Consider the following 1,079,675-nt stretch of genomic DNA (forward strand, 5'->3'; position numbering starts at 1 on the left):
GGTACCCACTTCGGACGCGTCGAGCTCACTTGGGCAGGGACGCGCCGTTTCCCTCATCACCAGCACCGCACAACCAGATTTCAGCCTTGACGAGCCGGGACATACAGCATTCTTTACCGTGATAGCTTGCTACATCGGTGCCGCATCACGGATCGCGACGCCTTGATAATGCCCGCTGTTGAAACGCATCCAAGACACCAGCTCCAACGGAATTGATGTACGCTCAGACGCAGGGTTGACCCAAGTATATCAATTATCACGTCTTTACGGCATGATGGAGATGGCTCATCTTCGTGGTCTCGTGCTCGATGTAGGCGCCAGTAACGCTAACGTCATTCTCTGGACGGTACGTGCCTAGGCCCTCCAGCGGTGCGTACTTCTCGCACAAGTACAACATGTCGTTGTAAGCTCTGGGTTTCATCAGCTCGATTCTACACTCCTCCAGATGAATACTCACGTGGCTCTCGAAATACTACCCGGATGGCCTGCGGAATCGTTCAGATATATATGGATACTGTATAGTCGATTTCGATCGTCCCACTCATCTACAGGCTCGGACGGCTCGATATGGCGCTGATACAATCGCATGTATATCGGAGAATTGAAGTGACAGGCCCAAGACGCTCTCCAGGTGCCGAACTCCATCTCATTATGGGCATAAAAACACCCGGGGTCGAACAGGATCGTGTCGCCAGTTTCCATGTCGATGCCAACATTCTGTTCCCACAAATCACCGTGGATCAACACTGGCTCGATATTTCGACCATCCGACTGGAGAGCACCTAGGAGTCTTGGAATAACGACAGCGATTACCTGCTTGCAGGCAGCATCGAACTCTGGCCAATGACCGTTGGTCTCGTTGTCATATTTGATCACATCGTTGAGCAGATTGGTAAAACACGCCGTCCAGGTCTTCTCCCATTTTGTCGTCCGGACGAACTTGCCGCACACTGTTGGCACGTGGAATCCAAACATGCCAGTCGGAGATTTCCCTTCGATGTGCATTTTGGCAACTCTCTCCACAAGGCTTGCCGGCTCTGGGGCTGGCACGAGGTCCATGTCGTGGTGGTCCCCAATGAAGAAATAGAACTGGGTGCTACCATCTAGATACTTTCCCCATCCTGTCGCTCGAGGAACCAGACCTGGGACTATCTTGTTGATAGCGCATGCAGATTCGTACTCGCCTTCGACAAGAGCCTTTGAGCCCTGGCCGGTGGCGCACTGTGTGTTGCAACGATATGTCAGCAAGTACAAACACTCTCTACTCTACCACGACATACTTTGAGGAAGTAGCTCTTTGAGCTTTGGTCCGGAAGTATCACGTCAATCTTTGCTGTCTTCGTCCAGGCAGAAACACCGCAAGGCTCTGCAGATACGATCCTGGTACCGACAGGCATAGCTAACCCGTAGTGCTTAGTGTACGAAATCTGACGTCGGGGTTGCAGGAATGCCTACCTCTGGTCACAGCCCGGTGAATGCGAAACGTCCCTCCTATTTCGGTTTCCCATTCTAATGGATTCATCATGGCGAATATGAAAGACTAGCACGCGACTACGCGTAGGGGACCCGCACTTATGATATGTCGGCTCTCGAATAGCAGAGGGAACAGCTGATGGAAGCCTCGCATGCGGGTACGTTATCTTCTGCTTACGTTGGATGCTGAGATGGTGGCACGGGAGCAGCTTCGGTGTTCACCGCACGCAAGATGATTTGCGGGTCGGCAGCCACGAGCGGGACGTCGCTCCCGCCCTTGATACTCATCGATGTATCCGCCTCCCTTCCAAATATCCGAGTGACGCCACATTGCAGGCATCCATTAGATGGACCCCAGGACTGCGCCCTAATTGACAGGGCTGCGCGACTATGATTAGCTGGGTTGGCACTCCCAGACGACCGAACACTATCCCGCATGCAGCCCCCAACTTGAACGGCGACTAAGATTCATGCCACACACGACCGGTCAGGATTATGAGGCTTAGATGTCGCCACGCAATCAAAGTATCTCTAGGCACGGCTGTCGCGTATCCAAAGATGGTCGAGCCACCGTTCGCGAGAACCTTTGCCCAGGATGGTAAGTGCTATTGAACGAGTATCCAGATCGCACTCTTAATAATCGTATAGTTCTCGAAGCCCTTCAAGTTCCGTAATCTGGGTGGGAGAAGCCGGCGGAGAGAATCAGGCGTTGTCGACCCGTTGCTCCTGCCAGACCAGGAAGATGATGTTCGATCCTCGACAACACCTTCGCCGTCCCAGATGTCCGCGTCCCCAACTCACATGGCTTTGACTGGCGGCCAAGACCCTGGAGCTTTAGGATTGAACGTGGTATACACGCCAGACAATGGACATAAAGCCGACATCGTCTTTATCCATGGGCTTGGTGGCAGTAGCCGTATGACCTGGTCGAAGCACAAAAGCCCTGGACTCTTCTGGCCCTTGACCTTCCTGCCACTCGAGCCGGATATCTGCCTAGCGAGAATTCTGAGTTTCGGCTACGATGCCGATTTCACGAATGGCGGTAATGCTACTAACGTGATACTGGACTTCGCCAAAACTCTACTGTACAATCTCAAATATTACACAGATGTACAAGGCGAAAATCTGAATATGGGCCAAGTGAGGTCACCTTTCCATACAACGTGGCCTTTTCTAAAGCGCATTTTAGGTACCTTTGCTCTTCGTAGTTCACAGCATGGGTGGGCTCATCGTGAAAGAGGTAACACCATCCATCGATCTGGGCGTACCTGACTAACATTATACAGGCCTATATGCAAGGTCAAAACGATCCAGAGTACGAGAACATTGTCAAAGCCATTTCAGCAATCATTTTCCTCTCCACCCCACATCGGGGCACCAATTTGGCCAATGTGCTCAACCGAATATTACAGTCGACTCCTGTAACGAATTCCAAGCCTTTCATTTCTGAGCTGACGCGGAATTCGTCTACGTTGCAGAAGCTGAATGAACAGTTTCGTCACATTGCACCAAAGCTGAAGATCGTTTCATTCTACGAGACACAACCGACTTCGATCGGTTTGAAAAGTGCGCGAGTGGTAAGTGAACCACTGACACTATACACAATTTTAGCTTCATTGCTAACATGCGAAGATGGTGCTAGAAAGAGATTCGTCGCTGCTCGGATATCCTGGAGAGACATCCAACCCTCTGAACGCAGACCACCACGGTGTCTGCAAGTATGAGAGCCCTCACGACCCGAACTATATCACAGTGAGGAACGTTCTCAAATCACTCGTGAGCAAGTCAATATCGAAGAGTCAATCTGGAAGCCAGAGCGCACCGAGAAGGAGACGATCAAGGGATCTCAAAGCCATATTAGCTATCGCCGAGTTCCCCAACACCGACTACATCTTCTTCCGGGACCAATGGGTGCAGGGGACTAACCAATGGATTCATGGAGAAAAACGCTTCGTGGATTGGCTTAATCCTCACATATCCTCTCATCAAATACTTTGGCTGAAGGGGGCCGCGGCACGAGGAAAGTCGGTTTTAAGTTCGTTCATCATCAACAGCCTGATCGAGCGCGATTTCTGCTGTCAATACTTCTTTGTGCGGTTCGCAGATAGAAGAAAGCGCACTCTGAGCTTTCTCCTACGCTCAATCGCCTATCAGATTGCGCAACAGTTACCTGAATTTCTGCAAAAGATAGCGGAGGTTGAAAGCGAAGCCGTCGACTTTGAGGCTGCAAACCCAAGGACGATCTGGGATCGGATATTCAGGTCCATATTGTTCAAGCTCAGTCCTGGGAAAACACTTTACTGGGTCATCGATGGCCTTGACGAAGCTGATAATCCCAAAGCCCTGATAGACCTGCTCTCTGACGTTGCTGGTTCTGCGACACCTATCCGAGCCCTTTTGGTTAGTCGCGACACCACAGAGATAGCTGCTGGTCTAGAGCATACACCAAACACAGTCTTTCAAGAGACGATCACCATCGAGGGCCATGTGGATGACTTACGTTGCTACATTGACCGGGAACTCATCTTGCATGGTAGTAAGGGCTTCAGGGATGACATCATACAGCGTATCTTGCATGAAGCGCAGGACAACTTTCTTGTAAGTTTGATATCCAGTACCATGCTATGATTTTGCTAACCTCTCAGTGGGTGCGACTTGCGGTAGAGAAGATCAACTCGTGTCATACGCACTCCGCCGTCGAGCAAGCTTTTCACGAGTTTCCCCGCGGAATGGAAGCAATCTACGACCGGATGGCTGTTACCATCGCCGGGCACCAATCATCTGCTGACACCGCTCTAGCGTCAGCCGTTCTTCAGTGTGTCACATGTGCATTCCGCGCCCTCACAATAGAGGAGCTCTTGCAGGCATTAGAAGGTGACGCACATGAGTTCCTAGACATTCAAGACTCCATCAAGAATGTCTGTAGCGGGTTTGTGGTCATTGACAATGATGGCAACGTCGCGATGATTCATGAAACGGCTCGAGAGTATCTGCTTGGCGCCGACCGCCGACCTTTCCAAGTAGATCGACGTCAGGCACATGAGCAGTTATTCTTAAGCTGCATGCGATATCTCATGTCTAGCGGCCTTCGACCAAAACTTAATCATGGCGTACCAGATTTTGCAAGCTACAGCTCGAACTGGTGGTCATCCCATTTGGCAGCAGTGCCAGCCGGCAGTGAAGCCGTGGCTAGTGTCATAAACAAATTCCTGACAGGCCATTATGTACTGACGTGGATACATATCCTAGCAACTGAACTTCGACTTCGCATACTCATTCAGGCGTCGAAGAATTTGCTCGGCTATGTCAACAAGAGGAAATCCCAGCTTCCAGCCAGCATCGGAAAGAGGGACGTTGTGGAACTGGAGCAGGCCGAAGCCTGGGCAGTGGACTTCGTCAAAATCATTGGCAAGTTTGGCGCCATCCTGCGACGCAACCCCCCTACGATACACAAAACCATTGCTCCTTTCTGTCCGCATAACTCAGCTATCTATCAGCAGTTTGGTAGAACAGAGCAAAGGAGTCTGATGGTTTCCGGGATTTCGACACAGACATGGGACGACTCTCTCGCAAGACTGTCATTCGGCTTTGGTACCTATGCCTCCTTTATATCTACTGCGGGAAATTATGTCGCTGTACTGGCCGCCTCGGGAAAAGCGTCTTTGTTCGACACCTCCCTCTTTGAGGAGACAGCGACGAGTCCCATCAGACACGGTGAACGTACATACATGATGAAGCTGAACTCTTCCGGGACATTGCTCGTCACATACGGCTACAATACTACGAAGATCTGGGTAATCTCTACGGGAGACTGCATAGCGACAGTGGCGAACCCAGCGACAAGATCGCGTCCACTTGTCATCGCCTTTGTGAACAACAACAGAACGTTGTTAGTTGGGTCAGACGATAAGCAGTTACGTTCACTTGAAATCAACGAGCCATCGCCGACTTGGGATCTTGTCGCGAATTTTGAGGAAGAGGAGCTCGAAGGTCACTTCTTGAATGCCGCAAGCTACATGGCACTTAGCGGTGACGGCAGTTTGATGGCAGTCGCATACCGTGGCCATCCACTATCCGCGTGGGAAGTGGAAGGCCCTTATCATATTGGCCACTGCTGGCGCGCCCGGAAAGAAGTCGCGAGAGGCGAAGTCGCTGCAGCAAAGTGGCTCCCGCATTCTCCGCAAGTTCTTGGACTATACAATGATGGGGTAGTCTTCAGGTGGGATCCATACGGAGGTGAGCCCGAAGAGATCTTCACAGGCGCTTCAATACTCACTGTTAGCGGAGACGGAAACCTATTCGCAACAGGTGATGTACGGGGTGCGATCAAGATATATACCACCAGCACCTTCCACCTAATCTACCAACTTGCATCTCAAGACGCCATCCTTGGCTTGGCGTTTAGCGCTGATCACAGACGCATCTACGACGTGCGAGGCTACTACGGTAACACCTGGGAGCCTGCAGCATTGGTGCGATATGCGGAGAGTGCAATAAAAGGAACGGATACCGAAGGCGAGTCGGAAAGCTCATCGCAAGAGTCAATAACGCCTGTTCATACATCCCGGAGGATAGATGCGATCACCGTGCTCGCAGCTTCGCCAAACGGTCAGTACTACTGCTACGGGACTGAAAGCGGCCGCGTAATGCTATGCAACACCAAAGAAGTCGAGGCGACAGAACTGCATACCTCCAAAGGCTTCTTGAGCATCGAACAGGCGGCATGGAGTGACGATGGCCGTTACATATGTTTTGCCGACTCGGGCAAGAAGGTTTTCGTCATGGTTATGAGCAGGAGGAATGCATCAGGCAGTGGCAGTGTTGCGCAGCATCTATTCGAAGTCTCACTCAAGACCCTTACGGATGGGTCTATACAGCAGCTGCTGTTCCAGCCAGACTCGAGCCGTCTGTTCGTTGCTACATCAGCCACGCTCTGCACGATGTCTCTCCAGTTAGCCTCGGTAGTGCGCTCAGTACCCGCGCCCGAACATGACTGCAAGTGGATTGCGCATCCTCAAGATCCAGCGTTGATTCTTGGCTTTGGTCAAAACTCGGTCGTGATGCTATCGTGGGACTTGGACGATCGTGGCACGTATCGTATCGAGAGATCACTTGAGCCAGATACTTCAGCCATATCAGATCAAGAAGCTGCGGCAAGGACCGTGGAGCGCATATTAATCACGTCGGACAAGCTACATATCCTCGTTCAGATGTCGCGAAGCACCGAGTCCAAGTTAAAAGAATTCCTCTACTTCGCGACCTCATCATTTTCCACAAGTGCGAGCGTCGAGACTCAACCAGAAATGGCCGGCGACCATCGACAGATAGTCGTCCCCATGCCCCTCCCAGATGAAATGGCTTCTCAGATCGGTTTAGCACTGTCTTTCCTCAAACGCGATCGATTGCTCTTCCTGTCACGGAAGTTCTCTATCTGTTCCTGGGAATTTCCGTCGGAAGCTAGACTCGCGCAACCATCACAGGTCACGAATCAACAAGCCCATGAGGAGAAAGGATCCAGCGAGATATTTGCATTGCCAGCAGACTGGGTCAGCAAAGATTGTCTTGAATTATGTATGATTTGGCTCCAGGAAAGATCTCTTTTGTGCCCGCGGAATGGAGAGGTCGCAGTGGTGAGATGCTCAAGCTTCAGTTGAGCATGTACGGTTGATTATGTAGAGAGTGCTACGGACTATAGAGATGCTTCTGTCGCCATGCAGTTCCTTTGTGGTAATCAACGAGAAACAAGCATTGAGCAAGCAGGCATAATCCGCCCATGAAGGTGAAAGTTCCGCCTACGCCCATCGATGTTATCATTGGTTGCAGAAGTGATACTGTGACTGCTGCTAAGGCGCAGCGGACTATATTGCTAGAGGCTTGTGCAACTACCGGTGCTCGGTTATTCTTGTCTACGAGGAGCGTGTTGTAGATCTGCGCGGTCTTCAGCTCTCAGGCTCCGTATGGAGGATTCTTAGGAAGAAACTGACACTGAAGTCAAGTTGCATACAGAACCCTGTCACAAACTGCAGCACGAGTGGTATGGCCATTGGCTTCAGTGTTTGAGCATCAGTACAACTAGCGCTCGGGGATATGACGCACCTTTTGGTAATGCAACACCCACCCGTAGGTTACAATAGACGCAACAGCCATGAACATGGGTATCCAGATGACCTGCAGCCGAGCTTTCTCGACAGAAAAGCTGTCCAAGTCGTCTCCAGCGACCTTATCCGTGGACAAGCCTTGCGTGGTTCGCGCTTTGCGCCAGGCTTGATCCAGAAGCCGGCCAGACACGAAGGTAGATACAGCACCGCCGATACCAAAGGGAAGGTAGATGAGTCCGGCTTGGAACTGATTCAGATGATACACGTCGACGAACAAGGTTGACAGTGAAGCATTGATACAGGTGTGTACAACGTAAAGCAACCCGCAAGCTAGGATGATAATCGCGTTATCTAAACGTCGAAGTATCATGAGCGACTTCAGCGGATTAGGCATACGCCAAACTCGTGCAAGCTCAACTTCGCTAGCATCCCAATGACGCATGATGAGCGGAGGTGGCAGCAAGGACTTTATCGGCCGGACTGACCCATCTCTCACAATATTTCGCGACGTCTCCGGTAGACACAGCAACATAGCTGCGAGGCAAGATCCCGATATGATGCGCAGAAACCAATAAATCCAAGGCCAGCCAGCCACCGACGTGAGGCTACCGCCAAGGACTGGCCCGATGCTAGGTGCTGTTATTACACTGGCAACTATGAGCAATTCTGTGTCTTGACATTGGAAGGATAGACAGACGCGAAGGATACTAGTGCAGCGAAAGAGCCTCTTTCCGCGGGTGACGCAATGTCAACAACAACTCCGTATGCTATCGAGAACGTACCTGGCAGCGTAAGAGGCAGCCAAATTGACTGCAACGACACGTACCGGAAATAGCCAAAGCCTGCAACGCGCGAAGAGCAAGAAGCGCAGTATATGTCCTCGACAACGCAATAGCAAGGTTCGCGATGAAATATACTGTTAAAGTAACAGCATACACCGGTCGCCGTCCAAGTATATCTGCGGCATCAGCTACCAGCATGGGCGAGAAAGTGGCGACCGCCATGTACGTCGTCACGGTCAAGTCGATTTTGTTAACAGAAACTCCTAGTTCTTTCGATAACGTCGGAATGGTGGGGAAGTATATAAAACTGCTCAGCGTGGAAAACCAGGCTGCGTAAGATGCTAGCGCGACGATGCACCATTTTTCAGCTTTGGTGAAGACAGAGTAGCGCTCGGTGGTTTCGGTGGTGATGTCGCGATTACTGTCGGCGGTAACCTTTTCGCTGGACATGTCTTCTTGATGGAGCGAGTTGTTGAGAGGTATCAACTGCGCTTCTGGTATTGGGGCTGGTGCTCAAGGCCGGGGTACGAGGCGTTGTGACGTAGCGGCAGGCGGCGTGGTACACATGCGTTTACCCCTCGTCTCGATCGCTGCCAATAAGATAGCATTGCAGTACACAGAAAGTGATATTTTCATCGTTGACGTGGTCTGGTAATATTTTCTGCTAGAGCGTTGCTCGTTGCGATTCGAAGCTGGCTATCTGCCGCGAGCGCTGTTTACTTCTTCTCCACGGTACCCCTATCATTTAGTACAACGGCTCTAGATGCATTCGACGTGGTCTCACGATCATTTACTGTCTTGACTGCGTGTGGTTTAAGAGTGTTGCGAGCTTTAGTGTCCTGCGGCTACGGAGACTATAATGCGAAGGAGTCCCAGCGTCCTAATCGAATCACTTCACAGGACAAGGATGGCTTTCATCCTAGACATTTATTGGTAGGTAAAAAACGCGTCCCTGGGCTCGAAGCGCGTATTAAGTGGTTGCGCGTCATGGCCTAGCCGGCCCCGAACCAGGGTGGCGGGGCAGTGCTAGACAGCCATCACCAAGAAGGAAGCCTGGCACTGCCACACTTGCAAATCATTTACATTGGGAAGATGTTACGCCAATTGCTCCTTCTGGCTTTCATACTGCCAACGTTCATGTACCACACCAATGACTGATCACTAGGCTCTATAGCCACTCATCTTACCGCACAGCCACTGTGTCTCGCACCATCTGTCGGAGGTTACTTCGATCATAGGCGTAGCCTGATAACACTCGACATGCCTGTCGCGCAAAGCTTTCGATATCTGACCAGGTGAACACCGATTTTGCTATCACGACACGATGAATGACTGTTTACTAACGCCGAAGTGATTAGCTATGGGCGCGATGCACTGGCTGATTTGATCGATGCCCCAAGGAGACTGACGGCCAAGCGAAAAGGGCGCTGCTCTCCTAGTCCGGACCCCCCCGAATCTCAAGAAGCAACACGAGCCACTCACGACTCCCGCAATACATCACCACCACATCAGCAAAGACACTCTTTCGATAGGATAGATCGCATTCGTCAAATTCAAGAGGCAACCAATGCACCCACGCGAACGTACCGATACGGGCAACTCAGCGGAGTAAATTCAATCAGGTTACTTCGTTTTCTGCCTGACTGCGGTGATGAAGACATCCGCTGCACAATCAAGGAGTACGACGTTAAGTCAGAAAGTATCCCTTACATAGCGCTCTCCTACGTCTGGGGAGATGCTACGATCAGGCACCCGATTTCCCTGGACGGCAGAATTGCACACGTCACGTCAAATCTCAAAGAAGCTCTGACCCATCTAAGAAACGCGTTCCCGCATTCCGACTTCTGGATTGATGCAATCTGCATCGATCAAGATAACCCAAAGGAGAGAATTCACCAAGTAGGGCAGATGAGAACTATCTACAGCAATGCAGCTCAGGTGGTAATGTGGCTGGGTCCAGGAAATCGAGACATCGAGAAATTGAGCTTGATGATAGAGTCTCACTGGGATCACTGTCTCTCTCCAGACAATCTGAAGAATGACTGTTGGACCATTATAGGTTCCAGCGTCGTCGCCGCGGTGGTCTATCTCGTGCAAAACCCATACTGGTGTCGGGTGTGGATTATCCAGGAAGTCACTGCTGCCAAGAAACCTACGATCATGTGTGGTACTACATCCCTAGAGTGGCCCCGTTTGGGGCGATTTTTGGAGAGATTACGGTCCAATCACTTTGGTCATCCGGCGGGAATGGAATTACACTACCTCGACGGTATGTTGCCTATGATTCGTTTATACAACTGGAACCACAGTGTCACGCGTCTGGCGGCCGCCTTGTACTGGTCTTCAACGAGTTTTGCGACCGACGATCGCGACAAGGTGTATGCAATTCTCGGGTTAGTAGACAAAGGGGCTGGTCGGCTCCTCTCAGCCGACTATACGCTTTCGCCATGCAACGTATATTGTCTTGCCATTCGCGCGATGATGGTGGACTGCAAGGCAAGGAGTTGCTATCTCAACTTGCGGGAGGAGATGGATGAAGTAGCAGTGGAATGCTTAGATGACGCGCTTGAACAAAATCGAATAACAGCGGGTAAAGAGGTATGTCAATCTAGGAGTGGGCCGAAGAATTTCACGTTGACAGTATTCCAGAGTTCAGTCAAGCACGGAACCAGCGTTGATATAGGATGCAATGGCGAAGAGTGTAACAGTCTAGATGTAATGAGAGACACAGCACGCGCGCACAGTTCTCATAAATATAATTCGGCGGTGGGCATTTCCAAGGCTTCGTTGGCACGCCGTAGTCATGCCGTGGAAGATGCACCTTTGCACATTTTCTTCACGGTGTAAAACAGGCCTAATTTCTGTGACAAAGCGATAGGATCACAAACAACAGAATTTTTTGAAAAGGAACTGCTGAATACCTGATCATTGCTGAACTACAACAAAAGCCATCATCCGTTTCCGATCCAGTGCACTCTGTGACTAAACTTCTATCTCAAATCACAAGCTTTACTCCCACAACCGCATTTTGTTAGTTCTGCTACGCTCTAGTAAATCACAGATACCCTGCCCAACCCACCCCCTCAACCCCCTTCTTCAACACCACCCCAACAACCCACGACTCAACCACACTCAAAGCCCCCACCACAACCGCCGATGCCACCGCCCCCATACTCTCCCACCCCATCTTCCCAAACCAGCACTGCAAATCGAGAACGACCGGGCTATGAACCAAGAAAGCCGCATAACTATACTTCGCAACATCCACGGTCCCAACCATCCAGCGCTTACTCAGAAACGCCAAACGCGGGTTGTAAAAAGCCTTCAGAAGAAGCGAAGCGAGGGTCAAACCAGCGAATTCGTTGAAGAAGGCGTAGAGGAATGCGAGTAGGTTGGGACCACCGAAGATGAGTGGGACGATCTCGGGGAAAGACATGCCGGTGTTGAGTAGCGATTTGATGTGGAAGAGGCTGAGGGAGGCGATGGAGGCGGTGATGGTGCCGACGATACGTAGTGTGGATGAAGAGATGGCGTTCTGGAGCGAGCGGCCAGAGCGGTGGATGTAGATGCCGGCGGTGTAGTACGTAACGTATTGAGATACATACGCCAGCTGGAGGAACAACGGCCAGAAGGCTCGGCCTACGGGGTAGTAAAGTCGGATCAAGAAGGATGATGTCGATATCAGGCCTAGGGTAGCCAGAACGTAGGTCATACGGAAGGGTTGCGGCTCCCCCGGGGTGTCGGTAATTCCCACTTGGGATGGAGTCTTCGTCGACGGCGCGCTGGTCTTGACACCGCTAGAGGCAGAACCAGAGTCCGCTTTCTTACCCTGCGGCACCGCCTCGTGACGAGCAAAATACCCAGGCAGCACCCCAGCAAACACCGCATCAAAAACCAAAAGCGTAGCACAATACCAGACCGGCCCTCTAACCCCCCTCACACTCTTGACCCCCTCCCAAACCTCCCTCCCCACCACGCCCCATCCTTCTCCCTTCAACCTCCCCGCCAATATCCCCCTCACGAACCCCCCCCTCACTAGACAAAACACAAGCGTCGGCACACCCAACCTCCTCCACTTCTCGCGCAGAAACTGCGTTCTAGTTTTCTTCTTCGCGGCGATGGAGGAAAAGTACGCGGAGACAAGGAAGAAGGAGCCCATGAAGAAGGTTTGATTTGTGACGTTGAAGAGGACGAGAGCGGGGGAGCTGTTGGGGTAGTAGCGGGGGGAAGTGTAGGGCCAGGGGCCTGCACCACCGTAGGGGGTGGAGGCGTGGTGCAGGATTACGAGGGCTGTGAGGGAGGTGCGGAAGTTGTCTAGGGTGTGGGTGCGTGGGTTGGCCATTTTGGAAGAATGGTATCTTGAGAGGTGATGTGGTATCGAAGCAAGTCATTCTAGGAGGCGATTGCTGTCTCTTTTATCTTGCTCCATTCCATGTATGTGGTCATCGTTTTGGTGGTGCATGTAAGCAGCGGAGTATACACGCGTGAAGAAAAGTGGGGCTGGTGCCTTGTCGTGTAAGACGGAATAAACGAGACGGAATGATCATGGCACGGAGTGTTGATAGGCCCTCGTCCAACGCCATCTCGCGTGTTCTTATCTTTCTATCTTCAGGCGAAGTAGCCATTCATTTCCATTGCGACTACGAGCCGCTCCATTTGATTCTCTTCTGCTGTGCCTCTTCCTTTGCCGTAGCCCTGTTTGCCTGTCAGGCCTCGGCACACACTTAGGAACACCCGGATCTTTCCTCTGAGCTTTGCGTAAAGACCTTTGACACTTTCTTCAGTTTGTTGCGTGCTCGCATTCTGCATCTTCGCGAAGAGAAGAATGTGGTCGAAGATCTCTTCTACAAGCGCCATGATCTTGCGCTGTCGCTTTCGGAGCAGAAGCGCAAATAAGATACTGTCTAGGCATCTCTCGTGCGAATCGCGCAAGGATGCAACACCTTCCGTGACACGGACTCCGAGTTCGCCCGCTGCGTCTTCCTCATCTAGCCTCGTCTCGACGGTTCGGACCAAGGTGTCAAAGTCGTCCCATGGCTCTGCAATGCCGGTCTGGAAGACGTAGTTCGTGAGCGTTATTACGAAGTGATATGCTTCGGTCCTAAAGTAACGAGCGTTGCTATCTGCATACTCGCGTGGTAGATGCGAGACGACGAACAGCATGCGCAGAAGCCGCAGCAGGAATTTGAAGATGTAGTCGTACTTGTCTAGAGAGGTACTCGTGATCACTAGATTTAGCGGGGCTGGCGCTACGTACTGTAACCGCAGGAAGTCGAGAGCGTGTAACGCATCAGGGTCCATAACCTTCTCCTGTTCCGCCTCGGTGAGATTGCGAATAGCGAAGTTGAGCTGTCCGGGAAGCTCATCGTTATCTCTGTTGTTGAGAAGCGCGGTAGGTGCAGCTACAACCTCGTCGCCTTGCGTTGACTGGTAAAGCGTCGAGGAATAGTAGCTCTCACTGAGAACACCTCGCAGTGCCAATCGAAGCTCCGAACTCGCTGGTGGCCATGACGTTCGAGACCCTAGCTGCAATCCCATATGTACTCCGCTACGCATCCTTCCTTTGTGTCGTTCGGCACTCTCGCGGTCGGGGTCGAATAAGGCGGTTGCTAGTAGTGATGAGAAGACACCGTCACCTAGAAGGTGGTACTGCCGCTGCAGAGATAAGTGAAGTCGCAGCTGATGTGACCGAAAGAACAAGCGGATCGTGGCTGCGTTGACTAGTTTCGCTTGTGCGGTGATGAGTGGGCGGAACGACAAAGTAGATGCTAAAGACATGGGTGGCGAGAACGTATTGGATACGGCCTCGCCATCATCACTTGTTCTCTCTAGTGTCCTCTCTATGAGAAGCTGCAGCTCGTCTGGTAGCGCTCGAGACGACCAGTCCGGTGTGTCATCCATGCGCCGGATAGAGTCTTCAAAGTACCGATCGAGATCTTCAGAATTAGTCGGGACCTCAGTCGCAAACTCTGATTCCGATTGGGTAGAGAGAGCGGCTGTTTCGTCATGTGATCCTGTGCTGAAAGCGAGCAATGCTTGTCGCAGCCTCTCTTCGTACGCTTTTGCCTTTGACGCTAGTATCTCGATATCTTGCCATTGAAAGCCCCAATCCATGTCCGGAGGCTGGACTGCTAACCCATCAAGACGAGCCAGGGGATGATAAGGGTGCTGCAACTTCAAGAAGCGAAGACTATGGCCTGTCTCGAATATCGTGTTGCCGTCTTCTGGGGAAATGAACCTTGGCATCATTTCGGACCTGTACGTATAGTCCAGTGTGAGAGTATCGCCAGTGAGATCTTCAACAGTTACAAAGCTATTGCGCTGCCAAATGGGCAGAGAAACTTGCTCTTTCCTTATACCCATCCATTCACCGAGGAGCTCCAAGCTTGGTCTGGACACCTGACTGAGCACCTGGCATGATAGCTGTCGAAGCTGTTCATCCCCCTCTTCCAGCTCAAGTAGGCGGTGGTGTAATATGGACGACAGCTGCTCATTGGTTTTGGCGTGTTTGACGGCATCTGCCATACGAGCAACGTGGACAAGGATATTGCGAGGCTTGGCAAACTGGTGCTGAAGCTGAATAAGCGAGCGGATCTTGGTAGATTGCTTTCCCAGGGTGTCTTCCAGGCTTGAAAGAACGCTCGATATTGATGTGGCCAGAGCGACTCTTGCGGGGATCGACGCTGCCGAGGCAAAGGTGCGCTCTGCAAAAGAGCGTAGATAGAGGAATGTGTTGCCGATGAACGTAAAGTATAAGATCAAGCTCTGCGCTGCTTGTAGGCTCAGTCCCGAAGCCCGTCCATCCGGTATGGCGGGCTGGAACGTCTTCAGCTTTGGGTTGAACTGGAAGAGTATAGAGGACCGGCCTAGACCAAGGTTCCAGAGCGATTGTAAGAGCACATCTCCTTTCAATACACGACCAGCATTCTTGCCCTCATCTCGTACCAGCGTCGCATCGAAGGTCTCGGGACCCTGCTCGGTTATGTATGGCGTTTGGCTTTCGACGTGCCTTCCCTTTTCAAACGACTCCCAGGTATAGAACTGGACATCTTTGTTCGCAGGTCCCAGGTCAAGTGCTATCTTCCAGACGTCTTCTTCGGGCTCTAAGGGCGGTGTCTCGATGGAAATGCTATCGTCGTCGAAACTGTCGAGCTCGGGTAGCGGTCCGAATTCGAACGTGTCCAGATCAGGCAGTCGCAATTCGCGTTCGAGGTCATGTTTGGGCGCGTAAGGATGGTCGAACCTGATTGAAGAGACTGTGGCTGGTCAGCAACGCGTTCACATGTTCGGATGGAAAGACGCGACGACCCACTGTCTAGCTCGAGGGGAGCAAAGAGCGACGACTCTTGAGAGTCATCGTCAAAAAAGGAAGGCTGCCTCCACAGGTGCTCGGTGCTGAAGACGTCGTGAATCGAATCACGCGCATCCATGGCGGCGGATGTGGAGTATTCGAGGGTGAGGGAGGGGTATGACGCGCCGTGGTTTTGGCGACTCAGCCCTACGCGGACCCTTGCGCCTTCCGTCACTGTACCTGCAGCTCGCGACTGCGCGTTTCCTTCACTCACTTCCCTTCACTCCCAACACCAAACATCACAACATGCCGCCCCGAAAGAAGGCAAAGGCGAGTGCAGCTTCAACGCCCCTGCGCGACACTCAGCCCCAAACACCGCAAGACTCAGGCGTCGTGCAGTCGCAAGATGAGCTGCTCAGCGATCCGTGGGCCGACGAGCAGGAGACACAGCTGTTGAAAAGCATGATGAAGTGGAAGCCGACAGGTACGATATAGTGAAATCTCTTGCTGTACACGTCATTGACATTCTCAGGCATGCACAAGCACTTTCGCATGATCTCCATCCATACCGACATGCGCTCTCATGGCTTCGCGAGTGACGACGCTCCTCACACGCGCATTCCCGGTGTCTGGAAGAAGCTGTCGCAGCTATACGACCTGGACGCCCTCGATACGCGCGAGAACGAGTTCGCTTTCTCTGAAGACCCAGACCCGCTAGACCCCGACGATGCCAACAACATGCCCGAGTTCGAGCTGCCAGAAGACGAGTATGGCAAGCTCATGTGGCTCCAGCGCTTCCATCGTGAATCTTCTGCGGCCGGCTCGTCACCACCCATGACGCCCATCCAAAAACAAAAAGACCTCTACGCGCCAGGCATCGGCCTACTGAAAGACCTCCCCGATGGTGTGCACTCGCAGAAGGCTGAGAGTGTAACCGAAGCCACGCCCGTACCCAAGAACGCAAAGAACACAAGAACAGGCAAAGCTGCAAAGGGCGGCAAGGGTACCAAGGCTGGAGCCAACGCTGCAAAGAACAGTAAGGCCCAGAGCACCGTATCTGAATCCGCAGAAGAAGAGGACGAAGATGATGACGATGAAGAATCTAGTGCCGAGTCTGAAGAAGACAGTGCGCCAACTACTCGCCGAACCAATCGCGCGAAACCAAAGCCAGCGCCGAAGAGAACGAGGAAAAGGTAGATAATTGAAATCTGGGCTTGGACAAGGCGTTTTGGTTTTATCGATACCCGGGTTCCACGTGTTCTGTCGCAACAACACCTGAGCACGTGGAGCAGAAGCGTTTGATTGCTCTCGAATACATGCACCTCATACAAGGGAAAAATTGGACGGGTCTGCAGACTACATTAAGATGAGTACATGCAAAGTGGGTGTGTTAACATCGATGTAGACCCTAGGGTGTCCACTTTTTCTCTAGGTTGACGTGGATGTGTCATTCATATCGCCCCAGGTGATCGTTTGGTCAGATCTCACAGCATTGGGCGTTTGCAGATTCACATCGGTAGGGCGTGTTACCTCTCCGTAATGTATGCACCGTTTGTATGGTCACGGGAAACTGTTGACGAACGCGTAAGCCTTTGCTATAAAACTATGCGCGCTTCCTCTCTTCGTCCTCTCAATTCATAGAACAGGTTTCTACTACGGCCGACCATGGAGAAACTACCACAAGAAATACTCGACAATGTTTTCGTCCATATCACACATACAGAACCGGCGCCCATTAGCGAGCGATTTGACGGACTTTGCAAGCCCTCCGTCCGCACAGTACTCAATAGTCGGCTCGTCGCGCGTCGCTGGTTCGAGTCGGATGTTTTGATACGCGACTTTGTCGACATAGTTTCCCGGACACCTCTCGTGTGGTACAACCATCGACTCCCAGTACTTGAGGAGATCACTGAAATTCCAAAATACACTCGTTGGTTTAATCAGAGAATCACGATCTGCGGTATGGATCTGGGCCTTGTTACCCTCGGAGAGTACGACCGCTGGGGTACTGGGCGTGACGAGCTCGACAAGGAGAATCCAGTGACGCAGTACCTAGTACATCTGTTGCGCAAGATCAGCTGGGTAGAGCACTTTCGATACTACCCCATACACCCAAATTGCCTCCATGGAACCTGGCCCAAGTGGGAAGTATCCGAGTCAGACCGCGTTTCCCTTGAGACTTGCTTCCGAGGAGGCCCAGAACGCTCCAGGTACGGATATCCAGCACTGAAAGAAGGCGAATACTCTTGGTGGGGCGTTCAGCTGGAGAGTGGATGGATCTTCCCCAGAATCATGGAGGCTTTTCAGGAGTCCCACCTCTGGTTGAAAAGTGTCGAGAGTCCATTACTCGGTAACAAGGCATCGTATTGCGCAATCTCAGGAAGGGGTGATCCCTTTCACAGCACCTCTTTTAGGGAAAGCGATCTATTGCAGTGGTTCCCGAAGACGCTGACGCGCGTCGCTATCAATATCACCCGTCCCATGACTGGGCCATTGATGAACTCCGGTGGCCTTGAAGAGCTGGTAAATCTAGAATACTTGGAGATAGCACTCTCGAAGACTCCTGAGATATCGATCGGTGACGGCGGACCATTCGGTGCACCTTTTGATTTAGGCCCATGGTCCTCAGAAGTGTGGTACCGACTCGAGAACTTGAAAGAGTTCCGATTGATGTCAGACTATCAGTACTCCTTCGATGAATGGGATATCCTAAACATTCTCAACTTCTTTCCGAACCTGGAGCGCCTTGCATTGGGACATATTCTTCTCGCGAGCAGTCATGGGGATTGGTGTAGTCTGCTACACAAGCTAGCGGACTTCAATCTGAAAGAGCTATGGCTGCTAGATCCTCGTCACATCGTCTTTGTCGGTCCCCAACACCACCACCAGCCTCATGTGGGCAACGATCCTGATCTGGCGATCGAAGGAACACACAATACAGACTACCACGTGGTAAAGTACGTGTCAGACGAGCACATGTTGGATGCAGCACAGGATGTGTGCGTGATCGACACAGAAATGGAGTGGCCCGCTGAGGGTTGTGTATATCCCCGGTTGAGTAGAGATTTCCGGTATGGTGGCTTTAAAATCTTCGAACAGTTCAGAGATAGCAATCCATCGTGGTGGTATGCTGCACGTTTCAAGAAGATCGATATCGGGGCGCCGGAAGAACTATCGTCAACAGAAGAGCTCGAGGAGTCGGATTCCTGATACGGACAAGATGACTTATACCGACTTACGCCAAACACCGAGATATGTCCTGAAGGGGTTCGACATGTTTTTGACGGGTCGTACGGTACAAGGTCGCCATGACGGTCTTTTTTTTTAGCACTTGCTGCTTGCACGGAGTACCCCAGCAGTACGACCACTATATAGCCATTAGAAACTTTGTATTGACATTCAGTATCTGAGCATACCAACTGCAATCGTACTTCTCATTGCCTGTTATAAAAGTGATAGAATCGCCGGCCGCTTTGAGGACATTGTAGTATCCCCAATGGCAGCCAACCTCGCCGCTGCCGTCCCAGCTCTCCTCCCAAATACCGCCCCAGAAGTCAAGCCACTACCTCCAGGATAATTGCCATAAAACAAACCACCTAGCATCTCGCCAACACAAAACAGCCCCGTAACCTCTTTTCCTGAGTTCGATATAACAGCTGTAGTTTCCGGATTGACAGCTAGACCCCCGAACGTGAAGGTGACGCCGCAGCATACTTTGACAGCCATAAACGGGCCCTTATCAAGTGGCAGCGCCCAGTTCGACTTCGCCAATTCCAGCTTCTTCTTAGACGACTGCGTAGTAAGCCCATCCTTTACCGCCGGGTCCCACTTCCTCTTCGAATTCTCAGCCATCGCCGCATAAACCGCCTCGTTATACTCCTTCACCGTCTCCACAAACCTCTCCGGCTCAGTCAACCCCCCCTCCCCCGCCAACTTCCCCGCCAACTCCTCAACCGTCTTCCCCCAAACCTTCTCTACCCTCTCATCCCTGTACTCCTCCTCCCTCAACCACCCCACAACCCTCTGATCCCAAACCTGCCACGCCACCCCATCAGGCTGCCCATGTATCGCACGTCCAAACTTCGCATACGTGTAATTCCGCATATCGATGCCCTCGTCTACAAACCTTTTTCCCTCTGTGTTGACCATAATGCCAAGCGGATATCCCGACTTGGTGAATTCATTCGAGATAAGCCGGTCGCCGCTGTTCGCAGGCGCGTTAGCATCCCAGCAGGTAGAATGGCACCCAGACCAATTCCCCGCTTGCTTCGCATCCACGTCGCGGATAGCGTACTCGAGGACTTCGCCGGTGTTGAAGGGCGTGCCGCGGACGCGCGCGAGATCCCAGGACGGACCGAGATATTGGGCGCGCATGCGTGGATTTGCTTCGAAGCCGCCGGCAGCTAGGATGACGGTCTTCGTGGGTATGTGTGTAGACATACCCTTGTAGTCAACGACAACGCCTGTGATGGTACCCGAGGGAGAGGTTACGATGCGTTTGGCAGGCGTGGAGTAGTATACTTCGATTCCGTGTCTGCGGGCGCAGGCTTGGTGGTCTTGAATGAGACCTTTCCCCCCGTCTTGCGTCTTGAGGGCCATGCCGCCCCAGAATTTGTAGCGGCCATTCACTTTGTAGGCTTGCCGGTTGAAGGATAGTTGGTATCGGATACCGTTGTTTGCAAGCCATTTTACGGCTTCGTTGGATTCTGAGATGAGCGCTTTGCTTAGGTCGGGATCTGAACGGCATAGGCATACTCGATCCATGTCTTTCTGGAAATCGTCTTTGGTGTATGGTTCCATGTCTATGAGTTTCGCTGTTTCGGTATCGACGTTGTTGACGATGGGTAGGAGGTCGCTGGTGCCATTGTGCACGGTGCGGAAGGCGCCTGCTGTGAAGTAGCTGTTGCCTCCGGCCCATTCTTCAGGAGCTTTTTCGATGAGGACGACCCGGCGTGCTCCTGCTTCTGCGGCGGCTGTTGCAGCGGAGAAGCCCGCATTTCCTCCGCCTATCACTAGGACGTCGATGGTTGGGAATGATGTGAGTTGTCTCATAATCGCGGACTTTGGGAAATATTGATTGTTTGACTAGCAGTGAACGTCTTGACAGGGCCTGGTACTTGGGACATGAGGAATCCATAAATGTTGTCTGCGGGATATCTAGGTGGCGCGGAATGGCTACGCAGCCAACGAGCGCGGCCCGCGTGTTGAGTCGTCGCGAGCGGTCATAGGACGGAAATATGGCCGAACTGCAGCGCTCTTTCTCCGAAGAGGTTACTTGCACGCATGTATATTGTACCTCGAAGTGTGGACTGCACATCACGCAGCATGCTAATGCTGTCTTCCGAACATCAGGTGTCGTGGCACGGAGCTGTTCGCCCTTGGCCCTGGTAGTATGACTCGCCCAAAGCTATTCACTACCTACCCAACTTCCGGCTGACGGAGATACTTGACAATGCAGCCGCTGTTGGCGAAAGTTATGCAGCGGGCAGGAACTGCATAGGACTCAACAGTCATGATGTTCTTCCTCGTATGTGCATACCCCACATCCCCGCCGCTTCCATCCGCTAGCGACCCTGATTGGTCAATGGCTCCCCGCTGACGCTTTGTTACATGCGCCCTGCGGTCCCAGATTCATTCGCCAAGCGATATCAGGGAAACAGTCACAACGACATTGAGTCACATCTTGTTTGTCTATATAACTAGACGTGTCTCGCTGGACTTTCGATGATACAACCAACATTGTCCGACCAATTTGAGTTATGACGTCAAACTCAAACAACGCCGCCCTGGAGGTCAAGACGAAGGATGGAGTCAAGTTTGGGAAGGAGCTGAGGGAGAAGGAGTTCTGCTTCAAGAAAGGATTTTTGAACTTGAATCATGGTATGTGCATACACTTTTCTCACAGTCTACTGGCGAACAGCATGACTTTGTAATTCCGTTGATATTGTTTTTTTCACAAATTTGGCGAGACATGCTCTCCATACGTAGGCTAATTGTAATCAGGCTCTTTCGGTACCATCCCTCGCGCGGTCCGCGACACTATGCGCGATTTCCAAGATGAATGTGAAGGTCGCCCAGATCCCTTCATCCGATACAAATACCCTGTTATCCTCGATGAAGCTCGGGAAGACATGGCGAAGGTACGTTCCTCATCTTGATAACAATACGGGAGATCTGTGACACATACAGCTACCTGTTAAGCCTCCAATTACTCTCATTAACAATGCTATAGCTACTCAACACACCTTCCTCAACCCTGGTGTTCGTACCCAACGCCAGCACCGGCGTAAACACCGTTCTTCGCAACATCGTCTTTGAACCTGGCGAGCACATCCTCATCTTCAGCACCATCTATGGAGCTTGCGAGAAGACAGTATCATACGTCACTGAGACTACACCCGCGGAGAGTGTCAAGATCGCATACACCTTTCCCGTAGAAGACGACTGGCTACTAACCGAGTTTGAGAGGAAGGTGAAAGAGGTAGAGAGCAAAGGTGGGAAAGTGCGAATCGCAGTCTTCGATACCGTGGTTAGTGCGCCTGGTGTCAGGATGCCGTTCGAGCGCTTGACACAGAAGTGTAAAGAGCTTGGCGTCATGAGCTGCATCGATGGGGCCCACGGAGTTGGCCACTTGAACATCGATCTGGGTGCATTGGACCCAGATTTCTTCGTGAGCAACTGTCACAAGTCAGTCTTTATCTCATCATTGTATGTTAAGCATACTAATTCAGCATAGATGGCTCCACGTCCCCCGCGGCTGCGCAATTTTCCACGTCGCCCACCGAAACCAAGACATCATACGCAGTACGCTTCCCACATCCCACGGCTTCACACCCAAGGGCGAAAAGGTCGATTCACCGATGCCAAAATCGGCGTTCGTCAGCCCGGAAAAATCGCCCTTTGTTAGCAACTTCGAGTTTGTGGGTACCATCGACAACAGCCCCTACTTGTGCGTACCCGCAGCCTTGAAGTGGCGCGAATCTCTCGGAGGCGAGACCGTCATCATGGACTATTGCCAAACGCTCGCCCGTGAAGCGGGTAAACACGTCGCCAGCGTTCTTGGCACTGAAGTCATGGAAAACAGCACTGGTACGTTGGGACAGTGTTGTTTGTCCAATGTTCGCCTGCCGATTTCGCCGTCTCTGGCACAAGACGTCGCGACTAAGAATGGCATCGATAAGGAAGAGGTCGGCAATCTGATCAGGGACTTCATGGAGAGGCTTAGCTGTGAAGAGTATGGTACCTTCATTATGATGAAATGGTATGGAGGCGTTTGGTGGACGAGGTTGAGTGGGCAGGTGTACTTGGATATGGCGGACTTTGAGTGGGCTGCCAAGACCATCAAGGAAATATGTGAAAGGGTGGAGAAGGGAGAGTGGGCTTTGCCGAAGGGTAAGCTTTGAGTTGTAATCCAGATCTTCGCGATTACAAAGAAACGCAATTTTAGATGAAAAGCCACATCAGCAGTGAAAGTGGTTCATTCGTATCCAATGTACACTCAATAGCCCTGACCGCCATGCACAACCCCGAGGCGACTCCCAAGATTCTTCCTGTGTATACTACACTTCATTCTACGTATCGCAAACGATGTTGGCACGGATCGGAAATCCCGCGGTCTCGTACAACAGTTCGTCATCTAAACGTATCGCGATTTCTCACGGCACTTGTCGAAATCGCCACCGCAGTCCTTGCACTATTCCCATCAAGTCAGTATCGTTCACTCCACCTCAACTGCAGCAAGACAAGAAGACTTACCTCATGGCCCTGGTAGCGGTACACGTGGCACACATGCTCAACGCAGGTCTGTTTGCAACCCTTCTGTCCCTCAGTGTGGCCGTTCTGCAGCCTCGTCAGTGTGGATCGCATGAAGATTTCCTACCTGGCCTATCGCTTACCTTGAGGCAAAACTCGTAGCGCTCCAAGCAAAAGTCGCAGTTGGCGTCGCGTGTGATGAGCGTGGTGCCGTCGTCTGCGGTAGATGCGGCGGAGACTATGCTGGCGGCGAGCGCGATGAGGGTAGCGAAGGTCTTCATATTGCTCCGATATCTGGTAGTGTGGCGAGTGCTTACGAGGGGTCCAAATGAGCGTAGATTGAGAACGCGGTTGTTAATGTTGACAGTGAGGGAGCGATGGCAATGTTGTTGAACGAGCGTCAGGCCTGAGAAGAAGAATAGTGTCGCGCAGCGGGCCAAGGAGTGTAAAGTATGTGCTAATAGCGATTGTTCGGCTTGATCGGTGGGTGTCAGCAATTGAAGAGACAAAGTGGTCACTCGTTGGTCCGGTGAAGGCGCTTTGCACTGGGCCCGAGTGGCGGCGCGTGGCAACTATGCAAACGGTCCTGTTGCGAGCTCCACGACTTCCGCTTCAATTCCGAGACTTTCTTGAAGATGGAGCCAAGATCAGAGTGGGAGAAGACGCCTGCGATAGTCATTCGCTTGTAGAACAGCGCGGTATAGCAATTGAAGTCGGGTTTTCGTGAAGGAATGTCGGCGTGGTGGCCAAGGCCAAGATACAGCCAAAATCACTGCAGCGAATTAGTCTGAATCTAGTCTCACCATGATCTTACAGCGAGAGCATGCTCGTCTCCGCCGAGTCTCGTATTGTAGGGCGCTTGTAGTATCGTCAAAAGCCACTGCGGATCCGAACCACTTACCTCTCAAAGCAGATTGGAACCTACCAAAACCGGAAAACACCTCGATTAGGCTGGGTTGCAAGACCGCGAGACAAAAGGCAGAGGCGATCAAGCCAGCGTCGACTAGAGGCAGTCTCTGCTGATCTAGACGGAAGCGCGTGCGTACCGTGTACGACCTAACTAACGGTTACGACCGTGGACTCGATGATAATTGGAGTGAAAGACATGACAGAATACGGGTAACGCGGAAACCAAGAGATGTTCGACAATACTGAGTTTTCCATTGTTTTACTTGCTTGAATGTGCTTTTCTAATCACGCTGCTGAGAACATGTAGGAACTCATCGCCGGGATGCTGCTGGGAAGATGGTGGGAGGAGCTAGCTCTATCGCCACCAGAATTATGTACAAGGTGTAAAAGGGAAGGGGTATAGCAGCGAACGTAATCTTCATAGTAGCCTAAACTTCCGATACTAGCTCTTAGAAATAGCCAAGCAATGAACAAGGACACCAAGTCGGGTATTAGATGGTGCGGACGCCACGTGCCAACTCGGCGCGTACACGCCTCCTGTATTGGTCACGGTATTGGATGCGACCGTATGTCCCGAATCCAACGGCAAGGAAGAAGAAGAGCGCCCATACGGATGTGACAACCAGACCGATTGGGAAGAAAGCCAAGGCAGTTCCGGGGATGATGAACGGTGCGGCAGAGGAGACGGCAGCGGATGCGGATGCTGCGGCTTGGGGGTCTGCATTGGTGGGAGCATTGCCTGCCTTGGAGAAGATACCATTGACGAATGATGCCTCCTGGGAAGAGAGAGTGGTTTCGACGTCCTGGCCGGTTGCAGGGTTTCGCGCAGCGAGGTCGATTTGCGGGATGAGAAGGGGCTGGAGGGATTCTCTGCAGATGTGTTAGAGACAGAAGTATAAATGAAGAAGAGGGATACGTACTGGGTCATGGCTGAGCCCATCAGGTTCTCATTAATCCTTCCGACATACATGAGGACCTTGAGTTCCGTCATGCTGTTGATGTCCTGCCTCTCAACCAGCATACCCTCACTGACTGGCCAGCTGAGGTCTCGCTTGGTAAAGTTGCCCTGCATGTTCTGCACAGTCGCACCGAGGTACGAAAGTGTCATGCTGACATCGGCCGCGGTAACGCCAACCCATGGGTTGATGGGAGCTGATACATTATACATTCGGAGCTCCGCCTGGAAGACACCCGTCTTGTTGTCAAGGAAAGGTAGGTTGTAGCACACGGCGATTCCACTCGGGTTCGACGCTTGGCCGTTGAGATTGCTGAGCGTGCTCATACATGCTTCCTTTGTTTGTTGCTCCCACTTCGCTTGATCGACACCCGACGCATCACCAGTCGCGGGTGTCAGCGATGCTAGCGGTGCTGTATCGGCAGAGTTGGCATCTTGTCTTTGCGTAAGGGTTGCCATGAGCTCTGCGTCCCTCCGAAGTACCTCTTCCACGTCCTGGCCTGGCTCGAGAAGCGCGTTCACTTGGGGGCCCTTGAAGGCAGTTGCGTGTCCAGCAGCAAGCAGAGTGCCTACGAAAGCGCTCTTGAAAAACATGGTCGAGGTAGTATTAGTCGACGCCGGAAAATTAAAGTCGGTAGTGCGAAGGTGGCCGGGCTGCCCAGCAGCTTACGAGAAGGAAAGTGGCGAGCGAAGAAAGAACGACGAAGCAAAAGCTAATCACTGCTGAAAAGAAACGGGCATTAGAAGTGTCATTAGCAAAAGCGAATTAGAAAAGTCGAACACGCGAGCATGAAGAAACGCGGTGTGCGAATCACGGCAATGGGTGGATCGGACGAGAACGGCTCGCAATGGCGTGACTCAGGTCGGGCACCAGACTCGAAAAGCAGCACCAAGACTGGCTTGAGGCTCCATAACAGAGTTGAGACGGACTCTGCTTGAGGCTGTGACGGGTGGCACACGACATTTCTATGCGTTGATCCCGAGGCGACTAAGAAGAAGCTTAATTTAGCATAGTAGAGCCGCATTTGGTGGGAGCCAACCAAGCTGTGGCCTGGAGATCGAACCGTTCGGGAGTGGGGGCGCACTGGGCATGACGATGCTGGGCCCCTTGAGACAATTGGTGTTGAGGTCTGGAGTCGGGGAACGATGCTAAAACTAGGGGCGCTTCAGGTGTGCGCTAGCAGGGCACGTGACGTCGTCCTCCGAGCCAATAGCATCGTCGTGTGCCGCCTCTCCCGGCATTTCGGTTTCACCCTCGAGCCGTGCAGAAGCCGATGTCCTGAGTTTCCCATTGCACCAGCCTCCGCTGCGCCATCGGTGCATCGCAAAATCTCCTGCTGTGTGGCTTCCGGCGCGTGCTTCCTCAGAAACGGGCGATGTTGACACGGGTAGCGGCCGCTGTCATCTTGTACTTGCGACACTCGCGCTGATACAGGCGGGTCGCCGGGCGCAACACCTGGACAACTGTACAACATCGACCGCATCTTCACTACCGCCCAACGGACCCAGCCGCCTCGCTGCTGTCGAAGCACGTCACTCCCGAAGCCACACGGACATTAGTTGTTCCCGGTGCGTGTGCCGAGAAGAGACGGTGAGCTGTGAAACCTCGTGTCCCAACCTCCACCCGGCCAATACCCCAACGCGCATATCCGCGGTATCTCCCTTTATGCCAATAGTTATTCACTGTGTACCAGAGCACAGAGGTCCTGCGTCCTGCGTCCGTTGCTCGTCGTGTGGTCTTAGTCCTGCAGCAACTTAGCGGCCTTGTCGCGCAACGCACGCATAGTCAGGCACACTGCCGACCACACTTACTGGGTACGGGACGGATCGCGCGCTCCATATCAGACTGCTCGATGATCTGGCACCATACGGGAAAGTATGGGCTGCGAACATATGCACACGATACGCCTTTGACGATGAAGGCGACTCTGAGGTGGCCACGTTCGCCTGCATACAACTAATCCACATGGGTGCGCTTGTGCCCAGCGTGCATTCGCCCAACACATACACCCACTGCCTATGCCCATATATTGTCATCCTCCACTAATGTCTTGCAAAATGCGGGCACTAACTGCCAGCACATCAAAAGCCTCTAGACCTCTACTTGGGGCAGCCTTATTTGGGCTTGTCACAGTGTAAGCGGTCGACTCTGCCCGAAGGGTCCCGCTGTACTTCATCTGCAGACCAGGGCACCTGGACCCAAGTCGTCCTTCAAGGCTCTCACGTTTCTCGCTCTGTTACGCTCATTCTCTTTGTTTGTTTTTGCACATCGTCACAAGCCTACACCAGGCGAGTCTACAGTCGCTGCAAACATCTAACATTCCTCGAGGACGCTTTTCGTTGGTCACGCGCCGACCACCTGTACGCAATGCAGCACGCCTCGAACTCGCCGTGGCGGACGCCTGCGATGCAATATCCCAAACCCCAATACAGTCTCCAGCACACCATATCCATGGTCAACCTCCGAGACGATGATCAATCGTGGTACAACAACCGCGAGACCGCATCTCCAACAGTCTCGTCCGCCTCATCCGCCACCAGCCGAAGTACAACGCCCACAACAACGAACAACAACCCGTGGTCGAATGTAATGGTCAGCCCAGCTTCGACATATTCCAACAAGTCGTCCGACTCATCGTCGCCCAAAGGCAGCCCAAAACATACCCCGCAATACACCAGCCGATCGACAACGCCCCAGCCCATCGCCCCCCAGCCAATAAGGGTCATTAATCCGGTAGCAGGATTTGCGCCCATGTCACCGCCTCCCTCAGCTTCTGGTGAGTCGTTCAGAAATGGCGATTACCCGGGTTCACCCATGAACCCGTACCGACAACCTGCTGCTCCACTTGTTCCGTTGGTAAACGGGTACATCAACACATCAATCCTGTCTTCACAGGGCCAGTCTCTTTCCGGATGGTTCTACGAGCTCGTGCGAAAGCAAGGATGGGATGCTGGCCTAGTCAAGAAGATATGGCAGTGGACGTTGTCGAACCCTAGGCTGGCAATCCTCTTGTTTGTCTGCGACGATGTTGCCTCGTGGCGTCAGGCATCTTTCTTTGACCTTCGAGACGAAAGTTTGCCATTCCCGGAGGACCGTCTTCAAGGCATCGTGGGAAATGCGCGAAAGGTCGTCGACGAACAATGGCGTGCCACATCCAAGGAGTTACCATTGACGGGAGCACATGTCGACTACACCGCACGCGAAACAGTGCCACTACAGCACGTCAGTCTCATTCGATCATCGCGCAATTCTGAGAAAAGCGTCGACTGGGTTAAGATGCAAGGTAGCAGCGAGGATCGTGTGCTCGTGCGAAAGCGCTTTGTCACTGCTCGCTCCGCTCAAAAAGCTGCGCTGTTAGATCAGATCAACAAGTTCAAGCAGTATGAGCACAAGAACATTGCGAAGTTACTTTGCTCATATGCCCAGCCCAGTCATGTTGGCATCATCACGGAAAAAGCACAATACACTCTGGACGACTTCCTTGCGCTGCCTGGAACAGACCCAAACCGCTCGAAATTGCTGGTGGACTGGATGGGCGACTTGTCCTCTGCTCTTGAACATCTCCATTCACAGTCCATCTGCCATCGAAGCATTCGGCCTCGCAAGATCTTGATTGATGGCGCTCGCATTCTACTTGCTCCATTCGACATTGGGCAGAGCATCGACACATTCAGCCCGACAATGGCGAACTCCCAACGCCTGGACCAACTACACACATACTTCCAAGATCAATCCTACGTCTACGCTGCACCTGAGGCTATTGTCTCACGCGGTAAGAGAATGGCAGACGTTTTCTCGCTGGGTTGTGTGTTCTTGTCGATGATGACAGTCGCACAAGGCCAGTCACTATCAGTGTTTGCACAGTACCGGGCTGCGAACACCCAGGACGCCTCATACCATGCACATCTCGACCGGGTAGCAAGTTGGCGAAACCGGCTCCACGCTGCCACCACCTCGAACCTCCGAAACGGACTCATCGGGTCTGGAAGGAAGCTGAGGCAGCTGAAAGCGGAAGCCGACTGGCTGACCATTATTGAGAAGATGCTCCTACCGGGACCGAAAGAGAGGATCAAGATGCGCTTTGTGCTGGCCAGCCTAAACAGCGGCAAAGCTACAGGCGGAAGACGACGTAGCTTGGACGGCGGCGGTTACAGTGGACAGGCAGCAGCATCGCTCGGCGTCAACGGTGCAACAACCGCGACGCTGGTCGACATCTCGGAACATCACGCGCCACGTAAACCGGAGCTAAGCGTCTTCGATGGTTATTTCCAGACGCAGACCCGCAGGTTAGAACCAGCGGGTGGTTGGTAATCGGAAACTTCGGACAGCGTGTCAAACATGGACTCATGCTGAGGTGATACTTGGCGAAACATGTTAGACATCGGCTTTTGATGGTTGTCGGGCAATTGTCATGCCGAAGCCAATGTTGAGTGTGAAACTTGACAGCTCGGGATGAGACGAAGCCCTACAACGCCTCAGACACGACATCAACGAGGATACGCCGAGGATGTGTGTATGGTCGCCACAGGCAGGGAGGCCTTTCTTACTTTCTTCATATCTTGTCCGTACTGGATTTGGGTCGGACCTTTGATACCCCTTCTTGCGACCCTATTTGGATGATTATCTTGGTTCTTTCTTTCTTTTCGTTTGCTTCCCGTTTCGTAGCATCTTTATTAGCGACGCGGCATCTAGCGAGCATTTAGAGCAATGATCATGAGCTACTTTTACACTAAGAAGAGGGCATTCACACCACCGTGACTATGGGCTTGGACTTAGCGATGCGCCCTAGGAAGGAAAAGCCCACCCGAGCCCATACCAGGCGCCAATTATGGAGGAAAGAGCAGGTGTGTGGGCACAACACCCGTAACTTTTGGACAGGTGAGGAGACACAAAAGCCTTGACAAAGCCTTGACAAAGCCGTAGCTTCGACCTCGATTATGATCATAGACCTATACGTGGGAATGTCGTCAAGTGGGATTGAGGATGGGGTCAGACCGTGGTTCCTTCCCCAGGACGCAGACGCGACATCCGCACAGAACCTGACATCATCGACGCGTCGGTAAACAATGGTCACCCACCAAGGCCGCAGTAAGCACTCCAGTACATCAGAACCTTGGAAGCTTCCAATACCTCTTATCTTCACATCCACTCCCATCGCAACCAAAAGACGTCTCCGCTTCCACCATCCAACACAACCTATATTTGCTTCCAGTCTCGTCTCGCTTTGCCCATCGATTCGATGCCGGCCATCCACGATCTCAAGCCATCCAGATCTGGTGCTGGCCCCGCCAGTACAGAACTTCCTTCTCTCCGACTCGTGGAGCGCCGAGATGACCTATCTAGCGGAGAACGGCATTCCCGCCATCGGCGACAAGGAGTTCGACGCACTTGGTTATAACGGCGTAATATCAGCAAAGTCATTATACTGGCTGTCACGCAAACGCGAAGAAGATGATGAATGGGCCATTGAAGCGGAACGCAAGCTTGACGGTGCGTCGGTCAGCACCATTGCTAAGAACCGTGTGGGAACCAGTGAGTTTCCACACCTCGCTTTCCACGTCGACAACTCTGGACGCAACCCCAGAGATGTGTTTGACGGTGCACACGACCCGGTGAATGACGCCGCAATGACACTCCTCAACGCGATCGGGTGCGCGATCGAACATGCAGCATATGAGGGCATACTGGACCGCGACGAAAAGCCAATGTCGTGGGATTCGACTCCACCAGTGACGCCTACCTCGCCATGGCACATCGCCGCTGTTGATGCGGAGGGCGCCAACGTCCCGCGCAAGACCGTCCTGTCCGAATGGGGTACCGTCCATCTGCGGTCTGTGGATGTCGAACGGCTGCCCTATAGGCTTTGGTATACTAAGTTCAGGTGTTCGTTCTCTCAATATCCTAGACTCCAATTGGTATAGGATTTGAAACCATGCTAACTTCATCGACAAAAGGTGGGCCAACGTCCACAATCCCTTCTGCCCTCGGCCCCGCGCCCGATTCCTGTGGTTCGACAAGCAGACTGTCATCAAAAAGCTCGACACAAAGGAGATGGGCGGGGCGATTCTCGGCGATCTTTCTGCCACGGGCTACACGCATCGTCATTTTCATCTCTGGCCGGCGAACGAACGGGTGGCAGAGACCGCTGCAGCTCTTTGCGCTGGAGCAAACAGTGTTTAAGAGCGCACCGACCCGCATTCACCTTCCATGGACCTTTTTTGTTGTGGCCTTATGACGCAGCGCCGCTCGCGCCGTTCTTCAAGTTCTTCTACTGCGAGCTCACCACTGTCGAGAACCTCTCCCTGGCACATCGCCGCCGTCGATGCCGAGGGCGTAGTAGTACCAGGGAACGTCGCTCTTGGAATGGGGCACGGTGCACCTCCGCTCAGTCGACGTCGAAAACTTGCCTTATGACCAGTGGCACAAACAGATCCGGTGTAAGTCCTCGCCTGACATCTAAGGCTTCAACCTCCGGTCAGTTTCATAGACAATACTAACTTCTCTCTAGGCTCCATGATCGTCGACCAGCGATACATCCACACCAAGCACCCGTACTGCCCTCGACCACATTCAATGTATCTATGGTGCCGGGACCAGACTGTGCGCGTTGAGCTTGAGGCAAAGGCCCTCGGGAAAGCGATCATGAACGACTTGTCCGTGGAAGGTTACACCCGGACACACTACTCTAAATGGCCGGCCAACATTCGTGCTGCAGAATCCGCACCAGCGCCAGTCGTCGAAGAGGCCGCCCCGCCTTCGGCGCCGGTCTCAACGGTATTGAGCGGGCCTTGATCGTCAACCGGTGGACAAACACTTGCGATCTTATACTTAGGCATATTATAGACAGTTAGGTTAGCTCTTGTAGAGAATTGTGCATAGTGGATCTATCTTTCCGCGGAACTGCCTATAATAATTAGTTAGACTAAAGCCTTAAGTGCTGAAATTATATCCGACATCCTTTGAACGGTTTGGGACCCAACATCGGTCATAGTGCCATGATAGCAGTTACTACCGCCAAAATTCAAGAATAATATTTGAGATGTTGATCACACGATGCCAGCGGAGACATTTGGCTAGGACTACACGTATCATCAGGAACTCCACTTGCGTGTGTAGTAATAACGGTCTATACAGATCTATCCTACAGACGCGAAGCTACCCACTCCGTCCGCACCAGCCAAGCTAGCTATGCAAATCAAGTAGCAGTCACACCCACGCAACGCAGCGGATATCCAAGACGTCTCTTCGCGAAAGCACGACACACCAGAAAGACACCGTCTACCCAGCATGTTCCACAATCTCACTAACAAGCTTACCATCCTTGACATAGCTCCTGATCTGCTCCGGCAACGGGTTCTCAGCGTAGTCGTCTTCGGTCGGCAGGTTGATGTTGATACTACTGCACTTGCTTGTGAAGACCTCGGTCGCTAGCGAGTCTTTGGAGAGGTATACGGTGGCGCCGTCGACCTGGTCGAGGAGGATGGTGGGGAGGGTGCCGAGAACCTGCAGCGCAAAGTTGGGGCACTTGATGACGTCCACGGAGCTGACTAGCGAGTCGATGATGAGTGATGTGCGGGAGGAGTTGTCAAGCGAGAGCGCGTTGGCTTTGCCGTTGATGCGGATGGTGGTGTTTTTGCAGCGCGAGATGAGGATGGAGTGGTTGATTTCGGCGTCGATTTCGAGCGTCTCGCCTGGGGAGTCGAAGTTGTCCTATGGGGGTGTCAGTAGTGAAGCTATCCTCTTCACCAAGGATACATACTATTATCCACTTGTTTCCGTCCAGCTCCTTCTTCGGTGGCTTCTTCGTCCGCATGCTCTCCGGCTTCTTAGCTTTGGGCGGCGCAGGACTCTTACTCCTGAGACTGTCGTTGCTGTCGCTTCGTGTAGGGACCGATGCGCCTGCCCGCAATGATGGGTTCTTATGCGTCATCTGGCTTGGGTCGACCTTCTTAAGCCCCTTTGTAACATCTGAGCCCTTGTTGAGATCGCCAAAGACAGCGTTCATGTCGGGCGCGGCCTTCTTGGCCACTGGTGCGGCACCTGGTGGCGGCGGTGGGCCTGGTGGTGGGGGAGGACCAGGCGGTGCTGGAACGCCTCCTGTTGGAGGAGCGGGTGGTGGTGGAGGAATGTTGGACGCGCCGGACAGAGGTGCCGAGGAGATTTCCTTTGCGGCATCTTTGGCGTCGATGCCGTTGCTGTTCCAGGCTACACCTGTAGCGTGGTGCTTCTTTGCGTATTCGGCGAGAGCCTTGAACAGCTTGTAGTAGGCCTGCACCCACTTGACGTGGGCTTCACCGTCGGGCCTGAATCTGTTAGTTCGGCCTCAATTCGAATGCCAGCATGCCTTACTTGTCCCGGTACTCCTTAAGCACTTTGTTGCCGTACATCTGAGCTCCGCCGAACAGCTCGTTGATGTGCTCATGGGGCTTCATGCCTCCGCCCTGGCCAATTGTGACCCAACCAAGCGATCCGACGCCATCGGCGACCATGGAGACGGAGTCCTTGAGCGCAGGGTCGCGGTTGCTCTGTCGGAACTCGTCCGTCTTCTCCATGCTGGCCTGGAGGTCCTTGAGCAGTTCCATCAGAGTGCGGTCGTCGGGCTTCTTGGCCTTGTTCGCGATGAAGAGGAACTGGCGCTGGGCAGCGAATGCGCCCTCGACTGCTTTGGACTGGCCCTCAATGACGCTTCCCAGCTTGCTGCTCAGGTCCAGCCAGTTCTTCAGGTCCGAGCTAACCAGCTCATCGAATGCCTCAATCGCCGGTGGTGCGCTTTCCGCGACGAGTTTGGGGGTGCTGGCACTTGTGTTGGCCGCGGTGACGCCTGGAGTAGCCTCGGTGGACGCTCCATTGAGGCTGGCAGCTCCATCGCCGCTGCTGGGCAGAGAGGTGCTCGCGATGTCTTCGAGACGCGAGGTGGCCGCTTCGAGCCTGCGGACCATGTTCGTCAGTACATTGTCTGCTGCGAGCTGTATTTGCCCCTGTCGACCGAGGATGTGTGCTTGTTCGGGCCTGGGAGCCATCGTGGGGTCGTTTCATAGAGGATGCGGGATGCGCAGGGTGTGGTAGGACGATGGGTTCGGGTGCTGGTAGGTGATAGTCTCGGAAGGAAGGTACTTACCGCTTGATCAGCGTCGTCAGGTTATTCATGTTGTTCGCCATGTGGAGAAGGCACGTCGCAGCGTTTGCAAGGTAGGACAGGTATCTTGAATGCCCGGGGAAGGGGCAGCCGCGGCACGCTGCAGCTCGTGCGACGCGATTTGGCTGGTTCGGAGTAGAGAGAGGCCGTGATGCAGCAATCCAAGCTCTCGATGATAGGAATATGAGGACTGTCGGAGATATTTAATTGGAAAAGCACAATTGCAGGCAGAACCTCACTGGGTCAGCTCTCCCCGGCGCATGGCCACGGCTGCCCACGTTGCGCTAGCCGTCTGCAGCCAAGCCTGGTCCGTTCGAGACATGCACGTCAGCGGCAGACTATCAACCTTGCGATCTACACAAGGCGACATGGAAACATCCAACATGGCCGACGCAGCACACGGCAACTATGGCAAGATCGACTTCTGCACGCTGGGGATGTTCATCATCGGTATGCGTCAGATATTCTTCAACACATGCAAGCCACTGAAATTGTCAAGATGAGATTGAGTTTCCCCCACCAAAGCCGCCAGTCAAAGACATCGTTGGCGGAGCTGGATCATATTCCGCATTAGGCGCACGCATCTTCTCCCCACCACCACAATCAGAGTCTGTGGGTTGGATTGTAGACTGCGGGTCTGACTTCCCACCTGAACTGCGCGACTTTATTGCACAATGGAAGACTGGTGCACTGATACGTGAGACGCCTAATCGGCTGACTACACGAGGTTGGAATGGATACACTGGTGAGAACGAGCATCGAGGTGAGTGTCTGTATTACCAGTGAGTGATCCGATGTCTAATCACTCTGGTGAAGCTTTCCGATACTTGACGCCAAAGCTGCGCGTCGACCATGAGGATCTGAAGAACACAGATCTCTTGTGGTCCAAGTCCTTCCATCTGATCTGTTCCCCGTTACGTTGCATCGACCTGGTTGAGAACATCATTGCATTGCGCAAGCAACATCCTAATTCGGCCCATATCTCTCGCCCGATATTCATCTGGGAGCCTGTTCCTGATCTTTGTACGCCTGAAGAGTACGATAATTGCCTGAAGGCGCTAAAGCATGTCGACATTGTCAGTCCGAACCACGGGGAACTTGGCGGCTTCTTTGGCAAGAACACCGACGGGAAGGATCATGTGGAATTCCGAACAATCGAAGAGCTATGCGGTCAGTGGCTAGACAGTGGTGTGGGTAATGGCAATGGTGGGGTCGTCGTGCGTTGTGGGAAAGACGGTTGCCTGGTGATGCGCAAAGGGTTGCGCAAATGGATGCCTGCGTACCACCTGTCAGCAGAGAAGGTGGAAGATCCTACAGGAGGAGGCAACAGCTTTCTCGGTGGCCTGGCGGTCGGCCTAATTCGGGTACCAGGGTATCTCGAAGAGGCTGCGATTTGGGGGTCCATCTCGGCGAGCTTCGCCATTGAGCAAGTCGGCATGCCCATTCTCTCACAATCAGCAGACGGGGAGACGTGGAACGGGGTTCGTGTCGAAGATAGGCTTTCAGATTTCAAGCAGCGCCTGGCTAGTTATATACAGCCATAGTCGCGGTCGCTGTTCCCTTCTCCCCACTCCCAACCAATCTAACCCTCAAGAGTCTTCTCGATGATGCTCTGGTCTTGTTTCCGCTCGTGTTCCCGAATCTGTTTGGTCCAGCTGTCTGTTGTTAGCTTCCAAGTCTGATCTGAGGATATCCGTGGATGTCGTACTATCGGCTGGGGAAGAATCGGTGGCGTTCGGGCATCTTGTCGCGGTACTCGCGGTTTGCGCTGAGCATCCAGGCCATGCCGACGATGCTGCCGAGGGCGAGGCCTACGACGGCCGTGTTGGCTTTCCAGTTGGCGGGTTGGGCGTACCAACCACCGGCCGGCGACCAGACGTGCTTGGGGTATCTAGTCGACGTCAACTCTGCACTGGCAAGCGATTGGCGGGCTGCTCGTACGGGATCTTTCCTCCTCCGCCCATTGTGAAGGTGGTTGTGCGGGTTCGTGGGGTTGCTGTTGCGGAGCTGCCCTGAGGTCGCTGTCGCATGGGAGGGCTAGCACGGGCCCTGAAGCTTGGCGGAAATTCTTTGGCAGTCGCGATCATGACCTGTGTGAACACACGACCGGCCAATTGCTGCTGCTGCCGACTCCGCCTCTCCTGATCTGCTGCCGTCTTCTCCTACATTTTGTCTTAATGAAGCGGATACCCATATCACGATGCGCCTCGCAATTGCTGGGTGCACCCTCGCCACGCCGGCCCTCGTGCCCATACACAGCGGCAAAGAACGTGCGGAGAAGCATTATACCTCATAGCCCCCGGATACAGGCTCGGCTTCAGAGCACAGTAGCAATTCCGGATGACGGTGAATCGGAACTCGAGATTGCCGCAAACTCTGCCACACCGTCAACGTCGACACCCAGACCAAGAAGGCGTCTCCCGCTCGAGAGCCTCCCATCTCCACATCCCAGTGCCGCCGAACGTTCGACAAAATTATACGCCCTCCGCAGTCGATTATCTCTCCCACCTCGCTTCCCCCTCCCGGTTCTCGCACGAACCCTCATCCACCCCTCCGCCGACCCAAACCCCGCCTTCAATAATGCCTCGCTATCAATACTCGGACGCCAGCTGCTTGGCTACTACACTTCCGAGTGGCTTCTGTGCAACTACCCACGCCTGCCAATGGACGTCGTCTTCGCCGCAACAGAGGCATACATCGGACCAAGAGCGTTGACCACAATCGCAAGCGAATGGGGTATTGAGGCGGCGGCGGAGCCGGGTGGTGAAGTCGACCCTGGATTATTACAATTTAAGAGGATACAGTCGGGCGATGCTCTCCCAGCAGAGTTGAGGCGGCAAGCACCCTGGAAGTGGAACATCACCACCACACACAAAATCATGAAGACTGACGAATTTGGCTCCGACAACGCAGCACCCAGTCCGCACGCGCTACAGAGCACGCCGGTACCACTGGAAGAGGCAGCTCAGTCTTTCGTTCGAGCCCTCATCGGCGCATTGCACGTACACTTGGGCTCCCCGCTCGTCAAGCGCTTCTTCCGCGACCACTTCCTCAGCCGGCACCTCGACATCAGCACAATTTTCGATTTCCGAATGCCGACACGCGATCTTTCACGGTTATGCGCACGAGAAGGCTTCGAGCCACCGGTTGCCCGATTGATCTCAGAAACCGGTCGTCTGAGCAGACATCCTGTCTTCGTGGTTGGCGTATACAGCGGAAAGGACAAGCTAGGAGAGGGATCAGGCAGTTCATTAGATGAGGCCAAGACAAGAGCAGCGGCAGCAGCATTGAAGGCATGGTACCTATACAAGCCGGTCGAGGTCACCGTCCCAAGCAGCATGGAGGGCGAATTGGATACGAGCAAGTGGCGGCCGAACCACGTCGACCACGGAGAGGTCATTGTGTAAGATACGCGGCATCAACCCCACTTTTGGAGTTGTAGGGATATACTTTTGGCATGCATGTCATGCATGGACGGCATACTCTTCGCTTGTACAGATTCATGATAGCGCAGGGGGGCAGGAAAAAGAACTGTGTCGGAAGAAGGCCGGAGAGGAGGGGAAGACTTACCCCACGTTTTGCTACGTCGAGGGTTCAGGACTGCGCACCCTGCGAGCACTGCGCATGTATCATATGTGACATGAGGATATCATGATAATCCGCAATGTGTACAATACAAACGAAACGCTGCATCACAATACCCATTGCTTGTTTTTTCGGTTATGATTCAGAGCTGGAATGTGATGATCTGTAACTTTCGCCCAGGAATACTCCAGCTCAAACCATGCCTTTCGTAGGGAGGAGCACGGATCACAAGAGATCGAACTGGCGACCGTGACGTATTCAACTTACCCTACCTTGGCGACGTTCAACTCGTAATAGCTGCAATTGCATCGTCACAGGACCTGCCCGAAGAGAACAACAGAGCCCACAATCCAGCTTCCCTAAAACATCCCTCGCATTCCAGAGTAGTTTCAGTCCTGGTAGATAGCGACTATCTAGGCACCGCAAGGGTTGCTGGGTCGGTGGCGGCGCGCATCCTTGCGACTCCTCTCGCGCGGCACAAATAAGGCCCAACACTTCCACGTCGGGTGCGGAGAAGTACGAACCCTTCTCTGGAAACACAAAATCGCCAACAAACATGCCACCAAAGCGCACCGCGACTGCTCGTCATGAGAGGTCCACTGAGGCCTCTGTACGAGCGCACAAGAAGATCAGAATTGAACCAGAAGACCCGCCGCCTGATCCCGTGCCCGACGGCTTGAGAGAAGCCAGAGCAGAGATTACCAGGTACATTGAAGCAATGGAACGAGTGCCACTCCGCCGTCGGCTTGATGTGCATTGGAAGATTGGTGGTGTTCCTCGCGGCGACCCCGAAAACATCATTCGCGAACTAAACGTCGACCATATCAAAGAAGTAATGGAGCGCGACGCCCAAGTCAGTGCAGCGTTCGTGTCGCTCAAAAAGACGTTGGAAGAAGGCAAGCCCGCCCCGGGTATCTACAACCCTTACATCAAGCACGGCAAGTGGGATCTTTTCTCCAGCGAAGTCTTCACGGAATTCCTGCTCTGGAATATCGACAACATGGAGTTTAAACAGTTTTGCGTAAATCAATGGATCGAGTTTCATGATCCTGACGCAGAAGTGGATTTCATGGACTGCCACTGTGGCCGCCCGGAAACTTATGGCACTATCGTTGGACCCAGACAGATCAAAGGAGATTTCAAACCGTTTGACTGGCCACAGGAGGCTTCACTCGAGCCCATTGTCGTAAAAACCACGAGTCGATGTCGGGAAATCAAGATGTGGTTCGCAGGAAATGGGTACATGAGGATGCAATGCGACATGGGTTCCGTAGAGGAGCTCGCAAATGGGCAAGCGAAAAGGGTGACTTGGAATGCGATACAAAACACGAAGGAACACAAGGAGCGTGAACAGAAAGCGTTCATGGCTCGTAGGAGGAGGGAAGATGAAGAATTTCGGGTCAGACAAGCGGAAGCAATTAGGAGACGGGAGAGAGAAGAAGAGCAAGCGCGGGAACAAAAGAAGGAAGATCATAGGCTTTGGGTAAGGAAGAAGCAGAGGCGACTGAAGTTGAGGCGGAAATACGAAGATGGCGATATTAACAGTTCAGAGCTGGAGCTGAGCACCGAGGAAGAAGATGGCGAGGGCGCCACTGATGCGGAGGAAAGTCGCTCTTCTGCGTCGCCTGAGCCGTGGGATTCGTCAACGGGCGAGGAGGATTGGACTGAGTCGGAGTCGGAAGAGGAGGAGTCGGAAGAAGAAGAAGAGGAAGAGGAGGAAGAAGATTCGGATGAACAAGAGCCCGAATCGTCAAGATTTTAGCGGAACATCGACTGCCTTCCTCATTTAGAGCATTGTCTGTACAATATCGCTAGTACTATGACATCATGGGATCCTCAAAGCCTTCTCCGATGTTGGCATATCCATGTAGACGACAACGTAGTAGACTTCCGACACCTCTGCCTAAGGTCAATTGAAGAAGTGCAGGTTATGTAATCTCCCGTGTGGTACACCCCGTGGTCTATTAGCTTGTTTGTAGATGAAGACAATGATGTAAACAACGCGATATGTTTCCAACCCACACCCGAATTTTCTTGGTGAGGTAAATCAGCACGTGCGACCACGTGCCCGCCACTACGGCGCCTTCTAAGGTTCTCTCACCTTCAAGTAAAGGTAGCAGGCCTGATCGACGGGTATATACTCAACCTCGTTACTGACCTATCTCCCAGTCTCCTACACCACACTCGACATCGTTCATAACTCAGCATCGACTAAAACACAATCCTCAACATGGCCGACTTCGGTATAGTACCTGTCATGGAGATAAACTGCGAGGCTCCTATGTCAACACTCTACGCAGAGCTGAACGAACAGGAACAACGCGGTAAGTTTTCTTTCGTTTCCGTTCGATCTACGAATACTGACTGTATATCCGCAGTCACTGCAGGTACTCCAGGCAGCGGCATTAGCACTGGCATTCCAAAGGTGGAAGTCAGCATGGCCAACGCCAAGAAGGTCGGAAGAGTCATTGCAGCGTACTATGGCACTGTTCCCAATGGTTTCTTGGCCACTGTGGTTGGATTGCACGTCGACGCTGCCAAAACAGCCACCGCCGCAAAGACCTTTCGTAGGATGAAGAGCGACCTCTTTGTCGAGAAGTTCGGCAATAACTCATTCATCTACAAGTTCGCTCGCGGCAAGGTCAGCACGTCCGACTTTCTCACCTATCAACACAATTTCGCCATCGAGGCGCGCATCTGTGAGTTCCCGGTCGCAAACGAGAATGATGCCGCCATTGCTCGTCGCGCCGCCAAACGCCAGGCATTACTCGATGCCATGGCATCGAGTGAGCAGGTCTGGGTTGACACATACACTGTCGCATTCAACAAGGCTAAAGCGGCACACGAAAAAGCACGTGGTCTTGGGAAAGTCCGCCTGGCACGAACCCGCGACCTTTTCGAGACGCTCATGGCTAACCCGCCCCGTTGCGCCGTCGACGTTACGACGCTCCTGAATCGCCGAGCATGCGAACAAGCAAAGATGATCCCGTTGCTGCTCCGAACGATGGACGAGCGCGTCAGGTTCTGGTTCGATCACGTCACCAAAGACACAATCGCGTCTCACCTTGGCGCAGCGATGTCTGTGGTCGACATTCGGTGAGTACCTACTTTACGGACATGAACGAGACTTCTTGCACGCTACTAATCTCCCACAGGCGCATGTGCATCGATGAAGTCGCGAATTCTCCGGATGTCATTCCTCCGTTCCACACAATTGTGGGGAACGTGTTCGCGTACTCTTGCGAGCTTCTGCATCGTCTTATCGTCGCGCCGGAGGACAGCAAGCGTCTGCAGCTGCTGCTCAATGATCGTTCGCTCCGGATGGCAAGCGTCGACATGTCGGGTGACCTGTCCCCCGAATGTTTCGATCAAATCCGCGGCCTTCGCAACTCTCTGGACTTTGAGGCAGCAGAGAACGGATCATGGAAGGATATCCCGGTGTTGGTCCCAGAAACTCGAGGCAAGAAGCGCTCAGCGCCTGAGGAAGATGGACGGAACACCAACTAGACATTTAGGGGAGCCCTTGGTGCTGTCGGACGGGAAGATGGAGACGTTGCGAACTGCATGCTTGGCCTGTGTCGCGAGGAGTTCGGTGGATTAGACTGATGGATGACGTCACATGTGTGCCAAGGATGGCCGGTGCTGGATAGAAACGCGTCTCGCGCCTCACAAGTCAGGAAACCACACGCTATTCTGGCGTCTACATCAATATATCATCACGAATGCTTCACGTCCCTAGACCATTGTAGCCGCCCGGGTCACACATGCATTTTGGTAATGCTCTGATGAGCTGTGCTGTAGTAGGCAAAACGAAGCGTTCGCTAGGAAGAAAGTAGCTCCTTCCTCACACAGTGTAGCTCCGCTGTCGCTGTGCTGCTTGCTCACACCACTCACGGCCTCACGGAGAAGCGGGTGAGCTCACTCACTAGACGCCCACATTGGCGGTACTCAAATTACCGATGAAGATCAGCCCTGGAGGCCGCCCCGGCTCAATTGCACGCGATATCAATCGTGAGATTGGTCAAGCTCATGTACAAGCTGACGAGCAGACCTTCCCGGGGCCAAGGTTGACCTGCCGCTCCATAGTAACACCACGCCTAGAACCGTTGATCAAACCGGAAATCCCGACATTATGCTCACAGTATTGGGGTAAGAGAACCACGTGACCCCGCTTCCTCCCGCGATCAGGTAAAGGCAGTGGGCTGGGTGGGCGGGTGTATACTTCAGTTCTGCTGCTGACTTGACTTCCAGTCTTCTACACTCTTTTCTCAACGGCATCATTACAATACTCTTTTTCTAACCACATCGTTCGTTCACCACACCCTTCGCCACAATGGCAACAGTACCAGTGAACGTCCCTCCGGAGATCTACCCCGAGGTCCCCGCATTCACTCTATGGTCTGAGCTCGTGGAGCAGCAGCAGCGTGGTAAGGTTGACCGGCAATACTGTGTATCTTACAATGCTAACTGTGTATCCTCTGTAGTTCCAGCAGGGTCACGCAATAGTGGCTTCAACGTCAACGACCCTGTATGGCCAGTCAACCAAGATACCGTAACCGCGAGGGGAAGACTTCGGTCTGCATACTACGGCACGGTGCCGATCGACATGGGCCATGCGATTGCGGGTTCACCAGATGACGAGTTGTCACAGGATCATGCGAAAGTTCTTACCAATATTGCTCGAAACACGGTCCAAACAGAGCGGTACGGTCCGAAGTCATTCATTCAAAGGTTCCTCCGCGGAAAGTACAGTACCATCGAGGTGAAGACACTTGCTACGAACTGGAGCTTGGAGGCGATTGTGTGTCAGTTTGCAGTTCCAGGCGAAGACCAAGCAGCAAGAGATATCCGAAACGCAAACCGCGAGGTATATCTCCAGGGTGTCCAAGACCTCGAGCAGCTATGGGAACGTGAGTACACTCATGCTTTGGAGTCTGCTGATTCGGCTGCTGCTGGTGCCCGCGGTCTGGACAAGAAGCGGCTGGAGCGCGCTCGCGAACTCTACCGGGTGATGAAAGACGCGCCCCCGGTCTTTGACATTGACCCACCCAATGGTGACCCGTACTGGGAGTCAGCAGCCGAGTGCCAACAGGAGAAGCTGGTCCCGTTCATGAACCGGGCCAAGATTGATCGTCTGAGGACGTACGAGGGGTACTTCACAAAAGACATGGTCGCATCTCATTACAACACTATCATGAACATCGTGGACATTCGGTAAGTGTTCGATTCCGGTTCAGCATGTGGCATTGCTCAGTTTAACTAACATTGTTCAGTTGGCTTGGTGAGAACTCCAACATCCACGGCATCCCCCAGTTCTGGTCGATGATCGTCAATCAATGGACACACACTTGCGATCTTGTACTCAGACACGTAACGGACCCTCAGCTCGGCATTCGTAGGGAATTGTTGATGATAGATCCATCACTCCGCGCGGCCGCCTACCACCACTGGTCAGACCGAAGCCTTGAGTGCTTCCAGCACATCCGCCGACTCTTCAACCGCCTCGGGTACAATGTCGGCTACGGTGAATGGAAAGATATCGGGATTCTGAGCGTGGGTCACCGAGGCAGGAAGCGAGCGAGGACCGACGAGTGAAAGGCACGTCGCAAAGCGCCGTTTGAATTGACAGGTGATGGTTTAATGTACGGAGTGGGAATGGACTGAGACGACGACATTGCGTCGGGTCAATGCCACGGTATTTTCCTTTATTGCGCGCGAATACTACGACGGAGTTAGCCCCGATGAGACGAACGAGTGATTTGACTTTGGATGCGACGATCCTTCCCGAGCCACCGGAGTCTTTGCCCATGCAAAACCATCAATCCCCATCAATTCGCATCGAATGACCGTCGACCAATCTTTGATGCATATCAACATCGCGTTATCGTTCAGCGAATACATTATATGTGGCGGCGAAACAAATAAGTGCAAACGAGGCCGTTCAGCTTGCGACGAGCCACCAACCATCGACGGCGATATCGCGGCGGGAGTCGTACGCCGGAACTCACCCCGACGAGACGAAATCATGTCCGAGCTGTGACACGCGCTTCAAGTCACCCACAGGATCGGTCGACCACGTTGCAGTACAAGCTCTGGGTGGTGTGCGTTGCTCCATCTACCTGCTTCTCGCAAACGCACCACCCACGACATCTTCTTCGCCATGCGCTGTGCAGCTCACTATCGTTACCATCGTTTCTGCCCACTGACATACAGCGGCGAGTGCGCAGCACTGTGCAACCACGACTCCGGAAACTTGGACACACGGCGCAACCTTCAATAGCCACTATGTAGGAGGCCATGAGATCCATCACGGTCGCTCTTTGTGGACCTTCAAGCAAGTTCGAGTTCTACCATCGCCCGGTTCACCACACGGCGACCACCGGCTCGAGGTTGCATACGATAACTGAACAACGCGCATCAACAGCTGCAAGCCATCGGGATCTAATCATGTTCACCAAAACGGCAGCCGGAATCGACTGAGATGCTGCGGGCATGTTGAGACTATACTTTGTCAACAAGTCTAGTCCTACAGGCACCGAAGCAGACACATGTGTGGTAGATATTTCATCCTCGTTCGGAGAAACATATACTAACACATTTCTTTACAAGCATTTTCCCATCTTGCCGATGCAATAGCTGTCATTAGCGCGGCCTTGCTTTCGACGCTTTGGGATGCTACTGCTGACCTCGCTCGACAGTAGCAGACACTGGGAACCTGTGCACGGGGATTGTCGGTCACTCCACATCAGAAAGAACGGGGATATATTCAAACAACTATTACACGACGAACAAGTTTCTCAAGTCGCTCGGATACCTCCAGGATGGCTCACGAACAATCACGCTCATATCACAGAGACCAATGTGTACGTCCAGACGCCGGTCTTTCTTTGATCACTGATCAGATTGTTTTCATCCGTATCTACATTATGAGGAAAAAGATATACTAAAGGAATCATCCAGGTTACTCGCGCCACCAACTCTTCTGCCCCCTAACATCTATCGTGGCAAGTCCAAAGGGTGCAATGTCCGTCTAGTTGTTCTGCTTGTTCTTGCCGCCGGCACCTCCAGCCTTTCCTCCCTTGCCCTTGTGGTGAGGCTCAGGCATAGCCTCACGGTTGTTGAGCTTGGCCTTGCCGCCAGCACCGCCAGCACCTCCGGCCTTGCCTCCCTTGCCCTTGTGGTGCGGCTCAGGCTCGCGTCCGAAGAGCTTGGCCAAACCGCCAGCACCAGCACCACCAGCACCACCAGCGCCACCAGCAGCCTTACCTCCCTTGCCCTTGTGATGGGGCTCGGGGACAGCCTCGCGGTTGTTGAGCTTGGCCTTTCCACCAGCACCACCAGCGGCCTTGCCTCCCTTGCCCTTGTGGTGTGGCTCAGGCTCACGTCCGAAGAGCTTGGCCAAACCGCCAGCACCGGCTCCGCCAGCACCTCCAGCCTTGCCTCCCTTACCCTTGTGATGGGGCTCGGGCACGGCTTCGCGGTTGTTGACCTTTCGGCCACCAGCTCCGCCGGCAGCCTTGCCGCCCTTGCCCTTGTGGTGGGGAGAGCGAGTGTGGAGGTCGGCCCAGTGAGCGTCGTCCTCCTCCTGGGTGAGCTCTTCGGCCTGGCGGTTGTTGAGCTTGCCTCGGCCACCGGCACCTGCACCTCCAGCAGCTTTTCCGCCCTTGCCCTTGTGGTGAGGGGAGCGAGTGTGGAGGTCGGCCCAGTGAGCGTCGTCCTCTTCTTGGGTCAACTCTTCAGCATCACGGCCGAAAATCTTGGCCAAGCCGCCAGCGCCACCGGCTCCGGCTCCAGCACCTCCAGCTTTTCCGCCCTTGCCCTTGTGATGAGGAGAGCGAGTGTGGAGGTCGGCCCAATGAGCATCGTCCTCTTCCTGGGTCAACTCTTCAGCATCACGGCCGAAGAGCTTGGCTAAGCCACCAGCGCCGGCGCCACCGGCACCAGCACCGGCACCGCCAGCCTTTCCACCCTTGCCCTTGTGGTGACGGGCTTCGACTCCACGGTCTGCAAGGGCAGCAACGAGGTTGGATGTGTGGACAGGTCCGCTTCCCTGGAGAACTGTAAGTATATGACATGCCAAGGATCATCGCATAACTTACTGGCATGCGTGCCTTGACAGCATTGTCAACGGCTTGCTTGTTGTTTGGCACAACGTAGGCAGAGGTTGAGGCACCCAGGGCCAAAAGAGTAAGTGCGGTAAATCTCATATTGAATAAAGTTTAACTGAGTCTGGAATCGGTTGAAAGAATGGATCTGCCAGCAGAGAAGAATGGATGAAACAGAACTGAGCAGGATATGAGAAGGAATGAGCACGTTCAACGTTGATGCCTTTTACTTCTGGAGCTTCGAGATGCTTTATAAGTCAACTCGACTCCTGGTAGGCACGGCGGTTGCATGCTTGCTCACTCTCGCCTTCAACTCCTGAGACATGTTGCATTGCCTACGGCACAGAAGCGGAGGTGGCACCCCACCTGCCGCCTGCAGGAAGCCACTGTGCTCGCTTCGATGCGATGGCGATGGAAGGCGTTTGCATGGGAAGCCAAACACAGAAAGTCTTGACGGCCTGGCGTCTCCACCAACGACACCGCCAGCCGTCGACAAGGCCTGTCGGTGTCTCGAGAACACGGTCATGTCCAACCCAGCCGCCAGGCTACGAGGTCCTGCCTCAGGCTCCGCGACAACACCCACCGGGTACCTTTCGCGCATCGCCAATGCGATCTGGAGCTTGCTTTGATAGAGACTGTTGGTCCTCGGGAACTGACCACTCATTTGGTCGAGACTAGTCCAGAAAGGGTTTAACCTCGGAAACCATTGGCGCGCAGCCGCGGTCCTGTTGTTCCAGCCCTGGCAACTTTTGACGTTATTTCCGTTGTTCTGTCATCATGCAGTTGGGACGTTTGTTCCATGTGCGTGTCATGTCAGTGTAAGAATCTCGTTTTGGCTGGCGCGCCAAGCTGAAACGATGGTGCCGAATTATGAACATCCAGTCTTGGCTAAGTGTCCACTTCGAAACCCATGCAACAGTTGAACCAACGAAAAAGCGGCGACGATCCCGCCTTCTGCGTCTCAGAAGGCTTGGTAAAAGCTTGATGCCTTGGAGCAAGGCTAATGTTGCCTGGGCAGATGGAACAAGACGCCTTGGAGAAAGCGGCCTGCACGGCATTGCGGCACCCTTTGAGATGTTCCGTGTTTCGGTGACCTACCCATGGCGATACCGAGAACGTATCGGGGGTCGATGTTAGCAGGTCTACCATAGTCTTTCGCGCCAACGTCTCCCACTTACTCGCTCGCTGGTCTTCCATCTTCATTCACCTTCGTCTTGTTCAAGCGTTGAGTGCAGCATTCTATTCTCTATCGCAGGTCGACTAATACTTCTTCTTTCAATATCACTTTATTGTGCTTTCACTCCATTCATTGTATTCTTCGCGCAATCGAAAAACATCATGGAAAAATACACCGACTCCAGCTCATCGCAGGGCGATGCCGAGAATACCGCTTTTATCACAACACCCTACCAAAGCGATGATAGGCAACGGCGGAGAAGCTACATCTATCTCACACTCTTCAACCTGTTCCTTTTCACAGTGTCAATGCTGTCGTTGCTATGCTCGGTTATGTCGCAAAAAGACTACTCGGGCCACTCAGCGGCTAAGCTAATGGATCAGTTCGACATCTTCTGTAAGTACTTAGATCTTAATCGTGCCCCTGATGAATACTGGCTGATATGACCTAGCGCCTGCAAAACACGTCGTCGAGTATAGCCACACAAAGTTTGAACTACCCAACCCTTTGAACTCTTCGAAGTATGTCGGTATTACCGATGATGTAGAGAACGCATGGATGGACGTCGCATATCGTAAGTCACCATCCCTACTCCTCTACACCCGCGCCCTCACCACTCAAACCCCATCACTAACACAGCACAGTGCCCGACCAAATGGTCTCCATGGAAGACTTCCCCAAGCTACAAAAGCCCGCCGACGCCCTGCAAGTCACCGACCCCAAAACAGGCGAAACAGGCTATCGAGTCGGACTAGAAGTTTTCCACCAACTGCACTGCCTCAACCTCCTCCGCATGTCAACCTACCCCGACTACTACCCCAAGCTCTGGTGGAGCGACACCAACGACAAGCCTGAAAAGGTCAGGGCGCATCTAGACCACTGCATCGAGATCCTCCGCATGAACCTCATGTGTCTTTCTGACGTCAACGTCTTTACTTTCCACCCGCAGGAGGGTAAGGAGGGATACTGGCCTGACTACGAGAGTCACCATGTGTGCAGGAACTTTGACAAAATCAAGGATTGGGCCAACGACAATGCGATGCCGGACCTTGATGTGTAGGCTTGGCTTTCTTGCCGGTTGGAGACGGCGCGTGTAAATAGAATAATAGCATCGACAACACATCAACGAGTGGAGCAGCATGATCATGTAACAAATCCAATGCTCGTGATGAGTGCTCGAACGCCCTTGTTGCCATTGTTGCATGTTGCATGCTGTTCACTCAAGCTCCTCTTCCCCAGATGAAACAGGCTGTTTCAGTTTCGCATCACAGTCCATGTATTTCGCCCCGCTTACGCACCTTTGTTATGCAGCATCATGCTTTGTTCTTCCAACTGCTTGGGCAGAGAGCACATGAATCGCTGTCGAATTACTCCAGTTGGCGGCTGCAACAATGACGCCCTTGCTCAGGTGGGCAAGGTTATGAGAGCGAATCAGTATGCGGATGCAAGGCAACCTGCGACGCCGGCTCATTTTTGCACTCATGTCATAGTAGACCGGCTGAGTGAACATTGTGATGTTACGAAATGCAAGCTTTTGTGAGTCTAGATTGGTATGTAACGACGCCACCAACCCAGGCAAAATATAAACTCTCTAGCGAAATAGTTGAGTAGGAAACCCCAGTATGAATGCAAATAGTGGACATCTAGCAATGTCAAGAGTGGGGTATATGTCAGTGACAAGAAAAATAGCCGCCGAAGCAGTCCCCCGTCTTCTAAACGCCGGAAACCATGTCTTCCTCCCTGATGACGTGTATTACAGGTCTAGATCCGGCATTTGTAGATCGTCGCCTGGCTCCATAAGGTTCATGAGATAGCGTGAGCCTGAGAACCAGTCCTGCATGGGATTGGAATTTCCCTGAGACGCTCCAAAACCGAAGCCTGACGAACCAACGGCGTCCATGTTATTCATCGCCTCGCCTTGCTCAAACGCGGTCGTCGTGGCTGCAGTGGAAGCGTTGGGATATGTCGTGGGCCATGCGGTATCAGGCATCAATCCAAGCGCACTAAGATATGGATCGAATTGAGACATTGCGTTGAGGTCCAGCTGCGTGCCATCAACAGTCGTGTAATACCCTGACTGGTTATTTTGAATAACTCCCCGGGATCTTGACGCAGCATCCTGTTTCTTAGCCGTGACGTAGAGCCTGGCAACCCGTAGGAAAAGATGGCACATCTTGTAGAGCTTGTCTGCACCCTCGGAAATTGTGCGGCAAGATTCCAGGCTGCCGACAAATTCGGAAAGGGAGTTAAGATCTGGCTCAACGTCGGACGTATCGGCCTTTTGGATGGAGTGGCAGAATATCACGATGAAACTGCATGTATCAGTCAGCTGCGATCGTGCGCAGGAAATAATCAAGTGACTTACGGTGTAAAAGGTGCCTGAAGAACCGACCAGTGTACATATCCCGACCATAAGTCCTCCTGGCCCTTCTTGTTGAACTGTGCACTAGCCCTCATATGGGCGACAAGGGCCGCTCTCGAGGATTCGAGGCACTCTTGATTAAAGCTCATATTTCCTGGACTGACCGTGCGCTGTATGAGTGCACAGGTGGAATAGTGCATGACGACATCGGAGTGGAAGAAGATGTCTTGGACTCTCTCGAAAGAGCCTTCAACCAAGAAAGTCAGTGCAGTTCAAATCTCGCCGACGGTGAAACTTACCCTGAACGTATTCGTTGACTTCTGATCCTTGTTTACCCTGAGATTTGTGCACATAGCGCTTGTATTGAGACGGGAGTGGTGTCTCATTTGGGCTGTTGCCTATTTTGTTCGATCTCGGCGTACCGAGATGATACGTATGGCCTTGTTGCGAAAAGTCGACGATCGACGCATCCCCACGCTCGTACCAGGCTTGGTTAAGACTGTTGACAAGTTCAATCGCGATTCGCGTGCGCTCTTCCGTAGATCTTGTAAAGGCGGCAGGGCAAAATAGCTTCTCGTATGTCAGGCCCTGGACTCGCGCAACCTTAATCCAGTACGACAAGAAGGCGCTTGATTCGGCGTGCTTGTCGTTAGGGTCGCTGGATACTACAAACGGTAACGATATGTCCCAATCCTGGAGGATACTTGAGCGACCCAAACGTAGCGAAAGCGTCTTGTCAAGCATGTAAATCATCCAGAAGATATGGATCTTCGTCTGTCTGTCTTCGGGATTGTCGTCTATCATAGTGTTGATTCGATGCTAAATGCAAGACGTCAGCGGTCGTCTCACACGCATTTTGCACATGATTGCTTACATAGCCCAAGCTCTGACACAAGCCCGCAGCGCTGGATATCATAATCCAGCAAAGAGATGGCTTGCACATCTCGACCGCCTGCGCAGCGCCAAGGACCAAAGCCATAATATTCTCGTAGCTTGCCGGTAAGAATATAGCTAGCTGCGACAGTGCTACCTCTGTTTGCCTGCGACTTATGATGGCGTACGATTGATAGTTGGTGGTGTCCATATTGACTAGTGGCAAGGTCCGGAATTCGTTGAACACGTTCTCCAACACGCCGAACGTGAGCACACGGCGAGCGGCGCTACAAGTTTCTGGGTTATGATACACATCATAGAAGATATCTTTGAGATTGGCCATTCTCAAGAACGGAAACACCACTGCGAAGGCCATAGTTGGATATTCTGGTCATGTCAGATCGGCTTGAATGGTACAAAGTCTGTAGACATACCACTAGCTTTCTCCAAAGCATAGCACGCAATTTCCCAAGGTGGTCGTTCCAGCTTCGATGGGTCAATGTCGACAAGTGACTGGTTGATCAAGAGGTTGGAAGTTGCAGGGTTTTGGCCGTGCTGAGAGACCATTTCCGAAAGAGCAGTAAGTGCCAACTTGACTTCTTCATTTTGTCCAATAGAGGGTGTACTCCCGATCGCTCGTGCCAGCATCTCGCGAGCATAGTCTGACTGGCTATTGATAGAACTCTCGCCCTCGAATGGTGCGGGTGTGGGGGCTTCGACGAGGACACTTCCCGGACTCCTTGAAGGGCCAACTCGGCTCGACCGCGATTGGCTGCTGGATTCATGCGAGTCTTTCTGGAGGTCCAGACTGCCGAGTTTCGTTGCGAGACTGGCAAGAACATTCTCAATACCAGCTAAGCGGTCTTCAATTCTATCAATCTTCTTCTCGCTAAATCGAGTCAGCTCGAACAAGATTACTCAACGCCAGATCAGCACAATTCGATTGTTTGGCCGCGGGGCAAAGAACGGTCGACGGGTAAGGCTGACGCCACAAGCAGCGAGGTCCACTTTGGAAGCGGTTCAGACGTACTATTCTTCAGATATGTGAACCCTTTGTCGCTGCGCTTTCTGTTGAGGGGGAGCTGTTTTGCAAGCTGCACGAATCAGCGGCAACTTCAGGTTCAAGCCAAGCAGAGCATACTCAATTTGCTTGCCTTGCAGTTAGAACATGGCACGCCTCTGTCGCAACGTATCTTGCGTGTTCGGCAGGCATCGCACTAGATGTGGGTCGTCAACCTGGGCGCTGCAGGTGCTCTGGGTGGCTGGCTCATGCGACTTACCGCACGCTTGGACATGGGTCCATCGAGCGACGCATCCATATCGTCGTCTTCCATTTTGCCGGTTACGCAGTTCGAGCCGCGGTATTCTACGCGTGGTGTGCAAGAGTGGCGGATATTGTGGACTTTATCGGAGCGCGGGCTTCTCGGAACCCGGAGCTGTGGAAACTATCAACGATGTCATCACTAATAGCAGAAATCTCGTACCGACAGGCAGCAGTCCAATATCTCACCAACTAAACCTTCCAGAGTGTTGAAGATACAGGGTTGTGAAGTCTAGATGCAGCATTCGGCCTCACCAGGCATCACTACGAAGAACGCGCGATCTCGTGACTGTGCCAAGGCCCGGGACTTACCGATTGGCTCGCATTGCTCGTATCCCGCGCCATTTGGGAAATCTTCAGCCGCTTGCGACGCGCCCCCTGGGCGCCCTTTTCACCGCGGATCCGGACTTTGCAAAGTCCGGCAAACATGAGCTATGTGCGCAACTTCAACGAGATGGCTTCAGATATCAATGTGGCGCACTGCAGTCCGATCGTCCACGGACTGCAATACTCACCCCAAACATGTCGACGAGTAAAGAAATGGTCGACACGCCCGAGCAGCGCGCCAGCGATGACGTCAAGACAAGCAAGGCGCCGACAGTCAAAAGCGATGTCACGTCTGAAGAGCCAAAGGGTGGCATGGGTGGCTATGTCGTAAGTGTATTGAACAAACTAGAAGGAACACGATGCTCACGACATACCAGCGCATCTTCAAGTATGCAGATCGTACAAGCTGGATCCTCAACACCATCGCATTCGTTGCAGCCATCGCCGCTGGAACACTACTTCCGTTAATGTAAGAGACATGCACACATCACGATCTTTTGTCCCCTCCATCAATGTTCGAAACGTGGTGGCCTGGATGATTGCGCATTGCTAGGCATTGTTTCGTTCATCTGACATGATAAACATCATTGGAAAGTTTTCCGGGCCTCGCACTACGTGTCAAGGACGGTCAAAGATTCTCGCAAGACCTAACGTCGATCAATTGATAATCACACACTAACGAAATCCTCCATCACACAGGGATCTGGTCTTTGGCAAGTTCATCTCGACGTTCACTGGGTTCGCGACTGGCTCGATCACGCCAGCGCAATATCGCGCCGAAGTGAACAAATACACATTGTACTTCATCTACCTCTTCGTTGCGAAGTTCGGTCTCGTCTACATTCACTCGGTATGTGACTAACAAGCTACATCCCTGAAAGCGTGCTCACGTTCGCAGGCATTTGTATCCATCGCAGCCATCCGCACCACCAAGGCCTTACGATTGGACTTCATTAAGAGCATTCTCCGGCAGAACATTGCATACTTCGACTCAGATGAAGCCGCTTCGGTCACGACACAGGCTACGACGAACGGAAACAATGTCAACAACGGTATATCGGAGAAGCTCACGTTGACCGTCCAGGGTGTATCGACCTTCGTCTCAGCATTCATCATTGCCTTCATCGTCCAGTGGAAGCTTACCCTGATAACGATAAGCATCGTTCCAACAATCATGATCGTTGTCGGTGTGTCCATCGGCATTGATACCAAGAACGAGAATCAATTGCTACCGATTTACTCCAAAGCGGGACAACTTGCGGAAGAGATTTTTGCAACTGTACGCACGGTTCACGCATTCTGGCTTCATCCATTGCTGTCCAGCAAGTATGACAAGCTTCTTGGCGATGCCCAGGAGGTGGGTATGAAGAAGTCCCCGAACTATGCCGTCATGTTCTCAGTCGAGTTCTTCTGTATCTACGCGGGCTATGGCCTGGCCTTCTGGCAAGGCATCCGGATGTGGGCCAGGGGCGAAGTCAAAGAGAGTGGTATGTAAAGCATCGACTTGGATCGGGATAAATCTCCGATCTGCCCGACCAGTAACATCATGTACTAATGAATGGGCAGGCGATGTGTTTACCGTAATCCTCGCTGTCATCGTCGCAGCAACCGCTATGACGACAATAGCACCTCAGATTATCTCCCTGACGAAGGCCTCTTCTTCTGCCGACGAGTTGTTCAAGACCATCGATCGGAAGTCCGAGATTGATCCCTTGGGTGATGATGGCAAGGTGCCTAGCGTGTGCGAAGGTGTTGTCGAGATTCGAGACGTCAGCTTTGCCTATCCCGCTAGACCTGACATCACAGTCTTGAAGAGCTTGACGCTATCTGCGCCTGCTGGGAAGACCACAGCCCTTGTCGGAGCATCAGGCAGCGGCAAATCGACAATCATCGGCTTGATAGAGCGATGGTATGATCAGGCTAGCGGCGCCATATACCTCGACGGTACCGACATACGAGAGCTCAATCTCACCTGGCTACGTACGAATATCCGATTAGTACAGCAAGAACCAGTGCTGTTCTCCGGTACTGTCTACGAAAACGTCGCATTCGGCTTGTTCGGCACCGACAAGGCCAACTTGCCCGAGAGCGAGCAACGAGCGCTCGTAGAGAAGGCCTGCAAGAACGCTTATGCCGAAGAGTTCATCGAACGGCTGCCAAAGGTGAGCCGTGTTGCTCCTCAGATGCTCGTCGTATGGATCACTAACGTTTGAATAGGGTTACGATACCCAGTTGGGTGAGCGTGCTATGAACCTCTCGGGCGGTCAGAAGCAACGACTAGCCATCGCGCGCAGTATCGTCTCGGAGCCGACTGTCCTTCTCTTGGATGAAGCCACCAGCGCTTTGGATCCAAAGGCAGAGAAGATCGTACAGCAAGCACTTGAACGTGTCTCTCAAGGTCGCACAACCATCGTCATCGCTCATAAGCTTTCCACCATTCGCAATGCCGACAACATCGCAGTCATGGCTGCTGGAATTGTCGTTGAACAAGGTTCACACGACGAGCTTCTCGCTGCTGGTGGTGCATACGCTCGTCTCGTCAGAGCCCAGGACCTCGGCCAAGCAGAGGGTGAAGAGCAGGAAGACCAGGATTTTGCCGCAGAGAAGATTGATCTGGTACGGACGCAGACCCAAGCATCCGCTATCGGCCAAGAAGCGAAAGTTTCCGACAAAGACGGCATCAATTACAACCTGGTGAAGTGTGCCTGGATAGTCCTCAGGGAACAGGGTGCCCTTTGGAAGTGTTTTCTGATCTTAGGAATTGCAACAGTCGCTGGAGGTAAGTTGTCGACCCATTCCTTGTTCGACTGTTACTGACGTACTACAGGAGCGACATACCCGGCGCAAGCCATCCTATTCTCTCGCGTCGTCGAAGCCTTTCAATTGTCCTCCAAGAGGGCAGTAGAACAGGGCGACTTTTACTCCTTGATGTTCTTTGTTGTCGCAATCGGCAATCTTGTTGTTTATGGCGCTGTTGGCTGGGCCAGCAACATTGTCGCTCAGGTTGTCGCCAGGGTATATAGACGAGAGATCTTTGACCTCATCCTCAAGCAAGACATGGCATTCTTCGACGATCAAGACAATGCGAGCGGCGCGCTCGCCTCGAAACTTGGAGCCTACCCAGACGCTTTACGGGATCTCATGGGGTTCAACCTGATGCTCATATTCATCAACATCGTCAACATCGTTTCTTCCTCGATTCTGGCCATTGTGGTTGGCTGGAAGCTGGGTCTTGTAGTCGTCTTCGGAGGTCAGTATCAGTTCTCAGTTCTTTCTAGTAATCGACACTGACTTGGCGCAGCTATGCCTCCGATTGTGTTTTCTGGGTACCTCAGGATTCGACTTGAATTCAAGCTAGAAGATCTCACGGGCAAACGGTTCGCCAGCAGCGCTGCTCTCGCATCCGAAGCAGTCTCCGCTATTCGCACAGTCTCCAGTCTCGCGCTCGAAAGACACATCCTCGCCCGGTACGAAGATCGGCTACGAGGTGTCGCAAGAGACGGTATCAAAGCTTTGGTGTGGACTATGTTCTGGTACGCACTGACACAGTCCATCTCATTCTTGGCAATGGCCCTGGGCTTTTGGTACGGCGGCCGACTGATCAGCACGGGAGAATACACGACAACCCAATTCTTCACGGTCTTCATCGGTGTTATTTTCTCTGGAGAAGCAGCTGCAGCCTTCTTCTCTTACACTACGAGTCTCACAAAGTCGGCCACTGCTGCTAACTACGTTTTTCGGTTGCGGGCAATGAAGCCTGCAGTGCAGGAAGACGCATCAAAGCCGCCATTTGACGACGAAAAGGACAAGAGTCCAGCGCATATTGAGGTACAGGACCTTGCTTTTGCGTACAAGTCTCGGCCTCATGCCAAGGTCCTGCAAGGCATCGATATCGATGTGCGGCCCGGTCAATTCATTGCTCTCGTCGGCGCTTCAGGCTGCGGGAAGTCAACAATGGTTTCGCTCTTGGAGAGGTTCTATGATCCCGTTGCGGGGCGTATCGCCTGCGATGGCGCTCCGTTGATGGACCTCTGTCCACGCAAATACCGCCGAGGTGTGTCTTTGGTCCAGCAAGAGCCAGTCCTGTATCAAGGCTCGGTCCGGGACAACATCGCCATGGGTGTTGAAGTCGACGTGACTGACGCTCAGGTCGAAGCCGCAGCCAAGCAGTCGAACATATCCGACTTCGTTGCATCTTTGCCGAACGGCTTTGCGACGATGTGTGGTAATAGAGGCACGCAACTATCGGGTGGGCAGCGCCAGCGTATCGCCATCGCCAGAGCACTCATACGCGAGCCACGCCTACTGCTTCTTGACGAAGCTACTTCCGCACTAGATACTGAATCCGAGAGGGTAGTTCAGGCGGCACTCGAGGAAGCGCAGAGTGGACGTACAACTGTCGCGGTGGCGCATCGTCTCAGTACTATCAAAGATGCGGACATGATCATGGTGTTCGCGAGGGGAAAGATTGTGGAAAGTGGTACACATCAAGAACTGCTTGACAAGAAAGGTGTGTACTATGAGATGTGCTTGGGCCAAAGCATGGATCGAGCGGTCCCGACATGACGCTCGACGCACGGCTCACTGTCTTCTCTTCATCTGTACTACAATCGTAAATAGAACCTTTGATAGACTGTGCGATATGTAATACACATGTCCTCAATTCTCGACTTAATGGCTGCTCAAGTCCATTATGTTCGTGCATGGTGCGGTCGTCTGAGCAGGAATTCCAGTTTGCCGACAGTTCGCGCCACGAAGATATGACGCACCTCGTGAGTGGCGCCAGTTCCACCTGGTGCCACAAGGCAAGTGAGCACGCGACAGTAGATGATGCGCGAAATGGCCTGAGGAGACGAACGCGTTGATGCAGAAGTTCAGCGGAGAAGCGGTGGCCCGCGGCCGGATCATGCTAATGCCTCGCTTATCGACCAGGGTCTTGCGCCACTCTCGGGGGCATCGTTCCTTCTTCCTCACCTCCCGAGGCCAGCGGCTGTACGTGCCTCACCACCCCCGAGGATTGCGATACCGACCGCTGAAGTATCTGACGCGACTTTTCTTTGCTGTTCTTCGTTGGCGGGTTTAGGTTTATCCCACCGTTGGATGGAAGTCCGATGTACGCGTCTTTAGACAGCTCTGACGCGCGCTGGGCCCATGAAGCGCGTCATGGCTTTACTCTTGAGAACCACCGCCTTAACCCGCAAATTGCACAAAAAGACCGGTGTGTGGCTCTAACGACCCATATGCCGCCGCCGCGTGTGTGGAGGTGCTGAAGCACAACGCGATCCATCATCGTCAGGTCAAACCGCCAAGACGTCTCACGTATTCCCCGGGACCAATCGCAACCCGCGCAACTAAAGCTTCCTGGCCACAGCATGTCTTAGCATCGCTCGTGTCAACAGTTTCATACTCCTTTCCTGGCGATCGCACACTGTATACTGTGGCAGTAGGTGAGCCTTAGTTTCAAGGACAACAACGATGGCCCAATAACAGAACAGCCGTTTCAATGGCATACTCCGCACCGCGCTGGGGATCAAGGTAGCTCCGAGCTGACCCACTGATTCGCACTTTGGAGACGTTATGCGACTGAGGGTAATGACCCTGACGGCAAGCCCCCAAGCCGTCATCCCACATTGATAGCATTGGCGTCTCCATCTCCATTGCTTCACTTTCCTTTCCACTTCTTGACTGATGCGGATCATCGTTCCTTAGGAAGTCAGGTACTATTTTCATTTCTCCGTCGACCGGATACATTCATTTTCGGTTCTTAGTCCTGGGGACATTGTTTACTTTACTATAGTTTGTTGATATTACTTGCGCGAGCGCAATTCAGCGTACATTTACTTAATATCTTTCATCATATCTACCATGGCTCGCTATCAGCTTCGACGACCATCGCCGGTCAAGATCTTCCCAAGACGCGTTCGTCGCGACGATCCTATCGCGAGTACGATGCCTGTCGCTGCGGGTGAGGAGGAGGAAGGCCCAGAGAGTCCAGACTCACCATTCAGCAGCCCATCTACAGTCGGCGGTGACATATCGGAGAGCGAGGACTCGGAATCCGAAGACGAGGAGGAGCCACCTTCGCCAGTACAGAGCGGTGCTACAGCGACATCCGCGGGAAGGCCCGTCCAAACCCTCGGACCCGATCCAACTGCCGCGCCGTCAATGCCAACATCATCAGGAGAGAGTGATGCTACGACTACGTCTGTACCTTCATTCACCTTCGGCGGCCCTTCTGGTGGTAACAACGCAGCACAACCTCAGATCACTGGCGAAACCACCTTGTCTACCGCCGTTCGCCCTACCATAACGTCAACAATCGTCAAGGAAGTCATGCCAACAGGGAACCCGGAGCGATCTTCGATGCCTCCGATATCTCTTACTTCGCCGCCCCAAAACACAGCCGAGCCAGAACTTGACGGAAACGCCGGTCCCCAGAGGCTGCCACAACGAGAACAAGAGCCTATCATGACTAAAGAGGCCATGACTGCAGCAATTGTCCTTGGCGTACTTGGTCAGTCATCGTCATTGTCGCTGTTACAGATCGTTGCTAATTGTTGAATAGGTGCATTAGCGCTGTTAGTTGCCGGATTCGTCTTCATCAAGCGCCGGAAGCGGAGGCACAGTTACATTGACAAGGGTCCGCCGTTTGAGACGTTCAATCCATACGCGAACGATCACGTCCCACCCCCGGAGACTGCACATGTAGGCGACGCGTCTTCGATCTTCGCGCGCCTCAATGGCGGAAATGCTGGCGGAGCAACCGCTCATCTCACCCGCTCTACCGATCGCAGCAACACTCTTTTCGGTCCAGGTCCATACTCCCGCCCCGAAACCGTATCCACTGAACGCTCTACCCGTGTACCACCAACGCCAAATCCTTTCGCAGATCCACCTCTCAACAAAGCGTACGATGTGTTGAACAACAGGCCCAGAAGCACAACGCTCACGGATCGCGGAAGTTGGCAGCAAAATCCTTTCAAGAACCCCGAGAGCGAGCGATTCGATCCGTTCGGAGAGTTGAAGGAGAAGGCTAGGAGGGAGAGGTTACGGTATGTGGAAGACGCGAGGCGAGAAGCCGAATTGAGGAAGCAGATGGAACAGAAAGAAGCTATGGGACTTAGACCGGATGGTATACCGTGGAGCGGTGAGGCTGGGTATAGGTGATCGCTGAGATGAGTGGATTTGCACTTGATCGACTTTGAGATTTAACTTTAGCGAAGGCGAATCGTTTTCGCGACAACAGTGGCACCTGTCAGATACCTCCCGTGTATACCTGGACGCCTTTGTGCCATAGTCTGTCTTCGATCTAATAGCGTCCGATCGGTAATAATATCAAACAACATATCTTACTTCCAAGTCACCTATGCGAAGGGTGACGGACAGATCCAAGAGGAAGAAACTCATGTATACTTGTCACTAAAATTAACCCTAAGCAAAGGAGAGATCGAGTAAAGACCACAGGCACGAAATCGTCCAAGCTAAAACAGCAGAAAAACATGATCTACGCATCCTACGCATCTCATGCAAGAAAGCAGATCTGATAAGATGTGCAGATTACACTAGGATAAAGTGAGTGAAACTAGTAAGGCTTGTGGTCATGTAGGCTCCATAGGGTGTGGTTGTCTCCTACGGTTGAGTCTCAAGCCATCAATCCATGACCATTACCAGCCACCTACTTCCCACCATCCGCATCAGCCGGGCCATCAAACTTCGGATCCCTCGCATTCAACCCCTCATCATACTCGATCTCGACCTCCCTCTCAATCCCATCTTCATCGACCATCAACGCGCAATTCCTCTTGATCAAATTCCACTCCTTCTCATCATACGTCGTTGGCTCCGACGCGATGATCGTATGCTTGCCCATCGCACCAGCCTCACCAATCTCCCGTCCCGCATCCGCACTCCCGCCATACTTACTATCCGGGTCACCAGGGAACTTTGTGTTGAGCGTGCGACCCGCAAACTCAGACCAATAGAGACTGGGCGGCTGCTGCGAGACGTGGTTGCGGAAGCGGATGGCGAGCATTTTCGTTCCGTCTGTGGTGCAGAAGTTGAGGGAGTTGGGGGTGTTGGCTTCACCCAGTGTGCGTTTTTGTAGAGTGAGGATTTGAACGACGGTTTTCTGCATGGCTTCGAGCATCTTCTTGAGGGGGTAGGGCTTCTCCCAGGCTTCTTTGGTGCTGCTGTTGGTTAGGTTGGTCATGTAGAGGGCGGCGGCGTGTTCGGAGTCTGTGCTGCCGAGGACGTTGCAGTAGGCGTCGAAGGAGAGGAGGGATGTCATGTCGCGCCGGATGGACGAGAAGTTTGAGATGACGCCGTTGTGCATGAAGACGTGGCGGCCGAATACGAAGGGGTGGCTGTTCACTTGCGTTACCACGGAGCCGCTTGTGGCGCGGATGTGGGCGAAGACGCATTGCGATTCGGTGTTGTGGCACAGGGATTTGAAGTTGAAGTCGTTGATGGGTGGGGATTGGGACTTGTAGAGTGCGGGGCGGGGGCCGGTGACGTGCTTAACGTAGGATGAGGTCGCTGTGGTGTACCCTGGGTGTATGTAAGTAGTTGTCAACTGACTGGTTGCATCATACGTTTTGCATTCGTAAGCCTCGAAGTTTCTGGAGATCACCTATATGACGGGAAAAACCGAACAGGTGCTTCGAAGTTTACATTGCCCTAAGAGCTGGGCTTTGCACAATGTTAAGGCAACGTAGTCTTCTTAGGCCGCTTTTTACCAATAGAAAATGATGCTTCGCGGACATAGGTGTCCGGTTCTCCCCTTGAATGGAGAGGGTGTGACCGGTTTGAACATTGTTGCCGTGCCGCCATACAACATGGAGCGTGTATGATGATCTAAGAAAGGAATGTAGTACGTACAAGCAATGCCAAGCCCGTCCATGTTCAGTAATGAGTTGCGCATACGCATCAGCTCATCTGGGGAGTCATCCAGATCCTTTTCCTCGTCATGTGGCAGTAGTTTTGGGAGATAGTGCTCAGAGCATTGTTTGCTGATGCTGTTGTCTGGCGTGATGAGGACGTCCGAGAGAAGGCATGGCTCCGTTGGGGAGATATATGCGAACCACCGACACATGATGTTTAGTGCTCTCTGGCGCGTTCAATGTTGGTGTTTGTGAATATCAGAAATTCGCAAGGTCGATGTAGGCTTTATAGGTACGCAAGACTGGTGTGAACGTCTACCCAAAGGGTCCGTTCTGAGATTGATGCAAGATGGGTCGCACAGCAGTCTTCGAGGCGCAATATAGGTGACGTGGAGCTTCGTTGTAGGCGCGATTTGTAACAAGAACGCTCGGAGGCTTGTGAGGGCACGTATCACAGCTGTGCGACGCGGGTTGGAGAGAGATCTTGGACTAAGGAGATGCTCGGTGATAACAAGTACTAGTTAAGGCTGCAGGAATGAGGAGAGAAGCGCGCGTGATGCCAGATGCGTGCAGAGATTAGGCTCAAGATGCTGTTCAGGCTGCAAGAGGGACTTCGTGGCTGAGCTCGTGAGGCTGAGGTTCGTACAGTGCAGGCGCAGCCAACGTATCATGGAGGGGCAGGAGGCAGGCGGCAGGAGCGGGGCAGATCACTGCTAAGCCCCAGCTCAAGCTGCAAACAACTGTATCACGAAGCAGCTCTTGACTTATCAATCTGCCCATTTTCGCTTTGAGCACCCGAAAATGAAGTCCAAAGATGGGCGAGATTGGGTGTTGGTAGTGCGGCCGCGTTGCTTGCGAAAAAGGCAAATATCCATACTGCGACGGATCGAGCCTGGTACGTTGGTATACTAGATTCTGAAAGATCCATGGTCTCTCACACGGGAACTTCAACAATATCGTGTAGGCGGTAGTCTCAGGTATCGCCTACTTCGATAGGCAAAGGTCCAAGGATGTTCGATTGATGACTGGGATCATGTAAAAGCCGCACATCCTTCGGTTCCTGCGTTCAATTCCAGGGTCCATTCAGGAGCATCGCGGAACGGCGGGAGTGAGAGTGGGTCTGGGTCGAAAATGGAGACCTTTCGTCTCCACAAGCTGTAAAGCGATAAGAAATGACTACGACGAAGAGTCTTTGTTCCGAAGCGTGACTCGCTCCAAATGGTGTAGGCGCAGAGGAGTGAACAGCACAATGGTCGAGGAATGTGTGTTATAATGCCGCGGAAAAGCTGTGAACGTCAGGATGGTGTTGTGGCACACCACCTAAAAGCGGCGGTAGTGATCTAGATGTGTGCATCGTAAGGCTTAGCGAAGAAGGAAAATGTACATGCAGCGGCACACAGCCTCGACGTATCGGCCACAGCGAGCCTGCGATCTGGAAGTGAATCGTCGATGGAGATATTTCGAGAACAGTAGGCAGATCGGGTCGATAAGTTGTATGCTCTATAGGCCAAGACGTACGCCGCTGGACATCTGCAGCGCAAGGTGGTACTGCCGAGGTGATAGATGTCGTCTTCCAGGGTCGTCGGCTGTACCCGCATCAATAGAGAGACATACGAGAACACGTTGTCCTGCTCAGTCCATGCCTGTGAAGATGCATTGCGCGCTGTCGCTTCCTCGTTAAGGATTTGGCAGGAGAGGCAGGAGCGACGAACCGACGACGAGCCGGCGCCGGAGTCGGAGAGAAGATTACCAAGCTGCTATCGTGACTTCCATTCTTCTCTTCACCTTCTGCTCACTGAAAACACCGCAAAATCATTATTTCGCATCTTAAACGACTCGGGCTTCAATACAGACACGACGCGATTGCCGCTCAGCCGACAATGGGGCCATGCCGAGAAGCCATTGCTTTTAGGCAGACAGCGACCGCGCGCTGATGCGAGAGGCTGAGCGCTATCACCTTCGAGGCTTGAGCAGTGGGAGTGTTCCACAGAATATCTCCTGGGATTCGCTACTGCTGCGGATCTTCGAAGCTGTGCATGAGGCAACTTACCTGTAGGCAGATTCCACATTCCGACCCCAAGGCGCCGCGCTCTTTGCGACCACATTCAGACGACCAGCGCAAAATGCCGAAGCAAACCCCCAAGATGGCTATCAGTTTCATGTTGCACACGACTTCCATGGCAGACTGAGAAGGACCGACGTATGCCGCCTATTGTGCATTCAGAACTGTGTGCCGGCTGCAGCGTCCAGGGCACCCACGAGGGCCACCGGTACTTCTCACGCGCGATGCCGTCATCTGATTTGTACATGGCTCGGCTTCCCGCAATGCCAATCTCTCAACGTATCTAAGGCGGCGAACACGAATCAAGCACCGTGGCGTTCTTTCCTTGTTATCAGCCGAGAGCCGGTCCAGAGGCTTCGTTATGCGGCTCCCATGCTTGGAGCTGGCGGCATCAGACGACCTGTTTCTCACAAAAGATGCGAGCTGTCAGCCGCAAAGCGCCACGCCAGAAGCAATCGCGCCCGACCCCAGAAACCCACGAGCTTGGTGTGACAAATGGCCCGCTACCTGTTGTTCGCATCGCCATGCTCGCATGCAGCCACTCGCCAGCACCGGAAGCCCGCCACGCTGGATTACGTTCCCTTAACTGTCTTTGAACGGCGAGGGACCTGGGCCCTGGTCGCCCACCCCAGTGCTTAACCCAGGCGCGCTTGCCCATGGGCGAACAAGGTGTTTCCGCTGCGTCGCTGAGCCAGGCTTGGCCAGGCCGGCGCAGTAGGGTGGTGCCATCGACGCCGCTACTGAGGGAAGGCGCATCTCCATTCGCGTGCGACAAAACGAGCGGGGTCGCTACGCAGCAGTGCAGCCGGGGTGGGTTGAAAACTCTGTACCGTCGAATCCCATGCCCAGAATTGCGGTACATGGACTACGCCCCAGGGCGTTAGTCGTCGCCGGTCGCCTAGCGCCCCACCAAACCTCTTTGGACTCGTAGTGGCATCTCAGCGCTCACCACCGAGAGGATCCACAGACAGGGCACACTGGGTGTGCCGCGCCTGTCCTCCGTATAAGTACCGCGCCCTTCACCCCCAGGGTCCTGGTTCCGACCAAGGGCAATCTCACTTCCTCTACCAAGTTGTAGCCTTCCTTCCGTTCACTGGCTTCCAGTGCAACTCATTTTGTCGTAGCTTTTGCTGCTCCCCCACGCGACTGATAGTCGATCCCTCCCCCAAGCGTCGACTCCAGAGCGACAAACCCCATACCAAAGCGACTTTCCATACGCGACAACACTCCCTTGCGACAATTCCCTTTCTGCCTAAAGCGACAAACCCCCCATTGCAACCATGGCCGAAGACAAGAAGTATTCTGGAGAGTACGTCCGCGAGGCGTATCCTGGTGACGATATCCAACATGGCCAAATGACCGACAACTCCGACGACCTGCAGCGTCACCTTGGTAACCGCCAAATTCAGCTCATCGCTATTGGTGGTTCCATCGGTACTGCTCTGTTTGTGTCAATCGGTGGTGCTCTCAACAAGGGTGGTCCCCTCGGTCTACTCCTCGCATACACTGGATACTCTTGCATCATCGCTCTCGTGAACAACGCCATGGCCGAGATGGCCAGTTTCATGCCTGTCTCCGGAGGCTTCATCCGAATGGCTGGAAAATGGGTTGATGAGTCCCTAGGCTTCATGGCTGGCTGGAACTTCTTCTTCTACGAGGCTCTGCTGATTCCGTTCGAGATCACGGCCCTTAACATTGTGCTGCGGTTCTGGAGAGATGACATTCCAGTCGCTGCTGTCTGTGCGGGCGTCATTGTCCTATACGCGTAAGACCTACCAGTTTGCCCTAAGGGTAGTATCCTATGTGAGGGACAAGAACTAATCGCTTTTAGTGCTTGCAACATCTTGGCTGTAAAGGCTTACGGTGAAGCTGAATTCTGGCTCTCTGGAGGCAAGGTTCTGCTGATCCTCATCCTCTACTGCTTCACCTTCATCACCATGGTCGGAGGTAACCCCCAGAAGGATGCTTACGGTTTCCGACACTGGCGCGACCCGGGCCCAATGCCCGGGGGCAGCTCCCTCGATCGTTTCGAAGGCTTCCTCGGCTCCCTTTGGGCTGCCTCCTTCTGCATTGTTGGTCCTGAGTACATTTCCATGGTCTCCGGTGAGGCCAAGCGCCCACGCGCCTACATCAAGACTGCATTCAAGACAGTTTACTTCCGATTCGGTGCCTTCTTCATCCTCGGCGCTCTTTGCGTTGGCGTTGTTCTGGCCTACAACGACCCAGAGCTCGTCAGTGTCTTGGAGGCAGGAGAGAGCAGCGCTGCCGCGTCTCCCTACGTCATCGCCATGAAGAACCTCAACATTGGTGGCCTTCCCCATCTCGTCAACGCCCTCTTGATCACGAGTATCTTTTCTGCCGGAAACACGTACACGTACTGTGCGACTCGCAGTCTGTACTCGCTCGCTATCGAGGGCCGCGCTCCTAAGTTCCTGCGCAAGTGCACCAAGAACGGTGTTCCTATCTACTGCTTTGCGGTAGTCATGATCTTCCCGTTCCTGTCCTTCCTCCAGCTGTCTTCCGACTCCGCCAAGGTCCTGACCTGGCTCGTCAACATCATCACCGCCGGAGGTATCATCAACTACATCGTCATGTGCGGTACCTACCTCGCATTCTACAAGGCTTGCAAGGTCCAGGGTCTCGACCGTAAGACCCTCCCTTACTGCGGTTACTTCCAGCCCTACGGTACCTGGTTCGCGCTATGCTTCGAAATTTGCGTTGTATTCGTGTACGGTTACAGCACCTTTGTGGGAGAATTCTCCATCGAGTCTTTCTTCACATACTACACCATGGTTGGTGTTGCTCCGATCCTGTTCGTGTTCTGGAAGGTCCTCAAGAGGACGAAGTGGCTGAAGCCGCATGAGGTTGACCTTGTCTGGGATGCTCCTCTCATCGACGCCTACGAGGCCTCCTTCATCACACCGCCTGTCGGCTTCTGGACCGAGATGCTTCAGCTCATCGGACTGAAGCGCAACGTCCCCGTGGACAAGCGTGCTGTTTGAATTGCTTTAAGCGAATCAGCGAAACCTGTATAGCAGAGATGTTCTGCTATGATCTAACGTCATTGGATAGATTTTCTATCGCCAGAAGCCTATGAGCACTGGCTGCGCTTTTACATAAATCAATACCCATTCATTCTGCGAATCTCGAGCAACAGCGACTTGCGAATGATGACCGACCTCCGCTATACCCATGCGACAAACAGCGAGGCGGAGAAAGATACCCAAGCGACAATATGCATTGAGCTTCGACTGTGATGTCTTCATTGTGGCATCCGCTGCAATAGCCTAAGCGATACTGCTAGGACGACTATCCAATGCGACACATCCGTACGAGGCCTCCCACGCGACACTACTATTATTGGTAACGCTGCGGTACGTCTGTTGTCACGCGCAGGCTTACCTAGCATCATACGGTCCGAGACGATAGTTGCTTTGTCTCACTAAGGCACGGTCGCAATTACCTCTCAACGTCGATCGACATTTCGCCTGCGTGTATTGAGTAGAGCAAGATATTTGCAGCTTCCACTCCATCTACCTGGCCTCCGAAGAGTCTCCCGAATTCACATGCGTGCATCGAACAAACATATTAAAGCGCTTGGCAATGCTTTCCGAAAGTTTCTCCGCTATTGTTGCGGTGCGCGCCAGCCCACCATATCTGCCTCGATGCGCCTCGCGTCAGCCCCCGCGTACGCCACTATCAACCCGTATCAGTTCACCAACACCCACGCACGCAGTCGCCTGCATCAAAGGTTGGCCAATGTCCACAGGCTGAATCTGAGGCCTTGAGACCCAGGAACTCGGTCGTGAGGTGGGCCTAATGTCTTACATGTCTTATCGCCAGGCTTTCGGCGCAGCTACAGACATCCTTGACAACAGACCGCGGGAAAACTTGGGTTCTCGAGGCAGACAGCCGCCGATTCGCTCGGATCATAGATCCTATGCGCATCTACGTGACCGTGCCTCGAACGCTGCAACACCATTGAGCTTATCTCGGACCTTCGACTAAGGGAAGACGACACCTCAGGCCATCTCCAGCCATGTTCGCGTCGGTGCGCGATATATAACATCGCTCTTTACATCCCAAAACGTTCAACTGATCCCGTCGCCAGCATCCCGGTACCGCTGGTGGCGCACCGCGATCCCGCCTACACCACGCCTCCGGGTTGACGCATTGGAGCCTCCCACTGCCGCGAACACACTATTCATGCTGGTTCACGTCGTTTTGGCTCGATGTCCGTACCTTGCAGGACCTTCTCCGCAATTGATAACGTGTGGATTGTCTAACCGGGATTACCAGACGGCTCCATCTTTCCCCGCATTGTTCACATCGTGGACCGATCATGTTATTGGATTTACGGGAGATGGATGGCTGAAGACCAAGCTTCATCTAAGACTGCGGAACCGCGATGCAGCTCTTGGACGCTCTATCTCTTGGTAATGACGTGGGATACTGGATCACATCGCAGAAAGAGGTAATATGGAGCAGTTGTCGCGTACTGACCATCGCAGCTGATAAACTGAACGACGCGGACCTTCCCCGTCGGAAAACACACTCCTTGTGAATCGCAACACCCAGGCCTGCCTTGCTTGGCGGAGACACGCCCAGTATGGAACTAACACATGTGATCATTGCTAGACATGCGCTATCTATCATTGCCCCCGAGGCCCTGGTACGGTACACGTTTCTGACATTGCGCTGTCGCGAGCCAGACGCCCGTCATGTGGAAGGGTACCACTGAAGTCTTACGGTACGCTACCGCGGTTCGTATGCGGTACGCTTGCGGCTCGAGATATCTCCGTGGCGATCTGACGTAGGATGGTTTGTCTAGATCCATCGGTGCTGTCATCCTCCATTTGAAGATGGGTGGACAGTAGTAGTAGTGTACCTGTGAGTATAGCGGCCCTGAGATTTTTGACCCGGTGTAGAATGCGAAGCATGCCAAACTGTGTAACTCGGGCTGAATCAAATGCTTGTCTATAGATTGATAGCTCAACCGGTCTCGCCCTGTAGCATTGATGAAGCCATGTGCGATCAGGTCCACAGAAATCATGTAGATAGTCTTCATCAATCATGGGATGGATGATCCGATTGTCTTCAAAATCACTTCCGTAAACCGCATAAGAATCAGACATCCAGCTTGATAACAATGTTTCTACCAATCCGACATCTACCATATTACGCCTTGTCATGAAGCACATATGTCTTTGTCTACTCGCAAGCTATGCCAGCCTCTCGCTTGACATTCTGTGCGATACCAGTTTTATAGCCCTGCCCCTAACAATTGATATCTCCCAGCCTCGTCAGAAAAACACATGTATCGCACTGCTATTTCTCTGAGTGCTATTGCCTGCATACCAAAACACCATCCCCATTTCCTCAGCCTCACCACGTGCAACCACCCGCGCTAACACCCCATCCGGCCCGTCAGCCCACTCGGCCCTTCATCCAACTTCGCCCCCCGAACATCGGGCCGAATACCTCCACGCACACCAACTACGCTTGCGTCCACGTGCGCTCTGGCCAAGAACATTGGCTGGATGCCCAACGAAGCCACGCCCTTTCCCACTCGTCGCACTACCTTGCGCGACGTAAACAATAAGGCCGAGTCTGGGGTAGATGAACGGGACAATAAAGTCGTCTTCGACATGACATCATGCGGAGAGAAACGTCGTAGGGTATGGGTGAGACTGCTGCTGCGGCGTGGCGTGGCACCGGAGTTGTGCCGAAGTATATCCTGGGGTACGTACTCGTAAGACGAACCACCGGGTGTTGAGGCGTTTATCTTTCACCGCGGGCGGTGGATTGGGTGTGAAACTCCGGGGTGCTCGTTGCAGTATGGTGTTGACGTCCGGGCTTCGATATGTCCGCCGTTGGTGGTTTCTGGAAGTCGCATGCCATACCTGCACCTTCCTTCTGTACTAGCCAATCACACTATGATGTCTTACTTCGACATACCCTCCCTCATCGAAAGCCATACAGCTGCCCTATAGCTTCCTGCATATCCACGGTATTCAGCGTAATCCGCGGTCTAGGATCCTTGATGCGCGTGAAGATTTCGAAAACGAAGTGCGAACCCAGTGTAAGAAGTAGACTAGGTATGACGAGGCGGCTGAGTATACGACCCCACGATATCCGTTCTTCTTGCGCCTTCTTCTCTTTCAGGTACTCCTTTTCTTCCGTGGTACTAGTTGTTTCTAAAGGTATCGATGCCGCTTCTAGAATGGTTCTGTAACTGAGTCGACCGAGCCAGATGTGCCATCCTAGTAGCATGGTCGCAGCGGCGGCGATGCTCATCCATGAGGTCGTCGCATACGGTGATTGCGCTCTTCGACCCAGTAATTCGTATATCTCGTCTAGGCCTTGGACCGCGCGGTGCATGGTAAGTGGAACGAAGAGCATAGCTGCCGCGAGCGCGACGACTTCCAGGCCGCGCATGCTGAGGCGTTTGAGGAACGTTGTTTCGGCCTTGCGGACGTGCCAGTGCGAAAGTAGAGATAGGAACTCGTTTGTGCGCGGGTGTGTGGTTGACATTGTTAAGAGCATGGCGATGGGTTTGGTCGTGTCCTTTAGTGAAAGCCTGGCGGGTGCGGTGATGAGGTTCAAAGATAAGAATAAGTTTCGGTGGCGGCAGCAATGGCGATTCGATGCCGCAGATTCCTAGCCACGAGCAAGTTTCGTGAGAACCTTCGATATGGTGGATCGACGGTGTGCTGCGGGATTCGCGTCGTTGTCGTCGTTGTTGCCGTCTTTGTCCAGGGCTTCCCTTCCAAGGTTCCTCTTCGTTTGTAGGTGTCTTGACGCAGCGCTGTGTCGCAATGGAAGTATCGACTCCTACTTCTTTCCCTTCACGGCTGTTGGCTTCCTTCAATCGCTACTTCAATGTCAATTCGAGTCGCCTCCGCCCCTTTCTGTCGCGTCCTTTGCCCGAGTATGACGACTTTCCCACGCTCTTGGCTCTGCGATCCGCACGCCAGGCGCAACACAAATCACAACGATGCGCAACTCGTCCTCGACTCAATTGGAACTTCCTGTTCAGTCTGTCTGTCGTCGCCAGCAAAGTTCCCCTGCGTTGAACCACACGTCGCGAAAACCACGTTGCGCGATCAACCTCGGCACTTCGCGTCGTATCCTCGTAAACCCGCTGAACGTAAAATCGGTGCCAAGCCCCTTTTTCGCACAGTCCCTTACCGCTCTTCCTTACTGCAAATCTTATGCCGTGCCGTCCGCAACAAAAATGCTCGCACTTGCAAGCGCTCGTACAACAATAACGGTTCCGCGTACAGACGTCGTGTAACAGGGGAAAAAGGAATAGAGTTGGATGATGATGCTTACAACTACGTAGCCGTCCTCGGGAGTCCTACCATGTCTACGCCTGATCCGCACTGCGCCGCAGCCAGCAGCAAGTAGGCTGCCTTGCTGAGGGGCGAGGTAAGCGTTAAGGGTTGCCCCGCATCTGCAGCCTTGCGTCGCTAGCTTTTTAGCCTCGTGTTGTGATTGGTGCCCGGGCAGAAAGCGTGCCTGTGGCTGGTCGAGAGTATGAGATGTGGAGATTGGAGTTACGATGCGAGAGGAAGGTGAGTACCTAATGGAATGAGATGATTCGTGTGGTGCGATGGAAGATTTGGGTAATAGAGCTGTTATGGTGCGATATTCATTCCAGAACTATTGCTTCTTCCTAACGCGGAAGTGTGCTGCTGGCTTCATGAGGTACATGACTGCGAGAAAATAAGAGGTCTAAAAGTAACAGACAACCACCATCTACACTTTCTATGCGACAAACAACTTCAAGAAGCCAGGCTGCAGTATGAGAGGTCGCAAGGCGCTACGACTGGAAGTCCAAGAGTACAGAACACCGACAAAATGCACGCTAAACTATCAATTCATCCACCACATTTGCGCGACGTGTGCCATGTCAGTAGAGATAATCAAGCGCCAGGCCCATGATTCTCAAAGCTAACAGCCCTTGCACGCATCGGTTGCTGCAATCCAGCGTCACCATATCCCCTCCCTTCATAATCATTTTCAGTCATAACACCCAAGCTCTTCCAAGTAGCCTTTTCTCTCAGGTCACCATTCTGGTGATTGTTATCATACAAGCTGGGTGTACTCGCTCGCTGAACCGTGATACCAATGCCTAGCCCTTGATTCCTGGGTAGAGCACTGGTAGGCGTGTTTTCGTACGAGAAGTCAGCCGTGTTGGCCCTGCCGCGGCCATGCCCTTCGTGATTACCTTCGTCTTGGAGTGTGGCTTCACTGTCAACCGCTGGGCCGGGACTGTGACTTAGCATTCTAGCCTTGCCGTTTGATGGACCTGTGACAAAGCCGCGGGGCTGAGGCGGCGAGTCTGCGAATGGTGTGTACGCGGTTTGAACTCTGTTCAAAGGAGGTGTTGGTGTGTGGCTTCGGCTGCGAGGCGCGCCTTTGGGTGTGCCGCCAGGGCTTGGTGCGCGGCTGGGGTGTTTTGATATGAGACCACCAGTTTCGTTGTCGTCGCTGTCGTTGTTCAGGGTCCTGTTACCCCATGAGATATCGCGGTTGTGCGAGTGACGTGGATGGCGGCTCGTGTATTGTGCGACGACAAGTAAAATGTTATCAAAAAACAGTACTGGCAAAGAAGTCAGCATATGATCTCAGTCTCTCGATAACAAATGTGGAGGACATTTACCTGTAGCAAAGAACAGCACCACTATGGGAATCATCCAATGACTCCCCTTGAATTTGAACCCACTGGTGGTCTTGTCCGCAATGACGACAGAGATTCCCAGGATGATAAGCGTAAAGCCGACAACAACTCTGTTGATGATCTCGCCGAACTCATACTTCGTCTTGTGAATCTTGTTGAACCAGTACATGATCGCAAGCACCAACAGCAGACAGCCTGCGCCGATGAAGAACTGCATGGTAGTGGTGTTGAAGACATCGGAAACAGCATCTAGCTTGTTCCGCGGACTAGCTGTAGTCGCGGCAACGGCGTTGAGCTTCGCAAGAGAGTCATAATGTGCCTCGTACACGAAGACTTGCGCCCTGTCGAACATGTGACGGACAACGTTGCCGGTTCGATTGTTCCATTCGTTTGATTTGAAGCCGTACATTGCGGTGTAATTCTCAATCGCAGTGAAGTTCGTGTTCCAGTTGTATGTAGTGTTCCAGGCTTTGCTCTTGAATCTCCCGTTGATAGCGTTCATGCTCTGATTGAGGTAGTCGATGTAGCTGTCGGTGTCGGAGTAGCCATTGGCTGGGTCGTAGTAGTTCTCGGGTTTGAACGACCAAATCCACTTAAGAGCTTGCACGGCTGAGTTCCACACGATGAGAGAGGTGTTGCCTTCGACGCAGAGGAGAATTGCTGAATGCAATGGATAGTGTAGTAGAGCCCATACTTGCTGACGCACGGTTCCGAAACGATCATGGGAAAGCTGATCGAAGTACAGCATCCAGAGAAGATACTAAAGGCCCAATTAGCGCTGTCTTTGAGTTGTTAGGTTCTTGTCTGCATACCAAGAGAAGAATGGCCGCGATGACAGTTCCAATCTCACTCATGTTGTTGCTCGTTTGGCTTTTGGTAATACATGCCACGCTCTTGACCATTCCGATGATACCCTCCCCAATGATGATGAGTGTAAGGAGTTGCAGCCGCTCCGCTAGATGAGTGTACTTGAAACTGATGATGCGCCAAATCATGGCGATGAGAAAGATGAGAAGACCTTCAATGATGGATATCATGACCCTACGCATTCTGTTAGTCTAGAAACCGAACGCGGAGTACACTACATACCATGCGAGTTGTTCCTCAAGACCAACACGGCCCTTGGGAAATACAACCATGGTAACGGCATAGCATATCGCTGCAGCAGCATGTACACCTGCACTGAGCCCTAACGGAATCAATGTCTGGCGGAACATGCGACCTTGCCACATAACTACGGCGTATTGAACAGCGATTGCGATTCTGCCGATGACGAGCACGATAGCAAAATTCCGGTAGGATTTCTCGACACCGCTGGTGCTGTACTTGTCGAAAACGGGGCCGGCATACACAAAGCCTGTGAAGATGCCGAACTGTATGGCTTTGTGAAAACGGTTCCAGACGCAGTCGATGCTGAAGCGCACGTCGAAAAGTGTGACGCTCAGCCACGTAAACCACATAAGCGTGAACAGCTTGATGTAGTTGATGAGTGCTAGTAGTCTATTAGCTAGTGTATCCAAGATGTGAGAGCTGTACATACATTCTGCATCGGTATGCTGATGCATAGCTGTAAAGTACGCAAGATTGGCAACAAAGAAGAGATCGTAGAAGAGCTCGATCGTACTGGCTTCGGTGTGTTGTTTGTAAACGATGATATTTCCGCGACTTGTCCTGCCATTCCCAGCAAATGTAGCCGTGTCGTTCGAACTGTCGAGCGTGCTTGTGTGGGTGTTGACCTTCTCCAAATCTGAAGAGTTACCCGACACTACTTCGAGGACATCTTCGTTGATCGGACTTGCAAGTAGGGGCAGATAAGTCCTGTCTTTCCCATGCGCTGCGTGAGTACTGTTGTGACTGCCGGTAGTCTTCCGTCGTAAACTGAAATAACGTGCAAGATCCATGATGAAACAAATGGAAGGAACTGATGATCGTGGGTGGTGGTACGACTGGATTGATGAGAGAGCTGAGCAACAAGGCAGCTACAATACCTGAACATATATACAAGACGCCAGCTACGAGGAAGCTGCTTCGTGACGGTGAAACATCTGATCAGATCGCGTCGGTCCGTAATCGACGACGAGTATCAGTAAGGCCATCGCTGTATGTGATAAGCCTTCGCCCCGTAACATGGCCAATTTAAGAGTAGCATGGCTGTGGTAGAAAGCTTAAGTGAGCCATCTGTACCGAACGATCGTTTAGATCTGTGTATCTGGGGGGCCGTTAGGTCCTAGTATCACGCTTCTAGAAACAATACCAGTGGGGCGCAGGCAACGGAAACCGCGTTGTGTCAACGGAGAGGCTTGCATAAGAGCGAATGCATGCCAGGAGAGGTTGTGTGATCCGAAGAGTATTCTTGAAGCTTGCACTACGGAGGCGTCGTTAGCTGTTGGCAAGGAAGCGCCGTCTGCCGTGAGCCTTGCAGATCTGCTGCATGGTGGTTGTTGCACGATACACCTCTGTGTATCGGAGATCGGTAAAGCCAACCATGGCGTCGGTGTGAGCGGTGCAGGAGCATTGAGCCGTGCCGATCTGCCAGGATGACTGCCAATGTCGGACGTACCAGCATGCGCCGCCAAGCTTTCAAATAAGCTCAGGGTGCACAAGTCTTCGGTCTCGCAAGATGCTGCGGACCAGGCTGAGAATTCGTTTATTCGCCGAACACTGTCCCTACTTCGAGCCTGCTGACGTTTGCCAAGACGGTGCACATGTCGCTGTAGCATGCCAAGCCCTTCAGCTGGCTGGTGGTGAGGTCTCAATTTGGAAGACTATGCCAGCGCAAGTGCCGGAAAGAGCGAATGAGATGCGAACAGCGAACCACGCCCTTCCAGACTAGTACACGCACACGCGCCTACCGTTCCATGTGGTTACACAGATGAAAGTAAAGGTTGTAGAGGTTAATGGTGTTCGGTTCGGCGATTACTAGCAAGCCGCGTCCTAAAATGCCTGCACAGTTTCAGCACATTTGAATCATTAGATTTCTTCTCCCCAAAGATATGCATATCCGCAGCTCAGTGACCAAAAGAGGAGCTTTGCCACTGAATTGGCTATTTCGAGAAGATGATCGGCAGGTGTTCGTGATCGAATTGAAAACGTCGCGAAGCCCTTGCTGGAAAGATTATGGCGTCCACGGTTGCTATCTTCGTGAAGGTTCAACATATTCACTGGCTGCTTCTTCAAAGTCCTCATCTGATGAGCTCTCATCGTCGTCTTCGTCTTCGTCTTGGGTGGCCTCGTAATCGTCGTCTAGCTCGTCATCGTCATCATCCGGAACGGGTGCACTTGGAAGTGGATGCCTGGACCGTAACACGCGACCGGTGCTGTTGGCTGCAGCATCAAGTCGGTTCACTTTGGCTCTCACTCTACCCTGTCTGCCTTCCCGTTCAAAGTTGAGGGGCCATTCCAGCTCGAGAGCCTGCTGCCGGGTGCCAGCATTATCCATAATCCAATTATACGGCTGCTTGAGTACGATCTCGGTACGAATGACGAAGGTTCCCCAGCCTCGAGCTTCGTACTCATAAGGTGGTTTTCGGATAATGACGTGGGATCGTCGGAATGTAGGATGCTGTTGTGTGTTAGCGCTGAACTAAAAGGAATGTGAGATAGGAATTTGAACCATACCAGATAAATGTGCACTTCCTTAATCAAATCCGGCCTCGACGTGCGCACAAAGAATGTCCAATCATGCTCGTTATCGTCACCAGCATTCCTAATAAGCCTATGCTTATTCCCTATGAGCATCATAACGCCCTCGAAGCCATCACGTCCGATACGTGACCCCCTCTCCTCTTCCTCTTCAACGCGCCTTTCAGCATACGTGATAGGATATTTATGTTCTAACTGTCTTGCCAACGCGTTATCCGGAGTTGCAGCAGTACGCGTCCTGCACATGGGACAGTCGCACTCGAGGTCGTACGTTGGATCGTAGTTCGGATCGAAGTCTTCGAGGTTCACGTCCCAGCTGGTGGGTTCGATGCTGTGCGTGTTGGAGGCGTCGGACCACTGTGCCATGCAGGACGCGCATAGCAGGTGGTTGCACTGGGTTTTTACGGGCGTGAAGAGGAGAAGTTGGCAAATCTGGAGTTTGTTAGTAAGAATACGCGTGTTCGCGGGTGGTACTTACGGGGCAGAGGTCATCGTGCGCGACTTGTTCCGGGTTCGATGGTGTTGCTGCTTCGGCCATGATGCCCAGGTGATGCGACGAGGAGAGCAAAAGGAAGATCAAGTGATTCCAGTAGGAGGGCAGACTTTAGCTGCCGTCCCTTGGTGCATTGGCGGCATGGCTCGCGTCGTGATGTTGTTATCGTCATTGGTTAAGGCGTCCTCCAGGCATCAGTCCGCGCCGCACGAATTAAGGCGGGGAGGCACGTCACGTGATAGCGCGTCAAAATCTACACAGCCGATATCAAAGAACACTTCCATTCCGCGCAACAGACGACTGACTGACCTATTAAACGATTCTCGCCGCGATACCCTCCCCATCTAACGAGATGTACTTTCCCAACATGAACCCTGCTCCGACCCTCCTATACCTCTTCTCGCCCCTCCCCGTCGTCCCCTGCGTCGCTGTGACAAGCAAGACGTAGTATCGCCTCAGCAAATTCGAGCTTCCGCCCTTCATTTTCGCGACAATGACACACTGAGTGACTTGGCCGTCGCTCGCGCTCGTCCTCTCAGCATCATACGTTATCTTGACCTCCTCTGGCAATCTCCCCGCTACTTTGAAGTCGCGGACCCGAGCTATGATGGCGATCTCGTCCTCCTGTGGACTGGTGTCTGTCATGGAGTGTTTGTTGCTACCACGAGTCCAAGGCGGGATTATCTCGGTGCGCTCCCAGTCTGCTTGATCGAAAGGCGGATCGATGTAGTCTATCCCACCTCGATACGCCATCCAGGACCAGCTTGGGACTTTCACCTTGCGCGCTGCCGGGAACTCAATCGTGGGCATGTTCGGAAGATCCCCTTTTTCTTCGCCGCGTTGCCACAAGAGACTCCGATGGAAGAGTCCGCCGTCTTCTTTGTCGCCATCGTCAAAGATGCCAAACGCTCCCCTTGTGTTGAAAGCACTTTGTAGGCGCTTCTCGAGACCCGCGATGGCAAAAGGGCGGTCAGAATAGCGCGTGAAGTCGAGACGAGAGTATTGCTTGTAAAGGCCTTGGAAATAAGCAATCTTCCGTGCGCGATTGGCTCGCATGGCCTTGTTCGGGAAGTTTGGGTCACCGAGGAAATCGGCCATATTGCTGGGCTTTGGGTCAATGATGATCGAACAAACAGAGGGTGTCATGACTTACTTGTGCAGTTTGGCCAGGGTTTCGCATCGAACACCTTGACCGCACTCGAAGTATGTCTGGTTCTCCGTGAAGTAGATGGTCCGTCGTGACAGCGCGCGCTCTTGCAACACCCAACCTCTCTTGTTCAAAGACCCCTCGATAACGTCTTTACTGAAGTTATCGATAGTCTTGCAGACGAAGAAGGGCTTTTCGTTGTCTCGCTGAATGGTGATATACTCACGCTGCGGCCTAGGGTCAAGGAAGCCATCACGTTGATTGCTCGCTCGGCTTGCAGCGAATACACAATATGCTCCACTAAAGACTGCCTCCATGTTCTTAGACTCCTCGTTGAAGTCTCCGTGTTCACCTTGGATGATGCAGAGCGAATCTACCCACAAATAGCGGATGCCAATCTTCCGCGTGCAGTTGACGGCGTCATGAAAGGTTGCTGGAAGCTCGCCTTCGGGAATGGCTTCAAGATACTGCTCTAGGTTCTCTGGCAGAGTACAAAACGGTGTGTACTTCGTGGTGTCTCCCCAGGGATGTGACAGTGCGATGTACTGTTTGCTTAGGATCTGCTCTCGCTTCGTCTCGACAAGGCGCAACATAGGCGTATCGAGAGTACCCACGTCGAGGAGTCTTGTCGGCAGGCTATGGTATAGCCCCTCACATCCTGTATGATTCGTATCGCAATCTTTGAGCCAAAGCGTTATGATACTGAAGAACGCGTCTGATCCCGCTTCTGGGAGCTCTGGGAAGCCAATTTGGATTGGACACGGAAGGTCCGTTTCTGGACTTCTGATTAGAGAAAGAACAGGATACGAGTCGCCCGTCAAAATGATGTTCGATTGGTCTCGCTGGAACACCGCCGGATCTCCTTTGGGCTCTTCGGCTTGGTTATGGATCTCGTACAGCATTCTGCACATATCGCATTCCGGTGCACGGTCTTCCAACGTTGACACCCGCTCTTCGATGCTGAAACCGCCTTGTAGGAAGTCACGCGCGGAGCACGCGGCACAAAGTCGATGAGCGATGTTTGTTTGCGGGATAAATTCCTGTCCGTCGACAATTGCGACGACTTTATGAGCGAATTCATTATCGATATTAAACTCCCAATCTTTGAGAGGCGGAAGGGTGTAGTCAGCGCCAATAGGTCGGCCGAGAACTCCACTCTTGAGCGACCCTGGAGGTGGTAGGCTGCTCAGTGGAAGATTAGCACTGTTCGGCGATAGCATTGGGGCCGTGAAGGTTGGCGTTCTGACGTTGGTGCGGTCTTTGCCAGTGAACATGTAAGTGGACATGTGTCGCTTCCTCAATATAACGTCAAGTTCGTCCCGAAACTGCGAAGCCGTAGCTCGATAGCTTGTAACAGATTGACCGAGTGCTGGAGGTTGAAGGAGTCGACCACTCAGGGTATCACTCTTCCTGTTAGGAGGAAGATTGACGACTAGTAACATCTCGCGTACAATCTTGAGCAAATCTTTGATCGCTGATGTTCGCCCTGCTGAACACTCCGGATCTTTGTTCTGAATGTGCTCCATCCACTTCAAGACCACAGGGTGAACTCTAGCACTTTCCGGTTCGCTCGCGTCCAAGACTTCGTAGTACTGGCAGATCTGTTGTGCATTTCCCTCAATCTGTTTGTAGAAGTTGGTCAATTCGTCATTGCCGTATAAGATCCAGATAATGAACTCAAAAGTGATGCATCCCATTGACCAGATGTCGTAGAGCCGGGAGCGTGCATTCTGACCAGTAACAGTTTCAGGCGCTTCGTACCGTCGGGTACCGTATCTGGTGCTTGTAGGCTTCGGTCTGTACTGCGTAGCCACTACATGTCGCTTGGCCAGGCCCATATCTGCGATCTTCAGGGTCCCCAGGCCAGACTTAGATCCATTGGTGAGGAATCTTAGGATATTCTCCGGCTTTAAATCACCATGCCTGATGGACTCGGCATTGCCCGCATTCTTGTATTCATCCACCCCGTTGTCAATCCCGTTATCGCTACCGGCATCACTTCCGCCGCTCGGATACGATTCCGCAGCGTTTGGGTCGTTCACTCGTATCGTCAAGCCATCGGCTCCGCTATGCTGTTCTGGCCGCCCGCTGTTGAAATTATGTAGTTGGTCCAATGCATCGGCAATGCCTCTAAGTTGAACGATGGTGTGTTCGATGATACAAGCATCTGGGGCCTCTCGTGGCGTGTGGTCCCAAAAGTCACGCAAGCTGTCCCCGTTGGCCCAGGGAAACATGAAGTAGCGGCTGTGACCTCTTCGAATAGCTGCTATACACTTCACGATATGGGTATGGTTGAGCTTCCTGATGGCTTCGAGAGCAGTAGCTTCGAAATTCCAGGCCCGGTCGGTTCCAGCAGCTTCCTTTTCTCCTTGTGGTACTTTAAGCTCCTTCAGCGCCACCTGTTTAAGAGTTCAGCGATAAGGATCCAATATATACTACTGCTAACGTACCTGTTGTATCTCTGGATATTCATGATGGTCCTTGTGTATCGTGACCCGATATACCGAACTGAAAGCGCCGTCCTTTGGCTGCGCCCCATCTGACGTGAATGGAAATATGCATTGCGCTTTCAGATCATAGCCATACTTCTGCTGTATGAATACCGGAGCTAAACACTTCCACTGGTTTTCTCGGAAGTTGACGATTTTGAGTGGATTCCAGATCCGGGGAAGAAATACATGTTGACTTGGCGGTTTCTCATCGATTGGTAGCTTCTCATCAGTGAACCCCCATTTTTGAAATATAGCCATGGCTAAGAGCAGAAGAGATGGTTCGAAGTCGCATTGAATAGTGATAGCGAATACCTTGGGGGCCTTGGTATGGATCCATGTCGCGAGCTGATACCGACGTTCACGATCCCACTTAGCGGTCTGCTCTATTGGAGACTTCTCAATTTTAGCCAGCTCCTGCTCGATCGCTGTCTGGACGATGACCTCCTTGATCGCGTTTTCCGGCAGGTAAAGGCGGTTTGGATCATGGAAAGTTGCTGCTGCGAGACGACCGAGTATAGTTTCGACTAGATTGGAGCCTAAGATCTTGGGCGCAGTTAGACCTTCTAGTTCTTCATCGCTCAATCCGGGCGCTAGAGCGGGTGCTTCGGGGTGTTCCTCGTTGTTGTTCGCTAAGTTTTCGGGTCGGTTCGGCTGGATCGCACGCGCTTTGTTGCCCCACACCAGATAGCAAACGACCAATAAGAACGCGTAGAACAAGACCGTATCGACAAACATCGCTGTGGTTGGATTCACGTGTGTCCCTTCAGGTTTGACATGAACATGCGCAAAGAAGTTACGCTGTATTTCGAGAGGTTGCTGTTCGGGACGAGGACTGGCTGTTCCTACGGATCGGCAAAGCCAGGTTTCACGGACACATGTAACACCTTATGACATGCGGTTCATTTGCAGAGCCGCCTGCGAGCTGAAGTCCGATTTGTGATGGATGTGCGCCACATTGCTAAAATGATCAAATCAGAGCAGAAGCCCCGGGATGTTAATGCCGTGAGTGACGCTCAGCCTTGTGAACGCAGCTCAGCTCAGCTGCGAAAGACGGGATAATGACCCAAAGCGTTCAGATGTACGCAGTAAATATTGGACCCCACAGGCGAGGTGCAGATGGACCCCACCTGTTCCCTGAAGCGCATGAACGCCTGCGTGGGATACAGCTAAAAAGCAATTCCGCACACCGCTCGTAATTACAAACACAGTGATCAGCGGGCTCATCGTTGTCGCGTAGCCTCGCGACGTGAACCGCGCATACCTGGGTGTTCTCAGTCAGAGTCCGGTTGATGCGCAGCTGGCGCAAGTAGCTATACCAGGCAGATGCAAACCGCAAGTGCAAAATTAGTTCACAACATGACCTGATCTGGCGCTTCATACAACGAGCATACTCTGCAAACACTCATGCTGATGTGTTCTTTGCCTGCATGGTGATCAAGTAGCTTTGGTAAGGAAATAAAAGGAATGCGAACACATCCACGTCACTCCCGAGCCACCAAAGCTCGTCTTGAAAGTAAGAAAACTTCCGAACACGGCAATCGAGGTTATGCGAGGATAGGCGACCTGAGTTTGGGTATGCGACTCAACCGTCTTCTTCTCGGTGCGACAGATTGGACTGCTGGAGCTTCTGATCTCGGACTTGGCAGATCATCCTGAATAGCCTGCTCCGGATTGTACATAATGTATCGCTCGACTGCCGAATCGGTCGATCTCATGTTGCACCAAGGGTTGCTCGTCGTCGCATACTCTTCGTTACGGCGACATCTGGCGTACATATCGTCTAATGTTCGCCAGACGTTTATGCAAGGTTTGCGCTCCCATGAGTCTACTAACAACATGTCGAACTGAATCAAGTTCAGTACATCGTGCACGTAAGCCGTACAATCCGAGTGACGATGTAGCTCTTGGATAAACTATTGTAGTTGGTCAGCTGGGCGCTGTGACATCAAAAGGTGCAACATACGGCGGTGACCCTTGAGTTGACCTTGGCCCGTATCCCAGCAGCTTCAGGGTCTTTCTCCACTTCGTAGAATGTATCAACAGTTGTGAATCGATGGAAGTAGTCAGTCATCGTCCTTAGCTTCTTGAATCTTCTCACAAGCTCACGACCCCCTAGTAACCAAGCCACAAACTCAAGGTAAACGCAACCCAAACACCAAATATCGTAAGTTTGTCGCATATCCGCATTGGGCAAATCGCATTCGGGGGGTCGGTAAGTCATCGTATTAGGGGTTTCTCGGCGATTGGTCTTGCTCTCCAGTGAGTGGATCTCAGCTTGTCCGAAGTCGGTGATCTTGAGTGTTCCCTGCAACGTCAGACCATCGTGTTCGTTATCGCCATCGTCGTACCAAAGGATGTTGTTTGGATTGATGTCTCCATGGCGGCCGTATACTTTCTTTTGCGTGCTAGCATGATCGTAGAGTTGATGGCTACGCGACGGCAGACCCTGATCGCCAAAGTCGTTGGGGCATCCGAATGGGCTCGTCGGACGCTCTTGCACACCGTTTGAAAGTATCGACGAGCCTGTGTCGACCCGCTCGCTCAATGGTGCAAATCTCACGATTTTTTCCACTCGAGTAGAGTTGTTCCCGGTAGTGTCTGTGATACATTAGCTCTATGTAGAGCAGTGTCCAGCGAAATTTCGCCCCAAAAATAGAGACGACGCAATTTCTTCGGTTCTCTCGCTTTGATTGAGATCACATACCATGTGTGTCTTCCAATTGCTCCTCCTCGTTCTTATGCTGAGGCTTGGTGAACGACAGGAGCTTGTGAAGTTTCGACAGGCCCTCGGCAAGCCCGCTGCATTGCTTTGCAAACCAGTTGACATTGCTGTGGTGGAGAACCGGGTGTGGGTTGAGCTTCTTCCAATAGTCGAACAGATCACCTTCTGCACGGTAGAAGATCAGATTGAACCTGTTGAACTGCTCATATGTTGCAAGCAAGGACACAATGTGTGGGTGGCTTCGCCCGCCGCTGAATTTCATCAGTATGTCTATTTCTCTCTTATAAGCGTCACGATGCTCATCGTAGAGTTGCTGTTTGATGGCGAAACCGCGCTCACAGAGCCGCTTATCACTGAAATTGTGGTGATCGGAGGGTATGTTCACCATGACTACCCTTCCGTAACCACCGGTCTTGTCAATGGGCTGGGTCAGCGCATTCCCCGGAGTGAGAAAGGGGAGGATGTGTTGGTCTTGGAGTTTGTAGTTCTTTACTACACCGTCATCGTCGGGTGGTGAGAAGTATGTCGCAAGTAGCCACCATTGATAGCGTTGGAAATTTTCGAGTTTCAAGGGTGACCACCCCTTGAAGCAGCCACGAGGAACACAAAACTGGCCGCCTTTGCGATATAGTTCTCCGGTTCGTTCATGTTTCACAAGGGGTAGATCCTGATCGGTGACACCCTCTCTCACGAAGTCCGCGACGGAAGAAACGGCTTCGATTAGAACCAAGAGTGCAAAGATCTTGCGGAACGTGGTGATCTTGGTCGTTCCCTTTTGTCCTTCATCCTCCGTTTCTGCACACACTGTTTCTGCGTAGAATGTGACTTGATCGGGTGAAAGTTGCGCCGCAGTTCTTGTTAGTTCTCGCGTCACAGCCTCGACCGTTATCACATGACGCAGTTTGGCTTTAGAGACAAATGTGTCGGTCTGGCTCTCAATTTCCCGTGTATTCCGGCGTGCATCCAGGATCTCCTGTTGTAGTTCATACTTGTCGTCTAACGGTGACAACGAGGCCAATGACTGCGCTAGGTCCTCGTCCAATGAGTCTTCTGGGCGCAGAAGAGTACGATCTTCATGCAGTTGCTGTTGATCGCCAGCGTCTGAGATATTTGTGACGCTTAGTTTGGGTGATACCAGGAAATTCCGAAAGGCCGGAACACCTAGCGACGACGTATAGCCGCGCTCGGGATTCCATGACTCTCCCGAGAAGGAGCGAGAATGGCCGAGTGAGGTAAGCTAAAGGGGCTCCGGTCAGAAAGGCTCAGCTGTGGGTTCTCAAGACGAAGCATACCTCATCACTTTCCCATTGCGCATCTTCCGCTCCCGCTTCTGTGTCTTCGTCAAGCAAGGGAATCCCTACTGGGTGAGGATCAACCCATGTCGTGGATGAGGATGGCGAGCCACGATATTGCGCAGTCAGCCATGCGTTCCTGTCTGTGTGCGAGTCGACAGCTTCCGAGTCACAATCCGATGACTGTGACTTACGAAAAGACTGGGGGCTGTCTTCGTCATGTACGCTACTGTCCGATGACCTATGGAAAGAGTCACGACGTGACGTGGTGTATGAGGCTATCGGCTGCTGATTTGGTCTAAGACCTCCGTCGCTCAGGCAGTAACCACTTGGATCCTGTTGATTCGCTGGTGGTGGCGAGATAGGCCTAGGTCCAAGAACAGGAAGCCACGGACCAGGTACCAACACGTCAGACAGCGACTGATTTGATATGGATACCTCTTCTCTTGCTTCATTCGGCGGTTGCGAGTTGTGGGTTTCGGGTTGAGCCGTACGTTGTTCTGTGCCCCGTAGGCTCAGAGGGGCGGGGCCTTTGACCGGACTCCGACGCGCCTCGTTTGGCGGGGCATCCGCCTTAGACACGCGCAGAGCGAAGGGAGGCATCGTCCACTGCACAAAGACAACTGTCTGAGTTTGAAACAGCCCCTACGGCGTATCGCATTGTTATATGTGGATGCCTCATGAAGGACCTTGAGCCGCACAAGGCTGAGCGGTCAGTCCTGTGTGGTAACCGCCCGTCTTCGAGTCCAGTGCCTGCGGTGCCTGGGGTTGTCAGATGTGGCTGCTTCACGGCCATCAGAATTTAGACGGATGTATTTGATTGGTTCCACAATGTCTCAGCCGGTGAGCTGTTTGGGGTGACATGCGGAAGTGCATGGCGCAGCACTGGCGAACCGACGTTCGCTGCCTAGAACAGCTCGTTAGAGTATGTAGGCACATGGACTGCACAGCCGCAGCTGAATTGAGGTAATCCACGCGCCCTTCAGCCTGCCGATAGCCTCAGAATGTCATAACATGTGTGTATATACGCAGGCGAAGTCCTCCTCCCTTGGAAGAAGATATAGACCACAACCTCCTTCAAGACTCTTTACTTACGACTGAACGGTGTATCAAAAGCGACATCAATGTCATCATCAAAACAAGTCGCATACGTCAAGGTATCAACCCCTTCGATAAGAAGGTACGACGAGGACGATGATCAGTCGGACTTTGAAGATGCGCAATCGATATCGGGGAGTAACATCGACCCTGCGAAGTTGGCAGCACTTCTGAGGATCAAATTCGGGGCAGGAACCTATGATATACATGTGAGTAGGACTAGTCTCGCGGTATTCGTAAACCTTTTGATCAAGAACTGACGAGCATCGTAGATAATGCAGAACTCTTACTGTATCATCGCGCCGCGAAAACTTTCAACTGTAAGTCAAGAATCTGGCTAGAAACACTCTGGTATCTGACGCGCAACAGGGAGAGATAGCTAGATGCCAAAGAAGAAGATGAGGACGATGAGTGGCTGTCTAAGCGTCTCGTAGACGTGAGAGCCGCTCGCCGGTTCAGGTAAATGGGAGAGTAAAGCCCGGTAGGACGCACGGAACGTGCCATGATGACGGAAACGCGGGCACTTCGACAGAGAGGCGTGAGAACGCAGGATGACGCTCATGGCGATTCGTGTCTTGCAGCCTCGTGGCGACGAACGTTTGAGGGGAAGACATCATAGTTTGCCGGAAAGCGTATCAATAGATCCTTCCACTTTCGGACCTTGTGACCAAGCCGCTAGGACCATCATGATGCCACCTTCCTGCCCATATGCATGACTCAATGGGTGAGCACGTGATCACGTTTCGGCCTGAGAAGAAAACACACTTTGTCCATGGCTGCATCTGTCATGTTATGTATGCCTTTGAACCGGATCGACTATGAGTGCCACGGCGGCATTTCGCGTCGCGCCGGGATCTCCACATATTCCAACGGTCATCCACGTTGATGATGCGTGTATGTATAGCGATCAACGGCGCTACCTAAATATAATATTGGCTCTCCTTTCGTCTGAGCTGACACCAAACGGACACGAGAGCAAGGCTGAGGCGCTGCATGCACCGCCCACTTTATACGGTCAGCTTCTCAACGACCCTGGCGAGAGTCATCCCCAGATCTGTCCGGCGCTTCGGGTATCGAGTTTGCAACGGCGATGGATACAGCACACAACCCCAAGACCTTTAATTTTCCGTGCCGATCCTATCGAATGATGCGCAAACCAGGCGAAACTGTGATAGGTTTTAAAACTGGCGCCGAATGCAAGCGCCGATCTCCCGCGCCAGTGTCTCACATAGCAACGTCTGGCGCGTCGCCATTGGCCGGAGCTTGGATTACGCGGATGTGGCTATGCCGGTTTCACTGCGAAGCTTGATACATCACTCCCCTTTCCTGCTGCGCGCCACCAACACCCACTGCAACCGCACCGCCGACCTACTTTTGCCCAGCGTTCCTTCTCACCACCTGCGCTCCCCATACGTCGTTGGGCGATAGCGATAACCGATTCTCACGACCTCACTTTCGTTTTGCGCTTGGACCCTGGACGCGCAGCAGTCACGCTTCAACCTGGCCTCCTAACACGGCGACTCCTCCGCGGGAACCCGCCAGCACATTTTAACCCTCCGCGATGTGGTTCCGCAAACGTGAAAGCGACATTGAAATGTCGGGCATGATGGACGGAGCACCAAAGAAAAAGAAGTCGCAAGGCCCGCCAGAAGAAACAGAGTACCAGAAGTTTGACTGGAAAAGATTCTTTCTCGCCCCCAAGTACATCCGTAAGACCACGCCGCCGCCCATGCGACCGCGGAACATTTTGGCTGACTCAGCATATAGCATGGCACATATTGTTCATCGTTATCGGTATCTTGACCGTTATCATCACGATAAAACACGACGCCGTCGTTGAGGTGAGTCTTCGGTGTTTTGCCTTGGGGCCGACGAACACGTGGCTAACGGTGTCTGTGCAGAAATTACGGCCGTGGTCCGAGAAAGTGCGAGACCTACCAGCAGGATGGCTAATCCCCATTGCTATTCTTATCATTATTTCTTTCCCTCCTTTGTTCGGTCATGAGATCATTGCGCTGCTGTGTGGTGTCGTCTATGGTCTGTGGATCGGGTTCGCCATTGTTGCGGCAGGCACATTCATTGGCGAAGGTAAGCCTTACCATGTCATTACAACTCCATGCAATGCATACTAACATCCTAACCAGTCGGCACATGGTACGCTTTCAAATACGCCTTCCGCTCCAAGGCTCTCAAACTGGAGCGCACCAATCTAAACTACGGCGCTATGGCCCGTCTAACGCGTGACGGTGGCTTCACCATCGTGCTCGTAATCCGTCTGTCCGCCATTCCAGCGCATTTCTCCACCGCCGTATTCTCAACCTGCGACGTCAAATTCTGGCATTTCGTCGTCGCTACTTTCCTTTCTCTGCCCAAGCAAATTTTCCTCGTCTACCTCGGTGTACTGCTCCTGCAGGAGAGTAACGACGACGTAATCAAGACGGTCATGTTCGGCGCTATCTTTGTTATCACTATTGCCATGGGTATCTGGATCTACATGAAGATGCGCGTGGTGAAGAAGACACTCTTGGAGGAGCAAGAGCTCAGAAGGGTCAAGAAGGCCGAAGCCGTCGAGCTGGTACCAAATGTCGAACGTGCGTTCGATACGCAATACGACGAGGGGCCTCCGATCTGGTCATCTATGCAACCAACGCAAGTCAACCGACCAACAGAGAGGAGATATGACGAGGACCCTCCAGAGTGGGCCATGCAGCCTACGCAACCCACCAGAATGCTCTGAGCGTAATTGTTGATTGTATCATACATAGACTGTTATATTCTTAATGCCATAATGAAGTTATGACCCGCATGGGTTTAGTATGCACAAGACACTCAAGATCAGATCTGACAGTCACTTTGGACTGCTAACCCCACTCCTAGGTGGTATATCGAAACCACGGCACGTTATCGGCAAGCTCCCGCTCCAACGACTTCTGCTCCTCGGTCAATTCCTGCGCCCCAGCTTCCAACGCAATCTTATCGCGTCTCGCGTTCTCCATTCGACACCACGTCGACATGAAAAACGTCAGGAAGAACGCCATGCTACCACACGTTAGCTCCACATCACCGACATCATGCGATCTTACGATAACTCACCTAACGAATCCGATCAAGATGCTATGCCCAACGACAAACCTAGGCCCATCACGCGACAAATAGACATAACTCGCAATGATACCTCCACAGTTACCGCCCATGACCTGCATAGCAATGCCCGTCCCCCTCTTCAAACTCCCCCCAATATTCCCACTATTCCACGCCATCCCCAGCGGAATCTGCGGATAAATCCCAATAGCCGCCAGCACCGTGCCCGCATACTGCACACTGGGCCTCCCCGTCGCAGCAAGCATAGCAAAGCCCGCGATAGCCACGACCTGGAAGCCCATCAAGAAGACCCCCCGTTTCTTCACGCGATCAGCATACCAGCTCGCAGCGATAGTAAAGAAACACGCGCAGACGTATGGTGGAACGGACATGAGTTGTGCGTCGTTGGCAGTGTAGCCCATGTTCTTGATGATGGTAGGGAGGAAGAGGGCGAAAGAGTAGATGGGGCAGAATCCCGCCATGCAGATTAGCATGAAGATGTATATCTTCCAGTCTGTGAGGGCCTGGTAGACATATTTCATGTCGAAGTCGTTGGAGAGGTGGCCGTGGTCTGCGTGGAGGCGGCGTTGGACTTCTGTGCGTTCTTTGGGGGTGAGGAAGCGGGCGCTGCGTGGGTGTTAGATGAGGTGGTAGCGGGGAAAGGGGTGGGGACGGACGTTTCGGGGTAGTCGTATATACACCAGTATGCTATTGTTGAGACGAGGATGCTGAGGAGGCCTTCTAGGATGAATATCCTTTAGTCGTGTTAGTGGGTAGACTCTTTGATCTTTTTGTAAGTGATGATGTTACCATGCCCACGCGGCTTTTCCACCAACGCCGGACATCTCGGCGATGCCGCGGGCTAGGACGCCGCCAAAGGCTCCGGCGAGCGTTGCAGCGGAGAAGAAGAGAGCCATGCGGAAGCCGCACTCGTCTCTCACATACCTTGGGTAAGTTAGCACTGTATTGAGGTTTCGTCTGCCAGCTTTCTGGAGTGAAGACTCACCATTGCGAGATGTAGTAGTTGACACCTGGAAACAGTCCTCCTTCAAACACTCCCAGAAAGACTCGTGTAGCCATCAACCCAGAATAATTCTGCACAAAGCCTTGCAGTATCATCGCTAGTGACCAGAAGAACATGATGAATGTCAACCAGATAGACGGCCGGGTCCGTTTCATCATGATATTCGATGGTATCTCGGCAGCGATGTAAAAGGGGAAGAGGACGGCGAGACAATCATTGTACTGGAGGCCGTGTAGCTTGAGATCTTGTTCGAGGTGGTCGAGGCGAGCGTTGCCGATGTTGGTGCGGTCTAAAAAGCACAAGCTATACAGCGATCAGTTGATGGTACGAAAATGGTATGTAGGAGATGGGCTTACAGATAAATCAGTGACATGAATGGTATGAGATGCCAGTCCAGCTTGCGGAGAAGCTTCTTGGTAGCGACTGCATCGAAGCCATTGGGTTCGACATCTTCGTATGAGGTATCCGATGGTATGGGAGCGACAAAGGAAGCGTCTGTCTTCTTTTCTATCATCTTGTATTGTGTAATAGTTCTAAGAGCCGCAGATCATGTAGATGTTTCCCCAGCTGCCCTTCATACATGTAGTCTCCACATCTCGTGCTGACCATGACTTCGGCGAAGTAGTAGTGAAGCCTCCTACCGTATTGACGCAGTCAGGACGTTCCAGACCCCAACGCGCTTTCTGAAAAGTTCCTTTGTTGTAGTACGCGCCTCATGCGTCTTGCTGCATTCGTCCTCATGCCCCGAGACCGATAGCATCGTGTAACCTTAATGTCCTTCTCAGTGGTCGTGATTAACATATCAAGCGGTGAGATCCAAGAGAATGGTAGCTTGGCTGCAGTAGCTAAGGGCTGTCCCGAAGACTTGTCTCGCCGAGGTTTGATTGTTGATGTGGGCTCTGCGCGATTTCGGACTCGGCTGGCTGGGCAAAGAGGCTTGTGTATGCGGGCTGACATGCATTCAAGAACTTGGCGCATGCGATAAGAAACCCTGAGTCTGGACTTTTTGGAGTTAACTTGGTCGCTCTTAGGCAACTGGGGCAAGGCAATCGGTGGTCGCATGATGATATCTGGGTAGCCTGGCAATGTCGCACTGCTTGCTTGCTTGAGGCTCAGAGACCGGGCTTCGAGCGATGCCTCATCTTCTTACCGGATATGCTGCGCAGAGGACTTGAATGCTGCCGCCTCACATAAGCGTACAAGCTGTGAGCCTGTTCCACCGCACTGGGTCGTCATATGCACTCTTTTTCCCTCTCCCGTAACGCAATGCCATGCCTGCTCAGCCTCGCCAGGCACCCAACACAGTGCGGTGACGAGATCTCCTTTTTCCACAGCCTTGGGCATATCCTACTTTCCTTTGGCTCTTCTGGCACTGATATTCGGTTCTCATTGCTTATCAACGGATGGTGATGACAGGGCAGAAGAAGTGTCTCTGGTTTGGACGGATGGCAGCGGTAAGAATAGTGGAAGAGAAGACACATAGCGAATAAACCTCGTTCTGGAAGCTGGCTTGAGCGTTTATGAGAATCAACCAGGCCAGATTTTGCAAGATTGTGAGGATAAAGATGGCGTAATTCTGACGAAGAGATACACCGACGGAATCCCATCACTTTATGCATCACGATTGCGAAGCTTTCTCGCTGAACCCGCTTCCATGCTTCTTTGCTGCGGCTGAGATGTGGTCTCCTCAAGATCTTCACGAGTTCGGGCGCATGGCCTGGGAATGGGGTCACGATGTTCGCCTCTTCCGTTCGTTCATCGTAGCTACCGTGGCCCTGGAATGAGCAGTCGCACAACCGTGAAGGATGCAGACATGTCATTGGTCTCGGACGAAAATCCCATCCACACTGTGAGTGGCATTTCGCGCAATCGATAGTTCCAAACGGGCGTTCATCGTACGTTGCGCAAACACGACCCGTCTTCCACGCTGATAGGATGCGTTTGCTGCTCGGAAGGATGGCAAAGCTTCGGGAGACTGCGTTCCGTTCTTCACGGGTCAGTGACACGCGCGTGCAACGATGCTAGTGGTACCAAGGGCGTCTTGTACGACGTTCGTTTATACGAGCAAACAACGCTGATCTCTGGCTTCGCTGATGGGAAGATCTGGCGACAACCCGGATTAGTAATGGAGTGATCCTTTCAAACGAACCGATAAAGTCGCAGAGTAGAGTTCAGTTCGGACATTTGCATTATTTGGCTAAGCGCCCCGTGGTGTGATTCATTCGCTTCAACGCCATTGACCAAAGCAGACGCTCTGTTTCTTGAAGATGCTGCGAGGCCATGTTCTTCAAACAGCGGTGGATACAGCCTCGCAAGAGCAACTAATATCTGGGCCTTCGGCGACGCACTGGGTAGTAATCTTCGTAATCGCTTTCATCGTCTTCGTCGTCCTCATCGTCATACTCTTCATATCGCCTGTTATGACCATGCATCCAGCGGGGTGTATGTCGACTTTGGTAGGGCGAACGCCTAAATTGTCCCAAGCCCCCTCCTCTTCGCCGCCTCGGATAGTTGTGTGTCGAAGACGTATCGTAATCGCTCTCATCGTCATCGTCGTCATCGTAGAAGCTTCTTACAAAGGGGCTGCGACGGGATTGAGGCCATGATGACTGGGCGTTCTGGCGATGGCGGTTCGTAAACATTGGGTGTGATTGATGCGAATGGCCTAGTCCAAATGGCGAAGGCTGCCGATAGCCCATCGGTGAACCGCCTAGGAAGGGCGGCCGACCCAGGAACCCCATACTTCCGCCTCTGCCAATTCTCATGCCACCTCCCATACCTCCTCCCATTCCCAGCCCCATTCCCGCTCCCATGCCCGTTCCAAAGCCCATGCCACCCATGCGACCTCCACCCATACCCATACCAAGAGGCGAAGGAATGCCGAACTGCGCATAGGGTCCCATCATAGGACTGGCTCTCTCGCGATTCGAGAAAGGCGATTGGAAACCTCCCATATTCATAGGGGACGATTGCTGGTCTTGGAACCTGTGTAAATATGCTTGTCTTTGGAAGTCTGCAAACCTCCTCCGTTGATCGCGTGGGTCTCGTCCAAAAGTGTCGCTGTCGCTGCTGTATGATTCATCGTAGGATTGGGTTGGACGGAAACCCCGAGCAGGGAAGCCCATTAATCCAGCCATCTAAACCCAGTCCCTGTTCTTCGATCACGGAAGGCAGCTTTGAGTGCTGGTTCGACGGAGCTTTTGTTAGCACTGATTCGAGCTACTCTGTGTGTACGGTCCTGTTTGGGAGTTTATGGTGTATATCAGTGGCCTTTTGGGAAGGCAGGTGATTAAGGCGCAATGATGTGAGGTGAGTTGTTTGACGACCTTTTGTGTTACATAGAAGGCGAAAGAAGTTCCGAAACCTGGCCGGGCTGCATAGCTAACTTTGTAGTAAAGCAAATGTGCCGCTAGCTGGGTCAACGTACCTGTGACGGCCGCGAGCTGTCCGTAAACTAGTCATCTACGGATGGTTGGAGGCACATAACGCGATGCAGTCACTAGGAACCCAGGTGAGGCCAGCACAAAAGCTGTCGCTGGCAAGGCAATTCTCCGGCCGTAGCAGGCCTGTATGACACAAGGTCAGCTGTGGTTGGCGTTTTGGTGTCACTATGGTGTACGAGTAGAGTCCGAGCAAACACCTCGCTTATCGGAAAGAGAGCAAACCATATTCCTCTGGTGATGCGAGTCGACTGGACGAAATCCAGCAATACGGTTGGAAACCAAATGGAAGCTGCAATGTAGCGATCCAAATATGACAGCTACAGACAGGAGGAACGGCAGAGAATCCCGTCCCAAGTCGAAGGCGAGAAGCCGACGGAATTGAGCGCGGCAATGATGATGCGAAACGGCCCTCAGCGAACAGAACGGCAAACAGCCGGGGAATGAGTCGTTATGGGTAGTTGTCAAGGTCGATGAAGCCGGCCTTGAAGAATGCCGCGGCGAGTGCCAGGCCGATGCGACGGAGCGAGATGACACATCGCACCTTCCCCTTCCTCGCAAGGGCATGTCTTGGGTATGTGGATCGAGGCGTGCCTGCCGTGTTTGCAGCAGGTTGGTTTGGATATCTGGAGAATGAGGAAGGCACTGTAGGAGTTATCACACCTTGACATGGAAGCGATATCCGAACAAGACGTCATTAGTCAATTAGATTCGGCAGGCGCGACGCGTGGACGCGTTGTGGCGGGAACGAAGAAGAAAAACCCAGTCCCCATAATACGACGAGGTCACGTGCGCCCATCTCGGCTCCAGCCAACCTCAAATGTTGGCCGATGGTGGAAGCTCTTCTTCTGTCGCCGCAATACGACTACATCTCCCACCCGAACTACGCCACGACGAACTGTGCCAATACTACCCGACTCCTCTAGCACCAAACCGCTGCAAGCCTGACATCATCTCGACTGCACCTGCCTCCACCACTCGCCTGCCACAATCCCCACACTAAATCTTTTGGCCTCGACACCACGCTTTCGTCTCATAGCCGCTTCCGCACCCACTACGACACCACCACACAATGGCGCCTACTTCTTTTGCTTCGGCAGCTGCAGGAAACAGTGCGAATCCAGCGCGTCCTGACTCCGGCGCTGACTGGTAAGTCCGCCCTGCTGCACCCCATGTGAACACCACTCCGCGCTACATACAGCACATTTGTTACGTCAAATCGCTAGGCACGACACAGATTAATTTTTACTCATTTATTACATCCCTCGTTACCACCATGGCCCCCTCACTAATCCCGGATACCAGGGCTCGACGTACCAACGGTGCCACGCAAACATTCCGCCGACCTTCACACGCGACAAGCCTCTCCGGCTCAACGAACCACTCATCCTCACGGGACCCTGCCGCGCCACAGAACTCGTCAACCAGCGCCGGCGTATATGTCCCGCCCCACGCACAGCCTGGCCGCAATGGCAGCTCGTTCGAGGGTCGCTACTCGCGGGATCAATTGACACAGCTGTTCCGGATACAGCAAGCGTCGAGCGACCTCAACGATGGCTTGTCTAGTCTGTACATGGGTGGATGGGAGCCTCATGCTACGAACGGTGCTTCGAGTGCTTCCTGGGGCCGCAAAGACGACCACGGTCGCGAGAGGGAGGCGCCGAGCGGGGTCGACCAGTGCTGGGACAGAGATGGTAGTGTATTGCCACTCAGCCTGACCGACATGACCGACGATGAGAGAGAAGTAGGCACTCACCCCATCGCACCTTCCTGGCATGCACTAACGCGCGCTTCTTCGCTTAGATCTTCCATTCGTCTGTCAACTCGCCGCTCAAACCACCCACGCAGAACAAAGACGGGACTCCCAAGGAAGGCCTTTCGCTGCGGAAGACGTCTGTGTCGCAAGGCCCAGGCACTCCCTACGGAATCTCCTCGCCCACGAGCGCGCGCCCAGGCACCCGCCGCCGCGATACCAGCGACGCGTATCCGTTCCCCTCGTCGCCCGCCACCTCACGATTCGCGCGCGAAGAAGGCAGCGCCGTCACACCGCCGCCCGCCCTGGTACGCCGTCGGACAGACTATAAGGAGCCTGTAGAAGGTCGCCCCGGCGAGGAGCGTGAAAAAGAAAAAGGCGGGGCCGACAGCGCTGGTGCATTTGGCTCTGCAAAGCGCACAACTACCGCGCCCTTCAGCCCAGGTGGTGGCACCTCGCCCTGGTCTGCGACTCCTGGTGGTGGCTTTGGCGCTTTTGGAAGCTTTGCAGCGCCGCAGTCAGAGAAAAAGCCCGGCTACGGGAGTCTGCGTGGTGAGAGTCGGTTTAAGGGATTGATGGGCAAGCCGAGCATCGAGGACTTCGGGAACGGGCCGAAAGAGAAAGCTTCCATGAGCAACTTGGGCAGGCTAAGCGAGGCAGAGTCCTCAAAGGCAGGCGGTTCGTGGATGGAATCTCGCACCAACAGGCCAATGAGTAACGACACAGATCCGTTCCCCGAAGACGACCACCCAACTGGCAGTGCTGCGTTGCGCGGCGAAGACGTTAGCCCGCCCCGGCCACAAGGCTTCGGCAATTTCGCAACGCCCCACCGCCCCGACCACCGCGACGATTCTGGATTATCCGCATTTGGGATGACGACTGCCGACACTGGTCTTCGCGACATGTACAACAGGAATAACTTCACGGATCAATCGCCTCACCGAGGCAACGAGCCAATGAGCCCAACGGACACGAATCCATACCAGAGCCCACACCACGCACGAGATCAGCACAATGACGACTCGGACGATTCCGGCGACCAGAATGCACACTTCCCTGGTATGAGTAGCTTCCATATCGACCAGTCTGTTCACTCGAGCATTCACAACGCGTTTGGTGGGCTCGGAGGTTTGGGCAAAGTGTCTGCACCATTTGAGGCCGCAGCTAGTGACCGCAGCCAAACCTCCAGTGTTGGGCCCGCTCGAGGATTCCCGACTCTGCCCGGGCTCGGTGGCCTGCCCGGTCTAGGAGGGTCTGCCGCCTGGCCTACTGGGCACCACACTATGGGCACTCCGACTCGCGAACGCGGTGGCTTGGGTGGCTTTGACAGCGCTTTCGGAAATGTTGGCGAGGCTCAGTCGCCCTCTCTGGCTGGTCTGGGAAGCAGCTCGCTTTTCGGTCATGCCACAGTAGGCCGCTCCAGTAGACTTGGCTCTCTGTTCCCGCCCTCGATGCAAGAACAGATGCGATCCAATGACCCGAACAGAGCCCACGCTGACGACAACTCCTCGCATGGTGACCGCCAACATAGCATGACAGGTACCTTAGGCAGAAATGCGTTTGGTGGACAGGCACCAGCGCGTGACACTGAAAGCCCGTTCCGCGCAAACCGCAATTTGTTTGAAGATTTCTCCAATGCCCACCACGACGACCATGGCTCGTCCGGACAGCCTCCGAATATGGCTACCACTTCACTCTCTATGGCCGCTCTTAACCCGACTAGGACTGCACAGCCATCAACCCCAGGCGTTGGAAGCCCAGCTTCTAGTCAACCACCTGTGCCTCAGCAGCGGATGATGGTTATGCCCGACAGGATGAGGTGGATCTATCGCGACCCTTCCGGCAACGTTCAAGGACCGTTCTCCGGCCTGGAGATGCACGACTGGTACAAGGCCGGCTTCTTCTCGCCTGAGCTGCTGGTGAAGAAGGCTGAAGAGCCCGATTACGAGCCCCTGGCCCAGCTTATTCGGCGAATCGGTAACTCCCGCGAGCCCTTCCTGGTCCCTCAGATCGGTATTCCGCATGGCCCTGCAACGTCTCAGCCAGGCAATTCTTGGGCAGGTGCTGGCCCTAGTACTGCTACCGCTCCAGGCGCCCAGCCTCCTTTCGCGAATAGTTTCCCAAGCTTTGGGACCACCCTTACTGCCGAACAACAGAATGCCCTCGAGCGAAGAAAGCAAGAGGAGCAGTATCTCATGGCTCGCCAGAAAGAGCACCTGGCTCAGCAGCAACAAGCGCTTGCCCGTCAGGTTCAGATGGGAGGAGTCTTGCCCAATCAACTTAACCACCACTCCAGCGCGCAGAGCCTACATAGCCAACCAAGCTTTGGTAGTATCACGTCTCCAGGTGGATATCAGCCATCGCCTACCCATGGCACCACGGTAGGAGCGTCTGTTCCAGGGCTTATGGACAACACTTTCAGATCTGGACCCGGTCCTGTCCCCGGTCTGGGTCCTATCGGCCCCGGTATGGACATGATGAACAACAGGAGAGAGCAAGACATGCCCGGCATGATGGACCGTCTCAACCTCGGACGCAACAACCAGCCTCCATTTGCCTTCGGACAGCAGCAAGATTCTGATGCGCACGCACAATACATGGCTTCTGTGCTTGGTGATCGTGCTCGACTCAAGCGTGAGCAAGCTGAGCATGACGCCGCGATTCGCCCCGGTGGCCCTGAAGATATGCAAAATGCCCGCACCTTTGCTGACCGTTTCGCGGAATTCAACGACTTGCGAGTCCAAACGGACATGGAACAATCATCTAAGGCAGCTCCTCCACCAGAAGGTGTTATTGGAAAGCCTTCAGGTTCGTCTGCTCAGCAATCGCAGGAACAATCCGAGCCTGCCTCTCCCGAGGAACACGAAGCACAAGACCATCAAGCCGAGCATCACAACGAGGGACATGCTGCTGGTCAAGAGACCCTGTCGCTTACTGAACAGGTTCAGAAAGCTGCTTCCGCGAAGCATTCCCCCCAACCGGCAGCTGCATGGAACAAGGTCGAGCCCGCCATCTTCCCGTTCCCGCCTCCGCCATCGCAGTCTCCACTTCCTGCCCCAGCTGCTCAGAGGAAGCCCATCGTTGCTGAGAACCTCAACACCGAGTCCCGTTCTGGTGCGGCAACTCCTGCTGCCGACACTCCCAGTGTATCCATTGCCCCGTGGGCGAAGGAACCTGTTGACGCATCTCGTGGACCCTCATTGAGGGAGATTCAGGAGATGGAAGCCAAGAAGGCTGCAGAGCGCGAGGCTGCAGCAGCGGCAGCTCGCCGAGAGGCCTTTGAGAAGGAGATGCAAGCCCAGAACCAGTCACCCGCAGTCCAACCTGGCCTGCCTTCAAGCTCGACTTGGGCGAGCGGTGCGTCACCTGTAACGCCCAGTGCGACCAATGCATCTGTTTGGACAAAGCCTGCTGCAACCAAGGTCGCCGCACAGCCAACAGCTAGTTCCAAGAAGACCCTACAGCAGATCCAGAAGGAAGAGGAAGCTCGAAAGCAACGAGCTACTGCACAGGCTGTTGCAGCTGCGAACGCCTTCGGTGCCGCCGCTCCAGCTCCATCGGGTGGCAAGCGATATGCTGATTTGGCAAGCAAGAGCACCCCTGTACTGGCTGCTGCTATGCCTGCTGGTAGCACTGCATGGACCACTGTTGGTGCAAGTGGTAAGGTGAAGACACCAGGAGGCACTACCACTCCTGTGCCTGCCGCCGTTCGCTCCGCTAGCTCAACCATTGTACCATCGCTTGCCAAGAAGCCCGCTGTCACGCGTAGTGCTACGATGGGAGGACAATCTGGAAAGCTTAATGCTGAAGAGGAGTTCCGAAAGTGGGCTGTCAACGAGCTCCGTCATGACCTTAACAAGGGCATCAATGGTACGTGATCGTTATAGTAATGCTTTGTACAACACACTAACTCTCAACAGCCGAAGACTTTGTCTCCTCTCTCCTCAGTTTCCCAGCCGACGCCGAGCTGATCACTGAATCCGTGCACTCCGCCTCCAACACGCTCGACTCGCGCCACTTCGCTGAAGAGTTCCTCCGCCGCCGCAAGCTCGCCGACAAGGGCATCATCGACGAACGCAACACTGCTTCTCCTGCCGAGAACAAGACCGCAGGTAGTGGCTGGTCTGAGGTCGCCAAGAAGGGCGGCGCCAGCACTATCCAGCAACAACAGGCGCAGCAACCTCTCGACTCAAGCAACTTCAAGGTCGTCGCCGCCAAGAAGAAGACCAAGCGGTAGAATAGTTTCGATCCTCTGAAGAAGCTCGACGACTAGTGCGTCGGGTGATATGGACTTGTACTGCTTTATATGTTTGTTTGGACTGTACTGTATCACACGATGCTACCTATAGCTCGACGCATGATGGCGGAAACACTATTCAGTGACGGACGAAGATGAGGATAGTTGACAGTGTCACTACAGAAGGCTTTGTACCTTATAGAACATCCAAATCGGTCCAATTGACCAAGAATTACACTCAAGAATGTCTGAACGTGTAATGTGCCTGTTTCGTCCTCAGATAGCGGAGAGTTGTCATGTACTTCATGGGACTATTGAATAATCAACAGCCAAAACCACGTCGTGCTCGTATAGCAAATGTGACCACGCAGTTGGAAACACGACCTCATGAGTCTCTCTCAGCCACTACACCGCTATGATGTAAAAAGTGGCAGGATTGTACCTGGGCTTACTGGATACCTCATCAACTTGCTTAACTTTGAAACTCGTTGTGCCTGTTTCTTCACATTCCACCAACTCCCATCGACCTTACCACCTAATCTTTCCCACGAAGAATGCGTGAAGAGTCTTTCCAACATTCATGCGCGTGCGTTATTGGAAGAATGCTGACTTGTAGTCGTGAAGCATGATCACACCTCCAGCCGAACATAAACATCACACTGCACGAAACAAGGTAGCATATCATGGGGTGTAAATGTGCCTTCCGTTCATCTATCATGAATCCTCACATCTCCAACATGCCCATGTTCTTCAACAAGGAGAGTGGAGAGAAAAGAGAGAGTAAATAGGAGGAAATCCGCTCGTTACATTGAGCCAGCACACCTCAACCCCCTGTGTTTTATACCAAAAGACCCAAATGTTCTACCCATACACCATGTCGTTAGCCCACCAGTATGTCCGTCTCACGACGGCCGGCTGGCAGGCAGTGCCGGCGGGGGGTATCATCGTCCCATCGTATATCCCTTCCTCCTTCTCATCTCACAGCGGTGGTGAGCGCACAACGAACGAACGAACGAACGAACAAAAAACGCAACAAATCCACAAAAGCAGCAAATTGGTATATATTCTTTTTGCGCCGTAATTTGGGGAATCATTCAGCAAAAGCAAAGCAAAAGGGAGAAAACGCCCGTAAACAAGCAAAAAGACAAACGCAAACGCAAACAGCAACAACAACAACCAGCCAGGCTAGGCTTTTGACGTGGGATATTTCGCCGTAGAGTAGGAGGGGGTATAATTCTTTTGTCGTCGCACACGTACAAGAGACAATGAACGCGTAGCGGGGTATTCGTCGTTAAAGGCCGGTTACAGTAGTGGTATCAAATAAATGGTTCGAGATTGGTGTATCACTTAACGAGGAGGCCCAATAGGGGCCGGGTATCCAGATGCAGAATGAGAAGTACTGGGGCGCCCGCTGTCCACGGAGCCCCGCGGGTCGTACCTAGGGGTCACGTCCCCAGGCGCCGCCGAAGAGGAACCAAAAGGAAACTTGGACTCGAAACGAGGTGCTGGCATGGGCCAGCCGTTGTTGTGGTGCTCGTCGTCCGCAAGGTTGATGCCGCTGTCGTTCCACGGGTTGCGGTAGCTACCGGTGGATTCCAGACTGGCGAGGGATGCCTTGGAAGCATTGCTCGAAGCGTGCTTGAAAAGGGATCCAGGTGAGTTGGTGTTTTTGCGTCCATTGAAAATGGACGTGAAGGACGACATGCTGCCTGGCTTGCGGAGGCGGTCGAGCATACCACGAGGCTCATCATCACCAAAGTGAGAGCGTGTAGGTGAGTCGGTACTGTCGACAGCTGGCTCTGCGCGCTGAAGCAGCTTGGACTCGAAGAATGGCAGAGAGTCTTCGAAAGAGTCCGACTTGGGACGTGGAAGAGCTCCACGAACAGTGTTAGTGTCAAGGCCATGCATGACTAGGTGGTTAAGCAAGAAATCGATGGCATCCTTGAGTCCGCCAGCATTGTTTCTGGTGAAGACAATGTGGAATGCTTCAATCGTCTCTTCTTTGCCGTCGACAGTTTCGGTCTGCGCTTGCTGAAGCTGGGCATCGACCTCGTGCTGAGTCTTGAGCTTGTCAAGTATTTCAGCCTTGAACTCGGCTGAGCGGATGTGCTCGCTGAGTTCCGTGGTAGATGGGAAGGCGAGATCATGGGATTCTGGAACCATACCCAAGAACTCGTCAACTGCAAAAGGTACCTGATACTCAGGTCCGGACACTGTGACAATGTCGCTGGCTTCCTCAGTGCTAGGGAATGTAATCTTGCAGTTGAACTTCTTCTCCAGCTCATCGATCTTGTCTAGACGAGCAATAAGCTCCCGATGGTACAGACGGTTGATGTTGATGGTCTCAGAGACAAATTCGGCGTCGGCCTTCTCAACCATGTCCATAATCTCTTGCTTGACCAAGTCGAGGTTCTGAGCATTACGCGCAGGGGTGCGACAGATGACGTTGTCGACCTTGATGTCATCTTCCTCCTTACCAAAGCCGCCACGGTCCATGGCGTTAGAGAACTTGACGAAGACGGAGTACTTCTTCATGATGCGCTGAATGTGCTGACCGCCAATGCCGATAATGCGCTTGTGGTACTGATCGGGGACATGGAAGGAAATGGAAGCAGGCATCTCCTGTTCGACAAGGTCTAGACCGTTCTTTGTAGCCTCGTACTGGGCACCACGGACTACGATGTAGAAGTTGTACTCGTTGAAGCCATCGAAGACGATTTGCACACTGCTGTGGCTCATGATCTTGTTGATCTTGCCGTTCTTCTTACCACTGACGAACTCTTTGTGCTCATTGGCCAGCTCAATTTTGACGCTCATGTTGTACTGCGACTTCTTCACGAATGGGATGTTGCTGATGACCATTAGTGCAGCTCTGACAGCATCGTCGGATCCATAGATGTGGAAGTTGAGCTTCTCGAAGCTGACTTCAGCGCCAGAGTTGATGCAGATATCGGAGAGCATGGCGCGAACGTCGGCAGGTGTGGGCGGGCGCTGTGTGGGGTCAGGGTGGGTAATGAACCAAGAGGCACTGTAGAATTGGCCGGCCTGGGTACTGTTAGTATAGATCCAAGATGAAGAATATGCCGAACTTACAAGCTGCATCAGTTCGCGCACAGTTCGCTCAACATGCAAGACGTCAGTGCCTTGAACACGCACAACACCACGCTGGACGCCAAGAGGGGGCAATAGGATGTACGAGCCGTTGTTCTCGATGATCTTGCGCACCTTGTCCAGACGCTCGAGCAAGATGGCATCGAGCTTGGTATCGGTGACCATGACAGGCTTCACAAAGACCTTGGTGGACATGACTAGATCGTGCAGACGCTGCTTGGCGCGCAGTATATTCTCCGAGTTCTCACCCGTAATGTATACTAGGTCATCAGGCCTTCGCTGAGCACCGGGCGGCGTGTATCCGAACAGGCGAGGGAAGGGCGGGGGGAAGTAGATGGCGGTGCCCGTGGCAGACTCGATCATCTTGATGTTCTTGCGCCCGCGTCCGCATATCAGGGTGTGCATGGTGAGCTCGAGCTTCATGGTATCGACGGTTCGCTTGAGCTGTGACGGCATCGAATTAGCATGGTGCGCTAGCGGGCATCTGTGGGGCTCTGAGAACTCACGATCTGGTCGATCATAATCAGCACACGCGTCTTCGCGTGCTCCATGGTCTCGAGGTCGCCGTAGATGGCACAGCGCAGGCGCGGGTCCATGCCCGTGTCGATGTTGCCATGGAAGCTGGCCGTCTCGATGTCGGGCTGCTTGGGCATGAGCAGGAAGATGTCGGCCTTGGTGGCCTTGGAGATGAGGTCGAGCTGGTTGAGCACGGCGCCTCTGATGTTCTGTGTCGGCGGGTCGATGATAAGTTGCGAGTCAATATCGACAAAAGACGATCGCTGTGCCAAGACGTCAGCATGTGGCCTACAAGCGGAGTGCGCAGCATCAGCAGCCTACCAGAGAGATGGGCGTCGAGTTGAGGATGCGGCAGCGCATCGAGTTGACAATCTCGAGCTCGCCCGACAGGCACACGTTGGTGACGAGCGCCCGCAGCGGGCCCCGCTGCAGGCCGGGCAGCGGCTTGGACTCGGCCGACGTCACGTTGGCCGAGACGCGTCCGTCGGTCTGCTCGCTCACTTCTCTGCACAGGTTCCGCAGGTTGTCGACGTTCTGGGCGTGGACGGGCAGCTTGTGCGTGGGCGTCTGGTCTGCCGTGCCTTCCGGATGGGTCCAGCGCGCCTTTGCCCCCGGGCTCGCCCACATGATGTCGTCCGGGTCGGGCCCGGCGAGGTTGGAGGAGAAGGGCACATTGAAGGACACGTTGACCTGGGAGCCGGGCGCGATGACGGGCGGGGCGGACGTGGCCGTCGAGGGACGCTTGATCGGGGCGGAGACGGGCATTTCGTGGTTGGACCGCGAGAAGGAGAAGGCCGTCGACGGGGCCATTTTCTCCCAGCCGTGGCGGGCCTGTGCCGGGAAGTTGGATAGTTTGTGCATGGTGGGTGAGGAGACGCCCTAGGTGTTGGCGGGCGGGAGGTGGTGGGAGGAGAGAAGGTGGACGAGGAACCTGGGAAGACCGGAGAGGGAAGCAGCTGTCGAGCGAGGCGGTGCGCGCCGCTGATTGGCCGGGGGGCGCTGGAGTGGGTCATACAAAAAGAAGCCATTCACCCCGTCGCACTCACCACACGCCCGCGAGATTGGTCCCTTGAATCTGCACCCGCGCTGCTTTTTGCTTCTGGTCGTGTGTCGTGCGCTGTCGCCTCAGGCAATGCGTGCTGCGCTGTATGCTGCGAGTGTGCTGCGTCGTGTGGTGGTCGCAAGCGCCCACGGGCCTATCGCTAAACGAGCATAGCTGACGCTCCGACAAGGCTGGCTATTACGAGTACACCATCATGCCATGTCCGAGTAAGAATAGAAATCTAGAATACAGCTCCCCGTCGTCGCTCATCGCCCTCCACGCAACCCTCCCCACACGCATCAAACAGGCTCGGTTGCGGGAGAAACAGTCCGTGTGACGAAATCGCCCAAACACTACCTCGAGAGCTTGCCTCTGCACATCTCTTGGTATCAGAGCCCAGAGCGTGGTTACGTCTCCCCTGCAGTGCGATGACGGCTGCCCGCTCGCCAGGCTCAATCAGGCAAATCCCACCCTCTAGTCGGCACCACAGCCGAGAAGCGTCCTGCGCGGATGCGGCACTGAGACACTGCGGCATCGAGTCACTGGACTGCATATTTTTGTCGCGTCTGATACTATCGAATTGCATGAAGTGAATACACTGCGTCAACAGTGCCTAGTCAATGCTACAGACTATTACAACTCTCTACAAGACTAACACTCTCTTCGTCTCAAACACTAACCAAACTATCCTACAGCTACACTTCCACCATGCTAATAGCGCATGTACGTGCGACGCGGCTCGCCCACAAACGGCTCCGAAGCGACCTCCATGGGTCCTTCTTCAACATATCGCCTGCTCTGAGGTGCGCCAACATAGCGACGCTCATCAAAAGGCTCCTGCATCACACTGACCTCACGGAATCGAGGCTGTGAGGCGCGAACAGCCGACGGCTGGATGCTCTCGTGTCGGACGTAGCCTTCCGGAACTTCTCGACGAACAACTTCTGGCCTCATACTGTACGATCGCGCTGAAGCATACTCTCGTGGCGGGCCCATCTCCTCGTACTGTGGCGCAGCGCGGTATTCCACCTCTACAGGACGGCGAGAGGGTTCTCTCTGCCTATACGGGCTCTCCATCATTTCAGGTTCCGACGCCTCGACATAACGTCGAGGAGGCGGGGGCATTCTCTGAACAGCTTCTTCTTCGTACATTTCTGGTCGTGTCGGTGCACGCATCGTGGGCTCCCGCGTCACAGCCCGCTCGTAGTATGGCTCAACCTCCACTCGCCTGCTAGGTGGCGCCATCGACTCTCGCGCATCCATTGGTGCCGCATAGTACTTTTGTCCATACTGATCCACCACAATTCTGCGTGGCGGCGGAGCCATGAGCGGCTGAGATGGCATGTATTCATGTATAGGTGATCGCGAACGTTCGCGCACGTATCTGGGTGCGGCTGATGGGCGGGCTGAGGCTTCGCGGAAAACGGGCGCCTCGGCGCGTTCGACAAATGCATGCGATGCTGCACGAATTTGTCGAGGCTCTGGCGCTGCGTATATCTCGTTGACGCCACCTGGCGAGTAGGGGCGTCGAGCATATTGCAGACTTGCGACCCGCCTGAGGTCCTGTTCATCGCGCAACGATTTCCGCTGCGGCGTGCGTATGACGGTCGGGGACAAGGGCTCGTCGTACTCGCGGTAAGATCGTGCCATAGGTTCCGGGTCGCGGTAGTAGACCGGCTGTGTTCTGGGGCTGCCTTGCGCAGAAACAAGCTCTACCTCGTCGGGATGAGGCTGTAGCGCACGACGCTTACTAGGTTGTGAATCGGGATAAGCCGTGAAAGGAGGTGGTGACTGCGGCTCTTCCTTGATGTACGGTTCTGGCGAGTTGACAACACGTTTGTTGGCCTGCTGCTGACGCTTCTTCTCATCGCGCTCGCGTTTCTCTTCTCGTCTCCGCTTGCGAGGGTTGTGAACTGGTGCTGCGGGACCGGTCGGACTTTGACGGCGTGATCTGCGAAACGTTAGCATGATTACAAGAAGGAAAATAGATGGAAGAGAGGAAATTGTAATAGAGATATGCAAGGACAGCTATGACTGATCTCAAGGCAGCAGAAATGGTGACCCATAATACAGTGACGCTCGCTACCAAACCCAGGGTCATGCCACAACCTGGATGGACGAACCTGTCGCGAAGCAGGTCGTTGACTCAATGTGCGAGAAGAGAATGGAAGTGAGAAGAAGAGAAATTCTATAGTATCATACCCGTTCGTGCCGCCATGGCGGTTGCGCTGCCGACCCCTCAAGGGTTCGCTTGGACCAATCTCGGCTGGAGGTGGAGAGTAGTCTTCCTCCTCCTCGCCTTCCTCGTGCAGCTGTGCAGGCTCAGGCTCATAGATTTCTATGTCATCGGCCGGCTCATACGCCTCTTCGTCGAGGTCGATCACAGTGGGCTCGGCTGGGCGAGAGTGGACATTCACTTGCTGAGCTGTGGGCTGCGCCTGTGATGTCAGTGGAGCTGCATCAGCATGCGTGTTGTCAGCGCGATCAACATCCTCTGAGGACCAACTGTTCGCCTTGCTAGAGTAGTACGAGTTTTCGTCAAATGACTCAACGTCGTCGCTGTTGTTAGTCGCAGACGGTAAGCCAGATACAGGCGGGACCAGTTGGTGGGCCTTGATCAAACACTGCTCGACGTCGATGAGAGCTTCTCGCTCGTCTGCATCGTTGCCACGGCCCTTTTTATCGAACTGGTCCTTCAGTGCGCGTTCTATCTGCTGCCGCTTGAGCTGCTGTTCCGCCTTGACCAGGTGTTCGGATTTTGTGAGCAAGATGGGATCGATGCTCGAAGAGGAAGACTTGGCCGAGTAGGGTCGTTGTGTAGGGGGTATAGGAGACGTGGGAGGGCGTGCTGAAGATGCTGGACGCGGAGGAAATAGTTGCGATGAAGATCCGTTGGGTGTGCCGTTGGTGGTAGGTCTGCTAGAGGCAGTCTGCGGAAGACGCGGTGCAACCTGCTCAATTACTTTGGGTGGAAGATGAATACGCGGGTGTTGGCTAGCAAGCACTTGGTCGCGTATCTGCAAAATCTTCTGGAGGAACTCGGCCTCGCGAAGCACCTCTGCAGACACTGCGCTGGCACCGTTCAGATGCGACGGCACTGCGGCTGTCGACATGGAAGCGATTGGCGCTGCCATCACAACAGACGCGAACTGACTTTAGTACTGAACACCAACAAGCGAGCGCAAGACTGGCGATTATACAAATACAGGCGAAACCCGCAGCTGCGCGGGGTGAGAAGATGATGAAGGGGAATGAGTGTATGGAGAGCAACACGCCAGCGAGTGGGCAATGAATGTCGGAGCCACGGCGCGTTTTGGTTTTCAGCAGGTGCACGCGCCAGCGCCAGCACTAGGCCCAAAGGGGATGGTGACTTCTCCATGTACCCATCACGCCTTCTACAACTGTGAAGGCAGCAATCGCATCTAGTCGAGAGAAACAGTGAAGATTGGCTTTCTTTTGGTCAGTGATACTGCGACAAGGTATGACGCTAACACTATATCCTGTGCGTCATAACTCGAAACTTACACTAAGCAGACAACCTTTGGAATCTTCCAGCGCCACTTTCCCTGGACACGCATATCCCACCCTTTCGATATCTGAAATCAATCATCATCTCGAGTGCTTGTCTGGTATCGAGAGAACCACAATCATGTCGTTCAACACAGCAGCACCGCCAGAGACCATGGAGTACCGGTCACAACCTCAGCATGACTCAACAGCAAACAACAGCGCCGAGGTCGACGAGAACGAGAAGCCAGTCTTCTTTTTCGACATTGACAACTGCCTCTACCCTAAGAGTCTTGATATCCACCGGATGATGGCTGAGCTGATCGATCAATTCTTCCAGAATCACCTCAGCTTGTCCCAAGAAGACGCCAATGAACTCCACTACCGCTATTACCGCGAATATGGTCTTGCGATTGAAGGGCTCGTCCGACACCACAAAGTCAATGCGCTGGAGTACAACAGCAAAGTAGATGACGCGTTACCACTGGAAGATGTCATCAAGCCCAACCCCGAGCTGCGCAAGCTGATCGAGGACATCGACACAAGCAAGTGCCGCTTATGGCTCTTCACCAATGCGTACATCACCCATGGCAAGCGCGTCGTCAAGCTTCTGCAGATTGACGATCTGTTCGAGGGTATCACTTTCTGCGACTATGGCTCGGACAAGTTCTACTGCAAACCGCACGTGGAGATGTACGACAAGGCAATGGCAGAGGCTGGCATCAAGTCCAACGAGAAGTGCTACTTCGTCGGTGAGTGCTTATTATATCTCATGTTATTGTAGCCTACTAATGTATTGGTACAGATGACTCTTACATCAACTGCAAGGCAGCAGAGGGACGGGGATGGAAGACGGCGCATCTGCTTGACGAGAAAGATCCCGCACCTGCTCAGCCGGCCAGCAAGTACCAGATCAGGGGCTTACAGGAGCTACGGAAGATCTTCCCAGAGGTTTTCAAGAGTTCGTGAGAAGATGTATGACTGTACGTTGTCGCAAGACGATAGACTGGGGTCCGCAATGCCACATCATGCGCACTCGTGGATGTTCATGACCATCACGATTACGAATGGACGATAGACTAGATTCAAAGGCATATAGAAAGATAAAAGTGTGGATTAACTGGTTGGTATGAAAGATTAAGCGTTCGCAGCTACCATGGCTCGGTATCTTATCGTTCGCCGAGGACCAGTGCTCTTGCGTACCATAGCACCGCATCTAGGCAACAACAACCCTTCAACTCTTCTTCTATAAAAAAAACCTTCAAGTCCTCTATAGAAATAATCAATGAAGACACCAAAGCAATACCAGACCATGTCATCAACCACCCCACCCGCCCCGCAATCCTCCGCACTACCCCCAACCCACCCCTTCAACACCACCTCCACCAACGCAACCACGCTCGCCGACCCCACAACCCAACTCCCACTCGTCACCGACGCCGTAACCCCAACGCGCAAACCTCTCCTCCGCCTCGAACTCCGCGACCTCTCCTCAAATGGCACCCGCGCCTTCCTACGCCTCACACACGCGTCACACGCGCTCGAGCACGCCGTCGCGACAGTCCTCACACACCTCTACAGCGGACTCCCCAAAACATGCATCCCAGGCACGCGATCCGTAACGCTAGTCCTCCGCGAAATGGACGGAGTCGCATACACAACAGGTCTCGATCTCGACGACGACCACAAGGAAATCCACCTAAACACGTCTTACATCTCGCACGTGCCTGAGTCGCGGCAGAAGGAAGAGATACTAGGTGTACTTGTGCATGAAATGGTGCATTGCTGGCAGCATAGTGGGTTTGGGAGTGCGCCGACGGGGTTAACAGAAGGAGTCGCGGATTGGGTGAGGTTGAAGGCGGGGTTTGCGCCGCCGCATTGGAAGAGGCATGGGGATTGTGAGTGGGATGCTGGGTATGAGCGGACGGGGTATTTTCTGGAGTGGCTGGAGAAGGAGCATGGGGAGGATGTTGTCAGGAGGTTGAATGAGGGGATGAGGGAGAGGAAGTATGATGGGGAGGCGTTGTGGAAGGGGTGTTGTGGGAAGGGGGTTGAGGAGTTGTGGGAGGAGTATAAGAAGAGTTTGGAGGGGAATGAGTAGGGTTGGGGAGTTGTAAGAGTTGTCAGGTATGTGGTTTAGGCGTGGACCTTTACACATAGAGGTTCGGAGGATAGAAGACGCGCGCTACATCATGGACGAATTTACACACGACCAATACATCATCGCTACAGCATCTACCGAACAGTCTTGATATCCCATCTACCTCCGCTTCCTGGCAGGAGCAGCGTTTCTAGCTGGAGCAGGCTTCCTAGCTGGAGCAGCATTCCTTGCACCTGTAGGCCTGGACGCGGCCGCTGGTTTCGGAGCACTCTTCGCAGCGTCTCTCCTCTTCTTCTTCTCCCATTCTTTATGCTGGTTATTAAGTTTTTCCCTGAACGCGGCGTCATTCACTAACTCTGCCTTTGCAACTGGCTCTTTCTTTTGCCGCTCAGCTTTAGTCCTCTCTTGTTCTGCTCTTCGAAGCGCTGCCTCGAAGTCGTCGTCTTCCTTCTTCTTGCGCTTCTCTTCCTTTTCTTTCTTATCTTTCTGTTCCTTTGCGGCTCGACCTTTCTCTTGGTCTGCCATATGTTGAGCTCTAGAAAACTCTTCATCCTCTTTTTTCTTGCGTTTCTTTTCTTCTTCCTTTTCTTTGTGCTGTTTCTTTAAAGCTTCGACCTTCTCGTCCTCCTCAGCTTTAAGCTTCTTCTTCTCTTCCTTCTGGATTGCTGCTAGTCTATCTTTCTCTGCCTTTACAGCTATGTCTTTCTCTTTCTTCTGGGCTTTAAGCTCCTCTTCTTCTGCTTTTAGCTTCGCCTGCTCTCCCTTCCGACGCTCTGCTTGAGCGCGGGCGTCCTCCTTCTTCCTGCGTTTCTCTTCCTCTTCCTCTGCCTTCCGTTGTTTCTTGGCGGCTTCATCCTGCGCTTTCTTTTCGTATTTGACTAGACTTTGCTCTTGCTTCGGCTGATCATGGGCTTTCTTTCCAAATAAGACCAGACTTTGCTCTTGTTTCGGCTGATCATGCTCTCTCTTTCCAAACTTGACCAAACTCCGCTCTTGTTTCGGCTGCTCAATCATCAATCGGGCTTCTATTCTCTTCTGACGTTTCTCTTCCTTTTCTTGGTCTCTTCGTGCGGCGGCTCCTTGTTTGGCGGTGGCCAGTGTTACGAGCGTCTGTTCTTTTGCAGGTCTATTAGAGGCTGTGCGCAGTTCCTTCGCTGCAGCTTGGGTGATGAGCTTCTGTTCCTTCGCTTCGGCTTGCATTATCAGCTTCTGTCCCTTTGCGGCTTCTTTGGCTGCTGTCTTCAGCCTCTGTTGCTCCGCCTTCTCGGCCGCTTTGGTATCCGTGGTCTCATGCTTCGCACTCGATCTGAATAAGCTGAATTTTCGATGTTCAGAGCTCTGTGTATGGCTTTCAAGCGACTGGAATTCCCTCGCGCTGGATTTGTGATCCAAATTCTGCTCCTTATCATGTGGCTTGTTATCGATTGCGAGTTGCTTAGCTTCGAGCCTCTTGTCCTTGGCCGCTTCCTTGGCTGCGAGCTTCAGTCTTTGCTTCTCTGCTTCGGCGGCTTTCTTGGCATCAGAGGACTCAGGCCTTATGAGAGACTTCAGTTTCAACTTCTCCTCCTTGTCTTGGGCCTTCTTCTCAGATGCGACTCGTTTAGCTTCGAGCTTCTTCCGGGCCTCTTCCGCTTTTTGAGCATCTTTCTCAGCTTTCGCAGCACTTGGCTCCCCAGACTTATCGGCATGCTTGTTGGTAAATGGAACAACTTCCTTACCAACCTTCTCACCCCCCTTCTTTTCGCTCTTCTCATCAGCTTTCTCAGCCTTGTGCACTATTTCCAGTTTCGATGCTGCTTCCTTCGCTTCGGCTTTCTTCTTTGCATCCGCATCCTTCTTCTCATCCTTAGCCTTCTTGTTGGCGACTTTGGAGTCTGCGTCGGTACTGTCCGACTTCGCTCCACCGTTCTTACTCTCCTTAAGTTCTGCGTCGTTATGTTCAGCATCCTTGTGTTCAGAACCCTTGTTTTCAGAATCCTTATGTTCAGCGTCCTTGTGCTCGGCGTCTTTTTCTTTCTTAGCCTTTCTTAGGGCTCTCTTCTCCTTGATGATATGTTTATTAGAGGGCCCTTTCTCGGTCTTGGCGTTCGTAACATGTTCGTTGTTGATCGTTCGGTTGGTAATCGTCTGATTGGTGATTGTCTGGTTGTTGACCGTCTTGTTGGTAATCGTGTGGTTGTCAATCTTCTGATTAGTCTTTGCGCTGTCTTCTGTGCTCTGCTTTCCCTTGGCTGGACCATCTGCGCCCTTTTGATCTTTAGTCGTATTGTCATGTTTGGTACCCGAGGCAGCAGCTTCTTTCTGGGCGTTAGCTTCTTTCTTCGCGGCTTTCTTGTCTTGATTCGCTTTCTTCTTCGCCGCCCGCGCTTCTTTTATCTCAGCCTCCGTACGCGCAGGTTGTTTAGCAGCATATTTTTGTGTGTCGACTGTGCCTTCCTTAACCGGTTCACCTGCGTTCTCTTGTTGAGAATTGGCGTCATTCCCCGCAGCCTTGTTCAACTTCTTTGCCTCTTTCCTGTCCTTTCTTCCCTGCAAGACCAACTCTCGATCCATCACAGGTTTTTGCTTGGCACCGTTCGCATTCGCGCCGTTTCCGTTGTTGATGCCTTTGCCTTGAGCGTTGGGGCTATTAGGGCTCTGCGCAGCCTCCAAATTTGCCTCCTGCGCTTCTCGTCCCGCCTGTGCGTGTTGCCTTGGTCCTGGTACGCCGTGTATACCCAGGTGTAGTTCATCACCACGTCCATGACTGGCGTGATCTATGTGATTCTCGCCTTGGTGACCACGATCCCTAGGATCGCCGCGCTGCATATATGGGTGTCTTTCTTGACGTAGTCCGTCACCATGTCCTTCTTCGGCGTGCTCCGGATGATTTCCGCCTGGGTGACCATAACCTCTAGGATCGCCATGTCGTGTATCTGGGTATCTTTCCTGTTGATGGCCATGGTTAATGTCCCAATGGCGACCGTCTTGTCGACCCTGTTGTCCTTGTCTCGCATGATCTTGATGATTTCCGCCCGGATGGTCATGACCTCTAGAATCGCCATGTCGCGTATCTGGGTATCTTCCCTGTTGGTGGCCATGGTTAACGTCCCAATGGCGACCGTCTCGTTGACCCTGTTGTCCAGGTTGTCTTGCTTGATCTTGATGATTTCCTCTTGCGTGATTAGGACCTCTAGGGTCACCATGCTGCGCATCTGGGTGTCTACCTTGTCGGTGGCCATGATTTTCGTCCGAGTGACTGCCATGTTGTTGATCATGGTGTCCTTGGGCCTCATTATGTCCTCCAGCTGCCGTGTTCCCATCGGGTGGCGGTCTCGCCATAGCATTACCCGCCTCCATCCGTCGCTCGTCCTCCTCTTCCTGCATACGCTGCCTCTCCTCTTGTTGATGAGTCTTCTTTTCCTGATCAGCTGCTTTCTTGTGCGCTCGCTCTTCGTCTTCACTCTCCTTTCTCAATCTTTTCTCCTCAGCTTCAGTGCCTCGTCGAGCCTTTTTATCTTCTAGTTCGGCCTGGCGTCTCTGGACCTCCATTTCCCGCTCGGCACGCTTTGCTTCTTGTTCCATGGCATGTTCTTCCATACGATGGTTAGCTTCAGCAGCCGTGGCCTCCATCGTGCCGCGCTTCTCAGCTAAATGCATCTGCCTCTGGGCTTCTCGCTCCGCCTTTCTGGCCTCTTGTGTAACGGATCGTTCCTCAATACGTTGAGATGCTTCCTCTGCTCTGAGCTCAGCTTGCTCTTGTGCGCGTTGAGTCTTTTCGGCCGCATCGAGTTCCCTTTGAGTCTTGCGGGCTTCTCTATCGATCTCCTGTTGCTGTTGGCGCTGAACGGCATCCTCGGCTTTACGTTCCCGCATTTCCTCTGCCCGTGTCCTTTTCATCTCTATATCATTCGCCCGCTTAGCCTTCTGGGCTTCACGATCCATCTCGCGCTGTTCTTTTCGCCGTTCATCGTCCTCGGCCTTTCGTTCGCGTTTGGCCTCCTGATCTTCCACTCGACGAGTGTCACGTTCCTCTCGATCAGCCTCTTTCTGCTCATTCTTTCGCTCTTTCTCTTCAGCCTTCTTTTCATCCTTTCGCTCCTTCTCTTGTGCTTTCTTCTCATCCTTTGCTGCTTTCTCCTCCGCCTTCTTCGCATCTTTCTCTTGCTTTGCGAACTGGCGGGCTTCGTCTGCTGCTTGCTTCCGAGCAGCTTTATCTGCAACTTCCTGGGCTTTTTGTTGTTCTCGCAACTGTTGCTGTTGGTACTGTGCCTGCTGTTGTGCCTGGTATTCTTCATCGTCTTGGGCACTTTGCTGTTCTTGCCACTGTTGCTGCTGTTGAAAGGCCCGTTGCTGTGCCTCGGCCTTTGCAGCTTCCTGATCAGCCCAATCCGCATCTTCCCTGGCGGCGAGTTCATCATCCGCATACTTCTGCTGCGCCCGTTGCATCTGAAGTGCTTGTTGACGCTGTTCGTATTCGAACTTTCTCCGAGCAGTCTCGTTGGCCGTAGCTACTGCAGCTTCTTGCTGTGCTGCGAGCTCGTCTTCTTCCTCTTCCTCTTCCTGCGCTTGCTGCTGCGCTAGCTGTCTCTGATGCATGGCAGCTTGCATATTCTCTTGGCGTTTCCTGTCAATTTCTTGTCTTTGGGCTTGGATCTGTTGTCGCTGCGCTTGACAATGCGCTGCTTCCGCCGCGGCTTCAGCCGCTTCCTGTTCTTGCGCCATTCGCTCGTCTGAAGCCTTCTTTGCCAGTGCAGCTCTGATTTGCTCTTGACGTTGTCGCTCCATTACCTGATCCTGAGAAGGCATCTGCATTTGACGTCCTGCTGACTCGTATGACTGTCCTTGGGAAATCGGTCCCCGCGCTAGATCGTCATAGTCGTCGGTGCCTTCTTCCTCCCCTTCTTCTTCATATTCGTCTTCCGCTTCCTCCTCTTGTATCGAACGCTGGTAGGGCTGCTGCCATAACGGCAGGCTTGTTCGGGAGGGTTGTGCAGGTTGCGGAGGAAACGGAGCAACGTCTTGGAAGCGCTGGTGTTGGATAGGGATATCCTGACGCTGATCTGCTTGTCGCAATTCAGAAGGCGTATATGAATGCACTGGAACTTTTGGACTAGAAGTTTGGCGTTGCTGTGGAGGCATTGCCCGCGGATCATGGTCATTCGGTCCTGGCCTCAGTGCTTCTGGAACCACGGAAGCTTGTTGAGGGTAGCCAACAGGCGGTATCTGAACATTGCTGGCTGACTTATGATGTGGCAGCCCGCCGTCTTCATGTTCGCTGTCGCTCTCAGATGTCTCATCGTCTGAAGTTCGCTCGTAGTCACTGCCGTCAACGTCGCTGTCTTCCAAGTGCTCATCTTCGTCGTCCCCTGTACCTTCAACCTTGCTATCAAACTCCTCTTCCACGTCACTATCGTCTTCTACTTTGTCTCTAGTATCTTCATCGCTGACTTCGCTATGATATGACTCATCGGTGTCGTAGTCATCAGTGGGAAGTCCTTGATTGCGTGGATCAATAGCGACATGAACAGCGATGGCTGGTTGTGCGATCGCCATGATATATGATGTCGTTGGTATGTAACTCGATTGGTTGGACTGGGAAGTGTGTAAGATCAGGCCTGCCTGTATGATGTGATAAGTTGGTGTCTATTTGGGGTAAATATAGAGTTAAAAGAATGGCCTCAGAACACTGGCTACGTCTAGGACTTTATATCTGACATAGGTGATATTCCAAAACAAGATTGTGAAGCTTTCGTTGAATGTGCGGTATTGATGTCGAACTCGGGTGCGTGAAGAGGCTCAGACCATCACCAGATCAGCACCTGGAAGCCTGCGTTGGTCATATCCTGGTGTGTAATCTTGAAGTCTGAGAACTGTGACTGACCAGTTCTTCTGAATTCTTTTCAAGAGCACTTCAATATCTATATTCTTACTGAATTCCTATTCGAGTGACAAGCATAACGACCCCACGATCAAGCTTTCAAGTAAAAAGCATCGCGCGTGCTTGTTGTGATATAGCAGTTCTTCAAAAGTTAGAGAGTGAAGTTTAGCCTGCCAGTGAATTCTTTATCACAAGCACGCTGACCATAAATTTAGCTCTCGGGGAGTGTGCACATATAACCAGACTTAACCACTGCGCTTACACCCATCGCCTAGGATTAAACCAAACAACCGGGAACTGCACAGAAGCTCTACCAAATTCGAAATTCCCATCTTTACCACCAAATAAGCTTCGCAGAAGCCACCTTATTACCAAACCAACAAGTTATCGCCCGCTACTTCATCACACCTCGCCGCGACCAACCATGTGCATCGGAGTCAACAGCGAAGTCTGCCCCGACTGCGGCAACAACGGCAAAGGCCACGACCCCTACCTCCAAGGCGGTACAAAATGGATCCGATGTCCAGCCTTCATTAAATCAATGACAGGAAAGGAACCCTCAGGGCCCAAATGCGAATCCATCACGCGCGATCAGATTGGAAAGAAAGGGGACTGTGCAGTCTGCACATCACGGAAGACATTTGAAGAGAGGAAGGCAGAAGGGAAAATGACGCCGAACGAACAGAGACTGGAAAGAATGAGGCTGGCGAAGGAGAGATTTGACAAGGATGTGAAGACCAAGAGGAAGGAGCTGTGGGGAGATCAATAGGGCGGATTTGATGATGGAGATACTGGTGCTACTTGAATTGCGGAGGGGCTGCATGTATGTCGTGATATTGCAATGTGATTTAGCGGTTCTTCAAGCTTAGAAGTGTGAATTCCGATGTACCCGTAAGATATAAAGCGCTCTCGAGTCCTCTAAATATTTACTTCCTCATATATACAGAACTACCAATCAAGAAAGCACTACACTGAAATACTACGACTAAACACATCGATTTGACATCGACCGCGTGCACATCCACCTCACTTTTGGCTCACCAAATACCCCATCTCTATCTCAAATCAACGTCACCGGAATCACTTGTCCGTCAAACCCACGAACCAGCAGATCTACCCACCACAGTCCAAACATGTGTACAGGCGTCCGCTTCAAAAAATGCCCTAAATGTATCAGAAATGGTGGAAGATACGCACCCTATATCAACGTTGGCCAACAAACAACGCGATGTGCAGATTCCAGGATACCAACACCAGCAGGAAGCAAGTACCCCACCAAATGTCATACAGTCCATTGGAAGGAAGACCCCAACCCGGCGACAGGTCGCTGTGCGGACTGTAAAAGCAAGGCAATCCAGAATCCCATGACAGAGGCAGACTTCGTGCTGGCGAAGCAGGCGGAGGAGGCTGAACAGGCAACAAATAAGTCGAAGGAAGAGGCGAGGGCGAGGAACAAGGGGAAGGCAGCGGCGTACAAGGCTACCGCTCCTGTTAAGAAGACTACTGTTCCTGCTAAGAAGGCTGTTGCTCCTGCTAAGAAGACTCCTCGGTTCATCCCATCGCAGGAAGCTCTAGATAGAGCTAAGGCGACTGCTGCGAAGACTCCAAAAAAGACGAGAGGGGCTGTGGAGAAGGCTCCGAAGAAGACTACTCAAGCCGCTATCAAGGCTGATCAGGCGATGTTGATGAGCGCGTTTACTTATCATCAGAAACAGGCTGCTGAGGCTAGTGCTAAGGGCGGGAATGCTGGATAAGAGCATCGTGATCGGTAGAGGCGGAATTTGGTGAGAATGTGTCGGATTACTTTACATTTGTTATGCTATATGGTTGAAAATCGGGGTTAGCGATGAATGCGAAGTATTAGTAATACTCTCTCCATGCGACTTCATGAAGAACGATTGCGAACCCATTACCCATCAGTTTCCCACGCGCCTGAAACAAAAGTGTGCCCTGCAACCTTCACTCTCAATCACCTTACCCTGTTCAGCAGCAGGGGCCTTTTCCGTAGCCCCCATAGTTGTGGCGGTGAACAACAACTACGAGGGAACACTGAGCTCGAAGGCGCAACCCAACTCGACCCCGTCTGCACCGACCACGGATCTACCTCCACACGCGCAATCCGCTCGAACCGTCTCCTCTGTTTACCCTCCATCGTTGTCCAGGTGAACAACAAGTACGAGGGCCTCGCCCTGAACTCGAAGGCGCAACCCACTTAGACCTCTTCTGCACCGACCACGGATCTACATCCACACCCACACCCGCAATCCGCTCGAACCGTCTCCTCTCCTCTATATATACCTCGTTTTTCCAACTTGTCTCCCAAGCCTTGCGCAAATATGCTCTCGTTTCTTTGATGAATTGCTCCCGGGTTTGACGTCTTGGGAATTTTTTCGCATTCCCATCCGCATCCGCATTTTCCAGGACGATGCGTCCAGCCGACGCAAGTAGGTAGTATGACTCCTGGCACGGAAAACAGCAGGGTCGGTATGTGAAGGTGGGAAACCAGTTAACTCCAGGTTCTCTGCCGGGTTTGTGGAATTCGCCTTGCACAATGTATTGGAGGACGTGATATACATCTGCGTAGATGGTAGATAGCTCCTCAAATAGCTCCTCCGAACTTCTTCGACGGGCATTTTCTGGAAGGGAGACCTGGTTGAGCTGGGTGAGTAGGCAGCGGGCGATGTTGATGTGGAAGTGATAGGAGTATTCTTTTACTTCGCCCAAAACGGCGCGAATGTATGGAGGGAGACGTCCTCCATCGAAACGCGTATGGTGATTGGATAGACGGTCGATTACGCTGATACCTTTTGTGCAGGCGGCTACGCAAGCCAAGTCATTCTTGGCATGCTCAGCGTCATCGGCTCGTTCCCTGTGTATCGAAAGCTCAGTGAGGAGAACATGAGCATCCGGCCAGCGTGGTTGTTTGACGATTTGCATCGTGTCTTGTAGAAGATCCTCATGGGTGCAGCCTTCAATCGTGAGACGGCGGCAGCCACGGATGCCACCTTGTATGGGTTGTAACAGCTGTTCTTGCATACGCCGTGAAAGAACCTCGCAATTTTCTTCCTCATCAGTGTTCGTACCTGCGTTCAGTATGACGCGTAACTCCACCCCCATATCTGGTGCTTTCATGCAGCCATGGTACATCCTTTCAGTCTCCAATCTCTTGCAGAACTCGCTCAGGTCCGACAACAGCATCACTATCCTGGTTGTCAAGGAGCGAGAGGAGCGAGAGGATTGAAGAAACCGGCCGAGCTGAAAGACGAGGTGCATCTCACAATGCGGGAAGACCTTTGGCTCTTCTTCGCTCAAACTGGGGTGCGGCTCAGGTATGCAGCCACCAGTGTGGCTTATGGAAAAGATGTGGATCGGTTGGCTGGGCCCGTGGAACCAATCTTGTATATTGGCACTCTGAACCTCGACGCACACGAAAATGTCACTGTTTGATAGGAAAGGCTTTGCTTCACCATAGATCTGCTTGTTTGCGAGGAGTATATTAGTGCCAAGACGTCGCCGCTTTACTATGGGTGCCCCCGCATGCAGGTTTGAGTATTCGTGGATAGTATAGCGAGCTGTTGGACAGCTATCGAAGCCCAGCGCAAATTCGTAGACATTGTCTCGTAGCTCGCGTGGTAGATCAAGAAGGCGGAAAGGCTGTTCGGTGAGGTGAGTGTTCATGATGCTTGACAGGAATTGTGGTGTAGGAAGGTAGGAGCGTTCAAGGTGCTGAAGGCTGCTTATACACGGCTGGCAGTAGCGGCTCGCTTCCACTGAATGTGTCTAGCGCATCGGATGATAAGAGTCAGACCCTATTGAACCGAGACAGTCATTGCTCTTAGCTTAGACTGCTGCCTGGGCTTAGGCAATCGCCAACAATAATAAGGCGTAAAAGCCGTAAAGTATTATAGTATTGACAAGGGCGTTACGCAAACTCGTGGCATTCGCCTCTCGGACCGAATCCAGATAATACGCCAATAGGATAACCGCACTGAAGCGCTACAATACATGCCTAGGCAAGCAAGTTTATAACCGTCCCATCCTGATACCCCTCAACGCCAGAATGTCCGCTCGCCGGCATGACCATCAGTGTGCGTCGCAAAGTCCAGATCCATCGTTGGCCGAACCAACGGCTTGTGTCAATCGGTGACAATTCTTACTCAACGCCCTCGACTTTCCTCAGAAATTCCCTGACACGGCCAACTTCCACACCCTCGCCTTCTTCGCTGTCCAGAGCCGCCACCAGGCCTTCGAGACATTCTTCAATCCTGTTCTCTTCTACCTTTGTGCATAGACTGACGACCTTACGGTACATCATCTCCAGTTGCCCGTCCTTCTCTTTCAGCATCTTACTCCGTTTGAGTAGTGCACCGTTCGCGTTCGTGTAGGTGTGTAGTCGTTGTTGGAGGACGGAGGCGGCGGGGAGTTGCTGGACTGCATAGGCCTGATATTGTGGCTGATGCGATACCTGTTTGAGAGTTGCAGGATCCAGTGGAATGGTTGTCGACAGATAGGGGGCTCCATCTGATGCGCGGCAATCCAGATGGTCGCCTGCTTGCCGGAGCTCGTAAGGCAAGTCGTCTTCCTTGATGAGCATGCCTGCACCTTCCGCATCGGCGTATCCTATCCTCTTCTTCTCGTGCAAATCGATGTCCCCTGCATTGACAGAAAGCATATGCCGTTGCGGCTCAAGCCAACGCTTCAGATTCGATATCCGTTTAGCGCGATCTTGTCGTAAACGTAACCGAGCACGTAGTGACTCTAGCCTTTGCTGCTCCTGCTTCTGTTGAGTAGACAGTTGGGTGATCAGCTCATTCGTTTGATCTATGGTGTCTTGTTTCAGACGCGCTTCTTGCGTGAACTGCATTGAAGCGGACTGGAGAATGCCATTCATCACTGTAATCATATTAGCGGGATTCTCGTAATAGATACGAATTCAAACTTACAGGGTTGTATCTCTCGGCTGGTCTCTTCGACCTTGCTCAAGGGCGCCTTGCCCTTGCTGGGGCTGTTTGCGGCGATTATGACTTCGCCATCGCCAAGATCGCTGCCAACACCGAAGTCGATCGGTCTCGTGCCTTTGTGATTGGGTATGGTCGGGTCCGCCTGAACTTCCATGAGCTGAGAGATAATGTTGCGATTGCCTATCCTTGCGGCTAGGTTGAGTGCTGTGTTGCCGGCTTTGTCGCGTGCGTTGACCATCTCTTGCATAAACCTCATCAATCCTATTGGTTTCGGGTAGTTGCTGGTGTCGTGGAAAGAAGGCACCTGGTTGGCGCCAATGTTGCTGCGTACGAGATACTCAAGAAGTGCCTCGAGGTAGTACTTGCTGGAGGCCGCACGCCCTTTTATGGCACAGGTCACCGCGATGTGATGCAGTATCGTCCGTCCCTGGGAGTCGCGGAGTTCGATAAGTGGCGCCAGGATCTCGAGCGTTTCTGGGAAGCAGCTGTGGTCTAGGCTGTTGTTGACGGAGACTGCACTCATTAGTGGTGTTTGACCTGAGGCATTTCCTCTGAACATGTTAGCTCCTTTGGAAACTAACAGCCTCATCAACGACACTCGGGCCAGTGTCGCGGCCCAATGTAGAGCTGTATTTGAGGTGTTGTCAATTGGCATGTCCAGATCTGCGCCAGAGAGGTGAAGTATGGCTGGATGGTTCGTGAAGTCTGTCCTAGTCTGATCCGCGAATAGATCCGTAAGCATGGCTTGCTTCTCTTCGTTGTGCTTGGTGTCGGGGTGCGGTAGAGGTGGCAGGGCTGAGGGAACCTCGCCGTCGGGAAGTGCAATGCGCTGTCCAGTCTGGTGTTGGTAGAAGCTCTCGCTTGGTTCTGTCGGCGAGCCAAGATCGCGCATAGACATGTCTGCACCGTTGGGTTGTGAGTAGGATTCATCTTGGGATGTTCGCATGCGTTTCCTTGGCGGCTCTTGCGGGTCTTCAAGGCCTGTGCCATAGGCCGAGTCGGTGTGTCCGTTCTGCCCGCTGAAACTACGCTCCGATGCTACGCTTTGCTGGCTGCTGGTGCGGAACGATTCTTGGCTGGCGAGGGGTCCTTGTGACGGCCGTGCCATGCTTCTCCGGCCCTGCGAGGAGGAAGCGGGTCGCGGTGCGGGTGAATTAAGTCGCGCGACCTTGTTCATGGCGGCAAGTGCGCTGGTGGCTGTCGAGGAGATGTTGCTGAAAAAGGTACCGCCGACACTCTGGCTAGTAGTGCGGCCGTCCATGCTCTGGGTGTAGAAGCGCTTCCTGTTTGCTGCCATGGCCTGCTCTTTGGTGGGCGTCTCGATGCCCTGGCCCTGTCCCTGGTTGCCATCGACGCTGACATCGTAGTCCAGCAGCGGGCGCAAGACATCCTCGACGCCGTACTGGCGACAAAACTCTCTGCCGCGGCGGTAGCAGATCCATGTGCCCTGGTACTTGCCGTAGCCGCCCTGGACCTTTTCGTGTTCGCCGTTCAGTATCTCCTTCTCGAGGACCTTGGTGCGCTTTCCTTTGTCAACGCCAGCCACCTTGAGGATCTGGGTGGCATTGAGCCAGCCGTCAGAGCGTCGGCGCATAACAGCGACCCGATTGACTTCCATTTCGTAGACAGAGACGCCCGAGTAAACAGCCTAGATTGTCAGCGACTTGGTGCGACTGCGCAAATGCGGTGGTGGTGGTGCCTACGGTGTATATCTGGGGCTTCTCCATGGCGTGCTGCTGGTAGCCGTTCATGTCGGAAAAGGACCGGTTGAAGCCAGCGGGCGCGGCCATGAGTCCCTGGCTGTGGGGAGAGTTGGCGTACATGGCCGACTGGGGCGGCGAACCTGCGGGAAAGGATAGCGACGAGCGCGCGACTTGCATTATGTCAGCGCAGTGCTGGCGGGCGTGGTGATGGTGACTGTACGGGTCAAACGATCATGGGGGCAGGCGCGGACAGAGGCTGGGCGCAGCGTGGGCAGGTGCAGTCGGGGTGCGCAGCCGTGGGCCGTAAGCGGAAGCCTCGGTGGAGGGTGCGATGGGCGATAGGCGATATGCGCCGTATCAGGACTCGATGTTGATATGCGGGTGGGCGGGGGGTGAATGTGCCGTCGCTCGTGGAGACTCTAGAGGAGTGGAGATTCCAGAGGTCGCGTCTACGCGTCGCGGCCAATCAGCCGCCGCCCGAGTTTCCTTGCCCAGAGCACGGCCACGACCCGTCTGCTACCTTCCGGCTCGTCTCCCGCATGCCTACGCCATTCCAGCAGAGCGCGTCACGTCTGCGGCCAGTCCATCTGCTGCGTGCCCTGCTGCGTGAGGCGTCGTACCTGCCCGATGCGACAGCCCGCACCTACTTCCGCCGCTACATTGTCAGCCGCTTCAAGGCGTATCAGCCCAAGCAAAATGCGACGGCTTCCTTCGACGTCCAGGCCGTGGAGAAGTACAAGCACAGGAGCTTCAAAAGGCGGCAGATAGCGATCATCAATGAGCGCACACGACCAATGCTCAGGAAAGGGCAGAAGGGCCTGAACTTCCTGCGCCGGGCCAACCTGGGCGAGATACCATGTCTGCAGAAGGTCCTGTTCTTCGCCTATGGGCGCATGGGAAGGAGGAAGTACATCTTGCTAGAGAGATTGCTGACGCCAGACCACATCATGGACGGCGGCGCACTCGCAACGCCCATCGACCCAGGGCAGGCACCGCTGCAGAAGCTCTACTACAGCAATAAGCGCTATCTGCAGTATTTCGATGCGCCCAAAGCCGCCTCCAAGACCGAGTATACCATCAACATCTCTAGCCGCTACTCCCGATTGCGCGCCGTCCTCAAGTCGCAGTGCCAGAAGGGCATCTCCATACACCGAGGGATCAAGCGTCCAGCCATGAAGACGCCTATCAACAATGTCTGGGAGCGGCCCATGCCGATCAAGCGCGCAGTCAACAATGTCCGACGCTGGTATGCCGAGACTATGACGAGATTACTCCCTCCATTACCGACCGAAGAGTGGGATAATATACATGCCATGGTTGTTGGGGACCGAAAGATCGATTTGGTCAGACGGAGAGGCCGCGCTTCAGTATTGAGTGCTGAGCCATTCGTAGAAGACGACTTCTTCGCCCGCACAGTAGAAGAAGGTATCGCTCTAGACAAGCCTAGCAGAGCAGACATGCCTGCAGGCGTGCAGCGACCGCATACCATCAACCCTAGGTTCATGAAACGCATGTATACAAAGCTCCTCATGCTCTGCTGCAAGGCCGAGTATGACGACGAGCAGAAGCGATGGAAAGCAATCTGGGGCGAACCTATGAAGTACATCAAACCCAGTCTCTACAACGTCCCTACAGATGAAGCGCTCTTTGCAGGTGTTGATGCTACAGGCAAGATCCCGAAGGCGCCCAAGAAGCATCTGCTGGAGAAATCACAGCATGTCCAGCCACGGAATGCCGAGGGTGAATACATGCGTTTCCCCTTCTTTGCCGAACAGCTTCCTGAAGAGCACCCGATACGCAGGGAATTGGATGAATGGAAGAGAAAACGTGCTGCTGCGAGAGGACAAAAGCGGGAAGCGTCGTAGGCCTGAAGGCGGGGCACTTAAGTACACACCCCACAAACTTGGAACGCGATCTGTAGGGCGCGTCTTACATGTACATAAAGTAGGCAGCACTCAGCACCCTACTTTGACCGTCACAGTGCATTGAGCAACGTTTTGACAAGCACAATGGCATCTTCAAGCGCAACAATTCGCCACGCGACCCGTGAAGGTAGGGTATCCCCAGCCCACAGTAGAAGCCTACTAACAGCCTGTGCAGATGTTCCTACCATCCTAGCCCTTATCAAGGAGCTTGCGCTCTACGAGAACGCCAGCGACAAGGTTGACTCAACCGAAGAAATCCTTACGCGCACCCTCGCACACTACGACCCTTCCACCTCGACCTTCTCTGAAGGCTTCGCCCGTACACTCCTCCTCAGCGACCCCGACGGCACGGTAGCAGGCATGGCTCTATACTACTACAACTACAGCACATGGACAGGCGTGCCAGGCATCTACTTGGAAGACCTCTTCGTCAAGGAAAGCTACAGGAAGAAGGGCTATGGCAAGAGACTTCTTAAGGAGCTCGCTGGAGAGGTGCTCAAGGTCGGAGGCAGGAGGCTCGAATGGAGCTGCCTGGACTGGAATGAGCCCAGTCTGAAGTTCTACGAGAGCGAGATCATAGGAGCGCAAAGGAAGACGGCATGGGTAGGCTTGCGTGTGGATGGAGACGCATTGGAGAAGCTTGCGAAGTCGTAATCTTGAGAGACAAGAACCTATCTGATGATTGCTGAGACTTGGCTCATTCTCGTTTGCTCCTGTTTGCTTGAGGAACAGCCACGTGAGCGCGCGTAACCAGGTCCGTGCGCTGCAATCGTCATAACGTCTTACAACAACGACTGCACATGTACTCTTTACCCCTCAGGCCTCAGTCAACTCAAGTTACAGCTCCCTATACTTTGTAGCTCGCAACACCACCATGGCCAGCCCGCCATTCATGGTCGAATCGGCTGAGATCGAAAGCTGTTGGGAGCAGCTGCGCAAGTGAGTTATTATGAATGTAACGCAATCTGGCAGCAGTACTAACACATCACAGACTACTAAAGCACGAGTACGAACAGACTGCGCTCAACGAGATCCAACAATCTGTCAACCTACATGAAGGCCTTGAGGATATCCTTCACCTCACCATCGACGCAGATAGTTCCCCGATACCCACTATTGATAGTATCAAATCGAATTTGGGAGTTGCGCGGGATGTCAGCAAGGAAATCAAGGAAGCTACAAAAGCCTACAATGTCGCTGTATGCCGTACTATCGGACCTGCCGTGTACGGAAGATTACCCCGAGAACTCCGCGATATGATCTACGGGTATTTGACTACGCGTCTAACGTATATCTGCTTCGAAGATGTAAAATTTGTCTTGGACAATGCCGATACGTATTCTATCTGCCCAGAGTGCTACTGGCGACCCGATGTCATCGGTTCTGAAGTAGCTCATGAGCTCAGAGAATCTTGGTACCGGGACACGACGTTCTACGTCGAGCGCGATCAGTCCACCGAGTACCTGGTCAACAAAGACTATTTCAACGCAGGTCTGCAACCCCGCGAACTCATCACCAACCTCATACGCCGAATCTGGATCGAGGAAAGAGAGACAGAAGCAGCAAACGCGCAGATCCTGAGATATATCGACGAGCTGTTCCTGTTGAGGACAGTTACACATTTATGTGTTGATTTGAACATGTCTAACCTCAGGCTCATTGACAAGGGTAGGATGTTCAGGGGAATTCTGCAGCTTATACGTCCGACGATTCTACGTCTGCGAAGATCAGGTTATCAGTGTAAAATCACAACAAGCGACGACCGATTTGGGGAAGGCATGTTTCTTGGTACTATCAAGCAGTGGGAGGACGAGCTTGAAAGGGAGATCGAGAGGGGCGATAGTACTGCGCGAAGCGGTGTCTAGGCGGAAGGGAGAGGACCTGCCGTAACAGGAAGAAGGCAAGGTATATCCCCAATTGCGTTCTCGAGTTTTCTGGGCTCAACCAGAATATACCGAGGAGCGTAGGAGTGCCCATCGGTTAAAGATTGCGATAACGTAGTGGACAACCATGACTCATGGGTGACAACCAGTATTGTGCTTGGTTTGAACTTGGAGGTTGAATTTTAATACCACAATAGTGGCCCCATCACGTCTGGTCTCGAGTTCATCGATATCTAAGAAGATATACTTTCCATCTCGCTATTCCCTCTACTATGCTCAGCTGCGATTCGAACAACATGAGTCCAGCTTACGTATATCTCTAGGCCCCTCTCGTCAACAATCACCGGCGGCAAACTCCCTCATCAAAAACATCGAATGCCTAACTTTCTGCCTTCGGTTTTCGGATTCCATCGCCAGCCGGCCCGAGATGAATGGAGGTTTCGGGGGGCTCGGAAGTCTTGGGCCGTAGAAGGACCGACCCGTCAGTATCGATCAAGATGAGTACGCGTGGATCATGACGGCAACTCTAACGATCAACAGTGTGCGAATGTAGTTTCGCAAGACGGAATCTGGTGGGCTGGCGATACACAACACATCTCTCCAAGTAGGAGGACGCGGGAGTGAATGAAGTAAAAGTGCGCGCTAATTTCAACATGACGGACACAACGACTGTAAGAAGGATCTCATTCTACGACCATATTCACGAGATACCATAGCAAAATTAGCGACCACTACCCATTCATGACAACAGGGTACAAGGTAGGGGGTATCTTTACCTAGAGTGTTCGCCATAATACCCAATCTACGAGTTTCCTCGTGGCAGCCAGCCGGACTTTGCACCGCACCATCGCACAACATGCGGTTGATTAGTTTAAGACTTTCCCATTTGAGCCGATGACAAAGGAAGAGGCGGCTTAGAGGGCATGTCGGGTTCCACAAAATTCAGCCACGAGCTGAAAACTCCAAAAATCACAAGGATCGGGGGTACACTCTCCGCTTCGGAAACATGACCGGTCCGAAGCCGATGAATTGTAGATTAACAGGGAACTTACTTACCTTTCTTAGGCATAGCAAATCGAACGGAATATAGAAGCCTCACTACTGAATCGAGTCAGCTATGCTGACCACTTACTTGATAGGACCTTGTGTGCTAGCAAGGTAACACACGGCTGAGCATGTACTGACAGTCAAAAGGTAACGGCCCTTCTGGTCGGACTCGGACGCTGACATACTTCCACGGCTGGGATTCAGGCCTCATGGATAGGTTCAAGAATACCTGCACGCGTAGACATGGGGTAGTCAGTATATATGAGGAAGCTGCTCATCGATGTTAAGACACCACGAACGAACATCTCAGCTTCCAAATCTCCACCACAATCGTTACCGCCAGTATGCATTCTCAGTTCATATCTCCCCGGATCGGGAAGAGCGCCATGCTCCTCCTGCTCTCCTCCTACCTTTCGAGCTACGCATTTGCGACGGCAGTCCCTGAATCCGTCGATGTCGCCGTGATAGGCGCAGGACTTTCCGGCTTGACAGCAGCACGAGACCTTCTCCACGGCGGCAAATCCGTTATCGTGCTCGAAGCTAGAGACCGCGTCGGCGGCAAGGTCTACAACCACCCACTGAAGAATGGCGGCGTCACCGAAGTAGGGGCCGAATTCGTCGGTCCAACACAGGACAAAGTGCTGGAGATGATCTCCGATCTGGGACTGCAGACATTCGATACATACAGCGAAGGGAAATCCATCTTGTGGAGGAACGGCACTCGGACGGCCTATACTCCTGATCCGGCACTTGGTGGCTCACCGCCAGTGGACATGGCGTCTCTTCCTCTGGTTGCCAGTGCGCAGAAGCAACTAGACGACTGGGCAGCTGAAGTCAACACGAGTGCCCCATGGACACACCCTAAGGCTAAGGAGCTTGACAGAATGACGTTCCAGCAGTACATCGATCAGGCAGCACCCCACGCGGACGCCGCCCTTGTCTTGACCACAGCCAGCAAGGCCATCTGGGCTGCGGAGCCACGAGAACTCTCTGTGCTCTACGTCGTCGCATATATCGCAGCAGGCGGAAACGAGACAAACGTCGGAACACTGGCTCGACTGATTGGCATCCAAGGCGGAGCTCAAGAGAAGCGAGTCGTAGGCGGAACCGGTCTGATCCCAGAGCGTCTTGCCGAGAAGGTCGGACACGAACACATCGTCATGAAGGCCGCCGTATCAGCCGTCACCAAGACATCGAACGGCTACAAAGTGGTCTCCCGAGCAGGCACCGTCCACGCAAAGCAAGTCGTCCTCGCCATGGCGCCTCCCCTCCTCCGTCAAATAACCTTCTCACCCGCCCTCCCCACCACCCGCCAACAGCTCAACCAAGCAATGAAGATGCCATCCATCGGAAAAGGCATCCCCATCTACAGCACCCCCTTCTGGCGCAAGACCGAAGGCCTAAACGCCCAAGTCATCTCGGACAACGGATCCACACGTGTAACCTTCGACTCCACACCCGAAGACACCAAATTCGGCGCCCTCCTCGGCTTCCTCCTCGGCGACGAAATGCGCGCGCTCGACGCCCTCAGCCCCGCTGAGTGCGAAGAGAAGATCCTGTCAGACTACGTGCGGTATTTCGGCGAGGAAGCAAAGACCAACACGGAGTTTGTGTTGCAGCGCTGGGACTTGGAGGAGTGGTCCAGAGGAGGACCTGTGGCGGTTGCTCCGCCTAATGTGCTCACAAAGTATGGTCAGGCGCTGACGATGAGGGCCGAGGGGTTGCATTTTGCGGGCACGGAGACGAGTCCGTATTGGACTGGTTATATGGACGGAGCTATCCGGAGTGGAGAGCGGGTTGCTAAGGAGATTATGGGAATGGGGTACTGAGACTTGCCAGGATTGGAGTAGTAGTCATGGTGGTGGTAGTGGTAGTGGAGGGGTTACATCGTGATCTTGCCGTTCAAATCTGTATTTAGAACCCTAATTCTGTCTCCGGATCATCTCTAGCAAAGCAAATGGGATACTCTTTTCAGCAAGACGGGGTCGTGCCATATTTTGGGTCGCCGCAAAGCAGGAGTCTAGGTTCCTAGTTCCCAGCGCCATATCCGGGGAAGGTGTTCGTGATCGACAGGCCCGCGCCGAATATACTTTCAGTAGCTGGGGTTGCTAACCTGCGAATTGCTTACTTTGACGCCAGATCGACATGTCACGGTGAGCCTCGGCTCCACCGTACACCATGAGGTTTGTGTATAATAGGAAGCTGTAGGATGTGGGATTTGCTTTTTTATCATCCCAGCGTCCTTCTGACTCGTGTCTTGCTCTTACCATCTCATACTCGCTTCAAACCACTGATTCAATCGCAAGATACCTCACCGATATCATGCACTTCTCACTTCCCCTCCTTCTCCTCCCCGCCATTGCGTTCTGCGCGCCAGTTGCGGAAATCTTGCCTACGGCACAGGATGTGATTCAGTCGGTGGTCAACATCCACAGCGCTGTTCTCGAACTTGATCAGAAAGTGCAAACTTTTCAGGGTGGTTCTTTCGAGACCGCCTTTGTAGAAGGCAAAGAAGTGCTCGCGGGCGTAGCGAAGATCCACGAAGTAAACCGCGAAGGGTTCCGACGAGCAACCCTGGCTCTACCGCCATTCTCCATCAAGGATACTACCGATCTGATCAACACTGTCGTAGCAACTGGTAGGTCATCATCACGGCCCTTCCTGCACAGACAGAATGCTAACACTCACCGTGAGCAGTCAACGTCAGCATCCCGAACGCGACCAAGCACCTCCAAGAGAAAGAACCCGTGTTCAAGGCGAACGGCTTCTCAGCCGTCGTTATCGCCAGTCTGGCGCTGTTGGAATTCGACCACGACACGTTCAGCGCGGCAGCAGCGAAGAACTTCAACCTTGCTACTCCGAAGCCGAAGTTGGACGAGGGCATCGCGGCGGCAGCGAACATCCACAAGGTTATCCAGGATACTATTGTGTTCTACACTGTAAACGCGGTCGTGTAGAAGGGAGGATTGTATCTCAGGTGGTGTACAGCGGTGTAATGTCCGTTCATGATAGGTGCCACGCATGTGCGCTCCGTAGGAAGTCGCGTCCGTATCAATACAAACACGTGCCCGATGTATCCGCCTGCGTCTGCACCTGCACCTGCACATGCACATGCACATGCACATGCGGAAAAAAGTAAACATGCCACCGATGACGTATCAGAGTGATCGCCCACCAACCTTGTTTCTCTCCACAGTCTAGATGCCGCTAGCTCTCCCGTAGCGCTCCATGCCATCATCCATTGTCAGCCTCAGCCCCAACTTTTCGGGTGCTCTGATCTCCAGACTTCCCTGTTGCACATCACCACTCTTGCCAAATTAACAACAACTCCACATTACACTCGCTACACGACAACCCCCCAGCGAAATTCCTCACAATGGGTATCTGCGGCAGCAAAGAGAAAGCGGGCGAGTCAACCGAAATGGCACGACCCTCGCAATCACAAAACGCAGCCTCGATTGCGCAAACTCAACAAAACATCCCCGTCGCCAATGAAGGTCCCACCGTAAAACCGCGCAGGTCCCCCGACAACCCCATCGTGTACTTCGACATTGCGATTGGCGGCAAGCCAGCCGGCCGCGTGCAAATGGAACTCTTCCTCGACGTTGTACCTGCGACATCAGAGAACTTCCGCCAGTTCTGCACAGGCGAGGCGAAGCGCGGCGGCGGGTACAAGGGCAGCACTTTCCACCGCGTTATTCCCAACTTTATGATTCAGGGAGGCGATTTCATGAATGGGGATGGTACGGGGAGTGCGAGTATCTTTGGGGGCGATTCGTTCGACGACGAGAACTTTGAGCTAAGGCATACGCATCCTGGGCTGTTGAGTATGGCGAACTCTGGGTACGTGAACTCTTGTGTGGGATGATAGCTTGACGTTGCTAATATTTCCACAGGCCCAACACCAATGGTTCTCAGTTCTTCATTCTGACTGCTGCGACGCCGCATCTTGATCGCAAGCACGTCGTATTCGGGGAGGTGTTGGATGGTATGGATGTTATAAGGAAGATCGAGGCGACAAGGACTGGCCCCGGTGACAAGCCATTGAGCGATGTCGTTATCGCTGGATCAGGGCAGTTGTCAGGCGCAAAGCCATTGGCTTAAGACGGGAGGAGGTAATAAAAGCAGGTCGTCTCGCGGTACATAGGTTTCCAGGTCTTGGAATCGTAATGATAATGTAATACATCTCTGCAACACAGTGCAACTATACTTCACCTAGCAGTATATCTTGCCTTGAGATTCTATCAATATTCATTTCAAGGCTAATGTAGACCGCAGCGCACCTGTTCAGTTCTTTCTATACAAGACACTCCTGCTATTGTACCAGCTCGCCCAGCTCCGCCATCTGGATACGCATAGCTTCCTCCTCCCAGAACTCCGCCAGCTGCTCAGCTCCCCTCCTACCACCCCACTGTCGCCCGCCTTGGTCCATATCGCCTTCGACTCCATCCATGAGGCGCCGAAAGCAGCTCTTGAACTTGGGTTCGTTGAAGTGGTGGTAGGGGTGGTCCGGATTGAGCCATGCTGAACAGATATAGCAGAAATGTGTTTGGCACTGCGCGCAGGTCTGCAGAGATACGAAGTCAGTATGTGTGCCACATGCATTTTACGCGGGTCGGAACTTACCATATGATTGCAGCCGTAACCTTTCTGGCAGGGTACAGAGCAGTACGGGCATGGTGTTGTGTTCTTCATGATGAAGTTGAGTGATGCTTGGTCGTCCTCGGTGAGCTCTGTGACATTGCGTGGCTCGCAGCGTACGAAGTCTCCGTGCCACGATGCTAGGCAGATGACACAAAAGGCAAGGGTGCAATCTTCGCAGACCTGCAACCGCTCCATACCTCGTACGCCGACTCCACGCTTTTCTGGGCCGCTTTCGATCTCGGTCTCCTGTGGTTGAGCTGGGCCCTCATCGTCTGCTTCAGAATCTGAATCGTCCATCTGCGTTACGTCCGTAATCTTAGGGTATTTGTCAGACCGCATAGCGCCTTGACACCATTTGCGCGGACAATATACGATGTTCGGGTCGGATTCGATCTTCTTCTTCCGCTTAATCTTCGCGTATCGCTCGACCTGGTCGCGGGATATAGGGATCTGTAACAGCTCCTTGGGTGACAGTAGCCGGTCCTTCTTCTTCCCGCTACTACCGCACTCCGTAGACATGCATTTGATATTGTTGACGTTTCCCTCTGTTATACAGCTGTCGTAGTATTCCTGAAGGCAGTTGATGCAGAAGACATGGCTACAGCGGGCCATGCGATAGCACGCGGATCCCTTCTTCGGCTCGAGACAGACTCCACAATCGAATGTGTCTTTGTCAAACAGCTCCTTCTTCATCCGCCGACTATAGTCAACCAGCTCCTTCTGCATGGACGAGGGTAGTGTGAGGTCTTCCAAGCCAAAGGCATTCTCGGCCTGTTCTTGGAGAGAGCTGATATACGAGAAGAGTATGGAACCCCCTCCATACTCCTCCCAAAGTGTCTTCGCTTCGGTTGTCAGTCGGGCCTGTAGATCCTCGCGGATCCATGAAGGCGAAGTCGACAGTCGAATTACAGGCGGTAGACGTTCGGGATATTCGGCAGGCAGTATGATTTCGAGACGCAGCGGAGGTAGGTATGGGAGTCGTTCGACATCTTGCTGTGGCTCAAAGGTAATCGGCAGAGGCTTGGCGGGTGCGACGAGCAGTTCGAGAGTGGCCGAGTACGGATCACTATCGTTGATGACCAACTCCGGGTAGATGGACTGCAGCGTGCTGAGCTCTTCGGCGCGCTCGTCATCCAGGTTGAACTCGGTCATGGCGGCAGATGGTAGGAATGCCGCGCTTCTATCGGCGCGTGGGTTGTATATGAAAGTGGCGGCGGCGGAGAGAGGGCGGAGATAAGTCGAATGCGGTTGGAAAGTGTGAAAAGGGCGTGGCGACTCTCTTCTATCGATAGCGCATAAAGGCAAAAGCCCCCTTGAAGAGGCCCATTGTGAGTCAGGCGCTGGCTGCAATCACTGCGATTCCATAGAGGCTTTCAAGAGCCAGGCCGTAGCAGCAGATGCGAGCATGTATGTAGCACAATGCCATCACCGAGGTATCTCGCATGCCAAGGCCGACAGGGTACCGCCGGGATTGTGCCGTCATGGACACGGCATGCGCACCCTTCACTCTTGACACGCTGCACCTCCCACGTGAAGTTGCTATGGAGGCCCCTCCGCTTGCGTCGCTGTCCTTGACGCATGTCCACTATGTTGGTCTCATCTACTGACAGCCAGAGCCGCTGCTAATCCACCCAGAATCCCGCCGACCGCGTCTCCTACCTCTGCGCATGGCTTGCGCTTGTGCCCCAGGGACTCTGCGTCGTCTATGCGACGCTGATATGGTCAAATCGCGAGATTGAGATATTCCTCATGTTCGCTGGCCAAATGGCGTGTGAAGCGCTCAACTGGGTTCTGAAGAGATACATCAAAGAAGAGCGGCCGCGGGGTAACGTTCGCAAAGTATATCATGTGAATGTAATACTGATAATTTTACAGAAATGCATGGAAAGGGCTACGGAATGCCCTCCTCCCATGCCCAGTTCGTCTCCTTCTTCTCCGTCACCCTAGGCCTCTTTCTCCTCTTTCGGCACGTCCCACACCCGACCGAAACCCACACCCCCTTCTCTTTCGGCGGCCGCGTCCTCCTTTCGCTTCTAGCAATGGTTTGCGCAGGAGCTGTAGCAGCAAGCAGGATATACTTGAGCTACCATACACCAAAGCAGGTTGTCGTCGGATGTGCCGCCGGAGCCCTCTTCGCTCTAGCTTGGTTCGGCTTCACCACCTTCCTGCGGAAAGCCGGCTGGATAAATTGGGCTCTCGAGACCTGGGTCTTGAGGACGTTGCGCGTGCGAGATCTCGTAGTGCAAGAAGATCTCGTTGATTCTGGCTGGGCACGCTGGGAAGACCGAAGGAAACGACAGATCTTCCAAGTCCAGGGTAAGAAAAGCAGGTGAGCTCTGAAATCTTTGTATATATTACTACGGTACGAGGCTGTCGTAATCGTATCCGCTTGTCAATACTCAAATAGATGTGTAGCGCAACACAAAACAAGATTGGCGACTAGGCCGACTTTCAAGCCTCTCGACATTCTTAGCTCCCGTGCGCCGTCGAGATCTCCAGAGCTTCTTTCCGCGGAGTCACTTTCGTTCGTTCAACATCTCAGCCTCCAGACAGGCATGTCCCTAGTACCAATCACAGATCATCGTCATGACATCTGTAACAGCCACCAACGTCAGGCTAGTCGTGGCTTCAGCCGTGTGCAACGGCATATTCTTGCTCTTCCAACACTTCGAAACCTATCATCTCCCGTGCTGCCTTAACAAAATACTTATCTCCAGTCAGCCGTGGCTGAAGTTTGCCGTTCACAAGCGATGATCCCCACACTTAATGGTTCGGACTATATGTGGACCCTTGACGTGCATCTTCCGTCACAATCGTCATGCCGCCGTCGCCGTGCCGTTGGCTATGACAAACCCGTCAATCCGAATGATTGACCGCTATGGTATAACGGCGGCCGTAATTCCTTTTAGGTCGTCTTTTAGGTCGGGTTTCCCCAGCTTAGGCGTCCATGTAGTATCTGTCGTCCCTCGTCACCATTTTGTACACTCTGTTGTGCGAATACCTTTGTCGATATATCCATCCTCAGTAATCTCTGATCCGACTTCATCTTCCGACGATGCCACGCATGAACACCTACCGCGAGCCCAAACCCCCACCGCACCGTTCCCGCAGCCACCAAAGAAGCCAAAGCCAAAGCGAAAACAGCAGTCCCCTTCCACGCAATGAATCGGACTACGACGTACCCGCCCCGGAACCCAAGAAACATCTCAGCAGTTTAGAAGGGCACCTCGTCGCAGCGAGTGGAGAATTTGTTGGCACATTCATGTTTCTCTACTTTGCTTTTGCCGGTCAGCTCATGATCATCAACCAAGCAAGTGATCGGTCGATTCTGAATGGGTTTGCGAGCAGTCAGCAGAATATCTTCATTGCTTTGGTGTATGGGTTCAGTTTGTTGGTCAATGTCTGGGCGTTCTTTCGCATTAGCGGGGGGTTGTTCAATCCAGCGGTATGTACCCTTCCAGTATCCTCCAGGATACGCGTGAGTATGTCGAGCGATGCTAACATATCCCCAGGTAACCGTCGGCATGGTAGTTGCCGGTCAACTCCCCTTCATCCGATCCCTCTTTCTCGTTCCCGCTCAGCTACTCGCATGCATGTGCGCGGGTGGAATCGTCCAGGCTATGTTTCCTGGAGACATTAGCGCTGTGAATACTTCGCTCTCCCAGGACACGTCTATCGCCCAGGGAGTCTTTATCGAGATGTTTATGACCGCCGAACTCGTCTTCGTCGTGCTTATGCTGGCTGCTGAGAAGAGCAAATCTACATTCTTAGCTCCGATAGGCATTGGATTGGCGCTGTTTGTAGCTATGATGGGCGGTACGTTCTCCGTTTCGCTTTTAGGGTACTGAGCTGACAAGTACTAGGTGTATACTTCACTGGCGGATCGCTCAACCCCGCGCGCAGTTTCGGTCCAGCTGTTGCTTCAGCATCGTTCGTCGGATACCACTGGATCTACTGGGTTGGTCCTTTACTCGGTGCGCTCCTTGCTTCGGCATACTACCGCTTCGTGAAGCACTTCAATTACGAGCAAGCGAACCCGGGGCAGGACTCTTCGGGTGGTCACTTCTCTGCTTGAGTGACCTCGAAGTCTTCATGCGATACTTGCTCGCCAAACAAGTAAAATTGGATCAGCCGCCTGGCATACACATGCACTTTGGCCAGAGTGATTGGGTAATCCTTCGGGAATTAAGGAAAATCGGGAATTCGAATACATAGCGTGGAGTTGTGGGAGTATTTTGTGGGTAATGGACTACCAACGTATATATCAGAGCAGGTGTTGTTGCTCAGCGAAGCATTTGCTCTCGTTAGGATCTCGGACCATGTCAATCTTTCGTACGATAAACTAGTTACAGACACCGATGTCGAGGATTGCATATATTTTCATCACGATGGTGGTTGTATAGGTATGTTGTATAGGTATGTTGTATCTGGATGACTTGACGAGCGAGGTTCAGAGCTCTTCTCCAAAAGCTTTTGTAACAGGCGTGGCGGTACAAAGATTTCAGCATCCAAGTGTTTGCTCTTCGGTACCCACCGTACTGCATGAAAGGACTACACACGCCATCGCTACTGTTGAAGATAATTGCGTCGACGTGGAACCTTGCAAATCTTCATGGCCCCGTTGGTTTATCTACTACGCGGGTGGTTGTGGGTTGCACGTGGAGCTACGAGAAAGGATGCCGCACGACATGCAGCGCAGTCGGCGGAGCGTCGCTGCCGGAGCTCCGTCTATGGAGCGCCTCAGATGCGCTGCATCAGGTAACGAGCGGCATCGTCATACCCAGAAATGCATCGAGCGTATTGGTGCGCATGCACATCATACCTCCTACGCGGGCGTACCCGATCAGCTATGTGAAGCGCGACCTGGTCCTAGCGCATACTGACACTGTCTTCTGGCTGAAGCCGTCCCCTCGGGACTTCCCCAGGGTAGCTGCAGATACACTACCGGTTTTCGTGTCGTGGCTGAGCTCCGCCAAAATCATGTCAACGTATCTATACAATCTCATGGCTTTTTTATCGAAGGCATTCCCGTAAAGTCTTGCTATTACGGCGATTGAGAAAAAGATTATCAAAGATCGAAAGATAGACCATTTGTAGGACGTACTCAAGCGGCCTTCCAGGTGTCTCTGTAGTCAGAAGCCCGCGACGTTCTATTGTTCGTAGAATGTACTCGGTACATTGAACTGGGAACAGACCCACTTTGAGCGTTTCGAGGAACCCTCTGATGTGCGGACATGCCAAGACTGAAAGGTATGCCATACATTGCCTTGATTCGTCAATCGCGAAGAAAGTGGGTAGCATGTGCTGTGTGGCTTGCATGAAGGGGTCGCGGGTGCCCAGGGACGTTTGCCTTCTTTTGCCTCGCCGCCTAGTAGGCGAACCACAGCAAAGGTATGATTTATTTAAAAGGTATGAACAACTCAATGAACTTCCCACTTTGAAGAACAGAAGAGACGCGAGACAGCACTGAACCAAAAGTTTCCGGCACCTCAGCCCGACTCTGTTCTCTTCGACTCTCTTTACAATTTCATCCTGAACCCGTCAAAAACTACTGCGACCCAGTAACGGACTCTCGTCAACGTCTTTTGTGTCCAGAACACACACCACAAACTACTCTTCACATTCAACATCGCCAAAGATGGAACACGCTGAGGATACGTCAAACCATATTGCTACGCCCATACAGAAGACGCATGCTAGACACCTGAACAGACTGTTGTTCGCAGTCTTGTTCTCGATGCTAGTCATGCCCGTGAGGGCATTGGACGAGCCCCAAGCTTTGTCCCCAACCGCGGACCTAGCCGCAGCCGGCTACTACTACCACCCTCGGTACCCGCTTGGCTTCTTCATCAGCCTACTCTTTCTGATTGGACAATCTTTCGCATCCTTCTCGAGTACCCTAGTCGGGCCGGCGATGGGTATCACCAGCGTGTTGTGGCTCATGTTGCGCAACGATAGTGCCATCAGTCCCAAAGCGTCTTGGACGTGAGTGAACCCTTCCTCATCAGCTTCTCAAGATCTACACCACCGCATACATGCTCACTTCTCCCAGGGTGTTTGGGATATGGTCCTGGTTGACAGCAATGTACTTCCTCATCCAATGCCAGCGGGTGTCGAATCATCGTTTGTAAGTAGTCACCGTCGCCCTATTGGATGCTTAGTCTGACCATGCGTAGATATATTCTTGTAACGATCGCCATAGCCAGTGTGTGTATGAGCCTAATTGCTATTGCTCAGAAGTCGTCGTTACAAAGCGGCCTAGTGACAGCGATACCAACTTGTACTTCCTTTGCCGCATACATCGTAGCTTATTGCTTCCCAGACGGGCGCAGACGAGAGCCAGACGCAGGCGAAAGGAGTACGATGGTATAGCGGCGGACGGTAGTCCCTTTGGTGACCAAAGACGCCTAGAAAAGAGTTGGGTTTCCCGCATCATAAGGCTGGTAGAGCTGAGTCTTCGCATGCACCGCATCGGTTTCCATGCTGCCCAAAGTAGAGACGCAGGGCAACTACTTGTACCATCCTGTCGGTGGTTCTTTCATCTTGAACGGAGGCGCGATTCTTCTGCAATAGAAAGTAACCTTTTCATCTCTTTCCATTTCGCAATTCATCATCGTTAGGCATCCGACAATTAGGTTGTCGACGGAGCGGAATCTCAGTGTACTTCGTATCAGTGAAGTAACTCAAGTCGAACTGCGGTTCCAATCGCTGCTTCTCAGTAACTTCAGTAACCTTTTCTTCTGCATCTTTCGTCTTGGTGTGCGCGCTTCGAAAGAGACGATCCGCATCTTCGCGTGGTGACGATGGCGGCGCAGCTTTGCCAAGCCAAGATGTTCCACGGCCGCGCCAGCAGAGGACGGAACGGGCATTGCCTTGTCCAACAACTTCGAAGCCATCTTCGGTCGCATTGTTCCCAGTGACATCAGGCTCTTCCCACCATATCTCAACGCCGTCGAAGATGTCTAGATTTCGTGCGTTCTGCGCTACGCGAAGCGCCTGCTCCATGTCTGCAACCTCGAATAGGACGACTTTGGCTTCTACGTCTCTGGCAATCTGGAGCAGGCGCGGATAGAAGCGATCGCCCTGCTCTTTATCTGTCTGCTTGATCCTCCGTGGAGGTACCAGCGCGAGCTTTGGCTCGAAACCGCGTACCGAACGCGTTGTCGTGTGCCAAAAGGCAGCTGGCGAGATGTACGGAGGGTTTGAGATGAGAATGTCCCAAAAGGACGGTTGTCCCGCCCAATTGAGCGCTGCCGTCAGCGATAAGACGCCTTCAGTCTGATCGTCAAATGGATTGATCAAGACGTCCGCTTGTATAAAATCCACTTTCCCTGTGTCTTGAAGTTGTCGTGTTCTGCGTAGATTTTGGAGGTTGTATCTCGCGAGATCAAGAGCCTTGTCGGAGATGTCGACACCGAGAAGACGCAGGTCTACTTTGTTGGAGGCGGAGGACAATTCGTGGTGGAAAAGGAGGGGTATGCAGCCGGTGCCGGTGCACAGGTCGAGTACGCGTACTTCGGAAGGGAGTTCTTTCGCATTTCGTAGGAGACCGGCGAGATGTGTGATTGAAGCGGCTGTATCTGCTCTGTTTGTGTCATTGTCGTTAGCCTTGAGCCGGAGAGAAGCCATAGTTCTATATACCTCGGGATTAAGACACCAGGCCTACAGCGTATTTCCAGGTCGCCAAAGTACTCTGTACCCAGCAGATACTGCAATGGCTTCCCAGCGGCTCTATCCTTGACTAATTGTTGCAGTAGAGAAGCCTTAGCTATCGTGTCTCCTTTGGCGCGACGCGCTTTCGCGACTTTCTCGACATGTTCGCGGAGCCATCGCAGCTCGTTCTGGGCAGCCTGCAGTTCGCGACAGGGCCCGAGAAGAGCAGGCAGGTAGGGATCGATTGCGCGCGCCTTGCGGATGAGCGACGTTGGTATCCGTGGCATGTTGAAGGTGACGCGGTGGGGTGGAGTTGCGGTCGCCTCACTAGCGTCGGCTTCATGTCGTCTGGCTGCTGCAGCATCGCGGCGTTTTGTCCAAAACTTCGGTAGGAGAACGACACATCTTGACGTTGCCTTCGACAATAACAACGGAGATCTACAAATTCATCACGATACGACAAAACCTTGTTGGTGCCTATTGGTAGAAAGTATAGTATATCGGCAGCACGTGCTCGGTAAACCTCAGGACACGCGGGCGGCTCCTGCCTCATTACTTTTTCGGCAGCCTGCAGGCCTTCCCTTACACCCGACTCAGTCTTTCGGTTTTCATCGTGAATACGTCTACACTACATCCAAATCAACACTTGGAACAGTGCATGGCATCCAACATGCCGTATAGCTAAGCTTTAATTTCCCCGCGCGACGCCCGTTCTGACCCACCATCCCCAACATCACGCCCATACCCCATACTTTTCTAGTTCACATTTATCCAATTGCTGTGAATAGCGCGCATTACTAACCTAGCTGTATCCACCTGCTGAACGGTACAGTGATACCGAATTTCATTATGAGCTGTCGTGCCTTCTTGGCCCAGCCACACGCGGATGAGTATTTCCAGGCCTCCCCAGGGATCTGTGGCGGGCTCAATGACAAACGAAGAGCACGACCAAACATTGGTATGCTGAACAACCCGTAACAACACACACCGTTTCGCTCTCAGCATACCCAAAGATTCATTCCCATATAACCAGCAATATACCACAAGTTACACCCACCATGCACATCACCAGGCACAGAGACACTCCAGCCCATACAACACCTTCCCCACATCCCTCCAAGCGCAAAGTGCCAAGTCCCCTCCGCCATTGGTTCTGCAAGAGCGGAGAGAGCATCTGACTTGTGGGGTCAAACAACCGCATGTGTCTCTGCATAGAGGACTTGGCAATAACCTTGACTCGGCAGATGGGTAAAGTCGCTGTGGTTGGCACGGTATCCGACCCAGTCTGGGCAAGATGATCTTCAAAGTATAAGGTAGGATTCCTGGTCTTTAACCCCAGATCTTGCTTCTCAAACGACCGCAATCCTTCCAACGAGGCTTTCGTTTTTGGCGATGTCTGACAACAACGGATATACATGGCGCGACCACTCGCGCTTGTTCCTTGCATGCGGCGTTGTTATCTTGAGTCCGTTTCAGTATGGCTTTGATTTTGGTATGATTGGAGGGCTGCAGGCTATGGTGGGGTTTTTGAAGGTACGACACTACGGCATCGCTCTTTCCCCTTCGAAATTGAAGGCGAACTGACTGTACACGTTAGATCTTTGGCTATCAAACCGACAAGTCACCCTTAGGATGGAATCTCACCACAGAACGGCAACAGCTCATTTCGTCGCTCATGACGCTGGGCGCTTTCATCAGCTCAGCAACTGCTGGCGTACCATCCACCCGGTTCGGGCGACGCATGTGTCTGGTTGCGGCATGTGTGACATGCTTCGTGGCTAACATCATGATGATGGCGACGGAGAACATCGGAGCGCTCTACGCCGGCCGTCTGATTATCGGTTTTGCGAACGGCTACTTCATGACTTTCTCGCAGCTCTACCTGCAGGAGAGTAGTACGGCAGAGCTTCGTGGTATCTTCCTCACAGGCTTCAACTTTTTCGTTTCCTTCGGAACTTTGATTGGCACGATTGTCGACTGGGCCACTGCGAAACGACCAGACAAATCTGCCTACCTCATCCCACTAGGACTCATCTACGTGTTTCCACTTATCATCATCTGCACGATATGGTTCATACCCGAAAGCCCCCGATGGCTCATCCTCCAGGGACACTTCGAAGAAGGCGTAAAAGCACTAGAATGGCTTCGTCCCGCCCGCCACGACTCCCGCGCCGAAGCCACCGCCATCCTCGCCGCAATTGAGAAAGAGAAAGAGTCCAGCTCCGGTATAGGTTGGCTTGACATGTTCAGCAACCCCGTCGACCGACGTCGTACTTTCCTCGCCGTCTTCGCAGTCTTACTCCAAGCAGCATCAGGCTCCATGTTCATCATCGGTAAGACCACCATCAAACCCAACCCCAAAAAGTCCGCACTAACACACCCCAAGCATACAAAGCCTACTTCCTCTCCATGGCCAAAGTAACCGACCCCTTCGCCATGTCCAACGTCCTCTCCTCCATCAGCATAATCGCCTTCATCGCAAACTCCTTCATAGTAGTCCGCTACGGCAACCGCCGCGTCCTCCTCATGACCGGCCTCCTCGTCTGCGGCATCCTCCAACTCATCATCGCCACCGTATACCACCAAGCCCCCAACGCAAAGTCCACCGGAAAAGTCACCGTCGGCCTCACCGCCATTTACATGTTCTCTTACAACGGCATGATATCCACCTACGCCTGGCTGTCCGGCGGCGAACTCCCCACGCAGAGACTACGTTCCCATACGTTTGGACTGGCGGCTAGTGCGGGGTTTGTAGGCGCGTGGCTGACGACGTTTACGGCGCCGTATTTTATTAATCCGCAGAGTATGAATTGGGGGCCTAGGTATGGGTTTATCTGGGCGCCGAGTTGTGCGGTGGCGGCGACGTGGGTTTTCTTCTTTTTGCCAGAGGTTAAGAATAGGACGTTGGAGGAGATTGATGAGATGTTTGAGGCGGGATTGTCGGCGAGGCAGTTTGGGAGTTACAAGTGTTTGGGGGCGGCGAGGGGGGATGATGAGAGGAAGGTGGGGAGGAGTAGTGTGGAGAAGGAGAAGGAGGTTACGGTGCTGGCGAGTGAGAAGGTGGCGGCTGAGACGAGTGTGTCGAGAGATTAGCGGGATGGGTGGATTGGGTGATCACTGCAACCGGAAGTATACTGGAAACGTAACTGAGAAGTGGGTCGTGGGGTATCTCATAATATATTGCTATGTTCCCTCGCTGTTCGCTCCACAGGCATAAGCATCTTATTTGCTAAACATGTATGCAACGCCTCAAGCGGTTCTCAACCAAGTATTCGCTCGATAACATGTCTTCCACCTGGCTCTTTCCTCTGGACCACTTTTCTAACACCAAGGCCCCAACCTTGGCTACCCTTCTCACCCATGAGACTCATCTCAACCTCACACTCTCGTTTGTCCTTGCTCAGGTCTACGATCTTGCCCTTGGGCTTGCTCGCTTGTAGTAACGGTGTATTGAGCGCAATGTTGATAATCTGCGGCCTCGTAACGGGTGTGAGAGGATGCATACGCGTCTTCGGCGTCCGGCTGCCAGTGATTGTAGATGATGCGGCCCGCTGTAGATGCGAGTAGATGATATAGCCTGGCATCTTTGCTGGCGGTGTGCGTGCGAGTATAGAAGAAGGGTGTAGGAAGACGTATTTCGAGTGTGGGTCGTCCGAACGCTCTGATTGTGACGAGAACAGAGTAACGTATGGCACATCGATCGCGGTCTTGGGTTTCCTTGGGAGCTCAGGAGGCACAGGAGCAAGATCGGCGCGCATAGCAATCTGATCGATGAAGCCTGCCGCGCATATCTGGGTGAGCAGATTGATGTTTCGCTCCGAAGGTGCTGGAAGCTTTGCATTGTATGCTCCGATAGCGGTGGGTCGATGTGCCCGGACAATGTTGGTGAGCTGGTGGCGGAGCTGACTGGCCTCGTTCATGGACTTTGGATTGAGGAACATGTCTTCGCAAAACCGGTGCGAGTCAGGCTCGTACGCGTAGGCACAGATGGCGTTGCTGAGCTTGATGCAATCACTCTGCTTCGCGTTGATGCTCATCTTGGCCTGTGCGGTATTGTAGGCTTTGCGCAACCGGGAGCGCTCTTCGGCTTCGATGTTGTCCTGCTCGGTGCGGATGGCGTCGGAATCTTTGACGGGCTCACGTAGCCCAAGATTGTTCTCTGGGACGATGAGTTCTGGTACAGATAGGGCAGCCACCAATGCGATGGTTTCAGCTGCGAGATTCTGTGCGACACCCATTGCAACCATACGTGCGAATCGCGGATTGAGAGGATATAGCGAGAGCTCGTGGCCAAGCTTTGTTACTTTGCCATCCAGAGACAATGCTCCAAGGTATGAGAGCAGATTCTCAGCCTTCTGCAGACTTTCCCTGTCCGGTGATGTGGGGAAAGGGAAGTTGACGACTGGGGCGCCCATACTCTTCAACTGCAGCACTACGCCTTCCAACGGTGTCCGTGAGATCTCCGGAGCAGCATACTCTTCAAAATCTCGCTCAAACACGGCCGATGAGTACAGGCGATAACAGTGACCAGGTCCAGTACGACCCGCACGACCGGATCGCTGGTTGGCGCTAGCCTTGCTGATCCAGCTGACTTCGAAACTCTGGACTCCAGTAATGAGATCGTATTTCTTCTCCTTGGCTCTTCCGCAGTCGAAAACGTAGCGGATACCGGGTATTGTCAAACTGGTTTCTGCGACGTTCGTCGCAAGGACAATAAGACGAGAGCCATCAGGAGGTGGGTCAAACACCCGCAGCTGCTGATTTGTGGGCAGTTGTGAGTAGAGAGGCAGAACATGTACGTTCATAACAGTGTCCTCTGCCTTTTCGTCTTCGATCTCGAACTCTTTGTCGTCTTCATCATCCAGTCCCATTATCACGGAGCCTTCCGAATCCGAACCATCGTCGTCTAGGTAGTTCTGATCTTCAGCCTCTCCGCCCAACTCAATGTCCTCGGCCTCTAGTGGCGTCTCCGCTGGAGAAACCACAACTTTGCCATGCTTCACTTCCCGCCCCTGCGTAGAGGGGAAGGCTTCTTTCAACCGTTTTGCAAGCTGCGAGATCTCGCTTTGTCCAGTAAGGAAGACAAGCATACCACCCTTGGGCAGCTTTCGATGTCCTCTGCAGACCTTACGATACATCTCCTCAACGTAGTCTCGCTGGGTGCGACGCGCGAAGTGGTTTACAACGGTGTATTGTCGACCCTCTGCCTTGATCAGTGGCGGAGGCTCACTCCTGAACAGGCGTTTGTTCTCGGTAAAGTCTGATATCCGCAAAGTAGCGGACATGATGATCAGTTTGAGAGGCTTGTTCTTTGGGTCTTCTTTGACCATCTGAGCGCGAAGATCCACTATCCTGCTAAGCATGCCAATAAGAATGTCGGTGTTCACACTACGTTCGTGAGCCTCATCGATGACAATCGCCGAGTATTTTGTCAACACGAAGTCTTGGGTAATCTCCCGTAGCAACACACCGTCGGTCATGAATTTAATGGCGGTTTTAGGACTCGTCGTCGTGTCGAATCGGATCTGGTATGCCACTTTCGTACTTTGGTCGCCGAGTTCGTCGCCGACACGTTTCGCCATACTGACAGCGGCTACACGGCGCGGTTGTGTAACACCAATCATGCCAGGCGTAGGCCCGTCTGGCGCTCCGTATCCAGATTCTAGGAGAAACTGAGGCACCTGCGTGGTCTTACCACTACCCGTGGCACCCCAAACTACTACCACGTCGTTGTTGTGTATGGCCTCCATGATCTTCTGCTCTTCCGCTACGATAGGAAGCTGCAGTCTTGACTCTTGTATCTCTGGTGACCGTTCGACGTTCACGCTGAAGGCTTTCCGTGTCGCATCCGTCGCCGTTTTCGTCTCAAGTTCTGGGGGCAGAGGATCTTGCTCGGGAGCTCGAGGTTTGAAGTTCGCCGGAATCGGTGCGTAGGAGAGTTGGTTTGTCGGGGTGAAACCCACTTGCTCATTTCTCTGCTGCGTTGCCCAAGCCTTGAAAGCCGACGTTCTTTCCTTCTTCGCGATCTTGTTCTCTTCGTCGGGACTGGTATCGCTTTCCTCGTCGCTGTCGTCCTCAGAGTCTCCGGACTCTCCAGATTCGTCAGAAGCTTCGGATCCGGAAGTTGATGCCTCCTCTTCCGAGTTCAAACCAGCGTCGTCGGACTCAGCAACAGATGCTTCAGATTCATCCCCACTGTCCTCATCGTTGTTCTCGCTGCCCGAGCTGAAGCCCTCCCATGCCACCTCTTCTTCGACCACGACGGGCTTGTTGGTCTGGCCTTTCCGGCGCTTTCGCACTTGTATAACGGGTTTGCCCGACTCGTCAACCTCCAGAGGCCTCTTCAATCCGCTTCCAAAGAGTCCACCAGTTTGCCGTGGCGCTGCGGGGGGCTGTGAGGTTGGCTCCGAGGCTTCAATTTCGGGCTCGGAGGGTGATGGGGATGGCGCTCGTTCTCGTGAAGAGCCGTTGGTTTGCGCTGCTTGCGAGGGGATCTGTCGTGCGTTTGGTTTCGAAGTGGGTATCGGCGCTTCTTCTTCGTCTGAACTTTCGTCTCCGACCTCCCTGACCTCGCGCTTCTCCAGTATCAGGCCTTCGTTCTTTTCCACATCTATGCCGGCTCTGCTCTCAGCCAGTGCGCGCCTCATTGCCTCCCTCTTGGTGTCCGCTCCTCGACCGAGCTTCTTCGAGCTTTGGAACAAACTGGTGTCGACTTTCTGGGTCGCGAGCTTCTTGAGCAGTTCGAGATTCTCTTCTTTCTTGAGTTTCGTATCCTGCAAAAGTTAGACTTGAAGTTCTTCTTGGTACAGTCGTAGCGCAAATTGACAACGAAAAGTGCTGGGAGTCTTGTGTGCTGTATCTCCACGTACAATGTATTTGTCGAGGCGCTTCTTCTTCTTGCCGCTCATCTTGCCCTGCGACTCTCGGGTGAGCTCATCCTTGAGCGCAGCCTTCTTCTGGGCGCGCTCCTGCTCATCCTGGGGCAAGATCTCGGTCGCATTGGTGTCGACGGTGGCCTCATACGCCGGCGTCTTCTGGCGAGCCAGAACCTTGTGTTTTCGCTGTCGCGGCACGAACTTGGGCATTTTGGTGGTTGCGGCGTCGAGGACTGCTCGCAGCGCCCGAAAGTTTTTGGTGGGGATCTGACGCTAGTGGGAACTCCGCAGCACTTCCGCCGGGTGCGAGTCGAGTGGGCTGTTGATCTGGATTCAACACCACGCACCGCCAGACACGAACGCGAAAGTCGCATCAGTACTCTACTGTGCGCCTAACTACTTTCACTATACCAAGAGCCTGAATCAACTCGCTCGCCTTTCATCGCATTACTCGTCGCATATCAGCTACCCCTCAGCAATAGCGATCGCATCGCACGGACAACACCATGGCAGCACCCACAACTTCAGACGACTACGTCGTGACGCCCGCCCCATACCCAGCGCGTACCAGTACGGCAACTTCGGCGATCAAGAGTATAGAAACTACAGCAACGGCGGTCAACTTTGCGGACAAGATTTTGATCACAGTGACACAGAATGGACGGTTAGCGCACTGGGTGTGTGAATATATTTGTTTGTCTGTAGTATCTTCTGCTAACACCATTAGGTACATGTACCCCTTGACATTTCCGCGACCGATGCCTCCATGACCTCGAATGCCTACCTCGAACGCGACGAAGAAGACCCTAACTCAGACCTCCTTCCTATGCACCATCTCACGGCTACAACTATACTTGGCGGTACCATGGCAGAGCTCGACACTCTAGGCTCAACACTCGCGACACAGATTGCCAGTGCCATCAAGCAACGCGACGACAGGGAAACCAGGATGGTCGTACTGGGTATGGGACTGGACAAAAGCATGATTGGAAGAGAAGCATTCAGCGAGCTGGTTGGACTTGTGCTGGGAGTCATATGAGATCGAATTCGTATTGCTTTAATCTATGCAATGCTCGACGTGATAACCGTTCGGATCTGTGCCCAAACGCCACTTCATCGAATCTTGGGTATGTCATCCATCCGTCCTCCTAAGGTCAACTTTTGCCCCTCTATGCGCCGTCCCATGCTGACCAGTCAAGTACCGTAACGCCGACCCAATGCAATCCAGAACCGATTCCTTTATACGCTCTCACGGAGCTTGTTGATCAGAACATCGACCGACTCCATGTCGTTGGCGTCCAGCTTTTGTTGCGGCTTGAACTCGGCGGGCACGTGCTCTACGGCGGCATCGAGCGCAGCCTGGAAGTTGCGGACGGAGGACGACAGGGCGAAGACTGCCTTCTTGCGGACCTTCTTCTCGGTGTCCGAGGTGGCCATGCGGACGAGGGTGGGAATAGCGCCGACTACGAGGAGCTGGGGATCGTTAGTATGTTTTGTGAGTGTGCGCGAGATCTGTGATTGCTTACCCGTTCCTGTGTCCGGATGTTGTTCTGGACAGCAGTGCCGCAGCACCATGCAGCGTAATATCGGAGTTCAGACTCCTTGTTCTCCAACTGTTCGACAAGAGGCACCCATAGTCCCAGACTCTCGATGTTGTTTGCGTTGTCGAGGTTCTCGATGAGTTGTTCAAAGTTGTCGAAGGCGGTCGTCCGGTGCTCCAGCTCGGCCTCTTCGTTTTGAATGACCTGCATGCTCTCCTGCATCAGTTGCGCATCCGAGGGCCCCGACATTCCCGTCATGAGTTGTTGTAGCGCCGTCGCGTCGATTTGAGGCGGCGGTTGGTTGGCGGCAGCGGCATCATTGCGCGAGGCCTCGGAGTTCTGGATGCCCCATTTGAGGAGGTTGTTTAGTCCTGGGTCGTTCATGGTGTTGGATAGGCGTTTGATGTGTGGTGTGTTGTGTGGAGGTTGTATGTAATCGCGGGGTGCGTAGCCATTGAATAATTTTGGCGGGCCTTATGACGCCGACGCTCGCGAGGGGACCAGCAGCTTCGCGGACCTTCCATGGGAGATCGTGCCCAACCTTGGAACACAGCTGTCAACACCATCAACCACATGGCGGGAAACGAACAAACACGACAAACATGGCGCGGTGCAAAAGCTGGTCGATGTCGGCTCTCAATGACATAATCACGACATGTTGGCATCGAGCATGGCATTGTTGCTGCGAATGCTCGTCTGGCTAGGTGCACTGCTGCTGCCCCTCCGCACACGTGACCATCGTATTCGGAATGGGCGGGGATGGCGAGTTGGCGGTGAGCGAAGCCGCGGATGGCTGGGGGACTGACTTGTGCTCGACGCTGACTTGTGCATTCACAGCGCACCGGCGAGAACACGTAGGTGCTAGTGGAGTGTCGATGATTGCTATACGCCAAGGATCGAACACCGCTGCCTGGCGGTCTGGTAGAGTTGACGTGCGCCGACAGCAGCTTCCTCGATGCTGTGGCGGGGAGCTTGCGTACTCTCCCAGTACGTACCACCGGGATAGATAGAGTCCATTCTAGGCTGCACACTTTGGGCCGCACGTATAAGATGCCCAATGCTGTTATCGTCGTGAAGCCAGATCGCCAACGCTGAAATTATACACAATCCCCTTTAGGAGCCGCCCGTTCGTGCAAAGCCTCCTTCGCGCCTGCGCTCCTGCCACCCCGCTAAATCTGGGCAAGGCCGACCCGCTTATTTAGCACACCCAGTTCTTGCCTCTGCGCACAAGAACCTCAACCTCAACACCGCCGCCGAACTTGTAAGCTCCCCGAACACCTCCGTACCCTTTTTACTTTTTCACCGCTAGCTGCATCTCTGAGCCTTCCCACTGACGCTCAATTGCTCCAGCGCTCTTACATCGACACCCATCTACAACTCCACGTCTACTCTAATCTCACCCTAATCAATCAACATGGAGGGTAAGCAGCTCCACCCCGACCGCCCCGTGTCCTGACCATCGCCGTCCACCATGCCCTCTATCTCAATGAGCTCTGCTAACCTCGATTGCCCACTACAGAGGAAGTCGCAGCCCTCGTCATCGACAATGGGTGAGTTGGCACCCCCCGAAGCCCAACACCGCCATCCCTGCCGTGGAGGGGCTGTCCGCGCCTGAGCCTTATCTGAGCCGCGACGACATCCTCCACGACAGCGCGCCATGTTCGGAGATGAAATGAGCTTGAGCTGACAATCTCCAGTTCGGGTATGTGCAAGGCCGGTTTCGCCGGTGACGATGCGCCCCGAGCAGTCTTCCGTAAGTACCTCCATTTCCGCCTCCCAGCTGCGGCGGGATCAAACGCCATCTCGAGAGCACTTCTGACAGCTTTGCAGCTTCCATCGTTGGCCGACCGCGTCACCATGGGTACGATGAACCCCCCGTAGCCCCTACGCACTCCGCCGTCTAACAACAAACAGTATCATGATTGGTATGGGCCAGAAGGACTCCTACGTCGGTGATGAGGCACAGTCGAAGCGTGGTATCCTGACCCTGCGATACCCCATTGAGCACGGTGTCGTTACCAACTGGGACGACATGGAGAAGATCTGGCATCACACTTTCTACAACGAGCTGCGTGTTGCCCCCGAGGAGCACCCCGTTCTGCTCACCGAGGCTCCCATCAACCCCAAGTCCAACCGTGAGAAGATGACACAGATCGTCTTCGAGACCTTCAACGCTCCCGCCTTCTACGTCTCCATCCAGGCCGTCCTGTCCCTGTACGCCTCCGGACGTACCACCGGTATCGTGCTCGACTCCGGTGACGGTGTCACTCACGTTGTCCCCATCTACGAGGGTTTCGCTCTTCCCCACGCCATCTCCCGTGTCGACATGGCTGGTCGTGATCTGACTGACTACCTCATGAAGATCTTGGCTGAGCGCGGTTACACCTTCTCCACCACTGCCGAGCGAGAAATCGTCCGTGACATCAAGGAGAAGCTCTGCTACGTCGCTCTCGACTTCGAGCAGGAGATCCAGACTGCCAGCCAGTCCTCCAGCTTGGAGAAGTCCTACGAGCTTCCCGACGGTCAAGTCATCACCATCGGCAACGAGCGTTTCCGTGCTCCTGAGGCTCTCTTCCAGCCTTCCGTCTTGGGTCTTGAGAGCGGTGGTATCCACGTCACCACTTTCAACTCCATCATGAAGTGCGATGTCGACGTCAGGAAAGACCTGTACGGCAACATTGTCATGGTACGTTGAACGCTATAATCTCGCAAAACACAGCTAATAGCAGCCAGTCTGGTGGAACCACCATGTACCCCGGTATCTCCGACCGTATGCAGAAGGAAATCACCGCCCTCGCCCCATCCTCGATGAAGGTCAAGATCATCGCTCCCCCGGAGCGCAAGTACTCCGTCTGGATCGGTGGTTCCATTCTCGCCTCGCTCTCCACCTTCCAGCAGATGTGGATCTCAAAGCAGGAGTACGACGAGAGCGGTCCCTCCATCGTCCACCGCAAGTGCTTCTAAGGTACTGGAGGTCATGCGTCTACGCGATTCATCGACTGACGGTTTTCTTCCAAGCGTGTTCTTGCGTACGGTTCTCGAGATCATGACAAGCCTAGTAGCGGGGGCATCCTTGTATTGGTGCCTTGTTATCCCGGGGTTTTACACATGTCGATTGTCCACAAAATAGCACAGCGGGCCAATGGTTGGGTGTTTGAGTTATGGAGGAGCTTGAGCTCACATGGGGGTGTAGGATCTTAAGATTGTAGCTTAGAGCCTATGGACACTTTCATATCCCTTACGATCTTTGGCTGTCTCTGCGTGATGAGTGATGATGTGACAACGCAATCTGCAGCTGCAAGCTCATGTGTATCTCAAAACCTCGACCTGGCACGTATTTACGTGAACGTACGACAGTCAAACACGCGCGACGCGTCGCAAACGTGCCTGGCCTTTCGATCAAAGTAACGACGTGTGGAATTGGGACGAGTGGTTGGACATCCCTGCTAGCGCGGAAGTGTTGTCCTCCGCGGGAAGGCACGAAGCGACGCGTTCCTCTGCAAAATGCTTACATGCTACCTTCCATCTCACGCATGAATCAGCATGATATGACTCAAATCCTTATCTAGGTCCTCCTCATCTTACCCAGCTGTTGTGTTGTTCATTTTACTATTTGTCGTTCTTACCGCGACGTTGGTCATACTGGGGCGATTGCCTCCGAACTCCCACCGGTCACGCGACTTCCGCATCTAAAGTCGCCCGAGCGGCCTCTATCTAGTCAGGATGTCTTCATCGTCTAGCAAACCCGCTGATGAGAACACACCTCTCCTAACCCAAGTAGACCCAACACCGATAACAGAGGATCAATCGATCGACCCTTCATCTCAGCAAGATGACATCGAAGAAGAAGACCAGGATAAGCCACTGCCCAAAGCTCAGATCTTTCTCCTGTGCTTTACGGTATGCGTAGCGCCGATTTCCTTTTTCTCCATCTTCCCTTATATCAATTTTATGATTGAGAGGGTGGGGAATGTGGATAAGGAGGATGTTGGGTTTTACTCGGGCTTGATCGAGAGTCTGTTTAGTGCGACGCAGATGTGTGTGATGATCTTTTGGGGGAGGGTAAGTATCACTGGTTTCGCTGTAAAGGAGGAAAGACACTTGCTGACATAGCATCCAGGCTTCTGATCGATATGGGAGGAAGCCTACTCTCATCATATCTTTGTTGGGCTTGACTGTCGCCACGACTCTCTTTGGAATGAGCCAGACCCTCTGGCAAATGGCATTGTTCAGATGCCTGGGTGGTGCCTTTGCTGGAACGGTCCTCACTGTCCGGGCAATGATTTCTGAGAACAGTACTAAACATACTCAAGCGCGAGCTTTCAGCTTCTTTGCTTTCGCTAGCAACATGGGTATCTTCATCGGTCCGCTGATAGGTATGTGTCCCGCAACGCCATGAGCCAACAATGAGCTAAGTACAGATCTATAGGTGGTGCACTCGAACGCCCTGCGGATAAGTTCACATCAACCTTTAGCAAACTGCAGTTCTGGCATGACTATCCCTACGCGCTTCCTAATTTTGTCGTATCGGCTCTCGCTATCTCTGCAGCAATCACAACGATGCTTTTCGTTAAAGAAACACTGCACATCCATGGCGACAAGAAGAAGGCTGCAAAATCCACCATGTCTACCTGGGAGCTGATCAACCGGCCCGGCGTCATGCGAGTACTCGTCGTATACAACTACGTGATGCTGATGGCATTCACATTCACAGCCGTCTTTCCAGTCGCACAGTATACACCCGTCAAGTTGGGTGGCCTCGGCTTCACCGCAGAACTTATCGCTGCTTGCACAGCGTTGAACGGAGTATCTCAAGCAGCCTGGCTACTCATTGTATTCCCTGCGCTACACAAACGCGTAGGTACTGGCTATGTGCTCTATCTATGTGCATCAGTCTGGCCACTTCTATTCATCGTCGGTCCGGTATACAATTTTCTACTCCGGCATGGGCATACTACCATCTTCTGGGCTACTGGGCCACCTCTTCTAGTCCTTGCAAGCGGAGTGTCGATGGCCTTTAGTAAGTCTCCATAGACACCTGTATCTTGCTTCGCTAACGTATACAACAGCCAGCGTCCAGCTCGCGCTCAACGATACATCGCCCTCACACGAAACACTCGGTACGCTCAACGCCGTCGCACTTGCGGCGCAGAGTGGCATTCGATCCGTAGCACCGGCTCTTGCGACTAGTATATATGCTATTGGCGTCAAGTACCATATTCTGGGTGGTCAACTTTTCTGGCTTTGTCAGCTCGTTCTGTCCTTCGGCTTGTTTGGGCTGTTGAAGCTGCTTCCTGCAAAGGCTAGGGGGGACGTGAAACCGAAGCTGTTCAACGGCAGTGCTTGATGCATGGTTCTGTATAAATGGAAACACTACTCCTGCGCATGTCGTTTTGCCGACTGATATCGGAATAAAATAGGAGGCTCTTATATGCATGGATCTACTGTAAACTGAGGGGATGCTGTGGTAGTGTCGCTTGCGTGTATGGAAGCACATTGCCCACAATGAAGCATCGCAGAAAGACTTGAGGAACGAATATCATCGAAGGCTTACGAAAAGGCAGTTGCAAAGCTTACTCCAGACAATAGACACAAGATTTTCGCAAGCGCCGTAAGAATCGCATATTCAGCTCAAGTCAACATCTTACTCTGAGCTAACTACACTAAGACTTGCGCCTGCCTTATCTGGAGCCTGCGAAGGCCTTCAACCTCCAATAGGCAAAGATAGTCGACTGGAGATCTTCACGGAGACAGCGATCGACTTCATAGGGTATAAATTTGCGCATATACTCTGACTGTGTAATCTAGATCACAGCCGATGGTTTGGGGGCTCAATTTAGCTTACGGGGGCGCAGCTGCCAAGCCTGCGTAGGCTGACATTACCTATGTGTGGCTTATTCCCAACCTCAGCACTTTGCTTCCTGCTCTACACATCCTCAATCAAATTTTGTCTCGAAGATGAGACTCATCAACGTAAAAAACAAGAACCTGGAGGACTTTACAGGTCGTTCACCCCCAGAATACGCTATCCTGTCTCACACATGGTCAACCCCGAAATACGATATCCTGTCTCACACATGGGGTACCGAGGAGATCACCTTCAGTGAGATGCAATCTCAGCAGCCTGATAAGGACAAGGCTGGTTGGAAAAAGATTGAACTATCATGCAAACAAGCCGAGGATGATGGACATGGCTATGTTTGGTGCGATACTTGCTGCATCGACAAAAGCAGTAGCGCTGAGTTGTCGGAGTCCATTAACTCCATGTTTCGCTGGTACCAGGAAGCCGAAGTATGTTACGCTTTTCTCGAGGACATCTCGGACGTCAAAGATTTGGGAAAAGCCAAGTGGTTTACGCGAGGTTGGACTCTTCAAGAACTCATCGCGCCGAAGAGCCTTGTGTTCTACGTAGAAGACGACAACGCCGCATGGCGAAAGATTGGTATCCGAGAGGAGGTGGCAACGGCAAATCAAATTGCAGGAATAACTGGGATTGACGAGTATTTTCTACGTGGTGTAGATTCTACGAGCCGTGTTCATGGAGCGAGCTTTGCCAAAAGAGTTGCTTGGGCATCGAATCGAACTACGACAAGACATGAAGATATCGCCTACTGCCTCATGGGTCTCCTCGATGTCAACATGCCGCTGCTTTACGGAGAAGGGGGTGTCAAAGCGTTCCGAAGATTACAAGAAGAGTACCTCAAAGTCAATCCCGACCAATCGTTTCTTGCGTGGCTTCGTCCCGAGGACGGGGAGCCAAATACATCAGATGGTAACCTCTTCGCCGCTCATCCTAAGTACTTCCAAAAGTGCAATAAAATATCACTGGCTAGTGATGACGCTGCTGCCTTCACTTTGAACAACAAAGGGCTCCAAATTCGCCTACCACTATTCCAGAACAGGAGTGACAATGCCATACGAAGTCCCGAGTATTTTGCCATTCTCGCCTGTTATTCAGACGCGCAACCTGGGTATCGTATTCGCATACCTCTACGTGCCGTGGAGAGGTCTGCCGAATCATTCACTCTCTTTCCGGGCCGTGAGCACGTTCCTGACTTGCCTGACGAGTTTGACGATGCACATATGACGAACTGCGTTGTACTCAGAACACTACCGCCTTTGACCCCACGATTACTATCAGTCAACAGCTTACCCGAATTGATCTCGTGGAAGCCAAAGATCATCTATCTCAATCCATCGACTGGGACTTGGGATTGTCTGAGCGAGCCTGCAGATCTGGATCCGAACATCCTGCGCCCCGAACTAAACTCACAATATCCGTCGATCCGAATGCCCGACCAACGAGAGTGGGCCAGCTATGGGGTCCTTCTTCATCCTCCGTCCCCATACTCGGACAATACGAGCAGTGACTGTGAGAATATATCGTGTTTGAAGGTTCTGATAAGAGTGGACGTCAGATTCGAGAGGCGATATGAAGTCAACGTACGCATCCAACTATTCCACATCGCTGGGAATGAAATCTTGACAGATTCGGAGGATCTCCTCAGCGTATCGTCCACAGAGCCACCGTCAAATTCGCGCTCTCGAATCATTTACATACCCACTCAACCATCAGAAACAATCCATGCATCGGCCTCGTGGAAGCGTATTTCGAGCCAAGACGTCCTGTCTGTGAAGATCGATCTGGCATCAGTCGATAGGCATCGTGCACATCAACTGTATGCACTTTCGATCAGTGCATTCAACTTAATTATCACTAAAGATCCGCGGGTGCACGCCCTCTATGGAACCATAGCTATGCTGGTCTTAATTACATTCGGGCAGCCTAATGCATTTTCATTCGAGGCGCTCGGTCTTGGTCTTGCCGTCACGTCAGTCTACTTTATCACACTTCCGGCAGTACGGTTTATGGTTTACATACGACCAGAATACAGGGTGGTATATTTCCGCCTACCGTTTGCCATGGCATTCTTACTACTCAGTAAACAAAACTTCGTCGATTACAACGACGTGCCGTCTGCTCGATACTATGGAGCCCTACATTGGGCTTTGGCGACTTTGTCCGCATATCATGTGTTAATGACATTCGTGGGGCGTATGGGATATAAATCTCCACACGAGGAACAGATGTATGTCCAGGAATTGGACCCCAGCACTGGACTTGAACATCTGTTGCTAGATGACACAATATGACAGGCGACGGAAGGGAATATACTGTGTAGTTGAATAGTCAAGATTTGCGCAAATCTTCACAAAAGAGCAGTCTTCCTGGATGTGCGATGTAGATGTTACGCTTCGTCTAGAACGGAGCAGCTTATTGCAAGTTTTCATCTTAACGTGGGCTGCAGACTTGTTCAGTTGCTTTCTGGTATGAGGTGAGAACGCGTAACTTTCCATCACTCATCTCCAGGGCTACCTAGGTACCTCCCATCATCCAAGCCACCAAGACTGTCGCAAATTCCCGAGCCACAATGATGTACAACACCACTGCAACCCTCCACGTCATCCCCAAGAAGCAAAGTAGCACCTCTAACGGCCCGTCTCGGCGTCATCGACCCGCGCCGACAGCACCACCACAACCACCCGAGCCATGACGTCCTTCAAGCCACGGAAGCTGAAACACGTGCAGTCACGATAAGGCTACACAAGCAAGCAAGCATTGCTTTGCATCAAGTCCCAGCCCCCCAGCCATCGCTTATCTGCGCTTCCCCGTCGCAGCTCGTGCAGCCAGAACATCGGCGTGATGACATCGAAGGCGGGATGATCACACAACACCCAACCACCCCCCAGCCAGAAACACGCAATTCTCTGCCCAGCCAGCCAGCGTGTCCAAAAGCCGCCCGCGGACACACACCCCGTGCGATCGACATTGCGTCCTGCGACGCAAAAAGTTGCGGCTAAACAGCTGTCGTGCACGGCTTGCGATACGTATCGTGAGGAAAACGTCGACTCCGCAAAGCGGCGATCAAACGTCATGCATCGTGATAAGTGAGCATGAGTCGGGACTGTCGCACAGTCACGCAGTTCCCGATTCAAGTTTCCTTTTTGCACATCCTCCGTGTTCGCGTCGGGAGAACGCTGCGCGGGAGTGGTTTTTATTGAAACGTGTATCAATACAAACAGCATCCATGTCAGGAGCAAAGTAAGGCTGCTAAGATGTGGGCGACGAAACACTCCGCGTCTTGGCCCGGGCAGAAAATGCGTGACAAGCAATTGGCAAGCCTTTTTCCCCATTGTCAGAGCGCCTCAGGATCGGGAGACGTGATCAAGGCGCGACACGTTGTGCTGCCGATGCGAAGAAGATGCGACAAGCGTCACAATGGCATCAGCCATCGTCGTCGTGAACGATCCGATGCGACGCGCTGCAATGGCATGGGGGGCATGTCCACGGGTATGTCACTTTGCCCAGACAGGCGCACGCGAAGAGGTTTAGTTCCAACCGTCACGGAGGCTCGGCACGCTATTAAGGCCACCCAATATAACCAATACACCACTGGATCGCGACGAAAACGTTGGCCGGAGATGCGCATCACCATCTAGCCCAACCTCTTTTCGAAGTAGTCTCTTCGGGGGTACTATTAGTTCGTAGGCTTTACGTGGCAGACTTGGAATATTGCGATGCGATACGGAAAAGGAGTACAGCGACCGTGTCTCGATCTCTTAGTCTCTCGAGAATGCTATTGGGTGGGTGAGCAAGATAGCTAATGTCGTTCTAAGTAATCAATTGCTTCACCGTGCATGTGTGTCACGTTCGCCTAAGCATTACATGCCTTGCGCGAGCTGCTGCACAAAGTATGTCATGTTCGCGATAGCTTGCATGGGCTTGCCCAGCCGTTGGTTGGTGCATTAGTAGAGGGAGGCGATGGCGTGCAGCTGTCGCTTTACCCCGCTTGGGAACTGGCAGAGAGGGTGAGCTACCACGAGCTATCTACCCCGCGTGCTGTTATGGTTTGCTCCGCGCAGAAGTCGTAAGTGGCTTGACTTGGGTATGCATGCTGTGTGACCACCAGCTGTCGTTCTTATCGGTGTTGTGTCGACGGAATGTAAGGCGGGTGACTAGCGGCAATTGGAAAGCCGTGAATCTTTCCGATGTACTAGCGACGCGTAGGACTTCGTGTGAACTTTATTGCACAGAAATGATTGGGGGAATTCATTGAAGCTCAAGTTGGAACTCAACACAGAATTTGAAGTAGAAGAAGTTGGCTCACGTCAAGTAGGTCACAGCGATGATTGCAATCGGGGTATTAATTTGAGACAATGAAATTATGCTTCTTGGTATACATGAGAAGACTAGCAAGACAGTGATGAAAAATTAACCTTGCTTCAGGTGGGTTCATCAATCCCGTACAAATATCCAAATACACATCGCGTCATGGTTGAGTAGCGACCCTAATTTACTCGTCATCCTCCTCTTCAACAGCACGGGGAGCAAGGACGTAGCGGGTTGTGCCGTGCTTGTCCTTGCCGTGCTCGAGAGACAGCTTGCTGAGGGCGGCAATCATGTTCTCAATGGCAGGGTTCTTGCGGCTGCGGTCCTTGCGGCCGAGGGTGTCGAGCCATGCGATGCGGTTAAGCATGTAGTAGACAATGGCGATGATGATGGTGACACCAATGGAGTAGGCCCAGACGACAACGACGGTGACAATGTCGACCCATCCGTCGTCACGGAACCTGCTGTTGATGGTGGGAGGGTTGGTCTGGTAAGGAGCACCGGACATCCAGCCGAAGAGGGTGAAGATGGTCGCGAGAGCGTCGACACCGAGAATAGCGATAATCAGCTGGAATGAGGGGAAGGTCTTGCCACCACGGGTAACGAAGATCAACCAGTTCTCAGTAAGAGCAACCTCGAGGAAGAGAATGGGCTGGATAGCACCGAAGTTCTGGATGATACCTCCGCTGGGGATGAAGAGAGTACCACGGACGATCCAGGTACCGAGAGCGAGGAGGAGACCGAGAATGACGGAGATGAACCAGATCTTGGGCAGTTGCCATTCGACGGGGCGTTGCTCAGAGTGGGCATTGTCGTAGGCGACAGCGACGGTGGCCAAATCAGCGAAGAGGGCAAGGAAGACGATGAGCTCAGCGCGGATGGTCTCGTTGAGGATGATCATGGAGGTGACGAGGTAGACTTCCAAGTGCAGGCAGAGAGCGATACGGTACTGGATGTAGGCCTTCATACGCTGGAAAATCTGGCGAGAAGTCTTGATAGCCAAAACAATGGTGGAGAGACCGGGGGCAAGGAAGACGATATCAGCGGCAGCCTGGGCAGCCTCAGTGGAACCCTCGACGGCAATACCACAGTCAGACTTCTTGAGCGAGGGAGCGTCGTTGACACCGTCACCAGTCATGGCAGTCAAGTGGCCACGCTGTTGGAGCATCTCGACGACCTGGTACTTGTGCTCAGGGAAGACTTCAGCGAAACCGTCGGCGCGCTCAACGAGGTCGTGCTGGGTGGTACCAGTGAGACCACCGCCGATGAGCTTGGAAGAGTTGTAAACCTTGGTACCGAGAGCAAGCATCTTGCAGGTCTCCTTAGCGATGGCAATAGCGTCACCAGTCAACATCTTGACGGGAACACCGAGCTGCTGAGCCTCAATGATGGTCTGGGCGGTATCCTCACGAGGGGGGTCGAACATGGACAAGAGACCGAGAAGGATCCAGTCACCGTCATTCTTCTGGTAAGCGACACCGAGAGATCGGAAACCACGGCGAGCGAACTCAGCGGCCTTCTCCTTGTAGAGGGTAGCGGTGACCTCATCGCAGTTGGCAAGGTTGACAATGGCCTTGGGGGCACCCTTGGCGCAGACGTACTTGTCGCCGCCCATGTGGCAGACAGCAGTGATACGCTTGGAGACGGGGTCGAAGGGAGTGAACTTCTCAGTCTTCCAGCCCATGTTGAGGATCTCGCGGGCCTTGGGGTAGCGGCGGATGGTAAGAATGGTGACCTTGTCAATGGGGTCGAGCGACTTCAGGTTGTGGGAAGAGGCAAGAGCAGCGACAGCCATCATCCAGTTGACGTCCTGGCCCTCAGCAACGTAAGGCTCGCGGAGAGAGAGCTGGTTAGCGGTGAGAGTACCGGTCTTGTCAGAGCAGAGAACATCGACACCGGCAAGCGACTCGATGGCAGTGAGCTTCTGGACAATAGCCTTCTGCTCAGCGAGGTAGGCAGCACCGACAGCGAGGGTGGTGGTGGTGACGACGGGAAGACCGACGGGGACACCGACGATGAACATGATGAGGGCGTAGTGGAGAAGGGTGACGGACTTGTCGGTTCCCTCACGGGCCTTAGCAATGGGAATGTGACGGAAGAAACCACCAATCCAGGCGAGCAGGATGAAGAACATGACGAGGACGAGAAGCGCCGTTCCGATGGAGTTCATGATAGCCTTGAAGTGACCCTGGTCCTGAGCGCCCTGAACGAGGGTAGCAGTGCGACCGACGAAAGAGTGCTTAGCAGTGGTGATGACGATACCGTAGGCCTTGCCGCGCTTGCAACCAGTGGTGTAGTAGGCGACCTCTCCCATGTACTTGTCGACAGCGAGAGACTCTCCGGTGATGGACGATTGATCGCAAGCAACGAGAGGGTGGCCCTGAGTGATAGGGTTCTCCTCGTCGAACTTCTCCTCATCGACTTCGTCATCCTTCTCGTCCTCGGGGTCAGCGTCGTGGAACTTGTCCTCAGCCTTGAGCTTCATGTACAAGTCGAAGTCCTCAGGGTGGTCGTAGCCGCAGATAAGACGGGCGTCACCGGGGACGGACTGGCCCTCCTCAATAACGACGATGTCACCGGGAACAAGCTCGCGAGCGAGAATGGTCTGTTGCTGGTTGTCACGAACGACGGTGGCCTTCATGGCGATATCACCCTTGAGCGAAGCGACGACATCGGCAGCCTGCTTCTCCTGGTACCAACCGACGATGGCGTTGAGCAACAGGATACCGCAGATGACACCGAAATCGACCCAATCCTGAAGACCAGCGGCGAGAAGAGCAGCGAGCTCCATGACTATGATGCGTTAGTTTTGCGCTAGGCCAAATTGTGCAGGGATGCTTACCGTATAGAATGGGACCAGTGAAGTAACCGATGAATTGCTTGAGAAGGTTGGTCTTCTCGGAGGAGATTTCGTTGAAGCCATAACGCTTGCGACGCTGCTCAACATCGGCGGATGTCAAACCAGTGCGGAGCTCAGTGTTGAGGTCTGCAATGCGATGTTAGCAAATTTGTTTCCTCATCGTGTTGCTCATCTCGCATGCTGCAGAAGCGGGTAGTTTGGTGGAGCCGGTCTGCATGATTGGCTCCACCGAGGAGGCCGCTATCGCGTCGCTAGCAGGGAGCAGCTTGAGCGCGGACCAGGCCCGCGCCAGCCACCAGATGTCGGCCCTCGAGCTCAACAAAGGATGAATTGGCGAGGCAGGTGACGCGCCGCAGCGCATTGCTGCAAACGGATGTTGTGAGGGAGAGATTGGTAAAACTTACAGTCGTCAGGGACAGCGCCGGCGTCCTGGATGGGAGTGGCGGCGGTGGGAGAACCCGACTTCCAGAACTGCCACCAGGCCTTCTTCTTCTGGGTCTGCTCGGCGTGCGGGTTGGTTCGGGTGTCGCGGTAGAAGAGGATGTACTTCTGGAGCGCCGTGTACTCGTCCATGCCCTCGAACTCGGTCATGGAGACGATGGACTTTTGCCGCTCAGCGGCGCTGGAGGCGCGGGGGCGCTCAACATCGTCGTTGGGCGCCATCTTGTCGAATTAAGGAATGCTGTTGCTCGTATGTATTATTATATCCGGTAACTCTAGGCACAGAGAAGGCTTTCCGAGGCGACTTGACGGTGAGGTTGAGTGTCAGGTCGAATGTGCTGTGCAAATGGGTAACTGCAAGCAGGGCCTTCTCTGTGAAGAAAGTGCAGAGGGTGCGGGAGAGGCTCTGGTTAAGTAGCGCGGCAGAAACTCACCCACGTATCAACCCAGGGAAAAACTCAGCAAGGACCGACCTTTGGCCGCTATGAGGGATTTATGATTGTCATAAAGCTAACCGCGGATGGAGCTTAGCTCGAGCCGAGAGTCCCGGGGGTGAATTTGTTGTGAGCGGCCCGTGCGCCAGCCGCTACATCATCGGCGCGCGACATGGCGCAGAGATTGGCCGTCGCAGCGCCCGGCCGAGCGTGATGCGCTGATGACGGAGTGCTTACTACGATGCTGTACGGCTGCGACTGCGGTTGCTGTGTGCGCAGACTCTGGTACCTCGACGGGCACCAGCCGACAGCAATTGGGATGTCAGCAGCCGGCGTCGCGATTCGCAGCGCGGTTCATTGCTTCTCCACCAGCGGCAGCAGAGATTAAGCTGGAGATAGCGCGACAGTCCGCGACAAGCGTGCAGCGCTGCAGGGATCAGCTCCCATGACGTTTGGCAAGAGCGACCGGCAAACAGCTCCTCCACGCACCTTGCTCACTCCGGACGCACCAAGCTTCAGCACTCACACGCAGGAAAGCTTGAGTGCTTGGCGCGATCTCAGCCAGAGTGCGAGGCATTTTCCCCCCGTACGAGAGAGCCGCGTATCCAGACTGCTCCCCACGCTGCCTGCGCGACTTTCCGACTTTCGCATTTGCACAATTTTCTTCTAGCGGCCTTCCAGACCCACGAACCAAGATATGCCACTTATCCCAACTCCCTCAACTGCAGCCGCCGCGCCATAATATCCGACTCCCCCCATGCAGCGCGCGCGACCAGCATGCCCAGATGAAGCAATTGTTTTCTGCCCCCCGCGTAATCGACCGCCGCCGCTTCTGCACAAAGGACCGCACTCCATGATTAAGCACGTGCCAAGCGGCTAAGGGGCGTCTCGGGGCCTGCCTCGAATCAGCCTTAGCTGTCCACCACCCGACCATATCGGCCGAATCAGAGGCCCCCAGCCGCCCAGCGTCGCCTGGCCAACGGCTCCCAATTACACCCCATGTTGTGGTCATACAATACATGCTATCTGCGACTCCACACGTCCCATGGCGCCGTTGCGATGCTACGCACACACGACGTTGCGCAGGGTCCTGTCTGTTGAATTTGGATCGCGACCGAGATGACTTGGCTGTCGTGAGGCTGCAGGCATGGATGCGCCAACGCGCCCCAGTTCTTTCCAGACCGAGGAAGGCCTTCCCAACGAGGAAGCCGCGTCGGCGCGCCACGTGACGTCCTGCCTGTGGCTCGCTCTCGCCTCCCTTGGCTGCGCGACTGCCGATGCTTCGCCGGTACACCAGTGAGCCTCACCGCATTGCCTCAGCCTCCAGAACGAGTGCGGGAATAATCATCGCACCCACAAATATCACCCTCCGTCGCCGCTGCCGACACCAACCTCTCCATGTCTGCCCCGAGCCCTGAATCGCCAACCCCCACCGCCAATACCGCTGTCGGTCCGCGACCGTCACGCGCATTGCAACGCCATGTGCGTGTCATGTCGCCTGAAGACTTACCGGTCGAGATATGGCACATTATCATCATGTATATAGACGATCACTGTTTCGCCTGGTTCGTGCTGCGCCAGATATCTCCCTTTCTGGCTCATGTCGCGCAAGATGTCTTCGCGCGCATCGTCTCGCGTACCTGCAGTCTTCGCTTCGCTGGACAGACGCTATGGAACTTGCTGTAAGCCGCGTTTCACCCTGCGCTGCTCGGGAAACTTTCACTCACCATGCCAGTCCTCCTGATCTTCGCTGTGATACACAATCCCCATATCACACCTTCCGCGTGCAGTTGCCGTCGTTTCGCTTCCAGCCCTCGTCTTTTGTCCCCGCTAGCTCCAAGGCCAGACTTGTTCTGAAACTATCTTCACCGGCAACTGTGAACGACACGCCATCCTTGCGCCGGCCATATGCAGGGACGGTAGACCTGACGAGCCGCCTCACTCAGGTTTTCTTCCATCCCGGCGCTGTCGCAGACGCCGAACGCAACCGTTTGCTCAAGCAAGCCCACTTTGTGCTTTTTGATGACCAATTAAAGAGCGTCCGCCTGCCTTCACCAGCCATCGATGTTACCGCCCAGGAACTATCGCTCGACTGGCGCCAGCTCTGCGAGACCTTGATGCGCGACCAGTTCAAGTGTCGCTTTGGCTCCGGTGCGTCGGTCCCCTGGTGGAGAGAGTTTCCGTGACCGGTCCTGTATCACATACCAAGAACCTACTTCACCATCGTCACGAGGCCATAACATGTTCTCCCGTCTGGGCAAGCGCACAAATAATCTATGCTCGTTGCACCCCCAGATGGGTTTGATGGCCCGCCAAGTAGCAGATCAATTTTGCGTCAGCAACGGATCTGTGTAGATCGCCCTTGGCACTGGGAACACACACCCCCGACGATCCAATGTGTCCGCCGTGCGCCTCTCCTCCTTCTCCGCCTGGGCATATTCCTTCATGCCTTCATGCCCGGGTCATTATCGTTCACCATCCGCACCTTACTTTAGACAAAGTATGCCCAGCTTCTCCAAGTGTTGCACTTGGGTGCGGCATTTCTGACATTGCCTTGGCTTCCCTCGCGGGACTATCCGAGCCGCGGACGTCCAAATTGGTCTTCCACGATATGATGCAGCTCAACCTCAATATCGTTCTTGATGAACACACGCAACCGTTCATTCCGGCTACCATCCTTTATAATTCATTATAGTGGCCACCTCGACATCGTCTTGGTGTCAGCGCGAGCCATCACCAGCAGAACTCCGTGACTAGTAGTGCAGTTACCCCAGAGTATACACAGTCCACCTCCGTGGGGAAGCCAAGCGTTCAGTAGTACATGTGTTCCTTCTCCTCTCCCAACAGTGTGTCAGCAGATTACATGTCTTTGTCCTCCGCTGCCAAGTAGCTCTGTGCGGACACACCAGCCTCGGCGGAGACCGTGTACCACACAGCATACATCTCCTGTCTGTGCAACCTCTTGGCCACTTTGTCTTGTTACTTTTCTTAATTGGACTACACCATGTGTTACTTTGCGCTACTCTACTTCATATCCCTTTAGATTCTTGCGTGCGTTAGATTTCATTCGCGCCAAGTCTATAGTCCTTCACTGTAGGATGCTGTGTTGTCACTGACGAACTTGGCTTAACATCAGACTATTGAGTACTTGCTGACTTCAGTAAAGGATTGCATGGAAATATGGGGGTTTCGACTTGGCTCTGCCATGAATGTGGCTTCTGGGACAAGACCATGTGTCAATCACAAGCATTGTGCCGTCTTATCCGCTATGGCTGCCAAGCATATCTGCTGCACCTAATCCACCTCTTACAGATCGGATGCTGAATGACAGAAATCTTCATATTGCAATGTAATGATGTAACGTGTCTCTTGGACTTATCGGTGATATCCAGATACGCTGTATTGTGTTGTGCTATGCTATGCCGACCCTTATATGACCCATCGCACAACATAGTTTGTATTTTCTCTGATACCCGCGCAAATGGCACCAGATAGAGGGTGAATCTGAGTTTTCAAATGTGAACATGCCGTGTCATCCGCGTCGTGGGGGGCATGCTGTTGAGGAAGGTGGTGCTGTTCGTCGCCTCGCGAGAACCACAATTCATTTTGCATCAGCAAACAGAACATTAATTCACCACACCACCAAATTTGTCCAACACGCAGTCAAAAGATCGGAAATAGTTGAACAAGCCATGAAAATTGGATTGCCGACTTTTCCAAGAAGCCCGACATCGCTGGGCAGAGTTAAAATAGATAGGGCTGAATTTTACGTTCGTGTCAGCAGCTACCGGGTGCATCCTTATTTGACGCAGAAAAGGTTCACAACGGCGTGGCAATACCGCAACGTCAAAACGAAGTCCGCCCGAAAGGCAAACGTTATTGATATGGTTCAATGACATGCTGTCACTCCAAGCAAAATATACCTTACACCAATTTATCGCATCGCCACCTCTACTACACGACACCCGTCCTCATCGCCGCCATCGCACTCTTCATAGCCGTAACAACATGATTCGCAACAGGCGCATGAGCGTTCTGTCGGAACAGAAAGATATACCTCACCATCACGCTCGCCTCATCGGTAATAACATGAACCCCAGTAGTAACGCTGTTACCCTGCCCAACGACCTCGCACCCAAGGATAACACGCATATTAGCCAGCGCACTATTCTTCCACGTCGAGTAGACAGGGGCATAACTAAACGACGTCGCAGGATCTTCCGCCATATAAATACCTCTTCCATACACAGCGCCCGTGCGTTGGAGAGTCGTACCCGAGCAAACGATAAGGCCTTTAGCGAGGATTGCTGGGAGGCGGTCGAGTGATGTACCGTGAAATAGTACTGTAGTCTGCGTAGAAGGCCTCGGAAAGTTTGCCATATATGCCGTTTCCAGTGCCGGACTCGCGTTCGCCAGGACAAAATGATGCGTCCCCATAGGCAGATTCTTGATCCTACATAGACCGTTCGCTGTAGCTATATAGCCTCTATAGTGCGTACATGCCCATGAGATGAGCTTCTCAGCGTCGGCGTGGTATCTGGATAGGACAGTGGAGATGTGGACTGCGTCGCGGATGACGGACAGTTTGGGGAGACTATCGAGTATGGTTTTGACGGTGCTGATGGGGTGGATGGGACAGTTAGGGAGGAGCTCGGCTTTGTTGGCCATGGCGGCGCTGTAGACAGAGCTGAGAAGCATGTCGACGGCGAAGATGTCGGTGCGGATTTCGGGGATGCGGACGTCGAGGGGGAGGGCGTACCTGTTCCGGCGGTGGTTAGTGATTGTACTATTGACGCTTTCTGTTCGATGATGGCTTACCATAGCAGTTGACATGCGACAGTCCAACATGGTGTAGATCTCCGCAGTTGCGTGCTCCTCCCTTTGTGGCGGCAGCCGCAGGAGATGCATCTTTGCCCCATTTCTCCGATCATAGTCTGGACGAGGCCGTACAGCCCTCTTAACGATACGTTCCCCGCGCGAAGGTACCGATGGATATGCCTGTTCATCTGCCATACGAAGACGCTCTGCTTCGAGAAACACACATTACCGTGTGGTGCATTGGAAGTTGCAACACAGATCCACGGGAAATGTTGATCAGTCTCTATACCCTTGTCACTGTCGTAGTGCACACAGAACGCGGGTGGCTTACTCCCATACCGATCGATGGTTAGCCGTAAGAGAAGGTTGTTCGCTGTGCTCGGTACGCCCATTGCGCTTCGTTGTAGCTCAGTGTAGGAAGCGAGTGTGAAGCTCATCTCAATCTCGTCATCATCGATTAGTTCAACTAGATCGATGATGCCGGAAGGTAGTTCTTGTATTTCATCTTCCAGCAGATTGCTATCGGGTATATTGTACTCCTCGATCAGCAAGGCTGTCTGCAAGGGGTCTTTCGCTTTCAGTGTTCGCTTTAGCCCTTCGAGGCGTTCGGCTTCTTGCATGATCTCTGCTTCGATGCTATCCCAGAATTCTGTTGCTTTAGAGAGCGTGACTTGAGGGATGGTCTGCTTGTATACTTTCAACTTGAGTAGCTGAGCGAGGCGTTCGATGATCGTTTTCGTCTCTGCTGCTACGTCGTCGTCTTGGATCCAACCAGCAACCATGACCTCAGCCACAGCTAGTGGGATGTCGTATCTTCGCTTGGCAATTGTTTGAAGGGGTTTCTTCTTCTTTGGCGTCAATGAGTCTGGTTGCGTCATGATCTTGTACTGTTTGGACGCGCCGTCGTAGTAGACAACATCTCTCGAGACGATCCGAGAAAGAACAGCTTGCTCGTGAGTAGGAAGACCAGGTATGTCCAGAAATCCACATCTCGCATCCCAAATCTCGTTGCAAGCTTCTATAGCCTCATATGGTGCGTCCAGTAGTTTAGATAAATACTCAATGACCTCGCGCATATCCGACATTCGACCGCGTACCCATATGACAATGTTTTGCATAATTCTCTCGGCTGAATTCCCTTCCGCTTTTTGGAGATGTGAAAGCATGGCCAGGTTCTGTTTCCTTTGTGGTTCGGTACCATAAGATAACATTTGACGTACTGCGAATGAACTGTCGGATACTTCTTCGAGCTTCGTTAAGGTGGGCCCGAACTTTGATACTTGCGATACCCAAGTCAAAATCTGGGGCTGAAGTAGAGACGGTAACTCGTGTTTGTTGGTGCTATCGGCAATGATGTCGGCGAAGATCTTCTCCAGTGATTGCATGAAGGAGAGCCATGTCGCAGGATCCATGGTTTGGATCAAGTGGTCGATGATGGCAGTGCCCCATCGCGCTTCTTGCTTCTCACTTTGGTTCAGCCATCTTAATAAGACCCCTCTCCAACATGTTTTGCAACCTTCCCGTGCTGCCAGGGTATTCGTTAAAGCAATGATGGCTTGTCGTGAGTCCGTCTCCTGCACACGAACGATACGCACCATGTCTCGGACAAAAGAAGAAGATCGCCCCAAGCTAAGATCTACTGCGAGCTCATAGATACATTCGCACGTGTGTCCAGAAGGATTGTCGATATCTCTTGAAACCAGTATAGCTAGCATGCGCCGGTCAACATCATCCACACCTTCTCCGGTATTCTCCCAGACTTCAAGGATATCACGCAATATCTGCTCAGTATTGTCGCAAGATACTTCGGCAGTAAGCATGTGGTCGACACAGTGTTTCTCGATGATTTCTTCAAGTGCGTGCCGTGATTTCTGATCTTTCGCATCGGATGCGAATAAGGGGGACTCGGTCGAGGTATCAGGATCGACCCAGACGAACGTGTGTCTTGTCTGCAATTCGTTTTGATGTAGATTTTGGGCGGCGACGTATATCTCCTTGATCGATGCCATTCGTTTAGCGCTGGGCCATGCGCCGACATCCGCTCGGACAGCAGGCTTCAGTCGCGAGAATACATGTTCAGATGCTTTCACAGCCATGCAAAATGTGTGTAGCTCTAGTAGAAGGCGTAACCAAGCCGACGTCTTTATCTGATTCTTTACGACTGATTGGCACTCGCGAAAGCACTCTCCAATGCCCTCGAATAGCCAATCTTGGAGGAAAAGCTCGCGAAAAACCGTCGCTTTTGGTGCGTTGAGGAGATGGAGGAGTTTTTGAAGAGCATGGATATGGAGTCCGCCGATTTGCTCCTTCTCGGACCATAGTTCGCGAATGAAGGCATGATTATCTTTCTCCGGTGTACATGCAATCTCTAACGAAGCGTCGAAAAGATCCAAGCTGCTCTTCGTAATTGTTCCGCCGATGGTCAATGCTCGAAACAGATTGAAGAGGCTTTCGCCCTGGGGCAGCGAAGTGGAGACAGCGTCCAACCTTACCACGAGTCTTTCTAGGCTGGTCGATAAACATGCTTTTGTGTGCTCAGGGACCTCGATGATCAGGCCGCGGTAGTGTACCCAGTTCCTTTGTTCGCCATAGCCCGCTATCAAACCCTGACGTAAGGTATGCTTAGTACCTGTGATCATATCAGGTCCTTCCAGAGCTGCGACGTCGAGGATAGTCGACATATGAATGGTGTCTATCCTAGAGAAACGCGTGATACGATCAAAATCCGGTCTCCAAGAGGCCCACATTCTCCAGGCCGGGAAGTGGTGGCAATCGAAGACAGTTTCTATGTTGGTGAAAGGTGAATCCGAAGACGACGACACGTCCAGTTCGATCATCCAGTCTACTGCTTTCTTAGCTGCTACCCAATTACATGTCAACCGGAAGCCATTCAGCTGCTCCGCATAATCTTTTATAGCTCGTCGTAAGAGCACCGCGAAGTTGTGAAGATCGACGTCCGTATTACGGGTTTTGTGGTTCGTCAAGGCTCGCTTTACGCCCTTCAGATAGCAGCCGGCTGCACTGGCGCCGGTGGTCGCATAGGGTAAGAGTGTGCGTGCCCATTCTGCTTGCAGACGTGTAACCAAAGCAGGATTGCCTTCATGCGCAGCTATCACGCTCTGTAGCCAAGTGTCGAGGCCCCAATAGCTTCCACACATAACATTCGTTTCAGCTCGTAGTAATTGGCTCAAGCTCTCCACGGACATAGCATGCGCTACGGAAGCTATGGCGACGTCTCTTGCCGGATGTGTCTGAACCAACATCGAAAGCCTCCTATCCGCCTCTTCTTGGCTGATCTTGCCTTTCTTCTTGAGATAGGTATCGGTGTGATTGCGGATGAAGCCCCATGGGAATCGATGGTGCGAGGGGTGTAGTACCCCAGCAGTGGCCTCCACCTCCGCATGCCATTCTTGACTGTGATCGGTCTTCTTGAAGATTGCCGTGCTCTTCAACGGTATGGCTTTTTTGGCCCATGACATATGGGAGCGTTTGCCGGTATCCTGTTCGACTGCAGTAGGAGGCATGACGGCGGTGGCCATGCTTGTCCTACGTTTATGAAGAATGGCCCTGCGCCAGGGGTGAGATGATAAAATGGATACAGATGGAACGGCTAGTTCGAGTCGAGTTACGAACGGTCGGTGTCAAGAGAATCGTGGGTATCGGTTACCGGCAATGAAGCACGAGAACTTTCGAGCAAATTGCAGGGGTTGAGTTTGGTACAATGGGGATTTGTACCAGAATCGCGCTTTCCTTGGAAGCGCACGAGGATAGTGGAACCCAGAGTACCTAGGTAGCATAGGGTTGGTAGTGTTCAAAGAGGTGCGGCCAATAGACCGTCGGCTGATGAGGGAAGAGGAACATCAAATCTTGGAGGCGCATAGTGGATGTTACGGCAAAGATACATGGCTAGTCTGCTATAGCTCACATGTGATGGGTGGCCTTTTTCTGCGGAGACTGACACTTTGGGGCTGCGCACAAGGCTGAACAGGGTGGCTTATACGGAAAGCACATTCACCGGCCCCCGAAGCGGCTAGTGCGACTGCGACTGTGTAGGCTAACCATGGTACGAGACAGCGGTAAGCGAAGCGAGGAAAATGGCAATCTAATGTACGGAATAGTCAACGAAAGCTATCTGGCAAAGTTGATCGAGCAATCGGCGTATGAAAATGCCTTGTAGGATTGTGTGATCTAAGGATTCGTGACTGCAGCGTCCGGAACCAGCCTGATTCAGCCGCAAATGTGCCTGAGGGTGGCAGACATTGTTGCAACCACTGACGACATTTCATGGATCTTGTTACCTCTAGAACGCAATGGACTGCTAATGCGAAACGCATGGAGAGTCCCGATTTGAGACCATGAAGCTGCTACAAGATATCACATGATCGAACAATTACCTTCGTCGGTGTCGGCAGCTACACCACGGTTCTTCCGCAGATGCGCCGCGGCTTGCCGAATGAAGTCGCCTGTCTTGTGAAAACACACAAGGTTTCCTTTCGCATCCTTCACTGCTTCGCCGATAGACCAGTCATAAGACTGTCCGGTGTGAGAGTCTGTGGCAGGACACTTGAGACCTTCGATTGCTTTTTGCTCAAGATCTGGTACTGCTCATATATTAGCCTGTTGGTTGTCGTTGTGCCGAAGGAAGACCTACGCGTTGCGACGTATAGAAGAAACTCGTCTACTGCTCTGCGGCTAGGAAGTGTATCGCTACTCTGATCTGCTAGCAAGATCGCTGAGAGCTTCTCCATTTGTATGATTGTTTCCGTCCGCACGCCCTTGGACATCTCGTGCTGCTCAACTCGCAGAGCTGCGAGAGACTTGCCTGTTGGATGGAGGAGAATCCCCTTGACATCTTTCGGAGTAAACATTTCTCTGCTGAGAGGATTGCGGAGTACACCGCCATTTGCCTGGATAGCCTGAACAAGTTCTAAGGTTGGCACAAAGTTAGTATGGGTCTCATCGTAGTCCGTACATGGAAGTCACATACCATCCATCGACCACGCATAGTTGTCCTCGGTCACATAGAAGTCCTCTCTGGCGATGTCCTTGATCTCATCTCCGAGCATGGTTTCGTCATTGACGTAGTTCCTTTCCAGATGCTCATGTTCGACGTGCATAAAACCAAGCTCGCAATGAAATTTGAGCGCATCCGGGAGCGTTGAATCGATGGCGCTCCGGCGTTTGACTAGAGTATCACGAATGGTATCGATACTTGCGCCCGAGGGTGTGCCATATGGCGCGCGCACCCATTGAATCATGGCTTCCAGATCTGCGATGACTAGGTTCGTAGTCTCTTTTGGTTTATCTCTGATGTTTCGCGCCACAGAACGAGCACTTGCTGGTGGGCGCATTCCACTGTAGACGGCCCCGTTACTCCCATCCGCCATGAGGTGGACCTTAGCGAGGTTCTTCGATTGGGGCAACCCGGCCTTTTTCTGGAGGGTCTGTAGACGCAGCAGATTCGCAAACACATGTGTTGCCTTGGCACGTATGTCACGATACCCAGTAACCAGGCTTCGTTGTTCATCGTTTAGGTCATCTACTGAATCGCCTAAGATGAAGTCCGACCGCTTGGATCCACGTTTCGATATTGGTTTCGTCGTGAATGGATAGTTCTTCAAGGGTTCGCCTCCGGACTGGGCAGAAGATGCCTGTGTCCGATTGACTGCTTTCTTCGCGGGCGCTGGAGGCTCTGGTAGTTTTTCGAGAATCTTTAAGAACCTAACAACGTCTAGGTCTGTGGGAGCTAAAGCCTGGAGCTTCTTGGCCTCATCTAATGCACCTTCCAGCCATTCATTACCGACTGCGATGTAATGTTCGATAAGTAGCTTCCTGGCTTCTATACCTGGGGGACTACGCGATATGCTTTCGTAGAGCTCTCCGATATAGATCATATCAGGGCCGGCTCCATGTGCGGCAACGCCTGATGTCGCGGCCATGACTGCTGGAGCACCGGTTGAATGAGGATACCGTGAATCCGAACGTCAATGATGGGCTGGATGTGAGTGCTGTGGGTGCCAGGGTGAGCCCGATCGCGCCTGCTTGTACCAGGTCGAAGCAATATGTCGGGTGGAATATGTGTGATGACCTGTGCTCTGCTGGTCAGTGGGTTTGGCTAGTTGCATGGAGAGATCCAAAAGCTGGAAGCCACAAGGCTGAGCCATAGCGGAATACGGCTCCCACTGCATGTGGTGACCGGTGATTGTCAAAGGCAGCGCTCGAGGTTGGCTGGCACTGCAGGTCCCAGTGGCTTAGCGCGACGCTAGTGCCCGCTATCCGCGACACTGCCCAGGTGCCTCGTGAATGCGGGTGAGATCATTACCCCACGAGAGGATATTTTTAAATGTTTGCATTCAAGACAAAACCAGCGATGCAGTAGCCTCGCGGTTCTAAGATCCAAATCTAGGGTATCAAGCTCTCCTAGGCCCAGTCACATCGAACCCAAATCAGTACAGCAAATCCGCGAACTCTCCCAAAACTCCCTCCTTGCCGCCATCAAAGAAGTCATGCATGCCATCCATAGCCGCAAAGTGCTCGGCCACCTTCAAGCCCCTTAGTCGCTCTGCCTCGATAACGTCCCAGTTCCAATCCTTCGCCTCTACAGCCTTGGGCAGGACATCGTCATTCGGCCCTTGTTCTTCGGTTGCAGCCTCTTGGTAGACCCAGCCTTCAGGCTTTGCGGGGACCATTTCGGCATCAACCAGGACGTGTTCCGGTGGCACCGTGATCCTGCCTCGCTTGACGACATACTTTGCAATCGCAGTGGCATATATGGCGCCCTTGAGCTTCTCTGTGTCAACGTCCTTGGCTGGCTTGGACTTCTTCCAGGGCTGCAGTGTCCAGCTCTCTGGTTGTGCGACGCCAGGCTTGACCATGTGTGTGACGAGATAGAACCACTTCTTGTCCCAGCACAGAAGTCTTGTCCACATCTCGTACTTCTTGTACGGGAGGATCTCCTTCTTGAACAGACAGCTTATCCCTCCTAGCGCAATGTAATGCTTGCCCCGTGTACCTTCAGTCGCACCTATTGCTCCTGCTACAGCGCTCTTCTTGGCGCCACCTAGACGACTGTTCTTTCTTATACCGTTGCGAATGAGCGCGGTGAAGAGGTGTGTACGGGATATGTCCATGTCGCTAAAGTATGTGCTGTTGGACTTGTGCATGTTGTAGTCTGTCTCGAGGAACGTCGTACGCGTTGAGGTTATAATCGGTTGGAAGAGCGCATGCGGAGGGATCGGGGTCGGTTGGAAGTACAATTGATAGAACAAGGCGCGGATGAAGCGTAGCTATGGATATTGTCAGCTCGAAGTCGCGTGTCTTGCCGCTCCGCCATTTACATACATGCCAGACAAATGGCAGATTCTTGAGGTTCGCCAATGCGAGAAGAATCGCAGCTATTCTCCATAGACCGCCAGGCGCGTTGTAGCCCGTCCATCTGGCCATCGTAGCCATCAGGTTGCCTCTCATAGTAGGTTGCGACACGAGTGCTGCCATTGACGCGCCCGCAACGACGATGCTAGCCGTCTGCGCCATTGTGACCATACCAGAAGATGGCTATCGATCTAATTAGCGACAGCAAGGGATGGACACGTTATTATACAATCAGCGTCAGCATACGCCGCCCTGCCCCTTCGCGAGGGTTCAGGTGCCCTTCCTAATCGCGAGCCGAGGCTCGGAATGTTCCGCACTCAAGAACATGTGGATAGCTGCGCAGATCCGCATCCTCGATTCGCAACTTTGACCTACTTGAGGATACTCACCACATCGCCGGTATAGCTCAGCGAGTTAAACTTTGCCTTCTCGGCAGCAGGTGTCTAGCATGTACAGCGCATTTCACCGAGCCGGAACCGCTACGACGCTTTACGGCCACGAATACCTAGGTATCGTAGACGCACTTTCAGAGGATTTCCCAGAATAGTAGATCCATCTCGCCGATAGCCATCAGCATGAGGGTCTTGTATTTTGGTCGTGGGTAGTGAAAATGTGCGACGTACGTGGCTGCGGCTCAGCCTCGATGCAGCAGCAAGTGCACTTTCCTCTAGGCTGACAATCCAGCCCTGGAGTCTCCTGGCCTTCACTCCTCAGATATCTCCATGACCGTATATCTCTGCTTCAAACACTGATTGATCCCGAAAGGACAGTCGCTATACGGCGGCTTCCCTCCGTCTGTTCAGCGATCCATCTTGATCACGAAACAGACGCGTCACGTCAAAGCCGATCTCAGCCTTGTCGGTACAGGCGGCAATCAAGCCATGCGACTGCTCAACGTCAACACACGGCAACTCGAGGAATTTTTCGGTGATGCAATTCCTCCATACGCAATCTTATCGCATACCTGGGGAAAGGAAGAGGTTCTGCTACAAGATCTGACAAGAGAAGGGCACCAGCAGAAGCAAGGCTACGCCAAGATTGAAGGATGCTGTCAGCAGGCGATCAAGGACAACTTATCATGGGTATGGGTCGACACATGCTGCATCGATAAAACAAGTAGCGCGGAGCTTTCGGAAGCTATTAATTCTATGTTCCGCTGGTACAGGATGTCCGAGGTGTGTTATGCGTATTTGCAGGACGTGCCATCTGGAATAGCTATCCACGAGCAGGAATCCGCCTTCCGAAAAAGTCGGTGGTTCACTAGAGGCTGGACACTGCAGGAGCTACTTGCTCCCCACCGACTTGATTTTTACGACACTAATTGGACGCCCATCTCTTTTTCCAAGACGGATACCTCTGGCAACATGTTCGCGCGGGACTTCGTCGGCCTCATTAGCGATATTGCGTCCATCGACAGATCTACCTACCGTCGTTACAAGTCTCTCAAAGCCTCTCCGTCTGTGCCAGCAGCGCTTGTATTCTCCTGGATGGCGAGACGAAGCACTACTCGTGTGGAGGACGAGGCATATTGCCTGCTCGGTTTGCTGAACATCAACATGCCGCTGTTGTACGGAGAGGGCGAAAGGGCTTTCACACGGCTTCAGGAGGCTATTTTGACCGGCTCCAATGATATAAGCGTTCTGACTAGTGGATACAATCTTCGTTGTGCGCACGATAGGTCATATCTAGCAAGATCACCATCAGCCTTTCTTGATTACCCCAAGGAACCTATGTGGCACAGCCAAGGAGTACCGAAGGCACATACCACTGTGACAGGGCATGGCTTACACGTCGAGCTTTTTATGTTCCGTATTCATGCTCCAGACAAGATTTGGATGGGCATTGTAAGAGGAGCGCAGTTTTCAGTTTCTCAATGCATCGGTATTGCACTTAAGCAACAGCACGGAAACCTGTTCTCGAGAGTCAGCGACTGTCCGCCCATCCTTATCGGCAACATAAACTACTATAAGCGCTTACGTCGGCCGATCGGAAGGAAGCAGATATACATCGCGCGCGAAGAACCTGAATGGACAGATTCTGGGTTTGTGCTCCCCTCACAACATCCTGAGAAGATTCTGACAAGACTTTTCACTTAGGAGACCCCACATGGTAGTGGCAACTTCGTCGATCTGCGTCACGGGATACTCATTTGCAAGCTCGTGGCCACCGGCTTCGTCTATTACAGGTGATCATAGTCTCAAACATGACAGTGAGATCTCTGGAAGAGCCATCATCTGTCTTGGGCAACACAACCGTCTTTTCTACATGATATTCTCCAAGGAAAAGCAGGACAGCTTCGCAATCAAGATCAAGTTGGAATGGGGCAAACACCATCCAAAAGTCGTGAGCACAGTATTTTGTAAACTTACTGGCCAATATACCAAGACAGCTCTGGAACATTGCTGTGGAGCGAAGATCGGTTCAGAAGTACCGCAATTCGCCAAAGATATGCATTGGAGCCCCTACTTCGCTGCGAAAAACGTGACTACCAACGAGATTGGTTACGTGTCTGCAAGTTACAACGAAAATTTTCCAGGAAAGATTGTTCGTTGTAAGCTTGTGTGGAGGAATAGTCTCTAATCGGAAGAAGGGTCAGCGGCAGTGGTAGAGCCGAGTAAGACACCGGGAGGGTGTGCACCAACAGGGACCACAGTATAGAACAATGAGAACGGAATACAACTTCTTGAATATGTCGCAGCACCTTCTTCGGTCACATACATGTGCTATTGCGCCTCCACTTACAGCCCGAAATCCGAACATACAACGCGCACAAGAGAGAGTCTGTCAACACGCGATCACAGACTTCTGAAGACATCCAAGGTCAATACTTATGTGAATTTAAGTATATTCATTCCTACTACATATGCAACAGCATATCCATATCCATAACAAAGTAAAAATCGCAAATGGGTATATAAATGAGGGCCGACTCGGCCCGATGCCTGTCAGCATATACAAAAACGCCTTTTGTTCCAATATGCCGCTCGTCATTAACTCAATCCGCAATAGCGAGCCCCAGGCTTCTTTCTATCACTACCCCAAACCTCAAACCCGTGGGGCCTCTCGTGGGGCCATGCCTGTCCGCTGCGCACAACCACCCTGAAGTGTGCAAGGATAGATCGTGCGTGGGGCATGAGGCGTGCTCGTGCATCGCATGGGTAGGGGTATATATGTCCGTAAATGTGCCGACCGTAGTAACGCCTGCCCGTTCGTGATTACTGATGTGTCGTTCGTTGTGAATCGTGTTGTATGTTCGAAAGTCCGTTGTGCACTCAGCCTGGCGGCGGTGGTCGACGGGGAGACTCGCTCGTTCGTCGGGGTGTTGAGACACTATCTCGCTGCATGTCTCTCATCGCCTCGGCATAGTCCTTCTCCGCAGCCATGTCTCTGCTGTTACTGTTGACCATGTCGTCAATAAACTGATGTTGTTTCTTCTGCACGGGTTGTGCATCTGCTCCTGTAGGGCCATCGCCCAGCATGCTGGGTACGATATCCTCTGGATCCAGCCCAGCGTTTGAGTCTCGGTAATCCGGCTGGTTGGGGAACATGACAGAGTCTTTTTGAGGTCTTCGCGCACGTTTTGGCTTCAGTGGGAAGTTGCTGGGATGGATGTAGTCGCCGTCTGGGCTGCGCACATTCTGGAGCGCGTTTGCTTCCCTCTCCATCTCTTCCCATGTGGCGACGAGGTTGTTGTCGTTACGACTCCGGCTGTCGCTCGGGTCACCCGAGAAGCTGCCTAGTCGACTGATCCGGAAAGCTCGCAGGCGGTCGAGCGCCACCTTGAAATCGTCGAGAACGACGGAATCCGTCAGGCACTTGAATACGAATGCGAACTTCCAGAAGGGGTTGATACCCGTGGCTCCTGGGAGTTTGATAGCCTCGGTGACTGTAGAAATGTCCAGGACGATGAAGACGATGCTGAGTAACATGGACAACAACATGATACCAAAACGCGGCGAGATGCGTACGATCTCCTTGAGGCTCAGTTCGTATTGCGTCTTGATGACCCAGAAAAGGTAGATGGTGGTGAGAATCCACCAGGGATCGCGGCATAGCGCCTCATATGGTCGTGTTTTCAGGAATATCTTGTTGACGCCATGAAAGTAGGCGAAGTTGGCGTATATCTCCACGACCCAGTACGGTTGAACAAGCACTACGGTACCGATGAAGATATAGCTGACAGGTTTTGAGAGGAACGGCTTGATCTTCATCCATGCAATGACATTGTGCAGAGACCAGGAGGCGTTCAGGAAGATGGCGGCGACGGAGAGCCACCAGGCGTGGACTGGGCTGGGAAAAAATAACCAGAATCCTTGCCAGATACCAAGGATGAGCTGGACTTGATTAGTATGGATGTAAGCAGATATGTAAATGTGGACTCACTTCAAGGAGAATCAACTAGATGGTTGTCAGCGGTGGTCACTGCTTAAAGAGGGTTCTTACTAACCTTGTGCAACAGGACGCCGCGCCTCATGTTTGCCAACGTGATGAACGCCATAATGATGAGCGAACCCACGAGATAACCTTGCGCCCATGCTTCCAGGATGAGTTCCTCCGGGTTGCTGGGCTTGGGTACGACCTCACCCTCTCTCCATTTGCGCTCGATGCCGGGTATGGGGCTCATGGTGTTCGCAGAATTTTCGAAGGTCGGTTCCGAAAGCCGGGGCAGATGCCGAGGAAGCGTGCTGTGATGTCACAACGCGAAAAGCTTCAAATTCGATCTCAACACTTTTACCATGGCAGGCGTGAGGGGGAGCGACAACGATGGGTTTATGAGGAAAGACGGGGAATGAGTACAAGAACGAACGGGCGCAGCTGGGCGTTTCTCGTGGCGCGTCAGTTCTCCGCATCTCGCCATGACATTTACGGACGATGGTCATCCTGGAGGCTCCGGGGGCCGAGTCCATGCGTAATGGTGCTTTGCCTAAGGGAGGCATAGTGTGATTGAATCATGGCGGTGGCGCCCAGTCGGCAATTGGGACCACGCGGGCCAAGAGGTGTTTGGTGAAGCTGTGAATAAGCCAGCCGTTGTCGACTCTGCACCGAGGCCTAGAGCCATTGGCCGGGCCGGCAAGTCTTTCGCTGACGCGCCGCCGCCACGAACGTCTGCAGTGTTTGCACCATGACTGCCGCAATGGAATACTGAGGCATGGATTGGATGCGCACATTTTGCGCGAGAACCAGCTGTTGCCGATGCGGTCAATGTCAGCACGGAACTGTGTACCGTGCAACGGCCGCATGCGTTCTGGTGCCTGGACGGCTAAAATTTGAAGTTCAGCACGCCTTGACCGGAAGCGGCTACCGTCGATGTCGATGGCTGCCAGCTGCATGGATGCTGCGGCGGGTGAGCGACATGGGACCCAACAGGCCGGGCCAGCGTCCTGGAATCTGGGATCGAAGTCTATCTACGTTGTTCATCTCCTTGCGGTTTTGGTGTGTGTTTCGTGTGCGAGGCTGTCTACCTTTGGTAGCAGCGCGACTAGATGGTAGATGACGGTGTGGCAGTATCTCAGAGAGTGTGTTTCAGATGGGACAATGTTTCAGATGAGGCAAAGGACGGCTCTGTAACGTGACAGTACACCACCGCAAGAGGGAAAACATTGCGCTTCAGCTTGCGACGGAAGGCTATGGAGTCCTCGACGTGAGCTGAGATTATCCGGAGGCTGTGAACAGCTTGTTATGGTGCGAAGACGCGTCCTGACGATGCAGCTGACGCAGTACCAGGCGTAAAAGGGACAATGGTCTATAAACAATGAGGCATTGCATGCTATCGTCACTGACGCCTTCCGGCTTACCAAGTACAGCAGAAGGTCGACTGCCGGCTAGACAGCCTCTAGATTTCAGGATCGACAGGTGAGGCCAGCACGCGCCAGCCGATGTGGTTAATTTCGCAGGTGTCATCAGAAGCCCAACCATGGAAAAAGTAGCTTCGGGTCCCAAATGCTATATTGGCGGCTACAACTGCCTAGCTGGCGACAGAAGTCTAAAGTGACGACCGGGTCTGTGGGCCATCCGTGGACATTGGCTGCATCATCAACACAGACTTTCATTTCATGGACCAGGGCGAGGACATGAAGAAACAAAGCGGCACATATGGCGAAGTCTGTCGCAAAGGTAGCACTGCGTAGTCAGTATGAGGATGTTCGACTCATAGTGATGCTGCCGTTCGAGGCACATGGCAAGGGCATGGCAAGGCTGGGGAAACGCGCTAGCTGTCCCGCTGAAGTCATAGAGAGTCGCCGCGTCAAATATTGTTTGCGGCCAGCGCGCAGAGCTTCAGACTCGCCCACGACATCCAACAACTACCGCAGAAGCATACGCGTCCAACATGTTCAAAAAGAAACCCACTGTCGGTTGCAATCTCGCACATACGCTGCACTGACTAACGCCCCTTAGATCAAGCCCCTCTCCCCCCTCAAGTCGAGCGACCGCCGCAGGACTGCCGACCAGATCATCGCCGACTTTGGCATAGACATTCCCGTAGATGCCGACGCGAATCCTGAAGATAAGGCAGCTTCTTCAACCGCCGGCCTCACAGCACTGCGCAAGTCGCTGCTCCCCGAGAATGCCCTGTCCGCGCGCTTCACCACAACCGCGGGGCCAGACCTCAAGCAGGTGTCGGGGACAATATACGTAGGCAGCCATGAGGGCACCAGCGGGGAGCAGAGAGTATTGTGGGCGAAGGTTGGTGACAAGATGTACCCGACCGTCTATACTCTCTGGCACAACCCACGAATAGTCCCGTTGCTCTATACGCCACTCGTCGTGGTCGAGAAGATGCAGGGTGGCGCCGACCTGATGACGCCTGGCCTGCAACGAGGCCCGCCTTTCCCCAAGAAAGCGACCAAAGGCGCAATCGTTGCCATTGCAAGCCTCGAGGCACCGACGGTACCCATGGCGGTTGGCGAGTGCGTCATCGACGTAAGCGCGTTGGGCAATGTCCAGGGAACTAAGGGTATGGCTGTGTCGACGTTTCACTGGGCAGGCGATGAACTATGGTCTTGGAGCTCGACAGGCAAGGCGGGCACAGAGCCTCCTGATATCCTCCAGGGCTGGGACGACGACAATGGTGAGGAGGCCAGTCTCGCTGAACGCACGGCAGCCGTCGATCTAGACGACGACGAGGGCGGTATCACTCTCGATGCTACCCCGACTGAACGGTCAGAGGCGGAGAAAGCACAGGGCGTACAAGGCGAAGATGCGCCATCCAATAACGACTTCATCGATGTCCTTGAAGATAAAGAGCTTACAACCAAGGGTATGCATCCTACATTCAATCACACCAACCACCAGCTAACAGTCCTCAGAAATCGATGAAGCCTTCAAGAACGCATTCTTGTACGGTGTCCGATACCACATGGATCACAACAAGGGCCATCCCTCCTACGGCCTCGACTTCCCGATCTCGCAGACAAACGTCATGTCCACGCTCGTCCTACCCTTCCTTCCCACCTACACCCCCGCCCGAACCGCCTCACTACAAATCAAGAAGACAAGCTGGAAGAACCTGAGAAAGTTCGTCCGGTATCTGGACAAGCAACAGATTCTCAAGTGCAAAGACCGCGACGGCAACGAGGTCGTAGTCCTTGACATCGACTTCAAGGACCGCCAGATCGAATCGTTCGTTCCCTACCGGCTACCGAAGAAAGATGCGCCAACCGCAGCGAGCGTCAACGGGAAGCCAGCCGCGCCTCTCTCCGCCGAGTCCTCCGTAGGCCAAAAGCTGAAGCTCGTCTCCGTGCTCCGACCCAAAGAGAAACTCGCACCGATTTTGAGCGCCTCCAAAGCCGATCCCCGCGGCCTCTACACCCCATCAGAGCTGAAGCAACTCCTCATCGCCTACATAGAAGCCGAGAACCTAGTCGATCCCAAGAACAAGCGCCTCATTCGCATCAACCCGCAGCTCGCAGACGCGCTACTGGGTTCCTCGGCCGCCGACAACGCCGCCCTCTCCTCAGGAGCCATGCCACGCGACGCCCTAGCCGAGCGCATGGTCGCCGCATCCCCCCCCTTCCACGCCATAATCCGCAACGACGCCGACATCTCCGACGCGAAACCCAAAGCCGGTGCACCACCTAAGATACAAATCACGCTCGAGACGCGCAGCGGCAACAAGACCGTGACGAAAGTGCATGGGCTGGAGCCGTATTACATCTCGCCGCAGCCGCTCGCTGATGAGCTGCGGAAGACGTGTGCGGGCAGTACGAGTGTGGATAAGCTGCAGGGGTCTAGTCCCAAAGCACCGGTCATGGAGGTTATGGTGCAGGGGCCACAGAAAGATGCCATTATGAAGGCGCTGGAGAAGAGGGGGGTGCAGAGGAATTGGGTTGATGTTGTGGATAAGACGAAGGGGAAAAAGAAGTAGATGTGTATATACGATAGGTTTGCAAGCAGTTGAATGATACCCAGCTTGTTTTCTCCATGGATAGTGTCTTTTGATGGGTGGGTAATGACTTAAAAACGTGCTTCAGTTGATAGAACGCTTTTATTGAACATGTGAAATGCTTTACTACTATCACGGGGTATTGGGTTATCGGGGAAATAAGCGGAAATGCTATTGTGAGGGCGTGTCTGACATGGAGAGGTGACTTGACCTTGTCCTTTAAGACACGCCAGACTTCATACAGCCCAACACGACTTCCGTGAAAGAATATGTTGAGCCCTCTTCCACCACTCTTCAATCGTTACCGGGACATGTTTAGCATCGCGCGTAGGTTCCTAGCCCGTGCGCGTCGCGTCACCGTCCTTGTCCGCTCCCTTCTCACCCACATCCCCTGCCATCACGTCCTCAAAGAAGTTAAACATACTATCCTGCCCACTCTTCTTAAGCTCCTTGACACACTGTTCAGGTGTGATGACTTCGGCGATAGTCTGTATCTCCTGCTTCCACTCCTTCACATACGATGCTGTCGGTTCGGTGTGCACGACGTAGAAGTGGCGGTAGTCGCGGCGCATATCGACTTGCAGTCCGGCGTAGTAGCGTATCATGTTCAGATTCGCGGCTTGCTGGCTACGTTTGAGCGTGTTGAAGTAGTCGACAGGTTCGCATTCTGCGATCGCACGGCGCTCGGAGAGGATGGGGTGTTTATCGGCTTTTAGGCTGAAGGGGGCGTCTGGACTGTCTTGCTCGATGTAGTTGGGGTTTGTGAGGAGAGAGTAGAGCTTTGCGGCACTGTGTTAAGGTTAGTGGCAAATCGATTTGTTCCAAATGTAGTAAACGAACCTCTGTACATCAAGATCCCCAGCTTGGAGCTCTGTTGCTTGATCTTCACAGTAGGCAAACAGATGCTCCATCAGTTCCGGACGGACACACAGACGCCAGAGCAGGCTGTTCTCGACGATCTCTGGCCAATGAGCTGATGGACCTGCGAGTTCCTTGAGCTTCTTGATTTTCGCCAAGAAGAGCTTGATGATACACAGCGCATATTTTGGCATCGCTTCGAAGACTTCGTCCGTGATGTAGATGAATCCACCAACAGGAAATATCTCAATGCGATCATTCCGGAGCACAGGTGTCTCATCTGAAGCATAGTCGTATTCGATACCTGGTTGGAGCCCGACCGACCAGAGACGCACTCCTCTACGGAGGACTTGGCCGAATCCGGGGATACTTGTGAAGTACTCAAAGTCGGGATGTGCCTAGTCTGCTTAGTATTCGTTTGTTCCACGGAGTGTGTGATACGTACGATGATAATACCCGTGCCTCCTTTCAGGATTTGTTGCTGAAAATCTGCCCATCCGCCTGCATAGCTCGCACTGCTGACTTGGACATGATGCATCAAGAGCCATCGAGTGATGATTTCAAACTCCACAAAGTGATCTTCAGGGTGAAAGAACAAGAAAGCCCTCCTTTCTACCGGATCGATGGTTGTTTCACCATCGTTGGTCGCAAACATGTCTTCGAAGTCGAGCTTACTGACTGCGCTTATTCTCTCTTGCAGCTCTGTGCATCTGATATCGACAGGAGGGAATTCCATGGGTGGAGGTGGAGGAGGTGGCGGCTGGAACGGTTGTTGCGGTTGTTCGAGTGGCATGGGAGAAGGGGAGCGTGTTACTTCATCGGCAACGTCCGGCTGAGCAACATCATCGATGTCCATATGGACAGACGCATCAGATTCATCAGACCCATCCGCCGGTCGAACAGGCTTCTGACGAGAACCATGTGGCCCATCCGCGACGATACCAGTATCATAATGTTGGAAGGCACAATCCTGGTCGGACTTACGACATTGAGTGTTTTTCCAGTACCAGCACGTAAGTTGGTTCGGGGCCAACGCTTTCTTGGTGAACTTGTCTCCAGACTGACTTTCTCCACCATTGAACTCCGGCCGCTTCTCAGGATCAATTCGCACATCGGGAACTTTAGGATCAGTGTGCTTCATCCACCCAGTGTTGTAGTGAGCGTAATTACACTGTTCGGCAGAATTCTTGCAGCCCCGTTCATGGTTCAGCCAATAGGGACAGGTGAGTGGTGGCCTGCGATATTTACCAGGTATGAACCCTTGCATATCCCCCAAGGGATAGTCACGGCCGTTTTCATCCTTATTTCTATGCATGAAGCGACATTCTTTCGGACCTCTCGGGCAATCGTTGCTAAGCCTCCAAGAATAGCATACTAATGGGACTTTGTGGGATTCCCAGTCTTCCAACGGTAGGTTACCGTCAGTAGACTGTCGGCTTGGGCGAACGTCGCTGTTGGAGTCTTCTGTGGGTCGCCTATGGCTAGGCTCACGACGACCGTATAGATCATCGCGTGGTGCGCGCGGGAGCGAGATAGTGGTACCGGGTGGGGCGTTGACAATCTGTAGAGCCGAAGGATCAGGTGTACCCTCCCTGGCAGACTTCTTATTCGCCGCCCCTCGTCCTTTAAGGTTGCGGAAATGGGTCTTGTTCAATTCAGAGATCTGGCGAGGCGGAGGTTTCGGTTGGTTCGTGAACTTGATGGCGCCATTCTTTCCTGTATCGGATGTGATATTACTAGGACTGACCTGCGTAGTAAATGAGACTGATCTCTTCGCAGTACCGGGATTTGCGCGGGCCGGAGTTATATTGGCAGAACCTGTAGCGGCGCTTGCAAGCTCACTGGTGGTACTCGCCCTCCGCTGCGTGGGGACCGGGTCGACATGTCCGGTTCGAGAATGTGGAATTGATTCCGATGGCGAAGGCTTAGCTGGGCTCGGCTTAGTAGCTGACTTCCGCTTTGGAGTGGTTGTAGCACGTTTCAGTGCTTCACTGGCTGACTGAGCTGACTTTCGACGTGGCCGGCGCTCAGTACCAGTGCCATCTGCACTAGTTAACTTGTGCTTTGTCTTCTTTGAGGTCATCGTGATCTCATCGAATAATGAGTCATCCGTCAACTCTGCTTCCTCAGAAGAAGACAAAGATGAGTCTGACTGCACTACAGGAGGCTTACGCGCTCTCGGAGGTTGTCTTCTGGGACTTTCGATGAACAAGTTGTTGAGTTGACTGGAGTCTACAGCTTCTCTTTCTGCCAGTGTAACTTCGAGGGGCGGCACACCTTCACCTGCCGCTGCTCGGAATGCTGCCTCGAATCTGCTTATGTTTTGGTCGCATAGCTTCCGGAATTCAATCCCGCTCATTTTCGATTTCTTCAGGTTCCATAGTTCCAGAGCGGTGGGAGCTGGGGGTCCTGGGGCAGGTTCGGGGTCCGTTGGAACATCATCATCATTAACATTTTCAAAATTTGATGCTGGTTCCCAAGTACCTACATAACGTTAGGAAGATGCGATGAATGTTCAACCTTGTGGAACGCTTGGAAAGTATAGGTCGGGGTAGTGTCCCAGGCAATACCAAAGAACTGCGAAAGACAGGATTAAATGCTTACTGCTTTATAGCGGGTTAGCTTGGCTCAACGATCGTTCAGCATAGACTTACTCGGAAAGTGGATAGCCCTCCCACTTGGTCAAGTACTTTATGCCCTTCCCGAAGGGCGCGACGTCCCATTCATTTTGCCACTTTTCTGCTATGATACATTCCACGTCAAAAGTACCCGCCACTTGCTCATTGTCTTCGACAGGGCGTGATGACATTCTGGCGAAAGCCGTAGAGATGAACGAGGATGCAAGGTCCTGATTGGTTGAGAGCAGCGGGAGGATGCTGATACAACGCGCAAGTCGAATTTTCCGATACGCGCCCGATCGCTGTGCTCGCCCAACACGCGATAAGAAGAGGCGGAGTTATTGCCGCTATTTGACGAAAGGCGGCTTGTTTGCGGTGGTGCAAGCAACAACGGCGTGAGGGTGCAGGTGAGGGCGCGGAGAGTAGCGTCTCGCTTACCTAATGCGGCATGGGCTCGTTCGCCCTGAGTGCTGGCTGGTGCTTTGTTGGTGGAGCAGCGACTCCTCGAGGCAGCGAGATAGCGCACCTGGACACTTCACCCGTCACGACGACCGGACTCTGCCTTTCTGCTTGCCCTGATACCCCAACGCTATCCAGGCCCTGCCCCCGAGACTCTCGCCGAATTAGCGACTGAGACGTGCAACCGCCGCCCACCTGCCACTTCTTCCCCACCTGCCTACCGCAACAATGGCGAACGACGAATATGACGTGAGTCCCCGTACGCCAGCAGCTGTGGGCTCTGCATACTGACTGTCGTGCCTGTAGTTCCTCTTCAAGGGTACCGCCTCTCCCCCCGCCTTACTCGTCCTGGTCTCGTCGCCCGCTAACCCCCGCAGTGGTGCTCATCGGAGACTCAGGTGTCGGTAAATCCAACCTGTTGAGTCGATTCACGCGCAACGAGTTCAACCTCGACTCCAAGTCGACCATCGGCGTCGAATTCGCTACCCGCTCCATCCAAGTCGACGCAAAGACCATCAAGGCCCAGATCTGGGATACCGCAGGCCAGGAGCGGTACCGCGCCATCACCTCCGCATACTACCGTGGCGCTGTCGGCGCTCTGCTTGTCTACGACATCAGCAAGCACCAGACATACGAGAACGTGACAAGGTGGCTGAAGGAGCTGCGCGACCATGCCGACTCCAACATCGTCATCATGCTCGTCGGTAACAAGAGCGATTTGAGGCATCTGCGGGCAGTGCCAACAGAGGAGGCCAAGCAATTTGCGAGTACGTGTTCCATTCTATGACACTGGCAGTTGTCCAGATAGTCACTCAGAGACGACGTAAGCTGACACTCTCCAGGCGACAACAACCTCTCCTTCATCGAGACGTCCGCCTTGGACGCCAGCAACGTCGAGCTTGCTTTCCAGAACATTCTCACAGGTACGTCCGCCTCACCATACAATATCTCGCAGCAAATACAGTGGTCGGCGCAAAGTTTGGCGTCACAGTCTACAGCCCGGATAGACATGTGCTCACACCGCCACTTTCGTCGTGCCCTCTACGTTGAGTCACCAGTACGAACTGCTGCTAACACTACCCAGAAATCTACCGCATCGTCTCAAGCAAAGCCCTCGACCAAGGCGAAGGCAGCGGCCCAGTCCTCGGCAACGACCGCAAGGTGCTCGAGATCAGCAAGTCGGCCGACGCGGAGCAGAAGAAGGGATGCTGCTAGACGACGACGAAATCCACAAATACCCTTCACCTACAAACTGGTTGCGCCGGGTTACAACGCATGTCTTTGGCGGGAACAGCGAAGGGAGAAAGCTCGGATATAGCGAGCAGGACTACGATACAAATGTGCCTTACGTTTAACGCGCGGGAAACAACATGAAATGATGCAAATGCCCAAACTCGGCGTCCAGGAAGTCGCTCACTTTACGTCTGCTTTGTGTCTGTTCGGCTACAGGTGTCGGGGTCTCTGCTTGGTTTTGCATGCTGCGAGAAGCATCTCTTTTGTTCGGTTCGGGACTGGAGGCGATAATGCGAATAGTGGCTGTATGTATGGCGTGATTGCAATGTCAGCTCATGTTTAGATTATCTCGCGTAGCCACCATGGTCGTTAATTGTACAATCGGAATGTCACGATGGGCTGACGCGTCAGCAGACTCCTGGAGCGGCCGTTGTGTCACATGTGACGAAGTAGATCCACGGCTTAGTATCTTCTGTCGGTCGTCTCGGCAAATCGAGCACTTGACCACTGACCAGTAACACTCGGCACGTAGATCGGTCCTTTGCGCATCTCCATCACCGTACCGAGCATCTCTTCCGGGCCACTCACCAAGACAAAACATCACTCGGATCTCGACCCAAGAGTTCATCTAAAAACAACAAATAGATTCGTAAATGCTCATGAAACGCCTATCCCCCTTCTGCCATTCATATCATTGGGTCGCCAAGTATCCTCCGCCTTCGTCCCAGGAGGCAAGTACTGCGAGCCCTGCTCAGAAGTCCTGCGATAGCTCGAACTGCCCGAATCATCATGTCTCTTCTCATCTCGTGACTCGTGAATGCCCGGCATGGAATACGTCCCTGGATCCTGCATGGACGACGGACTAGCCGTGAAAACAGGTCGCGACTTGACGTCCGTTGCTAAAGGAAGCAGTGAGCCGCTGTTCTTGGACTGTAGGGCCTTGGCGCGTTTATCTGCTTTGGCGGCGTCGTGCGTGCGGTCGTAGAGATATAGACCCACGAATGTGAGGACGAAGCCGAAGGCTTGCACTTTGGTCATGGGCTTGCCGAACCAGACGACTGCGAAGACGATGACGAAGACGCGCTTGATTAGGCTGGCGACGGAGTAGGTGACTGGTGAGACCATGGATAGTAGCACGAAAGCTACAATGTTCTGCCCGAAATGGAAGGTGCCGTTGAACAGGAATTCCAGAATCAGCCGCCCGTGGTCCAGAGCTTCAGGGTGGTCTGATAGTTCGATGGACGCGTCGTGCAGAAAGTCGAAGATGAGGGTGAATCCTTCGGACCAGAGCCAGAGTGGGAGTGTGAAGAGGAAGGCTAGACCGGAGGAGTAGCAGAGGAGGTTTAATTTGTCTGGCTTGGTGAATTTGTTGGGTGGGAGGCCGTCTTTCTCAGCGGCTGCGGCGTCGTTGAAGATCTGTTTGGAGACAATGTTCTGTACGACGAAGAGGATAGCGCTGGCAAATGCGGACATCAGGCCGATCAGGTTCGCGTTAAAATCCGCCGAGCATGCCAGTATGACTCCCAGAGTAAGTGGTATAAGGGAGAGGTATGTTGGGATCGAGTATTGAATCTTGAAGAAGATGCTGTAGGCCATGACCGTCAGGAGCGGGGAGAGTCCCTTGATGGTGTGCACCAGCGACACAGGTATCCTCGACGTAGCATCGGCGCTGAGAATGTGTCCGCCAATCTGGAAGAGCGTCAAGGGCAGCGTAGCCATGATAAGTTCTCTGGACGGGCTGCGAATGCCGTACTTGAGGAAAGGCATCGTCTGCTTCAACCGCGGGAATTTCCTAGCGAACATGGCCATTATCAAGCACCAGCCAGATACGAAGGCGAATTGTACGGTCGTAAGGGTGATGGGCTTCGGTAGGGCCGTCAGGATGGCCTTAGAGGACATGTTGGTGAAGATGGAGGTCATGTACCACACGCCGCAGAGCACCTGCGTCTGTTAGCCATGGACCATGCAGAGACGTGCATGGCGCGACGTACGATGAGCTTGGGCGACAGCGGTGCCTTGAGCGCATCTGCGAGTTCATGCGCATTCTGGCTGACACTGCCCTTTCGCGTCCGTATTGTCCTGAAGGCCTCGGAAAGGCTCTTCTGTCGCCCGTGTCTGTTCGAGGAGCCCGACGAGGAGCCATTCATGCCCCCGAACCTAGCCTCTTTGCGCGGATGCCACCTGTCCCCTGGTATCGCACTGCCGTTTGTCTGCGCTGCATGACTGGGGCTGGCGGACCGCGACGAGCTGAGGCCGTAGATGTTGTCTTCCTCGGGCGTGGGGAGCAGATCGGGCTGGAAGGCGGGAAACTTGAAGGTAGCGTTGGGACTCGGGTCCCGCGCCAACGGAGGCGTCATGGCGACTGCGGGATGGAAGGAGGTTGGGGTGTCGTAGAACTATTCGTTACGCCATGGGGGCAGGAGAAGCGATGTTGCAGGCGACTTGGTGCTATATGCGCGGAACAGTGGCGCACTCCTTTGCTACACGCAAGAGCACGAGGGCGGCACAATCAGCGGTAGCGGTGGTGGGGTACCGTGGATCGTCGAGAAGGATTATTCCACGAAGCGTGGTGTTGAAGGCAAGCGTCGCAATAGATCCGTAATTAGCGGAGAATTGTCTGGTTAGTGACATACGCGTTCCGGGCGTCGTGCAGCCGACAGGGATAGCAAATCACCAGCCCTCGTCAGCCAAGCTCCGTTGATGACTTCGGGAACTACCATGCATTCCGCACCTGCTGTGTCGGGCAGAGATCTTCTGCACCGATAACGACGTTCCTGTTCAAAACCACCTCTTTCGCTCCTCATCATGTGTCGAGGCTTCGTGCAACCCCGAGTATGTCTGTTCCGATGAACCGGCCGTCGCTGCCGTACTTGTTCTGTGCTATCTTCCTCCTGCTGCAATTGGGTCATGCTGCGGAACATGGCCCGGTCGTAGCCCCACTACACCTAGCGAGCCGCCAGGAGAGTGCCTCCTTGATTTCCTTCAACGACACATGGCACGTCTTAGGGCCATGGCAGGTTGGAACAAGAGGTACGTCATTGACCGTGGTGACGCGGAAACACCATGCCAACATCATATAGAAGCCACGTGGGGTGCCGATCCACTCGAGTACTACGGCGGCTTCAGAAACCTCCAATATGACCCGGAGGCGACATTTCGAAGCTCATTGCCTACTAACGGGACCGCGTCATGGAACGTGACCCAAGCCGTACGGACTTTGAACGATGCTACATCAGCCAACGCTTCCTTGAGCGTGGCTTACTCCAACGTTGATTGGGACTTCCTCAAGGTCGTATACGGGTGGGCTGCTGTTCAATACCAGGCCTGGGCCCGTGGCGAACTCATCGTCGGCGGTAATGAGATTCAACATCTAATCTTGCATACGGACGCCATCCTGGAATACTGGGTGGATGACCAGCACTACTTTGGAGGAGACTATTACAGCTACCGCAACGCACCTCCTGTTCTTCATCTCAAGCCTGGCTCACACAGAATCGATCTTCGCCTAGCTCGCGATGTCAGGGCTTTTGGAGGCATTCTGGAGCCTACCATTGATGTTGTCGTTGACGTGCAAAAGGCCACAGGGTCTCTGGAACTTGCGAAACCTGGCATGCTAGTGTCTGATGTGGTCGACGGAAAGCTTGCTTCGTCGATTGGATCGGTATACTTGAGGAACACTGGGGAAGAGGATATCGAGGTCCTGAGCATTCAGCCCTCAGATGTGAGCTCGCACGTCTCTTTCGCCGGGTGGACAACGGGCGCTCAGTCATTGTTACGCGAAGATACTGATATTGCTGACCAGGACGACTCTAACACATACGAAGACCCGAGCATGCCCATCACTATTGTTTCTGGTCAAACGAGGCCCATCGTCTTGAAAGCATCTCTCTCTACCAACAACGCCTCATCCTTGGAATACGACATCACGTACCAGTCCATTGGTGGAACGCATCAGAACACCCTACATGTGTCTCAAAAGCTGAATCATATCGATCTCTACAGGCCTCACAAGGTCACATATCTCCACCCGGGCGGCATAGCTTCCTATGCTATGCTTCGGCCTCCGGCGAAGAACGCAATATGCCCATTGGGACAATCGAAGCTGCCTTTGTTGCTGCAACTGCACGGAGCTGGTCTTGAAGCGGAAAATGCCCAGGTTACTGGAGCTCTGGATCCCGTTTCTGATCTCTGCGCATGGGTCCTGTTCCCAACAGGTGTCACGCCGTGGTCCGGCGATGACTGGCATAATTGGGGCTTCGCCGACGTTGAAGCCGCAATAGCTGCGATTCCAACCTGGATCGCGGACAATCACTGGACCGGGTACGGTATCGACACAGACCGCTGGATAGTCTCGGGGCACTCCAACGGTGGGCAGGGTACTTGGTATGCCCTGACTCACCGACCAGATAAAGTACTCGCTGCAGCACCAGTTTCGGGCTACGCCAGTATTCAGGTGTACGTGCCATACCATCTGTGGCAGCCTGCAGATCCAGGACGTACAGCGGTCATCAGTGCCTCACTAAACAATTATCGACATGAAATGCTCATGCCTAACGCGCATGGAATTCCTGTTCAACAGCAGCACGGTGAGATCGATGACAACGTTCCAGCTTACAATGGCCGCCTACTTGCGGAGCAGCTGTATCGCACAGGAGTCAGTTCGGGAGTTACAGGAGCCAAAGCTAGTTACAACGAAGTAGCGGGGGCAAACCACTGGTTCGACGGGGTCATGACAACACCAGCCTTGGTAGACTTCTACTACACACAAGCTATGAACAGAGATGTTTTGCCCCGGAAAATGGAGCATTTTCTTATCATGGTCGGGGACCCTGGAGACATGGGGAGTAAGAACGGGATTCAAGTCAAAAAGCTAGAAGACCCAGGACGCTACGGCAAGGTTGGTGTTCGGGGACACATAATCAAGACCTCCAATGTAAAAGAGCTTGAGTTCAATACTGCCCTCTGGGGCGAGTCTGTGACTCTCGATGGGCACGAATTGAGCCTGGCAGAGGCAGCAGCAACTACGGACTCTTTCATCCGTGTTTTCAAGACGGACGAAGGCTGGAACATCGGCTCACGTACTGCAGATTCCGCGCAGCCTGAAAGAAGTGGTCGACAACTGGGCTCCATGACTGCTATTCTTCGCACCCGTGGGTCGTTCACTATCAGGCACCCAGGCTCTGCCAATTCGTCGTACATTGCACTGCAGACTTCACGCAATCTACACCAGTACTTCCAAGCAGACGCCAACATCGTCTCTTCCACCGCAGACTCTGCAATTTCCAAATACACCAACAACGTTATCACTCTAGCTGTTGGCGCCAGTCTCAAAGAAAGTGAAAGCAACTTCCCGATTCAGTTTGGCGACTCTGGAATTACCATCCGCGACTATCGTGGGCAAGACCAGACATACGGAGATGAAGCTAGAGGTGCAGCGTTCTTGCGACCACTACCTGACGAGCGTCTCGAGCTCGTATTGTGGGGTGCTGATGACGAGGGGTTGCGACAGGCATCCCGTATCGTTCCTCTGCTGACAGGCGTCGGCCAACCCGATTTCGTCGTCTTTGGTGAGAGCGCAAAATGGAAAGGTATTGAGGGTGTCTTAGCGATGGGTTTCTTTGACTCTCACTGGAAGGTCACTCCCAGCAGTGTCATAGAAAGTGGGTAAGCGATGCGCAGGCCCAAGCTCGAAGAGGTGGTAGGTAGCTGCGGATATCAAAGGCTCACTATGTCTCATCAACTTTCAGTGTGGGAGTAAGGCTATACCAGCTTTGACATGAATGCAACGGGTGGAGATGTAGAGCGGGCCGATCTTGACAACTGCATCCTTGATTCCTCTTTCTACAATAATCTTTCCGTTTGCTGAGGTGAAGACGAGTGCGACGCGTCCCGACGCGACGCGCCTTCCACCTGGGCACCTACTCGCGCTCACCTCGTCTCTTTCGGAAGCTTCTATTGTCATCACCCCGCTTCTCCCGCTTTCTACACTCACCCTCTCCTCGATCTCTTCCTTCTTCTCACGACTGTCGTCCTTTCCTTACGACAACGCCCTCCGCGACCTACTGATTTATGTACATTTGAGCTGTTTCCTCGTCGCTTCTGCATCTACATTGGCCATTTACGTCGCCAAACGAGCTGCTCCGAGCCTCCGTTCTGCATATTATCTGCCCATTTGCCCAATAACCCCAGATTTGTTTCCAGCCGCCTTCAGAACCGCACTCTTCACCATATAGCCTGGACACGTCGGTAGCCTCTCGGATCTAAGTCATCTACCCACTCTTCCAAGCTCCGCTACTATGAGCTTCAACATAACTTCCGACGGGTCCCCCACACCCCGCAAGGGCCCCAACCGATTCTCCAAGGCCGGCGATCTCAGGATTGATACCTCGCCAGAGGTCCTGGGTCAGGCGGTAGGCAGCATGAGCCTGCACCAATACCCATATGCCTTCCAACGTGCGTTTGGCTCATCGTTGACTTGCAATACACAGGGCATGAAGCGACCACTCGGTTCTTCTACCCTGGGCAATCAAGCGCCTATGCTGCAGCAGCACGACTCATTCGACGGCTATAAGGTCAGTACAATCCAGCATTTGCAGCAGGCTCACCGTCGCGCCCTCTTACATCGACCAAGCTGACCTACCCAGAAGCCCAAGATGGGAGCTCACGAGGAGTCAGCCGTCATGGACTCGCTCTTGCAGCGCCTGAATGGACGCTCCCCTCCGCACGACCCGTATAGCTCCTCCAACGGATCGATCCCCATCACACCGGCCACCGACGACTTCGCATCTACCCCATCGACGGAGTTGGACGGCTCGATCATCCTCGTCGAGGCTTGCGAGCTGCAAAAGCTTAAGCTAGAACTACAAGAGGCCCGCAACGAAGTCAACCGCGTCAACCAGGAAATGCACAGCCATCATGTGGCCCGGTCGACCATGGAGCACCTGAGCCAATCGTCAGAGGCTGATTATAGCTACCCGGGTGATGTCACTGAGCAGACTCTCACCAGCTTGCAGAACAAATTCAATGCTTCCACTCGGAGCAACTACGGTTGGGGCAATGAGCCTGCTCGCCCAGCCTACTCCAGCAACAACAGCTTCGGCAACTCATACCAGCCCCAGGTGCAGCCTCAGCCCCAGCCTCAGGCCCGTCCACAACCCGCTCAGTCAGGCTATCGTCGCAATGGCTTCTTGAACGAGCCTACTCATTTCCCTCTCGACCAGAGCTTCCGCAGCAGCGGGATGTCCAACGGCTTCAATGCCGGTATGGGTAATGGCATGCCTAACCCCATGAACAACAACTTCAACGGTATGAACATGGGCATGGGAAATGGACTGAGTAATCCACCTAGCCGCCCTAGTTCGGCCTTCGATCCGAGTTACAATCAATACGCTATGCCGCCCATGTATCCGATAGGCCACCCGGCTCCGATTGGTACAATGGCCAGCAGATTGTCGCCAGATGCGAACGAGTTCAACGTGGCCAATGGCATGGGACCGTCTCCATGGAACTCTCAGGTAAGATGCCACTACTGCATGCAGAACCCCTACTTTTACTGACAAGACATAGGCTCCGAGTGAGGCGGGTACTTCACAGTACGTGCCCCCTGTTGAACCCATGAACTATCGTCGCCTGTTGGACCGAAACATGAGCTGCAACTGGAAGTACATCGTCGATAAGATCATCTGCAACAACGACCAGCAAGCTTCCATCTTCCTTCAGCAGAAGCTCAAAGTAGGCACACCGGAACAGAAGTATGAGATCGTGGAGGCAATCATCTCCCAAGCTTATGCATTGATGGTCAACCGCTTCGGCAACTTTCTTGTACAGCGTTGCTTTGAGCATGGTACGCACGATCAAGTCATCGCGATCGCCCAAGCCATTCGCGGCAATACTCTCGCCTTGAGCATGGATGCATTTGGCTGCCATGTCATCCAGAAGGCCTTCGACTGCGTCCCGGAAGAGTATAAAGCAACTATGGTGCACGAACTGCTTCGTCGCATCCCAGAGACTGTCATTCACCGTTACGCTTGCCACGTCTGGCAGAAGCTCTTTGAGCTCCGTTGGAGCGACTCTCCTCCCCAGATCATGCGCTACGTCAACGAAGCTTTACGAGGCATGTGGCACGAAGTTGCTTTGGGCGAGACGGGCAGCCTGGTCGTACAGAACATCTTCGAGAACTGCCTTGAGGAAGACAAGGTACGTGAAGGCGCTATCAATCCTTTTGGCTTCTACTAACTGGCATTAGCGTCCCTGCATCAACGAGGTGCTCGCCAGTATCGATGTCATCGCCCACGGTCAATTCGGCAACTGGTGCATCCAGCATATTTGCGAGCATGGTGCGCCCGCTGATCGTAGCCGAGCTATCGATCACATCCTTCGCTTCAGTACTGAGTACAGCATGGACCAGTATGCTTCCAAGGTCATCGAGAAGTGCCTGAAGATTGGTGGCAACGAGTTCCTGGACCGGTACCTGGACCGCGTATGCGAAGCTCGCCCCGACCGTCCACGCATGCCTCTTATTGATAGTAAGTCTGGAGCACCCTTGATCCGTGGACGATAGCTAACCTTGTCGAAGTTGCTGGTGATCAGTTCGGCAACTATCTTATCCAGTATGTCTTAACCAACAGTGGTACCCAGCATCGCGAGCTCGTTGGCGGCCACATCCGTAAGCACATGGTCTCTCTCCGCGGTTCCAAGTACGGCTCTCGCGTCGCCATGCTCTGCTGCAACCCTGCCCTTGCGACACGCCCAGGACCTCCGGCGGGCATGCTTCCCCGCTATGGCAACCCCGCACCGCGCCCCAGTTTTGGCGCATTCCGTTAAAGACGTATTTGCGCGTGTACATGTCTTTGTCCACATACGTATCGTTGGGTATTATCAGCCAGTGCACCGCTCGCTCGATCTCGAAGAAGGTATCGTGGATATGCCCAAAAGCTAAGATCAATGTCGAACAAATTGTCGAAGACCATTGGCTTAAAACGAAAGTACGCATTTCCTACAGTCAGTTGGAAAAGCATCGATTCCTGGACACGCCTTATCACGGACATGTTCTTTCTTGTTTATCCCAACACTTTCATCGGCCCTGAGATACTTAGTAGGATTATGGAGGCAAAAGCTGGAGAAGACGATATGGTGAACAATGAACTGGATTGTACCTACATACTTATCCTTCTTTCGGAAGCAGACTAATCACGAGTTAATACGGTTACGATAATGCTGTCATCGGATGTATGTATTCTTCGATGGAAATAAGAAACATGATGGCCTATTGCATGTATCACTGCTTTTGATGTGTTGGGAAGAGTTCGTGATTTTACCACAGTGATGGGAACTGATGAGTGAACATAAGAGACAGACGTTGCTACCCGTCTTGTCGTCGATGTCAACGTGCGGAGCCGCTCGGTGAATCCTGGAGTTTGTACGGGCTTCGGTAGCAACTCGGGCATGGCCGGGAAAGAGCTTGCACATGCCGGGAAGACGATAATCAGGGTTTGTGAAAACTTCGAGCTGTTTCATCGAAAATCACGTTCTGAGGGACTCGCATAACCTCATGTAGAGGAGAGGGAAGGTTGGCCGCATATCTGCTGAGTCTGAAGAGTGCGAGCGGCGAGCGGCAACTAAGAGATGCCGCTTCGGCACAGAATCCGAAGAGCATGCGACACGCGAGAACTTGCCGAGCAGGAACAAACCGGGGATGCATTGCTCACAAGCTTACAGAGCTTTACTTAGCGGCTGCCTGCATGTAGGTGTCAGGGTAGTGAATGCGCATGGGTGATGCATTTCTGATGGAACTGTTGCGAGGCAGAGCATCTTGAGGAGGGAGTCATGGTTCGCTGGGAGCGCATCCCAAAACGAGTTAAATGTTCCTACATCCAACGTAGAGCTGCAAGAAACGAACAGCAAAAGAAGTCCCCTCGAGGTATACTCACTCGATCATGCATCGGTGACCTGATCTCTCAGCGCACGATAATCGGCCCAGCCCTGGAGGAACGTAGGGCTAGGCAGGGCCTGCCGAAAGGGCCTTACCTCATCACTGCCCGCACATGTCAACGTGGGTCTAGCGGCGCCGGAAGTTCGGCGACGTCACCATGAGTTTTGAGCATTGCGTTATCTTTTAATAAGTCGCCGCGTGCGCCGTCATATTTTATATACCCATTCAGACTCCATACACATACTCGTCCAACTCCCAACACTAAGCGTATACCTGACGCATAACTCTCGACAGCCGCCACATTCTCACGGCCGTCCATTATACACCCAAATTCCGAATCGGAGCAGTTTCTACCCAAGACAAGATGAAGGTTCTTACCAAGGAAGAGGAGGCGGCGCATTACAAGTGAGTGTTACACTCTAACGGGGATGGGAACTTTGTACTGATAGCTTCAAGTGCCACAATCAAGGGCGGCTCGATAGGTGGTGCCATTGGTACGGCGATAGGTGCTGCAGGCGTCATGGCTGCGAGCAGAAGATACCACTCTTTCCGAGCGCTCACAGTTCCTTTCCGGGCCTTCCTTGTGGCCTCAACAGGAACATTCATCGGTACGTATCTCTCTATCGCAGAATCCCGGAGTTCGATTGCTAACAATGCTACCTCACAGCCGTCATCGCCGCCGACCGAGCCTCCGCAGCATACGACATCGAACACACACCCGAGAAGAAGCGTCAAGTCGAGCGAGAGAAGGAGCGCGAAGCCCTCTACGAACAAAACAAGACCGCTCTCCAGCGCGCCAAAGCCTGGGCGACCGAAAACCGATACCCGATTCTCTTTGGTTTCTGGGTCGTCTCCATGGCTGGATCATGGCACATGGTCAACCGCAACCCATACCTGAGCGGATCACAAAAGCTAGTGCAGGCGCGTATGTACGCACAGGGTGGCACACTGGCAGCGCTGCTAGGCAGTTTTGCGATTGAAGGTGCGGACGCGGCCAAGGGTCAGGGAAGATGGGAGACAATTAGGGTTATCGACCCGAACGATCCCGAGCATAAGCATGTTATCGAGAAGAAGATTCACCACGAGAGATATGCTGGAGAGGACCAGTGGAGAGGTACGTCAAAGTTGTAAAGTTGGATGTGGGAATAGCTAGCTGACTTGATGATACAGAAATGGTAGAGGCTGAGGAGCAACGCGAGAAGGAGCGCAAGGCTGCTGCTGCGGACAAGGAGCACAAGGCTAAGCAGCATGCTGATGCTGCTAACAAGAAGGAGAAGAAGGCTGAGAAGGAGGAAGAGCAGAACAAGAACAAGGCTTAAGTGTGGTCTGAGTTGATGTTCCACACTATCCTATTACGACCTCGAAAACTTCCCACCCTACCCCCAACCACCCGATTCGCGTCCGATACGGCCTCCGCGTTGTCTTTTCAACATCTTCGTCCTCATTTCCTGGCGTTTGGATGCAAAATACTCTACGACCCTGACCTTGTATCTGACATATTTGTACGACTAGGTTGTGTTCAGGCAGTTGGATCATAATGCGTTGTATGTACATATGAGCGCGGTTTAGCGCACCTACGAAAATCACATTCTTATACTGCATCATTTGATTGTGCGCTGATGCTGTCTAATTACGCGTTTATATGTCAGAGCTATACCATATTCCTTTTTGTATACTGTCTGACCTTGCACGTGTCGGCTATATGATTCTCAGGGTCCATCATGACGTCTGCGCTCCTAAGTTGGTGCATCAAGCACGTCACATGCTTTCGCGACGGAGCTAGCTGGTGCATACATATTGTGAGACTTTCTGTTTTGTGATCATATCTCTGGATTTGACTATTACTGAGGTTACAATATCTTCTCTTCACCATCGCGTCTTGGCTAGCATTGAGAAATCGTCTCTTCGCGTACAACTCACACCAGCAGCTTCGAATCGACTAAGCAAAACAAGGAAATGAGTCAATCAGACGTGTCACGGACTTTGGAAACTATATCGCAGAAGCTCATACCCAACACCAATCTCGTCCACCCACCCAAGAAAGCCCAATATGCACAACTCACGGCAACAATCGCAGACCTACATGTCCACCCGACCATCGAAGCACTGCTACACATCCTCAACCATGACTTGGAATCTGCACATTTTCTAGTCCGGCACATGCAGGCTCCGCCAGCTGTGGAGGGAATGCTGCTACACGGTATTTTGCACCGCGCGGAGGGCGACTTCAACAACGCAAGAGCCTGGATAAGCGACGTCGCAGACGCATGTGAAGGCTACCAACCCAAGCATAAGGAAGATGGCCAGAAATTGGATGCTGAAGTCGCGAAGCAAGTTGGCAGCAACTCTTCCATCTCTGCCTCGCTGATTGAGTTTGTCTATGGCAATGATGAGCCCAAGAGTCTGATCGATGCTGTTGAGCAATTTCGAAGCAAGAAGAAGAGTGAGAGAACGGATGACGAGGACGGCATTGAAAAGAGGATAAGACGCGAGGCGGAGAAAGTGCTGGAGTGGTGCAAGAACAAGTTTGGAGATGGGGTATGGGAGGATGCGACGAAGGCTTGGGTCAAGAATAGCGAAGAGATTAGCAAGATCAGTGGGGATATGGTTAGTGGTGGTAAGGGACATAGGAAATTCTGAGACTAGAGATGGTGTTGGTGGTGTCATAGCACGCGTAGTGGGGGTTGAATTGTTCCTGTTGCTAGAACGCTGTTGAGCGAAGACATCTAGAGCGATCCTTACGGCGATCTCCCAGATTTCGGTAGCTTATCGGCACCTGTTCTAAGGACACGTTTATCTTCAGGAACGTCCTGTCAAGCGACCCAGTGATAGTACCGTGAAAGCGATGCCAAGACGTGATGATTTGTTCCTGCCCTCGATCGCAACGTGCATCCCCACTACCGCGCTCAACCATGGTTCAGATCGCCGTCCTCGGGGCAACAACACGTGAGAGAGGCAGCAGGAATGAGTGTCTCAAAGCCTGTATACAAACAGAGGGCATGATGCAGGCGACCGTCATCCGTACGGCAGCAACCACCGCCTGGGCTTAAGCGAGGATCAGGGCCAGGGTGCAGCGGCGAATGGGCGTCGACGCCCCAGAAGCGGTCGGCCTGTGACATCAACGGCCAGCTTTCACCCCTAACAACGCCATTATTCTTCCCGCACCACGTGCAGCTCTCGGCTGGACTGTACACCAAGCAATCATGGCCGACGATTCCCTCAAAGTGAATGGCCAGGGCCGTCCCAGCAACGTCAAACACCACACGTCCCCCTCGCTCATGATGAACGCCCACTTTGCCGGCGTCGGCGACAACGTCGACAAAAGTGCCTACGAACATGGCATCCAGGTCATCGACGAGGACAAGATGTTCAAGTATGTCTTCTCCGCGTGCAGGCAATTGGGCAGAGGGGCAGTAGGCTAATGGGTTGTCGCCATGTAGCACAAACGTCTCTACATATCTCAACATCGAGAAGGTTATCCCCGCCGGCTTCAACTACCACCTCATATCCGTCTTTGGCTCGCAGTCTACCGGAAAGTCGACGCTGCTCAACTACCTCTTCGGCACCCAGTTCGGCGTCATGTCCGAGCAGGAGCGCCGCCAGACTACAAAGGGAATCTGGATGAGCAAGAACAAGCGCGAGGAGGGCGGCTCCAACATGGCCGAGAACATCCTCGTCATGGATGTTGAGGGTACAGATGGCAGAGAGCGAGGCGAGGACCAGGACTTTGAGCGCAAGAGCGCCCTGTTCGCGCTTGCCACGAGCGAGGTCCTCATCGTCAACATCTGGGAACACCAAGTCGGACTGTACCAGGGTGCCAACATGGGCCTGCTCAAGACTGTCTTCGAGGTCAACCTACAGCTCTTTGTCAAGGACAGCCAGTAAGTGTTCCTATTGTCTTGGATCTCACATGCTGACGGTTACGAGATCCACCCCCAGATCCCTCTTATTCTTCGTCATCCGCGACCACCTCGGCACGACACCCCTCAAGAACCTACAGAACACCTTAATACAAGACCTTTCCAAATTGTGGTCGACCATCTCAAAACCCAATGGCCTCGAGAACTCGCGGATAGAAGACTACTTCGACTTCGCCTTCGTCGCCCTCCCACACAAGATCCTACAACCAGAGAAGTTCGAGGAGGCAGTCACACAGCTTAGCAGGCGGTTCAAGGAAGGATACAACGACCCTAGGAAGAGCGGGCTCATCGACGAGGCGACGGCACCCATCTTCTTGCCCCAATACCACCGACGGATTCCCGCAGACGGTTTCTCGGCATATGCCGAGGGTGTATGGGACCAGATTGTCAACAACAAGGACTTGGATCTGCCTACACAGCAAGAGCTGTTGGCCCAGTTCCGCTGTGACGAGATCTCGCGGGAGGTCTTGGTTGCTTTCGACGAGAAGATCACACCACTGGAAGACCAACAAGCCGAGCATGCTCGGACAGGTCAGCTTTCAGTCATTGCCGACCTCGGCCCTGCGATGAGCGCTGCACGAACAAAGGTCTTCAAAGACTTCGACACGAACGCGAGCCGATACCACAAGGGCGTCTACAAGCGGAAGCAGGCAGAACTCGAGGGTAAGGTGGACACTCGGTTGAAGGCACTGTTCCAGAAGCAACTCACGGCTGCTCACAAGTCTGGAGTGGAGTCCTTCAGCGAAGCCGTCAGCGCGGCGGTGAAGAGCGGTCAGAAGAAGGGCACATACGACTTCGCACAGATTGTCGATTCGGAAAAGAAGCAGGCGCTTGCAAAGTTCGAAGAGAACGCGAAGGCCATGGCCATTGAAGGCGCGGCCTGGAGCAGTCACGAGAATGAGTTGAAGATCTACAAGAAGGACCTCGATGACGTCTCCGGCCGTCTGCGCAAGGAGGAGATGAGGCGTCTGGCTACACGAATCGAGCGCTGGGTACGATCAAGACTAGACGAGTCTGTCGGTCTGGAGTTCAACAAGCTCGGATCCGGTCGAGGTGGTTCTGGCGCGCCCGAGCATGGCGAGCGACCACCAACAGAGAAAGATCTCTGGGACCGTGTCTGGACTATCTTCACCGACACTGTTTCGAGCGCCGAGAAGCGATTCACCGACCGCGCATCCAGCTTCGACGCTAGCCCCGAAGAAGTTGAGGTCGGTCTGTGGAGGTTACGAAGGAAGTCGTGGGCTGTGCTCCGCGCAAAGATTGACGAAGAAGTCATGGAGGGCAACATTCTCTTGAAGCTGAGAGAAAACTTCGAAGACAAGTTCCGCTATGACGAGCATGGTGTGCCAAGAATATGGCGACCTACAGACGATATCGAGGGTATCTACACCAAGGCCCGCGAGTCGACGATCACCGTCATCCCACTCCTTGCCCGTTTCAAGCTGGCGAAAACGTCAAGTCCTCCACCGCTCGACGCCTGGATCGGCGAGGCTCCCGCCTCAGCAACCGCTGCGGATGAAGACGATCTGACACCCATCGGTGGCTTGGATGACGAAGAGGGCAAGACCCTGGAAGAGGAGATGACGATTCTCTCCGACGCCAAGCAAGCCGACCTGCTCATCCGCTTCAAAAAGACCGCAGATGGTGTGTACGTGGAAGCTAAGCGTAGCGCGATTGGCGGTATCACGCAAGTTCCATTGTACTTCTATGGTCTCCTCCTCGCGCTGGGTTGGAACGAAATCGTAGCTGGTAAGTCTCAAAGCCGTCTCTGCCTTTTGTTACCTATATACTGACCTTTCTCAGTCCTCCGCAACCCAGTATACTTCATCTTCCTCATCCTCCTCGCCGTCGGCGCCTACGTAACCTACACCCTCAACCTATGGGGCCCCATGGCACGCATGGCCAACGCCGCCTCCACACAAGGTCTTGAAGTCGGCAAGGAACGTCTTCGCGCTTTCCTCGAGAGCTCGGATACTGGCCGCCAAGCCATGGCCATGAGCGGCGGTATGAATGAGACTAGGAGACACGAAGATGTCAGGATGGATAGGCTCAATGGCGATGGCAAGAAGAGCAGAGCCGAGGAGGAGGACTTGGACGATATTTGAGTGAGTGTCATTGTGACTGATTGGCTCTTTTGGGTAGATGCTGGATAGCGTAGGATACGGAAAAGGGATTGTATGGCTTTGATAAAGTGTGTTTGAGCACTCTGTTGATAGAATCCTAGTTGTCGGGACGGCTTTGTCGAACTGCGAAACTGGATAGATGAGTCGAATGTTCCATGTCGATGCGCGCGATTGGGTATGTGAATGCTGCGGTGGTGATGATGATGATCGTCAGCAGTACAGGCGGTTCCGCGGTTCAAACTCTGCGCTACCGGTGTATATAAACCACCTTTCTGGTCGTGCTCTCTTGTCCTCATACTCTCTAAAAGTTTCCATCTTTTATCACCAAAACATCGCCAATGGCGATGTTTGTGGACTTGGAGACCATCGCTGGTTTTTTTTCTCCAAAAACGATGTCAACAATGTCTCATGGCTTCTCTTGCCCAATCTTCCGAGCACTCTCCATCACAAAAGAAATCCAGCTTCGAGTGCCTCATGTTCTCGGGCTCGGTCTCAAAGACACTACTATTCAAATATTGCCTGTGGCTACATATGTGTTTGGCCTTCCCTTCTCCAGCGAGAGCGACATATCTTCCTAAATACACCATTGCCGCTAACATGTCGACTTTGGCCTGCACCACCCCAAACATACGTTCAAGTCGGAAATACCGAAGCTACTAAACATCGACACAATGACCCCATGTGCTGGCGTTCGGATTCAAAAATTCAAGGCATCGAGACATGAGCGACGAGTACCGATACTACGGTCTCCATGACCCTCCTCTCGCCGAATAGCGCAACGAGTACTTAAACGCTTTGCGCAATTGCTGGAGTTGGTTGATTACTCCTCCGTCCACCTTTCTGAAACGAAAGCTTGGAACCAAAACAACATGTTCCACAGCTCATGGAGTTTGTCTAAAAGCATGGCAAAACAGCCAATGGTTGTGGCGTCGTCCCGTTTCTTTCAACAATCCACAGCCGCGATGTTGTCGCATCGGGCCAAATACAAGTCCATGTCTCCACATGGGTGCTGTCGCATCGCCTCGCCTGGGTCAAACACCAAAACATGTTCGATATGCGACCGATGAATCGAGCGGGCGGACGAGCAAAACTACTCGAAGGGTATCATCAGTCACAAAATATACCAAAAGGATTGGACACAGCGGTCATGTCGGCGGGACGTTGGCAACTGTATTACCGAATCAAGATGCAAGACATACGCGATCTTTTCACGGCACTCGGCCGGTAATGAATACCGGTATAGATACCTCTCTTTTCTCGAGGGAGTTACTAAGAGACATCTTCTCTCCTTCCAAACTCAAGACATGAAATGGTGGTCGTCATGGAGATTTGTTGCCTGGACTCAAATATCCCGAAAGTACATTCACGGCTCGCTTCAAGCTATCAGGCTTCATGCGCTATAACCCAAAAGCTAGCTAAAGGAAAATTATGTGTTGTTCCTCCGGTCAGCCAGGAAATTGGTCTTAGAAACAAGACGAGTTTTCTTCTATGTTGTGGGAGTCCGCTTCTCCCTTCTCCTGGAGTTGCGAGAAAACCGACTGAGCGATAAACTTCGACACTTACTCAGTATGTCTAGAACCCAAAAGATGTTTTCGAAAGCGGCATGCAGTCTTGAGCTGGCTCGTGCTCTTGATGCCTATAAAGTCGTCTCCAATCTCAGTATACTCGTCTCTACGATAACAACAATATTTCTTCCCGATTTCCAAAAGAAGTGATTTCTATCCTATGATCAGGAAAGAGGAGTCCAAAACTACCCAACACAAGACCCATGATTCTCGCCTGAGATTCTGGCGAGAATATTTGAAAGATGGACTTCGACGTTGTATGACTTTGCCGTTGTCGAAAAGAATTCGAAGCTTATAACCTGAGATTTTACAAAGTTCGATATCCTGGTGGAATGCTGTTCGAATCAAAACACGCCAAGTGGAAACACATGATAACACGAAAAACAGCAAGCACCGATCTATGATTCTCTCCTTTGTGCCTCCGCGTCTGCCATCCAGAACACTCCAATCGGCGCAGAAGAGCTTTCATCAAAACATGGGCCACATTCCTATTGGGCTTGTAAGGACAGTCTCGGCTTCAGATCTGCGCCTCTTCTTTACAAATTTTTCACCAAACAATATTACCAAAACAAAAGATCGATGACCTATGGAGGAGACGAGAAGCACGAAAAGGCGCAAGAGATCCGCCATGATCTTTCGACCGCGCTGGTCTCGTAAAGCAAATGGTGCGCAGTTTGGGTCGCATCAGATTACCTACCCAGCTACGACGAGGTCTTTTCACAAAGCGACATACCTACGCGGGAAACTCGGGACAACAATCCGCATGTTGGCTGCCGGAGAGGGACCAAAAACATCAAGACATCGAATTATGCCGAGCTCTGGTCTTTCACAAGTTACTACACATATAAGTTACTTGTCGTCCACCTCATGATCTTCGGCCGATATTCTGGCCTGGGTATCTACTACATGAAGGCTCTAGACCTTCGTACCTTTAATTAATTTAACAACATCTTTCGCCTAATTCCTCTTTCTAAAAACCTATAAGCTTTGGTATATGACTGTCTCTCCGCCGACCGAAAAATACTGGAGACAGCAGTATGTCCTGGCTGTTTTGCGGGAGCGATGTGAATTGGTTCATGTTGTTGTTCAGACGCTTTTCCATCGATCCAAGCCATGCCGCCTCACTCATGGTTTCGACTCAGCGTAGTATAACGATACCAGTCTACATTATTAAGTCACTCCAAAACAGTGGGATCCGCTTCTCATGAGTGTGAGCATTCGCCGCGGGCTTTACTATAAAATCATCACCTATGTTTCTCGACTTACTCTCCATCCAACTCTTCTCTTCCGGAAATTCACAAAACCCATCATACCAAATTCATGGTGTTTTGTCTGACTTCAAAAATCCAAACAATCGAGGCCATGACTGTGTGATTGGGAGAACTCACGGTATCAGTATGTGCAGATTACCTGGCTATCCTGATCTTAATTCCAAAGTTTGAGCGACTCAATTGATGTCCTGTCCAGCCACTTGCAGGACCAAAAACGCCCATGAAATCATGACATGAGCGTTGCCAGCCACTATTCCTCATCTACAGCTCGACTAGTAGACTCCCGGGTTTATAAAATCTCCGCTCTCGCACTCCATACCCAGTATCGCATTCGTGTCTCTAAATCACGAGCGCCAAAAGAACCAGGAGGACCGGCCATGAGATTGTTTCTGCTATTCCAGTCCTCCAACAAAGAAAAGATCCACATCGAGATATGGCGTTCGGTTCAAAGAGAGCGCCAGTCGATCTAAGCTCTACATCAACCAAGACATGATCTCCGGTGAGAAAAGTTGCGAAAACAGTATTGGCATCAACATATGCTGATTGGCATCTAAAACAACGATTCAGACTATGTATGTGCGAGACGGTCGCCAGCAAAGAAGATACTCGGGCTCTGATGTGTTGTTGCCGTGGGTAGCCCTGGTCTGGGATTATAAAGATCTGATCTCGCACACGAGCCCGTTCTCTTTTCACATATTTAATTGAACGTTCGACTCAAAAAAGAGCGGGCAATATGCATGGTGTGAGCTAGTGCACAGAAGACTATAACGAAAGAGCCATGGACTGAGTGTGAACGCTACCGGCTACGAAAAATCTCACGAAGAGAACACTATGTCGCGCATACGATAGGAACCGATGTGTATGCCTAAGCAGAGAGGGTATTCTTGAAAGACGTGAGGAAGTGAAAAGTAGATTCCATCACCAAAACAAGACACCGCCAGAGTCAATGGCGGCTCGGGCACCTGAAGAATATCATCGTAGCTTTGATCACCCAATCTATAGCCTAACCAAACCACTCAATCTAAACCCCAAACTTCCTTGGGTCCAAACTCCCAATCTGCGCACTCTTCACATCGCCATCATACACAAACTCACTCAACAACTTCCCCGTCGCCGGCCCATTCTGAATCCCCCAACAAGTATGCCCCGCACCCATCAGCAAGCCCTTCACACTCGTCCTCCCAATAAGCGGTCCACTCCCCCTACTAACATTGGGCAAATAACACGCTTGTCTCGCCGTAACCTCTCCATCCCTCAATTCCTCGGAGATAGCAGAGACCTGGTCGAAGATCTCCTGACACTTACTCTCATCGCATTGCACAAGATCTGTAGATGTGGGTAGGGGAACGAGGTGGTCGCCCTCGCCGCAGGCGTAGACTTCTTGGTTGGGGCGCGCGTAGATTTCTGGGGTTACGGTTTCGCCGCGTTTGTTGTTGCCGCGGGGCATGTCTATTGAGGTGAAGAGGGCGTAGGCGGAGACGGGTCGGGAGGGGCGGATGGTGACACTGTGGGCGCGCAGGGCGGAGATGGGTGATGGCTTCCAGACTGTCTTTGTCCAGGGGCCTGCTGTGAGGATGACGGTGTCGGCGGGGAGGTTGTGTTCTTCGCCTGAGTCTTTGCTCTTGTAGGAAACAGATTTTACGGCGCCGGCTTCTTGTTCGATATTGGTAGCGGAGCCGTAGACAATTTTTACACCTTGCTCTTCGGCGAGCTGCGCCATGCTCGTTGTGAAATGGTATGGATGTACTTGCGCTGTTGTGAGTGGCGTGCCCATCTCTTCATAAGACTTGATACCGTCCGCTGCCACCCAATCGAGATCTTTCGGTACACCGGCAGCGCGTAGTAATCCAATTGCTCTCTGCGTGCGCTTTTGTAGACTGACCGAGTCATCTTTGCTCTTACCGTTCGCACCGTCTTTGCCACCACCCTTGTTCTTGGCTAGAACACCATACGTATCGACCTGACCACAGTGCACGGCTCGGTATCCCCAACGCTCAGCGCCGCCATGCTTCTCGGCTAACTCCTGATGAAGTTTGTAACTTAACGGTACGATGCAGTTGGGGTATGCCCATAATGCTAGAAGACCACCTGCTTTTCCTGAGGCGCCACCAGCAATCTTAGTAGCTTCTAAAAGTGTGATGCTGTCTCTTTCTTTGTTGAAATTTGGGTGATGCGAAAGGAAATACGCCGTAGTTGAGCCAATGATGCCGCCACCTGAAGTTGTTAGTAAGAAAATTCATCGAAATGAGAAGACTGTTGATATCTCTTACCGATAACGACAATGTTACGCTTCTGCTGTTCGGCTGCCATGATGTTTGTTAGGCGCGAAGTTGCTCTTAGCATGAAGGTGTTGTTGAGTTGCGAGAGTGGCGTTGTTGGTGTTGCACTTTTCGGTCAGATTTAAACCGACCACTGAGGTACGTCATAGTTCACATGTACGCGAATGTTCGCAGAACCGACCTTAAAGAAGTGTACTTGACTAAGATAAAGATATTATTCTGCTATCAGAGCATACCTAGGTAGGAAGGGTGACCTTAGTATCTAAACAAGTAAGGAAAATCGTGAGACTATTAGGATAAGACTGTGTCGCCTTAGAAGTCGCCGCCCATGTCGCCCATGTCATCACCACCGCCCATATCTCCTCCACCCATATCATCATCACCGTAGTTATTCTCGACGTAGGTGTCACCACCGTCTCCTGCCATTGCTGATCCGATGAGCCCACCTGCCAGCAGACCTCCTCCGGCTCCAAGGGCCATGCCTCCCATGCCGCCGCCTCCCGGACGCCTGCCGCCACCCATACCACCTCCCATTGGCATACCGCCCCCCATGGGCCGACCGTAGCCACCTCCTCCGTAGCCGCCTCCGTAGCCTGCGTGACCGTATGCTGGCTGGCCGTAGCCATGCTGTTGTGGTGGGTAACCGTGCGATGACGATGAATGGGATGAGCCAGTGGCCTTTCCGAGGATCTTGCCTAGCAGTCCTTTGCCCTTGCTCCCTTTGTCTTGTGTACTCGAGTCGTGGTGTTGCTCTTGCGGGTACGAGCTGGTGGTCTGCTGCCCATAGCCGCCGTACTGTGGTGGTTGCGACTGGCCAGGCTGCTGGTAGTAGTCGTTCGCATGTCCGCGTGTGTCGCTCGAGTGTCCGTTGGCGCGCGCTTGTTCTTCTTCTTGTAGCCTCCTGGCAAGCGCCTCATCCTCGCTCGTGTTCGCGTATGGGTTGTTGCTGCCAAAGCCTCCCTTCTCGCTGGGGTAGCCGCCTACCGCGCCACTTGCTGGAGGCGCATATCCGGGGGGTGCGCCAGCGGGCGGGGCTTCGCCGGGAGGATAGACGGCCTCGGTTGGCTTGTCCCATTGCGACTGCTTTGTGTAGGTGTTGACGTAGAACCACTCGTTGTATTGTGGGTTCCAGACGGCCTTCCAGCCTTCGGGTACCTTCGGCGGGGGAGGGCCCTGTGAATCCTGTTAGCGATGCCATGCGACACCACAGTTGCGATTGCGATGTACATACTGGTGGTGGTGCGAAGTCTGCCATGATGTGTGATCGGTGTGAAAGAGCTGAGTGCCGAATGTGTAGCAAGGTGAGTAGAATTAAAGAGATCTGATGTGAATCACGTATAACAGGTGATGTCGCAATGTGAGCTGCGGGGTGGTGGGCTAATAACCCAGGGCATTACGCGCGAACGGGAGCTCCAGTCGAGTGCGCGTCATCGTGGCGAACGAATAAAGCGCCACGTGCCTGCTGAGCCACACTGCGCCACGGAATCAGTAGTTCTCTTGGAGGATATGCCGTGGTCCCGTGAATAGCGCGCGACGGGTTGGTCAGGAATGGTGGATCTTGAAGGGTATTCTATGGAAGTGATGTCATGGGAAACCTGGGATGCGAACAGCCCTACGTAAAGTGGGCCAGTCCCTAATCGGTACTGGCGAGATGCCAAAATATCCTCACACCAATCGTCCTTCAACAGCTAAGAACATGAGGGCTGGAAACCTGTAGGCTCCTGTCTATATTTCCCATCCTCCTCCCGGTAGTTCCCTGATGTGCGCCTCTGTCCATCCACCTTTCTAGTAGTCCGTCTGTTCTACCACCATGCAGATGCCCGCGTCTTCATACAGCTTGCCACAGTCTTCCCGAACCATCTTCTCCATCTCTGGTAGAGATTCCCACGTCGTGCCTGCAGCCAATCCTCCCGTAGGACCTCCGATATTGATCATCGCCGTGGAGACAAACGACGATGCCACAGCGCTGATAAAATTGAAGGTTGCTTTGTCGAGGTCCGGCAATACGTTTTGCATCTTCAACACAGCCAGTTGTTCTATAATTATCTTGGTCTGAATATTGCTGGTCATATATCGTAGAGCGATGTGCTTCAGGGTAGCCGGAAGCTGCTCTTTGAGGAGAGCGTGAATGGTCTCGGGCTCTTGCTCGTCGTATGGGATGCTTAGGACGTCCAAAAGAGGTATTTCCAATGTTTTGAGATTCTTGAAGTGCTTGAGGTTGCTCTGTTCAGACTTGATGCTAGAAGGGAAAAGCATTAACGACTGCAGCGAGAGCTTAGAATGCGCGAATGAAGCGAAGAGGTCTGGCAGAGCGATGTCGGATCCTGTGATTGCATCGATCTGAGCTGGACCAGGTCGATAGGCTATAACGACCAGACTCTGGCCGAGCATAATCTTACGAAAGAGGCGAATGTTCACTCCGCATCCGAGAAGGACAACTCCCTCGAGTTTGGTCGACGGAAGCGCCTTGATCGTGAATTTATGACCTCCAGCGGCAATGGCAATAAGGTAAATCTTCCGCAGGTTTGGTATAATGTCGAGAAACTGTAAACTGTCCCTGACGACTGGCTCTTCCACGCTCGTGTTCGAGCCGTTGATCTGTAGCGCCGAAACCTTCTGAAGCGCTGTGCTGGAACGTGAGAGGAAGTGATGCCTAAATGTTGGTGCAAAAAGTCAGCATGTGTCTCAAATCATGTCGCATAGTAGGTTCACTTACCAATCGAGGAGCGGAAAAGGGCTCAATCCATCGATACGAAGGACTTCCATGTTGGGAAGTAGAGCCAGGATCAGCACAAGCTGCGCATCCTCTACACCCCGACCCAGGAGGCGCAGAAAGTCGCCGTCCTCCTTCAGTGATGTGTACCATATAATGCTCGCCTTGAGCGCTGATACTGAAAGCGATGTGGGCTCCGAGACTATACCGGCCTTGACTGCGGCTCCGACGAACAACTTGAACCTCGCCGTAGCTGAATCTTGTACGCTCTTCTCCGTGCTCGTGAACGATGGGCCACTCTTCTCGATTTGATCGACATCCCTGACTTCCGTAACACCCCGCCATGCGGCTCCGGTAGCAACCTCATATTCCGAGCGCCATCCGCGAATGTCGACACGTTTCACCTTCGCCGCAAGGTCAGGTCGCTCGCATACCGTGCGGAGGAAGAGATGAAAAGGTGCTTTCGCCGGCGCTGTACGATTGAGGTAGGTCTTGTAGAGAGTGTCGGTCGCGGAGACGTTCGCCTTCTTTGACGTCAGGGCGAGTGCGCGAAGAGCCGATCGGGGGAGGAGGCTGGCGATCTGGTCGAGCAGCTCAGTTGGTAGTTTCAGGAAGCTGGCGGTGTCGGCAGTCTGCGCGTCCGTCATGGTGGGTATGAGTGTTGAAGTTGGCAGTGTCGTCATCAGGTATCTGTCTTGTTCGGGGAGGAGCGACTGCTTGCTACCCAGAACTCGTGGTAGTGTCAGGAGCTGACTCTTCGCGAGTTGACCTCAATTGCAAGCAAAGAATGGACGTGTGTGCGAAAGACCAAATTCGGCCAATGGGACTTGCCGCGACAAACGCTCGTGTCGCAGTTATCGCGTGGTTCTGTTGCCAGGCCGACTATACGAGCGCGATGCTACGCAAGTCTATTTTCTCTTATCACGATACTGGCTCAAGCTCTCGTGTTGACGATACTTCTCTTTATTCGAGAGGATCTGATTGGATGGGTACATATGGAATACGGAAGTTGTGAGTCGCTCGTCTGCGTCGCGTCGCCGCAGTACCATGCATGGGACGAGATGGAAGAACCAGAGTATGCATCGCACTCTGAGTCAGAAGAGGGCAATATAAGATGGTCGCCGCTGCGTCTTCGTTCGATACTGCCTCAATTCGCCGTTGCTCTCAAAGATTCAAAGTTGGAGTTCCAACTTTCCAATGTTCCTCGCTATCGTCTTGTTCGTTGCGTCACCCAGGTTCACGTGCCCCCAGAGCCGCATTCACCTTCACTTTTGCAGAAACTTCCACCCCTGTCTCAGACCTTCTATTGTGACGCGCTTTTCATATTTTTGCTGCTGCCTACAGCGCACAGGCTCTTGGCTTGGCGCCCACACACGGCGTATATTGAGTTTCTTCCAGCCTTGTCCTCCACCTCTTTCTTCCTCCACCACCACGCAGGTAAGTGCTCGCCCCGGACTCCCGCTTGCTGACTATCCCCGTGAGGGTAGCATTCCTTCCCTGCGACCTGGATCCTCTTAAGCCTGTCAGTATCCTCCTGGTCTTTGCCCCCAGTTAACACTGCCAGCGATTTGCTTGAGCTCGTGTCTCTTGGGTACTAACGCTGGATCCGTGACTCTCTGTTGTAGGGAGGGCGTAGCCACACTGTCTTGCGCCTGCAGCTCGACAGTGCAGCTTCCCCCACTCATCCCGGTGTTATGGACTGGCCCCAGCGGCAATGCCTCTGTATACGACGGCATGCTATGGACCGCATGAATCCAGAGCGTTGGTGGAGATACGCATACCACCGGGTGAGAAGAGAGCCACAGAAATGGTGTTGCCTTCGGGCTTCCTGACAGACCAAATGGTCCTGGCCTGATCCCCATGATGGCGGTGGCAGCTTAGCACGCCCAAATAGAAGTAAGCGGGGTTTGCCAACCATCATTTGAGCAGAGAGTTATCCCAGCCCTTGGTCCAACAGGTACCCACTGGGGTAGGCACACCCGCAATGGGTTAGTACATCACCGAGATGGAGGACGACATATACATATACATGTATCGACCGGCGACATCGACCGGCGATACCGACCAACGACACCCACCGGCAACATCGACAACCGACGCGGCTATGATCTCACAAGCTTCGGCTTGCTGAGAACTTTCTTCCTGTCATTCGGCACTCATCCAAGTGGTGAGGATCGATAGGAACCTTTTTTTTTTCATTGAGTCTTCGCCCTGGTGGTGTTGCTTGAGGAAGAAAACTTTGCTTCGTGATACTGGAGAGAAGTGACTGGGGCGACATAGCAGCTTGCTGCGCATCGCACCCGACATGACGACAAACAGTCATTGGAAGAATAACAGGTAAAGTTTTGTGTGAAGCTGAGTGTTTGATGAGAAGAGATGATAGGTAAATTGAATCAACGATCAAGTGCCAGAACGCAGACACGACATCGTGGCGGGGATATGGTGAAGATAGCATGCGACAGCGCACTAACGACATGCTCCTGCAATGCGCCAAGTAGCGTAGGTACGAGCTGAGGTTCCTAGTCGTGTCGTTGAGAAAGTGACATCTGAATCTTCAACATTCCCAACCGTTGGAGAAGACTGAGACGCATTCTGATCGCACAAGTGAGCTGATCATTATGCGGACGAGGTTGGTGATCTTTCACAGTCAAAAGCAGTAAGAGAAGGTAGCGAACAGTAAGTGCGAAGCAGTGCAGTCATTGATCGAGGGTGTGCGTCGAGGTAAGTCGCGTTACTGCTCCACCGTACTCACACCGATAGCTCACCTCACCCGCGCTTCTACGAACGGCGAGGTGGAGGACGACGCCCATCCATGATCCTCCAGTGAGAGCCTCGGAGGAGCTAAGCCCCGAGGCTATTTTGAGAAGAGCACCGAGCCCTCGAAGTGCCTTTGAAGCGTAGTCACGTATCCGCAATGGTTCCATAATCTTACCTGTCTAGAAGCCAACACGGCGAGGCTTCCTCTAAGATGGGCCCAAGATCCACTCTCGTATATCCCAGAGCGGTATGCCGGTACCACTCCCACTATATCATCGTGAGCTTGCGCTTGATGATTCTTGGTGCAACGTCCAGCAGGCGTTTCGTACCAAGTAGTTCCATTGAGGCATGTGACCTACGATCGGACTCTCTCCGGTAGTCGTCGGTGTGCTTCATGTATGGCTTCGTGAACGACGTACCGGTATGGCGAGTGCCGCGCTAAAGAATATTGCGGAGCCCCACGCGCCAGCCTCGAGCAGGTTGTATTGGAATGAAATTCCACGGCCTCGATGCGCCATCCGATCCACAATTGCATTCCTGCAGGATAAGCTGACTCGGGCTTCCGTTCGATCATACCAAGCGTGGTGAGGCCGTTACAAGCTCGCCGATCTTCAGGATGTCCGTACGTCATAGATGGCCATCGTATCAAGCATAGGAGAGTCGGCCAAGAGCAACAAACTCCATGGCATGGTGTACTTGTCAGCCTCATCCAATTGTTGGGACGCGTCCCACCGTGCCGCTCGGAGGGCGATGGACCAGAAGTGGCGCCCGAGATGTTCCGGTGGCAGGCTCGCTTGTATGCATCTCAGCCATACGCCTCGGTAATGGCTACTGGAGACGGGATATCGACATCAATGTGGCATAGCGTTTAGGTGGTAAACAGCGCATTTCGGTGAGTGTGGAGATGCTTGGCAGGACTTCGGTATCTAGACTCAGCGGTCCGACAGGATTGTGTCGTGCTTGGTTTGCTTGGGCTGGATGTCGGCTCCATATGTGGTCTTCGGAAGTGCGTAACACTGCGTCTTGTTAGCTTTGAAGCGCGATTTATGGGTTCTTGTCCGTGCGAGAGTCTATGCAAGACGCGTCCTAGATGGAAGCTTGATGTGATGGCCAAAACCTAACGCGTTGCTTATTGTCTGGACATCCGGCATTACGCAAGGTGCGGGGCTAGGCGTCGGCCGGGAGACTCACAACCAGGAACAAGGAACGGCTGCGGGATATTCGGCGGGCGCGAGGCATTTTGGCAGTATTGGGAAAGTCGAGATATAAGAGTGGAGTAATCGTCCCAACTGAGTGGAGATGGAAGGTGGCTGAGTCGAGATTGCCAGGCGACTAATCGAGTGTCGCGTGACGGCAAGCCGGGAACCTGCTTGGCGCTGAACACCACCAAGGGCTTATCAGCTGGCCAATCCCCATGTCTCGGTGCCATCCACGGCCTTCGATTCCCATGCAGGGCAAACCTTCTCCAAGATGATGATCCAGGACGAAGACTACTTCATCCCGCCCAAGAGCGGCCGGTACCGCTGGTACAATGAACCCCGCCAAACCTCCATCAGGTCGATAAGAATGACTGACGACAACACTGCCATGAACGATTCGAGCCCCTTGCTGCAACTGCCTCGAGAACTGCGCGATGAGATCTGGGAGCTGGCTTTCAACTCGACGAGGCTGACGTTCGGCCTGCGATACACACCCCGCTATGGCGAGAGGTATCTCAAGCCTGCCCCACATTCCCTCGCGCTATTGCGCGTATCCCGCCAGATACACATCGAAACACGCGACATGTGGCTTCAGCGTGTTACTTTCAACTTTGAGGATCCTCAGACTATGCTAAACAGACTATCTGAGTTACCTGAGTCTACTGTATCCAGGATCCGCCACCTTCGGCTCATCGGCTCCCCAATGATGCGTTATCTCAAAGGCTTCGACGACCTCATGTACCGTCACGAATCGATCTTTCAGCTTCTCCCTGCGCTCCGAGTGGACTGCCTGACCGTGTTTGCGGTAGCCGCTGCTGCACCGGAGTATGACGCTATCACGAACTTGATCAACCGCGGGAACGGTTGGAAGGAGCTTCGCTATGTCACTCGAAGCTCGCGCATGCTCGGCTTCAGCCCCTCTAGGAGCCACGGATCTCGCGAGACCGGTGACATATGCCGCCAACCCCAGCCTAGGTTTTGGAACAAGAGACTGTGGAACAGGGATGGGGAGGGTTCCGGGTCAATCGTCCAGGTCTTCAGATCGACAGAGGAGAATGACTGCACGTCCGTCCTTGACCCGAACAGACGAGAGTCTTTCGAACAGAACCCAGAAGAGCATGAACTCCAGGGATTCGGCAGGGTGGACGATGAGGAATTGACAAAGGGCGCTGGCGCTCGAAAGGCGCTGCTTGTCTTGGTGAAGCGCGGCGACAACGTAGACGTCACTCAAAAGTCACCTGGTTACGGAAAAGAGCGGGACATGAAGGCAAGGTTTCACAAGAGAAGTTGGAGGGTGCGAAAGAAAGTCATCGTTTGGACGCCACTAGACGCGGAGAAGGACGACGATGATGTTGGCAACGGTTGGGCGAGACCTCAGATCCGGCGTCCACCTTACGGTTTTGACGACTACTACGATATCGACGACATTTGAGAAGAAGAAGCACGCAATTTAAGCCTGCATCTTCTTGGGGTGCATGGGATGAATGGCTTACTCATTCTATCATTCCACTACATTCAACATGATCCCTCCGACGTTCACACTTATCGAGGACTAAGTTCTGCGCCTAACAACGCATGGTACCTTGATCTCGATCTTGACGATGGCATGATCATCGAACTGCACCTTTGGGACTCGGCCTTCCCAGGCGACACGCCTCCGAGAACGGCGAGACGAACGAACATGAATAACATATTACTGATAACTTTAGATGTCTTGTGAGGTGGCAGCTCTTTCATTTCGGAGACCGGAATGCCTTGAAACGGTTTCGAGCACTGCAAGCTCGATACAGTCACGGTCGCAAAAGCAATTGGCCGCTGGCGGTCAAACCGGGTTGCGCATTTCTGATTTTGAGGTTATCGAACCCGATATCTCTTGTCCACATGGGTGCTATTGGCGTACTAACGGTAAAGGTCGTGATGATAGATATTTTGGTACATCTTCAGATTTCTTCGAGCAGGCTCAGGTAGACAGACAGCAAAACAATCATCATTCTCGTAATCGACTCAATCGCTCAACAGGGCTCAGACTTCTACGAGCGCTCTATGTGTCTGAGGTAGATACCTATCTGACCAGATCATCGTCTCCATCACCCAAGTCTTGGCAACTGTCTACTCTAACACAACCCCTAGCCACGAACTCAATGAAACACATAAAGAACACCAAAACAATCATTGCAAGATATGACGTTCAAAATCACGTTACTTCCCTTTTTGCGAGTACCGTGATACGCAACCCTGGACAGACTGTCCAACAAGGTACTACCTCACACCAACCAACCCATGCAGAACTTCTGAACCTCGCCAATCCGCGCCACACACACGAAACTGAAATTCATTGCCTAGAATTTCCGCTGCTTTTCCGCAAGACATCACCATATCGAACGAAAGAACGAAACTGCCAACATGTCGCACGAATCAGTCTGGTACTCGCGCCCGCGCAAATACGGCAAGGCCTCCATCGGCTGGTATGTTTGCGACGAGATCTGAGGCGAAAACAAGGGTGGAGGGATCATAGACTGTGCTGTGCTAAAACTAAGACAGTGTGGTTACCGGTGACAAGAAGAAGGCCGGCATCATTCGCAAGTACGGAATCAACATGAGCCGTCAGGCTTTCCGTGAGAAGGCGCAGGACATTGGGTTCGTCAAGGTATGTGATTAGATGCGGAGCGTGGTGTTTCGCAGCAAAATAAGGGGAAGAGAAAGAAGAAGCGGGAATAATGAGATAGAGGCTGACTAGAAGACAGTATCGCTAAACGCAGCCGCGATGGCCGCGGAACTGTGATGGGAGAGTGTCAAATGAATGATACATGAGGGTACTACATCTAGACACCAAGACCTCGATCACGCGGGTGGAAATGGAAGACGGAAGGAAGAAATTATGCATCGGTTTCCTAGTATGTAGTTACCATGCTACTACACTGTTCCCATTTTCCCCAATGAGCGAAACCGATAGCTCATTCCATATCCCTCTTTGCGCCCAATCGTGCATGCCATCAATCAGACCTTGCGCCCTAGCCATCAAATGCATCACGAGTCTAAAACTCAGCGATATGATACCCCTCCAACGCCTCCTCAACCTCCGCCATAGGCTCAGACACCAGATACGGCCCCTGCGGATTCATCACCTCAATCCCACTCCCATACCCCCCATCCACAACCTTCACCGCACTAACCACGCCCTCCCCCTTGCCCTGCCCCTTCAACTCGCCCACTGACTTGAGCGTCCCAAACCTGCTGCCATATACCCCACTATTCTCCTCATACATCTTGTAATACGGGAACCCATGCGTCGCATAAAACTCATGCGAAAGAGGTCGGGTAAGCGGCTTCCGCCCCGTAACAGCTGTGTACAACGCAGCATTCAGGATCTGCGCGTTGAACACGGTGGTTTTGGCAACGTCCCAGTTGGGGCGGAGGGTGTCGCGGTGGATGACTTGGTGGATGAGGCCGCCGGCTGCGAGGTTCATCTGCGCGGTTGTGGGGTCTGGGGGGCCGGCGCCGCGGAGGCGGAGGACCATGTGGATGGTGGATTCTTTGTAGATGCGGTAGTCGTCGAAGTCGCGGGAGTCTGGTGTGAGGGTTAGTATTCATTGGGGGTTGATGTGGTGAGTGGGGTGGGTGGCTGGCTTACCTTCGAGCTGCTTCCCAGCGTAGATCAAACGCATGTCTTGCGTGGGTATACCCGTTACCTCACGGATACGCAGCTTGAAGTTGCTGATGGGCTCCAGATGGGTAACGTCAAACGTCTTGGTCGTGCCGTTGAGCTGCTTGAGGAAGATCTGCATGGGCTCACCGGGGAAGGCTCGTGGACCGGGCAGTTTGTAAGGCGTGATCTCGATCTGGATACCGGCTGTAGCTTCCTGTCCTGTGATCTGCGCTTCGACTGAAGCCCCGCTGTTGCTGGGCATAGCGACAAACTGCCGGACTGTGCCATCTCCGTGGGCGATGCCATCGATCCACTTCTGTTGTGGGACGACGATGTAGTCTTGTAGGGGAGATACGGGTTTGGCGTCTACAGGAGCCTTTCCTAGTCGAATTTGTCGGCGGAACTGGTTGGCCACGGTCTCGATGGCGGGCTCGGCGGAGATGACGTTTACGCCGCCGACGTAAATTCTGATCTTGTAGGGATGCATTTGCTCTTGGACAGGGCTGAAGTTGATCCACATCGCCTCGGATTCTGCATGCTTGTCAGTTGGACGTTCGAGTTTCTAATCAGTTTGACGATACTTACGGTACATGGGGAAGAAAACGCCGCTCTTTACGATCATCGCCTTGGGTAGTTTGGCGCTGTGCCGTGACACCGCTTCGAGTGGGAAGGCGCCGAGGTTAGGGGGGAGGTAGTTCGTCTCGGAGATATCTGGCACACGAACTGTGCGTCGGAAGGAAATCTTGAGGTCGTCATTTACTGTGATGGTATCATCTTTCAGCGTACACGACATTCCGGACTCGAGTTTAGACATGGCTGCGGTTGTCCAGCTAATTAGGTTAGCAGTGCGAGCTGAGTAGATCTGCGCGCACAAAACTTAGAGTCTTATGTGAGTGTGAGGTGAGAGCGGGCCGGATAGTAAAATAAGTGATGATCAAGGTAAGTGTAGCAGAGACCCAAGGTACGGAGTCAGGAGCGCCGAGGTCGCCCTGACTGACGAAATTGAGGGTCTATTTCGTTATTAAATTCGATAAAGTTAGGTTCGGTTCGTCGCTTGTGCGATAGCATTACCAGGTTCCCCATTCGACTGTCCCATTACATATTCTTGTGCTCAGTGGCTAACCGAAGTAGGGCTCATACCAGACCCTTCCGGCTCTCCTCAACCACCTGCAAACTCCTTTGACAGTCCCCACAGTACCCTTTGACCCAGTCCTCTACCTGCTTCTCTTTGCCCTTCTTCGCTGCGCTTTCTAGGAGCTTTCCAACCTTGCTACATTTATGTGTCTCATCCAGCAGCCAGTTCTCGTATTCCGCTTCCACCACTTCCTTCTCAATGCGATTGACTACGCGTAAAGCAACGAGTAAATCATGACGATGCGAGCCAAGGCTCTGTCGCGTGCGGTGGAGGCGCTGTGTGCTATGCGTAGAGGGTTTGAAGAAAGACTGGGTGGAGACGGTAGATGAGGGATCGTGGAGGAGGGTTGTGAACGTCTGGTGGCTGTATACAGTTAGCCGAGTTGGCATCTCTAGGTGAAGAAGCATACCATTTGTTATCAGTGCTCGCCGCGACTGGCACTGAAAGCTCAAGATTGGTGTTGTTCCGGTTCAAGAACGACTCCTCGATATCGCGAATGTAGATCGAGCGGGTCATCGTAGTTGATGGCTTGACACCCAATCGCGACATGTAATTAGCGGCATTTCGCTCGTGCCACCAGCTCCAACTGTCCCTGGAAGTATAGAAGAAGTTGGCTCCACCGCTGACTAGCAAAAGGCCAAAGAGCAATGAGTGTGCTGAGATAACTTTGCCAAGACCGGCTACGATCGCCAATATCCAGCTCATGACTGTTGACACCACACTTATAATGATGTTCCCTATGTATTGCGCGACAAAAGATGCGGTCGTCTGCGGGCGTAATTTGAACTTCCGAGGTCGGTTCGGCGGTGGTACGTCCTGCGCGTCGAGCTGTACAGCTTGTGTTTGGGCGCCGATCTGGCCAAAGATACTTGTGACCTTGTTCGTGCTTCTGTTGTGGCCGAGCCTGGCGACTTGATCATTGACGACATCAACAAGATCTTGCGCCTCAAGCTCCAGGTCTTGCAGGGCTTGGCGTTCGATGAGTTTCCTCGCAAAACGTGGGTTGCGCTTCCAGTCCACCTTTGTGTGGATAGCAAGCTTACATCGTGCTTTTGAGACATGTGTGATGACTGTTTTGCTAAGAAGTACGAATCGATCGTGGCCTGGCAGGTACCAGGGTGTCTTGCGATCTGAGACCACGTAACAAAGATGGTCGTTGAGGACTTCGATGACCTGGTAGTCGTTTATGACAACAGCTCCGTTCTTACCAGGCTGTGCAATTTCGTACTCGAAATCTCGTCGTTGAAGGTTTTTTTCGCTCGTGATCCACGGCCCTTGGACGATGCGGGACGCTCTCCGTTCCCGATATAGTAGCTGGAACACCGCACTCTTGTCACCGAAGAGTATATGAAATAGGCCTTTTGCGCTGATATCGTACTCCTTCTCCACGGCAACTTGCGTCATGCCAGCTGGAGCAAAGACTACAGCTTGCGACGGTAGTTTGAACTTGGTTGCGTTCTTTGCGGCACTTGCGCCGGATGGTCCAAACAGATTACCATCAATGCGCAGGCTGGTCTTGATGTTCTTCCCGCCATAGCCTGTATCAACAGGCGTGTCTGGAGAGATTTCCTCCCAACCCTCCTCACCAGGGGCATTGAGGCTTTCATCCGTCTCCATCCTGATCATTCTCTTCATCGTTTCTTCGAGGTTGTGCTCTCCAGAGGCAGTATTGCGTACGAGGAAATTCAGTCGACGCAAGAGCAATTTCAGAGGCTCGAGGAACGTCTTCACAGTGAGCCTAGTAGCGCCATCCTCCCTTGCGCCCGACTTGAAATGGAGGAAAAGAAAGTCGCAGTCCTTGCCGGGAGCAGCAGTGACTTCATCGATAGAAGACATGCTTATTCCCGTGATAAGTACAAGACCCAGGTGATTGCTGTAGAAGTATATGTTCTTAGTTGTGACGTACACGCGCCCGGGGAACTCTTGTTGATCTGTCGGATTCCATACGGCTCGGAACACCAGCACGACTTTCTCCGAGCGTGGCACTGTAGGGAACAGTATCCGGAACTGAGCGTCTTGCATCCGGAGAGCGAGAGGGTAGTAATTTGGGAAGTCGACCTCGTCATGGTTGGTCTTGGTGAGTATCGGAATGGGTCCGCCCATACTGCTCGACTTGCGATGAACAGCGCCGGTAGGAACAGGAGGTGTTCCATTCTTCTCATCGCTGGGTCCAAGGACAGGAGACGGGTTAATAGGACTCGGAGGTCCAGATTGACTGCGGTCGCGCGTGTTGGTCTCATCTTCGCGCCCAAGGACGTTGACATATCCCCAGTTGACCGAGCCCCAGAGGTTAGCCATGAGCCCACCAGGCATGTTACCTGAGCGACCTGTCCCGAGACCTCGCTCTCCGCTTACAGCGACAGCGGCTTTGCTAAGGTTGGTCGGAGCCGGCGGGCTCGCAAGGGTGGAAGGCGCAAGACTGGTATATGGAAGTGTCTGGCCCATGACAAGCCGAGTATCAGGGAGGCCAGGTGCAGGCGCGGCAATCTGTCCGACCTGTACAATGTTATGACTAGCTGAAGCAAGACTTGCGGAGATAAGACTAGCAATGCCACCGCTGGCGGAAGAGGGGTTGCTTCCACTCAGCTGAGGGCTTACTGTTGATTTCCTTGTCAAGTCGAGCTTCTCCATGATTCTGGCAGTGTGATCGCGGCGGCTGCTGTCGCCTTCAGTTGTTGTGCCACGTCGAGCCGACACGTCGAAGCTACCGCGTGTCGCATTGCTATCAGCACCAGGAACGCCGAGCGATTCGGTACGGTCCATGCTGACGGTGTCTTCACCAGGCTGGCCGGCTTGTCCCTCGGAGGTCTTTGCAGCGAACTCAGGGGCCACAGGAGGGCTTATAGAGAAGGCGGCGTCGACAGAGGCAGCTCCCGACAGATCCTTGGATGTATCCTCCAGTGCCTTGCGCTTGGCGACCTCAAAGGAAGAGATCCATTCAGTGATGTCGTTCTGCGTCTCGGCCTGTAGAAGGATCGTGGTGTCTTTCGTCTTGACTTCGAAACAGAAGCGTCGTTCCTCAGCAAAGGCTGGTCGAATACCGCAGAGTAGAACACCGATCTTCTCTGATTCTTCCACGGCGCCGGACCGGGTGCCCTGTGTCAGCCAGCCGAAGATGCCGTTCTTGACGAAGAACCATCGCCTGACCCAGTAGGTCCTGGCCGGCTTACCGGTGATTGTGCGCTGGAACAGCCAGCCCTGCTTTTCCGCCTTGTCGCTGCCGAACTCAGGCTTCGCCGGGGATTGTAGGTTCGCTGACGAAGGCGCAGCGCCAAGGTATGGGACGGTCGAAGCGGCGTAGGTGTCCAGCTCTCGCGATGGTCTTGCGCTAACTTCGGCGGCGCCCTCGATCTGCTGGCGTGCTAGATGGAGCTCCCTCTTGAAGACACGCTCGCCGTTCTCCATCTCCTTGCTCCAGCCCCGCACGCGCTCGACGTCGGAGGTCCACATGTTGAAGCCCTTGTTGGACGCATCTGTTGCCGCCTTCATGTCGCGCCACTGCTCGTTGACCACCTTGACGAGTATCTTGTCCAGTGTCAGGCGCACTTGGGGTGCCAAGACGCAGAAGTTCATGCTGGCCTGGAGGTATGCCCGGCGCGCCTCGTGCAACTGGAAGGCGTCTTCTCTCAGCGAAGATGCCTCCTTTGTCTTGACCTGGCCCGCGTACCGCGCAATGGCTCCGTCGAAGATGCGCTGTGTCGAGTCGAGGTTCTTGCGCGCCTCCTTCAGCATGCGCAGGTCGTTGGACACAAACGCCCGCATGGGCTCGCACATGGTCGCCTCGGCCCTCTTCATGCTGCGCAGCGTGCCGTTCCAGAACTCGCGGGCGCCCTCGCCGAACCGCTTCAGGGCCAGGACGGTGTAGTCGTGGTCGACGACGGCTTCGGAGAGCTGCAGCGGCGGGTGCGAGGTCTGTATGTACGTGTCCACGAGCCCCTGCATCTTGTTGCACTCTGCGGCGAGCGTCGAGGTTGCGCTGATGAAGGAGTGAAGCCATCGCTCTATCAGTTCGATCTGGTCGCCGTAGTGGACGGCAGTCGCGCGGAAGGTGGGCGAGTCGAGGGCGGCTTCTTTGATGACGACGGGTCTGTATGCAATTGTCAGCATGCCCGTGTACTCGGTCACATCGTCTCGGCCTACATCAGATCCAGCGGCCGTGACACGGGCTCTATGCTGAGCTGCGGCGGCTTCTCCTCCGCCATGCTGCCGACTCTTGCGGACAGACGCTATAGGAATGGGTATCTTAGAAGCAAGCAGAAAGAGACAAGACAGGCAGGCTATTATACATGTTCGGCGGCGTGGGTGGGCGTGTCGCGTGGTGCACCTCCTCGCCCATGCACCGCTCGATTGGTGTTGCGGCGGGTCCATCGTCACCGCCGCGGCGAACGTCAGTTCACGCGCTAGCGCCTACTCCACCAAAATTTTGTGAAGGCCCGGCGCGAGACGCTCCTGCACAACCTCGACATCCACAACATCCACCATGGCAGGCACCAAGGAGAAGAAGCGCAGCAGCGGCGTCAAGCGCGATCTGAACGCCGCCAACGAGCCCCCCGCGAAAAAGGCCAAGTTGCTCGACAACACCGACGATGAAGGCTCTGACAGCGACGGCGGCGGAGTCTCGCTCAAGGTCAACGAGGAATACGCCCGCAAGTTCGAGCACAACAAGAAGCGCGCCGAGCAGTTCCGATGTAGGCTTAGTCAGGGCATAGTCACCTTCAGTGCTAACTTTGTGCAGTAGAGGAAAAGTACGGCAAGGACAAGGCGTTCCAAAACGGCGGCGACGAGTCGGAAGACTCCGAAGAGGGCGTGGAGGAAGACGATGCAGCCGAGCTACTCGACGAAGATCTCGACGAACAGGTCAATGCCACCCTCCAGGCTCTGCGCGCAAAGGACCCTCGCATCTACAACAAGGAAGTCAAGTTCTACCGCGAACTCGAAGAGGGCGAAAATGGCACAGACGAGAAGAAGAAGGAGCCATCAATGACACTTCGGGACTACCATACCAAGAATCTGCTTGAGGGGAAGTACACGGGCGAAGACGAGGATGAGGATGCGCCGCCGAGGACGTATGCCCAGGAACAGGAAGACGCTAGGCAGGATCTCGTCAAGGCGCTCAAGGATGCTGATGAGGAGGAAGACGACGACTTCATCGTCGCAAAGGAGAAGCCGCAGAAGTCCAAGAGCGATAAACCCAAGATCACCGCCGAGGATGTCGAGAAGGCCGACCAGGACCCAGAGACTTTCCTGTCCAACTTCATGGCGTCTCGCGCTTGGGTACCCACGCAATCTGCCCGCTTTCAACCCCTCTTGTCCGACGATGAAGATGAAGATGCCGCCGCAGACGAGTGGGAAAACTCGTACAACCTATACTTTGAGGATACAACGGGTGCGAACGAGAAGATCATGACATATGCGCGTGATGCTGTCGCAAGCACTACGGTCCGCCGAGACGACAAGAGCGGCCGACGCAAGGCCCGTGAACAGGCGAGACAGAAGAGAGAAGCCGAGAGACGAGAGAAGGAGCAGGAGCTTGCACGTCTCCGAAAGCTCAAGGTCGAAGACATGGAGAGCAAGGTCAAGCAGATCCGCAAGATCGGAGGTCTGAGCGGCAGGGACTTCAACATTGACGAGTGGAAGGAGGTGTTGGAAGCCGACTGGTCAGATGAGCAGTGGGACGCCGAAATGCAGAAGCGATTCGGTGATGCCTACTACGGAGACACTGTCGAGGATGAGGAAGAAGGCGGTAAGAAGAGCAAGAAGCCTAAGAAGCCAAAGTTCGACGATGATATCGATATCAAGGATCTCGTGCCTGACTTCAAGGACGACTCCGAAGAAGAGCGACCCGACCTCTCATCCGACGAGGAAATGCCCGACGCTGAAGCAGAGGACGATGACGAAGAAGCCGGTGTATCCTCCAAGAAGTCCTCCAAGCAGCGCAAACAAGAACGCGCCGAAGCCAAATCCACCGCACGTCGCGACCGCCGCCTGATAGAAAACCTCGTCAACCAGAACCTCGAATACGAAGCCGCTCTCGCTGCTAAGCCCTCTAAAGCCGCCTCCCGCTTCCGCTACCGCGAAACATCTCCCACAAGTTTCGGTCTGACTGCGCGCGATATCCTGCTTGCAGACGACAAAGCCCTGAACGACTTCGCGGGCCTGAAGAAACTCGCCGCGTTCAGAGATCCCATCAAGAAGAAGAAGGACAAGAAGTTTCTCAGCAAGAAGGCTCGCATCAGGCAGTGGAGGCAAGACACTTTTGGCAACCCTGACGGACCAAAGGGTGGATTCGAGACTCTGCTTGGCGAAGAAGAGGTTGCGGCACCTAGGCGCGACAATCGTAACGACAATAACAACGACAGCAACATTGTCGAGGGCGAGAAGAAAAAGAAGAAGAGGAGTCGCAAGAGGAAAGCTACTGCCGTCGAAGCGTGATCAGTTATCTAGTCTACTCGTATAACACTGTTCTGCGGAATTGATACCTTTGGGTCGTTTATCTAGCTATGTCTTTACGTCTACCTCTTTACTACTCTGATCCACCACCTGTAATTTTCTGGAAATGTTTCACCACACAACACCTACAGCAACCCTCCCCACATCCCCTAAATCAAACTCACGATCCCTTCATGCAGCCATCCAGCATCACACCATCCCTTCGCCACCACAAGTCGCGTCACAGCACATCACCAGCATGTCCACGGCCAAAAGCAACAAAGATAAAACCGACCAAGCGGATATAAACCCTAGATAAGAATGCGGAAGCGGGATCCAGAACGATCAACGCAAGGGAGCGGGCCGTCAGGGGATGGCAAAAATAACTACCATGCTACACACAAGGCCAACGCCAACGCCAACAGCTAAAAACAACTCTCGCGGGTCGCAGACCGACGCGGCAGTTTGGACCGCGAAAAAAAGGACATATCGTGAACGTGGGGTCTGGGTAGATGGCATAGACGACTGTTTTTCTTTTGGAGGATCCAAGAAACAAAGGGGTGGGTCAGACGAGTGAGGCTGTGCTTTTCCTCTCCCCCCTTCACCTTGGTATACCTTTCTCGGAACAGCTTGGAGCCAGGGTTCGGTGTAGCTTTTTTCTATTTTATCTTTGCGGTTCACCGTTTCAGGGTGCCGGTGCGTTTTCGGGTAGAACGTGAGTAATGGTAGTGTTGGGGTACGGTATCCAGTCAACTAGTCAATGGCATGTCAGTTCGGCGATATACTACATGTCATGTTGCAATTCAATAACGTGGAATGGGGTGGTGATTTATTGATGAGCTATTACTTTCGCCCAGCAGGCATACGCCGGTCCATCTACTACCCAGAAACCAGCAGGTCCAGCTCCTACGCGTGCCGCATGCGGAAGGTATCATGTTATCGTCATGGTAAGTTGTGGGACTAGTCGGAATGTTCCTTTCCGTATCCCCAAGTAACTGCACTGAGCCGTGTGAGGGGAGTGGACTCGAGATAGTATTCGTCCAATTTCGGGATGGTTGTCGTGCGATTGTAACGGTGATATCAGCCGGAGGAGGGTCGACATCGGGTATGGTAAGGTCGCACAGTGATCGCACAGAACTCGAGGTCCCTCTACTGGTCGTCGGCATCGTCGGGTTGGTCAAACAGGAAGTTCGCGGCCAGCTCCTCGTTCTTGTCGCATGCAAAGTATGCTTGGATAACGAGATCGCGCTCGAACCCAAGGCGACACAGGCGCTCGATAGCCTCGCGCTCCTCCTCAGTTACAGAGATGGCCTGAGCACCGGGTGGCAGCGGCGCGTCCTCGTCTGCGTCCTCGGCCAGGAGCTGCAGGAACTGCTCTGGATTGTTTGCGATCATCTGCGCCAATTGAGGGTTGCCCGCGCCGACCTGCTGTAGGATGGGCTCAAGCATTTGTGGCTGCTGCTGTACAACCTGTCGTAGCTGCTGGAACTGTGGGTTGTTGCGCAGGAACTCGAGAGAGTTGGCGTTGAGCGCACCGGCCGCAGCACCGCCGCCAGTACCACCGGAGCGGGCACCGCCAGCACCTCCGCGATTTTGAGCGGCCTGGGCAGCGGCCTCGAAGAGGTTCATCGGCTCGTCACCCCCGGATGGTGCGTTTCCGGCAGGCGCAGGTGTCGCACCTGTGTCGCCGCCAGCAGCGGGCGTGGGAGAGGTCGGGGCACGGGCTTGTGCTTGTTGCTGTTGCTCTTGGATCGCGCTCTCCGGAATGCCCTAGAATGATGTCAGCACGTGTGTCGAGGCCAGAACGGTCACTTGTCCTACCGTTAGAAGGTACTCAACCGCGCGGTCGGGGTTGAAGTAGGCGGCGCGCATGGCCCGGTCAATATCAGCGCGTGCGAAACCCATGCTCTCCATATTGGCAATGGCGGCCTCGCGCTCTCCACCCATAGTCAGAGCCGAGGGGTCATTGAAGCGCTCGCCGGATGCCTGGGCTGGTGCCGGAGAAGGTGTAGCGGGGGCGTTTTGTGTGTTGGATGAAGGTGCGGGCGCGGCAGGAGCTGCGGGCGTCTGGGCTGCTGCGGGAGCGGGCGTTGAGGGCGCTGCTTTACTTGACGATGCGGCGGCGGCCTTTGGCTTGGAGACCATGCAGACGATGAAGCCCTTCTCCTCGATGTTGTACGACTCGACTGTGTTGGCATCTTGCAGGATCTTGCCTATTGTCTTGTGTCAGCGACTGTGCTGAGCAGCCATGTCACCTCAGCAGCTTACCGGAGTAGATGAGCTTCTGCTGGGGAACTTCCCAGCCCTTCTCGGCCTGGATCTTGGACTTGAGGGTGCCAATCTAGAGTGTCTGTCAGCAGGGCGGTTGCGATAATTTTCTGGATGTGGCGGGTCTGCGCACCGTTTCCGAAGGCTCGGCCTCGATGACGAACTTGTTTTGCTTGAGGTCCTGCAGAGGTTAGCTGGCTGTAGTGTATTGAACAAGGCAGTCGGTGTCTACCTTGAATGTGATCTTCATCTTGGCGGTTGCTGGGTGTGTGGTTGAAGATGGAGCTGGGTGGGCGGGGTGTCGGAGTCGGTGTTGGAGGTGAGGTAGTGGGGATGATGAGGCACTTCTTGGCGGGGTTTAGTAGTACCGCGTAGTGAGAAAGAGGGTAAAAGTAGAAGCAGGAGCAATGTGAAATCGATTGCAGCCTTTATTCTCATAAAGCCAGCGTCGTTTGCTCAGAAGGTCGTGGAAACACGGTGCACTAGGTTAGGCTGTCGTCAACCACAGTCAACTGGTACACATTACCACTTGACACTGCCACTCACACTGACACTGGAGCTGTACGCCACAGCTCTGCCAAACCGACGCCACATGTGGCGCACCTCCAGGCTTCACTGTTCAGGCGCCTCCTGCATCGTTGATCGTGAATCCTGATCGCTAATCCTGGGCGCAAAAGAGACCCCTAGACCTATTCCTCGGTATTCATGTACCCACCACACATACCAGGTGTTACTGGCCACGAGAGTTTACTTTTTACGCGGCTGCTGACATCCAGCTCAGGGCTCGACTATCGGTTGCAGGGCCCCAACGGCCAGAACACGGCCAGTGACGCAACAGCAGATCGCCCAGCCGCAGCTTCATCTCCTCCCCGGCTAGTGTGCTGACATCGCATCGACACACGGCACGCTTCCACATGCCGCGCATCGCCAACTCCAAAATCTTGACAAGGTTGCAGGTGCTGTCATCGTCGTCGCCCAGCCGGTTGCTGCTCATCGCTCGGCCCTTTGTTTCAATCCCCGCCCTAGAGCCGCCATGAGTCGCTGGCCATGAGGCGACGAGACCGTTTCACCGCCTTGCCAAACTCTGGCTAGGACACGCCGATTGTGTGACTGTCGCCTATTGATATGCTGTGCTCTCCGCACTGCACGAGGGCACTATCGTCGGTCGCACCTCCGTAATGCCTCGCCAGCGCTTACCAGCCGTGGCAGATCGAGCGAGTATCCACAGCTCATCAGGCGTGGAAATTGTCCGATCGCGTTCTCTCCAGGTTGTTTGTTGTGTCTGCCGAACGCATAGTCAAAACAACGCGTCAGGAAATGAAGGGCTAAACTTACCGCAGCTCCACACCATAAACTTTGACAGGTAGGCCCTTGAGCTGTTTCCGGCTCTCGACGCCTGACCCGGTCTCGCTCGCGATTGGCCGCTTTGGCTCGTGTTTCGAAAAGACAAACTGTTTTCCTTCTTTTGCATCAGATTCCAGCGCATCCGGCCTACTGCCACCACGCTGAATCGTAGGCTTGCCATCATACTCTCAGCTCTGCGGCCGTGCTACTGCATTCTGCTGTGCCAATGTCGCATCGCCATGCCCTTAGGACTCGGTACCCATGCGCTGAGGTCGTGCAGCGCCATGCTCGAATGATGCTTGCGTGCATCCCAGCAGACTAGTAGGGGTTTCCCCGTTTGTCCTACGCGTATTGCAGGCCAGTCCACGAAACAATGGGCACACATCAGCCTTCTCGACTTCACCCAAATTTATTATTACTACTCGTCCCTCCCCACATGCTCTCCCCTCTTCACGCCGCTACCTGTCCCTTTTTCGTCACTCCCTCGCTCGTCATCCACTCGTCACTCATCGTCGAACAACGCTCGCTTCACAAAACCCATCGTATTCCTTAGTCGTTCCACCGAAGATCGGCCAGCTATACCGTACATACTATAACCGGACTAGACCCGCATCAGCCACGCCCCGTAACGGCTTGCTCGACTATAGTAGCTGCAGCTATACAGCCGCATTATTTCCTGCAACGCGTCCGACTCGCGCCTGTTCGGTTTCGCGTCTCTCCACAGCAACAATACTGGGGCTCCATCTTGCATTTCAACCGATAGTTCACCCACTTCTCTGCAGCATCCTCTTCGGTGTCCTTCAACCAAAACCAATTATCGACAATCCCCCCCTGGAACCCCCTGGTACTATAATACGACTATACCTCCCGTCTGTATCGGTACCTCGACGTACTCCAGGCTGACTGTCGCCTTCCACCAAGAGTACTCAGGCCAGGGTTTGAGCTGACCAACAACCTTACGCCTCTCGTCCATCATGTTGCAATCTCGAAAATTCTACCTTTCCCTTGTTGGCGTTGTTGCATGGTCAAGCACAGCCGCTGACACCGTCTTGTCTATCTTGGAAACGGCATCTCTTTCTTCGTCTCAATCCTCCCTGGTCAGCATCGCTGCTGTAGCGAGCACTTTCGACGTCGTTTCTCTCTGCTGTGTCGGCTTCTACATATTTCACAATGTGGGAAACGTCCGCGGAGCCCTAGAGCGATCAGGTCGGGCAAGAAAGACTTTGGTAACAGTCAGCGTTCTCATATCTGGCGCTGCGTTGGTACTGTCTCTCATTTCGATCATCATGATCAAGTCAAGATGGGCAGTGGTCACAGCCGACCCTGCTGTTGCGCCGGTCTCAAATTGGGACAGCCATGTTTCGGGACAGATCGCAGCCTGGGTCGTATCATGTCTCAGTCAGGCCATCCTGTACACCTCATCGCTATGGAACCGCAAAGCACCCAAAGTTCAGACTGTCATCACATCAGGCCCTCGTGACTCAGTCATGAGTGAACTGCGGACTTCGCGCCCAAGCCATCTCAACTTCGCAGAGCACACCCAGCTTGCGACTCCCATGGCCATTCATCAGCAACCCGAGGTCCTTGGAGCCTTGCCCTCGCCCACCTTCTCTACTCGCTCATCGCAGTCCCTCAGATCTTTCCGAGAGTCTCTACGTCATGTAGTCCGCCCAGTCAACTCGCGCACTACTCTCATCAGCCAGAAGTCCTTCACCAGAGACGCCCCAGCCAGCATCTACTCGAACCGACAGTCGATTGACACTGTCTCTCATTCCGATGGGTTCGATAGCTGGGACACAAGCAGCGTGAGCCTTCCAGCACGCGATGTCGTCTTGCAGCAAGCCGCGCCAACAAGAGGCACAACATTGGAGCCGATCCCCGGCAGCCGTCCTCACTCGCCCGCTCGCGCGCTGGACGGTCCGTTTCTATCAGAACTCCCAGAGGAAGATGATGAAGATCTGCCCCCGCCCCCGAAGATGATGCCAGACATCTCGCGCCCACCGAGTCCAGCATGCAGCGAGGCTCACATCCACCCCTTGTTCAGGTCGGAGAGCCCATCGGGTCTGCCACCTCCAACAATGACCCCTGGTACGAGCATCATCGCCAGCCCCTACTCCAACCAAGCCATCGCATGCCCACCACGATCATTTAGTCGGATGAGGTCGAACAGCAATCTGAGTCAAACCGCCATGGGCCCTCCCTCTCTCCACCAAGCCAGAAGCTTCACTCGTGAACGCTCAGCAAGCCTTCAATCAAAGTCCAGGAGCCCTTCTCCTCCCAGCCGCGAAATGACACCTCCCATCCCCGACTTCGTGCTCAACTCCTCCCCCCGAAGCAGCATGAGCGGCTCCCGCCGCGTCGCTCTCCAGTACTCCCCTGATCGATGATAGATCATCACGAGGAGTACTATCTCTACCCCCTTCATGTCACGCATATAATGTGAAAGATGTAATGTCTCTTACGTTTGTACGATACGATTTCCCTTACACTGTTCATACCTTTTCGGTATACCCATTCATGTTACACATTCCTATTCTGTCACTAGCTCTCGCCCTCACGGGGGTTCGATCGAGCGTTGAGCGTTTCTGCATCGCGACTCTTTTTCTTATCAGGTCTGGGCTCCAGCATACAGGGCTGTTCGAGCGGACAATCATCATCTCGTTATGTATAGTCGTAGTATCTTATTCTTTCCATATACAACTATTTGCTGGTCAACTAGTTAGGCGCACTATCAAGACGGAAGCTAGAAAAAACCTGGACAACAATGGACGGGAAGGAGAAGAATCGAAGACGAAGTTAGGCCGCAAGGCTGCAAATCGTTATACCCAAAATCAATACAACAAAAATCATCGCCATTTGTAATCTGCAAGCATCTTCTTTCCTTGATACTTCTGTCCAGCAAACCATAATCCACATTATTGTGAAGAAACTTTCTTTCTCTGCCGGACCCGGAACCCCTCAGCCTCACCTGTCGTATTCCAACAGTTCCTTTCCCGCAACGACGCTACATGACTGACAACCACTGCCCTTCCCTTACCACAGAACATGCATGATGCCAGCATGACCCCCCTTCGCAACGTGCAGTATCTACCCTGCCCCACTTCGGGCCAGTCAGAGTCGACCGTTAGCCGAACTTCCCATTCTACGAGGGAGATCCCCGCTGACCATGGTACGTATACAGCCGCCTCATTTCATTTAAACCTACCGGCCGAATGTTCTTCGTTGTTGGCGAGCATGCGGGGAGATTGAACCTTATGTGATGACGAGTTCGGGCGTGATTGCCCTGACGCACGCGCGCGGCTTCCGGAGTTTGCGGAAAAGGGTGTGTGGGTGCACGGCCGGACGGGTCGGAGCCCGAGATGGAGCTGTGGTGATGAGTAAGAGCGGGAGCGGGAGGTGGTGTTGAGGGGAGTCTATCGTTTGTTTAGGTTCGGGGTGAGATGGATCGTATACAAAGTATATGGTTTGTTGGATTGGGGGACTATTGGATGGGTGCAGTGGTGTTGAAGACATGGGGCGTGATACTTGGGGTATCTTGTCGGAGAATTATTCTCGTTGGTGATCTTGGGGAGAGTCAAGATCGTCGTTGTATTGGAATATCCTGAACTTACTTTGGCATGCAGTGTCGTATGCGCAAGGCTGTACTGCAATTCCCATCGTGTTTGTTGGCTTCATACTTTGGTGTATTAGCCTTGTGATCAGTTTGAGACGCCATCAACTGGTGCGATTTATGACTATCACAATGTAAAGACTCTCAAAGAGGACAGACAGTTGACCACACCACAACTAGTCCATTACGCCAACTTGGACCGCCATTGGTTGTTGTAGCGAAAGCAAGCGTCGAGAGTTTGAGTGAGACAGTTGGCGAACAGTTGGTAGTTAACTTGGTGCCGTGGAAGTAAATGAATGAGTAATCAGAGATTTTACAACAACGTCTAACCCAAGGAAATCACAGGTATCATGAATAAGACGCTAGACGCAGTCGTGTGAGTTGTAACGCGTTTGATGGTTGCTCATGTGTTGTGGCGCGCTCTACGCTGACCGCCGATCCGCTTGTCCTTTTGGTCACACGCGACATCAACGCCTCTGGCTTCTCTCATTGAAGAGGAGAGTGCGCGAACTTGTGTCTGCATTCGAACAGTAAGAACACTGCGCCGGCCTTGCAAGCGTCCAGGATAGGAAACCAAGTCCAGAACAGCCTGTCTTGAAACCCCCTTACCTGTTCAAAGTCCCGTCCCCAAGCCATGCAATACGACGCGACGGATGCATGCATGCTGCGCCGCACCCTTCACCACAAGGTGTGCGGCTCCAGACACTGTTAGAGAACAGTAGCAAGAGGCGAGAGTATACGTCTTTTTGACTTCAAGTACACCTCATGTTCGTTTTTGCGTTGCTACTTTCAAGTGAAGGGGGCAGGGGCAATGGTGACGATTCGGGAGGATCGTCCCGTCTAGCGCTGCGGCTAATGACGTGCGACGTGAAACCTGGATGAAGCAACTTGAAAGCTTCCAGAAAGTACGCCGAATGCTTCGTGAAAAGCCCGTGAGAGCGGTGCTGTGATGGACGTTGCAACAGGCAGATGCGATGACTTGAAGTGGCGGGACACGGTGGCGGCAGGGACGATGGGTGATGCACGTAATTTGGGTCATTGCCCTCTTCGGCTGGCGTGCTGCACCGGAAGGCTCGAGGCGCAGAACCAACAGCGTGGTCAATAGTGGCCAGCAGCCATGGTAATTACTGTAGAGTAGGACTTGGATCCGAGTCGCATGACGACTGTGTGAATGTATGCATCTTATTGTACAGTACGCGTTGCGATTGTTGCAGGTGAAGAGCTCACGGGCGCTGTCATTCGTGGACTCAGATCCCAATCGGGCAAGGCGCCAGGCCTGACCAAGGATCTCACAACAGCTTCATCTTCATGCGCCGGATCAACACGATTTCCAACACCCTCGCCAACCTCTTGTTGCTGCTTCACAAGTGCGCTTTCTGCGCTATCTCCTTATACTGACATTTCTCAGCATCTAGTCATCTCAGCGCTTCCGCTCGACTGTGCCACACGGAGCATTCCTTCTGCAGGGTTATTTCTGTCTTGCGAGCACCCGCAACCTCGACCTTTACAAGCAAATCGCGTGTAAAAATATCGAAACGGCTGTGGAATACCTCAAGATTGATCCATGAGTCTACGGATCCTTGACTCGGACTTCGCGTCACGCTGTCAAGCAAGTCACCGCGCTCACTAAGGCGACTGGTCATAGTAAGTACTTCACACCCAGCACTCACGTCGCGCAAGACCATCGCACGAATTCCAACAGTCCACGGGTCCAGCGGTTCAGGGAACGATGGAATCGCCCACTGGCTTTCTGCTACTGACATCGCGACGACCATATGCTGACACGTCTTGCTTACAGCACTACCACCACTCTACCTACCCCACAAGAGGGTGACAATATCAGAAACCCACCCAGAACCATATCTTGGACCCGTAAGTACCCAATCGCATACCCGAAGTTCGGTTCGAGTTTCCGCCACCCTCTCATCATGTTATGATTCCAGGCTAACGGCTTCGTCCAGGTCTCCGCTTACAGGTCTCACATAACAACAATGCCGCCGAAACGAAAGTTCAAAGGCACAAAGGTCATCTCTAACAGCCCTCTGAAGGCACCGCGTAAGTCCGCAAGCCTACTACAATTGCCTCTTGATGCTCCCTATAGGGTTATGCTAACCTTGGCATAGCCGCTAGCGCATTGTCTAATAAGCGAAGTAGTCTTCAGGGTTCGAAGACATCTCGCCTTGCTCCTTCAGTACCGTTCCAAATGACAACGCGTCGCGGTGCAAAAGGCACGTCTAACCACACGAGCTCGGCTGGCCCATCTAGCGCAAGCTCTGGCAGCCGTCGTAGTTCTCTGGATGAAAACGCGCAAAACGAGGATGCAACTCCCGACCATGAGGATGCGCGACCAGCCAAGCGCAGCCGAACATCGTCCGATTCTGGTTCGCCGCAGAGATCCAATGGCTCATTCGACAACAACACACCCATGAATGGCACCCAAACTCCAGAGCTTCAGAAACCTGCATCTAGTGCGACTTCAACGGCACCAAAAACAGCAGCAAAGAGGAGACGCGCATCAGACGATTCATCACAGTCCAGCAAAACACGTCCAAACGGAGTTCTCACCCGAACCCAAAGCGATGTCTCCGAACAACAACCGCGCAAAAAGCGCAAAACAAAAGAATCGCAAACCGACACCGCCGCCGACCAACCTCCTGAGTTAACTGATGCTAGCACTGCACCCAACTCACCTGAGCAGGTTCCAGATGTTGACGGCAGTCAAAGCCTTCAGAACGTTCTGCCGACCAATGGCGATGCCCCTGCAAAGTCCGGCAGGCGTTTGCCCGGTCGTCGGCGCCAACCGCATCCGGACATCAATGTGGAGACAGATTTGCGCCGACAGCTCAATCTTAAGATGAGCTATCGCAGTCTTGCAAAGGTCCAAAAGGCTTTATTAGAAGAGTTGGCAAACCGTACTACGAAGAATCTTGAAGATGACCCCCAGTATCACAAGAAATGTCCGGAGTACGAAGCCGTCATGGCCCAGCTGGACCAACGCCGCGACTCCCGTCTGGACCAGATCAATTCTCTGCGCACATATCGACTCGAGGAATTAGAGCGCATCCGCGTCGCCGAGGAGCACATTCAGCGAGAGCAATACGTCAATCGATTCCGGGAACTTCAGGATGACTTTATGCTCCAAATATTCTTCCGCGCGAAGCAGCTGGAGCGGGAGATGAAGAGCCAACACGCTGATGCCACAGACGACGAAGATAACATCCTTCCGCCAACATTCAGTGACGAAGTTCACCATGCCGAAGACTATCGCATCGGATCAAAGTTCGCCTCACGGAGCAGGGCTTACGTTGAGGCGGACAAGGAACTTGAGAACGACTCAGTACGACGGAAGTTCACTGCAGCACGAGTTGCCTTTGTTGAGAACGATGAAGAGGCTGATGATTCCATTGAGGACGTAGCTGGTGGCTTTGCCAAGTTTGACGGCCCAGATCGCACCGAAGCTATTGCGCATTACAACATTGCGAGCCTCGCTGATGCTGCCATCGAAGTCGAAAGGACGCCAACACCACAACCAGAACCAAAGGCGATTGAGGTCATTCCAAATGAGCATGCTGCTCTGCTCATGATGCTTGCAGATATATCAGCACATCAGCCGCGTACCACTGCCGCACCAAAACCTCAATACCACTACCCAGATCCTCGTCAGCAGCCCCCACCGCCGCCGCGAGCGACAACACCGGTTATCAAGCAAGAGTTTGTGCGAGAAAAGTCGCCGGAATTCGCACAGCCAGCCATGCCACTAGGATTGCCGTCGCAAGCTGCGCATAGCAGTCCGCCCAAAGTTACCCAGGTGGCAGTGGATCTTACTCAAAATGTTTCCCGTTCGGAGCCCAATGCTGCACCGTCAACGAAAGAGACTGAGGCCCCTGCAAAGACAACTCCAAGGTTATCCACACATAGAATCATGGATATTCTCAATGACGATCAAGAAGTCCCAGTCTCGAGGACAAGGGAATCGCAATCCTCAACTCAGCAACCCAGCACACCATCAATGCGGGAATCTTCCATACATCCTCAAACGCCATCTAGGAGCGATGCTCTCAGAGTAGACGCTGTCATGAACAAGGAAGAGCCACCTATTGACCAGGCACTGATGGACGCATTGAGTGGCCCGCCTCAGAGCAACCCACCTTCGTCACCCCCATCGAACACTCAATCGTGGCAACACCCAAGTGTGCCACCCCAGACACGAGAGTCTGACGAGTCCTTACGTCGTCGGGATCCTCTGCAAAAGATCAGGGAACTTCTAGACCGGAAGGCACGCGAGCTTGGTCGAGAACCTCCAGACCGTTCTCACTACAGACAGGCTCCTGCTCACTGGAGAAACTCAATGCTCCCAAGCATAAACACCCAAGACCGAGGGGAAGTCGCGGCATATGATCCGACCAGGCCATCTACTGGGCTGTATGATGCATTACCGGGTAGTTATCATTCCCGTCGGCAATCCCATGAACAAGCTCCTCAGCCATGGGAACATGGCAGGAGGACAAGTGGCCATCAAGTCTCCCAACAATCGGCAGCATCGCCATATCAAGCCCATGCCCCCCAGCCTCACTATGGGGAACATAAGCAAGGCCCAACCCCACCAACACATCAAAGCCCGTATGCACCACCGTCAGGATCGTTGCCACTCCCTCCAAAGCCACCTGGTCCACTGCCATCAGCGCCGCCGATCAACTTCCGTTTCGCGCATTATGATCCTGCGCCACCACGCCAACCGTATCCACCGCAATCACCAAGCTACCCACCCACCTCACATCCGCCACAAGGCCCGCCACCACCGTCATACCAACCAGCATACGGCAGTGCTCCATCCTATCAAGGCGGCTACATACCACCTCCAGGGTCCTTCCAAGCACCACCCCCACCACCTTCCTCCATGGCCCCATACCAACCGCTTAAGATTCACCAGTACGGTGGCCAACCCATACTCCCCGCAAACATGGCACCACTCCCACATAGTGGACCACCGCCTCTACCTTTCATCGGCCAATCTGGACCACCGCAACAACAGGGGCCTCCTCCTCCTCAGCACCAACAACAGCAGCAGCAGCAGCAGCAGCAGCAAGCCTACTCTCCAACGCATCCCCATCCCCCACCGATGCAATACGAGCAACGCGAAGCGCACTCTCAGAGTAACGGTGACCGGTCTTCAGAATCACAATCAAGACCTAGACGGCAGTACAGAAGCTATCACGCCCCCGGCACGCAATTCCGAAGCTACCAAGGTCCCGGAGAACAGCGGAGGAGAGGCGGCTGAATGACGCACCACCAATTGTACATTACGATCCCACATGCCCTTCGCTACTAGTCTCATCTTTCCTTACCTTCTTCTTCTCCTTTCTGTCCATCTTGTACAGGGAAAAGGGTTGCATACAGCGAGGAACCTCTTGTTTTTCTTTGGATAAACGGGCATTTGCATGTTTCTTAGCTGCATTGGCGTTGTACTATCTTGTTATACATGTGTTTTTCTCTTTTGCATAGCCCCCTCCTTGTTTGTAGCATCTTTTCCAATTGGATACCCTGGGCGGTTTGCGCAGGATCTTGCGTGTGGGTGCGTTGTTTAGGTAGAAAGGTTTATTTAACTTGTTACATGCATGCTTTCGTTGTCGTTCAGTGTGTGACTTGCTCATGACTAGTTTGCTGATGTTGACTTCAAGATATTCATGCTTCATTTAAAAGAAGGTATACGTAAAATTTGGGTATCACTAATAATACACTACATCTCGCTCACGATATCTGCACGAGCACTTCGCACAAATCCGTTCCTCCACTCTACGCCCTCCTCTTCACCCTAGGCGTAGGCGTCCACTCCCTCCCCAACCCCGATCCTCTCCCCTCGCCCCCAAATCCAGCAGTTCCCCCACCTCTCGGCGTCGCCCCACCCATTCTCTCAAACAGTCTCTGAGCAGCCGGCGTCAAATCACCCTTTGCCTTCCTCCCTGGCGTCATTCCCCCAACAACAGCAGCAGCCGCCCCGCCCCTCCTAGGCGTCGGCGCACTCAAAAACCTCGGCGTCTCGCTCGTAAAGATGCCCAAGCCCGATCCCGTTGGCTTCGCCTGAGTGTGTGGATTCGACCGTTTCGCGCCAATCTTGTCGACCATTCTGTGATGCATCTTCTCGCGCGAGGAGGAGTCGTTGATGGTGAAAGGTGTGGCGGTACTGCTGCTATCTAGACCGTAGCGTTCTAGGAGGTCGGTTGGCGCGTCATCGTCGTCCGAGGAAGGGGAAGGCGGTTGTGCGTCTACAAAGGCGTAGCCGTTTACGCGGGGTGTTTCGCTGCCTGTGTATCCTCCCTCACTGGGATTGAGACGCGGTCGTCCTGCGACGGCGTCACGCACAGCGGAAAGAGTGGGGCTGGACGGGCGAGGAGGCTCGGCTTCGGGGGCGGGGAGTCGCGTATTGTTGTAGAGGACTTTCTTTGGGGGCGCGAGAGATGTGTTCTCGGCTTCTTGGGCGCGCGTTGGTGCCCATTGTTCTACACTGTCCGGGCCGAACATGAAGCTGTTTAGGGCGGTGTGGCGATGGCCGGTGGGCGCTGCGGGTCGCTCGTCGAGGTTCTGGCTTGGTTTTGTGCTGAGGACGATTTCCTTGCCTTTGGATGCGGCGGCGCGGGCTTCGAGGACTTTTTGTTGTGCTATGCGCTGTTTGCTTGCGTACATGTTTCCTTCGCGGAGCCAGACGTTCTTCTCGAATCGCGCCTTGTTCTGCTTGTCGATGATCTGACTGAAACTCTCCTGGTCTTCGCTCGTGTACTTTGCTTGGAATGCGCCTAGGCTCATATTCAGGTCGACATTGTCCAGTTTGCCTAGGCCCTCATCCTCGTCTTCGACTTCCGTTCCAGCGACCGTGACGGGTGTGTCCGCGCCCCAAACACTTGGAGTCTTATCGCCAGCGCCGCCTGCCTTGTCGAACCTCGTTCTCGCTGCCGTCTTTCTTTGCCCGCTCGGCACCGGCGTCATGACCTGTGTGAGCTTCTTGCCAGCCTCTCTTATCCATGATCGATCTTTGCTCTCCACCGCGTTCAGGTACTCTCGTTGGGCGTCGGCTTCCGCTAGCCCTGGGAAGAAGTCGCGGCGAATGATGTGCGAAACGGCGGAAACATAGGTATCCTCGTCTATGACTACGGAGGGGCGTTTTATACGTTTCGGTGCGGGAGGCGGTGGCATGAGCGCATTCGACGCGCTGCGCTTCGTGAGCGCTGTTGAATTGGGGTTCGACATGATGTGGTCGGGGTGGGGTTGGATTTGCAGGGCGAGTGGATGTTTTCTAATGGAAAGTGGCGGCGGTGCAAACAACGACGAGGTTTGGGTGCCCCTAAGCAGTGGAGGATAGGTTTCCGTAAGTGTTGTGCACCCACGTGGGCTGGTGAAAGAGCGTTGGCGCAAAGCGACTTTCGTGGACGATGATGTCTTAGCGTCGGCAGAAAGTCTCCACCGCCTCCAGCCCTACCCTGGGTTGCGTGTGAAGGTACCTGCATAAGTACCAACACCAGTGACACAAGATACTCGGTTGGCCGCATGATTTCAAATCTTCATTGTGTGAGCAGATGAGGTCACTTGCATGGACAGAACCTCGCGCTACTCTTAGCGTTGTTTCCCTAGCATATCTGCATTGAATCTACGTGCGGTCGCATCAGTACCCTATCATGAGACATTCCAGCTACTCAGATAATCTGGTACCGGCGTAACGATATTTTTGAACCTGTGCTCTTCCGTGATAACATCATATCCAATATCCCGACCCTATACAGGGCGAGTGCCTCATGGCACTTCTTGACCCGGGACCAAATTGTAATTCTTTCAGCAGCGTACTGGGCTCAATGGCGAGTGGAGTAAGACATGAAATCTTGACCAAGAACCGTGATCTAGTAGAATGACTCGACCATAGCGTCCTTGTGTGTAGTGTTGATGTTGGAAGGGCCGTTGCCCTCACCGAGCCTGAAGACAGACTCGACGACGGAGAGCTCGGTCGCTGTGGTATCAAGACCTAGATATTGAAATTAGTCCATGCTCGTCTCGACATTCTGAAGATTCTGTACGTACCAGTGACAGCCATCCAGTCATTGACAACCATACCCGCACCAACGACAGCGCTACCGCGGTTCACACTACCAGCTACAAGCGGCACTTGGAGCAAACTTGACAGCTCGTCTTGATCCTGAATGCTTGTCTTTGGGTGCACGATACCACCCTGATTGCTCAGAGCCATGTAGCTTCCTGTGAGCACGTTGTCCGCGATGGTTTGCCTGAACACCTCCACACCCAGCACATCGGCTATGATCTCCTCTGTTTCGCGTTCTATATCCGGGTGTACGAGAGCGACGTGGTCGTTGCAACATATTACGTTGCCGAGGGCTGATAGTCGCTCTTCTATCCTCTGGATCTTGACTTCGTCGGGTATGGAATTTCGGAGATGCTGGAGTTCTTGGTCTGTGGTTGTGGTGGGGACGAGGAGACCTTTCTTGTTACTGTGCACTTGTTAGGTTCTGTCTTAGGGCGTGTCGCATAGCGCAAGCTATCGCAAGACTTTGAACGTACCCAGCGGTCAGTCTGCCGATGATCCTGGTTCCGGCAATGGTGGCGTGGCAGATGGGAATGACATCTTGGAGTTCGGCTTCGAAGACACTGTTGCGCCACCGTCAGTACTAATGTCTCGCAGGGTTTGCTGGCCATGGTCGCATAGCATGTCGCCATGCTGTAACAACCCGCGAAGAGCTATAGAGCTATGCGCACCTGTAAAAGTTCTCGCTCGCGCCGACTGCGACGATCGCGTACGCGTTGGTGAGGGTAGCGAAGACACCGACTTCGTTTGAGTTTTCGAACTGGGCGCGGACAGCCATGATGATTGAGTTGAACGTCGAGTATGTGTGTGAGGCTCAGTGGGGGGTGGAGAAGAAAAAGAAGGGTCTTTAGTACGTGGTTAGTGAGCTTGTGGGTGAAGTCTGCAGAAACTGTGAAGGCGGGACTATTTTGTAAAGAGCGACATCATAAGCCCCGCTACTGAATTGGGCCTAGCGCCTTCGACTCATCTTGAGTGAACCGAACCCTGCATACTGGGAGGGCCCACCGCGTCCCTTCGCCACTGCATCTGGACGTTGGCCCTGGAATGGCTGTGACTGTGGAAGTGAGGAGTCACCACTTGGCGGCTTCGTCAGACAAGATGAGATGCGATGTTCATCCGACGTGATGCGACTCATACCAGCCACCGTGCGCATTTTCGACGTGTCGCTGGGATCGCACGTCCATGATCGTGAAGCAAGCCACATCCCTTCACTTTGCGACATATGGCTGTGCACTCGCCCATTCTGTAGCCTCGCCCGACTTGCAGCCTCATGGTAACCGGTCGCATTGCTTAGCAACGACCACGAAACCTTGTGATAGACTTTCGGAGCATTACTCAAAGGCGACTCAAGTCCATCGGTGTGGTCGATACCTGATCAGAGCACCGGCTTTGCTCAAGTGCACGGTGTGAAGCTCCACATGACACATGTCATAACACTCCCGTAGTCTTCCGGCTGATCGCAGTGAAGCGCCCAACTCCTCAGGTTCAACCTTGCGATGATCAATGGAAGACGCGATAGCATAGAGAAGGTATTCGTTATATTGACGTCTCATCGTACAGCTGACGTAGGACGCATGACTATAATTACAAGATCATATAGTTCGTCAAGCTCGAACCACAGCGAGATTATCCAGGAGCAGCGCACGGTTGGCCGCTATGCTTCAGATCCCCAGCCACCGCGACAGGCACCCTTGCCTCACATCAAACTTCCAAGACGAACTGACAGGTGACAAGCAACAGGTATGGAACATGAAGATAATAGTATTGTAAAGTGGCTGATGGCGCCAAACTGGGCAAAGCAAATGGGTAATACGCTTTCGGTCACACTAGAACAAGCAGCAAAAAGAGAACGCCCGCTAAACTGCAGCATGCCGTACACGATACGCGTGGAGAATCGAAAAGTGGAAAATGTACAATAGCGGCTGCGCCTAGACAGTAGACCCAAAACGAGATCGAAGTAGATATCGAGGAGAGCGTTCATGTCGTGTGCCGGAGCCAGAAAAACATTAACACTTGCGTGATGGCATGATTATGATCGTAAATGATTCGTTATGCAAATGCATCGCGTGCAAATGTCGGGTGTAAATTGTGAGATTCGGCCTGGAGAGGACGGTCGGAGAGGTTCGCTGGACTGCAGAGTGGGTGTCACTCATTACATGCGCGATGCGAGTATGGCCAGCGCGACGATGACACCGATCAGGAGCGTGCCAACTCCAGACATGACACGGTTGAGGTTGCGCCACCAGGTTGCTTTCTGGAAGGATTTGTCGTCGGCGGGTCCCATGGCTTGGGCGAATTGCTGTTCCAGGTCGGCCTGGCTAGCAGTCGGGGTACCAACAGCGTTCGGGTCGAGGGGTAGAGGAAGGAACGCGGCAATTATCCAAGCTGTGTTTCTGATTAGTACATGTCTTCATTCATACGTGGTATCTCGTGGGTTAAGACTTACCAGGTGGGAACAGAAATCCTATACAGAAGAGCAGGATCTGTCTGTTTTGGCGCCCGAAGAGTGTAGCATGAACGTCATCGTCCAGTGATGGTGCGTTCCAAGCGCTGTACAATTGTCCTCTCCGATCGGTCCGGAGGTGCGGTGTTGAGTAACCGCTGAGCGGGTACATGTGAGGTCCGACTGCGTATACTGCTCCGTCAATCGAGTGAACGTCGTCTGCTAGCGAGACAGTATCGGCGTGTGAAGCGCGGTTCCTTGAATTGTTCCTCGGTCGGTTCCGTGGTCGGTAAATGCTGAGTGGGAAGTTACTCTCTGAAGGGGTGCGCGATCGTCCGCTGTGGGCGGTTCCCAGCCGTACGCTCTCAGAAGACTCGGATTCCGGGGCTCCAACTGAGATGCGTTCTCCCTTTTGGTAGTACACCCTTGCCCAGGCTGGAATGTTGTCTGCAATGAATCTGGACATATGCGACTGAGAAGATCCAGGTCGCTCGTCACTCATCGACACTGCATCGGTACTATTGGCTCTGTTGCGCAAGTACCCCGAGTTCTTCATGCGCAGAGGGATCGATGTAGGCAGCGGCGAGATCGTGTCCATGTGTTCACTGTTATCATCGGATGAAGATCTTGTCGTAGGAGAGAAGAGCGGCCGAGGCACTGGCACTGCAGAGAACTCGGTATGACCTTCCGACGATACATTGTCCGACGACGACTGTGCGCTCCCAATTGTCTGTCCCCTCCGGCGTGGAATCGCTGTTCGACCGTTGCCCGCATAGCTTTCTTGTGAATGTGATCTGGCGCCGAGCGACCGGGAGTTTCGTGCGAGGGATCGCGAATCGCGTTCAGAAACGGAGGCGATTGTTGACAGCTGGGAGCTCCAGTGATGTACCAGCGACGGGTCGTGCATCCGGGATGCGATGTTGGGCGCGTCCTGGGATTCGGCTCGCGAGCTAGTGCCGGACGGCGCGCGTACGACGGGGTAATTAATTCGGATTCCGCTCGCGAAGGATGCTGTGCTGGCTTCATGAAGAGATGGCGATGGTTGCGATGAAGCTAGTGTATGTGTTGGTTCGATGCTGGTGTAGGAAATATCAGAAAACGTGAACGACTCTGTACTTTGTTGAGGATGCAATACAGGTTGTCGATAGTCAGTGTCACAAGTGAGAGCAGGCCCCCTAGCTTGACGTTCGGTTGCCGCTGGGCCTTGGGGAACTTCTGGTAACGGTCGACCGAAACTGACACTTGACGAGTTTCCGGCATTACTAATTGGGCGTGGTGTGGTGGTAGGAGCAGGTGAAGCAAAAGATGCAGCAGAGGCCTTAGGCGTTAATGCACGGTCGGAATCTCCTCCAGAAGAAGAGGGAGGAACAGCCCGGATAGTTGGCCTTGTAGATTGTGAGGAGACGACCTCCTCAAGTACCTCGAGGCCTTTTGGTTCATCTTCTAATTCCGGTGGGGGTGAGGATGGGGCAGTGCTCCCCTGGGAAAATCTTAAAGACGATGGCGTAAAAGAGGATGCTACGAGGGTATCTTCCTCTGACATGCTAGTGGAGCCCGAATGTCTGAAACCCTTCTTCCGTGACAGGATAGGCTGTGGTGTTCGCGCTCGGCTCGCCTCGAACTTTGCGATGGTACTGGCGACCTGGCTGCTATTTGAAACACGAGATCCCGGCCTTTCAAAGCCGTAACCCGGCGCATGACGGGGTGGGGGCAGGATTTGCGAGGGTTCGCTAGGTACGGGATATTTCTGATAGATGTCATGTCCGGGATCTTGAACAATACGGATGGTTGACCCAGAGTCGCGGTTAGTTTGCGAGTTTGAGCGTTCGTGAAGCGGCTTGCGGATAGGAGACGTGTTTGTTGACTGCGACTGCGGCGGGTCAAATCGAGGACCTTGTGCGAGTGTTTTTTCGAGTGCGTTTTGTGAGTCTGCGCGACTGTTGCGTTGTTGTGAGGACATGCTGTGGTGGTGGTGTGGGCCGAGGATGCCGAAATGTGGACTGGTGGTAAACGCGGGCGGAGAAGTCGAAACCGATCATTAATGACGGGGTATGGGTAAAAAAGCAGTAAAAAGAGGACGTAAAGACAGTATGTGAAGATAGCCAAAGAGTGACAAAAGTGCTAAAACATATCAAAAAGAATGGCGGCCCGCAGGCATTAACGGTATGAAGAATCGAGGGAGGGAGGACGAGGAGTGGTGGTGAGGTGAGGACGGCGGGCGTCTGGCAGCAGCTCGGCCTAAAGAGGGTTCGTGGCTGTATGCAGAAGCAGGTTCGCGCTGCAGGAGCGATCCAATTGACAGCTCAGCCCCGGCCAGTCTGGAGCACGACCCGCGACTTATGATGACTTGTACAGAGATGGACCCAATTCGCACAATATGACTTTCGTCTAGCCTATACCGGTCGACAAGATGATATGAGCTGCTGGATGCGCGGTCCACCTGGGAGTGCGATCACTGCGACGCGCCTGGGGAACCCTCGTCGAACAGCCTTCCTAGTCAATCGGGAGAAGCGCGTCGCGGTTGAACGTTTAAAATGAAATTATATTTTGGGACGGGCCAGTGACGACGCGCAGCGTGGCGGACTAGCCGTTGAATGGCAGAGAGGCTGGCCAGTGGGCCTTTGGTTGTGCGTGCTGCAGGGGTAACGCGGGAGGGCGTGCTAAGACGTCGTGGGCGCTGATGGCGCGAGTCGCAGGAGCCGAGACGAGGGAACGGACGATCGGGGCACGTGATCCAGCGTGACCGATGGGGCTTGGCGGGGTATCGAAGGTGAATGGCTGCGCTGCGCCAACAAGATGCGCGCGACAACGCGGGGGGATCTCATGCAGCTATAAACAACGCCCATGATTCTTTTCCTGCCTCTCCTGTAGTGCGTTTGACGTGCGGCTGCTTTTTTGCAACACCTCGCCATGCCTCCACCCCCCAACGGCTGGCGCGACAAGCTCAGTGCGCTCGAAGACTTGTACCAGCGACATGTCAAGGGCGGTAAGTTGGCGCTCCTCCACCTCAAACCCTCTTAAACGCCTGCGCGACCCACATCGGACGAACTCTGTTGCGCTTTCCTGTCGAAACATCGCCATGAGGTCTAACGTGGTGCCAGTTCCCAAACCGCCTGTTCTTTCGTCGAGAGTTGCGGCGCTTCTGTCGGTACGTTTCAAGTTCGCTCCCCACCACCATTGCCATTGTTCTCACCCAATGGCACCGCACGCGCCAAACATGCTGAAGTAGCTAACCACCACGCCTGTAGGCCGCCTATGTCTTCATCTACGTAATTCCCTTCTACTTGTCGCCCGCCACGCGACCCTCTCCGAATCTTACGCGCGATGCGCCGTCTTCGATACGCGCCCGGGTGCGCGCAGTGACCTTTTCCACCGTCCTATGCTCCGTCCTCACCATCGTCGTACTGTACCAGCATGACGCATCGGCCATGGAGATCATCCGTTTGCTTGGCATCTGGCCTGTTTCACTTGTAGATACCATCCGGACCATGCTTCTGGTGACTATCCTCTTCGCCGGTCCTATCTTCGAGCACGGCATTGTAGACGGTGACTGGAGAGACTGGATCAAACTAAAGGGCGTCAACGAGACCCTGAGCAGCTGGATCGGATACAGGAACTACATAGTCGTAGGTCGTCTACTCCAGTCCACCTCTTCCTATTCTAACCTGCCCAGGGCCCCGTTAGTGAAGAAGTCGTGTGGCGCTCGTTAATCATCCCCCTCCATGTCCTCGCGCAGTTCTCCGGCAAGCAGATCGTCTTCCTCACGCCACTGTACTTCGGCATCGCGCATCTCCACCACCTCTACGAGTTCCGCATAACCCACTCTGAAGTTCCGTTCTTCGTCGCCGTGCTCCGCTCACTCTTCCAGTTCACATACACGTCGCTCTTCGGTTTCTTCGCAGCCTTTGTCTTCATAAGAACCGGAAATGTCTACACGTGCATGATAGCGCATACCTTTTGCAATTGGATGGGCCTTCCGCGGTTCTACGGCCGTGTGGGTGTCGAAGCCGGCAATCCCATCGGACCACCAGACGTTGACAAGAAGGATGATGAGCAGAAGAGCGTCCCACTGTATCAGGGCAGGGGTGTTGGATGGACCGTCGCCTACTATATTGTGCTTGTAGCAGGCGCTCTGGGCTTCTACTATCAGCTCTTTCCGCTGACTGAGAGCAGTCACGCCCTGCCTGTAGACTTGACCAAGGCGTAAGATCACCATGCGCAGTTGGAACGCACCGGGCTGCAAGCAGTAGACCACACTTAGAGGTGCTGCACGTTCACGTATGAGGTATAGCACAAGTAAATATCACTGAGATGCTCATCCGAGTCTCGCAATAGCCCACCAATTATCCTTCTCATACCCCGACTCCAATACAACTCCACCAGCCTGCTCAATATCCCCCTCCAGCTCCCCTTTCCGATACAAATGATAGTATCTCAAGAACGTCTTATCACCGTCCGGCTTTGGCGCCTCTTCTTCGTCAGCCTCACCCTCATCCTTCTTCTTCCTCCGCCCTTTCTCTTTCTCTTTCTTCTGCTTCAAGACCCACGGCACCATGACGTCCTGCTCGTGACCTTCGTCCCAGCCTCTTCTACTGTCCTTCTGTTCAAGTGCCCAGACATAGATAAGTGCTCTCCCACCCTCCGGGCCAGCATCTCCATTATGCCTCGACGGCGATGAAGGCCGCAGTAAATCCAAAATACACTTTACAGCCTCCACCCTCCGTGCCGATGTCGACAAATGATGAATGACCGCTATCGAAATAGCGAAATCAAACACACCATTTGGATGAGGCAGAGAAAGGTTGTCTGCTACCACTACATCGTGCGGTTCATGTTGTTTCGCGATCTTGACAAGGTTTGTAGATCTGTATCGACGTTAAATTTCAGGGACAAAAGCATTACTTGTCGTAGGATAGTCAACCCAGTGAACAAATGATTAGAACATACCGATCACTACCCACAATCCATACCTTCTTATTAACAGCCAAATACTTCCCATTCCCACACCCGACATCTGCGCCTATAGCGCCATCATGCTGTTCTTTTAGGAAACGCTCGACTATGGGCCAGGGCTAGCATTCGCGTTAGTCATGCATGCGGTTTTGGAATATTTGTGACGGGTGGACGCACACCTTGTAGCGGGTGGAAGAAAAGTGGGATGCAATTTCTTCGTAGACCGAGTGAACGTGTTCGGCTTCGTAGCTAGCGCCTTGGGTTTCTGAGGTCGCCATGGTGGTTATTGCATCGATAGTGAGTGGAGATGTCACAGCAGGGAGTGCTGATGTGAGTGGTGTGGTGACGGATGGGGAAACGGCCAATGGGGGGTGGAGGGGGTGCCAAGACGCTATGTGGGCATGCGAGTGTGCGTCTCGAGCGCTGCGTCTTTCATGCTCTACACTGACATCCTCTCACAATGTCATGAAAACGTCTCGTGTGAAGGCTCAGCGTTGAGACAACTTTTAACTACCTGGCAGATATCGAAAACTGACCACTACGTCTGGCAAAATAGCAAGCACCTATCCCAGAACGCGAAGATGCTGAAGCTTGCATTGCATGCATCCCTTTTCTTTCTCCGCCCTGATTAAGAGACGGCCTCGCCCATCAAACTACGAATTTTTCTGCTCAAGATGTTGTAGCCTAAGGCTTTGAGCGTTCTGATTGCTTTTCTTAGCATGAATCTTCACGAAGGCTGTGTGTATGCTACTCAAGTTATCGAAATCTGGGCTATGTCCTTATCTCCATTCTACCGGATGCGACAACTTCAGACTTGCGGCAACTACAGGGCATGTCACATCGCATTCATCGTGTCCGCTTCCGCCTTTCTTTGGGTGCATGTCAAACGATGGCAAGAGGACAATGGCGGTTGACGTCCCATCCATTGTTCCTTTGTGGCGGTCATCTTGTGGCTTTTAAACTCGCAGTTTCCCGTCATCGATGCCAGTACTTTTTGAACACTATCGTCTTCTTTTCCAAACCTCAGGTCAATTCAGCTATTCTTACAGAAATTTCACATCCAAGATGGCCACTCCTAGGGTATATAGAGCCCCAGCGGGCAGTCGACGAAGCGCGCGTATCCCGGCGGCTATAACCGGAACTCCAGCTAACGCGCGTGTTAGCCTTCGTTCGGACTTGCAGGAGAATCGGGACCGCATAGTATGTTCGTTCCCGAGCTTGATTGTTCTTACTGATCATCTCTTAGGCAGCACGTATAAGTAAGAGATGGCTTATGCGTGGGCGTGCTAGGCCACAGAGAAGCAAAGGCTTCACAACTGGTACCAACTGGTGCTACATCAACGCCGCGCTCCAGGCCCTGATGCATCAGCCCCAGTTACTGAACTGGCTTCAAAATCATGATCGCCCGGTCAGACGAGGCACTGGTGGCAGTAACATACGTAATGCCTGTCATGCAAATCCTCCACAGTATTGGGGAACAGCTACCAATAATGCGGTGCCAGATTGTACTGGATGCATGATGAGAGAGCTGGTCAACACTTATTGGGCTAACACTCCCAACGCCACAGTCGCCCCCGACATGCCAAGAATACAAGGAATCGCATTGGCTGGTGACGTCGCGCAGTTGGCCGCCAACGGTTCGATGGTTCAGATGGACTCTAACGACTTTTATCAGGTGATTCTGCAGCGCTTGCAGGTCGCCAGTGAGTGAGTAAACGCCCATTAGTAAATTATCAACATGCATACTTACCAGTTCTAGGACGCAAGAATGGGAAGAAGACTTCCGCGCACTATTCCAGCTCGACAGACAAGAGAACGGCCGATGTATAACATGTGGTCACGAAAGGCTCATTGCGAAGATTCCAGAAACCGGCATCCTTCTAAATGTTCCCACGGCCACAACAACTTTCAACGCAGCGCTGTCGAGATTTTTTCAAGAGCGGAGAACGATACACTGCGCTATCTGTGCAAGCAATACTAACCATCTGGTCACGACCAGTATTCAAGCTGGTCCTCAAATCCTGAAGATCAAACTTGCCATCTTCCAAATGAAAAAGTCGGAAAAGAAAGACAAAAAAGGCAATCCGCAGCCTGCTACGGAACACAAGATCAACCACCGCATGGCTCACCCCAACATACTCGACCTAACTCAATATCAAGAGAATGCTCATCTTCCCCTCCGCTACCGGCTATCTAGTGTCATCTCACACTCCGGCGAAGGCACAGAGAGCGCAGGTGGACACTACATCGCGAGTGTTCGCGGCCCAGGCGGCCGTATCACTTGCATCTCTGATTCTGTGACAGAGACTTTTACACAGGCTCAATTCGAGGCAAGTCCACAGGTGGCCGGAATATCTCCCCCAGCAAAGGAGGTGTATGTACTTACCTATCTGAGGGATGACGGGAGGTTGCAACGGGAGATGAAAAATCTCGAGTCGACGCTGAAGTGATGGGGAGTGATAAGTTCGAATTGGTAGTTTCCCTCTTTTTTAGATATGCATGCATTGTAGTCACTGCTTTTAATCACCCATGCCGTTGCAGCATCGTTATTTTGAGTATGATTGACCAGTCGCGACAACTGAAGCATCTATTCCAGTGCGGTTGCCCACGCAAGTGGGATCTGCGAGCCTAACTGCTGAATGACGTCTTCGATCTTGGAGCTGGAACTGTGAAATTGGTCTCTCATCGTCAGTACCAAAAGCACGGCACATGCAGAAACTTCATCATTTCCGACTACGAGAGTGGCGCGTTCTGGCCGCGAAGTGGATGCTCCAAATGAGATGGCTGGAGCCCTGGAGCCTAGAGAGGCCAAAGACACGCTAAATTGCGGCATGAGCTCGCGCGACGCGTCAAGCTTCCGACACTGCGCAATGTGCCAGCAACACGTGGAATATGACTTCAACCCTCATGTGCCTGAAGCTGACAAGAATAATGATGGTAGTGATGAAGAGACGGCAGCGATCCAGTGAGTACCGGGAGGCATCATGACCAGCGAATCCAGAATATACTGGATCGTGAATTCCTCTCCGAGAACGCCGCCAGCGTCAAGCGAAACAAGACATCCGCTAGATCCTCGACGTTCAAATATTTGCACCTACACAGACACTCGAAATAAAAGAGAAACGAGAAGGATCTGTTGTTCATCGCCGCTTTCACACTTCCGTTTCCAAATATGGGCGTTTAACCGGCGGCGCATCACTGGACGAGGGCGCTGCATGATTAGATGGAACTTCATCAACCTATATTGCGCCGCGTACTGGATCGCGAATTCTCGGTAGAAGAAACCCTCTGCCGCGTGGCGCTCACGGTTCCTACAAGATTCAGATCGTCTGCAAAGCATCCTAGACGCTTGGCTCTCTGCATCTCAGAGCACTCAACATCTGAATTATTCCGACACATACCACATATTCCTACCGCCCACGATGTACATATCGACGCTTCTCACGACCATTCTCTTCGCTACCACCGCTCTCGCAACACCATACCCGTGGGCTGCACCACAAGCCAGCATCGCCCCTTCCCCCAGCGGAACGCGTAAGCACAACCGCACGCATAGCCACAGGCACAAAGAACCGACGCCGACGTTCAAAGAGCCATGCAAATGCGCTATGCCGATTGTGCCGATGAACTTGCTCAGCACGAATGAGAAGTGCTTGATGAAGCATGCTGCTGAGATGGGCTGCTACATGAGCTCCAATGGTGGATGCCCGTCGCCGGCGCCTGCTGTAAGTATGAAGCTAGAGGGGAAGGAGGTTTGCTGACGAGGTGTAGTGTGGACTTGGGCCACTGCCGGGTATTCCGATGCACTAGACAGCGATGCAAGGAAGTGATCTGAATTATTGATTGGATATTGTTAGGGAAGCGACTAAGTCGATGCTATCCATATACATCATGCCTTTCCGACGGCGCACGAAATTCAGAGATTTCCTACACGCTTAACATCCCCAAACCCTTCGCAGCACCTCTTGTTGTCATACGAGGTTCCCGGTGACATTACCCAGCCCTCCTTCTCTTTCCTTGAGTCCCACCAACACTAACATCCAGTGCCCTCTTGCTAGCACCCGCATCTCTAACCACCCTTAGTCTGTCCTTCTTCAGTGCCCCAGCATGTCTACCTGCGACTTCTTTATCTGGACAGCCATTCTCGCCAGGCTCGATCAGCGGCTCAATGCTTGCCTCCTTCAGCAGCGCAGGAACTTCGCTAAGCATGGCTTTGTACCGACCTTTCTCTCGGCACCAGTGTATGAGTGCGGTCAGCGGACCGGCATCCACGCCTGTAGGCAACGACTGCAAGCCATGGGCGAGGGCAAGAAGCGGGTAGTCGATTTTCTCCCATACATCGTAGATCCACCCTTCAGCAGTATAGCTCGAAGTCAAGTCGACAACCGTGGAATCGATGACCGGAGCGGGTGTAGGTGATGGTGTATCCTTCCCGACTTCATCAATATCCATCTCTTCGACCTTAACGCAATCCCTCCTCTGGGCAAGCTTAGCTGCACAAGTAATACTGTGTCCCATCTTGATCTCGTCGCCCTGAAGCCCTCGTGTCATGATGATAAAATCCCGTATTTGAGTTCCGGTGACGCCCGCCTTTGTCAAACGCTCAGCGGCATGACCCCAGTAGTAGTGCTGAGGAAAGTACGACAGTAGCTCCATGATCGTGAACTCGGTGTCGCCAAGGAAGGTTATGTCCACCGTAACGGATGTTGCAACACTCTTGAATGGACAAAACAGATTCTTATCCTTGACTCCATCATCTTGGTTCTGAAGCAACACAATATGCTTGTTCTCTGATGTAGTCGGGTCCGGCATGGCAAGCATCATCAGCTCGGGGATAGGTAACTTGAGCTTGCGCGTGGAGCGTATTGCGCCAGTTCCTCGCCAGTTCATACCAGGCGTGGGGATGAAGTCCGCGTCAGGGTTGGTCTCTTTGAACGATAGCCAACGCCACGCATCGCAGATGTCGAATACCTTATCTGGACAGTCGCGGGCTTCCCTCCATGGAAAGGTGGTCACGGGCGCGAAAGTGTCGGAGCCGACGGAGCTGGTAATCTCATAGCTGCCGAGCTGCTCGTTGGTGGCATTGGACGGGGCGTGGAAGTCTATCTGGCCCTTCCACGGCAAGACCCAATCAACACTGTCGAAGTTGAAAACATCGGTGTCGCTTCCATCGCTGAGTTTGAGCATCTCGGGTACCAGTCCGTACTCAGGATGTAGTTCGCCACCTGGTACATACATGTGCAAGCCTTGTTGATGAAGTTCTTCGCACGTAAGCGGCATGGGCCCAACCGGTGTGAGCTTAAACGCTTGACGATATGGATCAAACGCGATCGGCAGCAGGCCAGACCATGAAACATGCTTCCAGCCCATAGGAAGTACAAGCTTTTGAACCAAGGTGAAGTCAGGTAAGCCGCCAATGATTGGGACAAAGGCTTGGTGGAAGAGCAGACGAGGGTCCAGAGAAGGATATGGGTATGACGGGTGTGTGCTCCCTCCGGGCGGATATTGCAACTGCCATGACAGCGAGTGAACAGTGGGCAGTCCATCGAAGGGTACAGGGTCGGCCTTGATAGGCTCAGTGCTGAAGCTGAACTCTTGATGTGCCGAAGACTCCGTTGGTTTCGTCGCGGGCAACAATTTGCGAAGAGACTTGGGCGCTGCGATTGGTACTTGAATATTGTCTTGAATGAAGGAAAGCGGTTAGCAAATGCACTGATATTATTAGGAAAGCAGTACTTACACGATGGCTTGGGCTGTGTGCGCAGTCTGGTACTGCGACGTGTGGCCGTCGGGTTCAGAGACTCTTCAAGTTCGCGAGCCAGTCTCGCATCAGCCCCGGTATCATCCTCGGGAGCCTGGGAGATTATAGGCTTCAAACCGTCGTTCGCCTTGTCGTTGTCAATAGGAGACTGCGTCGGTACCGAAAACTTATTGGGAGTGTGATTTGCCTTCACTAGGGCAGTCTCAACGTCGTTCTTGGTCTCCTCGAGGGAAGTTCGCCATGATAGCTCCTCTTGCGCAGAGCTAGCTGAAGGGATGGCTCGTGTATAGTTGTGAAACGTCGGCGTTTCTGGGGATGGTAGTCCATGCCAAAGGAGCGGAACGCGGTTCTTCTTGGGCGTGGATGGCTGCTCAGGCTTCCCTAGACTTCCGTCCTCGCTGTTGGCGCTAACAGTCTGACTGTATGGCTTCTGGTCGCCGGAGTCACTCTTGCCGTCGAACACGTTGTGGAGACGTGACAATGCTGCGTCGCGTCGTCGATTATGCTTTGCAGCCTCCACCGCTGCAGTACCAGAAGCGCGGTTCTCAACGCGTTGCTGATAGCTTGAATACTCGTCGGAGAGATCATCGTAAGCTTCAGGTACGACCTGTGGCGAGTTGACGTTGCCTGTTTACATGTTAGTATTCGATTCTCGTCCATTTCATGTATCCACTAAACTCACTAGAGCTAATGTAAGCCTCTCTGCTAGGAGACGGCGTACGCCAAGTATGGCCCATGGTTCCTGAAGTTGATTGCGTGCTTGCGTTCGAAAGGTGCGGATCGGTGGGAGGAAGCAGCATGCTGGGCGAGCCGAAGTCAAGAGCCCTCAATTAGCGTTGTAGCGAGGAGAAGGAGTGGTGATAAGAGCGATGATTTTGATATGCCTAATGGGGAAGATGAGGATGACAAGAGATGCCGGCATCACCTTCACCTCTGGCGCACGGACGCATCAATTTGAGCGCTAGCCGCATGGAAGTGGAGGTGACGGCGGCAAGACATGAAAGAAGAGAATTGGCTCCTCCAGTTGCCCTAGATGATGAATTGATTCAAGTGTGAGACAGTATATTGAGTTGTGAGGAGAGGACTTCGAAATAAGTACGGACGTAGACTTGACAGATGACAATGCCATTCTGACTTGTGATTATGCGGTAATGTTGGTCAACAGCGGTTTCTAGCAGCTGCGATTCAACAAAACTGGTCTAACACCTACATGTGTCTACCATGTAGTACCGAGTGCACCAATCGCTGGGCCTTCGCCATCGAAGAATTCCTCGTCCAACAGGCTCAGCAGTACCTGTTGACCCACCCACTGTTCTTCAGCCGCGGGCCTGATCCTCTCCGGAGGCAATACAAAGCCAAAGTCACCGGTGTCGGGCAGTTCAATGGTCATAGAGAACTTGGCGCGACCAATAGTGTACACATGGTCGATAGACGCACCGGTTGTCGGGTACAAGGTTGCTCCACTAGGGCCGTAGGTGTAGGTAGTCGCATTGGTTGAGTAGTAGGCAATGTTTTCGCTCATCAAGGCAGCGGCCTTGGTCCACATGCCGAGCTCTGGCGCGTAGAGAGTCTCCTTGTGGCCGAATGGGTACAGGATCAGCTGGGAGTAGCTGTGCCAGTCAATGTATAGCTTGATGCCTTGCTCATCGCGGATCTTGCGGATCAGGTTGTCCATTCCCAGGTTCTCAGGCGTATCGCGGGGCGCTTCTCCCCTGTATGTCTGCGAGCATGGGTCTGTTGAAGCTCCGCGTGGGTCAGCATCCCAGTTCCTGAGATTACATGTCAGTGTATGCCATACGGATAGCGCAGAAAATTCGCTCACGTCTCCCAGTTGCGGTTCACGTCGCGACCATAGCATGTTTGATTGGCAGCGTTCTCTGGTGGCGGCATACGGTTCTTGCGCCATAGGCGGTCATCTGTTTGAGAAAAGACGAAGCCTAGCATGTATTAGCAACAACCAGTGGATCTATCCTTGGTGACTTGACATACCATCGGGGTTGACAAAGGGAAACATGTAGATGTCGTAGTTATCCAGAATGGCTTGCGTGTAGTTGTTGCCGGCCTTGTATTCGTCGGTGAGGGCCTTGGCGATATACTCGATGGTCATAGCAGTGATCCATTCACGAGCGTGAACAGTTCCGTGGTAGATGACCGCAGGCTTTCCTGGACCATCTTTTCCATAGAGATGAACGCCGAACATGTCGCGCCCTTCAAAAGATATTCCAGTGCTCGTCCAGTTTGAATTGTCTGGGAACGATTCCTGTAGATCGCGCCACCAAGTAATATGCTAATAATGGCCAGTCAGCTTCGGATCGAATAGCAGTGATACATCACCTACGTCTTCATACGGGTGGTAGCTATCAAACCACGCATCTTCTGAACCGTTAGTTTGCCTCTTCCAGGCCTTCTTGACGTGCGACTCCCGGGCGATAGAATCGGCCAGGTTCTCATGCAAGGTTCGGGACTTGAGCCCCAAAGCCTTGAAGGCGTCCAACTGCCCGGGTGCGATAAGAACATCCAGGTTTCCACGAATCTCGTTCAAAGTCTCGTGAGGGACAGCAGCAAGAGCTCGCTTTGCTGCAGCATATTGAGATCCAGTAGCTCGGACGCGATGGACTTGGTACCCATCATATGTACGAGGCTGTGGGCTGCGAATGGTCGCACCTGCAACGAGGGATAGCCAGGCAAGGCTGAGTACGAACTTCATGATGTTGTTCCGCCACGGAAGCGATCAATTGACGAGCGTGAGATATTCAAGATTGTAGAACATGGGCCTTATATAGCTGACCATCTTCCTCACCTGGGCGCATTTTAGTTTGCTGGCACCATGATAAGCACAAAGCGTGTTCCTCCAAGCCCTGACCATGGACATTGGCAGCTCAACGTGCGCACGGTGACATGATTGATGTTGCCCAAGAGCCCGGTTAATCATGGATGAGGTGTAATCGGGACGTTTCCCCAAGATGTGGTGGCCTTGACCTGCCAGTTCTGCACTAGACCTGCCATGGCATTCCTGGGCGAGGGGTAGCAACGTCATCTGCGGGCTTACTTTGTTCGTGAGCAAATACGTTATTTCGGTGGAGGTAAGCCGAGCAGGTTCTGTCGCGTTGCGTCTACAGGCATAGGTTGCGGCGTAGCAGGCTGGGCGGAGTTGCTGCTCAGGCGGGCTCTAAGGCTGTCCTCCGCAAATTGCCCAAGTGCGACGATGTCAGGGCCAGGAACAATATAGTGAGATCTGAGCATCTCCAGGCAATCATTGTACCGAACGACCCTGCGAACTGGTCGTACTGTAATGCACCGACCCGGATGCCGCAAGGAAATGAGGGGAAGCCGCGGATAGAGTGAAGAACCTTGGAATAATCTCCGGACGGAAGCGGCGCTAGAGCGGAACCGGATAAGCGGCTTCCCCGACGGATTGGCCTCAAGTGCTGCCGCTGCCGACCCCATCCGTGACCCCAATCATCGCATCACATCACATCACATCAGCGACTGCAGCATCGACCAGGATACGAATGCCATGGAGAACTGCAACTATTGTTTTCTTGAGGCCAACTGTTTGCCAACCAATACGGCCACCGCATGCTACAGCCAGAACTTGCAGAAACATTTGCCATCCAGCAATCTAAAGTCGTCCGCAGACATTCAAGTATCGACTTTGCTAGCAGATGATTAAAGTGCAGTAATGTCTGTCATTAAGGTTGTTACATCGGAAACACAGCTCAAGAGCCAGAACCTCACGTCAAACCGTCTACATCGTTGGCGCCGGAGATTTTGCTTCATGCTACACGATGATGAGAAGCAATCGACAGGCCGGGATGTATATCTTGAGTCTGTGCAATGTCGGTTATCAGGTCGCATTCTTCGCATCACCAGAATCAGTCTGTCTTGAGTCTTCTTACGAGCATTGAAACAAAGAGTCGAACAATGTTCGACTCGACGTCTTTGTTTCCTTGTCGCCTCGGCCTCCACACACTCCTCTAGATGTACGGTCCTCCTGTTGTATACACAGTGTCTTTAGTACACATAACGGCGAGTGAAAACAATACTGGCCAGCAGGTGCTGAACTTTCACTCCACCACGGTAAACTCCCCTTCTTTCGATTTGATATTATCCCACGAATCTCAACTTCAGTGAGCACAACTCAACTGTCTCACCCCTGACCAGCCAAAGCAACTGTTTTACCCTATACTCAGGCTGCATTGATACCATGTCTCCAATCACATTCACGCGGGACGAAGTCCAGGATATGCTCGACCGAGCACAATTAAATGCCGGCCATCTCTTCGCGAACCTCCCAGACGTGCGCGAACTGCTTCAAACACAGCATCAAGAGAGCCTGATGGAATGCAACTCCCGGGGTATTGATCAAATGAAGGTGCTTCATCAATCAATGCATGAGGAGTGCAAGATCATCGATGGCCACAACAAACACCGCCTTGGGAAGGCGAGAACCGCCTTCAATGATCGCGTTATCGACCCCATGATTGCTGTAGAATACAGGGAAGAAGAAAATATCCCTGCAGACCTCCGGTGGTATCCACTACACGTTGAGGTTGCAATCCACGATGGGTACGCTACAGCTCATCTCTTTGATCAGCCTGAAAGTGACGAAGAAGACTACCAAAACTATCCAGAAGACCAACCTGCCTTCATTGGAAATGGAAACGAATCCCCAATTCCTGTCGCTAACCAAGACATTGCTTCCAGTAAGATTGTCAAAAGGAAACCGATTCCCGAAGGAAGGAAATCCAGAGGCCCCGGTAGCCCAAAATATGATAAATTGAAGGATGCGCCTTCGGCTTGGCTAGATCTTCCCCATGGCAACCTAACTTTGGCAGAAACACTTGCTTTCATTCCGCATGCCATCAAATCCTTCGACATCATGGACCGTTTTCTCCACAATGGCGCCCTATCGGGGACCTTTGCAGACATGATTAACCATTACCGAGACATGCCGTACGGTCCGATCACGAACAATACGGTATATCGGATGATGAAGGGACCAATGCTCCATCGCGCGAAGACCGAGCCGACTTACGAGGATTGGACAGTATCCAAACATACGACTTTACCGAAACCTGCTGGATTTAATCCCACCAGTGTCAGCGTAGCAGGCTTTGCCCCACCTTACAACTTCAACTCCCGTGAAAGGGCTGTGGCAACCACTCAGTCCCCTCCTAGCATTCCATTTCGCGATATGGCAAACGGAGTGAAGATCATGCCTTCGGGACATGATGCGCTAGATCTTACACGATGTGTGCAGTATTGCGTGAAGAATAACGATTCGAGCTGGCAATATCCTCAAGATTTCCAGAACCTGGTTGCTCGACTCGGGGGTGCTTCTACTGTGCACCCACACCATCACGACGATGCTGCAATTCGGAGACACACTTCCGAAAAGAAGCGGAACAATGCGAAGCGAGCCGGTGCACGACAGCGTGATAGGAATGGGCGCCTCATGAAACAGCCGAAGAACTTCGTGGTTGACTCGGATGAAGAAGAGATACTGGATGAAGACTCTGGAGAGGAGTCTGAAGCAGATCTAGATAACTTCGATTTTGATGCTTTGGACATTGACGATGATGAGCCAGTCACTACCACTAAGCAGGGTTCGAGGCGTAAGAATGTCATGGAAGATGACACGTCGGACGAAGATGAACTCATGCCGCGAACCCGTAACTCGTCGAAACGCAAGCGTACTTTCAATGGAGACGAAGACACCTCACCTAAGCAAAAGTCCAAGCGCAGCAAGAAGACGTCGCCAAGGACACCTGCACGTCGCTCACCAAGAACCCGGTCGTCATCATGCCTTAGCAAAGAGGTGCTGCCTGAAGCGGACGACTCTGATTCTGATTCTGACGCTTATGCCGGACCCAAGAAGCGGACCAAGAAGGCCAAAGTTAGCACGCGATCGTCTCCTCGCGGCCAGCGCTTCGGTGGCTCATATGATATCCAGAACGCCGTAGATGGCGAAGAAGATGATGACGAAGAGGACGAGAATGAAGTAGAACACACTCTAGCTCCGAACAGGCAGATCCTTACTCCGGCGGAGATGCGTATGGTTGGCCGCACGGGGAACACGGGTGTAAACAACGTTGTCGAGGATGACGAAAGCGATATGGGAGAAGATGACGAGGACTTTGATTGGTGAGTTGAGAGCGATTCACGTTGGCGGCATTACGATGGAATGTAACATGTCTTTTCTTCGCGACAGTGCATCCTTCTAGGCCTGTCTCCTGTTGTGGCATCATATGGCATATATAAATAGAGTGAATAGGGCTATGTTCTTACGAAATACGCTTGCTTTTGTTGAATGAACAGTATTCTCCTCATCAGCGCACTGCTCACTGTGGTTCATCACGGTGAAAGCATGGTACTGTCTTCGAAGACGAATATGTTCTATGACCTCTCCGTCTTTCCCATTTGTGCCAATTTGACTGGCCCAGCTTCCAAATACGGTAGCACACCAATCTATTGCTGAGACGGTGAGAGTGCGCGCACTAAGTCGTTGCCTTGGCAATAACGGGCTCCACGCTCACTTTTGTCCCACCCACAAAGCCAAACTGAGTTCTCACAATACAGTCACACCCAATCATCTCTGCTACTTCAATTCAAATCATCTTACACGCAGAAAACAACATCCTGGAAGTACCGGCGACGAGCTGTCGGCATCATGGCTTACGGTTCGGTCGCCACGCTCAGCACCGTCGAGACGAGGACTGGCGGCAACGAACCTGCCGTACCGTCTTCGAGACAGCACAATAGGCTTCATGGCTATGGCCAACTTGTTGGCGTCTCCAGCGTTCCCCTCATCGGTTCAGAGCGTCCGAATGCTCCAGGTAAATTCCCCTCGAATCTACATCGATCTTGCACTAACTCCGCACAGTTACGACCATGCTCCCTCCCGCTGTCAACGTTCCGCAGTCTTCGCGTCCAGTAACTACACCAGCCGACGAGTATGCCAGACTTACTCGCAGGCAGCGCCGCGACGCCAGAGAGAAGAAGCGAATCCAGAAAGCCGCGCGGGCCGCTAGAGATGAGCTCTACAGGGCCCGACAGGTTGTCAAGGACGCTCAAGAAGTAGCCCGAGCTGCTAGAGTTCATGCCTCCCGATACTCTTATATCCCAGCTCCCAAGAACACTAGAGCGATCTCTTCGACTCCTCGTACTGTCAAGAGCAAGAACTCTAAGACCAAGTCTGCGGGTTCGGTCCATTCCGCTCCCATGGATATGGATGAGACGTGGTCCCGGATAAAGGAGAGCTCGTCAGCAGCCTCTCATGATGGCAGCGCGCGTGATCCTCGCTGATCTCCTGGGGCACGGTGATGGAGTGGATCTCGGGATGGCTGCAAGGAGGTTTTGTCTGTGAGGGACTATAACCTTGTTAACTAGATATCGTACATCGTGTATCTACGCTTGTAGAAACTCTGATAATGGGGTGTTCTGCGAAGTGTCAGTGACCTGAAAGCTTTGTCTTGCAAGTTACCAATCCAGCGGGCACTTCCGCTTCTTTGTCCCCCGAGGTGGACAAGCAATTTACAGCCTCGTCTCACATCTTAGAAAAGCAAAAATGTGAAACACACCATTGAATAGAAGATCCTGTGGGGCGAAAATCGTGCATTACATACACTGTGAAGGCTAGCGCTGGTTCGTAGCTGCCCAGGTGGCCTGCCGCCCACTTATGCAGCCGCGATGTGAATTGCGCCTGCTGTCTCCGGGCCCGCGCCCGCCACCCCCGCTTACTAACCCCAACCTGACCCCCAATATCAGCTGCCTTGCAATTTTCTTCCTGCTTCCTCCCTCTTATCTTGCGCTCTCATAATCGTGTTTCTCGCTTGTGATGCGCGTTTTATTTTGCGGCGGTAGGCACGGCGCTGCCGACGATGCCCGGGCCCGCTTTCGGCGATAGCGCCTACCTGATTGTCCGAAGAGCAAGTCACCACCCACAGCCGCTACTGTGAACCATGGAAAGCAGTCAATCGACACGCGCGTTTAGAAGGTCCTTACCGGGATACAAACCCTTTCTCCTTAGGTAACATCACACTCTTAATACTACGTCGTCGCACAATGGGGCAACTCTCTCGTTTGTCTCTCACGTCCACCACTGCCTATTGAGGTCATTCTCACCATGGTGAAAACGGAGGACGTGAGAGGATCATCGTATAGCTCGGCGTACAATAGCTTTGTGGCTTTACATCACCACCCCGAGGGTTCAAGACCTCAATGCGAGCCTTGGATCACAACTCAACCAGACAGTCAAAAGCTACACTCCGACAACGCCCACGACACCCACGACACTACACATTGCGCAAAAGAGCCACTATCACCAACTACCCGGCCGCCTCACTATGGCTCCAGCTCATTTACACTCACAGCGCGTTGGACACCCACGCAACTACGGTTTCCGCAAGTCTAAGAGAACAGAAGACGCCCACGCACTGCCCAGCTACCAGCAGAAGACTCATTTTCACGGCTACTTTCACGGCACCCCGCCACCCGATCCACCTCATATAGCGCCGATCATCCCTATACAACAAAGACGAATTCCGCTGGCGCCCTACTTTCATGAGAATGTTGCGATGAGTGCGCAGGCTGCGGCGTACGAAGATGCTGTCACCACGAGAGTCTGGCGTAACGAGTGGGAAGTCGTGCCAGAAAACTTTGGCCCATCTCGACCTCTACTCCTTCTCAACCGGCCTGCGAACGTCGACCTAATGAGTCACACATGGGAAACGGAGTCAGTTCATCTGTGTCACTGGGATCAATACCACGAGCCAGAAGGCGTGCTTTCTCAACGCCTGGCAAAAGAGAGAAGGGTTAGGAAAAAGAAGCTGCTCTTGGGAAACAGCAGATTCGAGCAAGATAAGAGACGCAAGAAGGTGAAGCTGGCAGCTGCAACTGCGGAGGTTATCGATTTGACTCAAGATAATACTGTTGAAGGTGGAAACTTCCCGAGTTATGCTGGCATCAAGGAAGTTTGGAACTATCCGCCAGGATATTTTCCCAGCTGAAAGGGCGTTTGAAGCTGCTAGGCCTCTGAGTCCGGCATTGGTACGCCTTTAATCATGGCACATTCAGAAAGTCTTGGATATATCATACGAGATCAGCATGAAAGCCAGATCATATTCACTTCCTTCAGAATGCCCTCGTTCTTCAATCTTTTCAAGGCGACGACTCTCGGCGCAGAAATGAAACTATATTATCGAACATACTAAGAGATACGAAGTCTTGGTAGAACAGGCTTCACCGCAACGGTCAGTGAAAGTCAGTTCACTCTCTTCGTATTCACTCTGCTTGCTGTTGCGCCTCAAGTATATCAACCGCTCTACTCTGCCCTTGGCACAGACCCACCACCTCGCAACTTACCACCACTCTCGCTAGAATCTACTAGAATCGACTGTAACTATCCCGAAGATAGTATGAGTTTCACGGAGCCTGATACAGGCTACACGCCATTACCACACGGAAACGCAATGCAAGCGGGCCCTGGAGGTTCGCCTGCGCCACATCAACTCCCTAGAAACAAGGGCGATGACACAGCAGTGCCGAAAGCTCCTGCGAGAGGAAAGCCTCGCGCTCAATTCCTGGTCGACATTCCGGCACATGAGTATAAGCTGCGTTGCGATAGACCAATCAATGCAACTCTCGTGGATCTGATTGTAATACTCCCACAATGGTTCCGCAATCCCGCTGTCGCATGGCGCATGTTGTGTAACGGCATCACTGCTGCAGTTCACTTTGCAATTCTGGACAAGCATCGTCACCTCGGCTTGACCAGTTCCGAGGAAGCAGAGCGCGCCCGTGACCATATCTCGGACACATATCGAAAGACGATGCGCAGAATCGAACCAACCTGGACCAAAGCGAAGCATCACGTCCCAGGTAACTGGGATAAGTCGGTGATGTGCATCAACAATTTCCTTCCGGAAGCTGCAAAGAAAGCTGATTACGTTCCACCGCCGTCAATACCATTCAAGAACTTGGCGATCGGTCTGAAGAGTTTACCCCAGGATGACGATGTGGGCGATCTTACTCGCGCATTGAACTTCGCGCTGCGGTACCAGAAGCTTGATGAGCACGGTCAGATGACGGACTTTATGTTCCCGGACGATATCCAGCTCATTCTTAGATGCATTGGTCCCACTGAAACTACCCGAGATCGTTACGATGAGGCTGTCATAAGTCGGTACTCCGAAGCGGTTCGAGTGGCAGAAAGTGAGCGTCGTAAGCAGCTGAATGAACAGCGGCGCCAGCGACAGGCTGCCGAGGAGGAGGCTGCTCAGTCTGTTCCCTATTTCTACCCTGGTCAGCCTTCGCCGCTTGGAGCTTTTCCGATGGATCAACTGGCTCAACAGCAAATGCAGCCGACGGGCGGCTTCTCGTCCTGGGACGAAGGGTACAGCAGCATGCCTCCGACTGGAATGGGCGTTTTAATGCCGAATGCTGTACAGCATCCAACGGCGATGGAAGCCAACTCCCAAGATTTACCCCAGTGGCCTCCACAGATGCAGTCACATCCCCAAGAGTACAACGGGTTGAACTTCAATGAGCACAGCTATAGCCACCCACTCCGACCGCACCCAGCACGCTCGAAGTCGCAAGAAGCCGCTGCAGCCATAGCATCAGAGCTCGTATACCAGGCTTCTCAGCCAGCCCAGGTGGATTTGCCCGCCATTCCCGATATCTGCATACCCGAAGGCTATGTACAAGACGACAACGCTTTCTCCGACTCTTGGCTATACCTCGATCCCCAGGAAGCAGCAGGGCAAATGGATGCACTCATGGCAGCAAACCAGACCTTTGACTACAGCGACGTGGAACGATTGGCGTCGACGTCGCTTGTGCCTCGGTTTTCTTATCATCCTGGCATGCGTTTGTTGGATTGTCCGGAGGCGCAAGACCCGAACAATTGGGGCGAGCTGGCTCGTGCGGCGCGGTGGGCGCGGTCCCATACGCATCCTTGTGGCCGTGAATTCACGGTCGGAGATATCGATGCTGTGTTAGCTTATTTTGAAGGCCCGGGGGCGCAGTTTGATCAAGCTGGAAGTTGATCTGCTTACCGGACTTTGAAGTGTCAGTTACCGTATCGTTAAGAATTCATGTAAAGGCAGAGAAAGTCAAGATGTAAACTCGCCTTGAGCGATACTATTTCCCCAAGATGGAACGTCAATACACGGTTGAAATAGAATAACATCAGTTCTGTGACGTAATTTTCTTCCGCTTGGTATGATATGCAGTGATTCTGACGTTATCTAGCATTGGCGCGTTTTGCGCATGAGTCTCTAGGGCTGACACGCATCTTGCGAGACGTCGGCTAGTACCCCTCCTTCCTTCTAACGTCAGCCTCAGTATAGAGCTATAAGATTAGCATGTATATTCGCCTATGAACTTACGACTGCTTTCGTACAATACATTCACTTGTCTGTGGTCGATACTCAACCACGAAATTGTACCTTCTCAGACTGCTTCGTCCAACCCATTCGTACCACCAATATGCGGGCTCTTCGCTACTATGGGACCGAGGACATGCGTCTGGAACACGACGTTCCAGAGCCGACATGTGATGCCCATCAAGTGAAGATTCGACCTTCCTTTTGTGGGATCTGCGGGTCCGACCTGCACTTCTACTGCATACCGGATGCTCTTCCTTTCAAAGACACGCCTCATCCGATCACCGGCGAGACATGGCCTGTAACTCTTGGGCACGAGCTTTCTGGGGACATCGTCGAGGTCGGAGCGCAGGTGCGCAAAGGTCTCAAGGTTGGCGACAGAGTGGCCGTCCAGCCTACCATTTGCTGCAAGCAATGCGTTTCGTGCAAAGGCGGCTTTACCAATTGTTGCGATTCGTTTGGGTTCGTGGGAATCATGGGTTGGGGAGGTGGGTTATCGTATCGGGTGTGCGTAGATGCGCAATTCGTGTTCAAACTGCCTGAGAAGATAACGTCAGAAATTGGAGGTAAGATAGTCGGGAAGCTCACTTGAGGTGGGGAAGGATACTGACAGATTGGCGTAGCTTTGGTGGAACCGCTTGCAGTTGCTTGGCATGCAGTTGAACAGTCGGCCGCCAAAGCAGGGGACAACATCTTGATTGTCGGCGCCGGGCCGATTGGTTTGGCCATTCTGCAATGCCTGAAAGCCTTGGATACTGCCCAGGTGATCGTTGCTGAAGTTGCTCAGAATCGAAGGGACTTAGCTCTACGTTTTGGAGCTACGGCGGCGATCGATCCGACGGACGAAAATATGGTCGCCAGATGCAAGATGCTGTGCAATGACCAAGGCCCTGACATTGCTTTTGACTGCGCTGGAGTAGCTGCCAGTATCAAGTCCGCGTGTCTATCAGTTCGAAGCAGAGGAACGATGGTGAATGTTGCCCAGTGGGGCAAAGAGATCTCCTTCAACACGGACAATCTGTTGGTTGGAGAAAAGAGGCTGGTTACAGGTAAGCCATCACGCGAAACCATTGGAATGATTCGAAGCCTTGCTGACTTGTTCCGAGCGCTGAGTTACACCAGTGAGGATTTCGAGCGAGTTATTGACGCGCTGAATAAAGGAACGATCGATGCGGAGAAGATGATCACGCGTACAATCTCGATAGATAGAGTGGTGGAAGATGGTATTCTCGCGCTGCTACACGAGAAGGATAAACACATCAAGATACTCGTCGATGTCAGAAAGTAGGAGTACCGCTGTCGGATAGTAAAGTTGATAGCGTGGACGCCGAGATGTTCGACGCGTTGATGACGCGTGGCGAGCACGGGCCATAATAACGCCAAGATCTTCACACTTGTCGCTTCCTCTCTACCTTCCCTTGCGAAAGCTGATCCCTATTGGCCCTATGAGTTGCTACGGCTGGAGCGATGCGTATAGCCGGTTGATTTAGCCTTGTCGTCAGCATAGTAACGTCGCATCTGCGCAGCCGACTGTCCAGATATTTCCTGTCAAGCGCTGGATCGGCCTTCGCGACTTTCTCTAGACTCAAATTCGCACTACCTACTGGCGGCAAGAAGACTTGGTGGCATCAGCAAGGGGTAGCGGTGAGTAGTGGGTCTCGTTTATGATGATTCCTCATGTCGTGTGATCGTTACTAGGATCTAAGAGAGCCAGCAGCTCAAGTAGCTATACCGATGTTCCCCCCGTGTCTACGAAGAGACTCCTGATCTCCTTCGCTTGCATCTCCGGTTATGGTTTCCTGCAAATCCGATTCATCAGCGCGATGCTGCAGCCCCATCGGTTTGAGCCACAGGTTGCTCGTATCATCGTCTAGCCGCTCGAACCCGTCGTCGCTGACAGCTTTCGGCCCACTGGACTTGGACTCAGCATTCGAGGATTTCTTTTTCCCCGACGCGTGAGGTGTTGTTGTGGAGCGACCAAGTAGTGGATGCATCAGAGGCACGCATGCGAGGACTACGGCGAGGCATGGCTCGAGGCCACTGAAGATATTGGCTTTGGGGATCGTATAGGTGATATCGGTAAAGTCCATGCTGGATAGGACGGAGATGCGGAAGGCGCTGACAATACAGGTACTGCTCCGGTTAGATCAGAGCTGACGACATGATCTCATTTCGACTCACAAAGTACCCAAGCCGAAAACAGCGACGAGAGTCACTCTTTTGTACGTCGCCATTTGCAGTTGATACAACGGACGCATGGGCAGAAGAAGTACCATGACGTCGGTGACCAAGTTGATGACTCCGGTAATCGTGAATGAGGTGACTTGATCGCCACAGCTTCCTCCAGGAATCGATTTATCCCAATTGTAGGCGAAGGGCCGGCAAATCAGACAGCCAGCGAGGATGGTTGCGATTGTCCAAGCAACGATGATGACCATGGTCACGTAGGAGCTCCAGACCACCCATCGGATCGGAAAGATCAGAATATACAGAGACAGAATCGAAATCTTAGTACAGCTAAGACTTAGAACCCACAGAAACTGCAGGGGTATGATGAGCTGCGAGAGCTTGGAGATAGGTTCGAGGCCGTACGCTACTACGATGTTCTGGACGTGATCGTAGCCAATGCCGGCATGAAAGACTCCGGTAATACTAACAGATTGCAGGCCAATAGCGAAAATCTGTAAGATGTCAGCAGTGTTGGCGATGTCCGGAGCTAGATTTCTTACACAGGCGGCAATGATGAAGTAGTCGGCAATTGTCCATCTTTTGTGAGCAATCGCGTGAGCGATTAGTCGTAGGGTGACGGCCAGTGCAGCAAGAATTGAGAAGCTGAATGCGACACCCAATACTGCTCTCTGGTCATGAGTTCGAATAGGGAATGTGGTGGTCATGTTGTCGTGCAGATCCCGATGCAATACTCTGGTGTGCGACTCACGCGCCGACGTCTGTATCGTCGCAGGCTCGGAGGTGTATAAACAAGCTGGTCCACTGCGGGAAGATCGATCTTGGGGAGGAGCTGGGCATATGAGCTGCCGACTTCCCCGTGCGAAGCCTCGCATTTCTGTTTGCGCACCCCATGTCTTTTCCCGCGCTGATCAAGATACCCCTTGGCTTAGGATTCCAACAAGAAATCCTTCGCAGGCCTGAAGAGCCGTTCCTCACCCGACGTGCCGGCTCAGGCGTTCACCCCGACTAGGCCCACGGCACTAAAGCCGTGACAGCGGCCCCATCCGGCTAGGCTTTGGGGCATATCCTGTGCGGTGTCGTATTCTCGTTGCTGATAGGACGCGTGACCTGCCTTTCCTCTTGTACAAGACCTGCGCATGCAGGTTCTCCCATCCGAGCCTGCCCACTACGCTTCAGGCCCTGGGGAGGGCGGGCTACCGTGTAAAAACCGGAAAAAGCGTGTGCCGCGACGCGAACGGTTTCGCCATGCATACCCGAGCAGATCTATTTCAGAGCCTCTCAGCCCACGCGCGCACGCAGCGCTTGGTTGATGTGCAATGCGATGCTGTCCGGGGAACGTTTCGGGTTTTCCGATTTTGATCACGCCAGTGATGGCGGCAGCTGTGATGGGAATCTAGTCGCAAGAAGAAGAGCCCATCACGCGCAATACGAGGGCATGGCGCCGAGACACTGCCGTCCAGATCCGAACAAGCTGTTATCACGATTTCGGGGCTTCATACGCGAAAGGTGGCCGTTGTTGCCAAGTGCCGGCTGGGCTAACTTGTTTTGGACATGGCTCCAGGAACAATCCACTTGAGTAATGCCGTGCATGCACGTATCCGCCATTCTGGACACCTACAAGTGGTTGTGTCGCCCACAGCTTTCGTGGGTTGCTCCTCCAGCCATGTCCAGCCTTGTCGTGACCGTCCTTCTGGCCGTGAGTGCCCTGACCGCACTTTACCTTTACACCAACAAGAGCAGAGATGCATCCGAGAAGCCCCTCCTCAAGCTGCCGCTCATTGGTGATCTCCACAGCTCGCCAATCGAGAAACCATTGGCAAACTGGAGCGCCTGGTCCAAACAACACGGCCCGATTACAGTTCCGAAACTGTTTGGAATTGTGCCCATTGTCGTGCTCAACTCGTACGAGGCCGTCACTGAACTCTTCAGTCGTCGTAGCCAATGGTACAGCAACCGACCGGCCTCAGTGAGCATGGAGATGATCACTGGGGCTGGGCCAGGTCGTTCCCGATTCACGCTGATGCACGACTATGACGATCACCTTAAACTACACCACCGCATTCTTTCACCAAGTCTTGGTGCGCCGGCGGCAAGCAAGTATCAGCCTCTTATGGAACTCGAAGCTAAGCAACTGCTCTTCGATCTCATCGCTGCCTTGGAGAAGTCTAAAGATGGTTCCACAATCACCACGAAGACGATATATCCTCTGCTCGAGCGGACTCAGTCCAGTGTCATCCTTGCCCTCCATTACGGACTCCGCATACCCAAGTTCGAAGAGCCAATCCTGCACGAAGTCATTGCAATCCAAGCGAAGGTCACACATCTGGCCGCGAATCCGCAGCTCCCGGATCTTATGCCAGTCCTTCGACACTTGCCTACTCTTATCTCCCCATGGCAGCAGTATGCTGACAAGCTTTACGCGGCTCAGGTTAAGCTCTACATGCGCCTCTTCCGCCATGGCAGAGATGCGCCAGGCTGGAACGCGACAAAGCAAGCAATCGCATCCGCACCGAAATATGCTCCCACCGACTCGCCAGTATCCGATCTTGACCTTGCCTTCACACTCGCGACATCTATTCAGGGTGGTATGGAAACGTCCCCTCGTCAGATTCTCTGGCTCTTTGTCGCAGCAATGCACAATCCCGAGATTATGACCCGTGCGCATGAAGTACTAGACAAAGTCGTTGGCAGAGAGCGTCTCCCTACATTCTCAGACCGGCACGACCTCGCCTACGTTGACGCTATAGCACATGAATTATTCAGATGGCGACCCATATCTCCTGGTTCTATTCCGCGCCGTGCTGATCGCGCGGATGAGTTCGCTGGCGTGAAGATTGCCAAGGGCGTGACCATCATGGCGAACGCGTGGGCCATCGGCCGCGACGAGGCAGTCTTCGATCCTTCGCTTGGTGATGCGCAGGATTTTGTTCCTGAGCGCTGGCTGCGAGATGGGAAGGTCCGCGGTGATCTGCCACTGCCTGTGTTTGGCCAAGGTCGAAGGATATGTCAAGGAAAGCGTGTCGCTACTGACGGAACATTCATGAATATCGCAAATCTGCTATGGGCGTTTGATGTGGAAGCCATACAAGGAGAAGAGGTGGATCCATGGCAAATGATAGTCGTTGGCTTCATGACTGAGCCAAGGCCGTTCAGGTTCCGTCTGAAGCCTCGAGGACCGTGGGTGTTGGACGCTGTGAGGAGGGAGTGGGAAAGCACCGAGAAAAGTCTAGAAGGATTGATGGGCACCGCGAACGACGTCGAGAAATAGCGTCCATACCTGATTAGTCTGCCTCGTTCATATTTGATCACTATACTGAAGTCGAACGTCGTCGGACCAGAGCAGTCGGGGCTTACAGGGCCGAACACGATGCCTGCAGTGACCCAGCTTCCCCGATAGACTCGCCGTTGAATGCCGGCGAATTAGCGTATCTGCTGGTCCGACAGTCCTTGGACCCTGGATCATGTATCGGCGTTCGCCTTAGATAGCCCAGTATATGGAGAGGTTACATCCACTGAGACCACACTTCCCCTTTACCCTGAGACCCACCATGGGCCAGAGTTTGTGCGGCTCCGTATGTTATTGGATGCAAGGTGTTGCGCAGATTTTCTTCAATATCTGCTCGCCGCTGACCGGTGCAATCCCATGATCGTCTTTGGCCAGAGAGGTCTCGACTGCTGAGTCGTGGTTACGGCCCGATCCCGTTCCTCGCCAATCATGACCTTGCGGTGAGACAAGGGAAGGAGAATCAGCCTAGCCATGTCATGCGTGTGGGTGCGCGAGCAAAACTTGCGTGCGGGACACCTTCGCGAATTGAGTGAGGCCTGAAGATATCGGGTTGCAGCAAATGGAGCCCTCGGGTTTGATGGGCATTGCTAGTGTGCGTTGTGGCAATGCAAACGCACATTACTCATGTGCATGCTGTAACCTACCTCATAGCAGCGCCATTTAGTAATCTGGCATACAATGCTGGCTTCGCAAACATGTTGCCGATGATCATATTGCGCTGTTGCGATATCCACTGTGTATTGAAACGTTATCATATTGGTTCGGAAAAAGACCCACGGAGACAAACCGAGCCGTTCCGTAACGGGAGACCTAGGTAATGGCGTAACGACCTGGAGCGTCGTAGCTGGCTTGCGAAGCACCTAGCAGCAGTAGCAAAACTTAAAGTAATAGGCTTTCCATTATACACGGCTGTCGGAGGCGGTGAATCTGCAGTAATGGATAGTAGCCCTGGGGGTATCCAATCCGCGACAGCCCTGAACGGCTTGTGTACGCCATGCCTCTCAGCACTCGATGCAACGCGGGTGTTCTGGATCCAATGCAGGTTGCACTCGTGTGTTGACCTTGCATGCAAACTCCGTTGTCGGTCTCTTGAAGCTGTGGAAGGAACTTCACTGTAAGAAGCGGCTGCGCTGCGCTGGGCCACAGGAAATTGATCGATGACGACAGAGTCACGTGATGCGACCTAGCGTGTTCTGCACCTGCCTAGGTAGTAGGTACTGTCGCTGCAACATCGACTGTTCAAGTCCGCTCATTGACCCCTCCTGCATTCATCCTCGCACCATATTGTCCGCCTGTGCTGTTGTACACGCCAATGATCTAATCTCGCCTCTCACAATCTGGAAGCCTCGATCGTTATGTTGAGCTTTCGCGTACGCGTCGCTGGGCGTGCAGATCCCGACGCGTCGCAAAGTTTCGTCAAGCGCATTGATGGCGTATCGTTCAGATTCCCGGAACAGCCAGCTCTCCACAAGTGTAGCGAACGTAGCTCATTTGCAACTCCCTGGCTTTCGAAATTAATAGTCATTCTCTATCAGACTGCAACTGTCTATGGTATCGCCCATGCCTCTCCGTCGGCGTCCTAGTTGTCGTACACTTTTCCCACGTAGATGGCACAAACAGGAACATTGTGCGATCTCGGTTTCAATAAATTTCCATGCTTTTGGAGGACCCCTTACTCCTCGGACGCCACCCGGTGGCGTTTGTCCTCTTGCTCGTCGATCTACCCTGATTTATCGATGTCAGTGTATTCGCAAGCAGAACTGTCTCGAAGACGTACCTTAGATAGTACTGTCCTCCCTTGAAGTGCGCCTGCGCGTGCCCGGCTCAGATGAAAAGGTTGTCCCCAGCCGTTAATATTACCCGGGTCTTCTCCGGTATCGCAATAGTTTCCTCGTCCTCCTTTATTCGCTGCCCACCGGGGCCATTCATTACGGACAGACACTGCTGGATGTGCAGCTCATCCCGAAACACCATCTCTCCTACTGCATCCCAATCCATATCCTGAGGAGACCCGACAAGTACAACTGGCGCATCAGGATCCGCTTTTGCTCTGCTTGATGTGACAGCACCCAGTCGGTCTCCGGCCCCAGTCTTGACGCGTATTACATAGCGCAACCTGTAAGACTGCGGGGGATGCATCTCGAAGACCTCCTTGATCAAAGGCAGATGGGTTTCCTCCATGTACGACTGGAAATGCTCCGGGGTGACTTCTGGGCGACGGGAATAGAAACAAAGGACTGATACCGTCATGGTGTCGGTTCGTAGTGTCGGCGGCAAATCTTTGCTTTTCGATTCGAAAGTTCGAACAGAAAGAGGTTAAGGTGCGTGTGGTAGTAGAATGCTGTGGACAATAGAAAAGCTGAAGTTTATGGCAGAGAAGAAGCGGCTTAGGGCTTGTCCGAGTCAACAAATCACACACGGCTTCTCAGGAGCTAGATGGGATCTGCTTATCTTCAATGGACAACGATGCCCTATGGGTGGGACTACAACACACATTGACCGTGTCGTAGCCTTGCACGGATAACAAGACGAATTCGGCGATTGCGACAACGTTGCGCCCTGTTGGGAAGGGTGGGTTGTGGGTCGGTGGACAACGTTTCGCGCCGGAGGCATTTCCGGCAGCAGGGTCCCGTCCTCATTCGCTTTGCGATGTTCCCCTTACTTTCTACTTCCCATGCTGAAGTGTGGCTGTTGATATACGTGCAGCTTTCACACTGTGCCGCGTAAGGCAATAGGTATACCAAGGAAGTGCGCGGCATGCCACACTGGTGAAACGCCCTCCCGCCATCTCAGTGGCTGGTTGTTGATGCGGGGCGTCGCGACTACCCCTTCACGTGAACTACAACACCCCTTGCAGAAGGTATCGTCGGAACTGTCTTTTTGAGTCTGCACACGAATCAGTGAGGGAAACTATCCCGACGCGCACTGTTCATGGGCATGCTCAGGTGATGGTCAAGAAAGTGCCGTGTAAGCGCTGCAGGACCGGAGTCCTTATAGCTGGCAAGGGCAAAAGCTCCATGACCCTTGTATGTTCGAGAAGTCGGCTAATAACAAGATCGGTGCTCACTCGGAACCAGTTCTCTGAGGCGATGGCCTTTTGCGAGCGGGATTTTTGATTTTCGCATAGCAATGTTGATCATTGCAGCGTCTCGAGCGGTACCCCGCAGCGCAAGGAGCGTCGGGCAATCTGACACCGAAGTGTCCGTCCATACAGAACCGTATGCTCCAAGCATCGCCAACGGGACGGACCGCATATCCGAACGCCAATATGGTTCTTGGTAGTATGGAATGTCGAGAGAAGAACATCAGACGTCAATCACGACATCATCGTCGGACTGTCCTACACTTTGTCGTGAGCGCCTACATTCGAAGACGACGCAAACATGAAGTTTCGTGATGGTATGAGCCTCGCAGCCTGTGAAATGTTGCCGCTAATGATCGTACAGGTATGTGGCTGGTTAATGACCAGTTCACAGTTCAGCATGCTGAAGAAGTCTATACTGTCACGCCTCGGGAAGACAACAAGGCGGTCACTTTGTTATGTCCTAGCAGGAAGATCTTCACCAGAGGCGATACCTTGAATCTGAGCACCATATCCGTCGAGATCGAAGCCCAGTTCGACGGCGTCATCTCTCTCGAAGCGACGCACTTCGCTGGTGCCAGGCGAATGGGACCAGACTTTGACTTGTACCCGGCAGGCAAGCCGGAGTGCAAAGGCGAGATCTTGAAGCAAAAGAAAGGGGCCACGGTCACTTCAGGGGGACTAAGCGCGACCATTAGCTCTGATGAGCATACCTTCGACATCAAATTCCATGCCACTGACGAATCTAAAACGTTGACTTCTCTTCTCCACCGGAGCGTCGGACTAGCGTACTCACCCGCCCTCAGCACCCCCAAGAGTGTGGAGGATCTCGCTGCACATAAACATTACATGTTTACTCAAACTGAACTCAGTGTCGGCGAGACTATCCACGGTTTAGGTGAACGTTTTGGTGCATGGAACAAGATTGGTCAAAATGTTGAAGTTTGGAACGAAGACGGAGGTACGTCTAGCGAGCAGGCTTACAAGAACGTATCGTTCTGGCTCAGCTCAAGGGGTTACGGCGTCTTTATCGACACACCCGATAAGATTGATATGGAGATTGGTAGCGAACGATGCTCAAGATTGCAGACTACAGTTGAAGGGCAACGCTTGAAATGGTGAGCATCGCGAGTAACTCGATTGATCTCCTGGCTAACTTCCAAGGTATCTCATTTATGGACCAAGCCCCAAAGAAGTACTTACCAAGTACTCCATTCTTACTGGCAAGTCGAATAGGGTTCCGGCGTGGTCATACGGCCTCTGGCTCAGCACATCATTTACGACTTCCTACGATGAGCAGACCGTCCGCCACTTCGTTGAAAAGATGTCAGATTCCAAGATACCAGTCGAAGTTTTCCATTTCGACTGCTTTTGGCTGCGCGCTTTCCACTGGTGCGACTTTATCTGGGATCCAGAGAGCTTCTCCGACCCTGCTGGTCAGATCAAACGCATGAAAGATGATGGACTCATTAACAAAGTCAGTGTCTGGACTAATCCTTACATCGGCCAAGCAAGTCCTGTGTTCAATTATGCGGCTGAGAAAGGCTATCTGCTCAAGAAGACGAACGGAGACGTGTGGCAGTGGGACCTCTGGCAGACTGGCATGGGTATCGTGGATTTTACAAACCCTGAAGCTTGCGACTGGTTCCGGGAGTGCATGGAGAAGCTCTTCGACGTGGGTGTCAGCTCCATCAAAACGGACTTTGGTGAGCGCATACCAACGAAGAACGTCCAATGGCACGACAAGAGCGTGGATCCAAGCCGCATGCACAACTACTACGCCTTCATCTACAACAAACTTGTCTACGAGGCAGTTCAAAAGCGGGAGGGTGAGCACGAAGCCATACTGTTCGCGCGCACAGCATGCGCAGGATCGCAACGCTTTCCACTTCATTGGGGCGGCGACTGCGAGTCAACACCCGCTGCGCTTTCCGAGTCAGTGCGTGGCGGCCTGAGTCTTGGGCTTGCATCCTTCGCGTTCTGGACGAGCGACATTGGTGGCTTTGAGGGCAAACCGCCACCCTGGATCTATAAGCGCTGGGTTGCATTCGGACTGCTCAACTCGCATAGTCGACTCCATGGCTCGAACTCGTATCGCGTGCCATGGTTGGTCGACGACTCATCAGAAGAGCCCGAGAATTGCACTGAGGTCCTCCGACACTGGGTGCAGCTCAAGCGTAGCCTCATGCCATATCTATTTGCGCAGGCGGAAGAGAGCGTCGCTAATGGCTGGCCTACCAGCGTTCGCGCGACTGCTCTCGAGTTCCCAGATGATCCAACATCCTGGTATGTGGACCGCCAATTCTTTGTTGGCAGTCAGATCCTCGCTGCCCCGGTCTTCGAGGAAGACGGTAGCGTTGATTACTACCTGCCACCAGGTCGTTGGTTCAGCTTCTGGGACGGTAAAGAAATGCAGGGCGGTCGATGGATCAAAGAGAACTATAGCTTCCTCCAATTACCGTTGTTTGTTAGGGAAGGCACTGTTCTCGTGCTCGGGCAAGCAGAGGGCGAAGGCGGCTTTGGTTATGACTGGCTCGCTACCGGTGGTGAGGTTAGACTTTATGGTGTGAAGGAAGGTGACAAAGCGACTTTGGTGGATACCAAGGGTGATCAGGAGGGTGTCTTGGAGGTCAGCGCTGATGGTGAGCTCAAAGGTATGGGCCTTCTAGGCGGAGAGTGGAAGGTCGCGAAGCTGGGATAGGCTGGCGATCCAGCCATCATGAGGGGTCATACATCCCGCACCTGTTCTCAATAAGTCTCAACGGCCATGAGAGTAAAGCAGAGCCGCTGCAACGGTCCTACATCAGCTAAGCGAGCTAGTGGGGGCTTCATTCATTGGCGGAAATTCAACATGCCTCCCCGCACGCTACTGTACCCCAACATCCTTCCACTTGTTCCCCGGGTTTTATGGCAGCAAGATCAGCAAATACTTGTCCGCCAGCAGACATGTTCAAAGTCTATGCGGGATCGCACCGTGGAAACTAGGCGCGATCTTCCGGTCGAATGCTTGTTACGCGAGGCTGGCCTGAAGATGTAACATGACCAGCATGCGTCGATGGCGTGGGCACCCAGTTGCCCGGGGCAATATATACCTGCAGCGACAGCGCGTTGAAAAGGACTGTCACCCACAAGTTCCAGTCTTTCGTGCAAGCATCGCTGATCTGATCGGCCAAGGTAGCAACCATGGGTCTCATCTTCAACATTGCCCTTGCCGTCTTCGCTGGCACGGGCAGCTTCCTCTTCGGATATGACTCTGGAGTAATGACCATTGTCATCCAATCACCCAACTTCCTCGCCTTCTTCGACACAGAGAAGACATCGCCGATTATAGGAGCCATCAATGCGACGTTTTCAGGCGGAGCATTTTTCGGTTCGCTGATGTACGTGGATGTCTCTTATGTAAAGAAGCTGTCATATACTGACGGATAGTAGGGGAGGGTTTACTATGGATAGGTTCGGTCGCAGGAAGACAATCATGATCGGAGCCCTGATAAACCTGGTCGGCGCTGTACTTCAATGCGCCGCCCAGGACCTCGCTATGATACTCGTCGGACGGATTCTGGCTGGATGGGCAGTAGGTCTAATGTCCATGTCCGTACCCATCTACCAAACCGAATGCGCCCACCCCAAAACGCGAGGTCAGTACTATCAAAACAACTCAACCTTCCAATACTAACTAGACCCAGGTCTAATCACCGGACTCACGCAGCAAATGATCGGCGTGGGTTTCATCGTCTCCACCTGGATCGGTTACGGCGCCTCAAAAGTACCCGCAACAAACTCCTTCTCCTGGCGCTTCCCCCTCGCTTTCCAATGCTTACCATGCTTGATCATCATATGCGGTATGCTGTTCTTCCCTGAGTCACCGCGTTACCTGGTCGAGATCGACCGCGCAGACGAAGCACTGAAGGTGCTTCGCAAGTTGCACTACAATGGTACCAACGACGACTGGATCCAAAGCGAGTTCAATGAGATCAAGTTGACTATTGATGCGGAGAAGGCGATTACGGCGCCCGGATGGAAGGTCATGTTTACCGTTCCGGTGTGGCGGAAGAGGCTTATGCATGCTACGCTTGTTCAGGTGTTTACGCAGATGACTGGGTACGTTCTGTGTCAATTCGGTGATCTGATCATACTAACGTGATCTCAGTATCAACGTTATCGGTTACTACTCCACCATTCTCTACGAAAACCTCGGCATCGTCGGCGACCGCAACCTGCTCGTTACCAGCATCTACAACATCGTCGGTCCCGTGTTCAACCTCTTCTTCATCGTCTTCCTCCTCGATCGCGTTGGCCGCAAGAAGCCCCTTCTCTTCGGCACCATTGGTATCTCCATTGCCCTCATCTGCGAGGCGATCATCGGATCTCAGGTCGAAGGTGCCACAGGATCCCGAAGAGACTCGCTATCTGCCGCTGGAGTCTTCTTCTTGTTCCTGGTATCTTGCATCTTCTCAATGTCCTTCGGTCCAATTTCCTGGGTATACGCCAGTGAGATTCTCCCGCTGAGTATCCGTGGACGCGGTTCCGCTTTCGCAACTGGATTTGGTAACTGGCTTGTGGGAACAGTGTGGAGTCAGGTGTCGCCCATCGGGCTGGGTGAGATTACTTACAAGTTTTACTTCATCTTTGTGGCTTTCAACCTCTGCGTTACGTTCCCGACTATCTGGTTCGTGTTCAAGGTACGTACTTCCCCGGAAGGACTCGTTGGAGAAATTCATGCTGACCGATCTTGTAGGAAACAAAGCAGCTCACACTGGAGGAAATCGACCTACTATTCGGCGATCGTGCGCTTGGCACGCTTCCGGATAACTTGGACGACAAGCAGCGGATCATAGAACTGGAGAGGATTGATGCTGCGAAGAAGAAGCTCGCCGGCAACCACGTTACGGCTGTGCATTAGATGAAGGCGCGTGGGGAAGTCGGAATCTCGGGGGTTGCCATGCTGATCGCATGGATGAGCTGAACGCTAACTGGGTTGCTTGAGCTTGCCGAATACAAATATATTATCGTCATCCACCGGTGCTGATTTCCCCAGCCTGCCGTGTAATGTAAAGCTAAAGTCCCCTCATAATGTCGTCAATAGTGACAGGTTTTCGTACCGCGTTCGAGAATCCTTCGTGGAAGGATACCCATATCCTCCCCACATCACCCTGCATCTCCCCACTGTCTTGCTTCCTCTTCGCTTCCTTCCTGCTCTTATCCGTTTCTACAATCACCCTGCCAAAGAAGTCCCGTTTCACGGCCTTCTTGCTGGCTTCAGCGACCTTCTCTTCCGTTGTCTTCTCTTCTTTCTTGCTAGCCTCAATCTCCTCCTCGTATTCATCCATACCACCGCGGCGCTTGCGATTGGCATGTTCACGAAGAGCGGATTCTTTGCGCCATTCTTGTTCCAAGACGCTGCGAACTGCGTAGCGCCCTTTGTCGTCTTTCCTGCCGATGAGAGTTTCAAAAGTCGCTAGAACGTCTAATGCGGGCTCCATACGCCAGACGAAGCCAGCATTTCTGTTCGCCACGTCTTCGGTCTCGATTCGTGACTTTTCGAACCGAATGCCAGTGGCTGTCATTGCTTCTACAGCCTTCTTGACAAGTTCCTTTTCAGATGCTTTGCGGACGGAGGCAGTGGCAAAGGACTTTGACCCCGATGCACCAGTATTGACGAGGACAGGTTTGACGTCTGGTGACAACATACGTAAGACGTAAGGTATGAGCTCCATGGCCATCTCCTCTGGACTTCGGAACATGCGCGTCAACGGTAGACTAAGACTTGTCTGCAGCGCCATCAACTGACTCCTGCTAGCCTTGGTCTGCTCCAAAGCTGCAAAGCTTGCACCCGGTCCTGAGAAAGGTGCTGGCTGTGCATCTGGGTCTGCTACGGGGTTTGCAGATGATCGGATAGGCGAAGCGAAGAGGTTGTGGAAGGCAAGGACAGAGTTCGACAGATATGGTGCTAGTTCCCATTCCTGAGATCCGTGAACGGCCGAGTTGATTGTGTCATGGAAGTACAACCATTCATATGCAGCAGATGGTTTGCTGAGAAGAGTATCGTCTTGAAACGGCTTCTCGGGATAGGCAGTGAAGCAGTCTGTTCAGTGTTAGTATTTGATGAGGCCGTGATGTGAGGTGAGACATACCTGTCACGATGCGGTCGCAATCCCCGCTCGTATCGACCATCTCCCTAAGACGATCCATAGCTCTCCGTTTGCCTGCTTCAGCAACTCCGATCACACCGCTCTTGGCCCTCGCGGCTGCCGATTTTGCATCGGTCGTTTCAGCTTGCTTCGGGAAGCCAGCACCCTCACGGAATACACGGTCGACAACGTCTTTTGCACCGCCTCTCCCCAGGCTTCGAGCGGCTCCACCACCATGTCGCAAGTCGCCAATGAGGTTGTCTTCTATCCACTTCCGCGATAGATGGGGCCTCTCCTTGGACTTCACATCGTGTGATGATCGTAACCGAGCTGCTATCCATTCGGCCACCACCATAACGCCACGTATGTCTCCTTCGCCAGTGCCACTGCCCGTCCCGCCCTCTTTCTTTGTGCTGACACCCCACGTAGCTTCGCAGAGACGGCGCACGCCATCCGAATCGCATTGGATGCCTTCCTTGCCGAAGATCTCCTGCATGCGCGAGACGACCATGTTGAGGGCAGGCTTACGGATATGCACAATCTCAGCCATTGAGGACTGTCGCAGTGGCCGCAGCGAAGGGTGGTAGAGGTCGTTGCAGATAAGGATGAGTGGTCGCAAGAGTCTGAAGTTGTCACCCTTCTTCTTCTTGGTGCCCGCTGTTGACTGCTGCTGACCGATTGCCTTTGTGTTTCGCTCGTCCAGATTTATCAAGTCGATAAGTGCCTTGACGAAGCCACCTTCGCCTGAGCCTCCGCTGCCAACGACACCATCTACTTCATCGACCACAACGCATACTGGCTTTCCAGCTTTTCGCACCTTGCCGTTCACGGTGCTGGTATTGACACCGCGGACATTCTCAGTTCCCACCATATCTCGAATGCGGCCTTTGACGACGGCTCCGCTGCGCTCGTCCGAAGCGTTGATTTCCTGTACTTCATAACCTGCCTGTCGTGCGCAGACATGAGCCAAGGTTGTCTTTCCGAGCCCCGGAGGCCCAGTCAGCAGCAAAATCTTGCGGTGTCTCTGTTCGTCTTCCTGGAACCCGTCCTTTGCTTTCTTGGGCTTCGCTTTGCCCGAACCGGGGAATACGATTGGGTCCCACGCCTTCAGCCACCGCAACACAGATCGATGTGTACGTTCGTCTCCCACTAAGTCTGTGAACTTCTTCGCTCGGTACTTCTCAGTCCACATGAGTGTACGATTGGTCTTTCCATTTTTGGCCACTGGCTGCTCGATCGACGGTTGTGCTGCTAGGTCAAGCTTCTTCAGAGACGCATTCATGGCCTTCTCCTGATCAAGCGCCTTCGCCTCGTCCATGAGCTGATGAATATTGAGACCATAGTAACTCGTCCGGGCCTTTCCTTCCACGGGTTCGGATCGTGCTGCAATGATCTCTTCGTACGTCTGGGTCTCGCGTTGGGCCTTCTTGCCTATATGAAAGGCCTTCCCCAACGCGTTACGGGCCAGAACGCCCGGTGCAGATTGTGCTGAAGTTGGCTGATGTGATGTGTGCGGCCGCTTTACCGGCGATTGTGATTGTGACTTGAAGCTGTAGTTGTCTAGATCGTCTACCGGTATCGATTCGGGATCTGCAAACTCGTCCTGGCTTGCAGGGGGTGTGTAGTCTGCTAAGCCTTCAGGAACAGCTGGGAGGTCTTTGATGCTGCTGACAGCCCTCCGCTTCAACGTGTGTTCCTTCAGGGCCGCAATATCTTCTTCATCGTCGGAGTCGTCCAAAAAGCCTCCAATCTTGCGTGTTGCATTGTTGTTTGGCACATCTTTGAGTGGCTCTCGTGCGTCTTCTGGGCGCTTCCTCTTCTTCGGCGAGGGCGGCTGGGGCATCGATGAGCTCGGCGGGTATGCGATGGGTGACGAAATGAGCGGCATTTCGAAAGTCGGAGGCGACGAAGGGAATGTTGTGATGTCAATTGAAGGTTGTGTAGGGAGGCGCTTGACTGGTGACTGCTTCTGGCGCTTTGCAGGCGTGTCTGGCGGGATTAGTACCGGTTACAGCGCGCGTGCACGCTGGTAGTACCAGTCGGTCCTTCTCCTTCACTCCTGAATATATCCGCTACGTTCCAGGCGCGATGCTGTATGACGACACCGGCACTATTCTTCTTTGCCGTGTCTTCGGCGATGCAGTCGTGCAATGCGTCTAGTTCGTCGGAATGGGAGGATGGGGCGGGCGCGTTGTCGAGGAATTCGAATTCGGAATGTAGTAGCGCGGGGTCAAAAGAGGATGGAATGCCTGGTGAATAGCTACTCATTGGTTCTGGCAGGCGTCATGGTTGGAGTTGGAGGAGACGCGGGTGACGGAGCGGACATCTAAAGTGCGTGGGACGCGTCCAGATGTCGCGTTGGAGCGCGTTTTGCCGCTAACCGCTTTCGCTTTCGTCCCATGCAATCGATTGGCTTGCCCACGATGCTTGACAGTAATTTTGTCACGTAGCCAGATGTTGATCAACCACACCATGCTATCTTACTTTCAGACTTTATGTATGTTACGAGCTGGATTTGCGGTTCGTTCTTCTTACTGTGTTCGTCTTTCCGTATACACTGCATCCTCATAAGAGCTCAAATTTGCCCCTTGCGCGATGTACAACGCTCCACATCCTTAGCGCTCTCTATGCGTACAAGATACTTTCAAAGTAAATTTCGTACTCTTCTGTGTTCGCGAGGAGTCAAATCGGAGTCATACCCCGCCCCACCTTTGTCACCTTGGTGAATCAGCCCGACTTTCAACTACTCTTTTTCTATTCGACGTTGGAATATTGTTCTAACACGAGGTCAGAACGGGTTGGAATAGTAGCAGTAGCAGTGATATGTGTATTAGTTCTCAAGATTTACATCAAGCAGCAACTGCCAAAAGCTGCTTGGCGCAGCGGAAGCGCGCCGGGCTCATAACCCGGAGGACCTCGGATCGAAACCGAGAGCAGCTACATGTTGTGCATGTTTCTTTTATTTTTGCTAGACCTTTGCCCATGTAGTTGATCACCTACATCCCTAGGCCGGGTCAAGCAACCCCTTTTTGCTACCCCCTTCGTCCCTAGTCCCAATATAAACTGCTTACATCATGGTCATGATATTCAAACTTGTGTAGAGGTAAGCGTATTACTTGTGAGATTATAGGCTGTGTCTTATGCCACTGCTACGTTCTATAGCGACCTCGCTTTCTTTCGATGCAACACCTAAATTACTCTAACACGTTTCAGGAATAGGTCACTATCTGAGTCCACGTAGGACAGGGAACTAGAAAGACAGAAGATCAAAAGGACAAATCACTTTTGACTTCTGATTCTGCTCCGCCCGACTCTATCAGCACTACATCAAGTCTTGACAGTGACCCAAGTACGGCCACTATCCTCCTCCCATCCTCGCCAAACTCTCTCACACTGCACATGCCACTCCTTCTCCCCAAGCTGCCTTTCCACAAACTCAACAAGGCTCATCCTGTTACTCATCCACTCCCAGTACCCCCCTTTTATCCCTTCCTCCCCACCACAACTGGCCAACCAAGCCCCAGTCTTTGCGCCCTCGTCCGTATCCACCGCGACATACCTTTCCGTCGTCTTAAGTACCGCGAAAAGAGGATTGCTCAACCATGTCTTCCAAGAGACGGCGAATTTGCCGAAGATAGGAGTAGACGTAAACCCAGGACTGAATGCATATGCCGAACGTCTGTTATTTGGCGTGGAGTCGAAGCGGCACTGGAGGAGAGCAGCGAAGAGGACTTGGTGTGCTTTCGAGAGCGCGTATGATTGAAGGGTAGTCGCTCCTATACCAAGGTACGCCTTTGTCTCTCCCATTAGCCTTTGCATAACGCCGCCCTCATGACCAGTGGTCTTTGCTGTCACGCCTTCCAGATTTGGACGCATCAGAGCTTCTGCCGCAGCATAGTGCCCAGTACTACTCGTAAAAACGACTCTTGCCTTTTCGCTTAGATATCCTTCGAGCAAGTTCGTCATCAAGAAGCTACCCAGAAAGTTCGTAACAAGAACCACGTCGCGGCCTTTCTCATCCTTAGACCTCGAGCCTTCAGGCGGCCCCGCTATCCCAGCATTATGGCAAAGCATATCAATCTTCTTGCCCTCCTCTTTCCACCTCTCACAGAACGCACGTACACTCTCTAGATCCCCAACATCGAGTTTCCAGCAAAACACCCTTTTGCTAGCCTCGGGCCCGAGTTGCGAAACGATGGAAGCCACAGCTGCATCGCCTTTTTCGAGATTGCGGCAGGCGAGATACACGACTGCACCTTGTTTCGCTAGCGCAGTCGCGATCGAGAGACCTATGCCGCTGTTCGCGCCTGTCACTATCGCGGTTTGGCCTTGCAGATCGCGGTGGGGGAGGCGCTGAGGTGTGTAAAGGCGTGCGAAGATGATTGTAAACATGGCCTTTGCCATGGAGGTGTAGAAGCTGAGGTAATCGGATAGCGGCGCCATGTTGGAGTTTCACGAATCCAAAATTATCTTTGTGTGGTCGGAAGCTTAAGCTGATGCGAGAGCGGATCTCAGGAGGTAAATTCTGGCGCATGCTACCTGCCTTGAGTATATGTACAGGCGGAGGGCAGCACCGCCAAGGTTAGGTACTCAGGTCATGACGCGTACATTGGCTATAAGGCAGTCGCAACTTCCTGTCTAGTCATACTGGGAGGTCTCGTACCAAGCACGATGGCTTCGCGCTGGATGGTTGAGTGATGAGACGCATGGTATGACGCATTGTGATGGATCGTACGAGTGGAAGAAGTGGGGTTGCATGGCTGAAAGCGGCTAGCTTTGCGCACGCTTCCCGTCGCTGCAAGAAGGCTGACAGCTTGGAAGACGGCTACACCAAAACAGCGAACAATCTCGCATCATGAGACTGTTCGCAGGATTTCACGTGCAAAGTGGTGCTGCATGCATAAAGAGTTGGAAAAGCTAGGCTGTACCTTGCTCAGCCGTTGGCCAAGCGTATTGTTTGCTAGGTGCACTGGTTGAAGTCAACCGTGACTGCGTAGAAGCAACAACGCGACGAACTATGGATATTAACCGTTCACAGCTGACGATGTGTTGTCAAAGTATGACGCAGAATCGAACGGCCGCGGTGGCGCGGTGGAATGTGAGGACACCGTTGACGGACGGTGTTTGCGTCTTGAAGAGGGGTGCATCATAACTCGCTAATTGAAGACACGGGAATTGAGGTGTTAAGGATAAGTAAACAAAATCAGAGTGACGTTGCGAGCAAAAGGACGCGCGATAACACTCCTGACCTCCAGCTCGCCCTGATCTCCCACATCCCCCACATCTTCGAAATAATCGCTAAAATGACCGAGAACAAGACCCCCAAGACGCACTGCCAATTGCCACAAGCGAACACCACAGAAGCCACGTTGTGCCGAACAGACTCCGCAGCCGCAGTCAGTCCGACGGTTTCCTCCCAAGACCTCGATTCAGAGATATCTAAAGCCACACATCAAGTCCAGCTCATCGAGTTTCTCGGTGCGCATCAGCGATCTATCAAATACGCATCATACGCTATCGAACAGGCCCTTCGTGGAAAACAATCGAACCGGATGAGCAGCGAAGATGTTGCCAGGAGATGGCTTCAAACTGCGAAAGAAGAGATTGAGAATTGGTCAAAGCAGACGAAACAGATGGTGGATGAAGTGGAGGAAGCTGGCAGCACTAGGATTAGCTAGACTTTGTGAAGCACGTCGGTGCATATGAACTACCGAATCTTAATAACAACCTTGGAAGGCCGCTTCGAAGATCACGTACGCATTACTCAAAACAGACTTGTAAGACTGTGACAGAGAAGACGGGATTTGTACAGCTTATGATGATAGTGAACGTAGGCTGATTGGTTACTGCTCTTTAGCTAGATTAACAAGTGTACCTGTGTCAATGAAAATCGCGCGCTTTCGTAGTCTCGCACGATCCCTCAACAGCCATCTCAATGGTGACGATGAGAATGATTGCATAGCGGGTATTGCTGTCAACGAGTTGGAATGTGTCCAATGATCCATCAATACCCTTTTGCGCGGCAATTGCAATAATGATGTTTTGGTGCTCCATTATTTGTCGAGATGAGCTTGGAACATCTCAGGGTATCGATGACCTGAGACATGTGCCTTGCTAAGAGCTTCGTGAAGCTCTTCAGTCTCGGCTTGGGTAAGCTCTACGTGCTTAGTGTTCTCCTGGACACGCTCCACTTTGGTAGAACCAGGGATAGGCAGAACACCCTGCTGCTGTACCCAAGCAATGGCGACTTGGGCGCTGGTGACCCCCTTCTTTCTGGCAACTTTCTCAACAGCACTAGCTAGCTCGACGTTCTTCTCGAAGTTGCCGGGCTGGAAGCGTGGGTAGAAACGGCGGAAGTCGTCCTGGGGGATATCATCGAGAGTCTTGAACTGTCCGGTGAGCCAGCCGCGGTCGAGGGGACTGTAGCCGACGATGGGGATGTCAAGCTCGCGGCAAGTGTCGACGACGCCTGCCTCCTCTAGAGCACCTTGAGAAAACAGACTCAGTTCAATCTCAACAGCGGCGGGAGGATGTACGGCGTGAGCACGGCGGACGGTCTGAGCGTTCACCTCGCTGAGACCATAGGAGCCAATCTTGCCCTCTTCGACCAGCTCAATAAGCGCCTTGACAGTCTTCTCGATGGGCACGTTAGGGTCAACGCGCGCGGGTTCGAAGAGATCGATCGTCTTGGTACCATCCAGTAAAGTCAGGCACTCGTCAACGGAGGCTCGAATCTGCTCCGGACTAGCGGTCGGCGACTGAGTAGCTCCATCGTAAGCGCCCTTGATGCTGAGCACAACGCGCGATGCATCTTCCGGGTACTTGGTAAAGTAGTGCTTGAGGAGCTGGAGAGAATTCGCATATGGAGGCCCGTAGAAGGTTCCCTACGAGGATGTCAGCCGATATTTGATATCAACGTTCCTGGCGCGGGTCGTACAGCGTTCCAAAAAGTGGCACCGTTTTCCAAAGCGGCCTTCATTGGCTTGATGGCCTCGTCATGAGTAATGCCACCGAAAAGCGTGAGGGCTGTGCAGATGATGTTTAGCAACTGTGACGGCGCATTGCCTTCGTTTGAATGGCAACTCACTCATCAAACCATAGCCGATGGGACCGACAGGCTTCCCAGCGATAGTCTTAGGGGCGGACGAAAAGGACATAGTGCTTCCGTGTTGAAGATGAAGGTGAGATGTTTGTGAATTGAGATGAGATCTTTGTGCTAGACCAGTCCAGGGCAATAAGATTTATATCTTCAATGTTGCTTCAATACGCATCAGGCACCTTCTTCACCCGATTAACCCCGCCAGGGCGGCCAAGCTGACACTGGCTGACTGTGCCGCGTCGGACATAAGATACTACCCGTAATTCCGCCCTGTATGTGAGTCTGACGTTCTCAATGACTGTAGTAACGTGAGTTATCTCAATCAGCCCCGGCTACGCTGGATAACGTCTCGGCCAGTGTTTAATGCTCTCTCTGGTGCTTATTTCGTAACAGCAATTCAGTTCCTCTTCTCGGCGCGCCTGCTGGAAGGACTAGCTAGGTCCTCGCCCAACGTTGACGCGGCAAAGGTTGTAGCAAACCGAATTCGTGACAACTTCGCGGGAGCTGATTTTGGGAAGGTGATGACTATCTTTATGGTGGAGATCAGGACGTCTTTCTTCTCTTTGGCTGGAGCGGCTTTTACTGTTCTTCTGGCTTTAATAATTCCTCTAAAGGGATTGGAGTACGGAACGCTGTATTCCAATCATGCGTGTGTCTCCATATGGACGAGCAGTGGCTACAGCCGAAGCACAACGGAGTTTCGGCGGAGGGGGGAGGCGCCTTCAGCTAAGACTGGGGCCCGGCCATGGTTCGGGCGGGTCAATGTGGACAAGTTGAGAAAGCGGCTCATGATGGATGAACACATCATGCGCGTTCGTAGTCGACGGGACGATGGGGCCACGACCTTAGGACTGTGTGAAGGCGCGAAGATGGTGCACGTTGCAGCTGCATCTTTGAGCTCCTGTCGCGGTGGACTGTGCTGGCCAATCAGAACGACTTTCTCGACGCGACTGCTTACGTCATGATCTTTGCGTTAGCGCGACGAGAGAACGCGTTTCGAGCGCTCGTGCTCTCCTAATGCCTCAGTCGCTTTCCAAGATCCCATATTGCACGATGATGAGGTGCCACACCTTTGGTGGTTGGGCTGAAGAGTCGAGAGCAAGTCACAAGTATCACAAACTTGGCGCATGGCTCTTGCGCAACAGCCTGTTGCTACCTTCCGACGTCCACGAGAAGAGTCCATCGTGACTAGAGCGACGCATGCGCTTCACCATGCTGTCTCCCAATTGTCTACACGACGCCAACAATGCTATCCACGACGTGTCGCTATTGCGGCTGTCATCGAAGTCTGACGTTGTTGCCGAATACCCGTCCGATCCGAACTCCCAAACGAACGGCGCCATCAGTGCGGGTCGGTGGGTATCTTCCTGTTTCAGCGCCAGCAACGGAAACGACACGATTGGACGTTCACTTCGAAGGAACCTGACAGCGGAACCCACATCCTGTCAACGCACGACAAGCCTTGGTTCAATTACGGAGTGGAACCTGCGAAATTGGGTGGCAGTCTCGATTTATTAGATGGACTTCCTCCCAGGCCGTTGTGCCATATTGCTGTGTCTGACTACGATATATCCTTCTTCCTTGTTGTTGTTCTTTTTGCTTTGCAGCTGCGCTGCGTCCTCTCATTACAATGCTTTTCAACTTCACCGACAACGCGCTAGCCGCTCGTCACATCCAAAACGATGCCGATGTCGAATATACCATCGACTATTGGGGTTATGCGGTTCGGAACTTCCCGTGCACCAATGATGCCGGGTCGTGCGAGTATCTTGATTCCGTTTACGGCAATCACCAAACATCGATGATCTTTACCTTCATTTTTTGGGCTGTCCTTGGTGCGATCCTACTTGCGATTCTCGTATCTCGACTTGTTCGACCACGAAGAAAAGATGGTGCCAGACAGAGCCTGTTATATCGCCTCGTCAGGCTGACGTCTTCCACTGTACGACGACATCTCATGCCTGAATGCTCCAAGGTATTCAGATATACTACGAGGTTGCAAGTCTTGATCCTGGCGCTGCTCTGCGTCTATCTGACAGTCTTTTCGTAAGTCAGGATACCCTTACGGCATAACATAGCTGACGTTCAAAGATTCACCGGGATCACCTACAAGACATGGATTACACCCATCAAAGGCACCAACCTACACAACACCCGCAGCGGTATTGGTGGCTTTGCCGATCGCCTTGGTGCTTTCGCCTTTGCTCTGACTCCCCTGACCATCGCGCTGTGTAGCCGCGACTCTATGCTCAGCATGGTCACAGGTATCCCATATCAAAGCTTCAACTTCTTGCACCGCTGGACAGGCCGCATCATCCTTGTGCAATCTTTCGTACACGCCATCATGTGGACGATCGTCGAAGCAAAGCTTTACCAACCTCAGCCAACAACTTACAGGGAATTCATCAGCCAGAAGTACATGATCTGGGGTTGTATCGCACAAGGCTTCATCACCTTCTTGTTTATCTTCAGTCTCAGGCCGGTAATCCGCTGGACGGGTTACGAATTCTTCCGCAAGTCGCATCTTATCGTCGCTGGCCTCTACCTAGGAGCATGCTGGGGCCATTGGGAGAAGCTCTCATGCTGGATGATCGCATCACTGGCCATCATGGGCTTCGATTTGGTCGCTCGCAGCGTCCGCACTTGGCTCATCCACACTGGGTACAAGGACGGAAGTCTGGGTCTCGGTTTCCGCTCCATTCCAACAACTATGGAGACATTCAAAGACCCAACCGGTACCATCATCCGCATGACGTTCGCGCACAGCCATAAAGCCTGGGAGATTGGTCAGCACTACTATCTGACCTTCCCTGCGCTCAACATCTGGCAATCGCATCCTTTCACCCCGGCCTCCAATCCTACAAGCTCATCTCCGGTGCAAAGTCACACATACATCATCCGTGCCTGCAAAGGCGAGACTGCCAAGCTTGCTGCTCTCGCTGAACAAGCCGCCATGTGCTACCCTCGTCGCGATGCCTCCACGCCAGTCATTATGATGGGACCATACGGCAGCGCGATCACGAACGACGAGGTCTCGAATGTTCTCGCTGTCTCTGGTGGTACCGGGATTACCTATACCCTTCCCGTCATCATTCACGCGTTGAGCGATGCTTCTCCTGCGCGCAACATCGAACTTGTCTGGACAGTTAGGCACCTCGAGAACCTTGCCTGGATCGCACCCGAACTGGCTTATCTGAAGTCACAACTTGATGGTGCCGGTGCAGGTCGATACTACAACGAGGACAAGCTAGAGAAGGCACCGATCGTGTCAGTGGAGGCGAAAAAGCGCTTCAGAATTCGCATCTACGTGACCCGACCTGATTCGCGAAAGCATCACCAGCCATCTCATCAGCTCCATGATGACAAAGACAAGGACTTCGGTGATGGCGGCTCATTGTCGCAAACATCTTCCATTGACTCCATGTCTCTCGACCGCAAAGTTGAGGAGCTCAGCCGCCAATACCCCAACTTCACTATCACATGGCTGAACAACACACGACCGGATATCCCCTCCTTGGTCGATACTTTCATGACCGAGACGGTCGAGAAGGGCAGGACGCAAGTCATCGGTTCTGGACCGCCCGAGCTAGGTGCTCAGCTTAGGGCTGCTGTTGCGGCGAGGAATCTACCTGGGAATGTTTGGAGAGGAGATGAGGCTAGCGATGTTGAGTGCGTCTGGGACGATCGCATGGGATAGGATGATAGATGGGCATTCCTTGATTACTTTCGCTGTAGATATTTGAAGCAAAATGTGCATCCAAAGAGACACACCAGTCTCTCAACTTATTTCACTGGGCCTTACTTCCACGCATTATTATCAACTGTCTGCGCACCACGCCAACCTAGGAGAAAAACTAAACAGCCTGGAGCCTACATTGGCGCTGGGTCACCGCCTTTGCAAGGTTTTGGCTTAATGTAGCCTGCAGACCTGTTCAGTTTTTTTCTTGTATGAGGTGGCACGGTCAAGACAGCTCTGCCCTCGGCCTCTCCACTGGCACATCATGCAACTCGCTCATCTGCGCCATATGTCCTCCAGATGCACCGCCATCAGCCTTCAGGGCAGGAACCTTTTCTGCTTCTGCGTGTACAAATTGCGGTTCCGATGCGGCTTTGCTCCGCTTGCGCTTGCGCAGTATGCAACACGTTCCAAGCAGGATGAGAGTTATGCCAACGACACCACATACAGATCCTATCGCTATCTTTGCGCCTATGGGCAGACCAGATTTCGTGTTTTGGGGTGGCGAGGGAAAGGCTGTTGCCCTTGGGCTCCTTTCGCTGCTGGTGAGAACTGAAGTTGAGCTGGCAGCAGCGCTAGAGGTTGACGAGGACGTAAAGAGGGTGATACTGTATTGCGACCATACTTTCAGCGAAGATGTTCCATGGAAGCACCATAGCGGTAACGGGAAAGGATGTAACTGACCTGCTGATCGTCGAACTCGATGAAGACGATAAGGCTCCCGCATCTTCGATCGCAAATCGTCCGTTGAAGGTGTAGGTGCAGTCGTTCACGCCTGCATCACAAATCGCCATGAAGTAGTTGTCTTTCCCTGCAAGCACCCCGGAAGGTATCCAGGTATAGCTTCCGTTGTTAGGCGTCTCACCTGGAGACGTCAGCACTCACTCCTCTAGGCCGCGTATCATGCGCTTTTGAGCACACTAGCTAAGGAAGGAAGTCTTACTCGTTATCAACACCGCGGTTGTATCAGCAAAACGAAGATCGATCGACACGGGACCTGGAGTGCCATTGAACCAGGAAATCAGGTACGGTTGCTCGGCTTTGATGACTTCGCCTGCTGCAGGACTGCTCATGGGATTGTTCCCATCGCCATAAGCAACGCAAAGAACGAAGGAAAGAGCAAACAGCTGTTTGAAGAGTATCATGACTGATTAAAAGGTATTGCTGGGGTAAGAAAGAATTTGGCATGCGCGTTGCGTGCCAGGACCCAGTATGTGTACCTACCCCTAAGGAACGGTATTGCTACCACGGGCAAGCTTCAGTTGGTGCGGCTGAGGATCGTCTGTGGGGGTGGTATTAGATTTGCTAGGCTGGACCAATACGCATTAAGGTTATGTAGTGCAAAGGCGCAGTGGCTGTGGTGATACTCCTAGGCGTTCTTCCTGCTGGCTCGAATTAGTATCGCGCACGGCTCAATACAGTGACCATTGGAAACGAGCGATAGCCAATTTCATACAAACAAGATCTCGATTTTGGTTGACTCGTGTTACTTATCTCGTACGACAGGATGGGATAGGATATTTGGTGGCTGGTTTCAGCCTTGCGGCATGAGTTCAGCTGTCCTCAAGACAGCACACGGAAGCCCTCGCAAAGCTTTTTAGCCTCGCTTTCCCATCGCCGCTCACGCGTAACAAGATTCTCATGCCACAGCTGTTCAGTCCATGTTCAACTCTTCTCTTCGCACGGTCTACAGCCTCTTCGTGCTCGGTGAAATTATTGAGTGAGCATGTGCATCAACAACGCCAGCATACTGACGAACCTGATATGGGAGAAGTCTTCACCGAAGGCAATTCCACAGTCCAAAGGACTACAGGCGCAAAGCTGACATCGCTGGCGCAACATGTTTGCCCGCCATGGATCGCTCCGCTATCAATGGGGAGGGTTGTTCAGCACCATGGCCGTGCAATGGCGACCCTGCCCAGTATGTATAAGTTATGATTGTGCTTATGTAGGTGTTCGCTGGGATAGGGAGGGCGCGATCGCCAACTTCGAGACGCTGGGACGTGGTATAGAAATGCTCGAGGGCCGTAATGCGAGGATATGTGCGAAGGATGTCGAACTTAATAGACGTTAGCGGTAGACAACAATGAGTTCAATGGGGAGACGTACCAGAACAACGCGACAACAGATGATATCTTGATCGAAGCTAGCAGAATGCCACACATCGCCATTTGTGACTACCTTGTACAATTCTCGAGCAAGCTTCTATTGTGAGTGCAGCTTAGCCGCGGGTAGTAGCAATGCAATGCAATGCCTAGAGGGTTAGTTGTGGTATTGCGCCCGGCGAACTTGACGACGCAGACGTTTCTTTGAGTTCCAAGGTTCCCAGGTCTCGTTCTTATCAAGTGCATGTGCGAACACAGTCTCTCTGGTAGCACCTACTGTGATGCTCTGATTTGATGGGCGAGAATGTAGACTCGGAGCAACTGATGCAGTGGGCGGTTGGGCGCGTCCTGGCAGGAGCTCACACGCGTTCGTGGTACGCGTGGGAAGGGGTCCTCGGGTTACCTAGGTACGCTCAACATGCTCAATGTGGGCGCAAAACCAGTATTGAGATACTCGGTGAGCAAGGATCAACATAATCTCTCACGATAGAACTAATAGTGAGCTATGCATGGTACGTAGTAAGTGGAAAGAAGCCGCAAGTGCGGACCCGGGGTTGGTGTTCGGAGGTTTGCCGCTGGCTTGGCGCCGACGCTTCAACGTCGACCACTGCCTCACGCGAGATGCACAGCAGGGCTTGTGGCAACTCGTCATCAACCTTCTGGCATCGGGCATCTGTAGTATGTCACATCTCGTCTCTTAATTATTAAGAGACGAGAACGTATGGATGTCCATCCATGATATCATTCAGCGGTTCAATTTAGAGCACGACGAGAAAGTACGGAAACGCAGCCCATGCGCAAAGAACGATATGCATCCAACGAACCCTCGCGATACCCTCCAGCACCGGCTGCTCCTGCGAAGTTCATTCGACGTACAAACGAATCGCGTGGCAGGTAGCGTAGCCCGTACCTAGGTACCCTTCACGAGGGCGGAAACACCGAGCTACTCGAGAGACATATCTCGCTCCCACATCTCCAAGCTGTTGTTGTCGGACGGTTCTTCATCGTCAAAGTACATCCATTCCTTAAACACGGAGTCAGGGTCTTCCTCCATCGGATCGATCACATCGACTGTGACGACATCGCCAACTGTATGCTCGTCTTCCACGTTCCCTCCTCCAGGTCCGCCACCACCATCATGAATTCCAACGATTGAAGCCCATGACGCATGGTCCTTCCTTCTAAGATCCTCGCCTTGTTCAAAAGAGTGTCGGACATTCTCCTCCACACCCATAACTGAGGGTGGCAGAACGACCTTGTTCGCGTTGTCTGCTCGATCGCGCGATGCAGTCCGTGCACCATGGGCCAGCAGAAGATCTACTGTGTAAGCACGCTCTTCCTGGTGATAGCTCCAGTACTTGTGGTGATTTTGCTCGATGATCTCTATGGCAGATCGGGCGCGCATGTACTTCGTTCCACAAGTAGTGAGAGTTACATCAATTTGTTTGTGGTGGAGTAAGAGCTCTATGATGCCAAGCTTCCCAGATTCCACGGCGACGTGTAATGGTGCTCGGCCGTCACCGTCTTTATGATTGACGTCCACACTCGGATGAGCATGGCTATGGTATGTTTGAGCATGTTCAAGTAGGAGCATTGCCAAACTGAGGCTGCCAGTATAGGCGGCACGATGCCAGAGGGTGTTGTTCCGGGCTGGAAGAGACGTTAATTCGAGTAACCCTCTTTTCAAGATATCGACGCGCTTTCCAGACGACTCTGTCCTAAGATTCAAACTTTGGCTAGTGATATCCAGGGGGACACTTTCGTAGTCAAATAGTATCTCTACCAGACACCAGTGTGCTCCCAAGAACGCTTCGGACAACAGCGACTGTCGACTGTTTCTCACGTCGTTTCGATCAACCCGGCCATCCCCCAGTAACACACTCAACAATTTGCCATGGCCACCCTGTGCTGCCGCCTGGCACAAGCTCAATTTTGAAAGACCAAAGGTTCGATTGACATCGACGTCCTGTCGAAGTAATAAGAGAGCTACCGCCTCTGTGTGTCCACCGCGAACAGCGGTTTGCAGTGGCGTCATTCGGAGGCCAGAGCCAGTTGTGTCCTGGATATTGGTGTCAAGTCCTCGGTCGTCAAAGGCTTTGAGCATCAGCCGTATGACTCCTACATGTCCTTGGCGACATGCAAGATGTAGATATGTTTCTGTCTTTCCTGAACGCAGCCTCTGGCCATCGAGAACAATACTAGAGCATTGGAGGAGCTTTTCGACAACCTGAACATGCCCTTTCCAAGCAGCGATACCCAGCGGCGATGAAAGCCCGTGATACACCCCCCGGTTGGGGTCTATGGTCTCAAATCCGAGCAAAAGACCTACAGTCTCGCTTTTTCCTCTGGCAGCGGCGAGGTAAAGAAGACTGCGCTTTGTAAAATAGGACGTAGCAAGAGCCGTATTGACATCTAACTTCCCAGACCTCAGCAGGCATTCCAGCACGGCTTTCTTATCTTTGTGAATAACTCGAAATACCCCTGATCTACCCTCCTTCTCGATCCATTGCTGAGTAATCTCGGGTAACAACAATAGTGTAGCCATAGATGCCGTCTCGGGGGAACTGGCTGCGATCTCGAACAGTTCACGACCAACTAACCTAAACATCTGTTCGCCGCAGGGTGCCCACGCGGTCTTGAAAAATTGGGTTTGGTCTGTTTGGATTATCGCGCACAATACATGTTCGGTGATGTCGACTTTTCTTTGCACAAGAATGTTGAATGTGGAAGTACAATGACCTAATATCGCTTCGTGTAGAGGTGTTCTCCCCTACTAAGCTGTTAGCACGCATACCAAGATGTCTTAGAACCGCGTTAGCAAAGCATAGCAAAGGAGCTACATACTAGTAATAAGTTAGAAATATATCTTAAGAGCTATTCGTGGCGGCTACTTTACCCTTGCTGTTTACAATATCCGATCGCGCTCCCGACTCGATGAGAAGACAAACCATATCGGTCTGGTCGGCTTTGGCAGCGCAATGCAAAGCGGTGGAACCGTCATCAGCCTGCATCGAGATGTCGACGCCTGACTGCAGGATAGCTTGTACGAGCCCGATATTGCCTTCCGACGCTGCCTGCATGAGCATATGGGTACCTGCTGTCGATGAGGCACTATGGGCATTGAAGGGCACATCGAGTGGGCTTGCCGTCAAGACGTCATGCGGCTTTGCTCGACGACAACCTAATCTGAGCTTAGGAGGGCCAACAGGCAGTTCTGGGTGGCAGTTCCGGATATGCTGGCGGATATTGTCTTTGCGAGAAGCTTTAAAGGAGCAGCCCGTGACGACACATGCATGTCGGGCTATGCCAAGTCGGTGGCGTGCCTGTACATGTCTGGCGAGGTCGGAACGCAGAGCGAAACCTCTTGTGCAATCACTGCATTGGAAGGGCTTTGTATGCGTCTTTAAGTGTTGGCTAGCTTTACGTTAGTACCTAGGTAATCAATGCAAGCGCACTAAGGCGTGAGCTTACTTGTAGCGCCCCAGGGTTTCAAAACGCTTAGAGCATTGGTCGCAACGGAAAATCTCGCGCGAATCCATACTTGGAATGTTGGAATGGATGCGCGATCATCCCAGAAGTTATCAGCTATAAGGATGGCTACTCCACCGTGTTTTATCCATTGAGAGTAAGCTGAGGCTGAGGGCTCAAGAGCAGCCAGTCATCTGGCTGAGAGGCGCCCTCTATGACAGGCATTGACAGCACTACACCATTGGGTGCCTCTTTTACAAACTCCTCACCTGTTGCATGTTTCCGTGTCATAAGCTTTCTTCATGCATATTCCACCCAAACCTTCCTTTCCAACCGCCTCCATCCTCTCGCCACATTTTGCTGATCTACTCACTTACGACGAACGACCACTCATCGAGCTTAACTGCCTGGCTTGTGCGCTCTATCAACACAAGGTCGCGATAATCATTCGTGATGTCGGCTGCGAATTCGAAAAGATCGTGCGACAGTATCACGTTCGACGCCGAAATGGAGTTTTTCGACTTGGGTGATCGATTCACCCACGGCTGGGAGGACCAGGCTACGTCACGCATAACCTGCGACGCAACGGATCCCAGGTAATTTTTTTTTAACACCTTCTAATTATGCCTTTTCTCAAAGCCCTGTGATGTCTCGCGTCCAGGCCCCGCTATCGCTATTGGACTGTGCATACTTGCAGCAGCTTGGCAACCCAATCATCGACGAAGTCGCCCCTAGCATCCACGAATACCATGTTGCCACACCCACCGAAGGACCTGACAGCCTTCTGGGTCCGTACGGCCCTGTCATCGACACCACCCAAGACACCCCTCTTGGAGATATCAGTGGATTCGACTATGCCATTGACTGGACCCTGTTCAGTGCCGTTGATCCTCTGGTGGACAACAGCTTCCTTGTGAACACAGGGACAGTTCCGCAGTACAACACCGCCCCGAATCCATGTGTGCTCCCTGGGGCAGTACCTAGCTATACCTACCCTACCATCGCCCCCGCTGCTACAAACACTCTTGCACCACCCAATGCATCTTCCGGTGCGCATGTCGGCGCCCAGCACCGCATTATCGACACGCGCATCCGTTGCACCGCACTTGGATGCAGCAAGACTTTCCGCCGTGTTGGCGATTGCCGCCGCCACATGCGCAAGCATCAAGCTCCTAATCTCAGATGCGTTGTCGAAGGTTGCCACCTGAAGTTTGACCGCATGGACAAACTTCGTGACCACGTCCGCCAAGGCCACAAGATGAACTTGTAAGGGTTGGACCTCGGGGTTTGCTCTGATGCAGTATGTACGTGGGATGGGACATGTCATTGCGTAGTCTCTGTTGAAGTTTGGTGTGCTGCGTGGAATGTTGGATCTCTGTTTCCCACCAGATTGTAACCTTTCCTTCAGTCAGTCAGTCGTTACCCATGTACAAATATGGTTGGCGTTAGTTTCATCGATCAAAACACCACAGTCATTACCGAACAGCTTGACCACCAAGATGCTATTGCTTTTGCTACCTAGGTATGTCTGTGAAGGAAGGCTGATATCGCAGGCCCGGGGTGACGCGAGGATCGGGCCGATCTACGTAGATCGACCCCTCCAAAAGCTGCCCCACCTCAATCAAAGAGACCAACACCAAACACCCTGGAGCCTACCTAGGTACGTCGACGCCAGGCTTTCTAATTTGCTTCTTCCATCCCAACGTAGTCTCCAGATCTGAATTTTCCTTTGTATGAACCGGCACCCGCTGAAATCTTGTATGTTAGCGTCTTTATCCAGCCTCATGAAGACAATGCCTATCCAGGTGCGTTCAGTAGACAACTGCTTTATTATGAAACCAAAAGGCTTCCGTACTACGTAATCTATCCCCAAACCAAACTAAACCGCCAACCCACCAAAAGAGCCTCTCCAAGGAGAGAGATCGAAAGTAAAACTGCACCCATCTCCAGCTACTGAGGCTGAAAGCTTGCCCCATCCTGACGTTCCCGTGATGTGTTTCAGTGAAGTACCGCTCACGCACCAAGCTCATCTCAAACCGTCACAAAACCACCAAACAATTGCTAAGCATCGGAAAGACAGGAAAGGTATGCTGAAGAGAACCCTTAGACGTTGCACAAGAAAGAGGAAATATCGTCGTTCATGGTGGAGAACTCGCTGTGGGAGCGGATGTTGGCAACATCACCAGTGGTAGCAATCTGGCCGTTTCCATTGCGGCAACCGGTATCGCTATGAAGCAGTCAGCTTGTGAACCCCTGAACTCGTGTTATGCAATCACTTACTTGTAGAAGATGCAGTTGTGGCCGTTTGCCTTGAGCGAGCTGACCTTGTCGTTCAGCCTCCCGGAAGCCTCTGTTTTGTGTTAGTTACCATGTTCAAGAGATATGCATGCTGGATATGACTTGCCGCAGATGCCGTAGTGAAAGTTCACATTGTCGCAGTCGTTGAAGTCCTTGTTGGAGCAGAGCTGAACACTGGGGTTGAGCTGCCTCTGCTGGATGGAGGCGGCGAAGGCGGCCGAAGAGGCGAAGAGGGCGAGGATGATGGTCTTGGAGAACATGTTGTTGAGTTGAGAGGAGTCGATTGAAGACTTGGAGTGGCAAGATATGATGATTGAGTGTTGGAAAGTGATGGTTGTAGATGATGAGAGATATATATTTTGTGCGGAACTCTTTCAGTTCTTATAGCTTTCGCTATGCCTTCGAGTTGTCTTCCTTTCACATCTATTCCATCTTCCGGCACTGTCTTTGACCCCCAAAAATCATAGCCATGAGCAAATATCGGCGATATCTCATCGCTGAGACTTGGATACGAGCGTGACTGATTCGATCAAATGAAGCCAAGTATGCTGAGATGGTGTTGCAAAGGCCCTACACCTCACCGACAAGTAATCACCTCGAGCAGGTCCAGCATGACAAAACATCGCTTGAGCATACCATGATGGACGCAAGATGTGAAGTTCGAAGTAACATGCTTGGCAGCCGTTGGATTAGTATACACCGGAGCACTACCAAGACCGTGCTCGGGCCGGTCTGAACAGTCGAGCGGATGCAGAAAGACGGACCGATCCAGGTAGTCGGAAGACCCTGAATGTCCCTGAATCGCAGGGCTGACCTGGTCGAGACGGACCTAATGCAGGTCATAAGTCTAGATTTGTGCCTGGATTTGGACCGAGTGGGGATAGCGAGGCCATCCTGATGACTGATACTCAGCGGTGAAGAGAAATAAGATACCTTTTCAGCTAGCGACCCAAGTCCTTGGAACTCACATAGTTACTGCATTTGGCAGTGACTGCACTACAAGTAATTTCGTGTCAGTGCTGGGCATGCTGCTTCTGTCAATGAGTAGACCCGATGTCAGCGAAAGCGCGAGCAGTCCAAGTCCTTAGGGCTGATTCGAATACGGCCTCAGTAACAATCGTATGCTTGGTAGTCTGTCACCGTCGCGATACTTTCTGCTTCGGCGCGAATGCAGCGGATGCCGATGAGGATGTGAGCGGAGATCCAGCAGTCGTTGCATCCGTATCCGACGCCGGATGTAGTGTCTCAGTAATCGGGTATCGAGGCGATGTATGTTGAACGAAGCTGTAGAAGTTATAAGACCCGGAGGAAAGGCTTTCTTTCAGCATCAGCTCAGTACTTCACTATTCTTCCTGCATCCTCACCTCAAATCCTTCACCTTCTCATTCTTATACCACAGCCTTCATCAGCTACCCTACCTTACCATGACTGCCTCATTCATCAAGCTATCCCTCCTTGCTACCGCCAGCATGGCCGCAGCCGCCAGCATCAATGCGACGGCCAACATCGACATCGACGTTTCTTTGGGAGCAATCCCCATCGAGGTCATCGCCGAGAAGGTCCACGTTCCCACGAAGGCCATGGTCGACCTCCTCAACACCGTCGACTATGTCACGATGACCGTGGAAGACTGGTGCCCCCTCCTTCAGCAACCCATTGAAGCCGTCCAGGCCTGGCCGGACCACGTCAAAGAATACGTCTTCACCGAACTCTCGCTCGAGGTCTCGGCCTTGGTCGCCCCGGAAGCCGCCCGTGTCGACGCTGTATCCGAAGTCAAGAGCAACAAGCTTGCCGCTCGCAACGACTCGGTCCGTCGCATGGAGCGTCAAGCGCTTGCCCTTCACGATGCGCGTATCAAGTCAGGCCGAAGCGGCTGCTTCCAGAACTGGGCATGTGGCTCTTGCGTCGTTGCTGCTGGGCTTGCAGGCGCTTCTGGTATCGCTGGATGCACTGGCGCTGCTTTGGCCGCCATTGAAGGCACCGCTGGCTTTGCTCTCGCCGCAGTCTATGCTGCCTACGTTGAATGCACTGCCAAGGTTGGTGGTGCTACTACCGCCGCCATTGGTGTTTGCCACTCTGGCCTCTAGTTCGATACTGTCGGATGATTCGCGGCTAATGTAGTGAGGTAAGACATCTGTTTCCCCTTCACCTTACAGTGAGATCCTCGTCTAACGGCATCACAGATTGTCCAGAGGCTTCATTACGCCAGATGTGTTGGGCGGTTTTGAGCAGGAAGCAAGGGGCTACTTGTGGCAAGGTTTTGTAGATCGGCGATGTAGCCACCATGTCTGTATTTGGTCGATGTTTGGTTTGGTTGGTGTTTCGATGCTTCGATTCGAATTAATGGGAGTGAGTGGTCAAATGGCTGTTGGATGTTTAATCGAGGAATTCATAGATGCAATACTCACCCGTGTCCCGTGTTCCGAGTATCACCAGCCCTAACGCGCGGTGACATGCATGTTGCACGTCTTCTCTCCGCTTAGAGACCTCGCCCGCGCCATTCCCACCTATTGAAAGGGCCCATCTCCACAGCAAGCATGTCAGCGATCAGCGCAAACCCTTGCGGCTCGTCGCCATCGCCCTCATTGTTGATTGAGCTGCACGAGAAGCTGCCACATGCGGCTAGAGGGCCCCGCAAGTCTGGACCCTGAAAAGACGTCACCCGCCAAGATATGATGGCATAGCATCAGCCGCTATTGCTCAAATACATGGCAGTCGCTTAGGACCGATGTGAACGAACAATTACGATTCTTTTTTGCTGCACCTGCATACCAAAGACCCTGAACTTTCGGTGCGGTCCTTCTACGGCCTCTAGGGACTACCCAGCTAACTGATAGCCAGGGACCAGTACCCTCCAATCACACTATTCGACACGGCACCGCCTAGACCCTAATAGTAGTTCACAGACTCCACGTACGTTTACGCTCTCAAGGTATCCATGATATCTCAGGGTCCATGCTAAAATTGACAGCACACACCGTCTTCACCATGAGTTCACGACCATCTCTCATGCCGCCCACCGAGGGCTCCTTCCTCTCATCGGGCGCCTTCACTCCCTCGGGCCTCACACCCAACACACGCTCCGAAGCCGAAGCCGCCTTCACCTCCAACAGCGCTTCGCAAACCGATGCGGCTGCTCCCGACCCAAATCTTTTGCCCCTGATGGGTGCCGGTGGAGGAAACGAGACAACAGACAATGGCCCAACTGAAGCTGTCCGCGCTTACACTGGCTACCGCCGCCCTGGTATGGCTCGAGCCAGCTCGGCGAACTACGAGAACGCACTGAAGCGAGCGCAGCAAGCGTCCGTCTCGTCCGACTTCTCCGCCGACTCTGAAGTACCCGACAACGTCACTGCAGGCCAAACAGTCGCGTCGCCGACAGGCTCCACTCCATTCCCGCCTCCCGGTCAAGGTGTAGTGCCCCTCAACTACAACTCTACTCCCGTTGGCGCCGCTCAAGGCGATGCAGTCAAGAAGACTCGTTCGCGTGGCCTGAGTCTCAGTGGCCTTGCCCAGCAGCAGGGATGGAGCGAGCAGGACTACAAGCGTGTATACAGCGCCGATTTGCTTGCTGAAGAACCGAAGAACAGCGCTGGATATGGCTCAGGCCCGAAATAAGAGGCGAGCATGACATCACGGTGCATGACGGCGTTCATGCAGACCGACACTCAGCCCAAGGGAATGCAGCGGTCATTATAGGACCGCTAGCTTGCTACAACTGCTATTACATTTACCACATCATGAGCTACATGCAAGGCGTTGGGTGGAGTTCTGCCAAAACATGGAGGTGGCAGGCCGACGATCCTGTTTAATACATCGATTATGATCCAGTGCATTTCACTATCGTCCTTGACATGAATGCGATAAGAGCCACAAACGTTGAGCAATAGCAACTACTAACTGCGTAGCATCATATTGCCCTTCTCTACCATCTTCTTATACTTCTCGCATCTCAGTTTGTGGTTGCACCTGTATGCCTCTCCACCCTCTCTACACTGCTGTGGTCCTACGCAGCATGTCATGTCTCTGCATTCGGTCCAGCAAGTCCTTTGCCCGCACGTCTGCTCACACCGTTCTTTGAACGCTTCATTGCTACTATGCAGTCTTTCGCACTTTGCTTCGCACTTCAAGTGAGCATTACCCAGGTCACAAGTCTCCAGGCATGTATCGCGAAACGTACTGCAACCCCGAGACAAAATTTCGAGTCCATTTGGGGCGGGAGTGAGCGAGAGAGCAGTCCAGTCTTGCGTTCCCGAGGAGCGAAAGGGCAAGACACAAGAACCAGTATGGCAATACGTTGGCGTACTCCCCCAGCAAGACTCCACACAATCCCGATCCGGTGCAAGTGAGGCATTGATCTCTTGCCATGTTTGTTGCTGGCATTGCGTATGGTTCTTGAAGCAATTGGGCGAGCGTAGGCTGTCTGCCAACGCGTCAAGTGTAGGTGGAATACACCTATCGTGTATGCATCGGACCCAGGACTTCACGCAGTCCTCGCACTCCACCGTATGCGCCGGTTCGAGAAGGCCAGCGCGATCAGCAAGGTCTTTGCAGATCTGGCGCTCGCACGCCCCGTTTACACCGCAGTGTACGGGACCGGCTGTGCAGAGCTGGAGCTCGCATTGTAGAGTTCGCTGGTGATCTGTTGTGTGGAGTGGGTAGGGCGGGGCGAGTTCATGCCACGGGGGATTGTATGCCATTTTGCGTTCGTGAGGTGTCTCACAGCTATTCAGGTACAGCTGACAGTCCGTACACGTTTTCACTTCCGCGTTGTCCGCACCTTTTCTCGCTTCCGCATTCGCTATCCGGTTGAGCTCTACATTTTGCAGAGACAGGATAGGAAAGCGACCAGCGAGGCCGACGTCGCAAAACGCGCACTCGGAGCATTCCTGATCCCTGCACAGATCATCGGCTGTGTTTCGATGCGATGATGAGATTGGAAGTAAGAGATCTTCAGCAGCGTCGCCCATGAGCGAGCGATAGTCGGCGTAGCATGAACGGTCACATGTTTGCTGTTCAGACCCTCGAATGCCGAATAAAGAGGAGAAAGACAGTGCGCGTACAGTGAACGGAAGAGATAAGACAATGGAGGCTTTTGATGGTAGCATGGCGGCGAATGGGATGGGTTGGTGCGGGTTGATTGTAACGAACCTCGAAGCGGGGGCCCGAAGCTTTGAACATTAGAGGAATAAGTTTCTAGGAACTTTATCGTGGGAGTTTTCACTAAGAGAAATGGCTGAGAGTGAACTGACCACCTGGGTATTCCGGGCGAGCTCGCGCGAGTCACGTGACTGGTACTCACCGCGAACGTCGGGCTTCTATCCCGCATTTTGCATTCCCTCATCTCGGCACTCTGACAAACCATGACATTCGACGCAGCCTCCCAATGCGATATAATGAAACTTAAAAAGAGCAATAGCCCATCGAAACCGTTGGTCGAGCCTGCCTAATCGAGTCGCTGATTTGAGGGTACAAACACTGAGAGCGGAGAAGGCTTGGCTTGATGTGTTGAGGCCCTAGATTGTTGTATTGCATGCTATCTGATAGGCTATTAATTGACCGATGGCGCAAATGCTCGAGAATGAGTTCAACTACTCGCTGATTCGGGTGTTTGTCAGTGTCGGGGTAGCTCTTTCCCTCACTATCGACCTATCACCTGCTTCAAACCATGAGGCAGCCGTTACCTCTACACCGCTCGTGCTTCTAGCTTGGCCCCCTTTTGTACGTCGAAGTGCTTTGTAGACCGACTTCTTCCACTCCTTCCTCTCTTCCTGCACTATCAACTTCAATTCTCTTCTCCTACCACTACATTTCACTACCATCTCATCCTACACGCTCACTGAAGATGCGATTCAACAAGATCTTCGTGGCTCTGGCCATGGTACTACCTGTGGTGTTCTCTGCCAGCATCCCATCCTCGGAGCAGTTCTGCGAGCCAGGCACTCGAAAGTGCGACTACAACGACGTGGTGATCTGCAATCCCCAAGGCACTGAATACTGGTCGGATCAGTCATGTAGCAAGACCGAAATCTGTACTATTGACACCAACAACCCTGATGATCATGGTCATTGTATCGCGACCTGCGACATCCCCGGCGAAGAGCGCTGCCTCGGCAATGAGTGGCGTGTCGCATGCAACAACGAGCACCGATGGAAAGCCATTGAATCATGCCCTACACCCGGAGTATGTAACACACTCATGAACAAGACTTCCTGCGCCACTGCAGACTTGCCACCGGCGCCTCTCCCTCCTGGCACTCCACCGCAACCTGAGCCTTGCAAAACAGTGACCGAGACGCGATGCTCAAACTGGTCAAACGGTCTTTACCGCATCGAGATGTGCAACTATGATCAATTCTGGCTTGCCTATGGGACCTGCGGATCGGAAGAGTTTTGCATGCACTGGGTGCCTGGTCAATACGTCAGCCAAGGCGAAACAAAATGCGTCTACGACCCTGAAATCCTGTCCACTGCTCCTCCTCCCAAATCCCTTGACTCTCGGTCGTGGATATCGCAAGGAACTCCAGATGCTCATGAGTATTGCGACACTGGCACATCCCGCTGCTCTGGCAACAAGCGTCAGGAGTGTGTCGACAACGTCTGGAAATCAACTATGTGTCCCAAGACTTCCGAATGCGTCAAGCATGACGATGTCGTGCAGTGCTGGATGAAGCCACCGACTCCCCCGACCGTACCAGAGCCATGCACGCCAGGCGATCGAAAGTGCGACTCTGACGCATACGCCCTCATGCTTTGCGGAGACAACGAGATGTGGCATACCGAGAAGAAGTGCACCACTTACGGAGACTGCATCACTGACGGCCCAGGGCAAGCGCACTGCGAGACTGGTGGTGTAGGTCCGTCGAATGTACAACGTCAAACCAACAGCACCGAATGTGCCTACGGGGATTGGGCCTGCGACAGCCACCAGCGCTTCATGTACAAATGCAACAGTAACGGTACCTGGTCGGTGCCGTACCAGTGCAGCAGGGCCGGTGGTTGCCAACCCGAGGGACCTACAGATGCCTTCCCCAAGGGAAGGATGACCTGCGCGGGTTTTCCGAAATACTTGTACCCTTACCCTGACAACAGAGTGTGCGAAACGGTCAGAAGCTGCGAGTACATGATGTATCTCTACCCTACTGCTGTAAGTGTCCCCCTTCCCTGCTCGTTCTCTTCTACTACGACGATACACCTGGGCTTTGCGAACAATGACTAATGCGCTGATAGGGCTCACCTGATGCTGAGACTAAGGAGAAGTTCCGTAAGAGCATGTGCGCGGACGAGGCTGTAAGTGGACTATCATCAAGATTAGATGGGGTGGGCTAACTTTCTTGCAGTGCATGGACTGCGATCGCTGCACTTACAAACTCGGACATGGCGAGGTGCTACAACCTGATCTCCGAACCCTCATCCATGGCTCGCCGGTGCCTGACAATTTTGACTAGTAGTCATGAGAGAGTAGGATGAAGTACCATGTCGGCTTGAGTATAACGAAGGCACTTGGTGATGGGATTGATGTGTGGTGGAAACTACGCACGACCCAAAAGGGATGTCAATATGTCTCCGACATGGCGAACATTCTGACCTTGGGTAACCCTATTATACTCACCTGTAGTCCTCTACCAAAATGAATGGCTTACCAGCTGAATCACAAGTTTGCAAGCCGGTGGTACCCCCCAAGTCGATATAGTCCTCTCTTGCTATTCACTCCTCAACCCAACGTCATAAGATCTTTCACAACGCCGACGCGACTGATCAACACTCTCACCCACCTCTTTTACCCAACACTCAGTTACCGCGCATTCCTCTCCCAACACACGAACCAGGCAACCACAACAGCTGCGCAAACATGCACCCCATCCTCCTACCCATTCTTACCCTCCTCCTAACCCCCCTCGCCTTCGCCGCAACACCAACCACAAACCCCCGCACTACAACCTACCGATGGATCCCCAAACCCGCAACCCTGCTATCCGAGATCCCCGGATCCGGCGTTTGTGACGAGGAGATTGAGTATTGCATGAAGGTACGTATCCGCCACTGAGACCAGGAAAAAGCGAGAAAACGAGAAGCGAGAGAAAAGGATCGATCGCTGTATTCGAGCTGACGGTTTGACAGACCAAGATGGGTTTGACGCGACAGCTACAGATGCAGCAGTGTAAGCTGTGGGCTTGTGCGTTTCATGATACGGTAAGTTGGGTTGGAGAAGGATGGGGAAGTCAAGTTGGCTAACGTGGTGGTAGTGTCCTGGGACTAGGTACTGTGATGTTGAGTACACCCTCTAGCGACGTTGACGGGCGTACTGTGTGAGAGATAAGCGTAAACTGCATGGTGACAATCTGGAACATGTATCCGCATAGATGGTGGTAGACAGTAGCACAAAAGACGAGCCATCTGGAACAAGATGGGGAATTGGTCACTGATAAATGTGAAATACCTCTATATGAGCCAAACGACCCTTCGAACTTTTGTTCCTCTTGTTGCGCCGATCTTGCCTTAGCGCCATGCTATGCTTTGAAACCACTTTTGTTGTATCCGCAACTCCTGATGTACCGTTCATGCTGGGCCCCCGAGAAACCTCATCAGGTACCCTCCCAACGGTCCAAAAAGCGGAAATCCTGTGTTGTGACCTCCGTTCCTGCCGAGCCACAGGGCATAGGCACCCACTACCATGGCAAGACCAAAAGCTCCGTACCGGCGGTGGTGCCAAACACGCAATTTGATGTAGTGTATTGTCTTGACGGCCTGTCTCAGGCTCTGCGCGCGACGGAGGTCCTGCTCCTGCTGCAAAAACAGCATCTCGCCATCCTCCAAGGTAAGATGACGCAGACTGTTGTTTGTCGCAGACGATTTGAGTACGCTGGAGGACGAGATGCGCCACCACTCCCAGCTGTTGAGCGACGCAGGAGGTAGTCTCTCGTACAGCTCCACGGTCCGGGCGATGTGGAACTCGACGTCAAAGGGCTCTGGGAGCTTTCCTAGCATGACGTAGAGTATGTCCTCGTCTTCCTTCTCGTACTCCAGCAGCTCCTCCCTCTTGGATAGCACCACAGCTGCAAAGAGGTATATAGGCATAACGGCATGCCGCGCCAAGAAGAAGTCAAACAGCCTCGTGATATCCTTGTAGTCTTGTATATTGTGGGCGAACATGGTGATTGTTCCGGCAAGCGCAAACGAAGGCTGGCTCTTGGGAAGGTGGTCGTACAGAACGGGATCGGCCGCGCGAAGGATCGGTCGCAGCAATTCGAGCTGGGCGAGGGCTGGATCGAGCGACGACAGCATGAAGTCGCGAATGCGCAGCAGGCTTAGTCGGGCAACTGCAGCGGGGGCATGTTCGGGGCCGAGGACAAGTAGGAAGACCTGGACTATATCGTGGTAGCCCTGGAAGTAGCAGAGCGTGGGGTGATGGCGCAGGACGTCGAGGATGACATCGGAGAGCTGCTCTTTTCGACGATTGAGCTGCTTCTCAGATTCTGGTCCTATTAGTATGAAACACGAGTTGGTTCGCTTGTATGCAACATACCGTTCCTGGGGTAGTAGACAAACGCGCGGTTGACATCCAAGCCAACCTGATGCTCATCCTTGTGTTCGGAGAGATGTTTCCATGGCTCCTTCTCCGAATCCTTGTCAGAGCATCCTAGCAAAAGAGGCCCTATAGTTGTCAGCCTAGTGTGGAGATGCGTGCAATGGGAGGCCTACAAGCAGTGCAACGCAAGCTATCGCTGACGAGGCCAGAGGGACTAGTCGCGAGGTCTACCAGGGCGGTGACGTCGCCATTGTCGATTGCGGTGCGTACTAGAGACTCCTTCTCCTTCTCGGCAGGCGTCAGTTGGGGAACGGGGGTCGCGTGTCGCGTGGGTAGGCTGCCAGAGCTCACTGAGCGCGACACGGAGCCAGAGGGGGTGCGTGATGCCATGACAGTGCCCGCATTTCGAGACGTGCCCTCAGAACGCGGCAGCGGCAGGAAAGAGCTGGATCTGGGACGCGATGACGTGGCCAACGTGGGCCCTCGTGTGCGCAGGAGAGCGCAGGGAAGAGATGCAAGAAGGTGGCAAGATGTTTGTTGGAGGAGCTACATGCTGTTGCGCGTAGGCATCCCAGCTGCCGGGTTGACGTGACGGGTCGCGCCTTCCTCCTTGTCCAACCGAGGCGCTTGGCACCCCACCGACTTGTGAAGGTCAACTACCGGCACTTGCCGCCTGCTATCCCATCGCCATCATCTTTTATCCGCTGTCTGCGCGGGGGTGACGACCGTGTAACCCGACAACACCACTCGCGCCCACCCTGCACATCTTCGCCGGCGGCCATCAAGGCCCGAGACGCTGCCGTGCCGCCAAATCTTCCGTGTCGGCGCACTTGTCTGCATGCTCGACACCTTCACGCCGACCAACCATTGCTGGAAGACCTCCCGCACCCTAGTCAACTACTGCGCCGCATCACTGGACTTGCAACCAACTCACATAGCCATCGCGATCCGACCGCGATCCGACTAAGATCGTACTCCCTGCTGCACGATCATCTGGTGATCTAGATCGGTACCCCATTCCGATACTTGAAGCGCACTACACGAGCCTTTCCGCGCTCCACACGTGCTGCGTGCTAGTAGTAGGTGCAGCCAGTAACTCCATCTCTGAGAAGGTGTCCAGGGTGCTACAGTGGCCTGCTAGCTGCCGGCTTGAGTTGGTCAAGGCATCCCGGTTCCAGTTCCCTTAGGTCGCTGCTGCTATTCCACTCACCACCACTAACTGTCCAATCCAGCCCTTGCCACATCCGACAGGCTTTCTGTTGCATCAATTGATCCCAGTACCTATTGCTGAACTTCCTTGCCTCATCAGCCTGTCTGACAAGCCTGTTGCGACAGGCAGCAACATGTCATCCGTTTCAGCTCTGAACAGTGTGCCTTCGTTGCTTCTACGTGCGCTGGTCTGATCTGATCCCGTGTTGCGCGCGGAATCTGTCACCATCGTTTTCGGTTTTCAAGCTATACTTTGTCTCCAGCCTTCCGACGAGGCCTTAATCAAACATCATGGCCCAAGCCCACGGCCTCAGCCTCGTCGACGGTGAGTGGGTTTCCAGACCGCTCGACCCTTATCAGATCATGGCCAACGCGCCTCAAGATAACGTTGAGATGCTGGATGCAACGCCCAAGCCAACAAGCCAAGTGCCTGAATACGGCATACTGTCGCAGACCGTCTTCGAGACACCGCTCAGCAGACTCATCCTCCCGGCGAATATACGTCACAAAGATCTGATTGACTTTGTCATGGTCGGCGAGGACTTCATACGTCTCAAAGAGATCCGTGACTATGGCCAGATCCGTCATGTAGCTTCCAAGACTGACTTCAACGGCGGCCGCATCATCACCGCCAAAGTCTTTGGCGACCCTCGTGAAGTTTCCGCAACCACAAGTGGCAGTCCTTCGCTACATCAAAATTACATGAAGCACAGGACTAGAAAGTCGACTACGGAAAACGGAGACGACGCCTTACCTCCGGAAGTCGTTGTGCTTACTCTATCAAACCGGTCCTTGATGTTCTTGTGGGCTCAACACGATACAGCGGGTACTGCCACTTTCATTCAGAAGACCATCAAGCTACCTGCAGGGAGTTCCCGCTTGGATCGTTTTGGTACTTTCCTCGCTATAGATCCCAAATGCCGAGCAATGGCAGTCGCAGCACATGAAGGGCGCTTTATTCTCTACAAGACGAAGCCGATGGAAAGATGGAGAAGGGATTCTAGAATGAGCAATGAGATTGCTACGCCTATCGAAGATGAGCGAATCATGTCTATTGAAGGTCAGATCATGCACATGGATTTCTTATCATCAGGAGGTGGTCAGGACGATTACCACGTCGTTTTGCTGTTCGTTGTCGTCCTCCAGGGGAGGACCAGGCTCACCTGTTTCGATTGGGATTGCAGACAGGATCTCAGTAAAGCAACCCCGCGGACGGAGCGATACCTTGTCCAGCCTGGTAAGTGTATACACGTACTAAGTAGATTATGAGCGTTACTGACCTGTCCAGAGGACACGATACCTTCTCTACTCATACCCCTTCGCCGGAGTCCCGATTTCCTTCTAGTTTCCGACGACCACATCTCGGTTTACAAGAATATTCTCTCTGGAGATCCAACGCAAACCACAGTGTCGATCGACAAGTCAATACTTCAATCAATACTGCCAGGCGATGGCAAGCACGCCCCCAAGTGGACCGCTTGGGATAAGGCGCCACGCAACTCCGATTACCAAAAGGAGGTATTCTACATTGCAAGAGAGGATGGCCGTATTATGTATGTGGTGCGAGGGCCAGCGGGCACTCTGGAGATCGATGAGGCTGGTGATTGGCAACACCGGATTGACACCTCCTTTTCATGCTTGAGTATCGACAACTCAGAAGTGTCGCAGCAATACCCAGATCTTCTGATTGCCGGCGGGGCAAGCAATGACGGATTGGTTTGCAAAGTCGGCGCCTGGCCCGCTGAGTACTCGTATGCAGTGCAATATCCGAGCACAAACCAGTTCTCCTTCGTCGACAACATACCGAATTGGACGCCTCTTACAGACCTTGCAGTGACTAAACTTTCTAGCCCGCGCGCGCCAGACGAACGTCAACGGTCTTCCATCTTCGTCGCGACCGGCAACAGCCCACATGGAGAGATCTCGGAGCTGCGACGCGGCATACAGGCTGTTGTTGACGATAGTTTCAGCGGCATAAACGGCTGCGCTGGGATTTGGGTGGTTGACCATGGAAGTCACATGGCAGACATCGAAGGCACGATGAGGAGACAGCATTATGCCATATTTTCGATAACGCTTCCGCCAGAGACTTTGGTAATTCGCATCGTTCGCACACAATCGGAGAGCCGCGCAGACTTCACTGGAGCATGGGAAGAGGGCTTCTGGGATAAGTTCCAGACACCCAGCGACGATGATCCACTCGAAGATGATCTGATGCGAGAAGAGGAGACCATCTCGGCATGTCCCTGGTCCGACACAATATCGATCCAGATCACAAGGCGAGAGGCCCGCACTCTTCTTCGGCCAACATTGAGACAAATCGAGTCTTTGAAGTTTGACTCTCCGTTGCTGTTGGCTGTCACCCATACTGCGTGCCCTTTCATCGCGCTTGCGTCTCGAAAGAGCGGCCGTGCGCTATTAGAAATCATACCAATCTCAAAGGGCGGCAACTTCGACCGATCGAATGCATTCCAACATCAGCTAGCTCATGATCCCACATGCGTAGAGACACTGGAAATCGACGGCTTTCCATATGTGTTTGTTAGTACATTCGATTCAAAGGTTTTCCTCTTCCAGTACTCGTATGACGAGACCTCATTGATGTTGGAAGACTCCTGGGAAGACCAAGATACCCTCAACGGTTCGCAGAAGCTCTGTGAGAGTGTTGCAGTTCTGAGCAAGGACGGCAAGAATGTTCTGGTGTGCGCAATGCGGGATGGCACTCTTCTGAGTTCGCCAGTCCACGTAGAGCACGGTGGTAAGTTTGAGCAGACCCTAATACGAGACGCTTCTCACATCGTACAGTCATATCACCCCTGTCCTGGAGCACTACTCATATGGGCGCGGCTTCGGCCAAGATTACCCGCAGCGAAACAGATGTATCTGCAGCGTTTGTTTCTTGTGGATCAGATTTCTGCCGAGTGCGCCCCTCTTCAAGTGAGTTCTCCTGTCTCGACATTGATTCCATATGGTTTACCGACCGCGGCCACCCCGAGTACAATCAATCGCCAGTATCGGCAATTTATCAATTACCATTCCTTCCAAAATTGGACGCTGTTGGGAGAAATCTCGGTGGATTCCTATTTGCAGTCGCCGGAGATCGTCTACTCTTCTCGCAGCTCGATGCAGACGTGAAATGGTCAAGTCAGGACAAGCCTTCTACTATTCCGCACGACTCCAAGATCGTTCCTAGGAAACTCATCACGGGCGCCAAACCGACCAATATACTGTACATGCAGAAGTTACGGCGAGTACTAGTGTCGACTATGGAAGCGAAAGAGAGACGAGGGCCACCTTCTGGCGAACGATTGTTGCACTCATCAATCAAGCTACTGAGGGTGCGCGACGACAGACCGACCGATGATTTGGAGGTCAAACAGGAGATTGAAGCGCCGGTGGAGCGACTAGTCGTTGCCCAAGCTCCTTTGATGAACGCCGAGAGGGTCTATTCCATCGTCGAATGGCAGTTTTTGAACAAAGATAGCAAGAGATATAATCTCATCATTGTTGGCACCGGAATCCAAACCGGCCCCTCGCAGCATAGCGGAAGGCGGCTGATCTTCAACACTGGCAAATCGGGCTCCAAGCTGGACTTGCAGAAACAGTCAACATATAACGATCCTGTCTATGGCATAGCGCTGTGGGACAACCAGACGACAGTCAGTATCGTCGGGAAATCTTTATGCATCGATCGTTTCGACGAGGAAGCCGGTCGATGGTTCCAGCGCGGTAAAACAGATCTGCACTCTCCAGGGATTCATGTGTCTGTCATACAGCCATTTGTCTACGTTTCGACGCTCCAGCACTCACATCTTTGCTTCAAAGTTGTGCAATCAGCACGACCCGATACTTTCGAGTTTGTGCGGGAGTTCTCTGATAGTGGTATGCGCAACTGCGCGCGGCACCTGGTCATGGAGTTGGCAGACAAGGAGGGTACTAGCAACGATCGATTCGTTTTACTCACCGATAAGAAGAGCAGCTCGGTAACCGGTCTCTACCAGCCACCTCTTCGGACCCATAGTAACGCTTCACCGACATTGTTCGAAGCATGCCTTCCCCGATCTGTGATTCGTCTCGACTGCGGCGATATCCGCCCACCTTGGCGCCGTCCAAATCCTGCAGGAAAGGTCACCGGAGTCCTTGTCGACGATATCATCGGCGCTTGTACCGATGGCACGATCTTCTCTTTCTCCATTCTTTCCAAGGCCGCCTGTCTACTACTTCGCCTGATACAAAACCTGATCGAGGTGAAGTCGAATCGTTCGGGCGCCCACAAACACGACACAGTCAAACCCCGTAGTGGCGATATCTTCAATGTTCTCATGAATAACATCCCTGGCAATCAACACGGCGAGATTCTGGTTAGGGATGTAGATCCACGGTATCTAGGTCAAAGCCTCCAACGAGGCGCCAAGCACAAGCATATTGACGGCGACTTGCTGAAGAACTGGCTACATGAGGATGGCGATCTGAGGAGTTTGGTATGGAATAACGCAGATCAAGAGGTCAGAAAGCTCTACCAGAAATTCGCGCTGGATGTCGAGGAAAAATGGGGAACGGTGGAAACTGGGGAGACCAATGGGCACGGGCAGCAGCAGTTCTGCGAACGCGTAAAGAGATGGATGAGCGAGGTACTCATGCCTGTGCTATAAAACTCCAGGCACCCATACTAGGGCTGGCTACCATGCATGTTGCATCCGAGAAGAAAAGTTATCTGAGGTAGAAGCACGCGTCGTCTTTGAAAATACTTGTTGGGATTCAACAGTGTGCGTACGAAGCAGAACGTCCCCTTCACCCATACCCTGAGTAAGACATGCCATCTCATGTCGCACACTGTTCGTCCACAACCACGCAACGCAACTATGAGACAACACTGTCTCTCTAGCATCGTGTAAACAGAATCACATAAAGCTCATCACTACTTAAACTTAGCAGAACCAGCTTTCACACGCCATCCTGCCAGTTTGCCATTTTGCCATACTGCCATTTTGCTATGCCACCATGCCCACAATAAATCTCTTCTGCCTCTCCCTCACCATCAACAAGCCAAAGAAGAAGGAATCATCTTTCAACTTCATCCGTCTTCATCCTAAACCCCATATCGAACCGCTCGTTACGCCTCCTACTTCCCCGCTAGTCTCGGCTCCGCCTGCTCTTCCTCCTGCTGCTGCTACTTCTCCCCCGCCACCAAAGCGATGCGAGTCTCCAGCTTCTCAGTCGGATCCTGCGACTTCGAAGTTCACTGAGCGGCTTGAACTCCCGCCGAGCTTTTATGAGACATCGTTTTCGGAGTCGACGGCTGAGTTGGTTCCTGAGCCGTTGGGATTGCAGACAACGGAGACTTCCGAGGCGCTACGTAGCGATGCAGTGAGTACTTGTCGCCAAATGGGTGCTAGTAGGGAGTAACAAGTATAGATACATCCATATCTCAGGACTTCGGTTTATGGGGTTGTGGATAGTGCGGATCGCGATGGGTATATTGATAGGCGGTCTGATGGAAACATGATGAATGGGGGGTTGACTGGGTTTGACGAGGGTGAGATGGGAGATGACGGGAACTAGAAGATTGGGAAGATCAAGTGCATACGAGTACATTGTGTTCCGAGAACTTGGATGAGAGACACTGGCCTAGTTTCGCGCAACGCATTTTCTTCTCCTCCCCCTTGAAACTGTACCCTCCACACTCCGGTCTTGACTATAGTTGGAATGTTTGTATTGATCACTAAGTGAGCAAAATTGTGTTTGAATTGAACTTTCCTATCGCTAGAGCATCCTCCAAACGTATTCGTAGAGTCATGTGAAGTTGAAAAGGTCAATAACTGCATAGTGCACTTTAGCTTTTGCTCGATACTTGAGCCTCAAAGCTAGCCTCACTACCAGCCTTCTCTGTTCACTGCTGGTTAGTAACGCAAAATCAAGGCTGAACGTCACCGGAGGCCTATCACTCCGGCATAGGCTTGTGACGTGTCAAAGGGCACAGTGGCGTTCAAAAGCCGCAGCGCGCAGCAGGCTTTGATAATCCAGTGATTGGGTCGTTGTTGCTCGCTTGCATGTCTGATCTCGTGATCCATCGAAGGGCACAGTGGCATTTTGTACTAGCCGAATTGGTGTAATGTCCTTCTCAGCATTAGAATGGAGAGAACATGTGTAGCAGCCGTGGTCCATCCCGCGCGGCCATCTTTCTCTCTCAAGCTCACCTCCTTGCTGCCACTCTACTGTCAACGATCGCGAAATCTGCGCGACCCTCGTCCAATCAGTTTTGGAAGTGTTGATAACTTCAGGGACCGATCAAGATTCTCGTCATCGATCCATCTCCAAACCCCTCCGCGCACTGGGGACAGAACAAACAGGCACTTCGAACTCCTCGGGAAGATGTTCAACATGTCTTCACCTCCTGCATTTGGGGAAACCTGCGACGAACGCTTCGATCGAAATCTTCCGGATGATCTTTCTGCGGCTAGCAAGGCTGGCCCCAGGTAAGTTTTTTTTTTTATCACTGACGTTAAAACAGCGCCGTTCGCTATAATTATGGCGTCATCGCAAAGCACGTCTGGTACAACGGCAACCTATACCCCTACACCTTCGTGGGTAGCCGCACGCTAGTGGAGGACGCCCAGGCAGTGCTCAACGGTGAAGCCAGCTACCTATTGGATAACGATGGAATCCTTGGCGATGTCGACCAGGATTACGTCAACGCCATAGCCCCACAGATGAACATGCTCGTCGCTTTGCAAGCCAACGGCCCAGACACAGCGCCGCTTGGAGGCCCACCCCAGCTTCAGCCTCCTGTTCCTGTCGCACTCATCAACCCGACATTCAACAACCAAGTTCAGCATGCCGCCGTTACGATTCCGCAGTGTCCCTACGGATGCGCCGGTACCTTCGGCCGTCCTGGAGAGTATAACCGCCACATGAAGAAGCATAACGGCCCCTTCTTCCCTTGCACGCAGCCTTCGTGTGGCATGATATTTTATCGCCGGGATAAGCTGCGCGATCATCTTGCCAGAGGTCATTAGACGGGGTGATCCGTAAGTGATATGCACCTCCATCATTGCTGGGAGGATGCCTGATAGTCCTGTTGTCGTGGTCAGACAATGAGGCTGTAACGAATGCAAAGCAGGTCAGATTGGCGGAGGATATCATTTATGTTTGAGTGCTTGTGTTTTTGAGCTCCCATGTATTTCCTTCTGTTAGATAACAAAACCAGTAACAGTAACGTATCATGATACTTCGTCCGTTCTATATCTGAAACTCAGTGACTGCGCATGCGGAGTGTGAGAGTTCTTCCGCCAGAAGGACGTAGTAAACAGTCTAGAAGGCCTGGGACCAATGGTATCGCGTACGTTCAACGAGAACAACGGACCACAAAACTCGTCATAGGCGTCCGCTTGATCCCGCGGACGAGCCGCAAACATCGACTCAGGCTCACCATTTAGTGAGAAGACGTGAGCATTGGCTGGACAACCCGAGATCGCTACACTGACCGCGGTGGACTTATCGTCTTCGGCTTCTTTAGTCCAGAGCAAAACACTGAAGAGATCCCGTATTTTTAAAAGATGCCGCTGGAGTGACATTGCCGATGATCTCACGATCCGTATGTCTTGCTCCGCAGCTCCTTCGCACATCTCTTGTATGAGAGGCTCGTCGATGAAGCTGAGAAACATAATGCATAGCCATCCTTTACGAGCTTCCGACTTGACTGCGTGCAACGGCTGGAGAGCTCTGCATATGTGCCCGAAAGTGGGTTCAAGAAGCAAAGGGTCTACTGAGTCAAGTGAAAGCCTTCGGATGATGTCTGGTACGCGGTGACAGTATGCTATGCTTCCGGGAAAGTCAAAGTCGCGCGTCTCGCGTAGGTGATTATATGCTGACTCCAAAACTTGCGAGAATGGCAGTACTTGAGTGGTGCGCCCGAGCTGGATCGCGTCTAGAGTAAGCTCTTTAGACCCAATGACGGCGTTATGCTTCTTGTTGGGCTTTAGACGATCCTCAAGTCGAGTCAGGACAAACGGGGCCATTTCTCCATCTCGGAGTTGCATGGGAATCCTAAGAGATGGTGGAACAGCATACAGCCAGCTCATCCGGCCTTCTTGAACCAAGGATTCTACGATAACCTCGAGTGCTTCGTTGGCACTATGTGCTGGGTTTGGCTTCACATTCTTGAGCCGCAGCATGCCACACAAGGCGTAGTATTTGTCTGATGGTACCGTCGCGCTGAGCGTGGAAGCTAGCTGCAATACGTTCGCGTCGCATAGCTCGTACGTCTGGGCTTCATCGTAGTTCTGCCGAAGATACCATAATCTGCGGCACCAAGACGCAAACTCATCGAGCCATGTCTCTTCCAAATTACGACGGAATAAGAGTGCGGCAACTACGGCGGTGTCGGCGAGAGAAAGCCAGTCGCCACTATCGTCCCAAGTCAGTAAGTAGTTCTGACTGAGTAGTATCTCTTGTAGAATCCAGGCTCTCTCGCGCCACGTAGCATGGCACAGAACCCTTAGCGCATTGAGGGCTGTCGTCTCGAGCTCTGAGTCAATCTCCTGCAGCGACGTGCAAGATTGACACAGAAGACAGCTATGCGGGACCATTTGCGCAATGTCTCTGAGCCTCAATGGTCCAGACAGAGGGCAATGCATACGTCTCTTGACTTCCAGCACTGGACTTAGATTCAGCCCAGGTACCCGCAGGAGCAGGATCGTGCATCGCGCCTCATAGTATATCTCATCCATCCGCGGTATCCAATATGACTTGTCTTCACTCGACTCTTGATCGATGCACATGCAATCCAGCCAGCAGCGAGTTGCCTTCCCCGTGACAGCCTTGACTTCCGGAGACGCACGCTCTCCCAGAAGAGACGTCAACCGCTTCTGGAGCGCTGCCCAGCTCGGGATCTTATCCGATGCATTATCTCGCCATTCGCTCCAAACGTATGATATCGCGACGTGGGTACGGAACCTGCTCGTGAGGTAGGCGTGGCGGTCTATCTGGCGGTGGAATAAGGACGTGTTCGGGTCTATGAGGGCAAAGGCTGATCGGGTTGACGAAAGATGCGATTTCGGGAGTTTCTCCGCCATTCAGACATGGTCGTAGTCGTGAGGACGGTGCTCCCGGTGCGATTGGGGTGTGAACGTTTGAAGAGTCAAGTGGATGGAACGCGCGTGAGTGCTAGGGAAGCATCGACTTCGGGACCAGCTGGAGCGATGCAGCGACTATACCTATCTGGGTTTAGCCACATACCTCTCTCCAGCGCATCGATAGAACGCGTCGAAACCTACTGAGGAAACATCGAATCCATCTACAGCTCAATACTATCCAAAGTCCAGTTCTGCCTCCAGGCTTGTTTGGCCGACTACCTTGTCATCACGCGCGGTGCTTCCTATGTTGCACCGTCTAAACAGCGACATGGCCCACACAGCTGCATCGCTGAGTCAATATGTCAATGGCACCTCTGCAGGCGCTTGCCAATGATTCTTAGCTATCTGAGTCATTCGAAGATACAGCCTCATGTCCTTCGACAGCAACGTGACAGAAGGTGTTAGAGATAGGCGACGCTGGTGGATGCATCGCAAGATCGCGACCCCCGATGACGATAACGCGATGACGTCGTCTGAGGCCGCGACATTCCAAAACACGTCTGACATGTGAAGGACCGGTAGCACAGACACGCTACACCGACTATCTCCCGTCTCGAGGCCGTTGAAAGTAAAACTTCACTTTCCATCCATCCGAGCCAGTAATCGCTTTATCTAGGGCATCAAAAACTTGTCAAGCGTGTCTCAGCCTGCACCTGACCGGTCAACAAGAAGTCTTTTCCGAAGCCGGAAAACACATTCTAGCCGATATTAAATGCACGATGGCGAGCCTCTTGCTCGCGGCCCTGAAAATCTCAGCCGCACTAACGGCTAACAGTGGGTCCGCACGCGTTATCATCACTCCACTTAGCGCGTGAGACGAGCGTGGCGCATCATCTTGATGTCGTTCGACGCAAATTCTCGAAACGGTTCCGGGACAAGTCGGGATGGTGCTTGTTGCGCACGATTTTTTGCTCGCCAATTTTTCGTTGGTGACTGTATTCAGGGTCATGTTGGGAAGGCGCGGCGGAGGCGGAGGTGTATAAGAGGGATTGTGGCTCTGGGGTTTTGTCTACTTTCATCCACATCTGCATCTGCATCTATTCCACTTCACATCAGACGAAGACAACTACGTCATACCTTCATATCTCTATCTCAATCAACAACAATCAACACTAAAATGCCTTCTTTCAAGGGTACGTTTACCTCTCTTTCAAGGCTTTCATCTTTTCTAACAATGTATCCAGACTCCGTCTCTTCCACTCCCGCCGGTGCCTCAGGTGCCCCAACCCCAGCCTCCACCTCGGCACCCACATCAACCCGCGACACTCTCCACGCTGCATCCGCCGCACTTGGCCTGACCTCCCAGGGTCTTGACCTCTGCCCTCACTGCTTCCGTGAGATGTCGCACTGCAACGAGCGTTTCGAGTTTGCTTAAGCACACCACAACGCAAACTCAACTGCCGACAATCACACACACACTCGGCATTGTACTTTATCAGAACTCTCTTCCCGAACGACAGCGAAAGGTGGCGTTTTGGCATTGAGGGGCTACGACATTTCACATTTTTTCGGCATGGCATTGGGCATTGGATGGACGGCATGATTGGCGTTTATTCTGGGATTGGGGGAAACTTACAGGAAACGGCATACCCTACTTTGAGCGATTGTACATCAACACGAGGATACAATCTTCGGATCGCATCTCAATCGATTTCACACATTCTTCTATCATGGTTCAACATTGGTGGATTCTCGTGACCTGGTTTCCGTTAGCTGTGAGATGACATTGCCAAACGTGATGTGCAGCTGGTGCGATAACGTTGCGATGTTGGGAAGTCTGCTTGCACAGTCTGCTGTATTCTGTCTACGCAAATGTTATCTGCAGCCCCGAAACAGGGGAATATTAATTGCGAGGGAGATGTTCAGAGTGGCGAGGGTGTTGATAGGCTGACGTCATCGCGAGCTTCTGCATTCTGCTGTTCAAATCTCACTGCAGCGTCCCAAATCTGCAATTCGCATTTTGTGTGGGCTCAATGCGTCCAGTATACGACGGATGCGATATAGTCGGTGTGCCCAGGTGGGTAGTCTGGAGATACGCGCAGCCGCTACCCCGCCGATACCCGGACGCAGCTTCCACAGAGCGTTAGTCAACGCCATGCGCATCACGATAAGACTTTTCTTCAACACCAAGCTTTTCCCTCTCATTCCCATGCCAGACCTCCAGCATGGCTATCGCCCAAGAATTTCGACGTCCTTCGACTATTCAAGAGGAGGAGACCACACCCCTCCTACCGCGCGATGAGCCGGAGCCGAAACCAAGAGAAGAAAAAGCGGCCGTACCGGTGTTATTCCGCGCTCTAATATGCGCGTTCCTTGTGTCGTTGACATTCAGTATCACACAGGCTCCTATGCTATACGCCTTCCGGATACTGACCTGCGATGCATACTACGAACACCATGAGCCGGATCCGAACGCTGCTGATAGATGTGCGAGACGCGAAATCGACGCTGGAGCGGCCAGGGCTTTTGCACTACTTGCATCATCCACTACGATATTCGGCCTTGTCAATTTGCTGGTAGCTGCATGGACTATCAAGCGCCTGGGCGTCAAGTTGGCTTTGATCATTCAGATCTTCTGGCCTGCGGTCCGCCTTCTGATCCAAAATATCGGTATCATGCATGGCAGCAGCGCTGGCATCATGATCGTGCAATGCTCGCAAGTCATCACAGTACTTGGCGGCCCTAATGGATACGTTTTGTGCCTCAATTCTCTGGTGGCGGACGTCGTCGAGCATGAAAAGCGCACAGGCGCATTGGGCAGACTCCAAGGCTGCATGTACTTCGGGAGCGCCATCGGGTTTTTGATCGGAGGCATTATCGGCGACTACTTTGGTATACTTGCGCCCTTTCGAATGACTCTGGTGTTGTTCTTGCTTTGCTGCGTATATGTAGCAGTATCGCTACCTGCCATGCCACCGCCGGAGGAAGACAAGGATGCAAAACCTCGCGAAACCACTGGCATCGCGCGTTTCTTTGGCCCGCTCCGCATCTTTGCACCGCAAAAGTGGGAATTACCGAATGGACGTACTCGCCTGCAGTTTGGAGCACTCACCCTCGGTATCGGCGTATTCTTGGGTATCCTCGCGACTGGCTACATCCCGATCTTACTTCAGATGTATGCTACCGTTGAGTTCAACTTTGGCCCCAAGGAGAACGGGGCACTCATCTTCTTATACTCAGCATTGAGAGGTGGTTTCCTCTCTCTCGTCTTTCCCATCATCGTTGCTGCAGGGCGAAAGTGGATGGGTGACGGCGTGAAGAGCAAGTTGGCGGAAGACGAAGAAAGAGAATCGACCGTGCAGGTTCATATCATACCGCCAACTCCGGCAGTAACAGAAACTGTCGACCCTATGGAGAGCGAAGAGCCGCCCAATCCCGAACCGACGAACGAGCAGGAGACGTTTGCATTCGATTTGTTCTATGCGCGCTTCAGCCTTTTGCTTGATGGCATACTTACCGGTCTTGCCGTATTCGTATCACAAGGTTGGCAAATGTACGTCGTTGCTGTGATGCTGCCATTTGCTGCAGGTACCGGTGCCGCGTCCAAGGGATCGATCCTGCAAATGTTACCGAACAGCGAGCGTGTCGACGCGCTCAGTGGCATAACGCTCGTCGAAAACATCGCGCGTCTTTCGACATCAGCCGTCTTTGGAGTGGCCTTCGCTGCGCTTGCCGAGGCTGGCCAAAGCCATCTCACTTTCATCTGTAATGCCGCTGTTGCGTTGCTTGGCTTCATCGTCTTACTTCTCTCGCGCTTTCCACCGAAAGGTAGTCGTCGGATCGGGATATAGTATAGAACCTTTGGAGGAGCGCGCACAAGCTCAACAGACTATGAGATTGTGGTCTGGACCATTGCAGCCCTTATGCGCTGGATGCCTGAGGGCGCGACAGACACGCGACCCATTCGCCTTTAAGCTCCCGGGGTCGCTTAGGCCTGCCAGACACAAGAACGGGAACATCGCCATCCCTATCTTGTCCCGCGATTCGTCAGCGAGCTTGTCAAGCTTCTAGTTAGACCCCTTCCTTTACTCATATAATTGCTCGACAACGCCTTGGCAGCTGCCTACTTGGGCTGCAGTCCTGGTTGTGGGAAAACAATAAGTTGCGACTCATACGCCCATCGTGGTGTCGACGCATCCCAGGCTGCACCCCACATGATCGTACCGTATCGCATCGCATCGTATAGCAGCAACGTAGTAATGAGGAGCTCTCTGGTCGCGTCTCTTTTGGCGAGCGCAATCAACGCGCAATATAATCTCACGTATTTACACTTGATGAACCCAATGGAGCCGACTCTTACCTTCATGTCGTCCGACGACACTGCCACTACCTACGAGAAGAAGTGTCCCGAAACAACGACTCCAACTCCTACACCTTCATCGACGTACTTGTGTATGTAACATAATGTCGTTCTTTGCTAGGACCGCCGCTGATCCTTACTCAACAGCTCCAGCCGAAGAATCAGCACGAGAAGCGTCTCTCGACAGCATGATATCCTGGGCGCGGTCATTCTACAAAACCGCCGTACCAATAGAGACACCAGAAGCAGAAATCGACGGTTGCATTCCCTTCACCATGCTTCAAGGCCCCGAGACATGGGAGTACCACATGACCATGCCGAGTGCAATAACCAGGAACGGTGCTTGTTCATGGACGGGTGTGCTAACCGAAGTCCCCGTTACGTGCGACGCCGATTATTACGATGAGAAATATTCTATACTTAGTGGTACACCGACCGTTTTTTCGCAATCGGAATTGAGAGCATGGACAGATCTGAAGTTTGCTATGGCTACTATCGTGGGCGCTACGTTTCCACCCACACCGGCAAGCACGGGTGACGCGAGTGGGGCTGAGGAAACTGGGGTAGAGGCTTCGGACAGCGAAGGACAGGCGCCGGGTATGCCGCTGCCGACTGGCGCGATGCTGATGGTCGGTGGAGCAGCAGCGTTTGGTGGAGTGGCTTGGGGATTCTAAGATCGGAGGTGGCCGCGTTTCAAGGCGACAGAATCACACATCGGGAACAGCTGCAGCGCGGCGTACCGCAAGCTTCAGCCACATTGTCGCAATGCATCCATCGTATTTAGTGACCATGCTTTTAGTGTCGGAGAGACTGATGAATAGTCGGCTGTGATTTAACTTCGGCTATGAAGACCGCAATTAGATGAATGCATCGCACCATAGCATCTTGTCGGATCGAAAGGCGCTAGTAGAGTTATGCACATCGAATGCGACGTGAGGCTTCCAGTCCCTTCATGCAGTAGAGTTACGAGTCTTTTCAGAGAGGTTACATGTGAGTTGACACATAGCGTTGCATACGTTACGATGGATCAAGCATGACCGTAAGGGCACGGCACGACTCAAAGAACCGCGGTCACGATCATGCCAGCTCAGCCCCGATCGACGAGATACACCGGAAGTAGGAGCGAGGGGGGTTCGGATAATCGGCATCATAACAGTCAGCCGACTGGGTTGGAAAAGGCGTGTAGCAGCTCAGTGGCTGTGTAGGAACTGTTGAACAAATGGTATGTGTGATTGGATTTCGAAATGTATATGTGAATAAAGAAGCCAGGTAAGCTTCCAACGGGGCCTGAGAAACAATTATTTCCAAGCGTCATGGGCGAAGAAAGGCAAAACCGGGGAGTAGAAGTGCAATGGGCAAGTCTGGCGCAATGGAGGTGATCTTAAGATCAATGCATATGGGCTGTCAAATCTGGATCGGGCGCTTGGGTACTCGTTGCAATGGGCGGGATCATTCATACGCACATCCACCAGAATCAGATGCCGCTGCATATACCACTCACTTCTTGTCCTCCATTTTGTCAGAGTCGTAAGCTGGCGGCACTGACAAGCCGGCTTCGTACTCCTGCCCAGGCGCAACACCACCCACAATGTTTGTGTCGTCCTTTCCGAGTACTGTCTGGGGCGCGTATTGTCTGTTTCCTTCCTCGCGGCGTTCTGGAGGTACGAAGATATTGAGGCTCTTGGGGATGATGAAGCCGACAAGGACGACTAGGACGATGAGATGGGCGACCATGAAACCGAAGATCTGTAGGGGGTCGCCACGGATGGCGTAGAACGTGGGGTAGGCGAAGCAGAAGATGATCGAGAGCACAGGTGCGGCGAAGTATCGAAGGATGGGTGCCCAGAAGACGGGTAGTCGCCACTGCTTGCCCACACACACGACATAGTTGAGGTCGCGCGCAAGTTGGTGTCCCTATACAGTATTAGCAAGTGAATATGTCACTGGAGAAGGGTATACTTACAGAGTAGAGGCCAACCCACCAAACGCGGTTCAAGATCTTGTTACGGCCCCAAAATTTGGGAGCTGGAACTGTGGGATCTTTGGCGACGAGAATAGCAAGGATTGTGCCAATGATGTAGAGACCAAAGCCAACACCAGCACCGATCTTGTCGGAAACTGTATGTGCGATGGCATTGCCGATGATCTGCGCACCAATGTACGAGCATTGGTACAGCCAGAAGGATGGTGCACCAACCTGACCTATGACGTCGACGAAGCGGTAGAACGAAGTAGCGCATACGCACTCAGCCCATACGACGAAGATGAGTGAAATGTTGCTGATCTGTGCGTCAACAGCATTGGTAGCTTCATAACCGAATCCCGTTGAATAGAACAATGATACCAGGGCCGAGATAACGGTGATGATCGTAGCGATGGTCGAGTGCTTGTACTTCCTTCCCCAGTGAGTGTCGCAGATGGTAGTAATCATAGCATCGAGCAGCGCGTACGATGAACTGATACCAAGTAGGAACAGAGTCAGAAAGAACAGAACAGACCAGAATGGAGCACCAGGCATTTCCTGGATGGCGCTGGGGAGGGTGTAGAAGCCGAGCGTATATGTTCCGACCGGATCACCAACACCAGGCTGCAGGCCCAAGTAACCGACAACACCAAAGACAGCAAAGGCCGCGAACGACTCAAATAGCGCGTTCGCACTGCAGATCATCATGGCGTCTTGGACAGCATCGGAGAACTTGGAGTTGTACGAGGCGTAGGCAGAGTAATAGCCAAAACCGACACCGGTAGAGTAGAAGACCTGACTGGTTGCAGCTTGCCAAATCTTGCCTGCGGCAAGCTGATCGCCGTTGAACTCCCCAAAGTATAGTTTGATACCTCGGCCAGCGTTGGGCAGAGACGCACCCCGGCCGACAAGGATGACGGTCATGATAATGGGCAAGACGATGGTAATGTAGACGACGCGAGCGGTAATGGCGATGCCTTTGTATAAACAGATCCAAACGATGAACCAAGAAAAGAGTACCCAGCCGACAAGCTCGCCATCGAGGTTCACACCAGGATATGAGGCATACTGAAGGACTCGACTGCCATCATCGCTGTAGACTGCGGGAATGGCGGGGACTTCGTTGACGACACGACTGAAGTACTCCTGTGGGTTATCTTTCCAGGGGAAGTCGTTTGCGGATCGGAATGAACTGCGGAAGTACACCATGACCCAGGATAGAATGGGAATGTAGTAGATGGCCACAGCGTAACCAACGCAGACCATTCCGAACCCAACGCCCGTAAAGCGTCGATCAAGACCGTTGTAACCGATGACACAGCCACTGCGGTAGGCCTGTCCAATAGCCACTTCCAAGATAAGCACCGGGATCGCGAGGAGGCAGACAGCCATGAGGTAGGGTATAAACCATTGGATGCCGTTGTTGTTGAAGACCTGGGAAGGGAAACGTAACAAATTTCCGAATCCCATCGCTCCACCCATGGAAGCAAGCACATATGGTGTTCGAGAGGGCCATTCCGCGCGACCGTCAGGCGCCACGCGAGGCGGAGGGAACATCGCCCGCACAGCTTTGCGGATGACGTTCATGGTGGGCAAATGGTATCGATGCGCTCAGTGAGACGAGGTGGAGGAGTAAAGCGATATGAGAGGCTGCATGGAGAGGGCAAAGAGACAAGCCCGGCAGAGGTGCAGTGAGAGAACCCAGCCTGGGCACAACTCTCTCTTCTAATGATGTCGTCGCACACCCCTGCGGTCCTGATCTTAGATCAGAGTCGCGGCGCGCGTCACCACGCAGCCACGGCCAGCGACGACTCGACGCCTCAATGATAACATGTCGCGTGCCAGGGTAGCACTACGGGCATGATACCCGTCTGCAGCTACTGATACCAACATTCAGGCCCGTGGGAGGCGTTTGCGCAGGAACTTGGTAGGTGGAGATGTCCCATGGGTGCGGAGGCGCGCCTTGGCAGCCAAGGTATGTTCGGGTGGAACGGCACCTCCACGTCTTGGAAGGGAGTCATGCTCGGCCTGGTTGGGCTCGCAATGTGCATATCAATGTGGGCGTGAGATAAGAGGGTATTGATATGCAAACATGTCTCTTGTATCAGCCTCCAGCTGGTCCCTCGCCGTGGCGTAGGGTTTTGAGGATGTCGTCGCGCCTCGTCTCTCGTGCAGAGCGGCCAAGGGAAATCCAGTTCGAGGTCCTGCACAGCAGAAGCAACGTTGCACCAGAGGTTTAGCGCCATGTGCCGACTGTTCCTCGTCTCCAAGACTCGGACATGCCGTGATAAGAGCGACAGGCCTTCGAAATGGCAAATGCATGACCGACGAAAGTCCGGCAAGAGATCCGAGAGGTCTTCGTAGTCATGGTGCTAGGTAATCGGAACCGATTGCAGTAGTCGGAGTGGGATGTAACGCGTACGTGATTCGGGCTGACAGTAGCAGAGGGAAGAGTGGCTTGGGCGCTGGTTATACATATCTCCTTGTTGCACGCCCTATTGTCAAAGTTCAAACGCGCCCTGTCAGCCAGCACGCCTACGTCATGCTATGCGCTAAGCTATCTTTGTCCTTAGCGTGCTGTTCCGCCAACACGCGTCTGCCGTCCAGACCATACCTAGGTAACATCAACATTTCACACATCCACGTGTTCTTCGTAATAGCCGCCCATGCACATATCGCCCCTTATTCAATGATAGCAGTAGAATCATCAACACCAGCGAGCAAAAGGATGAATACGCCAAAGTTAGTCCTTGCGCCGACTGCGCGCCATTGCCAATACTAGGTAGTCCTGCCGATACATACGATACGTTATCCAACACTTCCATGCAGGGGATCAATCCTTCGAAAAGACGCATCGCAATACCTTTCAGCACTTATCTAAAGCTACCTGATCCAGCCACTTGGGCCACCCCACTGGCCCTTCACGTGATATCGATCATAAACCCAAGGAAAGAAGTCTTTCTTTAGATGATAGAAAGCACGTCTCGGCACTGCCTGATCAACACCAAACCATGTGTGGAACGTCTCTTTCGGCATACCACCGTATTTGAACTCCGCAAGAAGCACCTTCTTGTCACCGGTCAGAAGCGGACATGAAGTGTAGCCATCGTATTCGGACTCTGGCTCCTTGCCATCCATGGTAAGCAGGAGGTTCTGTGTGAGAATCGGCGCTTGGGATGTGATCGCAGCCACTGTTTTCGATGTAGGCAGACTGGCCGCATCGCCGAGCGACCACACGTTCTTAAACTTCTTGTGCCGGAGAGAGTGCTGATCCACATCCACATACCCGGCGTCGTTGCTCAACCCGCTTTCTTTCACAAAAACGTGCGGTACATTTCGGGGCGCAACATGAAGGAAGTCAAAATTTCGCTGTACGGGCTGTTCGCCGTTCGGTCGTTCAAATGTCGCAGTATTCCCATTAATCTCGATGAGATTATGTTCGAAGAGGCCTGTGACTCCTCTCTCTTCTCGCATTTCGTTCAGTTTGACGCTGTACTTCGGTACGCCAAACATAGTGGGCAGACCAGTCGCGAAAGTCATCTTGATAGTAGCTTTCTTGGGATCGTTGCTGTAGAGGCCTGCTCGTCTCCAGTGATCCATTGCGAGCCACATGATCTTTTGAGGTGCGCCTGCGCATTTCAATACACCGGAAGGCTGGGTGAAGATGGCCGAGCCCTTCTTGAGACGTTGAATGTTTCGAAACACTTTGTCGCAGTGGTCGTAGCTGTATATAGACGCTACAAGGCTATCAGGATTGGCCATTGCTTCGCTAAGGCCTTTGATGCCGTCGTAATCGACTTTGATGCCTGGGGCGATGACGAGATGGTCATACTGGACTTTGTCACCGTCTCCCAGCGACAGATAGTTGTCTTGCGGGTGAATGGCCACCACATGGTCATTGTAGAACGTCGTCTCAGATGCGACAAGTTCGATCATCGGCCTTTTGAATTGTGGTTTGTTGCTCAAGCCGCCGCCCACCAATGTCCAGCCCGGTTGGTAATGATGCCAAGTGCTCGGATCGACAATCGCAATGTCGTCCTTTTTAAAGCGTCCTTTTCGTAACAGTTGATGACTGACTGCGACACCAGCTGAACCATTTCCAATAACAATAACCTTGTGATGTCTTGATGTGCTGGTCGCAGGTGAGACTGTCGCGAGGCCTCGACCAGCTGGCCGACTTGCTGTGGTGAGCGCAGTCCGGAGGGACGTCGATGTGAAGCGATGGCACGATGAATACATTCCGGCCATGTAGATAGCTATTCTTTTAGCTGCTGAGGTTGTGTGGAGGTAATGGCTAACGGGGGATTGAAGAAGTAATATGAATGATTTCTGTTTTCGCTCGAAAAACTGTAGATCTGCTGTAATGTGACTCTTTACGATTTTGCGGTTGGTGGACGGTGGACGGAACAACTCTTCAAGACCTACGAAAATCTTGAGGAGGTAGATAGCTCAGTCCATAGGTCGTTGCTATGTCGGCGATCAAAAGCGTTTCATGTCGGGGATTAAAACGCCGTCGTGGGATAGACGCCGAACTCTGCATGGAGGTGGCACCACCTGGGCACAGTCAGCTTCCCGAGATTGATAAATACTTAAGACGAAGCGGAGGAGGTAATGAACAAGTGGACGCTGATACACGGATAATATTAACTATCCCATCCTAGGGCATGAAGAATTTACGCTCATCTAGACGCATCCAGGCGCTTTGGCGATCGCCGAACTCGTCTCACCACACCCCCGAGGTCCGCAATAGGAGGCAACAGCAACGATCGATGGCTCAAATGACTCCTACGACACCTCAATGCATCGCAAAAGGAACAGTCAGATTGCCAAATCCACCGAACTATTCGAGCTGGGCAGGCCGCACCGTCACCAACCTGACCAATCCGACTTTACAGATCCCGCGGAAAGCCCGAAACCGATCAAGTTACAGCACTCACACCATAAGGTCCTACGAGCCCGCAATCCACAGCTTGTCTGAAGACAAGACAGGGACATGGCAATACGTGGTAGCAGACGCCTCGTCCAAGAAAGCTGTCATTATCGATCCTGTGCTCGACTATGAGGCGCCTACCCAGACAATCAGTACTCAAACAGCTGATGATCTATTGGCCACGGTCTTGGAAGAAGGGTACTACATCGAGAGGATACTGGAAACGCACGCACATGCCGATCACTTGACAGCAGCTTCTTACCTCCAGCAGCGTCTCTCATCGCGGCAAGGTTTCAAACCACCCATTTGCATCGGAAAACGAATTCGGGAGGTCCAGAAGCGTTTTGCTGTGAGATATGGTATCCCCGCTGTTGAGTACGAGAACGCGTTCGATCATCTTTTCGAAGATGATGAGATGTTCGAAGTTGGGAGTTTAAGGGTGAAGGTCCTCCATCTTCCAGGCCATACCCCAGATCATATCGGTTACCAGGTCGGCAGTAAGTACTCGCTGTAGCGATCTGTATTTGTGCTCAATACTAACACTACCAAGCCAATGTGTTTTGCGGAGATTCGATATTTCACGCTGACATAGGCACGGCACGCTGTGACTTTCCAGGCGGTAGTGCAAAGAGCTTGTATGCTTCGGCACAAAAGCTACTGGAACTGCCGGGTGAAACCAAGATTTGGACTGGGCATGACTATCCAGCGTGTCCTCAACGATGCGAGGCCGTGCCTTGGATGACTGTACGGGATCATAAGGAGAAGAATAGGCATCTTGCGAACCATGCGGAGGACGATTTCCGAATCCTGCGAGAAGAACGTGACGCGAGTCTCAACGCGCCAAAACTGCTGCATCCGTCCTTGCAGATAAACATACGCGCTGGTAGACTCCCATTACCGACACCAAGTGGTGAGCTTTTGATGCATCTTCCCATCAAATTGAAGGAAGGGTCATGGAAGACGGGGACTGAGTGGCGATGAGCACTTCTAGGCAGGCTCAAGCACTATGTCGGCGGGGATGACGCTAGACAGTATGTACACGGCACAACGATCCTTTCCAATGGTTCGCGCAGATGAAGCGATTGATGTATAGTTGCACTTTGGACCGAATGGTTGAAGTAGACTTTAAAGGCCAAACCGAGCCTATCATATGCCTAACGAGTTATTATCAAGGCCCACAAGTCCGTACAAATCCTGGAGATCGAAATCGGGGAAAGCATCGTTATCGATTGATGTGGCTGGAGGAGCAACTATGCTGGACGGTGAATCGACGGAGGAACTACGGAATACTGCAGATGCTACCCTCTTCAAGGTGCGTAACACAATCCCAGCAGCCGACCATTGGCGGCTCATAGACTTGAGTACCCCAAGTAACAGCTTGACTCGGTCGGCGTGCTGGTCCAAGCAACGCCGGGGGCTTTTGTCGTGCATCGCGCCGATGGAAAGCTGAACGACAGCAGCGAGAGCCAGTGGATACACAAACAATGGTGTGTGCTTTTGAGTTGGAGTGCGCAGCGCCGCTAACATAGCTATGGTCTTGGAGGCTTCGATGGCTTTGACGGAGTGGATATGTTGCCGATTGCAGGGACAAAGGAGCTTGGTACAATTGGCTCCAAGTACGTCTTGTGTTAATAGGTCAGAAGATATCAGATCGCCTCTGGGGTAATGCACGAGAATAGTGCTCCATTGGATGATAGTGTGCGCTTGGAACATGAGTTCGTCCAGATCACCGAAGGTGTTTGAGATCTCCGCTTCGCTTTTGGAGCGTGGCAAGTGGTATAAGAATGCAGCAAGCGCATTGTCAACGGCCTGCACCAAATCTCGATCCACCCCATGCTTTCCAGTGATAGTCAGAACTCGTCCGAGAAGACGTACGGCTTCTATGCGGTAGCAGAAGGAAGAAAACACCTTTTCCTCTTCGGCAAAGACGTTGCCGTGAAATTCGGCCATAGTTGCTGGCATAAAGCACATTCCGGCTTCGTAAGTAAAGTCTTCGCATGGTAAAAGAACATCAGCGTTTACTGTGTTGGTTTTGAACGTCGATTTTCGCTGCAATGCCGCGATGCAGCCGTCGATCACGTACAATTCGTACCAGGTTCTCCGCATGCTTTCTTCCAGCACAGTCAGATCACCAGCATGCGTTGAAGCAAAGCTCCGCTGGTGCATGCCGAGTCGTAAAGCTAGTTCGATCGTGGAATCAAGCATCTTCTGCCCTTGATCCGTAGCGTTTTCCGCGAACAGGGCGATACTGTTGAGGAGTCCTGCTTGTACCATCTCGGCTGTGTTTCCTTCGCTTTGAGCAAACTCTCGTGCCACGTTCTCGCGCAATTCGTCGAGCGAGACAGCATGTGAATAGCGACCACCGATGAGATGAACTACCGCTTTCAGATAACGAGGGTATCCTTGTTGCCAATACATGTCCCTTGGGAGAAGGATTGGGTGACTCGCGTGGAAGTTCAGATAGTAAAGATTCACCAGTTGCTCATCGTCAGCCCACTCGGCATTCTGATCTGGCGGAGTGGCTGATATTCGACGCTGCAGTAGGGCCGAGTTTGGTGGAACGGCTGCATCGTCGAGAGGAAGCCATTGCGCTGCAGAGGACGTACAGGACAGCGCTTGTGCAACAGCGGGTTGCGCGACCTGGCCAGAAGAAACGGGTGGGGTGTGAGACAGTGTCGGCTGCTCATCAGTATCTGCGCGCGTTATACCACGTCGGCGACCTCGTCCAGAACGCTTGTAGGTGCATGCAAAACCACGAGTCTGGCAGCGCCCGCATATAGGTTGGGTTCCGTCGCACTTGAGGTGGGTACGCCGACACTCTAGGCATGCGAGTGAGGCAGGCCGAGCATGATGTCGCGACTCAGAAGAAGGCATCCAATTCGACGGCAATGTATTGTGGATTGAGAAGGTTTCCAGGTGCTGCGTGAAAGCGACGCGATTGAAGATGCCGAAGACCCTGGCGACATTTGGACCCCGAAGACGCTAAGAACGCGTCGTGAGCTAGCCTTTCTTGGTTGGCGCAGGGGCACCTGCCTTCTAATCATCTCCAGAGCTCAGGCACGCTCTCGCACAGCACAGACGGCCTCGACTCTATCACGACTTTCGAAACATTGTCTCGCTACGGGTGCTTGAGTTCTTGACCGATGAGTATGAGCGTCTAGATCTCCACATGTGCGACACGTTGCAGATAGCCAGATCACAGCATATTATCTACCAATGATCTCTCCGATGGCAGATTGCCTGCATCGTAAGGCCTGGCTATATCTACCTGTCAGCACAAACGGCATCATCCATATGCTTTCGGCAGTGCGATATTCACCGTAAGACAAAACTTATCGCTGCTCGCTGTACGCCCAGCCGTCTGCCAATGACGAGCGCTGGGTCGCAAGCTGCTTAATCAATACTGCAGCATCGGTACGCGAAATCGTCTTTACAGCGAGGCGCAGGTATTGACTTCATTGAGCTACCATATACATATGCAGGGCGTAAGTCGACTAGGATACAACCGCATCACCTCTCAGGCATAAGAACACTTTTGTCTACGCACGAGATGGGGACTTGCTACTTCCCTCTGCGTCTCATTCCCACAAAGATCCTCCAGCGTCATAATGTCGAGCAAATTTGCAGAAGCACACATCGGAGAACCTCAAGATATATTCAACGATCATAGCCTGGATCACAACGTGGCCGAGAAGGATGCGACCACAGCGGACGCCCATGACATGCACCGCATGGGAAAGACGCAGGAAACCCGGCGAAACTTCCGTTCTGTCACCATTCTAGGATTCTGCATAGTTCTTCTGTCGACTTGGGAGACTATCCTTGCCACATCCGTCTTTGCTCTTGCCAACGGCGGAACAGCAGGGCTTATCTGGGGATACTTCATCGTCATGATTGGGTTCGGCTTCGTTGTTGCTTCGCTGGCTGAGATGGCATCGATGTGGGTACAGCTTGATCACCTCAAATGATACTTACTCACTTTTAGCAGGGCACCAACGGCTGGCGCACAGTACCACTGGGTATCAGAGTTCGCACCACCAAGCTGCCAGAAGTTTCTCAGCTATCTGGTAGGTTGGCTCGGGGTTCTGGGCTGGCAGACCGGTGTAGCAACCGTTTCGTATCTTTCCGGCAAACAGATCCAGGGCCTCATCATCTTGAACAATACATCATACATCCCGAAGGCGTGGCACGGAACGCTCCTCATCTGGGCTGTCCTGGCCATATGCTTGGGATTCAACACATACCTCTCTCGCCATCTACCATTAATAGAAGGAGGCGTCGTCATACTGCACGTTGCTGGATTCTTCGCTGTCGTAATTCCACTCTGGGTCATGAGCGACAGAAGCCACTCTTCCAGCGATGTTTTCACGCTCTTCCAGGACAACATGATGTGGGGGAATATTCCGCTCGCGGTCATTCTTGGCCTTACGAGCGCTACCAGCTCCTTCGTTGGCGTTGAAGCGGGAGCACACATGGCGGAGGAGGTACGCGATGCCGCTCATGTGATTCCGCGCGCTATGATGTGGACGTGGCTCGGGAACGGGTTGCTCGGCTGGATCATGGCAATCACCTTCTGCTTCTGCGTCACCGATACAGTCTCTGTACTTACGACCCCACTTGGCACGCCTTTCATTCAAGTTTTCGTCGACACGACCAAGTCCGTAGGCGGCGCGACTGCGCTGACGGTTTTAATGTTGGTCGTTTCGATTTTCGCTTGCGTTGCTATCATGGCAACAAGTTCACGCCAGGTATTTGCCTTCGCTCGTGATAATGGAGTCCCATTTGCGCATGTCTTCAGCAAGGTTCGTCAAAAGCCTACTTCGTCATGGCTATTACTTCAAACGAGAACTGACAGCGAGTAGGTATCAACGAAGCGCCAAGTACCGATCAACTCGACCTATATAACGGTGGTTTTCGTCGTAATTCTGTCATGTATCAACCTTGGCTCCACCGTCGCGTTCATGCAGGTCATTTCACTTGGTGTAGCTTCGATGCTGACCTCGTACCTGATCACGATCTCGTGCGTTGCCCTGAAGCGCATAAGAGGTGAACCGCTTCTGCCGTCCAAGTTTGACCTGGGACGACTTGGATTACCGATCAACATCATCGCTGTACTGTTTCTGCTCTTTGCTTGGGTGTTCTGTTTCTTCCCAGTTGGGCCTCGACCAACAGTTACAGATATGAACTGGGCAGTATTGGGATATGGGATGGTCGTTCTCTTTGCTATACTGTACTACATTCTTCGTGGCAGACACGCGTACGTTGGGCCGGTCAAATATGTTCGGATGACATAAGCGAAGTTCGTTCTTGCCCCAAGACATACACCCAAGCTTATAGTCTCAGCATGGTTATCGCAGATCTGTTGTGGGAAGCTCTGCAAGGGCGTTTATGTGGTGCGTGTACCCATCGACACGGCTTCGGCGTGACACGAGTCCGGACATCGCTACTAAATAGCTGTTATACGAGAAATTCATGCATTAGCGCTGTAACTTCTCTTGTCGAAGCGTATACTGCATCGATGATGAATCGCCAGCGCCACGACATGCCATCGACTATCTACGTACCACTGCCAACGCCAACCTCAGCGATGTCATCTCACAACGCGCCCTATACATTGACAACACCATCACCGTACTAATTGAAAAGGTTCAAGTGCAGCCCTGAAGCGAATTCTCAAGGCGCGAAGTGACCATTGCATTCAGCGGACCGAAGGGTAACGGTCACGCAGTACAGCAAACATACGATCAGAATCTTCACAGTTCGCTGGATCGAACGTCACAGCAGTGAGTATTTCGTTAGCAGTTGTAGATCATTTTCCACATGTTTGCCTCTACACCAGGTATGTTATCAGCCTTTCTCACTTTCGCTTTTATGAGCGTATCAGCTGTCTTCGCAGCGCCTGTTCGCTCTTCTCTATCCACTTCCCAGCCTACAAAAGCTGTGGTAATGGACGCATCTACTATTGGCCTTGAATCACTGGCCTCTGATAGCAATGCCAGCCTTCGAGCGCGCCAGTGGGGGTGGACACCCTCAGCGCCAGCATGGACCGAATCCGCATGGACCGAACCTGCGTGGACACAACCTGCCTGGTCCGATACAGCCATCGCACCCGTACCAACGGTCCCACCTTGGACGCCTTCTCCATCATATCCGTACGTCGAAGCTACTGTGCCTGCATCCACGCCGACGTACTCATATGATGAAACCCATCGCCTCGACCCCAACGACGCTAAGACAAACGGCATCATTGCCGGATGCGTCATTGGCGCTCTGATTGGCATATCTATTCTCATATGGATTGTTACCACTGTGAGGCAGTGCTTCCACAGGCGTACCCATTCAGCATCCCAGAAGGAAAGAACCGATGTCGAAGCCGACGCCGATGTCCAACGTGTTTCGCAGGCGCTGACCCCTAGTACGCCCCGCACAGCAGTTGTCAGCGATATTGCGCGAAGTAATGCCAGTTTCATATCGACACCGACTCAAGGTTGTGACATCGTCGATGCGCCGCGTCTAGCTGAACCGCCCGGTGGGTCAACTTATGGACCGCGCCGTCCTTCTCCGGTTTACCACAACAACATTCCTCCCCAGGATACGCATTGGCCAGTTGGGGAGATGGAGCAGGACGTAACCTCGACACGCAGAGTCTGGTATCGGGAAGTTTAGTAGTTGAGAGTTAGAAGTAATGAATTACCCATTGAGTGCACTCATGCATGATACCGATGGTGTGGTGTAACAAAGCGCAATGGATGATTAGAAACTCTTTTTAGCACTCTTGACGCTTGTTTATAGATCGCAACTTGGAACTGTTTATCTAACACTGGCTCGACCGCACCGTATGAAAACTCCTTGGATTACGAAGGCTTTGATTATCGGCCTCAATCTTACCATCGTCGCAGTCGAGTCCTTGCGGCCCTAGCTCTAGATCGCCTCTTAGACCAGTCAACAAGTATAGCTACCAAAGTCGGGAAAGTCAAGATGTTGAGCAAAGTGATGACCACCACCAGAATATTCCCCACTAACATTATAGGGTCTCGACTAAACTGCTTATCGCCAGCCGAGCGCCAGAAAAGCGACATTACAAGTCCGAAGTGCCAGGTAAGGACAGTGTTCCGTATTACCAACAAGATGATATGGAAATCTCGAACACTTCCATTGACATACCAATCCGGATGACTTATAATACATTGGATCTCCTCGCGAATAGAAAGATACGGTAGATCCAAGATGTAACGTTCAAAGATATGGAACCACACCAAACCAACATGCGAACCGACCAGAGTGCGTATCATGGAGCTCTCATGGGCAGGGCGATGGGGGAGAAGATGGTTCCAGTATGGGCATCTACCGGGTTGTCGTTTTATCCACTCAAGCAAGCACTTGTCCCCCACGATGTGGCCACACGCAGTGATCTGGAGGGGCGAGCAGTCGTCGATAGAGAATGGCTCGCGGCAGATGTAGCATGGGGCGTCTTCTTCGACGGACGTTATGTTGAATTTGTAATCGGGGATCAATGGGACGGCTATGAGTGGTTGAAGGAAGTGCGGCATGGTTTGTAGAGGGGATGTGTGGTGACTGAGGGATGTAGTGATTGTTTCTGCGAGTTACAGTAGAGGCGAAATGTTGATGGAAAGAGTCTTGACTGGCTTCGGCTGCAATCTGCATCTTCCGGTGAAATGACTAAGCATCACCCTGTGCAAGCACACACAGCTGAAGTACTCTGAACAAATCTGTCAGTGAATGGCATCGGGAGAAGTTAGTCTGCGACTAGATTAAGGGAAAGCGCGGATCTCAAAGAGCAAGACACGACTGAGCGTGTATGTCATTCAATTGATGAGAATCAATATTGCTCGTTCATGACTCGTATCCAGGGTATAAGCCTCCCATGCCCAACGACCGAACGCCCAGTATGCCCAAATCACAACGTGTACAGACATAAGCCAATGAAAACCCCATAACCTTCGCCGTCATTATCGCATTATTTTGTGATGATCTCATAGCTCAGGCTTCGCCTTGTCCTCCTTGACGTCATCTTTCTCGACCACGACAAAGTCATCGTCGGTGTCGGTGGTCTTCTGCTTCTTCGGAGATGGCTGTTGAGCATCGTCAGTATCTTTGGGGTCGGCTGTTGGGGCGTCTGGAAGTTGCGATGCGAGGTCGGAGGGTTCGGTGGACTGTTCCTCTTGCGCCTTGGGGTCGGAGTCGACTGGTGGGAAGTAGTCACTAGGTAGTCGTTAGTGTAAGGAGTGAGACTGATGACGCCTGAGACTTACGGGATGTTCTTGAAGTACGCGTCCTCGTCTTTCTGGAGGAAATTGCAGAATATGACGCGCTCAAGCTTGTCCGCCTTGCCGTCCTCTTCAAGGAACTTGCGCACTGTCTCGAGCGCGACTGTGCTAGCCTCACCACTGGGATATCCGTATACGCCAGTGCTCAACGCTGAGAACGCGATGCTCTTGCAGCCGTTCTCGACTGCAAGCTCCAGGCTCGTACGGTAGCAGCCTGATAATAGTTCTGCTGAGCGCGAACCCTCCTTCCAGTATATCGGCCCAACGGCGTGGATGACCTTCTTGCTAGGCAGTTCGTAGCCATCTGTGATCTTGGCACTGCCTGTCTGGCAACCGTCCAGCGTCTCGCACTCTTCTAATAAGCCGGGCCCAGCTGCGCGGTGTATCGCCCCGTCTACGCCTCCACCACCTAGGAGGGAAGTATTCGCGGCGTTGACGATGGCGTCGATGGCTAGCGTTGTGATGTCTTGTCGGATGACGCTGATCTTGTCGTTGAGGGTAGCGGACGCGTTGTATGTGGACTGGCCCTTGTCGTCGCTGGGCACGATCTTCTTTAGCTTGTAGAGCAAGGTGAGGGTGGGGATCTCGTCGAGAGATAGGGTGTCGGCCATTTTGGGTGAGGCGCTTCGTGATCGAGAGGACAGAGGTCTTGCGAGATAATATGCGCTCGTCATGAGTGGTCGGAGTGGTCGTAATGCTCGTGTGGAAGGTGTTATTAGCATCGAGGGAAGCGCCGTGGGAGAGAGAGTACCTGGCGAGCTGGCGGGCGCGGCAGGAGCTTGGGCCTAGGCCCCTCCTGCACCTGGGCAGCTACCCCGCTTACTAACTAGCCTTTCCGCTTTAGTGTAAAACACGTGCAGTACTTACGATCCTGTCGGATTTTCCATCTTTCACCACGACCCTTAATTTCGAGGCTGTACCACAGCGCACTATGACCACGACTTTCTTCCTGATATCACGGCCACGAAAACCACACGTACATGTGATGGACATTTGGCCAAGACAGTTCACACATCAATGCTGATTGCTAGGGATTGCTGCTGATATCTATCTTGTCGATGTTTCTCCCCGCACATCGTTTGTACAACAACTTCCGCTTTGTCTCTGGACATGCGCCGCTGCACGAGTGCAAACGCATCGTGAAGAGTTGATTACATATAGATCTAAAGTGAATGCTTCAATCCAGTCACAGGACAGCCAAGCCTCCACACCATAATGTCCGTCAGGCCGCAAACATTTTTCCGCGATCTTTTATGGAGACTGAACTACAACATTCGAGCCGACGTCACCGTCGCCCCAGAAGATGTGTGCATCATCTGCCAAGAACCATACATCACTTCGATCTCACCCTCCGCCCAAGGCTGTCGCCCAATCCAGCTGCATCCCTGCATGCACATTGTCGGCGACGCGTGTTTTTCGAAGTGGGCCAAACTACAGCCCGAGAGATGCATATATTGGAACCACGAGCTTCAATTTGTTCAACGAGACCCCACAAAGCACAAGCTTTGTTGCATACGCTTGTTAGGCGCGATTACAAACAGCGAATGGTACATACGCAGGGAGCTTGAACTCCTTCATAACATGCGAGAGTCGCCATCGCTCAGTCCATGGGCTCGCTGCAACTTGGCCGTTCTCCTGTCTGCTTGTTATATACTGGAGTTGATGTACGCCGGCATTCACGTGCTTTGGGTCCACTTCTTTTTCAAGTTGGCCCTGTTGGCTTATCGATTGGTGGTGGCTGTCGGCAAGTCTCAGTTCTCATACGATCTACTTAGGCTAGATCTGTGGAATGTGAATTACTTGAACGGGGCTGCACTTCAGTCGCTGCTATACTGGATGATCGTTGATACAACAGCTTTCTTCCTTGTTCTTTTTGGCATAATGTTTGTCAGTGAAAGTAAGAAGGCGTGGGCAAGGAATTGATTGGTGTAGCTTGCACGGTCAGACGCCCGGGCACCGTCGGCAGAGATGTGGTTCGTACAGCAGTACTTGGCCTGGCCATGCTACTTGTTGTCCTATTACTCCTACAATCAGCATGGCATTATATCGTACTGTAATACCAATATAGACTTCTTCTCGTAATCTCGAACGTTCCCGGTATCTGGAGTCTAGTGTTACGGTGTACCCATGCTTGAGCACATCTTCTTACTAGAGTCACAAATGTTTTCTGGGGCTTCCGTACTTTGTACAATTTGCATGGTGGAACCTGTGCTTAGGTATGGTTCTTAATACTGTAATTGTCGGTGGTTGAAAACATCTAGGACCCCGTACACCTGAACTCTGAGTTCACAACCATTGCCTTGGTCGTCTCGCCCAAGCTTAATGCAATACTTCTCCATCCGCGCTCTTGACATGCGCTAGAACTGGCTCAGAGGACGTCGATATCTCCAAGAATGGCAAGGTAGACGCGAACGCCGCACCATAATGTCGCCACTTTGTATGCAGTGTCGCATCCTTCCCATTGGGATGACAAACATCGCATTTGCGAGACGTCAGATACGTTGTCGGCCGCGGTCTTACCCTAGCGTAGTCCAAGTCAACATGCCAATACTCTTGTGAGGTGTAGAACATGATATAGCCAGCCAAACACGTTGTTGCTGCTGACAGTAGCGAGCTAAGCGACTTGCCGCCGTGCCCAGGTGCGATGGACCGTCCCGCAATTTTATCGTATACGGCGGCTCCGTCATCTTGTGCATGTCAAGAGAGCCTGTGCCAGGGCTTGGTATCTTGGGGCGGAAATATTCATCCTGCCACGTGCCAGCGGAGCGCGAGCATGCCCAGGTGTGGTCTGATAATCTGTAGCTGTTATGCGGTATTCGGCTGTTGGCCGTGGAGACGGATGTTGCAGATCGTGATTCCACGATTCGATCTTACACACAGGCCATTTCCAGACAGCAAACATATTTACTGCCAAAGTTGTTCCATGGTAGTTTGGTTAAGGTGAAGGTACCGGGCTGCCAGATGCAAGGTCGAAAAAGGCATGGATGTCCGCCACGGGCATAGATTTTCACCCGACCCAGTTTACCCCGCACACGCTACCGGCATCCACTGTTCTGTCAAGCTTCACCACCCATACCGTCGATAACGGTCGACCGCCAAGTGCCTTGTGTGCATCCTCTATGCGGCTCTCTACCTATAAAATGTCACAACCCCAGATGCCAACCATAGGGTAAGGCTTGACCTTGTCGACTGCCAAGTGGACCCTTCCCCAGATTCGCTACGATGATCCGAGAGATAGCTTGGAACAGCAACTGTTGCGGTAAATATGGGACGATGCTAGTCCTCGTGCAGTTTCCCCGCGGGGTATGACTGTAGTGATGGCGAGGTAGCATCATGAAGGATGGCTCGGCAATGAAGGCCTGCAAAGCGAGGCAGCGGGCATAAGAGCACACACACCCTTCGCTCAGAATGCTCATAATCAGGCTAGAAACTGTACTTTACCCATCTATCTTGAGATCAATTTAACTAAATCTTAAACCAACATATGGGTTGCTTCAACACTCATGCATCTGGTACTCTGGACCCGCCAGAGGTCCGCAACTGGCGGATCCACCTCATCGCACTCATTGCCTCGATGTCTGCGCTAGCCAGTAAGTAAGATCGAAACAGTCTGAGTGTAAAAGCTAATGTCGAAACAGTGGGCTACGATACAGCCGTTATTGGCGGGACTATGGCCCTCGAATCCTTCATTCGTGACTTTGGCATGAACGATATCGCAAAGAGCAATCGCGACACAATCCAAGGCAACATCGTTTCTACTTTCCAGGTAGGTTTCCAGAAACGAGCTGTTACCAAGTCGTCGCGGACTGACAATGAGTAGGCGGGATGCTTCTTCGGGGCGCTTATCGCTTTCCCCTTCGCGGAACGCATTGGTCGAAAAAAGACTATAATATTTGCGTCCGCGGTATTCCTGCTTGGCGGCACACTCATGACTGCCTCTCAAGGTAGTCTCAACATGATCTATGGCGGTCGAGCCGTAGCAGGTCTAGGCATTGGCGCATCAAGTATGGTCGTGCCTGTTTACATCTCTGAAACAGCTCCACCTTCCATCCGTGGCAGGTTGGTCGGTATTTTCGAAATCGCTTCGCAAGGTGGAGGTATGCTGGGCTTCTGGATCAACTATGCTTGTGATCAGACCATTAGCGTCGAAGGCCAGACGCAGTGGATCGTTCCCCTTGCGATCCAGCTCATCCCTGGTCTGCTCTTGCTTCTCGGTGTCGCGTGGTGCCCTGAGTCGCCTCGATACCTCGCAAAGAAGGACAACTTCGAAGGCGCAGAACGCATCTTGTGTAAGATTAGGTGCCTCGACGAGTCACATGCGTACATCCAGCACGAAATGAGCGAGATCCGCGCCCAAGTCGAACGGCGTAGCGCGAATCGACAGAGCAAGAAGCAACAGTTCATGAAGCTATTCCAGAAGGGTGTGCGTAACCGCATGGCCATTGGTCTTGCGCTCATGTTTCTGCAGTCCTTCACTGGTGTAAGTACATACCATCTGCACGGCACGATAGAGGCTAATCTGTCAGGTCAACATCATCACTTACTACGCGCCTCGCATCTTCGAAACACTCGGTATTTCTGGAACGTCACTGAAGCTCTTCTCCACTGGATTCTACGGTATCGCAAAGACACTCGGCATGTTCACCTTCACCTTCATCGTTGTCGAGAAGGTTGGTCGTCGTAAGGGCCTTATCTGGGGAGCTGCGCTCGGTTGCATACCCATGTGGTACATCGGTGGTTATGTCATGAAGGCTGATCCAGCTGGAGCTGCTTTGAGAGGCGATGTCACACGCAACGGCTGGGGCTACCTTGCGATGGTCTGCGTTTACATCAACGCCTTCATCATCTGCGCTACGTGGCAGGGGATCACGTGGACCTACGCTTCCGAAATCTTCCCACTCGACATCCGTATGCTGTGCGTGTCGCTTACGACTGCGGATACTTGGCTCGGTTCTTTCATCATTGCCCGCAGTACCCCATACATGATCTCAGATTTGGGTTACGGGGCTTACTTCTTCTTCGCCACCATCTTAGTCGCAATGGGTATCTGGAGTTTCTTCTTCGTGCCCGAGACAAAAGGTATCAGTCTTGAGGAGATGGACGCCCTCTTCCTAAGGCCGATGCATCAGGCCGTTTGGGCGCAGCTTCGCGGCAAGCCGATATTGACCGAGGAAGAAGTCGTTGCAAGAAATAAGGGTATGGAACATGAGAAGGATATTGGTGTTGAGACAATTGAAACAGTAAAGAGATAAGACGAATGACGGCGACGAGAGGGCGCGATCGATGATGGCCGACAACTCGGCGTCATTCCCTCTTGTCGCCAAAGAAGGCGGACGGACGCGCTTGGACCTTTTCCAACCCTGGAAGGTTCACGCGGCATTCAATCAACATCTCCGTCTTCATACTCTTGAATTCTTCTCAGCGCTTGTGACATGTGATGCACTGGCTTTCCGATACTGACTCCCATTGCTTATCTTCATCGATGCGCTGCAATACCTAGTACTGACTCAACATGCCCAGCGCTCCAGCTACCCGGGTAGGAGATAGTTGCTTAGGTAATGACAGCTTGGCCCCGATCGCAATCCCCTGAGCCTCACTGGGAAGCTGGCCTCCTGCATTACAGCTCTGACAACACAACTACACTAATTAGAACAAACCGCGCACTTTCTCTCACGATATGCAACGGCCGTTACTTCACTGTTCGGCATGGACACCAGAGCTGCAAGCGTTCTCATCGTCTAGGGAAAGCACGACGAACTCCGGTGACAAACCCCTCAATCCTGCATTTAGTAGCGAGACTTCCCACGCGACAGCACGACCATCGAGAATCCTGTGAGACGGACGACATGCGGAGAAGTCATCACTTTTATTGTCTGATAGCCACGGTCGCGTCAGTACCCCGATGACGGTCGATGCCTGCAATTCTTGCCGAGGTACCCGCGTGCGGTAATTGGCTGCACGTGCGGATGATCTACGGCGGAAGGGGAGCTTGCGCAGTGCCGAGGCATCGTCTGAAAGCTGATTGGTGGTCGGACTACAGAGGAACTCACCGGAAGCGATTTGTAGACCGCATCCAGATCTGTTGCAGGGGAAATGGACTCTAGCATTTGGCCGCGCGCGCTATTTGTCGATCGCCTGGAGCCACGACTCCGGATGCTGGGGCATAGGCTGTCGTTCTCGCTCTCGCTTGAGTCGTGGACCGTTCTTCCTTCCACGATCATAGGCTCCATCATGCCTCCGAAGATGCGTAAACCCTGGAGTAACCTCGACTACCGCTCAGGCTAAACGAAGACCGACGATGATCTGCATACAACACCGACACAATATACACTATCGACATCGTGCTGACAGACTAGCATCCAATTCAAATCGCCCTAGCGTGCTGTCATTTTGACTTATAACAGTTGTTCCCCAACATGGAAGTAGATGATCCGAGAGTCTTGTGTGACTTCCAACTCTACACTCGCAATCATCTCCTACCTTGACGATGGCGTTTCACATCGTTTCGTCCGTGAGCAAAGCGCTTTTACTATGCTCTTTCGCGTCAACAGTCCTGTCAGCGCCCGTTGAAAATGGGCCAACGGTCACTCTTGCCTCTGGTGTCATCATAGGAACCACGACCAAGCCCTCAAATCAGCCATCATTGACAGCCTCAGCGAACGCCTACCTGGGAGTTCCTTTTGCTAAATCGCCTCCTCTTCGATTCGCACCACCAGAAGCAGCGGCACCATGGACTAGTCCTCTACAAGCTCAGACGATAAAACCAGCATGTATTCAGCAGTTCTCTGGCACTGGCGATATCCGTGCACGGACTATGGAGTACTTCAACAACCCTACCTCTTCACCGCCGGCAGAGAGTGAAGATTGTTTGTACCTCAATGTCTACACACCGCCAGGTGTGACATCTTCAAGCAAGAAGGCCGTCATGTTCTGGCTGTTTGGAGTATGCATTCACTCTCCTTTTGCGGAAATTGACAGTATGCTGACATGTGTAGGGTAACTTAGCTTTCGGAACTGGCGGACTAGGATTTTACGACGGAAGCTCTCTAGCGATCAACGAAGACGTCGTTGTAGTCACCATCAACTATCGCACAAACAGTGAGTGTCTCTGTCATTCCAAGTCAAGACGTTGTGTGACTAACATGCCAAATTTAGTCTTTGGCTTCTCAAACTCGCCCGAAATACCCTTTGGCTCACAAAACGCTGGCTTTTTAGACCAGCGATTCGCACTGCAATGGGTGCAAGACAACATTGCGCAATTTGGCGGCGATCCTTCTCGCGTGATGATCTTCGGTGAATCCGCAGGCGGCGAATCGGTCAAGCAGTTGCTGGCCAACCCACCCAGCCCACTTCCGTTCTCGTCAGCTATCCTTGAGTCTCAGAATGCGGTACTTCCCGGAAATGGCCTAGTCAACTACAAGCAGGTCTTGCTGCATTTTGGCTGCACAGACATTGCTTGCCTTCGCAAGGTATCCGCCGAGGACATCAAAGCATACATCGAGCCCAACTCGCTCGCATTCCCACCTGTCAACAACGATGGCACATCTGTTCCCGACGTTAGACTCAGCATTTCCACCGGGAAGTTTGCCAACGTGCCAACGATGCTAGGGACGAATCTGAACGAAGCACGTGCCTTCCTGGCAGTAGCCGGTGTAATGGACGGTAAAACCGCCGTGAACAACTTCTTCAGCCAGTACAACATCACATCCCAAGCCGTTCGTGACTCCATAATTGCGGCATATGCTGCACAGGGTATCACAGATTTCTACGAACTAGCCGATAGGCTCGGCACAGATTTGGTCTTCACATGTACGACCGCCAGGCTAGCGAACTATCTCGCCATTTCTGGTCGCACAACCTATCGATACCAGTTCACGCCCGTATTTCCTTCGGTCGCCCTTTTCCCCAACCCAGGCGCCTACCACACTGCTGAGATCCCTGAGGTCTTTGGTACGTATCCGCTTTCAAGCGAGTTTGGCACTGCGACGCAGCAGCAGATTCAACTCAGTGCTTTCATGCAGAAGACTTGGGCAAACTTTGCGAAGAACCCCGCTGGTGGCGTTGGATGGCCCAAGGTGGGTAGTGCGCTTGGCAAGGAGTTGGGTGTGTTGGGCAAAGACGGAAGTAGTGGCGTGACTATTCGGCCACTGCTCGAGGCAGACTATGCTTGCCCACTATACGCAGGCGTTGAAGATCTTCTGGGCTTGTCTTTCAAGTAAAGCATGGTGTTGCGCCTAGAAACCAGCTCTGTAGAGCACAATGGAAAGTTATTCGTGCTTAACGTGCTATGAACATTTACGCTTGATACACTAAGCTTACAACGAACAAAGTGATTACAACGGTTGCTAACACCCCTGCGAAGATGCTGAACCCAATTGTCCTTCTACGACTCAACCTCCCCGTAGCAAATTCCTCCCTCAAGTCCTTTTTTACCAAAGGTATCGAGAGAAGAAACCCGATACCAGCCAGCCAATAACCAACAGGGATAATAATTGCCAAGCACAATTGTGTCACCCTTCTGTAGCTTTCACTCGTTGTCTCCTCATCCATCAGCGACAGGCCAATGATCTGAGGCCCTGAAGAGTAAATCAGAACTTGCACACTACCCCAGATAGCAAGTCCAAATGTCTTATAACGCGGAGGAAGAAGCAGCGCAATGAGCGCGAAAAGACAGCCCAGCCAGAGTTCCGCAGTGAGATAAGCAAGACTCATGACGCCGTAGAGAATCTTGATGCCTCGGTCTTCCGAACCATTGGCAATATCGCGCGAGAAGATCATGAGGAGAACGAAAAGCGAGCTGATCATGCCTCCAATGCCGGTCAGATAGACAGGCGTTAGTTTCGTACGTGGCCATAGTACCGAGGTCATGATGCCGCCACTGAGTACCGCGACTGACCCGACGACACCGACGATGATGCCGTAACGCGAGAAGATTTCAGTATGCGAAGGATATGTATCGCCGAGGTAGCTGGGCATGTAGTATCCGAAGACGTTGCCGCTCAACTGACGGAAGCCGGCGGAGAGAACGAGGAGCCAGAAAGAGTTCATGCGGAGGATGTACGCAAAAGTAGCATGCAGATCAGACGTTGCTGCTTTCATCCTCGATGTACCTTGGATGTGCGGTGGTATATCGGCGAAATCCTCGTCTATGCTATTGCTGTGATGGCGTGCGTGCATTTGAACCAGACTTTCTCTTCTCTTTGGTTCCCGCAGGACGAGTCTCAGTAGCACCGCTACAACACATCCCGTGATGCCGATGGCTCTTAGAGCGATGCGCCAGCTTGTACCGGTTTCCGTGAACGCAGTAGCGATCTGACCACTGATGGCTTCGCCAATGTATACTCCAACATAGAGTACGCTCTCTCCAATGAACACGTTCCTCCATCCCACCAAGTCGCTGATGAGACTGATGGATAGTGCCTCCACACTTGCCTGTCCGATACCCATTCCAAGTCTTGCACAGAATAGCTGTCCGAAGTTGTTTGCTAGAGACTGGAAGATGACGCATAAGCTCCACCATGCCGCTGTAACGGACAGAACCCATACGCGAGCAGATGTATAGTCTGACAGGAAAGCGATGGGGAGAGCCAGTATGGCGTAGACAATGCCTGTTGCGTAGCCTGAGAGCAGGCCATATTGGGTCGAGCTCAACGAGAGATCTGCTAACACAGAAGTCTGGAAGTATGATAGAATGAATTTATCGTATTGCGCGAGGAAGTAGTTGACGAACAAAAGCGCAATGCAGAAGTATGCGTAGGCGTTGTGGAGAAGCGGTTGCTTGAAAGTAGTTGCATGCGTGGTCGGTATCACCTCGTCTTGGTAGGGTCGTTTCGTTCCTTCGTCATAGGGGCGTTTTATATCCATTCTCAAGTGATTTCGTTTGCAGTGAGCTTTGAAACCTCAGAAATTCCAGGATAAGCTGTGTCTAGACTCGTTGGATACCAAGCGGTGGCGTAAAGTCGATGACGTAGCGACCACCACACCCCCGCAGCCGAGATACCCGTTGCGATATGAGGTTAGACGTTGCTGCGATCTGTAGTTCGCAGCCAAATCCACTCTCCACGATGCCTAAGCCAGAACCGCAACTTCCCCAGGGCAGCTCTTCGACACTGCGCGGGTTTACCGAAAGCTTCTCGTTTCACAACTCGCCGGAGGCATTCATCACATCGCGCATCATCGATTTCCAAAGACAGCACCCGGAGGCTGTAGAGAATAGAGCTATCGTTCGGGCAAAGGTGCTGAATCGCAATGTCGCAATTGTCTCCTCGCATGCGCAAATCCATCAAGTCCTGGCCCAAGATGCGTCAGGTTACGAAGCCAGTGGCGCATATGCTGAGCTGATGGCACCGTTCTTTCCATCACCGAACTTGTTACTGACGGATGGTGACGAACATGCATCTATGCGTCAAACATGGGAAGCGAGAATGGAGTCTCTCAAGAAAATGCTAGCTCCTGCAGTATCTGGGCGGGTCAATCAACATTTTTCGGAGCCGTCAACGTCAGCGATAGACATGTATGAGTCTCTGAAAAGGCTTTCATGGAAGATACTGCTCGGAACATTCCTGGGTCTCGACCGCGACAACAGTCTCTTCGATACGCTGGAGAGTTTGCAGGAAGACCTGCTTCGAGGCCAATTCTCGCTGTTCCCAGTGACAGTCAACACAGGTTTCTGGCACTCGCCTCGCAAGAAGGGTAAGGAGGCGAACAAGAAGCTGCAAGACAGAATTCTGCGTCACATGAAGGACGATGTGAAAGCATGTCCATTTGCTGTTGCGGGCCAAGGCGAAACAGAGGATGTGGCAAAGCACTCAGTCCTCTTTACCAGCAGCCTCGCGGTCAAAGCGCTAGCATCTCTTCTGACAGCCTTCTTGTCAAACCTATTCTTGTATCGGACGAAGGACGGTCGGTCGCTGGCCGATACTTTGGCCGGTGAAACTGAACCAGGGAGGCTTTCGCTACGCTTACGCGCCATACTATTAGAGACTGAACGACTTAGCCCGCCAATTGTAGGCGTCATGAGACGATCAACAAGAGACAATATCATCTCGTCGCCGGGAGAGCAGGCTGACATCAGAATACCAAAGGGCTGGGACTGTTGGTTGTATTTCGTGGGCGGTGGCCGCGATCGATCGACTTACGGGTCGACTTGGGATGTGTTCGACCCAGATCGATATCTTGACAAGGGCCTGGCGCCCGGTGTAGCCTACGGAGCGGGTCCCAAGACCTGTTTGGGTCGCGATGCGATCCGCGAGATCGTGCTGGCTGTAGCAGAGACGTTTTTGCGCCTGGGAATCCAGATTGATGGGAAGATTAAACCGCGTGGAGTACGCGGTTGGCTGGGATGGGAGCCGAACGATTCGGTGATGCCTGAGGATTGGGCTCGAGACATGAAGCAGTTGCCGACTCAGAGACCGTCAGACTCAATTATGATATGTGTGTCGCGTAGCTCTCCATAGCAAGATTTCAATGTATTCGTCGCTTGATGTTCCTCTTCGCTATGTTGAAAGCCAGCATGGTCCACCAGATAGCGTTCAGCCCAACCAGCATAGCAGTTCCGATCTGACATCTTTTCCTGAGCATTGCATACGCTTGGCACGGACCAAGGCCATGATGCTGGCCGTATTTCGACAATATCCAGTAAACGACACCGAATCTTGAAGCAGCGAATGTTGCCAAGAAGGCCATATCTAAAGCATTGTTTGATGCTCCTGTGCGCTGTCGGTTCCACCATCGCGCATGCATTAGTGGTGTACTGCCATTCATCAATAAGAACGCGGTGATCACCCACATCCCCTTTTCTCTGCCGGCTGCAATGTACGCTTGCAACACGAGTAACGCGGATGAGAGCAGCACGTGATGAACGAGAGTGATGGGTGAGTCTCGGGCCACAACGCGTAAGGCAGCGCGAACTGCTGACTGGTCCTTCTTGCGGCGTGCATGAATCATCGCATAAGTGTCGTACAGGAGGTAAGCGGTCTCCCATGCAGTCAGCGCGTTAGCCATCTTGTTGTGACCATTGATCGTAGGATTGTGCGAATCGTCTAGGTGTTGGCTCTTCCCGTGAGCGTCTTGAGGGGCCGATCCTTGTGACGGGAGTATCGGCCATGACGAGTATCGCAATAACAACAATGCAGCGATAGAAGATGCTGTGGCATGCGCTGCTGAAACGGCCTTATTGAATCTGATTGGATCTGTTGACATTCTCGAGGTTCGGTATTGCGAAATGTTGCTTTTCAGAACGATAGTAGTGCCATGCAAATAGCGTATTGATGGGAGGCGATGAAATGGCTGCGGTGGCTTCTTGGGCGCTCCTCGGCTGACTGACACTCATGGTCCGTGCGGTGTGCACGTCATCGACCCTTCATCCCAGCCACCGAGTTGAGCCCGATTCGCAAACACCATCATCACTTTGTTCTCAGTTATAGCGAGTCTCAGGAATGTCTCGTACACTTTACATCCTATACAATGCCGACGCATCTATCATGGGCAAATTGAGGTACGGTTATCGAAAGATTTGCCATTCTTCAGAGGAGAATCCAGCTTGTGCCGCCTGTATGCTTCCCTCGGCGAATTAATCCGTCTGATAATGTGACAAAATATGCTGATTCCCGCAGGTGATATTACACATGGCGGATTATCATTGAAAGAAACACCAGCTTGGGTAGAAGCGAAGAAAGCAATAGAGGTTGAGTCTGGATACCACATCGTGCAATGGCATAGAGATGAGCTGTCAGAAGAGGTTCGTGGTCACGATGGGACCTTCCGAGTACTGGGATCTAAGTATTGACCATTTGCAGGTGAAGAACTTCATCGAGTCCAACAACATCCGTTATCCGACCATTATGTCGAGCGGAAGCAATGGTAGTCTCTCAGAGGTGATGAGCAACTCGGAGCTTGCGGCTTGTAAAGGCGATGCACGAAGTGTCATCTCGAGGCTTCGAGAGAAGGGCATTATGCAGCAGAAAGCGGCCTCTCCTTCTCTGTAGCGAGTTCCATTCGATACCGTTTAGCTTAGCGCCTGTACAAGCCAACTTGTCCTTTGAGCAATGCCTAAGCATACTAAAAGGGCCATAGTCCATGAGAGATGCTGCAGATAGCGAGGACAGATGAGCATGGCTGTGAAGAAAGCCGCGCTTTCCGTCCCTTCGATAAGTGCTGGTCGCATTGCCACGCTGGTCAGCTCTTTAACCCTGCTTCCATCTTTCCCGCTGCCCTTGCGCTTCTCGAGAATGGCGCCAATGTAGAATAAGACAAAGTTGTTGACGTGAAATGATGCTTCTAAAACAGCCACTGAGAGCCAGATGCTCTTTGCATCGGGCTCATCATTACGCGCTAAAGCGCAGGATATAGGGATGGTCGAATAGACGACGAAGTCGCCCAAAAGGTCGAAAAAGCCGCCAAGATCCGAAGACTGGTTGCGTGCGCGGGCGACAGCGCCGTCGAGACAGTCCAGTGCCCTGTTCAGTGCCCAGAATGTGGTGCTCGCTAAAGTATTGTTGGATGCAGCGTAAATACAGGAGATCACACCCGAGGAGAAGGCCAGAAACGTGAGAACTAGTGGCGAGCAAACGGAGGGAACGAGTGGCGTGATGGTATCGAAGAGCGTGTCTTTAATCGGTCGAAGCTGGATGTCAAACATGACTGCGGTAGATGCCAGCTGGATAGCGAATGATGGTGCTGGGTGAGATGCAATTTCGAGATAGAATGCCTTCGGAACCGTTCCGATCGGATGACGTCAAGAGTCATGAATGCCCAGAAAGCGCCAAAGGAAGGCAAATGGATGCGATTCAGCATACTAAGAACTTCTCTTCACTCGTTACCACATACAATCATGGTTTCAATGTATCGAGCTGCTCTAGGAACCCTGTTTCTCTCTTCCGTTGCCTTCCCAGACCTATACCAGCCTCTTCTCACACACCTGTGGCAATGGCTGATACGGAACCCTCTGTATCGTTTGTCGACTTTTGAGACGATATGGACAGTCCTTCTTTACGCAGTAATCGAGGTGTCTATGACGATTGTGTTCATGCGAAACCCGCAATGGAGATTTGCGGTTCAGCAGGATACGAAAGAGGGAGATGCAGCTAGGAAGCCACATGGGATGCGACGCCCTTCGCGACGATGGGGCGAGGCTGTCACCTACATGACGCCGCTGCTGCTCATGGATCTGACCATGATCAAGAAGTTTGCCGATGTTCCGCTTACTGCAATGCTAGAGTCGGGCAATTACCACGCGGCCGCGGCAGCAATCGCAGCAAACAACTCCACTGCGGCGTATCACAGCACGTTTCTGGTGCCAACACTGCACAACATGACGATGTCTTCCCCGCTGCAAACGCAACGCGCTCTTCCAGACCTTCCTCCTACAAGCCGCCGAATCGCCCTGGAGCTCGCGACGAGCTTTTTCCTCTACGATGCGCTCTTCTTCCTCTTCCACTACTCGCTTCACGTCATACCCGTGGTCAAGCGATGGCACGCACCGCACCATCGACACGCCGAGATACACCCCCAGATTACCAACCAGTTGCACATTCTCGAGCGACTGGGGCTGGTGCTGCTGGCCAACTTCAGCCTCAACATTATAAAGAGCCATGTCTTCACGCGGACTTTGTTTGTACCTATATTCGTATGGCTATTAGTCGAGCTGCATTCGGGGCTGGATCTACCGTGGGGTTATGACAAGATACTGCCCAAGGGTTGGGGAGGCGGAGCAAGAAAGCACAGCCTCCATCATGCACGAGGCGGTGGAGGCTACGAGCCGTACTTTACATGGTGGGACAATTTGCTGGAACAAGCGGGCCAGAGTCCGAAAGAACATGTCGAATAATTGCGCACGAGCCCCCTCGGTTACAGATGCATCGTACGACTACCGAAATGTCAACAAGCACAACGAGGGCGCGTCTACGGCCTATGTTTGCCTTTGGATAGCCAGCGAGCCGCAGCGGTATAAAACGATCCACAGCATAGCTTTCTATAGAGCCTCGCCTTTGTGTCGGTATAAGATGTGCGTTGAGCCTCCGCGGGAGCGGGAACTTGCGAGTTACCGAGGTCGCTAAAGATCAGGCGCCAGCCGCCCCTATTGAACGCCACAAGAGCTTGATTCACGATAGTATGGAGGGCCTCGCGACGCGAAAATTCTATACATAAGAAGTTTCGCTGTAGACAAATCGTGGGTATCGCTCATCGCCGCTCATTCTTCGTACAGTCACTCGTTCCAAATTCTGTGTCTCATCGACAACTTCACTCTTTCAAACTTCGTAATCTTCACAAGATCAATCCAGTCACCATGGCTTCAAAGTTTATCTTCGTCTCCTTCATCAGCCTAGTTGCTGCGCAAGACATCCCAGCAACCATGTCAGTCCCATGGATCGGCGACATCTTCGAAGGCTCAGTCTTGCCGAACATGGTCGGCTCCGTTGTCACCGCGAATCCCACCGCTACGACTCTTGCACTCGCCTGCGCTACCTCCATCGACTGTGGTCTCTTTCCAGCCGAAACCCTCGTTTTCGGTCCTTCGACTTGGAATCTCAACATGGGAGACCCAAGCCCGGAGTCCGACTTTACCGCTACAATGGACTGCGTGATCATGCCCGAAAGCGCGGTATGCAAAGAGACGGCTGGTGGAACCGAGGCAAACTTCCCCGGCAGCAGCACAGAGCCATACAGTGGCTCAGCTGTAGGCACGTTTGAATTGGTGATCACGGCTGGTGTAGAGAAACTCAGCCAGGCCACGGAAGCTACTACCACTGACGCTGCGACATCCACCGCTACTTTGTACAAATCACATCCGATGTCTGGATTTGTGGAAGAGATGAGTGCTAGCACAGGTGTTGCAGCGAATTCTGGAAGTGTGAGCCAAACTGCCAGTGCCGCTGCGGCAGATGCTACTGGCGCTGCCAATGCTAAGAGTGTGGTCGGTGGTGGTGGTCTTCTTAGCATCGCTGCTGGTGTAATCGGAGGCCTGTTGCTATGAAGCCTCGTTAGTCTAATAATACTATGAACTCTGAGTTGCTGTGCATTGCTTGACACACGAGAACTTTGACACATTCAACATGCCGCGCACTGCGTCATTGCGCCTACGGGAAGATGCTTGGTCTCAAGACAGCGCACTCTATTCTCGGGGATCAAAAGTTGCAGATCACCAAGAAGCACTCAGCTTCACCTCTTGACGTAGCCAAGCTCAGAGTTCCATGTTGCCAAGCTCGTCATCCCCTATGTCCAATTGCTGTGCCGTAGCACTGAGGGCTGGTTTCTGATTGCTCGCTTATATGTTGAAGGTGACACTGTGATCGATGGTAATGTAGCAACAGTCATATGCTCCTGCTACACGCGAATTTGGTCGCACAACACTCAAGATCTACCGAAGTGCTGATGGACTTTCCTGCCAGTCTGCCACAGGTGGTGAAATTTCGTTTATCTTCAATAGTCTCAAGAGCACCCCATAGTTAATGGATGATGTGCAATCTCAGTAGTGATAGAGTCCAGTTGATGATGGTCCTCATGGAGCTGGGGTAACTAGTGTAGCGCAATTTATCCCATATACGTAAGCATTGTTCTATTTTAACAGCTTGGCTATGTCGATGAAGTTCTTGGCCCAGCCGGTTATTATGACTTCAAGTCCGCATCCGTACCGCCCCAAAGATCCTTCACTGTTATGAGCGCATTTTGGTTTAACCGTTACGTCTTGTATCGTCGATGAAGGCATGTAAAATTACGCCCTGCTGTAGAGTACTCGTTGCCCGACTGCAAGCGCGTCGCTGTTCACCGTCATTGGAATGTATCGTCGTCGAGATGAGAAGCGAGGTTCGCCTTGTTGCATGGTACTGCTTGTACGCGCTGACTGTATCTTGAACACTACCAGTCGTCGGACATGATTTTTCACGAACCTGTTCGTGAGGGAATTGGCACTTCTGGGCAAAAGAAGTCTGGAGATGAGAGGTATGGAGTCCCTCAAGGCACAGCTTAGTGTATAAAGTGTGAGACTGAGCCATCCTCACTCCCAACTCCATCGCAAATCTTCAGCATCTTTCAAAAAGCACACATTCGACGTGTCTTCGAGATGCATCTATTCCTTCCGTTCCTCGCCGGTTTTGTCGGTGTCGCGACTGCAGACTTCTTGATCTACACGTTCGAAGACAGCAACTTTACGGGTGAACTTTACGTAAGACGTGTATTGTTCTTGGAACCAGAGTTCTACTAACGCAGCTCTAGTTGGGGTGGAAGTTCTTCGATGGCCCCCCGGACTGCAACGCTATCTGTGACACATCCAACCTCGGTGGAACGGACGACGCAAGTGACGGTGGCGTTCGTTGTGAGGGTAATGGTAATTGTCTCCGTAAGAACTGTATGTGATACAAAAGCTGACTTCGCACATCTGCACTTAGACCCAGCAGGTGGCTGCTCTTATTATCCGGATGCTCTGATTACGGAACTCGAAGTACATGTAGAGGGCGTTATGCACTGGACTATCTATGGTGAGAAATCGTCGGTTTACCACCATGTCCCAAGCTAACAATCCGAGCAGAGGACAAAGGGTTCGACATGGAGGCCGCGGATGGCAGTGGCTCTCAGGGCGTCTGTACGCCTGATACCTCGGACGATTACGATTGCGCCAGCTGTGGTAGCCGTTCAGTAGGCCGTCGCGTCTTCACTTGCAAGAGCGATTTCACGGCGAAGGACTTCGGCTTGGAGACCAAATGAGGTAGCCGGGGTGTTGGTATTTCCGGAGATGCCTGTGCGGCGTCCTAGTCTTGGTTCGAACGTCTTCTCCTTGGCTCCTGCGACTCAGTGCGAGTTTGATCTGTCTTTACCGAATATGTTGCACATTCTGCCATCTAAAAATGATCGAATCCGGTTATTTGAACCTGTGAAAGGTCGTCTGATCAGTTTGTGATGTCTTAGGAAAGCAACGAAGCATTGACAAGTACGCGCAGACAACTTCCAAAGCGCTAGCCTTCTCTGACTTCCCAATCGTTGCTAGGAGGAACGTGCTGTAGTCGGGCATAACCGAGAGATGTTGGCACGTTGGGTTAAGCGGAAACGTATCATCCTCGGTGAGGTCGTCCTCAGGCACTGAGCTCCCTTGGAAATACTCATCCGCGGATATAAGCCGGAAGCGGCTCCGTGGAATGCCTTGGCGGTCTTCTACCAGTGCATCCTGCAAGGCAAGCGAACCATTTCCTGCAAGGCCGATGCTTTGAGATGTGCCACGGGCTTGGGTTTCCTGGTGTAAAACGAGAGAGCTCGAGATGGCGTATAATTGTGGGGCGAACCCAGCGTATATGATGGTCGTCGTGCTCGTTACCCGCGCGCGCATCTCTTCGTCTATCTTCACTCCTTATCTTCATTAGTTCTGAAAAGTCCGAAATACATATACCGAATTGCGGTATCTTGTACTGTTAGGTTAAAAGTCGAAAGCGACGCATTCACCGGATGTGCTGGTGTGGACATGGTTTCTGTGAGGGAATGATGAAATGAGCTGCTTCGAAAGAGCAGGATCTAATGTGGGAATTCAAGACGTATGGGGAGGTGCCTGAAGAGAGACTCTGAAGGGATCGCTAAAGAGGAGGTCTGTCAATGAAGGGAAACTGCTGGTGTCGAGCGCTAGAACGCGCTTTCCTCACGGGAACCAGATGACGTCATCGCGTTCCTTCCCACGGTGCCCACAAACATCGCAACAGCAGTGATAATGCCACAGCTCTTCGACTCCGTGCATTTCGAGGCGCATTCCTGCGAGATCGTGCAAATGGACCCCCATCGAAGCGTGTTTTTCCAGATCGAAGTTCTGCGCCATCCGTGATTGATGGCAATTCGGACGAGCGGCACAGTGGATGCGGCTAATGTGTGGCTGCACGTTCCAATGGAATTCCCGAGGTCGACGCGACAACTCTCAACACCAAGACTTCACGAACGCCAGAGGACTGTATTCACGCGATCGCAAAGCCTCTTCAGGAGAGAAGTAAGTGTAGTTGACGTTGGATCACTAGCCTCATTATTCCCTCTGCAAACAAGACTGACTTGGAAAGTGACCCTTTCTCCTGGGCTAGAGTTTTGGAAGAACTGCTATACTACCGAACGCGCACACGGATATCGAACGAACGAGTACATGATGCCACCATCAACGCTTAGGTGGTGTAGTAGAAGTCGGGCCGCACATCACCCATATCCTCAATCTCCTCCTCGGTCTTGCCCTGTACCCAGTGGTCGCGCTTGCCCGCCTTCCTGAGCTTGTTCTCACGCTTGAGCGCAATGTGCATGAAGAGAGTTCCACCGAATAGGAACAAGAACATGTAGGCGAGCACGATGCCGTGGCCGGTACGGTAGTGCGGCTTCTCCCTGCTCATGTAGATGTTGGACGAGACGACACCGTTCATGTTACCCCATCCGACGACGACACCAACCATAACACCGCGCTTCAATGAACCTTCGACGTTGTTGGAGGCCCAAGTCAACGTGTTGGAGACTGTGGGGTAGATGCCCATGGCACCGAAGAATGTGGCAGCGTACTGAACTTTCGCGTTCGTGGTGGCAAGTAACATCGCGAATCCGACGCATCCAATCGCCGAGACTATGAGGTTGCAGATACCACGCTTCTTAGTCTTGTCGGCGATCCATCCGATAAACACCGTTAAGGCGGCAGCAGCAGCGTAAGGAGGGACGGACAGAAGCTGAGCCTTGGTACCTTTGTGGCCCATACCGAGTAGAATCGTAGGGAGGAAGAGCGAGAAAACGTACAAAGGGCACAGGCAGCCCATGTAGATGACAGCATACCCCCAAGTTTTCCAGTCACGAAGGGCAGCCATCACGTGTCGGCGGTCAATGCCTCCAACCTTGGCGCGGGCTTGTCCATCGGCCTTGAGGCGACGCTGAGCTCGTAGCTTCTCGTCGGCTGTGAGGAATCGGGCCGTGTCCGGGAAGTCGAAAACCATCCACCAGCAGAAGATGCCGACGAAGACAGTCATCAGACCCTCAATAATGACTGCGCATGTTAGCTTGCATCATGTGATTGGATCGTGAAGACATACAAATCCATCGCCAACCGGAGTAACCACCCGCACCATCCATCTGGGTGATAGCGGCAGCCAAGAGACCGCCGAAAGAACCAGCAAGCGCGGCAGCGGAGAAGAACAAAGCAGCACGGAAACCAAGTTCCTGGCGTTTGTACCAGCAGCTTCAACATTGTCAGTGACGGACGTCCGTTCGAGAAGCAGGGTGCAACTTACGAAAGGTAATAGTTCACACCTGGGAAAAGGCCAGCCTCGGCAATACCCAGAAACCAGCGGCATGCGAGAAGGCCCGCTTTGTTCTGAACAAGACCCATGAGTGTCATAATGGTTCCCCAGGCAAGGATGATAGCCGTGAAAAAGACACGAGGCGACCATTTCTTGATGGCGATGTTTGTCAGCGGCTCGAAACCGGCGTAAGAGATGAAGAAAATAGTTAAGGCGTCGTTGTAGCCGCGGCCTGCAGGATCAATACCGATCTCCTTCTCCATGTTCGCAACACGAGCATTGCCGATGTTGGTCCGGTCCAAGAAGGAGAGCAGATACAAGAGCGACAGCCACGGGATCAGCCACTTGTCCATCTTCCAGACCAGTGCTTTGTCCTACCCGAAGTCAGCGAGCTGCAGCAAGAAAAAATGAGAGCATGTCGTACAAGCGCGGCTCGTTCGGCATCAGATTTGCCTGCGTCTGGGTCGGGCAGGTCATCGACATCTCCTGGTGTGCTGATCCGAGAGCTGTCGATGTCGTTGGCGTAAATATGCTGGCCTTTCTCGTTGGCCTCGTTGACCTCGAGGCTGGAGTGCTGCTGTACGGCTGCCATGATGATTGGTGCCTGAGGGTGGACTGGAGTACAAGAGTCTGAGGAAACGTTCGCAAGAGGGGCAGCCAAGTGTCTCTATATGTACTCAGGCTCGCAAACGCCGTGGGTGTGTCGCTCGAAACGAGACGGACCCTGCTAGGGTTGATATGACCAGCTAACCTAGCGCAACCCGGGACCCCATGGGGCGGTTGGATGGGACAAGATTGTGGATCTGACTTAGCCCGTCTGCTGCTGCGTCCGAGCGTGGCGGTGGTAAGAGCGCCGAAGAGGGCGAAGACGCGATATCTTGACGCGCCTTCGCTTGGCGCTATCGGCTGCAGTACCACGTTGCCTCTGGCTTGTCAAATCTGTCACCAACCGACTCGCTGCGGAAGTCCACCCTCTCTCGCGCTTCACCGATCACCTTGCACGTCTACTCAGCGGATCCAAACGAAGCGCGTATCCGTAGATTGGGTTTCAGCCTCCCAACTGCAATCCCTATCCTAGGAGTGCGGACCGATGCCACTGCGGCCCCTACGAAAGCAATTATTCCACCATATCGTTCTTTAGGCAGAGCCCCTCCTCGCTCCGGACCAAGCGCATGTATTGGGAACTTGCTGCGTTCCAGAACGACCGGGACTTGCGTTAAATGGCATCTCTGGGCACCGCCGACGAGGCCATTCGAAGCCTCGTAAAAACGCCCACCAAGACCTTGGCACAACGCCCTCACGCATGGAGCCGCGGATAAGGATTGGGCGACAGGGTGTTTCTTTTCAGCCGGCAGGACGAAGCTTTTCGCTGAGCTTCGCTCAGTAGTTATAGTCACGTCGTGTCACAGCGCCTAAATCTCACACGATTCTCACGGTCTGGTGTTGAGTTTTCGACACAGCGCGCATCGAACAGCGGACTCTTCCCCGCCATGCCCATCATCCGGGGGTTTTGTGGGGTGGCTTGGCAGCGCTAGAGTCGGCCGGACTCACATAGGCCGCCCCGCTCGCCAGGCATCGCGCACTCTGGTGCTCTTTGGAAATCCCGCTGTCCACTACTGGGATAAAGCTGACGAGAGCCCAGATGGTGCATCGGATAAATGGAGCACTGGCCTCCTGCAATTCGCCAGTGCCGTCCAACGCCCACGGCGCGAGCGGAACAATGGAAGCTGCTGGTTCTTGCATGGCAGCGTCAAGCACCCTGCACCATGGATAGCGACAGCACCTGGTCTGAGGCTACTTGCGACGGTCTCTGAACCCGGGCTACCGTTAACAAGCGACATCTGGGCACGGCATTTGCATTGACTTTTGGACTACCCGCACGTGGCCCACGGCGATACCGCAGGCAGTTTGTAATCGTTGCGCTGCCCCGGCGAATGACCTACGAATCCAAACACCTGGATGGCGCACACGATGTCATGCCCAGAAACGCCAAACAGCGCACCAAGCCGATCGCCCATGTGGATGTCGCGTGGCCGTCCGCCAGATGGGATCCAAAAGATCAGCGAGCGTTGACTGAGCCCCTTGCCTGCTTCCACCCATCTCAACGTTCCGCAGCTCCTAATTGCGTGATGCGCGATCATTTAGTTGCGTTGCTGCGGCACAGGTCGAATGCATGCCAAAATACGCCCACCTGCGACAGGGCTCCTAGCTTGTTGTAAGCAGCCGTCAGCATCGGGAACGTGCTCTCTCGTCTCCTCGTAAACATGGTAGAAGAGAGATTGGCCAACCATGCCGCAATGAAACATGGTATCAATACTGCGTACTGTCATCTCAACACATGCAACATGCCTTCTGGCAGTATACGAAAGGTAAGTTCCAACACACAGTGATTGCTTTTTTCATCTTCAATTACGCGAGAGCATCTAGAATCAGGGTCTTGTTATCGCTTGATATTTATATGTCTGCATTATCAAACGCGGACATCGGCTATGCGCGTCTAGCAAACTATCGAAACGCATCGTCTAAGCGCAGACGTTCAATCTTGCTACCGATGGGTCGTGGTCGCTGACTTGCGCATCATACTCCGGCCATGTATTAACATGAATGTGCTCAAAGTCTGCCCTGCTCTTCTTGGCCAAGGATGGCGAGACGAACATGTGGTCCAATTCCTGAGCGTTCATGTCGAAGAGGTAGGTATAGCGCTCGAGCTCGTCCTCGCGGACTACCTCGTCTAGATCCTTGAGCCCTGAGATCTTGGTGTACTCTTCGAGGGGTTGTACAAAGGCAAACTCGTTAAAGTCCCCTGCAGTCACGACACGGGCGTTCTTGTCCTTGGAAAGGATGTCCTGCAATTCAACGTCAGCCGTGCTCTCATCTACACTCCAACTTCATAGTTTTAGGGGTAAGAAAGGGCATTCCCTTCGTGCGAGCGTGGCGTTCTTGGTACCACCGAGGGACGAAGGTACGAGAAGCGTGCTGCAGCCACCCCTCTCCGCTCCGCCTTGCCGCATAGAGCCGTAACCGACATATCAACGTACCTTGACGAAATTTGCGGTGAGACGCGCCTGTTCGAGACGATCATCTAGAATCATATCGTTAACGACTGTTGCACGAATTTGATCAGATTGATGAACTCACCTACGCCACCATTGACTGGTGGTCGGGCATCTCCATGTAAGCTGCTCGACCCTCCCTTTGAGCCAAAGTGCACATTGACCGTGAAGAAGACGTTCGGCTTCTTCGCACCGGCCTTTCCGATAACCTCCCACTGTGCAGCCAACGGCTTTCGGCTCGCGGTCCAGGCGTCATTTGCCGGTTCGATACGTCCAGGGTTGTACTTCAATGTCGGGCCAGCAAGCACCTCGTTGGCATCGAGCGGACCGCCCGGGTTGGGCTTGTAGAGGCGAATCAGGTTCGGCTTGTACAGATAGGCGACGCGGATGTTACCACCTGGCTGGCCACCGTCTTGATCGTCAACAGGCACAATATCGGTGAATGTGTAGTTTGGGCCACCGGCTGCTGAGATGGCAGCTGTAAGTGTGCTGAGGGTAAGGTTTGCGGATACGACTAGACATGTCAGACGATTCTGTTCAATGCGTGCGACGCGGGAGAGGAGTGCGGCTCGTACGCGCCCCGTCGCCGGGTACAACATTCGGTGAAGGAAAACGGAAACGCTGTGAAAGATTTCTGTAGCACTTACCTGCGTCGTTGGTGGGACCATTGTCGTCCTGTACCTCCTGAATGAAGAGAATATCCGGGCTCTTCATGTAGTTCACGATGTGATTGGCAAGGTCAGGGTGGTGGTCAGATGTAGGCGCAAGGTTCTCGACATTGTAGTCGCCAAAGGTAATGCCATCGCACTTGCCGCTCGATACAAGCTTGGTCGCCGGAGGAAGAGCAGGCGTCTGGCTCTTAGTGACCTTGATAGCGGTAGTTGGGAGGATGCGGTAGAAGCCGAAAGCGTAGCTGACAATACCTGTGATCTCCTCAACTGAATCGCCCATCTTGGTGCCAGTGGGGTTCTTGGTTCCGTCGAGAGGAGTTCCGATAACGATGGCCTCTGGGTTGGCGTCTTTGTCGGTCAAGGTCAATCCACCACGGTCATTGCGACCAGAAACCTTCCAGTCTCCAGCTACCCAGGTGTCGCCGTACTGATTGGGCTTGGTGAGTGCAGTAGGCTTCTTGACAGTGACCAATTCACCCGTCAAGCTCTCCCAGAAATCGAGACCGTACTTCTTGGGCTGCAGTTCCGGGTTGGCAACGCTGATCTGCGAGACGTTGTTCGGCACTGCGAAAACATCTCCGCCATCCAGACTGCTGTATTTCTCGTTCGGAGGGTCGCGTGTGTCCTTGCCTATGACCAGCGGCTTCACAGCAGCACCAGAGCTGAGTCGCCCCTGCAACACTGGTGTTGAAAGCTGAGTCAGGTAGATGTAGTCCTTGTTCGAGCGGTACTCGACCACCTTTCCTCCCACAACAACAGTATCTCCAACCGTCAAGTTCGCACCAAACGTGCGACCAAAAACGTATACAGACTCGGATGTCCGCTCGTCGCGGTCAGGCTGCGTCGATCGCAACCAAAGACCATCGGGTCCCTTCGCCGTAACAACACCCGTAACGTTCGAAACCGTCTGATCTCTGTACGGCGAGAGAAATTTGTTCCCATTAATCTCCGCAATCGTCAGCGCAGTAGAAACCGCCACCGAAGCCGAAAGGGCAAGAAGTCGCGTCAAAGGCGCCATAACGAAGAGTAAAAACGAAGGTATGAACCGGAATAGCGTTTTCCAGTATTGAGGCTCGGGCCCTATCTTCTTATAATCCGCATTGCTACCATGCTACCATGCTACCAAGTCAAAAAGCGCGTTCCAAGAACCCGGTCCCGCTGCTGTCTATCAATGACGATCGCGCTACACTCCACTTGACCTGTTCCTGACAGTTATCGCCGCTGGCCGTCCGACCCATCCGTTACTAAACACCTCCCCACCTCACGTTCGACTAACTCATCTTCGCGACTTGCCTATCACAGCCAGGAAGCAACATGCCACCGGCCATGCGCGAGCGCCGATAGCCCTTGGCAATACCACTGATTCTCTTGACTTCTTGTGCATGTTTTCGACGCGTGCAGCGACGCGCGTGGTTTGGTTGGTCGGAGTGCAGCGCTGGACCCTGGTTTGGCGCGGGCCGAGGCTGTAGCTTCTTTGGGAAGGTGGGACGGTGATTGGTCCGAAAGCGCGTGGTTGGGGAGATTGGAGCGGCGACATCCGCTGGGCGTGGCGGAGGGCTGTCAATCAGGTGGGAGAGATAAGACACGTGTGGGGATGGCGCGATGGATGTCTTTATGCGTGGTATAGGAGAAGCAGCTTGGGAGGTGTGGCGGTGGAGTACACAGGAGAGGCGGGTGCACGATGGATCGTGGACCTTGGATGAAGAGAGGATGGGAGCGAATGGGAGGAATGCACGTGGGCTGGGCACTGATCTGGACGGCCTGCGGACGGGAACGTATGTACGGCTTGTGAGTATATAAACCGGTTCGACGCGGTTGTTACGTTATGTGAAGATACGCTACTTCTACTGCGTCTTTCACAGCTCATACACGAGATAGACGGAAAACGGTGATCACTCTGGAGCTTACATGAACATGAAAGCCTGCGAAGAAGGCAACTCAACGTCAATGTAGACTCTAGGATGTTCAGTGTTTTCCTTGAATAAGGTGTATAGATCTCAACAACGGCGTACACACGTATAGGAACGGGGGAAGAGACGCAACACACGCAAAACCACAGTTATGCAGCATCAAGACCGCTGTTGAAAGCAAAGCAGCTTTCCGAGCTTGATTGCGGTAATAATGATACCGATGCTCGCCGTCTTCTTACGACCTTACAATGCGCAATACCACGACCTCACTGCCTGCGTCATATCTAACCCTGCCCAAAATAATAGCACCGCCCAGTTCCCAAAGTGTTCTGTCTACGCTTCATTGTCAGTATCTTCAAATCTTCTCCACTCTTTCTTCCAGAAGACATACTCATCGCGCTTGTAAATCACAAGTTGCCATTGGTTCGATTGTCGCTCATCCCTCTTCCTGCATGCCTCTGCAAGCGCTGCTTGCATCTGGGGGCTCGGAGTAGGACACGTCGGTCGCGCTGTGTTGCCTGTTGAATTGATTAGTAGGGTGACGTACTGGAGAAGACTTGTGAAACATAGACACACCTATTTCGACATTGGCATCGCGACTCTCGACTTGCGCGGAGTGGGCGTTTCCGTCACGCTCACTCCTGTTGGGTCGTTTGGTCGGGTTTGTTTCGCAATCGCTTGTAGCAGCCAGTTCCCGGCTTGCCCGACGCTTCTTGCCAGTATTTGCGAGCGAAGACCCCGGTGAGAGCGTCGCTTCCGGCCTGATAGGCGTTGGTCTTGAAGCCACAGGGCGGATTATGGTGTGAGGAGCGGGAGTGAGGTCGGCGGGCCTTGAAGCTACAGGCGGCGGTTCGAGGGCCATCATGACGATGGGATGTGTCAAATGGCCTATGTCTGTGGCTCTGTGGTGACTTCTACCTCGTAAAGACTGACTACTCAGTGGCTTGCGTGAACTAGATGAGGGCTTTGATTGGCTCTTTCCCGGCATTCTCCATTTACCTGGTAGCACGGAGTTAGTATGCTGGTTTGAAGGGCTGGATTGCATATCGCTTACCTGAACTGAGCAATGTCAAATTCTCTTGGAACTTTACACGCAGCCGACTCGGATCCTTGGGCGGGGATGTCTCAACCGGTGGTGGCGACGACGCTGGCTCTGCTGGAAGACAGATGTGATAAGGCGGTGGTGAGTCTGGTGGAGCGACTGCATGAGGCATCGAAGACTTTGACGAAGTTTCCGTGGACCGTTCCAACACGTTATCGTATTGCAACTGCATATGTCCTCGTTCTATATCATTGATCGCTTCCACGGCCCGAATGAGCTCACCATCATCATCTGTGTGGGTCGAATAAGCGACCAGGCGACGACATAGATCCAAGACAGGTCTCTTCGTAGTCTTATCGCCTTCTGTAAGCTCCAAGATGAGCTTTTGCGTTGCATGTTGAATGGCTTCTAGCAGGAGATCAAGCAACGACCGTGAAGCCTGGCTTTCTCTGTAGTCTGCTTCCATGGCAGCGAGACGCCTGATCTCCGGTGAGCCACAGTGTTTGATTTCAAAGTATTCCCTTCGAATCCTGATCGCCTCGCGGGAAAAGTGCTCGCCTTCCAGGTATTCCTCAAGCAGAAAAGGATGCTTCACCAAGCTCTTTAGGTGAACTCCCGACATCGACCAGGAGCTGGGTACAACGAGCGGCTCAGAATCGAAAATCTTCGTTTTGGCGGTGCGAGCGATGTTATGTCGCAGGTCTAGACAACGCTTCACATCGCGAAGCTCTTGTGCGGCTATCTCCTGCTGCATCTCCTGCTGCATATTGGCATGGTATTCCGCGGTGACGGCATCAATCGCGTTCCAGGATGCTGGTTTGAAGAAAGGAGGACTGGGCGGAGGCTCTGCAGTAGCTTGAAGTTCTAAGTGCTCCGCTTCTGTTGAACCGCTGACATTTGCGCAATGAACTGTGGTCTGCTGTGCGGCCAGTTCACCGGCGAGCGATAAAGGAAGATCCATCGCGTATAGATCCGCGTTCGAGTCATCGATGTCAGAAGAAGGCATATCAACATCATTGTTCATATCGAGAATGTGGATCGTGCTGATATGAGTATTGATACGCCTTGGGGGAAACATCTGGAGTCGATACTGTGTTCGAAAGGCGAGTGAGGAAGACTAATGATCTTATCAGGTCAGTAAACAGCGTATCGCAGCGGGCGCTCACTTACCACTACAACAGTGTTGAAAAGATATCAATGTAAGAGTAAACAAATCGATGTACCGAAGGTGAAAGAGCTTGTCGATCCAAGCTCCTGCTTAGGTTACGATGAAGCAATCACGATGCGCGCGTGGAATGAAGTGCCTCGTCTGCTATGTTGCAGGCGCGGTGGTAGACTACGATAAGACGCCTTCACATCCTACATTAGTCCATGTCGCAGAACTCACAAGTACATCCGCACCAGGAGTGGCTAGTATTCGTGTCGAACTTGTAAGCTGCTGCATACACACTATTATCTCTGAGCAAATAATTGGTATACAAGACAGTGCATACCTAGGTATTTCTACTCACACCTTTTTGTAAAATGCGACACAAATTCCAGTCACCCCTAGTGCCCTCGTGATGGTAAATGAATCTGATCACTCCTCCCAACATCGCGAAATCTTGGTAGATAGCCGCACTTCCATGCAGGTGCCCAGGTGGGCAGTTGCGGGTGTACATGCGACAGCTAGACACGAACAAAAGCTCTCGCAACTTTTGCAGTATACAGACTATTCCGTGTTGATGAATAGGCAGTTTCGAAGAAGATGTATACTCCTACCCTAATTTATCCGTTGTAGAATGAGACACAATTGGAAATCATGACCACCTCTAGTGACACTACGCCCTAAGGGGTTTAGCGTCCTCGCCTTCCAGATGTTCCACACACGCACAAGCCACAACATTGGAAGCTGCCAAGGAAATCACTTCAGCAATCCACGACATTGGAACGGTAGAATAGAAAGCAAAAGGCTATAAATTATAAGAAGCTAAGAATACACGCCCAGGCATCCGCCTCCCCGTACAAGCGAGACAGCTTGCAACAGGAGAGTGAAACGGAGGGTATATGCCCAAGTCGCTAGAAGAAGAAGAAAGTGGATATCAAAATCGACATGACAACATCAAACGGTACCCATCCGAAAGTCCATCCCAGGAAAACCGAGTCCAAAGTCCTACCTGTCCGGTCCCAGATCCTGTTTTCCGTTGCCAGACCAAGACATACAACTCCGCTACCCATACCTCATAGACCCGTAAACCTACAAAAGCTAGAACTAGTAAGAGATGTTTAGAAGGCAACACCAACGGCCCCTGGACTCATGACCATCGCACTTGCCCTACCATTAACGCCAACGTCCTTAGCACTAATCTCCATGCCCTTGAGCAGATCAAAGTTCGGACTCATAGGCGGCTTCACGTTCATGACACCGCTCTTCCTTGTTGTCGCGCTCAAGAGAACAGCCTCAGCCGCAATCTCCTTCTCCTTTACAAGCGTCAAAGGAGCAGGTACGCGGCGGAGCTTGCGGGGCGGCGAGCAAGTAGCGACGGTGGAGGCGAGAGAGTGGGTTGTTGGCGTAGGCGAGGTGGAGCGGGTGGAGGAGTAGGATGTAGTAGAGAAGAGGGTTACAGTGGCTGTGCCGTTGCTTTCTTGGCTCTCTTGGCTCTCTTGTCGGGTGTGTAGGGTGCGGGAGCCGGATGTTGAGGGGCGAGAGGTTGAGGTAGGGAGGGCGGGGTAGGGCGAGCATTGGTAGAAGGAATCTGCTGTCTTTGGGGTCGTGGGACGCGAGGAAGAGGCTAGGGTGGAGGTGGAGCGCTTGAGCCAGGCTCCTAGGCGGGCGATGGGTGTGGTGGGTGTAGCGGGTGGAGGCGGCGTGATGGGATTCGAGGTCAAGGGGCCGGTGTGAGCAAAGGATGGCGGGGAGAGTGTAAGGCCCATCGTTGCTCGTCGGGGCGCGGAAGCTTCTGGGGTGGTGGCGAGGGGCTTGAAGCCCAGAGGAGCTGAGAATGCAGAGCCGATATCTGAGAGAGTCTCAGAGCGGACATGCATACGCATGGACGGCGCAATGTAAGGTACGTGGTGAGACGGAGAGGGTGGAGGACGGTTGATGAGTGCGGGTGAGTGGGCGTGCGAGCGGTAGGCGCTGGCACGGCGCTCCTCGATTATGGTGTTCAGTTCGCGGATGGCATCATCAACGTCGGTTTTTGTACGGCGAAGACTGCCAGGGCGAGAAGATGGTGCAGTATTGGCACGGTTGCGCGACGGCGATGGGAGACGTGAAAGCACACGAGCAGGTGACAAAGTGCCGGATGTGCGCGATCGCTGGATGGTGGGCTTCTCGAGCATCTGGTCAACGGCAATCGGCGAGTTCTCTGGCAAGTATGCAAGGGTGGGCGTGGCCATAGTACCCATGGTAGTTCCCGAGAGCCTCCTCTCATGGGTGGCGGTGCTCTTCTGGCTCTGGACACTGCTCCTTCGCGACTGCCCGCCAACTGGTTTACGTTGGATGACGAATGATGAGGCAGAAGGGTTTGAAGATACTGAGCTCGTACGTGAGTCTCTTACGCGGACATGGGCTTCAGCAGGACGCTCCAGGTGTGATGGTAGGCTAGCCCATGCATCCTCACCGTCGAAGTCAGGCAGTGGAGACAGATGGCCGCAACCGTCAGGAAGGTAGATGGATAGCTCAAGCGGACGGAAGCTACGACGACGACGAGTAGGCACGGAAGCATCGTCGAGCATGGAAGGTAGATCGTCAAGACCATCGAAGTGCCGAAAGTTAGTTGGGCGGCTGATGCTAGGCCTTGAATGGGAACGCCTTGGTCGCGCAAGGGTCGAGATGCTTGCACGAGACGAAGCACGTGTAGCGTACTCGCGACTGTTGGAAACCCATTGCGAGACGTGACGGCTAACCGACTGGCTTGTTGATGGGCGTTGAAGTGTTGGCTCCGCGCAAGGTTGGGGTACGGGACGCGGTTGCTCGTAGCATATGCGCATATCAGTCTCCCCTATGCATCCAGACGTTAGCGTTATGTTGGATCGATCGGGATTGCCTTATGCGGCTCCAACATATTGGATGTCTGTTGGAGCATCGCCCGGGTATAGTCGTGCATCAAGCAGATTAAGGAGAGCGTAAGCGAGTGGCATGGTGCATCTCAACAAGAACGTTGGAGTTGGGAACCAACGGACAGCAGACTGCTATGATCGAGGCAGGAATCTGTAGAGACGACCGCAGAAAAGAGAGCGCAAAGTGAAGAGATAGTTGTGAGGATGGAGAGTGGAAGAAGGAATCGAACTTACCAGCGGCCCTGAGCGCATTTCTCCCATCGTCCACAAAATCCTCTTTTGATGCACAGCATCCAAACTTGATGGCCAGCCATGGGGACCTGGGTTCCTTCTCTTGCATATTCCCGTAATTCATCTTCTTTTCACGCTGTAGACCAGTACAGCTAATAACCCATCATCAAAATGATCAAAAGCAGTCGAACAAGAAGCGTGACAGAGAGCGTGGTGCCTGAAGCAGGCAAAAGCAAAGACTAACAGATACTAGAAGAGAGTAGTAGAAGAAGGTTGGAGGAAAGAGTAAGGATGAGAGAGGAAAGGCTGACTGCGCGAACCATTCGGATAAAGTCGCAGCCTGTCGACGAATGTGTTGTCCTGCAACGGATGGTTCGCTTCTAGAATGCGCAAATCCTGGAGGTCTGGCCGTCAGGAACAGCGAACCACTCGCACTTCACAGGACGACAGTGGCTCGCATGTTATAGATGAGGCCTGTCCCTGACCATTCTGTACGCGCCCAATGGCAGCGCATCCCTACCATGGAGGTTGTCAACTTCACCAGCTAGCTCGTGTGGAGGCTTGCGCGCATTGAGGCGAAATGGTAGGGTGCCGGGTGTGATTGGCTAGGAAAATAGAGTAAGCGCTCGAGGCAGAGCGGAGACTCGCAGTAACGTGGACCAGTGACGAGGCAATAGCGCTTGCGGCTTGAAACTGCCAGAGGCCTTGTCGGCATGTGGCGCGCTGGGTCGCTTTTCGTTGGCAGATCTGGCATCAGGGCTGTTACTTCATATCGCCATGTTCGAGCATGCGCACAGCTGTCGCGTCCTTGGGCAGATCACCGCGACATGGCGGGGATGCCTTGGAACACTGGCTTTTATCTGCGACGTTTGAAACATGCGCATCGCAACGAGCGTCATTGTTTGAGACGCGCACAAATGGATTTCCGATATATGAGGGTAGTGTTGAGTTGATGGGTCCATGATGCCTGGGTCTGGTGGAAGGTGCAAATCACGCGTGCGCCTGCCCCATCGGTTGCTGAGGCTCTCGCCAAGTTCGCTCCCGCACCGGCATGTATGCCAGGATGTGCGACAGCGAATCAGTCATCTACTCACGATTTCTGGTATAAACCTTCATGTTAGCGGGTAGTTTGCAATTGGTGAGATGCACAATTCTTGAAACAAGCACGTAAGAAATCAACAGTCAACTCATCCAATCATAGACAAGAAATGGACTTTAGAGGCGGCAGTGAAGATAGTCTATCCATCTTCACCGGTGCCAGCGCATTGAGAGTCTTGGAGGCCTTATGAAAAAAGCTCGTCTCGTCCTGATTTGTACCCATTCCACAGAAGCGGAAGGGCAAATCTCCACCTATATCCCGTTTGGGGTGAAGGTTTTTATCGGGCTTGGTTCATTGGCCGCATGATTTAGATGACAGCGGAAACGAATGCACAATGCACAACGGACCGTACTTTGCACTTCTTAGGCAGATGTATAGTAGATGAATTTCGCCGTAGTTATGCTAAGCGAACAAGGATATCGCTGACATTCTAACGCCGCAGGAAAAAGATATCGCAAGGTGTAATATGTGGCATAAGCTTGGGTATAAAACAGATCAATGGCCCAAAGTCTGACAATGAGTGCCTCCTTGAGATCGGGATCGGGATCGGGATCGCGTCATCAGTCGGCATTCCAAGCGTTGCGCTCTTCTCTGAAACTGCCGTAGGACGGACTGGGATGATCCTCGGCCTCTTCACTGGTCTTCTGGTTGCTGACATCGCGCGTTTCCCAGTGATTGGCTTCGCTAACAATGTGCGGCTTGATGTCGTGTTTCCGCTGTTCCTCTTCGCTTTGGTTCTCGGTAAACGCATAGTTCAGGTTGTGCTCAGCTTCTGGATTCTGCGGCTCAGGCTCATCGGGGTTGAAGCCTTCCCGAACCTCTTCTTCCTCGCCTGGCTCGTATGTTTTACTACAGATATGGTTAGTCTCCTATTTGGACTCGAGTATGGAGGGGAGACCTACACAAAGTGCTTGGAAGGAACCTCGTTCCATCCTGGACCACCTTCCTTACGCGCTCTGACGCGGTCGACTTCTTCTGCCTGATGATCTTCGACAACGAGATCCACGAGCTGGCTCTTGTCCGATTTCGCTGAGCTGGACGAAGAAGACTTCTGACGGAGAAGGTTGCCAAAGGGCGCACGCGACTTGGAATGTGAGGACTTTGAGCGGGATGACTCTCCAGTGCTCGATTGGTCGCGTTGTTTACCCTTGTCTACAGATTCTTGTAGATCCTGAATTTGGCTCTTCCTCCTGCGCTTGTTCTCCTTGGTGGGTTGCAGTAGGTTTCGGTTGGTCGATGCGGTCAGGATGTTGGGATCGGCGTACATACGGTCTTCACGAGATGGACGGTGGGCTTCGATGACGGGGTACTACAGCTAGGTCAGACAAGACACGATTGCAGATAGATGTATACTTACGTTCCAGTCTCCGAACTCCAGCGTACGTGCGTTATCATATAAGCGCTCTTCCTCGGCGTCCAGATTGGGCTCTTCGACCACGTCGGGTGTACCGTACTTGGCACCTTCGCCTTTGAGAGCCTTGTGCGGCCCTGGGCTCATGGCTCTAGCGCGGCTCGATGTGACCTTGTTAAGGAGTGGTTCATGCTCCGATGCTTGTCCAGGCTTGGGGATCCAGTACTTGCCCTTGCCTCCTCGCTCGTATCTCATGCCTTCGGCCATGCGTGCAGCACGCGATGATGACTCCTCGTGTGCCAGCACGTTGTCGCGCGCATCGAAGTAGCGATATTCGTAGTGATTGCCGGCAAATGTTTCCTTGGTGTCTTGGATGAGATCCAGGGGACCGAAGGCGTCGCGCAGGGCATATTTGACGGGCAAGCGGGCGGCCGATATGGTATCGTCGGCGTAGTCGTGCCAAGAGAAGGCATACCAATGAGCCAGCGCAAATAGTGGCATCTCGAAACAGATGAGAGCATCCTGTACCGCAGCGGCAAGATTGTCAGGGCTGTAGCCCGGCACGTCGTCTGGAATGGCGCCCAGGAAAACGAGAATGGATAAGAAGAAGCCTTGCCAGTATGAGGCGAAGATGATACCCTTGATGCACAGGAACTTGGGCATAGGCCGGAAGGGCTTGAGATCGGTAGACATGCACACCCAGAACATGGCAAGGGCGTACAGACTGATGGTGATGCTGACGTTGTAGATCATGCCACTCCAGAAGTAGCCGGACGTCAAGCCTATGTATCCTTCCTTGTATGTGCCGGTAGCCTTCATGATGATGGTGGCCACGGACAGTAGCGGTTTGACCCATGTGTATTGCAGAATGCCGCGCTTGATGGCGAGGAAGGTATGCGGGTCGGATATGTCGATCTTGGAGCAGACGAGGTTGAGAGGCCATGGGTGGGAGACGGGTGCGCGACCGGTCATGAGGATGATGAGGGCACGTTCGCCGCCGATGAAGTTGATGAGCAGCTGGAGGAAGGTGTAGATGGTGAAGGCCTCATAGACATCTCTGAAGGGCTCTACATAGGACGCGGCTATGGTCGACACCAAACTCGCCCATGATGCGCCTGCGTAAATGGGGACCCTTGATAACGTGAGCGATGGCACACGACAGCTGGAGAGAGGGCTCACATGAGGAGAATGCGGACGACATATCGCTGTAGCACCGGCTTGCGGTAGTTCTTCCTATGAATTGTTCAACACATGTCTATCGGTAGGTGGAGGTGTTCCTCACGTCTGTAACCAGACAGCACTACAGCTACGTCAGTTCGGGTCATGCAAGATGGAAGCTCTACTGCCTACACAAAAGTGACCAGACTCGCGACCAGAGCGCACACGCCGGCCACGATGATAATCGCACGTGCAAACCGGGCGCCGGTGCCGCCAGACGAGAAGTCGGCGGCCGTGAGGTCGGGTGGGAGGGTGCCTAAAGCCATGGTGAGGCGTGGGCCAGCGAGGGAACAGGAATGAGCTGAAGTCGCAGTCCTCGGTCGGTCGTTGCTAGAGGGACAGGCGGTGGTATTAGCGATGTAGCGCAGCCATGGTGTGTGCTGTCGACTTGCGCCGGGCGTCGAGCGGGTGGTCTTGTGCACGTTTGCCCTCCACGGTGTGGTAGGTTTGCGGAGAGGCAGCACAGGCCCAAGCTCGCTTCCCTGCAACACGCCCATGACGCGCATCCTGCCAGCTGCCGGGCGCGCCTCGAACCTCAATCGGCCCTGGCCCAGTAGCGCCGTCGTCCCTAGAACATGCTCCGACATTTCCACGCCACTGTCGCCCTACCCGTCTCGAGGTATCAAGACCACGCGTGAACGCGCCATAGCGACCCGGGCGCTCCTTCCTCACTGCTCGTCCACAACAATGCGCGACTTCCCCCTCGAGCCATGAAGACACTCACCCTCCTACACACAACGCGCTGCAGTCATGGCGGGAAGAATCGTCGCGGAGCCTCTGGACCCGCGCGACGGCTTCAACTGGGTCTTCCTGGTTGAGCTGCTCATCTGCGGCATCCTGACTATCTTCTTCCTCTTCTACTTCAACCGACTCTTCGCCACGCTCGTCTCCTACGGCATACGCGCCTACACCTGGCGCACCTTCGACGCCTACATCGACATCACCTCGCTGCAGATCTCCTTACTGGGCGGTCGCATCTTCTTCAAGGACATACGGTACCATGGCCACAACGAGACCATACTGGTGCATGGCGGATACATCACCTGGAACTACTGGCTGCGCCGGGTCAAGGATGCAGGTGTATACACCGACGGCGATCCTGCCTCCGAGGCCGATAGCGAGCGCACACCAAGCACTCCGAGGAGCCGTTCTGGAAGTCGAAGCGGGAATCTAGACAAGGCCGAAAAGGGAGGCAAGCAGACGCGGAAGGAGCTACCATGTCGCTTCTCTATCAAGATCTCCGGAATCGAAGCCTTCATGTACAACCGGAGCCCCGCATACGACGGTATCATCGACGCAGTTGAGAAGAAGGCAAAGGCCGCTGCACAGGATGCAAAATCGCCGGAAGGGTCAGTGGCGGGCTATGAAAAGACCGAGAAGGAAGAGCACCACCACAACATCAAGCTAAGGAAGCCACACAATACCGACAACGACAAGAATGTCAAACGAGCCGACACAGGTAGATCGACCTCGTCAAGCCCCAAGAAAGCCGACATTCCCGCCTTCCTTCGGCTCCTTCCCGTCCATGTCGACATTGTCAAGGGCGCCATCGTGGTGGGGAACGAGCATACGCTGGCCGTCATAACCGCGCAGTTTGAGAAAGCTACCGGTACCCTTGATGCGTCCACCTGTGGGCCACTGGACGTGTACCAGCAGCTGTTCAACTTCCAAGTCACCCATCCCGTCGTGCATATGAAGCCCAACCCCGACTACAAGATTGGACAACTCGAGTCCGCTGTGCAGTATAAACAGGAAGCAGCAGGGGGCGTTCCGGAGGACTCCATCATCGAAAAGGAAGCAAGGCATAGGCGACATTGGCGATGGCTGAAGAGGATTCCTACCTGGGCTGGACTTTTCTCCCGCGACTCGGATTCTATCCACACGCACACCCGGTCAGGCACTGCTAACAACCCGCCTTTGAACTCACAATGGCACTTCCCTGGTCGCGAGCGCTGGAAGGGTCTGGCAAGGTACCTGGACGATACTACCAACGATGGTCACGGCGAATGGGACGGCATCGAATATGCTAAGACATCATTGATCGCCGACTGCCCTTGTGTCAACGTCTCCTTCTATTGGGATGTCCCTGGCCCGGTTCAGAGCGATATCGATCAAAGCACACAAATCGATCCTGCTCGCCCCTACGACATCAACGGAAGCATACCCCCTGATTATGGCATGGACATACAGATATTTGGTGGCACTATCAACTACGGACCCTGGGCGGATCGCCATCGCGGAATCTTCCAGAATATGTTCTTTCCTGGCTCGCGGGTTGACGCTGTTCCCGCAACGCCTTTGAAGGCCGGTGAGCTCCGTGTTCAAACCGTGTTCAAACTTTACCTCTGTATCGAGAAAGATACGGTACTACGCATACCAATCCGCGAGCCTTCCAAGGACTGGAAGTGGAAAGGGAAAGCCCACACACTAGCCACACACGACAAGTCTGGCGCTGATAAGAACAAGGGCAAGGCCAAGTCTCGCATCAGGAGAGGGAAGCGTCGGGATGCTGGTGGTGCACAGAACGTCCGTCCGTTTGCGTGGATCGATGTCAAGATAGCCGAGCAATCCACTGTCAATTATGTCATGGACATGTACGCCTCGAAGCAAGGATACCAGAGCAAGGTCGATGTCGATATCGCAAGCACAGAGATCTCATCCAGCGTCAATCATGGTCTTCTGTGGCGTTCCGGTCCCATCGCTCTTGACTGTGACCTCTCAAATCCTCTTGGGTGGAACACTTTGCGAAAATGGTTGTTCAACATCAAGTGTCAAGACCTGGAACTGTTCCTGCTGAGAGATCATATGTTCCTTATCATGGACCTCGTAGCTGATTGGGGCTCTGGACCGCCACCCGATTACTTTCTTTTTGTACCTTTCCAGTACTTACTCAACGTCGACTTTTCCAACTTCAAGTTGTACCTCAACACAAACGACGCTAACATAATAAACAACCCATCTGATCTAGAAGACAACAACTTCGTCATCCTGTCGGGCCAAAACTTACAGGGAGAAGTGTTCATACCTCTAGACAAGTTCCGGCCACTTGAAAGTGTGATCAAGTTCGATGTCAAGGGCCAGAATTTGGGTCTCGAGGTTCTGATGCCGCAGAAGAACACATTGCGCACTTTTCTACAGTCGCCGAAGGTGGCTCACTTAGGCGGACTTACTTTGACCGGTAGTCATACCTTGATGAACGAAACATCAACGATGCACACCGACAGGCTCTTCATGGACATTCAAGGTCATAAACTCAGTCTCGAACTGTACGGTTGGCTCATACATCATTTTATGAAGATCAAAGACAACTATTTCGGCGACGACATGCATTTCAAGACACTGGAAGAATTCCAGGGGCTACCAAGTGCAAGCCTAGTTGCAGATGGAGCCCAGCCGGACGCCCAACCAGCCAAGCTTTCTAACGACCTGGACGTAATCCTTTGTATTTCCGCCGATGAATCATGTGCACTACTACCAGCCAATCTGTATGCAGCGGGGCGTGGCATTCGAGCCGACCTTCCATTCGTTTCAGCAGACCTCAGATTTACCAACTACTACATGGATCTGATGGTCAACTTCAGTCCCATCAGCGTCTCTCTTGGGGGGTTGGTACCAGACACCGAGATACCCAACGAATTCACAAGTGGTCCTACGGAGCTCTTTGTTGACTCTACTGTCATTTTTGGACATCGACTTTTTGGTCTCCCTCCAATTGAGCCGACCTATGTGTGTAGCTGGGACTTTGATGTAGGCAGGATATCGGGAGATTGCACATCCGAGTTTATTGAAACTGCGGCAGGAGCAGCACGCTCATTTGCTTTCACTCTCGACGACGATGAAAACACTCTGCCTCTCACTGAAGTCCCGGTGATTCACGATGCGACGTACCTCAGACTGAGGACCGATGAGGTGAGTATCTGTGCACACATCGCACAAGAAGCACTGCTGTTCAAAACGAGCCCCATCAGTCTCGACTTCAATGACCTTGCTGGAAGTACGTTCTCGCAGCGACTCAGTGTCTCAATGCCAGACTTTACGATCACAGCTGTCCCATCCAAGTCCGTGGCGCATCACAGGGCGCGACCCAAGGAAAAAGAAGCGGTCACGACGCAGGCTTATCTTCAAACTGCCTTGTCGCTAAATCTGCTGACGCGGAAGTTGGACTTCTCGGAGGAGCGCGCGCAACAGCAGGCTCACATACGAATGCACGACAAGCGGACGAATCGAACTCGGTTTCTGCTTACTGACGAACGCGGTTCTTCCTCGTATCAAGACGATGCCAATCGTCAGTATGTGCGCACACCAGCAATGCAATATCCTGATGTGCCTCATCCTATCTTCCTCTTCCAACCACCTCATCATACCAGCTCTTTCACGTCATCCAAACAATCCTCAAATGCTTCATCGTCCAAGGCAGCACGGCTGCGTGCGACTAGCAAGCGCTCATCATCCTCAAAGTCGATCGCCAGCAGCATCCGATCCGCGGTCAGACACAAGACAGCCAACAAGACTGCGGCTAGCAGTGAAAGTCGAACCCTGCTCAGTGGATCACCAAACCCAGCAGGGGCCAGGTATCGATCTTACTCACCTTTCAAGGAGGATGAAAATGCCAAACCAGGCTGGGTGCCATCTTCCGTTGCATACTCCAGCAGCCTGGCTGTACCTCACTTTACCTTCGATCGGGTCGAGCCGGATTTGTCGAATGTTCCGACCTTCCCTGCCATACCTCCCATCAATTATGCTCGGGATGCGGATGACGTTGTCTTCAATGATGTGTCGACAAAGCATTTGGATGAGAGCTTCACACATAGCAGCATACTCATTAGCGCGGAGCCAGGCATACGCGTCTTTTGTACACCAGAGTTCGTTACATGTGTATCGAGTCTGATCGAACTACTCCAGCCGAAACGTCCTGAGGATATGTTGGACGAGTTTCAGGTAGATGTGATGACCAAAATTCTCGAGAATCGCAACCGACTAGAGGGGAAGGGCAGTTCTGTGGAGTTCAATGTCCGCATCCCTTTCACACACGTTCGTTTCCAACACACATTCCAATCACACTCCATGAATGAGACCGGGCAGGACCAGTACGATCTCATTCTCAACAAGTTGACTTTGGCGGCAAGGATCAAGAAGTTTCCGGGAGAGCGAGCTGGCGAGAACTCTCTTTCATTGCATTCCACTCTCGGTTCGCTTGGCCTGTCAGTGACCGAACGCGACGTTCATGGCGACGGTGGAGCAGTTGCTGTACAGGCTGAAATCAGGGATGTTTTACTGTGGATGATGCAAAGCAAGGAAACATCGGTAAATATTTCTTTTCGGTCTTTGGAGAACGCCGTTGCAAGCAAAAAGGTTGAGTACTTGGCCGCACTCATCCATCGTACAACGCTGTTATCGGAGAAACTGGTGACAAGATTTACTGAGGTCGAGCAAAGACAGCAAGGTCGACTGCGCTATCTGGCCTGGTACCTCACAAGCGTACAAGACCAACATCCGGATCCTGCTTTCCTCACCAAGGCGTCGTACGCCCTGCGAGCTGCTAGGGACCATCTGCGCAGTCATGACTCATGGAAGATCATCTCCCGTTTTCGATACACCTGGCAATGTCTTCCGCAATCGGAAAAGGATGCTATCCTCGGTGACTGCTCGCAGTCTGATGTGGCATGTCCCGAGGATGCGGAGCAGAAGATCATCGCGATGTGGGATCAGTGGCGCACGTGGGATTTGGCGCATGTGAAGAAGAGTCTCGCAATGAGATCACTCTTTGGCCATCTTGAGGATCCACTTCCGACTCCCGATTCTGCCCCCGTACATGTCGACATCAGGTCCGCTGAGATCAAATTCATCATTGACCCCGGGCCAAGACAAAGCGAGGTGTCGTTAGGTTTATTAACCCTGAACGTCGTCTTGCTACCTCCGACGGAACCTGCTGGGCTTATGTTGGTAGACGCCAGCATCCCGAAGAAATCCACCATCGTCCAAATCAGCTCCGGAGAGATGTCTCTACATGTTCAGTGGGAAATTTGTGAATTGGCAGAGTCCTTACTTGAATTGTTCCAAAAGGAAAATCTGAGGGCAGCCGAGAAGACAAAGCCCATTGGTCCGCCATCAGGGCACAATTCGAAGCCGACGTTCGACCATGATCTCCAAGTAGTATTTGCGACCGACAAAGTTCAAATCACGCTAGACACTATCAACCTTCGAAGCATCAACACGGGCAGCAGCATGCGATTCTCGTTCCTTGACGCCGACAGCAGAGCATCGGGACAAGGAGAGATTATATCAGCTCATCTCGATGTGGATGACGCTGTTGGCGAACTGTCTTCCCACTCCCGGCTTTTGGCCAAAACGCAATTCGAACGACCGAGCATCTACTTCGCCATGGTAGAATCTGGAGATGAGAGCAAACTGACCAACGAAATTAAGGTGGCAGCTGCAAGCCGCAGGATCGTTGTGAAGGTGCAAGAGGATGTTCTGGGTCTCATCGAAGTAGCCGATAACGTACTAAAAGACGAGGTTGCGTACTTCCTTCGACAATCCACAATCATACAACAAGTCGGGAGCAAGACCTCGGACAATGACGAGCCTCGCAAGCCTGCCACCGAGTTGCCCAACATTTCGCTTGCGCTGTTTATGGACGCATACCAGATTGAGCTTGCTGTGCTCCAGCCACTCGGCTGGTCGATAACAGGATCTTCTGGGCGTATAGCCGTCATCCCTACCCTTGGCAAACATGTCACTTTGCGAGTCGATTACGATCTCGAAGCCAATTTCCATCGACTCTACAGCACCTCAAAAGACGGCTCTCATGTCATCAGCTCGCTTGAGCTGCCTCCTCTCAATGGAAGAGTATCTATAACGCAAACTGAGAATGAGACGAAAGTATTGGCGTCTGGTATCGTCGAGATGGTACACGTCCAGGCTTCAGAAATACAGTCCTTCATTGCGACTGTCAACAAGCCAGAGATGTCGCACATGTTTCACGCGGTTCAGGACGATGTTGGGGTGCTGAAGACACACATTGAGGAGCTGTTCCCGGCCTCGGTAGAATCACCAGTAGTCAAAGCTCCGACCTCGTCCCGGGATATTTTGTTCAGTGTGCAAATGACCTTGCATGGCATGCACATTTCAGCTAGCGCTCCTGGTCAACACCCAGACTCACCAACAGCCAATCTTGCATTCCGACTGTCCACAGTGCAGTTAAGGGCTACGAATATTGACCTGGATCAGAGCATCCTGTTATATCCAGAAGCTGTGGTTCGAATTCATGAAGTCACTATTGACATGAATCTGAAAGACGCGACTTCCTTCCGTCAATGCGGTAATCTTACGTTCGGCGCGGTTTTCCAGGCCACTACAGAGAAAGACTCTGAACCTGCCCGCAGGGTCTACCGCCTGCGAAGCTCAGGGCTGGAGGTCAATGTTTTCGCGGACACAGCGTCAGCGGTCGTGGATGTGATGAATCATCTTCAAGACAAGATTAAGGACCTGGACCTCTCCAAGGAGAAGAAGTATTTGCGTCGCCTCCGACATACAAAGAGCAGAATCTCTCATCGACGCGACCGTAGCGTCAAGCGCGATGCGCAACAAGACTCTGACAGCATCAGTTCTGGAGCTCTCTTCACATCAACTTACTCCTTGGAACTACTGGACCTACAGGTTAGCTGGATTGTCGGAAACTCTGTAGCTCCCTTCCCAAGGAATGAGGTCCACGATCTTGTGCTTTCTTTTGGAAAGATTGATCTTTCAACGCAGAAAGATGATGCCGCACGCTTGATGATCGAAGAGATGCGGTTGCAGATGGTACCAGTATCGGCAAACAAAAAGGTGCGATCGCTCAACTCGGCGTTGTTACCGAAGATGGTGTTCAACGTAGCATATGCATCTACCAAAGACACGCGCAAGCTGGCATTCTTTGCTGCTGGTAAATCGCTTGACCTCCAGCTCGATTCGCATTTTGTCTTGCCAGGTAATGTGATTGAACGGTCCATCGCCCTCGCTGGTAAGAAGTTCCGGAAAGCTTCTGCAAACTGGAGTATGACCCCGACAACTACCGGTGCGCAGCGGAAGAATCCTTTTGGGAACAAACGCCTTGCATCTCTAACCGCCGACATCAACTTTGCCGGAGCTGTTGTACACATTCACGGGAGCGATGCAGCGCCGGTTCAAGGTGCCTCCGGGCGAGCTCAGCAAAAGGGACGCTATAGCCAGTTTGTTGGTGACGAGTCGAAGAGCAGTCTGGCCTTACGCGCGCCGGGCGTGGCTGTACGCGTCGAATATATGGACGACGGAAGTGATCCTTCTCTCAACGCCGAGCTCCGTGTTGATGGATCGACCAATACGTTATTACCGACTGTCGTACCCATCATTATTGACATATCGGATAGCATCAAGGCCGTAGTCCGCGAAAAAGACGAGGACGCGGACGAATCACCTCAACAGCCCCAAGATCAGTCTAAGCCGACGGCGAAGCTACTTGAAGAAGATAACATCATCACCGCGGACCCAACAACCATCTTGGGCAGAACCAGACTGAACCTGGGACTTCGAATATGCAAGCAGGAGTTCAGTCTCAGCTGTCAACCCATCGCTCGTGTCACGGCAATCGCCAAGGTTGAGGACATTTACATTACCGTCAATAGTGTGAAATCTCAGGAGCACGGTCACTTCTTCGCTGCGTCAGCTACGTTCGAGAAGCTTGTAACAACTGTGCAGCATGTCTACTCCCGGGAGTCGACGTTTAGCTTGGACGTGGAATCGATCGTATTATCATTGATGAACAGCAAGCATCTCAGTGGTACTAGTGGCATATCAGCTATTCTCAAAATTAACCCGACGGCTTTGCAAATCAATGCTCGTCAACTGCAGGACTTCCTGTTGTTCCGAGAGATCTGGGTGCCACCGGAAATCCGCCGAGCTTCCAAGCCCACGTCACCTAGCGCCAACTCAGAGCCACAAGAGTACCTTATCCAACGCTATCAGCAAGTTGCTGCCGCCACTGCATTCCCTTGGAACGCCAATGTAGCCATCGCAGATGTGAAGGTCGACCTAGATCTGGGCCAATCTATCGGAAAGTCATGGCTTCACATTCACAACCTGTGGGCGTCGTCCAAGAAGACCACCACATCCGAACAGAACCTTTGTGTCGGAGTGGAAAAAATTGGCATAGAGAGTACAGGCCGCACTAGTGGCTTCATTGAGCTGCATGAGATCAAAGTACGTACGTCGATTGGATGGCCATTACAAGAGGCGGACACTCGTCAGACACCACTCATCCAAGCATCAGTAGCTTTCCGTCAGCTACGCGTCCGGACTGGGTTCGACTTCCAAGCTTTCGTCATGGCGGATATTGCGGAGTTCGGCTTCCTGATGTACAACGTTCGCCCAGAGGGTGAAGATGTACAAGATCGGTTGGTGGCTATACTCGATGGTGGCAAAGTACACGTCTTTTGTCATGCTACGAGTGCCGCACAGGGTCTTGCGCTATGGCAAGCGATTGAACGGCTGATTCAAGAGAACCAACAAGCATACAAGCAGTCTCTCAGGGATATCGAAAAGTTCCTTCGTCGCAAATCATCAGTGCCGGAACCCTTTGAACGATCAGGATCAAACAGCCAGATCATCGCGAAGCCCGACGAAGACAATTTCAAAGCTCCAATCTCACTACATACCGATGTTGTGGTCACGTTGCGGTCAATCAGGTTTGGGGTCTTCCCATCAACCTTCATAGACAATCAGGTCTTAATGCTCGAAGCTGGTGACATGCAAGCGCGCTTTGCCGTCGCACTGGAAAAGAAGACCAAGATTCACTCCAGTCTTGGGATGACGTTGGGCCAACTTTCTGTCGCACTGGCTTCGGTACCCACACCAAAGAAGAGCAAACCCGTGACCGAACTCACCGTTGAAGACGTGTCCGCGAGTGTCAGCTCTGCCCGCGGCGGCACCATCCTACGCGTACCCAAAGTCATCGCTACAATGCACACTTGGCAAATACCCAAGGGAACACACATCGACTACCTCTTCCGCAGTTCCCTAGAGGGCAAGGTAGATGTCGGCTGGAACTACTCGCGCATCTCCTACATCCGTACTATGTGGTCAAACCACTCCCGCACCCTCGCCTCCCGCCTCGGCAAACCCCTCCCTGAGTCCAACATCAAAATCAGCACATCTCAAACGCTGCAAGACGACCCCAACGCGCCCGCATCTGATTCTCCCTCCACTGCTTCAGACAAAACAACCGCCATGCCTTCGAACCGGCCCCGCGCCCCCTCCGTGTCACCAGACGGCCAAGAAAAGATCACAGCGGTGGTGAATGTGCCACAGTCACGCTACGAGTATACGCCGCTCGAGCCGCCGTTAATCGAGACACCACAGTTGCGGGATATGGGTGAAGCGACGCCGCCGTTGGAGTGGATTGGGTTGCATCGGGATCGCTTGCCGAACGTCACGCATCAGATTGTCATCGTTACGCTGTTGGAGGTTGCGAGGGAGGTGGAGGAGGCTTATGAGAGGATTCTGGGGAGCAGTTGAATGCAAGACTAGGAGTGAAAAGAGGGAACATGAGAGGCGGATGTGAATAGTGTTGGGATGTATATATGTTAGATGTGCTTTTGTCGGAGTTAGAGACCTGGGCTTGGTGCATTGGGTATTTGGCGTTTCGTAAAAGCGTGTTCTGCTGTATAAGTATTCGGCATGATTTTAATATGTAAGATGATCTTGTCATTTGGTGTCCTTCCGGCTGTTGCACGTAGCATGTTTAGCTCTCCCGCCTCCGCGAAAGCCTTCGCGAAGAGGCAATCGCGTCGCGTCGCGTGGTGACGTCAGACGCTAGGCCGCCAAGCCATCAACAAATCCTTGATCCACCAGCCACCACCTCTTTCCTCGAAAATCCCTTGACAGTCTCTCAACCTTCTCATCCCTACATTATCCAGATGACAAGACTTTGAGAATACTCTGACAGCCACAATCCACACAGGTTCTGCGTGAGCTACGCTAATGAAATACCATCTTCCAGTGTGGAATTTACGGATCTTGTGCTACCAAGCGGCGGATCTGGCGGTACCAAATGGAGCACAGCATGGAATGCCAGTGCATTTGCCCAGGAGCCAAACTTGAAGCCTCTTCTCGTCTCGAACAGCGGGCTGAGTCGCACCCGAGCTACAAGACCACACCCTATGTGTCTTTTGTTGACACCCCCTTAGCCACGTCCACGTCAGCCTCATTTCGAAGCGGTTGTTTGGAATCCCGCTGCGTGACGCACCTCATTTAGGACTAATCAGAGAAACCTCATGCGCAACTGGCTTCCACCTCTGTCGGCTCTTGATGTCCGAGACCAAAGAACAGCACGCTCGGCAAAGCTCGGCAAACGGTCGATGAAACGCTGCTCGTCATGATTAGCTGTCCTGGTACAGAAGGAGCTCATGACACGCCCAACGACCTCTACCATATCTACGGGTCGTTGCCATAACGCGGAATATACGACAAACTATCTCGCTGTTGCCAAGTTCATTGATGAGGTTTCCGATAGCGCAATTCCACCACACTTGACTCGCCACTACCGCGCACACACACGTTACAACTAGGAACTCTCTAATTGTCCTCATCACTTTTGAAAATGCGGTAAGAAGGATAATATCCTCACCGGCGACCTTGAGTGAGATATTGACAAGTACTCGAAGAGGCTAGATGTAAAAGTCGGGTCACGGTAGGGCTTAGCCCGATGGATCTCGTGTCAGCGCTAATTTTCTATCCTGGAGTCCTTGTACTACACCTGTTGCCATCCCTCTCCTCCGGCTTTACGCGAAGGCCAACAGGATGACTTTAAGTAGTCACGATGACCCACATTGTTGCGTACTATTTACGGCCAGACCGATCCAAAAGCCTTCGCGCACAATTGCAGCCCTGCGGTTGTAAAGTAAGCAGCTCGAGCCACAATCTGTGGCAACCACGAGACGGCGACTTGCTCACGTTTGTAGGTATCGATCCACCTAGCATTCCCCAATCTACCTTGAGATCGCGGCTCTGCCAATGGTAGTACCCCAGGGTCTTGCTACGTTACCAACACTAATACTCTTAGCTGCCAAAATGGCTGCAGATAAGGTAGTGCAGACGTGCTGACTTTGTAGGAGACGGCTGCAGGACCTCAATCTTTGGCTGTTTGCACTTACCAGGTCCTGCACCTTTCTTACTTGGCAATACACGGACCGGCCAATGCAGGCTCCGATGGCGAGGTCTGAAATCAGCGGACTCTGCATCGCAGACAGCAACTCAGAGTCAGGCTACGCCCAGCACCAAGCTTATACGTTCACCGGAAGTCCACCAGATTCAACAGATGCTATAAAGTATTCCATCGCACCTTGGAATTCTCTCTGATCACACTTCATAGCCAATCTCGAGCGAAAGACGCCACATCCAACATTCGTTGACAAATGGACGCCGCCAAAATCCCGATTTCAATGTTATCATCGTACGCACCGACCCTCGACGGCATTCACAATGGCGAGACCAACCTAAGCTCAGATCCATTCAAGTTCAGTCACGGACTTGCTGGTGTTAATCAATCTGCCAACGACATGTTCATCCATATTCTTATCGCGACGGCGCTGATACCGACGATACTTTCCTTCTGCCTTCGTATCATCGTCGCCGCCAGGAACGATCGACGACGAGTTTCAACCATTGCTTCATGTAGAGGACAAGAATTCTGGGCCCGGGATCGCTACGCCTTCTGGGGGGCCCTCAAGCAGCACTTCCTGTATGCGCCAGCCAGATTGACCAAATACCGGCAACCAACGGGAGCCTCTACGGCTGGTGTAACTTCGGTCTCACTACCCACTCGCGCTCATGTGGTTGTGATCGCTCTCTATATTCTGAGCAATACAGCGTATTGCTTGGTAATATCTGTGCGCCCACGTTCCGAGATGATGGCCGAGTTTCGAGGCCGCTGCGGGTCTCTAGCCACCTTCAACCTCGTCTTCACGATACTCTTTGCTCTCCGGAACAACCCTCTAATCAACTTGCTCCAGGTCAGCTACGATACCTTCAACCTTTTCCATCGATGGACGGCCAGACTTGTCGTAGTGGAGGCTATAGCCCATGTTTCCGCGTTCCTATACAACACGTACCAGGTGACCTATAATGGGGAAAGCGGCTGGCACAGTGTGGGCCGGCTTCTACAGCATTCACTGTCGTATCGGAGCGGCCTTGCAGCTTTCGTCGCCTTCGTATTTCTCATGATGCATTCCATTGGCCCCCTTAGACGCTCATTCTACGAAACATTCCTCTCACTGCACCGAATCGGCATTGCAATAGCGATATCCGGCGTCTACTTTCATCTGGCGAAACATGCCCTACCCCAACTGCCTTGGATGTATTTGGTTGTCGTTCTATTGTCGTTAGAGCCCCTAGCTCGCTTCCTTAGGATATTACATCTCAACTTCTCGTGGAAGAGGAAAACATGGACTTCTGTCAAGCTGGAAACATTACCCGGAGAGGCGACGCGTGTCACTTTCACTCTACCCCACTCGTGGGACGCGAACCCTGGATCACACGTTCAGATCTACATGCCAAGAGTAGCACTGGTGGGGTCACACCCGTTCTCTGTGGCTTGGTCCCAGCAATTTGGAAACGCGAAGATCCCGGGGGAAAAGCTGTCCTTCACCATCGACGACCCTGGATCCCAGGATGGACCTAGCACTGTCTCGTGCATCATCCGTTCGCGCCGGGGGATGACTTGTGCTCTTCATAAATTGGCAGCGAAATACGAGAACACTCAGGTGCACTTCTGGGGAGCTATAGAGGGACCGTATGGTGGCCAACACTCGCTTGACTCATACGGCACTGTCGTGCTTTTCGCAGGAGGGGTAGGAATTACACACCAGTTGTCTTTTGTGCGACATCTGCTCAACGCACACAACAGCAATACAGCCGCCGCAAGAAAGATTGTACTCGTTTGGTGCATAGCCAACCTTGATTCCGTGGAGTGGGTGCGGTTTTGGCTTGACGAAATCGCATCATTACAGCATTTTGGCGAAGTCGTGAGCATACGGGTCTATGCGTCCAGAATGGGCTCATGCGAACTTGAAAGCCGTTGTGTGCCCGCGTACCTCGACGTAAGACTGCAGCGGTGCGATGTGCAGGATGTACTAGATGAAGAGGTGCTTGCACAGATCGGCGCCATGGCGGTCTCAGTGTGCGGGCCAATGGGCTTCAGTGACGGCGTTAGGGCAGCTGTCAGACGCAGGGTGGGTGTACGAAGCATTGACCTTTTCGAGGAGGCATTCTCGTACTAGTCGACACTCGCAAGTAGCGTCCGCATCATGGCAATTCCGTACCCATGGCGAATTCAGCCAAGCACGTGTACCTGCAACCAACATTCGGCATACTGTTCCGGCTCAACATGGGCGAGGCAAAAATATAGTAAGACACGTCCGTCGTACTCACTGGCTTATATCAACGCCACAGTGTCACCAGACTCGGCCGTGACCGACATGAGCGATGTTCACTGTCGGAATTTGTTTCCGCATGCGACACGATTTCCAGGCTGCTGAGTTGCCCCTTCAGTTCCTTCCGAAATTTCACCCATGGTCGCGATGTCTCAAATGGTATTTCTAGCCAAAAATGCGTGGCGACTACGACCGTTGGTCTACTTTTGCATGCTAGTATATTACGGGGCGGATAATGCGTGTGTCTTGCGATTGGGTCACATGGTCGCGGCGGGGCATGATCTAGTTAAGATGTGTTCTGCTCAAGGCTTGTACTCATCAGGATCAAAATAGCTCGCATACTCTATGTAAGTGCACACATGAACTTCGGCGCTGGTAGTCTTCCATTTCCAGCGGTATTTGTTTCCGAATAGCGGAAGGCTGTCATCATCACAGTCGCGTACCAATCTTGATCTCACACTTTGTCATTCTCAGTCCTCTGCATCGAAAACCTTTCTTCCAATGTGCGTTAGACGAAAAGCTTTTACTTACTGCGTTGCGCATTTCAGCAGTCGTGTGCCTTCAAGTCTGCTCTACAGAGATCTCATCATAATCACCACATTTGCTTCCAGGTACCGCACTCATTCAGAGAATGCTATCTTGATACTGCAGTCGTTGTGGTAGCATGTGGATCTATTGCACTTGGCTAATTGGTGAGGGTGAACGTCACTGCCTCCGACTCTGGACGCGACTTCCTCACCATCACCAGATAGTGATTTTTTACCATTGGCTCGCTTATCTGGCCCTCTGCTGGGCAACAACATGATATGCATCCTTCGCCACTAATCTGCAATGAATACGTTGAGATACCTGTTCTCGTGGTTTGAGTGAGTCCTCTCTCACCTACGCTTCACCGTGGGTAAAGCACTGACACCACAGAAAAAGCCCAGATATCATCTCCGTCGTCACAAGTACACCAACTCCTACGACAACAGCTACACCCGAAACCCCAAAGCCTGAGAAAAACATCCTCATTCTCCAGCCCAAGATGTCCAACAGCAACAACGCGACCGTCGGCAATGGCAACACCAACGGCCACGCCAATGGCAACAACACCCCCAAAGAAGCCACCTTCTACCACAACTCCGTCGAGCTCTTCGATCTAGGCATTACGCGCTTCGACCAAGACACCGCCGCTGTCGGCGACCGCGACTTCGCCCTCCACGCCCAAGGCCCCGTTCTCGCGCGCGCCGGCCGAGCACCCCGCGGTCTCGAAAGCCAAGTCCACGCCTGGAACACATTCCAATACACTACTGAAGAAGTCAACGAGCGCGAAGAGCTCAAAGGAGATCTGCATGGCGGACAGTTGCATCGCGAGAACCGGGCGGCTGCAGGTGCGCAGGGCGGGGGCGGTATGAACGGCGGTGGTAGGGGAGGCTTTGGAGGAGGCTATGCGGGCAGAGGTGGTGATAGGGGCGGTCGTGGCGCGGCTAGGGGTGGTAGGGCCGGTGGTGCGGGACGTGGTGGTAGGGATGATGGGATGCTGGAGGGACTGTGTGCGGGTAGGAAGCCGGATTATGATTGCCCGCCCATGGCGAAGGGTATGGCGGAGGAGATGGATAAGAGTATGTTCTGGGATGGACCGATCGTCTAGGGGAGATGGGAATGTGCTGAGTGAGTGGAATGGTGGTATATGGGATTTCACGTGTGCCTCAGCGTCGCTGATGAGGTGGGCTCTTAAGCTTCTGACCGTTACGATATCGTAGGTACCTCTACGAAATGAAGTCGGGGAATGCGGTGGTCTAATCAAGACATGCTACGGCTCTCCTAGAGTCACTCCATCAGAAAATAAAGCTCAAACTGCATTTACTTGTGTCGATGATACCTGCCATCATCAGTACCAGCTTCCTATCTCTTGATCTTACATCGTTCGTCTCTGCTTCTTGTCCCTATGAGTAGTCAGCATCTCTCCGGATCCTGTTCTTTCTCCAGCAACCCAAATCACCTTTTTCGTTCTTCCGTGTTGCTTCCACATTGCTTCCATAAACACCTCAGCAGATGGGCGTACATTTACATGTCGCTATTGTCGGTGTACTGCCAACAATACACCGCCCAGGGCACTGAGCTACGCAAGTTGCAAGAGCAACGCTTTGATTGCAGATAGCTCTATTCCCAGAGTCGCATGGTAGGGCGACAGCATTGGCTCCCACAAAGAGGGCGACAGCTGGTAGGAGGATAGTTGGAAGATACATGTCGGTGAAATGAAACAGAGGTTTGATCAGAGTAAGGGCGTTTGGGTACGGTGAGTTGAGGGGGTGTGCGGTGATGGAGAGGATTCATCAGACATTATACAGACCTGAAGTTAGGCTCTTCAAAGGACGTGTGTTCTGCACTAATGCTCAACTGGAATAAGTGACTTTCTCAGCTGACGACTGCTGATACCACAACACATACAGCATATTCCCAGATCGTCCCACAGCTTACTTCCATATGAGACAAAAGATGCGGTAACTTGCTAATACGACTTCATCTCACATCATCTCGTCCGAGTACACTTCCAATTCCGCGAAACTGCTTGCTCACTTCCTCTGCTTTACCCGGCCATCGACCTTCGTCCCACATTCTTCTCCGTTAGTGACATGTCTTTTTAGGCTCTTTGCTCCACACCTACCCTTTTGCGTTCCTCTCAATCTTTCTCCGTTATCAATATCCTAGCATTTGCATGTCATGACCGTATTCGCCATCTCCCCCTTCTGCACGCATGTCCCTGGACAGCTAGCTCGGCATGCAGATGCTGAGACCGAGGAACCGCATTTTACGTCTGCGGGGGTAGGAGAGGCGGCTGCGGGGCCGAAGGAAAGAGTAAAGAGGGCGAAGAGGATGGGTTGGAGATGCATAATGGTTTTGGTGGTTGATTTTGATGGTCAAGAGTGGTCGTTCGTCTTCCTGTGCAGCTGGCTTGGGATTTGGATAGTGGAAAGAGAGTTCTTTATGGAGGTGCAATGTAAGGGATCGCTAGGATCGGAGCTTTGGTTCACATCTCACGTCATAATCTTTTAACTATCTGACCACACTGCCGTCTCTTGTTGTCTTGCCCACTCCCACTAATACATCACGCCATCAGCATACTTGTATAAGCTGTAGCCCGAAAGCTGATTACTTTTCCTGCTATAACCTGCTCTTCATATCCGCTGAGATCATCTCGCCTTTTTATCTGCATCGCCGGCCTATCACCTGATGTTTACAACATTAGCAACCGATGCGCCCGAAAGATCGGAAGACTTACTATTCCCCCCTATTCGTATCATTTCATGTCCTGCTGGAAAGCCTCTTATCGACAGACACAGATCGACAACCCCGAGTTCAGAGTCGTACCGGAAGCAACGCAGCGACCGTGCACACAGTTTGCATGGCAGTAACCGGTGAGGGCAACTTCGCCGCATGCACCACCTGCATGTATTCCGCCGCTCTGAGGTAGAGCGATAGCGGTGACGATGGTTGGGAGCATAATGATGAAGAGGTGTTGTAGATGCATAGTTAGTAGTGTAGATGTAAGAATGAAAGGTTGTACTGCAAGGTAACGGGAGCTGAGGGGACTGTTGCAGGTTTTATCTTTTAGTGTGCTCGGGTTTAATGAGGTGAGCTAGGAGATTGATGAGGGAGGATATTAAGTTGTAGGGAGGTGAAAGGGTGAGTGATGCAAGGGATGTGTTTCCATGACACATGTATGCATTAGGTTGTCATTTTTACACACATGCAGCGACGAATTCCTTTGTCATACCAGAAAAAACCACATTCCTTCTGCTTCCAACATCTTTCAGGCTCCATTAGGAAACCTAACATTCCCGGTCCTTGGCAAGCCCAAGCTCCACCGCTGTCTTCCTCCTCACTACACTCCAATTGCCTTAAATTAACCTCCATACGCATCAGATGATGTGGTCTGTTTATTCGAATTGGAGATCAACATACCAGTTACGCACTTCCACCTCCACCTCCGCCCTGGGCCCAGGGACATTTGCACCACACATAACTGCTCGCCTGAACACACTTTCCAGGGCATGATTGCAAACAAGTGCTCATGGGAGCGACAGCTCCACACTCCACTATGACGGCTGCGGAAGTTGTCGTAATGAGTGTGAGGGCAGTGAGAAGTAGGGTTACGACGGGGACGTGCATTTTCGCTGATTGGCCTTGTTCGCGCAGGAGGCTTTCGGAGGGCGGTTCACTGGGTAAGGGATAATGAGCAGTGTGGAAATGAGGAAAGAAAGAAGATCTTCAAGATGATAAAGGCTGAACGATGGGGAGTTGAAAAGGGCGTTCCTTACGCCGGCAAAATGTGCTGATATTGAGGCACGGATTTCGAAAAGGCGTAGTATGCGTGTTGGAGGCGTATGACACCGCATGGCCGGGCGTTATAGTACGTAACCTCAAGACTGTTGGATGGCTTAAGTGGAAAGGTTCCAGAGTGGTAGGAAGCGCCGTGACGCCAAGAATAAGCTGACATATGCTGATGCGATGCCACAACAGCAGTCTGACAAGAAGGTTTCCTAATTGCAACGCTACAATCTGTGTCGTTCTTCCCAGAAAAGTATGCTTAAAGCTACATCAACACGGAACCTACTCATTTGTGAAGTTTCAATAGTGCATGCAGCAAAAGTTTCTCCCAGCGCTCAGGACTTCTTGAAGTGACGGTGTATCAAGCCGCACAAACTCTCCCATAACACTTGGTCCGTGCCTCTCAGCCACTCAACAACGACTTCCCGCGCCAGGTCTACAACCCGAATACGAAAGGCTAGCTCAATCTTTCGTGCAGAATCCTCCTTCATATCGACGAGTCCTTCCTTCTGTTTACGTTCATATGCGCGGCGATAGGAGCGGCTCCATACGTTTTGACTGGCTTCTCCGATACCGGTAGATGTAAGAGGATCCCAGGTCCAGGTTAGGTCAAGCGATTCGAGTTGAGTGTTGATAGCATCTTTGGCAGCCTGAGGTTCGACTGCAGGTGGCAGGGCGATGGGATAGGATGTTGGGAACGGGAGATACTCGTTGGCCATTCGCTCTATACGCGCGTGGCTGTTTCTTGGTCTGAGGTCGCCGAAGCTCCACGCAACGATCCATCGCTTGGTGCTTGATCCAACCTCTATAGTACCAACCGCCCAATTGGTGATGCCGTGCTTCTTCAGGAGATTGATGATAGCCTTGGCGCTGTCCATCTTGCCCAACATGCTGGTATACCACTGTACCTTGTCCTTCAAAACAAGACTCTCGTTCACCATCTTCGTGACGAAGCCTAGATCGCCACCGAGACAGACCATTTCGTTTTCTGAGCCAGTACATACGGCGTTGGGTTTCCAGCTCTTTCCTTCACCCTTCAAGCTAGACTGCATGTCGGACACGTCGGTGAAGAAGGGTGGGTTGCAGATGGTGAAGTCAAGACGGTCTACACCAAGGGCTGCCAGTGGTATCACTGGGTTCAACTCGGTGGTTTGGAGTAGCTTGATACGTGTCATGAAGTTGTTGAGCGCGAGGTTGCGAGCTGCTGAGTCGAAGCTCTTCTTGTCGATATCCGTAGCGCACATTGACCAACTCGGACGTGATCTCAGACACAACAAAGTGTATATGGCGGAAGCCCCGGTACCAATGTCCAGGCCTTGAACTTGACGGTTTGGATAGTACTTGCTAGAATAGTGTGGTGATGTCGAGTCAATCAGGCCTTGCAGCCAGGCTACGTAGTTCCAGCGATTGGGAATTGGCGGGCACAGGCGATCACATGGCACGTCTAGTTGGAGGCCAAAGTCGACTTTCAAGATAGCCTTTGATAGGGTCTGGGCAGTCTCGGGGTCTTGAAAATCCAATTTGCCAGACGTTCGCTGCCATAGTTGTTTGAATTCCTTGTCGCTCTTGGTGAGGGCCTTGAAATCGACGGTGTCGTAAGGTGGTCGCTGCGCAAGATCCATCGTGTTCTCTGACGCCGACATCTAGGTGATAGAGCGCAGAAATCGTAGCGTTGCTGTAATGTGATCTGTAAGATGTGGTGAGGGACGCATTCAACAGGCAAGTGCCGGGAAGATGACGCTTGGGCCAACTCATCCTGATTGGCTGACAGCACAGCAGGAGATGAGACGAGGAAGGAGCCACCGGAGCACCTTCGACTAGCTGGAAAAAACCCAACAGATGCGCTGCCGCCTGCATTAGTATAGAAAGGAAAGCTTACAAAATCCCAAGGCAACATAAAACTTCTAGGAGGTAGTGAGAGCGTAGGAGAGTGTACAATTGATATACAAGAATTTGATAGCGTCGCCGCAACTCCCGCTCATACCTACTGTATGCTGTCTACCCAACGCCGAATCCATATGCAATTAGATCAAGAAAGGCCCGTCGTACGCTCCGTCAGCTTCCTGCAGTCGTACTTCTTCGAGCGTCGGCACGGTTCCGGGTCTGTAGAAACCGAGGAGCATCTCCATGTCCTCCTCGGTCATGGCGCAGAGGTCGTCGAGCGAGTATTGTTCGCATACCTTGGACATCCTGCATGGGCTGAGTCAGCGAGTACCTTCCGGATGCGATGTAGGGAACATACCACTGCATCCGCTTTGGGCCCTCCTCAATGTTCGGAGCGACCTTTCGCAGCTTCCTCCGCAGCATGCCGACTCTTTGCACAGCGTTGCCGATGTTGTATGGTAGGCCAGCTGCTATCTGCCTCCTGACGATGTTGGCCAGCTTGGGGCCATTGCCGTTTGTGCTGACCATGATCTGGAGCGGCCCATCGCGGTGCACGCTGCCAAAGTAGAAGTCGCACTCGGGCGGGACGTCGGCAATGTTGGCTGCTATCCGCCTCTCCTTGCATAGCTTGTAGATCTGCGACGAGGCCTCCGGATCGTCGACTGCCGTCAGGACCATGTCGACGCCATCGAGGTCTTGGGGCTCAAACTTGCGATCGATGTAGTCGACCTGGCCCTGTTCTATCCGGTAGGCGACTTCTTCGTTGAGGCCGTCGCGCGGGGAGACGAGGGTGATTTTGGCGTCGGCATTGAGCACGTTGACGATGCGACCAGCGGCGACCTAGACTTTTGTCAACTGTCAATACTTTGCAAGGGGCCCGGGGGTGTAGACGTACCTCGCCGCCGCCGACGACCAGGACGCGCTTATTGCGGATCTGCCATGCGAGAATCAGAGAGCCGCCGCCCTGGATCTCGGGGTAGGGGCCTTTCATGGTGCGGAGAGTGTTGCGGAGATGGAGCATGCAGCGCGGAGATAGCCATGTCTCGATTCCGCGTCATTGCCAAGGCCGTGCTGAGGACGTCGGCCGGGCTGGCTGGGCTGTAGAGTTTTCTTATCGCATGCACTTCGCAATCACGCAATAATAGTTCCCTCGCTGGCACTAGCCATGTCTCCCTGGATGGTGCGACTGCGGGACGGGGACGCGTTTCCAAGATGCCGGCATGTGGTCCTGCAGCGCATCCCTAGCGGCCCTTGCAACGGCGCGCCCAAGACCCACGCCCTAGCCTACCCATGCCGGCCCATGTACCTTCACGACTCCAGCAGACACTCCCGAATATGACCTCGCGCAGGTCTCTGGGCGGCGGCCGCGTTCTCGGCAGCGGGAGGAACCTGTCGCCCGCCGCAGCACCGCCGCAGCCTGCAGCCGCCCACCGCCGCAACGCGAGCCTGCTCTCGCCCTCTGAGAGCTCCGTCTCGCTCAACTCGCAGGCCTCCAACAGCCCCGCCAGCACCGCAGAGACGCGCGAGGATATCGGCAGCAAGGTCCTGGTGGGCCCGAGCGAGCATGCCGCGGCGAGTGCCTCCAGCAGACTCGTGTGCCCGATATGCAATGAGGAAATGGTGGGTTCATAGCACCTGCTGCAGCAAGAACAGTCGTCTGACGTAGCAGGTAACATTACTACAACTGAACAGGTAGCGCCGCCTCATATCCGCCCAGTATGTTAGCCCTGACCAGTAGTAGACATCTCGACGACAACCACCAGAACCTGGTCGTGGAGGAGCAGGATGAGGTCAAGAACTGGTTCGAGGCCCAGATGCACAAGGCCAAGAAGTTCCAGCCGCTCGCCGTGCTCAACCAGAAGCTGAAGGGACTCGACGTCTTCGAATCCAACGATGTCCCGTCGCCACCCCAAATCTCCCATTCCGCGAGCAGTTCGACCGCCCACGTTGCCCACGAACCCGCACCCGTCCGCCGAGACCCCGAGGAGGAAGTCACGCGATCACATTGGCAGAGGCCTGGCTACCGCGATGTCTGCTCAGACCCCATGTGCGCGAGGCCCGTCACAGCATCACAAATGGCGCTAGGCGGAAGTCAGCCGGCAGTAAACTGCAGACAGTGTGGAAGGCTGTTCTGCGAGGAACACACTATGTACCAGATGAAGCTCTCGCGGCAGGCCAAGCACGACCCTGTCCGAGGCGTCTGGTGTCGCGTGTGCGAGACATGCTACAAGTCGAGAGACGGGTACAACGATCACCACGGCTTCGAGCGCGACCACTTCGACGAATTCGCCAAGATTAGACGGAAACGGGTGGATAGAGAGCGAATGGAAGTCAGCCGGCTCGAGAAGCGCCTGACCAAGTTGACGCAGCTTCTCGCAAACCCGCCCCCAATAGAAGAAACGCAGACTGCAGGGAGCTGGTTCTCACTACCGGGTGTCAAGAACCAACGCAAGACTCTGGAGCAATCAATAATCACGTGGGAGGAAGACGCCAAAGTTCCCAACTGTCCCTTCTGTCAGCAGGAGTTCTCGACATACACATTCAGAAGATCACATTGTCGCATGTGCGGACGCGTCGTCTGCAGCGACCCCAAGACTGGCTGCTCCTCGGAGATAGGTCTCAATGTTGCTAGCACGCAGACGACTGAAAAAGATGCTGCGCAGATGAGTGTTGACGTGCGCATGTGCAAAGACTGCCAGCACACGTTGTTCGCTAGAGGCGACTTTGAGCGCGAGCTAGCCGACAAGCCAAAGGACCAGCGTGCATACGAGAACCTTGCGCAATTCGAACGTGGCATCCGATTACTCCTTCCACGATTCCACAAGCTCCTGCAGGCCTTGCAAGACCCAGACAAGTCACCCACGCCGCAGCAGTTGACTGACGCGACCAAGGTGCGCAAACGATTAATGGACGGCTTTGCACAGTTCGATGTAGCCGCAAAACGAATACGAGATCTCCCCACCGACTCGCCGACACAGCAGAAGCTACAAAGAGCAGTATATCAGCAAGCTTACAGCTTCTTGAGCTTACACATGCTACCGCTCAGAGCGTTACCAAAGATCCTCAAGCATGCAGCCCCGCAAGGTCGAACGAATGGAGGTAGTGCTCTCGCGTCCATTAAGTACAACGACCGCTCCACTGGCAGTGTCGTAAGCAGCAGCGAGGTCTCCGCAATGGAATCAGAAGAGAAAGAACTCAAAGAGCGGTTGATCGTACTTGAGGAACAGAAGTTTATAGTATCTGAAATGGTCGCTGATGCCACCAAACACCGAAGATTCGACGAAGTATCCAGTTTGGCGCAGAATGTGGAAGACCTGAACAAAGAGATTGACCAGATTAATGGCCAACTGGGACAACTAGACTTTGCCAGTGCTTACCAGGGTGGCATGGCTAGCCCACAACCTGGATGAACAGCTCCGAGGGAGTATCCTTCCGAACAATAACCAGTCCCGTTATAGGGCATGGTCACAATATCGATTTCTCAAAGCCCCCGCCACGGTCCGATCATCTTGACAACCGACAACGCAGGAGCCACCATGATGCACCTCACTGGGGCTAGAGTCTGTCATCGTCGCACACCAGAGATCGCGGCTAAAGCCTATACAACTGCCTACAAAGCCGCGCGTAGAGGCGCAAGCAAAGTACATGCGTAGGCAGCAGCGATGGGGTGTCTTCATACGAAAACGGTCCTTTGGGGATTTCAGGCAGGCAAGGTCGGGCCTATTGTGAGCACCACGTCTCACGCATCCATAGTAATACACGAAGTAGCATGTGAACAAGCAATTCATCACCAGTGCACGTATAACTTCACGAACAATCAACTAATATCGCGATATGGTAATCTCGATGTTGCAAATACATCGATGATGGAGTTTTAATGTTGCACCACACCCAATCACCGCACCGCGCAATCCTTCCGCTCCGTCCGCCTACACCATCTCTCGCACGCATTGTCCACCACATTTATAATTACCCTCGACGTCACGACACCTCCAACGTCACAACCACCGTCATCCCCGTCGTCATCTTCTCTAGATGCCTAATCCAGTAACTCACAAGTCCACCATGGAACACGGTGCCAACTTTTCTCTGCATTGCCCCCGGCGCCGAACGTGCGCGTCCAATGCCTCGCTGCCAACTTTCGCCAGCACTGCTTTCGGCACGTCATTGCTCGATTGGGGTGTGCGGATCCGTGCGTTTTACTGCTTCCGGGTAAATTGGGTAAGGCAGGGGTTTGCATTGGGGATGGGAAGGGAGCGAGCTAGCACGGATGCAGAGGGATGCGCGAGTGTAGGATCAGGGGTGGGTAACGGTGCGAATTGTTGTGGGGTGGGAATGTGGGTTGGTGATCGTAGGATGCGGATAGGCGGGTAGAGTCGTGTTTTCGTTGGTGGCGGTTGGGTTGTCCGAGTGGAAACCTACGAGAAAATTGGGGACGGGCGCCTCACTACCACGACGTTTTGGTAAGATGATATTCCAGGTGCAAGTGTGAGTGGATGCTTTCTTGGATGTTGTGGTTTGGCGATGGCGGGACGCTCTTCTATTCCTCGACTCGCATCTCCATCTTTCGCTGATCTGTGTACCCGTCAGCAAACTCCAAGAACAGCTCGCCTTGTTACGCACTCACCTTTCTCTATAAGTCATTTCTCATCCCGTTCACTTTGACCCATCTTTCTTATCACCAGACCTCCACCCCGTCAACTCCAAAAGATCCTTCATGATCTTCGGTCTCGGAGCAGCCGGACTTTCCCGTACCTCTGCTAATCGCTCAGCAACGTCTTTGCCCTTCTCAGGCCGTTTCTTCCTTCTGGTGAAGAAGGATTCGGATTTCAAGACCACTGGTGGGGGCGGTATTGGTGTTGCTGCCGAAGTAACAACAGCAACCGCAGAAACATTGCTTCCAGACCGTGAAAGCTGTACGTGACCCGGTACGATCGGATCAAAAGTAGGAAAAGGTTCCACATCCTCTTCCGCTGGTGTTTCTACAGCCACCCCCGAAACTCTTCGTTGTCGCCGTCCGTTCCTACTCCTCCCTCTCTCCTCTTCTTCGCTGAACTTCGCCTCCGCAGACGACGGCCTCGACTTCCTTCTCCGTATCTCGATCTCCCTAACATGGGAGCCAGGATGGACGGTAGCGTACGTGGCCTCCTCGATGGTAGCATGCGGGAGGTCGGACAAGGAGGAGAGAGACGACATGGTGGAGTAGACCGATTCATCTGGTGGGCTAAATTCATCGTTATCTGCACCCTGGGCGGTGTGGTTGGGTGGTTGCTGGGTTCCCGAGGCCGTCGATGTTGAGGGTGCGCCATTAGGCGTGTCGTGCCGGGTGTGGTGGTGGGAAGAGGGATCCTGCAGACTGACTCTTGCGTACTCTCGTAGAACAGAGTCTTCGTCTGATTGCAGCTCCAAGAGGAGCTCACGGCGCGAAAGACGCGGTCGAAGCGAAGACGCGTTGCCTCGTTCAAGATGATGTCCTAGCAAAGACTGCGAGGGCGATGGAGCGGCAGAGCGACGCATACGTCTTCCCCTTTCCTGGACTGATTGTTCATCATCTTGTCGAGCGATTTCGTATCGTTTGACTGGATTATCAGCACCATTACGACCCCTTCGCTCATGCATGCTCCTTCGTCCAGATGAGGTAATTGGTGATTGCGGCGGCGTCAAGTAGGCCTCATTATGACGCTCTACAAACCCGCTTCGCCTCTCTCTACGACCCACATCATCGATTGTCCTCGTACTGTCACCCCGATCTACACCCCCAGCCAAACGAGTCGTCTCCGAAAGCCACGACTCTTCGGCTTCAAACCTCTTTTCATGCGCCAGCAACAACGCATATTTCATCAGCGACGCTGCGCGCCGTGGATCCGCATTCGTCAGCGAGACCGACACGTCGCGCGTATCTACGCGAAGCTTTGAAGCCCCCGTAGCTGTCTTCTTGGACTGGCTCACGGCTTTGCCATTCAGCGAGGCAAGAGAGCTTCTCCGGCTGGGGATCTGAGGGGCTTTCAAGAAACCCGAAGACAGTGTCTTCTTGAGTCTGTGCTCAGATTCCGGCACGTCGACTTGAAGCCTCTCCCCTTCGATGCGTTGGCGGTCACGGCGAGCCTGTCTATAAGCCTCTTCTATCTCCTTGTCGTTGACCACCCCCTCTGGGTACTCCTCATTCGATGAATCGTGACGAGTGACAACCCTACTTCCGGGGATGAACCCGCAGGCAAGCCACTCGTCCTTCTCCCCAAGCTTCTCATCGACTTGTAGTACTGCTTTCAGCTCTTGAAGGCAAAACCACAACACTTCTTCGTCGTCCGCGTTGTTGGACTCCTGTTTGTCTTTGTCAAACCATACTGGAAGACGGACGTCTTTGTCTACGGTCACCCATGCCGCTGTTAGCCCACTGGTGTGGATAGCCATTTCAGCGGCATCGAATGACCGCGGTTTTTGTCCCACTTTATCCGTGTGAGGATATTTGCTCGAGGCAGTGGCTTTGCTCTCGTACAATGAGATGAAGCTTGATGCGACGTTGCGCTGGAAATGGGCTTCGATGCTGGACTTGTTGAGGGCATCGTAGTTGAAGTCTCGTGATGAGCGTATTGCGTGTCGGCTTGGTCGTTCGACGAAGATGTGGAGATGCGAGGGGAGGGAGTGGCGCTTCTTGAGTAGGGCGGCTGGGTAGGATCGTGGGTGGTCGAATGTTCTATTCATTGTTAGTTTTCATCTAATGTGCAATACAAATTTGCTCTAGATAAACGGATGGCTATAACATCTCCAGTTTGGAAGATCGAATTTTGCTATTTTAAATATTGCGAACACCTCCGCGGTGCTCCATGTCTTCGACGTAGACCCAAAAAAATGCTATGTCTTCCGCAAAACTAAATTTGATGACTTACATAGACATGGTTGATGTTCGGTAATGTGGCGATGCTATGACATTCACTCGGGTTAATGCAGGAGGTTGGAATAGTGGCCTTCGAGAAGCGACGTTGCAGATTTGCCTGCATTGCACACCATCGTCGTGTTTGGTAGCGAGATGCGCTCTGTCTGGTTTGATTCTGAAAGAGTGGCCATACACGACACTGTGACGTGGGATTATGGGGCTCGAAGGGGGGCGACCTCGGAACATCACTTGCGACACAACGGAATGGACATCGTGATATTCGGAGCGGGAAATATTTCGATTTCACACAAATTAGCAAGGTGTAGTAATGAGAACTACGTTAGGATATAGCAGTCATAGTCAAGGGTAGTAGGTTTACATCGACAGCTGTGAGAGATGAGCACTAGAATCGCTACGTCAGTACCTGATCGAGCCCTTCAGTAGTTCAACTTACATGCACTCTTCTTCCTGGCTTGCTGACTCTCCCGTCTCCGAGTCTACAGTGTTGTCATTCGTCCACTCCAGTGCTTGTCGGTACTCATCTGCTCTGAGCTGCTGCATCCTCATGTTTTCGGTGATGGGGGAGTGCAAGGTGGTGTTCATCTCGTACGAAGCCCAGTCAATATTGCTGACCTTCTTCGAAGAGTTGACGCTAAGCCCAGCAGGGTACGAGTTGAAACCACCGCCGCTACTCACCCAAACTCGAAGTAATGCGGAGCAAAAGATCTCCGCGATCTCTACTTGTTCCCGCCGGTCGATGAGATAGACAATATACTGGTGCATTTTGAAGTGTTGTTCAAACATGCCGATGTTGTGGAGGTGGGTGGATATGTCCTCGACTAGGTTCATTATGTAGTTGGATGACTTCCGTTGGCGGTGCTCTTTCAGACGATTTTCCGAGTTTTCAGAATATCCACACTCCCCAAGAGGATATCGAAGGGGTGTATCGCGTAGTGATGCTGGCGTCTCCTGCCAACGTTTCTGGGTACCTTGACAGAAAAGTTCGAGGGTACCGACACGCTTCTTTGATCGACTGGAATGCGTCGTGTAGAGATACTTGCGGTGGCCTTTGGCAGAGTCTTGCTGGTTAATCAGCGGTCTTCCCGGGGAGACGTTGTCTATCTGCCAGAGCTGCTCGGAAGCTTTGCCTTCTGCCAGATTATCGGCTATGTAGTCGGCTATCCAATTGCAGATGATAAGCATTTGATTAGGAGTAGGCGGAATACCATTCAGGTCTGCGAATTGGTGTATGTATATGGACGGCTGCTTTGCTGCATTCTTGCAGATGAGGTCGTATTCTCGCTTCAATTCAGAATCAGTCCGCATGCGGCGCACCAAGTCGCCGTCGACTGCCGCTAGCAGTATAGGCGGTTCTGAAGCGAGTATTCGTGCGCATTCTCGTATATACTTCACACGATCTGTTGCACTAATGGTAGTGCCATTTTTGTACTTAGGTATCTCTTCGTTGAGTACCTCAGAGATGACGGGCTCGTAGTGTTTCGAAAGGAGAAGATGCGCTTGCCTTGCTCGCCGATTATCGAGTGACTCTGTTGTTGGCCCCATTCCGCCTTGCTCCTGAGGGGCGTTGTCGTAGGTATAGTTTTTGTTTCTTGTGGTCACCATCGATGGGAAGTTTGATGTGATTCGTTGGGCAGGAAAGCGTGTGCGAAATAAGGAGCGATATAAAGATTGGCGCGCGTTGAGCATCTGTCGTGAGAAATAGTTAAGGATCGGGTATGCACCAAGAGTGGCATGCTGGTCGCTGAGTTTTGCTGTTTTACATGTTTCACGTCTGGAGATTGAAGTTGACATAGCTCCAAGTGCACCTTCCATGCCTCGTGCCAATACCGAAGGACGGCATTTCCGACCTGCAGAGTTGACGATGCTTTGGAAGGGGCGAAGTTGCATGTTGAAGCTGGAAACACTGTCGGAGATGAAGTTAGTCGTACACGAACCGAACCCATAGTTACCACTAGAGTATTTCTATGTCAATCCTGGATATCATGTTGCCGGATTCGTGTCTAAGCTCTGAATCCGCTTTGTGTTGTGTTCATGGTCTTGTTTCGCAGTACATTCCATGTCTCAACATATCAAGGCTGTAGCGTGACTGTAGCTGTGCCGTGACGAGAGATTCACAGTACGTTCGTTGTGATTTCGACATTCTCGACTGCTAGATGGTTTATAAGTCTGGTCGTGAGGGCGGTGCCGTGAAGGTATCGGGTTCCTGATGCACGTCAAATGAGGCTTTTGGGGTCGCCGACAGCCATGTAGACTAGGAATTCGATTGAAGCGCATCCGATCACGATCCGGGAATGAGTGGTCCAGCGTGTGTGATGGAAGGGCAGCAGGCAGGGGAAGTTGAGATGCCGTGTTAGTGTGGCGTTAGGGGTGTGGCTGGTGTAGCGCGTTTGAGTCAATGCCCCTCCAAAGTTATTGATAGAGCCCCTCCCGCAGCACACGAGCTCCGCAACCACGACACTTTCCTGGTAAGTAACGAACTCGACGCGTCTTCTTTCTGCTGTAAAGTCACGTGTATATTCTGCACGACGCATCTTTGACAACACGTGTACTGACGTCGCGCAGACATGGCGGAACCTACAGCTCCCGCCCCACCGGCCGCCGAGGAGGAGAAGGGCCCTTCGAAGCGTGCGCTCGAGAAGGCTGCGAAGAAAGCCGCAGCAAAGGCCAAGAAGGCCGAGCATGCCCTCCGACCCAAAGAGCAGGCAAAACCTACCACAAAGAGCGAGCCGACGAGCATCTTCTCTGAGGGCTGGCTGAAGCGCATCTACGAAGAGAAGCCCGTGTCAGAAGTCAGAACCCGATTCCCTCCCGAACCAAACGGCTTCCTCCACATCGGTCACGCCAAGGCCATCGCCGTCGACTTTGGCTTCGCAAAGCATCACAATGGCAAGTGCTACCTGCGATACGACGACACCAACCCGGAGAAGGAGGACGAGATCTACTTCACTGCCATCCTGGATATCGTCAAGTGGCTAGGCTTCGAGCCGTGGAAGATTACATACAGCAGCGACAACTTTGACAAGCTGTACGAACTTGCAGAGCAGCTCATCCAAAAGGACGGCGCCTATGTGTGCCACTGCTCACGTAAGTCCGCATAGCTATCGTCATATGCGCAGTACTAAATCTGGCGCAGGCGAAGAGATCAACAACCAGCGCGGAGGACCCGACAACAGAGGCAAACGCTATGGCTGCGCACACCGCACGCGGCCGATCGAAGAGTCCCTCACGGAGTTCCGGGCGATGCGCGATGGCAAATACCAGGCTGGAGAGGCTTTCTTGCGCATGAAGCAGAAGTTGACGGACCCGGATGAGGGCAACCCGCAGATGTGGGATCTGCCCGCCTACCGCGTTGTCAAAGAGAACCACCACCACCGAACTGGCGACAAGTGGAGAATCTACCCTACCTACGACTTCACCCACTGCATTTGCGATGCTCTCGAGGGAATCAGCCATTCGTTGTGTACAGTCGAGTTCCGCCAGTCGCGTATTTCCTACGACTGGCTACTGGAGCAATTGGACATGAAAGTACCCAAGTCGGAGGAAAAGGGACCAATGCAGCGAGAGTAAGTGACGGTTCCCACCTAGACTCACCCATGCTAATCTCCCGTAGGTTCGGACGTCTAAGCGTTGGCGGCACGATCCTCTCGAAGCGACGCATCCTCCAGCTCGTGGAAGGTACAACCGTCGAGAAGAAGAACGCGGACGGCACAGTCGAGACAAAGAAGATACCTGGCGTAGTACGAGGATGGGACGACCCCCGACTCTTCACCATGGTGGCTCTGCGCCGTCGCGGCATTCCAGCCAAGGCCATGCTCAACTTCGTCGACGAGCTCGGTGTTACAGATGCGCTTTCGGAAATCGAGCCTCCACGTTTTGAAGCTTCAATTCGCAAACACCTCGAGCGAACCGTGCCGCGCCAGATGATGGTGCTCGATCCTATCAAAGTAGTCATCGAAGACTTTGCGACTGAGGACGAACAAGAGATAACAGTACCCTACGATCCCAAGGGCACCATACCCGGCGAGCGCAAGGTGAAGATTGGGAGCGCCGTTTACATAGATCGCAGCGACTTCAGAGAAGAGGACAGCGCCGACTACTTCCGTCTGGCGCCAAACAAAGCCGTGGGTCTATACAATGTCCCATTCGCAATCCGTGCGACATCTTTCTCCAAGGACGAGAACGGCAACGTGTCTGAGATCAAGGCTGTCAAGGTACCGGGTACGGAGAAGCCGAAAGCCTACGTTCAATGGGTGGACGTGGCGACAGCCGTTCCCGTCACAGCACGTCTGTACAACTCGCTCTTCAAGACCGAGTCACCCAACACACTGGACTGGAAGACGGGCGGCTGGGCTGACGATCTCAACCCCAACTCCGAAATCATCCATGACAAGGCTGTCATCGAGCGGGGCATCAAGGACCTCATCAGCGAGACTTCACTTGATCTGAGTGGATCGTCGGATGCTCTTGTGCGCTTCCAGGCACTGCGCACTGCTTATTTCTGTGTCGATATCGATTCTACGGAGGACAAGATTGTACTCAACCAGATTGTTAGTCTGAGAGAGGACAAGGGCAAATAAATGTGGAAACGGTCTCGGGTAGGCTGTTGGCGTTGAAGGTGTGGCATTCAACTCGGGGTTGTAGAGGCGTTGTGTATAGAGTAGAGATATCCCCGAATGCAGCAGCCATCATTCCCGAGGCGCTGTAGGGCTGCATGAATAATTTGCCCACGCGTGTCGCTACCAGAATACGAGTTTTGGCCCCCCGCGTTTCCTTTTCAGTCGCCTCAAACATCGGCGGAAAGCCCGAGGCTTATCGCGTACGAGGCGCACGTCTTATGTTGCTGTTGTCCAATGGCACGGTGCCTCGCATGTCGACCCCGCTGCCGTAATCAGCATAGGTCTTATATAAGCCAACCAAGATGACTTCCCATACACTCGATACCACTTACGCGAGCTGATCCCCGGGCATAGGTTGCTGCTTCGGCCGATGGGGTGGCTTATGGTTGCACATAACGAGGTGTGGTAGTTGGAGGCCGAAGTATCACATTGGATATACAGGAGATATCTCAAACGCCCAGCCACATTCCCTTATTTTCGGCGCAAGCCATCATTTGGTGACCGCGTAGCTCTAATTCTGAAGTACGGATACCCCTCCCATCAGATCCACCGACAGGGCTCACGAAAATCATGGAGCGCGAGTACGAATTCTTTGTAACGACGGATAAGCCATATAACCCAGCTGGTGCGGAACGATGCATGATCCGGCGGCTGGTGATGCGCAATCACTTCGATATGAAGATGGCTGGACCGCGGATCAACCCGTCTCAGCACTCTTCGATCAGCACGGCCATGGCGAAGAAGAAGCTAAAGAACCGATTTCGGGTATCCGAACCTCGAATCAAGAAAGAGAAGGCCAATAGCAGAGAGAGGGAAGACGCACGGAGAGCGAGAGAGAAGGGCGCAGCAAGGCCGAAAGATCTGAGAGGTAGGTCGGGAGCAACAACATTTGCGAAAGCTGGGGAAGATGGCAAACACAAGAGAAAACCCCCGGCTGAAACACTGGCAGCAAGGTTAGTGCTGAAGTGCGGCCTGGATAATGATCGGATAGATCCTTTCAAGGCTTCACCCATACCTGGAACTCCAGAGCTGGGTGCGCTATTCCAATTGTGTACGTAGAGTCGATGCACGTTGTCCAACTACGAGGGCGGATTCTGAAGCCAAGGGGCCCATTAGCTGACACCAAAGACAGATAAGAGTGCACCCAAGAGCAATGCAGTCGCCATCGATGCCCAGCACACGTGGAAGTCACTCATCTTGAGTGATGCCGGCTTGCTGCACGCAACTCTGGCAAGCTGGGCACTATACGGCATGCTGGCCAATGAACTCGCTGACTTGAGAGTGTGCAAACTCAAGCACAAGAATGAAGCGATCAAGGCCGTCAACTACAAACTTGCGATGTCTGGAGGATACTTATCTGATGAGGTGGTCGGCACTGTATTGACTTTGGCAAATCTCGAGGTACAAGCACTTCTTCTCGTAAAATGACCCATGCTAACTGTTCCAGAATCTTCTTGGAGACTACGAAGCGGCTCGACTTCACATGACAGCATTGGAACGTATGGTGAAAGTGCGAGGTGGGCTGTTTGCCTTTGGACACAACGATGGCTTGCTGCGTGGCATCATATGGTAAGCTCAATGCCACCTGTGGCGTAATTTCATCGCTGAACCACCTGACAGGATGGACTTTCACTCTGCAGCAGTCTCTCGCGCGCATCCATCTTTCCCGCAAATCAGTCTGGACCCGGATACGCCTCCTTTGCCGGACGAGCTCAAAGAAGAAGCGGCCCAAACGTCGCCCACGTCACTGCTCCACCTTACTTGCGGCGCGGTCGACTGCTTCAACATTTTTTATCGAATCCATCGTCTCGCTCTAGTAGTGTCTTCGCACTGGATTGGTCGTGTGGAGCGCCTCACTCTCAGCAATCTCCTCTACGAAACACAGTTCACGACCCTTTCAGTACCTGATTACTCACACAACTTCTTGCACTTTGACCAGAGTATGCATGACGAACAAAGCGACTGCTACGATTATCTCAAGGCTAGAGCAGATGCAGCGAGTGTGGTTGAGGCCCTACTTGCAGCAGCCCTCATCTTCGTGTACGCGGTACTTCGTGCTCTGCCACTGAACACGAAGATCTTCACCATCCTTCTTATCCGGCTACGTACGGCTTTAGATCGACCGAATGCACCGATGCTGGAAGTATGGAGACGAGAGAAGAATTTGAATATGTTGCTTTGGATTCTGGTTGTTGCGAGTTGTGTTGCGACAGGCGAAGAGCGCATGTGGTGGATCGCGCAGCTATCAGAACTGTGTGGGAAGAGGCAGATTAGGAGTAGACAGCATCTTGAGCATGAAATGCGGCATGTCGCATGGACGGATACGTTTTTCGAAGATCGGATGGATGCTATCTGGGCAGAGGTGATGCGGCTGCGAGGGCTGGCGCTTTGCAGAGGGTTGCTGGCGGGGGTTCCCGCGACCACCAAGGAGTCTTCATTGTTTGATAGATGATGTAGAATAAAGAGAGTGAAGCCTTTCACGGTAAAAACAGAACGTTTCGAGATTGAGGAGTTGAGCAGACGGACCAATCACGGCGGACGCTAATCCGCTTTCATTCCGTGTTCGTGAATGTTCCGCCACGTGCATCGGGCAAAGTAGCGCCGACGGCGGCGGGCGCGAAGGCAAAGGGTCTCAATAATCTTCGAGGACTGACGTTCGTCTGGACACGACAACCACAACCATGGCCCCGCTTGTCGACAACCCCCAGATCAAGCAGGCCAGCCTGCACAACCCGCTGCCGCTGCAGCTGCACACGTACATCTGGCCCTTTTTGATAGTGTGGCCCGCCTTCTCCGCCATATACTTTTCGCCGCAGCGCTACGAGCAGTACATCCAGTCGTCGGAATGGACCTTTGTCTGGGTCGCCAGCATCACCACCTTCCAGTCGCTCTTCTGGCTGATGACGCACTGGAACGTCAACCTCAAGAGCGCCTTCACCACCACCTCGGCCAGCGACGTGCGCTCGGCATCGCTTATCAAAGTGCAGCCCGTCAAGAACGCGGGTGCCGCTGAGATTGTCCCATTGGTGCGCGACAATGTGGGCGGAAAGTCGAACCTTTCCTTCCTCTTCCAGAAGCGCCGTTTCCTCTACGACGCCGAGAAAGGCTCCTTCGCCCCGCTGTCCTACCCGCTCGACATCGAACCCAAGCCCCAGCTCAAGACGTTCCAGCAGACGCAGGGCCTCACCTCGCCCGCCGAGATTGAGCGCCTCACCCAGCACTATGGCGACAACGCGTTCGACATCCCCGTCCCAACCTTCACCGAGCTGTTCAAGGAACACGCCGTCGCGCCCTTCTTCGTCTTCCAGATCTTCTGCGTTGGACTGTGGATGCTGGACGAATACTGGTACTACTCGCTGTTCACGCTGTTCATGCTGGTCGCTTTCGAGAGCACCGTCGTGTGGCAGAGGCAGAGGACCCTGAACGAGTTCCGCGGCATGAGCATCAAGCCCTACGAGATTCTGGTGTACAGGCAGAAGAAGTGGCAGGAGATCATGAGCGACAAGCTGCTACCCGGCGATGTCGTCAGCGCAGGCCGGACCAAGGAAGACTCTGGTGTGGCATGCGACATGCTCCTACTCGAGGGCTCCGCGATTGTAAACGAGGCTATGCTTTCCGGAGAGAGCACACCGGTGCTCAAGGAATCCGTACAATTGCGACCTGGCGATGCGCGCATCGAGCCTGAGGGTCTGGACAAGAACTCGTTCCTCTGGGGCGGCACCAAAGTGCTCCAGGTCTCGCACGGTAGCGACGCTGAGGAGGATGGCGGCAACGTCACTAGGCTTTCGTCTGGAGTCCCGCCACCACCGGACAAGGGCGCTGTTGCTGTTGTTATCAAGACTGGTTTCGAGACCAACCAGGGCAGCCTCGTCAGGACCATGATCTTCGCTACCGAGCGCGTCTCAGCCAACAACGTCGAAGCCCTCTTCTTCATTCTCTTCCTTACCGTCTTCGCCGTCGCTGCCTCGTGGTACGTCTGGCAGGAGGGTGTCAGACTCGACCGCCAGCGTAACAAGCTGCTCCTCGACTGCGTCCTCATCGTTACCAGCGTCGTCCCTCCCGAGCTTCCCATGGAGCTCAGCTTGGCTGTCAACACCTCCCTCGCTGCTCTGAGCAAGTACGCCATCTTCTGTACCGAGCCCTTCCGCATTCCCTTCGCTGGGCAGGTCGACGTTGCCTGCTTCGATAAGACCGGCACTCTGACTGGTGAAGACTTGGTCGTGGACGGCATTGCTGGGCTATCATTGGGACAAGATGGAGCTACAGTTGCCGCAGACGGCGCGCACACCGATCTCGCAAAGGTTACAGACGTCGCTACGGAGACAACGCTGGTGCTCGCCGCCGCTCACGCCTTGGTCAAACTTGACGATGGTGAGACTGTTGGAGAGCCTATGGAAAAGGCAACCCTCCAGTCTCTCGGCTGGAAACTCGGAGCGAAGGACACACTTCAAGCCACCATGACTACCCCCAAATCCCAAGCCGAACTCGTACACATCCGTCGCCGCTTCCAATTCTCGTCCGCTCTCAAACGCCAGAGCTCCGTCGCTACCGTCATCGTCAACAACACCAAGACTGGCCGCAAGGTCAAGAGCACAATCGCTGCAGTCAAGGGCGCGCCCGAGACTATTCGCAAGATGTTGGTCAACACCCCGCCGAACTACGAAGAGACTTTCAAGCACTTCACCCGTAATGGTGGCCGTGTCCTCGCTCTTGCATACAAGTTCATCTCCGAAGAGGGCGAGTGGGGCCAGAACCGCATCAACGACCTCAAGCGTGAGCAAGTCGAGTCTGACTTGCACTTTGCTGGTTTCCTCGTCCTCCAGTGCCCTCTCAAGCCTGACGCTGTCGAGGCTGTCCGTTCCCTCAACGAGTCCAGCCATCGTGTTGTCATGATTACTGGTGACAACCCGTTGACCGCTGTCCATGTCGCCAAGCAGGTCGAGATCGTCGACCGCGATTGCTACATCCTTGATGCACCTGAGAATGACGACTCCGGCGAGAAACTTGTCTGGCGCAGCGTTGACAAGGTGAGCATTCCTGTCGACCCTACAAAGCCTCTGGACGCCGAGATCTTGAAGTCTAAGGACATCTGTCTTACTGGATACGCCCTTTCGAAATTCGCTGGCCAGCCTGGATGGAAGCAAATTCTGCGATACACCTGGGTCTACGCTCGTGTCTCGCCAAAGCAGAAGGAGGAAATCCTTCTCGGTCTCAAGGACTGCGGTTACACTACACTCATGGCTGGTGACGGCACCAACGATGTTGGTGCGCTGAAGCAGGCTCACATTGGTGTCGCTCTTCTCAACGGTACTCGCGAGGATCTTGACAAGATTGGCGAGCACTTCCGCAACACTCAGATGAAGAACGTCTACGAGAAGCAGTGCAACCTCATGACACGATTCAACCAGCCCCAGCCGCCCGTTCCGATCATGATCGCGCATCTCTACCCACCTGGTCCCACCAACCCTCACTACGAGAAGGCTATGGAGAACCAAGCGAAGAGGAAGGGTCTACTTCCCGGAGCCAACGGCGTTGCTAACGGATCGGCATCTACTGGTACCCTTGTTCAACAGCAACCTGGTCAAGTTCAGCCTCCTCAGGCCGCCGCCAACTTCGCTCAGCAAATGCAAGAGAAGATGATGGCACAAGAGATGGAAGAGTTGGCCGGTGAGCCTCCGACCATCAAGCTTGGTGATGCCTCCGTCGCTGCGCCCTTCACCTCTAAGCTCGCCAATGTCGTTGCCATTCCCAACATTATCCGCCAAGGCCGTTGCACACTCGTCGCTACAATCCAGATGTACAAGATTCTTGCTCTCAACTGCTTGATCTCCGCCTACAGTCTGTCAGTCCTCTACCTGGATGGTATCAAGTTCGGCGACGGCCAGGTCACCATCTCCGGTATGATGATGAGTGTTTGCTTCCTGTCCATCTCGCGCGCAAAGACCGTCGAGACGCTATCGAAAGAACGTCCCCAGCACAACATCTTCAACACATACATCATCGGCTCCGTACTCGGACAGTTCGCTATCCACATCATCACCCTCATCTACGTCAGTCAATACGTCCAGCGCGTTGAGCCCAAGGACCCCAACCCAGATCTAGAGAAGGACTTTGAGCCATCTCTGCTCAACTCCGCAATCTACCTCCTGCAACTCATCCAACAAATCTCCACCTTTGCCATTAACTACCAAGGCCGACCTTTCCGCGAGTCCATCCGCGAAAACAAGGGCATGTACTGGGGTCTCGTCTCCGTCTCCGGTGTCGCCTTCTCCTGCGCCACCGAGTTCATCCCCGAACTCAACGAGAAGCTCAAGCTCGTCCCCTTCACCACCGACTTCAAGATCATGATTACAAGCATCATGGCATTCGACTTCGTTGCCTGCTACATCATTGAGAAGGGTCTGAAGTTCTTCTTCTCGGATAACAAGCCAAAGGATATTGCCGAGCGAAGACCGGATCAGTTGCAACAGGAGGAGAAGAGGAAAGCAAGGGCTGAGATTGAGGCCCAGAGGAAGAAGAATGAGGAGGCGGAGATGAAGGCTGCTGCTGCCGGGTTGGTCAAGCGGTAGATGGAGGAATAGTGGGATATAGAGGTGCATATAGTATTTTGGTGGTAGACTAATTTTGGTACGAAGAATTGATCATTTCTCTGCTCAGTCGCCGTTGTGGTTGATGTGTTGTGCTGCAACGGGTGTTTACGGACCGGCTTGCGACGGGGCATGCGACGAGCTCCGATGCGTTCACATCAGTCCATCCTGGCGCAATTCTGAATCGCTATCCACACAAGCTCACGTGCTCGCAGTCCCTGGATGCGTATATAAACCTTCTTGCCAGGCTTCCAAGCCTTCCTGTTCATATCTTTCTCCAGGTGTTCTTTCTCAAAACTATGGGGCAGCTACTGATGGGTGCTTCCCTACTTCTTTTTTTCAAAACGCTCACCGGCATTAAGCCATGTCTACGCCTCTGCACCTTTCCTCGCCACATTCTCCAAAACCCGAGAAGACGGTGCAATGAGACTCCCGCTCTCTGAGCTTTGCACAAATCGAAAGATGGGGTCCTACATCGCATGACTGGTGGCTTCGGAACAGCTGCCCAAAAGCCAAAAACGCATACGCAACCACACATGTTTGCGTTTCTGGAGCAAGCTTGCGAAGGAATAAAATCTTCAACGAAAACGGAGATGTCTCCCTTTCTCAAGCGCGACTCTAGCAGCAAGCCCCAAGAAAGGCCGTGGAAGCAAGCGATGTTCGCGGCACCGGCTTTGCGCTTCACTCTAAATTTCTGCGATGACGAGACTATGGTGTGCGTGTGGACTGCAATCTCGAGTTGATACAAAACCTTCCTGTGGACTCACCTCTTTCCTTTCCCATCTCTTCCCCAAGATACCAAAAGACCTCGCACGTGTTTGGATGTCTTCTCTTCCTGAGGCTTTCTGCACACACCAGAAACATGTCCTTCGTTTTCTGGACTTTATCCTCGTACTCGAAAATAACGGAATACTTCGCCATGTCTGGTCTTTGGGTTGCTTCCGTTCTTGCAAAAGCACAACAAAAATGGTGATGCTGTTGAGTTGGCGCCTTGCTTCTTGTTTCTCTATAAATTATGGGCTTTGCTGCACGAAATCTACTTCGCATCCTGTTTTGCAGACAGAAAACCGAAAATTTACAAGGCCGCCACTGATGATTGCGTCGAGATGTGCTCCTCCTACTGAAATTCCAAAATTACGTCCAGGCTTACTCCATGCCTGCTTTTCTGGCCTTTTGACAATCATACGGCGAGCTTAAATCCAAATTGGCTCTGCAACATGTCTCGGTAGACGAGTCGCTTCTGCTCATTTCTAAAATCCCATGGATGGGAACGCATGATCGCTGCACCAACTTCCGTGGTTCGCATGAAAATCTACCGTTCCTCAATACGATGCCTTCTCCTCTGCCATACGATCTTTATCCTATATAACAATGGGCACGTTCGAAAACATACACCAGAGAATTTATGTCTGCGAGTTCAAGTTACGAGAAGACAGTGCAATGTCCGCGCTGGCCCTCTGCGGCTGCTTCAACACAGAAGACGACGGCGGGGCTCAACATCACTCTTCTTTCGTGCTGCATCCCTTATTCATACCATAGCGGTGTCTATATTCCCAAAACGTCATTCACAAGAAGCGATGTCTTTGCCTCGTCTGCTTTCCAGTTTGTTACAACAGCAACGAAGGCTGCTTCCATGTCCAGTGCACCCTTCGAAAAATCAACCTTTCGATATCGGTACATTGATATATGAGGTTGACATCGAGTCTTGCCAATGGTGCCAACACTTGAAGGGTCAATCGATGTCGCATCATTCAATCTTTGGGCTGCGCAAACATGGAAGCCGGCTACCATTTCGTATATATTCCGCCACCTCACCCACATTACTCCTTCAAGTCGAATATCCATTTTACTCGAATTAATACATAACCTGCTTTTACCAACTACAACAAAGCCACAACACTCCAAACTATTGCGAAACCCTCCCAAGCCAAATATAACGATGTCCACCGACCGCTGCCAACAAATCCTCGCAGAGGTCGACAACGACGTCACCATGGCGGTCTATCGTATCTTCAGCGAGGCTGAGACCAACGACAACATTACGGCCAAAGACTGGGAGGACTTTACTGCTGGGCTCAATGACGGGGACAAGAGGAGGGTGGATGAGGTGGTCTGCAACTTGACACACGCATGGGTGCAGTGCGCTCCGTGTGCGAATCTAGTGGCGCTGGTGAGGTGGCGGAGGGACGCGAGGGGTCTTTTTGCGCAGGTCTGAGAGGGAAGACGAGGCTAGAGCGGAAAGAAAGCTAGGGTGGGGGAGAAGAGATATATAAATATCCGTCGTGCCGCTGTCTTCTCTTATCAACACACTTCTTGCCGGGATGCCTCTAAATTACGAGCGATTAAGACCCATGAGTTCCCTTCTTCTTTCTGGTTGCATCATATTCAAAAGCACTCGTCGACTGAACGATGATTTGGCCTGAGAGGATTCGTTGGACGCTACATAAGATCCCAAAACTTTAGAAACTTGGCGTATGCAGCAGCTCATGTTTTGACTACTCTAAAAGATATTGTTGACGCAATTGTATACGGCTAGGGACGTATGCCTTGGTTGACTAAAAGTCTCAAGCTATGGATAATCAGCATATCTCGCCGTGTACTTCCATGAACAGCTTCGCCGGAACTAAACCAGTGTAGCCTCATAATCTTCTACCAGTATGGATCAAGGTCTCACGTTTCGGCGCCGTACAGCCTTTTCTGGAACCGTGAGGGGTCTCCTACCCCACTTCCTACTCGTCATCTGTGCACTTCATGGTCATCAGTGCAATTCCAGAAATGATGGAACTAGCCTCAATGTTCTCAGAGCCCAGTAAACTAAGATGCCACTGCACTTTTGTAATGTCAACCCTGGGTTCCCTTTACGAAGTAGCAAGTACATCGCCCATGTGATGTATTAGGAAGTATCTTTGCGAAGTCTGCGTGCGACATCAGAAAGTGCTGCAGCCTTTGCAAAACTATCAGCACCACATGGGTTCGTCTTTTGGAGAGCTAGTGGCAAGATCTTTGGAATTCTGTGGAGGGTATATAGCCTTCATTCCTTCTGTCACGCTCTCTTTATTACCTTTACAGTTTCGACTATCAAAATTACTTACACAAGCATTCTATGACTGCGGTCTTCTGCTGTTTTCCCAAAATACTCCATCATCTACCCATGCTTTCGAGCAGTCGGATTGTTGCACGACTCACCAAAGGCGCTTTACGCTTTGTCGATGTCATGCAGCCTCGGTAAGATCGTTTATCTGGTGGGTTCGCAAACCACAAGGAAAGGATGTACGGCAGCTGTCTAAAATTAGCGCACACTCGTTGTTACCAACCATCGCAGTCAACTTACCACTGACAAACAACCGCCCAGTCTTGACATCATGCCTAACTGTCGTACTCCCACTCAGCACCTTCGCATCCTTATCCTCAATAACCTTCTCAACCCTATAATCCACGCTTCTTACTCCAGTCTTTCCTACATCTACCGTTTTCCTGATACGCCAGATAGTAACAGGTGAAATGCCATTATAAGGATCGTCAAAGCCTTTACTAGATTGGTATAGATTCGGGAAACCTGCGACGTACATATCACCGTTCGCGTCCGGTGAGATGTTGTCGAGTGGCATGCCAACGTGAATGGTATCGACCAAGCTGAGGGTGTTGTCGGGCTGGAGTGCTAGGACGCGGATCTGACCGTCGATGGTGCTGGGGACGTAGAAGAGGCCGTCTCGGCCGAGGGCCAGTCCGTTGGGGAACTTGAGCCTCGTTTTGGGAAGGTAACTGAGCGCCTTGTTAAGGTATGCTTTATACTTTGGCTCACTGGGTGCGTCTGATCGTGTGAACTGGCGCTCCTCACTGCCGTCGTAGGCTGCGTGACACTTCCCAGCTCCGTCGCAGTAGGCAACGTTTCCTCCACCGATGAAGTAGTCGAGTGCGAGACGCTGGTTTGCGTTAGTCACTTGATATATGATTAGATACGGTTGCCACGTACCATGCCAACCTTGACTGAATGATCGTTCGTAACCAGAAATCCACCAGAGCCATCGCCAAGCGCCGCAACACGGTTCGGCGTCCAAATCTCGTCAGAAAAGACGGTTCGGACATGAAGCATCTGTTCTTGACCCTTTCTCATCTCGAAGATCTCGATTGTTGAGTTCGCGCCACTTTCAGAAGCATCGACAATGCTATTGGACGCATCGACTGGTGGTCGTTGGTTGACAAAGTAGAAGCGCATGGTGTTGTCGTCCAAGATCTGGACATCGAAGCCCAGAAGATCGAGATCAGAGCCACCATCTACTCCTTTATAATGGCCGATTGGCTTGATACTGCGAAGATTGTAGAGACCGTCTTCACCAGGCTCGTCGATATCCAAGGCGAGGAGCTCTGAGCCGCCGGGCCGCCGTCCAGTTACGTTGAGGTCATTCATGCTATACCAGTCAGTAATTCAGACAGCGAAACCGCGTTCATTTGTAGCGGCATAGCTGTGAGATAACGTACGCTTGATTCCAAGCCAATCTAGGCGCTGTACCTGCGCACGCCGCATACAATGTTCTTCCCTCATTGTCCAGCCAAATATCCTCGCACGCCTCCAGCCTTGGATGCACCAGACGGCGACAACTAAACTCTGGAAAGTCGTCGATGCTCTGTATCACGCGCCCAACACCAAAGGTAATTGCAAAAAGATCTTTCAGATAGATTTGGTAGAGCGACGCGCCCCACGCTACGACGAGGGCCCAGTACACGGTTTTCGCTATGCTAGGCATTGCGGAAGCTCAAACGCAAGAAAACGAGGATGAAATATAGATGGGAAATGCAGGAAAGGCTCAGCTTATATCTCACGTTGATACCTAGAGGTACGGCTGAGCAAGGCTTGCAGGGGTTGTAACAGGCAAGGCGCCTCCGTTCAGCCCCAGTAAAAATCATCCCTCGATCCGCGCGCGGAGCACGTGGGCTGGTGAAGGACCTCCAGGCATACCTCATCACCGAGCCTAAGTTTTTGCTTCGCCGAGAGCATATCGCTAGTATAAGATACATTACGTGTCTAAGTAAGCCTTAGCTTTAGTATTTCTTAACTATAGAAATTTAAAAAAATCTTAACTTAATAACTAAAGTATACTATTATAGTTATATACTACTTTAATACTTAAAAAAAATAAAATTATAAAATTTTTATACTTATATATTAATTATTTTTTATTTATTTATATAACTTTAAAATAGTAATTTAAACTTAATTAAATATACTTATATATATATTACTATAAGTACTTAGTACTAATAAATATAAATAATTTATTAATACTAACTTTTTTAAAAAAAAGTATTTTAACTATACTTTTAAATATAAGTATACTATTAGCTATATATATACTATAAAGCTTTAAGTAATTACTTATTATAAAGTTATAGCTAAGTTTATTTTTATTAATATTTTTACTAACTTTATACTATAGCTTTTTATATATAAAAAGCTTATAGCTTTAAAATAACTTTATATAAAAGTTTTTACTAATAATACTATATTTACTAAAAATAAAATTATAAAGATACTTATATATAAAAGTTAAAAAAAAGTATAAAAATAAGTAAAATATATTTTAGTTTTAGTTTAAAGTAAGTAAAAAAAATAAGTAAATTAAGTAGACTAGTAATTAATAAGCTTATAGGCATGCTCTAATATCTTCTATAGCGTGACATTAGGCATAAGATGCAAGTAGCAGCGCTGGGGGTAGCTGTTCGGCCTTATCCCTGGAAAGGCTGACGTCACAGGGTCTTCAACCCAATTCGGTGGCATCCTCGGCTTACACACCCCACGCCCTCCATCCCCAGCGGGAAGATCCCACCTCACCAGAATCAATTGCAACCCCGAAATCATCCAAAATGACAAAATCCGCTTCCTTCGACGTAATAGGCACCTGCTTCGCCTTCTCCGCCCCCATCACCACCATCCAATCGCGTCTCGGCCCCAAACTCACCACCGCAGCCGTAGACCCCAAGACGCTCTTCTTCAGCTGGTTCTACGCCGCGCAACGCGACTTCACATATGTCTCTATGAGTGGCTCCTACGTGCCCATCGCGCAAGTCCTCAAGTCGACTTTCCGCCGCGCATGTGCCGTGGTCGACCTACCCCTCGACGCCATCACCGACGAGGACGTCGACGAAGTGATGAAAGCGTTTAAAGCCATGGGGCCGCGCGATGGGCTGAAGAAGTGTTTTGATGGGCTGAGAGAGGCGGGCTGGGACGTTTATGGTGTTACAAATGGGGGGTCTGAGACGAGTTTGGCGTATTATCATAATGCGGGGATTGAGCTGGATGAGCAGCATCTGCTTAGTTGTGATGCTATCAAGATTGCGAAACCGGATGTGAGGGTGTATGAGAATGCGGATAGGCATTTGACAGAGAGGGGACTGAGTAAGGGAGATGGAGAGAGGTGGTTTGTTGCGGCGCATGCGTGGGATCTGATTGCGGCGAGGAAGGCTGGGTTCAAGACAGCGTATTTGGACTTTGAGGAACATGATCCTTGTACGGATGTCTTCGGCGAGTTCGATTTGTATGCGTCTAGTATGGAGGATCTCTTGATCAAATTGAAGGAGAGTAAGTAAGGTTGGCGTAAAGTAAATCACCTAGCCGTCTACGTTGCCCTCAAATGTTCCGAATGGTGATACTTGATGCTAGTGTAGGCTCCAGAGTCCACTAACAATAATGTAAACAAAACGACGCAGAAGCCTACATCGCCTTAGCATCTCGTCCATTTCGGGGTTTAATATCAGTGTAGGCTGCAGAGCATGAGATGAGTTAAAGTGTATCAAGAATATTGGGCCGAAGCCTGGAGGCTACGTAAGACTGAAAACTCTCCAGAAGTCACTAATCCCGCAGATGTATCCGTCCGGATATCATGAGATCTCGTGCAGCATACAGCCTTTTCGCCCATTCCTAGAGCATCCCGCGCACCAAAACCAGCCATTTTCTCCACCGAATACATGGAAGACCCACGTGATCTATCTAAAGAGACTCCTGAGCTCCTCCAGCCTCTGCTTCGTAGCCTCCTCCTTGCCCTTGCGCTCCTTTGCCATCGTCATATTAGCTAGAGCCTTTTTCTTATCCTGGAGTACTAGCATCTTCTCTTCAAAGCTGTTCTGCATGATAAAGCGCTTAATAGTAACCTCCCTATCTTGACCAAGCCGATGGACACGATCAACAGCTTGCGCCTCAGCTGCCGGATTGAACTGCGGCTCCATCATGAACACTTTGTTGGCTGTTGTAAGATTGAGACCGAGACCTCCTGCGCCAATAGATACAAGCATGACGCGGACTGCAGGGTTCTCGCGGAGTGCCTGCATAGACTTGTCGCGGTTTTCGCGCGACATGCGGCCATCGAGGCGGACGAGAGAGTGGCCGGCGTTCTTGAGAGCAATCTCGATGAGGTCGAGGTGTGTGGTCCATGAAGAGAATACAATGCTATGAAAGTCAGTAAAGCACGTCTCGGTGTGGTAATGTAGGTATCAACTCACCTTTTGATCGGCCTCTCATCTGGATTTTGCTCGCTCCATACGCGGAACTCTTGCAGGTCGTTGAGTAGAGCCTGGGTCTTTGTATGCGGGCCAGTGTAGCTTCCGATCTTCTTCGCCAGTTTTGGGTCTTTTCGGATCTGATTCTGCTCCTCGATGTAGTTGTAGTAGTCCGTGCGTTCGAGCTTGAGGACTGTGGGCCGGTTGACGTCGTCACAAACGTGGCAACGAACTGAACCATCTGCCATGAGGTTATTTTTCCACTGGTCCTTCAGCTTCTTGATGTGACGTGGGCAGACGAGGTGATAGCATGTGGTCATGTAGCCAATATCTTCCTGAACGTTGCCATCTTCTTCTTCGTCGTCGTCGGAATCGTCCTCTAATATAGACTTCTTATCTGGGCAGTATAGGCAGTCCGCTGCACTTGTCGAATCGAGGAGAGTGAGCATCTCGTAGGCTTGTTGACGTGTCTACATATTGATGAACGAAGTCAGTAAATGTCTCACAACAGTTTGTATGCGGATAGTACTTACGAGCTGAGGCCTATCGCTGTCCTCCTCATCTATCTCCATGGGCTTCTCATAGGTCATGCCGTCGGTAGTCTTGAGCGCTTCTTCACTGAGCAGATCACGACCATGAGCGCAGATCAATCGAAGATTTAGGATGGCGGTCAAGATCTTGGCGTATGATCGTCCACCCATCTTATCGCCCTGGGTGACAGCATTCACCTTGCGTTGAGTATCCCTCTCGAACCAGTCATGTAACTGCTGCTCTTCCTTAGAGAACTGCAATCTGACAACGTAGTCAAGCTTCTTGGGGACCTCGTCCTTGATGATCTCCTTGGTACGACGAATGGTAACGGTGCTGACGAGCAGCTGAAGCTTCGTTACAACGTTGGGGTCAGCGTTCTTGAAAGGACCGAGAATAAACTGGTTAAAGCCGCTGGGAGTATCGAAAGGCTTCAACTTGATGAAGTTGAAGAGAGCACCCAGATCTTCAAGTCGATTCTGAACAGGCGTACCGGTCACAGCCCAACGGCGTTGACCCATCATCGTACATGCTGCTTTGGACTGATTGGTCGGGTTGCGAATCGTATGTGCTTCGTCCAGAACAATGCGGAACCAGTTAATGTAGGGCAAAGCTCGCTTCTTATCTCCGAGGTCTTTCGCGATGATGTGGTACGTTGTTAAGATTATGTCGTGATCTGCAAGGACCTCAGGTGTTATGCTGAACCGCTCTGAGCCGTGGTACCGCTTCCACTTCAGGGTGCTTGTGCCCTGTGGAAAGTGGTCCTTGATCTGCTCCTTCCAGTTCGTCATGGTGCTGAGAGGACAAACAAGAAGTGTTGCTCGACTATTGATGGTGGGCTGGATCATGCCTGGGTAGGGCCTCGGGGGTGGCCGCTTCTGGCAGAAGTCTTTGGCGGATACAATCGAGGTATCGTCGCAGATGAGTGATAGGATGCTGAGTGTCTTACCCAATCCCATCTCGTCAGCCAGGATACCCCCAAGACTAGGTCTAGGTTGATCTTCCGTCTGTTCGCCGGTGATGATATGCATGTAGTACTTGCGTCCATTATCCCGATACTTCGGGGCCCATAAGGAGTCCTTGCGTTTATCGTAGACGTCTGGCGGATGTTCTTGTTCGTGGTCGACCATGAAGTAAAGCGCCTGCTTTTGGTGAGGGTACAGCTCGGTTTTGATGAGTGTTGAAGGCTCTCGGATCGGAACTTCTTCCGAGCCACTCACAACCGTATCGAAGACGTCTTCGACATCAGCGCGGATCTCGTCGACACTGCGAAGGACGTAGGTGTTTGTGGCAGCGCCAACGGCGTACTGGGTGGACGGCTGGAAATCGGGTTGTCCTACTTGATTCTTCTGGAACCCCTCCTTGGACTGTGGGTTGTAGTAATCATGGCGCGCGAGTTCGAAGACGGGGTTCTCAAGGATGAGGTTCTTACTTCTGAGATACCTTCCAAGGTGATCCGCAGACTTACGAGGACAGTACAGTTGCAAAGTCATACCGACAAGCGCAGAGATTTGACTGCCAGGCGGTCCTTCGTTGGGAAGCTTTCGGCGTGGTTCAGTCCAGGCCAGCCACTTTAGACCGTTGGTTTGCGCGCTATCGATCAGTGGTGTGAGACCTTGTGCGGTCTTCATGTCGACCCTGCCGAACTCTTTACCCATACCGTCAAGCACCTGGATTGGTCAGTTTATGCTATACGCGTATTTTGCATTGGAATCATACCATAATGATCTGGTTTCCTTTGTGACCGCCACCCCTGCGGAAGGATACCTTGATTCTGCTTTGGCCACCATGATTGCCATGGAACTTCTTAGGGTCGGGAAAAGGGACCACGTGAGCCTGAATGTAGGTCTGCTTGAGCTTGCCAATGCAGATGTCATCGTTGCTGTTATCGTGAACGACCTGGATCTCGTCTTCGTCGTCGCTCATGGTCAAGTCTATTGCGGGTCCCTGTTGCGGCGGCGGGGCAGGTGATTGTCCGTTCTGAAGCTCAAGTGCACTCCCACCAGCGAAGTTGGGCCGATTGCCTTTCTTCCGCTCAGTCTTGATGCGCTTGGCAGGTGATGACGTACGCTCTTGAACGTTGTGTAGGCGTTCGACGAGCGAGACTTGGCCAGCAATAGTGGGGTCAGTACGGCCGCGGTCAGTGTCGTTACCGGATGATGCAGGGCGCTTGGGAGTCGACGAGTTCGGATTGAGAAGCGCGCGTGGATCGAATTGCGGAGTGTGTGCTGCAGACGTTCCGTTGTTGTGTGCCTGGTTGTGGTGGGTCGTGTGGTCGCCTGGCACGTGCGTGGTTAGTTCTGGGTGTGGTTCTGCTTCTACGTCGGCGCCTGGGTGACTTGTGAACGCAGGTGCATCCGGCAGCGAATCAACGGGCGAGGAGGTGACAATGGGCTCGTAGGCGGAAGGATCAGGCTCAGGCTGGTGCTCGTAGACAGTAGGCTCGTATACGGCCAGCTCCGATCTCGCAGAGGAGTCAGACGCTGGACTGCCTTCCATAGTCTCCATGCTGGGCGTGGTGGTCAAAGGGAAGGAGCGATGACGAAGATGCGTGGAAGTCCTCAACACCAGGACTGATATCAAGGGCGAGTAGGCAATTTTGGGGTAAAGAGGTGGGAGAAGGTGAGGAGAAAGAGAGAGATTGAAGATATACCTGTTCTACGTACCCTCCTCGGGTCAAGTAATAGGGCGGGATTAAACTTGTCCATGATGAGCATGCAATCAAAGTCACCAGGACTCTACAGGTGAGAGAGCTTCAGGTAATCCTGGCAGGTCCCTCAGCGCTTCCAAGCTCTTCCAGCCCTTCCAACGATGTTGATGCCGAAGCGCATCTGATAGTCCGGATGCCAAGCCCTGATCCTTTCGCTCGCCACAAATCACGCGTTTTCAGGGTGTCTCGATGCGCTCAGAGAGCCCCCAGAACTGCTGCGGATCCTCTGAAGTCTGGTTGCGGTCGATGCAGGGCGCGAAGTTCCGAGGCTCGAATGTTGAGATGATGGCGTGTAGTCGCTTAGTATACCCGGTCGTCGGGTAAGTGAAGGTAGACGTATGGTTTCGCGTCTCAGCGGCGGCAGGTTTGCCAGGCAACAATGCGGTCGGAAATAGGTTCAGATGAACAAAGAGTCATTCATTTGTACCTTGGTGCGTGGGTGAAATGGCGCTGTTGCCTTTCCTGTTGATCGTGGGAAGTCATCGCGTGTGGCTGAGAAGGGCTAGCAGGAGTGTCAGATGACCCTCTCGATAATTCACGGGACATCGGCAAAGGGTCGCTGCCCGCGATTGTCGGGGGGAACCGATAAAGATTGCACAAGAGAAGCAAGCAAGAGTCTCATCAGCTCGCGGACGACGCGCATGTATCACTCAGGTTATTAAAGGGTGTGGGGGTTGCGCAGCGTACGCGAAGGTGTGGGTGCACCAGCAGGATAGCGGAGCTGTCCCGCTACTACACACATGTTGCTATCCGTAGATTCTGTACGACAAAACGCCTCCCATGCTGCCCAACCAAATGCCTATGTTATAGTCACAGCACCCTTGCGCCCGTGATGCAAGGCGGCTCTCTCACGCACAATGCCATAATGTAAAATAAAAAAAGCCTCAAACTCGGCGATCATCTGCTCAACACCAGGTAAACACCGGGTTCCGCCCCTTGACCATCTCCAAACGTTCTACGATGACCTTTTTCCTGTTACCCTCCATATCTTCGTTTGCAGCGTATCCTAGATCGCCGTCGTCGTCAAAGCCATAATCATCAAGGTCCCTCCTATGGGTCAAGGAGTGGCGCCTATGGTGTCGTGAGTCGCGCGTGTTTCGGCGAGGCGCATCGTAACTCATGCGCGACTGATGCGGAGGCCGGCCATTTGAGTGACTGTTCAAATTACGCGAACCCCAATACACATCGCTAACAGTCGCTGGTGATTCTGGGCCTTGGTCAGGACGTCTTACGTCGAGAGAGGATGAGCCGCGCGTGAGGTTGAAGCGATTCTCGTGTGCAGACTCGAGGGGCGGGGAGTTCATGAGGAGGTCTTTCTGAGGCTTCTGGGGCGGCGTTGAGACAGCTGTAATGTCCATCTCTTCATGCTCTTCCTCCACCCTTGGCTGTCTGCCTGGTGGTTGCTTCCTCCGCATCTCCGCGGACGGAGCCCTCAGCGGCACAGCGATGGGTATCTCGACTATATCATCCCAGACACATACACGTGCCCTTCTCGTGAGCTCAAGCGGCCCAAGATCCGGTGTCTTCAGTGTTTCCACTACATTCCATGCCTGTCCCTTCATGACCGCAATCTGTTTCGCATACATGCGCTCCTTGAAATCGGCATCTTGTGAAAAGCACTTTCGGAGTGCCGATTGCGTGTCGCTCCACCATTGTTTCGAGGTGAGGAGAGGAAGGAAGTGGCGGCGGGTGGCTTCGGAGAAGGGCTGGCCGATGAGCGAGACGGGTAGGAAGAGCCAGCCAAAGGGATAGCTGCGCCACTGTAATCATGTTAGCATAGCGTTGGGGAGTTTGGGCAGGTACTCACAGCATCAGGGTGCTTCCAGGGCCACGACAAACTGTTGTCAATGGCACCGATGGTCACTGTGGGTGTCGGCCCGCTCTGCATGGGTGTGTTCGACCGGCTAGTCGTGGTCATGGGTTCCCTTCGCCCGTAAGGGTCAGATTCCTCCATCGATTGCCTTGTGTAGGAGCTCGGTTGATGATCGTCGTCATCGTCGCGTTCCATCTTCGGTGGTTCTGCGACAATGGAGGCCTGCTGCGTCTTCTGATCAATCTTGATCATCCAGTTGTCCAGGCCTCTGTCGGTGTTCCGCATGATGTAGTCGAGGATGACCAGTTTCTCCAGTTGCTCCCTGAACGACTGTTGAATTGCGGGCGTCCAGAAGCCTCTCCGTTGATGCTGCGCGTCCCCAGTACCGGATTGTTCGTCCTCATCCTCGCCGTCTGACTGCGAGCCATTCGGCCTGCAGTCCTCAGCCCATCTCCGCTTCTTCTTCCGTGCCGCCCTGTCCGCATTGTGGGCTGTGTTATGCTGATCTGGCCACGGGTTCTCCTTGAGGAAGATGTTCGCGTCCTTGAAGCCCTTCAGGAACACCTGGAAACTCCCAAGCTTCTCAGGAAAGGGCTTCCTTTTCCTGTAGTATGCGCGGCGATCCCAGAAGTCGTAATGGAAGGATTTTGAGGACAGACCGACGACGTCGGTGTAGGGTACGAGGTTGGTGCGCAGCTGGGTATCGAGGACGTACGCGGCGGCTTCGGAGATGTAGGAGAGGTTGGGAATGAGGCAGGCGCGACCGAAGAAGAATGGAAACAGGTTGCGATGTATCCACTTGGTCCATTTGGGATTGCGCGACGCGTAGGGCTCTTCGTCTTTAGGCTTGAACACGCCCACCACCTTGCCCTGTGTGGTGCGCGCGAAGTAGCTGCCCGAACTACCCTGTGTAATCAACAGGGGATGCACATCCATCTCGATGGCCGTCCTAACGCTTTCCACGATATCGTCGAATTCGAGCTTCGTCAAGCGATCGGAGGGCACGTCGTAGTCGAATGTGAGCGACTCCGCCGTTGCCGGTCGCACCCAGTCTGGCGCCTGGAAGACTGAGTGATGGATCTCGAGCGTCTCCTCGTCTGCCGAGTCTTTCTGCTTCTTGATCTTGAACTTCTGCGCAATCTCGTCGGCCCATCGCTCAAATCGCGCATTGATGGCCTTTATGTCCACGCCAGAATTGGCACGTTGCCGTCGCCCCGACGGGCCCTTTCTGTGATTCGGTGAACTCGCGCCTGAGCCATTCATGCGCATATTCGAGTTCCGTTGCGGTTGTATTGGTGCATATTGCGCGTTGGACAGGGGATTCTGGTGGTGGTCGCCCTCGAAGTCGCTGCCGGAGTCGTCTTCTTCTTCCTCGGCTTGGGCTATTCGGGCATAACCCGAAGTTGGCGGTCGTTTTGATTTCGGCATTGTCGGTTTGGGGGAGCGAAGGAATCAAGGTCGGTCGGAGTTTGCTGTGCGTGACTTGGTGCCTGCGATTATGGTGAAATGACGACCGCGGACACAGCTGCTGCAGGGGTCTGAGGCGCTAGTGTTCCGCTGTGGATCATCACATGCAAGACGCCCACACCGTGCATCTGATTCTAGATCGGCCATATTCCTATATGCTGTGGGGTATCGAAGTCTATCTGCAGTACGCTCAAAGAACTACTCAAGAATTCGCGGCATCGATCCATCCTCTAAAAGCTATCGTCAAGATCCACTTGCCGTCTTACCACACTCGGACTGTCCTCGTCCATACCACCCGTTGAGTCTGTAATATCGCCGCCAGCTGTCATGAGCAAATCATCCACAATGCGCTTGCTAGCTTCTCGGGCTGTTCCGCGTGTTAGCAATCGCTTGATATGTGAGGAGGGGAAATCTTACCCGGCGTCTGCATCAGCTTGCTCTGTGGAATATGGAATTGTATCGTCTTCGGAGGACTGAAGTCAACATCATCGTCCTCTTCGTCGCTATCATCGAAGATTGTGCCGCCAGTCCGGTGGATACTCATGGGTTGTTTGCCTTTGGCAGGCGTCTGTATACTTATGCCAGGTGTCCGTGGCGTCTTCATGGGCGAAAAGATGTCGGCGCGTAGTTGTGGGGCTGGAGAAGAGGGAGGTGAAGAATCGAAGTCTAGCAACTTGGTAGCTGCGCTTCGTGGCGTAGGTGCTCCGCGCTGGCCGCCGGTGCGAGGAGTGAAAGCACCCGTCGGTTTGTACTTTCTTGGACTGATAAGTGGTGTAGCTTGTACGCGGTATGTCTTGTCGAGAACGCGATGGAGTAGCGGGTCGTTGTTGACGTAGGATTGTTTCGTGGCGGTTGGCTGCATGAAGGGTGATGATTCAAAGCCGCTCATGTCTGGAAGAGCTTGCGACTTGCCAGGCGTGACAGGCTCCAGCTTCGGTGTCTTCGTGCCGCCAATGTTGGGTCTAAACTCGGATTTCAATGCTTCGTATGGCGAAGACATGCCAGCGAACTGAGGCTGCTCCTCATATTCGCTCTCTTCCTCGTCCTCGTGGTGTTTGCCTCTTGTGGTGGAAGGTGGAGCCCGCGGAGTGCTGTGACCGAGCGAGGGCGAGTCGAAACCGAGAGTCGATTCGGCGTCTTCTTGTGCGGACAAGGGCCGTGGTGGTGTGGTCGTCGTTCCAGTCACGGTATCCTCGTCCTCTACCGTCTCGTCATCGTACGTTTGTGACTGTTCAGTCTCGTCTTGTACAGCTGATTCGTCTTGCTCGGGGGCTTCGTAGCCCGAAAGTGAGACATTGGCGCTGGCCTCGAAGAACTGTTTCCAGAACTTGGAGCCTTCCCAAACAGCTTCCGAGTGTTTTCCGTATTGTTCGACGATCGGCAGGATACCGGTTGTTACGATGCGATGGGCGCGGCTGAAGTTTTGGTCGATTTCTGCTTGGGTCAGTCGCGATGGTGGGGTGCTCGACGCTGTGTTTACCTTGTAGTGTCAAAGTGATGGACTGCTCTAGCTTCTCCAGTTCCTCTGTCAGCGACAGATTGCGCTGCGGCGCCATACTCATGCGCGACATGGTGTAGTTCGCGTCTAGCAATGGTAGGCGCGGTCGGTGCCTGACGCGCTTTGTCGTGTTCGGGACGAAGACTCGCGATTCCTTGGCACCCCCGAAGTTCCCCGCACCTTCACCCAACACTAGCTCTCCCCATCACGCGTCTGTCGTTAACGATGCTTTTCTCAAACTCGACTCATACCTGCTCGAACAAGCGTGCGGAACCGTACCGCTCGACTCGTGTAACTACTGCACTCGCACTAGAATGGCATGGTTACCTAGGTATCAACGTCATTCCCGGACCTCTTAAACCCGATGAGGATGCGTAGGTTTGCGCCATGCAACCGACATGCCCATGGTACGAGAGGGGTTATGCATACGCTACGCCTGTTCCGCATGCCCGGTTAGCCCATGTGAGCTTGCCGGTATGAGGAGATCTGGGGTAATGTACATGCATATGTAGCCGCTGAGGTGCATGCTTGACTGCCTCGTTGTCTCCTTAGTTTACCTCTCCTTCTCTTCGTCGTATCGGGCTCTCGACTTGCTATCACGCCAGAACAACAATAATCATGTCGTTTCGTCTGCCAACAAGAACAGTGTGTCAAGCTGTCCCCAGACTTGCAAGTATACCACGAGTGGCTTCCCGAGCACCACGATGGGCGCGTAGCTACGCAGTCACTTCAGACCAGAATAGAACAGCCATCGTAACGGGCTCTGCTCGCGGAATGTGAGACTCATGTACTTCATGAATGTACTCAATAGGGTTGACTAACCTTTGACAGCGGCAAGGCCATTGCTCTTCGACTAGCCAATGACGGATACGATGTCTGCATCAACGATATTGAAGCCAACAAATCTGGCGCCGATGAAGTCGTCAAAGAGATACAAGGCCTGGGGAGAAAGTCTTTCGCGTACACAGCCGATGTTTCGAACTTGAGCGAGGTTCAAGGTCTGGTGAAAGCATCTGTCTCGGAATTAGGACCTCTAAACACGATGGTGGCGAATGCCGGTATCGCACAGGTCAAAGCACTTCTCGATCTTACGGAACAAGATCTCAAGCGCATGTTCGAAGTCAATGGTAAGTGTTTTTCCGTACAGCATGAAGACAGTCCATTAATACATTTGCAGTATTCGGCGTCTACAACTGCTACTCCACAGCCGCCAAGCAAATGATCTCGCAAGGCAACGGCGGCAAAATCCTCGGCGCAGCGTCAATCGTAGCATTCAAGCCTTTCGCGCTTCTGTCTCACTACAGTGCCTCCAAATGGGCTGTCCGTGGCCTCACTCAAGCTTTCGCCATGGAAATGGCTGAACACAAGATCACCGTGAACGCCTATGCGCCAGGCATCGTTGGCACAGCCATGTGGGATCTGATTGACGAAAAGTTGGGTGAGAAGACAGGGGCAAAGAAGGGCGACACGATTAAGAAGTACACCGATGAGTTGATTGCGCTGGGTCGGACTAGTGTACCAGAGGACGTGAGCAGTACGGTCAGCTTCCTGTGCAGTAAGGATAGCGACTACATGACAGGGCAGACTATTGTCATCGACGGTGGTATCATTTTCACTTAATTCATGCTGATAGTTGACAACAGTAGCTCTACTGTCTACGTACTTGTGTCATTTTCCATTGCTCGCAACCAGTTGATCGTCTTATCTATTTGACAGGCCACTTAGTACCGCCAGCATTCCAGTGACAACTTACTCTATATAAATCCCCGCATGTTCAGTCGCAATACACCCACCTACTATCATCCCAAAACCCTATTCATTATCACCACAAGACAAACATCATCATGAGTCTCTGGCATGGCGGTGAGTTTTATGCCTTGTCTGGTATAAGGCCTCAATACAAGCCCTGGGATTACTATGAATTCGACCCTCATGGTCGTCTAACTGGCCCTCTGGGTCACCAAAGTAACCCTACTCCACTTGCCGCACGTACAAATCCTCGCACGAGGGTTAGCCATAACGCAAATGTACCTGACGCCAGACTCGCCTCTCTTGTCACAGTTGATGGATCGGTATTACATAGTTGGCAGGTGCGTCTCCTGCATGCTGATTATCTCCTTGACGGATTGGGTGGCCTTCAGCTATCAGAATTACAGGCTTCAATAGTTAGGCTGAGAAGCTTGTTGGAAAACGTAAGACGGGGAATTGGTCGCAGGGTGAGAATAGATTGATCGTCGGGTCGGGTGTAGGATGCTAGGTACAATCGCTAGATAAACTTCATCACACTCTGCGGTCACATGTTTGGGTACAGATCTGCCAGGCTGTTTTGATTTGTTTGTATCTTTTCCTATCTGTTCTCGTTCGTTCTAGACTCTTCGGTACGGGGCTGTTTGTGTATGGCAAACCTGTTAGATTTGGTTATTTATGCTCGCTTACATGTACCGTCACACCATATCAACTACTTCCAAGGTTGTTAGCTACCTCTATCACATATATTCAAGCTCTAACCCAACACCCAACGCCAACCCATGGCCCCTCCAAGTATCCGTGAGCTGCTTCGTCGACGTGGAACCAATCAATCTGAGCAAGATCCAGCGCAGTCACCGCATCAGCAGAGCGCGAACGCAGAACAGCAAGCTAGCGAAGACCGGAAAGCCTCTGAACTGCGCGCCAAATACCTAAAATGGTTGGATGAAATGGGAGCGCTCGACACCCTACTAGTCAGTGTAGAGAGTGTCCCCATGTCGCACGATGGATACGTGAACTTGAAAGATTTCATTGAGCAGATGAGAACTCGTATCGAAATTGTCAGGAGTGAAATCGACGAAGAGATTACGAAGGGATGTCCGTGAATGAGAGCGGCCAACACCAACGGCTGTACGACGATGGGATAATGTGTCATAGTTCTTGGTTTGCTCATTCTGTTTGCATCTTGATGACGGCTGAATCGTCCGTCAGCAGTCGCTTAATCAGATTGTTATCTTTTCCTGTGTCTTCTCATTCGTTGGTATGCAATGTATAAGTAGTCGTTGTGCCTACGAACCAAAGCTAACTTCCTTAGCATCCGCCTTCATTCAACTTAGTCCTATACAACCTTGACCTCCGACTACGACCGGGAGAACCTGCGCTTCTACAAATTCTGATTCGACTTTGACTGTCACTAAGGCACCATCATGGACCCCTCGCCCCCAGGAATATTGGTACCCCAGGAACAAGAGATGATTTACAGTATTGCAGCACTCAATGGAAAGAGTATCACGCCGCCAGCGCTCATACAGCGTGAAGTCAACGCCTCGGTCATCCAGTTGAACAGCTGTGACGACAACGGAGTTTTCTCGAAAGTGATAACATACCAGTACGGTACTAGGACGGACCCTCGACTACATCCTGTGGTTGACAAAGTCAGGAACGTCCTGAATGCGCTTTATTCCAAAGTAGTTGGGCTTGAGGAGAGAAATGTGGCGTTGCAGAACGAGTTGGATGAAGTGCAGAATGCTTTGGATGGGGAGCGTCGAAAAAACATGCGCCGCCAAGACTATGACTACAGTCCTCAACACTACTGATGTGAGTAGATGTTGAGAAGAATTCAGTGGGAGACAAGACCGATTAAAGCTCTGTTACTTTCGTGATGTACCAATAGATCATCATCTTTACAATTTTGGCGCTCGTGTGGACTTCTTCATCTCCAGCGTGACAAGGACTGCGAGGTATACCATCTTTTCCAATTCTGTTCGACGACAGCTTGTCAATACCGGCAAGTATGTGTGCTATGACTTTTGGTCGGTAGATGCAGACGTTGCTGTGAGTGATGAAGCGAGCGCTCGCACATCGTCTGTTTGATCACACGGCCACGTCTTCATCAACGACTGCCATGTGTTCGCAACAGCAATAACAAACCGCGATCGTTATTATATTACTTATCAGCCGAATCTAGCCGTCTCGTCGTTCGTCTGCCACATCATCAGCTGTCGAATCAAACGCGATTGATGATGATGAAGTCTTTGAGCATAAGTACAGCTCATCCGAGATCTACAACTCTCATCTCGTTGACACTTCATCACCTACATTCCGCTTCCTGTTGCCTCGGAACTCTTGAACACAATGAGCCCTCGCAAGAGCATGAAGAAGGCTGAAGAACAGCACCCTCCAGCACCGTTTGCGGAGGACGATACCGCTTCCCGAGGTGACGACGAGTTTGAAGGCCTCAGTCAAGAGTTCATTGACGAGTGTCTGGCGGCCTACCACGCACTGGATAACCTGGACCTTAACGACGACGAAGAAGAGAATGTAAACGATGATTCTTCTGAAGACTCACAGTCCACTCCAGGTGAATACGGGCAAGAGCGGCGCGGCGAGATTGAATTTCTGCGTTCGAACGGTAACGAGCTTCCATCGCAATTCCGGGTAAACTACCATGCCGCTAATCAGCCACCGCAACATCCACCAGCTCCGCTCCAGCAGAACCCGGTTCCTGTAGCTCCACCTCCAACGTTCATCTTTCGAGATGCTGCAAACCCCGCTCCTATGCCTTTTGCAAATGTGCCGCAAGCTCTCCCTGCATGGCACTTTGATAGGGGAATCCAAGCAGCACTCCGACGATATCGTCGCTTTCATCGTCCAATTGGCGGCTTCCCCGAAGAACGCTACCTAAGGGCCTCGGCACCCGGAAGATACAGTCGGGGTGTTGAAGGCATGCCCCGCGATTTGTTTCCTCATAGGTCTGTGCCGATCATGCGTCGTCCCAACGGAAGACAGGACGAACGAATGCCGTTTGCGCCGCCACGCCCTTTGGACAGAGACATGGCTCCTCCCACAGAACGCGACCTCCTGTTTGAAATGTGGGCCGATGCCTTTGTTGAGAGTAGAAGGATGGAGCAGGATATGGCAGCATTCAGGGAAAGACTCCAGCGGCTGTACAAATTCTGCTACCGGTCTTAGCGTTGAGGTGGACGCACTTGGCTTGTGACTTTCGTTTTTCCAAGGATCTCGGTAGATTTTCTGGTTGTCATCTCGTTGGCTTAGTCGTTCGCTCATTTGTTTGTCGCTTTCCATGACGACGCGTTGTCATCTACGTGTGTACTTCCTGTAGCAACACAACACTCCTTATCTGTAGCCTGTTAACAACATCATTACTAAATCCCCATTCATCGTTCATCGCGAAAAGTCCACTACATAGCAGTCATGTCTTCCTACCAAAGATCCAGCGCATCGCCCTACTATCTTCCGCTTGATCCTCAACCTTACCAGCAGCGATATGCGCGAAGCCCATCTTCGCGAGCGCCGATGCACAATCCCTACGATTGGATGTATATGAGCGACATCCTTCACAACGACATGCGAGCGATGATGGAGGACATGCGGACAAGGAGAAAGCAGTGGCAAGAAGAGAGGGAGAAGATGCGCGAGACAATCCACGGAGGCGGCGCGGACCAATGCAGCGGTAGTATGATATGAGGCGTCCCATGATGAGGTCAACAATAGTTGTCTGGAGATGAATAAGGCGTGTGTTGGTTGGGAGGAGTGTATGCGTTGTATACTTGATTGTGCAATTTCGCGATCAATATTGGGCTACCACTAAGCGTTGCAGTGGTAGAATGAGTTTCTTCAATACCTAGCCGAGTTTAGCATGGAGTATATGTGAAAACCCGGGACCAACCGCCGGTCAGATTTCGGTATCACAGATCTGAGTAAAGTTAGCTACCCCTCGAACGCTCTGTATTGACCAGTGAGGGCGTGCACCAGGAGCTTACATGACAGCATGTGTCGACATACCTTCATTTGATGTCCTGTATTACGTATAGGCTGCGGTGTCCTAGGGAGTGGCAAGCCAGGTATATGCTATGCGGTTGCAGATAGCCACGACATGCCTAGAAAGCGGTGATTGACGTATAAGTCATGAGCTCAGCAGTAAAGACAGCAATCGCCAAGACAATCGCGGAGTGCTGAATAGTATAGCACATCCGGGATGGCCGTACATTGGTCGTACAAGCTACGATGGTTCCACGCAGGTAAGAATGTCGGGGAATCGGCCCGTGGTAGCCAGCCGACTGAACAACGGTCAAACCAGGTGGCAAAAAATGCCTGTGAGGTAACTGGGAGTAACTTGGCGTTCGTTAGTGAGAGGCCGACATTGATGATTCGCAAAAGAACGATATGATGAATGAAGCGGCGACATGGAATATCGGCGATGCTCTGGTGGCATTTGAGATCACAAATAGCGGACAATTCCTCCGTATGCCAAACACCAGCCCCTCTTTGGTAGCATGCAGATCGCTTAGATTCTCATCGTGAAACCCTCGGCTACGTAAGACAGACGAACGGGGCGTACAATGGTTTTCGTTATGATACCCCACGTCTTGGGTAACGACCGATCGGATATCCCGATAACGTTTGCGCGCGTCAATCTCGGGTTTGCTCTATCTCTGCCAGCAATGAGGAATGTCGCAACCGATACAAGGAGTGGTGAAAGCCGGCCACATTACGTCTTGTATTCAGCATATGACTTCGAGTCTTTCCAGGCGCTACACAAACCCTGATGCCTCACTGCACCTCGGTACAGTCGTCTGTCGAGGAGCGCGTTCGTTCTTGTGCGATCGACGCGGTCGCGTTGTTTGCTCAACTTTGTTAGCGGTCGGCTAGACAAAAAGACGTGGCTGAGCTTTTGCCTCCGCCCAGAAGCTTGGGTGAATGAAGAATAGCTTCCGATGATAGACCGCTCCCGCAATGACAACACAATGCTCCTTATTGGTAGACCCTACGCAGTCTATCGTCGCCCTAGGTCAAGACTCACGATGCGAAACGTTTGAGTGGCACTGGTGACCCTGGAGCCAACTCAACTCCCGAATTGTGAGATCCTGCTTTTGGCACACGTGGACCATTCTGTCTGCCTCAGGCGTGCTCTGTCTATGGTATAAGATCAGCTCATACTCATCCGTCATCTTCTCACAAAATTCCGCACATCATTATACCCTTACTTGTCGCTTGGTTTTGCGACAGGCATCGTTTCTACCAGTCGCGATAGCATCGAAGCGATGTATGAAATTGCTCCTTTCAAACGGCATAAACGACATGGCATGCGGGGATACCAATGGCCAGCTTTCGATCTAGGAGGTTTTGGCGGCCATGGTGGTATGGGTGGTCTGGGAGGGTATCCAGTGTGGGATACCGGCTTTGATACTCCATACTATGACGTGCCGGGCTCAGTCGAACAGGCGACGCGATCACATGTTGAGGCCCAAACCGAGTTTGAGAAAGCAAAGGAAAAGTACGAGGAAGCCAAGAAGAAGTTCGAGGAATGTGAGAAGAAAGGTAAGTAATCTCCACGTATCCATGTGAAGCATACGCTGACTTTGCTCCTGTGCAAGTGGAGAAAGCCGAGCAAATGCTGAACTTGGCGAAGCATCGTGCTGGAGGTTGGTGGAATTGATGCAGTCATTGTTGAGTGGCTGCTGGCAGCACAACGTGAGTGGGGGCGAGGAAAAGCCCGTTGGTGTCTCAAGCTCCGGGGATAGACGACCCGTGTAACTTTGATTTCGCGTTGTTCCGTTTGGTGGAGATCTTGTTTTAGCCTGTAAGGAGCTGCAAATGCATCGTTGGCCAGGAAGAGATGAATGGATGCGCCGTAAGCTAAGTAAACTTGAGCTAGAGGCAAATGAAGGCGCCCCAGCCCTACACGTATGTGTAATTACATCATACAGTGTGTTGTATAGAGACCGGTGGCCACACGATACTAGCTAAGGTACATGCTATGGCGTCTGCGTTTGGCGCGGCCGATCGTGGTGTGGGTGCTATCGTAGCAGGTATGTATTACGTTTGGACATCGCTTTCGTTTCGTTGTTCGTCGTTCGTCGTTCGTCATCTGGCTGATAATCTGTGTTGGTCAAATCAAAATCTTGGACATATAATTGCTGCGTCTAGGCCTCCAGTATGAGTGCAACCTGGGCAGTTATTGCACCAAAGCGCTACGATACCTTCCAACATGACCGCTCATGCTGCTTCAACTGCTCGCGAAGCTCAGGCTTCCAAGGCCACAGGTGTACCTCGTGCACGACCCGCTCACGAAGAAGTCGAGTATGATTCTGAAGCTGAAACTTTGGTCGAGAGTGAGTCTGATGATGACGGTGATGCTCGTCCAGCACCGGCCAACAATCAGCCTGCAGCTCGTCACGAAGCTGCCCGGCGGCTTCCAGCTAACGAGCCCTGCACGTCTTCTCAGGGCGACATGAACGCAGCGGTCCGCGCGCAAAAGGCGAAAGAGATGGAGAACGCGGTCCAACGGTCCGAGTCGCTCATTGGGGGCGCTGGGCGAAAGGCATGATGGAAGAATTTCTGGCCAGCGTAGATTGGCGGTGCGAGCCTGATCAAATGTCGATTAAGAACTTCACGCGACAAAGACTGCGGTGCGAAGCTGGCAAGAATTGTTGAAAGCGAAAGATGGAGAGGGAGCTCCTGTGTGACCGCAAAGACGCGTGCGCGTCGAGTATCTCGCGCTAGTATGTTTGCAGCTTAGATCAACCACGCCGCTTCGTGATTCAAATGTTCTGTCGTCTATCCCCGCGCGATCGCGTAACATCTCCTACCTCCCTGTGCTTCACCCATTTCAACGTGTTACTTGTCATATAGGACCTTGTTCCATCATGGATTCGGCTCCGAGGCCACCCTCTCCGCCTACCTTTAGATCCCGGGTTAAGCGGTATACGGAAGACACCCGGAACGTAGCGGCATGGCTTCGCCAGACCGCTTTGAACTGTGGATATGCCGCCAGCACTGCATCATCAAGCGTAGAATCTTGTAACGGAAAGAAAGCCGAATATCTCATCAAGACGTCTGAGTTCATTCCCATGGCTGAGGCCATCGCGGCGCACAAACCCCAACCCACGATTCCGCAAGATGTATTAGCCACAATTTCCCGAGCTATCAGACTGCGCCGCAGAGAAACCCGATACGTCAAGTTATTCGGCGCGAAATGTAGGCAAAGCCAGCTCGGAGACAGCACACATACCCATTTCACCGAGAAGGTGCTGGGCAAGGTTCGAGACGTGCTGCGGCCAATAGTCCAACCTACTGCACCTGAACCCCAGGCAACTACCGCATCGTCACTCAGCGAGAAGCTTGCTTCGTTCTTCGGTTCTGAAACCGACGAAGCCGACAATATCAGCGATGAGCCTTTCAACAATCTCACACCCGTACACATCGACTTCGATGATATGGAGGTTGAAGACGAATTCTTCTTGGCTATTGATGCCTTCATGGAGGACGTTTTCGTTATGCGTCAATACGTTGAGTACATTTGGACTATGTACAAGGAATCCGTGATGGAGAACAACGTCTGCTCGCTGTTGACGAATACAGCAATAGATGTCGTTCGTCTAGCTGAGAATGAATTTGCTAAGCTGATCAAGCGACCCAAACGCTTTCCGGCAGACAAATTTCCTGTCTGGACGCTTCCAGCATTATTGTTCTATAAGCGGACCCCTACGCTGGAAGATAGATTTACGTACGAGGAATTTTCGGGTCTAATGCCAATCAAGCTGCTTCGCAAGGACGTTGAGGACCAGAGCGATTTCGCCTTGTTCTCGGTCTTTTCAGGGCTCAAATGGTATCTCTACACTACTCCCGAGCAAGGTCCCTACACGCTTGACCCCGCTCGATTCAAGCAATCAGAGATGAACTGGCACCCGCACCTGCCACGGGTCGTCGAGATGTGCCAAATGATGCAGTGGCAAGCCGGGATTCAGTTCTCTCCTGAGTTTGAAGGCTTTCCTGACGGCGTTGCTGAAGACGAAATCGCCAGAGGTGTTCGGTATATGACTAAACACAGAGAGATTCCGATCTGGGTGCAGTTCGCTGCTCAGACTTATATCGACATTCAAGATGTACTGGACAGTCTTCTGGATGCGCCATTGAAAGAGCTGCACAAGTGGGTGGCAACATCCAGCTTCAGATTGGATGAGTTTCTCTCTGACAATGCCCGCCTCCGCACGTGGGATCTCACATTGCACGAGCAATTCACCAAACTTATAGGAAGTCTTCTCAAGAGTCAACGATCGCTAGAGCTTTGGCTTAAGCACGATGTGTTCAAGAAGAGTCTAGCAAAATCTTCACCCCCTCATCTGTCCAAATTTAAGCGTGAGGAGAACGCGCTATTACGTCGACATCCATTAGGTTGCGGTGTGCTCCAGTACAATATGTTCGCCAATCTGCATAAACATGGTCTTCAGCTTGAACAGACCTCGGACTGTATCAGACCCATGATATACCTCTACGCGGCGACTCGCCTACTGGTCAAAGATCCCCCAGCATGGCCCGACATGGAATTGCTCATTCTTCGCCAAGATCCCAAACGACTGTTCTTTGGCAAGGAAAGACCAGCGGACTACCAAGAGGTCTTGAAGCATTTTGAATGGGCATTTGGGGAGAGGGACCAGAATCCTTGCCCTGAACGAGTGCAACATCTTGTGGACCCTAGCATATTGACAGGTATCTTCCACGACCGGTTCAATCACCGCGTGGAAAATAGCGAAGAGATTGATACAGTAGTGTCGAAGTGGGAAGCACTGGTTAGCAGCAAAGAAGGCATGACGCATATGCTTCGTCAAACGAACTTCCCTACAGCGAGGCACACTGAAGCCATAGAAGCACTTCAGAAGCAGACTCAGAACAATAAGCCAGATGCGGTACTCAACCGGCTCAGTACGTGGCTAGAGGCGGATGCTATCGATCTCAACTTTGACTGGCTGACCTTGCACAACATGTGCGTATCCTTTTGGGGTGATCTTTACCCCAGGCTCGTCGAGTCCAGGAAAACCCTGTCCTTCAAACCAGAAACTTTCCGCAAGACGCCTCGCCCACAAATTGGCCTCGTTAGACAAATACTGCGCGAAGCGGTCCAAGCCTACAACACTTCTCAGAATTTAGCACTTGAAAGCTCTGCATATACGTACGGGCAGGGTCTTCGGATTGCGGCTGCTCTGTTGAAAGAGACAGTGACGGCGCCAATGGATAGCACGAAATGGGGTCCCACCACGGAAGGCGATATCTGTATTCGTGCCACGATGATACAAGCTTCTAGTTCTGCGCAAATATTGCACTATCCGGGCGCCTACTACATGATACCCGGTCCGGCACATTTGTCAGAGCTCTATCGGGGCTGGGACATGACGGTTTTGGACGACTTTCACACAGTGCAGGTTGCTGGTCTTTCTCACATAAAGTTGGAACATTTTCATAAGAAGAGAAAAAAGGAGCTGAAACAGCAACTCGACGAGGACGATGTCTTTCGAAAGCAGGCAGCAAATGCTGAACGAAAGAACTCTGAGCAAGGCTCATCAGCGCAGAAATCTACGAAGAAGCCAAAGAACCTAAAGAAGAAGAAGAAGGGTAAAGGCACAGCCTTTTGATGCAAGATGTATCGAATAGACTAGGAGGACGACGATGCCTTTTACAAAATACATGGCCTGTATGAAGAGTCTTAGTGTTCATTTGTCGTAGCCCTAGGGTATTCACGTCGCCTTTCGCTTATCGAGATTTGAATTTAGCGACTATGTATTCTTCAGGGTGTCATTAGTTTTCGCGTACAACTCGCTCAAAATAGTTGTCTTCGTGAAATGCCGCGTCTTCACACTGTGTCCTCTTGCTCGCCTCATCGCCTTTGCCGCAACGCCATTAGTATCCCCATCTTTTAATTCCATGAAAAGGTCAACAGACAGATCTCAGAACGGCACTTCATGTGCGAGAGGGCCGCCAGCGACGGATTGTGATGGTGTCCTCGCTGCAAGCCGCAGCAAGAGCATAGTAAAACCGATGCACTCGTACATGTATCCAATCTCAACGTTTTCATCACTTGTCAGGTCTCGTAATGTCTCGACATACATTTAGCGCTGAGACTCTTCACAGTCAGGAAGACCGTTAATCTTGTCTTCATTAATCGTGTTGACCTCGTGAGGTTTAAACAATTGCGAAGGAGGCTGGGGAAAGGGCACATCCAAATGACGTCATCGCCGTTCGGTCTTGGCAAGATTAGCTTCTCGCGTCGCGGCGCGTCCTCACAGCCTGACACCTTATGCACACACTGCCATCTTCAAGCCTTGTTATCGCTTATGCGCAAGCTCGTATCCAATCTCGGACTCTGAACATCTCGGCCGACTTTAACTTCACGATCGATCCCCGTCGCGTCGCGTAGCCCGTATTCTGCCACCTTTCTCGAGAGAGTACTATCACATTTTCCCGACATCCGGGCTCTACGCACTCGACAACCGCTGTTCAATATCCTACATCGCCCTTAGGAAATACCAATCGTCTCAACATATTGGCTCCTAGGGGATTTGAGGCCTCGTTCGTGACCATGCCCAGGTGTAGCGCTCACCTTGCGTTGCCCATTGCGGATACCGATCTATCCATGGATCCTTCGGGTCTTCGTCATGTTAAGGCCGCAGCTGCATCTTTCATGCTGCGGGATCTTTAACATATGACCATGCGATAGCGCCTCAACACAGCCAACCCACACTTCTAACTGTCTAGAGACGTTATGCCGATCTCTGACACCCGATATGCCGAAAGACACTCGGAGTTTTGAACGAACGCCGAAGTCGAGGCGTGCCATAACAAGTTCTCCTCTTTACCTAACCGATAGTTCAACCACCACTCATTCCTTCGGCGGTACTAGTGCCTCGATCTTGGCAGTCCTCGTTGCTCCCAATGACAGAAGCGGGGGACGGCTTGGCACATGCAAAGACACTATCTCGCAGCGATAAGATACACCACAGCATGTAACCCCACCTTTCCGCCAGGTGGGTTAACGACGCATCGAGGCTACGACTTCCTATACAGCAATAGTCTCATGTGTCGCGGATACGAAGCATTCATAATGTTACGGTCGGTTTCCCACAAGATTCGGATGTTTCAGCCTGATAAAACACTGGACAGGATCCTGAAGATATTGGATAGTAGCAAGACATGTGCTTCGCTGGTTACGAACAAGATGATAACAGATACCAGACATAGGGTCAAGTTCGAGACAGAGTGTACGAAGACATGGACTGTAAGACGCGGTGATGTCCGTGCTGCGCCCTTCCCCGGAAGTGGTCAGGCTGAGTGGAGACTGTTCCTTGCAGGCCCTTACTACCTCTGATTCCTCCTCTTATCGTTGTTCGAGCCTGAGATACCATCTTTCCTCGTTGTCATCGTCGCAAGTCACTAGAGTCTTATCTGGGACCGCAGCGCTCGCGACGGTGTATAAAGTGTAAGAGAAGTGCCGGGAAATGTCCACAGCATCCTTTGCTAGTACCGTTGATCAACATGCGTTGCTCAGCTCTGGTCTCGACCGTTCTTCTCGGTATAGCGAGCTCTTCCACCATCCCCTTCCTTGGATATGATAGAAGAGTAGCGCGAGACTACTTTGACAAACGCACCGACAATGGAACGGCATACTCTTGCTTGACTGAGGCTGCTACCACCACAGTAGCGCCAAAGACTAATCCATGGGCTCCTTTGACACCGGATGAGAATCTCGCCGTCTGGACAATGCTCCATTCGCCATCCTCCGGTCTCAATCTTACTGATCCCACGAAAGCTGTGCTTACGGACAACTACGTGTACGTTATGCTCGAAGTGGTGTTTGAGGAGAAGAATACGCGGCTGACAGGTACCAGATTCTGGCTTGATGCATTGCACACCAATAAGACCGATGTCCTGAAGTACATGGACGAGGGTGCAGCAATGCCCGCCAAATACGCCCGAGCCATCATCTTCCAAGGTGGGAAAGCTGAGCCAGACTCCCAAGAGTACATGATCGGCCCACTTCCCGTATCTGCAGAAACCAAGATCGGGAAGCTGGATTACATCTACAACGGCGGCTCCGGTGGTTCCGTGCCATACAACGCCAGGTACTTCGACGGCCCAAGGACGACGGCAACCGAGCCGCTCATCACATCCATCATGTCGAACATCTCAGACATTACAGCAGCTCTCTTCCAAGGAGGTGTTTACTTCGGATCGGCCGACGAAAGAACCAATCTCTCCTCGACGACTGGCACGCCTATCTCTTTCGATGGCTCTAGCGCTTTTCGTAACATCATGTTCCGCTTTCCAGGTCCAGCAACTTACATGACACCGCTAGACTTCTATCTCCTAATCGACTGTAGCGGCACTGATCCTTCTCTCTACTCACTGAAAGGATTCGTGACAAATGAAAAGTTTTACCATACCATTGCAGACCTACGGGGTGCATTCGAGTCAGGCGATCTTGCTATGGAGTTCGACCAGACTCTCGATGCGAGTTGGGCGCTAGTCGACTACAAGCCTGAGCTAGGCGTGCGAGATCTGGAGGAGCGGCTCGCGCCAAGCACTCTGGAAATCGGAGGAAAGCGATACAAGCTTGACAAAGAGAACCAGTATGTTGAGTATATGGGTTGGTCATTTTACATGTCATTCTCGAGGACGCTTGGCATCATGTTCTATGACATCAAGTTCAAAGGTGAACGTATTCTTTACGAGTTGTCGATGCAAGAGGCAACTGCTCAATACGGTGAGTATTCCTTCTGTCTCTTACTGGACAAGAACTAATTACTACAAGGTGGCAACCAACCGAAGGCTGCCAATACAGTATACCACGATACCTACTATCAGCTTGGTACTGAGATGGGCAGCTTGGTAGAAGGCTTCGACTGCCCGTGGGGATCGACATTCTGGAACATTACTTACCCATCTTACAACAAAACGGCCGTCAATAAGAACGCAATCTGCATCTTCGAAACCGACATGAACTTCCCGCTCTCACGTCATCGCACGGGCGCATCCAACGAATACGGTTTCAGCAACCTCGGCAGCGTCAAAGGCGCTGGACTGATTGTTCGCGCGATTGCCACAGTTGGCAACTATGACTACATGTTTGACTACTCCTTTCACATGGACGGCTCGCTAGAAGTCATTGTACGAGCATCTGGATATCTGCAATCTAGCTTCTACTATCCGGCGCAAGCAAAATTCGGACCGAGAATCCAACAAGCCACCCAAGGCTCACTTCACGATCACATTGTTACGTACAAGGCAGACTTCGACATCGTCGGTGCGGCGAATTCGCTTCAAGTTTCGGAGTTGGTAGTTGTCAATCAAACACAACCTTGGTTTCCTGAACTTGGCGAATTTGAACAGATGGAGATGAACATCACATACATGGCCGAAGAGCAGCAGTTTAACTGGGCACCCAACAACCAGGCTATGTACGTCGTGTTGAACCCGAACGCCACCAATGCCTGGGGTGAGAAACGCGGCTATCGTCTCGTACCTGGCCGTTCCGATATCCATCTCTCAACCCTCAACTCTCCATGGTCACGCAAGAACTCCGAATTCGCTAAATCACATCTAGCCGTTACAAGGCAGCACGATAACGAGCCATTTGCCAACAGCGTTCAGAACATCAATCTCCCCTTCACGCCGCAGCAAGACTTCAGCAAGTTCTTTGACGGCGAATCCATCGAAGGTGAAGATCTTGTCATTTGGTTCAACCTTGGCATGCATCACTACACTAGGAGCGAAGATGTACCTGTGACCTTGTATACGGAGGCTTATTCCAGTATTGTATTCGCTCCGCAAAACTTCTTCGACAGGGCGCAGGATGGCGATCTACTTAATCGCAGGTGGATTGAGGTCGACGAGAATGGAAACATGACATTCGAGACCTATGGTGTAGGGCTAGATGTTTGCCCAGTTATTTTGGACGAGCCTACAGCACTGCTAGGTGGTGGTGGTGAGCTGTAACAAGCGACGATTGGCCAAACCAAGACACATCGAAGTATTAACACTGTCAATTGACAGCGCGTCGCGATCTGGTGACGGCCACCGCTTCACTCTGTCATACGTGACATTCCATCACGCCAGCATTCTCTTCATCGAAAGTGATTGTTCGTAACTATGCAATACGTGAACACACAATGGACAAGATCAGGCTTGACGCCATAGAAGTGGTATATGTTGTTTTCTTCTCTTGCTACAACACCACACCTCTTTCGTCCATAATGCACCTTCCGATTGCCACCACTATCGCCGCTGCAGGCTTTCTCGTTGCCTCGCAGTCAGGTTCTTCAAACCGCGTAACAAACGCCGTGTCGTCGCCAGCCTCTACCGCGACTCTAGTGGCTCGCCAAGATGATACAAAGCCGCCACCCTTTGTTACGTCCATCACCTTCCTTACCTCGATAGCATTCGTAACTGCCGAGCCGTCTAGTATGGTTATTGTGCCATCGCGTAGTCCAGATACCTCTAAGCCTCCACCAGCCCCGTCAACTACGACGGAAACGCCGACAAGTACCGAACGACCATCTACTACGACCAGCGCTACTACGACCAGCGCTACTACGACCAGCGCTACTACGACCAGCGCTACTACGACCAGCGCTACTACGACCAGCGCTACTACTATACCTTCTCCAGCTTCCACTGAGACTGGTACAAGGTCCACAGAAACATCCGCAACATCTCCCACCGCATCTCCAACCCAAACCCCGCACCCAGATGTCGACCCCGGCCCCTGGCTAAGCAGAGGTAAAATTACCGGAATAGTCGTGGGCTCCGTGTTCGGCTTCATCCTCCTCGGCTTGACAATCTACGCACTTTTCGCAGCATACCGCGGTATCAACGTCTGCGATTGTTTTGGTGGTTGTTTCGGCAAACGCGACAACGACGATGACGCAGAAAAGGGCCCATCTCGCTTACCTTCGCGGTCAGAGGACACGTATCCACATCCTGATGCTCTTCAGCCTGTAGGTGGCTATAGAGCTTATCGTCCTGCCCGGCCGGTGAGTTATGAGCCACAGCAGCAGCAGCAACAGCAGGTTCCGCTTCCGCTGCAGGAGAGGACAGCAGGGAGACTGCAGAAGGGGTATCGAGGTGTTTAGAGTAGACGACTCTGGTTGATGATGATTATAGAATAATTCCAAAGGCGATAGCTTATCAACCACTATTATGGGCTCGACGGAAGTGACAAGAGAATCGTTCATTTCATTAACATGGAGCAAATTTTACAACCCATCAAATCTCCCACGACCAGCAAGAAAGTTACATTTCCCCATCCACCGTACGCTAATTCTCCGCCATCTTCACAGTCTGCCTCGAGAAGCTGTCCACCCTTGGCACGTTCGGCCTACTGCGGCGCTTCGTCTCTATCATGCGCTGGCGAATCTCTTCCGAGAGCCAACCCCGACACGCCGAGATGGAAGGCTGAACAACGCGCTCCTCAAAGGTCGCGGCGTCTTGTACAACAAGTACCATGTAGTTGTTGGCCCACTGGTGCACTCCTGGGATAAGCTTGCCGCGTATCCTGTTGAGCTGCTCCTCAGCATACGAAACCGTCCGCTTCTTCATCTCCGCAATTCCCTCGTCCAGGTTTTGTTGGTTCTTCCTGCCTTCGTTCCAGCTCTCGACAGCTGGTCGCAGTTCCGGGTATCCGATTGCCTTCCAGATACCCTTCGAAAAGTCTGGGCAGCCCAATAGTCTTTGCTCGAGCTCGTAGAGTAGGCGTACTTCTTCGATGAGGCCTTCGTCGATCATTTCGTCTACTCGTTTGTCGAGCCGGGGCTTCAAGTGTGAGAGCTTGGAGTCGAGGAAGATGACTGACAGATCGCATTGCTGGACGAAGGGGTGCGAGAGGAGTGGCTCGGTCAACGATATGGATCCACCGACCAGAAGAGGGGTCTTGCCGTCGTCGTGTATTTGCTGGATGCTTGAGATAGCGTTGTCGACAAAGGTGGTTGGTTCCTGGTCGGGCTGCAGATAGTCTATCAGGTGGTGCTTGACGCCATCCATTTCCTTCGTAGTAGGCTGCGCCGTTATGATTCCTCCACACTGATAGATCTGAAGACTGTCCACGGAGATGACCTCGCCATTGATGGCTTTGGCGAGCGCGATACCAAGCTTGGTCTTTCCAACGCCTGTCGGACCGATGATCGCAATGATGGATTTGTGTCCCATTGTGTAATGGTTTGGATGAAGATGGACTGATGAGATGTGTTTCGTAGACTTCACAAACAGAGAAGATGTGATAGTTGTGAGTGGGTTAGATAGACAGTGCGCCACAGGGTGTCTTTATGAACAGAGGAGTGGCTGCTCACAAAGTCCAGGCTTCCTTCGTCGACCAACTTTCTCCAGAATACACTTTAGCTATGACATGGTCGATTCCCTGAAACCTCATTCTTCCTGCTCGCCCATAAGTCGGTGCGACAAGCCGGCGCAAAATGATGTAACAGATCCGGCCAGGAAGATGCATCCGCAAAGGTTTGTAGACTCATGTAACCTACAGCATTTCCGGTGACTCGTATTCAGGGCAAAGTTAAAACTCATGTCGCTTGAGGGTAGATAGACTGCTAAGTCTTAGCGACATCTCAACGAAGGAGACATCGGAGAGTGCGCCATTGACTCTGACTAAGACGCCCAAGACTTTGTTTGGGCTCGTCATTGAAGTTGTACCTATGTACTAGATTCTACGTCACTTACGGTGCCGAGAAGCCACAAGGCATGTGAAACCGTCTTAGCGAATGCGAAGAGTGTTGTGTGCCTAAGTACCCGGACTAAATAGATAATAACCCGAGTGGTCCAAGTGTCGGACACAGCACTAGTCCTTTGATTGGCCGAAACATAGGCTACCTGGGTACCGGGCCATTATTCTTTTGGCCCGAGTACATACTTAGTAACACTCCACCTCGTGGCTCTGAAACAAGATACAAGCTACTGTTAGCGAGATGTAGTTTAGGCTGAACGTGAAAGCTTACAACAACCGTATGGCATAACAGGCTTCGTGATAGTCTGCTGAGTCAACTCCGATGTATAAATCGTGGTGATGAGCTCCAATAGACGGTCTCACAACTCGATCATCTGAAGGCTCGGCCACTACTCCCGTTATTCTACGCAGGACTTCGCAAGCTGAATATCGTCAACCATGGGCTCAAAGCAAGTACACACAAAGCCACCGAATGGAACGAGTTCGAAACCATTCACATTATGCGTATTCTGCGGTACGTCCCCATGAGTACCCAGGAGTGAATGTATACTGATGAATGGCAGGGTCTAGTGAAGGGAAAGATCCCAGGTTCCGCGATGCCGCCAAAGCGCTAGCGGATATCATGGCGAAGAGATCGTGGTCGTTAGTGTACGGAGGCGGGACTATGGGGTTGATGGGCGTACTCGCTGGAAACGTAGTGGCATCGCAGGGATCCGACGCGGTACATGGCATCATTCCACGTGCTCTTCTACTGGGCGGGCCGCCGCCCGCGCCGGAAGAATTCGGGCGTACAACGGTCGTGGACAACATGCACGATCGTAAGCGGATGATGGCTGAGGAGGCTGATGCCTTTGTGGCGCTGCCTGGTGGTTTCGGGATGCTCGAGGAGTTACTCGAGATGACGACATGGAGCCAGCTAGGCATTCACGCGAAGCCGGTGGTTGTACTCAACGCATCAGGCTTCTTTGACGGTGTGTTTGAGTGGATGCAAACTGCGATCAAGTCTGGCTTCATCCCGGACGTTCAAGGGGGCTTGATAGGACAGGCTCGTACAGTTGAGGAGCTGGAGACGTTAGTTACTGCTAGAGAGCCCGTTGAGGGACGATACACGTTCCTTACATGGACAGGAAAGAAGGATGAAGAGACCGCAGAGGGTGAAGACTTAGGGAGCCGAAATGATCTGGTTTCTCCGTAAGCACTCAATCAATACATGTAGCTTTACGTCATATCCACCGTCTTACGTTGTATTCTCGAATAACCTTGATCAAGATAGGTAGTGCGATATAAATGTATTGCCCATTGTTCGGATCTTACGAATTAGGCATGCAGAAGCACTCCTAGTCATCGCTTCGCCTCGCTCAAGCCATGAAACTGATAGAACGAAATACTCTCGTCAACGCGCAACCTTACCTCTCAAGCCATGCCTACTCACCAAACTCACATCACTCCCTACTCTTCTCCTCACCCAAGTCAACCTCCACAAAGTCCAGCTTCCCATCCTCCTTCCTCACACCACTATATTGCACAAGCAGTTCTGAAGATGCGCGCGCACTACGACTATCACCTAAATCCCCACCTTGGTGGCCGTCGCCCACATACGGTGAGGGGTCATTGTCTTGGAGCTCGATCTTACCTTCAGATTCGATATCCTTGCTTTGTTTAGCCGCACGAGATTTGCGCCATTTGAGAATAAAGAAGAAGACCGTGTATATTACGACTATACTCGTCACTGCACCAGCGACAGCCAGACCGATGATAAGGGGACGGTGGTCGGGAATGAGGATTGGTGAGGAGGGTGAACTACGCTTGGTCTTGGCGTTCCGGGGCAAGGTGAAGCCGGATAGGGTTGACATGGTCGCTGTGATTATGGATTTCGGGGGCAGGTTGGTGGTGCGCATGTAGTGTTAGTGAGGATGGTATAAAGAAGATAATACCGAGTCGAGCGCTTTAATTTCCCTGTCCGGCTGACGAAATGAGAGACTGAGAAGCTTTGTCGTGATTTCGGATGAAGTAGTTGTAGTGCTGTGTACTTGAATAGTGATGTCTGTGAATTATGTCGTGATCCGGTTTCCTTAGCATACCGTACTTTGGATGCAGTATGCCCATTGTGCAAGTACATTACGAAGACGCTCGTTGCTTCTTAGTTGCACCTCTGAGTACACCGCAGCCTTGCGCAATGCGACGTCTTGTGCACTAACGTGTTGTGGAATATGATGCAGCGCGTATCTCCAAGGCGCGAGAAGCTAGTGCTGCAGCCTGCAAAAGACGTAGTACTCGATGCGGCAAAGGTCCAAGGAAAAGCAATTCCGCTGATCGTCAGCCTCCAGCTTTCTTGTTTGAGCCAAATTCAATCGAGCAACCAGTCGTCATTGCGTCGCCCTTGGAGCGAAGTGGTGTGCGTTCCGCATCTCCAGGAACTTTCTCCGTGTTTGTTCTCGTTGCTAAGATCAACCAGGTGTCCCCGGGGGCGCGCCGAAAAAACATAACGGGAGGCATGTGTCGCGATGCAGATCACCCGGCCAAATGCATGTCGGGGATCATTCCGTGGCTGTGCCGCAAGCCAGGCGGCCAGCCACTGTGTCAGTTGAACGGCGCGTTGCAGGTACATTTCCCACCTGTTAATCTCTCGAATGAGCCGGTGCATCTCGATCATGCTGTCAGCCTTCTAATGCGCGCGATGAAAGATTGTGTACGACCAATTCGTCGCATCTCCTGTCTGATCAGCGGCGAGAAGGTGATCTGGAAGGGGTTGAATAAAGAATGCGCATGCGAGAATGCGGAGTGCATACGGGACGCCGCTAACCGCAGCCGCATCATTGGGTTTCGGAAAACGCCACCGAATTGAACGCGCGGCTTTACGTCATAAGCGAGAACCTCACATCATGCAACTCAGCTGCGATGCTGAACTCTAACAATAGAACACGATCGAATCAGCAGCCACAGAAACAGGCGTTGTCAAGAAACCTAGAGCCGGTATGCCATGGTAATGAATGGAAGAGATGTCACGACGACGAGTAGCAGAGCATGAAAGAGACAGTGCGGCAAGATAGTAGTTTTGGGGTATTGTGAATGTTTCATTGAAATGACTTATTATAAGTATGCCGATTGGTAAATCCCAAGTGTCGCTGTGAATCATTCTGGTCCCACACCTGTCTCACGAGAGACGAAGCGATGTCAGCTCATGGCTGATGTCGCTAACCGATCGAAGAAACTGTCAAAGGAGACGTTTTATGACGATGTTGGAAGGAAGCGGTTCAGTGTCGACCCGCTTACAAGAGACCGGCAAGAGCAAGGAGACCACCAGCAACAGCGCCCATGGCGGGGACGTTGTTGGAGTCGGCGGCACCGGTGCCGGTGGCGCTCTCGGCAGCGCTGGCGGCAGAGCTGGCAGCAGATCCGAGCGACTGGGTGATAGAGGAGATCTCGCTGGCAGCAGAGCCAGTAGCACTTGCGGCTTCGGAGGCGATGCTGCTGATGGCAGAGTCGGCAGCGCTCTGGATGGAAGAAGCACCGGAGGCAGCGGCAGAGCCGCCCGCGCTGGTGATGGAGGCAGCAGCGGAAGTGATCTCAGAGCCGACGGATGAGGCGACGGAGGCGAGGTCAGAAGGGACGCCGCCTACAGCAGAGGTGATCTGGGAGATGATGGAGTCGACCTGGGCGTTGGCAACGCCGGCGGCGATGACAGCGGTGGCAATGGTGGAGAAACGCATGTTGATGGTTTGGGTGGGTGAATTGGTTGGGTGAGTGGGTAAAGAGTTGAGTGTAGTTGGTTTGATGTGGAGATTGTTTGAGCTGTAGATGGGGAGTAGAAGGCAGGGCGAGAGGAGAGCTCTTATACCAGGTGACTGCATAAGAACTAGCGCGCTTGCATGTCGCCATAGCCCCAGCGGCCAGCAACAAACACAGCGGCCACCGCCCTTGCTCGCTTGCGCCTCCTCCACATTTTTTTAGCCACGTAATGCACGCAATTAACTGGACAGTGAGGCAAGTGACGCCACATGGGAGCGCACTGTCCTTGTCCTTGCCCAGATGCGGCAAGCCATCACAGCCCATCCCAGTCATCGGCAGCCGTTCCTGCTTTTTCGAGTGAAGCTTGATCCGGGGCCGCCTCTGGCTGTTTGAGCCTATGACGTCTGTTGACGAACATTTGTCCGCGGTGTAACGAGATTAACTGGGGCGAGAGGCGTTGCATCCAAGCCACAGCCTGCGACGCCCCGTCTCATCGACAGCGGAGCCATGCATGTCTCTGCAGCTGCCCATGGGACGATTCGGGCTATGGCAAGGCGTGCCAGTGCTATTTCCAGCGTTACAGTGATCAATTCACTCTGAAACAAGTCAGCACTTGTCGTCTGGCCAAGCTTTCTTACTGCTACCGCGACGCGAGTGCGGCGTCGAGCTTGATGACCCTGAAATGCAGGTGCTCACCGGCGTGCGACCAGCGACCGCTATAGCGACCAGCACCACGCTTCCTCTAGCTCGACATCTGCGTACCGCGACGCTGCTGCCAACTCCCATCTCCCAGCAACTGCACCAAGGTAAGTGTATACGGGGGTCCACTTGCTGTCAAGGCAACCAGCCACGCGTTGTTTGGGGGCCCGGAGTTCGGTGCATGTTCTGTGTACCAAGAAGATGATGAGACGTGCATGTCGTCATTCCCGGCTTCGTCGTGGACGCCGAGGCAAGCAGTTTCTGAGACGCAAACCGCTCCACCGAAACCGGGCGAACGTCAATAAGGAGGCCGAGCTCGAAACCATGACGAAGAGCAATCTTGGGTGAATTGTGGCTCGACAGACGTTAGCTGGCGACGTTGACCAAGATTGGTGGTGTACCTGGCAGCCTTACTCGGGTCCCCTGTCGCGGATGCCGCCAAGCCCGATTTTGCCGTGATTCTAGCCCACAGGATTCTCTCCCGTGCCATGGCATTCTGCACCAACATCTTGATCTCTGATCGTCCTCTCCTATTCCCGACGCGCGTTCTTGATGTCACTCTTGTTCCTTCATCGTGATGCAAGTCTCAGTCATGTCCCGAGTCGACTCACTCTGCAATTTCCCATCATATGGTGACATCTCTGCCGCCCTTTGCATCATGACTAAAAGCATTTTCTTGGCCCCCACGAGGCTTGCTTCTTCAAATTAGAAATGCCTTAGCAGGTTGCATGCCACGAGATTGTGCATCCGGGGAACACGTGGAGCTCTCTTGGATGGAGATGCTCTACTGCTATACGGGGCACATGTTAATGCACATACACTTGCTTTATTCCTACAGGCCCGGTTGATCTGAAGTGTTGCAGCCGCTAAGCTGACAGCTGCCGCAGTATTCGTGAGAATGCTAGGCCGACCGACCTACAGGTGTCATATAGTCGTCAAGCTTACTATGTAGACGTGCTGCCGGCGAATGGGAAGGATATGCGCATCTCGGCTTAGCGCACGGCGTTCCTATTCGACGGCTTTACCACGCGAGCAATATTTCCGGCTGCCGGCTGGACTTCACCTATGTGATCACACCACCACACCACGCGCACCATACTACGTCGATTTCCGTCTTTGCTCAATCACTCTGATCTGCCCGTCAAGACATTCAACTACAGAATCGCTACATTGCTGTTCCTCCAGGCCTGAAGTGCCTGACAGTGCTGATGGCGTCCTAATAGCCGCTGAGGCTGGACACCAACAGCACGTGTGACAGCGCATCACAATGACATCGAATGGGGATTGCGCATTTCGTCTCAAGCGCCCTTGGGAACAGGAGAGGCTCACATCTCGTCTTTGATGGGTGCTCTTCTCGCTCGTCCCTACCCTTTTCGTCTAATCGCGACTGCATTGGGATGCCTGCACGACGCCTCTCGATTGTATCTTTAGAACACTTTCGATCCCTCTGTTTTCTTAGAGTGTGTGCAACTACAGTGATGGACCGCTGCGACCTCCTCTGGAATAATTACTGAGTAGTGAGTGCGATAGCTCGCACGCGCGCACACTCGACTACATCTGCTGTATTTCCTCTTCAAAATCAAAAGTTCATGTGGCTTCTACCGAGTCACATTCGACGTCCACATGTAGGCTACGAATGCTGTGATCATCTGAGATCCACTAGGAGGCGCTTAGTTGCATATGACAAGAACTTAGTGCTCAGCCTTCCCAATAGAGAAGTGAGAGAACCATACCTGCTCATTGTTTGCAAAAGCTGGGTGAGGCTATCTAGGTAATTCTTTCAATGACCCCATTCTGTGTACCTTTACTGCGACTGCCAGAATTAGTACAAACACCGCAGGCATCACTATCACAGCAATCATTACGACCACAGCCGTCTACACACCTTCACCAAGCCTTGACAACGCTCAAATATCGTCAACATCATCGGCAATGTACCATTCGGGAAACGATCGCTCGCTCTCTACACCGGCTGCCATCGGAATCGGCATCGCTATTGGCATCGTCTGCACCGTACTTGTCCTTGTTACAGTACTGTTACTACACCGCGCATGGAGACTCCGCCGTTCACCACCAGTAAAGCAGTACAGGCAAGCCAAGTTGTGGAAGGGTTTCGAGCCAGTAACACCGAGCACCGCGAGGACTACGTTCGTTGGAACCAAGATGACCAACATATACTTAACGGAGCTACCAACACCGGTCACACCTGCCTTCCTTATGAGCCCACCGTTGCGGGGAGAGGAAGTAGACGTGGAAGAGAGAATTAGACGCTATAGCGAACCTGCATAGTCATGCTGTATACGACGGATGCCTTGTATGCGGCTTCCAGTCAAGCTGGCGCAACACATAAGACAGGGCTATAGCCATGATGGGAGTCTAGGCACGAACTCTACCACGTCTCTCGCTGATCGCGACCAGCAGATCCCAACTCTGCTCACGACCACGAACAAGAACAACCTGCGCCTTCTACTCGTCGCTGCCTGTAAATGTATAGGATCTTGCAACTGGCTCGTTGAGATCCTGCGCAGTCTTCCCGGCTTCGGTGTCGCCAACTCCCGTCGCGTCTCTGAGATCGTTCCCACGCTCTTTCCCCTCAGCGCAAGCACTCTGGACTTCCTGTTTCAAAGCCTCGCCGGCGAGGTGCGCAAGGTGGTCATTGAAATGTTTACGCGTATCAAAAAGTACAGCACCAGCAGCATCACTGCCTTGCTGCAAGCTCGCATGTGTAGGTTAGACATGATGATCTCGCGAAACCTCCCCCGCCGCGACCGTCGCCAGCCACCTCAGAAGAAAGCACAGTCGGCTCCTCGTGCAAGTCTGGCGGGAGTTTCAGTCGGAATATTCAGCATGATTCTACGCCACCTTGGGTGCTGCGACACTCGCTCACTCCGGCAGACGTGCAACAAGGAGCTCGTGGGCAGATGCAAAGACAGCTTCTACAACATTGTCGATCCGACCACCGCTTTCCTCCAGGTGAGTCCCAGATGAGTCTCAGATGAGTCTCAGATGAGGGAGACACAAGCACATGCTGACTCCGTTTCCGTAGCTTGACGCCGACTTTCCTGCGCGCGCAGTATCACTTGCAAACTTTGAGCGGTGGAGCGATCACATCACCACACTACGCCTCAAGGTCCCGAGAACCGCATTCTTCTACCAGCTGCATCAAGGCGCTGCAGCCGCAGCCGGAGCCGACGGCGATACCTTCTCAGCAATGTCGGGTACGAAAGAGTTCAAGTCTGCGCGCGCGCTATTGACGACCCTTCCTCGATGCAAAGCTGTTCAGATCCAGCACGACACCCCAAGCAGTGGCTGGCTCCTATGCGACTACCAATCCAGTCGACGGGAGGTCCGTGACAAGACCATGGCTGTCCTGGGCGACGTGTTGCGCGAGAACCTGGAGGTATGTTGTATCCGCTGTCTGTACAAGACACGCACTAACACTGAGTAGCATGGTCTTGTCGGCTTCATGCTTTCTTCGCACACGCAATGGTACGAGGAGTACCGCCTATGCTACTTCGAAGAACAAGAGAAGGAGGCAGAGAAGGAGACAGAGGAAGAAGGTCCACGCACAGAGGATGAGGAAGATGGTCGACGCATAGAGATGGAGGGAGATGGCCGACGCACAGAGAAAGAGGAAGAAGACCGGCGCGCAGAGCTGGAGGAAGACGGTCGATGCGCAGAGATTGAGGAAGAAGACCGCGGCCATGAAGAGACAGAAGATGCATACGCAGGCCAGTCCCGAGACATGGTTCGCGATGAGTATCGCACACGTGGACTTCCTCGGCCTATCCCCAAGAAGAAGGCGAACATTGTGGCGGCCCTGCAGAAGGATGATTCGAGGAGATTGGAGTAGATGGTCATGCCCTACTAGGACACGCTACTCATGGCGTTGACGACCTACAACCACTTCCATGCTACACTCGCTCTGATCTGGGTACATGATCTGTTCCATGTGCATCTTACGGCCTTCCGGACACTGGTATGGTCTGATGCGCAGGGTGGTGTGGGCCGCTCCTTCCTCTTCATCGAAGCGAGGTAAACAACAACCCAAACGCGGTAAGCTTCGCGTCTCGCACACTGGGATTTCAGATATGACCTGGGTAGCTCGCTCAATCCCTTCAGTTTGCTCGCGACCAGTACTGCCGCCGTCGAAACGCCGCGGCCGCTCTCAGAACCCTGTCGCCATCAGCATCCCTCTCCCCGCCATCAGAACCTCCTCCCCCACCCCGCCATCACAATGGCATTCGCAGGGAAACGCAACACGCAAGAGCTCAAGAAGCTGGAAAAGACTGATGTCAAGATATCAGAGGCGAGACTCTTCAACGCATACAGTAAGTTCTGGCTGAGCGAAGTGCATGAGACATGTATACTAACTTCATACTACTGCAGCGACCACACAAAACGTGATTGAAGACATAGAGGAGTTGTTGCCTCGCCTCTCCCCTCACCATCCAGAGATTGCCGAGTTGCTTCAGACGGCCAGGGCGGAGCCCGTGACACCCTTCACTATCCATGGGCATTGTGACGACAGCGAGACGAAGACTTGGCCGAAGACCGAACCTGCTATGGATCGCTGGTTTCCGGATGCTGTTGACCAAGCTCCGTACATAGAAGACCCGCCCTCTGGTTAGACCAGCGCGCAGCAAAGCATGTTAAGTCGTGTCAGGTCGCATAGCATAGTTAGCGAATAACCCAGACGCGAACTATGTCGCATCGCATTCTCGCTACCACGTCAATCAAGAAGAAACACTTATCAGCCTGGGGCCTACATCGACTTTGGGTCACACACTTTGCACATTCTCATCTTGATGTAGTCTCCAGACCTGTTCGAATTTTTTCTTGCATGAGATGCTATGCTCCCACATCCAGAGCTAATGGAGAGGTATCGCGCATATGTCACCACATAGGCCCACATCGTTGTCTACAGCGAGAGTTGTGCTTGTCGTTGGTCGCTATCCACAAGCGTTATACGACCAGTACCTCGAGCTCAGCCACATCAACGCGACCGAGGTCAAACTCGGACACGGCATAGGACGGATAGCGTGGCTGAAACGTGATGTTCACGGCAAGCTAAGCCGCATCGTCCTCTACATCAACCACCCGGAGTGCTTCAAGAGGTATCGAGCCCACGTTACCACGAAGGCCCAACATCGGCAAGCCCTCCGAGAGCGCCTTGTGGACCTGACAATGGTCTACTTCAGGCGGCCGGTCTCTCTTCCCGCCTTTCTATCTACCACGCAGACATGGCACCAGCACTCGACTGGACAGCTCGTTCCGCTGCGCGTGTTCGCCGACTTCCTTGACGGTGATGGCGATGAGACAGAGCTGAGGACAGCGCTGACGTGGCCACGAACTCCATCTGGCTTCAAGGTCGGTCATTTACCGTTGCAGAGATCTCGAAGATCGCGCTCATCTACAAGGTGCACACCGTCGCCGGTGAGGACTGCCGGACATTCTTTCCGAGCGCCGAGATGATCGCGCGCTATAGGCCAAGGGCAGCCACGTTCGAGAAGGCGATGGAGCGTATGTGGGACAACACCGCGCTGATCGAAGAAGACGACGACGAGGAAGAAGAGGGACCTACAAGGAAGAGGACCAAAGTGACCGGACTGAAGGCTGGGCTGTCAAAGGAAGGGTACGATCGCCAGACCTACAAAATGAACCAAGCAAAGATCGCCGCTGGTGACAAAATCGCCGCGGAGAAGTTCGATAAGAAGCGCAAGAGCATCACGCAAACCCACAAAAACACACAGGCGAAGGTCGCTGCCATGGATGGGAAGATACCATTCAACGATGCGCTTGACAAGAGCAAGATGTCGACTACGAAGAAGGCACCGAGCAAGTCCCTAGAGTCAGGGCGCCGGTCGAGAGCCCTCCGCGATCTGAAGATCGCACAAGGGAACCCTAAGGCTATCGAGAGCAAGAGAAAGCAGAGGGAGAATCAGGCCAAGTGGAGGCAGTCCCAGAGAGAAAAGGTCAAGGCCTTTGACTTGAAGCAGGCTGAGAATGAGAAGAAAGCGGAGGACGAGCAGAACTAGAAGAAGAACTGAAAAACATTTTAAGTCGCAGGACTTAGCAGATATATGTATGCGCGCCTCTGATGAGTATGGTAGAAATGAAGTTACCCTGGAGGTGTTCGCAGTGCTACACATTTGTAGGCTCTCAGCATAAAGGTCAATGTATACCTCAACCTAGACTATGTAATATAACCTGTCAAGACATGCTCCATTGTAGACGTCTAAGATAACATGAATTTCTATCTTCTTGTTGTCGCACTGCGGGTAACTCTGTTAGAATAGACCTACACGAAGCGGTTGGCTGTCGCGCAACACAGTGAACAAAGAGGGCTGGCGATCCGAGAAGAGCTCGTAGATGTCAATACTAAAGTATCTCGTTGCAAGTGCAGTTTGTACGCTCTCGATCCGACTTCAGTCTAGTGCTGGGATGTTATCAATCCTACTTGTGCTGCGCGTCAGAAGCACGTACAATCTGTGTTAGGGTGGAGGCCATGCTTCGCGCTTCGCAGCAAAGAAGAGCCAAACAAGAAGAGAGCAGGTACCACATCAACGAATACAGAAAAATAATAACAGAGTATGCAGTAACAAGCCTAGTGTATGCACCTTTCTGTGCAGCGCGAGTAGATGCCCAAAATATTAAAGACAGGCACGAGTGAAGTTTGCCAGAAAAGATAAAATGCCAAAAAGCTTCATGCGTCCTAACGCATTCTTTTCGCACTGCGCGTCGCAGTAAAAAAAGATCTTATAGCTTCCGATACCGGGAATCGAACCCGGCTCTTCTCGGTGCTCTCTGAAGGCGTTGAAAGCGAGATATCCTAGCCGATGGACTATATCGGATGATGTTGATGAAAAGTTGAGAATTTTGAAGATTCAAGTTTCAGGGAAAAAATCGGCAGGGGCGCGGCGTTGAGCGTAACGATGCTTTTAGGCGGGGTAACGCCGATGCGCATGTCAGATCAACCAAGCCCCGGTTGCTCGCCTACCATTAGCACACTTGTGGTAGTCTGCTAGCATTGAAAATGCTTGGTCAACTAACATCAGAAACAGGAACGAAATCGTCAGTCTTCACCAACACACTTGAAATCACAGGCAACTAAGGGACTTGCACGCAAAGACAATAGCAGTAAAGTGTGCAACACATATCATTCAGTCAAAGAAGCAATGAACCAAAGCGATTCAAAGCAAGTAGGTACAAGAAGTGAAGAACACCAAAGTGTTACTTTCCATCATCCATCCTCCATCCTCCAGGATTTTTCCATCACGTTTCTACTGTCATCGCACCACGAACTTAGACGCGGAAAGCGCGGGGGTGGCGGCGAACCTTCTGGCTGGAAGAGCCAGCCTTCTCCTCGAGCCAGGAGATGAAGGTGTCAAGGGTGAACTCCTTGTCGAGGCTGGCGCTGCCGGTCTGGGCAGGGGCGGAAGCAGAGGCAGCGGGAGTAGAGACAGCGGCGACAGCGGCCGAGCTGGTGGCAGCAGGGGCAGCAGAGGCAGAAGAGGCAGGGGCAGACGCGGCGGGAGCAGAGGCAGAAGGCTTGGGCGCGGAAGCGTTGCCAGAGCCGGAGCCGGAGCTGGCACCGTCGAACAGAGCGGGACCGGGCATCTCGTAGCTGGACATGTCACCGCCGTAGACGCTGACCTTGATACCAGGGTCGGTGGCAGTGTAGAGCTTGTTGGCCGGAGTACCCTTGGGGGTAGCGGTACCGGAGCCGGTAACCTCGATGTTGATGCACTTGGGGTAGTTCTGGGCACCGTTCTCCTGGCCAGCGGAGTGGAGAGCAATGATCTCGTGACGGAGGACGTATTGGCCAGGGGCAATGCTGTCGGGGACGGTCACGGTCCAGGTGTTGTTGTTGGCGATGAGCTTGTCAGAAGCCCACTTGCCGTCCTCGAAGCCAGCAGCGTCGATCTTGAAGAACTCAAGGTCGGTAGACTTGGCCTTGGTGGCATCGTCGACCTTGGCGAGGTAGTCGATGACGGGGCCGACGTGGGACTCGGGCCAGGTGGTCCACGAGATGTCGAGCTTGCCACCAGCGGCGACGGTAGCAACCTTTGCGCCAGCAGTGGCGTCCTTGTGGCAGGCAATCTTGGTGGCATCGTCGTACATGGAGGGGTCGACGAAACCGTTGTCGAGGCACTCGGGGCAGGACCACTCAATGACCTCGGGGGAGGGGGTCTGGTACTGGAAAGACGGGTCGTAGGCAGTGAAGTCCTTGCCGTCAACCTTGATGGCAGAAAGGTGACCGTGGGCGCTGACGGAGGCAGCAAAGGCGCCAAGGATGGCAGCGGCTTGAATCTTGGAAGGCATTGTAGTGTTGGGTGTTGGAAAGTCTGGTTTGGACGAAAGGGTTGGTGTTCAAAAAGTTACTTCGAGATCAACGAAGATAGTAAAGAATGTGAGGCGCTTCAAGCGTGAAAAAGTGAACGAAGGTGAAGAGAGCGAATGTCGACTGACTGAATGACTGTGGTGGTGAGGAATTCTACATGCTGGGCGAGGCGTACTCTTATACTCAGATACTGCCATGTCGGAAATGGCGCATCGCTGTGCATGTGTCAAATGAAAGGAGTGGAGCTGACAGAAAGGGAACCGTTTCCGCGTACAATGCTTCAGGGCTGTGGAGCTGGGGTGCTCGATGTTCGCAAGGTGGGCTTGTCACTTGTCATGGCGGTGCTTGTTTCATGGTGTGGCTTCTGATCCTGGCGGTAAACAGAGTATACTGAGCAGTCCTCGGCCAGGTGTTCCTGATCGACGCAAGGAATATGTCAAAGCGAAACGCAAGAGGGGTTGAACATTGAACAGACGCCAGATACAGCTAGCACGTCATTGCACCGGTGTTTGGATGCAGTGGCTGTACATTCTCTGCAGCCGAACCCCCGTACGCACATTATGCTCTTACGACAACTCTTTAGTCTTTAGTTATGATACCAGATGTTGTGTACTTGATGATGGTGCAAAGAGCTTGGGCGCCGAGAATCAACGACTCTTCCCGCCCGCTGCACACTAGAACCATCTCGACTCGCTTAGACTCAGCGCCTCAGAAACGACATCTACGCGTCACCAAATCTCCCACCACCCAGCGGCATAAACGCAACCACGGCAGACCGGCAGACCGCGCTCTACTCCTCACATTCATTAATCTGCAGCAAACCTAGGTATACACCCGTAGGTCCGATCGTAGCCTCAGCGCCTTTATCTCCGTATGGTCGCTTCCGACTTTCATCGTTTCATGCCATGCCCCCCTGAAAGTGGGTCAACGACAGCGCGCGCCTCCACTACGCATGACAGTTCCAGGCGCTTGGTACCAACGTCTTGATTCATTCGAACTACGGTGTGCACTCTGTATTTGCTCTTTCGATCGAGACCAGGTACTGAGACTGGAACACTCCACCGAACCCTCCCACATACCGTTGGCAAATTACACTGCATCGTAACAAACTTCACGACATGTTCCTGCCTCCATTGGTGCCTGAACGTCAGTACCTGTTTCTGCGCCTCAATCAATGCCGCCCGGAGAAACTCCACTGGTGTTTTATGTTGTCCGGGTGGGTCTCTGCTCTCTATGCGTTTCAATGTCGCTTCCATGCCACACGGGCCTTCATTTCGGGCCAAGAAACTTTAGCAGCCGGCAACCGAAAACAAGCAACGGCTAAAGCGACGGTACAGCTGGCCAAGGCTCGCTTCCTACCGGAGACCCGGTGTTCATCTGTCAAGGTGTGAAGGGTGTAACACGCCTATGCACAGCGTTTACTAAACATCATTTTTGCACACATCGAGATCCAAGAATAATACCGCTGGACAGATGAGAATTATCATTGTACTCCCTCCGCACGACAATGCTGCATTGAAAAGGAAACTGGCAGCCCATGCCATGACCCTATTGGAAACGCCGAAAGTCACCCTCTAGTCATACATGTCGTTACAATACACTAGTTCCACCGAACGCCCCATAAACCGTTCACATGCCGTTAAGACGAGTAGCGCCATGTCTCAGCTCCATGGACATTCGTCGTAGGCTGCAAAGGCGGCAGCACTGGCTTCTGATCCCTTGGTACAGCTACAAGACCGCCTTTGCCGTCATCACTAATGGGGCTAGGTGTTGGTCGTTGTGGCTCGCGTGGTGGCGGTCCTGGTGGGGTTTGGATTTGCGAAGCTTGCATGCTCCTAGGAAGGTCGTACGATAGACTGGAGCGGGGCCCCGAGGGAGGGTAGCGAGGCTGAGGCGCCTGTGGCGAGTGCGCAGTCATGGATGGCGTACCCGTGGGGCCTGTCGATGTAGCGAGCTGCTTAAGCATCTGTTCCCACTTTGGCGCCTCGGGAGTCTGCGTCGTCCTTGCCATCTCCCGTTGGAAAGCATCTGAAGACTGGAACTGTGCGGATGGCCTTGGTGCAGGTAGGCCCGTTGGTGGCGGTGGTCCGTAGTATCCTGGAGAAGGCGCGGCTCCGTGTGACGCGATAGGCCTTGGTGCGATGGAAGTAGGTGTACCACTGGGTCTCGGCGTAGGCTGCTTTGGCATCCATTCCGGTGCAATTCCACCATCCAGACTATAGGGTGATATGTAAGTTTTTGTCCTCCGCAAATAACAGTTTCTGAGATAGGGATAATTCATGACGTAGGATAAGTACTCAGTGGGGGATTGGGCAGCATAGATGATTTCAGAGGAGGGTGTGACGGCGTACATTGGAGGTTTAGGAGTCCCAGTAGGGTTGCTCAGCATGTTTGAGATCGACGCGCGACCGTGTGGTGATGCCTGACTTTGATGGCTTGGTGGGCCGTAAGGTGAAGCAGTCATCTGTCCCGCGCCTGGTGAGTATGGTGAGGGTGGCAACTGACGAGGACTCTGAGAGTATGGGTATGGTGGTAGAGCGCTATTGTGTGTCGGTTGCGCATACTTGTCAATCCCATTGAGCAGAGTCGCCGACTGTGTTTTCCAGGACGCATTAGAGTAGCTCTGTGGCGGCACATATGGCTGATACTGCTGTTGCTGCTGCGAAGGGTGCGGTGACCGATGCGTGTGGTAGCCTTGGTATGGCTGCTGCCCTTGTTGTCCTGTGGGTAAGCGATGATCATAGCTAACATTGGGTTGATGTGCTACTGGCGAATTGGGGTTCTTGCGAGTATCAGGGTTGTAAACCGGCGACCTGTAAGACGACATCGTCAACTCCTTCGGCTTGTAATTATATGGCCGACCATCTGGTGTTTGATATTGCATCGGTGTGCGCGGAGGTACTGCGATGGGTGCCGGTTTGATTGGATAAGAGGCTGGGTACGAAGTACGGTGAAAGGTTGGTACTGGCGGGGGAGGAGGCTTGACGGTTTCGAGGAAGTTGCTCTTGGGGTTGTTCCTAGGCTTTGCAGGGTCCTCAGTGTACTGTGGCCTAGCCTCGGTTGAAGGCTTTCCAAGGTAGTACCAAAGCCGGTCCTCCCTGCTGAAATCGACTTTAGCCACTCTCCGAGTAACCTCAGGAGCAGTATACCATTCAGCCCACTTGTGCTCGGAGTTGGGGTCGTGGAAAGGATCGCCCATTTCAGGTACACCGTCGGTGCGGTTCGTGATGTCAAGGGATGCATCGCTCTCCTTAAGATGCTCAGGAAGTGGCTTGGCATTTGCCGACGGCTTCAAACGCTGCGATTCATCCGGATGAAGCTTGAGTATGTACTTCCACTCAACTTCAACTCGGTCACCGTCAGGTAATACATCTACCAGGACAGCCTGCTCGCCAGGTCTGTTTTCCACGACCTGTGCACCGTAGATCTGGTACATTTCGCCACCCACGTACTGGAACTGGATGACATCCTTGGGTTTGAGAGTCTTGCCATAGGCCAAGACAAACTTGTCCTTTTCCAGTGCTTCAACATCGACAGTCTTATTGTTGCGCTTCTTTGGCCGGTGGAAACGGCATCGGAAGTCGTAGCCATCGTAGAAGTATTCTGTGCCCTCTTCGTCAAAGGTAGGCATGGGACCAAGGTCAACCTGGACACCTGCAGCCACCGCACAGGTAGCATGGAAGGCCCTAGTACACTTCTTTTGCGAACACTGGAAGACGGCGCCGCGCTTAGACCGACAGTAGTTGCACTTGAGCTCCAAGCGGTCCTTGCCGATGTTGGCCACGTTGCAGACGGTTTCGACATCGCCCTTGTTGACAATGTAAGTCTCAGGCGTATAGTCCGCGCAGATCCGGTGAGCCTTCATGCCATTGTCGGTCGGTAGCAGATCGTCGTACTCCACATCGTTAGGGCAGAGAATGCAGGGCATACCTCGACCTGGAATCCTGATACGGATGCGAATGCGCTTGAGCTTCTTAGGTCGAGACGTCTCTTTGGGATCTTCCTTGCCGCGCTTCCTCTTGTTGCCGGCTGGCTTACGGCCTGGCTTTCCTTTGGTTTTGCCAGCGACACTGGCTGGAGGACTGGGCAGACGATCAGCGCCGTCTTCATCGTCTTCGTCGTCATCAGTCTCCTCATAGTACTCCGGTGTTGGCTCTCCTCGTAGCTTGCGCTCGATCTCGTTAACGTCAACCCAAACGCTGTCAGATTCGCAGAGACATTTCTTTGCGATCCGGCCATAGCTCAACCAAGATTCGTTTGCGAAGTTGACCGATTCTGCGCAGTTGTAGCCAATGTTGTACCCGGAGTGGTAGCCATAAGGATATGTGATGACGAATTCGCCCTCGTAGTGAACCAGACGGTTGACCTTGATGTTGAAGTCTCTTTCCAGTCGCTGAGGCGAGATTAGGTAGGTCTTATGGCGAAGGAACTGTGAGCAATGCTTTGCGTCGTTTGGCCAGATGGTCTTCATGGCAGCTTCGAAGCGGCGAGCATCTTCTTGCGATATGCTGTACCACTGCTTGGGGGCACCAAAGTGAATGTAGTTGATACTGTAAAGGTCCACATCCTCCAAGTGCCAGGCGAAAGTGGCTTTCCACATGCCCAGGTAGAGGTACGCTGTGTTGACACCAGGGACCTTGGTTCCAAGAACATCCAGAAGGTTGGGCAGCTTCGCGACGTTCCAGGAGGTGGTCGAGTCGTCAAACAGAGAACCTGGCATGTCGGCTCCATACATGGGCGAGCCATAGTTGATCGTCTTCCAATAGTTGTCCTCTAACTCTTTGCATCGCTCGACGGTGTACTCATCAAGGCCATCCAGGTGGTAGTCGAAGTCCTCAAACGCAGCCTCGTCGATGTAATCGGCCACTGCGCCGCGGTTGTTCAGACGCCGAGAAGAGACGGATTTCTTCTCGTCGGCTGTCTTGACTTGCCGACCGCGTGCCCTAGCAGGTGGTGTGCCGCGCGCTTCCTTCTTGATCCTCCTTGCTGGTGTCTTCTTCTCCTCGTTTCCAGGTGATGTGGGTGTGGGAGGGACCTCGGGAGAGCTATCTTCGTCTTCGTCGTCTTCCACTGGCTCCTTCTTCACCTGGCGCCTTCGAGAAGGGCGACCAGGTCCGCGCTTAGGTGCAGGCGAGGCATCGCGATTTGCAGGGGCGGCGCGCGACGAGCGGGTACGAGAGGGGGGTTCGGCAGCAGCCTTTCGGCGCTCGCCTCGCTTGGCTGGCGGCTGATGATGTGGCTCGTCCGTCACGGCTTTCCATTCCGGCAGATTGTACGATCGTTGTTTCTCAATGTTGGCTTGTGTGTAGATGCCGTGTTGTCCAGCGAACTCTTGGGTGATGGGGTTCTTGACTTTGATGCCCTTGACGGCTTCGGTAAGATCAGGGAGCGATTGGCGCCTGGCATGAGTCAATTTGGGAGGCCATACAACAGGCGCATAATCGAGACTTACCATTCCGCTGGTGGAATAACCTTGACGATACCCGACTTCATTCCATGCTTGTCGATCTTGTCAATGAAGCGCTTGAAATTGCGAAACTGGTCCATTGTCTGTAGAGATGGTAGTTAGTATCTTGTGTAGTTTATTTCCACGCGTCATAGTCATAACATGCGCGCGCGTGCTCCTCGGCCTGGGTAGGAGGTTATCTGCATATAGGCAACCTACTGGCTTGAACACGGGTATCTTTCCTCCCTCGAAGTAATGATCTGGTTCGATGTCTTCGCCGTCGTCGCTGTCCAGCTCGGAGAGTTCGGACGACATCCTCTCGAATCGCTTGTCGTTGTCTTCGCTCGTGGGCGGCGTCAGAGCTGGCTTCGTGGTGGAGTCATCGTGCGTCGCGGGCGGTGCCTCTACGGAAGGCACAATATCTGAGGGCGCTTCCATGGTGAAGGTCGTAGTTGTCGAGTCGTGGATGTCTCAGAGGGGCTGTGGAGCTGCTGCCATGCGTCGCTTCTCCGCCGGGGCGGGCGCGCGTCGATGTATTAGTACCGCAGCAATTTTACAGCAAGCGCAGAGGGTGTGCGAAGCTTGCAGAGTCGTTGATAAGCGTTATCGCAAGTGCTGGGGCGCGTAGTCGCTGGATGATGCTGAGGGAGGTGCGAAGGCGAGAATGAGGAGGTTGCAGGTCGTGGGTCTGCGCTAGGCGTTAAGCGCAACAACCCCTGCCACTTATCGCCTGACGATGGGCAGTTTGCGACAACAGCCGGGTAAAGCGTCAGAAGAGCTGCATGTATTGTGACTCCTCAAGTGGTACACAAAGCCTAATCTACATAAAGGGACCGCGTGTGCTGTCAGTTGTTGTCATTCTACTGCTCTGCGCAAAGCGCGCCAAGTGTTGTGCGCGGTGACTGGCATGCACGTCATCCAAGGCCACATCTACAGATCTCATCTTATCAGATCCCCATAGTTTCCATCTGTTCACCATGTGGTAGCCAACTCACCACAGCAATGCCAGATGCATTCACCGAACTCACTTGGGCATGCTGTTGGCTACTTTCGATTTTCGTATCTTCCGGAAGGCAGACTGTGCTCGTCTTCGACGTCCAGTCTATAACAGAAAAGACACGATGAATTTACAACTAGATCAGACGTGAAACGTGGTTCCTGAATCTGTGGGGTTAAGCTTTTCTGACTGGCGCCTGTCTCAACGGCTGCAGTGACCCGCTAGTTCGTGCATCACGCCGCCATGTGCAAGAATAGGGCCGCGCCTCACCAACAACACGATAAGCCAATACGGCTGCCGTAGTTCGAGAAGAGATATATTGTGTACTCATCCTGTTTATGGGCCTATATACTGCACAGTTGCCGTGCAATTTGTCACTGTTGTTTGACTTTACCACGCCGTGCAGGTTGTTGGCAGCTCACTGCGACAGTAAAGTCCGGATGCCTTCACAACGCTTTTGGTATTCGATCTACTCGAAACTATGCTGAGTTTACTATGCGATCGGCTGTTGTCTGCATGGAGGAGCTGATGGGGGCTGCCATCAGGTCCCGAAGACTTCTGTGTATATGCTCTGAAGGGAAAGCAACAAGCTAGATACTAGGAGGAAGATCATCTCCCAATGCATGAATCTGATGATGAGAGCTATAAGATGATGTTTGATCTTTTGTACGCGATGTGCATCATATCGTGCGAGCGCTGCAACTCCACACCGGTACTTCGTACTACCCAACACTCGCCAATCGGAGAACATGACGAGCCAGTGCGCCCCCCATGGAAAATCTCCGGATCGACGGCCGCTACTACCAGGGGTGCACGCTCAGTCATCGTCATCAAGTACCCTACCCTAATTCAGATCAACAAACAACCTTTAGCTACATGAGTACAAACTTGAAATCACAGGATTGACAAACAACAATGGCAGTTGCTTGAAGCAAGAAATCATATTGTACAGGCCATTCGTTAAGCGCCAGATCATAACCCAGAATATAGTACAGCCGTCCCATACCCGAGAAAATGTTGATCCTATGCACCGATGCTATGCTACTAAACACAATGGGCTGTACGTTTGTCTTCCCAGCTCTTTCGTTATCTCATCTGCTCAGATGCTCCAAATAAGGTATGAAAGCTGCTCACGCAACTCATCTTCCCCAAATGTGCGAGTCGTTTTGCAGGAATAGTTCATCGACTCTACGAAGATTCTCCACGAGGAGCGCCGCGGAAACCGCCACGCCCACCCCTGAACTCTCCACGGCCGCCACGGCCACGACCGCGGAATTCGCCCCTAGGACCGCCTCGGCCCCTGCCGCGGTATCCGCCTCGCTCACCACCTGGGTGACCACCACGTCCCCGGCCGCCACGGTTGTGGTGAACCTCGGAGAAGCCATCGTTACCGGATGTAGGAGCGGCAGGTGCCGCGCTCGGCTCGGGGGTATCGTCGGCCCAGCTCTGGGTGCTGGTTACGGCGGCAGCGACGTGTGGTGTCTCGGTCTCGGCAGGGTCTCGCGGTACCATCTCAAAGGACTCAGTCAATGGGTCATCGGCGCCGGTGGGTTGCTTGTCCCATTGCGCCTCTGCAGCAGCATTTGCTGACTCCATTCCAATGCCGGAAGCCGCCGGTGCAGCTGATGCGGTCTCGGTGGTTTCAGTAACAGGCTTCGCGCCAGCGTCGATCTCAGTAAGACCAGCGTTGGTGATGGTGGGGTCGGAGCCAGCCTGTGCCTCGGGATGAGCTGCTTGAGACTGCGCGACGTCGTCAACCCAAGCTTCTTCGGCGGCGAATGGGGCTTCGTCGAGTGCTGCCTGCTTGACTTGGGAATCTATACAAAGTCAGTCGGAGACGGCGCACTTCATATAATTTTGAGCTTACAGGTGACGCTGAGTACCACTCCCTCGGTGGATGGTACTCCCTCTTCCGCGCCCTCGATCAGCTTCTCTGCAGCCATGACAGCGCCGGCGTCTCCTCCATAGACCTGGAGCAGAGCGCCCTCGAAAGCCTTAGTCAGGTCAGAGTCGTCATCCTCAAGCTGACGGCGAGCAGCCGCGGCCCTCAAGAAGCGAGACAGTGTCAACAACTTCTCCTTGACAATCTTCTGCTGCTCCAGCGCTGCCTCGGCCTTGATCGTTCCCCTCAATGTCTCCAGCTCGGACGAGTGTGACTTGGACAGGACCTCCTTCTCCTTTGCGAACTTGGCCTCAAGCTCATCGCCGTACTTTTTGTAGTTGGTGTATTGTTCCTCGTACTGCGCAAGCTGAGCTTGGAGACCGGGTTTCCTCTCGGCTTGAGCTTTCTGGTCGGCATTGATCTTCTTGGAAGCGAGGAGGTCGTCGAGAGAAATGCCGGGATTCGCTGCGATTATGGAGTCGACCTTTTGAGTTGCGCTCTGGAGATGTCGTGTAAGCAAGGGTTCGAGGGGTGAGAGACACTATTAGCTTACCAGTTTCTTGTTGATGTTGCGGATGTTCCTGCGCAGACGCGTCTTAGTAAGTGACTCCTGATAGTTTTGTATGCGATCTTTGAACCACAATGCGGTTGCGACTTACTTCTGAACCTCGCGGAGGTACGAGTTGTCGCTATCGGTTCCATTGGCCTTGCCGGCGGGGTTGGAGCCACCTACGCCAGCCTCGGACGACGTCTTCTCAGGCGCAGCGGGTACTGCGGTAGCTCCCTCTTGCTTGCCCTTCTTCTTGCGGGCGCTCTTCGACTCTCCTGTAACCAGGTTCTGCAGCTTGTTGACTACTTCCGAGGCCATTGTTGTGATTTGTTTTGGTTGCGTTGATAATTCAGATGAATTCTACACGTAAGTCGCGTCTCTGAAATGGGAGATGTATTTGCGTTCTTTTGTTGTGCTGTTTCAAAGTTGATGGTTCGGGTACATGGGCGCCTGCCCTCAACGTAACTTCGAAATTAGCGTGGGCACTAGCGTCTCGTGGCCATGACGCACCCCTCACCTGTCAGTACCACGCAAATCTCATCTGGGTGAGGTTGACAGAACACGGCTTTGGTACCATTACCTGGAGCTCTCAAGTTACGTTTCTGATATCTCTCTTCGTTTTGTTTCCATGGACACATTATGAAAGCCACTGCTTGCTATAGACAAGCCGACATCGCAATTTCACACAGGGAGATTCTAGGTCACTAACGTCTTCCACAGGTCTTCAAATCCCGAAGCTTACTATCAGATAGCTGGATCACTTCCGAAATCCGCGGGATACATGCGACTTCTTCTGTAGATCATAGTAAGGGAGCATGCTTATGATGACAGCCGTCAGCTCTGTATAATAGTACTTGTGAGGTTGAGCAGTACGCGGCTCATTGGAAGCTCTCAGTTGCACTCAAACATCAGTCCTGAACTATTATCAATCATAGATGAGCAGTGAAGCTGTTCCGTGTTCAGTACACTCGTGGTTCTCAATAAAATCCCATCCTACCTAGGTAGCAACTAAAGTACGCCCCAATCATGTGCTGCTGCGGCTGATGCGTGAAGCAATATAATAAAAACTTACAGGACACATCACGTTACTATCTTTTACTAGGTAAAACAGCAACCAGTTGCTACCTAAGAACATCTGCCACCAGCTACCTAGTCCGCCTCAACTTCAACCCGGGCCTCGCCCACACCCCAGTGAACCACCAAATCATGACCTCAACCCCACCACGATCTCCACTTCCGACAAAAGTAAAGTTCTTCAGGGATCTCGACATCATAGAAGCCTGCGATATCTGTCATGAAGCATTCAATGAAGAGCACAAAGCCACACGCACGCAATGTCAGCACATCTTCGGTCTTACCTGTCTCAAAAAGTGGATCGACACAAACGTTTCGCATTCAAATACGTGCCCTAAATGTCGACGCACCCTGTTCTTGGAATCATCCCTGCCAGTCTTCCACCCAGGATCGCGCCCAGACGTGCCACATCATTTTACGCTCGACATGTTCATAGACACATTATGGTCGCAAGCTATCGTACACTTTATGTGGAACGCTATGAGTAAGCTAATTCACAAAGCTGTTATCTACGATGCAGAAATCGATGCCCAAATTCACAAGGTTGGTTGGTATGCTGTACATGACACTTTCAGTGTCTTCCACATAGGACCTTATCATCTGAATCGCCTACGGGAACTCGCCAAGGAGATGATCAAGGAACAGGTAGAGACAGCACCTGCTGAGCTTGTGCAGCCAGCAGATGGTAGGCCGCGGTATGGATTAATTCGCGAGATATGGTTGCTGCGCGTGGCAGAGATACTGGGGTGGCAGTTGGTGGAACACATTCCTGGTACGCCTGCATGGTATGAATTGGAGCTGCCTGACCAGTCTAGATGGAGGTGGAAGGCATGGGGAGCTTCAGATGAGGCTGAGTAAATTCGCGGTCGCAGGGTATGTTTGTCTGTTGGACCTTAATCGCGATCTTTAAGGAACAGGCAGACGAGTATTGACACTATGCCTACGCATGCTTTAATCAAACTAGAGGTCTGTAATATTCTTGAATTTATGCCCATGAGCCCCTGTATTGAACAGTCGTTTACCCTGTCTTCTCCACTTACTCAAACTTCATCTTATTGACGATACTTCCAATTCCCTCCACATACACTTCAACCTCATCTCCGTCTTTCAAGAAACCCTTAGGGTCCATGAACAGACCAACACCACTCGGTGTACCTGTGAGAATCACCGTACCAGCTCTTAGCGTAGTCCCGCGACTCAGATGCTCCAGAATCTGGCCTACACTGAAAATCATATCATCCGTCCCGGTTTCCTGCCTCTTCTCGCCATTGACCTTGGTCCAGTACCTTAGCTTATGAGGATCAGGGATCAAGCTGGGGGACACGATACACGGGCCTACGGGAGCGAACTTGTCAAATGACTTTGCGTAGCCGAATTGGCCGCCCGACACACCCGCAGGGAGTTGATAGTTTCGGGCGGAGACGTCGTTGGAGATGGTGTAGCCAAGGAGGTAGTTGGCGTAGTCTTTAGCAGCAATATTCTTGCAATCCTTTGAAATGACCAGGGTGAGTTCGCCTTCGTAGTCGAGTTGCGATTGGCAGTCCGGGTGGATGGGAATGGTTTCTAAGGGGCCTGCGAGGGCATCGCTGGGTTTGGTGAAGATGGCTGGGTTGGAGGGGATAGCGAGGTTGCACTCTTCGGCATGGCGCCGGTAGTTGAGGCCCACGCAGAGGATTATGTTTGTTGTCGGGACGGGGCTGAGGAGCTATTAGATATTAGTTCTTCCTGCTATGTGTACCTCTTATAAATACGGATTGCATACCTTTCCCACTGTAGCTTTCTCTCCCGTCTTCTTGAAACCACTCTTGATGTCCCCAGACAACACTTCTACACTGCTTCCTTCGATGTCCCTGGTGGGCACCTCCTTCTCTAAGTTACCATGTACCGTCTTTCCATCCTTATCCTCAAATCGGATCAATCGCTCAAACGCCGACATCGCTCTTACTGTTGTGTTGAAGTACTTTACTTGTGGAAGTGGAGGCAACAGTAACTGTGATCTAGAGGCAAAGACCGGTCTGGAGGTAGTAGTAACGGTGCGTGTGCAGCGTATCAAGGAACGTGCCAACATGGAGTCAGGGATCTGGAAAGGCTTATAAAGCAGTCAGCGCGTGTTGATGCAAGATGGCCCGTTGTGGAGTTCGGGACTTTGCCCCACGTTCGCGTCGGTCGCGGGGTCGTCTTCGGCATTTCCATGTGGAGATATCCGTTGCCAGAAGTGCGATCTTGAAATCTTATGTGAGGACTCTAACAACGTAACCAATACCACTCTGCTTGGTCGTGATTTGTTACGGAACTGAACATATGCTTCAAATCTCAGGATTGCAACACAGCCGGCAAGATGATACGGGTAAATCATACGCGGCTTCCTTGCGAAGAAAACGTGAGAGCGCGTTTAGCCTATCACGGGTGAGACACGCTTCCGCCTATGCACGCGCATCATCCACCTGAACTCCACACATCCATACACCCACACAAACATATCGCCTACCACAGTTCTTTGACCTACTCCAAGCTTGCGCGCATACGATGGCCGATTCGGATTATGATTTCGAGGGGGAAGGATCTGATGACGAGTACATTGGCACAAGGAGTGGTCCCTCCACCACACGCGCGCAATCCACGGCACCTGGCAAGAGGCGGAAAGCGGAGGTACCTGTAAAGGAACCACCGAAGCGGCAAGCATGGGAGACAGAGGACTCGCGGACGGTCGCGAAAACGACACAAGTGGCAGAGGACGATACAATGGGGCTAAGCGTGCAAGAACGGGAAGAAGAGAGGAAACGAAAGCGACTGCGGAAAGACACAAAGCCCTTCCAGCGAGGCATCATCCGCCATGTCGTCTTGGTGCTTGACCTCTCGGAGGCAATGATGGAGAAGGACATGCGACCGAACCGCTTCATCACGATGATCAACTACACGCAAGACTACATCCGCGAATTCTTCGAGCAAAACCCCATATCGCAGATGAGCGTCCTCGGCATGCACGACGGCGTCTGCATACGAGTCTCGGAGCTCTCAGGCAACCCGGCCGAACACGTCGCAGCGATACAAGGCTTAAGGAGTAAAGACGATGGCAAAGAGCCCAAGGGCGCACCCAGTTTGCAGAACGCGCTGGAGCTGGCAAGAGCGACGCTATACCACACACCAAGTCACGGTACACGAGAGGTCATCGTCGTCTTTGGTAGCTTGTTGAGTTTAGACCCTGGAGACATACACCAGACGGTCAAGGCCTGCGTACGAGACAAGATTCGCGTCAGCGTCATCGGCATGGGCGCACGTCTTAAAATCTGCACAGAAATCGTAACGCGGACAAACGCCGGTGACGACTCCGAATATACCATCGCAACCGACCAGGAAATGCTCAAAGAGCTCCTCCTTGCCACCACGACACCACCTGTAATCCGTACGTCGGCACCCGCCGTCGAAGCAACAGCACCACAAGCCCCCGAGTCCGCAGCAGCGCTCATGATGATGGGCTTCCCTTCGCGAGTCATTGAAGACGAATTAACCATGTGCGCATGCCACGGCAACCTCACAATGGGCGGTTACACATGTTCTCGCTGCAGCGCAAAAGTCTGCTCCCTACCCATCACATGTCCGTCATGCCAGCTCACTCTCCTCCTCTCCACCCATCTCGCGCGGTCTTACCACCACCTCTTTCCTCTCCGCAACTGGTCAACAGTATCCTGGTCGCGCGCCCGCGAGAAGGGTAGCACGCAATGTGTGGGCTGTCTGGTTTCTTTTAGCAGTCCGCCGAGTAGCAACAGACAGAGAACTGAGGCTGAACAAAACGGTGAGGTCAATGGCACGAAGAGAGATGAGGAAGATAGTGAGGCGCAAAAGGCTAGTGAGAGTGGGAGGTATGAATGTCGGACTTGTGAGAGTCACTTTTGTATCGATTGCGATGTCTTTGCCCATATGGTGTTGCATAATTGTCCGGGGTGCTTGGGTCGACTGGATCCTGGGGCTGTGGCGGCCGAAGCGAGCAACGGGGATACTGAGATGACTGGATGAAGGAATTCTTAGGCCTGCTGTGGTAGAGGTTTAGACGATAATGCCTGGCGACGAGCGATAGATCATCAATATACCCAGTCAGTCGTGCCTAATCCCTCACCTTTTTGCATGTAAAGACGAGTTCTGAACATCAAATAATTCCATTCAGCAAACATTATGTATATCGTAGCACAAGTTCAGCATGACGCATCAAATGCGTCCAAAGAGCCCCAAAATGGTATACGCTATGCCGGGCAAAAGCCATCATAAGAACATTACGCCGTTGCCTGTACACCCCCGAGATTACCACTTCGTTCCTAATTATATGCGCCCGAGCCAGCGACAGTTGGCATGGGCCAGTCGTCTTCGGTGATGCTCGACCAGAACACCCAAATCATTACTACCGATAGGAGGGTGAAGAGGGTCGAGAATAGACCTCCGTTGATCTTTCCGTCGGTGCCGTTGCAGATGTGAACGCTGATGACGTATTGGAAGATTTGACCGATGGCGAATAGAAGGCCTGCTGCGAGGAGATAGACTGGGAGGGAGTTAGTGATAATTTGGATAGAATATTGACGATTCCTTACGCATTGGCTTGCGCTCGCCGAGAACACGCAGCACCAGGAAAGCTTCCAGGAGGAAGAAGATGACGATGAAGACTAACGGAACGAGCTGGTAGAGGGTGTATAGCGCGTAGGCCTGGTTGGGCACGAAGCGCGTCTGTTCCCAGTAACCCGTCCAGTTGAGTCCAGTGTCGAGGGCAATGTAGCCGGTACCGATAAAGATTACGATCGACGAGATCAAGAGCAGACCGATAGATACTGCCGTGCCGTCGTCAAGTAGTTGGTAGCCCACGGCGCCGTTGAGCATGAGGATCCAGGATGTAGCGGTGATTGCGGCGATGTGGATCGCGACAAAGACCTGTATAAAGATTAGATACTGCAGGTGGATACGTAGAATCGCGTACGTACAATGCGCACAGTGGAATTGAGGGGGAATCCGCCAATGGTGAAGATCTCGCAGATGGAGATGACGATGTATCCGAGGAGGAAGAGTTGCATTTCTCTGCGCCCAACAGCGGCCTTCTTTCTTTGCGATCTCCATAGCAGGAACAGCGAGGCGAGGATTGCGATGCCGCAGATTAATATGGAGCCTAGGTGTGTAAGCGGAATGTCGTTGAAGCGCGCGTGTGCCTCGTACCCAGATTGTGCAGTCTTTCACCTCCACCAACGGGGAAGCCCTGTAGAATGCAGCCATCTTGCCATCCGTTATCGTCTTTTGTCGAAGCTGGGTTGAAGAGCTGCGAAACATGGGGTTAGCGGCGCGTTCGCGGGCGGTGGACGGGCAAAGGGGTGGTAGGACGCAACGTACATAGCAGACAGGTAATGTGCTCCAGTTCGAGCCTGTGTCGCGGCAGAAATCGTCAAACTAGATGGTCAGTTTTCTTCTCGCGGCGTGCAGTCGTCGTCGACATACCTTTCCGTATCTAGACATGCTTTTCGTTTCGGCAGCAACAGCTGCAGGTGAGCCTCAGCCTTGCGGTTTTATGTGGAGCGCTCGTTATCGGGTTGTGCGCACTGCGACAGATAAGAGAGGGCGGTCGGCGCGGACAGGCAAGCGACGTGAAAGCGAATCGTGGAGCGGTCGTAGTCGTGGTCGTGGTGGTGAGAGGTGTAATGATGCGCTGTGGCTGGGGCCGCTGGGAAGCTTCCTCGAAACAATGCACGAAGCCAAGCAGGTCTTCAGCCAAATCCAATCAGGCGCGCCGAGCGAGAGCCAGGTCCGACCGCGAGCTTTCAATGTTTGGTTACCAGGGCGGGCGTGCTGCGCTAAACCAACCCCCTGCAGGCTGAATTTCAATTGAGTTGTCCGACGTCGATTACAGTGAAGGGATGCCTGGCAATTGCGTTAAACACCTTCTTAGGCCTCTGCCAGAAGCAAGAAACAGGAACGCTGCCACACAAACATCTGGGCAGGTAATCAAAACTGGGGTCTGCTGGGCCAATCACTCCCACGGCGCCTTTCCCCTTGCAGCGAGGGGCCGCAGATCACGGAGCATCTGGCGGCAGAGCAAGCCATGGGCCTTGGGCGTGTCATAACCAGCATGACGCAGAACTCCCAACTCTACCGGTGGTACAAGGGCGCTCATTAATTGAGTTGATGGCTTGACTCTGGCGAAGAGGCCCTTCCTGCAGCTGTTCAACTCTACAGCAGCACGGTCGACCTGCGGACCTCCTTTGCCCACCAGCGGTATGTGCCTGGGGCCGTAAAAGTTGGGTGTTTCGCACTGCAAGCGAGGCCCCAGCTTGCAAACGTCAGGAGGGTCTCCGGCGTCTACTGTATCGACGAGGATGGATTTGACTGATGTCTGTTTAACGCTAGTATTATAGTCGCTTCACCACAGCGTTTTGGGGAGATTGCAAACACGCGAACGCGTTGGGTATATAAAGCGTGTCGAGATCTGTCATATGGCTCAGTCGCGTCTCCAGCAAAGCAATGACGGTTTCTTTGCTTAGTGTTCACCTCGTCCAGTGACGGCAGACTTTAGGGCTGTCACGTTCACGTGCGAAGCGAAAGATGCAAGAACAGAACGCGTCTGAGCCCGCCCATGTTGCTTCTCCGCACGAAAACTGCCATGTGGCCCTGCGTCTCTTCCCTTACATAGCATCGAGTCTCGTGATCTGTATGGGGTTTTTACCACTAGCCGGTGTTCTTTTCTACACCGCATGAGTTGTGCAACATTGAAGTTGATCGCGGCTATCTTTCCGCTTTGCAGTCAGTCTCCACGCGGGGCTCCAATCGTCGACACTACAACCCCAACGTGACCTCGGGACCCGCCTCCACCGCCCCGTACAAGGCGCAAAGTTGGTGGTGGGCCTTTAGTGTAGGCGTAGCATAGAGCTCGTGGCTACGTCGTGTGCTGCATCGCGGGATCTAATGTCCGCTATCAAGCCTCCGTCTCAAGCCTCCGGTCAACGGCATCGGATTGTGGTAGCGAGAACATGGCGATCCGTACATCTGGCTGTCACTCGATGCGATACAGCCGCGATAAAAACAAAGCCTCTGCTGCGCGCGTACATCATCGTGCAGACGATGCCGCGCCCGCCAGCAGGCTCCATGCGCAACATGGTCGGACCGAGCAGCGAAGGAGTGTACATGGGTGCCAAGAAATGACGGCAAGGCAGCCCGAACAGGGAGCTCACACGTTCGCATGCACCTGTGGACGTCTGATCTCAACCAGGCGCTATCGTCGTGACTGTCTTTTTCCCCATTGTAGCCCAATGCGACCGAGTTCTCACCGCCTTTGCGCTAGCCTTACCAGATCCCTCGTCTCGGCTGCTTGACCCTGTGACGTGCCCCAGCAGCCGCCTTTGGCCTCGTTCGTTCTTCCTACCACCATCTCTCGGAGAAGAGGGCTGTCTCCCAACAGCCTGTGACCTTCACCATTCCGTCCCACTCCAACAGCACCAGGAGGCCTGCCAACATCCCCCTCCACAACCTCTCGAGCTCGGCCCGTCCCCGAGACCACGACTCTGCTTATCTGCTCGACGACCACGATAAGGACAGCGCGCGCTCCTCCTTCGACACCCCATCGTCCGACTCGGACCTCTCCGTCTGGAGCGATACTGGTGACCTCGTCGACCAGCTAGCTGACCGAGAAGATCCCCTCCGCATCAACCTTGAAGCCGGCAACCCGTCGCGGCCACGCCAAAAGCAAAAGCGAGCGCGCTTTGCATCTCAGGACCTCCACGAAAAGGGCGCCCACCAACTCCGACTCGAAGACATCGAGATCCCCGACCCTGGGCCACGCACTATCTCAAAGGCAGAGCAGATACTTGCTCGCATCATGGCACCCAACGATGGGCCCTCCCGTATTCACGGGTTACACGGAAAGAAGTTGATGTGGGTAGAGCGGATGCCACGACAGGAAGCTCAGAGCTAACAGCAGCAGCTACTTCACCAGTGTCTTCGTCTCGTTAGGCGTGTTCCTGTTCGGTTATGATCAGGGAGTCATGTCCGGTATCATCACGTACGCCCTTACGCACCCTCTGTACTTGGCCATGTCTAATAGTATCACAGCGGCATCTACTTCAAGGACTACTTCAACCAGCCTTCCGCCGCCGAGCTCGGTACGATGGTGGCTATCCTGGAAGTTGGTGCCTTTATCTCCTCGCTGGTCGTTGGCCGTATCGGCGATGTGATCGGAAGACGCAAGACCATCTTGTACGGCTCCCTCATCTTCGTCGTCGGCGGCGCTCTCCAGACATTCGCTACCGGTATCCCCATGATGCTTCTCGGCAGAGTCATCGCCGGTCTGGGAGTCGGATCGCTATCTACCATCGTACCCGTATACCAGTCCGAAATCTCGCCGCCCCACAATCGAGGAAAGATGGGTTGCATTGAATTCACTGGCAACATCACAGGTTACGCAGTCAGTGTGTGGGTTGACTACTTCTGCACATACATCAAGAACGACTGGTCGTGGAGAGTCCCGCTCTTCATGCAGTGCATCATGGGTCTTCTTCTGGCCGCAGGAAGCTTGCTTATCTGCGAATCCCCAAGGTTTGCCATACACTTCTAATCCAAGAATTTCACTAACACGTACAGATGGCTCTTAGACAACGATCACGACGAAGAGGGTATTGTAGTTATTGCCAATTTGTACGGAAAGGGCGATATTCACAACCCCAAAGCACGAGATGAATACCGAGAGATCAAGATGAACGTCCTGCTCCAGCGTCAAGAAGGTGAACGATCATACAAAGACATGTTTACGCGATACTCCAAACGCGTCTTCATTGCCATGTCCGCCCAAGCCCTCGCGCAACTCAACGGCATCAACGTCATCTCGTACTATGCACCGCTCGTCTTCGAAGAGGCTGGTTGGTACGGTCGCCAAGCCATTCTCATGACTGGTATCAACGCCATCACATACCTGCTTTCCACCATTCCACCATGGTACATTGTCGACTCGCTGGGTCGTCGGAAGATTCTGCTCTCTGGAGCCCTCATGATGCTGATCTCCCTCTCCGCCATTTCCTACTTCCAGTTCCTGCAAGCTTCTTGGACACCCAACATGGTCGTCATATTCGTCATGATTTACAACGCCGCATTTGGATACTCATGGGGTCCTATTCCGTGGTTGTACCCACCAGAGATCCTGCCCCTCAGCATTCGTGCAAAGGGTGCCAGTCTGAGTACTGCGACCAACTGGGCTTTCAACTGGCTGGTTGGTGAGATGACTCCGATCCTGCAGGAGCACATCCAGTGGCGATTGTACCTCATCCACGCATTCTTCTGCGCTGCCAGTTTCGTTATCGGTAGGTTTTGGCTGGCGTTTGGGCTGAGCCGTTCACTAACAAGACTCAGTATATTTCATCTACCCAGAAACTGCCAACGTCCGCCTGGAAGACATGAACTCCCTGTTCGGAGACGCTACCTCAGTCATGCCCACTCCGGAGACCCTGGCGCAAGCCGAATCACTTTTCAGCGGAGAAGGCCGCGGCTCTCCTGTTCCATCGCTCGATATCCGCGGACGCCGCGCGCAAGACGAGGCCATTCCTGGACTCAACATCGACCCTCCTGACATCGAGAGCGGCAACAACAAGGACATGGCCAAGGCGGACACCGAGAACGGTGAAGGCATCGGTGGCTGGATCAGCAACATGGTTAAGAGGACAAAGGGTAACGGCGAGGGTGACAGTACGAGCGGAAGGTACAAGCAAGTCGGACAGGACGAGGACTAGAGTACACGCGGTGTACACATCGACAATTCCGCATTTCCTACATATATCTGCGCCATCTCGACAAGCGATGCGCATGTTCCAATATTCACGAGCCAATGGCTTATCGAGCGTTGTTCTTGGGTTGATAGAGTGCGCGTAGCATTTTTTGAGGCGTTTGTTACATGTGTTGAGTAGGCTAGAGAAATACGTCTTCCAAGGGAGACGGAACCACTATCTTCTGTGCAGAAAGCTACCGTGGTGAAGGTTTGGTGACATGCATCGACCTAGTGCCCCTCCCCGTCCTAGCCGGCTGCACATCGGATTACCAGTGCGACGGAACGATTGGGGCCAGGTGAATGGAATTGTGGGTTTCACGTGATAGATGTGAACAGGTGTCGCTTCTCCGTGCCCTGATGCGGCGGCCGGGCTCTAGCTTCCTTTGCTCGTAAGTCTAATTCGGGAACAGGTAGCCCACCTCCTCGATCCCGCAGCGCACGACTTTCTTGCATTGCTCCTTCCCTGCGAGCTTCCTTCCCATGCTCTCACTTGTTTGGGGTTTTCTTCTACGGCCCACGGCCACTTTTAATTGATTGCCTTTCTCTCGAGTCGCTTTAGACCAGGCTGCACCGCGTAGTCGCGCAAGCTCCGTGGTACCGACTACCCGTTCACCACCAAATCCAGCCTCAAGCCACGAATCCCTTCCGCCTTTCTGGACAACTCCGCGAACAACGTCTGAGGTCGACCAGAGCGCCGACTTCCATCACCATGGCATCAACTGCGCGCACCACAGGCGCCGATGCACAGGCGGAAGAGCTGCGGAGGAGAAATGTAGCCGCACAATCACAGGCCTCCGCGCCAGTCGCTGCACCAGTACAAGAGAAGGAGAAATCCAAGGACAAGGTACGCCGTCTTGCACAAGTGGCATCAGAGCTGTCAATATTCTGGTGGCTGCAGGGACCTTTCGCTAACCATATGCAGCCTTTCAACATCATCTCCTTCCTCGACGAATACGAGTTCATTTGGGCCCCTCTGATTTTCACCTTCTTCGCCTTCTTCACGCGCATGTACAAGATTGGCCTCTCGCCAATCGTCACCTGGGATGAAGCCCAGTAAGTATACGGAATCCAAGACGTACATGGCTAGTTCTGACTTGGTGCAGCTTTGGCAAGTTCGGTTCACACTACCTCAAGCGCGAGTTCTACTTCGATGTCCACCCACCGCTCGGAAAGATGCTCGTCGGTTTGTCTGGATACCTCGCTGGATACAATGGCTCGTTCGAATTCAAGTCTGGAGAGACCTACCCTCCGGAGCTGGACTACACCTTCATGCGTCTCTTCAACTCTGCTTTTGGCGCTGTCTGCGTTCCGCTGGCATACTTTACCGCCAAGGAGCTGAACTTCCGCCGTCCAGTCGTATGGTTCGTCACGTTGGCTGTACTCTGCGAGAACTCGTACACCACCATCAGCCGTTTCATCCTTCTCGATTCTATGCTCCTCTGCTTCACCTTCACCACCGTCTTCTGCTGGTCCAAGTTCCACCGTCAGCAGCATGATCCATTCTCTCCTGAGTGGGGTCTTTGGCTGATGCTCACCGGAGTTTCCATTGGTTGCGTATGCAGTGTCAAGTGGGTTGGATTCTTCGTTACTGCCTTGGTCGGATTGTACACTATTGAGGACCTCTGGCACAAGTTTGGAGACCTGAAGATGCCCAAGGTACGTGAAATCGCCCTGCTAGAGGAAACTAGACTAACACATACAGGTTGAGCTAGTCACCCACGTCGCTTTCCGAGTCTTCGGCCTAATTCTCATTCCCCTCGCCGTCTACATGTTCTCCTTCTACCTCCACTTCATCATCCTCGAGAACAGCGGTCCCGGCGACGCACAAATGAGCTCTCTCTTCCAGGCCAACCTGCGAGGAACCGAGGTCGGCAAGAACAGCCCTCTTGAGATCGCATACGGCTCTCGCACAACTCTGAAGAACATGGGATACGGAGGTGGACTGCTTCACTCTCACGTACAGACCTACCCTGAAGGCTCCCAACAGCAACAGATCACTTGCTACCACCACAAGGATGCCAACAACGACTGGTTCTTCTACCCCAACCGCCACGAAGTCGATTACAAGCCCGATGAGGAGCTCCGCTACCCTGGAAACGGTGACGTTATCCGTCTCATCCACGCCCAGACCGGCCGTAACCTCCACTCGCACCAAGTCGCCGCCCCCGTTACAAAGAGTGATTGGGAAGTTTCCTGCTACGGCAACACAACCGTCGGTGACACCAAGGACCACTGGGTTGTTGAAGTTGTTCGCGATGCTGCTTCAAGGGACTACTCCAAGCTCCGAACCCTCACGACCGCCTTCCGTCTGAAGCACAAAGATTTGGGCTGCTACCTCCGCGCTGGCAATGTCAACCTACCTCAATGGGGGTTCAAGCAGATTGAGACAACTTGCGTTAAGAAGAACAACCCCCGCGACGTCTACACCCACTGGAACATCGAGAGTCACACCAACGAGAGACTACCCCCGGGCAACCCTGGCGACTACAAGTCACCCTTCTTCCAGGACTTCATTCATCTCAACGTTGCCATGATGACATCCAACAACGCGCTTGTTCCCGACCCTGACAAGCAAGACGATCTCGCGTCCAGCTTCTGGCAATGGCCCATCCTGCACGTCGGTCTCCGCATGTGCGGCTGGAACGACGACAGTAAGCACCCTTCTCCCATCACCTTAGATATTCCACTAACAAAATCACAGTCGTCAAGTACTTCCTCCTCGGCAACCCCTTCGTCTACTGGGGCAGCACCGCTTCGCTAGGCATTTTCGGTCTTCTCGTCGTCTTCTACCTGGTTCGCTGGCAACGCGGATACAACGATCTCAAGCAATCAGAGATCGACCAGATCCACTACGCAGGTATCTACCCCATCATCGGCTGGGCCCTTCACTACGCACCATTCGTCGCTATGGGTCGTGTCACCTACGTGCACCACTACTACCCTGCGTTGTGGTTCGCCATCATCGTCATGGGCTTCTGCCTCGACTTCACGACAAGAAAGCTCAGCAAGCAGGTACAATGGGCCATCTTCGCCGTTCTGTACGCCATCATCATCGGCCTGTACGTACTCTTCAGGGCCATCTCATTCGGCATGGTCGGACCCAGCAGCCAGTGGAAACACCTCAAGTGGTTCGACAGCTGGAGGATCACCGACTAAGCGCCTTCACCCTACGATTCTCCTCTCTTTGTGCTCAATGGCAACGAGGACCTTTTTGCTCGAGGCAGAGGGACGTCTTGGTCTTTTTGTAACAACATGTTTCTTCTTTCTATAAACTTTGGGGTATCTAGGGTTCATGGATACCAGGCGGACGCATGCATTAGGGGTTTCTTCACGACCGGGCTAGCGAAGGTGTTCCTAGGGGCGGTATAAAGTATAGAATCTTTCTGGAAGATAATCACTGTCATGATGTAATCTGAGTCTACTCACAGTCCGAGGTCATGTCTTGACAACTGCTGATGATGTGTATATTGTGTTTTTCATTTCTTCTCTGGCTTAACTACATGTCTTATCCCACTCTCTGTTATCTCAAACTCGACACCCCTCCCCTCTGACGGCGGAGCCCAGGGCGCAAATACGACCTTGAACCAGCGTCGCCACTTTGAAATGTGGCTCTCCTCTTGCTCATTCCATTGGTCTTGGCCATTGACATTGTGTATGAGCGGTTTGCTACCAGAAAGGACGGGTATCTTCTTCAGGGCAATGCGGCACGCAAGTTGGTTTGTCCAGACGAGACCTAGCGAGGGTGTCTTTTGGACGTGCGCCTGTTCGTACTGTGAGTCGCCCCAGCCGGTGAACCAGCGTTGTTGGTGGTCGAGAGCGAGGGGGTCTGCAGAGAGAACGATGCTTTCGGCTGGCTGTGAGGCTGGATTGGCGGCATGGTCGTGGTCTGTTCCCTGACTTGCGCTCTGATTGCCTTGGCTGTTGGTAGATGTTGTCCGCGATGCTGCGTTTGAGGACGGGGCAGACGGCGCTTTCGTGAAGCGGTCGGCGACTTGATTGGCTACGACAACGGTTATGCCTTCTGTGCGGGCGAGTTCCCGGAGGAGGGCACCTAGCTGTACAAGCTGGGTTCCTCTTCTTGCCATGGCCGCAGCTCCATTGCCGGCGCCTTGCTTCTCGAACTCGGCGCGGTAGTTGGCAGCGACGGAGTCCAGGATGACAAGACCGATGCCATGCTTTCTAATCGCTACGGGTAGCTGGTAGCGTAGTATGTGCTCTTGGGATTCGAGATCTGGGGTCTGTATGCTCAGGACACGCGACAGTGAGGGCTTTTCGTCGGCAGGTAGTGAAGCGAGGGCCGGGTGGGAGGAGAGCAGCTGGGCGAGGCGCTTTGTAGATAGTGTTGCCTCGGTAGATATGTAAACTACTGACTTGGCGAGCCCTTTGGGAGGCGGCAGTTGCGAAGCCAGCAGCAGGGTTAAGAGGAATTGTGTTTTACCGGCACCACTGAAAGTAGTCAGTACAATGTCTAGTACGAGCTCATCAGATTGCCGCACCTCTCCCCGGTAATCTCTACCAGATAGCCACGCGGTATGCCTCCACCCAAGGCAGCGTCCAACTCTTCATCCAAGGTGCTTATACAAGTCCAACCATCATTCGGTGCATCCGGGATACCGGAAGCGGAAAGAAAGGAATTGCCGACGGCAGCTTCCTCTCCGCCGAAGCCAAGCTGGAGATGCAGAGCTGCTATCACGGCATCAGCGAGCTTCCTCAGCTCACCGGCAGGCAGCTGGGCGCGTTTGGCGACATCGGCGGCGTCGAGGGTGAGCAGGTCATTGGCGGTGATGAGGGCCTTGTCGAGCGAGGGCAGCAGGTGGGTGTAGGGTCTCGCGTCAAAGTCAGGCAGCACCTGCAGCAGATCCGTCATGGGCCAGAGAGGTGTCGCATTTGCGCGGCTCTGCGGATGGCACGCGCGACTCTCGTTCCGGACTCGCCTTTTCGGTCAAATGTCACGGCGGGCGGAGCGTTGGAGGCGGACGGGATGACTGACGCGTGATGAAAGCTCCAGCTGCGCGACTGTTCGAGAAGCTCTTGGCCGCTAGTCGACTAGTCTATTCACGACAACGTGGTGGGGGTTCCGTTTCTCCTATGGTCCGTGACCTACGTCACACCTGGATCCCCCGCTTCTCCACACGTTGGCATACCTCAGCCACTCGACAATCCCAGTCCGCCCAAGACGGAGCCCAGACATCGACTCCTCAGGTTGCCGTGCGTAGAGTAGAGCGCAGTGTGATCCAAGTAGCCATAGACCATAGTGCCATCCTGCTATCGTGCCCTGCACCCATTGCCGTGCCTCTCCTAAAGCTGCCCAGGTACATTTTCTCCGATTAACCGGACTGCCTACGCGACGGTGCGTGCCCTTTATAAGTTCGCGCTACCGCCGACGCTTCCACTCGTCCGTAACGTAGATAGCTGATTTCTAACAGGCCCACTAGTACACCTCGGGGCAGCCTTACGCGCCTACCGTATCCTCACGACCGAGTCTCTCTGACATTTGCTGTGCTTCGATCCGCGGCACACCTTTTCCGGTCCTTTATCCTGGTCCTGCTGCATTGTCGAGAGCCCAAGAGGCCCAGTGGAGTACAGTAAGTCGTTGCGCAACAGAGGTACTTTGACTACAGCAGTTTCGATTACTCTCCAGATCTGGACAAACTCCGCCAGACTATCCGCAGCTCATTTAGAGCTCGACGCTACTGTGTAAGTTGCATTCTCCTTGCATGGGCGTTTCGTTGGCTTAGAACATCGGGTCATTCACCTCTCTGGTCTGCCATGCTCCGGGTCACGTTCCGGGTCAGCGGTCGGCTACCTGGGCGGCATCTTGCATCGCCTGTCTCTTTTATTACGAAGCCTATCGCGCGTTTCACATGCGAAGTCGCCATGTGGACCCGCCCTAATTCTACTTTCCCCATTCGTCTTGACTCTTATAAGAGTCTTCCCTTCCCCAAGTACCTTGATGCTCTTTGCGAACTTTGAGTACCCATGCCGGCCTACTGTCTTCAGGACTGTCACTACTTCTATCGCAGTGCTCTGCGGCATCTCAACATTGCCACCTCCATCTCGCCCCTATACGCCTAACTGACACTCGCCATGGCAGTCCGCACTTTCACCCAACCGTCGTCCCTTGAGGATACACTAGACAAAGCATCCAAGATGTCTGGCTCAGAAGGCAACGGCACGACCCGTTCAGCGGAGTCCGCAAAGCAGAGCACCCAGTCTTACTCCTCAGAGGCACAAGCACCACTAGCAAGCCATACCAACCCCAACTCAAGACCGGGCATCACCTTCGCACACGAAGACAGTCTACCAAAGCTTCCTATCCCAGAGCTCGACAGTTCGTGCAAGAAATACATTGCCGCGCTCAAACCCTTACAGTCTCCGAAGGAACACAGCGATACGGTTCACTCAGTAGAGGACTTCCTCAAGACTGATGGACCTGTGCTGCAGGAGAAGCTGAAGAAGTACGCTTCTGGGAAGAACAACTACATCGAGCAGTTCTGTAAGTATCTTGACAGTTCGCAAAATGAGCTATATCTGAGGCATTTCGTGATCGACAGTTGAAAGTGTGTCTATATCCATGTATCATAGGCTGACCTATCGCTAGGGTATGATTCATATCTGAACTTCGATAACCCGGTGGTACTTAATCTAAATCCATTCTTCTTACTGGAGGATGATCCCACCCCGGCTCGCAACAACCAAGTCACTCGCGCAGCCTCATTAGTCGTCTCGGCACTGTCTTTTGTTAGAGCTGTCCGTCGCGAGGAACTACCGCCTGACACCATCCGTGGTCAGCCACTGTGCATGTACCAATACTCAAGACTGTTCGGTACTGCCAGGATACCCACTGAGCATGGATGTCAGATCGGTCAAGACCCGACTTCGAAGCACGTGGTCGTCATGTGCTATGGCCAGTTCTACTGGTTCGACGTTCTAGATGACAACCACGACCTGATCATGACGGAAAAGGACATTGCCCTCAATCTGCAAGTCATTGTCGATGACGCGCAGGAAGTACCGATTCAGGATGCGGCCAAAGGAGCTCTGGGTGTGTTGAGTACGGAGAACCGAAAGGTTTGGGCTGGACTCCGTGACGTGCTGCACAGAGAAGAGGGCTCGAATAACTCTGACTGCCTTAACATTGTTGACTCAGCATTGTTTATTCTCTGCCTGGACTACACCGAACCGCAAACAGGCGCCGATCTGTGCATGAACATGCTTTGCGGTACGAGCAAAATTGAGCGCGGCGTCCAAGTGGGAACATGCACGAACCGCTGGTACGACAAGCTGCAAATCATCGTTTGCAAGAATGGAAGTGCAGGTATCAACTTCGAGCACACTGGTGTTGATGGCCATACTGTGCTCAGATTTGCTTCCGATGTATACACCGACACCATTCTCAGATTCGCGAGAACCATCAACGGCAGTGCGCCGAGTCTTTGGGCTTCATCAAGTCCTGATCCTGCCAAGCGCGACCCAGATAGCTTTGGCGACGTACAAACAACACCCCACAAGCTTGAGTGGGACATGCTTCCCGAACTCAGCACAGCGCTTCGTTTTGCCGAGACACGCCTTGCAGACCTCATTCAGCAGAATGAGTTCGCGACTCTGGAGTTCCCTCACTATGGCAAGAACTTCATGACTTCGATGGGTTTCTCACCCGATGCTTTTGTTCAAATGGCTTTCCAGGCAGCGTACTACGGTCTATACGGACGGATAGAATGCGTGTACGAACCCGCTATGACCAAAATATACTACCACGGACGTACGGAAGCCATCCGCTCGGTAACAGAAGAGTCAGTTGACTTTCTCACGACGTTCTGGGGCGAGAACCCTGCATCGCAGAAGATCGAAGCACTCCGAAAGGCATGCCAGAAGCACACCGAAAACACAAAAATATGTTCCAAGGCCCAAGGTCCCGACCGACATCTCTACGCCTTGTACTGCATATGGCAGCGCGCTATTGACGAGTCCAACGACACAGCCAGCAGTGATGGCTGGGACTCCACACGACCATCCAGCGCCGATGCATCAGGCGTCGGCTCACCGAACCGCAACTCAGTCCTCTCAGAGAATGACTCTATCTCGAGCTCGCCACCGCCAGCACCAATGCAGCACTCGATGCCCGCCCTCTTCGCCGACAATGGCTGGGACAAGATCAACCAAACCATCCTCTCGACCTCCAACTGCGGCAACCCCTCGCTCCGCCAATTCGGTTTCGGTCCCACGTCCGCCGACGGCTTCGGCATAGGCTACATCATAAAAGACGGCAGCATATCCATCTGCGCATCATCCAAGCACCGCCAAACCTCGCGCTACATCGACGCGCTGGAATCCTACTTCTTAGAGATCCGCAAACTCCTCCGCCAGATCAAGCGCCGCGGTACTTCGGCTGATAAAACCGCGACCCGCGCCCGCGAAGCGGAAGACAGACCCCTCGCCACCCGTCTCAAGAGCAGAGGCAGAATCATTCTGGGAGATGGTGGAAAACAACAAACGCCTGCAGAGAGTATAGTAGATGACGATGACGACGATGGTCTCGGTGGATGTAGGACTCCCCCTTCCCCTCCTTCCCTTCTTTCCCTCGATGAAGTCTCGAGCCATGCTTCTTGTTCCTCTTTGCCTTCTTCTTCTCAGCCTTTTCCTACGGTGGGTGGTTTACCGCCTACGCCTCCTCATTCCCCGCCTTTCAAACCCATGACGCCTGTTTTGCAGAGCTCGCCGCGTAAACCTATTCCGGTTGTTAAAACGGTGAAAGCGAGGAAGGCGCCCGTTGCGGCGAGGAAACCGATCTTTTACTCTTCTTAGCGTTTTTTTTTTGTTCTCCTCTTTCCTCATTAGAGAAGTTTACTTCTTTGCTTTCCTACATTATTGATGCGATTGAGCGGTATAAGCGGCATGCGCACACGAGACTTCATCATCAGCACCAACACACTACCTTGTTTCCCACCCATGCATCATTTCCCTGTTTCATTGATCGCTGATTCTTACTTTTTTGCTCCGGCTATAGATGGCTTCTTCGATGCGGGAATGCTTCGTCAGGCACTCAATGCGAATCGAGCGCAGAACGAACCCGTCGAGCGCGACGTTATACGCAGGAATATCGGGAGGAGGTTGAGGTTGGCTGAGTACTGAGTGTGCTGAGGTAACCTGTTGAGTTAGGTTGGTGGGAGATTGGAGGATGGAAGGTGATGGTGCGGAGAATTTGATGTGTGAGGATGAGGAATGTGAATGGGAGATTAGCGTAGTGACGAAGTGGGAGGAGGAGGCTAATGCAACGGCACACTCTCGATGTTGTTTGCGTGTTGGGTTTACCTAGTCTAGTGTATCGCTTCTGTCGGATAACGTCTTCATAATCCATGTCCATACCGCCGTCATCCACCAAACGCACCGTTTCTCAATGTTGCTTGAACCCTTTTTCATTCTAAATACCAATGTACATGTATCTATTCCCTCAATGACATGACGCTCTTTACTCGACATCTCAACAACACCACCCAAACGCTCAGCCGTCCATTTGATCTAGTATATTTGATTTTCTACAAACTACTGCAAAGGAATAAAAGGGGGTATAAGTGACAAAAGACAATACGTCTATACATCCTCACGCAATACAAATGCCACCAAACCTGCGCTATGCTGAACCAAACCCGATTCCGCGGCCCTACAAAATGCGTAATGAAGAGAAAAGAAACGAGCACGCCATCCGACGAGCCAGCTGCAGCGTAGCTGTTGCCCATCGACGAGGGCGTCGGCCGCAGAGAAGGCGATGCGGTCACGGCTCCGGCTACCTCCGGCCCTGTGCCCAGTCAGCCCTTGGAAATACATACACAATACGCGTGTTTACAGGAAGAGGGGAGCTAACGTACTAAGACGCTGGAGCCGCCGACAGCGGCTCTTTGTTTTCCGAGCCAGCCTTTGGGTGCTTCGCTGCGTCTTTGCAGGATGACGGTGTTGCTGAGGAGACGCTGATTCATGTCGTACCACATGGACTTGACCAGGGCGTTTTCGCGGCGCAGGTTTTCGACTTCTTGTTGGAGTTCCACCTGTTTGTTGGAGCACTTGTTACTACCATATCCAAGGTTGCCACGTCGCTGTTCTGGAGAGGGAGGGAACGCGACATACCGAGCCCTTCTCTGACGTCTCCTTCTTTGCGAGCTCGAGTTGCTCGCGAAGTGTGCTGTTAGTTGTGAGTTGGTCTTGGAGGTCCTGCGGTTGCGGGTTAGCATGGGCGCGAGGAGATGAGTAGAGGGTATGAAAAGGGAGAGGTAGTCGGTTGGATAAGTATACTCTGGCAGCCAGGCCAAGGACAAACTTGCCGCACAGTCATTCGACGATTGCATCGTGTAGTACTCGGTGCCGCCCATGGTCGACTTGGTCCTCCGCTTTGGCGAGACTAGCTGCGTCATGCGGCCCCATGTAGTTTGCCCTGTCCCAGCTGTTGAAGTAGACATGTCCGATAACGACTTATCCTTTGCGAGATGGGTTCGATTTGGCGAAGCCGGCGAGACAAGAGTAGCCGCAGTGAACGAAGGTTCAAGCTGATGTTTCTTCATTGCCGAAACCGCTGCGTCGAATGCGGAAGAAGGCGACTTGCTATGAGAGATCTGCTTGTTACTTACCTTCTTTGCTTTGTCCAGGGCTGCTTCGGAGGATAGCACAGTCTCGGCGATCTCCGAACTCGTGGTATCTAGCACTTGCGGTTGTACTTCTGCCGGGGCTTTTATGACAGACTCTATCCGTTCACGCATCTCCCGTATCGTTTCGACTCTCTTGAGCTCAAGAAGCTCTGGCGGTAGGTTTTGGCGATCGAGCAGCGCTGCTCGTAAGAGACCCTGCTTCTCCGCGTTCGCAACTTCGAGCTCCCGTAGTCTGTCGTTGGTCCTCTCTTGCAGTACCAGTAGGCGCTCGTGTTCCTTTTGGACAGCAGCTGTGCGCGTATCGTCGTCGATGTCAGATTCTAGCAGAGTTAGCACAATCACATAGATGAATCGGAATACATACTCCTGTTGAGTTCGTTGCGAAGTTCCGCCATTTGCAGGTCTTGTTCTCGTAACCGGCGACGAAGTTCTTCCAGCTCGGTTTGAGCAGTCTGTAGCTTTTCGTTCTGTTCCAGGAAGGGTCTGCGGACGTGTGATTAGCAATGCCCAATCCACATGAAGTGGTCACCTACTTCTGGCTGTTCTCATCCTTCTCCGTCATCATATCAGACCGTAGACCCAAATTCTCCTGCATCTGCTTGAGTGTCTCGCTTTCTAGCGACTTCAAACGGACGTTCAAGATATCGACCCGTTGTTGTAGAGCAATCGCATCTGCGCTCACCCTTCCATCAGACGCGGGCTTTGTGTCGGTGTCCTGATTGGCGTTCTCGTCTTGTTCAAGCTCGTCTTCCAGACTTCCGCCACGATCAGCATGATTGGATGATTCTAGTTCTCGTATCCGTTCCTCGAGCTCTTGTTTGGCATCTTCTGCTTTGTACTGTAGTTCGCGCGTCTGCTCCAACTGCTTCATGAGGAGGAGGTTCTCATGCTCGATTCGGGTGCGCTTGCCCTTTTCTTCAAAGATGGCCTGCTCTCCGTTGGCAAGCGTCTGACCGTTCTCTTTGATGATGTTCTGCAGGATATCGATGCGCTCCTCGACGCCTTCGAGCTGAGCTAACCGTTCACGAGCTTGTTGGTAGTCTTCGCGTAGCGTCTCTAGTTGTTTGGTTTCCTTAGTCAGAGACTCGATCTTCTTCTTCAGGTTCTCGTTTGCCTTGGCTTTCTGGCTCAGCTCGTCGCGTTCTGCCTTGACGACTTGCAGCTGATCTCGCAAGTCCTGTTTGGATCCTTCCTCGCCCTCTAGTCGATCGAGACGTCGCTTCTGGCTTTCCATGATCTCTCTCGTATGCGCGAGGTCTTGTTCGAGCTGGTCGATGTACTGTCTGTCGCGCAGCAAGTCGTTCCGTAGGTTTTCGACATCGTCGGATTGGGCGCGTTGTGCCTGGCCCGCCCGAACGTCGAGATAGGCAGTCGCTTCTGCGACTTCCTCTTCGAGCTTGGATATGCGCTCTCGTGAGGTCTTGAGCTCCTCGAGTAGCTTTCCAACCTGCGCCTTGAGTGCTTGCCTGTCCTTGTTTGCCTCGAACAGCTGTGCCTCCTGCTCCAACTCGTTGCCTGCCGGGGGTGGCTGGCCAGATATTGCTCGTGTGGGTGTTCTATACCCTGAGAGAACAGGCTCTGAAGTCAGCTCGGCATCGACTCCTAGTTCCGACATGCGCTGATCCAAGGCCTGCATCTCTTGTATGGCTTCGGCAATCGTCTCGGCCGTCTTCTGGCCCAGCTTGGGCATGACCTGCAGCATGCGCTGGTTGCTTCGCGGCGAGAAGCATGCTGCCAGTAGCACAGCCATGGTGAGCTTTGCAACGAGCATTGTTGATCCATCCCTCGCGCCTGCCTTGAGGTCTGGTATCATGCGCTTGGTGAGGACGGGCAGCTGCTCGCATTCTTCGCGTATGTAGGTCGAGGTTGTGCGCTCGATATATTTGAGGTTCTGCCATCGCGGTATCCAATTGTCTGATTGGCGGCGGTGGTTCTCTTCGAAATTGGGGAGGGACTCGTTGAAGTAGTCGGCGTCGATGTCGGCGAGGATCTGCCACAGTATCTGGCCGTCTTCGAGCTGGCTCAGCGACGTGATTCTGTGGGGGAGGTCGAAGGTGTTGACCTAGACGCAAAGGTCAGCTAGTCCACTCGGACGTGTAGGAGGCGGCACGTGGAGACGTACCCAGTCGAGGAGAGCCTTGAGCAGCTCGGGCTTGAAGTCGTCCATGGTGGAGTGTCGCGGGGCCTGGTACCCGCGTGTCGGTCTGTCAATGCTGTTATGCGGTGCGAGTAGAGTGAATAACAGTCATGCATCTCGGTGTCTGTGGTTTTGCGGTGAAGTGTACGTGCTCCACCATGCACAGGCTGAGTCCTTGCTCGAGGACGTGTCGCGCGCGTCGGTGAGGTTGGGAGCCCGAACGCTAAGCCGGAATGCAGCACATGCCCGCGGCGACGTCTTGAATCGGTGTGTAGCGAGGCGTAGAGTCGTGCGATGGGCGTCGAGTGAGGGGCATCAGCCTGACATTCCCTAATTGCCTTTTGACAGACGGAACATGACGCGCATAAAGCCGCCGCTGTTCTGAGACGACGTGCACGGGCAGGCCACATCCGCGGGGAAAGAGCCGCTGCAGGGTTCCACCACCTTACCCTACGGTGATCACAACAGTCTCGAGCGTAGCAACAATCTGCAGTAGTGATGCGTTTGGCTATTGAGTATGTTGGTGTTGCCCACAGTCAATGTCGAGGATGGGTTTAATATGTTCTACATAAATCAGAATACTGATCGATTGTCTAGTTGACATTCTCGTCCAACTCCACCCTGTCCGATCCTTGAGCAGACTCCAGACTCCAGTCGTATAATCATAAGCACAGTTGATCAAAGGCCCGTTCCTTCCAATTTATTGCCCTCTTCCTTCCCGATCCGGCCTACTCCTTGTTGTTCTGCGTGGTAACGATGCCATCCTCCTCGATCTCGCACTTGTACACGTCGCTCAACGTCGACACCATGTCGAGAGCGGCAGCGGGGGCGGTGGCCGCAAAGCCCTTGATGATGTTGTACTCGTGGGTAATGACGCCTAGAATTTTGTTAGCATATGTCCTCTGCCGCTATCGCATGCCTCGTACCCTTGGCCTGTCGGATAGCCTCCTTGCTCTGCTCGACAATGTCGTCGGGTGTGTCGTTGGGCCAGCTGATGATGACGGAGCGGTGGGGTGCGCTTGCCATGACGAAGGCAGCGAGGAGCGCAACGAGGAAGGAGAAGATGGCGAAGCGCATTATGTCTTGGGCGACTTGGGGCTGCGGTTGCGGTGCCGGAAGATGATTAAGAAGTGTGAGAGCTTCAGGTGGTCGTCTTATCGTATTAAAATGCTTTTGGACGTTGCGAGAGGTTTATTGGTGGTGCTCGGCGTGGTTTGTAAGTGTCCAGGAGCGACTGGGCAGGTGCATGTTTCAAATGGCTGGTCCCGAGCCGAAGGCCCAAAGCGCGTCATCGCCTCACATGTCACACGGCAGTCGCTCCGCTGGACCCCTCGTCACATCAACGCAACCTTGGCCACAATTCATTGCAACATCGTCACTGCCCTGTCTTTGTTGTTTCCATTCACCCCGACAATAGTACAACATCACGCAAGTGCATATCAGGTTTGGAATATGATCCTGTATTCATGTACATAGACTTGCCACCTAGCTCCAGGCTCACGGCAAGTGCCATTGCAAGGGGTAGGTGAAAATGAAGAGGCCGCCCATACGGCGACAGTGCTCGTGCTGTTCGTTTTCGTGCTCATGCTGAAACGTTCCTTTTAGTGCACCAAGGTGCCGTATCGTGAAGACAAGTGATGGCTGGGGAAAATGAAGGGATAGAATACAATCAATGAAGGGGCAAGGGAAGAACGCCGTGTAGCCCAGATCCGTACGCCGAATGATGCCGAATGCTGCCGAGGCCGCGCGATGATGCTCGTGTAGTTCGTACTATACAAGATCGATCCGCCCAATCAGACAGACAGGGACCGATACATGGAAGAAAGATCAAACCATCAAGATGACAACGCCAACACCAGTGTACTCTACTGGTAAGCATGTTGCGTAGTGATGTGCTTTTGGACAGACCGTAGCTCGTCAAATCATAACCTCGTTGACCGCTTGGCTCTTCTAGAACCAGCTGCCGTTGCCGCCGTTGGTCTGAGGGATGCCGTACTGGTGCTGCTGCTGGTAGCCAGCGTAGCCCTGGCGGTTGTCCTGAACAGGGTTGTGCATGTGGTGCGGGTTGCTCAAGCGGTGCGGCTGGCGGTGAGGTTGAGGTGAAATGATGCTCGGACCATAGTTTGCGGTTGCAGTATACATGGGTGTCTGGTAGCCAGAGGAACCGTTGGGAGGCTGGTACTGTGGCGGGGCCTGGTTGAAGACCGAGCTCGACTCAGAACCTGGCCCAGCGCCGGGCGAACCTTGACCAGAAGAAGTACGGCCAGTGTAGGCAGCCAGGCGGCTCTCGCGCTCGCTAACCTTGCTCATGATGCGACGACCGTAAGGAGTCTGGCGGATGGATGGCAGGATCGGACGCATCGCCTCGATCAAGTGCACGCACAGCTCGGCGGGAGCAAACTCGAGTGCAGTCTGGATAACGTAGTTGCCGTAAGAGTCGCGCATGAGCTGCTCAAGCTGCTCGACGTCGAGCAACTCCTCAATCATCATGCCCTTGACGTGCGGCTCAGCGCAGCGGATGCACTTCTCGATGACGTTGGAACTGAACTTCTGCTTGGACAACTCACAAATCTTGGTCTGGAAGCCCTGGCACATGGGGGTCGTGAAGGCCGCATCGTTGAGGTCGAGGATGTACTGAACCACGTAGTTGCCAAATGGATCCTGCACAAGGTGGAAGCTGTGGGCAGTGATCTTGCGGATCAAATCGACCTTCTGGAAACCGACGGCGTGATCAATGCAACGCTGAAGAACACAGCATCCGTGGCGGTGGGTACCAACAGTGATGCAGTTCTCGCCTACAGCATCGAAGATGAACTGGGCCTCCACAGACTTGAGGTGGTTCAGGCACTTCTGAATGACGTGGTTGCCGTTCAGATCCTGGATGAGATCGACGACCTGTCCGGACAATGCGTGAATGATCATCTGAGTCTGGGGACGGATTAGCTCGGAAGCGGGATGATACCGGGGGTCGTAATATACCTGATCATCGGTGGAGATGAACTCGATCATCTTCTGCAAAGCGCGAGTGCCGTGCTGGTTGAACGCGATCTGAACCATCGCAGGGGAAGCATTGCGGACAAGAGTGTTGCGCTGCTCATCGTTGCAGTACTCCAGTAACTTCTGGCAGAGGTAGTTGCCGAAAGGATCAGTCATGAGTTCAACGACATGAGGGGCAGTCTCATCAAAGATGATCTGGATGTTCTCCGCGTTGCGCTCCTCGAGCTTCTTCTGCAGGAACCGACAACCATGCTGATCCTTGCACAAACTGTAGATCTCGTGACGGGGCATGGTCTTCAGATCGTAGTTCATGTACTTGTTGGCGTCATTCTGCAGACGACGGCTCTGAATGACGCGAGCCTGGCTGTCCTGTACGCGACCACCTGGGCCATAGGTAGCGTATGGGTTGTACTGCGACGGTCCGCTACCGTACATGCCGTTGGGAGCGTAAGCAGTGGGTCCACCGTACTGAGGACCGGGCCCACCTCCAAGGTTGAGACCATTCAAAGCACCGTTCAGCATGTTCATGCCGTATCCATAGTATCCTGGGTTGGCAGCGGAAACACTCGAGTACTGTGACATAGCTGGTGAACCGACAGTCGACGAGACTCCGCCGTTGCCGTTGGCAGCTGAAGTCATACCAGGACCGAAAGGTGCAGCGCTTGCGTGCAAGCCTGACTGCGGAGAACGGTACTCAGACTCGCGATTACCGAGTGAGAGATCGCGGCTGTTACGGTTGGACAGGACATTTGACGGAATGCGACCAAGGCTAGCGTTGTGGTTGTGGAACTGCTGCGAGTGCGTGAAACCGATACTATTGGCGCCATTCGCTCCGTTCTTCAGAGTCGGAACATCGTTCGTGGAGTACGACTGAGTCAACTTGGGCATGCCGTTGGTCGGGCCGCCGTAGCTAGAGCGCTTGGACTCGTTGTTCTTGGGGCTGAAGCTGAACTCCACCGAGCGACGGTTGTTCTTGGGGGTGGTCTCGGCGCCGTTGGATCGACCGGACTCATAGTCGTCCATCTGAGAAGCTTTACGGAAAGTGTTAGCAGGAAGGGACTGTTGAGCCTGACGATGACGGTGTCCGTTCCAAGCAGTGGACTGAGCATCCGGGCCAGGGGACTGTGAAAGGGCCAAATCAAGTGCAGCGGAAGAGGCAGAGAAGTTCGTACCATTACCAGCACCATCGCGGCGGACCAAGACTGGGAAGTCGTCCTTGGTATTGCCCATCTGGAGGAAAGCCTTCTGATCTTGAGTGGCAGCTGATGCGTCATCACCAAACAAGAAGCCGGCAGTATCAATATGACCAAGAAGCGAGCCCACATCTGGAAGATTTCCGCGGTTGCCGTAGTCCATTCTAGTAACGGGCATGGACATACGGTTGTTCCTATTTGGGTTAGCAGTGTTTGAGGTGATGTTGTGCTGGGCCAACTTACTTGCGCGCGGCCGGACTCAGAGGAGTAAAGTCGTCGTTCTCAAAGTCGTCGTGCTCCTCCTCAGAGTTGCGACGAGATCCTGGCATTGAGTGCGAAGGCAAGTTGCCGTTGCTCTGGAAGTTGGCGGGAGGGGAAGTGACCTGGGAGTTGGCACGGCTACCGCGTGTGGTCATACCCGGGTTGATACTGGACATGCTGAAACGGTTCGGACGCGACAAAGCGGACGGGAACCCGTTGCTCTCGTTGTACTCGGGTGGGGTAGTGGGCTGGCTATGCGCAGGTCCGCCGTAGTGAGCATCAGCCGAGAATCGGTTGTTGTCACTCTCGCCGTGCTGGGCTTGCAAGTTGAGAAGCTCCATCTCAGCGTCGAATCGCCGTTTTGCTTCTTTGAGATACTCGTGTTCAATCCGTTTTCTCTCAAGCTAGCAAGCTGTTAGCTGGTCACACGGACCGGCGAGGGTGTTTGAGCGCGTTTGTCGTGAGGCAACAGCGTCGCTCGTGACGTAGGACGATGCAGATGGGAAGAGATGAGGATATAGATAGGGAATAGAGTCTCAAATGAGACAGAGAAATGTACAGGAGTAATGATAGCAAAGCTAGCTTTTGGAGAGGCGGACTTTTGTGGTGGTGTAGGAGAGACAAAGGCAAAAGACAATTGTTGGTCAATATGGGCGTCGCCTGGACAGGTAGCCTTGGCAACGACTGCAATCTTACTTTCAGTAGGATTTGTGGGCGACAAGTGAGAGACGCAGAAAGACGCAGTGAAGTAGACTTACAACTTGGAGCTTGTGGTACGTCTGTTGGGATTGGTCGTTAGCCCGAATTCTTGGTCACCGCGTATGTATAATAGCTAACGGACAGCAGCTCTACCAGCGCAGCCATACTATGTCGTTTCAAGCATATCCGACATGGCTGCGGTTGCTACTGAGTACCGACATGCAAAGCGCCGCGGAGCCCCAACACTGAACATCCGCCTCTTACGTGTACGAGAGTGCCCACATACCGCTGTAGTAAACTCGGCCGGCTCTGCCGCTTGTCTACGTTGTTGTCCGATTGGCGACAGAGGCGTGCTCATGGTCGGAATGTTGTTGGTCGTGAAGCGGCGCTGCAGGGTCGCGCGGCCATCGCCGTTCTGAGCGGCGCGATTCAAGGAAAGGAACGACTGCTCTTCGCGCGGAGATCTGAGGCCGTTGCCTCCTCCCATGCCTTGGTAGGCCATACTGGCTAGAATACTAGAAATACACTGCCGTCACGTCAGCGCGACTGCCCTGGGAGCTGGTGTGGGGGATTGGCGGGCGGTGTGAAGTTCACATGGCAGCCGCGACCGCTTCGCAGGAGACACGGAAGGCGCATTTACATACAGATAATTCGTACACGGGGCAAATGCCCTTGCTGCCCTCGCTGCTCGCTGTTCGTGGTCGTACAGAGTCGGGACGGAAGCGTGGTTGGAGGCTCGGTACGTAGGCAGGAACGGAAGTCGCTGTGGTGCGGGTCGCAGCAGCGCGCACTCGATGGCCTATGCACAGCACGAGTCGTGGGTAAGGACAGTCGGAGCAAGTCTGGAAGGGTTGGCCAACAGTTCAACTTCGGGCGCCGAAAGAGCAAGTCTATAGATGGAGCGGGAGTGGAGCGTTGGACTTGAAAGCTCAGGGTCCATCACTGATCAGGGGACGATGTGGCGCTCCAACTAGTGCTGGGTGGGATTCCGCACATATTGCCCATCTGCTGGTCGCGTACTCTGCCCAATTGAGGTTTTGGACCCTCCTGTTCTCCCGCAGCTGTCTACTGTACATGCGCAGCTACTGTAGAGACTATCTAGCACGCAAACGCGCATCGCATCCCAGGATTAAACACACATTGTAGTCATGGCTTCGGAACGCGGTGCTAATCGAATCTGGCAACCCATCTTGTATGTGTCGTCCCAGCCTTTGTGCAGCTCCGCGCAGCTGTCACAGCCTTCCGCTATCCAACGCGGCCCACTCTAACTCGATATGCGCGGCAAACGTGGTTCTGAATGCTTCTCTACAGCGCGTTCCAGGCCCCTGGAGTGGGATGGAGATGCCGGCGGGCGGTGCGCAATGCCCTCACGTCATCCGGCAGCTCTTCGCCCAAGAGTCCCCCAGCCAGTCAGGGTTGCAGCATCTAGTAGTACCGCAATAAGTACTAGGAGGGGCAGTGTAGCTTCCACGGCCGAAGGACTGGCGGGGCATCGATCGTCTCAAACACCGACGTATGCCGCTACGCGTGCCGCGCCATTCTGGTAGACATGTCGTGCAGGAGGACTGAGTGAGTCTCTGACAGTTTTCTGCTACCGAAAGGTTGGTTTATTTGTCAGTAGGCGACATTGACCGACACTTGTTCGATTCCCTGGCTTTGCATCTCACCAAATGCCCATCTCTTTGCGACAATGGCGATCTTTATAAATGAGGCGCCTCGTTCTCCCATGCAGCCGATGCGGTTAGATGGGCCTGACCGCTCTCGTTTCAGAATAGAGAACCAGGCATTTCCCCGCACGTACCTTGCATCCGCCAATCAGCAGAGGAATCAGGGTGGGCTCCGTGGAACCGGCTAAAAGCAGGCCAAAGCGGTGCTCCTGTATGTAACATGGCCAGAGGAAGTAACGCATCCAGAGGCATCGAGCGCAATTCATGTCTGGCTGGCAGGCTGCTACTTGCGACTTCTTCATAAAGTTTGTCGAAGCAGGAAGCAGCAACACGTGTGCCATCGACCAATCCGGCAGCCACGCCATCGGACCTCTGCACCCGAGAAGCAATGCACGGCTGCGCCTGCCGTTCCTATTTGCCACCCTTCACAGCATTCCTGCAGAATAGCCTCGGAGACTGATGCAGGGTGCCAGTGACTGCACAATGGGGTGTGCATTGTCACCGAAGTGGCTGCGTTCTTCGAAGGATGATCCAGGTTGCAATGAAGAAAAAGAAATGATTTTGCGAGGCACGTTATGTTCTATCACAGATAGTAAACGCGCATTTTGGTTTAGCAATCTTGGTGGCTCTGCTGGTACGCATGCCTACACACTGAAGCACTTGTACACTTTCATGCAAGTGCCCTTCGAAGCTACCTACAACTAAAGAGCCTTGCAATCTTTCCCTAGAGCTTACTGGATACTCCTCTATTCGAACGAAACTTTCTTACGATGCCTAGTTGCACAAGCAGAAGGGAATGCGAAGCCGAGGCTGCGACGTCGTTGGCTCCAAGCCCGCTCAATTAGACACTTTTGGCGTCGTATGGTCCCCTCCTTTGACGCGATCGGACCCGCAGCGCGCTATATAGACCTGGAGATCATGCATAAGTGACATTTCTGATGAAATGCCCAGGTTGCGCACTCTGACTTCCATACCTCTGATGCAAACGTAGATATGTCGAAGTTACTACACCACATCCTTAATATCGCTGGAACAACTGCTGGTCATATCACACTCAACCCTCTAGTCACGGCCGCTCTGCTCTGGGTATTGACGAAAGGACCTACACAACTTCGCAGCCAACTGACTACTCGGATCCGCGCACTTCGGGACCCGTTTCGCTATGCACAGCTCGTGAAGGCTTTGAAGTGGTGCCTGATAGCTGGAACAGCAAGAGTCGTCAACAAGCAGCTTAATCATGTTGCCCTGAACGCAGGCAGATTGCGAAGTGAAAAGGCGAGATGGAACTGGAGCCGGGAGGTCGCAGTCATCACAGGAGGCTGCAGTGGTATTGGAGAGCTGGTAGTGAAGAGGTTGATCAACAAGGGAATCAGAGTGGCAGTGCTAGACATTCAGCAATTGCCTCCAAGTTTGCAAGGATGTAAGACAGATGAACACTCATTACGCTAGACGGCCTGATACTAACGAAGACGACAGACGCCGGCCTCAAGTTCTTCAAATGCGACATCACCGACTCCTCTGAGGTCTACTCAGTCGCCGAGAAGGTTAAAGAAACGATGGGGGCACCTACCATCCTCATCAATAATGCAGGGCTTCTGGCATCCCACACCATCCTCACTACGTCCGACGCGTACCTCCGAAAGATCTTCGATGTAAACGTCCTCAGCAACTGGTACACCACCAAAGCTTTCCTGCCAGACATGCTCCGACACAACAAGGGCCATATCGTGACGATCGCAAGCACGGCAAGCTTCATCGGTGTCGCTGGCCTGGCAGATTATACAGCGACGAAAGCGGCTATTCTAAGCTTCCACGAAAGTATGTTCCGTGTCCCATCTCTTAGCTGCAGTATGCTGACCCAAGTTAGCGCTCACCCAGGAACTCAAGCACCACTACAACAGCCCAAGCGTTCTCACGACTTCCATACACCCTAATTGGGTCCGTACACCTTTGATAGAACCTGTGGAGCAGGAACTCAAGAGGCGAGGTTCTCCCATTCTTGAGCCGACTGCTGTTGCCGATGCAATTGTCGGACAAATCATGAGCTGCAGCGGTGGCCAGATCATCTTACCAAGCGCTGCGGGCAAGGTCAGCATGCTGAGGGGATTGCCGAATTGGGTACAAGAGAGTCTCAGAAGCGGCGTGAGCAAGACGATCTACAATACCGTGAAATAAGTTTAATGGAATCCTGTGTGTGAGACTCCGCAACTTTAGCGTGTTGTGCTAGGAAGTACCACACCCATCACACACTGCATGCGGCCCCCGGGAAGAAATGTGCTGGCCTCGGCGGCACTCATGCAGCGAAACGCTTTGTGTGGTGGTACGAACATGACTTGCCGGTGCGAACCAACCCTTTACAGTAGGTTTGGGGGAAAAGCGTAGAAAACTGCATGCACTGTGCCGTGCCCTACGCATAAGGTGTGTGTGGGCTTTGCCGTGGTGCAGGTGTGCCGGTGCCATTCACATCGCTAGCGTATCGGTGAGTCGCGTCCAAATCGCCGAGGAACGCGTCGCGTCTCACTCAATCGACCACTTTACTACAACGACACACAACATCGCCCACACGACCTCAGCCGCTAAAACAGACGAAGGAAACCATGGCAGAACCACAAGAAGATGTTCAGATGGACACCCAAGACATTGAGCTGGAAACGCCACCTTCAGATGTCTTCATGGCACCTTCAATATCCAAATCAGGCATTCTTGGCGGGAAGTCATATTCGCACATCTCGCCCATACCCAAGCAGATTGCAGACGACATGTCTGGAGAAGTTGTGCTAGGTGTTGATGAAGCTGGGCGAGGTCCTGTCTTAGGTACTAGTCCTCCGCGAAAGTCTTCTCCGTCACTAACATATGCAGGCCCGATGGTGTACGCCCTCTTCTACCTACCAATTGAACTTCACCATTCGCTTCTCGCTGAAACGCACCACTTTGACGACTCCAAAGTCTTGACTCCCGAAGTCCGCTCGAACCTGATGCGCAAACTGTGCACCCAAGGCTCAGATCTCTACGAAGCTGGTGGATGGGCAACACGCGTAATGTCTGCGCAAGACATCTCAGCGCACATGCTGTCCCCAAATGTGTACAATCTCAATGCGCAAGCCATGGATGCGACAATCGACCTGATCAAAGGAGTGCTGGCACAAGGCGTCAATGTCAAGGAGATCTACATCGACACGATTGGCAGACCAGAAATCTATCAGAAGAAACTAGAGAGGATCTGGCCTACGATACGGATCACAGTCGCGAAGAAGGCTGACAGCCTATACCCCGTCGTCAGTGCAGCATCGGTATGCGCCAAAGTCACCCGTGACGCGGCCCTAGATGTTTGCTACGAGCCCTACCAGAAGCGCAACACAGCGGCGAACGAAGATGACGAAGTCAAGGTGGCCTGGGGCTCTGGGTACCCATCAGACGCGCGGACAACGACCTGGCTGAAGCAGAATATGGACCCTTTCTTTGGCTGGGGCAGCGAGACGCGCTTTTCATGGGGGACCGCGAAAGAGCTACTGGAAGGGAAGAAAGCAGATGTCGCTATCGACTGGCCCGCCGAAGATGACGGCAACGACATGCGCATGACGGACTTCTTCAGCGGCAAGAATGAAGGCGGCGGGGACGAATTGGTCGACTGGTTCGGGAAGCGTGTTACGCAGGAGATGGACGTATTTTGAACGCTTCATCACAGAGAATGACACCACGAGAACCGCTGAGAGAACAAAACATGCAGGGCACAATAATCGGGCGCACTTATAGGTCCGTTCCAGACCCGCACAGGGCGTCAATATTGCAAGCAGGGTCTACCAACCGGTCAGCCCTACAGAAGCAACGTCATGCCCCGACCATGGGTTTGACTCGGTTGACGTACCCGCGCGCGAGTAAATATACCATCCAGGCAACACAAGCAAGCTTTGAAGGCTTCACTGCTCCTATGAACCGGATAAGAGATATGATTAATCCTACTAAAGCCGTTTCAACGAAAAAGGTCGGCTTCCTAGTCGGATCAGTTTTTGTTTTTCGGTATTCAAAGTTTGAGTGCGTGCGTGTCGGTAATTGACTGTACCAACGGTTGTACATACAGTGCACCAACCATGGGCGAAAGCCCGCGCTTCACAACAACAACCGTGCTCCAACCATGTCATTATATAGAATACTCGAGTCACCGCCTCTGCACCGCCTTCTTGGATTCCCTGTACTTGTCAGCCCCAAACGCATACTTTACACCAGACACTGAAGACGTAAATATCTTTGGCGCAATCACTCGACGCTTTGTCTACCTAATCTTGTCAGGCGTAACCTATCTTTAAAACAGAAAACACTACAGTTCTCAAAATGCACAACGGCGACCTCGTTTATCAGACCCTTTCCCGAGAACTTAGCGGGTCCAGGCCGAATGGACGGAGAGGAGGAATAGCGAAGCGCGGAGAAGGCAGCCCATCCATAACACCTACCCGCCACGAGCAAGACACCGAAGCCTCGTACTTCCAGGGCGCGACGTTCACCAAAGAAGATGAAGAACCCAATCTCGACGCATATCCTCCCTCGCCACCGCTATCGCCCAAAACGACAGTACCACCAAAAGCGCCAACGAGACACCTTGCGGAACGCAAACGTGGCCATGTGCGTCATCGCACATCGTTGAAGCGCAGATCGAGCTGGAATCCGAATCTCAAGCAAGAGTTCCTACGGCGGGCTTCGATTGACTCTATAATCGCACCGTTCAAAGATACGATATGGCTTGACTCAGAGCGTGGAGTCACCTCTGTGCGAAGGAGGAGCAGCGCAATGACTACCGGCGCCAGATCAATATCGCCTCGTAGTCATGGAGATAGACGCAAGCCGCGGAAGCAGTCGACACTGCTGCACCCATCGTCGCCGGATGTCAAGCCCGTGGCTGATTTCACTCCTATACACGCTTCTCCAGTGTTCAGAGGGACACATGGGTGGGATGCGTCAGTCGACTTTCCGACTCTTCGACCTGCTATGCCGGCCAGGAAAGGCTCATCGCTTTTACATCCATCGCGCCCTTCGATCGATACTGTTGAACATAGAGAGCTGAAGACTGTCTTCTCTTTTCCGCCGAACCGTCTATGAAAAGATGACCATCGCCGCTGAAACCCTCGTTTACTGGAGCTTCAGCCTTCCGAACCAACAGCTGCCATGCTTTTCATGATGTCGTCCCTGTCATGTGAACGTCAGTTGAACGAAGTAGCGGTGGTAATCCGGTCAATGTACCTAGGTACAAAGTCACTACTAGTGCCACACCAACGTTCATCCGGCTTAGTGTTCCCCGCATTCATTCAACGTTTATGCTTCAGTCGCCACTGCCGTCTATAAGTCGGCTGGTGTTTTGTTCTCATTCCACAAAACTTGCATCGCACTACATCCGCTCCCAACGATAATGTATCACCAAAGGGCGAGACCATGACACCACGAAACACAAACTTACCTTCGCGCCGCGACTTTCTCAGGGACAACCTCGTCGTCCACGACAAATGCGCTATCTGTACAGAACCATTCGATACGGAACATCAAGCAGCATCCATCAAGACAACGAATTGCCAACACACATTTGGAATAGAATGTCTGACCCGGTGGATAGAATCCGACCGGGACAACCACAACACCTGTCCCCTCTGCAGAGAACAGCTATTCTCCAAAATCGACAAGCCCCAATTTGTCGAAGGAGCACGAGACATAGTAGGCCCACATTACACAATGGCCCACCAGATCCAGACCTGGAAGCCGGCCAAAACATTCGTCAAGAACATGTGGCGTGCCATGTACAGGCTCTACGAACGAGATCAGGTCATTTACGACTCTGACATTGAAGAGCATATCAACGCTAGGATGGTTCCTGGTTTCTATATATTCAGTGATCATTGGCCTGGAATCAGGGAACAAGCTCAGAGGATGGTGCAAGAACACTATAGGAATGGAAGCTATGTTCCGCTCATAGGAATGCAGCTTAGGTTTTACTTGTACAACGTTGAGAGCGTGTTGGAATGGCAGATTGGAGACGAAGAATCGGAACATGAGGTGTTAGGTGATGAACCATCAGATGATGAGGCGTCAGATGTTGAAGATGACGACGATGATATGTCGATGGCGGATTCGACGGAGTAAAATGTCTAGGAAGCTTTCGGTCAGCTCTATCACCTGCTTTGCGCGCTCTGTACCAAAGCCGAGTACTCGTTCTTATTTGCAAGTCGAAGACGCCCGATAACTGTAGTCGTATATGCGGCGTTGCCATTTCCATTATTTTCTGTATCAAAGCCTCACGATAGTGTACCGTACGGTTCCCGCCGCTTCTTAGCAATTTGACGCTGCGCAAAGCCATCTGCGCGCTCTTACCGCATTGGGCCAATTTCACACTCACCACGAAACCCATACCGCGGCTTCACCGCGAGTGACGTTCTGTTGCCAAGATATTCGGGATACAAACAACGCCTGCCTTTTGCCAACCTGACTACTTACACCTTCCGGATCCGCCAGCACCAAGACCATGGGCACGCCACTGAAGGATCGCGAGACTTTCCTCAGTCAGGGCATCGAGAGCAATATCGCGTGCTCCATCTGCGACCGTTTCCTCACAGGTGAAGACTGCACACGACCTTCTTACTGCTTTCGGATCGCTGATGAATTTTCCCCAGAACAAGACACAGCCAGCCGCATACTCACCACCTTGCACAACTGTCATGGAGTCTACTGCGGGCCGTGTCTCCTTGAGCACTTGAAATACAACAATACTTGTCCGGTCCACACGCATGTGATCCTCTTCGAGCTTCCTCGCCGGCCTGAGTTCGTATCTGGAGAGCGCAGTGTCCCCGATACCATCGATGAGATCACAGACAAAATCGAAGCTGCAAAGTTTGTCAAGAAGTTAGTCTCCGTCACCAAACAACTTTACGACTACGAGCAGATTTTCGACTCCGACATCAGAGAGAAGATCAAAGACGTTCTAGACGTCATCGCCGAAGGCTTCAATCACAAGGGTGGCTTGATAATCAAGGACGAGCATATGGCTGGTGTCATGGACGTCGCTAGAGAGATGATTAAGATGCACTTCGAGAATTGGGAGTCAGCTCCTGTATTCTGGGATGACACATCGGATGCCTGGGTACAGAGACTTGGCGAGGCAGTAGGATGGAAATATCCGATCATACATTATAACAACTGGTAGTAGCCATACTCTACTATCGGACATCAGCCGCCTTCGACACAGGAAACAGGGATCGAGGACGACACAATGATGCGTTGAAGAGAAGCTGGTTATGCGGTTGAGCTACTGTCTACCGATCATTGAATGGCTGTAGTAGACAAGCTATACGACCGAGCTTCTAGTCGTAGCTTCCAAGTGCGTACAGAAGATAGGCATGACAAATTCTAGTCTCATCTCAATTTCCCAATCAAACTGTGATAGCATAGCACCAATGCACTGTCGATACGAACTCTCGCGTGGGCGATAACCCAGCTTTTACTGCCATTGTCATCGGAGTGCTCAAGGTCTATAGCAATCACCCAAATTTAACCGTCTCTTCTCAAGCGCCTCGCAAGCCATGTCTCCCAAGCGCTCATCTTACTTGCGCCTCGAATTCGCCTCAAACACCTTCCACTCCTCGACCGACTCCAGCAGCCTCTCCTTGCTCCAACCTCTTTCCAATCCTAATTTGTATGCGGCGCATGCGCTTTGGTAGATGTTGAGATCGTCGATCTTCAGGAGCTCGCTGGATGCCGAGCGCTTGACTTCCTGCTTCAACTGGTAGTTGGCAGTTGCCATGGGGAGCTGCATGGCGCTTGACATCGCCTCGGCGATGCTTTCCCCGAAACCTTTCGCGTGTCCGATATTGGAGTCAGTTGGTGTTTTGGCTGATATGAGCTCGCCATCATCTTTGGCGTTGTTGCTGACTGCTCTTAGTGGGTTTGTGAAGCCCAGGTCTTGCAGCTTCTGACAAGGTTAGTCGCTGGAATGGTGCAAGTGTGCAGTTGGACGTCGCTCACTTGGTTTTTCTCTTTCGCTGTTGCTGGTTCGCGGTTTGGGAGGTTCTTGTTGGGATTCATGATGGTTCGGCGCAGTTCTTAAGTGATTTCCTGTGGTTGCGGTACTCGCTCAGGCAAGTAATCGTATGGCTTGGGTGATATAGGAAGCGAGAAGTGGCTGCCCACGATTACTGAAAATACCTGAGGCTTCCCGGTAGTTCACCGAGTGATTGCAAGAGCGGTGTACTCAGGTCTCTCTTACCTCATTCACCAACCGCTCTGCGAACAGCGCGGGCTAGGAATAATACAAGTTCCATGCACTCCGAACAAAGGCGACACTTTGACATCGTCTGCAACTGCAGTAGTAGCACTTATCATTGCCGGCGCAGTGATGTTGTGCGCAGTGAGGTTTAAGATTGTGACTTCGCAAAGAGTGGCTGGTACATTTTGTAGAAGTCTATCACGATGTATAGAGATATCATGAATGGGTCGATGGTAATCATGGCAGTGAATAACCATAACTTACTTTATAACTCGAAAGTTCGCGACGAGACATGCGAGGCCGTGAAGCAGAACATGTAAGACAGCCAGAATATAACTCATTTGCAGCACCATCGTTTCGCAGCAGGATAATAAGCCCGAATGTGACTCCCGACTCCTGTGTAGATTCTGGCTTCTTTGTTTAGCAGGGTGTTGGTGTTGGTGTTCAGTCAAACCTCAAAAAGTTTACCTTCCCCCAACTCAACCACTACTATCTTCCACCACCACTACAACACCGCGACGACGTCTAGAACGCCAAAAAGAATGCATCGGCCGGGAATCGAACCCGGGGCTAGCCGAAACTGTCCTGTGAAGGATGGCAACGGCTAATTTTACCACTAAACCACCGATGCGAAAAGATGGATGCTAAGACAGCTGGAAACTGTGAATGTGACCTAACCAGGGGTCGCAGCGGGGGTGTCAGCTTTGCGATTCGAATAGGAGGCTTCTGAGAGCTACTTACAACCTGGAATCTCTTGATATCGAACGAAGTCGTAGTCAAGCGCCTTGCCATTGGGCCATTAGGCCAGTTGTTGCTTAGTAATGATGGAAAGACGATGTCAGTGATTGTATATAATGGCAGGCACTGACAGACAATGAGGCATGAAGTTTGTTGGTTTGCAAGAGGTGGTTTGGTGGGGCAGTGTTGCGGCAAACTTTTCTCTAGTGAGGGGATTGGGTGGTGGTGGGGCATGTCGACCGACCCTGTCAGGAACACCATTTTCATTACCTGAGCACACCTGCAACTGTCTCTACCTGCGTGGTTTAGTTAGCATCTACAGATTTGGCAACATGCTTCGGATATCTTTTATGTTCCTCGATGAACCCCGTGTCGGTCCAATTGTTAGAGCTGGTACCTACGACTACGCCGGAATCGACCGAGCTTCAGACTCTGATCCAGCAAGGCGAAGTATCTTCGACGTGGGCCATAAATGATTCCAAAACATTCCCATGGTATGGTAACCATTCTGTTTAGTCCCATGAACAAACTCTGGGCATCTCTTCGCCCTCTCGTCGGTATGCCAATCGAATGAGAGGCTTATCGTGAGGAATCCAACGCGGAGGTAGCGAGGTGTCGTAGTATCAATTTTCGCTTCATGTCTGCAGTTCTTCGAGGGTTCTCACCATTCTTCAAGAACGTTCGCGTTTACGACGCTTCATTCATACTTTTGAGGAAATGCGTGAAGCGGCGCGTCGAGATCCAAACTCTTACCGACATTTCACGTCTCCAAAGTAGATTTATCTAACCTCTCAGACACCGTGCGAGCGAGAAGCGACCGTGCCGATTCTGTAAGGCGGGGAGAGCGACTAGTTGAATCCTATCGATGGCACCGGGCACTATTCGAATCAAGCTGCCCGCGTCGTGCAGCTCGCACTGGCTTTCGATAGCAGGAGCGCGCTTAGGTCTCTGCGGAAGGCATGTGCACTCAGTGCTTTTCGCTGTCGTAAGGTACCTAAAAGGCTATCCATTTGGGGCAAGAAGAGCGGTCGTATCCATGTTGTGATATCTGAATATCCAACAGCTCCAAGGGCTTGGTATGTAGTAGAATTGAGCTTCTCAGTCGCGCGCGTTACCCCGTGAGGTAGAATTGTATGCGACTCCAATCACACCGAATCCACAAAATCGACGTCATTAAACCCCATACTCTAGCACTGCCACCACCATGATAACATGTTCAAGCGCTTTCTGTCTCTTATCCGCAGGTCTTCAGGGCAGCTGCGCCAAGCCGGCAGTCATCCGGCGCGGCGTGTTGCTTGCCTTATTCTTCAACCACGGATCTCTACCTGTTCGCTTCTAGTGTAAGATAAACAATGAACATGGGGTACAGCGCAGTAGTCGCTACCGGGTATACTGCTTCCAATCAACCTAGTCCTAACCACTTCAGGCGGGCAACTGAGACTCTTGTGCAGTATAGCCATTTACTCCGGAGTACATCATGGCTAACATGCCCTCTATATAGTATGGTCACGTTGCTTACTTTGATACGTTCTTTTCCGCAGCTACGACCTCTTGCCAAATACGATGGCTGCTTCAAACTTCCTACTCGCCTGTTTACTCATGGCAATCACTGTCTTACAGTCCTGCTTCGCCCAGCTCAACAATGACACACCATGGTGTCCTATTACAACGCCTACGTACAACTCTTCTGGTCAGACCGGGTTTCAGATTACATCCGAGGAAGACTGGTATATATCGCTCGCCGTGAATGACCGCCGAGGGTTCAGTTACAGTTCCACTACTGCTTATATCAGCCATCCAGAGTTGACAAGCGTAACTATGGGTTGCTTCCATCGGTTCAAAGCCATCAATGCTTCAGCGACGGGAACAGGCGAGAACGGTTGCGAAGGTGTGCTGAGTGCTGAGTGCATGGATGCATTGCACGAAATCTCTTTTCCACCTGTGACTTCTGGGGTCTCCATGGACGACATGGAATGTGAGGACATCGACAGCGATCGGATTAGAGATGCTTGTCCCAGCGAAATACTGGCCCCATTGATTGTGAGGAGTGAGTGTTTGCATCTTGCCTTCTGATAGCGCTGATTGCTAATGAATCAACGCAGCCCCGGTTCTCGGCTTCTCGAACGAGACCTGTGATGATAGACCGCCACCAGGAGAACTTGTTCCTGAGCGATACCACACAAGGGTCATGGATACTTATTCAATTAGATATGATCAACGGGACCGTGACGCCGGCAGCTTCGAATCGTATGACGTTTCCGTCAAGCGGCCTGTACCATCCGTGTTCGCGGCTTACCTTGCCGACGGCACGACAGAGACACACGTCGTATGCGTCACACCCGACCATGTGGCTGAGGGTAGCCGAGAACCCGAAGAAGAAGAGCCATGGGATCTCCTGGAGAGCGCCGGTGCGCGCAGGTCTTGGGTAATAGCTGGACAGGTGGCAACGGTAGTCGCAATCGCAGTAGTCGTCGCAGGGTACTGAGATGAAAGGCTGATGTTCAGTAGACTAAGGAACAATGGACAAGGGCGAAGAACAACATTAGCCTTAGCCCGTCAAATGCTTCGCCGAAGCTGATACAAACAACCAGTCTATATGATTTTGACCAGACAGCGTGCACATCGCTCCGGCGCTGTGAATGCGGCGACTGACATCCGGAATTCGTGCAACCAGCGTGTTTCTCCACAGTCACACCATGGAGGCCTTTTCGCATCAAAATAGAACCCCCTCAAGGGCTTTTTAGGTGTAGGGCGAAGATCGAGCGCCTGTGCGGTAGATGGGAGTTTGATGCGTCTCTCGAAAGGCTCAGTGATCCTCGTCTGTAACTAGTTGCAGCGCTCGAGGCCCCTCGGAGGGGTTGACGGGACTGTGTGTCGATGGTCTGCGGGACCGGGAGGAGACATTTGGGTCGGGTTGCGGCAGGCGCTGTGCTGTGCGCATGCACCAGTGTAGGAATGATGGATAGCTTCAGGGCGTCACTTGCCTGCGCCAGTTGTTGGGTCGAGTTAGCGTGCCAAGACCGGCTCGTCGAGATTTCCTTCCCCGCCGCCAGCTCTTAACAGACAAAGCGCAAGCCACCATCCTCGATGCCACTGGAGCGACACCTTCGCTACCATTCTGACCACCTCCAATACCCCCTCACCTCTATGAATGCATCGCGCACCAACGCATCAATGCTTTTTCTAGGATCACGTTTCATCATGTCCACCAGATCTGAAGTGATATGCACCGCCGATACCTAGGTAGACAGTCAGCCACGAGTCTATCCCGTTGGAGACATCGGTGTTGTAATGCGCCTCCTCGCGTGGCTCAGTGCGACCTCCGCAGTCCAGCCCGTCTCAGACGTTCCATCGATGATACCTCGTGCTTGCAAGGTCTCCTGCATCTCGCATATCGTTGTGGCGCTGGAATTCGCAATACCCGTTCGTCAATCTGAAGATCACGACAAAAAGCAACGCGACGATCCACCAGTCGCATGCAGGAGAGAATGCGCCATTCTCCACCCATCCACACGAACCCCTCTCACAAATACATCCTGGGAGGGCATTAGACTTCGAAGTTCGTTTTTTCTGTTTGTTCTTTTGGGGCTGTACTGCAATGCTGCATTGCTACTGCTTCGATTCCAAGCCACAATCTTCACTACTACTGTTTCGGGCTGCATGGTGTGGAGACAGAGGCGCATCCACTCTCTCACGATGATGCAATCTCCCATCGGAACGAGATCTCGTCTTCAGAGGACTCATATGTTACCTGCTATGCTCGGTGCGAACTTGGTCGCGCGCGCTGGTATGCGGGAGGGGACGCCCACCGTATTGACCCTGAGGAAGACCCTCCAGAGCCCTAGACTGGCCCCTGGCAAAGAGGGTCAACCTTGAGAAAAGCAGTCGCGTCCTGGAGCCTTCCGAAGCGGTACCTGATAATCCCGTCCCCAGGCGCCCGATAGCAATACTAGAGCGACTGGGCTGTACCATGGAAGGCACTAAAAGCCCTGCAGTGGAGGACTAATCCAAAGGCGCAACGGGAAAACAAAACACCCCGCTCGCGTACCTTGCAGACTATGACAACTCGATTGGCTCCCCACTGTGCATGCGCAGCTTTGCTATCTCTATAGCGACGTCGGCGAGGAGCCGTGAACCACGCGCCTGTGTCTGCGGTGGTACCCCGGGCTGAAACGCCATGTCCAATTCGTCGTACAAGACGCTCTCCTCTAAACATCCCGTGCCCCTCTATTCCTCTCGACCACAGTCCTTTCTTCCTGCCCTACAGTCGTTTCACCCGTGTACTTCTCATCAGACATTCAATCGTTTCAATCACCTCACCTTCGCCTGGTCGACAACTCTGCATGAATACACGGAGCAAACAGGACACTGCTACCGTCAGCTCACGCAATGGGTGTCGATGCAAGCGCAGTCCCAACAACAGAAACTCCGCTGCCCTGGCTAGTCCACGACAAGGGGCCCCTTCATCTTGCCATTGTCGTTACGCTGGTCTTGACCGCGCTGTTGGTTTACTCGCTCAGAGCCTTCACTCGTGGAAAGCTCCTTCGCTCCTTCGGCATCGATGATGGATTAATGGTTCTGGCCGCTGTAAGTTCAGTGCAGTTCAATGACATGGATCATATTTGCTGACACAGAATAGTTATGCACAATAGGGATCTTTATCACGTTCACTGGAGTCGTAGAGCTCGGTCTGGGACAGCAGCAAGACGACTATGTCTTACCCGCCAGCAAGACCGTCCAAATGGGCCCATGGATGTGGGCGTTGAACTCATTCATCATCTTTGGGCTTGGTCTCGTGAAGCTGTCGGCTGCTTTCACTCTCTTACCTCTTACGAGTGCTAGACGCCAGTCGTATCTACAGATGGGACGCACTTTTCTTCTCATCTGCCTCATCCGTAGGTCTAAATCAACCTAGCTTTCACGAGCAAAAGCTTACAGACCTAGTACTCGTGTTCTGGCACACAATTGAATGGTTCACATCGCTTCTTGCTCAGTGTGTGCCGCTCGTGGCGGCTTGGGATCTCTCGCGCGATAATACGGCATTATGTATGTCGCAAAGCGAGTCCGAGATTTGGGCCATGGCAAATTACTGTAAGTACAATACTCTTGCTCCCAACAAACAGATCTGACCCGTTCGTCTAGCGATCAACACAGCTTCCAACGTGCTGATGGTCGTCTTTGTTTTACCCATCGCCGTCGGTACTCCTTCCAATCTTGGAGCCAAGCTACATATCCTCGCAGTTCTATTATTGGGTCTCTTGTATGTTCTCATAGTTCACAAAGGTGTCCCTGAAGTATTGGCCGCTAACACATCTGCAGTGTATGCGCTGTAGCCATCATCAGAACCCGAACGGTCTACACCTCTTGGGGTCACGTTGGCCATCGCAACAACTTCGACTTGAATTTCACTACCTGGGGCATGATCGAATTCCTAGCTGCCATGATAGCCGTCAACCTCAGTACTTTGGTGCCTCTTGGTAGAGCGATCCGCGATCCCCTCGATGCACCCCGCAAAGCCCCGCGTGCGGCCGCCATCTCTGGCCCCATCGCCGGCAGCACTGTTCACCTCATTCACGGTGATGTCGACGATCTCGTTCCCAGCTACTCTGAGTCCTACGAACCGGAGATGGATGACTCCTACAACTCGTATAACTCTCGCTATTCTGGCCAAACAGTCATCTACCGCCCTGACACAGCATACTTCCCCTCTCACGGCCATAACAACAACAGCCTAACACGCTTTCACGACGACGAATCTAACCTTGACTTCGACATCGAAGCACCCTCAACCCGATCCAGCCCTCGTAGGGTCACAAAACCAGGACCATCTTCGCGCTTCTCCGTATCTACCGTCAGCACACGTAGAGTGAGCGACTGGTCACAACTCAGCGGCTTCACATACTCTCCGCCCAAAGACTCCGATGCCGATTTCGAAAAAGCGATGAGCGGAAGAGCCAGGATTAGCGCGGCGGAGCTCGAAGAGATTGTCAAGAGCCTAGGATTGAAGAGGCAAAGCAGCCACGAAATCTGGGACAAGGAGATCGGTCTCTTCGAAGAGAAAAGCGAAGACGGGGGAAGCTCCGTCGCGCCCACAATATACCTGGAAGACGACGAAGACGCTGTGGACAGTGCGGGAGTCCTATGCACATGCCCAGCACCACGGGTGCGGAACGGCGATGCAGGTGAATCCGCGCTACAAAGCGAAGCAGACTCGAGCGAGATCACTGTGATTCGCATACGTGGGACAGCAAAATGCAGTCTCCACAAACCTTTACCGCGCATTCGATCCCGCGAATGGCTCGCGCGCGGATAAATACGCTACGACAGCTCATACTTCCCTTTTTTTCTTTTTTTTAACAGCGGTCTTTCCTTGCACACAACATTTCGTCGCAAACCGCAGCGCCATATTTCGGCCGGAGTCATATACCATCATTAGAAAGTTTCTTTTCAAAACATCTTATGTATTACTAGCAAGATGAGATGCAAAGACGCATCTCACTTAGCATTACCTACTCAGTAGCTACCAGAGTTCATAGTCATAATTTCTTTATCTCAATCCGAACCAATCTTGAGTTCGTACCGTGAATGAGTGCATTTCTACTCAGCCCATCGCTTCTCGACATACTGTGCTTGGTGGCCACCAGGTAGCTCGCTCACCCATGCATCGATCTCTTCTTTGACGACACGGGGAACAGTGCATTTGTTCATCGCAGCAGCATCCTGCGTCTTGAGCGTGGGACAGTTCTGGTAGCAAGGCGAGTCAAGAGCGCGTTGAAGTGCGTCGCCTTGCCAGCCGAAGAGGTAATCGCCATGATTCGCATAGCCCGTGCTGCCAAAGACCGTTAGCAATCACACCAGCCAGTATAAGGTCCTTGACTTACCCATCGCCGAAACTCCAGACAAATGGTTGACTGCCATCTTCCGGCCAATCAGCCTTGTTGTTGAACTTGCTCGTGTCCCAGATGACTTCGTAGAAGAGCTGACCCATGCGCACGGGGTGGCTGGCTGGGCAGGGGCCGCCGGATTCGAAGGACCCGTATTCTGGGTAGGACATGTGTGCCATGTGGTCTGGAGAGTCCAAGTTGACACCATCCCAGCAGCTAGGGCATGTTAGTAGACTGACATGCTGCATACGTGAGAGGGGATGGAAGCAGGAGACGTACGTGGGAAAGCGAACAGCAGTCATGATACCCGTCTTACACGGCTGAGTGGGGAAGTCCAGAGTCTGTGGGTCGCGCGTGTTGATAGTGTCCAAGCAAGTAAATGTTAGCTGGCGGAAACGTTCTGCTTCGTCTTTGGTGCGCGCGTTGACGTCGCCGATGAACATGCGGAAGCCGGGTTGGAAAGCCTGCACCTTGGAAGTCTGTTGAAAGTTGTAGAGGCCGTCTTGCATGTAATACACTGTCATGCCTCCATTTACGCCGTTGAAGCCAGAGTTGGGGATCTGGGGAACGCGCTTGTATGTACCGTTTCTGGCTTTGAAGTATAGAACGGCTGTCCAGTAGTTCTACAGATTCATTAGCAAAATTGTCCGGTCAACAGGTGGTTGGTTGAACATACGGAGAAGTCCTCACTAAATTGGCACGATGTGCATGTTGACTCTCCTGGCATGTCTTTCTCAGGATCCATGGTGACGTTGAAGGAGTTACCTCCGAGGATTTGATGCAAATGTGGCGAGGGAGCCTGGCCTGGTGTTACCAGAGGGTCTAGCCTGTCGATGACTAGCTGAGCGCATGGGAAACGCAGAAGCGCCGTTGCAGGTGCAACAAGTGCAAGGGCGGTAGCAGTGAAAAACTTCATCTTTACAAGGCTGGTATTGTGGTGCTGTAAAGAAGAAGATCCAAACGGTAAGAGGTATGTTTGATGCTCAGTATTTTATACAACAATGTGAAATACGCATGCGATACCGTCGGGATCAAGGGTGGTAATGCCGAGCGGGTACGCCGTGTCGCAAAGGCAAAACTCGGTCATGGTCAGGATAGCGATGGGCAGCATCTTACGCTGGATGAAAGCTAATGCGCTTTGGGACTCGAAAGATGAATTTGGATGCACGATGTCGTCGCATGAGTGGGTAGCCTCCACATCAACGCTCCTGGATTACATTGTCGAACGCTCCTCATCCACTTAAATTAACATGACCTATCGTTTCGGGCGCTCATGGCATCCAAAGCGCTGCTGATCGAGTTGCAGATACTTCATCGTCGGCTTGGCCAATTAGCACGATCTCATGATGATGCTGAGCTGGACGTCTTCGGTTGGCGACGGCACCGCTGTGATTGGCAAAGGTATTCCTCTAGCCCGAGTGAGTCCAGTGATGCTACTCTTCGATATTCCACAAGTATTTGGAAGTCTTGTCATGCCGTCGGCAGTTGCATGCAAGTGAGCGGCGGAACGTATAACGCCCCACCTGTACAGCGAGAACTCCGGTTACCAAAGAACTGTGAGTGGTTGATCCGCTTCTCGGATAGGATGATATTCGCGGACGTTGGGACAAGGTTGCGTGAGCCTCAATCTATTCTACTTTGCCGTCGCGCCAAGTTGTGGGGTACCAATCCTTACCATTTGTTTATATTGTCCAACCCCCGTTCCTCATCAACGTGTGCCATTCGTACGGATACGCTGGCATGGTACAAAAGAATTCCGCGTTTGTCATTGGCCGATCATAAGGTGCCCAGCTGAATAGCGACGGAGGCCAAAGGGTTGTAGTCACGTGCTGATCGGATTGTTGAAGCGTGCAGTGAGCCGAGAGAATAGGCTGTTGAAGAGAGTGGGATCTGATCGCAAGGAACGAGCCCTTATCAACCGGGTACGATTCCATGGAAGCAATATAGTCCATGTGGTGCTGTCAGGTATAGACTCCAGAATCTCAAATATCCTTCTGGAACGTCAACCACTTCCGCTCTCCAAACCCGGAAGCTTTTGCATCTCTTCTCATTGGACGTCTTGTCGCACGGCATTTCTTCTCTTTACTGGTTACATCGAAGTCAACCATGAAAACCAGTACTATTCTCGCGTGTTGGGTGTCAGCTGCATCTGCCGCCTTCGACTTGAATCGTGGGGGTGCAGTACTCAAAGCGCCTCAAGGCGACTCGTTTGCCAGCGTAACAGGCACTGTGAGTGACTCTCGTGCTGCATGTGATATGAGTACTAACTGCATATACAGTTCACAGTACCGAACTTATCGGGTAGCAACCGACTCTCGATCTGGGTCGGCATTGGGGACACACTTGAACAGGAGAACGTACTCGGTGGTGGCATCGTGTACAACAGTACGCTCAGAAGCTTCTCTGCATACTTCCCCGGTCCGGTGACAGATACCACTTCGACGGTTCCTGTTGCCAACGGTAATTCTATCACCGTGACAGTCAGCGTGGCTACTGCAGGGGGTACTGTGACGATTGAGAACAAGACGCAGAACAAGAGGACAACACAAACACTCGCAGCTCCGAATGGCGTGGATCCGTCCTCTCTGACTGCGCTGGCGGCGAACTGGTTCGTGCAGGCATACCAGGTAATCCCCGGTCAGCTCGTAGCTACGCCGAATTTCGGAACAGTATCATTTACTGCAGTTTCGGCAACTACTAAGAGCGGCGCGAATGTCCCACTCTCCGGCGCAGGTCGATATGAGATACAAGGAACGAGTGGACAGGTTAGTTGTACATGGTGTACCACCCAACCCTACTAATACCTGATTAGATGTACTCAAAGACAACAGTATCGAACACTGGTATTTCTGTGCAGAGACAGGCGTAGAAAGAAGGTTGCGATAGTGTTGCTCATGTTCGGAACACGATTTGGGAAGTCGCTGCCTCGTCGTAGTTAATCGAGAATAGATAAGCTTGGGCTATTTCGCTGTTTCGTCGAAATCTTATATAAGAAAAACGCGTGCAATAAGACAGATTGAATGCGCGACGATGACCGGGAGAGTTGGTGAAGGCCAGTGGTGATGATGTGGTGAGTAACGCGCAGGCGATGACGTTCGCTTGGCCTCCCCTCCACATTTCTCGACGCGTCGCGACTTCCACCTGCGTCGTGCGACAACACCGGCAAGATGCGCTTCAAGGCGTCGATACAGAACATTAATACCTTTACGAGTAGGTGCATAGGCCGACATTTCAATCTGCGACTAACCCCTTATAGAGCTCACGGCGTCGCTCAATTCGCTCGGCCCGCTCGCGTGGGTGAAGCTCAGCGAGGAGCAAGTATGCTTCACCATCATACCAGAGCAGGGCACTCAAGTATGGGCGTGAGTAGACGCCTCATACCTCGGTGTCTCTCGTTCTAACCGCATGCAGTGTCCTCTCTATTGTAAGCATACCGTCTCATCTGTGACTGGCTCGATGTTAATGCGCCGCGCAGGACTCCATCTTTGAGACCATCAGCGTGCAGTCAGCAGCGAACAACGTCATCAACCTCGAAGTTCCGCTCACGTCGTTGAATCGCGCCCTCAAGTCGGCCCTCAATGCCACGTCGGCCCAGATCCGCCTCACCAAGAAGGACAACCTGCCCATGCTTGCCCTCACCATCGTCACCACGACCTCCTCGAACACGTACAGCGCCTTCCCAGCAGCCACAGCCAACAACGACGATGGCTTCGACGCTGCCTTTGACAACGAATTCGGTGGAGGAAACCGCGAGACCATCGTCACGCAGGAGATACCCGTGCGGGTGCTTGCGCCAGACACTGTAGCGCATCTGCATGAGCCCGTCTGTAGAGAGCCAGACGTACACATTATACTGCCTCCTCTGATGCAGCTGAAGAGCATCAGCGACAGGTTCACCAAGCTCGCGCTGGCAGACACCAAGGCAAGCACCGCCACGACGGCATCAAGGACACGACTAGAGGTTGCCGCCAACATGCACGGCTGCCTGAGGATGAGGATCCGATCCGACGCCATGAACATATCCTCCATCTGGACCGATCTTAGCAATCCAGAACTCGACCCTGGCCACGTCGCTGGTGGAGAGGATGGCGTAGCTGAACACCCAAGCACGCGTATGAAGCAGCTGGGCACGGCGGACGGGCGTAGTGAAGAAGGCTGGGCTACAGTGAGGATCGATGGGCGTGACTGGGGTAAGGTCATGAGTGTGGGTAGGCTGGGGGGACGGGTTATCGCTTGTAAGTCGTACCAACTTCAAATCTGCCAACATGCTGACATTCTCAAGGCTTCTGTCATGAGCATGCACTCATCCTCTATGTTTACCTACCCAATGATAATGGCGACGACGAGTCGGTCCTGACAGTACGTTGCACTCTTCACACCCTCGCTCATCAGACTGACATCACAGCAGTACTTTATCAGCTCCTACAGCGCATAGCTACCTTCGCGCTCATGCCATCCTCACGAGGCACAAACTAGATACCTTTGCTCACGCGACACCGCATACCTCGTTACCACCATCCATCGTACGAGGCACATGATCTTGTGGTGGCGTGCGCTACACGTTGACAAGTCTACGTGCGAGCCAGATTGACCACAACGCTCGACTGCCTCCGGAAATGCGCATAACTGGTTGTGCTACTCGTGCACGGGCTACAATTGGAGATGGAAGCGTCGGCAAAACTAGCACTCTATTAGCCGAAGGCAGCAGAAGGATGCCTAAAACACCAAACCGCTTGCACCACGCCGAGACAAAGTCTCATGCTTTGAATTGGCTTCTCACGATAAGTATAAAGTCGGTTACTCCTCTCAATCAGGCGTCCGCTTCATAGTTCCCCGAAACACAACATGGATGAATGGAAAGGAGCCCTGTTCAATTTCAACTTCACCCCCTCTTTGCCCTCCCACCCATCTGACTTGAGCGACGTTTCTGCAGTCAAAACCGTCAGCCCGTGCATCATCACTAATCTTGCGACTGAACTCGTTCATCATATCATCGACTACATACCTCCCGCATCTCAGATCGACTTCGCATATACCTGCAAGCATTTATTCGCATGCTCTGCAGACGTTCTCAAACGCCATCGCGACGCTCATACAAATTATCGTGTCTCGTCTGATATTGACCCAACAACTGTTCCCACACTCCTCCGAAGCGCTTTTGGATATGGTGACCCAATCCCAGCCTGGCACGTTCGAAGTCTGGAGGTTTGGTATGATCGCACAGGATGGGATGCATGGAAGACGCTTGACTTCGATGTTCCGATCAATCAGAGCTCACGGTCGCCAACAACCTGGGAGTTCATACCTGGTGAAATCGACGACTATATGGAGCCATTAGATCAAGCACAGAGTGATCTTATCCCCGGTGCACGCGCTGAGGAGGCACGTACACAGATTATCGATGGCTATGACATTTATCTGAAGGCTCTCCTCGTTGCAAATTGTCCTAGGCTTCGAGACGTCAAGTTCGTCATGACGGCGCGCGATGGGACGGTATCGAGGTCATGTCTCGACTGGCTTCAAATTTTTATCAACGACTCTCACAACAAGAAAACTTCTTGGGGACCCGGCCTCCAAAATCTTCGTTCAGTCGCTGTTGGTCTGCCCACCGGAACTTGGATGGATTCGGCCTACCATCCCAATACCTGGCCTTGCAACACAGGATTTCTTGTCCAGTTCCTCCGCCTCCCAAGCCTCGAAAAGATTTACTTTAGAAATTGCGTAGGTGATTTCCAAGACGAGACGCCGTGGAAGAATCTTCTACCTGCTGGAACCTCCCCTGTCAAACATCTCTTCTTGGACAGTTGTGGGGAATTTGGGCAAGAGTTCCTCACTGCTCTTACTGCCGTCCCATCAGGACTCATCACAGCCTCATTCCGCGCCGGCGATGCTCCTCGACTCGAAGACGCGGACGAACTCGTTCGCAATCTCGGCACCTACCAAGGGAATACCCTGGAAAGTCTGATGTTCTATGACTATCATGACAATCCCCATAATATTCACGGCTATCGCTGCGCAGCCTTCCGCCCAGAAGAACTCAGCAACATGAGGAAATTAAAGCACCTCTGCATGGACATCCAAGACATTGAGCTCGAGGCCTACTACAACAGAGACGACAGCGCAGAAGATTGGGAGAGCGATGGAGCGTATTTGGAACGCTGCTTCCTGGAGAGTGTATGGAAGTACGAAGCCCTAGTTCTGTGGGGATCGCTCAGCGAATCTTATATCAAATGGGAACCGAATGAGGAACAAGGCTTCGAAGATGCCATCATTTCTCTGATCGGAGGACGACCTAGACCAAAAGATACTCTCACGAATAAGAGAAATCGCAAGTATAATATACTTTATTAGCAAACTAACAATTCTATAGTAAGCTAGTTTAAAAAGAGTAAGGTTTATTACTAGTATATAAAAAGACGTATTTCTAAAAAAGTTAAAATTCTATATTTAAAGGTATAGGCGTTAAGTAGACTAAGGCTTAGGTTTTTAGCGCTGCTACTTTTAGCGTAGTAGTTAAAGCTTTTAAAATTTAAAGTAGTAAAGTAACTATTTTATAATTATATACTAATATTTACTTATAGTAGAGAGAATTATAATATAATTATATATTTTTAATAGCTTATAACTAATAAAGCTATAAATTATAAAGTAATAAAATACTAAATTTTTTAGTAAGTAAAATTATACTTCTACTATATATATACTTTCTATTTTCTATTTTTATTTCTATCTTTATTTTTATTTTATAGCTTATAGTAAATTAGAGATTTAAAAACTTATTAAAGTAAATAGTAGCTTAAATCTAACTCTAAAGCTATACTAACTAAATAAGCTCTTAATTATATTTTTTTTTATACCTTTTTATAAGTTTTTTTAGCGTTAGTAAGTTTAAAGCTAATTTTATTACTAGTTATATTACTTTACTACTTTACTAAAGCTTAATTAAGCTTCTTTATTATTACTATATTAATTACTTTTCTCTTAAATATATTACTATTACTATCTTTATAAGTTTTTTTAAAGTTATTATTTTAGAAGCTATTATAAAAGCTATTATAAACTATTTTATTTATACTATACTAAAAGCTATTATAAGCGCTCTAAAGAGCTACTTTACTAGTACTTTAGAGCTATACGCTAGACTTATTAATATTTTTATTATATTTATTTCTATTATATTTATCTTTATTATACTTATTTTTTTTACTTTTATTTTTATTATTTTTATTATATATATAACTAGCGCAAAACCTTTTATTATTTTTTTTTTTAGTTTTACTTTTAAGAAGCTTATTAGTAAAATATATAAGCTTTTTAGTAAATATAGCCTACTTTTAAAATAATAAAAAGAGTATTTTATTTATAATTTTACTAAAATATATTTAATTACTTATACTATTTATATTTATAACTAAGTATATAAAGTAAAATTAATATTAAGTTTATAGCTCTTTCTAGCTTTTAAGAATACTATACTTTAGTAAAAAAATATTTTAGCTAAAATACTTTATAAAAGTAATAAAAGCTAAAATAATAAGAATATAAAGTTTATAGCTTATTTTATATAGTAAGATACTATTTATTAAATAGTAGCTATAATAAACTACTATAAGTTTTATTAATACTTAGAGAAATAGTTATTATATTATAGTTATTAGAAAATATATACTATAAAGCTATTATAGTATTCTTATTACTACTATATTATTTTAGTAGTTTTTAATTACTATCTAAGCTTAAAAGCTATATAAATAAGTATAGTATTAGTTAGAAGCCTTAGTATTAATAGTAATATACTTTAAGTTTATTAAAATCTACTAGTAGTTCTAAGACTAATAGCTAAGCGTTTTTTAACGTCTTTTTATTAAATAGAGTCTGCAAAATTAGGCACAAGGCACTAAAGTATAATATACAGTCTCTGTTCGGAGTCCCAGGGCTAGAAATCGTAGCGCCGAAAGCTGTGTATCTAGAGAACGTGGAGAAGAGCAGTGGGCCCATAACTACTTTCAGTCCTGGACGCGGAGGAGAGCCCTCGCCGAACGAAAAGAGCAACGTCTGGTTCCGTCGCGCGATTGAAGTAGCGAGGAAGAGGGGCAGGGATCTGCATACGCTTACGAATCGCACCAAGCCGCGCCATCAGATTGAATTCCCTGAGGCGCCTGATAAGTACGACCTCAAGAGCGGTCCGTGGGGTGAGAGACCAGCAGATTGGGTCTTCAATGTGTATACGGGTCGTAGGGAGCCCAAAGGCTGTGGCAAATGTGGGAACTGCGATGTTTGCTTTGGGTATTATAGTAAGGAAATGTGGGATGGGCTGGAGAAGGAGCCGAGAAGGGTGAAGTATGATGGGAAAGATGAGGGCCAGGCCAACGATCGGGATGGAATGAGAAGTTGAGAACATGGTGCGAGAGACGTATGCTTACACCAAACGTCATCCATCAGTCTATTAGGCACACGAAATGGAGGACGCAAATACGTTCATGCCTAGCACAAGAAAGAGGAGATGATTCACGTAGTAAATATGAGTGTCACGTGGAAGAAGACAACTGCACACATCTGGACAGAACAGTCACATTCAGAGAATACAATGTATTCATCATCATCAACCCATCAGCCACCATCTACTTCCCAGCATTATCAACATGCTCCCTAAGCTCCTTCTCATTGTCCTTTGCCAGCACACCCCCATTCGACTGGGTAGCCACAACGGAGCTACGTCTCCGCTCCGCCTCATGCGCCTGCTCCGTATCCGCATAGTCAACCAGCAGCTCGCCCTTCTTGCCATAGCGATGCGGTAAGTTATGCGCAATACCAACGACATCAAATGGACCGCTTGCCGCGTGGAAGATCTCATCCATTTCCTCGAGAGACCGGTATGCAGTCTCTGGGAAGAAGAAATATACCGAGGGTACCATTGCAGCGTTGATAACGGCGAAGATAATGTAGGTCTGGTAGCCAATGTTTGCGAAGGCAGGGGGCGTAATCATTACGACGAGGAAGTTGAAGATCCAGTTCGCTGTGGTGGAGATGGCGTTGGCGGGCGCGCGGATGGATAGTGGTGTAATTTCTGCGGGATACAGCCATGTCATGCCTAGCCAGCCGATGGCGAAGAAGGAGTTGAATACGAAGAGGAAGACGGTGGCGAGGAGACCCAGGCTTGTGTTGCCAATGTTGCTGGTTGCGCCTGCTAGCACGGCCATGGACATGGACATGCCAGCCGCACCGAACATCATCAAAGAGCGGCGTCCAAACTTCTCGATTGTGAAGATGGCGATCCAACTAGCCATCCAGTATTCGGTGCCGTTGCAGGCGGATAGAAGGCGACTGAGGAAGGGCGAGAGACCGATGGAGTTTTCGAAGATGGTTGCGGCGTAGTATGTTACCTAAAAATTGAGGTCAGAACGGGCTGGAATAGACGCAGTAGTAGTAGTAGTAGGTTACCAGGTTGATACCAGAGATCTAGAGCATTGTTAGTTACCGTCTCTTGTCCTGTTGGAAAAGCGAAACTTACCTGTTGGAACATCTGGTTGACATAGCCCAACACAGTGCGGTGGAAGTTGCGGTTTTTGTTCCTCTTGAAACAATCGCGGAAGCCACCACGCGACATCTCCTCAGTAACATCCTTGACAGCCTGGAACTCGGCTTCGACCTTCTTGTCGTCCATAGGAAGGTCGCTCAACGCAGCCAAAACTTCCAAAGCCTCTTCCTCGCGACCCTTCAGTACCAACCAACGCGGACTTTCGGGAAGACCAGGAATCATAACGAGAATGAACAGGGCCAGGATGATTTGGAAAGCGATAGGGAAGCGCCAGGCGATGCTGCTGGGTTCGAGGAAGGAGAAGCCGAGATCGAGCCAGTAACTAAGCATGACGCCGAAGACAATCATTGAGCCTTCAATCATGACCATCTGCCCTCTGCGATGCGGTTTCGATGTCTCGGACTGCCATGTTGGGACTGTGCTTGTGTTCATGCCGTTGCCAAAACCGGTAATCCATCGTCCGATGATGAGCTGTGCGAGTCCGTACGATGCTGTTTGGAGGATGGCTCCGACTATCATGATAGCGCTGCCGATGAAGATGGTCTTCTTGCGCCCGAGCATATTACCGAGCCAGATGGTTGCTACGGCGCCGAAGAAGCAGCCCAGTGTGTAGGCACCGACTAGACGGACATTAGCGACGTTGGGCTTAGATGCTGAGCGATCTTACCTGTGATGGCTTGGATAGTCGCGGCATGGCTTTTCGAGCTTCCTGGGGGTGGGTTGTTGCTGTCGATTTCGGGGAAGTATTTGATGAAAGAGCCCAGCGTGAGCAAACCGCCCATTACACCCTGATCTGAGCCAATGTTAGAATTGATACCAACAGTGATGGCATGAATGCTTACCATAACCAAAGAGCGCGAAATCTGTGCCTGCTATCACAGCAATAGCAATGTTGAGCTTAGTGCCCTTGAGGCCATAGAACTTGCCCATCTTGTTTAGTAATACCAACGATCAATGCGTGTCGTGCCAAACAACGAGGTAAGAAAGGCGTTGCAACAAAACAACAACACAAGAGGCCAGCTCGCTTCCACTTCGTGCGAGGTGCGATCGATGAGGTACGACAGCAGGCGCGACGACCCTCTCTTAAGAAAATGTGAAAGGACAACCGCAACTCTCTGCCACCAATGTAACAGTAGAGTCCGTCCTCACGCCGCCAACCCAGCAATAACGCCGAACCGCCCTGTCTACCGGCGTCATCCCCACAGTTTGCTCTCGACGATGACGTTTGGTCTGGAGCCGCTGGTGATCCCAACCCCGTGGAGTTTGGCGTGCGGAGAAAGACACACTACCCGATCGCACGGGGATGCCAGGGTCGCCCTGTGTGATTCGTCGCAATTCACCAGTCAGCTCGCAGTCGCCCATCGGAATTACCGCAATAGGTACTTCCGGCGCATTATGATGTCGCTAACAGGGTGAAAGTTCGCGACACGGGCGCACCAAGACGGTGTTTCGCGCCGCTTTGGTGCTTGGTGGCTAAGCATCGCGAAGGCGCGAAAAGCTCCGGCCTAGTCCGATGCTTCGGCTCGTCTAAGAAATTGCTTGGGCGGCTTGCCAAAAAGCGTAGTTCCGCACGTCAGCACTTGTGGGAATAACCTGGGAAATGCCTAAAAATGCCCTCGTTTCGAAGGGACGGGTGTTGTCAAACCCAAGTCTTCGGGGAGGTGTTTGGTTCTACGGTAGGTGTGCCGGTTGAAGTATCCAGCTTGCGGGATTTACGATCATCAGGGACAGGGTGCGTCAACCACGCGACAGCACCAAGTTTTCTCGGTTAGGATTAAGGCTGTGGAGCCGATAGCTTGGGGGAGGCTTCTTTGTGGAGAACGCGCTGTTGGAGTTGCACTGTGGGTGTACTAAAACTTGCACGTGAGTCCTTTCGATGCTGCCCAGGTGGCCCACTGCATTCTTGGAGTAATGTTCACCGCGAGTATCCATGCGACATCTCGATCTTGTTTTAACACCCGTTGCATTTTCTATCTGATGCCGCTAGCACGGCCACCTGCATCTCTTTCACACGCGTCTAACTGGTGTGATGATGCAAGAAGTAGACGGATTCCAACGCACATGCATACGTTTTCGATTCGAAGGTGTTCAGAGTCATTCAAGGTCCATTGTTTGCCTGGAATGACTAGTTGTTATATCGATGAAGTGGTCTGGCCAATGCTTCCATTCTTAAGGCCCCCAAGCGTTACGCTCCGTCTCCATCAACTCATCGATCGGTGCTGTTAAGCTTACTGGCCGCATCACCCCGTTCATATTCGACGCTGAAATACTGCTACTGTGCGTGTCTAGATACTGATTGTAGTCAGCCCCGAATGAACTAGTGGCGACCCCCGTTGCGCCCTTCTTTGTAGGAGATGGGGCAGGTGTAGGAGTCGCAGAGACGACAGGCTTTTGCAGTCGCCTTTTCTTGTGTTCTTCTATAATCATCTGCGCTCGGCTTTTGTTCAGTTTCCAGGTAGCCAGATTTCTTGCCGGTAACACCGTCCTCTTGAACATACCTATCCCGGCGATGACAGGCTCCACAAGGCCCATGCCGACGTAAGTATCAGCCTCCCATACAGGCGCAGAATAAGATTTCAATAGCCCCTGCTTTTCGTCATCATTCTCTGTTGCATGGTAGACGGGTCGCTTCAAAGGATCAGTTGACGCTGTTACAAAGTCGCCGAAATCTTCGTCGTTTAGCTTAGTGGGCTTGGATTGGGGAGTACTTCGCCGAGGAGGAGATTCATTCGTTGGGGGCAGGTCTGTCTCTGAGATAGAAGACGGACTTATTCTGGGACCGGCAAGTGCGCAATGATCTTCCCAGGCGTTCTGGACAGATTCAGCTTCACTCGCCGCGTCCAGATTTCGCGAAACGCCCATTGAAGAATCGACTTGATTTGACGACATGGTATTTGTATGGGTTATGTGGTTGATTGATTAGAGGTTTCGATTCTTCGAAACGGGGAGGAAGCGCCTGCTTGGATGTTGTGATACTCATTCACTTTGCTGACCATTGTGAATACTAAACGTGCCGTCGCTCATGACGTTCCAGAGTGAATATATAAGGGATTGAGGCATTGTGTGAAGAGATGGTATCAAACAGAGCATCGCTGCAGCATGCGCCTCTGGCGCGACGACGAATTGCTTTTCCTGTGTCATTAAGACGTGAACTTCACATCCCATCGCTGAACGCCAATAGTGTGACAATGCTAGAGGTATCATACGCGCATGGCTTCTCTCGCCGCGGGCTCTCTCTCCATCTCGTATTCGATCTCGCGTCTCGGCCCCTTGGAGTCCTTCGATGGCTTTTTCTTGGGCTTGGGTGGTGGGCCAGCAGGGCGTTTGCGCTTGAGATTTGCCAGCGTCTTCTTGAGAGCCTCTGTGTCCTCATCTGCAGACTCATCCTCCTCATCTTCTTCGCTGCCGCTACCGCTCTCGTCATCTTCGTCGCCTGAGCCTTCGTCGGGACTCTGCCCGCCGATCCAGTCTTCAAAGTCCTCCATCTCGTCGTCGGATTCGCCCTCAATGTCGCTCACGTATTCGACTTCGCCGACACCGTTCTCCATCTCGTGTTCGTATTCGTTCTCGTCTTCCTCCTCGATACCTTCGTCCAGATCCTCGTCGCCCTTGAGCTGGCCCTCTTTCTGCAGGCCGCGCATGACACGCTTCCAGACGTTTGGTTCAACGTTGATCCTGTCTTGCAGTTAGTCTCAAACTCAAACACGAAGTGAGCAAATGCTTGACAGTGTGACGATGCTCATTAAAAAATTAGAGTGTTGTTGTTGTTTTTGATCCTCATCGAAGGATCTCAGGGTTAAAAAGCGAATAATCATGGCAGCAGTGGGGAGAGGGGGGTGCACGTACGGTCGATCACCGTATGCGCCACTACGCAGACGGTCAATGAGAACTCTCTCGATGGCGCGCTCGACCTTGGCGGCTGCGAGAGCTTTGCGCTCACGGCCTTCCTCTCGTCGGCGGACCTTGGGTGCCAGTCTGGGAACTAGGCGCTCTCCTAGACGCTCTTCTTCCTTGGCCAGTTTCCGTATCCTTATGTTGACTTGAGTAAGACGAGTCAAGCGCTGCTTGTTCTTGTGCTTAAGGAACTTGGGGAAGTATGCGAGGTGCTGGTCGACCATCTCGAGCGCTTGGCTATAGTTCTTAGGAAGCTTTATCTTTTCCCACCATTGCGACGGAAGATGTGCGCGCTCGATCGCTTTGATGTATAGATACAGCTCGCCGGTCGCGGGATCTGAGCGAATCGTGGCATAGCGTGAGTTCGCGAGGGGGCACGACTGCTTGGAGCAGTAACCTGATACGTTGTGTTCGTTTCTGCAGAAAGTTTGGTCTTTTGTGGTTTTGAGTTCTGAGTAGACAAGGTCAGCATTATCTTGTATGCATATTTACAGAGGCTCACGCACTGAAGCTGCAAAAATCGGTGCCAATAACGGACCATACAAGATCGTCCGAGGCCATGGCGGCAATGAAGTCCTTCCGCGGACGCACGTAAACACAGAAGCGAGGATCCCTTCAACAATAGTCTTTCAGCGCGGCGAAAAGCGAACAGAAGGTCCTTCGGGGTATCGCGTGTGCGTTCTGGCGCGAAGGGAACAGGTGTTGTAGTAGCAAAGTAGACATGCGACGATCTCAAGAAATTATTATCTTAGCGCGTGCACGGGCCACTGCGGAGGTGCAGCGGAGCTACCATCCAGTACAGATGCGACAACGACGTAAACCTCAATTGGCGGAATGAGAGCTGTCGTCTCATGTCTCCGTCGCAATCCCTCTAATCAATTGCGAGCGCCTTGTTTTTCAATTCGCGCCGTATTCCATTCGACCCTTATCACGCGAATCGCATCGCTCCACCATGAACCCCTCCATGTGCAGCGCGCCTTGACGACACCGCGGCCGCGTCTGTACCATACAGATGACAAAGAACCGACGATATATGCGCTTTCTACTGCCGGTGGAAGGGCAGCAATAGCTGTCATTCGTGCCTCGGGGCCGGCATGTAGGCAGGTCTGCACTCTCCACCCCATGACCGATTTCCCTTCCTTACGCTTCGTAGATATACGAAGGGCTATGTCCCTCTACAGCGTTTCCGAAGCCTCGTCAGGCAACCCTGCGCAAGCTATATACCCCACATGTCCCCCCTTCGCCCGCAACGATACTCGACTCCGGTACCCTCGTACTCTACTTTCCCGCGCCCAATACCGTGACCGGAGAAGACGTGCTCGAACTGCACGTGCATGGCGGCCCGGCTATCGTACGCGCAGTACTGTCAGCCATACCTGAATGCGCGAACATACCCAAAGTTCGCACGTCGAAGCGCAAGGGGATCCGCTATGCTGAGCCTGGGGAGTTCACACGGCGCGCTTTCGCCAACGACCGAATGGATCTTCCCCAGATCGAATCGCTAGGAGAGACACTGTCTGCCTCGACTGAGCAGCAACGCAAGATCTCAGTGAGGGGCACAACCTCCTCACTGGCAACACGATACGAGCACTGGCGCATGCTGTTGCTGCAGGCCCGGGGCGAGCTGGAGGCCTTGATCGATTTCTCCGAAGACCAACACTTTGACGAATCACCTGCTGTCCTATGCGCCTCCGTCGCAACTCAAGTCCGTGCCTTACAGGTGCAGATGGAGGCGCACGTTGCCAATGCCGTTCGTGGAGAGATGCTGCGCAATGGCATTAGCGTTGCGCTTCTCGGTGCACCCAACGCAGGCAAGAGCAGTTTGCTGAATCGCATTGTTGGAAGAGATGCCGCCATCGTCTCTGAGGAAGCCGGCACAACGCGCGACGTGGTTGAGATAGGGTTGGATCTGGGCGGGTGGCTTGTCAAGATTGGAGACATGGCCGGCCTTCGCCAGGCTGGTGTCGCAGGTGCGACCGTCGTTGGGGCCGTTGAACAGGAAGGCATCAAGCGCGCAAAGCAACGAGCACTCGAGTCAGACGTGCTGATTGTCGTTCAAGACGCCACAGCCGAGATGGATCCTGAGGTTATGGCGACGGCAAAGCAGTGCGCTGATGTCGGCATCGAGGTCATCGTTGCTCTCAACAAGCGCGACCAACTTTACACTTTCGATATCTCGCGGGCGAAATGGGAAGAAAAGATCCACTCCGCGCTGGGCCTCCCTAAAGACCGCCTATGCTTCATTACATGCAAGCCACCCACAGGGCCGATACCTTCTCCAACTAGCGACAACATCCCGGAATTCCTCACTATCTTGCAGGATATTTTCAAGTCTATGACAGCCGCGTTAGTTCCTGACTCGGATCCCGACCCAAGCATTTGGCAAGAGTCATTAGGCGCAACCGAGCGTCAACGTCTTCTTCTCTCCGAATGTCTCAGCCACCTTTCCGCCTTCCTCACAACCGTCACCGAGCCCTCGGCCGATACAACCAGAACCGGTGAAGAACCACCAGGCGAGGCCGACGAGGTCGATATTGTGGTCGCTGCAGAGTGCCTTCGCTCCGCCGCCGACGCATTGGCCCGCATCACAGGCCGGGGTGACAGCGGCGACGTGGAAGAAGTGTTGGGGGTCGTTTTCGAAAAGTAAGTGATTCTAGCCTGTATCTCGTGCCCTCATGTCGTGTCACGTTCTAGAATCTTTGGCAAGGCGTTCTACACTTTGGCCCCCATTTGAGTCAGACGGTTGCATCCGAGAGGGGGCCAAGCGGGCGTTGCTGGGGAAAGCCACAATGGTAATAGCAGGATGTGTCTGTGCAGTATCGATTGCTGCATAGGGCGTCTGGATAACCGAACTCTTTCCCCATGATGCTTGCCGGCTTACGCTCAGCTGCGGCCGCGAAAGATCACGTGACGAACCTTTGCTGACGTCAACCTTCTTACAGATTCTGTGTTGGAAAGTAGCGAACAGAGTCGCGGTACTGGCGGTACTTCAAATCACAGCTTGCGAGGACGATTTTGTAGTGTGGGAAGAGGATACCGTCAAGGTATCAATTGTCTATTCTAGTCAAAGCAGAAGTGATGAAGCTCTACTACCAGACCTGCTGGTCGTTCAAAATGCAAAAACGTCGTAAACAGTGGTATCGAGGAAAACGAGATCTTGATTGAGGAGAAAAGCAGAGAAAAGCAGAGAAACCCAAAGCAAACTCGAAAACAGTACGCCCAACACCGAATAACTCCGTGTCTAGAAACAGTATCCAGGTCCGTTACCCATCGCTCAATGAAGAGCTTATCCCAGCCTTTCCAAACGCCTCAGAATGCTGTGACATACAATTTCCATGATTCCGTAGCCCATAGTTCATAGCCTGTGTCCAGGTCCAAAGAGTCCAACGCTCGCTAATGCCGATTCAAAACAAGAAAATGAGGATGAAGATGAAGATAAAGATAAAGGACAGAAAGAGGAGATGTTGGTACAGGTTAAGAATGTGTGATGATACAAAGGTGAAAGAAATACGAAGTTGATGGAAGAAGTAGATGGCCGAGGCCTAAGAAGTCAGAGATGGCCTCCATCGTTCGAGGCGTCTCTTGCGGAGTGTTCGGGTGGCGGGAAGTGGCGGGAAGTAGAGTGTGATGGTGTGAGGCGTAGCCATGGTGAACCACGCCGCAAGGGTGCTGATGGATGTTTCGGATTGCGGGATTGCGGGAGCAGCCGTTGTGCTTAGTTGTAGCCTCCGCGACCCATGTTGGCCGATTCTTCCTGTGTGTTTGGTGGTGACATTGTGATTGATCTGTTTGTTCGACTTTGAAATTGGTTGACGTGCAGACTTGATGAACAAAGAGCCGGGTCTTTGGTATTGAGATGAATGCACAGGTCTTAGTTGTAGCCGCCGCGACCCATCGGGTAGTGTCTTGAAGATGGTGTAGTTGTAAACGTGTAGTCTCAGAGTGAAACAATGCTGTTCCTGACGAAGACACTGTGCGTGAGGTATATAGCAGGAAGACGCGGATGAAACAGTGGAACAATAGTCGAAGACGGAAGAAGATGGTATAGAAGGATGCTGAATGAGTGAAACTTTTGACTCAAAGGGAAGAAGCGACTCGACTTATATGAAACAAGAGGCCGACAAAGACACCAGAAAATGCAGGAAAGCGGACTAGGAAAGGACGAGGGAAGAAAAGGGCGCTCGGGTATGGTGACTGGGACGGATCGGAAACTGTTACTTGCTCTGCTTGCCTGCTTTCCCATGGTCCAGGCATCCAAACCGTCTTTATACCGCACAGTTCACCTACCTGTTCCCTCCTACACCACCAACCAGAACGGCGGGAACTGGTGGCGGACGGACCCTGGTTCAAGCCACGAACAAGGCATCTAGTCATCATTTCCTCTTACTCGCCGGACGACTGCGCAGCACGCGAAGCCGTCTGCTTGGGTAGACAGGAATAAGTTTCAGGGTCTGTGGGTGGGTGCGTGGCAGTGAGAGGGGGACCTGTGCTCGCGGGTGGGAAACTGGAGCCGCAATGCAGCGCACGCGCCAGGTGGATAAGATGGGCGTGCAGCAGCGTGCGCGGCTGATGGCATCCCTGCTGCTGATTACATGGAACCATGCGGAAACTGTGCGACACAGGTGTTCATTGGTGACTTTATGGGAATGCGATTGCAAAGCAGAGGGAATTTCAGTCCTCGTGCATCGTGCTATGACGAAGAAGGTGTGTTTCTGCATTGACGACGCATGTCTGCCTAGCTTATACACCCCTTCCATCAGGATACATGTGTCTTCTTCTTCACCACCACCACCACCAACAACACCCCACGCCGTTAGGTACAATCTGAATGCTTGCAGCACACGCCAAGGTACTTCCTCGACAAGCGCGGGTCGTTTTGCCATTGGCCTGCTGCCGTAACGCACGACACAGTCATACAACATCATCACCGACAAGCATCTTTCCCTACGCCAGACTGCGTACCTGCGCAGTGCACTCACACCAGGTCGCAAGAACCTCTTCGAGGCAATTCATCGTTTCCCGTCGGTCGCGCATTCGGGCGACTTGCAGTTTCGAGTCAATTATCGTGCTCGTCACACTGTTACTCATCCATCGCGATCCCCCGACGATTGCTGTGCTGCATCTCGCTTGGACGGGGCCGTTTTCCGTGGACCGCCGGCGAGGGCAATGCTGGGCGTGCAACACGAATGCCTGCAAGCCATGTGCGAGCGCAAACTCCTTCTGGGCAGCGTTGCAACCTGCTGTTCCACATTTGGAGGCCGCCCCGTGGGCTTGGGTCGTCTGAAGCAGCGAATAGGGCTGCGTAGGTGGCCAAGATGCTGTTTCGAGCCCACCGGGGGATACAGTGCATGGCAGTGCGTTTGAGCCTTACCCGCCCATATGCCTGCTACGTCGCGCGGGGGAACTCTACACCCATGCCCGACCGTTGGTGCCTGGAAGCTGGAAATGGTGTTGAGTTTGGAGCATTGTGTACGCGGCAGTCGCCGACGTGTGCAGCCCGATCATGACACGGTATGAGTCTTCCGGTACTACTACTTTCAGCGCACAATAATCAGCTAGAAGCACTCCAAGGCCTTTATTGCGATAATGCACAGTGGTTGTGCCTTGGTTTGGTTTAGCTGCCGCTGCCATACACCAAGTTGGTCGGAAACGCCTCCGAGATGGTATACGTCGATGCAGGAACAGAGTTCGCGCAATGCGGTACGTGGGCTGAAGACGAGGGTTGTGTGCACCAGGGCTGTGAAGCAACCTTGGAACGAGTGAGCGGCGACCGTACGACTAGTTCCTTCTTGGGTGTTATCGCGACTGGCTGATCCGAATTTCCGTCAACCTTCACTCTGCTCCCGCACAGAAAGTAGCCACTGCAAATCATATCAACCCAGCATTCGGACAGCGACATACTCGAAGACGCCCAGAACCTTGACCAAGCCTCAATCAGCCTTATCCGTATACTGGTACGTCCTATCAGGACAGATCCTATACCGTTTGGAAGCAACAAATGCAAGACTTGGCCAATACAACTTGCATAGACGCTCACGTTCTTTCGGCTTCCCGTTCCACTCGGCATCGGGACAAGCGCCACACTCGCGTGACGGAAGCAGGAAGGATGTAAACGAGCGAGTATGCGTCACGGCATCCCGGCAACGTGGATAAGAAGTTATGATGCATTGCGGCAGCGCAAACCCCTGGCACTATCTATGGACTCCGATTACGATCGGTACCCAGGGGAGTGGGAGCCGGTGATGAATGGATCACCGAAGCGGATGAATGCGATTTACCGAAGCACAAGGCTGAATGGCAGGCATACTCGATCGTACAGCACGCGTGCTTTATCGCTATCGATTAACGAGCCAGACGATTGGCGGACGCCTCGGAAACATATGATGTTACATCGGAGGACGACACGGGCAGTATTGGCGACAGAGGGCTATACAACACACCCGCAACAACATTGCACATATCGCCGACTATCCTCTCTCACATGAAGACGCATACATCGCCGACACGAAGCTCTACGCGCCCACCTCGCAACATGTCTACTCGGCTTGACTCTTGAATACAAGAATATCTGCAGATTCGCTTCCGCCTACACAGCCCCCCAAAAATAGGACTTTAAACCATACCGATCTTGCACTCCTGCACTCTTCAAACAAGCGCGACAACCGCTTGTAGGGCTGACTGAGCCGTCATGTCAGCGCATTCACCCGATTAGGTATTTCCGCGTAGCTTTCGAGCCGAGCTAGCTCATTGGCTGGACCTGCAGTAGCACGGATGTATTTTGGGACAGATGTCAGCTGAAGCCATTTTGCCTATCTGAGGGTATTTGGGAAGATTGAAGTCAGATGAAGAGCGGATTTGGGTTATTTTGGGGCCTAGAAACTACTGGATCGGGATGTCACATGTGGATTACGAATCCTCTATCGACATTCAGTGAAAGAGCGAAGAAGTAAAACTCATCGGTGTTGTAGGAACTCAGCTTACGATCTCGGACATAGAACGACGCACGATGCTAACACGTACTCGGTCTGGTAGAGAGATGTGGGAATTGCACTAACGAAATACTAGGTATCCGTCTCACAGTACAGCTTCTGGTTCAGCATCGCAAGCAACCAATCTTCCTGGACTAGGAAAGAACGTTCATCGTGCTTCCCAGAATTGGTACCGCGTCCTGATATGCGCACCTACGGAGTTCTGGTGTGACGCAGTTCCAAATGAAAGCGACGAGCGACTACTTCCCAGTAAGCATCCATGCTCAACAATGATGTGGACGTCGAACGTCTGTGTGAAGCATAACAGAAACACAGGGTTTTCAATTCTACCCCATGGTAAGAACGCTATCAAATTAGAGACTCTTCGAGAGACGATGCACACGCCCTACGTAATTTGGTGGCTTGGTGCCAGCGCAGCCCTACATAACGGTCCACTAGGCGAAGGACAACGACGCGAAAGACTATTCAATTCCCAGGATATCCTTTGTTCTGGCCTTACAAACAAAGCGGTGACTGGCTTTAAGTTCACGGCTGTTCCCGAGATAGCGGATGATTACGTTGCTGCTGCGGAGAAGACTTGGCGTTGTGTGGTTCGGGCCTTCACGATGTAGCCCGCAAGGTAGGAGTGACTGCTGCAAAATCGACCCAAAAAGCACATAGCCACGTCGCACGTCAAAGCCATCCATCCAGGTCGGTCCTTTGCGCGTTCGAAGAAACCTGCTGTCGCTCCAACGCGCTCAGGCCAACGCATCATCATCATCACCGATCCAACTGGGCAGACCTCCAGCAGTCGACAAAACACCAGAACATTACGGATATCGGCAATCACTATGGGACGTTCCTGCCTTTCATAGTCCACCGTGTGGAAATTGCTGCGCCACTTGTTTGCGCCACGCGTCCTGGCAGGGATTGATGATCTCATACCCAAGCGAATGCGCTAAGAAACCAGTGATCTGCACGGCTATGCGGCCTGCACAGCACTAGCCACACTGTCTTTGGAGACAAGAAACATGCGTGACTGACGAGGCCCAGGGGTACCAAACCCCAGGAGTGTGACCGTGGATGTTCTTGGATGCCAAGGCTAGCTACGCAATGGTCGTGGCTGACGTTTGCTGTCATGTCTCTTGACCAAGCAAGGCACAGTCGTAGGTGCCGGGTGTATATATACTGGCAGCTTGAAGTCAATACACTCCACATCCACAGCTTCATAACATTCTGAGTACTGCTTCTTACCAGCATCGCACTTGACGTCTTGACTGCTTTTAACGATACCCACACTTACCGCCAACATGCTCTTCACACGTCTCCTCTCGATCATCCTGCGCACAGCGCAATGGGTCTTCGCAGCCATCGTCCTCGGTCTCACAGCATACTTCCTCTACCAACGTTCTCGATACGACCAGGGGCCTCTAGGCCGATTGATCTTCTCGGTGATCTGGTCTTCGCTGTCCATCCTCTTCGCAGTCATCTGGGCCATCCCCACGAGCTCTAGCATCACTGGCTACACATCCGACTTCAGTAAGTCCTCTCAACTCTATTACCATGATCCATTCATCTACTAACAACTTCTGCTTAGTCTTCACCGCCGGTTGGGCCGCTGTCTTCGGACTCCTCGTCAGTTGGTTCAACGGCTCCGGATGTGGTAGCGCGTGGGCTTGGGGCGGCGTGTCTTTCCGTCGCGACAACTCTTGTGGTCAATGGCAGGCTGCTCAGGCTTTCTCGTTCTTGTCTATGATCCTTTGGTTCGCGACTGGCGTACTTGGTATTTTGACGGTGCACCGTCTTAACCGCAAGGCTGCTGCGTAAGTTTTGTGCTAGTGTTCTGTGGGGATTGCGCTAACGGGAATGCAGTCGTGGCTCGCACGTCTAAACGCGATTGCCTTACCTACGAGGGTTGATCGACCAGTACCATAATTTTGCCATACGAAAACAGCTTGCACGAACGAGATGCCGCTGTTCGGCGGTGGGCTTTGGGTTGGGCTGTCGGAAACAGTATCAGGATGATTTGCTAGCAACTTTGCTCGAAACTCCCTCTTCTTATGAACTAATGTCTATATCCCAGCGAGCGAGGAGTTATTCTGCTTTTGTTTCCTTTGTTTAATCTTAAATCCTTGCCTGTACAATGTTGGCATTTGCCTTTACCAAGTAATAATCTACATGCATACTACAACGGAGTACAATGCAACCGTGAAAACTCTCCGACATGTTCTGCATACATTTTTGGCGCTTACTGCGTTGAAGTCGAGGCAAGATGTTGTTGCTCTTTGTAATTAACCTGACTTGGCGGTAGCAGCCAACTCGAACTTCAGTGATCATGAGTGCAATATAGCTAGAGCCTCTATTTGTCTCCTGATGCAAGTCTTGTAATCATGAATTGAAGTAGCGACATGTCAACGTATTTCAAGACCACGTAGCTCGCCTCGACACAAAGGGAGATCTTCACAAGTCAATTCACAGCAGCAAGAGAGCCGCATTCACTTAACAAGAACTAGTCTATGATCTAGCGTGAAGGGGGGTGAGAGCTCATTGTAAACCCGTTTTCTCTAGATCGCGGGCAGCCTCTCTCTCCCACGTCGATAAAATGGTACGCCCCTCATCGACTTTACTACACCATCGATTACCCACTACCATTAAATATCAACTCAACACGATCTATCAGCGCTCGAGATCCAGCCTCAGGATCAACACCCTGATGCAATTCAATCCCACGAACATCGTTCCACCCACCATGTCTGAGGATAGCCCCCGAACCAGTAAGATGGGCCAAGTCTTCACGGGCATCCATCGTCGGCTTTCCAGCTTCGGAAACTCCACAAGACCGGCCAAGGCCGCCACCGAGACGTTGTCGGCGATCGCGGACGAAGCCTTTTCTTCCCATTCGTCGTCACAATTCAGCTCGGTCAAGAGCGCTCCCCAACGTCGAAACGATCAGCGTGACACTCGGCTCCTTTCCCTGAACAAGCTTATGAGCGGTACCATGATAGCCGAGAAGAACAAGCTCTGGTTCGAGAAGCTCAACGTCGCCGTCAGAACTCTGATGAACTCATCAGACTATGACCCTTCACACGATTACGAGCATATCCAACGAGTCGTTCTCAACGCGCACCGCATCTGGAGCGCGGAGAAGCATCGCGAAGAGTTCCGCAACATCGACCCTCTAGTCATCTACGTCGCGGCTCTGGTACACGATGTCGCGGATGACAAGTACCTGACCGATGAATTGACGGTCGAGCTACAGAGGGAGGTGACAGACCAGGACAAACAGGTGCGGCAGAGAGACGCCATCGAAGCATTCATCAAAAAAGCTGCCCCAGAATGCCCACCCTACATTTGGGGCCCTGCGACACACATTGCGTCTCTGGTCTCTTTCACGCGTGAACTGCGCAAACCCGAACTCATTGCTCAACAGTGCATCGCGTACCCTGCTCTCCAGATTGTCCAAGATGCCGATCGTCTTGATGGCCTAGGTGCGTTGGGTATTGTACGTGGTGCAGTGTACGGGGGCGCAAATCAGCCGCGTGGTACTGGTACGGTCCGACGGGTCTGCCAGATAGTTGACGAGCGTCATTCTCAGTATGTAGAGATGATGAAGACCCGTACGGGTAAGAAGGAAGCGAGCAAGCGCTGGGACGCGATGGAGGAAATACGCGATCAGATTGTGCAGCAGGCAGACTGCAGGAGCGTGCTGGAAGAGAACTGAGCCTGGGAAAAAGAGGGCGGATGGGAAGATACGCGCATAGAATATGAGTAGATGCTTTCCGTTTCAGCGAAAGTTGTCTTTGGTATCGTCGCGTTCTTCCTAGTGTAATGTAGCAAAACAAGTGAATTATACTTTTAAAAATACGAATTACGTTCGTTCATAGGAGTAATGGCCGGTAAAAGCATTTACAACTTAGACGATTAACGAAAATAATGATGCAGAACGAGAAGCTTTACTGTCAGTCTTGTGCATGGAGGGTGTACCTCGCTTCGAGGGGCACTGCTTTCAGCTATTGCATCGATCGACGACCACTACCTGTCTGAAGCTTTATCCACGCCGAGAAACCGAGCTTGTCTGTTTGCCACACAATTATGAGGATGTTTGTGGATAATTGCGAAGACTATGCGAGAGTGAAAGCGCATCGTTGGTGATGGTCCGCGATCCGGCGTTCACGCTAGTCACCCAAAGTAGACTAGCGCCTCGCTTGAAGCACACCTGCCGTCTCTAATTCTCAGCTCACAAGCAGCACCTCGAACTTTCAGACTCCGACCAGCTCGACATCACGCCGCCAAAATGTCCGCCAACTCGCTGAACAAGATCGCGCCCAACAGCCCCTCGAGGCAGAACCCCTCTGAGATCGAGACCAGCATCGCCAGCGCAAGTTCACCGGTCAATTGCACACTGGCGACCACGGCTAACATTTGTCATAGGCGTTGACTGACCTCGAGAACAACGTCCCCGACCTGAAGGCTTCTCTGCGCCCTCTCCAGTTCGTCTCTGCTCGCGAGGTATGAAAACCCGAACACCACGATGCGCTCTCGAGCGTCGCCTACACACACACACCTACACCCATACCCTATAACTGAAGAGGCGGTGGGCACTGGGCAGCAACATCATGCTGACACCAGGATTCTTAGATCGAGGTTGGCCACGGACGCAAGGCTATTGTCATCTTCGTCCCTGTCCCCCTTCTGTCCGGATGGCACAAGGCCCAGCAGCGGTATGTTGTGCTCTCGAATCGATGCAATTCGCGTACTAACGGTCCTCAGTCTCACCCGTGAGCTCGAGAAGAAGTTCTCCGACCGCCACGTCCTGATCGTTGCTTCCCGCCGCATCCTTCCCCGCCCCAAGCGCTCCAACCGCTCGCGCACCACCCAGACCCAGAAGCGTCCCCAATCCCGGACTCTCACCGCTGTACACGACGCCATCCTGACCGACCTCGTCTACCCCGTCGAGATTGTCGGCAAGCGTCTCCGTACCCGCGAGGACGGCAGCAAGATCCTCAAGGTTGTCCTTGACGAGAAGGAGCGCGGCGGTGTTGACTACAGGCTCGACACCTACAGCGAGGTGTACAAGCGCCTTACTGGCAAGGGCGTCAACTTCGAGTTCCCCCAGAGCCAGCAGACCGACTACTAGATATAGGCGGTTCGTTGGGTTTGGTCGATCTCGTTAAATCTTCATGGGTCAGGAGTACGGCAGGGCTTCGGTTATGCGTCATGTACCGGCATCAAAAAGGAATGAGAATGAGATGACATGAGCCTGTATTAGGCACCCCTTCAAGATACCATTTGCAATTGATTTCTATTACTGTTCGTGATGGCCTTCTTTGCCCTGACCATGGTACTATCTACTGCCTGTCCAGCTCAGGGTAATGCCTGAACACACCCATGCTGAATGGCTTCCGTCTCTCGCTCCCGAGGTACTCCTTGATCCCCTTGGCCTCCTTGACACTATCATAGAAGGCCCCGAACAAGGTCGGGTAGTCCTTCTTCCTCGCTGCTATTTCCTTTGGGAATGCAAACTCCAGTCCACTCAGCACATGCCAGACGGTAGTATCAGCATAGCTTAGACTATCCCCAACAAGAAACTTGCCCTGTCCCTGCGCCTCGTTGCCCTTGAGCACGCGCTCGAAGAAGCCCAGAAACTTGGGAATGCGGTTCTCGCGGAAGTCTGTCGCCTTCTTCACCGACTCGTCCTTCTGATCCTCGTAGTATTTCGCAACCGCGATGGGGTGGTGCGTGTCGTGGGCTTCGTTGTTGAGGTCCAGCGCCGTTAGCGTGTGCGAGAGGATCCACGCCTTCTCTGCCTCGTCTGCGCCGCCGAGGCCGAGCTTATCACCGAGGTAGGCGAGGATGGAGGGTGTCTGGTAGATCAACAGCGCCGCGCCGTTCTTGCCCTCGCCCGGGATGCGCAGGGCGGGTGGGGCGAAGGTGGGTGGGTTGCCGTCGGAGCCTGTGGACGATTGGTCCGTGAGGGAGCTGATGACTTTCATGCCTGAAGGGGTTGTTAGCTATACAGGTATATGATGCGATTGAAGCGCAAGGTGCGTACCATCTTCCGACTCATTGGCGACGTCCTTGTAGGAGACGCCCGCTGCTTCGAACGCCAGGCGGATGAACTCTCCACGTCCTGGGATACCGGGCCAGTACAGCAACTCATATGGAGGCTGGGTGCGCGCTTTCTTGGTCGCAGACATGGTGGTAATGTAGTATCGAAGCGCAGTTGGACTTTGAGTGTGGTGTTTGGAGAGCTGTAGGAAGCTATGGGGGCTAAGGAGAGGTCGAAAGGTGGTGCGAAGCATGCGGTTGCAATGGCTGCCTTGTCAGTCCACTATAACTAGGGGAACAGAGCACCATGTCAGGTTGACGTGCCATTGCCGCTCGGCGTGCTCTATGCAGCGTGTTTGGCGTCATTGTGGGGTTGTGGTTGGACTGCGAGATCGTAGATGCTGACATCAGATGCGGAATTGCGCCGAGACCGAGCAATGCGAGGACATCAGATGCAAGTCAACCTGCCAGCTGGCTTGAAGTTGTCGTGGTCACTTCACAGCAATGCCGAGTTTAGTCACTGAGATAGGATCAATTAGCTGGCCTGTTCGTCGCTGCTGATGCCTCGCTACCTAGGTGCAGGCTCTCGGAACAGGTTCCGAAAATTGGGGGAGCTCAGCCTTCGTTCAGCAGCGGCTGAGCAGGAGGGAGGCACAAGCGAACATGTACCAGGCGATCTACATACTGAACTTGTGGGTCAATTGAAATACAGTTTCGGCTCATGGACCGTACTCATTTGTTGTGCGATACCGATTGTTGGAAACGGTCATATTGCCTATCTCGCTGCTGTATTCGCTGACAGAATGCTACCTGATAATTAATGAGGGCACCAGTAATGGTTCTACGAGCTCCATAACAATCTCCCATTATCATGCCATCGGGCTGTGTGCTGTCAATAATGTTTCGTGTTACAGAAGGGGGCAGAAGGCGATACGCTCGCCTGTACCCCCAATGGCCCACCGCAGCAGCTCTCATGCACGAAGAGAGCTGCGCCATGTTGCGAGGAACGAAACGTTTGCTACAAATCTACCAACACCACAGATACAAATCTTGAGGAGATTCTAGGCGCGCCACGTCTCTGCTTATCCAAATCTGTGTCTCGGTTTCAGTCCCGTTAGATCGCAACTTCCAGGAGGAATAGCCTGGAGACGTGATCGGCCGCCCTACACCGTTCAGGTCTAGACTTCCCGCCCGGACCCTCTTCCACGCCCGCTAAGTTCATCACCCAGGAGTGCTGCCTTCAGCTCATCCTACCCGCACCGAACCACGGTTGGACAATCTGTTGTTCGCCATAACAATTTCGCCACTATGTCGAGCTACAATGAATACGATCGACTCATTCATCAGATGCAATCATTTCGCGCGTCTGATGAGGCCAGAGAGCAGTTTGTTACAGTACGTGTCGCTGAGTCGCGTGTGCGGCCGCGCGACAAACACTAATCAATCAATAGGAAATTCTAGCAAAGTATCGCGAATTGTCCGAAGAGCACGCCAACTTGAAGAATGACTATTTGAGTGAAAGAGATATCAGGAGGAATTATCAGAGGACTGTGGATGAGAAGCAGGCTTTGGTGGGAGATTACACACGTCAGCTGGTGCGTTACCCGCTGTTATGTCAGCCTTGCCAATTCGCGTGCTGACTTTGGCTACAGGAAGCAAGTTCATTTGTGTTGGCACTAATTGATGGGGATGGAGCTATCGTAAGTCTTTGCGAGTCCCTGAAGTTCATTATTGTCCTGTGGCGACTTTATATCGATCCCGGCCCACATATGGTTGGCAACATGTACAGGATATGGCGACACGGGCATACAGCCGAAAGAAGTGATTGCTGATTTTGAACATGCAGTTTCAAGATGCTTTACTCCAAGCCGCTGGTGCTGATGGAGGTTCAGAAGCTGCTTCCCTCCTGTATCATGCAATTCGCGACCATGTTGCTTCGTTGTACAACAGTTCAGGCAGCTGGCCCATTATGGTCCAGGTCTATCTAAGTCTCGATAAGCTTGCACAGAAGTTGGCGTCGGTTGGCCTTCTTCGGTCGCCTCAGGATCTACGAGCTTTTGCGCAGCGCTTCAGCGTCAATCAGCCCTTATTTAGTATAATCGACGTCGGTCACGGAAAAGAAAGAGCCGATCACAAGATTAAGGGTATTGCGTCTCTTCTAATCAAACTGACTGATGCTAATAATGACCTGCAGAAATGCTTCGTACCTTTAGCGACAATCCCACCTGCCGTCATATCGTCTTCGGTGGTTGCCACGACGCAGGATACCTACTAAACCTCGAACACTTCAAACACGATGCCGCCAAATCCAGTCGCATCACACTTCTGGAGACCACACCTGCCTACCGCGGCTTCGCGGATTTAGCCAACTTCAAGCGTGCTCGTTTCGACGACGTCTTCAAGAGCGAGCCCCTCCCTGACTACCAGCCTCCAGTGAATGGCTTCGGTCAATTTTCTGTACAGTCGCCAGTACAGGCAGCAGTACAACCACTCCCACGTTCAGTCACGAACAACACCAACACATCATCACCTACGTTCACTCCGAGAGCTTCCGTTGCGTCTCCCTCCCCCAGTGTAACCCCGGTCTCAGCTGCTGCGCCTGGCGAGTCGAATGGCGACTCTTCCTGGGGTAAGAAACGCACCCAGTATCGATTTCGTCAGAAGCATTGCTAATAAGAGACCAGCCACCGTTGGCAAAGCCGGTGCTCCTGAAAATGGCAGCATTTCGATCGCACCTACTACGGCCGCTACTAAGAAAAACACTAAGAAGAAATACGCTTATTACAACAAAGCTGGTCAGAGATTGGATGAGCCACTGCCTCCGAAAGATCCTGCTGCCGCAGCTTCGCTCGAAGCACGCATGAAGAAAGTTGGCAAGAAGATGTGTAATCATTGGTAAGCTGCCACTTTGGAGTGCTGAGACTACGACGAGCAACTTCCAGTGCTTCACTGTTGGTACTGAGACCCGACTAATATACCGTGCAGGCATCTTGGCGGCTACTGCGAGAATGGCAAATTCTGCAATTTCCAACACGAGCCGAAGCTTACACCCGCTGAGCTGAATGCCTTGCGCTACAAGACGCGTAGCTTGGCTTGCAAGAACAAAGGCTGCGAGAACATTGACTGCTGTAAGTACACATGTGGAAGAGGCCCTCACGCGACGATGACTCTCAACCTCGTTGTATCATGGATCTGCGGTAATGCTAACATTACGGCTTCAGATCTGGGTCATCAATGTGCTCTTGAGCGCGACCATGGATATTGTTCATTCCCCGAGAACTGTAAGTACCGTCGACGTTGAAATATACTGGAGTTTTGCTGATTTCTTGTTTCTCCACAGGCCACCTTCGTGCTACGCATGGCATGGATAAGGTCAAATACGTCAGGTACGACAAGGACGACAATGCAGATTACGCTCCCTAGTTGAGTGAGATGAACGAGGATCGTGGCCCAAGGTGTCAGATCAGTCGAAAGTCATGTCGACCACGGAAGTCTCGCGGCGGCCATGTTGTCTAGATAGTACAAAATTGCTAATCATTTTCTCTTGTCTTCGTCAAGCTACTTCCCATTTACTCACTGTTCTACGTGAATCATCTCTTGCAAAGAGAGTCAAGTCGTCCTGTGGTATATCTACTACCAACCTAATGAAGGCTCGCGAGAGCGACCTACGAAGCGATCTCGGCCGAACATAGGCGACTAGAAGATTAGACCCTTGGTTTTCCCCACACTCCACACGAAGACCACGCGAAAGCCAGAAACTGACGAGGCGGATAATATGACGGGACAAGCAATGCTGGTGAATATTGTCCTGCGGCCTTATTCAAGCCGCGGCAGCTGAATTCGGCAGTACGGTAGGGGACTCTTCTAACGTAATCCCTCCACAAAGACACGGGATAGGACCGACTTCTTAGTGAAAATAGTTCATTACGCATGCATTTAAAGATTCTGTATTCACTGATCTTGTCACCCTCAAAACGCTTCTCCCAACATGCCGTTCTTGTACTCCGACACGCAACCAAAGATCCTCATTGCAGGGGCCGGTATCGGCGGACTGACCACCGCGCTAGCACTCCATGCCGCGGGCTTCAGCGACGTTCAGATCTTTGAGACAGCATCAACGCTCACCACACTCGGCGTCGGCATCAACGTTCAACCTTCTGCAGTTCTGATTCTGCGGAATCTGGGTCTGCTCGAGGCCCTGGAAAAGACTGGCATCAAAACGGCAGAGCTGAACTTCTACAATCGTCATGGAGATCCTATTCTGAGCGAGCCAAGAGGAATGAATGCAGGTTACGAAGTGCCTCAATTCTCAATTCATCGTGGAGAGTTCCAGATGTTGCTTCTGAGCGCTGTGAAAGAACGCCTTGGCAACGATGCTCTACATCTGAACCATGCGCTGGCGTCGTTTGATCAAAATGACGAAAGCATCACAGCGCGCTTCGCGCATCGAAGGGATGGTGCCCCAGTAGACGAGTCAAGCGTAACAGGCGATATCTTGATCGCTGCCGATGGCATCAATTCCGCAGCAAGAAGGCTTCTTTACCCCGGCGAAGGCCCACCACGCTTTTCAGGACGCATGCTCTGGCGCGGGTGCATCGAGCGCGACCAGTACCTCACAGGCGCGAGCATGGTGTGGGCAGGTCACGCCGATCAAAAGTTCATCGCATACCCCATCAGCGCACGAGCAGCCGCCAAAGGCAAAAGTTTAGTCAACTGGATTGCAGAGCTACGCACACGCGACAAGGACGACACAGACCTCACACCGCCCAAAACCGACTGGACCAAAGCCGTCAAGAAAGACATTTTCGCAGGGCCCTTCGAGACATGGAGATGTGGCGGCCTTGAAATGAAGGATCTGATCGACAACACAGAGAAAGTCTTCGAATTCCCCATGTCAGATCGCGACCCTGTAGAAGCCTGGTCCTTCGGCCGTCTTACTCTCATGGGCGACGCAGCACACGCCATGTACCCCATCGGTTCAAACGGCGCATCCCAAGCCATCATCGACGCGGAAACGCTCGCTAAACATCTCTCCAGCAACACTTCTGACATTGCAGCCGCGCTGAAGGCATACGAGCAGGAGAGGTTACCGCCCACCGCTAAGATTGTCATGGCGAATCGTGCGAACGGGCCGGATCATGTTTTGCAGCTGGCTGAGGAGAGGGCGCCCGATGGGTTTAAGAATGTGTATGATGTTATTCCTAAGGATGAGCTGGAGGAGATTGGTAGGGTGTATAAGAAGGTTGCAGGATTTGAGATGGAGAGTGTTAATGTGAAGGCGAGGGAGACCGAGGGGGTGCACAGGGAGAAGGGGCTGAAGAGTCCTGCGGATTGGATACAGTGATAGATTTATCAAACGTGTAGCCATAGTATGGCCTGTTGAAGACGTGTATTCTGTATATCTTTGACAAGTGTCAACCCGAGTTCCTTCAATACTTGCACCCCAACTTGTCCAGGCACGTGCTGGGCAGCGATGACGTTCACGCTAGTCTAGTGCGAAGAGCAGCTTCCAACCTTGGAACCGAAAGGAGATGGAACGCTACCCCTACCAACCTCCTCACTTTGGTATCATTAACATTCGTTCATCATTAATTCGTTATTGCTTGCTAAAAACATCTAGTAAACTATCTATGAGCCCTAATGCCGGTGGCAGCGCCATCGCGGCTGTACCAAGGCCCCAAATCTCTTGTTCAGGGCGGTGCACCCCTTCAGCGGTGCCGTCCAAGAGCCAACCCTACCATGATCATGCGCATCACTTTCTCGGCGCCGTCTTCGACCAATACCTCAGTCTGGACGATTGCCTGTTCCAGGGTTACTGGCCCCCTGAGGATGCTCGTGAAGGCTTTGATGCCTGCACCATAACAGCCGTCTGCTCCTTCCCCGATGGTACCAGCTAGTGCAACCACCTGCGCCCCGTTCCGCTTTGCGCGACGAGCAATCTCTGTCGTCATCTGTCTTCGTCAGCGTTCTGATGGAGAAGCAACGATAAAGGATACCTACCTTTCCGTTTGGTGACTGGAAATCCAAAGCGCCCTCCGCCGTAATCACGAAATCCCACTGATTCTCGAAAACCCGGTCGAATTCAAAGTACTCGTTGATGGCTTCGGCGCGGGCACGCAATGTAGCGCCGAGCAACATCAAACCTGCTCCGAGACCTCCACTGGCACCGCTACCCGGGGTCTGAGAGATGTCCTCTCCAAGCGTCGACTGAGCAACCTGCGCCAGCCTTTCAAGCGATGTCGCGAGCATCTCGACCTGAGCAGGCGTAGCTCCCTTCTGCGGCCCATACACTCGCGCGACTCCTTTGGAACCACAGAGCACATTCTTGATGTTGCATACGGCCTCTATCTGGACCTTCTCGACTAAATCAACGTTAAAACTGGGTTCGAAGTGAGACGTGGGTGGCTTACCAGCATTCTTTTGTAGTCGAGGATGCGCATCAGCCCAGCAAATGCTGGCTAGGCGTGCTAACGATCGACCACCGCCGGCCTTGGGTAACTCCTCGCCATCTTCATCAAGTAACCGGACACCGAGCGCCTGGAGCATTCCAGCTCCTCCGTCTGAGGTTCCCGAATCTCCACAGCCAATGATGATCTTTGTGGACCCTGCATCAAGCGCTCTCTTGATAAGCTGTCCCACCCCATAAGTAGTGGTGATCGTTGGGTCGCGTTCATCTTTCGGGACCAAGCGGAGGCCTGCCGCTGCCGCCATGTCCAAAACAGCCGTCTTCTTGTCCTTGCCAATAAAACCAAGGTGCGATTCGACCGCCGATCCAGTAGGGCCGGTGACTGGCACGTCGACGATAGATCCGCCATGGGCCGCTACCAAGGCACGAGCAAACCCTTCTCCACCGTCATGCAGAGGAAGTTTGCGCAGGATAACGGAACTGCGATCGAGCACCTTCCGGATGCCTTCCTCAATCGCATCAGCTACGTGTTCTGGGCCCAGACTCTCTTTAAACCCTGACGGTGCCACGAGGATCCTCAGTGGATGTCCGCCCAGAATGTCTGACGTTGGAGTGGGTAGCACCGCCGATGCCGAGTGCGTGAGGTCGTCTGCTTGCTGTTGCGGCAAGTCGAATGTCTTCAACGAAAGGAGTCGCGTGATCTGCGGTGCGAGTGCTGTCGTTGCGGCTGGAGCAGTGTGGGCACATGGCTCCTTGCTCACTGACACACTGGCAAGCATGTTTGATTCGAAGAGAGTAAAGCTGAGTAGATGATCACGAATAATGCTAATGAGACAGGATGTTGATCGAATGATGTCGAAATCGAAAAGCGAACGTGAGAACGTGGTAATGTAGAGCGAGCGTGCGTCAATCAATATGCCTGATTGGATACCGTCATCATATGGACCTACGACGTCCTTATATCTTGGTCCCAGACTCTGCTCGTCTGGAGTTGCACGCTCTCGCGATAGACCTATGCGACATAGCCCGTAGAGCTATTTCCGGTGCATCACTTGGAAACGCCACCTGAGGTGTTACTTCCAGCCTCAAAACCACGGCATCAACGTCATTGAAGCTGCAAGTACACACACATTCATGAAACATGAATGCCGCACTTCCTAGCTCATGGTATCGTGGCATAGCCGGAAATGACGACTACTATAACACAGCCCTGCTAGCATTCGTACTACCAAGTGTATAGCTCTAAGTCATGGTTGGCTTTTCTTGATATCTTGATTAGTATTAATCCCGCATACCCAAAGTTCTTGACTGACCCACTTTGTTCTTGAGGTCTCGATTTCGGCCAATCGCGGCGATTGCACAAGGCTTCACCAAGCGGTCTAGCGAATAACCAAGCTGTACCTGCTTGGCAAGAAGAACCGAGCACAGCCAGGTAGCTGACGTCTACAAAGAAGGCTGCTGTCGTTGATCAGTCTCCACCGGGAAAAAGCTTACGATCTCGTGGCAGTAGCCGCAACCTCGTCATTGGCTATAGGGGACCTGAGATGTGGTGGCTACCGTGCGCCCACGCGACAGTTTTCTATTCTTGATTAGACCCTCGACAAGGGTCTCACCGTAGCCTTATCAACCTGAAGCTGGGCATCTCGAAGCCATCTTTCTTGGACCATGGCATTCACGCTACACCGGTGATACTGTACTTTGAGGTCATTTGGCAGTATAGTGCTTTTGGTACGGTGAACAGCCTCCTCTTGGTGAGCGCCTCTTTGACACTGCCTCAATTGGTGAGATTTGGCAAGAAGGTCTCGATACTATATGCAGGCGATCTGCCCCTGTAACAAAAAAAGGTACCACTCATCATCACAGTCGCTATCATCACTCTTTGGATTTATCATTCGTTCAAACTCAACGCTCGTTACTTACCATGAACTTCAAAGATAGGTTACTTGGTCGATCTTCCCGAGACGACGGGAGCGCACGCGACTCCTTGGCACTGCCGAGATTTTCGTTCGAAGGGGACGGTCGTTGGCTACTTAGCACGCAGCGTCTGTTCCTGCAGTGGGAGCAAGAAGAGTCAGGGTACGAGGCTGGCCGCGAGAACATGGAGGAGGGCCTTCGTAAAGGCGAAGAAATCATTGTAGGTCTCTTGGGTGTCTCATGGCACTGCCACTGACGTGACGTGTAGATCACCTGGGACGGCCCGAACGACCCTAGCAACCCTCTCAACTGGAACAGCAAACGCAAATGGGTAGCTACCATACTTGTGTCGCTGTTCACGTTCATATCGCCATTCTCGTCGACTATGGTAACACCTGTGTTGCCGGACATTGGGGATGACTTTGATATATCGGAAGGCTTTATGCACCAACTGGTCATGACCATATTCCTTCTTGGCTACGCTCAAGGGCCATTTGTACTTGCGCCACTAAGCGAGATCTTCGGGCGCGTTACGGTCTTACAGTATGCCAATCTAGTGTACCTGCTTTTCAACACTTGCTGCGGGTTTGCGCAGACCAAGGAGCAGATGCTTGCTTTTCGGTTTCTTAGCGGTTTAGGCGGAGCTGCACCCCAAGCTGTACGTCGAACCGTTGCACATTCATTGCAAGTCTCACATCATTGATATACATGACTGACGGAAGATAGTTGTGTAACGGCGTCCTTGCTGACACCTGGTCAAAAGAAGAACGTGGAAAAGGCCAGGCCATATACGGCATCCTGACATGGCTGGCACCCTGCGTGGCACCAATCGTGGGCGCATATATATCCACAGGCGCGAATTGGCGCTGGATCTTCTTCGCTACATCCATCTTCACCGTCCTCGTTCAGCTCACTGCACTCTTCTTCCTACGTGAGACGTTTGCACCCGCCATCCTCGGCAAAAAAGCAAAAGCTGTCAGGAAAGCCATGAAGGGTATCCGGAACGATGTGGTTGTGCGGACTGAGTTTGAAACAGGAGATCGCATGAGCAAGATACTGAGGAAGAGGTTAATCCTACCGTTCATCATGATGTTCACCCATCCCGCGACCCAGGCACCCTCGATCTATCGCGCCTTTCTGTACGGTGTCATGTACTTGATGCTTTCGACGTTCCCGATGGTGTTTGAGGAGGTGTATGATATGGATACGGGGCCTGCGTCGCTCAATTACTTGTCGCTTTGCGTGGGCTTCATGATCGGCTTGCAGATCTCGCATCCGCTTATCGATCGGGTACGTCTATTACGCTCACCTTCCTGATCTTGATGTACAGCGCTGACTTAAGACTAGCTGTATGAACGGATGAAGGCTTACTACAAGCTCACAGAAGGGGTTCCGGAGTTCCGTGTTCCGCCTATGATCATAGCAGGCATCCTCTGCCCCATTGGTCTTTTTATCTATGGTTGGAGGTCAGTCTACTCCACACCTCTCACTATCATTATACTAATCGTACACAGCGCACACAACGCCGTTCACTTCATCGTCCCCAATATCGGTGCCGTCATTATAGCAATCGGCCTTATAATCGGGTTTCAATGCTCTCAAGCCTACACAACCGACGCGTACGAAGCCAATTACGCCGCCTCTGCAGCGAGCGTAGGAGCGTTCATGAGAACTATGTGCGGCTTCAGCTTTCCGCTTTTCGCGCCCAAGATGTACGAGACATTGGGGTTGGGATGGGGAAACAGCTTGTTAGCATTCTTGACTTTGGCAGTGGGGTTAGTAGGGCCTGTGGGACTATGGTTCTATGGGGCTCAGCTAAGGAAGATGAGCTGGAGGGGCTTGGGATAGATCACGGTATGCATGTAGAAGAAAGTTATGTTTTGAGGAATGTATTTGTTGCAACCAAAGTATGACCACGTGAGGAGGTATCCGCAGCACCGGAACACCAAGACACCTACCCCACGAACAACCCAGGAGGTCCTTAGACAGCGCCCGAACATGAAGCCCAGACTCAAAGCAGAATCCAACAGGCCACAACACCCCCTCTAGTCACTCCAGAAGGCCAATCGTACTGAATCCGTCCTATACCTCGCCATCAATGACGACACCCAGATTAGCGGTGCCGCACTGACTGGTATAGTCTCCAACTCTTTCTTCAAGGTCAATATTCTTGCTCCCTCCCGCGGGCCAAGAACCTATGACCACCTCACTCGTCATCAGAGGCATAAGCCTCAGCTATTTCCATCTCGGCCTCCACCGACTCCGCGTTGTGGTACCAGGTCAACCTCTCAACGTCGCCGCGCAATTTTGTGTTCTCAGCCTGAAGATCTTCGTTATCGTCAAGAACCTTCTTCATCTGGTCCTTGACCTCTGTAGTACTGCCCATGAAGAGACCATCTTTGACCTCCTCATATGTGAGCACCCCATCCTTGAAAGCCTTGTTTTTCGAAAGTAGGTTCCACCTTACTCGGAAGTTGTGGCACAGCTTCTGCGATTGTTCCTTCTCCTTTTTGGCGGTTCTCAGCTCCTTTGCAGATGCTAGCATCTCGTTGTCTCTCTTGACCAGGATCTTCTTCCACTCTTCTTTTACATCCTCTCTCAGCCCCTTGTTCTCTTCCTCGTATTGCTCAATTCGATATTTCAACGCCTTGATTTCCGAACTTGCTTGCGAGTTCTTCAAGTCATCAAACTCCTGCTGGCGCTCACGTTTGTGCTCCGCGATCTTCGCGGCGATGACCTTGCCTCGCGAATCGATGGCTTCCTTGAGTTCATCTTTCGCCTTCTGCTCATCCCGTTCTAGATCATCAATCTTGATCTTGAGCTCGACGACTTTGAGGGTGTATCTCTCTTTCTCGGCCTGGACTTCCTTCTTCAATGAGTCGTTGTCATTCTTTAATGAGTCGTTGTCCTTCTTCAGCGCTCCAATCTGCGTTGAAGACGCTGCATCGATGATTGCGGGCTGACCGTGACTCAGAGCCTGGATGCGTGTATCGAGGTTTTGGCATTTGGTCTCCTTAGCCGCGACGTCGTTTTCGAGAGAGACGATGCGCTGTTGCAGAACTGTGATGGTTTGACTGTTGTGCGTCGCGCCCGATTCAAGCTGCTGTATCTTCTGATCACGGCGGTCGATCTCTTGGATGCCTTCTTGATGATATCGGTTGATTAGAATCGCCTGGCTGTCATTTTGGTCGTGTAATTTCTTGATAGACTGGTCTTTCTGCGTCAAGTCCGCCTGATACTGCACGATCGTTGCAGCTGGCGTCCCGTTGTTGCTTCCTACTGCCTGGAGATTTTGCAACTGACTGTACACCGCCTCGCCCTTAGACTTGGCTTCAGTAGTCGCGCTGATGGCCTCATCGCGCTCCTGGGTGATGAGCATGACTTTGTTATTCAATGTCTGCACATTGACGTTCAATTTATGAACCTGGTCTCGGAGATCCCTCTCCACAGTGGAAGTAGACGGGGGGTTGATCGCGGGGTTCCTCGCCGACATGCCCAAGACCTGCTGTGAGGCAAGTTTCAGCTTCTTCTCCAGTCCCGCGGACTTTTGGTCTGCCTGAACCAGGGCGTTTCGCAGGTCTGGGTCTCCCAGACAGTTAGCCGTGTTGATGTTTGCCTTCAGTGTGGTCATTTCACTGTTGTGCTTCGCTTTCAGGGCATCGGCGTTGGTGCGATGTTCTCTGCGCAACCTGTCACGCTCCCCGTTCCAGCGCCGTTCGTCGTCTACACCCTGGGTCTTCTTCTGAGCCTGAACTAGCGAAGTCTCGTTCTTGGCTTCGTTGAGCGCCTGCTCTAGGGCAACGACCTTGGTGCGCAGAGGCCGTAGCTCAATGAGCTCAGCCTCTTTCTCTTCGTGCAGCTGGGCGGACTCCTTGACAGCCTCGCCAACGTTGTCAGTGTTGATCATTTTTCGAAGGTTTGTGATTTCTTGTTGCTTGTCTTGAAGCAACTCGTCGAAGGTCCGTACGACTCCAGAAACGTACTGACTGCGCAGTCGGGTCATGATGGTCTCTTTGAGGTCCCTGATCTCCGTTCTTTGGGCCTTGTTGTCCAGTTCCAGGTATTCTAGGCGCTGTTTGTCCGCGATTAGAGTGCTCAGTCTAGCCTCTAACCTGATATTGAGTGTCTTTTGGTCAATTTCGCCTTCGCCAGCTTCAAGGACACCGAGACCTTGAAGTATCGCATCTCGCCCGGGCAGAAGCTTAGCTGACCGCTCAGCCTTGTCGCATCTATGAAGCAGGGTCGCTCGCTCGGCCAGTGCCTTCTCTGCAATTTCCGCGCGGCTTCGCTTCATTGTCTCGTAGGCCACTTGCTTACTCTTCAGCTGTCCTGATAGTCTGATTACCCTTGGCTCACGGTACCACATGAGCGCGATTGCGGCAATAGAGATCATCAGTAAGACGAGGAGGATGGCCGAGAACGCTCTCCATGGGAACCATGTTGCTGAGGTAGACACTGTCGCGGGCATTTGTGTGGTGACTGGAGGGTACGCTTCAGCCTCAGGAGTACTCGGGCTCAGAGTGGCGTCGGGAGTGTAGAGTATCGTCGTGTATGGGGTTGCCGGATCGATGGGGTAGTGTGTCCATTTGGTGAGCCAGTGGTGGTCTACGGAGGTGGACACAGACGTGAGATGTTCAGTCACTGTGGCGAAAATGGTCTTTGGGACCGTGGCTGTTGTGGTGGTGGTGCGCGTCGCAGTTTCTGTTTGGATGATGGTCTTGTAGACCTCATCGGTCAAGGTCTTCGGCTCCGGAAAGAAGGTGGCCGTTTCGGTGACTGTGGTTGCGTTCGCGGCGCCGGCGGGGAGGAACTGCCGTTTTTCGGGTGCGGAATTAGAGTGTGTGACTGGCAGAAGATATGTTTTTATGAGGAGGGACAAGCCGAGCCAGCCGAGACCTTCGTAAGGTGCGACGTCCGACATTGCGTGATGTTTGCTTTGTCGAGCTGGAGTGTCAATTGCAAATAAAACTGGTGTTCGCTAAATTTGTGGTGTAGCGAGTGTTTTGGAGTCAGAGTTTTCGGTCGCAAGGTGGTTGTCAAGGCGATGTCGCACAAGCTGTGTGGGGGGTGTAAAGCGTTTGCAGATGACGTCCAACAAAGGTGCGATTCGTCAGTCCAGTGACAAAGCGCATTAATCTACAAAAGTGAAGGTGACTTCGAACGTAACAATGATGACACTGTGTAACGATAGATGTAGATGCTGGGGTGACGGACAATGAGGAGGCCAACGCACACCAAAGGAAAGGAAGGGCGGCCAACCGGTCGCAACGAGCGCGAAGATGTCTCAGCAGTGTCTCTCGGTGACCATCGATTATCCCAAAGCTCCCAGAACGAGGAAAAGCTTTTCGCTGTTGAGCTTGAAACATATCTTGCGCGCATCGTTAGAGCACAGTGAAAGACAAGTCTAAAGAAGTCCATGCTCGTCCCCATATTCAAGCTTGCACGTGTTTATCGTCGTCTTCTGCAACTCACGCCCACTCATCACTGCAGATAGTATGTGAGTTGTGAAATGCAAAGCCATGACATTGGAAATCGCCTGTAACGACATCACGCCAAGGGGACCGCTGCCGAGTAAGGAGCGCGCACCAGTTTGAGCTTATTCCAATTATTCCAACTCTTGCGCAGCGCTGTATTTTGATGCATCGAAGTGAAAGGCAGGATGGAAATGGCTACCTCTTGTGTGAGAATGCAGTAGAAGACGTCGCCAATAGCCAAGGGGATCTCCTTCTCAGTGTTTCCCGCTAGGCCCGCTACGGGCAAGCGCTGAAATGCCGCCGCCTGTGCCCGCCTCGCGAACGGCATGCTGAACACCACACTGAAGATGGCAGCGGTACAGCACACAGCATCCTACAGCACGATAAGCATCACGCGTAGTGGTTGTTCTACAGATGGTAGCTATTCAGCCGTGATGAAGGTGTGTTTCCCGGCTCCCACCTGAACATGGATCGGCACCTCCTCAGCCTCTACACCGCCTGAACAGCTTCCCTTCGTGCCTCAACTTCCTGGTCGCACAGCTCAATCGACTCGTACGATATTTCTTCTGCCCCAGGAGCACTGATCACAAAATCTTATCCCATTGACATGGTCATTGGGCTTGAGTATCCAGTTTGCAGCCCAGATCGCAAATGGGTTTCCTAATTTGGGCATCTTAACCCGCCCACAAAAGATGCTCCACTACGGCACACGTGCCCGCTTCGAACAAAATTCAGAAGTCTCAGCTATTACACCGGAAGCACGGGTCTCTGGGACCCTTGATCTGGGGTAGATGAGACCTTGTCGCCGTTTTACTCCACTTCGGTCTGGTATATCCACGCAGCACCCAACAGGCTGCAATGGAGGAGACTTTTGCATAGTTCCAGCTGACTGCTTATCTTAAAGGCGACTTGTCCCCATCTTTCGAAGAGCCGCCTGCCTAAAAGAACGTCGGATCCGCTGTAGTCTTCCGCATACCCGAGCATCAGGATTGTGCTAAACCGTGGGCACGCGACCGCGGCTAATTCCGTCGCCTGTATCACTACCTGTCTCTGTACTCTTTCTCTCTACTCTCCATGTTACTGCGACATACGTACTTCAACATGTCACCAACAGCATCAGCAACCGCTGCCGTACCCACATTGACGCAAAGTGGAGCACGAGTCGCTCTACAAGCCGCGGAGCAGCATGCGATCGAAGTCGGTGTTCCGATGTAAGAGTTCCCCTCCCAGACGCATTGAATGCAGCAGGATGGGACCAACCATGCTAACAACAACAGGAGCATCGCCGTAGTTGACGCGCACACACACCTTTTAGCCTTCACGCGCATGGACTCGGCGAAAATAACGTCCATCAACACCGCCATGGACATGGCCTTCACTGCCGCTGGCAATCGCATCCCGACCTCCGCATACCAAGAAACACCCTGGCCAGGCAGCGCAACCTCGGGCATTGGCAACACAATCATGGGACGCTTCACTACGCTGGGCGGTGGTGTACCTATCCTGTCAGCAGCGGGCGACATACTCGGGGCTATAGGCTGCTCGACGGGCACAAGCATGCAAGACGAGGCTGCAGCAAAGGCCGGCAGAGACGCCGTACTGGACGTCATCAAGAAAGAGAAAGAAGCCGAGGAGACGAGACTACACGAGGAGAGGCAAGCAGTGCTGACACTATGGAAAGAGAAGGAAGAAGAAGTAGGAAACTTGAGAGAGGAGCTCGAAGGCATGGATAGAGGAAGCAAGAGGATGAGGTTCGACGGCGGAAGGAGTGGAAGTGTCAGCGTTGCTGGCAGTCTGATGGGACGACGAGCGAGTACACAAGCAGGACTAGCACCAGATACCCCGCCAGAAGATGGCGAGCTGCTTCCGAGTTTTGTGGGGGAGGTGTCGGTGGGGCGTTATTGAGCGATTTATACCTCTTACGTTAGCGTTCTGAGTATCAGGTTCGTGAACTAAGCATGGCGTTCATGGTGGTAGTTTGGGCGAAAAGAGGCGTTGGTACAAGGGAGGTTTTTTGTTTGGTAATGATGAACGAACACTGTTTGGTCTACTGTATGGTCATGGTATGTGGGAAGATGTATGGCTTATGGTTGTCTGCATATGCGCAAGTCATTCCAGGAGTGATCGAGCGGGGCAGCCTTTCCACTTTTGATGAAAGGTGTGGTGGAGCTCAACATGTGCGTCGGCGTTGTCGGCAACATGTCGACCAAACGTCATAGAACCATGATCGCCCGTTTGGTTCTAGGAAGAACTTGGGGACTGTGGCGTAAGGAAGCATGATTTGCTGGTGCTCTACTCGGGATGGTGAGCATCGGCAGAGGTGCATGCCAGTATGTATCTGAATCGGAAGTCATCTGAACAGGAATATCTCTCTGGCTGACATCTTATTCACCTCCAACAAATGATCCAGTACCGTATATTCACTGCCAACCCTCTACGATGCCGGCATATTTGAGTTCGGGGAAAGATTCACGCACGGCAAACCTATACGCATAATATCGTCTTCCACGCCCGGCAAGATCTTTGTACACCGGCATTCTTCACGCCCGACAATGTCTATTCAACGGCAATTCCATTACTACCGGCAGAGGTATTCAGCACCGGCAAACGTCTTCACGCCCGGCATCTTTACCATACCGTCACTTTCTTTCCGCATCGGCACTTTCTTCTCATACCGGCACTTTGATGACCCCTCATTCAGGCCCGGCAAATTGTTCCAGCACCGGCAGGTGTAATCAATCCCGACAGAACTGATTCAACCGCGGCAAGTGCATTCAGCACCGACGACCGTACCCAGTACTAGGAAGTGCTTTTAACACCGGCAAACTCATACAGCATCGGCAAGTGCATTCAACCACGGCAGGTCGATTCAACCACGGCAGACTGATTCAACCACGGCGGGCTGATTCAACCACGGCGGGCTGATTCAACTCCGGCAAGCGCGTTCAGCTCCGGCAACTTACTTCACCCCCGGCGAATGCTGGCATCATTCTTATACCGAATTATCACGCCTTGGGCTAAGTAAAGCTAAGTAACAGCATGAGCACATATGGAGCAGACGACGATGAAAGCGGAAAGCAATACAACCGAGGATATCCTACAACCACACACCCTTACTCACCCAGTCCTTCAGCGCATCACAAGGCAACGATTGAACGAACATGAACGAGCTTCTTCTGTGCTTCACCATCTAGGCGATGTTTGCGTGCAGAACCCACAATCACCGTCGCCAAGAAGAGATAATAATCCACGGAGCGCGACGCAGACTTCGTCCCGATACAATCTGAGCATAGTGGCACGCAATGAATCTGATAGGTCGTACACGTCGCAAAGCAAGCGTCTCTCGTCGTGATCTCCTACACCAATTTGTGTGACTATAGAGCTGATCGAGCTTGCTTTCGGCAAACTGTATTTGTACGTGGGAACGACATGCACGCGCGACATGCCGGGCGGGTTCGAGCTTCTTTCTCATCCCCAAGAACCGCCCACACGCCGAGGGCAATTTCCTAGGAACTCGTGGGGACATTGCCCGTCGCGCTACGAACATATAGAGAAATAGCCTGCGTGCGTTTGCGCGATGCTGAGTTCATTTTCGGCTGGAGGAGGCGGCGGTAGTAGGATTAGTCTGGCGCATTGCTTTTGTGCTCGCTGCCGCCTGCGCAACTGCGATATAGCCAGAGGGGCACTATAGTTCGCGAAGACACACCTAAGGTACTATTAACTAAACTATAGTTCTACTTCGTAGAAAAAGGATAGCCTGCATACTTAAATATTAAGGTTAGAACGGGCTGGAATAGACGCAGTAGTAGTAGTAGCGGTAGTAGGACCTTTGCGTAAGGAACTGTTCACATTCACTATCTTCTCGTTGGCAATGCGATGAATAAATCACCAAAAGCTACGTCGATGCGATACAATTGTCGCATTCCATATTCTTCGGGTCTTCTCAAGGTCCTCAAGTTTTGCCTGGAAACGGCAGACTCACAGCGACTTACGCAATCTCAACACCACACGGGAACGATATCGGGCTGAATACTTGTTACAGCCCGTCTTCGATTGCGCAGTCGTCGCTCGTCACCCAACTTACGTACCCCCATGCACCGCCATGGTCGGGAAGCCCTTCTCGAGGAAACAACCAACGGGCGCAGTCGAGGCACCCCGCGCAATGAACCACCGGCGCGCCTCAATTGTCAAGCAAAAGTCCAGCCACCTCTAGACCACGCGCGATCGCCATGCCAAATCACCGACTACATCGCCGAAGCCAACGGTATCAGTATCCCCACCCCGATTCACGAAATAACGATGTGCAAGTGACGACAGTTTTTGATCCCTGTACCGAGTGGGCGACCCAGTTTACCGATGGGCAGCGGGCCAGTGTTGGGCCAGGCGAAGCCAAGCTGGGGGGAAGCCGACACCCGGCCTGCGCGCGCGCAAAAGGCCCCATGTCGCAAGTCCGTCAGCGTTGTAGCATTGCAGCGTTGCTCGTGCGACGCATGGTGTTGAACATGATTGTTTCTTCGTTTTGGTTTCAATGGTTTGTAAAATGCGCGACCTGGTTTTCGGGCGACGCCAGTCTCCTGACAAACCACACTTTGAAGCGACAGGCAAACTCTATCGCCACAGCTCCTGAGCGCCAGATGCCATGGCGCGAGCCACTCGATACTTAGTTGAACGTTCTTTGTTACAAGGGGGCTGGGGGCAGCTATTGGGATTTGGGGACACACACTGCCTTCTGTGGTTGAGTGACGAAGCGGCGCGGCAGTCTGGCAAAGCCGCCCAAGAACGCGCCACGCCCCCTTGGCAGGCACAGAACACGAAGTGTGCCTGAGCCCTGAGTGCTTACGGGGTCATCTCCGCAGCCGCCCGGGTTCGTGCTGGCTCGCGTCTGTCACCTTCTTTCTTTGGCTGCCGTGCGCTCGCTCAGCTCGTGTTCAGGTACGAGGCGTGTCAAAGAAGCGAAGATCGCTGGCGGATTATATTGTTAGTAGTCGTGTTAAGAGTGATCGTCGCAGGGTGGGAGTGATAGGCAAATGTTCGTTCAGCGTTGTCACATGGGCAAAACAGAAAGGCAAGGGCTTCGGGTCATGAATTCGTGGATCTGTAATTTGGCAACAGAGTAAAGAGGCGCTCCCCTAAAAAATGAGCAGGGAAAATAAAGAGGTTTGGTACCGTAAGATACAGAAGAAAAGAATATGTTTCCAACCAGCGCGAAAGCACGCGTCGCGAGTTTGATCTCCAAGCCGCCCTGTCATCTACAGTAGAAGAATTGTAACCCCCATACACCCTCATGACGTGTGTTGTGACTTGCTTATGCAAGGTCGCAGCACCAGATACCCTCGTGGTTAGCACAACCAATCTTGGTGTACTGGTCGGAGGTGAGGATCTCAGCGTGGCCGGTCTGACCCTCGTAGTTCCAGCCCTTGGACGCGCTGCCGCAGACATCCTCAAGACCGGGCAGGCTGGGGATCTCGCAGAGCCATCCACCGTAGAAGACGTGGTCGAAGGACTCCATGTCGGGCTTGCCGGGGGCAAGAACCTGGCCGTAAGTGCCGGGGTTAAGCTTGTGCTTCATGACACCGTTGCCCTCAACAACGACGTTCATGGCGTTGGACTCGAGCTTGGAGTCGCACTCGAGAGACTTCATGCCGAGCTTGGCACGCGCCTCCTCGACAATGCCCATGTATCCACCGCTGGAAGGAGCGGGAGCGGGAGCAGCGGGGGTGGTGGTTGGCTTGGGAGCCTCGCTGGTGGGAGCAGGGGGAGGAGGAGCGTCGTAGGTGGTGGGCTTCTGGGGAGCGGGCTGGTAGACCATGGTGGTGGTGGGCTTGGGCGCCTCGCTGGTGGGCGCAGGGGGAGGGGGAGGAGCGTAGACGGCAGTGCTGGTGGGCTTGACGGGAGCGTAGGCGGGCATGGTGTTCTTGGCCGGGGCCTCGTACGCAGCGCTGACGGAAGAGCTGGTAGGCTTGGGGATCTCGTAGCCCTCGGTGACGTAGACAGTCTTTACGACAGTCTCAACGACGACGTGGACGTTCTTGACGTGCTTGTGCTGGCTGCCGTAACCACCGTAGGAGGGAGCGGCGAGCGCAGAGCCAGCCAGAATGGCGGCGGAGAAGGCGGTCGAGTAGCGCATGTTGATTGATTTCGTGTTGGTTGATTTAGTAAAGGATAGGAGCTGGACTTGAGTTGACAGGTAAGGTTCGACGGTCGAATTGTTTTTTGGTTACAGATGCGAAGTGAGCGTGTTTGTGCCGAAGGGCGGTAGAGAACGTGGTGTCAAAGATTGACTGTGTAGAGAGTGAATGACTGGATGTCGAACCTGGAAGTCGCAGACCTGGGGTAGTAGAGGAAGGCAGAGGGGATAAACTACATTTATACAACTTGACGCTAAGCAGGAAACGGGCGTTGTGCAGCTGACATGGGCCAGGAAATTAAACGCGAGCGCCATCACATTTCCGCCCACGGCCCCGTCCTCCGCAGATTTACCTGTGCCTGGAGCTAGAGGCTCTCAAGCGCAATCCTCGTCCCAACCAAGCCCTTGGTAGACCGCTTGCATCCTTTCATTTCGTCTCTTGCTCAGTGACAGTCACCGTAGGCCAGGTTTTGGAGTCTGCAGCCCTACGTATTCGCATTGGTTGCTGTCGGATCGCATGTAATGAATGTCTCGGTAGTTATATCCCTTCCAAACCCTTTGTGCTTCACTGCGATTGTGCGCGGCAATCAATAAAGCTTTGTTTGTCTATCCGTCGTTGATTGTCGTGCACTCTGGCGCTTCGACTCGGATTTCGTTGGTACGGTCCAGATGTGACAAGCGTCAGGGGTAAACACAGACGATCATTGGGCTTGCGCAAGGGACAGCTCATCAAACGCCCACTTCGGAAAATTAAGCGGAGAGCTAAGTCGAGAGCGGCAAAACGTAAAGATATCTCGAAGTGCGCCGCTGTCCCATTGGCTGTTATAATCGTTCGGACCAGGTACGGTTTCAGATGTTTTTCTTAGCCCAGGGTACAGCTTGGTCTGACCCGGCTCTGTGAGAAACCTCTTGTGAAAGGTAGTCCGAATAGTTGCACAACTACAGTCCGCCTTAGTTTCAGCTCTTGTGCCACAGCATCTGCTGGCCCTTTCGCTCGTATCGCACATGGCGAGCGATTCACGCGTCCGTGCGACGTCCATCGCTGTCCGAGGGAAGAGTCGAGACTCTAGAAGGCCGTTCGCAGAGTGGAGCCGCCGAAGGATTTCTACTCGGACGGGAGAGGTCATCGTGAAACAGCGAATCGTGGGATATTTGGAGATCCCGTTTCTATCGCGCCGCCCAACAAGGTAGAAGTAGAGGGGAAGCCTGACTGCCGCCCGTTGTCGCAACATCCTTCCGCCGTTGCAGGCGATCGTGTGGATGTGACGATAACTGCCAGAGTCAGTGGCGCTTCATGACACTCGACTTGGCTCCACCTTCAGTGTCACCATCTGCCATCGATCTTCCGCGTGGACGGTCGCCACGTGTTAGCGCACTGGTACACCTGGGCAGCGACGAGATCTCGTCTCTTGACGTGGATCCGGTACACCGCATGGTCAGCGACCCTCCAAGGACTGTGCCCGAGCCGCCCACCAGGTAATCAGCCAGCAGCCGAGATCAAAATTCAACGTCATCTCTCGACCCAAGCACGCGACACAGCTAGGATATCGTAAAATTAATGGTAGTGATAATGAGGGGTTGTAGCAAGGTGACCCAGCACTGTTTAATCTTCGACCCGTTGCGGCACCAGATTGTTTCTTTCAACCTCATCTCACTCAAGATGAAGCACCGAAGGCCTGCCGTGCCTCAGGCCTCGCGATTAAGTGAAACGTCGATTTTGGTCTGGACGCGCTCGCCGTTTGTCATGATGTGTCGCCGTGTGCTGGCGGCAAGCAGCCGTCTTGCGTGGCCACCGTGCAATTTCGCGGAGGCGGCTCAGGTTTGTCTTCGTTGAATACTGCCGCAGACCCACAGCATCAACGGCGTTTGGTATACCCGGCCCGTCATCAAGTTTTGAGGTGCATGTGGGTGGCTGTCGCCCCGCTGTCGGCTGTACTCCGAGTACGGTACGTGGTTTCTTTTCGGCTTTCGACTGCATGCTAGTCGAACTCTTCATCCACACACTTTTTAGCCCAGTCGCAACGCGCCCTCCGTCGCCGCGCCTGATAGGGCCAGCCCTGCAAGGTGTTCTCTCGCGCGTATGCACGATGCTGACGCATGCGCTGTTGATCGTCGAACTCCTTCGTGCCTGAAACGTGGAGGTCGGCAATCTTCCTATCTGCTATCGATTAGATAGCTGGCCGACGTGGCGCGAGCGTGCTGACGACCTGGACGTCAGCAGAACTCGCTGCTCTAGGTCACCGGGACGTCGTCGTGGCTCCTGTCAACCCGGCTGTTGAAGAAGATCCTTCATCCCGGTGTGCCGGACTAACCGTCAGGTACCATCGCGCCGATTTTCACATGCAGCCCGTAGCACCGGCGGAGAACTGCCTCAACCGCGAAAATCCTGCAGTAGCGCGAACGAAACACGTGTGAGCCACGAAAACCTCTGCCTGCCAACTGTCTCGGCCGGTTAGTCTTCCAGCAGACACGTCGGCGGTCCGGTGTCTCTCCCTGGATGGCAGTCACGACGTCATCTGACAGCTCATGCAGCTTGCTGTACTTTTCCACCCAGCTGGCACAAACATCAGGATTTAGCGAGCAAATCCAAAAGCACTACGGTCAGATAAGGCAGAAGCAAAGTGACATGTCACCTAAACAGGATGAAGTCATGGGAAGACGGGAGATCACTTCTTGCCTCCCGAACTCAAAAACGTAGGCGATGCCTGATCCAGATGGCGGCTTGGCGGCAATCATAAAGAACGTCCACGGAGGCCTTCACACCTTGCTCGGGTGACGAATGAAATTGAACCTGGCACGCCGCCATGTCGAGCGCGAAACACTGGGCGTTCTCATGTTGAGCGTCGTATGCCGCTTCACATACACGCGTTCACATATTCCCAGCCTGAGTCTTCACGCAGTCTGCTTCTTCTTCCATGCGGGTGGATTGGGTGCTCGATCGATCAATCGTCATCTTACTCCATGATCCTACACTAAGACGTTCTAGCCTATGCGACTTCACTACTAGCTTTCGGCTTCACCACGTCGCTGTCTGCTTATTAGCCGTTCACCGATTGGTGCGCATCCGCCGTGCCTTGCATTCCCATAGACTATTCCAAGCTCCACCCGCATTCATCTAGATGACTGCGTCTCTGTGAGTATGCTAGATAACAAAAAGCGCCACTGATGGCTGTTATTCGTGTGAGTATAGCCACGCTACATTCTGATTGACCCTCGCGAAGGGCGTACCTTGGAGTGGAGTAGCTATTCGCAGCAACAAAGCCTTGGAAGTGTAGACCAAGGCACCTATCTTTCAGGATCGGCTAAAGAAAAAGCAACGACCGAAACTGTGTTCCATCCGAGCCTAGACAGTTCCTTACATCATATTCAGGGCGCTGAGGTATGCGCCGCCCAATTAGGCAATCCGACCAACCAGAACCCATACCCCCGTCTCCACAGACAGCGCTGAAAACACCTCTGCGGGACGAAAAATCTGCAGTTACCGCCGGATGACTCGGAGACGCTTTGTTCTGCCCTGAATGTATCAGTGTATGATTGGTGTGCCTGGCAGGCCTGTTGGGCCTTGGCGGCTCATACTTGTTCGGTAACGGATGTAGGTATGATAAAGAGCTGGACTACGCCGTGGGCCCACTTTGAATTCCCATGTGTTTAAAGTCGACGTTCACCCTCTTTTGTTCTTGATCTACACACACTCCTTGTCACATCACAGTCAAGCTTCGACAGCTTTATCACATTCTTTCCAAACTTCCCTCTCTTGTTCAATTGACGGTCTGGACCTCCACTCATTCATCACTCCATCAACAACACACAGTCTCTATAAAGAAACTTCGCCACACTCCCTTGTGTCGCCAACAAAGAACATCTTCAAACAACACCGTTACAGACCCTCTCAATCAACAACATGCTTTCCAAATTCACCTTCGCCATCGCGGCACTCCAGGCTAGTCTTGCCCTTGCTGGCAACGCCATCATCGCCAACCGCTGCAGCTACGACATCTGGGTCTGGTCGATCTCTACCGGACACGGTGTGCCCACAGCGGTCCGCATCCCTTCGCGTACCACCCACAGCGAGCCCTACATTGGTACCAGCACTTCCATGAAGGTCAGCAAGACCGAGAACCTCCTCGCTGGCCACCACACGCAATTCGAGTACTCCATCGCCGCGGGTCAGCTCTGGTACGACATCTCTTTCGTCGACTGCGCCAATGGCGAGTCTGCGTCCAACTGCCCTGGCCACGACGAGGGCCTCGCCATGGATGCCAGCGACGATAGCTGCGGCAAGATCGACTGCGAAGCTGGAACATACTGCCCTTCGCAGATCTACTACGTCGACCAGCCTCTGCAGAAGCTTAAGATCGCCGAGCCCGTCTTCATGTGCCCCAAGACCCTGGGCACCAGCCCCGACCTGTACATGAAGGTCTGCTCTGGCGAGGAACAGATCAAGAGAAGCGTTGCTGGACGCATGCAGATCAACGGCGAGGCTTAGATAGCCCTGGTGCCGCGCACTTTACGATTACTTCTCCAGCTCTTTTTATGATTACTTCTTACGTTCTTTATACATAAACTAGGGATGGGATATGGGATATACCTTGGGTTACGATTTGGTTACGACTTTGGATGATTCAATGAAACACGTTACGCTTCTACGAAGTCTTGGTTGACACATTTGCTCTGTGTATTGTTTATCGTGATGATTGCGATGGCGGTATATCTTGACGTCGGCTCTGTATCGTTCGTCGTGGTAACGGGCGCTTACTGATACCAGGGCTGTGCCTGTCGCATTCGTGGCGGGGACGCGTCGCACGATACGAGTTGCACATTTGATTTTGGCCGAGTTGTGCCAGGTGGTGCGCTCCGGGGCTGCTGCCAGGGCATGGCCATGGGGATAAGCGAGTCCGTTAGCGCGAAGACCACGTCATGCATTTTCGTGCCCAACTTCATCTCAGCCCCCATTATGGTGATGTTTCATCGAGTGAGTATGGATGCAGAGAAACGCACGATACAGTGTTAGCTTTGGGGAGGAGTAGATGGTTCGAGTCTAGATCTCCTGTACGCGCCAACCGGGTGACAGAGCCGCGCGTCAGGGGCGCAGAGGAAGACGAATACCGATGCGCTTCACCAGATACTCTTCAACTCGGTCTTGTCATCGAACTTCGAAACATTACCCGATACTGCGGTACCTGATGCCTGTTACGACTCGACTGAGCTTAGTCGACGACCGCAGATCAGTCTCCAGTTACCCCACATCTGCACCGAACGAACAAATCTACCCCGAACCTTTGTCCTCTAAAACGCCCCTTACCATTCGGGCTAGCAGTAACGCTCAACATGGCTGGTGGCTGCATTCGCTCGACATGCATATGATTAGTAGTATCAGCAGACGGGGCAACTTGCATCCGCGGGCAGATAATCAGTCTCGTTGCGAGCCTACTGAAGCGATGGTGGAGTGGGGAAGCTGTTGCGAGAGGGGTTGCCGCGGCTACATCGACCTGTATTTCTTTCGACGTCTACCATACGATTGTTGATGTACTGGGCTCCTTAAGCAAACCCAAAACCTGGACTAAAGTGACAGCATCGAGTTTCCTCCACCTAAACGCAAAATGACGACGAAAGGTCCGATCGCAGCAGCTCCGATAGCTGAGGTACCTCTTACCGAGGCAGAGGCTCCCAAGTCTACTGTCGATATCAAGACCGGAGAGATAGCAAACAAAGACGAGCTGCCTTTTGACCCGGCAGCGCTCCAAGCAAAGTACCTTCAAGAGCGTGATCGACGTTTAGCACGAGACGAAGGTGTAGAGCAATATATACTCCTCGATGGCAGCTTATCACACTACTTGGACGATCCCTGGGTCGAGCCGGGGTTTCAGCGCGAGCCTATCGAAGAAGAGACCGAGGTTGTAATCATCGGCGGTGGTTACGGTGCTCAGGTCTGCGCCGTGCGTTTGATTGAGGCTGGCATCACAGACTTCAGGATCATCGAGAAGGCTGGGGACTTTGGTGGAACATGGTATGTTTTGTTGAACAGCATGCGATCCATTTACTAAAAACGAGGGAGGTACTGGAATAGGTATCCCGGAGCGCAATGCGACATCGAATCCTACATCTACATGCCCCTGCTAGAAGAAGTCGGATACATGCCTACGGAGAAGTATGCTCGTGCCAAAGAGCTTCTTAGACACTCGCGTATGATCGGCGAAAAGTACGATCTTTACTCGCGTGCTCTCTTCCAGACCGAGAGCAAGGAGATGCGATGGAATGAAGAAGAGGGGAAATGGACTACGCACACAGCGCGCGGTGACAAGATCAAGTCACGATTCGTGATCCCCGCCGCTGGTCCTCTTCATCGACCCAAATTTCCCGGCTTGAAAGGCATTGAAGACTTCAAAGGCCATTCATTCCACTCCTCGCGCTGGGACTATGCCTACACGGGCGGCGACCCATCGGGGAACTTGCACAAACTCAAAGACAAGCGCGTGGGTATCATCGGTACAGGCGCGACAGCCGTTCAGATTGTGCCTCATCTGGGTGAGTGGGCAAAGCAGCTCTACGTCTTCCAGCGTACGCCCTCTTCGATCGATGTTCGTGGCAATCGCCCGACGGACGAGGCATGGGCACAATCGCTCCAAAAAGGATGGCAGAAGAAACGCATGGACAACTTTGACAACATCGTCAATGGCGGCTACGAGAAAGAAGACATGGTGTCCGATCGATGGACAGACATCATCCGGTCTCTAATCACCGCCGGCATCGACCCAAACAACCCCGTCGAAGCTGCAGCCAAGCGGCAAATCGCAGACTTCAAGAAGATGAACGCTATCCGCGATCGAACCGACGAGATTGTGAAAGACAAAGAAACAGCCGACGCTCTCAAACCATGGTACAACCAATTCTGCAAGCGCCCCTGCTTCCACGATGAGTATCTACCGACGTTCAACCGCCCTAACGTCACGCTCGTCGATACGAAAGGCAAAGGTGTTGACCACCTCACACCCAACGGCGTCGTAGCCGATGGCCAAGAATACGAACTCGACTGCCTCATCTACGCCACTGGTTTCGAGCTCGCAAACGAATGGTCGCACAAAACCGGCATCGAGATCTACGGCCGCGACAATCAGACCATAACCGAGAAGTGGGCTGATGGCGCACAGACACTGCATGCATGGGGCACTCGCAACTTCCCCAACTGCCTCTTTGTGCAGATAGTTCAAGCGGCTCTTACGCCGAACTTCATGCATGTCACCAACGAGCAGGCGATTCATTATGCGTACATCATCTCGGAGTGCAAGAAGCGGGGCATTAGGACTGTGGAGCCGATGCAGGATGCGGAAGAAGCATGGACGAAGACGATTGTTGATGGGACGGCGATCCGAGGGGATTTCCTCAAGGAGTGTACGCCTGGGTACTACAACAATGAGGGCAAAGACAGTGAGAGGGAGAAGAGGAATGCGACATTTGGATATGGAAGTCCGGCGTTTATCAAGATCCTGAATGATTGGAGGAAGGAGGATGCGATGACAGGTGTGGATGTTACGTATGCCAAGGACGATGCGGCCGATGCGCTGGCTAGGAGTCGTATTTAAATCGTCCTCTGGGAAAGTGTTCCTTACTCATACATTCCACTCTTGCAAACCAAAACCATTCCATAGGTACTTCATGAGAATTGGGCTTTTGAAAAACCAACATGAACACATTCTCCGAATTCTTCGCTCATGTACTCAAAAGGACGCATAAGCTCTCCATGGCTCACTTATGGATATGCTCGTCTCATAGTATCATCTCTTCGATCCATCACTATCCTGGATTATCAAAACCACATAAACATGTCAATCGAAAACTCTGGAGGCCGAGATCATGTCTCCCGAGGTGTGCGAAAAGCATAGATTCAGACAGCTATGTGGGGCGTGGCGGGCGAAACTTCTGCTCATCGATTCTCGGCTTCGCTATCATACTGAAAAGCTCATGACGTTTCTTCGATGTGAACACCGTCGATGCGCATCATAGCCACTACTACGACAAGTATATTAGGCTGCATTGCTCGCTCCATCGCTCTTACACGCTCACAGACAAGAGTGACACTTCTCCAAAACTAACTGCATTATTTGCATGAGAACCATCAGCTTCAAAAGAATCCGCTGAACAGATTGATGTTTGCTGCGCTCGACTCGGCTTTCCTTAGTTTTGCAAACATGCTGTAAATACGCATATATCAAAACCGCACAAAGGACTTGACATGTCCGCGTCTCCTTCTTTTCAGAAAATTCAACTCTTTACCGACATGTTCCGCCCACGCCACCTCAGCGCAAGTCATCTCTTGAAATGGAATACGGAGTCGTTGATGTTGTGCCGTCCCGAGCTTCTCTTGATATAAAAGCAACCTTTCCACGCACTCTTCCTCCCCACTTCTTCACCACACCACTGGCGATTTACTCCAAAACATCTCATGCAGAGATACCATGGGTGGTGTCTTCCGAGAATCAAATCGCCATTTTGCGATGTGATCGCTCCTTCGTCTTCCTCCACAAAACTCGGAGAACCCTTTACAAAACTCGTAAAACGCGTCCGAATGGCCTTTGCTTCCTTCCAACTTCGAATATATTTTGGATCGCTTCGTCTGCAAAACGCAAGAGCGCCAAGGACATGAACGCTGGACCTAAAAGTTACCAACTACTGATATATGTGTGCGAGCGGGCCTTTGCAAACAAAAGAATGAACACCAGATTCGTTCTTTGCATGCTGTTCGCTGCGTCGACTTCAAACAATACGCCATTTCTGATATGACCGTCTCGGCACAGCGCAGCGAGAAAACTGATATAAAAGCTCATGCTGTCTTGCCGTTCTCTATCCTTCCTCACATCTACTTCTTCCCACAATACCAAAATGGGAAATACAGTACCACATGGAGAGAGTCTTGCCTCCTCTCTTTCCCAAATATCAAAAAATTCACCCAGCAGCAGTGATGGAGAACGTCTCCCTCCTCCTTCCGCCCAATTTCTGAAACTGAAAGCTGGGCTTTCCATGAAAAGACCTCGCCTTCCCATTCCCCGATATACAATAAATCATACCAGGCTACATTTCATGGAGAAGATCTCGCCCTCCCCTCTTCTATAAATACCAGAATGCATATGTCTCCAACGCATGGAGAAGACTCTGCCTCTCCTCCTTCGTAAAATCAAGACCGCCTCAGTCCATGAGTCGCAGCGTCTCAGCAAAACAAACTTTTAACATTGGGCGGTGTGTGCCGGGTCGTCTGCGAGAAAGTTCACATTACCATCTTGCCAATCGTAATCTAAAAAAAGCCAGCCCAAACTAGATTCATGTCTCTGCGTTCTTCTCCGAATCCAAAAGCGTACTCGCGCTTTCGCATGTTCTTCTGCGGGAAGAAAAATACCACGAGCCGCCTACCATGACGAGCCGTCGTCTGGAATCGAGTTATTGTCGCTGATGAGGGGGTGAGGCGCATAGTCACTGTATGGTGATGATGCGCTCCATCATCACGCAATGTTAGCATATCCGAAAAGGAAGAGGGCCTAGACGGGTAATGTAATAGTAACATGGGGTATCATTCATCGCCAGCGGCACTCAATGTGCGCGAAGCTTCTTTCCACCATTTGGCTCTTCGCTTTCATAATGTAATGTACACGTATCCATCTGCACTTCCTCTGCAAAGTCCCTTCCCGACAGCCAATCTCCTCAATGCCAGCGCCTACAACGGCGGACTCTCCGGCCGATCAATAGCCAGAGAGAGGTAGTAGTCGGTCAGCGCATTCATCTCGTCGCCGTGATTCGTATCGAAGTCATCCTCCTTGTCCGCATAAGCTTCTTCTCCCCACCTCTCCAACGCTGGGACATCCAACTGCATGTGCCTGCTGTGAGCATACGGCTGCTGAATACACTCGTAACCGAGGACACCAATGTCCCAGACGCCAGCGCAGGAGTCGCAAATGAGTGTCGTAGTAGCTGGAGCGATAGGGTTGACGGAGCCACAGCGGAAGCAAGCAAAAGAGCAGCGCTCACATAGGACAACGTCGCTGTTATCCGTTGTAGACGGGCGAGCAGGGCGGGCACAGTACGTGCACTTCGATTTGCCGGGTATAATGGCGCCTTTAGTGTCGATAGCCTTCCATTGTCGACGCAGTTCATCTGGAATACGGTCTGCGCTTCGTCCTGAATCGCCGACGTCCTCGCTCGTGACTTTATTGAGGTTGTCCTTGCAGGCAGGGATGTCGCACTGAGGGCCTCGCGACGTTGTGAGACCGAGCTGAAACTGCAGTGCCTGCTCGCGGAGATGTGGCGCATCAATACCCCCATCGAATGGACCGGCGTAGTTCACACCTTGAACGACTTGTCGGATTGGTAGACTTCCCATAGGCGCGACTTGTAGCTGCTGAGTCTGCAGTAGGTAGTTGCCTTCAGTAATACCGGACTCGGGTGCTAGAGTAGTGATATCACCAGCCTCATCCTGAATGTCGTCTTGCTCATCGTCCTGGTACGGCATATAACGTAGCCTGTCTGCATCCTTGATAGAGGTATCGTCCCTGCCGACTTCAAGTACGTTGATAGAGCCGTTCACTTCTCCAACGACAAGTTTGCTGTAATCAGGACTAAATGCAGCAGACATAATACCGGAATCTGTGGTGACCAAATCCTTGATGAAGGTGTTCTCTTCCGCGCGCGTAACATCCCAGACCTTGACCACACCGTCGGATGAACCCGAGTAAAGCCGAGTGGCATTCTCACCCCACGACAAGAACCGTATGCCGGTATCTGTAATCTCATGCTTGATTCCCTCTTGGAGGGGCATTAGGGAGCTGCCGTGAGAGAGGACACGCAGAGGGTCATCTGGCATACGTGCATCCCAGACATAGACCTTTCCGTCTGTACAGCCAGCTGCGATGAGTCGCTCGTCATGTGGGCACCAAATTACATCGTTCATATCCAGAGCTTTGCACTCAAACTCCAAGGGACAGGTGAACTTACTGTCATCTCTTACGTCGTAGAGGCGGACCGTTGAGCGGGTACCGCGGTTGACAGTGGAACCTGTCGCTACACATCCGGCAGCAAACAATGGTATGTTAGAGCGGTTTGGGTTGAAAGTGACGTCAAAGACGTTCTTGTTAGAACCGTGAATATTGTACGGGGTCTGCGTTTCAACATCCCACAAGCAGAGATCGCCTGTCATATCAAGTCCTGTCTCCTTCAAGTTGGCACCGAAGCCTGCGAGAAGAAGCGCGCCAAATGTGGGCTCGAACTGTAAGGCGGAAGGGAGTATTCTTAGGTCTGCGCGTGCAACGGCCTTGTTTGAGTGAAAGCTCGACTTTGCGAAGTTCCACGGCTCCGCTTCATCTATCTTGAGTACTCGTATAGCCTTCTCGCTGAAGTTCTTTGCTGCTGTTGCTATCATGCCGGGATTCGTACGGTTGACTGACAGAATATCGATCTGGTCTTTCACGTTGAGCTTCGCAGCTAGCACTGGCTGTGTTGCCTCTGAGTCTGTTCTCCAGATACCAATATGTCCGTCGTAACCCGACGAGTACATATACGGACTAGTATTCGAGAACGCTACCGAGCTGACTGTAGTGTAAAGCTTTGGGTCTTGGGAGGCGAACATGGCATGGCTTGAGTTGGCGCCGGTCTCGGTCTTCTCGCGAATCTTATAATGCTCTGCTAATTCATGGATTGTGCCATTCACGGCACTCCCGAAGAGAAGGTTGTTGGGTCGATTGTATTGCATAGAGTCTGGATCGTCAACAGCGACAGCACCAGCAGCAAAGTGCTCACCATCCGGCGCCCATGCAACAGTGTGGATGTCGCTTGATGCGCCCGTCCAGCAAGCTGCCGGTCCCATGGTATCCATATACTTGTTCTTGACCTGGTAGGTAAGCGGATTTGACGCACTATGCCAGCCTCTTCTGGACTGGAGGCCTAGCTCACGTTGACGGATGATCGATGTTGTGGACTGCTTCTGGGTCGATTGCATCTCTGTGTCAGGTCGCGCAGCTGCAAGCCTCTGTATTTGCGGTACTTCTGCAACATCGCCGGCTAATGCATCTTGTATAAAGGCTTGGATGCTGCTCCGATCGCGGCAGGGCAAACGATGAAGGAGGCTTTCGATCAGTCGAAGGATCTGCGGTTCTGTGAAAGACTTCAAGTTTTCGCGCAGCTGCCTTCCTTTTGTGCGGTGCCGTGATATTGTGGGTGTGGTCCTTCTCGTCAATGCAATAGCCTTCTCTACCGATGCCATCTCGTCTGGGCTAAAGTCAACATGTACTAGAGTCCCTTGCCAATCGCGACTAGACAGCTGGTCCCAGTCCCCAGCAGGTGGATTCTGCATCGAAGAACGTTGCGACGTGCTGAGATATGGCACTCTCTTGGTAGTGTCCTTGCGCGATGTCTTACGTGAACGTAACCCCAGTCCAATTTCGGCATTATCCGCATCATACTGAACGTCTACCGGCTCGTTGTCGACGGCGATCGCCTTACTAGGCAGAGGAATGTCGTCCTCTGGAGACGTCTCTGACCGAGCGTGACCAAAATCGTCCGCGAAGGCTTCGTAGTTGTCTTCCATGAACTCCTCTTCGATCCCAGCTGCCGGAACACCCCGCTGCTTCGGCCATGTGTAATTGACTCGCTGTGTCCTGCGGGATCGCTCTCGCCGAGGTGCAGAGTCACCCCCTGAGGAGTAATCGTGTTCGATGGTCGGTTGAACTGGTAGGTGTTTGGGGACTGCCTGCTCCGGGCGTTTAGGTTGTTGAGGTTGTGAAGCAGACAGGTTGTTCCTCGGCCCTCTGGATGGAGCGATGGTACTACGGATGACGTTCCAGTCAACAGTCGCTTCTGCAGCCCACCGAGGGGGTAGTATTAACGTGGAGGGATCCTGAGATCGGTCTCTCTTGTTGAGGAAGGTTGAATACCGAGACTGAAGTGCTGCATATGGACGGTGCGGCATGTCCTTGTTATACTCTGCCGTGATTTGCGCCCATGTGTACTGCTTGACCTCCTTTAGAAAGATGAGGTAATTGTCTTGGGCCGTATCGAACGGATTCATGGTTTTCTTGCGTCCAGTGGAAGGTGGCGGTGCAGGTACATCCGTGCCCTTTGGGAGAGTGGATGAGTGGAATGCAGCGACTGCTGGTCCGAGACCGTGGTGGACGCTTTCGCTCTTTACCTTATCCGATGGCTGCTGCGGCACAGAGTCTGCTGAGGACGAGACATCGGACATGACGCTATCTCCGTCTTCATCTGGAATCTGCTCCTTCGCAGGGCCCGCGAAGTAGTTCGGCCTTGATGGGACGTTACCTGCACCTGGCGAAGGGCGACTGCGCGGTCTTCCTGGGCCTCTGGTTGGCATGCCCGCAGTTGCTCCATTGTACGCAGTCGCGTCACGGGATTGATGTTGTCGAATGGCCGGTGCCTGTGACGTTCGAGGCGTCTCTCGTATCGGTGGTGCTGGCTTGACTGGACCTGAGCTGCTACCTGGCCGGCGACCGATATGAAGTGCACGTGGGCTGCTCGTCCTGACCCCATTCAGTGTAGGCGCACCGTTTGTCTTGAGCGCCTTATTGATATCTTGGATGGACGGAGCTTTGTTGGCATTGGTAGCGCTGGGCTTCGGTGTGGCACTTGGAGGAGGTACTGCCGCACTAGATTCCGCTGCCCAGGCGTTGAGCTTGTACTTGCCCAGTGTCGCGGCTTGCGCTGCCGGCGGTATCCCTCTGCTTGGAGTCGGCTTCTTTGCAGGTGGTGTTGACGATCTGGAGGCGCCGTCGGATGTCTTGATTCTTTTTGCTGCCCGCGAGTCGCTTGCCCCATTGCCCGACTGGCCTGGAACCGGCACGTAAGTGTTGGGCGCCAGACCAAGGCGTCCCATACTCGCCGAATTTGTCGCTTTCGGCATGGTGCCGGGTAGCGGAGGGTATGGGTTTACGTACGCAGGCGCGGGTCGCGTCGTGGGAGGAGGTAGTCGCGATGAGGGTGGTTGAGGCAAGGGCGCGCTCATGGAGGGGAGTGAGTGAGTCGGTGTGGGAGTCGCCAAGGGCAACGAGGATAGCGGGCCCTCGTCGCTTTCCGCATCGTCGTCATCGTAGGTGAGGTCGACTATGGAATGTCGCCAGTCGCTGCACATGTTAGTCGACTCCTTTACTCTATCGCAGTCCACGTGAGATTATGAGAGATAACACGATTTCACACAAGTAGACTATTATTAAGAGAAGCACTCACCTCATTTCCATCAGTCTCAGCGGCAGGCAACACGTCCATGGGAGAGATGGTGCTTGTCGCGTTGAGTGCTTTGCGACCAACCGTGGATCGCGTAACCGCGTACCCCCGCTAGCCGTGGCTTAGCGTCCTGTGGCGTCACCCCTTCACCTGAGAGCGGAAACCTACCGTCTTCTTCACTGCAACTTGATCAATCCTCACCGCGATGCTCTAGGACCTCAAGACATATTCAGACGAGAGGACTTTATTATGGTGAAGTGTTGATGCAGAGCAGGGCAACAAAACGCAGTCGGTAACTCTATATAGTGATCTCAATGCAGGTGTATTTCCTAAACACCTTGTACTCGCTGTATGCAACTGTAGGACGAGAGGACTTTATTTGGGTCTCAATTAGATAGGTAGTCTGACATATCAAACAATCTCAAAATAATGGACATCAACTTTCATCGCACTCCCTCTCCCACTCAATACACCTTATCGTGCTCAACACCCTTATCCATATCCCCCTTCCCCTCAATATCCTGCCGACTATCCTGCACTGCCAACCCCGCAACAACAGTCTCCTCCCCAGGCTCAGCATCCGTCGGCACAGGCGGGCCCGAAAACTCCTTCCTCCCACTGATAAAGTACCACGCCACACTGATCGCCGCGAAGCCCGCGAAAACCACACTCGCATAATTCATGGTAGCAGGCTCGACTGGCAGACTAACTGGCATGCAGAAGAGCACGACAGCGAGGCAGATCCACGCAATCATAGCGACGTTGATGGCGTAGCCGAAGCGGCCGAGCGAGAAGGACGAGTGTTTGACTGCTCTGCGACCGCGGAGGACGGAGATGAGGATGGGCATGCCGTACGAGGTGGAGAGGCAGATTGTAGCGACACCGGTGAAGGAGTTGAATGCGGCTGAGGAGCCGAAGTAGATGAGGCCGAGGAGGCAGTCGACGACTGTGGAGAGGACGAGCGCCATAAGGGGGATGTCGAAGCGTTTGTCAACCTTGGCCCAGAGTCGCGAACCAGGAATCGCACCGTCGCGAGCAAACGCATAGGTGCAGCGTGATGCAGCGGTCAGAGCGCCCGTGCCGGCGAAGAAGAGGATGCCGAGGATGAGGAAGAGAAGTCCGAAGCCGCCGCCCGCGCTGCCGGTTACGGTCTTGAACAGCAGACCGATGGGTTGGCCATTGGCGACGTCGAGGAGGAGTTGGACATCGGGGAGGACGAAGAGAATGGGGATCAGGTAGATGACTCCCGTGACACCGGCTGCTGCGACGGAGAGAACGATGGCTTTGGGGACTTCGCGCGACGGGTTCGAGACTTCTTCGCACATGGCGGCGACCATGCCGTACCCAGTCAGCGTGTATGCAGCTTGGAGGAGACCGACGAAGAAAGCCCATCCTGATGGCCTAGCAAAGAGTCAGTCCAATTGTCTCATGTTCCATGTCAAGACGACATACCATCCACTCTGACTAGCATCATAATGCGCAAACACAAATTCCGCATCCCTCTTCGTATCCGCCATAGTCAATAGCACAACCATGATAACCACCACACTAGTCGCCGTCCAATAGATACAAATCTTATTGATCAGATCGAGATGCTTCGCCCCGAAGATATTAATCGCCATGCAAATCAACATCACCGCCCAAAACGCAAGAACAGTCTGCCATTCATTCGGCACAAAGTCCTCGTTCCAAAGCGTAATAGCCGATAAGATGAGTTGGCCGCCGGAGAAATTGATCGAAAGAGTAACCGTCCAGTTGCCCACTAAAGTCAACCAGCCCGTTACCCACGACGCGATGGGCGCCCATTCGCGCGTGGAGAGCATGGCGGACCAGTAGTACACGCCGCCGGCTGTGGGGTAAACAGCGCAGATCTCAGCAAGGGACGCGGCGATGGCGAGCGAGATGAGGGAGACGAGGATCCAGCCGTAGAGCACAGTCACCGATTGCCCGTCCGTAAGCGTAATGTAGAGTGTTGTTGAGAGACCGAATGGAACGGCCATGATGGCAAACGACATGCCGAGGACGCTCAGCATGCTCAGATTCCGTGGTAGTTCAGATTGGTAGCCCATTTTCGCCAGGGCAGCGTCGGCGCCCGGGTCGTTGATCGAAGCCCGTCTTCGTGTGGCATCTTGTCCTCCTCCTGCTCCGCCTTCGGTCACGGAAACGCTCTTCGCCATGATTGTCTCGCTTTGTCCAGGTATACCACGATCAATTCAGAAAACCAACTCTTACTGCGCGTCGAATCCTTGCGCTGCGATGGGAAATGCGACGACCTAGAAGTACCGTATCGTGATGTCGCAACCTCGGAACCGTCCAGTATAAGAAGACAAAACAACACCGCGATAACAGCGCGGGCAGCAGTGCTATAGCATCAGTCAACAGGATAAGGAACACGAAAAACCCAAGATAAAAAAGATGACCACGCGAGCGCCGCCGAAATCCCCGCAGCTGGCTCAAGCCCACCAAAGGGCTAGACTGACTAATACTAATCCTAGCGGTCTTGGGAGCTGGGAGCTGCTGCGAATGCGACGCTGCAATCGTTCGCTCCACAGCACGAGTCGGAGTCGGGGAGATAGGCGTCGACTGGGCTGGCTAGCTGTGCTGATATGGTACCGAGAAACTACCCACCCAACAACATACATACACCACACATCAAGTAAGCGACAACGATAAGACTCCTTCGAACATCCTGCCCGATAGCCATGCGCGCAGCGCGTGTAACAATCGCGAGCCAGACCCTGGCGATACCGACCACGCGAAAGCGCATGTCACCGATCAACTAGCCGGACAATGCGTCATCTCCGTAATCGGGTGTGTTTGCCGTTCTTGTGGGGTCGACCACCGCCAGCCCAATCGGCCCCAGTGGGCCACTTGGTCAACGCCCAGCCAGCAACAGCTCCGAGCAAAAGGCCGTTCTTCGTATCTTTTGTGGAGGGAGGAAAGTGGACAGGCTGGGGCCGCCCCCCGGGGTGGGACACACGACACGTTTATCACGATTGCGATACTGAAGTGATGGCGTACATGATAGGATAGAGTATGATGATATATAATAGTACAATTGTGTTTCGAAACCCGAGAAATGGGCTCGGGATGCGAGACTAATGCATTTACTCCTTCTAATGCAGGAACACCTGTATGCCGCGCCCGAATCCTTCATGACAACCATGCTGTTCATCCCTGACATGTGCGTCCTGATAACGGTCATCTATCTCCGTTTCCCATATCTTGATCGTTTCCCGTAATGTTTTTACTTGGCCATGACATCGACATAGCGTCCACCCTTCTTCTTCTTACCCGCGGGGCCCTTCCTCGCTTGAGGTGCGCCGAGCAAATCGTCAATACTACTAGCATTGCTCATACCAGTGCCCGGTCGTGATGGCGGTCCGGATGCAGCACCGAAGCTGGGTCTAGCCAGCGTAGGTGGCTTGGGTCCAGCGAAACCCTCTTCGTCGGATTCTGGGATGCCGGGTGTAGAGGCGCGGGAGCCTGCTACACCCATTGGCGGCGGCAGCGACGACGAGCGGGGGTTGGAGGTAGGTGGACGCAGTGCACCTGCGCCGGGAGGACCCATAGGCGGTGTGGGTGCGGCGCTACCTGAGGCACTTCGAGCTCCGCCGCCGGGAGGTCCAGCACGTGGAGGTGGTGGTGTTGCAGCGGGCTTACCCGTGTCTGCCGCGCCGCCCTTCTTGTTTACCCACTTGCCAAGATCTGTATCGTAGTAGAAACTGCTCTCTTCTCCAAGCTTGGCCTTGATGGGACCAGGACCGGCGTTGGGATCTTTCTTAAACCACCCAGACAGCCATCCTCCCTTCTTTGCTGCTGTGGCTTCTTTGTCGCGTTGAGCGTCTGCTTCGGCGGCTTTGCGGAATGCCTCATCTGCCTTTTTGTCTGCGTCTGATTTGGAGCTGCTGCCTCCACTAATCTTCAAGGCCGAGGCGCGGGCAGCGAGGTCGTCATCGTCGTCAAGATCCATGAAAGACTTCTTCTTTGATATCTGCTTGTCTTCTTCCTTGTCATCCTCATCCGGATTGTACGGCTGGTACGCAGGAGGCTCAAAGGTGGATGACGACGGTCCATATCGATCGTAGGTGAGCTCGTTTGCTGTCGGCTCATCTGAGTTCGCTTGAGGCTGATAGCCACCAAATGCAGGGGCCAGGGAAGGCTCTCCGACAGGTGGTGTGGGCATATAAGGACTACCGAAAGATGGTTGAGCTGGGCTGTACTCCGGGCGAAGGGGTGAGTACGACTGTGCCTTGGCTGCCGTGCGCGCACTCGGTGGGCTCAGCTGATTTTGAGTTGGGCTGTACACGTTTGACGTGGGTGTCATAGGCGTGTATGTGTCGGATACTGCTCGCACGCCGAAGCTGTCGTTCGATTCCATTGATGGTCGACCTTGAGGCTCATAACGAGATCGTTGCTGCTCTGAAGACGACCTTGGCGCGTACGCGTTCGATGGTGCATACCTTGAGTTGCCGGGGGCAGGTGGTTGCGTTGGAGCGCCATAGCCAGACATTGCGCCATAGAGATCCGTGCTCGATTGTGAAGGCGTGAGGGATGGGCTATTACCAGCGATCTTAGCGAAAGGTCCGTCCGGCCCACCAGACTTGTTGGCTGTGTTGTCCTCGTCGTCTCCTGCAATGAAGCTGTTGAACTTTGATAGAAGCGAGCTTCCAACCTTGTCCATGCTAGGCTTCGAGATCCACGATGACGATCCATCCTTCGGAGACTGCGACAGTCGCTTGCTCAGATCGTCGAGACTGGCGATGAAAGCAGCGTTGTAATATAGCGAGACTTGAGTTGTAGCCTTCATTGCCGCTGCAATGGCGTCGCAATATGCCTGGGCGTCGGTCCGGTACCCATTCTCGGCGAGTTGATACGCATGTGCAAGTTTGTAGTTTTGCAAATGAGGAATGACATACGAGCCGCTCGGAGATGACAGCGATAGCGCGAACTCGTATACCTCGGTCAGCAATATTGGCTCCATCTCGACACCCATTTCCAGGGGGTTGAGACGATGGTCAGCGCTGATGAGAACAAGATCGGCCTGCGGGTCATCGGTTCCACTGACTTTGAGAACCGAACGCGCGATGATGAAACAAACATGTGCAGCTTCAATGCGACCGTATTGAGCCAAAAGCCTTCCAAGCGAGAGTAGCGCAGATGCGTCACCTTCACTGCGGTTGTTTAGAATCAGCGCAACTGTCTCACGCCACTTGTCTAGACCCTGGAGTGCGTTCTGGGTTGCGCCAACACCGTCAGCGCTCACCATCTGGAACCCGGCACGAGCCGAAGCAGGTACCAGTTCGTCAATACAGTCTTCGTGGTTGCCAGCAAAGACTTCGTACAATACAGCCAGCGCCTGGTTGTTGCGTCCGGCCTTCTTGACTTCTTTCCGAACGAATTCTTGGACAACCTGCTTCCATATGTCCTTGCTGAGAGTAGAAGACAGCAGCATCGCATGTCCCCATAAGCGCTGGTCGACAGCATGCCAGACAGCCTTCTCGCGATCACCCTTGACAAGCATGCCCTGCAAATCTTCAACAGCACGGGGATCGATGGGCTCTGCCTGCAGGTTGGAGGTGTTAGACCTTGAACGTCCGACAATGTCCGCTGCTGTCGAGTATGAACCGGCTTCGTCAGATGTTTCGTCACCTGGAGGTAGTAGCAGCTTCTTGACAGCGGCTTCTGCAGGAGTACCCTCCAATTTGCCATCGTTATCGACCAGTGCTTGCATGAGTTTCCAGAGGAGAATGCGATCATCCACACGCTTCAGCTCGTCTTCGCTCATAGTGTGTTCGAGTCCTGGCTCCTTAGACTGGGTCTCAAGCGCTTCGACTTTACGGCCAAGCCATGCTGACACATCCTTCTTCTTGCCCTTGGCCTTGAGGGGACCAGGGAACTTGGCAACGTCTTCTGGCAGAGGGAGAACCTCCTTGACACTCTGGATGCGAATCTCACCAGGGCTACTCTTCATCATCGGCGCAGATCCGCCACCTCCGTACCGAGGAATCTGCTTAGGGAAGCTCGTCACAACATTGCCCCCTAGGCCCCATGTGAACACAGGATGACCCTTCCATCTTTCGAGTGGGTCTGCCGAGCGCTCGTCTTCGGGGACAATGAAGTCGTAGTTCACTGACGCCTGTCGACGATGGGGAATGACGTTGACCGAGCTTGAAGTAGTAGGACGGCCGCCGTAGACTGCCGACGAAGGCATCATACTGTATGCAGGCTGCTTCATAGTAGCTGTTGGAGACTGTGAGTGGGAGCGTTGTGGGACGGCTGGCTGGGCTGGTTGGTATCTTGGTGCGTAGCCGTCAGTCTTCCGTGGTGAGCCGACTGCTGACGAAGGTGTACTCCTTAGAGGTGGCGTCTCTGACCGTCCAGTAGGCGGCCTCGAACTCAGAATTGGCTCCTGCTCTTCAATCTCGCTAACCTCACCCAGTGGGCTTCTGAATGGTGGACGGGGCATTCCATCAGCCGATTGCGTGACCTGATGGTTTGGAGGATATTGAGCATTGTTTTCGGGGGCTTGTTCCTGCTGATGAGGCATGCTATGAAAGGCTAGCGGGCTGGAAGTACGGGGCGCGAAAGGCTGTGAAGGAGTCCGGGTCAAGTTGTTATGCGGCTCGGACTGATAACGAGCATGAGGCTGTCCTGGCGGAGGCGCGGGCGAGTATCGCGGGTTCGCCGCTGGTGCACTTGGGGGTGCAGGAGAGTACCGTGAGTTGGCAGCTGGTCCTGACGGAGGTGGAGCGGGAGAGTATCTGCTCGTGGAAGGAGGCGCTTGCACTGGCTGAGGAACGGGAAGACTGTTTGTTCGCGCAGGTACCGATGGCTGAGTAGGGAACATGGCCAACTGTTCTGGTTGCCTGAACGGAGGAGGAGTAGCGACTTTGGCAGCATCTGGGATGAACTCATTCCGTAAGGACGAGGTTGAAGCGGTGCGCTCCTTTGGAGGAAGTTGCGGGGGAGGATGGCTGACTGGAGGTTGAACAGGCATATTCGGTTGCGGGGTGTAGCGTCCAGATGGGCGAGGCTTGGAAGTAACAGGCAGTTCGGCGAAGAAATCACTCGATGGTGATTTTGCTGTGACCGCGGGTTTTGGAGGTGCAGCCGGTGGTGGCATGCCGGTCATCTGAGACCGCATGGAGTGGCCTGATGAGGGTGGAGACAGACTAGCAACTGACATGCTCGACGACAATGGCGGCCGCGGAGGCCCCGCGTTCGAAGACCTACTGCTAGTTCGCGGGGGTGGTGGAGTTGGCTGTACAGCAGACACTGTTGTTCGAGGAGCTGGTCGCTTTCGGGTGGTTACGATGTCTTCCGGCAGATCATATGGCGAGGCATAACCTCCTTTCGACTTGTCTACGAAACTTTGCGCTGAACTCGCCATTGGTGGTCGAGGTGGTTGCTGCTGCTGTTGCTGTTGGAAAGCCATATTCCGTCCAAAGCCATCATAAGCTGGTGCCACCGCGGGCTGCGACTGAGGGGCATATGGGTTCGCTGCCGGGGCAAGTGCGGGTGCGACTGCAGGAGTTTGAGGAGCATATCGGCTTGCAGTTCCTGAAGGAGCGGCTTGCGTGGGTTGCTGTGCGGGTGCTGGCGCTTCATCATCGAGGAAGCCTTCGTCGTCGCTCAACTCGATGACGGGTGCTTCTTCTTGGTCAGGCAAGAAGTCGTCGTCCAGGTCAAGATCCAGATCCCACTCGTTCTTTTCGGGAGCTTTTGTTTCGGCCTGTACCACATGTGCGCCAGGACTTTGGTCTACCGCCTGCGCAGGTTCGATCTGCTGGCTCGCGCCTAAACCAAAGAAGTCTTCCTGCTCTTCCGAATTACCCCAGTCGATGTCGGCTCCGGTATTCCCGCCTACTGTGGTATTTCCGATAGTGTCGTCTCCGACAGTCGTACCAACAGCCTCCGCCACGGGTGTCTCCAGAGGAGGTTCTTGTGGTTTCCCACCAAGATCGAAGGGGTCGTCGCCGGACGCGCCCCATTCATCGGCCTCCGTGTCTGCTACCAAGGGCACTTTGACACTATCCGTCATAGCATCCTCCAGAGCTGTAGTCTCTCCTTGGTGCTCGTAATTCTCCTCGGGATGCTGTTCGGGTTCCACCTCTTCTTCTGAACTTTCCTCTGAGCTTTCTTCCCGTTGTATCTGCGCTGCAGGTCGCGAGTCTTCGCTCTCATCTTCGGAGTCAGAGTCTTCCTCTTCACTTGATTCGGCTTTTGCTGGTGTCGCTTGTGATTCGGTAACATTGAGTGCCTGCGTGGCACTAACTAGATCTTCATCGTCGGCACCGTCTGCTCCACCCTCCAGGGGCTCGAGAGGTTGAGGTGCTTCTGCGCTTGGTGGCGCTTGTATTGTGTCGTCGCGCGCAGTAGACTCGTCGGTCTCTGCTTCTTCGGGCGCGGGCTTGGCTGCCTGTACTGGTGCGAGTGGTGCAGCTACTGCAGGTCTTGAAGGAGTCTCCTCGTCCTCGCTCTCTTCTTCTGATTCTTCATCATCGTCCTCCTCATCCGCCTCCTCACTGTCATCCTCTTCCTCGTCGTCTTCTTCTGACGACTCTGGTTTGGTTTGTGCGAACTGATTCGTGGGTTTCGCGCTAGGTGGTGCACTCGATTCCTTCTCGTTGCGCAGTGCGGGATTCCATGATGCGTTCGAGGCTGTGGAGGGGGTGGGAGGCGCGCCACCGTAGGCGTAGGAAAAGTTGGGGCCGTCTTCGTCCATTATGGAATAATTAGGTAATTCAAAGGGTATCTACAAGTACTGCACAGGCAGTCAGCACTGGAATTGGGGGTCTGTGGCCAGAGGGTTGGGCCTCGGTCGGGGTGGTGAAGCGAGGTCTGACATGCCACGGTAGACGCCTCGTGGGACAAAATATGCAAACCGAGGAGAATTATGCAGGAGAGAGGAGTTTGTGTAGACGCAAGTGCATATGACTGAGCGTGAAAGGAAGTCGCAACGGTGACTTGAACGCGACCCGTAAGAGGCGTAATCGCCATCCCTTTCTACGTCAGAGACGGAGAACATGGCTACGTACCTCTAGAGAAGCAGAAGAGCATGGGCTCTGCGTGTCGCACAACTGCGAAAGACGCGATCTTCGTCCAGGAAGGCAGCGAGAATCAAATATCGGAGGCGATCCCCGGGCGCATCGTAGGTAATCTGGCAGGAAGGGTGGGAAAGCGATCTGGCCAGCTGTTCCTGCGCCCAAGGTTGGACATTGAAACGGCCCGCCGCGGCAACCCTGTCCTCGAGCCACAGCCCTGCGCCTGCGCCACACAGCCCAGAGTGACGCGACGTCGAGACACATATTGATGGACTCTACAATTCACATACCGCCCTTCCCTCTGCGACGCCTAACATTCTCAGGGCATACGTCATATACCATCGACACGGCCCAAACAGCGCTCGGCCGCCGAAACAAAACGTCGAGTCGCCCAGACAGCCCATTCAGACACCCCCGAAACGCCGCGGACCCCCGAAGGCAACCCTCGCAGCCATAACCACACCCAGCCCGTCGCACATGAGGCGGAACTAGCCAGCACCCTCTTCGTCCGCCCATGAGCCATGGCCGCTCCCCACCAGTACCACCAGCCGAATGCGCCAGACGACGACTCGGACCTAGAGCTCGACCTAGAGGAGCTGGACCCTCTGGCCTCTCGCTCCCAGTCCGCCGCTACACCACCACGGCGCCAGTCCAAGGAGCAACGGCGGCCATACCATGAGCTGGGCGCGAGGATACCGCTGCGGAATCTCAGAGTTGGCAGGCTGCGCGCGAGCAAGAAGAAGGAAGAGCCGGAAGAGGACGACCTAAGAGGGCTGCTGGACGACGATGAAGGGTCCAAGAGAGACTCTGCTGGCAGTTATGGCCAGTCGGGCGACGACGACTCGCCGCTCTTGCCTGAACAGCACACACCACGGAGAAGACGGCAACCACCACCGAGCGCTCTTTCCCGTCTGGGCTCCAACATGCGCCTGCCCAGCTTCCTATCACGCCAGAACAACGCACCCATACAGTTAGGCGACGACGCAGGAGAGTCGGATGCCGACGAGGAGCACGATCCGACCACCCAGCGCACCATCTTCGTCGGCCAGCTTCAGACCTCGAGATTCCCCGCGAACGCCGTGTCGAATGCCAAGTACACCCCGTGGAGTTTCCTTCCACGCACCCTCTACAATGAGTTCTCCTTCTTCATCAACATGTACTTTCTGCTCGTCGCCCTATCGCAGGTTATACCCGTCCTCCGAATCGGCTACCTGTCGACATACATCGCACCGCTGGCATTCGTCTTAACGATAACACTGAGTAAAGAGGCTATGGACGATATTGCTCGACGGCGGAGAGATGCAGAAGCAAACTCGGAGGGTTACACCGTTTTGAAGTTTGAGGAGAACAGCCTCGGGAACGGCGTCGCGCCCGGAAAGAACTCGCAGAGGAAGAAGCGCCTGAGGAAGCAGCCCAAGGACGAGGGTCGGTTGGCAGAGATTGACGACGAGGAGCAGCGACTTTCGGGCAAGGGCTTGGCGACATGCACCTACTGGGAAGTCGTGAAACCCTCTCGGAGCCTCAGGGTTGGAGACGTTGTGAAACTCGGCAAGGACCAGCGAGTGCCTGCCGACATGGTGCTCCTCAAGAGCTACTCCAGCGAGAATGCAGCACCTATTGAAGATGACACCAAGGCGGAAAGTTCATCGGCTGCGCTTATTGATGGCATCGACACTGGCGGCACGGCTAAGGTTGACAGTGCCACAGCATCTGGGACCTCGGGAGAAGCCTTCATCCGAACAGATCAGTTGGACGGTGAAACCGACTGGAAGCTGCGCTTGACTTCGCCACTTACACAGAATCTGGATATTGGCGAGTACACCCGGCTCCGCGTCGTGGCCGGCAAACCGGACAAGAAGGTCAATGAATTCTACGGAACCGTTGAACTGCCGCCCAAGACGCAACGACATTATGACCCTCATGATAACGAAGAAACGTCATCCCCCGACGAAGTGCAGTCGGCACCCTTGAGCATCGACAACACCATCTGGGCGAATACTGTCGTTGCATCAAGCTGCAGTCTACTGGCTGTGGTCGTATACACCGGCCCACAAACTCGTCAAGCGCTTTCTACATCGCCTTCAAGATCCAAGACTGGTCTGCTTGAATTAGAGATAAACTCTCTGACCAAGTGGCTATGTATCTTCACCCTCTCGCTCTCTTTCATCCTAGTGGCACTCGCGCGATTCCAGGTCATCGAAGGCCGGCAATGGTGGGCCTCAATGCTGAGATTCCTTATTCTGTTCTCCACTATTGTCCCAGTAGGTCTGCGTGTCAATCTCGATATGGGCAAGTCGGTCTATGCATGGTTCATACAGCATGATGAAAGCATCAAAGGCACTATCGTTCGGACTAGCACAATACCAGAAGACTTAGGTCGCATTGAGTACCTGTTGAGCGACAAAACAGGTACTCTGACACAGAATGGTATGTTCAACCAAGTATTAATCCCGACACTACTAACAGTACGTAGAGATGGTCATGAAGAAGATTCACGTCGGCACAGTCTCCTACGCAAACGAGGCTATGGACGAGGTATCATCATACGTTCACCAGTGCTTCACACCACCCGCCGGAGAAGCCCCATCGCTTGTCACGCCTTCTTCTGCATACATCGCACCTCTCACCTCAGCCACTCGTACGCGACGAGAGATTGGATCCCGGGTCCGCGATGTTGTGCTAGCCCTAGCCCTCTGCCATAACGTAACGCCGACAACGGAAGAAGAGAATGGGGAGACCGTGACTACATACCAAGCCTCATCTCCCGATGAGATTGCCATTGTCAGATGGACCGAGGCTGTTGGCTTGAAGCTCTTGTCTCGTGACCGCGAATCCATGACCCTCCTATCGTGCGACAGCGGGAATACTGTCGTGAAAGTGCGCATCCTGAATGTCTTTCCATTCACATCAGAAGGCAAGCGCATGGGTATCGTTGTGAAGTTTTATCAGGGTCCGGCATCATCACCTACTGATGATGGTAGCGAGATATGGTTCTACCAGAAGGGTGCCGACACTGTCATGACCTCCATTGTTGCCGCGAACGACTGGCTCGACGAAGAGACAGCCAACATGGCCCGGGAAGGTCTCCGAACACTGGTCGTCGGCCGCAAGAAGCTCTCCGCGCAGATCTACCAAGACTTCTCCACCAAGCATGCGCAGGCCTCGCTTGCCCTCAACAACCGTGATGCCGCCGTCGCCAACGTCGTAAAGGAGTATCTAGAGAACGACCTGGAACTTCTCGGTGTCACCGGTGTCGAAGACAAGCTACAAAAAGACGTCAAACCCTCCCTCGAACTCCTCCGCAACGCAGGTATCAAAATCTGGATGTTAACAGGCGACAAGGTAGAAACAGCCCGCTGCGTAGCCGTCTCCTCCAAACTCGTAGCCCGCGGCCAATATGTCCACACCATCGCCAAGCTAAAGCGCAAAGACCTCGCCTCTTCCTCCCTCGACTTCCTCCGCGGAAAACTAGACGCCTGCCTCCTCATCGACGGCGAATCACTCGCGCTATTCCTCCAACACTTCCGCCAAGAATTCATCACCGTCGCCGTGCAACTCCCCACTGTCGTAGCCTGCCGGTGCTCACCCACCCAAAAGGCCGACGTCGCACGCCTCATCCGCGAGTTCACGAAGAAGCGCGTATGCTGCATCGGCGACGGCGGCAACGACGTCTCCATGATCCAAGCCGCAGACGTAGGCGTCGGCATCGTAGGAAAAGAGGGCCGCCAAGCCTCTCTCGCAGCCGACTTCTCCATCGAGCAATTCTGCTACCTCGTCAAACTGCTGGTCTGGCACGGCCGCAACAGCTACAAGCGCTCCGCCAAACTGAGTCAATTCGTCATCCACCGCGGTCTCATCATCAGCATCTGCCAAACCGTCTTCTCCATCGCCAGCAGCTTTGAGCCCAACGCTCTATACAAAGACTTCTTGCTCGTCGGCTACAGCACGATCTACACCATGATGCCTGTTTTCTCTCTCGTGCTCGATCGCGATGTCGATGAGAGCGTCGCGAACCTCTACCCGGAACTGTACGCTGAACTCAAAACAGGACGTAGTCTGAGTTACAAATCTTTCTTCATATGGGTCGCGGTTTCTGTTTACCAGGGCTCCATTATACAAGGTCTCTCTCAACTCCTCATCGGCGTGGGTACATCCACAACACCGCCTGCGGCACCTGACCCCACCTTCCTCAAGATGGTCAGCGTCAGTTTCTCCGTGCTTATCGTGAATGAGCTTGTTATGGTGGCTATGGAGGTGACGACGTGGCACTGGATCATGATTGCTAGTATTGTGGGTACGGCGGTGATTTACTTTGGCTCCGTGCCGTTTTTGACGGGGTATTTTGATCTTGAGTACGTGGGCAGTGTGGCATTTTGGTGGAAGTTTGCGGTTATTGCAGCGATTAGTCTTGTGCCGCCTTATGCGGTTAAGTTGTTGAGGAGGACGCTTAAGCCGCCGAGTTATCGCAAGGTGCAGGGTGTGTAGGTGTACGCATAGCAGGAGTTTGGGTCTGGGGATGAGGAGAATTCATTGTTATCCTTCATTGCCTGCTTTTTGATGTGTTACATATATTGGGCTTCTTGATGGTGCTGCTATCTGCTTCGTTGGTCGGCCCGTCCAATAGGTCAAGTCATGTCTTCATCCCATTCGAGTCCGCCAATATTGTCCCGCAGTCTGATGCATCTCGCGTACAAGATATCTCCATCTTCCGCACTCCCTAAGCAATCTTTCGCAGAGTCCCCGATCCGTTCTTCTTCGCCCTCGGAACCCACAGGTCCTTCCTGAATCCCCACTCGACCTTGCGAATGCCGTCAGCCTCCACATGTATGACGCCAGAATCTAAGAGCCAAGTCATATTACCCCGCTCATTGGGGTGGAACATCTGGGGAAACATCTGTTGGTGGGACACCTGTGGTGGTCCTGCGTCGGAGACCTTCCAGACGTGTTGTAGATGTCGTCCGACAGATTCACAGATTCGAAGAAGGTCAGAGGAACGAGGGTGAGAATGGAAATGGAGGCGCTTGAGACCAGTGAACAGCTCGAGAAGTTTGCCCTTGTAAGAACCCCCCGGAAGTCCTTGACTGGGGACTACCGTGAGCACGAGGTACGCAATCTTCTTGATGACGCTGGGACGCAGTAAGATAACCAAAAAACGCACTTTCTTCTCCTCAAGACACACCGGGATGCTGATACCTGGTCCTCCGCGGTCGTCGTTGTCGACGAGGAATCGGGAGGAGAGGAAGAGGACGTCCTGCGAGAAGTTTATGTACACGCTGAAGGTGGTCGTGTACTTCGTCTTACATCTGCTCTGGCAACGTGCGTTGACCTGGTTCAGAACAAAAGCGTTAGTATAACGAAGCTCAAGGTAGTGATTTTGAACGAGCACTTACAGTAACCCACTCTCCACCACCGGCTTTGGCAGCTTCACATCGCGCTTCGCGATTGACTTCGAAAAGCGTTGGGTAACGACGCGACACGGCGATGGCGATTGACGTTGTCGTTGGGTTGTAGCTATGAAGCTCGATGATGCGTTCGCGGCCATTGAGATCGTCGTAGTCGTCCTCGAGGGCAACGTGCCAGATACGCACGCGCAGTTCCGCGGGCAGGTCGGAGAAGAGATGGAATGCAGTCGCCATGGTTGCGTTCAAGCGTAGACTCGAAAGAAGTTGTAAAGCACAGTTTGGAAAGACTGAAGATCTTCCTGGAGCTGTGGTGAGGGAGGTGGGGATCTCAAGGTAAGAGCAAACGGAAAGTCTGGGCTTGGCGCTCACGGCTGCCTACAACAGTGCGCTATGACGCAGGCACGTGGCAGAGATATCGTTTGAGGAAGGAGGGACGAGGCTTTTCACCGCGAAGCATTCGTTTATGGTGAAAAAAAGCGAGTCAGTTCCGGACGGTGGAGTTAAGGGACATTACTATTATTACGATACCAACAAAGCTCACAGAGCGTGAGAAGCAAACAAAGTCGACCTGCCGACTTTCTGATCTTATCGAATACAGCTATCATCTAGACTTTACCTAGTATGAACTCGTCTGTACCCCAGAACAACAGCTTGCGACTTCATTTGTGGGTTAGCTCTCAACCGCGAGGGTGCGTCTTGCTGGGTAACCGTAGCATCATTGATGTAGAAGACGTGATCAGGACCACGTGCGCTCGCTACCCAATGTCCGGAATTAAGATATCGTCCACAGTGAGACAGCACACTGCTCAGTCGATACTTGAGCGACGGTGGATTGCCGCCGACGGTTTGGTATTGAGCAAGATCCAGGTATTCGTTGAGAACTACAGGATTGAAGTTCTTGGCTCCTTGGTGGACAATACTGAGCTTGATGCGGAGGTACTCGGGCGACCCTTCGATGTGTATAGATTCGGTGAACGGCTGGAGCATGTTACAGGTACCGCAAGGGAGATTGCCCAAAGGCGATGGCGTGAAGTGTCGATGCATGGCATCTGTGACGCTATCTCTGGTACCCGGAGGGAGAATAGCGACGTTATTGAACCCGATACCGTCAACGTTGGTACCTGCAGGCAACGTCCGGGCAGCACCGCATGCACAAGTTCGGTTCAGATCGAGCTGAAGAATGAAGAGTGCTTCATAGCGAGTTCTCCATTCGGTATTAACTGCGAGACTACGTTTGTTAGCACAAGCCGGTCTGGTATCTTTCAGGCATCTTACGTGTGGTCCACAGATTCAAGGCATGCCGTTAGTAATCGCGTTTGCATTTCCTCTGGATCTTGTTGCGCGTTACCTGTACCCGCTCCAGGCGTAAACATACGCAATGCTTCGTCTACATCGTGCACCGCATCTAGCAGTGCATCATTAAAGCGCAGTGGCCTGGGATGACCAGTAGCATTGATATCTTGACTACCCCAATATAATTGCGCTAGAGCCTTGACTGCGCAAGCGGGGCAGTCTTCTAGATCTTCTGGTTGATCTTCGTCTTTCTTTTTCTTCGAAATATCGCTTTTACCCAGCGTCAAGCCCTGTGCTAGTTGCGCTTGAATAGCGGCAACAGGACGACAAGGGAAAGCAGTCGTACTACCTTGCGTACTGTTGTGTGAGATGATCCACTGAAGGAACTTTGGCAGATGCAATAGCGCTTGCAAACCGCTCAGGCGAAAACAGGTGTTACCATTTCGCCCCAAGCCTCTGCTTCTCCTGTTTTGCCGCGTGATAAGCCATTCGTTCCGAATTCGTCTAGCTACAGTATTCTTGACTACTTGTCTTGGATGTGGTGCCGCTGGTGCCGCTGGCACCACTGCTGCCGGTATCGGGATACCGCGCAGATTGTAGCCAGTGTGGCGAGCTCCAGCCCTCGTGCGGTGTGCATAAGCCATGAAGCGTGAGGGAAACTTTGAGATGCGGGCGATCGTTCACTTTGGTCACTGTCGGTGATGATGTGACTTTGGAAAACAAGACACGCGACAGACTAAGGATCGTCCATGTTATACAGCTTGGTCCACAAAGGGGACAATCGTCGGAACGAATGGCTTTGTCGAACTACCTCCATATCTCCGACAACAAAGACATTGTCCAGTAGAGCAGAACGCTGAGCGTGACCCAGCCAGATCTCGCAGGCCACTTTACAGGTTTGTTGATGCGACATGGTTATCCTCAGTAGTCACTGCTGAAGTCGCTTTTCTGAAGCGCTGCAACAATGATGCCATAGATCCCGAGCGCCAACTGCCTAGGTAGAGAGCAGACGGAGAAGCAAGATGACACGCTTTGAAGCAACTTCACGTCTAGTCGTATGCTTTTCGACTTTAAGGAGTGCCATCGTCGAGAGAACTGCGCTTGGGACATTGGCACCCCATCAGCAATTTCGATGACCACTTCACGAACAAGAAATCCTTCTTTCCTACCCAAGAGCTTCTTTCCTACCCGCGGTTATCGTGATCTTCCACATGGATGTAATGCATGCTTTGCTTCCATTGGATTGATGTCGGCTCTTACTCCAAGCAGCGCCTCGGCATGTAAAATTTCGGTGAGTGCATTTTGCAAGTCTCTTGATGCGCTGTCGATATCTGCCATGGTCCAAATGCTGCACCCCGGAAACGTCTTCGCGTCATGTCGGCTCCAGACTCTGAAAAATCTCCTTTCAACACGTGGATTCGTGGAAATCCCCAAACCCGCGGATTCTCTTCTAGCTCGTCGACTAGAAGTCGGAGGGCGTCCGCCATCTGTACATGCCCTAATGGAAGCGTCTAGCGCTCTTCGGAGGCTTGCCGTCTTAGTCGTGGTCGTGAAAGCGGCCTCGCGTTCATTGGGTCGCTGTCGGGAACAATGCGCGTCAGCAAACAGAGGACGCGCTGACGCATATGCAGAACAGTCAGAAGACCTCAGAACGCTGTCCGGCCCGCACCTTAATTGACTTGGGCGGTACTAAAGTACCGGAATGCGGGGACGGCGGATCGTGATGGTGACGCTAAGCCGCAATCCCGAGGCACATCAGCTCGCTTACGCCGCCACCCTCATTTCGACCCTGCGACTTCCTTCATTTCCCCTGAGCCTTCCCACCCTCTAGTCTGCCCTAGAGCCAATACGCCAAACAAGTGCAGCGGCCAATACTACTGCGTCCATGGCAAAGTCGGAGGTCTAGTATTCCGCAGCTTCCTGATCGGGGCCCTTGACCGTTTTCTGTACCCCACCGATGTGTTTCAAACGTCCACGAGGCACACTGGACGCCTCTAACTCGGTCCGAGAGATCGCCACGAGTACTATGATCACCCAGGTACACTTCTTTCAGTGGATTCATGACGGTCCGGAGCATCACCATCGTTCTCTGTGCGGCTTCTAACCATACTTCGGCTTCTTAGCATCTTCGACTACCGCAGAGAGGCGCAGAAGTCTACCACGAGGTCGTGTAAGCCTTACTCGGGATTAAGGCAACTTTGTGGGGTAGCCTGAGGGACACTGGGTGGCCTTGTGATACCCACGCGTGGCACGTCTATAAATCCAGCGGCCGACCTCATCCAAAACGAAAGCATCACAGCCTCGCAACTTCAAGCATCCGCTCAGAAAAGCATCGAGCTGATCAAGATGTTGTTCTCCAACCTCATCACCACTGCTCTCTTGGGCTTCACTTCCCTCGTTTCAGCGGCCGACACGAGCGCCTGGAAGTCTCGCAGCATCTACTTCGTTCTCACTGACCGTGTTGCCCGCAGCAGCAGCGACACTGGAGGCGCATCATGCAGCAACCTTGGCAACTACTGTGGCGGAACTTTCAAGGGACTTGAGTCCAAGATCGACTACATCAAGGGCCTAGGATTCGATGCTATCTGGATCACTCCGGTCGTTTCAAGTACGGTTCGCTCGTCAACATTGGACTTTATGTGTATTAACAACAATCGTAGACAAGGCTGCTGGATACCATGGCTACTGGGCTGAGGACCTGTATTCCATCAACTCAAACTACGGTACTGCTGCCGATCTGAAGAGCCTAGTTAGCACCGCTCATGCAAAGGTACGACTAAGTCAGGCAACATTAAATTTATACATCCACTAATCCGGTACAGGGCGTCTATGTCATGGTCGATGTCGTTGCCAATCACATGGGACCAGGTGCGATCACGAACAACCGCCCTTCGCCACTGAACCAAGCTTCTTCATACCATTCCGCCTGCGACATCAACTACAGCAACCAAGGTAGCGTCGAGCAGTGCCAGATTGCTGGTCTCCCTGACCTCAACACTCAATCGTCCGAGATCCGCAGCGTCATGAACACTTGGGTTTCTTGGCTCGTCAAGGAGTACAGCTTCGATGGCGTTCGCATCGATACCGTCAAGCACGTCGAGAAAGACTTCTGGCCCGGATTCTCTTCTGCGACGGGAGTTTACAGCATCGGCGAAGTGTTCGATGGCAGCCCAACTTACCTTGCCGAGTACGCCAAGCTCATGCCTGGTCTTCTGAACTACGCGGTCTACTACCCTATGAACAACTTCTACCAACAGAAGGGCTCATCCCAGGCGCTCGTAGACATGATGAACACCGTCAGCAACACCTTCCCCGACCCATCTGCTCTCGGTACCTTTTTGGACAACCACGACAACAAGCGCTGGCTCAACGTGAAGAACGATCAGACCCTGCTCAAGAACGCCCTGGCTTACGTCATCCTTGCACGAGGTATTCCCATCCTCTACTACGGTACCGAACAAGGATACGCTGGCGGTGACGACCCAGCCAACCGAGAGGACCTATGGCGAAGCGGCTTCAACACCAACGCGAACCTCTACCAGGCCATCAAGAAGTTGACTGCCGCGAGGAAGTCTGCAGGAGGTCTTGCCGCTGATGACCATGTTCACTTGTATGTAGCGGACAACGCCTACGCCTGGAGCCGTGCAGGCGGTAACCTTATCGTTCTTACTACGAATGCCGGAAGCACTTCCAACCAGCAGCATTGCTTCAACACCCAAAAGGCCAACGGAAAATGGACAAACGTCTACGGAAACGGAGCCGCGGTGACCGCCGACGGCAGCGGTAGGATATGTGTAACCGTCAGCAATGGTGAGCCCATCGTCCTTACTGCTGGCTCCGCTACGCCCACCACTGGTACCACCCTTACCACAAAGACTGCCACTGCTACATCGACCGCATGCCCGACAGCTGTCTCGGTCTCCTTCACACACCGCATCACCACCGTTCCTGGTGACACAATCAAAATCACCGGTAACACCGCGCAGCTCGGCAACTGGACGCCAGCTAAAGGTCTCACTCTTTCGGCAAACAGCTACACCTCTAGCAACCCCGTCTGGACCATTACAATCCCATTCGCGGCTGGTTCATCAATTCAGTACAAGTTCGTGAAGATCAGCAGTGGCGGAACAGTCACTTGGGAGAGTGACCCGAACAGAAGCTACACCGTACCCAAATGCCAAGCGAGCGCTAGTCTGAGCAGCTCGTGGCAGTAAGTTAAGTATACATAGTATCTCTTTCTTTCGGAGGAGAATGGAAAGGGCTAGTAAATAAGAGCCGTGGTAGTACACGCATTGCTTTCTATCATCAGCATCGTTTCATCTCCCAATTTCTACAGAGTGACTATTTTGCCTGATACATGACGTCATTCAACAACTCCTCTGGTAATGGTAGGAAGGGTTTCGCGCTCAGTGGACATACCTAGGAAGCACCTTCTTACCTTCTCTTCATCAGAAGCATGTCGCTTACATGTACTGCCACCACCTTCACTGAATTCGCGATGGGCGATGCAGAACACTCTGGTATTGGAAGAGCGACAGTCGTTCATCTATGGCAAGTTTTTCACTTGCGTCTCTTGCCGCCTGGCTAACCAGATTCCTCTAGTATATACTTGTGCTTCCCTCCACCGCAATATCACCCTCGCGCTCTACATCACCCACTCGTCACGCTCTTCCAAGCCCTTTTCAACTGTCGGCAACACTACCTAGGTAGTTAGCCAAGTCCCGCTACCATCAATACAACCGAGTACTCAAGCATGGGCTGTGGATCCGAACACTACACGCGCTGGAATCGCGTCAGCTTCAAGCATCTCCTCCTACAACATAGGCTAAATAGCATTGTCTCAAGATGGCCCAGCCGGCTACAGCAACATAGGAACCGCCTACATCGCATTAAGGTTTCGGTCGCAAAGCGGAAGGCCCAACGCGCACATGACCTCAAGGTACTGATAATGCGGCGCAGAGTCCGTGCGTGGAAAGTCGCTGTCAGTCAACTCTGGAAGCAGTCTCGCGTTCTAAGACGCCAATACACTGCGGACCGAGACTCTGTCACACCGGAAGACTGGGATCAGCTATTTGAGAAATCTCCTGGCAAGTTGCGCGCCATTTATCAAAAGCCTCATCACAAAGAGAAGTGGCCGAAGGAAGTTCCCTACTTGAACATGATAGCGCTGGCAAACTACAAGGCGAAGCGGTACCGGCAAGCGCATCGGCCACAAGCCGTTCCGAACTTAAACCTTACGGCGGTAAGGGACCTGCAAGAGAAGCTTTGGCCACGAGTGGGGTGGCCGAAAGAAGACCCGTATTCCAACAACGAGGCACGCGTGGAGTACTGCGAGAAACATTGGCCGCGAGTCAACTTGCCCAGGAGCGTGCAATATCTTGACCTCGCAGCGCGTCTTCCCTACGGGGAGGGTCTTCCATCCGCGAAATGGGTTGAGGGCGTGCCGCATGTAGACTACGTCGCGCTCGCTGCCCACATCGGGAAACCAAAAGCAGAAGCCGAGAAGGTAAGGCGAACATCAGGCTCTGGTGCACCGCCATCGCGAGAAACAAGCTGTCACGCTTTACAATCAACAATGTCTCGAAAAGAACGAATGCATACATTGCCCAGGCCCCAATTCGATGATCGCTTCCATGTTGAACTCTTCAAGAAGCGCCAGCAAGATGCAAAGTACCAAGCCGAAGTCGCCATGAACGACGTTGCCATCAAAACTCTGAAGCAGTTCATCAGGCAGCTTGATCAAGTCAAAGTTCTTCTTGAGCAGAGCCGGAAAAATCCTCGTAGCGTTACGGTGAAACAGTGGCAAGATGCCGCAGAAGGTATAGATATCCTTGACACTAATATTGAAGCTGCGCAGCGAATGGAATTCTCGAGGAGACTTGAGGTAGGTGAGATTCCTGTGGGTACAGGAGGACAGGGGCTTGTAAAGGGGTTCGAGAAGATGCGGAGAGAGTGGTCTGGGAGGTAACGTGTGGATGGTTACTGTCGGTCTCTCAGAGGCATCCACGTGTGAGCTGTCAGACCAATGGTTGGCATTGGTTGCTCGATTATAGCACAGGGTCTGGGGTACTACGTCATCGTCTTGTATCAAGTTGACAGCGACCAGGTCGCCGGTGAAACTTAATACGATTTGCCGGCTTGGTTCTACGTAGCTTAATTTATCTGAAGAAAAAACATGCGGAGATATCTGGTCAGGCTGACTTCTTCAACACGTGAATTCGCGATAGCATCACCAAATAAACGCGCTAACATGGCTAGGAAACAGGCCAAGAGAAGATCATGGTCGTTTCAGGATAAACGGCGTGTTTTTTGTGATTGTGATAAACAGACGGATCGTGCTAAGAACGATAACAGCTATGCTAACAAACATACAAACGAGTTTTGAGCGCTTAGTCGGCTTGAAGCCGGTACGAAGGCTGGCATACCTCTGCAGTAGCATGATGCTTCAGTATAACGATCTTCGAAGATGGAATGCGGCTCAATTTTCGGAGCTGATCCTAACCAGGAATAGTTAGTCACGGGCATTCGGCATCCTCCGTAAGCTTATGCCAAGAACAGTGCGCAATCCACGGCTTGCTTGAGTAAGTTACCCGCGTGACCTGTCCTCTGGGGTACGACGTCCCAGCTCCCACGGATCGCGATCGGGAATCTAAGCGGTCCCAAGCGGTCACTGCGGCACGGGAAACGGCTGCGAAGTAATCTATCTCCAGTGAACAGACACCACGGTGCGCCTGAACGATGAGAACGTGTTGATGAGTACCCGGGAAACAATATAGGCAAGGAACGCATTCTGAAACTGGTTCCCTACAGGGACTCGCATCACATACGATCCTTCCAAGGTTGAGTATGTCTGCCTGCGCAACGGCAACCTCCTTAGCCAAGCTACCTGGGTACCTCACTAATCAGCCTCATGCGTGCGTCTTCACGCTTAGAACCGGGCAAGCCTCATGAGTGCCGCCGAACAAGCGGAGACGAGTATTGAGGCTCTGATGATGTCGTGTTCAGGAATCGCACCGAATGGCTCGTTTTCACGCCATATCTGCAAGGCACACGGACGATCCCTCTCCTTGGCCACACTCCATCGCATGTATCCTCACGCTTGGAGCCAAGGAGTACATGAAAACAATTCACCGGGCGGTCTCAGAAACATGAGGCTTTAGCAAGATAGCAACGAGGATGGCCCGAATAAGATATCTGTATATGGCCCTTGGGTGGTGATCAGCGCAACACTTTGGATATATAAGAGGTTGAGAAGTACTCCTCAATATCCTCATCACGATCATCAAGTCTTCAATCATCACTACAACAGCCTCTTACAATCCACCCGATTTCACTCGCTGAATCACCAACCAACCCTCTTTCAAAATGAAGTTCCAACTCGCTACCGCTCTCCTCGCTGGCACTGCCGCCGCCGTCCCTACCTGGCCTCACCCTCACCCTCACAAGACCAACTGGACTGCCCCCGCTGTTCCTGAGCTCGACAAGCGCGTTGTCGACCCCGTCTCCATCGCCATCATCGGAGGTGTTGTCTCTGGTATTGTCGGTGTTTCCGGCACTGCTGCCCTCAACATCGCTAAGGATGCCATTGACTGGAACGCTGTAAGCCACAACCCTTACAAATCATATCCAGTTCTCAGACTAACTTTCTCACTCCTCAGGCCCGTGAGGCTTTCACCCAGGCCACTGTCGCCGAGATGATCAAGCGCGCCGGCCCCGGCGAGGCTGCCGTCTGCTACAACAAGGGCTACGAGGTCACCAAGCCCAACCAGATGCGCGAGCTCTCTTCCGTCCGCTTCAAGTCCGGTGTCCTCAACACCGACTACGACTGCTTCCTCATGTCCGGCCCCGACAACTCCTTCTACAGCCGCGGTGACGGTGGCTACATCAACGTAAGTCACAGCCATGACATATTTCCTCATATATCCCTATGCTAATACCAAAATAGCTTGCCATTCAGTCTCCCTCCAACTGCAAGTTCGACAGCGCTACCTCCGACCTTTACTGCGCATAGACGATTCTATCGAATCATTAAGTCATCTTTACGACTGACCCCGGGATGGATGGATATGGATCACAAGAGTGCTATGTAGTTACCTTCTTACCTTTCTCATACTGTACACATCAATTTGCGAACGTCGCCTGTACATAATTCGAATTCACTTTTTTACTTTGATAGCTTGTCCCTCAAATGACTGAGAGCTACCATTTGAGAGAGCAGTCCTAACAACGGTTCTGTTGCTACTAGAGAATGACATGGGAACGCAATAGCTGCGTTGTATCGTGTGATTGTGACAAAAGTATATGAGCCCCCATCAAGGTTTCCCAGTGAATGTAAGTCTTGCTGTTATTACATACGATGGAAAATCTACTAGACGTAAGCTCGAACATTAAGATCATGCATTTGTTCGCTTCCTGACGAGCTCCATTTGGGAATATTGGGAACGAGAAGAGATTATCAACTCATACCGTCAGACATAGATGATCAAGATCATGTTGGGGGACTAGGCCGAGAAATGGTCAAGACTGCATACACACATATGGGGATGTCAAATATGTTACAACTATTAGCAGTATCTATGGGTTTCGCAAGCACTGATACGGAATTACCTAGTTAGTTTGCTAAAGTTAAAGATTAGGGCGTCATAGTCGACCGAGGTAGAGCACTAACTCACTGCATCACAGAAGCCGTTAAGAAAAGGACGTGTTTGCATAGCTTGAACTGCCGAGAACATTCTCGACATGAGAAAATGCCTCAAGCACCATCGAGACGGGTTGCGGAGAAGATACGTGAAGTGGAAATTGTGTGTAGCTGAGCCACCTAGAACGTAACTCGATGAAGAAGATAGGATCCAGAATCGACTCGTTGCGCGAAATATGAATGCGCAACTTTGGGTTTTACAATAAGAAGACTATGGATCCGAAGAAAAGATAGGTACAATGAAGCAGCCAAATATAGTAATGCCCCTCTGCCAGTGTCCACCAAAAGTGTAACAATGAGATGTACAGAATCTTGGTTTTACTAACTTCTGATCGAAAGCGAAGTAGTAACAATGCGGCAAGGCTACCGCAGCAGCATACAATCTGGAGTAGAAGTGTAGCGGATAACATTTAGAGTACTATCTAAAATGAAGACATACACATTCTGCTTTATATAATCTCATACTGTCACGGTCATATCACCGTGTCTCGCGACTGCTGTAGTCAAGTGAACACCTTAAAGTGAGATGATTAGTACTTTCACATTGAAGAACAATGCCAGCCAGCGTCCAGCCTCCATACTCAAGAATCTCTACCTATTCCGGTTGGCACAGGAACATAGGTAATCGTACCACAGCGTCTTCACAAACAACGGCACCCCACATTGTAGCCTGAATCCACGAATGATGTTGACACGTACTTGATCTGTGTTGATTATTCGCAATGCTCGAAGCACATCAGATCAGCAACCAGCCTCAGCCTCGCTGTGTACTGCTCTATTCCCGTCGCCGTCAACACTGCGACACGCTCAAAGCAGGAGATCGCCATCGCTTATGCATGTCCACACCCATCATAGCGCAGCCTCAATCACCACCCGAAGCGAAACCACCTCGGCGAAGTATCTGGCTCGGCATGGCGATGCTCGAATCGAGTGATTACTATGACCGTCAGCCCGCTTGGGTGCCGAGGTGAAGTTTCCCGGTTATCTCCAGACGGATAAGGTGATCAACCTAGCAAGTTGCCACGAAGGAGCGGCCCAGTCCGCGCGGTACCGTTCAGGATATCGTTGCACGGAAGCGCGGTATTGCCAAGAGTAGTTTAGGTAGTGCATGTCATCTAAGCCGTTTGTCGCCTGCAAGTACCGGACAAGTGGTTGTAGTGCTGAGTCGTGAGGTAGAGAGAAAAGGTGTGGACCGTTCGAGCTGAAGAACCCAGCTCGGCATTCCATTACCACCAACCATAATGTCGCACTCTGCACCCCAAACAATCCAGTTGCAGCACCTCCTACGCGTCTCGTCAACAGCTCAAACGTCTCATACGTGCGGTGCCGCCGACAAGCAGCATTCCAGCTCTCCACAAAACACCATTACCAACCGTTCGCTGCGTGCAACACCAAATTGGCAACGCGCCCTTACCCAAAGCAGCAATCGAGGATGCAATAGATTCGTTAAAGGATTCCGGAAGTAAGACGATCCGGATACGAAACAGGATAAAAATGTTTAGTTTTACCGTTTTGGCCCTGTTGGAAGGATTCGTGTGGCGCAGGGCGCGGGAGATCATGAGGTAGTTGGGACGCAACTTGGTTCGCTGGACGGGCGGATGCAAACCGACCATGTCTTCTTGCCCAACTGACTCGGAAGAAGCGGACATGCAGCAGGAGGCTGAAGGATTTTCTGCGTCGCGACAAGAATTGGGGGCGTGGAAAATGTGGATTGTGACGCGCTGTCGCTTGCAGGCGCCCATTGTTAACTTTGCCTTGTCTCAATATGACGACGTAGAGGCCCAAAGCACGAGGCTAAGGCTGGAAAACAGGCCATTTTCGCTTAAGACGGTTGTTCTAGAAGCAGACGCACGACACACGAAAAGGTTTAGGGTCCTGCATCATCGAGAGGGAGAAAGAAAAAACGCATCAAAATACGGCAGCAACGCAACAGCCCAAAGCACCTAATCTGCATGTAAAGGCAAGGGCAAACTGTCCGAACCAACCTACCAGTCACAGTTACGCGCCCGTTGAACTAGCTTACCAAGTTGTTGGGACCACCCGCTGAGATGACCATGATACCCAATGGCATGATTCTCGTCTACTCTCCCAATGATATCGTACCTCGGTCTTACACTTTGCCCACCCCCTTGCTGACTTGCCCTTGCTCTGTTCATTCGCCTCACTCACCCTCAAACTTACCCCAGACATCTACAGCTATCATATCGAGAAATCTGACCGATGCGATATTAGCAGGGGGATGGGACGCAGGGTCCTCGTTCTGCTTTCGTGCGTAAACACGGCCTTCGGCCGATACGTTGACTAAGAGAAACAAGTGTCGGGATGTCATAGAATTGATTGTATACCCAGGAGGAGGTCCGTGGATGCTTACCGGCTGCAGGACATGAGATGCAGCTGCAGAATCGTGATGTGGGCAGCCATGTGCACGGGCTGGTCGTAGCCTACTCAACGATGACGATGTGGGGTTGGTTGCGGTGAGTTTACCTATTGACTTGACCAGCGGAAGGCCCTGTCATATTTGTGATTAGTATCGTATGAGCAACACATCCTCGGTGCAATGAATGAGATACTGCTTTCGGACTGTTCGACAAGCCGGAAAGAACGTCGGACAGTTTCCCCTGGTACGAAGCCACACGGTACAGAATTATCAGTACTGTACAAGGCCCCGGCGAGCACTTACACAAAGGGCCATGTTCAGAGTGACATACCGTGTACATTACTTCATCAGCCGCAATTGTCTCCGCATCTGCGACGCAAAGAATTTCGCGCCTTCTACTGCAAACGGGCGATGCACAGCAAAGTCGTAGATGACGGGTGGCATCGGGCCTAATACAGGGCTCCACTATCCACTATCGCGAACACCGCGACACCCGCAGGCAACTGTACAAAGTCAAGGGAAACCGCGCCGCAATGTGATATCGCGCTTCTGCGTCAAGATTGCCGGCGGATTTACACGCACATCTACCTGCCGTCTCCGACTCCCGAGACGTGAGATATGATACCTGGGTGGAAGGAATGCACGTTAGCCCAGCGCAACGCTATAAATAAATCAAGTTTAGCGTGGCACAACGGCTTTTGCTGCCTCGTGGCTTAAGGCGGGCAATTTTGGCCTCTGCTCGCTTGCATGCCTAGATGCGTGAGGTTTGAGTGCCCTGGTTGCGTCCGAACCCCGCCGTTGTTTGGTTGGGTGCATGGGGGAGGCCAGGGCCCTTGTCCTTGTGTCAGACAAGACAAGCTGCAAGCCACGGGTGGATGACGCTGGAGATTGGTTCCGGACGGCTGCGGCCCGCGCGACTGACAGATTGGGGAGTATGGTGCGAAATGCGACCGGGAGGTACAGATTCATTCACCTGTAGGAGTATGACACCCTGGCGGGAAGAGAGACAGAGAAACAATGGGGTTGTGAGAAACAGTGCTGGGAGGGGTTTCGCGTGCTTGAGGGTCCTTGAATCGTCTGAAGGAGGTGACGAGACCTGCGCAGCGGCCAGCCGATAACGCAGTCAGACGTTCGCGTGCGCGCCGTGCGACCCTTTAGAAACTCCCTAGAAGCATGCTACAGTAGGCGGCGCTTCCGGGCGTTGGACCCAGGTGCGAGGCCCCGGGTTCGTGTTCAGCTTCTGACGGGCTTCCGAAGGGTGGCACCAGAGAGCACGAGGGGTATGTGCTTGCTGGCTGAGCTATAGCCCTCGCCAACCGGGATTGCCGTGCTGCTCATGTAAGATGGCTGCTGAAGTGTGCACATGCAGCTCGTGGATGCTGAGGGCAGGGTAGCTGAACGTTTAGCGAGTGAACCTGCGTGGCTTCGTATAGAGGAATGTTGTCCATCTTTCGGTGGGGTATTTTGCCCCAACCCTGTTTGTGTGTGTGGTGTTCATCTCGCTGAGCTGTTCCATGATGCCTAGTCGCGTGTTCGCATCCGTCGACCTAATTGTAGTGATGGAATAGGTGCAGCCCATGCACCGCTTAACTGCGCAATTTAATCAGCAAGTTGCACCTCGTCATTGCGTTACCCCACGTCCAACCCTAAACTGCCGTGTATCATCAACTCACTATATCCGTCTCAATTCTTCCGCCACTCATGACCGCAAGGGTTAATTGTATGACCATATGTAGACAAGCTTCGTACTTTTACCGTGGCCCTGGGTCTTGGTGTTCGGCGCTGTCAAGGTACCTTAACGGGATTTCGGAACGGACATCGCGTGTCGTGGAAGGCACAACGTAAGGTGGTACTTATGCAGCAAGTGCGATGCGTGAGATAGCAGTTTCCACAGCATCGTTGAGAATGGAAGCGAGGCGGTGCTTCTTATCGACCGGTGTGACGAGCTTGACGAGCTGAGCCTGTGGCTATTCTGAGTACTGGTGAATGCCTGGGTTCACGTCCGGAATAGTATTCGTTGTGTAGGGGGTACTCCAGTTGTAAGGTTAGAATTCTAATGAAATTGTCAGCGCCACAGTAGAAGAAGTGATGTGTAAAAAGAGATGGTGAATGTTGTGACAGATTCCTGGTCGGCTGTCTTACAACCACACAGCAGCTGCACTTGATAACCGAACAGGTGATAGCAGACGCAGACCGTAGCTTGGGCTGATGGAAGACTGAGGAACAAGCCAAAAAGGGAAAGCAAAGTAAAATTGCTGCGAGACTTCGCTGGAGAAAGGTGCATAGATCGATTGTCTGGCATAGCAGAGTCAGACGTACCCGCGTTCTCACGTAGGACAACACAGCCGTCCTCAGCCAGGAGAACAGCTTGAGGAATGACATCAAAACGATATACAACGCTGAATCAAGCGAATAGCAAAACGGAGGAATAAACTCTTGTGCACTGTGCAGAGGCGATCATCATTCGCTCCCATGACTGATTTCAGCTTAACCTGATATCCAGCTTAACCACCGGAATATCTCATGCCTACAAGCGCGCGTATCCAACGGTGAAGGTTTGGAGCCCAAAGCTACACTGCTCGTTATCGTTCGATGTCGTGACGAGTCAGTGATGGTCGAAAAGAATAGCGAGTCCGCAAAACAGGATTCTGCAGTGCCTCGAAGTTGCTCGACTCGCCTCCATGATTGGTGCTCGGCGTATCAAGAGAACAAAACGATAAGCTGATAATCCGAAAACGGTAACCATAAGCTAACAGGCAACATTGTGCTGCATGCAGATCGGCGCTGCCTTCCGGAGAATCCCTCAGGTACTGTCCAGCCAGGGTTATGGCTATCGTGTGAAAGGATGCGAATCCGAGGGAATGCCGGTCAACAATAAACCGTGAATGGCTCTACACGGCTTGACAACTCTGCAGAGTGTGGGTACATCCTACTCGCACGATGCGCTGTCATTCTCAACGTTATAGGGACGTGCAGCGCTGTCTCTGTCAAGAAACGGTGAACGCTCATCCAGCTCTTGCCAACAAAGTGAAGCGATTATCCCTGTACGAGGATCCCATTTGATGCTAGATCATGCCTCTGACGTGAACGGGGCCGACCGTTGACATTCCTGAACGTCGTGAGTGGTGCCCTGTGTTTGATGAATGCCTTGTGGAAGCATAGGGCAGCAACTGATACAGCAGTGTTGCATTGCAAAGGATTGCATTCGGAAATTCGGCAGTACACGAAAGGGGATGAAAACGTGAGGCGAGGCGGTGCAGTGAATGCCTTGACTGCGAGCCCTACAGAAAACGAAAAAGCAAAGATTATACCCTGATCGCCATGAGCACGCAAGCAGGCTCACGAGTCGTGGATCCCCTTCCGGATGTGGTCATCCGGTCGATCATCAGTGTTGCAGATCATAGCACGCACACATGGACCTTAAGCAAAGGAAGGAGTATGACACCATGGCCGGCCTTGGGAGTACAGTAAAGAGAAAGCTTTCTCAAGCGTTGACAACGAGGGTTCGGCGCCGCTCCATGTTGTGCGGGTAGTGGTGCGGCTGCGGGCATTGCATGGCCACGGCCGAACGCGGGATCGGTGACATAGGTTCATTCAATAAGTACGGAACCAAGTGCCTGGACCGACAGGCCGGTCCTAGTACAAGATTTTGCGTGCACACGCATTCATCACCAAGTGCTAGTATCTCGGCGAGGTCATCCGCATCATGTCTATTGACGATCCCCAAAGGGCTTGGTAAGGTGTCATCGTGATCAACGCCATTAACGTCTCGCCAGACGGTGAAATTCCGAAACAGATGATCAGCCGTCCAGTGCTATTTTCCGTGTGGGCGGGTGATGCAAGTCACGCACATTCCCGGCGAATCATGGAGATGTTGAGAGGCAACAACAAGGTGTGTGTCGGCATGGGCCGAGCGACGAGTCGTACAGGATGCCAACAACCTTGGCTGCTGATTTCGGATAGCAATTGCTGACCAGAATATGGTTTTACTTACTTTTGCAGCCCTTTGAGCGAGGAGAAAGGGGTTTTGGTGGGGCATGCCGATCCGATTCGGCGGCCGCTCAGATCTAAGCTAAACGGCCTTCCCTCGCTGGCGCCGCATCTTGCTTTGGACCAGTCGAGAGGATGCGCCGCAGCAGCGCGCTAACGTGTGCAGATGGAGTCGATGACGAGTCAGAGACGACAATCTGCTGCATGAGCTCCTGCGTGAAGACTGCACGGTGGTGTAGTGCCACCACCCCAGAGACTTCTGAAGCATGAGTGCAGCGTAGAGTGTAAAATCAAAAGTCGCATGTAGGCCAGGTGCTGAGCTGTGCTGCCATCCATGCGTGGGTGCCTTGTATAGTGAGGCTGGAGCGGGCCACTGCGCGGACAAGTCGATCAGTTTGGCCGCTGGTCTGCCGCTGTCAAATAACCGTGAGCTGCGAACCTCAATTTGAAGACGTTTCGTCAACCGCAGTCTGTTTTGGGAACAGCGGTACGCGCAACCACCAATAGGAGTCCCGGTCGATATGAACAAGCCACGACGGAAGAACAAACGACAGTCGAAGGTGGGTAATGAGTTTCAGAAGATTGACGCAGCGAGCTGGCTTTGCTATTGGCTGAGCGCAGATCATTCGTTAATCTGATCTATGAGATCGTGGCTGGGTATCCCTGTCTGATCCTATGGAGAGTTATTCGAGGAAATGCAAATCCACACGGGTCTCGCACCCCTTCCTTTGCTGGAGAATTGTTTACGGCAGTGCGTGCTTCCGCAAACCCTGGTCGGATTGTGCCGTCCATGACGATTTATCACTACCAATACGATATTGGGGGCGGGGCAGTCAGACAAGCAAGGTGTGAGCGTACTACTGTTGACTCTAGAACCGTCCTCGGCGATCACATAGTTGCACAGCGCAGGATGTCAAGATGGTAACTTGGTCGACATCGGTCGCCGTTGCTGTAAGGTGCACATCGGGTGCACTATGCGGCGTGTGTTGCGAGACGCTTGGTGATGGAGGCGTAGAGTCACTTGCAGGGAACACGTTGCGAAGGTTTTGCCAATCCGTGGGTCTTTCATCCCCTTCCACCCGCGCACATCCTCTCTTTGTGCCGGCCAAGAGAGAGGGCAATCCTGGCTAGGGGACTTTCGCCGACGACATCCAATATTCCGCGACTCGCAAGAGGGTTACGAGGCGCGCGGAAGGTAGCGCGGAAAGATGCCGCTCTTGCACAGGATGCACTCTGGCATCGGGAGCAGTTGCAGCGTCGACATGGATATAGACCAAGGGCCGAGCATCTTCGGTCGAGGTCATATGGAAGACGTGACACGAAAGCGTGCTAGCCATGGCAAAATGCTGTGTCTGCAAATTGTCCTGCTCAGACATTGCAGCGAACACGGCAGGAGCCACACCTCAGTGTTGGAACCACCGTTCGTCCCACAGGACGGGATGCTGCGCGGCATGGTTGAGGATGGGCAGGCGTATAGCTGCGGCAGACGTACGAAGCAGCCAACCACGACGGGCAGCGAGCTAGGATTTCAGATTTCATCGACCAAGCGGAAGACCCCGCGCGGTGCTCCGAGGAACAGAAGGGGTCGAGGGTCATGGATGACATTCGGTGGTACATGGTTTGGCGATTAGGCGACTCAGGCAGGGCGCTCTCAAGACAAACAGCCGTTGCGCGAATCCGAACGCGAAAGACAGGCCTGCGTGTTTGGCGAGAGTTTGTTCCTACGATCGCTCACGACCCTGGTCAAGACGGGGGTGCTGAATCAGCGGCGGGCCACACGTCTGCGTGCATGTAGCAGAATTGCAAATGCAACGCATGGAATTGTCATTCGTTCGTCGAAATTGCGGGCTCGGAAGCGATCGGCGACGGCGACCGTTGAGTCCTGCAGGCGATTTGAAGCGAACGTATGGATGGCAAGGGCAGATTGGACAAATAAAGTCGTCGGGTGAACGGCGAGGTTGCTGCATTGGAGCGCATGTGCAGCAGAAAGCGGCTGAGGCTCAGCGAAACAAAGCACCCACTCGGCCGGATGCTGTGCGTCCCGTGAACGCTAGGCCTTGCAACCGGGACGCGCTAGGCCGCCAACGGTAAGAGCGATGAAACCCCCGGATCTGATGCATCAGCCACGCCTGCGCCGCATGCGACGGACAAGGAATGGCGAGACCTCGGTCTATCCGAACGCAACCAAGCCCTGGTGCTGGGTGAGGGAACAGAGTTGGAACCATGTCGCGTGGGGTGTGCAGCAGTCTGGACGAGGCTGTCTCTATTGTGCGCGGCGCCGACATGGGTGACTCGCGATATAGCCTTCAGCAGCGGTATCAGATTGAGTACATGTACAGTGTCCCCACCGATGGCGTAATAGGTCGACGTCGGGCTGGGGATAAATGGAGAAAGTTGGGCGACGGACAGCCTCACTCATGCCCTCGAGGGTCTCGTTGCAGCGTGCAGGACGATCGAGATAATAGCGTCACGGTATAACCAAGATACCCGCAGCAGGTTGCGATCGCCCTAGTGGGTGACTTCGGCGACGATAGAATGGGAGCGAGAGTGACGATGTGTTTTGGCCAGCAACGGTTTTGCCCATCCCAAAGCGTGCACGAGTGGCCTCCGAGGCTGCCGAAAAGGGCTGGAGCGCAAATCGAGGGCTACTGTACTAGCTGGCAATATTCCAAATGCCACGGCAGGCGCTCACTGGTGCAGGCGGTCCAGTTGAGCGGGCTCGCTACTTTTCGCTACTGTCCCGCCGGCAGATCACTCCAGCCCACCAACGGCCGCCAGCAGACACTCTCACCCTCACCTCCACCCCAGCGCGGCCAGAGACACACGCCTCAGGAAACAGGTTGTGTGTCGCACTCGCCAGAAAATAGAACACCAGAAACACGCCCAGTTCGATGTGAGTGCACCGCGCTAGCCTCGGGAGAACGACAGGCCCGAAAAGGAGACGTCGTGATGCCAAGCGCACCTCGCCGACCTCGTGTCCTCCAATGTGAGGGCCGGTGACGATCACACTACTCGCGCCCGGTCCGCACCCAGCACCAGCACCCGTTTGATCGACGCCCAAGTGCTGACTGCAACGTGCATCGTGCGGCGCTGGAGAGGCCTGCCTCGTGTCGACGGCCGGCCTGCTCGAGACACCAGTTCAGCGCAGTTTGCCATGGGGAAACGGCATCACGGAGACTTGTAGACCACGTTGCTTGACACTGCAAACCCAACATGTCCATCATGGCTGTCAGGCAAGGGCGACAAGCGCGCCAGAGGGCCCAAGGCGCATGTCCGGCCTTCCTGAACCAGGGTGACGGTACACAGAGCTTGTCATGATGGGGACCACGTCGAGCCCACTGGAGCATCCTGGATGCCGCTGAGGCTGGCTGGCTGAGGCTGCTGCTCAACCCTACGGCGGTCGATATGTTTGGTTTTACTGTGGGCAGGGGCTGTCCAAGTATCGCGCCGAGTGGGGGTATCTTTGACTGTCTCCATGGTGTCTTCTGAATCCCACCGGCCTTGCTGCTAGCGTGCACCATCATGAATCGACAACGAAACGGCCAGGGGCCCCAGCGAATGCGACCATTTCGCGCGAGCGGTGGGCCGCCGGCGGGGACGAGCGCGCTGTCGGCGGCCAGGGAGCGTCGCAGGGGGGAGCACTTCACTACGCTTCTTTCCAGGGTGGTAATGCGAGCTGGGCGCAACGCCTGCTTTTTCTGCCGTCCCAAGTCGGCGCCGGGCGAGCGCCATACGCCATGCCACGATGTGATACAGGGTACTTGTCGAATCCGACGATCTGGCACCTAACCAGGTCCATCGCTGCTTGTGTGCGTCGTCGACAACGATTACATTAGCCCTCTGCTGCTCAGGGCCCAGCTAGTCGCTCAGAGCGCCGCATGACGCCCCAGCGCTCTCCGTCCACCATCTCACCAGTGCCTTAGCCGCATCGTCTGAAAAGCAGAATCCTCGCTCACATCTGCCCGTCCCGAACAAGTCAATAGCTCCTCGACCGCCTTGGCGTCCAAGTGTCCTGACTACTCCTCCCCGCGCCCGTCGTGATATATACCAGTGCCCGCCTCTACCACGTTACCGTTGGCTCGTCTAACAACGTCGACCATCATTCAACTTCCCCTCTACCATACAACAATCGACACTGACACTTTGCTCTGTGCTTCTCACCCGCACAATCAGGTACGTCCCACTCTCACTCATCACCTCTCCCTGTCGTCGGCTGCATTTGTTGTACCGTGCTCTCAGCACTACTACAATTCAGCCTGCGCTGCATCCCAACTACACCTACTGTCATTCGTTGCATTTGATCACCAAATGTTTTGAGATAGTGTTGGTTGCTTCCTCGCCTGCCCTAATCCGATGATGTACGCATAACTAACCCACGATGCAGCACATTCCCACATTTTACGACAGACCAAGTCCAACCAACAGCTTGATCTCCCTGATCATCTTGTCATAATCGAGGAGTCTGACCTTGAACGTGCTCACCGTCCGCCGCATTCATACCAGCGCGGATCCAATACCCCACTTCAACCCTGTGTCGCTCTTTCCCTCTCAGAAGAGTTCGACATGGTTGCCCACAGACGCGGCCCTTGGTCGCAGCACGAGGATCAGTGGCTCGTTAACCTCGTCGCCCGTAATGGACCTCACAACTGGGTACGCATCTCACAGGAGATTGGCTCCCGGTCACCAAAGCAATGCAGAGAGCGCTACCATCAGAACCTGAAGCCAACACTGAACCATGATCCCATCACCGGAGAAGAGGGGGAGCTGATTGAGAAGATGGTCGCTGAGATGGGCAAGAGATGGGCAGAGATTGCAAGACGGTTAAAGGGACGCAGCGACAATGCAGTCAAGAACTGGTGGAATGGTGGCCAGAACCGCCGCAAGCGCAACCCTGAGCGTCCTGAACAAAGATCCCGAGAGCACATGCACCACAACCAGACTGGCTACCACTATCCAGCACCCCACAGCCAGGCTCATCACGAGGAGCACCGGATGTCTTCATACCACGACTCACACAGGTCCTCTCTCAACATCCCAACCAACTCTCCACATGCACTCAAGCTGCCCCAGCCCCAGCGTTTCGAGCCATACCCCGGATCGCGCCCGCAGCCACTTGACATCTCAGCCTATGGAGCATCCGCCACAGTACGAGCACGAGGATTCGAGACACCCATGCCCTCGCCTTCTGGCTACTCCATCGTATCTGCTGATGGCGCTCCTTCCCTCATCACCGACACTGGCTCAGAGTCGCGCTCGCCTCGTGGCGCAGCCTCTCCTCTCGACATCACACTTGCTCCATTAGTCGGCAGCAGGGAAGAGCGCAAGAGCTCTTCCACTCGCTACTTGCCTACTACTGGCTTTGCGCCCGAAGACGACTCCTCATACGACCTGCACAGGCGACGCGGCTCACTACAACTCCCGCCACTCCACCGCAGTGAAGCCTCTGTACCCAAGCCTGCGCCTGCCTTCCGGGAGCCCAACTACGAGAGACCACAACCACCGCGACTGCTCACCCAGCCTACCCCTCAGCTCACACACCACCACTCTATGCCTCAGTCTGCACCGACTAGCGTGCCCCAACGTGCGTTGCCTCCTTTCCATTCGCTCGCAGAGCCGACACTTTCGGTCCCTCAGTCCTCGAGCGCAAGCACCAGTCCAGCTGCGCGACAACTACCGTCACCCTACGTGCTGCCCTCTGTTCCAGCGGAAGTCAGAAGTGCGCCAGTCTCACCAAAGGACAGGATGTCGCTGCGAAACATCATGTAGCTGTCTATCATGTTTCACGTTGTTCACCATACCCCTTCTTGTCTATACGTCGCATGTTTCAAACAACCTACTTCTATTAATGGCCGATGTTCAATGATCGACACTTTGCTTGTTACAAAGCTTTTCAACCTTGTCTACTCTTGTTTTGCATGCACCTAAAAAGGGAAACATTGTACACGACTCTCAGGATACCCCATGTAGCATCTCTGTTCATGTGTCACGGTTGGGAGGCACATCATTTCTGTTTCTATTCTGGCTTGTCGGAGCCAAGTAGCATCGCCTATGTCGAAGTCCGACACACTACGGCGTTTCTCCATTTGGACCCAGGGAGGTCTCACTGTACACTGCGACAATTAGTCGCCAGTAATAATACCCAGCGGTGCGACAGCACTTGCAAGCGTCTACACCGATGCCAATCAAAAACAATACACTATAACAAATTATGACCTTGTGAACAAACTTCAATCATCACACGATCCCTTAGTGACTCCCAGTACCAAGTTCCCTCACTTGAACGCCTGACGGGGTACAACAAGGAGTTCCCACACTGAACAACGATCGCCGAACACTAAGTTCCAGGTTTCTAAACGCTTCCAGGCGAGAGCTCACCGCTCCAATGACATCTCGACTGCTTGTGGTACCCACTCGTGACAGATACTCACAATCGTCCGCGATAGCCACCATGCTGAAAACCCCTCTCCACACCTCAACGTACGCATGGAGCGATCTCGCCGCGATCCCGATCAGTCCACGCAGTCGTACCCGTCGCAGCTTCTGCAGTGTCGCCTACACCGTCTCCTTATTGGACTGGACCCACACAGCTGACGAACAATAACTTCTTCTAAATTGACTGATTGGTCGCTCCTTTTCCTAACACTGCCACCAATAGTGGCCGAGGTGGGGCTCTGGACCGCTGAGCAAGAATCTGTCACCCGTGATACCTGCGACATGAAGATGGGCTTCGGCACTTCTGGAAACATGTCCCCAGGGATTCCCTGGGATGGACGTATACCACGATAGCAATCCGTGACGCGGGCAATAGTTTCGGAAGACTTCCCCATGCCACACTTACTTTGCAGCTGTGGAAATTACGAACTGTCCACGCACCTCCAGTTTGTACGCACAGATACGCCCACCGTGATCTCCTCGCTCTAGCTGTGTTCACGAATCATACACTCAATCCCGCCCGGTGCGGTACGGTCGCTCTGGCCCTCTACCACCGCACATCCGAGCGAATCGCATCTTTTGCAATTCACGATTCAACGTCCTCGGTATGATCGTTGGGCCGTCCACGTCAACGTTCCAATCAGCCAATGCCACTACACCCAGGGTCGGCGATTAGAAAAACACTGAAAACAAGACACTGGGACTTCGATCATGCGGCTACTGGTGGCCTTACCGTTTACGGCTATTAGACTTTGATCTACGCTCTAGTGCGCGACGGCTCGCGAGATTTGCGACTAGCGTATATCTCCATGTCCGCAATGGTGCAAGGAGCGTTGGAAAGACACGGGCAATTTGTGCATATGGCATAGCTCAAACTCTGGTACCCTAATGCGGACACAGAAGGTCTAATCGATAGCGTCTTTCGAACTTTGGTACCGGGTGGGCGCCGTCGAGAGGATGTCGCCGTTCAATCCCATAGTCTACCGCCCTTCCCTGTGATGCTAAAGACAACGCCGTCGCTGAGCCGTTGGTGGAAGGTCGCCGTCCTCGAGAGGGAGTATTTCAGTTTCCACTCCCTCGGGTCCGCGATCCATCGGCTTTGGTTCAGGCCCATACATGTCACAATGCGACTTCATCGGTACCAGGGACGGCGGTATTGTGGGACATCGGATTCGCTTCTGTTCGGGGGCGAGTAGACGCATGCACATCCCCATTTACCGTTGAACGTTGAACGGTACGGTTACGATAGTCCGGCGTAACTCGGTCTTGAGCATGTTTCTTTTTACGAACAACATCATCAGGGGACTCGATGAGGCCCTTCTGACGGAAGGTTCCTGCGTGTGAATGTCGTGATCCCTTCGATCTGCACAAGCATCACAACGTCGTCCTCTAGCGTAGATCGTGCCGGACCTCCTCCGCCTCAAGTCTGTGGCTCGTGGCGGGGCTACCAACCGGTCGAACTTATGACATGTGCATGCAGCTCAGATGGTGAAACCTTTTTCCTATGTCCAGGATCGCATGTCTAGCTTTGAGGTAGTGGTTATGCACGAAACGCGTCGCTTTCACAACTGCACTACATATGTAGGGGTATGCAGGACTGTCAGAGTCAATCAGACGGGTGTCAGACCAAGACCCTCGTAACCAGACTTCGAGCTGCTCGGCATGCTCGGTTACCTTCTGATGGCCTCGGTGAAACGCGCACGGGAAGCGGTTGCGTCAACAGTCTTGTGGAGTCACTGGGTCCAGGCGAAACCTCGTTTGTTTGTGTGCATACGCAGTGAAGACGTTAGACGTCAAACAACTGTGGATATCCCCGCGGACGTGCGGAACTGTTGCAACAGCTGGAGCCGTGGTTTCTGCTTTTGCCGATACTGGGGCTCGCGTCGGTTTCGGCTTCGGCGACTGCGAACGAATGTGTTGACACTGCGGAATGATCGCCGCCTCCTGTGGCAGTGTACGCACTTTCCAAATGGAGACCTCTCGATGCAACGATACCATCTTGCTATGCCAAACACAGAGTTCGCAGGTGTCGCTATGTCAGACTTGCTTGCAACTTGCTTCTCCATCCTGTCAGGAGGCAGAAGTGCACCTGCCGCATCAGCGGCTTGCGTTGCATCCTTCCAAGACCCCCATGCCAGGAGCCTTCTATTCGTTTATTCGTTCACCTCATTTGCAAACGTGCAGAAATTTTCCGGAGTCACCGCTCCGACTCTCTCGGCTTTACCGTGGGCAACGCTGCTTCGATCGCCTACAGCTAGCGGACCTTTTACCACAACAGCAACGTTGCATCCGCAGCCAGGAGACATCCCGTGTAAAACTGGGTCGTAATAGCAGTACCTCATCATCTCCTGCAGCGGCCCTTTTTCTCCCGTTTAATGTACTCGTGGCAATCCGTGCTGTAAGCGTCAGCGTGCGCCGCATACCTGCATTACTCCCAGTGACATGGGGCAAGCTTTTCGCAACCTTCCATGCGCTCCCAACGCATTGTCCGCTTTCCCTCGCGCCGCAGACCTGCATATCATCCAGTCGGCAAGCTCTTTCAACATTTTTTCGGACGTCGATCAAGGTCGTACAGAACAGTGAGACACGAGCTCTCGCTTACAGGCGGTAGGTAGCGAGTTGCCAGCAACGCGGGTTCGGTATTGTGTAAGCCTAGCTATAACGCCCGTATTAAGCGTATGTGCGAGGCTTGTACTCATCCTTCTCTAATCTTCGGGAACAATATGCGGAACACCTGGACTATATCAAGGGTAAACAGTGATACCCCATATCCCCCACTCGTTCTGCAGACGACCCGGTGCTTAATCCTGATGCAAGCCACCGGACGTTTTGCTGGAATCGTCGCTGGCAAATTGCACTCTTGGTGTTTTGAACGGTGAGTTTGACGATGCGAATCGTCATCATTGGCCAGCCGAGTTTTAGCCGGAAGGGGATTGGTGGGAAAACTAGCGGGCTGCCACGTGATGCCGTTGGTCCGTCGCGGTCGCGCATCCAGCCCTGCAGATCCCAACGACATCCTACCCATCAACACCTGCATCTGCATATACGAACACTCCACGTTGTATCCTGTTTCTAAACATATCTTATCGCGTTCCCTGCTTACGGGTGTCGTTCATCCCTTCCGTTGCACGCGAGGTGTGAGCCACGTGTTTACGGTGCTGGTCCCCGGGTTCGCCAGCGGGAATGTCGGCTAACAAGTTGTATAACCCGGATCAGAGCGCGGTGAACACGCGTTGGATAGAGCCCTGGACTGAGGCATTTAGAGTAAGTGTCAGCTATCTGTACTCCGTGCAGTCATCAGTGAAGTAGTCGCACGGTGTTGGGGATGTGTTCCATCACACGTCCATGCGCGGTCTTCGTGGCACCATTCCAGATCCGTCGGCTCATGCTCGACGTACGCAGTATCAGCGAACAGAATCGCTGACTGATGGTAGGCACAACGAGATGTAGGGCTTCAACTTCCCATCAACTTCCATACTACGCCAGCTGTATCGTTAGCTCAAGCCTGCTTCACGAATAACCAGTACGAACATAATGCTTTCCAAAAGTGCTTCTCAAACTTGTTAGCTGTCGGCTTTCGACAATTTACTGTCGATGCTTACTGGGATCCGCTACGTTCAGTATGGAGTCTATGTCCAGTGGAGTTACCCCAATCGAATGAAGACAGCTCAGATGAGGGTGCTTTACCCGTGGCGACGGGACCTACAGTGGTGCCTACAACTAATAGATTGAGTGCGGATACTCCTCTATCTACACTGGAAATTCCTCCGCAGCTTGGAAAACGCCAGGAGACATTGACATCGGCTCCTGCGTCTGCAGAGTCATCATCAGGCTCAACAAACGCGGTATCATCTACCCCATCTTCGTCTTCTACATCGTCGACGAGTGCAGCAACGCCGACCATAGTCGACTTCCCCACCCCCAATGGACCACCGCTTCTGCAAATCGGGAGCTACAATTGTACATCTCTGATGACGCTGGATCTGCTCACGGGTATCATAGAGGACTTTCTCGAGATTACAGCCACTACGACTGATGCTGAGATAACCATGTTCACGTTCAACGTGCATGCTGCCTCGTCCATCACCGATCCGGACGCCCCAGCACCGAACCTTGCGCAAGACCAGCTTCCTGAAGACGGGCAACTCCTTAGTGATGTGTTGCAGGGTAATCTTTCCGATAACACCCTTACGCCAAACGCCTTGGGTGACCAACGCGCAAACTTAAACAGCTCGTGGTATGACGTTGATTGGTCTAACCGCCCATTGATTGGTTACTACGATGACTCCAAAAATGCCGATGGACAGCTGTTCACACAAAGTGGATGGCCTACAGAAGCTTTCATGGAGTTCAAGCAGCTACTTCGGGTCGTCGTTAGTTACGGCACAATCGATCCGCAAATGGACAAGTACAACTTCGGACCAGATCTCGAATACGTTTTCCCTCCCGGAACTATCATCGACGAGCAGTCGGTATCGATAGGCTCCGATGGGCGTGTAACTTCTGGATGCTTGTTTGCGTCTTCCGACAACACCTTGACTTCAACAAGAAACTCGTCTTGGGCTCTGGCCGATGCACCATCACTTGATATTAGCGCGACGCCGGACTTTCGGTCAACTATACCTTCCATTACCAATCTTACCGCCTGCGGCATCACACCGTTCCTCAATCAAACCCTCGCAAACACAACTGCAGACAAGAATCCTTTACCCTACGCCGCATACGTACACTCAACACTATGGACCTTCGCACCTGGCCAGCCTCTCAATTCCTCTGGAGAAGGCGATGACACAAACGACAACCGTTGCGTCGTCATGATGAAGTCGCCATATCCACAGCGCTGGCGCATAGAAGACTGCAACCAACGCCATCGCGTGGCCTGCCACGATCCACGACAACCCTATAATTGGCGTGTATCGGACGACTCAACCTACTACGCGAACGCTGAGGGCTACTGTCGGGACCCATATCAGTTCAGCGTACCTCACACCGCGCTGGAAAACTCACATCTTTATTCTGCCTGGCAAGCTGCCGCTCCTGATGAAGATGCGCTGTACATCAATATGAACAGTCTGAGTGTGCCGGATTGCTGGGTCATTGGACTCAATGCGACGTGTCCATATCTTCCTACTACTGACACCAATCGTACGCGTATTGTCGTTGTGCCGACAGTTGCGGCTGTAATTATCTTCTTGCTGGCTGTGCTTACCTTTTTCATCAAATGTGCAGCGAACCGGAGAGAGAACAAGAGAGGAAGAAAGAGAAGATTAGTCGACGGTTGGGAGTACGAGGGTGTTCCTAGTTGAAGTGAAATGGCTTTTGGCATGTCGCCAGGTTTGGCGGTGAGAATACATGTAATGTTTTACTTGGCCGCGCATAGGTTGAGGCTTTGCTTCACATTCCCGTCTTCAAGTCACTTAATTCACTGCAAATATGCAAAAACCTGGAATAGCATGATGAGCCTACACAGTCAATGGCAGATATGGTGAATGGCGCCTTCCTGCCAGGCTCATCATTGTCAGTATATCCACAATCCCCTCGACAAGGTAGGACTTCCATCGTCAACCAATCACTGACATCAACCTCAAGAGCATGTTGCGCAAGTTCTCATCCAAGATCGCTGCTCATCGCTCAGCTGAGTCGCCGAAGAACAGTCCGCAGTCCTCATACCAACCCTCTCACTTCTCGACCCCAGCGCGAAAACCATCGTTCCACGGCTCTCGCTACTCGGAACTGCCACCATCGGGCCCCGTTCCAACGCCACGCTCTTCGGACAGAGCACCATACTCTGCCACCGGCACGCCACCTCCCCGATCCCTCACCGAGACACCGCGTTCCTCCGCCTCCGCTCCTCGTTCGACCGTAAAGCACTACCTCAGCCCACCCCCACCAAAAATCCCCTACGACGAAGCCGCATGGGCCAAACACGACTACCTCCTCTACTCCGTCTCAGCCCGCGCCTTGAACCTTCACCGAATGGCCCTCGACATTGAAGCCCGATGGCGAGCTGCTGAAGCCGTTACACCGCCCTCAAAACAATACACCATCGGTCGCGCAGCACACATTCCTACATTAGTAGAAGTACATCAGTTGCTAGCGCGGATCAATACACTGAAGAGTGAAGAGCGACGATGGAGGAAAGATTGGCATCCGAGGAGTCCGATGCTAAGGTATCCCGCTTGGGGGAATGTGTATGGCGAGGCTATGGGTGTTAGTACAGGGGAGGGAGAGGCGCCGTGGGATGTGGTTCAGAAGCTGGATGCAATGGTTGAGGGGTTAATAGAGAGGGTTAAGGAGATCTGAGGGTGTTTGTTCCTAACTAATGCAGTGTGTGCTCGATAAGCGCGCAAGTCCTAATAGAACAATTCCGCTCCTGTTTCAAACGCTTCCTGCAACTTCTGATGTAGCTCCATCACGCCCCTCATTGGTGATATAGGCTGTTCATCCTTTGTCAGTCCCAACGCCTCTGCATATTTCGACTGCGCTGCTGGTTCGGTGTCCCAGGGGTGTTCTGGTCGCGCGGCTTTTCCTTCGTCGTTGCGGGCCCACTCGTAGAGCTCCCATGTCCGCTCACAGAGGATAGCGTACGTGCGAAGAGTCCTCCGTTTCTCTCTGATGCTGGCTCGCTCTTCGTGATCGTTACTGTACTGGAGACTTCGATTAAGGCGCTGGTGGATGGAGTCGACTCGCGATAATATCTCGCGCGCTATTTCCCAGCTTCCTTCGAGGACCTGGTCGTGTACGGGCCACATGAGGTTAGACATCTTGCGACAAGAGCTTGATCGAGCTTTTGTTCTGTTAGTATAGATGAGTAAGTGGGCTATGTGGGAGCGCGAGTGTGAGAGAACTCTTATACGTTCTGGAAACTACAACGCTCAACAGTCGTGGAATGAAGTGGTCTATAGACTACCCGGAGCAAGTGACTGATAGTTCGCGAAAGCGAAGCGCTGATATCATATCTTGCTGTCACCTATTAGATCTAGCTACAGGCTGACATAGCTACTGAATGTCGTAAACTTGCTGGCACTTCACGCGACACGTGTGCGTTGAAGTTTCCGCTGCGATGCGCTTTACGTGCGCGTATGCGCCGCTGGATGAACGCTTCAAACATCGGCCTTTGAATTTCAGGTATTCGTGGGGTCATAGTCTTAGCTGCTAAGTAGTTGTGGTCTGCCAAGTCTCATGTTAAGCAGCAGTAGATTAACTTAGGCCCAATTAAAGATATACTGACTGTGCTTCGCATGGCTCCATTGGGTATCTTCCTTTTGTGTACATTCCTTCCTATCTCCCCCACACGCACATTTACTTCTTGCGTGCCAGACCCAAAAGCGACGCAAATGGGTCGATACCATTGATCATTGGCATGGGCTTAGGCTTGGGCCTGGGCTTGGGCTTGGCCTCTTCCTCCTTCTCCTCCTTGAGGACCATTGCGGGTAAACTTGAAGGTAGCTTCACGATAATCTTCTCGCGAGTTGCCTCTACCTGTGGTATGTGCCTGCCGGTGTCTCCTTCGTCCAGCTTCTTCATCTTCTCCTTTGTTTGTCTCAGGCGCTCAGCGAGACCATCAGCATAGCCGAGTTTTCTTCCTATCTCGATGCCACGTTGCATGTCGACCTCCTTGCCCTGCTCTAACCCTGTCTCCAAGCCCTCCGTTTGCCCCTGCTTGAGCCCGATAGCCAGGCCTTCCGTCATACCAGCGCTGTGGCCTTCCTTGATTCCTTGGATGCGTCCGTCGTCTTTTCCAGCATCGAGGCCGCGCTGGAAGGCTTCTTCGCGAGCTTTAGGCAATAGATCCCAAAGGGAGTCTGTCGCCGCGTCGGTCTGCGTCGTGCATGAGGCTGTCATTGCGGAGGTTTGAGTGGAATTTGAGACCGAATCGTCTGGTTCACGTTTAGGAAGGTTCTCGTAGATGGCGTGGTCATACATACTGGTACTGAAAAGACCCAGGAGCGTTTGGTAGATGGTGAGCTGACCTGTTAGCAAAGGTAGGTGGCTTGGCATACTTTGGCTTGCCTGAATCTGCTTCAGCTGTGCCTCATCGAGTTCTTCACGCTCTTGCTGAAAATCAGCGAGGAAGGTCTCGAGCGAGACGCGATTCTGCTCGACCTCGTTGTGCTCACGGGTGAACTCGAGCAGAGCCTGCAGGCGGTCTGTTTTAGGCATCTTTGGCATGATGCAAGTGCGGAGACGATGTTGAGAAGGCAAGAAGAAGATTTGGGTAGAAGGAGCTGTCAACAAACGCGGGTCTTGGCAGTAGTCAAACGGGCAGGCGGTATAGAGACGGCTACACCTCACATCGGTCACCTATCAGATGCTCAATCTCATTGACGTCTAAAGATACTGTCGAGGCATACATGCTCCTGTTGCTTGAACTTATTGCGGCACATCGTGATTCACGACTTCGACATTGTTTCTAGACCTGTCAGCCGAATGCAGTTACCACCAACTGGCGACGACACTTACCCAACAGGATCCACTACAAAGGCAGCGTAGTAGTTTGGATGATAAGGTCTCAAGCCCGGCTTCCCATTGTCTTTCCCACCGGCTTTCACCCCCTCTTGATGGAACTTCTCAACTGCATCTCGATCCGTGCATCGAAATGCGAAGTGTGTCGCAGCTGCTTCAGCATCGCCCTTGGCGAAAATCCAGAAAACGGTGTTCAACCTGTCTGGGCCTAGGCCAACACCCTGTCCACCAAAATCCATCTGTTTGCTGTAACCGAGCGGTGCAAGCGCGGCCAGGTACCAGGCCGTGACTTCTTCGAATCGCGACGCTGGGACGGTGAGGCCGATGTGATCTAGCATTGTAAGAGTTGGCTAGGTACTAGAAGAAAAAGTCTTGGAGCTGGAGAGACTGATTGGATCGAATGAAATTGAGTGTATGAACTGGATGACTACTGAAGGAAACTTGGGATGAAATTCTCTGCTATATACCCGAGCGCCGAGCGGTTACGTGGCTATAATCAAGCCGGCTTGGCCAATATCAACGGACTCCAAATTCGACAATATTTTGGGTGCATACATGGGCTTGAGGAGACGGCAAGCTCCACCATTGCTCATCTATCACAGCTCATGGGAATTGGAAATCTGGACGGAGGCTGACAGCGGGGTCGTACTAGTCCATTCCATGCCCAGTAAGCACCCACGCTGTCAGCTGCTTTCGCGATAGTAGGTTCCAGTAGAGCTAACCGTCTCTTTTCTTTCTTTGCGACACAACACTGGTGTGCAAAGAGGCGTGATCGGATAGAGGGTGGTTGGTGACGGCGCAGGGCTTAGGACGGATCATGGCTTAGGACGGAGTTGAATGACTTCTGGTTTTCCAGCAACCGGGGAAACGCTCGGCGCTTTGCAAGTTTATCCAAAACATCCTAAAGAAGAGACGTGCGGCAAACATGGAAAGGTTGAAGGAAGAGGCTACGACGCGGGGTCGCGGAGTCAGATACCTTGCTGACGCTAACAGCCCTGTCGATCATCCCTGACGCGTCGACGCGTTCACGCGTTCGGACGCTCTAGACACCTCCCAGCCGTCGCGTTCGACAACATCAACACATCATCCGACCATGCCAAACAACAAGAAGATCAGAAAGGAGATTAGGCGAGAGACCACGATCGATCGCGAAGAGCGCGTCAAGATAAAGATCGAATTCAATCTCAAACGAGTTCAGAGGCTCGTCCAGCTCCCGAGGACCGAAATCGTTCATAAGGCGCTTGCCTATCATCGAGATCAGATCACGCGCCTACACAAGATTCAAAAAGGATTTATCGAAGAGAGGAAACGCGTCCGCAATGCAATGTTGCTAGAGATAGAACAGCATTGTTGGACCATGATGCAAGGACATGGCTTTGATGATCTGCTTACTTCGGATGATGCCCCAAACCGCGATCCACCCAATCTTGGAGATCAAGACCAAATGGCCATCGATCAACCCACGAACAATGTCGCCAACGTCCAATTCGATTGGTCGCAAACTTCCAGGGTAGTGGAGTTGATTTCGCATCAAGAAGACGAGGAGAGAGCTCGTTTGACAGCCGGCCAACAGCCTCATGATCCGTTCGCGCCGATCGAATTTATTAGCGATAAAGCATTCGCTACTCTGCCACACCAGCTTGTCCTGTTAGGGCGACTTAGGACTACACCTCAACTAATAGACGCCTACCCATACACAAAGGCTTATCTAGAGGAACCACCACTCGACAGCAACCACGATCGCTTGCAGAGCTTCCGAAAAGATGCTATCTCAGCTATCGAGGCCTACAAAAAGCAATGCGAAGCCGAAATGAAAGATGTACAGTCTACCGAGAAGCAAAAAGTCCGGGCCCGGATCTCAAACGCAAGCAAGCTTTGGCCAATGGACAAGTTCATACTGACCTTGGCGACATTCATTCCCCAGGGCTCCTACACCACATATGCGGCCATACGCGAGTGGGCGAGTGATGCTGGAAACGACCTAGATGACGAGGAACTATGCTCAGCGCTGAGGAGAGCAAGCCGAGCTTTTGGCATCAGGGAAGTTCCCAGCTATCGCGTTGTCAAAGCAAACAATGGGCCAGATCAGACTGGCTGTGATTGGGGTGATCATTTGCCTGATTTCCTAGAACAGACGAGGATTGAGCTGTTTGAGCACGACAAGATCGAATTTGATAAGCAGAAAAGGATGCTCGGGGGTAGACCGTTCACATTCTACAAGTTCCGGGATCTGATGAGGGGCACCACGATGGAGGAATGGGTCGACAAGCTCCCCTCCCGCCCCTCCCAGTTCGAAGGATAACATCTATCTTTTTTGTTTCAAAGAGGAACATGAGCGCGCCATGCAGTGTTGCTCTCCTCAACTACAACATACGGACATGCAGTATCGTGAGCGCGTCCGCTTATTGGATCCGATCAAACGTCACGAGGAAAGCCTGTCGCTATACGTGCACTAGACTATCGCCCAGATCAGTCTATCTTCAGACAAAACTCTCACGTATACGCGATGTGTATAGAACACCAACGAGAGGCGATCGCTATCACCGCAGAAAACCACGAACACCTCCTGGGTACCGTATGCACATCCTTGAGCAGCAACGGGATATAGCGACATCCAGCAGCCTCAACCAACAGCACGATGGCCCAGTGCGATTGCCCGGATGTTCCGTTTGCGTGTGAGATTAAAGAGAGTCCTCAGGCGCGTTCGGCTGGAGACTAGTCAGTTTTCTCTGATCTAGAATGTGAGATCGCACACTTCGGACAGCACTTCATCGCCATGCAGCCCAATCTTTGGAAGAACATTCCATATGCCGACATACCAATTCATCCTCATCACAGATCGAGTTAGTGCGATCGAGCCAGAGGCAATAGCAGGAACGTGGGAAGTCTTAGATGCCTAAGTTTACTATCAGATGGAGGCAGGCACGAAGAACTGTGCAGCTTCACCTCAATACTATCTGTTGCGACACCGCGAAATACAATCAAGCATCTCTATGACCATCATGTTCCTCCAACTCTCGCCTCTTGCGTATATGCTCGCCGTAGATACCCCAGAAACAAGCGAAGATACCCAATATGCTCGATGTGAGAGTGACGTAGTAAGCCGTCCGGTAACATGAGAGACCCAGCTCACATCCACGCTGACCATCTGGTTCAACCACCGAGTTGGAGTCGTACACTGCACCGTAGAAGAGATTGAAGACGTTTCCGCTGACGACAGGTGCCAGAGTCATGAAGCCCCAGTTGACGGCGAAGCCATCGGGACCGAATGCATCAACCACGAGCGCTGGGAAGACGCCAAATAGAACGCCATATGCGAGTCCGGAGAGTCCGGATACTGCCCACAGGAAGTGGGGATCCTCAACGCGAATGGCAGCAACTTGAGCCAAAGCAAAGATGGTGGCAGAGATGGCAGCACACCAAAAGCGTGAGTGATGCAGTCGCTTGACAATAAGATCAGAGCCAATGCCTGAAGACAGGCGTCCTAAGAAGGAACAGAGCGAGATTATGGATACATGCCATAGCTGACGGTCAGCGACAAAGGCGTTCTTGACGGAGTCGTCCCAATGTTTCCAGAGGGCCTGAACGTCGTGACCGATGTTGCTGCACTAGTCAGTGATGGCCACGATGAATATCTGGAGTATACATACTTGATTGTCATCAAACCAACTCCAGATAGGAGACCCATGAGCACCCATAGTTGCCAGAATTCCGGTTTGTTCAGAAGTGCCAAACCAGTGATATCTATACATGAGTGAGCTGACTTTTTGCTTGCTGCGTCGTCGTCATCGTCGATGATGTCGCCAGGGCCAGACGAGAGAAGTGACGAGGTCTCGGTTGAGGGACGGTCCTGTTCTTCTTCGGCTGCTAGAAGTGGTTGGCAGGTGACAAGGGGAAGACAGGGGTGGAAAGAAAGCAGCGCTTACTAATTTCTTGCTGTGGAAGAGCAGATGATTTGTACTTGGAGCCGTTGGATCTCGTCTTATGGAGGACATTGGAGTTGCGTCGCGTACGTTCGCTGGTGGGTAGCACAGCATAGCCGGTGCCAGCTTTGTGGTCGACGACGATGAGGAAGGGTATCGATACCAGAACGAGTAGGGAGGTCGCGAGAGAAAGCATCATAAGCAACCCGGAGGTATTACCTGGGAATGCTATGCCGGCGATGAGAGTATAGAAGAAGGCGCTCAATCCGAAGGCAGCCAGCGGGCAAGCAGTGGCCGATCCGCGATGAGTAGGCCAGTTGAGTGTCGCTGTCATTATTAGTATAGACCCAACAAGAGTTGATGAAGGTATTACCCGTCTTCAAAGCAGCCTGGAAGGCAGCACAGCTGCCCACACCGCTGAAAAAGGAACACAAGGATATCAGGCCAACGCTCATGTAGCCTGGACCTCCATCATACGCTGGCAACAGTTAGACGACAATCTGGCGAGCAGGTACGAGGTATCCTACCGAGCTTGATGGGATAGTAGCCAACGAAGAGCGCGAACATGCCGATAATTGCAGCCAGTCGCGGGCTCTTCCTGTCCGTTATGATGCCCATAGGTATGCCAGAAGCATACATGCCCAGGTTGGCGGCCGTTCCCTATAATTGTAAGACGACGTTCGTGTTCAGGAGGTACGTAGGATGGCATACGACGACATTGCTCTGGGTCGCAGAGAGTTGGAGCTTATCGGCGAACTGCGGTGCCCATGCTGAGTAGGCATACTGGGGTCTGTTAGCATCCCACTCCAGATGTATGACGGAGACGTACATTTGTACCACAGGCAAGCGCGATTGCGGTGGCAGCAACGACGGATATAATGCGCGTCTTCTTGTGGGTGGGAGGCTGCTCTTCGGCGACCATTTTGGTCAGTGTGAATGAGGTGTTATTGCAGTGCGCTGATCATCGAGTGCGGGAGATATCGAGTTGCGCAATCGCGGACTGGAACTGATATCGGCACTTGCTAAGCCGAGGAACTAATAGCGCAGGCAAAGATATGCAAAAGAAGCAAGCAAAGAATGAAGGACACGAAAGAAGTCTATAGCGCGAGGCAAACAAGATGTCAGGCGAACCCCAAGACACTAGACCGATGTTTGTCGAGTGAATGGAGAGTCGAAGTGAAGCATGGCCGTTGCAGCTGATCGGAGATAAGATGGCCAAGGCGTGACTTGGCGGCAGGAGCCGCGACACAAGCGCATGCGCAGGAACGTCACCGGCCTCCTCCTCGTGCCTCCAGCTTCTCCACACAACACCACCCCAGGCGACTCACGGCATCTCAACCATGGGCGCATTACTATCCGTCCCCTTCCTGGCTATGCCCGCCATGGGCACCGTACGTTGACACGCTCCCTCGCGACTGCGCGCCGCTAACATGGCCAGGTTTGGAGCGTTGCCGCCTCCTGCTGTGGCGCCGCGACATGCAGCGCCGTCATGGGCTCTTGCGGAGGAAAATGCGGTAACAGGTAGGACTACGAGCCTGGGAGATGTGTTCATCGTATACTGACTGCGCGCAGCATCGCCACCCGTATCGCATACGCGCTCATCCTCCTCATCAACTCGATTGTCTCATGGATCATGCTCACCGACTGGGCCATGAAGAAGCTTGCCCACCTCACTCTGGATTACGTCGACATCAAGTGCCACGGCGAACAATGCTACGGCTACGTTGCAGTGCAGCGCATCAACTTCGCGCTCGGTTTCTTCCACGTCCTCATGGCGCTTATGCTCATCGGAGTACGGTCTTCCAAGGACGGTCGCGCGACCATCCAGAACGGCTTCTGGGCTCCCAAGATCATGGGCTGGATCGGCATGATTGTCCTGACTTTCTTCATCCCGAACTCGTTCTTCATCGTCTGGGGCAACTACTTCGCCATGGTTGGCGCGTGTCTGTTCCTTCTCATCGGTCTCATTCTGCTCGTGGATCTGGCGCACAACTGGGCCGAGTACTGCCAGGAGAAGATTGAAACTACCGAGTCGCGCGTCTGGACAGGCATGCTCGTGGGTAGTGCCATGTCCATGTACCTAGCGTCAATCGCCATGACCATTGTCATGTACATCTTCTTTGCAAAGAGTGGATGCGGCATGAACCAGGCAGCCATTACCGTAAGTTGACTTCTGGACGTATGCCGAAACTAGCTAACTCAGTCAGATCAACTTGATTCTGCTCCTCATTTCATCCGTCGCCTCGATCCACCCCGCAGTACAGGACGTAAACCCCCGAGCTGGTCTCGCCCAATCCGCCATCGTAGCCGTCTACTGCACCTACCTCACCTTGTCTGCCGTAGGCATGGAACCCGACGACCATCAATGCAACCCCCTCATTCGCGCCCGTGGAACTCGTAAGGCGACCATCATCATCGGCGCGATTGTCACATTCGTCACAGTTGCCTACACCACCACCCGTGCAGCAACATACGGCCTCGCTCTGGGCGCCCAAGGCAACCCTCACGGAAATGGTTACGCACAGGTTGGCACCGAAGACTACGAACATGGTCTCGTCACACAGCAACCCGAGTCCCGTCGTGATATGCGCCAAGCTGCCCTTCGCGCCGCTGTAGAGTCTGGCTCCCTCCCCGCGTCTGCCCTCGACGACTCCGACAGTGAGGACGAAGACGACGAGCCCTCCAGCAAGAAGAACCCGCGCGATGACGAGCGCAACGCAACACAGTACAACTACACCCTCTTCCACATCATCTTCTTCCTCAGCACAACATGGGTTGCCACTCTCCTCACTACAAACTTTGACGAGAAGGATGTATCTGGTAGCTTCGTTCCTGTCGGCCGGACGTACTGGGCCAGTTGGGCAAAGATCATCAGCGCATGGGTGTGCTACGGCATTTACACATGGACACTGGTTGCTCCTCTCGTGCTGCCAGATCGATTTGACTACTGATAGCACAGTAGACAATTAGATCACGGCATACTTTAGTTTGTCTTTGTACAACATGTGTTAGGATTGTATTATTATTTAGTTCTCTGCATGGTTTCGCGTCCGCCCACGTGTCGCGAGTTGAGTACGAACAGCATCCCACGTTTTGACCTTAATGAAGTATTTTGTTTGTTTCCTCGATCCATGGTTTGCTCCTGAAATGGCCATGTGGTGATGCCTGGGAATCTTGGGAGCGTAGCCGCCAATCCATGTCTCCCCATTGTCCACATGATTGGGGTGTGGGCATCTTCCCTCATTGATCTTCTACAAAGTGCAGGTGTGAGCAATTCCCATGTTCGGCATATCATGCTCATATTTGGCCGGACTGTGTGTTCTGACGCGCCCGCCTTGTTCATGCGCTATTGTCGATTGTCCCGCTTGGCTGCATGCATAGCCCGTAGCTGTGACTGAAATCGTATGTGCACTGTAAAAGACGCTCATAGTCGGCGCTTGTGTGGGAGTCCCTAGTAGGACGAATGAGGATGCGATAGACCACATTCTCCGAAAAGAATGCGAGTCTTCCCACCTCAGCCAGTATCAACAGGTACCTTGGGTTTGTTCTTCGATCCAGGGGGTCTTCCCAACCGTGGACGGCAGGTAGGTATCTGCTGCCTCAACTTTTTATGACGGTGAGGGTCCTTCGGCGGCTTCGGTGGCTTCTCTATCACCACAGGCTCATCGCCCGCTCTACGCTTAGTCTTCGATCCTGGAGGCCTTCCCATGGTATGACCTTCGGTAGGCTTCTTTAAGGTGCCTGAGATTTGGCCTCCGCGTGGACGAGGCGCTTTCTCGGAAAACATTTTCAAGGGCCGACCGATTTTGGGCGCAACGGCTGGAGTGACCTTCTTGTCCTTTGCAGAACCCTTGGAACGCCCTTCGGGTGGCTCTTCCACTTCAACGACAGGGGCGGGTACATGCACAATGTTGGCTGGGATCTGGCGCATGAGCTTGAGGGTTTCCTGGTCGAGATTGTCCCTGTCTGGAAAGATGGGCGATCCCATCCAGGTTAATTGTATGTCTTTCATCGTTCCCGAAGTTTTGAACTTGTCCTGACTCTTCTTTGATACCCTCGCGTCCTCTTCTAATCCCTCCTCAGGATCTTCCAGTAAAGCCCGCGGGGTATGCCTCACCGTGACACTTACTCCTTGCAGCCCTCTCTCAGTTGCCGCCCGGTTCCAAACAAATTGCTCCACTAGTCCCTCCCGCGATATGAGTATGAAGCCCATAGGACACGAACTGTTCGCTATAGCTTTCATCACCCCCGTCGTAGCCTTTTTTGTTGTTACCAATAGCCCCAAGACATCCTTGTTGCGCCAATGCGGTGGTACACCCTGGAAAGATCCTTCGAGTTCGCGGATGTGTTTCGGGTTGACACTATTACTCCTTGCCTTGCACTGTACGATGACGGGCATGGGTTCTCTGAGAGGGCCCAGCACCCAGTGTCCAATCAAGTCTATGCCCGCATCCCCCATACGACCTATACGTAAGAGAGAGAAGCCTAGGCGCATGAGCGCCTGCGCCGACATGTACTCATAGATAGTACCAATAGCGAGAGTCGAGGTCAAATTTAGATTGGTTTCCTTCGCATATTCGAGGAATGTCGTAAGCGAATCGTGATACAGAGAGCCGGGCGAAAGTCTGAGTTTGGGTAGGTCAATTGGTGCAGCATTGCGCGCTGATGTGGTCGCGATTCGGCGTGGGACGCGGTGCGGAGTAGTTCGGGGGAGCCGTGCGAGGAACGAGGTTTGTGGGAGCCATAGTGGGCGGAGGGAAGGTCGCATCACGGTATCCTGAGATAGCGCTTGGAATGTGACATATTTACACAAAGATTGACGCGACGGAGAATGAAAGTGGGTGCCGGGCGTCGAGTGGGGTGAATTGGAGGGAAAGAGCATTCGCGTATAATTTGAGCCCTGGACATGGCGGTGACGCGCTAGGCTAGCCCAGCCGGCGCATTCTACAACTCGAACGCGATACTTGTCTGTAGCATACACACTCAAATTAAGCACGCCAAACTCGCAGCTTTGGAACCCGGTTTTATATCTATCTCTTAGCAGCTAGAAGCTTCCACCCATTCAACATATCCACCTGCCATCATGGGCGACATCCTCACCCAAATCCAAGATGAACTGGACATGGTACCACCCTCCAACCAACACACGATCCCTCCTCCTAACAAACCCAGCTCCTAAACCAAATGTCCGCCGCCCTCCGTCAAATCCGCGAAAACGCCCCACCCAGCGTCCCCGAAGGCCAACAACCCCTCGAAACCTTTGCGCAACTAGAAGCACGCAACGCCGCCGAGAACACACAACAAGGCATTGCCCAAGACCCCTCACAACAAACAATCGCGGCCCCACCTAAACCCTCCCCAGAGCAGTTTCAAGCAGATCTGAAAGAAATGGCACAGGATATTACGTTGAAGGAACAGCAGATTGAGAGGTTGATTGCGCATCTACCGGGTTTGAATTGGAGCGAGAGGGAGCAGGTGGATAGGATGAAGGAGTTAGAGAGGCAGCTGGAAGATCTGGAGGGGGAGAGGGTGAAGGCTGTTAAGGATAAGGATGTCTTGATGAAGATGGTGGAGGATAAGATAACGGGCGTAGGGAGGGTCAGATGAGGTTATAATGCGACTGAAGCAGGCGCTTTTAGGACTGCGATCGTGTACGTGTCGCACCAATACCTCACGCTACGTCGCATACATCGTCCGATTCTCCAAGGATGTATCATTACGAAGGCCGTCCGACCGCTTTCTAGCTGCTGCAGTGCCGCCAGCATGTCTGCCGTTGCGGCAACACGGATTACGTTGAATATTCAAGAAGCACGCGGTTCTGCACCACTATGGTGATACTTGCAGCTGTGTCGAGCTCAGCACTTTGCTATCACATGTTCCTCTCGCGGAGAGACTGATGCCCGCGCAGCAGGATGGCAGCAGGATGGGAGCACTCTGAAGGGCCTTTCAGGGCAAGGAGTAGGCCGTGCCACTCAATAGATCACAATTTACTGACGGTCGAGTTGGAGGTTGAAGTATCCACATTTTGAAGGTATCGTAATCTCATCTCATTTAGACTGGTCATCTCGCCAGCTTCAATGCACGTTAAAGTCATCAGCAAGTATCATCTTCATCTCTCACACCAACTTCTTAGTGGTGGAACAACCGGATGTGCTGCTCAACAAAGGTGATACCCAGCTTCTCAGCCGTCTCGAAGACGGCGCCATCGTTCTGGCTTCCTGTGGGCGCAGCAATGTACTTGGCACCACTTCGGTGCGCCCTAAAGACGTTGTCGATGAAGGGGAAGAAGGCATCGGAGCTGACGGCAACGCTCTCCATCTTGGAGAGCCACTCTTTGCGCTCATCCGCGGTAAATGGCTGGGGTACCTCTTCGAAGTTGGCCTCGAAATCGTCGCGCTCGATGCCTGACTCAGGGACGAGACCAGAGCACAGGAGGTCGATAGCATTGGATTTTGAGGGGCGCTTGGTGCCCTTCTTGAACTTGAGGTTTAGCGTCTTTGAGTGGAAACGCATCCACCAGTTGTCGGCTTTGTCACCAGCCAGGCGAGTGCAGTGAATGCGTGCTGTACAGGAATTAGTGGTTACTCACCAGATAGGATCTGTCGAACTTACATTGCTGACCAGCTCCGAGACCGACGATCTGGCCATTGAGCGCGTAACAAACACTGTTGGACTGGGTGTACTTGAGCGCAATGGTGGCGACAGTCAAGTCGCGCTGGGCAGGCTCCGGAAGAGCTCCAGAGTTCTTGGGCACGATCACGGTGTTGAAAGTATCGGCAGGAACGATCTTGGCGTCGTTGCGGTGCTGCTTGAGCATGATGCCGAATACGGTCCTGGTCTCCTCGGGGCCTGGGACGTAGTCAGGGTCCATCTGAAGGACCAGGTACTTTCCACCCTTCTTCTTCTTGAGGATCTCCAGAGCTTCGGCGGTGTAGCCGGGTGCAATGACACCGTCGGAGACCTCGCGGCTGATGATCTTCGCAGTCTGGACATCGACCTCAGCGGACAGGGCAATCATGTCGCCGAAACTTGACATCCTGTCAGCACCACGCGCCCTAGCGTAGGCCTGTGCCAAACCCGACTTCTCAATGCCCTCAATGTCGTCGACCATGTATACCTTGCGCTCCACCTCACTGAGGGGAACTCCGATAGCCGCGCCCGCAGGCGAAACGTGCTTGAAGCTGGCTGCCGCTGGGTAGTTGAGCGCCTTGGTCAGCTCCTGCACCAGAGGCCATGCGTTGAGCGCATCGAGCAGGTTGATGTATCCGGGAGAGCCGCAGAGCACCTTGAAGGGCAGCGACTTTTCCGGCATCGAGACGGTCGCGGGCTTTTGGTGGGGGTTTGCGCCGTATCGGAGGGTAAGGAACTGGTCGCCGTCGCCTGCATACTTCTTCCTGAAGAACTCGGAGATGGCGGTGTCGTATGACGAGGTCTGCTCGAAAGCCTTCAACGCGTAGCGCTGTCTGCTGTTCTCTGAGACCTCGCCGTCTTTCTTGAGTTCGGTAAGGAGGTCATGGTAATCGTTGGGGTCGCTGATGATGGTGACGCGTGCGTGGTTCTTCGCGGCGGCCCTAAGAAGGGTGACACCTCCGATGTCGATCTCCTCGACGGCCTCTGGGATGGTAACGTTGATGCGCGCGACGGTCTCGGAGAAGGGGTACAGGTTGCATACGACGAAGTCGATCTTGTCGATGCTGTTGGCGGAGAGGTCTGAGTCGTCCGAGTCGAGGTTGCGCGCGAGAATGCCTCCGTGTACGGCGGGGTGGAGCGTCTTGACGCGTCCACCGAGCATCTCAGGCGCCTTGGTGATGGCAGAGACATCTTCTACGGGGAAGTTGGCCTGGCGGATCATCTTGGCCGTGCCGCCCGAGGCCAGCAGCCGGACACCGCATTCGTGCAGTCCCTTGGCCAGGTCAAGAAGACCGGTCTTGTCATAAACTGACAGAATTGCTGTCGCAAAGAGTTAGGAGTAATCCATGGGCACTGGAAGCGTGTGTTTACCTGTCTTTTGGCCTCCCATGTTGACTATGATTTGAATATTCAGTTGTCAATTGAAGAGAGGCAGTCAATCGAAGCAGAGAGATCTGGGGTACAAAACAATGGCGCACGACACACTGTGGAGTTTTTTTGGCGTCGCGGGGCTCACAAGTGACCTCATTTGCCTGCCCCTCCATGGCATTAGCCCGATTGGCCAGAGCTCATCTCCGCTACGCGACTGCGAGACGCAAACTCCAGATCACTACGGCTCGTATCCTTTGGATATACGCGTAGCTCCCGCTGTGCATCGCCTGTCTTCCCATATCCATGTGTCGTACCGATCATGGCGTCCACTCACCGCTCGTCAGCTCCTCTACGCAGAGTTGAGCGATGCAGCCAATCGCCATGGCCATGTCAATTATCGCGCCTCGGTTCTCCGTTGCGATACGCATATATCAATCGGTGAATCTCAAGATTCACGTCCTCCGACATTTATACCTCATCGCGGCGCGCGTTTCTTTTTTGTGTCACTTGCATGCACAGCAGTACCCGCGACAAGTCACCACCCTCTCCAACTTGCCGTGGGCCTCCCGACCCATCCATCTTCGAACGCGTACTTCCATTACCAACGCATTGAGATCCCGTAGATATCATGACAACGCATAGTAGTACCGAAGACCTCGTCAGCCATCTCCAGTCCATTCTGCTGGAGCTCAACGCGAACCCCTATCCTGATGTCGCGTGTCCGCCAAACCTGCCTAAACGCGCTTCTGTAGCCCTCATCCTTCGCATACAACCAAACTACTCGCATTGGCCTGACAGCTCCGACAGCCCTTTGCCGCCTCGACGCAGACGATCATCTGTCGCACAGCCTCATTCCGAATTCGACTTTGAGTCGTCTCTAAGCGCCTTCTTTTCACAAGAATGGGTCAAGCACGGAGACCCCGAGCTACTCTTCATAAAGCGAGCCGCACGAATCGGTGATAAGTGGAACGGACATGTTGCGTTGCCAGGTGGGAAGAGGGATCCAGAGGATGAGGACGACCAGGCAGCAGCAGCTAGAGAAGCGCTCGAAGAGGTTGGCATCGATCTGAGCCCTGACAATGCCATCGCCGTCGGCAATCTACCGCAGCGCATCGTCACAACGAGCTGGGGCAAAGTACCGTACGTCGTCATCCTCCACAGCACTACAACTTAGAACTGCATCATGGATACTCTAATCTCAAACATAGGCTGACCACAAGCAGACTCATGGTATTATGCCCATACATCTACCTCCTGACCTCTCCCGCCTACCCACAGCAACGCCTGCAGCCCACCGAAGTCGCCTCGTCACATTGGGTCCCCATTCGCGCCCTTCTCTCACCAGCTCTCCGTACACACGAATACGCCGATGTCTCAGCGCGACTGGCAAAGTCCGAACTGGGCATCAAGCGCTGGTTCCTACAAGCCATGCTGAGCAAGATGATGTTTGCTGCCATACAACTCGTACCAGCCAACTCGACGCATTGCGCAACCATCCCCGACTTCATACCCGTCGAAGCAGCGCCGCAGAGTATCACAAATACGATCAGAGAAGCATTGGCAGGCCCCGAGGGAAGATCTAAGGACCGTAGGCCACCATTACTGCTATGGGGCTTGACATTGGGCGTCGTAAGCGACTTTCTAGAACATATGCCACCACACAACGCGCTAGAGCTCTGGACATATCCTACGTTTACCAACTGGGACGTAAGGTTCGTCATGTGGGCCATGTCGTACCGGTTCCGGAAGCAGAAGTCTTTGGAAATGAGCACAGCTGCGTCGAGCGTGACAACGACGACCGGTCAGGATGCGACAGGAGTACCTACACAAGATTTCCCAGGCATTGGCAGTGAAGCGCTTGGGTCTTTGGAGGAAGAGAAGCCGGGTGAGGTCGGCATAGCTGGCTTGGGTGTAGGAAGAGGGTGGGGACAAAGCGGGAGGGTGAAGATGATGGCGAGAGGCGCTGCAGTCAATTCCATGTTAGAGGGCTACTATCCGCTTGTCAGGAGGGCGGTTGCCACGGCACTTGTTGGGCGGATCAGTGTTGTGGCTTTGGTTGCGTTTTTGGCTTGGAAGAAGTTGGATGTTAGATCGCTAAGAGCACGATTGTAGTAGTAGTGGTAGAACGATACATCGTTTTGACGCGCAAACGTTTCGACTTTCATCCCCAATTCCCTGTCTGTTCTGCCATCATGCGTAATGCCAGACTAGGGTAGTCGGCCTCGTTTCTTAGTATGGTAGCCTGGTTTCGCTGACAGCTGACTAGATGGCATTCGGACTTTGTGCTTGAGTCTGGTTACTGGTAAGAGCATGCTTCCGACGATGCCATTGGAAACGTCATTTGTTGAATCCATGTCAGGCTTTGAATACCACATCTGTATATGCGCAACGGAATAAACACTCCTAAGATCGACGTATCCTTCTCGTTCATCTATGCTGTACGTGATAGCTACTAGCGGACGAGGTGGTCTGCTCCAGTGTTGCTATTTTCCGGTCCAGTAGTGACCCCATCAATACAATGAGGACTTCATGAAGGGCCTGGTCGGGCCGAAGATTGGAACGTCGTGCTTCAAGGCCATAGGGTCTGATGCGAAGATCTGCTGAGATTTGCTTGCACAGCACAGTCCCTACCTGCCCTTACGACATGCCCTGTAAAGACCCCAACACAACGTCCCCACACTTCGCATCATACTTCTCCGGTCTCGCAAACGATATCTTCGCTCGATTCCCCACAGCAATCTCACCCCAACTCTTCTTCTCCGGATCAAAGACCGGCCAGCCCAGCTTCGTCAGCCCTTCCTTCGGGTCTTCAGTAAACGCAGCAACAGCCCGCTGCACAAGCCTAACAGTGTCTTTCTGAGCCTGCGTTTGAGGGAGGCCGCTAGCATCCGCAGAGCCACCAAAAATCATGTTCAGTTCAGTCCCATGATACGCACCAGACGTAGGATACAGACGGGTATTGTTCCAGTCGCCGTAGTATCGGTAGACCCATGTGGGTACACCAGCATCAATGCGTGCATTAGCTTCATGGGAAACGGGGCAGACGAAGGACTCAAGGAGGAACTGGTCGCCCTGCGCCTCCGTCACGTTTCGGCCTTGAGCAAAAGCTGGGATGACGTAATAGCCTTGTTCGTGGTCGTTGTGGCCGTGGAAATAAGGCAGTTTAGCGAAGTCGCCGGCGGCTGAGCGGGAGAGGTAGTCGGCGAAGATGGTCTGGTTGTCGACGACCGGGTAGAAAGGCGGTGTTGACCGGACTGGACTGCCGCCTGGGCTGGGAGGGATCTTTGTTACCGCTTTTGACAGGACTTCCCAGGGTTGATGGCGCATGCAGGACAGTGTGTCGTTTGATGAGCCACAGCCTACTAGATCTACGATGTCGAACCAGTTGGATCGTTGCTTTTCTGGTGTGTTCATGGGGAAGCTGAATACGTTACCTGATGTCGACATGAGACCGTGGACGATAGCGTTCTCCTTGTACGCATAGGACCACCAATCCACGGCTGCACCACCGGAAGACTGGCCAGCGATGACCATCCTTTTCGCATCTCCGCCGAATGCTGCGACGTTCTTCTGGAGCCATTCCACCGCGAGGCGTTGGTCCCGCAATCCGAGATTGGTGTCTGCATCAGGGGCACCAGGGAAGCCAAAGACATTGAGGCGGTAGTTGACCGAAACGACGACGATGTCCTCGTTGTTTGCGAGGTATTGGCCATTGGCAAAGGGCGTGTTGGTATAGCCGCCCGCGAAGCCTGTTCAAGTAAGACAAGTGGACGCTGGGGAATAGGAAGACCATTGATGACCTACGCCCTCCATGGAAGAAAACATAGACAGGCTTCTTCGCCTTAGCAGACTTAATGGCTGGCTTTGACCAAATGTTCAAAGTAAGGCAGTCCTCACTTGTGGGCATTCCAGTACCACCAGCAAACTAAACAGGGGGTCAAATCAGTACCCATTTGCAGGTAGTGTTGCATGTCAAAAGCAACGTACTTGAAAGGGTTAGCAAAGTTGTAAATAGAATAAGGGTACTCTGTGTGTATCAAGCTGCACAAACTCGCGACTCTGTCGTTACGGCGTCTAGCACTGATATAGACTCTCTTTCTGGGACTTCGTACCGGAGTCAAGTACATCCAATGCTTGAGGAGTAAATCCAGGAAATGCCGGCCAATTGGGAGGTTGTTGTGGGCAGCCACTGTGCATAAAATCAGCCTGATAACACATGCAGCATCAATGCCAGACGCCTACTATCCCTGCTCTGATCGTCAACACATTTGGAGTCCATGGGTTGGTAACGCCAAGTGAATGCTTACGAAGTTGGTAGCAATATATTCCCCTTGGCCTTTGTACTTCTGAGGTGCAGCGAATCGCAAAGCACCGAGTGGTGGCTGCGCATATGGGATACCCAGATACTCCCAGACCTCGTTGGCTTTGGGTGAGCGATGGCCGGTGATCTGCCCATTCTCCGTCTTCGCGTGCTCGTAGGAGAATGTCTTCGGCGCAGCCAGAGACAACTCAATGGCACATAGCCACAATGATAGGGTTACAAGACTATGCATCTTGATGCAATCGCTTTTCACAGGAGCCGCGGCTGTCGACAAAAAGGTGCGGATGAAAGTTGGTGCCCGTAGGATCTTGTACTCTCGGAGATGTAGGAGGCAATAAGAACGCTGGTCGCAATCTTAGATTCGATTGCTGCCGTGCGCGAATATAATTGGAAATGCCTTCGATGTCCTTATGTCCGAACTACCCTGCAGGACAGCTCGTACAACTACGCCGCATACAAGGTTCCTTGACGCCTTTCCTCAAACGGGAGGCCGACGTGTGAAGGATTGTCGCTTATGTGTTTCCCGGGGTCGGAGGAACACTGATCGGTTCACCCGACCCGAAGATCACCACATTCGATAATGTCTCTCCACTGATAGCGATATGAGCTGTTGTTACAGCCAGTAAAGTTGGGTCCATGACATAGAGATGTGAAAAAGGCAAAGTGGGCTCCGCGGCACAAGCATTTGGTTGCAGACCGAAGGATGAGAACAAAGCATTCAGATAATGACCTTGTCCGCTCGAGGCTTGGACTTAGTTATGTCTTTCGCACAGAGCAATTTGCCGAGCGATACGGACTTCCATACGAGATGACGTTCAATATGGGTTTCCCATCAGATGGTGAAGCCAACCAAGGATGGAAGCTGTACTTGACATCTCTTGTAATGATCATTGTCGCTGGCCTCACGGTCGTTGCCAGAATTGTCGTTCGACTTCGAGGAGATGTGGCATTACGCGCTGACGACTACGCGATCGTAGCGTCTTTGGTAAGTCCAGTGTATGCTCGCTGGTGTTCTGACTAAGACGTATTAGCTATTCTCCATTTCGATGTCGGCCTTTGTTCATATATCTGTTGGGTACGGCTATGGCAAACACAAGGCTGATCTTTCGATCGAAGAGTTGCGGACGTGCCTCAAGTTTTTCTGGTTCGCGCAGACACCATACAAAGTCGTGGTGTGCTTGAACAAAATCTCCGTTATCCTGTTGTACAAGCGCATTTTCAGTTCAAGCATGCTCATCTCACGCCACTTCTGTTGGATGTGTTATTGCGCGCTTTCCATCGTTGTCGCGTCTGGGATTGCCACTGTTTTCGCGACTATCTTCCAATGCGTCCCAATCCAGCGATCCTGGGATAAGGATATCGAAGGAAACTGCATCGACAGCTCGGAATTTTGGGTCGCAAACGCCGCGATCAATATTACGACAGATGTGATCGTATTGGCACTGCCCATCCGGGAAATCTCGGGACTACGGCTCAAATCCCAAGAGATGATTCTCCTATACAGCATATTCTTGCTCGGCGGGTTGTAAGTATTGCTTGTATAGACAGCTATCTTGCGTGTGCATCACCATGTGCTGTACATGCACTGACAGTATCATTAGTGTAACAATAACGTCAATACTACGTGCTACAGCCGTTGCTAATAGCGTGCGCAACCAACGAGACGAAACCTGGGATTTTATAGAGCGAGGCCTCTGGACGTTGGCCGAGGCAAATCTAGGCATAATCTCCGCATGTTTGATTGTGCTGAAGCAAGTCGTGTGCCGCTATTTCTCGTCAGCACTTGGAAGTATAAGGAGGACATCCAAAGCCAGGAATGAACACTGATAAACAATGGTGCTTTCACCTTATACAAGAAAAAAACCTGAACAGGCCTGGGAGCTACATCAAGACAAAAACCTGTAAAGTGTGTGACCCAACGTAAACGTAGGCTCCAGGGTGTTCAAGTTTTTCCTAGGTTGGCATGCTTCACTATAGCATGTGTTGTGTTGATCCTGAACCCAGTGCTACACTCAAGGTCCACGTATGCGGTAAGTGGCCAATTGTGACGAGTACCTCGGAGACACGTGAAAAACCCTTTAGGGTCCGTGACTAGAGTGATCGATTTCCAGCACGAGACCTGCCCGGTGCATTTGATATCATCGCCGCCCCAGCAAAACGTTTGTAACATGTGGAAATCACCATTGAAGCTCGTCGCTTGCTAGTATGCGCCAAGATCAAGGTTGCAAGTCCCAGGATCGATCTGAGGGGCCCGATAAAGCCGTTGAACGTGTTTTAGGGGCGATCCTCCGCTCAATATTCTCCGTGATCCACTTGCCGGTGGTGATGGGGTAGTGGGGTTGGCATGTGAAAGTCCCGAGTACGTAGGTGCTAGTCGCTACAGCGCGACCACACTTATCGAAGATGGCCGAGAGAAGGCTGAACGCAGTTCCAGAACCGGATTAGTCTGTAAAGAAATTCGTGATGAGAAGAAGAAAGTTGATATCATCAGAGTGTGTTCGGGGCGAAAGATGTGAGACGTCCTGCTACAACGGCCCGAACGGAGGTGAGTCTCAGCAAGAGACCTTGAACGCGAGCAAAGCATAACGAGTGCAATGGGTTCTGAGTATCGTGATACAGGTGTAAGAGGAGTACTGCGCTAGACGCCAATTCGACGTGGTTCGAGGACCGTTGTGGTATGGCTTGCGAGATTCTGCTAGCAAAGATAAGATAGACTAGCGTAACCGAGAGCGCCAAGCGATGCACCTGGACATGTACGGGGCAGTAGCTAGGTGTGAGATGACGATGTATAGTTTGTTGGGACCGACGAAGGATGTAAGCCGACCGTTGAACAGCCGCAGTACATAGATAAGCGTCAGTGAGCCCGTCATGCGATGCCACGCCGTGAAGAGGCGTCTGGTAGCGATGGCAGAAGTGATGGCAGCTCGAGACGTGGCCCAGAGGACCCCTCCACGTGTGGAGACGCGTTCGAAGAGCAAAGGCTGAACCTCGGCGGGGTCTGCGGCGAATCAATCTGGTTGAATGGTGCCTGGCGCGCTAGCCCAGACCCTGCAGCGAGGCCTGCACCATCCGTGGGAGGCATTCCGACTTTTTGCGATGTGCGCCCACAACGTTTTCGAGCCATTGCGGGCCTCCGTAGAGTGCGCATTGCTTTTGCTCGTGGTAGGGGGTAGTAGCCTACACACCCAGTAGTGTAGCGGGTTCATTCGGCGCCAACTCAGACAATCGCCACCAGTTCAAGCCCGGCAGATATCCACCTGGTACCTGCGGGCGACGACTCTAGGCGAGGCGCTGGAGTGCGGGTGGTGATGGGCACAAACAAGCGGTCTGCTTGCCATACTCATGGCTAGCGACGCGCCAAGCCAACGGATGAGAGCGATCTGCTGAAAATTCAGGGCCCCATGTAGACTGGCTTGTTGCGGGAGGGAGCTAGAGAATGCAGTGCTGGACACGCATGCCGGTGGAGATGGCACCGTGTACCACGCCTCTCGACCAGGACAGAGCTGTCCGTGTCCAGTGCGGTGGCGAGGGAGGGCAATGGTGAAAGTAATTTTTGCCGAGTGGAGAGAGATGCACAAGGTGTAGAGAGAAAGCGTGCTAGTTGATGGAGCCGGACCTGTCTGATTATCGAAGCGAAACGGCTTCTCGAACGCCCCTGGCTCGTTGACCTGCCCATTCCTACCCTGGCGCATACCCAGAAATTCATCGACACCGCCCTGAGGGCCCTGCTTTAAATTCCCACCTGTCCCGCACACACAGCGCCCTTCTTCACCTAATCTCTCTCACTCTCTGAAAGTCGTACAGACATTCATCCACCTGCCAGTCCCGGCACACCCTCCAATTCGCAGCCTGCCCTGCATCTCAACAGTTGATAGCCCTCTGGTGCTGCAACTGCTCAGGCTTGCTCCCCACCGCCAACCCTCTTTCCCCTCCACCACCACACCACAACCTCTCCCACCATGGCAACCTCGACTGCCCGCGCCCAGCAGCCTGTGCTGAAGAGAAATATGACGGCCGATTCGACTGCCAACTCAGTCTCGGCCTCACCCTTCGACTCGCCAGCCGGCTCAGCCTCCAACACGTCGCTGTCCTCGATGGACGAGCAGCCCCAGCACTCTAAGAAGGCTACCGGCAAGCTCCTCGACACCTACGGCAACGAGTTCGAGATCCCCGACTACACCATCAAGCAGCTGCGCGATGCCATCCCCAAGCACTGCTTCGAGCGCTCTGCCATCCGTGGTCTGGGCTACGTCGCCCGCGACCTCGCCTCGCTCGCCGCTACCTTCTACGTGTTCCACAACTACGTGACTCCCGAGACGGTCCCCAACATGCCCCTCCGCGCTGGTCTCTGGGCCCTATACACTGTCCTCCAGGGCTTCTTCGGCACTGGTCTGTGGATTCTTGCCCACGAGTGCGGCCACCAGGCCTTCTCGCCCTCCAAGGTGCTCAACGACACTGTCGGCTGGGTCTGCCACTCTCTCCTCCTCGTTCCCTACTTCTCCTGGAAGATCTCCCACGGCAAGCACCACAAGGCCACCGGCCACATGGAGCGCGACATGGTCTTCGTCCCCAAGACCCGCGAGGTCTACGCCACCCGTGTCGGCAAGGCGATCCACGAGATCTCCGAGCTGGCTGACGAGACTCCCATCTACACCCTGCTCCACACCATCGGCCAGCAGCTCGGTGGATGGCCCATGTACCTCATGGCCAACGTCACCGGCCACAACAACCACGAGCGTCAGATCGAGGGCAAGGGTAAGGGCAAGAAGAACGGCCTGTTCAGCGGTGTCAACCACTTCAACCCCTCCAGCCCCCTATACGAGAAGCGCGACGAGCACCTCATCCTGCTCAGCGACCTCGGTATCGCTCTTGTCATCGCTGCTCTCACCTTCATTGGCAAGAGCTACGGCTTCAACAACCTCTTCGTCTGGTACATCATCCCCTACCTGTGGGTCAACCACTGGCTCGTCATGATCACCTTCCTGCAACACACCGACCCCACCCTGCCCCACTACGATGCCACCACCTGGACCTACACTCGTGGTGCCGCTGCTACCATCGACCGCGAGTTTGGCTTCATCGGACGCACCCTCCTCCACGGCATCGTCGAGACCCACGTCCTCCACCACTACATCTCCACCATTCCCTTCTACCACGCCGACGAGGCCACCGAGGCTATCAAGCCCATCATGGGCAGGCACTACCGCTCTGACACAAAGGACGGCCCCATCGGTTTCTTGAAGGCGCTGTACAAGAGCGCACGCTGGTGCCAGTGGGTCGAGCCCAGCGTCGGTGCTGAGGGCGAGGGCAAGGGTGTTCTATTCTTCCGCAACCACAACGGCCTCGGTGTGCCACCACAGAAGATCGATGCTCCCGGAGCCAAGAAGGCTGCGAAGATGGAGGTCGGCCCTGAGAGTGACAACGAGTAAGCGATGATTACGAATCTTATTTTTTAGAGCGGACTATTCTGCCACGGCGTTCGGGAGTCGCCCGACGAGGCTGCAAACTTTACTTCTTGCGGCGCACATTAGACTAGAAAGACTAGTCAAGGTATGATTTCGGTGTAGTGTAGATCTTTTGTCGCAGGCCCTTGAGGGATCAAACAATTTCAAAAGCTTTTCAATCAGAAGAATCCACCATGTAGTTGTGACTGTGAAGAAGTGAGATGGGTAGCTTGAATTTCCCCGCACACGATGTCCGCGGTGACCCGGCGTAAACGTGACGTTGGCAGAGCCGCATACATGTATGAAAGCCTGACCGGCCCTCCGCACGCGCACCATAGACTTCATATATCGAAGCCGTTTCCTTGTTTCCGGCTGCTTGCCTCACGAATATCCGCAAGGTTCAAGCTCGGAAAACCTCTACTGCACGCACACCGCCTCGGCATAGGCATGACGGCAAGAGTGGTGGCTATCATGTCGTAGCTCATCGAGAGCAACGCGCCGTTGGCCAGCGTAGGAAGCGTCTGCAGCTTCATCACCTTTATGGAGCGTTGAGCCATCTCAAGCTCCACCACACACAAGCAAAGCTTCTTCTTCAATCAAAATGTAGCGACGTTGGTAAGGAACAAGATATCATCAGAAAACCTCGTCTGCTCCAGCTACCTCGCACGGTGAGTCGTGCTCTTGGGCACGTAATAGAGGATAGCTAGGTAGAGTGCCAAACTTTCCTACAATAAATTGTGCCCGAAATGAGTGAAGAAGAGAAGGTCGGAGGGCGGCCGGCGAGAATTTTGTGGCAGGCGCGAGCGGCGCTTTGGCCAATCACGGCTGGATTATTCAGTCGCCAAGCCTGAGCGATGCCATCGTGAACGTCAGTTGGAGCTCCGCAGCCACAAGTCCATCGCCATCTTTCAGAGCCTCACAATGCTGCGGCAACAGATGATCCGGTCGCTGCGGAGGCCTGCCTTCCGCGCAGCCCTCAATGGCAGCCGGGCCTTGAGTGCCTCGGCCCGCCGCCCAGCAGACGTTGAGCTCACTATCGGTTTGTGCCACTCCCCATTGCGGGCGGCGAGGTATGCTAACGCCCGTGTCAGATGGAGAGAAGGTATCAATCGAAGGTACGAAGCCGGAATACACCCCTCCTGACTGCCCACACGGTTCTAATGCGCCCCAACAGCCGGCTCGTCCCTCATCCAGGCCTGCGACAAGGCCGGAGTTACCATCCCGCGATACTGCTACCACGAGAAGTTGATGATTGCTGGAAGTTGCCGTATGTGCTTGGTCGAAGTGGAGCGGGCTCCTAAGCCAGTCGCCTCTTGCGCATGGCCTGTACAGCCCGGCATGGTCGTCAAGACCGACTCGCCTCTCGTCCACAAGGCGCGTGAGGGCATCATGGAGTTCCTGCTCGCCAACCACCCTCTGGACTGCCCCATTTGCGACCAGGGAGGCGAGTGCGATCTCCAGGATCAGTCCATGCGATACGGTGCCGACCGCGGCCGCTTCCACGAGCTCGAAGGAAAGCGTGCGGTGGAGGACAAGAACGTTGGCCCATTGGTCAAGGTAGGATTCCACAGTGTCTGGTTCCAAGAAGATGGCTTACAGATAGCAGACCTCCATGAACAGGTGCATTCACTGCACACGCTGCGTCCGTTTCTCCAACGACATCGCTGGTGCTCCTGAATTTGGTTCTTTCGGCCGTGGCAACGACCTGGAAATCGGCACATACCTCGAGACCGCCCTTGATACCGAACTCTCCGGAAACGTCATCGATCTCTGCCCCGTCGGTGCCCTCACCTCGAAGCCCTACGCGTTCAAGGCCCGCCCATGGGAACTATACAAGACTGAGTCCATCGACGTTCTTGATGGACTTGGCTCAAACATCCGCATCGACGCCCGTGGTATCCAGGTCATGAGGGTCATCCCGCGACTTAACGACGACATCAACGAGGAATGGATCAACGACAAGACCCGCTTCGCCTGCGACGCTCTCAGCACACAGCGCCTTGTCAACCCACTAGTCCGCGTTGACGATCAATTCCAGCCCGCCACCTGGGAGCAGGCGCTGGTCGAGATTGGCAACGCATACAAGAAGATCGCACCCAAGGGCAACGAATTCAAGGTCGTGGCTGGCCACCTCGTCGAGACTGAGGCGCTGGTTGCCATGAAGGATCTTGCCAACAGACTCGGCTCAGACAACCTGGCTCTTGACCAGCCCGGTGGCAGCGAACCCATCGCTCACGGAATCGATGTCAAGTCAAACTACTCCTTCAACTCCAGGATCTACGGTGTTGAGGATGCCGACTACATTCTCCTCATTGGCTCCAACCCCAGATGGGAGGCCGCCGTTCTTAACGCTCGCATCAGGAAGCAGTGGCTGAGGACAGACCTTGAGGTTGGCTACGTTGGTGAGGACTTTGAGAGCACATTCGAGTACGAGAAGCTTGGAAGCAACGCCAACGACCTCAAGAGCGCTCTTTCTGGGGAGTTCGGAAAGAAGCTGGCTTCGGCCAAGAAGCCCATGATCATCGTCGGTAGTGGTGTCACTGAGCACGTTGATGCCAAGTCGATTTACGAGCAAGTTGGATCTTTTGTCGAGAAGAACAAGGACAAGTTCCACACCGAGGAGTGGAACGGCTACAACATCTTGCAGCGAACAGCTTCCCGAACTGGCGCCTACGAGGTTGGCTTCACCGTTCCTTCATCCGAGGTCGCCCAAACCAAGGCCAAGTTTGTCTGGCTTATGGGCGCGGATGAGGTTAATGAAGCCGACATCCCCAAGGACGCCTTTGTTGTCTACCAAGGTCACCACGGCGACCGCGGCGCACAGCTCGCCGATGTCGTCTTGCCTGGTGCCGCATACACCGAGAAGTCGGTCACATACGTCAACACCGAGGGTCGGGTACAGATGACCCGTGCCGCTGTTGGCCTTCCCGGCGCTTCAAGAGAAGACTGGAAGATCGTGCGAGCAGCCTCAGAGTACTTTGGCGCCGAGCTGCCCTACGACGATGTTGAGGCCCTGCGTGACCGCATGGAAGAGATCTCACCTGCTCTCAGGAGATACGACCTTGTTGAGCCCGCATCGCTACCCAGCTTGAGCAAGGTTCAGCTGGTAGACCAGAACCAGGGCGCACAAGCGACTGGTCAAGCGCTGAAGAATCCCATTGAGAACTTCTTCTTCACAGATGCCATCTCGAGAAAGTAAGTCACATCCATGATGCTGCCCCATTGCTGCACAATACTAACCATGACATAGCTCGCCAACAATGGCCCGTTGCTCGGCAGCCAAGGCCCAGAAGAACCCCAAGACAAACTTCATGGCACCAGGTGAGCCATACCCACAAGTCGGCTATGGTCCTCAGGTAGCAGCAGCAGCGAACGTTTAGATGTGCATTTGGTCATGGTTGAATATTGGGCTTTATCAGGATTGTAAATAAGCATTGTGACACGTTTTCTCGATTTTGGCACGTGATCCGCGATACGTAGAGAATCGAAGCGGTACCCGCGCCAGGTTGTTCAAAAATCAGTCCCGTGGCATGTCTGTAAAGGTTGAGGTATTTAATTCCAAAATACCAAGCCTTCACACAGCCTTGTACAAGCCGTCAGCCAAGGCGCTACGCGTGTGCGACCCACGTTCGCCTTCGTCGCGATCTCTCCAAGATGCCAACCACTCCCCATATTTCCCACTTATATTACCACCTGTTGCTTTCTTGTGCAGACCAAGCCTCTTGTCACCACCACCAAGCTTTTGGCGTCGCTGTGTCTTGTGATTGCAGACCGCCCCAGTATCACCGAAACGCTAACTTCTACCCCACGGATCGACCACAACACTCTACATAAAAGGCGAACATCACTCTGCAAAAGAAAGAGAGGGTTGCAGTCGCTTCAGTCGTCTCATACAACCTTGGGAAGCAAAAGAAGATATTTGTTAAGCTTTGCCGTCAAGCTTCGCCGAGAGTTTAGCAGAGCCATCGAAGAAGCCGACATAGCCGTTCGCCGGATTTTGAGGGTCCGTTCAGGGTTCGGTGGCCAGCCATGCCTACCTTGGCGGTCAACAACTTCAACATTGTCTGTGCGACATTGGGAGGGTTCATTACGCTTTTCGGCCTCGTCAGCTATTTGATGAAAGAGCATTATTATCTTAGTGAAGCCTGTAAGTTGCTGATCGCCCGGGCATGAATCATGGGGATCTTGGGTAATAGAAGTGCATAACTAACCGGCGTGTTTCTAGTAATATCACTCATTGCTGGACTCATCTTTTCTCCACATGCGACCAATTGGATCAAACCAGAAGAATACGCTCTCAACGATGTCGAAGTGCTGGATACCATTACCCTGTACTTTACGCGCCTGGTGCTGGGTGTCCAACTTGTCCTCGCGGGTGTGCAGCTTCCGTCAAAGTATCTGAAGACAGAATGGAAGAGTCTAGCTTTGCTACTCGGCCCGGGCATGACGTTCATGTGGATCGTCACCAGTCTGCTCGTCTTTGCTATGGTCCCGCACATCAGCTTCCTACATGCCCTGGCCGTAGGCGCCTGCGTCACACCCACGGATCCTGTGTTGTCCAACTCCATCGTCAAGGGAAAGTTTGCGGATGCAAATATTCCGAAGGAGTTGCAGAAGATCATCGTGGCTGAATCGGGAGCCAATGATGGTCTTGGGTACCCGTTCCTATTTCTACCGCTCTACCTTATCGAGCACATTGGCCATGGTGGTCAAGGCTCGGACAACAGCACTAAGGTTGCAGTCGGCCTGTGGTTCGGTGAGACTTGGGGCTACACAATCATTCTCAGTGTGGTTTACGGAGCCGCTGTGGGTTGGATTGCGAAGGAATTACTGCATTGGGCTGAAGAGCGGAAATACGTGGACCGCGAGAGTTTCTTGGTGTTTGCAATCACCCTGGCTGTAAGTTTCTCACGAAAATCTTGACGATGTGAGAGTTACTAACCGCAGAATTAGCTCTTCATTGTTGGCACATGCGGCATGATTGGTAGCGACGACGTGCTTGCCTGTTTCATCGCCGGCAACACGTTTACGTGGGATGACTGGTTCCGCCTCGAAACGATGGACGACTCATTCCAGCCCACCATTGATATGCTTCTGAACGTATCAATCTTCATCTGGTTCGGCGCTGTCTGCCCGTGGCGCCTCTTCGCACATTCGCCCGTCATTCCCATCTACCGGCTTATTCCCTTGGGTATACTCGTACTGCTGTTCCGCCGTCTGCCCATCATCTTCGCTATGCACAAACAGATTCATCAGATTGAGCAAAAGCGACAAGCACTCTTCGTGGGCTTCTTCGGTCCCATCGGCGTGAGCGCCATTTTTTACCTCTACATCAGTCTCGAGTTTCTCGCCAAGATCCAAGTCGATGGCGAAGTCAGGGAAGATGCTGCATACCTGATGGAAGTCATGAACGTGGTTATTTGGTTCTTGGTAATCTGCTCGGTTGTAAGTTTACTCGTTTTCCGTATTTCAGAACCTTGTTCTCTAACCTCAGCTAGGTCGTTCACGGCCTGTCCATCCCTCTCGGCAAAGTCGGTTTCTTCATCCCTCGCACCCTCAGCACAGCCTTGTCTTTTGCCCGCACAGGCTCTAACTCCCCCGAAGATACCGGTCCCGCTTTCCACATCGAGGGAAACGACCAGACCATCACCGATGCCGAAGCGCGCGTTCGCCGCCGTCCAGGCTGGTCTCGCAACGGCGGCGATTCGCTGCCAAACCGTGTCGTGCGCATCGGCAGGTCCATAATTAGTTCGGGGACCAGCTCAGCCAGCACATCGAGAGCGACATCGAGAGCACCCAGTACGAGCCGCTCAGCTAGTCAGCCACCAGTACCAATGGCCAGTGTCAACGCCTTAGTCTCGGACGGGGAGGGTGCGGCGCCCAAAGGAAATGTGAAGGCTGGTGGTGAGAATGGCGAGGCGCCGGATCCAGCTGAAAGAGTCGTTCCTGGAAGAACAATCCGATTCCATGACGAGCAAAACAAGACCAAGGTTGGAGATGAAGAGTAGGGAATTGGTGTTCGATCTTTTTCCTATGTTCGAGTGTGTGTGTTCATGTCGAACATATGTGTGGCATTTAGCGACGACATCTGAAATTTCCCACAAGTTTCCATGGTAAAATCATACTCAATCCACGATGTTACCAAGAATATATTGCCATAATCTTTGGAATATCACAAACGCAAAATCTCCACAACTCAACTCAATCCAGTTACGTCCACTCAAACCACACCAACAACGCCCTTCTCCCCACCCTCTCTCCTCGCAATCTCCTCCACATCCACAACCGTCCCCTCCCGAACACTCTTCTCCAACTCCTCTCTCTTAACCGCACACCTCGCACTATACGTCGCTTGATCCCTCTTACACTCCTTTTCCCAGAAGAAGTTCTCGCCCCAGCACGCCGCGCCAACCAATTCAAGCACCAGCACAGACACGACTAATCCCGTGGTCGTTGCTATCAACCGCAGGCTATCGAGGTGCGCGAGCGGTAGTGTGAATATGATGACAGAAACAGCAGCGCGGAAGAGGAGACGCACGGGCTTGCGGAGGCGCTGGTTGGGAATCGTGCGGTGGACGTGTGTTGCTGATATGACAGTGAGGCAGAGGAGTGAGATGCCTAGACCGCCGCAGTAGAACCAGACTAGGCCTTCGGAGATGTGCTCTTCGGAACGGGGAATGAAGGTTTCTGATAGGGATTCTAGGGGTGCGGAGGCAGTGTCGTGGGCGCGGACCAAGACCCCGAGGGCTGATGCGGATAGGACGAAGGACATGATGAAGGGGAGGTGGGCGGAGAACCATGTCAAAGCTGATTCAATCGTTAGCCCTGGCGTAAGATTTGGGGATCCAACTTACCGGAAAACACATGTCGGCGGATAGCATGCGTATGCAGATTGAATGAGTCAATCTCAAAGTACACCCAGTTCAACACGAACGTCTGCACCAGGCCCAATACCGCCTTTCCAAAGAACGCATTGATCCCCATCGCCACACTACTCTGGTACAGCAAGCCCAACACGCAAGACCCGAACACCAGCGTGACAAACGCATTCGTCCGCTCAATCCGATGCTCAATATTTGTCGCGGGATAGAACTCCAGACTCCTCTTCCAAGACTCAGGTACGAACGGCGCGATGGGCGACCCCGGTCGCTGAAGCAACACCATGGCAAACTGACCAAAGAGATCAAACAGAATAGCCACCCAAATAAATCCCTGTCGCTTCGGTTCCTCCACACTCACGCTCGCCATCCAAAGCGCCGCCGGGATCAAAGAGAGTAACGCATTCCCCAACATACTTCCCCTCACCATGGGAATACGCCATGCGTACCAAATCCAGCAACTCGTCACAAACAGTCTCGCCGCGAGATAGAACCCCACAAGCGGTGCGTACGTCCTCTCCCACGCCTCAACCATATTCGTCGTAAAGCCCAGCAAACACGTTAGCAGAAAGAGCACAGATACCCGCCTGATCACGTCGTCGCTATCGAACCACGACACCAGCACCCCGATATCTGTCCAGAACTTCCAGCCCATGATGAAGGTGATTGCGAAGCGAAGTAGGGATTGAGCGGTGGGATGTTCAGCTGCAGAATCGCCTGTTATGGCAATGATGCCCACGTAGAAGAGGTCGATGAAGAGTTCGTAGCTAGCTACCTCCTGTGCTTCTTTTGCGCGCCACAGCAGGCCCTTGTGGAAGTATTGTCGTACGATGGGCTTTTGGTAGAAGTGAATGGCTGTGCCGTGTTGACGATCAGAGTACCATGTTTCTTTGTCGAAGGAGGAGTCGGCGAGGGAGTCTGATGATGGGCTGTCTTCTTTGGTGCGTAAATGGGCCGAGTAACCGTATTTGGAGAAGTTGGCGTCGAGTTGTACGGCGTGGGAGGTTAGCATGTGAAGTTCGGTGGAGAGGGTGTCGAGGTCGCGGATTACGCGCTCGAATTCTTGGGCTAGGTCGCCGTGGTCCTGGTGCAGTTGACGGTGGTGCGCAGTGTGGTGGGCGTGGGTGTGGCGGAGTGCTTCGATCTGTGTGCGTTAGTAGGGCGAATATTCCATGCCATGGCTCTCTCATTCTTGTGTAGAACTAACATGTTCGGGAGATCCATGGATGACTAGGTCGAAGTCTTCTTTCTCGCTCGCATTGCTCAGCTTCCTCCTCATGTGATTTGCTTCATCGGGGGAACTCGCAATGTGCACCTTTCTTCCATCTGGTCTCAGAAAGTGTTTCAGCCTCTTGCCCGTGTGGTGACCAATGTGTGCATGATGGTGCTGGTGAGGGTCATGCTGTGCGCTTGTTGTCGTGCTTGTTGGATCGTCCATGTTAGCAGCCGGCATGTGCGGAATACCAGCCATCTTGCTCATCACAAAGTAGGAGAAGGCGCAAATAACTGGGAGAGATAAAGAGAGGATTCCAGATACGCTATATGAATTGTGCAACGCAATTGTACCGACGCTGTCTCGTTGGGTCGAGAGTGTGGTGGCTTGCCTCTACGGGGGCTAGCGCCTACCCGATTGGTCGAGATGGAAAGTCAAGAGCGTGAATAAGCAGCTACAACACCTGGGTAAGCTGCGGGGTGGAAGCTGGAGTTCAGCTTATGTCGTTTCATGAAACGACAGCTCCAAGACATAGTAGGACCGCTTGTGTGAGACAGGCTGCTTTGGTTCCTTGGTTCCTGATTGATGAGGAAGGTGCGAGCCATGTCTACGAAGTTTGAGTGCGAGGAGAGGCTCTTCAGCTATCTGTGTGATCCTAGATAGATGAGTCAGAAATCAAACATTGTGATGGCTTTCGCCCAGACAGCCAGGTCTGAAAGAAAATACGAAGCGATAAGAACATGTGCATGGGGATACCGCTAGCAGTCGCCTGATGTCTGGTTCTGTGAGAATCCTCCTGCTCATGCTGGAGACTGTATGGGAGACCTTCATGGAGCGGACGAGTTGCTGCAGTATGTGCGTTTCCTCTATAAGTCAAGAACGCAGTCCTAGCTTGATGATAGTGTATATTGCTCGCTGCCGATATAGGCATACTCTGTGTCGAAGGACCTGAGCGCTTTGCTGTCCTCCGAGACCCTGTGTGTCCGCTGTCTATCGTTTCTTCGTCTGCCCTGCAGGACTCTGTGTACGTGCGCTCGCGCTGCCCGAGTCGGTCTTACCGGCCATCCACGAGGCGAGGTCAAAGTTCTGTAACTGCGATGCCGTGTTGGTGTTTCCGGAGCCTAGGACGCCGTTCTTCTTCATCTCCTCGAATTCTTCTTTCATCTCGGGGTCCACTACGCGTGTGTTAGTAACCTTGGCAGTACCTAACGGGCTGCCGAGAGACTTACTGTTCTCCATCAATTTGGGCATGCCGAAGATGAGACCCATGGACACTATCGCCATGAGAATCATCGGATTCTTCAAGAATGACAGCGGCGAAACTGCAGCGTGTTAGCACAATCTCCCCATTGCGCATTGTCGCGATGCCAACTTACAGCCTTGCCTCTCTTGGTAGAAGTACTTGGTTCCCACCGGCCTGGCTTCAACCACCAGACCGCTACCGCCCTCGCCGCGGCTCTCTCCCTTGTTATCCCATTCGTTACCCAGGAAGGTCTGGTATGCCCTGATCATCTCCTTCTTCTCCCCGCTGCCCTCTGCCGCCTCCTCCACGGTGACATCAATCCTCAGTGGCTCGAACGCATAGTCGCGGCAATGCACGGTAGCAAGGTAGCTTCCAGCGCTCACATTGTTGAAGTTGAACGTGTTGGAGCGCGTGAGATAGGCGTCGAGGGGCGGGCCGGAGGACTGGAGCGTTGCGTGCGTGGTCGAGGGAAGCGTGGACGGATTGACAAGGACCGTGTTCGGGATTTGCAGCAGCAGGCGTGCCGCGCTTGTGAGCGTCGCAAAGGACGAGAGGGTGGCGAGTGACGTCTTCATCGTGGCGTGGGTTGAGCGGGTCGTGAGGTTGATCATGTCGCTCTGGTGGGCGATGGATGCTCGATGCGCGAGAACAGCGCACGGACCTCAGACATGCTAGAATTCGTGTCGCAGTTTGCAGTATGCACACTATCAGTTATGAATGACTAGGCAATTTCTAGGTCAATGTAGACCCCTTTCCGAGTATCCAGGGAGCCCTCGCCAACTATGCCCAAATTCGTTATCGTAGCACTGGTAGTACGAGAAGTCAAGAGGAACAGCATCACGTAGTGGTGAGATGTTGGGCTACCAAAACGAGGGAGTAACGCGGTTGGCTTCATCTGTTACATTGCACTGATACTTGAGTAGTATAAATCGAGAGATGCTGCCTCCCGCTCTTGCGTATAGCGAATCGCGTAAGAGACAAGCACCTCAGGCCCATCTTCTCTGCCACCTCATCGCTCATTATCTTCTCTATATATCTTGTACCTGGGTAACAATCGTCTCTGATATGTCATCCACACACGTCGTCCTCAAAGAAGCCGAGTCGAAACAGACTCAATATTCGAAAACGTGGATCACGGCCTCAGGCAGCTTAATGGTGAGAGACACTGGACCTCTATCCTCTTGATATAACTGCCTCTTTAGCTGGATCGTCTTGATGATGCATGGCTGGTCAGCCTTTTTGGCGGCCTCGACAAGCTGACGGTAGATCTCATTTGCCACAATCTTGTACCGTTCGTCTCCGATAACAACCTCATGGGCATGACGGAAATTGGGTTCTTGACCGAGCGTGCGATACACGAACGTGACCGTCTCGAGCCTGACCAACTTGACCAGCTGTTTGGCGATAGCGGCCACCTTCTGACGAAATGCCTCGGTAATTTTTCCTTTCTCCAAGACACGTTGAATCGCTGAACAACGCATGCCAAACTCTCGGACCGCTGGACATAGAACCACGATCTCGCTAAGCAAATCGATATGGATATCTTTGTTGCCGTCACTGAACTCAAGAACGGTCAGGTGAGACTTGTCATGCAGCATGCGGACAGGGTTCAATTCCCAATATGTAGCCGTGGCGATGCTGAGCTCCTCAATTTCAGTTGAGTCGCGGACGAACTCGGTGAGATAAGTATGATCCTTCACATGGATCATGTCTTCATCGTCGAGTGAACGAAAGATGAGGCGCTGGACTTGTGGCGGATCATCGGCACCCATACAACCTTCGAAGAATTTGTGGACATTCTGACAGTCCGTCAAAGTGACATCCTTGATGCTGAGCATATCTAGATCTTCCCACTTGTTGCGCAGTCGGCCGTATGGACAATGCTTGAAATTGATGGTATCGTAGCTGATCTTCGGCACAGATGCGGGCTTGTCGATACTTCCAACCCCGACATCGCTCATGAGATATCCAACGTCAGTATAGGTATCAGCATTGTCGTGGCTGATGCTGGCTGATGAGAGACGAGGCTTGTCATCCTCACATAGACGAGCCACTTTCAGAACGAAATCCTTGACGACAGGCGTGTAGGTCCCCCATGCGGCTTCTCTGTACACGTCACCAAGCCTGTTCGTCCGTCCGTTGATCTTAATGGTGAGCACGCCGTCAGGTCTATGCTCGGAAACCGGCGTCTGGATTTCGAAAGCCGCCGAACAATTCGTTGTACGCCGCGGTCGACCATCTTGATAGATTTCGATGGGCAAGAATTCTTCCAGGGGGTTGACAATGTCTCGTTTCGGTGAGGTGCGGGGAAACTGTATGGTCCGAAGAGTCGTACTAAGCGTCGAACTTTCCGAGGTCAATACTGTCTTGAGAAACTTCCAGCTGGCCAAGTCTAGCGCGGATTTGTCGCAGAATGTGAGTATGTGCAGCTTAGACATACGGATTCCATAGTGGCAGAGTTGGCGGAAGTTCGTAGCTACAAGCCGTTTAGATCTCGCTGAGAGGTCAAATCGCAGTTTGAGAGTCATGGTGTAATTCTGCAGAAATTGCCCATGTATGAGCTTAGCGTCGATAGGTCTCATCTTGGCCAGCTCAAAAGATGCATCCTTCCAGAGAAAAGGCCGGACGGTTTCGAGAAACCCCTTGCTCGTCTTCACCAGATGTAGCAACGCAGTCGCATCGAGCTATTCGGTAGGTTAGCATTTGTCGGTCCACGGCGACCGCCATTTACCTGTTGGGACGAGGCGGCAGGGGACTTACTCGGAGCAATACATCCTCGAATAGCTCCGGGGGCAAGCTGGCGAGCTGGCAAGGGTGAATATCAGCCATGCCCGTGAATTCGGAGATGCAAGGTAAAGTCCAGGTAATAGAATCTCAGTGTGCTACTGACGCGGCTCCAAGTGTCGCTCAGGTAAAGAATCTCGGGGCCCAGGCGCTCAGACTTACCAGGCTAGTAAACAAGGTCACCTGGGCAATTCTGCGGTCACCCACCTTGAGTTCTCTCTTTACTTGTATTTTGTTTGTAAAAGCGCCAAGAGGCCACTCACCTTCACCCTCCTTCGTACTCATTGGCTCACTCACTCTCACTTTGCCTCGGATCCACTAGACTGAGGCGCACTCTCACTTTGCTGCCTGGAATATATGCCCTGAGGACGTCATAGGAACGGGCTCGTGCGCCTGCCACTGGACATATATTGTGCCCGCCCAGCTACTTCTTTCTCCTAACCCACCCACACGCCTAACTACCGCCGCCGACGGTCTCTTTAGAGCAACGAACCTTCAACAGCTTCGGAAGTATCTTACACGCCTGGTACTGCTCGATGACCTTGGTATTGGACTCTTGACGACGGCAGTTTAGCGCCGTGGTTTCTTCCTTTCTCTTATCCGCAACCCCATCCTATCGCTGCCGAGAGTCTTCGTAGGGTGATCCTTTCACGCCACTTGGCCGTTTAAATGGGCACTTCAACAGTGCTAGGGAGAATTCTTTCCGGTTCTGAGGCGGGGGTTAGCTCCTGCTGTTTGACCAGCCGGGTCAAAAGCTATTCTCTACTACCGTCTTGAGGTGGGGGTCTCTTGTCAGCGATAGTATGGTGTTGCGTCCTCTCTTCCTTGGTTCGCACTGAAGACATCCATACTTGCCAGGTAGAACAGACCGTTCTACTCTTATCTACCGGCGAGGTGTCCAGGTGCGAGCTGAGGATCGATAGGTCCCTTGCTCACGATCATCTCCGCCAACTCCAGGTATGTTGTCCCTACTAATTAGTGGGCGAGAACCAGGTTCCTTCGGCGTGAGCAACGGATCTCGGCGGAAGTCCCCGCGGGGGGCTACAATTTTTCTTTTCATTGACATGATCACCTTGCGTGGTCAGTTGAGGAAGAGAGTCGTGGTGGGCCTCGGCTGTATGCGTAGTTGCTCGTTTGGAGATATGTAGCCTGCATATCCAGATACTGACTTTAGTTCGCTTATCGGGACATCTTTCCTGGAAAAGCTCAATGTCTGACAGATGGGTGTCTGGAGAAGAGACGGGACGTCGCGTACCTACCTAGGTAGCTTCCAGCCCCGGATTTTGGGCGGCAATCGCACCCGCCAAGCTTCCAAGCTTCGCCACCCCCATCAAGCTCGAAAACCACTGTCGCGACCAACGTCTGCCATAATCTACCGCACCTCCAAGCCGATTCTGCAGCATCTCAGGTCGAGACCCCTAATGTCGACCTCTCGTGTCCCGTTGGACATCAAAGCTATCGCAATCATACCGTACCTATACCAAAGTACAATCTCAAAGACCAAGCCCATCCTAGAACCAGACCGCAGTCTGAGTCAAAGGCGCACTCTATTCTTTCTTTCTGTATCCCGTTGGAACGGCTGAACATGATCCAGACCCCCCTGATCAGTAATGCAGCGATGTCCACACTGAGAACATCACCGTCCAAGTACCACGTAGGGAGTAGCCGGTGAATGAATACGGATATGTATAACCCAACCTGCTGATTGTTTTGCATGTGGCAACTGTTGAGAGGAAGAGGACTTCTACGCAGAGTTGAGGCACGCTGTGGTATCCAAAGAGCGTCGGCTTTTCGCGAGGAACGTCAGAGATACTATGCGTTGATGAGCATAAAGATAAGAAGAATCAATTCGCGTACTGGTACAAAAAGGCAAAGCCCAAACAATGAAAAGACACCTTGACTACTACATCCGTCGCCAGAACAGTCCAGTCAATCGCAACGGACTCCTTCCTTCGCGAAAAGAATCAGATAGTCCCGCACTGACACCCGGGAAGCACAAAACATTTTGAATCCTTATCTCCTCAAACCCACACCCTCACTACGTCGACCTTTGAACAAGTAGGATTTTGCGGCTCGCCCACAAAACCTATCTTCCATGCCAGCGTCCGCAACTTAATGCTATACCTCGAATTACACATGTACCAATTCTTGACCTGTTTCGGTGGAACAACCCAGTCACGGACCTTGCCAGTATCATCTTCGTCGATTGCAATGTACATGCTAGCGCTGTCTTCTTCGAACCACACCAGTTGGTATATGTCGGTCCAGGGCACGAGCATAATTTCCACGAGATTGGTTCCAGCTTCGTAGTCGAAGCGCATTGCGGACGAGGCGGGATAGTCGCGACCCCAAATACTCAAGGGCCAGTTGAGGATACCCTGGTTGTCGTAGTTGTAGGAGGATACGTTGTGGTAGAAGGTACTGTAGGGACGTGCAGGGGTGGCGGTCGTGTCATCGGTTAGGCATAGGCCCTTACGGGGTACGGTCCAATTGCAAGCTCCGAGTGCGTGGCTGCTATCTGTCAGGATGAGGAAAAGAGCTGAAGGGTGGTGGTATGTACTCATTGAGGTCATTGTCGGTTGACTTGAGGATAAGACGGAAGCCGCTGGACTGCTGGTTCCACCATAAACTCTGGGCGATCGTGACCGTCTGGGCTAGCAGAGTTGCGAGAGCTAAGGTAAAGAACTTCATGACGTGCTAAGCTTGTGGATGCTGGAAGGATGTGTTCGGAGTTGATTAACAAGCTTGTGGGTGTTGATGATGGAATGCAGAAAAGGAACAGAAAACGGAGGCACGGTGCAGCTTTTGTACGGCATTGATGACGGGTACTTTCCCAGAAAGTGCGGACATCAATCGTAGGAGCTATGCGGACATGAGGAAGTGGCTTCTACACAAAATGTGTGTATGGCAGGAACTAACGTTGCAGCTTTCTACCCTTCTACGTTAATCAAAGAAAAAGGCTTAATAGGTCTGCAGTCTACATTAATATGAAAGCATACAAAGTACTTGACCTAGCGTTGATGTAGGCTCTAGACCTGTCCATTTTTTTTTCTTGTGTAAGGTGCTTCAAGTATCTTTCGTGAACTCCGAATGCTGCCGCCACTTCTCCCCAAACTTGAAGATGCATAACGGGATGATGACCAAACACAAGCTCAGTGCACCCAAAAGAGTGAAGCCCAGCCCATAACCAAGTGCGTCAGACAATGGACCAGTCGTGAGTGGCAGGAAGGTGCCCATAAGGCATCGCGTGACGATGACGCCCGTCATAGCCGATGCGGAGTACATACCGCAAGCGTCAACCACGTAAGCAGATAACGGTATAACAGTCAGAAGGAGCGAGAACCCCATCAGGGCCACCGAGGCGAGAAGCAGGAGTACAGGCAGACGGTAGTCTGCGATCCAGCCGTATGCTATTACCGAAAAAGGCAAGAGGATCGCACCCAGGATAGAAAGAGGAAGGCGGTACTCGGGTTTTCCTTTTTCGCCGTCGGGCCCGCGGAGCTTGACGTATATCCTATCGAGCGTAAAGTTGCATACTAGTACACTGCAGAAAGATCCGACGCCTAGATATCTGTTAGCTGCCGTAGGTTCAAGCATATCAGGATACCCACTGAATGAGATAAAAGTGTAACCAATCTGGCCGAACTTGAAGTCATACCTGTCCAGCAAGATCGAGGGTAATGAAACGCTGACAACGTAAAAGAAGCTGAACGCGACCGAGGCAAATAGCGAGAGAAGCATGAGTACGCTCGAACCGAACAACACCGCAAAAGGCCTCGTGATAGAGTGCCAGAGCTTTGCTAGATACTCATGTGTGCTCTTCGACTCCGGAACCTTTCCAGTTTCCTGCATCGTCTTCGCTGCTCTTCTTCTCAAGACAGCCATCTTGTACGTCTCTCTGAAGTAGACGAGGAACAGAACTTCGCACACGATAGCTAGTCCGGCGGCGATGGTCAACATGCGTCGCCACCCTATCGTCTCTGCGATGGCGCCAGAGATGGCAGGGCCGATAGCTCCTCCAATGAGCGGCGCAAGCATAACCAAAGACATTGCGGAGCCGCGTTGCTCGCTCTCGAAGATGTCTCCGATAATCGCTGGATTGAGGACGTTTGAAGCGACGCAAAGACCTGTGAGCATCCTCGCAGCAATGAACATGCCGCTGTTCTGGCTGCAAACTGCTAGGATAGTCGCAGCGATGAAGCCAATGTTACAAACGTTGAAAACAGGATAGCGTCCAAAAATCTCGGATAACGGTGCGATAAGTAATGGTCCAGCGGCTTCTCCAAGTTCCCAGATAGTCACGAGGAGCGCGCTGTTTGCAGAGCTCGATTGCTTCCCATCGAGATCCGAGACGATCTTGCTGGCGACCGGTACCACGCCAATGCAAGTAAACGTTCTGTAGACATGGTCAGCGTCGAAGTTCTTTTGACAACTGGAGTGCTGGGAGAATATGCATACACGGTGAACGCCATAAGAGCAAGCAACAAAACAATACCCCATTTGAAACCTGGCGACCAATTGCGAGGGTCCTCAGGGTCCAGAGGCTCAAAATCAAGCGCGTCATTTCCAGCCTCCTCGGCATCATTCTCTTGTTGGACGCTTTCGTAGTCATGCGATATTATTCTGAGCAGAGGCTGCTCTTCGTCCGTGAGCACCATTGTGGCTTTTTTTTCACGGAAGGATTCCTCTAAAAATATTCAAGATGGGATGATTGCGAAGCACCGAGGTTTACAGGGCCCAGGAACTTTTTCACGGGACGAGCGCGGCGGATTGTGACTAATGAACGCCCTAGGGCGTGTTTGGTTATGGGGTAATCTTTAGCGTCGCTCAACTGCGGTGGTGAGAAGCTGGCGTCTGTTGAGCCGTCAAAGTCCGTGCAGCATGCATGCTTCCAGCCTCGTGTGCAAAGTAGGATAATAGGTCGGTATAGCATTGTTCCGACGCTCGGTGTGTGTTGAACAAATATTTCATCGTCTTTATTATCCATCCACGGTCGCCACCATAGCCGCTTTATTACACGCTATGCGTCCAGTCTTTCCATGTCCCAAGTAGCTTATGCAGCAACGATCCTCACATTATCTAGAACCACCTCATCCGACTCTATCGATCTATCGGTGACGGAACCCATAGCTCGTCATTGCCGACCGGAAAGCCATGTTTCTCACTTGCGAAGAGCCGGACAAGCAAGTCTTCTATAATGTTCGTTCAGACTGTACATCTGAAAAACACCCTCTTACAACAACCACAAGTCAGCCTGGCAGTTCGTGCAGCATCCCGCTTTGGCTTGCACGCAACTTCTAAAGCTAGATGCCTATCCAATTCTCTCTTATTTCCAAAGAGTTTTCCACACTCTTTACAGGAGGTACTGTGCAGAATCCTTTGCTTCCTTGTCCCTTCCACGTCGGTACTTCCGGATGTGATCTCGGTTTGCGTCTTCCCACTCTCCCCTTTGTATACTCCTTTCCTCTTTATGGTCTTCTTCCCAGAACCTCGCGGTAGCTTGAAGATGTCTTTGTGGGTTGCTCTGCAAATGTCTTGCTTCTTCTTGTTTCGTTCTGCACGCTCACGTAGAAGCTCAGCAATCTGCTCAAGTTCGATTTGTTCCAGACTCCTACTCTCCATCATACAGCTGTGGCCGTTTGCACCATCGTACTCCTACTCATTCCTCTTCCAGAGTGCAAGACGTTCACAGTTATTCCAGGTACCGACCCTGGTCCAGACTCGAGAGATCAGGGTGTGTTCGACAGCAAGCACCAGTGTCTGAGCAAACCCTAGATACGCTTGCATATCGAGCTATTCCGGTAACGTCAACCTGGGACAAACTGAACAGGCCGCAACCTACGTTTTTGTGGTTACAGCCTACATCAACATAAAAACGTGCAAAGTGGGTAGCCTAACGTCAATGTAGGCTCTAGGCATGTTCGGCTTTTTTCTTTGTATGGTGATGTATCTGTCTGGCTATCGCATCCCGTTTCAGCCATAGTTTGCTCACGGCCCGTAGCCGGCAAAAGAATCATGTGTACCGTGTACTTCACTACATGTCACCATGTCGTCGTGAGCCTCGCGGATATGCGCCGATGGCGAACATCATGGACAAGATGTCGATTGGTTCCAGATCCCGAGCCACCTGAAACCACAGCTCCATGGGCATCCGATCGAGACCTTGCGGTAGGGGTCGTCTTCTGTTGCTTGTATTCGAGGCCCTATCCACACGTACTATGCTGAAGTAGGTGCGCGCACTAAGCTCCGGGGCGATCCGATGCCGCTGCAGGGTAGGATAGATGGCTAGAGCAAGGTTCATAATACTACCGACACCCGCATAGTTGATTACCATGAGGAGCAGTTCGGCGGGAAGGAGATTGAACAATCTGTCGCACGTGTCATCGTCGCACGTGACATCGCTGGAAGGAGGCTTGTGCGGTGGCGGCGGCGGCGGAGGAGGAGGCGGAGGAGGGGCTGCAGACATTGTTGGCTGCTCAATCGGTGTGCGGTTTGCTGGGTGACTCGGCAGCGACGGAAAGAAGCCAGCGGTAGATGTAGCCGGAGAGGAACCAGGCTCCTATAGCGACTGCGGTGATGTATATCGCGATTGGGCCAAGTGACTGCGGGAAGACGTTCAGTATGAAGGGGTCGAGTACTATGGTTGTTAGACGATGTACGGTATTTTGGTAAGACTAGACGTACTGATGTCGGCATCAACTGGAGGCGGGTAGTCCATCAATGTGCGATTGGTCGAATAGTAGGACGCTGCAGCCTGGAGGCGCAAGAACAGTACCGACTCTGGAGCTGCAGGCGGCGCTTCCTTGGTGTTTCGGTCGTCGTCCACTGGATCGCGTCGAATGACTGAGCTATACTGTGATAACGAGGATATCAACTCGGGAGTATCAAATACGTGGGTGACTGAGTAGGTGTCAAGCCAGAAGTCGGTGGGTTGCTGGGCAGGTCAGTACAAACAATCAGGCGAGACGATGCAGGCGATATGCAACGGGAAGGAGCAGTAGACTCACGGTGGCCGGCCAGCAGATGCGCACCTCGTACCTCCTGCCGTCTTGCAGGCCGCGAAGCAGGTACCAGGACTCGAGACCGCGGGGCAGCGACTCGGTGGGAAACTGGACAGGGACTCGGATCGGGAGGATGGTGGATGAGGGCGACAGGTGGTGCAGGCCGAGGTCATCTAGCCCGGGGCGGACATTGGAGAGAGTCACAGGGCTGGGACCAAGGAATATCGTCTTCTCGACGTTGGCATTCACCGTCCAGGCCTGTGTGACGATGCAGAGCAGCCCGGCGGAGAGGCGCATCTTTGGCGGACAGCACGTGAAGATGGGGGAGAGGTGGGAGGGCAGCACTTCATTGTCTCTCACGTCGGCCAGCGCAGCGCCATGGGCAGGCAGAGGAACGGCAGGCTTGGAATTCGTGCGATGCGGTCGTGTTTCTCGCGCAACGGCCAGGCAGCTGCATTGGACGTGTAGCTTAGCGCCGTGGTCCGTGATAGGCGGACCCTTTTGGCCTAAAAGTTCGATTCCACAACACAACAGCACTTCTCCCCCACTGCTCCACTCCCACCGCCAGCAGCTTCAACCCTCGCCGCCCAGGTTCCCCCGAGACTCCATTTCGATACCCCAATTACTACCTTTCCTCGCAGCCACCATGAGAGAAGTCATCAGTCTGAACGGTATGTCGTCCCTTGCGCCATGCGCGCCCTGACCGCCTGCAGCGGGACATCCCTGGCTATTTGTTGATGCTGACTTTGTACGCGTCTAGTCGGCCAGGCCGGTTGCCAGATCGCAAACTCTTGCTGGGAGGTGAGTTGCACACGACGACACGCGCTGCTGCTGCTGCATCCTGCTGGACAGCGGCAGAAGGGGCTGCGGATAGCTCACCGCCAGTGCGCGATATACTGACTCGGCTTCCAGCTCTACTGCCTCGAGCACGGCATCCAGCCCGATGGTTTCCTCACCGAGGAGCGCAAGGCCCTGAACGACGACCACGGCTTCAGCACCTTCTTCTCCGAGACCGGTAGGCAGCTTTCGCCCGGAGCGCCATTCCGACTGCTAACAATGCGCAGGCCAGGGCAAGTATGTCCCCCGTACCATCTACGCCGATCTTGAGCCCAACGTCGTCGACGAGGTCCGCACCGGCCCTTACCGCTCCCTCTTCCACCCCGAGCAGATGATCACAGGCAAGGAGGATGCCTCGAACAACTACGCCCGTGGTCACTACACCGTCGGAAAGGAGCTCATCGACCAGGTCCTCGACAAGGTCCGCCGCGTCGCCGACAACTGCTCCGGTCTGCAAGGTTTCCTCGTCTTCCACTCCTTCGGTGGAGGAACTGGCTCTGGTTTCGGCGCCCTGCTCATGGAGCGTCTGTCCGTCGACTACGGCAAGAAGTGCAAGCTCGAGTTCTGTGTCTACCCAGCGCCCCAGGTCGCCACATCGGTCGTCGAGCCCTACAACTCCATCCTGACCACCCACACCACACTTGAGCACTCCGACTGCTCCTTCATGGTCGACAACGAGGCCATCTACGACATCTGCCGAAGGAACCTCGGTATCGAGCGCCCCAACTACGAGAACCTCAACCGTCTCATTGCCCAGGGTAAGCTGCCAGAGCCTGCTTAGAAATCCACTCTGCTAACCTGACTCAGTCGTCTCGTCCATTACCGCCTCCCTCCGATTCGACGGTTCCCTCAACGTCGACCTGAACGAGTTCCAGACCAACTTGGTCCCCTACCCTCGTATTCACTTCCCTCTCGTCGCCTATGCTCCCGTCATCTCCGCCGCCAAGGCCGCACACGAGGCCAACTCGGTCATGGAGATCACCAACGCCTGCTTCGAGCCCAACAACCAGATGGTCAAATGCGATCCTCGCAACGGAAAGTACATGGCCACCTGCCTGTTGTACCGTGGTGACGTCGTCCCCAAGGACACCCACGCTGCCATTGCCCAGGTCAAGACCAAGCGCACCGTCCAGTTCGTCGACTGGTGCCCTACCGGTTTCAAGGTCGGTATCTGCTACCAGCCCCCCCAGATGGTCCCCAACGGTGATCTCGCCGCTGTCAACCGCGCTGTCTGCATGTTGTCCAACACCACGGCCATTAGCGAGGCCTGGTCTGCTCTCTCGCACAAGTTCGACCTTATGTACAGCAAGCGCGCCTTCGTCCACTGGTACGTTGGTGAGGGTATGGAGGAGGGTGAATTCTCCGAGGCTCGTGAAGATCTCGCTGCCTTGGAGCGCGATTACGAAGAGGTCGCAGCTGACTCCCTCGGGGATGATGAGGGTGTTGAGGCTGAGTACTAGACGGCTTGTTACCGTATTGTGTAGCGTGTTTAAGAGCAGTATGGCTCTACATTGTTGATTGGAAGGTGTCTTGTTCGAAGCCTCGCTTTTGAAGAGAGACAAGTACCAGATTGATAATGGCGGGCTACGGCGTTTACAAGGAGAGCTTCTAGCGTACCTTCTTCTCCATACATGAAGCGATTTGGGATCAATTGTCCTCTTTCTATGTTACTCCCTTTAGTAATGCCAATGAATTGTCAAGTGGCACTTTCCATGATTTCTCATCTTCGCACGGATCTAATGTTTGATGAAGTATTGTAAGACGATTGATTGATCAACAAACCATCGCTATGCTACCACCTCATACAAAGAAAAGAACTAAACAGGTCTGCCGCCTACATTATGGTAGAAACATGCAAAGTAGCTAGCATAACGTCCATGTACGCTCTAGAGTATCTCAGATGAGGTGCTACCTTAACATTGTCATCTCTATATCCAAGCAAGAATTGCACAATATCTATCATTTAACCCCAGTACCTAGAAGTCGTCCTCATCGGCATCATCCCTAGCCAGCGCCTTCTTCTCAGCCAAGTCTCTAATCTTCTCACCAAGCACCTCCCTCCCATACCTACTCGCCACCTTACCCGCCAAATCCAGCATCTTGCCATTCGCATCCCTCATCAAGCTAACAATCTCCAGCGCCTTCATCCCATGGTCCTCGCCCGCCAGACACTCCAGCCCAAGCAACTGAAGCAGCGCACGGTCAATCGCCACTTCGAGCGTACTCAGCGCCGACTTCTGCGACGCCGTCGGACGCGTGTGGAGTAGAGTGGAAGAAAGTTGCGAATGCAGTGTCGAAGCGAGGATGAATGCTTGTTCGTGATCTTGCTGTTTCTCCTCGTTGGTCTGTGGCGCGTTGGTGTCCTCGTCCTCATCTTCCATGTCGCTTTCCTCGCCTCCTCTTCTGTTCTTCTTGCTCTTGGCTTTGTCTATGACACTCGTGAGCGGGATTTCGAAGCCAAATTCGGAAAGATGCGGGACGGGTGCTGAGGGGTACTGTTCTCGCCCTTTGATGATCATGCAGTGGAACTTTGCGCCTCCTATGCCTTCGGAGGATGTGGGTGATGAGGCGACGCCGACGGGCCAGTAGGACTCCTCTTTTCCGCCGCCGGCGCGGCGCGAGAGGAGCTTGGTGTCGAGCATGGGGACCCAGCGGGCTTGGCCGGTGTTTCTCCAGCCGAGGAGGGTGAGGAGGACGCCTGAGGAGTCGTAGATGTAAGGGTCGCCTTCTGCAGAGAAAAAGACGGAGGTTAGGGTTGTGCCTGGAGGTAGGGCGAGGATGTCCGAGTCTTGGTAGACGATGTCGTGTTTGATGTTTTCGATAGTGTAGAGGAGTTGGGTGCTGAGGTCGTTTTGGATGGGTCCGTTGCCAATTGTGAGTATGTAATCGCGCCATGCTGCGCAGGTGACTGCTGGAGAGCTCTTTTGCCTGTAGACGCGTACCGGAAGGCCGAAAAGTGAGTATATGCGCACGTAATTTGTCGATGTAGTAACACAGACATAGGAATTCGATAGTGCAATGGCAGTAACTGACTCCCCAGTTGGGAGATTAGTCCGCCACTCGGTTCTTGTCGTCCATGTCTCATGCGGTCGGTAGTATATCATTGCTGGGTTGCCGTCACCGGTGCTGTTGGGTTGGCAGGCGAACAATGTACCGTTCTCGTTGAGGCAAGATTTGTCGTATAGGAAGACGTCGGTGAAGTGGAAGTTGCGGAACGTGTGTTCATCGTAGAATTTGACGCTTACTGTGTGATGCTTGCCCTCCTGTTCCACGGTCTCGACATAGCCGGTTAAGGAACAGCAGAGTAAGCGGCGGTTTCCACGCCAGGGTGTGCTACCTGGTTGAAATGGCTCGTGAACTTGGGGACGAAAGAGGGCGGAGCTGTATGCGCGACGTTTCGAGGCAGGTTCTACGCCGCTAGTAAGATGTCCATTTGGACGTTTCTTAGCAGCTGTGATTGCAGGAGCATATCCAGCGCCATCATCGTCAATAACGAAATCCTCCATCTCTTCATCGCCATCCACTTGAGCTTCATCGTCCTGGAACTCTGGGCCTAGGATATCCTCCAACGAGTCCGGAGTTCCACTCCTTTGTCTCGGCCGTCCAGGAAGAGTCTGTACGTTGCCGTTTGTGAGCTTCGCCGGTTGTGGGACGCCGGCTCGGCCTTCCGAGGGATCGTGAAAGAAAGGAGCGGAGACGGTGGGCTTTTGTAGTAGGGGGAGATGTTCGTCGGGAACGAGGTCGGTATGGATGAAAAGTTCGCCTTCGTTGTTGGTGTACGAGAGGATGTTCTCCGTTGGGTGCCATGCCATTGCGAGTATTGTAGCCTTGACATCGTCGAGCTTCTTGAGCTGTTTCTGCGTCTTGGTATCCCAAAGGCAGAGGCTCAGATCGCTCGAGGTAGTCGCTAACAAAGCACCGTTCGGTGACCATGCCGCGGCAGTGATGTCGGCTGTATGACCTGTCTTGAAGACTCGCTGCCTCTCCCAATCACTCGTCGACATGACCTGTATCTGGCGCATGGCGGTGGGTGTAGCAAAAGCTCGCCCATCTGGATGCCAAAGGACTTTCGAACTCGTCTCTGCATCTGCTTCTAGACTCTTGATCATGCCCTCCACTCTGTTGACCATCTCAGGCTCCCCACCCTCCAGGTTATACATGTAAATGTGGCCGTCGGTGCAGGATACGGCGAGTTGGGTTCCGGTCTTGTCGAAGGAAACGTGTTTGACGGCTCGAGGCTGTTCGCGCAAGCTTTTCATGCTCTTGTCTTTGACGTTTACGAGGTTTACGACGAGTTCGCTGCGTCCGTTAGTGAACAGATCGGACGAATGGAGTCGCACACGTACTCGCTGGCCACGGCAATCCAGTTCCCATCCGGACTAAGCGCTACATCCCGTACTGGGAGCGTAGTCCTGACTAGAATCTCTTCGAACTTGCCATTATCGAGCGAGAACCTGCTCACTGTGCCGTCCTCTGAGCCGGTGATGAAGTAGCCATTCTGCCTAAGGATCAGTATGTTGCCCCAACCCTGGAAACGTTGTATTGCGCACCCCAGCTACGACGGCAGTGTTGTTCTCCTGACATTCATCTATTGTGACTGGCTCGTCATCAGAGCCCGTAGTGAAGACGCGGCAGTAGTTGTCGACTCCGGCTGTGACGAGTTTCTTTCCGTTAGGTGTGTATGCGAGATAGGTTGCACCAGGGGCATCTGGAGCTTCAATTAGGATGGTAACTCTGATACATGATTCCGGTTTACTTACGGGCCTGTCGAGCGCGGAGGCGCTGTGTGGTAGCCATTGTGGTATGGTGTGATGGTTGCTACTCGGGAGTGCACCGCGTTCCGGTCGACGCGACCGCGTAAAGTGGGTGAGGCTAGCGCGCTTTGAAGACGCCCCCGCCGCCCTCATCATTCCTCCCGTCAACAACATCCGCCATCGTGGACTGTCCTTCGCTTGCAATAATGCGGCTAAGTACATTTTCTTCGTTGTATCTCATACCGAATCCGATCCAGAACTCTACGCGCTCCAGCACGGGAATATAATCTCGTAACGCCACAATGCACAACAACGACCGCACCTTATACAAGAAAAGACCCGAACAGGCCTGGAGCCTACATCAACGTTAGGTTACCTACTTTGCATGTTTTTATGTTGATGTAGGCTGTAGACCATCTCATGAAATGAAACATTTCCATAATCGTGTACACTATGTATAAAATCATCATGACGAACGCCACGCTATGCACCCAAGCCCAGTATCGTCCAAATCAGCGCCAATCATGCATCCACTTTTACTCCTCTCCTAAGCGTCCCTTGGAAATTCATCTTCCAACCCAATCGTCACCTTGACATTCATACTACCCAGCTCCTGAATCAGAAGCTTGGCAGCATACGGCATAGTAATCTTGCGAACTGCCTTCTCACTCTCACAGAGCTTGCAGTAGCCACTGTATCCCATTTGACCACCTATCATCATCATTAGTAAAGATCTCAAAGAAGAGTCGAGGGAAGAAGGGAAGAGAGAGAGGAGACTTACACTTCTCACAAACATCCACATTATGGGCATCCGAACTAATCATCAACCGCTCAAGCAGCAACTGACTAGCACCATACGCAATCAGACAATCACGTTCCATCTCACCCAGACGCAGTCCACCGTCCCTCGCCCTACCCTCAGTAGGCTGTCGTGTGAGGATAGCGCGCGGACCCCTTGCACGCGAATGCATCTTATCCTGTACCATATGCTTGAGTTTCTGGTAGTAGATCGGGCCGAAGAATGTGTAGAACTGATGGGCCTCTCCTGTGATACCGCTAGTGAGGTAGTCTTTTCCTGTGTAGGAGAAGCCTTTTTCGACGAGGATTTGCGACATGTCTTCGACGGTGGAGCCGCCGAATGCTGTACCGTATTCTAGTGTGCCGTTTAGAACACCGGCTTTGCCTGAGAGGAGTTCCATCATCTTGCCGACTGTCATACGCGAGGGGAATCCGTGGGGGTTCATGATGATGTCGGGGCAGATGCCTTGGTCGTTGAAGGGCATGTCTTCTTGTTGTACGATCAGACCTGTTGTTCCTTTCTGACCGTGGCGAGAGGAGAACTTGTCGCCGAGTTCGGGACGTCGTGTTTGGCGCATGAGGAGCTTGATCAAGGTTGTACCGGCTTCGTTCTCGGTGATGCAAGCTTTGTCGATATAGCTGCAGTCAGGCATCTTGTACTTGTCGGGCTTGTCTTTGTAGACGTTGGTGGCGGGGCCGGCGGTATCTTGGGGGATGGATTTCAGGAGGTAGGCGTCGCCGGCTTCTATCCGTGCTCCGACTTGTGCGATACCGTCTTGTCCAATGGCTTGATGGCTGGTATTATCCACATCGAGAGCGCCGGCGTTGATACGGTCGGAGGTACCGTTAGCATACGTCTTCAGTGGTGTGACGTGCTTCTTCAGAACCTGACAGCGACCGAAGCCGCGATCGCAGGAGGCCTTGTTGAGAATCAGCGCGTCCTCAATATCGTATCCGGAGTAGGACATGACAGCGACGGTTGCGTTTTGACCAGCAGGCAGCTTGTCATATTTAGTGAGTTCAATGGTCCGGGTCTTGACCATGGGCTGCTGTGGGTAGACCATGAGGTATAGCAGTGTGTCTATCCTCTTGAACTGGTTGTAGGCAATCGCGCCAATAGCTTGCTTACCCATAGCGCATTGGTAAGTGTTACGGGGCGATTGGTTGTGATGGGGGTATGGGATGAGACCAGCAACGGCACCCAGGATGGTGAAGGGCTCGATTTCGAGATGTGTAGTGTATTGGTTGATTTCGCTTTCCTTCAAAGCAATGTTCGTGTCGTTCTCTTCGTTGGTATCGAGATACTCAACCAGACCTCTTGTCAGGAAGTCCTCGAACTCCATGGTGCCCTTGCGAAGCGCCTTTAGGTAGCGCGAAGTTACCTTGGACCGTTGGTTTTCGACAATGATCATCGGTCGGCAAATTCGCCCTTCATCCGTGGCGATGTGAACTTCGCAGTGGTCGTGATCGATGTGAATGCTAGTGAACTCGGAGATACGTCCCATTCTTCTGAGTTTCCGGAAGCTGTTGAGGAATCGTTTAGGTGTGTCGGTGACTGCGATAGGTGTACCGTTGAGACACACACTATATACACCGTCTGCGTGAATCTCCTCTCCAGTCTGGAAACAAATATCTTCGGCCCCCAGCATAAACACGATCTTACGCACTGGATCGTCGTCATCTTCTGTTGTGATATGCGTCATGAGCGCCAAGTTCTTGACCAAACCACAAGCTTCTCCTTCGGGTGTATCGGAGGTGCACAGCATGCCAAATTGCGAGGGTTGTAGCGCACGGGGACCAGAGACCTTTCGCGTCTTTTCGAACTGCGAACTGATTCTCGTCATCATACCCAGCGCCGCAATGTAACTCAGTCTGCTCAAGACGTGAGTGACACCGGCTCTCTCCATCTTGAAACGCTTCAAACTCCAGTTTCCAGTCGCAATGGCGCGCTCGACACCCATAGTGATATGGTTCTTGTGCACACTGAAGTGCGAGAAGGCGTCAAATTCTTGCGCTCGGACGGGTTTCTTCAGTACTTTGTCGATGCTCAACTTGAAGTCGTGGTTGAAGCGCTTGAAGTGATCTTCGAACAAGAGTGACAGCATCTGTCCAGACAACTCGAGACGCTTGTTTCCGACATAGTCGCGATCGTCCACAAGCTTCGGGTCTTGCATGGCCATCAGAACTCGACGTGCCATGAGAGCTACGTACAGTGCCTTTGGTCGGTAGTTTGTGCCTTCGACTGGGACGTGGGGAAGGACGACGTTGGACAAACACTCGATAGCCTCTAAGTGATAGTTTCGACTGCGCGAGGTACCGAGCGGCTTCTTCACGAGTCGTACGCGATGGCCAATATACTCAAGCGCTCGCTCTTGGGTGTGTATACCTTCCTTTGCGCACGCCTCGAAATTGGCAGCAAAGTTGTCTTGATATGCAGTGTCCTCGCCGGCTATCAAGAGTATGATCTCCTTGTCGGAGTGTACACCCAGTGCCTTCATCACGAACACGATCGGAATCTCCTCGGAGAGCGTGTTGTGGCGAAGGTACATGAGACCTTTCTTCTGAATAACGTACGTCTTCGTTCGCCTCTCGTGCGTAGAACTGGTAACGCTGGCTTGCATGATGCCCTTGGCACTCTCAACAATGACACGGTTCTTGTTCAGCTGCTCTTGCACCAAGATGACCTTCTCTTGCCCTCGGGTGATAAAGTAGCCTCCTGGGTCTAGCGGACACTCGTCCATGACTGCCATTTCGCGATCGTTCTTTCCTGCAAGCACGCACTTGTTGCTTTTCAGCATGATGGGCATGCGTCCAATCTTGATACCCGTCCGCTTGACCTTTGAGTTCCCACGGGTATATATGATGTCTACTACTATCGGCGCTGCGTATGTCATGTCGCGCAATCGGCACTCGTTGGGTGTGATGGTACTGCGGTGGTGGTCGAGGTCATCTTCTTCTTGTCGGTTAGGGGAGAGAACGCGGATGTCGGTGTACTCGAGGAGGAACTTGGGGTCGGTATCGCTGCGGACGAAACGGTTGGCCTTGAGGATTTTCTTGAGTTCCACATCGACGAAGTGGTTGTATGAGTCGACATGCTGCTTGACCAGTCCCTTGGTCTTCAGGAAGGCCGGCAGAAGATTCCACTTATCGCGCGCAGTATTGATCGGATCGGTCAGACTCTTTCCGTAGTAGAAGGGCTCGAGGAGGGCGGCAAACTCGTCTTTGGCGTGGGTAAGCGGCGCTTTTCGTTTTCGCGTCGCCTCTGCTGATGTGGAAGCGTTGGGATTGAGGTCAGTCGCGTCGTCGCCTGCTGTCGTCTGAGGGTTTGCGCCGACAGCGTCTACGTCCATGGCATCGTCAGCTTTCTTTACTGCGGGAGCAGCAGGAGCAGCATTCGCCTTCGCGGCCCCGCGCGGGGCAGCTTCGGGCTTCGCGACTTCCTAAAGGCAAATTAGTCCCTGGTCGCGACAATCATGCGAGACCTCGTACCTTCTTGCCCACCATTTTGTGCGACAGTAGAGCAGTCGGCGAAGGTTGAGGCGGCGGGTGAGTAGGTTAGTTCGACCGACCAGCTGCAGCAAACATTTGGCGTTCGGCGAGTCAGAAGTGAGAATTAATACTGGCCAATCGGTAATCCGCAGTAGTCAAAGCATCCCTGGGTGAGTGACCAACAATCCAGACACCGAGACTCGCGCGAGCGGAAAAGAGAAGGCGCCTACAGCTTACACGAGCATCACGAAAATCTCAAGGTAGTTTCCTTTGTTGTTGTAGAAGTGTCTTGAGAGTCTGCTTTGAATCGTCACATGTAAAGCACAAGTTATCGGCAGACAAAGTTCATGCATTTAGTGATCAGGATTCGGTTGCTACCAATGCTATGCCATTCAACGCCCGCTATGCCACCAGAAAGCTATCTTCCAAGATCCAGATGCAAGTCAAATCAGGATCACCATCTCCAGTTCCAAGAAGCTTCATGCCAAGGAGCCATAAGCCGTAAATCACCAGTCGTGCTCTGCAAGATCGTCACCCAGCGAACGCCGGTACTAGAAGGCGTCGCTGACATCCGCCTCCCCGTTTATGCTTCGTAGTGAACCCTCTGCAAGGTCAACCCTCAGCTGAGCTGTATCCGCCTCGCGTTCAAGACTGTCCCACTCCCTGAGTTTTTGCCTCTTCGCATCTTCCTTCTTATCGATCATCTCTCTCAACTTCTGCGCCTCGGCTTCAAGCTTCAGGATCTTGCTCTTGTCGTACAACTCGGGTGCTCTTTGGCCACCAGGGATCTCCTTGGGGAGGTCGGAGAGATGGTCTCGGAAGCGCATCGTACGGGGGTAGGTTGTAGCAGTAGAGTTGTTAGATCCGCGGAATGAGGGAGCAAAGGGTGCGGCTCCACTAGGTCCGCTGCTGGAACCACGTGGGCCGGATGGCGCACCACCGTAGTAGCCTCCTCCTCGTGGTCCTGCACCCCAAGATCCTCGTCGTGAGGATGGGCCAGAAAAGTCTCCTCGTCCTTCGTATCCTCCAAAGCCACCGCGGCCACCTCCACGCGGTCGTGTTGGCGCTGCTAGAACAGGGTTATTGCCCCGGGGAAAGGAGGGAGCCTGTGGTGTCAAGCTCGAAGGTCCAACTGGAGGGGATATCGCAGGGGAGGGATAGCTCCTGCTGGAAGGTCCCGTTGGTGGAGCTCTGACAAAGTTGCTGTCGCCATTGCGGTACGAAGACGACGACGGTCCAGTAGGAGGCGCGAAGTCTCTATCTCCGCGCGGTCCTGTCGGAGGACTGTCGCGTCGACGTGGAGGCGACCGCTCTCGCTCGCGACTGTAGTCTCGTCCTCTATCGGGGAGACGCTCACGGAAAGGCGATCTTGGGGCTGAGGCGGGCTCTCTGACTGGTCGGTCTTCTACCAGGGCAGCCCGACTGGGGTGGATGGGCGGTGGGGAAGAGCGGCGGGACGTCGCTGCGGAGTCCCTACCCGACGCATCGTTCGAAGCATATGCTGGCCGCGCTGGCGAAGGAGACCTGCGACTCCTCCATGTATCCGCAGTGTAAGGGTCGGGACGCTCGCGTCTTGGAGAGGGTGAGCGGCGTCGGTAGTCGCGCGTATCACGAGTGTCGCGGGCCGGAGAGTATCTGCGGGGAGGGCTTCATATAAGGTCAGCAAATGGCATGGCGCGAGGGGAGACTGAAAGCATACCTATTCACCCGGGAGCGCGGCTCTTCGTACCGGCTCGGACGAACAGGCGAGCGTATACCCCGGCTCCTAGCTGGGGAGACATCGCGCTCTCTCGGTGGTGGAGACCTTTCGCGTGGTCGCGGGGAGCGAGTATACGAGTCGTACTGATCGCGGTCCCGTCGCGGCAGCGGTGACCTTGCCCTGTAGTCATCACGTCTAGGCTCCTCCCGTCGCGGCGAGAATGCTCGGCGAGGCGGTGATCGAGGGCGTGCCCTCCAGTTGTCGTCGCGACGTGGGCTCCGGGATCTTCTCCGGAAACCAGGCGATCGACTGCGCGGACGCGATGAACGGCCACCAGGAACATATGTATCTGCCGAAGCTATACCGCGACGAATGGGCGAGGCGCGACGAGGAGGAGGCGAAGCGCGGCGGGGAGGGGGTGAACGGGCTCGGTAGCTGTCTCCGCGTGGAGAGCGTGGGCGAGGGCCAGGAGAACGCGGACGGTATGTGTTGGAGTACCTGTCGTCTCTATGGCGATGTTAGCAGATGCGCCCATAGTAGATGCCACATGCCTGGGAACATGTTTGCGCATCGGAGCCTAGGCGGCCCTTGGTTTGGAGTCGACAAACCTTCGGTCTCCTCGATCTCGCTCACGATCCCTGTCCATTTCTGCGGCGAGGGTGATGTGCTGTGCCTATCGCAGGTAAACAATACTAAGTGATGTGGTCGTAGCGATTAGTCCGGGTTGATAGCTAACGACTGCGCTTGCTGGGCGGTGGTGGCTGGTCGTGTGTTGGGTCGCAAAAAGAGAAGTTCAGAGCCAAGCCTCCAGCGACTGGACGCGTTCGTAGGTCACGTGCGGGGGAGGCGAGGCGTGCGAGCACTGGCCGTGGGTCAGTCACATTGCAAACAGCCAACCGTTTGATTCACATTCAACTTGGTCGCCGGATGTGCAATCGGGCAGCCGAGAGAGGGTACTGTGTGCGTGTGCGCGGTAGATCCAGATTTCCGTAGATAGCACTTCAGACAGCATCTGGTGTCTTCATCCATGTGCTCCTGACATCGCTACATCTTTTGGGTGCCCTCCAAATGGAAGCCTCAATCTACTCCTCAGTAGCCAAGACATTGCGTGTCTGTCGTCCCAGTCTGATGGTACCACCCCTTGACTCACGTTTTCAGCTATTGTCTTTCACATCCTTTGTCCTGCATGTCGCATCCGTCAAGCCTTTCGTCGACACGAGACGTACCGCCCCCTCCATAGTCAGCATACAATTCTTCCGTCATTCTTGTCCTTGGAAGTGAGAAATTCTTCATCTTGATTATGTTCAACTGCGGTCAACCTTGGCTGCCGCATGTAACGCCGTATCCCAATGCTGAATGTGCCGAAGCCCTACTGACCACTGACATCCGTGACGCCGGCTCGCTGACAGAGCTCTTGAAAAATGCAATCCGTAATCTTTTGTACAAAACACATGTCCTTTGCGGACTCTTGACCAACAGACCTAGCGCCTGGTCTTTCGCTCGTCCTCCCGCTTCGTGCGCTTCCTGCTCTCCTGGTTGATCATGTCCGCCAAGTCATCTTGATCGATACTCTGCCATTGGCCTTGCGCTTCGGCTCTTTGCCTTGACTCATACTCTTTCTTCAGTGCGTCCTTGTCAAGCTTGTCACTATCTGCCAACTGGTCGACATCAACCGACACATCGATGTCTCCAGCCTTGCGCTTCCGTTGTGCGTGTCCAAGCGCGTCGCGCCTAGCCGCATCCAGGTCATAAGCGTGCTCGCCGCCAAAGAAGCCACTCGCCGAGATGTTCTTCTCAGGAAGCACTGTACCGGCGCTGCGTGGTACACCCGGCTCTTCAGTCTCGATTCCTTTCCGCTGCTTCCGGAGCTGGAACTCTCCACCGATGCTCTCTGCTCCTCCAATCTCTGATGGCATGGCAGATGCTGTTGTCATCGATGTCTGGATGCCGCTCGCGTCTTCGTCGCCTTCCTCCTCGTCATCTTCGTCATCCTCCTCTTCTTCGTCGCTCTCCTCATCTTCACTCTCACCCTCAGCTCGTAGTGCTCCCCAGATACCACGCTCTACAGGCTCGCCGACATGAGTAGGCTGTTGTTGCTCTTCCAGAATGGCTGTTCCATACAGATCGCCTCCAAATTGTGGCTTGCCAGCGTCGTCGATCGGGGGTTTACCCCACTGGCCGGGCTGGAAGCCCCAGGAGGAACCAGGAGGGATCGGTGCGTTTACACCAGGGACGCGCATGTTCGGGTAGGATGGGGGAGGACCGAAGCGCTGCATGTTGATGAGCCAAGGGGGTGGATGACCTGGCATCATTCCGAGAGCCTCGCGGAGTTCCTCGCTCAGCTCGCCGGGCTTGAGGTTGACGAGATTGGTCTCGAACTCCTTGCCCTCGTAGTAGACCTCGCCGTACCGCGTCAACTCTGGCTTCGTCTGTCGCCTGAAGAAGGCATCGTATAGTTTTGCGTAGTCGATGTCGAGCTTGCCGAGCTTTCCTTGGACGCGCTCTCGCTGCTTTTGCCTCATCGTCATGTCTGCTTGCTTTTCCAGTACTGCATCACGCATCTCTGCGATACCAGTTTCCTGGATGAACTTGGGTAGGGCGAACGGAGGTTTCTCGATACCGCGTTTCGATGAGAGGTACTCGCGCTTAAGCGACCAGTGGGTCGGGACCGGAATAACGTTCTTCGCTCCCTTGATGGAGATGAGCAGCTGTGGATTTGAGGATGACACATCCGTCCACTCGACCAACTCAGGCCGGGGGACCAGTGACTTCAGTTGCGCGACCGACAACTTGTTCATCTGCTTCCGCTGCTTCTTGGAGAGCTTGGGCTTGCCATCTTCTTCGTCCTCGCTGGGGATGTCGTCGTCGGAGAGATAGATTTCTGGCTTCTCCTCGTCCTTGGTCGCCGCTTCCTCCTCAGTCGGCTCTCTGAACTTCTCGAAGACGCTCTTGTATTCCTCAAAGGCGGGGTCGTCGAGGTCGTACTGGTTCGCGATATCGTCAACGGTGAGAAGGTTCGCGGGCTTGACCGCCTGTGCTTCGTTATTGCTGTCGCTTTCGGGTGCGGGAGATTCGCTCTCACGCGCAGAGTCAGCGGCCTCTGACGGTGTCTCCTGTATGGCTATCAGTATAATGTATTGCGACGCGCGTGGTTTACTTACAGAGCGCTGTTGCTTCTTCTTCGCCCGGCGATAGGCGTTCTTGTTCACCTGCTTCTTGCCCTTTGCGACTGCGCCTGACATGGCGGCAGGGATTGCGCGGCGCGACACTAAAACTCGTGATGTTTGATGATATGCACTGCCCGGTCCGTGTATACAATCGCGCGATGTGGGTGGGTGCAAAGGGTGATGCGCGACGGGTCGAAGTCGAGGTGGAAGTTGCTGAGCTCGCGCCGAAAGATTGAGAGCCTGCCTTGGCGCTAACGGGGTCGCCCCAACCCCAGCCCTAGCAGTTAGTTGTATTCACCCGCGCCGGAACTTCAGAGGCAATTTTCAAACAACATCAAACAAGCCCAATATATTTGTGTTGACAAAAGATGCATAATTCTATACTCTTGGTCTGCTACATTAGACATGACCCACGTGCTGCTTCATACAGCTCCAGGGCTGCTACACTACGACCGATCATTGTCCTGGAAGATGTGGTTCCAGAATCCGCGGAAATGCTTCTTCTGTCCAATTTCATTCATATCCTTGATCTCTTTAGGCGTCAGCTTGAACGTGTTCGCCCTCAAGTAATCACTCAGCCTCTGCTCCTTTCCACTCGTCGTAATCGGCACAATATCCTGGTCCATGCACCACCTAAGGTAGATCTCGTTCTCACCTACAGCATACTTCTTCGTCAGTGCTCCCACGTAGTCATCCAGAGGACCGGGCTTGGCTTTGGTGGCAGGAGTGAGAGGCGCATATGCGACGGTGGCAATGTTGTTCTGCTTGTGGAATTCAAGGAGTTCTGACCTTTGCAGGTAGGGGTGGAGCTCAATCTGGTTGCATACTGGCTTGACTTTCGCGGTCTTTAGGGTGGCCGCGAGATGGTTAGGGAGATAGTTGGAGACGCCGATGGACTTTGCGAGGCCGGATGCTTGAACGGCTTCCATGTCAGCCCATGCTTTCTGGAGGTCTTCGTCCGAGCCTGCAAACCACGGCTGGTGGATGAGGTACCTATGCTCGTCAGAATTTAGATGGTTGATGCAAATTTGAGAAACATACAGGTCAACATAGTCCAGTTGCAACTTCTCCAGACTGGTCTTGATAGCTCCCGCAATGTTCTTGATGTTGTCGTTGTTGACCTTAGTCGTGACATACAGCTTCTCACGTGGAATACCGCTCTCTTTGATCGCGGTGCCTAACTCAGTCTCGGTCTTGTAGACTACCAATGATCAGCGAAGTTCTCACACCCGTTGCACAGACTGCGGCGATCAACATACCCTCGGCGCCATCAAGATGCGTGTATCCTAGCTTGGTCGCAATCTTGACAGAATCAATGATAGCCTGGTCGATCTTGCTTTCCTCGCCAGTCTTGAACCAGGCAGTACCAGTACCGTAGCCTAGCATTGGCATCGAAGTACCATCGTTGAGCTTCAACTTGGGAATGGTGATGTCGAGGTTGGCCATTGTTGCGAATGCTTTTGCTGGTGGTAGAAAGGGTGTTCCGATGTGGTGAGACGAAATCCGATTGAATTTAAGCTGGTGTCGGGCGGGACAACTTATGCTTCGAGCGCAACTGAGCATCGACTGAGAAGGAGTATGATGGCGGTTAAGTCCTACTGTGTTACGTGATTACCAAGATGCCGCGCGTGGCCCAATGCCGAAGGTGGGGTGATGCTGGCAAGCGACGTCACCGCGAGCGCCTGCCCCAAAACCCGATAAAATACATTTCATTGCACCATTTCGAAACTTAGAGCTTTATCGCTACTGTACTAGGACAGCTATTTAAAAATCACTAAGCTGTTTAACATGCGCCGAGCTGCCTGCTTCTAGGATTGTGTTCCTGCATGTCCGAAGCGCCGTCTTGACTGGTCGCCCAAGCTACTGTTGGCTAGCCTGATGAAAGCACTAGAGGATATGATACGAACTATGGAGAAGTAATGAAATGCCTTGCGATTACAGCAGTATGATGCATCGCGAGATGTTGAGAACATCGTCGTGTCTACTTTGCTTGTACCAAGTTCTACAACCCGCAGCTCTCCGGCTCCCTTCCTAATGAAATATGAATACAAGTCGCGCGAGATAGTACACTACGAAGATGACTGAATATCGCTATTGCCGCCCGTACAACCAAACGCCTCCTACTAGCCCTTACGTCCGTGTCAAGAAGATCAAACCCATCCGCATTACAGCGTGACGCTGGATCGCTGACGTGGTTGCAACCCACCGTCAAGATCGAAATGCTATTTCGTCTTCTCATGGTACGTCGTCTTCTCGTGCTGTGTCGACACGCGTTGCAGCGAAACCACTAGATAGCGTTAGCAATTGCCTGCTGTCAAATGCAGACATCCCATTGTGCTTACCGAAGTCCTCGAGGTTCCTCTGCTTCTGCTTCCTCTTGAGAAGCTTTCCATGCATGAGATTGTCAAAGCCTTGACTACCTTGCAAAATATAATACACTCCCGCCATGATGCAGAAGATGCCGAAAGAAAAAGCCCAAACACGGACCACGGCAACGATGTTTGTTCTTCCTCCCACAAACCAGCCGAAGATGGTAAAGCATGTGGCGAGAATGTCGACGACCAGAATGGCGCCTGCTAGCTGCCATGAAGGGATGGATGACCAAAATGGGCCGTTGGCGCGGGTGATGAAGATAAGCCAGTTCTCAGTCAAAGTGATCTCGAGAAAGAGGATTGGATCACGTTGGCCGTGGTTCTGAACAATTCCGCCTTCGACGCCCTGCTGCTCGCCTGTGAGGTAAGGCAGCATTGTCGTCATTGTAATCCAGGTACCTACAGCGAGGATGACGCCAAGGAGGATTGACATCCCCCAGAGTTTTGGTAGGTTCCATTTCACGGGAGTGCGACTGTACGGCGCATTATCGTATGCGATAGCTAGCGTCGCTACATTTCAATTAGCCCATGCAAGAGGAACGTGTAGAGTTATGCTTACCAATATCAGCAAAGATTGCGATGAACACTACCAGTTGTAGGTTCAGGCTCTCGTTTAGTATGGCGATCCACAGGCCCAGGAAGATCTCGAGGTGTAGTGACAACGCGATACGGTAGACGACGTAAGCATACATGCGGTGGAAGATTTGGCGTGAGGTCTTCAGCGCGTCGATGATTGCAGAGAGACCGGGGGCGAGGAACACAATGTCGGCAGCAGAGCAGGCGGCGTCGGAAGCGCCTTGCACGGCAATGCCAGTATCTGCCTTCTTCAACGACGGCGCATCGTTCACGCCATCGCCAGTCATCGCGACAAGGTATCCTCTCTGCTGCAAAATCTCTACAACGTTGTATTTGTGCTGTGGGAACACTTCTGCAAAGCCATCTGCACCTTCGACGAAGTCATAGAACTCTGAGCCAGGCATTTCGCCGCCGCCGCTCAGACCTAGCTTCTCAGCATCGAAGATGTTTGTGCCTATGTCTAGAGTCAGCCAAGGGTTACGCGTCGAGATAGTTATATCCTTACCTAGGCCGAGCTGACGCGACGTCTCTCGCGCGATGCCAACGGCATCGCCAGTCAGCATCTTGATGGAAAGACCCAGTGACTTCGCTTCGTTGATAGTACGATACGTGTCGTGACGCGGAGGATCTGAGCATGGCATAATGCCCAAAATCTCCCAGCGCTCATCTTCGCGCTTGCGAGCAACACCAAGCGAGCGAAATCCGCGCGTAGCAAACTCCGCGACCTTGTTCTTGTACGAGTCTACGACATGCTCTGGAAGTTCACCGTCTTCCTCAACAGTCCGAAGCACGAAAAGTGGAGCGCCCTTGACGCATGTTATGCGCTCACCTTGGGGTGACTCGACGACTGCCTGAACTTTCTTGGATACTGGGTCGAATGGATGAAATCTGATGGCTTTGTACTTGCTGAGCACATATTTGGCACGCGGATAGTGGCGTAGAGATTTGAGGAATGCCTTGTCGATGGCATCGATACCTTTCTTCTTCCTCGATGCGGCCAAGCAGGCAGTAAGCATTAAATCCTCTGGATCCACCCCTGGAACAGTATATGGCTCAGCTAAGGAGAGCTTGTTCTTTGTCAATGTTCCAGTTTTGTCAGAGCACAGGATCTCAACGCCAGCAAGCGATTCGATGGCGGAGAGCTTCTGCACGATGGCTTGCTTCTTGGCTAGGTACGCTGCACCGACTGCCATAGTCGTCGTTACAACAGCAGGAAGGCCGACAGGCACTCCGACGATCGTTATGGCGAGTGTGAACCGGAGGATAGTGACGATGTCGTTGGATCGATAGAAAGAGCTAATCCAGACAACCAGCAATGATACGATGACCAAAACCAACAGAATCGTTCCAATGCCGTGTAGTACCTGGGTGAAGTGGCCGGGCCCGCTGGAAGCACTGGCAACGAGCGATGCTGCACGTCCAACGAACGTCGAATCGCCAGTAGCTGTGATGACAACGAAAGCCTCGCCACGCTTGACGGCGGAAGATGCGTAGCACGTATCTCCTCGGTGCTTGTCGACAGCCAATGATTCTCCCGTGATCGAAGACTGATCAACCTGCACGAACGCATTCTCCGTAACGATGCGCCCATCAGCTGGAACGATGACGCCCTCCTCGACTTGCAGAATGTCGCCAGGCACCACGTCAGATGCTTCGATCTCAATCAAAGTGCCGTCGCGTAATACAGTAGCCTTGAGGGCCAGCGTCTTCTTCAGTTCTTCCACGATGGAGCCAGCCTGGTACTCTTGGATGAAGCCTACACTCGCATTCAGAAGGAGCAAGCCGCAGATGACACCAAAGTCGACCCAGTCCTGGAGTCCTGCAGCGAGAATGGCAGCCGCTTCCATGACAAATTGGATTGGTCCGACGAAAAACATCAGAAATTTGACCCAGTTGTTCGTTGACTCCTCTGCATACGGTGAGTAAGCGCCGATCGTGGGAAAGTAGTATAGGTACCTTTCATTTTGTTCTCGCCAAATTTCTTCCGCCGTACGAGTACCTCTGCGGACGTTAAGCCAATGCGCGTGTCAGTCTGTAGAAGTTCTTCTGGGATGAGGCGTGCGCCGCCTGGTTGCTGCGCTTCTTCCTCTTCATAATCGGCATTTTCTCCATCTTGTGACTCCAGATCTTCGATGAGCTGGTCTATGTCCTCATCCTCTTCTTCATCGTCCAACTCGATGTCATCCATGTGAACGTTCTTTTCCTGGAAATGGTACTTGTCGTATGTCTGGCCATTTGTTGGATATATGCCGTCGCGATCCGGCGACGTACCGGCTGGCGACTGCATTTAGTCAGCTCTGATTAGACGGCTGGTAGGTTAAGCCTAGTGTTGAGGCTCTATGTCAACTCACCTCCGACATCTTGATGTAATGCTAGTCGCTAATAATGTCAAACACTATATGCAGTTTGTTCTCTGTATGGTACAATCGGCCAAGAAATGTTTGTCGGTTACGCGGAGCGACTAAGTACGTTGCGAGTGCATCAGCGTCGATGTTGAGTGATGGGTGGCCAATGCGCTTTCATCCGTGGAAAGGACTCCGCTGAGGCATCGTTGCGCGGGAAAGACTTCAGAGCGCAGAACAACAACTCTGAGCCGAGACACCACGCGTGGTGCGTTGAAGAACACAGTCGCGATCGCGCAACGCGACGTTTGTCGTCGGAGGGGCCTGCAGGAACGACCGAGGTGGGTTGGAACGACTCTGACCGGAATGTTGTGAGAACCCCACGGGTTGATGAGGCCACAAGGACGCGCATGATCAGCCTAGCCTGTTTTGAAGTTAAAGGGTCACGTCGAGAACCAGCCGCCAAGATAAGGTGGCCAGCTTGCGGGATCGCTGGGATTGTGAGCTGCGGCGGCCTGCTCCAGGGCTTAAGATTATTAGCTCGGCCCTTGGGGTTTAGTGCATTTGGCATCGCAATCTGTTTGGTATGTAGTCTGCGTGTCTATATTGCGTTAGTATGAGCAAAAGACACCAGACCATAATTTCATCGTCTAGAAACCGCAACGTATACGACCCTCATCGTGTTACTTGATTTCATGATGTTCTGCTCGAGGACTCGTGGTGGTGTATTGCGCGATAAACTTCCGTGGGTAGAATCCTAAGCCCGCGCCTAGCATGGCTATCCCATGTCACCAATTCAAATCGACCAAATATTGTCACAGATCATCTTCGACATGACGTAGCGCGTATTCCTGTCAGCTTACCGATGACACACGAGCCTCGCAAGACGATCTATTACGACTCTTCTAAGAGGCTGGACATGGCAGAACGGAACACGAGGATTATTTGGATGAGCTGTTCACCAAGACTAAGCTTGACAAGGGCGCTGCGACGCACAGGTCATCCTCAATCTGAGTGGCGCATAGTGAAGTTGAGTTCTTCAATCCGTTGACTCGACGCCATAAATGGCTCCAAAAACTAGATACGATGAACTTCGTGAAATTGGGTCGGCGGCAGCGCCAAGTTTGACTCGACCCATACCGAGTCCTACGCATCCGTCAAGCATTTGCTTGCCGCAAATATGCTATCCCGAATTTCATGTCAGTAGGTCTGGCTAGAAGTGTAAGAAGGTCTTGCCACTACAGCAGCCCATCGCGATGTGTGTGTCTGTAAGACCCGGTTTACTGCTTCTGGCGGGATGTCCCTATCCCGTCTGCGTGGAGAGCTTGCACAACAGTCTCTTCCAGCAGGCAGATAAGTAGTATAGGACAAGAATTGAGTCTGCCCTTATGAGAGATTGACCGCGCGCTGAACTCGTAAGGCTGACGCGTAAGATCCCTGAGCAATTGCTGTGCTTTTGGGAAGATCTGAGCAAATGTTTTGTAGGGTTCCGGTAAACCCACCGTGGACCCAGTTGCCGTGACGTTTCTTTTTCTTCATCTGGAACAGTATTGCTGGTGCACGGTGCACCAACGTGGTTCCAAGGTCGCCTCCGTCCGCCTCGACGCTACCCATAGCGTGATCGGACCTTCTGAAGCCCTTCCGTCAACACAGCGACTTGAGTAGGGCTCGAAGGACTGTCACACTAGACGTCTCCCGCCGCGCATCATTCGAGAAGCGTTCTTCTCATATACTTGTAACGCATACGTGCATTCCTAAACTCAATTTCCTCGCGGCCTCCTGAAGCAGATCGGCTTACCGTGCTCCCTCTCTCTGGATCCACCGTTCGCGCCTGATGCAACCCTACACTGCCTGCGGAATGCGCGTAGACAAGGGAAGAGAACGCGAAGTGTCGTCCACCTGAGCGTGGCCGAACCGCGGGATGCCAGCTCGTCTGCTACGCGCCGCTGGGACATAGTAGAGCTGCGCATAACACCGCTTCTGCTGAGTCTGGTAGGCTGTCCGTTCCACAGATACAGACGGAGAGGTCGATGATCGATGGATAGAGAGACGCGCTGGATTACTGGCTCAATATCGGCGTTGGCTCCTGGCTGACAAGAACTACCCAGGTAGGAACGAGGGAGGGAGGTCGCGTCGATTTTTTGCAGACTCTGACAAGCAGCTCGACGTCTGGACAACCAGAGATTGTGCCCATGTTGCGCGTCCTCCAAGCCCTGCCGAGTATATCTCTTTACCACGAACGTTATCTAGCATTGCAGCCAAGACACCGAAGATGAATGGCAAGTTGGCTGAGGAGACGCGTCCGAAGTTTGGTGGGGTGTGGCCCGTGCGCGGCCCGAAGACACTTCCACTTCCACTTCAAACTTCGCCCGTCTCCACGAAGTTTGTAACTTCATCATCTCTACAGCTCTCGCTTGGGGTATGACGCTGTCGGAATTCTCCCGACCGAAAGCTCCTTCTGGAATTCTTTGCGGCCATCCGCTTCGCTAGCACTTATCGCTGCCCCTCCATAGACCTGCTCTTGCTTTCTTGTTCGTTTGGTGTTGTGGAAACGAGATCGGCTCGCAGCAGCATTTCAGCGACGGCAGTGGGTACCTTTCTACTCCTGCATACTTGAGGTGCTCGCCTGAGTCCTGGTATTATGGTAGGCTATCTGCCATCTTGAGAGGTATCCGTAAGACAAAAAGAGTTGGGATCCAGCGATTGCCAGGTAGGCGGCGGATATCGCACCATCTGTATCGACATACCAGGATACGACGACTGGACATGCAATATGATGGACCGACGGCGAAAGTGTGATACAGTCGGTTCGGGGTTGCCTCAGGTCCCATTGAGGCGTCATGCTCCCCCTTTTCCAAGCCCTTTGTCCGCAACCTGCATCGAGAGGACAAACATCGTCTCGTTGTGTTCGGTGCCGATGCTAGCTTCGTGGGCGCATCGGGTGTCGTCCAGCGTCTGGTATAGCTGTCGCGCAGGGAGGGTAGTTGGGTCTTCTGCCGGTCGATGAGCGTCGGAGGGGGCTGCCACTGCCGTCAGCACACCAGGTCTGGCGTCGTCGAGTGCCATCAAAAGGGCGCTCCACTGGAAGGCGTGGTAGTGCACCTAAGATCGCTATAGGAGGCATGTCCGTCGGCAAGCTGTAGTCTGGTCAGCACGACTGGTCGCTCTACCACGAGAAACAGGGTGATGCACTTATCAGAGGCGCCGTCGATGTCTCCTTCAGCCAATGCTCTGCTGTGGATGGTCAAGTCTCAGGGGCCCTTGCTGTGAGGGAAAGGGTCGGCTGAAGCGTCGGTTCGCGTAGCTCCTCCGTCGGTCACGTTCTAGCTTGATGCACGTCGGTATAGCTCGCATTGCAGCTGGCTTAAGAGATCTACTCAGGCTCGGTCTGGAATATAGGGAGACTCAGGAGAGCTTGATCACAGTAAGAAGCTTGTCCGATCAGCCTCGTCGTTGCGTAGGCGGCGCTCCGGGAGTTAGCGTATCTTGACGCCCGAGCTTCAGGCCACTGCGTACAAACTCGCTCCCTCCCTTACCCCACCACGACGATACATCAGTCGCCGGCCACGATTTCCGGGCGGTTACTCAGTACATTGGCTCGTAAGTTACCCCTCGCTGCATAGCTCAGGATCGAAGGGCTATCAAGTTCGCGTGCAGCAACCGTTGACAGACGTTGTGAGCAGAAGCGATACAGAAACTTCACGAGAGTTCGCTACTACGCACAATCTTAGCAGACGTCTCATCGGTATTCAAGCATTCTGATAACGAAGCGGCTTCTACTGCGGCACTACAACGCCAACACACGAGTCCGACAGACCTCACCGTGAGTAGTCTGCATTCCTGGCCGCCTGCTAAACTGTTATTGACGTCTCTCACAGTTACTTTGCTACGCTTGCTACGCAGAAGTCCTCCAGCTTCGTCGTGTACAGCCATACGGTCAATCAAGACGAGCGACCACGAGCAAGTCCGCAGTCACCATCTACCACCCCGGAGAGCAACCGAACCAGAAACGCCCAAGATCATGGCCAGCATGTGAGCGACAATGCTAAGGTTGTTCTGAGTTAATACTGACATCTCAAAGGCAAGCGTTTGGACCTCGTCCCCGTACACATTACGATAACAAGGTGAAGCCTTGCCTGAGCGCCATGCCCGTCGAGCTCCAACGTAACACTCTGGATTATGTCACCGACACCCCTTCGGCTCTAGTCAATATGTGCCATGCCTCGAACGTCCTTTCGCATGTCGCGAACGAGTTTCTGCAGGCGGGTAGATGTCTCGAAACAAGTGGCGAAGCGAATCGCACCGCGTTCGACTTGGCTGAGTACCTGTTCGCCTCTGGAGGTGTCATCCGGCAACAACCCATTTACGGCTCAGACACGAACGATAACAGAACTGATCGTGTCATGGTCATGGCTTCAGTATTCACTACTCTCATCATCACTCGACGCTCGCCCTATCTCCGCCCGACCGAGCTTCACCCACTCGATGATGGCGCCATGGCGAAATACAAGAAAACCATAAACTCCTTCCGGGTTTTGTCATCCTACGCGAAACAGAAATGGTGTGAAACGCTTTCGCGTGGCGAGGACCGAGCCATCCTCCTCCTCTTGTTCTCAGTCCTTCGCCGCCTGGATAACCTTGTCCTGCGCGGCAGCACACACTGTCTACCTTTAAGGAGGTCTCTTCAACGCACGGCGGATTTCTCCGCAATCCGCGTTCTGGAACTATCCGACATCACCGACAGGGCGCTTTCTGACAGCTGTCGCTATATCATGACACTCTCAAGTTTGGATGAGCTGATATTCTCTGACATGAGTCTGACGCAGCCCAAGATCCGAAATCTGAGGGTAGACACGCTACACATCGACACCCTTCGCTTCATACGTTGTTATGCAACGCCTTCAGCTGTCGCATGTATGGTTACAGCCTGTAGGTACCTCGAGACCTTCGAGTATACGGTCAGCGGTGTGCAGTACTACAAGTCTCACGACACCTACATCGGGAACAAAGATCTGCCGATGGTTGATCAACTGGGCCACAATGATCTTGTGCTGAAGAATATCACGATCAGCTCCATGGACTTTGTTCCCAAGCTTGACTTCTTGCGCATGAGCCCACTGCCTAGGTACTGGGCGCTGGAGTATCTGGATGTTGAGACGCGTTACTTGTTGCCTGATAAGGTGAACGGAATACCCCAGGATCGGATCGATCATTCAATCGTGATCAATACGATGAGCAACTTTCTCCAGACGCTCATTCTACGCGATTGCAGCTGGGACAAGATGTTGCTGGTAATGAAGCTGTTTGTGAGGGCGAAAACCAGTGGAGTGAGGTACCCTGACTTCACAACACTCTTCGTTAGCTACAGGAAGCCCATGACCGAGAATTCTTCGGCCCTCGCAAAGTTGCGAAAGCTTGCCTCAGCTTGTGAGGCTGCTGGTATCAACGTTGTCACCAAGGCCAAGGAAACAGGTTGGCTGAAGAAGTCCCGCAAGGGTCCCGCTCGTAAGTGATACTGCAACTGGAGTTGACGTCGCCACTCTATCCTTCTGCGAGTGTCACAAAATCCTGCCCGATCTTGGTAAGAGGTAGCTAGTAATGTTCAAAAGGCTTTCATGCACACGATAAGTTCATGGCAATGATAGACGTTGGTCTCAGTCCATACTGTCGACTACACAACCAACTACATATGTCGCGGATGTACAATAACCCAAGAGATCTTCTTCAATAGCCTTAATTGACAATTACTTCTGTTTATCGATTCATATATGTTGACCCCAAGTACTAGATTGATATTGCAGCAAGCGACATGAGTCTTGTGCTTCGACGTCTCGGCGTGCAGTGCTTTTTGTAGATGAAGGCGAAGATGGAAACTGAGAAGCATCATGCATCTCTTTATGACGTAACCGGGGAAGCACAGTTGAAGAACGCGCCTTTGATTTAGGCTGTGGTCTGGTTCTGCTCCGGACTTTTCGACTCGTGCCTTCCCCTCATCTCCCAACACGCACCACAATGCGCAGTACACTTTCGCGCATACATGCAAACATCGTCCGATGCATCGCGACCTCCGCATACTTCGATCGATCTGGGCGCACGTAGCACGCGCTGAAAAGCAAGGCTACCGTAGGGCTGGTGCTCAAACTAGCACTAATCCGGTCAGCACCACACCCTTTTGGGCGCTACCCCTTCGCTAACGCTATCTGGCCCAGCTGAACAATAACCAATTCCAGCATCACAACGAATAGCTAGGCGAAGCATGGTGTACTCGTGTGAAAGCCCTCGGTAGCCCCGTAGGCGCCTGTGGGCCGATACCAAGCCTTCATCTGCGAGTGGTGAGGAATCACAGCGCGAGGGCCACGTACTGAACTCCATAGGGCTGGCGTAAGGCTTGAATGCACGGTACTCTAGAAAGTATTTGGTTGGTACTACTGACTTTTGCATCGCGATAGCGCAGTGATGCAGATGTTGGTATGTGATAGGGATCTTGTGGCGTTGCTAAAGGATGCATTCACTGAACTGAGGCCTTCATGTGGCTTGCTGTATTCATCCTGCGCAACATCAGTGCGGCAAGAAGCCCTCTGAGTATCGTTTCGTGCGGTTGATCCATATATCATGCACTTGTTCCTTTTCTTGAGACACGGCTCGCTACCCGACTACCTTCCAGACCCTGCGTTGGGAGTTGCATACGTTCATAGCAGGCCATCTGCACTTCGCTCGTTACTTTCATAAACTCCACTTTCATATCAAAAATCATGAAGCTATTCACCTACGAAACCTGGGGGGTGCCCAGGGCCGGCTTCGATCCGTCATACAACTTCGTCCGTTCGCACTTCGTCTCACCCGTCGTCCTCGCATGCATCCGCGCCTTGCTCAGCATATACTGCTTCACGACTATCATAACATGCTATACTTGGCTGGCGAACGAGACGGCTACAATCAAACTCAAAGATGTGAACATAGGATCCTATACCATCCAACAAGGCAATGCAGCTATCGGGCAGTCATTCTCATTCTTCACCTACCTCACCTTCTGGTCGCTCGGTTTCTACTTCCTCGTCTCAAGCGTACACACATTCATGTATGCGTTCAGGCAACGAACATGGTTACACACGTGGCCAAAATACTTGCAGCTCTTGCATAGCATGTACTACTCCACCATGACCTCATTTCCGTTCTTGGTCACGATCGTCTTTTGGGGTACCATGAACTCTGGGTGGCCGGCCGGACGATTCGAACAGTGGATCAACATCTCCGTTCACGGTCTCAACAGCGTCTTTGCTGCGACTGAGATCATACTATCAGCAACCGAGCCACAGCCGTGGCATCATCTGTCCGTCGTCCTTGGAGTCTTGTCGATTTACCTTGGGCTCTCGTACCTCACGCGGTATACTCAGGGCTTCTACGTGTATGAGTGGATGAACCCGGCACACGGCAACGCCAGTATTGTTCTGCATGTCTTGGGTTATGCGGGCGGAATGATTGCGCTGTTCGTGCTCGCACGGTACGCAATTATAGCACGAAATATGCTAGCGCGACGACTGCAGGGGTCTGAGGAAATGGAGTATGGCGAGAAGGGCATCCAACTTGAAGATGATCGGTCCGATACCTGGTCGGCGAAGGTCGGGGTGGTCAAGCCGACGCCCATGCGCGTGCAGAAGAAGCCAGAGATAGTCGTTTCCGAAGTCTAGGAGGTAGTGCCGAATGAGCGTCAGGGTCTGTGTTAGATGTGAATTTTGTCATGATATTGCGCAATGTCATCCTTCGGAAATGAATCAGCTTCCCCTTTAGGCTATGGAGTAAGGCCTCTGTGATCTGGCATGTGCACCGTCAACTGAAAGCCTAGTCCGGTCCCGCTCATCCATTGTACACACTTCAACTTCTGCATCGGTCGATCCCTGCTGGTCACAGCCTCAATACAAAAGTATTCAGAGGCCAGGCGAAAGGCGGCTGTCCATGCGAATTCTAGTGTTGGCTTGGAGGCCTAAGGCCGGGCAGTGAGGGGCGGGATTGGAGCGAACTCTCAAACGATCAACACCAATCCACAGTTCTCGATGTCATACCAAGGCTGAAGCAATCGAACCCACGGGTGTCGCGGCTACCTGAATGTGCATTGTCGGTGTAGTGGTCTTGTGTACTGTCAGATGCGCAGTTGCCACTTGTTTAAAACATCTTCCCGGCATCGATGCGCGGAATCGATCTCGTTGATAAGTGCTGTACGACCTCGTCGGAATTGCGAGTTCTGTACTGTCCGTTGAGCTTTGGCGCACTATGTGCGAAAGACGTGTGCACCGCTTCCTTCCTGGCCTAACATGTGATGAACCCGAGTTATAATGGACACTGAATCTCGTTGACGGCCGCAAGAGTACTCCAGATACACATCACCACCAGGCTAATCGGCAAAGGGCGCTAGACACAATGTAGTGTCTGTAATTCAGACTTAGAACAACTTCTGTGGGGTTTGACGCAGGTCCTCCGTGAAAGTGGCTGATTCGATTAGGCCAGCTTCGTGACGCCATAGCTCGACATCGCCAGCTGTCTTACATAGCGAGAGACGATGTCAAGGCGGAAGATGATGAAGACGAAGTCTGCCTTGTTGATAAGCGTCACGCCCAAGGTCCGTGACTAAAGAGTTGTCCTTGGATCGACGACGAAAGCCTTCGGTACCGCTTTCCAGCGCCTTACCAGTACTAAGAAAAAAAGGCAGTAGTAATGTTTCCTTGTTATTCCGCAGCTGAAAGCATCACGAGACAATGAAATGCCGAGCTGATCTATGTTATCGCCCGTTCGCACTGATGCGCATCAGCACCTGGGCACCTGTGCGTTCATGTGGCCAGACGGGCTTTGACAAAATAGGTAGGGCCAGAAACGGATCGAAAAGACGCACGAGAAACATGTTTTTCGAATATTCTTGTTGTTCCCGCTGAGAAGGTGTGGTGATATCTGGACGCGACAGTGATGGTTGAGGATGTACGCGGACAGGGGACCGATGCCATGGATGTGTTGCAGCCTCGGTTACGAAATACTTGCCACGTTGGTGCTTAGCGCGCCCTCTATCTAAAATTAGGAGATAGGGGAGGCAGTGCTGGCGTACTCTCTTTCATCTCAATGGTCCCTGATGATCGCGTCTTCCGTTAACCATTGCCACCTGCCCGACTCGTTGCATACTCAGAGTAGGAATGTTGCCGCTGGGCGCGTTCCCTCAGCGCGCCCTCCTTGCTGTTGCGCTGAATGCAGACCTCGGGAGGCGAGCGGCTGGCTGCACAAAGGTCGAGTGACCACGTACCGCCTTGAGCCTCACCGCTTACTGTTCGGTAATATCATGTCAGTAATGCGTAGGGCGTTGGAAGGGTTTCTTAGGTGCCGGACCCGTATCGAAGACGGCGAGCCTCGTTGAAGCTTGGGCGTTTGGCCTGAAAAGTTAGGCCAGCAATGCGTCTCAAAATCCTTTCAGATGAACCCAGATATGGAGTCCTCTAATTTCACATCCATTTCCGTCAGATCTGAGCTTCAATTGGAGTTTCTCTGTCTTGGCCCCGTTGGTATGACTTCAACATGCACCGTTTAAGCAATCTGCACGTCCTTCTGTAAGGATTGTCCCTTCCGACATCTACACATAGCAATCTACCAGCTCACGCCTTACCCCTGCGCCCGACGACCACCGCCACCCCTCTGCTACGCCGCACTAAGGTTGCCAACCATATGTATCGCACCTGTTCCACTGGCAATACCACGCACCCGGGATTTCGGAAGCATAGAACAGTTGGAGCTATCGGATCTGCGAATCGGCTATTAGCATCGTTTAAACTCACTCGAATACTACAGTGGTGCAGTAGCGCAACGCCCTCAAGCCGCACCTCACCTCCACATTCAACACCAAGCTCTTAGGCCTGGTCTGCGCATCCCTGCGTTCAGCCTTGGACACATCTGCACACGGAGCAGCTCTCTTTAGGATGCTACCCGGCGCCCAGCTGCTGACGATCCCGACCGCATCGTCTAACTATAAGCTTGACGACATCTCGTCTACAAGCAAGCTAGTTCTATCCTCCAATCGACTTATCCTCCACCTCCAGGGCGGCTCGACGCACAACGAAGACGAGGAATACATGGCACAACATAATCACCGTTCCAGCCGCTTGCAGACTGAGAATGAGCTGTGGCTAAATATGCCTGCCTCTTCTGCACAACAACAAGAGCATGGCCGTCGATTAGAGCCATCCGCCTACAAAGCAACCTCGCAGCGGATCAGTGTATGCCCTACGAGCGGCTCGAACCTTAACAAGCCACTACCACCATCGCCATCCGGTTCAGAGAAGCGATCTCACAAGCCAACCTTGTTGCGAGGGTTTCTCCGACGCGAATCTTCAGAGCAACCGGAGTCAACCCATCTCCGACCTGAACCTTATCAACCAAAACGGCACTCGACCAGCCTGAACGTAGACACAAACAGCCAGCACCGCCATACTTACTCCAGAAGCATGCCGAACTCTCCCTACGGGTTCGGTCAATCTACTTATCAGGACCCAGCGACCTTTCCTCGAGCGCATTCTTCAGCCTCAAATCACTCAGACGCCGTGCAGTACCAACCGTACTCGCTGCCACCAGAACAGCAGTCCTCCCGGCCTCTACAACAACGTGCTGTTTCTATGAATCCTTACTTCGAGACAGCATCAACACCACGATCGCGCACTTTCCCCGAATCTACGCTCGGCGTTACGGCCCGCGACAACGCCTCTAGTCGGCCACGACCTCACACAACATGGGGCTCTCCCACCGAGGCTTTCACTGACGTGTCTCAATTTCATCTTTTCGCAGAGGCTATGACAGGTCTGCCAAACGACAACGAGTCCTTTTCACCAACCGGCCCACCGCAACTTCGAGGTTCACTTTTCGCCCGAAGAAACACTAATGACACTATCCCAATCCCTCTTCAACATCCTCAGCATTCGTCGAGGACCCTACCAACACGGCGGCCTGCAAGGGAACAGAGAGATGACTGGCAGAATTTTGAGCCACCGCCGCTTATCTCGTCACGAGCAGCACCTGCACTGAACCACACGATGTCGGTGCCCAATCCACCTCTCGATGCTTATCAGCAATGGCAGCCACCATCGCACTTGGACGCCGTCACAGCAGAACTGAACCTGCTGGGGCTGAACGACCCTCAAGGATCCGATGATGAACTTCCGGACTATCAACAAAGCCAAGCGGAAATGGCAGCGAAAAAGAGACAAGAAGCGTCAGCAAGGGCTCGCGAACTAGAAGCGAGGTGGAGAGGTACGCGAAGATGAACACGATCATCGAGAAAGAGGTCATCCCAACAGGTCAAAACCAAATATACTGCATAATATCAAAGTTCACGTTCCTTCCGCATGCGAATGTTAATTTCGTCAGCCTTCGCGAAGGCTGAAGAGATATAGACTTCAGACCCAAATCTGGACTCGCTACTCCACATCTCCGGCCTTTCGAAGGGCCAAACGATATGTAGGCTGCATTTAACCCCGGCCCATCGTTCATGATCCCTAATTCTAATACATCCATCCGTGTTTCTCAACACATATCGATGTCGAAGTGAACCATATACGCATGACTGCTGCAGTCATGGGGATGATGCAGCGTTGCGGCACCGCCCCCGCAATCGCCTGTCCCGGGCCGGTCTATCGTTCGATTGTATGTATTGCCTACATTGGTGTTACGCCAAACAGAACTTGTAAGGGTCAGATGTTTACCGGAAAGGGAATTCGGCCCCTACATTGATTGGCATCATGCATACGAAAGAGTAATTTGTATGGATGCAATTTCCAAAGTGAATACTAGTGTAGCTGATAGTCACGATAGGGAACAGGGTCAATACTGTTGGACAGGTGTCTCCGGGCGAGTATCGCGCTAGCACACCTAAATTGAACTGAGCAGTCACCCATAGCACATCCCTTCACGCATAGCATGTTTGACGTTGTCACTTCGCTGTAAGCAAATTGGACATTGTCCAGTAGAGATCCGGACAGCTATGTGAGATGTGACAAAGATATGGGAATATGCCTTGCGGACAGCCTCGTGCTGATCGAAAAATTGACTGCGTGATGTACCTGGCCGGTCATTATCCCGCATGACAAGAGAGCGGCATGAACATGGTCGGTAATACGTACTTATGAAGGCTGGCCAATCATTGAAGTTCTGAGTCACACCCTTTCCATGCCACGTTTTTGGGGCTTATCTAGGTACCGTCACATTACTAGGTTCCGCATGCTGTGAGAAAACGAAGGCTTGGAAATCATGTATGGTACACTCCTACAACTGCGCGTAGTCAACTGACCAGTCTACACATCACTAACCACGTTAATCGTGACACGGAAGTACCCAAAGACCCACTAAAATGCACGTAAGTCTCGAAGGGGAGCAAAGTATATGCGGGGAGTTTGGGGGCGGAAAAGCCTATCATGCGCACGTTGTATGCAGTAGCATACCCAGCGGGCCAAGATCTCGACCCACCACTTTCGACTGCATAATGTATCAATGAGGATCTAATCACCGAAAAGTACAGTAATAGCCAGTGAGTGTCCAAGTGGCAATACTACACACCATAGCTTGCTGTAGGCAAAGCACCACACTATCACCATGACTCTCTCGCCATTCCCTTTTTAGGTAACACTCCCGCTTCTGCGCCGAACGACCATTCCGCTGCATGAGCATGTGCAAGCCTAAGCGCAACGTTACGCGGAACAGAGGCACGGTCGCTGTCGCCGCTACCAAGAGTCGTGGTTTACTATGCCCGCCAACCCGGAATTGAGGCTGTGCAAACGCACGTCAGATGCACGCGGGCCGGAACAATCAACAAATGTTTGAAAATAGCAGATGATGCATAAGGGGGGAGATGAAGGAATTAGCAAGTTGATAGTTTTACGCTGCAGCGGTGATCACAATGCGTCGTTGTAGAACAAAGAGGATGGGGAGGGTCTGGAAGAACGGTGAGCTCGCAGGTGCAGATGCAGGTGCAGCTGACTGGAGGTCGCATACAGGCCAGCGAAGACGGCTGTCTTCGCCTAATCGATGGACTGAAGTCATGCAGCCGATGATACTCCTACTGCAGGTGCAGTATTTGACTTTCGCGTTGAGTTGATGCTCGTTTTCCGGTCGGGATTTCGGCGGCCCTTCCCAAGATTTCTGTGTGCCCACGCTGGACACCTTGCGCTAGATCTGTGAGCGAGAGCGCATGACTTTTCTTCTCATCTCCTCATCAGTCTTGCGGTAGCTACAACACCTGTGCAAGGCAGAGTGGACTGAGCTGCTGTGCAGAAGTGTAGAGCATTTCGTTGATGTTCATCCCTAAGAAGCCTAGTGCAACTCCAGAATGATGACGTCATGATCGCGTGTCTCTTCCGCGCGACCACCCAGGTATTGATCGACGTAGCTGTTCACATTCACCGTTGACTACATGTTGTAAAGTCACATTTCTACGACTACCTAAAGCATTCTCGTTATTGGTGTACCTTCAACTGGTTGCTGCCTTGGCCAAAACGCAACGGCCTGCTACTGACCCCTGGAAGTATTGACGCCTGCTACCCTTCATTCTGTATTTGATGTGGAAACAACAGGGTCGTCGCTGGGCGTGCCTTGATCAATTTTCTCACCCTCTCGGATGTCTCTTTCCCATTTCATGTCATCAACCCAGCCCTTGTAGACAATCTCCCCCTTTTGTGGCCGTTGCATAACGCGGTGCATGTACTGATTCTCCGCCGCCAACCAAGGCGGCTGGTAATGTTTGATAGGTAACTCCGGTAAGTTTTGCCTTGCGCTGGCTTCCCAGTCCGGATCGGCGATGGCTCTAGGTTCTAGTCCGGGTACCCAGAGAACATCTCCCCCAGCAAATTCGCCTGTGTGATCAACCCAAACTTTACGTGCGAGCATGAGCATGTACGTCTCATATGCATCCGCCACTATGAGACCATCCGGGGTGTGGAAGCGACCAAACTTTGCGGCGAAGCCATCTAGCAAGACACAGATCTGCCAGTGTTCGCGTTTGGTGCTGCGCGATAGATCTTCCAGCATCCGGATCAGTGCGCTGCCGCTTAGTACACCATTTTTCCAGCGTTCCTCGCCAGTCTCGCGCACAAGAGGAGCTGTTCCACGAACAAAACCGGGAGGCTGGCCAACATGATCATTCCGAAATTTTAATGTCATAGGTTGCTTCAATCTTGGAGGCGCTGGAGGGGGCGAGCTTTTGGGCAAGGGCGTTCTGTGTGAAGGGTCTGTCCAGAATGGCGACTCTTCCATAGTCACAGCTTGCGAAGATGGAGGCTTTCGAGGTCTGAGGCGCGACAGAGCCTCTGGCGGCGGGTCCTGCATCTCCACATCGTCTGGCGAGTAATCAAGATCCATTGGGTCATCTGTGATGGGTTCTTTCCCTCGACCACGCCCACGAAATCTTAGATTCCGTGACATTCGATGAGATGTTGCGGTAAAGTTGTTACGAGATGATGATGATGATGGTCTTGCTGACTTTGTGACTAGAAGTACGTGATTCCTCTCACTATTTGAAGCAGAAAGGTTTGCTGTGCTTGAAGATACCACGTCACATGGAGAGTCATCGGCGAGACAAGTATGAACCACGAGACGCGCATTGCATCCTGGTCAATTTACGCATCACAAAAGCGTAATATAGCACTTTGCGCCTTTAACACAACAATGGAAAGGATGTCGTGACAAAAACAATCGCTGAGACCGATCGCAGGCTACTCAAACAAGAGAATGAGTCCGTTGAACCTGCATTTTGCCATCTTCCACAACGTTAACCACACTCCTAAATATTCAACACTAACGGCGGTATCCTGGGACTGCGATGCCCAAAATTTGCAAGAAGCTTTCCGTAACCTATCAACCAAAACCGAGAGAAAAATGGACAGTAATCCAGAAGCTCGGTAGCATGGGCGGAGGTCTGAACGGCGGCATAAGCAAAGTCCAATGTAGTAATCCAAAAGCTCGGGGTATGGTATTTATTGAGAAGCGCTTCAACAGAGACGCGTTCGAGAACGATGTACCGCGCAAAGAAATCCAGATTTTGCACCAGGTTCAGGACCACGAGAATATTACTAAGATGGTGGACCGATTTTTCGATAAGCGCAAACCAGACGGAGCTGTGTATCTGGAGTATTGTACAGTAGGTAACCTGGCAGACGTCGCGCTCAATGTTGCTATGGGCGCCCACGTCAACGAACATAAGATATGGAGATGGTTCTTTGAACTGTCTTCTGCCCTTACGTACTGTCACCGTGGCCCGCAGCCAAATATGACCGATGACGAGATATTCCAGTCCGGTTGGAGTAAAATATATCATCGCGACATCAAGCCTGCGAACATCCTACTGACGATGGAAGGTGATACAGTTATAGCGAAGCTTGCCGACTTTGGATTAGCAGTAACTGAAGACTATCTGTCGCTTGAGCGTAGTGTAGAACGCGCTATAATGGAACCAGGGGGGACGCCTGGGTTCGACGCTCCAGAATTTCCACTCTTTAGCGGCGCTTCAGATGTCTGGCAACTAGGTTTGAGCATGGTCTGCGCATGTACCGGAATCGTAGCGCCGCGAAGCAAAGAGTTCCCTCATGGTCAAAGGTGGGACAAAGAACAACCGGCAGGCTCCAGCTATACCAGAGAACTCAGTAGCATACTGAAAAAAGCTCTAGAGAAAGACTTTGTAGAGCGGATGCGCACATATCCCCTGTTGATGAACATCAAGGCTGAATATGCGAAGATAAGGGAACGGCTTCCTGTCGACAAACGACTGCATAGAGTCTACGATCTAGCCGAAGAGCACGACAAAGGGAAGCCGCCAGCGGGACATCGCAGACCAAAGCATCATTTCACCAAGTGGGAGGGCCCGGCTCGTCCCGGACATACAGGTAGCCATGACAACCCGATGCCATTCTACGGAGCGGGATTCGATGAAGATGAGCTAGACCAGTTCAACTCCGGAATGGGATATGATCCTTATGTGCCCGGTAATTTCGACCCGAGGCGCATGAATGCATTCAACTAGGGTTTATGGTGAGCCCAAAGGCGTGATGAGGTAGCTGGAGCCATCGGAGATAGCCGCATCATGTATTTCAAGGGTTGTGCCAACCCCACGACTCTTCGAGTTGGTTGATGGCCGCTGTGGGAGGAAAGCCATGCGATCGTTCACAGGCATACCATAGATCGCGAAGCTGTTCTTGATCCTCACGAAGCGTGAAGCGATCGCCGACTGGGAATGTTAGATATAGAAGCAACACAAATGTTACACGCGACTACTTCTCATCATAGTCGCGTTATGGGATCGGAACAAGCTTACCTAATGCGATCGCGAAGCAGGCAACAAACTTGCAAGGAAACCACTTAGAGTTCGATTGGGCCACTCCGCATAGTGTGCGGACGTTGTCTTGCACTGTTCTATCCACGATGGCGCGTGATGCTTTGTGTGCTGGTCCAAGTTGTGGAATCGCCGGATCATGTACAATCAGCAGCATATGAGCTAAGAGGTTATACTGGGTGCCCATAACGTGAGTTTTTTGATGGAAGCGAATGTCCGGAAAGTTTCTTCCGCTACCATCTCGATCTTGCCGGAAGTAGTATGGGTCGAAGCTGTCAGGCCTACATTGTGTCCAGGATCTGTTTTCATCCATCAGTTGGTTGTAGCGAGCAATGCTGTTTCTGCCTTCCCCAAAGACAAAGTTGCTCACGTCGCCGAGGTGAGCAATCGTTCGTGTAGCCCAGATGGAGTCGTTAGCCGGCTCGAGCGATCGATCAGCGGGAAAGATGTGTAACTTGAACGCGCGTTGCGTCATGAGTGAGATCCACAGTTCCTGACGGAAAGCAGCCCAGTAGATAGCCTGCCGCCGATCAGGGCCAGATGTTGCAGCGTACGATTGTTCAGCAGCGCGAATTATAGCTTGGGTGCCGAACAGATGGCCTTGGGGATCGGAGCCGATAATTGAGATGTTCATCTCTTCCAAGAGTCGCAGGATGACGGTCGCAGCAAGTAATGGCTCTTCTTTGATGGTGACGTTGTCGTTCAGTGCTGGAATGAGCGTGTCAAAGCAGCGCTGATAGTAGGCATCTGCGATGTAAGGGTCGAAGTCGGTGGTTCGACTAAGCTGACGAGCAGATAGCGCAAGAATGGCGTTCCTGAACAAGAGTGATGGTTAGTCGATTGCTAACGCATATACGCAGTAGACGCACTACATACATCAAGGTACTATTTTGCTTAGCCATCTGGACGATGTGAACCCCAAAATGATCTCTGGTGTCGACCATGTCGAACTTGCATTCGTCAGTCAAAGGCCCTTTCTCCGGACAAAATACTCACGAATAATGCGACGTTCTCAATGTAATGCTGCAGCAGCATTGCCTCTTGCTCATGCTCCAACGGCCATAGGACAGGCTCACCGGGAGGCTGTTGGTACACAAATGTACTAGCTCCCTCTTCCTGATGTGGCTGATATGTGCTTGTGTTGGCTCGGTGGCCATGTAATGATGGAGGCGCAGGTGCTTGGTGCTGCACAGGAGATTCCGAATTTAGTAACGACAGGACTGTGAGGTTTTCCGTAGGGGTGAACAAGGTTGAGTTTGGGGTCAAAGCAGTACCCGGAGCACTTCCAGGGGTACAGCTGGGTGATGGCGCATGAACTGAAGGGCTGTCGAATGGAGAGTAGCCATCCTGCACATATTGAGAGCGAATTTCGCTCGATTCGTCCAAAAACTGGACTGCCAAATCGTGTCAGCGACAGATGCAACAGACCCGGGTAAGTTCTCACTTCGCGGAGGGTACGACACCCAAGGTTGTTCAACACTAAACGAATCTGAGATTGACGACCGCCGGAACCGCCTACCGCTTTCGTAGACGCATTCTTTCTTCGCCTGCGCACACCTTGCACATGCCGGCTGCTTGCCATCACCTATCGCAACGTCATCAGTATGTTGGCACCACTAGCTCGAGGCTTCCAGCTTACATCGATAATGACGCGTGCGGCATCGATTGCTACGAACGGTTAAGCGATGTCCATGTCGTGCGCAAAGGATGCGAAGTCTCGTACCATGGCATTTGCGATAAACCTTAACGTAGTCGTGGAATCGCGAAGGATTCGTGTGCGGGCTAATTTACGAAGCTGGGACACGCGCGACAACGATGCACAAAGGGGTCCAGGACGAGGAATGCCCGCCGAGATGAGCAGAGTCGTGCCCAACCATGTTCCGCCGGTTACTAAGGACGGGCTTTGACGATCGCGTCCGCGGCTTCGGAAAATCCAGATAGCGTGTCACAGCGGCGACTAGCCCCGCTTCCTACCCCACATCTTGGCAGAGACGAAAGAGGTAAGTCTCCCCGGCACACTCGTCTGTCGTGTACAGATATGGCAGTGGCGATAGGTTTACACCACGTTTACGTTGCCGGAAGATTTTGAAAATAAGCTGGATACCTAGATATTGTCTCTTCTTGTGCAAATAATTCGAAGCCGACTGCTACTTCATCACATCATCATGCCCCATGCACTATCACCAGAGCAAGACGTGCCGAGCTTTGATGGCGAAAAACTCTATGTGAACGACGGGTTGCTCCGACCAGGTCAAGTCGGGAAGTTGAAGGAGTCGTCTCCAATAACGCCTATGGAAGAGTTGCGCCAGCGTTACAACGAAGATGGATATGTCTTCCTCAAGGGGTTACTACCGAGGAGCGATGTCCTCAAAGCCCGCGAAGAGTACTTCAAGTCGCTCGCACCGAGCGGCGTGTTGAAACCTGGAACCCAGCCAGTGGATGGCATATTCGATCCTGAGAAGGACGCGGCAGACTTCCCTGGTATTGGAGCTGGTGCGGCCCCTGGAAATGGAAAGCCGGGAGAAGCGACAGCGGAGAAGTTCGTTAGTCTGGCGCTCGAAGCGCACTATGCAGATTGGTACAAAGAGGCGTTTTGCAAGCACCCTGCGCTGAAAGACTTCATTGCCCGGATGACAAACTGGGGCGACAACACTCTAGGTGTCCGTAGAAGCCTATTGCGCAACAATACACCGGGAAACAAGGCCATCGGCGTGCATTATGATCAGATCTTCCTCCGGCATGGCGAACCGACGAGTGTCACTGCCTGGGTACCCATGGGCGATGTAAGCTTGACTGGAGGAGGCTTGATTTACTTGGAGAAAGGTAAGTCCTCTACTTCGTGATGAAAGATCGAGCAAGGTTAACGAGTCTGGTAGGTCATACGCTTGGCCGTGAAGTAGAGGAAGACTTTAACCGAAAGGCAGCGGAAAGTGGATTGAGCGACGAAGAAACGAAGAACGCTTTCAACCAGAACATGCTATCAACAGGGCTGCTCGCTGACGGTCCACGAGAGTATTCCGACACCTTTGACAGGCGTTGGTTGGTCACAAACTACGAAGCGGGCGACGTAGTCCTCCACAACCCGTTTGCGGTTGGTACCCTTCAGTTTGAGCTGACGTATATCTTGGCTAACAGTAGTCAGATACACGCATCCACCATGAATCACGATCCAAATAACGTGATTAGAGTTGGTACTGATCTGAGATTCGTCGATGGCAGCAAGTCTTGGGACACTGTAAGTACAATGTGAACACATAAATTTACATGTTGTTGACCAGCATAGCGATGGGACAAAGACTACGAGTTCAACGACGGTGTGTAAGCGGGTCAATTTTGGGTATATCTTTGGCCGCGATGGACAAGCGACTGGGATTGTAGTTGCGATATAGCGTAGTTCACAATCATCATTCCTCAGACATTCAAGCCCATACACGCCTCCACCTGTCAATATGGTACTTTGCTTGCCATAGCTTTCCAAAACTCACATCGCCCGCCCCTTCCGCCCTCCCATGCATTTGCATCGGCCAAACTGATCTGGTTGCTGACCCCCGGATCGCTGTAAATGTAGTAGTAAAGGTCGTCTGCCGCTTGCACGAAGGAAGGGATGCCGCCTGTAGCGTTCATATTCAATAGTACCGGCTGGTTTTTGTTCCACTTTGGCCAAGAAATGTCACTAGCACCATACCCAATCGCAGGCGGGATCGTCGAGTTTGCGTCACCACCCTTTGCGTCGTCCAAGCTTATCACCGGCGAGTTCTTTGTGATGAAATTGCCCCAAATCCTACGGAAAGCGTGCTTGAAGCTTTTGCCGGGCGTTGGAGTTCCGCTCCATAGCGCTTGCAGATCATAGCCATGATAACTTGGAGGTGCACTAAACTGATACTTCCAGCCCTCTGTAAAAGCTCCAGCAGCCCAGTAGCTGGGACAGACGAAGGCGTACTCTGCAAAAACATTCAAGAGACGTTGTTGATTTCCTGTCCCAAATTCACTCATGTTGAGTGCCGTGGGTAGACCAGTACCAGATGTAGCGAAGCGCGTAGCATTGGGCTTCACGTCAAGGTCATCCCCAGGAAATGAGTATGTTTCTTCCAGTCGGGCTTTGTGGGATGCAGAGAAGTCGGGAAATGTCAGATCAATGTAGTCTCGGAAATCCTGCAGCGTGCGCGCCGTGGGAGGCGAAAGTGGCACGCCTTCGTTTGCCATGTTACCCGATAAGACGCGCTTTCCTTTTAGCGACTTTGAAGCAAGGGTTGTGGAGAGGCGGTCCAGGACAAATGTACCGTCTGTTACTGGCAAGAAAGCGAAGGTACCGAAAGGGCCAGCTTCCGAAACTCTGGCGCTAGCATTCTGAAGAACGATGGTATCCGCTGCGCGGAGGCAATCCATACTTTCCTTCGTTGTTGAGCAGCCGGATGCTTCAAGGAACGCCGCATAGGCTTCTGCGGGTTGTTCATCGTCATAATCGTGCTGATAGGGTACCCATGGACTCGCTGTGATAACATTACGGAAGAGGTCTTCTTTCTGCCGCCCACCGTATGCTTGAGATTGATAGAGAACAGCGCCTGCTCCTGCACTCTCGCCTGCAATAGTGACCTTGCTAGGATCGCCCCCAAACTTGGCGATGTTAGCTTGTGCCCACTTCAATGCGAAGTTCATGTCAAGGAGCCCAGCGTTAAGCGCACCATGCTGCTTCACCTCTGGACTCGAGAGAAACCCGAAAGCGCCTAGGCGGTACTGAATTATGACGCTAATGAAGCCATTCTTGTTGGTGGCCATAAATTCGCTGGGGTCTAGCCCAGAGGCGCTGAATAGCCCGTAACCTCCACCATCTTGATACTGTTAGCGAGATCCCCTGCGTTTTGTGCATTGCTTGGAAAATGACTCACGAACCCAGAAGAAGACAGGCAGGTTCTTCGCGTGAGCCGGCGCGTATACGTTCAAGAACAAGCAATCCTCGTTTCCGATGGCGGAGGTGAAGCCGTAAGCCGCTGGGGTCTGTGAAGAGGCGCCAGTCTGCGGACAAGCTGGTGGATCGCTCAAAGCTGATGCTATCGTTCTGTTTCGCACAGGGGCTTGAGGAGCGGCGAACCTGAGGTTGCCGAGTGGTGGCGCTGCATACCGAACACTGCCGCGCAAGGTCAGCTCTTGGAGGAATTAGGAGATCTCAGACTGAAAATTACCTTTTGAAGATATTAAGGCCGGTATTGGAATCATAACTCCCCTCATAGACAGCGTAGCCCAGATCAACCCTGGGTGCTTTCACAGCCCGCGGTATCGGCTCAGCGCCTGATCCAGCGACAAGGAGCGCAAGCGCCAAAAAGATCCCCGGACATCTCATTTTGAATGTTGTCCGTGTTTCGAAAAGTATGAGCGGTCGGGAAAGATGTCACCGTCGCTGGAGGCTGATGTCGACCGTGGCACAAAGCCCAAGGTTGCACGCCGTTGAAAATTCTCGCTGCATGTCAGCATCTTGCAGAAGTTCACGATAAGCGAAGCTCTTCGTGAGCATGGCTCAATATGCGCGCGATCGATGCGTTGATTGGCATGCTCGTACGGATGTCCTCCGTTTCGGTACGCTTGCCGTCTCCCGCCTGCCCCAAGAGCCCTACCAGGGGGCATGGAGCTGCAGACCTCGGAGCTGCAGATTATCGTCATTGGACTCGGTTTCTAGACACTCTGTTGCAATCCTCATGATCCGCGACCGGGGGGTGGAAATGTCGAAAACGCGCATGCAATCTGTTGACATCACCTAGGGTTTGACATGCTGAGGGAATTGTGGTGGCTGGTGGCCTCTAGGCTAACGGATTCAACGCGTGGTGCGCTCAGCGATGACGTAGACGACGCGTCGGCGAACAATTGCCAGCTTGGGGAATTTCGAGGCTCCGAGATGTTTCGACAACCGGCCATTGAGCATAGAATCCGATGCAATTCTCTGCTTCGCATGGACAGTATTGAGTCTATCGAGAGTGACCACACTGGAGGGGCTGTCGCACCACATCAGCTACCCAAATACCGTTTGCCATAGCGGCGCGTCTCTTCAAACCAGTTTGCCGCGATAATCATTCCACACCAACGGCCCATCGACACGAAAGCCTGTTACAGTGCATCACGACTCGGGGGTATATTTAAGCATACGTCTACCAGGAAAAGACGTGGCAGGGGGTGGGTGTCAGCTTGAGGCACTGTCAGGGAGCGCGAGGTGAAGAGAGGTGGCATTACGGATGTCGCTGAATTCAATAACATCGGGACAGCGACCAAGATTCCCACGACCCACGATCACTTTATACAATATGTGGCCTTGTAGACTTTCGGCAACATCTGTGCCAACTCACGCACCAGACATCAAGTCACACGGAATACGCATCGAGTCCATGTCTGGCTGTCGCAGTCAACTATTCATCAATCCAGTCCTCGTATATAAATCCCCGAGGTTCTGCCTCTCCTTTCTCTTATCCATCATACCAAGCACAGCAGCATCTAACAGAACAATTACTAGTACTTTTCAGCTTCCACTTGATACACAAAGCAATCGCAGCCAGCCCTAAACGTCTAAGCACCAAAACCGACACACATATCCGCCAAAACCCGCTCAACATCATGTTTCCAGGCGGCCGCTCGTACTATCCCTACCAGAACTCGCTTCAAGACGCAAACAACGGTGGCGGCTTTTACCCCGACCGCATGTATTCGCACCAGCCCGGAGCCCGTCGCGGCGAGACACGATACAATCAACTCCATGGCAGTGGCGACAGTGGTTGGAGTTATACCGGCGGTGGAAGGTATGGAAGGTTCGAGCCGTACGATAGGAGGGGCCCGCAGAGGCGGAGACGTTGATGGCAGGGGCAGGAAAGTGGTTAAGAGAGAGGAGAGATACCATTGAAATCCGGGAATGAGGAAAATTGGATATCATGAGAATCAATGATGATCATTTTTATTGTAATAGTTTCAAGCCTATGCTATCCGTACAATCACTGCGTTCAGTACAGCCTGAAGACTTCCGTAGTGTCCCTTCTCCGCATCAACCCTGTTTCGCAAAAGCCCAGATCTGCCGGAACTGAGGATACAATACTGGCACCGCGTTAGGTACAGCATTATACTCGGCATATCTCTTGATCGTCTCCATCTCTTCTCTCTCGATTTGGCTCTCTTCGATCGGTAAGTCCATTGTACTGCCGTTGCTTGTAGTGATGCGAGCGAAATATTCCACGTGACCTGGCGGATAAGTAGATGTTGTGCCGTTAACGAGGGGCGTTTTTGCAACAACTGTAGGTGGTGGCGTTGGCGGCACCGCCTGGTAAGGTGATTGATAGGGCTGGTGCGAAGACGGCTGAGGAGGAAGGGCGGGGGAGCTGGTTCTGCTAATACCGATGCTCAAGAAATGATTATCCGGAAGCTGCGAGGGCGCAACGCTTCCCAAAGCATACGAAGGCGTAGAGCTGGCTTCTCTAACAATGGGAGTAGGCTTGAGAGTCTCCTCACGACTAGCCGTTTCGCGATCTTCGGTCCCACTCATAACCTCGTCTTCGTCGGGAGCGGATGATTTCCTTGGGTTTCGTTTGGATTTCGATGGCTTCTTCGAAGTTGAGAGCGGCTGGTCGACTGGTGCCTTTATAGGAGAGTTTGCCGTTGACGTCGCATCTGGTCTGTTGGTTTCGGAAGCGTTCAGGTTTGCGGCTGCAGAGCGTCGGGTGGCTCGACGCGTTACCATCTGAGGTGGATCTTCTGTCCTTGTGACGTTCTCATCTTCTTGCTGAACTGGCGCTTGATCTGATGTGTCACTTCCTTGCTGCTCGGACTTCCTTGGGCGGCCGACTATCCCGCCGTGTTTACCCCGCTTACGGTCTCCAGACGTGGCAGTTGGCTCACTTTTTCTTTTGATGGACTTCCTAGAGTTAGGAGGTAGCTTGTCCAAGTTTGACGGTACTGGATCAGCCGCAGCTGCAAGAAGATACGCAGAGGCAGATCCCGAGCCAGACGCTACTTCCTCCTCCATCTCGGCCTCTTGCTCGTTTACGGCTGTAGGGGATGTAGCCAGATCAGTTGTGGATGGTACGACGATGTCAGAAGCTGGATTGACAGATGTGACATCTTCCACTCCATTCATCTCCTCAGCCTCATGGCTAGACACTGGAGGCGAAGGCGGCTGGACATCTGCCATCAGAGCTTCATCTCCGGCTGGTGCAGTCTCGGTCTTTTCGCCGACTGTGTTTGGTGCAGGTGATTCCTGTTTCTTCATATTTCTCAAGCCCGTACGGGGCTTGACTGCCTTTTTCGGCTTCTTAGCTTTTTTGGTCTCGGGCTCGACATCGTCCTTGGGTAGGTAGCGTCCATTTGGGCCGCGAACCTTACCCGCGCCCGCATCTCGTACTTCCGACTCTGCCTGCAAATCCTCACTGGGGTTGGAGCTGATGTTGCGCAATACGGTACCGCCTATGGGATTTGATAGAAGAGCGCCACTCTTGTCGTTAGGTGAGGTCTGGCCAAGAGCTTCCTCGGTTTTAGGCAAGCCTGATGGGGGTGGCTCGGTCTGAGACATTGCATGACTATCCGATTTTGAGGCGAGATCTAGCGTTTTTTTGTCAGCATAATGGAGGAAGCGGAAACGAAAGTGAGCCCTAAGATGTGGGGTGGAGTGAGGTAATCAAGTAAGGTGGGGTAAAACAGGCGGTCGTAACTTACGTGTCTCCTGCTGGCTGCTCTGTGAAGAAGCTGCAGAATTTTGAGACCGATGAGAAGGTACAGTCTGACTCTCAAAGCTCGGCTCTCCAGACGATTTGGAAGTAACGTTGGATGGAAGTGGTACAGGAGTCTGCTGTGTCGGACGTGGGTAAGTCTGCACGTATGGTTGGTACCGGCTAGGCTTGGTTGTACCAAACGGCACTTGGAGTTCTGGTCCTACGGAGGCTGTAATGGCAGAAGTCAGTATCTGCAGGCAGGATTGGGCGAGAGCTTACTTACCATCAGGTGTGACAAACCCGTGGGGCGGCTGCCCAGCTAGACAAGCTTTCTTCTGCAATCCGTCAATTGGGAACATGACTCCGGGAGCGGCTTCACCGCGCGCGTTATTTCGAACCATAGCTGATGACATCTCCTTGAAATGTAAGTCGAGGATTGGCCATTTGTCCTGGGTTTTGCCACTGAGAGACCGCACCCTACGGTAAGCCCTGTCCAATCTGCTGAATTCCTGTGCGGTACGCATCGGTTCTGTCAACGACGCGTTCCTGGGGGCGCTGAGGTATCTTTCCTGTATCCATGTAGCGAGCTCGACGTCATCCTGTGTTTCGCTATTGCACAGAACCTCGTGAATCTTCACTAGAGTTGGGATGTCGGCATAACCGAAGAATTCCTCAGGAAGTAGTGCTTCGGAAGCGACGTAATCAGCGGGATTGTATGGCATGCTGTATGTAGGCGCCATGGTCGTAGTGTTGACGAAAGCTGTTTTGGTTTGGGTGGAAGATAGGAAACAGCGTTGGGTGTGTGGGAGCCGAGCTATTGCGGACTTATCTGACCACGGTGACCGTGGAGTGAATACAGTTGAATAGATAAGGTGCGAGTGGGGGAAGTATTCAAGTCTTGTTATTGTCGCGCGACCCAAGTGAAGCCAGCGGTGAGGATTTTGACCGGGTAGCGGCCGGCGTCGGGCCCACGTGTGCGCCTGCGCAGTGCGAAAAGTGCAAGTGGACGTCGTTGGATCGGACCCAGGCGACTACTGTATGAGACTTGGTGGTAGTACTCGAGAATCTTGAGCAACTGGAGAGTTTAGAGCAAAAGGTGGGGAACGAATTGGTGACGGCGAGGGTGGAAGTCCGTGCCCAGTGGTGGTGTTCTAGAAATTCCGTAGCTTCGACGGAAACTTCAGAATGGCACAAAACCTGTCACCACCTTGGGAGCCAAAAAACTTGCCATTTATTACCCGGCACAACACGTCCAGTACCAGGTCCAGTCTACTGTAAATGTGACTCTTCAGGCATTTTCGTTGAGTGCAAAGAGATCTCGGGATGGTCCGCTGGTACCTGGCTACCTGGCTACCTAGTTCGAGCTTTCCCGCCGCAGCGCTGAGTGCCCGCGAACCTGGAACTTTCAACACATGAGCAGATGAGACCCTTAGAAGCGAAACCCTCAGACGTCTATTATATGACTAGCCACTATCAACACAATGGATATTCGCCAGCCTGAAGCTCATTATCTGCATCTCTATCTACCTAGGTAATCTCGGTTCTGAAAACCCCCACATACGCGCCAGAGCTCCTCTCCCCAGCCCATCATATCTTCCCTACGCAAATTCGCCTCCGAGCCCTGTTCCCAGGCCATTCCCCGCGACGTAACCATAGTTCTTGCCATGCTGAAAAGTAGCGGCCAAGCGTGGTCATCTACGTCGATACCGCGAGGCAACGCATCATGTATCGACTCTCTGAGGGTGTCTTCGCTAACGGATAGCGGGTCGTGATCATCGGCATGATTACGAATTTGATGGTAAAGATGGTTGCTTACATACCAGAGATCGCGAACGACGCGACGACAGCCTTCGAGTGTTAGGCGACTGTTTATACCAACGATCTCGCCACCGAAGAACAGATACTGCTCCGGTGCAGAATGCGTTCTGTTGGCTGTTCCACCTCTTCTATCACTTCGTGGCGCATCTCTGCCGCCCTGGTCTCGTAAAGCGCCGAACGGAACAAGTGACCAGCTTTCGGTCTCTTCCGCATCCCTTGTTGACATGAAAAGCTTGTTTCTATCGAACGGACATGTGTTTGCGCCTTCTTCGAACCATTGCAGTATGCATGGCTTACCGAAAATGTGCCCACAAGGACGCAGAAGAACCGGTTCGTGATCTTTGGTGTAACTATTCCAACAAGTGTGGCAAGGATCTGCTGCGGAACATATCGCGACGGGTATCAAGTCATTAAGATATGCCTCCCGCAGGGGAAGTGGCGTGCTAACAGGCATCTCAAACGCTGATGTTCTTGGCTTTGGGTTGAATAGTTCACTACTGACAATGCATGTTAGGAGCTGGGGCTGAGGCTCTTATATTGGTATGAAGAACAAGCGTCCAAGAAGTGAGAGACACACCGGTGAGACGTTACAGGTGACTACTACGGTTTGCTAGCCTGATACCTAATTACTGTGTTGGCTGAGACTTCGTCATATGCTACATAGCTCATGACGTAGCTATGTAGTTGAGACCGCGCAGCGGGTGTGCGCGCGACAGTAAGTCCACATCCTTGCTTCGTTCCGGAATCGGTATCAACACTGTGCTATATCGTTTCTAATGTTACAACCCCCGTGGGATAAGTAAGACCTCTGAAGCTCGTCCTGGGGTTTTAGGGTCGCAGCCACAGTTTACCGCTTCACTGCTTTGCTGACGCGGCGGCACTCGTCTCCTGGCTCTGCGCGCCGCTTTCGAGACATATCGCAGCTATCAGAGTAGTCTGGTCGGCATCCTGCAAGGGCCTGTGTCTTTGTCGGCTTGTAGCATGCTCGTATGGTCTGAGTGAGCTTTGGCATGGGGCTTGTCTCAGCCCGCGATATGATCGAAGTGCGTAGCGGAACCGGCGCGTTATTCTTCTGCAGCTGTTCCTTAGTTACACGGTGCCAAAATATCTTGGCAAAACGCGAACGAGCAGCTGGTGATGATGACGACCCTATTTGTAGACTTAGACTCAAAGAGCGATTTCGCCATTGAGATTGAAGCGTTCTCAGATCACTCTCGATCTCTGGATGGTCACTTGACACTACCCAGGCCCCAGGCTGGTCCGACAGTCGTATCTTGAAATTAGCGATTGGTGCCCCAACGGCAGTTGGTCCATACTTGGTTACAATGCTCCATGTGTCGTTCCGAAACCATTGCGCTATGTAAGACATGGGTACATCGCAGTACTCCTTACCTCCAGTCTCGCTGGCCGTCTTTCGATCTACCCATATCTTACGCATAAGAAGGTGAGTGCCTGGTCCCGACAAGTCTTGAGGGTTAATTACGGTGCCGAACATGAAGTGTTCCCAGCCATAGCCCCACTCAGCTTCTGGACAGTCAGCTCGGATGTGCGGCTCCCTTGTATTGCCCCGTCGCAATATTCCCACAGCATGGGTAATCTCATGTACGAGTGTTGCAGCGAAAAGGAAATCGTGCCGAAACTGCGCACATCGCGACGCGGCTTCGTACTCCCCAGTCGAATAAAAGTTACGCAACCAGTCCGCCATTTCGATCCTACAAGAAAATTTGCGCTGGAATGCCGGACAACATGACGCGACATGGTGTGGACTTGCATTGTCCCGCAGTGAACGGGCGTATACTCGCTTCGCAGACGGTAGGAAGTGGAAGGAAACGCTGTGCCCAAGGCAATGCAAAGCCTCACGCACTCCGGCCAGATATTGACTGCGTTTCTCTTCGGACGCGTTCGCGAGCGGGTCTGAGAGATAAGTCTTCTTTGCATCGTTAACTATGCCTATCAAGTCGCGTCCGTATAGAAGCGGTACAAAGAAAGCGAGGACGGTGTCATGGCTGAGAAAATGTGATGCCAACCGAAGCATCTGCCGCATAGGCCCATTATTATCAAACCAACGCAACGTCGGATGGATTGGATTGCGCAAGTCTCCAGGCAGAACACTTTCGTCTTCTAGAAGTTTGAATCTGTCGTTTTTATTGCATGCTGCGATCAATCCGTTGATACCAGGGTTGGCTTCTGGGGCGACACGTTTCTGTCGCAGCGGCATCTGTTCCGTCATCGTTTGCGAATATGGAAAGGGTTTTTGCGCACCTGTACTCGTCATAATCCAATGAAGTATACATATTGGAGGCATGACCATTGTGGAGAGTCAACCACGACATAATGAGACAAAGCGGTGAGTCAAATGAACGACATGCCTGTCAGCTAGGAAGGAGGGTGGCCAAACTAGAACAATGCAGAAACAACACTTGGTTCCTAGAAGTTCGAGAAACATTGTGTTGAGCATGGGAAAGTCATCGTAAAAGAGACTGAACCACTGTGAACCAGGGTGGTGATCGGACGCATTGTGCAGCGATATCCATCGATTCTTCGGAGAAAATTCGGACAGTGGCATTTAGGTAAGTCGAAAAGTGAATGTGATAACGACCGCTCTGCGTGTGAGCACATGTGCCTGAACCAGCCGGAAGCTAATCTTTTAAACGTATTGAAAGAGTTGGCGCGCTTTATGGTAGATGCGTGGACAATAATGCTGTCGTTCCGAGCTCATGTGGGTGGCTGGGGCGCCTTCATATCTTCGCAACATGTCCAGGGAAACGATCCAGTTGGTACAATGCTGGAATAGCTTCGAGCTACTGCATGAGACTTGTGACAGACTATCGTTCTTGTCGTGAATGGAGTGCGTCATCGCAACGAGCTGCAGATGGAGGTAACAATCCAATCAATCTCTAATAGCGTCGTGCGCATACTAGGAACTTTAGAAGTAGCGAAGCCCGCGCTCAAAGAATGCAATGGTTTTGAAGACTGATGAATGTTGTGATGTTATGATGATCACAAAGTGAAGTTTCGGACGAAAGGACGGCAGCGAGATCGGGACGCGTCGAAAGGCTTGGCGTCATGTGCTGGCGTGTCTTAGCGTGTTCAGACGCGTTTGCCCCGCTGTTTGCTCTTCAGGGACCGTTGGTCACATCCAACACATTCAATCTCCTCATTCACCGTTACACGCACTAGCGACGAACAGCTGGCCAATGCTTCAATGCTCTCAGTCACACCATCCTGCAAACCCCGCCATCGCTAGTTCGCAAGCTGCATGCACCCGTGGGTAGCTCCCGCCTAACGCGTCAAATCAGCTTCTGCATACATCAATACATTGCCGCAGCATCTCACTCATAAGCATAACCTAGCAATGGACTGGGACGACTTCCATCGACGCGCCAAGCGTGTTGTACCACAACAGGAGCTCAAAGCACGCCGGTGCTGGATTGGTGTGCTCGATCACCGCAAGTCTACGCAGGATGACTTCAAGGAAACCGATTTCTTATGGATGATAGGCCACAATGTAAGCTCTATACCCTTCCCTGTTCCGGGATAACGATGTTTTGGCGGCGTCAATGCGCGCGGAATACACCTCGAATGCGCCGATGCAGTACCACGCCCATCCGCTGACCTGCTTCTAGAAAATCCCTATCAAAAAGATTCAGGATACTTACGAGAAACGGCATGATCTTATTGGTGTTCGCATTAGTTACAAAGGCTGTGTCGTCGACCAAAGCGATATCGTCAAGTCATTCTTAGTGCCGGAAGACAGTGTCGTGGTCTTTAATGCCGTAGACCCGCTCAACGCAACGGTACAACATCAAACACAAGACCCTCCATCGCTCAGGGAAGAGCTCATTCAAGCCGAGATCCCGCGTCGGCACCAGGAGATTGAGTCTGGTCACGATGCTAAACAAACAGCAAACAATCATGTCAACCCTGGAACAATGGGAAGAGAACCACTACGCTATGGTGCTGAGACAGCCTCCATTTCCTCTCATGGTGCATCAGGCCATTCGGCAACTCAACATAATCCCAGCTTTGCTTCGCCGTTGACATCGAGGCATACCAGTACTTTGAGTAGCCGCGCACCTGCACTCGACTCAGATAGGTATCCGCCGTGGTCTCAATCACGGTCTCCTGTTCAATATTCTGTGCCAAACCGATCTCATCAGCTACCACGGCGCTCTTCTAGTGAACTAAGCACACCGTCAATTCCAGGGGACAATTTCCGCCAGGCAATTCCTCGACCAACCGCTGCTTCAGTTACGGAGGGTGCAGCGCAAGCTGCTCATCGTGAACCTACTGATGCGCGTCCTGCGGCACCATCGATGTGCCCAATGAACAATTGTTCCGCCGTCAAGGAGGAGAGACAGTCGCCAATCCCTTTGCAACATACGTCCCTTGCCCAAGATGGCCATGTGGAGCCGGAAAGCAGTTTTGACCCGGAAAAGATTTTCAACAGAGACGCCTCGCCGGAAAAAGATGTCCAAGAAGAGTTGGGCTCCGTTGATCGATGCATTCGCTCAGTCATTGAGCTACGAGACCCTGACATCCTTGAGGCTGGCGTTTCCACATCGCTCAAAGTTCTCGCAAGCCTTAAAGACAAGTTTCTAAAATACTCAGCATCTAATGCGGACGCTGCGGCATGGGTACAAGCCATTGAGAAGCTCATTCCCCAAGCGCAGCGAAAGCGCACTGTGGTCGGCGTAGTGGGCAATACTGGAGCTGGGAAGAGCAGCGTCATCAACGCTATGCTTGACGAAGAGCGGCTCGTACCTACCAATTGCATGCGTGCTTGCACTGCGGTGGTTACCGAGATCTCGTGGAACAGCAGCACCGACCCAGGCTCTAAATACTGCGCCGAGATTGAGTTCATCAGCCAGGCGGACTGGGAGAAGGAACTCACAGTTCTTTTGCGCGAGTTCCTTTCCGAGAATGGTTCTCTCTCGCGCGAGGCGCAGGATCCCAATTCTGATGCCGGTGTTGCATGGGCAAAGTTCCATTCCGTCTACCCGTCGGTCGCCAAAGATGCTTTAGGTGAATGCACCATTCCTTCGCTCATGTCCAAGCGATCCGTTGTCGACGTACTTGGAACTACCAAAAAGATACGCACGGCTAGACCGCAGTCTTTCTATCGAGAGCTCCAACGCTACGTGGATAGTAAAGAGAAAGTTGCCAAGAAGGACAAGAACAAGGAGAAGGTCTCCAAGCCAGCTTTCCAAACTGAGTACTGGCCCTTGATCAAGGTCGTCAAAATCTATACGAAGAGTCATGCGCTCTCGACTGGTGCAGTCATTGTGGATTTGCCGGGTGTTCATGACAGTAACGCTGCGAGAGCTGCTGTTGCTCAGGGTTATATGAAGCAATGCACTGGCCTTTGGATCGTTGCTCCTATCAATCGAGCTGTGGACGACAAAGCCGCTAAAACCTTGCTCGGAGACTCTTTCAAAAGGCAGCTCAAATACGACGGCGGCTTCTCCAGTGTTACATTCATCTGTTCGAAGACAGATGACATCTCTATCACTGAAGCAATCGACAGTCTCGGGCTCGAAGAGAATGTTGCAACGTTTGAAGAAGAACAGGAACGCCACGATGAGCAGATAAAGCAGATTCGGAGCAAGATTCAAGAGTTGAACGAATCGCGAGAGGTCTATAAGCTTGCGATGTCGAGCGCAAGTGAGGACATTGAGGTGTGGGAATCACTCCAGGAGCAACTGGACGACGGGAAATCTGTGTTCGCACCCCAAATCAAGACTCACAAGCGCAAGAAGGCCGTCTCGAATAAGCAGGCACGCAAAAGGAAACAGCTTTTCGATGACGATACGGATGATGATTTTGAGGATTCCGATTCCGATGAGTCTAGGAGCGACGATGAAGTCACATTCCAGGGAGAAAGGAAGCGGCTATCCGAAACTGACATCAAAGAGAAACTGAAGGAGCTAAAGGAAACGAAGAAGAACGCTAGGCGAGAAGGGATAGCAATCAAGCACTCTATGGACGACTTGAAACCTCAAATACGAGAACTGGAAGCAAAGAAGGATGAAATCAAAGCTGAGATCAGCCGCATCTGTATTGCAGGCCGAAACCAGTACTCCAAATCGGCTATTCAGCAGGATTTCGCTGCCGGCATCAAGGAAATCGACCAGGAAAACGCGGCCGAAGAAGACGAAGACAGCTTTAATCCCGACGAGGAGATGCGCGACTACAGCCAGGTTGCTAGGTCTCTGCCAGTCTTTTGCGTCAGCAGTCGCGCGTACCAGAAGATGTGCGACCGAATGCAAAAAGACGATGAAGTGCCCGGATTCCTAACACCCGAAGAGACAGAAGTGCCCCAACTTCAGAACCATTGTAAGAAGCTTACTGAAGGCGGACGCATCCAAACTAGCCGCGCGTTCTTGACCAGCGTTTGCCAGATATTAACCACTTTCAACCTCTGGATGTCCAACCACGGGGCGGGTTCGAAGATGACGGACGAGGAAAAGCGCAAGCAGGCCAGCTACCTAGGGCGGCGGCTTACTCAGTTAACGAAAGGATTAGAGGCAGCCATTGGTGCTTGCATCAAAGAGATGCGATCTGAGATGAAGACACAAATCTTCGACAAATGCCCAGAGCTCATCAACAAGGCCATTGAATCTGCACCAGCTACAGCACATGCTTGGGGTTACAAGGATCAAGGTGGCCTCGCGTGGGGATCCTACAAGGCTGTCGTTCGTCGCGACGGCGTTTATCATTCTTCTGCGGCCGGCCACCGTGACTTCAACTCCGATCTTGTGGATCCCATCATCAAGCAACTAGCAACGGGTTGGGAGCGAGCCTTCCAGACGCGCCTTCCAAAAGCATTTGATGCGTATATCGGCAATTCAGGCACGCTTCTTCACAAGTTTCATGAAGCCATAGAAGAGCGTGCGAGGACCAGCGGCGTTGGCCTGGCGAATCTCTCAATCTTAAAAACACAGGTCTGCAACTACGAGCAGCTATTCAAGGATCTTGGGGTTACGCTCATCACTCAAATGAACGAACTCCAGCGGGAAGCGAACCGTGACTTCAGCCCTTGTATCGCAGGCATCATGCATGACGTATACGATGTGTGCACAGAAGAGCGTGGCGCTGGATCTTACAAGCGCATGAAACAACACATGGAAGATCATGTGGAGCGGGAGCGACACAGGATGTTCCATGAAGCCATTGCCACTGTCAACAAGCACCTTGATGACATGTGTAAAGCACTACAAGAGTCAATGGAAACGAAGGTTGATGAGATTTTCGTGCAGATGGACAGGGACTATACCCGAGTGCTTGGTGGCGCGGCTGGCTGTCAGCCCCTTAATCTGCAATCAAAAGAAGAGAGAGAGCTGAGGTCGGAAATCAGAGAGATCTTGGTAGGCATCGATGCGCAATTTGAGCCCATCGCTCGTGGCGACATCTTAGCAGACAAAGATGCAGAAAACAGTACAGCCGAGGGAGAAGAGCAGATGGACGTTGACGTGGAGGATGACCGCAGCATCGTTGACTCCGCACAGGACTCCGTCGAGGAGGACGTTGATGAGGCAGCTCCGATGGAGACTGAATCATCTATGTCCAAGAACGGTGGCGACCATGTCGACCGGCGTGCCCGAGTCGACGACGTGGTAGATGAGGAGATGTAGGTGTGCTCACGACACAGCATCATCTTAGCCGTCGATATCCGTATTGCTTCATGGTTCGCTGTTTTATACCCCAGGCGTTAGTCGATTCGTCAAGCGGGCGTTCAAAATAGTAGGGTTCCTTCCCCGAATCAGTTGATATGAAGGGCTTGATTAAGTTGACTCGCGAGCACATGCGAGAGGAACTGGTCTATTTCGGTGATAATACGAGAGGAACGAGCGACCTTTCTTGCAATTTCAGTCGGTACTTCTCCGGTGTACATGGTGTCTTTAGCCACTTAGTTCTGGGCCGGGTGGAGACATGGATACTTGGTGTCAGTGCGTTACCAATGCAGTCTTCAAAACATCTCCATGAACGTGCACTCGTGAAATTGAACCCATCGGTAATGTATCAGCATCTCATACAAAGAAAAGCCGGACACTCTGGAGCCTACATCAAGATGAAAACACGCAAAGTAGATGATCTAATGTCAACGTAGGCTCTAGGGTGTTCACTTTTCCCCAGAAGAAGGTGTTAGAGTCAACAAGTCTTTTGTTCAAGCGCTCCTGAGCGTCTATTGTCCTTAACCAAACTCCGTAAACGCCGCGTCGTTATGCCATGCCCGATACCAATGTATTGCCACATCTAATCGTCCCATTCCTCGTCCAGGTTGTCTATTAACCTATCCTCATCTTCATTCCTTCGTCCCCTCCGTCCGCTATCTTGGCCGAGCGAGACGCGACTGTAGCCCCGGCGGGAAGGCATGAAGCGCGCACACGACGAAGTAAGAATTATGAACATGTCCTTCACGATGTCAGCAACACCAACAAGGCATTCGAGCGTCTGTCATCACCACCGGGCGCTACTACTACTCCTTCTACGACAACAGCGGAGTAGACTTACAGAGAAGAAGCGCCAGATGCCTGCCCACATGGCGTAGTTGGGCAGCTGTCTCCATCCGCGCTGGTGCATGACAGTGCGTTGGTAGACACAACCACCAGCAAAGTATACGGCTACAGCGATCATGACGATGACACCAAAGACGCCGCCGGGGCCTAGAGCTTGGGTATCCTGGTGTACGCCGCCACATGCGAAGGGCGAGCGGCCTTCGAAGAAGTATGAGCAATCGTCTACTGCCGCGACGAAGGATACACTGGTCTTCGCAAGCGGGTCCGAGTCGCAGAGCAGCGAGATGATGGTAGTCTTGCGGCGCTCAGTCTTCTTTGAGCCTTTCTTTTTGTCTCCGTCATCCTTGTCATCGTCATCGTCGCCATCAATGATCTCGCGGGTGTCGAGAGAGGTGGGTTCGAGCGCGCGCTTCGATTTCGAGGACAGATCTGGGCAGAGCGAACCTCCGGTGTAGTTTAGAATGAGCTTGCGACCGCGGAAGATGGGTTCTGAGTTCTCGAGACTGGAAATCGCAAGGTGTCAGCATTGCGCTCCAATGTATCCTTCTGCCTGGTTGTGAACGAGCAGCTTGAACTCCTCCATCTATTTCCACTTTGTAGGATGTGAGACTCACCCAATCGCCCACTGCTTGTCTCCTCTCTCGTAGAATGCGCTGACGTTCTTCCAAAGGCCCTTGTCTAGATCTTGCACCTTGTCCAGCTCCTCCACTACAGGTCCACAGAAGTTGATTGTGAAGTTGGCATTGTAATCGTAGCCCTTGGCATGCCAGCTGCCTTCTTCGCCCTCCTTCTTGCTACTTTTCTTGCCATCCGACTCCGACGATGGCTGGCGGCGCATAGGGTTCAGGTCGAAGAAGCGCTCGGACGTGGGTGAGATGACGGTACATGGCTTGAGTTGTTTGTCCGAAGCGGCCGCTGCGAATGGGCCCGACGCTGCCAGAAGCAGGAGCGAGTAGAGTAGGGATATCATCGCGTAGTTGATCGGCGCACTACGCACTATGAGGGTCGAGGCGTGGTGACGGTGAAGGTGGAGCTGATACGATTGTCCATCTTCGCAACACGTTGACTTCCGGCGCCGCGCCTTCCATGTCGAGTGCCTTGCAGCGGCAGTAACGACGGGCGGTAGCGCCCAAAGCAGTTAGCGCGGCCAAGATGGCGTGTGCGCGTCATTACGGCTGCAATGGAATCCGAGATCCCTTTCATCGTCTGATGCGCCCAGCCTCATTCATTGCTATATAGGACACTGCACCCGTGGCTGTCTTTGGTTCAGGCGGCGCGACAATCACCCTCGGCGAAGACAACAACTGCGACAAGGAACCTTTGTTGTGACGACGCGACCGGACCCCTATTCCTCGAGCTCCCTCATTCGGCGGATCTAGCCGGAACGGAAAGAGCTGGAGAACGCGACAATTCGACATTGAAAACATGTCGAAAGCGAAGACTGACAAGGCGACTAAGTCGCTGGCTGAAGAGCCTCATGGCTATGAGTTTCTAGGACCGTAAGTCCATCCACGACTTTTTCGCGCCCTGACGATCATAACGCTAACCTCGTTCCAGCCCCGGAGCTTTCATCATCTCTTTCGGTCTTCCAGTTTTGGTGTACGTCTTCACGTTTCTGTGCAATGACATCTCTGGATGCCCGGCGCCTGTTCTTCTCCACCCCTACAGCTTCACTCTCGAGCAGCTGAAGAAGGAGGTAGGATGGACTGGCTTCTCGGGTCTACTCAACACCCAGGCTTTCCTTGGTACCCTGGCCTACTATTTCCTGAGTCTGTTTCTCTACCGCTTCCTACCTGGTCAGGAAGTTGAGGGTACCGAGCTCAGGAGCGGCGGAAGGCTCAAGTACAGGTTTAATGCCTGGAACTCAGCCCTCTTCATCATGACTCTTCTCGCTGCCGGTACCATCTCCCAGGGTGCCGAGTTCCCCGTCTGGACCTTTATCACCGACAACTACGTCGGCATCCTGACGAGCAACATTCTCATCTCCTACATCCTGGCCACTTACTGCTATGTCGCTTCTTTCAGTGTCAAGCACCCGAAGGATCCGTCTATGCGCGAGCTTGCTGCCGGTGGCCGTACCGGCAACATGCTCTACGACTGGTTTATCGGACGTGAGCTGAACCCTCGTGTCAACATGCCCATCTTCGGAGAGGTTGATATCAAAGCTTGGTGCGAGCTTCGCCCCGGAATGCTGGGATGGATCATCCTCGACTTGGCCTTCATCATGCAGCAATACCGCAACTTCGGCCGCGTCACTGACAGCATCCTTCTCGTCACCATCGCCCACACCGTGTACACCTTCGATGCACTGTTCATGGAACCGGCTATCCTGACCACCATCGACATCATCGCCGATGGCTTTGGTATGATGCTTTCCTTCGGTGACCTCGTCTGGGTGCCCTTCACGTACTCCATGCAAACCCGCTACCTCTCCAACTACCCCGTTGATCTCGGTCCTGTTGGCATTGCTGGTGTGTTGGCCGTCCAGGGTATCGGATACTACATCTTCCGCTCGGTAAACAACGAGAAGAACCGTTTCAGGACCGACCCCAACGACCCACGTGTCAAGCACCTCAAGTGCATCGAGACAGCCGCAGGATCCAAGCTTCTGATCAGTGGCTGGTGGGGTATGGCACGTCACATCAACTACCTCGGCGACTGGTTCATGAGCTGGAGTTACGTTCTACCTACTGCCATGTCTGGTTACCTCATCAAGAACGCGGCTCAGTCTCCCGTCACAGCAGCTCAAACCGATGCCTACTTCTACCAGAACAGCTACGGAAAATACGCCGTCCCTGGCGAGGCCAAGGGCTGGGGTATGATCTTCACCTACTTCTTCATGGTCTACTTTGCTATCCTGCTCATCCACCGTGAGCGTCGTGATGAAGAGAAGTGCCGCAGGAAGTACGGCAAGGATTGGGACCGCTACGTTGAGCTTGTCCCGTACAGGATCGTACCTGGCATCTACTAGAAGGTCTCTTCCAAGACTTCTGATTGGATGTCAGAATCAGGGTGTGACGCTACCGCTTCGTGCGGTTGAAGACGTGCACTGTTTATGTTATTGTTTGTATTTATATCTGGAGGCTTAGGGGTGGAATGCTACCGCAAGTTCGGTTGAAGACATACATCCATGTATCATTATTGGGGGGGAAGATGGAATGCTACCGCACGGCCGGTCAAAGACATACATCATGGAGAGCGCGACGGAAGTAGGAAAACGGCTGCAACGCTATCGTGAAGACGATTGAAGACGTGCGCCGAAAATGTAGGGACAGGTAGATGGACATGTAGCGCTATCGCTCTCGAGCGATCGAAGACGAACATGCCAAATTACAATAATGTTTATTCACATGACATGAGCCGACCATGCACTGGAAGGTGTGTTGTAAGAAGTTGAGAATACATTGATACTAATAACTAAAGTCGTGCTGTCCAGCAGCGTATAAAGCAGGTCATTCCTTCATCATCCCACGTCATTCCCGTCATAAACGTAGTTAGAAAGAACAGAAATCGTAATATCATCGAATGCATGAGTAATCCATAATCATGATCGTAAATGTGATCACCTCACAGCCGCACCCTTCCGATACGTCTTCGTCTTCTCATCCCATCCATCATCCCCCGCCCTCCGGCTCCCCCTATGACTCCTCCTCTCGCTCCCCGCATAATCGCTTTTACTCCTCTGATCGGCATACTTCCTCCCGCCGTAGCCACCCAGCACCAATCCGGCTGCTGTGCCCAAACCAGGGAAGATCACATCCCCGATGATCGTGCCTGCGCCAGCGCCGAGGAACGTGTCTCTGTTCTTGTGCTTGTCCTCATGTGCCTTGTCAAACGAGTGTGATTTGCGTGGCTTGTGTCTGCGTTCGTTGCGCGAGCGATCGCGGTCGCGAGAGGTGGAACGGTCGCGGGTAGAGTGGCTGTGATGGCGATGATGCCTGCTGCTGCTGCTGTGCCGGGGTGGGGAGTAATCGTCAGAGTCGGACATGGAGCCTAGACTTGTGCTGCGGTCGGAGTCTTGATCTGCGAAGCGCACGCGCGCGGGTTGCGAGTGGCTTCTGTAGGGTTGAAGAGGGGCGCCGAAGTAGCCGTTGTTTTGGGGCATCGGCCGTTGGGGTGGGTAGTAGCCGCCCGCTGGTGGTGTTTGGGGGTATGGCGCTGTCATAGCTTGAGCGTTTTTCTTCTCTTGGTAGTACTGGTGTTGGTGTTGTTGTTGAGGTGGATAGCCATGAGGCTGTTGCGGCGGGGCCTGGGGATATGCTGAGTATGATGGTGGTGGCGTGTTCGCATATGGAGGATTGCTAACGTGTGGTCGTGGAGGTTGCGCAGGTGGTTGTTGGTATTGTGGCGGCTTTGGTGGCTGCGGTGGATATGGATTTGGCGGGTGGCTGCCTGGCAGTTCATGCGCAGCCGCTGTACCTAGATAATATTCTTGCGCTGCCATCTCTTGTAGTCTCTTGGAGTGTTTGCTGGTAACGTTGTTTGTTTAGAGGAAGAAGGTACGACTGGAAATAAATGTAGGTACGATATGGATGAAGGTGCAAAATGCGAGACAAGAAGATCACAAGGCCTTGGCTAAATAAATACCAAGAGCGCGTGCAACTGTCACCAGTCCGTAGAAAGTACGACTTTGATACGTCATTCGATCAACGGATCTGCTTCGGGAACGCTTAGCATGCAGCTCGGCCTGTCCGGGGAGCTCGGCAAGCTTGTCAGCACGAGGCTCACATAAGGTTGATCTATGGCGAAGTCCGGAGGGAACTTCCGGCACCTTCTTTGCGCGACGGAGAGCTGACGTGATGAAGAAAAACGAAGAAACGTTGACTCAGAAAAGGTCATGGGTACGCTATTAAAAAGTGGTACTAATGCCCGCGGGCTGTTGGGGTATCGATCATGAAAATGTGTCTATGTTGTGTTCGACGCAACGCCACAACTAGACCAAACGCCAAGAAGGAAAGGGAGGGTCCCGCTCCAATGAGCGTTCTCAGCCTCGCTGGCTGCGCAACACAAGGCGCTGGGCAGATTCCTCAGGATTTCGTCGCCACTCCTGTGGTCACGAGCGGAATATTCTGCGCTTCTTCGTCGTCTCGCTGGTCTTCATAATCCCTACGCATGGGCACACCTTCGACCTTCTTGACGTTTTTGCCCTCGTGCCACATCATGATGCCTGCAGCACCCGCCACTCCGCATCCCAGAGCCACGAACAGACCAGTAGCCCAGGAAGGCCGGTCGATGCGATTATAGTGCCACATGTAGAAGCATAGAACCACCTGGAAGAAAGTATTCCATACATTCATCCATATGACGAAATCCATCTTCCAGCTCTTAGTGGGTGGGGCGCGAATCGCCGTGGGCGGTGGGTCGGGGATCATCTGGACGGGAATTGGTACAGCTGGATCTTCCGGATCGACGACGGTTGCGCCTGCTTTGTCAGGCAGCCGATCTGAACCCGGAAGCCGAAACCATCCCCGATGTATGCCAGCAAGACGTCTGATGCCCGTCTCCGTGCGGGCTGATCCTCCGATTCTCCAACAAGCCCAGTAGTATAGATCGCGGAACCTCCAAGGCGCGAGACCAAATCCTGTGACGCAGAAAAGTGCGTTGAGGATTTGCGAATCGTACTCGACCCACTTCCGGCGCGGGGAATTGATGTCGTCACAGGTAGGTGTACACATGGCGGGTGCGGCGTTACAGAGTAGGAGGAAGAGCATACCGCCCCAGGCGACGACGTTCAGGCCGTAGAGCGTGATGAGGAAGCCGGCGGGTGTGAGGAACCACTTCCAAAAGCCTTTAAGCCCGATCATGAACGATTTCTTCCATGGTAACTTGGGAGGTGGTACGTAGCCGTTGGCATACTGCACCATGATTAGCATGTTTGTCTGGACGGTGGAGGAGAAGACGTACCCGTCCTGAGGATGTCCGTTTTGGCTGCTGCGGCCTATCGTCGTCAAAGTGCTCTGTCGCGGATTCGGAGCCGTGCTTTGATTGTCTGCCGGTATTGGGCCGCTCGTCGTAGCCATCGTATCCCGCAACTTGTCTTGTATCCTCTTCAGCTAGAGCAGGAAAGGCTTCGGTGTTCAATGCATTGCTCGACGAGACCTTGCGTTGACCACCGAAAGACGGACGCTCAGATTGATCTATCGGTGATGCTGCGTTGGTGGAAGCTCGCGACCGCTGCTCGCCCTGGCTTGTTCGTGAACCTGCTCTCTTCCGTTGCGAGTCTTCGTTCCATCCGTCAGAACCAAATGAGCCCTTTCTGATGTCCGTTATCGAAGGTGCTTTGGCGGCAGTCGTCCCTGCGGCAGCCCACATGCCGGGCGGCGGGTTCACGTCCATCAATTTACCAGTCGCGGTACGGATCTTGTTGGAGACGATGGAGGTATTGGTGGAAGTTCGTTCGCGAGTCTTGGGCGAATCTGCGGTAGGGCTCGCTGCATTGGGGTTGCGAATGCCCTCAGGCTGAGGGAACGGCACTGGCGTTGGTACGTTGCTATTCGGGGAAGCCATGACTAGTGAGAGTGAAGTGCACGCTCGCGCTTGTTTTGTAGGGGATTCGCCCCGTTGAAGCGCGTGTGCGGTTCGACGTGTCAGCCAAGTGGTTGATCGTTGGTACGATTGGCAATGACACAGTGCCTTGGCGAGATCCCTGCTTTCCGTTCGCTATCACTTGGGCCGGTATAGGGGTGCTTGTATGAAACCGGCTTCGAAGAATAGCAGGAGCCGTCTGAAAATCGACATGGTTGCGAGTGCTGGGCACCCAAGGTTATATGGTGTTGGCGCTGGCGTGGAGGGAAGGAGACGGCCTAGATTGTTGTAGACGCGGCTCCTGCCAACCCCAGACCCACTGACGTGCAGCGCGTATAAGCCACCGTTAGATGCCCGGGTGGCTATACGAATACGCGAGAGGTACTTCGCCACACGTAATGGCGTCGCAGTCCGCGCGTCACGGTTAGACTTGCGAGATACATTAGAGTCTTGGGTGATTATTGTTCTTTGTTTATGTATCGTATTCAGCAGAGTTTTACTGCGAATGCACCTTTCTACAATGGTCCCATCGTTCGAGTGCATGCAGTATTGGCAACCGGAGTCGCTCCGACGCGCACCAACGCAGCCGTCGCATTGACAACACAAAACAAACAACTGATTTGAACAGTCTGACACCCTCGCTCTCAACCCAATACTCACAAGAAAGCCAGAGCGCCGGCAATAGCGACAACGACGGGCATGTCGCGACCCCTCGCTGCGGCAGCGTTTTCTGTCTGCTCTGGTAGACCAGAGCTAGTCGCACTCGCGGCCGAGCCAAGGCTCGAAGAAGGCGTGTCAACAGCGCCGCTAGAGATGGGAGTCTCGCCCTCAGGAATTGACATGGCGCCAGTGGAGTCTTGAGGGGGGATTGATACGTCCGTTACAGTGGGCATAGGAACAGGCGTTGTGACGACGGAGATGCCAGACTGTGGTGGAATTGACACGTCCGTCACGGTGGGCATGGAAACCGGAGGGATGACGGACACGTCCGTTACACTGGGCATAGAAACCGGGGGAACGCTCATCATGCTGCCGGTGCCTACTATTGTTAAACACATTGCGCGACAGGCCGAAGAGGATGTACTTACATGCCGGGCATGGAGGCTGAACGCACTCCATGTAGCACGACCATGGGTCGACATCATCAGTAGCGGTCTGAGTCTGAATAGTATACAGTGCTTCAGACTCCGGCGTAGGACTGACGAATGGCGAGGTCGCGACTGAGGGTGTATCGTCTTGGGCAACGGCAACGCTAGCCAGAAGCAGAAGTGTGGGGATGGAGATTGCTGCGAGCATGACGACGGCCTTGGGAAGAAGGTCGAATGTTTCTTGGAAGTTTCGAAGGAGTCTTGAACTGCGAAAATAACCCAACTGGACAAGCTATAAGAATGGACGCTGTCTGCTGCCTAGGCCGCGTCGCCCCTTCCCATAGTCGCTCGGCAGCCTTCGCGTGACTGGCGGGGTGTTTTTTGAGATCTTCGCTCCTTCCACAACCGAGTAGCTTCGTCGACGTGCGAAACCTTGCACCACCAATAGTCCCCCAGCACTTCTCCGCGCCCAGCCTCCAGTATGACGACAGTCGCCGTAACGACAGAGATGAAACGTGCCGTTGCGCCCGCTGCACTGCAGACGTTCGTATCAATCGCTCCCGAGGCAGCCGCAGCATCAAGCCACCTTCCGAATGAGTTATCGCTCGCCCGCCAGATACTGCACAACCTCCAGTACCAGCACTATTGGTCCGACCTCCACGTACACACGCACTCACCGACTACCCACGAGCCCCTTCCCCGCCCGCTGGTCTCTGGGCTGCCCCCGCGCCGTCTCTACGTACACCCCGACGAGCAGGTGGAGCTGCTGAAGAAAGCCGACCGCGAACGGAAGGCGCGCGCCGATGGCGAGGCAGGTGGCTTGGAGGTCAAGGCAGAGCCGGAGCTTGAATGGATACTGCCCACCAGGCTGAACGAGAAGTGGACGCTGCGTCGGCTGGCCCATGTCTTCGATGCCATCACCATGGTCCCGCCGGCAGCAGACGCGTCGACAGTAGAGGGGGACCGCCCTGCCAACCCTTGGAGAACAACGAAGCGCGTACTATTAGCGTCGGTAGACACGGACAGCACAGTCGTCTACTACATTGTGCACGATGGCGTCGTGAAGCCCCGCCAGAACTGAACAAGGCCTTGCGCCAGTTGTCGCACACATCTACTATCGCAGCGCATATTGCACAGGCTGTCACGGAAAGGACACGTGCGAGATATTTCATACTGCTACGAAGGACCGAACATTTCTCAGCTACGTCCACTGACATACTCAGCGTCCACGACCCTCATGGGATCTCAGGGAAGATGAAATCTCCCGGCTTCGGCATCTCGTAGAAACGGCTCATGTTCACCTCCGTCTCTGGTGGGAGCTGGTGCGCCTCCGCCCACTCTCGAACCTGCTCATAGTCTCGGCATCGGTGCCTTGTGTTGAAGTCCACGAATGGCGTCGGGTCTGGCATAGTGTCGGCCTGCCACCACACTTGACCAAGTACACCTACGTCTGGATTACACATGAGCACCTGCCTTATTATATCCAAGCAGTGCGTCGTGTGCACTCGCACGATGTACTCGCTATTGACGAAGGGTCCTTCCTTCTTTGCCGAATAATAGGAATAGTTCCAATATAGTGTTTTGCGGAGAAGGTCCTTCGAAATGTTAGTGATGTACTTTCCGCTACCTGATCTTGCTGCGTACCAGACAGTGTAAGTGATGGAGGCCTTCTACGTTCGCTGGGAAGCCACCTCCATACTCTTGGCTGACTTTCACCTGGTCGTGCCGCAATCCGGTTCGCTCAGCTTCGTCCTCGGGTATCACCACACTTCGATCTAGTATGGGAATCAGAACTGAGTGTGCGTGTTGCTGGTACTGCTAGACTATCGACTTACAATTGACACCCAGCGCATCCCATGCAGCATCAACTTCTGGTCCTGCTGGTTGGCGATAGATGTTCTGATGAAGAAAGCTACCGTTGAACAACTGCGTATGCCAATTTGGTTCCACATCCCGGACGACCGGTGCTGTTGCCATCAGTAACGACATGTGTTCTTCGAGAGTCCGTTACATACAGTATCGCGAAACATGATGGATACAAAAGTCATCTGGGTCGGAGATCAAAGCTGACTTGTTCACAGTGAAGGCTATCCACAAAGCAGCACCTACGTATACGATGGTACATGCTATGAGGGTCCTCACTGCGACTCGCACATCGCGGCTCGATCCTTGGAACGCTGGTGATTTAAGCGTCAGTAAGGTCGACGAAGAAGAGCCAGGCAAAAGAGTGTCGTCGTCGTCATGGCACCCGGAGTCGTGTTGTAGTAACCGCTCGTGTCGAGGACGATTGCGGAGGATGTCGAACATGAAGAGATTGCAGTTCAGATATACGCGTTCTGAGATCGGAAACTGGTCGACGATGAAAGAGTAGCAAGGAAATAGCGACAGACCTGCTATCGCATCAAGGGATGCGAGTCCCCCCAAGTCGCTTTACCAGACGACTGGGCCTCAATACCGTCTATCCCTATAATCCTCCATGTACGACTTTCGGTACGAATCGGATATCAGTACGACTTGACCAGCCGTGTAGGACAAGCAGTGACACTGTGATGGGCGTCAGACATGTCAAACACGTTAGTCGTGCGATGTGGAAGGCGACATATATCACTCCGCTAGCAGCACCGCACCCTATCATATCTTTGGAATTCCCACTAACAGTATCCGACTTTCTTTCATTGAGGCATCAATCGCCGTACTGGTCACTATCGTACCGTACTATTGAAGAACCTGCGTAAAGGTATCCCAACGCTACCATAGCTTGACCGAATGACTTACTCCGCCTTACTGCTATGGAGATGCGCTCTGCGCTTACACCGAATTGTGGTCACGATAGGCAAACATGTATGCCGGACTAACCATCACGACTTAGTCTGGCCACATGATGCTGACTCCATAGCAACGACGCACAGCTACATCTGTCCTGCAATCTTCACTCATCAACCAGTAGGCGTTATTACCGGAAGAGTACGTCTTGCTTGCTTCACTTGAAGGCGGTGTACATCGTTGAGCGCATCTGAACTACGTCTTCCCAAAACTTCGGACCAATATCACTTTACCGATGTTGTCTTTGCACAACCTACAGCAGCGACTTCATTGCACCTGCGCGAGCTACGTGGTGCATGCTTCCCCGATGCTTGCATTCAATGCGAGCAGATACAATATTACGCGCATGCGGATGCAACCTTACGCCATGCTCACTACAGTTGGCCTCTGTGATGAGGTTGTACTCCATAGGCACTGCAAGCCGACATGTACAAAAAGGTGACTCCCGTGGCGAAACTGGGAAATCACCACAACAGTCTTCCCTCAAGGTTACTTCCTCGACATCCTTGAAAGTCTCCGCTGTCTCACGGCCGATCATTCCCTGCCATGCATCTCGAACTGGTTCTCGTGGGTCTCGCCGCCCTTACGGCAGCTATGCCACTCGATAAGAGAGGTGACGACTCCGCGAATCAAGCCCAAGATATCAACTACAAGGAATACGCCGGCTACCGCCCGTACTATCAGTACGGAGATTATTCTTCACCGGCCGAAGCGGAGGCAGCGAAGATGCAGCAAGGTACGTTCTCTCGCCCTCCAACTTCCCGAATGAAAGCACTCCTAACGGTCCAGTAGAATCAGCGGCCACGAACATGAAGCGCGACGAACCCTTATCCAAACAGGAGGTGTACGACAAGTACGACAAGTACGAGACCTACGGCGTCTACTACGAGAATTACAATCCATACCCTGCTTCTGTAGAAGCTGAAGCCGCGAAGATGAACGCCAAGATGGAGAAGCGCCATATTGTGGATATGCCCAAGGATATGATGGATCAGATGGCCAACAGCGAGAAGCGTGACGAGCCCAAGGAGGTTCAGGCTGCAGGGGATTCTTGGTACCAGTCTTACATGTAAGCTTCTTCTCCTCTTCCCTTCTTCTTCCGATGTCTCTCCCATGGACATGCAGCCTTCTCTCCTGCTTTGTTCATTGCAACCATTCCCGTCTTCATGTGCTAGAACAACACTGACAGGATTCCCTTGTAGCCCCTACTCAAACTACGGCAAATACAGCGGTGCAGCTGAGGCTGAAGTCGCCAAAGCTGGATGCATCATGGCTGCGAGTGGCTGCATTGAATGAGCCCTAGGCAAGGGCGATGGCTTGCTGCATGTGACGGAGTGAGGGATGATGCACACTAACGATTGCCGTGTCTTTTGCGATGATGGTCGCGCTGTCGCTCGTACGTATGTAAAGCTGCTAGAGGGGTCGTAATGAAGGGATTGGAAATAAAAGTGTCGCTCTTTGTATGTGGCTCTTTAATGTGTGATGCTTGGTGAATTGACTTTATATTCTGGTCCGTTTGCCTGCTTGACTGGTAGTAGCATGAACTTCGATCACCCTTAGATTTTGGTATGATAACCTACTCATCCTATCCTTAGAAGTAACTCAACAATACTTTTGCCAAGTAGCAAAACTCTCTATAGGCTTGGTTGGTAATGGCAGGATGTAGCAATAAAGATTGGATCGACGTGATCGTAAAGGGTGAACACTCCACCTTCGCTGGGACTACTACACCCTCACTGCCAGGCTAGCCATGGTATTGGCTCGGTCGTTCGTGTCAATGCAGTCGTGCGTGGCTCATCGGGTACGCGCCATCGGGATGTGGAGCAGCCTGAGTACACTACACGGAACTACTCTTACGGGTGAACGTCTGGCGTTGGCGCATGGGTAACAAGGCCGCCCCTAGTAATACCCGATGACATATAGCATTACAGATATCGTTATGCGTGGGATGCATAGGATTCAGGATTTAGCAGCAGGATCTATTGATCTTGTTGGATCGATCGGGCTGTCGCGTATGGCCGTATAGGCGCTTGCTCCATCTTCCCATATCGAATATCGGTAACCTCGGCTCGAGCTGCATACGGCCCCAATACATCACACATCTAGCCTCAGGGTTGCAGCGTGTAGTGCCAGCGAACCAAACGCAGTATGAATCGCATTCCAATACTACGTCTGAGAGGTTCGCCCATATGCGCGTGGTCAAGTGTACAACACGAGATGAAAAAATATGGATAAATCAGCCACTCATATTATGAGAGTGACGTGCAGGGATCAGTGTAGAACGGCCCCCTCTCGAGACAAATGCAATTACGAACCAGGAAAGATGGTTTATCTCAAATCATCGGTCGACTCCTGAACCGTGCCCGCAGAAGGCAGCTAGAAGGCCTGTCATGGTTCAGTCCGTAACGTTAAACTGGGGGCAGGGGGTTGGTCGTGTCGACACGCCCGAATCGATGACGCACCCGAGACGAAAAGCCCACAGGTGCCTACCTCTGGTCCTAACAACGAACGTGTATGTATGCGCCGCAAATATTGAAACGCATTCTTCCGGTGGTAGTCGCATTTCCTACTTTGCAAATGGTCCACTTGGCCAAGTTAGATGGTGATGGTTGTGCACTACCCTCGTGATGCACCCGCCGCCCATGTTTGTAGGCAACATCGTGGCACCAGGCTTAAGCGACCGGCGCACAGTCTCGCGCGAAAGGGCGAAGCCGGAGATTGGACGCAAGTGGTCGAATCGGAAAATAAGACATATGGATTATATAGAAGCGCAATGTAGAGCTCATATACCTCGCGTGCGTCTAACGTGTCGCAACGTTGAACAGGGCGGGCGCCCCGCAGAATAGCGAGCACCTGGCACACGACGGGTCCCGCCGTCAGGCTCGCCAGCCACAGCGCACCGGGCTCCACGGAGATGCGCTCGTGATGTGCAGAGCCGGTGTAGAGTTATACATCATATATGTGCATATGAGGCGCCTTACAGCGATGTATGAGGATAGGCAACGTACAGCCTGGGCGGCGATCACAGTCCGCTCGAGGCTTGGTGGCACTGGAAACTGCTTTGTGATGTCTGAATAATCAGCACCGGGTCTCGACGTGCAAGGATTGCCATGTGGGGAAGGGCAGGATTCTGTGGCTTGCATCGGCCAACGTGCGGCCAGTGACTTGAGTGGGCCGACGAGTTTGATCGCGGTTTAATCGGACGTCGACGGGAGGCAAGCGTACGAATCGCAAGGGCGCCATTACATGGCCATGCTTCCGTCCCTTGTAGAGGCGGCATGGGGAATGCAGCCATAGTATAGGCGGAGGGATAGGCCGCAGCAAGCACCTCTTGGAAGGCTTTCATACATCACCCACCGTCGTCATACCTCGTTTCTTGTCTCATCCAGCCCCGAGTTGTGTCGGCCTGGCTGCGTGCTGCTTCTCTGCTCCCGTCGCGCGTGCTGACGCTCAATCCACCTCCCCACATACCCAACTCGCGCTTTGATATAGAGACTAGCGCCCCCACTGGACTCCAAGCAAGGGCCGTAACTATCCTGTGGAGAAGTCGGAGCTTACCATTTCCCCTTCTTCGGCCGGCGTTCCGATCCAAGCACACTACGTTTGGACGTCTCGACGCCTGATTCTGCCTGCGATGTTGTTTTGGGGCCTTGGGTGCAGGCGCATATGAAATATTTCTTCTTCTGATCTTGAAGTTTGGAACCTGATGTAAGACTGACTGCCTCGGCGCTACGCAACAGCTCCACGACGGCAGGCAGTCGTCGAGAACATGGCCGACTCCGGCGCAACCGCAACCTCCATAGCCACGCCCTCCCACGCGCGCTTCGACAACGACGACTCGCTCCTGCTGGCTGAATTCGGCTTGCCTGAACTTCGAGCCTCTCCGAATGCGACTGGGACTAGTCCGTCTAACATTATGGGCTCGTTTTCCGACTTCGACATGGGGTTTGCGCAGAGCCAAGGATTCGCGTCCAATTTCGACGGCATACAACCAAAGATTGAGGCTGGATATGCGGACCACAGAGGCAGCGTCGGCAACATGAGCGAAGAGGGTATGAGTGGTGGCGGGAGTGCGCATCCAAATCGGATGAGCATTGGAGGAAGCCCCGGCCGCGACGGAAACAACACCAGCCCCGAGAGCGCACCTGCCATGGGTATGCTCGCAATTGGCGAATCGATGAATGATGCTTCGGCGCATGCCATGAACAGCGGCAATGACGGCACAAACCATTCGACTACATCGCGAAGGAGCAAGGACGATGCGCAAGATCCGCCACTTTGGAGCGAGATGAAGACAAAGGCTGGTAAGGAGAGGAAACGACTGCCTCTCGCTTGCATCGCATGTCGAAGGAAGAAGATTCGCTGCTCAGGCGAAAAGCCAGCCTGCAAGCACTGCCTGCGGAGCCGGATACCGTGTGTCTACAAGGTCACCACTAGGAAGGCTGCACCGAGGACGGACTATATGGCGATGCTGGACAAGAGGCTCAAGCGCATGGAGGATCGTGTCATCAAGCTGATACCAAAGGAAAGCTTGCCTTCTGTTGCGAATGTGGGCAGATCCGTCGTTAAGCCCGCTATCCCCGGCGCCCCACCCAAAACACCCACCACGAAGAAACGCGCCGCAGAAGAAGCCTTTGGTAACGAGCTGGACGAATGGTCGAAAGCAAAAGGAGGAGATCCAGAAACCGCTGGGTCGACATCGCATGGGAAGGAATCAGACGAGAGCAAGCTTCTTACGGAAGGCGCGGAGAGCTTGCCGCCGAAAGAGATCCAAGAACACCTGGCTGAGGTGTATTTTGACTTTGTCTACGGGCAAAGCTACCCACTCCTGCACAAGCCGAGCTTTATGCGAAGACTAGCAGCTGGGAAGGTTCCGCCGGTACTGATACTAGCAATGTGCGCCATATCGGCACGATTCTCGAACCACCCGCAACTACGGACAGAGCCATGCTTCCTACGGGGCGACAGTTGGGCTGAACGAGCGCGCGAGATTGCCCTAAAACGATACGACGCACCGAATATCACCATCTTGATAGTCTACCTGCTGCTGGGGCTCCATGAGTTTGGCACATGTCAAGGCGGACGGAGTTGGATGTTTGGCGGTATGGCGCAGAGGATGGCATACGCACTACAACTGCACAAGGAGAACGAGTACGACCCACTGGTCAACGAGCCAGACAGGAAACCCCTGAGCGCTACGGATCGCGAAATACGGCGGCGGACCATGTGGTCTTGCTTCCTGATGGACCGTTTCAACTCCTCCGGTACCGACCGACCACTCTTCGTACACGAGCAGTACATCGAAGTGCAATTACCAGTCAAAGAGCACCTATACGTACACGAGATACACGCGCCCACCGAGAACTTAGAAGGCGACGTGCCAAACCCCGTTCCACCTGACAGCGGTCAACTGGCGAACCCGCGCGATAACATGGGCGTCTCGGCATACACCATACGATTAGTCTGCATATGGGGCAAGCTCATCAAGTACATGAACCTGGGAGGAAAGGAACGCGAGGCAGAGCCTATGTGGTCGGCCGATTCGACCTACAACGCGATCAAGAAAGAGGCGAAAGAGTTCAAGGCTGCATTGCCTGAGATGCTTGTCTATAATCCGGAGAACTTGAAGAGCCATGCGATAGGCAAGACTGCGAACTCGTTCTTGTATCTTCACATCTTATGGCAACAGATCATGCTGTTCATGCACCGGTTCGCGCTACCCTCGACTGCAGGCAGCAGACCACCGAAGGACATGCCACACGACTTTCTCACAGAGTCCGCCCGCTCCGCGCTCGATGCCGCGAACCAGATCTCGATGCTCATCAACGAAGCCATGGACCACAACGTTGTCGCGCCATTCGCCGGCTACTCCGCCTTCTTCTCCTCGACCGTACATGTCCATGGTGTGTTCTCGAAGAACCCGAAGCTGGAAGCGCAATCGAAGAAGTACCTGGCATACAACGTCAAATACCTGACAAAGATGAAGAAGTACTGGGGCATGTTCCACTACATTGCAGAAAACCTGAAGGAGCTGTACCGTCAGCACGCGGACGCGCAGCTGAAGGGCCCGAATGCGAGCGGCGAAAAGAAGAAGGGTAGCATATTTCAATATGGTGATTGGTTCGACAGATACCCGCACGGTGTTTCGAAAACAGACTACGAAGACGCCGCTGAGTCGAATCCGAACGAGCCAGGCACTGATGCAGTATTGGGACACAAGAGCGACCTGCAGAGTGTGGAAGAGTTCTTCGCATCGCTGTCTCCGCCGTCAAAAACCGATCAGCAACGCAAACAAGCGCGCAAGAACAAGTCGAAGTCGATCTCAAAACCTGCTGATCTCGCTTCGGCCAACCAACAAGATCTGCCACGCTTACAACGACACAACAGCCAATCTCAGCAAAACCATGCCGCTCGACTACAAGCGCAGCAGCAAATGAACATCAACATGGCCTCGCAAGACGCAATCGATGCCGCCATCGCCGCCGGCTACGACCCCGCTGCTCTCTTCGCCCAACAACAGCAACAACATGCTTCACCCCAACAATTCCTCGCCGACTTCGCAGGTTCCCACCACGCGCATCAACAGCACCCTCACCACCCATCGCTTCCCCTCATCAACACCTCACCAACGATGATTCACCCCTCACACGCCCACCAAATGGACCCCACGAACCTCTCTCCCTTCCCCGATCTAGCCACCGACTTCAACAACTCTTTCTGGAATCTCGAAGCCATGGGTCTGGGCAACAATGCCAACAACAACAATTTCTTCGATCCGATGAGCAGTTACTTCGTGCCGTTCAACGTGGAGCCGCCACCACAGCATAGTCTAGGCGACGACGGAGTATTCTCTGGGCAGGGCGCTGAGGCATACGGTTTCGCGCTGGGCGCGGGGACGCCTGTTGATTTGGATATGATGCATGGTGGGGGAGGGCCGAGGATGCATAGGGGGAGTGTTAGTGGGGGGAGGCCGAGTTTGGGGAGGAGGGGCACGGGATTGGAGTAAAAAAAAGTTTTTATGAGTTCGATTGGGCACAAAACGGTTGGCACGGGAAAACTAATGTGGTAATGAGTATTGGGTATATACCATTTAGCGGAGTTTATCGCAGAAGTGAGGGGTTGCGCATGGCGTTGGATGTACTGTCTACGTAGGGAAAATCGTAGTATTATCTTGCATGGGCCGTCTTCGCTGTACGTCCTGCGACCTTTGCCACCCAAAAGGGTTTTTGCGCAGCTTACTCCCACCAGACCACCAATCGTTCGTTAGGGATGAGCTCATCGGTATGTGGGCAGCTAGCCGTATCACTGGTTGGCCATGCATTGCATGAACGCCACCAGCTGCGTTGGCGCCTAAACTGATCTCAGCCGCAGTCCAACCTTTTCGCTTGGGCTACATCGAGTTGACTTCTACCACCTCGCTCCACGAGCGCAAAAACTGTTACCGAAAGAACAATGGAGGAGGACGACCTACCCGATCTTGAAATTGGGATCCGCTTAGCGGGAGACGACTGGCGCACTTCAAATCCAAACGTACGCCAAGCAATATCACCCATTCCTATCCCGAGCGACATTCTGCGGAAAAACGAGGCTCGCTCATTCGAAGGGGTCTATGAGGATGAGGAGCTACCTGATCTTACCACAGGAGATTCAGTGAGGGACGACATAACTCGCATACTCGTCCTGTTACCATCGGACGACTACAATGCACCACTTCGAGGCCAAAGAGAACGACTACGGTTGCCACCAGATGGACCGCTGAGCGCCGAGCGTCATAGTGGCCATATTGGAGGATACGATGCTGTCTCATACACATGGGGGACAAACGTCTATGGAGGCTCCATTTCCATAGATGGTGCTGAACTACCAATACCTCTAAATCTCGAGCTTGCTCTAAGGAGAATCCGGGACTTCGGACGTGTGCGTCTGATTTGGGCTGACGCCGTCTGCATCAACATGGCCGATTTGATCGAGCGAGGACATCAGATTCGAAACATTCGAAAGATCTTCCAATGTGCTGATACGGTGTTGGTGTGGTTAGGAGAAGAAATTACGAATCATCGAGGGTTGTTTCAGTTCGTGAGCCTCGTCGCAAGGACCAGTGACGTGGATGACCCAATATTTGGACATGCGGAAGACACACAGTGGCAAGCTTTGCAAGTTTTGTTGACGCACCCGTACTTCACACGTATGTGGGTTGTGCAAGAACTTGCTTTTGCGCATCATATCGACGTTCTTCAGGGCAATGATACACTCGAATGGGAATTGCTCCTGAAGGCGGTCCGTGCATCACGCACCAGATTCGCTGAGCGTAAAACCAAGCTGTCACTACATGTCGATAGTCGAGTCGATAAGGCCATTTCTTTCATACTCAACATCGACCTATGCTCTTGCATTAGTAAGAGTGGACACATAAGACTGCCCGCGCTCTCCTTGGAGGAGTTGGTGTTCAGATTTTCGGCCGCCGAAGCGTCGCATCCACTCGACAACATATACGGTTTGCTAGAAATAGCGATTGATGTTGACGCATGGAAATCGCACGGAGGATTTCCCGATTATGATAGATCATGGGAAGAAGTTCAAAGAACGTTTTATATGCTTTGCATAAGACACTCCGGGAGTCTAGATGTCATCTTCCGCCCGTGGAAATGGCTTCAACCATCACCATGGTTAATTCATCAGGCCGAGGGAAACGACCACACAGTTTCCTTAGTACAATCTCCGGGGCAAACGTCGCCATATAGCATTTTCGATGGCTGCCATCTGGACCCCAGGATGCGAGGGCTCACCATGATAACTGAGGACTTTATATCCACCCAAGGCTACCTCTTTGATGAAGTGGAGGCCATCACTGATGTTCATGACAATTTGAATATACCTTTCCCTAGATCGTGGCTGTCTGAGGATTTCATCAATGATGCACCAAAGTTCGCTCGTACGTTACTGGCCAGCGCTAAGGAATTAAAATTCGATCCAAGCCTCGATATCGTTCAATGCATTCGTCGCCTGGCGGAAGACTCCGAAAACAGAAAAGACAGATCTGCTCGGCCATCAGAACTTTGCAAGGCTTTCGAGGATCTGTATGCTTTGACAAAAGGTCGGAGATTATTCAGAAGTAGAAGGTGGTCGGTCAAGGGCCTTGGTCCTGCTCATATGAGGTCAGGTGACTGTGAGTGTACCCTCATCTTTCTACACATGTTATGCAACTGACAAGCCAGAAGTGATCTGCTTTACCCCACAATGCAGCGTTCCCGTTGTACTCCGCATGGTGGAGAACGAAGGCTGGCGATACCAAGTCATCGGAACATGCTATGTGTGCGAGTATATGTCGGGACAGATCTCAGATCTCTTGCTCGAAGAGAAACTGTCTGTCATCGAATTCGCGGTACCATTTGGAGCAGAAAAAGCAACTTCAAAAGCCGCTAGTACGGCTACGCACATTGTGAACAATGATTCCACGAAAGAGGTGCTGCATCTCGCGCGAGACTCCAGGGCGCACATCTCCAAAGCTTCCACAAACCCATCTATGGTTCGAGAGGTGGATGTACCGCAGTTAGCCCGGGGCTATCGTATGTACTGGATCTGTGTAAGTAAAGTTTCACGTAATCATCCTGGTGCAGGTTCCGGACGCAGCCGTGACATCACGGCATCTATGTGTTCTCGTGTCGTTCTCTCGATTCCCCAATTAGTATCGCACTATCACTACATTTGGTCAGTTAGTCGAGCGATGCTCATGTCGAAACTTTATTCCTTGGCTGTGAAGAATAGACATTTACAATAGTAGGCTATCGGAAGCATTGCTAATGACGATATAGACTTGTGGGTTCAAAGGACTCGGCCATTACATGGAGTCTAGGCCCGGTGCGATAAGAGAACTTGCCACAGAGCTTCAGAATGGAGGATACACAGTTACTCTGGAGCCCTACAATTCCTTCGATATCTGGAACAACTTCTTTGATATGGCTATATCGCGACTTCAAATGACGGTAGAAAACTTCTGGAAACAATACGTTACCGCCACACTCTATACACCATCAACAGCGATGCCAGTCATAAAGCCCGCCGATGGTCTCAGGAATACGTGCGTTTCTGTTCCGGACGGACCAAAGAAGACCCCAGCGCTTGTACCAAACACAGGTAGCAGTGGTAATCCGAGGAACTCGGCAAGCACATCTTCTGCGAAAAGCCAAGGTACTGCAAACCGAAGCACATTCCCATCTGGTACATTGGTGCCACCCCAAGCCGTCCCAGTCGCCTCGTCGCAAGTGACAGCAGCAACATCGTCGAACCCGTCAAACGTGACAATTCCTTCATCCGGCGATTTTATTCATGTTTGCTTCAAAGTGAAGAGGTACTTCAAGCTTCGCCATGACTTACTTCTAACCCAGGTCAGTAAAGATCGTGAGCTTTTTACCAACCTTCGCGAAGCGTATGCTGCAAACTTCTCGTGGGCTCACCGCAATCTGAGCATATGGACTGTCCAGAAGATCAACTATGTCAGGGTAAGAGACAGCTACTGTAGCGAAAGAAAGTTCTGACTCTGCGAGTAGTTCAATCAATGGGAGCGCAGCGAGGTTACAAATCTTCAGCGTGGCGTACCTCCAGAAAGCGAAAGGCATTATGCCTTGAAGCCTAATCCCCGAGGTTACGAGCCTGTGCTGGACAACGACCATCTCATGCATCGATTCACTTGTTCGACGAACGCGAGATGTTTGGATGGTAGCATAGGCTTCGAGCACATCCCTAAACGTATTGATCGTCCAGAACCCTGGAACCACGATGAGCATCCAGATCTTGGCATAGGCTGGGGGTTACAACTAGAGGAAGGATGTTTCCACCGCCTTTGTATAGTCGTTGTCGGCGGAGTCGTTGTGAGCGCTGTGATTGGAGTGATCTGGTCGGCTCTTACTAGAGACGTACAGAGTGGTTTCGTTGTTGCTAGCTGGCTACTCACCAGTGGGACTATTTTGGTAGCTACGATCCAGATACTAGTGACATTGCCGTCAATTTGAGAGACAGAGCAGGATGGCACTATCAGAACCAGACGTCACATACCTGCTTACGAAAGCCAGTATGATGTGTGCACCTCATAGAAGGAAAAAGCGAACAGGTCTGCAGCCTACATCAACATAGAAACCTGCAAAGTAGGTGCCCTAACGTCGATGTAGGCTCTACGCCTGTTCAGTTTTTTTTCCCTAGGTTGACGTGTGTGCTTACCATTGCAGTGTTATCATGATTGAAAGCGCTGACTTGATGTTCTCGATTACCAGACGTAACTCCCAAACCAACTTTCGCGCCGCCTGCCCCATTTCGGCCACTCCACTTCATCAACACCTCGACCCATCCACTTACCAACCATCGCAGCCACCTCCAAAATCCCCACCCCAGCCTCGGATCACAGGATCCGTCGCATATCCTACCAGGGCTCGAGTTTGAGGGACCAGGCATTTCATGTTTGAAGATCGACCGTGTCGTTTGGTGAAACGCTAGTGGCGACGGGCCTGCAACATCATGCAGCTGCGGGTGGATCACGGCAACTAGTATTCGCCTACGCTGATGCTGAACAGGATAATCGCGAGTGATTGGAAACCGATGATTTGAGTGTGTGGTTTTGCATGTTCGGATTCTACCGTGTTTGGTGCGACTTGTCATGCGCGCGGGGTGGAGTTACTCGTTTTGGTGCGGGCAGCAAGAACAACACCACGGTGCGATGGACGCCACGACAGAGCCTCACACATGAGTAACTCATCAATACTGCTCGTTACCTTCAGCATGGATTATTTTGACGTGAGTTGAGTATTCTGATAGGTCAATAATGTGATGGTGGTATTATGTGAAACATACATGCGTTTGCTTGTTTAGTGGGATTCTGCAACTCCAAAGACAGCGTTTCGCAAATCCACGATCTTGCATTGAGAGTTTCCGCCTTGGCGCCTTTAGCCTTCATCCCCAGGCGCAGACGAAACTGAGTATCGGAACGTTGACACCTCTCAGCGCCTGGATAATCGGCACTCCGCCACAGCCAAGTATGGGAGGGAAACGCCTCACTGCCGCCAAGCACGTTTAGCCTTGCCGGAAGACCTTCGAAAACGCATCTTGACACAAGAGCCTGCCTGTCTCCATACTGAATTGTACATGCCAATGACGAGCTGAGTGGAGCGGTGGGCGGCTGTCATCCCAATGGAGAATACGATGCGATGTAGATCGACAATGCCGCTCAATGGGAAAGAGGTATAAGATGCCTTGTTGAAGCCGGCTCTACAATCATCATCAACATTCAACTCTTCAACTCCTCTACTAATACTTCATTCTCCATTAGCCTGGTGCTTCTCGCTTTTCACCTTTACTTCAAACCACCCGTATCTTTTAATCCACCGAGTTGATCTCGATTTCAAATACACACATACAATATGCACTTCTCACCAGCTCTCGTCCTCGCCCTTGCGGCTGCCGTTTCTGCCCACGGTGTGGTCTCTGAGATCAAGGGTGCCAATGGAGTCACCATGCCTGGCTTGACTATCCAAGACGGAACTCCTCGCGACTGCTCCTCCAAGTAGGTCTCTCAACCTTGTATTCTTGAAACAGGTTACTAACCAATTTTCAGCGGCTGCGGTTCTCAAGCCGACACTGCCATCATCAGGGACCGCGAAATCTCCAGTGGCAAGACTGGTCCTCTTGGTCGCACACAAGGTAATGGCAACGTTGATGCTGCCGTTATGGTTGGTGCCTTCATGGGACAGGGTGCCGCGCCTCCTGCGAACAACGGTGCTTCTGGAAGTGTTGGTGTCGAAGACAACATCCAGCAGGCTGGCCAGAGGAAGCGTCAATTCCTCAGCGGTCTTCTTGGTGGAGGCGCTGGTGGTGCTGGAGGTGCTGGCGGCAAGGCCGGTGCTACTGGTATCGCTGGACTGCTCGGTGGAGGTGGTGACAAGGTCAACGGCCCACCAGAGTCACGCGTTGCTGCCGCAGTAGGAGCGGGTGCCACAAGCGGCATGCCCACTTGCGCTGACGATGGTACCGTCACAATGACTCTGCGCCAGGTAAGCGATCATTCCTACTCTTTTCCATACATTTCTAACTCATTCCTTTCAGATCAACCAGGACGGTGCTGGACCATTCACTGCCGACGTTGATGGTACCTCAGGCGGTACTGACGAGGCCGCTATGCAGCCTGCTACCGTCACCCAGGACGTTCCTGGCCTCGGTGTTCAGGGTATCTCGCTCGCCACCAACACCGAGTTTGCCATGAAGGTACAGATGCCGGCTGGTATGACTTGCGACGCTACTGTTGCTGGTGTCAACAACGTCTGCGTCATGCGCGTCCGCAACGGTGCTGCCGCGGGTCCCTTCGGCGGATCTGTTGCTTTCACACAGGGCGCCGCTGCCAGGAAGCGCGCCATCGCTTACAAGCTCAAGAAGCGCATGGAGATTGGTAACAAGAACTAAGGCGGATGTGATGAACACTCTACCTCAATGTTAATACATGGACTGGCTGGTTCAGCGCCAATGATCGATGATGGAGATCGGGTACATATGGATAATGAGTATTGTAGAGTATAACGAATCGCAATGAATGCTTCATACGAAAAGAAATCTGCGTCCTTCGTGCACACCTGGGTAAGTCGCTGTGAAGCAGCAAACACCTAGGTACTTTGCTGCAAGCTTGGATCCAGAACCACTGGCAAAAGAAGCATGATACCGCGTGGTTGCTGGCGTCGGGATTAGTGGATTTAAGGGTGGCGGTTTACCGGAAGAAGTGCCGCCAAGGTGAAGGATCGAAAACCCACTAAGCTAAGCCTAAGGTGGACCAAGCTTATCGCAACTGCTATTCTGCCCCCGCCACCCGGTTGTTATCCTACTCTGATGCCATCAATCAACACGGCAACAAACGGTCCAAAGTTGGGACGATATGTAGTCTTTCAGCTTTGGAGCGCTTCTGCTCATGGTCGCTTTTCGTCAGAATGCTACGAAACTACTCAGACCCTGTCATCGCGCAATCCACAGTAAAAATCGCAACATGCACCAAGCCATAGTACGCTATTATTCGTCACAGATCTACCGTTCCCACGCCAAGTAAAAACTAGGAAGTCGCTTATAACGGTGGTATGCCTAGTTCTATGCGTCTGTTTCTCTGACCACCATCTTCCGGTTCGACATGGCCCTCTTTGATTCGAAAGCTCCCGCCGAGCACCCGTCGCCCACGGCAAACTATAGCGACGATGACTTCCAACGAATGGACCCCAGTGGAGTCAAGCGAGGCCTCAAAACTCGTCATCTATCCATGATGGCGCTCGCTGGAATCATTGGACCTGGTATTCTGGTCGGTACTGGTGGCGCCCTCGCAGAGGGAGGACCGGCATCTCTGCTCATAGCTTTCAGCGTTATCGGATTCATCGCTTTCAGCATTACGCAATCCTTGGGAGAAATGACAACACTGTATCCTACTGGTGGTGCTTTCGTCACGCTTTCCGACCGATTTGTCGACAAAGCATTTGGAGTAGCGGTGGGATGGCAGTACTGGCTGGTGTGGGCATGCGTGCTAGCCAACGAGTACAATGTCATCTCCTCTATTCTGGTCTTTTGGGGTCCTGAGGTGCCTCTATGGGGCTACTTTCTAATCTTCTGGTTTGCATTCCTAGGCTTCCAGATGTTGGGCGTCGAGTCTTTCGGCGAAGCGGAGTTCTGGCTTGCCCTGATCAAGCTTGCGGGTCTTTGCGCCTATTTCATCTTTGCCATCATCTATGCTTCTGGCGGTCTCATCGGGCAAGATGAGGCACTCGGATTTCGGTACTGGAACGACCCCGGTCCCTGGGTAGACGGCTTCCGTGGAGTAGCAACAGTCTTCGTTTTCGCTTCGACGTTTTACGCCGGCGTCGAAGCGGTTGCTGTGGCCGCTACAGAAACCAGAAACCCATCGGTAGCTGTACCTCTGGCAATTCGACAAGTCATTTGGCGAATTCTCTTCGTATACATCGGAGTTGCCTTCTTCTTTGGGCTCACATGCCCTTCGGATGCGGACGGCCTAGCGAACGGAGCCAGCCGCGCACTTAAGAGCCCTATGACCATAGCGATTCAAAACGCTGGATGGCAAGGAGGCGTGCATCTGATCAATGCGTTCATCTTCATCACAGTCCTGAGCGCTGCGAACAGCTCAATCTACATTGGGTCTCGAACGATACTCTTCATGGCACAAGAGAAAATGGCGCCGAAGTTCCTTGGGAGGACGAACAGCCGGGGAGTCCCAATCTACGCCATTGTTTTCACGAACCTGTTCGGTGCGATATCTATGATGAACGTCAGCACTGGAGGTGGCCAGGCGTATTCCTACATCGTCAATCTGAGCGGTGTCTCTACCTTCCTTGTTTGGGGTTCTATCTCTTTCACGCACATTCGCTTTCGAAAAGCTTGGAAAGCACAAGGTCGAACGCCCGACATGTTACCTTTCAAGTCGCTCGCCTACCCGTGGAATGCCTACTTTGGAGTATCAGCCAACATATTCCTCGCTCTGGTGCAGGGCTGGACCACGCTGAGCCCATTCGATGCAGGCACATTTGTCGACGCTTACATTATGTTGCCGGTGTTCGGGATCATGTTTGTGGGATACAAGGTTATATTCAAGACAAGTTTCAGGCGAAGCCACGAGGTTGATCTTGACACGGGAATGAGGAAGGACTTGGATATGAAGGACGAATACGTGCAGACGGATCCGCATACCGAGCCGCGAGTGAAGCAAGGCTTCGTCCAGAACCTCTGGCGAAATTTCTGAGTAACATGATCAGTGTATTTGGTCGCCTATGCGACAATACAACTATCCACAAAACTGTAATTCTATCATGCGACTCTCATTCGCGCAAATGCAAGTAGCTACGAAGTAAGGCTGATAATGGCCGCTTGCTGATAAATGATACCAAGCGCTTCACGCGACAATTCGCGGTGCATGCCTTTTTGCAGGACCCAATCGGTCTAAAAGCCCCGCATCAATCGCCGTGGACTATACCCCAATCTAATCATAACGGTTCACTAAGGTCCAGAAGGATGCGACTCCGTCGAGTTTTCTCGTGGCATTACGCCCAGGAGGATCGCAAACCCTGTCGTGCCGTCGTCTCATTGGCCAAGTTTGATAATAATAGCCGTGGGCCTCTGCTTGCGAGCCTGGTCGCGGTAGCCTAACTGTGCGGGCAACCACGCCGCAATGCTGCATAGTGTCATGCAGCCTCAGAAGTTACTCTTCAACCACCGATGTCATTTGCGCGGTCGTACATCCTTCAATCCGTACTTGCTACACGCTCGCTCGTATAATTGAATTTCGCCGGCTCCCCTCTCATTGGTCGGATTGAACTCAACCAAACCAACATGGCGACGGTATCCGGTAAACCACGCCAGAGAGCCTGGAAACCCAAAGCACGCTCTGGTTGTAAAACTTGCAAGTAAGTCGCTGCGTCAACTATAAAGTGTGCCTATCTCCATAGCGCGGTATGGCTTGCACTATGTTCGTGGCTGGGCTCATAGCCCGCAAAGCTCCCGCCGCCCACCGATAAGCCATTCTTCAGCTCCAAGCCGCATCGTCATCAAATCCCACCACACATGAACTTGAAGCTGAATATATCGTCGTTTAGTACTACTGTGCATCCAATGGCCTCTTGCTAATCTGTACAGAATACGCAAAGTCAAGTGTGATGAGGAGAAACCGAACTGCAGACGATGCACCTCAACGGGCCGTACGTGCGATGGCTACGACCCGACTTTCAGACCTCCGCCACCATCAACGCCCTCGCCTCCAGAGTCATCAAAAAGTTCACCTCAGTCGGTATCAAGTTGGAGCTTGACGCGGTCTCATTCGCCAGTGTTCATCGCTCCAGCCATTCGTCTTGATACCAAAGAGGAGCGAGACAGCTTCGAGTTTTTCATGACGCATGCCGTTTCAAATCTGCGCGGATTCCTCGATTCGCCGTTCTGGCAACGAGAACTGCTCCAAGCCGCTCATCGTGAGCCCGCGATTCAACACTGCATTATCGCTTTGGGCGCTATGTATCGACGCTTTTCCGAAGGCTGCGACTCACGTCTGACCGAGACAGCCATACTGGATAATTACCTACAATTCGCTTTGCGACAGTCGAATCAAGCAATCCAGGACTTGTTGAAAAAGCCGAAGAGTAACGACAAAGTAGTCAAATCAGATAAGATCACGCTTATGACCTGCGCTATCCTGTTCACCAGCATGTGTTGTTTGCAAGGCTACCAAAGAGACGCAATCGAACACGTACGCAGCGGCATCCGGATGTTAAACGAAGTGGACCAAGGGAAAGAAAAGTTTGATCACCCAATAGAACTGGAGTCTATACGCACCATCTTTGTGGGATTCGATACGCAGATTAGGGCGATAATGCCAACGCACATCTCACCATCCTGGGTCGCGAAGCCCAAGACTAGGCCGCTGGGCAGTTCAACGAACACGCTGAGTATGTCTGCGCTACATGCGATGTTGGGACACACACAGAGCCTGCTTAATAGCATCCACGCCTTCAACCAAAGAACCAAATTACGCCCCGCCGACGAAGTCGAACAAGTATACATCGAATACCTCGACCTCATCTCACGCTACCACCGCGGCAAACTCACCATGGACAATCTCTGGAAGCAAGCCCCTGCCTACGGCGAAGAATACACCGAACCCCTCACGGCATTGGAACTAACACAAGCCCAAATGGAATTCCTCCTCCGCGCCCCACGAGCCGATCTTATCCAAAAATTCCCCTGTCTAGGCGACTTCAAACCCGCGCGGAAACCTTTCATCGAACCCTTCGACATGGCCGCACAATTCGTCCTCATCTTCGAACTCGCTGCTAAACTCCTCCCTCTTTCAGGCGCACAGACGCCCATCTTCCAAACACCCGTTGGTCCCACATCCGCACTCTGGGCCATCGCCGTCCGCGCACCGTCTTCATGTCAAGCACTACGCAAGCGCGCTGTAAAGCTCATGTTGAGCCATCCCCGACGAGAAGGATTTTGGGATGGCATGCTTGCTGGGCAGATTGCGGAAGAGGCGTTGAGATTGGAACAAGAACGTGCGAGGGTGGAGATGGGTGTAGCGGAAGATGATATATGTACGGAGCTGGAGGTGCCGGAGCATTTGCGCATTATCGCGTTCTATTTGACGCATCCGAAAGATAGTGATCGGACAGTCAAGGTTGAGTTTTCAGATGCGAGGGATTTGGCGATTGGAATTCCGGGGTCGGTTAAGTGGATTACCTGGTAGAAGGGTGTTTACCTGAGGTATGAGAGGACCAACCTCTTCTTCACTGCTGTGTCGGCACTTCGAGATGTGGGCCGATGGCGACCGGCGATGATTTCCTCCACGTCATGTCGCAACGCACGACAGTCTGCGATCTTCCGTCAACTCCAAAAGCCCGAGTCTGGCCTTACATTCGCTCAAGACATTAGAGAAGAGACTTCTCGCGTCCATCGCTCCTCTACATCCGATCAGCTCTGAATGGAGGAAGACCTTGTCCCTCGCTTCGCCAGACTACTCCAACTGCGGACAAAGACATTGTCTTATCGTCACATGAAGAGGGCAAAAGGGTTAAAGAGCACGTCGTGCAATGCACTCAAAACCAAAGAGTGCGCAATTGGAATGGAAATGGATCCAGCACAGCACGATAGCGAAGGAGGATACCAGGAACTGAAGAGAAGAGGCTGAAACCCAGCAGACTATTCATATGGTCTGGTGGACCGCTCGTTCGGATAAACATAAAAGATATCTCGCTGAATGTATCGTACAAAGAGAAATATATAGTCAGCAGTCCAGGAAACCGCACATGCATGCCACACAGTAGCCGTGCCAGTCCTTCACAAACACCCTTGTCCTCTCCGTAAACAATAACAGACATCCTAAGCCCCCTCCTCACCCATCAAAAACGCATCCAAATCACTCACACCCAATCTCCCACCCGCCCTCCTCACCGTCCCCGCCGCACCCCTCGCCGCAATATCCCCCTTCTTCCAATTGACCCAACTCGTACTCACAATCCTGGTTTCAGGCTTCGGCCTAGCCGTCAACCTAAGGCCCGTTCCGAGACTACCCCTCAGGACCTTCATATCGATCTTGCCGCCGCGGATACTGCGCAGGATGTGCGAGACAGGGCTGTTGTCGTCGCCCCAGACGGAGCCGTACGAGTCTTCGCCTGGGAAGAGGATGCGGGTTGTAAGTTTTGTGAGGGGCGTGGAGTGTTTGGGGAAGAGGGTCGTGATGAGGTGTGCGAGGGCGGCGGGGGCTTCGGCTGAGGTGGAGGCGGAGAAGGAAGGGAAGGCTGTGTGTATGCTGGTTGTTTGGCGGGATTCGCGGGGAAGGGGAGGGTCGAGACGGAGGCGCGGGCGCGAGGCGTTGACCGAGACGCCGTGGCGGGCTGTTCGTCGGGAGGAGGAGCGCGTGAAGCTCGTTGCTGGTCCTGATGATGGGGTGGTGAATGATTGTGCTGCAAAGCTGCTGGATGGCGTCAAGCGCTCATCATGGCTTGTCTGGAGATCTCGTGGATCGAGCTGGTTCTCTTGCTGGGGTGTGTAGTAGCCAGAGATGTAGACTCGACGCGCTTGTTTCAACAGGTACGGGTACTGATGCTTCAATACCAAGACGCCGTAAGGATAAGACACGTAAAGCGACAGGCCTTCCTGGTCTTCTTCGTTGTCGTGAACGACTCCATCGGCATCAACGGTAGAACGCGCCTGCGCGATATGTCGCCGCCTGCGAACACAATCGTTCAACTCGTCATTGATCAATCGAGACGTCAGCATCAGCGCCACCGCAGCGGGGAAGCCCAGCTTCTCGCCCTCAATGTCTTCCATGTGTCCATTCTCGACGGCAATCGTTGGTGGCTTCGCGACTGAGAGCAGAGAGGCATCGTGGTGGCGGCGTGCCAGCGGCGCAAGATCGAGTGGTAGACCAGGAATATCCGTCTTCCGGGCGCGGTCCTGTATCCGGTTGCCAAAACACGTAGTGTAGCCAGCACTGATCGTGATTGCGTGCGGTTCGGTGAGGAGGTAGTCGTAAATTTGGCATCGTATCTCGGTGGGTATCGATAAGAAGCCGCTGTAGCTGCTGCTATCCGTCACGCTCATGTTGTAATCGTAATCGTGGAAAATTTGTGGTATTCAATGGTGCCAAATGTATGGGTCTCTAGCGGAATTTATTGTAGCAAAAGTTAATCAAAAGTAAAAACAACGTGTCCAGCGACGTGTTGTTGTAAGGATGAGTGAAGGATGATGTCGCCGAATCATGGATGTGGGGTGTGGAGCGGTGAAACAAACAGATGCCCTGCAGGAGCGAGTCACCGCGAGTCCCGGTGGCGGCCCCAGAGCCTCACGCGACGAGGCTGGCCAACATTCCACAGACGCCCAATCACGATTTTGCAAACGTCTGTTTGTTTACGCCAAGATGTATGCAGTTATGACTCCTCCCTTACGCTACGGTAGGTCCGTGGAGCTAATCGTCTTCACTATCTTCCGCTCTTTGTTGCTCAGCCAACTTCTGCGCTTGTTCCCACTGCATCGCAAATTCTCGCAGTTGACCCTCTCCACCGCTACTTGCATCTACTACGTCTTTCGGAAGCTTGTGCGCACTGTACTGTGGAGTCGAGAAGCCGTATGCCTCAGGGTCATCTCTCCGTACGAGGCGAAACTCTGGCTGCCATAGCTCCTCAATGTCGTCCTCATCTGTGTCTTCATCCTCGTCTGAGGTGTCACTAGCTGCCTCAACTGGCACGCCCTTGTCTTCCGGTTGCGCGATCTTCAGACGCACAGTTGTTTCCTCGAGAGGTGTTGCGTCGGGTACCTCCATTGTAAGGAGTTCCATCCATGAGAAGATCAGAGGATCAGTCCGCACAGCCCATGGATTGAAATCGACCACCCAGACCTTGTCGTGCGGCGGCGGTACGTATACGTCGAAGGTGAAGTTGGGATCGGGAAACGTGTCGCGCAGTTTCGCGTCGAAGAAGTCTTGAATGGTATCGCGCAGCTTGTCCTGCATGTTAAACAAGAAGTCAAAGTGGTTCAGATCCCGTTGACACAAGGCAATCAGCCGGCGATTCCGCACAAAGCATCGGAACTCGACGCTTGGATTCAGCGTGATCCATTTCCTCAGAACCAGATGATATGGAATCTCCGGGTCTGGTGTTGTAGATTGGTTGGCAGTGTCGTCAAAGGCGTGCGCCAGATCGTGTGTGACAAAGTCGCTGCTTTTCAGCAGCAGGTAGATGTCGTTTGGTGTCCGGCACTCCATGCTGTTGGTTGCGGCTATCCAAGTCGCGTCTTTTGGCGCGCTCCAGTTCAGCTTGGGTGCGACTTTGCCGCCCAATTCCTCGATGGTCCGCTCGATGGCTTCGTGTGTGTCGCGCCAGTTGGCGCTCGGGTCTTGAGCTTCGTCCTCATCGTCGTCGTTGTTGTCCGCACCCGAGAATATGCCGCTGTCATTGTCTGACCACGAAGGGTCGTCGTTCTCTTCGGGAGGGAGGATGATGCCGTCTGATCGGAGGTAGTCGAGGAAGGCGGGTGGGAGGGGGATGAGACGCGCTTTGGGTGTCACGGCGCGGTACCTATTGCAATTAGAGGAAGATCTAAGAACGGGAAGGAGTAGGGACTAACTTGGGATGCCATTTGTGGTATGAGCAGTTCAGGATGTGCTCTTTGGTGACTGGTGGGAAGGGCAGTTCTCTGTACCCCACCTCAACCGGCCCTGAGGTGGTGTCGTCGCTTGTGGCGTCTTGTGTAGTCATGGTGGTCGTGAATTGTGTGAGAAGGGATGAGAGCGAAATCTCTTAAGTTTTATATCGCAAGGCAATGACTCCATCTCTGGGTGAGTCTGCGCAGTACCAAGGGTAAAGTTTTGGTGGGGCGAGCCATTCCATCATTGCGCTTGGGCCTCCGTGCTCACCTCCGAGCTCTCCGCAAACCATCCATCAGTCTCGCCAGCGACACGCCCCAACGCGACACCCATCTCCACCCACCACCTCTACAAGCATCATGGCCGACAACGTAGGCCTCACCACGCCAAGAGGTAGCGGAACCTCGGGCTACGTCCAGAAGAACCGATCCCTCCTGCGACCGCGCGACAAGATCCAGCCCTACCCCAAAGACTGGGAACACGCCAAACACCGCCCAAGACAGCCAGATGCCGAGATCCTCGAACACGAAGCAAAGCGCGACATCGAAGTCAAGGTCCTTGAGCTGCGCGACAAGCTTGAAGACGAAGGCGTCGACGAAGACGAGATTGACGACCAGTGCGAAGGCCTACGCCGCAAACTCGATCGGGAACGAAAAGACGGCAAAGATCTCGGTCCTAATGCGAAGCGCCTCAAGTCGCACCAAGTCCACGACCTTGCCAAAGCAAAGGCAGAAGAGAGCGAGAGGTTGCGCAAAGCCCTGGGCATCAGCGCAGACTATGAGGAAGGAAGTCACTGGAGGAAGCAAGAGGAGAGAATGCGCGACAGTCTAGCCAAGAGGGAGGCCGAAGACGAAGAAAGGACTGCCAGAGCGAAAGAAGCCAGGCGGCATAGGGAGGACGACTCGGATTGAGCTTCTGCGAGTCTGCTATTTGGCGTTATGATCCTTTCCGATACCCATAGCCACTGTGCACCACCCTGAAGGCATGGCATTACTGCCTGGAGACTAGCATCCCAAAATCGGTCTCTGACATCTCTACGACATACCTCTAGTACCAAAGATAGCGACTGTCGATTACTGGTGCGGAAGCTGGAGGCACAGACAGGTCAGCTTCGTCTTCCAGCTTACAGTCTAAGAAGCAGACTGACTTCAACAGATGAGATCTAAACGAGCACCCAGTGTACCCTTGTCTACTGGCTTTTGGTTCTAATGCAGGAACCCTTTACACCATGTCAATTGACTTGACTTGACTGCTTCCGTGACGTCTCACCTCCACTGATGCGCACCTAGGATAACGCGCCGCTCACAAGCGACAATAGTTTGCATGCGCGGGATACCTATCTCCACTCCGGCGTATCTTTCGGTGCTGAATAGACCTGTCAAGAGAACGGAGGCGTACCGCACATTGCGCAAGGTGCTTTGCTAGGGCTTCATCTTCACCACACCTCGTTCGCCTTATCACAAGTAACGATACCACATCTAATACACGCATTGTGACAGCCACTACAGCTGAACGATGAACCTTGTCTGTCTGCAACGCACTGTTCGGGTTGGCATTTCTTATCGGCCTAGGTGCTTACCCCAGGCGGTCCAGCTGTCGGCCCACGTGGGTCACCTGAATGGCCAGCTTTTGACGGGCGCGCCAAGTCCTCACAACGACTGGGGTCATGCCCGTGCAACTTGGCTCGCAAACGCTCCACGCCGTCTTTTCCATTAACACGAACGACAGGGCTCTTGCAATGCCTCCTCGTCACCGATGCGGGCGTCATTTTCTATGAACACCCACGGGACGCCGTAGCGTACCGCATGCGATAGCCCACTCACCCAATTGGTCCATTCCTCAACACCAGCGTTCCGGTATCGTGGACGTATAAACCAGGTCTCTCCGCATTTGCGGGCTAGCTGTCTCTTCCCGTAGCAACACCACCGCACGTTACGTGCCCCGACTGTCACCATGGTCCGGCCTATCGCTGTCATGCGGGAGACATGGAACACCTACACTCCTGTCGAACGACGGAACATCGCCATCTACATCGCCGGCATCATGATGTACAAGTTCGGCCTCGAGGCATTCAACGGATCTGTCATTGCGCTTGCGACTAATCGATACGATGAACTCGAGAAGAAAACGCACATCTCCATTACTTTTCAACGCGTCGGCGTCTTGACGGGGTTGAATCAAGCCTTTCAGTGTGTTGGATCTATACTGATCGCGCCACTCATCAAAAGATATCCGACCAAGAACGTTCTGGCATGTGCAGTGCTTATATTCGCCTTCATGAGCAGCGTCTTGCTCATCTTAGACGCTGCAACGGGCGGCAAGTTCGCACCGCGCGGATGGGCAAAGGATGACTTCAGCTACTACGGTGACTATGATACCGACGCCATGATACCCATCTGTAAGTTCATAGCCCCAGTCTACCAAACGGTTCGATATCTCGGTCACCTTTGCTCTCATGCCTGCTGCCGCTAGAGCTGTCGCTGGCGGGTGCTGTAAGGAGTAGCAGGTACTTGTTCTCATCTGATTCCATGTTGCTGACGAACGCTAGATTGCGTCTGTGGTATAGTCTACGGCATGGTCGAATTAATCCGGCGAGTCATTCCGCGCGACTTGGTTGGCGGCAACATCCAAAAGCTTCGACGTATGGACTCTCTGGTCCATATCTTCTACGAGATCAGCGGCACTGCTGGTGCCTTTTGCACAGCACTTGCGCTCATTCCCCGGTTCGGCAACAACTTCAGCTTCATCATCACGCCCATATTCTTCGCCGCCGCATCCATACTATGGTACTTCATTGAGGAAGCCAGTATACCGAAGGAAGGCAGATCTCTGATCTTGGAGAGTCAGCCAACCTATGTCAAGGCCGTGATAGGCGGATTCTACCTCTTCTTCGAGTCCGTTGGAACCGGTGCTAAGATCATCTTCAAGCACCGCAAGTTTATCTGGCTGTTACCCGGATATGCTGTCGCGCTTTATGCGCACCGATACCTCGAGAACGCAATCGCTCCTGCCGTAGCACGCCGCTATTTCGGAAACTCGGCATGGTCACAGATCATAGTGGGAGGCTCGAACTTCGGCGAACTGCTAGGAGCGCTGTTTGTATTCATGTTCACGAACTTGGTGCACACTCCGATACCATGGCTTCGGCTAGACGCCCTGGCTCTCCTGATAGTCTGGTATCTACCTTTCTGGAACCCACCCAAGAACGACGTGGCTCAAGCTTGGATCGTGGGAGCGACGTTCCTCCCCATCAGTTTCGGGTGGGCTGCCGGCGACGTATCGCTCGCCGCATACATTCAGGCATCACTAGCGCGCATCGAGTCGAAGACTCAGAACGTATCTGCACTCGGTGCCGTCATGGCGTTCCTCTACAGCACATACATCGTCACGTACGCGATCGCATCCGTTTCCCTCGGGACCTACATCGACCGCGTTTCCGATCGCCACAACGAACAGATACACGGGGCTGTGTTGAACGTGGCTGCTGTACAGTTCACCATCATCAGTGTGCTGGTCTTGACGAGCACTTTTGTACCGAAAGGCGCCTTTGCACTAAATCCCAAGATGCTCAGTGAGGAGGACTTGGATACCGATTTGGAGGACGAGGATCTGGAGTATGTACCCGGAGTTCAGGTCAAAGGCAAGCGAAGCTACGAAAGCCACGAGATGACCAGTAGAACGAACAGCTTGGATTAGCGACACGTGAGAATGATTTGGATGAGGCTTATAACGAATATAACTTTCCCATCTTAATGCGACAGGAAATTGCTCCTCTGGCCACGTATCACAATGCGAAAGAAACAACATGTGCATGCAGGCACCTTGATGTCCAGCCAAATAGCATTAGCAGACTAGGCGGAGTATCTTGTCTAAACCGCTAGATGGATGATACTTTGAGCACGACCTCGATCATCATGATTTGACCACCATGTCGTGGGCCGGCAGAAGCCGCGACAACACTTTCCATAGTGATCTCCAGCACGTGTGTTCTTGTGCAGCGCTCATTGATCCCCACGACTACATGTAAGCTATCGGCTGTTTCATCGACGACTCCGAATATAGAAGGTGACCTCCGCGACGTTCCGTCTCGGTAGACTGGAGTAGCTTCCGTAGCGGAGGCTCGACCCTGCGCACGGAGGGAATGTCACTTGATTGCAGCGCTGAGCAGTAAGAGTGGCAACTAAGCACTCGGCGTCCTGGGTTCGAGACAAGGGGCGCTTTAGCATGCGTCGACGCGCCAAGCCCATGTGCTCACGGGGCGAGGTTTGGTTGGCTCAGCCACGCCTTCACGCACCTCCAAGTCAGCAGCAACACCACGTCTTTGGGTTGCGCCAAGCAAAAGCTTCGCTCACAATCAGTCGCGCTGCGGACGCCATTTGCTTTTAACGGCCCAGTGCAAGCATGCGCGGAATTCCTTCCAGATCGCGCGTCTACTACGCCTTGTTGCGACCGCTGCTCTCGACCCATGGATGAGGCCGACTTCGACGGCTCACGCATAACACCTGTACCCGCCTGCTACGCGGCTGTACGTGCGCAATCCAGCTGAACAAGCTCAAGATCCCCAGAGCCTTGGACCCGTCGCTTTCGTGCTTTCGCTCTGGTCTTTGTTGGCGCCTTGTTTCGATACCCCGTCATTGTTGTTGTTGCCTCTTGTGGGTGGTAGCCCAGTCTGACATCCAACCCGCATTAGGCACGCCTCTGCCATCTGGTACACTGTTGCTACGACTACCGCTTGTCGGAGACTTCTACAAAATCACATCCACCGCAAAGCGTCTGGTATTGCGGCTCGATGAATCATGCAGCCATATCCACAGCCGAGTGGACCGCCCGGTAACGACAGAAATGAAGGCGGACATCGGGGTCCGCTGAGTAGAACATGGCCACAGTTGTTCAAAAAGAGAAGGAGATATAGTCCGGTTAGGGAGAGCGCCCAACAGCAACAAGAACAGCAACAACACGTACAGCAGATGCAGCACGTGCAAATGCAACCAGCACCGCAAACACAGCCACAGCAACAACCGGTGCAATTACCGATACATCCCATCCGCCCATTGAAATCGCCATCAGTAACAACGCAATCTGTCACATCACCCACAGTATCTTCGATAAGATCTCCGTCAATAGCAGCAGACACCGCGAGCACAATATCATCAATATCCCATGCATCATCCGCAACACCGAAGAAAGTCGCCATCGCAAGAAGAAGCAGTAATATAGTACCTGCGGACAGCAATGGTATGCCTCTCTCTTCGTCATCAAGTCTCGTGACGTCAATCTCACCCAAACAACACAAACGCAAAACCTAGTATACAACTAACTCCTCCCAGGCGCCGGTGGCGTAACAACCCCCCAAGCCGACCTCCTAGCTTCCAAATCAAACTACGAACTAATCTCATCTGGCCAACACCTAGAAATGGGCCTCCACTTCAGCACCGCCATGGCCACCGGCGTAATGATGAAGCGCGCCACACACCGCGCAGCCGAACAAGCCCGGCGTGATCGCATGAAAACCGCCATGGTAGATCTAGCTGAATTTCTACTCGACGGCGAAGTTACTTTTGGTAGTGGGACCACATGTTTTGTTGTTATGAGAGGGAAAGATGGCGAGGATGGGAGCGAGAAGGTGACGGATGGTGCCGATGACGATGTGAGGAATGGGAAGGGGTCCATGCCAGGAGAGAAGAAGACGGTTAATAAAGCGCGGTTGATTGAGATGGCGTTGGAGAAGATGAAAGCGCAGGAAAAGGAGATTGAGCTGCTGCGCAAGGAGATTGAGGGGTTGAGGGCGGGTGGAGATAGTATGGATGTGTCGTAGAGCCCACGCCTGCATACAATGCCTCGTGTGATTCATTGGAGGGAAGGGGAGAAGGAGGGCTGGGTTGGAGCATCTTTTCTTTTGTAACCTGAGATATCCATCATGCATGGCGTTTGACCATCTATCTTTTTCGGCATACAGTTCTACCGCATGTAACTTCCTTAGCATAGGCACTAGAAACGCAATACAGCATATACCGACGAGTTACTTACTCGACGACGTTGTGCACCGGACCCATCGTGGCGTTCGAACCAAGTGGGGTTTCTACACGGGAACCATGGCCGTTAGCTCTGAGCTTCAAACAAGTTCGATCTGCCTAGTCTCTGCGGAGTGTAGACTATGGAAAGCGAGCATCACGTTGTCAGCTCAATAGAAGTGCAAGTAGCTGTGAGGAGTAGTAATGGCATCATTGGTTCATGTCTACGTATAATTATCTACGCGAGCAGTGTGAAGAGCAGATACGTCTTCTTCGCATAATCCGCCGCATTCTTCCTCAGCCTGTTGATAGCAGCCTCGTCTAAGTCCACCAGGTCGGTTTTCTGTACCAGCGCTGTGAGTTTGGCATCGTCTGCACCTGTGTCACCAACGAAGCGTTGGATGTAGAGAAGATCGAAAAGCAGTTGTTTGACTCTCTGTTCTCTTGCTTCGCTGTGGTTTGGTGATGGTTCTGTGACGTCTGCCTTCTCGCCATCGTCCGTGGCTGTGGGGTCTGCGCCTTCATTTTCTTCTTGGTCTTCGTCTTTCTTCTCGACAGAAGGGCTTTGCTCTTTCGTAGACGCGCTGTTGGCGTCGAGATGCTCCTGAACCGCTTTGACTACTTCGTCGGCGACGCTACTTTTCAGAACCTCGACGCTGCCGGGCGCCCATACATCACTACCCAGCGCGCTCATATCTTTGTTTAGGCCCCGCAGGAATCTGAAAGCGCTGGATGACGGCTGGCTCGGTAGTGGTGGGTGTCCTTCCCACAGGATATGGCTATTCGTCTTCACTTTAAGCGAACCTTGAAGCGATGTCTTGTATGCTTCTACGCTTGGTTTCGTGACGCATAAAGCGAGTGTGGTATGCAAAGGTTGAAGAATCTCTACCGTAAAGGGTGACGCAAGAGGTGTGGCTTTATCTTGGAGGCGTAACCGCGGTATCCGATCGCCGATTTCCCTGACTACGCGCAGCATGAAAGTGGCCTTTTGTGTTGACTGCTCACCATCAGACTTCTTCACAATAGTATGGAAGCTCCGGCTTAGGTTTTGCATGGCGTCGCTCAAGGCTTCCTGGGTAGCTTCCTCGAGCAGTTTTGGATCGTCATCGCTGAGGAGCGCTTGCTTTGAGTCGCCAAGCTCATCGTCGGATTCCTCGTCTACGTCGTCTGCGAAGGTGTCGTCCCATCGTGCTTCCTTCATGCTCTTGACGATACCCTTGACTTCCAGGATAGACTCCATCCACTTGTCAAAGGCAGAAGTTACACTTATGACAGACTCATCGCGCCCTTGGTAGGTGTTGAGTATAGCGGATTTGAAGTTTTGTGCCCCGTTGCTCAGATCAGAGGCCTTGGTAGTGGTATCCCATAGCGAAGGTGCCACAGCCTTGTCTGTTGAAGCCACAGTGTCCAGTCGAGTCGTCAGCTCGGTAACGACAGTTTGTAGCCCTTGCGTGCGCGATCGCACTATGCCCTCAAGCTTATCGTTCATTGTGTCTCGTAGGTCGTCTAAAACGTTAGCAGACTTGACACCCGCCATTCGCGAGCCAGACAATATCCAGGTCTCGATCAGCTCTTGCCTCAAGTCTGCGACCTCTTTGAGTCGTTCTTCGCCCTCTAGTGCTTTTTGCACACCCTTGAGGAAAGCGGCAATAGCGTCCTTTGACCATCGGTGCATTATCCGCTCTGCTTCCGGCCGCTGCAATTCGTCGTGTCTCGGCCATGGCGTGTAGTTTCGTGCCTCATCGCCTAACCACCGATCATGTACATCGAGGTTCAGCTCGTAGAGACCGCGGACGTCAGGGTCCTGGATCAACGGCTGCGCCTTTAGCTTTGCTAGAGCCTCTGCCAAGCGCCGTGGAAAGATGGTTTGTGTATCGAGACATGTCTGGATGCACAGCTTGAGCGCACTGATGCCATGCTTCGCAAGCTCATCACCCCCTGCCTTCAGCTCGCTGTTCATCTTGTCCAATCGCATCTTATGGAAATGGTGTAGGACATCGGTCGGGGTGGAGCTCGTCGCGAGCGCGTAGGCACACATGCTTTCGAGCAGGCTGGCTGTTTCGCCGTTCGTGTTCGAGAGGCGCTTGTCAATCCTCCTGAGAAGCTTCCGCCGTACCGACAGCAGTCTCTCCCACAGCTGATTGACAATGGGCGCCTTGTTGTCGGATTGACTGAGCGACTTGTGGAGTAGTCTTGAGATGACCAGGACTTTCGCAATGAGCAGATATGATCCTTCTCTTTTCATGAGGCGCGTCATGATCACAGGCGCGATGCGCATGACTGCGAGCTGGGCCGCGAATGTATAGCGCTCCGCATCTGTTGCCCGTCAACCCACTGTCCCTTGCCAATGCATTGTTGTAGACTGACCGCGACTTCTTGTATGCATGTCCATCTTGCCCGCGTTGTTTGTGATCTTTTCCAGGCCCCGCGCATTGCAGCTCTGCCCTACTCTTGAGAGTCTACTTTCCACCTGCCCCATACGCACTTCCATGTCGATGATCGTACCGGCCGTGTCGAGGAGGTTGCGATAGCTTGCCCTGTAGTTCCGTCAGCCTCTCCGATCTCTATCCCCTTGTTGGCCTGGCATTCTGTACCCGACAAGCGACCGTAGCTTCTCTCGATTGTCGTCGGCATTATTGCGGAGCTGCTGTTCAAGCTTGCGGACGATGGGAATGGGGTATTGGAACGCGTCCTCCCACGTCTCAAAGGTTCGTGGATCTGGCGTTTCGGTCGCCATTGGCGTCGGGTACTGGAAGGCGCGTGTTGGCGTCGCAATGCTACACGTAGAGGTACGCGGCGATGCTACATCTCCCCACCAATCGCGTGCTTAGTCATCGCGCTTACCCATCACTCAATTGCCAACTGGAACAGTTGACTTATTTGCGAAGGTAGTACATGATCAAAGAAGGGGCTTTGAACATAATCGTTGTGTAAAACACAGGATGGCATTGGTGTTGAAACCAAGAAACTCTATCTCTATACTATCTCAAAACATGGTATCACAGGTTAAGCTCAAATGACTCCGCCCATCCCAACTCCTACCAAACGAATCATTCTCCATCTGGAATAAAGCCTGCCGTATCACCTGCAGCATTCCGTCTTCTGAGCTCGCGTTCCACAGCCCTCAACATAAGCTGCGCATCGTCGAGCGTCAATTCCTCTCCACCCCTCATGCTCGCCAACAGCTCCGCAAATTCAGGGTCATCAGGCTCGATGATCTCAACCCTTCTGCCCTTTGTCTTTGGCTTTGGTGGTGGCAATGGCATGAAAGCTCTGTTCGTGCTGCCGAACTTGGCGATCATCTCCTCAAATTCGCCTTGTGGAGTGCTCTGACTTGTGACTGCCCCGCCAGCACCGATGCGCCAGACGTCTTCCTTGTCCTCATCCTGATCGTCGTCGATCTTGATAGCGGTACGAATGACAACGTTGAAGTCGCCGCCTCCTCCGACGTCAAGGTATCCGAGAACACCTGAGTATATGCCTCGTCTCACGCCGCTCTCCACATTTTGAAGGATTTCGCATGAGCGTTTCTTGGGCGCCCCAGTCATACTTCCTGGTGGTAGACTCTCAACGAATGCGTCGAACCCTAGGTATGGAACAGAATGTTTCGTTGGCTTTTTGGAAGCGTACTCCACAGGGTCTTCCCAATCTTCCGGGGTGGTAGGCTTGTAGATTCCGCTGGGTACTGCATCGACGACTGATACTAGTTGCCACAGTGTTTCGTATTCTTCCACTTCCATGAGCTGGCTCACTCGGACATTTTCGGAGCCGTAGACACCGTGAAGTTGATGGCGGGTAAGATCGACAATCATGAGATTTTCTGCGCGTTCCTTAGACGATGAGAGGATGTCATGGGCCATCTCGGCAGTTACACCAGGTTTCTTCTGCACTGTTCCTTTGATCGGCCGGCATTGCGCAGTTTGCGATCGGTCCCAGCTTATGTACCGCTCTGGCGAGGAGCACAGTAAATGTACATTGTGCATCCTCATGTAGGCGCTGAATGGCGCGGGATTTTGACCAGTTAGGCGTTTGTAGAGGTTCCAGGAGTGTTCATTATCCTCGGAGTGGGATATTCTGCACGCTGTAGGCTTGCGAGCGCGAACCTCGTTGCGAGTCGTCAGACACAGCTCGTAGCTCTGGCCGTCTGCTATCGAGTCTTTGCAGGCTCTGACTTTATCGCAGTAGTCGTCTTCGCCAGCGGTGAGCTGATGGCATGACTCAATATACTGGTGCATGGTGCCATGCGTCTCGAAAGGATCGACCTGCCTCATTGCGGCAGAATTCGGGGTGGTCTCTCGTGATTTGAAGCCTGCATGCTCATACAGTCTCTCTATTGTGTTGATGACCCAATCTTGGTCACAGGGACCGCGAATACTTTGAACGTAGATCTTTTTGATCTGGTGGTCAAAGACAATACTCCTTGTTATGTAGGCGAAGCAGATGTCTGGATATGAGGCTTCTTCGTGGCCGTTGACGTCAATTGTTTCTAGACCAGCCTCGTAAGATGCATATCCCATCAGACCTCCCCAGAAAGGAGCCCATGTTGAACCCTGTGGCGGAGTCGAGGGCTGGAGACTCTTCATGACTTCTCGTACGTAGGGCCAAGGGTCGGCCACGGTCCAGTCTGTATGTACTTTGTCTTTACCATCCCTGAGCTCCATTCTGCGGGTGCCAGCGTAGTAATGTAGGCGCAGAGTCTCTTCTGGGATGACGACACCAATAATGCTGTACCTGCCTGTTCCCACAGCCATTGGTACGAGGTTCGATTGCAGTCCCGATTCTAACACTATGGCTTCGCCTCTTGATAACTCGAAGAGCTCACAAGCATCCGCAACGGTAAGTCGTCCACTTCCCGTGGTCGCACAATGCACAGTGCTCGGTGGTAGATCCGGTAGTGACTGCCCGTCCCCATGCGCAATGAGCGAGGCCAGCTCGAACGGTGTGATAGTGTCGCTATCAAGCTTTGCGACGAAATCGGTATAAGAGCGTTTGCTCTGTTTCTTTGTGCCGTAGATCCCCAATTCTCGTCGGAAATCCTCAGCAGTCATCGGCAAAGACGGCACGTTGGATGTCAGACTATGCTTGGGGACGTTCCTGAACATGCGCTTCCGGTTCCAGGCTTGGGCGTCCTCCCACCAATTCCGGATGATGCGCTTGCCCTCGTCGTTTGTACATATCGACTCTGGATGAAATTGAACTCCCCAGAACGGCTTCTGCAAATGTTTGATGCCCATGAGAACGGCACCGTTGAGATCGCTATCAAAATCCCACGCCAACGGCTCCAACTGAGGGCAGGTCTCGGTGGGTTCCCAAAGCTGTGCAGGATACCGTACAGCGCGCTTGTTCTGTATGGGGTGATCGAGTTTGACTTGCAAAGAGTGGTACTGCGTTGCTAAAAGACTCTCCACACCGCGGAATATTGACTGGCTCTTGTGTAGGACGGCCGTTATGATACCGTGCTTTGGTTCCGCGAGCCGTTCAATATCGGCTCCAAATGCAAGGCATAGCGACTGGAATCCAAGACATATACCGAGCACTGGAATGATCTGCTCATCCCGAAGTTTCCAGAGTTCTTTCATTAGACCAACATCTTCGTCACATTTCGCCCAGCCAGGTCCCGGCCCTGCAATGACGGCATCAAAGCTCTTCAAATAGTCCGTAAACGCTGTGAACTCCCCAGAGGCTGATGGCTTCGCAAGAACAGGATCATCGATGAAGATTTTGATGATTTCCGCGTCTACATTCTGCTCGACCAGCGCGACAATGTTGTTGGAAAAAGAGTCGTAGGCGTCCAGACAGAGTATCCTTGGGCGCTGAGTCAGAACGGCAGGCGCCATCGCTTTGGTCGCGGATCTGAAGCCCGGAATAATCGGGTAGTGCGTGAGATGTTTCTACAACAGATTCCGATATTGAATTGTCAAGAGAGTCAGACCGGACGTCTAAGCGATAGCCAGGTGTTGTATCGTGGTTGGTGAAAAGTTGAAGAGGTGATAGGGCTGAAATCTTATCCCGCGATAACTCCGGCGATTCGCCGGTGCAAGTGCGGAACCGTGGATCGGGTTCGTAGGAGTACCTTGGCTGTACTTGAGTAGATGGAAGGCTGACAGTAGGAGAGCGGCGAGAGCGGTGGTAAAGCGATGGAAGTGTTACAATGAACGATAACGATCTCATGCCAGGACGCCACCTGGTTAGGGTCAATAGGCCCCAGATGCAGGGTCCAACGGAAGCAGCCGCTTAGCTGCTCGACGCATCTGAGGTGTGCATGTCCTCGAAAAGGAAAGCAACCTTCGCTAATGTTGTTTCACCCAGCCGATCGACCTCTTGCCACCTCCTTAAAACCCCGCGCCATGTTCTAGAAGTCAGAGACGCGTTACAGCCATCCCACGCGCGCTACAGCAGCCCCACGAAGTCGAACCTCTTCACTCTCACAGGTGCCAGGAAAGAGTCTACTGGACGACACATAGAGCAATACTGGTATGGCCTCTAACTCAGCCTGACGGTCTCGATCTGCGCATCAGATATCAGAATGCCACAAGATACCCTTTAGTAATGATGGCGTCGGACATGATCACGCCTCGGCATACTAGGGTGGGCATCGCGCTTGGGCCATGTCGTCATGTCGAGATTCTTCCGCAGCGTTTCCACGGCGAGAGACCACGACATCTTGTTGGAGACGACCAATTCCCATAGACGCCATGTCCTGGCTCAAACGGCGAGCAGGGCCCTTGATAGTACTCGGGACCTCAGCCATTGGCGGCGCCGCCTATCGCTTCACCAGATCCGCCGACCCCTCCGACGCATCGTTGAACCCGCATACCTTCACGCCGTACACTCTCGTAGACAAGCAGCCCGTCTCGTCGACCAGCGCAATATTTACATTACGCAATAGCAATGGTGTCTCGGACACGGAAAGTGTGAAGGAAGTGTGGAAGCGCAGTATCTGGAGTGTCCAGATTAAGCAGCCACAGCTACAGATTGCGCGCGCATACACACCACTGCCGCCTTTACCACCAGACGTCCACAAGAATGGCGAGAATGAGCCTGAGGATATGAGGCTGCTCATACGGCAAGAACAGGGAGGCGAGGTCTCGACCTACCTGCATCGACTACCCGAACAATCCACCGTCGAGCTACGAGGACCGAACACCGAACTTGAGCTTCCGCGCGATATCATAGAGGTTGTCTTCCTGGCAGGCGGGACCGGCATAGCACCTGCGATGCAAGTTGCGCAAGCCCTAGGAAGAAGGACTGGAAGCCGGATGCACATACTATGGGCGAATAGGCGGCGTGAAGAATGTGTAGGGGGCATCAGCGACGACAAAGGTAGCACAGCATCTGCGTTGGATCGCGTAGGCTGGTGGCAGAGCTTCTTCGGTTCCAGCGAGTCCGTTGCAGCTGCACCACTTGCAGAGGACTCATCTACCGCGTCCAAGGGCATTGTGGTAAAGGAACTGCATGCGCTCAAGAAGCGGAGCGAAGCAACGAAAGGCGAAGGCCTCCGTGTCAACTACTACGTCGACGAGGAGAAGACATTTATCCATCCATCCGAGATCGAGAAGAAGATACAAAGGCAACGAGCAGAGAGCGGCTCAAGGTTGATCATAGTATCAGGTCCAGATGGATTCATCGAGCATTGGGCAGGCAAGAAGCTCTGGGCCAATGGAAGGGAGGTACAAGGACCATTAGGTGGTCAACTAGGACGGATGCAACTAGGTGAGTGGAAAGTAATTAAGCTGTAAGATAACGTACGTTCACCATGATATCCATCTTCTTCACTCTCACACTCGTTATGAGCCTACCATCTGATTACTAACGCATTTTAACACACTCCGCGGACCTTGACATCGGTGTTTCTCCGAGTCCGTAACTGCGCATATATGCAAGCCGGGAATAGTGCAGCCATAACTTGCCTAAATAGCGGCTAGACATTATGCAACAAGCGCGGCCTCATGGATGAATTCCGCGCGCTGAATAATTCCACAATCGGCGCATTTCGATCATTGCTCATCAGATCCCTGTCTCGTCAATTCGAAACTCGCATAGCATCTTTTCTATCAATTGCTCTTTGCGCTTCTTTCAACTTTTCGTTCAGCGTTCCGAGACGAAATGGGGGCGGACGCAGCAGACGCAGACGCCGAAGTCGCCGCTTCCCTTTCCCATCATGACCGGCCAATCAGCGACAAGGATCCCAACGCGCGACCAGAATGCTTCACATCGACCTTCCAAGAATGCATGTTCATCGCCTCGGTGACTATGGCCGTGGCCATGACGAGCTTCCTGACCGGGTCAATCACGGTCATGAGTTCCTTCGCTGCACGGGATTTAAACATGACGAACGCGGAAATCACATGGATGAATGCAGCGACATCGTAAGCATTTCCAGCGCAACATCTCGACTGACGCAGGCTGAGAACCATAGACTCACAGCAGGATCCCTTCTCCTTTTCTTCGGCAGCGTAGCCGACCTCTTCGGCCGCAAAACCATGTTCATAGCCTCCATGTTCCTCTTCTCCGTCTTCTGCCTCGGCGCCGGTTTCTCCACCTCAGGCATGACTTTGGATATCCTCTGCGGCGTGCTAGGCATCTTCTCCGCGTCCTCCGTGCCCCCAGCCCAAGGCATGCTCGGTGCCATCTACGAGTTGCCCAGCCGAAGGAAGAACCGCGCTTTTGGTTGTTTCAGCGCGGGAAACCCCATGGGCTTTGTTTTTGGGACTATCTTGTCGGGACTGTTCACGCAGGTGTTTAGTTGGAGAGCGGGGTTTTGGTTACTTGCTATTGTGTACTTTGTGACTAGTATTGTTGCGGCCTTTACGGTGCCGAGGGACGGGACGCCCAAGAGGAGGTTGGATGCCGAGACGGTTAAGAGGTTGGATTTGCCGGGGACGGGGTTGACGGTGCTGGGGATTGGGATGTTTTGTGCGGCGTTGAGGTATGTTTTTTATCTGGGGTTGAGAGGATGTCAAACTGATTATGGAGTAGTCTCGGAGGCGATGCACCGCAAGAGTGGAAGACGCCGTATGTTCTAGTCCTATTGATTCTAGGTCTTATCCTCATCGCAGCGTTTGTCGTATGGGAGGTCAAATACCCATATGCTATGATCGACATGAAGATCTGGTATGACCGGGACTTTTCCCTTGTAAGTCTTCCTTGCCCTCTACTCTTCTATCGTCAACGCCAATACCACCAGGAGACAAGTTTCACAATCCACTAACCCATACATCAAACACAGCTCCTCACCATCCTCTCCTGCGGCTTCCTCGGCTTCCCCATCTTCTCCTTCTGGATCGCACTCTACTTCCAAACCCAACTCAACTACAACGCCCTCATGACAGGCGTACACATGCTCCCCATGGTCATCGTCGGTCTAACCGCCAACGCCGTGGCTGCCCTCGTCCAACACAAAGTCTCCAACAAATTACTCGTGGGCATCGGTGCCGCCGCCCTAACCGTCTCGTTTACGCTTGCCGCCGTGCAGAGGTACGGAGACTCATATTGGGCGTTCTCGTTCCCCGCACTGTGTTTGTGTGTTATCGGGGTGGATTTCCAGTTCATTGTCGCTAATGTAAGTTTTTCTGCCTTCCAGTTTCGTTGTGTTTTGGAAGTGGTTCTTGACACTGATCACGAGTAGATGTACGTCCTCTCATCCATGCCCACGAACAAACAGTCCATTGCCGGGTCGCTGTTCCAGACTCTGACTCGTCTGTGTACTGCGATTGCGTATGGTGCTGCGACTGCCATATTCGATGCTGTTCAGAGCAAGCCTGCTACGTCTGGCTACTACGCGAATAATGCTGCTGAGCCATTTGCGGCGGTGTTCTGGTTCGCGGCCGCGGCATCGGTGCCTGGGCTTCTTCTTGTTCCCTTCCTGAGGATCGGTACGCAGGGGCATAAGGGGGATACTGGGAGGGTTAAAGTGGGTGGGGATGATGGACATGTTGTTGCTGCTGTAAGTGAGAAGCATGGACGGAGTGATGTGGAGGAGAGAGGAGAAGTGGTGTAAACGCATATGATAGGAACATCACGAAACTCAAAACAATTCGAATATCTGAACTTTGAACATGTGCTTGGTATTGTTGAGGGCAGTTGATCCGCATCTACTGATCAGGGTTGTAGTACTTCCGCCAGTTATGTTCCTCCTTGAATCCAAGAACATCCCTAATCTTGCGGTTACTCAGCGGTGCCTCCCACTCATCCATCTCCCTTGTGATGGGCGTATTCGGCGCATACTGCTCAAGAAACTGCTTTGTCGGGAACGTGGCAGTAATGGTATCGTTCGTCGCATTAAAGACCTGGAAGCCCAGTCCATCCTTCTGCACACATAGATCGCAAATCTGACCAAGATCGCGAGCATCAATGTACGCCCAAGCGTTCCTCTTGCGGCACTCTGGGGACTTGATGTACTTTGGGAAGTCGCGCTCGTACTCATGGGGCTCGATAACGTTTCCAATGCGGAGGGCGTATATGTCGGCGTCGAATCTGCGCGCGAATCCACGGGCTACGCGCTCGCCGCAGAGTTTAGAGATGGCGTAGGTGTCCATGGGATTTACATCCATATCTTCAGTCAGTGGGAACGCGGTGTAGTCGAGATCTCCTTGGCCAAAGCACACTTCGTAGGTGGTTTCGCTGCTAGCGATGATGATCTTCTTGACGCCGAGCTTGCAAGCTGCCTCGATGACATTGTATGTTGACCTCACGTTGCCGGCATAGCACTCGTTGTCGGGTACCAGCATGTTTCGTGCGTAGGCTGCGAAGTGAATGACTGCGTCTGGTGGGCCGGGTACGTGAGGACCTTCATAGCCGGCGAAGTTGAAGTGGGTTGTGAGCGCGTTGAAGACTTGGCCGCTGTCTGTGAGGTCGGTTTTGAGGGTGAAGACTCCGGCGTTCGGGTCGGGAAAGTCTGGTTGATGTCAATTCATAGAACATTGCAGCGAAGAAAACGGGGATATACCTGTCAAGTCAAGATTGAGTACCGAGTAGCCCTTCTTGATGAGTTCTGGGATGACATGGCGTCCAGCCTTTCCTGAGCCGCCGGTGAAGACGATGCGCTTCCCTGAGGGGGCCATTGTGGAGAATCTGGGGGGTTGAAGAACGTTCTTGTATGTTCGCGATCTAATACTCGATATGTTAGTAGTAGCTTGGGCATGGGGTAACTGCGGGGTCGTTCCTACCCTCTGTAAACAAAAGATCTAACTGGCGTTTTAGGGAATCTGCTGAGACAAGATTGAAAATTCATCCAAGAAACCGTTGAGCAGAGATATCCTCATCTTTATAGGCGTCATTGTGCATCTGGAGATCGATCGTCCCACCGGGACATCTCAATGCGAACAGGCGTGGCGAGGACGGTAGCTACTGCGGGATGTCGATGGTCGGTAAACCTACGTCACGACCCCTACCCCGGCATTTGGAGATTGGACCCACCTGAGCACGCTTTTCGGTCATACGACTAGCGTATGAAGACAGCGATTTCCGCAATTGCCATTTCACACCTAGTACATCTTCACCTATGGTCGCATATCCCTATCCACACAGATGACCAGCGGTCTGATGCGGCGCTTCTCCACGTTTGCCCGCACGCAACTCCCCACTAGGACAGCGAGATCGCTCACTGCGCCCCGGCTGCTGGGGCTCAAGCAGTACAAGAGGACCCTCAGCGACGCCGGCGCGAGACAGGCATCCGTATCGAGGCACTGGTTCACTAGCTCGTCGCCATGCTCCCATCCGGAATCCGATGAGCGCGAGAAGGCGCGTTCGAATGAGCGCAACTTGAAACTAGGAAACAGTGGGTGGCACCTTCTACAAGCAGGAATACATGGCTAATACAGACACAGCAATCCGAGTACTCCACGATCGCCTACCCACGCTCTTAATATCGCCCCTACCGCAAGACATACTCTCTCCGCAAATCAGTCTTCAACTATTCCCGTCGACGCACCCTCACCTACCCAACGTAAGCGGGAGGTACGCCTACACAGCAGCATTATGGACAGCACCGGTCGCATGGGGCCAAGTCCCGGTTCTGGGCAATGTAAAGCTCAAGATATTGTCTGAGCGCATGGTCAAGAATGGAGGATCCACCACAAGCAACGTACGCAACGAGAAGCTCATCGTCCGATGGCAGACGTGCAAGTCGGAGAAGGAGAACGGCCAGGTCAGTGACGTAGTCGAAAAGATTACGAGCATCGTCGCGGGGTCCAAGAGGCCGCACCAGGAGTTTACTGGGCTGTTCAAGTTTGAGTTCGACGAAGAGGGGCGCATCTTGAATCACATCATCGAGCACACAGAAGAGGGCCAGCACTGGGACAGGACGGCCAAGGTTATCAGTGTCACTGACTGGCTGCTGGGACGGGCGTGGGGGAGGCGTGAGGAAGTGAGCCCCAGTCTGGCTTTTGTCAAGTGCTGGAGAGAGAAGAACAGTCGGGGTCGTGGCGAGCGGCGATGAAGCGTCGGGGTACAGGCCCTTCACCACTCTATTGTACAAGACTTGTAATCACGAAGTAATGACAACACCCATCCTCACACAGCAGCGTCAATTTCACATGCGTATCCACCGCTGATGACCCGGTGCGTCAGGTTACACATCCGGAATAATTCAGCCTGTGCGATTGGCCGAGGGCTTGGGTGAAATGCGGAGGCCGGCCATGTGCATGGCAATGAGTGGCAGGGCGGGATGGGATGCATCGACAGCGTGGCTGGGCCCGTGACAGCTGCTGTGTTCCCGCCCAATAGACGAGTTGTGAGCATCGACGCAGCACTAACGACTAACTCGCGCCTAGCATCACTAGGATCAAGCTTCCGGCGCATCTCCCCAAGGCCAACCCTCCACCAACATTGCTACCACCATCGCGCCCCCTTCACCCCCAAGGGCTTTCCATCGCTACTCGAGAGGTGTTTTTTCGCGTGTAGCCGTCGGCCGCTAGCCTGCAGCAGTCCACCGCCCGGCCGCCCAAAGCTTCCCCGCTCCATTACACGACAGCGCCGGGAGCTTCAGCCTCATCTACCCAGGCAGAAGCCTAACAACCACGAGCGCCGTCCCCGGAGCCCCCACAGCCATGGCGGACCTCGCACAGAGCGGCGAATTGAGTGCGTGCTGACACATACACCTGCCCAAGTCCCAGCTAACGCGGCGCAGACCAGCCCGTCCTCAATCTGACGCCCGAGGAGAAGCGCGTCTTCCAGTTCCTCTTCCAGCAGGCCGACACGGAGAAGCTGGGCGTCATAACAGGCGAGATTGCCGTCAAGTTCTTCGAGCGCACCAAGTTGGCACCCGCTGTCCTGGGCGAGATATGGCAGATTGCAGACACGGAGAACCGCGGTCTCCTGACCATGGCCGGCTTCTGCCAGGTCCTGCGCCTCATCGGACACTACCAGGCCGGCAGAGACCCCGCCCCAGAGCTGGCCTTTAGACGTATGACCTCAATGGCCCGTAGCATAGCCATGCGCTGACACTCCCGCAGCTGCGCCCCTGCCCAAGTTCGAGGGCTTGAACATCCCATCCGCTCCTCCCGCCGCCCCGAGCTTCTCTCCACAACCCACCGGTTCGATACAACCTCAGATGAGCGGCAACGGCCCCATCCGCGTGCCTCCGCTAGTACCCGCCAAGGCTGCTGAATACGCAGGCTTGTTCGAGAAGTCTGGTGCCGTCAATGGCGTGCTCTCTGGTATGTATCTCGATATGCGAATAGGGCGACTCTCTAACACCCCCAGGCGAGAATGCAAAGGAGATCTTCGAGAAGGCGCGGTTACCCAATGAAGTCCTCGGTCGCATCTGGAACCTCTCCGACACGGAGCAGCGCGGCGCTCTGAACGTCACCGAATTCATCATTGCCATGCACATGCTCGCTTCCTACCGAACTGGCAACATGAAGGCCCTCCCGACCGCCCTACCCCCAGGCCTGTACGAAGCTGCCTCGCGACGAGGACAACTCCCACCTCCACCAGGCCGACCAGACCAATCCATGTCCATCCCACGCCAGTTCAGCGGTCAACAAAACCAGCCACGGCAATCGAGTCCCCTTGGGCGAACACCATTTGGAGCACCGGCCCCAGCACCCCAACCGACCGGCAGCGATTGGCTCATCAGCCCACAAGAGAAGGCGTCATACGACAACCTCTTCAAGACGGTCGATACCATGGGTCGCGGTTTTATCACTGGCGACCAGGCAGTGCGCTTCTTCAGCGATTCCGGCCTGCCCGAAGATGTCCTCGCAGGAATATGGGACCTCGCAGACATCAATTCGGAAGGTCAGCTGTCCAAGGACGAGTTCGCAGTCGCAATGTACCTCATTCGTCAACAACGGAAGGGAGACCAGCTTCCAGCAACGCTACCACCCAGCCTGATCCCCCCGAGCCTACGAACAGCCGCCAACCAAGCAGTACCCGTAGCCGCTCCTCAGCCAGCGCCACCCGTTCCTCGCGTTGCCAAATCAGCTGCAGATGATCTCTTCGGGCTCGACGCCTTCACAGCACCGGCTCCTGCTCCTCAGCAACCGCAATCGACAGGCGGCTCGGCTACCTTCAGCAAGCCATTCGAGGCTGATCCTTTCGGAAGCAAGCCAACTTCGCCCACGTCTCCTCACCCATTCCAGCCTCAACCGCGAAACCCCGCTTCCACCTTCAAGCCGTTCATGCCTAGCTCTTCATTCGGTCAGACCCTTACTGCGCATTCCACAGGTCAATCGGGTACCTCTGGCGCGCCACAACACTCCACACCATCCGCAATGGACGATTTGCTGGGTGGAGAGGATGTTGCTGAGATCAACAAGAAGCTGACGCAAGACTCGACTGACCTGGCCAACATGTCTAACCAGATGACCACTCTCCGAAACCAGATGCAGGAAGTCCAAAATAAGAAGACTGCGACCGAGGGCGATCTCAACAGTGTCAACACTCAGAAGCGCGATCTCGAGCTGCGCCTCTCGCAGTTCAAGACCCAGTACGACCAGGAAGTCAAGGCTGTCAAGGCGCTAGAGGACCGACTGGCTGCCTCTCGCAACGAGACCCGCAAGCTGCAACAGGATCTTGCTATGATCGAGGGCTCTTACCAGGATCTCCAGAATCAGCACCGCCAGGTGGGAGGCCAACTTGAGGCTGACCAACGTGAGAACAACAGCTTGAAAGAACGCATCCGCCAGCTCAACACCGAGATCGGACAGCTGCGTCCTCAGCTTGACAAGATGAGGAACGATGCCCGACAGCAGAAGGGCATGGTTGCTATCAACAAGAAGCAGCTTGCTACCAATGAGGGAGAACGCGACAAGATCAGGAACGAAATGAACGACTTGACCAAGTCGCAGGAAGAGGGCACACGCAGTCCACAAGCCCAGACCCCCGCCGTCGCCGTCAGCCCCGCAGCGTCCACTACAAGCCAGAGCACGAACCCCTTCTTCCGCAAGTCGCCCCAACCCGTTGCGGAGAACACCATGTCGCCATCTGGATTCGCACGTGAAGGCCCGCACAAGGACTTTGACAGCGTTTTTGGTAGCTTCGGCACTCCTCAAAGCACAGCACCTCCCGTCTCTTTCCGTCCCGAAAACCAGAGCCAAGGTCCCAGCTTCTCTGTTCCATCCGGCCAATCAGTACGCTCTTCCGAAGGACCTGACGTTCCCACACCGTCTACCTCACCCCCTCTGTCTTCTTACCAGGAATCTCCCCGCGCTGCAGACCCGCCAGCTCCCCCCGAGTCGCGTCAATTCGGCTCTTCATTCCTGCCTCTGAGGGAAGGTGGCCAACGATCCGACTCCTTCAGCTCTTCCGTGCGAGCTACTGCTCCTGCCAGCAGATACGGTGGCCCTGGCAACGAGACACCTACAATTTCCCAGGCATCTCCTGCGAGCACACCAATAGCAGAGAAGCCCACGGTAGAGCGAACTGAAACCAACCGCACAGAAACCGACAACTTCAACCCTTCTCTGTTCAACCGTAACTTCTCATCAGCATCTCCTGTAGCCAGTATCACCAGTGATACTCAGCGCTCAACCAGGGCTGAGGACCGTAAGGATGCCTTCTCTAACTTCGGAGCACCTTCAGCTGGTGTTGACATTCCTGGTGCCTTCCCACGTGAGGCTGCTACGCCCCTTCAGCAGAACCAAACCGGAGAGAGCAGTCTGAGCGCCCCCAACAGGAACATCAACCGCGCCGACCCCTTCGGCAGCACTTCTGGTGAACAACCTCGTGGAGGCAAGGATGATTTCGATGCGGCATTCGCTGGCTTCGGTCCCAGTCGTCAGAACACTGCTACTGCATCCACCACAAGCGCACCCGCGGATAACTCCAACAGGTTCAACAAGGAGTTCCCTCCGATCGAGGACCTCGCTCACGATGATGACAGCGACAGTAACGATGAGCGCGGATTCGATGATAACTTCACATCCGCGTCGCCAAACCAGAAGCGTACTAGCACAGGACAAGAGCAGCGCTCTCAGCAACAGCAGCGCCCAGGTACTGCGTCAAGTGACGAGCTGTACAGAGCCCCGCCGCCAACTACCCGCCTAGACTCCAACATCGGCGGCTTGCCCTCTCCTAGCGCACAGAAGTCCCCACCCACCTACGAGTCCAGTGTGAACCAGACCAGAAGTGGATCAAACCAATTCCCCCCTGAGTTCGGTGGTCTTCTTCCTGCTCGCGAAGACCCAACGTCACCAGGATCTCCTGACACCGCGCAAGGCCCGGAGAAGTCGTACAATCCTCCTGGCGGCCACGGCGCTGCTCTATTTGGTGGCCCTTCGAAGTCTGCGACCACATCGCCCCCTCCTCTAGATACTCCATCATCGACCGTTCCATCCGATCAATACCACTCTGCAGTATCGTACGGTGCCAATGAGAACAACAAGGGCCCATCGCCTTCCAGCAACGTCCCCCAACTCGGCAAGTCTGCCTTCAACGATGACTTCGACGCCGGATTTGATGATCTAGCAGATGCCAAGGAGGATGACCGCGCTGATGACGACTTCATGTTCTCTTCGCAGAACCGTGAAGGTCTCGACGAGTTCAACCCAGTGTTTGACTCGCCAGCTGCCTCCAAGTCAAACACCATGGCTTCTCAGCAGACTCCCACCGGCAAGCCTCGTGGTGATGACAGCTTCAGTGACTTTGAACACCTGTCGCAGACCTTTGGAGGACAGCCCCAGCAGCCTCAACCCGCTGCCTCGTCCCAGGACTGGGATGCCATCTTCTCCAACCTCGAGTCGTCGCAAACCGACAAGGGCTCGCACTCGCAGCAAGCATCCACTGACTTTGGCAAATCTGTCTTTGACACTCTCGACAATGAGGAGGCTGCTGCATCTTCATCCAAGTCTCAGGGATTGTCGCCTCAGATGCCCTCGCTCGGTCGTGCAATCAGCACTGGAACCGAGCATGACGACCCTATCCTCAAGAAGCTGACCGGTATGGGCTATGGACGTAACGACGCCTTGTCTGCGCTCGAGAAGTACGACTACGACATCAACAAGGTAAGCAATGCAACCACACTCAATATAAAAGAAGGCTCAAACTAACAACTCTTGATAGGCCGCCGACCACCTGGCTTCCGGAGGAAACTAAACACTCCAATCATTCCCACTCCATACCGCCACCCACACTCGCGTACCCCGGATCGCTCTTTTGTATGAGTACATATGTTTAGCATGGCTTTGTCACAACAAACTTTTCATACCCTTGAGCGTTGGACTTCTCTCCCTCTCCGTATTATTCACTGTCGCTGCGACGCACGCCCTTTCCTTTGTTCACGCTTACTCTTCTTGTACTAAAGCTTTCACTTGAGACGGAGGCTTTTGGGCCAGTCTTGGTGCTGGCTGTGTAGTAGGGAGGATTGGGTCTGAGCGACTGCTGCGTTTTGTGCACATGGTTAGTTACTTAATCTAATTCGTTCTTTGGTTGATTGATGGAATGTTGTGTGCTTGTGATGTAGTGAATACGTGTTTCGATGTTAATTGGAGCTATAGGCTGGATGTGGTTGTATACTCCAATCGTCTCTCTACAGATCGATCTCTCTCTCTTATTAAAGAGCATCTATATCTTTAGGCCTAAATAGGCTTATAGAGTTTTATAGTTCTCGTTATAGAAGTATCTTTTAATAATTTAACAATTTTTTTATTTGTAGCTTATCTTTTAAGTTAGCTGCTAAGCCTAAGACTATTATTTAAGCTATTTGTGCCTGTAGGTTAGCAGAAGGCCTGTTTTCTTATAAATCTTACTTGTAGGAGAAAGCCTTTAAAAGCTAGAATGTTTGTGTATTTAAACAAATTTATTCATTAAAGAGCATCTTGGCGTATGGCACGGCTGTGCGTTGCGTACATTACTAGGGGGCTCGTCGTCGATTACAGAATCTGTTCTCCCATCCATACGGCCCTTCAAAGTCTCTGTTGTGCTTATGGTCCATGCTGTAAACAAATCCGGTCAGAGCATCTTGGTCGTTCCACCGCGTTCTGAAGGCTTCGCGCACTTTGACCGTGGTTTCGTCGTCGAGTGTGGGGTGTCGCTTGAATTCGTAACCGAGAAAGTATGGCATGAGGGCTTCTTCGATAAAGTCGTCATTTTCGTCGTCGTCTACGTCGTCTGCGTTGTCTGCGTTGTCTACTTCTTGCTCGTCCTCCGCAGCACGCGGACGAAAGATGAAATGCTGTGTTGGATCTGCGTTACTGGCTTCTTCTTTCTCCTGTCTCTTGTTAGCCTACTCATTGATACACATAGGGTTCTAATGAGCATTCCAAATACCTTGCGCCACTCCTCCTCCGTCATACCGAATAGTTGACCCCTAGGCCACCACCTTCCCCGTCCTCTCTTGGGATTGATCAGGTATCTTACAGAGACATCACTGACCTGCCTCCAACTCGGGTCCTTCATGTGGTCGAGATTTGCTTGGAAGATTCGAATCGCTTTGCCTCTATGTATGAGGTCGTACACGGGTTGTCGTAGCACCTCGAGGATGTTGAGCATGACTCGCCTGTCCTCCATTGAATAAGGATATGGCTTGTTTCCCCACGCGTGGAAAGATGTTTCAAGACGAATGCAGATCTCGTGGTTTCGCTTTGTAGGTAATAGCTGGAGCGACTGGAGGTTATTGTACATAGCCATTAGTTCATCTCCGCTCTCTAGGTTCGTCTCGTAGAAGTTAAGTGCAAGCGTGAACTTGCGGATTAACTCATATGGCTTTGTACCCATCTGGAAAGGGTCGGCTTTGAACAGCTTGATCATCTCCTCATCCGACGTGATGTAGAAAGTGTTCGTTGAATAGTAAGCTTCGGCGAGTTCTTGCGCGACCTGCACTCCAAAGTATGCCGGGTCCATGGCCCAGGATTTGGGCTGCACATGTAGTTTTTCGTCCCATTTCGACCAGTCCTCTGAGTTATATTTTCCGATGCGTACTTTGCTGCCGTATACATGACGCTTGCCCGTCAGCTCACAGGGTTGAGCGTTCGGCCCGACGATATACGCATATACCGTGTTGCGGAGCTCCAGGGGTAATGAAGCGTGAATCTTGTTGGTCAGTGCGCGACATGATTTTCTTGCTGTGATTGCTGCCTCCACTGCCCTTTCGCGTCGTATAGGGGAGGCGATGCATCTACGCGTTTTTCGCGATTAGCAGAGGGAGTGATTGTGGGAGTCATGGATCGTACTTCGGCCTGCAAATGAGCTCACCGTTGAAGTTACACTGGACACCGAGCCCCACTGGTTCAACGGAGCCGTCAGGCAAGACGCGCTCGGATAGCCATTCGGATGATGACATGGCTGGTGGAGGTAAGGTGAGTTCGTTGAAGGGTCGCGCAGGAAGATGGCAACAGCTGAAGGTTATGTACGTCCGCGGCATAAGGTTCCGCTCTTACTGTACCCATAGATGACAGGGATCCCACTAGCTCATTCGAAACCTAATCTCCATAGCAAAGAATATGCATAGACGCTTGCGCCTGCAGCGCGTTGCATTGGTCCATCACTCGAAACAAGTCGCAAAGTCACTCGAAACGTGATAAGAGGTTCGATTAAAATAGTTCCGCTCAACCCCAGCACCCCATCGAACAAGAAACGTGCACATCATACGCTCATACATGCAACATCTTCCCACTCAACACATAGACACCCTAAATCTTCTTGTCATTAAACCTTCGAAACACCAACAGCAACAGATTCAGTTCTCACAGCAGCATCAACTTTCTCTTCATAGCGGTCAAAAGCAGCAGTCCCCTGGATATGGCTGTCCTCAAACACATCGACAGTCGTGCTTGCAAACTTGCGCGCGCTGACGCGCTTCTCGAAGAGGAGATCAAGTTCAGCGAAAGAGCGGCCCTTGGGTTCGGGTAGGCGGAAGTAAGTGTAGATGATACTTAGGAAGCAGGAGCCGGCCCAGAAGAATCCGGCGTAGTTGCCCCTGGGGTGTGGTTAGTAGAGGAAAGAAGGAGAGCAAGGGAGAGAAGGAGGGACGTACCAGTTCCAGGCTCCGGGGTTGAGCATGTAGGGCGTGAGGACGGAGGTGATGATGCCGATTACGTTGTAGAGGTTGCGGCCGAGTACCACGGTCTTGATGGCGAGGCGGCGGGTTGAAAGCTCAGCAACGAGAGAGTAGCATACGGTGCCGACGGTCAACTGGTAGAACATAGCCCATACGATCATCATAGCTCCGGTAGCCATGGCGCCCTTCTCCCGCTGGGAGGCTGGTACCAGGCCAAGGAAACCCATGACGAAGAGCATAACGCATAGCCCACAAAGACCACCTAGGTAGAGTGTTCGACGTCCGAAACCGACTTTCATGAGGTACCAAGCGCCAAAGACACCGGCCATGTTAATACCGTACTGACCCATTGCGAAGTCATACGAAGTCGATGCGGGTAGACCGGCCTGTTGGAGGAAGTAGGAAGAGTAACCCGAGAAAGCGTTTCCACTCAAGTTCTGCATCGCCCAGGCCATGCAGACAATCTCCGTACGACGCAAATCAGTACCCTTAAAGCAGTCCCAGTAGCTGGCTCCCTGGGTGATCTTCTCTTCGAGGGCGGTGGTGTGCACCATCATGGCCACCGTTTCGTCGGCATCGAAATCAGTTTCTCGGTCCAAGCTGGTGAGTCGAAGCAGGGATTTCTTCGCGTCTTCGATTCTTCCTTTACGGACTAGCCACCATGGCGACTCGGGCGCTAGGAAGACACCGATGATGAGGGGGACGGGCCACATCCATTGGAGGGCGTAGGGGATGCGGTATGACCATTCGTCATCACGGTCGACCATGGAGCGGATGACACCGATACCGATGACTTGACCAAGACCCCAGCAGAAGTTGACGTAGGTGGTCACTAATTGATGTGAGCTTGTGTATGTGAAAGTAGAGCTTGGTAAACTTACAGTATCCACGCAGAGCAACAGGGCAGACCTCGCAAGCGTATGTGATAGTAAGTGTCTGGAAGACACCCCAGGGGATACCACAGAGAATCTCCGCAATCAGCAAGTGCACCACCGTCTGAGCTGTGAAGAAGATGGTGGTGAACCCAATGATCAGAAGCAAGCATCCCATGACAGTGTAGCGGTATCCGATAGCCTCACTGATCCACCCATTGAGGAAAAGACCAATGATCTCGCCCACAATGACTCCGTTCGACAGTCCAGCTTGCCATGGCGCTGGAATCTCCCAAGAGCCGTCCGGAAGCTGCTCGCCGTACTTTTGCTTGAACTGCGGGAATCCGAAGAAGTTGTTCAGCAGGCAGACATCGTAGCCTTCCATGACGATACACGTGCTGATAAGGACAGACCATCCAATCGCCTTGGGATAGAGTTTGATACCCTGCATCAGCGTCATCTTGCGTTCGTTGTCCGTGGCAAGCCGCGCATCGTCAACAAGCTTGTTAGCAGCGCGCTTGTGATCGGACTCATCATTCTCTCCATAATGCTCGAACGGGGGCGCGGTAGTAGGCTGAATCTCCTTCTCTTCCGCCATGACTGCTCTCTTCCGTGAACTCTCCTTGCAAACCAGAGAAATTCGGGCCGATGTCGATCCGGCCAGGGCTGGGCTGCTTTGGGAACGATAGTGGGGTGCTGCAACGCTGCTCCACACACTCTCGAACCAGGACAAAAGTAAAGAGAAATCCGGGGAAACTGCTACCGTGACATTGGGTGGTAGGACATGAGGCGGTCTTTAAGCATAAAATTTTGCGGGGTCTAGCATGGCTTTTGGGTAAGCGTGGTTGTAGCGGCGAACCATGCAAGCCAGGGTCTGGGTCGCGTGCAGACAGGTGGAGCTTTCATCTCCTGCGGCCGTGCGCGGACGTGATTGGGTCGTCCCATATGCGACCTTCTTGCTACGGGTTAGGAAGACAGAGACGGATGCTGGTGGCTCGGGTAATTCTTCGTTCACATGGTCTCGTGGCACGCCTGGTGCATGCCCAGCTGGCCTGTCCTTGGCCAGAGCGTGGGTGTTCACGATCGGAGCGGTGGCCGACAAGCTGACCGTTGAGCTGGAGTACTGGCGCATGCTATGTGCATAGCTAGGTCAGCCACACCGAAAATCGGCAATAGCGACCGCGCCGTAGTGAATTGCTGATAGCTGTGATGTCGGAGGTTGTTGCCAGTGTACGCAAGGAATCGTACAAGTAAGCCCAAGAAGGAGTTTGCCGAGGTAGCGCCTTCGGCTTTCACCCGTACCTGGCGGTGTAGTGTCAAACGGCATGTTGAACATTCTAGAAGCTGTGGAATGTATTGCATCTGCATCAAGATGGTATTGATCTAACAATGTTCCTTGTTTGTGTCTTTAAGCCCGTGCAAGCTACATCAAGTAGTCCTGTGTCCATTCGCGGGCTCCTCAATAGTGTCATCCTCCTCTACACCAGTAATTGCTTCCGGTTCTTCACTTCGCGGCTGTACCCGTCCGCCAAAGAATGCGAGAAGCAATAAATCATACGCCGCTTTCAAGCTACCAGCTGCAACAAAAGCGACCCAGAAATGATCGTTCCCAGCAAGTACACCAGTAAGACTTGGTCCACTGCTCTGGGATAGTGTCTTGAGTATATTGACTACGCCCATAACGGCGGTTCGCTCTTCTGGTAAGACCACAATCGAGAGAAAGGCTGATCGAGGGGCCTGATCCATAGAGTTGAGCACAGAGCGACCAACGAGCAGGCAGATGGTTAAAGCTAGTCCCGACGGTACAGGCAGTAGCGCGAGAAATATAGAAGAAGGCAGATGAGTGAAGACCATTGCTTGGATTAAGCCGAGACGTTTGGCTAGACTCGAGGCGAAGACATTTCCAAGTGTCGACACAAACCTGTATGTTCGTAAGCGTGTGGTTTAAGGCATACTTCGATCAGGTTGTGACTTACCATGTTGCAGACATGATGCCACCTAGCTTCCCTTTTGGTAGATCAAATTTACGTTCCATGTAGTAGTTGATCAAGCTAAAGGGGACCATCCCCGAGCCCAAAGAATCGAGGAAGAACAAGCTGCAGAGTTTAATAAGAACAATGCGACTCGACTTGGAGATCTTGCTTAGGGAATGCCAAAACTTCTTAGGCTTTTTGGGGGCTGCGTCTCGAGTTGCAGTATCTCGACTCTCTGTTTCGTCATTGTTCAGCAACGGCTCGGTCTCAACTGATACAGCAGACTTGTTCCGTTCATCGTTCCAGTCGCTGTGCTCGCATCTCTGGCTCAGGAACAGAGTCATCAGCGCCTTGACACACCCGACCCCAGTGTAAATCCAGAAGATGGCGCGATACGCATCCAGATCCGTCCAACCCTCGATAGCCTGCAGGTTGTCGACCGCAACACCACCAACTGCCAACCCCGTTGACGTGCCCAGTACAGCCAAGACGACATACCAAGTGTACACGTCCGACCTCTTGTCCTCGGCTACCAGGTGCGCTAACGTCGACTCCTCCACAGCTCTGAACGGCCCGATCTCGTTCCCACTAGGACTGATGACACCGACGATGGCTGCTAGAAGCAAAGCCACGTAGTTGCTTGTTGTTGCGAAAACAGCGCCGGATATTGCCATGGACACGGCTCCAAGGAGTAATGTCCGGCGCCGGCCTAGCGTATCCGCGACAAGTGTGAGGAGGAGGCTGATGACTACATCTCCGAGCAGCGTCAACGACATGAAGAGTCCGATTTGTTCATCTGAGAATCCTTGCTCTTGGAAAAAGAGTGCGAGGATAAGTGCCACGCTCCCGTATGCAAACAGACGGATGTACCGTGCCAGAATGAGGATGTAGACGTCTTTTCCAGCATGCTTCATTGTCGCGAGTCCCAGTTCGCGGCCGAGCCATTGTGCCGCTTTGACAGGCGCATCACGAACAGACATGCTCCGAGGTTCGGGATAGGGTGGGTATTATGAGCGTGGCGGAGTTGGTACACCTGGACTCTAAGACATTAAGAAGGCCAGAAGTTTTGTAGAAGGAAAAAAGAAGAGAAGAGGCTCTGGTTATGATTGCTTTTCCGAAGCCATGACGGACCGGAGTGTTTAGTGCTGCCTGGAGGCCTGGGGCCTAGTCGAGTTTCGCGTCATACGTCAGCGCCTGCATTTTACCGGATGCGGGAAGGAGCGAAGGGTACTCGGCATCCATACATGTCAAAGGGCGCATCAAGGGCGCAAATCAGTTGTCACAATATCACGCAGAGATCTTGATAAGTAGGACGTTAGCATCGAAGCTGTTGTTGAATCTTATCCATCAGTCGTGTGGTGGCTGAGCTGGCGTCTTCACATCACTAAAGCGCAAGTTTGTGTTTGTGGAACAGGCATCAAAGATCTAGGAGATGAAGTCTGATTGCCCATATTAAAGAACACCTGAGACACCGAAGGGAAGAGACCTAGTGGCCACCACAAATTGTAATGCAGACACCAGCACATCCCAGAAATCCAAACGAGAGCCCCCATTCTATGCGATCGGATGTCGCCATGCTAGCGCACAACTTCGGGATGGAAACGTGGAGGTGGTGACGAATGGGAGACATGGCGGTCATGTATCAGTGAGCATTATCGTAGTACTGCACCAACCCTCGCATGGCGTAAAGGCGGGAGCTCAAACACCCACGCCGTGCATTGCTCATCCGTAGACACCGGTCCGTTCTCCGACACATAACAACTCTTCCTCTTTCTCTAGCAGCAACCACCGCCGGATCCGTTTTGGACACCCTGGCCCTGGCCGATGGGGACTGTGGGCTTGGTGTTGGCGGTTGTGGTACCCATGCGCTCCTTGATCTGGCGGGCCATGGTCAGGAAAGCTTGCTCGACGTTGGTGGCGCTCTTTGCGGAGGTCTCGAGGAAGGGGATGCCGAGGCTGTCTGCGAACTCCTGTTTGAGCTGTTAGATGGTGTGCGTCCTCTGGGGTTAGCGAGATGACGGTACCTTTGCTACGGTGTACTCGACAACCTTCTTGTCCGCCATATCGGACTTGTTGCCGACCAACAGCTTGTTGACGCCCTCGGTTGCGTATCGGTCAATCTCCTGCAGCCACTGCTTTACGTTGTTGAAAGAGTCCATGTCGGTGACATCGTAGACGACGCAGATGCCGTGGGCGCCGCGGTAGTACGAGGATGTGATGGTTCGGAAGCGCTCCTGGCCGGCGGTATCCCACTGCGATGACTGTCAGCACTCACACCCAGATGCTGCATTCTGCAGTGTACGCACAATCTGTAGCTTCACCGTCTTGCCATCGAGCTCGATTGTTCGGATTTTCTGGGGCTTGTTAGACTATCGCCGACCGGGGCTGCAGGTGCGCGGGACAACGCACAAAGTCGACACCGATGGTCGAGATGTAGCTCTCGGTGTATGTGTCGTCGGCGAAACGGAGGAGCAGGCACGACTTTCCGACACCAGAGTCACCGATGAGGAGGAGCTTGAAGAGGTAGTCGTATCTGTCGAAGCGAGCCGTCAGCGGGAGCCTTGCATGGCAAGACGGGCAGCACCAGGGCTGCTGTCGATGGCAAAAAGTAACTCTGCGGGTCTTCACGTTAGCACAGTCGCACCCCCAGATCTGGCGGCGCTGTTCCCCGGCCTGTGGCGGTGGGCGTCGCGCGGAGGTTACGTACCACTCAGGGTTCATGATGGCGGTGTTGCGGGGGTGGAAAGAGGGAAGAGACTAAGAGATGTAAGTTGGGGGTGGTCAGAGGCAGTCGTTGTGGGGTATCGCGGGTCGTCGAGGCGGACGGTGTTAAGTAGAGGGTGATGGGGTGCAATGCGCGGATACCAGATGTGAATAGCTTGGCATTCAGCCAGGCCCAAATCCGTGGTCACAAGTTGCCGTAGCTTGTCGCGCCATCAACATCACATTCACGCCTGCTTATCTGCCGCCTAGCTTTGTCCAGTGAGACGCCCGCACGCCGTCTGACGTCTGACTCTGCTTTGTCTTGTTGCCAGTGAAAGACAGTCGCAGATCACGCATCATCATGTACAGTGCCAGGTGGGTGCCATCAGTGCACCCACGTGACAGCCGCCAGGGTCCACCGCCCCAGTCACTCAGCCATGGCACGCATCACCACCATCGATTACGAGTAGCCTTCACCTACTGATCATGGAATGGAGAATGTGTCATTCGTTTGCAGCAGTGTGCGGTCCGTCGTACGTCGTTGCCTTTGACGTAGCCCAACCTGCCAGCTCTAAAGCACCGTAACCCGAAACCCCCATATAGTACAGACATCAGGACAAGTTCATCGCTACATATTACATTATTTTGCCGAAAGCAGGGATCAGTGTTTGGGCCAACCAGAAGGAGAAGACCAGCTTGGGTCCTGTCATGAGCAGCTTGGGCGTCAGTCCCTTGAAGAAGGACGTGGGACCCTCGTGCTTCATCATGTTGGACACGATCCTGAAGCCGCTCTCGGGGTTCTCAAAGTTCCTGTTCTGGATACGCGTCTTGATGACATCGAGAGGGGCAGAGACGACAAGCGATGCGCTGGCTCCGGCGATGGAGGCGACAAAGTTTTGCGACCATGAGGCCGAGTTGTAGTCGGTGAGTTTGTAGAAGTACTCCTTGGCGACAGCGGATCCACCGAAGAGCTGGAGGTGTGTTAGTATTCGGATAGCTGTAAGCAGAGTGGTGTACATACTGCGAATGATCCTGGAGCGTTACGTGCTGCCGTCCATCCCCAACCACGGTACAGCCCGAGCCCTTCGTCGGAGATGATCTTGAACAGCCCACGGCCTCGGAAAGCCTCAGGGTTGGTTTGTCGCTTGATCTTGAGAACATCCAATGGCAGGAGGACAATCTCACCGATACCGATTATGGAACCGGCAGTCGCGTGCATGATAGCCTTGCCGTTGCCCTTGCCGAATGCGCGGTCGAAGCTGTCACCGTGGTTGTGGGCGAGGTAGTCGCGTACGAAGGGCTGTCCGCCGAACTTGTATACTCGTTGGAGGATCTGTTCCTGTCAGTCCGAGTTCCTGTGTGCTTGCACTTTTCCACGCACCTTGTATGCGGCGGCATATCCGAGACCGGGGAACAGTGAGAAGAATCGCCCAGAGACTGACGCGCCGGCTGCGTCTCTGAAGACGACCTTGTTGAGATGTGCAGCGTTCTCAATCTACATGTGTTCGAGTCAGAGGCCGTCGGGGTATTGTATGGTCCACATGTCGCACCTTGCCAATGTTGCTCATCAACCGCTTCGCCGTCGTGTCGACCGGGTGGAAGACCATGAGCTCTGCGATTCCCGCACATCCTGTGCATGTCAGATATGCTATATTGACTCCAGAATGGCCGATGTACCTGCACCCAGGACCCTAGCTGTGTTGGACTCCCTCTTGTACACCTTTGCGGACGAGTTGGTGCCGGCAGCGGCTTGCGCAACCTTTGCGGCGGCTTCAGAAGGTGATGGCGTCATGGTCGAGGATTTCAAGCAAAGCAGAAATGGACAATTGACAGGTGTGAGAGGGAGCAACAGCGCAAGGCAATTGCGGTACCGAGCAGTGAAGAACGGGAGCTAGAGATAAGATGCCCAACGATACCCGCTCTCAAAAAAAGTCGTCGGGGAAGCGAGTTCAACGTCCGGCATCGCCCCGCCAAGCACCACGCCGCTACCACACGCGCCCCCAGACGCGAAACTTTGTCCCTCCATCCCGACACGCACCGGCAGCATCACATCACGCGATTGAGGAGCACTCCGCCTGCTACACGTGAACTCTGCCTCGCGCAGCATAGAAATCTGTCAAGTCGGAAATTTGCAGTCGGCACGTGACGCGCATGATGAAGCCCGAGTCCTCAGATCGTAAGTAATTGACTAACTAGCTAACCACATCATACAAGAAGATTTATACGAAACAATAAACGCCCCTGTTCTACGCGCAATCAAATCCAGAATGAAAGGCTGTGCGCCTATCCTTTCCTCTCTGCAACCAAGCCAGCGAACTCGCCTAGCGACGGTGTCTGTAGAATCTCGAAGATACTGACTTTAGCTTTGACAACGCTACCCAACCAGTTCCGGAAGTCTACAGCAACCAAGGAGTCGACGCCGATGCTTGTGAGCGCATCAGCAGTGTCGATGGCGCTCGTCTCCAGATTGAACAAGTCGGCAACCTTGGCTACTAGCAGGTCTGTGACGACCTCCTTCGCTTTGCTGTCACCCGCCGACAGTGCCGATAACTGAGATATCAGTCCATCGATGTTCTTAGAGGACTCAGACTGTCCCTGAGCTGAGGCTTCTATCGCGGTATCATCGCCCAGTCGAAGAGTTCCCAATCGACGGTCATTCTTCACCGCTGGATCGTCTACCAACTTGCTGTATCCAGTGATACACGTAATGATCTGACTGTTTTCTGCCCGGCGTCGATTTGGGTTCCTGATTGCATCCTCGAACAATCGCAATACATGGGCAATCGGAAGACATTTCATGCCAAGGGCCTTCTCCACGCGGTTCTTCACCACATCGCCTCCTTGTGCGACATATCCGACATCGTCAATAGGACCAAGATCAATCGTCACAGCGGGCAGGCCAAGGGAAGTGCGGTATCGCGCAATCGCGTCCTGGAACGTACCGCCAGCGGTATAGTTGCTCTGTGACACGTTGCCGAGAACTGCCGTGGCGGAAGAGGTCGTGATGAAGAATTGAAGGTCAGGCAGGTTGTTGTGAAGGGCCCACGTACCAGTGACCTTAGGGCCAATGGCCTTCTGCCACTGCTCGAAGGTCATGCTTTCGAAGACAGTGTCATCAAGGATTGCAGCAATCTGAAGAACTCCACGGATCGGAGGTAACTCTGCCTTCACGTCTGCGAGGAGACTACAGACCGCTCCTTCGTCAGCAATGTCGCAGTTGCGAAGATGAACGTTGCAACCGTGCTCTTGCCCTTGTTCAACCAACGCCAACCCTTTCGGATGAGCGACAGCATTGCGGGAGACGATCAACAGATTCTTGACCCCCTGTTCCAACATCCACGAAGCAGTGGCAAGTCCGATGCCTCCAAGACCCCCGACGATCATGAAGGTAGAATCTGGAGCGTCTAGCCCAAGCGATGTTTCAGCCTTCGGGACGACATGAAGCTCGTCACCTGGCTGTGGCAGGATCACAGCACTGCCCATGTAGCTCCCACCTCGGACATACTGGAGCGCTTCATGGATCTCGGCCAGCTTGAAAACCTTGATTGGTGTCGCGGGTCTCGCCTCTTTGTGCTGCAACAATTCGATGGAGTTCGCCAATGCCCTGTGGAACATGGCGCCTCTCATCTCGCTGTACTGGAGGGTATCAAGACCAGTCATAGACACTCCGCGGCCAAAGGGCGACATGTCAAGATGCTTTGCCTTCTCGGTATCAGCCTTACCGATCTGCACAAAGCGACCAAATGGTGCAGTGCACTCCCAGGATGCCTTCAGCAACGGCCCAGTAACTGAGCTCAGCGTCACATCAACTCCCTCGCTATTTGTCTGAGACATGATAGCAGAAACGAGAGAGGCGGCTTCATCCTGCAGGATATGGCTGGGGGCGATGTTGTAATCTTCCAGCAGAACTCGACGCCCTTCGTCTGTTCCGCAAGTGACGAAGATCTCGGCTCCGATGTTCTCCGCCAGTGCAAGAGCAGCCTGGCCCACACCTGCCGTACCAAAGTGTAACAATACTCGCTCATGCTTCTGAAGTCTTGCGATGTCGCGCAAGGCTAAGCAAGCGGTGGAGTATGCATATGGGGTGGACGCGGCTTCCTCCCATGTAAGCTTGTCGGAAACCTTGACGACGTTGGTCCAATGAGCGCGACCGGCGTTGCTGATAGGTCCTTTGAAGATGCCGCACACTCGATCTCCAACGCGAAGTCCAGAGTCTCGTGTGTCCGGGCCAAGGTTCCTGATGATACCGCTGCTCTCATGCGCAACCGATTCGTCGTCTTCACTCGCCCCTACAATGTTCAGCCCAAAGGCTTTCGGTTCGATCTCAACAAATCCACTCGGCAGATCATCCACCGCATCAGATGTATCCACAAAGCAGGACTCTGCGCCAGATGTACCGCTGCCTGATGGTTGTAGGACGAGTGATTTGCCGGCGTAGCTGAACTCCTGCAGCTGAAGAGGTTTTGCGCCTCCGCTGACAGCCCGATCCTGTTCGAAATCCGGATGGATGCGGGGAACGTACAGGTTCTGGTCTTTGGCGGAATATTCCCAATCAATATTGACGTTCTCAGATGTGCTGTAGTCAAAGCTTTGCTTAAACACATGCGCAAGCATCAGGATGGTCTCGCTTGGCAATGATTGTTGGGGTGGCTCGCATGCCAACCGAACATATCGTGTGCTTGGATCTTCGCGTCGTAGAGTTCTCAAGAGACCAGTCACCTGCGCAAAGCGTGGATCTTCATCGTCGACAGCTCCACCAAAGCTCAGCCAAAGAATGCCCTTGGACCGAAGAAGGAGACCTCGGAGCTTTTCAAACGCACCGCGATCCATCGTATCGATGAAAGGTGTGCCATTGTCGAGCGCGATGATGAGCAGACGGTCACTGTCTGCCTCAACTTCATCGAGAGTCTCCACCGAGGGAGCTGAACCAGTAACGTGCTGCACGGCTCCTGACACTTGATCCAGCCAGGCTTGAGGTTCCGAAGCTGACGGTACGACAATGGAAATTGAAGACGGATACAATGGATCCTGGGTTTTGGCGTGCGACAAGATGGTGCTGGTAAACTGGACTTCGGGGTTTTCGCAGTCTCCAATCTCGAACTCGACGCCAGAGAAGCCTGCTGCTTTCAGAGCCTTGTCCCATACCCCGAGGTTGACGTACGGGCATGTTTGGCGTTCAGGCTCTTCGCTCAACCACCATCTCTCAACGGTTCCAAAGATCAACTGGACGTCGAGCGAATCCTGGCTTCCTTCGAGCAAGACTAGCTGGCCTCCAGGTCGCAGCAGCTTTCTGACGTTCGACAAGGTGCGCTCCAGGCTCGGTGTCGCATGGAGCACATGCGAAGCAACTACAAGATCGTAACTATGGGCTACGAACCCCTGTTCGATCGGATCTTGCTCGATGTCGAGCTTGGAATAGTTCATCTTGTCTTCCCATGTGGCAAACTTGGTCTTTGCTGCGCCAAAGAACCCTGAAGAGATATCCGTAAAGTCGTAATGGCCCAGTAGCGAAGCGCCCGACTCTTGCTCTGATCGCGCCGCGAAAGCATCCAGAACAACGGACGTTGCTCCGCCAGTTCCGCCACCTATCTCGATGACTTTGGCTCCGGAGTCCACAACAGAGTAAAGCTCGACAATCTTACGGAGATGCTTGTAAGAGCCGTTGCAAAGCTGCGGAAGCTGCTCGTAGTAGCGATTCAAGAGTCCGTCTTCCATCATCAACTCCAAGGGTGTCAGCTTGCCTTGCACGATGTCACACAGATGGCTTCCAACGCGCTGGACCAACTCTCCGGACGCGTTGGTTTGGGCCACTCGATCACAGAGCTCCTCGATAGAAGCCTTGTTCCTCGTAGACCATTGATCACTCCCTGACATGAGTGTACCTTTGTCGGCCGTCAGGATGATGGAGTTCATCCACTCGTAGAACCTCTTGTGATACCAAGTCCATTGGTCGTCCGCCTTGGGTCCCAGCTGCTCCAGAGTTCTGGCAATATGGTGGTAAGATATCTCGCGGACGTCCCGTGCAAAGTCGAGTTCAGACTGGGTTAAGGGAATCCTCATCGAGTCTTTGATATCATCTGGGAGAGTATAGTGGATGTCGAGTTCCCATCGGCTCTTGGAATGGATCGCGGGATGCGCTGACTTCGCATCTTGCGCACGCGTAGCCGCCTGGGTAACACGCTGGAGACGGAAGTTCTGCATCTCGAACGATCCCGTTTGGTGCGCATCATCTCCTGTGGGAAACACTGAGCCGGTGAAAATTGAACCTTTGGTGCCTGATGACAAGCAGTCCAGGCTTGCGAGCAACCGCTGGTCCGCATGCGTACCGAGCTGGGAAGGCACGATCACCTTCCGGATCGAGCGAGGTATGAACATTGCATCCTTCGTTAGGTCGGCGGGTAGGGTCGCATAACAGCATTGGAAGATCGAGTCCAGTGTCGTTGGGTGTATTACGTAATGCTGTTCGCGTTCAAAGGCCGCTGGAGCGATAGAGAATTCGGTTTCCGATCGTTCACGAAGAACGCGACTCCCAACAATGTTCTGGAATGTTGGTCCGTGGTGGAAGCCCGAATCTCGCAACCTTTGGTACAGGGTCTCGGGCTCGATCTCCTTGGTGTGCTTTTGGTGAGACAGTACAGAGCCAAGAGAAGCCCTGACATCCTCTAGTAAATGCACGCCATGGTCTGGTCTAGCTGTGATGCAGCCCTTGCAGTGCTGTATCCAAGCGTGCTTGGCGCTGACCGACCACAACTCAAATTCGTACCAATCGGCGTTGTCCAGGTCCTTGTCGCTGCAAGGACGGAGCGAGAACTGGATCTCTGTTCCTCTGTTCGAGGCACTCGACGTTTGTGGTATAATGAGAGCATTGATGATGTCCACATCTCGCAAATGATACTGCAACTGAGGTACCTCTTGGTCAGGCTTGCTCTTGAGAAGACGCATTGCTTCGATGGCCATTGACACATATCCTGCGCCAGGAAGGACCACGCTTGATTCCAGTTGATGGTCGACTAGCCAAGGAATGTCATTTGTCCTAAGGAAGTTGCGCCAGGTTGGGGTCAGAGGGTTTGAGCCGGGAATAGCTCTGCCAAGCAACTCATGGGGCTTGAAACGCTTGTATCGGTGTTCTTCGGAAGCTCTTGGCTCGATCTTGTAGGAGGTCTGATGGTTCCAAGGATATTCCGGGAGGTCATGGATATACTTTGACTGGTGTGAGATGCTCGACTGGGGCTTGTTCACAGCTGTGAGGTGGGCAGGGTAGCCTCGCGCCACAAGGGCACAGACGACGTCTTGCACAGTGTCAATCGCATTCAACGGCCGCTTCAGACAAGAAAGGTACGGCATGCGTGTCTCGCCGAGCGTTTGTCTGACGGGACCTGATAAGGTGTCGTGCGCTCCAATCTCCAGGAAGACGGAGACCTGGCGGTTCGGTGTTGGCGCTTCACCCTCAGGCTTTGTCGAATCAAAGATCAACGCTTCCAACGCGTTCGAGAACAGGACGGGACTGGTGAGATTGCGCACCCAGTGTGCGGCCTCAAAAGTGGAACGTGAAGTGACAATGCCACCCGTCACTGGAGATGCAAAAGCGACGTCGAGCTCGCCTTCTGTGATTGGTCCTAGAAGTTCCTCGAGGCAACTCTGGTACTCCTCCGCCATGTGCTCCATATGATGAGAGTGATAGGCGAGAGGGACCTTCAGCTTCCGTGCGAAGACATCGTCCTCTGCTAAACGGTCTGCGACTTCTTCCAGGGCATCCATGTCACCAGAGATCGTAACACTGGATGGGCTGTTGACACAAGCGACTACCACCTTACCATCAGAAGAGAGATCAGTCAGGTACTCTCGGACTTCTTCAGCACCGAGACCAACAGCCATCATGCCGCCTGATAGTTTTGTGATCTTCTGGTACTTCTTGGCAAGTCGTCCACGGTGGTATACGACGCCAACAGCTTCCTTGAACGAAAGCACGCCCGCCGCGTATGCTGCCGCAATCTCACCACTCGAGTGACTGACGACAGCGGAAGGAACGACATTCCAGGACCGCAGCAAGTCAACCAAGCACAGCTGAACAACGACACTGAGCGGTTGACTAAGCTCAATCTCCGCGACCTTGGTAGTCTTCGCATCACGCGATAGCTCTTCTCTCAACGACCAAAGCGCACCAAATTCTCGCAAGTGGGCCTCAGCTTGATCGATAGATGAGCTGAACACCTCAGATGAGGTCATGAGCTCACGGCCCATGGCGTACCATTGCGCACCCTGACCGTTGAAGACATAACCTATACGAACTGGCGCAGACGATGCGCGGGTCGGCTTCAAGCGGCTGTCTTCGAGAGCGTCGGCTAGTTGCTCTAGACTGCGGGCCTTGACGGCGACGGTCCATGGGAACCTCGATCTGCGCTCGGAAAGCGTGTAGGCTAGATCGTTGGGCGCTGGGGCATTTCCTGCCTGCAGGGCGTTGCGGATGTACTTTGCTAGGTCTTTGCATCGTGTGACTGCCCCGGCTTCTTCTTTGGCGCTCAACATGTAGACCAGAGACGACGTGTCGGTGGAGATATCGGAAGGTTGATCAACCCCATTGCTCGCATGGCTATTGCTGAGGTCATAGCCATTGGTAATTGGGTGCCCGTTGGTGTCGGCGTGTTCATTGGTGCTGGCGTGTCCTTTGGTGCTGGCGTGTCCATTGGTGCTGGCGTGTCCATTGGTGCTCGCATGTCCATTGGCGATCTCGCCGTTGCCATTCTGGAGTGCGAAGCGACGCTGTTCGCCAGGGCTTGGGGGCGCATCGAGGATGACATGTGCATTGGTTCCACCATAACCAAAGTTGTTGACAGATATCCTGAACGGCTTGTCTTTTGGCCATGGCGTCAGAGCTGTCGGCACCTGAAGCTTCCAATCCTCTAGTGGTATGTTCGGATTGGCTTTCTCGAAAGTTGGGTTTGCAGGTATTTGCTTGTGGCGTAGTATGAGAGCTGCTTTGATGACTGCTGCTAGCCCGCTAACAGGTTCAGTGTGGCCGATGTTACTCTTGACAGAGCCGACCCAGATGGGGTCAAACTTCTCTCTTGAGTTACCGAAGGTCAATGCTAAGGCTTCAGCTTCGATAGCGTCACCCCCGGTTCCTGTGCCGTGGGCTTCGACGTAGCCTGTTGTTGAGAGGTCGATTCCTGCCCGGCTATAGCATTGCTTGATGAGCTGCTGTTGCGCGTCCATGGAGGGAGACGTTATCGTTCCGGTTCTACCGTCCTGGTTGACAGCAGACTCGCGGATCAAAGCGTGGATGTGGTCGCCATCCCTGACTGCCGCGGAGTACTTCTTCAACACCAACACGGCCATGCCCTCGCCCCTGCCGTAACCACCGAAGCGATGATCCATGGAATAGCATTTTCCATCTTCGTGTAGAAGACCCAGATTCGAGATGGCGATGTAGAAGTCTTGGTTCAATATTGCGTTAGAGGCTCCAATGATGGACACTTCCGACTCCTGATTCCGGATGCTGTTGACACCCATGTGCAGGGCTACTAGACCACCTGAACATCCCGTGTCGACGGTGACACTGGGTCCCATCAGGTTGTAGAAATGTGAAACACGGTTGGCGAACATGGCTGGACCGTTTCCAGTGACAAGAGATGTGGGCATTGAGTCCGCATCTTTCATCAACATCTCGGCATAGTCTCTGCCGAAGGTTGCAGAATACACGGAGGTGTTCGAGCCGGAAAGCTTCTCGATGGGAAGACCCGCTGTCATTCTGTTAGCTCTGGCAAGACAGCGAGTCAGGGGAATCGGGTTGCTAGCTTACCACTCTCAGTCGCATTGTATACTCCTTCTAACATCAGTCTCAGCTGCGGGTCCATGGACTTTGCGACCTCCGCCGTCAGGTTGAAGAAAGGCGCGTCGAACTCTGTCAAATCGTCCTCGATGAAGAAGCCGCCCTTTACATGAAGCTTCAGGTGGATAATCAGCTACTACCCATGGTTTTGGGGGGATTGAAGACACTTACACTATCTGTCCGCTGAGAGTCGGGATGCGATGTCTTGCTAATGTCGAAGCGGCTCTTGGGAACTGGCGACCAGCAGCTTTCGCCGCTGGATAATGTGTGCCATAGACCATCGAGGTTGGATGCTGACCCTCCGAACTTGCAGCTGATGCCAACTATCGCTATCGCGTTCGAGAGGTCATCGGATTTCGATTGTGGAGGAGCATCAGAAGGCACGCCGTTCATGTCCGGAATGCCGTTCGTGGGCGTGGTGTCCGTGTAGTAGAGTGGCATTATGAAAAGACAGGCGTGATGGGTATCTTCGTTATCGATGTCAATGAGATAAGAAAGAGGTGCTTCAAGAGGTAGGCTTCGGCATATATTGCTATTTGTTGCAAAAGGTAACCAGGCGTGGACGGACGACTACGTAGGCTCCCGGCTTAAACATCGCTGACCCGCCATCGCGATGTTGTCTTTACGTCCGATTCAAGTCTTTGACGACCCGAAATCATGGCTACAACATTGCGCATCCATTTATGACGACGTCGGAATGTTGCTGTCATTGTTGCTGACCTCCAGGGCTGGTATAGACCACCGCCTCACGTGATCAATTCGACCTTCGGGGTAGTTGCGAATCCCCACCATTCCCTTCCTGCGGCACACCAACGGGCTATTTTTTTTCGGTTTGTTCTTTCGTCGCGATGGGCAGTCGCGTCGTCTAGAAGTCGGATCTAATGAAACACGGTGTTTAGGGTCGACTCGCCAACTAGCCCGATATTGTTTACCATCGCATTTCGGGACAAAGCACGACGACGCAACCACATGTTCCGAATTCCATACGACTTCTACGCAACTAGATGATCCGGAATGAGGAATATCGCAACTCCAAGAACCTCGGGACAAAGTCATGAAATACAGGATGAGTCGAGCATCATCGGGGCATACGCATAATTGGCGACCTGCCCTTTCGCGCAAGGGCCAACACCCACTACTCTGGTAATTACAGTATCCCTTAATCGTTGTTGGGATTCTCTGTTCTGCCCTAATACTATCTTATTGGCGGAGTGTAATCGTTCCATCGAACTTCGTCATCCGCAAAGATGAAAGTCGACATTGTCAAAATACACGAGATCTGGCCCCAGTCCTACGAGAAGATATCACCACAGTCCGCGGCTTTACCAATCTTGGACGCATGGTATGCCTACCGTCGTACAGTCCCAACGATATATCTCTTCAAGAAGCCGAAGCAGCCGCCCCAAGACCTCATCGCGCGCCTTACTGCGAGTCTCTCCAAAACACTCGATGTCTACCCACGATTTGTTGGAACCTTGAAAACCGGCAAGACTTCAAGTTCGGGGCAACACGAGCAAGAGTACGAACGGACCACTGTCGAATGGGGTAGTCCTAGCGACAAGGCGGTAGAGTTCATTGAAGCGAGCACGAAGTCGCGCATTCGCAGCCTGCTCCCACCTGCCGCTCTGAACGAATCGACATTCTTATGGGACTACTCCCCCTCCTCCATCCGGGCCCTGTTTCCAACTCCATCTTCTCAGCCGCCTGGCATCCAAATCCAATTCACGGCGTTCGCATGCGGCGGATTCAGTCTCGGCATCGACTTTGAACATGGCTTGGCTGATGGTTATACGGCGGCAAAGTTCCTGGGAAGCTGGTCGTCGACTTATGGACAAATGTTTCACAGCGAGAAGGATGCGTCCCCGAACCCGCCGTCATGGCAGCCGAACATCTTCAACGAGCAACTTGCTAAAATCGATCTCGAAAAAGAGGGCCCTGCGCTCCTTGAGAAAGCTCGCACGCTTCCCACGCGCGGCCCGTATCGCCGTACACTAAAGTCCAATGATGCAGATGCCACGCAGGCCTCGGATCCGGAAACCATCTACAACCACCTCTTGCATATACCCGCCACGGAAGTCGAGCATAAGCTCAGGGAACTACAGTCAAAAGGTTCAATGCGCCTGACCGATCAGGCAGTCCTGATTGGCTTCTTCTGGGGGTGCCTCAATCGTGCTCGCGGTCATGTCCAGCGGCCGCCAGTCGACCTGCACCTATCGAGTAGCTTCCGCTGGCTTCTAGGCGTACGTGACGGACTCCTGGGCTCACCATACGTCAACGTAATGATCTCTCCCGATGCAGAGAGTAACCCAGCCAACGCCACAGACCCCATCAACCTGGCCATGAAAGTCACAGAAACCCTCGGCCAGTATGATGACACCGCAATGCATGCGATTACCTACGAGGCGACGTTCAGAGATAGCCCGTCGCGCACCTTTGCGTTCAAAGGTGGTGACGAACACCTTATCTTCAGCTCTGTCGCTCACTTGGGATACGAGAAGTTCCACCTGGGACCGCTCAGCCCGTCATTTTATATCCCGTCGTCTTCCATACCCAACCTCTTTGTCTTAACCGAAGCTGTACCCAGTGGCGACGCGGTTGGTAATTCTTGGTATAAAAATGGTCTCAACTTGTTCTTGAACGTTGGCGAGGATGTCTTTGAGGCTTTCGCGTCTGATCCAGCATTGGGGGGTTGCGAAGTGTATCAGGATGTTTGAGAAGTGTAATGTGTTAGCGCAGTACTGGCTTACTTTTCGCGGTCATTGTACTTGCTACCTGGCGTAGATAAACGGATGTATATCGTAGTAATATCGAACATTTGCTATGAATGGTGTGTTCTTGACGTGTGCATCGTCGGGAGATTGCGAGAACAAGACTCCGTGAGGCTGATGATGCTTGTGCTATTTTGCGTGGATAGAGACACATCGAGTGACATCGGAGTGTTCTCCAAGAGCCATCACGGATTGGTGTAGCATCGAGATGAGACCAGCTGTTGATATCGATGGTTGGAAGGACGCAGTCAGGCATTAGATTCCAAGGTTGTGTCCAATAGCATCCGGGCACGGGCCCACCACTCCCGGGATCCCGAGGTTTGCTCCAGGGGCGCCGCCACCGCCCGTGAGCGCAAGACACTCGATTCCCCCGAACAGCACCCAGGATACACCATCTTCTCACATTGAGCCCGAACTGCACACCTGCGCATTTGTTGTCGCAACCACAGCGCACTGTCTTGCAATATATTTCATACGCCAAATAAGCATGCGCGCCACACTACATTTGGCTTCAGCATCACGAAGATAGCGTTGCCAGCCATCCCGGGATCTGAGCCTTCTCGGCAAGAGCAGCAAGAGCGACAACTTTAACTCTTCTCTGTAGAGAAACGTTCAAAGAACCACTTCGTACGGGCAAAACTTCCATTTGAACTATCTATACAAATAGAACCGGCCTGGTATCAAGACGTGGCGAGGTCGCTCGTTCCCACCATTTTCACTACTGTCGTCTGCCTCTCTAACATCTCCCGAACAAATCATATACAAAAGCATGCGCCCTCTCCACAAGTACAATCTGGACAAACGGCACCGCGATGTCATATTCAACACACCACCCTCTCGTCAAAAGCTTCGAGCGATCCTCACGGTGCCATTGAAGACCTCGATCGCATCTCGCTGACACGGACGGTCTCAGCTGCCTCTGGGAAGGCTGTGACCATGCGCTGTAGCACAGTTTCTGTATAATCACCCCAATTCTGCTGGCAGTCGTTGCACAGAACAACTCCACCAAAGGTATGGGCCTGCGGGGCACCGTAGGTCTCACGGTAGCTGCACTTGTTGCACAGGCCTTGCTCGGCCTTGTCGAGCATTGGCGCAAGGCCATTGAACAACAAAACCTTCTCATTCGCCAGAACGTGACGGTACTGCTCAACACTCATCTTCTCTTGCTCCTTGGCCTTCTTCTGTTCGTCTAGTCTGTTCCAGAGCTTGACGTTGCTCCGTGTCTGCTGAATGACGCGTTGGTCCTCGGGTCGGCCCAGGGTAAGACCCTCCTCCACGAAGCGGTATCGTCGCATGATCATGTGAATTGGGCCACCGAAGTAGCGGAGGAAGTTAATGACACACTTCAGCTCGGGCTGTCTCGCCCACGCTACGTCCAGAGCCCAGAGCGCCTCGCGGCACTTGTGGTACGCCAAGACGCGCTTCTCCTCCGGGACATATGCGAAGGTGCTGTTGATCTCTCCTTCGGAACGATGCTTCCAGTAGGAGATACCGTCGTACATGGTATTCCCGATTTCGGCCATGATGTCGAATTGCTCCTCAGTGAACCAGATGCTGTCGAGGTCGTTGCAGACTAGCGCTACACCAATAGTGAAGCGGGCGAGCGCGTCAGTATCGCGCATGCGGAAGAATTGCCAAGGGCCCTTGGATAGAGCGACACTATAACGACGGAACAGCATAGTGTTTGTCTGGTGGCGGGACTTTTGCGACGACATCAACAGGAAGCAGCGGTACTCGCGGCACATCTCCTCACTGAAAACGCGAACATGTTAGCAGAGGAACTTGGGAAGTCGAAAATGCTTGATGGTGGGAACTTACCCTCCTGCTGTGCCTCCACATAATGTGTTCAATACTCCGGTCAGACTGTAACCCACGACGTTGTCGTCATTGGCAACGTCCATGAGGTCACCCTTGAACTCCGCGATGATGCCCATCACAATAATGCGCATGAAGGCAACATATCGGGACCAGTTGGTGTATTCAGGAATAACACAGCGAGTGTATTCCCAAGCTGTGGCAAAGATCTCCTCCTTGACCCGGAACGGAAGGTCGATATCCTTCAAATCATCCGCAATGTCGGGTGGGTAATACCAGCGCTCATTAACAACGTGGGTTTTGTTATGAGTCGCTTGATCAGAGTGCGTTTTGGGTTTCTGATCATCTATGGGAAGAAAGTCTTGTTTTCCCTGAGAGCGAAATCGCTGTCTTCAAATCAGCGTTGTACTTGATGTTTACTCATGCTGACTTGAACGTACCTGCAACATCAAGACCCCGGTCCAAACGATTCCAAATCCAATGACATTAGCCAGAACTTTCGTCGGGAAGGCAGACATGGTGATGTTGAATGAGTTTCTCAGTATACGAGTTGAGTGCTTCGAAGTGTTGTAGCGGTGTGAGATTATGATCACGATGTGGCGTACTGCATTTATATCAGAGCATACCTGTCCGATTCTGGTATCTTCGTAGCATATGTCGTTCGCAAAAAACAATTAAATCGCGTATTTAGTGTTTCATCAATCGCCCATCTGCGACTCATGCGTGGGGTCAGATCTGATGGTGAATGACCCGAAACCCAAAATCAACGTTGAATCAGGCCGCGGGATATTATGTCAACCTCTCCCCCGTTATGACGTAGTATCAACCGTTGTACCCGCGCACTCCGGCATCAATCATTCGGTTCATTATGGTCTACCAAGATGACGACGTATTGCTATCAATAACACAGTTGATATATGTGCCGTTGACCGTCCTTAGTGTTCTCTGACTCACGTCGATCCACTCCAAAACTACCAAAGAGAATCCTGACAAGGAATTCCCAGATTCATTCATTCAGACTCTTGTCACTTCTATTCTGCTTTGCTGAAGAGGCCTCCACCATAGCATCCTCCTCGCGGTGATGGCTGTGCTCGAACTCGCCCTCTCGCACCACCCTTTTGTGGGGTGGACTATCTTTTTGGTGGTGAGCTACCCATGCGCCAACGCATAGAGCAAACACTGACTCGTGCCTGAAGATCTTGGTGTCCGTCATAGGACCAGCTGTTTATCGACAATGGATGCATCCTTTGAGGAAATACCCAGGCCCATGGCTCAACAGCGTGTCGAATATCCCGAGCGCAATCGCAGTCTTCCGCGGTGTTCAACACTTGTACAACTACAAGTTGCATGAGAAATACGGACCAATCGTTCGGACCTCCCCGAATGAGTTGAGCTTTGCCGAACCATATGGAGCGGAGCAGATATACGGTTTTCGCGTAAGTCCAACCTTTAGCACCTATATATTTAGTGCAGTCTCGGCTAACAGATTGGTTCAGCATGGCAAAGCGTTGGAGAAGTCACCTATTTTCATTGGCATTGCAACACCCGTCGATGGCTGTATCGGGATCGGGCTCTCAAAGGGGGCTGAGCACCAGAGACACCGACGTGGAATGGCAGTTGGCTTTACGAAGCCTGCGCTTGTGTCACAGCAGGAGATACTCGAGACTCAGATTTCCAAATTGGTACACGTAATCCGGACACGAGGAAAGAACGGCAAAGCCTTGAATATGGCCGATTGGTGTAAATTCCTCTCCCATCTGTCTTGTCATTGGGGACAGTAACATGGTCTAACGCAGTACAGTATCCTTTACAACATTCGATATAATCGGCGATATATGCTTCGGCGAGTCGTTCCACTGCTTGGACAGTGGTGTTGCCACCGAATGGGCAGAGGCAACGACGAAAGTTCTTGTTACTTCGAACTTGGACATGGCCGTCCGGAGGGTCGCGGGAGTGGGTACACTGCTCAACCGTATCGCGCTCAAACTTATGCCGAAGGAAGCAATGAAGTGGAGGATGATTTCTTTCGTAAACGCGAAGAAAAGGACTCTCGAGCGTAGGTTTTTGCTATGTGTCTACAAAGTCCAAGTCAGCTAACATTGAAGCAGGTCTTGCCGACGAAAAGTCTGACCATAAAGACATAGTTTACCACTATCAACGCAACCAGGACGCCCGAAAGTCCCTCTCGCCAACCGAGCTTTACCTCGACATGATGGCCCTCATCGTTGCCGGCTCCGAAACAACTTCCTCCCTTCTCGTCAGTTTCATGTGGGTTCTCAGCACCCACCGCGACATCCATCAGCGCCTCGCTACCCTCATCCGTACCACCTTCGCAGACCCAAGTGACATTACACTACAAAAGTTGGAAGACTTGGTTTATTTCGACGCATGCATCAAAGAAGCATTGCGTGTGTTCCCACCGGTCAGCTCAAGTCTTCCACGCGAGACCCCGGCGCAGGGTGCGCAGATCGGTCCGCTTGTAGTGCCGGGAGGTACGGCAGTCTCCACGTCGCCATGGGCGTCAGTACGCTCTGAGCGTAACTTCCATCTGCCCAATGAATTTCACCCCGAGCGATGGCTGCGCAACAACCCCGACGAGAGCTGGGACCCAGCTTTTGAGGACGACAAGCTGTCTGCGTCCGCGCCGTTTGGGGCCGGGCCCAGACTTTGCATAGGCCAGAATTTGGCCTACTTCGAAATTCGATTGACCATCGCACATCTACTTTGGTCTTTTGACTTCGAATTGGAGACCGAGGGAGTGGAAGGTAAGAAGAATCGCTTGTGGAGTCTGGATCCCCATTTTGGGCTTCTGAGATCGTTTCAGACTCTGAACCGACCCAATTTGTACATTCGGTTCCAAGAACGGGCAGGCATCTAGTAGAACTCTAGACGCGTGAGCAATTCAGACGGTGTATATTAAAAAGTTGAATCAATGTGTTGTAGTGTTTTCATCTTGATAAACCTCGATATGTGGAGATCGGTGCTTGTAGCAATGTTGCGGATGGCTGGCGATTTGAGAGCTTTGACCACTTGGGCTAGCGAAGCTCCGAGACTTGGCACGCTGCACCTCTTGATGCGAACATTCACGCAGTCAGTACGTCGCCAACGCTTTTCTGTGCACATCAAACCTCGACATCTATGCCTTGCAGTGTCCTCAGCTTGACTTAGCATCTGTGGCACTATACAATGATCTCACCTTGGCTATGTGCTTTGCTCCTGTATACGTACGCCGCGAGCGCGGAACAAGACTACTACTACTACTACTAGGTCTATTCTAGCCTATTCTAACCTTAATATTTAAGTATATAAGTTATTCTTTTTTTATAAAGTAAAACTATAGTTTAGTTTAGTTAATAGTACTTTAAGTATATTTTTATAAACTATAAAGCTTTTTTAGCTATATTATAGTTACGTAAGTAGTAGTAAGTATAAAAGTAATATACTAAACTAATTTTTTTCTTTTTATTTATTATATTACTTAGTTATAACTTTTTTTAATAATTATATTATTTTACTTATTAATAGTAGAGCTACTAAAAGTACTATAATTAATTTCTTAACTATAATATAAAAAAAGTAAATTTTTTTTTATAAAAAAATAAACTTTACTTTTTTTAATCTTATTTAAATAGTGCTTTATACTTAATTTTATAGACTCTATTTAGTAAAAAGATATTAAAAAATGTTTAGCTTTCTAGGTTATTTTAAAATAGCTAGAAGATTTTAAGATTTTAAGATATTTAGTATATATTACTATTAGTACTAATACTTATATAGACTATAATTATATATATTAATATACTTCTAAGTTTACGTAGTAGTTAAGAACTATATAATATAGTAGTAATAAAAATACTATACTAAGCTTTATAGTATCTATTCTCTAACTAGCTAATAACTATAATATAATAACTATTTCTTTAAGTCTTAATAAAAGTTATAGTAGTTTATTATAGCTACTATTTAATAAATAGTATCTTACTATATAAAGTAATCTATAAATACTATATTTTTACTATTTTAGCTTTTTTTACTTTTATAAAGTATTTTAGCTAAAGTATTTCTTTATAAAAGTATAGCTTTTTATAAAGCTAAAAAAAAAAGTAAATTTATTATTTTTTTTACTTTATATACTTAGTTATAAATAATAATATAGTAAATAATTAGTAGTATTTTATTAGTAAAATTATTAATAAAATAGTCTTTAATAAAATAGTTTTTCTAGTTTCTCTTTTTTATAAATAAAAAACTATAACTACTAAAAAGCTTATATATCTTACTAATAAGCTTCTTAAAAGTAAAGCTAAAAAAAATAATAATAAAAGGTTTTATATTAGCTATATACGTAATAGAAATAATAAAAATAATAAAAATAGAAATATTAAAAATAAAAATAATAGAAATAAAAGTAATAAAAATATTAATAAGTCTAGCATATAGCTTTAAAGTACTAGTAAAGTAGCTCTTTAGAGTACTTATAATAGTATCTAGTATAGTATAAATATAGTAGTTTATAATAGCTTTTATAATAGCTTCTAAAATAATAATTTTAAGAGAACTTATAAAAGTAGTAATAGTAACGCGTTTAAGAGAAAAATAATTAATATAGTAATAATAAAAAGCTTAATTAAGTTTAGTAAAGTAGTAAGGTAGTATAACTAGTAATAAGATTAGCTTTAGACTTACTAACACTAAAAGAACTTATAGAAAAGGTATAGTAAGAATATAGTTAAGAGCTTATTTAATTAGTATAGCTTTTAGTATTAAATTTAAGCTACTATTTATATCTTTAATAAGTTTTTAAATTTTTAATTTTACTATAAGCTATAAAATAAAAATAAAAGTAAAAAATAGAAAGTATATATATAAAAGTATAATTTTATAAGCTAAGATTTTAGTATTTTATTACTTTATAATTTATAGCTTAGTTAGTTATAAGCTATTAAAAATATATAATTATATTATAATTTTCTTTACTATAGTATAAGTAGATATTAGTATTTATAAAATAGTTACTTTACTACTCTAAATTTTAAAAGCTTTAACTATACTAAAAGTAGTAGTACTAAAAACTTAAGCCTTAGTTTATCTAAAGCTTATACTTTTATAAAATTTTAACTCTTTTAGAAATATATCTTTTTATATACTAGTAATAAACCTTACTCTTTTTAGACTAGCTTATACTATAAAATTATTAGTTTACTAATAAAAATCTTATTTAAAAAGCTAAAGTCTAGTTTATACTTTTTATTACTAAAAAGTAGAAAAACTTCTAAAATAGTAAGTACTACTTTAGAAGCTATATAACTAAGTTAATAAGTATAGCTTTAAATAATAGTCTTAGCTAAGATCTTTTCTAAGCTTACTTAATAAGGCTAGGTAAGCTATTAAAGAAAAATAAGGCTTAGACTAACTATAAGAAGTAATACCTTAACTCGCAGAATAAGACTAGACGCATTTTCCTGTTAGTTGAGTGCACAGTAAAACAGAGCCAGCTTCGCACTTAGCTTCTTGTTTTACTTCACGCAAAGGTTAGGAGCAGTACACCGAACGAGAAGTTGTAAAGAAGTGTGATTGTCAGAGCTATAACGCTACGAACTAATCTATTTGGCGGAAGTTGGGTCCTTCATGCTGATCATAACCGTCTTGGACTGCAGATACTCTTCCAGACCAGCCATTCCACCCTCGCGCCCGTAGCCACTCTCCTTACATCCGCCCCATGGCAGCTGGCTCAAGGGCAGGACAGGGCTATTAACTCCCACCATGCCGACATGGAGAGCTCGGGTCACACGCAGAGCACGCGGCATACTGGAGGTGAAGACAGCAGCGGCGAGCCCGTACGAGGAATCGTTGGCAAGTGCAAGACCTTCCTCCTCTGTGGAAAAGGTCTTCACAGCCAAGACAGGCCCGAAGATCTCCTCGCGGTATGCGCGACTGTTGGTTGGCGGATCGATCAGAATCGTTGGCGGCATGAATAGGGCGGTGGGGTGGTCAGGCACCTCGCCTGCGACTACCTTGACACCCTCGTCACGGGCAGCATCCACGAAGGCCTGCACTCGCTGACGATGCTGCTTGTCAACCAAGGGGCCAAAGAAGGCTTCCGCCGGCGCGCCGTGGGCTGCAGCCAACTGCTTGAAAGCAGTGCTGATGCCCGCAATGAAGGCATCGGCGATGTCGCGGTGGACAAGCACTCGCGAGGCTGCGGAGCACACCTGAGCACCATTGAGGGCGAATGTCTGCGAGCAATGCGAAATGGCTGTTTCGAGGTGGGCATCGTCAAAGACCAGTGCTGCCGACTTGCCTCCCAGCTCGAGTGTGACTTGCTTCAGGTTGCTCTTTGTGGCCGCATCCTGTACTGCACGGCCGCCGCTGACGGACCCCGTATAGGAGATTTTGCGAATGCCCATGTGCGATGCGAGGAGAGCGCCCGTCGCTGGCCCGCCGGACACAAAGTTCACCACGCCTGGGGGAAAGCCAGCCTCGCAGAACAATTGTCCAAGGTACAACGCGCCCAGCGGCGACTTCTCTGACGCCTTGAACACAAATGTGTTACCTGCTGCGATAGCGGGCGCGATCTGTTGCACTCCAGTCAGCAATCGCCTGGAAGAATGAACATAGGCGGCATTCTCACCTTCAACGCCGAAAAGATGGGCGTCGCATTCCACGCTCCGATGCCTGCGCATACTCCAATTGCCTCCTGCAACACCATCTTGAAGAAGCCATCGCCATCTTCAGTGTAAGTAGTGCCACCGATTTTATCTGTCAAACCTGCGTAATACCGGAAAGCGGCCACATGGTTCCCCACCACCCTCGTCGCCAGCATCATGGGCGCTCCCATACACTGCGACTCGAGCTGGGCTATCTGTTGAGTGTGCTTCTCGACCAGATCGGCGTACTTGAGCATAAGCGCACTGCGCTGTACGCCTGTCATTGCCTGCCATGTTGGGAACGCCGCCTGTGCTGCCGACACAGCCAAGTCGACATCCTTTTCTAGCGCTATTACGATCTTGTCTGAAACAAGACTTCCATCGTACGGGTTGTGCACCGTGAGCCTCTCGCTAGTATGCGATGCGACGTACTGCATTTGGTCATTAGCTTCCATACCGCGACATGTCTTGTACTGTCTCGGTCCTCACCTCGTTGTTGATGAAAAGTCTCTCTTGCATCTCCGTCATGTTTCAGCTGGTTATTCTTCTGGAGTAAATATTGGAGAGATGATAGTAATTGAGCTGACAGTGGGAGAAATAAGATTAATGGCTTTATCAAGATATGGGGGGTTCTTCGACTTCTTCTTCTTCGCTTGCCTTCACCGCCCGCGATTTCGATACCAGCTTGCGCTGCAGCAGGCTAGCACGAGACTGGTACAATTGAGCTATCACAAGATCATCGCGTTACGGTGAGAATGTAATCATGCCGTTGTCGGGTGGTTCTCTTCAACCCATCGGGTTTTTGGGTTGCAAAATTCCGGGCAATTGCCTCCAGCGTTCCACCCGCATCTAGCCCGACCAGCTTCGCCAACGTCAGCCGTTCGCCAACGATCGCGTCTTGTCCGCCTCGCGACGCTTCTAAGCCTGGAACTCTTTTCTGAGTTGGCGCAGGGACGATCAAATTGATGTTGGACACAATGAACTAAAAACCCGTCCTAGCAAAACAGATGTCATTCGCAATCAGGATCGCAGGCGTAATCTGTGTACATATCCCACATTTCGTGTAACGGTTCCTACAGCATTTCATACCTTCGCCATGTATACAGAAATGATCTCCTCTCGATTTGCCTCGATTCCATTGTCCTTACCAGCGCTCTGTGCGACGCTGGCTGTGGTTTATGTGATCTACCTGGTGTACAAGGTCGAAATCCACCCCCGTCTTTTCAACCCGTTTCGACATCTTCCCACAGCAAAAGTAAGATATTACCATGAAATGTTTGGTGCATGACTGACAGTGTTGCTACAGGGCGGACTACCTTTTTTAGGCCATGGGCTCCTTCAATTCACCAACCCCCGTGGACAAGCCTATTTGGATATGGCAAACTCGGTACCGAACCAGGGTCTGATCCACTTCCGCGGATTCATGAACGTCAATCATATCCTGGTAGTCAGCAACGAGGCCCTCTCTGAGGTGCTGGTTCGTCGCGCGTACTCATTCACCAAGCCAGCGGTGTCTCGACGACTGATGAGCCGAATCCTGGGGCCGTCTCTCCTCATCTTGGAAGGCGATGAGCACAAATATCTTCGTAAACGCATTCAGCCGGCATTCAATCATCGAACCGTTCAAGATCTTTGCCCCGTTTTCTGGTCAAAGGCCATTGATATGGTGGAAACGATGGAACGGTCTACCGCCTCAGCTGACGCAAAGCACACCGTGGTGGATATTCTACCCTGGGGTAATAAAGGTACTCTTGATGCTATTGGTCTCGCTGCATTGGGCAAGGATTTCGACACACTACGTCAACCGAATGAGCTCACGGAGTTATATGAGCTGTTGACTGGCAGCAAAGAAAGCGTTCGTCACTTGTTCATAGCCAACGCTTTTTTGCCGGCCTGGGTGCTACAGCTCCTCCCACGGAAATTTAACCGGGACCTTGATGACGCTCGCAATAAGCTGCGACAGCTTTGCTTTGCCTTTGTCGAAGAGAGGAAGAAAGAAGTTGCCGAAGGCACCGGCCAAAAAGCCCTCTTATTGCAGCTCATACAGAGTGAAACGCTAACGGACAATGAATTGGTTGGTCAGCTTCTGACAATCATCGGAGCAGGGTATGTCGTCAACGTGCACCGATGGATGATAGAAACTGCTGCTAACAGTCAAGTAGATACGAGCCTACCTCAGCAACTTTTACCTGGGCTCTGTGGCTACTTGCCATCAACCCCACCTGGCAAGATCGGCTCCGTGCCGAAATTCGCGAATACATTCCCTACCGCTTTTTCGACAACGATGCAGAAAGGTTCAGCGACTTTGCAACTCTCGATACCCTTCCCGTCCTAAACGCCGTGGTCAACGAAACGCTACGTCTCATGCCCACCTCGCCGATCACATCACGCGTCGCTGTAGAAGACACTACCGTTGTCGGTACCCGCATCCCAGCCGGAACACGTCTGTGGATTGTTCCCGCGGCTATGAATCGCTTTGCGTCTTTCTACGGAGAGACTGCCGATACTTTTGAACCGGGTCGGTGGATCGATGAAGACAGCGGCCGAGCGAACAATCATGGCAATGCACACACCAACTACGCTTTCATGACCTTCTTGCATGGACCGCGTAAGTGCATTGGAGCGGGCTATGCAAAGGTCGAGTTACGGGCTTTCATCTCCGCCTTTGTGGGTAGCTATGAGTTTGAGATGGCAGATAAAACCTATGTGCCACAACCTGCTGGTATTACAGCTATCAAGCCCAAGGATGGTTTGCCGTTGAAGTTGAAACGCACTCAAGCGTGGTAGTCATCTTGTATCGTACTCAAGGGAGGATGATAAGGAAGAAATTAGATAGTCGAATAAATGCAGTAATTAACAGCGTTGGACTCCATGCTCCTGTGACATGCTTCTAAAGTGTCCACCATGCCGCCCAGTCGCTGTTCGATCGTTGAAGTGCGTTCGAGTCGCTACGCGCAACCGTATAATCGTACAGAAATTTCACAGGACAGTTCTATGCTGACCATATGTTACTTGCACTCTTCGCAACAGCATGCGTCACTAATCCGTAGGCCCACGCGACGTGCATCCGGTACATGCTTGAGTGCTTCGATCAAAAGGGTAAACGACGATGTTTGCACTCCACTGACATTATCTTCACATGTGCAAACGACGAAGCGCATCTCAAGAAAGGCAATAACGGAAAGTGCGTTGTGAACATGTTCATTCGTGACAGAAGACGTAAGGGAAACGTTAGTCATATTTGCATCGCTGGAGAGAGTGAAGGAATTATCAAGAAAGGATGACGGATAGCCTAAAGATTTTGCATGCATTGGTATAGTGCAGCAGCAGGAAATCGTTCAAAGACAGGTTTTTAGTGGTGCCTTATAGCCATATTCTCGCAGAAGCAAACTCCATTGAGATGAGGCCCGTCGGCTGAACTGCCTCATTGGGTGATGGCCCCGCCAGATCCTCCAATCAGCCCTCCGAGCCGCCTGCCCCCGAGCCTGCCACGCCTGCCCCAGCGGTCAACACAGAACGTCTCCATGTCACTTCTTCTCCGACACCTTCACCATCAACCCCTTGTCAAGGAACACGCCATAGCTGATCGTATCGCACGGCTCAAATGGACGCACAAGCTGCAAGTCGAACACGCGAAGCATCTGCCAGGATTAGCGACGGTCACACCAACACCATCGCGCACGTTGCGAACGTACCTCGAAGACCACCTTCACCATGTCCATCATAGCGATGTTCTTGCCCGCGCATACCCAGCCTCCGTAGCCAAACGACATGTCAACGTCCTGCTCCATCTGCCTGCGTCTCTCGTCGCCTACCTCCATGAAGCGTTCTGGTCGGAACACGGCCGCGTCGGCGCCGAACAGATCTGTTGACTGCAGCAGGGCTGACATGTTCATGCATACATCGGTCCCTGGGGGAAGCATCTTTCCGTGGAAGATTGGATATTCGCCTGCGGGTACTTGTTTTGGGAAGAGGCCGAGGATGGCCGGGCGCATGCGTAGGCCTTCGTAGATGACCGCCTGGAAAAAAGAGATATATGTCAGCGGGCAAGATCAACACGTTTGGGCGGGATCTCAATGAGACATACCTGCAGATACGGCAACTTCTTTCCCTGCTCCAAGGTAATGGGGAAGGACACCTTCTCCGTCCGTACCGCGTCCCGGATCTCAGCAGAGAGTCGATTATACACGGCGGGCGAGCTTATGGTGTGTATGAGAATGGAGCGCATGGCGTTAGCGGTGCTCTCACTTCCAGCGAGTAGGAGAAAAAGGCCCTCGGATTGGCACTCTTCCTCTGTGAAGCCGCGAGCCATCAAACTCGCCAGAAAGTCCTTGTGATTTTTACCACCATCGGGTGCAGCAAAGCGACGGCTGACCTGATCAGCTGCGAAACTGGTCGAAAGTCAGTGAGGTTGCCCAGAACAGAAATCTGTAAGTTGAATCAACTTCAGCCAGGTACTTACCCCATCAGTGCCCCGAAGCCCTTTTTGTCGCTGCTCTTCGGTCCGACCAATCTGAGCACGAAAGGCGAGAATGCAATCTTGCGGATCCAACGTATGTCAGCCACCGTCGACATCCTCGGCCAAAGCTCGTCTACTGTGCCCAAGAATTCGTAGTGGTCTTTTTCGTCCTCGAGGTAGCCAACCGCTTTGCCGAAACCCATCCGTGTGATGACGTCCATGGTGAAGTATTTCGTGATGGCCGCTAGATCCAGCAGAGGCTGGCCCTTTCCTGGCGAAGACACCACATAGCGGTTTCGGACAACGCTGATAAGCGTCTTGACCTGGTCGTCGATCAAACCCTCGAGACCTTGAGTTTCGCGCCCGTTGTATGCGGCCATGGACCTCATTTTCGCCTTCTTATGCTCTGCCGGGTCGGTAGTCGTGAACAAGTTACCATGATATGGGTTGAATCGGCCAGCTTCGTACCAATCGCTGCGAGGGTAATGGTTGCGCGCTGCAGAGATGGTGCGCAGGATGTTGGGGTCATCGGTAACGACTTCGTTGGGCCCGACGCGCACGAGAGGACCGTGTTTGGTGTGTAGGTCGCGGAGTATCCAGTATTGACGGCCACTGTATGTGGTGCGTCCAATCCAGAAGTAGGAGAATGGCGCGGTGAAGTGCGCGCTGGGTATGTGCCGGAGGCGCCACCATGCTCGGATGAAGCTCTGCACGACCCAGAGGGCGGCGAAGGCTACGACAATGGCGTATATTGACTGTTTGCTGAGAGAGACATTGGATAGCCCATATCGAAGCTGCATCTGTTAGATCTGATCAGCCTTCTCCCTATTCGTGGCAGCAGTGAAAGTAATTTGGCATACCTTGAGTGGTTGCGCTGGAATGGCTTGTAAGCTCTAGGATTGATTCCGTTTGGTTATTCCTGCAAGCTCTTGTTTTCTTCAGCGAAAGATACAAAAGATGGCAAGGTATGCGATTCGGGTCAAAGCCACGTGCGTGTGGACTCTGCTCAAGTGATAGACAGTGAAGCATGTCAATTACCCCGGAGCATTTCCCCAGGTTATAGGGTTCGGTGTATAGCAATATCTACAGACATCAGTCAAAGTGCCGAGATTCTACGCGAATGCACCTCTCTTGAAGGGCAGTGAAGACTCTTTCCCATATGAAACCAAACTTGGAAGGGTCTTGATTTACATCATGCGAAAGCGAACAGTTCCTGAGCCGGCGGCCGCTTGCGAGGCGATGAATATCGCCTACATCAGTCTACTGTCTATCACATTTGCGCCTAAGCTGACCTGTCAGCTGGACATTGCATCTATATCACCGAAGCGTTAATGTCAGGCAAATGTACCGAGTACCACATGCTCGGAGGCCAATCAGAGTCCGTAATGCAAATATAATAAAAGCTTTGATGTTAAGGTATTTGGAAGTATCTGCTCTAAATATCACGAGGTGCTACCAGCGCTACCATCGAACTCCTCATATCTATCTTCTCCTAGACGTGGTGCTGGCATCTCTTGAATCGCAAGCTTTTTCTTTGTCTAAAAGGCACCTCTCATTTCCAACATACCAAACATCTGTTGCGCTGCCGCTCCAGTCTCGGCCGCCGCCGACCGCAGTCCTCCCAAAAGCGTGCTCTTCGTCTCCATGTTGAACATTGACAACTCTCGTGCTGTTTGCACAACTCGTCTGAGGCGGAGTTTGACCAATGCCTCAGAACACGACTGAGACATGTCTTTACTCAGCGTCAAGCCGCTGATTGTCAGGTACGTCATTTGGCCGTTGGGCGTGTTGACTGTTGCCTCGCGCATGTAAGTTTCTAGATGCTCAATCACCCAGCTCATGGCAGTGCAAAGCATCATGCTCATGTATGGTGAGCCGAGAGAGCAGTTCGCGCATGCGGTGATTGTTTCTTTGGTCCGGCTGAGCTGTTGTTCCACAGCGAAAACAACGTCTAGTGGAACTGCTGTCGCACGCCGCAGACTGACAGAATAGATGAGCTGGCTGATTTGAGTGGAGCATTTGCAATCCACATCCTTGGACAGGTCGAAGATGAAATTTGAAGCAGCTGGAGAAGCGGAATTCGAATCTCTGCTGAAGTCTGCTGGGGGTATAAGAGAAGTTTGGTTATCCTGGAAAAAGTTTTGCTGGCTCGTATGGCTCAGTGGTGGTGATGGCTCCTGTCCTGGTCCCCCGATATCGTTACTGAGTTCGAAGGCCATGCCACTGAGCATGGTCTGACCTGACGACATGTCCCACATCTGCGACATGGCGCCTGGGTGATGGCTATTCGTTGCATTGATGTCGATTCCACTCTCACCCCACTCCCATAGCGAAAGACTGTCCATAGGTGCAAAGTCAACTCCGTCGCCACTGTGTGATAGTTCCATGGGTATGTTGGTGAACGACTCCATCAAGTCCATCCCTGGAGACTTCATAAGCAAACGCCCGTCCCCTCCGTCGCTTGCTTCTCTCGAGATCTGCTGGGGGGTGTTCCGTGTCGAATCGTGACGCTTCTTTGTCGAAAAGAGCGAGTCCATGGAAGATGAAGAAGGTGTCAGCGGTGCTGTTCCACGCCTTTTCCGTAACCCATTGGCACTGGCATCCTGACCATACGACCCGGCGTCATCTGAGACTATAGATGTTTGACGCCGCCTTCCCGGGCGGCGTGCGACGCTGTAATTGCAGTCTTGTTGGCAGCCACGGTCTACGCAACGTTGGCAGACTGGCTTTTCGCGACTGCATTTGAGCTTCGATAGAGTGCAGATATCGCAAGAGTTGCGCAGCCGGCGGGTTCCCGGACGCGCTGGATCCATGATGGTAGCTTCGCGAAGAGAATAGAGATACGTCGGTTGTGTAGAAGCTGAAAGTTGACCTTGAACAGATGAACGTGAAAAACTTGGAACGAGAGTGTGGTGATGTTGACAGTGCGATAATCACGAGCTTATGTGATGCTATCTGATACAGATGTAGACATTCACTTGCTTGATAAATTGGCAGGGGACTACTATTAACCGGTATCGTAATTGTACACTCCTGGGGATCCATGGTCGTCCAGAAGTATGAACAAACTTCGTACCATCGTAGGAGAACCGACAACCCAGAAATTGAGTTTTCGCATTCGGTGCGCATGCTATGACTGTGGGTGCCTTAGAACGGCGGAGCAGCTGTCTTCAAACGTTCACAGCGGCATTTGTGTCCGGCCACCAAGAATCTTCTGGTAATAACTGTGATGCAATGTTGACGTCCCGTCTCCGCGATAGCACGCCGTGCAAGTAAAAGCCAGCGCATGTCAGGTCTCTGCTACCCTGTCTGGACAAGCAGCGCCGTTGGAGCAGACCTGTCTTGAGGCCTGACGGGGCCAGGTCCTCATCTGTTATGCAGATCAAGGGCACAGACATAGACTGTGCGCGTTGAAGTGGCTGACACAGTGACACTTCAGCCTCGCTTCTGGGAGTTTCCGTCGATCATCGCACGCCGACGGACAGTCGACTAAGGGGGAGTTGGGCTAGTGTACCTGTACGGCGTACCTAATCCTGTGATTGCGTATTCGTACTTCATACTCATCGCCGAGACAACCCTTGTGGCTTGATAGAGAAGCATTTCGATGACGTCGAAGAGCCCCAGCCATAAGCTGAGGCGCCACTCCGCAATGCTTGTATGAACGTTGGAGTAAGTCGACCAGGATACTCATGACGGCGGAAGGTCGGGACACGCTGTTGCTTCGCTAGTGTCAGCCAACCGGTTCTGCATACGGTATTGTGTGAGGGTCAAGTCGGTCCGGTGCTGACAAGCCTCACACTTCTAAGGTTGCCAACGCGCAATCTGGTTTACGCCGACCTTTCCTTCACGCAAGGTCCAGCATGAGACGCCAGTCCTCTAACACGTAATTCGATCGTTATAAGTCGCAAGTTCAATCGTCGCGGGTAGTGGTTGTGAAACGGTAGTCGGGGGCAGCCTCGGGATCGAACTTACGAACGGGTAAGGCTGGCACTCCCTGGTAATGAGAACAACAAACTTCGTTCAGCGCATATATCTTGGCCCTACCAACAGTACGGACGGGGATTTGATCACAGCTTCCTTGCCCATCTCAATTACGATGTCGCGCATGGAGCTTGTTAGCGTCTGCTCTCGATGGCGGGTAGATGCCGAAACACTGGCGTATTTTTAGGTACTCATTGTCTCTGTGCCTGGAAGCGTTGGAAGTATCCGGTCGCGATCGAGGCTGTGGTCAAAGTGGGTGAATGAATAAAGGGTCAAAGTGAATGAACCTTACCTAGGTATGGACTGGAGAAATCGTTGCGCCCCTTTTCGTTGGGCTGGGCGACAGCCGCAGCAGTTTACAGTACTGAACCCCCTAAGGCCTCAATGTGGCGCGTTCGTTGCGCGCGGGGAACTCCGTGTCTTGGGTTGTGGGTCCGACCGAGATCGGCGCTGGAACTTAGTGTGCATGACGTCGTGGTTCAGTAGGCTGGCACCCGGTCGCCAAACACAAACTTGCTCTTGCGAAAGGATTCTGTTATCTTGATCCCGTATGAAATAAAGATTCTGAATAGATAGACCCACGGAGAACTACGAGGTCTTTTTGCTAGCTATATCGATCTTACCATTCCTTCATTGTACTTGTCATCAAAGCTATCGCAATCATACCGTGAACCAAAGTACCATCTCAACGACCAGCCCGAACCAGGACCAGACCGCAGTCTGAGTCAAAGGCGCACTCTATTCATCTTACTATACTCGTGAAGAGAAGATTTCGCAAAAGAAGTCTCGTTGCTCTGCGTCACGTGTCCAATGTAAGCCTTGGCTTCAGTGTTTCTCAACCGCCTCGCACGGTAAATTCGGCAAGAAGTGTCCGGGTGATCTGCTTGGGGATGTCTGGGCCCATCTCCCGCAGAACCCGCACGCACAACTACTGCATTGTTTTCGATAGCCCGGAAGATTGGCTTCAATACCCCGCATTACTACATGCGGTATGCTGTGCGTGATAGGTCCTCTGATCGCTCCTACGTGAGATCCACAGACAACTGGGCCGATCTGAGCTCGGGATAGAGTGTCTGTTTCATCAATGAACCCCCCGTTCTCTGTTACTGCAGGGCTGTTTTTACGCATGAAACCAAACAATAGTCATTGCTTCTTGTTTGCGCGCTCGTCGTGTGATGATCCGATTGGAGGAGCATCGGAGCATTGGCACGGAGGGAAAGGAGAGAAAGATATACATGATAATAGCATCACGTTTGGTGAATGTCTCCATATGTACCATCTTGCAAGTCAATCGTCCTCTTCCTAAACGACCTTATATTTGTTGTAATTGTTAATATGGACATCAGGGTACGGCGTTCAATAACCAAGTGTATTACTTCAATTTTGCTAACTTCATATACAGGGCCCTCTGTCGAGCGACCAGACTAGGCAGTGCATGTGTTGGAGATCATCGACAAACACTGAATGCTTCCCCAAGAACCCAATCGGCATCGAACTACAAGATCCCGCTGTAGACTACAATACACTAGAGAAGGTTCTGGAGCTCGATCAGAAGCTATCAAACCTGTATAGTGCAATGATGGAGTGCAGCACATGTTCTTCAGACCCAATGCGCGCCATGGCTCTTTTGCATGAGCTGGACGTTCTTTGCACACTTTACGTCGCGGCACAAGCAAAATACGCGACAACCGACAACCAAATCAAGAAAGGCAACAGTGAAAGTTGCGTCGAGTTAGGCGACAGCAAGTTTCAAGTGGGCCGGTTCGTGTTGGACAGTGAGGAATCCAAGGTGGTGGGCCGCATAGTCGTAAAGCAGGGGTTGGATCATCTCCAGAAGAAGCTGCTGATAGTGCAAGCGGAGCAAAAGCGAGCTAACTCTGGCTCAACGAACGACGAGATCGGGGAGAAGGTGCGGGCGATACTATCAAAAGTCTGGGAGGCCTCCGCGTATGGATGTCTGTAGCCGACAATAGAGGCAATTCCCATCATCAGCGTCATGCGCTTCATGAATCTAGATCTCTGTGAATATGTTGTAACGATCCGTCGATCCGAAGGCAAGCCACACCACGTGGGAATCAGCATGGAGCATGGAACAGGACGCCAGGGCTGGCAGGCGTTGAAAACGTGGCAGCCTACAACGGTGACTGACACCGCATCATTGGATTATACCGAGAATGCGAAACGGCTTCTCGGGCCTTAGCATCGGGTCGATGCGGGACATTCTACGAGCGGGCCTACGCCTCAAGTGATCGGTGATGCGGGTACACTTAAGTCCCCCTCTCCCACATGGCTTCAAGGGTACCTAGGTAAATCTACAACACAATCAACATGCCGTCGACCGTTCCTCTCTACGAACTATGCGTACCCCCGCTGCGGAAAGCAATGCAGAACCATTTGGTGGTTTTGAAGAAGGGTGAACAGTGGTGCGATGAGAACGGATATCCGCACTCGAAAGTCCTCAGTGCCAGACTTGCACCGGATATGCATGTAAGTATCTTGCTCACCTCCCCCTTAGAAGACGAAAGCAATAGCTAAAGAATCTTTTCGCAGCCACTCTCACTTCAAATCTTCTTCCAAGTTACCACTGCGACGAAAGCGCTTGAACGTCTTGGTGGCATGGCAGTACCCACGTTCGGGTTCGACGCGGCCTCTTTCCAAGATCTATACACACAGATTGAGCAGGCTTTGGAATGCTTCGAGAAGGCGCAACCCGAGGCGTTCGCTGGGAAAGTAGACATGCCCGTCACGATCGACGTGCCAAACATGTGGCATTTCGAATTGAACGGCTTGACTTACTTGCAAGAGTTTGTTCTACCGAACTTGTAAGTGGTCTTGAGTCTCTTGAATACATGACTGGGTTGCTAACAGATTTGATAGCTTCTTCCACAACGTGACGGCTTACGGAATCATTCGAAATGTCGGGGTACCGATAGGGAAACTACATTATCTTTCGGGTGAAGACCAACTCATCGGAGCATGATCGCACTGCCAGCTCGATCATGAGGGAAACCGAATACCCTGAAGCGTACATTGATGCTAGATCTTTCGAGTCGATTGTCTTCTTCTATTGTAATCTGCACACCTGTTCGTGCCGAACATGGGCGAAGACAGTATAGTCAGCATGCAGACATGTCACGTATCCTAGATGTAGAAGGCGCAATAGGCACCAACAATGGAAAGTAAGGCGCGCAGTTACCCCGCTAGTCCTCTCTCGATTACCTCCCACCTCGCAACACCATCACCCGCGAACCCAAGATGTTCGACAAACTCCGTGGAAAGTCCCCATCCGGGCATTCCAAAGGCGACTCTACCGATTCCACCAAAGACACTTCATCATTCGTACCCCCACCACCCGCCTACACAGCACCTTCTTCATCAGCATCACAACCCGCACTAAGCCACCCCGTACAAACACGCTTCGCATCGCTATCGCTCCACAAAGAAGACCGCCTCCGCTTCCTGCGCTTCCCCGAGCCCATCATCTCCAAGTGTCGCGCCACCATTCTCTTAATCCGGCCGCTAGGTATTGGTAAAGAGCAGCTCTTCGCAAACAGCCACGAGTTTAAACTAAACGGCTACCCATGGGGCGGCTACGGCAAAGAAGGCGTTGAAGCACGGCGTCTGATAAACGGTGTACTAGCAACGCTGCATGCATCAGGCTGGCTCTTGACACTCAACACCGACATCTCTAAATCCGCAATGGACAAAGATACCCTCCTCTTCCGGTTTCAGAACCCGATTCCTGTGCATCACGAATGGTGTGTTGTAGCCTTTAGTCGCCAGAACCGCCTTCGCTTCATCGACGCGCCTGCTTCGTTGTACGAGCCCTTCCCGGCTCGTGTAGGTGCGGATTGTTTCTTGGAGTCTGGGTTAAAAGAGCAAGGGGTGTGGGAGTACAAACTCAGGGGCAATCCATGGCAGGCTAGTGGGGAGGAGACGATGCGGGTGAGGGAGTTGTTGATTGTGTTGGTCGAGTTGTTGGAGGAGGAGGGGTGGAGTGTGTATGCTAGTATTGATCAGAAGAGTAGTGGGGGGCAGGGTGTCAGTGAGACAGATACTTGGCATTGTTGTAGGGTGAAGGGGTGGGAGAAGGGTATGCCGGTTTATATGAAGTGAGGAGGATAGGTATGTGGTCAAGACCTTCCAGGTCGATGCGCGGGATTTGTGCTGGTAGCATGTACTATTGAAGTCTGTATTGCTTGATGTAATGGACCTAAATACTCAAACGCCGTCTATGCAAGTTTTCAATTGGGTATACATGAATGTTACAAGCTAATCATTGAGCCCTTTGATACTCAAGAGAGAGGGCTGCCAATCTCCTTCTTCACCCAGTTTTCTAATCCGCCGAGAGCGATGATCTCTTGGACGTTGGGAGGTAGCTCGCCGACCTTGACGTTCCACTTGGCGCCATTTGGTCCTTCTTGTACAGAGACGGTACTCCTGCGAACATCCCATTCCAGGGTCCAGCCAGTGCGGCGGGTTAGTTGCTTGGCTTGACTTGGCTGAGCAGCAGCAGCGGGAGGTGGCGAATCAAGCGACTCGCTGTTATTGGAAGGCTCCTTAATAGCCTGTTGTGAGGATGTCGCATCCTTGGAAGAGAAGACCTCGCGGAGACGGTTGGCTAGCTTGGGTACCTCGACACCCATCAAAGCATTGTTGATGCTGTTTCGGCTGAAGATGTTACCAAAGCTACCGGAGACGACTAGCGGGATGCCCTTGGCCAGGATAGCAGTTGCGGCCTGCTCACGGCTGCTACCGCAACCGAAGTTGAAACCGGATACGAGTACGTCGCCGGCCTTGGCAATCTGCCCAAAGCTGGGGTCGTAGTTCTCCATGCACACTTCCGCCATCTTCTCGCGGGTAACGTCGTCTTGGTATGTGTATTTACCGGGGTAGATACCGTCGGTGTTGATGTTGTCTGCATCGCAGAAGACAATCTCACCGCTAATCTTCTCAGGGAAGCCGGGGAGGATCTCGGTCAGCGTCTCGGCTTCCGATCCTGGTGCCGCGGGCGGATTGACAGATTGTGTCTCGGGCTCAGCGTTGCCGAACGTATCGATGGCAGCCTCAGCGTCCTTGATGGCCTTCTCGAGCATATCCTCGATTGTCATCATGCGTTCTTCTTCAGGAACACCATCACCCTCTCCACGTCGAACACCTTGGTAGCCTTCAGGAGCCTCGTACCATCCCGGGCCAGAAATTATGCCCGACAGGGCACTTGCAGCAACTACTTCAGGGCTAGCAAGGTAAGCCTTGGCGTCAGGCGAACCCATACGACCCTTGAAGTTGCGATTACTGGCGCTGATACCAACCTCACCAGGTTCGAGAAGACCGGTACCAAGTCCGATGCAGGGGCCGCAACCGGAAGGCAATGGTTGCGCGCCAGCTTCCAAAAGCGCCTGCCAGTCACCAGCCTCTTCTGCAGCTTTTTGTTCAGGAATTGACGCGGCAGCAATGTAGAAGTTGACATGGTCAGGGATCTTGGGAATCTTGCCGCCATTCAGAACGGCGGCATCCTTGAAGACGTTGGCAGCGGCAGCAAGATCGGAAGCGCGGGAGTTGGTGCAGGACACGAGGTAAGCCTTATTGATGGAGATGTTTTGGCTCTGGAGCTCGAGCAGTGGGGTGGCCACCTTGACGGAGTTGGGACCGGAGACGTAGGGTGACAGAGTTGACAGGTCAAGGAAGAGCTCCTTGGCATATACCGCTCCCTTGTCCGCAGCCAACGCAGGCTTGAAGATGTGACCCATCTTCTCACCAACGATACCAGTAGCAGTGAATAGCTTATCAATACGTTCGTGGACAAACTGTTGTTGATGGTGGTCCTTGGCCTGTCCTTCTCCCATAGCTGCCAGAGTGGCCCTTGCGCGAAGCCAGCCGTGCAGGGTAGAGTCGATAGGGAATAGACCCGTAAGCGCACCCCATTCGGTTGTCATGTTCGCGATAGTGAGACGATCGTCGATGGGAATGCTGCCCAGGGTCTCGTCAGTGCCGGTGAACTCGATGGCGTGATTGAGCACTTCGTCCTTGTTGAAGAGGCCAGCCAGAGCAACGATGACATCCTTTCCAGTCACACCCTGGGGCATTTTGCCATTCAGTGTGACTTTGGCCACGGGCGGAATCTGCCACCAGGTCTTGCCCGTTGCCCAGATACTCGCCGCATCTGTGCGCACGACAGGTGTACCCAAGCATCCAATACCGCCGTACATGTTGGAGTGGCTGTCAGAAGCTACCGCGAGTGTTCCCGGCCAGGCGTAGCCCTCCTCTACCATGATTTGGTGACCAATGCCCCTGCCAGCGGGGTAGAAGACGACGTCCTGCTTCTGTGCAAATTCCTCGATCTGGCTGTACTTCTTCAAGTTCTTTTCCGTCTTGTTTTGTACGTCGTGGTCGAGCGTCATGACGATTTGGTTGGGGTCGTTGATCTTGGTGGCTCCGATGCCCATGAACTTGAGCGCCACAGGCCACGAGTTGTCGTGTGTCATGCATTTGTGAGGTTGCAATGTCACGTAGTCGCCCGACCTGAGGACTTTGCCCTGCGCAACGCCGACGGCATGCCGCTGCACAATCTTCTCGGTGAGAGTCTGGGGTGTTGCGGGCGTCTCATTGAGCGAAGAGAGGAAGCTCGCCGCCGGGCTCTCCTTCATCGAGGGAAAGACATCATGGGCATCGCGACGGACGGCGGTCGTGGCAAAGGTTCGGGGTGCGAGACACGGTCGAGGCGAAAGCGAGGCGGCACGAAGAGCAAGACTTGCCCGGGGCTGCATTTGACATTAGAGGATACATGGCCGGCGATGACATTCCCGACATACTGCTAGTTGTCTGCGACCCAGGAGCCGGGCTGCCCGTAGCGACATGGCCATTGCTGTGGTGGTGCTTGAGCTGGCAGCAATGTGGTGTTTGCAGCAGACGGCAGTGATGCGCATACCCAGACCAAAATTCGCGACCCACCCGCGCACCGAAACCGGCGTCAGCGGACTTGCGGCGCCTGCCATTGGGCGCAGCCGGACACCTGCAATGACTTCGCATAATGCTAACAACTCCCACGCGGGGACGTGTAGGATCCGGGGCAAGCTATATTTGAGTACTCTGCATGAGGGAGCCACCATCCATGGATGTCCACGCCTGCGTGTTGCATGCTAGCCCGAGATCGGAAGCAACTTTTGGTAAGAGGTTGGCATTGGAGTCATCCGTATGACGCGACGTGAGAAGACTTGCACCAGACAAACCGCCCCTCTTTGATCAATTTCTCCCAAGTATCTCCGACTAACTCTGCACATCTCCTACTAATCCTCAAGCCTGTCGTCACCATGGTCAACCGTTCCGACGTCAACTACTTCGGCGCTGGCCCCGCACCCCTGCCCACCGAGGTCCTCGAGAAGGCCTCGCAGGTGCTTCTGAACTACAAAGACAAGGGCATTGGCCTCTGCGAAATCTCCCATCGCTCGCCAGAAGCCAACGAGATCCTTGCCGACACCAAGAAGGCCCTGAGCGACTTGCTCGAGATCCCGGACGACTACGAGATCCTCTTCCTCCAGAGCGGCGGCAGCGGCGAGTTCAGTGCGACCGTATACAACCTCGTCTCGATATGGGTCGAGAAGAAGCGCGCCAAGATTGCGGAAGAGGTGGGCGACAACAAGGATGAGGTGGTGAAGAGGCTGCGCAAGGTCGTCGACGAGGAGCTCAAACTCGACTACCTCGTCACCGGCTCTTGGTCGCTCAAGGCATCGCAAGAGGCAGCGCGTCTTGTAGGAGCCAAGCACGTCAACGTGGCCACCGACTCGCGCAAGATCAATGACGGCAAATTTGGCAAGATCGCTTCGGAAGACCAGTGGAGCCTGACTCCGCGTTCCAAGGGCGGGCCAGCCTTCGTGTACTTTTGCGACAATGAGACCGTCGACGGAGTCGAGTTCCCGTCTTTCCCTCAGAGCCTTGAGGGCGACGACGCACCCCTGGTCTGCGCCGACATGTCGTCAAACTTCATTTCCCGGAAGGTTGATGTGCGCAAGTACGCCATCATCTTTGGCGGCGCCCAGAAGAACATTGGCAACACGGGTATCGCAATCGTCATCATGCGGAAGTCGCTCCTTCCGCCACACTCAACACCCGCCTCGCCCGACCTGATGAGAGAGCTCAACCTATCAGTTGGCCCCATTGTGCTCGACTACCCCACCATCGCGAAAAACAACTCGCTGTACAACACATTGCCCATCTTCGATGTCTGGGTGGCTGGCCAGGTCATGTCCGGACTCGTCAGCTCCTATGGTGCCAAGCGCATTGGTGGTCAAGAGGATGTCTCCAACGAGAAGGCGCGGCTTATCTACGATATGCTCGAGAAGTACTCCAACGTCTACCAGGTAGTGCCAGACAAGTCTGTACGCAGTAGAATGAATATCTGCTTCCGCGTCAACGGTGGTGATGCGGACAAAGAGAAGGCCTTCCTTGCAGGCGCGGAGAAGAAGGGCCTGCTGGGTCTGAAAGGACACCGCAGCGTAGGTGGCATCCGTGCCAGTAATTGTAAGTGGCCCTATAACTCCCGTCTTATTGATCCCGCTGTCAGACATGGTTCGAGTCGTGCCTTCACAAGGCATGCTTGGGTACGCGGCTTCTGGCCGACCTGGCCGAGTGTACTCGATCTAGGATACGGCCTGGGGAAAATCCCCATCAGTGACTCAGGCTAACTTCTTTCGTGCTCTAGACAATGCCGTCTCGCTAGATGGCACCAAGCTACTCGTCTCGTACCTTGAAGAGTTTGCAAAGTCGGCTTGAGTCAGGCCTTGCGCAGCATTGTGTATCAGTCCCATTCAAGGGAAAAGTTGAACACCGTGGAGTCTTCATCAACGCTACATTTTCTTGTTTGCTTATTTCTGGCTTATTGTAGGCTGCAGGCTGCAGGCCTGTTCAATGCCCTCCAAAAAATAATACCCTCCTGTCACAATCGTGTCATTCAACAAGACACCTGTGAACAGCAAAATCAAGTCCCAGTCTACAACTTCTAGTCTTATCAGGCCTGATCCTTATCACAAGACCCAGCTAAACTGCTTGTATCCACCCGGTTCATGATTTGCATTATCGGAGAATACTATGAAGCACACCCTTGTGCCTCGTGCTGTGGCTGTGACTATGTAGAGGCTGTGCCTTCGTGTTCTGGAAAGTTCCCATTCCTAGTATGACCACCACGATGCATTGACGAACTTCGTGCACTGCCTGTTGTAGTAAGATTTGCAAAGCCCTCTCTGAGCTATCTTGGTCTTGGTGGCTTGCCAGATCAAACTTCAGACCACGGCGGTTGTGACGAGACGTCTGAAGTGTTTGGGTGTAGACGTGACTGTCCCGTTGTGTAGGCGCCTTGATTAGACTTGTCGGCGGCTACCAGGGAGTGTGATGATGTGAATACTGATCATCCTATGGAGTTGCGCTCTCGGCGCTGGACTTACGTCTCGAGTATGTTGCTTTTCTGCAGCACAACTCTCTACCACTCGGCGGTACCAGTGGTTTGAAAGTCAGTTCTGTGGAGGCCCAGGTGCGCTGGGCTGCGATTACACACGATCTTCCATCTGGGCTTCTCAATCGGTTCCTTCCGTCTTGCATGCTGATGGGTCTTGCATCCTTCAATCTCACGCCCGCGAACCGTTCCTATACGTCGCCTGCGTAAACCGACCTGCGCACTAGGCCTAATGCAGCAATGCCTCGTGGCTTTACACATCACCCTCCGTTTTCTATAATATATTGCTTATACCTTCCAGCTAACCATCTTTGCTACGGACGTGTCGTGGGCTTGCGAGGCTTCCCCGGCGAACGTTGACCCGGCAGGGGTTCTGGAGTTCGCTGTGTCTCGGACAGGGTCGAAGCGAGGATCTGCGGCACAGTCTAAACCCAGCAAGCATCAGAACTCTAGTCCGACCACATCCACCTCACCACCACCGACGATGCGCCACTGTCTACATCAGCGCTTCCGCGCTGGAAATAGCTATCCAGGAACCCAAGTATAGTGCTCAGCGTCAGATGAGATTGCGCGCTTCAGCAGGCCGAACGACTTGACGAAAATGGGTCTGCGGTCTTGAGAACGAAGGCACGTTCACCGGCGGACCATGTGGAGACGGCCGCTACGGCAACGTCAAGCAATGACGTCGTGCTGAACCTGTCCAACCCGGTCTATATGACAGCAGCTACGAGAGCGACAAGAGGCTTTCCAAGGCAGGTGGCTGCTGTTCGGCGCAACGGTGCCTGCGCGGGTTTCGCTGCTTCCGCTGGCCGGGCTACCTGGCAGAATGCGGGTGGCTCGCATGAGGTTGAAACCCACTCCCACCCATTGCGGGAAGATGCGACCTGTAATATGAACTGGCTGGATCTTTGCTAATGCGGGTCTTTTCAGCCAATGACCGGATAGACGCCTGAGGACCGCTGTTCCGAAACCGTGCGCAGCAGCTACCGCCCAGTGGTTTTGTCATATACCGTTTGGAGTCTCATACCCGTCTCTTGTCTCTTACGTCTAATGCTCACGCTCTTTCCCCTTCTTTCGTTGCTCTGCTGGCAGGCTTAGCCATTTCCTTCTTTGACGCTGAGCTGGTTACTCTTTCGTTTACGACGTCAGTCACACGGTCTCCATGAATACCTAGTCGTTTTCCTTTCTTCAGCCGCTGCTGGTTACCAGCGAGACAATTCTATTCCTTCTACACCCGTTGTAACTAAAGCCGGCGAGATGGAATCATGGGCCGACCATTTCCCTCAGCTCGAGGTCCGATCGCACTTCAACTTAACTCTCAACACGTCAGCTGTTCGCCAAGTTCCCTGGACGCAATCAAACACGACGAGGACTCTCATCGCGAGTCTACAGCTTCAACAGGTACAAACGCTTCGGACGACACATCTTACCCTTGGAGCTTTCAGCCTTGCCTTGACCTTGTTGACGGTTCATCGGATCGTGTCGGATGCGCGACGAGCTGCAGCTCTTCAGGTTCTCCCAAGAAAGAAGTCAGTATAGCATGATCGGAGTTTGCGACATTGCTAACGAGAACTAGGAGATTCAATGCTCTTCACAATGTCCACCCTGCCGAAACCTTTCCCCTTGCGTTGGCCTGCGGTGCAGTTCTACAACAAATCATCTTCGTATCAGTGCAGGGCACTACACTTCATAGCGTGTTCTCTAGAAGTTGCCGCGGACTTGCGATGGTCACATTTCCTGGTACGCTCGCATACACTGCATTTGCGAATAATTAGACTAACGAACAGCAGCTATCTTTCTGATCGGATTCATTACCTTGGTCTTCGGTATCGAGGTAGCAGTCAGGGCCTACAAACAAGACCGATTCGCCCCACGCGGCAAGTGGAACACGATAATCTGTATCGCCGTTGTATCGTTCATGCTGCTTCTCTCCTGGATGCCGACTGTTGCCTGGCCGTCTCCGAACACTTGCTTTGGCGGGCTTATCTGGTTCCCCATGCGGTACGATCTTCTGATGCTGATCTTTCTTTCAATTCTTGTTTTTCTGCTGCTCATGGTAGCCGCTATGATCAGTATTCAGCTGATGAGAACGCCGGACCTGGACCACAATGAGCGAATCTCAGCTTCACGTATGACTTACTTCTTGATCGTTACCGCACTAATCTACGTGAGTATCTGCACTACCTCTCTAGCCTCCCTAGCTAACAGTCATAGACTCTCGTCATCCCTGTGGAAGTACAGTCTCTTCGCCGAGAATTCATGGAAGCATTAGCCGCTTCTCGAGTCGCTGAAATCTCGCTGTTCTCGTCGGGAATGGTCATCACGTTCTTCCACCTCTTCCTCCGCACGAACGCGACACGAATGGTCATTCGTCCCATCGAAGAACTCAAGGCGCCCGCGAAACAACAACGACCAAAGATCCGTTTCTTCGGCCCTAGCGATTTGGAGATGCAGATCAGTGGCCCGATGGCATTGCAGACAACTCAACGTTTACACAGTCAACAGGGTCTGATCGATGTTGGGCCAGAAAAGAACCGTGGTGACTTTGATCCCCAGTACTTTGAACGACCAGAGCGGGCTTTGACACCGGCATCGACCAAACCTGGAAGCCCTATCGATCCCACAAAGTGGCCTCTTCCACCTGCTCTCGACAACGAAACTACGAAACACGAGCGCACACGAAGCCAAAGCTATTCCTTGTTTCCCACACGCGCTGAAGAGGTACCTCGTCTTCCACCAACCGTTTACGACCCCAAGGCTACGTCAGACGGTTCCTCTGTTTCCAAGCTTGCCCTGCGACGATTTACTCGACGCGGCTCGGTCACGAATGTCGGCGACGCTTGGGATTTTCTGAGCAAGCCCAAACTACCGTTTGCAGAACGGCACCAACGCATGCAAAGTACCGATAGCAGTGCAACCGTCCAAATTGGTCTCCGCTTCTCAGTTGCGCCTGCCACGCTTGCAGCAGCCAAGTGCACACGGGTTGAACGAGAGACCCCTCCGTTGAAGCGAGGTGCTACCGACAGCAGTGAAGCTTCGTTGGCTCTTCCGATTCAGAAGCCTTCTACGACCAGCACATCGCCATCGCAGGAGATGCTTAGCTCTAGCGTATTCTCCCCTCCTCCCCCGCGTGGTGAGTCGCCAACACGACCCAGAGCGAACAGCCCAGCGCGGACTCCACCTTTCCCCATCACACCGGCAGGTCAATCCAGCGCTTACCTCCAGGCCCAACGCGAGAAGGTGCTACCCTCCCCACCCCCGAAGTCGCCAGCCTCCCCTCAACCCTCTGCTACTCCGGCAAAGCCTGCTGTCCCCGAACCTGCCTGCATCAGCGGACTGCGCATGAACCCTGTGACACCCGTTACAGCAGTTGGTTCACCTACAACATCATCGCAGCCAGGCACACCTGCGTCAGTCAACAACCTCACGCGAACGAACAGTGGCCATGCCGCTCCGTCACCTACAGCCCGTATTCCACTTGGCGCGGGCACGATGCAACGGACGCCACGCAACGGCTGGATCTAAGCGGAGCCTGAGGCTACACGAAACGCGCGAGGGTACCTTTCCCAACCCTATTTCCTTTCTTACTGCTAGACCGGAATCGGCAACGAGCCGCCTGTACGATTAACTGGGAAGACGCGAGTTTCTAAATTTCTTGTTTCCTTTGCTCTCGCGACTCTGGGTGGTTCGCGTCTGGGCAACATACCCACACAGGCGTTACGGTTTCGGTTTCATGTTTTGCACAACACCTCCTGCGACACAGCGTCTCGGCACATTGGTCAGGGTTCTAGCCCCAACCCCAGCTTGCCCTTTGTCGCATGAAGGTTCATGGGAACTTCAGACCCTTTTCGGTCAGGTCAGGCAAGGTCTTGACTCTCGACCTTCCATCCGTCACGTCGCTTACGATACGAACATTCATTCACGAACCACAGGTGCTGCGCACCCTGCTACGGAAATGAGCACGGCACGTCCGCTCTTTATACCCCACACCATCACCTTTTCCATCTCTTCCTCTTCCTCTTCGTCTCTCTTCCCCCCTTGTCTTCCCACTGTTATCTTTCTTCACGTCTCGCTTAGCACCCCCATTGCCTCTTCCATGAGCTCTTGTTAATAACCCGAGGAGATAGAAGGTGTTGAGCCTTTGAGTAGTATAGCCCGATTCTCTGTTAGTCTCTTTGATCAGATTGAAAGGAGCAGAAATATAAACAAATAAAAACCTTCTCCATATTGCCTTGCTATCATACATCATAGTGACTTGTGCTTCGTTGCAGAACTCACTTTCACCCGAGTTGTCGGCCCCGACTTGTCACGTGAATGATACGTCCGATGTATCCCGCCAGTATCTTCGTGAGTCTACGGTAAGCATCTCTGGGGTAACCTGTTCACGGCCACTCTTTCCGACCACGTGCCAGTCACACCATTATGCCTTCCGCTCGAAACAGGAGGCGAATGGAAGACGACAGATCTACGCTTGAAGTTTCCAGCCGGGTTCCGGCTTAGCTGGCCTCGAGCGAACCAGGATATGATTTGGAATACTAGACTTGAGACGAACGATGCTAGGGTCTTGACTTGCCAGTCTACCATTGCGGACCGGGCCAGTCGCAGCCGACATCTCATCGTACCTCGTAACGAGATATCTGGAGGCCTGAGGAAGACAAGACGCAGATGACGACGACGGCAGAACAGAACACGTACACGTTGATATCATTTCTTCATTTCTACGTAATCTTATACAACCATGACGCTTAGTATACAACAGAATGGCAATATTTCTTCCCCTTCATCGCCTCCAGCGTTGCCAGAACTTCCAGCCCACCTTCTCGTTGCCTTCTTCTGGCATACGGAACTTGTTCTGCTCCTTCCCCCTTCGTCTCCCCACCCACGCGAACCAAATCACTAGGCCTACTACCATGAAGGCTACAACGAGTAAAGTCTGTAATGGCTCTGCGAATACGGCTCTACTCAGCAAGAAGAGACTGACGCAGCAGAAAATGATGGGTGTAGTAATCCAAGTCTTGTATGGACGTTCTAGATCGGGTTCGCGGACGCGTAGGATGATTAGGCCGAGTACGGTTTGGAAATAGAAGGCGTATCCTGCTACACCGTAGAAGGTGACGAGGGTGTCGAAAGAGCCGACGACGATGTAGATTGCGGTGAGGAGGGCGTTGAGCACCATGGCGGATATGGGCGTGAAGAAGAAGCCTGCGTCGGCATCCGCGAACCAGGCTACTAGCTTCTTTGGTATCTTGCTCTTCCCTTGCGTTGCGTTCATGCTGTGCAAGCGGATTGCTCGGTGGTTCTTTCCTAGACCGATATTTCCAAATAGGGCGGGGAGATAGCCCTCTTTACCGGCGGCGTACACTAGGCGGCCGGATGTGAAGGTCGTCGCGTTGAGTGCGCCGAAACATGACCCAGAGACGAACAGGGCGAGTATGAGGGAGCCAACAGGACCGAAGACCTGCGACCCGAAGGCTACGGCGACGGTATTGGATGATTCGATGACCGAGGTCGGGAGGACGAGGAAGTAGGATATGTTGGCTAAGATGTAGCACAGTATGACGAGCGGGAGCGAAGTGTGGATGACGCGGGGAAGGTCGCGGGTTGGGTTTTTGAACTCGGCGGTGACGTAATTTACCTGGTGTCGTTAGTAGGAGTGGGCAGAGTTTCGAATCGCTTGACGTACATTGTCCCAACCGTCGAAGGCCCAGAGCCCGGCGTAGAGTGCCACTGCCCAGTTGCTAACGTTTTCGCTCGTGTCATCGAACCAGCCGCGATTCTTCCAGTCCTCATTCGCATCGCCCTTGTATGAGAGCCCGGTCACCGCAACTACAATACCGATGACCGTGACTCCCGTAAGTGCGAAGAACTTCAGGAACATGAAGACGTCGGCGCTCCGTGTGCCCAGCTTCGTGGACACACAGTTGAGTAGCGTGACAGCCACAAGTCCCACCAAAGCCACGCCCTTGTTCAACCATGTGCTTGCGTCGACAGCTTCGGCGCCAATAATAGCTCGCACCAGATATTCTCCAAATATTATGGCAATAATGGCTGCCGAGCCGGGTTTCAGCACCACGACTGCGCACCATGTGAACAGGAATCCCGCCCACTCTCCAAATATTTTAGACAGATAGACTTGGGCACCGCCATTAAGTGGTATGGCGCCTCCGAGCTCGGCGTAACTCGCGGCACCCGTCCATGCCAGTATTCCAGCGACGATCCAGACTATGAGAGACGCGCCTGGCGACCCAGCATTTTTGTTGACCTGAGATGGCGAAGAGAAGATGCCACTCCCTATTATAAGCCCAACGACTAATGACAGGCCATTGAGGTATGTCAGGCTCTTGTTCTTCTCCAATGAGCCGCCGTTAAGCGCATTCGACGGGTCTAATGCTGGATTGGAAGGCGCGCCCAGTGCTGTATATCCCTGCGCGGTGCTAGAGAGAGGGAATAGGTTCGGTGCGAAATCGAAGGCGGAGGACACGCTGTAGGAGCGATTGTGCCGTGGTCTGTTCGGATCGTGACCAGCCGGATTCAGTTCTGACAGAGGGTCTTCATCATCGAACGACAGTCTACGTGAGGAAGGCGCGCCTGAGGCCGAAGACTCTTCGGAAGTCCGCCGGGAAGGATGCGACGAGGACGCCAGCGAGGCGAGTTCGAGGGAATCGCGAGTCGGCGGTGGGAGGTTGGAGTAGCGACCGGCGGCCATGATGCGGAGGGGATGTGGGAGAGATGCGCGCAACCCTATCTGCTAGCCATGGACGGTAATTATAATATAAAGCGCGAGGTATGTGTAGGGGCAGTATCCAGCACCCCTTTCAAGCATTCACCGCTGCCGTGTATGAGTGGTGCAGCTTGCATGCGCTGTTGAAACCGACGGGCTCCTATGCCGTCATGGGACTAGCTCCCGTTTGAGCGCTAGAGCTGCATCCAAAAAATGTGGGAGTCGTTCAGGACTGGATGCTTGGCGCAGATCCGCGCATCCTCCAGACCATGAATGCGACACGTCCACGCCATGCGCATACGCCCAGGTGATGCGTCGTCTCAGTCTGCAGTCCGTAGGCTGGCGGCGCCCTCCACGCCTCCCAGTCTCCCGACCGCGCGTAGCACTACGATGGGCGAGTACGCTGGAGAGAAAGTCAAGAGCTGAGGGAATCAAGGTCGAATCGCTCACTGCCAAATGGCAACCACATTGGGACCAGCTATCTGCCCAATGGCACGACCTACGAAAGTCCGATAGGGGAGATGCATATGTGCTGCCCATGTTCCCATACCCCTCCGGCACCCTCCATCTAGGCCACCTGCGGGTATACACGATATCCGATGTTCTCTCCAGATACAAGCACATGCAGGGCTACAAGGTCCTACATCCCATAGGCTGGGATGCGTTCGGTCTACCGGCTGAGAACGCAGCCATCGAGCGAGGGGTACACCCGGAGAAGTGGACGCTACAGAATATCGAGACTATGAAGAGTCAGATGAAGGAAATGGGTGGTCGCTGGGACTGGGACGCTGTATGGAAACCGCTCAGGATGTTTAGGCATGGGCTGATCTCTGTATGTAGGAAATACGAACGTGCGATCCCCATTTCTACAAGCACACCCAGCGCATCTTCCTCATGCTCCATGAGCGCGGCCTAGCCTACCAAGCCAAATCCCTCGTGAACTACGATCCCGTCGATAAAACCGTCCTCGCAAACGAACAAGTAGATGCCAATGGCTGCTCGTGGCGGTCCGGTGCAAAGGTCGAGAAGGTGATGCTGAAGCAATGGTTTCTAAAGATCAAGGAGTTCCAGGAACCCTTGCTAAAGGACCTGGACGCTCTTGCACGAGACGGCAGGTGGCCTGAGAAGGTTCTTGCCATGCAGAGGAACTGGATCGGCAAGTCTGAAGGCGCGCAACTTTGGTTCGACATTGTCTCGACCGATAGTGAAATGCGCTTTGAGCCTGTCGATGTCTTTACTACCAGGGCTGACACGCTTTTTGGAGTACAGTATATCGCTCTTTCTTTGCGTCACCCAATTGTCCAACAGTTAGCCATCGAGGATGCAGAGCTCCGCGCCTTCATGGAGCGAGCAAAGGACCTTCCCTCGGACACCAAGGAGGGGTTCAAGCTGGGGAAGATTGTAGCGCGCAATCCCCTCGCCCATGTTCAAGGCTCCACAGGACCCTCTGTACCTGTATATGTGGCTCCATACGTTTTGGACGACTATGGATCTGGCGCTGTAATGGGTGTACCAGGTCACGACGCCCGAGACCATGCGTTCTGGCGAAAGAACGTTGGTGATGAGCCAGTCAGAGTCGTCGTATCTGCTAAGAAAGGCTCACTACCTTTGCCGCTTGTACCGCGCAGTGGTGACGACGTACCTATGACCGAAAAAGGCTTCGTTGCTGCAGACATAGATTGTTTCGGGGGCATGGCCTCGAAGCAAGCCGCGAATGCGGTCGTACAAGCGATTCTCGAAACTGGAAAGCCGGCTGAGAAGAAAGCAAACTGGCGACTCCGTGATTGGTTGATAAGTCGGCAGCGCTACTGGGGTGCGCCTATTCCAATTATTCACTGCAAATCTTGTGGTGCTGTTCCTGTGCCTGAGAAAGACCTTCCGGTCGAGCTACCGAACCTACCTGACAGCTTCTTCGAGGGCCGCAAAGGTAACCCGTTAGCGGAAGATGAAAACTGGAAAAAGGCCTCTTGTCCGAAGTGCGGCTCGGCTGCTGAGCGCGAGACTGATACTATGGATACCTTCATGGACTCGTCATGGTATTTCTTCAGGTTCCTAGATCCGAAGAACGAGTACGCCTTGGTCGACCCGACAAAGACCAATACCGGCATGCCAGTGGACCTATATGTCGGCGGCGTAGAACACGCAATTCTTCATCTTTTATACGCGCGCTTCATCTCCAAGTTTCTGGCAACTACTCCAACATGGCCAAAGGGCTACCTGGCGAATGGCGAGCCTTTCACGCGTCTCATCACGCAAGGTATGGTTCATGGAGAGACGTTTACAGACCCCGAAAATGGTCGCTTCCTACGCCCCGATGAAGTCGACTTGACCAGTCCTTCCAAGCCTATCATTAAGGCCAGTGGAGTCACTCCGAACGTTAGTTTCGAGAAGATGTCGAAGAGCAAGTACAATGGAGTGGATCCAGGTGCCACGATTGCCAAGTATGGCGCAGACGCCACGCGCGCGCACATGCTGTTCCAAGCACCTGTCAGTGATGTGCTTGAGTGGGACGAGAAAAAGATCACTGGCGTACAACGATGGTCACATCGAGTCATCAAGCTGTCAACCGCACCATGGATACCGGATGATGTGATAGACAAGTTCGTTATACCCACACAGGTTGACAGGAAGCTCCTCAGTATCCTACAAGATGCTTCGACCAGCGGCGAATCTGAGAGCGCCACACGCGAAACCTTGGTGTCCACCCTTAAATCAGATGAGGCTCAGCTTTGGATCAAGACACAAGAAATCATCGCCAGTGTCACAGAATCGTACTCGCAAACATACTCCCTTAACACCATCGTCAGCGATCTAATGACACTGACAAACACTATTTGGGACGCGCCGCATGCGTCTCCGGTCACACCAATCCTCAAATGGTACTCCATGGCCCACCTCGTTCGCATGCTCGCCCCAATTGCTCCTGGTGTCGCTGAGGAAGCCTGGCACCAACTGAACACTTGCACCACGGCACAGACAAATGACAGCGGCGTCTCAACAGTCTTTGCGACAGGCTTCCCGACCGCAGACCTCGCCATCATACCGCTCCTCACCACAACGCGCAAATGTGTTGTCCAAATCGACGGCAAACGCAAGTTCGACGTGGATATACAAAAACTCCCCGATTCGGTCAACCCCAAAGATATTCAAGCTGTAACCAAGTTTGTGCTGGGTGAGTTGGTAAAGACTCCAGAAGGGAGGGAGTGGTTCGATAGACAGACAGGAAAGATCTGGAAATTGAGTGCGACGGAGGAAGAGAGTGAGGAATTTGGTGTCGTTCCGGCGGGATGGAAGGTCATTGCTGTTAATGGTGGTGCACTCTGTAATTTTGTTGGGCCGAAGAAGCCTAAGTTGGAGAAGGGTCGATGAACATATGTATAAATACAATCTCACATCTCACCAAAATGCCGCGTAAGAAGAGACCTGTTGTTTACAAGCAGTGTTGTTGAGCCGTAGGATCCCAAGATGGAAAAAGGTAGATTAACGCACGTATGAATGCGACGTCTCATCTCGTCAAGTGCCTAATACAACATGATTTGTAGTCTTCAAGCTGTGATTCATCTCCCAGCTTGCTGACTACGAAGACACTTGTTGTCTTTACGCTGCGCTCCGTGTCTCACGCAGTTGTATACGTGATCTTGCGTGAAGTGAGTGTAACACTAGAGAAAACGTCGGATACCTCCAGGCATGGTTTTGGTCGCGTAGGTTGTATCAAAAGGCGAGGTTGTATTCCTCAACTAGTTACAAGCAATATGGTGTTGTTGCAGTCTGATAGTGTGCGCGCGCTCTCATCGCGGCGTCATGGCAACGAGCGTTTGCGCGTTTGCTCTCACCACGCGCTCCACCACAACACAACAGCGCGAATTCAGATCTGTATAGAACTCAATTTGACTGCTCTATATATTGTAATTAATTCAGCTAATTCTCATATAGCAAAGACCTGCGAGCTCTACTTGGGTGATTAGCGTTTGTACGTCATGAAAATGTCGGGTATCTCATCGAAGTATTGTTATATTTTTGCTCGTGGGTCGAGTACAGCTTGGGACTAAATTTTTTGCCATGCAATATTCTCTTTTTTGTTGATAGTTGTTGTGGTCGTCCCAACTTCGTTGTGTTACTGTAGGTGAAGGTGAAAATGAAAGTAACTCAGAGATGGCCTATTAATCCCGATCAGTGTCAAGCCTTGTACTATCTAATCAAGACTTAGTAAAACCAGATGAACACTCTATGATTTTTACTGTGTCTGATTGCTATCGTGCGGTGCGTGGTATATATAGGCTTCTTCTAAGTCATCTCCCGTATCTTTCCTTTCATCGCCAAATATGGGCGATGTGGATCCAGATACCGCCAGGGCAACGGCTGCTAAGGGTGCTACTTGGACATATGGGGGTTATACGGTAACTATTGCGGATTCGCGAAGTCTTGGAGGACAACCCAATACATCTCATCAATCTAATTGTAGGCTAGTCTGGTCGATAGTCGCCGCCGCGCTGCCCTACCACCCGACTGACACCGCGCAACTATCAAACACCTCACCGGCCCCGTACCGCACTCCAAGTTCTTCGCTTGGCCACCAGAGTAGAACAAGCAACGAACCCTTTGCGCAAAAGAATGAAGAGGAGATGGGAGGAGAGGGAAATAGAAGAAGGGAACTGGCATCTCGCCATGCGCAAAGGGTTGGCATCTCGCCAGCACGATCAGGGCATCTCGCCAGCACGATTAGGGCATCTCGCCAGCACGACCAGGGGATCTAGCCATGTGCAAAGGGGAACCACTTACCATCAATGAAAGAGGGCGTCCCGCTTCACTCTTCGTCGCCGTCGTCCTCTTCACCCATCGCTGCCGACTTCCTCTTGCGATTGACGGTGACCTCAGTTGCCTGATGTTCGGTGCGTCCATGTCTATACGGGCCCGCCACCTGGCCTGGTCCATGTTGCAGAGATACTCCTCCACCTTGCCCATCCAAACTCTGCTCTTCTCGGTGCATCTGCCATCGGTGGTTCGATGTCGCCAAGTACACTCATCGAGATTCGGTAGGAATCCCTTGGTCTTCCCATGGTACTTTAGCTTCGGCGCATCCGTGGGCTGACCTTGAAGAAGGCAGCCTTCCGTGCGACCGGCAGACGAGCATGAATCTCGCTATCACAATATAAGGTGTAGGAGAAGAACACTTACAATCCATGAACTGGCATTTCGAAATCCTACCCAACACGCAAAATCTACTTTGAAGTATACGTTGTGTGTTATTGCCGCAACGTTATAATACAGGATGTGATGTAGACGCCCAGGGTATGTTTCCAGGACAGGGGAAGTGTTCAGCTTTTCTGTCTACAAATCAACCACGAGCTTCTTTCCGCCGGTGTTGTCATATTGGATGCTATGAAGACCCGCATATGGACGTGATTATGACTGGTACATTTTCACGCGTTGCAGTATACATTGGCGTCTCGACTGGACTACACTTTCTGACAATAGAGCCTGGAGGTACTCACAGTCAGAACCATGACGTCGCGGTAACTCCTCGTACTTTTTCAGAGAGTACGAGCAAGCTCTTACTCCCTGTAGTACGATGACCGCTTCATCGATGTACTGTGCGATCCGAGGGATACATATTTGAGATCATGGCTGTTGATCTCCAGAACTGGCGACCGAGAGGGAAGATGATGCTAGGGATTAGCGTATCCAAAGAGATAAGTAGCTCGGTGGCTAAACAGCATCTTGTGGAATCTTCATCCTCCTTGTTAGCATGACGTTCTGGGGCGGGTTCTTGAGTTGGCGACGGTTGTTCGGATTTCCCGATAGTTGAAACGGCGATACATCTCATTCGGGAAGACCTAATGGTATGTGGTATAAATCTTAGGAATTGTGAGTCGCCCTTCGGCGACGGATCATCACGATGAGAACTATGGTAGGCTGTGTGAGTCGACTGTTGCGAGTATGTATCCCGATACGCGTCCTCGTTATGATCCTAGTTCACGGAACAGTCGTGGAAGTCGGCCTCAGACCGCAGCCTGAGTTGTAATGTACTGTATAGATGGGTTGACAGAGTCTTTTGCGCACACCATGATTTGATTTCGTGCACCATCGTTTCGCTTCGTGGGGTCTGATTCCGAGGCGGCTGCTGAAGACGGTTGTTCAATCGGAGCGAATCGGAAGGCGGTTTTGCGTCGTGGCATCGACCAAGAAGGCATGCATGTGAAGGTAAGTCGCGATGCTCGAAGGGTAAGAGCGATCACACTCGAAGTGTAAGAATAGAATCGCAACGTGCTTTGGAGATTGTGGGAAAATCGATCCTGGGGTTGTCTCGTTGCCGGATGCTAACCGCGTGGGCACTAGCCGCGCACGGATCTTTTGGCACGCCGCCTTCCTTTCGAGCTGTGAGAAGCTCTTTCCTCATCAACCCACCCTCTCTCCACTCACCAATCCGTCTACCACATATCTCACAATGCTGAAGAGGTAAGCCAAACGCCCAATGAGTTCAATTGACGATGAATTGAGATGGACTGACGCCGTTTTCGACAGTGGGATCCAGCAGGCGCTCCGCGCTTCCATGCGCAGGCCGGCCATCCGCCGCAGCGCATTTTCGCCCATGAAGAAGAGCTTCGCCCCAGCTATGTCCACACGCTTCGCCAGCACCGATGCTACAAAGGATGGCAAGATTCACCAGGTTATTGGCGCTATCGTCGATGTCGGTCTTGCCTAATTCCTTTAAGAAAAGTTTTCTGGTCGATAGTGGTGGAGTTTTGACTTCGCCATCAGCGATCGCATCCACACAACAGCCGCTGACAACCAATTGCAGGTCAAGTTCGACACCGAGCAGCTCCCTGCTATTCTCAACGCTGTCACAACCCAGAACGGTGACCAGAAGCTGATCCTCGAAGTCGCTGTAAGGACGCCAAGAATTGAAGAAGTGGGAACAGCATCACTGATTCAGCACAGCAACATTTGGGTGAGAACGTCGTCCGCTGCATTGCCATGGACGGTACCGAGGGTCTCGTCCGAGGTTCCAAGGCCACCGACACCGGTGCTCCCATCAAGATCCCCGTTGGTCACGGTACCCTTGGTCGTATCATGAACGTCACTGGTGACCCCATCGACGAGCGTGGTCCCATCAAGGCCACCAAGTACGCCCCCATCCACGCCGACCCCCCGGAGTTCACCGAGCAGTCCACCTCCGCTGAGGTCCTCGTCACCGGTATCAAGGTTGTCGACCTGTTGGCTCCTTACGCTCGTGGTGGAAAGATTGGTCTCTTCGGAGGTGCCGGTGTCGGAAAGACTGTGTTCATTCAGGAGTTGATCGTAAGGACACGGAATGCATGCAGGCTGAGCATCAGCTAACGATGGGCAGAACAACATCGCCAAGGCCCACGGTGGTTTCTCCGTCTTCACTGGTGTCGGTGAGCGTACCCGTGAGGGCAACGATCTGTACCACGAGATGCAGGAGACTTCCGTCATTCAGCTTGACGGTGACTCCAAGGTCGCCCTTGTCTTCGGTCAGATGAACGAGCCCCCGGGTGCCCGTGCCCGTGTCGCCCTTACTGGTCTTACCGTTGCTGAGGTAAGTTCTTGAGTAACCACATGTACTCACGCCTGCTAAAAAATTGGATTAGTACTTCCGTGATGAAGAGGGTCAGGATGTGTTGCTCTTTATCGACAACATTTTCAGATTCACACAAGGTTCGTCTTCGCCGCTCGTTACGCATGTTTGTGGGACATTCACTGACTTTTCCCAGCCGGTTCCGAGGTGTCTGCTCTTCTCGGTCGTATCCCCTCTGCCGTCGGTTACCAGCCCACCCTCGCCATCGACATGGGTGTCATGCAGGAGCGTATTACCACCACCACCAAGGGATCCATTACCTCCGTCCAGGCCGTCTACGTGCCCGCTGACGATTTGACTGACCCTGCTCCCGCCACCACCTTCGCCCATTTGGACGCCACCACTGTCTTGTCCCGTGGTATCTCCGAGTTGGGTATCTACCCCGCCGTCGACCCTCTTGACTCCAAGTCCCGTATGTTGGACCCCCGTGTCATCGGTCAGGACCACTACGACACCGCCACCCGCGTTCAGCAGATTCTCCAGGAGTACAAGTCCCTCCAGGATATCATTGCCATTCTCGGTATGGACGAGTTGTCGGAAGCTGACAAGCTTACCGTCGAGCGCGCCCGTAAGATCCAGCGTTTCTTGAGCCAGCCTTTCGCTGTCGCCCAGGTCTTCACTGGTATTGAGGGCAAGCTTGTCGACCTCAAGGACACCATCCGCTCATTCAAGGCTATCTTGACTGGTGAGGGTGACGACCTTCCCGAGGGTGAGTTTCCCACATATCCATTTTCACAGCGTTTGACTGACATCTCTAGGTGCTTTCTACATGGTCGGTGACTTCGAGTCAGCCCGCGCCAAGGGAGAGAAGATTCTTGCCGAGCTCGAGAAGTCATAGACGGACTTTCGTGGTGGGTGAAGAGTCGGCCAAAGTGTCTAGGGCAAATCGCTGGTAGTCTCACTTTGTACAAAAGATATACCTCCGAAACTGTGGGACTTTAGCGGGTGTCATGACGCGTGGCTTTCTGTAGCTTATCTTGCATGAAGAGACCGCTTTTTCTTGTTCGAAACATCTCGATTGTTATGTGCTGGTGATTCTGACGACAGCAAGCTATCCGGATTCTCAGTGGACCTCTCATTCAAATGGCCCCTTGTACGGCACGACTGCGCCTGAGAATGGGGAAGTGTACTTTATTCCAGCAGCCTCTATCAAAGGTGCTGCTAGATGGTGCTGCTGACGACGAGTCGCTCTTGTCTTTTTCATGGAATAGCTTCACATGGGCTCTCCAAACTATGGAAAGAAAGCAATTGGCAAGACATCCAATTCGTCGAATTGATATATTGTATTTGACGCTACAACATCTTAAGGTGAGATAAACAAGGTATCCTGGAGTCTACGTGGGTGCCATGATGAAGGTTGGCAGAATCTTAAAGCGATGTAGACTCTTAGACAGTTTGTTTCCAGCGTTTTTTGTACGTGAGTGTGGATGTTTTCCTTGAGTTGGAAAGCAGAAGACAAAGCATACTGCGTGCAGCCGTCGCTCGAAGAGCATCAGAAGACCGGCGATGAAGAGTGTGACGTTAAGCTACGAGATATGCAAAAGACCTGAGCATGAGATTACGTGACTTTACATCATTGAGCAGGCAACGTAACAGAATGTTGGGATACAACTTTGGAAGTGTCTGATCGGTCTCACGGAACTTAGGCGTGAAGGGAGGATGTGCCCGTTAGTAGGGCTTTTGAACGCATCCATGAACACACCCACCTCACAAGTAAGAAAGTGAACAGGTACCCTGTAGGCTACATTGGTGTGAAGATCAAAGTTATGGAGACTTTCGAGGTAATGTAGACTCCTACGCGGTTTATCTTTTGCAGGGGTTTGATCAATTGCTCGAACAGGGTGCATCGAAAATTCCCGCGTCCGATGAAGCCCTGTAGAGCTGAAGTTAATATCCACTCATGACTTGCAATCATACATTTAAGAGCCGTGAGCTCATTAGCGAGCTTGTGATTTCAAAGTAAGCACGGCCGCGGTCTTCACACGTCTTCAACAAGCATGCTATTACAAAGCTGACATATCCCGTTTCTGTACGACAAGACCTAGCTCGGCCGCGGATGCGGGTATGTGCGTCTTTCATGGCTGCTGTCAGCCGTGTAACACATCGCTTTCGTATCATGATATCTGTCTGGAAGCAGCAGTTCATGACTTCGACCAGCATGGCAGTCGCCTGATGATGTATGTGGATAGATCGTGCATTGGAATATACATTGCAGATAGCGGAAGAACCATTTAATATCGAACAAAGATGATGAGGATTTTCTAACCTTACCAACAAAGATGCCTTAGGCCTTAGACCTATAATATATCGCTGTTGTGTGGATGTAATTGCTAATAGCGAACTTAAAACCCTACAAGCATTTGCTAGAAAACTGTTTTTAAAGAACTTAGGCGAAACTAACATCTATATAATATTAACACCCTTATTCTATGTACTTGCCTTAAGTTAGCAATCACGCGACTACACAGGTATTATCTGATATGACGAGGGTGGAGCGTCTTGATTTGAGAGTTGCGTAAGTCATACAATGTGCGCCTTGCACATGATCGAAGTGGAGAACCGTCAGGTAAACGCGAAAAGCCTCTAGATTTCTGTACAATGAGGACTATTATGACAATGGCCGATCGGCAGCCGTTCGTAATGCTTTCGATCTTGTTGTATGTGACACAGACAGTACCAAACGGAAAGTTGACACAAGGAAAATGTGGTATCGGTATTGGCATGGTGATTGCTGTGACGCTTCTATTCGACTCTTTACTCATCGTTGAGCTTCTCCCTGGCAGGCAGGTCCTTCTCGGACTTGCTCTGTACCAACATTCCCTTGTAACCGGTGATAGGCTCGCTGCCTTGCGACTGTGCTGTGTTAGTGCTGACGCGAATGTGCGAGCGTGGAAGTGGCATACCTTGAGGTACTCCTCACTGGCCTCTTGCCATTCCTTTGTCATGGTGCGGGGTCGGATGGGGCTGGCGAACATGCGCGTGAAGGCGAAGACGGCAAAGGCACCCATGATGACGGCAGAGGAGAGGAGGAAGACGTTGCGGCCCTCATCCGGGGGCGGGGGTCGGCGGGGACCGTGGGGACCAAAGGCAATGTAGTAGGCTGTATGCAGAGGGTGTTGTCAGCGCAGTGTTCGTATCGATAATTTCTCGGCACGTCGCGATAACTCGCGTTGAGCGCACCAGATGCCGCGGGCTCGCTCGGGTACCTCGATCAAAACACAAGATACGTCATACGAGCTGTCGCAGTACCCAGATGCGCGGAATGGGATTGTACGCACCAGCCTTCTTCTCCTGCATGGTCAACTCTTTCCAGTCGGTCTTCATGCGGTCCCTAAGCGTCATCCACAGATCGGCCTGCTCCTGTGGGGGCATGTCCTCCCATCGCTTCTCGATGTTGGCGAGGGTCGGGTTGGAGATGGCGTGGGCCTGGCGGGATTGCTGGATCTGGCAGGCTACGGGGGCAGCTCTGGGGAGAGCAGTGCGGGTCGCGGTCGATGACATGGCGGCAGCCGAGCTTGAAGCCCGGGCAATGGACGAGCGCAGCATGGCGGCGGGTGGAGTGGAGAGTGTCGAAAAATAGAAAACAAAGGGAGAAGCTTCCCGTCGAGGGACCTACAGCTGCCAATGGATCGTGGTGGTGATGGAGTCGATGGTGGGCCAGGAGAGCTGTCTTGCAAAATGTGGTTGCGGGAGGAACGCCAAGGTGGTGGAACGATCAATCTTCTGTGGCCCGAGCGCCCTCGTCGTCCTAACGCTGAATCTCTCATTGGCCGGGACAACCGTCTATCTCGGCATCTGAGAGCCTCATCCCACCCTGCGCTGAGGTTGCCATGTTTCCGATGTACGCCATGGTGAGAGAGAGGCCACGTGGAATGAAGGTGGATGTTGCCGTTCGTTCGAGCAGCTTTCCAAGGTTAGCAATTCTCTCACAGGGCCCAGTCGCGACATTGACATCGGAGATTTGACCGAGGAACCTTTGGCGGCACTGGAAGTCTACAATAGCATCGCGATCGTGACCTCAGTTCAGCTACGACTGGTCATGGGAAAACGCTGAATGGGTGCGCTTTCGCCCTGCGTGCGCTGCTTGGTCGGCAGAGACCCCTGAATTTGGATAGATAAGGCACAATAATGTCGCAACAAACAAGACAAGATGGTATGTGTATGCTAAATCGACTACATCGAGAGGCTTTTGCTGAACTATATATCTACATGCGTTCATCGTTCCTCTTTCTGGGTACCCGAGTGAGCATGGAACGTTCAACTTGGAACAAAACACTCGCAAATTCCCTCAAGCGCGGGGTAGAACAGTGCTGCGAGAGTCTACAACATATAGATGCTAACCTATCATGAATGCCCTCCAAACTTGTGTAAGCAATTAGACATCTCTGACAGGATAACGTTTAGTTCTGCTTGTTCAGACACGCTCTACCTAGGTAATTCCAAGGTGTCTTCCCGTCCCGTGATCGGAGGCTCGGCACATGCGCACAACATACGCGTCGGGGCGGGACTCGCTTGCATCGTCATCTGAACTCCGAGCTCGAGCTCAAGCTCAAGCTGTAGCTGTACCTCTCCTTGCCACAGCACCCATATGCAGGTACCTGTGCTCCTGGTTTAATCGCCGTAGCATCTGGCGATCATGTGGCGGGCCAGAGCTGCTACAAATAACATATCTGTCCATCATAGTGCCACGGTGCCGGCCGCGGATACCCACGCCTCATCTCGAGCCATACTCGACTTTGCCTGGCGGAGAGAATCTCGGTGGTGACACAAAACACTCGCCTCCCCACGAACCGGTGATCGCATCAGACTCTGCTGCGCGCTTTGGTTTATCATATCGAATGACCAAAAGATCCTGCCCACGACAGCGACAACGGCTGACGCCCGCGCAGAGCTGTTTTAATCACTAGTCTGTGCTCTCGCTGATTACGAGATGCACGTATACCTCTTTCGTAAGAGCATTGATAGAATCGTGTCCTGCGTGGCGTGCCGGGCCTGAATGGCCGACCAGCCGCCTGCGGTACATACTGCAGTATGCGAGGCTGCAAGTACGGTATCACCAGAGCGCTTGGCGTCACGAATGCGTCTGGAGATAGTTACGGATGCCTCGGTCAGGGTACTCTCAGCATAGTCTGCCCGAGCTGCCCGCCTTGCTCTCCGGTGCAGTCCGCGGCCTCGAATGATGGCGATATCGCCCCCGAGGCTGAATGCAAATGCGCTTGGCTTGACAAGCAGGTAGCCGGCCGGAAGTGTGGGAGGCGCAGGTGGTGTAATTGGGGGCCCAGGCTGCGCTGCATATCGGATTACAGAAAAAGAACTAAAACTTGTGACGTCCTCAAGCTGGTCGCTATTTAGCTTGCCCCTCCCTCACCTGGGCACCCCACCTTAGCCCAGACCCAACAAAACACTGCGCCCGACACAAAACTCTGTCTCTCACCACTTCTACATCAGCTTATACCCTATAAAAGAGTGAGCTCAGCGCAATTGCCTTGCTTCCTCTTCAACTCCCTAACTTTCTCAGCACTACACTCAGTTCATCATGGTTGTCAAGGTAAGCTCCTTCCACTACCCCGCTGCGCCAGGAGGCAGTCACTAACACGTCCGCGCAGGTTGGTATCAACGGATTCGGTCGCATTGGCCGTATCGTCTTCCGCAATGCTATCGAGCATAACGACGTCGACATTGTCGCCGTGAACGACCCCTTCATCGAGCCTCACTACGCTGTAAGCATCCCGCGCAAACACAAACCCATAATAGCCCACCCATCTTTGCACATCGGCTTTTACGATGCCACGGAGCGGTTCTACGACTACAGTACGCAAGCTAACACACGCAGGCCTACATGCTCAAGTATGACAGCACACACGGCCAGTTCAAGGGCGAGATCAAGGTCGACGGCAACAACCTGACCGTCAACGGCAAGACCATCCGCTTCCACATGGAGAAGGACCCCGCCAACATCCCATGGAGTGAGACCGGCGCCTACTACGTCGTCGAGTCCACCGGTGTCTTCACCACCACCGAGAAGGCCAAGGCCCACCTGAAGGGTGGAGCCAAGAAGGTTGTTATCTCTGCTCCCTCCGCTGATGCTCCCATGTTCGTCATGGGCGTCAACCACGAGACTTACAAGTCCGACATCGAGGTGCTCTCCAACGCCTCTTGCACAACCAACTGCCTTGCACCCCTGGCCAAGGTTGTCCACGACAAGTTCACCATCATTGAGGGTCTCATGACCACCATCCACTCCTACACTGCCACCCAGAAGGTCGTTGACGGCCCCTCCGCTAAGGACTGGCGTGGTGGCCGTACCGCTGCCCAGAACATCATTCCCAGCAGCACTGGTGCCGCCAAGGCTGTCGGCAAGGTCATTCCTGAGCTCAACGGCAAGCTCACTGGTATGGCCATGCGTGTTCCCACTGCCAACGTCTCGGTTGTCGACTTGACTGTCCGCATCGAGAAGGCTGCGTCCTACGACGAGATCAAGCAGGCCATCAAGGAGGCTGCTGACGGCCCACTCAACGGTAAGCTTTTACTTTCCCATGCCATTCAAGTGCACGCTCTGACATGACATAGGCATTCTCGGCTACACTGAGGACGACATTGTCTCCACTGACTTGAACGGTGACAACCGTTCTTCCATCTTCGACGCCAAGGCTGGTATCTCCCTGAACAAGAACTTCGTCAAGCTCGTCTCCTGGTACGACAACGAGTGGGGTTACTCCCGCCGTGTCCTTGACCTCCTGGTCTACATTGCCAAGGTTGATGGCAACGCTTAGGAGTCAGGACAGAGCCAGGCAACACCTAAACTCTGATTTCACTTCTTCAGCACCGACTCAATGGAGCGGGCTACCTTTGGCTAGGCGCGGACAACGCGGGGATGAAAATATGGTCTGAACATGAATGCGTTATGCTAGACATGAATCAATGAATAATAATCACCACAATAAAGCTTGCCTATATCCCGTGAACATGAAGTGACAATAAGGCTCCCCTCGCCCGTCTGCATGGTAGTGGAGCTGCCCCTGTCGTTGCATTTTCTAGCGCTCCTTTGCGAGCTAGTTCCCGAGGTACGACTCTCACGCGAATGTATACTTGCACGCGGATCCCTTTCTCCCGCTTGGTTCCCGGCTGCTCGTTTACGTCCCGTAATCTGGCGAAAGCGTTTGCGGGGAAGAACGGGGTGTTCTAGGTGGCTTCCGTGATGCGGCAGTTTTAGGCATCTGAATGGCTAGTATCGGCTTTGGGCTTCTGTATGGCTATGCTGAGGAGCTGTCCTGAGAATATCAGTAACCTTAAAGCATGCCCTCCCCGAAAGCGCCATCTCTCAGTAGTGAATGTTTACACTCGTGTGTTGTCGTATCATGGCATCCCGAGGTCCTATACTAGGACATTGGGAGAGCACTTGGCCTCGGTCTGCGGGTCGCCGAGATGCCATGTCGGAAGCGGATGATGAAGCTACCTACTTCGTACACAGCTGAACCACATAACGCTGCTCATGCTTGCCGCTGCCATAACTTTGAGGAAGATTAGGTCACCAGGTTGAGCACTGAAGACATGCGGCGAGAGACTGCGCTAAATAACTTGGCGCTGCTTAGTCATGTGACGGATCTTGGCCGCGTAGGGAACTTGCATTGCAACGCTCCACTTTATCCCCTACTTTGAAGCCCAGCATCAGCTATCACGGGATTCAGAAAGCTATAGACTGCTTTTACGTTACATAAAATTGCTGGAGCTCCAGTCTCACGTTGTTCAGCAGCTGATGTAGGTGACCTCTGTCGCGATTTACGATCTGCCTTCCACATAACGCGACGAACAACATATAGTCAGTACATAACGACCTTTACTTACCCAACTACAGATCAGCACAACTCCGTGAAAAACGTATCGCAAAGAAACAACACTTGGCGCTCTCACCCTGCAGCATCCACTAGAGCGTGATCTACTCTCATCTTCTGGAACCAATCCTCCACCAATACGTTTAGCTCCAGTACAGCTAGCTCAATGCGGTAGCGATATCGTCAGTAAGTACCTTTCTATTCACCACTTCCGAAATTCATCCCAAAGCAGCTCTTACAGTTAGCTCCGCATCAACAACATGTTCTCATACCAGAGGTCGACCCTCAAAGCGCTTTCTCTTCAACATCTTCGTTTCTTAGCATGCTTGGGATCACATTTCCATCTACCCAAATCGGCTTCAGATTAGAAGCATGGTTTTCTTCATTCACTCAGCACACCATGCTGAAGTCATGGGGTCGGGTGTTCAAAGTCATACGACCAGCGCGTCTGATAGTGTTGTCGCTAATGGATATATAGCTGCAAGCCCGCGACCGCAAAGCGAGGCGTACCATGCCCGCTTTACCCTACGAGATAGTCATGGCAGACGAAGACTACGCCATGGGAGATGACTCCATCATCAATTCGACGGAGCCAAATGGGGACCATGCACTGGACACCGTGAACCCGTCTGAAGTTTTTGCGAACATCAAAGGGCCACCATTATCTAAAAGAGAGCAACTCCCCTTTCACAGCCCATCGAAGAACCCCTCATTTCTGCAACCTAGTACCACGCAGAGCCAGGCTGGATCACATCGAACGACAAAGTCGCCGAGTGGCTGGTCGGATAAGATGAGCATGTCGCGCCCTACTCCTGTTAGGCGATCAAGTCCGCAAGTTCGCATACCCCCAAAACCGAGATCATCGATTCTTCCATATGCGACGAACAAAACAGGCCTCGTCTACGACTCTCGTATGCGCTTTCACGCCGAGCTGCCTGACATGGATCTCATTGATGATATCCATCCCGAAGATCCGCGTCGTATTCACTCCATCTATGAAGAGATTAGGCAAGCTGGTCTACTGGCGACTAATGATTTAGACGAAGACCAAGAAGACAAGTGCTGGAGGATCATGACGCGCTTCGCTACGAGACCAGAAATCCTTCTGATACACACGGAAGAGCATTACGCATTCGTAGAGTCATTGCAGGGTAGGTTTATGATAACATTAAGAGAACTCGACTAACTTTGCTATTAGACATGACTGTGGAAGATCTTAAAATGGAGGCCTCCAATCGCGACTCAATTTATTTCAACCATGCGACCTACGAATGCGCCAAGCTCGCAGCTGGAGGAGCCATCGAGGCCTGTAAAGCGGTAGTACAAGGAATCGTGCGCAACGCAATCGCCATCATTCGTCCTCCCGGGCATCATGCCGAAACAGATCAGGCTTCGGGATTCTGCATCTTCAACAACGTTCCGATAGCTACCCGGGTCTGTCAGAATGCATATCCGGAAACTTGCCGTAAGGTCTTGATCTTGGACTGGGATGTTCACCACGGTAATGGCGTCCAGCATGCCTTTTACGAGGATCCAAACGTACTCTACATATCGCTGCATGTCTACAAAGACGGAAACTTCTACCCCAACTTGAAGGACGGTAATCTTGACTATTGCGGCAAAGGTCCTGGTGAGGGGAAGAATGTGAATATCCCTTGGGCGGAACACGGCATGGGCGACTCAGAATATCTCTACGCTTTCCAGGAAATTGTCATGCCCATTGCTACTGAGTTTGATCCGGATCTTGTCATAGTTTCGGCCGGTTTCGATGCAGCCGAAGGAGACCTGCTGGGCGGTTGTTTCGTCACACCAGCGTGTTACGGTCACATGACACATATGCTTATGCGACTAGCAAAGGGGAAAATCGTGGTGTGCCTCGAAGGCGGTTACAATCTCAGATCAATAGCGCGCTCGGCGCTAGCCGTGACGAGGGTACTCATGTTGGAGCCGCCGGATCGCCTGAACGAGGATCTTCCAGCCCCAAAGGATAGTGCGGTTTACGTCATAGAGAACGTGAAACGCCAGCACTCCAAGTACTGGAAGTCCCTCTACCCTAAACACCTGGACAAAACCGACCCTGGCTACAAAGATACATATCGATTGCACGAAATCATCCGCGAATGGCAGAGTCAGCGGCTGTCATCAGAACACTCCATGGTTCCTCTTCCTCCACTCCAAATCAACAAGGCTGGCTTATCCCAGACGTTTGAACATAATATTATTGCAACGTAAGTTCATTCTCCTCATAGTCCCCGCAGATCCTGACTTAGAACAGACCAAAGTTCATGGACCGGTATCCTCTCCTCGTGATTTTTCACGACCCGCCGAGCTTCCAAGACCACACCGATCCGGTGACTGGTAACAGAGAACTGCACAACACATGGCTTGTGAGTACGGCTGCAGTCTCGCACTGTGTAATCGCTGACTTTGGATGAAGACTGATGTTACGAAGAGGTATATTGACTGGGCCATCAACAATGACTTTCAAGTCATTGATGTCAATATTCCGAGAGTCGTTGCAGTGGAAGACGTGAGCTTTCGCGATGCTTTTGCCGAAATAGCTTGCTAATCACAGTCAGTCGATCATCGGCTACACAAGATCCGATGATTCCGCAGTCCGAGCGCAGCAAACCCGCGAGCTTGCAGCGTATCTGTGGGAGAACTATATTGAGTAAGTCTCTCAGAACGCGCTTTTGATCAATTGTTAACGTGTAAATAGACCAAACGAGGCGACGCAGGTGTTCTTCATGGGTATCGGCGATGCGTATCTTGGACTTGTTGATCTACTGAGCCACAACGGTAAGCATCCCAAGTCCTCTTGCAGCTTGCCTTCCCAGAGCAGCGCCTGACTTTACAGAAAACTGCACCGATCCGGATAGCCCAGTCGAGTGCTTAATCGGATTTGTGGGAGAAACAACTATTCAGTCCATCAAACGAGCAACGGACGACACCATTTCCAGCTGGTACTACTCCGTAAGTACGCTTGAAGACTACAACATGATACCAGCTAAGATTCGCAGCACTCTATGATCTTCGTGAAGAACAGCCACTTCGTCTGGAATCCGAGCCGTCAACGCAAGATGCGCAAGAAGCTTGGCAACCTTATCCAATCGCCCAAGGACAGTTTAGACGATATGCTCGAGCAGCATTTGGATGAAGTGCAAAGCCTACTTTTGGAAAAGAAGAGCGAGTTTGAAGAGATGAATGACATTTCCAGTCGTACTGACGAGGGGCCGCAGAACACGGTCGCAGGGCTGCGAAGCCCGCCTGTAGCGAGCGCGTCACACACATCTAGGCGGTTTGAGCAAGAAGCCGCCTCGAATCTGTTAAAGAGCCCTAAGATGCCTCAAATGGGCTTGTTCAGTGCGAGCAGTCCACGGAGTCCCGTCAAAAGGCCACCCTTTTGAGCTACTTGAAGCTGGTCGAGAGATGGCGTGATTTGCGGCATCCATCATATTCGTTGCATGGCCTGGCGTATCTGGCATACCTTTTTCGCTGTACGATGAAGCGGTGTCTGATGTTTGATGTGTTGAGTACACGCGCTGCATTTCTTCAATCGCAAATAATCAACATCTCCTAGAGGACAGCTGCGCCTCATTAATATGAGTACCCCGATGATGACAGTGATGTTGAACGAAAGTCTTATTGATAGCTTTGCTGATGCGATGCAAAACCTCGGTACTTTGAGCCGCTTCAAGATGGTCGGCTTGCGCCTCGCTTAGGTACGAGCCCTGGAGATGGCTAATCATGACGCCAGCCGTTATCCATCGAACCGGCCGAGCCCTACGCCTCACGACAGCCGCTCCGCGCTCGCATGATCCTCCACCCACCACAGCAATTACTCCGCACACGCATCGCAATCAGCATACTGCGCCCAAGCCATGCATGCGCCAAGCAGACGGGCCCGCTTTCATGGCCGGGTCGCTGACCAACGCTAACCTCACTCGAGGCTGGCGGCTCAAACGCTCGATGCTCATTCCTTGACGACAACTCAGCTGTGCTCCACCACATGCCAGCTCGCGTACAAGAAGGATCTAGACGGCATGGCAGCTGCGAACAGCGCAAATCGATAACTAGACACGCGGAAAGAGTTGCTACGCGCCCTTGGCCAACATCTCCAGATTCCTCAGAACGAGGTTGGAACGAGATTGTCAATACTGATGCACTCGGCGGCGCAGTCAAAGAGATGGTGGCACGGAAATAGGCCAAGTGGTGATGGGCCAGCATCAGCACTAGCTGCCGTTACACATATCCAACCTTCTATCGACTGTGCTTCTTATTCCCTGCTGACATGCTGATGGCACGCCCCGCTGGCGAATTTACAGGCATGTTGCTGCAATGGCTGTACGCCTCAGATGCGCCCGCACAAGGGCGCGCCTGCCAGATCGGCAACATTGAATGTACTGATTGGTTGCATAAGACGAACAAAGGCTATGTATGATGGCAGATACAGGAAGGTGGCCTGTCGCTTGGTCCACTATCCGCAGTGCGGCTGTGGGGGCTGGAAACAGCGGTATCGAGCAAGATGGGCGGAAGAGTGACTTAAGGGTTGGGGGTCAGCCTGCTGGGTCACCTCTGCTCTGTTTCCTTCTTTGAGCCTTTATGCTGCCTGCTACACTGCTAGCATTGCATTCATATTTTTCCGACAATCAGAAAGCCGAGTGGACTAAGAGATCACGGGCTTTGTGCTGGAGGCTGGCCTTACTATTGTGCTTATCTACTCGCCACACAACCATCGCAATGAGACGCTCGTGGACCGCAAGGCTAGCAGTGGCCATCGCGACCAGCCAACTCTACGTTTCGTCTACTATGGCGCAAGATGTCTCACAGACAGCATCCAACAATATACAATCTTCATCGGCGACACCTACGACCTCGGAAGCAGTAGAATCGTCGACTGCAACACCGACATCGTCGGGTGAACCGACAATCCACTCAATCAAAGCTGGCGCCGGAGGCTTCAAATTTACACCGCAAGAACTTCACAATGTCTCCGTGGGCGACATCATCCAATGGGAATTTTATCCACCAGATCATTCGGTCGCGAGAGCTGAGTTCGGATCAGCATGCGTTCCGTATGAGTATACGGGAAAAGACAAAGTAGGGTTCTGGTCTGAGACCCAATGGGTGAACAATACGAATGAGGTTGGTCCTTCGATGAACAGCCGGCCAAGTTACGCTAACACTCTCGCAGCTCACATACTTCAATGTTACGATCAACTCGACAGAACCCATCTTCTTCTATTGTGCAGCACCGAACTCGTGCCTGGGCGAACACATGGTCGGAGTCATCAACCCGAACTCTACGCAAACACTGGCATCGCAAGTTCAGGCGGCTGCCGCAGCAGACTTTCAACTAGCGCCTGGCGAACCAGTTCCTGGTGAGGCGACATCGACGCTGTCTAATGCTCCTACGTCAACGGGAGCACCGCCACCGTCTAACGGGGGAGGTCATGGTGGCGGTCATAGCCTGTCCACTGGTGCCATCGTTGGCATAGTAATTGGTGGCGTGGCTTTCCTGGCAATATGTGCCGCTCTCTTTTTCTTTGTAGGCCGATCCAAGTCGTTGAAGGAGGTTATCAAACAGCGAGATGGTACGAATACCCACGATCCAAACATGAGCCAACAGTACGGTCGCTCGGACTACGGTCATGGAGGACTCTCATCGCCAGGGTTTCAATCGCCAGCTCCTGGCTATGCTACTCCACCGCCAGGACACTACCCAGACTATGGCTTCAACTCGCCCCCAGGATACGGTCAGCACAATGTAGGAGAGCAGTACCCGTCGGGTTGGACCAGCCCTGGGCCCCAACACGGCCATATGAGTATGATGAGCAACGTCAGTGGGTTGTCGCAGCAACAGTAAGTATCACTCGTTTGAAAGATACCTAGCCTAGACATGCACGCTAACTATGTTTGTAGGATCGACCAACTAAAGCATGCACAGATGAACGGGCAACCTGCCGTAGCAGAGTTGCACAGTCCACCGCTGGAGCAACAGTCTTTCTCGGCAGAGTTGGACGCATCTGGACGCAATAAGCCAAAATGATGAGCGATATGTATTTGAATTATCATCTTTAGCTCGTATGCAATGTTCGTCCGATACCATGTGAATAAAGTAGTGCAATGCCCAAATGGGACTCGTGCAGACAACGTGTTAAAGCATGAAAAACCTTTGACGCCGCTGTAGAGGCTGGATCATACGATGCAGGCTACCTCGAATAGAGAATACAGAAGAGATCTATATGGTGCAAGCTTATCGATAACGTGAAGTGTAGTCACACCTTTGTTGTACGTCCGACTCTCGCAACGACGCTGGAGAATACACAAGTAATACACGAACCGACTCGAGACTAGATCTGCTCTCGGAACTCACGGCAGCAAGAAGATCGGTCTAGCTGACGGTAGACCGTACAGCAACGAAACCATCATGTACTGCATCTGCAATTGCCACACGATACCATTTCGGGCCTTCTGTGTAAAACCCTGCCAAGCGGCCCTCGTCTCGTCGAGTGATGTCGTGGCATTGTAAAACGTGGGCCGGCAACCAGCGGCTAGCGACATTGTGGTACCAGAGTTTATCGCAGGTAGATAGCAGAGGGTCCGCGGGTTAGGTAACTTTGAGGTTGGAGTTGGACGCGTCGCGCATAGTGGGTACTCGAGCGGGGATAATTGTCAGTTGATCGGTCGTCCTGTGAGTGAACTCTGCCAGGCGTTGAATGCTTTGTGTGATGATGACTGCAACATGCATGTTTTTTTGTCGAAGTGACATCACGCTCATCGTGTAGTCAAGCTTGAATAAATTGAAGACTGGCGCAGTTTCGCAAGAGCAAAAATCTACACTCTATCTAAGCTAGTGCGAGCGGAAGCTAGCGATCGGTTGTCGTCTTCTGGAAATTTTGATTAGAGGATGTTCCCTCCATGTCTAGGGCTTAATGGCTGTTCATTGGCGGTCAGGCGCTCCGCACAGCGATGACGAGCATGTTGGCACGCAGGGCCGATGCGCCTACACGCAACCAGCCAGGAAATGCGGTGAGAATTACTAAAGGGTGCGCAGGACAGGAAGAAGCAGCCATGGGATGGTTTGCCGATGTTCAAGAGGGTGCAAGGTTTGCCCGGCAGCCTACAGAAATCCCCGGACGTCACACGTGGTGTGGGCGCTGCCTGCTATCGTCAGAACGCCAGCCAAGACTCGCTCAAGCAAGAGCGGCCGCCCTACGCACTCGACGCCAGATGAAGCCTCGCCGATGGTTCCTCCCTTCCCCACGTTCCTGCCAACAGTTCCGTGACCGTCCTCAGGCCTGACTATGATTTGCACCGCGGTTGCCCGATCTTGCCATCTTCCTCCACCCTAGGACCCCCAGCCCGGCACAACGACATGATCACTTCCTCACCCACAATCTCGCAACCGCCCTCGCCGAACACGACCTTCCACACGCCTAGCCACCGCCCGTACCATGCCTCGCGACGCACATCGGCTTCCTCCAGCGCCCACTCGCCCCGCTTTGCCGTGACCACGGTAGCCTCACGGCGATTCGACGCGCCGCCCACCCCAAAGCCCGCCTTCTCGGCGCCCTCGCCAGTCCCGACGTTTGCGCCCTCGCCCCAGAGCCGCAAGAGGGGATACGTCGACTCGGGCACCCAGTACTCGCCGTCTGGGTTTCCCCCGACATATCGGCCGCAGCCCAGCAACCGCAGCAGTGCCGATATCGCTCTCGATTCCTCCACCCTTGACCAGGACCAGGACCAGGACCAGAAAACGGCCGACCCGACGTCTTCCAGCGCTCCTGCCACTGTGCCTACACCGCGGGGGGATACCTCCGCCGCGCCTGCCGTCACGGAGCCCCCCGAGCCCCAAGTGCGGGTGAGTCCGCAGCCCATCGCGCCCGCGAACAATGTGCAACCTCAGGGTCGCCGCATGTCGCACGAGAGCACGCATGCGGAAGTAGAGCCAGCCGGGGTGCAGAAAGAGGAAAGCACTGTCTTGCAGGTTCCTGCCTCGCCAGCTAAGAGAGCGAGGCCCGAGGAGCCAGGCGTCAAGGTCATGCCTCTTCAGTATGAGACGTGCGACGTCAAAGACCTTGGTGTGCTCATCTCCGACATGCTCATGGAGTTGGTGCGGCTCAACGACGGTTACCCGCTGCGCGACGGCACACTTACACGATTCCACTCCAGGTGCGTCCGTCCAAGTCTGACTGAAGCAGTGTTCGCTGACATTGATCCCCAGAGCCCCGCCGGGCATCTCAGTACGAGACTATCTCTCCCGCCTCATAGTGCACGCTACACTGTCTCCGCCTATTCTCCTCTCCATGGTCTTCTACGTCGACAAGCTGTGCGCCATGTACCCCGCCTTTACAATCAGCAGCCTTACCGTGCATCGATTCCTCATAACTGCTGCGACAGTCGCGGCCAAGGGCCTTAGCGATAGCTTTTGGACCAACAGCCTATATGCAAGGGTCGGCGGCGTTAGTGTCCGTGAATTGGCGTTACTCGAGCTGGAGTTTCTGCGGAGGCTCGAATGGCGCATTGTCCCAAAGCCGGAAGTACTCGTAGATTACTACAAAGGTCTGGTCGATCGTGGCGCAGGATACGTTATAGAGAAGGAACCGAATTCAGGGCCGACGGCCAACTCGAACCACGTAACCACGCCTACGGGATCAGCGACAGGGATACACACCAATCAATCAGGCACATAATGATGGAAGCTCTTGAGCGCTGAGCAGCATCATGCGACGATATCAAGCCAGCTCATGAAACGCTCCCAAATGCAGTTAGCGTCTCTACCTCGATAGCTTTGGTCGCAATCATGAGTTCGCGAAGACGACGTTGCGGGTTATCTTATCTGTTTCCAATGTCAAGCCAAACCGTGGCCGCCCTTGTATGGAAGGCTGGGAAGACGGCTGGTTGGATGTCGATGAGCTGGCGAACATGACTCGGCAGGAGTTATCACCTACAGCCTCTCCTCCAACGGGGGATCTTATCGAGCTGCCGGAGGCACATCACTACATCATCTCAGGCTCGTGCCATCAGCAAGCACGCTCATAGGCATCTTTTCGATGCCACCAGCACGGTCCGTCACAGTGACGCCTCTCGTAGCTATCAAAAGCCCAAGGCATGGTTCAGAGCAACAGAACAGCTAGGGATGAAGCAGAACATTGCCCTCGTGTGACCGCTTGTTTAGCAGACGACGAGCGCAGGATGCACGAGGCGAGTGAGAAAGTTGAATAGCAAGCATTACTTGAAAAGTACCAGCAAAATTAAATCATCAACCCCTTTCAATATGCATGCCACTATCTTGTGAAGGGAGTTCTGGCAGACGCACCACGGTCAAGCCGCTAAGAGCATGCATCGTGAGTAACGTGGACGAGTAGAATCGGCTGCTAGCATACCCCAGTCGTAAGACGCACGGGTGCCGCAGAGTGAGGCTAACACTCCACCCCTATGGCGTAGCTCTTCGTGCTATCGCGCTCCTTTGCTGCGACGACGGAGGTTCCTGCAAATGCCACGGCGCCAGGAGAGCCGAAGCATGCTACACGCGACCTTGATCAACGATGTCGGCTTAGGTAGTGGTGACCCTGACCCAAGAGTTGAACATGACCTGACTTGAAACCCTCCGTCCTTCATTCTCCACCCCCACTACACTCTCCACGCGTCTGTCTTTACGAGGTCACATTAGAGCAATCGTGTGCCGGCGCTACCCCGAGCACCTCGCGATCCAGACGTGATCTCCACCCCGACCCGCGGCAGACGCGTCTTACTCCTCCGGCGGCGGCAGTAGCGCGACTATAGTACTATGAGGGTGAGTGTGTATATGTCACAAGAGCCCACGGACCCAATCGAGCACTCTGTGTTCCTCGCCAGCTCTGGCTTTACTTCCCTGGCTTGTCTGAAACCTTCGCACGTGCTCAAGTTGCTCGTCGATAGTTCCGCCATGCTGCTTGATCACTCTGTAATTGACAGCCCACTAACTGGCACCAGAGGTTCAGGTAATTCTCCAACACAGAGTGCTATGCGTAAGAGATGAACTCGGAATACACCCGCTGGGATGGTATCAAACACCAGTACGACAGTCCTTGGAGCGCGCCTCGCCCCGAGGCACCGCCAGCGCCGTCTGCCCTCCCGTACGCGTTCCCCGAGCCCTTCCCGCAACTCACAAATGGGTTCCAGCAACTGCAGGTGGGAAAGCACCCAAGAACGCGAACGTCGCCCGTAGTCACGCGCACACGCATAACCAGACACGGCTCCGAACCAAACCCTACAAGACCGCTGTCTAGCGGAGGAGACGCCCACATGGTCCCTTACCAGACCCTCGTCCCGCATCGTCGCTCCGAATCCTACTCCCAGCCCACCCCGCTCGAGGACTTCCGCAAGTCAAGACGATGGCCGCCGAAAGGATACACGTCGGAGGATGCGCTGGAACCTGACCAGGCAGAGGAACTTATATGTGCCGGTGCGTCGTCGTTCAAGGGATATTGCGACGCGATAGCCAACGCACCAGCGGGCTATGATCGCTTCTATGCGGTCATGGAGGCTGAGCATCAGAGTCGAACGGACCGCGCATCTTTCCAGCAGGAGGCATACCGGGACATTTCGCTCAACATGACGGGTGCGTCTGATAGCCAGTTTCCGTGGTTGGCTCACGAGTACCCTTGCATGGCGTACGCGTTTGGCAAGAGTGCAGGAACCACAACTTTGAACAACTGGGTCAGCAAGTGGAGGACCAGTCAGCCTCCTACACAATTCGCGAGCGAGGTCAAGCCACGGAAGATCAGGCTCCTTCAGATTCTGGACCGGTTACAGACCCTAGAGAGCGGCCTCAATGAAGATGTCAGTCAACAGTCGTGCTCGGGGTGCTTTGGTTCGAATGATCCTAACTATTGGTTTCGCAGGATCCTGAGGACTTATATCGCTACCTATACGGTACACTGATCGAAGACCCGGAGCGATTTGACGAAGAGCGCCGCCATGTTCGGATCGACCAGCAGATCACAGATCTCATCACAGTACTCAGCAACCCAAAATGGGTAGATTTCTCACACCCCAAGAACCAGGTTGTGGCGAAGTGGTTCGATTCTCCCGATCCGCAGCGGAAGCAAGACTTCTTCCACCAACTGCTACTGTCAGTGGAACTCTACCTTCGAATACACTCCAAGCACCATACAGACAAGTCCAAGCGAAAGCTCATCCTGCAGCTCCCAGCCATCATCACATGGGACCTAGCAGTGGCTCAACGGTGGCTCGAGAACATGGAAATTACGAAGACGCGTACATCATCCACCCAGAGCACTTTTAGCTTCGATCTGAGGAGCAAGAGCAGACAGATCGAAGCATTGAGGCTCTTTGCGGCAACGCTCAAATGGCCGAACATGGATGAGGTTGAGTATGTCCTAGAGGAGCAGGACCTGAAGGAGAAAGCACTCGAGGACCGGTCCGCGGATGCCATGTCCTGGTTTTCCGGGATTATCTTGCCAGGTCGGACACTCCCGTGGCTCATCATGAACAGCTTGATAGACTGTGACCGAGACACCGGGGATGCTTTAAAGTACCTGACTCACGTGCATCCTGCATCTGGATTCCAATACCGAGCGAATACGTACTGGTCATCACAGTCCATTGTTGGAAAAGTACTAGGGGCTGCACGCGGGGTGAAACAAATTGCTGGCTGGATTGGACCATGCATCTACACCCCAGATCTCAAGCGGACAGAGTGCGTAAAGGTTAGACAGCACGAGTCTCCGGATCCCATGCTTGTTTCCATCGACGTAGAATCTATGGATCAGCGCAGCAATCCCTTGGGCGCGCCAGACGACATGTATCCCGTGGACGACTACGAGGTCCCTATGCCAGACACCGAAGATGTCACAGACCTCATACGTATGGAGAAGCTTCGCTTCATCCCCGTTAAGGAGCGTCCAGAAGGAACCAGACATGCTGCTGGTCCTCCAATACTGTTTGATGCTGGCATTTCATTTGCATGTGGTGGTGAGAGCTGGGTGATGAAGCTGCGATACAATGTCGACTTCATCAATGCCTTCCCCTGCCACCAGGGCCCTCATGGTATGGATTATTCCTCAACAAAAGCTTGTCGCATGCTAACACCCGTCAGTGCTTTTCTACGACTTTAGTTACAAAGCCATAAAGATCGACGACGGCCTCGTCGACATCCATGATTGGGGTACCCAGTCTGGTCGCATACCCCGTCCCACGTCGTCCAAATCCTCTCCTGGCAAGAAAGCCCTCACACTCATGAACGAGAAGCAAAAGAGCGCGCACGAGCAGGTTACCAATGTCCTTGTTATAGAGGCTCTGGGTGTGAGTGATAACGAGGTTTTCGCAAGAGCATGGTGCGCGCATCATGGGCATAGTGCTATAGTGGCAAACATCAAGGAGACGTGCATGGCTTGTGCGATTCGGGAGGCGTACGCGGCATGTGTGGCTGTTGTCATACTTACTGAGGGGGGTGTCGTGAAGGAGAACGATACCGAGGTTTATGGATATGGATGAAGAGACGAATCTTCTGAGGGTTATGCATTTGCATCTTTCTGGGTCTGCTTCGGCACCCTTTTGTATTGATGGCTACACGATTCTCTTTTGTCTTGGCGGCGGTACGGTGGCATCGGGAAGGGGATTTGGGATGCGTGTCACGACTGTAACGGTACTCATCGGAGTTTGAATCATGATTATGTAGCATGTTATGAATGTACGCATTTGCTCTGTTCGGACATGGAAACCTTGGAACGACTTCGCATGAAGGGTCGATCACGTGGCGATAACCAAAGTGTTATCGCGCGACTCTGACGTTTGCGCCAACGCGATGGAGCGCGGGCGGCTTTGTGCATCATCAAAGTTCCCTCGCGACCACGCGGCGAAGCATGACTTACCTCGCAAACTTCTCATCGCGACTGACGACTGTTTTGAATTAGCGCTTACTTGCCGCATGAACAGTGATACAATTCTCTATTGCGCCTTCCTACGATTCTCCAACCTCTCAAGCCGCAGTTTCCCTGGGACGCTTCCATTGCGCCGTTCGTCATTGCCACACGCTTGTGCGCCCAGCACTGAACCTCTTCGCATGAGGCTGCACGACGACCGTTAATCTGCGCCAGTCGGTTGTAGCACACACCCATTACCGAAAACCGCTCGCTCTCCGTCTACGCCATGGGCCGGTCAACGATTCCTCCGGCACTCAGCGAGCTCGCGAATCCGAGCACGCCCGAGGCACAGCTCGCCGCGCTCCAGAATCTGAAGAATGAGATTGTCGGACACGAGCAGAGGAAGGAACTGGCAGTGACACACGGTGTTGTGAAACCACTGGCGGGCTTGCTACGGGCGGAAGCTAGGAAGGGTGGGAAGAGGAGGAGAAACGTCACCAATGGACACAGCTCTGGGCTCTTCAATGAGTCCAGAAAGAGCGTCGAGGAATGGACGACCGAGGACGAGCTGAGGTTCCAGGCCACGCTCGTCGCTGGTAGCCTTGCGAATGGTGAGCGCGCATCGCGAACTGATCCATTTTGAAGGAACATGTTGGCTGATATTTGAGACATACAGGCGGACCAGCGTTCGTCACTCCGCTTCTGGCAGGTCACGTACTACCTCCCCTGCTTGAAGCGCTACGACCCAGCGAGACGCCTTCGAAACTCGTTACCACGACCCTCAAAACCCTCAACCAGATCGTCGATGCAGTCAACCAAGAAAAGCCCTGGCTTGACCATTCCGAATCGTCCTCCCGATCGTCTCTCGCCTTTACCGTCAACGAATCGATATACACCAGGCCTGTCATTGACAGCTTGGCCGAGATATTGGCGCAACCGGCAGGCACGATGAAGGCCTACCAACAGATTGACTCGACAATCCGGCTCATCACGAAGACGTGTGTAGAAGACAATCAGAAAAAGATGCTAGTAGATGCGGGAGTACTGGATCTCCTAGCTGACAAGCTTGCTGCTGTCGCTGCCATGGACGATCGTATCCCCGCAACCGAGTGGAGGCAATCCAATGGTCAGGCAACGACAACAGGAGGTGACGGCTCGAACAGTGTTCAGAAATCAGCTTCGACGCCGACAGATCGGATTCGTTTGTCAGACATCATGGAAGCAATTTCGGTCATCATTAAGGACTCGCATTACTATACCGCACGCTTCCTGTATTCACACTCAATACAGCAGCTTTTTGGGTGGCCAAAGGAGCGGAATGTATCAGACGGAAGTACACAAGCGGCATCGTGGGATAAGCTAATACCACGGGTACAGACGATGGCGAGCAAATCAGATCCGTACATCAAACAATGGCCGGCGCTTGGTGCCTATGGCTCTGTCACCGGGGATAACTATTCTCGACTACCGAGTATGGACTCGCTGCAGCAGAACTCAAGTCGGAGTGTGATCACTGACGAATCCGAGTCACCGCTCTTCATATGGCTTATATACGTCGCCCGCCGCGGTGAAGGCAGAGAACGTCTATCCGCTTGTGGGATGCTAGCACTGCTGAAGAAATTCGGCGAGCGTTGGCCTTTGAACGATCCCTCCAAGACATCACGAGAGCGCCACTTCTCGTATCTCATCATTCCTCTCGTTGAGAAGATGATCGAAGATTCAAGTCCGACATCAGAGCAAGCGAAAAGAGCTAATACTCTAAGCCCTGCTTCAAGAGATGAGATGCGATTCGTGTTGGAACGCTCGCCAGTTGTGCTTGCTGAGCTGATTGCGGGAAATAAGACTCTTCAAACAGCAGCCGTTCATAATCGAACCCTACCGACCCTTATTCAGATTCTCAAGAAGTCGTTCGATGTGCCGGCTACATCTTCAAAACCTCTCTGGCAACCGCGATCGTCATCTCACGAAGTGAAAGACCCAGATATCGACCCTGCATCTTCCACACTGGGCAGACCTGGACTAAGCGCCGATGTATTGCACGCGTTTAGGTATCGAGAGAGTGTGCTACTGGCTCTGGCGGCGATAGCAGGAGACCAAGATGCGTTGAGAAAGATGGTCATTGAGATGGGCGCTGCAACCCACATCATTGAAGCCTTGGTTCCTTACCGTGAAAGCAACGAGCAGGGCGCGTCTTCTTCAGCGAAGGACGGCAACCCAGATTCGGTGCTCATTGCTGCGTGTAAAGTCATACGATCGCTTTCCAGGTCTGTCAGTGTGCTGAGGACCAGCTTGATCGATCACGGGGTTGCACAGCCGATCTTCGAGCTCTTAACGCATCCGAACGTCAAGGTGCAGATTGCTGCTACGGAGGTCATCACCAACTTGGTGCTTGACGTGTCACCTATGCGAACTGTGAGTACAATGCTCATTGTGCTTTTTTTCATGCTAATGTATTTACTAGGAGATCGTCGAGTCTGGAGTACTGGGAACGCTCTGCGAACAATGTAGATCAGCAAACTTCGACCTTCGTTTCGGTAGCCTTTGGGCGCTCAAGCACTTGTGCCTAGGCTTACCACATGCCATGAAGATACAATGTCTTGAGGAGCTCGGTGTTGGCTGGCTCGTACAAGTACTCAACGGAGAGCCATCCAAGCCAACTATGGGTACACCCAACGCAGCAGGAGAGCAAGTCGATATTCTCAATGCGGTTGATGAGCCCCATATGGATGTGGATGAAGAGCCGTCATCCGAAGAGGATGATGATGCCATGACCGAAAGTATACCGTCTATGCGACGGCATCAACGTCCTGGTTCACGGTACACAAGTGCAACTAACATTCGAGATCGGTTACAACAGATCAAGAACGACGAACAGGACAATCGGCTCAACGGCGAGCGCGACGATATCCGTATACAAGAACAAGCGTTGGACTTCATCCGGAACTTTGTTTCAGAAGACAAAGCTTCCGGCGAGATGATCGACCACCTGCTCAAGACCTTTGGCCACAGTCGGTTCTTCGAAATTCTCGATGCTAAGATCCGGCCAAAGACGATGTCACAAACTCAACCCAGTGCTACAGCCCCAAGCTACTGGCCAAGTACTAGCCACCGCACACCCTTTTCCTCTTCCACAAACACCCCAGCACAGCCAAATTGGGCTACCTATCCCGCCCCCGAACTCATTCTGGCCGCAGTGTATATTCTCGTGCACCTCGCCAATGGCCGGCCTCAGCACCGCTCTCTTCTCATCTCGCAGACCACTCTCATGCAGCATGTTCTTCAGCTTTTCACTCACCCTCGCCGCGACATCCGCGTCGCATTGTCCTGGATGCTGCACAATCTCGTGTGGATAGAAGATCATACCGATGAAGCCGCTACGCGTGAACGTGCCATCACCCTTCGCCAACTGGGCTTCGAGGAAGGCGCTAAGCAGCTGGGTCGCGATGCAGACAACGACGTACAGCAACGTGCAATAGTAAGTATTGAGCAGTTCGACAAGCTACTCAACGGTGGTAGTGTTAATCGTCGGAGCGGTGGCTTTGGTAGCCCTGGAGGTTTCGGTGGTGGAGACAGCGGCGGTGGCCTTTTGAGCGGGCGTTTGAGCGGCGGGATGCATGGCTGGAGACATGATAGGGGTTAATTCTGGGATTAGTCAGGTGCACTTCAAACACGTATATTGAGGAGACCCTCTAAAATCATGAATTATGTTGCCGACCACATGTCGTCTTCTGAATGTTCAATTGCCTGTGACCTTCGGTGTGCACCAAACTCCGAGCCCGCGCTAGTGTACTGTAATACCCCGACTTCGCGTCATCATCGCGGAATACTTTCCGAAACGCCCATACAATTTCCACATCGCCCCCAAGAATCTCGCACGCCAACTTCGCAACATGTCCTTCACCCGAATCTCTCGGGCTGCTATACCCCGCTCCTTTCGCTCATTCTCCACGACCCGGACGCGCTTCCAGACCGCGATACCGTACACGCAATCATGTCCGTCACCGAGCTGCGAGTGCGCGGCAACGCCTCCCGATCTAGACATTGATCGCAAGACACCACTGTTGAACACTATGGCGGCCTACTCTGAACAGGTCATATTCTGTACCGGGAAGGAAGACTGGGTCAGCAACATCGAGCAGGAGGAGGGCGAGACCGGGGAGTTTGTAAAAGGGCTCAAAGGTGTGATTGGAAAAGGCGGTCCCGAATTTGATGTAGGTCTGTTTCCCAGTACGGTCATTCTATGATACTTGGAAAGCTGACGCGTTGCTGCATCATATAGCCATTCACGAACGTTCTCATCACTGCTTCCTCATTACCGAAAAGTGAAAAAGCAGGCGCGACAACGGCATTGCTATTCCCAAGCTTTAAACGCATACCGGATATCCCGCATGCCCCCGAAGCCTTCTCGAACTTCGCGACCGCATACCTAAAGGCTCGCAATCTCCATTCCATGCACGACGGCCTATCCGCTGAGCAAAAGTCTCATCTCCTTCGCGACGAGTCGAAAGCGACCGAACTGCCAAAGGCGGAAAACATCACCAAACCCACGATCCTGATATGCGGCCATGGCGGCCGTGATCAGCGCTGCGGTATTCTCGGGCCCTTGTTACAATCCTCGTTTCGGTCTGAGTTTCAGCGGAGGAACATAGACGCAGATGTAGGGTTGATAAGCCATATTGGTGGGCACAAGTATGCTGGCAATGTCATCATGTACCTACCTCCCAATATGGAGGGTAATGCATTGAAGGGCTCGGGCATCTGGTACGGGCGCATAGGACCTGAGAATGTTGAGGGTGTGGTTGAAGAGACGGTCGTTAGAGGACGCGTTATTACAGAGCTGCTGAGAGGGGGTGTGATGCAGGGTGGAGGGAATATTGGGAGACTGATTGAGGCACAGTTGAGGAAGGATAGTGGGGAAGAGGATAGTGGAACGTTGAGATTGAAGGCTAGGGCGAGAGGTTGAGGTTAGACTGAAAAACATCAACCTCTGTGTTTAGACCGATCAATTGATCTGTTGCGATCCTTCTAGAATGGTCTGCACATGAGGGGTGGCTAGCAAGCGCATCAATGCTGGTCAGTGCGTTGATCATAACCTCTCAATTCTGAAGTGCTTCACTTTACCTTCTCATCCACCTTCAACCTTCAATCATGGCTACTCAAAATATCTTACTCCATATCAATTACCGGGGGAGTGAAGATGTCATGAACATTCCCTCCTGGGACGGCGCTGCGAGCGTGCCCACCAATCTATTGGGGGCACCATTGGAGGTTCGAGAGACGCCCGAATACAAAGCCCAGCTTCGTTCCACACTCTTGGACATCGAATCCAGGCATCGGCCTCAGTGTAAACAGACAGTTTCCAGACATCCGTGTATGTTTTGCAGCTCGAAGGCTACCGATTTGCTTTTCAGGCCGGAGTGCCTGCTACATCTCGATGCTCAGCAAATCAGGATAAACGTTTATGCCACTTGCGGAAGCCGGTCCTGTAAGACAAAAGTGATCGCAGCACACGAAGCGATGATCGAAATGACCACAGCTCATCTCCAAAGCAAAATATCTAATGGCACTCCCTGCCACTGCGGGCGGAAGGATGGTGCAATGAGATGTGCCAGATGTAGGGTGACGAGATATTGCAGTAGAGAGCATCAAAAGGCTGATTGGAAGAAACATAAGCGTATTTGCGAAGACCTGAAGTTCGCGAAAGAGTACTTGGAGGAAACCTGCCAGGCTTGGAAGCTCCTTGACGAGGAAGAAAACGGAACATCAAGCACCTCGACGTCTACCCCCAAGACGGCTCCAGCGCAGCAAAAGAACAAGAAAACTGAACCGAGTAAGGGAAAACAGCAATCTGGGCCCAGTCAGCCAAGTAGCAGCGCCTCGACGAGCAAGCAGAGCCAGGGAAAAGACAAAGCAAAGAGCACAGCGCAACCCAAACCAGGAATGCGCACCGTACGTATGCACTGCACGCCTCTAAGCTTCCAAGAAGTGAAGCCCTGGGACTTTTACTGCGAGATCCCCGCATCTCTCATTATTCCCCCAGAGATGCACTCGAGCCCACCCCCAACATACGAACGCGAGTTCGGAGAAGCCATGCCTCCAATCATCGCAGAACACCAGAACGAGTTCAACACAAGGAGTGGTCCAAAATGCTTAGTCTGCAAAGAAGCCCCGACAAGATACGGAAAGACTTTCTGCGTCTCCCAACTCCACACACCGGAACCGTTTGTTGTCATTGGCATCGTGCCAACTTGTGGTACAAAGAAATGTGTAGAGGGGGCTAGCGAACTTATGAAAGTCTTCAGAGCGGATCAAATGAAGTATGACGCAGAGCACGCCTGCAAGGTGTGTGGCAAATTCGAGGGGTCAAGGCCATGTTCGAAGTGTGGGATTAAGTGGGCGATGTATTGCAGTGCTGAGCATGAGGAGCGGGACTGGCCGAATCACAAGATTTTCTGTAAGGGCCCCAGTATGGCGCGTAGCTGCGAGGTGTGTGGCAAGTCCGAGGGGCTAAAGCCATGTTCGCAGTGTAAGACGTCAAGGTACTGTAGCGTTGAGCATCAGAAGCGGGACTGGCCGATTCACAAGGGTATCTGTAAGGCCTTGAGAAGTATTCATGATCTTGCGAAGGAGACAGGAGATTTGGGCTTGGAATGAGGAACGTTCATATTGTCAGCACGTTCAGAGAGCAAAAATCAGCAACTATGTGTCTACCGTCCTGGTCCCCAATGCTCAAGCAGATCGGAAGTGTGTACTGATGTTGAATCTGCCAGCCTCCTCGTACGCCGATCCAACTGCCGCTCCCTCACCCTCTGTCTGCTCCAGGGCCTGCTGTACTGCCTCCGCCAGGCCACCCGCGAACGTCTGTGTAGCCGCCACCTCCTCTGGTAGGTGCGCGTACGCCTGGTCTGCGGTATTTGTAGCCAGCCAGGCCATCGCAGTCCTGCAGTCTCCGCTCGTCGCTGTCCCCATGTCGCCTTCTCGCTGTCGTCTAGCCTCCACGGCTGCGACCAGGAAGCCCATGGCGACTTCGTGTCTATCGACACTGTGGCCGCTCAGTTTGCGGACCTCATCGGCGAAACGTGCAGGCCAATTTGCAGGAAACACCAAATTGCCTTCCTCATCGCGAGGAGCGATCTTCTCAGGCAGAATTTCACTGCCTTCAGACAGCTTCCAGTGCCCGCAGATGGCCTCGAGGTGCCTCTGCACCTTTTTGTAGGCGCCGGAGGCCGAAATGCCAGGACCTTGCTGGCGGGCCTTGAGGGTCGTTTCGATGCGGTATGCGATGTTGGAGTGAAGATGTTTATAGTCCAGGCGGACTTTCTGCTTGGCGGTCGGGTGCCACACAATGATGTTGAAGAGTGGACCAATCTTGCCCACGAGAGCTCCGCGAAGCGCAGCGTAGATGTCCTCGCCCTCTTTCATGGTGGGGCGGATGGTGGCGTAGTAGACCCCAATGGGGAGGCGCATGGTGATGGTCTTGCTGGTGCCAGCGGAAGCGGGATACTGGTACTCCATCGTGATGATGATACTTTGTGATGTAGTAGAGAAAAAGTTGTAGGCTGCAAGGATTTTCATAGAATTGGTGAGCGTCCAGACTTCTCAATCCGGCTTCACCTTCACTTTTCACCTTCACTTCCACTTCACATGACACCCACACCTTTGGTAGGCAAAAAGATACTAGCTACCTTAATTAAAAGGTAGTCACAAGCTGATTTCGAACAAAGGGCAAAAATATAACAATACTTCGGAAGGATGTTATGGCTTGTTTCAAGACGTAAAGACGCTTATCACTCCACTCGAACCTGCAGGTTTTTGCTATATGAGAATTAGCAGAATTAATTGCAATCTATATGACAGACATTGGGTCTCGATATATCCAAACTTGCCCGTTTGTCAAAACATAGCCTGGGGGTATCCGCTGATGTGTCTGTTGGTACATGACCCGGGGGCGCGACTATAATGCTCCAAGCGCAAGTGATAGCCAAAACATATAATTGTCACCTATTGGAATAGTGCAATGGCATAATTTGATCGGCAGATGTCTTCTATTAATCTATCGAGACATGAATCGCTATTCATACTATGCGGCACGATCATTTCGCTGGGTATATTGACCCTTCAATTTAACATCCATCACCATGCCTCTTAGACATCGGTCATACTTCCTACAAAGTGCTCTCGAGCGCCAGCACCTGTTAATATGATTAGCATGTGATCGCAATACATTCATCTAAGGGTTCACTTACGATAGCAGTCCTGCTAGGAATGTACACCTGCAGGAAGTTCTTCCTCTCGTTCCAGGCAAATGGTGTGGTGAAGAACCTAGTTGTCTCGTCCACGTTACCATGGCCACCGAACGCCTTGTTGTCGGTACTCAGAACGATACGGTAAGTACCCTCCTGCTCGACGCCAACACGGTAGTCGGTGAAGCTCTCCTGGGGATGGAAGTTGAAGATCCACAACAGTCCAGCGCGCTCAAATACGATGACCTTGTCACCCTCGTGCTTGAGGCTGACATAGGCCTGAGGCGAGTGGAGCCATCCGTACTTCTCCTCAGTCCACTGCATCTTGCTGTCGAACTCGTTGAGGAACCTGTAGCGGAGGAGCTCGTCGTCTGGGAGGTTGAATTGGCGGCGAGCGTAGTGGAAGCTGTTGTTGTTGCCTTCGCGAGGGAAGTCGAGCCACTCAGGGTGACCGAACTCGTTACCCTCAAAGTTCAAATAACCCTCACCTCCCAAACCGTGTGTGATCAGTCGGATCAGCTTGTGCAGCGACAAACCGCGGTTGATGACTGGGGTGAGCTCCGAAAGGACCGACATGTTGGTGTACATTTGCGCGTCGCAAAGCCAGAAGAGCAGAGTCTTGTCTCCGACCAGCCTGGGATATGTCAGTACTGATTGTTAAACCCCATATGTTAACATACGCTTGATCGTGACTCTCCGCGTAGGCAATGGTCTTCTCGCCGTGCCTCCGGTTTGTCAATGTAAAGACGAGTGCGCCCATGTCCCAGTCAATGTCCTGCTTCTCCTTCAACCACTTGATGTAGAGGTCGGGTACAGCCATGGCTAGTCGGTAGTCGAATCCTATTCCGCCTAACGAGAGCGACACGCAAAGACCAGGCATACCGGAAACGTCTTCGGCAATTGTGATGGAGTCGGGGTAGAGTGTGTGCAGTAACTCGTTGGCAATCATGAGGTACACGACTGCCTCCTCATCGACCGAAGGACCGAAGTATTCGTGGTAACCACCCGAAAAGCCCCTGGGTGCGTTAGTCTTTGCTAGCATTAGAAGCGGATAAATACTCACGTTCCGATGCCGTGGTGGGTGTATAGCATGCTGGTAACTCCGTCGAATCGGAACCCGTCGAAGCGGTACTCCTCCATCCAGAAGCGCAGGTTGCTGAGCAAGAAGCGCATGACCTCATGGGAACCGTAGTTGAACAGCCTGCTGTCCCACAGCTCGTGTCGTCCCTTGGCGCCCTCGTGGAAGTAGAGGTGGTCACTGCCGTCGAACATGTTGAGACCGTCAAGCACGTTCTTAGATGCGTGACTGTGCACCATGTCCAGCAAGACGGTAATGCCCATTCCGTGCGCAGTATCAATGAGCTCCTTCAGGTCGTCTGGGAAGCCGTAGCGGCTGCTCGCAGCGAAGAAGCTGTTGATCTGGTATCCGAAACTGGCGTAGTACGCATGCTCCATGACGGCCATCAATTGTATAGTGTTGTATCCCAGGTGCTTGATGCGAGGGAGGATGTCACGGGTGAACTCCTTGTAGGTCGCTACCTTGGGCTCGGGGGAGGAGATGCCAACGTGGGCTTCGTAGATACGTGCGCTCTGGGGCTTGGGCGGCCGCTGGTTCTTCCAGACGTACTTCTGGGGAGGGTTCCAGAAGCGGGCATCGTATACGGGGGACACGTTGAGGTCTTGGGTCACTCGGGTGATCCAGGCGGGGAGGCGCTCCTGGCGCGCATGGTCGTTAGGCACGACGAAAGAGACCTTGATCTTGGAGTCGTGGGGAATAGTGGGCTGACCGTTCTGGCCAGGGATCGTCACCTCGAAGACGCCGAAATCGTTCTTGGTCATGGGTGTCGCATCGCGGTCCCAGCCATTGAAGTCACCAATGAGGTAGGCGCGCAGGGCATTCGGGGCCCACTCGCGGTAGACGACGTCGCCGTTGGACTGGACATTGAAGCCGAACTTCTCGTAACCCTGGGCGCTGTTAGCTACACCGCTCTTGCCAAGGTGGTTGGGCTGCTTGCCCGCGAGAACTTCTCGAGACCGCCCTCAGTCTCTTCAATCGTCTTGATCCACTTCTGGGCCTTGGAGAAGCGGCTCTTCAGCGCGTCCTTGAAGGGCTCAAGGTAGCCATCCATCTGGATGATGCCTGGGCGAATTGGTCAGTCAATTGATAGGATAATTTGGGCATCAATATGTACCAGTGCCATCGTTGGGGACCTGCCCCGGGGCGTCGCTCAGGGCCGAGTTTGCGGAAGCCTTGTTGAGCTCCATGGTGTGGGATGGTAGGTGGGAGGAGCTGTGAGGTTTGCTACCAGAGTATATGGCAGCGGGAGGATGCAGGTTTCACAGCGACAGGCCGCCAGATGAATTGCAGAGACGATCACGAATTTGCGGGGTCTCTAACCCGATGCTGAGAGCAGCGCTCAACCAAAAGTTGTTGCCAACCCAACAATCAACGTCATAGCTCCGAGCACGCTGCAACGGGCATCGCGCCCGCGCCACGTCCCAACAGCGTATCTCTGCTGGGGTGCTGTCGGAAGGATTTGCGCTACAATTCATTCGGAGCCAGGAACCGGCATCCGCATCTAGAATGCCATTGAAGCGGACCCTGAGGCGCTCTGCCGACTACATGGTGTTGTAGACTACCTGATAGTAGCACGCTGGTCACGCGTCGGCGGCAAAGGCCCTTATCGGCATCGGGAACCGTGGGGACAGAGCTTCCCCCGCATCTCTGGCCTAACGTGGGGAGCTCACGGCGGCTCAACCACGGTTACTTCCAAGCCTCGAGCGCAGCCGGCGCCATCGCGACTTTGTATTAAAGCCCCCGTGATGCCCTCGATGTCTTTGAGTTTGTAGTGTGATCTCCCTGCGCTTCCTCTCCCACGATGCTGCTGTCCAAGACGATCCGGAGGGCGCTTCCCGCTGCCGTCTCGCCCCAGGCCCGCGCGTCCTACCTCGCCCTCTATAGCATCTCGCGCCGCGCGCCCTTGTCCCAGTCGCACACGCGCAAGTCGTCCAGATTCAATCGCTCCGACTTCAGCGGCCAGGGCTTCTCGTCTTTCTATGAGCCTGATCAGCCGACGCGCGGTCCACTGGGCAACACCAGCAATGTGGGCGCAGGCCACATCACGCCCAAAGTGCTGCGACAGCACCTCGATCAATTCGTCGTTGATCAGGATCGCGCAAAGATAGTCTTGAGCGTGGCTGTCCACGAGCACCATCTCCGCATCCAAGAGATCAAGAGACAGCACCATGAGCAGGCTAGACTCGAGGCGCAGGCGCAGAGGCGAGCATCCGTGTACAGACATCCTGTAGAAGGTAGCCCCAAATCTCATATTGATCCAATCATCGACGACTTCAACCGTCATCCTCTTATGATGCGGGCGCTGAGCAGCAGAGCAGACGAGTTCCCCGGCCAGCAGTCCACCGTGGAACTGCACAGTCACAGTGACCCTCTACCCTACGGCGAAGCACCTGCCTACAAACCAGCCTCATCCACCTCCTCAGACACCGATTCCTTACTCGATACCAGCGAGCACCAGCTGCAGATAGAAAAGTCCAATGTGCTCATACTCGGACCTACTGGTGTGGGAAAGACGTTGATGTGCAAGACATTGGCCAAGACGCTGGGTCTACCCATCTCCATGTCGGACTGCACTACCTTTACACAGGCGGGATACATTGGCGACGACGTCGAGTCGTGCGTTGCTCGTCTCTTCTCAGCCGCGAACTATGACATCGACGCAACTGAGCATGGCATCATTGTTCTGGACGAGATCGACAAGATCGCGGGGTCCAAGATGTCATACGGCAAGGATGTCGGCGGCGAAGGTGTTCAGCAGGCGCTGCTCAAGATCATCGAGGGCACAACCGTACAGGTGCAAGCCAAACCGGAGAAGAGCGCGAACAGGCCCGGCGGAATGCCCGGTGGCCCTCAGCCTCCTGGGCCAGGCGGAAACAAAGGCGAGGTCTTCAACATCCGAACTGACAACATACTCTTCATTTGCACTGGCGCCTTTTCAAGCCTACACAAGATCATCTTGGACAGGAAATCAAAGGGTAGTATGGGTTTCGGGGCATCAATACGGTCATCGAACGCACATGCCGCCGCGGATGGTGTTATGCTGACAGGTGTGGAAGCTGAGTCCTTCAAGAAAGACTCCCCTTTCTTCGTACCGCCGAAGAATGAAGTGCCAAACCCCTTTGGTGTTAGACAGGTTCAGCGCGAAGAGAAGGTCAACGTACTTGACCACGTGCAACCAGCAGATTTGCAGAAGTTTGGCATGATACCCGAACTCATAGGCCGAATACCCACAGTCTGCGCAGTAGCAGCTCTGGACGAAGAAGCTCTTGTCCGCGTTCTCACCGAGCCCAAAGACAGCCTAATAAGACAAGAAGAGCACAAATCGTACCTCAGGAACATCGAGCTACGCTTCACAAACGGCGCGCTTCGCGAAATCGCACGGAAAGCAAGTAGGATGGGCACAGGCGCTCGCGGGCTACGACACGTCGTCGACCAGCTTCTCTTGCAAGCCAAATATGAGACACCCGGTAAGCTTACCTCCTGCCTCGACAATAGATTGAGCTGACTAACAAATTCCCCCAGGCTCAAGCGTCAAGCACATCCTCGTCACGCAAGACGTCGCCCTCCTCAAACGCGCACCCCTGTACTTCCACCGCGGCCAATCCGCCGCCTTCGAAGCCGCCCACGCGCAAGAAGAAGAGCGCTGGGAGGAAGAGCTGCGCAGCCAAGAAGACCCAACCATCGCTAGCAACTTTCAGGAATACAGGAAAGCTAGTGCTGCAGGCTTTTAGCCTACAACGTCGTGTTCCCACGAGGATCGATCGCTCGCACCGGCCCCTCCCCTCCTCATCCTGTACAAACCGTCGCAGAAGCGCTGCAGAAGACACGAGGGGTCTGCAGTAGTTGCTGTGCTGCCATGCGGGGCGTACTTTATAGCCTGCTTGCCGTGTGCCCAGTGGCGGGGAGAGACGTACCGTGCCGTGCATACATGTCCGAATGCTTCCTGCGTGATATAGCTGGCCCGGCTTATACGCAAGCAGGCGCGGCTTCGGGCCGTTGCATCTCTCCCGACTGGATGTGCATCCCGGTGCTCTAGAAGGTGTCTGGTCCTGAGCGGGCACCCATTATTCTCATCCGTCTCCCTTTCCCGATGCTGCATGAACCATTTGCATTTCCTTACTTCCTCGCGTCTTCCAGCCCATCCACAATAATGTTACACCTTTCCAGTTTTTTTCTCGGAGTTCAATTTGGCGTTTGGCGTTCTCTTTTCCGGCTCATTCGGCTATTCTGGCACTGGTGATGCGAAACAGGAAGGTTTTGGATGAATGCAACGAACAGTGTGTTGGTGGTCACACAACTTATAGTTATTCCGTACGACACAATGCAAATGAGATGGATGATGTGCTTCCTTTCGATTTCGATGAGATACTGCAGTGTATATTACAGAAACGCACGATCTGGAGTTCTGACATGCATAAACGCCTCTGGAAAGTTTGTTTGGACGACCCTGTTTCCGTACGTCCGAAGCGGAGTGTCGAATGGGAAAGGGAAGGTCTAGGTCGTGGTTTGCGTTCCTTGCTGTTGCTATCAGTGGATTGCACATCAGTACCAGGAGTTGCTGGAATCTGTGTCCTGTTTGCTGCATACACGGTATTATCACTTGACAACTATACAGTTTCGAACATAATGTATACTCCTAGCTGGATGAGAGTATTGATAATAGCCAAGATTTTCTACAGAACGCAACACGAGCCGGAGCCATGATTAGTGCCGGGAGCGCACTATACGGTCATGCTCGGGTACCTGCGGCGTGTGTGTCCTATGGCCCTGCTAAACGGTCTTGTCTTATCGACGCTGCAGTGCGCATCCCACGCCCTTCTAATCTATCATAGATTAACTTCCGTAGCTTGGCCGCCTCTTGGAACGACGATGCTGCAGCGGACCTTATCCATTGCAGCAGGGTTATCAATGTCATCAATTTGTAGTGGGAAGATGCGGTAGACGTATACGGCACTAGTTGTCTTCACGCAGGAGCTGAGCACCCACGGTTTGCAGACTACGAGGGTCTTTTGTTGTCTACAGGATTGGTTGTGTGCACCTCTGAGGAATACATGAGCCTCTGTTCCAGCACGCAGAAAAGTGAGCGTTGACTGTATAACATCACAGTATTATTTGGGGACAATCCACGAAGTTCAGGTTGTATGCTTGTAGCGAGAGATTGTTGAACCTGCTAGTCCTTGCGAGGGATCTAGCAGTGTAAGAGGATTTGGTCTAGTGATTAAAGTGGTAGTAACCGAGCAAAGTCTATGGCGGATAGTATCGCCTCGCCTGTAAGAACGACCCTCGACAGCGAAGAAGAATACAAATGAGATTTCGAGCGAGGCAGGCTTTTTTTCCAGAATCAAAGTGGCCGAAGCCAATGTTGTTCGTACCAGAGAACCATCCCACCAAAATCATCATCAAACGTAGATATCCAGAACCCCAAAACGCCACCCAGATGCCCGCTATACATAGCCCCATATTTGTTGTCGTAATTCGTGCTTTCGTATCGTCAGAAGTTCATTCCTCAAAGTCTTCATACAGCATGAAGCCAGGTTGAGCGCGCATCTTCTTGGCGCCCCGCCCTTGGTCCCAAGTTGGCGATGCTGGCCGGGAGGTGGCGCGTGATGGCGGTTGGGATGAGTACATCTGAGGATACGATTGCTGTGCCGAGAATTGGAAGTTGTATGCCTGTGGGAAGCTGTCCAGAGAATGCGGGCGATGGAGGGCGTACCCAGCCTGTGCTGACATCTGGTCTGCTGTAGGACTGAGCATCGTTGGCGAGAAGTAGCTCTGGCCGCGCTGGTGCGAGGCGTACTGCTGAGTAGGTGCGGGCGCAGGCATGGCAGTACCGTAAAAGTTCATGTTGCCTTGGTTTGGAGCTTGACTCGCAGGGGTAGGGTTCATCATCCGAGGGTACTGTGCGTCCCGTGGGAAAAACATGCTCTGTGAGTGTGGCAATCCGGGAGCTTGTGGGACAATGGGCGTCGTGGGTAATGAGTACTGGCTGCTGCAGACGGTCGGAGAGTATTCTGACATGGGAATTGTGTACTGGGGGAGCATGTTCTCATGTGGCCCAGTGGGAATAGTCAAAGAGCTCAGGGCCTCTGAGGGACTTTCCTTGTTCTTGTGGTCATCTGTGATCTGTACAATCTCGGAGACTTCCTGAGCGAGTACGCTCTCGTTGGCGTCCTTGAAGGTGAAGATGACCCTGTAGCCGACGGGGGACTTGTCTTCTTGATGTCTGCAGTAGCACGTTATGCGCATGACGAACTCGACTTTCTTGGCGTTCATAGAGAAGTCGGAGTTATCGTTGTCCTGCCATCTCTTGAACTCCTTCTCGTTAATCATGATGATGCGGTCGTCCTCGTAGTTGGACCACTCTTTCTCATCGTCAGCCTCGCGCTTCTTCTTGCGGTTGAATCTTTTGGCTTCGCGTTCCTTGCAGCCTTCGCAGATGATGACAGCGCCGCCATTTTGGGGGTGGCACCGGTCGTCTTTGGCGATGTCTGTGATGGCGACGCCACGTGGGCGCCTTGGCGTGGGCTCCTCGCCACGGGCACGGCGGAAGGCGCGTTCCAGTCCTTCTGGCTTCTCAACGGCGGTTGCCAGAACAAGAGTCAGCTGTAAGCGGGCAGTGGAGTTGTTCTTCTCGTTGGCCTCAACCTCCTCGGTGCTGGCCATCTGCTTTGGTTTGGCGAGATTCTGGCGGGGGAAGCGAATCCACTGGATATGCGAAGCGAGCGGGTCCATGGTCACGGTAGTTTTGATTTGCGTTTCGGCCCGGTTCTTGTTCTTATCAAGAGCGATAGAGACCTTGGCCTGCTCGAGGGCCTGGGGGATGTGGATTGCAGGCCAGCTGTCGTTGGTAAGGGATTCATTGCATGTCTCCGGAGAGCTGGTCTGGCTCTGGTCCCGGTTGTACTCGCCTGGTGAGTTGGCATTGCTGAAGATGAATTGGTCGTGGGGCGAGGGTGTGTTGGAAGTGGGTGTCGACTGGGCCGTGTTGACGAAGCTGCTGAATTCGTCCTCGGTCTTGATGCACGGGTAGCCTTGGCTGGAGAAGGACGTCAGGTCGAGGGCCGAGTCCTGTTTCCGGCTTGAGCGCTCGCTTGTGCCAGGTAGGACGCCAACGGCATCGTACGACTGGAAGGCGTTGGGATCAATGCGCATCTGCCAGAAGGAGTCCTGGAAGTCGCCGTGGTTTTCGAGGTCCTGGGGATTGACAAAGGTGTTGAAGTTCTGCATCGTGTCCATGGTGGGCAGACGTCTGGGTAAGAATTGTGGGCCTACGGGGTCCCGCGGGCGATCTTGGGTTAAACGAGAGTGGGCAGTGAGGGAGATGATGCGAGGACAGAGACAACCCGTGGGTCAGAGGAAGCGACAGTCTGGGACTATAAGGCTACGATGGACTGGGAACAGTGTGTGGGTGCAGGCGGTCGTGGCCACTGCTGGTGAGGGGTCTGCTCGCAAAACCAAGGGTGCAGGTCAGCGCTGCGTAAGTGATGGGCACGACCGGCTATGGGCCAATGAGACGCGCGCGAGCCAGGCTGCGCACCGGAGCGGTCGGCGGGCGGGGAGACGCGTCAGGGGCAGCTTGGGACGATGAGACCACAGCTGCTGCAGGCGGCGAGTGGGATGGGCGACGTGGACGGGTGGTGAGGGGAGTAGTGAGGCAGGCAAGCGGGGTGCGGAGGAGGGAGGAGGTGGGTTATGGGGACGGGGACAGGTGAATAGAGGCGGTATTTCTCTTAGCAACACCCCACTGAGGTTCGCCGCAGTCTAAGGCTGCTGGCTGCTAACCAACGTCGAATAATCCCTGCCCATGCGAACGACACCACCCAGAGCCGGAGCGGGCGCCTGTGTAGAGGTACATCGATGCCATGACAGCGCTGCCTCGCCCGCCCGGCTACCCAGGCCGATCCACAGCTGTCCGACGCCCCAGCGCACTGGGCTCGGCGCTACCCATTATGCCTCAATTTTTCAAACTCCACTCTGCCGGCGTAGTGAATTGTCTATTCTCCCACTTGCACTGCGAAACCCGTGCGGTCCACCGCGGGAGATGTACCTGAACTTCCAGCGCACGCCCCGTTAGCTGCAGATTCTTCACCCTGCACTCTCTAGACTCTGACAGCGGCTGGAGTCGGCTTGCTGTGCGACCGCGCCGTTGTGCTCAATCAAAACACTGCATCGTGTCCCAGGCCTGCATGCGAATCATCCTGCGCCATTGCGTCGAGGCCTGTCCACCATGCACGCCTCAGATCCACGCCAGCCCTCGACTTGGCCTCTCGCGGAGTCGCATCCGGCAGACCGAGCCAAGCCAAGCTGCCATCTGGGCGCCTGTCCACACGCCTCGAATGGTGCCACCGACCGCCTGCCTGCCACAAACCTTCCACGCCTGATCGTCCACTCAGGCATCCCGGGCCCCAGGCTACCTCCAGCGCACGTCCAGCTGCACCTGCTGTCCATGCCTGTCGACCTGTCTGTAAAGTTTGTGATAATCAGTTGCAAATTTCACCACCGTCGTCGGACGCAGCCTGCCGCAACACGCATCCATCTGTGACCTGTTGCGACGCTGCCGTCATTCGCCCTGTTAAACCCCAGGATTTAGTCTTTAGCCCCCGCTCCCAGTGGCGACGGAGCACACCGCTGGGTTTCTCGGAATGCAACTACTCAAGTCGCCATATCCCACTCGATGACACCACACCAACTTGACCCCAAACATCTGTATCACAAAGTGCAATATTGCGAAACGACCTGACTTCTGTGTCGCATATCCAAATAGAATCCGCCGAACTGATGCAAATCTTTGCTGCCCTTGATGATGCTTTTGCACGGCCGGGCTTCCGCGTGGCTTTGCGGATATTTGGCCATTGGCTGCTTGTCGCTATGATACTCACCGTACAAGCCGAACACCTGCCAAGCCACCCTAGCAGCAGAAGCACACCTATCGAACAGTCGCCCAAACCGTCGACTATCGACTTTGTTCTACGATGCTTCGAATCTATGCACGGTCTTACATCCGGTGCTTCCTGTATGTCGAAAGAACTAACATCTGCAACAGACGTGGATGGCATGCAAACTTTTCCACGTCTCTGCTTGTGCAGCATCCCATGTTGCGCCGTGCTATAGCAAAAGCCATTATACACCAGGGCATCTACCTAGCACCAGACCAGATAGAGGAACAATCTTCCCCTGCAGGCGATCCTGCGGCAGGACATGAGAGACCCCGTCAAACAGACCGTACCATGGACAAATCGTTTCTTCTGTCTTGCACCTAGGGAAACCGTACCATAAAGGCATGGGCGGGCCGTATGCTAGGGCTTCGTGCTGACAAAATAGATACGGTGTAGACATTTGGGTAACAGCATACCTAGGTGCAGATCAGAAGAAACGAACTTCCCCGTTGCGAGCATCAAGACTTCGGTCAACTTGTGCAGTCGGTCCTGCGGGTAGATAGTCGCTTGATAAGATAGCGCTTCCGTACCGTTCTTTACATATCAATCCAACCATGGAATACTTTGCAGTAACCCGACTAGTACGCAGACCCCACTGAAAGTGGGCAGGAATATGCGACAAACGCTTTTGATTGCAGACGGCCACGTTCCCAGATTCTCTTGACTTTCCATGTACGCGTATATTGCCTTGTACATGATGGTTGAGGTATACATCATCTCGCTATAATGCCGCACACTAACGCATAACCTGGCCAAGATCTTCACGGTTCTACTTGAAGAAAGATCAGTCTTAATGCGTTTACGAGTGCTACGTATCAGGGGAGAATGTGGTACGTTACAGCGTGCTGTAATGGCTTGAGTTACTCAGCTGGTGTCGTTGAACAACTGTTCGTTTCACGACATGTGGAAGTGGTGACAACCTTGTGTCTAACTGGCCTTATCTGAGGCCATCGGTATGCTCAAGCTTGATGACGCCAGCTGCGATACAAGAAGCTCTCATACCAGTAACCTCTTGACACCCCAGACGACAACCAAAAATTAAACACGTTTGCAGACTACATCGAGATGAAAACATGCAAAGTGGGAGACCTAACGGCAATGTAGACTCCAAGATGTTTAGTCTTCTCCCACTGTTGTGCTGCGTTTCATCATCTTGCTGTCGCTAGAGACGTCAAGCGGCTCATGTTGTGGCACAGTTGTGCCATGGCTGACTATACAGGTGGTGTATACGCCATCTATCCAACGCAGCGATGAGGCCAAGCGCACATCCAATCATTCGGTATGCGGCGCTCTGACGAAGAGAAACCGCCGTATATGCACTGTATTCGCAATCGTTCGCTTGTCCAAACCCACGAATAGGTCAGCGTTGCCCGACACCAACTCTCGAACCACACAACCTCCCCAGGTGCAACACAACCTTCGATGCATATCCATCTGCCAATATCTGCGCACCCAATTCTGTCGCCTGCCCCTGCCCATCGTCGTCACGGACCAGGTCCCCTGTAGCCTGCCATGCTGCCTCGAGACGGACGCCGTTTCTACATTGAGCCTCCAGGTGGTGTGATTGTTGGCTCAACGGCACGACACGAACTCAACGGTCCCAGCAACAAGCAGATAAGTGGCTATGGTATAAAGTAGCCGCATGGCAAGTACTCAGTACATAGGATTCTTACCCCTCTCTTCCCACACGCGAGGAATTACACCCTGTCGCTGGTGCTGACAATCTGCAGCATTCCCATGGGCACGATACCGTTATCGCGGACGCGCCGCCAGCCACTCAGGTGATTCTGCAACCCTAAGCAGACGCCTCTTACGTTTCCGCGCAAAGTTCTCGACGCTCGACACTGAAACGTATCTAGCGCGCGTACTGGTGCAGGACGCGTCCAGGTTGTAAGCGGAGCTTCCGTCTTCCAAGGAAAGGACCTTTTGACAAGCTGGAACACATGAATAGGTTTTTCCCCACTTCCCACTTTCTCCTGCGTCGTGCACTACGGCAATACATTGTTAGCAGCAACCACTGTATACGAACGCCCTGGAGGCTATTGACAGTTCTAGCCGTGCAAAGTTGCAACTAGAGCAGTCAGACTCCCGGCGTATGCTCCAGAGTACGTCTTGCTATTACGATTGAAAACATTAGGACCGTCGTATGCTTCACGGGATGTCAGGTTCCCAAGGCTGCTTCCATACAGTACAACAACTTCAACGCGAGAGCCGCAAATGGTATTACTCCCGCTATGCTTACTACCCGCTATCCGAAATCTCTTCACCGTGTTTCGTTCCGACGCGCCTGTTCGATCGTCACTGCCACCCATTTCAGCCTGCTAACCTTCGCTTGCTCATGCCACATCCTCTCTAAGCCATCGGCTGCACGCCTAGAATCTCGACCCATCTGTGGGCGGCGAGGCGGCTAAAATGCGCGATTCTAGCGTCAACGTAAGCGTTAAGCTTTGGCCGCCAAGCATCCGTTCGCCTGCTGCGGGCAGGCCTCCGGGACTACTGAATGGGGAGCTACCCGGCACGGCAAGCGGATCGCATAGGCATCGCATCGTTAGCCATGCGATATCAAAATAGTCTTTTTGACGGATACAGACACGGAGATTATGGACGTTAGATGCTTTTTTCGAAATAGGCTACGTCTACACCGTCTCCGCAACCTTGCACTACCAGCCTTGTACCAAGCGCACGTCGAAACCTTGTGAAATTGTCGGGTCCGCGGTTCGCGATGTCGGCGCGGAGGCGACCGACAAGCCGGAGCACAAGTGGAAAAGATCTCATGGACTAGACCGAAGTCGTGCCGTAGACGAAGGTCGTTTTCCCTAAGCGTAGCAGAGGCTGACGACGATGGAGCATGGGCTGGATGTAACAGCGGGAATAGTAGGGCGGAGATGCGCCGTTCTCCTTCAAGATGGGGACCCACGAGATGGATGTACAGGTACATGTACACATGACGATTAGTGTCCGCGGAGGCTGAACATGACTCTATGCAGGGCCGATTAACGATGGATATGACAGCCCTTTACAAGGTGTTGCAGCCCGATTTGTAAAGTATATTCGCAAGGGATTGCCCTCGTTGCGGTGGTACTCGTCGCTTACAGCCAACTGCTTCCTGCTACCCGCGACAAGCCCGGCACTTGGTTGTTATTCCACCCCACGGACGAAACACGATCAATTTGATGTGTCGTCCAGAACGCCTATTATGGCGCCCGGAGGTTCTCAGGCTCTTTTGTGGATCGAAATCGTACGCGAATAGTTTCATGTAGACCTCAGTCTCGACCTCGACTCTGACTGACACCGGGTATTGTACCAGTCATACACCGGTGTTACCGGTGTATATTCGCGGTATATCACACTCGCATTCGCGTTCGGACCGATACACTGATTTTTCAAATCCCATGCGGCTTTCATGGTTGTGTTTTGGTCACAACATCGACACATATTGAGATTGATGAGTTCGGACGCGGCCCATGGGGTTGACAGCGTTAGACTTTGGACTACACCAACATGAAAATTATCCAGATGATTTTGATCGATGCGATCAGAAGAGGGGAATAGGAACAGTTTTAGACGGACGACGCTTTCAAATCCAAGTCTTTTGGACGTATGTGTTTGAATTTCTGGACACGCATGACAGATACATGGGTCATCAACGCCGATATTCCGAATATTTGGGATAGCCAGGACAAAGACATAGATTCTCTGGCGCAGGTTTTTGAACTTTTTGAGAACGTGTAGTCAGTAAGGTAGTATGACATGTGGACGTAGAGCGGTGCAGGTGGGCGGCACCTTGCTGTATTAGGACGAACCGAGGTGGGGCGATGAGCTCACATCAAGCACGAGGAAACACCAAACGACGCGTTCCGACGCGACAACCCGCGCAATCGTTTGTTTGCGACTTCTCCATTCCATTCTACGACGTCCGACGCCGTCACGAGCTTCAAGATGTTTTCGTTGCCTATGATCGCGCCGCGCCCAGTAAGTACTCTCACGCGTATCTCAGAGTGCTCCAAACATAGGTCATGTTAGCAACAAATTGACGATATTCCCAGGACGCCAGCCTTTGGCCATCCCACCACACCACCCACGCCGCCTTCGAAGATCCCCACCCGAATTCCCCGCCAGACACAGCCCACGGCCAAAACCAGCGACGCCCTACCTCGCACCATGGCCCTCGTCGCATTCAAAATCAGTTCCTCGCCAGTTTAGCCGCCGACGAAAACACAATCGCCCAGCGTAAACTCAATGTTCGCAGATTCGGCGCGGGCTGGATTCGTCCACCCGGTGTCACCAAAACACTCCAAGCCAGGGAGGACGAAAAGTTCGAGAAGGAGGAACAAGAGATGATGCAGCGCAGAGAGCAAGCCATGATGGATTTGGCAGCCGCACAACAAGACGCCGCAAATGAGGAGCAAAGGGAGAGAGGAGAGATGGCGGAAGAGGCTGGAGAAGGCGAAGAAGAAAGAGACCTTGACGACGAAGTCCCCGAGGCAGAAAGCACACCCAGCGCATCCGCCTCCGAGGTCTCCAGCGACGAAGAATCAGAGGAGGAAGCTAGCGAAGTCAGCGGCGATGTCCAGGAAGAAAGCACAGTACCGTTCAACGAGGACAGCTTCATTGAGGGCAGCATGTTGGAAGCAGAAGTATCGCATATGTTGGAGATGGAGGAGGCGGAGATGGCAGGCGTCCTACAAGATGAGCGCGATCTCGATGACGATGTACCAGAAGCCGGGAGTTACGAACACACGGATTCCGAACTCGAAGATGATAGCGACGTGGATAATAGCGCCCTTCCACCTGGTCTGGCTTCTGCGCGTTCCACACGTTCACATAGACGCCGCTCCAGTGGACGCCGTGTTTCAAGCCGCAGAAGTTCGGGATTGCCTGGGGGCATGATGTTTGGAGGCGGACATCCCGCTGTTGGAAGGGTTAGTCTGGGCGTTGATTTGGGGAATGGGCGTAGTAGCTTCGGCATGGATGGTAGTAGTTCGCTGCTTGAGGGCAGCTCGTTCTTGAGGAGCTCACCTGCAGGGAATGCGGCGGCCAACAGGGGTAGTCTGAGAGATAGGTTCTTGGGGGCTGCGAGGGGTGGCGGTGGAGGAGGCGGAAGGAGGGCTTGATGCTGAAGTGTGGTAATGATTATGAATGTACGATAGAGATACCCAGTAGCTCGATAGAGCCTGATTGTATTCAGATGAGCAACAAGCCCGTTTCATGCTACCAACATACAAGCCAGGAGGTATCATCCCGTTCTAACATCGCCTCTACCCATGCGAAACACGACCCGGACGACAACATGCCCCTACACCTCAGCTAACATCTCTTCAAACGCCTTCTCGAGGAAGCTACCTGCCTCCCCAAATATTCTCGCGCGCTCTGCCCTCTCCTCGTCGGAGTCCAAGCCCAAAACGTGACTTACACACCGCATAGAATCTTCCAGGGCGTCCCTGCCTTTCAGCAGCAGGTAGTACTCCAGACGAGTCTCTATGGAGCACTCTCCATCCACACACTCACCAACGTAGTCTCCATCGACTGCGCCGCTCAGCTGATAGATACGCTGCTGCCATTCGTCGTCGGCAACCGTCATCATCTCTTCCATTCCGCGTAGCAACGACGCCAATGTAGGTACTGAGCTACTGTGGATGGCCCACAGTGCGTTCAGCTTGCCGATGGTGGCGTCGATAAACTTGTGGTCTGACATGAGGTCATGAGCGATCGAGCGGTGGGCTTGTTCTGGGCTCAAACAAATCGGGTCTGATTTGGCGATCAATATGTGTTCCTTGTTGTAGAGTTGAAGGTGAAATGGGTTTCTGAAGTCTTCTAGCACCGAGAGTGGTGGAGAAAAGGTGAAGGTGTCTGCTTCTAGCTCTTCCGGTGTCAGGATGCTGATGAGGTACATGAGGCTACCACTATTCCACTCGATAGGCTCATCCGTGTCATCGGAAATCGGTGAGGAGGGCGCTGTGGACGAACCATCCATGCTGGACAGACTTACGCGAGAGCCGCGGGAGGAGGGAGGGGTCCATCTGAGGTTAGGAACCCATTGAACACCAGGCTCGCCCAGAATAGTGTGCTGGATGTTGTGAGATACATTGTCGCTGTCACAGCCAGGCTTGCTGCTGGTGTTGACCTTGAGGAATACATCGGTGTCGACGGTCTTCGTAGGCTGCGTAGGAGACTCGGCGTATCTGTCACTGAAGGGGTTGGCAGAAGGTGCTGCTGACGAGGCCATCATGTCGGATTCAGCGTGATTGCTGATCTGAGCGCTGTCAGGGGGATTGATGGAAAAGAGCAGATGGTGACGCTGAGTGTGGGAGACGGAGCTGTCAGGAGTAGAAACTGCGAAGATGACGGGTATTAATAGGGTTCGCTGGCTTGTTGAACAATAGCTGGTGACAGCGGCTATTCAAGCCCCACGGTGATCATGAATGCGCAATGTTGCCGCGGTGGACCGCCTGATTCACGTAGCATTGTCTGGAGATACGAAAAGCGACAATAAGAAGATACGGTAGAAAATGAATGCGAAGGTACATTGACGAAGGGGTCGGAGTGTAGCAGATCTCCTGTTGTACGTGACCTATAGTTGCAGCAAACCGAACGCTTCGTCACTTTACAAACAGTGGCGCTAGAATTCGTCACAGTCATGCATTCAAATGATGTCGTTCATTTCTCACTGTGCCCATCCATGCGGTAGAAATATACAAAGCTCAGTGGGTCGCAAATATGTTGCGTGTGCGCAGGTGGACTGGGGTCTCGCCCTTTGGCGCATCTGGTATCGTCTTCTCCAATTTCTGAAGTGGTATTAGCGAAAGACACAAGGCACAACGATAACCGCGACATACCAACTTCTCGAATACACACTTGTTGAGCTTGCGCTCTTCTGACCGGCAGTTCCACAGTTGCTGGTTATGGTTCTCTAGGCATTGCCAGTGGGTGCGGAACTGTTCCAGGCAGTTCTCGTTGATGTCCTTGATACTGCCACAGCTGTCAGTACCCAGGGTTCCTCATTCGACCTTGCGCCAGTACGTACACGCTAGCCGCACACCTGGTGACCTTACGGCCTTCCTTCATGCAGTCAAACTCTCCCCGGCCGTTGGCCTCGGTCTTGCACATCATGTAGTCATCGTTGTAGGCCTTGCATCGCGCGCCAATGAAGAACGAGGCACTGAGGAGGGGCGCAGAACTGGCTCCGAGCTCCTTGACCTTGGGGATGTCGTCGGGTAGAGGGGTGGTGTCGATGAGGGCTTGCTGGTTGAACCTGCAATTTAGTCAGCATGTGTGAGCGCCATGAGGTTGGCAGGGGGCGCTTACCTGGGCTGGCGCGACGACATCTTGAGGGTGAGGTGCCAATGGCGGGCTATCGGCTCACGAATTGGAGATGATGCTCGTGAGGTCGTCGCGGAAGTCGGTCTTGGCGCTCACTAAAACTGGCAGGGATGCGATGGGCCGCGCTTGTGCCTGACCTTTGTGAGCGAGAGACAACAATCTCTCACTGCTCCATCTGCACCCCAACTGCGCCTTTACACGCCTCTTCTGCTTCTCATCAAACAGGATGCGCGCCGATTGATTGTTTTTGTAAATTATACCAGCGCCTACTTTCAGCGATCGCCTCCTTCGCGTGCCTGCGCGCGACCGAAAACAAACATTGGAAGCTCCTCCATCCGCGACCTGAATAACGTCACTCGTTCGAATCACTATCGAATCTGCCCAGAAGGACACGCGCATACTACGAATTCTATTCAACATGTCTTTCAGCTTTGGAAACCCGGCAGGTGGAGAAAAGAAGACGGGCACTCTGTTTGGAAGCACCACAGCACCAGCTGGCGGTCTTTTCGGTCAATCGCAGCAGCAACAGCCGCAGCAGTCGAACGCGACACAGTCCAGCCTCTTCGGCTCATCGACCGCCCCTCAACAGAACAACACCAATAGCCTGTTTGGCTCGACACAGCCGCAACAACAACAGCAGAACTCGGGATCGAGCTTGTTCGGCCAGCCCCAACAACAGCAGCAGAATGCAGGCTCAAGCCTCTTCGGACAACCTCAACAGCAACAACAGAATGCCGGCTCAAGTCTGTTTGGCCAGCCTCAGCAGCAACAGCAACAGCAGCAGCAGGGGCAGCAACAACAGCCAAATATGAGCAACAGCCTCTTTGGCGCCTCGTTGCAGCCTGCGCCCGTCCTGAACAACATTCAGGCGCAAAGCATCCAACAACAGCGCGAAGGGCTTCCGCAGTTGCGCCAGTCCTCCGCGCAACCTTTCGCTGCTAATACCATGAACGGTCACAGTACGGCACCTCGAAATCACCGCTGAAGTCGCGCTAACACTTGCCAGGAGAGAAGTCGGTCATTGAGCAGATACGGATCCTGAATAACAAGTGGGACCCCAGCAGCCCCGAATGCGTCTTCCAATACTACTTCTACAACTCGGTCAAGCCTGAAGAAGCGCCCTTCTACGGTCCCTCGCAGGGTGAAGACGAACGGAAATGGGAGGAGGCTTTGTCCAAGAAGCCAAGTCCAGGTGCTATTCCTGTGCTTGCGCGTGGCTTCGAGCAGGTTGGAGAACGCATCAAACAACAAGCAGCCGCCGTCACCGCGCTACGAACCCGCCTGCACGAGATCAACAATGCACTATCGCTTCTCAAAGACGCCCATGAGCTGACGGTAGCATCGCGCATCACCGAAGCTAAGCGCAAGCACGTTGTCTTCACCCAGCGAACGTTGGCCCTTGCAACCAAGGTCCAGATCTTGCGAAACCGGGGATACGTTATGGATCAGCCAGAGGAGGAATTGAAGAAGAAGCTCATCGAGTTGGAGAAGCAGACCTTTGATCCTGTGCTTGGCGGGCGACAAGAAGAGATCTGGGCGCGTATGTCCGGTGTGCGCGAGCGGGCGCGCATCCTACAAGAGGAGACTGAGAAGCTGGGCAAGACGATTGACCAGCAGCAAAATGGTGAACTTCTTACAGATGAAGACCAGAAGGCATTGGAGAAGGTAAGAAGCCCATTTCACGATCCCTCACACATACTAACAATGTATCTCAGCTTCTCAAGGACTACGACCGACAACTCGAGCACCTCAAGAAGTGGGTCGACGACACCAGAGACGAATACGACGAGTGGGAGACTGCAAAGCACTCAAGGCCAGCAAAGCGATAAGGGTATAATACGAGGGCGCATTTGTCATGTACGATTCATAGGAGATGTAGAGGTTATATTGCGAAAAGTTGGGCGTTGCGAGATACCATGCAGCAGCGGACGGATGCATAGAAGGCGTACAATCAAGCGTTGCATAATATTCATCGTCTCATCATTGCGCACATGTCAGATGGCGTTTGGTGAGTTCTCTTTGCTTCCAGACGTATGCGTCGATCCCCGTATACTGTAAGGGTAATTGTGTCCTTTCAACCAGTAATGTTACAAGCGCATGTATTCCCTAGGCCATGCGAGTATGTTGTACAGTAGTTCGTTGGTATATTGCTTCATTCTTTCACTCCGTCTGTGCGTACACCTGTTCATGTCCAGCGCTTTAGATTTTTCGGACGAGGTTCGTAATCGCGGGAGCAGTCGCTGCTTAGAAGAGTTTCGAGACGTATTCGACGAGATGAGGTGCTGCAGGCTGTTAGTCTCCATCCAACCACCATGTAGTCCCAGATCATCCTTACAGAAGTACAGCACGACAGCGCTGGCAGCTGTCCACTTGATATCGGTCATAGTCTGTGCCTCGGCCGCGGCAAGCTCCTGCTTGGATGGTTGTGGTGGTGCTGTCGTGCACGTCAGCCTCGTTGTCTTGAATGCGGCAATCCCTGGCCAAACTCACCTCCGAACATTCTGGCGGTGTGTTGTATGAGGTATGAGGTCAGGCGATAGGAGGTGCTGTAGAGCGACAGGTGGTATGCAAGTTGGGTATCTCGAAGATGACGTTTACGGTGCACTTGGATACGCAAAAGTTTGGATTGTCGGCGTTTGGGCTACGATGTCGCCGATGGGGTTGGTCACGTGGTTGCGCGCACCCTTCTTGCAAGGCTGATCGCTCGATTTGCTCGCCCTTTCTCTTCAGCATGAACAGCAGACATTACTTTGAACCCTCTTTCTCAACTGTCGGGTCCAGCATGGCAGGACCCTCTTTCACGCAGAGCAACCAACAACAGTTCATCAAGTCTTCTGTCTCACAATCTATGCATAACAAGAAACCGTTTGCTCGAAGACTGAACGTCTTTCACTCAGACCTGATTACTAGTCTTCGGGGATTTCAATTCCTCCTCATCCCGACTGCTCAGTCGTGATTTCTTGTACGAACAAGCTGTCCTATACAGTAAAACGGACCGATGTACACTTGAACGGACATGCTGTTCACTCATCAACGCGCATACCCTTGACATATTCTCTTTGGAGCTGACACGAGTTCTATCAATCCCCAACTTCAACCTCCCAATCTGGCAACCTCCAATACTTCGATGATCAGCCCAAACCGAGACCAGGCCCCAGGCTGAATCGAAGGCGCATTTCTTCGACCCCCAATTCTGTCATTTCCACACGCTGTCATCTCTGGTAGCATGTCCCTTCATATGGGATCTCGTTGCATAGATCAATGTGCATTCGCCTCCACCTCATACAAGTGAAAACTGAACACCCTAGAGCCTACGTTCACGTTGGATCACCTATATTGCATGTTTTCATTTTGATGTAGGCTCCAGGGTGTTCAGTTTTCCCTCGTATAAGATGCCCCTGTCTTGAACCTACACAGGGCACGGAACCAGGTCAGTGAAGCTCGTGGCGCGGTGATGTCGAATTACCGGGAATAAACCCGCAAGCACGTCCACCTGCCGAAATCTGGGGGCGAGATGTGTAGAATGAACAGGCAGGTGCGAGTATATTCAGCGGCCTACAACAGCATATAACTCGCAGATTACAACTTCTAAGAACAATGTAGGCTTCTAACGTATGTACTTGTTTTTCTGATATGTAGCTATGCGGTCAGCGTTGCCTCAGATGAAGTGGTGGTTTACCATTCAGTGCGAGGCTAACGCAGGAGGCCGAGACTCAACAATGCACCCGCGTGCCCGCAGTCCGTGGAGGCATCATGCGCCCAACGTGCAGGTCGTACAATCTGTGTCGCCCCCATCCAGGACTCCGGAATTGGTATATGGTTTGATTGCGAAAGCTAACATTGGGCGCTGCAATGATCCGTTGCGAACCGGTGAACTAAATGTTTCAGATCTTCTAAACACGCCGTCAACAAGAACGCCACAGATTCCGATCCGAGCCCGAACAGCAATGCACCGCGCAGCCTGCGTGCCCAATCAGCGAAGCAAATACGCATGGCTGATCGCCGGATGTAGTTGCGGTCGATCGGCCCTACAACGACCCCAAATGATGACAGGGGCGACAAAAGATCCGCCCCTACTCGTGCTGTATTAATATGTGATCTTGCGGAAGTCTGACGGCCTTCAACTTCTGTTGTTCACTTTCCCGTCGCTCTTTACGTTCTTTATCGAAGATGTTGCTTTCCGCATCTTCCGTTGTGTTGGCATTGTACTCTTCTTGCGCAATCGCGCTGTCCGCTCCTTCCAACAACGGCTATGTCCATGGATCCTCCAACCTACACTTTGCGCCCCGCCACGCCCATCCCCATGCAAGACCTCGCCAATCTTTAGATCAGGATGCGTCATGTGCTCCATACTGGATGGAAGATATCAAACACCAGGGCATTGCTAGCTACAATCCGAACCCTGGCAACTACACCGTCTTCCGGAATGTCAAGTCTTTTGGCGCAGTCGGCGATGGAGTCCATGATGATACTGCCGCCATTCAGAGAGCGATCTCATATGGTGGCAGATGTGCGCCTGGAACTTGCGGGAGTTCTACTAATCAGCCTGCTGTTGTGTACTTTCCAGGTGGTACATACAAGATCTCGAGTGCTATCATCGACTATTACTATACTCAGGTATGAACACCTCCAGTGCAATCAAGATGGGATCACCAAAGTCAGCCAAGTAAAAAAAGGAAGGGTACCCTAGAAGTTACACTGACTTCTGACTCATCTACATACGGATGAAGATGTGGTGCATACTTGTAGGGTACATGCAACATGTCGGATTTTACTTGGGATCGGGCACTTTTGTGAAAGGTGTGGAACGTTGTGACTGACTCATTAAAGATCATCGGAAACCCAAACTGTCTTCCTACCATCCAGGCTGCGTCCAACTTCTCCGGCTCAAGTTTCGGCCTGATCGACGGCTCTCTATACGGCGACAATGGACTTGGTTTCGGTCCTACGGTCACCTTCTTCCGCCAGATTCGGAACCTCATCATTGACACAACAAAAATGTCGGCTAAGGATTCACCCACCGGAATCCATTGGCCAACTGCACAGGCGACGAGTATCCAGAACGTGATTTTCAACATGAATGCCGAAAACGGAACGCAACACCAAGGTCTCTTCGTTGAAGCGGGATCCGGTGGTTTCATGACGGATCTCGTCTTCAACGGTGGAAACAAGGGATTCATCGTCGGAAACCAGCAATTCACCACTCGCAACATCACGTTCAACCATGTCACCACCGCTATTGAGCAGCTCTGGGATTGGGGCTGGACGTACAAGTCTGTCTCAATCAACAACTGCCAGGTCGGACTCAACATGACCAACGGCGGTCCGTCTGCGGTCAATGTGGGGTCAATCACCTTCTTTGACAGCGAGATCACAAACACCCCGATCGGTATTGTTACCTCCAGGACTAAGAACTCCGAGCCTGCTGCTGCCGGATCTCTTTACTTGGAGAACATCAAACTCGACAATGTTCGTACTGCTGTAGCTGGACCCAACGGAACGTACCTAGCAGGATCTTCTGGTGCTTCGACTATCGAAGCTTGGGCTGACGGTCACCGATATCTGCCTCAAGGTCCCGTAGAGGTGCGCGGCGCTATTGACCCAACCAAGCGCCCAACAGAACTGTTGGGTGCAGATGGCAAATACTACGAGCGCTCGAAGCCTCAGTATGGCGATGTCCCACTGTCGCAGTTCCTCAGCGCTCGTGATCTTGGTGCCACTGGAGACGGTCGAACCGACGACACCGATGCTCTCAACGCCGCGATCCTCCAAGCTAACGCCGAGGGGAAGATCCTCTTCATCGACGCCGGTTTCTATGTGGTCACCTCTACAATCTACATCCCTCCCGGTGCCACTATCATTGGAGAGGCTCTTGCCTCTGTAATTCTTTCCTCTGGCCCCTACTTCAACGACATGGCCAATCCCAAGCCAGTTGTGCAGATCGCCCGACCAGGCGAACAGGGCCGAGTGGAGTTGTCCGATCTCTTCGTGAGCACAAAGGGCGCGCAGGCTGGTGCCATTCTGATTGAGTACAATCTTGGTACCTATACCGACGAGCCTGCTGGTCTTTGGGATGTGCATGCACGTATCGGAGGATTCGTGGGATCAGACCAGCAAGTCAAGCAGTGTGGGACAACGCCTAACATTACAACCACTGCGGCGAATTTGAAGGAGGAATGCATTGTATCCTACATGACTATGCACCTCACCAAGTTCAGTGCAGGACTGTACATGGAGAACAATTGGCTGTGGACTTCTGACCATGACCTCGACGGTGACGGCCAGCTCACTCTCTATGCTGGCCGTGGTCTGCTTGTTGAGAGTATCAACGGGAGGATATGGCTGTGAGTTTTCACCTTTGTAGTTTCGCCAACCGTCACTAACGTTATCGCAGAACCGGCACGGCAGTCGAGCACCACGTCCTCTACGAATACCAATTCGTCGACACAAAGAACGTCTTCATGGGCCAGATCCAAACGGAGACAGCCTACTATCAGCCCAACCCCGATGCTACCCTCCCTTTCCCAAACAACCCTGCGCTGTCTGACCCAGTCTTCACACACAAGCCTCTAAATGGAACGAACTCTACGTCCACTAGCACAGCGTCTGGCTGGGGTCTGCGCATCCTCCGCAGCAACAACATTCTCGGCTACGGAATAGGCCTGTACTCTTTCTTCAACAACTACTCGACGAACTGCTCGCGGGTTACGGAAGACAAAAAGTGCCAGTCGACCATTCTGTCGATTGAAGGGGGCCGCAACACGTACGATATCAATCTCTACAACGTGAACACTGTGGGTAGCACAGAGATTATCACGCGCGATGGAGTAGAGTTGGCGGACAACCAAGACAACAACAGTACCTTTGCAGACACCGTCAACGTGTTTAGAATTGGTAGTCTCGGTCTTGATCTAGATATCTCGTTGTAGATTAGATTGTATCAAGTGTCCTCTGGTTCGGTCGATTTTTTTTTGGTTTTTCAACAGCAACCACGGTACTATCTCAACCACAAGTTCGGTACATCATGTGCTCTATGCCGCTGCCTTGTGGATGGTCGGAGCATAAATTTCGCTTTTTGGATTGTACTTAGTGGGGCTTTTCCTGTATACAAATTTTTCCACCCCTTAACTCCACCACCACATGACCAATCTTTCCCAAACTTTATATTCACACCAATTCCTCGTCTTCTCATCCAATCAACGTCCGATATGGTCTAGTGGCTAGGATTTGCCGCTCTCATCTGCAGAGTCAGTTCACTGTTCAGTGCCGGCAAGGCCCGGGTTCGGTAAGCTTCTGCGATTACCCCTCAGTTCGATCTCCTCTAACAACGATTCAGATTCCCGGTGTCGGAAAATAACCTTCTTTTTGCTCTTTGCATGCTATAGAATATGTAGCATCAGAGCTAGAAGCCTTTTTTTTGCTTTTTGCTTGAGGGTTAAAATCTTCCTCTTTGGCGGGGTTCGAAGATCGAGGATGTTCCAGCGCAGGACTGTTGTATGAGGCCGCATCGGCGCAGAGAGCCTGCAAAGAGTCTCTCTTAGCATGGACAGTGTCTCTTATTATATTCTTGGCCTCTAGGAGGATGTCGTAGTGAAGGTACATCATTCTCACTTCAAACCATCAACGCGACTTTAGTCAGTATGCGTGATGAGCATGAGTATTAGGTCAACGCAGGGAATGACAGCATTCGGGTTACGTTCAGAAGAAAAATAATGCATTCGATAGTGTACAAGAAGCTGGCTAACCCACACACCAACTCTGAAGCTGCAAGTAACGCCCGCTATGCAATTTTACCATGCGTAGACCCCAAGAGTATATCAGAGTACCAATGTGACGTCCAGAGCAGCGGATCAATCACCTTGTCTAAAGCCGAACAGAAAAGAAAACGCAAACCGCATGTGAATGGCGTCGTGAGACCTAGCTCAGCGCCTGCCTCCGCTGCGACCACCCCTGATTTGCTTCATGATATCCACGTTGCTCGAACGACTGCGTGCGTTCTCGTTGAACACAACGTTGCTCTTGGGCGCAATGGTATACGTAGTGGGACCAGACTCCATGCGGGCACGCTGGAATGCCTTGGGGGCTTCGAGCTGCTTCTTTCGGTTGGCTGCGTAGGCGGCAGCTTGGCTGCTGGCAGCGGACCTGTCGGTAGTCTTGATTTGGCTAGGGTTGTTAGCATATATAGCGAGATATGAGGGCGCAGTACATACCTCGGGTCGTAGTCGGCCTGGGCAAACTCCTTCTTGCGGTAGTCGTCTGTCCGCCTAAGAATGGGACGCGTCCAGTCTGTGAAGAGGCGCTCGGCTTGTCGCTTGATGGTCAACTCGGGCTTCTTGCTCTTGATGTAGAACATGATGACCTTGCCGATGCCGGATGCGACAAGCGTGTCCTTGTTGACGGGCAACTTGGCTAATGAGGCCATGAGATCCTTCTGAATGTCGTACGCGGGAAGACTACCGTCGCTTAGGGGCTCCAAGAAGAAGCGCACCGACTCGAGAAGGTTCACTTCGGGGTCCACAATAGTATCTCTGAGTGTGTTCTTGTTCAGGAGGGCGGTGACTTCTGGCAGAAGTTTGAGCTTGTGTCGTGCAGGCTCGTTGCGCTTTCGACCTTCGTTGTCGGCTTCGGCGGCAGCTGCCATACGGCGGCGCATCTCCTCAATCTCTTGGTCGGCCATTTGTTCAAGGTCAATGCCATCCTTCTTGCGGCGGCGATTCGAGCTGGTGCTAACGATGCTGTCGATTTGGGCATTAAGCTGCTTCTTTCGTCCTAAAGTCACATTTAGTAGATATGAGGGTCTAGATATGGTCATACGTACGCTCTTCCGGAGTGAGATGCTCGTCTGGATCGCCCTCTGGGCTTGCGGCTCGGACCCTGCCTGCCTTCTTGGACCGCTTGCTTCGCCTGTCACCCTCTGCAATATCACCGTCATCGTCGCCATCCTTGTTCTTCTTGCGGCGAGGCTTTTCAGCCCTCTTTTTCTTCTTCTTTGGCTCTTCACCCTCAGCAGCAGTGCGCTTTCGCTTGTGTACACCAATCTGCTTGACATTGTCTTCGTCGATCGCTTGCGCCGGGCGCTCGTCAATAGCAACATTGTTGATATCGAAATCGCCAAACTGCTCGTCCATTTGGTCATCGTCCAGCGCCTCAGAAAGCACCGACTCGTTGTCTGACAAGCCAGCCTCGATGTCGTCCTGGTCAGGCATCTCGCCGGGTCGGTCCTCTGTCACCTCCATATCTTGGTCTGGATCACCGATAGGGGGGTTCGGGGTGGCATTCTCCTCATCGATTTCGGGGCGCAGCGGATCAGCTGGGTCGTTGCCAGCCGCTGGTAATGGCGACCTCGAATGCGATCGGTTGAACTCAACGTCCTCCATGCTGGCTGTTCGGGCCTGGTTCGTCGAAATCGGAGTATCCGTGAGAAGGCGCGGAGGATGCGAGATCGGTTAACGGTGACTTGTCGCAGTAAAGGTGGACCAGGCGCGAACGTCGATCGAGAGGTGACCAAAGGAAAGTTCAAGGGAGCGCGACGGCCATGACGCGCGGTGATACTATTTGCCGGGCCCGGGCTTGGCAAACGGAGGCGCGGCTGGTTCGCGATTGTCAAAGACCGCACGCGCTCCTCCACCTTTGTTCCTACAAATCACTCGCCTGACCACCAACCTCAGGCCCCCACCATCACGACAACCCCGACAACGTCTCACAGAGTCTACTCGACGCTGTTTATCAGCTTCGCAACTGACGAGGCTCATCCTAGACGACACCCTACTAGGCGCCGCCGTCGTCGCAGCACCTGAGTCACTTTGGGTCTCTATTGCGACACTTCCGCAGTTGCGCATCACCGCCTCATTGTTGGCTTGAAGGGGGAAGGGCATACATACAGAAGGAGGATTGCAGTAGCTGGAGGAGGGCGAGTTTGTTACTGCCTAGCTGTACCGGCGCAGTCTTCACACTGCGTCATTTGGCGCGGCCATAGCTAGTATCCAACACAAGCACTGTCATTACGTGTGTTCGTCGAGAGCGAGGAAGCATATCGTCTATCTTGTTCATCTGGCATCGACATCGTCAGCGTTGCGACTCCCCGACCGCAGAGTCAGCCGCTCACCCTGCCCTTTGCGCGCAAGTTCACGTCTTCTAACACAGCACACATCCCCTCTTGTCTAACCCCAGATATTCTTGCCCATCATGTCTGTGTCAGCTGCTGAAGTGGCTGCCGACTTTCGGGATGCCCTGCAAGATTTGAGGATGAACAGCAGACCTGAGATTAGCAATCTAACCCTCATCGCCAAAGAAAACACAGAGTATGCGGAAGCCATATCCAACGAGCTTCAGAAGCATATCCAATCGGTACGTCCTGGAACCGTGTAGACTAACAACTCTATCATTCAGTTCAAACTTACTTTATCCACCGGTGACTGACATGGCATAGACTCGCCCCGAATGGAAGCTTCCAGCCCTCTACGTCCTTGATTCGATTGTTAAGAATGTTGGCACGCCATACACCGTCTACATTGGTCGCAACCTTTACAGGACCTTCATGGACGCCTATCTCGTGATGGATCAAAACACACGCAAGAACATGGAAGGCTTGCTGAGGACGTGGAAGATGCCTGTGCCCGAGTCGATGGACCCTCGCCCTGTGTTTCAAGCCGACGTGACACAGGACATCGAGAATGCACTGGCTAAATTCCGCGCAGCTCAGCAACAAATTCGGCCGCAACACGCGCTCCCTCCTCGTCCTCCGTCGCTCAATGTCGCCTGGAGAGGTACATCCACACCGCCGCAAACTGGACCACGGTACGCCGCTCCCAATGATCCGCGTGCTCGACCGGTAGGTTTTCCATATAAGTTTCAGATATTTTCGCTAACAAACCTTCCAGTCACAACCCCCGACACCTCAATATCCACCATCACACGCATCTACACCACCTGTATACCAGCAGCATCAGCCGCATGCTCAGCCCATGTCATCGGTGGATCTTGCCGACTTGAAGGTGGAATTGACACAGCTTATTAGCACAACACAGAACATGTTCGCGCACAACCCAGCTGACGCTGCTTTGCGTACAAAACTGTCGGCACTCCTGTCCCTCAAGCAGATCCTGGACACACAGACGTTACCTCCTCAACAACTAGAGGCTGTACGTCAGCAGGTCCGAGCATTAGCACCTCCACCAGCGCCAACACCGACCTTTGCTCCTTCTACGCCAGTGTACCCACCACAACAGGCAGTGCCCCAAGGCTATCCGCCCAACTTTTCTCCGATGGGTGCACCCCCGAGCAACGCTCCGCCGAATGTCGCGCAACTTCTGGCAGGCTTCCGACCACCACCACAGTCGACTCCGCAACCCGCACCAACCCCGAATCCACCTGCCTTGAACTTGGCAGAGCTACTCAAACGTGTATCTTCTCCAGCACAGCCGAACTCAGTACCTGCTCCAGCCCCGTTTCAGATGCCATTCCAAGGCTTCCCACCCCCAGTCTCGACTCCAGTACAGGCACCTCAGGTTCCTCCGCCCACCCAGTCCGCGACACCCACTGCCAATCTTGCTGCTTTGCTTGCGCAGTTTAGCAAACCTGGTGCCGTGCCGCCCTCAATGCCACACACGCCTGTACAGAGCACTCCCGTTCCTCAGTTACCACCACAACCTGTTGCTGCGGCTCCAGCCCTTGGATCCGCCGAATGGCTTTTGAAAGCTCTGGGTGGTGTACCTGGTGGTATACCTGCAAACTCAACGCCAATTCAATCCCAGTCGACCACACAACAACCACTTGCGCCGGGTAGCTTGATGGAACAGATCGAGCTCACCACGGCGTCAATGAAGAAGCCTCGTCTTCACCTCATTTCCCGCCTTTACGAAGCCAAGCCCAACATCTGCGCCACATGTGGCCGTCGCTTTGAGAGCACACCCGAAGGCAAAGAGAAGAAAGCACGCCATATGGACTGGCATTTCAAAGTCAAGGATCCAGATGCCGCCAAGCGAGGTGTACACCGCAGCTGGTACATTCCCGAAAAGGAGTGGATTGAATACCGCGAAGTCGACGAGACAGCCCCCAACCAGTCCAACGACGGTTCCTCTGGTACAGGTGGTGCGAAACCGAAGAAACAGGCCAAAGATCGCTACGTGAGCGTACCACAAGACGTCACACTACAGCAGGCACCGTGCCCCATCTGCCAGGACAAGTTCGAGACGCAGTGGAATGTGGAGGCCAACGACTTTGTATGGATGGATGCTGTAAGCGTGGGTGGCAAGATATACCATGCTACTTGTTTTGAGGAGGTTTACGGCAAGGGTGTTGGCATTGAGGCGCCAGGCACGCCCGACTCAGTACTTGGAAAGAGGAAGGCGGATCTTGGTGTTAATGGGGAGGGAAAGAAAGTTAGGGCTTATTAGACATCAGTTTCTACTTTGAGTCGTGGACGTTTGGCCATTTTTCAGAAAAGGCAACGATGGCCGGGTTTTGCAGCATAGCGTGGCGTTAAGCGGCCTGTCTTCTTCTTGTTGTTCTGCAGGTGTGCTGCATACAGGTCGCGCCTTCCTCAACTCTACAGCACGTGCTCCTTGGGAGCGCCTTCCCTATCAACAATGATGAGCTGAGTTTTTTCAAACCTCGATTTCTGGCATCTCTCTTTCGACTCTCGCCATCCTGGCTCTTCACGATAGCTATGTCTACTCTGCAAGAGCTCCCAGCAACTAGCGACTCGCTTTCCGCTCTTGCCTTAGCGGTTATGCTTCAGCTTAAGACAGATGACACTTGTCCTAGGTATGTTAAGAAGATCTTTCGCGACTCTAGCGATGTGCTCTACGCTCTTAATAAGTCTAAGGTTTGTTTTAATCTATTACGTTACTTTTATTTACTAACTCTAGATTTCTAGGTTACGTTTCTTCCTAGCTTACTAGATCTTCTTGTTACTAGCACACTACCTTTAGTAGCAACCTTTAATAGGCAATCTCTCTCTCTTAAGAAGAGCTACAGTCTATACATTCTTATACTAAGAAAGTAGATTAGAGATGCGTTTACTAGAGAATAGCATTACAATTTTTGCCTATACTTAGAGAGTAGTACTAAAAAGAAAAGAGGTATCTTAACTAGATTTAAGAACTATAATTATAAGAAGCTATATACTATCTTTATAGTAGATACTATATAATTTAGGTAGAATATTATATATAGATATATTATTACCTAGGCACCTTAAGTTAAATCTATACGCTATTATTATCTATAACTACTATTTTTTATTCTAGAAGCAACTCTTAGCTACATATATACTATACACAACTATAACTAAATAAAGTCTATAGAGAAAGCATTCTAGAACCTAGCGACGCTTAACTATTAAGGCCTCTGCTCTAGGAGTGCACTCTAAGAGGCCTACTTTATCGAAAAGTTCTTTAAGAAAACTAAAGAAGAGATAAGAGTAGATGAGGAAGCTTCAAAGATATTGAAAAAGGCATCAATGAAGAGAGCAGGCGAGGTATACAGGTCAAATCCCGAGAATAAGCTAAAGATCGGGCTCAGAGCAAAGGCATTATACGCAGAGAACAAGGCAAAGCCCACAGCAAAGGAAGCAACTGCAGAGTACAACGCAAAGCGCAAAGAGAAGAGAAATAGTGCAGAGGAAAAGCTGAAGCGCAATGCACAGGATCGTGCTCGGCGAAAGGCCAAACGTGAAGCGAAGGTCGCTGGATAAAAGTAGTAGGCCATCAGTGTACAATTTGCTATGGCGGTTCGTAGATTATCTATGTACAAGTCCACGTCCCAGCTTTCTACACCCACTCCTTCGGACTCTTGAGGACTTCGATTAACCGTTCCTCCCTGCTACCCTTTGCAGGTTCATGCATATACTGCCACCTTGCCGTAAGAGGCAAACTCATGAGAATACTTTCGACCCGAGCACCAGGTGTGTTCAGACCAAAAGCCGTTCCACGGTCGTGCACAAGGTTGAACTCGACATAGCGTCCTCTGCGGATCTGCTGCCACTGCTTCATCTCGTCCGTGTAGGGCATATCCTTCCGCCTGTTGATGATGGGCAGGTAGGAAGGCAGGAAAGCGGACAAGCAGTCCTGAATGAATGAGAATAGTTGTTCCTGATCCTTCTCTGTCTCGTCGAGGTCGTCGAAGAAGATGCCGCCCACACCTCGTGTTTCACCCCGGTGCTTGTTGCTAAAGTACTCGTCGCACCACTTCTTGAATCGCGGGTAGTATGCTTTGTCGTGCTTATCGCAGGCTTGCTTGATAGCGCCGTGGAAGTGTATCGCGTCTTCATCGTAAAGGTAAGAGGGTGTGAGATCGCAGCCACCGCCGTACCACCATGCGTTTGTGTTTCCCAGCTCGTCGGCGGTCTCGAAATAACGGTAGTTGAGGTGCACGGTCGGTGCGTTGGGGTTGTGGGGGTGAAGGACCATGGATAGGCCTGCGGCAAAGAACTCGAGCGAGTCGACGTTGGGGTCGAGAGCTTTGTGGTTGGCGCGCATCTTTTGTATGGCGGCTTTAGGCAAGCGCCCGTATACGACTGAGGTGTTCACGCCTCCCTTCTCGAAGACGTTGCCGTCTTGCAGGATACAAGTGATGCCACCACCGCCTTCTGGTCGCTGCCATGTGTCGATCTTGAACTTGGTGCCGTCGACCTTTTCCAGCTCAGCCACGATTTCCTTCTGGTTCTGCTTTATGAACTGCTCCATTCGCAGGCGCATGGGTGATTGCTCCGAGACGCCATTCTCACGCTTGAGCAGGGCATCCTTCTCAGCGATGGAGGGTGCTTCGGTCTTGATCGTGTCGTCCGTCCACTGTGACATGGTTAATAAGGTTCAAAGCAATATTCAGGGTCTCTGTGTACCATGGAGTAGACTAAGGCCCCAATGAAGGGTACAAATAGCAACCGTATCCTGTTCGGCCATTTGCTCGGTGGAGGATTACGCCATTCTTCCAAAGGATCCGGCTTCTCCGGTTTCTTGCCTGAGGGTAGGTCTAGGCGGCGTCTTGGTGAAGCGTGTAATTGTCTATTGCAGATGTGATACGGCCGTAGTGTTGGTTGCGGCGCATGGCTGTGGGGGAGCTCGAGAGCTCTTGAGATGCGGAGGGAAGATCGGGATGGACGCATGGCGGGCAGGTGGATACTTGGGGACAAGTTCACCGCATGAAAACCATTGGAGGTGTATGGGCCGTGAATTGCTTTATACTAAGTGTGTGTGAGAAAGTTGGTGGATTGGAAAGTTGTCGTGCATCACACCACGGTGGGCGCATCATCAGTGGAGCTCCTCGGTACTCCTACTAGCGGTATCGGTACCTGCATCATGCAAATACGGCAAACTTGCCATTACAGACAACGAAAGTGAGGACGCGCGAAAGCGCTTACTTTGAGTTGTACTGGTTTCGGCTTCTGACGGACTGAGTGCTCAAAGACACATGTGCACCTATCTGTAGACGCGCAGCATGCGGTAGCGAGGGTTCGTTGGCGGTACTCGCTAGGTAGGGTGCGCACTGCTACCCAGTATCCTGACGGGCATCTCACGGTGCATGAGAAGTACTCGTTCGCGCTGTCATAGAAGGCGTCTGAAGAGATAGCGCGTGTCCAACGCGTTGACTTCGAACGATGGAATGATGTAGCCTACGTCAAGTTCAAGATCGCGTCACGGCATGCTGCAGTGGCGGTGCTCAGGTCTATGGATGACTCAACCTTGGATGCGTCCGGGAGACCCAGGTCATGGGAGCTTAGCAAGTGACTTGGTGGGCGAAGCGGTCAGCACAGCCATAGATGAGGACCAGGTCGCTCTTCACGGGTGAAAAGGGCTGCATTCGCATGACGAAAGAGGGCTGATTGCACTGTCTCTGATTTCCAGAGAGCACTTGTCTGGCGCGTGAAGCGTTGGTCGTCTGTTGCATAGGGCATGTGCATGGATGGTGACTGACTTGGGCGTTGGTTAGGTAAGGCTGGAAGTGATTCGCCCCGCTCTGCTGCCTACCCTTAAACTCCCACACCGCCCGCACCCTCAGCGTCCTACATCTCCACCCGCACCACCGACAAAACTCCCGCCTGCTCACTCTACACACTCACATACACTACCCATCACTCTTACACATATCCAAGATGCGTTCCAAGTTCAAGGACGAGCACCCGTTCGAGAAGCGCAAGGCCGAGGCGGAGCGCATTCGCCAGAAGTACAACGACCGCATTCCCGTACGTTTGCCTCCTGCCTGTTCATCTCCCTCACTGCGACCGTAGCTAACAAGGCGCAGGTCATCTGCGAGAAGGTCGAGAAGTCGGACATCGCGACCATCGACAAGAAGAAGTACCTGGTACCCGCCGACCTGACCGTCGGACAGTTCGTCTACGTGATCCGTAAGCGCATCAAGCTGTCACCTGAGAAGGCCATCTTCATCTTCGTTGATGAGGTTCTGCCGCCTACCGCCGCGCTCATGAGCTCGATATATGAGGAGCACAAGGATGAGGATGGCTTCCTGTACATTACGTACGTAATCCCTTCGCCGCGCACCGCGATGCAGCTGCTAACAACCTTATAGGTACTCCGGCGAGAACACATTCGGCGAGGCCATCTAGGGAGCTCGCTCCATCCCGCATCCCCTTATCTATCGGTTATCAAGGCCGCGGCGAACTCACAGGCGTTATCGGATCACGGGTTTCTTCATTATTTCATGGCAACACTACACGGGCTGGGTGATGGATCGGTATTCTTGATCAGCGCTTTGGTGCGACGGCAGACTCCTCGGCACTCAGCACTAGGCAAACATCATCTGAGAATGAGGCGGATCAAGCACAAGACAGCGAGAATGCACTCCGCTGGAGATGGAGCTCCACGGACATGACGAGTGGCGGTCGGACAGATTGGCTTTCTCTTTTGCGCTGTACCTGTAGCTTGATCATCACATTTCAGCCCAAATGCACCAGACTTAATCCACGACGACTGTCTTCACATGACCCCATCTGTGACGTCTCGCATGTATCCCGTGAAGCGCTATCTGTACCTGACAAGGCAGCGTGACTTGCGGCTCCTCCGGGCTGAAACCCATGACGCCATCACCCGCCTCACCACACGCCCAACCGCCTCCATACAACCAGCTGCATGCAGACTGGATGCACAACATGGATAATCAAAACGACGTGAACTGTTCTAGCACCTTCTGAAACAATGACATGCTTTCCAAGCGGCTCTTGACGCGTGTTTGCCCAAGTAGTCCGCATGGCGCGACCGCGGGCGTGGGGAAGCTCCAGCTGGCGGCAGGCACGGACCACAGCAAATGCAGGTGCAGTGGATCTTTGATGGACGCGATCTGAGAGAAGTTGATCGAGACACCGACGTGAAATTTTGCCCTTGTCGACTTGCACCTGCAGAACCATCGTAGTTGCCTAAACAACCCACTACTTGTTCGCAATCGAATCACTTCCGGAAGACTATTCTGAGACCCCGCAATCATGGCGGCCCAGTACATCATATCAAAGTGCGCCTTCCCCTCTCGTCGACCTTCGACTTGGAGACTAACAAGTCGCGCAGAAGTCTCGACCCTCTTTTCGCCATATCCATCGGTCTCGCCGCTGCCTTCACACGGATAAATCGCGAGGAGAAAGAGAAGGGCCGGACCTCACAGGAGAGCATAGATGTGCTGAAGAGGAGATGGAATCTGGCGTGGCAGGGCACTGAAGCGGAGAAGAAGGCTTGAGTTCGAAGAGACAAGATGGAATAGAAAAATGTGGGACGAGAAGGTTATACGGAGATGCAAACGCAAGACATACGAAGTTGCATGCGGTGCACTTCCACCAAGGACGAATACTACGATACCCCGCTACGCAATGGATAAAAGGAGGAAAGTTGGTTCAACAAGAGCTGTCTCACTACACAGAGGGTAGGCACCTCCTCGCTAAGCCATCCATAAGACATGCCCGATAGCCATCATCGTCTGTCTGGTCGTACCCAGCTTGTCAACAGGCGTAAAGATCAAGTGACAGCTCATCTCAGAGGCTGCGGGAGATGGGAGGTACGGCGCAGCATGCAAAGAGTAACCATCTTGTTCTCTGTGCAACACTAATGAAACTCGCTCTGACGATGCGAAAGCTGTAAGAAATGTCGCAGGCTTCATGGAAATATGCTTAAAGCCTTCTCGAATATGCTTTTTCTGATGTACAATTGTCAAAAGTCGAGTTAATCTTTTCACTTCCAGCTACCTAGGTAGGCCTGTTCCAGATACCCACATCTGTTTGAATCTTCCTTCCGACACGAATATCACCACCACAGCCAAATCTCCTAGAAGATCAGCTTCCATGCCGCCTCGGCCGTGAGTCCCAGAAGCGCAACCGAACTCGCAGCAAAGACCGGAAAGCGCAGGGAGACGTTGTTCGTCGAAACATGAATAATGCTGTGTACGAATCTCAAGCCGACATAAGCCCACGCCAAAGCAACGGTCCTCTTCTCTTTTACATCCAAAAGGCTCAATCCTAGCAATACGGCGTAGAACTGAGTGGGTTGTTCGAGTAAGTTGTTGAAGTTGTCCGCAGGCCACTTGACGAAGGCCGGTAGCTTTTCGTCTTTTTGCTTCTTGACGGTTGCCGGGTCGAAGCTGATGTCGTATTGGGAGAGGGCTGGGATTCTTCGTTTGTAGAGAAGAGCTTCCATGGCAAAGGTCCAGATGTTGAGCCCGACGAGTGGGCCGAGAAGAGGTTTGTTGGCGAGAAGGGCGGACATGGTGCCGTAGATATGGTGGTGGTTTGAGCTGTGAAGACGGGTGCAATTGCTGGGGTTTGAATGGAGATTGTAGAGGAATAACGACAGAATTGGGTGAATTAGCTAAGCTTTGAGAAGATGCTTGTATCTAGATGCTACGTATTTAAGCATCTATCTCCTCTCGATATCGCTGCTGTGAAGGTGATCGGTTGAACTTCGGCCTGATTACAAACTCGATGGCTGACAAACTTCACCATTGATATACGAAACGACTCCACTGAAAATTGTATCTGATGTCCACTTTCTTTTTACTTTAGGCTATTCAAATCTGGTATGATTGGAGATTGATGGTCATGAACCGTGATCGGCTCGCTTGCCTATCTAGCGGTTTGACCTGATCCTGTTCAGGTACCGCGTCTGTGCAAACCTCTGATCTCTCTCCACCCCAAGTCCGCCCTCATCTTGCACTCCCAATCGTTCCCGAAGAACTGACCAATGGTTAGGTTACATGCTTTCTCCGTCGCAACAAAGACATCCTTATCAGTGCCTGGACCACGCTCATGGACGCTGCACTCCACGAAGCTGATTCTGATGAGAAGTGCCGCCTGTACTTCGACGTTCTAAAGATGGCCCATCTGGGCAGTATCGCGTGGGACCTGATATGAGTGAGAAAGACTCCGCCATGAGAGTGGCGGGCAGGCCAAAAAGTATCTTCGATAATCAGTTGTACGACAAGAACCAGTTCGGACAGTCTGTTCGCCAAGGCACCGGGAGTGGGTGACTCTATTGGCGACACACTTGGGCGGGTACAGCTCTTCTCTTGGGTTTTGTCTACGCGGCTACTGGAAGAGCTGTACAGGCATTATTACCTTTTGCTTGACCGCATTAAGTCTAAGCGGACTTAAAGACGGTTCCTGGACGCTTACTTTATTAATCCTCCGAAGCTACGAAAGAACGCAACAGCGACGAATGGGACTCGTTGCCGCAAAGACATCCCCCTCAGCCCAACGCTGGTTGGTCGGGGTCCAGGGTAAGTGAAAGCATGTTAACGTGTGCCAGACAGTCGGTGTACTGACATGAAATCCACGCATTCTAGCTCACTTTTGGAAGGCTCCTAGGTTCGTACTGTGGTATCCCGATTCCCCGAGTGGGGGTTCGGGATCGTCCTAATTGGCCCGATGGTCCTGCCTAGCGGGTTTTGACGAATAGGAAGTCATGGCGGAAGTGGCGATATCTCCAACCTCCAGGAGAGTATCACCGCGCCGCGGTAAGGAATTCCTGCCACATGGGAATGGCTGGTTGTACATGACGCTACGAGTCATGGTAAATTCTAGGATCGTGAGCACCTGACCTTACGACGTTACACCGCGGCACCGGGAACATGACGATCATCATTCCTAAGGCTTCACCGACACTCAGATACGAAAACGTCAAAGAAGTCTTACATCCGCCGGTTAAGATATCCTTCTAGGTGCCGAACTCTGTCCGTGTGGAACTATATATGCTTGTAACAGTACGACTGACAGTCAACTCCAACTGAGAGGAACATCGCGACTACTTACCTCAAGATGGATACCTTGGCCAACAACACGCATCCGAAATGGTGGAAAGATCCGGGCATGAAGAAACTCAACTTCTTGCTCCTTTCAAGCTACATAGGCGCCATAACGAATGGTTACATCAGCTCTCTCATCTCCAATCTCATTGCCAACCCCAGATACTTCCAAGACATACAAGGGCTTTCCCATCCGAAGCTGCTCGGACTAGTCACCGCTGCCCAGTCCATGGGATGCATCGCCGCTTTCTTTCCAGCACCATGGCTATCAGACAAGTACGGTCGCCGCGTAGGAATCATCTTTGGAAACATCGGGATGATAGCCGGCTTTACAGGGCAGATCTTCTGTACGAGATTCGATCAATTTCTCGGCATGCGTATACTCGTCGGCTTTTCTAGTATTTCAAACACGATTTCCTCCTCCGCTCTACTCGTCGAGCTTGCACATCCACGCCAGAGGGCCGTTGCAGGTGCGCTCTTCAACACATGCTACTTCATCGGCTCCATCACCGCGGCTTGGGCCTCTTACGGAGCTTTGAGAATACCGGGTTCGTGGTCATGGAAACTACCGGTAGCCATTCAGCTGTTTTGGTCGCTGGCGCAGCTGAGCTTGATCATGTTCTGCCCCGAGTCGCCTAGGTGGCTTGTACGACACGGAGAACAAGAGAAAGCCCAGTCTATCATGATACGATACCATGCCAATGGGCTCGCTGGTGATGAGCTAGTATCTTCCGAGTTCGCGCGCATGTGCGCATCTACGGCGGCTGAGGCCCAGAGTAACACTACTGGCTGGCTGGCCTTGCTTGCCACACCAGGCAACCGTAAACGCCTCGTTCTATCTGTAGTCATTGCCGTGGCTACTCAATGGGTCGGAAACGGGATCATCAGCTTCTACTTGGCGCCGGTACTCCGAACGGTCGGAATCACGAACTCCCTCCATCAACAAGGCATCAACGGCGGGCTTCAAGTCTACGTCTGGCTCTTAGCCTGTGCAGCCGCACTGTTATGCGAAAAGGCCGGTCGACGCCGCCTCTTCTTGACGTCCACGAGCCTAATGTTGGTCTTCATGGTGCTGATTACCATCTGCTCGGCCCTCTACTCGACCACCGGCTCCGCATCTGCAGGCTACGCCGTCATTGTATTCCTCTTCCTCTTCTTCGGTGGCTACGTCATTGGCCTGACACCCATACCCATCCTCTACGTCAACGAGATCTGGCCTAGTCATCTGCGCACGAAAGGCACAAGCGTGTTTTGGGTATCGCAAGCTGTGTCTATCACTTTTAACCAATTCGTGAACCCCGTGGCGATTGACAAGATTGCTTGGAAATACTACTTGGTCTACATTGGTGTCTTGGTCGCGGTTATCAACTTCATCTTCTTCTATGTGCCGGAAACGAAGGGCCTGTCGCTGGAGCAGATTAGTAGTATCTTCGACCCTGTACAGGATGTTACTGTTGAGCTGTCGGTCTCGGATGTTAGGAGGGAAAATGAGGCGTAGAGGATACATGGTGCGAATCTGGGTCTTTCCGGTTCATTTCAGCGTAACGAGGCAACGACAAGAGAGGTGGATGAACGTAGTCAGATCAATAAAAATATAGTTACAGACTACGCGAGCTTATCCAAAAGCCTAAGAGTGGGTCTTCGACAAACCATCAAGCTGACTATAGGCAGTCCAAGTGCGCTGGTCCAGAGGTCCGGGGATCTTTGTCATTTTGTAAGCCTGACGGAGGGTGTCCCAAGAGCTTTGATCAGTAGATTCGGAAGTCTTTGACCGTTTCTTCGGTTTCTGCTCCTGACTTTGCTCATCTGATGCCTCCTTCTTGCCCTTACTTTCATCTGTCTCCTTGGTATTTTTCTCCTCGACTTTCTCATCTTCTATCTCATCACTCTTTCTCTTCTCACCCTGATTCCCTTCCTTCTTCCCCTTCCTCCATACGACCCCGACAACGCCAATTCTCTCAGGTGGCTCATACAGCTCAGCAACTGGCCCTGGCCTGTTGGGCAATCTTTCGTATATCAGAGTCGAGGCCTCAAAATCGGTGTCACCTTGGGTCTCTGGATTATGAGTGAGCGGATGTATGTCGGTTCCTGGAAAAGGGAAGAGATGGTGATCGTCATTGATGAAGTAGTGTTTTATTGGTGGTGGACTGTCCTTCTTCTGTCTGCCTTTTCGAGGACAGGTTGTCACACATGCGGTATAATGACCCGCTCGTGTGAGGTTACCGGAGTGAATGATCTTGCCGATGAACTTGTACCGGAGCTGTGAAGACGGTGGACTAACGTATGCAGTGAGATCGAGCTCGTTGGGGATGATGATGGGATGCGTATTCTTGATCGGCAGGCTTTGGTCGTCCTTGTCGAATACTTGTTCCCCATCTTTGTCAAAAGAGTTCAGTTCCAGGTTAATGCGAAGGTACTCGGGTGCGGCTTCGATCGTTTTGAACTTCTTGACATCTCCCGTATGATTGCAGGCTTCGCATGTTACCGGCATATCTTCGATGTCCAGCCATGTCGAGCCTGCCAGGGCAGTCTGCAGATCAGGATGATTATGCCCATTCTTTGCAATCATGACGTTTGAGAAGCCAAGGTCTTTGGTGATGTCGTAGTCGTCGATGGAGTGGAGGTGTGTACAACTGCCATGTGTACACCGCATTTCTTCATGCCGGGTCAGAGTGAAGAGGTAGTTGAACTCGTCCAGTCGTTGGTGATTACTGTTGAGACAGTCAGTGATCTGTACACGGGTGGAGTTAAGAGAGTACTTACCCAGGATCGATACTGTCTTTACACGCATTTAGCAACCTCATCAAGAACTCATCGGAATCTTGCTGGCCAGCAGCATTTCTCCTGCGCCCATTGCGGTCACTGGCGCTTTCTTTGTTAAGCTTTCGATTCATGAAAGCATTCTCTGATTCTCCCTGCGCTTTAGTGAGTCCAGAGGAGCTGGGGGGCTCAGTGGACCAGCGTCTAGCCATGGCGTTCAACGCTTTGACGCTAGGACGTGTGTGGGGAAAATTCATAGAAGGATTGTTTCCATTTTCCCGAGCATTCGACCAGTAGTCCAAGACAAAAGCCTTTACCAAGCAGGCTACGCATTGCTTAATGCTTTCGCCCATCTTAAGGAGCACTTGGTCCTCCGTTTGATTCACCGGTAGATGGCGATTCGGATCGTTTGCGCGACAAGTCCAATCCGCGCCCAGAGCTGCATCGTTATGCTGCTTTATCCAGCTGCAGAACTTTGGAAGATGGACGAGGTTTTGCAAAGCGCTATTCATGTAGCAAGAGTTTCCCGAATTGCCAATGCCGCGGGGCTGCTTGTCGGGACGGCCTTCTGGCCATCTTTTGCTAATTGCATTTGTAATCGCAGGTCTGCGAGGGTTCCTTCCACGTGGCAAGCGAGACCGATGGCTTCGGGGAGGAGGTGCGGGAGGGAGATGTATAGGGGCGGTGGCTGCTTGGCGCCGCGTAATCGGAGGCATGTTGATCTAATGCAGTCGATAACGGTAGATGATGTAGGAATTGATGCGAGATTGCGATAGTCTCATAAAGATTTTTTTTGGATGTGATGACTTCCCGCGCGTCGATAGTTCTTCCATCTCTTTTGAACTATGTTTGCACGGGCGACAATGGGTAGCCTTTCTCTTTGTTCTATTGTCGAGCTGGCCATTGTGGACCTTGTCACCAAACGGGCTTATTGATCCTTGGACAGGATAGCTCAAAGAAAGTGAAAGTGAAAGGCAATATGTGATGGGTGAATGTGACTGGATTGGCTTCCTCGAGATGTTAATCTTGGCTCACTCAACGTCGACTGCTAAATCGGAGATGACCTACATGTATTACGCGCATTGCAGTAGATAGCGATGCAACAGAGTGACTACATTGCTGTCTATACATCATCTAAGTTGATGTACCTTTAGACCTGCTTACCCTTACCTTTTCCCTCGTATTGTTCCTCTTCGTCATCCTCCTCCATTCTCCTCTTCATTTCTTCCACCGCCGCTCTTCCCCCCTCCTCCCTCTTGGCAGTGCATTCATCCAGCAGTCCCTGAAGCTTCTTCGCCCTCTCTGTATCACTCAACTTCTTCTTCCACTTCTCGTTCATCTTACCTGCCAGCAAAGTATCCTCAAGTTCAAACCTTATCAGGATGGTGCTTGCGGTAGGACTGGGTGTGCTATCTTTGCTCACGGTAACGAGGTCGTTGTCCTCGCTTTCGGACGTGGTGACTCGCTTCTCTTTGGGTGGAGACTCTGAACTGGAAGGAGAGCTTTCTTCCTCAAAATCGGACAGGACTTCCTGGTCTGGCTCGTCGGGGGAGTGTTCGCTTGAGTATCCTGCATTGGAAGCGTTCTTTTGAGGCGTGTTCTTTGGTGGCATGTTGTGAGGATGGCTCAGTTGTGGTTCCACCTTCTATCGCCTGTAGCGGGCGTATTATATGCAGCAACATGATTGCTAGACATTGCGAAATAGGCGTCACATGCTAGTGACTCCCCTCAAGCCTGACTTGCGTGCAGCAAACACACTCATGGCAACCACATGTAGTCGTCAAGCTCAGTTTTCCGCAAACGACGACGGGGTTTTGCGCCAAGGTAACCAGCCTCTTCCGAGATACAGTCTCGCTCACAGCATTCTAGTCGTAACAGTAAGTCTTTTATTCGTCTTCGTCCCATGCTGAGCATCATGGTGAGCCTTGTCGTTCTATAGTGCGAACCCCCCAGATCGAAGCTCGAAGTTCGGCAGGTAGCTTAGAGAACAGAGGGAAGGTAGCCGCCATGATGGGCTGTTCATAGGGTTGCAAAGAAGGTAATGCGCCCTTCGGTCGGATTGGAGCCTGGTCTGGTGCGCGCCGGTCATCGAAGTTGCATTTTGGTTAGTTTTGTGAAGAAGCGTGAATGGGATGTACTGTTATCGGATTGAATAGGGGCAGACCGTTCGCGCGAGACAGCGCGCGTCGACTGCTGTAAATCCGCCAGGATCTTCTAGTAACGCCATGGCTCGAGATATGTCGATGTATTTGTGATGCACGACGCGCGAGCGAAGTAGACGCGTCGTGACCCGGTGGGAGCTTGCCCACATACGTCATTACCCAGCCATCTTTGTATCCAACCAAACCGGGTTAGCTCTCAAATCAACCCATCAATCATCATCATGAGCAGCCACTTCAAGTACATCAACATGCTCACTTTTACCAGTATATTCATGTGTGCAAATCCAATCGTGCTATCTATGTACCGTCAAGTTGTGACGCAGATCACCAAGGGCCACCCATGCTCTGTGGGTATCCACCGCCCCTTCCCCCATGTTCAAATCCACGGTGCGACGGCAACACCGCACTTTGTCCGCCAGGGAAGTAACCACCACCATAGTCTTGACCTTGAATATGACCTTGACCCTGACCACCAGTGTACATACCTTGCGCTGGCATCTGGCCAGGCACCGGCTGAGCATACGCAGCGCCTTGAACAGGACTCGGCATAGGCCCCTGTGGCATTCCCCCTCCATAGCCTTGCTGCGGCATCTGCTGCTGCTGCTGCTCAGCCCCATTATATGCCAGGTGCGACCCCCTAGTCTGCTGCGTATTCTGTCCAAACCCATATGTTCGATTAGGTTCCGGCATCGCAGCCACCGCAGCCACGTTAGTTGTAGCCGTCTTCCCCACATCTTTCGGTGGGTTCAGCGCGAACCCCCAAGTCCCCTCCCTCAACTTGCCCTTAACGAATCCAACTTTCTTCGCCACACCTTTAGGCATCTTACTCTCGTCACACCCTCCAATCGCCCATTCACATGCCTTGACAACCGCATTCCACATCCCTTTCTCCGTGTCTCCGAGCACAGGGTTACCTTTCTCCTGTCTTACGCGCTCTAGCACGGCCATCATGAGGCCCTGAACGCGGTTCGTGACTTTTTCGAGATCCTGGGATGACTGTGGGATGAGGATGTGGAAGGTCGCTGGGCTGGTAGGTCGGATTTGCGACTTAGTGAAGGCGATATTGACGGGCGCTGCGGTGTAATTATCTTGTGCGGAAGCAGAGGCGGGTCCGACTGCTAGCCTGGCAAATGCAGGTACTCCCGCGCCGTGGGCTAGAAGGGCGAATGGGCTATCTGCTAGCTGAACAGCGTGGTGTATGGTTTCGTCTTTGCCGGCTGCACGACACTTGCTCTTCTCGTAGTTGTCTTTGCTCACGCACATCCTTGCCCAGTGTTTCGCCTTGCTCGCATCGAGATGCTTCTGCACCATCTTTACTGCGTCACTGCCGTACCTGCCTTCACTCGCAGCGCGGAGTCGGAATGCAAAGGTAACGAGCTCATCTTGCGCTTTGTGGAGGTGAGGTCGCGACAGCGAGGTAGGAAGGAACGTGTTGATGTAGTAAGCGTAGTAGTACACATACGTACCGAGATACTCGAAGTTAAGCAACTGACTAGGTGCATCGAGGAAGACAATGGGTGTGTCTAATTTCTTCGCGAACTGTTCCAGGCGCTCGAGATCTGGCAGTTTGTTCGCTCGTCCAGATACCGAAGGTGCTATTCCGTCTGCGAGGTTGAGGGATCCCGTGACGGTGATTGCAGATAAAGCGGATCGTAGAGGAGATGTTGTCATGTTGATCCACTGTAGCAGGAAGTGCAGTACAGCGCCGTGATGCCAGACTATCTTCTGCAATCCGCCCATCTTCAGTACTTGCTCGACAGCCGTGTTGACTCTCTTCACTGTCTTCTCGAGCGCCTCCTGCTGTCCAGATAGAACGCCGTTATCCCATCCCCTCACTATGACAATCTTGCTGAACACCGCCACGGTGCCTTCGAGATGCTTCTTGCCATCAGCTCCAGTCAGATACTCAACCAACTGGCAGATGCGACCGAAGTTGTTCCTACTTCGACTCTCTTCAGCAATGATCAGCATACTGCCATCACTTTCGTTCGCGCCCTTGTTCTTGCGCACGCCGAGGTCGCACAGCTTGGCGATGACCGACGTGAGTTGGAGAAGGCTGTCGATATCGGAGTCGGTCTCCCAGATATGAAGGACACCTGGGTCGCAGACCTTTTCGAGAGTGCTCTTGGAAGCGGCAGCAAAGGACGACTTGTACTGATCTGGCATCGACTGCACCGACTTCTTAAACGCGTCGAGATCGCCTGACCAAGGGCCGTTGAAGGATGTCATCTTCTCGCGATGGTGATGTTTGCGCCGATGGTGAGAGTGTGACTGAGATTTGTGACGATGGGGAGAGGTGGCGGGACTGTTGGGAGGCTGCGCGGGATGCGAAGTGTTGCGCGGCGGATGGGTCGGAGAGTAGCGATCGATGAAGCGGTTGATATAGTTCATTGAAGGCCTGCTGTTGTTGTACTCGTCTTTTTTAACATGGCGAAAGGTGACGGTTGGTAGTTTGTTCATGACGCGGCGTTGGCTGTTGTGGATGTGAAGGAGTAAAAAGATGGACCTGCAAGATAGACACGTGAGCGCAAAGGCGGACGCTTACATTGATTGATTGCAGTGCAAAACGAGGATGACAGCGAAAGTAGTGAAGCATACGCCTTGCGCGTGGCTACCGGTGAAGCGACAAAAAGTTCAATGTTCGGCCAAGGCGTGAGGTGAGGAACAATATGCAAGATAAATATGAAGATGCGATTCGAAAATCGCACGTGTACCTGACCTTACCACCGGGGTCTCATTGGGTTCGAGCAGTCGTGATATACCCGCACAAGTATCCAAATGTGCCGTAACGCCGCCCCCAATGAACAATTAAACAAAATGAGACATGTGCCGACTTTACTTGCCAACACCACCACCGTGCTCCAAGATAGTCTGCTTGTCGAGCTTCTCCACCTTCCTGCTTAGCAGTGCACGTAGCTCAGGACTGATGACCCTCGCCTCATCTTGCTCCTCTTCACCAACCTGCTTGCCCTTATCTGTGCCGGAAGTCGACGCTTGGTCTTTCGCTGGTGACGCACTTGAGGACGTACTTGGCCCGGGGCCAGCGACGATCGCAGCAGCCAACTTGCGTTGTCGGGCTTGCGGAGCGGAGGGAAAGTTGCCTTTCTTGTCGATTGTCTCTACCGTTCGCTGAAACCTCTTGAAGAGCGATTCCGCGCGAACGAGCGTTGATTCGAGATCCATAGTACCGGAGAGCTCGTTGACTATGATAATGTTAGGATCATTCACTGTTAATGTGGGCTGCTTTGATTGTATAGCTTACCATACTTGAGCACCTCATCGAAGTGCTTCAGGTGCGCCATAATCACATCTCGGTGCTTTTCCAGAATAGCTAGTGCAATGAAGATGTGAAAGTTGCTGCTCTGGTAGTCGGCCCAGAGCGACTCCCACAACCGCAGAACATCTGGCCACTCGAATTCGCGTTTGTACCAAACGAGCAACATGCGGAAAAAGAAAAAGAAGTTCGTCGACTCAGCGGACTGAAGGTGAAGATACAGCTTGGGGTCCATGAGCTGCACAAGGTGGTCGAGTGTCGTGAGTTGCTTGCGCATGCCCGACTGGTCGCGTAGGAAGTTGCGCTCCTGTATGAGCGTCAGTCCTTATACTTGTTTACAATGACCATCGAATCAGTACATACCATGCGCTCCATGAATCCAACAAAGCCCCAGAATGCAACAGCATCATCCTGCATGACAGCGTAGATGGGCGCAAGCAAATCGCTCATGCCCTGAACGTAGCCGAGATCCTTGTTGTATTCGTTGTACGTAAGAAGCATGTCTTTCATCTGCTCCAAGTGAACGTTGGTGCCAGTTTCCGCAAAAGGCGAGTCGGGGTCCGGGTGAGGAATGTCCTCGCCGGCGAAGATGGGAATATTGCGATCTGTGCGATGTACATCTTTCTCTACACAACGGACCCCATAGAATGGGACAAGTCAGCCAGGTTTCAAGCAAGGACGTAAAGTGCAAGGATGCATACCTATTCTGTTCTTTTGTTCTCTCCACCATTCCTCTTGCTCTTCATTCTGATTCCCTTCGACCATTCGCTCCCACCAAGCGCCCTTCAGCCGAATGTACTCATCGCGCCTACTGTTAATGTTCGCGCGACGCTCTTCGTCGGAGCTATCCCAGTCGTAGACCCCGAGAAGGAACAGCCATGCTTCTTTCCTCACGCCATCATCAGGGTCAAGACCTCCATGAAAGACGCGGTCTTTGACTTCGTCTGGTGTCAGTTGCAACCGTCCCTTGGGGTCGAAGAATCCTTTCCATTCTTCCAACGTGACAGGTTTTCTTCGGTCGGCCATGGTCATCTTATCCATGTCAAGAATCTCGAAGTCGCCGACATCGCTCTCCTCCATAGCCAGAACGTCCTTTGCTGTCCATATCCGCTGGTTCCTTTCTCGCTCGCTTTGTTCTGCAATGCCCATAGCCCATCTTGCGAGGTACAACCGTGCGCTGTCGAACTCTTCTTGTAGTGTCTGGACCTCTGGGTTCTGAATCAGGCGTCTAACCTGAGGCGGAATCTTGGGGTTGTCTGCGACGGCTTGAGCAGTCCTTCGCGTGAAGGTGGTGACCTGGCTAAGCTTCTCGAGGAAGTTCCATCTTGCTTCCTTGAGCGCCTTTGTGACGGGATCCATCCCGCCGTCCCGTTTACCAGACTGCGAAGATGAGGCGTCTGCTTTGCCTTCGGTGCTCTTCCTTGGTGCAACGTCTTTGCCGAAGGATCGCTTGTCGTCTTCCGAGGGGTCGATAAGGTATATGCTTGGGTCAGCACCAGACCGTTCGACTGCGACGTATCTCTTGAGCCATCTCAGCACCTCGTCGCCGCCCCAGAACATGCCGCCTCCGTCGCCAAACGGATCGAAGCTTTCCTTGGCCAGCTTCTTCCGCTGCATTATGGTAGACTGGCACTCGCTATCGTGGAAGAAGAGCGCAGGGAAACTGTCACCAGCCCGAGTATTGATGACGACGCTGCCAAACCACCATCCGATGCTTGGTGGCCGTATGAGGACTGAGTATATCTCGCTGACAGGCAGGGCGAATGCATATCCGGGAGTTCCGGCATGTGTAGATGGTGTGGGAGGTGGAGGTACGAGGTATGACTGTCTGGGAGGTGATGACGAGTCGGATAGATCGACCTTGACGTATGTATCATATGCATCGCCGAGGTTTGACTCTGGTATCCAGGCGAGGAGTAGCGATGACGCGTTCACGCTGCGAGCGGAGGAGGAGGAGGTTGGACGCGTGTCGTTAACGGTTCGGTTAGACTTCTGCTGGACGAGAGCGACGAAGCCTGGGATGTTGTCTTTGGAGGAAGGCGAGGGATGCACGTAGACCTGCACATGTTAGCCTACTTCCATCATGCTGCGTTGGATAGGCTTTACGTACCTTGCTCTTGGTGTATAGTAACTTCACACCCTTTCCGCTGCTTGTATGGCGGATCGTGTTGTATTCGCCTTCTTCGTCGTCGCTCAGGTCGTAGAAGCTGGCCGAGGGCGATGGGGGCGCTGGGGCCGACGAAGTCATGCGGGGCTAGGCGGCGTCCCAAAGACGCGGAGTGGAGGTTGGTGATGGGTTCCGAGTAAGATGGCCAGATATTATGTGCAGGAGATATTCCAAGTAGTACGGTGGTAAAGCAAGAAAGAGGCGCGTACTCGTTTGGCGCTATGCAGTTGCAGGTGATGCTTGCGGGCAGTGACCTGCGCCCGATGACGCTGGAGGGCCGGGGCTGTGGCTGTGTAGCGTGCCACCCGCGGGGCAGGGAACGCGTTGCCCCAGCCCTATCGCATCGAGTAATGTGCTCTAGTCGCGACACTGTGCGCAAGATAGCTCTGAACAAAACTATGCTTTGAAGTTATTATGAGCTGAATGTATTGATTAGGTATTCGTCTATGTGGCCAGGTCTACAAACCCCATGCTTCCCACCCAGTGACGACCAAGATCCAACTCCGTTACGCCGTGCTGCATACAACAGGTAGATGCTCAACGCATGCGCGGTCCGCTTGGCAAGCCCATACGCCCACCTTGCGGTCCGCGTTGTGGTGGAGGTGCGCCGCCGCCGTATCCTCCACCTTGGGGCGCATACGGATCATCGTTCCCGCTCCATGGGGAGTTCGACGACATGCCAAATGAGCCCTGTGGTCTCCCGCCGCCGCTACCAGTACTTCCATAGCTGTGACTCCGATCTTCAGGGTAGGGCGCCCGTCCAGCTTGCGGAGACGATTGCGAGTTGGCGGATTCTGAAGAAAGTCCACGCGGTGCTGGGCTCTGTGACCGTCCCCATAACCTGGCCTTGAGCCTTTCCTGTGCTGTTGTGCCCGACCCTGTACCCGCGCTCGGTGGTGGTGAAGCTTCTGCTTGTGAGCGTCCTCCCAATGAGCTTTGGTAGCTCCCTGCTCGTTGGCTGGGCAGTGGTCTGCCTTGTATTTGAGGGTCTGGCGTCAACGAGTTGCCCATGGGCCGGCCTTGCATGGGACGCGCTCCACCGCCCCGTGCTCCTGGCCCTCGGCGAAGTGACTGTGGTTCTTGCGGTGGTTGTTGTGGCGCGGGATTATCCCAGAGGTCGTTCAAGCCTCCTCCTCGGCCTGCTGTTTGTGCTTGTGCCTGTTGTCGCGAAGACACGAACTGGGCGGGCGCAGGCTGCGGTGCCTTTGGGTCGGGCGGGAGCCATTGCGGAAAGGGCCGTCCTTTCTCTGTGTAGTATGCGCGAAGAACTCTGGAAAGATGCGAGTCGTCTTCTGTGTCGCCGTCTGCTTCGTCCGAGAGGATTTGTCGTCGCAGATTGTTGTAGCGCGAAGTCGTGTTCGTAAGGAGGTTGTTTAGGTAGGACGACATGATTGTGTGTGCGATCGCCGTTCGAGGGTGTGGGCGGCCGATGCGCGTGGTGGACACTTTATGCCGTCGTGTCGGTGTTGGAGATTAGTCGTGGTGCGAGGCAGTCGGGTCGCGCCCGGGTCGCTGTTTCCAATTTACTGGGCGTTTGGGAGCAAGACCCTGGTTACCAACACCACACTCCAACATTTCTTCACCCCAAACCTTGGCTACTCTTCCATTACTCGTGATCCAGCCAGTTCATGCCAATATGCGTAATCGTTCTGGAGCCGATAGAATCATCTGAAGCGCCCCTCGTCCGCGGTACACATCTTTGCGCGCCCAGCTTCAATGATCGTAATCAGGCGCGTCGCCCGACCGCTTCATGTAAAGCAGCACGTCCAGCCATATCCTGAATCTTGAAACACCGCGAGTCTATGCTGCCATTCGTGGTGGGGCACTGGTTGGAAAACATGTACTGAAGCTCTTCGAGACTTATGCGCTGCTCTACCAGCCACACCCTGACGTTTGTGTAGCCTGCTTACTCCAGTAATTTAGGACAAAACTGGCACGAATGGCGGGGCAGCATTCAAGAACGCCTACGGCAGATCTCCACTACATGCGCAAGCATGCATGTTGCCACGAACTAGCGCTTTGAGATGGCAGCCTGAAGGGCTGAAGGGCGTACTTCAACTTTGAGATTGTATGCGAACTTAAAACACCACATTCTGACCTGTAACGCTTCCTAACAATGGAGTTGTCATCGAAGAAGATGTCTTGGGAAGAACGAAGAGAAAGAAAAAACCGCGAGATCGCCGAGGCTATCGCCAACGTTCAAGATGAAGCCACCCAAATCGACATTATCATGAAGAAGCGAGGATGCTTTGGACCGAGCGAAGACAATAAATTCTACGCAATAATACAAGACTACTTAAACAACAATACCAATGCAAAAGACGCTACGAAGAAACTCCTCGACTTCATTAATAAAGCCATCCTCGAAAATAGAAAGCACCTCCCCTTCCTCAGCATCTGGTACTCCATAATCCACTCCGCCAAACGCCTCTCTTTCCGCGACACCAACGGTCTTAACAGGCTCGTCACCCTCATGAAGACGATAAAAGCCAGCTTTCCACCCCCAATTGCCAAAGATTCAGACATGTACACCTGCCTCCGCCGCTTCGGCATGGCCGCGCGCGAGAGTATAGACGACTGCCCCGGAGGCCAGTGTGGCTACATGACACAAGAAGTGTACGCATACGCCAACATGCTCTACTTCTACGCTCTCATCACGCGCGAAAACGTCCGCAATTTCTGGATATATTGCATCTGGCAAGTGCGCAATGCACTGGAGACACCACACGAAGACGATGCGAACGGCACAGCGATACAGAAATACAATTCTTTCATCCCCTCCGCTGCGGTCTGGATCTTTGCTATGGGTAAACAAGTCTACGAAAGAGAACAAGACCTCACCCCAAAGAAGGCGACTGAGGGGGATCCAGGTAGTGGTGGTCCGTTATGGGATGGTAGAGCGGAGTTTAGTAAGCAGAGGTGGGCGCTTTGGAAGAAGAGGTTTGGAGGACTTGCTGAGATGAAGGGGTTGACTGAGGAAGTTAGGGCGATGGCAAAGGAGGCTGCTCAGAAGATGGATTGGATCGATGGTGGGGCGAAGGAGGATGGTAAGGGGCCGAGGCATTACGCCTGTCTGGATATATGACTTGTTGCATAAAGTGAAGTTGAGATACATTATCAGGCAACCTACTACAATGAACACTTATCCGTATCTCAACACTTTCAGTCGGTCCTTCGCTACATTAGTAGTATGACAGGCATATCAGCTAGCGGGCGGACGCTCCCGTAGACCACGTTGTGGCAGGCATCGGAGTTGTGTCCGCGCAAGTGGGACATGGCTAGCGATCGTTGGCGGGTCGTCTAAACCCCGTCACACTTCAAGTAACGCGAAGAACGAGCAGAAATGAAGTGAACTTGTCTTATCAAAGTAGATTTTTATCTATCGCCAGGGAAGTGCTTGTCAGTAATGGACCTCTGCACGCACCTTTCGCCTTCCAATTCGCTGGATTGTCTCTAGTAGTCCTCCATCTCGTCCTCCCCTTGTGCTGAACCTGCATCCTTAGTCACACTAGCATCTGGCTCAGCCGCGTAAACCACCTCTCTCATAGCGACGTCTCGAAACGGTACGTCTACCATGTCCAGACCGGTAGTGCGCAGATCCATCTCCAGACCTTGACCACCCGACGACAGCAATTTCATCTTAGGTTCGATATCCTGAGTTCCCTGGTCGCTTCCTTCTTCGTCGTCAAGATAGACCCATTCATTTCCGCGATCAAAGGCGTAGAACTCTAGACGCGGACCGTACAGCAACATGCCGTGACCGTTCTGGATGTTGCCGCCTCGACACAGGGCATCGGTGAGAACGTCGCTGCGGTGCATGGTGTTGCTCGTGGAGAGGCGAGGGACTTCGTCGAAGTTGTCAATCATGATGGCGAAGTAAGTGTACGGATGCTGCTCGTGCGTGACGGCGCCGGTCTCGGTATCCGTTGCTATCGTCTTGCGCATGACCACGAAAGCGGCGATGTCCTCAGGCGCGATATGATCCCACTGCAGGTTGAAGAGTTGCGTAATACCTTGGGCGTACTCTGCTACCTTGGCGTCTTGCTCTTCTCTCTCCGCCCTCTCGAGCTCCTTCTTGGTTGGTACTTTACGGCGGAAGGCCCTGCCTTTATTCTTGTGGAACTCTTTCCAGATATCTGACTTATCGTCGGCAGCTAAGATGAAGTACATCCCGTACTTTGCCACGGGTCCGGGGGAAGTGGGCACCACCGTGTAATTATGTGACGGGGGGTAGTAGTGCGTGAGGAGAGCAAAAGCAAAGGCTTTGGCGTACTGCATGCGAGTTGCGTTTGTCGCAGTTGACAGTGGTCCATAGTGGGACAGATAGGCGACGTATAAGGCTTGAATACCGGGTATGTTGTTGATGGAAGTCTGGGTGAAGTCGGGGATCTCGAAATCAACCAGAGTCTTCCAGAAGTCTGGGGCGAAGTCTGGCTCTTCCTCTTGTATATCTGCAGTATACTGGTGCGATTCTTCAACTGCAACATGGAACTGGGCATCACTCGATTCCATAAGATGTGGTGTGCTCTCAGGTGTCATAGGTCTGTGGTACCCGTCGTAGTGAGCACCAGGCGGCATTACATCAGACATGAACGTGTCGTAGCCATTCGTGCCGTGGTTATGAAAGCCGTAATGCGGAGCTGAGGTCTCGTCTATGTGTTGTGGTGTAGATGGTCCGAACCTCTCCTGGAGATAAGGATATACCGGGGCGTATTGCGAGCCGACACCAGAAGCGCTGTCGAAGTTGATATGCTCTTGGTTGTAGTTCTGGTCCATGTTGGCAGTTGAGTGAGTCGTAGAGTGTAAGTTGGTGGAAACAGGTAGACCAAAACGAAGCAGTTATAGTCGACAAATAGAGGTATTTGCTAGCGTAGAATCGGCATAGGTAAAGGTAGCCTCATGGCACAGGTGAAGGGTGCCTATGACCAAGCAAGTATTACTTGCAGCCGTGAGAGTCATGCGTCTGATGCCAGTCTCGTTCGTAACGCTGATGAGATAATAAAGGTGTGCAATGATGCGCCTCATATCGACCCATCAGCAACAGGTTGAGTCTCTATCACAGTGTCTTCTACCACACCATCCATAGCCTCTGCTGCCCCGTCTGTGGCCCCATCAACTGCCTTCTTCGCTTGCTCCTTCGCCTTCTTCTTGAGCTTCTTCTCTCGATTTCTCCGAGTGTTCTTCTCACGCTTGGCTTCTTCCTTCTCTTGCGCAAGACGTGCTGCCTCACTCTGCTTCTCTTTTACCGCCTGGAGCTTCTTCCGTATCGCTATGCGTGACTTCTTGCCCTTCCTTGTGCGCTTGTGTGCCTTATCCTCGACCGTGACGAGCGTAGGAGGGTGACCGACCAGGACCTCCTTGCTCATGCCGGCCGGCGATATGGTGCGCACCTTCCATGGCAGGGCGCAACCGGGCCATGGCTGCCGCGACAGCTCCAGGACGCTCCTTCCCTCGATGGCGGCCGCTCTGAAGGCGTCTTCCTCCTCGCTTGTGGGCTCGTCGGCGAAATAATAGCTCCGTGGCTTCTTCAGAATCAGTCCTGGCTCTCCGCTATCGGCGCCTGGCGATGAAATTCTAATCTTCAGCGATTGTGGAGCAGCGTTTGCGGGCGCAGCGAAGAGCCGCAGCTCCGTCTCGTCTTCGTCGCTTTGCGCGATGTCGTGAACATCATCTTCGGTCGTGGTATAGGTAAACTCGGTGTTTATCTTGGATCGCAGCAGCTCTTCGAGATCGGGGTCTGGCGAGGATTGTCTAGATGATATGGGCGACTCCAGCTCAGCGCGGCGAACCCTTGGCAAAGTCAGTATGCAGATAACAGGCGCACTAGCGAGTCGACCCACCGCTTCGCATCCGGCACTTCAAACATGGCGCTGTCGTATGGACGTCGCAGAAGTTGCTGTCTGAAAGTTTGGTTGTCGCGCATCGACTGGAATGCGGGAGATCGGCATTTGGCTAGACAGGTGACTAGCGGAACTGCACGATCGCTTCGTCACCTGGCAATAACCACGGGCGCATCTCGATCGGATTCTTCGTTTCCCCCCATGCCAAAAGAAATGCAATTGCCTTGGAATGACCCGCGGAGCAGGATATCCGCCGCCTAGCACCAATGCAGTTACTATGTCACTCAAAATGGACGACAGCGGCAGCCACTCGCCTGCAAGAGGAACAAGCACCCTCGCTGCCGCCAGTCGCAAACCCCCCACCGTTGTGCCTCTGCCTTGGGACTGATACTCTGCTATGTTGTGCTACTAGAAGGACATGCTGAATCCCCCACGAACATACTAGAACCATGGGCTACTCGTGGCCAGAAGCAGCCCGCGAGCGCGATCTCCACAGGTTTGGGTTATGCGATAGAAACGCTTCGGCTGCAGCTAAGGATGCTTACAGGTACTACCGCCCATGGCTCGATGCACAGAGCCTGGTTGACGCTGCCGACGGTTCTGGTAAAGGCCTGACCTACTCTGGCTTCCAACCCCAGACGTCGCGCGATCGATCACTGACTGCCTTTGCGCAGCTCGCCACGCTTCGACTTGACACCCGGCGGGCAATGGTATCGCTGATCGACGCGCACCACCAGTACATTCTTGCCGAGGCCACGCGAACTCTCTCGCTGTTCAAGCCTGTCGCCGAAGAGCCCGAAGACGAGGTCTGGCTGGGCAACGCCATCTTGACCAAGACCGATGCTGTCTGTTACCATACCTTCTCCTCGACCTACACTGCAAAAGAGGACGATGGGAGCACCTACACTGGCGAATGCATGGTCATACCTGATTGCAGACTAGATGCAAGATTCGCCGATAGGGACTATGTTAAGGGTGAGCCTGGTGTGAGGTTCTACGCAGGCGTCCCCATCATTACCAAAGCAGGCCACCGCATTGGCGTCTATGCTGTATCTGATGAGAAGCCTCGCGATGGAATCAGTGCTGGCGAATTGCGCTTCATGCAAGATGTTTCCGCCGCCGTCATGGAGCACCTCGAGCTGGCCAAAGACAGCATGGACCGCAACAAGGGTGAGCGCATGGTACGTGGCTTGACTCAGTTCATCGAGCGCTCCTCTTTACAGGACAGTCGAGAAGACGGCAACCGGCCCACCACTATGGAGAAGCAGACCGAGAACGCGCGCTTACTAGCCCTTGACGAAGAAGAAGGCCACAACACGTCTGTGCCTGCCAGACAAGCTCACCGCAAGCGTGACGCCGAATCCGACGCAGCTCGTATCTTCCACAGCGCCGCTCGTATAATTCGCGAGAGTACTGAGGCCGATGGTGTCGTCTTCTTCGACACTTCGACCGCTGGGATAAGAACCCATCTCTACGACTACAACCGCACAGCCGGTAGCAGCGACGAGAGTGCGACACACAACACTGATACCGGCGACTCAACGGCTTCACGAAGGCACAAGAAACAGACAGTCGTCGACGCGGATGGCGTATCCGATGCAAATGGGACTGACAGCAAGGCCTGTCCTGTGGTCGGACTATCTTTACGCGAAGGCAATGCGGCCCTAGTGCACACAGACTTCAGCTTCAATGAAGCTGCCATGGAGCGCTATATCCATCGATATCCGTACGGGAAGTTCTTCAACTACAATGAGGATGGCATGGGCATCAACTCTTCTGATGAGAAGTCTGAACGTTCCGAGACAGAACAGTCGGATCGCACAGTCGACGAACCCGCCGCTAACACCAAGAAGACGCGCAAAAAGCGAGAAAGATTCATCCCAACCGAGTTCCTCAAAGTTCTGCCAAAGGTTAGGAGCCTTATCTTCCTGCCACTCTGGTGCCCGGCTACGGAACGATGGATTGCTGGTGGCTTTATCTGGACCACCCAAGCCGGAAGGTTGATGAGCCCGGATAACGAACTCCCATATCTCCAAGCATTCGGGAACTCAGTGACCAGCGAAGTAGCACGACTCAATGCACAGAAAGCGGATCGTGCCAAAACCACATTCATTGCGTCTATATCACACGAGCTGCGTTCGCCCCTGCATGGTATCCTTGGATCTGTCGAGTTCTTACGCGAGACGGTGGCATCGGCGTACCAAGAGTCTTTGGTGTCTTCAATCGAAACTTGCGGCAAGACACTGCTCGATACGATAGATCACGTGCTTGATTACGCCAAAATCAACAAATTACAGAAAGTCTCTGGTCAGAACAAGCGAAGCCTGGGGCGAAACAAGCGACAGCCTTCTGATAATTCGATTCTTGGTGTTACGTCCGACTTCGATCTAGCACAACTAGTCGAGGAAGTTTGCGACACTGTGTGTGCTGGTCACACGTTCAGGAAGACACATCACATCAAAGGAGCCGCAATCTACGATCAAGCTGAGAGCAAGGCGGCAACAGCGTTCCTCCAGGACACGAATAGCAGCAACGAAGTGGCAGGCAGAGATACACATGGCTCTGTTGCTGTGTCTTTGATCGTAGCCCCATACGTCAGTTGGATCGTGAGATCGCAGCCCGGTGCTCTGCGACGCATTGTGATGAATTTACTTGGGAACGCGCTCAAATACACCGACTCTGGCTATATTGCTATCAACATGATACAGCAAAAAAGCTCCGCCAACTTCATGGACCTATCTCTTAGTGTGGAAGACTCCGGTCGCGGAATGTCGCAGGAGTACCAGCGGACAAAGTTATTTTCGCCATTCAGTCAAGAAGACCCTTTCAGCTCCGGTACCGGATTGGGTCTTTCGATCGTCAAGCAGATCATAGAATCCCTGAAAGGCGAGATTGAAGTAAGGAGCACGCATAACGTTGGTACTGTCATCAAGATCAGCATACGTCTACCCATTGGCTCCAAGGCGAATGCCCACCAAGATCATGCTCTTGTCAGAGCACCCCAAGAGCTGAAGGGCACATCTGTCTCCATCGTTTGCGACATGACTAACACGCAAGGTGGCGAGCGGGGGCTAAAAACCAAGGAGTCCATGGAAAACGCTTGCAAGAACTTTGACATGAAGATCGTCGCCTCGAAGCACGCCAGCACTGACATCTCGGTCACCGACATCGACTTTCTGCTCATCGACTCACCTTCCCTCTACCAATTGATGCAGAGCTCGAATGCCAGTCGCAATAACACATCACCGCTAGGAGTAGTTTGCGTTTGTACAGATACTGCAGAGAAAGTAGCAGCAGAGACTCAGCTTGCGAGACAAATCGAAGCGCTTGGCTGGATCCTTGAAATAGTTACACAGCCGTGAGTATTCCTTACGCAAGTCTGAGACCAATTTACTGACGACACGCACAGCTGCGGACCTCGAAAGCTCGCCCGGACACTTCTATCGTGCCAGAAACGCGCCTCACAACACAACAACGAGCGACACATCAGCCGATCGATGAGCTCCTCATTAGTTCAGCCCGACCTTCAGTCTCTTGCACCGCCTCGTGCCTCGGCTCAGCGAAGTCTCAGTGACATGTTCCCACAAGATGTATCAACGCGAAAGGCTGACGAGGCCGCCGGATACCCTTCTCCACCGCCACCGCGTCCCTTCCCAATAACTACCACCCCCCTGAGTCCCACCCACAGCGAAGGCGGTGAATACTTCAATCCACGTGTCCTCCTCGTAGACGACAATGCCATCAATCTGAAGCTCCTCGTCGTGTTCGCCAAACGGCAGAATCTACGCTACGTGGAAGCTACCAATGGTCTCGAAGCATTCGAAACGTACAAATCAGAAGCCATGTCTTCTTCACCGCCAGCCCGCCCTTTCGACTTCATACTCATGGATCTGAGTATGCCCGTCATGGACGGTCTGACAAGTACACGTAATATCCGCCAATTCGAGAGCAAGAACGGCTTGCCGAAATCGCATATCGTCGCATTGACTGGACTCGCGAGTGCGCAGGATCAACAGGACGCGCAAGAGGCAGGTGTGGATATGTACCTTGTTAAGCCTGTCAAGTTTGCAGATATTAAGAGGATCTTTGGTGGGAAGTGAACGTAGTTTTCGCATGTTCTTGATGGCGTTACTCGCGGTTTGGTAGCTTGTCTCACGATGGTGGCATTATTGGTTGGGCATTGCGAGGGTATTCTGGATGGACTTTCGCATAGTGGTATGGAAGTGCTAGGTTGACATATGTCCCTAGTTAGGGTTAAATTCACGATGTTCTTAACGATGAGCTTCCTGACGCAATCAAGCCACGCAATCCACGGACGCCGAACGGCGCATTCGTCCCGTCTCGTCAGAAACTTGATCCTGCAGGAACACGACCCTACACCCCAAGGTGGATGCGCCCGCGTATATGACCAATCAAACGAGGGAACGAGTAGTTAGGTTGCAGCATGGATTCACGCCTGCGGCTAATCTACCACCGGCATCAGGCGCCCAACGCCCTGCTTTCAAATCCGTGTGTTAGCAGTCGCGCACATAGGTACATGAGTTCTTGATTGATGTTTTTTCTTGTATTGTGCTTGTTGTCTCGTTATCTAATATGACGAGCCCGAACAGCGTAAAGAAACGCAAGACAACCTATTATTCCGTCTTGATCATCGGGGCGGGTGCAACAGGTATTGCGGCTGGAAGTCAACTAAGGCAAAAGCTCGGATTGAAAGAATTCAAAATTGTTGAACGCCAGTCTGGTATCGGAGGTGAGTCAAAAGAGCGATCTCATGATTGCCTTGATTGACGATCGGTGGTAGGGACTTGGTGGATCAACAGGTACCCAGGAGTAGTAAGTCTTATCATGCACGATAACCGGAATAGCACTGACTGTAACGAAGCAATGCGACGTGTAAGCGATATTGTGCGAGCTCGTAACGACAATTATTGAACATCACAAGGCCTACTTCCCTATACTCTTTCTCCTTCGCACCAAACTACGTTTCGAAACGCTTGTATCCCACCGGCGAAGAATTCCGCGAGTATCTTAACGAGATCTCGGACAAGTATCAATTGGCCTCTCACATCCAGCTAAACACCGAAGTAAAGGAACTCCGCTGGATTGAGGCCGACGCGCAATGGGAAGTAACACTCCAGCACCTGATCCCTGGAACCGGCGATCTTAGTACCCGAGATCGAGAAGACAAAGCAACCGCTTCTGGTCGCGGGTCCGTATACCTGCATGAAGAAGTCGTGCGCGCCAAAGCAGTGATAAGTTGTGTGGGAATCCTTGTAGAGCCGAACCCATGGCCATCTTCCATCCCAGGGCGCGGTACCTTCGAAGGCGACGTCTTCCACTCTGCACGCTGGCGCGACGACATTGATCTCAACCGAAAAGACGTAGTAGTACTCGGAACCGGCTGCAGCGCCGCGCAGATAGTTCCATCGCTACTCAAGGAACCCTATAAAGTTAAAACACTCACTCAGATCGGCCGATCAGCACCCTGGGTAATGCCACGACTTTCTGAGCCTTTCGGAAAAGAAAATTACGCCAAATACGCACCCACGGTCTACAAGTGGCTTCCATTCCTCGGGTATGTAAACCGCGTCCTGATATATCTGCTGGTGGAAGTCATTTGGTCAACCGTGTTCCAAATGAAACACAAGAAGTGGCGGGCTGCGATCGAAACACAACAGTTGGCTATGATGAAGGAAATCGTGCCGGAAAAGTACCATGATATCATGACGCCAGACTATCCGTATGGATGTAAGAGACGCGTCTTCGATACTGAGTGGTTGCCTAGCATGCAGAATTCCAAGTTTACGCTTACCAATCGTCCTATCCAAGCTGTGGATGGCAAAGAGCTCGTTTTGGGTGCCGATGGGAAGGCTACACCCGGCCAACAGCGCATCAACGCCGATGTCATCATACTCGCCAACGGTTTTGAGGCGACTCGCTGGTTGCACCCACTTTCGGTCTACGGTCGCGAAGGGGCAGCCTTGCAAGAAGTTTGGAAGCAGCGTGGAGGCCCGGCTGCATATATGGGCATGGCCGTTGATGGGTTCCCGAATTTCTTCATCGCGGTCGGACCGAACACGGCGAATGGCCATCACTCACTCATACTCACGAGCGAAAATACAGTCTCGTATATTCTCAAGATCATCAAACCAATCCTGAGCGGCAAGGTCGACCGCGTCGAGGTGAAGAATCAGGCCGTCACGGCGTGGACCAAGGGTGTGAAGAAAGATCTGGAAAAGACCGTTTTTGTGGGTTGTCGGAGTTGGTATATGGATGAGGAGGGTTACAATTCGACCATGTATCCGTAAGTCTTCCGTCTCCGGGCCAAGTTTTGCCAACAGATGCGCGGTACTAACACGATCTGTAGTCGCTCGCAAACAGATTTTACGTTGAAGTGTATGTTCCCGGCGTACGCGGATTGGGACGCCTTCACGTCTTCGGGGTCCAGAGTCTCGCTCGAAGGAGGCAATTTTACGGCGCTGGGCGCGTCTGCTGTGGCTGTCGCGGTGGGCCTGTGGTATGGTGTGGCGAGGTACTTCTGATATGTCGCGTCCTAGAGCTTCTTCCGATATATGCGGTGTCGCACGAACGAGCTCTCTACCCCTCTTGAGCTCGCTCATCGGTGACTCAGTCATCTCTTGCTATCTCTGAGCAAATGCATCGTGAGTCGCCAGATCGTCAGCACTAGCGCTGTGATACGCCCACAATGCTGCGGCGACTTTCGGAGTTCTTGCAGCAATAATGCATTTTGCTTGATTGTTTATCCCATAGCACTTACCGGTCGTCTAATTTCTGTTGTGGTGTTGCCGAGGGTGGGTCGCGCCTTCCCACAAACGCGGCATCACGCGACTTCGCGTAAAGGAATCCGCGATGGACCTCAACACGCGCCTCGACAACCAGAGCCGCTTATCCATCCTTCCTCAAGCCTCTGTTTGACTGCATCTCTGCATGCCCATTCAATTGCGCGACACCAAATTGCCTGGTCAGCGCTAATGCCGTCGCAATCACCCCAACCTCCTCCTCATCGCCGTTCTTGTGGGAGCAAGTTTGTGCCATCTCACCCATCTAGCAGCATCTCGGCACACCCAGATTATGCTGTCCAATTACATCATCCAACTCAATGTTGACACTTGTCCATGTGTTCCGATAGCTGACCGGGGACGTGCCAGCGGTGCGAGGCGGAAGAGCCCGGAGGGTGAATGCGCAGCCATACATGGGTTGTGGCGTTCGTCTCGAAGATGGAGGGATAGGCGTGGATGTCGGTCTCGCCTTCTGTACGACATGTGCGGGTTTTCGCGTGTGATTCGGACACCACGTCGCATGTCGCGACCTCGAGGCGGTGGGGGGTGCTGTTGACAATTCCACTGCCTCAATAGCGCGAACGAGCGCACATCACGGATAAGCGGTATGCGGGTCGCGCCATCTCGTTCGACGGCTTCACGCTGTTCGTCGAATTCAGATATTCCATCGCCCGACGCAGAGGGCTTGAGTCGCAAGCGTAGTTGCGTTCGCGAAGTTGGTGGGTCATGAGTAATTGCAAGGGTGCAATTCGGCAAGAGAAGGTTTCGCTAGAGGATCGCCTTCTTGGACTATCCTTATAGGGATTTCCACTTTCGGGTCTCCGACATGCATGTCCGCAACACCATCAGCGCTATCGCATCGTCAAACAGGAAGCCGACCATTGGGCCTGAGATAATTGGCTGTGGAGTTCAGGTTGTATCTCTAACAGTTGACAGGGCTCGACAAAGACCCTGCGCGAGAGCTACGAAGCGGCCTTCCCTCTCCGAAGCGCAGGATTGCAAACACGAACGGATCTCAGTCTCCACCTTACTCAATCAATTGGCAACGTCGAAAGAGCTCTATCGACCTCTTTTTACAGAGACTTATTGCCATCCGGCAGTATCTAGTTACAAGCTTACCTGCCGAAGGCGAAGCCAACATGCGCGACACGTGCTAGCCGCACCGATGCCAGGAACCTCAAGTCGCTAACGTTAGCTCATTATCAACCACTTCGCGACTCTAGACTTCATATGGTCAGGCTCAAGCCCTGCCCTGCGCCTCAAACGCAGGGCGTCCATGGCCCAAACCGCGGGGCCGTGTTGATCATCGTTTATCGGCACTGCAGTTCCTCCACGTTCACTAGTCTGAAGCTGTCTTGAAACAATAAACAACACCCCCACATCTTTCTTTAGAACTCCCTCGTTTCGACAGAAAGGGGTATCACCTTCCAAACTAACGGTCCGTTTGCTAATGCGACACCAGAAAACGTTCATCGGAGGGTTAGGCTCTGCAAAGCAGTATCGATGTTGTTCAGCACCATGCAGTACCGGCAGCATTGCATGCATCTCATGACTCTGAAGCTGCTGCGAGTGAGATCCACTACATGATCGCCACGCAGAGTTGGCGAATTATGGCACGATGATCAACGACCATGAGCAGATGCACCACATCTCGTGAGGTGAATGACCGGGAACCACATCGTAAGCTGGAGCATAACTGGCATGTTCGCTAAAACATGTCACGCTTCAAGCAGGAGCTTTCCACCGGTCACATAGTGGCGTATATCCGTACTCCCAAAACAGTAGCGGTGGGTCTTCCTCACCATTGCTCTAGCGGCCTGTCACATCTATTCCAGCACCTCTCTTCAACGCTTACCCATGAGAATCGGGGTCAGAGGAGACAGCTACTCATACAGTGCTAGGTGTAAGCATGAGTCGCGGCTGCTATTCTTGCCACTTCTCGGAAACATGTTACAGTGTATAAAGAGAAATGTTCATCGCTCTCTTCTTACCACTATCATCTCAGGTCATCACAGTCATTCGCTCTTCGCTTCTCGGCACTTCTCACCTATACTGTCTTATTCTTCACCCTACTAGACACTCACTCGATAGGACCACTATCTTCTCTTCACACATAATGTATATTCGCAACGTCCTTATCTCTGGCCTTGCGGCTGCCAGCACAGTCCAGGCCTACTCCAACTACACCATTCGGGAAGAAGACTGGACCGTCCCAGCACCAGTACAAGAGAAGCGTACTCTTGCAAAGATCTTCGGCATATTCGACGGCATCTTCGGTGGCGGCGGCAAGGAACCTGCGCAAGAATGCCCTGCTGTCTGGACTCAAATTTCTTCTACCCTCACCCAACAATTCCTCGGGGACGGCCAATGCACAGATGCTGCGCGCGCTGCTATCCGATCTTCATTCCATGACTGCTTCAACGGCGCATGCGACGGTTCTCTCATCCTCGCCAACGAGTGCTCGAACAAAGAGAACCGCGGTATGGAGCGCCTTTGCGGTAACCTTGCCAATGTCGCATCCCAGACCAAGGTCGGTGTTGCCGATCTTATCCAGTTTGCCGCCGCGCATGCAGTCAAGACATGTCCTGGTGGACCCACTATTCCCGTCAAAGTTGGTCGCAAGGACTCCAGCGAGGCGAATGCCCTCGGTGTTCTCCCCAGCGGTCACGCCAATGCTAAGGACTTGGTCGGGCTCTTTGGTAAGCATACGTCTTTGGTCTACAACATCTTCATAGCTAACAGCTTTCCCAGCGCAAAAAGGCTTCTCCCCCTATGACCTCGCCGCTCTCATCGGCGCTCACACCGCTGCCAAACAACGCTTCACCGACCCCTCCAAAGCTGGCTCTGCCCTCGACTCCACTGTCGGCACCTGGGACAACAAATATTACTCCGAGACCATGCGTGGTAGGGCTCCTTTCACACTCCCCTCCGATAAGAGCCTTGCACAGAACCCCCTTACTGCCGGCCCGTTCATCGCCTTTGCCGCCAGCAAGGGTATGTGGGACTCAGCATTCGTAAGCGCAATGGTCAAGATGAGCATGCTCGGTGTTGAGAACAAGGGAGACTTGATCGACTGCACAAGTGCGCTGCCCGGTGGTAGCAAGAAGAGGGATGTCAGGAGCCGCAACCTCTTCGACCGCCTCAAGTGGTAGACGGTGTGGGTAATTTGTACGATGTGAGCATTTTTGGGCGTTACGATACCTTTTCATTATCTCTTTATGGGCATTTCACGACTCTCTTTGATGGTACATGCTAGTCATGTTTTCTTATATATACCATAGTCTAGCAAAAGGATAGGCGGCGGATAGTATGACACAGTAGTACGATGTCATTAGTAATTCAAACACTTCACGAATACCTATTACGTTTACCCATCACATTCTCATGCTCGGAATAAACTGAACAGAACTTTCTGCAGAACGCACCAGCGATACAAAGTGCGCGAAGTAGAACAAAGACGTTGATGTAGGCGTCTCGGCTCTCTGATAGCATCCACAGTGTTCTTCTGCCTCTTTCTAGTAGTCAGTAACGCGTCTGACTACAATGATATAACGATACAGTAAGACCATGTATTCACCATCTACACATGCGATCCTTCGCCTATGTTCAACGTCAATGCCGGCCAAAGCGGCTCAAGCTACCTCCTCCTTCAACAGGGAATCGAACACGGTGCCCTGAGATAAGCCTTGGATCTTGACGCGGGGCTCAAACATTAGAATGGGCTGTTCGGTGATGACAACAGTACGAATACGACCCTCCACGCTTCCTTCTTTTGCAGCTACCTTAATGCTTGGAGCGAGCCTTGGGGTCCTCCTGCACTCTTTCCTTCTTGTCGGTCTTACCCTTCTTCTTGGACGCCCTTTTGTCGCGAAAATCGGCTGCATTGTGCAGCGTCTTGGGCTTCTTGTGATGAAGTCCGGAGCGCTGGGACGAAGGCGCTTCTCGTTTGGCTGCTCGAGGTCGGTCAGAAGCCATGGCGATGGCAATATCTGGTGACAGCTTGGTGGATCGAGCAATTTAAAATCACTATTGTCGTATCTACGAACGAGAGATGGTGAGTAAGAGGCTGTCCAGTTCGTGCGGGCAATGGTGAGCAATGAATTACAGTCCCAACCAGGCTAGCGCGCCTGCCTGCGTTTGCACTACCCGGGCTCCCTGTATAAGATTCCTGTCCTCTCCGCCTCCAGCTCCGACCTCAGCCAACCTGCTCCCCATGGAAGTGCTACCTTCTATTTCGCCTTCGCACTGCCTACAAAAGCGGCGGCGCATCGACATACTAACAACTTCTTCCATCTTTTCCAAAGCAGCTCTTTCAATCGTTCCCACCCACACTCACACAGCGTCAGGTGTGCCACATATGACTCTGCGAGGGCAGAACGTCTAGGCTCAAGGGCCTAGGCCTGATGACCCAGAAGCTTGTGTTGCGACTCACCAGCAACACCTACTCGATAGTAGCGATGGTGCCGGGTGATCCTCTTTCTCACGAAAGTGCAGCCCCGGAGAGTGAGCTTCAACCCAAGACGGTCTGTGAAGTGCGGTCCTGGATACGAAACATCCACCACGATACGGAGATCTCGAGATCTAAGTGTGAGCTACTTTGGAGGCTCACATGAACGAAACGGACGACGAAATCCATCTTCCTTTTTTTTCGTTGGCGTCTCTGCCTTGAGCAGTGCGTTGAAGAAGTAAAGACGCACATGCGAGTGACCGAGAGGAGAGCCTCAGTCTTACGGACGTTGTTCAAGTTACGTCGCATGCGATGACGTAATGGCGTGGTTGTGGAGAAATCTGGGCTGAGCGACAAGACATGCGCCAGTTGCGGATCGGAAGAGAGGGGAATGAAATGAAGGGAACAATTGAGACGCAGCACGCAAGTAGCCCAATGACAAGGCTGCCGACCGCGGACAGATGGGAGCCATGGATAAGTAGGGAACTGAACACAGAAGGCACACATCGCCGAACATGCTCCGCGCTGTGAACAACATCAGCGCCAGCAATTGAAGAGGAAGGGACGACACACAACTTACCAAAACCACCCATACACATCACCCCAACGCCACTGACGCGGATTACCTCATCACGCTATGCCTCAATGCCAACCTCTCAACTTCAACATCACATAATCAGAGGCGAAGAAACAAAGACAACGACGTAATTCCTATAACCCCCATCGTACCTTCCCCAGGATATCTAAGCCTCCTTCCCCGTCCACCCATGCCAAGCCATCCATCCCATCATCCAAACATACCCATCCGTCACCTTCCCTACAGTAACAGTAACAAAAAAAAAAAAAAACGACGCCAGCGAACATCACAAGGACGCAAGCGATGCATTAGTAGGTCCCCCAGATGTATTACAGTACAGGACAAGGAAACAAGCAGAGAGCCATGTGTAAAAGTTAAAAAGCTTATAGATGCTCAAACGAGAACAAGACAAAATAAAGTAAAAAACAAGGCGATCGGGTATCGAAGTCGAAAATGGGGCTATCGCGAAAATTATTTTCCCAACTGGCTTCCTTCCCCTCCGTTCCTTCCAAGTGTATGGCTTCCCTTGCTACAACAACGATGATAGTGCAAGCAGCGCCCCCAGTACGTGACAACGTGGCGGTATTAACGTAGCTCTCTCAGCCTTCCTCCGGCGGTGGCGTGGGTAGATCTCTTCCCTTTGATTCCGGACTCGGTGGGTGGACGACTGTGACTGGCGTCGTGGGATCTCTTGATTCCTCGCCTTCTTGGTCGGCGGCGCCATCACCGTCAATGATACTTTCGCCTTCTTCGGGTATGGCAGTCGGGCTCAAGATGCCTCCGTCTTCGCTTTTGGCGGAAGCTTGATTGCGTCGGTTTCTCCTTCGTTGTCGTTCCGTGTCCGCGCTCTCTCTTCTCCGCCTGACGGATAGTGATCCATCTTTGTTTAGGCCAGTTCCGGACTGGAGACCTTCCAGCATGGCAGCAGCGCGGTCTGCGATGTCTGCTTCTGCGGTACCGGCGGCAGCTGCAGCTGCAGGACCAGCGGTGCTACTAGCCTCGCTGTCCGCAGTCTCGCTGGTGGGACTGAGCAGTTTGTTCTTCTCGTCCTCACCCTCGGCACCCTCTCCGCCATCTTCCATGTTGACGCCGATCTCTGGGATCTTCTGGCCACTAGCCACGCGTACCTGGTGCCTGTCCTTTAAGCGGGCGCGACGACGGCGATCGCGTTGATCTCTTGCTTCGGGCTTAGCAGCACGTAGCTTCTGGAGCAAGTCGTCCATAGCACCGGTGGATGCGGGTGATTTGGGAGCATCGGAGTCCGAGGAGAGGGCGTTGGGTGAGAGAGGGTTTGCGGTTTGCGCCTGTTTGCGACGCATGGAAATTTCGTTGCGACGATGTTGCTCTTCGAGAGTGGTGTTTTTCTCCTTGGATTTCTACAAGCAAGTTAGCAATTGGTCCATAGCAATGTATAAGCAAGCCGTGTAAAACCAGCATCGTGATCACAAGAACAGGGGGTTGGTGATGACTTACCTTCCATTCCTGGACGAAGTTGGCCAACTTCGCAAAGAAATCCCTCCTCGCACTGTCGTCGGTCGGATCTTCACCATAGAACGCCATAATATCATCGTAGCTCTTCTGCATGTCCTCCAGGAAGACCTGCATCTGCTCTGCCTTTCTTCTAGCCTCCTTCATGTTCCGCTGTACAACAATGGCGACCTTATCTTCTGGGTGGAACTTGGTCGGATCGGACAAGTTACCAGAGTCTAGCGACATCTGAACGTTCTTGATGTTGTCGATGTACTTCTTGGCATCGGTCTGAAGCTGCTCGACGTTGATCTTCTGGGCTGTTACAACGCCACTGATCTCGTCGGTGAAGCCTTCCCATCCAGAGTATTGGTTGCGGACGATTCTTTCAACGACATCGGCGAATGTGGACTCGTTCTTGTCATCCTTGAGCATACCCAATCGCCCCAGAGTAGAGAGCTTGAAACCACTGGCTTGTTTGTTGGCATCGTTCATGAAGTTACCAATATCGAGAATGAGACCCAGAACACTGATCAAGCTTGACGAATCACGCAGGCTCTCGGATACCCTTGAGATTTCCAGCAGCTTGTTGGAAATCTCGTCGTACTCAGTTTCGTACGTGCGAGTCAGCGCAAGCGCCCTCATCCTGCTCTTCCAGTAGTGGTGCAGTTCGTACGCAGTGAGAAGGTAGATTTGATCCTCTCGTGTGAGTTCGTTCGGGTCCTGTTCGCGCTTGCTCTCGCTAGCATTGGGTCCAGTCCAGTCCTTCGAGTAGGGAGCCATGAGCTTGGCGGTGTTATCGGGAATATCGCAGAAGTCGTTCTTCTGCAAGAACTCCATAGTGACAGGATCATCCAGAATCTTGTTGTCACAGTGGATGATCATCCTTACGATATCTTCAACTCCGTACGATGAGAACTTGGCCATACTGATCTGGAAGTTGTGCATGAGGTCGCGAGAGATGATCTGCTTCTTGTCGTCCTTCTTGCCAGATTTCTTGCCAATCGCCTTGATCTCCTTTGCCAAGAAGAGCTTCTCGACTTCCTCCAAAACACCCTTCCTTGCCAACTCCTGGTACTTCTCTTCTTTCTCTTCCGAGCTGAGACCGCGAGTGGCCCAGACAGTGGTAGTAGGTTGGTCGACCTTGTCCCAATGCAGGGCCTTGAGCTTCTTCTTCGGTCGCGGTCCAGAAAGAGCAAATTGTTGGGCAGCTCCAAATCCAGGCGCCTTGGGCATGAAACCAGGACGTTTGGCACCTGGCATTGGTGGTGGCGGTGGCGGAGGAGGTGGCATGCTGCCATCTCCTGGCATAGGAGGTGGTGCAGGGATTCCGGGCTTGAAGCCGAGTTTGCCTGGCGGAGGCGGCGGGGGCGGAGGTGGTGGAGGTCCAGCAGTACCGGGCATAGGAGGCGGGGGAGGAATGTTGTTCGAGAATCCAAGGGCACCAGGAGGCGGGGGCGGAGGTGGAGGAATGTTGGCTTTGGGTGCCTCATTATCGCCAGGTGTCTTTGGTGAGTCGGATTCGAGGCTGGGATGCGATGGTCCTGTAGTAACGCCATCCCCTTCGGCATCTGAGTCTTCGTATCGCTTGACATTCGCCGTGATATCCGCCATGAGGGCATTGGCTGTCGAAGTGCTGAGCTTTGGCTTGTGCATCTGGATCAGACGGGGCTTCTCAATGACAGCATCATCATCGTCCATCTCCGACATCTCAGCATCCTCACCAATCTGGCCAGGAAGGCCAGGGAGGGGCTTCCTGCGGGGCACTCCACTTTTGGCACGTACTGATCCGAATGAGCTGGCTTCGAGGCCACCATAGCCCTGTTCGGTCATGCCAGGCATGTCGCCCTCCATCTTTTCTCGCAGTTCCCTAAGCTTCTCGCTGGGCTGCATCTGCAGGGACTTGCCCTCCAGTGTTGCTTGTGTCCTGGCTCGTTGCAGTTGGATCTCCAGTCTGTTCATCAGACGTTCGCGGTCCATGATGCCCTGCATTTGAGCTGGATCGGTGGTAGCGAGCCCGTCTTTACCAGACTTCTTCGCTGCCGACGCTGCGACATCTTGAGCATCCCTAAGCATCAAGTACAGTTCTCGCGTCTCCAGTTCGTTGCGTTGTAGTTCTTGTGCTCGTATCCTCTGCATTTCCGCTAGTTCCGCCTTCATCGTCTCTACTTGCCTACCACGGAGCTCGATGATACGTTCTTGTTCCGCAAGTTGTTTCTGCAGCTTAGAAACTAGGCCATCAGCACCCAGCTCCAGCTGCGCTTTCATCTCATCGCGTTCTGCAATAGCCGAGTCTGCGATTTGTCGTGCTTCGACTGCTTCATCGCGAACCTGTCGGGCTTCCGAATCGGTGTACAGCTTGTCAAGCAGAGATTGCACAGTGAAGTTCAGACTCTGCTTGAGGTCCATGTCTGGCAGTCGGCGGTCCATAGCCACGTAGCTCAGCATTTGGTCCACCAATTGGAACATCCGCAATCGATCCTCGCTCTCCGTGTCTCGCATCAACAGCAAGTGTTGCATAGCTGACGTGAAGTAGTCTTGCGCGCGAGTGCCACCAATCTTGCTCATGATAGCATCTGCGATTTGCAAAGGGTCGTTGAGGTCCTTGGTTTCGCCTTCGACGCCCTCGACCATGGAGCTGTTCTCCTTCTGAAGGAAATCCTCATAGTCGACAGCTTCGTTGTCCAAGTAGTGCTCGATCTGCTTGTCGATGACATCGTACTGGAAGCCCTCCATCTTGTTGAAGATGCGCTTGATGCCACATGCTGTGAACTGAGCTCGCACGTGCATCCTGAGCTGCAGGTCGCGCTCCGGGGCATCCACAACCATGTTGATCAAGAAGAGTGTCGCAATGGCGTATTCCATGAGCAGGTTCTCTACGCCGATACCTCCACTGCGGACTTCGTCTGAAGCGCCTACCATGGAGCCCATCTTGCCACGGCCGTCGACCGTGACTTCGACGATGCGCATCCATGCATCGAAACGGCTGCTTTCGCCGTATTGCGATTTGAGGTTGTCGAGTGCCTGTAGTACTTTCTCGTGTCCGCTTCCGTTACCCCAGTGGCACAAGAAGGTCAAGACATCCGAGACAAGCTTTCTTGTGTTGAGCCGTGTGGAGATCAAAGAGCCGCACAGCGCCTGGATGATGGACGGGTGGTTGAGGGCGTTGTCGGCACCGTACTTGTTGTTCATCAGCGCCTTCAAGCACTTGATGATTTCGTATTCGCGTTCGACGTCGTTCTCCGCCTTTTGCGCCATGACGCTGGGAGGAGGCGCCGGCCCTGTTGTCTTCCTGCGGTTGATCTTGGCCAGGACATTCGTGAGGGCGATTTGACCCTGCGCTTCGATGAAGCCCCTGACCCAGGCGATGGGCTGTGTTCGCAGACTGATCTCCAAACTCGACATCTGTTTTATAGATATGGAGTTATCCATGACTTTCTTGACGTACCACTCGGGCGAGCCCTCCTCTTCTGCGCGCATGAGGATGTCTTGGCCACCACCGGCACCGGGGCCGCCGTAGGTTATCCGCTGCGTCTGGCGCTTCTTCTCCTCGTGCTTGAACTCGGCCAGCTTGTCCTGGTAGACGAGGGTCCACTTCTTGTCAATCTTGTAGGCTTCCATCTGCCGCCGCGCCTGCTCTGGTAAGCTCTTCCATCCTCGCTTCACCATGAGGTTCATGAACTCCTTCTCTACGACATGGTCTGGCGGTCGTTGTATGCTGAGGGTGTTCTGGTTGAACGAGGTCTGCGACGCGGAGGGCGAGGAGGAGTTGTAGTGCAGCAGATGGCGGTGCGAGTCGCGGGGAGTGGACACGGCGGTGGGGAGGAGACTGCCGGCATCGAGGCCTATGGAGGAGATGGTGCTCTGAGATGGGTTCTGCGGGTAGAAGACGTTGCTGCCGCGCGACTTGGAGTCATTGCTGTAGATGCTCGCCTGGTCGGACGAGGTGCGCGTGTTGTTGGAGGAGTCAGTGCCGGCGTAGTATGAGTAGTTGCCGTCCCTGCTGCTCCCGCGCGCGCCCCACTGCTGCATCGAGACGCCGCGGTCGCCTGGGTTGCTCGAGGCGATGGTGGTGCCGAGGGAATGGGGCGGTGGGCGCGGCGGCCCCGGGTTGGAGTAGCCGTTCTGGGGCATTGCGGTGGCGTTGAAGACGGGGTACTGATGGAAGTCGCCGCCGCCCTTGTTGAGGTGGTGCGGCAGCGGTTCGGCGTTCTTGGAGGCGTCGTCTCGCGGGGGGTCGATGGAGGATACGGGGCCAGCTCGCGCGAAGATGCCCTCGGCCGTCATGGACACGGGCCGCTGGTCTATCGAAGCGCCGCCGATGGAGTGTCTGTGTGAGTGTCGTGACGAGAGCGAGCCATGGGAGCTCCCCGGGGGACTGTCGGTCGAGGATGTGGTCGTGTGTTTGGCGTCGCCCGTGTGCTTGTCCTTGTCTTTGTGCAGGCGTCGTCCGAAGAACTTGCCGGCGGAAGATTGCCGACCCTTGCTGTCCATGCCTATAGCGAGAGCCTATGCCCAATGCTCTGCCGCCTTGGGAGCGCGCCGCCCGACGTGTCTGCGTCCCCCTCCTTCGCGGAGCAATGCGTCCCGCCTCGCTGCTACGGCGCAGGTGACGATGCCGCTGCCTCAGCGGGCGTGTGTGGTCCTGAAACGAGCGTGCGGGGCTGCGTGCGGTGAGTCGAAGGTGAGAAGCAATTCCTGGGGCGCCGTCGTGACAGCAATGCGGCTGCGAGAGAGGGAGTGGGAAGTTGCCGAATACTGTAACTAACTAGCGCCCCCCGTGTGACTGCATGGCAAGTAGACAGGACTGGGACGCGGCCATTTGATCTCCACAGCGCCGATTCACCACGTCTCATAGTTACAGCGCGCCAGGGCTGCTCCGCGTGGATATGCAAGCACGCGAACCACCCGCCATGGCCGCATTGGCTCCGACGTTCTCCTGAGACGTGCGCACGTCCGTGTTGTGGCGCCATCTGCCATCCATGCCCAGACGAACCCCTAGCCGGCCTACGCGACGGCCGTCCTCCCATCGGCCTCGACATCGACAGTAACTATTCCCGGCACATCCAGTACATCCCGCCTGTCTGTGGCGCAGCAGGCACAGCACCTGCACACTCGCCCGTCGCACCTTCCTCACGCCTGGCGCACTGCGTCTCAACACCACGTCTGCTGTCCACATCCACCACCCACGGCTAACAGCCCCGGCCTCGCATCAGCCCGAGGCGATCAAAAGGACGCGCTCCGCCAGTTCACGCACCTTCACTAGCACATGCATCCACAGCCATGGCCGGCTTTACCCATTTCCTCAAGGTGAGTGACAGCTGTCACGTACAGGAAGCTTGGGCGGTGAGCGCATAACGCGACCCACCGCGCACACCAACCCCATGTGGAGGCTGACGATGCGCCTCCAGACCATCCTCGTACCACTCTTCCTCGCTGCCCTCCTCTATGTCCTGCTAGTCTTCCTCGTGCTGCCCTTTGTGCGCCGGCACCGCAGCCGTTATAGCCAGTACCTGCCTATGCCCGCGAGCGTGACCGACTTCCCGTCCTCTTGGCGGACGAACCTCTCGGATGCCCTCTACAACCTCTTCGCGCCTTCCGCGTGGGTCAGACAGCGCGCGATTGTGGACGGGAGCGGACAACACGACGATGAATTGTTTGACGACGAGGAGGGAGAGGGCATGGTGGGCTTTGACCCCATCGATGAGAGGAGAAGAGAAGCCCTCGAACAACGCCGCAGCATCATGGAGGAAGAACGGCGGTTAGGACGTGAGCTGGAGGAAGGCTTCAAGGATGACAGTGAAGATGAGCATGAAGACGAGAGGCGGCGGTCCTTGTCAAGACATCGATGATTTCTATAGTACCCTTCCTCATACAAGAAAACACGAACAACTGCACTGCCGTCTACATTAGCATAAAAGCTGAAGTTGTGTAAAGCCCTGAGGCAATGTAGACTTTAGGAGGTAGGTGTTCGACCTTTTCGTATGAGGTGTTTATATCACTTTGCCTACAATTTGGGACTTTCTCATGCATCACATCATCGGCTGGAGTTGGAGTTGGAGTTCAAGTGGATATATTCATGTACATAGGTAGGCGGAAATACCCATTCGACGCCCAAGCCTAAACAAAGAAATTCGTGCCAAATCGCTCAAAGAAGACAGAAGGCTGCTGAAGAAGACCGCTCCTCTACTTGCGCTGACCGTACGCCTTGGTGGCGTAGTCGCCCTTGTGAACGATCAAGTCCTCGGGACTAAGGTACGAAGTCAGTATATGTCTTACATATATTTTGAACAGTCAGAACTTACCGGTAGTTCTCGCGGCCGGAGAAGTACTCGTCGAGGATAGCCTTGGTGCCGTTGGCGTATCGCTCCTGAGCATCGATCGAGGTACCGGACATGTGAGGAACCATGGCGTTGCCGCCGCCCCATGGGTTCTGGGCGTAGCGGAGCGGGTGGTCCTTGGGAGCGGGCTGAGGGAACCAGACGTCACCACCGTATCCACGGAGGTGGCCGTCCTTGAGAGCCTGGGCAACGTCCTCCTTGACGACGATGGCACCACGGGCGGTGTTAACCAACCATGAGCCCTTCTTCATCTTGGAGATGAGGTCCTTGTTGAAGAGACCGCGGGTCTTCTCGTGGAGCGGGCAGTTGATGGTGACAACATCGCACTGGGCCAACATCTCCTCGAGGTTCTCGACGCGACGGCAGCCAATCTCCTTCTCCTTCTCAGGGGAGAGGGGCTGGTAGTCGAAGTAGAGGAGCTCCTTGCAGTCGAAGGGCTTGAGACGGCGGAGCACACGCTCACCGATACGGCCGACAGCGACAGTACCGACAACCTTGTTCTCGAGATCGTACTCGTTCTTGGCGACCTCGGCGACGTTCCACTCTCCCTTGGCGATCTGCTCGTGGGCGGGGACGAAGTTGCGGACAAGGGTCAGGATAGTCATGACAACGTGCTCGGCGACGGAGACGACGTTGGAGCCAGTAACCTCGGCGACGGTGATACCGCCGTTGGTCTTGTTGGCGGCATTGAGGTCGACGTGGTCAGATCCGATACCAGCAGTGACGGCAAGCTTGAGGTTCTTAGCCTTAGCCAGGCGCTCTGCGGTGAGGTAACCGGGGTGGAAACTGTTGATCGCGATCTGTTAGCTGATGCTGGCTCGGATGGTGTTTGCAGCCTTAGCGCGTCCGGCCGAAGCTTGACGCGTGCATGTGGGGCGCTTAGCGGCATTGCGGGGTAGCTCTGACGTACGGAGTGGTAATGATAACCTCAGCATCAACAAGGTGCTTGTCGAACTCGGAGTTCTCGCCTTCCTTGTTGGAGGTGGTGACGAGCTCGTGGCCTTGCTCCTCGATCCACTTCCTGATGCCTAGCTCGTTCTCGGTGGTACCGAGCATGCGAGGCTCCTGCTCAGCGTGGACACCACCCTAGTGTTGTTGTTAGGCATGCCAACGCGCATTGGGACTACCATGGACACTTACATCGTATAGGACGAGAAGAACTTTGCCCTGTTGTGAAGCCGTCGCGGTCAGCGTTCTGAAAGCATTCGGTTGGCGGAGCGACGAAGTTAATCGAGGTCCGGCGCGTGCGCTGAGGAGGGAGGAGGCAGGGCGCGCAAGGCGAGAAGCAGATCGGAGAAATACCATTTTGACTTATTGAACTGATAGTAGAACAATTGAGGCTCCGAGGGAGAGATATATAGTAGAAGCCGGCAAAGGTACAACGAATGGTACGTATTCCTGACGCAAGGTATGTCAGCCTATCGTCCCGGCAGGGGGGAAGTGAGGGGTGCGTGGGTCGGTATACCTCTTGCGGGCCGAAGTGACGTCGGTGTATGGTAGAGAAGTTAAATGGAAGACCGGATGCTACACTGGACAATGTTGGTGTTGTGAGAGCAATTGAGGGGTTCGTGAGGGGGCTTTTATATACCGCCGAGCAGCCGCACGATCTTCTCACTACTTTCAGCCTCTGATCCCTGGGTCACCAGGCAGACGAGGTCGGTCATCCCCACTTGGTGATGCGACATTCCCACACAGACAAGTGGTCGCTGCGGGTGTGACGGTCGTGTTTGGAATTACTTCGCATCGCTGATAGTGCGGGGTCGCGTCCAATGGCGCGAATCAGCTCACAGACGCGCCAGGGGAGCTCTACCAGCTGCTTACCCGTTTGATACTCACGAAGCTTCGCCGAGAAGCCCGTAGCGTAGTCTGTGGGCGTGGGTCAACACGGTAGCTCCAGTAGCGCGTGGTCGTTTGACCCGATCGAGCAAGAATGTACGTAAATCGAGGCCTGGGAGTGGCACTTCACTGGCGTACGCTAAAGCTCCATATGGAGAGCTCCCGAATAGCTTCAATTCGGCATTGTGGAAGGATCAATATGGTTTACGGAGCTGGTATTGTGACTCTCAGAGGCCCGAAGGTCGTGATGAGGTGTTGTTCGAATGGCTGTCCACAGGGCTTTCGCTGGGTTCCAGCTTCCAATGCGACCACAGGAAAATGCATCTTGCGTAGAGAGAACTGTGGGCTCGGACGACACACTCTGGAAGGTCGTGCCCGTGCTAGCGATGGCAAATCCAAGGAAAGTGGGCTTGCGTCCGAGCAATCTAGATGCCGCTTTGTACTTTGTCCGCAGCAGCACAGGAAATGCGGAGCTGCAGCGGTTCAAGCTCGCAGTCTGCGGATGCGAGATGTCGCCGTTGCGTCTGACAAAACTCGCGGGAAGCCAGGGCGACGGTCGGCGCAGGGGGTTTGTCTCGGTTTAGACGGCGGCAGGCTGGAGATCGTTCTTATCTTTCGGCCGAAGCTCGCTCGGAAGGTGCGCGCGCGCCAAATTCGCGTTTCGGTAGTTCCAGCTTCCAGCTTCCAGCTTCCAGGTACCCCACCACATCCACAGAATGACACTACGCATCCCTTCTCCCGATGTAGCTGAGGGACCCGATGGTGTCATTGTGTCGTCTCACCGACATCTCATGGAGTTAAGTTCCGTGATTGAAAAGACTTAGTTATCCAGTCCTGCTCTTGCCTATCGTCGTGTTGATCACACAACTTCTCCGGCAGCTCCGTCTCCTCTCGATCACTTTCATCACAGCTGAAGATCAAGTCATCACCTCTTCGTGCCACAAGATCGGCGTTTGCTTTCATCATAGCCCTCCTGTCGTCCAATAGGTTGTCTAGAACTCTCACATTGCCACCTCATACATGGGAAAAGCTGAACAGGTCTGCAGCCTACATTAACATGGAAACCTGCAAAGTAGATGCCCCAACGCCGATGTAGGCTCCAGACCTGTTCAGACTTTCCATAGGTTAACGATCGTGGCGGTTGTGAGGTGGGCGCTGGATAGGCAATGATGCCGCAACACCATCCCAAGGTCAGACGATCTGTGGAAGAGCTTATGGTAACTCTCGGTGCACTACATTGATCGTTGATCTGGCTTCAACATATGAGCAGTCCTAAACAATTCTCAATTGACTGGCGACAGCACTTCAAAACACGTCAAGTAGCGGCGCACAGAAACCGCAACGGAATGGAAGATGCGCTTCATCACAATATCTCAGTTTGCTGATTTTGAACTGTTTTATCACTCGGTAATTCTATCGGCTTGTTCCTTTGCCCAAGACGCGTGCGAGCCATAAAGGAAGTGAAGGTGAGTGCGAATAAGCCCAGGTTCCAGTCGCGACCCAGAGGGCAGTCGCGACCCCCTCTCAACCACCGTCTTTGCTTCCATCTTCTGAACCCGACACTTTCCAATCGGGCGCGAATTGAGGTTGTTGTTGTTCTACCACGGTCTCAAAGAAGGCGAAGTCTTCACGCTGGCTATCCCACGGAAGCGCACGTCTGAAGGTGATTGATCACTAACCTGATCGTAAGAATTGTTTACTGACGTTAACACAGGCGCTGTCACAATGTCGAAAAGCGGAGGCAACGCAGAGGTCGTTGCAAAAAGAGGCGATGTCATACTCCAATCGGGCCAAGACGGAGTCGGAGAAGGAGTTCGCAAAATCCTCGTCTCGTCCGTAGTTCTCGGCCTTGCTTCACCAGTCTTTGCGGCTATGTTCGATGGCCGCTTCTCCGAGGGCCAGAATCTTTCGCCGGCTTCACCACGCACTGTCCCGCTTCCAGATGACGATCCTGAGTCCATCACCATGATCTGCAAGATCGCACACATGCAGACTTCGGAACTTCCCCTCAAGCTCGCCGCCACCGTCTTGTCCAAAATTGCGCTTTTGTGTAACAAATACGATTGCGCGAATGTGGTTCGTTCATGGGCTATCATCTGGATTGGCGCCCTTCTCGAAGACTTCGAAGCTGCAGATTTCGAAAAGATGCTTCTTGCCACACATCTCCTCGAGTTGCCGAGAGAGTTCTTCAGAGTCTCTCAGAGATTGGTCCGCGACCCTACCGCGATCCTCAGCGTCACAAAAGCCACAGATGGTCACGAGTTCCTACCTTTGGAGGTGTTCGAATACCTACTACTTCGTCAAATTTCATATCAGAGGCGAATCACCACGGCATTCGCTTCGATCGTTACGGGACTCGAGTTTTGTGCTGCTTCAAAGCAGGCCTTGAGTACTTTTATCTTCGGTCTCAGGCGGAATGATCTTTGGCCCGTCAATCAGTGCTCGGTCTTGATCATCAAGTCCAAGCTTAGAACCGTACCTGAGCTACCTCCTCTTTTTGCGAGTTGCACAACCCCGAACTGTGCTTGCAAGTCTCTTGCTCGATACACTAAGGCTACGCTCATAGCCGAGCTCGACAAGATTTATGATGCGGTGGATGGTCTTTGCTTAGACTGCGTTCGTCAAAAGGTACTCGGAGAGCAAAAGCGGGAGTGTCGCGTGCCCCATGCAATGAGAGAAGCAACAGTCTACCCTTGATCGCCTTACAGATTTTACATCAAGGCACGCATACTCTTACCATAAAGTCTGGAAACAGTATGGCGTTCTCCAAAGTACTCTACATCTTTTCTCTCGCAAGAGTTCGAGACGCAGGATCCCATGGAGCCCTATTTTTCACCAAGATTAGGCCCGAAGATAGAAGCTCTATCGAGCCGGTTCTAGCTAGGCTTATCCTCCTTGTAGCTCTGCGTGGACATTAGATTCTTCCCAGGTAGAGTGCAATAAGCTTTCCAAATGAACAAGACTTTCTCAATGTGACACTATTCGAATTCTTTATCCAAAGTCACACAGTTTTCTAAGGAGCTCTGCGGCGCACCTCGCGAATGTCCGCACTCATCAAACTCGGTACATCTCCCAACGCCATGCCGCAAGGTTCTTTGGCTCTAAACACCACCCCATTCAAGGGAAAAAACGAACACCCTGGGGCCTACATCAAGATAAAAACGTGCAAAGCAGGTGGCCTGACAGCGACGTAGGCTCCAGGGTTTTTAGTGTTTCCCTAGTATGATGTGACACTTACATCTTAGCCTTCGGCTCGAGAGCAACCTTATTGCGTGTCCCTATAGCTAAAGAGCTCGTTACTGTTGCCGCCCACGTACGATATTCTACCCACCACACTTAATCCTTATCTCACATGCAGTGCCCTAATTTTACCTATATCAATGACGTACAGATTCGTACACCTCTCTATCACTAAGCGGAAGGCGCAGTGATGGTGATGCATTGTTGAAAAGGACACCGACATGGTACCATGTTCATTAGGTGACGGATTGGCTGGCAAAACGGCTGTAGTCCTACATGATATGGCTGACATGGTGGCGCCCTGGAACGAAAAGATGTTCTTGTTGATAAGAATTTAGGCGCCAAACGCATCATATGCGCTGCTTTTAAGACCCGTCCGCCAGTATCGTGAACTCGTAGTTTAGCCTAGTTAGTCGCCAAGATCCAGATGCAGTCGGTAGAACTAGCTTTGATCATCCCAGGAGAAGGCGCTATTCCGGACTTCGTGAGTGATGCGTAATGCTGCCGAAGGCGCTAAGCTGGGTTCAGCAGAGATGATGCGCGAGCTTGTGGGTATCTTGCGGGAGATCGACAGGAGTGGCCAGCATTCGCCATTATGATCCCGGACTTCGGTGTCGTGATGTAGGGAAGAACTGGTTCGGGTTTTGAGGGTCTTCGGAGGGGTCCAACTGGGCCGCTCGCGGGGTCGGGATCGCCGTTGTCTGATTTTCTCTTGTCCAGCTGTTGCCAATTTTTGTATGAGATGCGGTCGAACGCGATTCGTACTCATCTTCAAACCATGAAGTGGCATCGGTCATAGATGATGGAACGGGTAGGACACGAACTTCAGCTGTTCGCCATACCTCGCTTGCGCGCGACATCCAAGTCCGAGCTCGACTGGCGCCTCGGCAACTCTCGCCGCTTCCCAAATGTCCCTCCGCTGACATCTCCGTCCGCTCTCCAACAGCCTGCGCTTACAGATCTCTGACATATCTGCTTTGGCATTTCTGGCTAAACGAAACAAGCTCCAAGTCCGCCGACGCCTGATCCTTCGATCCCTCATCTCTCTGCCTGCCAACGATTCGCCATGTTCCTTGTGATTGGGCAGTGACTGACGCTGATAGCTCTCTCGATTGTCCTGAGCTAATCCTCACTCTGTCTCCGCTCTCTCCTTTGCCTCCTTTGCCAGCTTCTTCTTCAGACGAGACTTCCTTTGAGCTGCCTTACCCTTTGGTGTCTGATTATACGCCTTGTTCTCAGCAGCCTTCTTCGCTTTGCCTTCTGGGGTATTCCGCTGCTTCTTATTATACGCCCTCATCGCCTCATTCTGTTTCGCTGCAACTCTAGGATCCTTTCTCCGTTCTTTCCGGGCCTCATTCCTCCTTACCCTCGCTTCTGGGGATATTACGTAGCGGTCTCGCTGTTCTTTTGCCTTCTTCTCTAAAGCTTCTACCTCCGCTCTTAGCTCCTCTTTACTTAAATCAAAGAAACCCTTAAGTTTATAGATTTCTTGTAGGCTACTTCTGCTGCACAGCCCTTAGTAGTCAAGAGTAGCTAGATTCTAGAAGCTCTTCTCTAAACTCTTTATATAGTTATAGTTATATATTATAAAGACATAGCTAAAAGTAGCTTCTAATGTAAGAAATAGTATCTAAAGCTAAAAATGTTAGACTAGTTTAACTAGAGAAGCCTATACAATTATTAATTAGTGTGCAATCTACTAGCTAAAGTGTATAGTACCTACTATACTATCTAAGTAGCCTTTATTGCAATTATAATTACTAAATCTTATATAGATGCCTTTTCTTTTCTTAGTTCTACTACTAAGATATAGTTAGTAATTATATATCTAGTTGCTAGTAAATGTATTACTTATCTACTTTTTTAGCACTAGCACGTAAAGACTATATCTATTCTTAAGAGAAAGAGATCTGCTAAGGAAGTGCTGTATAGAAAAGGGTTCTCTAGTTACTAGAAGCTCTAGAAGGTTAGGAAGAAAAGTAATCTAGAATTTAGAATTAGTAAATAGAAATAGATAAGAATAAATAAGTAAGAAGCTAGAGAGCTTACCTGTGCTTTGCGAAGGTACTAGAGAACGTCCTTAACATCCTAAAAAATGTTTTTAACGAAGACAGGACATGTAGCGTTAGTGTCGAGTTGAAGTAGAACCGCGGAGGCGAGGGCAAGAAGTGTGTCGCTATGCTCATCTGAGGGCTGGAGAGTCGCTGCGGATTCAGTTGGTAGCTCTCGCATAGTGGCCAGGTCCATCCTGAAGATCCAGGATAGCGAGTGTGCAGAGGAGAGTGGTGGCAGGCATCGAGATTTGATGACGACACCTTCGTCATCGTTGTTGTGGAAGGTGCTCTTCTCGGAAGTGAGGTCGTTGTTGAGGAAGGCACGATGTGTGGCGGTGACACCTCATACAAGGAAAGAGCTGAACACCCACCCCCATGAACGACTTGCGAGCCGCAAGTGATGCCTCAGTCGCTACACAGCTAGAGGTATAGTGACGTGAAGACGATCGCAAGGGGTGCACCAGCCTTACGACCGCGCGCTCCCTCCTCCAAGTCATGTGCGCGCTGTCTCTCTTCTTCAGATCAAGGCCTCGCGCTCACTTTTGGCTACTGCGTCTTCTATGTTCAGCGGTGTTAATGACTTGGAAATACTCAACTTACGCCGCCTTTTGCCATTCTCACCATCTCCGGTCCAGAGACTGATGAATCAGCGGTCTCGTCATCTGGATGTAACCATGTTGCTTCTTCCTCGATCGATGGCGTACAGCAATCGTATCAATGAAAAAAAGGTGTTCTGCGTTTCCCTCCCGGTTATGTTGAATGCCGGACGTTGGGGTAAGGGTAGAACGGGCGCTGGTTTTCGACCGTCCTCAAAGGCACCAGCGAGCCTCCAAGTAGACCTCTAGAGATCTCCGTATCGTCTCCGTCGCTCACCATCGTTCGTAGATCAACTCGCACTGGCGAAACTGTTGAAAGCTTCTGTGGCTTGGCCTGGGGTCCCCTCCACACAAGTTGAGCCTTTTGGTGGCTATTATGCCGACTCGACGCTTCCACCCGGTGAGCGAAGTGATGTGGCTGGAGGGTATCTCCAGGCGGCTATTGCACGTTTAGTAGGACAGATGGGGTGGTGGATCACTTACGATGTAGCGCGATCGGGTGGCGCGGTTGAGTAGAGGGGGAGTAGAGGGATGAGTAGAGGGATGAGTAGAGGGATGAGAAGAGGGGTGAGTAGAGGGTTGAGGAGTGCGGTTGATCTTGGGAACGCGAAGCGGTAGAAAGTAAAGAGAGGAAATGGGTGAGACAAGCGGTATTTGTAGCGGGTGTGTGGGCGACTGTGCGCGTTAGCGCGCCTTGAGTGGGTGACGCAATATTGCAAACGGTCGCGGTGTTGACACCGTCTTAGATCTCTCTCTCACTTGATCTCTCTTACCTCCCCCTCACCTTCCTCTCACCTCCCGACTTCTTGGATCAATTTGGCGACTGTCGCTCGGGTCGACAGAGATCACTGGCAAGATGACATCGAATGACGATCTCGCTCCATTGGAGCCCCTTCACACGTCCATTGGACTTGGAGAAGAGAAACCCGCATCCGGAGGAGTCAAGCGCGACAGCGCAGAGCCCGACACTACAGCGAACAAGGACATAGCGAGTCCGGGTCAAGTTCCGTCAAAGCGTCCTCGCTCCCGCTCTTCATCGCAGTCAGAGGATGCGGTATCAAAGAAACCGAAACTGAACGATCCCGCGCCTATTACTACACCCATCCCCGCACTTGTTCCTACACCCATCCCCGCGCCTGTAGCTATACCAGCCCCTGCAACGTCGGCCAATGGGCGTCAAGGCCTACTCAAGCTCCCCGTAGAGTTACTAGACAATGTTATGGAGCATGTAAGTAAAGAACTTGAGTTTCCAGATGCTTGAGCGAAACGCAGAGGAGCACTGCTAACTGATACAGCTATACCATGAAAAGAAGGGTAGACAATTCCTGTACGACGTCACTCAGGTCTGCAAATATCTTCAAGCTCCCGCTGCTCGCCCTCTCTACCAACATGTCGCCATCAACATCGACCAAAGCCCGTGTCAGGACGCTAGCTTCATGGCGGATACCTATCTGCCATGTACCCTGGACCAGATGAAACTTCACCAGACGCGAACACTGACGCTCTCTGCTTCGAACGATGAGGAAGTCGGATATATTCTGGCTGAGTTTCTCATGGAGCTCCGTGACGTACCGCTGAAGGAGCTTCGGCTTACTGACGTCTCCCTCTCTCGCAAGGTCGATACCTATCTCCAGATGCTATTCGATGCCGACTCGATGCCACTGAAGGAAAACCTCAAAGAGCTGTATCTTCCATGGGCTTGTGACTCTATCCCGCAGCCACACCGTATGATGGACTCTTCAGTCAACTACACGTTCCAGCCTACCCGAAGAGAAAGCAAAGACGCACTCCTGGTGCACGGTGGCGGTTACAAGGCTATGTCACACCGCAATTCAGAGACAGGCACGTCGGTGAACATGTTCCGTAGAGTTCTCGGCGCCTTTGGGTTCCCGACCGCACAAGGTTTCGAATCAGTATCATGGTCGATGCGATGGCCCGAGCATGACTGTGCAAACATCTTCGACATGGCTCCTGCGCCACCCCCCACCATCCGCTGCTTCAACATCACGCATCTGAGCCTCGGTCACTTCGACTTTGGCCACGGTTTTCCCCAGGATACCTACACATGCATCAACTTCTCCAGCATACGCCGGCTCGAACTGGATGACTGCCAGCTGCTACCCCGCTTCCTCAGACACTTCATGGCTACTGGCGTCAGTCTTCAGAAGCTGGACGTGCAAAACTGGGACTACGCTGAAGAGCTTTGGGAGGAGAATCCTCACGGTCTTGAGGCGTTTCTCGCTTCATTCTCGACCCTGAAAGACCTCAAAGTCGTCTCGCTCAACCCTTGGCAGCCGGACTTGGCTCGGATGATCTCCAGCCATTCCGACCTGGAGTCATGTGATCTGAGCTTTGGGGCGAACTCTCTCAACGTAGGTATGCTGAAGAAAATCTTGGCTATCCGTCCCAACCTCAAGCGGCTGGGATTTCGACACTTAATGTTTGGACTACCATGGAAGCACGACGGCTTCGCTGGGAAGATACATGGCGTTACCGGAGCGCAGATCACCGGCTTCGACAACCGTTTTGCCGCCTACGCCGAGGTTTTGGCAAACTTCTCTGAGCTGGAAACGGTCGTTGCGTACTTCGAGCCGTTTGAGAGCGATGGTGGCTCTTCCAAGGAAGGCCCAGGAGGCGACAATCCTCCTGACGACCCCATGTATCAACGTCTCTCGGATCGTATTCTGCAAGAGATCCGCAGGGTAGCCAGTAAGAACGGTTTGGGAGAGTCGAAGGTTGCAACCATGGTCCTGCACGACAAGGCTCTCCCAGGTGAGGATCTCCTCGGTGAAGAGGATGTAGTTGATCAGAACTACTATGAGAGGGAATACAAGTACAAGAGCGGTACTAGTAGCAAGATGAGCTTCCTTGCATAGATAGGATGGTAGCCACGGACACGTCTTGAATAGTTTCAGATAGTAGTCTCTACTTGATCAATACAACTTCAAAATTTCCTTCCATTCTAGTTGCCAGCAGCCAACCTCCAGCAGATATTGATCAAAGCCGCCGTGGCAGTGACATGCGCAGCAGTCCTCGGCAAAGCCACGTTGCTCAGGTAAGACGGGTAATGCACAAGCAACTTGGCGATAACATGGTAGCCCAGCAGGTTCACGATCTGTGCATCTCGAGGCGCAAGGACCTGCGCCAGCGCGGCAGCAAGGGCGAAGCCTGCGATCACGTCCACGTTAGCGACATTCATTACTGATGAAGAGCGGTCCAGTATGTATCAGCTTACCCGGGAAGTTCTCCATAAGCGCATAATGCGCACTCCTAAGCCTCAGTGGCAGTCCATCGAGCTTGTGAATATGCTTCCTCGAATGTTCCAGATCAAGACCTTCTTCTCGGCCCATGGCTTGCCCTGCTGCGGACAGCGCGCCCGATGCGCCGAAGGTCCAGAATATGTATAGAGCCGAGAGGGCGGGAATTGCGCGTCCGGAAGTTATCGCCGTTGTCTGAAGATTGTCATTAGTGTGATATCAGTGTTGAAGAGGAACGAACGTACTGTGACACCGGGGATCAACTTGATGAGCGCGTGAACCAGCGACTGAGTGACGCTGTTCGGCTTTGTGAGGAAGGAGCTATTCGACCCATTCAGTTCCAGTCCGGTTTAACGAACGGCTTCGAGAGCCAGAGAAGACGTACGTAAGAGGTATGGCAGCGAGATACATGGGCGCAAAAGCCGCAATCATCGCACCCGAAGGATTCGCACTATCCATCCATTAGCCATCGTTGCATTCGTCCTTCACAGCAACAGCAACTCACATGCCATTCTCAGCAGCCACCCGCTCAGCCTGATCCTTCTTCTCCGCCGCAACACGCTTCACCTGTTCTTTCTTCTCGTCGGCCATATTCTCGGGTTTATGTTCGTACATGAAATTCCGCAAGTACTTATCGCTCGGGAGTGGTAGACAATATGCAAGCACGCACGTCAGCAGAAAGTCCCAGACCCACCTTGACTATATAGGCCTGCCAGGCTGCCAAACAATGGCCATTGTCGTTTCTAGACTGCGGCCTATCGATGACGTGGGGCGCACGCAAGCAGGGGGAGGGAAAGAGGTGGTGGAGCGGAACTATATCCCTGGGTTGCGATTGGCTGGCGTGACTGCCACAACCGGATGACCCGCATGTCCGTGGTTCGGAAATGGGAGTAGCCGCCGTGGTTCTGCGGGGTCAATCGGGCGTTCGTGCAGGGTATTTGGAAGCATTAAAGTTGATAGGCGCTGTGTGATGTGAGGTTTGCTGCTTTCGTTATCCAGATGCAGTATCTAGACAGGTTATGTGAATGGAATATATTTGCTGTATGACCCTATCGCTTACCCTCCTCGACTTCACATGTGACAACACTTTCGGGAACCAATACAACAAAAAAGCAAACTCCACAAAGTTACACACGAGATCTAGACCACGTACAACAATCAAACACACGCAAAAGCAAACACGCCCGCGGACCATCTACACCCCATATCCCACAGCCAACCTGACATCCTCCCTCTCCGCCCTCAACTCCCCTCCATCATCATACTCCCCGTTCCGCCGATGCTTCACGACCATCTTCCTCGCTCTCACAACAAGATGTTCAACCACCGCATCCTCCAACTCCTCCTCAAAAGGATTGACATCACGGACCAGCATGATGAGTTGTGCGCGGGTTATGCTACGTGAGCGCGAAGCGTCGTTTGGGGTTAGCGACCAGCTTTCTGTTACGAGATCCCAGGTTCCGGCCCAGAGGTCGGTGACTAGGGTGTCGATTGCGAGGGTTGGGTTGAGCGTGGGTGTGGATGGGGCGGAAAAGGTGTGTGAGGTGGCTGATGAAGATGGGGACGGAGACGGAGAAGGGGAGCGGCGACGGCGGTGGAAAGAGCGAGGTGGTGCTGTGACGGAGACAACGGCAGAAAAGGCTGAGGAGGATGCTCGTGATATTGGGCGCGAAGACGAAGGCGTTCTACGGCGACGAGGGCGATGCCCCTTTTCCTGTCTTGTTCGCTGTCGTCCGCGTGCATTGTCGCCTTGAGTCTCGCCTTCTTCGCTGTCCTCATCGTCATCCTCTTCCTCCCCATCTCCATCGCTATCCTCATCATCATCAACCCCCCTGTTAAACAGCAGAGCTCTACAACTCGGACAAGTACCGCATGCCGCACTCCCAGATCTCAGCCACTGCAGCAGACACGTCTCGCCAAACACACACTGACATTCCGGATGTGCAGTGATTTGAACGACTTGGTGGTGGCCGGTGCAGCGCTGGCGACAGATGGAGCAGAGGACTTCTTGCAGGGTGGTAGGAGTGTGGATGTGGTGTCTTATGAAGAGGGCGCGGGAGGTTGAGTCGGGGTGGTAAGGCATGTTGTGTGGGTGGTGTTTGTTTGGTTGGATGAGGGATTGGGTATCTTGATTTATGGTTTCGGTGTCTTGTTGCAGTGTGTACCTTTGCATGTGAGCCTGTGGTAAGCTAGATATATCGCTCTTGGTCGTAGTCGGTCTGAGACTTTTGATGTGTAGAGACATGTATCCGAGCATGTCTTACCATGTCTTGCATGATGACAAGCGACTACAGCAGAGTAATGATCTAGAGCACCAAGACATGTGCACATACCAGACGAGTGTCTTACAAGCTATCACCTTCAGTCCCAGAAGACATTTTTCCCAGATGCGAGTAGCACACTTCCAAGTCTTGACACCCCAACACCGGCCTGTTCAAGAATAGATATTATGCCATTGTATGCTATTAAGTCGTAATTTCGTCGCTTTCATGCATAGACAATACCTATACAAAATGCTCCAGAACATTAATGGGGAAAAGACCAAAATCTCTGACCAAGACAGATACAAGAAGTATAGCAACTCCAGTCCCGCACACAGTGCGAGTAGTCGAGAGGGACGCTGATGATGTAAACGGAAAATGACAAAAAGAGAAAGGAAAAGGACCTAAAAAGAAGAAAGGGAGGAGGGACAAGATACCCAGCAAACGCCTTCTCGCACACTCCATGTGCTATGCAAGATATTCCCAGGCTGATGATGCGACAACGCCCAATGGTCTCTCCGGGTAAAGCAAGCTTTTCAACATCTCCTAAACATATCATCAATCTTCTAGTCAAAAGATCTCATGGCCCAACCCCCCAAACCCATCATCCCCAACCTTGACCTTCTTGCCCTTGCCCTCCATCTCACGCGGTATACTAGGCACGTCAGGAACGTCCCTACCATCAGGCACAACACGCACAGGCTCTTCGCTCTTGAGATTACTCCTCGAGAATCTCTTGGTGAGCCTCGAACTAGATCGTCGGGGGCTCTTCTTGTTGGCGGTGCTCTTGACGCGCTTTATACTGCGCTCGGTGCGCTCCGACACTTCGGCTTCAGAGGCGGATGCAGCGGAGAGCATGTCGATGTCGCCTTCGGAGTCGGTGGGTATGGGCTTGTACTCGCCGTCCGAGTCGTGGATGGTGGCTTTGCGCTTCTTTACGATCTTGCCGATGCTGGCGGGTGGCTCAACTTCGACAGGGGTTGTGTTTCGTGATGGGTCTTCGTTTTCGCTCGGGGTGACGTCGGGGGTGGGTGGTGCGAAGTCGGGGATGCGTGGGACGGGCGGTATGTCGTTGTAGAGGACGGTCTGGAGCTCCTTCTTCGCAGAGGCGAGCTTGTATTCGAGGTCAGAGACGCGCTTCGTAAGCTTCTTCTGCTTGTGCAGGTCTTTCTTGCTGGGGGTGTGGCGGAGGGTTGGTGTTCGCGGTGTGCGGATTGGGGTCGCTGCCTCTGCCATGGCTGCGGTCAGGCCAAGCTGCATCTTCTCAGCGGCAACAGGCTGGGATGGGGTACCAAACTGCCGCGACCTCATAGCGGGTCGTACAAAGACCTTTGGTTGAGGAAGAAGACCCAGGTCCTTCGCTTCGTGATAGGCGATTTCGGCATCCCTCTTGCGCTGGTCGAGTAGTTGCTGGTGCTGGTCCTTCTCCCGCTCCGCGTCTGCGTTCCCAGCTTTGCGCTTGCCCAGAACACTGCCGAACATGGAAGCGAACGCGCGCTGGAGGCGGGCATAAGTCGTCTCTGTCGGCGCGGTTGCCGATGCCTGGACGCTTGTGCTAAAGCTGGATTCCGTAGGGGTCCCGCTACCAGAAGCAGCCCTCGAAGAAGCCGACTTGACCAGGCGGGGCATGCGGTTCGCAGAGCTCTTTCTCGACGTCGGCGGCTTCGCGTTCTCCTCGTTGAACTGCTCGATCAGCTCTTCGATGCCAATGTCTTTCCATAGCTCGTCTGGCGGCGGTCGTATGCTGCCGTTGGTGTTTGTGTGTTCCTTGAAGCGCGACGCGCGCGGCTGTGTCGACTCATCGGCGGCGTCGTCGCTCATGGCCAGAGCCGTTGCGCGTGTAATGGGCATCCGTCTGGGGTGCTCGCGGCGCTAAGATACAGTGAGGTGGTGGAGATAAGGGAGCGCGCCTCGAGGAAGCGGCGAGGCGGCAATAAGGCGGAGAAGGGTCGAGGGTGTATAGCGGAGGAGCGCGAGTGTTTGTTTTGTGCAGAAATTAGTCGAGAAGTTGCATCGCTGGTTGCAGCGTCGGACACGACAATCACTGGCTGCGGCTTCCGAGGTGAGGAGGACCCTGTCAATGCGTGACTTGGCACCCACTCATTGCTCGCTATCCTCCACTACGGCCCGTGACACGTTGTCTACTGTCGTTCACCGCTTGCAATTTTTACCCCTTCACCAGCACATCAGCCGGGAAATCTCCACAGCGGTCGGATGAACATGTTCAGTTTGTAGTATTACCGCTACTGTACACTCAATCGACCGATCTATATGCAGTTCCATGGTACCATGACTCGCACAGGGTGCCTGAGTACCCGCGCGCTAGGAAAGCAACCATGCAATCACTGTCTAGGTATCCTCGTACGGCCGCCAGACGCCAAACATGCAGTTCCACTCTCTACAACTTCGCCTTGGCCTTCGACTCCTCGGCCAGTGCCTCTTCGTAGCAGTCGTCCAGCTCCTTCCTGAAAGCCTTGACGGTTTGCGGGCGCTTCAACTTCAATCTGCGTAGTGTTAGTGAGATGTCTATGTAGTATGTCAAGTCAAACTTACGTTGGGGTCAAAAGTTGATTTTCGATGGTCCAAGGATCAACAAACAACCGCACAGCCCTAACGCGCTCGTAGCTGTTGAACTTGTTCTTTCGTCCCACCTTTTCCAGCTCCTTAAGTACTGCCTGCTCGACCTTCTTGTTCTTGCAGACCTCCTTCAACTTAGCTATATCACCTTCTGGGATCTTCTCACCGAGCACCTTGGATGCGAATTGTGGGAAGATGTCGGGCGCGACACCAAAGATGGCCACGAGGAAGGATTGATGCGAGTCGCCATGAACGTAGCCAGAAGCGAGGTAGCTGCAGTTTGCAAGGTACACATTCTCGATCCGCTCGGGGGAGATGTACTCTCCCTGTGCGAGCTTGAGGACGTTCTTCCTGCGATCGATGATCTTGAAGCGACCAAGTTCGTCGACGGAGCAGATGTCGCCAGTGTGGAACCAACCATCGGCGTCAATCGCCTTGGCAGTCTCCTCCTCGTTGCGGAAGTACTCCTTGAACTGCGATGCAGAGCGGATCAGCAGCTCACCACGAGGGTGCGGCTTATCGGTGGACATGTACTCCATGTCAGGGACGTCGAGCAGAGCGCACTCCGTGTTCGGTCCAACACCACCGCAGTTGCCAGCGGAGAAGTCGCCCTCGTGCTGGACGAGTGCAACGGCGTAAGTCTCGGTAAGACCGTATCCTTGTGTGAAGTTGGTTCCGAAGACGATGCGGAGGAATTGATGCAGACTGGGATCAATGGGCGCAGAGCCACTAACAAGCACCTTTGCGCGATCCAGTCCAAGACCAGCAGAAACCTTCTTAGCCCAGATGCGGTCGTAGAGCATGTGCTTGTTGGTAGGGTTTTGCTTGTCGTTGAGAGCCGCCAGCTTGGTCGATACCACGTGTCGGGATAGTGCTCCCTTGACGCCAGTGGCTTGGACGGTTGCTTCCTTGATCTTAGCTCCAAAGCGGTTGTACAGCCTGGGTACACCAGAGAAGATGGTCGGTCGAAGCATCTGCAAGTCATCTACTAGCTCTGCGATGTTTCCATGGAAGTAACCAATAGCAGCACCAGTTGCCAGCCCACTGTGTTCTCCCAGCCGCTGGTAAATATGTGCCAGGGGCAAGAAAGAGCAGATGACCTCGTTAGGACTGCTACCCATGATGACCATGGATGTGCATGTTCCGGCATGCGCGTTCCTGTGAGACAGAACGACGCCCTTGGGGTTTCCCGTAGTGCCAGATGTGTAGTTGATAGTGACAATGTCCTCAGGTGTAGGAGGGTTCATCGGGATCGGTTGCCTCTCGCCCAAAGCTTCCACATCCTTGATGTAGTGGATTGTCACACCTTGTTCGCTCGCAAGCGAGTTCAGGATGTCGCCCTTGGACTCTCCGGGAAGCTCGCCAGCGGAAAGCGGGTCGAGGACCACGATGATCTTTAGCGAAGGCAATCGAGGTTTCAGCTTCAACAGCGCAGTAACGTGGTTCACTCCAGCAACCACGCAAGACAGCTCAGAGTGGTTGATGATGTATTCGGTCGTGTCTGGACCTAGCGTGTCGTAGATGGAAACAGTGTAGAGTCCTTGTGACATGCACGCCAGATCCGTGATCTGCCATTCCGGCCTGTTCTGACACCACAGTCCAATACCGTACTTTGGCGCGGTAACGCCAGCTTGTTTGTGCAGATGTACCAGGCCGGCGCCAAAGTTCGTTCTCCGCTTGGCGACTGTCTCGTAGTCTTCCCAAACGTAGGGACCGAAGGTCTTGGTGGCGGTGTCGTAGGGGCGGTGGCCCAGGCACTTGTTCTTGGGCCATTTGGCGACCGAGTTCTCGAATGCCTCGTGGGGTGTCCTAATCTCAGGGACCAGGTGATCCAGCAGAGGCTTGTCCGTAAACCTCCAATGCCTGTAGATGGCGCTCCTTCCCTCTGCCTCTGAGCCTGGCAACGCCACGCTGTATGGCTGTCCTTTCGCCGGAGGGCCGTGGAGCTCCTCCGCGCGGTCCAACTGAGGGTCTATAGATCCGAACATCTCTGCGTATGCGTGTGTTCGGCTAGGTCGGTTTCGAGTGGTCGCTCTTTCCGCTTCGGTCGAGGACGGCTTCGTGTAACGTGTAAAGGTGATACCAGCGAGGTGATGACAGACAGTCTACTCTATATCAAACGTCAGCAGAGCTCTTGGTAAACACGTCGCGCATGGGCGAAGTCGGCGTGTCCGGGACAGCCCCAAGCTTCTAGCTTCCAGCTGCGACATGGCAGATGACCTCACATACCTATAGCTTTACGCCAGGACTCCCGCTTTCTCCTCAGCTACAGCTAACAGTAAAGAGAAGATGCAACACGTCTCGAGAAAGGGCAACGCGCTCAAACTCAGCAGTGGAAGATGGGAATCAGGCGCAACGAACCCTAAAGGCAAGGGTCGTAATCATACGGGACTAAGCCAGAAACTCCACAATTTCCCATGGCGGCGCAAAACGTGCCTCGGCAAAGTCGTCATGTCGCGCGCCCGTCCAATTGCGACCAAGATGAAAACTGGAGCCAAGTTCCTGCACCGAAAGCTACCGGTCAGGTGCGCTGGATGCAGCTGAAACCCCGATGTCTGGGCATCCCGCTCTTCTCCAGACTCCGGAGCAGGCACCTTTTGGCATGTGTTTGCGGGGAACGAGATGGGGCGCCGCGCTGCCTTGGGTGTACCGCTGAGCGCGAGGGCTGGCGCGCATGGCATGACGAGAGCGTTTGCATGCGCAGATGCGTCATGTGCTAGATATGTGGCTTTCACATGTTGTCGAGATCAGATCCTGGGGTAACCATCCTTGCTTCGCGACCACGTAGACGGCTCCATGCTGATTGGTCAGCGGATCTCGGTACTAGAGCCCACCGGTAGGGAAGATGCCTCGGCTTGAGATGCTGCGTGTGCGCGGCCAGGGGTTAGAAGACGCATGTAACGACTTCGTACGAGGACACCACGGAGAGAGTTCACGGTGCGCGATATATAACAGTAGTGTAGGTATCAAGCGTGCAGCCTATCAGCCACGGCATGCCGGGGCTACCATTAGGTATTCATCTCATTACAATCTCGGAATCGCTATTCGCGTTTCTAGAGCAACAACCTCAGTACCGCTTTCCTATGTAGCTCCCGACAGGGACGCAGAGGGCTCACCGCCGCCTGTTTTTGTTGCATTCTCAGGCTGACCCTTCTCAGCTGGCGCCGTTGCCGACTTTTTGAAAGACTGCTCAAAGTCGGCAATGATGTCGTCGATGTGTTCTGTGCCAACCGAGATGCGAATGAGATCCTGTAACCTGTCAGCATGTAATCACTTTGACCCATTAAGCAATATTCGCTTACCTCAGTAACACCTGAGTTGATCTTCTCCTCGTCACTCAGCTGCTCGTGCGTCGTTGTCCAAGGATGGATAGCCAGCGTCTTGGAATCGCCAACGTTCGCTACGTTGGAAATGAGCTTGAAGTTGTCTACGACCTGGCTGCCTGCTGCACCACCTCCTGTCACGCCAAATGATAGCACGCCTCCGAACCCACGCGGCAGGTACTTTTTCGCTAGCTCGTGTGATTGATGGCTCTCGAGACCTGGATACGATACCCAGCTCACGTTCTTGTTGCTCTCGAGCCACTTCGCCAGCTTGAGTGCATTGGATGCGTGTCGCTCGCATCGTAGAGAAAGAGTTTCGACACCAAGTATGAGCTGTTGGGCGGCGAAGGGATTCAGCGCTGCGCCTAGGTCTCGCAGGATCTCAACGCGCGCTCGCATGATGAATGTAATGGCTCCAAAAGTCTCCCAGAACTTCAGCCCGTGGTAGCCGTCTGATGGCTCGACCATCTGCGGGAAGCGCTTGCCGTGCTTGCCCCAGTCGAACTTTCCGCTGTCGACGACGATACCACCAATCGTGGTTCCGTGGCCTGTCGTCTCGGTCAATATATGCCTTCTTTCCAAGGACGAAGTGAGCGTTACCTCCAATCCATTTTGTCGCAGAGTGCACGACAATATCAGCGCCAAAGTCAATAGGCCTGCAGAAGTATCCTCCAGCACCGAACGTGTTGTCAACAATAACTGGAATACCAGCCTCATGCGCAATCGCTACGATCTTCTCAAAGTCGGGAACGTTGTACCTCGGGTTGCCGATACTCTCAAGCTTTGGGACATTAGCCAGCTTGTAAATAATTATTCGCAAAAACTTACATAGATCGCCTTGGTCTTCTCGTCAATCGCAGCCTTGAAGTCGTCCGGTTTGTCACCGTTAACGAACTTGGTCTGCACTCCCAGGCGCGGGAAGAAGACCTTGAGCTGGTTGTATGTGCCTCCATACAAGTTCGAGGTTGCAATGATGTTGTCTCCAGCGTGCGCCAGAGCAGCTATGGCGATGAATTGGGCGGACTGGCCAGACGCTGTTCCTAGTGCTGCAACACCGCCTTCTAGTGCGGCGACACGTTTCTCGAGGACATCGACGGTGGGGTTCATTATGCGACTGTAGATGTTGCCGAACTCCTTTAGTCCGAAGAGCCTTGCGCCATGAGCGCTGTCATTGAACGTGTAAGACTATCTGTATCAGCATGAGTGTCATTGGAGGCCCACTTTGTTCCACAACTTACACTGGTCGCATAGATGGGTACGGCACGAGAGTTTGTCACTGAGTCTGGCTCATGGCCTGGAGATGTTGGTTTAGTACATACACCTGAAGAGAAGCTAAAAAGCGCTCACCAGCGTGCAATTGCAGCGTCTCGAAGTTCTTTGATAGTTCATCAGCCATGTTGCTTTACAATTCAATAACTATGCACAATGGCGATATGAATTGGTGTTAGAGTGCTAAATGTTCACGAGAACGTTTGGCGATGGAGGAGAGGAAGGCGAAAAGAGGGGAACCAGAGGATCAATTGTGCCAAAAGTCGCGTCCGTCACGTCATTTCTGCCCACGCGGGTGTGGATCGCACTTGTAGCCAGAGCCCGCGGGCACTCCTTCGTAGCTTCCCATGGCGGGAAGTGTGCTTGAAGCCTGTCACGCTCGTACCATACCATCACAGGTTAGCTTTAGGTAAGCCGGTCTTCTTTGCGGCATAATGCGAAAAACTTCAAGCTCTACGTTTCCTATTATGTGTAAGAGACAGTCACATTGTACTCGTCGGATGCATGGCGCATGTTCTGGTAGGACGCTGGCAAATTGCGTGATTGTGTTGATCTGTATTGGGACGCGGGGTAAGGTGGAGGGGTACTCTGGAGGCGGACTAGATAACGCGAGATGTATCCGTTCCGTGGCGTGGATTTGGAGCGCACCACCTACATGTATTGCTCACGCAAAGGGACCAAGACTAAAGTTCAATAGCGCACTGTGTGCCATGATTGAGCCTACGGAATCTATGCAAATCACAAGCAGCCTCCCTTGTCGCATGCTCATGCGTATACTATCTCATCCGATTTTCCGGACGGCGACATGAAGCCGTTAAGGATAAAGCCACAGTTCCGTTAACCAATAGAAGGAAATGCCAGAGTTCTCAATTTGCTGAGCCGCGTGTTCTGTAGAGCACATTCAGACAAAGTACAAGGTAGGAATAATAGATTGAAAGGAAACAGAGGGCGTTTTGCCTTGATGTGGGGTATGTGGGTAGTATGTTTTGTGTAACAGTGAAAAGAAATGGTAGTGTGCAGCTTAATAGCTGACGTATATGTAATAAAGCATAGAAAGACAGGGCTTGGGGACGAGATAGGAAAGACTGCCGTGGCGAGATCGCACGTTCGTCGTACTCGGGGGTATAGATGATCAGAGCACATTAGATCCGTAACAGCACACATAACGCCGTACTCCTACAACAGATCCTTATGCAACGTACATGCTGGGGGCCGGTCTTATCAGAGCTACGCGGCCGTCAGCAGAGAACAACTCAATGGCCGACTGCGGGTACATGACGTTGCCGTTGTGTCCCGTCCGCACGCCGGTAGCTCATGGCCGCTCGGTCCATTGGCTCCTCCATATCCGGAGAGTCGGCAGGATCGTAGCTGTACCCAGCACCAGAGGGTTGTGGCCTGCTGCCAGACACCATGCGTTCGTTCAGGTGGCGGGAGTCGAATGTGCTGGAGAAGGAACGTTTGTTGCTTGATCCAGCCGACATGGGCGGAAGACCCTGTGCCTGGGCGTTGAACTTGGGCAGCGCATAGTTCTGGCTGGACCCGTCAGAGTTGACCGACATGGTAGCTGAAAGGGTACCGGGCGGTGACTGGTAAGAAGGCGAGACGGGCTCCAGCTTTTCGGCGACGATGGGCCTCAAAGATGGCAGCGGCTGGTGGCTGGGAGTGTGCACAGCACTAGCTGTAGACGAAGCATAAGCCTGTGGTGAGGTGTGTAGGGGTTGCAGGGGTTGCAGAGGCTGGCTCATTTGCTGTGGCCGACTGTATTGATCCATGGGGCTGTAGGATTGCACTGCATGGCTGGGCGCGGAGTATTGCTGAGGCGACGATTGGGTCACAGACGAGCGTCGGTAGTCGACTGGCTGAGCGTACTCGGCGGGAACGTGTTCCTGACGAGAAGGAGGAACCTGGTCGTAGTGCGCCGGCTGCTGGTAGTTTGAGTAGTTGTATTGCTGGCTTGCGGGCATTGTGGGCTGAGGTTGCTGCTGGCTCGAGTAGCTGCTGTGTTGGGCGTGTTGAGCATGCTGAGAATGTTGCGGGTGTTGCGAGTATGCAGTAGAATGCTGGGGAGGTTGCATCATGGAAGGCGTTTGGGGAGCGGAGTACTGCTGCGAGTATTGGTGTTGCTGGCTCGATGCATACGAAGGCATTTGCGTGTACGTGGGGTTCTGCGGCGGCGGCATCTGCTGCTGATAGCCGTTGCTGGCAGGGTAGCCATGTGCCATCTCCTCCATGCTCGGACGGCGGGGTGGTGCCAGCGACGGATTGCTGGCGTTGGAGACGGACCGCGGACGGTCATCGAGAGGGGCGTTTGGTGCCTGGCCATAGTTTTCGGGGGTCGCTGTTCCTCTCGCGCGGTCGTAGCCACCACCTTCCTCATCATACTCGTCCCATTCCTTGGACGACTTGTTCTCGCGGCGCCTCATCCTCACATCGCGACGGATGCGAACACGGCAGCCCTGCTCGGCAACCTGGCGACTTAGGGCTGTGCTCTCGGACAGACCAGGGAACTTCTTCGCAGAGAAGACGGTGAATGGCGATGATCTAACCTCAGCACGGTGGGAGACAAAGTGGTTGCCGTCGAAGATGACTTCTGGGTCACCAGGGTCCAGGTCCTTGACCTCGGCCAAGTTCTCGAACAGAGCGAAACTCAGGCGGTACTTGCCCTCGTGACGGACTGAAAGATCGGGAAAGATGAAGTAGCCGGCTGGCGTAGGGCGCTCGAGGTAGGCCATGCCCGCAACGGGGGTGCCGGTCAGGACAGGAAAGCTGGGGCCTGCCGAGGACTGGGTGCGTCCATGTGCGATGGCGCGCGCATTCTCGAGACTGGCATGAAGGAAGAAACTCGCATTGTAAGCGAAGGTGATGTCCTGGTCGTTCTCGTAGATGCGAAGCTCGACAATCGGGGGAGGGTCCACGGGGCGGCGATCGGCACTCGACTTTGCGCCGCTACCACATGCACGCGCGCGTTCGGGCTGCTGGATTACCTGCAGATTGTAGCGAATGGTGCGGCCATCCTTGGTGGTGCGGATGAATTGGCTCTTGTTTTCGTGGCTGACAGCAATGTTGGACATCATGAGTGCGATGTGTCTGGTCTGCAGCGAGTCAGCATGCGGAGTCGTCGTGGAGTCGGGGTGAGTCGACGCCAGGGACTGCCTCGCGGCACCCACCCAAAGGGAACACTTACATCAGCGACCACACAATGGGTACTTTGAACGAGCTAGAACAACAGCTACGCCGGAGTGAACCACGGTAGCAGACAGTCTGGAGTGGTCAGCACATGTGTTTGACAATGCCATTCCGACAGACTCGTGGGCGCCGCAGGGCCAACGCCGCATCGCTGGCTGACGCGTGCCCGAACTGTCGGCATCCCAAAGGCGCGGGCGGGACTCGCTGGGAAAACTTACCGATGGAGACGTGGAAAATCAACCAAAAATGATGCGCAAAGCAACAAGTCGAGCAGAGGAGCAGTGCAGTGGGGGATGCGCAGAGATGGATGTCTTCGCGGTGCTGCGGTCGATGGCTGGGTGGTGCTGAGGGCCGGGTGCTGGGGGCCAGAAAGCAGATAGCAGAAAGCTTGGGAGACGCGACGGCGAGGCTGGCTAAGATGATGCCAAGTCAAGTGTGCTCAAAAGGAACCTCCGGGACAGATGGCAGAGCGAGAACAGCACCGGTCGTCGGGAGCCGCAATTGCAGTGAGGGTGCAAGAGTCGGCGATGGATATGTGAAGAATGGGGAGAGCTGAGGGCACGCGGCTATGAGAGGGGACGGCTGAGAGGCCCGCTGGGTCAGGCTCATCTGCACTGACACTTTAGCCGGACAAAGGCAGCTTAGTGTGCTGTGGCTATTGGTTTGAAGCCTCACCCGCCTGCAATCCATGAATGCTCCGCGGACGCCTCGCGCGCAGAAGCTGCAGTCCTAGTACCACCACGGCAAGGCGCAGTCGTCTTGCATCGTCGTGCATCGTCTTGCATCGCGAGAAGCTGGCGAGAACCATGGTAAGGAGCGCGTTGCTCTCCACACCTTCCTCTCTGCACGCCCGCCATCCACCACCTGGGCACAACCACCGGCACTGACTCGTGCACCCCGAAGCGAGCACCAAGCGGGAACCGAAACATATTGGCCCGCGTCTTGCCAAAGTTAAACTAGCCAGCCAGGCCAGAGCCCACCGATCACACGGTTCCAGCTCCCGGCTCTCGATGGGCAACCATGGTGTCGTCCCATCACATCGCCTTGGGTCTGGCGCCATGCCTACGCTACAAGGCACGCACATGCCATACTACACGCAGGAGTACTCCCTCCTACGAGCACAGAGTATTCCATACTAGTCACCTTCGCATTCGCCTCTCCCACATCCAGATGTCACTAAATTGCACTGCTGCCCATCTCAGCTGGGCGCCACGTCTGGGTAGAGAGCCGGTTTCTGTAGTAGGCCCGCCTGGGGATGCATGGTGCCAGGGTGCCCGGGAGATACCGCCTGGGCCAAGCACACTGTGCCGTGCGACAATGGCTGGCGCGCACAACAGCCAGATGGTCTGATGCTCGTCACTATCCATGCCGTCTCCTCGCTACTCTTTCCAGCCCCATCTCGTCCTTTTGCCAGAGTGCTGACCGCCCCCATGAACGGTTCTCCAACGGTGCTTTTTATGCGACGCTGCTGACTGACTGCCGGCTGGGACGCTGGAAACCAATGGCCAGCGAGGCGGATTCCAGCAGCCAGCAGTGGGCAGCAAACGGCCCACTCGCAAAGGATCACCGTGGCTGACATGCCCCTGCTGCCCTTCTGCTGGATTGCGCCAAGTGGGATCCTTTACCCGTCGTTCCAGCCACCTTGATTCGCCCCCTCCATTATCGGAAGCATGCAGCCCCAGTATTCCTGTCTTCCTCAACGGCCGGGATGCGCACTCTCCCGTTGCAGCCCTCCTCAGGGCCGGGGGCGATCGGATCCGCTTCCTGCTGCCAACAACATCCTGCGCGCTGTTTCGACGTCTTGGACATCTAATCGCAGTCAGACGCTGCCCTTGCTTGTCGATGCCGAGTCCATCTCGTGGTCATCACGTACCGCCGAATCGTGCATGAGGACGCCCGTTCTATCCGCAGCCCGGAGCAACTCGCAAAAGTAAATGCCATTAGAGTTTGCGGAAAGCGGAGGTTTCACCCTTCATTGATTGGGACTGCCGCCGGCGAACCCACCACGCGCACATGTCAAACGCTCTGTTGGTTGACTGCTGTCGCACTTGGGCTCCGACAAATCCCCCGGAAGTTACCAATCGCTTCACCCTGGCCGAACACAGCGTCGTCTTCCGCGCTTTCGCATTCGACCCTGATGGACCCTGTCGCTGAAACCTTGGTCGGTAACTTTGCATGGTTTGGTCGTTTTATGACGCCGTCTGCCAGTGTTCGCGTCTGGCGTCGTCTTTCCGTACCTTACCCTCGGCAATGGCTGCGCAGAGAGTTGCACAGCGTCGTTGCTGAAGACCATCAACCAATGCAGTCTCCCGCCCTAGCTTACACGAGAAGACGCATCATGGCACCAGTCGTATATGGTTTACAGCATTTCGCGTTGTCTCTTGCAAAGGTTCTTCACCCAACCTGAAATCACTGCACCCACTGCGATATGCGCTTCGTTATTGCCTAAGGCCTGGATCCCACACTCGTTTCACTCTATTCAATTGCAGCCTCGCCAAACAACCTGAACCCACACCTGTGCTATCTCCATCACGCGGTAATATCGCACGGAGTTGCATGCCTCAAATTACGCTTTGCAACGACTATCGCGCAAAGCGTGACAGCAGAGTACACCCGAAGTCCTTGCATGAGCCCGTGCTAAACCTTCAGGCTAGGTGCATGCCTACAAATGACGTCTGCGCTCCACCGACCAGACTTCCTCTGCCTATGCTGTCTCGATATCAGGCCATCTTTCGCTACACTCAGCGCCCCTGGAGGCACTACAGAGCCACGTTGACCTAGCGTGTTCAATAGACGCCGCAAGACCCAAACAGTCGCATTCAGCTCCTGCGGCTCAGTGTACTGGGCGCCTCTTGAACACGAACGTCACACTGGGAAAAGCCACGTCTTGACCCTGGACCATCTTGGTCAGTCTACAGCAGGCGCAGCCTTACCCTCAGATACCGATCGTTCCAATGGTCGGGCCCAGGGACAGCCACCATGCAGTCAAGATGCCACACATGACGACCACCCCGCGTCCATATGGTCTGATAGCAGCAAGCACATACCTTTCTGTACATACCAACATACCTCAACTTTCACAGGGTCTACTACATACGATGCGCTGGCATGCTGCGCGCTCCTGTGGCCACAATCCGGCAAGATCGGAGCGTACATCAAGCACCGAAAGGCTTGGAACAGTCCGACTTGTGCATTCCTCAAGGGTGGCCTTCTGGAAGCCCCTGTCTTTCTAGAAGATATGATCTGATCGGTGAAAGAATGCGAGGGGAACTATTGGTGCGCTCACCCCCTTACTTAACACGGGAGATTCGGCGGCTGCAGACGTTACGTCCAGCGGCATTCGACAACTGCACATATACGAGGCTTGAAATAGAAGTGCGGATGCAGATCATGCTGTTGGTACTGGGTATGCGCCGGTCAATCAGCACCACAGAGAGTGCAGGGCGCTAATACGATTTCAAGACGTTGGCTGTCTGTCGTATCGACTGCTATCTCTTTCCATTGGCGACTTGGGACATTCCAACATATAAGCTATTGCTTTGCAGATGCCGTGACGTCTACCAGCTGACCTGGTACTCATGAGGTAACCCGTCTAGATCTCACACAGCCTTCATTCCAAGGACAACTATGCATCACTGATAATAGCGATGGTATTGTTCGTCGAATTTCCGTTCGGCCTCAAGAATGGCAAGTACACGTCACCTTACGCGTCAGTTTGTCTGCCCGTGTCAGTCTGCGCTTCATGCTGTCTCGGATCTGTTCAATTCCGTCATGCGTTCTGTAATACCGTCCGTTCGTCCTCTGTCTTTCTGAGAAGATCCAGTCAGTCGCTTGCACTGCTGAAATCCCCAGGATCAAGTCATCTCATCAAATCCTGTTATGATACTGGCTTACCGTTGCTTGTTTGTCGGAACGCAATCTCTCGCATCACGCCTCTACCAGTTCAGATGACCAAGTGCCTGACTCTCACATGAGAGTATATAGACTGAATTATGTCCAGTCGTCACATACGAGTTCTTGATCAGCATCTTCACTCCATATGTTTCACAACTTCGCAACTCGAGTATTTCATGAACAATGGGGTTGTTTTCCGTGAGCTATGTCCCCTGCATGTTCCTTCAAGGTGCTGAGAAAATCCTCAGTTGTCTTTGTGGATCTCAAGATAGCATCAAGATCACGCCTCGCGAATCCCTGTCATCTCGCATACCCCAGATAAGAGGATACCACTTTTCCTCCTCAGCTGTGCAGGTAGTCAGTACCAGAAACTCGATTGGAAATCAAACTATTGTACTCACCGTCATCCACCGTGACTGGAAATAGCGGATCATAGACAAACACCGTTCTCACAGCCTGCGTTGCACCACTCAAAAGACGCAAAAGAGTTCGTTGCGCAGTCCACGGTTACGTTTTTGCGCTTAGCAGACCATGGCTCAGGGTAGACGATACAGTAGCGGCCTACGCAAGGATCCGGACGTGGTGTTATTGATATCTGTGGTACTGGTGCCGCTACTGGTGCTGGCGCCGGTGCAGCAACTGCACTGAAAGCAGTAAGAGAGAGGAAAGTGAAAGTAAGGCTGAGGAACTTCATGTTCATGGTGCTGCTTATTCGAGTGAAGAGGATTGCGGCTTGCTATCGCTTTGAAATGATGGGTGAGGAGAGAAATAGGAGGCATGCACTGGCTTTCTTATACACATCCTTCGGCGGCTTCTGAGTAAACCAACATCTTGCTCGACGACCCACTTACTCCACTTACTGACTGCACGATAGTACCTCCAAAAGTATCGATTCTGCATGCGCGTCCTTAACTCCACAACTTTGCGTCTAGCATTCTCGTCCTTCAGACGCACCCAACAAGGCCCATCACCTCGTGCATCGGCCTTCATTCGCCAGTATCTCTATTCCCTCTCGTATACCACAGAATCGCACATCGAAAGCGGATCGCGATAGGATCTAGATTGCCATCTAACCGTCATCCTCAAGTCTGTCTCGTCGAAGCGATGCGGCGCAGATGGTCCTCGAACGCGTCGGTTGGATAGCGGCAACGGCGCCTACTCCCGCAACTAGTCGTCATAGTCACTCAGATCGGTCACATGGTGTCCTGAATAGATCCTTCGATCTCGTTTTGGTGTGCGGCGTAGGCGAGAGGAGTTGGCTATTGGTATGCGGAGATCCCTTGCTTAATGCTTCATGCGGGACGGACGTATCTTCGGCTAGGCGGTCAACATTACGATGGTGTAGATACGAAAGTGGAGATATGGGAGAGATATCATGTGCCGTCGATGTTGGAAAGAAGTCTTGGACTGAAAGGAAGGGCACAGTCATAGTATTTGACGTGGCTAATCTGTAGACATCGTTGGTTAGAACTTATTCCAAAATAGAGCTCGCCCCACACTATCCCTCTTCCCCTCCATCGCGTTTCTCCTCTCAATCTCAATCTCATCCTCATCCTCACATACGCTTTCACTTCCCGCCACCTCCCCCTCCACGCCCTCCGTGCTCACTATTGCCATTTCCTCTTCCACCCATCCCCGATACTCAAACCCATCTTCCAGCCTTCCCGCGCCGCTTCTCCCCTCCTCAACCTCATCTCCACCCCCCTCCTTAATCTCAAACCCCCACTCCTCCGTCATCGCTTCCTCAAACATGAATGCCCCTCTCCCCTTCCTCTTGACAGTCATCTGCGTAGCCTGCTCATAACCAGCATGCCACCCGTCCTTATCTTTGAACTCCGACTCCGGCACCCAACTGTCTCTTAATCTTTCTTCTATCTCCATGGTCTTAGCGGGAGGTCGATTAAAAGAGGCCAAGTGCTCGCGATATGCTGTGCCTGTGATAAGCGAGGGGGCGGATGCTTTGCTGGCCATGTTGGATGTCTGGGAGAAGGTTGAGGGGTGGTTCTGTGGGAGAGGGACCCGGTGAATCAGATCTAATTGAGTGCAACTTGGTGTGAAAGCCGTGGTGGTGAAGATGTGTGCGAGGCAGGAGAATGCCATCTTGACAATGGTTTTTGCAGGTATTTAAAGTAGTGGTAATACGGTAGACCTGACTTTCACTGCTATTAAGAGGAGTGATTAGATATATGTCGAGTGATACCGTCTGGTTTCCTGGTGTCTCGCTGCATTTATCTCGATGAAGATGTGAGTGAGCATCTATTTCGTAGTAGCATGGTGATGTCTCTCTTCTTGTGAGACATCTCTGTTTGCCAGACAAGGACTTGCTGTGCTTTGTTCTTGTCTCGTGGAGTTTTGGCGCCTTCTTTGTCGATGTACGAGACAATCAGACGTGTGTTATATGCAGAAAGCAAGACATGGTTCGTTGTAAGGCTTGCAGGTCTTGCGTGGTATGCTCTGTTTCTGAGGAGGCGTGGTTTAAAGTAGTGCATGGAGAAGTGTGTTCATGGTGCCCGATGGCATTCAAACGATTGTGGCATGGAATAGGAGGTTGGAACGTAATCCTAGATTGGCTTGCATCATCGAGGTTCTAGAAAGTCTATAAGGATCGCGAACACAGAGGGCCTCAGCTGGGGCTCATAACGCGATGTCATGCAGTTTGCTGGTCAGCCAAGTGTTTCATTCGTTGCTTAGCACTAACATCATCACGACGAACTTCAGTATGAAGTCAATTTGCGCAGTACAGAATCACGCGTCACATATGTTCCCAAGTGGGTTTTTGTGTAGGATCATTTCTTTTGAGTCTGATTAGGATGCCATCAAGTAGCCCCATTATACTAATATGTACAGGTAAAGTCGTTTAGTAGAGCCAAGTTCATCCATCATGTGCGCATCCACTCATTCAAGAGTTCGATCGCAAAACAGGTTCCAGCAAACTATCCCAGCGAATCCGCGCTTACAAGAAGAAAGCAGCAGCACCGAGGACAGCAGCGACCTTTCCGGCGCCAACGGCAACAGCGGCGTTCTCGGTCTGCTCAGGGAGAGCGCTGGACTCAGCAGCAGACGCAGCGTCGCCGCCGGTAACGGTAGCAGTGCCAGAGACGGTCTCAGCAGGAGCGGTGGTGGGCTCGGCAACGCCGGCAGGGCAGTGCCAGTGGTCGCCGTGGGGCTCGCAAGTGCTGGCGGTGGCCTCGTGGTCGTGGTCGTCCTCGTCATCGTGGCTGTGGGATGCGGAGGCAGTGATCATGGTGGATCCAGAAGAGACGACAGTGACGGTGGTGGAGGCGATGGTGGAGGCAGGGCCGGAAGTAGCCTCCTCAGCGGCTTCCTCAGCAGAATGCGAAGCAAGCTGCTCTGGGGTAGGAGCACCAGTGGGCTCTGGAACGCCGTCGGGGCAGTGCCTTAATATTGTCATTTTGGATTTATGAAGCAAATGTTCTCAGATTGTCTTACCAGTGGTCGCCGTGGGGCTCGCACTCACCACCAGCAGTCACAGAGACGGTGTCCTGTGCTACAACGGCGGCAGCGGCAGCGAAGAGAGAGATGACCGAGAACCTCATGTTGAATGTGTAGAAACGACTGTAGTTGTCTTGTCGAGTTAGATATGTAGGTAACGAGGGAATGTCCTGAGGGCTCGAATAGGATGTTTCGTGAGAGGTAGTAAGGTAAGGAAGTAACTGCAGTACCTACGGGCTAAAAGTTTTATATCCTCATCTTCGGGTCGATGCTGCAGAGCATACACCTACATGGCTGGGCGCCGAGCCAAGGCGGCGGATTGCCTTGGCGATGGACATTGCGGTACTCAGTTTCCGTAAAAGAAGGCAAAAACTTGCTCCTCGAGATGAACGATTGGTAGATGACGGTCCTGAGTAGGCGGGTTTACCGAGTGTGACGCTGGAGTAGCGTGCGAATGCCTGTTGGGGTCGGCCTCCATGCTTGGCATGTGGGATGTGGATGTGGTGGTGGAGTTGGTGTGCACAAAACGGGCAAACTGTCCGGTGAGTCGTTGAGACATGTGTTAGCAGAGACTTCAGATAGATGCTGGAGTTTGGTCTTTTGTCAGCTTGACATGTCAGATTCGCCTTGTTGCTGAACGTGGAGTGTTTGTAATATGAAGAGCGCGAAGACTGCGTTGATGTGAAGACACACGACGCCGCAGTTTAGGCGAAATTCGAGGTAATCCTGAACTTCTAGGTACCGGGAAGAACATCAAAAACTAACGCAGGTACCGTGCACTGCCATCAGTATCTCCGCTTGTGCATCAAATCAGCAGCATGCTCATTGTCAGTCTCGTGGGATCGTTTGCCACACTAAGGGCATGCCCTGTCCCCAGGACTGGACATATTGCTTTCGTGATAGCAGAGGTTGTCATTTATATCGGCGCGCCCGATAAGATCGGCATGTCCCTTATGACAGCATGGTGGACCGGTAGCTACACGTAGCAACTCCATTCAACACCTTCGTGGGCGGTATGCCGACGACATCCAGGCCGAAATTCTCATCGATACTTCAGTCGAGCGTTATTACGAGAGCGGAACTTGGCGAATATCCTGTTTGCTTAGTCCGAAGTGGGGAATCAGCATTGGATTCCTCAAGAAGCGCGACTGTGACCGATATAGCCACCTTCGTTCGTTTGAAGACATACCCGATCCAATTGTGGATTGTCGCTTGGGTACTTGCTTACAATTGAGTGCCATGCCAGTATACACCTTTTCGCTGTTTAGGAAGTCGGCTGATATCCACGTATTGGCTGGTTGGTCGGGCGAACATGTGAGAGGTTGTTGGTGTCCTTTCTGGGCTTCGAAGTAAACAAGCGCGTATAGTTGCGCATATTCCAGTCTATTCTCAACAGCGTCGTATAATTTTGGAGACCAGCCAACCCCTCAGCGATGGACGTCTGCGGGTCTGCGGCCCGGTGTCGGCACTGCCTTATGAGTATATTATGTGTCAGGTCGTCGAACGACGTATCTCTTCCTTGTAGCAGCATGATCGTAGTCCGCCATGCCCAGTCGCATCGAAAACTTGTGATAAGAAAGCAAGCTTCTGGCGGAAGCCAGCCAACCGTCCCGCACGGGCGTCCCCATTAGCTGAGCCGGGTGCGATGCAGGTCATTGTGCTGAGAGAATCCAGATATACATAGGAACTACTCCAATAGGCAGAGGAAATGATGTCCCGACGATGTGTGCGTGTTGGTTGCATTGCGCGTGGTGAGGCTTGCGTGTTGGTGGCCTGAGCATACAAGGAGTTTGACCCTGAAAACCGCGCGGGCACCGGAAATATCCGGCAGCGCTCTGATGTACCCAGGTCGGAGATGAACGCAAAGCACGTTGGCTCGGGATATCGATAAGTCAGTGAGTCTATGCGAAGGCACATTGCCGACGTTAAGATTGCCTAGCTGCCGCTTTTCTGAAAGCTTCTGCGCTGCGGACGTGCACATCATCCGACTTGCGAGGCGAGACTCCCGGTATCCACTCCCCGGTGACAGCCATGTAATGAACCGACCGCACCCCTTGTTTCTCCTGTTACCATTGCATGCAAGTCAGTTTTGTGCCTACAGTGAGTCAGTAATTCAAGTGTGTGTAGAGTCAAGTCAGGTGCAGAGAAAAGGATATGCAAATATCGTGTATATTGCTCGTAACTTTTTTTTAGAGGTAGCCTTCTTGTCGCTAATTATGCACAAAACAAAGGAGATAAAGGTCTACAAATCTAACATCGTCATGAAGCGAACACGCTAGGAAAAATCTGCTTCCGCGCCTGCGCGTACTAATGCAATCCACTCTCGCCAGTCTCAGCCATGTGGTTCTGGCATTCGACCATGATCTTGACCATTTGCGAGATTTGCTCTAGGCGGCTGATAACGACCTTGTTGCCATCGACAAAGCCAACGCAGTTGTACTTGACACCAGTCTTGGCCGAGAACTCGCGGACGAGCTCTTGGCCGCGGCGGAGGTTGTGGCGAGGTACGCGGGGGAACAGGTGGTGAACAGCTTGGAACTGCAGACCGCCGTGGAACCAGTCCATCCAGGGTGGGCAATCGACGTCCATGGTTGTGCGCAGTTGGCGTTGAGGGAAAGACTCAGTGGGTCCGAGGTCGGCTGTGGGCATGCCCCAGTGAGAGAGGGTGATTTGTACGTGCAAAACCATGGTAACCATGTGCGAGATGATGACGAAGCCGACACGGATGGGCCATGTGGGAAGGTAGAGCCAGCAGAGAAGGTAGCCGAAGATATACCAGTAGCAGCACATGAAGACGATTTCGACGGGGCGTGTCCACCATGCTGCACCCAATTGAGCTGCTCGGGGTGAGACCAAATGCAACCAGCCGAGGAAGTATAAGTTGAATCTGGCAAAGGCCATGATCGGGTAGTAAAGGTACTTTTGGTAAGGGACAATGACATCGCATGCAGCGTCCCATACAAACTGGAAGTTGTAGAAGGATGATAGAACGGACTTGATGTAAGTAGGAGTGGTGGAGAACAGAGGGATGTTCTGGATATCCGGATCATGCTCCGGCATGTTAGTGATGAGATGGTGGACGTTGTGGCTGGACTTCCACCAGCCGATGCTGAGGCCAGAGCAAAAGTCTGCGATGAAAGCGCCGATGAGGGTGTCGATGACGAAGTTGCCTGTGATTCCACGATGGCCGGCATCATGTGCTGTGAACATGATTTGTTGCTAAATTATATTAGAATGCGTTGATCCAGAAGGAGGGAGAGGACTTACCCAGAAAAGACCAAGGAAGACTGCGGAGGTCATGTACCACTTGGCGTAAAGGAAGCCAGCGAATGCAGCGAAGAGCAGAGCGTATCGAACCGACTCTCTGGCGTATTCTGAGTAGCGGCATTGGTATAGTCCCTCGTCTTTGAACCGTTGGTGCAATTCGCGGTAGCTTTGTATGATGGTATTTTGCGTTTCCACGTCGAGCGAGGGGTTGTCGCGGAGACCTTCTTCGATCTCCCTCTCCTCTTGCTCGATGGCATACTGCTCCCTGTGCCTCTTCTTCTCTTCCGCGGCAGACAAGACTGGTGTCTCAATCTCATCTTCGCTTTGGATAAGAGGTAGCTTTTCGGGGTCGCTTGCAGGCCTGCTACTTGAGCGGTAGACACAAGTATCTGGCTTTCCAATCAACTTCTTGCTGATGATGGCGGCGGCCTTGTTCATGTTAGCGAGGACGGTAAATGCGAACGGGTGGGGGTAGACCCACGGATCCCAGGTCGACGCTCCTCCCGCGACGTGACTTTTCGGACTCTGGCGCCGCGGCCAATCGCTTTCTTTCCGCAAGATTGATGTAGTAGTCCGGCGAGCGGATTGGAGGCTCCATGTTGGCCCAGGGCATCTCGACACGACCGATGCGATGCTTTGTCATCATAAGCAGTGCCTTATTGGTGTGATAGCTGTTGTGAGGTCAGTATTAGGTCAAGCTGGGTTGCTTACTCAACGCTTCCGCAGTATCCGGCGACATGGTGTGGCCGAACTTTGCCTGTTGCGGAAGGGCTGGTAGGGCTGGCGATATTTAGGCTCGTCCCGCATTACATACATATTGATCTCGTCTGTCGCGTCTCTTCCGACCATGTGCAGGATGGCGAGACGACCGCCCGGATGCCTATTGATCCATTCTCCAAGATTCAGGACATAGCCCTCGTGGATTACGATTGGCTCGCCCTCGGCAATCTTTTGCGCGATCTCGGCGGGCGCGATGATTCGGTGTCGCGACATGATGGCTGGGGCTGGTTGTGAGAGGTGAGGGTGGGCGTGTTTGGTTAATCAGCGGGACAGCAGGATATATACGAATGCAGGAGCGGGCGAGCGAGGGCGCTGGCGAACCTGGGTACTTTTTGGGGAGATTTCCCGCCTACGCCGTGCGCACGGTTCGCGGGCCAGGCGAAATCTTGGAGCGTTTGCTTGCGAAGGGGGCGGAGCCGTTTGGTACGTCACTTTGGTGGCACGCATACGCACGCGGGAGTCGGAGGTGCCAGCGAGTGGAAGAGCAACAAAGGAGGCACTCCCAACGGTACCGCACAGTGGGCCCGCCCAAGGCCCTGTAGCTCGCAAATTCACCCGCCATGGAGCCTGCGCTTGCCCTGGAGCGACCAAGCCCCGCGAGACCCTGAGGCCCGCGGGAGATCAATCTCGCAGCGCAGCGTATAGATGGGCCGGCGTGCGCTCGAGAAATAGGAGAGTGGGTAACGGCTTCCTTTGCTCCAGGTGCCCACGGGCCCGCGATAGGCAGGTGCAACGCAGCATCGTCCTCGCAGCGCGCGCCAAGCCCTTGGGAACACGAATCGAAGTCCCGAAGGCCCAGATGATCCCGCATGCGGCCTAGCGCAGCCAGCATCCTGGGGACCTTGGACCCTTTGGACCCTTTTGCGGGAAAGTCGCCCCGCACAGCGAACGCCTCTGACTGGCCATGCGAGCCTGGACGCGACCCGCCAATGCACCGCGGCAGGCAGGAGCGAGGCAGCCAGGGCATCCATCTCGCAGTCGGCCCTGCTGCGCTCCCCACCACCTCGAACCATCGCAGGGCAGGGAGATACTTGTCTGTCACGCCGCAATGCAATCAACGCTATCACCAAACTACAGCGGGTGACACCCTTGGCACAGCCGCCACCGCGTGCTGCACGCCTGTGCACCGGGCAACGGCCTATCTGTCCCGATCGTCTCAAGCGCGTATCCAGTATCCGTAAAAGCAGTTTCAGTCGCCTGCCTAGGTCGTATTGCGTATCGATCCTCATGCGCTATATCCAGACGCTCCACACAGGTACGCCGCGCGTACTCGCAACATTCACCCCGTGCATGTCTAGCACCGCACATCAAACATCGAGCTGCTTTTCCTCCATCACCACTGCCGCTTCCGCGTGCTTTTTGAAGGGCGGACTCGGCCCCTCAGGCACTGTCCAGCTGCCTATACGTGTACGACGGAAGCCATTTCTACTCGCAATGCCCCCGCCCTTCGCTCGCCACTCCCAAACCTCGAAAACATAATCACATCCGAATCACCCACCTCCTGAAAATTCACCGGCAGAATATTATTCATGATACCTATGGTTGCGTCAGCGTGCGCGTCATTAATTATTTCGGGCACCACGAAAAGACCGAACCGCCGTTTTGACCTGCTGGGTCCATCACGCATAACCTGCGTCTGACCAAGTCAGCTTACCGCCGAAGAACCTCAACTATAATGTGTTCCTATATGGTTCCTTGTAGACTTGCGAAGGATGACCAGTTGGCTGCTCGGGCACGAGACTAGGCGCCGAGGCACCAAAATGCAGCCGAATCCTACCATCCTGCATGTTCACGATCACGCGAGGTCTTAGAATCTACTCATGGCAAGTGCTAGCATAGAATTTGCTGAACAATAGCTACCAACTCGGCGCATCTCTTCATGCCCTACACGTCCTTCGACAACGACGACGACGACAGGAGCCACCTGGCAGCGCAGGCATTCGCATCTCGACAGCGGCACTCATAAGCGGAGGCGATGATAAGGATCACCCTGTTGAACCGCTACTCCTGAGATGGTTCACCTGTGTCCTGGGCGTTATGCTGGCCGATCACACAGCGGAACCGCTAGCACAGAACAACGACGTTACGCAATAGGGTCAATAATCCACATTTCAACGAAGGCGGGGAGAGCATTTGCACATGCGTCGCAGGGCATGGCCATGATATGGATGATGCATGCATCCGGAGACGTGGAGGCTGTCAGATCCAGCACTCGAGATCGTTTTGCTACGCATTTGGTTTTTCTTCAACAAAGTTCAAGATGCCGAACGTATAAATGGTACGCCCACGACTAGCCTGGCGAGCTATACTAGCATCCGCAAGCTCTGCCGCTTTATGCGTACTTTCGCGCCATGGTAGCGGCTACGTCAGCGCAATGAGCTCCTGGCAATTCACGAAGTGCACGGCGGGGTAGCTGCGTTGTGGCTGCGCTCAAGCTCATACTGTAGTTGTGCAGTTTTGCGCCTAAGTCAATGTCTTGAAATTTGGAATAACTACCTGATCACGCGTCATATTTGGTGATTTGCAGGAAGAAGGCAACGTAGCCACTGACTACAATGTGAAGACGCGCAAGTATGCGACGAACAAACCCCGTATGACGCTATAGACGATCTTAGTTGATCATAGATGTAACTCGTCCGACCATGAAATAATCTGACCAGACCATCCAGACACTTGGCCTGACCATGGACTAAGCCAGCCTGACCATGCGAATTGTTGAGCTGTCCTCGAAAGTTGAGCTGTCCTTCAAAGCTAAACAGACCTCGGAAGCCGAGCTGACCTAGGACATAGCTCGCCCGACGGCTGAAAGCTCACCCGACTATGACTAGCAGTTCATCCGGCCATGACTAGTAGCTCATCAGACCATGACTAAGACCTAATAGGCTAGGGTCATCCCCGAACGATCGAGACTAAGAGTTCACCCGACCATCGCTAAGAGCTGGGCTGACCTTGACTAGAGCTAAGCTGGCCATGAGTAGAGCTAAGCTGACCATGTGTATGAGTTCATCTGACCATGGAATTGGGACGAGCCAACTAACACCCCAAATTCAATCAACTAATGCACGTGGGCTTCTCGTTCAGAATAGAAGTGGTTGTATCTTCTGTTCTCAACGTGGGACCCACGTGCATACATTGATCGTTGTAGCTTTGGTATATGTGGCGAAATTGTATTACAAGTGTAAAGCTACTTACGAACAACCGCTCAGCCTCCTCATCTTCAGCGTCAAGAATCCAGTCCATCTCCCATCTACCGCATCTCAGTGCCTCCCATCACCACGCCCATCCTACAACTCCTCCTTATCCTCCTCATCGACCTCTGTATCCTTAATAGGATCCTCCTCGGCATCGCGAATAGCCTTGGCAAATTCTTCCGCCTCTTTAGGACTATTCGCAAACAAGTGTTCCCGGACAAGTCTCTGCGGTGTCTCGCCAAGCCACTGGAACAAGCTAAAGTCCTGGTACTTGTCTGTACGGAAGATTTCGAGCACCTCGACGTCCTCATCGTCAGACAGGTTCTCAATGAAGTGGCCCATGTTGCGAGGGATGACGCCTACGTCCCCGGCTTGGAAGTCGAATGTGCGCGCTGTGCCTTTCGCGGCGAAGATTGTCACGCGGGCGCGGCCAGCGATGAAGAAGGACCATTCGTCTGCGTTGGCTGTGGTAAAGAGTTAGTATGGAAGGATGGATGGGTAAGTGAGTGACTTACGGTGCCAATGCATCTCACGGATTGCGCCAGGTTGAATGCTCAAGTGTGCTGCAGCGACAGTCTTGGAGATGGGGAAGTTTGTCGAATCGGTGATGCGAACTTGACCACCAGTCGTGTTGACAGGCTCCTGAGCAAGCATCTTGTGGGTAAACTGAATCTTCGACTTCTTGTATCCCTTACCGCCGCTTGGAACCTCGTCGTCGATGGGACCTGGCTCTGAGCCCTGGAAGATGTACTTTTCCTTCTCGGGGATCGCCTTGAAGACTTCTGGCGAAACGCGGAAGTTCTCACCCAGGACGGACTTGGGTGTCAGTCTCATCCAGTCGGTGAGCAGGAAGGTAGAGTCCTCAGAGAAGTTGCCATCGTCGAACACAAGTAGGAACTCGGTGCCGTTGGGGCTCAGGCCTTGCAACGAGTGAGGGTGGCCAGAGGGGAAGTACCATAGGTCACCCTTCTCTAGGTCATCGACGAAAGAGCCACCTTCAGGATCGAGAGCGGTGATGCGGACCTTGCCTTCGAGGACATATGCCCATTCGGCTTCCTTGTGCCAGTGGAGTTCACGAATGACGCCTTCCTCAAGACGCATGTTCACGCCGGCTAGCTCCTTGCTAGTACCCAGCTCGCGAACAGTCGTCTCGCGCGTCCAGCCACCCTCCTCGATACGAATATGCGAGTCGGCAAAGGACCATCGCATGTTGGGGATCGCGCCATGGTCGGTGCTGGGTGGGCGGACGAGATCTGGGTTTTGTCGTTCGCGCGCTCGGTTGCGAGGCCCTAGAACACTCGCTCCGTCACCATTGCGCTGGAAACTTTGTTAGCATGTTGACCATCATCGAGCTAGATATTCGTCGTTCCGCGGAGGACTGATCTCAATGATGGACTCACGTAGGGTAGTGGCTGAAGCTTGTCGCCTTGTGAATCAATCTTCTTGTCAAATGGATCATTGTTGCCAGGCTTGTACGGATTGAAGACTTTGTTAGGTCCTGCGTGGTGTCGCGCACTGCCAACCAGCGGTTGTTGTTGCTCCAATGGCGCAGCCACGGCACCACATACGCCAAGCGCGACCAATAACGACGGAAGATGCATGACGGCTTCAATTGACCTCAAGTGAAGAAGCTGAAGAGGATCGCGAAGTCGAAAGTTTATTCACCCGGCAGACGACGCCCTTTTGACATGCCGCGTGCATTGCGCGTCCTGCAATGCCGTGTGCCGATGACGACAGTCTAGCCATGATTATTTATGATGCTTGCTTGACACTAAGCAATCAACCATCCACTCCCACGCCATCTCCGCGCATCAATCACCATTTTTCCACGCACCATACCCACCGAAACCGTTTCCCCGCACACCAAACGCATTGCTTGTACATGTACAGCCACATCAGGAAGGTCTTCAAGCCACACGTCCTGAGATATCCTGCAATTGCCGCAGCGGGCGTCGAAAGCTTAACTGAAGCTTGAGTCGAAGTGCCTGTCGATCTGCACGCTGGCTCGCGTCTTCCCGGTTCTGCTGACGCGATTATCTGCACCCCGCCCCAACTGACATAACTACCGGTCCTCGCAGCCCTCCCAATATACGACTACACGATCTCCTCCCACGCGTGCAATCATGAGCAGCGTAACGCGCAGAGACGCCACGCGCAGCGGCGCAGACGAGGAAACGCCGCTTCTCGGCCGAAATGGACCAGCCGGCGGCAAATCGGACAGCAAGGGGACTATGCAGCGGCTCAAACGGCACATGAATGCCGATGTTACGAAGAACTGGGCAGATCTTGTTTTGCTGTGGTGCTACATTGTTACTGGGCTATTGGATAGCTCGGCTGTTTTCATATGGGGCTCTTTCGTGAGCATGCAGACGGGTGAGTAAGAGCGACATCTCTCTTGGACTAGATGCTTACTCAACATACAGGTAACACCGTCTATCTTGGCTTAGGCATTGTCGCACCTTCTGAGGGCATTCGCTGGATCAAGGCATTGACATCCATCGTCGCGTTCTGTGCTGGCTCGTTCTGCTTCGCGCGCTTTCATCGCTACTTCTCACCTGCCAAGAGATGGGTGCTCATCGTATCCTACATGTTCCAGACGCTACTCATTGCTGTCGCTGCATTGATCGCTACTGTCGGGAAAGACACCAAGGAAGGTCTTCATTGGCAGATGATTGTTCCGCTCGCTTCAGTCGCTTTCCAATCCAGTGGACAGGCAGTCACGTCACGCGCCCTGAAGTACAACGGTCTGACCAGTGTCGTGCTTACGAGCAACTACTGCGACCTCTTTTCTGACCCTCAGCTGTTCAAGATTTCGAACGTGGAGCGCAACAGGAGGATCGCTGCACCCGCTATGCTGCTGTTGGGAGCCTGCATTGGCGGATTGTACGCTCACAGCAGTGTAGGTCTTGCAGGTGCCTTGTGGACTGCTTGTGGGCTGAAGCTCTTGGCTGTCTTCGCGTGGGTCTTTTGGAAGTCGGAAGTCATTGTGGAAGAATGAAATGTCGCTGCGACAAGAAAATCTGGTCGTCCTATAGAGGCCGTCCTGTTGGTCTCAGTCAGCCACACCCAACCATGGTACCACCGTCGCAACAAAACCTACTCTATATTATTTTTTATGCTGCCCACAGCCGTTTCCAAACATTACTCATCCATCTTTTGGACTTACATCTCGATAATTACCTCTGCCCGAAAACAACCCGTGTCTTCAATACAAGATGAAGCCCAACAGACAGGGTGTTTATGGCTTCGTCAAGAACCGCGATGTGCAGCCACTGCTCAAGTCGGAACTTCGAGGCCTTGCTAGCATCCAAGACCGCCTTGCTGAAGCCACGGTGGTAGCATTCGATATAGAAGGGGTCCACCAGCGTGGTTCAGAGGCGAGTGAGCTTGGAGTCGCGGTACTACGACCGAGTTCGAAGCCACTTCGCTTCTTCTCGTCTATGTATCACTTCTACAATCAGAACGAGATCGAGGCATTTACCATTCGCATTCAAGAACGGCGATACGGACCTGCTGTTGGAACCATGACCGACGAGACCAAGGAGACTGCTGGCGCAAGACTGTACAAGCTCTTGTCCTCCATCCAAGGCGAACTTATATTGGTTGGTTTTGGCATGACGAGGGAATTCAAATGGATCAGCGATGAGTTTCCGGCCATCGCAGCATTGTTCACTTCTTGGTGCGATGTACAAGAGCTTGTCAGCGATTACTACAAGAGCATGACCGCCGAACCCGACAAATTACTCATTCAATATCGTCAGCCCAGTCTAGATCGAGTCATGAAAGCTCTGAAAATAATTGGATGGCGCTCCAGGCATCAGAAACATGGGGCCGCTGCCGATGCCGTCAAATTTCTGGCTGTTCTTTCCGCACTCTTTTCTGGAAGGGTTTTGCATGACATACCCAAACCAAGCATTGGCCGCTTATCACGTCTCCCACACAAGAAGTATGATGAATATAGTGGGAAACGAAATGCGCGTATTACCGCGTGGGATGGAAGTAAACTGCCTTTGCAAACACCAAACGGTTTAGCGGATTTCTGCGCTCACCATCATGGGTTATTTGCTGTGGCCCTCGATGCAATTGATGTAAACTTGGCAAGAGACAGAAAAAGGATATGGTGGGTATCGTTTCTAACACAAGACGCGCTCGACGAGTTCATTGCCAAAGTGCATGGGTCGCTTTACGAGGGAGTGAAACTGTTCGTTACATCAATGGCTCCACCAAACAAGTATCTAGCCGCCAAAAGGTCGAATCAAATGCCTTGGAAACAGCCGAGAACCGTCAGTAGGTACGATGGCGATGATCTGATAGCAGCTTTCGAGTAAGTCAAGGAACCGACATCGACTCGGATACATTCGGGCTAACGTTTATAGCATACTCAGCACCACAGGTGAATATGAAGAAGAGGCACAAAACCAGTAATATGCGCCTATAACAACGAACTAAGTCCTGGAGTCACATACCGTTACCGATGCGTTTGCTACCTCGCGTACTATCTCCGCAACTCGGACAAACGCTCACCTGGCTCCGCGACACCGACGCAAACAGTTCTGCCGTTGGCTGCCTACAGCCTTCCGGTTCTGATACCGCTCCAACACACAAGCACAACACTCACCAAAACTTGCAATCTTAACCGCGAAGGATGGCGCTCGAATCGCTGAAGAGGTCCTTCGGGACTATGATGAGTATTAAGAAGAAGAAAGAGCCATCCGAAGATTCTATCATGACAACCGACTCTCCCGGTCAAAGCTTTGGCAGCCTAAGCTCGTGCGCCATGTCCATTGATAGCGAAGACGCTCCACAAGACAGCGGCGTCGACATCAAAAGTCCACCAGTACCGCCTCCCAACACCCAGTCGGATCAGTATAACGACACCGACACTGTAAATCTGCACATCAACCCCAACCCTATCAAGACGACAACCCAAACGCCCGCCACTACCCCAACATTCACCGGCCTCCCTCCCACCATCCGCGCACTAATCTGGTCCTACGCCGCTCCCGCCCCGCGAACCCGTTTCCTCGAACTCCACACTTACAACACCATTGACCACATCCCACGTCTCCGCTACATTCCCCCACTCCCACCGCTCTTCTCCACCAACCAAGAAGCCAGAAACTTTAGTATCTCACATGAAGGTGGGGAGCTCGTTCATTTCACTTCGGAGAACTTTACCGCTTTATTCTCCTTCCACGGCCGGAAGATCGGCGGAGAAGAACAGGAAAAGAAGTTTTACTTCAACTTTGACAGGAACATTATCTGGTTGAGTGCGAGATTCACAGCTGCGTGCAATACCACCGAGACAGTTCGTCTGCAAACACTGTCTTCTATCCTGCCGCAGGCCAGTCTATCCCGTATCCAACGCCTCGTCATCTCATACTCGGGCCTGGACTCGTATGCGCTTATCGGTCCTTATCTACGCCCATTTGCGCATCTTGAGACGCTGTATCTATGTATGAACGATGCGCGCATCAAGGAGAATGTGAAACGGTTGCTCAAGAAAGGTGACCCAGCTGGTGGCGTGACGGCGGACAAACTGAAGAGCATGATTGAGCAGACTGAAGCTGACGAGACGGACGACGATGAGGAAAGCGAGGATTTGACAACGGAGAGGTTGGCGGTTAGAGCGAGGAGAAGGGTGCTAGAAGTGTATCTGAGGCTAGAAGAATAGCGGCCGTATTGTGATCTTGATTTGGCTCCACAAGGGCATTGGATGATACCCAGTGGGTAGATTACGTAGCATGTGCTCATACAATCGATACCAGAGACTCATACAAGCAAAAAACCGAACAAGCCTGGAGCCTGCATTGACGTTAGGTCACCTATTTTGCATGTTTCCATGTTGATGTAGGCTGCAGACCTGTTTAGATTCCCCTAGGTTGAGGTGCTAAACGACCATATCACCCAAGCTTGGCGACTCGCCCATCCTGCGCTTTGACAACTCAAAGCTCAATACAGTATGATCCATGTAGTACATCATCAAGCGCCATCGGCGAGGCTGGAGCGAGAGCAAGCCCCGTTGATCCGGTACTTCGATATTTTCTGAAGTGTCAAACATGCCTGTATACCTGTGAGTGATACACACGAGAGTACTCATCATTGCCTTACCTTGTACAGGCGCGACAGCCACACCAAGCAGTCGTTCGTTCGGCCCTCCCGCTATCTCCGTCTCATTGCCCGACCGGAACGGCAGAAGGTATTCAAGTTTGAAGCCATACCGTGGATCACCAGTGTTCTGGTCTCTAGTGTAGTATAGACTAAAGACGCCGACACGACCGGCCGGAGATCCGACTATGAAGATGCCCAGCTCGGGTATCTGGGAGAAGAAGCAGTGTCGGTCGCAAGACATGAGGGAGTCTACCCATCGGCCTGGATGTAGCGGTCGTCTTATCGCGACGATGGGATTGAGAGGCACATTGAGTGATGTTGCGGAAAGGCCTTGGATGAGGAATATGTCCTCTTTGGTGAAGATTAAGAATGGGCCACCCATCTGTTCTGCGATAGGCCTTAAGTCATCAATCAGGCGATACGGCGCTCTGTTAGGGCTGCGCAATGTTCCGGGCCGAATAGAAGACAACAGCGTCTCACTTATACCAAACTGCGCTGTGTGTTAGTCTCCTAACGTGTCTTTAACTCTAAAAATGAACGAAGAGGAGATTTGTTCCTCGTAATGCTGCACCTTATACAAGAAACAGCAGAACAGGTCTAGAGCCTACATCGACGCTGCGTCACCTATCTTGTAGGTTTTTATGTTGATGTAGGCTGCAGGCCTGTTTAGGTTTTTTCTTGGTTGACGTGGCTATACCCTCTGGCTACGCCCTGATTGGATGCAGCCGACAAAAGATTGCTTTATATGCCATATTGCAAAAGATACAGTAGAGACTACACTTACGGATTGAGCCAACTCCTCAAACGTCATCCCGAGAAGCTGGTGATTCGGATCAATATCTTCTTCGTCGTTATCTGTCTCGTTCGCTTCGCTGACTACTTCGATTTCTTCGTCATCTGTACTGTCCTCTTCGTCGTCTGTGTCGGGATGATATTGATAAGAGGTGGTTTCGGAAACTTTGAAACGTTTCTTCTGATCGGAGACATCTAGGAAGTCGCTTGCAGTCATGTCTTCGTCCAACGGTAACTCGTATGCGGATCGCGTGTCCAACGCTATAGTACCCCAGGCTCCGTGGAGAACATTTTGCGCGCCCGGACAGTCGCACAGGAATCTGTGAGATATGTAACGAGGCGGCTTCGAGAGATCGCTTGCGCTTGCGCACCAGCCTAACTGGAATGTAGCCACCTCCTGCTTGGTGTACAAGTCCCACATCGATGTCTTGCCATCAATGCAGCTGCTCAAAAGCCAGCGACCGGAGTCACCGTAGAACGATACTGCGGGAACATTATTCGTCGCCTGAAGGGTAAAGACATTGTTCTCTCTTCTGCTGTGTGGGAAATCAAGGTTGGTATCGTGGTCTGAGACTTCCAATCCGTTATCGGAAGCGAGCGCAAATGCGATTATCGTTATCTGATGAGTGTTCTGTTGAGGTCAGAGGGGTAGAATGTATGTGAGGATCAAAGATTGTCATTACCGCACTGATCGCAATCATGCGAGTCCTGCGCTGTACAGCCAAGCCCCAAGCACTTCTGCCGACATTGGAGCGAAGAAACACATGGACACCGTCCTCGTCAGCAGGCTCCTGCACGTTGGTGCGCCGTTCCAACGCTCGGTGGATCTCTCGAGTTCGATATATAATAACGTCGCCATCGTCGCAGGCGAGCATGAGCATCTCTTCGTTGCCGATATAGTCGACCAAGATGCGACAGATAGAGTGAGGATTTGACGGATCAATTCCATACCCACGAGTGCCAGTTCTTGGCGGGTGCAGCACAAGTTCAGGCTTATCAGATAAACTCTGGTCGGGGAAGCTTGGTTGATAGACATGAAGCTCATCGACAGAGGCAAGAAAGTAGAGGTTATGTTGATGCGAAAGGCCCGTCAAGTCGCAACGCCAATCTCGCAAATCTGGCGGCGCGACACCATCGGCGAACTACTCCTGGTCAGCGGCAATCTCAGAAATTAGAATATCATTGGGGCGGCAGATTCTGAATGTGAATTGTGTAGTTGTGTTGCGCTTTAGCGTCACGGTAGACTCTCGCCATGCTCACAGCGACTCAGTAGGACGTGGGCACGCATGCAACTCACCCGTTTTTCTCCGCGGTGATCACCCGTTGGTATACAGGCGATATGTGAGGACATGGTGAATACCGCATTCTTGCTCGAAAGGTGGTATTAATGGTGCGAAGTTTGTGTCGGAGAGAGAGCTTGTGGTGGTTGGTTGTGACGTGAGCTAGCGCCATCCTACCAAGGTAGGTACGGCCCGCGGCTGGACGTGTACCACGTGCTAGTGCATTCACCATTGTACCCCATACAAGGGAAAAACACCCTAGAGCCTACGTTGTCGTTGGGACACCTACTTTGCATGTTTTTATCTTAATGTAGACTCTAGGGTGTTTATTTTTCGCCTTGTATAAGTTGACTGCTCAAGTATAAGAAGAAGAAGCGGGCACGGAAAATAAGTCGGTTATGGAAAACGGGTTATACTCAACACACAGTTCGTGGTATGGAGCAGCGGTTGAAAATAGGCCTCAATGTCACGAGACTTGCAGCCTGTTCGGTATTATAATCTTATAGCGCTATGAACGTCATAGTTATATATGTCTCTAGTCATGCTTTCTCGTCCCAAGACCACGGCCGATGCCAGACCACTTGCATAGATCTTTCATAGAACATCAACCCCGTTAGATCCAGTATCCGAACGCCGTCTAATGCTTTGCGGTGACCTTGTCGCCAGTGAGCTTCTCAACCGCCTCCTTGGCACTAGATATTCGTTAGCAGAGGTTTAAAGAGCGACATCGCCAAAACTTACACATCGCCCAGAGCAACCATGCAGACCGTCTGCCAAACGCCAAGACCGATTCTAGGAGTAACGCCACGGTAAAGACCCTTGATACCGTTGTTCGAGTAGATGTACTTGAACGCAGATGCAACATTCAGGTTCTTGGGGCGGTTGGGGTCAACAGTCTTGGACTGAAGCTCCACGCGGATAACCTCAATGGGCTGGTTCCACGCACTCAAACCACCACCGAGAGCCGAAGCGGTGATCTTCTCAATCACGCTGAGCTTCTCGCCGTGCTGCTTGTCCATAACCTTGCGAATACCGGTTTCCGCAACACGAGACAGACCGAAGCGGGATCCCCAGTTGGTGACCTGGCGCACCGCGACGGCGTTGACACCACGGTTGATACCGCGGAGACCCTCCGCGCGCCAGATGCCCATGAATGTCTCGAGCGTACCCGGAGGCTTCGCACCGGTGGCTGCGACCTTGTGCTTTGTAATCTCGACCGTCTTCATGCAAGTGCAGAAACCCATGGTGGCATAGGCTTGAGCGAGACCACCCGTCATACCACCAGAGATACCGGCGAGGAAGTCGGGGGCGCCGAATGACTTGGCGTAGTATTCGGCTTCGGAAGCGACGAAGAGAAGGACGGCTCCTTTGGTGGAGGCTTCGATCCAGGCCCATGGAATGAGACCCTGGTAGACTGTTCGATGATTAGTGGGATTGTCTGGAAACTGTAGAATGCATACTGACATCCAAGAACACCTCCACGCGCCCAGATGCGACCAATGGCTCCCGAGAAGCCTTCAGACCTGTTGGCAGCCATGGTAGTCTTGACGACCTCCAACGGCTATCATCGGTCGTTAGTGTGCTTCCGGCGAAGTTTGTTGCCTGAAGTTGCATACCTGTCCCAGAGTTGTCACTCTGTCATCTTCAGTCAGCTTCAATTGCGATCTTGGTGGTGAAGTGGGATGTTTACTTACTCAAACATGTTGAGACCAGCACCAACTGCGCCTACAGTCAGCACACATTCCACTCTCTATCAGCACGCAAACTCACGCAACAGATTGCTAAACTTGACCGGCTTCTTCTCGAGCGATGGCGGGCCGTTCCTCGCCATGCTGGGGACGCCCGTCGCAGGTGTGGAGCTCATTCTCTGGGATTCTCTTGTCGAAGATATGCGGCCTGACCAAGGCAAAAGGGTGCTCCGTCGCAAATGTGAGTAGTATCAAGTGTGTGAGCAAAGCGAGGAAAGGGATGCATAGAAAAACGGTATAAGCTTGCGAGGTGGTCTGTGTTGCTGGTTGACCGCCGTCCGGGCGCGCTATAATTGGGGTTGTCCCTGAGGCTATCGGCCACTTGGCGGAAGGGCCATGTCCCGCAGCTGCTTCCCATCCGCGGCCATGTACCGGGCGAGGGGTCTAGCATTGCTTTTGCCTCCAAGTACTCTCCGACACTCACTTTCTACTACAAGTATGCTCAGGTTTGCTTTTGCGATTCCATGTACAGCTATGTAGTACACCACCTGAACAGCGAATTGTTGGGTCGGATTGGCGTCGGGTCGCACTGGAGAGCTCAACGATCCGCATCGGTTCCCCATCGCTCAACGAAAGCTACCCACGCTCCGAATATCCCGGTTACTTATCTCACCGTTCGTTGCTTTTTGCGCCGATGCGATTGGGCCAATCTCATACACCTGAAAATGACCCGAAGGCACTCACCACGGTTTCATCGCAACAGACACATAGTATGAACTTCATGGAGCGTAGATTTCTGATCATCAAGACGTGAGAATACAGCAATTCGTTCACTAAAATGTAGTGATGTAGCGCCGTAACGCTCCCATTCCCTATCCTTACATTGCAATTCTACACAGGACAAGGTATCTCTGAATGTTAAACAAATTCCTCCACATTCTCCTGGCCGTAGAGCACGTTGCAGTAACGCGCTTACAACTTAGCACCAACCAACTTGGCGTAAGCCTCAGTGCTGAAAGACTTGGGCCTCTCGATGGGGGCACCGACGGCACGGTCAATGATGAGCTGGGGAAGGACACCGAGCGCACGGGATACACCGAAGAGGACGGTGTAGTAGTTCTGCTCAGTGAGACCGTAGTACTGGAGGAGAACACCGGAGTGGGCGTCGACGTTGGGGTAGGGGTTCTTGGTCTTGCCGTGCTCGGTGAGAACACCGGGGGCAATCTTGTAGACCTGGCTGACGAGCTTGAACATTGGGTCGTCGGGAAGGTGCTTCTGGGCGAACTCGCGCTGGGAAACGTAGCGGGGGTCGGTCTTGCGGAGGACGGCGTGGCCGTAACCGGGAACGACTTGGCCAGCCTTGAGGGTGGACCACAGGTAGTCCTTGATGGCCTGGTCGCTGAGGTCGTTGCCAATAGCCTTCTTCATCTTCTGGAGCCAGACAAGGACTTCCTGGTTGGCCAGTCCGTGGAGAGGACCAGCAAGACCGTTCAGACCAGCAGCCAGGGACAGGTAGGGAGAGCTGAGAGCGGAACCAACCAAGTGGGTGGTGTGGGCGCTGACGTTTCCACCCTCGTGGTCGGTGTGGATGGTGAGGTACAGGCGCATCAGCTCAACGAAGTCCTTGTTCTCGGAGAAACCGAGCTGGTTGGCCAAGTTGAAGGAGTAGTCCTTGTCCTTCTGGATGGGAGCAACCTTGCCGTCCTTGTAGATGTTGCGGTAGATCTTGGCGGCGAGGGTGGGGAGCTTCGCGATGAGGTCCATGGCGTCCTCAAAGGTGTGCTCCCAGTACTGCGACTTGTGCATGCCCTTGGCGTAGGCCTTGGCGAAGTTGGACTCGTGCTCGAGAGCAGTGACGGCGAGAGAGAACTGGGCCATGGGGTGGAGGTCGCTGGGGCAGCGGTCGATGAGCTCTTCGACGAACTTGGGGACGTCGGAGCGGGCAGCCCACTCAGCGGAGAGGTCGCGGACCTGCTGCTCGGAGGGGACCTCGCCGGTGAGGAGGAGCCAGAAGAGACCTTCGGGGAGAGGCTCCTGGCCGCCGGGGGCCTTGGGGAGGAGCTCCTGGCATTCGGGGATGGTCTTGCCGCGGAAACGGATACCCTCCTCAGAGTCGAGGACGGATCCCTCCCAGACGAGCGACTTGATGCCACGGGCACCACCGTAGACCTGGTCGAGAGTGACCTCGCCGACAACAGTGTTGCCGTGCTCCCTGGGATATGATGTCAGCGGTGCACTGGGGTGGGCGCGGGGCCGGCAGCACGTACTTGCGGAGCTTCTTGATCTTCTCGATCTCGCCGGGCAGCTTGTTGGCGAAGGTCTCCTTCAGCGACTGCAATTGGCCTGGTTAGCGCGTGTCTTGGCCTCTCGAGAGAGAAGTGGCATACCTGAGTCTTGCCGGTGGAGTAGCAGCGGAGGCCATTGAAGGCTGTGGTCCGCAGAGGGGCGGCGGCGCGGAGAGCGCTCGACAGTCGTAGAGCAGAAGCCATGGTAGTGATGTGTGAGGAAGGACAAGAGGGCGGGCGGATGGGGGGGAGTTAAAAGGCTTCGATCGGGACGATGCGAGAAAATATCGGTGGAGCTCGCACGGTCGTCATGGTCGCGCAACCTTGCAGCGAAAGGAATGCTACCCGCGCGGGCAACGTTCGGAAGTCCCTCAGTTCCGGTGCTGTGGAGGGCCAATGGAGTCGAGTGAAGCGTAGTCTCGCACGAGGCTTCTATTTGGCGGAAAGAACAATTCGTGCTGCCGGCATGTTCTAGTCATGTTCATGTTCATGGTCAATTTCACTTCTTCGCAGACAGGTACGCAGCCGCTACTGCCGGTTTCCGAGCATACAGGCCATAGTATGGAGTGCTAAGCTTGGGACGTGTAACAGGTCATGCAATCGCCTCGGCACAGTCTTGGTGCTTGCTGGAGCGGGTAGAGAGTATGTCAAAACGGCGGTGCTCGTATGCAAGGCACAGTCTCTGCTGTGGGCCACGCAGCTCTGAGGCCACATGTACAGAAAAGCTGAGCGATCGCTGGGTCAACAAATGCAGGGCTCCAGATGCTGCAAGCGTCGGGCCAGCACCTGGGCAAGCTTGCCAGGCCTTGCCAGTCCGGGCTGGGGTGGATCGTCTCCATCATGTCGTCACGTGTCAACCGCTAGCGCTGTTTTCTCAAACTCGGCACCAAGCACGCACCCAGCCATCCCTCTCTCTGTCTGGACTCATCACACGGGTCTTACTCACCTGCCGCTGCGCCCTTGACGTAGACCAGCCCCAACTCTGGCGACCTATTCCGCTGCTTCTTTGAACTCTGGCTCGCTGCGACGCTCGCACTTCGTAGTGAAGAAGACGCCTCGCGCATTCCAATCTCAGCGCGCCGTCGCATCCTAGATTGAATCGCACCACAGCTCGCTCCCTACACACCTCACCACACACGTCAGCGCAATCCCCACACTGCGCATTGCATCTCGCGCGCAGCTCGCTCAACTGCACCTTTCTTCTACAGTCATCGTACTACCTAGATCTGCCCGCTTCGGCTGTCTCTGGCGAGCTCGAGTAAAGTGCTTGCGCGTTTGCCATCTCGCTTCTCTCACCTCGCGCTCCACCCATAGCGCGCTGTTACCGCCACTTCTTTTCCTTTCGCATCAAGTTTGACCTGGTCCGTTGAACCTAATCATGGCAGCCATGGAAGAACTAGGCACGCAACTGCAGTCATTACAGGCCCTCAAGCCGCCGGGAGTCACGCCCACCAAGATCAAAGCTATCACGCAGCTGTGCGTCGACAACATTCAGGTATGCCAGTCGCCAGGATCTCCTACACATCTTCCGTGCACATGGGACCTCGTACTAAGTATCTGCCTTCACTTATAGTCTCACTCCGTAATCGTCCAGAAGATCGCCCAGCAGCTCCAGAACAGCGTCGCCACACACAAGCTTGGAGTACTATACGTCGTAGATGCAGTCGCCCGCCAATGGGTTGAGAGGGCTAAGCAGGCTGGCCAGGCTGTGTCAAAGAATGCGGCGCAAGGAACCTATGCTTCGGGTGTGCAGATGATGCGAGACGTGCTTCCGGCCATGATGCACAATTTGATTCAGTCAGCACCAGAGACACAAAAAGAGAAAATCTCGAAACTCCTAGACATTTGGGAGCGCGGTCAGACCTTTCCACACGACATGCTCGCCGGCTTCAAGCAGCAGCTGAATGGAGGCCAAAACAGTAGGTCAAGACTCGTCTTTCAGGCGCCATCTAGCTAACCCGTAGTCAACGTAGATGCACCAGCACCTCCAGAGCCACCTAAGAGTAACGGCACAGTACCAGTATTCAACGGGCACACTAACCAACAGCCAACACCCCCTGTAGCTCTGCCACAACCTCCACAAGACCCGGGTGCTCTTTTCGCTGCGCTCGCTGGCGTCGGTCAGCAGAATGGGCAAACTAACCCTCCACCTGCAGCAGCTTCTGCGTTTCCTTTTCAACAGAGCATGGTACCGCCACCACCCCCTGGCTTCGTGCCTCCGCCACCTGCTGGAGCAATGGGGCAGCCTAACATGCCTGTTCCCCCCGCTGGTACGAATGAGATCGTGACTCAGATTCTAAAGGCTATGAGCGCTGGCTCCATCCAACCCGACCAAGCAATACAGGCACTGAATACGTTGGCTATGGCCCAGAATGGCGGAATGCCTATGCCACCAATGCAGCTCCCGGCTGTTGCGCAGACACCGCCACAGGTTCAGCCCGCTGCGCAGAACGGTAACCAGGGAGACAGATATGACCTGAACGACAGTAGAATGCGCGACCGTAGCAGATCGCCCGACTATCAACGTCGACGATCGCCCGTGCCTAGATCTCCACCAAACCCAAATCGGCGGGAAAGTCCGACATATGGTACTTACGACCCCAATGCAGGTCCCGAGGGCAATGCACAACGCTTTGAGCGAGGTGAGCGCGGTCGTGGTCGTGGTAAACAGAGGGGTGGTCGTAATGATCGTAATGAGTATCGCCAGCGGTCACCGCCGCGACGACAGCCGAGCCCGCCTAGGGCAGCGTATGGCCAGTCGAAGTATATCGAGTGGGATGAAACTTTGCCGCGCGATCACATCAGAGTCCTCAGCCGTACATTATTCGTAGGTGGTGCTGGCGGAACTGAAGGTGAGATCCGAAGCATATTCGCTCGTTTTGGTAGAGTCCAAACATGTATTGTCAACCAGGATAAGCGACACGCTTTCGTCAAGATGTTGACCCGTCCGGATGCCGTTGCCGCCAAGCAAGGTATGGACACCCTCCAGGATCCCGCTGCACAGTCCAAAGCGCGCCAGGTAAGATAGTCGTTCCTGATGCCTACTTTCCTTTACTAACAGTACTAGACCCGATGGGGTGTCGGCTTTGGGCCCCGTGACTGCAGTGATTACACCACTGGCATTAGTGTAGTTCCCATCTCTCGTCTTACAGATGCTGATCGCAAGTGGGCTTTGACCGCTGAGCATGGTGGAACAGGTGGTCGGCCACTAGAGGGAGGTATGGTGATCGAGGAGCCGGACATCGAGATAGGTGCAGGTGTTTCCTCAAAGGGTATGTACATCCATGACTTGCTCATTACACGACTAACACAACCTAGCCATCAGCCGACGGGTACCAACTGACGTACCTCGCGGAGGTCGTGGAGGCTTCGGCAACCGAGGTGACTTCAACGCACGTGGAGACCATGGTGGACGTGGTAACTTCAACCAACGAAATGACTTCAATGAGCGTGCAGACTTCGGTCGCAACGAGTTCGCTGGTAACGGTGGTCGCGGTGGTTTTGACAACAATGGCCCGGCCAAGTTCCGCAAGCAAGATCATCGTCCCGTCAACGACCCACGTCACATCTCGCCCCGACCTGAACAAGGTGTTGCCGTCCCGCCTGCTGTCCCTGGCTTCGGATTCCAGCTCCCAGGATTCTCATGACTCCCACAGGGGTAACTCGCTTCTCCCACATCGGATGCGCCGACCCCTTGACCTAAATTACTTTCCTGTACACAACAGTTTTTGATCGACTAGTCTCGACATGGCAGGTTTCCAATGCTGGTCTTTCCGGATTTCATCCTTTACATATACGTTATAGTCTTTCCTGAAATGGTGGTAAGGCACAATCGTGGTGGACAGTCTGCTTTACTTGTCAAAAGCATTGCGAGGCGTTGTGGCTGCGAATGCGAGTCAGCCGATCCGGCACTGGCATACGCCAGGGAACGATGGGTTCCAAAAGATTTTCTAGTCTGGTTAGTCAGATGTACGATTACGGTGATTCCAAATCACGCTTCGGCGGTATATCTTTAGTACTACTTAGCTGCACTACCTGATCTGGCCTCGTAATGAAAAATCTGGTTCTACAATTGCTCACTTTCCATTTGAAGAATCAACGAACCTGATGAGCAGGGGGAACGTTGAGACAGGCGCTTCGACGATAGCTGCACTCCAGCCAGATCGCTGTAGGTGATGAAACAACAAACGCGCACAGTGGATACCAGGGCGAATCTTCTATTATTTGTAGTAATACAGCAATATCTCATCGGAATGATTTTGTGGCTACAGCGCTGATGCGATAGATCGGTTCAAGCCAAGAAACCGAGTCCTGGCAACGAACCGATCTATCGCATCAGCGCTGTACTCACAAAACCATCCCTTGTAAATAAATAGAACTTAACTATACAACACCACTAAGGTACCAAGTCCGTACAAGAGACCTACAGCCTCACTGTCAGGGATGATCCTACTTCCTCTTCGTGGCACCACTCTTCTTCTGACTCCCCGTCGCCTGAGCCTCCGCCTTCTCCTTCTGCACCTTCTCTAACTTCTCCTGATCAGGCACCTTCAAGCTCTTATCGCCGCCCGGATGAGCAGCCAACGGCTTGTTAGCATCCTTCTCCTCGACCTCTTCGTCATCGCCACCCTGTCCAAACTCGTTGACACGGTTGTAATCAACCTTGTACTTCCACGTCTGGAACAGGTAAACGAAGAAGATGACGTCGTCGCGGAGGGTGGCCAGACGATGCAGAGTGGGCATCTTGATGGTGAAAGCGAAGAGGTCGTCGATGAAGGTGTTGAGGAACTTGTATGTCATGGCGCGGCCGGGCATGTGGGCGACGGATTGGAGACGGTAGTTGATGTAGAGGGCGGGGACCATCATGAGGAAGCCGTAGGCGTAGACGGAACCGACGAGCGTGGTGATGATGAAGGAGTACCACGACTTGTGGGTTTCGTACATGAGCGAGTAAATGGCGTAGGCAATGAGTAGGGGCACGGCGACCATGTAGAGGTACCGGAATGCGACGGCGTCGTATTCTTCTGTCTTCTTTTCCGTGTCGGACAGGACGTGCTTGTCTTCGAATGCGATGGTGTAGGGGAGCAGGGAGCCAGGCATTGTTTGGCGGATGCGCACGTTGACCGACTTGGTGATCTTCCATGCTTCGATTGCCATGCCCATGCCCTGACCGAATAGGATCATGTAGGATGTATTCTCGTTGTTGTCGATGAGGTAGAGGAAGATGATGGCTTGCATGAACACGTTTGCGACGATGGTGCGGACCGAGGTTCCAATATTGTCCTTCTTCTTGCGCCAATGCTGGACATCGTTCTTGAAAGCGAGCATCTCGAAGACCATATGAAAAATGGAGACGACCGCGGTAATGGCGAGGAGGTATGAGTTGCTGTCGATAAGGATTTCCTTGAACATCTCCATCTCAGAGCCATCGCCACCTCCGGGGGTAGATTGACCTGCAGCTGCAGCCCTGGCGTTGGCGTTGAGGTTCTCGTCAACAGCCGCGAAGATATTGTACTTCCAGTGGGCGAGGTTGTTGAGCTTTACGTTGAGCGGAAGGGTTGTAACGGTATCGTTCAGCTCGATCATATGCTTCTTGAGCTGCCAGAAGGTGTTGGTGAATACGATGGGATAGTACCAGGTGTTCTGACCACTTGCATCTCGTGCGCCGGTAGCCTCGAGTGTGATGAAACGCCTGGGACCGGGGTGCATGGCGGCATACTGCAAAGTACCCGCGTCGGGGATCAGCGAGACGGTGAAGTTGGGATGGTAGTAGGAGGATACAATCTTTGGCGCATTCTTCTCCTCCTCGGTTTCCACCTCGGCTCTTTCTGGCATATCGCTCAGCAAGTTCCTCGTCTTCGCGATCTTCTTCTTGGGCTGGTATTGGGACAATGGACGGATGAAGTGGTAGGCCTTGCCGTTGTCGTAGCCGGGCTGCGTGGGATCGAGCACGCTGCCACTCTGCGCAACGTAGAAGTGAGCAAGCAGAGTAGCATTATGCTGCACTTCGCTTGGGACCTTGAACTCGGTATGGATTTCTCTGTTCTCCTTGTAGTCTCCAAACTTGAAGTTCTTCTCCTCAATCAACAGCGAGTCCTTAGGCATCGATTTGAGTGGGGGCATTGCGACGGACGAGGAGATGTACATGGCGATGTCCATCTCAGTGCCGGCAGGCCACATGGGCGCGACAGCATATGGGATGTGGCTGTACTGAGCACCAGGGTCAAGAGATTGTGGGCGCTGCTCCCATGCGGGAATCACGACATTGCCAGCTGGTTTGACGGCGGCGACGGAGCCAGTTTGCGCGGGATCGTTGACGGCGGGGGCGGGTTTGGCAGTCTGGGGCATGAAGTACTTCATGCCCCCCTGAATGAGCAGGAACAGGCCCACGCTTTGCACAATGGACTTGACGAGCTATCAGGGAGCCGTCAGCTATCATCTCGGAGCAGAGGGGTCTTGTTCGCGACTTACACTCTTGCCCTCCTCGGGCGGCGCGGCGGCTGCTTGTGCCTCTGGCATGATGGCAACGTGCGGAACCTAGATTCCGGCTTGAGCAGCTTGTTAGGTGGAGAAGGAAGATGAACTCGCGATGAAGTCTGAACACATAATCTGGAGACTTTCCGAGGAATTGGCGGTTCCGCCGAGGGCCCGTGCCTGTCCCGCGTCAGGGTCTAGCCACATGGGCCTCGAGTTCCCGGCCCAGGTGGCGGTGACCTCATGCACCTCACCGAAATGCATACCTTTTGGAGCTTACCCTTTACCAAGGGATTGCAGCAATGGGTCGACGGAAATGCTGCGCAGAATGGTGCTGCCTAATATCACCTTGACGACCTCATAATGGGGCTACCGCTGCCTAAACCCCTCCTTCGTTGGAGATGCTCTTCTCAAGCTTCTGTCGCCGCCCCTCCTCAACACGTCAATAACTTTTGACAGCCCGCGTTCCGACTCTAGTTCCCTCGTTCCGAGCATCTCTATCAACCATCCGAACAACCATGGCGGAAAACAACGCAACAGCTAGCAATGGCTCTGCCAAGCAGCCCGTGGTTGCCGTATTGTATGTAGCGAGGACGCCAACCGATTGATGGAGCGAATGGCTAACTGTGATACAGCTGCGGCGCTTCCAGTGGCACATCGCCAGTCCACATGGAGGCAGCGAGGCAACTTGCGCATGCTCTCCACAAGGCCAACACCAAGGTCGTGTACGGCGGCGGCACTGTCGGCCTCATGGGCGAGGTAGCACGAACCCTCGTCTCGCTGTCGGGCCCCGACTCGGTCCACGGCATCATCCCCGGCGCCCTCACTCAACTCGAGCAGCACAACGACCTTGCCAACCCTAACGGCCACTCTATCGACGCAGACAAATATGGACGCACTACTGTTGTCAAGGACATGCACACTCGAAAGCAGATGATGGCTCAGGAAGTTGTCAAGGGTGGGCCAGGCGGCGGCTTCGTTGCTCTACCTGGTGGCTACGGAACATTTGAGGAACTGATGGAGATTACCACCTGGAACCAGCTAGGCATCCACGACATGCCTGTCATCGTGTACAACGTGGACGGCTATTGGAGTGGTCTCATTGAGTGGGTCAAGAACGCTGTGACCAGCGGTTTCGTTGCGCCTACCAATGCTGGCATCATCTCTGAGGCTCTTAGCGCCGACGAAGTGATAACACATCTGAAGGAGTATCAGAGTGCGCCTGGACGCTTCAACTTGACCTGGGAGGAGCAGTAAAGGGTATGTGGTTCAAGGTTGCGGAAAGGCTCGATAACTCCACTCTTCAACCCCAAAAAATGGTTCAAGGCACGTTGGTGCTAGATGATTAGACAGAATCTCACAGGTGGACTCTGTGTTAGTAAACACATTCATGTAGATTAATTAGACTAGACTACAAATCAAAAGGTCAAAGAATCGTTCCCGTACTGAGCAAGTGAGCGTATCCGAACACTCTGGCCGCATATGGTGATCTCACCCGACAATCCCTACAAGCTGACGACATGTTCTGCAAAAGCTTTGCCGGCCCGAGCAACTGATCTTCGGCAATAAACATCGCGGAGCGAGGCTGGTGAGATTACATGCTTTAAAGAGCATGGTACCGGTGCTGTACGGAATGCCTAAGCCCGTTGAGGCAGGAGCGAAACCATGTCCGACGCGCGAGCCCATTTCATTCGACAACCCCGCCAAAAGTCAAGATAGTGACCTCAACGCGCGTATAATGACAAGCTTTGACAAGCCTTTTCCAAGACTGCTTAAATACGCTAGGGTAAGTTGCTCTCACACTCTTCTCACTGCTCTTGCGCCATTTGTCTGCAGCTCTCAGCATGTTTACCAAGTCGGTAGTCACGCCTTTGTTGGCGCTTTCAAGCCTCGCCCTACAGGCTGCTGCTGTCTCTCAGAAGCAGTGGACTAAGAGGAGCGACCACTTGTACTTGCCGAAAGAGACTAGCGACTACAAGACCGCGACTGCTCCGAACAATGTCACTATTCGGTACAAGAACCCTGGTATCTGCGAGACTACTCCCGGCGTGGACAGCTACTCTGGATATGTCGATTTGACGCCTGATGTGTGTATCAAACTCACCCATACATACAAGCGCTCTTTCTAATGCGATATAGGTCCATGTGTTCTTCTGGTTCTTCGAATCTCGTAACGACCCAGCATCGGACCCGTTTACCTTGTGGTTGAACGGAGGTCCGGGATCTGACTCGCTGATCGGTTTATTCGAAGAGAACGGACCTTGCATGATCGATGACAACCTCACTGCGGTGTACAACCCGTACAGCTGGAACAATGTCTCGAACATGCTGTACATCTCGCAACCTGTCGGAACTGGTTTCAGCTACCAGAAGCAAGGTGTCGGAAGCTTCAATTCGTTCTCCGAAGACTTCCACTACAACTCTAGCGAATGGCCCGCTACTGGTCGATGGCCTCTGCTCGAACCGCTGAACACTGGTACTATTGATACTACGGATCTTGCCGCTGTTGCTGTGTGGGTGAGTAGAAATCTGTCATTGAATGCGTTTGACCTGCGCTAATCACGTTCGATGCATCCAGCACGTTTTCCAAGCCCTCCTGGCCACCATCCCCAAGTTTGATGCCAAGCTTGGAGATCTGGATGCTGCGAGAGACTTCAACCTCTTCACTGAGTCGTACGGTGGTCACTATGGCCCAGCATTCTTCAGCTACTTCTACAACCAGAACCTGAAGATCGAGAACGGAAGCATGCCCGGATACCCACTCAACTTCAACTCGCTTGGCATAATCAACGGCATCATTGACGAGGCCATCCAAGCCGAGCATTACCCCGAGTTCGCTGTTAACAACACTTACGGCATCAAGGCGTATAACGACACCGTTTACTCGTACGCCAAGTTCGCGAACAACATGTACAACGGCTGTCTCTACCAGATCGCCCTCTGCCGAGCCGCCGCCGAAGGCAACACCACCTACTACCACGCCGATGCAAAGATCACCGAAGCCGAGCTAACTCCAGGCGAGATGCAGATCTGCAACGAAGCAGCAGACATGTGCCGTGACAACGTCGAATCCCCGTACTACTACTACTCAGGCCGCGGCGTCTACGACATCCGTCACACGTACGAGGACCCGACACCCCCCTCTAACTACGGCGATTACTTGAACCTTGCAGAAATCCAGGACGCCCTAGGCGTAACGCTAAATTACTCTGGTAGCAATGGCATCTACTATGCTTTCCAGAACACGGGAGACTTCATCTACCCCAACTTCAGGCTCGATCTGGAGTACTTGCTCAGCCAGGATGTGCGTGTTAGTTTGGCGTATGGCGATGCTGACTACATCTGTAAGTCCTTTGATACCCACCAGTCATTCGATTTTCTAACACGTTCAGGCAACTGGTTTGGTGGTGAAGCCATCAGTCTTGCAATGGAATACGCTCACAGCGACGAGTTCCGTGCCGCAGGTTACGCGCCTATGATGGTTGATGGTACGGAATACGGCGAGGTACGCCAGTATGGCAACTTTAGCTTTGCGCGCGTCTACGAGGCCGGTCATGAGATTCCTTATTATCAGCGTAAGTCTTCTTGCTACATCCGTTCCAGCCAGTCTGGGCAGACGACGGGCTTTGCTAATTCGACTTGTAGCTGTTGCCGCGTTGGCATACTTCAACCGTACTCTGTACCATTACGATATCGCGACTGGCGAGGAGAAGGTCACTGCCAACTTGACATCTTCTGGTCCTGCGAATGCAACTCACACGCAATCATTCGTGCCGATTACGTCGTCCATCATTCAGGCTTTCCCTTCGCCTATCTACCCCGCAACGACATCGGGGTACTAAGTAGTGCTGTCGTCACCGAGGCCAATGTAGCCTTAGTGTTCAGTGCGTTAGGCTACATCAAAGTGGTGTGCATTACTATCACGAATGAAAAGAGACTATGGATCAATTATGCGTCGTATGCATGAAGATTAGTGATGTGTGACTTCTTCCTAGTACCAAAGAATCTATCATCTCTTGCCCTTCCCCAGCTCATCCCCTCCATCGAAGAGCAGACTTCACGAGAATCGCCCATCACGCTCATCAACGCTGCCTACAGATCTCAGCCTTGAACTCCTCATCATCTTTCCGCCATCCGATCCCAGCATCCGCACTACCAGGTCCCTTCCAGAAAATGCTACCATCAGCATCATCGCGGATGGCCTCGATGATCCTATCCTGGTGGTCATCCTGCATCGTCGCCAATAGCGCCAGCTGCACCAACGACAAGTGCCTTCGTACGTCGTAATCCGGGTCGTTCTCTTCGGGCTTGAACGTGTTGAGATCGATGCCGAAGTCCCCTCGTAGAATGCTTTGGTATGTGCGCTCGATCATGGCGTCTGTCACGGGTGCGTTTTTGGGTGTGTAGGTACCTAGAGCTTCCTTGGGGAACTTGTCGGTCTGACCTGGTGGGGTGATCTTTGCGATGTCGATGGTCGAGTTACGTGAGGTGTCGATGGGAGGAGGTCGCCTCGTCTCTTTGGGGGTATGAGCGATCGAGAGTGGAGATTTGTCGAGGTCAGGAATGGTTCTTATCACATCAAACGTGACCGAGGGGATAGCTGATGAGGATTGGTCAGGAGCGGTTGGGGTTTCCTTCACATCAGACATGGTCGATGTGATAGCTGGTGAGGATTGGTCAGCAGGAGTGGGGTTTTCTTGCATTTCAGACATGGTCGTGGGATGGATAGTGAATTGTAGATTCTGACTGTAGTGAGCCATCAATGTGAGTTCATGTGCCTGCTGATATGTAGTAAAGAAGTTTGCTGAAAACACAGGACACGATACACGTTTGTGCAAACGACGCGTGGGACAATTTGTCGAGGCCTCGCAATATTTAGGCATCGACGCCGAGTGTGGTTAGAGGCCTTTCGTAGCAAAATAAGTCACAGGGAATCGGAGCGGATAGACAAACAGAACTTCGATGTCAAGGTCGTCAAACAGCGTTTGCACCAGGATATGCCTGTACAGGCCTACATACGCCAGATGTGAACGCCAAACTCCATGCTAAATGTTGCAGATGCTTCGAGGGAACGTTTTCATTTCGACGTAGGGAGTGCGAACAGCTGAGGCTGCATATTGATCTTGCACAAGCGCGCAATACAGCCAGACAATTGCAGAAGGGTTTGTACGCCTTCAAGAATGCGCATATGGGTAAAGCCAATTTCCTGGTTGCTGTTAGCCTCTGTAAAAACCGCCCGTTGCGAAGCCTCACCTTAATGAATTCCAGTTTTGCGTGCTCACTCAGCGTGTCAATCGTCTTTGTAACTTTGAACATTGTGCTGATGATGTCGTGACACGAGTATCCCAGATCCCACAGCTCTTTCAGTGATGTCAGAGCATCGTCGATGCGCTGCTCATGGCACGCCTTGATCATGGCTTGCACCTTGATGGGGTGCGGGCTGTCGACCACCCTGAACACATTGTCGCCATTGACGAAGCCGAAACCAGCAAAGGTCGACTGCAGGTTGTTGATGGCTTGTCGCATATCTCCCTCTGCTGAGAATACCAGTGCCGCAATTCCATCGTCTGAGTATTTCACGTCCTCAGCTTCGCAGATCTGCATGACGCGGCGCACGACTTGCGCATCGGTAAGGCGGGCGTATCGGAGGATGGCGCATCTCGATTGCAGCGGCTCGATGATCTTGTTCGACTGGTTGCAAGCGAATGCAAATCGGGTTGTTGCACTGTATATCTCCATCGTCCTCCTCAGAGCTTGTTGTGCACCACTGGTCATGCTGTCCGCTTCGTCGAGGATGACCAGCTTCTGCCTGCCCGGCGGAAGTGTGACTTTCTTCTGCGCAAAGCCCTTTATCCTGTTGCGTACAACGTCTATACCACGTTCGTCCGAGGCGTTGAGTTCGAGGACAGCCTCTTTGTAGGCATCACCGAGGAGTTGGCGTGCGAGACAGAGGATGGATGTGGTTTTGCCGATACCAGGCATACCGGAGATGATCATATGGGGCATGTTGCCGTCTTTGGCGATGATCTTGAGGCGCTCAATGGTTTCGGTATTGCCGACGACATCATCGAGGTAGACGGGACGGTATTTCTCTACCCTGGGAGGATGTCAGTCTGAACCAGCTGGCGAAGGCCACGAGCGGTGAATTACCATGGCAGCTCGTAGTTTGCACCGCCGGCCGCATTGGGGTTGGGTTTGACGCCATTGCTGGCGGCGGCTTTGGAGGACTCGGCTTTTGACATTTTGGGCTGTGGTGGTTGACTTGGAGGGGTGACGCGAAACACGCGATGCTCTGCAAACGCGCTTTCACGGGTCATCCGTCTTGGGACTAGTGCTCACGTGAGCCGGGCACGATCGACGCGCAGCCGCGGCAGCGAAATATTATGCCCTTGGCGCTAAAGATAGATTCGTCCGACGCGACGTCACCTGCGTAGCACGATAGATCAGATCGGGATTTTTTCTCCAGATCACACACTGGCGTCGGTACGGATCGAGGCTATGTTCTTGCACATATTGTCCTGCGCGCCTGTACAACGCATAGTACAAAATGATCCTCTCGGGGGATCTTCAGTTGGCATGCCAGATGGGCTTTCAGGTACCGACCGATGCTGCAGGTCCTGAGGTTTCAGCCCCAAACGTCTTTTTCGAGAGGCGCAGCCATCGAGCATCGGGCGCCTGAAGAAACCACCCGATCGCTCCGCAGTCGCTAACATACGGGCTATTTGCATTGCTTTAGTAGCTTGCGACATGGCGACGGCGTCAAGACACTGGGATCCTGGTGGTTGACAGGGTGACGTATGCGGCTGACGGAAGCGGTCCGCAACCTACCACGTCCACGCATGTCAGCGAGCTGTTGTGTAGAAGCAGCCCCAGACGTTTGCTGAGGAAGTTGTGAATGCTGAATGTCGTTGCAATGTTGGCCTTGTCGGTGCAGCCTTGGAGCGCGAACAAGGCGCAGGCGGCGCACGGCGGCAAGGGATGCCAGCATCGGCACCAAGCGCTTGGCTCTGCGATACAAACGAATCGTCTCGTAATCGAGGCAACGCCACGCCCTGCGGATCCCCCAGCAAGGCACACACAAGCCCCGTTGGCTGGCGACTTTAGGCCCGGAAATGGCGGCGGCTGCCCATGCTTGTTACGTGGGCAGGTGCACTAAAGGGCCACAGAATCCGTTACAGGTCCAGACTTGACCTCATCATACGCGTCGTCATCACAAGGCTCGAACGCCCCCTGCGCCGACTAAAGCCTCGCGCCTGCGCCTCTACTTCGCATCGACTGTATTCCTAGTCACAGCTCGTTTGTTTCTGCTTTGTCGCTATTATTCCCTTGTCATCCTCTACTCGCACTGTGCTTGGACAGCGCTCCGCTTTTTGCGACTTCAATTGCAATCTCAAACACAAGGCCATTGCCGCCCTCACCAACTCCGACCACTCGTGCGTCAGGTTTTACCAAGCCACACCAGGGATCCTTTCACTTCCGTGGTATACATCGATCGCACATCCCTAGGATCCTCTTCTCAGAAACCACATCATGAAGTACTCGACGTTCTTGGCGGCGCAATTGGCGTCGTCGGCTGTAGCAGTGAGGCTTGCACCGCGAGAGGTAAGTGCGACTCTTGGCACCCCAGATTCACTGCGAAGCGAATCCTCCCGCAGCGCCTCGTGCGCATCACCAGAGCTTTGTCGAATGCGATGCTGACTTTTTCAGAACCCAAGAGTAGTGCGCCTGGATACCCAGCGCCGAAATGTCAACCCCGTCGCACACGACCAGCTACGGAGACGGCAAAACGTTGTCCAGCAGACGCTTGACAACCTCGAGACACTCTACTTCGCCAACGCCAGCTTAGGCACCCCCGAACAGAACTTCCGCCTCCACATCGATACCGGCAGCAGCGATCTCTGGGTCAACTCAGTGAACTCGAATCTGTGTAGCCAAGGGGGCAACCAGTGCGGCGAATCGGGCACATACAACGCGAACGACTCTTCGACATATAACTACGTCAACGGCGCATTCAACATTTCATACGTGGATGGCTCAGGCGCATCGGGAGACTACGCAACAGACAACTTCCGCCTCGGCGGCCAGACAGTAGAAGACCTGCAGTTCGGTATCGGCTACGTGTCGAGCTCACCGGAGGGTATCCTCGGAATTGGCTACACCATCAACGAAGTTGCCGTAGGACGCGCCGGATTAGAACCATACCCCAACTTGCCTCAAAAGCTAAAGGACGACGGTACTATCAACTCAAACGCATACTCGCTATGGCTGAACGACCTGGATGCGTCGACCGGAAGCATTCTCTTTGGAGGCGTAGACACCGACAAGTACTCGGGTGAACTACAGACACTACCAATTATCCCAGAGCGTGGACAATATGCCGAATTCATCATCGCTCTAACTGGTATGGGGCAGAACGGCGAGAACGGTTCTATCTTCAACGATTCCAACGTACCGGTCCTGCTTGACTCAGGGTCCTCCTTGATGTATCTTCCCGATAATGTCGCGAGCGCTCTGTACCAGACCTTCGGCGCCCAGTACCGTCCTTCGCAGGGCGCAGCCACTGTCGACTGCGACCTTGCGAATCAGGAAGGCTCGCTTGAATTCAACTTCTCCGGTGTCACGATCTCTGTCCCACTCAACGAGCTTGTCATAGTTGCTGCCGTTAGTCGTGGACAGCCCGTCTGCATACTTGGCATTGGGCCCGCGGGCTCCTCTGTCGCCGTTCTCGGCGATACTTTCCTACGATCCGCGTACGTTGTCTACGACCTTGAGAACAACGAAATTTCCCTTGCCCAGACAAATTTCAACGCCACCTCAGAAAACGTCCAGGAGATTAAAGAAGGCTCTGACGGCGTACCCAACGCTACAGGTGTTCCCAACGCAGTGTCTACTGCAGCTGTCGGCACTGGCGGACCCAGAATTGATGGACCCAACATAACTGGTGGCGGTGGAATCCTGACCTCTACCGGCGCTGCCATGCCGGCCGCAACTGCAAACCCATGGGTTGGCGGCGCTGCGGTCGCTGGTGCGGGCATCCTCATGGGCTTCAACGGCTTCTGATGTGCGGACTACAATTTTCCTAATACCTGTCCAGCGTAATGACTTTTTCTATAATGCATACGTGCATCGTTGGCGTTATCAAGAGTGGCATGGATTACAACCTCTCGGTTAAGGGTTTTGCATATTCACCAACCTACCTGGAAGTAGGTCTGTTGCTTACATAGAAGCATAGCATTATCATGAATTTTTAACGTCTATTGCATCTCTCACAAAATCGCTTCTGGTTAGTGACGGTGAAAACCGATGTCGCGTTTGACTAGATGGTGACGACACCTGGGGCCTGACAGGACGCGTAGCGCCTGCCGCGTAATAGCTTCAACGCCTGGAATCACTAAGTCGCAAGTCGCGCATCATCACATGCATGAACACTTTTGACTGATTATGCCGCCATTCGGTATTTCCGCCAATAGCTGAAAATGTCTACGTACAGCCGCCTTCATGCTGCAAGCTCCATACGCGTTCCCTTCGGCTTCAACTCCAACCGAAACTACGTCCTAAAAAGGTCGTCCACGTCAATTTGAGCCTCTCCCTCCACCTACTCCATGTTCGCTCTCGTCATCTCGCTGCTTAGGTTAGAAATCTCGCCACTGTCCAACGTCAAGATTCACAGTCGTCGACGTACCTGGTCTCTAAGACGATCCTTCCGCTTCCGAAATATGACCTAGTTGATGTGGATGATGTACCAGCGTATTTCTAATTGGAGGTTCGAAAGGCAACGGCTCTGATCAGTAGCCAGTATCCGGACGTCGCTCAAGCTCGATGCCATCCCTCGGGAGCGTCTGGTTCGTTGCGGGGGGCCCAGCGTTGGAGGTCGGTTGTGATGAAGCCACCGCTGGAGGCGGCTGTGTCGAGGTATTAACGGGTTGTGCATTGGGCGCATTCGCAACGTTGCTGTTTTGCTGTGCTTGTGTCGTTCGGTCGGTCCACTGCTGTTGAACGTAAGTGTAAAGCCGTACTACTGCCTTCCGTAGGGTGTTCCATAACCCTGAGAACATGCCGGGTCGAGAACTATGGATTACGTAGATGATAGGGGCGAGCAAGACTAGTATTGAGAAAATGAGTAGCCCGTAGAATAACTTGTTAGGCATAGTTCCTTGACTGCGATGTCTGTGTGATATTTTTCATGTCATGGAGGGTCTGGAAGAGAGTAGTTATAGTAGTATGATTGTTTCTTTGATCAAAACTCTTGATGTTTGCCCTAGCATGAGCGTGTTCTGGAGACTAAGACAATCTTTGAGCAGTATGTAAGATGAAAGAACGGGATGGACAATCATGACAGGAATAACAATAGATGGGCATGGAGAAGATTCCATAGATCTGATTATCATCCGCCCCTCCTTAGACTGCATCATTCGTACCTTTACCACTGTACTTATGCTGCTTGGCTTGTCGGAGCTGTACCACATCCTCATGGTCATTTATGTTGCCTCTCTTGTCTTTCTTGAGATACCTGCCAATGTATCCCCTCTCACCCCAAAGATGAAAAGGGTCGATCAAACCCTTAAGTACTCCTCGCTTATTCCTCTTCTTCTCTGCTCTAGCCGTCTCTAACTCTGCGTCGCTCATATCCCAGAACTGTGTCTTCTTATCTCTCCCCTTGGCCAGGCCCCAAAGATCGAATGGATCGAAGAAGGTAATGATCCACGGCCTGTCGTCACCCCAGCCAGGTCCTTTGCGCTCAGTCACGCCATCGCGAGCTAGGAACACGGAGTTTGATGGAGGTAGACGTTTACCAGGATGCCACAAGTTCAGTAAAGCGGTGTTGAGGAACATAATGACAGCCTCGAAGATCCAGAAGTAGATTTCGTTCTGATATATGGAGGACTCCCAACCGAGGATGTATTCCACGAGGCGATATATGCAGCGTATCGTAACGATACTCGCACTCACGTACATCACGTATAGTACGACGCGAAGATCTTGCTTGATTACTCCGGCTTTGTTGGCACGTCGATGGAACTGTGCAGCGAGGAGGCCAAATGCGCCAAAGAGTGCTGCCTGGAGACAGAGCGACGCAGTGACGAGATCGGAGCCGAGCTGCCGTTCTGCATCGGTTGAGCTGGAGTTGGCCATACGCCATGCTCCTTGTCCGATAAGGATTTCGCACACGCCGTCAAGGCCTATGAAGGTTGTTGCGACGCGACCTGGGTGAAGAGGTGCCAGGTAGGGTATGTAGTAGAGTAACCTTGACAGTATGAAGTAGTTGATGAGCGCGTATACCGGCGGCCCGGACATGATGAGGACGGTCGAAGCTATGAGGTATGCTAGATTGTCAGTGTCGTATGCGCCTGCGAGACGCACTGCGAAGCCGCTGATCATCAGAAGAGCGGCCCACGGCAGGAGGACTGTTGTTCGCCATGATTTGTGCTTGCTGAGAGACATCAGTAGTGCACGACTGCGACTGTCGAGATGTTTACATTGTTTGCCACGCATGTAGCGCTCCGGAGATGGAAAAGAGGATGATGAAGATTATGGGTGCGGCTTTGTTTGGTGCATAGTACCAGATGCTGCCAGGCGAGTAGTCTCCCATTCCCATCTTGAGAACGACGAATACGATGTCACAGCGATAAACTAACTGATGACTGGATTCGTGTAATTGATGAGACAAGCTGTCCGAAAGTCAGAGGCAAAAAGCCGTTATCGCAGAGCAAGGGACAAGAACAATATGCGCCCAGATAGAGTCACTAGCATACTGGCCCTTCTATACCTAGGACGCGAGATTAAATATATGGAGTGAAGCTCACGACAACACGTTCAAATAGCGCAGAGGTCAGACCCCTCATAAGAAGGCTAATGCGATGAATGCGACGGCTGCACAGCGGCGCTCAGCTGAGGCGACTCTGCAAGGCATAGCACAGGGCTGAATAGGCGCATCTTCCCAGCGGTAACAGGGTGAAGCGAGAGCGTACGGTTGTTGACCGGTGATGGGCAGAGGGTGGAAGGCTCGTGCAGCGACTGGTTGATGGAAAGAAGCTCACACGTGATGTGGCGGAGGCCTTTGACGAGTCCTTACCGGATTCGGATTAGTCCAGGCTAGCGGTGAAGCCGCCGAATGCGCAACGTACATCTCGCGACGGCATCATTACCCGCGCACTCAAGCAAACGACGTCTATCACATACTTCGCCGTTATACCGATAATCCCATCGTGCACGTTTCATGAGTGTGGCTGGACATGGTGCGCCAGCCCTGGGTGCCACAGAGGATGGTTCTAGGCAAACTCCGGCCGAACCTACGGTGATGGACGGGCTCTCGAGCTCTAAAGTGACGGGTATGCACCCCTGCAACTTCAACACCCCTATACTCATACTCCACAGTCGAGTACCATGACCCTTCTGGAGTCTTTTCATTGATACAGGAAGACTTGGCGGCGCGATTGCCTCTTCGTAACTTGCACTGGAAGGCTCCTACACGGCCGCTAAGATCTATCGACTCCTTACATGTTGATCTCGTGCCCAGTAAAGAATCAGCACAGGCTGCAAGTGCGGCTTCGTCGACTTCAGCACCTGGCCAAGGTACGCCCAATAGGAACACGGATGAGATCTTCAGGCCGGTTAACAAAGAGAAAGAGAGACGGCATCAGATCCCAGGATTGCGCCAAACACCTTATCTGAAGGTCTACCTCTTGAGGTGCGACGATTCAGAGACTTACAAGGCGACCGCCCGTAAGCAGGTCCGCGAGTGGGTGAAGGAACACACCCCACCTTCTCAAAGCAGTACGGCGAACACGCAGGAAAATCATGATGCGTACGAATGGTTGATTCTACATGTCGTAGTGCCCGAGACGCCGGCAGCAAGCCAGCCTCGTGGATCCTCTAATACTACAACCGGTGAGAAGGAGAAGTCTGGAGCAGCATCTAGATGGACGCGCGGGACGACGACCTTGCTGGAAAAGCTTCGCGCCGACTTTAATGTCTCATCAAAATCGGCACCCGACCGGGTAGCTCAAATACGAGTGCCAAAAGAGAGAGTTCCACAGCACATGCTTCCAGCTGCTGCACCTGCCGCCACCCCTGCTATTACCGAGAGCCCCCAGGAACAAGAGCGTGCTTGGGCTGATGTTATCGCTAAGTTCAAGGTATTGATCCTTCTTTCGTTTGACCTCCGGGTGAGCCAGTATGAAGAAGACATCCGCAAGAACGACGCTCAGCGCTCGTTTCCTGGTTGGAACTTCAACACATTCTTCATCTTGAAGGAAGGGTTGGCAAGAGGCTTCGAGAGCGTAGGTCTTGTTGAAGATGCGCTGCTTGGCTATGATGAGCTTTCCATCGGTCTTGACAGCGTCATACGTGATCAGTCGAGCGAAGACGCGCAAGGAAGCGTTTTGCTCAGCTATTCAGACGACATATATCAGACAGCAGCAGAGATCGCACAGCAGGATGGTAATGATGGATCAGGATCATCCATACACGATGATAGGCCGATCAACGCTTTGAAGAAAGACTATCGCGGTCTCATCCTTGCAAACAACATTTCGATCTTCGACTTCAGGCTCTACATCTTCGCTCGCCAGATGTTCTTGCTCTTGAGGCTTGGAAACTCAGTCTCAGCACGTTCCGACCTCGCAGCCAAGCTACAACCTCGACCGAATGCCGGCGTGATACAGCGCTCGGCTGATGACAGCGCTATCGGTATGAAGTCGGGCGGCCAAGGGAACGACTCAGAGGATCTGTTCTCTCTCGCTGAACTCTGCTCGCGTGCACTGAACTTCATCACCTTTGCTGGGCGGCTCTTGCGAGATGATCTAATTCACGGGTAAGTCCATCTACACCCAGTCAAGCCCTGGCACTAATCCATCGCTGTAGGGCGAAAGCTCACAATACCACATTCCCTGATCATCTCGTCGAGAATATCGTTCGTTCGTGGACTTTCGCTGCGCTGGAACAGGTCTTGCGCGAAACATCTACAGGATCTCTTCCATTTACGAAGTCCTCTGGAAACCTATCGGCAGGCTCTTCCGGCAAGAGTCTTTCGTTTGGTGGCCGCAACAAAGAACAAAAGATGAAGGTCTCAGAACAGAAGTCCATGATCCATCCATCCAGATCGACATCTCTAAATCATGGGCGACCAGTATCAGACATGCCATACTCACAACCTGCAGCCAATGCACAGGTCGTATTTGAGAACGGCCAGTATCACGATCGACCACTACCTGGCCAACAGAGCACAATCCCTTCTGCCAAGAACGGATTGCAGGAGCTGGCTGGTACCAGAGCGCAGCTGCTCGCAATTCAGCGACGTTTGCTCGAGCATGCAGGCAAGAGCATGGGCTGGAATATTGGCTGGAATGCTATATTAGCATCTTTAAGTGCTAAAGAAGAACTCACTGAGATTGATCTAGAAGACGAGGAAGAGGAAGAGGAAGAGGATGAATCGAAGCAGAACCAATCTCGTACCGAAATGGAAGGGGAAGCTTCGAAGTCACGTCTCGGTATATCTGCCGCAGCGCTGGTCACTGCGATGACATCCATTAAGCAATTCCGACAATTCTATGAGGTCAGAAGACATGATGTAACCCCGCATGAAGCTGCTAACTTTTACAGGCTTTGAGTGATCTCATCGTCAAGCACTATATGGCCGCAGGCCAGACCAAGTCAGCAGAAAGCGTGCTCGGGGATCTGGCTGCCCTCAGGTTGTATGTTTGCCACTTCTCAGATTACATCAGACCCAATACTGACATCACTATAGTGAACTCGGTGACTTCGCGGCAGCCGCCATGTACTTTGGACGTATGGCATCGTACTTTGCGGAGAGCAGGTGGAACACGGTCGAGACAACCATGCTCAAGATGCACGCACGCTGCCTCAAGAAACTCAACCGAAAAGATGAATATGTACGGACGGTACTTGATCTCTTAGCCAAGTCTGCGGCGAGTCGAATGGCGTTCAAGAGTGCCTCAAAAAGAGCCAGTACAACCGACGCAGGTGACATGCCTGGTGTCTGGCTGAACGACGACAAAGTTGACACTACTGACGTATTCCATGAACTCATCAGCTATTCGCAACATCTACCCTACGATGTCACGGTCCAAATGCCGAAATACTTCGGCGACATCTCGGTAGAGCCATACGTTCGACACTACGATGATAAAGATGGGTTTCAGTTACGCCTTCAATTCAGACACCATCTCGAAGACGAGATTGAGTTACGCGCAGCCAAGATCCGCTTGGTCAGCGCAGTTTCGAACCAAGCCAAGGACATATGGCTCGAAGAGACGGGGGCTATACAGTTGAAGAAGGGCTTGAATCGCATGTGGATCGGCTGCAACGTGAATACGATTGGACCGTACATGGTTGACAGGGTTGTCCTCGAAGCAAAGCGTATCGTCTTCGTACACGAACCTTTTCAGAAAGCAGAGGCGACAACTCCACTTGGCATCATCACTTCGGTCTCTGCGCATTCTCTCAAAGCCGCGAAGAAAGCTCGGATACTATGCTTCCCCCGTAGCGAATCCCTCCAAGCCCGGATCTATCTCTCGCACTTCATCCATATCGACAAGCCGCGGCATATAGAGGTCGAGTGCTCAGCTGGCTGGAATGAGATTACGCGCGCAGAAGTCCGGCTAAAGTCTGCCTCTGCAGGTTTGCGACTGCGAACCGCAAATGCAAGCGTCGCTTCCGGAGAGATTAAGATCGATGAGAGTAAGCCAACGCCGGGAGTCATTGCTATTGGTGCCATGCCAGCCGAAACTACAGCGACGTTGAAGGTGCCTTACGATATGGAGACAATATTGCAAGACCTTACTGTCAAGATCGACGTCGACTATTTCACCGCCAAGGGACAGTTCCAGTATACCTCGACCTTCGTTATTCCTGTTGAACTGCCTCTAGACGTCAACGTTCACGACCACTTCAAGAGCAAATCACTGTTCTCGAAATTCAACATCAAGACGGCCAACCATGTGCCGCTGAAGCTTCTAGACGTCGCACTAGAAGGATCAGAAGAGTTCGACGTCCATGCGCCAAGGCGTCCGAAGGAGGCTGTCAATGTTTTCCCGAAGCAGCCTGTCGCCGTGACATACAAAGTCACTAAGAAAACGATGGACGCTGCCAAGAAGCGACAAAGTCGAATTTCCACCACCGGCAGTTTATCGTTGGCTGTTGAGTACAGGTGCTTGAACGAAGACGTTCTTGAACGAGTGCGGGTGATGTTTGCTGAGGCTGTGGAAGATAGTCCAGTTCATCGACTGGCTCGCTTGCTTACCGACCATTTTGCTAGTCAACTGGAGCAGCATATCCTGCCACCGCAATACGAAAAGATCGCGTTGCTGCAGAGGTTCGACCTAGGTGCGTTCGAGGAGGTTGGGTGGGCAGACTGTTTGGAAAGTTTGCCGCTTGTCGTCCGTGATGACACACAGACCTGGCTGCAGAAGTGGCATGAAGTAAGTACCGGTATTCTTCGAGTGGAACGTGTACACTAATGTTTTGACAGAACCACCGAACCATCCTGCTCACCGAAGACGATACTGCCGATACAATACAGCAACCGACCGCTCCGCCATCGCCAAACCCACCCCGCCGCATGGTCATCACAGTCTCAATCCCTCAGACCCACATCCTGCACACCGCATCCCTATCTCTGAACTCGCCTTCGTCCCCTTCTCAATCCACAGTCGCAACCGTCGGTCAGCCTATCATGACCACCCTTCGCATCTCGCATACCCGCCGCTGGGCCTCGCCATCCAGCCTTCTCTCCGCCGCCAACCTCACCGAAGTCAGTGAGCCCATCGACTTTGTCTACACCATCGACGCGAACCCGGAAGTCTGGCTCGTCGCCGGTCAGCGACGTGCGCACTTCACTGCCAAGGAAGATGAAGAGCACGAATGGCCTATTATGCTCATTCCGCTCAAGTCGGGCAATACGTTGCTGCCAAATGTGGACATCCGCGCGAAGATCAAGCCAAAGGAGGAGGAGAAGGGCAAGTCAAGTACCACAGAGGCGGAGATCTTGAATTGCGAGATTGACTATTTGAGTTACGGGGAGAGTATTATGGTTGTGCCTGATGTAAGGAGTAGTACGGTGGGCGTTGGGGAGATGACCGTGGGTAGACCGAGGAGTGTGGTTTGGTTGGAGAGCAGTGGGCAGGTGGTGTGAAGGAATGGAAGTGAATGACGAGTTTAACATGGCACCTTTGGTGAGGATACAAGAACATGGTAGAAGCCTGCGGTCAACTGGATGTTCTCTACCTAATGACTAAGTTCGATGGCACTGTTCTGACAATGAAACCATCAGCCGAGATAGTCCGCCCAAGCAGGTTTGTATGTACCTTCTGACGTCCATAATTGACTGTACATATAGAAGGCCGTGAAAAGACTACATAGTGTTACGTATCCAACTAAAAGTTCGCCCATCGAACCCTTGATACCCGTCAGTCTTCGTGGGATTTTCGATGACAAACTAACAAAAAGCACACCATAGAGAAGTAAAGACATCAAGGGAATTGCGAAGACTACAAAGATAAGAAGCACACCAGACATAAAATAGTAAGTCATAAATGTTTCTAGGAATCGAGCGTCCGGTGAGATGCGCCCATGTAGCAGAAGAGGGGGCAAGACCAGGTGCGCTATAACCAGCAGCGCAAGATGGAGACACAGCCCAGTCAGGAAAGGTTCGGAATCTAGTAGGGGATTCAAGACAACTAAAGTGACCACCTGTTTTGGGGTGCAGAATAGCTTGCGGTTAAAGGCTAGGAAATCCACGGCCCACAGCTGCATGACACGAGTAAGTGGCGATGTATGGCCGTGAGCCTCTGAAATACACATTGATAACTGTACGGAGGCCATAAACATATGCAAAACGTTAATGGGGCCGAGATAGAACCACATCGCAACTTGGCTTGCGAAACTTGTGTGGAGATAGAAAAGCAGAATGTTGGCTGGGAAGACGGGGGCCATCGCAACAAAGCCACATAGAACGTTCGCTACCTCCACAATAGTCCTTCTAGTACGGACGACAATAGGCATTGGCCTCAAGTCGACTTCGCCAGCACTTCCAGCTATTAAACGAAACAACTCTGGTACGAGGAAGGCTATGATGTATATCGACATCAAGACCTGGGTGAGGGGAGTACCACGCATAGCGAATGCTTTCAAAGCTTGTGGAGCCGCTCCAATAGCGAATGCAAACATAATTTGTCTCCAGTTGCGATCAATCGATGATCCCGCGAGGTAATTACTGTTGGTCATTTGGAGATCCAGAATAGGCGTGCTCGGCCTTGAAGGAACTTCAACAGCTCCGCTCCCGGTCGCAGGTGTAATTGTGTCATGGTTGCTGATCTCATCTGGCATTCCTGTATCCTCTGGGATGTTGTCGTCCACGGGAACTCCAGAGTTGCTCAAGACCGAGTTAGACTGGTTGTCTCGAATCGATGCGAGTGGTAAGTCGAGCGTGGATTGGGTGTTTCCGCGTTCAAATCGACCATACCAGACATGTCTTGCGGCCGTAGATAACGGGCAGCCAACATTCATCAGACAGACGAATTCGACGATCATCATCACTGTATCCAAAGCGCAAACTAAAGGCGAAGCTCGTAAAGCGGTACTGAGCACGTTGTTTGCGCCGAGAACCCGACCAGTGCTTTGCATCATGACGGCAACCATGCATGCAATAACAGGCCAGCAAGCGCTCTGCCAGGACACCTGATTGGAAGTGTTGCCATTGGTTGCTGTCAATTCTTAGTCCCAGAGTTTTGCTAAAAATCGTTCACAACTTACGGGAAGTGTTGTTGAGCGGGGTGCTTCCATTCGGGAGCGATCCGGCGTCGACGTTGCCATTTGGGATGGTCATGACAGTCTGTTGAGATATAGCTGATAGCAAGAGGACTGCGTCGCCGAAAGAGAGCAGTGGATGTGATGACGCAACAATGAATGAGGAAGCTGGATGGGCCGGTCCTGGAGGAAAGCAGTGAAGGTGAAAGTACGTTTCGCGCTCTTAAACGTGTTGAGCTCACAAGGCAGAATCGGGTATGCGTCTTACAGATGTCGTGACACCTAGAATACAGGTTTTGCGCCTAGCGAGTATCATCTTGCACTTAGAAACGACAGATAAGATGTTGTGGCGTTCAAGGCAGAGCGCTGAAGAGGCAGTGCTTGTGACATTTGTGACACAATGCATGCAAGTAGCCGCACCTAAGCCTAAAAAAAAGGTGAGGCAAATGGGCATGGAGCCGTGTCGTCTTGGCGCTGCATGATCCTAGATGCAAAAAGAAGAGCAAAAACATACAACAGCGGGGATTCGCTAGTGGTCACCCACCTAACTACTAATCCGCCGGTACAGTGCTTGTATATGGCTGAGCGGACGGGAAGCCTAATTTTCACTGTCCTATGGTCGTATGTACAAGTTTGGGCAGCTGAGCTCTATATGACCGCATTGTGCAGGGCTGAGCTCGATAAGACGGAGGGTCGTAGACTGATACAAGGGTCTAGGATAGTGTACTGGCTCGCGCTGGGTTGTGTTGCTGGTGTGGGGTAACCGGCGGCGTAATATCGCGGTGAGGAGCGCTTGAACGTGGTATACTGCGCTCGTCGGCTTAGGTTGCAGGTGTAAGAGGGCCCGACTGGCAAGTGAAGAGAACGACATAGTTAACTAGATGCTACACGTTAGCATGCATGGTGCGGGAATTGTTTCCAATGCGTCCAGTCGTTCCAAGACCTCTATTGCTGCGAACGTTGCCGTTGCGCAGTCTTGCGCGCCGATGTGTGCTTCCTATGCGAAGGTGCTAGGCAATAGCGTCTTAACAAGAGCAATACTGTCTGAGAAGTATGCAGGTAATGCGTATGGTTATCGCATAGTGTGGTGCTTAGGGAGGGAGTGTGTCGTTGAAGAAAGATCGCACTCGTGGGTGTCCTCGTGCGGCGCATGCCTGTGCGGCATGCGACAGGAGACACGCGTCAGACCCGGGAGATGACGATGATCACGTGGTAGCTTAGCGCGTCAATCACGCGTCTCAACACCCCCCGAGGTTCGCTCTCAAGACGAGCTCCATACGCACACCCAATGTTACAGTCACGCTCCATGCTGCGAAACTAGGTGCTGCTTCGGGATGGAACACTTGACCTGAGCCGATTCAATTATTCGGCCATCCCGGGGTCTGTCGCTCTCGGCCATAAGTATGGCCTTGGACATGGGCGTAGCTGGAACCCCTTCACTCAAGGCATCCCGCCTACATCGCAAGCGCATGTCCAGTATACCATACTAAGCTACCTGACTGCATATTTCACACCGCGCACGAACGAGCCACTACCATGACCGACCTCTCGAGAGAAGACCTGCCGCCTTCCGATAGCCCCCACCTCGTCCTCCGGCACCCTACCGAAGAAGAGTGCACGACGATCTCGATCAATACCTCCATCGAGTGGAAAGACTCGCTTTCACTCGCACAATACTTGAAAGAAGGTCAATGGCTCGCCACGGTCCCTCTAGCCCGCGATGGAGGCATGACAACATGGATCTTGGTTCACCAGGATAAAGCTCCAGGCGAGCGTCAGATACTATGCTCTTGCGAGAGTTTCTCCAAACGTTCACTCACGAGCGATATGAGCGGCGCTATCAGCGAGAACATTGTGCATGGCGTGGCCAGCGTCTTCTCCCCGAGCGAGTACCGCGGCCGAGGGTATGCGGCGCGCATGATGCGTGAATTGGCGAGGACCTTGCATACGTGGCAAGCAGAAGGATATCCATGTGTAGGAAGCACGCTGTATTCCGACATTGGGAAAGAATTCTATGCGAAACTAGGCTGGCTCCCAAACTCCACCAATTCGCACATCGAGCTGCAACCCTGCGCCATCGCGTGGCCTTCGCCGGCTACACCAGTTATCGAGGAAGAGATGGGAGATTTGTGCAAGCGGGACGAAGACTTGGCTCGGTCCCGCATGGCAATACCCACGCAAGAGGCGAAAACTCGTTTTACGATCATCCCAGATCTTGACCATATGCTCTGGCACATATCCAAAGAGGTGTTTGCGACGAAACACCTCTTTGACCGGATACCCAATGCGAAAGGAGCGATAGCTGGCCCGCCCGGCAGCCAAGTCTGGGCACTTTGGACGCATCGATACTACAGTCATCCTGACGCAAGCACGTCACGCAATGTGCTATACATACTTCGGCTAGTGGTTGAGGTCGATGAGACTGCGACAAGGCTATCTTCCGATGCAGCGAAACTGCCTGAGCCTGGCATGTACGAGCAGCAGGCAGTATACCTTCGGGCGGTTTTGCAGGCAGCCCAGGCCGAAGCCAAAGAATGGAAACTCGATGTCGTCAAGCTCTGGGATCCTACACCCTTGGCTCTAGACATACTTGCTCAAAGTGGGCTTGATTTCGAGGTCGTAGAACGGAAGAACGACAGTATTGCTAGCCTTCTTTGGTACGATGCAGATGGTGGTGTCAGTGACGAGAGGCCATTGTGGCTGAACAACGAGCACTACGCGTGGCAATAGGAGTTGGAAGACCTGATGCCGATGACATTCGAGTCGTACATGTAGTGCTGGTTCAACTGCACAGTTCTTGCGTTTACCCTACGAGAGAGGTTTCGATGAAAAGTCTGGGACAAGATCGTTGATCATCTTTCTCCTCTCGAACTCACCGTGGAACAATTCGCTACCAGTCGCGTCGCCTTGTGACTACATCGCGTTGAGCATAGCGCAGTGGCGGTCCAGTACCACAACTCAGTTTAACAAAGTAGGACTCTTCTTTCACGCCTATATCGAGAACTGCACGGGCTGCTGTATTTCAATTGCTCGCGCCATGACCCAGATACATTTGAGTTTTCGTTTTTGATGGCAGTACTGGAGTGTACCCAGGTGTGTCAGCCCCCACAGCGCCAGGGCAAACTCTCGTCATCGGAGAGGAAGTAGACTTACCTGTGATGATGTTCTCATCAAGCGCGACGTCGCTTTGATGGATTTTCGGCGCGCTTTGCAATTCCCAATAAGCGGGCAGCATCAGAGTGGTTCGAGCTGGTGGGTCGACATGCCAGCAAGAGTGGGGTATCCACTGCGGACGCCAATCTGTATTTGTGGAGTGAGCACTGGGCAGGTCGCGCAGGCGTTTGCGAGATCAAGAACGTACATTTTCCGGTGAATCGAATGTGCGAGTATGCACAGCGTCAGCGATGTCACGTACTGCTATTGGTTGAGGTTTGCAAACCCCGCTTCTGTGCCACCTGCTCGCGGGTTTGAAGCACTAGGTATCGACACACTATTTGTTTGGTTCAAACCTCCCTCATGCAGCTTACACAGGGAGCAGACAATCTCGGAAGCTGCAAACTGCCTAGGTGTACTCGACCCTAACTCTCAAACACGTCGTATAGTCATCGATTTCCAACTGCGATCTACCAACCTCATTCGAATCCAGACTTGTTCAACCCAACGGATCAACTTTAGCTTCTCTTTTCAACCGTCATGTTTTCTCCAAGTAATACGGATAACCGAGAAGCGGACGAGCAAGACAAACCAGGAGTAAACCAGAACCCGCACGAGTCAGCTGCAGACTCACCGGTGCCATACTCGCTTTTCACAAAGAACGAACGATACGGAATTGTTGCTATGATCACCCTGGCAGCCTGGTTCTCGACTCTGAGCAGTTTCATTTATTACCCTGCCCTTCCGATGGTTGCCAAGGATCTGGACTCGTCGATTACGATGATCAACCTTACCGTCACGTCCTACTTGGTCGTATCTGCCGTCGCTCCCGCGGTTGTCGGAGATGCAGCTGACATGTTTGGACGCCGACCCGTTTACGCAGTCACCCTTCTGCTGTATGTCGCCGCGAACGTTGGGCTTGCAATGCAACACTCAGCTGTGGCACTCTTACTGCTACGCATGGTGCAAAGTGCAGGGATATCTGGCATGTGGCCCCCGCCAGGTTCTTGACGAGCATGAATGTGCAGCAAGCTGACAACTGTGAACCAAAATCAGGCGCTTTCTCCATCTCATATGGTGTTATCGCCGACATCTCAGCACCAAGTGAGAGGGGGGCCTTTGTATCTGCTGTTTCATTTGGGTGAGTGAAATCGCTACACAGCGTCACACTCTAGATCAGCTTCTTTTGACACTCGATAGGATCACCACCGCGCCAAGCCTGGGCCCGGTCATAGGTGGCGCATTTGCCTCCGGTCCTGGTTGGAGATGGATATTCGGATTTCTAGCCATCGTGTCCGGCTTTTGTTTGGTCACACTATTACTCGCCTTACCGGAGACCAATCGGAGCATCATCGGGAACGGCGGTATCAAACCTTCAAAGCTATTGGAGCCTGTCATCAGAGGTATCATGCGGCCATGGGACGGCCAGCGCGGCCCGAGTACTCCGCCCCCACCCCTTCAAGTCAAGAGAATACCGAATCCAATCATGAGTCTTCGCGTATTGTCACGCAAAGACGTGGCTGTAAGCATTATGCCTGGAAGTTTCTTGTACACTGTTTACTGCTGCATTCACACATCACTGTCGACAACCTTTATGCAGGTCTACCATCTCAAAGAATGGCAAGTCGGCCTGTCATATCTTCCATTTGGTGTCGGCGCGATTCTTGCGACTTTGATCTCCAGCAAGTGGATAGACCGAGACTATCGTATTGTAGCGAAGGCCCATGGCTTGCCCGTGACTAAAATGTCTGGGGATGATTTGTTGAATTTTCCCATTGAAGAAGCTCGTATGAGGAGCGCATTCGCGCCCGTCTTTTGTGCTTTTGCCTCCATCTTGGTCTATGGCTGGCTGGTCAATGAGCGTCTAGTGAGCAGAGTGGCGTCCCGAAGGGTTTCATTCGTTGGCTGACACGCCTTAGCACCTTGCAGGACCTCTGATCTGCCTTTTCTTTGCGGGCCTTTCTATCCAGACTTGCTTCAACGTAAAAGCCCTCAGCTACAGTTCATGATAGCCCATCGCTAACTGTCTTAGATCAACAACACTCTACTGGTTGATATCAATCAAGACATGCCAGCAACGGCTCAGGCTTCGTCCAATATCGTCCGTTGTGCCCTTTCTACCGTCATGATAGCCGTTCTCCAATATCTCATAGATTCTATAGGTTTTGGCTGGACCTTCGTTATCATGAGTTCGTTTTGCCTCATTGCCGGTTTCTTTTACTTCATCGAGCTAAGATTTGGACGAAGGTGGAGACTGGCCCGGAATGGGTTGACGATTCACTAGGTAAGATGCAAAATCGCACTTAGTGCAGAAATGGGAAGTCTTCAGCCATTGGTTTGTACAGGCCGGAAATTACGAACACATGTCTCATTCTCCCTGATACCCGTTCGGATACTTTTCCAGAATTCGCTGCATATCCGCAATGGCCCTGCTTTATATTAGTGGATCCGTGCGTGGTAAGAATAGTCGGTGCGTACATCTTTCGAAAGTTGCTGTTGTCCGAGTACAAGGCTGAGGCGCAAAAGTGTCCGTTTCTTCGTTACGTTAGCGGCAAAGACATTGGTCTTGGCTGGTTTGTTTACATAGCATAAAGAAGGTTGCGATCCTCGTAGTCATCTTCGGGTTCTGTTATCGGAAAGAACTTGTGATATTCTCGCATCCACTGCCGGCCGAGCTTGTAGCGCGGGGTGGCCATACTCCCGACATCGTCTTTTTTTATCGAAAATCATCTCGTCAGTCCCATTACAACTTCAACAATAGAGTAGCTGCTTACATTCATTATGACCCCAGAATACAGATGGGTCAAAGTATACTGGGTCACCGGTAGCTGCATTGGTACCCATGTTACCGCACCAAATGTTGCCATGGAGTGCAACAGGTTTGAGACTTCGACCATGAGTGTTCAGGGGTCGAAGAAGGCGAGGAATGACCTTCTCTTTGAGACCAAGTACCAATCTTTCAATCTCTTCACTTGGACCCTGCGATATCAACTCCTGGTCGACAAAGGACTGAAAGCGGCGGCTGTAGAGCTCCTCCCATGTCTCACTCCATGTCAGATCCTGATACATACTTCCTTCGTGGGTCATGACATGGTAACCGAACTTCGTCGGAGCTTTCGGGTCCATCATGCTGTCGTGGTGGAGTTTAGCAAGCATGGCAGAGAATTTACGAATGTCCGGGAGATCTTCGATCATCTCCATAAATTCAGCGAGATAGAAGTGCTTGCTTGGATCAGATACGTATGTGCCCCAAGCAATGGCACGTGGGATTCCTTCTAAAGACCGATGTACAAAGTCAGAGCTGTGTCAGTGTTCATCTACCTAGGTCGCGTACCTGGAGTGTACCCATGCAAGGTTTTGACGCCATAGTATTCTCCTCTTAGCATACTCATGCCTAATTCCCCACTGGAGACCTTCAGGAAATACTTCTTGGGGGTTCCATCGGCTAGTTGAACATCGATACGCGCAGTGCGTGTCCAGAAGCTAGCGCCGTGTGATTTTGCTCCCATCACTTTGCATCCCGGCGGTAACTCTTGGTGGCGATCAGTCCAGTTCTTGTCAGCACTCGGGAGATTTACTTACGTTCAACGATGGCTTGGTCTACATCAATAGCCTGCGACGTAAGTTGTTTCGTTGGCTCTGGTATCCAAGTAATTTCCGTCATGCTTTGAAGCGAGTTCGAGATGGTCTATGTGGGTCGACAATAGTTTCAAGGCTGGCACTGACTAGAAGATTTGGCCTTACAAGGTTGAGTGGGTATTAAATCTGGATGAAGAGGGGCATCGGCGGGGTCGTCATTTGGGGCGAGGTTCCACAGAGCGGGTGTTACATAGAGCTTTAAACCCGATTGGTTGGCCAGTGAGGGATGCAGGATGCGGGTGAGAAGGAATGGCTGCCCAGCTGCCACCCAATGTCCTCTGCTCTGCAGGCGCTCACCGGCACACGCCACTCATGCGCATTCGTATCGCCTCGATTGCACGCGATTAGGAAGGCGACAACACATCGTTGCGCTGACCAATTGGTCTGACCCACTACCTGGCTGTGGCTTGGAACATCATTGCTTTTGCGGCTGTTTGCTGAAACCCATTTCCACTCCGCTGTCGTATCTTGTTATGTCTTTATAGGTTAATTGGTTGCATTTTCGGGAAGAGTCTGACTCTGCATTGCCCCATGTACACTAGCCTGACCTTCTAGCGACCTGTTTTCATCTCCAACTCCACTCAATCTCGCCAGCTCCACATCTTTAGAGACCCAACTGTTCTCACTGTTTGTCCAGGCAGCACGATAACTCGACTTTCTCTAATCAAGTCCATGCGATGGATGACGTAAGAGGCCCACAGCTTTTGGTCTCACATGAACGACTGATCCAATGTTACAGGATGTCAGCGATCTCCCCGACATCGATAAGAGCATCGAAAAGCGGAAAACTGCGAAGACCAGCAGTGCCAGCAGTGCCAGCATCGCATCTTTCGGCTCATCTATAGGCCGAAGATTCAGCTTCAAATCGTTCTCTAGTCGCAAACCAACGACCAAAGTCGAGAAGCCACGGAACGAATTTGGCCTAAATACTGTATACGAACCGGACGAAACTTCGGCAGTCATCGCAGACCTTGTTTTTGTGCATGGTCTCGGCGGTGGTTCCAGCACAACATGGTGTCTCAAGCAAGACGCCGATTACTTTTGGCCAAAAGAGTGGTTACCTAAAGACCCAGACTTCAAAGGAGTCCGTATCCACAGCTTTGGATACAACGCGAATTGGGCCACCTGGCTGAAGAGTCCGGTCGACATCCATGCTTTCGGTCAGTCTTTAGTCGAAGACCTGAGGAGCGATCCAAAGATCAATAATCTGGATAGTCGCATTATCCTTGTAGGGCATAGCATGGGTGGTTTAGTGATCAAGAAAGCATGCGTCTTATCTAAGACTAATCCGGATTACAGCGACATCGCTAACCGATTACATTCGTTGTATTTCCTGGGTACTCCCCACCGAGGCTCGAATCTCGCTGGTGTTTTAAACAATTTCCTTCGCCTGTCTGGAAGTGGAAGAAGAGCGTACGTATCCAGTTTGCAAGCTAAGTCAGAGAGTATACGTATTCTGAGCGACTCCTTCCGTATTCATTATGCGGGAATACATTTGCACACATTCTACGAGTCTCAGCCCACACCTCCTGTTGGAATGATCGTCGATCAAGAATCCGCTACTCTAGGTCTGCTAGCCGATAATAGCCATGGATCTAATACTGACCGTCATAGGTTACGCTGAAGAACGCATCCAGTTGTTAAATGCGAACCATCGCGATCTAGCCAAGTTCGAGACTACACTGGACTCAAACTACAGGTCTCTAAGAAACCGTCTGGCATCAACAATCGATCAGATAAGGCTCGAAATGCAGAAGCAAACAACACCATCGAATTTCTCAAGTATGGGGATTGGTATCAAAACTCCCGATGCGTCGGTACTGCGATCTTTACCAGAGCTGTATCAAAGTAGGGCGAACGAGATGGAGGAGATCGCTAAGTACCTCTCCATCGATGCATCAGACGACAAAAGGCTTTCAACCCTCAATAACACAAGAATGACTGGATCAGGTTCCTGGCTCACTAACAGAACCAGTTTTCGGGAGTGGCGGTCGCCACCAGCACCTCGCTATTTCTGGCTGAAGGGGACACCGGCGTCGGGGAAGTCAATGCTCGCAAGTTATGTTATTGAGTTCTTACAAGACAGCCCCGTATGTCACTACTTCTTCAACAAAGGTGATAAGACCGACAACAACGTGAGCAGCTTTCTACGCTCCATGGCGCTACAGATGGCTCAGATCAACCCTGTCGTTCGTAGCGCGATTTTCCGGCTTTCACAGAAAGGTCCACCCATCGATGCTCGCAACCAGAGAACCATCTGGAACACTGTTTTCACGAGCTGTGTGTTTCACGTTACATTCCCTACCCCGTAAGTGTTTTGCAGCTCCTATGCAGGGCGGAACTCACACAACCGCTGCAGTCATTATTGGGTGGTTGATGCATTAGACGAAGCAGCCGACAGGGGCACATTAAATGAATGTTTCAGTCTACTGTCCAAGATCGACGAAAACATCCCACTGAAGATCTTCGTCACCAGTCGACCAGATCCCGCATTGGATGATTTGTTCGTGCAGCTTCCTCTGGTGCAAGAATACATATCGCCAGAGGATTTGTTGCCCGATATCTCCTCGTACGTCCAGAAATGGTCCGCCACCTTCCCCGTTAATACAACTCAAGAAAGAGAAAGATTGGTTGACAAGATTGTTCGCATGTCTGGCGGTAGCTTCTTGTGGACCGTGCTAGTGACTAAACAGCTTCGGGAAGTTTTCACTGTCGGAGAAGTTCACGAGGTTCTATGCGAGATTCCTCAAGAAATGGATGACCTATACACGCACAACATCCGGAAAATGGAGTCCCTGAGGTCAAAGAGCGCAGCAAAGCATACAATTACATGGGCAATCTGCGCTGTGCATCCCTTGACCGTAAACCAGATGAAGGATGCTATCAGGCTGACTCTGGGAAGTCCTATAGCACGCGATCTACGAACCAGTCTCCAATATCTTTGTGGATACTTCCTCGATATTGATGTGCAGTCGCGGGTACAGCTAGTTCACGAAACAGCCCGCACTTTTCTCACTCATCCGGATCTGAACTCAGACTTTCGAATTGACTATGCCGAAGGACACAGTCTTATTGCATCGGCTTGCCTCAATCATCTGATGAGCGATGAATTGAGTTATTCAAGGAGACGGCGTAGCTCCACTACGAGCGGGCACAGCAAGACTTCAATGACTGACTACGTATGTTTACGGTTCAGCGAACACATTCTTCGAGCATCCTCCCAGTCCAACGAACTGTTCAACACGTTAGACAAGTTCTTCAGAACAAACGTGCTTTCCTGGATCGAGCACGTGGCCCATCTCAAAGATTTGGACTGTCTTAATCGAACTTCAAGACACCTGTCGAACTACCTCAACCGCAGGATGGAGCATGTTCCGTTATTGCAAAGCGATCTTCATGCCTGGGCCGTCGACTTACCTAGGTTGGTAACACAGTTCGGCGTCAATCTTCTGAGCGATCCCGCTGCCATCCACACACTCGTGCCGCCGTTTTGTCCTCGAGACTCTGCTGTATACCGGCACTTCGGATATGCTGAGGATGGCATCAAGCTAGTAGGCGCGTGGAACGCAGGTTGGGGGGATAGGATATGCTCCATCTCATATCATGACACCTACGCGACAGTGGCTGCTTCTCGAGACGAACGATTCGCTGTTGGGTTGGCTGACGGCTTGGTCAATGTCTATCGAACCTCCACGTGCGAACACCTCCTGAGTATGAGACATGAAGAATCAGTATCAGTTCTGGAGTTTGGTTCCACATCCAAAGTCATCGCCTCAGCTGGTTTGCGGTTTCTAAGACTATGGGATGCGGCGACTGGCGTTCAACTCTTCCACATCGCTACCGATTCGCAAACCCTAGCTTTGACTTTCGACGAGACAGAAACGTCGGTTACAATAGCGACCAGAGACAAGCATGTTCTGACTTACAGAATTTCCGATGGCTCACCGCTACACCAGGTCCCCTGGATTGACGCTTTCTCTGAAGACACAGACTCAGGCTTTGCACCATCTCCGTCTGCGGCCAGGCTATCTACAGAACAACAAACACTTGCGATAGTCTATCGAAGCAAGCCGGTACAGCTGTGGTCTCTGGACAAGCAGCACCGTATCGGGGCTTGCTTGAGACCGGCAACGCACAGGAATGACAAGGGAGGCCACACCGTCAACTGTGTAGTCTTCAATACCAGCTCTGCAAACCCACGACTTCTGGTGTCATATTGGGACGACATCCTGGTCAAGTTCGATAGTAGGACTTGCAAGCCGCTCCTCACAACTGCGACATGCGTTACGAAGATAGCTATGTCTTGTAATGAAAAGACCTTTGCTGGAAGCGACGGCAATGGCGGGATCAAGATTTTCGATTTCGAGACGCTCCAACCTCTTCACAACATACATATACAAGGAGATCCGGTATCGTCGCTCGCCTTCACTAGCGACAGCCTGCGCATCGTGGATTCGCGGGGTACGCAAGCCAATGTCTGGGAGCCACTCGTCCTCTTCGGGCAAGACACTGAAGCTCTCTCCAGCGAGCCTAGCGAATCTGTGCACCAAATAGTAGACGACATTGTTGAATCTGTTGTCAACGAGTCTGCTATCATAACCACCCTGCACTGTTGCGATCAAAGTGGTATGGCTTTCTGCGGGCGCAACGACGGACGTGTCGATACCTGCAACCTCGACGACCCCGAGAACACTATGCGCAACCTATACAAGCATGGTGGGTCCTTCATTAGTATTACATGCATGGACTGGAGTCCTAGAGCGCGTGTGATAGCGAGTGCAGACTCTGCAGGAAAGTTTTGTATCATGAAAATCACGACTGGCACACGGAGAGAATGGAGCGCTGAGATGATGGTCCAGTCGAGGTTAGGCCAAGGCTGTATTATACGACAGATCCTCGTCCACCCTGAGGGTTCGTTCGTACTTGTTTCCTCATCAGAGGCGGACTCTATATGGTCATTATCAACCAAGGAGCAAGTAGCGTCACTTGACAGGCGCGAGCGCATATCTTGGAAATGGTTTGTTCGGCCATCCGCTCCGTCACAACTGCTTCTTTTTGAGGACAAGATCCTGCGGCTTTTCAGATGGGAGGACCTCCACCAGATCGCTGCCTCTGAAAACCCCGTGGTGCCGATCGAAATGGAGAGGCGCATGTCCGGGGAACAAGCAGACGCGGATGCCATCTCTGTCTCAAGCGAAGGCGATGACCTGGTCATTCTGCAGCGATCGCAAACCGTGCAGCAGAGTGTACCGGGCCTGCGACCCCAGTCTAATGACGTTATGATGACCAAGATACGCGTCTTTGATCTGACTACTCTGGATCCCGAGTCGACTGATATCGGAGGCTCGTCGTCGCCTGACATGTCAATTGACAGCGCGGCACAGTCTCTTGTCTTCTTGAACCCCAAGCCATCTTCAACCCTGGGTATTCCTCTATCGCCAACGGCTACGCCCAATGTCCCATTCACTTATCCTTTCGGAGGCGTTCGTAGCAAGTCCTATACTCGCTGGTCTTCCATTAGAGATGTCGCTGATATACCCGATGTGGAGAGAATCATTGGTACGGTGAAAAAGTTCGATTGGTGGCATCTTATTTTCCTTTCCAAGATGGGGTGGGTCTGCTCGGTTCAGATCGGGGAAGGCGGTCGCAAAGTCCTCGACCAATTCCAGAAGCACTTCTTTGTACCATCGGTTTGGCGCACAGGCAACTCGCCTCTTATCGCCAAGGTACGGCGGAGCCACGACATCGTGATCGTACACCAAGATGGCGTTATTGTGGTCAAGAATGGGTTAGACAACGGAGAGCATGTGTCCTTCTCTTTGAGTACGCTATAAACGGGTTCCTCGAATAGATTGCCAAGTAATGGCCAAGTGGTATTTTGAGAACCTGTAGCCCAATGTGAAGACCGGACAACGCTCTTTTGCTATTGAAAACATGTCAATCTTCATCCCATCCATCGCCTGATCTAGTGGCATCCATGTAGTCGACTACATTCTCCTCGCTTTCCGTAATATCCAACGGGTCGCCTCCCATCCTGAAAGAGTACACCTGCAGTGAGACATTGGCAGCTTTGCATCTGACACGAAGGTGCAAAGCCTGGCTCTTGTGGTTAAGTGCAATCAGCAACACCCATCCCTCTTCGCATGCCTCGCGGTCTGCAACCGCTACAAGCAAGGTTTGATGGGTATTTTCGTACTCCTCACCTATCATCTGAATCACACTGCTTCCTTCCATCGCGTCGGGGCATCTGACCAGAGCGCTTAAGATGAAAGGTGGTATACCATCCATCAGCTCGACCTCGTCATCGGCGTCCCGTGCCGCCACTCCGTAGGCGGCATCGTTGTCGTCGAACACAAAAGGCCCAAACAAATCTTCGTCGAAGTTGTAGTTGTGTTCCGGACAGCACGTTACTTTCTGCCATAGTCGGGAATATGCCTCGTCGGCACTTGCGCGTGTAACAATCTCTTCACCCAGGTTCTGCCCATGAGATGCTTCATTGCCATACCATGTTCGAATCCATATAGCACCAGCAGCACGATTCCACCCGCCTGAATCTGTCACTTTACGGCGCTTCTCGAAGACTGACAGATTTGACGGAATGTGTTGAGGAAGAGGTATATCGTCGCATCGCTCGCGGTAAAGCTGATCAAGACGCGCGTTAGTAAATAAAATTCGGACGTGCCCACAAAGTGGGATAGGTAAATCCTACCGAACGGCCACGCTCACCGAGGTGGATCCAGGCTTTGATAAGGTTCCGTTCTTGCTCGTCTTGGTGTAGAGATGATTCTGGGACCCATTTCTCCTTTTTCTCCAGATCAGCCGCGTTCGATAGAGCTTGGTCGTGCTCGCTGTGCTATGTAGAACGCGCAGAGTGCAATCTGACGTACTAGGAGGAAATGATCAGAAGGTTCCCAGCCGAACGAGGGCTCTAATGACTGCGAACTGGCCATTGAGTTCGATGCCGTCGAGTTGGAATAGAGCGCATGTGGTTGTGATGTGAGAAGACGTGAACAGGCAGCAGTTTCGGCTGCTGTTCTTGGCGTGTGCAGTGTCTCTCTCATTGGCTCAACTGATCCTTCAAAGATCGCAAGCCGATCTTAACAGTATTGAAGTTACTTCGCTATCCTGTTCCTGGGGTCTGTGACAAGGTCTGTGACGAGGTACTTGATCGGAGGCCGCGGCAACAAGTACAATGCAAGCTTTCGCTTTTTGGAAATCCCATCAGGCGACCGCTTCGCCGAAGGATTTGCGCGTGGCATTGCTTTCCTCCAGATTCGCTTGAGTGAAAGGGTGTTCTGAGAAGAGGTAGGGTCGACGATCGCGTCGAACGATGTTTTGTCTCTGATCATGGGTGGCATGGTGTGATAGGCTGCGATTGACGTGTACGTTGGTGGGGCGGAAATGTAGAGTTAAAAATGAAATGTCTCTAGATTGCTAGAAATATATGCTGTTGATGTTTGGGACGTGGAGCGATGAACCACGGGTCAGTCTTGCAGAGGATGAGGGGCTGTAGCATCTGTGCCGAGGGAACCAATGAGTCGATTTGTATATGTACTCTCCGGATTGTTTACCGATGTGTAAAAGCCAAATTGCAGGCTCAGATTAGCAGAACTTTGCCGTCGCCGGAAACAGCGGTTCTGCGGCAAGGAGAGCATCCCCTGTTTAACGAGCCTGCTTTAGCATGGGGAGCTATGGTAAAAAGGCAACGTCACATGTGCTTAGCGCGGCGATGTCGAGAGCACGCAAAATGAGCTTCCGCACAGCCATCGTGCGCAATAACAAGACTTGATGTTACTATAATGCGGTGTTGAGGAAGCAGATTCCAGGTCTCGGGTTGATGATTGTTGGATGCAGGTCCGGAGTGACGGCGATGATCTGGGCCTGGGCAATGCGGAAGCTACCCCGGGCGGGCCAACGACGTCAGGGCAGGAGCCACCCAGCCATCCTTGATGTCTCCACTCCAGCACGTCTACACGGACGGTACACCTCACCACGACACCTCACAGCCCTCACCGCATCGCGACACGTACTATCCCCCATATAAGCCATCGCGCATCCATGAGCGCTATCTCCGCGCTGCATGTGGCAGACTCTGCGACAATACCATCGTGATTTTGCCATCCCGGGTTCCAAACGGTCACGCATGGCTTCTGGCAGCATTGGCGACGTGCCTGCCGCGACTTTTGCTGAGTACGTAGACGATCCTTTCTTCGACCACGGTGATGAGGCGGGTGCATCGCAATCGCAGACATCGCGGGAAAAAGAGGATGACTTCATCGAGAATGCGCCGCCTGCCGATGCACCGCAATTGGCGCTGGCGCAAAGACCCGAAGCGCCGTCGCGATGCATCGCAGTGCGCCCGGCTCTCACCCACCGTCTCTACTCTCATCGCCTCCATGTGCGGGCCAAAGCTAAGCTGCAACGCGATAGACTTCTCTCCGGCCCTATGATCGACGTCTACGTAGGCGAGTCCAAGCGCCACTGGTCGCTGCATCGCAATCTGCTATGCCACCACTCCGAAACCCTCGAGAACGAGCTGCTAGGCGATGCCGACGGCCACACTAGGAAAGATCGCCTCGATCTTCCCGATTACAACCCTGCCGGCTTCGAGCTGCTGGTGAAGTGGCTATACCAGGGCAGCCTCGACGATGTCTCTGACATGGCCGACGCCAACCAGAAGTATGAGTATGCTGTGAGCTGTCACAGACTCTATCTGCTTTGCGATCGCTTTGACATGCTTCAACTGAAGAACGTCGCGATGGATCAGTACAGAAAAGGCCTAAATGAGGCCGAGCTAGTACCTGACGCTGACGAGATCGATGACATCTATCGCAAGAGTCCGACAGGGTCGCCCTTCCGCACGCTCATGACGCGCATCGCGGCCCGCCAGATCATGGATCCTGGTAGTGAGCGCGACGTCGAGACCTATCGCGAGTGCTTCGAAAACAACCCCGACTTCGCCATCGATCTGGTCAAGGCAATCAGGTCGGGCACTGGAGGCATGCTGTTCGACGATCCAACGGATGAGGGTCATGAGTGCGACTACCATGACCACGAAGCTGGCCCGAACTGCCACACAAAGGGCAAGGGCAAAGGGAAGCAAGGTGTGTGACTCCGACCTCTCCCAAGCCCACTCGGCACCCTATCAGCCATCTCGCTGCTGTCAAAAACGCGTAATAACGTCCATTAACCAGCAAAGAAGAAAGCCGGCCTGTCATCCGCCAAATCAGTCCCCTACATAAGCTCCGACCAGCACAACCGCCCTCCCCGCCCTCCTCCCCCGAAGACGCCTCGCCCGCCTCATCCCCTGCAAGCTCGCCCACAAGAGGGAAGCGCCGGTCCTCTCCGCCGTCGCCTGACAAGTCCGGCGAGCTCGACGGTTGGCACATCGACGGAGATGGCAGTCGCCAGTCAAGCACCCAATCTCGACGCGATTCGCGAGAGGGAGAAGGACAGGGAAAAGCTGCGCAGAGTGACGCCGCCGGAGAGAAGACGCCTGGAGCGGGCTCAAAGCAGTGGAACGGAGATACAGAGGTCACGCCCAGTCCTAGAAGAGCGCCGCCGAAGCTCAGACGACGCGTCTCACCCACACCAGAATAGCCAGCTTGAAGACCAAGCATTGAGGGAGCTCGAGGGAGGACCGGTGCAGCCACCACAGCGATCACCGACGCGTCGAGGCATCTGGGAATGGGCGAAACTAGGGACGGGCAGGCTGAATGTCATCGGACGCATACCCCATCCCGAATGGAAGGGCCCGACTGCGTCGCACGAAGCTGTCGCGAATGGCAATTCGCGAATCACTACCATTCATGAAACCCATGACGATTTCAGCATCCCCTCCACAACGGCTACCGAGACGAACAATCTGCAAGAATACAACCAAGCGATGGCAGCTAAGCTCGAAGGCTTTGGCTTCCCACACGCTCACATTATCACGTCGCCACACTTCTCGCAGACAAAACGCTCTTCCGATGACCTTGTTGCTGCATCATCTACAGCGAGCACGCCAGCAAATCTGAATCTTGTTCTAGAGGGTGGGACGAACGGCGAGCGCATTACACCGCAGGCCTCGAAAGACAGCCCGCCGTTGACGCCGGACACCCCGACACCGCAACAGCGCAGAAAAGACTCGACGATCGAGACGGAAAGCACACCGACGAAGGTCGCCTCCGACAGTGCAAAGGCAGAGATCGCTGATCCACCTCTGAATGGCGTCAAGAAGACCTCTACTCCTACTCCTACTCCTGACCGCATCCCCAAGTATCGGATTGCGCTTTCTTCGAATTTCCTTTCACCAGCTCGCAACAGTCCGAGTTCGGCATCTTAGTTTTTTACGATCAAAAGCGATACCCTGTACGTACATATAATTTAACGACTAGCGAATCTTGTAATGCAATTCAAATATTCACGAAACGCGCAATAACATCCACTGGCTATGGGCCGCGATACCATCACAACACTTGACATGCGCCAATAGATTCATCTCGAGAGAACTTTCCCTCTCCTCTCAAACACCCTAGGACTTGGCTTGAGTCGGGCACGGAGCTTGGACGCATTGCACTGTCCCTTTGGAATGTGACAATCGCAACCACGGTGAACACATGTTCCCGCAGCCTTACAATAGGTCTGTCCTCGTGGTGACTAATATCTCTAATATCTTGAAGGCGTGTGTTAGTAGAGTAGTCACGGATCTAGACATTGCTAAAGTTTGCAAAGTACTTAGAGACTTAATCTAGTAGAAACAAAGTAAAGGTAAAAGTATTAAAAATCTAAGCTATAAAACTAATATAGACACCTAAAGTAAAGTTAAAAAAAGTAAGTCTTAATAAAGGTAGCGCCTAAGATTTTTATAGTATAAAGTTAAAGTCTTTAAGCTTATACTAGAACTAGCTTCTACTTTTATAAGTCTTTTAGCTAGCTATCTTATAAAAGCTTTTAAAAAGTAAATATTTATAAAAAGTTTTAATATTATATAAGTATAAGAAATAGTACCTTATATCTAATTTTATAAACTCTATTTAGTAAAAAGATATTAAAAAATATTTAGCTTTTAGGCTATTTTAGAATAGCTAGAAAATTTTAAAATTTTAAGATATTTAGTATATATTACTATTAGTACTAATACTTATATAAACTATAACTATATATATTTATATACTCTTTAGTTTATATAGTAGTTAAAAACTATATAATATAGTAGTAATAGAAATACTAGTACTTACTAAGCTTTATAGTATCTATTCTTTAACTAGCTAATAACTATAATATAATAACTATTTTTTTAAATTTTAATAAAAATTATAGTAGTTTATTATAGCTACTATTTAATAAATAGTATCTTACTATATAAAGTAACTTATAAATACTATATTTTTACTATACTAGCTTTTATTACTTTTATAAAGTATTTTAGCTAAAGTATTTTTTTACTAAAGTATAGCTTTTTATAAAGCTAAAAAAAGAAGTAGTATTACTTTACTTTTTACTTTATATATTTAGTTATAAATAGTAATAGTATAATTAATTAGAGATATTCTTTTAGTAAAATAGTTAATAAAATAGTCTTTTTATTTTATTTTATTTTTAAGTAAGAAACTATAACTACTAAAAAGCTTATATATTTTACTAATAAGCTTTTTAAAAGTAAAAATAAAAGAAAAAATAATAAAAAGTTTTACGCTAACTATATATATAGTAGAAATAATAAAAATAAAAGTAATAAAAATAAAAGTAATAAAAATATTAATAAGCCTAGTATATAGCTTTAAAGTACTAGTAAAGTAGCTTTTTAAAGTACTTATAATAGTCTCTAGTATAGTATAAATATAGTAGTTTATAATAGCTTTTATAATAGCTTTTAAAATAATAACTTTAAAAAAACTTATAAAAGTAGTAATATATTATAGTAGTAAAACTAGTAACATAATAATAGTCTAAATAGCTATTAGGCTTAAGAGTTAGTGCGCTAGAGAAAGCTAGGTCTAAATAGCGTTTAGATAAGAATAAGAACTACATATATATATAATATAATAAACTGCATTAAGCACCTATTCTAATAGAGATACTTCTAATCTCTCTACTATATATAGTAACTAACTAAAACTTAATCTATTTAGTCTTCTATCTTAGAAAGGCTACGCGCTACTTTTAAGTGCGTATTTTACCTACTAAAGGCTTATTAGAATAATAGTTTAACTAGGCTTTAGAAGAAATATAATTATTACGTAATATAATAAAATAAGTAATAGGTAAGTATATAAAAGAGAGAATAAGATAATACATAGAATAGTATATCTAAGAGACGCGTAGAAGTAAACTATAAGCTATAGAAACCTAATAGTATAGATACCTAAGAAGTAGGCGTACTAAGAGACCTCTAATAATATAAATAATTAGATAATAATAACTACTACGTAGGCTAATAGATAATATAGCTGTAGTAGCGCTACGCTAAGTAACACAAAAGGCTAGATAAGAGGTTTAGACTAGGCTAATTACTCTTTAGATAGCTGCATAGATAGAAAATAATATAATAGAAAATATATAGCTGTATTATTCTACTAAGAATAAATAATAAGACCTAAGAAAGGTTAGAAAAACTAACGTAGTAGATTTTAATTCTAGTATAGCTAGAAAAGAAGAGGCTAAATAATAAGATAGTAGTAGAAAGCTATTATAGTATATAAAAAAGGTAGTAATAGTTCTTCTAGTAAAAGATACCTAACTTTGTTAGTAAGTAAATAGTTAAACCTAATTAATAGTACTTATACGTTTAACATTTATGCTAGCTATTATACTATTTATAATACTTATGTACTATCTTATATAAATAAGTAAGAGTTAATCTAATAAGGCTAAGATTAATAAATAATCTAAGTTAGTTGCTAAAGCCTTTTTAAAAGCCTAGTTTACTAAATAACTATTTTTGCCTCTCTAAACTAAGCCTATAAAATCTAAAGTAACACCTATATTATTCTAGAAGAATATTAAGATACTAGACATTCTAGAGTCTTTAGGCACTACTAGCTAGTAGCCTTAGGTATAACCTCTAGTATAACTCTAAAATAATAATATAGCAAAGCTTCTTTAGATAATAGCTTAGTCTCTCTAGTAGCTAGGTAATTACTCTCTAGTCTATTCTATCTAGCTTCTTTTATACTTATTAGAGATAGTTCTAGTATTTAATAGAACTAATGTTACTACGTTTCTTAAGCGTTTTAAGAACATGTTAAAGTACTATAAGTTTATAGATAAGATAAAGATTAATTGCCTTTTAGCGCACTGTAAACCTAAGTAGAAAGTAATTATCTAAGCCTTAAATAAATATTCTAATACTCTAGTTACTAAATTCTAGAAGAAGTTTAGAGAAGCTTTTAGAAAGCTCTTTTATACTAATAATAAAGACTAATAAAAAGCTTAGGCTAAGTACTTTAAGCACTAGCTTCTCTAGTGCTAAGTAAGGTCTAATCTAAATATTAAGAAGTATCTATAGAAGTTTTAGATTTGTAGTAAGCGCTGTGTTAAAGCATTAACTATTAATAAAGATTACTAAGATTTCTACCTAGTTAAGAGACTACTCTTTAGGTATACTATAAAGATACTTAATAAGTTTAGTTTAAAGACTAACAACTTAAAGGTATTTAACTATACTAAGATTAGTAACTACCTTACTACTTATCTAGAAGTAGAAGAAGAAGCTTATATACTTAACCCCTCTAAAGTAGTTAAAGAAATTATTCTAGAAGTTAAATTTAACCTAGCGCAGCTAATAGCCTATTAGTAATCTTAGTAACTAGCACTAACCCTCTAAGACAACTACACGCAGGCTTTTTAGCTACCTAAGCTTAACATTCTACTCTAAGATAAGCTACTTAGGCTCTATGCCTTCTAGTCTTCTCTAGGAAAAGTACCTACTAATACAGAGGTAGATAACTTAGTTAATAAGATGCTTAACCTAAAGATTAATTATGCTAGCCTAGAAATAGAACTATAGAAGATCTAGTAGATCTACTATAAAACTAAACTTATAAGTAACTTTAATATACGTAGTAAAGTAGACTGTTAAGCTAATAAACGCGCGAACTATCTAAGAGCGTACCTACTCTAAGGCTAGAGGTAATTCTAGCTAAATAACTAGTATTAACCTTAGTAGTAGTAGTAATATAGTAGTTACTAATAGAACACTAGTTAGACTTTCTATAATAACTTCTAAGGCTTTTAGAATCTAGAAACTAGATATAATTAAGGTACTGTAAATAGATAGGCTCTTAGAGTAACTATAAATTATTAGGTATATAATAAGAGTAATTATTACAAGTAGAACTACCTAACTCTTTAAGCGTATATAGATAAGAGCTAGCTTTATATAGATAAATAGAATATGCTTTAGTAGAGTATGCTAGAGAACCTCTAGAGTTGTATTAATAATCTAGGCTAGAGACTATAGGCTAAGAGTATTTTAGCTAAGATTAAGCAATAATTTCTAAAGAAGAATATTAACTCTCTTATAGTTAACGCCTAGTTTAGTAACCTAAAGGCTCTAATTAGTGTAGAGAATAACGCTATTTTAGTTTAGCTTATACTAGACTTTACTAGAAGCCTCTAAGTAGATAACGTAGAATAATTCTAGAAGCTTTTAAGTATCTTTGCTAAAGATAAATTAGACTACTACCTACGTCTAGCGAATCTAAATTAATATAATAACACTATTATAGCTATAACTATTTCTAGAGTATCTTTAGAACCTAAGAAGGTAGTATCTTATAATCTTTCTAAGGTTTAGAAGAAGATAATACTACAAAGACCTAGTAACAATTATATTCTTTATCTCTAAAGTTATAAAAATAGAATAGAATACTCTTTAAGCTATTAGGCGCTAAATAAGAAAAGAGTTATTTAATTTAGTAAAGAAGATAATCTTATATAACTAGATAATAGAGTATCTAGAACACTATAAGAATAATTAGAACTAAAGCCTAAGATAACTAATAAGTAACTAAGAAAGCGCAAGATTATTAATAAGCTTAAGTCTAATATATAAGCTATAATCTATAGTATTCTAAGCACTTTAATTCTCTTTTAGATTAGTACTCTTCTTAGTAATATACTTAAAGTCTATAAAACGCTATTTAACTCTAACTATATAAATAAGAAGCTAGATAAGTTTAAAGTTAATATTATTAAGACGTTAAGGTAATAGGCTAGATAAGAGAAGCTTTAAGAAGAGAAAGAAGAATAGAAGTTTAATAAGCTCTTAGGCGCTGCAGTTAATATAATTACTCTTAGCACTTTCTCTAACTACGTACTAGTAGAAGTAGAAGCTAGTAGAGTAGTTAACTACTATAGCCTAAAGGTAGAACACTAGACTAACTAGAAGATTAGTAATGTATAATAGTACATTATTATAGATTAAAGCTAAGAGTACAACTCTAAAAACGTAGATTATAACTACCTAAGAGATAATTAAGTATATAACTAACTAATAGGTATTAAGTACTTACATTAAGACTGCCTAAAGGTCCTTATTAATATTAGAGAGAACTCTTTTCTCTACCTCTTAGACTTAGGCGCTAAGCTAAATACTATTAAGAGAGAAGTAGCTAAGAGAGCTATATTACTAATTATATTACTACTAGGTAGTATAAAGGCTACTTAGATAGTTACTGTAAATAGAAGTATAGTAAGCTTTGTAGGTATTATCTAGAGTATCTCTATTATTATAGAGTAGATTAAAGTCTAAATAAACTTCTTTATTATAGAATTCTGCACTAATTTAATTATTCTAGGTAACTCTTTTCTAATAGACGCTTAGGCGCGTATTAAGTATACAACTAATAGATTAACGTACTATTATATCTTTAGCGTAAATAGCTAAGCTAATATAAGATTTATGTATGCTAGAAGTAATAAGCTTATAGCTTCTAGTCTTTATACTAGACCTATGTTAGAAAAAGGTATAAGAGTGTAGTAGCTAGCGCTACACTTTAGCACGTAACTAAAGAGCTAGTAGGTAGCGTAGCGTGCGCGTATATAGAGGTAGTAGGTATAATAATAGAGGAGGTTAGAGATAGTAGACTAAATAGTAGTTAGATATCTATATAATCTATTAGTAAATAAGTTCTATAGAAGAAGCGCAGAGCTTCTAGAAAAGATCTAATAGCGTACTTATTAAGATTAAATAGTAAGTTAATAGGCCTTAGGCCTAATAGAAGCCTACTAATAAGAGATAATAAAGGCTTATATATTTTTAAGATAGAAGATATTAAAGAGCTATTAGTCTAACTTCTAAGTAATATTATAGAGAGTATTAGTAACAAAGACACTATAAAATAGAGTAAGGCGTTCTTCTAGGTAAAGAACCTAGCTAAGGTAGATAAAGGCCTTATACTAAAGGTTAATGTAGTTATAGTGTTGCGTAAACCTACGCGCCTATCTACTAAGTATATAGTAAGTTAGCTAAATAACGCTTAGATTAACAGAGCTTATAAGCGCAAAGGCGTTAAGATTAAATCTATTAATAACTTTAGCTAACTAACGCAACCTATTAAGAGGTAGTTAGACTAGAAGAAGAGAGTAGTAGTAAAGTAAGTACCTAATACTAATAGCTAATTAGCTCTATTTACTAAGTATTTTAAGCTATAATACGCTGTATTTCTTTAAGATACTTAAATAACACCTAAACGTATTTTAGAAATAAAAATCTTATTAGAGTTATTACTAGTAGAGAAAGATATGCTCTTAGAGGTTCTCTACTAATAAGAAGTAGCACTAGCCTAGAACTTTAGAGAATCTAGAAGAGTTAGCAAAGACGTTATCTCTCTAGTTATTATTAATATAGTACTATATTAAGTCTAGAGAGCTAACTAGTTCTTTGTTCTAAGAAAGCTTTAGTAGGTTATAATTAATATAATTTAGAACTATATTAATAGAGGTACTTTAGAGTTATGTAAGAGCTAGTATTGTAACCTATAGTTCTTAGTTACTAAGAAAGATAAAAGGTATTACCTAATTAATAACGCTTAAAAACTTAATAGAGTTATAATTTACAACGCTAACCTACTACCTAATTCTAATAAGTTTTTAGAGAAATTTATAGAATGCGTTATTATAAGTCTATTAGACTTCTTCTTAGAGTATAACTAAGTAGAACTATATAAGAACTTAAGAGATATAATAGCCTTTTTAACGCTATTAGAACTTATATAATAGTGTACACTTCTAATAGGTATAATAAACTTTCTAGTAGAGTTTATACGTGTTATAATAAAGATCTATAGAGACTACATTTCTAATAGGTATATACTATACCTTAATAACGTATGTATTAAGAGGCTAAAGAAGCACTATAGCAACTATAAGGTAGAACTAGGTATAAGATAGTTTATTGCTAAACACTTTTTAAATATTAATAAAGTACTTATAGATATTAAGCGTGTAGACGTAATAATATTAGGCTATAAGTTTAACTTCTACTACCTCTCTATAATTATTATTAGCTATTAAATTAATAAATATAGCTACTACTCTAATAAGAAGAAGGTTAATAAGATTACGCGTTAGCTAGATTGTTATAACGCTAAGAAAGTCTAAATATTTCTTAGAATCTACGTTTACTATAGAGTATAGGTACTAGGTTTTGCTATTATTGCAGCCTCTTTATTTAAGCTTTTCTATAAGAATACACTATTTAAATAGAGTCTAGAGTAGAAGTAGGTAATAGAATATCTTAAGGCAGCTCTAATAACTACTCTAGCGCTAGTTTCTATTAATTACACTAAGCCTATCTAAAAGATTATTCTTATAGTTAATAGTAGTAAGAAGAGTTAGAGTGTAGTTATTATATAGCTTAATCTAAATAGCTATTATTACTCTATACGCTTTAAGAGTAGAGTTTAGTCTACTACTAAGAGAAATTAGAATTTAAGTAAGTATAAATATAAAACTCTTCTACTTTCTCTAAAGAAGTTTTAGTTCTATATCTATAAGGTAAACTTCTAAGTTAAAATAGACGTAAAGACGCTTATTACGCAACTCTAATAAAGCGTAATAGATCTCTTTAGAGCTCTAATTACTTAGTAGCTTATACTTCTTAATATATAGAAGTTTAATATTATCTATATAGCTAGTAAGAAGAATGTTATAGCTAATACTCTTTTAAGAATACTTAAGCTAGATAGCTAGAAGCTACCTAATAAATCTAAGAAAGATGTAAAAGACTTTATTAATACGCACCTAAATATAGTTTAGCTTATCTTTAGTAAAGCTCTAGCGCACGCGTATAGAATATACTAGGTAGATCTTTTTTTTAATAATTAACTACTAGTAAATAGCTATAGTAATAAGTTATAAGTAATTATAGGCTAGCTGCTGTTCTGTAGAAGGCCTAAGTATATATCTACTACTAAGTTTTATAAGTTTAAGAAGAAGACGCTCTAAATAACTATTAGAGAATAATATCTCTTTATAATTCTCTTAGAAGGCTAGCCTCTATAAAGAGTAGTTAACTTAATAGATAAGTAGTATAAGATTATTAGATCTCTCTATAATAAGTCTAGCTACTAAAGTAAGAAAGGTATTTAGCGTAAGGTGTAGGTGCGCTACTATTAGAAAGAATAGTACAATTAAGTTAAACGCTATATATAGTTCTGCTCTAAGTGCTAATTATATATATTAGTAATAGTTTAAGAAAAGCTTTAGCCTATAGAGCTACTAACAGTACTATTTACATAGATTACTATTAATGTTATTTACATACTGCCTAGTTATAATAGCAAGAAGTTCTTTATTATTATCTAAGACTACCTTTTATAATAGGTAGAAGCTAAGGTCTTAGCTAAAAATAACTTAAAGAGTGTTTAGAAGTTCTTACTATATAATATATTTTGTTAATAGAGTATTCTACTTAAGATATTAGCTAATAGAGGCTCTAAGAATAAGAGCCTTATTAAAGAACTTTAGAAGCAATAGAGAATTAATAAAGTTATTTTAAGCGCCTACTACTCTTAGAGGTAAAGACTTATTAAGTAAGAGTACACGCCTATTATAGCTACTCTAAAGAAGCTTTCTAGTAACTAGGTAAACAACTTACCTAACGTTTTATAGGCTAACTATATAACTATTAAATAATCTATAAACAAGACACTAGCTTACTTAGTCTTAGGCTAGTAGTATATCTTGCCTATTAAGCTATCTATTTTAACTTAGTAGACGCTTCTATAGAATAACGTTTAGAATATACCTACTCTTCTTATAATGTAAGCTTGCTAGTTTAACTATAGAGATAAATAATTTAAGAAGTCTATTAACTATACTATGCGTCTTAGGTATAAGAATAAGAACTATTTTAACTAGTTAAGAGTTCTTTAGCTAAGTAAGCTTTCTCTAGATAATCTAGTTCTATTAAGAGACTCTTTCTATAAAAATAACTAATCTATGCTTACTAAGTTTCTACCTAAGTAGAAGAGGCTATTTTATATTTATAGCGCTAATAAGAAAGGTTAGTATTAGTTAGAAGAGCTTAATAGCACCTCTTTCTAAAGTTATACGCTAAGAAACTGCCTAAAGGCCTTTTACTAGCGCATAGTAGTAGATCTTACTAAGATTAATAGGCTAGACTACGCTATAACTATATCTTCTACTAATAAAACTAATAATATAGATTAAGAAGTAAGTAGTAATAATAATAATAAGATGCCTAAACAGCCTACGTATAGCTAAGACATTCTAGATACTCTAGAGTTAACTAAAGTTTAAAGAAGTCTAAGGCTAAGAGCTTAACTAGACAATTTATTAGTTAATATAGAAGAGAAATAGAACATAGAATAGGCATTATCTAGACCTTAGTAATTATTAGTAGTTATTCTAATAAAGAAGCTAGATTTTAACTAGAATAAGTATTAGGTATATATATTATAGGTATAGTTTTAAGTAGTTTTAGATATATATATATTAAATACTATAACTAAGCTCTAAACTACGTCTATAAATATATGTAGAGAATAGCTACTACTATTACAGCCTATAACTAAGCAACGTACCTACTTCTTACCTTTCTTCTTCTTTTTACTAGAGGTCTTCTAGACTAATAAGCCTTTAGACTTAGATAAAGTAAGAAATTTATTACTCTTATTATTATTAATATTTATAGCCTTAGTAGAAGGCGTAGTAGGCTTATAAGTGCGAAGAGTGCGTATAGAGGTAGATAGTAGTACTAGTTTCTTTATCTTCTTAGTAGAGGTAGACTTCTTAGTACTTTTAAAAAAAACGTGCTTACGCTTAGAAGATAGTAGAGCTAGAAGACTCTTTAGAGTAGCTATAGCCTTCTCTAGCTAAGTAAGCCTTAGCTTATAATTCTTCTTAGAGATACTCTTACTATAGTTACTAATATCTAAGTTCTAGAACTTCTTAGTAGAATTATAGTTACTATTACTAACTAGCTTCTTAGAAGTACGCAGAGCCTAAACTATAGAACTTTTCTTATAGAACTAAAGTGCGCTTAGGCTGTTAGAGCTATTAAGAGAGAAGAATAGCTAGAATAATTAATAAAGAAGGTAGAATGCTATAGAAGGCTTATTAAGATCTACTAGCTTAGTAAATATAACCTTCTTGCTTAGAGAGTTAGACTAACCTAAGAATAAGTTAGCTATTATACTAATACTAAGAAAGTAGATGTCTAAGAGGTAGTTAGAAACTTATAAGTAAAAGAGCACTAAGGTTCTACGCTCTTTACGTAGCAATTAGTGTAAGTTCTCTATAGTATTAGAAAGCTATTTAATATAACTAAGTAATATAACTTAAATAGAAGCTTTAAACTACGTTTGTAATAGCTATATATTTTATTATATCTACTAAGCTCTTTATTCTTGCCTAAAGCTAACTTATACTTAATTATACTAATAAAATAATAGTATATAAGTGTAGTAATAAGAGGCTTAAAGATAATTTACTTATAGTTTATACTAAGAGAGAAGAACTTATAGAAGAATAAATAGTTCTTAGATATGTCTAGAGGCGCTAAATTAATTTTGCGCTTAATCTAAGGTTCTTTACTCTAAGTTAGAAAGTAGGCTGCTGCAAGAACTAGTCTAGCTAGAGTCTCTAAAGTATTAAGGTTAATAATATATCTATAGAGGTCTTTAACCTAGTTAATAGTAAAGTCTACGCGTAATATATACATTACTATAAAGAAATATAATATTAGTAGAATGTCTTTTAGAAAGTAAGAAAGAAAGATAGTAGACTTACTTTAGCTAATAATAGTATTAGAGGCAGAAATACGCTTTAGTAGCTTATGTAACTCTACTACTTAATTACTAAGAGCTCTAGGCACTAGACGCTTTTTTATAGATAACTTAGAAAGAACTTTAAACTTAGAAAGGCTAGAGCTCTTAATAGAGAGGCTAAATTTCTTAATATTAGATAGAGTTTTATAGTAGTTAGGTAGTATAGTAGAGCGTAAAGTGTTCTTATCTATAATACTCTAAAGCGCCTAAAAGGCGCTTAGCGCGTAATTAAGGTTAAAATCTATTTACGTAATACCTAAGAACGTTTTAATATTAATCTACTCTTAAAGGCTAAGAAAAGATCTCTTATTATCTAAAGTAGAGAAGTTAAAGTTATTAAAAGGCTACGTGTCTAGCTTATTAAACTTATTAGTACTTATAGGTATAGGCTAAGTAGTAATAGTAGCTAAATTATTCTTAGTATTAGGCTTAGTAGTTATCTTGTTAGTAGAAGTTAGCTTAGAAGTAGTAGCCTCTAGCGTAGTAATAGTAGACGCTTACTTAGGTATAGCGCGTAGAAGAGCTTATAAAGTAGTAGAGTAGGCGTTATTAAAGTTAGAGAAGATAATAGACGCGCTCTTAATAAGAAGCTACTTAATAGTCTTACTTTTAGGCATAGTATTAATAGAGCTAAAAGCTATAGTAAAAATACGCGTAGAATAATAGTAGTAGTAGTAAAGTAAAGAGTAAGAAGAGGTAGAAGAGCGCGTAGAAGAGTATAAGGCAGTTAAAGCGTAGAAAGAGTAGAAAGTAGTAATAAAGATGTTATAGAAGAATTTACTTAATATATTTGCTACCTAAAGAGCTATTAAGCTTATAGTAATAGACCTACTTTTCTTATAAGAACTACTACGCAATACTAGATTATAATACTAGAATTTTAAAGCTAGCTAGTATGTAATAATACTCTTAGAATGTATTAGTAATATAAGAAGAATATTATAATACTGTAATATAGAATATAATATATTTAGAGTAGTTAGAAATTTAACTAAAGGCTGCTTAGCTAGAGCTATAGCAAAACTCTAACTAGATATCTTAAGTAGGCGCTTAGATTAGTATCTACTAATAAGAAAAGGCTCTTAGACAGGCTAGAGAACAGCTTTAAGAATCTTAGAAATAAATCTTAACTTTATAGAAGAATTATGTTAATTTAGAAAGATATTAGAAGATCTTTTATATAATTATAAAGGCTGCTAAGGCTATTACTATTAGTACTTCTTAATTGTAACTTAGAATCTAGTATTATTGTAATAACTACTAGAAACCTAAGAATATTATAATAGAAAGATTATATCTAAACAACATTTAGAACCTAAGGCTAAAGAAGAAAAGACCTTTTTTCTTTTAAGTGTAGAAGAGAAGTAATATAGGTTTAGCTATTATAATATTATAGGCGTAAGAATATAAAGTAATAAGAGAAGACTTAGAAGTATATTATAATTTTATTTACTATAACTATAGAGTAGAACAAATAGACCTAAGAGTTAATTAGAGAGAAAAGAGACTAGAGAACTACCTACGCATAGAAGAGCTAGCAGAGCTAGAAGTTATAGAATTAGTAGAAGTTAAAGAAGAAATAAGCTTAGTAGTTCTAGTAGAAGTAGTAATAGAAGTAGTAACAGCAAAAGCCTTAGACTTAATAATATTATTACTAATAGTATCTGCCTTATTAGCGACAGCCTTCTTAGGCTTAGGCTACTTATAAGGTTAACTATAACTACTACCTAGAACCTAGATAGAAGAAGAAATAGCATAGAAAGCGTAATAATAAGGTTTTCTAGTTAGCGTAATAGGCTTAAGAATACTAGTAGCTAAATAGCTATTAGGTCTAATAAAAAGCGCAGCGTCTAGAGTAGGCTAGCTAGTAGATAGATTAGACTTTGTAGATTAGCTCTAACGCTTAGTAATAGTTAACCTAGACTTATTATTACTTTTACTAAGAATCTTTAAGCGTAGTAATAATAACTAAATATAAGTTACGCTAGTAGAAGTAGAAGTAGCCTTAGTATTAGAAGTCTTTTTAGGCAAATTATAGCTAAGATTCTTTAGGCTTAGTTAGAAAGCTAAGTTATAACTAGCGTTAACATTACTTAAATAGTATCTGTACTAAGTAGCTATACTATTGCTAGCCTAGGTAAATAAGGCTTTATTACTCTCTTTAGATATAGTAGTTAGCTTCTTACTAGCCTTAAGATAAGTAAGAACGCTCTTAGAGAGACTAGCAATTATATTAGAGGTAACTATAGACTTAGTAGCTATAGTAGACTTAAGGCTGTGTCTTACTACTTAGGTCTCTAGAAGAACATGTTAGTAAAGATACTAGAAATAAGAAAGTAAGTGTCTAAAGAATAGTTAGTAACTTATAGTAAAAAGAGTAGACCTAATAATTACTATACTTTAAGTAATTAGTGTAAACTTTACTCTTTATTAGCTAGCTATTAATATAGACCTAGATACACTAGCTAAATATCTTTCTATAATTTAATAACGTACACTAACTATAGATAATAATCTTAATAGAAGAATTCTTAACTAAAGAGTTAATTATACTAACTAACTTAGCGCTAAAATAATAAGATAGTATAAGCGCCTCTATATTAGAGTTAAATAGCTAGCGCGTAGACTTATTATCTAACTAAAAGAATTTGCTAATAGTTATTTCTAGATTAGCTAAGTAGAAGTTACTATAAGCGTTAACCTATATATTAGACTAATAGCTTTTCTAATTAGTAGCTAAAATAGATAGAGAAGGCTTAAGTATGCGTTCTACGCTTTGTAAGGCATGTAAGTAATCTTATATATTTATAGTAAAGCTAAGAGTAATAATATAAGCTTATTAGTTAGTTACTAATAAGGTAGAAGATATTAAAATAATGTTTAGTTAAAAGGCTCTAGAGAAGAGAAAAGACTTACGCTAAGTAATATACTAATTATAACTAGAGTTAGAAGTTTTATACTTATATAACTTTACTATACGCATACTATATTTACCTTCTTTAATAGCCTTAGTTAAGGTAAAGATAAAAAGGCGTAGAGACTTACTCTAGTTCTTCTACTTCTTAGAAAGGTAAGACGTAGGCGTTTAAGAGGCTTTTATTAGAGCTAAGTTAGGCTAAGAAAGACTAGTAGAGTTAACGTTGTAGATAGAAGAGAGTAGTAGAGTAGTATTAAGCACGTTAGTTATAATAGTATTAGTTTAGCTAACACTAGCGCTAGTCTTAGCTTTAATTAAGAGCGTAGTCTTAGGTAGAGTAAGTAGAGTAGGTTTAGCTAATAGCTGTTTAGGTGCACGCGAAGGTTAAAATAATAGTGTAGTATTATTACTAGTACTCTTAGTTATAAGCTAAGTAGTAATAGTAGTAGAATAGTCTATAGCCTTAGGCTTAATAGTTATTTTATTAGTAGAAGTTAGCTTAGAAAGCGTAAGCGCGTGCGTAGTAATAGTAGTAGCTTACTTAGCTATAGTAGGCTTAAGAGTAGATGTAGTAGTAGAGGTAGTAGAGCTGTTATTAGCTTTAGATATAATAGCTAGCTTAGCAGCGAGCTTCTAAGTATAGAAAGTAGATATAGTAACTAGAATAGTATCTATAGTAGCTAACTTGCCTTTAAAGCACTTAGGTAAAGCTATAGTAGAGAAAGAAGGTTAAAGTAGAGTAGAGTAGAAGAAGAGAAGAAGATAGAGAGAGAATAGTAAAAGGCTACGCGCGTAAAGGCAAAGTTAAGAGTAGTAATTACTATACGCAAAGAGAAAAGTTATAATATTATTATTTTAATAGCTTAGTTACTAAGCGCTAAAGAGCTCTTAGGTAAAAAAGTAGAGTAACTAGCGCATAGGTTCTAATAGTAGTATAGTATATGCAAACCTCTTAGAATGTCTTTATAAATATACTAGTAATATACTAGAGATAATAGAATATCTATTAGAGAAAAGGCTAATATTATAGAGGGTTAAGCGCTAGATAGGTAGGCGCTATAGAAAAGTAAAGATTAAACTTAAGAAAGACATAGATCTAAGCCTAAGAGATTATTAGCTACTAATATTAAAAGTAATTAAGATAAAGTTTAGAATATACTAGAGAAATAGAGAAAGAAGCTATAAGCTAGTAGAAGAGATTAAATTAAAATAAGAAGAGTAATAGAAGAAGATGTACTAAGATAGAAATAGTCTAAAGAGATTTTGCATTTAGATTTCTAGGTAGAAGTTTAGCGTATAGTATATTTAGATTAAGTAGATAGAATCTAGCAATATAATAGGTAGAAGAGAATATCTAAGAGCTATTCTCTTGTTTATACTTAAGAAGAAAAGAAGGCCTTTTTCTTAAGTGTAGAAAGAATATAGTAGTAAAACTAGTAATATAATAATAGTCTAAATAGCTATTAGGCTTAAGAGTTAGTGCGCTAAGAAAAGCTAGGTCTAAACAGCGTTTAGACAAGAATAAGAACTATATATATACATAATATAATAAACTGTATTAAGCACCTATTCTAATAAAGATACTTCTAATCTCTCTACTATAATATTTAAGAGAAAAATAATTAATATAGTAATAATAAAAAGCTTAATTAAGCTTTAGTAAGTAAAGTAATATAACTAGTAATAAGATTAGCTTTAAGCTTACTAACACTAAAAAAACTTATAAAAAAGAATATAGTTAAAAGCTTATTTAATTAGTATAGCTTTTAGTATTAGATTTAAGCTACTATTTATATCTTTAATAAGTTTTTAAATTTCTAATTTTACTATAAGCTATAAAATAAAAATAAAAATAAGAATAAAGATAGAAATAGAGATAGAAAGTATATATATAGTAAAAGTATAATTTTATAAGCTAAGATTTTAGTATTTTATTACTTTATAATTTATAGCTTAGTTAGTTATAAACTATTAAAAATATATAATTATATTATAATTCTTTTTACTATAAATAGATATTAGTATTTATAAAATAGTTACTTTACTACTCTAAATTTTAAAAGCTTTAACTACGCTAAAGATAGTAGTACTAAAAACTTAAGCTTTAGTTTATTTAATACTTATATCTCTAAATATAAGATTTTAACTTTTTAAAATATATTTTTTTATATACTAGTAATAAGTCTTACTTTTTTTAGACTAGCTTTTACTATAGAATTATTAGTTTACTAATAAATAAGTATAAAAGAAATAGTAGTAGTAAGAAAATATATACTAACTTATATATAAAAATATATAGTATATTTACTTTATAACTTATTTTAATAGTTTTTTAACTAATAAGCTATAGTTATATTACTATTTTATTTAAATTTTAAAAAAAATAATAAAGTAATTATATTACTTATATAGTAATTTTTTTTTAAAATAAGCTACTTACTAAAGTATTAGTTACTAAGCTAAAAAAGCTTAGTATACTTTTATATATACTTTATTAGCAAACTAATAATTCTATAGTAGAAGCTAGTTTAAAAAGAGTAAAGTCTATTACTAGTATATAAAAAGATATATTTCTAAAAAAGTTAAAATTTTATATTTAAAGGTATAAGTATTAAGTAGACTAAAGCTTAGGTTCTTAGTACTACTACCTTTAGCGTAGTTAAAGCTTTTAAAATTTAAAGTAGTAAGGTAACTATTTTATAAATACTAATGTCTACTTATATTATAGTAGAGAGAATTATAATATAATTATATATTCTTAATAGCTTATAACTAACTAAGCTATAGATTATAAAGTAATAAAATGCTAAAATTTTAGCTTACAAAATTCTTATTTTTATTTTTATTCTTATTTTATAGCTTATAGTAAATTAGAGATCTAAAGACTTATTAAAAACGCAAATAGTAGCTTAAATCTAATACTAAAGCTATACTAACTAAATAAGCTCTTAACTGCGTTATATATACTTTAAATATAAAGTATATATTAAACTTTAGTTTATACTTTTATAAAATACTTAGTAGAGAGTAGTTACCTATTTAAGACTTAATTTTTTTAGACTTAAGATACCTTTATACGCTATTTATAACAAAACACAATAGGTCTAAAGAGCAATAGGCAAGTGACAACAATGTGGCTCATGCAGGCGATGGGCTACACCTCTTGGGGCGCGTTCACCGAGCACTGCCCCGCGCCAACCTCGTAGAAGCTATGCGCGCTGTTATCGTCTTGGCACATGCAGCTTGGCCTCGCTCTGGCATGTTCGTCGCGACTGCCCTCCAACCCGTCGGGAGCAGGGCATATTGGAAGTCCATTGACTTTGACCATCGCCAGGTGTTTGCAAATCTCTGTAATTTGCTGATAACCATCGTGAACTGTTCTTGTCGCCGTCGCGGAGTTGGACGCTTACGTATACTTCGCACAACCAATATAGAGCTATGCTCTCCCGAATAAATTGCCTTGGCCTCGAGCAATCTAGAAAAGAAACGCAAGTCCAGACGCGAACTCACGCTTACAAGCCATTGGAATCACAGCACAGCATACGGCTTTTACATATAACACGCACGGAAGCTGTAAACGGCGCAGAACGGCGATGGCGGTATTCCCTGGTCACTGTCAACATCCAGTATGCTCCAAAGTATGAGACTTTGTCATACGTTTGGGGTACTCCAGGCCGTGGTGGGCTGCTTGATTTGGCCGACGGCACGTCACTTCGATTTACCAAAGCCTTGGAACAGGCTTTGCCGCACATCACTGAACATTGCTCGACGGGCTACCTCTGGATCGATCAAATATGCATTAATCAGGGAGATCTTTCCGAGCGAGCGCGACAGGTCTCAATCATGGGCAGCATATACTCTCGGTGCGCACGCGTTCTGGTGTGGCTAGGACAAATTCATTCCCTGAAAGCCGAATTTTCGGACCAGTGCCGCGTGCTGGACGCTGTAGTCTCGAATCTCTTACTCTGCGCAGATATGCAATGCGTAGATGTCGAGTTTCAACTGCAAATTGCTTACTGTCACGTGTTATTGGATCAATTCATGGAAAGACTTGTCAGCTGCAAGCTCAGACAAAGGGACTTCTTAGCTCAGTGTCACGAAATCATTGGAAACTCATGGTTTTCTCGAGCTTGGGTCTTCCAAGAGGTAGTCCTACCACAAAAATCCGCTTTCATCTTGCAGGGCTCCATGAGAAACCCTGAGCGGAGCAAAACTGTCTCGTTACCGACTCTTTACCAATTGTGTAAAATTGCATGGAAGGCCTGGAATCCTACGAAAGTACGAATATCCTTACAGAAACGCGATGACCTGAATACAACTTCCCGCTACGGTGTACTGGAAGAGATGTATCATCGCTGGGCAGAGAGACATACATCAAGAAACACATCCTCTGTGCCATTAGTCCAGGTGCTATCCTCGTTAAGCGCTGGAGCTAGAACGTCCACAGCTCATGATCGAATATACGCGTTCTTCGGGTTGAACCAAGATGACCGAATTTGCCTAAACCCGTCGTATGAGGCATCTTTGCAAGACGCCTTGGTCGCCACAGCACGGTCGATTATATATGGTACCAAAAGCCTCGATATCTTCGAGACTTTACCGAGAAAGACGGCATCAAAGACGACACCATCCTGGGTTCCAGACTTCACCTCACCGCCCCTAGTCATACCTTTTCTACCGTCTTCTGCGTGTGTGGGGAGTGCAAACACACGCGTTGAGGCTTATCCATGGAACGGAAAATGTGACGGGCATAGTCTTAGGGTCCATGGCAAAGTCTTAGCTGTCGTGGATGTATCTATCGATCACCAGATAGCGACTTCCAAGGAAGACACTAACCGCGCCTATATCCCCGTACTACTGAAAGTCATGCAAACATGGGCAGATTCTCGCCATTACGACCCAAAAGTACCTTTACCAGTACTCGAGTCGATATTGGCAGCACTTCTCGCGGAAGGTAATTGTGAGCCCTCATCATACGTTCCAGAGGTTACTGCAAAATTCGCCAACCTTGTTAGAAACGAATACCGAGACTTTTCGATGAGACCACTCCAGCAAACCGCAGGTGACAACTCTGATCGAACTCGGATCCATTATCGAGACACAGAAAAGCGTACACTGGCCGAATACATCGGCACTGTCATGAAAGGCAGACAATTATGGATTACACAATGTGGACGTCTTGCGACAGGAAGTCGACTTCGAAGTGGGGATCTTTTGTGCGTTTTACATGGCTGTTCGCATCCAGTAGCGCTTCGGCGCGTACCCAAGAAGAGCACATATACAGTGGTCAGCACTTGCTATCTTGAAGACTGGATGGATCCATGGGGTAGAGGAAAAGTGGACTGGAAAGAAGACGAAGCAGAAGAGTTCGCACTGGTCTGATGCCTGCGGTTCGAGAGTGCAAGGGACGTTTCGTCGTACATGCTGAAGGTGGTGCCTAGTCAGTACCGGGGAGATTGGTCACTAGCAAAGAGTTCCCACGCAGCATCGGCAATAGATGTCCTTTCCACGCCACTTCTTCCACATACGACCACAGGTAAAGGAGTATACTGGATCCCGTTTGCTCTCCACACGTCAAACTTTGACCGGCGAAATCGCTGTTGTATGTTTTTGCATATCCTCTTTTTGCGATTGCTTGCCATTTTTTTTGTAGGGTTAAGCATACCTAGGTAGGATACTGCGAGGTGTGCAAGATGAAGGAGCGTCATTACAGGAAGGAGGCTGGCAAATCGGGCCTTCTTGTATCACTAGTCTAGCGCGTCAAAATGCACGTGCTATCGCGTCATTGCAAACTCGAGTGCTTCTCTCACCAATTCGCGTGCTTACGCAGACGAATGTGTCCAGGTTCAACTGACACATGCAGCATGTACATTGTTGAGATGTACCCCGCACTACGACCAGGCTGTGTTTGCGGCACGGCTGCACGCGAGGCTGCAAAACGTCATCCGTGGGGTGGCATCACAAGGTGCCTCCTCACCAACACTACCGCGGCGCCTGGCTGGCCAAGCTCGGTTTACTCTTACTTCCACTCAAAGTCACAGAAAAATGTCGAATGAGAAGACCCCAGAAAGCAACCATACACCTGATCAGCCTGCTGAAGCCTTCACCGTGTTTGATCGCCGCCAACACATCTACTTTACTTACCTCCTCGGTTATCTAACACTTGCTTCATCTCTGACAGCTACCATATACCTTCCGCTGATCGAGAATCTGAGCACGCAGTACAATGCATCAGTCTTCGCCATCGATCTTACCATTACGTTATATCTGGTGCTGCAAGCAGTGTCGCCAGCTTTCTTTGGCCCAATGTCCGATAGTCTTGGCCGCCGTCCAGTATTCTTGATTACATTCTCCATATACTGTGCAGCAAGCCTGGGCCTAGCACTCAACAAACACAGCTATGCTGCGTTGTTAGTCCTGCGATCGTTGCAAAGTATAGGCGGTTCTGCTGTCATGTCACTTGCGTACGCGGTCGTGGCAGACATCTCCATACCAGCGGAGCGTGGCAAGATCCTTGGACCCATGCTTGCTTCTACCAACTTCGGGCCGTGTTTTGGTCCTGTCTTGGGTGGCGGTATTGTCTTAGCCACAGGACAAACACAATGGTGCTTTTGGACGCTCGTCATTTTTGGGATCACTTCGCTCATGATGATTGGATGGACTATGCCAGAGACTGGGAGGAATATCGTGGGCAACGGAGCAGTCAGACCCCAAGGTATATGGAAGACGTGGTGGTCATGCTTGACACCTTCTCGGTCGCAAGATTTGGAAGCCTCAAGCACCACGATAGTCGTCAGCGACGTCAACGTCGGGATGAATGGGGTAGGCGTATGGAGTTTTCCGAACCCGTTCTCTTCCGTGCGCCTTATCTTCTACGCCGATACGGTGCTCACACTCTGGTCAGCCGCATCTCCTTATGCTGTATGGTACTGCATTCAGGCTTCAATACCCTTGATATACGGCCAGCAGTATGGGTATAATTCGCTGGCAGTCAGTCTTTGCTTCTTGTCTGGCGGCGCCGGAGTTATACTTGGTGGCTTCATTGCAGGGCGCTTACTGGACTTCAACTACAAAAGAACCGCACAACAATACGACCTGCCCATCAATCGGGTGTCTGGTGATGATCTAGTCAACTTCCCTATTGAGGCTGCGCGATCCCGTGGTTCATACATACTACACGCGCTTTCGATAGGCGCACTTGTGGGCTATGGCTGGGCTGTCGAGCGTCGGGTCCACGCAAGTATACCGCTGATACTCCAATTCTTCATTGGTGCTAGATGTACTATCGTGTTACAGCTGTTTAGTACTTTGATGGTGGACATATTTCCGTCAAAGGCCGGCACTGCCGCGGCTTCGAATAACATCACGAGATGTGCACTTTCTGCTATCGCTGTGGCGATTTTGGAACCACTCAAGGACGCTATTGGAAACGGATGGATGTTCACATCGATTGGACTTGTTGATGGGGTGTTTAGTATCATTGCTGTTTGGCTGTTGCAAAGATGGGGTTGGAAATGGAGACTGGCGAGATTGGATCGTTCCTAAATTGTGGGTATTAGACGGTGAATCTTCGAGGAAGATCATGTGGCTCTGTTCCAGTCACAGCCGATTGCGCCATGTAAGGGACAATGGCCAGGAAACGAGTGTTAAATGCAAGTGTAGATTGATGGGCTCCATTTGTATGTGGCACAAACTCCTCAGTATGATAACGAACACTAACATAGCTCTCTAGCTAACATGCGCGCACCAATATATGACCACGTGTAATGAAATCAGCTTATAATGTCCCGTTTCGAAAGATGCAGGAAATTCCACGAGCACTGGTCCTCAATGACTCATCGTGCGATGCGCGAGACCTCCAAACATAGCGCTTCTAGGACTCATGCTTCTCTTCCTCGGTGTGAGTATACCCTGGTCCGTCATGTCTAGCCCGCGTTTGATGACCAGCAGCTCGCCTCTCTTGACGAATATGATCTCGCCACTATGACCGATATCCAATACCAAACCTTGTACAAGACTCACCCAATCGTTCGGGATGAAGAAATGACGAACAGGCAGCGCATCGTCGGTATTGATCTCTAGAGAGCGCACCCAGTTGTTCGTATCGAGGAAGACCAATCTTTCGCTGAAGATACCGATGATGGTATGCACATTCGACGATAAAGTTCCGAGATCTTGAACGCTTGTGGCATCCTCCGTGTCTAGGCTGAAGTCATTGTAATCGTATACTCGTATAACGTTTTGCGATGATCGCACTCGCGATGGGTCCACTGAGATGCCAATGAAGTAACGAGGGTGACGAAGAGAACGTACTCGACCGATCGCCGTGAAGGGCTCGGTTAGATTGCTCAATGAGATGGTGTGCGATAGTTCGAGCGTGGACCAGGAGTACATGCGAGCAGATGTTGCAGACACAAAGAGCAAGATGTCTGCGTTGCTCCCATGATGTACCCAGTGGCCTTTACGCTCAGGCTGCATTGTGACCAGAGAAGCCTGTTTGGCGTCCTGTGACGTTGACCAGAGATGTGTCTCTTCTTCCGTTGCGACTAGACATCTAGAGTGCTTGGCATTCAGTAGTAGTCCAGTGATACCACGTCCGATGACTGTGTCGATATACGGGGCAGCCGCAGTCCAGGATTTCCGCCCGTCTCGCTTCATTTGCCTAATCGTTACTCGGCTGGCAGCATCGCTGCAAGCCAGAATCATGCTCTCAGCGTTGAAATGGAGCAGTATAATGGGTATGCCAACGGTCTGTTTGAACAATTCAGTGCCTTTAGGCTCTCGCGAGATGTCGTAAATATGCACCGATCCGTCTTCTTTGCCGCAGAAGACGCTAGAAGCTAAGGATATGCACTCTAGAGCCATTATGTGAGTTGACATGGAACCGCGAAAGCTGGCCTCATGCGGAGCTGTGGATACCGAGATTGTGTCGCTATTCTCGTCATCTACGTCCTGTCGCAGCAGCACAGCTGGATCCCATAGCCGACACTGATTCGCCCGTATATCAATGATGCGGTGGTTGTCAGAAGTGAATGCAAGCGTCCTAGGTGCTATAGCATCGCCTTCAAACTCCAGTCGATACAAAAGCTTGACCGTTTCCATGTCGAACAATTGAATCGTCCCAAGCGAATCTGCGCATGCGAGCGTGCGCCCATCGGATGAGCATGACAGCTTTTGCGCGTTGACACCTATGATGAGGTCGCGTACTGTTCCGTGGAGTGTGTCGTATATGACGAGATCGCCGTCTGAGTATGCTGCGGCAAGCAAAGTCTCGTCTCTAAGCGTGCTGAACTGAAGGCTCCATACAGTTGTGCTCCCATCCGAGACCTTCAGCGGCCCATGAAGGGTGGAACCCGTTTCTTTATCGTAGAGATCATACACACGATCTCGTTCGTAGTCCCACAAGACTATGTCCTCTCCACGATAAACAATGGCCAAGATGCTTTGCTGGGGACAGAACACTGCCAGTGTTGGTTGTTTCGACTGCACGCTCGACTGCTCGTCGAAGTCGATCGTCCAGTCAGCCACGTCTTCTGGTACCCCACCATTGGCAAGGTTCCAGCACATGAGTTCATTCTTTTTGGTAGCTGCGAACAAAAGCATGTCTTCCTCGCTGAACGCGAGTGAAAGACACATGACTGGAATGGTGAAGCGGAATACCTCAGTCCAATTCGTCACGTTCCATACTTTGATAGACTTTGCTCCAGCGGAAGCACAGGTTAGGCCAGTTTCGCTGAACGCCAGCGCCCAGACCGGCTCCCCATGTTCTAGTACGGTCTCTTCTTGACAAGTAACATCATCGTAGATCATGATCTTTCCGGTAGATAACCCAAGTCCGAAGAACCTTTGTGACGTAGCTACAGTGAGTGGTCGAGCCGGCTTAGTGTAGTTGAGAATTGCAAGACAATCTTGCCAGCCTTCGGTACTTTGTCCAAGAACGCTCAGTCCCCGGTGAGGTGACGAGAATTGTCGGCTAGGCGCTGAATCTACTGGACAAAATGGTGGTATCAGGCGGTGTATTGCTGAGGGCGAAAATGACAGCTCTTTCCCAAACTTGGTGACAAGATGGGTAAGATCGTTGCCCCAGCTGTGTAAGACTGTTAATTCTTTTCTCAACCCGACAAGTGGGCTGTGTTGGGCCAGTCTTCCCAGGAGGTTGTTTAAAGTCTTCCCCGCTTGGAAAACCTTTTCGAGATCACCTTTCCGTGCGAGATGTTCGATCCATTTGAGCACGCAGTCTGATCCCATAAACTTGCCCAATAGTGTAAGGACCTCGTTGTCACTGGAGGTTACATGGAATATGTGTTGGAAGACATACTCAGACGCATAGTCCATAAGGCGAGGCTTCTCCGGGATTTGGTCCACACTAAGCTTTCGAGGTTTAGTCGGCCGAGCTTGACTACGGCTCAGATAACGAAGGCAGACCAAAGCAAGGCGTTTGTGTGCAGTAGCGCGCTCGATCTGAAACTCTGATCTCATGCCTTGCCGAGTAAGGAAATCTCTGACAGTAAGATGAAGTAACTGGACCCTTTTGCTGCGATCTACATACACAAGATTTCCACAGCAAGTACTGATTGATCGTTCGATGTCGTCGATTTTGTCGTGGATGTCGAGCTCGATAGCGCAATGCATCTCGTCGGTTGAGAGGAATCGAAAAGCAAACGTTGTCCACACAAGGATAGCCTTTGAAAGCTCTTTTCCGAACTTCGCATTTGCCATGTCGTTAAGTATCCGGCCATACATCTCGTCCATGTCGGCAGTGTTGCTGGAAAGTACTTTGCGGATCTCAGTAGACGTATGTACCTGGCGCAGTTCCTTGAGTACAAGGGTAACCCATAGGAAGCATCCATTGGCATTCTTGAGAATCTCTTGGGACATTGCTTCGCGTTCTGCTGCCCCAGTGGCTGGCAGTTGATCTTGACATGAACGCAGATACTGAGCGATGTCTTTGTTAGTATCTTCCTCTTGGATCGTTTCCGACATGACCTCAATTCTTTGAACAGCTCCATCGGCGTATCTGTCGAACGAGTCCCTTGACGTTATCAGGAGAGAGATCGGCCAAACTTCTTGCATCTTTGATAATAGCGTTACGAGTTCAGATCCTCCTTTGCATTCATCGACCGCGTCAATCACCCAGTACTGAGGCGTGTCCAAACGGCATTTCAACATGCCACTCAGGAATAAACGCCGCCATACGGCCACATGATCGGTCTTGTTTATTGCAGTAATCTGCGAGCTTGTCGAGATATCAAGAACGATACTCAAAAGGTGGGGGTGTTGACTGGCCATTTGCCACGCCATCGATCGGAGAAACGTATTGATCGTGGCTTTCGTTTTGTCACCCTGTACGAAGAAGTAGAAGGAACAGTCGAGACCTAATCCCCTCAAGTGATGAATGATGTGCGCCGAGAGAACGCTCTTCCCAGCGCCAGGTCGACCACGTACCCACAAAGTTTTCGAATCTGCTGCGTTTCGCCACTCTTGAAATGTGTTTCTATCAAGAAACCAATCGCACGTTTCGGACAGTCGAATTGACTGGCTTTCTAGCTCGTCATCGGGGGTCTCGGTAACACTGAGGAAAGTACTGAGTGCTTCAATTTGCTCGAAACCTGCTGTCTGATTCGACAGTGCCTTGTGTGTTCTTTTACTCGCGATCGTAGTCGCTAAAGCGTTTCTGACAGCCAGGTAGGACGGGTCCGTCTGCACTGAGAACTTCGCCACATTGCGATGGTTCGCATTCAGATATGTCCTCCGCTCATTGGGGTAGTTCATAACTGCGCAGTGCTTTTCCACTATCAGTTGTGTTCCGATGCCAATTTTTATGGGCTCAGTCTCATAGAAAGAAAATAAGCGTAGAGAGCTACTGTAGAGAGGGAAGTCTTCGTTGATCGACTGGAGGACTGGCGATTCCGGGGATAGATCCTGAACAAATGGCCTGGAACCTGGAGCCAGCGCGAGTATCCTACCAAGGGTATCTGCTATGCCAGCGCCTTGATGCGGTGTTGCCAGGAAGAATATAGCGAAGATATTGCGTATCAGGCCCTCGAACTCCTTGGTTTGATGGCCAAGTACAAAGGCCTTTTTGATGACTAGACCGCCCATGCTATGACCGATGAGTATCATCGGAACCTGACATGATCAGCATAATTCATGTAAGGGTGAGCAGGACGTACATGACCACCAGACGGTATCCGTGGAGAGTCGTGTATCGAGGCTAGCAAAGATCGGGCAAAATCTGGAACGTGCAGAACTGACTCTTTGCTTAGGCCAGAAGCATAGCCAAAAGTATGAATCCTGACATCTTTAAACGCTTCGTCGTTTGGAAGCCAAGCAGAGGGCCAAAAGAGTGACGGGTTTCCGTTCTTCGCCCAAGTACTTTCGGAGCCGCCATTCAGCCCATGCACGAAAATGATGTCTGCGACAACTTCTTCTTCTGGATCGTGTAATGTGGTCAGACCGATGGCGCCCTTGGGGAAGTCTACACTGTCATCGGTGCGTCCTGTCTCCCTTCTTGTAAAGCTCCGCGAGAAGAACGATCCGTTCGATGCGCCCGAGGCTATGGATCCACGTTTGTGTGACGACTGCATCGTTTTGCGTTGCGATTACCCCGCCAACCGTGGCTCGGAGATTTTGATGACGAGATCTTTCTTCCGAGGGATATAAAGCAACATACCCATGCGATGAGTGGGCCTTGGATGATGGTGCGATGGGTACAAGGGACTCCAGTCATGAGGGCACAAAGTTTCTCAGTCGATGCGCAGCCTCTTGCGGAGCCCCGGCCAAATCCCCACGTCAGCGGCAATGTACTATCCCGATCCATGAACGTAGGAGTCGGGACGGGATGTTCGGCTAATGAGGGGAAGGTTGCTCGTAGAGGGCGCTCTGACCTGCAGCCAATGACGTGAAGCGATAAGCGGATCGCCTTGTGCCACACGGTACCTCCAGTTACCAAGTTCCCAATACCGTGCTCTGCCATTGTTTCCAACTAGATCACTACTATATGAATAGAGCCATGTAATCCGGGCGTAGAAACCATCGCTTCCTGGAATGCTTTCCTGTTGCCGCGTTACGAAGAGCGTCCATCAGGCTGAGAGACTGCATATACGTGGGGGCCGTGCATACGGCGCGTAAGCTGTGCCGCATAGCAACGATTTCTTGGATTGCGATTGGGCTCCGGTACCATCATATGTTTTACCTATAACTAGGCGATGCATGGCTGAATGCCGTCTGCCTGATTCCCATTTTCTTTCTCTTCCGTGCAGCCGAGCCAGATCTCGAGATGACCGACTCTTCGATTTGGAACGAGGAAGTTGCCGTACCAAAAGCGGTGATCGCTTATGTCGATCCCAACGTAGAACAGAGTGAGTACATCGCGTGCTCAGCAACCTTTGTTGGTGGTCGCCATTTACTGATCATGGCTCCAGAGCTTCCAAAAGGGTTGACTATCGAGGGCATCTCGTCTCATGGAGCATCCTACTGGACTCGTACAGCGCATATCCGTGCTCTCTACCAGAATGGAGAGGCCGTGTCGTATTTCCTCAAGGTAAACACCTGAAGGTCCAGAGCAAGTGCAGTTCTGATCATAAGTCGATAGGTGTCCCAGGGCGATGCTGGGAAAGGTATGATGTTTGGAGAATTCCACTCCATGTCTGCTATCCATGACGCTTTGCCTGAAATTGCGCCAAAACCGATTGCATGGGGCGAGTATGCGAACGAAGCCGACACGTACTTTTTCCTGTGTGATTTCCATGACATGACCGACGAAGTCCCCGATGTATCCGATTTCCCTGAGATGGTCGCCAAACTGCACAAGAAAGGAGTATCGCCGTCCGGAAAATTCGGGTTCCCAGTCCCAACGTTTCAGGGAAGGCTCCCACAGGATACCACGGAATGCGACACGTGGGAGGAAAGCTTTTCGCGCAGCATTCGCCGATTCTTCGAGCTTGAAGCGAACTCGCAAGGGTATGAGCAGGAGATGACGGAATTGCGTGAAGCTATCATGGATAAAGTAATCCCAAAGCTCTTGCGCCCGCTTGAGTCCGAAGGCAGAAGCATCGTTCCTTGCTTGGTGCATGGTGACCTTTGGGATGGCAATACGTCCGTTGATGCCGCCACAGATCGGCCCGTAATTTTCGACGCATGCTCTTCATATGCCCATCATGAATGTAAGCTCTTCTATAGTGTCTTATCCAACCCTGCCTTTGCTGATCCAGACTGCGACACCAGATGAGTTGGCACCATGGCGACCTACCCGCCACAAAATCGGAAAACCTTATGTGACCGAGTACCTGAAGCACTACCCAATGTCAGAGCCGGCCAAAGACTTTGATGACCGGAATGCACTTTACTGCATGTATGTATCCAGGCATGTTAAACGCGTCTCGAAGCCTGGCTAAACTTCTCACAGACGGTTCAATCTTTGCTCGTCGGCGCTCTATCCGGGCAACCTTCGCTTCCGTAATATGTAGGGCAAATGCATGAAATGCTTGCAAGATCCGTTCGCTAATATTGACAGCGTCAAGGAGGAGATGAGGGCTCTTGTGGACAAGGTCGTTGGATAGATGGGAGCTGATGATGCGGAGGATGATTCGTGCGGCTCGACTGACCCAAGGGGCTCCTGCGTGGCGGGTGGTCAGTGCACAAAGGGCCGAATCTCGCGTGGGCGATCTGATGAGAACACCAGCTTCATGGCTTCCACAGTATGAGCCACGTCCAGTCATGTCACAATGCTCTTCGTCATCGCGTCTCTCGTATATTTGGAAAACGACCCTATCATGAGACTTTGCATTCCATTTGACATATCTATGTAACGTGCAATCCGATCACACAGCGCAACGACTGGCAACACCCCCAGGGCCGTTCGGAAGGGGCTTCTCGAGGTCTTACGGCAGAGCTGCGAACGTCAGCAGACATCTGCGGACGATGATGCAACGGCCTCGATGCAATAACACGGCGGAACATCTCTGGTTGATTTCGATGCAGCATGCAGCCTATGATGCCCACCCGCGCATCGAAGCTGTTGGCGATGCTGCCTGGACACCGCGCCGCATAGGCACTCCGGCCACCAAGCTTGGGAAATGACGGCACAGATCTCTCAATGCTGCTAAAAGAGGACAGTGAGCTCACTCAGCTCACATTGGTGCCCGTATTTTCTTCGCGCTACCTGTTTAGACTTCTATCGTTATTCACAGTCATGACCCTATCCTTCTATTTGTTCATGGTATGCGCTTTGACCTGCTGGTCACAATACTCCTCAGCCTACCACGCAACATCAGCAGACACTCTCACCGTCGGTTTTGCACTCACGGTCGATCATGCCACTGCTACAATTCGCCACAACAGCACGTTCTTCGAGGACCTGGCCAAAGTCGAAGCTTCGGAAGAATACATCAAGTTGATGCAAAAGTTCTCGTTATGGTCCTCCCAGCATCCTAGGTGTGTTCTCTTGTCGGATTACATGCTCAAGGCAAAAAGCTGATTCTCCCCCAAGCCCACCATATGCATCACTCGGTGACTTATGGAACGATATCCCTCGTCAAAGAGAACGAGACGCACGCAAGCAAAAAGGACTTCCTGCTTCCAATGACGTGGCTGTAATTGCGACACTGGTCAAAGCCATCAAAGACGTTGCTGAAGCATCTGTGGGCGCTTCTGTTTCTGCTCTAGTGAGCTTCCCCGCTCTGCCTGGCCTATACCAGGAGGATATAGTCGATGCCGCCTATTGCGTTGGTCTTGCAGGATTGGCAAAAGGCCTCGCGCGTCATCCTCACGAACTCATCGCTGCATATGCAGGTCACGGATACGACCTGTGCAAGAGCTACAACCCCGTGAAACGATGCGTGCCGGACGACGGAGAGAGATTCACAACCCGTACTGTGCTGCTAGCTGAATACACGGAAACCGCACTGCTGTTGCACTTGGAGGGTCTGAACGGAGCAGTGGAACTGTCATGGCCGAACATGTACCTTGAAATGCAATTCGACCTAGGTAGCTCTCGGACGCCGGACGAGCAAGACGTTCGTAACAGTGTGCTACATTTCCTGTACCATCACTACAACGAGCGGTTAGGGAGAGGACCACCGAACATGACCGTCATCTTGATGGGTGATCCCGGGAGCGTCGGCGACGGCAAGGTGCAACGAGCAATGAAGATTGTGCTTGAAGCACTTGGAGCGCATGCTGAAGTTCTGGCTGAGAAGTCAGCCTATGTCACAGCAAGGGGAGCAGCGGAGATGGCGTGGCGAGCGCTGGATCATGAAGAAAGAATGGAATTGTGACGTTCATGTACTGCGACGACCTGTCATGAACGAGCCATTCCCGATCTCGAAGTCAAAACAGCATCAATCTATTTGGGTCATCCTAAGCAAGGACTATTGCAAACTATAGATATTGTGATGTTTGTACCGAGTACATCTAGAAAGATATAGTTGTCGAACAAATTCCAGAGTTGAGTATTGACCGCAAGTTTAGTACCGAAGCGCTATACAGTCAACTCCAGATCGCGCCAATACACTACGCATTTTGCGCAGCTCCGATGGAAAACAGGTGCAGAAACACTGCACAGCCTGAAGCAAGCCAGTCCCGCTCTTGCACTGAAACATCGGGGGCGAAGCACGCTCACCGATAGAACTGTGCCACATGGGCACATTATCGTTGCCTGAAGACCTTCTCAAATGCTGTGATACCTCCCAACTCACGGAAGCGCAGCAGACACCATCATGGCGAAGATGATTTCCGTTATCCTCGCATTCGCTCCGTCGCCCTTGCTAGTCGCATGCACTCAGACCATCATATCCCTGGACCAGACAACATCCAACCGGCCCACGGTCGGCTTCGCCCTAACCGTAGATCACGTCATCGCATCTGTTCGTTGGAACAATGTCTCAACGGAAGATTTGGTAGAGCTGAAAGCGTCCGAAGAGTACATCGAACTCATGCGGCATTTCTCACACCCATCGTCTCAACACTCAAGGTATGGCTCCCATCGCAAGTAGCCTAGTAGCAATCTGAGCGACTACTAAGACCGGTAACAGCCCTCCATACCACAGTCTCAAGGACATATTCGATGACTGGCCCCGCCAAGCAAAACGATCCATGCGAAAAAAACTCGGCCTCCCAGCATCGAGCGAAGTGGGCATCATAGCCAAGGTCCTGAAGCCCGTTATTGAAGTAGCTGAAACGTATGCTGGCTCCGCGTTGTCAGCCTTGATCAGCTTTCCAGCATTACCAGGTCTTTACCAAGAAGACATCGCGGATGCGGCGAGCTATCTCGGCCTCGCGAAGTTGGGCCCCTGGCTAGAGGCATCTCATCCGCACGAAGACGTCGCCGCATACGCAGGAAACGGTCTGGGTCTCTGTAAAGATTACCACAACGAAGAGAAATGTCGCGAAGAGGGGAGGAACCTCACATCTCGCCATACGCTACTGGTCGAACACACCGAGTCGGCGCTTCTTCTACACCACAACATCCTTCGGGAATCGATCGAGATATCGGACCCGTATATGGATCTTGCAACCTCATTTGACTTAGGTAGTGGTGGTGAGCCTGACGAACTGGACATACAAGATTTCGTCCTAAGTTTCTTGTATCACCAGTATTACTACCCGACGCCTCATCCTCCCGACTCAATTACTGTGATGATGACGGGTAGTCCCGAAAGTCTGAGCGATGGGAAAGCTCGGAGGGTGATAAAGCGCGTTATCGTGGCACTCGGCGCGAAAGCTGAGTTGTTAGAAGAGAACCCTAGCTTCAAAGCTGCAAGAGGCGCAGCTGAGCTGGCATGGCGAGCGTTGAAGTTCAGTGAAGGGATGCAATCGTGAGATTAGATACCGCTGAAAGAGCCGCTGCAGGCCTTCTTACGACGTTGCTCTCACCTGGATTCGGGTAGACTTCAATGAACTGTGCAATCGTTGACACACATACTCAAACATTTCGTTATTCTACACAGTCTCTGGAATTTGAAATGGTGAAAGATCAAGATCAGTCGGTTCACCTAGAATCAATTGACTCATCAACTTCCCCGTGCCTGGTCCAAGGGTCAAGCCCCAAGACCCATGCCCCCAGCACAAAAACACATTGCCAGGCCTTCCATCTGCCTGAAGGCCATTATGATGCGAGAGTTTGTCAGACTCAACCCTAGCCATCATCGGGCGCCCCGAGCGCGTAACAGGTCGAAATGCCCGCCCAAGCGCAACGACCTCTAGCTCCCTGAACGCATCCGGATCGCCAGCATTGTGAACGCGAAGAAAAAGGGAAGCGCGACCTGTGAGCTCCGCAATCCTTGCAGCATCTGGTAGACCTCTCGAGCCTAACGGAGGTAGCGTGCCCTTGTGATCTTTTGCTCCGCAAACCCAGATTGTGCCGTCGTTGCGACCTGCGAACTCCAACTTCTCTCCTACGATGTCATTCAGGCCCACGAAAGCCACCGACTTCTTCGCAACAGGATTCTGGTTTCGGAGGATGATCCAATCGCCTGCCTCTGTGGCTGAGTTGATCTGGATTGAAGACGTGGGAAAGAGCGTTTTGTAGACCACTGGGGTCCATGGGCCTCCAGCTAGAACGAAGTTGTCGCATGGAATTCTGACCGAGGATGAGTCTTCTCGAATAACGGTTACTGCAGTGGCTCGGTTTCCTTCGTCCAGCTCGACGGCAGTGACTCTTGTAGATGTCTCAATGCCAACATCCATGTCAATACATGCTCTTTCAAGCCATCTGCCGAGGCCGACTGGGTTGCTGCAACGAACTTAATCAGCATGAGAAGGTGATGCATGTACAACATGCTTACACCATTGCGTTCTCTGGCCCCAGGAACTCGGTGTCCACCCCCCACGCATCGCTCGTTCGAAGCCAATCCGGCAAACGCTCTTGATCATCCCCATCACCCTTGGTCAAACCGAAAATGGAATCGAAGCGGAGTCCAGCAGTATCACACAGGTCGTTTCTCTCTGCCAAATCACGCCAGGCTGCGAAGCTGTACTTCCCAAATTCGTCCATGATCTCGTCGTTGAATTTGTGATGAATGCATCCTGTGCAGGTCCCGGATGTCTCTCCGAATGCGCTCGCTGATGCTTCTATGACGATGATGGTGCTGCTGCTCGAGAGACCGGTTCGACGATTTGCGTGTGCGAGGTGATAGGCAGTCCACAGACCAATAGATCCCGCGCCTACAATGACGGTGGTCTTGTTCTCCGCGGACATATTGTCAGCCTCGCTGGAGGTGAACAAGGGTATTGAGACGATGCTCGATCTTTCAGGAATGTGTCCGCCGGTGGGGTCAAGGGCGGGGTCGATGAGCTCTGCTGGCCCCTGGCTCTTGTAATCAGTGCACGTGGGCTGGCAATGGGTAGCTTGGAGAACTAAGCGATGGGAAAGCTGAGAGGGCGAGCATTGGAAACGAATGAGAAGATAGAGGTCTGAACGTGCAGTATGGATGGGTAAAGTAGTCGTTTGTTCGATAGCTCCAAAGGGGGTACCCTCAGCAAATCCGCGTCGCCGGATCATGATTATAATCAAACGCCTTCAGCAGCGCCACCAGATGCAGCGCCGCACCCCCCACAGCACAAAGATGAAAGATTTGATGTGAGCAACCCCAGATATCGAAAAGTCCCGGGCGAAATCTCTCCGGAAAGCGGATCTGTGAAGAAGCGTTAGCAACAATGCAACCTGAGAATCCACCTTCTCTTTCATACTCACCGCATAGATAAAAGCCCCCGTAATATAAAACAAGCCCTCAAAAATCATCAACCGCCACCCCATCTGCCTATCCGCCTGCTCCTTCCCAAACGCCTGAGCCGCATGCGTCATCGGCACCGCACCCGACCAGCCAATCGCACAAAACAGCGTCGCCCTCGCCCACCTCCATTTCGGCGTGCGGAACCGCGGTATCGAACAAAGCGTTGCCGCACCCGTAACAATCGAAGTAATCCCAGCCGAATACAACACCCAGTATTGTTTCTGGCAGTAAAACCCATAGTACGTCCCCGAGTACACCGTGCCTACGATCAGCACGAAGATGCCGTAAAGGTCTAGTTGCAACCACGTATGATACACTTTACTGCTGTGATTCCCAAACATGTGGAACGTAGCACTAACGCCGAAACACACGACCGCACTTCCCACGAACACACCAAAAGCCAGTAGGTCGTTTATATCAGCAGTCTCGTAACGGCTGCTAATATTGCTGTAGGCGTAGATGGCGTAGAAGAGGATGAAGACAGCGCCGATGAGATGCGTGTAAATATTTCCAGTCTGATTGTGCAGATACGACAAGCTCTTCAGGCATTCGCGGTAAGAATTGGTGGTGCAACGATAATGGTTCTTGAGGTACTCGTTGTCGCGTTGCCAAGGGTGGACTTCTTGGAAGGTGTAGAGTGTGCGGCTTGGCGGGGGCGCGGAGGCAGAGCGTTTGGTTGGGGTGTTTGTTGTGAGGGGGGTTAGGTAGGTTGTTGACATTTTGGCGACGGGCTGAGGTGCTGAGGCTGTTGTTGGAGGGTTTCTTCTTCCTGGAGTCCACCGAGTTGATTCAAGGAGATAAAGAGAAAGGAGACAAGAAAGGCGTAAATGAGGAACCGTCGACGAGGGCGATGCGCATCCTTGTACTCGTATGTCCACCTCTTGCGTCTGCTCGCAATTAAAGCAAAGACCTCAGTCAACACCTGTCGTTCGGTCAAATCAAAATAATCCCACAAAGTCGCTATGTATCGTGTGAAGTTCCCCAAACAAGAAACAGCGAGCTCCCACGGTACTTAAAGGGACAACCTGTGGCTCGGGCCCATCCAGACCCCCCTTGACAGGTACATAAGCCTTGTGGCAGTGCAACCGCACCGGGCGGAACGGCATAATGAACCACCAAGCGTCCCCTCAAAGGAGCAGGAGAGAACCTGGAACCGGGAAAGCGGGTACCTACGTAGCAGATAACACATGTGTGTGGGCTAGATCAAAAGGGGGTACACGTGGGGAGATGCCGAGGCGCGTTTGATTGGTGGAGCCACGCGTCCCTGTCAGCACCGACAATGGGCACAAGCCAGCAACTTCATTTCAGAAGAGAACAAGCAAATGATAATTTCTCAACAGCGTGTAGTAAGGCGATTTCAAGAACATTGAGGAATGAGTATATTCGTGCATAAAGGTAGACATGACATTTTGTTGTAAAGGAGGGGTATATAACCAGAGTATAGTATCGCATCGCATCGCCTAGTGTCGTATATCGTATATCGTATCGTATCGCGTAACATTCCGTAATATGTACTCGAGCAAGAAGAAGAGGAGCAGGAGAGCGACGTTGCACTCTCAATCAGAGTGCCAGTCACTCGCCTGGCTCTCTCCAAACTCGCTCCTATAGCGCCTACACAACCAGAAAGTCAACACACCAGCACTCGAACAAGAGAAACAGCGGAAACATAAAGGAGCACTGGTGACAGCGAGACACAAAGCAAATCGCACTTACTCATCCCTTCCGCCCCCGTTTTCGCTGCTCTCGCCCTGCATGCCCAGTTTGCTTGCGTCCAGCTTCGCTAGACCGCTCTCGCCGAGTGTGTCTCCGCCCCAGCCTTCCTTCTTGCCCTCGATGAGCATCTTCATCATATCCTTTAGTTCGCTGACTTCTTTCCTCAGCTGCCTGACTTCCAACACCGCAGTGTCGAACTCGACATTGGGACGCGAAGCCTGAACCTTCTTATCCCAGCCGTCGGCTTCAAAGTCACAGCCATCAAGGACTTGTTCCCACTCCATGGTTGTGTCTTCGTCGTCCTCGCCGCGGCGGCGGTTGTCTCGGACGACCCAGGCTTCTTGTTGTTCGAACATGGCGGTGATGACGAGGAGGGGTGAATAGATTACTGCCATGACCTGTTTGGTGTCAGCTTTCTGTGCAACTAGGTCGTTCTGAATATGGATTGTGAAAGAATGCTGTAATCAGTACTAGGTGATAATTGTCTCATAGCCGAAGCTCTGAAGTAGCAAATACATAGAAATCATCATATAAACAGCAGAAAAGAGTGCTTGTGCGAGGGGCAAGGACGTACCATATCGTTGAGCTTGTCGTAGCGCTTCTCATCCATCCACCACTCGAATGGAAGAATCAAGAAGAACATCTCGATGAGATTAAATGGAGCGATGAAGACGTTCTCGTCGGGAGCGCGAACGAACTGCATCGTCTTCTGCGAGAAGAGAGCCATGTACTCGTCGATAGCGTTCTGTGTGATGTCTTCGTAGGCCGAATTGTAGAGAGCGATGAGGACGTTGAGCAGGATGACCATGACGACGAAGGTAAAGATGTAGTAAAGAATGATACCGAAGGGAGGCTATTACTTGTTAGCTCGTGCCTGAGTTCAATCCCATATGATGCGACCTACCGAGAAGTTGTCGAAGCCTTCAAACTCAGGCGATTGCATAACAGCGTTCAACATGGCTTGGAACACGAAGACAGTGTCGTTAGCAAGCTGATCGTCCGCGATATCCAGACCGATGAAGGCCTGGAAGAAACCAATCATGACAACAAGGAGTAGCATGAAGAAGATGAGCGACTCGCGCATCATAACCTTGAGTACAACGAGCATCGCGCCGAAGAAGCGGAAGGTATCAAGGTACAGCAGCAGACGCATCCAGAACATAGGCGCAGTGAAAGCGAGGAAGTCGTAGCTCATCTTGTTCAGGTACTCGCGTCGAGTGTCCTTCTCGTCACTGATGGGGTGCCCAAGAGCTACCATGCGCAAGACGAAGCTGACGGTGAGAAGCGAATACAGAGTGCTGTTGAACATGTTCCAGAAGGAGATGTAGAAGCGTCCGACCTTCCAGAACTTGTTCGCCTCGTCGCAGATGAAGCCCAGAGTGAAGAGGTACAGCAGACCTTCGACGACATCCAGGTCACCAGAGGGATTGATGGTGTTGATAGCACCGGTGTAGAGACCCAAGAAGATGATGGACACGGCAATCTGCACCCAGTTCTGGTACTTGGGGACGCGCATGCGATCGGGGTCGAGATGGGCCCAGTAGCTGGTGTTGGTCTTGTTCTCGTATGTGACGAAGCGACTGGGGTCCTCGTCGTCCTGGACTACCCAGCCGCGCCACAAGTAGTTGATGCACTTTTGGTAGCCGGACGATCCGATGACCGTTACGGCGTGGAGGTCGACGGCCTTCTCGACGGCATTGGCGGGTGTGGTTGGCTCTCCGTCGATGAGTGTCGAGTAGCGCTTGAGCAGTACCTCCTCGAACAGATATGTGGTATCCTCTTCGGCCTCAATCAGGCGCTTGGCCATGATCTCTGCCGCCACGGCGCGGACTTCGTGGAGGTCGGCATCCCAGAGCTCTGCGGTAGCTTGCTTCTTAAACCACTTCTTCACCTGCAGCAGGCAGAAGACTACGCAGGCATTGTGTTCAGGAGCTCCTGCTTGCTTGGCCGTCTCAAGCACCTTGTCGGTGATGATGCTGCTATGCGCCTTGGTGATCTGCTCTTCTTCGAGCTCGCACGGTACGACTTGCTCGATCTGGTGCTTCAATCGCAGAGCTACAATGGTAACATCTTTGGGATCGATAGGCGGAGGAGGAAGGTGTTCGCGACGCGACGTGGGAAGGACTGCGAGGTGTTAGTACTGGGATTGATAGGGACGATAAGAAGACATACGCGCGCTCATCTCATCCTGCACTCTGTGTCGCCTATCGCCATCCCCGCTGAATAGCTCGTTCCACCGCACCATGATTGCGGTGTGGTTGGGAAGGTGCTATGTCTCGTGCAGGTCAGTCAAGCTTCACGAGAGCTATGTCGAGCTCTGGAAGTGCCCAGCAGCGAAGTACCGAGGTAGCGTCAGGCTTGGAAAAGCAAAACTGCGCAACACAACAAGATGCACACTCAGCAAAGGACCTGAGCAGAGAAGAAGCTGCGGTGACAGCGCGACAACAAAGCAGCAGGACCCACGATAGACCGGGTTCTCGAGGCTAGTGTTGGCTAAAACCTGGCTGACAACGCTGGGCGCGCTCCACCAGTCCAGCCAGCGTCATCCCGCTCCACCCTGCGAATGGCCCAAGCTCTCTCTTGCTACCGAATTAATCCCAAGCCGTTGCATGCGAGACCACAATTGAGACATGAAACTTGAGTGCATATTCATTGTTGATTTGCTGCTAAATCCGCTTGTTCTAACACTCCCTCTATGCGCAAACGCATATATGCATGTGGCTGAAGACAAGGTGCTGTACATGTCGAGACGCCTTTGCATGCATGCTCGTGAACCACCATATCGACGCCTCAAACGCCCATGCCCACTTTTTGCAGATACCCTTGGTCTTCATTATCATCGTTGCTCGTATGCAAATATTCTCCCAGTCGCTTAATCGGCCTCAGCAACACCGCCCTCATCGCTCGTGCTCTCGTCCTCGTCACCGCTGACTTCCTGGTTCTCACGCTCACGCTTCTCCATGAGCGCGGCCAGCTCGGCATCGTCGTTCTCGGTGACGGCCTTGGGTGCCATCTTGACCTGGCAGTCGCCTCCGGCCTTTGAAATGTTCTCCTTGATGTCGACGATGGCTTGTTCGAGGCATGCGATACCGGCGCTCTTGTCGAGACATTGCGAGGTGAGGACTGCAGGAGTTAGTTGAGAATGGGGATGTATGCAGCGCGATCACGTACCGTAAAGAGGTGGCGATACGAGCTTGACCTTGACCTGGTTCTCGGGGGTGTTCTTGGCCTCGGCGCATCGCAGGGCGGTCTTGACAGCGTCGATACCCTCGTATCCGAAGCATGTGACTATGGACGTTAGCAAAGACGTCTACATGACTTATGCTCCTCCAACATACCCTCAATGTCTGACCGGACCTTGGTCGGCTGCGGTGTCAGCCTCTTGCCAATGTAGCTCTGCAACTCCTCCTTGACAACGTCGTTGGGGAATGTGACATCGTTCCAGACCTCGGGGTTCGTAATGCTGAGCTTGAAGGCATCGATCGAGTGTCCGTACTTCTTGTTCAGCGGCCAGCCGATGGTCTGGTAGATCTCCTCGATAGGTGTTTGGGTCTTCTCGGCGACGTGGCGCATGATGCTGTGCACCATCTTTGACTTGTTGTATCGCTCCTCGCACTTTACAATGTCCTCAGGCGACACTCGGCGCTTCGACAGATCAATGTAACCCTTGTCCTTGTCTACACGGAGTACGACGACGACTTCGTTGCGGCCAACTCGGATGAGCTTCTGGATGGATCGGATACGTCTTCGCGAGAGTTCGGAAAGCAGAATCATGCCGTCGATGTTGTCTAAATGGTTAGCCTTGCTGCCCATGCCTTTGCTACATCCTCAACCCACCATATTCCAGCAGCTTGACGTATGCGCCCATCTCGGCGATCTGCTTCACGTTGACCATGACGAAGCTCTCCACCTCCGGGTACTTCTCCTCGTAGAATCGGCAATTCGTTAGAGACATGGTGAATATGTGCTCCTGCTCTTCTCCTGTGTGGTGTTGGGTAACGTCGCTCGACTGTCGCGAGGTGGGGTCGCTTTTAGGATTGTTCTTTCCTTTTGGGGTGGAGTTTCCAGAGGTCAGATGTAGTGGTGAGCGAGAAGAAGTTCTTGCTGCGCAGAGTGGATAAGCGTCGGTATGCTGGGCTTGGACCGAGTGGAAGCGTGAAAGTAGTTTGGCTCGAAGTGACTCAAAGATTTGCCCACTCACTGTGTGAGATCGCCCGCCGCCGTGGGGCAGCGCACGCCATTCCACTTTCGGCAACGCGCCATCCCTGTTCCGCCTGCCGCGACCGACCTCACCACATTCACACATCCACGATTGCAGCGCGAAAATGTCTTTCGTCAATGCTCTGCCTTACTGAGAGAGAATTTTGATCACGGTGAGAAGACATGTAGAATGAAAAGAAACAGGAAGTACAATACAGAATATACAACCAGGTTCAAAGAAAGTCGTGGAGTCGGGAATCATGCAAAGGCGTCAGCGCCAGTGCATTGCAATCTTGCTGGAACGTAAGAGAACGCTATAAGCAAGACAAGTCACATAAACAGGCAAGATTTGGGTCATGAATTTCATTACCGAGAAACACGTAATTCCCCGTCATCTAAATTCCAAAGACGGAACATGTACATCAATCATTCATCATCAATCCCACCGATTTCCAGTCCGAAAACTCCAAACCCCAATCAGTGAAACGATCAAACGCTTAGGCGCCAAAGAGAGCCATCAAGACACCACCAGCCAGAAGGGCAGCGCCCACATTGCTAGCATCAGCGGCGTCAGTGAAAGGAGGAAGGACGGGCTTCGACATGGAAGCGCTAGGACGACCAGTTCCAGTCGCGGTCGCAGTCATCGTGGTGTTGAAGGTGGGGAATGAGTGCGAGGGCGTGGAGAAGCCGGAGGGCACGTGGCGGGAGTGCTCAGAGGGCTTGACCGGCGTTCCAGTGATGATGGACACACTGAAGTCGGGGGTAGCAGCGCTGGATGAAGGCGAGACGACGGTCTCGGTCACCTCCTTGGTTGACGTGAGGCTCTTGGTCAGAGTGGGAGGAGGCTGGTTTCATATGTCAGTGGACTGAATCGGTGATGGGAGGATCAAGAGAGATGGGGGACTCACAGTGGCAAAGCTCGGGGGCGTCTTGCAGCCAGTGATGGTCGTGGTGTGAGTACCGCCATGGGTGACAGTGTGGACGTCGCTAATGCAGGACTCAGACGGGAGAGGCTTCTCGGTCATAGAGGACAACGACGAAGGAATAGACGTCTGGATAGTCATGTCCTTGGTAGAAGAAGACTCGGTCAGCGTCTTAACTCCGGTACCGCTAACAACAGGAGGCGCAGTGACTGTGACAGTGCTAGGAGGACCAGACGCGGTAACAGTCAGAGTGTTGCAGTGAGTGCTAGACGAAGTCGGGACCGGGTCGACGAAGGTAACTGAAGTCACGAGCTGGACGGACGTGACAACAGAGCCGACATTCGAAGAGAAGTCGGTGCTCGAGAGAGCGACGTTGAAGAGCGCGGTGGCCGCGAGAAAGTTCTTGAAGATAGCCATTGCAATGTTTGGTAGTCGTTGTTAGGTGTAAGTGAGTGTGGGTAAGAAGTTCGAAGGGATTGCTTGGGAAGCTTCGAAAGGGCGGTGGAGTAGAGATTGAGTTGCTTTAAACGAGTGTAGAGTAGAAGCGATGGGTTAAGAGAAGGTGAGGGCGGGGTATCGCTCTATTTATCTACGGAGGCGGGCGTTTGTTTGTGCGGGGAGTGGGCCGAGCGTGTTTTGATAGCGCCAAGGCTGCAGTGCGGGTGAGGCGATTAGGCAGAGGCAACGCATCCGCTGTCCTTGAGTGTGAATGTGAAAGCGTTCGCGTGGGGACTTACCCATCGCGTTGGCGTAGCGACACCGCGCGACCGGGTGGTGGCGTCAGTGTAAGTGAGGTAGTGCAAATAAAAAATGAAGAACCGCCATATGTCAGAAGAGTGTGGCAACATGGGTACTTCGGACACTTCGATAGTATTACATTACGAGCACCTATGTATATAGCTCAAACGCTGTGGTCAATTGTCAACAGCAAGCATGCAGTGATGTACATGCCCAGACCGCCCACCGCCGTGCTGAGTCCTAAACGCTGAAGACTCAGTACGCCTGCCGAGAGCAATAATCCATATACAATGCAAGCCTTCATAAGCACCCTAGACCATCCTCCTCTTATGTATTAGTATTACTCCGACAAACTTTCCCATTCGCCATCCCATTCTCACCACTCTCCTCGAGTCTGAAGTCCGCATTGTCGCCCTGGATTCGCTCAATCTCGTTCTGTATTGCAAGTACCCAATGATCTCGCTCTGCACGCGATCGCGCCCTAAAGACCACGCTACGGCCTTTACTTCCAAGCTTAGCTACCCTCTTAAGCTTTGTGCGCTTACCCTCTTTGCGGACTTGTTCCCCGCCGCCTGCACCCTCCTCTGCGCGGAACCAGCTCTTTGCTTTGCCATGCCAGATAACAAACGTGGTCATGACGTCCTCGTCTGTTGATGTCCAGCCGTCTTCGAGGTAGATTCGTGGGAGGGCGTGGTGTCCTGGTTTGTTCGCATCGAAAGTTTGATTCTGATAGAGAAGGTCATTCTCTGTAAGGAGACCAGAGTAGACGTAGCAGTCCTTGAGATCGAGATTCGCGATGCGCTCGTGGTGGATGTGCGCCAGTTGTTTGCCAACCCTACTTCGCAAGACATCGCGGAAGATGAGCAGTGTGCCGGCAGTCAGCAGAACACTACATCGTGTGAAGGGCGCATGGATGCGCGGTTTGCGATACAACATTCCACTCATATGAACGCTGCGACAACAAGCGATACCACATATGTTGTAGAGCTCTGGTGAAGCAAACGATTGAGTCACCTCCCATTTCCTCGCGAATTGCCCGACGTGTGCTTCTGCCTCCTCGTCAATCTTAAGGGCGCTGAGGTTGCGACTACGTGTGGCTTTATAGAGGGCAATATCTGATGCGGTACGGTGTTTCCAGTACTTGGCGAGAGCGCGTAGGTGTTGTATCCACTCTTTCCGATGAGCTTTATCTGCGGCCTGGATATCATGTCAGTCAAGAGCAAAGATGTATGCCAAAGAGTTACGCACCTGTAGACGAATGATGAGGCCATTCTTCATTACCAACTCGAGAGTACGATCGATGTCGAGGTCCTTCGTAGCTCCGTCGTTACGCATAGAGTCGTCGACCTCGTCGTCAAAGTCCACATCCGAGCCTTCCTCCAGGTCTTCGTCAGCGGGACTCGCGCCCAACTGGGCTTTGCGGACTTTGACAACATCTGCCAAGCTGATGTAGCCGTCGCAGTTGAGCAGATTCTGCTCTTTGCGGGCGGCCTCATCTGCTGCATCTTCGTCATGCAGACGCCTGGCTTCCGTCGTACCTGAGTGGCCCTCCATCAGCCACTCAATCTGCCCATCTTGAAGGCCATACGGGTTGACAGCCCAGCTCTCTGGCACCGCGTCTTTGACCGCTTGCGCTGTCGGCACATTGGCATTTCCAGACGCAGGTAGCCTCGGAGGCGGAGGTGGGGTGACTTTTGTGGGTCGTGAAAAGACGAGATACTGATCGTGGCTGGCAAAGTAGAGCTGCTTGTGGTACATGAGGCCTAGTCGCTTTGCCCGTCCTCGTTGCCCTGTCAGTCGGATGAGGAAACCTTCGACGGGAACCGGTTCAGTCAAGGTCTTGTGCTTCTTCCTTGTCACTGCAGTTGTAGGATAGTGTGTCTTGGGCCTCAATTCCAGTTCGTGCGACTTCAGCATAGCTATCGTGCCGTACATCTTGCGCTCGTTCGCGCCATGTATCCACTCAAGTCGATCATAGCGCTTCCAGGCGAGACCTATGCGCTGGTCCTTGATCCACGATTCCAGCACGTCAGCCCACTCCGGTGCATCTTGCAGTTGATCTAAGCAGCGCCTGACCAGATCTTGAGCAACCGCCTGTTCCTCTTGCATAGTCCTCAGCAGAGCCTCCTCGGTGTTCTCTGCATCTTGAACTTTGTTTTGCGATGCCTCTAACTTCTCGAATGGGTTGGCGATCCGTATGCTCAAGCTCATGTCTGGTATGCTGATCTGAAGCTCGGAAGCACGCTGCCAGCCAAGGACGTTTCGGAGAAAGGTATACCACTCTACTGCATTGGATGCGGTCCGAGCTTGCATGATGAAGATTAGGGTCTCGCGTGAACCTGGAGACGATACCACCATTGACTTGTCTAACGATGAGTAGAGATTGACTTTGCAGGTCTTCTTCCCCAGCGGAACTTCGTATGCAGCTTTCTTGCCTGCTCCTGCATTCTCAATCTCCGGGATGACCTGGGAACGAAGTCAGTAGCTTGACGCATATAAAAGCAATGGAGAAACGTACCCGAGTCTGGTAGAGCTGCAGCAAGAATTCTGCGTCATTGGTATGGCTGTGGCGACAGACGACCATGTACTCCCGCCATTTATCTTTGACGCGGGAGACGACCCTTTGGTTGACGTTTTCATCAAAGTCTTCGGGAACTTCTGCGGCGGCATCCACTCGCACAAGCATGCGTTCCATCTTGACGACAAGGCCATCCTTGATCTTCTGCCGTCTTATCTTGGTGCCAGCTCGCTGAACAGTCATTTGCGCCTTCTTCGCCTTGAGCTGGATCGTGGCACGCCGGGAGTCCTCCGGGATGTCAAACTTCACAAGGTTCCGAAGGTTCGACTTCTTGCGCGTCAAATCTCCCGTGGCAGGGTCCGTATCTTGGGGCAGTTCCGCGGAAGAGGACATCATGCCTGATCTTCTCCTGACCCTTGCCATTATACCCTTCGCAGGCGGTTTCGAATCGACATCAGCGGAGGCCGGTGCCTTGTTCATGTCAGCCTTACGCAGCAAAGACGATGTGGAGTTTGCATCTACAGAGGCTGCTCCGGTAGCTGATGCAGGACTCCCAAGGCTCTCTACATTCGACAGTGGGCGTTTGCCTAATGACTTTGATCCTGCCTGCCCTTGGCTTGAAGGAACTTGTAAGCCACTTGCCTGTGCTTGTTGTTGGTATTGCTCCTGCAGCGGCCTTTCGTCCGATCTTTGTTCGTCATCGTCATCGTCATCGTCATCATCTTCGTCTGCGGGTATCGAGGATGCGGTGATATACGTCTTGTCCGTACTCGATCGGCGGACTGTCCGTTCGTTGGTGGGAACGCGTTCGATGTCGTCGTCTTCCGGCTCCGAGGGCGCGTCTACGAACTCGTCGTTTTCTTCATCGTCCACTACATCGCTCTTGTGGTCTGAAGCGCGCGGCACTTGTAGGGCGGGTGGAGTCGCTGCAGTCGCATCCGCTGCGCCATTGGCTCCGCTAGCCTCGAGCTCTTGCGCTCCTTCCTCATCTTCTGCTTGAAGTTCTTCGGGCTGGGGGAAGCTGTGCTGGAAGAGGGCAGAGGAGCTGGGGCCTTCGAGGCCGCTCAGTCGTCGTTGGCGCGCCTCACGCGGGTCTGAGGAGAAGGTCGCCGTACGCGTCGAGTAGTTGATTCGTAGATGGTGCTTGTACCTAGGCGCACGATGTCAGTACATGTCGCATAGGCCGTTCCTGCAGCGATATCTCATACCAATCGGAGCGGTGCTTGGTCAGCCATGCCGTGGGGATAGGACCGATGAAGTAGCGTCTCGTCGTGAGATGCAGATGCTCGGGCGTGGCATGTTCCTACTCCTCTTAGCTTGCGACATGCGTGCGGTAGTCTGCAGCCATGCATACCAGTCGCTGGGCAGTGTACGAGTCGGGGGGCAGATTAGTAACGTCAGGCTGGTGCCATGAGCGGCGCTGCTGGTCGGGCATTGGACCTCTCCTATCTCGTTCTGGCCGCGGAGGTGCGCTCCTTCAAGTCACAGTCGGGTGGGAGTGAATACATAAACCACTAAACAGCATACATTAAGTTAAGAAGCTAGTAAGAGGCGCGACTACTTTGCATAAGGAGAGGCAGCCACGAGCGCGTGGCGGGCGTGCGACTAGGAAAGCAGGCGCGGGCGAGGGCCGAATTGGCGACGGCATCCTAGCCCTCGTCATCGTTGAGGTGCCCAGCCCGAACCCCTGTGCAGATCATTATCACAGATCTTCTCGTCGCTAGACCAACGACAATATTCGCAGACATGCGATAATCATTCCAGCATTTCAGACAGGCTTCAAATGAGCCGGCGGGGTATCTAGGCGTAAGCTGTTCTCCACGTTTCCGACACGCTTTAGCGTCTCCTCCAAGACAATCCGCGATTCGACGACATCTCAGAAAAAGCAACCTACCCTCTTCTGACTTGACCCATTTTACGGCAGATGATCTCTATGCATTTATTCGTACACCAAGCAGCTATTGTTTTTGTCAATCCACGTGTGTCCAGTCTTACCTACCAGGTTCCGGTCCCACAACACAGTTGTTTGGTTCCGATTCATCCAAGCGAAGAGACCACCAACTCGCCAAAACGTGCAGTTTCAGATCCCAACCTACCCATTCCGGCAATTCTTTCGCAAAACTGTTGATTCCGGTCTCGGGTGATCTGCTAAGTGGCGTTGCCTGCTACGAGGGTCTTCCTGGTCAGCACGATCTTGACAACTTGGTGGCACAGGCGTATTCGCATGCATAGTGCGAAAAGGTCAATCCGTGACTCGCTGACTGTGAGGCTGTAGGTTTACAAGAACGATTTCATGTCGTCGCACGTATCCATTTACAACTCTATCTTCTCTTTCTTTTTCTCCGCTTCTAGCAGCGTTCGCCATGCGATCTCAGCCGCGCCCCTCGCTGCCACATATTCAGGGTCAGAATACAGCATCTTGGCCCGCGTTCCAAATAAGCTGAATGCATCTGCGATTGCCATCCGAATCTCTTCACAACCAACGCTATCTCGGCTTCCCGTCATTATGACATTGATTTCTTTGGGAAAGACCCAGGGCCTCTTCGTGTAACCAATGTACACTTTACGCAGATACTCTAGAACGAAATCGCGTACTTGCTCCTCCGTTGCCGAGCTTCTGCTGCCAAGATCAAAACTTGTTCGAATATCATCATCATCGTAGTTCGCGATATCGTGAGCGCGATCCAGCGGTCGACCATCGAGTAAGATAGCATCCTCAGTATATTCCACAATGACTGTGTGGCACCCAGGAAATCCGGCTGATGTTTGACATTCGGAACCGCTCTCAGAGAGGCCCATTCCATGGCCGGCATACGCAGCGATGAGCTCGTGTAATTGTAGCCCGGAATCGGTCGCCAGCATACGCAAACCTGCGTGCTCCGCGGCATCCTTGATATCTTCCTGGTATAAAGCGAGTAGCGCAGGGAAGCTCTGTATCGCCGATATGGGAGATCCAAGTTCACTTTCTGCCATCCTCACCGTTGCCTTTAGCATCTTGGCTAATACTGCTACGTCGCCAGAGGCGGCCAGACCGAGCTTCTTTCGTGCGCTTCGCCAGGCTCTTCGTGGAGCGTCGTTCCACAAGTCTTCCATGCTGCCGTAAGGTTCGCTGTAATTTACATGGTCAGTAATTGTATACATAAGTACAATGATCCCGCAACTCACGTTAGATGCACCGAAGAAGGCAAAGAGAGGCGTCGCATCATCTTCACATACGCCTTCGATGCCTCCACTCGGCCCAGGTTTTCGAAAGTCCCGTCCGGCCACCGAACTACCGCTGTCGCCTGGTTTGCAGTGAGCGAAATACCAACTACTGGCGACATCGACGTGGGCTTTTCCCGGAGCTCAACTGCGACGGCCTGGGCGTAGGAGATAGCAAGCCGGATTGCTACTATACCTGCGATGACAGACAGGACTTTGAACATGTTGCTTGACTGTTCAAAAACACGATACTTTGGTGGATAGGTGCGTAAGTGCATACTATTTCGAAAGTTGGTGAGTAGTCGCGATGTCAAGTGGCACAGTAATGGCTGCTGCCTACATCCCGCTGAGCGCGGGGTACGTCTGTTCCATTTTACACCCTGCTGACTTTACTTGAAACCTTCTATCGCTCTCCGGGCCCGACATCATACTACGTTTTCGCGGAAAGTCATCATAACATCGATTTTGCTCCCATCATGTGACTACGTCATCTTCATCCCACCCTCATCCGCCAATAAAAGTATCGCCCCTACCGATCTCTTGGACGATACGATCCACCACGATTATCTCCCCATCCACCACGCTGCGTTCCACTCCTTTGATCTGTCTGCCTTGGCGACTCATATTCCCTCCTACCATACACTGAGCGAGGCGCATATGCGGAAGAAGGTGATGGCGTGCCCCAAGCCCGGTCAAGGTACATAGGCTCAGGCGTTCCACGAGACTGTCTACCAAACGCTTGCGTCGATGAACCTGCAACATGGTGACCAAGTGGCCCACCATTCGGTGGCTGCGAAGCAGATATTCTCCTCGGTGCAGGAGCAAGAGTACGCAGTGCTTCCGCCGTGAGGCTCGTTCGGGGAACGCAATGTGGCTTTTCCGCGCTACCCTCTACTTGAACAACGGTTCGGGCTTCTGCATCATCGCTTGTAGTTGCTGCGCTTCCACATTCTGTACCTGTTCTTCTGATTCCGCGTTCTCGGCTACTCTCGCAGCCCACTTAGCTTCCAACATCTCTTTCCCCTCAGCGCTCACCCGCTCAGTCATCCGGTTCTCGGCTTTCTCGATACCCAGTTTGAGCGCCTCGCCCATGGCCCTGTGTAGAGCGAGGAAAGGGGTTGTGAGGACGTGACGGAGCTGGAGTTGGTAGTCGAGTTTGACTTCGTGGTTGTCTAGGTTCATGTGCAGTCGCGACCTCTTCTGCGCGGTATCCCCTGGTTCTGTAGAAGTAGGTCTAGCTGGCTCGTAGTACACCTTCCGCTCCTCATACCTCCCCTTCTCTTTCCACTCTTTGAGCGCATTGCAATCTAGATTCTGCGGTCCATACCGCTTGAGCGGTATGCGAAGCGCGCGAATCAAAGCTTGGGTATGCAGGACGTTCAACTCTAGCCTCGGTGTGAAAGAGTCCCGGACATGGAGATACCAGCTCAGGCACTCTGTCAGGCCACGCGCATCAAGACCAGACGGTAGATGGTTCAGACCACCCAAGAGATCACCAAACGTCGGCATGACGTAGCCGCTGCGTCTGTCCGCGATGTATCTACCTGGCTTCAGGTGGTCGGTATGTAAGTTTGCATCATGATTTCCGTTAATAGTGTCGGTCTTGAAGCTCTCGATGATCTTCTCGACGGAGTCGCGTTGGAACTGGTTCATGACTGCGGCTGTGATGTCCGTTGTTGGGGGGCCACGGAAGAATGCCTGTGCATTGTCAGATATCAATCATCTCATGGCACTAGAAAGACGACGGCTTACCTGCATACCAACGATATCCGCACCGCGATAGTCGTTGTTCGCTAGTCGGACCATCATGCTTTTCCACCGGACGTGGTGGGGGTAGTAGGCCATGACTTCTTTGGCGGATAGAGGTACTCCAGGGGGTAGCAGAGCGTCTACGGGAACTGCGTCGTTGTACCATGTATAATGCACTCCGAGGTCCTTTCCTACGAACCCGGTCTTTTGTAGAACGCCGCGGACTGCCCGCATGTTGAAGTCCTTCGTTTCGTCTACCCACGGACGCTGGAAGGGCGGATATGTGTGTACGGATTCGCCCGAATGCGACATGTGCGGTGTGTAGAGTGAGACCGCGGTGCGAGCTGTGGCGGGGGTATGAGGATCGAAGGGTATGCTGAAGTTCGCAGGTGTGTCTGGTATTTGTTGGAGATGCATAGGGCCTGGTGTTGATACAGCCGGAAGCGCATCCTCTATGATGAGCCTGCCTGAGAAGCGCAACCTGACGGTCAAGCTATAGGTCCGGTAGTCTGGCTCTGCGCCCTCTACATCGTCATGGCTGATCCGTTGGCGCCTTGCTACTGACATCCATACGTTCTTCTTTGCAGCCTTTGACTTTGACTTCCTCTTGAATGCTCGGATCTTTACGGTGGCTTTCGGGATATCCGAGAGGGCTCTCTTCTTTGCGCTTTTTGGAGTTGCCGACACCGGGGCGCTTACATCGACCGCTTTGATGTCGCCATAGCTCTGCCCACTGCCACTCCGACTCCTGCTCTTTCCCGGATCGGCGACCTGATAGTCGTAGTCCATGTCGTCCCACGCCGACCGATCGTTGGGCGCGGTTTCGTTATCATCGTGTTGGAAAACACCGGTCGCATAACGCCAGTCGCGGCTTTTGGGAACCCAGGTAGAATGTTTCTGCGGACGGGATTGGCGCGCGAGGATATCTTCTTCTTTCATGGTCGTGATAGCGAAGTAGGTCGCGAACTTTTCCGTTACTGTCGGGCTATCGTGACGCTGGGTCGACGTTCGTGGAACGAGGAAGAGTTGGGTGAGTTGAGAGAAAAGATTCTGGAGATCGCGTCGTGAATGGCACATGACGCACTGGTAAACACGGGTCCATATTCGCGTATCAGGCATTTTGGCAAGTGAAGGTGGAAAAGACGCGTGAATGTCGTCCAGTGGCCGCCTACATACCCTTGGACATATACTGCCCATCGCCATAGAGTGAAAGGAAGCCATAACGATGCACAGGCAGTCTCTGGCAAATGCCAGAACTCAGATCCCAATACGCATGACAATACATATTATTGTTGGCGCTCCGCAGAGCGACCACTGACCCTACCTCGAACTCCGACAAATCTTCGCTAAGAACTGATAGATTGAAAGGTTATCTGTTTCTGCTTCTTCAAATTTTTGAACGAGAAAGAAATACGTGGACATAGGAAACCGCGAGATGTGAACAGATGACCGAACAGACCAAGAACGAGATGTGGCCAGGTAGACTTGAAATGTAAGTCATCGACGAATATTGTCATTTTACAAAACAGGCCAAGCAATCTCGTTGATTGGGCTATCGTCATCGCAGGCCACCGTATAGCATACTCCCGGGCTCGCGCTTCCGGAGTCCTCTAGGGCTTTTCATGTGAGCTTTGCTTGCCGAGACATCAGTCCAGGCTGTGCGCTGGAACTTCATGACACCAATCGCAAAGGTATCGGCATCCCATCAAAGGATAAATGCGAGAACAGGTATGATTAATGAACATTATGAGCTGATATTGTCTTCGATGAAGCGGACCCGCGCGAAAGCAAGCGCTTCCGCAACACGGGCCAATCAAAGCGCCCCTACGTCATTATCCTGCAATATCCGAGGTCCATCATCAGCACCATAACACCGCGTCCAGCAGCGCGTTGCTACCATCAGACTATCAAACCTCTCTACCAAAAGCCATCATGAGCACAAAATCCATCCCAACGCTAACCCTCGATGGCGCGCGCATCGCCCTCGCCGCCGCCGAGCAGCGCTCCAAAGAAATCAACGTACCAATGAACATCGCCATCATGGACAACGCATGCCATCTCCTAGCATTCGCCCGCATGGAAGGCGCAAAACTCACATCCATCAACATCGCCATCGACAAGGCTTTCACAGCTGCAGGTCATCGCGCGCCTACCTCTGTTTACAAAGACAATGTGTATCCTGGTGGGCCGGCGTATGGCATCAATCACAGCAATGGAGGCAGGTTTATGACGATTGCCGGTGGTGTCCCGATTGTGAAGGATGGGGTTGTTGTTGGGGCGGTGGGGTGTAGTACGGGGTTGCCGAGTCAGGATGAGGATGTTGCGAAGAGGGGGGTTGAGGCTGTGCAGAAGAGTTTTGGGGTGAAGGCGAAGCTGTGAGTTGGGTCAGAGAGGACGGATGAAGAGAAAGATATGAACGATGCAGCTGAGTCGTTGTGTCCTTGCAACAGACGACCGAATTTACGTCTTTGAACGCGATACTCATTTGCATCTAGTGTCATCCAAATTCCCATTGTATTTCGGCAAGCTATGAGTTCCTCCTCCCACTAATTCTGACATATACGATCGCAACACTTCTCTACCTGCGATGAACCGGAGGCTTCAGACTCATCACACCGAAACCATTCGCATTCGCATCCCTAGGATGGTTTCTGACACTGCGAATAGTACTCGTCGACCTTGAAGCAAACCAGGCCCTGGTTACAAGTCGTCGAGCCCTGCCACGTCTGCCCACCGCACTGGTCATAGAGCTGTACCGGACCCGTAGCCACTGGTGAGGCAGGCCTAGTTGTTGTCGTGCGCCGGGTGCGAGTGAACGGCGGTGCTGGTTGAGCAGGCGGAGT

General features: G+C 52.5%; 347 protein-coding genes and 5 non-coding genes across 352 annotated transcripts; 180 read left to right on the forward strand and 172 right to left on the reverse strand.

The window, feature by feature from the left end:
* Positions 1-256: 256 nt before the first annotated feature.
* On the reverse strand, positions 257-1,059 carry J4E92_005975 (uncharacterized protein; the record flags this gene model as incomplete). The annotated part of the gene is made up of 2 exons (XM_051497350.1): positions 257-431; positions 458-1,059. 2 exons carry the CDS (start codon positions 1,057-1,059, stop codon positions 257-259), a joined length of 777 nt encoding a protein of 258 aa, XP_051351997.1.
* Positions 1,060-2,068: 1,009 nt separating this feature from the next.
* On the forward strand, positions 2,069-7,141 carry J4E92_005976 (uncharacterized protein; the record flags this gene model as incomplete). Its single annotated transcript, XM_051497351.1, has 6 exons — positions 2,069-2,071; positions 2,122-2,613; positions 2,760-3,050; positions 3,106-4,071; positions 4,119-6,843; positions 7,062-7,141. The coding sequence occupies 6 exons, from the start codon at positions 2,069-2,071 to the stop codon at positions 7,139-7,141; spliced, it is 4,557 nt and encodes a 1,518-aa protein (XP_051351998.1).
* Positions 7,142-11,408: 4,267 nt separating this feature from the next.
* On the reverse strand, positions 11,409-12,695 carry J4E92_005977 (uncharacterized protein; the record flags this gene model as incomplete). The annotated part of the gene is made up of 1 exon (XM_051497352.1): positions 11,409-12,695. One exon carries the CDS (start codon positions 12,693-12,695, stop codon positions 11,409-11,411), a length of 1,287 nt encoding a protein of 428 aa, XP_051351999.1.
* Positions 12,696-15,950: 3,255 nt separating this feature from the next.
* J4E92_005978 (uncharacterized protein) lies at positions 15,951-16,841 on the forward strand (the record flags this gene model as incomplete). The annotated part of the gene is made up of 2 exons (XM_051497353.1): positions 15,951-16,128; positions 16,177-16,841. The coding sequence occupies 2 exons, from the start codon at positions 15,951-15,953 to the stop codon at positions 16,839-16,841; spliced, it is 843 nt and encodes a 280-aa protein (XP_051352000.1).
* A 468-nt stretch (positions 16,842-17,309) lies between these two features.
* J4E92_005979 (uncharacterized protein) lies at positions 17,310-18,854 on the forward strand (the record flags this gene model as incomplete). Its single annotated transcript, XM_051497354.1, has 1 exon — positions 17,310-18,854. The coding sequence occupies one exon, from the start codon at positions 17,310-17,312 to the stop codon at positions 18,852-18,854; it is 1,545 nt and encodes a 514-aa protein (XP_051352001.1).
* Positions 18,855-19,088: 234 nt separating this feature from the next.
* On the reverse strand, positions 19,089-20,770 carry J4E92_005980 (uncharacterized protein; the record flags this gene model as incomplete). Its single annotated transcript, XM_051497355.1, has 2 exons — positions 19,089-20,705; positions 20,762-20,770. 2 exons carry the CDS (start codon positions 20,768-20,770, stop codon positions 19,089-19,091), a joined length of 1,626 nt encoding a protein of 541 aa, XP_051352002.1.
* Positions 20,771-21,403: 633 nt separating this feature from the next.
* On the forward strand, positions 21,404-23,047 carry J4E92_005981 (uncharacterized protein; the record flags this gene model as incomplete). The annotated part of the gene is made up of 4 exons (XM_051497356.1): positions 21,404-21,524; positions 21,648-21,784; positions 21,877-22,331; positions 22,381-23,047. 4 exons carry the CDS (start codon positions 21,404-21,406, stop codon positions 23,045-23,047), a joined length of 1,380 nt encoding a protein of 459 aa, XP_051352003.1.
* A 233-nt stretch (positions 23,048-23,280) lies between these two features.
* J4E92_005982 (uncharacterized protein) lies at positions 23,281-23,677 on the reverse strand (the record flags this gene model as incomplete). Its single annotated transcript, XM_051497357.1, has 3 exons — positions 23,281-23,337; positions 23,400-23,483; positions 23,540-23,677. 3 exons carry the CDS (start codon positions 23,675-23,677, stop codon positions 23,281-23,283), a joined length of 279 nt encoding a protein of 92 aa, XP_051352004.1.
* A 1,119-nt stretch (positions 23,678-24,796) lies between these two features.
* Positions 24,797-25,854, reverse strand: J4E92_005983 (uncharacterized protein; the record flags this gene model as incomplete). Its single annotated transcript, XM_051497358.1, has 2 exons — positions 24,797-25,175; positions 25,226-25,854. 2 exons carry the CDS (start codon positions 25,852-25,854, stop codon positions 24,797-24,799), a joined length of 1,008 nt encoding a protein of 335 aa, XP_051352005.1.
* Positions 25,855-28,075: 2,221 nt separating this feature from the next.
* On the forward strand, positions 28,076-29,572 carry J4E92_005984 (uncharacterized protein; the record flags this gene model as incomplete). The annotated part of the gene is made up of 1 exon (XM_051497359.1): positions 28,076-29,572. One exon carries the CDS (start codon positions 28,076-28,078, stop codon positions 29,570-29,572), a length of 1,497 nt encoding a protein of 498 aa, XP_051352006.1.
* A 755-nt stretch (positions 29,573-30,327) lies between these two features.
* On the forward strand, positions 30,328-32,053 carry J4E92_005985 (uncharacterized protein; the record flags this gene model as incomplete). The annotated part of the gene is made up of 5 exons (XM_051497360.1): positions 30,328-30,349; positions 30,533-31,064; positions 31,216-31,435; positions 31,692-31,698; positions 31,770-32,053. The coding sequence occupies 5 exons, from the start codon at positions 30,328-30,330 to the stop codon at positions 32,051-32,053; spliced, it is 1,065 nt and encodes a 354-aa protein (XP_051352007.1).
* A 486-nt stretch (positions 32,054-32,539) lies between these two features.
* J4E92_005986 (uncharacterized protein) lies at positions 32,540-34,420 on the reverse strand (the record flags this gene model as incomplete). Its single annotated transcript, XM_051497361.1, has 4 exons — positions 32,540-32,971; positions 33,021-33,564; positions 33,611-34,189; positions 34,380-34,420. The coding sequence occupies 4 exons, from the start codon at positions 34,418-34,420 to the stop codon at positions 32,540-32,542; spliced, it is 1,596 nt and encodes a 531-aa protein (XP_051352008.1).
* Positions 34,421-34,780: 360 nt separating this feature from the next.
* Positions 34,781-35,941, forward strand: J4E92_005987 (uncharacterized protein; the record flags this gene model as incomplete). Its single annotated transcript, XM_051497362.1, has 3 exons — positions 34,781-34,847; positions 34,897-35,160; positions 35,214-35,941. The coding sequence occupies 3 exons, from the start codon at positions 34,781-34,783 to the stop codon at positions 35,939-35,941; spliced, it is 1,059 nt and encodes a 352-aa protein (XP_051352009.1).
* Positions 35,942-35,979: 38 nt separating this feature from the next.
* Positions 35,980-36,361, reverse strand: J4E92_005988 (uncharacterized protein; the record flags this gene model as incomplete). The annotated part of the gene is made up of 3 exons (XM_051497363.1): positions 35,980-36,052; positions 36,106-36,288; positions 36,339-36,361. The coding sequence occupies 3 exons, from the start codon at positions 36,359-36,361 to the stop codon at positions 35,980-35,982; spliced, it is 279 nt and encodes a 92-aa protein (XP_051352010.1).
* Positions 36,362-37,060: 699 nt separating this feature from the next.
* J4E92_005989 (uncharacterized protein) lies at positions 37,061-37,804 on the forward strand (the record flags this gene model as incomplete). Its single annotated transcript, XM_051497364.1, has 1 exon — positions 37,061-37,804. One exon carries the CDS (start codon positions 37,061-37,063, stop codon positions 37,802-37,804), a length of 744 nt encoding a protein of 247 aa, XP_051352011.1.
* Positions 37,805-38,538: 734 nt separating this feature from the next.
* Positions 38,539-39,744, forward strand: J4E92_005990 (uncharacterized protein; the record flags this gene model as incomplete). Its single annotated transcript, XM_051497365.1, has 1 exon — positions 38,539-39,744. The coding sequence occupies one exon, from the start codon at positions 38,539-38,541 to the stop codon at positions 39,742-39,744; it is 1,206 nt and encodes a 401-aa protein (XP_051352012.1).
* Positions 39,745-40,212: 468 nt separating this feature from the next.
* On the forward strand, positions 40,213-41,489 carry J4E92_005991 (uncharacterized protein; the record flags this gene model as incomplete). The annotated part of the gene is made up of 3 exons (XM_051497366.1): positions 40,213-40,306; positions 40,361-41,078; positions 41,138-41,489. The coding sequence occupies 3 exons, from the start codon at positions 40,213-40,215 to the stop codon at positions 41,487-41,489; spliced, it is 1,164 nt and encodes a 387-aa protein (XP_051352013.1).
* An 826-nt stretch (positions 41,490-42,315) lies between these two features.
* J4E92_005992 (uncharacterized protein) lies at positions 42,316-43,577 on the forward strand (the record flags this gene model as incomplete). The annotated part of the gene is made up of 3 exons (XM_051497367.1): positions 42,316-42,409; positions 42,467-43,196; positions 43,256-43,577. 3 exons carry the CDS (start codon positions 42,316-42,318, stop codon positions 43,575-43,577), a joined length of 1,146 nt encoding a protein of 381 aa, XP_051352014.1.
* Positions 43,578-45,012: 1,435 nt separating this feature from the next.
* J4E92_005993 (uncharacterized protein) lies at positions 45,013-46,189 on the reverse strand (the record flags this gene model as incomplete). The annotated part of the gene is made up of 2 exons (XM_051497368.1): positions 45,013-46,032; positions 46,082-46,189. 2 exons carry the CDS (start codon positions 46,187-46,189, stop codon positions 45,013-45,015), a joined length of 1,128 nt encoding a protein of 375 aa, XP_051352015.1.
* A 1,236-nt stretch (positions 46,190-47,425) lies between these two features.
* Positions 47,426-48,324, forward strand: J4E92_005994 (uncharacterized protein; the record flags this gene model as incomplete). Its single annotated transcript, XM_051497369.1, has 3 exons — positions 47,426-47,660; positions 47,716-47,838; positions 47,909-48,324. 3 exons carry the CDS (start codon positions 47,426-47,428, stop codon positions 48,322-48,324), a joined length of 774 nt encoding a protein of 257 aa, XP_051352016.1.
* A 693-nt stretch (positions 48,325-49,017) lies between these two features.
* Positions 49,018-51,833, reverse strand: J4E92_005995 (uncharacterized protein; the record flags this gene model as incomplete). The annotated part of the gene is made up of 6 exons (XM_051497370.1): positions 49,018-49,576; positions 49,630-49,873; positions 49,926-50,445; positions 50,864-50,886; positions 50,934-51,388; positions 51,736-51,833. The coding sequence occupies 6 exons, from the start codon at positions 51,831-51,833 to the stop codon at positions 49,018-49,020; spliced, it is 1,899 nt and encodes a 632-aa protein (XP_051352017.1).
* Positions 51,834-52,342: 509 nt separating this feature from the next.
* Positions 52,343-56,713, forward strand: J4E92_005996 (uncharacterized protein; the record flags this gene model as incomplete). The annotated part of the gene is made up of 8 exons (XM_051497371.1): positions 52,343-52,474; positions 52,525-52,616; positions 52,847-52,997; positions 53,046-53,634; positions 53,714-54,309; positions 54,365-54,926; positions 54,975-55,397; positions 55,449-56,713. 8 exons carry the CDS (start codon positions 52,343-52,345, stop codon positions 56,711-56,713), a joined length of 3,810 nt encoding a protein of 1,269 aa, XP_051352018.1.
* Positions 56,714-58,012: 1,299 nt separating this feature from the next.
* J4E92_005997 (uncharacterized protein) lies at positions 58,013-59,314 on the forward strand (the record flags this gene model as incomplete). Its single annotated transcript, XM_051497372.1, has 2 exons — positions 58,013-58,661; positions 58,713-59,314. 2 exons carry the CDS (start codon positions 58,013-58,015, stop codon positions 59,312-59,314), a joined length of 1,251 nt encoding a protein of 416 aa, XP_051352019.1.
* Positions 59,315-59,822: 508 nt separating this feature from the next.
* On the reverse strand, positions 59,823-61,238 carry J4E92_005998 (uncharacterized protein; the record flags this gene model as incomplete). The annotated part of the gene is made up of 2 exons (XM_051497373.1): positions 59,823-60,694; positions 61,025-61,238. 2 exons carry the CDS (start codon positions 61,236-61,238, stop codon positions 59,823-59,825), a joined length of 1,086 nt encoding a protein of 361 aa, XP_051352020.1.
* A 3,130-nt stretch (positions 61,239-64,368) lies between these two features.
* J4E92_005999 (uncharacterized protein) lies at positions 64,369-66,090 on the forward strand (the record flags this gene model as incomplete). The annotated part of the gene is made up of 2 exons (XM_051497374.1): positions 64,369-64,853; positions 64,920-66,090. The coding sequence occupies 2 exons, from the start codon at positions 64,369-64,371 to the stop codon at positions 66,088-66,090; spliced, it is 1,656 nt and encodes a 551-aa protein (XP_051352021.1).
* A 2,962-nt stretch (positions 66,091-69,052) lies between these two features.
* Positions 69,053-69,634, reverse strand: J4E92_006000 (uncharacterized protein; the record flags this gene model as incomplete). Its single annotated transcript, XM_051497375.1, has 1 exon — positions 69,053-69,634. The coding sequence occupies one exon, from the start codon at positions 69,632-69,634 to the stop codon at positions 69,053-69,055; it is 582 nt and encodes a 193-aa protein (XP_051352022.1).
* A 2,087-nt stretch (positions 69,635-71,721) lies between these two features.
* On the reverse strand, positions 71,722-72,628 carry J4E92_006001 (uncharacterized protein; the record flags this gene model as incomplete). Its single annotated transcript, XM_051497376.1, has 2 exons — positions 71,722-72,534; positions 72,587-72,628. The coding sequence occupies 2 exons, from the start codon at positions 72,626-72,628 to the stop codon at positions 71,722-71,724; spliced, it is 855 nt and encodes a 284-aa protein (XP_051352023.1).
* A 204-nt stretch (positions 72,629-72,832) lies between these two features.
* J4E92_006002 (uncharacterized protein) lies at positions 72,833-73,675 on the reverse strand (the record flags this gene model as incomplete). The annotated part of the gene is made up of 2 exons (XM_051497377.1): positions 72,833-73,266; positions 73,315-73,675. The coding sequence occupies 2 exons, from the start codon at positions 73,673-73,675 to the stop codon at positions 72,833-72,835; spliced, it is 795 nt and encodes a 264-aa protein (XP_051352024.1).
* Positions 73,676-74,907: 1,232 nt separating this feature from the next.
* Positions 74,908-75,954, reverse strand: J4E92_006003 (uncharacterized protein; the record flags this gene model as incomplete). The annotated part of the gene is made up of 3 exons (XM_051497378.1): positions 74,908-75,336; positions 75,393-75,848; positions 75,895-75,954. The coding sequence occupies 3 exons, from the start codon at positions 75,952-75,954 to the stop codon at positions 74,908-74,910; spliced, it is 945 nt and encodes a 314-aa protein (XP_051352025.1).
* A 267-nt stretch (positions 75,955-76,221) lies between these two features.
* J4E92_006004 (uncharacterized protein) lies at positions 76,222-77,007 on the reverse strand (the record flags this gene model as incomplete). Its single annotated transcript, XM_051497379.1, has 1 exon — positions 76,222-77,007. One exon carries the CDS (start codon positions 77,005-77,007, stop codon positions 76,222-76,224), a length of 786 nt encoding a protein of 261 aa, XP_051352026.1.
* A 51-nt stretch (positions 77,008-77,058) lies between these two features.
* Positions 77,059-80,283, reverse strand: J4E92_006005 (uncharacterized protein; the record flags this gene model as incomplete). Its single annotated transcript, XM_051497380.1, has 2 exons — positions 77,059-79,455; positions 79,861-80,283. The coding sequence occupies 2 exons, from the start codon at positions 80,281-80,283 to the stop codon at positions 77,059-77,061; spliced, it is 2,820 nt and encodes a 939-aa protein (XP_051352027.1).
* Positions 80,284-81,493: 1,210 nt separating this feature from the next.
* Positions 81,494-83,650, reverse strand: J4E92_006006 (uncharacterized protein; the record flags this gene model as incomplete). Its single annotated transcript, XM_051497381.1, has 3 exons — positions 81,494-82,146; positions 82,253-83,431; positions 83,647-83,650. 3 exons carry the CDS (start codon positions 83,648-83,650, stop codon positions 81,494-81,496), a joined length of 1,836 nt encoding a protein of 611 aa, XP_051352028.1.
* Positions 83,651-86,221: 2,571 nt separating this feature from the next.
* On the forward strand, positions 86,222-87,397 carry TVP38 (Tlg2-vesicle protein; the record flags this gene model as incomplete). The annotated part of the gene is made up of 4 exons (XM_051497382.1): positions 86,222-86,369; positions 86,428-86,501; positions 86,562-86,748; positions 86,805-87,397. The coding sequence occupies 4 exons, from the start codon at positions 86,222-86,224 to the stop codon at positions 87,395-87,397; spliced, it is 1,002 nt and encodes a 333-aa protein (XP_051352029.1).
* Positions 87,398-93,277: 5,880 nt separating this feature from the next.
* On the forward strand, positions 93,278-98,195 carry J4E92_006008 (uncharacterized protein; the record flags this gene model as incomplete). The annotated part of the gene is made up of 4 exons (XM_051497383.1): positions 93,278-93,354; positions 93,511-93,949; positions 94,009-97,828; positions 97,879-98,195. The coding sequence occupies 4 exons, from the start codon at positions 93,278-93,280 to the stop codon at positions 98,193-98,195; spliced, it is 4,653 nt and encodes a 1,550-aa protein (XP_051352030.1).
* A 1,347-nt stretch (positions 98,196-99,542) lies between these two features.
* J4E92_006009 (uncharacterized protein) lies at positions 99,543-102,683 on the reverse strand (the record flags this gene model as incomplete). The annotated part of the gene is made up of 4 exons (XM_051497384.1): positions 99,543-101,240; positions 101,289-101,750; positions 101,813-102,085; positions 102,144-102,683. The coding sequence occupies 4 exons, from the start codon at positions 102,681-102,683 to the stop codon at positions 99,543-99,545; spliced, it is 2,973 nt and encodes a 990-aa protein (XP_051352031.1).
* An 892-nt stretch (positions 102,684-103,575) lies between these two features.
* Positions 103,576-105,977, reverse strand: J4E92_006010 (uncharacterized protein; the record flags this gene model as incomplete). The annotated part of the gene is made up of 2 exons (XM_051497385.1): positions 103,576-104,815; positions 105,067-105,977. The coding sequence occupies 2 exons, from the start codon at positions 105,975-105,977 to the stop codon at positions 103,576-103,578; spliced, it is 2,151 nt and encodes a 716-aa protein (XP_051352032.1).
* A 536-nt stretch (positions 105,978-106,513) lies between these two features.
* J4E92_006011 (uncharacterized protein) lies at positions 106,514-107,340 on the forward strand (the record flags this gene model as incomplete). Its single annotated transcript, XM_051497386.1, has 2 exons — positions 106,514-107,123; positions 107,177-107,340. 2 exons carry the CDS (start codon positions 106,514-106,516, stop codon positions 107,338-107,340), a joined length of 774 nt encoding a protein of 257 aa, XP_051352033.1.
* A 343-nt stretch (positions 107,341-107,683) lies between these two features.
* On the forward strand, positions 107,684-108,472 carry J4E92_006012 (uncharacterized protein; the record flags this gene model as incomplete). Its single annotated transcript, XM_051497387.1, has 1 exon — positions 107,684-108,472. The coding sequence occupies one exon, from the start codon at positions 107,684-107,686 to the stop codon at positions 108,470-108,472; it is 789 nt and encodes a 262-aa protein (XP_051352034.1).
* Positions 108,473-108,631: 159 nt separating this feature from the next.
* J4E92_006013 (uncharacterized protein) lies at positions 108,632-111,216 on the reverse strand (the record flags this gene model as incomplete). The annotated part of the gene is made up of 2 exons (XM_051497388.1): positions 108,632-111,151; positions 111,190-111,216. The coding sequence occupies 2 exons, from the start codon at positions 111,214-111,216 to the stop codon at positions 108,632-108,634; spliced, it is 2,547 nt and encodes an 848-aa protein (XP_051352035.1).
* Positions 111,217-111,228: 12 nt separating this feature from the next.
* On the reverse strand, positions 111,229-114,007 carry J4E92_006014 (uncharacterized protein; the record flags this gene model as incomplete). Its single annotated transcript, XM_051497389.1, is given in 2 exon segments — positions 111,229-111,785; positions 111,802-114,007. The coding sequence occupies 2 exon segments, from the start codon at positions 114,005-114,007 to the stop codon at positions 111,229-111,231; spliced, it is 2,763 nt and encodes a 920-aa protein (XP_051352036.1).
* Positions 114,008-114,756: 749 nt separating this feature from the next.
* Positions 114,757-115,101, forward strand: J4E92_006015 (uncharacterized protein; the record flags this gene model as incomplete). The annotated part of the gene is made up of 1 exon (XM_051497390.1): positions 114,757-115,101. One exon carries the CDS (start codon positions 114,757-114,759, stop codon positions 115,099-115,101), a length of 345 nt encoding a protein of 114 aa, XP_051352037.1.
* Positions 115,102-115,465: 364 nt separating this feature from the next.
* On the forward strand, positions 115,466-116,086 carry J4E92_006016 (uncharacterized protein; the record flags this gene model as incomplete). Its single annotated transcript, XM_051497391.1, has 2 exons — positions 115,466-115,469; positions 115,623-116,086. The coding sequence occupies 2 exons, from the start codon at positions 115,466-115,468 to the stop codon at positions 116,084-116,086; spliced, it is 468 nt and encodes a 155-aa protein (XP_051352038.1).
* Positions 116,087-118,485: 2,399 nt separating this feature from the next.
* On the reverse strand, positions 118,486-121,116 carry J4E92_006017 (uncharacterized protein; the record flags this gene model as incomplete). The annotated part of the gene is made up of 3 exons (XM_051497392.1): positions 118,486-119,225; positions 119,276-120,941; positions 120,997-121,116. 3 exons carry the CDS (start codon positions 121,114-121,116, stop codon positions 118,486-118,488), a joined length of 2,526 nt encoding a protein of 841 aa, XP_051352039.1.
* A 419-nt stretch (positions 121,117-121,535) lies between these two features.
* J4E92_006018 (uncharacterized protein) lies at positions 121,536-122,861 on the forward strand (the record flags this gene model as incomplete). Its single annotated transcript, XM_051497393.1, has 1 exon — positions 121,536-122,861. One exon carries the CDS (start codon positions 121,536-121,538, stop codon positions 122,859-122,861), a length of 1,326 nt encoding a protein of 441 aa, XP_051352040.1.
* Positions 122,862-123,005: 144 nt separating this feature from the next.
* J4E92_006019 (uncharacterized protein) lies at positions 123,006-123,575 on the forward strand (the record flags this gene model as incomplete). Its single annotated transcript, XM_051497394.1, has 2 exons — positions 123,006-123,048; positions 123,097-123,575. 2 exons carry the CDS (start codon positions 123,006-123,008, stop codon positions 123,573-123,575), a joined length of 522 nt encoding a protein of 173 aa, XP_051352041.1.
* A 220-nt stretch (positions 123,576-123,795) lies between these two features.
* Positions 123,796-124,786, forward strand: J4E92_006020 (uncharacterized protein; the record flags this gene model as incomplete). The annotated part of the gene is made up of 2 exons (XM_051497395.1): positions 123,796-123,860; positions 123,913-124,786. The coding sequence occupies 2 exons, from the start codon at positions 123,796-123,798 to the stop codon at positions 124,784-124,786; spliced, it is 939 nt and encodes a 312-aa protein (XP_051352042.1).
* A 1,409-nt stretch (positions 124,787-126,195) lies between these two features.
* Positions 126,196-127,680, forward strand: J4E92_006021 (uncharacterized protein; the record flags this gene model as incomplete). The annotated part of the gene is made up of 1 exon (XM_051497396.1): positions 126,196-127,680. The coding sequence occupies one exon, from the start codon at positions 126,196-126,198 to the stop codon at positions 127,678-127,680; it is 1,485 nt and encodes a 494-aa protein (XP_051352043.1).
* Positions 127,681-128,029: 349 nt separating this feature from the next.
* On the forward strand, positions 128,030-128,808 carry J4E92_006022 (uncharacterized protein; the record flags this gene model as incomplete). Its single annotated transcript, XM_051497397.1, has 3 exons — positions 128,030-128,034; positions 128,158-128,489; positions 128,549-128,808. The coding sequence occupies 3 exons, from the start codon at positions 128,030-128,032 to the stop codon at positions 128,806-128,808; spliced, it is 597 nt and encodes a 198-aa protein (XP_051352044.1).
* A 419-nt stretch (positions 128,809-129,227) lies between these two features.
* On the forward strand, positions 129,228-129,955 carry CYP3_1 (Peptidyl-prolyl cis-trans isomerase H; the record flags this gene model as incomplete). Its single annotated transcript, XM_051497398.1, has 2 exons — positions 129,228-129,694; positions 129,748-129,955. 2 exons carry the CDS (start codon positions 129,228-129,230, stop codon positions 129,953-129,955), a joined length of 675 nt encoding a protein of 224 aa, XP_051352045.1.
* A 211-nt stretch (positions 129,956-130,166) lies between these two features.
* Positions 130,167-131,647, reverse strand: J4E92_006024 (uncharacterized protein; the record flags this gene model as incomplete). The annotated part of the gene is made up of 2 exons (XM_051497399.1): positions 130,167-130,418; positions 130,478-131,647. 2 exons carry the CDS (start codon positions 131,645-131,647, stop codon positions 130,167-130,169), a joined length of 1,422 nt encoding a protein of 473 aa, XP_051352046.1.
* A 329-nt stretch (positions 131,648-131,976) lies between these two features.
* On the forward strand, positions 131,977-132,828 carry J4E92_006025 (uncharacterized protein; the record flags this gene model as incomplete). The annotated part of the gene is made up of 3 exons (XM_051497400.1): positions 131,977-132,084; positions 132,131-132,320; positions 132,371-132,828. 3 exons carry the CDS (start codon positions 131,977-131,979, stop codon positions 132,826-132,828), a joined length of 756 nt encoding a protein of 251 aa, XP_051352047.1.
* Positions 132,829-134,019: 1,191 nt separating this feature from the next.
* Positions 134,020-134,570, forward strand: J4E92_006026 (uncharacterized protein; the record flags this gene model as incomplete). The annotated part of the gene is made up of 2 exons (XM_051497401.1): positions 134,020-134,311; positions 134,359-134,570. 2 exons carry the CDS (start codon positions 134,020-134,022, stop codon positions 134,568-134,570), a joined length of 504 nt encoding a protein of 167 aa, XP_051352048.1.
* Positions 134,571-137,080: 2,510 nt separating this feature from the next.
* Positions 137,081-138,435, reverse strand: J4E92_006027 (uncharacterized protein; the record flags this gene model as incomplete). Its single annotated transcript, XM_051497402.1, has 2 exons — positions 137,081-138,075; positions 138,162-138,435. The coding sequence occupies 2 exons, from the start codon at positions 138,433-138,435 to the stop codon at positions 137,081-137,083; spliced, it is 1,269 nt and encodes a 422-aa protein (XP_051352049.1).
* Positions 138,436-139,540: 1,105 nt separating this feature from the next.
* J4E92_006028 (uncharacterized protein) lies at positions 139,541-141,241 on the forward strand (the record flags this gene model as incomplete). The annotated part of the gene is made up of 3 exons (XM_051497403.1): positions 139,541-139,681; positions 139,746-140,481; positions 140,535-141,241. The coding sequence occupies 3 exons, from the start codon at positions 139,541-139,543 to the stop codon at positions 141,239-141,241; spliced, it is 1,584 nt and encodes a 527-aa protein (XP_051352050.1).
* A 167-nt stretch (positions 141,242-141,408) lies between these two features.
* On the reverse strand, positions 141,409-145,233 carry J4E92_006029 (uncharacterized protein; the record flags this gene model as incomplete). Its single annotated transcript, XM_051497404.1, has 2 exons — positions 141,409-144,921; positions 145,018-145,233. The coding sequence occupies 2 exons, from the start codon at positions 145,231-145,233 to the stop codon at positions 141,409-141,411; spliced, it is 3,729 nt and encodes a 1,242-aa protein (XP_051352051.1).
* Positions 145,234-145,529: 296 nt separating this feature from the next.
* Positions 145,530-146,062, forward strand: J4E92_006030 (uncharacterized protein; the record flags this gene model as incomplete). The annotated part of the gene is made up of 2 exons (XM_051497405.1): positions 145,530-145,700; positions 145,751-146,062. 2 exons carry the CDS (start codon positions 145,530-145,532, stop codon positions 146,060-146,062), a joined length of 483 nt encoding a protein of 160 aa, XP_051352052.1.
* A 200-nt stretch (positions 146,063-146,262) lies between these two features.
* Positions 146,263-146,948, reverse strand: FES1_2 (hsp70 nucleotide exchange factor fes1; the record flags this gene model as incomplete). The annotated part of the gene is made up of 2 exons (XM_051497406.1): positions 146,263-146,496; positions 146,550-146,948. 2 exons carry the CDS (start codon positions 146,946-146,948, stop codon positions 146,263-146,265), a joined length of 633 nt encoding a protein of 210 aa, XP_051352053.1.
* Positions 146,949-147,978: 1,030 nt separating this feature from the next.
* Positions 147,979-149,528, forward strand: J4E92_006032 (actin; the record flags this gene model as incomplete). Its single annotated transcript, XM_051497407.1, has 6 exons — positions 147,979-147,985; positions 148,084-148,114; positions 148,262-148,317; positions 148,395-148,425; positions 148,479-149,250; positions 149,298-149,528. 6 exons carry the CDS (start codon positions 147,979-147,981, stop codon positions 149,526-149,528), a joined length of 1,128 nt encoding a protein of 375 aa, XP_051352054.1.
* A 759-nt stretch (positions 149,529-150,287) lies between these two features.
* On the forward strand, positions 150,288-151,911 carry J4E92_006033 (uncharacterized protein; the record flags this gene model as incomplete). The annotated part of the gene is made up of 4 exons (XM_051497408.1): positions 150,288-150,626; positions 150,685-150,940; positions 150,994-151,584; positions 151,634-151,911. 4 exons carry the CDS (start codon positions 150,288-150,290, stop codon positions 151,909-151,911), a joined length of 1,464 nt encoding a protein of 487 aa, XP_051352055.1.
* A 5,008-nt stretch (positions 151,912-156,919) lies between these two features.
* Positions 156,920-160,258, reverse strand: J4E92_006034 (uncharacterized protein; the record flags this gene model as incomplete). Its single annotated transcript, XM_051497409.1, has 3 exons — positions 156,920-159,528; positions 159,578-159,721; positions 160,000-160,258. 3 exons carry the CDS (start codon positions 160,256-160,258, stop codon positions 156,920-156,922), a joined length of 3,012 nt encoding a protein of 1,003 aa, XP_051352056.1.
* A 4,506-nt stretch (positions 160,259-164,764) lies between these two features.
* Positions 164,765-168,812, reverse strand: J4E92_006035 (uncharacterized protein; the record flags this gene model as incomplete). The annotated part of the gene is made up of 3 exons (XM_051497410.1): positions 164,765-164,820; positions 164,970-165,229; positions 165,289-168,812. 3 exons carry the CDS (start codon positions 168,810-168,812, stop codon positions 164,765-164,767), a joined length of 3,840 nt encoding a protein of 1,279 aa, XP_051352057.1.
* A 978-nt stretch (positions 168,813-169,790) lies between these two features.
* J4E92_006036 (uncharacterized protein) lies at positions 169,791-171,227 on the reverse strand (the record flags this gene model as incomplete). Its single annotated transcript, XM_051497411.1, has 2 exons — positions 169,791-170,215; positions 170,276-171,227. 2 exons carry the CDS (start codon positions 171,225-171,227, stop codon positions 169,791-169,793), a joined length of 1,377 nt encoding a protein of 458 aa, XP_051352058.1.
* A 507-nt stretch (positions 171,228-171,734) lies between these two features.
* On the reverse strand, positions 171,735-172,821 carry J4E92_006037 (uncharacterized protein; the record flags this gene model as incomplete). The annotated part of the gene is made up of 2 exons (XM_051497412.1): positions 171,735-172,574; positions 172,630-172,821. 2 exons carry the CDS (start codon positions 172,819-172,821, stop codon positions 171,735-171,737), a joined length of 1,032 nt encoding a protein of 343 aa, XP_051352059.1.
* Positions 172,822-175,931: 3,110 nt separating this feature from the next.
* J4E92_006038 (uncharacterized protein) lies at positions 175,932-177,283 on the reverse strand (the record flags this gene model as incomplete). The annotated part of the gene is made up of 3 exons (XM_051497413.1): positions 175,932-176,993; positions 177,043-177,057; positions 177,107-177,283. The coding sequence occupies 3 exons, from the start codon at positions 177,281-177,283 to the stop codon at positions 175,932-175,934; spliced, it is 1,254 nt and encodes a 417-aa protein (XP_051352060.1).
* Positions 177,284-178,987: 1,704 nt separating this feature from the next.
* Positions 178,988-181,024, forward strand: J4E92_006039 (uncharacterized protein; the record flags this gene model as incomplete). Its single annotated transcript, XM_051497414.1, has 3 exons — positions 178,988-179,008; positions 179,056-179,917; positions 179,967-181,024. The coding sequence occupies 3 exons, from the start codon at positions 178,988-178,990 to the stop codon at positions 181,022-181,024; spliced, it is 1,941 nt and encodes a 646-aa protein (XP_051352061.1).
* A 353-nt stretch (positions 181,025-181,377) lies between these two features.
* J4E92_006040 (uncharacterized protein) lies at positions 181,378-184,259 on the reverse strand (the record flags this gene model as incomplete). Its single annotated transcript, XM_051497415.1, has 5 exons — positions 181,378-181,831; positions 181,883-182,298; positions 182,346-182,583; positions 182,908-183,019; positions 183,320-184,259. 5 exons carry the CDS (start codon positions 184,257-184,259, stop codon positions 181,378-181,380), a joined length of 2,160 nt encoding a protein of 719 aa, XP_051352062.1.
* Positions 184,260-185,205: 946 nt separating this feature from the next.
* On the forward strand, positions 185,206-186,192 carry RAB11B (Ras- protein Rab-11B; the record flags this gene model as incomplete). The annotated part of the gene is made up of 5 exons (XM_051497416.1): positions 185,206-185,226; positions 185,284-185,296; positions 185,355-185,744; positions 185,820-185,900; positions 186,062-186,192. The coding sequence occupies 5 exons, from the start codon at positions 185,206-185,208 to the stop codon at positions 186,190-186,192; spliced, it is 636 nt and encodes a 211-aa protein (XP_051352063.1).
* Positions 186,193-186,867: 675 nt separating this feature from the next.
* J4E92_006042 (uncharacterized protein) lies at positions 186,868-188,567 on the reverse strand (the record flags this gene model as incomplete). The annotated part of the gene is made up of 2 exons (XM_051497417.1): positions 186,868-188,151; positions 188,202-188,567. The coding sequence occupies 2 exons, from the start codon at positions 188,565-188,567 to the stop codon at positions 186,868-186,870; spliced, it is 1,650 nt and encodes a 549-aa protein (XP_051352064.1).
* A 489-nt stretch (positions 188,568-189,056) lies between these two features.
* J4E92_006043 (uncharacterized protein) lies at positions 189,057-191,878 on the forward strand (the record flags this gene model as incomplete). Its single annotated transcript, XM_051497418.1, has 2 exons — positions 189,057-189,240; positions 189,291-191,878. The coding sequence occupies 2 exons, from the start codon at positions 189,057-189,059 to the stop codon at positions 191,876-191,878; spliced, it is 2,772 nt and encodes a 923-aa protein (XP_051352065.1).
* A 985-nt stretch (positions 191,879-192,863) lies between these two features.
* Positions 192,864-195,033, forward strand: J4E92_006044 (uncharacterized protein; the record flags this gene model as incomplete). The annotated part of the gene is made up of 4 exons (XM_051497419.1): positions 192,864-193,724; positions 193,777-194,406; positions 194,456-194,735; positions 194,786-195,033. 4 exons carry the CDS (start codon positions 192,864-192,866, stop codon positions 195,031-195,033), a joined length of 2,019 nt encoding a protein of 672 aa, XP_051352066.1.
* A 1,472-nt stretch (positions 195,034-196,505) lies between these two features.
* J4E92_006045 (uncharacterized protein) lies at positions 196,506-197,460 on the forward strand (the record flags this gene model as incomplete). The annotated part of the gene is made up of 4 exons (XM_051497420.1): positions 196,506-196,546; positions 196,598-196,749; positions 196,809-197,255; positions 197,312-197,460. The coding sequence occupies 4 exons, from the start codon at positions 196,506-196,508 to the stop codon at positions 197,458-197,460; spliced, it is 789 nt and encodes a 262-aa protein (XP_051352067.1).
* Positions 197,461-198,097: 637 nt separating this feature from the next.
* On the forward strand, positions 198,098-198,781 carry J4E92_006046 (uncharacterized protein; the record flags this gene model as incomplete). Its single annotated transcript, XM_051497421.1, has 1 exon — positions 198,098-198,781. One exon carries the CDS (start codon positions 198,098-198,100, stop codon positions 198,779-198,781), a length of 684 nt encoding a protein of 227 aa, XP_051352068.1.
* A 563-nt stretch (positions 198,782-199,344) lies between these two features.
* On the forward strand, positions 199,345-202,166 carry SEY1 (Dynamin-like GTPase that mediates homotypic ER fusion; the record flags this gene model as incomplete). The annotated part of the gene is made up of 4 exons (XM_051497422.1): positions 199,345-199,514; positions 199,582-200,022; positions 200,069-201,810; positions 201,865-202,166. 4 exons carry the CDS (start codon positions 199,345-199,347, stop codon positions 202,164-202,166), a joined length of 2,655 nt encoding a protein of 884 aa, XP_051352069.1.
* A 3,875-nt stretch (positions 202,167-206,041) lies between these two features.
* Positions 206,042-207,363, reverse strand: J4E92_006048 (uncharacterized protein; the record flags this gene model as incomplete). Its single annotated transcript, XM_051497423.1, has 2 exons — positions 206,042-207,234; positions 207,291-207,363. 2 exons carry the CDS (start codon positions 207,361-207,363, stop codon positions 206,042-206,044), a joined length of 1,266 nt encoding a protein of 421 aa, XP_051352070.1.
* Positions 207,364-207,611: 248 nt separating this feature from the next.
* On the reverse strand, positions 207,612-208,554 carry J4E92_006049 (uncharacterized protein; the record flags this gene model as incomplete). Its single annotated transcript, XM_051497424.1, has 2 exons — positions 207,612-208,472; positions 208,531-208,554. 2 exons carry the CDS (start codon positions 208,552-208,554, stop codon positions 207,612-207,614), a joined length of 885 nt encoding a protein of 294 aa, XP_051352071.1.
* Positions 208,555-209,084: 530 nt separating this feature from the next.
* On the reverse strand, positions 209,085-210,659 carry J4E92_006050 (uncharacterized protein; the record flags this gene model as incomplete). Its single annotated transcript, XM_051497425.1, has 2 exons — positions 209,085-209,952; positions 210,016-210,659. 2 exons carry the CDS (start codon positions 210,657-210,659, stop codon positions 209,085-209,087), a joined length of 1,512 nt encoding a protein of 503 aa, XP_051352072.1.
* A 3,580-nt stretch (positions 210,660-214,239) lies between these two features.
* On the forward strand, positions 214,240-215,400 carry J4E92_006051 (uncharacterized protein; the record flags this gene model as incomplete). Its single annotated transcript, XM_051497426.1, has 1 exon — positions 214,240-215,400. The coding sequence occupies one exon, from the start codon at positions 214,240-214,242 to the stop codon at positions 215,398-215,400; it is 1,161 nt and encodes a 386-aa protein (XP_051352073.1).
* Positions 215,401-218,748: 3,348 nt separating this feature from the next.
* Positions 218,749-222,951, reverse strand: J4E92_006052 (uncharacterized protein; the record flags this gene model as incomplete). Its single annotated transcript, XM_051497427.1, has 3 exons — positions 218,749-219,112; positions 219,159-222,836; positions 222,890-222,951. 3 exons carry the CDS (start codon positions 222,949-222,951, stop codon positions 218,749-218,751), a joined length of 4,104 nt encoding a protein of 1,367 aa, XP_051352074.1.
* A 278-nt stretch (positions 222,952-223,229) lies between these two features.
* Positions 223,230-225,181, forward strand: J4E92_006053 (uncharacterized protein; the record flags this gene model as incomplete). Its single annotated transcript, XM_051497428.1, has 2 exons — positions 223,230-223,437; positions 223,485-225,181. 2 exons carry the CDS (start codon positions 223,230-223,232, stop codon positions 225,179-225,181), a joined length of 1,905 nt encoding a protein of 634 aa, XP_051352075.1.
* Positions 225,182-226,327: 1,146 nt separating this feature from the next.
* Positions 226,328-227,696, reverse strand: J4E92_006054 (uncharacterized protein; the record flags this gene model as incomplete). The annotated part of the gene is made up of 5 exons (XM_051497429.1): positions 226,328-226,948; positions 227,000-227,391; positions 227,447-227,519; positions 227,580-227,627; positions 227,679-227,696. 5 exons carry the CDS (start codon positions 227,694-227,696, stop codon positions 226,328-226,330), a joined length of 1,152 nt encoding a protein of 383 aa, XP_051352076.1.
* A 2,068-nt stretch (positions 227,697-229,764) lies between these two features.
* Positions 229,765-231,177, forward strand: J4E92_006055 (uncharacterized protein; the record flags this gene model as incomplete). The annotated part of the gene is made up of 1 exon (XM_051497430.1): positions 229,765-231,177. One exon carries the CDS (start codon positions 229,765-229,767, stop codon positions 231,175-231,177), a length of 1,413 nt encoding a protein of 470 aa, XP_051352077.1.
* Positions 231,178-234,391: 3,214 nt separating this feature from the next.
* On the forward strand, positions 234,392-237,678 carry J4E92_006056 (uncharacterized protein; the record flags this gene model as incomplete). The annotated part of the gene is made up of 3 exons (XM_051497431.1): positions 234,392-234,459; positions 234,690-236,689; positions 237,083-237,678. 3 exons carry the CDS (start codon positions 234,392-234,394, stop codon positions 237,676-237,678), a joined length of 2,664 nt encoding a protein of 887 aa, XP_051352078.1.
* Positions 237,679-240,286: 2,608 nt separating this feature from the next.
* On the reverse strand, positions 240,287-241,261 carry TIF6 (Eukaryotic translation initiation factor 6; the record flags this gene model as incomplete). Its single annotated transcript, XM_051497432.1, has 4 exons — positions 240,287-240,408; positions 240,465-240,889; positions 240,960-241,046; positions 241,155-241,261. 4 exons carry the CDS (start codon positions 241,259-241,261, stop codon positions 240,287-240,289), a joined length of 741 nt encoding a protein of 246 aa, XP_051352079.1.
* A 1,374-nt stretch (positions 241,262-242,635) lies between these two features.
* J4E92_006058 (uncharacterized protein) lies at positions 242,636-244,886 on the reverse strand (the record flags this gene model as incomplete). Its single annotated transcript, XM_051497433.1, has 2 exons — positions 242,636-242,868; positions 242,930-244,886. The coding sequence occupies 2 exons, from the start codon at positions 244,884-244,886 to the stop codon at positions 242,636-242,638; spliced, it is 2,190 nt and encodes a 729-aa protein (XP_051352080.1).
* Positions 244,887-245,836: 950 nt separating this feature from the next.
* J4E92_006059 (uncharacterized protein) lies at positions 245,837-247,133 on the forward strand (the record flags this gene model as incomplete). The annotated part of the gene is made up of 4 exons (XM_051497434.1): positions 245,837-245,912; positions 246,028-246,074; positions 246,175-246,552; positions 246,600-247,133. 4 exons carry the CDS (start codon positions 245,837-245,839, stop codon positions 247,131-247,133), a joined length of 1,035 nt encoding a protein of 344 aa, XP_051352081.1.
* Positions 247,134-247,241: 108 nt separating this feature from the next.
* Positions 247,242-248,157, reverse strand: J4E92_006060 (uncharacterized protein; the record flags this gene model as incomplete). Its single annotated transcript, XM_051497435.1, has 3 exons — positions 247,242-247,791; positions 247,874-247,998; positions 248,059-248,157. The coding sequence occupies 3 exons, from the start codon at positions 248,155-248,157 to the stop codon at positions 247,242-247,244; spliced, it is 774 nt and encodes a 257-aa protein (XP_051352082.1).
* Positions 248,158-249,458: 1,301 nt separating this feature from the next.
* On the forward strand, positions 249,459-250,329 carry J4E92_006061 (uncharacterized protein; the record flags this gene model as incomplete). The annotated part of the gene is made up of 2 exons (XM_051497436.1): positions 249,459-249,586; positions 249,639-250,329. The coding sequence occupies 2 exons, from the start codon at positions 249,459-249,461 to the stop codon at positions 250,327-250,329; spliced, it is 819 nt and encodes a 272-aa protein (XP_051352083.1).
* Positions 250,330-251,872: 1,543 nt separating this feature from the next.
* On the reverse strand, positions 251,873-256,347 carry J4E92_006062 (uncharacterized protein; the record flags this gene model as incomplete). Its single annotated transcript, XM_051497437.1, has 6 exons — positions 251,873-253,560; positions 253,620-254,267; positions 254,871-255,409; positions 255,463-255,577; positions 255,630-255,927; positions 255,979-256,347. 6 exons carry the CDS (start codon positions 256,345-256,347, stop codon positions 251,873-251,875), a joined length of 3,657 nt encoding a protein of 1,218 aa, XP_051352084.1.
* Positions 256,348-257,847: 1,500 nt separating this feature from the next.
* Positions 257,848-259,791, forward strand: J4E92_006063 (uncharacterized protein; the record flags this gene model as incomplete). The annotated part of the gene is made up of 1 exon (XM_051497438.1): positions 257,848-259,791. The coding sequence occupies one exon, from the start codon at positions 257,848-257,850 to the stop codon at positions 259,789-259,791; it is 1,944 nt and encodes a 647-aa protein (XP_051352085.1).
* A 522-nt stretch (positions 259,792-260,313) lies between these two features.
* Positions 260,314-260,948, forward strand: J4E92_006064 (uncharacterized protein; the record flags this gene model as incomplete). Its single annotated transcript, XM_051497439.1, has 2 exons — positions 260,314-260,479; positions 260,527-260,948. The coding sequence occupies 2 exons, from the start codon at positions 260,314-260,316 to the stop codon at positions 260,946-260,948; spliced, it is 588 nt and encodes a 195-aa protein (XP_051352086.1).
* A 1,832-nt stretch (positions 260,949-262,780) lies between these two features.
* On the forward strand, positions 262,781-264,691 carry J4E92_006065 (uncharacterized protein; the record flags this gene model as incomplete). The annotated part of the gene is made up of 2 exons (XM_051497440.1): positions 262,781-262,788; positions 262,876-264,691. The coding sequence occupies 2 exons, from the start codon at positions 262,781-262,783 to the stop codon at positions 264,689-264,691; spliced, it is 1,824 nt and encodes a 607-aa protein (XP_051352087.1).
* Positions 264,692-268,883: 4,192 nt separating this feature from the next.
* J4E92_006066 (uncharacterized protein) lies at positions 268,884-270,488 on the forward strand (the record flags this gene model as incomplete). The annotated part of the gene is made up of 1 exon (XM_051497441.1): positions 268,884-270,488. One exon carries the CDS (start codon positions 268,884-268,886, stop codon positions 270,486-270,488), a length of 1,605 nt encoding a protein of 534 aa, XP_051352088.1.
* Positions 270,489-272,330: 1,842 nt separating this feature from the next.
* J4E92_006067 (uncharacterized protein) lies at positions 272,331-272,756 on the reverse strand (the record flags this gene model as incomplete). The annotated part of the gene is made up of 1 exon (XM_051497442.1): positions 272,331-272,756. The coding sequence occupies one exon, from the start codon at positions 272,754-272,756 to the stop codon at positions 272,331-272,333; it is 426 nt and encodes a 141-aa protein (XP_051352089.1).
* Positions 272,757-273,954: 1,198 nt separating this feature from the next.
* Positions 273,955-276,289, forward strand: J4E92_006068 (uncharacterized protein; the record flags this gene model as incomplete). The annotated part of the gene is made up of 2 exons (XM_051497443.1): positions 273,955-274,706; positions 274,753-276,289. 2 exons carry the CDS (start codon positions 273,955-273,957, stop codon positions 276,287-276,289), a joined length of 2,289 nt encoding a protein of 762 aa, XP_051352090.1.
* Positions 276,290-276,771: 482 nt separating this feature from the next.
* On the forward strand, positions 276,772-278,491 carry J4E92_006069 (uncharacterized protein; the record flags this gene model as incomplete). The annotated part of the gene is made up of 5 exons (XM_051497444.1): positions 276,772-276,968; positions 277,021-277,226; positions 277,275-277,689; positions 277,739-278,270; positions 278,327-278,491. 5 exons carry the CDS (start codon positions 276,772-276,774, stop codon positions 278,489-278,491), a joined length of 1,515 nt encoding a protein of 504 aa, XP_051352091.1.
* Positions 278,492-278,645: 154 nt separating this feature from the next.
* Positions 278,646-281,987, reverse strand: J4E92_006070 (uncharacterized protein; the record flags this gene model as incomplete). The annotated part of the gene is made up of 3 exons (XM_051497445.1): positions 278,646-279,673; positions 279,723-281,708; positions 281,756-281,987. 3 exons carry the CDS (start codon positions 281,985-281,987, stop codon positions 278,646-278,648), a joined length of 3,246 nt encoding a protein of 1,081 aa, XP_051352092.1.
* A 600-nt stretch (positions 281,988-282,587) lies between these two features.
* On the forward strand, positions 282,588-282,659 carry J4E92_006071. Its single transcript has one exon. It is a non-coding gene; the product is annotated as a tRNA-Met (tRNA).
* Positions 282,660-285,772: 3,113 nt separating this feature from the next.
* On the reverse strand, positions 285,773-286,876 carry J4E92_006072 (uncharacterized protein; the record flags this gene model as incomplete). The annotated part of the gene is made up of 3 exons (XM_051497446.1): positions 285,773-286,603; positions 286,657-286,745; positions 286,807-286,876. 3 exons carry the CDS (start codon positions 286,874-286,876, stop codon positions 285,773-285,775), a joined length of 990 nt encoding a protein of 329 aa, XP_051352093.1.
* A 1,899-nt stretch (positions 286,877-288,775) lies between these two features.
* On the forward strand, positions 288,776-290,515 carry J4E92_006073 (uncharacterized protein; the record flags this gene model as incomplete). Its single annotated transcript, XM_051497447.1, has 2 exons — positions 288,776-288,864; positions 288,910-290,515. 2 exons carry the CDS (start codon positions 288,776-288,778, stop codon positions 290,513-290,515), a joined length of 1,695 nt encoding a protein of 564 aa, XP_051352094.1.
* A 6,285-nt stretch (positions 290,516-296,800) lies between these two features.
* Positions 296,801-297,129, reverse strand: J4E92_006074 (uncharacterized protein; the record flags this gene model as incomplete). The annotated part of the gene is made up of 2 exons (XM_051497448.1): positions 296,801-297,095; positions 297,122-297,129. The coding sequence occupies 2 exons, from the start codon at positions 297,127-297,129 to the stop codon at positions 296,801-296,803; spliced, it is 303 nt and encodes a 100-aa protein (XP_051352095.1).
* Positions 297,130-298,230: 1,101 nt separating this feature from the next.
* Positions 298,231-298,685, reverse strand: J4E92_006075 (uncharacterized protein; the record flags this gene model as incomplete). The annotated part of the gene is made up of 3 exons (XM_051497449.1): positions 298,231-298,354; positions 298,408-298,475; positions 298,557-298,685. 3 exons carry the CDS (start codon positions 298,683-298,685, stop codon positions 298,231-298,233), a joined length of 321 nt encoding a protein of 106 aa, XP_051352096.1.
* A 1,164-nt stretch (positions 298,686-299,849) lies between these two features.
* J4E92_006076 (uncharacterized protein) lies at positions 299,850-300,512 on the forward strand (the record flags this gene model as incomplete). The annotated part of the gene is made up of 1 exon (XM_051497450.1): positions 299,850-300,512. The coding sequence occupies one exon, from the start codon at positions 299,850-299,852 to the stop codon at positions 300,510-300,512; it is 663 nt and encodes a 220-aa protein (XP_051352097.1).
* A 621-nt stretch (positions 300,513-301,133) lies between these two features.
* Positions 301,134-302,043, forward strand: J4E92_006077 (uncharacterized protein; the record flags this gene model as incomplete). The annotated part of the gene is made up of 3 exons (XM_051497451.1): positions 301,134-301,139; positions 301,332-301,338; positions 301,397-302,043. The coding sequence occupies 3 exons, from the start codon at positions 301,134-301,136 to the stop codon at positions 302,041-302,043; spliced, it is 660 nt and encodes a 219-aa protein (XP_051352098.1).
* Positions 302,044-304,270: 2,227 nt separating this feature from the next.
* On the forward strand, positions 304,271-305,873 carry J4E92_006078 (uncharacterized protein; the record flags this gene model as incomplete). The annotated part of the gene is made up of 4 exons (XM_051497452.1): positions 304,271-305,286; positions 305,518-305,572; positions 305,674-305,715; positions 305,766-305,873. The coding sequence occupies 4 exons, from the start codon at positions 304,271-304,273 to the stop codon at positions 305,871-305,873; spliced, it is 1,221 nt and encodes a 406-aa protein (XP_051352099.1).
* A 1,111-nt stretch (positions 305,874-306,984) lies between these two features.
* Positions 306,985-308,344, reverse strand: J4E92_006079 (uncharacterized protein; the record flags this gene model as incomplete). The annotated part of the gene is made up of 3 exons (XM_051497453.1): positions 306,985-307,901; positions 307,952-308,080; positions 308,128-308,344. 3 exons carry the CDS (start codon positions 308,342-308,344, stop codon positions 306,985-306,987), a joined length of 1,263 nt encoding a protein of 420 aa, XP_051352100.1.
* A 1,182-nt stretch (positions 308,345-309,526) lies between these two features.
* J4E92_006080 (uncharacterized protein) lies at positions 309,527-313,815 on the forward strand (the record flags this gene model as incomplete). Its single annotated transcript, XM_051497454.1, has 3 exons — positions 309,527-310,400; positions 310,452-311,921; positions 312,254-313,815. 3 exons carry the CDS (start codon positions 309,527-309,529, stop codon positions 313,813-313,815), a joined length of 3,906 nt encoding a protein of 1,301 aa, XP_051352101.1.
* Positions 313,816-315,544: 1,729 nt separating this feature from the next.
* J4E92_006081 (uncharacterized protein) lies at positions 315,545-316,179 on the forward strand (the record flags this gene model as incomplete). The annotated part of the gene is made up of 2 exons (XM_051497455.1): positions 315,545-315,639; positions 315,675-316,179. 2 exons carry the CDS (start codon positions 315,545-315,547, stop codon positions 316,177-316,179), a joined length of 600 nt encoding a protein of 199 aa, XP_051352102.1.
* Positions 316,180-319,414: 3,235 nt separating this feature from the next.
* On the forward strand, positions 319,415-319,672 carry J4E92_006082 (uncharacterized protein; the record flags this gene model as incomplete). Its single annotated transcript, XM_051497456.1, has 2 exons — positions 319,415-319,430; positions 319,482-319,672. The coding sequence occupies 2 exons, from the start codon at positions 319,415-319,417 to the stop codon at positions 319,670-319,672; spliced, it is 207 nt and encodes a 68-aa protein (XP_051352103.1).
* A 790-nt stretch (positions 319,673-320,462) lies between these two features.
* J4E92_006083 (uncharacterized protein) lies at positions 320,463-322,088 on the forward strand (the record flags this gene model as incomplete). The annotated part of the gene is made up of 1 exon (XM_051497457.1): positions 320,463-322,088. The coding sequence occupies one exon, from the start codon at positions 320,463-320,465 to the stop codon at positions 322,086-322,088; it is 1,626 nt and encodes a 541-aa protein (XP_051352104.1).
* Positions 322,089-322,580: 492 nt separating this feature from the next.
* J4E92_006084 (uncharacterized protein) lies at positions 322,581-323,271 on the forward strand (the record flags this gene model as incomplete). The annotated part of the gene is made up of 2 exons (XM_051497458.1): positions 322,581-322,689; positions 322,745-323,271. The coding sequence occupies 2 exons, from the start codon at positions 322,581-322,583 to the stop codon at positions 323,269-323,271; spliced, it is 636 nt and encodes a 211-aa protein (XP_051352105.1).
* Positions 323,272-324,094: 823 nt separating this feature from the next.
* Positions 324,095-326,147, reverse strand: J4E92_006085 (uncharacterized protein; the record flags this gene model as incomplete). The annotated part of the gene is made up of 2 exons (XM_051497459.1): positions 324,095-324,511; positions 324,561-326,147. 2 exons carry the CDS (start codon positions 326,145-326,147, stop codon positions 324,095-324,097), a joined length of 2,004 nt encoding a protein of 667 aa, XP_051352106.1.
* A 1,296-nt stretch (positions 326,148-327,443) lies between these two features.
* J4E92_006086 (uncharacterized protein) lies at positions 327,444-328,808 on the reverse strand (the record flags this gene model as incomplete). Its single annotated transcript, XM_051497460.1, has 1 exon — positions 327,444-328,808. One exon carries the CDS (start codon positions 328,806-328,808, stop codon positions 327,444-327,446), a length of 1,365 nt encoding a protein of 454 aa, XP_051352107.1.
* Positions 328,809-329,329: 521 nt separating this feature from the next.
* On the forward strand, positions 329,330-330,004 carry J4E92_006087 (uncharacterized protein; the record flags this gene model as incomplete). Its single annotated transcript, XM_051497461.1, has 1 exon — positions 329,330-330,004. One exon carries the CDS (start codon positions 329,330-329,332, stop codon positions 330,002-330,004), a length of 675 nt encoding a protein of 224 aa, XP_051352108.1.
* A 3,208-nt stretch (positions 330,005-333,212) lies between these two features.
* J4E92_006088 (uncharacterized protein) lies at positions 333,213-334,352 on the forward strand (the record flags this gene model as incomplete). Its single annotated transcript, XM_051497462.1, has 2 exons — positions 333,213-333,430; positions 333,479-334,352. 2 exons carry the CDS (start codon positions 333,213-333,215, stop codon positions 334,350-334,352), a joined length of 1,092 nt encoding a protein of 363 aa, XP_051352109.1.
* Positions 334,353-337,484: 3,132 nt separating this feature from the next.
* On the reverse strand, positions 337,485-338,389 carry J4E92_006089 (uncharacterized protein; the record flags this gene model as incomplete). The annotated part of the gene is made up of 2 exons (XM_051497463.1): positions 337,485-337,713; positions 337,764-338,389. 2 exons carry the CDS (start codon positions 338,387-338,389, stop codon positions 337,485-337,487), a joined length of 855 nt encoding a protein of 284 aa, XP_051352110.1.
* A 3,059-nt stretch (positions 338,390-341,448) lies between these two features.
* J4E92_006090 (uncharacterized protein) lies at positions 341,449-343,030 on the forward strand (the record flags this gene model as incomplete). Its single annotated transcript, XM_051497464.1, has 3 exons — positions 341,449-341,544; positions 341,599-342,258; positions 342,305-343,030. The coding sequence occupies 3 exons, from the start codon at positions 341,449-341,451 to the stop codon at positions 343,028-343,030; spliced, it is 1,482 nt and encodes a 493-aa protein (XP_051352111.1).
* Positions 343,031-344,265: 1,235 nt separating this feature from the next.
* On the forward strand, positions 344,266-345,997 carry J4E92_006091 (uncharacterized protein; the record flags this gene model as incomplete). The annotated part of the gene is made up of 3 exons (XM_051497465.1): positions 344,266-344,721; positions 344,774-344,876; positions 344,934-345,997. 3 exons carry the CDS (start codon positions 344,266-344,268, stop codon positions 345,995-345,997), a joined length of 1,623 nt encoding a protein of 540 aa, XP_051352112.1.
* Positions 345,998-346,073: 76 nt separating this feature from the next.
* Positions 346,074-347,642, reverse strand: J4E92_006092 (uncharacterized protein; the record flags this gene model as incomplete). The annotated part of the gene is made up of 1 exon (XM_051497466.1): positions 346,074-347,642. One exon carries the CDS (start codon positions 347,640-347,642, stop codon positions 346,074-346,076), a length of 1,569 nt encoding a protein of 522 aa, XP_051352113.1.
* Positions 347,643-351,618: 3,976 nt separating this feature from the next.
* Positions 351,619-352,605, forward strand: J4E92_006093 (uncharacterized protein; the record flags this gene model as incomplete). The annotated part of the gene is made up of 1 exon (XM_051497467.1): positions 351,619-352,605. The coding sequence occupies one exon, from the start codon at positions 351,619-351,621 to the stop codon at positions 352,603-352,605; it is 987 nt and encodes a 328-aa protein (XP_051352114.1).
* Positions 352,606-353,064: 459 nt separating this feature from the next.
* On the forward strand, positions 353,065-353,751 carry J4E92_006094 (uncharacterized protein; the record flags this gene model as incomplete). Its single annotated transcript, XM_051497468.1, has 1 exon — positions 353,065-353,751. One exon carries the CDS (start codon positions 353,065-353,067, stop codon positions 353,749-353,751), a length of 687 nt encoding a protein of 228 aa, XP_051352115.1.
* A 3,151-nt stretch (positions 353,752-356,902) lies between these two features.
* J4E92_006095 (uncharacterized protein) lies at positions 356,903-358,601 on the reverse strand (the record flags this gene model as incomplete). The annotated part of the gene is made up of 4 exons (XM_051497469.1): positions 356,903-357,756; positions 357,803-357,948; positions 358,001-358,383; positions 358,434-358,601. The coding sequence occupies 4 exons, from the start codon at positions 358,599-358,601 to the stop codon at positions 356,903-356,905; spliced, it is 1,551 nt and encodes a 516-aa protein (XP_051352116.1).
* Positions 358,602-360,531: 1,930 nt separating this feature from the next.
* Positions 360,532-362,751, reverse strand: J4E92_006096 (uncharacterized protein; the record flags this gene model as incomplete). The annotated part of the gene is made up of 4 exons (XM_051497470.1): positions 360,532-360,855; positions 361,048-361,091; positions 361,148-361,576; positions 361,710-362,751. The coding sequence occupies 4 exons, from the start codon at positions 362,749-362,751 to the stop codon at positions 360,532-360,534; spliced, it is 1,839 nt and encodes a 612-aa protein (XP_051352117.1).
* A 1,905-nt stretch (positions 362,752-364,656) lies between these two features.
* J4E92_006097 (uncharacterized protein) lies at positions 364,657-365,451 on the reverse strand (the record flags this gene model as incomplete). Its single annotated transcript, XM_051497471.1, has 1 exon — positions 364,657-365,451. The coding sequence occupies one exon, from the start codon at positions 365,449-365,451 to the stop codon at positions 364,657-364,659; it is 795 nt and encodes a 264-aa protein (XP_051352118.1).
* Positions 365,452-366,950: 1,499 nt separating this feature from the next.
* On the reverse strand, positions 366,951-369,066 carry J4E92_006098 (uncharacterized protein; the record flags this gene model as incomplete). The annotated part of the gene is made up of 2 exons (XM_051497472.1): positions 366,951-368,668; positions 368,961-369,066. The coding sequence occupies 2 exons, from the start codon at positions 369,064-369,066 to the stop codon at positions 366,951-366,953; spliced, it is 1,824 nt and encodes a 607-aa protein (XP_051352119.1).
* A 1,550-nt stretch (positions 369,067-370,616) lies between these two features.
* Positions 370,617-372,891, reverse strand: J4E92_006099 (uncharacterized protein; the record flags this gene model as incomplete). Its single annotated transcript, XM_051497473.1, has 6 exons — positions 370,617-370,905; positions 370,959-371,365; positions 371,414-372,539; positions 372,587-372,640; positions 372,690-372,707; positions 372,758-372,891. The coding sequence occupies 6 exons, from the start codon at positions 372,889-372,891 to the stop codon at positions 370,617-370,619; spliced, it is 2,028 nt and encodes a 675-aa protein (XP_051352120.1).
* A 484-nt stretch (positions 372,892-373,375) lies between these two features.
* Positions 373,376-383,155, forward strand: J4E92_006100 (uncharacterized protein; the record flags this gene model as incomplete). Its single annotated transcript, XM_051497474.1, has 1 exon — positions 373,376-383,155. The coding sequence occupies one exon, from the start codon at positions 373,376-373,378 to the stop codon at positions 383,153-383,155; it is 9,780 nt and encodes a 3,259-aa protein (XP_051352121.1).
* A 4,745-nt stretch (positions 383,156-387,900) lies between these two features.
* Positions 387,901-388,702, forward strand: J4E92_006101 (uncharacterized protein; the record flags this gene model as incomplete). The annotated part of the gene is made up of 2 exons (XM_051497475.1): positions 387,901-387,935; positions 387,988-388,702. The coding sequence occupies 2 exons, from the start codon at positions 387,901-387,903 to the stop codon at positions 388,700-388,702; spliced, it is 750 nt and encodes a 249-aa protein (XP_051352122.1).
* Positions 388,703-391,718: 3,016 nt separating this feature from the next.
* J4E92_006102 (uncharacterized protein) lies at positions 391,719-393,026 on the reverse strand (the record flags this gene model as incomplete). The annotated part of the gene is made up of 1 exon (XM_051497476.1): positions 391,719-393,026. The coding sequence occupies one exon, from the start codon at positions 393,024-393,026 to the stop codon at positions 391,719-391,721; it is 1,308 nt and encodes a 435-aa protein (XP_051352123.1).
* A 381-nt stretch (positions 393,027-393,407) lies between these two features.
* Positions 393,408-394,258, reverse strand: J4E92_006103 (uncharacterized protein; the record flags this gene model as incomplete). Its single annotated transcript, XM_051497477.1, has 3 exons — positions 393,408-393,573; positions 393,626-394,107; positions 394,163-394,258. The coding sequence occupies 3 exons, from the start codon at positions 394,256-394,258 to the stop codon at positions 393,408-393,410; spliced, it is 744 nt and encodes a 247-aa protein (XP_051352124.1).
* Positions 394,259-394,602: 344 nt separating this feature from the next.
* J4E92_006104 (uncharacterized protein) lies at positions 394,603-396,677 on the forward strand (the record flags this gene model as incomplete). The annotated part of the gene is made up of 3 exons (XM_051497478.1): positions 394,603-394,887; positions 394,937-394,959; positions 395,009-396,677. The coding sequence occupies 3 exons, from the start codon at positions 394,603-394,605 to the stop codon at positions 396,675-396,677; spliced, it is 1,977 nt and encodes a 658-aa protein (XP_051352125.1).
* Positions 396,678-397,923: 1,246 nt separating this feature from the next.
* Positions 397,924-400,162, reverse strand: J4E92_006105 (uncharacterized protein; the record flags this gene model as incomplete). Its single annotated transcript, XM_051497479.1, has 2 exons — positions 397,924-399,961; positions 400,155-400,162. The coding sequence occupies 2 exons, from the start codon at positions 400,160-400,162 to the stop codon at positions 397,924-397,926; spliced, it is 2,046 nt and encodes a 681-aa protein (XP_051352126.1).
* A 429-nt stretch (positions 400,163-400,591) lies between these two features.
* J4E92_006106 (uncharacterized protein) lies at positions 400,592-401,764 on the reverse strand (the record flags this gene model as incomplete). Its single annotated transcript, XM_051497480.1, has 1 exon — positions 400,592-401,764. One exon carries the CDS (start codon positions 401,762-401,764, stop codon positions 400,592-400,594), a length of 1,173 nt encoding a protein of 390 aa, XP_051352127.1.
* Positions 401,765-402,504: 740 nt separating this feature from the next.
* Positions 402,505-404,739, forward strand: J4E92_006107 (uncharacterized protein; the record flags this gene model as incomplete). The annotated part of the gene is made up of 4 exons (XM_051497481.1): positions 402,505-402,511; positions 402,725-403,246; positions 403,296-403,725; positions 403,773-404,739. The coding sequence occupies 4 exons, from the start codon at positions 402,505-402,507 to the stop codon at positions 404,737-404,739; spliced, it is 1,926 nt and encodes a 641-aa protein (XP_051352128.1).
* Positions 404,740-405,459: 720 nt separating this feature from the next.
* On the forward strand, positions 405,460-406,686 carry J4E92_006108 (uncharacterized protein; the record flags this gene model as incomplete). The annotated part of the gene is made up of 5 exons (XM_051497482.1): positions 405,460-405,646; positions 405,911-406,179; positions 406,226-406,347; positions 406,399-406,512; positions 406,680-406,686. 5 exons carry the CDS (start codon positions 405,460-405,462, stop codon positions 406,684-406,686), a joined length of 699 nt encoding a protein of 232 aa, XP_051352129.1.
* Positions 406,687-407,459: 773 nt separating this feature from the next.
* Positions 407,460-411,347, forward strand: J4E92_006109 (uncharacterized protein; the record flags this gene model as incomplete). Its single annotated transcript, XM_051497483.1, has 1 exon — positions 407,460-411,347. The coding sequence occupies one exon, from the start codon at positions 407,460-407,462 to the stop codon at positions 411,345-411,347; it is 3,888 nt and encodes a 1,295-aa protein (XP_051352130.1).
* Positions 411,348-414,600: 3,253 nt separating this feature from the next.
* J4E92_006110 (uncharacterized protein) lies at positions 414,601-416,110 on the reverse strand (the record flags this gene model as incomplete). Its single annotated transcript, XM_051497484.1, has 4 exons — positions 414,601-414,644; positions 414,697-415,288; positions 415,339-415,774; positions 415,845-416,110. 4 exons carry the CDS (start codon positions 416,108-416,110, stop codon positions 414,601-414,603), a joined length of 1,338 nt encoding a protein of 445 aa, XP_051352131.1.
* Positions 416,111-417,227: 1,117 nt separating this feature from the next.
* On the forward strand, positions 417,228-417,950 carry J4E92_006111 (uncharacterized protein; the record flags this gene model as incomplete). Its single annotated transcript, XM_051497485.1, has 1 exon — positions 417,228-417,950. One exon carries the CDS (start codon positions 417,228-417,230, stop codon positions 417,948-417,950), a length of 723 nt encoding a protein of 240 aa, XP_051352132.1.
* A 396-nt stretch (positions 417,951-418,346) lies between these two features.
* J4E92_006112 (uncharacterized protein) lies at positions 418,347-421,892 on the reverse strand (the record flags this gene model as incomplete). Its single annotated transcript, XM_051497486.1, has 4 exons — positions 418,347-418,806; positions 418,860-419,326; positions 419,390-421,054; positions 421,104-421,892. The coding sequence occupies 4 exons, from the start codon at positions 421,890-421,892 to the stop codon at positions 418,347-418,349; spliced, it is 3,381 nt and encodes a 1,126-aa protein (XP_051352133.1).
* Positions 421,893-422,999: 1,107 nt separating this feature from the next.
* J4E92_006113 (uncharacterized protein) lies at positions 423,000-425,335 on the reverse strand (the record flags this gene model as incomplete). The annotated part of the gene is made up of 2 exons (XM_051497487.1): positions 423,000-423,854; positions 423,902-425,335. The coding sequence occupies 2 exons, from the start codon at positions 425,333-425,335 to the stop codon at positions 423,000-423,002; spliced, it is 2,289 nt and encodes a 762-aa protein (XP_051352134.1).
* A 269-nt stretch (positions 425,336-425,604) lies between these two features.
* On the reverse strand, positions 425,605-426,945 carry J4E92_006114 (uncharacterized protein; the record flags this gene model as incomplete). Its single annotated transcript, XM_051497488.1, has 3 exons — positions 425,605-425,741; positions 425,792-426,808; positions 426,855-426,945. 3 exons carry the CDS (start codon positions 426,943-426,945, stop codon positions 425,605-425,607), a joined length of 1,245 nt encoding a protein of 414 aa, XP_051352135.1.
* A 325-nt stretch (positions 426,946-427,270) lies between these two features.
* J4E92_006115 (uncharacterized protein) lies at positions 427,271-428,492 on the forward strand (the record flags this gene model as incomplete). Its single annotated transcript, XM_051497489.1, has 4 exons — positions 427,271-427,279; positions 427,611-427,648; positions 427,704-427,999; positions 428,050-428,492. The coding sequence occupies 4 exons, from the start codon at positions 427,271-427,273 to the stop codon at positions 428,490-428,492; spliced, it is 786 nt and encodes a 261-aa protein (XP_051352136.1).
* A 908-nt stretch (positions 428,493-429,400) lies between these two features.
* On the forward strand, positions 429,401-430,435 carry J4E92_006116 (uncharacterized protein; the record flags this gene model as incomplete). Its single annotated transcript, XM_051497490.1, has 2 exons — positions 429,401-429,716; positions 430,038-430,435. 2 exons carry the CDS (start codon positions 429,401-429,403, stop codon positions 430,433-430,435), a joined length of 714 nt encoding a protein of 237 aa, XP_051352137.1.
* A 538-nt stretch (positions 430,436-430,973) lies between these two features.
* Positions 430,974-431,810, forward strand: J4E92_006117 (uncharacterized protein; the record flags this gene model as incomplete). Its single annotated transcript, XM_051497491.1, has 1 exon — positions 430,974-431,810. One exon carries the CDS (start codon positions 430,974-430,976, stop codon positions 431,808-431,810), a length of 837 nt encoding a protein of 278 aa, XP_051352138.1.
* An 8,358-nt stretch (positions 431,811-440,168) lies between these two features.
* Positions 440,169-442,628, forward strand: J4E92_006118 (uncharacterized protein; the record flags this gene model as incomplete). Its single annotated transcript, XM_051497492.1, has 2 exons — positions 440,169-441,396; positions 441,445-442,628. 2 exons carry the CDS (start codon positions 440,169-440,171, stop codon positions 442,626-442,628), a joined length of 2,412 nt encoding a protein of 803 aa, XP_051352139.1.
* A 1,320-nt stretch (positions 442,629-443,948) lies between these two features.
* Positions 443,949-444,836, reverse strand: J4E92_006119 (uncharacterized protein; the record flags this gene model as incomplete). Its single annotated transcript, XM_051497493.1, has 1 exon — positions 443,949-444,836. The coding sequence occupies one exon, from the start codon at positions 444,834-444,836 to the stop codon at positions 443,949-443,951; it is 888 nt and encodes a 295-aa protein (XP_051352140.1).
* A 964-nt stretch (positions 444,837-445,800) lies between these two features.
* On the forward strand, positions 445,801-446,557 carry J4E92_006120 (uncharacterized protein; the record flags this gene model as incomplete). Its single annotated transcript, XM_051497494.1, has 2 exons — positions 445,801-445,876; positions 445,926-446,557. The coding sequence occupies 2 exons, from the start codon at positions 445,801-445,803 to the stop codon at positions 446,555-446,557; spliced, it is 708 nt and encodes a 235-aa protein (XP_051352141.1).
* Positions 446,558-446,804: 247 nt separating this feature from the next.
* J4E92_006121 (uncharacterized protein) lies at positions 446,805-447,260 on the reverse strand (the record flags this gene model as incomplete). Its single annotated transcript, XM_051497495.1, has 2 exons — positions 446,805-446,877; positions 446,962-447,260. The coding sequence occupies 2 exons, from the start codon at positions 447,258-447,260 to the stop codon at positions 446,805-446,807; spliced, it is 372 nt and encodes a 123-aa protein (XP_051352142.1).
* Positions 447,261-448,631: 1,371 nt separating this feature from the next.
* J4E92_006122 (uncharacterized protein) lies at positions 448,632-449,072 on the reverse strand (the record flags this gene model as incomplete). Its single annotated transcript, XM_051497496.1, has 1 exon — positions 448,632-449,072. The coding sequence occupies one exon, from the start codon at positions 449,070-449,072 to the stop codon at positions 448,632-448,634; it is 441 nt and encodes a 146-aa protein (XP_051352143.1).
* Positions 449,073-452,637: 3,565 nt separating this feature from the next.
* J4E92_006123 (uncharacterized protein) lies at positions 452,638-453,643 on the forward strand (the record flags this gene model as incomplete). Its single annotated transcript, XM_051497497.1, has 3 exons — positions 452,638-452,763; positions 452,837-453,190; positions 453,239-453,643. The coding sequence occupies 3 exons, from the start codon at positions 452,638-452,640 to the stop codon at positions 453,641-453,643; spliced, it is 885 nt and encodes a 294-aa protein (XP_051352144.1).
* A 384-nt stretch (positions 453,644-454,027) lies between these two features.
* Positions 454,028-455,828, forward strand: J4E92_006124 (uncharacterized protein; the record flags this gene model as incomplete). The annotated part of the gene is made up of 3 exons (XM_051497498.1): positions 454,028-454,121; positions 454,718-455,160; positions 455,211-455,828. 3 exons carry the CDS (start codon positions 454,028-454,030, stop codon positions 455,826-455,828), a joined length of 1,155 nt encoding a protein of 384 aa, XP_051352145.1.
* A 728-nt stretch (positions 455,829-456,556) lies between these two features.
* Positions 456,557-456,644, reverse strand: J4E92_006125. The gene has a single exon. It is a non-coding gene; the product is annotated as a tRNA-Glu (tRNA).
* Positions 456,645-457,095: 451 nt separating this feature from the next.
* J4E92_006126 (uncharacterized protein) lies at positions 457,096-458,115 on the reverse strand (the record flags this gene model as incomplete). The annotated part of the gene is made up of 1 exon (XM_051497499.1): positions 457,096-458,115. The coding sequence occupies one exon, from the start codon at positions 458,113-458,115 to the stop codon at positions 457,096-457,098; it is 1,020 nt and encodes a 339-aa protein (XP_051352146.1).
* A 1,658-nt stretch (positions 458,116-459,773) lies between these two features.
* Positions 459,774-464,018, reverse strand: J4E92_006127 (uncharacterized protein; the record flags this gene model as incomplete). The annotated part of the gene is made up of 3 exons (XM_051497500.1): positions 459,774-463,533; positions 463,587-463,684; positions 463,800-464,018. 3 exons carry the CDS (start codon positions 464,016-464,018, stop codon positions 459,774-459,776), a joined length of 4,077 nt encoding a protein of 1,358 aa, XP_051352147.1.
* Positions 464,019-465,765: 1,747 nt separating this feature from the next.
* Positions 465,766-467,327, reverse strand: J4E92_006128 (uncharacterized protein; the record flags this gene model as incomplete). Its single annotated transcript, XM_051497501.1, has 4 exons — positions 465,766-466,394; positions 466,445-466,958; positions 467,013-467,040; positions 467,119-467,327. The coding sequence occupies 4 exons, from the start codon at positions 467,325-467,327 to the stop codon at positions 465,766-465,768; spliced, it is 1,380 nt and encodes a 459-aa protein (XP_051352148.1).
* Positions 467,328-469,119: 1,792 nt separating this feature from the next.
* J4E92_006129 (uncharacterized protein) lies at positions 469,120-470,019 on the reverse strand (the record flags this gene model as incomplete). Its single annotated transcript, XM_051497502.1, has 2 exons — positions 469,120-469,788; positions 469,846-470,019. The coding sequence occupies 2 exons, from the start codon at positions 470,017-470,019 to the stop codon at positions 469,120-469,122; spliced, it is 843 nt and encodes a 280-aa protein (XP_051352149.1).
* A 590-nt stretch (positions 470,020-470,609) lies between these two features.
* On the forward strand, positions 470,610-472,097 carry J4E92_006130 (uncharacterized protein; the record flags this gene model as incomplete). The annotated part of the gene is made up of 1 exon (XM_051497503.1): positions 470,610-472,097. One exon carries the CDS (start codon positions 470,610-470,612, stop codon positions 472,095-472,097), a length of 1,488 nt encoding a protein of 495 aa, XP_051352150.1.
* Positions 472,098-472,393: 296 nt separating this feature from the next.
* On the reverse strand, positions 472,394-473,137 carry J4E92_006131 (uncharacterized protein; the record flags this gene model as incomplete). Its single annotated transcript, XM_051497504.1, has 3 exons — positions 472,394-472,614; positions 472,664-472,997; positions 473,048-473,137. 3 exons carry the CDS (start codon positions 473,135-473,137, stop codon positions 472,394-472,396), a joined length of 645 nt encoding a protein of 214 aa, XP_051352151.1.
* Positions 473,138-475,357: 2,220 nt separating this feature from the next.
* On the forward strand, positions 475,358-477,823 carry J4E92_006132 (uncharacterized protein; the record flags this gene model as incomplete). The annotated part of the gene is made up of 6 exons (XM_051497505.1): positions 475,358-475,367; positions 475,442-475,979; positions 476,029-476,106; positions 476,157-476,639; positions 476,685-477,397; positions 477,447-477,823. 6 exons carry the CDS (start codon positions 475,358-475,360, stop codon positions 477,821-477,823), a joined length of 2,199 nt encoding a protein of 732 aa, XP_051352152.1.
* A 744-nt stretch (positions 477,824-478,567) lies between these two features.
* On the forward strand, positions 478,568-481,014 carry J4E92_006133 (uncharacterized protein; the record flags this gene model as incomplete). The annotated part of the gene is made up of 5 exons (XM_051497506.1): positions 478,568-478,702; positions 478,781-478,911; positions 478,962-479,514; positions 479,561-480,509; positions 480,560-481,014. 5 exons carry the CDS (start codon positions 478,568-478,570, stop codon positions 481,012-481,014), a joined length of 2,223 nt encoding a protein of 740 aa, XP_051352153.1.
* A 320-nt stretch (positions 481,015-481,334) lies between these two features.
* On the reverse strand, positions 481,335-482,725 carry J4E92_006134 (uncharacterized protein; the record flags this gene model as incomplete). The annotated part of the gene is made up of 2 exons (XM_051497507.1): positions 481,335-482,304; positions 482,355-482,725. 2 exons carry the CDS (start codon positions 482,723-482,725, stop codon positions 481,335-481,337), a joined length of 1,341 nt encoding a protein of 446 aa, XP_051352154.1.
* A 1,220-nt stretch (positions 482,726-483,945) lies between these two features.
* On the forward strand, positions 483,946-486,990 carry J4E92_006135 (uncharacterized protein; the record flags this gene model as incomplete). Its single annotated transcript, XM_051497508.1, has 3 exons — positions 483,946-484,354; positions 484,460-486,403; positions 486,866-486,990. 3 exons carry the CDS (start codon positions 483,946-483,948, stop codon positions 486,988-486,990), a joined length of 2,478 nt encoding a protein of 825 aa, XP_051352155.1.
* A 725-nt stretch (positions 486,991-487,715) lies between these two features.
* On the reverse strand, positions 487,716-490,662 carry J4E92_006136 (uncharacterized protein; the record flags this gene model as incomplete). The annotated part of the gene is made up of 6 exons (XM_051497509.1): positions 487,716-487,901; positions 487,981-488,035; positions 488,209-488,815; positions 488,860-488,978; positions 489,029-490,557; positions 490,618-490,662. The coding sequence occupies 6 exons, from the start codon at positions 490,660-490,662 to the stop codon at positions 487,716-487,718; spliced, it is 2,541 nt and encodes an 846-aa protein (XP_051352156.1).
* Positions 490,663-491,360: 698 nt separating this feature from the next.
* J4E92_006137 (uncharacterized protein) lies at positions 491,361-491,709 on the reverse strand (the record flags this gene model as incomplete). The annotated part of the gene is made up of 2 exons (XM_051497510.1): positions 491,361-491,509; positions 491,559-491,709. 2 exons carry the CDS (start codon positions 491,707-491,709, stop codon positions 491,361-491,363), a joined length of 300 nt encoding a protein of 99 aa, XP_051352157.1.
* An 873-nt stretch (positions 491,710-492,582) lies between these two features.
* On the reverse strand, positions 492,583-496,284 carry J4E92_006138 (uncharacterized protein; the record flags this gene model as incomplete). Its single annotated transcript, XM_051497511.1, has 5 exons — positions 492,583-493,560; positions 493,612-495,016; positions 495,066-495,487; positions 495,842-495,862; positions 496,069-496,284. The coding sequence occupies 5 exons, from the start codon at positions 496,282-496,284 to the stop codon at positions 492,583-492,585; spliced, it is 3,042 nt and encodes a 1,013-aa protein (XP_051352158.1).
* Positions 496,285-498,442: 2,158 nt separating this feature from the next.
* On the forward strand, positions 498,443-499,624 carry J4E92_006139 (uncharacterized protein; the record flags this gene model as incomplete). Its single annotated transcript, XM_051497512.1, has 3 exons — positions 498,443-498,869; positions 498,926-499,267; positions 499,317-499,624. The coding sequence occupies 3 exons, from the start codon at positions 498,443-498,445 to the stop codon at positions 499,622-499,624; spliced, it is 1,077 nt and encodes a 358-aa protein (XP_051352159.1).
* A 215-nt stretch (positions 499,625-499,839) lies between these two features.
* J4E92_006140 (uncharacterized protein) lies at positions 499,840-501,120 on the forward strand (the record flags this gene model as incomplete). Its single annotated transcript, XM_051497513.1, has 3 exons — positions 499,840-499,846; positions 499,895-499,902; positions 500,023-501,120. 3 exons carry the CDS (start codon positions 499,840-499,842, stop codon positions 501,118-501,120), a joined length of 1,113 nt encoding a protein of 370 aa, XP_051352160.1.
* Positions 501,121-503,951: 2,831 nt separating this feature from the next.
* Positions 503,952-504,629, forward strand: J4E92_006141 (uncharacterized protein; the record flags this gene model as incomplete). Its single annotated transcript, XM_051497514.1, has 1 exon — positions 503,952-504,629. One exon carries the CDS (start codon positions 503,952-503,954, stop codon positions 504,627-504,629), a length of 678 nt encoding a protein of 225 aa, XP_051352161.1.
* A 396-nt stretch (positions 504,630-505,025) lies between these two features.
* Positions 505,026-505,507, reverse strand: J4E92_006142 (uncharacterized protein; the record flags this gene model as incomplete). The annotated part of the gene is made up of 2 exons (XM_051497515.1): positions 505,026-505,394; positions 505,448-505,507. 2 exons carry the CDS (start codon positions 505,505-505,507, stop codon positions 505,026-505,028), a joined length of 429 nt encoding a protein of 142 aa, XP_051352162.1.
* A 724-nt stretch (positions 505,508-506,231) lies between these two features.
* Positions 506,232-506,319, reverse strand: J4E92_006143. Its single transcript has one exon. It is a non-coding gene; the product is annotated as a tRNA-Gly (tRNA).
* A 38-nt stretch (positions 506,320-506,357) lies between these two features.
* Positions 506,358-506,494, reverse strand: J4E92_006144. The gene has a single exon. It is a non-coding gene; the product is annotated as a tRNA-Arg (tRNA).
* A 4,976-nt stretch (positions 506,495-511,470) lies between these two features.
* Positions 511,471-512,739, forward strand: J4E92_006145 (uncharacterized protein; the record flags this gene model as incomplete). Its single annotated transcript, XM_051497516.1, has 3 exons — positions 511,471-511,476; positions 511,581-511,588; positions 511,770-512,739. 3 exons carry the CDS (start codon positions 511,471-511,473, stop codon positions 512,737-512,739), a joined length of 984 nt encoding a protein of 327 aa, XP_051352163.1.
* Positions 512,740-513,023: 284 nt separating this feature from the next.
* J4E92_006146 (uncharacterized protein) lies at positions 513,024-514,226 on the reverse strand (the record flags this gene model as incomplete). Its single annotated transcript, XM_051497517.1, has 4 exons — positions 513,024-513,255; positions 513,308-513,526; positions 513,590-513,933; positions 513,987-514,226. 4 exons carry the CDS (start codon positions 514,224-514,226, stop codon positions 513,024-513,026), a joined length of 1,035 nt encoding a protein of 344 aa, XP_051352164.1.
* A 1,190-nt stretch (positions 514,227-515,416) lies between these two features.
* On the forward strand, positions 515,417-516,179 carry J4E92_006147 (uncharacterized protein; the record flags this gene model as incomplete). Its single annotated transcript, XM_051497518.1, has 3 exons — positions 515,417-515,539; positions 515,590-516,075; positions 516,123-516,179. 3 exons carry the CDS (start codon positions 515,417-515,419, stop codon positions 516,177-516,179), a joined length of 666 nt encoding a protein of 221 aa, XP_051352165.1.
* Positions 516,180-516,477: 298 nt separating this feature from the next.
* Positions 516,478-517,745, forward strand: J4E92_006148 (uncharacterized protein; the record flags this gene model as incomplete). The annotated part of the gene is made up of 6 exons (XM_051497519.1): positions 516,478-516,520; positions 516,567-516,672; positions 516,722-516,734; positions 516,786-517,545; positions 517,593-517,669; positions 517,719-517,745. The coding sequence occupies 6 exons, from the start codon at positions 516,478-516,480 to the stop codon at positions 517,743-517,745; spliced, it is 1,026 nt and encodes a 341-aa protein (XP_051352166.1).
* Positions 517,746-521,931: 4,186 nt separating this feature from the next.
* Positions 521,932-523,778, reverse strand: J4E92_006149 (uncharacterized protein; the record flags this gene model as incomplete). Its single annotated transcript, XM_051497520.1, has 5 exons — positions 521,932-522,693; positions 522,752-522,769; positions 522,822-523,468; positions 523,516-523,641; positions 523,691-523,778. The coding sequence occupies 5 exons, from the start codon at positions 523,776-523,778 to the stop codon at positions 521,932-521,934; spliced, it is 1,641 nt and encodes a 546-aa protein (XP_051352167.1).
* A 2,270-nt stretch (positions 523,779-526,048) lies between these two features.
* Positions 526,049-527,303, reverse strand: J4E92_006150 (uncharacterized protein; the record flags this gene model as incomplete). Its single annotated transcript, XM_051497521.1, has 3 exons — positions 526,049-526,523; positions 526,695-527,193; positions 527,249-527,303. 3 exons carry the CDS (start codon positions 527,301-527,303, stop codon positions 526,049-526,051), a joined length of 1,029 nt encoding a protein of 342 aa, XP_051352168.1.
* A 916-nt stretch (positions 527,304-528,219) lies between these two features.
* On the forward strand, positions 528,220-529,389 carry J4E92_006151 (uncharacterized protein; the record flags this gene model as incomplete). Its single annotated transcript, XM_051497522.1, has 1 exon — positions 528,220-529,389. The coding sequence occupies one exon, from the start codon at positions 528,220-528,222 to the stop codon at positions 529,387-529,389; it is 1,170 nt and encodes a 389-aa protein (XP_051352169.1).
* Positions 529,390-535,020: 5,631 nt separating this feature from the next.
* J4E92_006152 (uncharacterized protein) lies at positions 535,021-535,537 on the forward strand (the record flags this gene model as incomplete). Its single annotated transcript, XM_051497523.1, has 2 exons — positions 535,021-535,249; positions 535,308-535,537. 2 exons carry the CDS (start codon positions 535,021-535,023, stop codon positions 535,535-535,537), a joined length of 459 nt encoding a protein of 152 aa, XP_051352170.1.
* A 922-nt stretch (positions 535,538-536,459) lies between these two features.
* On the forward strand, positions 536,460-537,431 carry J4E92_006153 (uncharacterized protein; the record flags this gene model as incomplete). The annotated part of the gene is made up of 1 exon (XM_051497524.1): positions 536,460-537,431. The coding sequence occupies one exon, from the start codon at positions 536,460-536,462 to the stop codon at positions 537,429-537,431; it is 972 nt and encodes a 323-aa protein (XP_051352171.1).
* Positions 537,432-538,004: 573 nt separating this feature from the next.
* On the forward strand, positions 538,005-538,847 carry CRP15 (40S ribosomal protein S7; the record flags this gene model as incomplete). The annotated part of the gene is made up of 4 exons (XM_051497525.1): positions 538,005-538,088; positions 538,142-538,219; positions 538,349-538,431; positions 538,481-538,847. 4 exons carry the CDS (start codon positions 538,005-538,007, stop codon positions 538,845-538,847), a joined length of 612 nt encoding a protein of 203 aa, XP_051352172.1.
* Positions 538,848-539,058: 211 nt separating this feature from the next.
* On the reverse strand, positions 539,059-539,907 carry J4E92_006155 (uncharacterized protein; the record flags this gene model as incomplete). The annotated part of the gene is made up of 2 exons (XM_051497526.1): positions 539,059-539,705; positions 539,763-539,907. 2 exons carry the CDS (start codon positions 539,905-539,907, stop codon positions 539,059-539,061), a joined length of 792 nt encoding a protein of 263 aa, XP_051352173.1.
* A 1,198-nt stretch (positions 539,908-541,105) lies between these two features.
* On the forward strand, positions 541,106-543,181 carry J4E92_006156 (uncharacterized protein; the record flags this gene model as incomplete). Its single annotated transcript, XM_051497527.1, has 9 exons — positions 541,106-541,153; positions 541,210-541,353; positions 541,411-541,458; positions 541,605-541,902; positions 541,953-542,387; positions 542,443-542,653; positions 542,744-542,886; positions 542,980-543,039; positions 543,099-543,181. The coding sequence occupies 9 exons, from the start codon at positions 541,106-541,108 to the stop codon at positions 543,179-543,181; spliced, it is 1,470 nt and encodes a 489-aa protein (XP_051352174.1).
* A 565-nt stretch (positions 543,182-543,746) lies between these two features.
* J4E92_006157 (uncharacterized protein) lies at positions 543,747-545,102 on the forward strand (the record flags this gene model as incomplete). Its single annotated transcript, XM_051497528.1, has 1 exon — positions 543,747-545,102. The coding sequence occupies one exon, from the start codon at positions 543,747-543,749 to the stop codon at positions 545,100-545,102; it is 1,356 nt and encodes a 451-aa protein (XP_051352175.1).
* Positions 545,103-545,466: 364 nt separating this feature from the next.
* On the reverse strand, positions 545,467-546,943 carry J4E92_006158 (uncharacterized protein; the record flags this gene model as incomplete). The annotated part of the gene is made up of 3 exons (XM_051497529.1): positions 545,467-545,709; positions 545,759-546,120; positions 546,169-546,943. The coding sequence occupies 3 exons, from the start codon at positions 546,941-546,943 to the stop codon at positions 545,467-545,469; spliced, it is 1,380 nt and encodes a 459-aa protein (XP_051352176.1).
* A 1,142-nt stretch (positions 546,944-548,085) lies between these two features.
* On the forward strand, positions 548,086-549,926 carry J4E92_006159 (uncharacterized protein; the record flags this gene model as incomplete). The annotated part of the gene is made up of 5 exons (XM_051497530.1): positions 548,086-548,298; positions 548,347-548,736; positions 548,805-549,368; positions 549,426-549,544; positions 549,593-549,926. The coding sequence occupies 5 exons, from the start codon at positions 548,086-548,088 to the stop codon at positions 549,924-549,926; spliced, it is 1,620 nt and encodes a 539-aa protein (XP_051352177.1).
* Positions 549,927-550,284: 358 nt separating this feature from the next.
* On the reverse strand, positions 550,285-552,999 carry J4E92_006160 (uncharacterized protein; the record flags this gene model as incomplete). The annotated part of the gene is made up of 1 exon (XM_051497531.1): positions 550,285-552,999. One exon carries the CDS (start codon positions 552,997-552,999, stop codon positions 550,285-550,287), a length of 2,715 nt encoding a protein of 904 aa, XP_051352178.1.
* Positions 553,000-554,653: 1,654 nt separating this feature from the next.
* J4E92_006161 (uncharacterized protein) lies at positions 554,654-555,457 on the forward strand (the record flags this gene model as incomplete). Its single annotated transcript, XM_051497532.1, has 2 exons — positions 554,654-554,763; positions 554,830-555,457. The coding sequence occupies 2 exons, from the start codon at positions 554,654-554,656 to the stop codon at positions 555,455-555,457; spliced, it is 738 nt and encodes a 245-aa protein (XP_051352179.1).
* Positions 555,458-558,857: 3,400 nt separating this feature from the next.
* Positions 558,858-559,679, reverse strand: J4E92_006162 (uncharacterized protein; the record flags this gene model as incomplete). Its single annotated transcript, XM_051497533.1, has 1 exon — positions 558,858-559,679. One exon carries the CDS (start codon positions 559,677-559,679, stop codon positions 558,858-558,860), a length of 822 nt encoding a protein of 273 aa, XP_051352180.1.
* Positions 559,680-563,580: 3,901 nt separating this feature from the next.
* Positions 563,581-564,165, forward strand: J4E92_006163 (uncharacterized protein; the record flags this gene model as incomplete). Its single annotated transcript, XM_051497534.1, has 1 exon — positions 563,581-564,165. One exon carries the CDS (start codon positions 563,581-563,583, stop codon positions 564,163-564,165), a length of 585 nt encoding a protein of 194 aa, XP_051352181.1.
* A 1,114-nt stretch (positions 564,166-565,279) lies between these two features.
* J4E92_006164 (uncharacterized protein) lies at positions 565,280-567,259 on the forward strand (the record flags this gene model as incomplete). The annotated part of the gene is made up of 2 exons (XM_051497535.1): positions 565,280-565,686; positions 565,735-567,259. The coding sequence occupies 2 exons, from the start codon at positions 565,280-565,282 to the stop codon at positions 567,257-567,259; spliced, it is 1,932 nt and encodes a 643-aa protein (XP_051352182.1).
* Positions 567,260-569,382: 2,123 nt separating this feature from the next.
* J4E92_006165 (uncharacterized protein) lies at positions 569,383-573,573 on the reverse strand (the record flags this gene model as incomplete). The annotated part of the gene is made up of 1 exon (XM_051497536.1): positions 569,383-573,573. The coding sequence occupies one exon, from the start codon at positions 573,571-573,573 to the stop codon at positions 569,383-569,385; it is 4,191 nt and encodes a 1,396-aa protein (XP_051352183.1).
* Positions 573,574-574,357: 784 nt separating this feature from the next.
* On the reverse strand, positions 574,358-576,070 carry J4E92_006166 (uncharacterized protein; the record flags this gene model as incomplete). Its single annotated transcript, XM_051497537.1, has 2 exons — positions 574,358-575,294; positions 575,346-576,070. 2 exons carry the CDS (start codon positions 576,068-576,070, stop codon positions 574,358-574,360), a joined length of 1,662 nt encoding a protein of 553 aa, XP_051352184.1.
* A 1,070-nt stretch (positions 576,071-577,140) lies between these two features.
* On the reverse strand, positions 577,141-582,621 carry J4E92_006167 (uncharacterized protein; the record flags this gene model as incomplete). The annotated part of the gene is made up of 1 exon (XM_051497538.1): positions 577,141-582,621. One exon carries the CDS (start codon positions 582,619-582,621, stop codon positions 577,141-577,143), a length of 5,481 nt encoding a protein of 1,826 aa, XP_051352185.1.
* An 840-nt stretch (positions 582,622-583,461) lies between these two features.
* Positions 583,462-587,425, forward strand: J4E92_006168 (uncharacterized protein; the record flags this gene model as incomplete). Its single annotated transcript, XM_051497539.1, has 2 exons — positions 583,462-585,367; positions 585,414-587,425. The coding sequence occupies 2 exons, from the start codon at positions 583,462-583,464 to the stop codon at positions 587,423-587,425; spliced, it is 3,918 nt and encodes a 1,305-aa protein (XP_051352186.1).
* Positions 587,426-587,657: 232 nt separating this feature from the next.
* On the reverse strand, positions 587,658-588,576 carry J4E92_006169 (uncharacterized protein; the record flags this gene model as incomplete). Its single annotated transcript, XM_051497540.1, has 2 exons — positions 587,658-588,266; positions 588,331-588,576. 2 exons carry the CDS (start codon positions 588,574-588,576, stop codon positions 587,658-587,660), a joined length of 855 nt encoding a protein of 284 aa, XP_051352187.1.
* Positions 588,577-591,981: 3,405 nt separating this feature from the next.
* On the forward strand, positions 591,982-593,849 carry J4E92_006170 (uncharacterized protein; the record flags this gene model as incomplete). Its single annotated transcript, XM_051497541.1, has 3 exons — positions 591,982-592,243; positions 592,296-592,405; positions 592,458-593,849. The coding sequence occupies 3 exons, from the start codon at positions 591,982-591,984 to the stop codon at positions 593,847-593,849; spliced, it is 1,764 nt and encodes a 587-aa protein (XP_051352188.1).
* A 734-nt stretch (positions 593,850-594,583) lies between these two features.
* J4E92_006171 (uncharacterized protein) lies at positions 594,584-595,603 on the forward strand (the record flags this gene model as incomplete). Its single annotated transcript, XM_051497542.1, has 1 exon — positions 594,584-595,603. The coding sequence occupies one exon, from the start codon at positions 594,584-594,586 to the stop codon at positions 595,601-595,603; it is 1,020 nt and encodes a 339-aa protein (XP_051352189.1).
* A 1,397-nt stretch (positions 595,604-597,000) lies between these two features.
* J4E92_006172 (uncharacterized protein) lies at positions 597,001-597,646 on the forward strand (the record flags this gene model as incomplete). The annotated part of the gene is made up of 3 exons (XM_051497543.1): positions 597,001-597,234; positions 597,294-597,524; positions 597,581-597,646. The coding sequence occupies 3 exons, from the start codon at positions 597,001-597,003 to the stop codon at positions 597,644-597,646; spliced, it is 531 nt and encodes a 176-aa protein (XP_051352190.1).
* An 11,617-nt stretch (positions 597,647-609,263) lies between these two features.
* On the forward strand, positions 609,264-610,466 carry J4E92_006173 (uncharacterized protein; the record flags this gene model as incomplete). Its single annotated transcript, XM_051497544.1, has 1 exon — positions 609,264-610,466. The coding sequence occupies one exon, from the start codon at positions 609,264-609,266 to the stop codon at positions 610,464-610,466; it is 1,203 nt and encodes a 400-aa protein (XP_051352191.1).
* A 4,637-nt stretch (positions 610,467-615,103) lies between these two features.
* On the forward strand, positions 615,104-616,438 carry J4E92_006174 (uncharacterized protein; the record flags this gene model as incomplete). Its single annotated transcript, XM_051497545.1, has 1 exon — positions 615,104-616,438. One exon carries the CDS (start codon positions 615,104-615,106, stop codon positions 616,436-616,438), a length of 1,335 nt encoding a protein of 444 aa, XP_051352192.1.
* Positions 616,439-616,724: 286 nt separating this feature from the next.
* Positions 616,725-617,435, forward strand: J4E92_006175 (uncharacterized protein; the record flags this gene model as incomplete). Its single annotated transcript, XM_051497546.1, has 1 exon — positions 616,725-617,435. One exon carries the CDS (start codon positions 616,725-616,727, stop codon positions 617,433-617,435), a length of 711 nt encoding a protein of 236 aa, XP_051352193.1.
* Positions 617,436-618,434: 999 nt separating this feature from the next.
* J4E92_006176 (uncharacterized protein) lies at positions 618,435-619,304 on the reverse strand (the record flags this gene model as incomplete). The annotated part of the gene is made up of 1 exon (XM_051497547.1): positions 618,435-619,304. One exon carries the CDS (start codon positions 619,302-619,304, stop codon positions 618,435-618,437), a length of 870 nt encoding a protein of 289 aa, XP_051352194.1.
* Positions 619,305-620,691: 1,387 nt separating this feature from the next.
* J4E92_006177 (uncharacterized protein) lies at positions 620,692-621,900 on the forward strand (the record flags this gene model as incomplete). Its single annotated transcript, XM_051497548.1, has 1 exon — positions 620,692-621,900. The coding sequence occupies one exon, from the start codon at positions 620,692-620,694 to the stop codon at positions 621,898-621,900; it is 1,209 nt and encodes a 402-aa protein (XP_051352195.1).
* Positions 621,901-622,579: 679 nt separating this feature from the next.
* J4E92_006178 (uncharacterized protein) lies at positions 622,580-624,443 on the reverse strand (the record flags this gene model as incomplete). Its single annotated transcript, XM_051497549.1, has 7 exons — positions 622,580-623,201; positions 623,249-623,465; positions 623,525-623,848; positions 623,895-623,999; positions 624,049-624,181; positions 624,233-624,304; positions 624,351-624,443. The coding sequence occupies 7 exons, from the start codon at positions 624,441-624,443 to the stop codon at positions 622,580-622,582; spliced, it is 1,566 nt and encodes a 521-aa protein (XP_051352196.1).
* Positions 624,444-624,903: 460 nt separating this feature from the next.
* J4E92_006179 (uncharacterized protein) lies at positions 624,904-626,472 on the forward strand (the record flags this gene model as incomplete). The annotated part of the gene is made up of 4 exons (XM_051497550.1): positions 624,904-624,912; positions 624,960-625,042; positions 625,094-625,682; positions 625,729-626,472. 4 exons carry the CDS (start codon positions 624,904-624,906, stop codon positions 626,470-626,472), a joined length of 1,425 nt encoding a protein of 474 aa, XP_051352197.1.
* A 563-nt stretch (positions 626,473-627,035) lies between these two features.
* J4E92_006180 (uncharacterized protein) lies at positions 627,036-628,042 on the reverse strand (the record flags this gene model as incomplete). Its single annotated transcript, XM_051497551.1, has 2 exons — positions 627,036-627,985; positions 628,039-628,042. 2 exons carry the CDS (start codon positions 628,040-628,042, stop codon positions 627,036-627,038), a joined length of 954 nt encoding a protein of 317 aa, XP_051352198.1.
* A 562-nt stretch (positions 628,043-628,604) lies between these two features.
* On the forward strand, positions 628,605-629,128 carry J4E92_006181 (uncharacterized protein; the record flags this gene model as incomplete). The annotated part of the gene is made up of 2 exons (XM_051497552.1): positions 628,605-628,646; positions 628,694-629,128. The coding sequence occupies 2 exons, from the start codon at positions 628,605-628,607 to the stop codon at positions 629,126-629,128; spliced, it is 477 nt and encodes a 158-aa protein (XP_051352199.1).
* A 522-nt stretch (positions 629,129-629,650) lies between these two features.
* ADE17 (bifunctional phosphoribosylaminoimidazolecarboxamide formyltransferase/IMP cyclohydrolase) lies at positions 629,651-631,541 on the reverse strand (the record flags this gene model as incomplete). Its single annotated transcript, XM_051497553.1, has 3 exons — positions 629,651-630,084; positions 630,134-631,471; positions 631,523-631,541. The coding sequence occupies 3 exons, from the start codon at positions 631,539-631,541 to the stop codon at positions 629,651-629,653; spliced, it is 1,791 nt and encodes a 596-aa protein (XP_051352200.1).
* A 609-nt stretch (positions 631,542-632,150) lies between these two features.
* Positions 632,151-633,634, forward strand: J4E92_006183 (uncharacterized protein; the record flags this gene model as incomplete). The annotated part of the gene is made up of 2 exons (XM_051497554.1): positions 632,151-632,662; positions 632,746-633,634. The coding sequence occupies 2 exons, from the start codon at positions 632,151-632,153 to the stop codon at positions 633,632-633,634; spliced, it is 1,401 nt and encodes a 466-aa protein (XP_051352201.1).
* A 525-nt stretch (positions 633,635-634,159) lies between these two features.
* J4E92_006184 (uncharacterized protein) lies at positions 634,160-636,075 on the reverse strand (the record flags this gene model as incomplete). Its single annotated transcript, XM_051497555.1, has 5 exons — positions 634,160-635,271; positions 635,327-635,447; positions 635,614-635,711; positions 635,765-635,774; positions 635,830-636,075. The coding sequence occupies 5 exons, from the start codon at positions 636,073-636,075 to the stop codon at positions 634,160-634,162; spliced, it is 1,587 nt and encodes a 528-aa protein (XP_051352202.1).
* A 3,727-nt stretch (positions 636,076-639,802) lies between these two features.
* Positions 639,803-641,272, forward strand: FAH12 (Oleate hydroxylase fah12; the record flags this gene model as incomplete). Its single annotated transcript, XM_051497556.1, has 1 exon — positions 639,803-641,272. One exon carries the CDS (start codon positions 639,803-639,805, stop codon positions 641,270-641,272), a length of 1,470 nt encoding a protein of 489 aa, XP_051352203.1.
* Positions 641,273-645,403: 4,131 nt separating this feature from the next.
* On the forward strand, positions 645,404-647,295 carry J4E92_006186 (uncharacterized protein; the record flags this gene model as incomplete). Its single annotated transcript, XM_051497557.1, has 4 exons — positions 645,404-645,434; positions 645,513-646,186; positions 646,241-646,732; positions 646,786-647,295. The coding sequence occupies 4 exons, from the start codon at positions 645,404-645,406 to the stop codon at positions 647,293-647,295; spliced, it is 1,707 nt and encodes a 568-aa protein (XP_051352204.1).
* A 212-nt stretch (positions 647,296-647,507) lies between these two features.
* Positions 647,508-649,618, reverse strand: J4E92_006187 (uncharacterized protein; the record flags this gene model as incomplete). Its single annotated transcript, XM_051497558.1, has 3 exons — positions 647,508-648,094; positions 648,142-649,309; positions 649,373-649,618. 3 exons carry the CDS (start codon positions 649,616-649,618, stop codon positions 647,508-647,510), a joined length of 2,001 nt encoding a protein of 666 aa, XP_051352205.1.
* A 750-nt stretch (positions 649,619-650,368) lies between these two features.
* J4E92_006188 (uncharacterized protein) lies at positions 650,369-651,196 on the reverse strand (the record flags this gene model as incomplete). Its single annotated transcript, XM_051497559.1, has 3 exons — positions 650,369-650,553; positions 650,608-650,700; positions 650,755-651,196. 3 exons carry the CDS (start codon positions 651,194-651,196, stop codon positions 650,369-650,371), a joined length of 720 nt encoding a protein of 239 aa, XP_051352206.1.
* Positions 651,197-651,733: 537 nt separating this feature from the next.
* On the reverse strand, positions 651,734-653,450 carry J4E92_006189 (uncharacterized protein; the record flags this gene model as incomplete). Its single annotated transcript, XM_051497560.1, has 2 exons — positions 651,734-653,305; positions 653,382-653,450. 2 exons carry the CDS (start codon positions 653,448-653,450, stop codon positions 651,734-651,736), a joined length of 1,641 nt encoding a protein of 546 aa, XP_051352207.1.
* Positions 653,451-655,426: 1,976 nt separating this feature from the next.
* On the reverse strand, positions 655,427-656,096 carry J4E92_006190 (uncharacterized protein; the record flags this gene model as incomplete). Its single annotated transcript, XM_051497561.1, has 2 exons — positions 655,427-655,826; positions 655,966-656,096. The coding sequence occupies 2 exons, from the start codon at positions 656,094-656,096 to the stop codon at positions 655,427-655,429; spliced, it is 531 nt and encodes a 176-aa protein (XP_051352208.1).
* Positions 656,097-656,471: 375 nt separating this feature from the next.
* On the reverse strand, positions 656,472-658,063 carry J4E92_006191 (uncharacterized protein; the record flags this gene model as incomplete). The annotated part of the gene is made up of 3 exons (XM_051497562.1): positions 656,472-656,968; positions 657,017-657,801; positions 657,864-658,063. 3 exons carry the CDS (start codon positions 658,061-658,063, stop codon positions 656,472-656,474), a joined length of 1,482 nt encoding a protein of 493 aa, XP_051352209.1.
* A 1,818-nt stretch (positions 658,064-659,881) lies between these two features.
* J4E92_006192 (uncharacterized protein) lies at positions 659,882-660,703 on the reverse strand (the record flags this gene model as incomplete). Its single annotated transcript, XM_051497563.1, has 3 exons — positions 659,882-660,042; positions 660,090-660,339; positions 660,413-660,703. 3 exons carry the CDS (start codon positions 660,701-660,703, stop codon positions 659,882-659,884), a joined length of 702 nt encoding a protein of 233 aa, XP_051352210.1.
* A 349-nt stretch (positions 660,704-661,052) lies between these two features.
* On the forward strand, positions 661,053-662,703 carry J4E92_006193 (uncharacterized protein; the record flags this gene model as incomplete). Its single annotated transcript, XM_051497564.1, has 5 exons — positions 661,053-661,077; positions 661,167-661,207; positions 661,319-661,421; positions 661,471-662,001; positions 662,051-662,703. 5 exons carry the CDS (start codon positions 661,053-661,055, stop codon positions 662,701-662,703), a joined length of 1,353 nt encoding a protein of 450 aa, XP_051352211.1.
* Positions 662,704-663,219: 516 nt separating this feature from the next.
* Positions 663,220-666,040, reverse strand: J4E92_006194 (uncharacterized protein; the record flags this gene model as incomplete). Its single annotated transcript, XM_051497565.1, has 4 exons — positions 663,220-665,542; positions 665,590-665,741; positions 665,794-665,951; positions 666,004-666,040. The coding sequence occupies 4 exons, from the start codon at positions 666,038-666,040 to the stop codon at positions 663,220-663,222; spliced, it is 2,670 nt and encodes an 889-aa protein (XP_051352212.1).
* A 504-nt stretch (positions 666,041-666,544) lies between these two features.
* RPC2 (DNA-directed RNA polymerase III subunit) lies at positions 666,545-670,299 on the reverse strand (the record flags this gene model as incomplete). The annotated part of the gene is made up of 3 exons (XM_051497566.1): positions 666,545-666,708; positions 666,779-670,235; positions 670,285-670,299. The coding sequence occupies 3 exons, from the start codon at positions 670,297-670,299 to the stop codon at positions 666,545-666,547; spliced, it is 3,636 nt and encodes a 1,211-aa protein (XP_051352213.1).
* A 536-nt stretch (positions 670,300-670,835) lies between these two features.
* On the reverse strand, positions 670,836-672,065 carry J4E92_006196 (uncharacterized protein; the record flags this gene model as incomplete). Its single annotated transcript, XM_051497567.1, has 2 exons — positions 670,836-671,919; positions 671,992-672,065. 2 exons carry the CDS (start codon positions 672,063-672,065, stop codon positions 670,836-670,838), a joined length of 1,158 nt encoding a protein of 385 aa, XP_051352214.1.
* Positions 672,066-673,464: 1,399 nt separating this feature from the next.
* On the reverse strand, positions 673,465-675,225 carry J4E92_006197 (uncharacterized protein; the record flags this gene model as incomplete). Its single annotated transcript, XM_051497568.1, has 2 exons — positions 673,465-675,096; positions 675,145-675,225. 2 exons carry the CDS (start codon positions 675,223-675,225, stop codon positions 673,465-673,467), a joined length of 1,713 nt encoding a protein of 570 aa, XP_051352215.1.
* Positions 675,226-675,596: 371 nt separating this feature from the next.
* J4E92_006198 (uncharacterized protein) lies at positions 675,597-676,596 on the reverse strand (the record flags this gene model as incomplete). The annotated part of the gene is made up of 3 exons (XM_051497569.1): positions 675,597-676,143; positions 676,192-676,351; positions 676,410-676,596. The coding sequence occupies 3 exons, from the start codon at positions 676,594-676,596 to the stop codon at positions 675,597-675,599; spliced, it is 894 nt and encodes a 297-aa protein (XP_051352216.1).
* Positions 676,597-677,372: 776 nt separating this feature from the next.
* On the reverse strand, positions 677,373-680,458 carry PMA1 (plasma membrane H+-ATPase; the record flags this gene model as incomplete). The annotated part of the gene is made up of 6 exons (XM_051497570.1): positions 677,373-677,437; positions 677,493-678,032; positions 678,082-678,552; positions 678,604-680,007; positions 680,055-680,379; positions 680,450-680,458. 6 exons carry the CDS (start codon positions 680,456-680,458, stop codon positions 677,373-677,375), a joined length of 2,814 nt encoding a protein of 937 aa, XP_051352217.1.
* Positions 680,459-684,585: 4,127 nt separating this feature from the next.
* Positions 684,586-685,953, forward strand: J4E92_006200 (uncharacterized protein; the record flags this gene model as incomplete). Its single annotated transcript, XM_051497571.1, has 1 exon — positions 684,586-685,953. The coding sequence occupies one exon, from the start codon at positions 684,586-684,588 to the stop codon at positions 685,951-685,953; it is 1,368 nt and encodes a 455-aa protein (XP_051352218.1).
* A 1,239-nt stretch (positions 685,954-687,192) lies between these two features.
* Positions 687,193-688,128, forward strand: J4E92_006201 (uncharacterized protein; the record flags this gene model as incomplete). The annotated part of the gene is made up of 1 exon (XM_051497572.1): positions 687,193-688,128. One exon carries the CDS (start codon positions 687,193-687,195, stop codon positions 688,126-688,128), a length of 936 nt encoding a protein of 311 aa, XP_051352219.1.
* A 5,872-nt stretch (positions 688,129-694,000) lies between these two features.
* On the reverse strand, positions 694,001-694,813 carry J4E92_006202 (uncharacterized protein; the record flags this gene model as incomplete). The annotated part of the gene is made up of 1 exon (XM_051497573.1): positions 694,001-694,813. One exon carries the CDS (start codon positions 694,811-694,813, stop codon positions 694,001-694,003), a length of 813 nt encoding a protein of 270 aa, XP_051352220.1.
* Positions 694,814-695,357: 544 nt separating this feature from the next.
* J4E92_006203 (uncharacterized protein) lies at positions 695,358-696,470 on the forward strand (the record flags this gene model as incomplete). The annotated part of the gene is made up of 1 exon (XM_051497574.1): positions 695,358-696,470. One exon carries the CDS (start codon positions 695,358-695,360, stop codon positions 696,468-696,470), a length of 1,113 nt encoding a protein of 370 aa, XP_051352221.1.
* A 67-nt stretch (positions 696,471-696,537) lies between these two features.
* J4E92_006204 (uncharacterized protein) lies at positions 696,538-697,681 on the reverse strand (the record flags this gene model as incomplete). Its single annotated transcript, XM_051497575.1, has 3 exons — positions 696,538-696,674; positions 696,762-697,594; positions 697,656-697,681. 3 exons carry the CDS (start codon positions 697,679-697,681, stop codon positions 696,538-696,540), a joined length of 996 nt encoding a protein of 331 aa, XP_051352222.1.
* Positions 697,682-698,944: 1,263 nt separating this feature from the next.
* Positions 698,945-700,101, forward strand: J4E92_006205 (uncharacterized protein; the record flags this gene model as incomplete). Its single annotated transcript, XM_051497576.1, has 4 exons — positions 698,945-699,602; positions 699,656-699,870; positions 699,922-700,014; positions 700,063-700,101. The coding sequence occupies 4 exons, from the start codon at positions 698,945-698,947 to the stop codon at positions 700,099-700,101; spliced, it is 1,005 nt and encodes a 334-aa protein (XP_051352223.1).
* Positions 700,102-700,223: 122 nt separating this feature from the next.
* Positions 700,224-702,117, reverse strand: J4E92_006206 (uncharacterized protein; the record flags this gene model as incomplete). Its single annotated transcript, XM_051497577.1, has 3 exons — positions 700,224-701,608; positions 701,666-701,904; positions 701,960-702,117. 3 exons carry the CDS (start codon positions 702,115-702,117, stop codon positions 700,224-700,226), a joined length of 1,782 nt encoding a protein of 593 aa, XP_051352224.1.
* Positions 702,118-703,797: 1,680 nt separating this feature from the next.
* J4E92_006207 (uncharacterized protein) lies at positions 703,798-706,194 on the reverse strand (the record flags this gene model as incomplete). The annotated part of the gene is made up of 3 exons (XM_051497578.1): positions 703,798-705,344; positions 705,459-705,683; positions 705,738-706,194. The coding sequence occupies 3 exons, from the start codon at positions 706,192-706,194 to the stop codon at positions 703,798-703,800; spliced, it is 2,229 nt and encodes a 742-aa protein (XP_051352225.1).
* Positions 706,195-711,588: 5,394 nt separating this feature from the next.
* Positions 711,589-714,906, forward strand: J4E92_006208 (uncharacterized protein; the record flags this gene model as incomplete). The annotated part of the gene is made up of 1 exon (XM_051497579.1): positions 711,589-714,906. One exon carries the CDS (start codon positions 711,589-711,591, stop codon positions 714,904-714,906), a length of 3,318 nt encoding a protein of 1,105 aa, XP_051352226.1.
* Positions 714,907-715,528: 622 nt separating this feature from the next.
* Positions 715,529-716,761, reverse strand: J4E92_006209 (uncharacterized protein; the record flags this gene model as incomplete). The annotated part of the gene is made up of 3 exons (XM_051497580.1): positions 715,529-715,687; positions 715,787-716,294; positions 716,406-716,761. The coding sequence occupies 3 exons, from the start codon at positions 716,759-716,761 to the stop codon at positions 715,529-715,531; spliced, it is 1,023 nt and encodes a 340-aa protein (XP_051352227.1).
* Positions 716,762-717,216: 455 nt separating this feature from the next.
* J4E92_006210 (Delta(14)-sterol reductase) lies at positions 717,217-718,762 on the forward strand (the record flags this gene model as incomplete). Its single annotated transcript, XM_051497581.1, has 2 exons — positions 717,217-717,290; positions 717,349-718,762. The coding sequence occupies 2 exons, from the start codon at positions 717,217-717,219 to the stop codon at positions 718,760-718,762; spliced, it is 1,488 nt and encodes a 495-aa protein (XP_051352228.1).
* A 2,056-nt stretch (positions 718,763-720,818) lies between these two features.
* J4E92_006211 (uncharacterized protein) lies at positions 720,819-722,298 on the reverse strand (the record flags this gene model as incomplete). The annotated part of the gene is made up of 2 exons (XM_051497582.1): positions 720,819-721,646; positions 721,696-722,298. The coding sequence occupies 2 exons, from the start codon at positions 722,296-722,298 to the stop codon at positions 720,819-720,821; spliced, it is 1,431 nt and encodes a 476-aa protein (XP_051352229.1).
* A 1,587-nt stretch (positions 722,299-723,885) lies between these two features.
* J4E92_006212 (uncharacterized protein) lies at positions 723,886-724,485 on the forward strand (the record flags this gene model as incomplete). The annotated part of the gene is made up of 1 exon (XM_051497583.1): positions 723,886-724,485. One exon carries the CDS (start codon positions 723,886-723,888, stop codon positions 724,483-724,485), a length of 600 nt encoding a protein of 199 aa, XP_051352230.1.
* Positions 724,486-724,639: 154 nt separating this feature from the next.
* On the reverse strand, positions 724,640-725,711 carry J4E92_006213 (uncharacterized protein; the record flags this gene model as incomplete). The annotated part of the gene is made up of 4 exons (XM_051497584.1): positions 724,640-724,999; positions 725,049-725,179; positions 725,240-725,371; positions 725,420-725,711. The coding sequence occupies 4 exons, from the start codon at positions 725,709-725,711 to the stop codon at positions 724,640-724,642; spliced, it is 915 nt and encodes a 304-aa protein (XP_051352231.1).
* A 1,062-nt stretch (positions 725,712-726,773) lies between these two features.
* On the forward strand, positions 726,774-727,300 carry J4E92_006214 (uncharacterized protein; the record flags this gene model as incomplete). The annotated part of the gene is made up of 2 exons (XM_051497585.1): positions 726,774-726,963; positions 727,020-727,300. 2 exons carry the CDS (start codon positions 726,774-726,776, stop codon positions 727,298-727,300), a joined length of 471 nt encoding a protein of 156 aa, XP_051352232.1.
* Positions 727,301-729,996: 2,696 nt separating this feature from the next.
* J4E92_006215 (uncharacterized protein) lies at positions 729,997-733,233 on the forward strand (the record flags this gene model as incomplete). Its single annotated transcript, XM_051497586.1, has 1 exon — positions 729,997-733,233. One exon carries the CDS (start codon positions 729,997-729,999, stop codon positions 733,231-733,233), a length of 3,237 nt encoding a protein of 1,078 aa, XP_051352233.1.
* Positions 733,234-733,679: 446 nt separating this feature from the next.
* Positions 733,680-734,103, forward strand: J4E92_006216 (uncharacterized protein; the record flags this gene model as incomplete). The annotated part of the gene is made up of 2 exons (XM_051497587.1): positions 733,680-734,051; positions 734,077-734,103. The coding sequence occupies 2 exons, from the start codon at positions 733,680-733,682 to the stop codon at positions 734,101-734,103; spliced, it is 399 nt and encodes a 132-aa protein (XP_051352234.1).
* Positions 734,104-736,069: 1,966 nt separating this feature from the next.
* On the forward strand, positions 736,070-736,762 carry J4E92_006217 (uncharacterized protein; the record flags this gene model as incomplete). The annotated part of the gene is made up of 1 exon (XM_051497588.1): positions 736,070-736,762. The coding sequence occupies one exon, from the start codon at positions 736,070-736,072 to the stop codon at positions 736,760-736,762; it is 693 nt and encodes a 230-aa protein (XP_051352235.1).
* A 1,954-nt stretch (positions 736,763-738,716) lies between these two features.
* J4E92_006218 (uncharacterized protein) lies at positions 738,717-739,670 on the forward strand (the record flags this gene model as incomplete). The annotated part of the gene is made up of 3 exons (XM_051497589.1): positions 738,717-738,721; positions 738,829-739,264; positions 739,317-739,670. The coding sequence occupies 3 exons, from the start codon at positions 738,717-738,719 to the stop codon at positions 739,668-739,670; spliced, it is 795 nt and encodes a 264-aa protein (XP_051352236.1).
* Positions 739,671-740,379: 709 nt separating this feature from the next.
* On the forward strand, positions 740,380-741,990 carry J4E92_006219 (uncharacterized protein; the record flags this gene model as incomplete). The annotated part of the gene is made up of 1 exon (XM_051497590.1): positions 740,380-741,990. The coding sequence occupies one exon, from the start codon at positions 740,380-740,382 to the stop codon at positions 741,988-741,990; it is 1,611 nt and encodes a 536-aa protein (XP_051352237.1).
* A 1,140-nt stretch (positions 741,991-743,130) lies between these two features.
* J4E92_006220 (uncharacterized protein) lies at positions 743,131-744,480 on the forward strand (the record flags this gene model as incomplete). The annotated part of the gene is made up of 1 exon (XM_051497591.1): positions 743,131-744,480. One exon carries the CDS (start codon positions 743,131-743,133, stop codon positions 744,478-744,480), a length of 1,350 nt encoding a protein of 449 aa, XP_051352238.1.
* A 632-nt stretch (positions 744,481-745,112) lies between these two features.
* On the reverse strand, positions 745,113-746,336 carry J4E92_006221 (uncharacterized protein; the record flags this gene model as incomplete). Its single annotated transcript, XM_051497592.1, has 1 exon — positions 745,113-746,336. One exon carries the CDS (start codon positions 746,334-746,336, stop codon positions 745,113-745,115), a length of 1,224 nt encoding a protein of 407 aa, XP_051352239.1.
* A 364-nt stretch (positions 746,337-746,700) lies between these two features.
* Positions 746,701-747,988, reverse strand: J4E92_006222 (uncharacterized protein; the record flags this gene model as incomplete). The annotated part of the gene is made up of 2 exons (XM_051497593.1): positions 746,701-747,808; positions 747,858-747,988. The coding sequence occupies 2 exons, from the start codon at positions 747,986-747,988 to the stop codon at positions 746,701-746,703; spliced, it is 1,239 nt and encodes a 412-aa protein (XP_051352240.1).
* Positions 747,989-748,235: 247 nt separating this feature from the next.
* Positions 748,236-748,787, forward strand: CWC21 (RNA-splicing factor; the record flags this gene model as incomplete). The annotated part of the gene is made up of 1 exon (XM_051497594.1): positions 748,236-748,787. The coding sequence occupies one exon, from the start codon at positions 748,236-748,238 to the stop codon at positions 748,785-748,787; it is 552 nt and encodes a 183-aa protein (XP_051352241.1).
* Positions 748,788-749,829: 1,042 nt separating this feature from the next.
* Positions 749,830-751,572, forward strand: J4E92_006224 (uncharacterized protein; the record flags this gene model as incomplete). Its single annotated transcript, XM_051497595.1, has 2 exons — positions 749,830-750,274; positions 750,425-751,572. 2 exons carry the CDS (start codon positions 749,830-749,832, stop codon positions 751,570-751,572), a joined length of 1,593 nt encoding a protein of 530 aa, XP_051352242.1.
* Positions 751,573-753,289: 1,717 nt separating this feature from the next.
* J4E92_006225 (uncharacterized protein) lies at positions 753,290-753,691 on the forward strand (the record flags this gene model as incomplete). The annotated part of the gene is made up of 1 exon (XM_051497596.1): positions 753,290-753,691. One exon carries the CDS (start codon positions 753,290-753,292, stop codon positions 753,689-753,691), a length of 402 nt encoding a protein of 133 aa, XP_051352243.1.
* A 434-nt stretch (positions 753,692-754,125) lies between these two features.
* Positions 754,126-756,624, reverse strand: J4E92_006226 (uncharacterized protein; the record flags this gene model as incomplete). Its single annotated transcript, XM_051497597.1, has 3 exons — positions 754,126-756,203; positions 756,255-756,424; positions 756,482-756,624. The coding sequence occupies 3 exons, from the start codon at positions 756,622-756,624 to the stop codon at positions 754,126-754,128; spliced, it is 2,391 nt and encodes a 796-aa protein (XP_051352244.1).
* Positions 756,625-756,937: 313 nt separating this feature from the next.
* J4E92_006227 (uncharacterized protein) lies at positions 756,938-759,724 on the reverse strand (the record flags this gene model as incomplete). Its single annotated transcript, XM_051497598.1, has 1 exon — positions 756,938-759,724. The coding sequence occupies one exon, from the start codon at positions 759,722-759,724 to the stop codon at positions 756,938-756,940; it is 2,787 nt and encodes a 928-aa protein (XP_051352245.1).
* Positions 759,725-760,582: 858 nt separating this feature from the next.
* Positions 760,583-761,626, forward strand: J4E92_006228 (uncharacterized protein; the record flags this gene model as incomplete). Its single annotated transcript, XM_051497599.1, has 1 exon — positions 760,583-761,626. The coding sequence occupies one exon, from the start codon at positions 760,583-760,585 to the stop codon at positions 761,624-761,626; it is 1,044 nt and encodes a 347-aa protein (XP_051352246.1).
* Positions 761,627-761,993: 367 nt separating this feature from the next.
* Positions 761,994-763,887, forward strand: J4E92_006229 (uncharacterized protein; the record flags this gene model as incomplete). Its single annotated transcript, XM_051497600.1, has 5 exons — positions 761,994-762,256; positions 762,307-762,816; positions 762,867-763,023; positions 763,117-763,449; positions 763,516-763,887. The coding sequence occupies 5 exons, from the start codon at positions 761,994-761,996 to the stop codon at positions 763,885-763,887; spliced, it is 1,635 nt and encodes a 544-aa protein (XP_051352247.1).
* A 94-nt stretch (positions 763,888-763,981) lies between these two features.
* On the reverse strand, positions 763,982-764,950 carry J4E92_006230 (putative secondary metabolism biosynthetic enzyme; the record flags this gene model as incomplete). The annotated part of the gene is made up of 2 exons (XM_051497601.1): positions 763,982-764,784; positions 764,836-764,950. The coding sequence occupies 2 exons, from the start codon at positions 764,948-764,950 to the stop codon at positions 763,982-763,984; spliced, it is 918 nt and encodes a 305-aa protein (XP_051352248.1).
* Positions 764,951-765,416: 466 nt separating this feature from the next.
* J4E92_006231 (uncharacterized protein) lies at positions 765,417-766,326 on the forward strand (the record flags this gene model as incomplete). The annotated part of the gene is made up of 2 exons (XM_051497602.1): positions 765,417-765,666; positions 765,716-766,326. 2 exons carry the CDS (start codon positions 765,417-765,419, stop codon positions 766,324-766,326), a joined length of 861 nt encoding a protein of 286 aa, XP_051352249.1.
* A 610-nt stretch (positions 766,327-766,936) lies between these two features.
* On the forward strand, positions 766,937-771,425 carry J4E92_006232 (uncharacterized protein; the record flags this gene model as incomplete). The annotated part of the gene is made up of 5 exons (XM_051497603.1): positions 766,937-766,967; positions 767,017-767,292; positions 767,342-767,545; positions 767,592-771,334; positions 771,393-771,425. 5 exons carry the CDS (start codon positions 766,937-766,939, stop codon positions 771,423-771,425), a joined length of 4,287 nt encoding a protein of 1,428 aa, XP_051352250.1.
* A 757-nt stretch (positions 771,426-772,182) lies between these two features.
* J4E92_006233 (uncharacterized protein) lies at positions 772,183-773,610 on the reverse strand (the record flags this gene model as incomplete). Its single annotated transcript, XM_051497604.1, has 3 exons — positions 772,183-772,539; positions 772,599-773,445; positions 773,501-773,610. 3 exons carry the CDS (start codon positions 773,608-773,610, stop codon positions 772,183-772,185), a joined length of 1,314 nt encoding a protein of 437 aa, XP_051352251.1.
* A 365-nt stretch (positions 773,611-773,975) lies between these two features.
* Positions 773,976-775,797, reverse strand: J4E92_006234 (uncharacterized protein; the record flags this gene model as incomplete). Its single annotated transcript, XM_051497605.1, has 3 exons — positions 773,976-774,246; positions 774,304-775,159; positions 775,209-775,797. 3 exons carry the CDS (start codon positions 775,795-775,797, stop codon positions 773,976-773,978), a joined length of 1,716 nt encoding a protein of 571 aa, XP_051352252.1.
* Positions 775,798-776,627: 830 nt separating this feature from the next.
* J4E92_006235 (uncharacterized protein) lies at positions 776,628-778,152 on the reverse strand (the record flags this gene model as incomplete). Its single annotated transcript, XM_051497606.1, has 2 exons — positions 776,628-777,120; positions 777,176-778,152. The coding sequence occupies 2 exons, from the start codon at positions 778,150-778,152 to the stop codon at positions 776,628-776,630; spliced, it is 1,470 nt and encodes a 489-aa protein (XP_051352253.1).
* A 795-nt stretch (positions 778,153-778,947) lies between these two features.
* Positions 778,948-779,893, reverse strand: YPT1 (GTP-binding protein of the rab; the record flags this gene model as incomplete). The annotated part of the gene is made up of 5 exons (XM_051497607.1): positions 778,948-779,142; positions 779,197-779,424; positions 779,479-779,526; positions 779,582-779,705; positions 779,817-779,893. The coding sequence occupies 5 exons, from the start codon at positions 779,891-779,893 to the stop codon at positions 778,948-778,950; spliced, it is 672 nt and encodes a 223-aa protein (XP_051352254.1).
* A 617-nt stretch (positions 779,894-780,510) lies between these two features.
* J4E92_006237 (uncharacterized protein) lies at positions 780,511-781,667 on the reverse strand (the record flags this gene model as incomplete). The annotated part of the gene is made up of 5 exons (XM_051497608.1): positions 780,511-780,846; positions 780,897-781,208; positions 781,257-781,370; positions 781,426-781,505; positions 781,553-781,667. 5 exons carry the CDS (start codon positions 781,665-781,667, stop codon positions 780,511-780,513), a joined length of 957 nt encoding a protein of 318 aa, XP_051352255.1.
* Positions 781,668-782,158: 491 nt separating this feature from the next.
* On the reverse strand, positions 782,159-790,145 carry J4E92_006238 (Type I Iterative PKS; the record flags this gene model as incomplete). The annotated part of the gene is made up of 3 exons (XM_051497609.1): positions 782,159-789,615; positions 789,675-789,819; positions 789,876-790,145. The coding sequence occupies 3 exons, from the start codon at positions 790,143-790,145 to the stop codon at positions 782,159-782,161; spliced, it is 7,872 nt and encodes a 2,623-aa protein (XP_051352256.1).
* An 806-nt stretch (positions 790,146-790,951) lies between these two features.
* J4E92_006239 (uncharacterized protein) lies at positions 790,952-792,418 on the forward strand (the record flags this gene model as incomplete). The annotated part of the gene is made up of 1 exon (XM_051497610.1): positions 790,952-792,418. One exon carries the CDS (start codon positions 790,952-790,954, stop codon positions 792,416-792,418), a length of 1,467 nt encoding a protein of 488 aa, XP_051352257.1.
* Positions 792,419-793,332: 914 nt separating this feature from the next.
* J4E92_006240 (uncharacterized protein) lies at positions 793,333-794,805 on the reverse strand (the record flags this gene model as incomplete). The annotated part of the gene is made up of 3 exons (XM_051497611.1): positions 793,333-794,224; positions 794,291-794,673; positions 794,728-794,805. The coding sequence occupies 3 exons, from the start codon at positions 794,803-794,805 to the stop codon at positions 793,333-793,335; spliced, it is 1,353 nt and encodes a 450-aa protein (XP_051352258.1).
* A 1,092-nt stretch (positions 794,806-795,897) lies between these two features.
* On the forward strand, positions 795,898-797,165 carry J4E92_006241 (uncharacterized protein; the record flags this gene model as incomplete). The annotated part of the gene is made up of 3 exons (XM_051497612.1): positions 795,898-796,027; positions 796,089-796,343; positions 796,396-797,165. The coding sequence occupies 3 exons, from the start codon at positions 795,898-795,900 to the stop codon at positions 797,163-797,165; spliced, it is 1,155 nt and encodes a 384-aa protein (XP_051352259.1).
* A 2,725-nt stretch (positions 797,166-799,890) lies between these two features.
* J4E92_006242 (uncharacterized protein) lies at positions 799,891-801,462 on the reverse strand (the record flags this gene model as incomplete). Its single annotated transcript, XM_051497613.1, has 3 exons — positions 799,891-800,862; positions 800,919-801,365; positions 801,424-801,462. 3 exons carry the CDS (start codon positions 801,460-801,462, stop codon positions 799,891-799,893), a joined length of 1,458 nt encoding a protein of 485 aa, XP_051352260.1.
* An 847-nt stretch (positions 801,463-802,309) lies between these two features.
* On the forward strand, positions 802,310-803,721 carry J4E92_006243 (uncharacterized protein; the record flags this gene model as incomplete). The annotated part of the gene is made up of 2 exons (XM_051497614.1): positions 802,310-803,040; positions 803,097-803,721. The coding sequence occupies 2 exons, from the start codon at positions 802,310-802,312 to the stop codon at positions 803,719-803,721; spliced, it is 1,356 nt and encodes a 451-aa protein (XP_051352261.1).
* A 740-nt stretch (positions 803,722-804,461) lies between these two features.
* J4E92_006244 (uncharacterized protein) lies at positions 804,462-806,486 on the reverse strand (the record flags this gene model as incomplete). Its single annotated transcript, XM_051497615.1, has 5 exons — positions 804,462-804,575; positions 804,630-804,953; positions 805,022-805,325; positions 805,397-806,187; positions 806,481-806,486. 5 exons carry the CDS (start codon positions 806,484-806,486, stop codon positions 804,462-804,464), a joined length of 1,539 nt encoding a protein of 512 aa, XP_051352262.1.
* Positions 806,487-806,931: 445 nt separating this feature from the next.
* On the reverse strand, positions 806,932-807,660 carry J4E92_006245 (uncharacterized protein; the record flags this gene model as incomplete). Its single annotated transcript, XM_051497616.1, has 1 exon — positions 806,932-807,660. One exon carries the CDS (start codon positions 807,658-807,660, stop codon positions 806,932-806,934), a length of 729 nt encoding a protein of 242 aa, XP_051352263.1.
* A 3,049-nt stretch (positions 807,661-810,709) lies between these two features.
* On the forward strand, positions 810,710-811,337 carry J4E92_006246 (uncharacterized protein; the record flags this gene model as incomplete). The annotated part of the gene is made up of 2 exons (XM_051497617.1): positions 810,710-810,721; positions 810,777-811,337. 2 exons carry the CDS (start codon positions 810,710-810,712, stop codon positions 811,335-811,337), a joined length of 573 nt encoding a protein of 190 aa, XP_051352264.1.
* A 365-nt stretch (positions 811,338-811,702) lies between these two features.
* On the forward strand, positions 811,703-812,200 carry J4E92_006247 (uncharacterized protein; the record flags this gene model as incomplete). Its single annotated transcript, XM_051497618.1, has 2 exons — positions 811,703-811,861; positions 811,925-812,200. The coding sequence occupies 2 exons, from the start codon at positions 811,703-811,705 to the stop codon at positions 812,198-812,200; spliced, it is 435 nt and encodes a 144-aa protein (XP_051352265.1).
* Positions 812,201-812,629: 429 nt separating this feature from the next.
* On the forward strand, positions 812,630-813,490 carry J4E92_006248 (uncharacterized protein; the record flags this gene model as incomplete). Its single annotated transcript, XM_051497619.1, has 1 exon — positions 812,630-813,490. The coding sequence occupies one exon, from the start codon at positions 812,630-812,632 to the stop codon at positions 813,488-813,490; it is 861 nt and encodes a 286-aa protein (XP_051352266.1).
* A 179-nt stretch (positions 813,491-813,669) lies between these two features.
* LYS4 (mitochondrial Homoaconitase) lies at positions 813,670-816,369 on the reverse strand (the record flags this gene model as incomplete). The annotated part of the gene is made up of 2 exons (XM_051497620.1): positions 813,670-816,135; positions 816,187-816,369. The coding sequence occupies 2 exons, from the start codon at positions 816,367-816,369 to the stop codon at positions 813,670-813,672; spliced, it is 2,649 nt and encodes an 882-aa protein (XP_051352267.1).
* Positions 816,370-816,684: 315 nt separating this feature from the next.
* Positions 816,685-818,143, forward strand: J4E92_006250 (uncharacterized protein; the record flags this gene model as incomplete). The annotated part of the gene is made up of 2 exons (XM_051497621.1): positions 816,685-817,891; positions 818,073-818,143. The coding sequence occupies 2 exons, from the start codon at positions 816,685-816,687 to the stop codon at positions 818,141-818,143; spliced, it is 1,278 nt and encodes a 425-aa protein (XP_051352268.1).
* A 2,741-nt stretch (positions 818,144-820,884) lies between these two features.
* On the forward strand, positions 820,885-822,344 carry J4E92_006251 (uncharacterized protein; the record flags this gene model as incomplete). Its single annotated transcript, XM_051497622.1, has 2 exons — positions 820,885-820,986; positions 821,034-822,344. 2 exons carry the CDS (start codon positions 820,885-820,887, stop codon positions 822,342-822,344), a joined length of 1,413 nt encoding a protein of 470 aa, XP_051352269.1.
* Positions 822,345-823,599: 1,255 nt separating this feature from the next.
* On the reverse strand, positions 823,600-825,525 carry J4E92_006252 (uncharacterized protein; the record flags this gene model as incomplete). Its single annotated transcript, XM_051497623.1, has 2 exons — positions 823,600-824,454; positions 824,503-825,525. The coding sequence occupies 2 exons, from the start codon at positions 825,523-825,525 to the stop codon at positions 823,600-823,602; spliced, it is 1,878 nt and encodes a 625-aa protein (XP_051352270.1).
* A 325-nt stretch (positions 825,526-825,850) lies between these two features.
* J4E92_006253 (uncharacterized protein) lies at positions 825,851-828,909 on the forward strand (the record flags this gene model as incomplete). Its single annotated transcript, XM_051497624.1, has 4 exons — positions 825,851-826,372; positions 826,423-826,803; positions 826,849-828,712; positions 828,764-828,909. The coding sequence occupies 4 exons, from the start codon at positions 825,851-825,853 to the stop codon at positions 828,907-828,909; spliced, it is 2,913 nt and encodes a 970-aa protein (XP_051352271.1).
* Positions 828,910-832,090: 3,181 nt separating this feature from the next.
* On the forward strand, positions 832,091-833,975 carry ATP2 (atp2, beta subunit of the F1 sector of mitochondrial F1F0 ATP synthase; the record flags this gene model as incomplete). Its single annotated transcript, XM_051497625.1, has 7 exons — positions 832,091-832,228; positions 832,340-832,426; positions 832,480-832,839; positions 832,889-833,098; positions 833,151-833,217; positions 833,274-833,846; positions 833,896-833,975. The coding sequence occupies 7 exons, from the start codon at positions 832,091-832,093 to the stop codon at positions 833,973-833,975; spliced, it is 1,515 nt and encodes a 504-aa protein (XP_051352272.1).
* Positions 833,976-835,891: 1,916 nt separating this feature from the next.
* CYA4 (Cytochrome c oxidase polypeptide 5, mitochondrial) lies at positions 835,892-836,683 on the reverse strand (the record flags this gene model as incomplete). Its single annotated transcript, XM_051497626.1, has 3 exons — positions 835,892-835,990; positions 836,041-836,237; positions 836,416-836,683. 3 exons carry the CDS (start codon positions 836,681-836,683, stop codon positions 835,892-835,894), a joined length of 564 nt encoding a protein of 187 aa, XP_051352273.1.
* A 1,990-nt stretch (positions 836,684-838,673) lies between these two features.
* Positions 838,674-839,910, forward strand: J4E92_006256 (uncharacterized protein; the record flags this gene model as incomplete). The annotated part of the gene is made up of 4 exons (XM_051497627.1): positions 838,674-838,685; positions 838,744-838,857; positions 838,971-839,655; positions 839,708-839,910. The coding sequence occupies 4 exons, from the start codon at positions 838,674-838,676 to the stop codon at positions 839,908-839,910; spliced, it is 1,014 nt and encodes a 337-aa protein (XP_051352274.1).
* A 1,570-nt stretch (positions 839,911-841,480) lies between these two features.
* On the forward strand, positions 841,481-844,376 carry J4E92_006257 (uncharacterized protein; the record flags this gene model as incomplete). Its single annotated transcript, XM_051497628.1, has 8 exons — positions 841,481-842,120; positions 842,168-843,197; positions 843,245-843,356; positions 843,407-843,499; positions 843,549-843,640; positions 843,689-843,768; positions 843,827-843,942; positions 843,990-844,376. The coding sequence occupies 8 exons, from the start codon at positions 841,481-841,483 to the stop codon at positions 844,374-844,376; spliced, it is 2,550 nt and encodes an 849-aa protein (XP_051352275.1).
* A 2,210-nt stretch (positions 844,377-846,586) lies between these two features.
* J4E92_006258 (uncharacterized protein) lies at positions 846,587-847,018 on the forward strand (the record flags this gene model as incomplete). The annotated part of the gene is made up of 2 exons (XM_051497629.1): positions 846,587-846,831; positions 846,892-847,018. 2 exons carry the CDS (start codon positions 846,587-846,589, stop codon positions 847,016-847,018), a joined length of 372 nt encoding a protein of 123 aa, XP_051352276.1.
* Positions 847,019-848,347: 1,329 nt separating this feature from the next.
* J4E92_006259 (uncharacterized protein) lies at positions 848,348-849,665 on the forward strand (the record flags this gene model as incomplete). The annotated part of the gene is made up of 2 exons (XM_051497630.1): positions 848,348-849,144; positions 849,197-849,665. 2 exons carry the CDS (start codon positions 848,348-848,350, stop codon positions 849,663-849,665), a joined length of 1,266 nt encoding a protein of 421 aa, XP_051352277.1.
* Positions 849,666-850,989: 1,324 nt separating this feature from the next.
* J4E92_006260 (uncharacterized protein) lies at positions 850,990-853,473 on the forward strand (the record flags this gene model as incomplete). The annotated part of the gene is made up of 3 exons (XM_051497631.1): positions 850,990-851,796; positions 851,859-853,026; positions 853,076-853,473. The coding sequence occupies 3 exons, from the start codon at positions 850,990-850,992 to the stop codon at positions 853,471-853,473; spliced, it is 2,373 nt and encodes a 790-aa protein (XP_051352278.1).
* A 654-nt stretch (positions 853,474-854,127) lies between these two features.
* On the forward strand, positions 854,128-857,481 carry J4E92_006261 (uncharacterized protein; the record flags this gene model as incomplete). The annotated part of the gene is made up of 3 exons (XM_051497632.1): positions 854,128-854,452; positions 854,518-856,253; positions 856,303-857,481. 3 exons carry the CDS (start codon positions 854,128-854,130, stop codon positions 857,479-857,481), a joined length of 3,240 nt encoding a protein of 1,079 aa, XP_051352279.1.
* Positions 857,482-857,911: 430 nt separating this feature from the next.
* Positions 857,912-858,804, forward strand: J4E92_006262 (uncharacterized protein; the record flags this gene model as incomplete). Its single annotated transcript, XM_051497633.1, has 2 exons — positions 857,912-858,052; positions 858,121-858,804. 2 exons carry the CDS (start codon positions 857,912-857,914, stop codon positions 858,802-858,804), a joined length of 825 nt encoding a protein of 274 aa, XP_051352280.1.
* Positions 858,805-860,570: 1,766 nt separating this feature from the next.
* On the reverse strand, positions 860,571-864,349 carry J4E92_006263 (uncharacterized protein; the record flags this gene model as incomplete). The annotated part of the gene is made up of 7 exons (XM_051497634.1): positions 860,571-861,369; positions 862,011-862,033; positions 862,088-862,718; positions 862,765-863,100; positions 863,148-864,049; positions 864,100-864,224; positions 864,277-864,349. The coding sequence occupies 7 exons, from the start codon at positions 864,347-864,349 to the stop codon at positions 860,571-860,573; spliced, it is 2,889 nt and encodes a 962-aa protein (XP_051352281.1).
* Positions 864,350-864,963: 614 nt separating this feature from the next.
* Positions 864,964-866,893, forward strand: J4E92_006264 (uncharacterized protein; the record flags this gene model as incomplete). Its single annotated transcript, XM_051497635.1, has 2 exons — positions 864,964-866,629; positions 866,685-866,893. The coding sequence occupies 2 exons, from the start codon at positions 864,964-864,966 to the stop codon at positions 866,891-866,893; spliced, it is 1,875 nt and encodes a 624-aa protein (XP_051352282.1).
* A 1,768-nt stretch (positions 866,894-868,661) lies between these two features.
* On the reverse strand, positions 868,662-870,398 carry J4E92_006265 (uncharacterized protein; the record flags this gene model as incomplete). The annotated part of the gene is made up of 1 exon (XM_051497636.1): positions 868,662-870,398. One exon carries the CDS (start codon positions 870,396-870,398, stop codon positions 868,662-868,664), a length of 1,737 nt encoding a protein of 578 aa, XP_051352283.1.
* A 5,861-nt stretch (positions 870,399-876,259) lies between these two features.
* Positions 876,260-877,212, forward strand: J4E92_006266 (uncharacterized protein; the record flags this gene model as incomplete). The annotated part of the gene is given in 2 exon segments (XM_051497637.1): positions 876,260-876,268; positions 876,286-877,212. The coding sequence occupies 2 exon segments, from the start codon at positions 876,260-876,262 to the stop codon at positions 877,210-877,212; spliced, it is 936 nt and encodes a 311-aa protein (XP_051352284.1).
* Positions 877,213-877,394: 182 nt separating this feature from the next.
* J4E92_006267 (uncharacterized protein) lies at positions 877,395-878,324 on the reverse strand (the record flags this gene model as incomplete). Its single annotated transcript, XM_051497638.1, has 2 exons — positions 877,395-878,286; positions 878,317-878,324. The coding sequence occupies 2 exons, from the start codon at positions 878,322-878,324 to the stop codon at positions 877,395-877,397; spliced, it is 900 nt and encodes a 299-aa protein (XP_051352285.1).
* A 475-nt stretch (positions 878,325-878,799) lies between these two features.
* Positions 878,800-879,423, reverse strand: J4E92_006268 (uncharacterized protein; the record flags this gene model as incomplete). The annotated part of the gene is made up of 4 exons (XM_051497639.1): positions 878,800-878,883; positions 878,935-879,067; positions 879,123-879,350; positions 879,404-879,423. 4 exons carry the CDS (start codon positions 879,421-879,423, stop codon positions 878,800-878,802), a joined length of 465 nt encoding a protein of 154 aa, XP_051352286.1.
* An 803-nt stretch (positions 879,424-880,226) lies between these two features.
* Positions 880,227-881,247, forward strand: J4E92_006269 (uncharacterized protein; the record flags this gene model as incomplete). Its single annotated transcript, XM_051497640.1, has 3 exons — positions 880,227-880,377; positions 880,425-881,083; positions 881,134-881,247. 3 exons carry the CDS (start codon positions 880,227-880,229, stop codon positions 881,245-881,247), a joined length of 924 nt encoding a protein of 307 aa, XP_051352287.1.
* Positions 881,248-884,172: 2,925 nt separating this feature from the next.
* J4E92_006270 (uncharacterized protein) lies at positions 884,173-886,347 on the forward strand (the record flags this gene model as incomplete). Its single annotated transcript, XM_051497641.1, has 3 exons — positions 884,173-884,181; positions 884,249-885,762; positions 885,813-886,347. 3 exons carry the CDS (start codon positions 884,173-884,175, stop codon positions 886,345-886,347), a joined length of 2,058 nt encoding a protein of 685 aa, XP_051352288.1.
* A 273-nt stretch (positions 886,348-886,620) lies between these two features.
* J4E92_006271 lies at positions 886,621-886,770 on the forward strand. The gene is made up of 2 exons: positions 886,621-886,658; positions 886,684-886,770. It is a non-coding gene; the product is annotated as a tRNA-Glu (tRNA).
* Positions 886,771-887,340: 570 nt separating this feature from the next.
* Positions 887,341-888,795, reverse strand: J4E92_006272 (uncharacterized protein; the record flags this gene model as incomplete). Its single annotated transcript, XM_051497642.1, has 3 exons — positions 887,341-887,581; positions 887,629-888,187; positions 888,237-888,795. The coding sequence occupies 3 exons, from the start codon at positions 888,793-888,795 to the stop codon at positions 887,341-887,343; spliced, it is 1,359 nt and encodes a 452-aa protein (XP_051352289.1).
* Positions 888,796-889,603: 808 nt separating this feature from the next.
* Positions 889,604-891,813, forward strand: J4E92_006273 (uncharacterized protein; the record flags this gene model as incomplete). The annotated part of the gene is made up of 3 exons (XM_051497643.1): positions 889,604-889,765; positions 889,848-890,249; positions 890,299-891,813. The coding sequence occupies 3 exons, from the start codon at positions 889,604-889,606 to the stop codon at positions 891,811-891,813; spliced, it is 2,079 nt and encodes a 692-aa protein (XP_051352290.1).
* A 1,377-nt stretch (positions 891,814-893,190) lies between these two features.
* HEM13 (Coproporphyrinogen-III oxidase) lies at positions 893,191-894,524 on the reverse strand (the record flags this gene model as incomplete). The annotated part of the gene is made up of 2 exons (XM_051497644.1): positions 893,191-894,210; positions 894,261-894,524. 2 exons carry the CDS (start codon positions 894,522-894,524, stop codon positions 893,191-893,193), a joined length of 1,284 nt encoding a protein of 427 aa, XP_051352291.1.
* A 987-nt stretch (positions 894,525-895,511) lies between these two features.
* Positions 895,512-895,982, forward strand: ATG8 (ubiquitin-like protein atg8; the record flags this gene model as incomplete). The annotated part of the gene is made up of 3 exons (XM_051497645.1): positions 895,512-895,601; positions 895,661-895,893; positions 895,946-895,982. 3 exons carry the CDS (start codon positions 895,512-895,514, stop codon positions 895,980-895,982), a joined length of 360 nt encoding a protein of 119 aa, XP_051352292.1.
* Positions 895,983-897,681: 1,699 nt separating this feature from the next.
* Positions 897,682-898,119, reverse strand: J4E92_006276 (uncharacterized protein; the record flags this gene model as incomplete). Its single annotated transcript, XM_051497646.1, has 1 exon — positions 897,682-898,119. One exon carries the CDS (start codon positions 898,117-898,119, stop codon positions 897,682-897,684), a length of 438 nt encoding a protein of 145 aa, XP_051352293.1.
* Positions 898,120-899,666: 1,547 nt separating this feature from the next.
* J4E92_006277 (uncharacterized protein) lies at positions 899,667-901,151 on the forward strand (the record flags this gene model as incomplete). Its single annotated transcript, XM_051497647.1, has 1 exon — positions 899,667-901,151. One exon carries the CDS (start codon positions 899,667-899,669, stop codon positions 901,149-901,151), a length of 1,485 nt encoding a protein of 494 aa, XP_051352294.1.
* A 129-nt stretch (positions 901,152-901,280) lies between these two features.
* J4E92_006278 (uncharacterized protein) lies at positions 901,281-902,766 on the reverse strand (the record flags this gene model as incomplete). The annotated part of the gene is made up of 2 exons (XM_051497648.1): positions 901,281-902,364; positions 902,417-902,766. 2 exons carry the CDS (start codon positions 902,764-902,766, stop codon positions 901,281-901,283), a joined length of 1,434 nt encoding a protein of 477 aa, XP_051352295.1.
* A 797-nt stretch (positions 902,767-903,563) lies between these two features.
* On the reverse strand, positions 903,564-904,025 carry J4E92_006279 (uncharacterized protein; the record flags this gene model as incomplete). The annotated part of the gene is made up of 1 exon (XM_051497649.1): positions 903,564-904,025. The coding sequence occupies one exon, from the start codon at positions 904,023-904,025 to the stop codon at positions 903,564-903,566; it is 462 nt and encodes a 153-aa protein (XP_051352296.1).
* Positions 904,026-904,899: 874 nt separating this feature from the next.
* Positions 904,900-906,804, reverse strand: J4E92_006280 (uncharacterized protein; the record flags this gene model as incomplete). The annotated part of the gene is made up of 1 exon (XM_051497650.1): positions 904,900-906,804. One exon carries the CDS (start codon positions 906,802-906,804, stop codon positions 904,900-904,902), a length of 1,905 nt encoding a protein of 634 aa, XP_051352297.1.
* Positions 906,805-907,410: 606 nt separating this feature from the next.
* J4E92_006281 (uncharacterized protein) lies at positions 907,411-910,097 on the reverse strand (the record flags this gene model as incomplete). Its single annotated transcript, XM_051497651.1, has 5 exons — positions 907,411-907,778; positions 907,838-908,156; positions 908,213-908,475; positions 908,551-909,907; positions 909,960-910,097. 5 exons carry the CDS (start codon positions 910,095-910,097, stop codon positions 907,411-907,413), a joined length of 2,445 nt encoding a protein of 814 aa, XP_051352298.1.
* Positions 910,098-910,553: 456 nt separating this feature from the next.
* J4E92_006282 (uncharacterized protein) lies at positions 910,554-911,405 on the reverse strand (the record flags this gene model as incomplete). Its single annotated transcript, XM_051497652.1, has 1 exon — positions 910,554-911,405. The coding sequence occupies one exon, from the start codon at positions 911,403-911,405 to the stop codon at positions 910,554-910,556; it is 852 nt and encodes a 283-aa protein (XP_051352299.1).
* A 727-nt stretch (positions 911,406-912,132) lies between these two features.
* On the forward strand, positions 912,133-913,101 carry J4E92_006283 (uncharacterized protein; the record flags this gene model as incomplete). The annotated part of the gene is made up of 1 exon (XM_051497653.1): positions 912,133-913,101. One exon carries the CDS (start codon positions 912,133-912,135, stop codon positions 913,099-913,101), a length of 969 nt encoding a protein of 322 aa, XP_051352300.1.
* A 368-nt stretch (positions 913,102-913,469) lies between these two features.
* On the reverse strand, positions 913,470-914,792 carry J4E92_006284 (uncharacterized protein; the record flags this gene model as incomplete). The annotated part of the gene is made up of 1 exon (XM_051497654.1): positions 913,470-914,792. One exon carries the CDS (start codon positions 914,790-914,792, stop codon positions 913,470-913,472), a length of 1,323 nt encoding a protein of 440 aa, XP_051352301.1.
* Positions 914,793-915,037: 245 nt separating this feature from the next.
* J4E92_006285 (uncharacterized protein) lies at positions 915,038-915,882 on the reverse strand (the record flags this gene model as incomplete). Its single annotated transcript, XM_051497655.1, has 2 exons — positions 915,038-915,806; positions 915,857-915,882. 2 exons carry the CDS (start codon positions 915,880-915,882, stop codon positions 915,038-915,040), a joined length of 795 nt encoding a protein of 264 aa, XP_051352302.1.
* A 423-nt stretch (positions 915,883-916,305) lies between these two features.
* Positions 916,306-919,956, forward strand: J4E92_006286 (uncharacterized protein; the record flags this gene model as incomplete). The annotated part of the gene is made up of 3 exons (XM_051497656.1): positions 916,306-916,352; positions 916,404-919,214; positions 919,266-919,956. The coding sequence occupies 3 exons, from the start codon at positions 916,306-916,308 to the stop codon at positions 919,954-919,956; spliced, it is 3,549 nt and encodes a 1,182-aa protein (XP_051352303.1).
* Positions 919,957-920,449: 493 nt separating this feature from the next.
* Positions 920,450-922,164, forward strand: J4E92_006287 (uncharacterized protein; the record flags this gene model as incomplete). Its single annotated transcript, XM_051497657.1, has 4 exons — positions 920,450-920,606; positions 920,658-920,689; positions 920,739-920,749; positions 920,799-922,164. 4 exons carry the CDS (start codon positions 920,450-920,452, stop codon positions 922,162-922,164), a joined length of 1,566 nt encoding a protein of 521 aa, XP_051352304.1.
* A 2,608-nt stretch (positions 922,165-924,772) lies between these two features.
* On the forward strand, positions 924,773-925,808 carry J4E92_006288 (uncharacterized protein; the record flags this gene model as incomplete). Its single annotated transcript, XM_051497658.1, has 2 exons — positions 924,773-925,355; positions 925,408-925,808. The coding sequence occupies 2 exons, from the start codon at positions 924,773-924,775 to the stop codon at positions 925,806-925,808; spliced, it is 984 nt and encodes a 327-aa protein (XP_051352305.1).
* Positions 925,809-928,279: 2,471 nt separating this feature from the next.
* J4E92_006289 (uncharacterized protein) lies at positions 928,280-933,641 on the reverse strand (the record flags this gene model as incomplete). Its single annotated transcript, XM_051497659.1, has 2 exons — positions 928,280-929,056; positions 929,154-933,641. 2 exons carry the CDS (start codon positions 933,639-933,641, stop codon positions 928,280-928,282), a joined length of 5,265 nt encoding a protein of 1,754 aa, XP_051352306.1.
* A 789-nt stretch (positions 933,642-934,430) lies between these two features.
* Positions 934,431-934,999, forward strand: J4E92_006290 (uncharacterized protein; the record flags this gene model as incomplete). Its single annotated transcript, XM_051497660.1, has 2 exons — positions 934,431-934,457; positions 934,559-934,999. 2 exons carry the CDS (start codon positions 934,431-934,433, stop codon positions 934,997-934,999), a joined length of 468 nt encoding a protein of 155 aa, XP_051352307.1.
* A 334-nt stretch (positions 935,000-935,333) lies between these two features.
* Positions 935,334-936,793, reverse strand: J4E92_006291 (uncharacterized protein; the record flags this gene model as incomplete). Its single annotated transcript, XM_051497661.1, has 4 exons — positions 935,334-935,397; positions 935,453-936,274; positions 936,399-936,574; positions 936,629-936,793. 4 exons carry the CDS (start codon positions 936,791-936,793, stop codon positions 935,334-935,336), a joined length of 1,227 nt encoding a protein of 408 aa, XP_051352308.1.
* Positions 936,794-939,049: 2,256 nt separating this feature from the next.
* On the forward strand, positions 939,050-940,021 carry J4E92_006292 (uncharacterized protein; the record flags this gene model as incomplete). The annotated part of the gene is made up of 1 exon (XM_051497662.1): positions 939,050-940,021. The coding sequence occupies one exon, from the start codon at positions 939,050-939,052 to the stop codon at positions 940,019-940,021; it is 972 nt and encodes a 323-aa protein (XP_051352309.1).
* A 4,049-nt stretch (positions 940,022-944,070) lies between these two features.
* On the forward strand, positions 944,071-946,090 carry J4E92_006293 (uncharacterized protein; the record flags this gene model as incomplete). Its single annotated transcript, XM_051497663.1, has 2 exons — positions 944,071-944,442; positions 944,510-946,090. 2 exons carry the CDS (start codon positions 944,071-944,073, stop codon positions 946,088-946,090), a joined length of 1,953 nt encoding a protein of 650 aa, XP_051352310.1.
* An 86-nt stretch (positions 946,091-946,176) lies between these two features.
* J4E92_006294 (uncharacterized protein) lies at positions 946,177-947,086 on the reverse strand (the record flags this gene model as incomplete). The annotated part of the gene is made up of 5 exons (XM_051497664.1): positions 946,177-946,382; positions 946,450-946,666; positions 946,717-946,792; positions 946,857-946,922; positions 946,977-947,086. The coding sequence occupies 5 exons, from the start codon at positions 947,084-947,086 to the stop codon at positions 946,177-946,179; spliced, it is 675 nt and encodes a 224-aa protein (XP_051352311.1).
* A 2,216-nt stretch (positions 947,087-949,302) lies between these two features.
* J4E92_006295 (uncharacterized protein) lies at positions 949,303-950,583 on the reverse strand (the record flags this gene model as incomplete). The annotated part of the gene is made up of 1 exon (XM_051497665.1): positions 949,303-950,583. The coding sequence occupies one exon, from the start codon at positions 950,581-950,583 to the stop codon at positions 949,303-949,305; it is 1,281 nt and encodes a 426-aa protein (XP_051352312.1).
* A 547-nt stretch (positions 950,584-951,130) lies between these two features.
* Positions 951,131-953,297, reverse strand: J4E92_006296 (uncharacterized protein; the record flags this gene model as incomplete). The annotated part of the gene is made up of 2 exons (XM_051497666.1): positions 951,131-951,236; positions 951,286-953,297. The coding sequence occupies 2 exons, from the start codon at positions 953,295-953,297 to the stop codon at positions 951,131-951,133; spliced, it is 2,118 nt and encodes a 705-aa protein (XP_051352313.1).
* A 1,093-nt stretch (positions 953,298-954,390) lies between these two features.
* On the reverse strand, positions 954,391-956,028 carry J4E92_006297 (uncharacterized protein; the record flags this gene model as incomplete). Its single annotated transcript, XM_051497667.1, has 6 exons — positions 954,391-954,558; positions 954,612-955,180; positions 955,233-955,413; positions 955,461-955,817; positions 955,871-955,926; positions 955,980-956,028. The coding sequence occupies 6 exons, from the start codon at positions 956,026-956,028 to the stop codon at positions 954,391-954,393; spliced, it is 1,380 nt and encodes a 459-aa protein (XP_051352314.1).
* Positions 956,029-957,154: 1,126 nt separating this feature from the next.
* On the reverse strand, positions 957,155-958,972 carry VEL1 (velum formation- protein; the record flags this gene model as incomplete). Its single annotated transcript, XM_051497668.1, has 1 exon — positions 957,155-958,972. One exon carries the CDS (start codon positions 958,970-958,972, stop codon positions 957,155-957,157), a length of 1,818 nt encoding a protein of 605 aa, XP_051352315.1.
* Positions 958,973-965,934: 6,962 nt separating this feature from the next.
* On the reverse strand, positions 965,935-966,538 carry J4E92_006299 (uncharacterized protein; the record flags this gene model as incomplete). The annotated part of the gene is made up of 2 exons (XM_051497669.1): positions 965,935-966,379; positions 966,432-966,538. 2 exons carry the CDS (start codon positions 966,536-966,538, stop codon positions 965,935-965,937), a joined length of 552 nt encoding a protein of 183 aa, XP_051352316.1.
* Positions 966,539-968,741: 2,203 nt separating this feature from the next.
* J4E92_006300 (uncharacterized protein) lies at positions 968,742-970,694 on the reverse strand (the record flags this gene model as incomplete). The annotated part of the gene is made up of 4 exons (XM_051497670.1): positions 968,742-969,653; positions 969,702-970,130; positions 970,183-970,372; positions 970,516-970,694. The coding sequence occupies 4 exons, from the start codon at positions 970,692-970,694 to the stop codon at positions 968,742-968,744; spliced, it is 1,710 nt and encodes a 569-aa protein (XP_051352317.1).
* A 3,071-nt stretch (positions 970,695-973,765) lies between these two features.
* J4E92_006301 (uncharacterized protein) lies at positions 973,766-975,273 on the reverse strand (the record flags this gene model as incomplete). The annotated part of the gene is made up of 3 exons (XM_051497671.1): positions 973,766-974,136; positions 974,188-974,989; positions 975,073-975,273. The coding sequence occupies 3 exons, from the start codon at positions 975,271-975,273 to the stop codon at positions 973,766-973,768; spliced, it is 1,374 nt and encodes a 457-aa protein (XP_051352318.1).
* Positions 975,274-978,317: 3,044 nt separating this feature from the next.
* J4E92_006302 (uncharacterized protein) lies at positions 978,318-979,346 on the forward strand (the record flags this gene model as incomplete). Its single annotated transcript, XM_051497672.1, has 1 exon — positions 978,318-979,346. One exon carries the CDS (start codon positions 978,318-978,320, stop codon positions 979,344-979,346), a length of 1,029 nt encoding a protein of 342 aa, XP_051352319.1.
* A 216-nt stretch (positions 979,347-979,562) lies between these two features.
* On the reverse strand, positions 979,563-980,792 carry J4E92_006303 (uncharacterized protein; the record flags this gene model as incomplete). The annotated part of the gene is made up of 3 exons (XM_051497673.1): positions 979,563-979,735; positions 979,784-980,273; positions 980,568-980,792. The coding sequence occupies 3 exons, from the start codon at positions 980,790-980,792 to the stop codon at positions 979,563-979,565; spliced, it is 888 nt and encodes a 295-aa protein (XP_051352320.1).
* Positions 980,793-982,492: 1,700 nt separating this feature from the next.
* Positions 982,493-983,686, reverse strand: YHM2 (Mitochondrial DNA replication protein yhm2; the record flags this gene model as incomplete). The annotated part of the gene is made up of 6 exons (XM_051497674.1): positions 982,493-982,547; positions 982,597-983,269; positions 983,320-983,416; positions 983,472-983,490; positions 983,550-983,574; positions 983,626-983,686. 6 exons carry the CDS (start codon positions 983,684-983,686, stop codon positions 982,493-982,495), a joined length of 930 nt encoding a protein of 309 aa, XP_051352321.1.
* Positions 983,687-984,515: 829 nt separating this feature from the next.
* Positions 984,516-986,032, reverse strand: J4E92_006305 (uncharacterized protein; the record flags this gene model as incomplete). Its single annotated transcript, XM_051497675.1, has 3 exons — positions 984,516-985,755; positions 985,811-985,875; positions 985,931-986,032. 3 exons carry the CDS (start codon positions 986,030-986,032, stop codon positions 984,516-984,518), a joined length of 1,407 nt encoding a protein of 468 aa, XP_051352322.1.
* Positions 986,033-987,215: 1,183 nt separating this feature from the next.
* Positions 987,216-989,475, forward strand: J4E92_006306 (uncharacterized protein; the record flags this gene model as incomplete). The annotated part of the gene is made up of 5 exons (XM_051497676.1): positions 987,216-987,323; positions 987,402-987,747; positions 987,802-988,847; positions 988,896-989,100; positions 989,147-989,475. The coding sequence occupies 5 exons, from the start codon at positions 987,216-987,218 to the stop codon at positions 989,473-989,475; spliced, it is 2,034 nt and encodes a 677-aa protein (XP_051352323.1).
* Positions 989,476-990,277: 802 nt separating this feature from the next.
* On the reverse strand, positions 990,278-992,347 carry J4E92_006307 (uncharacterized protein; the record flags this gene model as incomplete). Its single annotated transcript, XM_051497677.1, has 2 exons — positions 990,278-992,242; positions 992,300-992,347. 2 exons carry the CDS (start codon positions 992,345-992,347, stop codon positions 990,278-990,280), a joined length of 2,013 nt encoding a protein of 670 aa, XP_051352324.1.
* Positions 992,348-992,820: 473 nt separating this feature from the next.
* On the forward strand, positions 992,821-993,559 carry J4E92_006308 (uncharacterized protein; the record flags this gene model as incomplete). Its single annotated transcript, XM_051497678.1, has 2 exons — positions 992,821-992,882; positions 992,938-993,559. The coding sequence occupies 2 exons, from the start codon at positions 992,821-992,823 to the stop codon at positions 993,557-993,559; spliced, it is 684 nt and encodes a 227-aa protein (XP_051352325.1).
* Positions 993,560-994,146: 587 nt separating this feature from the next.
* Positions 994,147-996,144, forward strand: J4E92_006309 (uncharacterized protein; the record flags this gene model as incomplete). Its single annotated transcript, XM_051497679.1, has 5 exons — positions 994,147-994,389; positions 994,442-994,819; positions 994,881-995,646; positions 995,695-995,877; positions 995,948-996,144. 5 exons carry the CDS (start codon positions 994,147-994,149, stop codon positions 996,142-996,144), a joined length of 1,767 nt encoding a protein of 588 aa, XP_051352326.1.
* Positions 996,145-996,384: 240 nt separating this feature from the next.
* J4E92_006310 (uncharacterized protein) lies at positions 996,385-996,951 on the reverse strand (the record flags this gene model as incomplete). Its single annotated transcript, XM_051497680.1, has 1 exon — positions 996,385-996,951. The coding sequence occupies one exon, from the start codon at positions 996,949-996,951 to the stop codon at positions 996,385-996,387; it is 567 nt and encodes a 188-aa protein (XP_051352327.1).
* A 428-nt stretch (positions 996,952-997,379) lies between these two features.
* RFC4 (replication factor C subunit 4) lies at positions 997,380-998,544 on the reverse strand (the record flags this gene model as incomplete). Its single annotated transcript, XM_051497681.1, has 3 exons — positions 997,380-997,508; positions 997,556-998,399; positions 998,453-998,544. 3 exons carry the CDS (start codon positions 998,542-998,544, stop codon positions 997,380-997,382), a joined length of 1,065 nt encoding a protein of 354 aa, XP_051352328.1.
* Positions 998,545-999,832: 1,288 nt separating this feature from the next.
* Positions 999,833-1,001,362, forward strand: J4E92_006312 (uncharacterized protein; the record flags this gene model as incomplete). The annotated part of the gene is made up of 2 exons (XM_051497682.1): positions 999,833-999,904; positions 1,000,010-1,001,362. The coding sequence occupies 2 exons, from the start codon at positions 999,833-999,835 to the stop codon at positions 1,001,360-1,001,362; spliced, it is 1,425 nt and encodes a 474-aa protein (XP_051352329.1).
* A 1,338-nt stretch (positions 1,001,363-1,002,700) lies between these two features.
* On the reverse strand, positions 1,002,701-1,003,898 carry J4E92_006313 (uncharacterized protein; the record flags this gene model as incomplete). The annotated part of the gene is made up of 2 exons (XM_051497683.1): positions 1,002,701-1,003,733; positions 1,003,780-1,003,898. The coding sequence occupies 2 exons, from the start codon at positions 1,003,896-1,003,898 to the stop codon at positions 1,002,701-1,002,703; spliced, it is 1,152 nt and encodes a 383-aa protein (XP_051352330.1).
* A 702-nt stretch (positions 1,003,899-1,004,600) lies between these two features.
* J4E92_006314 (uncharacterized protein) lies at positions 1,004,601-1,009,468 on the forward strand (the record flags this gene model as incomplete). The annotated part of the gene is made up of 7 exons (XM_051497684.1): positions 1,004,601-1,004,631; positions 1,004,678-1,006,115; positions 1,006,166-1,006,856; positions 1,006,904-1,006,995; positions 1,007,049-1,008,741; positions 1,008,792-1,009,364; positions 1,009,409-1,009,468. The coding sequence occupies 7 exons, from the start codon at positions 1,004,601-1,004,603 to the stop codon at positions 1,009,466-1,009,468; spliced, it is 4,578 nt and encodes a 1,525-aa protein (XP_051352331.1).
* A 3,135-nt stretch (positions 1,009,469-1,012,603) lies between these two features.
* J4E92_006315 (uncharacterized protein) lies at positions 1,012,604-1,013,797 on the forward strand (the record flags this gene model as incomplete). Its single annotated transcript, XM_051497685.1, has 1 exon — positions 1,012,604-1,013,797. The coding sequence occupies one exon, from the start codon at positions 1,012,604-1,012,606 to the stop codon at positions 1,013,795-1,013,797; it is 1,194 nt and encodes a 397-aa protein (XP_051352332.1).
* Positions 1,013,798-1,016,971: 3,174 nt separating this feature from the next.
* Positions 1,016,972-1,017,884, reverse strand: J4E92_006316 (uncharacterized protein; the record flags this gene model as incomplete). Its single annotated transcript, XM_051497686.1, has 2 exons — positions 1,016,972-1,017,495; positions 1,017,803-1,017,884. 2 exons carry the CDS (start codon positions 1,017,882-1,017,884, stop codon positions 1,016,972-1,016,974), a joined length of 606 nt encoding a protein of 201 aa, XP_051352333.1.
* Positions 1,017,885-1,018,589: 705 nt separating this feature from the next.
* J4E92_006317 (uncharacterized protein) lies at positions 1,018,590-1,023,693 on the forward strand (the record flags this gene model as incomplete). Its single annotated transcript, XM_051497687.1, has 5 exons — positions 1,018,590-1,019,226; positions 1,019,474-1,019,738; positions 1,019,835-1,020,167; positions 1,020,219-1,020,428; positions 1,021,788-1,023,693. The coding sequence occupies 5 exons, from the start codon at positions 1,018,590-1,018,592 to the stop codon at positions 1,023,691-1,023,693; spliced, it is 3,351 nt and encodes a 1,116-aa protein (XP_051352334.1).
* A 2,309-nt stretch (positions 1,023,694-1,026,002) lies between these two features.
* Positions 1,026,003-1,028,186, forward strand: J4E92_006318 (uncharacterized protein; the record flags this gene model as incomplete). The annotated part of the gene is made up of 2 exons (XM_051497688.1): positions 1,026,003-1,026,963; positions 1,027,054-1,028,186. The coding sequence occupies 2 exons, from the start codon at positions 1,026,003-1,026,005 to the stop codon at positions 1,028,184-1,028,186; spliced, it is 2,094 nt and encodes a 697-aa protein (XP_051352335.1).
* Positions 1,028,187-1,049,884: 21,698 nt separating this feature from the next.
* Positions 1,049,885-1,054,644, reverse strand: J4E92_006319 (uncharacterized protein; the record flags this gene model as incomplete). The annotated part of the gene is made up of 2 exons (XM_051497689.1): positions 1,049,885-1,054,186; positions 1,054,231-1,054,644. 2 exons carry the CDS (start codon positions 1,054,642-1,054,644, stop codon positions 1,049,885-1,049,887), a joined length of 4,716 nt encoding a protein of 1,571 aa, XP_051352336.1.
* Positions 1,054,645-1,057,250: 2,606 nt separating this feature from the next.
* Positions 1,057,251-1,058,334, forward strand: J4E92_006320 (uncharacterized protein; the record flags this gene model as incomplete). The annotated part of the gene is made up of 2 exons (XM_051497690.1): positions 1,057,251-1,057,492; positions 1,057,599-1,058,334. 2 exons carry the CDS (start codon positions 1,057,251-1,057,253, stop codon positions 1,058,332-1,058,334), a joined length of 978 nt encoding a protein of 325 aa, XP_051352337.1.
* A 5,165-nt stretch (positions 1,058,335-1,063,499) lies between these two features.
* J4E92_006321 (uncharacterized protein) lies at positions 1,063,500-1,065,748 on the reverse strand (the record flags this gene model as incomplete). Its single annotated transcript, XM_051497691.1, has 4 exons — positions 1,063,500-1,063,901; positions 1,064,078-1,064,356; positions 1,064,408-1,065,627; positions 1,065,676-1,065,748. The coding sequence occupies 4 exons, from the start codon at positions 1,065,746-1,065,748 to the stop codon at positions 1,063,500-1,063,502; spliced, it is 1,974 nt and encodes a 657-aa protein (XP_051352338.1).
* Positions 1,065,749-1,066,375: 627 nt separating this feature from the next.
* J4E92_006322 (uncharacterized protein) lies at positions 1,066,376-1,067,458 on the reverse strand (the record flags this gene model as incomplete). The annotated part of the gene is made up of 4 exons (XM_051497692.1): positions 1,066,376-1,066,626; positions 1,066,675-1,066,791; positions 1,066,842-1,067,291; positions 1,067,341-1,067,458. 4 exons carry the CDS (start codon positions 1,067,456-1,067,458, stop codon positions 1,066,376-1,066,378), a joined length of 936 nt encoding a protein of 311 aa, XP_051352339.1.
* A 742-nt stretch (positions 1,067,459-1,068,200) lies between these two features.
* On the reverse strand, positions 1,068,201-1,069,043 carry J4E92_006323 (uncharacterized protein; the record flags this gene model as incomplete). The annotated part of the gene is made up of 2 exons (XM_051497693.1): positions 1,068,201-1,068,548; positions 1,068,612-1,069,043. 2 exons carry the CDS (start codon positions 1,069,041-1,069,043, stop codon positions 1,068,201-1,068,203), a joined length of 780 nt encoding a protein of 259 aa, XP_051352340.1.
* Positions 1,069,044-1,069,691: 648 nt separating this feature from the next.
* Positions 1,069,692-1,073,317, reverse strand: J4E92_006324 (uncharacterized protein; the record flags this gene model as incomplete). Its single annotated transcript, XM_051497694.1, has 5 exons — positions 1,069,692-1,070,561; positions 1,070,613-1,071,830; positions 1,071,883-1,073,032; positions 1,073,091-1,073,185; positions 1,073,237-1,073,317. The coding sequence occupies 5 exons, from the start codon at positions 1,073,315-1,073,317 to the stop codon at positions 1,069,692-1,069,694; spliced, it is 3,414 nt and encodes a 1,137-aa protein (XP_051352341.1).
* A 2,657-nt stretch (positions 1,073,318-1,075,974) lies between these two features.
* Positions 1,075,975-1,077,951, reverse strand: J4E92_006325 (uncharacterized protein; the record flags this gene model as incomplete). Its single annotated transcript, XM_051497695.1, has 2 exons — positions 1,075,975-1,076,781; positions 1,076,836-1,077,951. 2 exons carry the CDS (start codon positions 1,077,949-1,077,951, stop codon positions 1,075,975-1,075,977), a joined length of 1,923 nt encoding a protein of 640 aa, XP_051352342.1.
* An 813-nt stretch (positions 1,077,952-1,078,764) lies between these two features.
* On the forward strand, positions 1,078,765-1,079,211 carry J4E92_006326 (uncharacterized protein; the record flags this gene model as incomplete). Its single annotated transcript, XM_051497696.1, has 1 exon — positions 1,078,765-1,079,211. One exon carries the CDS (start codon positions 1,078,765-1,078,767, stop codon positions 1,079,209-1,079,211), a length of 447 nt encoding a protein of 148 aa, XP_051352343.1.
* Between the last annotated feature and the right edge of the window lie 464 nt (positions 1,079,212-1,079,675).

The sequence above is a fragment of the Alternaria infectoria genome (assembly GCF_024043175.1).
Source record: "Alternaria infectoria strain BMP 0036 chromosome Unknown scaffold_9, whole genome shotgun sequence".
In the NCBI taxonomy this organism is placed as follows: domain Eukaryota; kingdom Fungi; phylum Ascomycota; class Dothideomycetes; order Pleosporales; family Pleosporaceae; genus Alternaria; species Alternaria infectoria.